This window comes from Mesocricetus auratus, unplaced genomic scaffold (assembly GCF_017639785.1).
Source record: "Mesocricetus auratus isolate SY011 unplaced genomic scaffold, BCM_Maur_2.0 Super-Scaffold_100015, whole genome shotgun sequence".
NCBI classification, from domain to species: domain Eukaryota; kingdom Metazoa; phylum Chordata; class Mammalia; order Rodentia; family Cricetidae; genus Mesocricetus; species Mesocricetus auratus.
This window is the reverse complement of record NW_024429198.1, coordinates 15,139,323-16,292,755: the sequence shown is the minus strand read 5'-3', so window position 1 is coordinate 16,292,755 and position 1,153,433 is coordinate 15,139,323. Positions and strand designations below refer to the sequence as shown.

General features: G+C 35.7%; 2 protein-coding genes across 4 annotated transcripts; one reads left to right on the top strand and one right to left on the bottom strand.

Moving 5' to 3' along the window:
* Positions 1–198,923: 198,923 nt before the first annotated feature.
* Positions 198,924–1,136,529, bottom strand: Cdh12 (cadherin 12). Of its 3 annotated transcripts, XM_040757653.1 has the most exons (15): positions 1,136,231–1,136,529; positions 1,099,071–1,099,178; positions 824,205–824,300; positions 582,277–582,422; positions 458,079–458,491; positions 371,142–371,436; positions 285,467–285,586; positions 275,235–275,402; positions 261,561–261,748; positions 243,450–243,703; positions 222,489–222,625; positions 215,539–215,660; positions 211,624–211,741; positions 209,176–209,427; positions 198,924–205,444 (listed from the first exon to the last, which is right to left on the bottom strand). In XM_040757653.1, the coding sequence occupies exons 5-15, from the start codon at positions 458,307–458,309 to the stop codon at positions 204,945–204,947; spliced, it is 2,385 nt and encodes a 794-aa protein (XP_040613587.1). In that variant the 5' UTR covers positions 458,310–458,491; positions 582,277–582,422; positions 824,205–824,300; positions 1,099,071–1,099,178; positions 1,136,231–1,136,529; the 3' UTR covers positions 198,924–204,944. The 3 variants fall into 3 exon arrangements, with proteins under 3 accessions (XP_040613587.1, XP_040613588.1, XP_040613589.1); XM_040757654.1 differs by lacking the exon at positions 1,099,071–1,099,178; XM_040757655.1 differs by lacking the exons at positions 458,079–458,491; positions 582,277–582,422; positions 824,205–824,300; positions 1,099,071–1,099,178; positions 1,136,231–1,136,529 and adding an exon at positions 387,265–387,415.
* On the top strand, positions 755,418–756,390 carry LOC121144273 (protein NYNRIN-like). Its single transcript, XM_040757656.1, has 2 exons — positions 755,418–755,830; positions 756,162–756,390. The coding sequence occupies exons 1-2, from the start codon at positions 755,435–755,437 to the stop codon at positions 756,345–756,347; spliced, it is 582 nt and encodes a 193-aa protein (XP_040613590.1). The 5' UTR covers positions 755,418–755,434; the 3' UTR covers positions 756,348–756,390.
* Positions 1,136,530–1,153,433: the final 16,904 nt, after the last annotated feature.

Here is a 1,153,433-nt window from a genome sequence, read left to right as displayed (position 1 = left end):
TGTTTGTTTTACCTGCCTGATTAATTGCATGTACCTTTTTTCTCCATAGCTTTGGGGACTGTCCTGGAACTCACTCTGGAGACCAGGCTGGCCTCGAACTCATGGAGATCTCCTTGCCTCTGCCTTGCGAGAACTGGAATTAAAGGCATGCGCCAGCAATGCCTGGCTGCATGTACCTTTTAAGTAAAGTTTTTTCCTTTGGTAAATTGAGAGCCTAGGAAATTAGGTAGGTCTTTGTTTATAATTTTCCAGATGTCAGACTCTAAACAACAACAGTCTCATTTCTTTTGGGAAGGATATCGACATCAATGTCAACAAAATTCTGAGATCAAGACAAAAGTAATTTTTACTAAAGTTCTTTTTTTTTTAATTTTATTTTCCAGTTTAAATTTAGATAAGAATCAAGGTTGCTTCACAAGTCAGTTCCAGGTCCCTCTCCCATTCCCTCCCTTCCTCCCGTGCCCTCCCCCCCCGTTATCCTCTCATTTCTCCAGGGAGGGTGAGGCCCTCCATGGGGGTGTCCATAGTGTGTCATTTCATATAGGGCAGGGCCTAGACCCTTTCCCAAGAGTTCTGGGTGAGAGTGCACCTCACATTGTTCTATTGGAGTGCAAAGTCCGTGTGTATACTTGGGATGGGTACTGATCTGCTGCCCAAGGCTCAATAGATTCCCTAGGCCTCTTCACTGACACCCAGATTCAGGGGGTCTTGATCAGTCCCATGCTGGCTTCCCAGCCTGGGATTCAAGAGTTAACCTTTGTCTGGTCAGCTGTTTCTGGGGGTTAAACCAGCCCAGTCTTAATCCCTTTGATCATCAGTCCTCCCTCTCTGTTACTGGCTTTCTTGAGTTCAGCTCAGTACTTAACCAAGGGAGTCTGCCTCTTCTTCGATCAGCCACTAAATAAAGTTTCTGTTTCCCAGACTCTCTGGCCATAGGATTGTAGGCTGGCACTCCCCAGATCTATGTCTAAAATCCATATATGAGAGAGTACATGCCATGTTTCTCTTTTTGTGACTGGGTTACCTCACTCAGGATGGTTTCTTCTAGTGTCATCCATTTGCCTGCGAATCTCATGATTCCATTATTTTTTTCTGCTGAATAGTACTCCATTGTGTAGATGTACCACATTTTCTCTATCCACTCTTCAGGTGAGGGACATCTAGGTTGCTTCCACGTTCTGGCAATTACAAATAAAGCTGCTATGAACATAGTGGAACAGACATCTTTGTTGTATGAATGGGCATCTTTTGGATATATGCCTAAGAGTGGAGTTGCTGGGTCTTGTGGTAGGTTTATTCCCATTTTTCTGAGGAATCTCCACACTGATTTCCAAAGTGGCTGAACCAGTTGGCACTCCCACCAGCAATGGAGGAGTGTCCCCCTTTCACCACATCCTCTCCAGCATAAATTGTCATTGGTGTTTTTGATTTTAGCCATTCTGACAGGGGTGAGATGGTATCTGAGAGTTGTTTTGATTTGCATTTCCCGGATGGCTAAGGATGTTGAGCACTTTCTCAAGTGCCTCTCAGCCATTTTAGACTCCTCTATTGAAAACTCTCTATTTAGTTCTGCAGCCCACTTTTTAATAGGGTCCTTTGGTGTTTTGGAGACTTGCTTCTTGAGTTCTTTGTAAATTTTGGAGATCAACCTCTGTCAGATGTGGGATTAGTGAATGTTTTTTCCCATTCTGTGGGCTGCCTTTTTGTCTTGCTGACTGTGTCCTTTGCCTTACAGAAGCTTCTCAGTTTCAGTAGGTCCCATTTATTAATTGTTGATCTCACTGTCTGTGCTACTGGTGTTATGTTCAGGAAGCTGTCTCCTGTACCAATTCGTTCAAGGGTACCACCCACTTTCTCTTCTAAGAGGTTCAGTGTGGCTGGATTTATGTTGAGGTCTTTGATCCATTTGGACTTAAGTTTTGTGCATGGCGATAGACATGGATCAATCTGCATTCTTCTACATGCCAGTCTCCAATTATGCCAGCACCATTTGTTGAAGATGCTTTCTTTATTCCATTGTATATTTTTAGCTTCTTTGTCAAAGATCAGATGTTCATACGTGTGTGGCTTAATACCCGGGTTTTCAATTCGATTCCATTGGTCTACCTGTCTATTTTTGTGCCAATACCAAGCTGTTTTCAGGACTATAGCTCTATAATAGAGCTTGAGGTCAGGGATGGTGATGCCTCCAGACGTTGCCTTGTTGAACAGGGTTGTTTTGGCTATCCTGGGTCTTTTGTTTTTCCATACAAAATTGATTATTGTTCTTTCAAGGTCTGTGAAGAACTGTGCTGGGATTTTAATGGGGATTGCATTGAATCTGTAGATTGCTTTTGGCAGGATTGCCATTTTTACTACATTGATCCTACCTATCCAAGAGCATGGGAGATCTTTCCATTTTCTGAGGGCTTCTTTAATTTCTTTCTTTAAAGATTCAAAGTTCTTACGATACAGGTCTTTCACTTGTTTGGTTAGCGTTACCCCAAGGTATTTTATGTTGTTTTAAAGATAAGGTTAAAGTGACAATAAGACAACCAGAGTGGCAATAATCATCAAAAGATATACAACATAGCAAGCATATTGGATTGCCTATGTCAGTGGTTCTCAACCTACGGGTCACAACCCTATGAAGGGTCAAAAGACCTTTTCATGTGGGTTGCTTAAGAACATTGGCAATATCAGATCTTTATATGATTCATAACTGTAGTAAAATTACAGTTATGGTGTAGCAACAAAACTTGGGTTCACCAGAACACAAGGAACTGTATTAAAGTGGCCCAGTGTTCGGGAAGCTGAGAAGCCCTCTTCTAGGTGAAATTTAATACCAGCACTGACTCACAGTATAGTAAGTTTTTAAATTACTCCTTTCCTAATATTTTCAATATTCATTGTTTTGATATTCACAACATGTACTATGGTTGCTTTTTAAAAAGATCTAATGTTAGTGTGTGTGTAATGCTCATATTCTAGTGACTATATACTATGACTTCAAGAAACAGTCACATATTAATAATAACGTGAGAGGTTAAACTTAAAATAGAGGCAATTTAGCATGGACATGTAAAATGAAGTGTCACAGTAAATTACAGGAATAACTTTCCACTTGACATTAATTATCAAGTTCTGTTTAAATGACTAGAATCAGTTTCACATATTTATTTGTGGCAACAGATTCCTTTGTAAAAGTGGATATTTTAATTAAGGAAACTAGACTGATGCCAAAGAAAGCTTTCATGAGTTACCAATCTTGGTGGCAAATCATCATTTGGTATTATGTATCAGAGGGAGCTTTGACTGAATGACACTCAATAGAATATTTTATTTATCACTCATGCAATTTTAAAGGTGCCCATCTGCACTAATCCATTAAATATGAAGTGATTTTAACCTATAGTAATTTACAAACAAACGAACATGCACACAGCATTCCCATCAAATGCTGATACTCTAATTGATTTAGATTGCCTTTCAATTGAATTTAGTAAATACATCTAATGTCTCACATATAATTTTTATATCCTAACCCTAAGTCTTATTTGAGATAACTACCCAAATATGTTGTTTGTTATTGTCATATTTTCCTGTCTTTATCAGCAAGCATTGGAATACATTTGTAACTAAGAAAGTCACTGAATGTTACCAATCACAGTACTTATGGATTGCAGAAACCACCTCTTAGTCAGTAATTAAGGAGAGGGTTTCAGGGTACATATATGGAGATTAAAGGATCATTGAGGTCTACCTTTGAGGCTTGTTACCAAATACGATTCTACAACCAATGGTGTATATATTAAATTCTTGCACGGTTATTAAAAGGTAGTCTGTGATCTGTAGGACCAGTGGTAAGTGATAACACGATATTTTCTTCTTTTGAAATGTGTCATCCCTTTCGCATTGCTTCTTCACATTCATTTAAAATAATTAATTTTTTACTTTTGATACTATAGAGTCAGCATTATTTTTGTATTCCTTTCCTCCTTCCAAATGTTTCATTTCCTCTCCTTGCTCTCTGTCAAAATTATGACCTTACTATTATTGTTTTTACATATTGCGTGTGTGAATGTTTTTTCTCATAAATACATATATATTACCTGCTCCATATCTTCATTGTTAATTTTATGTATGTTTTCAGGACTGACCATTCAATTCAGGATAACCAAACGATGATCTCAGCATTATTTATTTTCCTGTCATTCTTTCAGTGTGTTTTCCCCCACTCATATTAACATGACTATTGGTATCACTCTTGTTTTATATCCAAAACTTAAAAGATGATTGTGCTTTTGGCCACATGAAAACCAGGAACAAATAAGCTAAGTAGCACTCCCAATTTCCTGCCAGGAGGAAACTGTATGAAATATGCCTCCAGGAAATCAAACCACTCATGGCCATGATACTTGCCAAGGAGTATGGCTGACATACCCATTAAAATTCCATTGGAGAAAACTAATTTTCTTTTGTTCAGCAGATGTAATTACAGAAAGTTGTAATGTTCAGTGCAGATGCTGGGAATCAATCCCAGGTCCTCTGGAAGAGCATCAAGTGTTCTTAAGTGCTGAACAGTCTTTCTTAAGTTGATATAACCCTAACATGTTATACCTTACCCTACCACTATAATTTATGAAAGGTTGTCAATCATTTAAATGTTAAGTTTCCAGGCTTATGAAAAAAAGATACTGAAATATCAAACACTATATATTTAAAACTCTTATCAGAATTGTTTTTATTTTTTCTAAAAGACTCTTGTTATAAAAAAAGAAAAAGCCCTCCCATGCCATGAAAATATCAATCATATTCCTCATACATGTACACATTTATCACTATACAGCATTGCAAAATAGATGAAATTCTATTATGCATGTGTTTTCTGAATGTAAGATTTAAGAAAGATTCGCATTTTTGTTGATATATGGCAGTTTGTTCCAACCGCTGTACATATGTTAGGCATTCTGGGTCATATTTGAGAAGGTGAAGTTATCAAAGGAGTTCAAGATAATCTACAGAACAATAGCTCAAACTCCAGGAGCTATTTTTAGCACAACAAAATCGAGTGCAGTTGCAAGCACACTGCCGTACAATTTAATGGGGTTAGAATGGTTGTATCTATAAATCATTTTAAACTAACCAGTCTTAGCTTCACTTCAGGAAAATCTTTCTACTGAGAAGAAATTGGTAGAGACAATATGGAAAATAGAAATAGGATATTTCCAGTGAGGCAAAGAAGTGAAGAGGGCTAGCATTAATATTGTGATTTGCTGAGATGCAAAGCTATTGGGCATATTTGTTAGAGGCTTCATATTTGACCAGGTAAATGCAATATATATATATGTAGGAAATGTATAATTATAAAAGTCTTTATAAAAAATTGGACTATAATATAATCATAAAGCATATACTCATCAAAGAAAATACCTTGGATTCATCCTCAAAACTCCATAAAGACAAAAGACAGAAAGGTAACAGCTATAATATTTGTGGACTTGAGACAAAGTTGAAACATTAGAAATGAACAGAAACACGGAAACATAGTGTGCTAATTTAAGATAGACTGAATTTCTAGAAACAGAAAAGTCAGAGCATATGGTTGTTTTTTAATCAAACGTCATAAAAGAAAAAATATTATTTCATAAAGTATCCATATGTTCAAATGAAATTGAGTTGAAATAGACTCAATAAATCACAAATGAAATAAAATTTGCAAAATCTTATTGTAATTTATGTATAATAATAATTTTAAAAGTTACTTTAAAATTTTTACTGAAAAGCATTGAAATATTCATCTTTAATACTAAAACCAAGCAATATCCTACAGGAAAATGAGAAGATTTCTCAGCACTTTTATGCATTTATACACACCATGCACATTTTCACTGATGGAAGTTGTTTGAACTTAACTGTTCCCATTTTTCTATTAGTTAATTTACCTGTTTTTTGATTACCCACATACAATGTGGAATTTCATAGATTTGAAATATATAACTCACACTGTAGTGAAAATTTCAAGCTTGAGAGAAAATAAGAGATTAATATTTTCATTCATGAAACAAAGTCACTAAACAGGGCCTAATATTCCTAATTTGTGCAGTAAGTGACACACCTCTGTAAGAAGTGTGTATCTGTTCTAGAACACCTCAAAACCCTAAGAAAGAAGGAAGGAAGTAAACTTAGTGTGTCAAGTTCTAATCCAGAATTTACATCCTGTTATTTGTCCCTTTGATTGACATGTAGTGATAAAAAAACTGACACTTAGTGAAAGCCCCAAGTGTACATACTTGATTTAAAAAAAAGACATTATTATCCCATGATAGGAAACTGCAATAAAAATCTTTGTTACCTCCAATTGGTGCAGGTGAGGTTTGTGGCTAAGAGGGATGATCTTCCTCTTCCAGTGGGATTGGTGTATAAAATCAGATTTTTTAAAATTTAAATGAGAAAATAATAAAAATTTTGCTACATAAAAGTAGTACATAATAACTGTAAACATCTTTACATTCTAATGAATCCTAAATAGTCCCCCAAATATGATAAGTCTCAAAAAGAAAGTGAAAGTTCTCTAGAACCAAAACTGTCTAATACTGAAGAATGTGTGGATGGGGGTGATTGAGGTTAAAAAAAAAAAGTACTCATACATTGTTTATAAGAATTATTGTTGGGGTCGAGTCTACAGGGGCCGGGCTAGAGCGACATCATGGTATTCCCCTTACTAAAAAAAGTGTGTATTAGGAGGAGAGAGAGGAAAAAAAGAGGAAAGAAGGAAAAAAAAAGAATTAAAAAAAAAAGAAAAACAGAAGATGACCTTGATGGAAAAAAAATATTTAAAAAAAAAGATATACTGTGGAAGGGGGGAGAATCCCATAACTAACTGTGAGGAGGGACCTGCTTTGGGGAGTAGGGGAAGGCCCAGGGAGTGGGGCAGGGGCTACATATTCATTCCCTCTGGGGATTCGCCATGGACACATCTCAACTGTGCAAGCTGCTCCCTGTTTCCCCCGCTCCCCGTCACCCTCTTTGGGCCTGCTCAAGGGTAGGTGGGCACGGGTGGTAGGAGGGCTTTTTTTACCCAGGGCTCTGGAAGGACACCAAACTGTTCAGCTTGCCTCCTTCCCTCGTCTTCTCCTGCCTTTTGCAGTCCCTGCCTGCCTGCTCCTGTCCTACCAGGTCTAAGCCCACCCTCCCCTTCTTTCCTCCAGCTCCCTGCCCCTCCAGTTCGTCTGGTGATCTATTTTGTTTCCTTTTGTGTTTCTTTTTCTGTTTTGAGTGTCTTTCTTTGCAGGTTTCTGTAGCCGGAAGATCTCGCTCCCAGTGGCTCCAGTGTAAATTCCCCTTACCCCTGGGGAAATGCACTACTTTGTTTTGGGGTGTTTTTGTTTTTCAGGTGTTTTTGTTTTGTTTTATTTTTTAGTTTACCTTTTTTTTTCCCTTTTATTTGGAGGGAATGGGAGGAAGTGGGAACAGGGAGGTGGGAGGTGGATTTTGTTTATTTTTTTAACTCATTTCCAGGGGATGGGAATTTTTTTAAATAATGTGTCATGAATAAAGTTGTTTATGAAAAAAAAAGAATTATTGTTATAAACATGGATATATTGCAAACAGTGTTCTATAGCTCGGTGCAATTCCTACAAAAATAGTACTGGCCTTTTTCCAGAAAAAAAATAACAAATACTAGAATTTACTTTAAAGTATGAAGTTCTATATACACCCCAAGAAGTCCTACTAAAAAAGAATAATTCTGGAAGTACCATTACCAGATTTAAACTATGCTTCACACTAGAGTTAGAAAAGGAACATTGACTTGCCACAAAAGAGACATTTACATTAGCAGATGAGTAAATTATGAGTAATGGTATAAAGTCACAGTTACATATGCATGTCTCTTTACAAAGTACCTTTGTACTATATATATATATATATATATATATATATATATATATATATATATGTGATAAGATAGTTGTACTGGAAACCTGGATATTTATATGTAGGAAAGTGAAACTATAACTCTGTTTCTCATACTATGCAAAAAATCTATGAAATGACCTTCATGTTGTATATTAACTGAAAGTAAGAATTTGAAATACTATAAAATAATGGGTGTTTTAGTTTGAATTTTAATTGCTTATAGTTTCAGAGGTTCAAGTTTACTATCATCAATACAGAGAACATGGTGGCATTCAGGCAGATGAAGTGCTGGCTACATCTTGACCAGAAGACAGCGAGAAGTCTACTGAGACACTGGGTATTACCCTGAGCATAGGAAACTCAAATCCTGTCTACATCTTGCACACTTATTCCAACAAGGTTATATCCACTCCAACAAAGCCTCACTACCTATTAGTGCCATTCCCTATGAGATTATGGGGTCAATTATATTCAAACTACCAAAAAAGACATCAGAAACAACTTTCCCTTAGCTCAGGGTATAATACAACTTTCCCTTACCTCAGGGTATAATACAAGTTTTATACCACATTAAAACAATTTTCAGAATAAAGAGGTAGTCAATAGTATGCAAGAAAAAAAATGGTTCAACTCATGTTTCAGCCTTGCATTTTCTTTATGATGCATGTAATCTGTAAGCTAAATAAAATCTTACAAACTGAAGTTCTTTTTAGCTGTTAGGTTTTATCCCAGTAAACAGAAACAAATTAGGACACATAATTTTGCTGCATACCTACTGAGTATGTAGCCAAGAAAAATTTCAATAAATATAAAAGAATTCTATATGCCCATAATTTTATGGAAAATCTTTCATTATTCATGATAATATTTGGGTAATGGACATACCTTTTGCTATATTACTTAGTGGAGTACTAGTATACCATAAAAAGAATGAAATCTTATTAACAAAAAAATGGATGAAATTGTACTCAAAAATATTAACTGAAAAAATTCAAACACAGTTATGCAAATATGTGTTCACTTCTATGTGAAATCTAAAAACAATGAAAAGAGAGCAAGTAACATGATTACGGAAAATAACAGAGCTGAACCTAGGAGACATAGGAGGTTGGCAAGATGATAATTACAGAGCTGATGGATATTAGAAAAATATCATATATGTTCATAGTAAATATTTTGCAGTTCTTTATGTTTCAGTAAGTTATCAAAATGGGTAAGGAGAGATGTTATCAACCCAATTTCAAGGTCAAGTCATGGCTTGCTCACAGACTATGTCTATTTAATTTTAATCCATAATACATTGGCAATCTCTACTTTCAAGTGCCATGTTACTTTCTCTCTGCTATACTAGTCCAAATTTCACCACAACCAATCTTTTTCTTAGAATAGTGAAGAAAGATAGATTTTAAATTCCTCTAACTAAAAGTTTAAGCTGACATATAATTGTAAATGCTTCCAGCAAACAGAACCTGAGACAAAGATAAAGGACATGTATAATTCACCTAATAAAACTTAAATTTCATTTTCATTTCTTCACTTTGCCCATTCAATCTTCTGGAGAAAGGTATACAGTTCGGGTGTGTGTATAACCAGGATAGATTTGTCTTACTCCTGATGGTCACCCTGTGCCTAATAAATGTGCCCATATTTTGCCCCAGAGACAGTATTACATTTTCTGTCTTCCTAAGAAATGTGTCAAAACTAAAAATAGGTAAGTAAAATAAATGTGTCCACTTCCTCAGAAAAACATTCAAAATTTCTTGTAATATAGCATCCTTCAAAGCATCATGTCGGACAAGTACTGACTGGAGTTCCTGAAAATGTACAGAAGAATGACATCCTGAGACCCTGTAAACCCACTCTCTCCTGGAACATCTCTCCAATACGTTTTAGAGCCTCTGCCACATCTCTCCTTTGCATTTGCAGTGTCAGCGCTACTGTGGGGCCATTCCAGTAAGATCCTTCCTGCTATCTTCTCTCTGGTTATCCTCTCTGCATTATGTATAATAAATCCTATGCCAATATCACTGAAGAACTTGAAAGTGAAATGGAAAACTTTTTAGAAATATTATAAATGTCTAAATGTCACACTTTCTTTTCCCGTGGAGTTTACCATTCATATTTTTCTTCTTTGTAATTATGTTTAGTGCTCTTATTGAGTTTCCTCAATCATCCCTAATATGTTTTGATAAAACCTCTCATTATTTAATTGAAGAAAAAGTTTCAACTTGAGTACAATATCTTGTTTGCTTTTGTTGTTATTATTTTCAAAAGCATCTTTCAAAAGGAAAATTTAGTCTGAATTATGATTTGGAGAGAAATTTCTGAGAATATGTAATGTGGGGTTGTACACAAATGGGAAATTTTTCCCTTATTCACTTGATGTTGATGCAACTGCAAGAATTTTAACTGCATAACCCTTAAAGCTAATCATATTATGACATCCAATGCAATATGTCAAAATTACAATTCTTCACTTATTAGTAGCATGGTACCACAAGATCCAGCAATTTTACGCTTAGGCATATACCCAAAAGATGCAGATTCATACAATGAGGACAAATATGTTCGTAGCAGCATTATTTGTAATAGACAGAACCTGGAAGCAACCTACATGCCCCTCAACTGAAGAGTAGATAGAGAAAATGTGGTACATTTACACAATGGAGTACTACTCAGCGGAAAAAAAAATGGAAATCTGAAATTTGCAGTTAAATGGATGACACTAGAAGAAACCATCCTAAGTAAGGTAACCCATCACAAAAAAACAAAAACAGTATTACTCACTCATATATGGACTTTACACGTTAAACAGAGGAGTGCCACCCTACAATCCCACCACCAGAGAGTCTAGGATACAGGTAGGAACCTAAGAGAGATATGCATAGTACCCCAGACAAGGGCAACAGGACAGCATCTCCTGGGGGGAATCGGAGCATGGGGGGAGGTGAGAGGGAGCTGGGAGAGAAAGAGAGTTTGAAGAGGAGGAGAGAGAAGGACATTGGGGAGCAAGAAGTTTGAATAGGGGGAAGAATAGAGGAGAGCAGGGTGAGAGATACCACAATACAGGGAGCCACTATGAGTTTCATGAAAGATATGGCACTAGTAAGATTTCCAGAAATCTACAAGGATGATACCAACTGGCAACTAACCAAGAATGGACAGGCTACCTTAGATGCCCTTCCTCAATAATGTGACTGATGCCTACCTTATATGCCATCCCAGAGCCTCCATCCAGTGGCTGATGGAAACAGAAGCAGACATCTACAGCTAAACACTAAACTGAACTCCTGGTAACCAGTTGCAGAGAGGGAGGAATGATGAGCAAAGGGGGCAGACTATGGAGATTTCCCCATGAAGGGCCCCACTCTCCCTGGAAAGTGAAGTTGGGATTGGATGAGGAGTTGGGGAGATTGGGGGAGCAGGAGAGGAGGTGAGTGAGAGGGAGCTGGGATTGACATGTGAATCAAGCTTGTTTCTAATTTAAATAAAACAACTGGCAAAAAATACAACCATCTGTGATCCATTCACCATCCTTCCCAATAAAGATGTTGCAGGTGTTTAACCTCCATTTATTGTTTTCTTTCCTGTCTTCTCCAGCTGTTTCTAACAGGCTTTGGGTTGTTCTCATGTTTTCCTTTGCCTTTATTTCTTAATATGTTTAATATGAAACTCTCTTGACTATCAGACTGGACGTCTCATCACATACAAAGAGAGAACTTCAGGCAACTGTACTATCTTTTAAAGGAATGGCATTCAGATAAATATTTTAAAGGTTATTCTATAAAATGAAGTTTTTATCCATTAGATTTCTTTGGTTTAACAAAGTTTTTAATGTCACATTTGTATATTATAAATTTGTACTGTTCCTAAATAGGGACACAGTGTTTACCACAAACAGTGACTAGTGCTCATGAAAGCTGAATAAAACAGCTTTCAATTTATTTCTTCCACCATTTATGAGCAAAATAAATTAGGTGGAATTTCTGTCTTTATTACATACAAGATATAATGCAACAAAGAAAAACCAGCTGCTATCAATGATAATGTCAAAGGACATTTGGTTTTATTTTTATAATGGACTATCAGCTTCCTATTAAAAGTCAAAGCATGCACTTCAAAAGGTTAAATAGGAAAATATTTAATGAGAATTATTATAGCAGGCTAAATTTGAAATGCAGAATATGTGCAATAGAAAATTAATCTCTGGTCCATTTGAAATGTACTTTGAACATATTTTTCAGCCACTTTAATATCCAAAATTCTTATAACATGACAGTGTAAGACTTGTATGAAGCTACTTCATAAAATCATATAGCAAAGAATAATATAATGCAGTTTTATTCAGATATGCAAAATTAAAATGAAATAATAAAATGGTAGAGTACACAGGCCTACAAAATGGTAAATAACAAATTACAGTTTTAAGACATCAAAGTATGACTTATGATAAGGTCACCACCTTGTGAATTTGTGATAAATTGAAATTATGTTAATGATCTATTTACTTGGCTGCATACACTGATTATGCTAACTTTAGTCAGAGGGCACACACACTATCATATATTCTATTTGCTTCATCATTGTGTTCTAGGTGGGAGCGAAGGGTGCCGCTACAACCCATAATCATAAAGGTAAATATGAGGTACTGTTTCCAACATCAAAGCAACAGTAAATTGTGAAACATTCAAAGTTGAAAACTTGAAGTGGATTTCTATCAAAAGTATGTGACTTTTACAAGGATGTGATACTGTTCCATCTAAATTGTTCCATCAAACATTGGAAGGCACTTACATACCTGTAGGTAGGATGACATAAATATTTGTACTTATGCATCTTGTGGATGCAAGCATCAATTTAGAAGAGGAAGAATTTATTTTGATTTTCAGTTTGAAATGTCCATTTTGTCATGGTGTGGAGAACATTGCAACAGGATTAGAAGAGGGTTGAAGACATTATAGCCACTGTGTGGAAACAGAGAGTAAACAGGGAGTGGGGGGGGAGATAAAAAATCTTGAAGCCCATCTTCAGCGACTAAAACCAGGGATGTTTGACTTCCTATAGATACCTTTGAGTTTCACAGACAGAGGCACTTCCTAGAGACCAAATGTTCAAGCACTTTAGCTGTCAGGGGATATAATTTACATACTAAACCTCAAGTGAAATACAGGAAAGAATGATCAGACTGCAGATGAGTAGCAGGGATACACTAAAAGGAACTCAGAAATCGCCAATTGTCTCAACATGTTCTTTTCCACCCCTATAAAGTGGCTTAAAAGAGGTTTTTTAAAATTCTTTTTATAATTTCATTTTATTTTTTCCCTGTGTTTTTATGTCTTTACTTACAAGTGTTCATTGCAAAGAGTCATTTGTCTAGTTCAAAGCCTCTGGTTTCTATTACACTATCAATGTTAGGCTCTCATTGATTCCTCTTGTATATCATGTTTCCCTGCATCATGGAGCTTTGGGTCTGCAGGACTTGCACCTTTACATGCTCATGTAGTCCATAGATTGGGTAGATGTTGGGGTGGGCCAACTTATAACCCGATTCCGGGTCTGGTTATTTGCAGGACTGGTCAGCCCACTGGCTCTTCCTGGTACTCACCACCAGCATGAGCTCTCCAGCATTGCTGTGTATAGTTCACTCCTTGCAACAATGAGAAAAGGGCATGCCAGTTCTCCTGCTTCTGTCCTTCAGCATGGTCATGCCCACACAAAAACCATAAAGACCTGCTCTTCTGTGTTGCCCAGTTTAGGAGCAAGGTCCACTCTCCTGAGTTCTGCATCTGTTGAGGGGCAGGTTCAGCTCTCAGGCTCTTATGACCTCAGGGCCAGCTCTCCCTTGACAACAGGTAGTGGTAGGGTAAACAATATCTACCTGCCCTGTGCATACCACCATATGACAAATGAAGTATGGGACAGATCTCCTACTCTCACATTCTGGTTCATCCGTAGCCCTGACAATAGGGTCACCTCTATTGTACAGCTCAGGTGAGATTCAGGACCCAATTTCTTGAGTACTGCAGTACTGACCACAGTATTCAGTACTGACCAGCTCCTCCAGGCCTGTTTGCCTATGACTCCAGACAGGGTAAACTCTACTGTGCTACCCAAAGAGTTGTCCACCCCCTTTTCAACGTGCTGCTGGTGGTAAGGAGATGGGAGGCTCTCTTGTCTGAGTCAGGTGGCTAGAGGCAGGAGCAGCTGTCATGCTCTTATAACTTCAGGTCCATCTCTTCCATCCACATCAGAAATAGAAGTATAGAGGAGAGGGCATCTATTTCACACCAATTTCACAGCACAGCAGATCTGACCTTGTTGACTAGGGCCCAGATGAGCCTGTTACTAGAACATGAACATGAGAAAGGCCCTCACATTTGCCATAGGGTGACGTGGATGTGGGAGATATGTACACACACACACACACACACACACACACACACACACACACCATCTATGGCAGATAGCAAAATTTCTTGAGGTCTCCTTCCTTTCACCAGCTGCAGTACTCCCCTGCACCTCACCTGGGCATGTGCACAGTAGAGGTGGCCCTGGTGGTGTTGATGTAGGTGTGCAACCCCCTAAGGAGGTAAAAGCAGAAGATATGACCCTGATCTTGTTGATTACTGCATAGGGTATGTTAGCCTGGCTGCTGCTGGAGAACTCACCCTGGGCCTGAGAATGAGGAGATCTGGCTGGCAGATCAACTCAACAACCTGAACTAGGACTTCATGAGTTATTCAATCTTAACTTCTACCCATCTATGATCTGCTGGAGCACTTGAAGCGGCCATTCTACATACCCTAAGTGGCAGAATCTCAGTGACTCAGAACAACAACAAGATATCCAAGAGGTGTCTCAATGAAGGCCTAGCATCTATAGTGTAGCAGAAACCACAGCCCTCAAATTAGATCAGCAACTGATTGCAATGAACACCTGCAATCAAGATATATAGACTCACTGTATGACTCACTTCCATGATTAGATCTTTCTTCATTTTTTCTTTTCTTTTAAATTTGTTTTTTTATCTTGAAGGCAAGGTTGCAAGGGTAGAGTTCAGATGCAAAGGGATGGGGAGATGAGTAGGACCGAGATGGACGATGTGAAATCACAGCAAAGAATCAATAAAAAATTTAAGTTTTTAAAAAAGTAGACAGCTTTGTTTTTATTTCTTTACTAACAATATCACAAAATTGTGTTGTACAATTTCTAATGTTGATTAAAAGTTAACAAAACTAACACCAATAGGTTCTATATTTTATATGATGACTAGGAAGTCCATTTACTATATCAGCTGACATCTTTAGTATATCTTGTGTTAGAGCTTGTATTGTTCAGACTTGCAATATTAGTTATAAACAAATGCATTAGATATTATATATTTTAATGTACATCAAATAGCAGAAATGCATTACTATAAACATAATTACTTTAAAGCATTTGATAACATTGACTGGACTTGGGGGAAAATAACAGATATTCCTAATTGAGTAAGGTTGTGTGAAGACTTCCTTTGACATGTAAACATTATATTGAGATGTAAAAATATAAAGCAGAGACTCCCAAGGAAAGGTACAAGGAACAACTTTGAAGAAACAGTGTTAATAGTAGATATGTCCCTACCCTCTATCAATCCACATAAAAATCCACCTGTTTAAGCAAAGCAAAGAATATATCATTCAGTATACACAATACACTGTCTAACATGCTACTAAGAATTTTTCTGCATTCAATTATAAAATAACTGTCACATTTTCTTTAAAGGATTTTGTGATATGTGTCTTCTTACCTATGGACAATAGTTAACATACAATTTATGTTGTAACTCCTTTCAATGAGGTGTGTGTGTGTGTGTGTGTGTGTGTGTGTGTGTGTGTGTGTGTGTGTTGTAATCAGGGTCACTTAATTGTTTATTACTCTTTAACTCTTAAGCTTATATACATAATTTGAGAGGGAAATAATTCTTAGGAAAATAAACTCTATGAGCTTTGTCAAATGTATCATTTATTTCTTGACAAGTTTTTTAGTTTCTATTCTGTTGCTATGATGAAACATCATAACAAAGGCAGTTTATAAAGAAACTGTAGGGGTTTCCTATAGTATTAGGGGTTCAGTCAATGATCACCATGGAAAGATGCATGATGTTAGGCAATTTGGGCACGGAACTGGAGCAGTAACTTGGAGCTTACATCATAATTGCAAGACGGAGGCAGAAAAGGAGAAAGATCAAGCCTGGCATAGGCTTTTGAAATGTCACATATATTCCTAAGTACATACCACTTCCAGCAAGGCTCCACCTCCTAACCCTTCCTAACAGTTCACCAACTATGAAACATATCTTCAAATAAATGAGCTTATGGGTAGCATTTTCATTCAGACCACTTCATGAAAGATAAAAATAATTAAACAATGTAAGAGTCAAGTTACAGAGATAATAACTTCTACTTATTATGATAATACAGCAAAGTTATTTGAATGGACACGAATAAAAATTACTTGCTTCTAACAATCAACTTCCAAAGTGTTTACAAATAGAAAGCAGCTGGGAGTAACCACTATACTTCCTTATGTTCCGAGGCAACAGATAGTATAAAACCTCCTGTTAGGTTTATTTATACTTGATTCTGCAACAGAGAGATGATAATCCTGAAAATAATATATATAATTTAACTGGTAGGGGGACAGCATACTTAACAACTGGGAGAAAAACACCATCCATTTTCTTTTACTGAGTACTACTAGTACAAAAAAAAAGAACCTTAAGGACTCAGGCTGCATAAATAAAGTGTTCTTTGAGTAAAAAAAAATGGCAAAATGTTAATTTTTTATGCTTACTTGACTGTTCCATGGTGAAAAATGTATTAACTCTTTAAAACACTAAGAGAACATTTAATATATGAAGAACTTAATTTTATAGGATCCAGAAACCTGAAAAGCAAGTTACTCTGTGGGAGAATCTGGCTTATTAAGTTCAGTGATGCAGCACTCAATGGTATTGAATTTTAAATGAATTCATGAACTTAACAAATCATCCCAGACTTCAAGTGAAATATAATTTATGAAATATTTATTACCCATGATTATCATGTATTAAACATAGGATTTTTTTTAAAAAAAAGCTAAGCAAATGTTGTATTCCTGCTTGGATAAATACTGCAGAACTCAAGAAGTATTTAATACCTTTTGACATTAAGCAGACTTTATATTTCTAATGAACATCATCTCAAACTTTGATATCTAGCTCACCATTTTGTCATTTGGTGGGCTGTACACATCTCTAATCATTTTTTCATAATCTTTGCTTTGACTTCCAAATCAACTCATTCGTGCCTTCTCATGGAACTGGGTGTCTGCATAGCTAGGTCCTCTTCCCTTCTTGTCATTTTGACAAAAGGTAAATTACACTGTTGAGGAAGGTTTTCCGACACAAAATGCACCTGATATCACTGAAATCAGTATTAAATATATAGCTGCCTTTCATTGCACTAGCACAATTAAATGGATCATTCACAGTTTTAACTTCTGTCACTTCATTGTTGGAATCAGACATTGTGAATAGTTTCTTCTATTTTGGTTGTGTGTCAAAGAATGTCAAAATTTCTCAAAGGTCTAGGTTTTACCTTATCATCAACTTACAACCAGAAGGAATTTACCAAGCAATTCAAACTTCCTATTGAAACATTAATTGATTGATATGAAACTTGATAAGCTTTTATTATGTAGTATTCTGTAATAACATACTAAATGGAATACGCATGCTGGCTACTGCAAACCACATAGCAGGCATCTACATTTATTTCTCAAATAATGAAAGAAAATATGTTCAGGAAAGTATTTTTGCTTTCCAAAATATAATTACTAAAAATCTGATAAAATCTCTTAAAATTATTAACGTACCAATATTTTCTTAAATGGTACCAACTATTCTTAAGGAATGTATTGAACTCATTTTTTAGTTTGTCAATGACACTTATATCACAAAATTGCAATATAATTCACACATAATACTGTTATAATTTAGAAAGAATAATATTTTAATTTCTAAGTTGTCTTTTATAATGTACATTCCTAAAATGATAAATTAATATCTAATATACTCACATATTTTATTCAATAAGCATTTTAGGGTTTTGATTTTGTTTCAGGGATATGACAGCAAAAGAAAGATTCTTATAATACAGCTGTGATATAAAAGATTACATAGTACTACAAGCAAAATAATTCTGCATCTTCCACAGAATATACACAACACAAACATGCACAATTAAGAAATAGGAACTTTGAAAATGTATGGAGAAGTCTTTCTTGTTTGTTTTTAGTCAGTGGAAAAAGCAAAGGCGAAGATAACAGTGTGAGTAGGCAACCCCATGTTCAAGGACATGAAGAAATTGGTGTAGGCTGTCTGAGAAAATGAGATTTGGATGAGATGTGAATGGAGGTTAAAGTTCACGAGGCGTTGAGAAGGGCTTCATAAAGTCTTTTCTTTTTATTCTAAATAATAGTTGTAATACTTGAAGGACTTGTGTCAAGTTCACACTTTTAAAGAGTTAAGTTTCATAAACTTCAGCATTGAGGGGAAATATTTGATCCATTTGTCACTTTTGTCTCCAAACAAAGTGAAGATTATTAGCATTACTGATTCCACACCACATGGAAGCAGTGTTTTGCCACTGGTGAATCTACAATAGGCCACTTAGTAGACATTTAATAAGCCTGATTTTTACTGAATAAGTGGCAATCCATTTAGCAATTACAGTCAATGTAGTGAAATAATGAAGCCCTGGATGTTCTGTGAAGGTACAGCACATAATCTATGGATTAGGAACAGAGTGTGTGTGTGAAAATTGAGATGAATTATTCAGGAGCTTATGACACAGTATGGCTTTCACTCACCATAAATGAAAAAAAGGTACAGGAAGTACATTCAGGTAAATATGCAGCAATGAGATTTGGAAACATATCAGTTGAGACTTTCAACACATTTCCATACAGAAGTGTCTTCAGCTGTTATGCTGAAAATTCATTTTATAAATGTTAGCGATATATGTTATAGTTTTTACTAACTTTTTATACTGCATATTTTAACCAGCATTTCCCTAGTTAAGAACAATGGATTAGATGTCACAGAAAAGAGACTGAGATCCAGGAAGATTTTAATAAAAAGGAACCACTTGTTTAGTAATAACAACCCATTAAGTTCATCTGTTTAGCATACAAATGAAAGAACATGGATCAGCGTGATTACTAGAAACTGATTAGTTCTCTGTTTAGTGCTAATGCCACCCTGCTAGGTAGAGACTAACATCTGATACAAGCATCACTTCAAAAAATTCAAATTTTTATTAAATTATTTTCTTGAGTTCATACACAACATCATATTCTAATTTAATAGTCCATAACAATAAAGCTTATACCTAATAATAAAAAGCAAGGATAAATAAGCTCTAAGAAACTCATAAAAATAGAAATAAAATTCTAGCTATACTTTATTCATGTATTTTAATGGGAAATGTAACTTCTTTTTTTATATTTTATTTTCCAGTTTAAATTTACATAAGAAACAAGGTTGCTTCACAAGTCAGTTCCAGGTCCCTCTCCCATTCCCTCCCCTCTTCCCGTGCCCTCCCCCCAAACCCCCCCTGTTATCCCCTCATTCCCCCAGGGAGGGTGAGGCCCTCCATGGGGGTGTCCATAGTCTGTCATTTCATATAGGGCAGGGCCTAGACTCTTCCCCAAGAGTTCAGGGTGATAGTGCACCTCACACTGTTCTATGGGAGTCCAAAGTCTGTGTGTATATTTGGGGTGGGTACTGATCTGCTGCCCAAGGCTCAGTAAATTCCCTAGGCCTCCTCATTGACACCCAGATTCAGGGGGTCTTGATCACTCCCATGCTGGATTCCCAGGCTGATGCCTGGGATTCAAGAGTTAACCTTTGTCTGGTCAGCTGTTTCTGGGATTTAAACCAGCCCAGTCTTAATCCCTTTGATCATCAGTCCTCCCTCTCTGTTACTGGCTTTCTTGAGTTCAGCTCAGTACTTAACCAAGGGAGTCTGCCTCTTCTTCGATCAGCCACTAAATGAAGGTTCTGTTTCCCAGACTCTCTGGCCATAGGATTGTAGGCTGGCACTCCCCAGATCTATGTCTAAAATCCATATATGAGAGAGTACATGCCATGTTTCTCTTTTTGTGACTGGGTTACCTCACTCAGGATGGTTTCTTCTAGTGTCATCCATTTGCCTGCGAATCTCATGATTCCATTATTTTTTTCTGCTGAATAGTACTCCATTGTGTAGATGTACCACATTTTCTCTATCCACTCTTCGGGTGAGGGACATCTAGGTTGCTTCCAAGTTCTGGCTATTACAAATAAAGCTGCTATGAACATAGTGGAACAGACATCTTTGTTGTATGAATGGGCATCTTTTGGATATATGCCTAAGAGTGGAGTTGCTGGGTCTTGTGGTAGGTTTATTCCCATTTTTCTGAGGAATCTCCATACTGCTTTCCAAAGTGGCTGAACCAGTTGGCACTCCCACCAGCAATGGAGGAGTGTCCCCCTTCACCACATCCTCCCCAGCATAAATTGTCATTGGTGTTTTTGATTTTAGCCATTCTGACAGGAGTGAGATGGTATCTCAGAGTTGTTTTGATTTGCATTTCCCGGATGGCTAAGGATGTTGAGCACTTTCTCAAGTGCCTCTCAGCCATTTTAGACTCCTCTATTGAAAACTCTCTATTTAGTTCTGCAGCCCACTTTTTAATTGGGTCCTTTGGTGTTTTGGAGACTTGCTTCTTGAGTTCTTTGTAAATTTTGGAGATCAACCCTCTGTCAGATGTGGGATTAGTGAATATTTTTTCCCATTCTGTGGGCTGCCTTTTTGTCTTGCTGACTGTGTCCTTTGCCTTACAGAAGCTTCTCAGTTTCAGTAGGTCCCATTTATTAATTGTTGATCTCACTGTCTGTGCTACTGGTGTTATGTTCAGGAAGCTGTCTCCTGTACCAATTCGTTCAAGGGTACCACCCACTTTCTCTTCTAAGAGGTTCAGTGTGGCTGGATTTATGTTGAGGTCTTTGATCCATTTGGACTTAAGTTTTGTGCATGGCGATAAACATGGATCGATCCGCATTCTTCTACATGCCAGACTCCAATTATGCCAGCACCATTTGTTGAAGATGCTTTCTTTATTCCATTGTATATTTTTAGCCTCTTTGTCAAAGATCAGATGTTCGTACGTGTGTGGGTTAATACCCGGGTTTTCAATTCGATTCCATTGGTCTACCTGTCTATTTTTGTGCCAATACCAAGCTCTTTTCAGGACTATAGCTCTGTAATAGAGCTTGAGGTCAGGGATGGTGATGCCTCCGGACGTTGCCTTGTTGAATAGGGTTGTTTTGGCTATCCTGGGTCTTTTGTTTTTCCATACAAAATTGATTATTGTTCTTTCAAGGTCTGTGAAGAATTGTGCTGGGATTTTAATGGGGATTGCATTGAATCTGTAGATTGCTTTTGGCAGGTTTGCCATTTTTACTACATTGATCCTACCTGTCCAAGAGCATGGGAGATCTTTCCATTTTCTGAGGGCTTCTTTAATTTCTTTCTTTAAAGATTCAAAGTTCTTACGATACAGGTCTTTCACTTGTTTGGTTAGCGTTACCCCCAAGGTATTTTATGTTGTTTGTGGCAATTGTAAAGAGTGATGTTTCTCTGATTTCTCTTTCAGCCCTTTTATCATCTGTATATAGTAGGGCTACTGATTTTCTTGAGTTGATCTTGTAGCCTGCCACTTTGCTGAAGGTGTTAATCAGCTGTAAGAGTTCCCTGGTAGAGTTCTTTGGGTCATTGATGTAAACTATCATATCGTCTGCAAACAGTGAAAGTTTGACCTCTTCCTTCCCAATTTGTATCCCCTTGATCCCCCTTTGTTGTCGTATGGCAATAGCTAGAAATTCAAGTACCATGCTGAAAAGGTATTGAGAGAGTGGACAGCCTTGTTTTGTTCCTGATTTTAGAGGAATTGCGTTGAGTTTCTGTCCATTTAGTTTGATGTTGGCTGTTGGTTTACTGTATATAGCTTTTATTATGTTTAAGTATGTCCCTGTTATCCCAGCTCTCTCCAAGACCTTTATCATGAAGGGGTGTTGGATTTTGTCAAAGGCTTTTTCAGCATCTAGTGAGATGATCATGTGATTTTTGTTTTTCAGCTTGTTTATATGGTGGATTACGTTGATGGATTTTCGTATGTTGAACCATCCCTGCATCCCTGGGATGAAAACTACTTGATCGTGTTGAATGATTGTTTTGATGTGTTCTTGGATCCGATTTGCCAGTATTTTATTGAGTATTTTTGCATCAATGTTCATGAGGGATATTGGTCTGAAGTTCTCTTTCTTAGTTGTATCTTTGTGTGGCTTGGGGATCAAGGTTATTGAAGCCTCATAGAAAGAGTTTGGCAAAGACCCTTCTGCTTCTATTGTGTGGAACACTTTGAGAAGAATTGGTATAAGCTGTTCTTTGAATTTGTGGTAGAATTCTGCACTGAGGCCATCTGGACCTGGACTTTTTTTGGTTGGGAGACTTTTGATGACAGCTTCTATTTCCATAGGGGTTATAGGTCTATTTAAATTGCTTATCTGTTCTTGATTTAGTTTTGGCAAATGATAGCTGTCCAGGAAGTCATCCATTTCCTTTAAATTTTTGAATTTTGAGGAGTACAGGTTTTCAAAGTATGACCTAATGATTCTCTGGATTTCCTCAGAGTCTGTTGTTATGTCCTCCTTTTCATTTCTGATTTTGTTAATTTGCGTGTTCACTCTCGGCTGTTTGGTAAGTTTGAACAAAGGTTTGTCCATCTTGTTAATTTTCTCAAAGAACCAACTCTTCGTTGCATTGATTCTTTGTATTGTTTTCCTGGTTTCTACTTTATTGATTTCAGCCCTCAATTTGATTATTTCCTGGCGTCTACTCCTTCTGGGGAAGTTTGCTTCATTGTGTTCTAGAGCTTTCAGCTGTGATGTTAATTCTCTGGTATAACTCTTCTCCTGTTTCTTCATGTGAGCACTTAATGCTATGAACTTCCCCCGTAGCACTGCTTTCAAAGTGTCCCATACGTTTGGGTATGTTGTGTCTTCATTCTCATTGAATTTGAGGAAGTCTTTAATTTCTTTTTTTATTTCCTCTTTGACCCAGGGATGGTGCAGTTGAGCATTATTCAATTTCCATGAGTTTGTAGGTATTCTGCAATTTGTGTTGTTGTTGAATTCTAATTTTAAAGCATGGTGGTCTGATAAGATGCATGGAGTTATTCCAATTTTTTTGTAGCTTCTGAGGTTTGATATGTTGACAAGTATGTGGTCGATTTTTGAGAAGGTTCCATGTGGTGGTGAGAAGAAGGTATATTCTTTTTTATGTGGATGAAATGTTCTATAGATATCTGTTAATCCCAGTTGGGTCATTACTTCTATTAGACCCTTTGCTTCTTTGTTGAGTGTCTGTCTGGTATTCCTGTCTAGTGGTGAGAGTGGTGTGTTGAAATCTCCCACTATAACTGTGTGGGGCTTTAGATGAGATTTAAGTTCTAATAATGTTTCTTTAACGAATGTGGATGCCTTTGTATTTGGGGCATAGATGTTCAGGATGGACACTTCATCTTGGTGGGTTTCACCTGTGATGAGTATGTAATGACCTCCTTCATCTCTTTTGATTGATTTTATTTTAAAGTCTAGTTTGTTAGATATTAGGATTGCTACCCCTGCTTGTTTCTTGGGTCCATTTGATTGAAAATTTTTTTCCTAACCTTTAACTCTCAGGTAATGTCTGTCTTTGAGGGTGAGGTGTGTTTCTTGTATGCAGCAGAAGGAAGGGTTCTGTCTTCTAATCCATTCTGCTAGTCTGTGTCTTTCTATGGGTGAGTTAAGGCCATTAATATTGAGGGATATTAATGACCATTGATTGCTCATCCTTCTTCGATTTGTGATGGTTCTTGTTGGTGGAATTATGTGTGGAATTTCACCCCTTTGTTCTTTTGGCTGTTGGTAGAGAGGGATTCTCTAATGCTTATGTTTTTCTGGTTGTAGTTAGCTTCCTTGGGTTGGAGGTTTCCTTCCAAAATTTTCTGTAGGGCTGGGTTAGTGGACACATATAGCTTGAATCTAGTTTTGTCATGGAATATCTTGTTTTCTCCGTCTATAGTGATTGAGAGCTTTGCCGGGTATAGTAGTCTGGGCTGGCATCCATGGTCTTTTAGTGTAGGTAGAATATCTATCCAGGACCTTCTGGCTTTCAGAGTTTACATGGAGAAATCAGGTGTAATTCTGATAGGTCTGCCTTTATATGTTACTTGACCTTTTTCCTTAGCTGCTCTTAATATTCTTTCTTTATTCTGTATGTTTGGGGTCTTGATTATTATGTGGCGAGGGGATTTTTTTTGTGGTCCACTCTATTTGGTGTTCTGTAGGCTTCTTGTACCTTCATTGGCATGTCTTTCTTAAGGTTGGGAAAGTTTTCTTCTATGATTTTGTTGAATATGCCTTCTGCCCCTTTGAGGTGGATTTCTTCTCCTTCTTCTATACCTATTATTCTTAGGTTTGGTCTTTTCATGGTGTCCCATATTTCCTGGATGTTTTGTGTTAAGGATTTGTTGGATTTAAGGATTTCTTTGGTTGATAAATCCATTTCTCCTAGTGTATCTTCAACACTTGAGATTCTCTCTTCCATGTCTTCTATTCTGTTGGTAATGCTTGTATTGGTAGTGCCTGACTGTTTGTCCAGCTTTTCTATTTTCTGCCTTTCTTCAGATTGTGTTTTCTTTAATGTCTCTATTTCAGTTTTCAACCCTTGCAGTGTTTGCATTGCTTCTTGCAATTTTCTGTTTATCTTTTCGTCTGTGTGTTGCCTTTTATGAATTTTCTGGTTTGTTCTTTCTTCCATTTCTTGCATTTTTTGGTTTGCTTTTTGTTCCATTTCTTGCATTTTTTGCTTTGTTTCTTCTTCCATTTCCTGCCTTTTTTGATTTGTTTCTTCTTCCATTTTTTTTTCATTTTTTGCATTGTTTTTTCTACCATTTCTTGCATTTTTTGGTTTGTTTTTTCTTCCATTTCTTTGAGGGATTTTCCTATATCCTCTTTTAGGGCCTCTATCATTTTCATGAAAGTGCTTTTAAGGTCGTTCTCTTCTGCTTCATTCGCATTGGAATGTTGGGGTCTTGCTGGTGTGGAGTCTCTAGAATCTGGCAGTGTCATATTTGTTTTTCTGTTGCTGACTGTGTTTTTGTATTGTCTCTTTCCCATCTCTTCTTCTCGTGGGTGCAGAAAGAGCCCCTTACTGGTCTGGGGACCAGAGTTCCCTTTTGGTGGGTGCTAGCAAGTCCAATAATCTGGTGGTTCTTCTATTCCTTGTCCAAATGCTGGTCCTGTGGGTGGAGAAGAAGAACAGGATTCTGGGGTGCTTAGCCTCCTACCTGGTCCCCTGGACCCTATGCTGGGTCCTGTTGTACCTGATCCAGAACAGCTACTCCCCTGGACTCCCAACCTCCTGGTCTCGTTGGTGGGAGAGAAGATCTGGAGTCTGGGGTGCTTGGCTCCCACCGGGATTGGGAGCTCTGTGCAATTCCCAGGCAATCTGCAGGAACTGGAACACAGGCCGGGAAGCCGGCCTGTTTACCTGATGCTGCCGGAGGAACCCGGGAAATGTAACTTCTTGATACCAATCTGAGAGGTAGTCTAAAGGAATATTTTACTTAATTACAGAGATATGCATTTTATTTTCAAAAATATGTGGATATTTTTCTAAATCTATTTGGTATTATAATATTAATTTTAAATATTCTATGAACAAATTTAAACAAATTTTAAGGAAATATATTTTATATTGAATATAATATAAGCTAAAGTTTATAACAATTTGATATGGTATTTATATAAAAATATAATTTATTGCAACCATCATAAGGTCTTGTTAAGCAGACCATATATTTTGTTTTCAAATATATTTTTGAGAGATTTATCTAAATTTTTTGGTTTAAATTTCTTTTTGCTTTCCTTCACTTTCCTCTGATGCTTCTTAAGAAAATAATTCCTTCTCTGCATGGAGATGATATCTATATCTATATCTATATATATATATGAGTAAATTATTTTTATTTTTGCTTCACAGCTTGATATTTTTTCTTTTTTCTTTATTTTTATTTTTAAATTTAAATTTAAATTAGAAACAAGTTTGCTTCACATGTCAATTCCAGGTCCCTCTCTCTTTCCCTCACCTTCTCCCATGCTCTCCCACCAACCTCTCCAATATCCCCTCATTTCCCCAGGGAGGGTGAGGCCCTCCATGGGGTTGTCCATAGTCTGTTATTTCATCCAGGGCAGGGCCTAGACCCTACCCCAAGAGTCCAGGGTGAGAGTGCATCTCTCATTGTTGGATGGGTGCCCAAAGTCCTTTTGTATACCTGGGATAAATACTGATCTACTGCCCAAGGCTCAATAGATTACCTAGGCCTCCTCAATGACACCTACATTCAGGAGGTAGGCTGGGAAACAGAACTTTCATTCAATGGCTGATCGATGCAGAGGCAGACTTCCACAGCTAAACACTGAGCTGAACTCAAGGAATCCAGTGACAGAGAGAGAGGACCGATGAGAGATATCTTTAACACCAGCAGTTGGGAGAGAGAGATGGGAACAATTCTGAGAATTCAAGCCAGCCTAGTCTATAGAGTTCCAGGCTACCCAAACTACTCAGTGAGAATCCATCTCACAAAAATAGGAACAAAGCAAAACAACAAAAAGATAAAGCATTCCATTTTCATGATTTTTTTCAGTATTTTAGGGTAAGTAAAAACATTTCTTCCAAAATCACTTCACTTCTAATTTAGTGTTAATGTTAAATCACATAAGTAAAATAGACTGAAGACCTTCCTTGGAGTGTACTACACTGAATATTAGGATGTAAGTTACAATCATTAGATATTACCATACAATAAGACTATAGAATATATGAAAATGCAGTCTTTCTACATTTCATAAATATTTAGAGTATTTTCTATGTATTTCCTTCTCCACTCAGTACAAAAAGTAACAAAATAATGACAGAAACTCCTATACTTTAATGAATACATGTTCAAAGTATGCAGGCATCAAAGAGACAAAAATAAACTCTATTATACAGTATGACAGTAAAACACATCAATAAAAAGAGCACAGGAGAAAAGAGGAATCACCAAATTCTGACTGAAAATGGGGAAATATAAAGGTAAGTCTTCACAGACCAGGTATTACTTACAGAGATGGAATGTTATTGATTGGTTAATAGGCAACACAGCCACTGAGCGCTTACATTTTAGTGCAACCTGTGATCCTAAAGAAAAATGTGAAACCATTATCAGTAAGGACAGGACAGAATCAAGAAAGCAATTCATCAATTAAACTTTTTGTAGACTGGACATAGGCTTATCATAGGAGATCAGGGCCACTGACATCCTGACACAGAAGTCACAATGTAAAAGCTGCTGCTCTGACATTTTGAGGAGTTACTATGGTTTTCATTCTTTGTAGTTGATAAAATCACATCCAAACCATGCCTCCTCCATGTTGTCTTAGATCTCATTAAGCTGTTTGTTTCTCTTCTTGTCATTTAGTCAAAAAGGGCATTGTAAAGGCGGAAGAGTTTATCTTGGATCATGGTTTTGAAGGAACACAGCACATCATGGAAGGGAAGGCATGAATGTCAATCTTCTCAAAGACAAGTACTAGCTGGAGACAAGTACTCAAACACACAAGCATGCAGGTGATATTTCACCACAGAAGACTATGCTAACAGAAAAGGAAACACTGAATGACTTAACGAGGAAACTGTTACAAACATAATTCTTGAGTCTGGAGTCAGTGCATGATCAATTTGTGTCTGTATGCACTCAGATAGTAGGGCATGTGTCAATGATGTCTATTTAAGCTGGGTTAGGTTTAGAAAAAAGAGTAATTCCTTGACTCTGCATAGGCTTTTGTCATCTTTTTATATGGAGTAGTTGTTAGTGTCTTCACTCATCAATGCATGTGCTATGATATAGATAAATAGTTAGGGTACTTGTCTCTGATGGTAAAATTCCACAAACATGAAACCATCTCTTCTTTCCAAAAGTCACAAGCATTTTTTTGTAAGTCATAGAAACAAGCTCTTTGACCAGAGGAGTACATTATTATCATTTGTGTAGGTAAGTGGAATTTAAGCATGTGAAGAAAAAATTTCCAGGGAAGTGCAGTAGCTAAATTTACTCTAGATGGCAAATGCCTGCTGAAATTGTGTAAAATCACTATGGTTACTGGACAAGTACACTGGAGAAAACTGACGCTAACAAATACAATATACCCTGAGTTTTGTATATACAGCATCACTTGTATAGGCCAATTACCATTAGCATTCATGTAATTTATAGGTAGCAGGCCATAAGAAATTAAGTTAGAAAATATACTCATAGTTTATTATAGAAATGAATCAAATTGAAAAGCTTCAACACCATGTGTGATAGTTCCTAATGGCTATGTGCCACCCTAATGGTCTTGACTAGTGCTTTTTTGATATGTAAAAAGTGGTTCAGGAAGATGTTAAATTGAGAGAAATAAAATTCATGTACTTTAAAATTATTTAGCTCATAGTACTTACCCTTCCTATGTTCAACATGGCATTATTTATGAGAGACAAGTTACACAAAGAAATTATGCTTATATCAATAGATGACTGGATGAAGGAAACAGCATGATTTATTTACATATATGTATGGAAGAATAAATATCCACATATCAAGTGTGTATTATTATGTAGTCATATAGAATAATAAAACATATCATCTTCAGGAAAATGAACATAACTGAAGATCACTATGTTTAAACACAATGTTATATTCAAAAACAAGTCATATTCGAAGGACACATGCTGCCCAGTTTCTCATTTATGCAATCTATATTTTAAATAAGAGATATGATAGTCAGTTGTAGACCATTTTGGAAGAGCAGAGAGATCACAGAGTTGGTGATGAGAGAATAAGAGAAGGAAATGAGAGTTTTTAAAATTTATATTATATATGTTATATGGCAATGTCACAATGAAAACCATCATGTTGTATAATTAAAATTTACTAACAAATCAAACAAGAAGTACACTGAGAACTACAGCCACTTTAATTTTCCTCAAGAAGTTTTAATTGTTTGGTTTATAGATTACTGATTTCATATTTCATTGATGCTAGCTCAACAATGGCATAAACATTATTTCCTATAATTGAATTAGTTACAGACAAAACTTGATGAATACTCAATTTGTCCACTTAACTGGATTATGTATAAAGTTAAGGTTAGTTGTGTTTCAGAGTATTGTAAACAATAACAACACTGATTACATAGAAATGCTTCTAAGGAGACAATTTTAGTGACACATCAAAGATATAAATTAAGTCAATACCAACATCATAAAAGAAATCAGAAGAATGACCAGGACCAGGGCATCTGAACTGCTTTGGTAGCAGCTTGCAAGAACACATTAACAACCTTTTATACATTTAATTAGTGTCCTTAGTTACTGTCTCATTTATGCTTCCAGCTTTGCCCAGAGCTCATTTCAACACTTTTTACATCAATACTTTATAAGTGTCATGGAAATATTTGCAAAGAGAAACAAAAAAATTAGAAAGGCATTTTAAAGTTATCAAGTGTGAATAATGTCTTCCATACAAACAACTAATACCAAGATTGTTTTAAGAGCAAGCCTTAGTGTTGCTTGTGACACGAATGGTAGTTACCACAGCAGGTAGATTCCACCTAAAGCTTCTCTATAGCAGTGCTTGTATATTATTTGAAAATTTAGAAGCTACCTAACTAAAGCTTGGTGCTGAAAATAACAGGTTGGTATATTTTAAAAGATACTAAGTAGTGGTATTGTATTATAAATTGCCAGAAGGATTTGCTGATGGGAAGGCTAAAAACCCAAATAAGTTAAAAATATATGACTTAAATCCCAAATAAATACTGCCATGAGAGAAATCCAAATCAAAAGGCTCCACATCTTCAAGTGAGAGCTCAAGAGTCCAAAGGAAATCATGGTCTGCTAGTTCAACTGAACTACCCTTTAGGCAGAAATAATTTCAGTTTAGCATGTTCAGTTATGTTTTATTTAACTGCCTCTACTGGAGTTCTTTTGTTCAAGCATGCAGCACCTGAAGTCCTCAGCAGTGATAGCTCCTACTTTGCTGCCCCAGGAGTCACATGATGACATTGCTGACCACTTCCATATATTTCTGCTGGCTGTCATAAACATCTTACTTCAGTGAGGAAGGTAATTAGAAGGATATTGGTGCTAAGAGAAGTCTGAGGCTGTTCTGCTAAAGGATTTATGAATTAAATTTTCCTGCCATGTTGCAGTGAAGGTGACAGCTTCTCCATTTACAAGCATGTTTTTAATTTAGACACGATATGCATGGCCAGAAACAACAACATTCATTTCCTTTTACAAGCCTTATTACTCATAAATCATGGAAGCATCAGAGCTGTGTTAATTCCTAGGGGTAAATAGATAACAATGCCAGACAATGTTGTGTCTTTTACTGTGCACTCCCACATATGTACAGATAAAATAACATTATTTCTACTTTCAAAAGAAATTCAAAAGTAACACTGAAATATTCTCACAGAAGCATTGTAAGATGTCAGCAACTTATTTTAAAAACCATTAAAATTAATGTCTTAATTTATCAATGCCACATGACAAGACAGGCAAAGCAAGCATTATAAAATGTCAATGGTTGATGGGGGAAAGTCTTTCTGTGTATATGTTGTCTTATTGGTAGAAAAATAAAGCACTGTTTGCCAATAGGGATTGAAGATAGGTGGGACTACAAGTCTAGGAGGATTCTGGGAAATGTAGTCAGGGGTAGGGAGTCACCATATGATCCTGGGAGAATGGAGTGCAAGTCTGGCATTCTCTGTAAGATAAGACCTTATACAAATGTATATTAGAGTGATTATTGGTTAATAATTAAGTCAGAGCTAGCTATTAAGAAGCCATAGCAAACAGCCAACAGCCTCATAATTAATATAGTGTCCTGTGTGTTCATTTGAGACTGATGTGACTCTGGGACAAGGCTGGCAGGAAGAATGCACATCACATATAGCGCCCGACATTGGTTGCATGAATTTCTACATAGAATGACAAAAGCTTAAAAGGGATTTTAGAAACAGAAGAACACAGAGAAGCACAGCTTCTTGGTATCAGAATTTACTTAGGTGGGCTGTTTTATTAGAGACAAGCAAAGACTTGCATGGCCAGTGCTGGAGGTAAAACTTATGTCTGCCATTTTCAAAAGAAAACAGTTAAAATAGCCTTGGCTTTGATTTTAGCAATATTGTTTAGCAGAGAACAGACACTTTCCCAGGAAAACATAAAGACTTTCAGTAAATTCAGATTCAAATGAAGTAAAACCTGTAAAAGGTTTATAGTGTGCTAAAAAAAAAACACAAAATCCAACAGTCCTTCATGATAAAGGACTTGGAGAGATCAGGGATAACAGGAACATACCTAAACATAATAAAACCTACATACATCAAACCAACAGCCAACATCAAACTACATGGAGACAAATTCAGAGCAATTCCTCTAAAATTAGGAGCAAGACAAGGCTACCCACTCTCTCCATACCTCTTCAATATTTTACTTGATTTTCTATCCAGAACAATAAGAAAACAAAAGGAGATCAAGGGAATACAAATTGGAAAGGAAGAGAGAGGTCAAACTTTCACTATTTGCAGATGATGATATGATAGTTTACATAAGTGACTGGAAAAAGTCTACCTGGGAACTCCTACAGCTGATAAACACTTTCAGCAAAATGGCAGAATACAAGATCAGCTCAAGAAAATCAGTAGCCCTACTATATACAGACAATGAAAGGGTGTTGGGGAAGTCTTATGCCATTAAAGCACTGTCTGACCAATAGGGAATCTAGATGGGAGGGACTAGGAGTCCAGGAGAACTCTGGGAAAGAGAAACACAAGAGAGTCGAGATGTAACGCCATTTGGGGTAGGAAGCCCGGAAACCTCTCCGGTAAGAGACATACTTAGATTAACAATTATGGGGTAATTACTTGAAGCAGAGCTAGCCAGTAAGAAACAAGCAAGGCCAACAGCTTCATAATTAATATAGCGTCTTGTGTGTTATTTGGGGTCTACAAAGCGGCAGAGCCCAGGCAACTGGCGGGGATAAGCCGAAGCGGCTAGCAAAGAAAAAGCTTCTCGTAACAAAAGGGCTATTCAAGAAATCAGAGAAACATCACACTTTACAATTGCCACAAACAACATAAAATATCTTGAGGTAATGCTAACCAAACAAGTGAAAGACCTGTATCGCAAGAACTTTGAGACTTTAAAGAAAGAAACCAAAGAAGACACCAGAAAATGGAGAGATCTCCCATGCTCTCGGATAGGTAGGATCAACATAGTAAAAATGGCAATCTTGTCTAAAGAAATCTACAGATTCAATGCTATCCCCATTGAAATCCCAGCACAATTCTTCACAGACTTTGAAAGAACAGTTCTCAACTTTATATGGAAAAAAAAGAACTAGGATAGCCAAAACCACACTATCCAACAAGGCAACCTCTGGAGGCATCACCATCTCTGACTTCAAGCTCTATTATAAAGCTATACTCTTGATAACAACTTGGTATTGGCCCAAAAATACACAGGTAGACCAATGGGATTGAACAGAAAACCCTGATATTAACCCACACACGTATAAACACTTGGTTTTTGACAAAGAAGCTAAAATCATACAATGAAAACAAGAAAGCATTTTCAACAAATGGTGCTGGCATAACTGGATGCTGGCATGTAGAAGACTGCAGTTAGACTCATGTCTCTTGCCATGCACAAAACTTATGTCCAAATGGATTAAAGACCTCAACATGAATCCAGTCACATTGAACCTGTTAGAAGATAAAGTGGGAAGTACCCTTGAACAAATTGGTTCAGGAGACCTCTTACCAGTAGCACAGACACTGAGATCACCAATTAATAAATGGGACACATGGCAAATGACACAGCCACCAAGACAAATAGGCAGCCCACAGAATGGAAAAACATATTAATTAACCCCACATCTGACAGAGGGCTGATCTCCAAAATCTACAAAGAACTCAATAAACAAGTCTCCAAAGCACCTAGGTATCCAATTAAAAAGTGGGCTACAGAACTAAATAGAGAATTCTCAATAGAGGAGACTACAATGTCTGAAAGACACTTTAAAAAGTGCTCAACATCCCTAGCAACAATGAAAACTTGAAACCATCCTGAATGAGGTAACCCAGTCACAAAAATACAAACATGGTATGTCTTAACTTATATATGGATTTTAGACATGGATCAGAATAGTGCCAGTCTGCATTCCACTGACAGAGAATCTGGGAAATGGTAAAGAACCTAAGGGAGATATGCATGGTACCCCAGAGAAGAGGAATGAGGCAAGATCTCCTGAACAGATTGGGAACATGCCAGGAGGTGGTGGAGGGGAGTGGGAGCTGGGAAGAAGAGAGGGGGAGAAGCAGAGGAGAATGTAGGTCATGGGAAAACAGGAAGTTTGAATGTGGGTAGAATAGGGGGAGAACAGGATGAGAAATACCATAGTAGATGGAGTCATAGGTTTGAAGAGAGATCTGGCACCAGTGAGACCTCTAGTGATCTAAAAGGATGATACCAACTGGCAAGCTAAGGAATCGTGGAGAGATTACCTTAAATGCCCATTTCTGATAATGAACTTGACGTCTACCTTATATGCCATCCTTGAATTTTCCTCCAGTGACTGATGGAAGCAGAAGCAAACACCCACAGATAAACACTGAACTGAACCGGTGGAACACAGTGACAGAGAGAGATGAGAGATGAGCAAATTGGCAAAGAATGGGCTGGGAAACCAGCAGAGACAGCTGATCTGAACAGGGGAGAGCTCTTGGACCCCAGACTGACAGCTGGGAGGCCAGCATGGGACTGATCCAGACCCCCTGAGTGTAAGAGTCAGTGAGGAGGCCTGGGCAACCTATGGGGCTCAGAGAAGTAGATCAGTATTTATCTGTGGCATACAAATGGACTTCGTGTGTTCATAATGCAAAGAGGGATGCTCTCTCATCCTGGACTCTTAGGGGAGTGCCTGGGCCCTGCTGTGAGCGAAATGACAGACTCTGGATATCCCCAATGTGGAAGGAAGCAGGGATAGGGTGGGAGACTGGGGGGAATGGTGGGGGGTGCTGGAGGAGAGGAGGAAGAGGGAACTGGCATTGACATGTGAAGCAAGCTATTTAAAATTAAAGTAACAATAAAAAGACCTTGCCCACCTCCCATCCTTCTCCTTCTTTTTCACACTCTTTGTATCTTTCTTTGTCTCTCTGTCTCTGTCTCCCTTGCCCCTTCCCCTCCTCTCTCTCTCCCTCTCTCTCCACCCCTCCTTCCTCTCTCTTGCTGCTCCCATTCCTGTATGCCAGGCTTTCCCCATCCCCTATCCCCTTTGTTTGATCCTTTCTCTAATTGAAAAAGAAACACTCTGCTTGAACCCTGCTGCATGTTTTTTTCACTTGAGAGCTGTTTTTATTACATTATAGCAGGTTCTCCTCAAAGTTTAATGTCTTCACTATTCCTATGGTAATTAGCTAGGTATCCAGTATCAGGCACTTTTCATCAAATGAGCCTTATGTAAAATTAGAGAGCTGCTATTTACCACGTAGGTATATGTGCCACTATTGCATGCTTAGAGCTATTTATCCTGCCATGAAATCAAGAGTAGAATGCTGCACACTGGCTTCTGAAAGAGATGTTTAGATCAATGAAATCTCATATCCAGACACAATTTCAAATACATGGTTTTATAACTATAGCTGTTTCGTAAGAAGGATACCATGTGTCTATGAGAGTAACATCCTCTGCTGGGTCACAAGTAAACTTTTTGTCAGGGTCTTCTCTCTGTGATTTTTCTCATGTTTCTCTCCTAAATCTGTTGGTTTTACTAAGGCAGTCTCTGAACATGCCATATGTTCTTTCATTTCTATAGTTTAGACGAATTTTTCATGTTTGAAATTGTTGAGCTTGTATGAGACCTAATTTGTTATAAATAGAAATGCATTCTACCTCAAGTAGTGTTGTCTATGAACTTACTGTTGATAAGTCCTGCTTGAAATATTAAGGATTCAATTAATAGTTTTCTCTGAACAAGGCACTCACTGTACCACAGGCAGCAAATCTCTAGCCTCTCCTCTAGCCTATGAGCTATGACAAACATTTTAGCTACAGCCTATATGGCATCTCATCTGTCCAAACCATGCTTCTAACATCAAAATACCACCTTTCTTACAATCACACTAGTTTGCCTTCCTATACAGGGACATTTTATTATGGATAGGAATGTTTCAAAAGGTTGAGCAAAAGAATTAGAGATAAGTTATTTTTCCTTTTCTTCATAAGTGTTCACGAAATACAGTTTATGGCATCTGTAAATCATATTTAATTTCCATAACATAATATTATTCTTCATGTGAATGCATGTACTTATTTCTTACTCTGTGAACTAGACCTGTCCTCCCCAAGAAATTATTCACTTAAAAATTTTCTTCCTTCAGGTTGGCTTTGTGAACAACCCAGGTTACAACAAATCCTAATATGAGAGCAATCAAAGGAAGGAATTTAAAACTAAATGGATGGGATCTTATGAAAATGTTTCATGCTGGAATCATTATAGTGAGACTCTCTGCTTCTCTGTGTATTCCTTAACTTGAGAACTTCTTAAGGTTAATCTTTCCATTCAGACACATCAAATTGGTTTTCTTTAAGCCTCTATTTCCATTATATTCACTGAAAATATTGAGCTAGATCATATTGGGATCTGAGTAGTGATTTTGGTGAGCAGTATGTCTCTTTAATACATTCAAAGATGTACATTTAATAGTGAATGGACTTACTTTATATAAAGGTTTCTTGAAGCATTTAATAAAATATATTAAACTCAATATATTTCAATGCTTAATTGTGTCATTTTGGCACAAGTGGTATTACATTCATCTCATAGTTTTTTTTAATTCAGAAAGTCTTTCTACTATGAAAGAGTATATTCAAGCATTTTCTAACACAGAAAATTTGAGGCAATGTTTTCTTGATTGACAAGTCATGATCTTAAAAATAATATAAAACACTTAAAACAGACAGAAATTTGACTGCATAGAAATCTTTTTCCTTGTATCATGTATGTTCACTTTTCATTTAAAGTGAATATGAATCAGAAGACACTTTCAAATATTATCTTCTCTCAATTTTACACTTCTTTAATATGAACCATTTTTAGCTTAGCATGTTTATTGGAGCACATCAAGAATAATATATTATTTTTATGTACATGACAAACTAGGATAGAAAACCAATCATTTTGTAATTACAATTAAATTGATCTTAAAATATCTAATACTAATCACTTTTGTAGATAACAACACACCATTTAAAATGATGTCCATATACTAAATACTAATATGGGGCAAATGTTATTTTATATACATTGTCAGAAAACCCACATGGTACAATAAAATATGTGAAATTTATATTTGTTTTGTTTATTTTAATTTGTAGACTGTTTTCAGAAAATTATCTATTCCAGATGGAGCATTTCCAATCAGCTTCATAATATTTCATTATGAATATTTATTTGAATTTAAATACGAGTTTAAGTTTATTAATAATTCCTATTGCTATAAGTCAAACTCATTTTATCCAAATGACTGATGAAGACATAGCTTGTGTATTATCATAATATGAAATAATACTTTTATTTAGTATAGTTACTTTAATACTTGCAAATTTTATATTTGGTACTACATAGTTGCTCTCAATGATCAAGTAGGATCTTTAAAAGGAAGTATCCAGAAATCATAATTATAAATTTCCAATCCTCACATGTGTTTTTCTCACACCATATAACTCTGAAATACATACATATGATAAATGTACAATTAGTTGAACTCCCAAAATCCTATACTGTTTCTCTGTCGATCTAAAACTCTTGAAAATAACACTCTAGCCTGTTTACACACTTGCCAATCAATCTCTTAACCAGTTTTAATCTTTCAAAAACACTAATATAAAAATCATTGTAATAACACATAAATTTTGTGTGTATATATGTATGTGTGCGTTATGTATGTATATATTTTCTCATGTATTTCAGGTTGGCTTCAAAGTCTCCTTGTACCTACCTACAAATGCCTTTGAACTCATGATTCTCCTACATTCACCTCTTAGGCGTTAGGATTACACATGCGAACCACCATGTCCAACTCTTTTTACATTCATTATTGTAGTATGCTGTTACTAGTGTTTGATGCTTCTCTGTACCCTTAAGCAGGCTTATGCGACTGTATGTTCCTTCCTATTTCCAATCTGATAGGAAGTAATTCAAGATACATTCATTTAGCCCTTGATGAATCAGATGAGAGATTTTGTTCTTACACACAATCACGCTTCATTTTGCTCTACGCATACAATATTATATTTCTATACACTATTGCTTAAACTTCTATGAAAGCAGTTATTTTAAAATTTCAAATAACTTATTAAAAAATAAGGTATTAAAGATTTCACCATATGTGGATTTAATGTATACTAAATTAATGAATGCCCCAGATATTTAACAATGATAAAGAGCTTCTCAAAATTCTAAAAAAAACTTATCATAGAAAATCACAATAATTGGCATTTTAATTTACCGAATTGTCCCAAGGCTCCTCTATAAACTAACCAAGCAAGCATTTTATTCATAGTAATGCAGTCTAAACTCTAAATTTTGCAAGTTTGCATGTGTTTCTGCATGCATACTATTGTGTACATTTGACAATTTCTATGGAAAAATAAAAATTGATTCCTGCTATGTGTTTTCTTTATGTTCTATAATATTGCTCCATAAGTAATTGTTTGTGTTTGATTTACCTCAAAGTTTCCAAAGTCATCCTGTAAACATATCATAGTCTTCAATTCAAATAACTGGAGAATTACTTGATTTCTAAAACTATGTGGGATGCCAACCTTAATAGCTCCATCTTTGTAGGTTACTTAGCTCTACTAGTTGGAAAAATTTTTATGTTTTTTTTGCTAAGGGTTACATTTCTAAACATACTCCAGTGTGACTAATAAACTTAATTTCAAGACTTTTTATTCCTAAAATTTGGGTTGGTCCTTCTGCTTAAAATTTTAACAACTCACATTACACCTTGAAAGGTTCATGTTAAAAGAAAAATATCCAGAGGCCTTGGGTAATGTGACATGAGCATTACTTAGTATGATAGACTGCTTAAATTTTATTAAACTGATGTACTCATACTATCTCCAGGTTATATATTCTATTTCTATATTACATATTTAATTAGTAAACATAAATTTAATCTATTAATTAAAATATTCAATTTAATTAATAAGATTCACCATAACCATATTTTATAATAGTCTTTATAAGCTTTCTAATAATAGAATGTTTTAATTTTTTCACATTAACTAATACTTGCAAATTAATGTATGAAATTCAATATATGAAACTTCTAGATTGATAAATATGTGGTAATTATTACATAACAAGTAATTTTAACTAAATTGGTAGATGATAGACAGATACATGGTGGGTAGAAACAGAGAACAGACACAAGATGCAGAAATAAAAACAGATGATAGACAAACAGACACACCAACAGACAGACAGACTAGATACATAGATGCATGGATACATAGATAGATATTTGAATTAAATTGGTCATTTACATATTTCTATGCTTAATCCTAAACTGATGAGCTGTAACATAAGGATTTGGAAATGTGGACTTTTTAGAGTAGGTGTGACTTTGTTGGAATAGATGTGGCCTTGATGGAAGAGTTGTGGCACTGGGCACCACCAGGCCTATTGTATCTGTCTCTGTCTCTGTCTCTGTCTCTGTCTCTCTCTCTCTCTCTCTCTCTCTGCCAGCTATTTCATCAGCACCAATGTATCACCTTGCTCTTTACCAAGATGAAAACAGCCTGCTACCAAGCCCCCATTAGTGCTTCTTTGCTAAGTATTTCTTGGTCATAGGGCCTCTGCACAAAAATAGAAGAGAGACTAGCACAGAAGTTAGTACCAGGAACAGACATAATGCTGGGATGTTGGACTAGAAAAGTTGTGGAATCTTTAAATAAAGATTAATGGAGTATATTACTGAATGCGTGGATAATTAGTGTTGAAATGTGGGGTCATTTCAAGAGATTTAAGAGGAGAAGTTATTAGGGAGAAGCTTAGGAACCATACTTATGATATTGTGGCTCCTTTATACCTTTGTCCCATAAAATCTGCCTGAGACTAAATTGAAGAGTTGTTTTGAGATGCTAAAAGAACGCTAGTTAAAGGACATTCTCACCTGTTCTAAAGCATTACTGTGCTGGTGTCTGTACACTGGTTAGTTAATCATGTTTGACATTATTAAGACTTATTTATTGCTTGCATTCAAAAATTAAGTGTGACATAATGCAGTAGGATTGTGTGACAGGTTGATGATGTCTACACTTATGTGAAATGTGAATATGACCTTTGAAATGGATATTTCGAAGTCACCGGGTACATTATTAATCTGGACCACACCTTCTCATGACAGCCTGTATAAAGGGCATGAAAGATGAAAGTTTTTGATTTTTGCTTGCTTGACTCAGCTCTCAGTTCACTAGGTTTAGAAAGAGCCTACATCTTCAGAATTCTGACAGATACGAAAGAGCAGTTGAGACATCCAGCTTCATGTATGGAACAACAATTAGATTCTTTAGATGGTCCAATGAAATACAGCCATTGTAGGACATGCTGGATCATATTCTATAAGCCACACTAATATACATCTTTCTATGCATCTTTGTGTCTGTCTGACTATCTATCTATCTACCTATCTACCTACCTATCTAATTTTGGGTTATATCTGATATACATACACAGCAAATACTTATTATTTATCTGAAATTCAGACTTAAAAATCTTGGGTTTTATCTGCAAACTCAAAATTAAGAATATATTTTTAATTATTTTTGACTTTCAGAATGTTTTTTCTGTTCACAATTTAAAGTAAAGGATGTATCAATATATTACTTTTCTATGCATGTGTCTGTAACTTTTTATTTGTTTATTTGTTTACAAAATCAAATGTGAAGCACTAATTGAATTCCTCTCTTGACCAAAAATATAATAAAACGCACAGCCTGCTTTTAGAATGACATAATTTTCTGAAAATTTGTAGTAACTTATAAATGACAATGACATGAAGTTGGTATTATAATGGAAAAATGTGTCTCAGTAGCAAGGGTATGCTTCTCTTAAAAGCTAATATTCACAATGACAAAAGATGAATGAACTTTTTGTCAGGAAATATGGGATGATGAAAAATCGTCTAAATGTGCACATCAGCATGACAGTATCACAGAATAGAGAGTATGACTATACAAGAAGCATTAGGTTTGGCGAGACTGGAAAATTGAATGCTATGTGGAAACAATGACAAATGGGTCTGCAAGGTAAAGACATTCTGGACTTTGCAAAGACACCACAATTTCCACAGTTATTATAAAAGTAAGCAGTAAATAATGTGTGTATATTTCAAGAGACATAATTAGATGTGTATTTTGAGAAAAGGTGATTGAATATGTAGCTTAACCAGGGTCTCCAGTTACCTGATTCAATAAGGACAGGCAATTTTATTTTTCAGCTTCTTTTTTATGACCATTTTAAAAATAATTTTAATGAAAATACAGTGCAGGATCTTAGATGACACTATCAGCAAAAGTCTTACTTCACAAGCATGAAGACTTGACTGCAAATTCCTAGTAGCCAATTAAATAGATTAGACTAGTGGTCCATGTTGGTGATTCTATTGCTAAAGAACTGGAAATATGGAGACAGACTGAGTATTAGACTGTCATTCTATCATAATTGCTAAACTCCAGGAACTATGAGATACCCTTTGTCAAAATTTAATGTAGAAATCTCTTAAGGAAAACACTTGACATAAACGTTGATAATGCTCAAATGCTACATACACACACACACACACACACACACACACACACACACAGAGAGAGAGAGAGAGAGAGAGAGAGAGAGAGAGAGAGAGAGAGAGAGAGAGAGAATCTAACACACTCAAAATTACTACAAGAGGGAAGGTGAAAAGAGGCTTGGTAAACACCAAGGGTGTTTTTAAAAATCCATAGTAAAATGTATTTTATATATACTTTAAATAATATGTGTTGACATGTACTCTATCATATATGGATTTTAGACATAGATCTGGGGAGTGCCAGCCTACAATCCCATGGCCAAAGAGTCTAGGAAACAGAAACTTCATTCAGTGGCTGATGGAAGAATAGGCAGACTCCCACGGTTAAGTACTGAGCTGAACTCAAGAAAGCCAGTAACAGAGAGTGAGGACTGATGACCAAAGGAGTTAAGACTGGGCTGGTTTAACCCCAGAAACAGCTGACCAGACAAGGGTTAACTCTAGAATCCCAGGCTGATGCATGGGAATCCAACATGGGACTGATCAAGACCCCCTTAATGGAGGTGTCAGTGAGGAGGCCTAGGTAATCTATTGAGCCTTGGGCAGTAGATCAGTATTCATCCAAAGTATACACATGGACTTTGGACTCCCATCCAACAATGTGAGAGGGACACTCACCCTGAACTCTTGGGGGGAGGGTCTAGGCCCTGCCCTGGATGAAATGACAGTCTATGGACACCCCCATGGAGGGCCTCACCCTCCCTGGGGAAATGAGGGGATAGTGGAGGAGTTGGGGGGAGGGCACGGGAGGAGGGGAGGGAAAGGGAGAGGGGCCTGAAATGGACTTGTGAACCAACCATGTTTCTAATCTAAATTTAAACTTAAAAATAAAAAAATTAATAATAAAAAAGAAAAGAAAAATAAATAAATAATATGTGAAACATTTAGACATATATATTCCTGCATATAAACAATTTAAATGAAATTATAAAGTGTTGAAGTGATAATATTCCATCCAAGAGCTATAGACTATTTTTAAAAAATCAGATCTGGGTGTAGAAAGCTTCTTTTGAAATTGTTGATCATGAGATTCCATGTATACTCCAAAAACAAAATATGATAGCAACATTGTCCTTGGTTGTCTCCACACCTTTGAGATATGATCCTATAGTGAAAGACACCAAATACTTATGGTATCAGAAAAATCAAGCTGAAAGTAACTTAGATATGTCCTCATTGTATTCATAGTATTAGAGGTGTGATGGGGGAAGTCCTGTACATTTGTCAATAAAGTACTGTTGAGCCAATAGGAATCTAGATAGGTGGGACTAGAAGTCCAGGAGGATTCTGGGAAGGAGAAACACAGGAAGTCGACATGTAACTGCCATGGGGTAGGAAGCCCAGAACCATTCTCTGGTAAGAGAAATACTTAGATTAATAATTATGGTGGTAATTACTTAAGTCAGAGCTAGCCAGTAAGAAACAAGCAAGGCCAACAGCTTTATAATTAATACAGCGTCTTGTGTGTTATTTGGGGACTACAATGCAGCAGAGCCCAGGCGGCTGGCGGGGGATAAACCAAAGCAGCTAGCAAGGAAAAAGCTTCTTGTAACAGAGGTGCAACCCATGCTACCAAGAGGAGAAATCTGTAGTTCTTCCCAGTTGTAAACCCAGTGACCTTTAGCTATGACCAGACTTTTAAAATTGTCACAAAAGCTCAGTAGTTGCACTTATATATTAAAGGTAAACAACTACTTTATATTTTGCTATAATGCTAACTCAACAAAAGGGAATGTATGCCTATTACTATAAACCTAGGCAAATATTTGTGACTGAACAATTCATAAACCTGGGGAAACATACAACTGCTGCTTCTAAAACCAATATGAATTTTATATGTTTTATAAATAATTTTCCTTATACCCACACATCTTTTGTTTGTTTTTCGGCTCTCCTTAAACTCACTTTGTAGACCATGCTGTCCTCAAAATCACTTTGATTTGTCTGTCTCTGCCTCCCAAGTGCTGGAATTAAAGGTGTGTGTCACCAACGCCCGACTTACCCACACATCTTAAGTATAGCTATTCCCTCATTGAAGAAGCTTCTTTTGGCTAGTAAAATGGAGACAATTTCAGAGATCCACAACGGATTAAAATGAAGAGAATCAGTTATCCAGCCACAGCTGATACATCTGCAAAGCAACACAAGCACACAAGAAAAATTTTGGAAGATGGTATGCAAAGATTGCAAGAGGCAGAAGACCAAGGCCTCAGCTGTGAAATAATAGTTTATATGTGTGATGAGAAAGCTGAACCCATGGACTCTCGACAATAACAAAGACCTATTGTTTAGAAGATGACAAGACAATGGTTAACTATTTTTTAATGAGAATGTTTAGGGTGATATTAATTTATCTTTTACATAAAATTTAAATCTATTCCATAATGGCGTCTATTTGAAGAATTAAATTGTTAATCTTCATTCAAAGAAAGGAGATTTGTCAAGGGTAGTCAGTCTGGAAACTCCAAACTGATTTCCTGAGAGTGGAGGAAACAGTCTGCTGGCATTGCCATGTTGGATGGTGACATGCAAACACCAGGATCAGGAAAATTATAGTTCAGAGAAAACTGAAGTTCTCATTAGGTGGCACCACCATCTAATGTCTACACATCACACATTGATTTTCATCCCATTGCTGTATCCACATAGCAAAAAGCCATGCCATGCTCTGCAGTCATCTGTACAGGATGTTGTTCTACAGATGTGATGAGATCTATAGCTGTTTTTATAACAGATTTAGAACTTAGGTTTTTAAAATAATCACTGTAAAATAGAAAGTTATTCTTAGTGGTAGTGGTTATTCAAATATCATTTCCTTGTAAAACTTTCAAATTAGAAAAGAAAACTAAACAAGAGGTTTAAAGTAGGTAATATGAACTTTTTCAAGATAACTAAACGCAAAAAGTCTAATGAAAACTGACAAGTGTGATAGTTTGCTGTGTGTGTGTGTGTCCCCTAAATTATAGACAGAATTTAATGATATCTGAAGCTTCATGCTTTGCAGGGACTTTTAAAGTAAAAATAAGAGAGAAAAAGAAAGGAAAATATTCTTCTAATGTAGGGCAGTTCTATTTATTGGAACAAAGTACTATTTAAAACCAAATTTATGAAACTAATCTTATGCAAAATATCACTGACAAATAACTGCTCCAAGCTATAGAACCCATGATTTCATGCAATAATCAGGAAGATTAAAAACTTTTACTGTAAAATAAAATGAAGTGAAAGACTGTAGAAAGATAAAAGAGAGAGGAAAGGAGATGGATTTCAACATTTTTAAAAGGAATTCTACATAAAAACAAAAGGAATGTTAGTTTTGGTTTTGTATCTCTAATTATACATGTACTTGAATTTAGTTTACTGCCTTTACAAAAGGGACATGAGAGACTATTGAGTCCCTTGCACCATTCCAGATCACAAAAAGAAAAAATCCACCATTCATAGACTAAACACCAGACCATTGTCTTAAAAAATAGCAGCCATTTGGATTTTCCACACTATAAGTCTCAGAGAAGTATATTTCTTAAAAATGAATTTCCAAGCTTAATAATTAATAGTAAAAACTACCAAAGGTATTGTTAAAAAATAAATGTATGCTGGGTGTTGATGGTGCACGCCTTTAGTCCCAGCACTTGGGAGGCAGAGGCAGGAGGATCTCTGTGAATTCAAGGCTACCATGGTCTACACAGCCAGTTCCAGGAAGCCTCCAAAACAATGCAAAGAAACTTTTTCTCAAAAAAAACCCCACTAAATTGTAGTTGCAACTTAGAAATTACTTACAAGAGAAAACATGCAACCCAGATGAGTCAAGTAGTTTTTGCCACCGAACCAGAAGCAGAAAAGAGAGAGTGTGGCTTTGCCTGCACAGTCTTTTATAAGAACCTCTGTTCAACATCCTTAGCCATCTGGGAAATGCAAATCAAAACAACTCTGAGATACCATCTCACTCCTGTCAGAATGGCTAAAATCAAAAACACCAATGACAATTTATGCTGGAGAGGATGTGGTGAAAGGGGAACACTCCTCCACTGCTGGTGGGAGTGCCAACTTGTACAGCCACTTTGGAAATCAGTATGGAGATTCCTCAGAAAAATGGCAATAAACCTACCACAAGACCCAACAACTCCATATATAGGCATATATCTAAAAGATGCCCATTCATACAACAAGGATGTCGTTCCACTATGTACATAGCAACATTATTGGTAATAGTCAGAACTTGGAAGCAACATAGATACCCCTCAACTGAAGAGTGGATAGAGAAAATGTGGTATATTTACACAGTGGAGTACTATTCTGTGGGGACACCAGACCTTGAGCAGAGACCCACTTCCCCTTCTGCCTGGGAGTAGGCAGCTGTAAGACAATGTTTTACTAAAAACATGTTTACTAAAAACAATACAATGTCCGGGGCAATAAGTTTCTGGAAAAGGCCTGCCCACGGAAACCGCCCTGACCTCGACCTTGTCCAAAGACTAACCGCACCTTCAGACCCACCCACATCCACCTCTGGTGTCAGAGCAGAACCAGCCAGGGTAGAGGAGAGAGCAGAAGCTTTTGTGGAGGGAGCCTTTCTTAGGAAGTTTTCTTGAACCTTTTTGGGGTTCTTTATATCGTTGAACGAGTCTCTGTGTTGTCAATCCCCGACACCCTCTGAACGTTCTCGGACACAGGCTGTGCAGCAGACACGACACTATTCAGCAGGAAAAAAATAAAACAATGGAATCCTGAAATGTGCAGGCAAATGGATGGCAATAGAAGAAACCATCCTGAGTGAGGTAACCCAGTCACAAAAAGAAAAACATGGCACGTACTCTCTCATATATAGATTTTAGACATAGATCTGGCAAGTGCCAGCCTACAATCCCATGGTCGGAGAGTCTGGGAAACAGAACCTTCATTCAGTGGCTGATGGAAGCAGAGGCAGACTCCCACAGCTAAGCATTGAGCTGAACTCAAGAAATCCAGTGACATGTGGGGCAGTGGTGGTGTATGCCTTTAATTCCGGCAGGCGGATCTCTGTGAGTTCAAATCTGGGCTGGACCAATAGCCTCTAAAACAATACAGAGAAACCCTGTCTCGTAAAAACCAAAACAAAAAATAAAGAAAAGAAAAGAAAGCCAGTGACAGAGAGGAGGACTGATGACCAAAGGCATTAAGACTGGGCAGGTTTAACCCCCAGAAACAGCTGACCTGACAAGGGTTAGCTCTTGAATTCCAGGCTGATGCCTGGGAATCCAGCATGGGACTGATCAAGAACCCCTGAATCTGGGTGTCAGTGAAGAGGCCTAGGTAATCTACTGAGCCTTGGGTAGTAGATCAGTATTTATCCCCAGTATACAAATGGACTTTGGACTCCCATCCAACAATGAGAGATGCACTCTCACCCTGAAATCTTGGGGGAGGGTCTAGGCCCTGCCCTGGATGAAATGACAGACTATGGACACTCCCATGGAGGGCCTCACCCTCCGTGGGGAAATGAGGGGATATTGGATGGATTGCTGAGAGGGCATGGGAGGAGGGGAGAGAAATGGAGAGGGACCTGGAATTGACATGTGAAGCAACCTTCTTTCTAATTTAAATTTAAAAAAATATATATATATATATAAAACCTCTGTACATGCTTTTAGCCACGCCCAAAAGTGGGCGTAGTTAGCGGTACAGTGAACTCCCCTATCATTACTACATCTCTATACACCTCTAGTACGCTGCATGGCTAATGGCTGAGCCCTAAGTCTCCTCCTACACTAAGTGTATTCGATATATTTAATTAGATAGTTTCATTTGACAGGAAGAGGGAAAAATTTATACATATATACTTTAATCAGGTTTACTGTTAGGATACTATCTTAGCTAAGTTTATTGTGTCATTATTTACAATAGTCAAACACATAATCTGCATTAAATGACCAGAAAAGATTCACAGGTAAAGAAAAGTTGCCACGTGTGTTAAATATCAGTCATATAGATAGATATAGAGCTATATCATTTATAAGAAACAAAGAGGGAATGGGAGACCATCGTGTAAAGAGAAACCATGAATAAGTACCCAATTTCTGCGATATGTGAATCTAAAAAAGAAAACAACAACAATGAAAGCCAAATGTGACCATAAGGGACATGAAAGTGGGAAGCAGAAGGGTATGAGAATGGGAAAGTGTTAGTAGAGGGAGCAAGTAAAGCAAGAGTTGTTTACCCTGTTTACCTATGGAAAACTTCATAGAATTCCAAGTGTTAACATCTTAGAATTCATCTTGATATAGGAAAAAACGGTTGAAACCTTTAAGTATGCCCTGTAGGAGGTTCTAGATCGCTGGAGGCTTAAATTTAGTGTAGATAAAGATTTTTTTCCATGTCTTCTTGAGATAAAATTTGTCAGTGAGGAACATCCCACAATAATGTTTGGCTGCATGGTCATAGATTTTAAGTAGAGAGCAAGCAACAATGGTCTGGCATCACTAAAACTATTAACAAAATAAAGCTTTTATTTTCTTAAGTTTAATCTCATAATTGTGGTAGTATATGGTTTGTACAAACAAAGCGTGTCTGAAGATCAGAGATGAAGCAGCAGCAAGCCACTGCCACACCTTACCTTGCAAACATCCCAGCTTAATCTCAGGATCATGGGTTCTAGCCTAATGTAGGATGCCAATCTGTAATGTAAGTCCTAACAGGTCTTAAAAATAAAATCCTGGAGTCAGATATACAGATAAATGCTGAAAGATCAGATTGATGAAGGAACAAGCCACAGTCACACCTTACCTCACCAATTTACCAGTTAAAAAGAGATCAAGTTCCTGTTTCCTCCTGCCTATATTCTTTCCACCCAGCCATCTTACTTACTGCTTGTCTGTTAGCTAGTGTCAAGCTCCACCTTCTGACATTCAGACATGCTTTATTAGTTCAAACAAGGTATGAGGACACATATACTTGTTACACTCAAAGTAACTTACCTCATCCATTGAGCCAGTGACTCATATTTGAGTCCATGCTATGTGCTCATTCTGATCTGTACTTTATTTTGAATATACAAATCAGTATTCTTCAAAATGATTCTTGTAACTGATCATAACTGTGTGTTATTGAGTCACCCTTTAAATAAGACTTAAAATCTAAACATTTTTACACATTTTTTTCTTTTATTTGGACATATTCTCTCCATTATCTCTACTTTCCCCTCATTCCTGGTTTCTGTCTTAAACATAATTTTCAATCCAATCTTAGGACACTCAAATTTGAAGCCTTTCTTTCATATTTTGTATTTCATGTCTCCAGTTTCTCTTTAATTTACTCTTTTGTCAATTTGAAATTGAATATATTCCTTTGTGTTGTTTTTTTGCCACAACATGCATTATATTTTCTGTAGTTGGAATTTGAGTGACATGGTTAAAGGACTTTTATTTACTTGATTGATTGCTTGTATAAGAGGGTCTGACAGAGAGTCACTTGTTAATGAATATTTGATGTTGTTGCTAACTTTGTTATCAAGAAAATTAGTCATACAAAAGCATAAATTCAGGCACAGTAAAAAATAAATGTGCAAAATACACCTCCTTCTTTCTGGGAGGAAATGGTCTCTCATTAACTCACAGGTAAAACAATGATTGAAATATGAGGAAAATAGTAACAAAGGTAACTCAATTTAAAGATAAAAATATAGTAATTGTCTACCTATCCTAAATTCAAACTTCTAAGTGCGGCTTAGAAAGGAATATACAGGTCAAAGTTCATGGTGGACAAGAAATCTGGATTAGAAGGTCCTTCTCAACCTAAATGAAATAACCATGGTTTTCTGGATAGATTTCTCTAAACAACACAAGTCAGAGTCATTTCCAAAGAAGGAAAATAAACTGAGAAAATATTTTTTCCTCAGATTGACCTGTGTTGGAATTGTGTTGTTTAAGGACTGATGCAGCAGTGTCTAGCTCACTCTGGTAAGTGCCCTGCTTGGGCACATGGCCATAAGCTGGTTAGAAAAGCAGGCTGACCAAACAAGTAAGTAAAACATATTCTCCTCTTATTATCTTCATCATTAATTCCAACATAAGGAAAAACAGCAGCCGTTGTCCTAAACATTTGCGGAGATTCCCTATTTACTGGAGGAGCCCACCATTGGTCCCTGATTTTGTTAGTTTTGTTTCTGGCAAGGAAGTTGGAACATCAGTGGTGGCCAGAGGATGAACATCCATTTTACTGGACCTTCAATCAGATTGGAATCTTGAGGCATATTTATTTCTACAAAAGAAATTAATACCAAAAGAGATAGGGTACAGAAATATCCATCGGTTATTGATAGGACAAATCTGGAATACATCCTTGTTATGGGATGCCAATGACCTCCAGGAGACTAGTTTCATGAAACTCTTGCCTCAGGACTGTGACCAAATTTTTAGGCTTGTCATGCAGACACCATTGGTATGGGTGTGGCAGAAGGACCCGGCAATCCTGAGAAGCAAGGCTGTTTGTATGAGAACCGGGTTCCAAGGTCCTGGAGTGCCTCAAACTTCCTGTTGTCAGGAGGAGATGCCAGGAGAGCCTTCCTGGTCAGGGAACCAATGTTGTAATTTTAAAAAAATCAGCACAGGAAAGAAGGAGACAAGGTTCAAGCAGAGATGTTTTTCCTAAGGGAAAGGGATCATAAAATGGAGAAAGGGGAGAGGCGAGACTGGCCTTTAGAGACAGGAGCAGAAGGAAGGGGAGAAAGGAAACAGGGTGGGGGCGGAGAGGGAATAGGTGACAGAGCAGACCAGAGAGAGGGAGAGAAAGAAAGAGAGAGAGAGGATGGGAATTGGGCAGGGCCGGTTTAAAAGGGAACACAATGAATATGCACAGGTGGTGCTCTTAGTGGCTACAGCTGAGGGAGTAATCTTATCCTGTCAGAACCTCAAATACTGGCCAGTAAATATTTAGCCTGAATATTAACAATTACCCACTGTAAGTCCATGGATGAAACCACCATACAGTGTCCCGAATACAACTTTTCATAGAATTCCTACGCATTCTCTGCTTCTACATTTTCTCTAACGCCTCCTCTGTAGTGTTCTCTAAGCTTGGAGGAAGTGATACAGATGTTCAGTGAAGGCTTTAGGCTAAGAATTTGACAGTCACTGATTTTCGGGTTTTGACCAGTTATGAACCTTTTCAATAACCTGTGCCCACTAAAGCCAACACTGAGAGTTGCACTAATATATGGACATATGCATAAATATTTAGGATGAGTGAGATTGTTCAGTGGGTACACAATCTCTCAGCTACCCCCTGGGAACCTGAGTTCTAGCTCCAGGAGATACATTGTTGCAGGAGATCAGTAATTATTACAAGTTGCCCTGTAATAGTCAAGCTCACACCATGGCAAATACACATCTATGCACATATAAGTACAGATGCAAATAAATAAATATGTGAAACGAGAAAGCTTAAATATTTAGAACATAGTTTGACATCATTCTAAGACTTTAATCATCTCATAGCTGTTAATTTTAGAATAAACTTGAACAGATTTTTTAAAGTTTCTTTATTAGGGTTATTCTTGTTCAGTTAAGGCAATAAAAAGGGAGTATCCATCCAATTTCAACAACAGTGAAGGTTCATCCTGCTGGCAAGGCTACCTTCTCAGAAGCCTTAGATGGAAGCTAGTTTATTCAGTGCTTGCTATTTTCCCTTTGATGAGATTTGGACTTCACCAGATAATACTTGCAACTTTCCTGAAAGGGCATGTCATTTCTAGGTGATCTTTTATCTTGCTGTAACTCAGAAGTTGAAGACTGAAATTTTTGAAAGAATGTAACATAGCCTTCCCTGGTCATTATTTTCATACTTTACTATATAGATTTCTTTTCTTTTTCTTTGTATCCAAAATCAAGTTCACTGAAAAACAGCACATATTTCAGCTCTACTTTCCCCCCTGAGACTCATTTCTTGGTTTTCCTCTTAAAGTTCTGTCTTCTTTGGAGGTTTTTGTTTCAGTATTTCCTATGCTGATGTTTCCTATAGTTATTTTGGCTTATCCATTTCTCCATGCTACTAATTTTATAGCCATGAATTTCTAGGGTTTCCACATCACAGGTTGGTAGTCAGAACTGTACTGGAGTTGAAACTCTATCATTTACTACTTTGTGAGAAAAGTTGGGAACTACTCTTTATATATCATTCCAATATCATTTTAATCAGATAACTTAGTTTAATGCAGGAGATTTTATTGAAGTTTAAAGCAATAAATACATGAAAATAGGACTATGGTATAGCCAGGTAGGCAGGGCATATGATGTCTTGAGTTAATCTCTAGTATTGCATAAAACACACACACATAGTTCTCACGTGAAATCAAAGCATGAAATGTGGAAGTAAGGAGTGATGTGGGAAGTCCTGTGAATATGTCAATAAAGCACTGCTGGCCAATAGGAATCTAGATAGGTGTGACTAGGAGTCCAGGAGGACTCTGGGAAGGAGAAACACAGAGAGACGAGATGTAACACCATGAGGTAGGAAGCCCAGAACTATTCTCCGGTAAGAGAAATACTTAGATAAACAAGTATGGGGTAGTTACTTAAGTCAGAGCTAGCCAGTAAGAAACAAGCAAGGCCAACAGCTTCATAATTAATATAGCCTCTTGTGTGTTTATTTGGGACTGATGCGGCTCTAGAACCAGGCTGGTGGGAAGGCTTCTCTCACTGTCATCCTCATCTACAGAGATAATTTGAGGTTAAACCAGCTAAATGGGACCTTGTCACAAATGAAGAAAAATCTATAATTGAATGAATAAACATAGTAGCACAGCATGTCAACTAGGAATAAGGAATGATGACTGGAACAGGACACCACATTTTCTATCTTTTTCTACCTCAGTTTTAAATTTATTTTTGTTTTATTTTGCTTCATAAACTTATATGCTGACATTGCCTCCTCTTTAAATATCCTTAGTATGGGGCCTTCCCTCTCCCTCCATGGAGGCCCTAAGCAGGGCACTGAGCAACCCCATCCCACCCACCAAAACCCCAGAAACCATCCAGAATCTCATCTACTGCCATTAGAGCATTGACCCAGGCCCCACTGGGACAGAAGACCCAGAAACCTGGCAGCCTCCTATACCAAAAACTATCCATCACCACATCTGCCACCATTGGAGCCTTATCTCTACTCCCACCAGAAGAGGAAGAATGACACCTAAGTCACAGGCCCCACTTACACCAATTGGAGGAAGAGACCCCCTGAATCACAGGCCCCACCTGGACCCACTGAAGGAAGAGATAGGTAGGAGACAGCATAAAAGAAAATTGAACAACATGAAGAGTAATATGACACCACCAGAGACAAAGGGTTCTACACCAGCAAGATCTGAACAGCCTAATGCAGAAGAAATAGAAGAAAATGGCATTAAAAATAACTTTATGAAGATGATAGAGGCCCTTGAAGAGGAAATGAGAAACTCCCTTAAAGAAATAGAGGAAAATACAATAAAAATGGAAGAAGTAGAGGAAAAGACAAAATATCCTTAGATATAGGGTATTTTAATGAATCCTGCAGCTCCTGTATATTCAGATATTTATTTTGAACTATTTTTATTTGGTCTGACCAATAATTCCACTATATGGGGAATCAAACATTTGTATCGGATAAAAAGCAATATTCCAAAGTGTGCATTTTGAGATCATCTACTTTTTAGTACACCTTACAGGTAAATTCCCTTAGTGACAGTTAGATGATTACACATAATCAAAACATTGTGTAATGTTATTATATTCTCTCACCATTTAAAATAACTATTTTAGTCCAATAGCATATATTTACATGTTTTGATTTTAAAAACATGGATTTTAAAATACACAATGAAATAATACTGTAATATGGAAGGTATTTTAAGTACTCTTCATTTAAAATTTGTTATATACCTTGGAATATGAATTTTGTTTAATTTACTTATTTAAATAAACATATTTTGGGTATATTACATGTGCTAAATGGAAATTAAGATTATACATGCTTAGCAAATGTATTATTTGCAAAATAACAAAACTATTTTTCACAACTGGATTGGAGACTTGTAAATATCACTTTAAAATGTTTCATTATTAAATATTCTATTTAAAATGTTGTTCTTTATTTTCACCATGTCTTAATGCTCTAGCTAGAGCTTCAAGGATAATACTGAAAAGAAAAACACAAAATCATTTCTTGCTCCTGATTTTAATGGAAACACTGCTTTGTTGTTTGTTTGTTTTTTTAGTATTTCTTTTTCTTTCTTTCTCTGTCTTTTAGCATAATGGTGGCTGTAAGTTTGTAAAGTACAGTCTTCCTTACGTTGTGGACATATAGAAGACTGTAGGCAAGCTTGTAAGTCATTCTCTTAGTTAATATTTGAAAGAGTATAATCCAGTCTACAGTGAGTGGTGCCATCTCCATGTTGGTAGTCATAGGTTCTATGACAAAGCAGAGTGAACAAGGCAGAAGGAACAAACCAGCAAGCAGCCCTCCTCCAGGGATTGTGCATGAGCTCCTGCTTCCAGGTCCCTGTTTGAGTTCCTTTCCTGACTTCCTTTGACAATGATGATCATATTGGGGAAGCCTATGCCAACTACCCCCCCCACACACACATATGTTGCTTTGATAATATTTCATCACAGCAATAATAGCCCTGACTAAACAAATACATAGTGGGTGGAGGTGTCCTTCTGACCAAAGACAGTATCAGATTTCTCAAAGGTGGAGATGTAGGCAGTGCAATTGTAAGACATTGCATGTCTTCTGGGAACCAGACTCAGGTTTCCTGCAAAATATGTATTCTTTCCTTTCTGCTGTACTACAATTTCTTTGAATACTTGCTGATAGGATCCCAGTATGGGGAACAGTGCTTGAGTTTAATTATAATTATACAAATAATGAATGAGGATAAATGATCCTAAGGTCTAGAGGCACTCTCACCATTAAGATATCCAATATCATATCTGAAATTCATTTTCATTCATCTTATTAATTTATTAAAGAAGTTCAACCATAGTAGATATGATGTGGCTCCCTGAAATATATTGAGAGCTTGTTTTTGTAATTATTAGTTTGCCTTTCATGTAGACCCAAGAATAATATCTTCTATCAAAATTATATTAAATATCTTAACATACTATTTCAAAATAACTGGTAACTTACTGCTTAGGAATCTCTCTGATGTTTTAACTTAATCTCACCCAGATATTGTGTAACAAAATTGATAATCAAGCTCATAGCATCCCATGATTTCCCGCATATATACCTCCAGATATTACAGCAGCAATGAAGATCAGCTGTTTTAGCATAAGGATATTGGGCCAAATAAGTAAATCCCACCTTACATAATGATGTCATGCCGGATAATTTAAATAACCAGGTGGCCAGGAAAACATTAAATCAACCTGTTGTGCCTGAAAGGAAAAGCACAGCAAATAGTTCTTGGTTTCCAGCATTGTGACTCATAAGATCATACAAGCCAAATCAATGGCTGGATATCAATCAGGAGTAACTAAAATAATTTTTCAATGCAGAAAAGTGGTCAGCTACAGTTATCTTCTAATTGCTTTTTAAATCAATAAATAATTCTATTTGTATTCCACAAATTATTACAAGAATCAATCCAACTTTTGTACCAACCAAATTGAGATCATAATTAGGATAGCACTGACATTGGACATGATTTAGTACTTTGTCTTTTCATATTGAAGTTATACATGTCAATTATGATTTTATGTATGCAGTAAAAAGTCCTTCAAATAATTTTTTTACTTTTCTGTTCTGTGGGGAGTGGGCATCTGATAGTTGGGGATATAGTAGTCTAATTTTGTGTGTATGTTGTGAAAGCATAGTTTTACCTTTGTCTTAGGTTCCTGTCTATTATATCAAAATACAGAAAAGTGTGTTGTCAACATACTTCAAAAAATTTCAAAATTATGAACCCTTGATATCTGAAACTGCAAATCTTTGCCTCATGTCCTGACATTTAATGGGAATCTCTGGATTTCTAAAGATACAATTTGTTTAGGGTTAGGGAAACACTCTATTGGTATAAGATGTCATCAAAATATAACTTATTTCATTTAGAAAACCCAATTTCCCTTTTAATTCACTTTTCTTGGTAGTTAGAATTTAAACATATCCTTCAGGATTCCAATTTTGCCTCTATTTCTGTCTCTGTGTCTCTCTCTCACTCCCCCATTTGCGTGTGTCTTTTTTTCCCTCCTTTCCCCTAGATCCCTTCTCTCTCTCACTCAGTTTTTCTCTTGAATTGGCTGTTTGCTTTAACTAGGGTTTAGAAACTGCCAATGTGGTGAGTTCACGATCATTGTTCTTGGAAGCAGATGCATTGAAGATCTCTCACAACCTCTGTCTTCTGCATCTATAAAACTTAAAAATGTGTAGACATTCGTCTCCACTTGAGTAAAATATGTTGTAAATTCCTGACTAAATCCAAACTCATGTGCATTTTTATAACTTGCAGTCTTTTAATAACTTCCAAGACAGTTACAGAATTTTAACACAGTTACTGCAGGTGGATTTTAGAGAAAGACAAGTCATACTACTGATCATTTAGTTATGTTTATGTTTACAAATTGAGACAGCTCTTTCTGAATCATTATATTCTATTATTCAGCCTTAGTTTTGAAACATTTTCATGAATTATATTGCCATAGTGTAGCATCCACATTGAGGTCCTGGAGAACCCCCACTTCTGTCTTATCCAGTTGACTGGTTATACTTTATTAAATTATCAAATATGATATTATCATGTGACAAAAAGTAACTGGCAACTATTTTAACTGATATTTTGGATAGGATGATTGACAGGAATTGTTATAAGACTTGAAGTGTTTATTTAAGAATTTTAAATAATTTCCCCCTTAGACAAATGTTTCTGTCAAAATAGAGAATAATGAGTATCTGAGTCATGACAAAGCAGGCTCAATTGTTCCTGCCAACTCACGTCTGAGAATAGTCATAGCTAATCCTAACACAGTTTCTAAGCAACTTGTCTGATGGTTTTTCTCCCTAATAAACCAAAGCATTATAATAACTCATTGTTTTCAAGATGTTATGAAAAGTCTAGGGCTAACTTTGAAATTTGGTCATCTCACTTGGGACCTTTTAAATAACTCCATCCAACTGGAAGATTGTTTGTGAGTGATTTTTCATTTTTCAGTGTTTCTCCCCACATGGATTTTAATCATTAAATATTCTAGCTTCAATTTCATATTGCAAAGCGGCTGTGTTCTATACGATTCCATCTCACTGTTACGTTCTTTCTGTCAAAGCCAGACATATAATTTGGTTCAAATTCAAATTCAAGATGAATAATCTCATCTCTTATGTGAGAAACTTCATGTTAACTTTTCAGCAAAGGGAAAACAAGTTCGCAACCATGTTTTTAGATCAAATTGATAAATAATTATCATTTGTATTCAATAGTATTTTTAATTCTAGTTCTTAAATTCAATAGATCATGAGAGTACAGGATATCTTTAAGGACTCCATCAGGACAGCAAAATCAGAGAATAAAGAACACAGGGATACTTTGAGCTATACGTATATTTGTAGGCAGAATTTCAGTGTCCCAACAGACCCTCCAAAATAACTTCTCAGAGACTTATTATTAGTTATAAATGGTCAGCTGATAGCTCAGGCTTGTTAATAGCTTACTCTTACATTTTAAATTAATCCTTATTTCTTATCTGTACTATGCCATGTGGTGGTACCTTCTTTCAACATGGCATGTTCATCTTGCTTCTTTCTGTGTCTCTCATGCCTCCCAATATTCTGCTTTTCTTCATCCCAGCACTCTCTTTGCCCTGAAAATCCTGCCTAGCTATTGGTCAATCAGCTTTTTATTAACAAGGAGAGCAAGATATTTTCATGGTGTACAGAAGAGTTATTTCATAGCACATATTAGACAATGAGAAAACCACAGCTAACGGTAAGAGAAATAAGTACAAAGAAAACCAAATAGCCTTAGATTTGAATTAAGGTGTCATTGAAAAGACACTCCTCCCTATCCAAGATGTGCCACATGAGGATGGTTTCATAGAAAATAGTTCTATTTTTCATCTGACACATAAATTATGGATACCGATAGGATATAATTAAAACATACTTGCATTGTTCAAGCCACATTGAAATTTTTTCACAGTTAAAAAAGGAATATTAAAATTAGCAATGATGGTTATTTATTATTTGAATCAAGATATTAAAGATGTCATCTAGATGTGAATTTAAAAACTATATTACATTTAAAATTTACACATTTTCTTAAAGGTTGAAGATTTCAAAGGACTTTCATTGTGCTATATGAGGAAAATTATCAAAACTTTTCCTACTTTTCCTGGAAGAAAAAAATTACAATATAAACAATTACCCTAAGTCTACAACAGTGTTTAAAATTTATTTCTAAGTGAGTATTCTACAGAAGCTTATGACACATAACTTCCCAATTTAGATGAATTTTTCAAAGGATATTTAAATTATTGAAAACAACAGATTTAGCAAATATAACACATTTGTGAAATTTTTTGTGATATTTCATCAGTATATGGGTATATAACAAAACAGCTGTCACAAATAGAGCAAGTAACTATTTTCTTAATAGAAAATTGTAAGTTTTATGGGCTCAGATTATAGTTAACATTTAACATTTGTACTTCAATTTAGAAATCAGCACTGACATTAGTGCTTTTTATTTTTCTTAATGCACATTTCATGGGCTATTAGGAGAAATTATAGAACGTAATCACAGTTACACTAAAGACTTAGATGCTTAATAAAGTCAACTACCCTATAAGGAAAAGCTAAAAGTATTTCTTAGGCAATATTTGAAAAGTAATAACGTGAGTAACTGTCAAGATTTCGTATGGAATAAGACAAGTAGTAACATATGTTTATTATATTATGTAGATGATATAAATTTTAAAATATGATTCTTGAAAATAATGACATATGAAAAAAATTAAAATTGTTTAAAAGATTTTCACATAAAACATTTATATGTCCTTCCCCAATCTCCTCTGACATGTTCCCTTTGTATTCTCCTACCCCTTCCTCTCCTCTCCTCTCTATTCCTTTCCACCATCCCTGCTTCCCTTCCCTCCATGCTCACAATTTTCACAGGAGATCTTGTCTACTTCTCCTTCCCAGTAGATCCATCTCTGATGAATGGATGGGAGGTGAGGTGGGGGGAAGGAGCAGGAGCCTTTAGCATGAGGAGGGGAGGGAGTGGACACTGGGATTGATATGTAAAATGAGAAAAGACTGTTTTTAAAATAGAAAGATGAAGAAAATCACAAATTTACTTAAAATATTTATATGAGGATTCAGAAAATTCATTTTTACCGACATTTATTTAACTAAATAAAATTCAAATTCACCATAGATATCAAAATTAAAACATTTATGTATAATAGTTTAGCTGAATTAGACTGAAAGTCTCAGAGTCAACCTTTTTCATGTCTCTCTAGAAATACAATCTTAAGGGAATAGGTAGACTATAACAGGTGGATTATAACGAGTTGATCAGAAAAAAAGACTATGCTTAAAAACAAATACTCATGCAAACTAAGAATAAGTGTTGGGCAGTGAGGATCCAGGCTTCCTTGTTCAGTAGATTTGTAGTCCTTTCCTAAATGAAAGCATTGTCCAGAGCCATTTGAGAACCATAGGATGGAACTGGTGTTTAGACAGGAGAATGGAACTCTGAGGAGAATACAAAAGACACAAGGAAACACAGTGGGAATTGTGGGTTTTATTTGGCTTTGTCTCCTATAACACTTGCAGAAGATGCTCCCAAGTTAGTTCCCATAGCAATGGAAATTAGAACCTGCAATTTATCATTAAAAGAGTACAGGGTTCTAAGACAGAATGAGGGGACTGCCAGTTGTCACTAGGGAAACATCTATAAAACACCACGAGTTGTATTTTTTTTTTGCATCTGAAAACTTCTCACCCCACAGAATTGTACCAGTGCTGCACTCAGAGTGAAACAAGGTGGAAAACATCCCCTAGCTCTCAAATCCCTGAGCTGTATTCTCACAGTAAGGCTGTCACCGTGAAGATGGTAAGGAATGTTTATAGTGAGTCCCAGTACATAGGCACTTTGAGAATAAGTATGCACACTGTCGGTAATAAATAAAGACAGATTTGTGTGAGCATGAGTAATTGAACAATAAAGGAGGGAACTCCAAGACATGCTCAGCTCTGAAGCACGGGGGATGTGTCCAGAAAGAGTGAGTTGGGGCATTAATACTTGATCCTACTGGCTCCTAAGCTGATTTTAGCAGCATTGTTTAATAGATTGCTAAGGTTAGCTGAGTGAAAGACAATGGTATATGTATTTTTGTTTGTTTGTTATTGGTTATTTTCTTTTGGAGTACTATTCAAAGTCACAGGAGTCATGAAGGTGCTGCTACAAATTCGAAGGAATAATTTACACAGGAATTCCTATCCAAGAGGCTGAATCTCAAAGAAAATGAAAAGAGACAGGTAGAGAGCAACCTGAGCACTGGTATTCCCCATTCTTTGCTGACTGTTGGAGCCTAGGACCAATATCGTACTGCTCCAATGCCTTCCTCCTAATCATGGATTGCATTGCTAAATCTTGAGACAACATAAAACTTTCTGAATGTCTTCATTTCTCTTCCCATGAAAACTGCCTTAGCAAAAAATAAGAAAGGGTGTATTTGGGTCAGAGTTTATTATAAGGAATCGAAGGCAGCTGCTAGTCCCAGCCACAATCAAAACAGTGTGAAGTAAATGGAAAGATGCCCCCTATGTTCATTTGCTCTACAACTACACTGTGCAAACCCAAGTGGGAGAAGCTTCCTAACTGAATTGATATAATCTGGTCAGTTTTTCCCAGTCATGTACAGAAGCCAGCTTCAGCCAGAAAACCCACTGATACTCCCTTAGCTGATTACATCCAGTTGATAATTAGAAGTACCCATCATGCCTGGTAGTTTTGGCACATACCTTTAATCCCAACACTTGGGAGGAAGAAGCAGGCAGGTTTCCGTGTTTGAGGTCAGCCTGGTCTATAGAGTGAGTGTCAGAAGAGGCTCAAAAGCTATCCAGAGAAAACCTGTCTCAAAAAAACAAAAAAAAAAAAGTTCCCAGCATGCCTTCATTCTATACTTGTTTCTTGATAAGTATTTGGTCACAGTAAAAGGAAAATAACTAATATGATAACAAGTTACATAGGAAAGATAATACATGGTAGACATAGGAAAGATAATACATGGTAGTTATAGGTTTATGTTCATGGTAAACTTAAAAGAAAAACCTGAAAAACTCTATATAAATAAATACAAGAATAATATGGAACAAATGAAACAAAATAGCTTATCCCATAATATTTAGTGTCAAATATTAGGAAGAGGATGGTGCAGGATAAATCACTTCCACTCAGTCAAAAGAAGAACCAATCCACAATGTGTATAGAAAGAACACTTAGAAGATTCTATGATAAGAAGGAACAGCCAAGATGCATGAAGAAGGAAAATTCATTTTAGATACTCTTGGAACAGTAACTTCCCTTGGTCCGGAAGGCAGCACATATCACAAAACAGAATCTGAGGCAGTCTCTGTGTTGTTTGCCCAGTACTAATTCTTACAGACTTCAAAAAGAAACAAGATGAAAATATTCAAAATTATTTCATCACCTAAGGTCTAAAAGAGCTCTATGTGAAATTTCTCTTTTATAAACCAAAAATGGAAGTCGTATTTTAGTCAGTGAGCTAAATTGGTCTTTCTGACTCTTTATCTCACAATTTGCCAGTATAAAATCTCAAATAGACCATCTGTTTTGACACATTCCCTTTTCTAAGATGGAAAATACAACTGCTACATGAGAAGAGAAGAGAAAGAGAAAGTGCTGAACTCACAAGGGGGTCATTGGCTGGATTAGCTTCCTGCTGTGACAGTACATTAGCTATTGGGCAATGGTGTGGATTGCACAATACATGCAAGGGTTTAGGAAGACTTCTTATTTAAATAAATGAAGAAGATGAAGACAAGGAATTCTTATACAATGAGCACATAGAACAAAAAAATATTTAAAATAGCATTATTTAAATACATCTGTGAAATATTTTAGCCATATGTCTTTGAAGTTAGACATCATATTTTTGTTTTATCTCATTTTGACCTTCTACAATGATACAGTAACAAAATCTGTAATATTCCTTTTATTTCTGAGGTTTTTAGACTGTGGCTTCTTGACACTATGTGAAGCATTACTTTGTTAACGTTCCTTGGGGAGACATGGATAGTTAAATGAACCACCTCCTTATTCCTTGTAGAGACTCCAACCAAGACAACATCTCTCCAAACTGTTGATATTTCATTTAAACTAAATGAAATTTAAACTAAACTGAATGAATTAAAGTAAAGAGCATTTTGTGACATGTTGCACATATTTTTCCCCATGTTTGCTATGTGGCATCTCACTTATACCTTCATTATTTAAAGACAGCTAAATAATATCAAAAGTAAAAAATAAATTTGTTTGGGGACAAAGAGTTAAGTCTTAAAAATGAATTAATAAATTGGACTGGACAAAGTTTTATAAGCAATGTGACTATAAGTATATTTTACTTCACTTTGACATGGTAAAATGCTGTGTGAAAATATTACTCTAGCCAAAGAGGAAAAGGTGATTGATTTACCACTTCTACCTGCATTAAATCATGGTGGAAATTAGTCTCTATATATCCATGTGGTGGTGACCATGGAGTTGGTCTTATGAGTAAGAGGAAGCCCAGTTTCTAGGGAGATCATCATTAATGGAGACTGAATGGTGTCTAGGGCAGTGGGACCCTGTGGGGGTTACCCCAAGATATCTTCCAGTGAATGTAGATTGCTAAAATAAAAATGGATTGTGCAGACATATGGAAAAATAGCAAACTCTTCACAGTACTAATGTCCTATTATTTCTCATATGATTGCCAAAGAAACAAAGTTTGCCTAAACCACTTTACGTTCAAGATTTTGAACATGGAAATAAAAGTATGTTAATGCTAGAAAAACTTTGTTTTTAATTATATATAATGCATATAAATTCCACCCATGTTGCCATCTTTCAATTTTTTTCTGTTTCCCAGATTGTAGCTGAAGGAAATTATTCAGGTCCAAAGAAACATGATGCACAAACTTTAGTGAACATCCAGAGAAGTTGAAAGTAGGGAGCAGCTTCCCTGCTCAGTTTTGTTTTCTCCATTGCCTGAGTTTTTAGCATGATATGCCTGGTGGTACTTTTTCAATAACAATTATTAGGTTGTATATCAAAAGTCATGCAAGTATCCACGTATTATGGAGAGGGTGGCAATTTGATTTATAAACATAGTTTTTAACTAGAAAGAATCCATTTACTGCAGGACCAACCATATTGATTTAAATAAATATTCTGATTGCTGTTGGGTGACACTTTAGTCAGTGTGCTTTGCTGCTTTACAAGTAAACAAAGCAGTGGATGGTGACTCAATTTCTTCAGTTTCCACGTTTTGTTTTGCTTATATTTTAAACAGGCATATTATTGCCTAAGACCATGTTCCCCATTGTACCTCAACTATAGTATTTTAAAAGCTATCTTAAATATTTATTCCCAATCTCATTTATTTTCCATCTGAGCTGTTATATTTATAGTCAGGGATTGCTTTACATCTTCTAACAGAACTGCTTCTTATTGATTTGAATTCTCTCTCTCTCTCTCTCTCTCTCTCTCTCTCTCTCTCTCTCTTTCTTGAAACAAGTAACACCTGTCCAGTTCAGAGGGGTTGCCACCATTACAGTGAGGTGCACCTGAAAGAAATACATGCTCCCTTCTGTTCCCTCAATTTCTCTATCTAGTTTAAGGAGCAGAAAAATGAAAAATCTAGGTCATGTGTTAAGTTTTAAAAAAATATATCTGAAAGAATGTGACCAAGGTGATGGTAGAAAGAAAGTGCAGAGCAACACAAAACACGGCAAACTTAACATAGAAACCCAGGAAAACACTGGGATATACTTTTAGATGACATGACCTACTGTGTGGTCAAGAGTGTTCTCCAGGTACAAATGTGGACCTTGTGTGTGCCTGGGCCTCTAGAGACCGGAAGGGTCATTGGAACTGAAGATATGTCCTTCTCAAGATCAACAGCTGCTGAATCATCTCCCATTCCAAAACACTGCAATTAAAGTAAGATTCTCAAATATGCAACCTTTCTCACACCTCAATAACACAATAATATGCTATAGGAGGAATAATGATGTGATGGTCTTTGATGGTCTCCCCTGGAGGGTCTCACTGTCCCGGGGAGAGGGATGGAGCGAGGTTGGGGGGGGGGTTGGTGCGAAGCATGGGATGATGGGAGGTTGAGGGAATGGGGGGACGGATATGTAAATAAAAGTGTTTCTAAAAAAAAGCTGTGAAAGAAAGAAAAGACTAAACACTCCCTGCCAGCTGCTGCATGTCATGCTGATGGATATCTCAGTCTCCTTTGTTCCCTCTCTCAAAGCATGACAAGGGGCCTTGTTCCTGTACCACAGCAGGAAAACACAGAGTGCTTGCCATCCTGGCCAGCAACAAAACTGATGAGACCATTCTAAAAAGACTTCAATCCATTTTTTTTCCGGAGCAGGGCATGAAGATGTCCATGTATACCTGACCATGAACATTTAAATAGAATCATAGCTATTTAGCAACCTACACACAAAATGTGGAAGCTTGCCAGTTCATCCAGATGGTTAGGCTTTGCTAGGCCTTCAGAATTACTACAGCAAAACACAAGACAAACAAAAAACTTTATTTTGGCCTTTGGACAAAATAGATGGGAAAAAAATGAAAGAACCAAGTCAGGCAGGACTGGGCAGGTCAGGTGTTCATACTTGGTACAGAGTTTATACCAATATGATGGACATCCTCCACAGCCCGAAGAGGAAAAATTGCTAGATACTAGTCTACTGATAATGGGTATGTGGTTGAGTACAAACGTGAATTACATGTTGTATGGGGGAAGATTCACCTTCTCAGAATATTAAAATTCTACTTTTGAAGTAGTTTGGAAATATCCTCATTCTTAATGGGATTTTCAGTAAACCTTCAACATGAACATGCCGAGATTATTCTGAACATAAGGGACTGGAGAGATGGCTCAGAGGTGTTCTTCTTTGGAAAGAAGTCCCAGACAGTATTCCAGCCCCCCACCCCACACATACACATCTCCAGTTAATTTAGATATTAAATTGTAGTGCTTCAAAAAGTTATAAAATATAAATTAGCTATGCTTGAATTAATATTAGAGAAGAGGTACTACAACAACAAAAACATTTCAGAGCAGGGTCATCATACAGTTTGTGATATCTCATTAACTTATGAGGCTGTTTGTAACCAAAATTTTAGTTTTCTACCATGTATTTGAAATGTGTGAAATTTTCATATGCTGCACTTCAATAAAAGATGCTATTTTTTTACACTGAATATTTTCTTCAGTATTAGTATATGTAAGTAGTAGCATGGTTGTACCAGATGTACCAGTGTTCAACCCCCTAATTATATGAGACCTTTGTACAGTTCTGGATGTTGTGGTGAACCCCAACCATAAAATTATTTCATTACTACTTCATAACTGAAAACTTGCTACTATTCAATCTTAATGAAAACCATCATTCCCAAAGGCTTCGAAGCCCACAGGTTGAGAACAATTGATCTGAAACATCCTCCTTTCTCTTTCTTCCAAATGTTTTTCTTATGAGTTCCCTTTCTCTTTCTTCCAAATGCTTTTCTTATGAGTTCCTGAAGCAATAGGAAACATATTTAAAACACACAATAGAAAATGAATGACTAAGTAGGGAAGCACTCTCCTACTTTAGATTACTTTTTATCCTTGTTTGATTTGTGGAAATGCAGTTCTTGAAGGATCAGGAGGTTCACACACAGTAACCAACAGAGGAAACTTAAATCATAAAGAATCACAACAGAGTGAAAGACAAAAGCATGTGTAATCGAGGTACAAATCATGAGGTATCACCAAATACACTTTAGTATCAAATTAGATACAAAGTAAAGGCCTACATTAAATTTTACTTTCAGAATAAAAGGAATTTTTCCTGTTTGCAGTCATATCACAAGCTGGTATAATTATATTGGGAAACATTTGACACTTTCTATAAAATTTAAGCACAGTCATTTCTTTTGGGCAAATCATTTACTTTCTTGCTGCATATTCAGGACACATGTTAATAATAATGATATATATATTTGAGAACTTAGTCAAATTATTTCTGGTAGCCATTTTGTTGCAAGATGTACATAATTATGTAGATATGACATCAAATAATGAAAAATTCTTTCTCATAAGTATTTTAGATTAATAGTGAGCCCCTATTTTAATTCCCCAATCATGTCCCTCTGTTTTGCATCTGTCTGTGGATTATAGTCATCTGTTGTTATTATGTGTGTCTGATGTCTGTCTGTCTGTTGTATGGCCCTAATACAAAGGTTTCCTCCATATATATTTAACAGCAATGTGGAAAATGTTTTTTTCTATTTTTTATTTAAATTAGAAACAAGATTGCTTTACATGCCAATCCCAGTTCCCTCTCCCTCCACTCCTCCCCTGCTCCCCACTAACTCCCTATCCCATGTCCATTCTGCTCACCAGAGAGGGTGAAGCCTTCCATGGGGGATCTTCAAAGTCTGTCTTAGCCTTTGGAACAGGGCCTAGGCCTTCCCCCATGTGTCTAGGCTGAGAAAGTATCCCTCTATGTGGAATGGCTCCAAACTGAAACCCATGTTCAGGGGGTCTGGATCAGTCCTATGATGGTTTCCCAGCTATCAGTCTGGTTCCCATGAGATCCCTCTTACTCATATCAGCTGTTTCTGTGGGTTTCTCCAATCTGGTCTTGACCTCTTTGATCATGACTCCTCCCACTGTGCAACTGGATTCCAGGAATTCCAGTTTAGCTGTTGCTGCTCTGCTTCTGCTTCAGTCAGATACTGGATTAAGGTTCTAAAATAGCATATATGGTAGTCATCAATATCATTATCAGGAAAGAGAATTTAAGGTAGCCTCTCCACTATTGGTTAGATTATTAGTTGGTGTCATCCTTGTAGATCTCTGGACATTTCCCTCATTCCAGATTTATCTTTAAACCTATAATGCCTCCCCCTATTATGGTATCTTTTATCTTGCTCTCTCTATTTTCTTCCCCTGATGAAACCTTCCTGTTCCCTCAACATCAACATAAATGCACACACACACACACACACAAAGTCCACTTGTATGCCAGGGATAAGTAATGATCTACTACCCAGGGCCCCACTGAACCTCTTAGAAGAGAAAGGGTGAGTTAGCCTTGAAATAAATGTTATAGGAGACTACTTCCTGAACATAACACCAGTAGCACAGACACTAAGATCAACAATTAATTAATGGGACCTCCTGAAACTGAGAAGCTTCTGTAAGGCAAAGGACACAGGTAACAAGACAAAAAGGGAAAAGATATTCACCAAGCCCACATCTGACAGAGGAACAATTGCTAGATACTAGTCTACTCAAGAAGCAAGTCTCCAAAACACCAAAGGATGCAATTAAAATGTGGGCTACAGAACTATATAGAGAATTCTCAATAGAGGAGTCTGAAATGGCTGATAAACAATTACGAAAGTGCTCAACATCTCTAGCCATCAGGGAAATGCAAATCAAAACAACTTTGAGATACCATCTTACTACTGTCAGAATGGCTAAAATCAAAAACACAAATGACAATTTATGTTTGAGAGAGTGTGGAAAAAGGGGAACACTCCTCCACTGCTGGTGGAAGTACCAACTCATGAAGCCACATTGGAAATCAGTATGGAGATTCCTCAGGAAAATTGGAATCTGTCTACCACAAGATCCAACAATTCCACTCTTAGGCACATACCCAAAAGATTCACATTCACACAACAAGTGCATACATTGAACTATGTTCACACCAGGAATATTTGTAATAACCAGAAAATGTAAGCAACCTAGATGTCTCTCAACTGATGAAGGGATAGATAAATGTGATACATTTACACAGAGTATTACTCAGCAGAAAAAAAGGAATCTTGAGATTCACAGGCAAATAGATAGAACAAGAAGAAACCATGCTGAATGAGGTAGCCCAGTCATAAAAAGACAAACATGGCATGTACTCACTCATATATGGATTTTAGACATAGAGCAAAGGATTACCAGCCTAGAATCCATACCAACAGAGAAGCTAGGAAACAAGGAGGACAGTAGTAGAGAAATACATGGTCCCCTGGAGAAGGGGAAAGGGACAAGGTCTCCTGAGTCAATTGGAAAATATTTCATTTAATGTCTGTACGCTTATGTAGCATAGCTGGAAATGATACCTCCAATTTCTCTTCTAAATTCTCTGCTATACCTGACTACTACTTGCATCTAGTTTTATGCTTCCCATTTCTCATATTATCTCTCTTCTCTTTCTCTCCCTCATTACTTCCCCTTCTGTACCTTTCCTTTTCTTCTCCTCCTCTTTTTTTGTCTTTTTTAAATTTAAATTAGAAACAAGGTGGCTTCACATGTCAATCCCAGCTCCCTCTCCCTCTCCCTGTCTCTCCCCTCCTCCCATGCTCTCCCACCAAACTGCCACTCCCCCCTCTTCCATTCCCCAGTCCCTTTCCCAGGGAGAATGAGGCCCTCCACAGGGTATGTCCATAGTCTGCCATTTCATCAAGGGCAGGGCCTACTCCCTCCCCCTAGAGTCCAGTCTGAGAGAGCAACTCTCATTGTGGGGTGGGCACCCAAATTCCATTTTTATGCCAGGGATAAATACTGATCTACTACCCAAGGCCCCATAGATGGCCTAGGCCTTCTCACTGACACTAAAATTCGGGGGTCTAGATCAGTCCCATGCGGGATTCCTAACCATCAGTCTGGGGGTTCAAGAGCTTCCCCTTGTTCAAGTCAGCTGTTTCTGTGGGTTAAACAAGCCCAGTCTTGACCCCTATGCTCATTAGTCCTCCTCTGCTACTGGGTTCCTTGAGTTCAGCTTAGTGTTTAGCTGTGGGTGTCTGCCTCTGCTTCTGTTTACCATACTCTTTGGCAGTGGGATTATAGACTGGCACTCCCCTGACCCATATCTGAAATCCATATATAAATGAGTACATATCATGTTTTTCTTTTTGTGACTGGGTTACCTCACTCAGGATGGTTTCTTCTAGTACTGTCCATTTGCCTGCAAATTTCAAGATTCCATTGTTTTATTCCTCTGAATAGTACTCCATTGTGTATATGTATCACATTTTCTCTATCCACTCTTCAGTTGAGGGGCATCTAGGTTGCTTCCAGGTTTTGGCTATTTTAAATAAAGCTGCTACGAATATAGTGGAACAGACGTCCTTGTTGTATGAATATGCATCTTTGGGGTTCATGCCTAAGAGTAGAATTACTGGGTATTGTGGTAGGCTGATTCCCATTTTCCTGTTCTTCTCCTCTTTTTTAATACTCAGTGAATTTATTTAGTACTGCCTGTATATACATGAGTATATACACCAGGGCATCTATACTTGCTTGGGTCCACTTCCCTAAAGATATGCAACTCTAGTTTTCCGTAAGTATCAACTACTAGTAGTTCCTGAGTTATAGGTAGAACTTTTCTTTCATGCAGGGAATTTTAATTGTTGTTTTTCCTGGGAAAATCTTGAGCATGCAGTCCTAGCAGCTATGAGCTCTTTTTTTTTTTTTGCAACCATGTTGTTATTCTCAGCCAATATTATCTTACTAGAGACTTCCACGACTCTAAGTGTTTAAAAATAACTGCCAGCCTTTTCTGAGATTATCCTTGAACTTTTCATCAAAAGACATGGTATAAATGACTCTTTTAAAGCTGAGGAATAAACGTGGTCATTTTTTTCCCAGATTGCTCTCATATTTTGGGAGGTCTTATATATATATTATCAACATAGATGGTGTTGTGAGTCTAGCTGTGACCCCTGTGATCTACAATAATGACTGCCAGGGCAAAATATTACCTAATTATGTTCTAGTGATAGGGATGACAGGGGAGTGGTCAACAATTTTCTGATTGGTTTTACAGACATACTTCTTAAAAAGATCATCCACACTGGTATCATTAACGGAGCCAAAATCACCTAAATTGTTTTGTTTGTTATATGCCCCATGGAAGAGCCTCACACTTTCATTACATTCAATGGGCATAGTATTAAAGTGACTCCTAATACATTTCTCAACACTGATCAGAGAAGTTGCTTTTAAACAGTAGATGTGATTTAAAAGGAGATCAATCTACAGAAATACATTTCAAATGAATGAAAGCCTTTATGCTTTTAAACATCCACAAACAGTTGATGATTTAAATATATTTGAAGTGTGAACTATATTTTAATGATCTATGGTTAGCATATCTTACCTTAAGTCATTGTATAATGTTATATTTATCCCTAAGTGACATACCATTTTAATATTTGTAAAATGTATTTCTTTACATATACCACAAACGCTTCCTTCATGTTTTATATTTCAAAATAAAAAGTGATAGTAGAGTCTCAAATCACATTCCAATTGTCTTACATTTCCACCTTCAGGGTGTGTGTGTATGTGTGTGTGTGTGTGTGTGTGTGTGTGTGTGTGTGTGTGTGTGTTTATATATACAGAAGGAATTCATTCTTTGTGCAGGTACATAAGCACATATATACCTGTGTATGTAGTGGAACAGGACAGCCTAAGATGTACTTCTTTAAGTACCACACTTGTTTTTAAAGCAGGGTTTCCTACTGGTTTTGATCATACTTCATTGTTTGATTGATCAACAAGATTTAGAAATCCACCTGGCTATCTCCCCCAAGGAGAAATTACAAGGACCAGGAATGACATTTTATTTAATGTCAGTTTTGTGTATTGATCTAAGTCCTTCAGGTTTGCAGGTCGAGAATATTACTGACTGAAATATCTCAGCTCATTATTTGTTGTGTTTATAAACTAACTACAAGAATTGCTGATAAAAGTTCATTTTATCAATCCTCAGGGGTGTAAAGAGAAACCAAGTGATCACATTTAGAAGCCATTATACTACCCTATCACTATCCATTCCTATTCCCAGCTTGAAACTCAATCCAGTCATTGGAACATTAACAATAGGAAACACAAAATCTACTTTAAAAAGAAAAGTTTAACATGGATGAAACTGTATCAAGTAAAAAAGGAACAAGCAACAGAGGGAACAGAATAGGAATCTATGATGATGTCTTAATAAAGTAGCTAGTTCCCCAAGGAGCTGATCCTGCATCTCTTGATATCCAATAGTCAATTCATGTCGTGAGGGCTAGTTGCACAGCATTCTATAACATCACTAATATTCTATTATATATCATCTCTAAAGAGCAGCCACAGCTCAGTTTAGTAACAAAGTGTTCTACTTCCAAGATTTTGACTTGTGATTAACATAATTATCTATTTTGCTATAAGGAGAAGAGATTATATTGGATGGTTTTGTTTCCTGCAGCAAACTAATTTTCTACATGACTAGCAATGATGTAATGTTGCGAATTTAATAAGAGAAATTTTTTTCAAAATTAAACCTCAGACAGAATGCAGATTGTAATAATATGGCTGAGATGTGCAGAAATTATGTCACTTTAAAAGTAAAACTCTGAATCTCAGTGTGCTTTTGTGTGGAACTATGGAATAAAGAACACATGAGTATAACTGAGGAAAATTTACAAGTCTTCTGGAAATACATAATATTGAAACTGGCAGGATAGTATTCCCAGTTAATGTGTTCCCTAATTGAATATGCTACATTAATTTCATCTTTGAAATAAAGTATTTTATTGAGACAAAGAAACATGAAAAGTGAGTATGAAAATGATGGTTTGCTTAGCAAATAGAAAACATTAATATTAGACTTTGGAAAATGATCAAAGTTCCAAAGTGAATTTGAACAAAACTAAGTTATCAGGTATCTATGTAAAAGTAAACTGTCAGAAGTTACTGTTAGGATACTAAAATTGAGGTCATCTCCAGATTCTTTCATTGATAATGTACTTTTGAAGTTAGGTTTCATAATCAAGAATAGGGTGAGTGGGGTTTAGGAAATGGCTTGAAAATTGCCTAAACCGACTGGAGATAGAGGAGGACAACCTAAAGAAAGTGCTTAATAGTCTGTAAAAGGACATCGTCTATTTTTATGCGAATTAATACCCATAAGTTTTCATTAGTGAACATTTTTGTCTTTAAAATTAATTTTTTCTTATTCTCCTTTCAAAATTTTTACAGTAATCCCACACATATTTGTTAATTTATAGGTATGTATACAGTATATGCTAGGATATGCATATGAGGAAGAAAAAGAATTATTTTCTTTGTGAGGTAAAGTTAAGTCATATAAATATTACATACTTTAAGTCTATCCATTGTCTTACAAAATTTGTGATTTTAGCCTTCCTTAGACATGAATAATATTTCAATATAATATATATACGTATTTAAACACAAATATGTATCAGATTTACATTGGCAACTCATCTGTTGATGAACAATTCGGTTGAGTTTATTTCCTTGTAAAAATTAACACAGCAGAGACAAACAGGAATGCAAATATCTCTCAAGAAGGATGTACAGTTGTTTTAGTGTATGCCCAATAATGAAATCGCTGGGCTGCATGCTATTCCTATATTTATTTTTTTTGGAATTTCCGTATTCAATTTTATGTTGTCTTTATTCATTTCCACTCACAACAGAAGTTAATAAATCATCTTTCATTGCATCTTCTCAAACATTTACTGGTAAACCTTGAAGGTAGTCATTCTTACTTGGGTAAGGTTATATATCAAAACAGTTATTTTCTTTTGTATTTGTTTTTGCTTTCTTTCTTGATGCTTTTCATTTCCCCAAATTTTTTCTAATTGATCACTAAACTTCAATTCCTTCACACAATAATAATGTTTGAAGATTCAAATTTTATGCAATTTTATTTCCTTAGTGTAAGGAATTTGTAGAAACATATTCTAATGCACCCTCACAAAAACTGATACAATTTCTTAATGCAAACACTTCTGCAGTTCTAAAGATCTCAAATAATTTGATAATAACTGAAGGTTTTGGTTTTTGAAATATACTTATTTTACATGTTTTGTGATACTTATCTATTTATTGTTTTTGTTGGTTTTGATTTTGATAAGGTCTCAGGCTTCACAGACTATCCTTTAGCACTTTGTATCACTGAGATTGGCTTTGAGCTGCTGATCTTCTTGTCCCTACTTACTAAGTAAGAGGATTACAGGAATGTCCAAACACACAATTAACACATTCTTTGAAGTTTTGTTTCTAAGTACAACCTACAGTATGAATATTAGACTTTAATGCAATGCAGCTAAAGAATCAATAGTGCCAATACTGACCATTCTGAGTTCTGCTGACTCTTAATTCATGTTCTACTGTATATTCTTAAAATGTAAAGCAATGTACCATTTACACATAATGAAGTCATTTACCAAACTCCACAAAACACTCACTTATGTTTAATATAGTTCTGTTTACTATATTATAGCTTTTATGCTGTTAAACCATTGAAGCAATGACCAGGTGAAATAATTTGGTTTCTTTGTCCACTGAAAATTATTTTTCATTCAATCCATTTAATGTCTACTATAATATCTATCAATTGAATAATCAAAACAGTTCATTTATATTATTCTTACAGTAGAGGTCAGACCTGAAAAATATCATGAGAAAAAAGGGCATAGAAAAGTTACAGAAAAATAAGTATCATAGAGCATAAATCAGTAAGGTCCTGATGCTTTAAAGACTTTCCACTATCAGGTAAAGGTTGTTGGGGAAGTCCTGTGTATATGTCAATAAATTATTGCTGGCCAATAGGAATCTAGATAGGTGGGGCTAGGAGTCCAGGAGGATTCTGGGAAGGAGAAACAGGAGAGTCAACATGCAACGCCATGGGGGTAGGAAGCCTGGAACTATTCTCCAGTAAGAAACATACTTAGATTAACAATTATGGGGTAATTACTTAAGTCAGAGCTAGCTAGTAAGAAACAAGCAAGGCCAACAGCTTCATAATTAATACAGCGTCTTGTGTGTTTACTTGGGGACTACAAAGCGGCAGAGCCCAGGCAACTGGCGGGGGGATAAACCAAAGCGGCTAGCTAGGAAAAGCTGCCCCTTACAAAAGGTCATGTCAAAGAATGTTTGAATTATTATAATATATGGAAAACAAGAGAAATGAAATAATCTTTACAGATACTGATAATTGTCTCCTCTGTAGCTTATCCTATATATAGAAAAAATACCTAATAGGAATTTAGTAGCTATCAAGGGCAGAAGAAATAAAAGATACAGTTTTCAGTGTATCTGACTAGGGTGGCATCTGACCAAAGGAATAGATATGTGTCTCACTTCTAGTATCATTTCTGTTGCTATGATGAAAAACCTGGCCAAAAGCAACTTACGGAAGGGTTCATTTTAGTTATAATTCTGACTTACCATCATTATTGTTGAAGCCAAGTCAGGAAGTCAAGTAACTAGTCACATCATATTCACAGTCAAGAGCAGACACAAGTGAATGATCTATGCTGTCTACTTGTATCTTTATTTCACACTTATAAAGTGTGCTCTATGATTACTAACACCAGGTTCTACCACATGAAATGGCACCACCAAAACTGGACTGTGCCTTCCGATAGCAATTAAGAATCAGGAAAATCCTCCAAAGGCATGTTCATAGGCAAATTTGATCTAGAAAACTGTGCAAATGTAACTAATTTTCTAGGTAAGTGGAGGTTGTATCACCATGATAAGTTAAAAAATAAACAACTTCCCTGGATGAAATGACAGACAGAAATAAGGGGATAATAGGGGAGTTGGGGGGAGGATACAGGAGTAAGGGAGGGAAAGGGAGAGGGACCTGGAACTGACTTGCGAACCAACCATGTTTCTAATCTAAATTTAAACTTAAAAATAAAAAATTAATAATAATAAAAATAGAATACTTAGCCTGACTATACAAGAATTTTTACTCTGTTGCAGAAGAGTAACGCACCTCAAAAGAAAGAGCTAAGTCCAAAATCTAGGGAAATATATGTCTCATAGAATAAAGTCAAGGCATTATCTACTTGGGTTATTTGTCACTAAATATTTGATGCCCATTTGCAGCTTCCTGTTTTTTTTCCAGTTTCTTCTCCTTAGAAATTTTACGTCTGACTCTATTTTTTAATTTGACAAAAGAAACTTTAAGTCCTAAATTCCTACTTCTGTAATTAAAATTCTTTAGGATAGTAAGGCATCAGTAAAGACACAAGCACTAATTACTACCTGTCTCCATTGAAAGACCATCTGAGCCGAAAGAATTCAACTACCAAGTTATAAGGATTTTCACAGGTACCATTTTAATTAAAAAATTATTTTTCATTTTATATATGAACCCAAGTTCCCCATCTCCCCCCTTCTCCTGTGTCCCCCACATCTCCCATTCCCAAACCCATCCATTCCTCATAGGGAGTAAGGCCTTCCTTCTGGAGTCAACTAAGTCTGGCATACTAAGTTGAGGCAGGACCAAAGCCCTCCCCACTGAATCATGGCAGTAACTCATTCTGTACCTATAAAATGTTATGTTGACAACACACAAAGATATGACTAAAGATATCTAAGATATTTTGACAAAGTTAAAGCAAGTATGAAATAAAAATTACATATTTTTTATAAATCTATTTTCCCCTTGAAGGGAAAAACAACAACAACAACAACAAAAACATTTACTTCACATTAAAGGGATATAGGTCAGAATTCTCACTTGCAAAATTTGCATTTCTTTCTTCTTTGCGTGTTTGAAAAGAAAAGAAACTATTTCTTTAAATTTTCTTTAAAAATAAGATGCAACTTCAAATTCCATTTGCAAAACTTTTCACATTGCATATAAGTGATCAAGTAAGCAGAACTTATAAAATTAAATTTAATTGTCTGGAAATACATGAGATTTGAAATAGCAATTAAATGGACACTGAAATTACTCCTTAACACTACATTCTTTTAGGAACTTACGGAGTGAAATCCTTCTCATTAAGAGTAAATCTTCTGCAGCGTTAGTATTTAGTGATTAAAGTTTTAGATTACACTCCATGCTGTAGATGGGGCAATTTCAGTTCTGTGTATCCCTGACTGAGAACCCAATGAAGTTGGAAGAAATCTTCAGTTCTGAAAAGATTCTGGAAGACTGCTGTATTCTTCTGGAGTTAATGTCCTACAGCACTGTTTTCCTCATAATATTGAGACAGTGAAAATAAATCTGTACCCATTAAAAGTATCCCCCAGTGTTGTTCACTAATTCCTGAATTCTCAAGGTTTTGTAACCTACTTGAATGTCTGTCTAAAAGATATGTTTATTTTGGTTTGATTTTGTTTTGAGAGTGCAGTAGCCTAACCACCAGCCCAATGTTTTGGTGATTAAGATTGCTACCTACCCCTGACATGTTAAAAGAAGAAATAGCTAGCAGACACAATTCTAAAGAAGAAATTGATGGAAGACCTTGATGATTTTAAGACGCAAATTAGTAGCAGACATAACGTTGAAATTATTCAGTCCAAGGAAATTGTAACAAATATAGTAATTTCAGTTTTGTCACTTCACCAGAGCTAACAAATGAAATAAAATATCACAGCAAAAGAATAATGTGAAGGTTTGCAGAATAGAAAGCAGCTATTTGTTTTGGAAAAAGATGAAGGCAGAAATAATGGCACAGCAGATGTGGGATTTGTTTTGTTATCCTTCTCTTATCCTTTTTTTCAGTTGATAAAAGTCTTTGATAAAAGGAATATTCTTTTTTTGTATGTGATCAGATCATAAATATGTAGGCATACAATAAATCATTCAGTGGTTTGGTTTTGACCGAACTTTTCATTTTCCTGTTTTTGAGACAAGGGACATCAATTTTAATTAAATAAACCTTTACTCCTCCCTGAGTCAATATCAGATTCCTTCTTTTCCAAAAACCTCACACACAGAAGATTCTCATTCCACTTGAAGTGTTTACATGATTTATTTGGACCAAGGTTTTATCTCAGGATTAAATTATAGTTTAATTATTTTATGAATCTGAAAAGGTTCGTTAAGGCAAAGAAAACCATCAGTAAAAAATGGAAGCCAACAACATTTGAAAAGATCTTCAACAACCCTACATCTGACAGAGGTATGGTTTCCAAAATACATAAAGAACTCAAGAAAGTAGACATCAAAAAATCTAATTATCAATTTTTTAAAAGGGTACAGATTTAAACAGAGAATGAATGGCCCAGATTCACTTAGAGATTTTTCCATCACACTTAGCCACCATGGAAATGCAAACCAAAATGACTCTGAGAGTCCATCTCAAACCGGTCAGAATAACTAAGATCACAAACACAAGTGACAACTCATGCTGGAGAGGATAAGGAGCAAGGGGAATTCTCCTCCATTGCTGGTGGGAGTGCAAAGTTGTACAACTACTTTGGAAATCAAAGCAGTGGTTTCTCAGAAAAATTAGGAATTGTTCTACATTAAGAACCAGTTATATCACTCTTAGACATATCCCCAAAGGCTATTCAACCAAACCAAAAGGTCACTTGCTCAATTACCTTCATAGCAGCTTTTTAAAAAAAAATAATCCAAGTCTTGAAACAACCTAAATGTCTCCCAACTAAAGTATGGATAAAGAAAATCTGGTACATGTAAACAGATTATCAAAAACAGTAACATCAAGAAATTTGACTGCAAATATCTGGAATTAGAAAATTCATCCTAGTGAGGTAAGATAAACACAGCATGTACTCACTCATAAGTGGTTATTAGCTGTAAAGAATAACCATGCTACAATCCAGAATCAGAGAAGCTGGGTAAAATGGTGGTTTCAGGGAGAAGTTTGCTTAAATATCTCATGGATAGGGAAATAGAAGAAATTTCATGGGTGGACTGCATCAGGACCATGAAGGATCAGAAGGGGGAGGGAGGGGTGGAAGGGAGTAGTAATGAAAGGGATGATTAGAAATGGAGGGCACATTTCAGGGTCCTGCAGAAACCTGGTACAAGGGACACTCATAGGAATTTGCAAGGATGATCCCAAATAAGACTCCAAACAATAGGGGATACCTATTCTGTGCTACTCATCTTCTGTAACCACTCAAGACTTCTTGTGTTAGGACTGGGACACCAACCTGAACACATAAAATTAGACCTACAGTCTATCTTGCCTATCAGATGTGCTATAAGTGTTGTATAGAGGGGATGTGGCCGGAATGGACTTGCAAGATAAGAGGGAGGAAAAACTGTAGTAGAGATGTAAAATAAAAATTCATTTTAAAATTAAAAAGGAAAATGAAAAACACTGGGTTATCTACTATTTTGAAGCCCAACTCTGTCAAGAAGGAATTAAAAGTAATTTTAATGTTTATGAAATGATCTAAAATCTGCTGACTAATAAGGACCACAACACACAATGCAATTATTTAATTAATGTATATATAATATTATATACTTAAGCAACAGACTTGAATATTTAAATTTTATTTGCAAAGCTATAGCCTTACAGTCCCAGTACTCAATAGCTATGTATTGCACATAGTTACAATGATATAAAGCATTTCTTCAACTACAGAAATTTCATTTTAACCATGCTGTGCTTGTCAAATAAGGGAATAGGAGAGAAGGAAAGATAATATTTTCCCATCTAGGGAGACTCATGAACCAGCATTTTTTGCAGAGAATTAAAAACATTTTTCATTAGTAAAATATAAATTATAAGGTTATGAGTAGAAGGAAATGTAATTGGATTTTTAGCCAAAGGCAAGATTATGGCCTTTTATGTCAGTTTAAGTAACCTAGAATTTATACCCTAGGCCAGGGCATATTTCTGCAATAATGTTCCTGTGTGCAGAAATTCATGAGATATTAACAGTGCTGAACGAAAAAGAAAGTAAGAGAGAAAGAAAGATTTCACAAACAAAACAAAGAAGAGCAGTAATTTGCTTTCCATCTCAGGATTTTATTCACTGGAGTTAAAAAGAAGAAAACCACTTTTTTGGGGGGGGAAAAAGTCAATTGTATGAAGAGAGCTCAGTAATGTGGTTTTGTGAGACACTGGTAAGAACAATGCTAGATGAATGTAAAGAGACTCAACACAATTTAATATTGATTTTATTAATCTGTGGGAATTAACAAGTGGCAACATAATTTCTATAACAAGCAGAGTCTAGAAGAAACAAAGGGTGGAGTTCTAAAGAAACACTGAAAATACATTTCAAGAAAGTCTCATACATAAGGAAGCAACGTAAGTGCCCTTTGGGAACTAAGTCATAGCTCCCTTGCATTCTTAAAGACTAATACAATATAATGCCACAGTTTCACATAAAAAAGACAGGCAGTTATTTTATAGTAAACATCATCAGGCATACAAGTACTTCCAGGTAGAACTATATTATTGAACTGTGTCCTATAGCTCTTATTGTCTCTTAATCTTTCATAGATATGACAGATCATTACCTTTGTTGTCACATGGCTATTTCTCGTGACATTCCTGTGCATGCCAGCGAAGAGTGAGAGTATAGACCCACACCGTTTATGATTCCTTTTACTTTGTTTTTGTGTCAGCCAATAGTTGTAATTCCTTTCTTTTTTAGGTCAATTAGATAGTCTGGCATAATTTACAAGTTTCTGTTCTATCTCTCATTCCAAATTCAGGTTAGTCAGTTATGTAGAATAGATGATTTCCTCTTTGGCCATATCTCCATGTCAGGATCTTATTCCTTCTTACCTAGTTGTAAAGGTATTCAACAATTGCCTTATAATTCATTCCAAAAATGAAATAAATAAGCCATTCCAAATATGAAACCAGTAAGCCATTTTTTGTTTTCTATTCTCTCTAACAGGGGTGTTAAGTTTTTCTTTGGATATTAGAATAGTCAGTTTGTACTGACTTGTGTAACAAACTAAATATTAAATATTAAACCTGTTTCAATTCATCAGAGGATTTTCTTTATCATTATGTCATCTCAGATTATCAAACCTTCAAAATACCCAATTTGCCAGTATGCTGTGAACCTTTGGCACCAAAATTCTAGAAATAATTATGTAGTATCATTCTGTCTGATACTATAGCCCACAGATGTAATCAGGATCATAAAGTTTATTTCTTAAGATAATCCAATTGCAGACACTTATTTTGTCCCCCACGAACCAAATGATTATGCTTCATCAAGCTTGAATTTGTTTGCATGTCATTGTGGTTTACTCAGCTGGTAAATGTGATTCCTACACTAGTAATTATACACACAGTAGCAATTCCAATAGATATTAGACCACATGATATATTTATACCTATGAGCTACCTTTATATGTTGCTGGTATCTTGTCATATATTTTATTAATGAGGTTATAAATTTTCTGTTTTAAAGACAGTTTGCCAAATTTGAAATGCTTTGTTCCTTCTATTATCTGTGTGGCTTTTTTGGGCAGCAGTATATTATACATACGTGTTCTTATAATATCTGGATTTCTGCATGTTTATAAGGGAGAAAAAACTGGAGAAATGGTGCAAAAAATAAAGTAAAAAACAATGAAGACGTGAATGAATATCCCCAGAGATTACATAATGTATTTAAGGTGGTAACATATACTTGTAGGGAATGCAAAGGAGATGATTTATAGGGCTTACTGTCCATCAAATAATCCAAAATGGTGAGAGTTAGGTTAGGTTTGTTAACTGAACCTGTATCAGGGGAATAAAATGAAACATGTTAAAGAAAGGAAAGATTCCTTAAATTTTCCTCTGTCATTAACATATATGGACCTGGATATGTGGACCTGCAAACATCCCTATATAAAAACATTTACACACACATATAACAGACACAGTTGTAACCAATTTATAATGAATGAATGAATGAATCAATCAATCAATATCTCTCATCCCTAAATGATGCTTCTAATGCTAGGAGTTTAGTTGTTGGACAAGGAGTCCTATGTGAGCATTCAAACAATTGAATGTTCCGGAGAACATGATGGCAAGCCCCTACTGCTCTTATAAAACTCATTAGACACAGAGAATTTGAACTTATGCCTCCTTAGAACTTTCACCTCCATATGGAGTAGTTTTCATGGTACTAGATGGTACTCTTCATGCTACCAAAGGAGAAAGGTAAACACCAGACCAGCTAGAAAACCTTCAATTTACAATGGTGACCTCCCTGAAGATAAACCAGTGAGACAGTAGTATATAGTTTTTGGGAGAAAACAACCAAGTTCTAATTTTATGTAAGGCCTATTCCATGAAATGAAATCCAACAGTTTAGGTGACCATGTACCTAAGAATACATAGGCTGGGGAACTAGGGAAAAACCAAATAATAACATTCTGTTTAAGGGGAATAGCAATAAAATGACTTCTAGAAACAGCCTGCTATACTCATAGAGTCCCTTCTTTGCTCAACCACAATGAGAGAAGGTTCCTCCTGCCGTAGATGGGAACAAATACAGGCAATGTGCAGAAAGTTGTGAGATTGGAACACTCAGCTATAAATGTGGTATCTCCATCAAATCCTCATCCCTAGAGATCAGGAAACACTACAGAATGAGTATAGAGGACAGAGGAGATGGAGGAAAAGAAAGAAACAAGATCTTCTAAACACAGCAGAACCAACCCACCAACTTGTAGTAATATGCAAAAGAAAAGATGTTTTTCTCCAGGGGAGTCTCAGAGGGAAATAAACCACTCAAGGGTAAGTCCCAGGTCTAGAAGTAAATGGCCAATACAAAATGAATTCAAAGTCCACTTTGGAGGTCCTTTTTCACATTATGTTATGTCACAGCTTTTTTAAAACTTTTTACCTTACAAGTCCTTTGGGTATATATTGTTACTTCTGGTTTTGTGTATTTATGGACTCTGATGTGTACTTTATTCAGGTACTCTACAAAAGCAGCAAGTTCCTTCAGCTGCTGAGTTAGCTCTTCAGGGTTCCAAACTTATTTGAGCTTCCTCTATTCATGAACTATAATTTATTGCATACTCTACAAAGAACTGAATTTGGATAATGATGAAAAAATCATTAGTGTTCTGTAATAGATATCAAAATAAAATATGGTTAAGTACACATACAACAATAAACAACAAAGAATACAAACAAACAAAAACTCACATGAGAAAATATGTCGAATCATGATGCTTCATGGATCTTTCAAAGAGAAAAGAATATTTTTCAGAATTTTTGGGTTTCTAAACCCTAAGCCTTATAGCCATCAGTTTGGGATCATTGGGAAGTTTGATCTTGTTTGTTTCTCTGTGATTTGTTTTATTTTTTTTGCTTCAATTTATGAAGTCATTTGAAAAGTACAGGGATTCAGAGGGTAATCTGATGATATGGACCTGGTAAAGGGATGCGATTTTGTTATCATTATTGTAGATTATGAGAAAGGAATGGAATGAAAGAAAAAAAGGGAATTGTAGATGGGATTATTGCTTCATTCCATAATCAGGCAGACATAGTTTGAACAGGAAGTTCTTTTTGTTTTTTAAGATTTTATTTATTTATTATGTATACAGTATTCTGTCTGCATGTATGTCCACAGGCCAGAGGGCACCAGATCTCATTACAGACGGTTGTGAGCCACCATGTGGTTGCTGGGAATTGAACTCAGGACATCTGGAAGAGCAGTCAGTGCTCTTAACCTCTGAGCCATCTCTCAAGCCAACTTCAAAAGGAAATTCTTATTGAAAACAACTCATGACTTTCTTTCCCATCACAGTTCTGTTAGTCTGTGTACTTCTCAGAGAGGCTTGTGACTTGCTAACACTTAGACTAATATAATTACCAATTGTAAGAATCTTACTCTTTAGTACATCTGATACGTCAATACCAGTATAATTCTACTGAATCTCTCTTGGCAATCCACAAAGAGAGGTCAGTGAAACACTCTTGTATACACCAGGGAGTGAAATTAAAACTAAGAATATTGGATGCAAGACAAATGGGGAATGATTCAGAGTATTAGGAGAGACCATTGACTTGGGAACAAATTAGGCCAGAAATTTTTGCCCCTCATTCGTAAAATTTCATTATTAAAAATAGAACTACAAGATTGTTACTGTGCGACCTATTTTGAATAAGAGATTTCAAATAAAGTCTCCAATATACATTTAATACATTTACAAGAACAAGTTCTTTTTATTCAAGTTATAATATTGACATCATAATTTCATATACCCTTTCTAAATATTTCCAAACATCTGTAAATTATTTAATAATTTCCACAGGATTCATTTTAAAAGATTTAAAATATGTTTTTACTGCTCTAACATAAAAATAGGACTGTTAAAAATCTGTACAAGAAAAATGGGAGGAAATTGAGGTTTCACACAGTGTGTTTTGTTGTGCAATCTTCTCCTCAAGTTCTTCATGAATTAGAATTACTGGCTTTCAAGATTCAGGGATAGATCTATTATTTTAAACTTTAGCATAGGATGGTCTAATGTGCAAAACTTTTGCAGTAACAGCATAAATTCTTTGATAAGTGAAGATATAATGTTGACTTACCTGATATTATTCAAGGCATGACTCTTGTTAATATATATATTATTACATGTATATATTTATATACATGTAAACAATTCAAATTCAGTGACTGTCTCTGTAATAAGTAGAAAAGTAATAGGTTCTGATTTCATACCTTTCTCATTAAACAATACATAAAAGTTTTCCTGAAAAAGTCATTTCCTAGCTACATTATGTGTGTGTGTGTGTGTGTGTGTGTGTGTGTGTGTGTGTGTATGATTTTCTCTTTCACTGTTTCATGGAGAAAATAGATCTTCATATACTTTGATATTGGACAACTCACCAAATACCTGAGGCTTATTCAATTAGAAATATCTTTCTGGTGTTTTCTCTGTAGCAAACTTTGTGTACAGACTAATATTTCCTAATGTTCTTCCCTGCAAAACAAAAGCAATATTTTTATTAGTTTTAAAGTAACATTTGCAGAGAAAGCATTGTGTCTCTTTCTTCCCATCTATCTTTCAAGGAGATTGTTTCTGTTTTCAGTGTTTTGTTTTATGAGTTAGGTTAAATACAATGTCTAAATATTTCATTGCATTACTAGTGGAATAAGCACTAAAGATGCCCATGTACAGTGGCTTTCTATAGCACCCATTTCTCAACTCTTATAGCATTCTTACCATTGTTTTCTTTTAAACTTTCTTAGCATGCAACTAGCTGTATTAGTGCCATAGTACTAAATGTTTGAATGCTTTTCTACTTTGATTTATTTTATACTTTTGTAAATCATACAATATACATCCCTCAGAAATCTAACTCTTCATTCTCTATGCTGTGAACTGGCCCCCTACCAGCTGTCTACTCTTTATAAGCTATTTCATCAAATAGTATTCCAGAGTATGGACTTTTTGCATATCTCTGAACTTTCTTAATCTGCAACTAGCATAATTTTCCCTTAATAATTTTCTTATTCTTAAATTCAGTCCCTTCCAATAATTCTTGGTACAAATGCATCATTTCATTACATTTGCTAAACAATATTTAGAAATTAAGAAGTGTCACTGGCAGTGGAATAGATATTTATCCCTAATGCATGAATGGGCTTTTAAAGCCCATTCCCTATGTAGGGATACTCTTTCAGCCTAGATATGGGGAGGAAGACCTGGGTCCTGCCCCAAGTGATGTGACAAACTTTGATTATCTCCCTTGGCATCCCTCCCTCTGAGGACTGGATAGGGGGTAGATGGGGAGATACTGGTGGCAATGGGAGGTCTGGAGGGATTGGTATGTAAAATAAGATTGTTTGGAATTTAAATTTAAAAATTAATAATAAAAGAAGTAGATTACTAGAAGAGCAACCAGGCACATTCCTTACCCAATGAATTTATGCATCCCAAATGGAGATTTAACCCCCACACAGGAAAAATCATTGTGAAGACAGAGACTGTGTGGTCAGTGATTGTTTCCTAGTTTATTTGTCTCATTTTCATACCAATTTGCAAAGGATTCTCACAAGTTTTTTTCTGTAAAACTAGACCCACCACTTGAGACATCCCTGCAACTGTAATTTCTGAAAGTCATTAAATAATTTTCTTTATATAGATATAAATAGTAGTTGGTTCACAATAGTGTCATTGTTAACAATTTTATATCTTCAGGCAATACGAAGATAATGACTTGATGAAGTCATAAAGATTCTACAGGAAAGAAAACACACATGTGCGCACACATACACACACACACACAAACACACACACACACCCCTGTTGAGTCCACGGGATGAAGTACCTTTAATTACTTATTTCATTTTATATGAATATTGTAAATATGTAGTGTGTTTGTACAATTTCACTCCTCATTCTCTCCCTCTAATTTTGTCCATGACAACCCAAATCCATACCACATATATTGTACGTACAAGCATTTACAATACTAAATCTATTCAGTGCCAATAATATGTATGTAAAATGACAATTTGGGATTATATAACCTATCAGGTCTATTATCTGTTTTAAAAAAATCATCCTTCAAGTACTGTCTCCATGAACTTGACTAACACAACCACTCAAACACACTGAAATGATAAAAATATATCTGGTTTAGGGCAATTTTTCCCAGATGGTAAGAGATTTTTAGAAGTTTAAGAAATTGGTTTCAATGTGTAACTTGAGAAAAGATTTCAGCAACACTGGAACACGTATTATTTAAAATATTGAATGATGATAAAGAACTTGTTTTCATTTCAAAATCAAAACTGTCTTCATGGGAACAACAGATCATATATCAGTCAGAAACAAGAGGCATTAGTTGTTTTTCTCATGAGATACTCAAGTTCATATAATTGAAATATTGTCATATCAGAAAAATACAGTCAAATGTTATCTAGTTGCTAAGAAAACTTACAGGGAAATGAATGGAGCCAGAAACAAACATTCTGAGTGAGGTAACCCAGATCCAAAAGTACAAATATTGCATCTTCCATTTTATGTGTAGATGTTAGCTTTTTATTTTCCAATATGTGGACTTCAATATGAGTAGCCACAGAAGCAAATTGTCAACTACGTGAACATGAACAAGGAGGAGAATCTTCCAAATAAAGGGAAATAGAATATAGTGTCATAAAGAGACAAAATGGAAATTAGAATAGAAATATTAATTGGGAAGAGAGTTGGGATGGAACAGTAAAAGAACAAATATGAGGAGGGACAAATAATATTAAATGCCATTTGAAAAAAGTAGCAAAACTTACTATTGCAGAATCATCCTTAAATATGTATGAAAACAATTTAAATGTAGTTCATGTATAGTTGTGGACACTATGACATAACTAGACAACTTATATGACTAAGTAAAACTTTCAGTGCCTGTTAGGCAAAGAGACTCAAAGAACCCTTTGAACATTGCAGACTATTGACAAGGCTGCTGGTTACACTGGGACACCATTGCTGAAAACATAATACTTACACCATTGATAAAGGAGAAACTGACCTAGTGACCATTAGACTCTTCGTAGTGTCAGAAGTTACACTATATGCCACTGGAAACTAAAAATAATCATCATTACCAACCATGTACACATCAATGACCTAAAGCATCAACATGCTTGCCATCTATAATGGCTCTATAGTGGCACAAATACTAAACAAGTAACAAATCAAAATTTTGCTGGATTTAAGGCCCACATCATGAGACGGAACACACACCTGACACTCTTAATAAGCTCCAAAATCTGAGACCAGATAAGTCTGGATTTGGTATAAGCCTAATAATCTATTGGGAAAATACTATTACTCTGCTATCTGAACATAGAAATGAAATAAAATGTTGCTATATTTATAAATCAGTGCGTCTTTCAACCCTTAACTCAGAATCTTCTGCTCACGGTGGGTGGGAAACCACACAAAGATTCACATCTGGATGATGTCACCAAAAGGGAGAGCCTCTGAATCACTCAGTCCTAAAAGATATGTCTTTACAAACTGTACCCTCAAGGGTCAGAGACCTATGCAGAAGAAGCAAATTATTCCACGTGTCAGAGGTGGTGGATGACTCCAGTGAAAAAGGGTCTTAGAGACACAATAGAACTGCTAATACATATGAGCTCAGAGACTGTGACAGCATCCACAAGATTAAACCAGTACAGTCAGAAACTGAGGAGTAGTAATTGACACGCAGTCCAAATCCTAACCAAGAATCTACTTCCAACTGATGTCAGGAAAATGTAAAAATTGGTTTTGTCCAGTAGAGTGTAGAGTGTCTCTCTCTATGTGAGACAACATGTCCAGGAAGAGTTGGCCAAGCTATTTTTGTATGTAGTTTTTGTCTTATTGAATTTTTATTTGTTTGTTTTGATTTTTATTTTGGAGGATTCTGAATTTGAGAAAAAACATATCAATTTTGACAATGTGGTCAGGGAGATGTAGGAGGATTTTGAGGAGGGTGTAGAATATGGTAAAGATGTGTGGTATTATAAAAAAAACATTATAAATAAAAAAGAAAAATGTTAGCATTAATTTCAATCATACTATGCTTAATTATGAGCAAATTATGTACAACCTTTCTCCAAAACCTATGGGTGATTATTTCTAGGACCCCTGAAGATACCAAAAATCCATGGAAATTTTGTCCTTTATATGACATGTCTCAATCATTGCTCAATAAACCAGTATAGCATTTGTATATTCTAAAGCATTTCCAGATTACTTAAAATAACTAGCAAAATGTAAATGCTGACATTTTCAACATACTTCAGTGTATATAAGAAAACAAGGAAAGAAAATAAAGCATCTATACAATTTTAGTATAGGCACATCATTCCACCAAAAACTTCCAATCTGAAATTAAATGATTCATTGAAAGTTAAACTCAGGAATCAACTCTATAAAGAAATATATAGACATTTATACAGCTTAGTCATCCAATAAACATATATTTATGGATATATGTCTGCACAAATACCATATATACATTTATATACAATTTAAACATTGCCTGTTACTTTACTCTTCTGAGTGACATTTGCTATAAACCTTGTAAATACATATATTTATATAACCAGTAAGAAAAACTTAGTTAATATATGACCTTTCTTCCAGTTAAATAAAAATCCATAAGTTTAGGGAAAGCCATGACTGATTTATGCTTCTAATCTCCAATCCTCTGCTTTCATACTTTATTTATGGTCATGTGTGAAAATCCAAAACTATTATGTCCTCATAGAAATCTCATTAACTGGATCCTTCTCCCAACTCAGGCATTGAAGTACATTGACCTTAAAGTTTCTTCACTCTTTTGTGTCAAAGTTTTCAAATTTATTTCATGAGGTGACAAATGTTGCTATTATGACTACTTATGATTTGTTTGAATCTCTCATATAGAAAATGTTAATGATATTATTATTCTAAGTCGTTTAGCTAATTATGAGTTTTATTTTCAAGCCTCTGCTGTCTAACTTTCCTTGAAATAAAAAATTTCTTTCTGGTAATATTAAGTTATTTTTAATAAAGTGTTATTTTAGGAAATAAATTGCTCATCAAATATGTTGTACCTCATTTCCAGTTAATTCAATTTAAATATAAATAAAATATAGATGAACATATTTTTAAAGAAATTAGTACACATTAGAAATGTTAAATAAGGAATGGGATATAATATATTTTATACTTTACTATATGTTTCAAAGGTAAATAGAAAAATGTATTTGTTTGTGTATATATCACAGTCACAGAAGAAATAATTGATGTATTTTTTCTGAGCAAGATTTTAGTACACATATAATCTTGGTAGTTCACACACTATATTTGGCCATTGTAACCTCAACTAAATACCTTCACAATATAGTGCCATGTAAAGAAATTTTATTAGCTCTACTAAAAATCTCAAGAGAGACAAACATAATGTAAAGGTCTGGGAAGTGGTTCAAGCACTATAAACACATATTCCATGTTTTCCTTATAAAAACGGAAAAAATCTTAAACCAGATGACACAACAAATTACAGTTTCACATACAGCTTCAATATTGTATTGCCTTGGTAACATCTTCTCTATCTTTAATAATTTATTGTTATCAGAAATGATAACAGTATATAAGGAAAGTATATAGATGTAATGAGCATCTTGATTTATTATGAAATATATATTTGATGTTTCATTTTGTTAGGATACAGCTTGTTTATGACTATAGTTACCTTTCATGAAAACTATATTTATTGATACAGAGTAACTGAACTTTGGATCAAGTTGAAAATTTACCAATATTATAAGTACAAATAAAATCACTAACTTTTGGCATAATTTGAACTCCTAGATTTTCTAAATTTGCCTCTGCAAAAGCACTTCTCTATAGACCAACCAATGCTAGTGTTCAATGCATTATCTTTCTAGCAAATCCTCATTTTCCTAAAGCTCCTTCTTTTTATACACATATCCTGAAATATCCCAGACCAATTGGCATCAGACCTGTTTATCCAACATAATGCCAGTTTTCTAGAACTTGGTGCTTGTCTCCCATTCCCAAGTTAATGTGTAGTAACAAAGAAGACTTGAAGGGCCTTCTCAGAAAGATACATCACTAAGAATAAGGTCTCTGATAACATGCGTGCACTTAAGACTGAATCAACACAACAGCTATGAATTGCTATAGTAGGGTTTCTTTCTTGGAGTGTTGGCAAGACACATTAGGAGTTGGAGCTCTGAAGATTTTAAACCAAACTCCTTCTTTCTAATGTTCCATAATACTTTCTTATGTAGCAGACAAGAACAGTAGTCATATAACAGAGGGAACATAGGAAAAATTAGAACCATTTGAGAAAAAAGAAAGTGCAAGGAACAAATCTATAGAATATAACCTTACAGATAATTTACATTTTGTGAAGATTATCTTAGAGTTCTCAAGAAATGAGTAAGACACTGAGGTATGACTAGCTTCAAAAATGGGTTACTCGTGAAGACATGTTTTGAGACCTAAATTATCATGTACAAACCTTCAAAATAATCCTAAATACAGACATTAGAAAATCTACAGGTTCAAAAGGCACCAAAAGTTAGCGGTCTTATGTTAGAGATAGCTAAGCAGTTATGAACACATGTTTCATTTGTAAAGAGTAAGAGTTCGATTGTAAGCACCTATATTAAGAAACTGACAATCACAGGCACGTGTGTTTGGTGAATTTGAACTCCAACCGCAACTCCAGATCCACGAAATTGTTTTACTATCTCTGGCTTCCAGTGGACACTGAACTCAAGTGCATATATGTTACACACAGAGACGCACACACACACACACACACACACACACACAAATGAAAACAAAATGCATTTATTTTATTTTTAAAGGTCTCTGAAAATAATACTAAAGTAATGATGTAAAAATAGGGAAATTGTGTGGTTATGAAGAAAGACAGAGATGCCAGTCACTCAGACAATTGATTGAAGCCTTCACTATGAGATGAACAGAACAATTACAATGACCTTGCAAATTTTTTCCTTCCAAGCAAAAAAAATAAAAAAGTACATTTTTTTTTGTTTTTCAGGGAAAGCTATATTTACAGTTAAAGCAGATGTACAAATGACTTGTGTAACCCTAATGATCTTTTGCTTTACTTCATCTGATTATAATTGCAACCAAGACAAATCTAGACTCCATTAATGTGTCTCTTATCTAAAGAAAAAGGAAGGGGGAAAGGACATTTCTTAGCATCCTTTGACATATAAGCTGATAGCTACAAAAAATGTATATATGCATAATAGGACAACTTATTGTTCACTCTCCATTGAGCAGCCTGTTTTACTTTTCCTCACTCTGTTTTCGGGGCATATAAACCAACGTCAGTACATCTTGTTTCCTGATGAGCACCTTTCATTGTTGAAATTCTCATGTTAAAGCCTTTGTTAAAACAGTTTTAATAAAGTTTCTCAACTCTGCTCCCACTACAGCAGCTATCCTTGACATAACAGCTTCCTTGCAGAATCCTGAATTTGCCAGATTTGAAGTCATCAAAGTCTTGGGAAACATATTGGCCTGGTAAGGGTAGGAGTGCAGGGTGTGTTTCTATCTTCTCACTGCTGATATCTAGATCTTATCTTACATACTTGTCTCTTGACACTGGGTCATGGAGTTTAGGCATAATCTCCCTAACCTAGCCATACTCAGAATAATTATCCCAGGATTCACTCAAGGGGTGTTCATTAGATTACCCAATGAGAAGTCATCATCTTTGAAGAATGAAGAGGTGCTTAATATCCTTGGGAGTGAGAATACCTGACATAGCTTCTAAAATACATCCAAGGGAATTAATTTAGGAAAAAAGAAAACTATTGAATCAATCATTGTCAAACTGAGTATCATTGCTGACCACTAGACTTCTGAATTTTGGATGCTTAAACTTTTTACTTAATAGGTTTACTTATAATTCAAAGTTTACTTACATACTTTCTGTAAATAAAGAGTAAGGTGTACTCTTCTAAATTCTCTTTAAAACTTCAAGAAAACCAAATGGAGTTATTTGAGTGGGAAGCCATTGTATAATTATCCTGCTACTGATGCCTTAGTAGAACTTTGCAAACTTCTTCCTGCTGAGGACTTTTTTAAAAAATTACTTAATTACATTTCTGCTTATTTTTATCTTTTTTCAAATGTGATTATTTCTTCACCATGTACCAACCTAAAGATCATTGATAATTGACAACCTTAGCATAAAAATGAGTCATGTTATTCAATTTATACTAATGCATTAATTTATACCTTCATATCTATCACTGTATAAAAACCATATTAATCCACTCTGTTCAACTTCTCAATCACTGGCAATATAACATCATGCCCTATGATAGACAATCAAGCTGAAGATCTTTCAACAAAATAGCATTGTCTTTTATTAAAAAACAAAAACAAAACAAAAATAAAGACCATTGCATTATCAATGTGGTTTAGCAATAAGCAAAGGATAAAGAAACTCAGTTAAACAGATCAGAACTTTTCTGTGAATTAGGTTCGTTGAGAGTATGAGAACATTCCCATTCAAAATTGTGTAAGCATGTGTGTTATCATAACGTTTGGTCTTTCCATCTTTATTTAGCATACACATTCAACTTCCTCTCATAATTAGTATTAAATGTCCAATTTATAGCTAATAGATTCTTAAGTTCACTTTGAAAGTTTCTTCTCCCCTGTCTCTACATGATTTCTGGGTCATTCATTTTTCTTTCCTCCCAATAGAATTTCTCGCACAAAAGTTCCTGGATTGACAATGTTAGTGAGTTATGCTTCTATCTCTTTTTTTCTAAGAGTCTGAGAGTATTCAATTGTGATAAATCCATTTGCACCAAAAGAAAGACATTTGGACCTAATTAACTTCTGTTCATTAAAAATGACCTTGTTGCAGTGAAACGGGTTAGAAATAGCAATGAGGGAAGGGGTATTTTAGAAATTTCTCTGTCCTCTACTCATAATGACTCAGATAACATTAAATTTTGGTGGTGTGATTAGTATAATCATTTTTAATAATATGGTCTAGTTGTCCATTGATGCAAATGCTGTCTTTTCCCCAAGTGAGCATGGTGTAATGAGAACAGATACTTATGCTTCATGCTACTAATGTTCATGTACCCACTTCTGTCAAATATGTCCTAACAGGTTTACAGAAGCTACACATTTCCCGAAATATATCTTGATTATATTACATTAAATCATAACGCATTTGTATATGAAAGAGAACATTTGAAAATAGCATTCTTTTCCCATAGGACAAGTGCATAAGCCATGGTTTTAGCTTTACTTATTTTGTATCATACTCATATAAAGAAAAGCAAATTCATTAGGAATTGGTATAATTATTAAAAATATTTAATTCATCCACATTGGCCACTCTGCTTATTAACCAATTGTTTACAAGGATAATTAAATATTGGAAGTTCTCTTTTAATATTATCTGAGTTTTATTTTTCATAGTTTTTGGAAGACACTTTATTTGAAATAAATGTGATTTCTTACTTCACATTTGCAAACAATACTCTTCTTCATGATTTTATCCTCTTCTATGTTTTCACTTGATTTCCTCATCTTCTCTATCATATGTAAAATAAATATGAGAGAAATGCTTATGAATTATGTAAGCATTTTTGATATCAAATATTGGAATTAAAATCTGTTATGACTTAGAATAGAAAAACAGATCTTACCGTCCTTTAGAATGTCTAAAATATTATTTAGATGGGAAGCAATATTCATTAGAAACAGTATTTTGAATGCAGATTTTTATTCATTGAAGGGAATCTTTGTAAAACTTAAAATTGGAAACTGCCATTTGGTGCTTATGTGGGCTTTAATTTAACATTTACACTATTTTTTATGAAATAATAGTGATAAATGAAAGTTTTGTCCCATAACATTAAAATAGGTAGATTTGAAACAGGGTACTTTTAACAGATTGAGTACCTCATCGCGTAGCCAGTTTCTGGCCTTCAGTTTACACGTCTATAAATAAGTGGCAATATTTTCAAACCTGGCTAAATTTTCAAAGTGGTCTGAGATCTCTTAAAAACATCCCTGTCCAGTCCAATGAGGAGAATTTGTCTGGGATATTTCTGAAACAGCCATAACTTAAAGGTCACTGTGCAATTTGTTTGCAGCAACAACTAATGGAACTGATAGAATGATCACTAATATGTCCTATAGAACAATGAAACAATGAAATTTGAACAGATCATAAACCACATGTTTACTGATAGTAAGCCATAGGTTTAGAAAGTACAAAAATTAAAACATACCCTCCTGGAATACTGAAGTGTATGTGTCATGTGAAAAAGAGAATTCTCGTTCATTTCTTATGATTATTCACCACTGCTTGTGAACATCAGCATGTGTTTCTAGGAATAGATTCTCCCTGGTGCTTTTAATGACTGAAGCTTCCCACACTTGCCACTCATCAGAAACGCTTGCCCTGTGGGTTGCCATTGTAAAATTGGCTTGCTCATGAAAAGTCATAGGAACATAGGAATACAGTGCTCTGAGCACTGTGGAGCATAATCTTATGATTCCAATTACTCTTCAGTGCATAGACGACTAGGGAAAACAAAATTCATCTCTGGTTTTAATTCTCAAAGACATTTCTGTGCTGCAATACAAGAATGCAACTTAGAATTAATGAATAATTTTAAAGAACCTATAAAACTTTACCTCTAAGATACAGATTTTCATGGGCGGTGTCACATAATTTAATATGTGTTTAAAAGTTGTACAGTCTTCACATAAGTAAAACATATTCTTAACCTTATTTTAATCCCTTCCTGTTTTGGAGGTAAGATCATGTAGACTATCTTCTCTTAAGATTTTAAGTAAAGCCAGGCGTTGATGGCGCATGCCTTTAATCCCAGCCCTTGGGAGGCAGAGGAAGGCGGATCTTTGTAAATTTGAGGCCAGCTTGGTCTACAAGAGCTAGCTCCAAGACAACCTCCAAAGCCACAGAGAAACCCTGACTGGAAAAACAAACAAACAAACAAAAAAAGATTTAAAGTAAAAAGTTACTCATTCTAACTTAAAAGCTTTAAGCATTTCAGCATCATACTCATGGTGCAACAGGAAAATATATATTAAATGCATTTAGTATGTTTGCATATTTGCATTTAAATAACAGCTACTGTATATCAGGTATATATAATGTGTACTATAAAATGTGTGGCTATATGTAACTACATATAATTTTCCTTTTGAAGATGAGTGGAAGTAATATATTTATCTAATTTCCATGACTTTCCTTATTTACCACAATAAATTATGATTCATTATATTTATACAAAGGATTTACCAATTCTTTATTATTATGAACATGAAAAACCAAATAGTTTATGAATATTATTTTCCACTCACATTTATGCTTGTTAGCTCTGTATCTAGAAAGCTCACTCTATGACTCAAATTGGTGGACTGAGTTCAAATGTGCCCTCTCTGTGTTCATATTCTGGCCTTCTGACTACGTAAAACTTATTGTCTCATGATAATGATGTGAGACAGAATGGTTTTGCATTCTCCTCTTGAATGCAGCATATGGTGATAGTAACTTATGTCTTGATAAAGTTTAGATTATTATAAGGATACAAATTCTTTATTCTAATATCATTAGCTTATTTAGCATTAAACTACTTTCAAATAAACCATTAAATATTTATCATCTCTATATGTATAAATACATGTAAATATCCACCTATCTACCTGTCTATTTAGATTAGATTATACATTTGACCTTATGTGAAATACAAAATATTAATATGTAAAAATTTATAGAAAATTTACTTATCTTCTTTGATGATTGGTTCATTCTTCTAACCCCAGCACTGGGGAAACAGATGCAGGATGATGGAAATATTCAGCTAAATAGGGACTTTTAAGACCCTCAGTTAATCAAGAATAATAAAAATTATGTGCAAAAACCACAAAGCAGAAAGTTCTTCTTGTGTAATATGTATGTGGTACCCATGTCTTAGATATGAATTCTATGAAAATCTGAATTATCACGAAGTATCTCAAGTGGCAATGTGTACTATAATTCAAGTGGAATCTGGCAATCATTTTCTTAGAGTTCATGTTCCTGGAAGAAGCAAAAGCTTTGGCTCAGATTCAAGATTATTCCTAATTTACTGCCAAAATTTTCTCTGGAAAATCTCATCTGACCACTTAGTGCTAACAAATGAAGTAGGAATACAATAAAATTCAATATAAACCAGTCAAAGATAGACAGGTTACATACCTCATTTGTATAGTGAACTACAATTTGTTCATTTTATGTGTGTGTGTGTGTGTATTAGGAACTATGAATTTGCAACAGTAATACTTACATTCAACCACTGAACTACGAAGTAGATTTCTGGTTACCAGAAAAGCAGATGAGTTTCTGTTACCAGGGACCATCTCAAACTTCCCTCAAAGGTAAATATGAGGAAAGGGGACCTACTTCCTAGTCAATCTAAACAGCCTCTGTCAACTGAAAGACTCCATCCTGATGAAATAAAATTGTCATTTTATTCTTCTCTCTTTCCTCCCTCTGGAGATAGTCTTGGTAGATTGATTCCTTACAGACCTTTCTTTCCACCAAAGGAACAGTACAGATGGCTGGGTTCCAAGTCCTTGATTACACCAGGAAGTTCTGGACCTTTTCTTTCATACATGTAGTATTCTCCCTTTGTTTTTTACCAACACTCCTTTGCTGTGTGTTGAAAACATCGTCTTTTTTTGTTGTTGTTTTGTTTTGTTTTTTGCTGTTGTTGTTCAATCACCTTTATTAACCTACCAATGTTACCTTTGATAGATAATGTCTAGTCATCTTGTTACAGGGCTCTATTTTTAGTACTTCATGTTAATAGTAACTAGCCAAGTATGATGACTGAACCTTAGCCTAGCTTTTTTTTCTATTTTTTAAAATTTAAATTAGAAACAAGATTTTTTCAAATGTCCATCCACGACCCCTCCTCCTCCCCTCCTTCCTTGCCCTCCACTAACCCCCTATCCCATCTCATTTCTGCTCCTCAGGCAAGGTGAGGCCTTCCATAGGGGATTTTCAAAGTTTGTCATATCATTTGGAGCAGAGCCTAGGCCCTCCCCCAGGTGTCTAGGCGGAGACAGTATCCCTCTACATGCAATGAACTCCCAAAGTCCATTCTTATGCTGGGGATATATACTGATCCACTACCAGAGCCCCCATCGATTGCTCAGGCCTCCTAACTGACACCCACATTCATGGGTCTGGGTCAGTCCTATGCAGGTTTCCAAGCTATCAGTCTGGTTCCTATGAATTCCCTCTTGTTCATGTCAACTGTTTCTGTGGGTTTCTCCAGTCTGGTCTTGACCCCTTTGCTCATCACTCCTCCTACTCTGCAAAGGGATTCCAAGATTTCAGCTCAGTGTTTAGCTGTTGCTGCTCTGCTTCTGTTTCAACCAGCTACTGGATGAAGGTTCTAGGATGCCATATAAGGTAGTCATCAATATCATTATCAGGGAAGGGCATTTAAAGTAGCCATTCCACTATTGCTTAGATTGTTAGCTGGTGTCATTATTATGGATCTCTGGACATTTCCCTAGTGCCATATTTCCCTTTAAACCTATAATGTTTCCCTCTATTATGGTATCTTTTTTCTTGCTTTCCTCTATTCTTAACCAGACTCAATCTTCCTGCTCCCCCATGTCCTCCTCTCCCCTCCTCTTTGCTCCTCTTCTTCTCTTTTTTTTTCTCCTAACACTCTCTCCCCTCCCTCCATGCCTTCAGTTTGCTCAGGAGATCTTGTCCTTTCCCCCCTCACTGGGGGATTGGGTATGCCTCTCGTAGGGTCCTCCTTGTTTCCTAGCTTCTGTGAAAGTGTGAATTGTAAGATGGTAATCCTTTGCTAATTGTCTAATCACATATATGAGTGATTACATACCATGTATGTCTTTTTTTTTACTGGATTATCTCACTCAGGATTGTTTCTTCTAATTCCATCCATTTGAAGGCAAGATCTTTTACGTTTGCAAAAAACTTAATGATATAAATGCTCCAGTTATTGTAATTTCTTTCCTAACAAGTTTTTTTCTCTTTAATTTTTAGGGATTATAAATACTGTTTCGCAAAATGAGCTGTTACTAGGTTAACATGTCATGTGTCCTTTCTGGGCCTGAGATGAAACAGTTGTTTGATACAATAATTACAGCAGTCTTGTAGAGAGTTTCAGAGAGACTTCTTCCATTCAAGGAAATGGAATTTATGTGGCATTGGTGGAAAACAAAATATCAAAGATACTTAAAGCACAAGAGTTAATCCACTTGAACCTGTGAATCACCTGGTCAAAGAACAACACATGAAGAATGTTGCTTCATCTGAAAGCATCTTAAGAGATGGGGTGAGTAATTATGTCATTGAAGACATAATTACTTTTCCTTCCCCAAAATCATTTGCTCAGTCTCTCAGATTTTTATTTTATCTAGTATTCTGGTCCACAGTGTTTGTTGTGATGCTCTCCGCAGTACTTGCAGATGTGTGTCTGCCACTTAGCTGATGTGCCTGCCGCATTAATTTAAATGGCCTGGCTTTTTCTTTCCTTCATCTTCATCTCCTTCTTGTGAAATTCATACTTTGCCTGTCGTGGATTTTCTCTTTTAAAATGTAATAAAACTATCTTCAAGCTTCTGTTAACCCCAACGTTTCTAGTAGAAAGACCAGTGATCCAAATCATCTTGGTCAAATTAGTTGTGGAAGAAATTAATTAAGCAAACCTTTTCATTATTTTACACATGCTGTCTTCCTTTAAAGATGTGGTACAAGACATCAGTATTTAACATGGGGAAGATAAGGGCTTTCATAATTCAGAGGTTGAGGATTTAGCAGTCAAACAGGATTATAAAGCAAATATATAAGGTAGTCAGAATAAGATATTCATAACAAGAGGTGGTTATAATAACAAAAGTAGGATTAGAAGATTTTATAACAACTTTTAAAGCAGAGACATGATTGTCATTCTCTGAAACAGGCATTGCAAAACCATTTTCAGTTAAGGTTACACGTGGGACATGTTCACACAGGTTTAATAATAAATGGGAGTAAACATTGTTTGTCTTTATTATAAGATGGCATTCAAGCCTAAGATGAAGGCAGACTAGTTCATCACATCCTTCAGATTCTAAGAATCAGAAGCCTGAGAAAGAGTCCTAGCCTCCCTGGTGACATGGCTCCCCAGATGGCACTTTTCAAATTTTGGGATAATGCAATGATTATTGTGTGAGAAACTCCATGATTTATCTTCAGACAAATGGGTTTAATGACTGTGTGCCTGGTTCACTTGATGATCTCTTCTCGGCAGCATCTCCTTTGCTCCTTTGTTATTCATTTCTCATATATGCTTGTTTGATGTAGAGTTCCTAAAAATGCTTATACTTCTAGACTTACCTAATTCTGTACTTCCCTTCAGTTTTCTCCCCCTTTTCCTACCAGTTTCTTTCTTTCTTTTCTTTTTTTTTGTTTTTTTTTTTGTTTTTTGTTTTTGTTTTTCAAGACAGGTTTTCTCTGTATTGTTTTAGAGGCTGTCCTGGAACTCATTCTGTAGACCAGGCTAGCCTCGAACTCACAGAGATCTGCCTGCCTCTCCTTCCTGAGGGCTGGGATTAAAGGCGTGTGCCACCAACATCCAGCTTCCTACCAGTTTCTTAATTAGCTGAAGGGAATAGATTCAAAGGTTGGTACTTAGCCAATGAGGAACAGCTGAAGTCTCCTTGCATTAAGGAGAAAACACTGGGGCACTGTTAGACATAAATGTAGTTACCTATTTGAACGTGTCACATTTTATTTTTAGAAAAATTGGTGGATGATGCTGTGTAAACTATGAGTTTCTTTATGCAACACTAATAATATTCATTTCCCAAAATGTCACTGATGACCAGGATCACTATTTATTTGATCAGAGCTGTTTATCCATGCCTATCTCCTCTGTATATTTAAACCAAAACCCTAGGTCACTTTCCCTAATAGGAACTTTGGGTTATTATGCTCTTTATTTGTCCCTTAATGGCCAGTTCCTTCTCTCTGTTACCAAAGGTGGTTCAAAAAATATTCTCTAAGTATCTATTTAGTTTTGTATATGTAAAATAGGTCAGAAGTACTTAAATGCCATTTTACTACTATTTGTGTCTATACAGCAACATGTTGTAAATTTACAGAAAATGTCCACATGAATACATATGTGGAAACCATTGAGTGGTATTTCAAAGCCATGACCAAAAGGCTTCATGGACATTTTAGCAAATGGACATAAGACAAGCCAATGGATAAGTCCTGGAAGATGTCAGATGTCAAAAAAAAGGAAAACTTCAGTCAGTTTTGCTAACAAAGTTTACTCTGAAATTGTTTAGTTTTCAAATGTGTTCATCGTTAGCCAGACTTTAAAATATAAATCAAAGACAAACTGAAAAATGAAATAGCGAGGAAGTGAATACCTAAAGAAAAAGAAAAGGGATCTGAGCAAAGGTTTTGAAATATTTCAGAGACCAGAGCACAGTGATTTATATGCTCTTTTGCTTAGGGTGCCTTTTTTATCTCGAATTCCTTGTTCTCAACAAGAGCTGCTGAGAAAAGCAAGTGGGAGACAGTGTGAAAGGAGAGAGCAGAAACAATGTCCTTTCATACGTTCATACTTACTTTTTAAATCAGGAATCTCAGAAGAAAGAATAGATATGGAGACTTTTTATTTTAAAGAAGACTATCAGAAATATAATGGGATATTTCTGGTCTACAAGTTTTAAGTCAAACATTCTTAATGAGTGTTAATGCTTTGTATGAGAACACGCAATTGCAGCAAAATTATCTTGGCCATAGGTATTACTAGATAAGAGGAGAAAACTTGTTGGGTCAACAATCATCCTTAAATCTCTTCGCCTACCCTGGCACATATTTGTGTTACCCCTGCTAAAGTTTATACACATCAATTGGCCAATCAAATTATTAGGATGAACGAGACCTGGGATCATCTGTCTTCTGGAGAGATCATCCTTCTGGGATCCCAGATAGCAGGACGTTTATTCAAAGAGTGGGTCAGGTCCCGATCTCTGTGCCTTGTAGCCATAGAACTTACTATCATATAATTCATTTGGCTAAGGCGCCTCAGTGCTAGACAAGCCCAGGCTCCAGTTGTCATTCAAGGACCACAGAGAATCCCTCAGCTCAACTACAGTTGAGCCTACAGAAAAATTAGACAGTCAGTGACAGGTGAGACTAAGGGAATGCCAGCCAACCTAAGACAGGAGGTTCAGGCATCCTCGGTGATGTTTCCATTGATGGATAACATTGACATTAACATCCTTGTCACCTGAGACAGGTGCTAATATATATATATATAAAGAAAGGGGAGATGTTGGTCTCTGTGAGTCACTGGTCAGCCAACAAGTACATCCTGTTTTCCAGTCCAAGTGCGTCCTGTTTTCTAGTCCTGGTTTATTGCCCCAGCCTTGCCCCACTGACATCAAAATATAGTTATAAAAACAGGATACCTTCCACCTGGGGTTTTTCCACTGTGCTGTAAGTCTGTATATAAGACTGCTACCTCTCTCCAACAGAGAGAGACCTCTTAGCACTTGTAGTAAAGACACATGTATGCATTCTCTTGCAATTAAGGCACACACACACATTCTCTTAGCACAAACAACTGGACAGACCTCTTGTCTTTCATTTCCCAATACCTCGAATTTGCTCGTGGATTGGGAGCCACAAAAAAAATAATATTTAACGTTGAAAAACACAATGTAAAATATTCCAGAATAGGATTTATTTCTAAGATGTTTGACAGAATACACATTATTTGCTCTATGGCCAGCCCCATTACTTTCCCTAGCACATATATATATATGATATAAACCAAGACAGCCTCCTCAACCTGTTCTCAATAAACCATTTTTAAAGCAGAATAATAGTATAAAGGCCACATTAGTAATTAATAGAGATATTCAAATTCCACAAGTCTGTGTTTGGGGTTTCTGGAATGAGATTACTGTTTAAGCAGACAGTCAATGATTTACTCATCTGAACAACTTTCTCCAAGTATGGCCCAGTCTCTCCAGAGGACCATCATGTCTAAGCTTTAGTTACATCTTCTGAGATGGCTCTAAAAGCTAATATAAATTTGTAAAATTTCTTTCCAGGAACAAACTCCTCCTCTGTTACATCTTTTCCTCTCTCAGCATGATATTTCTGGGGGCATTTTTATTTATCTTGTGTCCATTGCTTCAAGACCAATAGTCTGATTGAGAGTTATAAGAATCTTTCTGTCTTCATTTCTCCCAGGTGAGTTACAGCTTTATATTTCCATGGTTGTGACAAAGAGATGTCCATATTTTTGGTTAAAACACAGGCTCATAAGATCATGGCATAGATTCCAATATGGTAGATAGAATACATCTGAGCTTAATCAAGGAAAATGGCCATGAAGAAATATAAACCTAAACACTAGCATTTATAAGAACCCCGTGAATTCAGAGAGCTGGTTGATTGTTTGTAGATAACTTCAGTTATCTTTTTCCTGTCTAACTAATGATCTGACAAAGTCAAAAGATACTAATACTCTTAAAGATTATCTTTTACTCTATGGATTTGAGGGAAATTTTTCTCTGCTTTTCTCTTTTCAATGGTCCATGACACTTCATCCATCATGATCCAGATCATACTGTATTTTGGGCTATGCCTGTTATTTTCCTTGAATAACTTAAATAAATATACTTACAACCACAGAGAAAAACCATTAAAGAAAAATACTTTATTTAGGAACAAAATAAAGGTATTGCAATTTGAGATATATGTTGGAAAACTCACAGACAAATCTAAGGAGTTAAGGCAAAGGGGAATTTTTTTCCAAAACTTAAATTCAGTCACAGAGTCTTGAACTATGGAAAAAACCCTTATTAACTTAAATGTCATTTGCCAGAAAGAATAAGTTCTGAATATCAATAAGATGTATACCTATGTTGGTTTGAAATGAAGATCATTGGTAAGAGAAGCTCATTACAGAATTTGCTCTTGTTCATTTGAGAGATGGGGTTGTATAAGAGATACATGTGGATTATCTGAAATACTGAGGGTCTGAAGAATTTCTTGTCAAAAGCTATGTAACAGGATACATACATCTAAAGTACAGCATGTAGGATATTCAGGAATCTCTTATGGTAATTTGTCTTGTAGACATGTTCAGTGAATGCTTCTGCTTCATGCCCCCCTGGTTATTTTTCATCAGAGTTTGATATAAATGGCTTTTGTGTTAATCATCTTTTAATTGTAGTAAAAGCCACCTAGTAAATCAGCTACAAGGAAGAGGAATGAGATTTGCCTCCATGCTTGTGAGGTTCCAGCTCAAGCTTGCATGTTTGTGCTGTTACTGGGCCTGTGATGAGAAGGAAGTGAATGAAAGACAGAAGCTGCTTGACTCATGATGATGGGAACTGCTGGAGACACAAGGTAAACAATCCAGGAACAAAGCATGTGTATTAAAGGAACACACTCAGTTACCTATCTTCTTAAATTAGCCTCACCTTCATTACCTAGTAGCTGAGAATATAACCATAGATTGAAGATTCCTAATAGTTTAACAGTATTTTAATGATTTCAGGTAATTTTAGACATTACAATGTAATTATGTAATTTCTCCTTCACTTTTCTCCCTCTTTTAAACTGCTGTTTCCTCTCTTCCAAACTCACAGCTTCCTTTTCACTAATTGTTGCCACAGGCATAGTTACTACCACCTGTTAGGGACCGCACACTCAAAACTCCTTATCTAATTAATAAGAACTCCACTTTGATATGGAATGCTTCATTTTTCTTCTCCATGAATATTGTCTCCAAAATTCTGTTTTAGAAGAACATAATATTATTTTCACTGAGATTTTAATTTTCCTCCTTTCTTTCATGTTATAAGGATTATTCTTTTAATATTCTTTTATTTATTATTTGGAGTTTGATCTCCAGAATTATGAAATAAAAGCATTATTTTTATTATTAAACTGTCTTTATATCCTACTGCACATAAAGTATTCTATAATTATCTAGTTTCTTTCAGATTACATATATGAAAACTATAGCTCAAATCTAGTAGACATTCAGATATGTATTTTGTGTGGAAGAAAATAATACACACATTGAAATAAACAAATGATTATTATTTGTCAGACAATAATCTAAGAACTCTTGCAAAGAAATAGACTTAGGTCCCCTGGTAATCCAAATACTATTGTTATTATCTCAATTGTTGTTGATATTATTATTAGTAGCAGTAGTGGCAGTTTATTTTACAACTGTGACATACAGGTTATGTGACTTATCTAAGACTGAAAAGCTAGGACTCTTAAGTGTTACAATTCTGAACATTCTTTCCTATGTTTTGTGACACACCATAGTGTTGTTGATTTGGAGGAACAGTTAATGCGAGGAATAAATACAAAGCACTCTGCAGGGAGTCCACCTCACAGAGGATGCTTGGCACATGCTTGGGCCTCTCTCTTGTAAGCTCAGATTTTTGTGACCGCAATATTATGCCACTTTGTGCTTTGTGACACACTATCTCTTTTGTAAATAAGCCAGAAATAAAAATGTTGTGCCAGAGGGATTGCACATTTCTACACAATGGATTCTATGATTTGTGTCACGAGAATAATCAGGAAAAGAATGTGGATTTGTATAAGCTAACAATTCCCTGAAGTTTATTTCTTTCCCTTGCCATATACAATTTTAGAGCTGCTGGACACTGAATATCATTTCACCAACATGTATTCATATATAATTTTAACTCTAAGTAGTAAAGAAAGCAAAAGAATGATTTGGCTAGAAAAACAATGTACATTCCAATTCTCTTCCCAGGTTTCTTTGCAGTGAGAGAAACCTCAGTGAAATTTGACACATATTTTCCTTCATCCTAATTGACCATTTAGTCTGGACGCTCTAGATTCAGTATGCCTGCATCACAGTTAGGTATGATGCTGTGGTTCACATCAGTCCAATTTGAACCCACCTTGCATGTTTAGTATTAAAACTGTACTTCAGTTACTACGTGCTGCTGAAGGTACTGTTTGACTAAAATGCTGACATTTGTAGCATGATCTCAAAAACTCTAGATTATTACCTGATTGTTCCAGGATATCAAACCATTTATAAACCAAGTGAAGAGAAATGACAACTTCAGTTTATGACAGCAGGAAGCAAAGAAGCTTTGTTCCTTGTGTTCTTTAAATGTGGAATAAGATAAAAGTTAAGTCATCCACGGAGATGGAATCAAAAACTGCTTAATTTTTCTGAAGTAGATTTTAAAAAGAACCATGATCGCTGATTTCCTTAATTTTTTTCTCTATCAAAAGCTATTAAAAACACCTTCCAGCTCCACACAAGCTAAAGGCTCCCCCTACTGCTGAAGTGTTGACAGGAAAAGCAAATCTATTTTCTTTGTTATTATATTTTATAATTTTTGAGATTATGCTATAATTACATAAGATTTCTCTTCTTTTCCTCCCTCTCTTCCTTTACATGCACCACCAACCTTGCTCTCTTTAAAATCCATGTCCTTTTTCTTTAATTACTGTTATGTATATGTGTATATACAGACACGTATATATTCCTAAATTCTTAAATGTAACCTGCTTAGTCTGTATGAAGAAGCCAGTGTGTATATTATCAGTGCTGACCATTTGGATTAACAATTCATGTGCTCATTCTTAGGGAAGACTATTTCTCCATCAATCTGCATTTTATTTGCATTTATTATTTTTATTTTATTTATTTATTCTTTGGTAGGATTGAGGCTTCTTGAGCTTTTCCCCATTCACAATAGGATGTCGATTGCTCAGACTATTTCAGCTAAGTTTAGGTACCCATGTTGTCAAGACTTCATGGGCATAGCTTCTCTGAGACAAGCCTGCCTCTATGCACAGAGACTGCTGAGTAAGAGATGCTTGACCCAGAAATACCAATGAGCAGGCTGAGCCAATAGGACTTTGGGAAGTGGTAGAAAGGCAGGCCTAACTTCCTTAATAAATGAGTCTGCAGCATGCTCTGCCACTCACTGACTCCCAGTGCCTCAGTCCCTGGTGCTGCATCTTCTCACTCCTCCTCCAAAGGATGTCTGAACAGGGTAACCTGCAACAAGAAGTAAGAGTATTATCTGGACTAACTGTATAAATACCAAAGTATAAACCAGACCATTATGCAGGTGGGGGGGGGTAGTGGTGGTGGTGAGGAGGAGCAATAGAAGAGAGAATAGTAGACTACGAGGAATCTGATAGGAGTAATTGGGAAATGTAGTCAGTGAGGGAGAAGAAAATATGTACACATGAAGGGACATGGGTAAAAAAGTAATAAGGATGTCTGACAATCCGTAAGGCATCAAACTGTTAACTATAACGTATCTATAACATAACTATCAGACATGTAATTCTGTGTATACATGTACATATAGTTCAAATAAAATCTTCCCATCTGGGTTGATGCTGTTCCACTAGAGAGTCAGACATTGTCTAAGAAATGTCTACACTACTAGATATCAAAAGACCCCTTGAAAGTTGTTGGTTGGGTTTTTTTTCAAGGGACTCCCAAAACATTGTGGCTGTTGCTGTGGTTCTCGGTTGCTCCCTAGAGTTTGAAGGTAAGTTCTTATTGCTAAAAGGATCATATCCTTCAGACACAGAACCAAGAGCATCCCATCTAGATCTACCCTTAAAGACTATTGCTTTAGGAATAGCTTGAATAGTACAAAAGCTACCAAAAGAGGGATGAAAGTAACAGTTCAACCTACCTATGACACCTATGAGCCATGACAATGATCCTCAGGGCACAATAACACTAAGAGTGCAATTGCAGCACACATACTTTGGTGTTAACTGAAAGTTCTTTATTTGGGCTTTCAAAATGTATTAACTCACTTCTATATCAATTCATTTGTCTCTGGTAGTAGATCAGTATTTATCCCTAGTCTATGAATGGACTTTTGCGGCCCATTCCACATAGAGGTATACTCTTTCAACTTAGACACACAGGGTAGGGCCTAGACCCTTCTCCAAATGATGTGAGAGCCTTTGAAGACTCAGGCATGGAAGGCCTCACTTTCCCTGGGGGCAGAAAGGGGATGGGATAAAAGGTTGGTGGGGGATAGGGGAGGAGGGGAGGGAGAGGAAACTGGGATTGACATGTAAAACAAGCTTGTAACTAATTTAAACAAAAATGTTTTTTAAAAAGGTAACCATTTCTCTATTATACGAGCTATAACAGAAAGGAAACTCAAATTTAAAATACAATGTCCATACAGGTAGATTTAGTGACATGACTGAAAGAATATTTGGTCTCTCAATTCACTTATGTTTATTCTTACTGTCAACATTTCATGATTCTGAAATTATCCCGAATTTTTAAAAATACTGTTCAAAAATAATTTATCGTTCTAATAAAAGCAAATTAATCTCTTTTGTGTTGTAGATTATTCCTTTATACTGTATGAAATTATGTCAGGTTTACTAGTTTAATAGAAAGCTAAATGGCAAAGACTTAGGTAGGATTCTGGGGGACAGAGACAACACTGGGAGTAAGAAGTCAGAGTCCTCAGCCTGTTACAGAAAGGGAGAAGACATGCAGAAGAAAAGGTAAAAGCTATAAGCAACACATAGACGAATGGAAAAGGGTTCATCTAAGTTATAGGGGATAGTTAAAAACAAGCCTAAGCTATAGGCTGAGCTTTCATAATTAATAAAAGTTTCTATGTCATTATCAGGAAGTTCACAGTCCCCCACAAAAAGTTTGACTATACTTCAATACTGAGAAATATAATGGCAACCCCCTTTTTTTTAATAAACTGCAGACTAAAATGAAAGTCTGCTCTGGATTTAATGAATGCAGTTAACACCGAAAAATGATATTTGATTTAAAACATGCAGATCAGGCGTTAGTCACCATGGGAGTTGGCGGCATTCTGTAACATGTTCTATTGAAAGATCTCCTGAGCAGTTTGCTAGCACAGGGTGGGGGAGGGGAAAGGGAGCCAGGAAAAGAGAGGGAGACAACAGGAAGGGAGATGATCACATGGGGGAGCAGGAAAATGGAGTTGGGGGAAGAAGAGAGGTGAGCAGGATGAGAGATACCATAATAGAGGGAGTCATTCTAGGCTTGAGGCAACACCTGGCACTAGTGAGAATTCCAGAGATGTACAAAAATGACACCAACTGGCAAACTAAGCAGTAGTGGAGAGATTACTTTAAATGCCCCTCCCTAATAATGATTTTGACCACTGTCTTACATACCATCTTAGAACCTCCATCCAGTGACAGAAGGAAGCAGAGGCAGACACCCACAGCTAAACACTGAACTGAACTCCTGGAACTCAGTGACAGAGAGGGAGGAGTGATGAGCAAGGGGGTCAAGCCTGGGCAGGTGAATATCAGAGAAACAGTTTACCTGAGCAAAGTGGAGATCTTGGACCCGAGACTGATGGCAGAGAGGCCAGCATGGGACTGATCCAGACCCCCTGAATGTGGGTGTCAGTGAGGAGACTCAGGCAATCTATGGGGATTTGGAGTAGTAGATCAGTATTTATCCCTGGCACACAAATGGACCCATCCCACAATGAGGGATGCTTTCTCAATCTGAACACTTTAGGTAGGGCCTGGGCCCTCCCAGGAACGAAATGACATTCCCCATGGAGGGTCTTACCCTCTTAGGGGAATGGAGTGGAGATTGGGTGGGGTGTTTGGTGGCCTGGGGGGAGGGAATGGACATGGAGGGGAGGGAGAGGGAGCTGAAACTGACATGGGAAGCAAGCTTGTTTCTAATTTAAATATATAATAAAAAAGTGTTTAAAAAAAGAAAGTGCTCAGAAATATTTGTGATACTGACAGTGGTTTTAAGATAGAAGGAAAATGAGACCTAAACTTTTAAGGAGAAAAGCAGGATAGGACTGAAGAAAAATCACACATCCATGCCTGAGCTACCATCTTGAAATAAAGAAGGCAACGTTTCTGCTGTCATTAGACTGGGATGCAAGATATATTATCTAATGGTTAAGAGACCATTCGTTGGCTCTACTCAAAGCTGTTTATCACAGCTGCTTAAAGATGTAGGCTTGTTCCAGGACAGCCTCCAAAGCCACAGAGAAACCCTGTCTCGAAAAACCAAAAAAAAAGATGTAGGCTTGAACATTTTCAACTTTGAGTAACTTGTTCATTTCAATTTCTGAATTCTCACTTCACTATCATTTTTAGAATATTTTGCGAGACCAGGGATGTCACTAAAGAATAAAATATTTTAGCTATATCATATATGATTTCAACAAGAAGGCCGTTTTGCATTGTTATATTATTTTCCCTCAGGATGACTTTGCTTCACATGTCTAGTTGTAGCTGGACTAAATAAATTGAGTCAATGAAATTATGAGCAACACAGGTAAAGTTCTGACTTGACCTTGGATGCAGACTCTAGCATCTTTTTCCTGAATATTTTTTTCTTAAGGAGAAGAAAATGCCCCATTAGTCAGAACTATGTACTTTAGAGTGACTACTCAAAATTATCCTTCAGGGAGAGTTTGACATTGAATGTAACTAGGACTGGTTCTGCAGTCTGTTATAAATATTAATCAGCTCACCACACTTTTGTAGTAAATTCAATCTTCAATGGAGGCACTCTTTAACACATAGTTTTCTATTAAGAGTCTCTACAAGAGAACAAATCACTCAGTTACACTGTTGGCAGTAAGGTTACTTTTAATTTTGTCTTGTACCATAAGATAATAGGTTCTTTTAAATAGGACAAATAGTGCAATTTTGTCTAGAACACAATAAATGCAAGCTAACGTATTTTAATTTGCAATGCCTGAGAAACACAACACACTTTGTTTCCTTTAGAATCTAATTCTATAGAAAGGTTTATTCAGCTGAATAAATGAAGTAATTGCTGTAAAATAAGAAACATCTTAGTTATATTTTACCCAAATACAATTATATTTAAAGGGTAACATTTTTCATTCTTTCAAAACATCTATATAGATACAAGACTCTATCAGTGGTTATTATATTAATAATTATAGTTATAAATATTGTAACAATATTAAACATACACATATAAAATGTTTGAAAATAAGGTGACTAATAAAATTTAAACTTTATTCTCAAAGTTCTACAAATACATGCTTTATACACCTGTGTGTCATGCACCTGTGTTCCATTATGTCTTTGCAGAGGTCAGAGAACAAGTGTGAGAAGTAGTTTCTCTCCCTTCACATGTAGGCCCAAGGCATGGCCCTCAGATTTTCAGGATTTGTGGTAGGAAGAGTCCTTTACCTGATAATCACATTACCACCCCATAATTATTTCTGGATTTTAAATGAGTCTGGACAGATTTGAGTTAATAAGATTTAACGAATTTGGTTAAGGTAGATGATACAACTTTTAGTTTTGGCAAACAAATATGACTTCAGCATGTACTTCCTAAACCTGATGAGACCAAGGTATCTACTCTAGAATAGATTATACAGTTACTTCTGTGTTTATAATGTGAGCCTTTCCATTAAAATTGATACTGTGCTAGAGTATTGATCTGGGAATCTTAGTATTCACGGTCTCAATGGTAATGAGATATTTTGACTTCTATTACATGCATAAGAAAATAGAATTTTATAGGACTAATTTGCCACGTTCACATAGATGACCTTCACTGTGCAAATAAGAGATTAAATAAAACAAGACAAAGTAAATTTCAGTGACATTTTATACAATATTTATGTAATATATATGTACATTCAGATAGATATGAATCTGAAATTGATTTACTTTCATAATATTGCAATGTCTTCAGCTTTGTTGAGCTTTATTTCTGCTGTTCAAATTCTTGAATTTAAAATGTAACACTTTGACACATTAATGCTAAACAAATCCTATGATTTGCCTTTATTTGGCCTATTGTCTTGATTATTATTTACCTGTTGTATCATTTAATTTTTATTTCGTAAAAAAATTACAAAATTTTATGGTTAAAACAAAATAAATTTATTATTTGATGTTTTTAAAGTAGAACTAATGGCACTAAAGTAAAGTTATTAGCTGAATGCATCATTTATTTTCTGTATCAATGAGACCAGTTAAGAAATATCAGATTGTATATGATGTAAATGTGAATTTGCTTAGTGAGGAGTACGCTGAATTAAATACTTAGTTTTAATTTTGCCATTAATTTAGTAAAGGCAGATCCGGGCATTGGTGGCGCAAGTCTTTAATCCCAGCACTCAGGAGGCAGAGGCAGGCAGATCTCTGTGAGTTCGAGGCCAGCATGGTCTACAGAGCAAGTTCCAGGACAACCTCTAAAACAATACAGAGAAACCCTGTTTCGAAAAAAAAATTAGTAAAGGCAGATAAATGACACATGTGATTTTAACGATAAACAGCCAGTTACCAACCATATAATTATGTAATGTTCAACAAAAAGTAAATGCCATGGTCTGCAATACGGGGTTTTAATAAAATGTATTTATTTTACAAAATAATTTTATTACAATTTTAGCTTTTTCATTGTTTTTTCATTTAACATATGCATATAATGTGATTGTTTCCTCTATTCTAGCTACTTCCATATCCCTTTGAATCGGTTAGAATGAAAAATATCCTTAAGAAGCTCAAGTATTTGAGCATCTGATTCCTGGTAGGTGTCATAGTTTGGGAAGCAATAGGATGTTGAAGATATGGTGTTCTGCTACAAGAAATATATCATTGGTGGGTAGCTTTTGATGCTTATAGCTTTCACTCACACCTAGGTTGCTCTCTGTTTCCTGTCTGTAGATGAGACATCATTTTGAAATTTCCTCTTCCTGTCACTGGCTGCCATGGATTCTTATGCCTCTGAAAATACAAACTGAAACAAGAGTTTTCCTGCATATGTTATTTTGGGTCATTGTATGTAGTATAGCTACAGATCAGTAATTACTACATACCAGTTCAACTACTACTTTCCCCCTTTCAATTGTATGCCTTTTATTTTAAGAATCAGAATCTTCTTAGTGCTGTCTGTATGATCATGGGTACTGGGTGATCCCCCAGTGTATTGGTAACTTATTAGGTCAAATCTGTTCAGAGAATGATAACCTCTCATCAGGGGCAAACTGCTGTTTATACCCAAATGGCCATCAATTGCTTATTTAGGAGTGAAACTTCATGAGACCCTTCACAACATCTCTGATGAGAGTTAAAGATAAGAAATCTTAAATCCATTAATAAACACTGGTAAGCATTAATGAAGGTGGCTTCTTGCATATAAATTTTCCTCAATTTCAACATCATTCGCAAGTGAAAATATAGAGGCTATCAAATACACAACACACTGTGTCATGTACCATGAAATATTGCTGAATCACAACCTAGAGAATGGAACACTAATTATCCCTACATTGGTGGAAATAAATAATGAAGAAGCACACTATCTAAAGACAGTAGACATCTTTAAAACATTAATGAATGTGGGAATTTGCAAACAGAACACTTCAATTTGGATGAACGAACTACTCTGAAATGTCAAGTCTTTTTTATCCACACATCAAATATATAGCTTTAGGAATTCTTTCCCCTGTTGATAGAGCAAACCAGGGTAGAACGCTTGAATTATTGATCAGATCACCATGAAGCAGTCATTTACAATAGGATCTACTACAGATGAACCACACCGCTGCAGCAGCAGAGGCCCACATCTCATCTTCAGTGCTATCAGAAGAGAATGCGCTTCAGAATCACACCATACTCACCTCAAAGATTTATGAGCTTCCACCCCAAATGCAGCATTGAATATCCAGTGTCACGGGAAGTGATTCAGACACCAAACATCATTTATTTGCACTGGCATTGGCATTGATCCACAGGTGAGTAATAGTTGCCCCTAAGGTTAAGACCCAATATGAAACACATATTTTTCAGTTTTAAAATGTGAACATTAGTCTAAACCTGGAAATCAAAAGGAATATTTGTTTAAATTAAAAATCATTTCAGCTCTTAAAAAAGAACAAGTATAAACAAATACAACTGGTAGCTGACAATCTTTGTGTAATTCCCCTACCCTCATGTTATCTAAAGTAATGTCCACTTTCCATTCAGGCTTTTAACACATTTTTTCTTCTGAAAAAATTTTTAAATTATTTTTTCTAATTTGCTTTTATTTCTTTGGTACAAATTAGCTAAGGAAAGGTGTCGAGTGTGGGTAAAAATTCTGTTATTAACCCTAGTAAAGAGTAAGTTTCATTTTTATATTGATAGATCATTATGCAAAACTAAACAGTAAGAGCGTTGTTTTTAAAAAGCCAGTAATAAATTAGCATTAACTGAATGCTATCTAAGATTAAAACAATTAGTGTCAATGTTCAGTTTGTCTTTGCTTCTCTTAATGACCTTTTAATACTAATTAAGAATTTAAAACTAATGCTAAGTAGAGAAAAGCTTTACAGTATTAGAAACATCTCATTTATTAACTGACACATATAAACAATATAATATACTAAAATAAATAAAAATTAATGTAACTAACTGTGCAATTATTAATTTAAAATGTACAATACAATTTAAAAAGTTGGCAATAGGAAAGATATCCATGGCTGTCAACACCTTCCAGATCACTTTTATTTTTACAAATTTTTTATATGAACGGCACATAGTAAACTAACAAAACATAAAATAAGGAGTGTGAATCTATAATTATATAGTATATTTTTAAAAGTACTTTTGTTGATAAGTAAAAATATCATTTTCTTAAGTCAAAGTAAGTTTCTAAGTGAAAAGTTTGGTTTGTAATATATGGTACCTATGCAAACATAAGTGCATATATAAATGTATTATCTGAGAAAATGATGATTTGTTTCTTTGAATTTTTTTGATGCAGTAACTTTATTGATGGAACTTGATAAAGCAGGGATCACTGAGAAATGCTTCTTTTTCTCCTTCTCCATCTCCTCCTCCTGCTCCTCCTCCTCTTTCTTCTTCATATCCAGAAAAGACACTTTGCAGATGAGACATTATCTGTACATTGGCAGCTGAGTTGAGGTGCAAGCTCTGACTTAAATTCCTCTTGCTGACTTCAGAGATGAAAATTCAAAGGCTCTTACTGCATAGAGTATATATTGCCAAGAGGATTCACTACTGTGTAAGTAATAGTCAAAATTATTGTCATAGTAGCCCGGGAGCTTGACAAAATGTCCAATAAGAGCAATGTTGTCAAAAGTGGGGAGATGGGCATCACTAATAAAGAATTGCAATAGGTGCCTCTGTCCATGGCACAGCTCCTAATTCTCAGGAGGTCCTATGATGTACACAATGTATATTCTTCATGTCAAAATATAGTGGGTATTTCCAAAAAGAAAGTCAGATTATGACTTTCCTATATTCTGTGTAAAGCCAGAGAAATGTTATGCAGCAAGCATATATTCACTTTTGGGGTGACTGCCCATGCCCTAGCCAAACAAGTAGATATGGACAAGGTATTTGGTAACCTAAAAGTTGTAAAAACATTTCTTTACCATATTCCCCTCCAAAATATTTGTTGTCTTCCAAATGAATATATTATAGATGGCATCAAGAGTCACTCACTTTTTCCAATTTATTACACATTATTTTTGCCAAGAGGTAAGATGTAGGTGGTTCAAGAGTCATGTCTGATTCCCTTAACTATGTTTGTCCATCCTTTTGTTTTGTTTTTGTGTTTGCTTATAATGTTTTGTTTTTTAGAGTTTGTCTATTTATTCGTGCCTGTCCTGGAGGTTGTTCTGTAAAACAGGCTGGCCTCAAACTCACAAAGATTCACGTTCCAAATTCTGGGACAGACGATGTGTTTGCACCAACACATCCATCATCTTACCCATCTTAAAAATGAGGTCATCATCAATAAAGATATGATAGTGATAATGCTTTGGTGGCAACACTTAGCTGAGCTGAGAGATTTCCATGTTTGTCAAAACAACCATGGAGTCTCGAGATACTCAGCACCAGGATCACTCCATCTGATGTGGGCAAGACCTATTGTGAAATTATAAAAAGACTTTGTAATGATGAAAGGCTTCCTGTACTGAAATTTTCTATGCCATTCAACTTGATATTCTCAATCGTACTTGAACGTATAGACCACAGGGTTGACATGAATAAAGAAGATGATGACGGAAACGGCATCTCCTTTTAGCCACTCTTGAAGTAGCCTGTCTTGGAATAAATCTAATGAAATAGGCAAAATAGTTGAGGAATAAAATTTTTATGAAACTTGAAGAAGCTGAACATGATAATAGAAGATGGAAAGAACTCCAACACATACAGATTGGTAGAAAATGGCCATGTTGCTGAAAGAAAGCTACAGAATTAAGGCACCTCTCATAAATTCAACAGAAGTCTTCACAAACAAAAGAAAATATTTGTAATAAGTTGGCATTTCATATGAAATGACAAAAGACTCAAGGTAGTTAAACCAATCTTCAGCATTAAAAATCTGTTGGAGATATCACAGTCCCAAATTTCAAGTTATACTACATAAATATATCACTAAAAACAAACAAACAAACAAAAGAACACTGAACTGACCTAAAAACAACACAATGATCAATGGAATAGAGTTGACTTACATATAAACCCTTACTCCTACAGTCACCTGATTTTTGGTAAAGATGCAAAAAGTACATATTGTTGAAAAGGTGGCATACTCAACAAATGGTTCTGGCCAAATAGGGTAACTCTGTGGAGAAGAATGTTGCTAAAAATTTATCTCTCAATCTGCACAAACCTCAAGTTTGAATGGATAAAGTTTCTTGAAATAATACCCCATATCTTGATTATGACAAAAACCAATGCAGGAAATATGCTAGAACTTCCTGGCATAGGAAAAGTATTTCTGAACAGGACTCTGACATTTCGTTTGACTTAAGCTTGTATGGGCTTACACATGCTGTTATAACCATTGTGAATTCATATGTACATCTATTCTGTTATAGCCAAAGGTCGTGCTTTCATTTTAGTTAACCACTTCCTCAACTGGGAGTCCTATAAAGTCTTTTAATCAAGAGTCTGTAGAAAAAGTTGGTGCTTTACCAGTAGTCTTGGTTAGTGTTATATAAACTTGGCACGTGCTAGAGTCATTTGGGTTGATGGATTATAAATAGTAATAAAAAAGACATCTGTAAAATAGGTCTTTGAGCAAGCCTGTGGGCCATTTCCCTGATTAATGGTTGATATTGGAGGATCTAACCCACTGTCAGTGGTTCCAACACTGAGCATGTGGCCCTGTGTTGTGTAACAATAGCAGACTGAACAAGTGATGGAAAAAAAATCCAGTGAACACTACCCTTCTATGGATTCTGCTTAGTTTCTGCCTTGATTTCTGCAATGACTTCACTCAGTGAAGCAATGTAGCCTCAGACTTTTAAGTTGAAATAAACTTTTCCCTCTCCAAGTTGCTCTTGGCTGTGGTGTTTGATCACAGAAACAGAAACTTAACTGAGACATCACACTAACCATCTAAAGCCATGCATTTTCTTTAAATAGCAATTTATGTTTTCAGTTATTACTACCTTTTCTGCCTGCAAGACATGCTGGGGCAATGGTATCTCAGAACTTGGAGGAGTGGCCAACCAATTACTGAACTAACTTGAGGACCACTCCACCAAGGAGGACCCAGGCTCACCATTGTGTAAATAACCGGGAAATGGAAGCAATATGACTAAGACCCAGGGTAGAACTAAACCGGACTGGCAAAAAGAAAGAAAGAAAGAAAGAAAGAAAGAAAGAAAGAAAGAAAGAAAGAAAGAAAGAAAGAAAGAAAGAAAGAAAGAAAGAAAGAAAGAAAGAAAGGAAAGAAAGAAAGAAAGAAAGAAGGAGAAGGCAGAAAAAAAGTCAATGAAATGATTCCTAGTCTAGTTGTCATCAGAGAGGCTCTTTGGGACAGCTGATGAGAGTAAATGTAGAGACCCACAAGACCCACAGCCAAACATTAGACAGAGCTCTGAAACCTCACGGATGAGGGCAAGTTAAGAAATTAAGAGCCAGAGGGGTTGAAGGCACCAGCAGAACATGACCTATAGAATCAACTATGCAGGGCTCATACTCCCAGAGACTGAACAGACAATCATGGAGCCTGCATGGCTCTTACTAGGTCCTCTGCAAGTATGTTTTGGTTGTTAACCTTGAATTTTTTGTGGAACTCCTAACAGTGGGAATGGGATTGACTCTGCCTCTTTTGCCTGCTTTTGGTTCCCCTGTCCTCCTACTGGGTTGTCTTGTTCAACCTTGATATGAGGGTTTATGCCTAGTCTTATTGCTTCTTGTTATGCTGTGTTCATTTAATAACCCTGGGAAGCCTGCGCTTTTCAGAAGATTAATGGAAGAGCAGTGCATCTTGAGGAGAAGGGAGGTAGGATGGGGTTAGGAGAAGTGGAGGAAGGAGAAACTTCGATCTGGATGTAATATATGAGAGAAGAATAAATAATAAATAAAAACACACTGGATAAATTAGCATGGGAAATCAAAAAATACTCATGGACTATTTACAAATATTCCTACTCTTTTCTTTTCTTTTCCCATTATGCATATTATGGCTAAATGCTATTGGATAGTTATCATGATTCATCTTCTGGAACCCTACATTGCAATTTAAGCATTCTTATTTTTGACATGTAAACAGATAAAACAGTAGGATACTCAAGAGTACTCTTCACACAATTCAAGTGCTTAAGGTTTCTCTAGGCACCTAAGTTGGATTCACTAAGAAATCAGAAGTGCAAATTACCATTACATTTTAATTCAATGGATCCATAGAAATTTGAGGAAGATTCTAGGCCATTTTGCCTCAGAGAAGCAGGAAGATTTAATGGCTAGAACTGGCTTAAAGCAGGTGCCGGAAACGCATCCCCTTTCCAGTGAGATGTAGCCACAAGTATCTATTTGAAGTGGACCTTTGACAGCAGACACACATTATTGTCATGTGAATACCTGATGAACTAATTGACCCAGTTAAGAAGACTTCCCATTTTCTAAAACCACTGTCTCCAATACACTATTCAACTTTCTCATCCATTTCTTGAGCACTTAAAGTTGCAGAGAAAACAATCCTAGAATCCCAGGTTTCCTGATTTATGTGTTGGGAATGAAGAGTTAAATGTGATTCAGACAGGAATGTACAGAAGGATAATTAGCAGGAAGTTTTGAATAAAAGCCTGGGGAGCATTTTATTTTCTCCAGTGTCTAAAATTAGAGAACCTGGTCATGAGGAGTGACTCTATAAGACTCTAGTTTCAGAAAGACCACATAACCAGTAATTAGCATATCACCATGCACAGGAGGAATTCTAAAATCAAGGTCATGATCTTTGCTGCGTGGTGTCAGTCTATCTGTGATTCACATTCTAAAAGCAGATCATTTAAAGCTCTATACGCCCAATGCATAATGTCAGGGTTACTGTAGATGACTGTAAGTTATTGAAAATACTTATTTTTTTCATAAAATTATACTGTACTCTATGCCCCGTGGGTGTGGAAGCATCCATTGGCTAGATTAGTTAATAATGGATACACTCTATTTCTCTCTGAAATAATATGGACAGAAAAATAAATATTGTTTGCGTTTAAAATTGATTACATTCACAACTTCAATTAGAGTTAGAAAACAAGTGCCTTAGCAAATAATAGATCCTGTGAAACTATAATAAACAAAAGTGTTTTCTCTAATTCTTTCAGCTTGTAAGTCTAAACTAAATAATATTGGTAATGAAAGGTGAGTAATAAAATGTATTTAACCAAATGTGGAAACTCAGGGAAGGCATATCAATGCAAAAATTAAGATTTATTTTAAATGCAGCAAAAGTTACCTAATTCTTACTAAAGTACACAATATATTATACCAGATAGAAGAAGTTACCTGCTTGCTATTATTTAAAAATTTTGACACATTAATTAAAATATTTACAAAGTTGTAACATACAGAAAAGTTAGCATGGAACTTGTCTTGTTAAATTTAGTGTTCTTAAGATTCAAAAGTCCAAAGAGTAAAATTTCATGTATGTAGTTAAACATGTATATATGTATCTATTTTCTATCTCTATCATCTATGTATCTACTGCTTATCTGTCTATTTCCACCATCTAGTTATTGGTTATCTATCCCAGTCAAAATCACATCCTCAGTAAGTTTACAAGTGAGGACATGAAGGTGAAGTTGAAATTAAAAAACTCTGATGTCTTATTGGAATTGTATAAATCTTAAGTACTCTTTATGCTGTACTGTTACATATTATTCTTGATTGATAATCAGAATATACTTACACTAAGATTCCATGATGGTCAACAATAAGTTTTATAATAGCCATTGAACATCAAATATAATTTATCTGATGAATTAATTATGCAAATATCCTACATGTGTGTAATTATTGTGGTGTTTTCATTTTTGCCAAAAAAGTCATAATACTTGAGTTAGTAACTTTGTATTAGGAGACAATAAAACTTGGTATAATGAGGCTAATAAATTAACAATCATTAACTAAAGACAAGTTAAAATTGATTCAATGAAAGCATTAGCTTTTGATCTAAACTTTGTGGGTCTTTTAGAATCTTATATTGATATCAATTAATTTGCTTTTAAAATATGGTTTTAAGATGGAGTATGGTTATTAAAACTCTCATACTATAGCCTGTACTCAAACTAAATCTAAAGGTAATTGAAATATATTTTAATCTAAATAACTCCCACACTGTTTTACAATATCATGTAAAAAAAGTAGCTGTCCAAGAGACTCTTAAAAACATTACAGGCTCTATCTATTAACTTTTGTTGTCACCTACAAGTGGTAGGAAAGTACCTTTCACTGACAGTATGTGCACAAGACATGGGCACAAAGTTTCCCCTTCCATGAGGACTAGATTTCATGGTACCAGAAGGTAACATGCAAGGATAGAAGAAACTACCAGCAGTTCTAGCCAGCAATGACACTTAACAATCACAAAATAGAGATAGATAGATAGATAGATAGATAGATAGATAGATAGATAGATGAATGGATAGAGATGAATAGCATACCATGATAAGCCTCAGGGTGCAAGAGTGGCACATATAAATTGATGATAACCATCATCTCTTGTTTTTTTTTCAATTTTTTAAATTTTAAATAGCTTGTTTTACATGTCAATCCCAGTTCCCTCTCCCTCCCCTCCTCCCGCACTCCCCTTTCCCCCCACCCTCCCACCCTATTGCCAAATCCTTCCACATAGGGGATATCAGAGTCTGTCATTTTACTCTGGGTAGGGTCCAGGCACTCCCCTAAGAGTCCAGGCTGAGAGAGCATCCCTCTTTGTGCTATAGGCACACGAAGACTGTTTGTATATCAGGGATAGACACTGATCCACAGCTCAGGGCCCCATAGGTTGCCCAGGCCTTCTCGCTGACACTCACATTTGGGGGGTCCAGATCAGTCCCATGCTGGCCTCCCCACTGTCAGTCTGGGATCCAAGAGCTCTCCCCGGTTCTGATCAGCTGTCTCTGCTGGTTTTGCCAGCCCATTCTTTGCCAATTTGCTCATCACTCCTCTCTCTCTGTCACTGGGTTCCTTGGGTTCAGTTCAGTGATTAATTGTGTGTTTGCCTTTGCTTCCATCAGTCACAGGATGAAGGCTCCCGGATGGTTATAGACATCAAGTTCATTATCAGGAATGGGCATTCGAGGTGGTCTCTCCACTATTGCTTAGCTTGCCAATTGGTGTTATCCCTTTAGATCACTTGAGGTCACTCTGGTGTCTGATCTGTCTTCTATCCTATGATTCCCTCTTCCCCCTATTCTACTCCCACCCCCTCAACTTCCTTTTCCCCCATGACCATTTCAGCCATTAAAGGCTAGGCTCACAACCAAAAATATCAGCTCTCGTTTTTAACTTAAGACCCACTCAACAAGAAGAAGACCATGGTCTTTAAAATCTACCAAAGTATCCAAGGCTAGAGAACTAATGAATCTTCTAGAAACTTCAAATGCCACTTTATCAAAACAGCATAACCCTTAAGAACATCCTCAATATTTATTCTCATCCCTGGTACAGATGTAGACCATTACAGACAATTAAAACCAGTCAAGATGCAGATCTGACTTATCTACAAAGCAACTCTTACATCTAAGGCTCAAGGATAATCATGGAAGAAAGGATGGAAAGATTGTAAGACCCAGAGGAACAAGGAGTTGAATATGAGATTGTATGTCCTGGGAATTTCAGAAACTACATATAAAAATTCTCTCATTCATATAAAAAACTACGGGTAACTAAGTAATGCTGAGATTGAGACAAATAATTTTTCCCAGGGAAAAGCAGTCCAATTGGTTATCCCATCCCAAATGGTCAGTTTTGAAAACACACATACATATGTAATAACATAAATACAAGTAATACGATATAGAATAAACAAATTGTACTTATGCATTTAGAATCACACACACAAACACCTACACACATGTACACATGCCATGCACACACACACACACATACACACACAGAAATTAAAACAATAATAAGCAAAGGTCCACTAATTTGAAAGTGGAGGCAGGGAGGAAAGAGAAGTGGGAAATCATGCAATAGTATTTATATCTCAAAATAATAAAGGAAAAAATACAAAAGGAAGTAGCATCAAATTAAGTGACTTACAGTCTCTGGCACTATCTGTGTGGGTTGCTCTTTTAATCCTTGTTACATATTGATCCCACTGAAGATTTCTATGCACATTCCCCATTTATCTCTGGAGCTCATGTCTATTCCTTTAAAATGTGAACTGGTAGATGACATCTTAGAACATTTGCACAATTGTGGATGCACCATTTCCATGCCTACCATGTATGGGGTTACCATTTCTTACCCAGTGAACTTAATTGTTCTATATAAAGATTGGACATCTGAGGAAGCAGGCTGTAGACCTGGACAGGCTTGAAATAAGGCCTCGAGTGTGTCTAAATCTCTTAAAGTTTGCTAGGATCATTGTATAAAAATGATGCCATCCATTCCCTCCTGCCCAGATCTGTTGCCAGCTAGACACTACATATAACTAAAGCTTAAGTAACCTCTAACTATCAAAACTTGATCCAGAATATCTTCAAATATAAAGAAAAGCAATTAGGTTTCAGAAATTAGTAAAAATTATGAAAGCTTTCTACATGTAGCTGATTTCGGGATATTCTTCCATAACTGTATGGAAGAAACTGAATTGTATAGCAAGTTCTCTTCAGTTAAATGGCAAACAATATTATAAGGCAAATAACATTATTGAATAGTACAATTGAGAAATACTTAAATAGCTCAATAGACTAAAGTAATTTCCCATTCAGCTCTGGTCCTTATAAATGCTTGTAGTTAGTTACAGCAAGCTTTAAATCTTTACATAAAGGAATTTTATAATAGTATATTTAGGTGACTTATAAAGCACTTTCTTCAAAAAATCTATTCTACAGCATATGACAGAAGTTCATCTAATGATCAAATAGTGCTCCTACACTTTATCAGTAGATGTGAAAATGCAATTTTCTTCTTACTGAGAGGCAAGAATGAAAACTTGAAGAAAATCAAAGCAAATCATATGATGATATAGGGCATATTACAACTAGAAGCTGTTGTTGTTTTTATGTAAAATAAGTATATCTCACTGTCTTGTTCCACAGACTTCATGTCCAACACATAGAATCTGGTGCTCCTTAAAGTGGAGTTAAAAGCCTTTTTGAGTAGACATGTTCCAAAGTGAAAACAACGTTTTTGCATTCACAATGGGTGATTTCTTGAACCAAAGAGACATATTTTTATTGATAATTTTAAAGTTCAACTTGAAGCATTTTTAATCTGCATTTCAGTCTTTCCCAAGAATCATAGTGCAAAATTACTAATGATTTCAAAACTAAAAGGCCAAGTTACTGTGTCCGTCAAGCACCTAACTATGTGACTTTCAAATGTCCATTTAAATTGTCTCCTCTGTAAAAGACCTTCTTCACTGTGTGTGTTAAAAAGATGAATGGAGGGCCTGGCGTTGGTGGCACATGCCTTTAATCCCAGCACTCCAGAGGCAGAGGCAGGTGGATCTCTGTGAGTTCAAGGTCAGCCTGGTCTACAGAGCAAGTTCCAGGACAGCCTCCAAAACAATACGGAAAAAGCCTGTCTCGAAAAACCAAAAAATAAAAAAGATGAATGGAGAAATAAATAAAAAAGAAGTGACAGAGAAAGAATCTTGTTATTTAATATATGTTGAGTTTAGGTGTTTGACATACTGCCATTACTCAGCAAATGATAACAAACATCAATGTCATTAATATTACACTTAGATTTTCTCCATCCCCCAAATATGTTTTCATTAAATGGGTATGGTTAGTATCCTTACCTTTTTAATTCTGGGACACTCCATCATTAATATTGGATACAAAACTAAACTTTTCTCCCTTTTTCTAAAATATGTGCCATATCATTTTAAAGATGATTTCTTTAAGCAGATTATGGTAATGTGAGTTTTATGTCAAATATCATGAGAAAAGATTCAAGTGATGGGGAAAGTCCTTCTGTGTATATGTTTCTCTTATTGGTTGATAAATAAAGCACTGTTGGCCAATAGGTAAGCTAAATATGGGGGATGAGGAATCGGAGAAATGTAGTCAATAGGAGAAAGTCACTGTGTGATCCTGGGAATAAATGATGCATGAGGCTGGAATCCTCCTCAGAAAGATAAGATTATATATATGTATGTATATATATATATATATATATATATATATTAGTAGTTATGGGTTAATTCTTAAGACAGAACTAGCCAATAAGAAGCCATGGATATTGTCCAACAGCATTGTAACTAATAAAGTCTATGTGTGTTATTTGGGGTTGATGCAGCTCTGGGATTAGGCTGGGAGGAAGAATGCTCATTACATTCAAGGATTTTCATATTTGTGAAAATTATGCCTTCTAAAATGCCCAAATTATTTGTATTTCCTTCATTTATTAAAGAGTTTGTATTTTCCAAAACAACGTATATAAATAGAAAAAATTTCCTTCTGTAATTTGAATAAAATCATAAATTTGATTTCCTATGTTGGATATTAGAACTTGAATTTTCTCATGCATAAATATGATGCATAAATATTGTATATTTGAATAGCTTAGTCATTGAACGATACAAACCACACTTCATTTGTCTCACTTACGCACATCACTGTTAAAAATATGTTTTTGCATTGCTTTCCTTTTTGATATCAACAATGCTAAACAAGAAGCAATGCTAAGGGGGCATTGTTTATTGTGGATCACAGTATCACTGTGTAGTCTATGGCAAGAAGTGTTTGGTGACATGTGTGATTCTCTTACCAGTTGGGGAAAAATCCAAAAGATAGTTACTCACAGATTGTGTCAGGATGTAGAGTAGTGGTCTGCTCTCTGTTGGCTTTCTTTCTTTGTAACATTTGTGTGTGTGTGTGTGTGCGTGTGTGTGTGTGCGTGTGTGTGTGTGTGTGTGTGTGTGTGTGTGTGTGTGTGTGTGTGTGTGGTGGACCTATGCTTATGTTATTGTACTGCACAGAATCAGGACAGGTATTCCTTCACCACTTCAAATTCCCAATAAAAGCCATCACAGACATTTCTAAAGGTATTCCATTCCTGGTAAAGTCAATGAAGATACACCCAGTCAAGGTCTTAATATTAAAAGACATAAAATTAGCCATCACAAGTTCCTTATTTGTCAACTTTATGAACATATTATTTTGAACCATGCCATTCTACCTATTACCCATAAGTTTCATGTCCTTCTCATAAAGCAAAATGTGGCAGTCCTTACAGAGTTTCCCAGTGTATCCATGCAGTCTCAGCATTCTTCAGTAGCCAAAGATATACTCTGGGATTCAAGTCAATCTGTTAAAAGAAAATGTGTTAATTTCATTACAGAGTGGCCAAAAAATAAATAATGCTGTTCTGTATTCATTAATATTATCAAGTTGACAACATCAGGAATCACATAGGAAACTAATTGCAAGTCTGTGACAGAACTTCTAAATTAGGCTGTGTGAGGTAGGACTGAGTGTACAGTGCTATTCCATAAGGCAGAGTAAAAGGAAAAGCAAGGTGAACATCCACCAGCGTTGATCTCTCTATTCTTCATGATTGTGGATCCAGGGTAACCAGCTGCATCACGGTCCTGCATCCATTACATTCCACCATGATTCACTTCATCTGCTAAATATCAGTCAAAAATATGCTATTCCTTGCTCAAATTACTTTAGACACAATGTCTAGTCATAGCAAACAAAAAAAACCACATCTGGAAATGGAGGACTGAGAAGGTAATAAACACAAATCTAACCAAAACAAAACTATAATCAGAAAAGAAAACACCAAGGGGTAATTTGACAAAGGAATGGGAATATAAATAATTCTTTAAAGAGTTAGGATGGCTATTATATTGAAAATAAACTTGAATGATGATGGTAAAGTTTTTGAGTATGGAAACAGGTAAACTAAAGAAAAAGATTGTGGATTAATCAGGATTAAGAGAGAAAAATATTGAATTGTTACTTTATTTATTGAGTGCTAAGCCAATGTACTCAATTTAATTACTGCCTCGTTTCTGTAACTAGGTCAATTGTGAGATATATGTCATATAATGAAGAAACTATTGAGTTTCCATCTTTAAATCTGTGAGCCTTTGACAGATGGGCCCTGTCCTGTATCTATTATGTCCTCAAGGCATCCTTCTTATTATTCCTTTCAAAGTATTTAGCTTATCTCAAAATAATCTAATATCTATTTAATGTGAATGTCTGTTTTGTCTGTTCACATGTCTGTACACAGCAGCATGAGTGCAGTTCTTGTGGAGACCAGAATAGGGCATTAGATGGCCTGAAGCTAGAGTTACAGATGACTGTGTGACACCATGTGGGTGTTGGAATCCAATGTAAGCCTGCTGAAAAGTGGTCAGTCCTTTTAACCAGAGAGCCATACCCCAACAAAGGAAGGCAATACACTTTTCTTGTCTCCAACTTCACTGGTGTATCTTTTCTGATCAAACATCAAGTTTTTTAAAAACCTGTCTGAACTCACAATTTTCACTGTAAACTTAGTGAAAAACATTCAGAAATACTCATGTCATAGCCTGGATGTTTTGTTTTTAGGTTGAAATTTCCTACACTTAATAAAATGATGTATCATAGCAATATTCAGCCATATAAAAAGATCAAGGGGGGAATCTCGCAGGTAGACAAAATATCTTTCACACAAGATGGATTCTTTTCTATCTGCATTCTATTCTATCTGCATCCTCATGGGGAGAGTCTATACAGTATATTTTTCTAAAAGTCCTTTGATCTTTCAAGTTCACATCAAAATCCCCCTAATCTCCTATACAATAGTCGCTAAGCATGTATCTCCAAATATTTCCAAACTCCTCTTCCATTTCAAAAGCTTGTGAAGCTAAGGGCCATCCAATTATGTCTGCAGCAAGTCTCTGCTTCTTGTGCACATTTCCTGTGTGAGCCAGCCTTCTGCCTCTGTGATTAAAACCAACCAAAGGAAAAGCAAAATAGCAAATATCTGTGAAATAAAGAGCTTAAAGAGGAAAATGATTCATTTTGGTTCATGGGATAACAGTCTGCAGTCAATGGTTGTTTGGCTCCATTGTTTGGGGACTTGATGCAAAGCAGAGACATCATGACAGAACAGAAGCTCTCAGAATGGAAATCTCCTTGCATGATCACCACATGATGGTAGAGAGAAAGAGAACTATAATCACCTGGAAAGTACACTTCTAGTACCTCTCCCTTCAAATACATTCTACCTCCTAATAGCCTAGTTATAATGTGGATTAATCAAAGGATGAATGAAGATAGCATCCTTAAGCATCAAACATCTCTCAACAGTATTACCAGCTGCAGGGATGGAAGGATTCATCGCTTGGGCTTAAGGTACAGTTCTGATTCAAGTAATGATATTAAAAGGAAATTGCTCCCATGCATCTTCATTCTCAATATTTTTGGACATTGTTTTTAAAGACAGTTATAACATTTCAAAATCATAAAGGTTTCACACTGTACACATGTTCTTTAATATGTGTTTTTGCACTATTTTTAAATAGAAATTTCAGAGAGTTAAGAATACATAAAGATGGTTATGATTAGTATACACCTAACAAATAGTTATATATTCTAAGAAATATGCACATATACAGTTGATAATAGTGACATCTATGTTGTATATATACCTATATTATTATAATTCTCCTTAAAAATTCTAAGAATTTGGCATCCCTCCTTGATTTACCACAATCTAATTAAGAGCAATATTAACTCTTTGAAGCGAGTAGGAAAAAATGAATAAAATCACTAACTTCACTTTTCATTTTTCTATTATTTTATACATATGTATTAACTTTAGTAGCTGATAAACTGCGAGTCAAGCCAGTTTGCTCCCACGAATTGAAAAGCTCAATGGGATGGTAATTCTAGGTTTACTTTTTAAGGAAGATCTTTACCAGTTACTATACATGTAGATAATGTCACATTTTTGCTATTTGTGGTAAGGTGGGGGTTACTATTTTTCTTCTTCATAACAGTTATTCTAACTGGGTAAATAGTGACTCAGGTTTTTATACAGCTAGTCCAAAATCACAATTTGTTTGTTCACTTTCTATTTCTGCTGCCTTAGTAATTATATATATAAAGTATATATATACTACTTAGGTAATAGGCTACTTTGCTGTGAGTACCCTTGAAATAAATGTCTCTATTATCTTTAACTTGCTCCTGTTGATGGTTATTGTTTATTTGTTTTCTCAGGGCTGCCTAACACAACTCAGTTCAGTTCAAATTACTTATGTAATGCAACCCAGAAAGTCATTGTTTATCTAGTTAACTGTCAACTGGATGAAACTTAATTTGTATTTCAGAAACTACAATCTGCAGATTTTGAGACTGACTTCTTTATTGGCATAGAATATTAATACTAAACATTGTTTGCAAGAGTTGCTTAGCTTTTGCTCTCTGCTCACATGATAATGAAAGCTAGTCAGATGTAATGGGTTATTGGTCCTTTCCTTACCTCTATTTACATATGCTTGATCATGTCCCTAGCAGAAGTGCAATTGTAGTACTTCAGATTTCAAAGAATATCAGCTCATTTCAAAGTCTTTTAAGGCAGTCTTCCTTACCAGATTTTCTTGTTAAGCATTTTCTTTAGCCTTTTATACTCTCCAATAACTATGTCCCTCTTTGAGTACTTCCAATTTAAATTTTTGCATGTGATTTTCCTTATAAATGTACTCAGAAAGAAATATATTCAATCCTGGAAAATTCACAACAATATATGGTAGAGATTCATTTTGCAAATGGAGCTGTGCAATCACCAGGCAGTCTAACAATGAGATTTCTTAGGGAAAGGGTGTTTCAATAAGCTTCAATTTTCTCCCTCTTTTTTAAAGCCTGCCCTGCTGTGGCTTACAGGCTATTGGAATTTGAGAACATTGTGGGTAGAAAGAGAAATAGAAATGCAGTAACTTAAAACATCCCCAAGTTGACTGTAGTTACTCTGATTCCTGCAATTTCCTTGAGTAAGGGCTCTCTGAATTGCTGAAGGCTTTGGCTAATGTCTGAACTTGAAAAATTCTTTGTGTGTGTGTGTGAGAGAGAGAGAGAGAGAGAGAGAGAGAGAGAGAGAGAGAGAGAGAGAGAGAGAAAGAGAGAGAGAAAGAGAGAGACAGAGACAGAGACAGAGACAGAGAGAATGGGGGAGACAGAGACACAGAGAGAAGATAGTTGCTATGCATATTCTTTTGCTGGTACATCATCTGTCTTAGATGTTCTTAAAATTTTGTTGGCTGGGAAGTTGATACTTCTGTTGCCCCTTGTGTGTTTAAGTACTGGTCTGAAGCTAACACCATTGGAGCTAATGACAACAACGTGTTTTCAGAATCTTTAAAGGATCTCTGTCTAGTCCCAAGATTAGTTCATGTATTCCATCACAAATTCACTTTCCTCTTTATCTCACAGTAGAGTGATCTCTTGCCTTCTTTTGCTCGGGTCTGAAAACTCTGTGGTTTGATCTTTTACCCTGGAATGCGACAGTTTTCTATAGAGTTGGACTGCCAGGCTACAGGAAAAAAATTTCACTGGATACCCATATTTTCAGAAATACTTGTTCTCATTTTGTAATATATCAGCTTTCTTTCAAAGTGATCACAATCAATTATCATTATGCCATTCTCCCTGGGCTTCATATCATCAATTGCCTTTCTCTTTAACCCCTTGTTCAACCACCTACATCAATCTCTGGCTATATGCCAATGTCCAATCTTTCAAGAAAATTTTGATCCAGATAATATAAAGCAGTGGCAAGGGCATAGATGTTCTTGCCCTTCCAAATCTGCAGTTCACCCCGTGATAAGGGATGCCTTGTGTATTGCTATATGACAGTGGTGCTTCTGTCATATAGCATATAGTTCAGTTGGGTGTGCATAAACTCTCTACAGACTAGACACATGAGTATACCCACCATTTCCTGTGTACAGGCTCCCCTTTTACATGTTCAAATGTATAGTGACTTATTTTATGATCATGAAATACAAAAACAAATTGTTAAGAGTTTAGCTCCTGGTTTATGCATGTTCAGCCTACATACTCAGTAATGTCTTCATAGACCACACAAGTTCACACTATGAAGGCTATGAAGCAGTAAAACAGGACTTCTGCTCTTTTCTTCATTTCCCTTCCCACATTTCATTCTACTGGTACCCAAATCCATGAATGGTGCTAACCACATGGAGGATGCAACTTTCCCCTCAGTTTACTCTCCTTAAAATCATCCTCAGATTTATACCCACAAGTAAGGCCCCAACATCTCTTAGGTGATCCTAAATCAAGTCAAGTTGATGATGATGGCTGATCATCAAGTCAAGAAAAATGTTAACCATTTTCATTTCATTTCCTGTTTTCTTCTTATGACCTGCTTAAAGATGATCGTATTGTGTAATGAGAAGTGGTATACTCTCTCTAAAGAAAGTCTGTTGCAAGAGAATTTGATGACAATCATTTCTATATTGCTCTGTCAACATTTTACTACCTCAATCTCAAATGTCACTTGTCTCTTGGCTGTCTGGTGTTCATTCTGTAACCTAAGAAAGCCACTAAAACCAGATGTTACTGATGCAGAAACATTGTAACCCAGAGCAATAGGTTTGGGTGTCAGTTAAGTCTACCCAGAGACAAACAAAAGCAAAATAAAATGTTAAAATCTGAAACATGAGATTGAATATTTGCTATCAATGTTTTATTTTTTAATTCACTTTAGGTATCTGTGTTATTTCTCGACAGTTTTTAGCTATAGACTAATTCCTTTGGAAAACTGTAACGACATCTAAATAGGGAACACTGTTCAAACAAAAACATTGATTAAACATACTTTTTTGACAATAAACAACTTACAGAAGCATAATTAATTTATTACAAACTTCAAGAGATTTTAAATTTACATGTGTACATATTTATGTTTTACATTTATGATTATATTTATAATGCTGGGGAAAGCAAAGTTCTCTTGTATGTTAAGTGAGTTAGCTTTCCCCATTAGCAATCCCTCTAACCCAGACTATACAGTTTGATGAATTTCCATATTTCTTTTGTTTTTTTTCATGGAGTGTTCTCATGTCTTTATTTCTTTTTTTAATTTATTTTTCAATTTAAATTTAGATAAGAAACAAGGTTGCTTCACAAGTCAGTTCCAGGTCCCTCTCCCTTTCCCTCCCCTCCACCTGTTCCCCCCCCAACCCCCCACCATTATCCCCTCATTTCCCCAGGGAGGGTAAGACCCTCCATGGGGGTGTCCATAGTCTGTCATTTCATATAGGGCAGAGCCTAGACCCTTCCCCAAAAGTTCAGGGTGAGAGTGCACCTCACATTGTTGTATGGGAGTCCAAAGTCTGTGTGTATACTCGGGATGGGTACTGATCTGCTGCCCAAGGCTCAATAGATTACCTAGGCCTCCTCACTGACACTCACATTCAGGGGGTCTTGATCAGTCCCATGCTGGATTCCCAGGCTAATGCCTGGGATTCAAGAGTTAACCTTTGTCAGGTCAGCTGTTTCTGGGGGTTAAACCAGCCCAGTCTTAATCCCTTTGGTAATCAGTCCTCCCTCTCTGTTACTGGCTTTCTTGAGTTCAGCTCAGTACTTAACCGAGAGAGTCTGCCTCTTCTTAGATCAGCCACTAAATGAAGTTTCTGTTTCCCAGACTTTCTGGCCATGGGATTGTAGGCTGGCCCTCCCCAGATCTATGTCTAAAATCCATATATAAGAGAGTACATGCCATGTTTCTCTTTTTGTGACTGGGTTACCTCACTCAGGATGGTTTCTTCTAGTGTCATCCATTTGCCTGCGAATCTCAGGATTCCATTGTTTTTTTTTCTGCTGAATAGTACTCCATTGTGTAAATGTACCACATTTTCTCTATCCACTCTTCAGCTGAGGGACATCTAGGTTGCTTGCAAGTTCTGGCTATTACAAATAATGCTGCTATGAACATAGTGGAACAGACATCTTTGTTGTATGAATGGGCATCTTTTGGATATATGCCTAAGAGTGGAGTTGCTGGGTCTTGTGGTAGGTTTATTCCCATTTTTCTGAGGAATCTCCATACTGATTTCCAAAGTGGCTGAACCAGTTGGCACTCCCACCAGCAATGGAGGAGTGTCCCCCCTTTCACCACATCCTTTCCAGCATAAATTGTTGGTGTTTTTGATTTTAGCCATTCTGACATGAGTGAGATGGTATCTCAGAGTTGTTTTGATTTGCATTTCATGGATGGCTAAGGATGTTGAGCACTTTCTCAAGTGCCTCTCAGCCATTTTAGACTCCTCTATTGAAAATTCTCTAGTTCTGCAGCCCACTTTTTAATTGGGTCCTTTGATGTTTTGGAGACTTGCTTCTTGAGTTCTTTGTAAATTTTGGAGATCAACCCTCTGTCAGATGTGGGATTAGTGAATATTTTTCCCATTCTGTGGGCTGCCTTTTTGTCTTGCTGACTGTGTCCTTTGCCTTACAGAAGCTTCCCAGTTTCAGGAGGTCCCATTTATTAATTGTTGATCTCACTGTCTGTGCTAGTGGTGTTATGTTCAGGAAGCTGACTCCTGTACCAATTGGTTCAAGGGTACCACCCACTTTCTCTTCTAAGAGGTTCAGTGTGGCTGGATTTATGTTGAGGTCTTTGATCCATTTGGACTTAAGTTTTGTGCATGGTGATAAACATGGATTGATCCGCATTCTTCTACATGCCAGCCTCCAGTTATGCCAGCACCATTTGTTGAAGATGCTTTCTTTATTCCATTGTATATTTTTAGCTTCTTTGTCAAAGATCAGATGTTCATACGTGTGTGGGTTAATATCCGGGTTTTCAATTTGATTCCATTGGTCTACCTGTCTATTTTTGTGCCAATACCAAGCTGTTTTCTGGACTATAGCTCTATAATGGAGCTTGAGGTCAGGGATGGTGATGCCTCCGGCATTGCCTTGTTGAACAGAGTTGTTTTGGCTATCCTGGGTCTTTTGTTTTTCCATACAAAATTGATTATTGTTCTTTCAAGGTTTGGGAAGAATTGTGCTGGGATTTTAATGAAGATTGCATTGAATCTGTAGATTGCTTTTGGCAGGACTGCCATTTTTACTACATTGATCCTACCTATCCAAGAGCATGTGAGGTCTTTCCATTTTCTGAGGGCTTCTTTAATTTTTTCTTTAAAGATTCAAAATTCTTACAATACAGGTCTTTCACTTGTTTGGTTAGCGTTACCCCAAGGTATTTTATGTTGTTTGTGGCAATTGTAAAGGGTGATGTTTCTCTGATTTCTTTTTCAGCCCTTGCATCATCTGTATATAGTAGGGCTACTGATTTTCTTGTGTTGATCTTGTAGCCTGCCACTTTGATGAAGGTGGTAATCAGCTGTAAGAGTTCCCTGGTAGAGTTTTCCATCACCACTACAACAATGATAAAGACAATAATGTGCAAATATCTGATGCAGTGATATTATTACACATATGTTTAATGGATTTTTCTAAGTAATCCTAAATTTTATAGCTATATTTATAAGTTTTGAGGTTCCAATTTTAAGTCATGCATTCCATTATATAGGAACACACATATGATAACATAATCATCTATAATTAAATTATATTGGTTCATATTTGCATTTCAAGACTACAATTAATTGCATATAGAAAAATGGTACTGTGTACATTGTAAAGATACGATTAAGAATGTCATATTTTATATTCATGGATTTCTTTATTAAAAAACTAGGATTAAGGGCTGGTCTTGTCACTCAGCAGAATTCATGGCATGGATTATCAAACCTAATATTAAAAATATATATTAAGCATCCATTACCTTAGATATTTGTATACTCTCCCTATATTTTTTTAAAATGTGCTTAATATTTTTAATGTTGTTATCTATATAAAAGAATTTTGTGATAGATGAAAAGTTAGTTTAACAAGACCTATCATCAAAGTGAAAGGAAAATTTATAAATAGAAAGGAGTCATTACAGAAAGAAAACAAGTAAGAATTTGTTGTTCTAGTTCCCTCTCCCTTGGCAAGCTGATTTGTAAAAAACTATCAAAAAGAGCAGTCTGGCCTCGAGCAAACGAACCCCACTTATAAGGGAAAGTAATTTTAGTTATTTATGACTTTCCAGAAAGACCTTCTGAATCCAATACTGTCTTGCTTATCTCTGGGCAATGATGTTTTTCTGTCTCCTGACATGCTCACCTTATTTAAGCCAGAATTGCTACATTTCCCTCTTTATGATTCCTCAGTGTACCTGTATTTGATTCCTTAGTCATTGGAGTGATAATTTTATGAATTAGCTAAGAATTTTCAAGCTTATTACATCAGAAATTGCTGTTGAAATTTGAAACTGAGAAAATCATCTTGGTGGATTTTCTTCCAAAAGGAGACAAGCTGATTTTGGCATCCAAATGTAAAATCTATAGACTTTCACAGGATACATTTCTATGTTAGTATTATCTTTGATCAATAATGTTTTTGTCTTTGTCCTACTTTTTCCTTTTCTTACTGTTCACATATATGCACAATTATCACAACCCCTACTGAGAATATTGATATGTAATCTATTTATGGTAAATGACAACTGTATTATTTTATCATTGTAATAGTCACTTATTATTTTTTCACCTTGTTGTTCACTATAAAGCACAGTAAGCCTTTCTGTAAGAATCTTGGTCTAATATATAAAATTTAGACCATGAGGCTTGATGAAATAAATATGCTGCCAATTTTAATTCCACTTTTAAATTTAAAAAGTTATGTCACTGAGGTAGACAATGATGGAAAATATGAAATAGGACATTATTCTTTTGAGGTTAAGCTGAAAATAATATATTCTCTTAGTAAAAATCTGAGAATTCCAGGTAGTGCTTAATGTTATCCACATGCTAGAACTCCATTTTAAGCAAAAGCGTCTATTAAAATTTCCCTAACTTACTTTGAAATTCTAATGGCAATGTGAATTCAAAATGTATCCCCAAAGCACACAATTTGCTTTGGAAAATGAGAAGAGCTTGCCAAAATGTTTTAAAGCCCTTTTCATGAATAAGTCAGGGCCACTTTTATTCAAGAGTAAAACTTTTTCTTCAGTGTCTTTTCATGACTATGTATTTTTTGCATGCTTCTGTTTTAGTGGTTTCTTTGTTTCTTCTGCCCAGTATACAAAACAATAACTAAGTAAATATGTGAAAACATCCTTTTGTTGGCACTTGTGATTTAGTGTTATCTTTTCAAGGTACAACTCTCACAGTGTTTTGTAGACTTCATTATGAATTCCACCTGGTTTTGTGTGTGTGTGTGTGTGTGTGTGTGTGTGTGTGTGTGTGTGTATTAAAAGGCAGAATTCAGACACATTATGGGATTTTTGTGTGACTCTATTTTTGTACCCATAAAATTAGCATTATTGGCTTCAACATAATGATCTGTGAATTTTAGTAATAGTATTAACAGTCTCCACTTTCATTTTAAGACACATACAGCTAATGGGGTCTGGTTTACTGATTTTATACAATTGGAAACTTGATCATTTCCTATCCTTGTAATATATGGTGTGATACTATCTCAAGATACTGGAAGGAACAGTGAATGGTACTTTTCAATGGCCATGCAGTCCAGAGAAAAACAGTGCTGTCCTGTAGCTTATTAAATTGTTAAATAGTTATATTTTCTCATTGCACATGTTCACTGGTTTTTACAATGGTATATTCAACACCTTATGGCTTTTGGGAGATGTTTTATAGATTCTTTGTAATTTGTTTATTATCTATTCTAAATGTTCTGAAGCTCTCTGATGAGTCCATGTGTTATCATAAAGGATGATCTGCCAAATCAACCACTCAAATAATCTCTCATCACACTTTATTAATTGTTCAAACAGAACATGAAAAAAGTCCAAAACGCAAAACATTGAAAACAACCTTACAAAATATCCTTTATTTTCCTTAATTGGAAGAGATTGCAATTTCATGTTGATAATAATTATAAACACACAAAATATTTTAATTTCCAAACTTCGTTTCCTAATAGTCTGTGATCATATCTATTTAGAAACTCATTCTCTGCATTAAACAATTCACATATCCTAGATTCATCTAATTACTATGTAATAGGTAGTACTCATATTTTTCCTATAGTCGATGTCATTCAAAATGCAGACTTGAGAATCTCAGTACCAGTGATTATATGAACAAAACAGTCACATCCCTAGGAATCAGGGCTATTTCAGAAGAGGAGCCAAAGGTCATACAAGCCAGATCAGATAGCTTTCTGTGAGACCATGTCCCCTAGCAATGTGAGGAACTACACCCATAAGTCTCACCAGCATGACTGCCCAAGCAGGAACTGAAATGTGATGACACCAGGGAACATGACAACAATCATGTGAAAAGTTCACAAAGCCTCCAGTCAACTAAAGAACACTAACAGTAGGAGAAATAGTGTTTCTCAGAGAAGAGCACAGTTGGTTTTCCAAAACTAAAAGATCATTCTTGGAAAAAATATATAAAAATAACATTACATAGCTTGTACACATTATATATATGTACTTATATACATATGTGAAGGATATAACAATGAAATAGATCATGAATTTCAAAGAGAGAAATAAGGCAGTATATGAAAGGGTTTGTTTGGAGAAAAAAAGGGGGAAATGTAAATATTTTATAATCTCCAAAGAAATATGCCAAGACTGCATTTATTTGTTTTTATTCTGCATTTCTGTATTGTTCTTCATTAAAAGGACTTAATCTACTAGATTATATTCAAAATATAATCACATTACATTTTCCAAAATTTGTTTTAGCATTTTTAAATATTGTTAAATAATTAGAGTATACTTCGTTCAATAATAGCAATGGGAGGAAAAGTCAAAATTTTCATGAGAATGAGATTTAAAATGAATCAGGGCTTCTAAAATAAACAGCAACTATAGAAAGGCATGCTTCTGTGGTTCTTAGGAATGACTGTGTCTTCAAGCTTATTTTACTTCTGGCATTTCAACTGGCATTTTTATGAACAAGGGTGATAGATTTCCTTGTCTTAAGTTGTAAATTTTCTATAACATTCAAATAAATCATCCCGATCATTGTGGAAATGTAAATAGAGAGGCATAAATACTGACTTTTAAATATTGACTTTAGATAATTTTCTTCAAGTTTGATACAAATGTTGCTTTATAAAGAAACAAATGCAAGTCCTAGTGCTCACTGCCATCCATAAAATTAAGCCTTAGTAATTTGGTGTTGTATGTACTGATTGCAAGTGACATTCAATTACCTGTTTTCTCAAGTAAAAGCTATTGAACAATAGCTCATAACCTTAGGAGTGATGTTCCTTTTTTTAAAGAACTGCTGCCACTTCTGACTCTCACTAATTACTTTTAAAAAGAGCATTTACATAGTCCAATAGGAAAAAAACAAAAAATCTAAACAATTTAGTAATTTGTGATTAAGTTATACTTTATAAGCTTAAAAATAAACCAAACTGCATTTTTATTTAAATGTATACTAAAATGTCTTGAAAATATTTGTGTTAGTAGTATCACATATACTACAGCGCATAGAGATCCTGGTGGCATATTATTTTGGATTTCTCATTTCACATTATTTCTTTACTTTGCCAAAGGGAAAAAATAAGAAATGAAAATATAAAACATTTTTTCAACAGCTTTTAAATAGGTCAAGCCGGGCGGTGGTGACGCACGCCTTTAATCCCAGCACTCGGGAGGCAGAGGCAGGCGGATCTCTGTGAGTTCGAAGCCAGGCTGGACCGATAGCCTCGAAAACAATACAGAGAAACCCAGTCTCATAAAAACCAAAAATAAAAAATAATAAATAGGTCAAAATCTTTCTATATTCACAAAAACATATTAAAAACTGAAACAGTTATTCACTACAGTACATATTCAATTAATGATTTACAAAAACATCTGGTTATTAAGTTATGCAGTGAATAAGTGTCATGAATATAGCGTTTCATATACATATTATAGAAATTAAACTATTCAAACCATATACAAACATTATATAAAATTATTTATGTACTATTTCATAGAGATAATAGTATTAACCACATACATTTTGCTTTTAATGTATACATGAGCTTCTATTACAAATAGTGTTCTATTAATACCAGTATGTATTCATTATTACATTGCTGTGTCAAAGCCAGGGCCTGTGGATGCTAGGCAAGGGCTCTACCACTGAGTCATATAAACTATGTATTTACCTTTACATTTATTTCCTCTCTCTTCCTTCTCCCTCCCCCACCTCTCTCTCTCAGTGGTTTTCCTCTCTCACTTTCTCTGGTTGTGTGTGACATCTGACTATGTATCTCAGGCAGCATTCAGCCTTCCAGGCATCCTTTCTCAGCCTACCCAATGCTATGAATTGGAATGTAGCCTTACTTTTGTCACATTGCAACACCCCTGTCCTAGAAGGTGTACATGCTGAAATCCTGATGAATTCCTTCTTCACTTTCCTTAATTGCTCAAGCAGTAACAAACTGAAATCCTAAAAGGGGAAGTGGAAATCCTCAGAATTGTATTGTTTCTTCCTCAGCCCTAGTCAATTAGTACTACAGTATCTTCTTTCTCTCTGCTTCCTCTTCTCTGTACTCCACCTTTGGCCAGTATATCATTCTGTTCACATTGAATCTTCAAATTTTTAGTGGCTCTTTTTCATTTCAGGACATTCTGCACCCTTCAAATCATCCTTTTCACTGTCTTTCATATCCAGAATATCCTTTGACCTCTGCATTCTAATGTTATCAAATAGTCACTGGTGACTTCCACAAACTATGTCAAATGGTCTCAATAGCTCCAACTTCTCCCTGATCAAAGTAAAGGGAATAGGATGAAAAGATAGCCAAAGTACATGTTAATACTTAGAAAGAATACAATAATATGTGGCTAACTAGCCAGCTAATTTTCTAGATTATGGCATTGCAAAATCTTTTTAAGAGGCCAAAATCATAATAGTTTTAAGTTTTTACAAATATTTAGTAGTTCACATTATTAACTGAAAATTGGAAAACATACTTTAGGCTATATAATATTTAATTACTAATCTAAACTCTCTATAGAGCTATATACACTTGTGACTTCTCCATGAATAATTTATAAAATAAGAGTAAAGTGTGATCAAGGAATAATTTAGAGGTAGATATGATTATACATTTCTGCCTTAAATTTTCATTATTTTGTGGAATTTGGGGGTTTTATCATCAAGTAAATAAAAAGAGCTATTTTGGGCTCTAGAAGCATTTCAAGTAGTAAATTACTGTGATTCTGAGAATGACTTAATCTGTATAATACAATATTGAGAACGTGTGACTCTTTTTTATTCAAATGTTGTGAGCTACAAAAAGAGTTATATAAATGTTTGTAATTATTTATAATAAACATTACTCTCAGCATGCAACCATTGTGCACAGTATACTGCTGTGATGGGGAAGAAAGGCAATAAGCTTTGCTTATATCCAACCAAGTGGGAGAGAAACTAGATTTTATTATACAAAATTGTATTAGTTTTCTATTGCTATGCAGCAAATTACCACGGATTTACAGGCATAAAAGTTTATTGACGTAGCATTTCACAGTATTCACAAGTCTGGGTGGGCAACAAGATATTTCTGATTAGGGACACAAAAACTAAGAGTTAGAAGGGGAAAATCTACATCCAAGTAAAGGCCAGTTAAAACCACATTCTTCTCTTGTAGGCTGACAACTCATGTCTCACTAAGGGCAGCCTCAGTGGTTCCTTGGATTGGGAATTTACAGAGGACATATGTTTCTCATGTAAGTGTCTTCTCCTCGAATAGAATTATATTAACCTATATTGAGCCTAGTCCGGTGAATCTTAATCCATGCATTCATATCGAAGGGGTGCTCATTTTCAAATGTTGCCTATCACTGACATTTAATATTTAAAAGGTGACTGAATACATATCTTAAAAATTTTAAAGAGAGACACTGGTCAACTCTCTAATTATCATTCCCTTTACTAATGGAGAAATTGAGGTTTATAGAATATTCTTTTCCCTCACTGAAGTGCACTTAGTAAAATTTGAGTTAATCCCAGATAAGGTTTTTCAAGTCAGATGCCATCACAAAACTTGAAGAAAAGCAACATTTGTGAAATTGACATATTAGGGAAGTTTTCATTGTCTTTGTAGATATTCTTTATGAAAATGACAAATTCTAAAATACATCTTTTTTCCTCACAGAAAAGTAAGAAACTGAAAACCTAAAGGACACGTGATGCTTGGGTCTTTCCATATTGTTCCCAGTACTGCAACCTGGTAGCTATTAGTAAAATGCTTAAGCCTCTTTTAACTCTGCCCCTATGTTTCTTAATCAAGGGTCTTCTCCATGGGTTTTATGTGACCCAGGAACAGTTTCAGGTTACTGTTTCCAGTATTATCAGATTCAAGTATTTGGTAAGTTTGGAAATATTGGAAAGATAAGGCTTTTAATGTGTATCCCTTCAAAACTTTTCTTAGGCAGATGCTGAGAAAGATATTGGAGTTGATTTTGAATGTATAATCTTTAAATTATTTTTCAGGTTTACTTTCATGTTCTTTGAAACAATTGCTGAATGACTTAGGCAAATATAAAGATCATTTGTAATTTATCACTATCACACATTCTTAGTGATTTTGATGGGCTTTCTAACACCCTCATAACCCTCTCTCATAGTTATGTGATTAGTTTCCTGAATATTACATCTGGCTACCACTACCATGCATGGAAATAGAGTATTGTAATATGTATTTCTAGACTATGTAAAGACTGAAATTCAAATTTTAAGTATTCTTTTATACCACCATAAATATATAAAACTTACAATCAAATAAATACAGGCTAGAGCTTTTTATACTGCTGATAATAAAGAAGAAGGGACATTAACAGAAAATAAAAGGGAAGAGCATGCCCTTTGATGAAACAGACATTTCACTATAATATATTGTGGCAAATGTTCTCATATTTGTGTTGAGTTTTTACAATACATCATGTCTATAATGAGTCCATCTATATGTATGTTAAATATGCATTTGATTATAATTTGGCTTTGGGTTAAATTATTTTAAGTAACTGGATATTAATGCATATACTTTTAATGAGAGTGTTTAATTTTGCTTGTTGTATAAATAATGGACCTTAGGTCTTATGTATTTTATTCATATTTCAATTTTAAATATTTTAAATTGATGAGGGTGTTATAACAAAAGTAACAAGTTTCCACAAAATATGGTATATGTATATATGCATATATATTATTCAAAATTTCATGAAGAAGAGAAAACTTTTAATATCTCCACAAAAAATTCAAATTAAGAAATCAGTTCCATATATCAACATGAAGGGTGAAATGATGCCCCTCTGCCAAAGATCCAGATGATTAAACTGTTTGAGATTTTTAGCAGTGTTTCATCCATATTCTTACAAGCATCAAGCATGGGTTCTCTGTTTCATAATCTGTGTGTGTGCTTTGTACAACAAATGTTCAGAAGTTTAAACACAGGATTTATGATACTGTGGTCAGAGGACAAGACCCCATTTGTTGGCAGTATGACAGAAAAGTTTATTAGATTTGTCTAGTCAATGTTCTGGTGGTTAAAATTCATTAACAAGTATAATGAGTAAGCAGAACATAATGTATCTAATTCTGTGTCCATTAGGAGCATAATCATAAAAATGATCATTAATTTAAAAAGGTAGAAGTGTCATGGGTTGCAAGGAACCTGGAATTATAAGTGTTAGAAGGAAATTTGGAGATCTTGTTTGCATCATTCAATTTTGCAATTTCCACTTCAGATTCTATTAGAAGTGTTGGATGGTTAATCTTTGTGTATTTGTTTAAAGTATCAGGAGGAAAAGAAAAGAAAAAAGGATGCATTTTACTAAGTAGTACTCCCTAAAAATCACATGTGAGAACTGAACGACATAACTAAGGTACCTAATGGAATGTGAATTCTCCTCTGAATTTGCAGTTAATTATTCACAAAAAATAGAAGCTCAATTACAAAGAAAAAAGAGCTATTGAGACATGACAATAACTCTAATATATATGCCCCTTCATTGACATTGAATTTATTAAAACTTAGATATAATAGTTATCTGAAAAGACATCAGCATATTTGTCACATGTAGTAACTTCACTAATATGTGAATTTAATTTGTTGTTTTTATTTAGGGCATTATATTTTTCATATTTAATATCTAACACTAACACTCTAAGAGAACTAAATTAGTTCCATTTCAACATTCATTGCTAACACAGTCAGATAAAATATTTGAAAAATTTCGACAAAGAAGGTAAAATTATACGATGGAAACAAGATAGCATCTTCAACAAATGGTGCTGTCATAACTGGATATTGGCATGTAGAAGACTGCAGATAAATCCATGTCTATCACCATGCACAAAACTTAAGTTTAAATGGATCAAACACCTCAACATAAATCCAACCACACTGAACCTGCTAGTAGAGAAGGTGGGAGGTACCCTTGAACGAATTGGTACAGGAGACAGCTTCCTGAACATAACACCAGTAGCAAACACAGTGAGATCAACAATTAATAAATGGGACCTCCTGAAACTGAGAAGCTTCTGTAAGGCAAAGGACACAGTCAGCAAGACAAAAAAGCACCCCACAGATTGAGAAAAGATAATCACTAATCCCACATCTGACAGAGGGCTGATCTCCTAAATTTACAAAGAACACAAGAAGCAAGTCTCCAAAACACCAAAGTGGGGTACAGAACTAAATAGAGAATTCTCAATAGAGGAGTCTAAAATGGCTGAGAGACACTTAAGAAAGTGCTCAACATCTTAGCCATTAGGGAAATGCAAATCAAAACAACTCTGAGATACCATGTTACTTCTGTCATGGCTAAAATCAAAAACACCAATGACAGTTTATACTGGAGAGGATGTGGAGAAAGGGAAACACTCATCCATTGCTGGTGAGAGTGCAAACTTGTACAGCCACTTTGGAAATCAGTATTGAGATTCCTCTGAAAAATGGGACTCATTCTTTGACCCAGCAATTCCACTGTTAGGCATACACCCAAAAGATGCCCATTCACACAACAAGGATATCTGTTCTACTATGTTCATAGCAGCATCATATGTAATAGCTAGATCCTAGAAGCAACCTAGATGCCCCACAACTAAAGAGTAGATAGAGACAATGTGGTACATTTACACAATGAAGTACTACTTAGCAGAAAAAAAACAATGGAATCTTAAAATTTGCAGGCAAATGGATGGCACTAGAAGAAACCATCCTGAGTGAGGTAACCCAGTGACAAAAAGACAAACATGGTATGTACTCACTCATATATGGATTTTAGACATGGATCAGGTAATTGTCAGCCTACAATCCCAGTGCCAGTGAGTCTGGGAAATAGGAAGGTTCGCAAGACAGATGATACCCCAGAGAAATGGAATGAGCCAAGATCTCCTGATCAGATTGGGAACATTGTGGGAGGAGAGAGGGAACTAGAAAAATGATAAGGGGATAAGAGGAGGGGAGAAGAAGGCATGGGGAAGCAGGAAGTTTGAGTCAAGGTAAGAATAGAGGAGAGCAGGATGAGAGATACCATAATAGATTGAGTCATTATAGGTTTGGGGAGAGAGCTGACACTAGTGAGATCTTCAGATATCTAAAAGGATAACACCAACTTGCAAACTAAGTGATAGGGGAGAGACTACATTAATAGCCCCTCCTTGATGATAAGGTTGATAACTAGCTTATATGCCATCCTAGAACGTTCACCCAATGACTGATGGAAGCAAAGATGTATACCCAAAGCTAAACAATGAACTGAACTCCTGGAACCCAGTGGCAGAGATGGAGGAGTGATGAGCACAGGGATCAAAACTATGCTGGTGAAACCCACAGAGAAAGCTGACCAGACAAGGGGGGGCTCTTGAACCCCAGATTGATGGCTGAGAGGCCAACAGGAGACTGATCCAGACTCCATGAATGTAGTGTCAGTGAGGAGGCCTCAGAAATCTCTGGGGCCTTGGATATTAGATCAATGTTTACCATAGCATGCGAATAAGTTTTGGAAGCCCATTCCACATAGAGGGTTGCTCTCTCAGCCTGGACACATGGGGAAGGGCCTAGGGCCTCTCCTGCATGAAATGAGAGACTCTAGATATCCCACCAAGGAGGGCCTCACCCTCCCTGGGGAATGATATGGGTATTGGGTGGGGGCCTGGAGGGGAGGTGGGGGAAATGACAAGGGAGGAGGCGTGGGTGAGGGAGCTGGGACTGACATGTGAAGCATGCATGTTTCTAATTTAAATAAAAACATGTTGAGGAAAATAAATCTAGATTCATGAAGAAATAGAATTAGTTATGTAATTGAAATCATACTTTAGGTCTTGTCAATATCTATCTGTTAGTAAAAGTTCAAAGACTATTTTTATTAATACTAATAGTATTGAGAAAAGATGTTATGGTAAATCAGCTTCCAAAATGGAAGTCCTAAAAAAAATTAAAAATACCAATTACTTTTTGAATGAAGTGGTTACTTCTCAGTAGTTCTTCTTCAAATTTGAAGTTATCTTCTTCAAATCAGGAAAGCTTGCATTCTTTGAGTTAAAGTTACCTCTTCAGTTTGCGTGCTCCAGAACTCCTAAGGCAGTCATCTTCAAAGCTGTTCCTATGTTTGGTGGTTGTGTGTACAGCATTTTATAGAGTCCATGTTCATTCATTTTACACGGACCTAAGGATGTTCTCTCTGCAATCACCAGGGCAAAAGCCTGAGGGTTTCTAATTTAAACCCTCTGAAAGGTACATTTCCATTTAACAAAATATCTAGTATTTGAATCTTAATTTGAAACCTATAATATTACAATCCCCCCAAAAGACAGAAATCACCAAATAAAAGAGATTTCAACACAAAGCTTGTACTTCTAACAGTATTATAAGCAAGAACACAATATATCCCTCAGTGAAACAACCATATTAACATGTGAATCATGATTTTTCTGAGAAACGTGTAAAATGATGTCTAATTTTGATAAATCTTTTATAGTAACCTCCTGTACCTCACCACGAATGTAAGAGTTTTCAATATGTTAAAACTACAGGCTCTGAACAAAAAGTTAAAAACTTACTATGAATGCTATTTATATATTTAAGTATATTAATATATATTGTTATAAATTTTAGGAAAACTATATTTTTTATCTTCAAATCTACTGAACTGAAAGCATGCTCACGTAATTAATTTTTTACCATTTCAAATTTAGTTCTTAAGAATATACATTTGAAATTTCCTAAAAAAATGAATTCCTTAAAGACAAAATAATTCCCGCAAATGACTTATGGCCAATAGATTTTAGGTGACTAATATTAAGACTTTAGTGGATCTAAGCAAATGAACACAAAAATCACCTCATATTTCTATATATAGTTAAATAAACAATAATTATAAAAACAACTGGATTATAGCAACAGTTTTAGTATCAAAGAGCTTTTCAACCATGGTGAACATAACAACACTTTTTCTTTTATTATATTTTTCTATAGATTTGGTTTATATCCTGAGGATCATTTCCCCTCCTCATACTTCCTGTTCCTATAACATCTCCCATCCTATCCCGTTACAAACCCTTTCTGGCTCTCCTTTGAAAACAAACAGGCTTCTAAGGAGTAATTATAAAATTAAATTAAATTATAAAACAAAGAAATTGGAATAGTTCAAAACTAACAAATAGAAAAAAAAGGAGCAAACAAAAATCTCAAGAATAATGTACAGACAGAGAAGTGTAGACAAGTTTAAGCAAATACAAATCCCATAAAAACATAAAACTAGAAGTTATAAATATACACAAAGAACTGTCATATATGCATATGAATTCTGTGATTTGACATCAAGAGACACAGGCACTATTGAGTATTGAATTCCTTTCTTCTTCCAGAAAACACAAAATTGAGGATGGCGCTTTTGCAGCAGAAGAGACCAGAGGAGCAGTAGTGGATTCAAAGGAGTCTTTGGATGACCCTGCAGCAATCTTAGGGGCTACACTTGCAGACAAAGCCACGGGCCTAATGGAAGTAAGGCTGAAAACAGGAGTGGACCCCAGCCCCCAAAGTGTCAAGGACAAGAAGATCAAGCCCTGGAGGAAACCAACCTCTTCTCCTTGCCTATTAAAGAATGCGAGATTATTGATCTTTTCCTGGGCGCATCCCTAAAGGATAAGATTTTAAAGGTCGTGCCAGTGCAGAAGCAGAATAGATCTAGCCAGAGGACAAGTTTCAAGACTTCATCACTATTGGGGATTACAAAGTCCATATTAGTCTCGTTGTTAGGTGCTCTAAGGAGTTAGCCACTTCCATTCCAGGCGTCATCATCTTACCCAAACTTTCCATCATTCCTGTGCTGAAAAGTTACTGTGGCAGCAAGACTGGCAAGCCCTACACAATTCCATTTGATATAATGGGTCACTGTGTCTTGAACTTACTGAGATCCATCTTCCTTTGTCTCCTGAGTCCTAGGATTAAAGGTGTGTGCCACCACTGCCCAGTTTCTATGGCTGTGGCTACCTTGGAGTTCTGATCTTCAGTGGCTTTATTAGATCATAAACTACATATCACAATTGCATGCTGGCGTGACTCATTACTGCATCTAGAGGCACTGGCATCCTCCCTGCTCCTCTGCCTCAGAATATGCTGTTGATAACAAGTATTGATGACTGCTACATATCAGCAACAGTTGGCACTGAGACCCAGGGAAATTTTGAAAAGACCACTTTTGATGGCATCTGTAAGACCTACAACTACTTGACCTGTATCCTCTGAAAAGATACTGTGTTCAGCAAGTCTTCTTCCTAGTAATTTACTGACCAACCTTAAAAACCCATAACAGAGTTTCCATTTAGAATACTCAGATATTCACAATAGGCATAATTTCATTCATGTGTTTTTATGTATTTTATATATTATTTTCATTTGTTTTAGGTGCAAAGTTTAGTTCAATACATATCATTAACCTTTTTTTCAGATTTTAATAGTTATCTTATTTTTTAATTTATAAGTCAATACAGTAATTTCATCTCCCCAACCATACTGAAATTCTCAAAAATTAAATATTAAGTTTTTCTTAAAACTTTCATTGGAAGTGACTCAAAGAGGATGTTCTGAGTTATAGCCAGGAGTATACTATTAGAGCGACTTCCAGAATGACAATACATCTAATAATAAGCTTATTGGAAGTCTACATCTACCATTATCACAATATATTATATAACTGATGAGGATAGAAACAAACCATGAGCTAATGCTTGATGGGAATAGAATTTGAAGCAAATTCAGCTACAAAAAAGAAATTTTCAGTACAATTCCAACGTATGTTCTTTTTAATTCCTTTTAGTTCAAGAATTAAATTCCAGAAAGTTATATTCCACACAGAAAATATGTTACTCCATTGATGGCATATTGTGCCATTTGTGATCTTGATCCACTTGTCATTCAAAAAGTCCAAAAATAAGAAACTATTCCATTAAAGCTGCAGGGACAGACTTTTAAAAGCCAATGATAGATGAGGTAAGATGTTATAAATTTGATATGCTTTGTTAAGATTTATATTTCACATTTGGTTTTGTAGACTCAGTGATACTAAACTGCTGATTGGGTTTAGTAAGCTACTTGCATCAGCTCTTGCAATTGTCCAATCATAGGAATACTATAATTTAAATGAAGATGTGATTTTTTTTCCCTTGTCTGAAACAAAAACTGTGATTATGATGTATTTGATAATATAAGTAAATATGATGTAGAGAAAACTCCAAATCTTCTCTATAGTGAATATGAAATAGCTAATGATTTTGATAAGTTGGCAGTTTGTTGTATTGTCATTTTTTATTATTTGTTAAATGCAGAATTATATAAGTTTGAAACACAGGGAAATAGATGGAAAATTATAAATTTTATTTGGCAATTGCAAAAGTTGCAAAAACTCTTTGTTAACAATTTATATAATCATCACTTTCAGTGTGAAACTAAAGATACATATTGAGAAAATTGCTCACTGGCCACATGTTGCTAACCATAGTCTAGTGAACCAAGTACTGTCATACACATGCTACACAAACAGACCCTTTTTTATTTATATATAGCACAAGAAATAACTGGAAGTCAGTATAAACTAGATCTCCAACGTCCAAAAAATTGCCAAGGGGTATAGTTTGAGTCAGATTTGCATCACTGATGAGGGACAGGAAGGGCAGTGCCATTTAGGTAAACCTTGTGTTATACATCCCACTGAATCCCACTGTTGAAACATAATTACATTACTAAGAAGAATATAACTATTGAGTGTGGATTTCCATAATGTTATCCAAGCACTAGAGCTTGAAAGAAGAAGATGAAAGTTCAAGGATAGTCTAGGTTACATAAGAAGTTCAAGACTAGACTGGGATATGAAGGGGAAATAGTCTCAAAAAATTTAGCATCAAAACAAAGCAAAATGATAATATTACATTTCTTATAAGAATACAAAACACATTTTAAACAAAATAATTATTGTTATAGTACTGTCAGGTATAAAAACCATTTATGTTTCTAAACATTACTAATTTAATAATAAGTACTTTTATCTATTTTGAGCTATTTTTAGCTATGTTGAAGCTTTACGGTCATATTCATTAATAATATTTATTTGTAATGCAATATTTTAAACTGAATTGTTTCTCACTTTTATAATGACTTGAAATATTATTTATATGCTGTGTAATTGCTGATGCAAACACGTACCTATTAAAGTAATAACTGCTTGGTTAGGGTTAGCAAAGACTGAGTTTTATGTAGCTGAGTTAATCTCTCTAACATAACCGATATCCAATAACTATTTGTTAGCATGATCTCTATGATTGGAAAAGTAATTTAATTCAATCCAAACATATATTTATTAATAATTATAGTGAGACCTTTAAAATCATAATACACAAATTAAATATCTTCTAAAAGTGTGCTCATAGTGAACATTGCAGATTTATTTGTAATTCTGTGATGATGTACTGGTTTTATGATTTACCTAAAGTATAAACATGAGTCAGCATAGTTTTTTTTTCCTCACTGATAGGAATGATAACCACAAACACCAATTAGGAAGCTACAGAAAAAATGAACAGTTACTAAGTCCAAAGGAGACAGATATCACTTCCTTATTTATCTTTGGAGCAAAAACATCCCCCTTTCAAGTTCCAAATTTTATGTACAGATGCAATATATTCCTGCCCATGACAATGAATTTGAGTTTCCAAAACTGAAGTTCCCATAAGAAATTATTTATTTAATTATCATATAAATGGTACTGCATAGAAAGCAACTACAGACACTTTAGGGTTGCATTGTGAGCACAATATCCAAGCTAATCTGCAAGTTAATTAGAAATAAATGATTTTAAGCTAATCAGTTATAAATAGAATATGATTTCCTCAGAGCCCAAAGACCCTTTTCTGACACAGTTCCTAGTCTTTGAAGTTTCACATTCCCTGTAAAAATGCAAAGCATCTCAAATACAAGTCAGAAAGTCTTCAAACAGTAGACAATGTTGTGCTACAATATTATGGGATTTTTCCTGGAGAATTTCCCCCACTAATAGCATTTCTTCATTGTCTATATTTCTTCACTTAGAGTGAAGATTCCATGAGTTTCATTGTTCCATGGTAGCATTTCGATTGGTGTTGTTTTCCTTGTCCAGGTCATCATTAGTCATTTTGATGACTTCATGAGCATAAGTTCTCTGACATTTCTAGAAGAGGAAAGCTTCCAACAAACTCTGTTCCTACCACATCTTATGCAATGATCTCTGATCTTTAGGTGCAAGATTTATTTTATAGATTAATCTTGTTCATTGAAAATTATATTCTATTTCATATGGCTATTATTTTATAGAATCCATTTCATTCATATTTTTGTTTAAATCACAACTCTAGGTTAGGCATACTTAGCTATTCAACACTTTATAAGTGGCTGAAGTGTTGCAAGGAACATAGACATTAATCTCAGTTTTACAGTGGTCCAATCTCCATAGGCACTTGCTGCTGGTGCTACAATAGACAGCATAGCTCTAACATTACAAGCTGCAAACATTACCTTGGAGTGCCACTTCATCTATATTCTGTGGCAGATGCTGTCAGTGCCCAGCCACATCCTTGCTATTACATGCTTCCTGTGTTCTCAAAATGAAATGTAAACAGACAAATGCTAGAAGTAAAAGGAAACTGAGACTGTGGGTAATAATTCTTAATGACAAAAGTGGGAGATAACTTAAGTCATTTTAACACTCTAGTGAGGAAAATCTGAGGTCAACACCAGACAGCTTTAAAGGTAAGCAAAGGTGTTGAACTCTAGTTGCTCACTGTGACAGTTCATTTTCTAAACAAGAATTATTCATGTTTTTCTTATTTGAATCAGTTCACCACCACTCTAAAATATCTCTGCAATCACTTATCAGTAAATTTCCTTAGTCTTTATCTTATTTATGGAGACTGCATAATCTTTTCCTCCTTTGAATATCTCCACATCCATAATCTTTCATTTGCTTCCCTAATCAATACGTAAGAGTGCAATATTTTTTTCACTATTGTATCCTCACATATGGGGCTACTGCCTGAAAACTAATATCAACTAGTAAATATTTTATTCATATTTGAATGAGTAAGGAAATAAATGCATGTATGATCAATAAAAAATAAGGCATGAAATCCCAGAAAACACAGTGGTGACTATCTATGTTCCAACTGCCTCTGGGCTGGTGGAAGTTCTGCCTTGTTCTTATGTTCATCTGTTAATTTCATTTTTAATCTCATATTGTGGTTTTGATGTGCATTTTCTTTTTCTTTTTTCATATTTACCCTCAAGGATCCATTCTCATATTTGCTTTGTTAGGCTGCAAATTCTACTTGGAAGTTTTCCTGTCAATGTTATTTTTTCCTAAAAGCTTCCCTCAATGAATAAACAGCATAATAGATTGTTGGATGCTGGGATCCCATACAGACCATGTATTTAATTCTATCACTTAGTATTCACTTGAATACTTTATTCAAGAAAAGTATATAATAAAAAAGAATAAGTACTTTACTTTGAAATTTCACCTTTAGGCAAACTAAAAGAATGCATGATCTTCTAACTATTATATTTTGAATATAAGTAAGTGCAAACAGGAAAAAGATAACACACTCTAAGTTGGTTTATATTTGAAGGTGAACTTGTAAAGAGATGATGCAATTACAAAAGGGATACACTGTGAAGTAGTCAAGCAATAGCACAGCCCATACCTAACAAAACTCGGTATAGGGTCCTGAAGATCGAAGAGTCAAACTTAGATGATCTGACCATGAGAGAGAAAGTACTGTACCTAAAGCATCATCTGCAAAAGCAAAGATGTGCATTAAAGCAACCTGATATTCTTGAGTTCCCCACATATAAAAGCAAGGGAATATAGTGCCTCTACATGTTTGGGTTTTTTCTGTTGTATTAACAGACAAATCAATCAAGAGTCAAAAAACATAGACATAGGTATATTAATTCTACAGAATAACATGCCATAATAATGGAAGAAAACAAGCTATGTTACAAAGGAAATAAATCAGAAAAAGAAAGGCATACGCCATTCCAGGCCCCAAACTCCTGCGATAGCAGTCAGGTGAGCTTGGGTCTCGGGGAGCGGGGGGAGGACACTTCCTATCCTCCGCCGGACACCCACCCGTCAAACTTCTGGGGCACTCCTGGCGTCCAGAAGACCCGCCCACACAGGAAAGACATTAGCCCTTCCAGGCCCCAAACTTCTGTGATCCCATCTTCAGACCCCAAACTCCAGCAATCTCAGCTTCAGCCCTTCCAGGCCCCAAACTCCTGTGACCCCATTTTCAGCTTAAGCTTCAGTTTCAGCATCCCCAACTTCAGCTTCAGGAAGGAAGGAGACCATGGAGACAGAAAGACCCCACCAGCACCCACTGGAAGAAGAGATTGGAAGAAGACAGAATAAGAGCTCACTCAGCAATCAAAAGACCAACATGACTCCAGCAGAATCTAGGGAACCAAAGCCAGCAAGACCTGAAAAGCACTACATAGATGAAGCAGAGGAGACAGACCTTAAAAATCATTTTATGAAGATGATAGAGACCCTCACAGAAGAAACAAGGAAATCCCTTAAAGAAATAGAAGAAAAAGACAAACAAAAAATCCATGAAATGGGGGAAAAATCAAGAAATAAACAAATCTCTCTAAGAATCTAAAGAGTACCAAGAAAAAACAACCAAACAAATGAAGGAAACAACTCAAACAGTTGAAGGATTGAAAGCTGAAATAGAAACAATAAAGAAAATACAAAATGAGGGGATGTTGAAAATGGAAAAGCTGGGTAAATGATCAGGAACTACAGATGCAAGTATGACCAATAGAATACACGAGATAGAAGAGAGAATCTCAGGTGTTGAAGACTCATTAGAGGATATACAGTCGTAAACCAAAGAAAATCTCAAAACCAACAAATCCCTAACACAAAATATCCAGGAAATATGGGACACCGTGAAGAAGCCAAACCTGAGAATAATAGGTATAGAAGAAGGCAAAGAAATACAGCTCAAAGGTACAGAAAACATATTCAACAAAATCATAGAAGAAAACTTCCCTAACATAAAGAAGGATATGAGCTGGGCGGTGGTGGCACACACCTTTAATCCCAGCACTTGGAAGGCAGAAACAGGCGGATCTCTGTGAGTTTGAGGTGGGCTGGACCAATAGCCTCCAAAACAATACAGAGAAACCCTGTCTTGTAAAAAATAAATAAATAAATGAATAAATAATAAATAAATAATGAAGCATATGCCTATGAAAATACAAAAATCTTACAGAACACCAAATAGGCTGGACCAGAAAAAGAAGTCACCTCGCCATATAATAATCAAAACATCAGACCTATGGAATAAAGAGAAAAAGGCAGACATATCAGAATTACAACTAACTTCTCAATGGAAACGATGAAAGCCAGAAGATCCTGGACAGATGTCCTGTAAACAGCAAGGGAACAAGTATGCCAGCCCAGACTACTATATCCAGCAAAGCTTTCAATTACCATAGATGGAGAAAACAAAATATTCCATGACAAAGCCAGATTTAAATAATACATATCCATGAATCCAGCTCTAAAGAAAGTGCTAGAAGGAAAACCTAGATCCAAGGAACATAAATACACTCACAAAGACACAGGCAATATATAATGTCACTGTACAAAACACCAAAAGAAAAAGGGAGTAGAAACTACACAAAATAACTTCACTACCAATAAATCAGGCACAAACAAGAATCATCAATCAATGGCCATAGATATCCCTCAATGTCAATGACCTCAACTTGCCTATAAAAAGACACAGACTAGCAGAATGGATACGAAGACAGAACCCATCCTTCTGCTGCATACTAGAAACACATCTCAACATCAAAGACAGACGGTATCTCAGAATAAAGGGAAGGGAAAAGATTTTCCAATTAAACGGACCCAAGAAACAAGCTGGTGTAGCAATTCTAATATCTAAAAAACTAGACCTCAAATTAAAATAAATCAAAAAAGGTGAAGACGGACATTTCATATTCATCAAAGGAAAAGTCCATCAAGATGAAGTCTCAATTTTAAACATCTATGCCCCAAATACAAAGGCACCTACATTTGTGAAAGAAACATTACTAAAGCTCAAATTGCACATAAATTCTCACACACTAATAGTAGGAGACTTCAACACTCTGCTCTTCCTGCTAGACAGAACCACCAGACAGAAACTTAACAAAGAAACAAAAGAAATAATAGAAGTTATGACACAACTGGATTTAATAGACATCTATAGAACATCCCACCCAAACACAAAGAGATATACCTTCTTCTCAGTACTACTACATGGAACCTTCTCTAAAATTGACCACATAATAGGAAACATAGCAAATCTCCACAGATACAAAAAAAATTTGAATAACACTCTGTATCTTATCAGACCACCATGCATTAAAATTAGAATTCAGCAATAACACAAATCACAGAAACCCTAGAAACTCATAGAAATTGAACAATGCACAATTGCACCATCCCCAGGTAAAGGAAGATATAACAAAACAAATTAAAGACTTCCTGGAATTCAATGAGAATGAAGACACAACATACGCAAACTTATGGGACACTATGAAAGCAGTGCTGAGAGGAAAGTTCATAGCACTAAGTGCCCACATGAAGAAACTGGAGAACAGTCATACTAGAGAATTAATAGCACAGCTGAATGTTCTAGAACAAAAAGAAGCAAACTCACCTAGGAGGAGCAGACACCAGGAAATAATCAAATTGATTGCTGAAATCAATCAAGTAGAAACCAGGAAAACATTGAGAAGAATCAATGAAACAAAGAGTTGGTTCTTTGAGAAAATCAACAAAATAGAAAAACCTCGGTCCAAACTAAACAAAAGACAGAGAAAGAGCATGCTAATTAACAAAATCAGAAATGAAAGAGGGGACATAACAACAGACTCTGAGGAAATCCAGAGAATCATCAGGGAGGGCATACTTTGAAAATCTGGACTCCATAAAATTTGAAATTTAAAGGAAATGGACAATTTCGTGGATAGATATCACTTGCCAAAACTAACTCAACAGCAGATGAACAGACCTATAACCCTTAATGAAATAGAAGCAGTTGTCAAAACTCTCGCTAGCAAAAAAGCCCAGGCATAGATGGCTTCAGTACAGAATTCCACCAGAAATTCAAACAAGAGCTAATTCCAATACTCCTCAAAGTATTCCACAAAATAGAAGCAGGAGGCTCACTGCCAAACTCTTTTTACGAGGCTACAATTACCTTGATATCAAGCCACACAAAGACACAACTAAGAAAGAGAACTATAGACCAATTTCCCTCATGAACATCGATGCAAAAATACTCAATAAAATACTCGCAAACCGGATTCAAGAACACATCAGAAAAATCATCCACCATGATCAAATAGGTCCCAGGAATGCAGGGATGGTTCAACATTAGAAAATCTATCAATGTAATCCACCATATAAACAAACTGCGAAAGAAAAACCACATGTTCATCTCACTAGATGCTGAAAAAGCCTTTGACAAAATTCAGCACCCCTTCATGATAAAGGTCCTAGAGAGGTCAGGGATAACAGAAACATACCTGAATATAATAAAAGCAATATACAGTAAACCAACAGCTAACATCAAACTAAATGGAGAGAAACTTAATGCAATTCCTCTGAAATCAGGAACAAGACAAGGCTATCCAATCTCTCCATAACTCTTCAATATTGTACTTGAAGTTCTAGCTACAGCAATAAGACAACAAAAGGAGATCAAGGGGACACAAATAGGAAAAAAAGAAGTCAAGCTTTCACTATTTGCAGATGATATGATAGTTTATATAAGTGACCCAAAAAACTCATCGAGGGAACTCCTAGAGCAGATAAACACCTTCAGCAAAGTGGCAGGATACAAGGTAAACTCAAAAAAAAATCAGTGGCCCTATTATATACAGATGATGAAGTGACTGAGAAAGAAATCAGAGAAACCTCACCATTTACAATAGCCATAAACAGCATCAAATATCTGGGGATAATGTTAACCAAGGAATTGAAAGACCTGTATATCAAGAACATTGAGTTTTTAATGAAAGAAATCAAAGAGGATACCAGAAAATGGAAAGATCTCCCATGCTCTTGGATTGGTAGGATCAACATAATAAAAATGGCAATCTTGCCAAAAGCAGTCTTCAGATTCAAAGCAATCCCTATCAAAATTCTGGCACAATTCTTCACAGACCTGGAAAGAACATTAATCAACTTTATATGGAAAAATAAAAGGCACAGGATTGCCAAAACAACCCTATATAATAAAGGAACTTCAGGAGGCATCACCATACCTGACTTCAAGCTCTACTATAAAGCTATTGTCCTGAAAACAGCTTGGTATTGGCACAAAAATAGGCAGGTAGACCAATGGAACAGAATTGAAAACCCTGATTTTAATCCACATACCTATGAACACTTGATTTTTGTCAAAGAAGCTAAAACTATACAATGGAAAAAAGAAACCATCTTCAACAAATTGTGCTGGCATAACTGACTACTGGTATGCAAAAGACTGCAGATGAATCCATGTTTATCGCCTTGCACAAAACTTAAGTCCAAATGGATCAAAGATCGCAACATAAATCCAGCCACACTGAAACTTTTAGAAGAGAAAGTGGGAGATACTCTTCAACGACTTGGTACAGGACCCCACTTCATGAACATAACACCAGTGGCACAGACACTGAGATTGACAATTAACAAATGGGACCTCATGAAACTAAAAAGCTTCTGTAAGGCAAAGGACACAATCAACAAGACAAAAAGGCAGTCCACAGACTGGGAAACGATATTCACTTGCCCCACATCTGACAGAAGGCTAATCTCCAAAATGTAAAAAGAACTCAAGAAGCAAGTCTCCAAAGCACCAAAGATCCAATTAAAATGTTGGTTACAGAACTAAACAGAGAATTCTCAATAGAGGAGGCTAAAATGGCCAAGAGACACTTAGGAAAGTGCTCAACATCCTTAGCCATCAGGGAAATGCAAATCAAAATAACTCTGAGATACCATCTTACTCTTGTCAGAATGGCTAAAATCAAAAACACCGAAGATAATTTATGCTGGAGAAGATGTGGAGAGAGGGGAACACTCCTCAACTGCTGGTGGGAGTGCCAACTCATACAGCCACTTTGGAAATCAGTATGGAGATTCCTCAGGAAAATGGGAATTAATCTACCACAAGACCCAGCATTCCACTCTTAGGCATATATCCAAAGGAGGCAAATTCATTCAACAAGGGCATCTGCTCCACTATGTTCATAGCAGCATTATTTGTATTAGCCAGAACCTGGAAGCAACCTAGATGCCCCTCAACTGAAGAGTGGATAGAGAAAATGTGGTACATTTACACAATGGAGTATTACTTAGCAGAAAAAATACAACGGAATCTTGAAATTCACAGGTAAATGGATAGCATTGGAAGAAAACATCCTGAGTCACAAAAAGACAAACATGGTATGTACTCACTCATATATGGATTTTAGACATCGATCAGGATAGTGCCAGTCTGCACTTCCAATGACAGAGAGTCTAGGAAACAGGAAAGAACCTAAAACATATTCATGGTACCTAAGAGAAGAGAAATGAGGCAAGATCCTCTGAACAGATGGAGAATACGGCAAGGGGTGGGGGGAGTGGGAGCTGGGAAATAGAGAGGGGGAGAAGAGGAAGAGAGAGTAGGTCATGGGGGAACAGGAAGTTTGAGTGGGTGGGGGTAGAATAGGGGGAAGAGGGAATCATAGGTTAGGAGATAGATGAGGCACCATTGTGACCTCTAGTGATCAAAAGGGATGACACCAATTGGCAAGCTAAGCAATAGTGGAAAGAACACCTTGAATGCCCATTCCTGATAATGAACTTGATGTCTATAACCATCCTGGCACCTTCATCCAAAGACTGATGGAAGCAGAGGCAAACATCCACAGTTAATCACTGAACTGAACCCAAGGAACCCAGCGACAAAGAGAGAGGAGCTATGAGCAAATTTGCAAAGAATGGGCTGGCAAAACCAGCAGAGACAGCTGATCTGAACAGGGGAGAGCTCTTGGACCCCAGAGTGACAGCTGGGAGGCCAGCATGGGACTGATACAGACCCCTTGAATGTGAGAGTCAGTGAGGAGGCCTGGGCAACCTATGGGGCCCTGAGCAGTGGATCAGTGTTTATCCCTCAAATACAAACAGACATCGTGTGTCCATAACACAAAGAGGGATGCTCTCACCCTGGACTCTTAGGGGCGTGCCTGGACCCTACCCTGAGTGAAATGACGGACTTTAGATATCCCCTATGTGGAAGGAATTGGCAATAGGATGGGAGGATGGGGGGTTGGGGGGTTGCAGGAGGAGGGGAGGGAGAGGGAACTGGGATTGACATGTAAAGCAAGCTATTTAAAATTAAAATAATAAAAAAAGAAAAAAGAAAAAGAGAAAGGCATACATACTCATCAACAGGTAAAACTGGTATGCACTGCTCCTTAAGGAGAAACGTTCTAAGCCCTTAATTTCCCAGCAGCTAGTAAATAAGTGTCATAAATATTTTGAAGATTATATAAACATCACAGAAATACTTCCTGTTTTTATTATGTCACATTTAAGATATTTCTGAGAAATTCTGAGAAGGATGACAAATAGCATGCTTGTAGTTTGAAAAAGATTCTCATTTGCACAATTTAAAAAGATTTGAAAACAAAACTGAATTGACAACTCAAGTAAAGCAACCAATTTAAATAGAATTTGTTCCAAGTTACAGGTAGATGAGAACAGGATATTCTGATGAGCTATCTCATAGTACATAGCACTTAAATATTTTATGGTGCCCATTAAAGTATGTAACAAATGGTTTAGAAGGTTTATCAAACCAATAAATATTTTCTATGGTATAAGTCTTTAAAATCATTTTGCAAATGCTCACATAGCTATAAACATCAAATTGTTGAAAATGTAATACTTACATTTTAGTGTTAAAAATACAATGACTTTGATTTTTAAAAAAAGCACACTGAAATCAATAATATTGTGTGACATTCTCATAGAGCTGTGAAGAAATATCTGTATATTCATGATAGGGAAATGATACGGAACAAGTGAAGCAAGCAATGATTATGGTTTTTACTTAGTCTGACTTCAGCAAAAAAAAAATTGATAGGCACTGCCATGTATTGCAGGAAAGATTATTCTCATGTTTTTTTTTTATTTTAATGGGAAGACATAAGAATGATCTGGCTATTAAGCCCTAAAATCTTGTTCCTCCAAAAATAAAATGAAATGCTATGATTCACTAGAATGCTTTTTGGTAATTATAGAAATGTCAGGGTGTAATAAAAACCAAATTGGTGTTCTTATTTGTTTAATTCACCAGACATAACATAATTCGCAAGGAAGTTTAAGACAGTTACAACATTTTGAAAGAGGGTTACACATTTGAATATCTCCACACAAAAGCATGTACAATAATGGAATCAAGACCAGGAAACAAAGAGTAAATATGTCAACAGCTCTGCAAGTGGGACAAACATGTCACACAACTTTCCTTCCTCTAACTAGAATATATTTTGATTATGATTTCCTCCCAGTGATTCCCCATCTCTGTCCCCATCTAGACATACCTTCTCCCCGTCTCTCATTGGAAAACAAACAGGCTACTAAGAGATAATATTAAAGAATAACATGATATAAATATATATATGTATATATTTTTACTAGAAAAATTAAAATTAAAAAAGTGAAAACTATAAAAGCCCTGACACACCATTTTGAGACAAGCATACTCTGAAAATACAGTTTATTTTCTGTTGCCCATCTATTGCTGGAAATAATGTCTACTGTTAAAAGAAGTTTATTTCTACAACAAGACTCCCTTAGGCAAAACTCAATTTTTATGTGAAAGTGATTATCAATTGACAATAGCCTCTGGGTTAAGTTGTAATTTAAGAAAAGCACTGAGCAAGAGAAAGACTTCATGTGACAGGGTCAAGGAGAGGTTTCTTTATGGGGGGGATGATAAAAAGAGAAAATGGAAGGGCAAATACTCACCTCCAGAGACAAGAATAGCAGGAGAGAGGAACGAGGGTGAGAGAGGGAGAGGGACAGCAAGCAAAGAACAGAGTGAGAGAGAGAAAGAGAAGGATGGGAGGTGGGCAGGGCCCTTTTAAAAGAGAACATAGTGAATATGCTCAGGTGGTGTTCTTATTGACTGCAGCTGAGGGTGTATCCTGTGAGAACACCAAGTACAGGTGAATACAGATAGCCGAAGACTAAGTTTCTTCCCTTTTTATTTATTATAAAAGGTGCTGAGTTAAAAAGGGAGTAGCAGGTGAGGCAGAACAAAGGATGCCATGTTATCAAGTCTACCTCCTGCTGACCTGGAGGGTATTGCTTATCTGTGGGGGATTTGTGACCTTGGAATGCTAGCCAAGTCCTGCAGTAGCTGGCTCTTTCAATTGACTGCCCAGGCTCTTCTGAATCATCAGGTGCCTGCTGGGCCAAGCCAAATGCCACTCTTGGTGGTTCCAAATCAACTCACTTGGGCTTAAAGCACCTGTTCCTTTCCCATCCCCAGAGCATCTTGTGAACATGTTTGGTAGCCTTGCCCCTCCAGATCTATGGGGAACAACTGATAGTCCCGCAACAATAGCTGATTAGGAATGGTCAGTGGGTCCCCAAAAAACATCGCAATGGGAACTAGCAGGTATAGACAATGAGTGTGATAGAGAAGAAAGACCCAAGAGGCTGAAATTTCTAGCAGCTCAGGAATCCAGAGAGGCTTAATTTCCATATAGGCATAGGCCACTCAGTGAGTTGCTACTCAAAGGGTGGGGGCCAAGGGCTCTGAGCCAGAGAGAAACACAGTTGCATCGTACCAGGACTTCAAGAAAAGCCAGAATGCAATTAAAATATTTTGCTGGTGACAAGAAGCCTCAAAATCCATGTGGATGGTCAGAAGTGGTAACCCCACCAGAGACCCTGTTGTTGGTATTGAAAGGAAGGCAAAGCTATAAGTGAAAAATAGCAGATTTGTTGCAGATGAAGAGATCAGATCTATTGTTGGTGAAGTAGTTGGGTAGGGTCCCAGCATGAAATGATTGCAGTGTAATGGGAAGTGGGGTTTTGGTAGGCTTATTCCACATGAGTGAGGGAGAACAAAATCCAATGGCTTCTATCAAGCAAGAAAGACAAAAGCCACCTCTGTGATTCAACAATCAAAGGACAGGGTCCTAAGGACCTGATGGTCTGAAAAATGAGACTGGCACAGGTTACCCAGTGGATTGTCATGCAAAGGGCAACATGATGGTGTAATCCTTCTGTATATGTTTATCTTATTGGTTGATGAATAAAACACTGTTGGCAAATAGGGCAGCAAGAGAGGTTGGACTAGGAGATGAGGAGGATTCTGGGAAATGTAGGCAGAGTCAGTCACCATGTAGGATGCTTGAGGAATAACAACATGCTGGACATTACCAGGTAAGCCAAAGCCTAAGCCTAGTGGCAATATATAAATTGATAGAAATGGGTTAACAATTAAGACAGAGCTAGCCAATAAGAAGTACAAGTCAATAGCCAACAGTATTATAATTAATATAAGTATTGTGTGTTTATTTGGGGGCTCAAAGACAGCTACAGAACCAGGCAGGAATTCCATAACAGTGGAGGCCAAGGACTCAAAGCCAGAGAGTGCCATGATTACATGATACCAGAACATAATAAAGCCAAAAGACAAGATACCTTGCTGGAGAGACAGTATGAGTTTCACTCACGGGAATAGCCTAAAGTGGGGAAAGTGGAGTGCCTCACTTTGGATGGAAGGACCCAGCAATCCAGAGACATGAGGCTGTTGTATATGAACTGGGTTCCAGGGTCCTGGTGTGACAAAACTGCCTGTGGGCAGGAGGAAAACCCAGGAGAGCCTTCCCTGCCAGAGAACCAAAGTTGTAATTTAAAAAGAGCGAAAAAAAGCCATGCAACAGGTTTCAAGCACAGGGTAATTTTATTAAGGAAAGGGATCATAAAAAGGGCAAAGGGAGGGAGGAGATCACCCTACAGGGTACAGAAGCACCAAGAGAGAGGAAAGAGGGGGAAAGATAGAAATAAAGAAGTATGGAAGGTGGGCAGGACCCATTCAAAATGGAACATAGTTGTTAGTATGTACAGGTGGTGCTCTTAGTGGTAGCAGCGAGGGAGTATTCTGTCAGAAAACCAAGGACAGGCCAGTATAGATACCTGAACACTAACATTAGGGATGAGGATATATGTCTACTTCTCTTCTTAAACTCTGGGACCCTGTCTGGTGTGACCAGTGCAGGACCTGTGCATATTGAATAAGGCTCTGTGAATTCATATGATCTTTGTTCATGTCGATTTAGTGGGCCACTTTTCTCATGACTTTCATTCTCTCTGACTTTTACACTCATCCTGACTTCTCTTCCTCAGGCTACCTGAGGCCTGAGGGAAGAAAATCGCAGGAAACACCTTATCTGTCCTTCCTATAGCAATCTTAGAAAAGAGTCATCGATTAATAATTTAAGAACTGTTTCATGTATCTGCAAACCAATTTCCACAACAAAGGTGACTGGTTCCATATTGTAACATGGTAATACTAATATTCCTTGCAAAATTATATGTATGCCTCTGCCTTCACAGAAGAGATATCACAAGCCCTTAATAGTACATTAGCCCATTTGGTTTAGCAAAACAAACACCATACATGGATAGGTTATACCATAGTTCTGAATCTGAAAAGACTCTTTTAAATTGTGTTCTTAATGCATCTAGATAAAAGGCTAGAGTCAGATACATAGGGAAATGCTGAGATATGAGAGAGAAAAGGAAGCCACAGCACGCCTTATCTCCTAAGCATCTCCACAGAGAAGAAAGCAATTTTCCTGTTTGTCCTTGTTTATATACTGTTACCACCCAGATACATCACTTCCTGTCTGTATGTACAAACCTCAAGACCTCTATGGTTAGGTAGGGGCAAGCTCCATTCTCTGACTCCCAGACAGGCTTAATTTGTGCAAGAAATAATCCACATGATCCCATTTTTGTCTAAAAAATAAGAAAAGTTGTAACCAATATGAGAAAAACTTTGTACAATAAGAAAACTAACTATATACAATAAGTACAATGTCTAGTCCATAAGCATATGACAAATTCCAAGAAAATACTCCAGCATCAATTCTTTCTTGATGAGCCCAAAGTCTTGTACCTAATTTACTTTCTTTTCTAATGTGCATACCAACTTATCTTTTAATGTCTTTTAAACCTATTACACTTAGTATATCTATAGTGAGTTTCTATAATGATTCTGGAAAATATCAAAAACTATAAATATACTATGTAGTCTTCAACTCCTTCAGAGAGACTAGAAGGAACTAATATTAACTGAGTAAACAGGAAGTAGGAGCAAACAACTTCCAAAAAATGTGAGAAATGACAGAAACAGCTGACTTCCTGGACAGTTACCCAAGATTGCTCTGCAATGTTGGGGAAATCTACCTTCAGCCAATAGGCCTACCACATCTGACAAACATTCTGTGAACCATGAAAACCTGAAGGACTGGACCACCTTGTCTTGGCAATGTTTGCAGTCACATTTTGGGGTCCTGTATGTCCAATTTGGACAGCAAACTGTCGGTAGTTGAGGCAAGGGCACTTTCTTGCCTAGTGGCTTACTCAAACTCCATATGGAGTTTCTTCGATGCCCATCATATTCTCTAACATAGATTAGTGCTGCCAGGAGAAGACATTATCATAACAAAAGAACCTATGTTATTAAAACATGTTAAATGCCATATTCTGGGAATCTCTGAAGTGTTTGAAGGTGACCTATCTTTCTCATATATCAGTTTGATGTTGAAAACATATTTAAAGTGACTATGAGTTCAATTGTTATAGTTGACTAATTACTAAATTACATTGTGTTTTGTAATTGATACTAACTTTTGTTGATGTAACAATAAATGGCACACTTGTTGAGGATATAGGTAACTGTTTGTTGTAGAAATTACTTACAAGAGAAAACAGGCAACCCATATGAGTCAAGTAGCTTTCCTGCCACCAAAGCAGAAGCTGAAAAGAGAGAGAGTGTAGCTCTACTGCAGTCTTTTATAAGAACCTCCATACATGCCTCTAGCCACACCCAAAAGTGGGCCTGGCTAGTGATATCGATCACCATCCTTTCATTACCACATCCATATGCACCTCTAGCATGGCACATGGCTAATGGTGGAGTCCTAAGTCTCCTCCTACAATTCCCCTTTTAGTCTAAAGAGGATATATAAACTTAAAACAAAACTAACTTGTGTCAATGAACAAAATGTCTCAAACATCTATCCCATCTAAACCTAAGCTTATCTGAAAGAAATACCCAAGTCTGAACACCTCCTTCGAATCCCAACTTTAAAATAATTGGAAACTAACACTAACAGCTATAAACTATCCTACAATATCAATAGTAGGGTGAGGGGGCATGGAATTCTCAAAACTACTTCCTGCTGAGATGGGATGATGACAATCTCATGGGGAACTGTGAGAAGAAAAATGTTAGTGTAATAAAATCCTAAGTAGATTTGACAGTCTCTGTTTGGCCGGAGATGCTTGATTGAAGTTCTTGACTAGAGTTCTCATGCTGATTGAAGCTCTTGTCTGAAGCTTTGGCCAGATTGTAAAAGGTGCACTATATCAGTTCCTTGGTCTAGAGATGTGTCATAGTTCCAAGCTGGTTTCAGGATAGTGCTTTTCAGTTGGAGCCGATGATATAGGGCGGTTCAGATGCACCAAGTCAAGTCAGGTGGAGTCGATGAAGTGGAGCCCCATTCTCTTTCCAAAGCAGTTGAAGATTGCTGACAGGAAATCCCTTGATCTCTGGAAAAATCAAACATTAATGTTAACAAAGAAATTTTTAACTTTTATATGTATGCATACTGGGAAAAGTGACAAAGGGAAGACGGTAAACATGAAGGAGATTAGACTTTTCAGAAAAAGAAATCCATAGATCATAGTCCCTAATTGTATTTACTTCGGTCTTATATCAATGGCTCTTTGATATAATACAGAAATTCTGAATTTTATTTAAGAGGTACGCTTGAATTTAGAGTAGGAGAGCCAACCCAGCTCCAAAGCCAGCTTCAGTTAAATGAAAGGGGACAAGAGCACATTGAGAAACAAAGAGAAATGGGTATTATAAAAAACAATATAGAGAGATTTAGACTTTGTTACGACACAGTGAGTTATTGTTTATCTGATAGTCCTCAGAGTAGCTATCCATTCTTCTTCAGATATCCATATGTCCAGTAATTTTTCATTGGGTTTTCCTGTGAAGACAAAAACAAAACACTTCTCTTTCTTTTTATGAGGTCACCTTATCCATGGTAGAATATGGCCTTGTAGATGAGCTGTCATCTTTCCTCCTCCTGAGGTGTCTTCTATTTGGATCGAATCTTGATTAATTTCGATGAAACCCAAAGTTTTCTTCTCCTGTGGAAACAAAGGCAAAAACCCTTCCCCAATGTAACACATGTCCTGGTTTATAGACTGTGGTCATAACACCCTTAAAATACACTTGTTGGTTCAATCAGAAAGTTCCTCTGTAGTCCAGTGTCTTTCTACACTCATTTGTCCTTTTTCATTAGCATTCAGAAAATTCAATGTTAGTAAAGCATTATATAAACTGTGTTTGGGTTTCTTTGTCTCCCCTGTGGAATTGTAAAGTATACCAGTTACATATTTTATATTATGATATTTGAAAAACTGTTCCAATTTACTGGAGACATATGCTGGAGCATTGTTAGTTTTTATTTGTGCAGGTATACCCATAACTGCCATCACCTCTAAGAGGTGTGTGATAACAGAATCAGCATTTTCAGAGCTGAGGGCAGTAGCCCATTGGAAGCCTGAAAACTTGTCTATGGTATAGTGTATGTACTTCAAACTGCCAAATTCCGGAAAGTGAAGAAAATCTGTCTGCCAAAGTGCATTCCTGTGGATATCTTTGGGATTACAACCTGCTGGTAATGGGGTTTGATTGTAGAATGAACAAGTGGAGCAATTTCATACTATTTCCTTGGCTTTTTGCCAGGTGATAGAAAAGTCTTCTTTAAACCTTTGTTGTTAACATGGTGTTTCGTATGAAATTCTGAAGTTTCCCACACACTTCCTATTAATAAACGATCAATCTCATCATTGCCTTGTGCCAGAGGACCTGGCAGACCCATATGGGATCTGATGTGTGTTTTATATATATAGAATGAGTCCTGTTTCTGATGGTTTCCTGTAATTGTAAAAACAATGAGGTTAATTCAGTGCCATCATGAACAAATTCTGCTACCTCAATGTCCAAGACAACTCTCTCTCTGCATACTGAGAATCTGTGACTATATTGAGAGGCTCTGTAAAGTCTTCAAGTACCATGAGAATGGCATACAGCTCTGCCATTTGTATAGAGTTGTAAGGACTTTTAACTACTTATATTACCTGATTTATACCCTGTCTTACCTGATTTGTTTATATTTGTGTAGAAGGTAAGTACTCGAGAAACAGGTGTTTGTCTCATGATACATGGAAGAATCGAAAGTGTTTTCTTTATGAATTTGATTCTCTCTGTTTTGGGATAGATGTTACTAATAGTTTCCAAAACGTTACTGCAAACTATTTGCCAGTACTCATTATCCATTCATAAGGAGGAAATTTCCTCATTAGTTAAAGGTACAATAAATTCTGATGGGTCTCTTCCAGTCAATTGATGAAGCCTTAGCTTACCTTTTAATATCAAATCCGAGATTTTTTCTATATATGTTTTCAGTTTCTTATTTTATTTATGTGGCAGAAATACCCATTATAGTATGATGTCATCCGTCTGCATCAAAATTCCTGAGTGGTATTTTCTAGATGGTAAAACAACCAGAATGCGGTCCAATTTTGGATATACATGGTCCACATGTGCTTCTAATATTTTCTTTTCTACCCATTCTAATTCTTTTTCAGCCTCAGATGATAGTGCCCGTGGGCTATTTAGGTCTTTGTCTCCTTTTAAAGCCATTTTCAGGTGTTTTAAATCATGACCTTCTATAGAGATAATTCTCTGTAACAATCTCTTCTGATCTGTACTTTCTGTGGTCTGATTTTTCCGTGAGTCTATTTTATAACTTAAATAATTAATACAATCTCTTCTTTGTATCTTCTCTGGGGCAATTTTCAATCCTCAGCAAGGCAAAGGTTACTTTACCACTTCAAACACCTTTTCCAAAGTAACTATATTTTAATCAGACAGTAATATGTCATCCATATAATGATATATTAACGATTGTGGAAATTGTTTACAAATTTTTTCCAGAGATTTATGCACAAAATAATGACACAAAGTTGGGCTATTTAACATTCCTTATTGCAAAACGTTCCACTGAAATCTCCGTACTGGTTGGAAATTATTATAGGTAGGTACAGTGAAGGCAAACTTTTCTCTGTTTTTTTCTTATAATGGTATTGTGAAGAAGCAATCTTTTAAATCTATAACTATAATTGGCCAATCCTTAGGTATTAGAGAAGGTAGTGGCATCCCCGGTTGTATAGAGCCCATAGGCTGAATTACCTTGTTGATGGCTCTAACATCAGTAACCATTCTCCATTTCCCAGAATTATTGATAGCAAAAACAGGTGAATCCCAAGCACTAGTTTATCCCTCAATATATCCAGCATCTAGCTGTTCCTGAACTAACTTCTCCAAAGCCTACAACTTCTCAGATGTCATAGGCCATTGACCTAGCATGACAGGTTCATCTGTTAGCCACTTTAACGGTAGAGCTTTTGGTTGCTCTGTATGTTTGGCACTAGCATCCTGTTTCTGTTCAGCCTGTAGGTTTGACATCTGTTTTCTGTAATGCCTTACAATATTCTTTCTACCACCAAGAGCTTGTCTATAATTCATAGCTGATACAGGAGGAATGTTAATCTGCATATTCCATATCTGTAATTGATCACAACCCCAGAGATTTATAGCAATATCCTCAACATACAGCTTTAACCTTCCTCTCTGTCCTTCTGGCCCAATAAATGAATCCATCTAGTGCTTTCTTTAACTTGAGATAGGGTTCCAATCCATAAGAATGGAAAGTTTACCTCTTTTAGAGGCCATCTCCAGGGCCAAGACTTCTGATTTATGATAGTGAAGTCAGCTCCAATGTCTAAAATGTTGTTAATCATGGTATCATTTACTTAAACTGGTAACTTGGGTCTATGATCTTGTATAGAAGTTTGCCAAAATATACATTTTGTATTTTCTCTGTAACTAATATATTATCCAGTGCTGTATAATTTATATTGGGCAGTGGATCTCCTAATTGTCCTTGGAGAGGCTGTCCTCCACTATTACAGGGAAAGACCTGACCACCTTGGATCCATTTCCTGGCTGTAAAGGTCTCTGTCTGTGGTTGACCAGTGTTTTCCTTTGCCATATCTCCTACAGAGACCAGAAGGCTGAGGCCTTCTTTTCGAAGCATTCCTATTAGAAGCATTCCTTCTAGGAATGCTTCATCTACAGTTCCTACTCAGATGTCCTATTCCACCACAGTTAAAGCACTTAGCTTCTTTATGTCTGTTGAAATTTTTGGAGATTGCCTTCCCTACGTAGGTCTCTATATCATCACAGGTAAGGCATTTGGCATCCTGGTGTCTCTTCAAACCTATAGAAATCGCTTCACCTACCCAAACTTCTGTATCTTGACTTTTATGTTAAAGGTTAGCTGTATATAGGACCCATTCCTCCAATGGCACTGCTCATACCTGCTTGCATTGTGGATTTGATTTCTCATATGCCAAAGATTCTATAAGGAGTCACCTAGATTCTGGATTTGTTCATTGTTCTTCTATTGCTCTGGAAAATCTTTTTAAAAATTCAGTGAACCTTTCCATTGTACCCTGTACTACTTTGGTATAGGGTTGCATTATCTCTCCTTTTTCACAAACTTTATCCAAAGCATTCAAAGCAGCTTACAGCATAAAGACAACATGTGTTCTCATATACAGCCTGAACCTGTGGGTCAGCATAAGAACTCTCCCCAAGAATCTTGTCTTAGGGCACTTCATATCCGTTCTTTAATCCCTGAATCTCTAGGGCTTTTGCCTCTTGCTACCCTAAAGCTCTCTGAGTACAGCTGAGGCCAAATGGCCCCAATCTCTAGTGGTTAGTCTATTAGCAGTGGCCTATGATGTCAGGAGCTCTCTGACAAGGGAGAATGAAGACCATACAAAACAATGGCCTCCTTGATTCCTTTTAGGTATTTCATCTGTATAGGTTCCCATTGATAAGCAATGAAACCATTTGGGTGTTTTTTGTTGCTGATGTTTTGGTTACAGATACTGGGAAGACCACAGGAGAGGGCATAACAAACTTAGGGAGGTCTTCCCGGCATCTGAGAGGTGTAGGGAAACCTCTGTCATGACCTGTTGCTTGTATGTCCTATTCTGAATTATCAGATTTGACATCTTCTGACACCTGCAATCTACTTATCATTGTTTCTCTGAGCTTTTGAAGTTCTTGGGTCAAATAATTTTCCAATGACATCATGGAGTCATTCTTTTTTTTTGCATTCATTATTTATACGTGTTTCCAAATATTTAATATTCTCATCCTTAGAAAGTATCTCAATAGAATGTAAACTGCCTTCCAGAAATAACGTTCTATCAGCTATTTTGTCATTGCTCTCAAACATGGAACAAATCTTTTCTGTTAGCATTTCAATCTTATGTTCTAGTCTTTGTAGTTTGCTAGTGAAATCATCAAACACAGAGCAGTTTTTTTGGTTAAAAGTTTCAATATTATGTTCCACATTTTCTATTCTGTCTGTTGAATCAATAGATATGGAACACATTTTTCCTGAAAGTAATTCAGTTTTATGTTCTGTCTCTGTAAATCTGTTCGTCAGATTTTCATTATCATTTTGAATTTCCTGAATATTTTTTACCAAACCTTCCTTACTATCCTTCAAGGAATTTTCCATTTTCTGAATTATTTGTTCTTGGATTTTATAACCATCCTGTGATGACCATATGGCCTGTATAAGTTCGTCATTGTTTTGCCCTATTCTCAAAACAATTCTTTAATAAAATTATATGGGTTATCAAACTGATAACCACTATTGTGGATAGAAAGTACCTTTCAGGTAGGTCCTCAACCCTTTCTAATATCTGATCCATACAAAAAAAACAAGAAAACTCTTAATGTCCTGCATTGTAATGTTAGTCACCATAAGTATAGAGCAGTTAAGCTTACTACTGGTGGATTTTCATTTAGGCTAAAGTCAGCAGGCCGCCAGTAAAGGAACACATGGCCTCAAGAGAAATCTTGGAAGACCATGTAACCTTACCAGCAGTTAGAAGGTGCTGGTTACCAGCTGTGAGCAGTGGTAGGGGCGGCAGGTTTCGTGTCTTGCAGAGAAAAGTGGTGGGGAACTTAGCAAAAGGAGAGTCCACATTGGCCTGGAGCCATCGGTGTTTGGGTCAAAGAGGAGCAGCAGCTCCCAGGGTGCCTGGATCCAGGTTACAAAATTCCTGACACCAAAATGTTGCTGTAACAATAAACAGCATACTTTTTGAGGATATAGGAAACTGTTTATTGTAGAAATTACTTACAAAAGAAAACAGGTAACCCAGATGAGTTAAGTAGCTTTCTTGCCACCAAATATGAAGCCAAAAAGAGAAAGAGTGCAGCTTTGCTACAGTCTTTTAAAAGAGCCTCCATACATGCCTCTAGCCTTGCCCAAAAGTGGGCCTGGCTAGTGACATAGTTCACCACCCTTTCATTGTCATATCCATATGCATCTCTATTTACACCCAAGGTGGGTATGGTTAGTGGCACGGTGAACCACCCTATCATTACCACATCCATATGTGCCTCTAGTGTGCCACATGGCTAATGGGGGATCCCTAACTCTCCTCTTACAAACTAGAAATCATGCACATGAAGGTAGACAAAAAAACTTTTCTTGAATTGGTTAGTACTCTATATCACAAATAATATCATAATTAAATTTATGAGATTAATAGCAATACTATAGTCTTAAATATTTGTTTTCCTTCCATTCCATATCAGTATCAGATGGCTCTTCTGCTGAGATGAGACAGAGATTATATATTTTACTTTAATGAGCATGCTTGGGTTAAGAGAAGGAGATAGTCATTTTTTCAAATCCAAAGTGAGCTTTAAATCTTTAATTTGACTGAGACTACAAAAAGACCAACTGTATTATAATTCTGTATGTAAATAAGAAACAAACATTTTGAATAATTATGAAATTTTACCCTGTTGTAAATGTTCTATACCAATAGGCCAATTTACTCTTTTTCTTCAATTTTTCTAGATGATTTGACCCTTTTCTCTAGATGTCTGATATGCCCAGTGGTCTCTGGATTACTTAGCTGGATACCTTTCATTTTCCAGGAAAAAAAAATAAAACCTTTCTACAACCCTAAATTTTGGAGAAGTTCTCCTTGGCAAATTATATCTGTTCAAATGAAAATCATTGGTTAGTATTATAGGTTAGTTTATATTAAACAACCATGCTGCTTGAAGAACTGTCATCTCTTCTAGTTCAGGGGTGTCTTGTTCAAAATGAATCTTTCTCAACTTTCATGGTATCCAGATTTTTTCTTCCCCTGTGGAAACAAAAGCAAAGCTTCTTCACCAACATATCACATGTTCTGGTTTCCAGTTGGAGATCAACTCATCTTTGAAATACAATGATTGATTTAATTCTGTATTTTTCTCTATTATTCAATGTCTCTCTGCAGCTGTTCTTTATTTCTAATTTGCATTCAGAAAATTCAAAGTTAATAAAGCATTATGCAATCTATTTTTGGGGTTCTTAGTTATCCCTTCCTGTTTATTAGGTGTATCCTTTAGAGCTCTATTTCATTTTTCTATAACTTCCTGTACTGTAAGATTATGTAATATGCTTGATATTATAATAAACAAAAAAACTTTCATTTTGTTAGAGACATATACTGGAACATTATCTGTTTTTATTTTTTCAGGCATATCCATGACAGCCATAACTTCTAGTAAATGTGTTATTACTAATCAGCCTTTTCTGAATTCAAAGTAGTTGCCCATTGAAAACCTGAATAGATGTCAATGGTGTGGTATGCATTTAATTTTCCTAATTCAACAAAATAGAACATATCCATCTGCCAGATTTTACTTCTTTGTGTACCCTTTGGGTTACTTCCTGCAGGTAGGTGAATTCAGTTATATAAAGAACAAGTAGGACATTTCCTTATAATTTCCTTGCCTTGTTGTCAAGTGATGGAAAAGTCTTTTTGCAAACCTTTGCTATTGACATGGTGTTTTTTAAAATGATTCCTTTAGCACATTTCCTATGAATAGTTGATTGATCTTATCATTACCGTGTGCTAGAAGGCCTGGCAGGCCCATATGGGATCCAATGTGTATTATATATATGGGATGATTTCTGTTCCTGATTTTGTTTTGTAACTGATTAAATAATAAAGTCGATTCCATATCATTTGGTATAAATATGGTTTCAGTATGTAAAACACCCCTTTCAGCATATTGTGAATCAGTAACTATGTTGAGAAATTCTTTATGATCCATTAACACCGTGAGAATAGCATATAATTCTGAATTTTGGACAGAATTATATGGACTTGGATCCACTTTACTTAAATTTTATGATGTGTATCCTACATTTCCTGATTTATTTGCATCAGTATAGAATGTAGGGACTCCAGTTATTAGTGTTTCCCTTACAGTGCGAGGAAGGATACAATTAGTCCTCTTCATAAGTTAAATTCTCTTGCTTTGGGGATAATTGTTGTTGACCTCTCCCCCAAAAATTACTACAAGCTCTTTGCCATAGTTCACTTTCTACCCATAGTCTTTCAAATTCATCCTTAGTAAAAGGTACTACAATTTTTGCTAAATCTATTCCTGCTAACTGACAAAGTCTCAATTTTCCTTTTAGGATCAACTCAGAGATCATTTCTACATATTTTTTTTTATTTCTTACTTTGTTTATATGGTAAAAAGAGGTAAAAAGATCCATTCTAAGATAGTATCTTCCCTCTGTATTAAAATTCCTGGAGGGAAATGCTTAGAAGGTAATATGACTAGAATGCACTTAAGCTTTGGATCTATACAATATACATGTGCCGTCTGTAATTTGCCTTCCACCAATGCTAATTCTTTCTTAGCTTCAGCTGTTAATTCCATGGGACTCATCTCCAGATAAGGTTTTTTTTTTTCAAATTAATCAGTTGATCAGGTTTTATCCCAATAATGTGCCATGGATGGGAAATGTCTCCTAGCAATTTCTGGAAGTCACTGAAAGTTTGCAACCAGTCTCTCCTAATTTACACTTTTGGGAGCCTAAATAATTAATAGAAGCTCCACTTTTTTTTCAGGAGCAATTTGTAATCCACAATATGGCAAATTTTTCTTTATTACTTCAGACATTCTTCTTAAATTATCTATAGTTGAATTACATAATGAAATGTCATCCATGTAATGGTAAATTATTAATTCCAATGGCTGCTGTACAAAATATTGGCACAGGGTAGGGCTATTTAACATTCCCTGTGGGAGAACCTTCTACTAATATTGTTAGCAAGTTGTGAATTATTGTAAGTAGGCACATTGAAGGCAAATTTTTCCCTAAATTTTCCTTTAAAGGTATAGTAAAGAAACAGCCTTTTAAGTAAATAACTATAATGGGCCAATCTTTAGGTAATAAAGAAGGCAATGACATTCCAGGCTGTAGAGAGCCAATTGGTTGAATTACTGTATTAATGGTTCTCAGGTTTGTAAGCTTTCTCCATTTTTCTGATTTCTTTTTAATAATAAATACAGGAAGATTCCAAGAGCTGGTAGATTCTTCAGTATGTCCAGCTTTTAACTGTTCCTGAACCAACTGATCTAGAGTCCCTAGCTTCTCTGAAGTCATAGGCAATTGCCCCACCCCAACAGGCTTCTCAGTTAACTCTTTTAAAGGTACGGCTTTTGGTCCCTCTATGAGTTCAACACTTATTTTATTCTGTTTTTGTACAGCCTGAATGGTCAGTGTCTGTTTTATATAGTGCTTTATAACACTTTTTCCATAAACTTGAGTTGGTGTATAGTTCATTTTTGATACTGGAGGAATGTTGATTTGGGTATTAAATTGCTGCAACAGATCATGATCACAAAGATTTACTGCAATGTTAGCCACATACAGCCTCAGCCTTTATCTTTGTCCTTCTGGCAGTATACATTCAATTCCTCTCATGATTTGCTCTACATGACATAGGGTTACAACCCTAGAAGTTGAACATCTACCTACTGAAGAGGCCTACTGGGATGCCAACATTCTGGGGTGATAATGGTGATATCCATGCCTGTGTCCAGTAATCCTTCGAGCATATTTATTTGTACTCTTAGTTTTTGTTGTTTGTTAAAATCTGCCAAAATACATGTTTTCTCTTTCTTTCTTGAATGAGTCTTTTTTGACTCATTCTCCAAAGCTATTCTGCCATCCAGACTAGTACCAGTTTGTACAATAGCCACTGGATGTCTTAACTGTTCTGCGGAGGATTGTCCTCCATAGTGACTGGGAATGACTGGACCAATTTTGACATCGAGGCCTTCGAGAGGTCCCCCAAGGAGTTTTTTTTGCTTATCTCTTGTCCAGCTACATTCATTGATCCAGTGTTGGCCTTTGCCACATCTTCTACATAGTCCAGAAGTTGGAGGTCTTCTGTTTGAATTATTCCCACAAGAAGCATGATTTCCAGGTATGCCTTGTCTACAATTTCTTCATGTGGCCTATTCTACCACAGTTAAAGCATTTTGGTATTTTGATGCCACCTCAGATGTTTGGAGATGGCTTCTCCTACCTAAGCCTCAGTGTTATAATCAAAAGACTCAATATTGGCAGTATGCAGGATACATTCATCCATTGGTGCTGATCTGATCTTTAAGGGCCCAAGCAACTTTTGGCACTCTGTATTAGCATTCTAAACAGTTAGAAATTCATTGAGCACTTGTCTGTCTTCTGGGTCTGCTTTTCCTATTTCTAGTCAGTCTTTGCAAAAAATTACTAAAAGTTTCCTTTGTGCCTTTTATAACCCTAATATATAACTCAACTCTTTTCCCTGGTTCTTGAATCTTCTCCCAAGCATTCAAGGCTGCTGTATGGCATAAGGACAAGATATGTTCACTGTATGTAACTTGTGAATTTCATTTACATAAGGACCCTCACCAAGAATTTGCTCTTGAGAAGCCTCATAACATTTAATTCTGCCTTGATGTTCTCCTCTCTCTAATATGACTTCCACTGCAGTTGTGGACACAGTTCTAGAATAGCTGAGATTAAGTGAAGCCAGTCATTTGGAGTTATTCTATTTCTTGAAGCTCATGACTTTATTTTCTGTCTCACATATGATGAATGAATGCATACCATAAGGAACTATAGTTTCCTTAAAATCTTTAAAATCTTTCATACATATGGGCTCTCATTTGCAATCTGTAAATCCTTCTGGGTGCTCATCATTTGCTGGCTATTAAATAATAGTAACAGGATATACCATAGCAGGTGATGATAATATGACCTCAGCTAAGTCATCTGACTTTGAAAGCTACAGGTGATGATAAATCTTTTTTATTTTCTTTCATTTTTACCTTTCTTCCTGATGTACCAATTTTAAGAAAGTTTTTCTATGACTTGTAGTATATTCACTATTGTTTCTTGGAGTGTTTGAACTTCCTGGATAGTAAAAACCTACAAGGAATTTATTAAATAAGTCAGTTTCTTTTTCTCATTATTTACATATGATTTAATATTTTCATCCTTAGAGATTATTTGAATGACATGCAGATTATCTTGCAAAACAATGTTCTATCTGCAAACTTATCAATGCTGTTAGACATGAAATGAATGTTTTCCATTAAGAGTTCATTATCGTGTTCCAATTTGTGAATTTTGTTCGTCACATTATGAATTTTAGTCTGTAAAGTCTGTATCCTTTCTGTAAGTTCCTTATTCTTAGCTCTATTATCAAGCCATTGCTTGAAGGATATGATATGAATTACCAAGCTAAGAGCACATATGGCTAAATGTTCCATGCATGTCACATACCTCTTTTAAAATTCCATCCGTAGTAGAAGCAAAAAGATTTTTAAATTTCTGGATGGTAATATTTTCCACAAGTGTTGTAGAAGAAGTTAACAACTTGTAAAACAAAATACTTTATTTACTTACTTAAATTGCAAAAAAAATCCAGTAATTTACCTCAAATTAAATCCTTGGAACATTGTCAGGTGTGGTAGGTGTACCACCAAAGTGAGTCCAAGGACACTTAAGCTCCTGTCTGACTTGTTCCAATGTTGTTCAACCTTTGAATACTAAGCAAAAACTCAAACAAACCAAACCTCCTAACAGATTTTTGTTAAAGAGAAAGGAAAAAAATTGTGCAACCTGTGTGCACTAATTGCAATCACTGATCAGGATGAAGAATGCAGAAATTCTGTGCTGATGGTGTTACGAAGGCAGGCATGTGGCAGGAGTATGGCAGGTAGAGGGCAGGCACATGGTGAGTGCATGGCTGTGAGTTGGATTGGATGTGCTGGTGCTGGGAAGTCTGAAGGTCTGGGAGTGTTTCCTTTTGTCTAAGTAAAAGCTGGGTGAAATCACCAAATTCAAAGAAAAATGTTTCACTGATTGTATAAACCCTGGTGCTGGATGGAGTCAGGGGTGGTTGGCTTGTCTGACGGTGCTCACAGCATGCAGCTGGAGGCTTTCTCAGGGCTGGACTGGGACGATGAGGTGTTTTGCCCTATCCTTCCTTTAATATTCTGGCCACAAGGGTGCCAGTATGTAAAAGGAGTCCTTAATTTATCTAGATAAGAAAAGGCCAGAGTCAGATACATAGAGCAATGTATGTTCCTTCATCCTTTCTTGCCAACTGCCTGGGTCCTGCCACTGTATCAAACCCCAAATAACCCACATGAAACTACATTAATTATAAAGCTGTTAACCATTTGTTGTGGTTTCTTAATGATTAGCTCTGACTTAATTAGTGACCCATAATTACTAATATATATTTTTAAAAGGTGTTATCTTACTGAGAATGCCAGACTTGTGCCCTCTTCTCCCGGGATCACATGGTGACTCCCTACCCTTAACTACATTTCCCAGAATCCTCCTTGACTCCTAGTCCTACCTATCTTGCTGCCCCATTGGCCAACAATGCTTCATTTATCAACCAGTCAGAGAAACATGTACATAGAAGGACTTCCCCCATCACTTAGAGTTCACAGAGAAGGAGCAAGCCCCAGCCCACCTTACCTCCTAAGCATCTCCACAGAGAAGTGGACAATTTCCTGTTTGTTCTTGCTTATATACTGTTATTTCCCAGCTATGTCACTTCCTGCCTGTCTGTACAGACCTCTAAACCTCTTTTGTTTTCTAGTGGAAAACTCCGTTCTCTGGCCCCCAGGCAGGCTTTATTTGTACATGAAAGATATCACCACAGGTTCTCTTCAAGATACTGACCAATCCCTATTTGGTGAGAACCCAGTTCATGGTATATAGAAAATACATTTTAGTTGTGGGCTCTCAGTAAAAGGCAAGAACTTTGTGCTATTCAAAATCTGATAGCAAAATTTATTGGATTTACATGTTTCAACTGCAAAGATGCTCTACTACCTAATACTCTCAGATGGGTGTCTAGGTTTCAATAGCAAACTTGACATAATCCATACATTTCTCAGCATTTTTTTTATAATACAGATTTCTTAAAATGAATGCTAGGTTGTGTTATTTACTTTTAAGTAAATTACTAGATTCCTATATTAAATATAAGACATCATTTTGTATCCCAGGCTGGACAGGAACTCAATATGCAGACCAGGTTGTCCTTATAGGTACTGAGATCTCCCTGCCTCTGTCTTGGGTACATACATTAAATGCATTTTCCACAATGCCTGTCAATATGTCACAATTTTAAAAGTACAACTAACAAAGTCTTTAAGAAAATATTGACTATGTAATTGACTTATGTATAGCTAGGTAAGAATGTAACAAAATTTGTTCATAATATGTTAGCCAAACACTAAAATGAAATACACATACTTGCACACACAGATACACAGACACAGACACACACACACAAACACACAAACACACACACACACACACACAGAGTCTGTTTTCTGGGTTGGGGTGTTGTCCTGAAGTGTGGTTGATATACCCAGTGTAGATCCAGTGACACACATTGGAGGAAATTGATTTTCTAACTGGTATTAACTGAAAATACCTTCTTGGTTAGAGGTGGAACTTTGTGTCTTCTATCTCTCTCGCTGCAAGGAGCGTTGAACCTGTGCAGGTATTGTGTGGGCTGTCACAGCTTCTGGGAGATCATATGTGTATCAGGTTTGTTGTTTCTAAAAGATGATGTTTCCTCCCAGTCATCCACCACCTCTGCCTTCTATCTGCTTTTCTGTAAAGACTTCTGAGTCCTGAAGGGAGGGTTTGATAATGATGCCCTATTTAGGGCTGAGGGAACAATAGAATCTTACACTTTGCACATTGTCCAATTGTGGATCTGTGTTTCCCATTTTGTTTTTGTTTCCCTATTCTTGTTGATGAGAGAGAAATTACATGAATTTGGGTAGGTGAGTAGAAAGGTAGGAAGATCTGTGAGAAATTGAGGGAATGAAAATTATATGATCAAAATAACAAGAATAGAATTAATTAAAAAAGGAAAAAATCCTCAGAATACCTATATTGGGAATTTCTTCAAAGGCTAACCCCTCCTTATTCAATTATAAACGACTTGTTCTACTGTTTCACTTTAACAACAGAAGAAATATGATAATATTAATTGAAATTTGAAAACAAGACATAATTTATGAAGCAAAGCCTTTGATTACTCTGGTTTTTCCTTAGTCTTAGCTTTAACGCTTCCATCATGCTTGTAATTACATTTTAAATGTGTTAAGAGAAGCTTTTTCTTTTGATAGGGGCCTTCTCGCCCGCCTGGTTCCAGATCCGCATCAGTCCCAAATAAACACACAGGAGGCTATATTAATTATGAAGCTGTTGGCCTTGCTTATTTCTAACTGGCTAGCTCTGACTTAAGTAGTTACCTCATAATTGTTAATCTAAGTATGTCTCTTACTGGAGAAGTTTCCGGGCTCCTACCCGGTGTTACATGTCGACTCTCCTGTGTTTCTCCTACCCAGAATCCTCCTGGATTCCTAGTCCCTCCTATCTAGGTTTTCTATTGGCCAGACAGTACTTTATTGACAAATGCACAGGCAAATAACAGGACTTCCCCAACATAAATGTCATGCTGTGTTTTCTTTAATCTTCATTTTCTGAGTCTCAGAAGATGAATTCTGTTACTGACATCAGTGTGGTAATATATACTCACATTGTCCACTGTTCCTTTGTTCCCACTTAATTTATCTGTAAAAACATTTAACTTCCCAAAGGGTGATCTATTCTATGTCAGTGTCAAACCCTTCCACCATAAACTTGCACTTTCATCCACAAATGTATGTGTCAGTCTTTAATTTCAATATTCATTGTCTTCAAAGTCCAATACTTTCATTCAGAGTAGAATTTGTTTGTCTGCTTGGTTGTTTAGAGAATTGGTCTCCTCATATATTCAGAAGACTCTGCTACTCATTATGGAAACCAGCTTGTCCTCAATTACATCTAAATTCTATCATCCAGCCTCTTGAATATACCATCTTTCAGTCCTGTAGTCTATCATACAACAGACAGAATACCTTTAATATTCACAGAGATATATCACATTTAAATATATAGTAAAACTTTTGTAGACAAAATCTTATAATGTATACTCATATTTAGAACCTTTTACTAGCAAAACTTGAAAAGAAAAAAGTGAACTTAAAGTAAATTTTTTCTATTGGTTTTTGAAAGAGGACAAATCATTTAACATGTTTACTAATTATTACACCTACAGGAAAGTCCTAAAAATTCAGCTTAAAAGTTTGAAATAAAAGTAAATTATTCATACTTTTAAATGAGTTAAATAATCTAGAAATAAGAAATTGAGTCTCATGTAGCTTTCTCCTCTTATCTCTGTGTCAGGATTTCTCTGTGGAGATCTGTGTAGAAAATATAAATCTCCATTGTTATCATTATTTGTTGGCCAAATTTAGTACCATAATAATAAATAATTGTTTAAAAATATTATCAATATTGCTCATTTTATTAATTATTTTAGTATTAGTCATCTCTTTTACCCAATCTGTGTGAGACTGAGATCTCATCAATTAGCCATGTTTCGATGACACATCATCACTGGACTGGGTACATGATCAGGAAGAATAGAGTCAAAGGCGAATTAATATGCAGAAAAACTCACAATTTCCTGAAAAATATACATGGATTCTTAGAGGAAACTAATGTATCAATTTTATATACTGGAGATTTTGTGACTAGAATAATATAAAAAAATAAATTCAACAGGGAAATGGGAACCAAATAAATGAAATTTATAGTGAATTATTTAAACCTCTGAATAATTTAAAACCTCACTGATACTCCTTAAAAACAGATTTATCCACTGAAGAAAGAGCTTCAAAATGTATATACGATGCTGGAGGAGAACGGAAAACAAACTAAATGAAGTTGGATGAAGCACCATCTCCAAAGGACCACATTTAATATGAGCAAGAATATCAAGGTGATAAGCGATAAGGAAAACTGGAGTGTATAACCGGTTTCTCAGACAAGAAATGACCAGGAGTGAAATGGTTTACACTACTTTTTTGAAATTTGGCCCGTAATTGCTTCAAAAGTTTAAAAGTTTGCACAGGATAAATGGAAGTGAACATAGTAGGTCATTTATAATAATGTTCATAGCAGTTTCTTAATAGCTGTTAGTGAAAATTGCTTAGATATTTGACAATGAAAGGTTCAATACCATTTTTGTATTTTCCATCATCGAAACATCCCTGCAAGTGTACAGAAACAACTGCCTGTGTGATTTCCCGTCTTTCCTCCTAACTGACTGTTTCCTTAGATATGACTCTTTTCATAGATAGCCCTGTAGGAAGGACACTCTCAGACTGTACTGCACTGAGGCTGTGATTTGGCACTGCGCTGCTTCCGCTGCAGGTCTCTTAACCCCTTGCCTGTTTTGTCCATGTAACTCATCGGAGGACGAGTTTATTTGGATTTGCTGATCCTGAAAACTATTTCATAATGGTTGGTGAAGCAGGGTGACAGGCAGTCACAGCAGAAAGCTGAGATAGCACACCTTGAGCCACAGGCATAATGCAGAAAGAAAACAAATTAGGCGTGGCGTAAAGCTATTGATTTTCAGTGCCTATTCCTGTTGATGCAAGCCCTCTAGACTGTCTCTGCATCTCAAAGGCTAGCTCATCCAATGCTATAAGCAGCAGAGTTAGGACCGGTTCTGGTTCTCCTGTTTTCACGCCATAGGGGTCTGCTGACAAACACAAGCACCAACAGTGACAGGCAAGTAAAGTCCCAGGGGTCACTCTCTTCAGTGCTTCATTGGGTTAGAGGCAGTGACAGCTGTCCCACCTTCAGCAGGCACTGAGGAGCAGGGTGTCATCACCCTCTAGCTCACACCACCAACCTCCATTAGTTAAGGAGTAGAGCCATATCTCTCTCGTGGACATATTCTTAGGACCAGTTTAGCCTTGCCCCTGTCAAAAGGGTTGGTTCCATTTTTGCTGTCCAAGGGAGGTTCAGAGAAGCTCTCCCTAGTGCTGCTGCTGGTGAGAAGTGACTGGGGAAGTTCTCCTGCCTGTTGTAGTTGGTGAAGCGTATCATTCCTTTGCCCACATTGCCAGTAATTTAAGCATTTATACTGGCCTGCATTTGGAGTACTTACAGTGTACTCCTTCAGCTGCAGCCACTAACAGCACCACCTGTACATAATCACTACGTACCGTTTCTTTTTTTGTTTTTTACGAGACAGGGTTTCTCTGTATTGTTTTGGAGGCTATCGGTCCAGCCCAACCTCGAACTCACAGAGATCCGCCTGCCTCTGCCTCCCGAGTGCTGGGATTACAGAGATCCGCCTGCCTCTGCCTCCCGAGTGCTGGGATTAAAGGCGTGCGCCACCACCGCCCGGCCACTACATACCCTTTCAAAGAAGCCTACCCACTTCACATCATCCTCTCTCTCTCTCTCTCTCTCTCTCTCTCTCTCTCTCTCTCTCTCTCTCTCTCTCTCTCTCTCTCTCTCTCTCTCTCTCTCTCTCTCTCTCTCTCTCTCTCTCTCTCTCCCTCCCTCTTCTTCTCTTCCTCTCTTCCTCCCTCCCTCCCTCTCTTTCTCTCTCTCTCTCCTTCTTTTCACCCTATATTTGCTCACCATAATAGAGACTGACTAACATGAGAAGACTTATTTTAGGATTTTTATTAAAATAAAATTAAGTGTGTCTCTTCTGTTATCCCTACATTCATTTATCATCTTATGGTCTTCTAAGTAATTTGAAAAGAAACACACGTTTTGTGCTATATCCTGCTGAAGCAGGCACAGAATGTCATAAAGTTTTGAGTAATAAAGTATACACAGGATGTATTTTTAGTAGACTCTAATTTGTCAACTAGCACCAGTACCCTTGGTAGTTAATTGCTGACAAATACCCCTCCTTTTATTTCAACATATATTACTCTTGTCACAGTATTAACTCTCTTCACTTACCTCATCTGAAAGAGTAACTAAACCAAATATGTATATATGTAGGCTATGTATTTTTTACAAATGAGTTAAGTTCTTAGCAGAGTTCAAAGTATTCTCACAGGCTTGGGAGTAGATAGCATGCCGTTGAAGGTGAAGAGACTTCCTGGGCATGAGATGAGAAACTCTCAGTGTCTGAGATAAATAGATCAGTGTGGTTGACTCAGATGATACATGGCTTCTGCAGGACCATGGAAGCCATAGAGGTGATTGCAGAGCAGGGTCCATATGCAAACACAGATGAAAGGAAAACACTATTCCAGTCGATTGTATCAGCAGTGGAGTTCAAAGGAGATGAAAGTCCTTTAGTGAATAAGGAATTATTAGTAACTCCCTGAGTTAATTTATTTTAGACACAGAGTGAGTGTTGCAATTGCAGTGTTAAGTTTTTCTCTTTATGGGGTCCAGGAGAGGATTTATTTACATTATGTATCTGGTATATTTAAGTTCTCAGGCACAGATTTCCTGATTTGATTTTAAAATACTTTGTTTTTAAATGATCCCAATGGAACCATTTTGGCAGAAATGGAGGTATTCTAATGTGATGCTTGTGTCTCTCAATTTGGTTCTTGGACTATTAAGAAAATATCTCTCCTCCTAAATTTGGGATACCCTAAAAAGTCTCATATTGTGGTGTTCCTCCTCAGTTCCACAGCTGCCTCAGAGCCCCCAAATAACACACAAGACACTACATTACTTATAAGCTGTTGACAAGTGACTAGTATTTCTTATAGGCTAACTCCATCTTAAGTATTAACCCGTAACTACTAATATATGTATTTCTACATGGTCTTATTTTACCAAGAATGCCAAACTCATGCATCCTCTCCTCCTAGTATCAAATGGCAACTTCTCTTTCTACAATTCCCAGAATCCTCCTTGTCTTCTAGTCCTGCCTACCTTGCTTCTCTATCCCCAACAGTGTTTTATTCATCAACCAATACATACAGAAGACTTCCCCCGTTATCTTCTCTTTTCTGTCTAAATAAAAAGAAAGATTTTAAATTTAACATTATATATATATCATATATATATATATATCAAAACAGTTTTAAGCAAGAATTATAATTACAATTTTAGCCTAATAACATTTAGACTAAAATTGAAAGAAAATATTTTATCTATCCTATCTTTGTGAGTCTAAAGTCTTATATGTAACTTATCTTTTATCATAACTAAGGAAAACTATAACTATGACTATCTGTCTTCAACTCCATCAAAGAAAATACTTTATCCACCTTTGTGAGTCTAAAGTCTTATATGTAACTTATCTTTTATCATAACTAAGCAAAACTATAACCATGACCATCTGTCTTCAACTCCATCAAAGACCACAGATGGGTAATATATAAACTCTAGAATTTACAGAGACAGCTCACTTCCTGGTCAGTCACACCAAGTTATTCTGTAATGTTCCATCTTTGGCCCATAGGCTATACTGTGTCTGGCAGCCTCCTCAGCAAAGCACAAAACTTTAAACTGTCTGCCTTTATTGGCTGTTTGTCAGTCACTTTTCTTCGTGTCCTGTAGGATGTCTGACAGACTCTTCCACGAAGCAGGTACCATATAGCAATGCCCATCTTGTTTCAGCAGTCACTTTCCTGTGGGTCCAGCATGTCCATTTTATACAGCATGAAATCAAACATTCCAGAAGAGCAGTTTTTTTTCTCAAATAGCTAGTCTTACCATATTGAAAGCAAACTCTATAAGGACTTTCTTCGATACCCATCTTCCCTTCTGGCACAGTTGGTGTTGCCAGGAGCAACACTGTCAAGAAAAATCCTAAATCATTTTAAATGCCGTATTCTGTAGGTCTTTGAAAGGTTTGACGAATTCTTATCCAACTGAATTTTATTTTTATATATCTAGAAAACCTAAGTAACCTAACTATAAGTTTTGACTATTTTAGGTAACTATCTATAATCTGTATTTAATTATACATTTTTAAATGAGGTGTACAAACACAATACCTAAACAAGAGGAGAAATAGACTCACACACACACACACACACACACACACACGTATATATGACAAAATTGACCTTAAATTTGCATCAATAAATGAAATCCATTCCAATACAAAGTATTCATTTCTACAGCATAATCTTACTTTTACCTTTAAAAAGAGATTGATTGTGATCATTAACTATTTATAACCAAACCCGTTTAAATGAAAACAAAAAATTGTAAGCAATATTTGGGAATTTGGGATAGAGAAAGAGAAGACTTGAATTTTGGTGTCCTTCAGAGAAATATTTTGTGTCTAGCAAGAAGCTACACATTATGACACCTTATCAGAACACCTTACAAAACAGAATGCAGCCAAGACCCAGACAGGTGTTAATAGACATCCCTCTTGTCTAATACACAAATGTTAGAACAATGATGATGCCCTTAGTTTTTGTGTCACTGCATCTCTTTCCTCCTCTTCCTAGTGTGTGGTCATCAACTTGACTAAATCTCTCTCTCACTTACCGTTAGTTTATTTGGCCTATTATAAATGAGTAGATGAATTTTACTTTATTACGGCCTTCAGTGATCTAGTCTGGACCATGGGTGTGATACTAGTAACACCTAATTGCTTTAATATTAGCATATAACCTTCTTAACTCTCAGTAGAAAGTTTGTCATCACTCTGCATTGTGACTCTTGCTGAATAGTGATTTTGCATGAACATGTAGTGCAAAGTGAACTGTACCACACTCAAAATGGAGGCAAATTCTGCTGGCAAAGTAGAGTCATCCACAGTGAGGAACACCCAAGACAACATAGTTCATTCTAGAGCAGCATAAATCCTGACATTGACATTTCTGAAAGTCTTTCATCCATCTTGGTTTCTGTCAAGTGGGGCAAGGCCCCCTGAGCTTTTCCTGACACCTTGTTATATATTATACTAAGCTATAGATGAGAATACAACAAAGGAACAAGACAAGTAAGTAAAACATTCAATTTAGGAAATGATAACTTTAAGTGAAAAACTAATTGTGAATGCATGCTATCTCTGCATTTCTACAGAGATGGTAATTATCACTGAATGTATCCCAGTACAATTACACCGTACTTGTTACTCATTAAATCTAAGCATGTGTTTTTTGTATCATGTTATAGTAGGAGAGATTCTTTAAAAAGTTGCAGCTTATAGCATTTTTAACATGTGAGTCATTGGCAGCATGACCTGCTCCCTGTATTTTAGCTCTGGTCACTTCTCAAGCAAATCACTGAAATCCAGTCACTAAATTCTATGTGCTAGAACGGTCTTGAATGCCTTAACTATAAAATCCTCGGTATTGGCGCCATCCCTCATGTTTTCTTAGAGAATCAACCTAAGCCTATTCATTAGGAGAATACAACCAAAAGAAGAAAAGGAATATAGACCTTCTGACATTCCAGCACTTTTCAAGCATTTTATTTATTGAACTTTCAGGCTTCTCAGTAAAACAAGATGCATGACATACCCATGTCGAGTGCAAGCTTCAAAAGCATGTCTATGGAAATATGCAGGTGATTATGTCATTGCAATAGTTACCTGCACTTCTAGTTTTAAATTATTTTGAGTGGTGTAATAAAAATAATTATATACTTACCATATCCAAGGAAAAATTCATTTCCAGAACTTATTTTCTTTCCATAAAAACACTTAAAATCATTGTGTCTGTAGCTACATACATACTTGAAATTTTATTACTTAATTTTAGCTAATCAGCAGACTCTACCAGCATTTTCAAAAGTCAAGATGTCACTTATTAAAAGAAAATGTTCATAGTAATAACAGAATCACTACAGAAGAGATTCTCAAGAAAGTTCTTGGACATGCAAGTAGGGAAAAGCTGGTAACTATGGATACACAATATATGAACATGGAATAGAATCAGGTTGCTATCTTTTAGGCTCTTCAAGTCCTTTCTATAAACATCGTTGAAAATATTTCTGTTTTGTGAATATTACCAATATCTATTACTTCTCCATTATCTTCCAACTTTTCACCTGTGATCTCATTATGAAGAAATTAGTTGAGCAGAATACTGTATTGTTTATTGATCTAACACTGCATCCTAGTTTCTTCAAAAATAATATGCTCACACGAGATTTCATGCACCATATTGTGAGAGGAAGGAGAGTAAAAAAAAAAAAACCTAGCTAGGAACTACAAAGCTAAAGGAATGGAAGGGGTGACACTCTGTGTTATGAAACTGTAATGTGGGTAAAGATAATAGTGCATAAAGCTTTCATAGTTATTAAAGACATGAGTTGTAAAGGGGTTTATTCCAATTAGGAAAAACTGTGAATTTCTTCATTACACTTCAATACCAGCATGATATTCTCATCACTGTTTCCTAAATTTGACGTGATAATTACACACATGTGAAATAACTCCTACGTATGTGTTATGGGATATCATTTTAAGTTGTGTTACACTTGTTATGCTGTGGAGCATTTGTTATATAATATAAAGCTGTGCTGCATTTGTTCATGCTGCTTTTGCTTAACTCTGTGAAGCTGTGAATCTTTGCCTGTCTAAAGTACCTGGTGGTCTAATAAAGAGCTAAAAGGCCAATAGTGAGGAAGGAGAAAGGATCGGCAGGACTGGCAGGCAGAGAATATAAACAGAAAGAGAAATCTAGGTGGAGGAAGCAAAGAAGGAACAAGGAGATGAGGAATCTAGGGGCCAGTCACCCAGGCACATAGTCAGTCTCAGAGAAAGAGTGAAAGTAAAATAAAAAGAAGTAAGGAAAGGAAAAGTCCAGAGGCAAAAAGTAGGCTGGTTATTTTAAGAAAAAACTGGCTAGTAACAAGCCAAGCTAGTGCAACGCATTTATAAGAAAGAATAAGACTCCATGTATGATTCATTTGGGAGCTGGGTGGCAGGACCCCAAAAACCTGAAATAATAAAAAGAGTAAAAAACCAACTACACATATATGTGACATTAAAGTATAAGTGTAATTTCTTACTTATTTCTCATTATATCAAGATGCAATTATGACCTTGTATTCAAAGGATTGATGTATTTTACATAATTAATGAAAGAAGCCATCAACCTTTAAAATATCCTATAATAAAATTTATTAAATGAAAGTAACTTCAAAGTATTTGTCAAAAGGGCATGTTCAGCCAGGCGGTGGTGGCGCACGCCTTTAATCCCAGCACTCGGGAGGCAGAGGCAGGCGGATCTCTGTGAGTTCAAGGCCGGGCTGGACTGATAGCCTCCAAAACAATACAGAGAAACCCTGTCTCGTAAAAACCAAAAAAAAAAAGGGCATGTTCGATTTTTTTTTTTTTTGGTTTTACGAGACAGGGTTTCTCTGTATTGCTGAAGGAGTATTTCTCTGTGGGAAAGTGCACCTAATGTCCATTTGTACACTAGGGATAAATACTCTTCTACTACCAGTGGCCCTATAGACTGCACAGGACTCCTAATTGACACCCACGTTCAGGGTGCCTGGTTCCATCCTATGTTGTTTCCCTAGATGTCAGTCTGGGGTCCATGATCTCCCCCTTATTCAGGTCAGCTGTTTCTGTGGGTTTCCCCTGCCTGGTCATGACTTGTTCAATTCTTAATCTTTATAGCTCTTGCTTTTATTCAACTACTATTAAAACAGCCAATTTGCTTCTCTGGAAAAAAATCACAAATAAATCTTTAATCAGATACTGCAGAAATTTTAGTTAACAATTATGATATCCAGTGTTTCATAAAGAAAGTTGATTCCTATATTTTGCTTTGTAGTTCAAGAATAAACAAATACATATTTATTATCTGTGTTGTATGTTGTGAGCTGTGTTTTGGGGCTTCAGTTGGAGCCATCTGAGACTCCTTGGTTCCATTCTTGAGCTGGGGAGTGTGGATGAGGGAAAGGCTAGTTAAAGGAGTTAAGAATCAGAGACACAGGATATCTGTCAGGAGGGCAGTTTCAGTCCATACCGAATGCCTTTACTTTATTCATACACCATCTTATGTATTCAGCAAAGAATGAGGAGAAAAGGCAGAAGGCGTCTATTATCATGTATAAGGGGCAAAGAGTCATTACTTCCCTTAATCCTTCAGGTAGTCCCATATACCAAGGGCCTTCAGAGTGACAGTAAACTTGCCTGGGCCCAAGTCTATTGTTATTTAGATAGGAGACATTCACCACCAAGGCCAGGACATCCTGCATGCCTTAAGCTAATATGATAAGGACAATAGCAGTGATATGAGCTCTGTGAACTCAAAACAAGACAGAATGGACTCTCATTTATGGGTCCAGGCAGTAGTAGGAATGTGTTATTACTTGTAAATGATATATTAATTTTTATATGCTTCATTTCACCTTGGATACAAAACCATAGAGAGTGTATGTTTTCCAAATGTAGTTTATAGAACAATAACAGAGGCACTAATCATATTTTTTAAAGTGTCTGAATATCAATGAATGCACTTAGAGGAATGCAAACAGATTACAGGTATAGTCAGAAACTGCATCAACATAACTTGATAATCTGAAAAACTATATATTAGTTTTTTTAAAAAACAGACATAACCAAAAATTGTATTAATTGCATTTCCTCTCTTAACCTTGGTTTACAATCATTGTACATTTAAAGCAGCATTTCAACTTTTAAAAAATTGTTTAAATACCTTCTCTAAGACCAGATGCAAAAGAAGAAGAATGGAGAAAATGACAAAAACCAGGGAGATATTTTAGTCACTTTATAAAATTGAATCCTGGTTTTCTGTGGAGGTGCAAAAGTAGAAGAGCTATGGTGCACAGATTGGAAATTAATCTAGTAGATAATTTTTAAACAACTTCTCTACAGAATGAAAAATGAAACAGACTAGAGATAAGTCAGAGATTATCTGCCTTAGGTGTGTCAAGAGGAGACAGAGAAATGTTCCAGAGAGAACTTAATCACAGAAGAAAATCCAACAAAGATTTGTGTCAGAGTTCTGAAAATTATTACCTTGGAGTCCTTGGGAACCAAAAATTATACCTCAGAGTGTCTCAGTTTTCAAGTCTGTAAGGAAAAAGTTTAATTCTGACAGCTAAGACACTGATGAAAATTCTTTGTTAACATTTTTCGCTCAACTTGGAGCACAATACACAATATGGGTTGCAATAAATAACAGGTTTGTTTATATGATGATTTTCTCTGAGAGTGAAATTCACTGGACAGCATAACCTACTTCAGACATTGGGTTTCTTTCAGACAAAACTGTGCAGATGTGCCAGCAGATGGGCTTCTCTGTCTTCATGCAGCAAACCTCTTTTAAAAGAATGCCTTTGGAGACTTTGTTGCAGGTATGCTTTACTGGTTTTACTTTTGCCCCAAGAAATATTGCTTAAGAATGATGTGATTAGAGCTATGTGATTTAATGAGATAGAGAACAGATATTTTGTTTTTATACTGAAATGGAAAACATTAATGTTTCAAGGTTTTAAATGAAATAATATGAGATATGAGCTCACATGACAACAAAATGCTGTTCCTAAATATTCATTAAGTTTTTCTCCCAGAAATAAAAATTATATGCTTATTCTCTCACTATTAAGTTATATGCTGACTTCTAGTATTTATTTGAACAATAAACCTTGCAATTGTTTCTTTGTGAAGTTTTCTTGCTAAACTTTATAAATTAATAATATTCCTTGGGTATTTGCAACATAAGAAAATGTCACACTGTCATGAGAACAAATATGTCTCCAGCATATTTGCATTCTGCACATGACTGACTCAAAACACATAACTGGACTTTCATCTTATGGTAATTATCGCAGCTGCCTTCTACTTCTTTGTCTGTTCTGGGACAATTTATAAGCTGAGTTTCCGGTGTATTACTGTCATGCTATTTTGTATGTGATCTTTTCAGTGTTTCAAGATACCTTTTCCATTTTTTTCTCTGAATTACTTTCTTAATTAGTAACATTTCAAGGTAGTATACTTTGTAATTTAATAAAATTATAAACTTTGCGGGGCACTGGTGGCACAAGCATTTAATACCAGCACTCGGGGGGCAGAGGCAGGCAGATCTCTGTGAGTTCAAGGCTAGCTTAGTCTACAGAGCGAGTTCCAGGACAGCCTCCAAAACAATACAGAGAAACCCTGTCTCGAAAAACCAAAAAAAAAACAAAACAAAACAAAAAATTTTAAATATTGTAAGGTTTTTTTTAAAGCTTATAAATGTAATATAATGTTTATAAAAGGGCTTATTCTGCTTTCCTTTACTGGTAGTTTAGTAACCTTAATTTACATCTTGAATTCTTAAGTATTTTTTATTAACATGTGTTTAAAGATACCCAAGTTTGATTGCATATGTTAACTGTTTTTTATAGATTATATAGAACCAAATTGCATTACTGAGTTTGAGAGATCCCAACTCAACATTTTTAGACCCCTAGTGACTAGCCCATCACAGAGTGACTTGCCCTTCTGCCATCTCCTGAGAAATTGGAGATCTCAAGATAAACCTAAAAGATAACCCTCCCTTATCCAGGAACTAGCTCACCACATTCCTGCTCAATGTTTAACTGTGCAATGCCTAAAGAATGCTTGCTTGAGATAACCTTCCTGTTAAGACATAAGCTATCATTTAACTTCCTCATCAGTTTTTCCCTTTTAAAAGCCCCCAACTGCAGCTACTCCTCTGCCCCTGCGAGGGTCATGAGCTCCGCCCCAGTGCACTGGTTCCCCGGAATAAACCTAGTGTGCTTGCAGTAAGAACGGTCTCTCTTGAATTATTGGGGCATCGGCTTATCCCAAGACTTCAGTGAGGGTCTCCCCAATCTGGGGGTCTTTCAAGTTCATTATTATTAAATGAAAAATTTAAAAGCAACAGATTTCAGAAGTTAGTTTATAAAACACTGAAAAACTAGGAACATGGTAATAAATACATCCGTATCAGTGTAGTTTACTTGACAGTGTCAGCCTTGGCAGGCTTATTGATACACTCATGTTTAAGCAGAATAGAACTACTTAGTTCTCCCACACATTCTCAATACACAAGGATTTCTGTTGTTGAATCTGAGACATATCAGGGAAAGGCAAACATAAACAGAGTGAATAAAAAATTTCTTGTGAGGCTAACTGGTCACAATTTTGGAAGCTTTCAGACTTTGAAATGTTTAAATATGTAAAACTAGATATTTTAAGAATAGAAGTCAAGCCAATGTGTAAAAATATTTTACCCTTCATGCACACTTCATGCTTTCTTTTACAAAATGTGTTTACTGTGTTTTTATTTTGACTTCAACCAACTGAATGATGTCATTTAGTTGTATAAAGTTTTCATATGTGGAAATAGTGGGAAGACATAGCTCATTTGGTAAATCACTAATATAAAACATGAAGGCAAGTACCCCATTATTGAATGTAGACATATGTGGCCACAGTGCCATGGGCTCATATTCCTAGCACTGGAGAGTTATAAATCGGAGAAAACCTGAAGCTGGTAGGTCTGTAAGTCTGGCCTGTTTGGTGAGAGTCAATGGAGACACTGTCTCAAGAGATATGATGGAAAATATTTGAGGAAGACTATCAGCATTGACCACTTGATTAAAGCATTGAACACACACACACACACACACACACACACACACACACACACACACAGACGGACAGAGAAAAAGACAGACTTAGAGACAGAGATAGAGATGGAGGCAGAGATAGAAACAGAAATAGAGAAAAAGAAACAAAGAAAAACAAAGAGACAGGTTGAATACATACATACATAGGAGAATTTTGTACTTTATACATTTTGAATTAAGATTTGGATTTTGGATTTTATACCTGCACACAGGCACACAGGAAGAGTTTATAGACAATGAGAGGTAAAAATATTGGTATAAATATAAAAAGTATTAACAATAATGAGAAAATCATATGGTGATTATTGATTTCTTTTCTTTTCTTTTTTTTTTTTTTTTTTTTTTTTTGAGACAGGGTTTCTCTGTATTGTTTTCGAGGCTGTCGGTCCAGCCCAGCCTTGAACTCACAGAGATCCGCCTGCCTCTGCCTCCCGAGTGCTGGGATTAAAGGTGTGCACCACCACCGCCCGGCTATGACTATTGATTTCTTATGAAGCTGATTTCACTACAGATTTCCATTAACAAAAATACACTTATCAAGTATGAGGGAAATATTAACTTATCAAAAACTTCATTTTATGTGTTAGTATGTGAGACCAAATAGAATAAAAAGGGCAAAAATGATTGTCTCCACTACTTGTGTACTTATTTTGGCTCCTTTTTCCTTGTAAGACTTAAACTAAAATATCCACACCTGACTGCTGTGTGATTTGTTTGTATTCTGACGAGTAAGGCTTGCCTAGAGATCTGAGGGTTGAGCTAGCCTCTGGTTAAACATAGAAGCTGGCCTGAGCCTCTGGTTAAACATAGAAGCTGGCCTGTCCTGGGTCATGCCTTTAATCCCATCACTTGGGAGACAGAGAGAGGAAGTAATAAAGTGGGATGGAGACAGGATCTTGGCCCTTTTGGTTGGAGGATCTGGAGAGGTAAAAGGTTTCTTGTAGCTGCTCCTTTTTTCTGTGATATTTCAAGTTATTACCCTGATATCTGACCCCGACTTTATATTGATAAGATTAATTAGATTCAAGCTTCACAGGACACACAGATACATACATATATATATATATACATATATATATATATATACGTAATTAAAGCTGTAATCAATAAGCTTTCCTTAATAAAAGTAACAGTCCCAGCTTTGGCACTGTATATATGGCAAAATATTAAATATTAACTAACATGCCATTATAAAATAATTTCCAGAATAAAAAAATGTAATACTAAACTATTTCTTTTTAAAATGTTATGTTCTAATATTTAACTAGTTTGGTTTATAATATAATTTAAGAAAAGGGTGCTTCAAACTGCTTTCCATATTCCTAACATTGTAGTTAAACTAGTGCCTGGATAAAGGAAAAAAATCAATACATAAATTACAAAAGAGGAAATGTCACCAGTTTAATATGAAAGTAATGTTGCCATAGAACTCAAACAGTCTACAGATTTCCTTTAAAACAGTAAGCAAACACAGTAACATTGCAAGATACAACATTTTAAATTAAAAATCTATTCTTTTCACACATATCAGTGTAACAATTTATGTGCATCAAATTAAAAATATTATTATTATATTATGAACAATATCCATACAAAGAATATTGTTAAATTATTTAAAAATGACTGTGAGATATTTGAGTTGTCTGCAGCTATGGGCTCAATGATTCAATAATGTTGAAATATTAATTTTCTTTTATGGGATTTATGAATCAAATGCAATTCAGATGAAAATGTAAGAAAATTGCTTTCTCAACATTATAAATTGTTTCCAACATTTCTTCATAAAACTTGTGCAACATTGAAGACCAAAGGCATAACCATAGAAATCAATGGACTTGAACAGAGTGGACAGAAAGAAGTCCAAGTGAATATAGCCAACTACTCCTCCAGTAAATTATTCAAGTGTAAATTGTAAATGATTTCTTAGTACAAAATGTTCTTCAGCTAGTGGATGGTAGGGTACATGACCCCAACCAAATACCACATACACATTCCTGATGAAAATTTAATGGAAAAACATCATAAGCAAAAAATTAAAATAAAAATTACAAAGCTATAGAGATGAATCAGTTATCAAGAACATTTAGTATTCATGTAGGGAATCTGAGTTTGGTTTCCAGCACCCACATAAGGTGGCTCACAAACACATGTACCTGTAACTACTGATGATCAGACACCATCTTCTGATGTCTACCCACATGGTGTGTTAGTGAACTTAAACACATGTAGACGAACACTTATAAAAATGAAAAAAAAATAGATGTTTAGAAGGCAAACTTACTAGCGACAGTTTAGGATGAGGGGATGTGGAGAAAGGGGAACGCTCCTCAGTGGCTGGTGGTAATGCAAACTTGTACAGTCACTTTGAATATGGCTGTTTCTCAGGGTAATGGGAATCAGTCTACCTCAAGATCCTGCAATTCCACTCTTAGACATATACCCAAATGATACACATTCATGCCAAAGAACATCGGTTCAACTATGTTCATAGCAGCATTATTTGAAATAGCCAGAGATAAACCTCACACAAAGAATGGATAAAGAAAATGTGATACATCTACCCAATGGAGTACTAGCCATCAGGGGAAAAAATGAAATCTTGAAAATCACAGGCAAATGGATGGATCTAGAAGAAACAATCCTGACTGAAGTAACCCAGACACAGAAATAAAAATATGGTATTTACTCTCTCATAGTGGATATTAGATATAGAGCAAAGGCAATCCAGCCTCCAACCCACAAACCCAGAGAAGCTAGGAAACAAGGAAGAACCTAAGATAGACATACATGAACTCACTGAATAAGGGGAAAGGGCAAGACCTCCTGCATATATTGGGAGCATGGTGGGAGGGAGATGGAGCAAGGAGAAAGAGGAGGGGAGAAGGGGATGGGGGGAGAGTATGAGGCATCAGGAAGGACGAAATGGGGGAAGAACAGAGAAGGGCAGCAAGGAAAGAGATACCTTAATAGACACAGCCATTATGGGCTTAAAGAGAATTGTGGTACTAGGAAAATCTCCAGATATCTACAAGATGATCCCAACTAAGAATCTAAGTAAAAATGGAGAGTCTGTCTTAGATGACCTTTCCCTATAATGAGATTGATGACTAACTTAAAAGCCACCACAGAGCCTTCTTCCAGTAGTTGACAGATGCAGAAGCAGAGATTGGCAGTTAAGCATGGAACAGAACTGGAATCCAATTGTAGAGGAAGGAGTGATGAAAAAAGGGTCAAGACCATGTTGGGGAAACCCACAGAAAGAGCTGATCTGAACAAGTGGGAGCTTATGAAACCCAGACTGACACCTGGGGAACCTGCCTATGATCAAACCAGGCATTCTGAATGTGGGTGTCACTTGGGAGACCTGGGCAGTCTATGGGACTTCTGGTAATGGAACCAGTATTTATCTTTAATGCACAGATGGCCTTTGGGAGCCCATTCTCTATAGAAGGATACTCTCGCAGCCTAGACACATGGGGGAAGGACAAATGATGTGATAAACTTTGTGGATCCCCCATTGGAGGCCTCACCCTCCCATTGGAATGGGCAGGGGATGGGATGGGGAATTTTTGAGGGGAGGGAAGGACAGGAGGGAGAGGGAACTGGAATTGGTATATAAAATAAGATTGTTTTAAATTAAATAAAAATTAATTAATAAAAGTAGGAAAACTTACTTATTGATAGTGGATTTGAAATCAGGGATCAGGAAGTATGGCAATGATATGATTAATATTTTGTTTTATTAAAATGAAAAGCATCTGCCTTGTTAAAGCTAGTTGTAGCAACTAAAAAAGCTTTAAACTGGTAAAAGTGTATTCAAAACAGGTATCAATTAAGGACTTTCTCTCAAAGATATAACACTTAAAATTAAGGAATCAACACAGAAAAACAAAATGTTTAAAACACATAGCCAGGAGAGATGAACAAATATCTCAAAAAAGCAAATATAAAAGTGGCAAGATATAGAATCATATGAAAATTTTCTGAGCATTATTTGTCATAAGAAATAAAAATTTCAGCATTAGCAATATACCATTCCTATGGGAGCAGCTCATATTAAAAGCAGGCTGGCAGGACAGCCTCCAAAACAATACAGAGAATCCCTGTCTCAAAAAAAACAAACAAACAAACAAAAAACAAACAAAAGCAGGCTGGCAATGTCAATACTGTTAAAAACTCAACAGTGGGAAAGTAAAACATTGCACATTTGCTCTTCAAAACATTTCAGCAGTGACTTCTTTGTGCTGTAAATGTCCTGTCACTGGACTTCTCAGTATTTGCCTTCATGATTTAAAAGCATGTTGACACAAAGACCTGTGTCATTTATGTGATACCTGTTTTATTACACATAATCAACAAAATCTTGAAGTGATCAAAACACCTTTAATTTGAGGGATAAACTATGGAAAATCCATACAATGAAATGCAATTCCATAAAACTGAATGTATTATCACACTGATGAAATCATGTGTGAGTCTGAAATTCATATTGCTCAGTGAAAGAGGCAGACTCTAAAGACTTCACACTCTATCATTCTGCTTTATGATTTCATAAAATAGAAAATATGAAGATAGTAAATAAATCCATGTTTTCCTGTCCAGGGAAGGTACTATAGTGTGTGAAAGTACAGGAGACTTTTTGAACAAGTAAAATTATATTGTTGGAAATGTACTTTTGGCTTAACAATACTATACATTTGTTGAGATTTCTTAAATCTTTCAACATGAACAGTTGCCTTATTACAAAGAAATTAAAATGCCCTGTAGAGTGCTTTGAATAAATAATGAAAAAAAATCTCGAAGTTAAAACAAATGGGTAAAATCACATCAGTAATATAGTTAGAGAAACTAGCTCTGCAATTGAATACAGTCTATGACTAAGGCAAAACCCTGGTATAATCATTTTGTATGAGACTATGGTTTAACAATTCCCAAAATATGTTTCCATATGCTGGAAATAAACAATAACCTAATTCGTAGAAGATGGTGGAAGCTAAGTTTCTAAGTTTCTTTGTGTTCTGTCATCAGAGAGGCACCAAAACACCCAAGCTGCAAGAAGAATGCTAATGTATTCATATAATATATTTGTTTCCAATAAGAATAAATACATGCTTTTGGGAAATGACAGAATACAAGCATTGCAGAAAAAAAGAGGTATGAGACCAGAGATTGCAGTAGCAGAGTACAAACCACAATTTTGAATACACTAAAAATCACACTTCTAAAGTTGTAATAAGGTTGTATGAAATTCTATTTAACTCAAAGAAATAGCTTTATAACTAAAGAAAACTTAGAGTCTGGAGAGGTGGCTCATTGGGCCAGGTACTTGCCTGGTCATATCCTTGTAATAACAGCACAGTGAAGATAGCGACAAACCAATTACTGGAGATCACTGTTATTATCCAGTATATGAGCATTGATGAACTCAGGTTAATTAATAGTCTTAAAACTTTTTGTTCAGCACAAGTTAGGAAGATACCAGGAAATGACCTATAGACTCTGTATTGGCACAAAGATGTACAGGAAAATGAACAGATATATGCACATATGCACACAAATACACACACAGCAAAACTGTGTGATAATTCAAATATATGAGATCATAACCACATAAATAAATAATCAAAAATATCAATGCAGAATAGATGCCACTCTTGTGGATAATTCAAATGCATATTGTAGATTATCTTCCCTTAAGATGAGAAAAATCACTCAGTATTTCATGTGTACCTACAGTACAGAAAGATTTTCTTTCAAACACTGAAACAAGTTTGGGGGAAATGTTTTACTTACAATGATGAATTTTTCAAAGTGCCTCAGGCAAAGGTCATGGTGACAAGTCATTTGGCTATGATATCTCTGATTTGATTCGGTGTGAATACCGCCTTATGTCTACTTTTCTCTCAAAAGCTGGTATTGTCAGGAAAATCATGAGAAAATATTCACACAAGCACAATGTGAAGTACAAGAAGCAAAGGGGCTAGTCTGTTACTACAAAACTATCAAGAATATAAACACTAAAGGACAGCGAAGTGATGATACCTTTGAAAAAGCTGAGAAAATCTGAGTGAGATGCATGTGTGTCTACTGTGGATGGGATCTTGGAAGAGTAAAAGTATATTTGATAAAAATGAGAATCAACATAATCACAAATTTTAGTTGATATATATTCTTGTTATGTTAATTCAGTCATTTTGAGAATGTGTCATGACATAATATGTGATTTGGGAGTTTGGGCTCTTCATATAGGCATTTTTGTATCATATTAGTAGATTTTAATTAATTATTTGAGGAATAGACAACATTGCAGTAAGGCATTGAGCAACCATACTCTAAATAATTATTTTGAGTTTCTTAGTGGAAGTATAAAGGCTTTACAGGGACTACTTGAAGAGGAAAGAATGAATGATGTGGGGATTGGGTGTGGGGCTGGAAGGGTGGGAGAGGAAGCTAGGACTGACATGTGAAACATTCATGTTTCTAATTTAAGTTAAAACATATATTGAGAAAAAAGAAAGGTTGCTGACAGAGAGGAGGAGGAGGAGACTGAAGAAAGAGAAATGAAAGGGAATAAATTGCAGGAAGGGAGAGAAGGGGGAAGGAAAAAAGGCAGTGAGGGGACAGGCAGAAGCAGATCAGAGCACAGATAAAAAGAGAAGTTTTAATTGTAGAAGATCAGAAAATCAAATGTAATAAATTTAATATCAAGAAATGCATCATATGTGGTTATATTCCCACATTTTCTTGTTGTGTAATTAGCTTACATAAATCAAATGTGCATATGAATTTAAGAATTAGCCATCAAAAAGTAGAATTTGCAAGTAAGTGGATGAAAAAAATGATTCTTTGTAAACTTTTCCAGCTCTGGAATACTACTATGATAAGTATTCAGTCACATGTGGATATTAGATTTTAAATAAATGGTAACCAAGCTACAGTTCCTACAACCACAGCGGTTAGCTACAGAGTAAAGAACCAAGGGGAGACAGATAGGTTCTCCAAGGAAGGTTAAAAGAATTGATAGTAATCTATTGGTGTGGGGGCTGGATTAGGGTGATAAAGTGAGGAGGGAATGAGGAGAAGCAGATGGAGGAGGGAATAAAATGAAAGACAGCTAACTTAGGCATCATCTGTGAGACAGTATTGAAACAATACAATAGAAGCTTCTTTAAGCATATACATATATGGAGGCCATCTAAATGGAATCCCCAAATGATGAGTGAGGTAGAGTCCCAAATGGTCATTTTTAGTCATCAAATGAAGCTTTTGTTACCAGAAATGGGTTGCAGTTAGTTGAGTTTGGCCCAAAGGGTCCCAGGGGATTCTCTAAAGAATGCAGTCTACTGAAAAGACTCTAGATGGCTCTCTGCAAACTGACTGGTACACCCCATTACTGAAGAGCACACCTGCACAGCTCATTGGACATGGAGTGTTCAACGTGGCTCCTCCATGGTGCCTTCATCTCTACATTCTAGTGTTTTAGTACAGTAATTTACTCTGCAGGCAACCAATAGAGAAACAACACGGACAGAAAACCTTTGATATACAATGTTGTTCTGCCTGCAAAATACGCTGGGATAATGGTAGCACAAAACTTGTGGGAGTAACCAACTAGTGTCTGATTTGATTTAAGGTCCAATACTACTTAGAAGACCACAAACAAGAGACTAGATAGGACAGAGACCTAGAAAACCAAATACTACTTTCTTAAATATGTAGTAATAAAATGACTTCTAATGACCTTCTTTCATCCTGATAGGTCAGTGCCTTGCCCATCAATCACCATAGAAGCTTCCTCCTGCATCAGATGGCAGCAAATATAGACACACAGCCATTATGCTGAGAGTGAGAGACCTCAGAACACTTAGTCCTACATATGAAGACTGCACAAAATCCCTTTCCTCAGGATTCAAGGACTCCAGGGGTAAAGGATACAGAAAGAGCATAAGAGCCAGAGGTTACAGAGGATAGTAAGAAAACAAGGCCCTCTAAATCTACATGATCAAGGCTCAAATGAACTCACAGAAGTAAGGCAACATGCACAGGACTTGCATAGGTCTGCACCAGATCCTCTGATTATATGCAACGACTTAGTGTTTTTATGGGATCCTTGAGTGGGCAAACTAGAGGGTCTCTGGTTCTTCCCCATCTTGGGCTCCTTTCCTTGTATTTGTTTGTCTCATCTAACTCTGACATATTAGTTTTTGTTTTATCTTATTTTATCTTGTTTTATTATTATCCATTAAAAGACTTTATTTTCTAATGACAGACTGAAGTGGAGTGAATTTTGATAGGATGGGACACAGGGAGGAACTGGGAGGAGAAAATGGATGGGAAACCTTTATCAGAATATATTATATGATAAAAATATTTTTAATTAAAATAGAAAAGAATTCTTCTCAAAAGCATTGATTAAGATGTGGAATTTATTACACTGGAGATTAGCAATTGCTGATAATAAAGAAATGAAAACATAATGACAACTGTGTTGTGGATGTGTAATGGTGGTATGTAGGTATAGACATCTGAGAAATGGGAAAAACTTCAGGTGAACCTGGAAGTGGAAGCAGAAGTTGGGAGATGAGAGGTGATCATGTGCAGAACTCTATATGCATTGCAGAAAGATGAAAGTAAGGATCACTGAGGTTTTTCCACTATGGAGTTACCAGTGAACTTCAAAAGAAGTGGACTTCAGTTTGTAAGGTAGTTGTAACTGAATGGGGTGGGAGTCTGCCGTGTGCACTACATAACTCTGCTAGAATCACAACTCTGCCACTTGCTAACTGTATCTTATTGTCTGTACTATCTAATATGACCAAGCTGCATTTACCCATGTACAAAACAGATCTAGCCTCATTCGTGTTATCAAGGAACTGTAACTAATTCACATTTAGAATAATTTGAGCATTGTATCACTCAATGATTAAAATAATCACTTTAATAAATTGAGGTAGCAGCCAATAAAGAATATTGTCTCAGATCATATTGGTAACAACATATTCAAGTTTTCAAACAATACTCATAATTTCTTTAGTGATCACCAATTAGGAAAAATACCAGGTAGGAAAATTGCTATGGAAATTGCACATTTAGGGAGGGTGAGGCCACTGATAATGCTGGACTTTGGGAGGTTGAAAACGAGAAATAAAAATAAGTGGAATAAGATTGTTTGCAAAGTTAAAGCCATTGTTATATTGTTGATACTGATGCTTAATGAGATGATTTGTGATATCATTTCTAATATACAAACTGTCAGTAATATGGAGATGCATCTTTTCAACTACTTATTCCTATAATATGTATTTCACACATTGAATATGTGCAAGATATCAACAAAAGAACTCATGGTGTATGGGGAATTTTCTTAATGAAGTTTAATGGTAAGCTGTAATATGACCCAGAACTACCAGTGTCCCATTGTTAATTACATTTGTAAGTAAAATATAATAAACACTAGCTTGAACATTGGAAGATAATCATGGGAAGAGTCCCAAAATGGATATTGAAATTATATAAATTCAAATCTTCATAATCAAAGGGTTTAAATACCTTATTTATTATTTGCTAATTTTTACTCAAGCTTCTTGGATTTTCTTTTATTATTTCTCAATTTTCATAAAACTATAAATGTGAATAAAGTTAAAAGTCTGGCTAAATTAAAAAAATCTTTGAATAAACTTTTCAATTAGATTGATTGTTGAAAAATCCGTATCACTAGAAATTGTGAGAAATCCAGTGAAGAAATTCAGAGGCATTTCACAAGACTAATTGGAAATATCAGCTAACATGCAGTCATTTTTATATGTATTATGCATACATAAATTAATAGGAAAAATTTGTTCAATGTAGTTGTTCATTACAGTGAATATAACAGCTAAATTTCTCAGAATATATTTTACAGATTTTGTTTATATTTTTGTGTCGCTCTACACTAAGAAAGATTACAAAAATTTAAATGATAATGGAAAAGGTTTTCATAAATCATTTTTTCATATTATTTTTATATTACACACACATGGATGTGTCTATATCAATGTTTTTATGTCTGTACTAAACCAGGTGTCACATAGTCCATGTAGCAGTCAGTATATGGGGTATATGAGTTGAAGGGTAATGATTCAACAATGGGATTATGTGTGGATCTCAATGAAGAATTTTTACATTGGCAAATCAGTGAAACCTCTGGTCCAAGGTGTAGCTTGTCAAATGACACTAAAATTTGTCAGAATCTATATACTTTAAGTAGGAAAAAATTGTAATGAGGAATGAGGGTGGAGTGAGTATGTCTAAAGGAGTGTCTACGACAATACAGTTTCCTTCCCTATACTATGACTTTGCATCCAACTCAGGGAGAAAAGTGAATATATAATTGTTATAGAGAGCTATAATTAAAATAATTACCATAAGAAACTCTGTAATTAAACAGAAAATCCCTGTGAATAAGGTGGTTACATCTAGAAGATATAAATGAGATCACAATCATGACCTAGGATGAAATATATAGTGGAAAGTCAAATTTAAAAGATAATGCAACTTACTACTAAACAAAGAATACACAAAAAAAGTATTAAAATTACAACTAAATAAAACTTAAGAATCCACCAGCATGAACAAAGGGAAATCTCACAGAATCACAGATTTCAAAGCTCCATACTGAAAGGGGAAGAAAGTATGCAGTCATGAGAATGACAGCAAATGCATAGAGACTTGTAATTTCTTATCACTAAGAGTAGGAAATCAAAGAGCATCCTCATACAAAATACTATGTCCTGTTTGATGATTGATGGATACAGGCATCCTTCTGTTTTACCTAGTGAGTTAATGGTAGAATATGATACAAAATACCCTTTCCAAATATACGTTAGTCATGTGTATATGTGTATATTAATTTACAAGCATCTCTGGGGGTGTGTGGCACATTTCAAACCCAGAAATGGGTATTGAATCCCCAGGTAAGGCAGTTAATGAAAGTCGTGTGCCACCCTGATTACGGTGCTAGGAATGGAACACAGGTTCTCCTGAAGAGCAGCAAGTTCTCTTAAAGTATAGCAATTTCTCCTTCCTCTAAACCACTTTTTAACATGATGATGAAAAAAAATGGTTCCAAATAAGTTTTGCATAGCCATCCCAGCTACCACCTTTTAGAGGATAAGGGGAAAAATTATTAAGCAAAGGATCTTATGTGAAAGAATTCTCTTTCATAATCCATCTTTTTGCTAGTAATATAATGCTAATTTAAACCACCCCTACTTTTAGAAATGTACTGAATCCACTAAAATACAATGTTTTCATATTTACATAAGCTTTGAAGTTATTATTATTGTTGTTGTTAACTTTTTATTGTTTGCTATGTCTCTGATTCTTAGGGTGGAATGCAGTGCTTGTGGAAATCGCAAGCATCATGGCATTGCATAACAAACTCAGATTTCCTAGTGGTACTGACATTTTTGCATAATTTTTAGGGAAAGAGAACATCCCTTCTTCAGTATCTGTGTTATCATCATGTTATAATGCTTTTGCTCTCTTCCTGTACATTCTTCTACATTTTGATTTCACAGAACAACTTCATATACCCATCAGGAATAACTGTGTGGTTCTCTGACGTGGAACTAGTGAGTTCTGATGAATGATCAATCAAATCTCTTCATGATTCAAATTATCTTTCTATGTATAATGACTTCAAGTATCCATGAGTCTTCAAATTATGTTAGTCTGTAGGTAAAGTATTTTCTATACTTCATACAATAATTACTGTAATTTAAGGATTAGAATTTTTCAGATTAATTTTTCATGACACTGAATATAGCAAATTAGTTTTACTAAAGATAATAAAACACTGGAGGCCAAGGAATTTGATCCATAGGACCTTTTGAGTCAAAGAATGAGTATGGTTCAAAGCACACAGATTGGTTTCTAGTACATCAACACTACTGTTTCACTTTTGTAAATTCATTGTACACTTCTTTGAATAGCATTAAGGGCAACACATAAGTTATATATATGTACATATGTAGATCCATAAGGAGAGTCATGCAAGCCAATAACAAAATTGTGTTTTTTATCACTAAAATCATTCATATAAATTTTAACACTTTTATATTGCTTAATGCATGAATGAAAACAACACCTATTTGCCTGAATAAAAAAGTATTTCAGGTATTGAAATATTAGGCTTAGTCCTTTCAATAGCCTAAAAGTTATTATAATCCCTCTAATTGTAAGCACCAAAAGATCTCTTTTCCACATCATATATTAATTTGATCATTACGTTTAAGCTTATTTTTATGTTATTATCATTGGTTATTGCAAATCAAATGCAGTTTAGAAATTAAATATTGTTAACAATCTTCAGATTGGGATTGGATGACCCCACATGCTGAAGTACCAACCCAAATTTTTTAGACTGTGTAGGATTTGGTAATAAGGCCTTTAATAAGGTAAACCAGGTAAAAAGAGGTCCTGTGGCTAGATGTTGTTCTGATAAGAATGTTGAGTTACAAAAAAAGAAACTGAAACAAGCTAAGAGATCAAACTACATTGGGAAGGGGAAAAAAGGGAAGATAAAAGAGGTCCTCTCAAAGACCAGGAGAATATGCCGAGGGGAAATCATCTGTCAGAGCTGAGGAAATCAACTCGCTGTTTACAGACACTTTGCAAGTAGTAGTTTGCTGTGTTCATCCTAGAAAACAAATGAAGCAATGTAGAAAATGACAAAGATATTTGGAGCTATATGTGTGATGAAAATTAAGAGCTAAACGCTGCATATTTTCATATCTTCTCAGTCATGTGATTGAAAACAATCTGTCTCTCAGATTTTCATGTCATCATGGGTACTGCTTAGCAACTTCATGAAAAGGCAGTTATATTTCCTGTGAAATTACTATATGAAACAACATTTGATAAGAATCAAGTCTTAATGGGATGTGGTCTTGCATATTAACCTTCTTCAAGAAGACAATCTCTACACATAGTGAAATAAGAAAAGTCATATTAGTTTTTTTTCCTTCTCTACTATGGTAATGTAAGACCTATAAAACAGTTGCTTTTCTTCATTGTAAAATACTGTAAATATTTGTTACATGAAAACTGGAACAATAGTAGAATGATATGCTGACTGATAAAAGCTAAATTCCATTCTAAAATGGATAAAAAGAGTCTAAAAACTATGGTAAATAGAGAAAAATGAACATTTCTCTATACCATAAAAATATGCATTTGAAAATAAGACTGAAATTAAATTGTTCATTCTTTAAATTTCCAAGATTCCATAGTGTGACATTTGATATTCATAGCCCCCAAATAATAATGAAATTCACAGATATTTTATAATAAAACTAGATTAACCATATCTTATTCATGGCTCTTTAAGTACCTTTAATTTTCCCTACATATATTGTAGGTAGAAGTTCTCAGTTGTTACAAATACATTGTTTAGAACAGGTGTTACACTATGTTCAGTTTGCATTTGTTGTACCGTGAATTTCTGAATAATGTATAACCCGTGTGAAATTGATTTGAGCCATGTTTACTAATGTAGTCATAAATTCTACCATTTCTCAGACATTTAAAAGTTCTATATGAAGAATTATAAAGAGTAATTTACATTAGGATTTTTTGTAGATAAGATAGTGAGGAGGTAACTCTGAGCCAATATTATAACTGAGTCGACAAAGTTAAATCCACATCACTTGAGCAAGTGATTCAGCTGCCTGGCATTGAAGTTTTGCTCCCTTTGGGATTTAGTCATTGGTTTTATTTTCTGAAGTCCCTGACTTACATTTGTTCAATACTACAGAATAAACGTTCATACTCGTTATAAATCACACTATTTGATATGTATTTTGTTTGAATCATTCATTGAAGTACCACTGACATAAATGCTAAGAGCCTGAATGTTGACTTTTTCTCATGTTTACATTAGGAGTATATTTTCCTTTCAGAACTTTCACTAGAAACACATCTGAATATTTATCTCTTCCTGAAAACTTAAATGATTTGTTGACTTTTTAAAACCAGTTTCCACAAAGCAGTGTAGAATTAAACAAACCAATGTTTATTTGAAGCTGGAATTTAAGCCCTGAGGCATCTCTTCATACAGAGGGATCCTTTTTATTTCCTGTATATAATTTTAGTTTTTGGAAAAGCTAACAGTTTAATTAACAACTTCTACATGAACTAATATTATGGTCTAAGCACTGCTCTTAGAATTCATGACGTACATATTTAATTTCATAATGTCTCATTTATTCCAGTTTCTGAAAGAATAGGAAAAACAAATTATTTTCAGTTTACAATTTACAAAAGAAAAATCTTTGCCTTCTAAAATGATGGAGTTTGGGAGCTATTCTTCTTTGTTCTTGAAAGGACTGAGAGTTGGCATGTCGCAATTGCTCCTTGATAGAGAGACACCATCAGCTTCTTTCCTCTTTATCTTGGAATCCTGCAAAGCCATCACAGCAGAGTGTTGTGTACACCACGTTAAACGATAAGAGTTTCAATAGGCACTTTAGTGGAATTAAGAAAAATCTCACACTCTTCCACTGTGATGCCACATAGCTATCTTCATTCTAGGTTGTCATGTCACTGAATTGCATTTAATATGCCTGAGCTCAGCTCAGTGTGTTCCTGAAATAACAAAACAAAACGAAGCAAGTACATATTATAGGATTTACTTTGAGTCAGCAGAGTAACCCAAAATGATAATATGATAAATAGAACAGATTGCTAGAAACTGGGTAATCAAAGGAAGCTTGTCCTGTCCTGTAAAATCTGGGAGCATGTGTGTGTTTGTGGTTTCTTTGTGTGTGTGTATGTGTGTGTGTGTGTGTGTGTGTGTGTGTGTGTGCGTGTATATTTGTGCATGTGTGTGTATGTATGTTTTATTTCTGATACTTTTGTTAAAATTTTCTTCACTAGATATGTATCAGCCTTTTCTTCTACCCTAGGTAACATTATCGGGATTGTGACTCTCTTCTTCTCCAAACATGTCTGCCAAGACTTTAAAGCGGGGCCCCCAGTCTGTGAGATAGTCATAGTCCTGGTCTGCCTCTGTGGTGAGAGAGTCTATGGAGCTGAGGGACTCTGCCACTGACCCATTTCCCTCATATGCATAAGTGGCCAAGGAATCATATGGTGGGGCAGCTGGATCCGCATCATTTTCCTGTAGCCTTTGGTGAATAAAATCCCTTATGTCTGTGTTGTCTTCCACGTGTGGTCTCTGACGAGGGAAACAGAGGGAATCTGGTTTTATATCCCTGCGAATTTTGTTCTCTTCAATCACTTTGGGATTTCTCAGAGCTCCAATGTCAAAAGCCTGGGTATCTTCTTCTCCACCTCCTTCATCATCATAATGGATGACATTGTCTCTGATGTCTTCCTTAGATGTCATCAAGGTGTCTTTCTTCCTCTGCCTTCTCAATGCTACATACAGTACAACTATAGCTAGAAGAAAGGAAAAAGAGTTAAAAGGAAGCCCCTATATCACTTCATCTGTCTGTAAATGCTGCAGTTATTCAAGAACAACTGCATTTCTTTAATAACTTCATAATATGCTCATATTTATAATACTATAACTGATAAGTTTATGCATATGCTTATGAATTTTCTAATGCCAACATCACATTGAAATGCTAAATATCAGGAAATCATAGTAAAACCATTAATACTAGCAAATATTTTTCTATCTGTATTTTAGTATCTTTGATTTCAAGAAAATATTATTACAATGAAAATGGTAAAAAGAAAAAGAAGTCCCTTCTAACTATATAGATACTTGAAAGAGTTGATACAAAAATACTTAGATATCAAAATATAACGGAGCATGTAAATGTCAGTCATAGGTAAATTGCCAACCACAATATTCTTAGTTAAAAATATGTGTTTCAGTACAATACTCAAAACTGATGATGGAATCAGTATGTAAGAAAGAGAGAGGAAGCTGGGCAGTGGTGGCATGCACCTTTAATCCCAGCACTCAGGAGGCAGAGGCAGAGGCAGGCAGATCTCTGTGAAATCGAGACCAGCCTAGTATACATGAGTTAGTCTCAGGACAGTCTCCAAAGCCACAGACAAAACCTGTCTCAAAAAACCAACAAAAAGAAAGAAAGAAAGAAAAAGGAAGAGAAAAAAAGAAATAGATGGGCTAGGAGAAAGACTGAAGGAAAAAGACGGAGGAAAGTGAAAGAAAACAACACAATACATGATGTAAACTAGTACCTCTTGTAGTTTCAATTCTAAGAACAGGGATGTTTAATAATATAGTAGACAAGATGTATGGTACTTGACTGACTTCTTAAAAAATTTTGATGTACCTTCTCACCTTATTATTTTATCATTTTATTTCTAGTGACTGAATTTTTACCATTAAGTTAATGGTGTTGATAATTTATTGTGGGAACACCAGACCTTGAGCAGAGACCCACTTCCCTTTCTGCCTGGGAGTAGGCAGCTGTAAGACAATGTTTACTAAAAACATGTTTACTAAAAAGGATACAATGCCCTGGGCAATAAGTTCCTGGAAAAGGCCTTCCCAGGGAAACTGCCCTGATCTCGACCTTGTCCAAAGACTAACCGCATCTTCAGACCCACCCACATCCACCTCTGGGGGCAGAGCAGAACCAGCCAGGGTAGAGGAGAGAGCAGAAGCTTCTCTGGTGGGAGCCTTTCTTAGGAAGTTTTCTTGATCCTTTTTGGGGCCTGCTTAAAGTTTTCTTTACATAATTGAACGAATCTCTGTGTTGTCAATCCCCGACACCCTCCGCACATTCTCGGACACAGGCCGAGAAGCAGACGTGACAATTTATAACATCAGTGGGCACAGATACACATGATGAAACAAATTTTCAGCTTTCAGGCACAATATCACATCCTTCCAAAATAGTAGCAATGGAATAAGGGCAACACATGCTTGGTTCTCCACAGAAGAGATTAAATGAGAGAGTAGAGAAACTTGAGGCGAGATCGTATATTTGCTCCCATTCCCTTCAAATTAAAATAGAATCTATTGGAAAGAAACATAAGCCTTAGATGTTGCTTCCATTAAAAAATCCAGGAATTATATTTACGACTATACCTTTTTTCCCTTGGCATATATGATATCCAATGTAATGTCACTGTTGCTGAGTGATATGCAGAAAACCTTAGTGAGTGTCCCTAAGTATCAAAAAGTTTCACCAATGCAAGGATAGAAAAACAGGCTTCATTTAGATAGTGTGGAAGGCTATCTACAAGAAGTACCAGCCCTACAGATTTCTATTGTTTATCCTAACTCCATGAAAAGATATGAAAATCGTGCACTAAATGTTATGTGGCTGGAGAGTCAAGAAATCGATCAATTTTAAAACAGAATCTGTTACAAGACAATAGATGCAAGTGATTATTTTTTTAATGAAAAAGAGGGTTATGTGGTTGGTATGTAAAATAAATAAAAATGATGGAGCAAAAGAAAAAAAATAGTACCTAGACTAGTAAAGTAAATTATGGTTATTCAGGAAGAATTGTGATGGGTAATTAGTGCCAATGTATGATGCTGGTGAGACAACAATTTGCTTGCATCCTTCAAAAGGGACACAGGAGCCAAAGGAGAATACCTAGAATATTTTTGAGCCTTGTTATAATGATAGACAAGTACTCTGAGATTCAATTAGCTACCTGATCATAAAAGATAATGGTTATATCTCAGTTGAATTCAAATACTAACTAAACATGAATAATTTCTCTGTGAGAATTTTATTTGAATATACAGTTTGAAGTTTGTAATGCCAGTAAAAACATATGCTAGGCAAACATCATGTATTATGAAGATATAAAGAATATTTTTTCATGTAACCAAGCTATTCACACAGAATTAATACTTATACTTTTCAAACTGGTCTAGAAGTCACTATGTCACCATAAGCATCGGACACAGGGAGTATTATATATAAAGTGTCACTTATTGCTTACTATTATTTCTGTTTTAGAAAAAAAGCTATTGTCCTTTTATTTTTTTAGACTGTTTTAAATGATGACTATGCTTGTTTAAGCTCAATGCTCAGGTTTGCATCTGTTTCTTTCGGTTTTAAAGAGTGACCACAAAACTAAACAATTTGTCTCAGTGAAGCTATCAGTAGATGGAAAATCTGAACAAAATTAAAGCCAGAGTGAAACCATTCCACTAGAGATATACTTATTCCCACATACTGTTACAAAATAGATGCTTTATTCTAACATTTTCAGGGTAGTGTTTCTGGACAAGTCAGTCAAATCTTCTTTGTTAGAGTAAGAAATTTTACAAGTTGTTTTGGGATGTGGAATGATTTGAAACAGTTGAAGATTTTTGGGGGTAGCAGTGCAAGCAGAATGTAAGCATATTTTGGATCACTTTGTCTTCTGCGTCTTCCCTAGCCTCTCTGTTTTCTTCATTTCTTTGGTGAGCTGAGGATTACAAGTATTATTCATCCGGGATATTTTAAAATGTATTATGATTAATCAATGACAATAGTTTGCAAAGTTAACTGAGAAATAGTTTTGTTTTTGATTATATAATCTAGCTTATTGAATGAGATTCATCGGAAGTACAATTTGTAGTAATTAAGGATTGTATTAGTAAAAATGGCATTTTATATAATTTTATTGTAAGTCTACTCAAAGTCCAAGATTATTGAGAATTATTAGCATGATTTTTATTTTTATTTTTTTGGTTTTACGAGACAGGGTTTCTCTGTATTGTTTTTGAGGCTGTCGGTCCAGCCTGGCCTCGAACTCACAGAGATCTGTCTGCCTCTGCCTCCCGAGTGCTGGGATTAAAGGCGTGTGCCACCACCGCCCAGCAGCATGATTTTTATTAATGACATATATGTTTAGATTTTTAAAAAATTTCAAACACTGTTTATGCACATGCATGTGACTTAATGAAACTGAGAAATCATTTTAAATCTCTAGTTATCACAGAGAATTTCATGGTAGATAAGGAGTCAAATTTTCAACATTAATATGCTTTGTGACTTATGTTATTATTGATGATGTTATATTGGAAATACCAAATAGAAAATGTATTTAATAAAAATATTTCAAATAACCAATGATTTTATAAATAGCTCAGTAAAGAATATTTTATAGACATTATATTTGAGGCAGGTTAGGATTGAGAGGGAGATAGAGATATAGAAAATATGGTGAATACGGAAACTAACCTAAGAGTATAACAATGCATAGTAGTATTGCAATTAAAGCTCCAGTGCTTAGTCCTACAGGTAGAAAAATTGCCTCCACATTGCAAGACAGGATGGTCCCATCAGAGTCACATCTACAAACTCGAATAGTCATTGTGTTCGTGCTGCTCTGGACAGGGTAACTGCTGTCTTCTATGACAACAGGAAGGAAATACAACTCTTGCTGCCTGCGGCTGTATCCATTTCTCCGGGTTTCAATTCCAGCTGTGTTGTCTGCAAAACATGACATTTGTGATAACATAGTTACTGTGAGTTTCACTTTAACTTTTAAATTCATATCTGCTAAACTGTAGGAAGCTCTTTTTGATCCAGTAAAATGCATCCTTATTTAAATTATTTATTAGAATGTTATGAAATCTGTCAAAATGTAAACAGATAGAATTAAAATAATCCTCTAAGAAAGGAGAAGCATTCATCTTGGTGGTGTGTGAATTAAATTTTCCATTGAAAAGAACAGTCTTATAGCAAGAATGATACACAAGAAGATGGGCTCTCTCAGGCTTTGTGTTTCTGATATCAAAATCTACTTGGGTGGTGGGAAACTTCTATGAATGTGTCATTCTAAATACAAAAGTCAAATGTTAATAAGCACAGTATGAATAATACCTTTTGAAACTATGTATTATAAGATTAGTATTTTTAAAAGTAATGGCCTCTATTGAGGTTTTCCCCCCAAAATTAGAGCTTGAAATGTGAGAAAATGGAGCATGTTAAAAATATCAAGATTTATTAAAAATCCTCAACATTATGAATTAAAGCTATTAATATTTTCTAGTAATTACAAATGTAAGTCATTGTATCTTTAACAAAATCAACAATTGTGATATTTTGCTTTTACTAATACAAAGAATATTATATTTAATTATATAAAATGAAATATATCCATTGACAAAACTATTGCAAATGCATTTTGTCTTATTTATAGACATTTCAGCAAACAATTTTATTCATTCTATATTTTCAATTGAAGCAATTCATTTTTTAAATATTATTTTTAATACAAATTTCATAATATACTTAGGAATCATATAAATAATTGGAAATGCATAGTACTTATAAAAATTCACTATGATAATTGTAAATAGGATTTACAACTTTTACTTAGCCAGATTCTCTATATTATTGCCATGTGGTATAACTTCAAGTGAAAAGCTTGTGTTCTATGACCACAGTTTGCTTGGTAAGTTTTATTTATTATCATTTCGTAGACAAAATTTTATGATACATAAATATCAAGATAACATCACCATTAATAATGTTGACAAATAGATTAAGCGTAGGACAAATATTTGAGCTGATGATAGTTCTAGAATAATGAAGACTGACTAAAGCACCATTGAGTTTTCAAAATTCAATGACTGACTCAATGAGGTTAAATCAAGCAAATAACCTAAGTCGTATATCACAAGTTGACTGACAGTCATTAGAAAAAAGGAATTAGAAAACCTAGAGCTCTTTCTTTGGAAGGATGCAATAACTTCATATTTTAGACTCAATTTATATGAAAAAACATTTTGTTTTTAACTTATTATTGACAGATAACCGAGTATGCAATTTTTATAGTTGTTTGCATTATGAGAAAGAAAAAGTACATGAAATACTACTTTGATCCTTAATATTATGCTCTGATCACACTTTAGGAAGGCTAGACTGGACTTGACACTAGATAAGGTGTAACACGTCATCTGTATTTGGATCTTACCAGCTTTTAGAATAATATAATTAACAGCCTCACCATGAAAGCAGGAGTGTCCATAATCTAACCTAACATACCTTTCTGTGATGGCCGTAATATTATCAGACATAGTAATACTAGACATAGAAGTGTTGACAGCAGACTACAAGTGTGGAAGATATGTTTTCAAAAGTTGTAGGTAAAATTATCTTAACAAAAGATCTGAGGCATTGTATTAAAGGTTTTGCATTTGATATCAATACTGATGTTCTGAATTTTATATTACATTAGGATAATTTACTCAGTTGTGCCCCCCGGGGAATAATGCAGTGTGAATAAAATCCTGCTCATTCTAATTGAACTGCTTGATTCACAACCCCTCTGAACTGCTTGTTGCTCAAATAAAAGAAATGAATATAGAATTCATTTTCATGTGTAAGAAATGTGCATGCCATTATGCTGTTTTATTCAAAATAAGGAATCAGTTTCCCAGAAAGAAAGTTTTATTTGCTTAAATTATTAAAGGCCCAACTCTTTTTATAATGAATGTTAGCTGTATTATCTGATAATAAATGTAGGGTAATTAATTTGTTACTAGTTGAAAAGTTTGTATTTCTTCTATGTAGATTTCTATGCTTTGAAAGTGCTTTGAGGAAAATCCATTGAATCCTCCCTCCCCATGTGTGCTTTGAGAAAACTACACAAGTGGTATATCTATAAGTGGTTATACTTACTTCTGAAGTCATGAACTGTGAAATTTGGTTTGATGGCAGCCTCTGGTGATAATCTAAAGGAGAATTGCTGCCCAGCAGGTGAAAGATCGCGGTCTGCAGCACTTACTACCTGAATTATCTGAAACAAAGTTGAGATTAAACTTGAAGTCAGTCATCAGTTTCAAGGGAACTCTACACAACAGACTAATAACTTTACTTAATAAAGAATGCAAATAGAGAGACATGGCACTTTTTTAATCTATATCAGTGGCCCAATTGCTTTCATGTCCCTTTTGTTAACAATTCTCTAAGAATTTGCAGGTAATAATGGCAGCTACAATCAGAGGACACAGGCTAATTCTAAATCAATATCTGTGTAACCCAAAAGCAAGCCAGCATTGAAAATTGTTCATAACAAACAAACAAAAAGATTAGAAGGGACTTGTTTGCATGTTAAAATAAATAACACACATGCCTTTTAGACTAAATATGAAATCCTACTAGAAAAAAGACATCTTATTATCTAAGTGTCCTTGAAAGAGCAAAATTGAAGATCAAGTATATTGTGAGAGTAGATTTATTAAAAATCTAAAATGATGAGACAGATAAAACAATACGTTCCTGCTTGTGTTGCTATGCTACCTCTAGCCCCCCATTCCTTAGGATTAAGCAACATGTATTTCTATGTTACTCGGACAAGGAAACATTCACCTCTCTGTTTCAAAAGTGTCTCCCATGTTTCTTCCACAAATTGTATATCATTGCTAAAATGTGCATACTTCAGCATTGTGCCCTTAAATTTTAAACTAAAAGTAACTTTGGTTTATACTGTAAACATTAGAAGGAATATCAAATAGGATATCTAAAAGCTCTCTATCACAGAAAATATTAGGAAATATGGTCGAGAAAGCAAGGAATGTGGAAAATACCCAAGTATATGAATTCAATAATTTTCTATAGTTAGAGCATGGCTGTTGCACATAAGACCCTCGTCTTCGAGTGTAATCTACATATAAGAAGACTTTTAGTTTGTGATTTATTTACAATTGCCTCTTATGATTCTGGAGTATAATCCAGTCTCATGCTTGGGATCTATCTTACTACATAGATATAGATACATGCTGTAAACTGCAAGAACACACAGTAATTATATAGCCATCATTTCAGGAAGTGAACCACCAGAGCAAGGACTCTGCATGGAGGAATCTAAACCAATATGTAGTTGTATTTGATGTTAGAGTCTTGTGAATAAAAGTGGCAGTTTCTTGATGTAGAGCTTTCTAGTAGATTATTCCTTTCTGTAACAAACTTGGGATTTACTTGCTGCAGTTCAGCGCTATGTGATCCTTCATTGGGCACGACTTCTCCCATGCATTTGGAGTTTACTGATTACACCTCTTAGCTCTATGATGAAACCTGTTCTCCATTACCAGGTCTTAGTTTCTTGGTTACATCCCTTAGATATATGTGAATCCTGTTTCCCACTGTCTGGTCCTTGTTCCCCTCTCCATTGTAATGGCAGAGATCTGCTCCTGCAATTATCTTTCTTGTCAGGCATTTGGTCAGTGTTTTGGGCCCAGGCAAAATCATCCCTTGTAATACATTCCCTTATATCCAAGGGCAAATAATTACTACCATGTACAAATATTTTGTTTCATAGTTGCCCAGATTGATAGAAAAAATAAGCATACCCTGGTTTTTATCTCACTGGCAAATAGATAAGTGATATGATATATATATATATATATATATATATGATATATATATGATAGATAGATAGATAGTAGAAAGGAAGAACGAAAGGCAGGAAGGAAGGAAGGAAGCAATAAAGAGAAAGAAAGAAAGAAAGAAAAAGAAAGAAAGAAAGAGAGAGAGAGAAAGAGAGAAAGAAAGAAAGGTAGACAGACAGACTAGTATTGCAGGGGTGGTAAGTATCAATGTTTGTGGCATGAAAAAATAAAGTAATTTCTTTAGTAAGAATCCAGTCCCTTTTCTCAATATAAGTTCTTATCACTGAATACATTAATTTGTTTCATAAAATTATTATCAGCTGCCTTTCTATAACCTAACACTTAGAAGCACTAGCTCATGGAAAACAACAGTTTAGTTAATTTCACCATATCAGATGTAATGGTTATTCTTAGTTGTCAATTTACTACATATGAAATTAACTAAAACCCAAGTGACAAGATACAACTGTGAGGGCTTCTTCTTGACTGAATTATTTGAGATGGGAAATTCCACCCTAAATCTACATCTTTTGAGAAGGGAAGAACAACCTCAAATTTGAACCACACTTTCTGCTGTAAGCAAATATAACATATAGAAGAATAAAATACTCCATCTTTGCCTGCTTGGTTTTGATCTCACTGGCACGGTCATTCATTCACTGGCATTAGAACCTATTTTCTTAAGATTCCTATATCAACAGAAGACTATCTGAGACACCCATCTTGTGGACTAAACAACTAATGTATTCTTGAACTTTCCATTGGTAGACAGCCATTTTTGGACTATTTTGACCACAGCCTGTAAGCCATTCCATTAAACCCCATACCCATACATATATTCATTCAATACTGCTTATTATGTTCCTCTAGAGAACCCTGAAAATATGAAATTTACTCTGTTGAGACAGAGCAATGTCCTCACATCATACTGCTTTACCCTTAAAGTTTCTGTATTTATATAACAATAAATATATCATATAAGAACACATATATTTATGCATATCATATGACTTCATAATATACAACTATATGTATGTTAAATTTTGTAGTATGTTTTGTTTCAAATTAATACTAAGTAGCATCATTTAAATCAAGCCTATTTAAGATCTATGGACATAGTTTACTTGCTGTGTGAGTAATACTATAGAGGCAAAAGGAAGACCATCAGAATCACGAGGATATTCTCAGCCACATAATAAGTTCAAAGCCATCTGTGTATATATGAAATCCTGATGTATTTTTTTCTTTCATATACACTCAAGTGGGGGAGATACTTCCCTAAAATACTTTGATATAGGATTCAATCGTGTATATATATATATAACTCCAACTCTCTCATTTGTATCTCCCTTTCACATTGATAAATGATAGAAAAAGATTCATGGTAGATACTGATATTTAGATATGTAGATAATTAGATACAGAGACATAAATACACACATGCATATATTTCTACTTATTAGACAGTGATAGAGGATAGATAAACTATCCTTATGTATACTTCTTAGAAAAGGGACATAATGGATGGGTCCATGTTCATAAAGTGGCCCAAACTCACATATTCTGAACTCTCAAAGGAGACTTCAGAATCATTTCTTTTTTTAAGAATTTCTTAGTAGGAAACAAAAGATATTTGTTAAAATGGAGTCTCTGGGCACATAAGCTGATTCTTCCCTATTTTTCCCCACATACAAAGAAAGGAAGTTGAGATCTAATAAATGTTATATTTCCCAAAGTTCAAATTTTTATTTTAAATATATTCACATTAAATTTAATAGAGAAAAATTCCAAAAGGCAGTAATTTAAAGAATTGCAAGATTTTTGACTATTTGAATTTTCATTAACTATAAAATAACCTTAATGTAGTAAAACATTTGAAAACTAAACCCAACCTAATCTACAGAATTTTAGTCTATCTTCTAATGTTTCACATAACCAAAATGACATTATTCATTAACTAAATTGTACTTCACCATTTCAGACTCCGAAGAAAGCAGTAGATTATCTTAGAGCTACTGCAAATTGAGCCTACTCTGCTACTCTGGTATTACCCTCACATGTATCCATCTACCATTAATTCATATGAGCCTAGCACCATGTATATTTCATTTTACAAAGATATCTGATGCAGGAAAATCTTAAAATTTAAAGTATAAACATACAGCAAACCATTATACACACTTCATTAACAATATTGGCAACATACCTGTCCTGGTTTGGCATTTTCACATACGGCTGTCTCATATGGCACAGATATTTCTGGAGGAAATTCATTGACATCGAGGACATTAATCAGTATGTTGATTTTGCTGGTTAATAATGGGTTACCTGTTGAAAACATAAAAAATATAATATCACTAAATATGAATATTGCTTCTCTGAAAGCCAGATTTGCTCTCTATTGTGTTTCACAAAAAATGGGAAATGATCTTCTATTATAGGAAATTATAAGTTATCAGCTGCAAAAATCCCAAGGAAGAATAAGAGAGAAATTTATGGAAACTGTTCGACCAGGAGGAAGATACATTATCAAGTAGGAGTAACTATGTGCTGATGTGTTATCAAAAGTAAGGGGTATTTCTCCTACATTGATTTTACTATCTTTGCAAGGTTAGTTCATTGATATTACTTTATCCAATACTGATATTTATTCTATCAAACACAATATGGTTCTCTTTGTGTCACTCATATAGTCAGAAATTTTAGTATATGAAATATTCATTATATACTAATAAATATCTCAAATTCATCTTTGCTAACAAAAAGTTAGGGGTATAGATTTAAGTAAATTGGGAACAAGGAGTGGGTTTTGGAAGGTCCGAAGTTATCCATTTTTTGGAACTAAGAATAAGTAAATTTTTGAAAAAGTTTAATTTATTCCTTCATGACCACAACAATATCTTTGGAGAAAGGAGCCACTGCCTTATGTGAATTGCAAATTTTTCCCCAGCAATGTTCTTATTATTTAGCTTGCTATCATTGTTTGAGAAGAAGACTGGAAATGATATTAAATTTGCAAACACAATGCACAATATATATTTAAAGCTACTTCAGGAAATGTTGCCTTTCATTATTTTACAGCCTTAAATTTTGGTGGTCTTATCCAGAATACAGAGCTAAAAGAATTAATAGCTACATACAAATACAGATTAACAGAACCCCAGAAAGAGGTTCAACTCACTATATTTTCTCTAATAATTTTTTTAACAAAATGAATCTTCTGCATCAGGAAGAGTATTAATACTTATGTATAACCTTTTAAAAAATGCAACAAAGTCTTAGCTATTGATTGATTCTAATTAATCTAAACATCTTTCTGTCAAAATTCAATACAGCATAAGTTAAAACTTGCTATGCAGAATTTAATGATATTTTAACGGATTAATGTATAAGTGAAATCTATAATCACACAAATAGCAGAAAATGAAGTTAACAAGTGTATTCCATTTTATAGGTTGTGCTTAGGGTATACATTGATAATATTGGAGAATGATTCAGAAATGTATTACATAATGTAATATTTATCAAAGTGCATTACTTGTTTGAAAAGACAGTTGAATTTTGACAACCAATTTAATCCTTAGATCCCATTACTGAATTTAGATCCTTCATAAAAAACAGATTTTATTAATAGTTTCTCATTCATAGAATTATTACATAAATGTAATGGTATTCTACAAATGTTTAATAAACTTATAAGATGAAGTATTCATCCTATGGATATCTCTAAGTTGTATAAATGAGATAGAGGTGCAACATTACCCCTGACTTCCATAGAAGGCCAAATAAAAATTAAAATGTGCACTGCATAGAATTCAGTAATGCATTATCAGCTCCTCCAGAGGGCCCGAATTAGTTTTCCAGCACCCACATGGAAGTTCTCAATTGTGATTCCATTTTGAGTGAATGAACCCATTTTCTGAGCTCCTCTCACACCAGGCATACAGATACTGCACAAATATGCATACAGCCCACGTACACAAGTGCAGAAAAAGTAGTGTACTATCTGGCAGGTGTGTAAAAGTTTCTTTGGAATTTGTAAAAATAAATAAATATATAAGTAAATAAGTGAAAGAATTTTGCTGTACAAAAAATATTGATATATATTGGGGTATCAATAATACTATGTATATGTATATAAAAAGTGAAAAGTAAACCACTAATATAGTGCTAAGAATGAGAAAATGGAAGAGAAATCAGAGTGTTTATTGGTAGATAAATAAAGAAACCATTTTGATAATATTAACATTATCAAAAATAACAAAAATAAAGATGAATGTATGTGGAGGAAATTCAGAGATGAAAATACAGCCTAGGAATTCATCATGGCATAAACCTCAATACACAGCTCAACCCTCTCCATTAATGAACCTTTCCCCATCAGCCTGTCTCCACTGATGGACTTCATCCCCTGCACCACTTCTCTCCAATATCCCTACCTGCCGGTGGAATTCTCCATTATTTTCACAGGTTTATGAGATCATTATTTTCAGCACATGTGAGTGACTTTATACAACAAGGATCATAGCTGCTAAGAGTTTTGACAATATTAAAGATAAGTCATGTACAATCAGAAGCTATAATAATGACTTGCTGCAAATTAGTAATGGGTGTTTTGAGAACTTGGTTATTTTCTGCCTACCCTCAATTATTTATATTCTATTTTCACTTTTATTGCTGTGATAAGATATCACAAAATTAACATATGTGGACCAAAAAAAACATATAAGCTGTTCTACTTTGTTTTTAGGTGCTGTGATAAACATCATGATTTTCAACAACTTGAAGGAGAAAAGGGATTGTTGTTAGCTGTCCTGGTAGCAGTCTGTCATTGAGGAAAGTCAGAGTGAGAACCTGGAAGGATAGCAGAGATCATGGAAACATGATTCGTACTGGTTTACTCAGCTTCCTTCATTACATAACCCAGAATCAACTGCCAAGGGATGATACTGTCAGCAGTGGGCTATGTCCTTCTACATCAATGAACAAATAACACACATGCCTTCAGGCCAACGTCATCTTGGTAATTACACAACTGTGTTTTCCTGTTACAAGGTAATTCTAGATTTTGCAATGTTGACAGCAAAAACTAGCCAGCATAAAGTCTTTCATCAAATTTATATTACTGGGCTTTAAACGCTTCAAATGATTATTTTCTTAATCATTTGAATTTATTTTTTTAAAAACAGGAATTGTTTTAATTATTTTACCTGAAAATAAAAATAAAATTGTATTTATTATTAGAATATCAGATAATGATTAAATATTTGTAAATATTAGCAATGTCAAATATATTATAAATGTCAAGTATATCTACAATATTCAACTTCTTAAATTAGTTTTTGGAGTTTTGTATGATGTTTTCTGGTCATATTTCCCATTTCTACAATTTCTTCCAGACAACTAAAATATTCAAAATTCTACCTTTTAAAAATATTAAGTCTATTTTCATTCACTATGTGCATAATGATTTCTCATTAAACCATAAGGAGTACCCACTAATTTCTCTTTCATATTTTGTGAGTTGTCTCTATGTATCTCACTAAGGACAAAAGCAGAAATATTTAAGAAATAATAAAAGAATTATAATGGAAACTTAAATTGATTAAAATTGAAAATGAGCAAATAAGACAGTTCATTTGGTATTCTGTTTTCTTGACATGTATAGGAAAACTGGGCATGCAATAAACTCATAGAAAACAGCAATAGATCCTAGACATTGGGTGACATTTATGAGTATAAAGAGTTTGACATGCATACTGCTCAAACAGTGCTCTTGAAATTACCTAGTAGATGACATGCACTTATAGAAAGATCCCTAGTCATATTTCTCTCTACTATAGTATCTTATATCTTTGTTTAGCTTATATGTTAGCATTTCTAACAAGATGATTAAGATTTATTTTTAAATTAACCTTCTCTCCAACACAATAAGAGTGATGAATTAAATATACTGAGTACTAGAGAAATGAATAACCATTCATACATTCCTTATATTTGTAAAAAAATTATGGTACATTACCAAATAGCATATCTAAGACAGAAATGGTGAGTTGTCACATTCAATATGCCTCAAGTTCAAAAATACATCCTTTAATATCTATTTACACTATAATTTGAAATATTCATACTTGGTAAAGTGTAATATATCATGGACAACAATGATGTTTAAGTGTAGTAATTGGTGACCAGAATTTCATACCTAACTGAAATGTTCATTCTATAAACATGAACAGAATTAGGACTATATATGAAATCACAGCATAATAATATCTTCATGGAAAAATGCTTCCTGTTTAGCCCTTAGGAAAATTTTGTATTGCCAAAATGTATGTATAAATCCAAAACAATTTTTGTGTGAAAAGTTTATCATGAAATTTCAAGGGAAAAAGAAAGCCAGATAGTAATTAAGAAAAACTAAGTTTGGAATGAATGCTGTATGTGGAAATTGATGGAGTAATTTGATTAATTTACAATTTTCTTATACCTTGACATTATTCTATTCTTTTCGTAAGTACATAAAAATTTAAAATAAAATATGAAGTAGTACAACATAAATTTTGATTTCTTCATAATTTTGTAGTATAAAGTAGTGAAAGTGAAACGATACTGAATTGGAGATTATTCTGGTGTTAAAGATTATTAATTCCGTAGACATGGGTGTATATTAACTTATCAAAAGTAAATGAATTAGTAGGACAACATAAAATATTTGTAGAATAGTAAAAATTTTAGCTATTAATCATTAGGTCAAAATCTTAGGCTTGCAGGTAAAAATGTCACAATAAAGAGCATTTCATGAGGCATTTTTATGATAGTTTACTTGTCAGGCAGTGAATCGACTCCATCCTTTGGACAATAGTGGTGACTCTGACAGGATTTGAGAACTAGACTCACTGACAAAATCCAGAGTGGCTTCTCCATGCTGTAGTGGTTTGATCAGGAAAGTTACCTAAGCAGTTGTTTTTGAGGACAGAATATGCTCTGTGTCATTCTCAGCTCAGACTTTATCCTTTTGCTTTGATTTGTATTGTCGCTAACTACTCAGAGCTTTTGTTAGTCAGTATTGAATTCACAACAAAGTTCTCAGGACATTAACAGAATATAACCAGATTCTTTGCCAGCATATCTCATGAATATACACTAGCCTACTTTCTTAAATAGTCTTTGTTCCACTCTGAAGTCTCGTGACCTGAGTCTCTAATATCAGTGCTTCTTCTTCATTTGTCCTCAAATCCCGCCATATTTGTCCATTAAGCTCAGCATTAAAGCCTTTTACCCTCAATTTAAACTCTTCATCATTCTTCATGCAAACATGGCCCAAAGACCTAAGAACCACATGTTCAGGTTTACAGCGCATTTGGTTCCACTTCCAGATGTCAATTTTTTGTGTTTGTTACTGTTGTACATCCTTGATAAATACCCTCACAAAAGCAACTTTAGGAAAGAAGGGATTGTTCTGGCTCACAATTCAAGACTATATACTATCATGGAATAGAAGTCATGGCAGTAGCAGCTTCAGGAAGCTGCTAACATTGTATCAACAGTCAGGAATATGAGATTAAAAGCATGTCCATGCCAGGCAGATTTTTTTCCTTTTAATATAGCATTCAAGTTCATGAGATGATGCTGCTACATTGATAGTGGATCTTCCAAAATCAACAAACTAGATAATTTAGATAACCAACCACAGACTCAGATATTCCAAAAAAATCAACATGATTTACATAACCCTCTATAGGCATGACTTGACATTTACTTCTTAGGTAGTAATAGACTCTATTAAATTGGAAATAAATATTAAAAATCACAATTTGCAATAAAGAATTAGAGAACACTCAAAATAAGGTTGGCCAGTGTATAATGGTGATCTGCAGAATCCATTTGATTTGACAGTTCATTTTCCTAAGAAATTGTTCAAGGCAAAAAAAATTAGAACTAGGGAAGAAATAATATAGTGGAATCCTTTTTTTTTTGCAAAAATAAGGACTTGAATTTGATCATAAGAAAACAAATACTAAGAAGAGTGTTGCTAGCTCACATGTTTGGGGCTTGATGTTTAGCTAACCTAAGCTAATTAGTATGCCAGAACTTCTCAGGATAGCTTATGTTAAACAGCCACAAGGATATCTCCCAAGGTGTGACATCTAAGACAGACCTCTGACGTCCTGAAACATTTGGACACATGAAAACCTATTCTTCCATACACATAAACATGCACACACTCCCGCATCTGTGCTAACACATTTCAAATAACATAAACACAACTTTTTCTTAGTTAAACCCACTGAGTTGAAACTGAGAAAAAGCCCTGAACAGAATAAATGTTTGTAGCTCTTTTTTAATTTGAAATGTGAAATTAATATCTAATGCGTAATAAATTTCTGCCGGGTACTCAAAGTAGTATAAGGAAAAAAAAAAAGAAATTCCAAAGGGAATTCTCAAAACTCTCAAAAGACCATAGCAAAGGAAGGAGACCAGGTGTTTTTCAGAAATATACTCATGCCAATAGCTAAATAATAAATACTCTCACTTTGCTTTTGAGATAGATTTGTAACATCTTTGAGTACCACTTTCAGTCTAAGTCTAGAAAATTCCTTTCTGTGCCAGAAGAAGGCATAAAGAAACTCAAACCATTTATACATTCTGAGCAATATACTCAAAAATTCCACTTAAATTTTAATATCATCCACATTCTTCTCAATATATGTCCTCATGAAGTAGGGTGGGAAGACAAATGGACATTTTTAATGCTTTCCACACAATTCAGAAAATTCTATAATTAGTGATTTCATATGCTTGTTTTTCTTCTTTCCTAACTTATATAACTCTGAATAATATAGATACAAGGACTATCTGTGTAAGAGTGGTTGACACTTCTGCAAATTCTAGAAAATCTTTCCTAGAAAAGAGTGAGATAACACAATGAAAATCACTTCTAGGCATTCATGCAATCTTGCAAACAGGGCTCTCTGGCAGCTGTCATAATTTCTCTGGACTTATGCTATGAGGAATAGGAACAGGTTTCTGAGTTTCCCTCAGGAGACTACTCAGCTGTCAGTCCTCAAGTAAAAAACACCACAGTAGGGACTCATTTAAGAGTGTTAAATCCACAGAATTGCAGTATAACATTGATTCTGCCCATGCCATACTTACTAACTTTACTTGCAATTATAGAGAAATTATACTGTGCAGTGCTCTCTCTGTCTAGTAATTCATTCGTGGCGATGGTTCCTTCAGTTCCATCTATTGTAAAGTAGCTGTCTCCATCACTCTTCCAATCTATGAAGTACCTGTATGTGAACAGAGGAGATGCAAATGTGCAATGATTACACATGAATCATAATGGCAGTTAAGCTAACTTGACACAGTTCCATATTTTTTGCCCTGTAGCTATTACCCACCTTGCAATAAAGAAGAGTGTAAATGACAGATTCTTTATTGTAAAGTCAGTATCCTCAAGGGGAAACTGGAAATAATGAAAGATTTAGGACTCTTGCTGTTCATATCATTTTAGGGTCTTGACACTTTGAAAGCTCAGCAGAGACTAAAATCCTAAAGCTGGCCATGGTTCTCCTTAACCTGCTGAATATTAAAACTCTGTCAGGTAGTAAAAGAACTCCTCAATGATATCAGTGGGAAGGGTGAGGGATGGAGAGAGATGTCTAAAAACTACTAAAACTTTAGGCAGAATATACACTGTCTTTGTATTTTCTTGAGAGGGGGGAAAGATAACAGTACAGGAATCAAACAAAGATAAACTGAAATTTCGGGATTCAACAAAATTGTTTCCTGTTAGCTAGTCATGTCTATGTAACTTTTAAATTTTCTAATATCCTTGGTCATACAATAGCTAGAAGAAAAATCCAAAAATATGAATAATAAAACAAAAATTAAATCTTCTTAAATATTCAGACACTGAGATACATGTGGAATGACACAGATTTTTTTGTCACAATATCCAAATAGTATTTTTTACAGTGTTGTGTTAAGATCCAAGAGCCTTGAGCATGTTGTAAAACATCTCTGGCACTGAGCTACACAAGCAAACCAGGGATTTTAAAAGGGTAAAAGCTAACACTGTTTCCATGACTTATTTCCATTAACTTATTTATCTCCATAATTGTCCACATTGAACGTTATTATTCCCTCTATACAGCATATGAGGAAACCAAGGCTCACAATATAAAAAGAATGCCTGGTTTTATGGACCAGTTTATCAGTATTTGTCACATAACCATCACTATTTTGTACTTACAACTTGAAATGGAATATTTTATTGGAAAGATACTGTGATAATAAAGAGGCAAAATATGACATATAGTTCCCAAGTCTTTTATACCCTATGAGCCCCATAGAAGTTGTTAAAAATAGTGGTCAACACAAATGATATTTTGCACTTGACCCACTGAACATTTCCATGACCACAAACGAGTAATTATTTTAATCATGAAAATCTGGTGAAGAGTATGTGCACCTATATATCAGATTATTAATATGAGAAGTTGTATATGAAAATCCCATGATTCCTCTCATTGCCATGAGAGATCAAATCCAGTTTGCCTTTGCAAATGAGATGCTAAGGTTAACATGTCAATATCATTTAGTAACCGATCTTATAATAAGAAGTTTTTACTATTGTTGCAAGGCATGAGACCTGATGTTAATCTGTTTTTTTTATGTCTTAGCTACTGATCTGTGATTTAGGAAAGTAGAGAACTCTCATAACTTCAATGTAACAGCTTTTTCTTTAGGAAAACATCCCTCAAATACAAAAGCAGTTATGGTGCTTTTAAAAGTTAAGGAGTATTTTTTACTTTGCCTATTGCAAGCCCTTTTATAAACAGGACAATGTTTTATACAATATTCTTTTTCATGCACCTCTATTCAACCAAACATATGTCTAACTCCAAAAGAAAATTGCAGCCTGTTATGCTTACTAGCTAATATTTTATGACGCACCATTGATGCGAACTGTGTTCAATGCCCAGTTGACAATTATCTACTCACACTAAACACCATGCTAGAGGTAACTGTGTAAACTGAAATACAATGCTCACCCATGATGATGTGGAGAGACAATTATCTATAGATGATCTCGCCACCTGATAGATGCTCAGAAAAGGCCTTGCAATAGTGCCAAGGAAAAATACCTTGTGTGAAATCTAATGCTTGAAGTAGAAAATCTCCCTGCACCTGATGATTGGAAGGCACTAGAAAGCTGTAGAGAAATGGTCCAGGCAAAGACTAGCAATCACAGACAAGAGAGAAAGAACCTATTTCAGGAAGCTGCATTAGCAGAAACCCCAGGAAAGAGCTATAGGAAAGTCAGTCTGTTAGCTATTGTCAAAGAAAGAAGAGAGTGGTACATTACATAAAGCGACTTAGTTCCTGGATATTTTGCATAGCATAATAAGGAGTTGAGTCTGTATGTGACAAGTGGCTCTTTGTTAAGGGGATTAAGCATCTATTGCTTTGAAAGGCACTTGTCAGAACATTCAAACAAGACAACAAAGTTAGGTAAGCATTTTTTTTTCCTTCAAGATTCTTTCAAATGACAGAGTATCTTGGACAGCAAGACTGAATTTGATTCAAGGAGTTTTAGGAGTGGTTAACATTAAGAAGGGGAATGCAGCCCAAAGGAGAGAAAATGTAAGCACTAACTAATCAGGATTTGATAAAGATACAGAAAGTGAAAGAGATTTGCTATACTGAGTGGACAGGGGAAAGGAATCAAGAATTAAGTCTGTATTCATGCATTTCTCAGGTAAACAGAACAAAGGCTTTGTGGGAACAACAGACCTTGGCCTTGGCCAGAGGCCCACTTCCCCACCAGCCTGGGAGCAGGCAGCTGTGAGACAATGTTTACTGAAAACTATCCAGTGTACTAAGAAATGTTAACCGGAGCTATAAGTTCCCGATAAATGCTCGCTCACTGAAACACCCTGACTTTGATCTTTCCAATGTCTAGCCCCCTCTTCCTGCCCCCTGCTGCTGCTGCCAACTCAGATGTCAGGGACATATAACCACCAGCCAGGAGGAGAAAAAGTGTGTGTGGCAGAAGCTGTTCTGGAGGGAAACGTTTCTTGGGAAGTTCTCTTGAGCCTTCTTGGGGAGCATAAAGTTTTCTTTACCCAACCCACTGGTTTCGGGGTTATCAACCCCGACACCCTCGCTACATTCTCGGATACATGCTGCTCAGCGGGCACGGCAAGGCTTGTGTTCTATAGGAGCATAAGATTAAAAAGAGTTTGTCTAGGAAATGATTAATACCAGGAATAATTTTTCAGTTCCTTCAATCATTTTCATACTGTGCCAAATATGAACTTTATTATCCTACACTTACTCTTCCAGATTCCTTAGCAAATACAAACCATTCATATAATATCTTAAGCAGTTTTGTCTTTTGAGTGAGATGTTGTCCAAAATCTTGGATATTTGAATATTTGGTCTCCGATTGGTAGAGTTGTTTGGGTTTGTTCAGAAGATGTGGTCTTCACTGAGTAAGTGTGTCACTCTGGTTGAACTTTTGGGTTTCAAAAGCCACATGTCATTCCATGTTCTATCTCTGCTGCTTGCCTGTGGATTGAAGGTGTGAACTCTCAGCTCTGTGCTCTAGACAACACACCTGCCTAGTGTCTCAATTCCCCACAACGATGGTGATGGTTTCTTCTTATACATCAGGAATATTAAACTCAAGTACACCTTTTGGTCTGTAAGTGACATTACCCATGCTCTTTTATTGCAACCATGGAAAAGTAACCAATACTAATATTTCAAACTGTTCTAAACAGAATAGTTTAAAGAAATTTTTATTAATATTTAGATTTTGAAAAACTGATGTCATAAGCTTCATTATCAGGAAATTTCAATTAAGTGATATAGAATTGTGACAGTATGGAAGAATAAAGCGATGCTTTATCTGGAGAGTATAAAAGAGACTGTATCATTTACTATGTTTAAAAATTATTATTATTAACTGCATAGTTCCTGTTATATATTAATCAATCTCCAATATGGTATACAAGGACCAATATATTATTTTGTTCTCAAAATATTTTCAAAATTATAATACAGTTGCACATATATTACAATAAATGTTACATTTCCCATGTTATCATTTTCATATTTCCTTCACAGCTAAAATATATGTATGCATATTGATATTTGAAAGATACATTTGACAATATTTTACAGAAACCATGCCTTTTAAGCACAAAATACTCAATATGCTGCTCCAAAAACAATGTGTTTGCTCCAATTATAGTGGACAAGTTCATGTCTATACAGAAATGTGTGTGTGTGTGTGTGTGTGTGTGTGTGTGTGTGTGTGTGTACAAAACTTGGATACTGTTTTTCCATAGGAGCTGTCCAAATTTTTTGTCTGTCTCATTGACCAAAAATTTGTTAAATAGTGTCTGGGCAGTGAGTAACAGGGGAACACCTGCTTTATTATCCATTGCCTGGGATAATAATCACTTGCCACAAGACCAGGGGTTTTATTTTCTAGTTAGCCTGAATTACTGAGATTATTGTAAAAGTATCCGTGATTGCAAGTGAAACATGTTATTGAAGAACCTGTCTCTGATGATTTTCTTTTCTTTTCTTGTCTTGTATTTTCTATGTTCCTCTTCTAATGTTTTTGTTTGCATTGAACATTTTCCAATGTTATATGAATTTCTTTAATATGATTTTCATTTTTTAATCTGAGTTATCTTTTAATATATATTCTAAATTTTACCATGTGCATTCACCTGGTTTGAATTCATACTAATTTAGGTCCAATAAATATAAAATTTTGCTGTTATTCAGCTATGCATTATGGCATAGTTCACATATATTTTTATATTTTTATGCATCCCATAAGTAGAGGTAAGATTTATTGTAATCATTTGGTCTTATAATTTATGTCTATTAAAGTTGAGGACAGCATTTAGGGACCAACTATTGAATTGTCTGTTCCTATGGATTATTATACACAGGGTGTCTATTCTTAGCCACTGTCCTATACAGGGGCTAGAGTTGCTTTTTGTCTTCCTATTTGCTCTCATGAGTCAAAAAATGATACCATGGACTTGAAGAGGCAGTTGGGGAGGAATACTACACACAGGAGGGAATGGATGAGGAAAGAAACTACAGATATTTTTGTTCCAAAGAATAGGGATTTAGCTTCTGCTTTTTGTGCTAGGATGCTATAATAAAAATGTTGCTATTATAATCTCCCCTCTGTGGTATTATGAACCTGTCTGTGATTGCTGCATGAAGAAAAGTCATGTGTCCTCAAATGTACCTTTCTGTGATAGACTTGTGTGCCACACTAGATGGTAGTTATCAATGAGTGGAATGGGGGTATAGATCTGAGGTCTAACCCCATAATCTGTTAGTAGCCTAAAAGATTTTTAAAAGCAACACAGTAATCCTAAGGGTGCAGTGATGGAACCTGCACTTTGGCAGCAACCACCAGTTCTCCAATTGAACTTAACTGCTGCACAACAAGAAGGAAATCATACCTGGGGCTGAAAACTTAACAACTAGAGAGGGCTAGTAAAGTTGTTAGTTTTGTGTGAGTGCATTCTAACACCACTATACTAAGACATCACAACAACTAACTATACTCTAAATTTTGTATCCACAGGTAAGTATAGGCCTCATCCCACATCAAGGATACTTATCTTTGCAACAGACAAAGACCATTCCAGAAAGCTAGAAACAATCGACATATAGAATTGTGCACAGGCCCAGGCACAACAGATATATCCACAAATCAGTTCCGATACTTAGGGATCAGGGAATATTGTGGAAGAAGTGACAGAAAGCTCAAAAGATCCAGACAGAAAGGGAGTTTGCTGTGATACTGTCAGACGTTACACCTATAAAGTCTCACCTCCATGACTTCGTAAGCATGAGCTCAACAAAGAAAGCAACAGCAGATATATCAAAGCAGGTGAGGGGAAATTCAGGAGTCCTAAATCTTACATAAATAACAATAGGCACCTGAGGAGTACTCAGAGTGGAAGAAGTACTTTTCCACAAGGAAGAGCAGCATATCAATTGTTTACTCAAAACCAACTATTCATAAACTGGCAACCAAATATAAGTAACTGTATATATTAAGCAGTTTGTGTTTAGGAATATATATGTATATACATACACCCATCCATGTTGCAACAATTCATGGAAAGCAGCCATGAATTTCAAAGTGAGCAGGAAAGGGGCATGTGATCTTTGGAGGGAGGAAATTGAAGTGAGACATGATGTAGTATATTGACCCAGTCCCCCTGAATGTGGGTGTCACTAAGGAGGCCTAAGTAATCTATGGGGCCTTGGGTAGTATTTATACCTGTCGTACAGATAAACTTTGAGTGTCCATGTCACAATATGGGAGGCTCTTTCAGCCGGGACTCTTGAGGGAGGGCCTAGGCCCTTCCCTGGATGAAATGACAGTTACTGGAGATCCACCATATAGTGTCTCACCCTCCTCGAGGATCCCAGTGGAGATTGGTTGGGACACAGGGGGACCTGGTGGGGAGGATGGAGTAGGAGGGGAGGGAAAGGGAGCTGGGATTGACATGTGAAACAAGATTGTTTCTAACCTAAATAAAAATAATAATAATAAACACTAAAAAATAAAATAAAAAGGTATCAAAAATTTTTTAATTGCTTTTCTGAAATAAGCAGCACTTTCTATCTTGTATGCTCTCAGGACATTTTCCCGAAACAGTAAACAAATGCTTATTAGTAAAAATTGGAAAATAAGATTGTTCTTAATTTAAATAAGTATTAATTTAAAAAAGAAAGATAAAAACATTATTATAATTTGTGCTTGTATATCCTGAATAGTTGCCTATAATTTCAGTTTTGCCAGGTATTAAATTATATCTCTATCATTCTTTTTAATACTACTTATCCCAGGTGTTTTGTATGTTTTCTGATTTAATAATTTTCTATTATTCTTCAAAACTTTTATTTATTTCTTTACAAATCTTTGTAATGTGCCAATCTTTCTTTTATGTCAATAGTATTCTGATACGTAGATATTGGCTAATGTATTGTAGTTTACATTTCTCTGTGCATGTGATGTCTTCGGTTCTACTGACAACTCCTTTTTTACTTTAACACAGAAGGTAGTTTCACTTATTTTGAGTAGCCAAGCTCGTTTTTGTACAAAACAGCTAGTACTTAAATACTGTAATAAATTCAATGCACAGATACTGTTCATCTTGTCTGTGTGATAGATTCATGTTTCCAGTTTAGGCCCGCATATTTAGAAATCTAAAATTATCATGTTAGAGGTTGGGAGTTGGTTAGATTTGTTCAGTGCATCACACGCTTGAGTATCTGAGTTTCATCTATAAAATTAATGCAAAGATATGAACATGGAGGGTGTGCTTGTAATTCTAACAGTGACAAGCAGGGATGTGAAGACAGGTGGATTGCTGGAGCCCCTTGGTTAGCTAATGAGCCTACATTGAAAGATTTCAAATTCATGCCATTTTAATTCTGGAGCATGATATAAGTGTTATTCATTTGCAGTTATGTACTGTGGCTACCAATTCTGTATATATTTAAAGTGTTGTTAGATTTACAATAGGTAGGTTGCTTTTTGACTTTCATATACATGTGCACACATGTATTTCTGGAATTCCACACACCTGTGCACATACACAACAATGCACGTGTGCACACACATGAAAACGCATATGTGTCTTATTAGGGCCATCACGTTCTTCTGATTTACTGACAACTTTTTCAATTTAAATAGAAAAACAGTTTTAGTCCTCCATAAATCTTGAGTCACCTAATTATTTATGAAATTGATCATTTTGTTTATCAGTGCTTTCAGAGAAGATCCCATAATGATGATCAAATAAAAATTTTCCTTGATTCAGTGAATAAGCTTCCATATAAGACACAATTAATAATAATTCTATTTGTGTATGAGAAAATAATTAAAAATTAAAGAGTTTACATGATAGCTCTATAAAGTAATTCGTTATTCTGGGAATTTCCCAAGGTAGAATAACACTTTTTAGAGTGCAATAAGCCCTATACTCAATCCACACACAAAATGTAGAAATAAAATTAAATTGCATAATTATTGTTCTCTAATTTTTCTTAGGTATAGGTATAAATACATTAAGCAGAATAAAATATATACCCATGCTAGTACACAAACTTTATCTCTTAGTTTAGTGTAACAATCACATGTAGTGTGGTAAAATTTTGTTTTCAAAGAAATATAGCACAAAGGAAATTAATTTTATTCACTTCTGGTATAATAATTATAGTATTATTCCTTCCAATACCTGTTTTTCTTGTCTCCTATGCAATGTAGAAAACATCTATAGCTTTAACTGAGTTTGAAATGCAATACAAGATGTTATAAAAATGAAATCAGATAAATAATTTGCTTAAGTATAGAATTATTATGATTCTTATATGCAGATGTACTTTCTACTTCTTGCATCTTTCCTTTATATATATCATAATCTTTATAAATTGACTTATTAGTATTTATATCATGTGTTGATCTATGATAAAATAATTATCTCCATTTCACAAATGTATGCTTAATTTGGGCTTTAAGCTGTGGAAAACATCAATATGCATTTTAAAGAAGCAGGAGGACAAATGTCCCTCAGGAAACTTCGAAATTTTAAACTTAGTGAATAAACTATGAGCACAAAGACCCAGGCTCTCTTAAACACAGTGCATGTTTGCCTCTTCCCTGTTCAGTGCATCTCAGCTTTCATGTGTGTTTCTTGGTGAGATTTGACACTTCTTTCTCTGGGTATCTGGGAATCATGATTACTATACGCTGTAATATGCCTAATCTTGAATTTTTCTCAGCTCAGCAACCTCCGAATTCTCCCACGGATGATCAAGTTAAAAACTGAAATCTTACTCCCAGGTTCTAGCTTTTATGTAACTCACTGAAGTGTCTGCCTTAAAAAAGTATCAGTGTTCGACAATATCATTTTTTTTTACTATAAGAAACAAATATCTGCAGAGTATTGACAGGGAAAAACCCTGTAATAACATGATATTTGAAGAAGTACATACTTCAATAGTATTGATGCTATTTTCAGGGGCTAAAACTTACAGAGTCAACCCTTACCTGTCTTATTTTGGATGCTACATTCTAACTTCAGTCTAAAGGATCACCTCCCTAAAGCTTATCATTCATGTGAAGTTCCTGAATGTTTTGTTTATGCCTAATTGTCTCCTCATGTCATTACACTCTGCTCTTTTAGGTTCAGATTTCTGGATATTTGTTAGTCAAACTTAAATATTCCTGTGCCATGATAGTCCATGGAACTTTCTGATTTCACATAAAAAGCATCTATTGCTTTTCTTACAAAATCCTAGTGCTCATTCAATTCATCTGAATTGTTTTTAAGTAATTGAGGTTAACATGGTTTCCATTAGGGATACATAAAACAGTATGTCTTCTTTAGTTGAAACATGCAGGAAATTTCTTTTCCATGGGGAGCATTCATCAGTGAGAATACTGTCCTTTATATTTTAAAATCACAAATTGTAACATTTACAGTATTTGATTGTTTTTATTAATAATATCCACATCATGGGTGTAGTGTGGCAATTCATGATATTCATCAGTTAATGTTTAACAAATTTGAAATGAACACTGAAGATCGCTTCAACAGAATACTGCACTGAAATCAAACAAATGTCCTTTGGAATAGATCACTGCTGATTTTACTTACTTCCAAGCCATGGCCTTATATTCTGATGAAATGATGCCATTTTATATCAATCTGTTCATATATATTGAAGACTGTAAAATATCCAAAGCTTAACTGAAATAAAGCTTAATCATTATTTATTCTCGATCCCTCTCTTTTCTCATCTAAATAAGTTTGTATTATTGCTATGGAATTTTTGTACTAATTAGTAAATTTACAGACTTAAAATTGCCCACAAGTTTCTAACTCCATGATTGTAATAGAAGCACTTTCATGACGAATTTATTACTTTGGCTTTCTACTGATAACTAATTATTATAATACTCTGCAATATCACAAATGAACTATTATATTGTCCCTAAATATTCTATTTTTTCTTATGATTGCAATAAGCACAACATAGAAGATAATTAAGGACCATATGAGGAGTAGTGAGAGATAGTTAGAGCAAAGGCCTCACATTTAACAGGTGGATTAATCACTGTATTTTCACTATGAGAACGTCATTGAGAAGTGGTGCTATATAGGTTATCAGAACAAGGTCACTGAAAGCATACGTTAGGGGTTGGGCTATTTCTTGCTCTGGCTCCTTCCTATTTGCTCTTTCTCTGCATCCTATACAAAGAGAGGTGAAGATACCCTTCCATGTTATAATTCTTCAGCAAAATCCATTCCAAGTTCACAAAGGCAAATAATCATTGACTTCCCCTTCTGAAACTATGAGGCAGTATAACTGCAGAAACCCTAGAGTTATTCCTGTTTGGTTATTTGGTCACAGCAATAAACAACTATTATAACATTAATATTATACATTTAAAGTAACCAATATCACAATTGCATTTAAAGATTTTTAAACTGTTTTACACATGCACAGATATAATTTCAAATAATCTTGGGAATAAGACCTTTGTACAAAAACAATTTAATAATTATACAGTGAAGGGAAAGAGCTGTTAAACATGTATTTCCTTGGAGCTTCAAGGTAGGGTTAATAGATGAATGATGTGGACTAAAATGACCTAGGATAGCTTTTATCTGGTGGTGGGAATGGGTTGACATGAGTCATAGCAGGATAACCTCAAAAGTAAATCATTTAGACACTGAATCCACCAATAGGATAAAATGAAATAATTTGAAAATGGAAAGTTTGACCACCAAAATTCATCAAAATATATAGGTTTCCATTATGATGTCATTGAATCTTCTTATAAGAAATTAACTTACCTTACTGTTTTAAGAAATTAAAAGCCATATTTAAAAATCAGAACATATGTTTTGATTTTTATTCCAACTTGACAAATGGTATTATTTTCAATGATATTTGACATTTTTCAGATTTAGTTAGGTTTCTGCCAGGGTTAGATCATGTAAATTTGTTTAAAGAATTTAAATAATTCATGCACTAGACTCCAACGATACCATATTTTAAAACATTGCCATCGTAAAATTGTATTTTCTCTATTGATACAATAGTAATTTATTTAGCAAATTGCTGAACATTATGAGTTTAACACAGAAACATAAAGCAACTAAAATTTCAGATAAGTACTCTGGGGTTGTTTGAATAAGAATATTCTCTATAGATCCAAGGCTTTTGAATATTATGTAACCAGTGGTGACACTGGTGGTGAGTTTTAGGGGGTCTGGCCTTGATGGAGATGTTATGTCACTGGAGATAAGTTTTGCCTGCATCTGGCCTCATTCCATTTCTAAGTTGCTCTCTTCCTAAATCATGTTTACTCTGGAGGATGTGAGACTTCAACTTTCTTCTCCTGCCATGTATTCCTACCAGGATGGCACCCTTATCTCTCTGAAACCATAAGCAAAAATAAACACTTCTCTTTCCATAAGTTGATATTAATCATGGTGTTTTATCACAGCAACAGAAAAGTAATAATGTATACTGCAAATAAATTTAAGTAGCAGATGAATCATGGGTGTTACCTAGGAACCTAGAAATTTTTGTTCAAAAATATTCCTATCTTTAAATTAAGGTCAGGTGGATATTCAAGAAAATCTGAAAATTTTGTTTCATTGTAACCAATACAAATTAGAAATTATGAAGTCATTTTATGGTGATTGTCAGTAATCACCAATATAATTAAATTCTTAGTCATGTAATTTGTGTAATGCCTACTCTAGGATGCATATTTGTGTTCAGACCCAAATTGTTGCATGTCTAGAACATCACCTGCCAACACTATCAGCAACCTGGAGGCTGCCTCCGTCACACACTCTGTATGCAGGCCTAAACAGGGAATGCACAAGATGCTGGCACACCCACAGAAACTCACACTCCAGGCTAAGCTGTGATAGCACAGTTTACCCACCATTCAAAGTAGGTCCAGCTAATTTGCTCTGTTTACATAAGTCATTCCTTTATCACTGAATTGGAATCACCCCAGTTCCTCCAATTTACAATCAACACTGAGTATCCGAAAATCAATCAACCACCCAGCTCTTCTTATCAGATCTGAAATTACTCACACTTGACCAGCAATAAAATAGAGAAAACCTGCACTCAAGCAGGCAGTCTAGAATCTCATATAAATTACGTGAATGTTTTTATATTTGGGGGTTTTATGCTACATATTCGTAGCAAAATTTCTTCTGGTTAATCCTCATTTTCTTAGACATTTATTTTTTTTAGTAAAGGAATCTCTCTGTTATTTAGCATCAATAAACAGAGATAATAGAAACTAAATTCGATTAGCACATTTGCAAGTAGATTTCATGCAAAAACCAACTCAGAACAATAATTCTCTCGTGGGTCTTAAACACTAAGAATAGCATAGCAGCGACAAGTCAAGCAGAGCAAACTACCCCAGAGATTAGCACATTCAGCTACTGCTGCAGTTTCTATATTACAAGTTGTCTTAATGGCTTACTTTTCCTTGAGTGCCTTTGAGGTCCTTCATCCTAAACTCTACCTTCCTTTTCCTTCCATGACCACCAATTATCCACATTACCTCTCTTTTACCTTTAACGGTTTAATGTCTGTGAGTTTATTTCCTGCACACTTTTAAATGATCTAGGAATACTTACTGTGTGTTTTAGAGGATTCAGTTTAAGCTATTGTAAAGTGGAAGTGGTTAGCTTTATGTATAATTAATGAAATAATCCAGGAATAATAGTTTCTGTCATAGAAACCAATATAGATTTTTCTCAGTGTAAGCATTAAAAATTCATCCTTACAGAGTCCACTTTTCTGGATTACAGTCTATGAAGTTTTTCATATACTATACTTTACTATTAGAACTGAGAAAATATCTTTTGCCAGTTGCATTAAAACACTAATGATTTAAGTAGATATTAGAAAGAAAATGGACATAAGACAAATAAAATCCTATTAAGATGACATGGTGTATTTTTGAGCACAATATATGTATCTCTTTCCAACAGTATTTATAATGTAAAATTTAATGTGATATATATGCATATATATATATATATCTTAGATCTATCAAAATATCCATGAGACCTCACCAATACCCAAAGGACTACAGGCAACTGAGAAATGCTGAAAACAAGAGAATTAGTCTTCTCTAGGGCTGAGCACACCACATAAACTAGTTATTCACTGCCAAATGATCAGCCCCGAAAACATACATATGAATAACATTATATGAATTCAGTATTTGTATTCATGTATCTAGAAATATATATATATATGTATATGCACATACATATATCCATGTAAAAAGAATTACTGCAGAAAGAGGCAGTGAATTTGAAAGAGAGCAAAAAGGAGTTTATGGGAGGGTTTGGAATTAGGAGAAGTATGGTAATTATATTGTAATCTCAAACATAAATAAAAATTTAAATGTATAAGAGAGCTAGGCATGGTGGTGGGTGCCTTTAATTCTAGCAGCAGCACAAGAGGGGCAGAGGCAGGAGGATCTCTGTGAGTTCAGCGCCAGCCTAATCTGCAAGATAATTTTCAGGACATCAAATACTGTGTGAAAAGAGCTCTTTGAAAGAAAGTAAGAAAGGAAACATATACGTGATTTTATACACTCTACCCATGTAAGTTACAATTGTGGTTTTCCTGGGAGCAATTACTAAGCTAATTATTAGTGATAAACTTAATTGTTTACATAAATTCAAGAATTGCAATATTATAGTCTTGATAGTTTTTTACTTTGTAAAATAATCATAGCTGGAGGGAGGACTCAGTGGTTAAGTGCATTTGTTGCTTTTCTAGAGAACTCTGGGTTAGTTCTTAACAGCTAAGTGGTAGCTCAAAATCACTCATAACTTCAGATCTGAATGAATCTTCTTCTCGGGCCTTTACAAGTGGCAGTCATACACATGATGAACATACATGCAGGAAAAAACACTTAAAGACTTTAAGTAATATGTAAGTCTAAAGTATAAAACAAAACAAACTAGTTACTCTACTAGTTAGGTGAAATTATTAACAAAAATCATGACATTCATTTAATCAAGTCTCTTGATTCCTATGAAGTGTTAGGTTATATATGAGATGTGTGAATTCCATCAGAAGTAATGTGTAGACACAACTCCTCCTGTGGAGCTCATATACTAATAGTAAAAACAACACATTAAGTCATGTGCACAGTTTGTAGAAGGTGAAACAATATAATTAAAATACTCTATAACAGCTCCTCCAGTTTTTAAGTTTCATGAAAATATGTCATCAGCATGTGAAAAACTATGACTAATTTCCAATATTTGTTTTTCCTCATTGAATAACTCAAATATATATATATACATATATATATATATATATATATATATATATAGCAACTTTAGGGAGATGTTTGGTAAACCAGGTCTCTTCTGATGTAAAATTCTGTTGTTTGTTTGCTGTGCTTAGATTTCTACACTTTGCTAAAATGTGTAGTTTATTATATATGGCAGTAATTATTACTTGATATACTTTTCCTATGTCTATGTAACTAACGAAATATCTTTTTCTAGGAACTTCAGAAAAACAAAGTGAACCATCAAAAATATATATCTGAGGTGGGAAACTGAACCAGTTTATACTTTGAGTTTAAAATTGTTCTCTCAAGACCTATATACTAACCGCTTACTTGCTAGCTCATGGGATAGTGAAAGATGAATGTATCATAAACATTAAAGATTCATCATAGGAGTTATCCACTTGTGAATTCATAGATGGATAGAGTATTAGGAATTAGGGAAGGGCTGCAGAAGATGGATCACGGGTGCCTGACTTTGATTTGTATGCCTTTTTCACAGCCCCTTTCTGGCTCTTTTTCTGAATCACAGATGCCATGGGAGCAGCAGCTCTGCCTCAATAGAGGAGCTTCATCTTAAGTTGCCAAAGCAATAAAACCTGTGGGATCCCACAAGTTACTTAGTTTCCATCAGGAGTCTATTCTTACTCATAAGACAATAAGTTCAAACTGGCTTGTTTCAGTCTCCTTGAGAGCCCTGAGAAAGTTCTGATCAATTCCATGGGAAATAGCACATTACTAACTTTAATGTCAGCAGAAACACACATTGTGATATATGTTGTTTGTACAAATAAAGCCTGTCTGAGGGTCAGAGAAGGAGCAAGCTGCAGCCACATAGTACCTCCTTAACATATCAACAGACCAGAGTCTGAGTACCTGCTTCTCCCTGTTCATATTCTGTTTCTGCCCAGCCATCTCACTCAGTTCCTGTCTGTCTGCACAGAACTCCAGACCTCTATGTTTAGCTATATATGACAACATCTTGCTTGTACAAATGAAGACTATCTGAGGGTCAGAGAATGGAGCTTGCCACTGCCACACCTTACCTCCTTAGTGTCTCAGCAGACAAGAGAGTGCCTTCCTGTTTCTACCTACTTGTATCCTGTTTTTGCCCAGCCATTTCACTTCCTATCCATCTGTACAGACCTCTAGATCTGTATGGTTAACTAGTGGCAAGCCCCATTCTCTGACTCTCAGAAAGGATTTATTTGTACAAGCAAGACATCACCACAGCACATAGAGTTAGGGAATGAAGCTGTTTGTTGCTAGCAGAAATCACATAGATATTGAGCCTGGCTGATCCTCCATTCAAGGACAGTGCTGGAGCTACTATGCTGCTTGTTATTCTGCTTTGCCTCTAGACTGTATATAAGTAGGTTCTAAACGCAGGGGGTCCAGTGTACTGAAAGACATGAATTGGTCAGTCTTTCAGAATCTACCCTGTGTTTCTGTCTCTGTTTCATCTGTTTGCTGATGGGAGATGTCATTCTTTAAATATGTCTCTTATTGGTTGGTGAATGAAACACAGTTGGCCAATAGGGAAGCAAGATACGTGAGACTAGGATTCAAGGAGAATTCTGGGAAATATAGTCAAGAGTGGACAGTTACCATGTGATCCAGGGAGGAGAGAATACAAATATGGCATTCTTGATAAGATAAGATCTTATAAAAATATATAATTAATATAGTGTCTTGTGTGTTATTTGGTGGCTAAAGCGGCGACAGGATCCAGGCAGATGCCACAACAGTTTGTCTTTTCTCAGTCCCAGCATCCTATTTCAGATACCCTAGTAGACTCATTAGAGCAGGATCCAGCAAACATGGAAGCAACTAATCAAGCCCTCTAAACCTGATCTGAAAATTCCTTTTCTCCCTGAAATTGTTATGTTTTAGTACTTAGTCATGACAATGAAATATTAGTAGTACAACACACCAAAAGACAAAGGCTAGACAATTGAAGGTAGGAAGAAATGGTGATGAAGAGGAGAGTAAGGGTCATCTGTGTTTTGTATCCTGAACATTAATCCAAAGTGAAACTTTCTATGAAGCTAGATGAGATCTTGATAAAGAGATTCCATTTAGGGTTATAGAGCTAACAAGTAATGATGATGACAAGCAGTGATGATAATGATGTTGGTAAAGCTTATAATAATACTCAAATGAAAATAAGCACAGTCCTGAATTATTACCAAATGCTTCAAAAAGACAGGAAAATAAAACTCATAAAGAGAAAATTGCTCAACAAGAAATTACTTTCCATTTTACACTTCTAAGAAGATTTTTTCACTATTATTAATAAATAAGCAAGCATATTTTTACATCAAAAACATGACTCAGGGCCTATGTTTTATCAACAGACATGATTTAATATTCTTGTTTACCCCAAGGAAATGCAGCTAAGTTTTCATGTCATTCAAGAATAAGTCTTTTGACAACTCCTCACAGGGATCAATTAGCTCCATCTGTGTCTGTTGTTTTGGGAAAGAAAGCACTTCTCATGAGAAGTAAAGCTGAGGATACCACTTTAGTTAACTTACAGTAGGGAGGTCAGATGGTAGCATCTGTGCCAAAACCTAAATAAACAGGGGGATTTTACTAAAATATGGCTTTCTTGATTGTTATAAATGTTTAACATGTCTGCAATAACCTGTTTTAGAATATTACTTTAACTAGGCAAAGATGCTGAGGAATATTACTTTAACTATGTAAATCTGTGTTACATTTGTTTATGCTGTATTTGTTTAATTGTGCAAAGGTGTTGTTTCACTTTGCCTGGCTAAGGCACCTGACTGGTTTGATGAAAAGCAAAACAGTCAATAGCTAAGCAGAGAGGCATAGTTGTAGTTGGTAGACAGAAGGAATAAATAGAAGAAGAGAAGAAAGGAGAGAATGAGGGAGAAAGAGAGGAACATGCCCAGGCCAGAAGCCAGGCAGTTACTAGCCAGGCAGCCACAGAAGAAAACAGGGAAGTAAGACATACAGAATGAAATAAAATTAAAAGGCCCCAAAGCAAAATTTAGATAAAGAGAAATATGATTAATTCAAGTTAGAAGAGCTTGCAAGAAATAAGTTTTAAGGTAAGGTCCAGCATTCAAAACTAGTAAGAAGTCCCCATTCATGATTTGGGAGCTGGTTGTAATCCCAAAAGAAGCCTATTAAAATATCCATCCATGTTCTACAAAAATTAACACAAATCTCTTCATCAGATGTTTCCCACTGCCAGTAATTAAGCAAGCTTCAGCAACATGACTGACAAAGGACAGAATACCAATATATAACAGTCTTGTGAACCTCTCACAAATTGCCATATGTCTTTGCATAGTTTTTAAAGGTTTTGTAATAATAAAATTGTAAATATAGCTTGTTTTCAATGGAGTACCTGGAGAGCATTTTCACTGAAATATAGAGTACCCAGTTTCTCTCTTCTTACTTACTTACTTACTGTTTCTCTCTTCTTACACGAGTGAGATGTAATTCTTTGGAGTTCCCATTTACACTGTGTGAAGATGTCTCCCTGTGATTGGTTTAATAAATACCTAAATAGTCAATAGTTAGGCAGGATGAGGTTAAGTGGGAATTCTCTGGACAAAGAGGTCTCAGTGAAGAAGAAAGGCAGAGAAGCCCACCAGATGCAGGATATATAGAAAATAAATAAAACCCAGGTGCCACCTGGCAGCATCTAGATTAATATAAATGGGTTACTTAAAGTATTAAGAGCTAAGTGGAAACAATCCTAAGCTAAGGCTGAGCTTTCATAATTAATAGTAATCTCTGAGTCATGATTGGGGCTGGTGGCCGAAAAAAAGCCTGCCACAGGATGTGAAGAGGGAAGGATTATGATTGATTGGGTGTAACATTTCAAAATTCATATCCCTATGTGCTGGAGAGATGGCTCAGCTCATAAGTGTGCTAGCTTCATAGCAAGAGAACCTGAGCTGAGATCCCATCATCCATTTGGAAAAAATAAACAAAGGGCAAAACTAAAACAACAGTAAAAAATGAAAACAGTTATGGCAATGCATATCCACATCCCTAGCTCTGTACAAGGTGGAGATATTATGATCTCTCAGACATGCTGCCACAGAGTATATCCAAGGCCATAGAGAAATTTCATCTCACAAAACAAGGCAGACAGTAATTGTGAGATTTCAGGGCATCTTTCTCTTGACTCTGCATGTTCACATACAATTATCCATACACACATAGATGTGCATGCATGTGTACTCACACACACACATACACACATACACACACACACTTCACATCTCTAGGGAAAGAGGGCTAGCCCAAGAAACACACCCTGAGCAGAGCCAAAGAAACACACTTTGGCCCTGCAACCAGAACTAAAGAAATGCACCCTGACCCCAAAATCAGTGCCAATGAAACACACTTTGTTCCTGGAATCAGAGCAAGTAAAAGAAATACATCCTGTCTCTAAAACTAGAGCCAAAAGGCTAAATAGGACCAGTGAAAGAAACACACTTTGACTCTAAAACCAGAGCCAAATCTGACCCTAACCCTGTGCAGAAAACTAGTCAATCCCTGAGCAAGAGATTAAAAACTGACCAATCCCCACCCTGGAAGCCCTATATAATACTGTGTCTGTTTAGCTTGTGGCTCTTTGTGCTACCCAGCTGTCCTCTGCCACTCTGGCAGAGGGCAGCCACTCTCCTGGATTCTTCCCTCTCAATAAACCCCTTTGGCCAGCTTTGGGTGAAGATCTTTTGTGGCAGAACAGAGGCAACACTGGCTAAAGCAGAGCGGGCAGGGCTGTAACACTTCTGCTTGGGAAACCTTCCCTTGGCAGAGCAGGGTTGTTACACTCTGCTCTCCATTCTCCCTGGAGCGGAGCTGAACTATAGCATCTTCACCAGGGAAACCTTCTCCTGCCTGAGCAAAACTGTTACTCTGAGCAGACATCCCCAACTAGAAGACTCTCCTGCTGGGTAGGGCTGTAAGTTGCTATGCTTCTTACTGCAGCCTTTGGTAGTCATTGGCTCCCGAGCTCCAGGATACCTTTCTATCTGAGATGTGTAACATTTAGTATTCTGTGACTCCCAAGTGCCAGAATACCTGTCCCATCCGGTCCATCGAAATTCCTACAATATGTATACACACACACCTTTATATATCAAAATACTGAATTGAATATTAAGCTACGTAGTTAAGAGATGAAGTTTTGGGGGAAGAAGTAATGAATCTGGGTGGCATCTTTAAGTTAGAGATTACTATCCTTCTTTAACATTTGAATATTTAATGCATGTATGTGCATTCTCATACTCATTTTTGTTTACCTTGTATGTACAGCATCTGAGGATGCCACAGAAGGTATTGGACTTCCTGGAAATAGAACTACAAGTTGCTGTGAGCCCCCAGTTTGGGAACAGAACACAGGTACTGTGGAAGAGAAGCATCTGTTCTAAACTGCTGAGTCATTTCTCCAGCCTGCTAATTGATGTTTTTAAAGGGCCTTGGTGAAGCTGCTCCTTACTCTGTTCTACGAATAAAAGATCATCTGGCAGAGGAAGATGGGGACATAACCAAGATGCCACATCTGCCATCACTTTGCTTGTGGAATTGAAATTTTCCTGACTGTGGCATGGACTTGTTTCTTGCTCCAAATGTTATAGGGCTCTGTCACAGAAAACTGAAATGGTAGGAATGCAAACCCGTACTAAGTGACAGATTCTTTTGTAACAAATCCCTAACTGAAAGATGGCCAGGGTCTGAAGGAGTTTTTAATTTCTGTAATATGTAGACATTTAGAGTGATTCTGAGAAGTGGTCAGATGGAAGAGAAATATTGGTTAACTTTAGAAAAAGATTGTATCTTTGTTAAGATTAGCCAGTGACCTTGAATACTGTCTTGGTAGAACACAATTGATAAAACCAATCTAATGACATATTAGAGATAAACAAGAAACAAATTATTGAAGAGACCATGAATATGAAGAAGACGAGGTAACAGTACATGGGAGAGTTGTAAGGACAAAGAGAAAGGACAAATGTTACTAACATATATTTTCAACAAAATAGTCCAGAAATAATAATTTCTGCTAGAGAAAAGCTTTAAAATACTATTCCATGGGTGACATTAAGAAAGGGAGAAAATTAGGAAGGGAGGAAGGGGCAGACAGACACATTACTTGACATCTTAGCAGTTCCAATTCATATGGCCAACCTTATTTACCTTCTCACTCACCACATATCCATTCCAAATAAACATCACCCAAACTCTTAAATGATTCTATTTCCAACCCAAGAGTCCCACATCCAATGTCCCCTAAAAAGGTTGTTGATCCAGATTACAACTTTAACAATGGAATATTTGTGTCACCTTCCCTAAGTGAGTCATGTCGTGGAAATCACCCTTTACTAATCTTGTGAATAATTTGAAGTTGTTTTGCTCTGTCACTTTTATAAATGAAAACAAAAGTGATTGATTAGATTGAGTAATATGTCCAGCATTACACCACTGTAATTCATATTGTAAGGACTTGTGATGTTTGTTTATGCTAAATTTCTATGGCAATACCTCCACCATTACACTCATAAGAATTCATTAAGGTTGTGGCATATGATATACTACTCGGTGGCACATTCAATAATTGAGTTTGCTTTCTCCTCCTGTTGACTTGGTTAAGTTTTGTTTGTTGAATACACATTAAAAATTGGTATTCTTACCTGACAGCACTACTGCCCACATCTAGGTCTTGGGCTGTGACAGCCCCGATGATGGTCCCCACAGGAGTGTCTTCATAAACCTCCATGGTGTAAAGCGGCTTGCTGAATACTGGGGGCTCATCCACATCCAGCACGCTGATTTTGACTGTAGCAGTGTCTTTGAAGGGGCCAGCAGAGTGAAATCGGTGGTCGAGGTGGAGGTTGGAGGCCTCTACTTTGAAGGTATATGCCTTCTTTGTTTCAAAATCCAAAGGCTGTGATAAGAACAAAATGAGGAATTGCATTTATATACATCTGGGCAGAACTGGTGAATATTGTTCCTAGCAATCTGCAAGCTGCTGCTCCCAAATAATAACACATTTCATCCTCTCTTATTGATAAACACGGGACAAAAGAAGCACAAGGTAAATATTTAAGAACATTAAATATCACCAGCACCTGGAAGTAGCCTATAGTGTTAATTATCTAAATACATATAATTGACAGAGTCTGTACTTGCACATCAAGGTAGACAGGACAACTCATGTTTCTCCTAAGCGTTGTGCAAATAGTAAGAGAAATGCTATTATCCAATACTGACATCTACTGGACACAAGTAAAGATTGGAAAAATAGAGGAGAGGAACAAGGAAATTGGATTGCCTTATCATGTAGATTCCAAGTGCATATAAAAGGTCTGGTATTTGCTTTTCTTATTTTTCAACTGGTACAATTTTCTGTAAAAAGTCTTGAATGTGCAGGTATTTTATTAGCAAGAAACTATGAAAATTTAAAGTAAATACCATGGTAACTAAAGTTGTATATTGTATATTAAATCAGTGTATGCTGTACTTCATTGTCAGAACACATCACGAAGAGCTATGACTTCGAACATTGTTAAATTATGACACTGAATATGACAAAGGAAGTAGGTTGTGCATATGCAGATGCTCCGTTTAGATTGTTCTCAATTCCATATATCAGTTCTTTCATCTCCAAATCTCTATAAACACTGAAGTCTAGGATCACCCTCTCACAGGACACTTTTCTAGATAAGTGGCTGGGGACATGGAATCTCATTATGTGACTTAGACTGGCCCTGAACTGATAATCCTTCTGCCTCAGCTTCCCTACTGCTGTGATGACATGTAGGATTTATCGCACTCATCTTCATGTGTGAAGCTGCTTTTTTGCGCCAGGCTTGTGACACACAGTAACCATCCGAGAGCTTGGAAGCCTAAAGCTACATGATCTACTGTTCAAAAGCAGTACCAGCTGCACAGTATAGTCCAGGCAAGATAAAGAGGCAATATTGCCCTGGAAAAAGTGACAAATATTACCCATGTTGAAGAAAAAGGAAACTGCTACAATTATGAGACTGTTTATCTTGGAAAAATTAGCACAAGACAAGGTAGATACAATTTAAGTTCTTCATAATACAATTATAATTTATAGATAAGAAGTTTCACAACTTCCTTATTATAGGGTGCGTAGCTAGTGGTATATTATGTTGCGTTGCTTTCAACATATTCTAGAATAAAACCATATTATATATTTAATATATTATAAGAAGTAACACATTCCTCAGCATGTGGCATTAAAGAGGTCGGGAAAGAGAATTATATATACAATGGAACCGAGTACATGTGAATTTAAACTAAAGTATTAGTTTTTATAAACACTCAAAATTCTGTACATATTAAGCAATATAATGTTGATGATAACAGGCACTAATATCTATGTCACAAACACTGGTTTTTATTAACCTAGTTTTTTGTTTTTGCAGAAAGCAATCTGCATCTCCATAACTCGTGCTTGCTTCATCATTGCTTTCGGATTCAACTGTTGTCTTAGGATGCAGACAAGAGTACCACACCCTCCTCATTTTTTCTACCTTCTTTCTCCTACAAATTGAAATGTTTTAATATTTGTACAATCACGTAAACTTCTTCCAGATAAGCCTTCATTTATTTTTATCTGAGTACACATTGAACCTATCTGAAAGAACTTGACTCCCTACTGCTATGCCAATTTCAAGGCAAAGAGAGGAGAGTGGACTTCTAAATTCCTTTCCCTTTTCTGATACTCATTACTTTAGAATACAAGAATAGTCTATTCCTTTTCAGAACTCCTACCCTAACACAGCAGGCAATACTTCAGTGGTCAAGGTTGAGAGAGAGGGTGGGGAGAGAAAGAGAGAGAATAGATGATAGACAGATAGATGATGATAGATAGATAGATAGATAGATAGATAGATAGATAGATAGATAGAAAACAACCTGCTTATACCTATAGATTTGCTTTGCCACTGAATACCTACATCTTGCAGTGATCAGAGCTCTGGAGAGAAAAACTTGAAGAGAAACACCACAGTAACACCCTAACCAGAGTTCATCCTTCATGGCCCTGGCCCTTAAGCAACCTCTCTTTACGAAAAGCTACATTTCAACTCACTCATATATGGATTTTAGACATGGATCAGGATAGTGCCAGTCTGCACTTCCACTGATAGAGAGTCTGGGAAACAGGAAAGAACCTAAAAGATATGCATATATACACAGTACCCAAGAGAAGAGGATTGGACAAGATCCTCTGAATAGATGGGGAACACGGTGAGGGGTGGGAGGAGTGGGAGCTGGGAAAAAGAGAGGGGGAGAAGAGGAAGAGAGAGTAGGTCTTGGGGGAACAGGAAGTTGGGTGGGTGGGGGTAGAATAGGGGGAAGAGGGAATCATAGGTTAGAAGACAGATCAGGCACCAGAGTGACCTTGAGTGATCTAAAGTGATAACACCAATTGGCAAGCTAAGCAATAGTGGAGAGACCACCTCGAATGCCCATTCCTGATAATGAACTTGATGTCTATAACCATCTGGGAGCCTTCATCCAGTGATTAATGGAAGCAGAAGCAAACACACAATTAAGCACTGAACTAAGCCCAAGGAACCCAGTGACAGAGAGAGGGGAGTGATGAGCAAATTGGCAAAGAATGGGCTGGCAAAACTAGCAGAGACAGCTGATCTGAACAGGGGAGAGCTCTTGGACCCCAGACCGACAGTGGGGAGGCCAGCATGGGACTGATCTGGCCCCCCCAAATGTGAGTGTCAGCGAGAAGGCCTGGGCAACCTATGGGGCCCTGAGCTGTGGATCAGTGTCTATCCCTGGTATACAAACCGTCATTGTGCGCCCATAGCACAAAGAGGGATGCTCTCTCAGCCTGGACTCTTAGGGGAGTGCCTGGACCTTACCCAGAGTGAAATGACAGACTCTAGATATCCCCTATGTGGAAGGAATTGGCAATAGGGTGGGAGGCTGGGGGGGGAGAGAGTGCGGGAGGAGGGGAGGGAGAGGGAACTGGGATTGACATGTAAAACAAGCTTTTTAAAATTAAAATAAAAAATGATAAAAGAAAAAAAAGCTACATTTCAGTAAGAACAGAGAGAATCAGCAGTTGCCCTTTTCTTGCATTTAGCCTCTTATGCTTCTTACCTCCATCTTAATTTGAGGGAAATGAACTTGATTTTCTATTGATAACAACAGAGTAATGGAGATTTGTTTAGACTTAGAAAATGAACTATATGTGATGAATATTTTTGAAGTTGAGTGGACTTAATTCTTGCACGATAAATACAAAATAAATACAAAACCTTCCAACACTACTCACACTGCATTTGATCTTAAGAATGTTTCTAGAAGGCTAAGGAAATTATGGTGAAAACAGATTTTGAATGAGGACATCCCTCCTCCTTGGCTAGAAATAAATCACTTAGAGACAGATTTTTTGAGGTGTGGGAAATCACATCGTAGGAAGCTGTGCATTAAGAGATCACAATCTTAGTGTAATGAAATATTGTTGATGGAGATTCTTGTTCCGCCTGGTCCTGTAAACTTTCAGTTCCAAATAAACACTCTGATGCTTATATTAACTATAAACTGTTTGGCCAGTGGCTCAGGCTTCTCATTGGTTAGCTGTGTCTTAATTGTTAACTTATTTCTATTAATCTAAGTATTTCCATGTGGTCTTATCTTACCGGAAATATCTGGACCTGTTACTCCTTCAGTGGCTACATGATGTCTGTCTGGTGGCTACTCTATGCTTCCTCTCCCCAGAATTCTTATGTCTGATAGCCCCACCCATAGTTCCTCTCTTGCTTCTGGAAAATCAGTGATTTATTCATCAACCAATAAGAGATAAATATATAGAGAAGAACATCCCCATCAGAATATCTATGTTTAATGTCTTCCTAAATGAAAAAGAAGAATTAAGCTGGGTGGTGGTGGCACATGCCTTAATCACAGCACTCAGGAGCCAGAGGCAAGTGAATTTGCAACTTGGGGGCCAGCCTGGTCCACAGCCAGGGCAACAGATAGAAACTGTAAATAGATAGATAGATAGATAGATAGATAGATAGATAGATAGATAGATAGATAGATAAAGAATTAGTTGAGCTATATTGTTATGCTGAATTTCTCTGTCTACATTCTTGTTATTCCAAATCTAAGGAGAGTATTATGTGCAGATATTTTTTCTCACTTCAGTGAATGTAAACATTATGTCAGGTGTATTATCAAGAAGTAAAATATTTCAAAAATAATAATTCTATTAATTGTTTGAAAATTTTATACCTAGATCCAAATCTATTTCAATCTTATTTACACTGCTTATCCTGTCTTGATTTGAGCCCATGATCCTCCAATAAAGCCTCCCTTTTTCATGAAAAAAAATTATTAACATGTTCAGGTGAGCCACTCCCATGGGGTTTCCAGAGTTCCTGTTTCTACATAGTGTTATGTAAAAATTGATGGATTTCATTACTGACTTTTTGGTGAATTTGAAAATCAATATCTCCAACAAACAGAATACAAAGCTTCCTCCACTAAGTAATTATTGTCATCATCATCATCATCATCATCATCATCAACATTATTATTACTTTGTCTCCAAGGACCCCCAACATTTGTGTGAATTTAATAGCATATCAACCAACAAGGTATTGAGCTTTAAAGAAAAACAAACTATACAAATATAAATAAGGTCCTTAATCATTTGACATATGATTGAAAATATGCTCTAATTAGGTGAGGTTTTCAAAGAAAGCAAAGATGATAGCATCTTGTAAGAAGTTACTTATGAAGACACGGGGATTTATATATACCACTGACAAAGGTATAGAAATCAACTATGATTACAGACAAAAGCTGACTCCACAATAAATCTCAACAAGTAAACCACAGACAAATAAATTCTGGTAACTTAGTAAGCATGGCATAAATGCTTATCATAATTCTGATTGAGTGGTACTGAATAAGGGACACAATCACACATATTCTGAACAGCAAAAACTGGTGTTTTCCCATCCTGACATCCTTTTTCCTCTTTCATCAGATTTTATGATGAGCATGCATCATTTTCATCAACACAATAAAGCAATCACTCTCACTAAAATACCCCCTGTTTTAAAATGATTCTGCTTTGCAGAGTCAAACAAGCCTCTACAGTCGTTAGAGTGGCCCAAATTTCAAGCAACACGCGAAAGGTGTCATTATCTGAAATGTAACAGATCATTTGTGGACAAAGTGTTGGAAACAGATTTATAACAGTCTAAGGAAGAACAGAAAGACACCAGAAACATAATTTTGTAGAGTAAGCTTACTACTCTGCCTGGACAATAAAGATAAGGCTTTCAGAAAGAGGTTGGTTTTTAAAAGAATCACAGTTCCAAAGACTTAGTTTCATGATTAGTAATCTCACATTTTGTCTGGAAAGAGGAGTAAGAGACTGTGCATATTACCTAATCAGTGGGGAAGGATGCAAACTAGTGTTTCAATAAAATATGATCAACCACTTGACAAAACAAAGATGTCACTGTATCAGGTGAGAATGACCCTGTAAGGAAAAAATAGACTCAAACTTGGACATTTGAATTATAATTCCTCCTTTTAACAAACTTTACAGGTATTTCAGCATAATATACATGCACATATGTACAACAAAAGATTTCAGAAACAATATACATACATATAGGCACGTATGTACAATAAAAACAAAAATTTCAGGCAAAATATTTTCTAAATACTATAAGTAGTTTAAGAGATACAAATTCCATGCAACTTTTCCCAAAAATCTTAAATCAAAACTACTCATTAGATATTCATTCTTTTTTCTATGAAAACATTTTACTAGTTTCCACATTTATTAAAATACTGCCACATAATGACAATTATAACAAATTAACTTAAATTAAAAGGCACTATTTCAAATACTGCAACTAAGTAATTTAATAATATTAAAATACATGCAGTAGTGGACACAATGCAAAACCCGTCAAACACAGACTTGTGAGAGCCTCCAGTATTTCAGTGAACAGATTTCAGTGAAAATTTCCCTAAAAAATCACAAAGGATTTAATCAAATACTGTGTATTTTGAGTAAACATATATGTATCATTTATATATATTATAAATCATTCCCTCACAGACCTTCCACACATAATAGAACATCTATGCCTTTTAAACTTATGATTTACTGCAAGCTGCATGTCTGAAAGGCAGCTTTCATATTTGAACCACATTTTCCATTTAGGTAGTCAACTTCACTTTTTAATCTTTACCAAATATTGCTAACATTTTGTTCCTGCAATTAAAAATAAAAATCAGTACACTGAAACTGGAAACACTAAACATAAAGTACTCCTTAAACCAATGGAAATGTAAAAACTTCTATGTACTTCAGGGACTAATTTTTTGTTTATGGAGAAAAACTACAAATGTGGTGAAAAAAAAAGGCAATGAAGGCTATGCAGCCTTCTCTGCACCACACTGGGGTTGAATGCCTTAAAAGACTCACATAGGATGCTCAGATGGAGCATCACACACTTACTTTTGAAGTAAAGGTTAGAAAAGAAAAATAAGTGTGAAGTCTGGGAGAAAAGCCAATGCAAAGGTAGAAATGAGGAACAAAGCAGGCTTAGCTGAAACAGAGGCTGGATAGTGGATTTCTAACTCTGACTCAGAAGAAACAATGGGCAAGGTTAATGTTTTTCTGGCAAAGGAAGGTCAAGGGTATTAATGGCAGCCTAAGAGATTTTCTAGATTCATAGTTTATGTAGTGTGAAAGAGAAAATATGGGTAGGATTATTTATTTTGTTTGTGTTTACAACTGTATTGCACGTGCAGCTTCATAGATGCGTATATATCTGTGTGAAGATGCATATGCATGTATTTATACATGAATATGAAGGACAGAAGTTCATGACAGATATTTTCCTTTATTTTTTGAGGCAGGTTCTATCCCTAAAACTGGAACTCACCAATGTAACTAGATTTTACCGGTCATTGAACACAAGGGATCATCCTGTAACCATCTCCTTAACCTTAACATTATAGTCTCCTTTTCAAGCCATATATGGATATGAACTGAGGTCCTCGTGCTCAAGTGAAACACCATTTATGTAATTGTCATAAAGTCATATCCCCAACTCCAAACATAAAAAGCTCTATAGAGAGAAGACATGGAATTTATCTTTTGAATTTTGAATCAAAACTGAATTTTAAAAAAGTCTGAGAGAACACATCTGTCTACTTTAAGTGTTTCATGTTTTTGGATAATTCAGTTAAATATGTCTAGGAGTCTAGAAAATTGAATTAAGGCATACACATATATACACAGACAGACCCCACCACACACACACATGGAATGTGCTTTGCCTATATACATGGCTGATTGCCACATGCATACTGTGCTTGTGGAGGCTACAGTTGTGCTTTGGATCTCCTGGTATTGAAGTTATTGACAGTTGTGAATCTCCATGTGGGCACTGAGTCCTTCAGAGGAGCCCACAGCAATCTTAACCACATACCCATCCACCTCATGCCAATTAAGGTGTTTCTTTAAAGTAAAATAAATTACTTTAAAAATAAAGACACAAAGAATATGGACAACTGTTTCTTTAAAATTATACATACAAGAGTAGATTCAAACAAACAAACAAACAAAAAAGTTATTAGAGAAATGGCAGATGTATACACTTATTTTGTCATAGTTCTGAGTTTTTCCCCAAGTCGACCACATGGTGGTACTATAGTACCAACCTACGTGACATGGAATCTAAGTCTTCAATATTGCTAAATAGAAGATGAATTTGGAGTTACAGATTAATGAGCAAATAGATAATAAAAAGGACCCCAAAAAACCTATTAACACCTGCCTATTGTTCCTATAAACAGCAAGTCATAAATTTGATCTCCTTTATTGGAAATCATTCTGCTTTGCATTTCATGCCTTCTATATTTTATATAATAATTTCAATAAAATAATCAGCCAGTTTACATAAGATTTTTTCTATTTTGTAGAGCCACTTGTTTTATACTAATGAATATTTTTTAATTATCCACTTAACAAATGCTTGCTTGTCTGTAGAAGCTATTTTCTTGAAATAGCACAGAATTATTGATGAAATTATATATGATATTAAAACAGACTTTTTGTACTCTAAATGCTCAATCTACTATTATAATGACAAACATGAGAAAATCACCAAAGTATTTCCATGAATAAATTTGTAGTTTCTGTCTTGAAAAGATTTAGCACAGTTAAGTTTCTATTTGTATTGATATTAAATAAATACACACCTTATTTTCATATATTTATTAGTAATGTGTAAAATTTAATTCATGAAGCTTTAAACTATCATCTGTTTTATTGTATATGTAGTGCATCTCTCAATTTTTACACAAGACTTAGTTCTTATGACATTTTTATTCTTGTTTTGTTATCATTCCTATTGCTTTATTCCTCAACAATATATGAGAGAGTTTTTGTATTTTATTTTCAGTTCACCACAATATGAGATGAGGCGAGTCAGTGTCCTTATTTTGTTTTACTTTTTATCAATATCTTGTGCCTTGGAGAGATTTGTAAAGTTTCATGATGTTACTCTGAATTTAAAGTGACAGAAAAATGACATTCTATCTGAGGCCTCATAAAATAAATCGAAGTTGAGTTTAAAAATAAAATAAATAAAAATGCCTGTCTTCATTCTCCTCAGCTCATATAAACCTGAAAATCATATTCATCTACTTACATCCCTGCTCCTGGGAGGAGAAGAAGGAAATGGAAGTAGTAAACAGGAAATAGGGTAAGATAGAAAATAAAGGAATAATGAAAATAAGATTAAATGCGGGAGTAGTTAAAAAAAAGAAAGTAAGTGTAAAAATTACGGAGCCTCATGATTTATTTCTTAATTGCATCTTAAAATCTTTCAGTCTGAATTTGAAGTAGTTCTTTTAAAAGCACTACATATTAATTTCTCACTAGAGTTCTGACCGTCTAAATGGATTTAGTGTATGTAAACTGTGACTCTTCTATGAATTTCACTTTTCACTGAAACTCTTACATTGGGTTTCCATGCTGAGATTGCAAAGGGGACACATTCTATCCACTTTTAGGATTTAATGTAACCTGAAGTCTGTATAGACTTTTTTTCTCAATATTTTCATTCTCCCACTCTAATAATGAATTCAAAGTTGCCTCCTATTAACATATTGATTAAATGTTTGAAAATTCTAAAGACTTCATTTGCCCAAAGAGATAGTATCTTCAAAGAATGGATGGTTTTGTTGTTGTTGAGTTATTAATTGTTTGTTTGTTTCTGGTTTTTTATTTAAACAACTAAGTAATACTCCATTGTAAAAGTATCACATTTTCTTTATCTATACTTTGGTTGAAAGACAATGAATAAAAAAGGCAAGACATAATGAAATCTGCAGGCAAATGGATGGAACTATTTAAAAAAATTATACTGACTGAGGTAACCCAGACCCAGAAAGACAAACATAATTATATACACTTAGAAGTAGATATTAGCCATTAAGTAAAGAATAATTATGCTACAATTCACATTCCCAGAAGGCTAAGTAAGAAGAAGGTCTCTAGGGGAAACACATGGATGTGCCTTGGAAGGGGTTGTAGAATTGAATTTGTGGGTGTACTGGGAGTGAGGGTAGGGATAGGGAGAAGAGGGAATCAGCAGAGCCATCAGAGAGGTGGAGGGAGAATACTAAAAGACATGACTGGTGATAGGGTGGGGGCAATTATGGGACAATCTGAAAACCTAGTACAATGGAATTCCCTGGAATTAACAAGGGTGTCCTTATCAAAGACTCCTAGTAATGACAGATATGGAGCCTTAAAAGGCCATCTCTATAATGAAGCAAGGCTTCCAGTGGTGGAACTGGGATATCAGCCTAACAGCAAAATGTTTAACCTACAATTTGTTCTGCCCACAAGATGGAGCCAACCCATGACTGGTCCAGCTTGAGACCCATGCCACACAGGGTGGGTGAGCCCACTCCTCCTGACACTCCCTGGAGAGCCAGGAACCAGAGACAGGAGAGCCCAGAGACCCATGATACAACCAAACAATACTGGCAAAACAAAAAACAAAAAAAATAAAAATAAAAACAAGAGAAAAGACAGGAAGAAAGAAAGAAAAAAGGAAGGAAGAAAAGAAAGGAAGGAAGAAAGGAAGGAAGGAAGGAAGAAAGGAAGGAGAAAAGTCAATGAAAAATTTCCTAATAGTATTCAGCAATACTCAGACCATAGACTAGCCTAATCTATCAGAGAGGCTTCTTCCAACAACTAAACTAATGGGGACAGATGCAAAGACCCACAGCAAAACATTTGGTGTTGCTCAGGGAACCCCACTGAAATGGGGAGGAAGGATTGTAAATTCAGAAGGGTTGAGGATACCACAAGAACACAACCCACAGAAACAACTAAGCAAGGCTAACAGGAACTCACAGAGACTGAGGCAACAATCAGGGAATCTGTGTGGGTTTGACCTATGTCCTCTGCATACATCATGGTTGTGTAGCTTGGTGTTCTTGAGGAACTCCTAACAGAGGGAATGGAGCCTATCTTTGACTCTTTTGCCTGCTGCTGGGACCCTTTTCTCCCGGGTTGACTCATCAATCTTTAATATGAGAAGATATGCTTAGTCTTAATAAAACCTGCTACGCCGTGCTTGGTTGATATTCCTTGGAGTATTGCCATATTCTGTAGAGAAATTAAGGAGCAGTGGATCTGGGGGAGAAAGGAGGAAACATGATGAGGGAAGGGACTGGGATGAGAGGAGAGAGGGTAAAACATGATCAGAATGTAATATATGAGGGAAGAATAAATAAATAAATTAACTAATAAAAAAATAAAATGTTGTCCCTACAGCCAAGAGATTTATATTAGAATCCCCCTTTACCTTTGATCATGGGTAAGTTTCTTAACATTAAAACAAACAAAAAAGGGCCGGGCAGTGGTGGCACACGCCTTTAATCCCAGCACTCAGGAGGCAGAGGCAGGAGGGTCTCTGTGAGTTCGAGGCTGGGCTGGACTGACAGCCTCCAAAACATTACAAAGAAACCATGTCTCATAAAACCAACCAAACTAACAAACAAACTAACAAAAAAGAATGAATGTTGATAAAGTTATCTTTGAAATTTTCATGTTTCCCCCTGTATATTTTTATTATTAACTTTTTTTTTGGTTTTACGAGACAGGGTTTCTCTGTATTGTTTTGGTTCATTATTATCTTTTTAAGAACCCATAGCAACAGTTTTAATTAAGAAATGTATCTATGAGTGTGCATAATTGGAAATCTATTCCCACACATTGCAACTTAATCAATGACAGATGATATATAATTTTAAGCTTTCTTGCAAAGTCTGTTTCACTTTTTAATTTTAGGTGAATCTTCATATTTACTCAAATATTTGATATATTTACCAGATAATCTGAGTACCTTTAAAGTGTCCTTTTATGGCTAAAATCAAAACCACCGAAGACAATTTATGCTGGAGAGGATGTGGAGAGAGGGGAACACTCCTCCACTGCTGGTGGGAGTGCCAACTCGTACAGTCACTTTGGAAAGCAGTATGGAGATTCCTCAGGAAAATGGGAATCAATCTACTGCAAGACCCAGCAATTCCACTCTTAGGCATATATCCAAAGGAGGCAAATTTATACAACAAGGGCATCTGCTTCACTATGTTCATAGCAGCATTATTTGTAATAGCCAGAACCTGGAAGCAACCTAGATGCCCCACAACTGAACAGTGGATAGAGAAAATGTGGTACATTAACACAATGGAGTATTACTCAGCAGAAAAAAAACAATGGAATCTTGAAATTCTCAGGTAAATGGATAGCACTGGAAGAAACCATCCTGAGTGAGGTAAACCAGTCACAAAAAGACAAACATGGTATGTACTCACTCATATATGGATTTTAGACATGGATCAGAAGAGTGCCAGTCTGCACTTCCAATGACAGAGAGTCTGGGAAAGAGGAAAGAACATAAAAGATATGGATGGTACCCAAGAGAAGAGAAATGAGGCAAGATCCTCTGAACAAACGGGGAACACTGTGAGGGGAGGGGGGGAGCTGGGAAATAGAGAGGGGGAGAAGAGGAAGAGAGAGTAGGTCATGGGGGAACAGGAAGGTTGACTGAGGGGGGTAGGATAGGGGGAAGAGGGAATCATAGGTTAGAAGACAGATCAGGCACCATTGTGACCTCTAGTTGTCTAAAGGGATGACTGACACCAATTGGCAAGCTAAGCAATAGTGTAGAGACCATTCCGAATGCCAACTCCTGATAATAAACTTGATGTCTATAACTATCCTGGAGCCTTCATCCAGTGACTGATGGAAGCACAGGCAAACACCCACAGTTAAACACTGAACTGAACCCAAGGAACCCAGCGACAGAGAGAGAGGAACAATGAGCAAATTGGCAAAGAATGGGCTGGCAAAAACATCAGAGGCAGCTGATCCAAACAGGGGAGAGCTCTTGGACCCCAGACCGACAGCTGGGAGGCTAGCATGGGACTGATCCAGACCCCCTGAATGTGAGAGTAAGTGAGGAGGCCTGGGCAACCTATGGGGTCCTGAGCAGTGGATCAGTGTTTTTCCCTGACATACAAACAGACATCGTGTTTCCATAACACAAAGAGTGATGCTCTCTCAGCCTGGACTCTTAAGGGAGTGACTGGACCCTACCCTGAGTGCAATGACAGACTCTAGATATCCCCTATGTGGAAGGAATTGACTATAGGGTGGGAGGGTGAGTGAGGAGGGGAGAGAGAGGGAACTGGGATTGACATGTAAAACAAGCTATTTAAAATTAAAATAATAAAAAAGAAAACAAAAATAAAATAAAATATAAGATCATCTTCAGTTCTCACTCTAATGCCTGTGAGTGTCCTATTCCAACTACAAAACAGCTCTGTGAATTATGTCTGTGATATCTTCACTAGAGTATTTCTATAATTTCTGCTCACTCACAATTATCATCAAAGCAACCCGAGTGTCTGAGCTCTGGACCTATGGCAGCAATTTAGTCTAAACTCACAGTAGCCCATCCATCATGACCAAATTCAGAGTATTACCCTGTGTGTGGCTTTCATCCTCCTCTTGGGTCTTATCTCCTCCCAGCATCCTGTCCCCAGTGTCCTGAGGCTACTCTCTCTTGGTCTTTGCCAGTATTTTAAATCCTCCGGGATTTTTGGAGAGATTACTGCTCAGGTTTTCTTTAATACACATTATCCAGGTAACACAGTGTTAATATTGCTTCCTTTAGTTGGAAGTATTTCTTGACCAATTCTATGAAACACTCTGCTTTGTACATTCTTATTGACACTTTACAGCAATGTATGCCCTTCCATCTTTTATCATTATCAAGTCTCCCCCTTTCCCCAAACTATCAGAGGCTGTTTTAGTACAAAGAATATATCTATCAGCTTGATCTTCCAAGTCAATGATTCAGTACCTACTCCACAAATGTCTACTGAATTATATAGTAAAGTTTATTGCAAGGAATTGGCTTTTTAGATAATGATTTTACTACCAACACAATGAATAACATTCGATTACGGAAAAAAGATGGAAGTAGGTAGCATATGGTCCTAAAAATAGTAATGAAATGACGCCTAGAAATACTGTGCTATACCGAATGACAAGTATCTCAGAGCTGCAGCCATCATCAGAGATTCCTTTTCCTGAAGTAGCTAGGATCTAATGCAGGGACCCACAACCAGTCAATGTACAGAAAGTGAGAGATCTTGCAATGCATGGTTCTAAACAGGAGGTATTCATCAAATCTCTCTGGTCAGGGCTTAAGGAACTATGTGGAATGGGGTGGGCGATACCAAGGAAATTGTGTCTTCCAGAGAGATGAGGACTGACACACACGTGACCTCACAGGGATTGTGACAGGAAGCACATGTTCTGCTCAGGTCCAAACCAGACAGGGTCCCACTTCTGAGACGGGGAAATTATATGTTGTACCCATTCCAAGTAACATTCTTGCAAAGTAAAATTAGTTTCTCCAATGGAGCATCACTAGATATACAAACCACACTTGCAGGCTCCTTGGCCAGCAGTTGTTGGCCAACAGAAAATGATTTCAATAGTATTTTTATCTCAATAGTATTTTATTTTTGAAGTTCTTTTGACTCATATTCCTTTGTGTGTGCATATTTTTAAACCTTCCCTACTATTTATCTTGTATTATATAGTACATATATGTATGTATTTGTGTTTTTTATGAATTCATGTGTGTTTTGGAGGTGGCATATATTCTTCGGTGAGTGGGATGGTTGATGTTTCTGTGTGTGTGGAGTATTTTTCTCTCTCTGGGTGTGTTGAGTGTTTCTGTATGTGTACACACATACTCATGAGTGTGTATGTTTTCTGTGTGCTATTCCTTTCTTGCTCTTTCCTTTTCTTTGTATCCATTAGTTTGTTCATTTTGTTATTGCTTTTTGTTTGTCTTTTATATTTGCCTATCTGTTTCTTATGAAAGAAAGAAACAAAGAAAGAAAGGAAGGAAGGAAGGAAGAAAGAAAGAAAGAAAGAAAGAAAGAAAGAAAGAAAGAAAGAAAGAAAGGAAGGAAGAAAATGTGGAGTTGGAAGTGTGGTGAGGTTAGGAGAATCTGGGAGAACATGGAGGGAAAGTAATGATCAGAATATATTGAGTGCAAATAATTTTCAATAAAAATTTTATAAAATTCCAACAACTCTTTCGTACAAGCTATTATAAAATAAAAATAGGACACTTCTAACTTCTAACTTATAGCAAAGAATTAATATCATATTTCAAGATGAAAGATATGGGTGATAGTAAAGAATAATCATTCCTTAGTGAAATAAAAATCTGAAAATGAAAATAGCAAACCTTCGGGCTAAATGTCCACCAAATGGAGCTTATAATGTAATTTGCTAGGCTTTAAAACTTAGGCAGTACCATCCCTCCACTCTTACACCTGAAGCGTACACGACTCTGTCTCAATCATAAGCTTGTTCAGCTCCATATCTACAGCTCCTCTTGGCGGATCATCTGCATCCTGGCATCTCATATTGTGCTGCTTCCATCAGATTTAACCTTCACAGCCACATTCAATGGCTTCTTAGGGCTTTCACTGGTTAGTTTTATGTCAGCTTGACAAAAGTTATTTATCTGAAGCAAGCAAGTCCTAATTAAGACAAATGCTTCCATAATATGCAGTTGTAGTCCATTTTCTTAATTAGTGACTGATAGGGAAGAGCCCAGCCCATTGTGAGTGGTGTGGTCCTTCAACTGGTGGTCCTAGGTTCTATCAGAAAGCAGACTGGACAAGCCAAGATGAATAAGCCAGTTAGCTGCACCTATCCATGACCTCTGTATCAGCTACTGCCAATTTGGTTTCCTGTCCTGATTTTCTTCAATGATGAACAGTGATATGGAAATATAATCCAATCTATTTCTTCCCCAGCTTGTTTTTGGTCATGGTGTTTCATCACCATTACAGAAACCCAAAGATAATGCTTTACTCTGGTGACTCAAACTTGGCCAGAGAGTGCCTAGCCTCATTTGATCTCCCAATAAACCCCTTTGTCTTAGTTAGGATTTTCATTGCTGTGAAGAGACAACATGACCACAGAAATTCTTATAAAGGGAACATTTAATTGGGATGACTCACTTACAGTTTCAGAGTTTTAGGTCATTATTGTCATGATGGTGAGCATGGAGGCTTAATGGCATACATGGTGTTGGAGCTGAGAGTGCTGCATCTTGTAGGCATTAGGAATTCAACTGAGACACTGGGTGGTAAGCTGAACATAGGAAACCTCAAAGCCTGTCCCCATATTGACACACTTGCTCTAACAAAGCCATATCTCACAGTGCTACTCCCTATGAGATTATGGTTCCCAATTACTTTAATACCCCCACACCTTTTAAACTTGTTTGTTTGCCTTGTAAACAAGTACCTTGTGGATTGTGTTTTCAAGTTTTCTTGGCAGATGTAGCTCATACTCATTAGTCTGCAGGTTCTTTAGCATTCAGGTACTGACCCAAAGCAATCACATTACTTTTCTCTTTAATGTTACTAATATCTCTAACCACAAATTGGCTTCACTCCACTTCCCCAAACTTTAAACTTGCTCAAAATTCTTTCCACCATCAAACACATAAGTCCTTTGTCTTTTCATTCATGTTCATTTAAATTTTTCTACTAAGGAAGAATGAAACAAGATTTCTAGTCAAAATATCACACACATCACCCATTGTTCAAATCCAGAGACAGTTCATTTTCCTCACTGAAACATCATAAGCCATGTTTAACTGCCTACATTTCTCTTAGCATTCGTCTCTTTCAAGATTTGATGAAAAGAGCAATTTTAAATCTCTTTATTGCATTCAATGACTTTTTCTATCCCAAATATCTAAATATTTCAACAATCTTCCTATTACACAATTGTTTAATTGTTCTCTATATTTATTTCTATATCTTTTAGCTCATTATATCAATAATCCTACTTCTCCATAACAGTTTCTTTCATACTTATTCTTCCATAACTTAGTTATTTTTCCACAGGTTTCATGGTTGAGATAAAAATGACCTGACCAAAACAAAACTTAATAGAGAAGGACTTTTCTTGACCCACTACTCCAAGTTATGTCTATTTTTGGAAGGAAATCAAGAGAGCATACGTATGAAGCTATTGGTCACAAAATATTCACAGTCAAGAGCAGAAAGTGATTAATTAATAACACACATATATATTAGTCTCAAGCAGCTTTCTATAAAGTTATACAATCTAAAATCTGCTGCATAGGGAATAGCATTGTCCATATTTAGTCAGTTTTCCCATATCAATTAGCACAATAAAAATCCACTATATATAACATCAGAGAATTAAGCTAAACTAGAGAACCCCTCATTGAGAAAGCCTTCCCACATGATTCTTCTTGTGTCAAGTTGATAAAATTAAGCATCACACTGCCTCACCACTATTTGTGCTACGTATTCTGTTGTTTGCCATCTCTGTTATGCATTCTGTCTCTCCCTTCTGCCCCTCTGTAGTTCCCCACTGCTTTCTTTCTCCACTCCTGTTCTCTTTCTTACAAACATCTTCCTTTTTTACATTACTGTGTATAGATTCTCTCACCACTTTCTTATTACTTCCACCAAATCTTGTCTTTATTCAGATTCTTAGGACATGGGCAGTTTGAAGGCAAATTCCTGATCAAAATATCACATAAATAACCCCTTGTCCACTGCCAGACACAATTCATTTTCACCAGTGAAGCCCCATAAGCCAAATTTTAACTATTCATGCTTATCTCAACAGTCTTGTTCTTCAAGAAGACTAGAACAGCATGTTAAACTATGCCTACAGTATTCAATAGCTTTTCTATTCATAATCTCACCCACTCAAGCTGGTATTCTTTTAAAAATGACACCAACTTTTATGCATAATATGAATTGCATACATGTTTTTTTCTGAGTAGTTACAATTTGATTATTTCAACTATGTAAGTATAAACAATTTTCTCTGCACCTCATTCAACATTTAATCTTAATATCATGAAGAAATTTAAATTTTGCCAAATTTAAATTTGTCACTTGGCCAAACTAAGCGGTCTTAATATTAAATGGAAGACATATACCTGTAAACCTAGAAATACATTGTGGGAGCTTATATTTCATAAGTAAAGTAATTCTAGTTGAAGAAAAAAATAGCTATCATTTTTTGTGCTTTTCTTTTTATATAGTTTGTCAACAATCCAAAATGTTATATATATATATATATATATATGTACCTTTTTCAATTTGATGATTCCTTCTTGTGTATCCTCATCTGTGACAATGTCAAACAAATTTCCCCCATCTCCAGGAACAATGTTGTATTCAATTTCTGCATTTTTTCCAAAATCAGGATCTACTGCTCTTATTCTTCCGATTGCTGAGCCAATAGGAGAAGACTCTGGGACTTTCAGGTGGAAGATGCCTAATAAGAGACACATAATTTGCAAAAGCAGAGGAATCAGTAAAGTGTATAATCAGAGTTACCTGTTTGAAGGTATAGATATAAACAGTAAATTGAACTGAGAACTTTGTAATACAAAGGCAAAGACAATTTATTGATAGCTTAAAGACTATGATTATATGTAGCTGATTCACTACTTATTTCAAAAGTTTCGGCTGTAGAGTTTTAACTGAGCACTATGAGTAATGGAGCATGATAAATCACAATTACATTGAGAAAATATTCATATACCAATTACATCTAAGTGGATTAAATATTAAATATGATCTTAAAAGTTGTAATCAATATCAATTAAGAGTAATCAATACCAGTAAAATAATGTAGAATGTAAAACATTGAGAAATACTAAACACTACATAGATTAGTGGAAAACTTATTAAAATATCTGTATTTAGTTAGTGGTTTTAGGTTATCTTTGAATGAATAATAAAGTCAATAAATATAAGTCAAGCAAAAATGTTCTGTAATGATTTATATACAGTCCCCACATTCTAATTCATGGTGAAATTAAATTTGAATAGCATAGTATGATTTCAATATATTTTAATATGTATTAACTTGGCACCCTAGAAAACATTTTAGTATTTTATATATTAGCTAAATAAAGATATAAATTTGACAGTCCAATTACTTTTTGTATGAAAAAATGAAAAATTAAAAATGGAAATTTCTACCACCAGGTGGAGCACATATATTACTGAGAAACTGATATTGAGTCAGAAGATACTGTAAGACCTACAATATATTGTAAGACTCTGAAAAATAGTAGTATAAATGTAAATTTTGTCAAATTAAACAGTCTGGATATTCAAATAAAAGTATGCCACTAGCACAGCATAGCACTTATTTTACTAACATTCTTTGTCTTACCTCAAAACCCATATTAGTCTATGTTCTTTTGTCACAGTAAGGAAAGGATAAGAATGGAAGGGGGGAAAAAAGAAAACCCACAAAAATCAAAGTCTCCATTTTGTTACTGACATTTCAATTTTAAGTTTCATTAGTGGGCTTTGAACAACTCTTTTCTATGAATGAAACTGTCATTTTTCTGGATTTTTAGTTGCATCAGTTAATATTAATCTGGGAAGGTAATCAGCATTTTTCTTGTGTGATGACATTTAGTAAATCATATATTAGGGAATATAAATGAACATTGTGAAACTTCAGTTAAATTCTTTTTTAACTCCTTCTTATGTGTGAAAGTCTACAAGTTTTCTGAGTTTCACAACTTGGTAATTTTCTCAGTGAAATCGTCTGCCCTCGGCTTTTAAAAATATATGTGTATTTGTGTGTATTTCTATAATAGAATATATATTTGACTTCAAATGATTAAACAGCTACCTACTGTAAAACACATCTCCATGTCATACACTTTTATTTATTACTTCTAAAATTGAACAAGCTTAGAGGAGTGTTTGAAATTAAGGTAAGTAGGAAAAAAAACAAAGCAAATGAATAAGCAAGCAAACAAACAAACAAAAAAAAGGCACTTGACAGATGGCAATGTTTTTCATTGTGTCCCTTAAAGATAAGGTAAATGCAGATCTTGAATTCAAGCAGATTTTTGTAGGAGTAAATGTGTAACAGAGAGTTATTCAGCTTTAGTCACCCGCTTTCTTAATGAAAATGAGGGTATGACCACCACTAGGTATGGATAAGGAAAAGGGTTTGTTGTAGGTAGGAAGGAAAGAACAACTGGAGACATCTGGAAGAGTACAGACTGAACTAGGCCATGAGAGGAAAGGTTTAAGGAGTAGGGGAGAGGGTGAGAAAGGAAGTGAGAGATAGGTCGGCAGGGCTATCTGGAAATGAGACATGGACCTAGGGTGCATAGTCAAAACGGTTGAGTGTATGTAGGATCAGAAACTGGGGTAAAAGAAGGAAGGTCCATTCTCTGGGCTGGAGTAGTTTAGAGTAGGGGGCAGGAGCTTGGAGGAGCCAACAGTACTAAGGAAATCTGGCAAGAGTTTGCTTTAATATGTTGAATACTCACCTAGGTTAGTCATTTATTATTGCCTTTAGACCCCATGGGGAAAATTCTTTCTTTTGTTTGTTCATTCGTTCTTTCTTCCTTCCTTCCTCCCTTTCTTTCATTCTCTACCTTCCTTCCTTCCTTTCTTTAACATTTTATTGATTCTTTGTGGATCCCACTTAAGTTTTGCCCCATGACTTCCATGTTCTTCCCTTACAACTCCATCCCAAACAAAGCAAGATTTAAAAATAAAATAATAAAAAATTCTTTATTAATTCTTACCACACACTGAAGTTTTAATGAGGAGATATTGACAAGTACAAATGAATTCAAAATTTCATTAATATGGCAAGAAGTTACGAATCACTAAGTCTCACTTAATAAACTCATAGACAAAACACAAAGCAAAGTGTACAACACAGATGTTTTCCTTTTCCTCTTCTCACGCTTTAATATCAAATAGAAACTCTAGTAGCAGTATTTATATTGTGTGCTGGTCTGAGTAATTATAATTGACATGAAGAATCTGAAGATACACCAAGTTCCTTAGTGATGGATGAGTAGATGTACTGCAATCACATGGCACATCAGTGGTATTGGGAATGGTCTTAAGGATTTCTTGAGAATACAAAGGAATAGAGGTCTGTGCTGAAGAGCCCACTATAAATCCTCCTCTGTTCAAACATAGAAAATTTATACCTAAATGTACCAAGGAAATGGCTGACAGTCAATCTGTGGGCAACAGGGAGCAATAGATTTCATTGGAGACATTGAGTAACACTGAGAGTACAGTGGTTGGGGGCATCTGATGGAAGGCAGAGCAATGTTAGAGGAGACTTTGAAAATATGTGTCTATAATACAAAGGCCATGGAATATTTCTGCTTATACTTTCCCATTCAATCATGGAGAATAACTTCAAATTATACATTACGTTCATAGTATGCCTTTTGATTTGAAAAGTTAAAGTCAAATTTTTAAAGGAACTATTAAGAGAAATAACAAAGTCTGAAGTCATCTGTAGGGGATTATAGTTAGTGAAGTTGAATTGTCAGAATTGAGACTTCCCAGTGTGTGTTTGTGTGAGGGCATTTTAAATTCTGAAAAGTAATCTAAAGGTCATCAGGGAACTCAGACTATGGATGAAATGGCCTCCTTTACAAGGCAATGTGCTGATATATGAATTTCCTCTTTATAGAAGACCATTTTATGAGGCCAATAACAGTAAATGTGAAGACAGCTATTCTTTGTAGCACTTTATCAATATAAGCTATGTTGTGAGAGCAGTTCTTTTTGGAGATTGTCAACACTGGTATGACCAAACTTCAATTATTACCGAGTGGCACTGGAAAACTTGTGATGAAGAGGAATAGTCTCAATCTTCACCAGTGATTGACTTGATATTCTGCCCTCAGTAGGCACACTTCAGAATTAAGATATAACCAAAGGAAAACTGTGGTTCATGAATTCCATATTCCTGCACTAAGCTTTCAGTGCCCATAAAATACAAAAGCATAGGATAGTGTTTACTGACCTTTGCATTTCAGGCATTCATTTTTATGCAATAGGAGACATCTGTTCTCATTAAGACAAGCACATTGCAAAAAATATTTCATGTTGTGATAAAGTCTACTGAACCTAGGGGAAGTCAGTGAAACTGCACACTTGTCATGTCACATTCTTTAGGTTTCCTCCATTTATTTCCAATGACTTGGCATTTTATCATTGCTAGAATCTCAACAGCAGTAAAGCTAAGGTCATACAGATTAATTTAAAACTCTGCAGTAACACACAACTGTGACAAAGCTAAATCAACATGACATAGAGTGAAATTACATTGCCATCATTTCTAGTCACTTCATTTTGATGCATATGAAGCATCTGAATGATGCTCCCTGTACAACAGAGATTAAGAAAAGAAATCAGGGACAAGGGATCGTTCTCCAAGTCAGTTAAATATATACTCACACGTTTATGATATAAACATATTGTGCCTAACAAAATCACCGTTTCCTGAGAAACGGAGAAAATTGTATGCAGGAGATTATGTGGAATTTCAGTGATCGATTCTGCAATTTCTTACAGACAATGCTCTCTGTTATTTCCACTGCAATAAACATAACTGCTAGCTATAGGTTAATTCATATTCTTTTAGTGACTATGCCATCTGAAAAATTATAGTTTGATTATATTTGTATTATTACAACTTATTCTTCAGGGAGAGGGAAGGAGAGAAGTCAGAATCTATTGCCACCCTAAAACAAATCTCTGAAATATATTTTCTTTCATTATTCAATATTTTCTTCTGAAAAATTAGCAAGTATAAATGAAAAAAACATATATACATATATATTTGTTTTTTTCTTTTATACTTGCATACTTAACAAAATTATAATATTATACATTGCACAAATATTTGATTTATAAAAAGTGTAATGAGGAACTACACAGATGTCTTATAAAATACCATAATAATATTTGGCAAAATGAGAAAAAAATTGAATAATTCCTTACATATTCATTAGAAACACAGTTTGTTTGTTTAAAAATAGGAATTCAAATTTGAACCGTATTTAGAAGTTAGTCTTGCCTGTACCCAGAAGTTTGAAACAAGCAAGGACAATATAAATCACAACCAATGCTAAGAGGGAGAATTATGTGTCTGGGACCAAGGAAAGTGTTTCACTACAACAGAAAAGGCTTTGTCTTCAGTCCCCAGCAACATAAAAATAACTAAATTGAAGAAAAGAATAAAATAAAATTAAATGAAGGATTAGAACACTGGCAATACTGGAAGGCTTAAAATAATTCATTTCAGCCTGATAAGAATATAATTTTGAGTAATCAAAAACATAGTAAAAATTACACTTTAGAATGAAATTTAGAAAATACTTATGTAATACACGTGATTAAGTGATTGAATATAGAAATTGTGCCAGTGATAATCCTCCATTGTCTTTTTAATAACTAACTATCTAGCCATCTTTATGCAAAAACGACTGACTACCAGCTATAGGAAACCACCCATGGGGATTTAAGAAACTATAGGAAGAGTTATGGAAAAGTTAGTTTCTAATTAACATACCACCAAATGTAGCATACTTTTGGAGAATTATCAGATTTCTTTATTGCTACACTGATGACATTTATGACCTGGAAAGATACATAATTAAGCTGTCTCGTTCCATGGTGCTAAAGTGACACAATGCTCTAAGGAAACTGGAAAATTCAGTTCAATGTTTATGATATGTAGCCTAAATACAGGAGCTGAGTCCTTGTGGCATTGTACCTGTTTGATCAGCTAGTGGGACACCTTCCAGAATAAACCAGATGCCAAGTTGATAAGTACATAATTTCCTGCCTCACTGTTTTGGTTGTCAGACCCTGTCAACCCTGATATCAGAGGGCATCTCCATATATGAAATTCTCCATGGCCCTCTTCATATTCTTTTGATTCCCACAAAAAGACAGGGCTTATCATTTCAATATCATAGTATCCACTAACTTCCATGTTTCACCATGCTCATTTGTTAAGGTAATTGGGCCAAAGCCAACCACAGTTAATGATGACTTTACAGAGAGAAAGAAGTGGTTGACAGAGCAAAATAAGAGAAGTAGCTTGATTTCACATATGCTATCATCGTTAACTTTTAATTGCACCACCAATATTGCTTGAAAAGTGTGCAGATTTGCAAGGATAACCAATTGTCATTTATCTATGACTTCTATTTCAAATTTTGCCTTATTAATTTTAGTCCTCCATGATATGGTGAGTTTGAATGGAGTTCAAAGGGAAACACATAACACCGTGCTATCAGCTTCCCAACCATTCAAATGTTATCATATCAGTGATGCTAATATATCATAAGACACATAGTGAGTCACAACTTTCCTTAGAGTCCTACCACTCCTTTCAGATTTTCTCAGGTATTCTATGCTTTGTTTTACCTTGGATGTACTCAATGCTGTCATAAAATATAATCTATAACACAACTGACAATATTTTAAATGTAAGCATCTCTAATACCCAGTTAACTTTTATTAATTATGAATATCCTTTACACATTATTAATTAGTACACCAACTGTATTAAAATTAAAACCACTCCTCCCCATCTGCAAGCCAACTAGGCCCAGCAGCAGGTGGGAAATTAAACGGGGGAAAATTGGCAATCTTTTCTCTGTTAAGCTCTTTGGTATCAAATTTTGCCTGGCGTATTTCCACACACTCATATGGGACAGAAAAGCCACAAGATTGATTGTACAGCTTTGATTCTCTGCTGCCCATTGTTCCTACTGGCATGGATGATTCCCAACAGAGTCTCTTCCCACTGCCCTCGACACAGTAGCATCGCCTCTGTGCTGATGGTACACTGCCCTCAGCATCCAGATCCCTCAGTGGTCCACTCACATCCAGGTCTCATTTCAAGAAGATTTCTCTGGCAGATCTTAACATGACTCTGGCTTTATTTCCCTTCTGCAAACACAATCTGACTTACCTGTTGTCATGTAATTAGTTTTCCTAATAAAGTGCATTCCTTCTCCTCTCTTTCCTTTCCCAGGACATTTTAACTTTCCTAAGCATAAGGCAGACCTTGTTACATGAAACCCCCAATCATTGTGTAGAACAAAAAGTGCATATTATCATTATCTCAGGGCACGCACAAGGCACTACTCACCAAACCTAGTGAGGGAAAGGCAATTTTCTACTTCTTTTTATGAGATGACAATGATGGTACACTCTCTCCAAAGAATTTCTCTGGGCAAATTTTTCCCTTCATCCTTCACTGTATAAAATGATGTTATAATAAGCATAAAATATGAGGCTTTGACTGATGCCTCAAAGTTTTTCTTAAAAATTGGTATTCTTATTATAGTTTTTGAAATTTCATCTAGTCATGAAGTTTTCATATAATACTAATACTGCCATTGAATTATCTATTTTCATTTGTCATTATATATTTATAGGGGATGATGGCAACACAGAAATAAGTAAAAAAAATTCAGTCTAATTTTTCTGTGTGTGCTCTTAATCAGCATGATTCATACAACTAAACCATAAACTATTTGTCAGTCATAACCAAGAATATTTGATTCTGTTTAGACTCTCATCTTTACTCTACTCCCTTACTTTTTAATGTTCTTCCTCAAAGTTTTTGATACTCTGGGTCTATCCTACATGTGTCTTCTGAGATTTATATTTAAAAGCATTATGTTTTAAAATATTTTCCCTGAAAAAAAATCACACAGTATGTTGGCCTAGACACACTGTGACTTAGCTCTGAAACACTCTACAGCCTCCATCCTACATAATTCCTCTCCTGGTAGCTGATTATTTCAGTGAGTATTGCTAATAGTATTTCAATTGAAATCCCTGTAGTTCTTCCTCCAGAGAAAAATCATCCCTTAAAATTACTAAATTCAATCTACTACTTGTGAGAGAGTATCTTAGACATCACTATTAACGATTAAGCAATTCCTGCTTTTTGTCTGTGTTATTGATGAGGTCTTGATTTTGCTTATTATTCTCCTCTTCTTTGGGGAACACATCTTTGTCATTCACCACTCACACCACTGAAAATATAGGATGGGTCATTCCTGTGCACTCCTAGGTAAATAATTTATTTTTATTTTACCCCAGAGATAACTTGGAAGGAAATGTGTGAAAGACTTTAGACAAATTGTATGTGTCAACATGAAGGAAAGAAGATAACTTTTAAAATACTGACTACTGTTGAGGTAGATTATCTTCTTGTAGCAATCAATCATGTAGTCCTTTCCATTTTCAGTGGGATTTTCCTAAGATTTTCATTGTAGTTAATTTTATCCTTACATTAGAACTAGGAGATTGACACTACTATAATGATTTACTGTTGTTCAGGTCCTAGTGAATGTTTAACAACTATATCGGAGGAGGCAAAGGCAGTAGATCTAGGCAATAATTTTAACTGTAAATCCATTTATGTTGTGAAAATATTCCAACCACAGCTTTCTGAAAGCTCAGTCTGTGATGAATTTGAACATAGATTTAAGAGAGGTGCACAATTGACTTTGATAATTGGGTTGAGACAACTACCAGTCTATAAAATAGGAAATCGGGTTCTATGACCGGAAGGAAGGAATCAGTGAAGTGGCATGTTTTTTAACCTACTACAGGATTCTGCAAACACTCTAGCCATGTCATGTAATCCCACTCCCTGCTAATCAGTCAAACACTGGACAGATGAATAAACACTCAACAAACCCAAATGACTCAAAATCCTCCATTTTAGCACCACTGCACTATGCAAATTCCAATGTAAATGTTTTGATAAGTTCCTTATTTGGAGACTCATTTTAAATCTTGAACACACAGTTCAAATAAACTATCCACCACAAAGCATTAGAAAACCTGAGGTGATTCTAGAAGGAAATAGGGCTCTAACTGTAAATTGATTCCATTTCCTTCAAGCAAGAAAATAACAAAATTGGTTGTTATTTTTTCATTCTCATTCTTTGTTCTTCTTACATATATTCCAGCATTACAAATACCCAACATTGTATTTTATGCTACATTTATGGTAATTAAAATAATCATTTAATTCTTATCTATATGATCACAGAAAATTAATCTGCCTACAACACATTTTGACATTGGAAATGTCAAACAAACTATTTCCAAAGATCTGTGGAACATAGACCACTTAGCATTTAATGATTGCTGACATGTTTCTGATTCTACAAATTATGTATATTTAATATATATAATTTATAGATGTTATTCCTGTTATAGATACTAAACATGATGGAGACTTTGGCAAGAGCTCAGAGCATCTCAAACACATCAATAACTTTCCATTGTTCATCAATTATACAGAATACATTTAATATTCCCCTAAAGTCTCCATTAAATATGTAAACATTTCGATTATTTGTTTTATCTATGTAATCTCTGTCACAGCTAATAAAGTAGGGCAGGTTGGCAATTCTCAGAAATATATAACAATACTATAGCAAGCATATGTTAAAATAACTGTAGTTTTCTTATGAATTATTAATAAATTGAAACCTTAATTAAATCACCTGATAAGAAATGAAAGAACTACAAATTTTGTTGGGAATACTATTTTTTGAAAGATGCAGTCTCTCATAATTTTCCTTTTCTATGACATTATGGGGATAAACAGAAAAACATTTGAAAATTTAGCTATATCTGCCCAAAGCATATTTTATTTACTTTTTACCACAAACTACTGAATAACAACTATTTACTGAATTGCAAATGTTAATGTTCACTTCTAATTTTCTTCTCCCTGACTGTATTTTTTTACAAACAGTCCCTAAATTTTCCTAGTTTTTTAAGTACATGTATTAAATTGCTTTCTTCTTTAATTCATATAATAGAGACTAGCCCCACCTTTAATTTGGTGATTAGAGATATTTTTAGATCTTTTCTTGTTCAATCTTTGCAATGTAAGGTTGCTCATAATTCTGTATAGGCAATTGTTTGTATATTACCTCATGTTTTTAGCTGGCCTCACAATTTGAGTGCATGTTTGTTCCTTACTAAGTATTAGAAAAGCTATCAATAAATGATACTGATGTTTTCATTTCACAATTTACAAAGCTGTGCCCCATGTGCTGGTAGGTGCCATTGTACATTTATATCATTATCATATTTCTATCATTGCTTTTATTGCAATTTGCATGATTTTTCTATTAATTTCCCAAATTATCCTCATCATACAACAATTGCATGAAAGAACAGATTAAAAATTTCATTCCCTTTATATTGTTCAAAACAGAAATCACATGTTTTGTTCATTTTAGCTAAATGAAACTCATAATCAAGATTCCTTGTCTGATTTTTTGTTTTGTCAATTATAGAGCACAATTCATTATTGCATTTTAATCTATAGTAAGCAAATACCAGTATGAGAGCTTTGTGGGATTAAAGATTGACACTATTATCACAGAATTATACATTGAAATTTAAGGTGTTTATATTTATTAGCTTTGTAATCACTTCACAATTCTTCATTATTCTCTGGAAAAATATAATTAATTTTTTCTGTGCCTTAGACCTCATTTACAGTTTGTATGTGTTGCTTAGAAATTCTTCTTAGACTCTGTTATATCTTGAAAATTTGATATTTTCAACATCTCTTGTTCAACTCTTTTCTAAAGCATTGCATTAGTAGAAAAATATTATTTTCTTACTATAATAATTTCTTAAATAGTTTTCTTGTAACATACACTTTGGACCCAAATATCCCAGTGTCCTTTACTTTGCAATTAGCATTTCTTTCATAGTGTATTTGCTTATATGAATCAGAAGTTTCACAGGGACCCTATAACATTGTATTCTGCTTCAAAATATATCATATCATACAAGTCATTTTTCTAATACATTGATGTGCCCAACTTCCTTTGAAATCAGACATATAGATACATAAATGTACATCACTATTTCAGTATTGAAGAATTCTATAAATATTTTTCTGTACCCATATGCTCAATTATAGAAAAAGCTGGCCCTTAAATATGATATACATAGCATGTATTGAAAATATTAATAATATTCTTCCTTGTTCTTGGAATATACTCTCTTCTTAAATTCTTTAACTTCCTCTGTGACATGCTAGAGAATTTCCCCTCAAATGCTCATTCTACACAAATATTTTCCAGATTGTACCATTGATATGTACTTACTATTTCTTACTTGTAAAAATGATGAATTCAAGAACTGTCTTATTTTAGAATTAAATTTTACATTATAGAAGCTTGTACTTTTTTGCTATTGTGTATTTTTGTATGTTTGAGAAGTGTGGTGATAGATATTTTAATTCCTATCTCTTCAGCATCAACCAACATGGCAGTATGTGTATATGCTTATATAAATAATTGCATAAGCAAAAATAAACATGTACACACATATACATACATATATACATACATATTATACTATGGGGACTGAAATCAATATGTTTAAGTGAAACTTTTAAAATAATAACAATCAGAACATATCATATTTTCTCTGAATATATTAAAACGTATCGTAACATCCAGTTCTCTTTTGTTACAAGTTTTTTCTCCTATGTTACTGAATAGTAACATACTTTGTTTTTTTATCCATTCAAATTTCCTAATATCTTAATTTGAATTTAAAGACCTCACTATTTCATATATACATAAAATTTAAAAAATGATCGTCTAGAAGTTGATGAAACATAATGATTGTAAGAAATTTGAGAAAGTACTGAAGATGGGGAAAATAGGAATGTTTCATGTTTTAGTTGGTCATGTGTGTAACTTGGAAGATTAAGAAATAATAACCATGAGTTTTAAATTTTTCTGGGCTGCAGACTAAATGTTTTTCTCAGAAAACACTGAACAAACAAGACTCACATGATTTAAAGTATATCTAATGCCTCATATATGAATTAAGAATGACAAAATTCCAAGACAATCAAACTGTTTCTCTGATTTTAAATTAAAATAATATATACTTAAGCTATTTGGTTTTATTTCATAATATACAATTTTGATTATCTAATCATTGTATTTTATATTAAGGCAATGGAAATCATTATACTTTTGAAGCTTATTGATGGATGGAATCCCCATGTAGTTATCTCTGGTTTTAGGTGATATATATAATATAACTGTTATTGGGAATACTTTTGTAAAGAAAGCACATTGACTTTCTGTAACACCAAGGAGAGTATTTTATCATATATTAGCTGTATTTCTGAGTCAGCATTGCTACTTTTTTCTTGGATATGCCATGTTAGTAATTTTTACCTAAAACAGTTTTAAAAACTGAATTGTTCAAGCTACTAAAGCTTGCCACATGCAAGAATAGAGGGGACAAAAGAAAGGAGAAAATAAGAAATGAAGAAAAGGAGAGAGAAAGAAGAAGGAAGGAAGGAACAAAGGAGTGAAAAGAAGGAAACAAGGATAATTAACAGCGTGCATTGATGGAAAAATACTAGAAAAATGGCTATAAAGTAGAAAACCAAAGGCATTATATGTTTCTCTTTTAATTTTGTGTTCCTTGTAGTAACAGATTAATGTGAAAAACATTCCATATTATAAATCATGACTTTATGACTTTAATGAATTATTTAATTTAACAAATTTGAGTCACAGAAATTGCACACTATTCTCATAGTTAGCATGGCATTTTCAAATATGTACATGTAATGGATGGCTAAATAGACCTAATTAACATGAATTAAAGTGTGATTGTTTCTAATTGCCTTTCATAATATTTGACTATTAGACTTTTATGTATCATGAATTGAAAGCTCTACAGAAAGAAAATGTACTCTGTGTTTTAAAAGAAGTTGAAACAATGCTGTAAAATTCAGAAAAATAAAACATCTAAATGAAGAAATAGTGCCAATAGCACATTTTCTTAAGTAAACACACAAAAAATCACACTTGAATAAGAGGAAAAATATCCTCCTTTTCAGTTCATTCCAAACTGATCAGACAAGTACTTCCAAAATGATTAAATCCTGCTTGCTCTAAAACCATGCATGGAACCATCCAACCTTAGTATTCTATTTCTGTGGAACAGAGAAATAATCCATGAAAATACATCAGAAAATGAAAAAGTACCAACTGGTGTTAAATGTAACACTCAAAAGAAAACTAGATGAAGCCTGAGTGAGAAGCATATTTTTTCTAAGGGAAACAGTTATAGAGAAGAAATAGGTGAGAATCATTCCAGTATTCCAGAAAGTAAAGCAATTTTCACCTATTGTAAATCTACAATGAAATTAATATCAGAGTTCAAGTGATGTTCATAGCAGCATTGTCACAAATACTAAATATCTAAAAAATGTTCAACAAATGTACTTGCTAAAGTAAATAATAAAATCCATATATGACAATTAAATATTATAAAAATGTGTTAGCATACATTAGGTTATTTATATCTCATCTTAATTTTTATGCTTTTCAATTAATTTTTAGTTAACAAACAATCAAGGCAGTACACTAATAAGTTGTTAAATGCAACGTTAGTTCATTGTAATAGTATAAGTATGATTAAACAATTAAAGGCTCTTTAATATTTGTTGTGCTACATTTTGATAGTGTTTTAACAAGTAATGTTTGCTTGGAGTCAGAAGTTGAAGCTATCCACTAACTGACCGAAATGTGATTTTTTTAAGTTTATAATAACCTGCTTTATGAAGATCAATAGTATTTGGAGATGTTTTTACTTGTTGCAGGCATTAATTAATACATGACATGGGGTATTTTATTATTTTATTTTATTTTGTGCTATTATCCTTTTGAAGCCTGCATTGTTTTCTAATGAAAGACAGAAAGAGTGGAACCCATTGGGACAAGAGATGGGGAGGAACTGGGCAGAATAGAGGGAGGGGAAACCATAATCATGATATATCATGAGAGAGAAAGATATGCCATGGTAAGTAATTTTCTTCAGAAACATTTGCGAATATGCTTAACACATAGCTGACATACTTTTGGGGAATCGAGGTGGATTGTCATTGACGTCAGTGAGGGTGATATTGACAATTGTTGTTCCAGCTAGGCCACCGAGTTGTCCTCCCATGTCCTTTGCTTGAATGAGGACCTGGTACTGCTCTTTGACTTCTCTGTCCATGTTTGGCAATGCTGTTCTAATAACACCTTTGGGAGAAGTGATAACAGAGAATCAATATCACAGGCAGAACTCTTCTCCTGCTCCAATTAGACTGAAACAGAAGAAACAGAAGACAGTAGTTATGCCTAGATTTATTAGCAATGAAATATTAAATAAAATCTCATATCAAAAATTAAAATAAACTGACTACCCTAAAGTTGGAATGTGATATTTTTTAGATTTTCACAGCCACATCTTAAAAATGTAGCTATGAGTAATACAAGAAAATTACAGTGTACCTCATAATCAAGGTCATCTCTCCCCAAGTAAATTGTTTGACCTAATTTATGTATTCAAGTCTATGATGAAATGAAGAAATTGTTAAAAATTTAGACTAATTTATAGGCATGGAATAATTTTGGTAAATAAAGTGAGTTGAATGTATAATTCCAAATACTATTATAATCTCCATTTTTAATATCTACAATAATAATCTACTTAATTTAAATATACAGAAAATATGTCACTTACATGATATGCCTTTTTTTTCCTTTCAAGACTTTCCCCCACTATTTTAACTGAAGATTTTCACCGCTCCCACTCCCTTAGCTGTCATCCGATATTAATTCATGGGGTCTTTGAGACTCCTTCCATCAAGGTAACCCACTGTCCAAGATAATATCTTATGCTTAAAATTCATCCAGTATGTGACTGAATAAATGAATGACTGGGTGAATGAATTTATCTTACAGTTTTGAATCTTATATCACATATACATATTTACATATGACCATTATTTCTCTTCTTGTATCCAGGTTGAGGTACTACTTTATATTTCTATTTATTCATGGTAAAAAAAGTAAGACTTTTCAGAATCATTTGGAAGATGAATTATAAATTTTATACCAATTCCAATAGCTAGTCAAGAGTTGTAACAGGTAGAGATTGGAGAACCTTTACTTTAAGCACACATGACTTTGATGATGGTACAGCATATCTTAAATAAAAAAACATGAATGAATAATAAAATGTCAGCCATCAATATAGTATATAGCTTTCAAATCAGTATGCCAGCATATATCTTATATCTGTACTTGCTACCACCTACTTACCCATTGCTGTATTTTTGCTAATGCATATTGAACTGCAATCTGATATTTCGTCTGGCACTTGGGAGGAAATAGTTACAGAAAAGCCATCCATCATTTTGGGTCCTAATGCTTTATTCATGAATTGGTACTGACACCATTTTGATCCAATCTGTTTTCTCTTTAGCATGTGCTTTTGATGCTTTATTTTCCATGTGTCTAAAACTAAGACTTTCAAGCTCTACATTTCAATGTTGTTGTCTTACATGCCTTACACTATGTGGCAACTATATGATGGACAATGTTCACATTTTCTAGATAAACCCTTGGTTTTGCTATTTGCTGTCTCATTGTATTATTTGCCATGTATGATTTTACTCAGTTCTCTAAATAAACAGTCTTTAAGTTTCAATGTATGGATAGTTCTTACTCTGTATCATTTATATCCCTACCTTATTCATCTCCCAGTATGAAAACTTTACACAGCAGAAAGAAAAGAAAAGGAATGGGAAAAAGAGAAGGGGCTGGGACATGGGGATGAGGAGAAAGAAAGGAAACAAAAGAGAAAAAGAGTATTATTTCTGGCCTTACTTGTTCCATGACTTACTTCCTTCTATTAATAAAGCTATATTTTGGGTTCATTATAGACAAAAGTATTTATGATGTCTACTTTCTTGTTAATCTATTTAACAGAAGTTTTCAGTTATTGGTTATAGCCACAATTATATTGTATATTATAAATAAATACTTGTAAAAATAATGATTAGTTACTATGCAGGTGCCTCGGGGGAATAGTGCTTTCATTCCACTTGTTGCAGGATTGGGCTCCCAGGTATTTACAGAATTGTTACAGGAATGGGCTCCCAGATATTTACAGACTTGCTGGGTGAGTTTGATAGACCACTTGTAAACCTATATATACCAAGAACACAGAGCTTCTTAATCAGTGAACATTTTGTTCATTTTAGAGACACTATCTCCATACATAATTCGGAGAAGAATAGAGAATTCATACCATGTGTACCTCTGGGTTCCACGTGCACACACACAAACACATGTGGTTTTATCACACAAAATTTTAGCATACACAGTTGCTAAACTAATAACAGTAATTAAATTTAGCATAGATCATTTATTTTATTTTCTGTATAGCACATTCAAACATGTCAAACTCAAATTGTGATGAAACAGTCACTTATAATTTTATTAAATATTTATTGCTTTAGGGAGAATGTGTGTAACACAGCATGTGTGGAAACGTCAGAGGATAACCTGCAGGAACCTTTTCTGGTCCTCTCCTTCTACCTTGTGCATTCCAGAGATACCATGATACAATTCAGGTTCTTAGGGTAGGCCTAACAGCAAGCACCCTTAGCTACTAAGGCCATCTTGCTAGCATTTTCCCATTTAGTTTACAAGGAATAACTATATTCTCCTATGTCTATGTATGAATGAATGAAAGCAAGACTAAATTTTTTTCTTCCTATGACTCAGTTTAGTCATTGGTAGCCTTTTTTCTCACTTAGAAAGAAGCAATTCTTTTTTTTCTCCGTAACAGCTCTACCACTTCCCGGATACATGTACACCTCACACGGAAATGTTTGTTTTTCTTTAATTTATTTTACACACATATATGTATATGTGAAAACATGTGTATATGCACGCATGTGTATGAAAGACACAGCTTGTGTGTGGAAGTCAGAGGACAGCATTTGGGGTTAGTTCTCTACTTCCACGCTTCGTTCTTTAGGAATTGAACTCTAACATGACAGCAAAGGTCCATAATTGCTGACCTCTCTCTCTCTCTCTCACTCAACATTTTCCTTTCAAGACCAAGCACTCCATGACCATTCTGCTGATGTTTGTGTCTTCTCATTTGTTGCAGGATTCAGATGGGTGTCCCTTGGGGGTGGGCGAAAGTAAACATGATACCAATGACACGGGCATTTTGAACGAGATGAAACAACAAGCTGAGTTTAATTCTAGGAAGAGGTAAACCTTGTATATCCCTCAAGCCTGTCCCAGGGGAAGAGATCCACTGAACTGGTATCTACTGAGATGATGTGGTCACTGTCCATAGGTCCAAGTCATCTCTCATCAGACTTGGCTACCATTGTCAAGGCCCTCTGTCAGATCCAGGCTGGCTGTCAGGAAATGTCTAGTATGCATCATCTTACTATTAGCCTAGGCCCGCTGCCAAGAGATACCTACTGCAAATGCTCTAGGCAACTGTCAGGCCCATTGAGGCTTAGTCAGCTGACACTCAATCCGTTCACAAGTTATCAGTTTATTCAGAGTATGTGTTTGCATGCATTGGTGTGTATATTCCTTTGTGTAGTAGTGTACATAAACATCAGTTTGTGTGTATGAGGTGGGTGTCTTTCCCAGGAGTTAATTCTTCAAATTCTTTGAGACATGTCTTCTCCCCAGGACCTATAGACTTCTGACATCTCAGAAACCCCAAGGAGCTGCCATCAAGCTTTTGTATTACAAGCATGCACCACTGTACTTGGAATTTTATGTATGGTTGAGATATCGAACTCAGGTCCTTAGGCTTGAGCAGAGAACTTCTTGAATGTCCCCCTCCCCAGGCCCTGCATACGATGATTTCTAGATCTGTAACCTTTTTGAACTCTTGAGTTCTTTTGGAATCTGAAGTTGGAGAATTGTAGCGAATAATATACTGTTTTGTATGCGTGATCATGTAATATAACTGCAAATGTTGAAAAACAGAGAACACAGTATGTGGCTTTCTCTTAATGGTTGGGTATTTTCCTTGACATACATTTTGCTTACTAATAGACATTTAGTTCCATTGATTTCACAATCAAAAATGTCTTAATGTTTCATATTAATTCATTTCATTCATATAGACATATATATATGTATGTATATAAGAATGACTACTTATATAGGTTAAAATTTAATTTTGTCATTAAAGGAAGAAATTACTGTTTACCTTACCAGTATTAACTGACATATCTGAGTTCTGTAGGATTGTATTTTGAACTTACAGCAAGACAATATTCAAGTCATAAAGCATCATTAGGACTCATATAATATTTAAAGCATTGCCTTAATACATAAGATGTGGCCTTTGGTGAAAATTTAGTGTGGGACCTTAAAGGAATTATTATATCTTATGCCTGAAAGCTGCCTTATAAATATCAATGTTTATATTCAAAGACAAATGCTACTTTCATCCCTAAGAAACTCTTCTTTTATGTTGTTTGAAAAAACCTTTTTGTTTTTCTTCATTATTTTATTATTCACATTCCAATCCCAGTTTAAAGCTGGAGAATCAGGGTTCCTTAATATTGTGATATCAAGTAATACTTGAGTGCTTATCTATAAACAAAACAACTACATGATGCCTGAAGTTCAGTCCATACCATAGAGGACAGACACAAAAGACTTTATTCAGAAGATCAGAAAAAATGCTTGAAATGCTATTTCCAGGCTATGACACAGTTTTTGCAATCTGAGATTCCCAGTAAATGATGTTGCCAACATGGGGCCTACACAGCCTTGCTTGGCTGAACTCTTGACTACTAGAAGGTGTTTGGGGAACATTGTCTTCAGTTTTTTGCTTCTATAGAGTTCACTATGCTACAGTAGATTATTTAAAAACCATGGCTACAGAGATGCCTCTGACTGACTGACTGACTGACTAACTGACTGACTAACTAAATCACAAAAGAAAATGAACATGCTTGCAGCAAAAGACGTGAATGGAAGAAGGAAGGTTGACTGGATGGGAGGGAGACAACAGAGGGTATAGTGTGAAAGCAATCATTGCTCATTTTTTACATGCACAAAATTGTCAAAATCATATTTAATAAAGGTACTAAAAAGAATAGAGATGAGTTATTGTATGGTGGTAACTTTCATTTTTGACACAGGCTTAAGGCTTTCACTACTAAATGTACAGGGATACATTCAAGTTTAAGTTTCTTGAGAATTTCTCACTAACTGGGCAATATTTATTGGAATTCTCCATATGACTTCTGAGGCAGTCAGGATTGCATAGTTTAAAGTATAAACAGTAGAAAAAGAGGAAACCAACTAGATCTTACAGTCACAAACTTACTAGATAGTATCATTTGAATACATCAGCAGAAGAAAAACATTATAAGGGACACAGTTTTAAAATATTTGACCAAAGAGTTCTGGAGACTCTTGGTAGCAGTGATTATGGAATTACGTAAAGACTTTTAATACTGATAAATTGCACATGACATGGTTAAAATGTAAATTTTATATTTTTACCATGATGAAAAGGAAGATTTTATATTAAATAAATGGTGTTGAAACAAAATGCCATAAGTCTTTTTCAAGTGGCAAGTGTTTCACTTGAGAAAAATAAATCATCACATGGTACACAATGAATCAATCTAGAGTTGTCTAAACAGGTTAGTTGTGCACAAAACATTAAATATATTAAAGAGTTTTACAGAAATGTAAAGACTAAAGAGTCAATTATTCATAATAATATTTATTTTTCCTGAGTTGAAGATTGCTGTCATGGTTATGGAGACATGGCATCTTGATTTCATGTAGTAGATTAAATGTAATATTATTGTGTATTTTTCTAGTCTTTTGTTTTTCTTTTCATACTTTGAAATGATACATGCATAGTGGCTTGGTTTATCTAATGGGGGATGCCCTTCTGTATGCTGTTAATATATGTTTCTCTTATTGGTTAATAAATAAATCACTGATTGGTCAATAGCTAGGCAGGAAATATAGGCAGGGCTACCATACAGGGGGAATTCTGGGGAGCAGACACAGAGAGAGAGCTACTGGGGACACCCCATGTAGTTACTGGGACAGTCTCTCTGATAAGCCAAGACCATATGGAAGTACTTAAATTAATAGAAATGGGTTAGAAATTAAGAGAGTGCTAGTCAGTAAGAAGCCTCAGTCATTGGACACACAGTTTAACATTAATATAAGCCTCTATGTATTTATTTGTAACTGAATGTCTGTGGGATCTGGCATAACAGAAATTCTTCATCATTAACTGTCATCTTGACAATTGAGAATCACTTCAGAAGAGATTCTAGTTCAGGAATTAGATCCATTAGACTGGTGTATGGACATGCCTATGATACTTTGCCTTGAATACTAACTGACCCAGATTACTATGGGTAGCTCCATCCCATAAGGCATGCCTGGAAATTTTTAAATGCAAAGACAGCTATCAGAGCATCAGTGGAAAGAAAGGAAACAAGGATATAAGACTTTGTTCTATCTTTGAGAATGTGAATGTGATACTTTAAGGGCCTGTCTTGGCTTAATCATAGTAATGAAGTGTAATCTGGAAATGTAAAACAAATAAATCCTCTTAAGTTGGTTCTGGTCAAGGTATTTTTTCATGGAAGCAGATATTAAACTAAAACAAGTTGTAAATGTAAGATCTTACTGTCCCATAAACATAAAATTAGATACAATTGCATGATATTTTAAAAATTCACCTACATTTTTACTTCAAAATACCACTAAGGAGTAATTTAAGGAAAAGGAATGAATATATATAATCAGAGTAAATCACTTCTTGGTGAAAGCAAATAAGTTGGAAATGAGAGAACTTTCATGAGAACTATAGTTTTTGTTGGCTTATTTCACAGGCTGTCTTGTTTTACCATAATGTATATTTATCTTTTTTTTTAAGTTTGCTCTAATCCACTGTGAATGTAGAGTTAGGGATGCATATCAAACAGCAATATCAATGCTGAAATCATTTGCATATTCCCATTTCAACTGCATAAATAGCGAGTATATTTATCTTTTTCTAAATGTTTAACACCAAAGTTTTATGGTGCTCCTCCGTTAATAATTATTTTAAATGGTCTCTACACTCAAATGATAAAATTTTAGATAATAATAGTTTTTATGTATTTTATTTAATAACAGCAAACTGAATCATAAAATGAAATGACATAGCTGGAGCAAATGGAGACTATTTCTGAGAAATTACAGTTATCCTTGATTTTTGATTTTCTCTTATCTACCACAAGGTGATAAATTTGACAAAAAGTCTTCTTAATGGTTTTTGTGCATGAAGAACTAGTTTTCATTCTATTAATGAAGTACCTCATCACCCACTCTTTTCCTGTCTAGTGGTCTGTGGCATTGTTACAGCAAGACTCCTGTCTCCACTGAAAATCAATGGTACTGAAATCTATTATGTAGCTGATGCCAGAAGAGACTCACCTTTACCTTGAAAGAACGAGCTTCATTTGAAATTCGGAGTACAAGATTACACAACCACAAAACACATACATTTTCAACTACAAAATAATACTTTTCATATACACTAGAATTTATCTTCCATTCATATTAACCATATAAAGTAGAGGTTTCAGATTTCACTTACATAATTTTATGTGAGGTTTTATTTTGGAGAGACACATTTTGGATTATTTAATGTGCTAAAATTAATATTCTTCTATATGTTTCCATCAGATATTGTTTTTATCTGTCTCACCTGCAATGATTCTTTCATTACTAAGATGTCAGTCTTTCTGGAAACTAATTCTGAGTTTGTCAAAATCACCCTCTCTGTAGAATTCATCACCACAATTCTGAGTCTGTGGACTTCCTTACTCCAACAACCATTACCCACACCACGTTTGCTTTCTGCTTGTCTTTGTGTCTCTGCAGTGTGTTCTTTAGGGAATAAAAGAAGTTAAACAACAGGTAGCACTAGTGTTTTCATTTATGGTCACGTTTTCATTAAGGTAAAGTTGAAAGAGTTCTATAAATCTATAAGAAGATATAGCACATAGGGATTCCATGAGAAGACAGGTAAGCTTCACAAAAGTTTGCCTCATTGTCAAGTTGTGTATCATTTCTCTTGTATTTCTGAGAAACTTGTGAACTTTATGTTCACAAAAGCACTACCTGAATCACTTTCCTTTCCAAATTTTTGTTTGCATATATGTGTGATTTTTCCCTTAAATTTCAGCAAGCTTCTTAAAACAATATTCCTGTTTATCTTTTTCCACTTTCCCTCATAGTTCTTGAATAAATAATTTGGAAACACTATTTCTGCAACACACAATCATTTAAATATTCAGCATTCTGGCTTTTAATTTCCATCACTCTGTCTAACATCTTCATCTCATACATCCTTCTTGAAACATTTCTTAAAGAACACTAGTGAGAAGACTTACAGTCAAGCTTATTGTTAAGTCTGACAACATTAGTTTAATCCCTGAGCACTATATTTCAGAAAAAGAAAACCAACTTATTCCAACAAATTTTTCACGATTTCCACACATACAATGTGATATGTGCGCGCACACACACACACACACACACACACACACACACACACACACACACGGAACACCAAAGGAAATATCCTATCATAAAATATCTTTATAAAAATGTATTCTTTGAGAATTACAAATATTTGGAGTTATCAAAGCAAATTATATGTGTGTATGAAATTCTCAAAGCAAATAATATAATAGGTTTACTTAAATATATAAATTTAAAGTTTTAATTTGAGAGCCAGGCATTGGTGGTGCATGCACTTAATACCAGCATTTGGGAGGCAGATGCAAGTGGATCTCTGTGAGTTTGAGGCTAGCCTGGTCTACAGAGGGAGTTCCAGGACGACCTCCAAAGCAATACAATGTAATCCTGCGTCGAAACGCCCCCACCAAATTTCAATTAGAACAAGGATGGTATCAATGGGTGTGCCAAAGTGCATGGAAAAGACCTCGAGGACTTTTATATTTAGAGTTGAGGAATGGTAGGAGAATGGCGGTTTTACCCAGGGAAGAGAACACTTATGTACGGGATGTCCAATACCAAATGATCAGCATGACAACATTCATACAAGTAACACTATATGGACTGTATTGATTATGTTTAGAAATACCTATGCATTTACATATTTTCATATGCATACAATGGTACGTGGGAAGATCTGAAGGGAGAAAAAGTGAAAGGAGGTGCATTTTAAGTATATTATAATCTCAAAAATGAAGAACACTGGATATTTATTTGAATGTATTCTTTCTAGCATATTGAGAATTTCTACATTATATTCAGATAGCATGTTTACTTTGAAATCTACTTTAACTTGCAGCTAATGATTTATTTATTAAGTGCCATTCTGATGTTTCTCTTTAACTGGGACATGTGATGTGTTTTGTTCACTGGTCAGAGTGACTGTATCTTTAATGAAAGGCAGAATTTCATACCAGATTGTCTCAATGGGGAACTGCATCTCATTAAAATAATACCAAAACCTGGAGCTTCAACTCAATTGTGAATGCTGACTTACTAAATATTGGCCCTGGGACTGATCTCTCTCACCTCAAAATGAAAAAAAAAAAGAGAGAGAACATGGATGAATAAAGGAAGGAAACATGGAGTTGGTCATGTGTATACACAGAAGCCCTTATAATTCTACTTACATTATAGCTAGTTTTGAAATCTGAAATTCATTTATGTACTTGTTAAAAACAAACACATCAAACAAAAAGAAAACTTAAAAAATAGTTTCTGCCTATGAAGAGCAATTCTAAAAGAGCGAATGATCTTAGTACATCAAGTTCCCAAGTGCTTAACTTCCCTCACTGCACTATTTCTCAAAACCAACCCTATATAATACTTATGCAGATAACAATAGAAATTACAGTTATGGCTAAACAACAAGATTGAAAATTTAACACAACTTAGAAATCTGACATTAAACAATAAATGGAAATTTGCTTCTAGACTGATGAGCAAAAAAGATAAGGGAATTCTGGATAATAAGGTTGGACCTCTTAAATAGAGGTGCAAACATTTGTATTGACACAAAGCTCAGTAAAATTTATGTATTTACTCAGTAAGATAAAACATGTCTCCAACAATAAAACAAGATGGTATCTTTTTTTTAACGTGATGGTTCACTGATTCTTTACTGCTATAATGGAATAGGCAATATTTGATTCCAAAATTTAATTAAGTTGAATTATGTGAGTGAGTGGTGATAATGCTTTGTCAAATTAAAAATTTACCTGTCTTGGGATCAATAGAGAAATAAGGTTGACCCTGAAGAATGCTGTAAACGACTCTGGCGCTGTTCCCATAGGTGGGGTCATCTGCATCTGTGGCCTTGACCTGGAGCACATAGGCACCTGCAAAATACCAGAGTGTCATTTTTCTTCACAGAGATAGAAGTTATATTTGACTGTTTTATGAATGCTTTGTGTGTATTTTGACCCCAAAATTTATTTAAGTAGCACTTTCAAAACACAGGGCAGTTTCATGTCAAGGAGACAGTGGTCATCCCTCCTCCCATCAAGAATGTATTACCAATAACACTGAAGAAAGGAGACAAAGGGTCAGAGAAGCCTTGCAAGACACTGGAAAAAATGTTAACATTGTTTCACGATAACAATACAAGATTTATTTTTTAGTGTAAACCTAAAGAAGCACTGTGATCCAGTAAGTTTACTGTGAGTGGATACACACGCAAAATAAAAGAAAATGTTGAAGAGACATCCACACTATGGAGGTAAGAAAGCCCTACTACGATGAGCCAAGAATTGGAAAGAAGCTAAGTAACCAATAACTAGTGAACATAAAAAATAATATAGTACATAAACACAGTGTGATACTGAAAATCGGTGTAAAACACTGGTATCCTTGTGTTTGAAGGACCACAAAGTATCAGAGTTCATTGTGTTAAGTAAAATAAGCCATCAGAAAAGAGAAAACTACCAAATGATCTCGCATTCATTTGGTGATTTAAACTAATGGACCTCACAGAAGCTGATATTTAAGAATGTTTGCAAGAGGTGTGGTTGATATAGTGAGAGAGGGCAAAGTTTGACCAATGCATACTGAGTTTCAGTGCACAGGGACAAGAAGTTCTAGTACACTCCTGCAGAGCAAGACACCACAATAAAATAATGTGCCTCAGTTTTCAAAAGGCTAGAAGAAAAGTTTATTAATTTTTAATATATATAGAAATGACAAACATTTGAGATGAACAAAATAATTATATTTTACTTGATTTTATGATTGCATGGAATATATATAAGAACTCCCTGTGAAACCCACTAATATTTGCAACTTTATGTATGAAATTACATTTTATGCTTCATAAATGTATATATATAAAATATAAAATGAGAATGAACTTTAAAATGTAGGCAATAACAGAGTTGTGATTGTTATTGATGCATATATCAATACATGTTAAAAGCTATGTTTGTTTCCAGTACATAGATCATTGAACGGAAACATCACAATATATTTATCGATTTACATAACAAAGAAGACACTGGGTACCATTTACATGAGCTCATCTGCTCCTTGTGGGAGCTTGATTTTCATGATTAAAATATCAATAGTGAAACTAAAAGGTTTAGAGGATGCTTAGTCATACATAATTTCAATTTTCAAATCAACAATGGCCTTTTACCATTAGGAAGCCTTTAATTATAATAAAATATTAAAGAAACCAAGAAAGCAAAAATGATTGCAAATACAGTTGGATTGTCCAGTAGCAGGAGAGGATCCCTGGATTCAGTCCTAATTAAGTGAAAGTTCTAGGGCACAGGAAATCATTGTAGCCAAATCTCACCATTTGCACCTTTTCTTGGTTTTTGAGAATGTGTATGATTTCAGTAGTAAGAAACACAGGAGAATTTTTACTGTTGTTATTCATAAGTATATATAAATTAGTTTATAAGCATTTTAAAACTGTTTCTTCCAAATGCTATGCTTGATACTACTATTCTTAATTTAGAATAAAAAGAATAAACAAGGATTCACAAATGATAAGAAAAGGGTGAGTCATGGTATGACCTGTAATAATTTCTAATGATGTATAAAATTACATATGTAATACAAATAAACATGCATACACACATATTCATATAGAGAAATACATATGTAACTAAATATTTCATCTGAATAGTTAATACCATAAACATTCAAACTGTTATAATGAACGAGTCACTTTAACTAACTGGGAATGCAAGGCAAATCCCAGAGAGGGTAAAGAAACTAACCATAGTTTCATCATAGTTTTGTACAGTCAGACTGTACAAAATATTTTTTCAAATTTTTCAGATATAAATAAATCCTTTTTAATTACATACTATATTTTGGGGGTACTATCCTGTTACTGCCTTGTCAGATTACCATCTGTATTTTTTCAATCAGCAAGGCTAAAACTCATCTTACCTGCTATTCCCTCCAGCTTCTTTAACACAGATACATGGTCTCTCACTCACTAATAATGCCATTTTTTAATTAAAAATAAGCTACAGCTAAAAATAAGACAAAACTAAACAGTCCTTCAGTATTTGAATACCTAGTAAATAATATCTCAATTCAGTTATCTCTGTTATGACTTTGGAGTAGATTCCCCCACGTTCCTTTTATTAATGTCTTTTTTAAAATTTCACTTTACATTCCCACCAAAGTTCTTGCTGCCACCTTAATTCCCACCCCTTCTCGCCTCGCCCACAGTCCACTGCCATCCACTATAATTATAATTATTATTACTTACAACTCTACTGCAGAATGCCCTACCTGCTCTTCTCCAAGTCCCTGCCCCCCCTACATCCCCTCTGACCTTCCATCCTTCCATCCACTCCTACTTCATTTCTTTTCTGAAATGAGTAGGAGTCCCATGAATATCCACAAAACGTAGCATATCAATATGCAGTATGGTTAGGTACTTTCTCTCCTACTAAAGCTGGACAAGGTGGCCAAGTATAAAAAGTAGGATCCCAAAAGCTAGCAAAAGTGAGACAGCCCCTGCTCCTACTGTTAACAGCCCCACAAGATGACCAAGCTACACAAGTATAACACACATTCAGAGGGTCTAGGTCAGTTCCATGAAGGATCTCTGGTGGTCAATTCAGTCTCTGTGAACCCCATATGTGAGTTTTGTCCTGGTGTCCTTGACCCAGACTGGCTCCTATAATCCTTCCTCTCCCTCTTCCACAGCATTGTCTGAACTCTGCCTAATGTTTGGATGTGGGTCTCTGCATTTGTTCCCTTCAGAAAACACTTTCTTAATAATACTACAGAGTTTGTACATTAAGTCCTTTGGAAATAACCGGAACTGTAAGATAGACTAGAAAAGACATGTGCTGTTACATTCCCTCAGAGTGTTAGGTAAATCTCTTGGACTACACTTCGAGGGTCAGAGCTGTCAGTTTTTCTTTTCTTTGCCATTCACCCTGACAAAGCTCTTCCTGGCTCCCAAGTAATCCCAGTAACATTAGTGGTGTGACATTGACTCATAATTCTTTATTAGGTTCAAGGACGTAGAAGCACTTTGAGGTTATAAAATCTCTTGCTACATATGAACTAAACATTCTAGACTATACATATTTACACATCTTGATCAAATGTTACACTGATGGACAAGTGAATCTGTTTTTATGAGCACTTCATCTCATATCTGTATGCCAAGAATTCTATTCCATGAATACCAATGCAAATGGAAATGCTGCCTGCAAGAGCACACTGAACTCCAATTTATGGTTATGGCACAATGCTGCCTCTTTTATACTTAATAGCACTTGGAAATATTTTCACAGATACAGTTAAGAAATTCAACAGAAATTATGATAAAATGTGTGAGACTGACATCCATTTACTTAGTGGCTTTTGGAATCCAATTTTTGCATTTATTTCCAGTATGGCATCAATTTCTTAACAGAATGTTGCAATTACTTTTAATTCAAACACATTTAGAGAAATTGCTATGGACTACACAATATGACAATTTAGAACTCATTTAATAACTACAAACAAATGTAACATGGTTGTTTATAGTTAATTAGGTTTCTTAGTTGTGACAAGTGTTAGACTGTGTATCCATCTACCAGTCATCTATCCATCACCGTGTTCAGCTATCTGTATCTAAATTATTATATTTAATATTTATAATAAATAGTTTATATATATATGTGTGTGTGTAAACCAGAAGTAAAAAATTCTCAATCCTGAAATCTATTAATTAAATAAATTTATCATCTTTCAAATACTACTAAAATAATAATGACATTTTCATGGACATATTTAAGTCCCCATACATTGCTAAAATAATAATGTAATTTTCACAGATAAATTTATATCCCCAAAGTGAAACTTACCTAGTATTATAAACTGCTAATATATGAGTTCATATGTAACTATCTATACTACCGTTCTCCAAATTGAATCCGGCAAGTTCAATAACTCAAGTATTAACATCCACAATTCCTCCCCTTCTTTATCTGGCTAACACTGATTGTTTAGTGTGGTGTGTGTATCACATGTCAGGTTGGTCAAACACGGAGTGGCTTGCAGGGACCTGTTGCAAAGGTTTCTTTGCTCTGAACACTGGTGTGCAAATGACTGAAGTGCATAGAGTTCCTGAACAAATCTCGGTCTCCAGATCATGTGATGATCTGAAACACAAACCCTGTGTTGTGTACTATTTTGAACTCTAAGTTAGAATGAGGACTCCTGTTTCTCACAATTGACAAAATTTTGGTAAGTTATCAAAACATTACCCTTGGTCACAACAGTTCTGTGATGGAGGTATAAAGAAAGACATCCAAGAAATCATTTGTGGAGTAATTAATATGTAACATCACTGAGCAAAATAATTGATACAAAGTAAAATTTCATACGAATTAAAATTTCTTAAGCTTTAAAGTGAAAGTGCAAAGTCACCAGTATATACTAAATAGAATGAGAACTCAGTTTTTCACATTAATTTCAATGTTACTGAAACAGATGTCTTCGACATGGGGTTCTTCACATATTCACTCTCAACCCAAGTTTGCATGAACAGTCATTTACAGTGTGTGCAGCAGGCTAGTTTATAGCCTGACATCCTTGTTTTTCTATTTAAAATACATCCAATTTCTACAAACATTTTCTAGGAAATCTTTTTTCCTCTACAAAGCTTTGCTACTTAGTTTAAGGGAGAGAATTGTCTGAATGCCTGAATACCTCACTGGATAATAAACAAGTGAGTTTTTAAAAGGATTATAAAAACAATAAAAGGAATTCTGCATGATTATGCATCTGCTTCTTGTGGGTTGCTTCTTGGGTTAAGTCTGAACTCCAATTCTCCTTTCACTCTCTACACCACCCCTGGAAGTATTGGATTTTCACTACACTCTGCTGTATTTTCACAAAGTGACTCTATCAGAGCTGCCTTAATTGGAATATTAGTCTTCTTTGAGCCCAGAATTACCTTTGGACAATTTTAAGTCTACACACATCTTCTTCTAGTTTCCTCAGTACTGATTCTGCCAAACTGAACTCTTCTCCCAAGAAAGAATGGTGTTCCTTATAATTTCCTGTTTGTTTGATAGTATTTAATTTCATGATACAAATCTCTTTCTTTATGTTCTCTTCTTTAATGACTTTCTCAACATCATTTACTCTTGGCTCCCTTTTGTTTCTCTGATAATCAGTCACTCTTCCTTAGAGGTTTCTTTTCTCCTTCCTGCATTAAAATGTTCATGTGTGCCAGAAATAAAGAGGTTAAGTAACAAGGAGGGCATGGAGGGGTTATATCTCCCTAGGAAGAGGATACAGGTTTCTCAAGAATAAAGGATCTCATAATAGTTAATATAGCAAATATTGACTATTTAAAGCTTTTCATTATTAATCTGTAAACCTCAATTCATTTGTCTTTTATTTTATTTTTGAGAATTTATTTAAAATCTTTCCTCACTATTCTCTTTGTGGTAGTTACAAAGTAATTGGGCCCCATATACTTATAAGGAATGCATATTTATGATGTGTGGCCCTTTTTTCTGTTTGTTTTTCATATTCCGACTTGTTTGTTTTTGCTTTATAATATATTATCTTATTTTAATACTATTCCTCAGATGTTTATTTTCTAAGGAAACACAGACGAGTGGACACCCAAATAAAAGGGAATGGAAAGGAAGTGGGAAGAGTAATCATAACATCATCATAACATATTGTATGGAAAAATAAGTCTATTTTCAGTAAAGAAAAATGAAGTCATGCATGGCTGGTAGCTCTTTATTTACCAGTGGTGCCTTGTGAATTTTTCCCCATCCATAATTGGATGCCAACCGGTACTGCCATTATTTATATCAATCTATTTTAAACAAATGGCCAGTACACCAATTAGAACAAAATATGTCTAATTAAATATTTATGACAAAATGTAATATAGCCTATATGTTATTATTATTGGTGTAATTCGGAAAATAGGAGGTAAGTATGTCTTATTATCCATAACCATTTCATGTTGTATTAGTTAGTAAGACTTCAATACAGGAAAAGGGAAAATTGCCCCACCTAGTGTTTTCCAGCAAATAACATTAGGTCATAAAAAGTGTTTTTTGTTTCTATTTCTGAAGTGAAACCTGCTTTAGAGCTTTAGCTTTTCTTTAAAATGTAAGTATTTAGAAGAACTTGAAAAGAAGAGACATGTGGTTCCTAGCTCACTGCAGAGTGCATTAAATTTCAGATCACGAGGTCTTGGGTCTCTCTGAAAACATTTCCTGACAGGTCACTACTGGTTATAGCAGAACTGTAGCTGGAGAGAAGCCAGTATTGCCTTTGAGGAACTTAGGCTTATAAAAATATCACATATCAAATGCTATGAGGCTAAACTCTGTTAGGTGTTTGGAAAAAATATTTTATTGAAAGAAGCCTTTTATTCCAGCATACATATTCAGGAAGAAACCTTCCCTTGTCATCAATATATTTACTGCTTTACAAACCCAGAATGATATATCCTCCTGATATTTTGAATTCCAGCTACCTTAAAATTTAATTTAGCTTTCCTCATTTTATCTTCTCCTTCTGACTGCTAGTGGAGTATCCACTTTTATAAAAGCTATAGCCTTCCTATTGTTTTCCGATAAAAATAATGGGTAATGGCTTCCTTTACTAAGCACATTTTGTGTTAGCATCACCAACCAAAGCTGTTTATTCTTGGCATGTAAGTTACCCCACCCTGACAATGTCTGACATTTATTGCCTACAGAAATAAGTAACACATCAACTGTAGTCTAGGACACTTCCTCTTAGTACTATATTTGACTAACAGAAGATAAATGCAAACATCCTTTCTGTTACACAGGAAATGTTGGAAGCAAATTTAGAAGACTGATACTTAAATGCATCAGGTTCCCCAGAGTATCCTACTATGATGCAGGACTTTCTCTTTACAAAACACACTTCTAGAAGTGCATGTGTGAAGGTTACATGTATTTATTTTCTTTCTTAAAATCTCTCTCTCTATTGTATTTTCTTTCTTTCTCTCTGTGTGAGTAGGTGTACATGCTGAATATATGGGTGCCTTAGATGCTACAAAGTACAGAATCCTGCAAGCTGAGGTTACAACTGCAAAAAGTGGTTGTTGGGAACCCAAATGGAGGTTCCATTGTGAGAGCAGGATGTGTTAGTTACCTCTCTGCCTCCCCGCAAAAGTATTTCCTTTTCAGTGCTTACAGGTTTGCTGTCCTTTAGTGGTTAAGATCTCTTTCATACACAACCATGTATCCTAACCTCCCACATTTCATTAACACAGTGTCTATCAGTACTTTATTGTTTGAATTTTCAATGACTATTTTAAACTAAACTCTATATTTTCTTTGATGTTATGAATGTGGAAAGTCAATTATTTGATATTGGTGTAACACTTAAGTAGAAATGAAGAATAAGGCGTGAAGTTTTACCATCAGGTATTGTAGTTGAGAAATAATTTTACTGGTATTTTTATCATGTGTCTTACTATTATAATTTCTACTGAGTTATAGTCCCAATGGACAAGAATAGGATGATTACCTTTTTCATATTTTGTCATATTTGCATAATTTGGAGATGTCTTACATTCATTAAGACATATTTTTAGAAGTAGAGCAGCTAGGTATATACTCTCTGGAGCAATAGTGTGTGTAAAATACTAAATGACACTTTTCATGTATTTGTACATAAGAAAGCAATGAAAAGACAATTTATTAAACTATACTAATATGCAAAAGGATAGATGAGAAAGGACATGCACTGGTTGTTGCCTTTTGTGGCTTGTGTTATCTCATTCAATATTATATTTTCTAGATAGATCCATTAATCAGTAAATATCATTTTTCTTTACAGCTGATAGTATTCTATTATGTAGAAATACTACATTTTCTCCAAACATTCATTTGTTGATTGGCACTTAGATTGTTTCTATTTCCTGGGTATTGAAATAGGCAGAAATAACCATTGCTGACCAAGAATCTGGGGGAAGGATGCCAAGATCTGTGGGCATATGCTAAGGTGTGGCATTGCTGAATAAAGTTACTAGGTTACTTTTTGTTTTTTACGTATTCTGTATACTAATTTTCAGAGTGGCTGCACCAAAGGTTAATTCTACAAACAGGGAGTAAGGTTCCCCTATTTTTTCAGTAGTTGTTGTCAGTTGTATTTTTCATATTAGTCATTTTTGCTGGAGCTAGATGAAATCTCCAAGTTGTTAAATGTAAAATACCCTAATTTTTAAAGATGATGAACACTGTATTAGGTGTTTCATAGTCATATTTATTTCTTTATAGTGAGAACACTCTGTTTAGATCCTTAGCAATTTTTCAAACCCTCAGATGTAAGTATAAAACATGGAGTAACCACAGAAAACAGGAAAATATAGAGACTATATGGGAAACTTTTGGGAAGGGAATATCTGAATAATTGGAGAGGGCTCGAAGTAGTCTATACAGAAGAACAAGGAGGTATGTGGGACAGATAAAATGACTAGCTGGTAAAGCTTCAAAGGTTTATATTATTTAATATTTACCTATATTTGTAAATAATACAAATATGTACATAAGGAACAGGCATCACACACATACATACACACACACACACTCACACACACACACACGCACACACATACAAACATATACTAAAGGAAGTTAAGACATTTCCGTTGACCATGCTTCCTATAAGGATTGTGCACTAACAAAAACCCAAGCACCAGCCACGGAAAACCTTCTTTGGATGGTTGGTAAAGAAAATTCAATATAGAATGTAGACGTAGAATTTTGTTGCCTCTCAGAGATTGAGGATCCATATTAATAACATCACACACGTAGGACACAGGATCAAATGCTTTGAGCTGGATCTAATCAGAAGTCACTTTCCTATAGACTAATTCTCATGGTTCCAGAAAATACTAAGCAAATTGCCAAGGGAGGAAAACAATTAAACTCTCATACTCAGTTGAAACACCAATGAGACATGAAAATTAACACCAGGGTAATATAAGCAAAAAGACGAGCCAGTGACACTCACAAGTCAGTGACCACCAACACCTGTTTAGAGGTACTTAAGGCCATTCAACAGAAGCAAAATTATGCTTGGAACTAGAAATCTAGCCATATTTCCAGGCTAGTGAGGTCATGGACATTAGCATAGAATTTATTACCATTGCTTTGTTAGGCCAGCATAATTAATTTCTATATTCTAAAACTTATTCTTACATTCACAAATAAGTATAACTACCCTACATCATTAAGGAAGCCTCTCTTTACATTAAAAGTTAATCATCACAGAAAACTACAGTGGGATACAATGCAGAGAACATTGTTGAGAGCCTATCACTAACAAATAACATCCACATCCTAGCTGCAACTTCTATGGTTCAGAGCATTGTAAAGGAGGGTTTGAATGTTTCCAAGAGCCAGAATACCAAGAAATTAACTGTGAAACAGTTTCTCATAGAAATGGCTACATGAGCAAAAATCTGATCCATGTCAATGTCAGCAGACATGTTCATGTGGGAGGATAATATTTTCATAGAGTCCCCACTCCTAGATAAAGAGCTACAGGCAGCTAATGACTGTTTCAAGGAGATGGTCTCTCAATTCCAGTTTCCTTATTGGTTGCTAGACAGAGTGGTCAACCCTGAAACCATGAGCAGACAAGCAACATAAGTAGATTTAGCAGGTTGTGTGTGTATGTGCCTGCACACATTAAAGGAATACTAAATGAAGTTAAGTCACTTTGGTTGGCAATACTCCACAGAAGGACTATGAACTAACAATATGTCCAGTACCCCGTGTGTGAAAAAAACTCCTTCTGAATGGTTGTTCAAGATATTATAAGTGATTCTTGAAAGCATAAACATATACATTACTAATGCAGCATTTAGATGACCCTCAGAGTTTGACAGTGGTCCCTGTTTACAAAGAGATTACATAATTAGGACACGTGTGTGTGTGTGTGTGTGTGTGTGTGTGTGTGTGTGTGTGTGTGTACTACAAGAATAACCAAAGGAAAAAAAGAGGCTTTTAAAGTTGAAGGGCCATACAAGGATATTGAAGGAAGGATGCTAATAGAGGCTTAAGGAAAGAAAATGAGTAGAGACAGTGATGTAATACTATTGCAGTTAAAATATATTTTAAAAGTAAAGCAACCTAATATAGGCCCTGGCAGAAGATGCAACTAGCACTTCTCAGAAAATAATGAAGATGAAAGTTTTATGAAATTTAGAAATAATCAAACAAGTTTACAATACTATTTCTTTTTATAGTTGGCATATCTGTTGTCATTGTCATTATTATAAAACAAAACAAACACCATGATGGATTGATAGAATATTTGCTATGTCATCATTATTATGATAGATGATGAGGAAGTTCAAATATTATAATATGCCAATTTACATCTTCTTAAAGAAACGTCTACATATCCTAAACAGAGTCGAATTTGCACACATTATAATTATAGTTCATACTTCTTCATGAAATATATGATCTGATTGTTTTTAAGATTATTACAACAATTGAGATAAAGTAGAATTAGGAAATTTGACAACATACTATTGCCCATTGTCCATCTCTAAGTTAACTTACAAGTACTGAAATTTTAGAAGTCACATATTTTGAGAAAACTTCACAAAGAAATATTAACATCCCACATTTGATAGTCTCATAACTGTTGAGTTAGTGGACACTTAAGGGTACAATTTCTTTTTAAGCTTTATTTTATGTATCAATGGAAGGTATTAAATGAACTATATCACTCCATCTGTATTGTTAATGAGAAAAAATGGAATTTCTGCATTGAAAACTAGAGGTCATTCCTCTCTCCCTCCTAAAACAAAGACCCTCCTCCATCCTTAAACAAAGCTCTCTCCACCAATACTGATACAATGAGAAGCAATGCTGCAGTTCTTTAGTGTGGCAAATGAAGTTAACACAATTAAAATTGATACAATTTATCTCCTTTTCAATTGTTTCTTATCACAATAAATACTTTTAAATGCTTGTCAGCAAACTAAACACCAAAGGTCAATATTTTGATAAAGTCATCAAATGTGGCTAAGTTCAAAGTAGCTGAATTACTCTCAAAGGGAAACAACAAAAGCTTTCTCTTAGCAAATCAATACTCCATGGTTAAAGTTTCTATTTTTACTTAACCTTCCCTGCCAACTTCATCTTATTAATTATTTGGGAACAAAGGTCCTGGTATATAACTGGATTAAATACAAACTTTAAGAAGGAGACAGAAAAGGGAGAATGTAAAACAAGGAAAAATGGTGAAAAAAATAGTAGTCACATCCAGTTTTAACTTCTGGGTACAAGTCTGAATTTTGTTGGAAATGTCCCAATTCTCCTAAGAAAGCTATGTTTGGCTGATGTATTATAGTCTGTTTGCAGTTCAGTATAGATAGAATCTTGGTGTTCACATAGAAATCATCTTGAAATTCTTACTATTTGTAATAGATGCTAAGGGCAATGGCACAACCAGATTCTTTCTTATCTTTGTGGAATGAAAATTACAAAAGTGTTCAAATAGTGTCAATGACTATGCTTCAGCTAATTCAATCATCGAAAATCATTGATTGACACACAGCTTCTGGGTTGAAAACAGATGCATTTATGAGCTGAGTGATATGCTTGTTCACTGTGGCAATCAACTGTCTGACTGGTTTATATTGTTTTTCCTGGAATGCAACATCTCCCTTTAGTGTCTGAAGTTTAGAGAACTGTATAGCCCTGGTGGTATGGATGGTGACTATGATGTGTCAGTGAGAAAAGAAAATTCAATTTTGACATTTTACTCATTTCTCAATACATGAAGTTTTTTTAATGTGGACAAGTGACTAATAGGATTATAAAGTTAATAAGCTTGCCCTAGCAGTCCAAATTTCTCCCCTCTGGTTTTAAACCGTACCTACTCTAAATATCTAAATATGACAGTGGCTTATAAAATGTAGCAACATGTTTAATTTCGCACGGACATATGGCATTTATGCTCTTGAGACATTTGTGTCAGTATGAATCTGCATACACTTAAAACCCTTTTGGAATCTAAAGGGAAGAGTTGGCAGAAATTAGAGCTACCTATATTCTGATCCTTAAAGTCCAGGACACTGACTTGGACTGAGAAAAATACAAGTTTATTATCCGATTTTGTTTTCTTGCCACAAAACTTACTTGACCAAGAAGTGCATACTTACTGACTATGCATATCCTCAGAAACCAAAACAATATTTATGTTCCAAGAGTTAATACCTAAACCATACACCACCATTACAACTACACAAAGTACAAGTCCTCACTCTAGATAAAAAGATCATGCAAACAGCGATTCATCCTCTGCTGCTGTTCCATCCATGTGTTACCTAAGGTAACATTCCCTGCAGTCTTTTCCAATCTTCATCTTTTGAACACCAAAAGATGTTTGTGTTCATCTCATTCTCACTGCATTCTAAATGACTTACAAAGATTTTCATCATTGTATTTTGAATGAATTGTAATATTCCAATCACTGAAGTGGTTTTATGAAGGTTGCATTCAGTAATTATTAAATCTAGGCAGTGAAGGAAGCAAAAAGTAAGATCAGGGTACTTTTCTAACAGAAGTAGTACAAAAATTGGTCAGCAACTGTACCCATAGAAGCCACTGAACTTCCATTATAATATCATAAACTAGGAATTTCGGAGATACTTCAGTTCTCAAAGTTAATCGTTTTACTATTATAATTCGGGAGATACACACCTCTAGAGTCACTCTGCTAATGCAACTGTTTTCCGTGGTATGCTATGCAGTAATATCCACTAATGCGAATACGAATACACAACTATGACCTTAAGAATTCATTGTGTCACCGTTCTCACTACTGCTTCTTGAAGCCCACTAAAGTTTAAAGTACTGGTTCTCAATCAGTGGGTCACTATCCCTTTGGGGGTCAAATGACCCTTTCTCAGGGGTTACATTTCAGATACCCAACATATAATGTATTTACATTATGACTCATAACAGTAGCAAAATTATAGTTATGATGTAACAATGAAAATAGTTTTATGCTTGGGGATCACCACAACATGAAAACTGTATTAGAAAGCTTGAGAACCACTGGTGGACACCTGACTTCCTCCGGCAAATCAAGGAAGGATATTTTTTGTTTTTGTTAACTATAATCATGGAATAAAAGTGCATGCAGGCATGTGCATGAGTGGTGTTCTTGAGTGTGCACATGTGTGTGGTATGCATGAGCTATCTGATGCATAAATCTGGATAACCAGAGTTCAACTTTAGGTATTTTCCTCTATTGCTCTGTAGCTTGTATTTTCAGACTGGCACTTTTAATGGTCATGGAATGCATCATTTCCACTTGCCTGGCTAATTAGAGAACCCTTGGAACCCTTCTGTCTCCATCCCTATAGTGACACACATCAGACAACACACCCAGCCATTTTTGTGAGTGCTCAGAAATTGACTCTGGTCCTCATGCACACATAGCAAATACTGAGTGATCTTGCTATCGTTCATCAAGGAATAAAAAATATTATAACATAGAAGAATAAATCAAAGTTGTTTTTATTTTGTTTTTATTATTATTATTATCAGCTTAATAAACTATTGAATGCTTGTGGTGAAAGCTTTGTTTTATGGCAGTGAATGGAGACTATTGGGAGAAGTATGTCTTGAACTATTTATGATTTATGTGCAACTGTTTCTTAATCAGTATGAAATATATCTCAACCCATATTGCACACATGCATACAATAAAACCAAGACACCATGAAACAAAGAAAGAGGGAGAAAGCTACTTTTATATTGATGAACTTGTTTACAAAATTGTGCTCACAGAGTTAGACAATTGTACTTGTCTGGATCTGATTGTTACCTCCAACAACAAGGGAGTTAATTCTGTTTTCATTTATTTCCTTTTGCTTTTTAGATTTCATTTTAGCAACTGCATGTGCCATTTTTAAATTTATAAATATATATCTGAATTTATTGTGAATGTTCTTTACTTCCCTAGTATCCTGAAGGAAGTCAATAAATTTAAATAAATTTGCTTGGTATTTCCTGTTCCCAAAGATGTTCTGAGAGAGACAGAAAGTGCCCTCCCATTTGCTGTCTCCACAAGAACCCCACAATAGCACTCATATGTGACCACACCCATGTTTTCATGTGAGATCTGGGAATTTGAAGTTTGGTTCTCTTGCTCATTCAACAATTGCTCTTACACATTAAGCAATCTCCCTAGGCCTTTTTTGATGTTCTACGCAAAACACATTTCTAAAGGTAGGCCACCCTCTCCATACATTGGACATTCACAAAACAGCTGAAATGATTTTCATCTTTGATTCTGGTAGCTCAGTCTTTATAATATATGTTCTTCATATTAGCAACTCTTTCTTCTTCCTGCGAAATTTTAGTTGTCTTAACAACTTTTAATGACACGGCTTGTTACAGATTCTACAAAGCCCAATCATCAGTTCAAGACAAATTGCTATACAATTTGTATATGAACGAATAATGTTCTGTTGACACAGTTATTTGTTAATTTTACAGATGTAATGTAACTTAGAACTTTCTGTATAGAAAATATGTGTTTTAATACCTCCATATACATTAGGGAGTCAAATTACAAAATGTGTCTGTGTGTGTGTGTGTGTGTGTGTGTGTGTGTGTGCACATCTGTATGTGGTATTTAAGAATATCAAATACCTGAAAATGTCTGAAGGAAAATTAACTCTAATCTTGATAAAGAGTTACATTACTTACATTGTTTAACTTTCAGTACTATAAAAACTGATGCCACCTATGCATCACGTGTTAAACCTATATCCTTTAATATAATTAGCCTAAAGTTCTATTGCAAAATTTACATTTTATGCTGCTAGAGGAAACTCAGAAAGCAAAAATTTAGAATTCTTAATTCGTTTTCTTCTCACTAGATTTGGAAAATACAAGACCAGCACAAAAAAACAATACCTGCCTATGATTAAATATGAAAAAACTTTGTATAAATAAATCAGTGTGTAAGTTGGATATTGTAGTACAACATGACAAAAACATATTCAAGTAAAATATGCAATAAGGGAATTAAAAATATGAGGAAAATTATTATTTTTATTTTAAGTGATTGTACTCACAGGGTCTTTTCTTCCAAATATGTTATGAGAAATCTTCATAAATATTTATCATAAATTCAGGAATTCTAAATTATAGAGGCACATTCTACACTACATGTGACTACACAAAATCTAAATATTTGTCATGATGTTATCTTAACTTATGGTGTTATCATTATGTTTTCTTTTAAAACAGTTTTCAAATGATAATTTGCTAACACAAGATGATACTGAGTACAATGTAACTCAGGGAAGATTGCTAGATAGAAAGAAAGTTTAAGAGCAACATGATAACATGATATGTAGATTTGAGTGAGAGCATAATTATCCTGTCTCTAATGCTGGAATATTTTTCAATTAACCTAAGATAATGCTGGCAGATAAAATATAAAATTAGATGACTGTAAATCTCTGAATAGAAACTCTACACGAATGATCTTGCTGTCCATTCATAGTATGAATATGTAGTTTCAGTAGGATATTTTTCCTTTCATGGTTAGAATTAACATGTAACCCAAGGTCTTGCCCCCATCTTGGTGAGACCTAATGCTAATGGCTATTCCTGATTCTTTTCACTTCTTGTTTTGAGACAGGTTGTTATTATATATGTTTACCTTAAACTTACTCTGAGTCAAACAAATGTATTCCCTTTTTATTATTGAAATTATAGCATAATATAACTATGATTCTCCTGTTCCCTCTCCTCCAAATCCTTGATCACCCTCATCTTTCTTCTCATCCAAATTCACACACATTCTTGCTCTCACTCATTGCAAAATTAACAGGCCAAATCTCCATAAGTTGGAGAAGAGATCAGGCACTAGTGAGATCTTTAAATAATGACACCAACTGGCATTAAGGCTACTAAATGCCCTCCCATGATAATGAGAATGATGAATACCTTATATGCCATCCTAGAACTCTCATCCAGTGGCTGATGTAGTCAGAGGCAGACACCACAGCTGTGAACCAAATTGAACCCATGGAACCCAGTTGCAAAGAGGAGTGATGACCAAAGGAATCAAGATCAGGCTGGTAAAACCCTCAGAGGCAGCTGAACTAAACAAGGGGGAACACATGGACCCCAGACTGATGACTGAGGGGCAGCATGGCACTGATCCAGACATCCCTCCCACCAATCCTGGGTGACAGAGCGGATGCCTTGGAAATCTGTGAGAATTTGGAGAATAGAGATTCATTCCTAGCATACATATGAACTCTGGGAATCCATACCACATGGAGGGATGCTCTCTCAGCCTGGACACCTGGGGAAGAACCTAGGCCCTTCCTGGGATGATTTGACAGACTCTGAAAATCCCTCATGGAAGCCCATGCAGCTCACCATTGCAGACATTTGGGGTGAATTTGTTTTTATGTGTCTTATTTGGTAACATGCAAAGTCCCTTCAAGTACCACAAATACTAGTCAGTAAGAAAGAAGGCTTTACCTAGGTACTAGCTCAATTTGTCAATGTTATATGAGTTATATTTGTGTTATCTTCAACAATAGGGTCTTACTATGAGTTTGTTGAGAGCAACCAATTGCTTTGGCAATAGCCTAGATTGGTTGGATTATTCCACATAACCCCTTCAGCCAATAAGCTGATTAGGTGCAATCCAACACCAGAACAAGGAACTTCATTTTGTGACAAGAATGTCTATTTAGTTTTCCACCATCCTACTTAATTTGTGATTTCATTGTGATCACCTTAAAATATGACTGTATTATAGGAAAATTCTAAGATATGAATTTTCCACGCATGCCTCAATCTTTTGTTCTGCTGCATCTCCCTCTTAAGAATCTGAGAATTTAGGCCAACATATGCAGCTTGTACATTAATACTTCTAATGTTACAATTTTAAGTATGAATTGTTCAATGCATTAGATAAAAATAAAGGTTGCTGTAGTAGTATCTTGCTTTGCTAGTGAACTTGTGATGGTGGTCACACACTTTTGGCATGGTTTCATGTTCAGATGTGACCCCTTATAAGATAGAGGATGATCTGTGATGGTGGTTCAGCACTTAGAGCAAATATGACTACTTCAGAGGACTGGAGTTCAGTTTCCATAAGGCAGCTCAGAACTGCTTGCAGCTCCTGCTTCATCGAATCTGGCAAAGCAAGATGCCACTAAAGATTACAAAATATTTCACAATGCCATTTAAAATGCAGATAAAAGGGGAAAATGCATGATACCCATCTTTCTTCTTCACCAGTGCTTTTCAAGTCTTCGTAATGACTTAGGACACAAATCAAGAATTCTGGCATGACTGAAATTGTTAATGGCATTAGACCAGGATTACATGAGAGAAAAAATCATTTAACAGATAAAGAACTGAGCACCTATCATGCTATTTAATATTATAATAGTTGTGGGTTTTTTTATTAAAGTCATCATAAAATTGACATGTTCCTTATTAATGACAGACATGACCTTATGTAGTAAAAGTTCTGTTTTGAATATTCAACAACTACTTAAGTCATCAGAATAAATCAAAAGGTTGACTTTGCTCATGAATAAATTATAGAAGGAATTCATGCTATTAAATGTCACTTAAGAAATTTAGAGAAAAAATTGAAGTGAGATAGCTTGATTTTTACTTTATGCTATTTTATGTTTTTAAAAAATAGCAGAATTACAAGCTTTGTATGGAAAGGAATTGAAAAAAAGTTGGGAAAGTGGTGGCTTGAATTTGTTTGTGGGGACTCAGTCAGACAGAAATGAATAGATATGAGAAGTAAGGGAGCATTCATCATGGACATGACAGATGCCCCCTATGGATAAAATTTTCTTTGCAGTTTATTCATCAGAATTTGCCAGGTAATTCAGGAAATCCCAGCTTACATTTCCCAGTAGAGTTGTTAAATATCCATAATTCGTCTGGTTGTCTTCCTCCCATCTTGAGACACTTCAGTCTCCTTTTCATAATGGCTCTACATCTACCAGTGCTTGAAATCTAAATTTAGCTATTATTACCACTATTAACTGATTTGTCATTTTTCTTACTAGAATTCTTTTTCTCTCCTCCACTTCCACAATCCTGTCTACTTCCTTGAGAATAAACATTCATTGCTTGCTCACTCAGATTATACAACCTCTTGACACTGCAACCTCATTGTTTTAGACTCTGATTTACCTTACAGTCCTTTTAATCATCAGATGGTGCAACAAAGGGTAGCAGGCAGAAGATAATTGAAAAAACACTGCTAACACATAAAAAATGAGAAAAATCAATTTCATGATTCTAGAGCTTGCATTAGCTAGGTTAATGTTAAACATTTTCAAGTTTATTCTGGTTTAGAAATACAGAGAATTTTTAAGAGAGACAGAAGAAGCACATATTTAAAATTCAATAGTCTTAAAATCCTAGAACTTACTAAAAATCATTAGGACTTTCCAGAGGTATTTGAGACATGGTATTCTGAGAGTTAACAAACCAAAAACCAAAACCACAACAAAACAAAACAGCTTTGCAAATAGTATACTCAGGATTGATAATACCAAATGAGAAAGTTACATGAAAATCTATTTTAAAACATTTCTCTTAACTATGATTAACACTGATATTAATAACATTTTAAAGTTTATTAATAAATATTGAAAATCACATTGTCTTAGCCACTGTTCTACTACTGTGAAGAGACACCATGACCAAGGCAACTATTATTAGAGAAAGCATTTACTTGAGAGCTTTGTTGAAGTTTCAGAAGTTTGGTTCACAGTCATCATGACAGAAAACATGATGGCATGCAAGCAGACAATGGAACAGTAGCTGAGAACTACATCTTGATTCATTGGCAGAGAGAAAAACTGTGGGCTTGGCTTCAGCTTTTGAAACCCCAAAGCCAACTTGCTAGTGACACACTTCTTCCAGGAAGGCCAAACCTCAAAATCATACCAATCCTTTCAAAAAGTTCTACTCCCTGTTGATATACACAATCAAATATATGTCTCTGGGAACACCTTATTCAAACCTCTACACTTATTAAATGTTATTCACTTATCATATAATTCAATACTTTCTAGGCCATCCATCACTACCTCTTCAGAACTAGTGAAGAGTGTGCTAAGTAGCCTATAGTTAATTCAGTGACAAAAATCCATTTTGACACTGAGCACTTAGTTTACTGAACAACAGGGTTTTTAGCATTTTGACAGTGACCACTGAGTTCAGAGAACAATAGGGCTGTTGCACAATGCCAAAGTGTTTCACCTTTATGCCTGAATTAAGGTGAGAAATTTCAGGGACGATGAAGGAGCATCTCAGCCCATACAACACATTGCACATTGCAAATAAAAGGTTTTACACAAGCTTCCTCAACATTGTTTGTTGTAATGTAATAGAAATTATTTTTTTTTGTAAAATCACATAAAGGATTTGTCATATTTTTGAAGGATATCTCCAAATATTACTTAAATTTCACATGGAAATGCATGCTGTATACTTTCATTACAAAATATGAGTTGTGACATTTTCATTAAAAAGTTTTGAATTTGTCCATATTTAAGACACAGATTCTAAACAATATGTAAGATGCCTTGTATTTAGAAAACATACCAATTTGTAGAATTAATAATCACTTATAACATTGGAGAAGAGAGGGTATGGTACAATTTTTTCCAAAATTGTGATAGGTTACTTATTGCTAGAGACACATGTTACTAAATACAAATCTCAATCTTCAAAAGTATAATGGTATATAAATTGTTTCAAGTCATTACTTTCAAATATTCATTTCTTTTATCCAAATCTTTTTTTCTTTCTTCTCTTTCTTTCTCCCTTTCCTACAATTCACTAAATTACTAAAAAGACTTCACAGGCCCCTGGATCAGAAGGTTCAATAGTAGGAAACCCAGTCTTTCTACCAAAAGGAATATGCAGATTCAGCACAGTCTCATTGAGATCCCAGGAAAAAATATCTTGAAATATATATTGACACACAAAAGACCTAGGATAGTCATCAAAAATAATACTAAGAGATAAATCATCGTGTCTGATCCCATGCTATATTACAGAGCCTGCTAAGAAATACAGAATGGAATTTTTATAAAACAGAGGCATATTTTACTGAAATAGACTTGAATTCCCAGATGCAAGGTAACACAGATACAACCACTTGATTTTGAGAAAAGAAACAAAAACTATACACTAGAATAAATATATCTCCAACAAGGGATCCAAGGAAACCTAGAAACCAACATGTAGAAAAGTAAAACTAGGGCAGGGGCCAAAGGTAACTGAAGACTGAGGTGTAGCCAGACTTAGGGTGGTCCTTTCTGGTGGGGCAGGTCCACGCTAGTCACGGAGCATGCCCAGGGAGACAGAAGCAGAGGTATGTCGGGAGTTGGGGCCCAGAGCAGAGCTCCCACTTAACTCAGGCACACAGCAGGGTTCAGAGGGGGCTGAAGACTGAGGTGTGGCCAGACTTAGGGTGGTCTTTAGAAAATTGTCAATAGAGGAGTCTGAAATGGCTGAGAGACACTTGAGAAAATGCTCAAAATCCTTAGCCATCAGGGAAATGCAAATAAAAACAACTCTGAGATACCATCTCACTCCTGTCAGAATGGCTACAATCAGCAACACTAATAATAGTTTATGCTGGAGAGGATATAGAGAAAGGGAAACATTCCTACATAGCTGGTGGGAAAGCCAACTTTCAAAGCCACTTTGGAGATTGGTATGGAGATTCCTCAGGAAAATGGAAATCAGTCTACCACAAGATCCAGCAATTCCACTCTTAGGTGTATACCCAAAAGATGTATATTCATACAATAAGGACATCTGCTCAACTACGTTCATAGCAGCATTATTTATAATAACCAGAACCTGGTATCAACCTAGATGCCCCTCAACTGAAGAGTGGATAGAGAAAATGTTGTACTTCTACACAATGAAGTACTACTCAGCAGAAAAAAACTGGAATTTTGAAATGTGCAGGCAAATGGATGGCACTAGAAGAAACCATGCTGAGTGAGATAACCCAGTCACAAAAAGACAAACATGGTATGTACTCACTCAGATATGGATTTTAGACATGGAGCAGGGGATTGCCAAGCTACAATCCCATGGCCAAAGAGTCTGGAAAGTAGGGAGGGCCCTAAGAGAGATATGCATGGTAACCCTGAGACAGGGAATGGGAGGAGATCTCCTAATTGGATTCAGGAGAGTATACAGGAGGAGCAGGAAGGGGGAATGGGAGGGAAGAGGAAGATGGGAGAAAGAAGAGGAGAAGAGGAGGGGAAAGGAGGACCTGGCTGCTGAAACGCACAGAGGCAGCAGAACTAAACAAGGGGAAACACATGGAATCCAGACTGATGACTGAGAAACCAGCATGGGACTGATTCATACCACCCCCCCAAAACTAGGTGTCAGAGAGGAGGTTTCTGCAATCATTGGGACCTTGAAGAGTAGATCAGTATTTATTCCTGGCATACAAATGGGCTCTGGGAGCCCATTCCACAGGGACAGATGCTCTCTCAGCCTGGACACATGAGGGAGGACCTAGGCCCTGCCTGCGATGATAAGACAGACTCCAAAAATCCCTTAGAGAAGGCCTTCCCTCCACCTGGGAAGCAGAAGGGGGATGAAGTGGGGTTGGGGCTGCAGGGATTGGGGGACAGTGGTAGGAGGGGAGGGAGAGGAAACTGGGAGAAACATGTGTAAAAAGCTAAAAAATAAAATAAAATAGTCTCAACTTGTACAAAACTTAACTCCAAATGAATCAAGGACCTCAACAAAATACCTGCTAAAGGCAAAACTAAGGAGTAAACTTTGACATGTAAGCATAGGTGAAGGATTTTCTGAATAGGACTACAGTAGTAAAGGAAACATGGCCTGCTGAACAAAACATACCCATTGGTGCAATAGTGACAGAACTGGTATGGGGCATCTAAACCTCATTGAACCTGATAATGTTTTCCAAGAAGAAAACCATGTTTGGTACTATAAAGCCTGGAAAATACCCATGACTGGGGAGATAATAGAAGTAAAGGAATTCATACTATTGATTGTTAGCTCAATTGACATATTTATAAAACCTCTTTCTAGCACCTATGTTCATGCTCATAGAAAAAAGGACACACACAGTCTCAATCATGAGAGCTTATTTAAACATTAGAGAGATGTGAATGTAGCAAGTCATCCCGTAGATTCAGAAATGCTGAGAATGAAGGACAGTCAAAGGACCAGTCCTAAACAACGCATTCATAACATTCTTTTGAAGCTTAGGAATCATTGCTAATAGGTGTAGACAGAAGCCTTCTCCTTGCTAGCCTCTTTGGTTTATCACCCGCCAGTTGCCTGGGCTCTGCCGCGTTATAGTCCCCAAATAACACACAAGACGCTGTATTAATTATGAAGCTGTTGGCCTTGCTTGTTTCTTACTGGCTAGCTCTGACTTAAGTAATTACCCCATAATTGTTAATCTAAAAGTATTTCTTTTACAGGAGAATAGTTCCGGGCTTCCTACCCCATGGCGTTACATCTTGACTCTCTGTGTTTCTCCTTCCAAGAGTCCTCCTGGACTGCTAGTCCCACCCATCTAGATTCCTATTGGCCCAACAGTGCTTTATTAACATAATCACAGGACTTCCTACATCATCTCCTCTTTTCTGTCTAAACAAAAAGAAAGGCCTTAACTTTAACATAGTCAAATTATATATAAAAGAACAGTTATCAAGTAAGAACAGAGTTACAATATTTTGTCTATCAACATTTAGCAAGATTTAAAGAAAAATATCATCTATCTTATTCTTGTGAGTCCAAAGTCCTATATGTAGCTTATCTTTTATCATAACTAAGGAAAACTATAATTATAACTATCTGTCTTCAACTCCATCAAAGACCACAGAAGGATAATATATAAACACTAGGATTGACAGAGACATCTAGCTACCTGGACAGTCACCCAAATTTCCTCTGTAACGTTGGGGCATCCATCTTCAGCCCATAGGCCACAATGTATCCAGAAGATTACTCAGCAAAGCAGGAAATTTCAAACTGTCCATCTGCCTTGGTAGTCTGTCAGCCATTTTTGTTTATCCTGCAGAAAGTCTCGTAGACTCTTCCACGAAGCAGGAACCCTGTAAGACTGAGTTCAGCAGTCACTTTCCTGTGGGTCCTGCATGTCCAGTTTATACAGCACCAGTCAAGCAGTACAGGCAAGAGCAGTTTCTTGCCCAAATGGCTAATCTTGCCATGTTGAAAGCAAACTCCATAACGAGTTTCTTCGATGCCCATCTTCCTCTCAGACATAATTGGTGCTGCCAGGAGCAGACATTTCTCATTGTCAAGAAAAACCCTAAACCATTTTAAATGCCATTTTCTGAAGGTCTTTGAGAGGTTTGAAGACTGTCTATCTATCTGTCTCAAATACATCTCTATTCTATCTATCTGTCTCAAATACATCTCTATCTATCTAGAAAACCTAACTTACCTAACTATAAATTCTATTATAAGTATCTATCTATAGTCTACAATTAATTATGTATTACGTTTTACAAGATCAGTATAAGCACAATACTTAATCAAGAGGAGAAATATACACATCACAAAATTGACCTTGAATTTGTATCAATAAATGAAAGACAATACCCATACCATAATTCCCCTTTTTACCATTAAAAAGAGATTGGTTGTGATCATTACCCAATTATCAACAATCCCATTTAAATGAAAACAAAGATTTATAAACAAGATGGGAATTAGGACGTCGCTCATTCCAAACTGCTTCATGCTGGAAGGGGGCGCTGTTCATACCATGAGGATCATGACAAAACTCGGAAACCTGTATAAGTCCTTATTTTCAGGGTCTGTGAAGCTCCATCATCTTAGCTGTCTCAATTGTTGGAACACCTGGACTACTGCTTCCGGGGGTCTTGGTTCATCAAACCACAGAAGCCTGGAAGTAATCATCAGCTTTTAATTTTCTGTAGAAACATAAACAAAATCTTCCCCAAGTAACATATCCTTATACTTAAATTTTGAAGTCAAGGCATTTTCAGAAGACAGAAGTTGAATTAATCCAGCAGCATTTATAATCAAGTGTACTTTAGGAGTTGTTCCTTCCTTAGCAATGAAAAAACTGAAAAACACAATAGCGTACAGTATCCAGACTCTATGTGTATTTTTCATCTTTACGTGGCTTATTTATTTATCTATTATTACTCTATTTTTTTTACTTTTATTTATTTTTCTTTGAGACAGGGTTTGTCTTTGGAAATCCACCGGCTCTGCCTCTGTAGCAAATCCTAACGGCGTGTGCCACCACAGCCGAGCCATTTCTTTTTCTCTCAATCTTATGTATATTTTTAAACACACTGTAAACCTTTAGAGGTTTTTCTTCATCCAAGTCTCTACTGTAAATCTTTATGTTTTTCTGGCCACGTGTCTTATCTGTAAAACCGCGGCTGTTTTTTTCCAAGATGGCGGGCGTAAGTGTGACTCCAGCTGCCGGCTTGAAGATATGATCACTGCCACTTCTAGCTGTAATTACAACTTTTAAATCATTAGCAAAGCCTCTTAAAATAATCTTGTTGGGTTTGGGATTTTTTGTTGTTGTTGTTGTTTTCGAAACAGGGTTTCTCTGTGGCTTTGGAGGCTGTCCTGGAATTCGCTTGGTAGTCCAGGCTTGTCTCAAACTCACAGAGATCCGCCTGCCTCTGCCTCCTGAGTGCATGGATTAAAGGTGTGGGCCACCAACGCCCGGCAGGAGTTTTTTTTATGCTGAGTCAGGAAGCCTAACTTAAGCCAGCCGCGAGTCTCTGCTTGCCGCTAAGAAAACAGAGCCCAACTGAGAAAACACTGCTACCATAAATCTGTGCTTCTCTCTGTTCTTCTGTTTCTAAAATTCCTTTAAAGATTTTGTCATTCTACATGGAAATTCATCATCCCACTCCTGACACCATTTTGTAAAGGGAAGCCTTTTCCTTGAGAGAAGCCTTCCTGCCAGCCTGGTTCTAGTGCTGCATCAGTCCCAAATAAACACACAGGAGGCTATATTAATTATGAAGCTGTCTTACTGGCTAGCTCTGACTTAAGTAATTACCCCATAATTGTCAATCTAAGTATTTCTCTTACCGGAGAATAGTTCCAAGCTTCCTAACCCATGGCGTTACATCTTGACTCTCTGTGTTTCTCCTTTCCAGAGTACTCCTGGACACCTAGTCCCACCTATCTAGATTCCTATTGGCCCAACAGTGTTTTATTGACATAATCACAGGACTTCCCACATCAAATAGGGGCCTGAAATAATGTAATATCCAGAAGTTATGGAGAAAGGATATTAAATGCCAACCAGTAAGTACAGCATAGCTATGAGAATCTTGAACTCACAGTTGCTGTATATACCTTCACAGAGCCTATATAAGTTGATCTTGCTGAATTGTTGTTTATAGACTAGGAAAGGACTTATGAAGTCCTAATAGGAATCAACTATTTACATATAGCCCTTTCTAGGATAGGGAGTATAGTGTCCAGTGATGTCATCACTGGTGAGTCTACCAGGATCTAATGGATTAGTTACAACCCTTGATAACACAGAAGGCCTTAACTAAACACTGGGATACAGCACAAGACCAAAAGCATGATTATGGGAAAGGTATTTATTTTTAGTGAGCAGTTGGTAGCCAATAGTGAGAGAGCCCATCAGGAGACACAAGAAGAACCCAAATACATTATAAACATTTAAGGAATGATTGAAGAACAGCATTTATTAATAAAAATATTTTCAAGTGGATATACAGAATCTAGAATACTACTTCAATATATTCAGAACTCAAGAAGCCTGTGGAATAAGAAAACAAAAGACCAAGATATTAACTGATGAATCTAGTGAAGTTTTATTTATCTCCATGGTTATCTACCATAAGATCTCTCATACATATCTGCCTTCTCTTGGACACTTGGCAATAGTACTAAAGCAAGTTGAGGACCTCAGTGCTTTGCTAATCTGCCTATGGCTCCAAAACATGCAAAGAAAATAACATGTAGGAGAAAAATTGTAAATTTTTGAAAATTCTCTAGTTCTGCTCCAAAATGATTAAGAGAGAATGTCTGTTTTCCTGAGATATCCAAATGATTCTCATTTACATTTTAATATGGGAAATTATTTTTTATTTTATTATCTTAATTTCAAATAGCTTGCTTCACATGTCAATCCCCGTTCCCTCTCCCTCCCCTCCTCCCGCACTCCCCACCATCCCCACATCCTCCCAACCGATTGCCACTTCCTTCCACATAGGGGATATCTAGAGTCTGTCATTTCACTCAGGGCAGGGTCCAGGCACTCCGCTAAGAGTCTAGCCTGAGAGAGCATCCTTCTTTGTTTTATGGACACATGGAGTCTGTTTGTATGCCAGGGATAAACACTGATCCACTGCCCAGGGTCCCATAGGTTGCCCAGGCCTCATCACTGACTCTCAAACTCAGGGGATCTGGATCTGTCCCATGCGGGCCTCCCAGCTGTTGGTCTCTGGCCCAAGAGTTATCCCCTGTTCAGATCAGCTGTCTCTGCTGGTTTTGCCAGCCCATTCTTTGCCAATTTGCTCATCACTCCTCTCTCTCTGTCACTGGGTTCCATGGGTTCAGTTCAGTGTTTAACTGTGTGTGTTTTCCTCTGCCTCCATCAGTCACTGGATGAAGGCTCCAGGATGGATACACACATCAAGTTCATTATCAGGAATGGGCATTAGAGGTGGTTTCTCCACTATTGCTTAGCTTGCCAATTGGTGTCATCCCTTTAGATCACTAGAGGTCACAATGGTGCCTGATCTGTCTTCTAACCAATGATTTCCTCTTCCCCCTATTCTACCCCCCCACTCAACCTTCCTGTTCCCCCATGACCTACTCTCTCTGCCTCTTCTCCCCATCTCTTCTTCCCAGCTCCCACTCCCCCTCACCCCTCGCCGTGTTCCCAATCTGTTCAGAAGATCTTGCCTCATTCCTCTTCTCTGGGGGATTCTGTTCTGGAAACATCCAGATCATTTTGCAAAACTGAAAATGCACATGTAGGTATAGTAAAGCACAATGAAGACCCTTATTGTGTACAATTAATATATGAAAATACAAGTATCAGAATACATTACTAAGTTAAAGAGAAATTGAAAGGGGGGATGTATATGTATATGACATACATATTTATGCATATATACGTGTCTCACAATGTGACTCAGTGAAACACGGTTCCCAATCAGTGCTGAGTGTCTTATTTTTTCTGTTGCTGTGACAACATACAGAGACAAAAACATTTAAAGACAGAAAAGTGTTCCTTTTAGTGTACAGTTTGAGATCATAGTCCATCATGTCAAGAAGTTACAGGTAATTTCATATTAACAGGGAAGAGAGTTGGTGTTTGGTAACATTGCTTTGTTTAGGATAGTGCCCAACAATAGTAGATACTCAACTCTTGTGGCTGGAAAAAAGGAAACAGAGAGGAAGACTACATGGAGAAAGAAAATCTTATGATAAATCTATATTCTTTCCATATACATGTAATATTAATTATATTTTAGAGTTTAACCACAAAATAACTTGTAAATTCAATTACAAACTAATCAAAAAGACTGACATTTCAGAGAGAGATAAGATGATTATTTATAATTAATTTTTGCTTTCAATATTTTCCATATATAGTTAATAAGAAAACTTCGAAATTCTTCTTTCCACATTACTCTGTAGGGGGAAACGGTTGCAAGGAGGTGCTGAATAATAATCCCAGATGAGTCATTTTCTGACACTGCTTTTTCACATGATTTATGGAATATAACCTTTAACACAGTCATTATTATTTTTCTCTTCCAGTCCCCCTCCCCCAAGGATAACTTTTACTTTGGGCTGCACTTTCAATATAAGAATCTGGCCAACTTGATATGAGTTTATGGATTGCCAGATAGATGAGTCTGCAAGCCAATTATGCACTGCCCTTCCTTATTCAGTACAGCATGTTGGGATATAACTTGATTCCTCTCAGGCCCCGCTTTATTCCACTGCCCCCACTTCTAATTCCTAAATATGAAGAAAGAGTTCACATTTGATAAATCCAAGCTCCTGTGGGTATCAGCAGTGGGTTTGATGAACCAGTCATTATGAAAGACAGTCTTTCTCTTTACATAAATACAATCCTCATCTAGATAGACTGCTATTTCCTGGGCTGGATGATCACAGAAATCCAGAAAATTCTAGCAAACAGTAGGAGGCTTGGCTGTAGTTTTGCTGCTAGTTAAAAGGTGCTAAGAGGAATGAAGGGTTATAAAAAAGGAACAAATATGGATGAATTAACTTTAAAACCTTCTGGCAACTTTCTCTTACGTGTGTTTGAGTAGAGCATGGCAGTACACAGTCAGTGACCCAGATAGCAAAGGAAAGAGAACAAGGGAATGATTTTCTCACTAATCTTAAAAGCACTGGGTGGGATTTAAGTGGTAACTACCTGTGAAACTGCAAAGCAAGCATTTAAAACATAACTTTCTTCTATGCTGGCAAAGGGAGGAAACTGCAGGTGGGTATACTGTGAAAATCTGTATCATGCACTGTAAGCATGATTGAAATTGGTTCAGTAAAGCATATGATTGCTGCAGCAGCTTCATGTTGAAAGTGAAATGTGATTTCTCATGTATCCCTTAGTTCCAGCCACAGGACTATCCCACGTGACAATCAAAGAAAATTCATTTGTTTGTTTCCTTCCCAAAACTCTAGAGCCATGCAATACTACTGGAGCAAGATGTTGGTAGAAATAGTTATTATATGATGACACATTATTAGTTGTTGCTTGGGATCTAATTTTCAAGTTTCAATAGTGTATTGCACAGTATGTCTGCTCTAGAAAATGAATGTTATTTGCCTACTATGTTTACCCCCAAAGCTCTGAAGGCCCAGAACTATCATCTCCTATGCACTCACCATATTTTGGTCTCACTGTTTAAATATAGGTTTGTTTTCCTTCTGAAGCAAAAGTTGGTGATGCATGCATGTGTTTCAGAACATACAATTTCACAATAACAACCAGAAGAGAGTAAGCAGGGAAGATCAAAAGTGCATTACACCTTTCAAACCTTTGTATGTTTCTCGTCTCTGAATGCCCCATTGGCCAACAAGCCACAGTACCAAACATTTTATAACAGAACAAAGATATACTTGGGTTGTAATACTGAAAGTGCTTTATAACAAAAGTTATGAATGGAAAACTATATTAATATAGTTTTGCCATGTCTTCCTATTCTAACCCCAAAACATTGTCAGAAAAAAAGGTTATTACTGTTTTTCAATGCACTAGGAATACATTTTGATGCTGGATGATTATTGATTTCTTTAATGTAACTGTCTCAAACATGTTTCTCAAGCTAGCAGTGGAGTGATATGAATATGACAATGGTATTTTATGTTTTTTGTTTTCAGGGTTTCTCTGACTTAATAGCATTCTCAAACTTAACATTTAACATTTCTTCCCTTGATAACGTGTGCTACCTTTCTGTTCTCTTCTTACAACAAGTTGAATAAGGTGATAAAGAAAATTCTTCTGACTAATCCTGTGTGAACAGAAAGTCTAAAGATTTCTCACACCATCAAATGAATAAAGTTAACCCTGACTTCAAAGCATACAATCAAGAAATTATTATTTCCTTATATTTTTGCATTTTTCTAATTAGAAATACAATGACTCATAGTTTCTTATCATCTTTAGTGGCTAATATCATTCCCGTATATGACAATATTTATAACTACCTATGAGATAATCTTCTAGGCACACTTGTGAGGGATTCTGTAGATTATATTAACTTCTGAGAATATCAATGAAGAATTCTATGTATTAGACAAACTGAAACCAGAAAAAGTCACCCTAAATTGCATAGTATGAGACCCATAAAAACAAGGGAAAACTGTCATTTATTGCCTACTTGCCTTCATCTCTGGTTGATGGGTTCATATAGTTGGTTGCTGCTACTGCCACAGGAACTATTACTGACACTGCTGTTTTTCTCATCCTTCATTTATGTCAGAATCAAGACTCTTTATCCTTCCATCGTGAACTGAAGAGTAGGACTCTTCATTCATCTAAGCCTTCTCTGCCAGCCTGTGGCTGCAGAAGCATCCAAATACCTGGGCTGAAGATTTACCTCCATTATGGATTCATAATGGATTTCCTCTCCATTATGAAAACACTCATTATTACACTACGCAAACTGCATTCGAAGCCCAAGTAATAAACTTTCTTTTATTATTTATTCATTCTATTTGTTCAGTTCCTCTGGAAAACCCTGACTCACAACCCATCAGAACCAGGTAGATGATATTTAAGGTCAATTGCATATTTCTATAACTCCTGATATTGACCCAAAATGTATTTCATAACTGTCATAACAACGACAAAGATCCAATATATGGGTAGGCCCAATAGCATTGTGATACCCATATTATTTTCAATTATACAGAGATTTAACTGGGCCAAACAAATTGGTGAGTTTGTTTTACTCTGAGATTTCACTACAGCACCAACACTGATATAAAGGTCATGAAAAAGAGAATTAATATGTGGAGGAGGTAATGTGAAAATTGTGGGTCAGATCACTGATGCTTAGGAATATATTTAACAATGAAAAAACAAACAAAAACAAAACAACAAAAAGATATCATACATTTGTCTCCTTAGAGAAACATATGAGAGTCCCCCCAACTTGTTTTATAAAAAGGAGTTTTTAGAACAAATGACATTTAACTTTAAAATTAAATAACATGCCTGTTTCCTGCCATTATCTTAGTTTTCTACTCACACATGTTAGTGACATCATACAGCAGACTCTAAATAACTAGGAATGGCATCTTAACCATCTCCATACTTAATTTATCAGTATGTAATTTCAAATACTCTGGGGACCAGATGGGAATTTCTTTTCGTCACAGAGAAAATAACTGTAATTTGACACAGAGACAGATTGTTCCAGTTAAAAAAAATCTTTTCCCTAGCTATTTTACTGTCTGCAAGAGAGTGATCAACAGTTGTTTCACATTTAATGCCCAGTCAGCCACATATCTAAAGAAGTTACCACCTGAAAAATGTGTATGTATTTGGATTGGAGCATTGTAGATGCAGTATTGAGCAATTTCCCAGTTCACAATGGCTATAAAAGCAGCCTACATTGTCCTAATAGAGAAACATCCCTTGAGAATCACACTGTAGCAAGGCCGGAATGGTGCTGTCAACCACTTTGGTTCTAGAGTTCATACTTTAGTTATTCACCTGCTTTTATCCCAGGAGTACCTTTTTATTCCCAAGCCTCTTGATTGAGACAATAAAAACACATTTTCTTTCAGCTTAGGGTTTGCATGTTTTCTTTCATTCAAATTACAAGATAAAGAAATAAAGTCTTCATATGATAGAACTACAATGTAAGCTCTAGAGTTGGAACTGGTTGGGTAGGATCAATTTGGTATGGGCTACATGCTGCATCTGAACTACAGTGTAGAAAAAGTTCTCTTTATCAAGGAGGCTGATGCTGTTGTGACTCTCAGCAAACAAACAAACAAAGAAGTGGGCAGATAAAGTGAAGAAGCAGTTTTTCACAAGTGTGCAAGTTTAAAAAGAAATAAACTCCCACAGACTCATGAGTTTGAGTATTTGGCCCACTTACTTGCACAATTAGGAAGTAGAGCATTGTTGGACTAGATTTTGGAGGGAATGTGTCACTGCGGAGGCCTTCTTTGAGGTCTTCCATATACTGAAGCCCAATCAGCACACAATTTTTCCTGCTGCTGCCTGCAGATCAAGATGCAGGACTCTCCGCTCCTCCTCCAGTACCACGTCTGCCTGCACACCAACATGCTCCACCATGATGACAGTGGATGAAATTTCCCAAATTGTAAGTCAGCCCCACCTAAATGTTTTCCTGTATAAGAGTTACCGTGTCCACAAACTAGAAACCCTAACTAAGACAGAAGTTAGTACCAACCTGTGGTATTGCTGTGGCTGAACATAATATTGATGTGACCATGATTTTGTTTGGAGGAATGTGGACTTTGAGAGTTTGGATTAGAAAAGCAGTTTAATGGGAGACAGTGGTGCTGAGAGTGATTTCAAGAGGATTCAGAAAAGAATTGTTATGTTTCCTAGAGATTCTTCTCGTGATGTGTTGTTGATGAATAAGACTGCTTTTTGCCCTTGTCAAAAGAGTCTGCCTGAGGATAAAGGGAACAGTTTAATATTAATTTCATTGGCTAACTATATATGTAAAGACTTTGTGTCGTGGTTGCTAGTGTTAACTCTAATGAAGATTTATAATGAAAAGATGGAAAATTATTTAAGAAACATGCAAAATGTACAAATTGAAGAAATGGGAACAAGCTTCTGTAAGGCAAAAGATACAGATAACAAGACAAAACAGCAGCCCACAGAATGACAAAAGATATTCACCAACCCCACATCTGACAGAGGGCTGATCTCCAAAATTTGCAAAGAATTAAAGAAGCTAGTCACCAAAACACCAAATAATCCAATTAAATAATGGGGTACAGAACTAATTAGAGAATTCTCAATAGAGCAATCTAAAATGGCTGAAAGACACTTAAAAAAGTGTTCAACATCTTTAGTCATCAAGGAAATGCAAATCAAAACAACTCTGAGATACCATCTTGTTTCTGTCAGAACTCTTTTCCTACCAAAGACTTCAGTAATTTTGGTCACAAAGATCAGAGTGCTGGAGACCCTGCCATGTTTAGTTAGCAACTATCATTTTAGGAGGCAGACTACTGTTTATGGAAATTAATGGAGTTTTTTATCCATTCTCTATCAGAGTGCTGGTAATAATCATTGTATTGTTTGAAAGGAATTAGTAGGTTTTCAAAACAATTTACAATATATAAATTTAGAGTGCTTTATTCTTTCCAAAAACAGAATTTGTTTCTGAAGCAAAGAGTGATAATAATTTTTGTTCTTTTCACTGATGACTATGGAAATTTTTTTCTCTTAGCTTAACTAGTTATTAGAGAAATCCTAAGTTTCATCAAAATTAGAGCTTAAATTATATTATACAGAAGAACTATGAAGTTCCCATATAACCAATGAAAATAAGTCCATTCCAGGACTAGAAAAACTGGAAAATATTAATATTTTAAATTTATTCACCAGAACTATCATCATCACTGGTAGTTAGTTTTGGGTAAAGATTAGCTTGGTTTTTTAAAGGAGAGTCAAGTTACATGAAATGATCCTATGATATTCATAAAACCTATTTTAGTTTTTTATTTTGAAGGATCTGTAATTTTCCAAACCTATGATAGAAAACATAGATTAAGGTTGAAGTCACTCAGATCTCACTGAGAGGTTATTTATAAAAATTAATGAAATATTGCTATAAAATATCAACTAGGGATGTAACAAGTTCTCACTTTGACAGCTTATTATGGTTATGCTCAAAATTATCAGTTGCTCTCACTTGTATTTTTTGAAGAGAAATGTGTTTGGTCATCTGAGCAAAATCCCTTATTAGAAGAAAAAATATTAAAATCTATATAAATCATCAAATGTTAATCTTAATGCATACTATGTTTGTGACTCACTGTGAAATTAATTCAGGCCTCAAATAATTTTTGTTTGTTTTTGTTAACAGTGACAGCCGTGTTTTTTCTCTGGAGTATGATGGTTATGTTGTGGGACAGAAAACAATTTAAATATTTGAATCAAAATTCTTGAAAGCTATTGCCTAAGGCTTGAGGCTTATAAAGACAAACAATTTTAGGAATGTTTTATACAGTTCTAAATCATAAAGTAGGAAAAAATAAAGGAGAAAGATATTTTATGTTTGTATATTTCAAGCATAATTGAGAACTGCACTGGGTGATTTTGACATATGCTTTTCTGACACACTTTTCATTCCAATAAATAGTAGGTAGGATGAATATGATACAGAACCCAAGGACAGATTATATGATTTTTTTGAGTGAAAGCAAAATGAGGCAGAGAAAGGAAATGGAGTAGAAAACCAATAAGCTACCTTCATTTTTTTCTCCCAAAGGGTTTACGTAACTCTTAAATGCTAACCATTAGCTCCATGTTCAACCAGGTCACTTCGATATACCTTATACAACAGAATTTAAATGAAACTCATGCTTTCCTGGTGTTTCAACTAAGGTGCCAAAGCAGAGAACAAAGTTACTTTTTCACCACATTTATAGAGTAGTCTTGTCTAGATGCTTCTAAAACCCAAGTGCTATATGTAGACTATTAACAGCTACCCTTGTACCTTAAGATAAAGCATTGTAGGCAATTTCATGTAAAGGACATCTTTAACAAACCAGTTGTCAGTTTTAACTTTATCAACAAATCGTAGAAGATGTCCATCCCATGACTGAAACACAATAGCACACTCTGTAGTCAGTGAGGAGGTAGATACAGGTAGACTTAAGGCTTCCAGGAAATTTTGGAATGTGATCAGCTAAGACAGGTCATGGGTGTTGTGTTTCAGGATTTTCAAGACAAATAAAGGCAAGAAAGGTTTGGGAAGGGTGATCGATATGTTGGTGAGCTCCAGTTTTATAGGGGTTATGCTTGAATTACAGCTGAAAGTCATAAATATGGAAAGGACAGAGAATTGAGTTCAAGAACAAACATACTGGGAAGTAGGACTACTCTAACTGAAGACTATACTGTGTTCTGAAGGCTAGGTATACATTTCTTCTCTAAAAAAATGTTTATTCAACAAAAAGTTGACTCAGGTATGGAACCCAAAAAATGCATGCTAAAGAAGTGATGTGTTGTATGGGAGAGGAAGCTGTACCATTATTTAAAGTGAGGTACCAGGAGCCCACAATATTCCCAAAGTAGAAGGTAATGCAAGGTTACAGATAACTCAACACATTAACTATCAAAAGAATAAACAACCAAAGCTGGGATCAGCAGTTCCTTGCCATCAAATCCTCCACAGCATTTGTTTCTATTTGATTTTTTATTATTGTCATATCAACAATGGTTAATCACATCTTAGAATAGTTTTCACTTACATTAATTTGATAATAAATGGAGTTGAATAATTTCTTACATGTGTATTAGCTGTTTGCTTTTCTGCTTTGGAAAATTCTCTGTTCAAATCAACAGAGCTATTCAAAAACAAAACAACAAACAGACAATAAATTTAAGATAAAAATCATAAAAAGTGTTCAACATCTTTAACCCTTAGGAAAATTCAAATAAAGACTATATTGAGAATGTTCATGCTGCATATACATGCAAACAAACAGGCAAACATTCATGTAATACAAAATTACAGTTTGGATTTTCATCTCATTCTGTCAGATTAGTTTTGAGAACAGAGAGCAAAGAGACTATTCTGTACAGCTGCCATGAATACAGACTAGTATAGCCAGCACAGAGGGCAAGAGAAAGGTCCTTCTAAACACTAAATATCAAACTATCAGTTTCTATAGCTGTGCCATTCTGGACTATGTAACCAAGGTACTTGATCATTGTCATACAATAAACACCTTTATATCCATGTATGTTTCTCTAGTCACATGTGACAAAATACAGAAATATATATGTATATTGGAGTATTACATCATAAAGATGAATAAATGTTTTATATCTGGAGACTATATCTAAAATATAATATAATTCAGAAAGGGAAGTCTTTTTTTCTCATATGTGGAATCTATTTTAATCTAAAACAAGATAAGTAGAAGAATTTATTATATATGAGATTCAAGGGAATTCTGTTACACTGGCATGGTGTGGGCTCAGGAGATTATGGTATAACTACTTTGTAAAACAAAGGGCCCAAAGGCAAGTCGGGCGGTGGTGGCGCAAGCCTTTAATCCCAGCACTCAGGAGGCAGAGGCCGGTGGATCCCTGTGAGTTCGAGGCTGGGCTGGACCGATAGCCTCGAAAACAATACAGAGAAACCCTGTCTCGTACAAAACCTAAAAATCCTAAAAAAAGCAAAAACAAAAACAAAACAAAAAACAACAACAACAACAACAACAACAACAAAAACAAAGTGCCCAAAGGCAGAGGATTACTTTGGAATTTGTGGTTGTTACATATAGGAAATATCAAGAAATCACAACAAGCTCCATTTTTGAAGAACCAGAAAGAGCTTCCGGTCAGTAGGTATGGAAAAAAGATCTTGAGGTGGGTTCAGAAAACAGAGATAATAATTATTTTCCTTCCAATTCCAACAAAGTGGCTTCAAGTTAGGATTGATGACTATATTAAAACATTTTTAAAAAATTTAATATAAAGAGTCCTGGAGGGTCACAAATTGGTTTTACATGGTCTGTTGTGACATTATTAATTTCAGAAGAGCCTTTCTGGGAATACACTGCAAATGTGGGGGGGAAAAGTAAAACTATTATGATACAGGAGGGTATTTCAATTTTCTTGTATCAGTTGAGACAAGTTTGTGACCAAGTATGTGGTCAATTTTGAATAAAGATCTGTGAGGTGCTTTAGAAAAGGGTGTATTTTTTTGTGTTGGAGAGTCAAATGTTCTACAGATACCTGTGAGGTCCCTTTGAATCATAATGTCTGCTAGTTTCTTTATTTCTCCATTTAGTTTCTGTTTGGACGATCTGTCCATTAGTGAAAGTCGAGTATTGAAGTCTCCAGGTATTAATCAATAGCCTTTATCATGTAATTTGAATTTTAATAATTTTTTACAAGTGGGGGTGTCCTTGCATTTGGGGAATATATGTTCAGAATTGAAACATCATCTTGGTGGATTTTTCCTTTGGTGAGTAGGAAATGTCCTTCCCATCTCTTTTAACTAATTTTGGTTTGAAGTCTGTTTTTTTAGCTATTAGAATGACTACACTAGCTTTATTCTTGGGTCTATTTGATTGGAAAATCTTTTTCCAACACTTTATTCTGAGTTAGTGTTTGTTTTTGATGTTGAGGTGTGACTCTTTTTTATCTTTTTATTTAATTTTTTTCATCTTACATAACAAACCCAGTTCCTCCTCATCCCCTCCTCCTATCACCCCATCCACTCCTCTGAGGGGATAAGGCCAAATTTTATTATGAAATAGAACATATGCTTTTAAACTTCAATTTATATAAATTTGTTGTTTACATTAATCAAAGCTCATTTTCTAGATCTTCAACCTGGTTCCTTTATGGTTATGTTTTTCCAGTAAATTTTGTTTGTGGTGACATCTTATTTATGATTTATTAAATCTTGACTGAGGCTTCAGAAAGGAAAGACAGTCTCAAGCTATATAGATCAGGCAGTGGAAATACACAAATTAAATCCCAGGACTCAAGATTCAGAGGTAGATGGATCTTTGTTAGCTCAAGTACACAATGAACTACATGAAATTGAGCCAGTCTAAAAGAGAAACAGCTTACACAAATATGGTCTCAGTACTTGGGAACATGGGACTCATGCATGAGAGGTATTGAAGACAGGAACATGTTCTCAGAGAAGCATTCATTCTCCAGTCACATTGAGGATAGGAAAACATGCAGTGTTTAGCCACGCTGAGGAGACCATAGTAATCTGAGTGACTCTGAGGAGCAGTGAAATCATGAGCCGAATGAGGATTGCCTCTTTGGTCTGAGCAAAGTTAGAGGTAAGAGCTAGTGACCAGTAGTCTTGCTTTATTGATCTTGTTCTTAAAGCCTGAACCCCAAAATCAGTCTCTGGGTCTTTTATTTATCATGTTACATTTGTTCACTTTACTTAATGTATAAATAGAGCTGGCATGTGTACACACACTTGAATGCATGCATATCACTGGTAAAAAAATCTGAATAAAATTGATAGGGAAAATCTTTTATATACATCACAAAATAATGATAATGAAAATTCATGAGTCATTGTTCCTTTTGATTTTTTTCGAAAGTTTGGTTTCTTCTAAAATTCTTAGTTTTTAATCATTGTCCCCTCCTACAAAAAGAAGTATTAGTTTCTTTTTCCTTTATAGCTAGACTTCAAAGGTTAGAGAAGACAGCTAACAGAAACGGATCATGTTGCTCTTTTATTGTTAATAGATACCTGCAATTGTGTAACTCCACAAATTGAAAACTTTCTATAATTGCATGAACTTTCCAGTACTCTTTAAATCTCAGGCAATGTGGAACAGTTGGTATTACTGTTAATCCTATGTCTGCCCTTTGGTACCCTGAGGAGCCTGTTTTTAGTCAAGTACTAATCACTGTGTTACTGTGAAGCTATTTGGTAGATATGATTAAAATCTACAAAAAACTTGGCTTTACATAAACATTAGCAGATGATTTTTAGTGAGCCTTACTCATTCATTTCCTGTAAAGAAGAGAGGAAGCCTAGAGAAAAAGATCCAGCTAGAACTTTGAGAGCTATCTGATGCCTGGTTTTTAAGTCTTCAACTAATGCACATTTCAGCTTTCTCTGTTATTATGAGACCAATGCATTAACACAGCATTTCTTCCCTGTGTATAGCTCTCCTATTTTCTCTCCATCTTTCTTTAGCCATGCACATGTATACATGCACTTATTTATTAACATTGGATATGACATTTCCATCAACAACACAACATGTACCACAATCTCGTCAGCTTTGAGAGTATGTGTGGCAAAAGACCGAATGTCTTGTGACATGATAGCTATCTTTTTATGAGCTAACCATTTCACAGGGCATTTCTCTAGACAAACATTAATTATTAAGTCAAACAACTTTATGTTTATATGTATAATAAATAGTCCTTATCTCCAAATATAATTAAGCCCCATAAATTAAACCACCTATTATGAATGGCTATTTCCACTTTTAAGTCATGATCTCTTTATTCTAAAATAATCTTCAATAATTATACTTCAACCCAAAGTATACAAAGTCATAGGTATATTTTCCTATTTAATCACATATTTTCTTTCTTTCTATGAAAAGTGTGAGCATTAAATTAACTTAGAGATATAAATTCAGAACTCATAAAAGTTAAGTAAAACTACTTCAAATGCTGTTACAATATCAGTGTCCAAATTTATACCTAATATTAATGAAACAATTATTAAGTCTTTGTAAAAATTATTATCTATTATTTAAAAGTATAATTTTTGAAATAACTTAGGCATGCAAAACTAATTGATTACCCTCCCTAACTTGTCTAAAATTAAAAATCTAAATATTTATATTTTATCACATAGTAACTCAGGAAAATCTATGTTTAATAGTTACTTTTTTGTGAGCAGATATTTAAGAGTCTCAAAATATTTTTGCAAACTTTGAGATTTTATTGTAATCTGAAGGTGGTTGACAATGAAGGAAATTTGGAACATATTCTGCATGTGCCAGATAATCAGATTTCAGGATTCCCTAATCATTAGCAGCCAAAAATGTCTGATTTAGGGTAAACAAAACCTAAAGGATACTTAATGTAGGAAAAGGGAAATGAATGAAAGCTTTTAACCACTTTACTTTCAGTTTTGTTGTTTTTATTGGTTCTTTAGAGAATTATGTGCAGTATATTTTGACTATATTCACCCTCCCACATGTCCTAGATCCACCCACCTAACTTCATGTCCTCTTTTGTTTTATTTTTATTTTTTAAACCCCATCATGTATAGTTTTTAAAAAAAAAACAGGGTTTCCCTGTGTAGTTTTGGGACCGGTCCTGGGCTTGCTTTATAGGCCAGTCTGTCCTAAAACTCACCAGAGATCACATGCCTCTGCCTTCAAAGTGCTGGGATTAAAGGCATCTGCCACCACAACCCAGACCATTTATTTTTAGGTGTGGTCTTCTATTTAGTGTATTTGACCTGTCATGGACCACTCCATTAAAAAATACACCTGAAACATGTTTTTCTTTTTTTGCTAAATACAAATAATCTATGGAGATTCTTCCAGTGCTGCCAGATTATCCTCATGGAGTTTTTGACTTAGGAACAGAGAAATTTTAGTACCAGGAGAAAAGTAGTATTTTGAGAGGAACGGACTATGGCTTTCTAAGATGCAATAGTATATTTTGGGCAAGGCTTTTCTAATCTTGTCCCAAGTTGGTAAATACAAGCAAACAAGCCATTAGTAATCCATGGTTTGTGGTCATTTTGCATTTAATAATACATTATTTACTACAGCTATTGATATGGTTATAATAATTGAGATGTTTTAACTGAAAAAAATATAATAGAATATCATAAGCAAACCCTTACCACACTAATAGGATTTTAAACCACTTTTTTTAGCTGCAGCAAAAAATAAAATAAAATAGAGTGTATTTATGTACTGCACTGTTTGTGCACAGAGATTGCTTTTTGAAAGAAAAAGACCAATCATATTTCAAATTTGGGTATTCAATGAGAAAGAGATAGCTTGGACAAATATTACCATATAATTTTTAATTTTATTATTCATTCTGCTGCAGACAGTCATGGATCATGCACAGCATTTTCATTATCGTTATTCAATGCAATGATCTTCACATTAGGAAAGGAGAAGAGTAGTCTTCATTTTAGTATGAAAGAAGGGAAATAAACAATGAATCATAAAAATGGTTTGGTCAAAATTTTATGTGCGAGCTACTGCAGCTTGAAGTCATTATGCAAAAATGACTACTTAACATTAATTAATCTTTCTTAGATTTTTTTCTTGAGATGGTTTTTGCTATAGTCTCAGATATTCAGGAAATTCTCATTCATGGCTCCATTCATAACTTTGAATTAAAATTGCTTTGAGTAAAATAAAAATGAGAAAGCTCCATTGTCTACATTTTATATCTTCATATGATATAAAATTAATAATAGTATCTTATGAAGAAAAAAAAACAGACTTCTGAATAGGAAGTATATGTGACTAGATGTACTTTCAGTGATGTTGGGGCTATAAAGGATTCTCTGATATCATAGCGTGTGAGATTGTTGTTATCTGAACAAGTATGTACTTTGACAAAGAATCAATAGATATAGAAATATTTATCATCCTATGACATTTAAATTGACTACGACTTGTTGAATGCAGTTAGTTAATTTTCAGAATTACCATATTTTCAGAATCATTTTCTGTTTAAAGATTTTTTTGATGGTGTGTGTGTATTTGTGAGTGGTTATGTGCACATGAGTGCAGGTGTCCATGGAGGCCAGGAGTATCCCATCAGTCTGGATGTGGAGAGGCAGTTGAACACTGTACAACATGCCTGTTGTGGGCCGAATTTCTGTCCTCTCAAAGGACAGAATGTCATCTTCACCCTCGAGCCACAGATCCGTCCCTGTGATTGTACATTGAAATAATTATTGTTTGGGTAGTAAATTAATGGTCCTTTGATTTCTCCAATATACCTGTTATAACACCTTAATAACCCACTCCTTTAGTAAATGAGTAGAATTTTGGACACATGTCCACTTTATCTCTGTAAAGATGGTTTAAGTAACTGAATTCAGTAGATGACAACTTGCTACATGCTCTGTAGGATCTGTGTTTCTACCCAACATAGAGTGAAATGAATCAAAAATTGGATGACTTTTCTCTTTCAGTCTATATAAGCAGTCTACAACGGATCTACATTTCTCACTTAATTTACCTCCTTATTGAAATAAGTCCTTTCCTATTCATGTCACTTTATCTAACAATTGTGACAATAAATGTCACTAACAAGCTTCCCAGGGTTTTAGACATTGCTGCTTCTGGCCACTAGATGTCATTACAATCCTAACAAGAACAAGTAGTCAAATGGCTCACTGGAAAACAGAGTAATAAACACATAATTTATTAATTCAAAAGTCAACATTATCTGTGAGGAATCATTTAGAGACATTAAAATCTAATTAATATAGTATTTGCTGCGTAAAGTTGATTATGCATGTGACATATGAAAATCGAGCCAAAATAAACATCCTTATTGTTGAAGTTTGCTTCTAAATTACTTTCCTTCAAATGGCCAAGAAAATAAACATTTCTATATCTCCTTTAGTGGTGATACTTCCAATAATAATGTCAGAATACATATCCTCATACTAAGATTAATAAATATATACAAACATAATTCTTATGACAGTTTATTTTACTTATTTTCTTACTACCTTTCCAGTACTATCCTGACACAATGTTGAATAGCACACTGAGCTTAGACACAAAATAACCAACAAAAATTAATTTGATCAAGCACCAATTTTCTTCTTCACTGTAAACATCTGTTTTGACAATAATGTCTCAGCATTGTCTCTGCTCTTGAGGAAGCACCAATGTATGAGCAGAACTAGACAAGTGTTGCCCATGAGTGGAATATCATGTATGGTGTAAATCTGTCATTCATTACAATACAGAAGAAATACTAGGAAGAGTGACCGGTCTAAAATAGCATATTTTATCTTTTTTTTTTCAGAGTACTTCAGTTTTCTTTTTTCTTTTTTAAATTTTTTTCCTTTCATTTTAAAACCACCTTAATTTACACACCAATCCCAGTTACCTCTTCCTCACATCCTCCCACTCTCCCCATCTCCATCCACTCCTCAGAGAGAGTGAAACTTCCCTTGGGGAATCAACATTGTCTGTTAAATCACTTGAGGCAGGACCAAGGCCCTTTGCAACCATATGTAGACTAAGCAAGGTATCTCTTCATAGGGAATAGGCTCCCAAAAGCGATGAACTTATGATAAATACTGTTTCCCCTACTAGTAGCCCCACATACTAACCAAGTCACAGTTTTCGTTTACAAAATCAGTAATTCCTGAATCTAAATGACATGTTTTTGTGATGAGGCTGGAGAATCATTTTTAGAGAAATCAGGTGCCTTAATGTGCTGCTATTGTCACAGTTTATGGATTGTGTATTGCTATCCCTTTGCTCCTGACATCTTATCTGAATTTGAGCTTCCAACAACCCAAAAATATCTAAAATGTGATGGGGTAAAAACAGACATAGTAGTGACGCAAAGAAAGAATCAGAGCTGTTTTGATAGTCAAATTTACTTCCGTAAAAGAAAACCGCCTCTGCAGCAGATCCTTGCAAGTTACTGATTCTTCCCCATTCTGCATCTGCTGCTCACATGTTGGAAAGCTGTTCTGCACAGAAGAGCCCTTTCCTCTATAGCAGTAGAATGTTAGTGTCTTTCCTGTGTCTGACCTTGAAAAACACAAAGTTAATCAGTGTTGACTGAGAAAGTCGGTAATTGTAAAATGCAAGGTAGAAAGAAAATGACCTTTTCAAAGGCACTGGAAGATACTTTACAGTTTGAGAGAAGAGAAACCTATGGAATCTAGCAGCACTCTTTACAATTGTTTAATACAGTTATAAAGAGATGAAAACACACACACAGACACACAAAAACACAAACACACATACACACAGTATTGGACACATACCTGTTAAAGTGTTATATTAAAATAGTTCACACACATACACACACACACACACAGACATGCATACAAACCCACAGACACAGACACACACAGCATTATACACACACCTATTAGAGTGTTATGTTAAAATAGTTTAGGCAGGATAGCAATGGTCCTGAAGATTATGTGTTAATGTGTCTCTACAGGAAAATGAGCTTTCTCACGTTCTTAAACTTAATATTCCCTTAAATCAATTTTCTTGTCTGTGTTCCTTTACTTTGGACTGACTGACTCAATTGTTTCTGATTAAACTGTGTATAGCCAGAATCCAGTGCTAGTGACCATTACCATCCCACCCATGAAGTCCCACTCTGAGTTAGCTCAAGCAGCCTCAGTGGGAGGCAATCAAGTTGAGGGTGTCACTGCAATCACCAGATGGGAACAAGTCAGCCCTTTCTGTTTCCCCATGGCTCTGTGATGCTGGCTCAGTTTTCTCTTTTACACATGATGGGGGAAATCTGCCAGTATGGATTTTCCTATGCTTGTTATGAACCAAAACTCTCACTGCACTTTCTGCTGCCTTAAAAATAAGCAACTTTGACCCCAGAAGACCCGGAGAAAGAAAAGAGAAGCATGAATGCCACTACAAACACTTGCCCTTGTAAAATGACTGGGTTTTTGTCTCTATTGACAGGTACTAATTTTAACACCACGTATCTCACCCAGACTCAGTTTATCAGTCTGGTGCCAAGTTTAACATTTTACATAAAGGGAACAGGACACGTCTTCCAGGTAATGTGTAGCTTTTCTAATTATTTTAATAACTTCTTAAAACAAAGGATGCTCAGTGATGGCCTTGATCAAATACTAAATAAAAGTCTTTAGAGTTTCAGTTCTGTGAGTAATCACTGATTTGTTACAATTAGGATTTATTCCCAGAGTCCTGGAATGTGTAATGGAAGTTCCCAGTCAAACATTGACAAACTAGTAACTCTTCAAAAGTGTTTGTGTCTACATTTTATCCCTAATTACATGAAACTATTCAGAGAAGATTAACAAAGTATTTTAGACCACAGGCTTTTACAAAGACATAAAAGTAAGAATAAATGAATTTCTGCAAATGATTACTCTCAGGAAAGGTTAAAGTCTTCTTTTGTATATCTTCATGTGAATCCTGCTCTTCAATGTCAAAAGTTACTTCTCTTACAGAAATGTTGAATGATGGGTAACCAGGTTACATGTTTTTCCCAAAAGTTTATTAAGCATGCAGATGAATAGGCTCATCTCTACACATTATTACATTAATAGTTCTTAATAAAACATTAAGACAATTCATGTGTGCATGTGTGTGAGAAAGAGAAAGAGTTTATCTATGTGTTTGTAATTTCCTATGTGAGTGTTTGTGACTATATGCTCACTAGTAGAGGCAGAGGAGGATTTCTGATTTGCCATTCTGCATTATCACTCTCTTCCTTCTTGCTTATATCTTTGAAAGTCTCCTAGCAAATTTGGGGCTAATCTGAGAGACATGTACCTTCAGTGATCCTCTTCTCCTCCTGTCTTTGCTCCCACAAACAGCATCAGTGTCGAAGGCATACATGACAGTGTTGAGTTTTTTTATGTGGGTGTTTGAACCTTGACTCTTGTACTTATGTTTTCAATGGGGGGAAGAGAGAGAGAGAGAGAGAGAGAGACAGAGAGAGGAGAGAGACAGAGACAGAGAGAGAGAGAGAGAGAGAGAGAGAGAGGAGGGGAGGAAGAGAAGGAGGAGGAGTAGGAGGAGGAGGAGGAGGAGGAGGAGGAGGAGAAGGAGAAGGAGAAGAAGAAGAAGAAGAAGAAGAAGAAGAAGAAGAAGAAGAAGAAGAAGAAGAAGAAGAAGAAGAAGAAGAAGAAGAAGAAGAAGAAGAAGAAGAAGAAGAAGATACAACTATTATGTAGTAATACCTGTCCTAGAGAGAAGCTTATCTCTTCAGGGCTCTGGAAATGCTAAAGGAAGTTCATTTATCTTGAGGAAGTAAAAACTGAACTAAAAAACTCCCCAATACATACCAGAACATCAAAGGCCCTCCATTTACTGGGTTATATACAGTAAAGAATCCTCCCTGGAATCCTGTCACACAATAACTACTAAAAGGTCAATGCAAACGCATATTTATATAAAAATCTTGTAAACTCAGCTGTGACAATTTAAAGAATTATTATTACTGTTATTTTAAAATTTGGGTAGGGTCTGTAGGGATGGTTAAGAGCATTTATTATTCTTGCACAGGGCATGGGTTCGGTTCTCAGATCTCACATGGTTGCTTATAAACTTCTATCACTCCAATTTTAAGAGCACCTTCATATGGACTCCTCCAGCAACAGACATGCATACAATTTACTTGCCTGTGTGTAGACAAAACAGTCACAGAAATAAAATGAAATACATAAATCATTAAAATTTTGGATTACGGCCAGGCATTGCTGACACACACCTTTAATCTTAGCAATTGGGAGGTAGAGGCAGGCAGACCGCTGTGAGTTTGAGGCCAGCCTGGTCTACAGAGTGACAGCCTCCAAAGCTACAGAGAAACCCTGTCTCAAACATAAAATAAAAAAGTTTGGATTACATTATAAATAGGATATGTATACTCATGTTTAATATAGCAACGACATTTTAATTTCTGATCCCTAACACATACGTAATAAATTTCAAGAAATTTGTTTAAAACATCTACTAATTCTAATTACACTGAAATTCAAAAGTATTTCCAAAAATAATCAAAAGCACACTAGATTTTGATTGATGCATGAAGGAATTTTGAGGCTGAGAAGGACAACCCAAGATATCTCATTCAAACTCGTTCTTGCTGCAAAACCCTCTAATGTTTTTGAGAACTATGTTTTAGCACTTGAATCAACATGAAAACTAGTTACATTTCTTTGTCTTATATTCATATAAAATCAAAATTCAAACTTTTTCCTTGTTATGAATGAATCAAAAACTTCACCAACATTTAACCCCTTCCCATCCATCTGGGCAAACAGTTTCTTCTAAGGAATTCTGGCAGACACTGTGCCGTTTTCCAATACAACATTTTTTAGCTTAGTATTCCCTATTTTTCAAACACTTTGGCCAGATAATTGTAGTTCAATTTATTTCAGTGTTCTACAGAATACATCTGGGTTGATTCTGGTTTCTTTATTGTTTCTACATAGAGAATAGCTCACAACTCTTTGGTTGTTAACCCTTGATGTTTTGGACATCATTGTTTTTCATGAATGTGTTGTAGTTCTTGAAGAGAACATGCAAGTCACAGAGATGTTGATATGAATTACAAAATGAAAATCCATTTTCTCTGGGTGCATGTGTTACAGTCATGGGTAATATATGGATATTTCTTTGTGTTTTTGTTCTTTTTAGTATCAGAACAAGAAAGAATGAGTCATTTATTTTTAGCAAAATAAAGAAAAATGGAAGTAATTATTGGCAACTGTAGGCATAAATCATCCAATGAATGTATGCTGGTGTCTTTGGGCAGGAAGGTGAGTGTTGTGGACTGTCAGGAAAGATGTGTGTGCTGCCTCTCTCTTCTCCGTACAGCTTGCTATTTCGATGTAAGACAACCAGTGTTCAAACTATAATAACTCCACTCATGCTGCTGACTCTAACTTTGAAAGTTATTATTACAGTCATTGTGTTTGTGCCTTCCATGAACTCTGGAAGACACTTTGACAGTTAGCATGAACAAGGGTGAATATGATATGTTCAACTGCTAATGGTTTATTTGTTCTCTTCAAGCCTGTCTGAACTCTAGTAAGTCTCAACAATTTAATAAGCAAATGGCTTGTTCATCAAACCCAATACACAGTGTTTCATCTGAAGCACACACAAAGACAAGAGTAACAAACAAAACCTAGTAAGAAAAATTTTGTTTGGTTTGACCTCTGAATGTGATTCTACACTATTTTGTACCATTATTTTAGAAAAGAAGATGTATACAAGCATTTCACCATTGGATATGATGAGGTTTTATAAATTTCTCTTAAGTGGCTTGTAGTTGATAAGTTAAAGTTTTACTTCAAATACTTTCTAAACAATAATTCCTATGCCTCCTCTTTATATTTGGACCTTACAAAGGACATATATCCTCAGGATTTTCCATTGATACCAGAAATAACTATGTTATGTATAGATTCACATTTTAGCACAACCTCTTATACTTTGATTGTGATAGTCTATAAGATCAATAATAGAACATACAACAATGTATTTGTTCCGTCAGAGCATGATACAATTCGTTCAGGAATTTATGTATCTTCTACTCTATATGACAAAGATGAAACAAATCAAACATTTAGGGAAAAACTCAAAATAACAAGAAAATCAGGACAAATGTAGTTTTCCACATTCCTAGACAGCACAGATTTCGGTGTCAAATTTTACATATCCTTATTGTTATCTCCACAATATTTAATCTATGTGGAGAATTCCTCATGAGCACAATCCGTTCTACAACTTTTTCCCTCTTGAAAAAGACGCAGCTTACAAATCCCAAATAAAATCAAAATTGCCTCTAAAAAAGTTATTCTTCAAGTATTCCAAAAATTGTTTCAGAGATATTTAACTATATAGAACCTTAATTATTAAAAAACTAATAAGTTTTATAAGCTTCTGACTATAGTTCATAACAATACACTGGTATGCTATAACAGGAATCTATTTTGATGCTATGGGTTTTTTTTGCTATTAAAACCTAAAATATTTTTCTATAACAGAGAATAACATATGTGGTAAAGATAAACACATTACATATGAGTATAAACAGCAGCCATCCAATAAACAAACAAAATGAATTGTGATAAATATTTCTGCATATGATTTCATTACAACTAAGTTGGTTGTTTTAAATGTACCATTTTCTGTATTTTCATATTACCTAAAATATATGAAGAGGAATTGTAACATTATTCAATCACTAGACATTATTTCTTATATTAAAATAATAACTGTGAGCATTTACTCACACACGGCAGCCCCTATTCAGGCAAAGCTAGTCCAAGACATGGCCTCAAGAAACTTGAAAGCACACTTGTTTATACCCTACTGACTTTTTATTTCATTTTCTTGGAAGTGAATTATGACTCCAATAATATTATTTTGGTTAAAAAGTAGAAGAAATGATTTCTGGCATCTTGAGGGGGAAGATCTGAAGAGGTTTTAAATTATATTTTGTCATGAAAATACACATCTTGTCATCTTTCTTTAGATGTTAGAATCTTTCATCTCCCTTGAAAGTTCAGATTGATCTGTAACCTTTTTTTGAAAAAAATGTGTGTCAGACACTTTGATGTGTTGTGCATATTTTTGCTCAGAAAGCTACACTGATGCTTTCAGACTATAGCTGAGATGCAGTTGAGTTTTATGTACTATTCTATGACATTGAAGTGGTGTTGGCTTGCCCTGGGAATCAGGGTGTCCTACTTTCAGCTTTGTGAGCAATTCATCAGCCTATTTTTGACTCAAATAACTATAAAATTTAAATTCTATGGATGAGGTTTACATGAATATAATTATCTATTAGACATTGATGAAAGTTCTGGAATAATTTTCATTTATCGATGACAACCAGTGAGTACCTTTATAGAGTTTCAAATATTTTCTTTTCTTATTCTTCCCTCTCCTAGTACCCAAAACTCATACTCTTACTACCACCCTCCTTATCATTGTGAATTCCTTGCTTTCTTTAAGTCTCCTGTCTTTGTACATTCTCTCTCTCACCTCCTTAAAAATAAAAGTTCCTCAGGAATTTCAATTCCAACAAATAATATTGGCAATTAAAAATGTAGAAATCTTATAGTCTGAATAAACTTTTGAGGAATGTTAATTATACAAATCAAGTGGGCTTTAATGCCTCATTTCAGGATCAGATATCCTGTTTCTGTAGATTAAGGCCTGAATACAAGCCTTAAACACTGAGAACAAATGTCTTAGTAAAGGGAATGACCATCACCTATTCCAGCAAATGTGAGATACAGTTCATTGTCCAGAAGTAGTTAAAATAAATCAATGGTGTGGGAATTTTTTTCAGTCTGTTACCATTTTCTGTATGGAAATATAATTAGACAACAGCTAAAGGTATGGAGAAGAAGCTGGCGATTGAGGGAACCATTTTAAGAAAATTTTCTAGGCCAGTAGCTGATTAATGGACCATGTTAATTTGATGAGAAATCTCACCAGCTGATGAGACCCCTTGCAGAATATTTAACAGATACATTCCACCCCTGCCACCCATTCCTTTATGCTATTATAGTAGAATTGTGGAATGGGCAAAGACTTGAGTGTAGAATCAATTGATTTATTCTGAAATGATTATATTTTGAAAATTAAAAGGCATTCTGTGAAATAATAATGATTACATATAGAATCTAAAGATACTTGAAAATGAGAGACAGTGTTGGGTAGGGAGAACATGAGGAAATGGGATGGTTGACGCAGGGATAAGCCATATGTGAAAAATAAGGAAACACAAAACACTTCAACTCATTATGACATGCTATCTGGATATGGACTCCTGCACAAATGTGATTAATAAGACTGCCCTTATTTATTTTAATATCCAATGGACTAAATGTCTTATTAAATTCTACCATTCATTTATTGTGAATACCAAATGTTTCTTAAGGACAAAACTGAAACCACTGTCAGCAAGTGACAAGACAAATGTATGTGCTTGTAATTTGTCTACTTAGCGCTTGTTTCCTGAACAAGAATAGTGAACTTAAAGGACTGATTAGCAAGTGTCAGAAAAAAGTGATCACTTGATATCTGCATGACTTGTTAGCTTTCCTGAAGAATATTATATTTGTTAACTCCAAGTTAACATGTGAAATGTATGCATCTGAAAGCCATTCTACCAAATGTACCTTCTTGCTTGCAAGGAAAAACAATCTCAGTTTATTATGCTTTCACACTATCTCTTTGTGTTAACAGTCATTCTACACACAAGGACTACATTAAAACTGTCCTTGATGAGAAGACTGACTCAAGGGAGGGACAAAGTGGGAGGGCCATGGAAAAGCTATCTTGATTGAGGGAGCCATTATGGGATTGGCGAAAACCTGGTGCTAGAGAAATTCTCAGGAATCCACAAGGATAACCTCAGTTAAGACTCCTATCAATATTGGTGAGAATGCCTTAACTGGCTTTCCCCTTCAATCAGATTAGAGACTACTATAATTGTCATCATAGAACATACATCAAGTAACTGATAGGAACAGATGCAGGGACCCACAACGAGGTACTTGATTGAGCTTCTGGAATTCAGTGGAAGAGAGAAAGGAGGGAACATATGAACAAGGGGGGTCAAGAACATGATGGGGAAAACCACAGAGATGGCTGACCCAATCTAGTGGGAGTTCATGTACTATGGACTAACAGCTGAGGAACCTGAATTGAATGGAACTAGACCTTCTGAATGTGGGTGATAGTTATTGGCTTGATCTATTGGTGGGGGTAAGGGGCTGGCAGTGGCACCAGGATTTATTCCAGGCGCATGAACTTTTTTTTTTTTTGGAGCCCATTCCCTATGGTTGGATACCTTGATACAGTGGAATGGGTTCTCACCTGCTTCAACTTGGTATGCCAGACTTTGTTGATTCCCCGAGGAAACCTTTACATCCTCTGAGGAGTGGATGGGGGATGGGAAGGGAGGGAGGCCTTGGGAGACAGGAGAAGTAGAAGGTTGGGGAACTGGGGCTGGTATGTAAAATGAAAAATAAAATTTTAAATTAAAAAACTGTCCTTGTTGGAACATGTTTATTATGAATTTTGCACTCTGATATTGTGCCAATATTTCATAAATATTGGTCATTTTATGAAGATTGTATCATTCAAGCTATCTTACTTCCTTTTATTCTTGCATGAATATCTTTTGACATCTCCTTAGGCTTGTGTTCTTTGCCGTGATCAGAATATGGCACAGCTCTACAAATATCATAATGAGGGAATGTCCCTTGACAATTATAATTTTAATGGTAATAAAAACTTTACTTCTATTATTATTATTATTATGTCATTTAGTTTAAACTATATATATACATATAAATAAATTAAATATATATGGGATACACCAAATTAATTAATTCTTATACCCTACCCCATACTTTTGAGATCTAAAATATGTTTTGAGAGCGTGTAAAGATTATGAAAGGCACAGGAAAATGGTATTGATGCATATAGGTAAATGTCAACCTGACAAAATCTCTACTACCTTGGAAATGGGCATTTTTAAGGGAAAGCTTTGGATTTTGTTAATTGAGGAGAGAAGAATGGCCCAATCAATCTGATTGGCATGCTGGGTTGTACAAATGGAGAAAGGGAACTGAGCAGCTTTCTGTATTCACTGTTGTTTGTTTCTGACTGTATATAGCTCACCTGCTTCAAGATCATACTGCATGGACCTGCCTTACTTGATGGACTGGAACTTGAAGCATGAGATAAAACAATCCCTCTCTTCCTTAAATAGCTTTTGTGAGAATATTTTATTGCAGTAACAGGAAAAGAAACCAAGACAATAGGAGTCCATGGCATGATCTAAATCTTTACGTGAGGAAATGTCCCTTGGGTTAATTATAATACTCCTGAAAATTTGTGCAAGCAAAAACTGCTGGCTGGGACTTCTACTAGTCCTGATGGTCTCAGAGCCTCCATCTTTAGAGCTATAACAGAATATCTTATTAGTATTCTAGGGCATCTGATGCAACGATTTACAGTATTCAAAAGCCTGTGAAATTGTGAGAATATTAAAAGATGTGTGAGATAGAAAAAAACAGCAGCTAAGGAAAAAAAAAGGATCATTTCCTTCACACTTGTTCCCAGCTGGGATTCCAGCTGTTGATTCATACCATCTGGGGGTACCTAATTAGAAACTACCTAGAATAGTCTTTTAAAGAAGTAATTTGAGAACAAACTTAACATCAGCTGCAGTTCATCTCTCATAGGGTAGGAGTTAAGGTTGCAGGAACTAATGGATCAATGAACAAAAGAAATATTCACTAGTTGCAGTGTTTGAAGCAAAATGCCACTTGTTTCGACAAAACCTAATAAACTGGCTGGTGAATGATGAACCTTTAGAGCAATAAATAGTGAAAAAAAGACTTGCGTCTTAGACCCATGCACAAGCTAATTACCTCCCAGTGTTTTAAGTGGCTTTCCAACTTCAAATCTAATTTTCAAAATACAATAATGCATCAATTGTGAAACACACTGCACATTGTCTATCAAACAATTTGATTAATTGTGATTAGATTTTTCTTCTTAAGGTGTTACTTAGTACCTTAGGGACAGACCTAAGAAGATACATATAATTATTTTCTGTTTAACCTAATTATTAAATAATTCATTAACTGGTCAGGTTGATATACACTAGAAAGTGTTTTGTATTTACTTGAAAAGCAGGGTCATGCCTCTGATAAACAAATGATTATCAAGTAAAATATGAAGCTTGAATTTTGTAATTGAAGAAAAATAGTCTATAACCTTGAAATTTATACACCTTTCATTTCAAGTAACTTCATTCTTGTTCATTATCTGTAACCATCTTTAAGTTTTATAAAATAATATTAGTGTATTGTAGGAAAATGAAAGAAAAGTATTTTGATTGCAATCATAATGGTGGTGTTTTTATCTAAAGTGTAAGTTGAATAAGGAGAACTACATCGCAAATAGGAATTCATGCAGAGGCAAACTGTAATGTAGGAGAGAAGCCTGAAAACTGCATGGTTAGTATTCATTTATTTCTCTCCTAATCTGACAATTCAGCTACAAACTGTGAGATTTAGTTGTCATTATTTCCATACTGAAAATGAAATAAAATTGTTCTCTCACATGGAAGGCATTCTTTTCTATTCTGGCAGTTACATTTGCATGAAATTATTAAAAGGAATGTAAACTGAAAATTTGGTGAGGTATAATAATTTATAATAATTTACTTATTATATGCTAATATGCAGTTCTCTTTGTAAGGCTAAGCCTAGCAATGTGATTTCCCATTGCCTTTTCTACTATCATAATACAATTAATTGCTTTTTAAAAAATACTGAAGTCTTAAAATTTTAGAAAGCTAGATAAATTATGCAGAAATTTAACCTTAGTTTCTGCCATTATCAGTTCTTTGTTTTACATCATTGCATGCTACAGAGTAGCTCTATCATTGAAAATGATCCATCAGACAAAATTTTAATTTGTTATGATTGTAGCTAGTATCTGATGAATTTCTGGACATTTTCAGCTTCAGCATAAGTAGAAAACAGTGAATATCAATCATTAGTAAATTATCATCCATTGTCATCAACTCATTCTATTCTAATTAGCAGAGAATTCCCTATTGATACACCTGAGAGTTTAATATTTAGTTGTTAATAACTAAGCCTATTTACCAATAAGATACATGCAGCACCGTATTTTTTCTCACCTTGTAACTGATGTTATTGTTTATTTAATATAACTTATTTTGCTAATTAAATACTCATTTTCTCTATGTAAACACCAAAGTCAACTATGCAGGTAATGTTCAGCGGACCTAGTGTGATTTGCAATCAAGAAAATGATCACCCAACTGATTCTCAAAGACGCCGTTGGAACAAGGAGCAAGACAGAGTTAGTGACATCTTTCTACATCCAAAGTGTGCATCAGGATGTCAAACTTGTCACACTTTCAAATAATTAATGACAGCTATGTATGTGTATTAGAAATATAAAAAGACCACATTTATAGTAACATGTCATGGAAAATGTACCATATGTTCCACAATATATAATGCTCTCATGAGTGCAGAATCTTTTTTGACTCAAGATTTGTATTTGTAAACACAGGTGGGAAGGAAGAATTTGTCAACAGACAAGTTCCTCTAGATATATTAGCTGAATGGTTTAAAACTGCGGCATATGAGTAGGAGATAGTTACAGATCAGTGAACAGATATTTAGAATGTAGTTTACATAGGCCCAGCATTGAAAAGAGGAGGTGATGAGGCAGCAAGGCAGAGAGAATTCATTCCCCATTCTTTCACTGAACTCATACATGGTAGTGTGCAGCGACGTGAAACTTTTGTAATCAGACAGAAGATAAAACTCACAGAAAGCATGAAGAAGTCACTAAATCTTTTTACTGCCTATGGATTCTAGGTACAGCCATAAGATTTATCTGATAAAGAAGGATTGCTTGAAAACAGCAAGTTTTATCATTGGTTGTTTTTCTTCAGAAAATATTATATCTCTCTTCAAGTTTTCTCTTCAACTTTCTTAAGCTCAAATTTATCACTACATAATGCCGTGACACACAGTACTGAGCATTATATTCATTTTAATTCGTGAATTCCATAATTTTCAAATTATTCTGCGTCTCCTATTTCTCTGTCTTACATCAGTTTTCGTCTTCCCAGCCAAGTGCTCTTTTGCTGGACCAGATCGATAAGGTTGTTGAGAAATATTTTATTGGTAAAGTAATGCATCTGCATGATGAGGTAGTTCACTTACTCAGAATAACAACGATTATAAATAACATAGTCCCCAGAATTTCACATTGATGACAGAGGGAAAGAAGTGTTTGCCAACATATAACAAAACTTACATAATTTCCAACTATGCCAAATAGAAATATATACTATTACCATAACACAAATATCTAACAAAATAAAAACCTCTCGATTGACAGTCAGAGCACAGATTGTGTCTTAAAGGCAAACAACTTAGTTGTTTCATGCAATGATATTTATGGTTATGATGTATATTTGAGGTACAATTAATGCACCTATGTGATTCACAAAAAAATGTTTTTCATATCATCTGTGCTAGATTGTTTACCAGTATATATCTTACTTTCATAGTGATATAGATTTCTGTTAAAAATAAGATCAACAGATAATTCAAACACAAGATCTATCTCTACAACTCAACATCATCTTGAACATGAAGGGATTCTTAGTAATTTTCAATTCTCAAATAAAGTGAGAGTAATAATCTCTTTACTTGTACATGCTCAGTCATCCATTAATTTGATTGACCATCCTTTCTGTGATGGCATATGAATGTCCTGGTTATAACAAACTGATGGGAAGTTAAAGAAAATTATTCATAAGACGAGTGTTCTAGTGGATATAGTCTCAGGATTTCACTTTTTCATTTAAAAAAATAATTTCCCATTATCAATTTTTACACATAAGGACATAAGTCCATCACCAGAGGCTTTCAATTATATTATGGTACAGCCTCACAAACTGTTTGTATTTGTAATGACAAATAATGTGGTACTGTGTAGATATAATATAAATACAGAAAAAAATGTTGAAAATTAAACTTCCTTCAAATAGCAAAAATACATGCATTCACAACCTTACACTCACATGAGACAGAAAATGAGAGCACATTTATGCATCTGTACCAGAGGACCTGTGTCTAGAGTTACTATAAAAAGTGTACGATGTTCTTTTCTTCTCAATTTCTTCCTCTCTCTCCTGTGCATTCTTTTCCTCTTTACTGTTTCCTCTTTATATACCTGTCTCCTTTCTTTCCTTCTAACCCACCATGTTTGCATGGCTTACTACATAGCACAGCAAGTTTGTAAAGTACAGTGTTCTCTCAGGCATGAGATGCAATCTAATTTGTGAAGTTTTATTCTATGCAAATTTCTATGAAAATCTAATTTGAGTTATTAAAAATTCCTATTTAGTTTACTCCTGGCTTATGCAGACACTGCCAAATTTCACAGCAAAATGTTTTAGAATCTTGATAAGATGTAGCAGTGAAGATGGATGAATGGTTAAATTAATGAATTTCTGCCAAATTAGAATGTAACAATTCTTTCCTGGACTCCCCTCATATTCCTAATCAACTGATTCTTATTTAATATATGCCTATTCAGTATATAGCTTGTATTAGTCATTTGATATGTAGTAGAGGTGCATATGTAGATACCCCAAAATAAGAGCTGATAAAAACTAAACATCTTAATCACAGAGATAATAATATCTACAGATTGTATAAAATACCACCAGATGCATTTCACAGGAGAACAAGTGGGAGGGAAAAATAAAACTTGCCCTGCATTACTGTCAGGGAAATCTCAGTAAAGAGTATATACTTCAGTAGATATTTAAGTGGAGATAATCACTTAAGCCAAAGAAATTTAAAGCCTAGGCAAGTGCATTAGACTGCCCTGGGATTTCTGCAATGGGAGGAATGGTGTGAGGATACAACAGAGGAAACTGACAGAATAATTGATCTCCTGAGGATCAGCACTTAAAGTCACATATGATGTGAAGGGAGGATTGTACTCTCACAAAGGGGAAGTGCTTTGTGCAGAAAAGTATTTTATTTGTTTGTCAGAAAGCAAAAAAATGCCTTGCCAACCTGTACACCTATCTCCAAAATGCTACTGTTACAATGGTCTGTGGATGATAATTTGAATCCGGAACTATGGTGGGAACTGTGGAATCAGGAACAAATAACAATTATAGCTTGATTATATGGACTTTCCAGGTAAAAGAGGAATGAGTAAAGGTCCAAACCTTATCTCAAATATTTTCTGAATTGTTTGCTACCAGTTGCCACAACAGAGAATTCAGGAAGGGAGACCAACTGTACCCCAAATCATCTGTCTTGGGCTGTTGTGATGGGATTCATGGTGGGAAACTGTCCTCCAAACCATGATGTATATGATTGGAATAAGCCCCTGACTAGACCAATGGTGATGCCTACACAATTAGGGGTCCTCAAATTTAGAGACCTCTTTATTGGGAGCCATTGACACACTTCTCTAGGCACTTTTGCTGTTTATAGGGAGAGGTGCATTACATTTCAATATTTGTACTTTGTCTGCTTCAAGGACTCTTTGCCCTCGTTAAAGGTGCAGGGGCCGTTAGTGAGAAAAATTTGCCATTGTGTTGGTCTATTCAAGAAAAGTTCGTATTTCTCAAAATTTGACTTTTATTTTTCTGAACTAGAACTCAGTAAATGTCTGCTCATGCTTCTTATTCTTTTTGAGAAGAATGTCTCTTTATTAACTGTTTCATGTATTACTTCTGCTTCAGTTTTTCTCTCCATCAGTCAAGAAAGGATAATCTCTTGTCCGATGTTGAACATATTTCCTAAGGCATTTAATGGATATTATCAATGTTGTAATTAATTTTCAAAAACTAGAACACAGAGTGAAATTGTGTGTGTGTGTGTGTGTGTGTGTGTGTGTTGTGATGTGCCTCAGCACAAGGACATGTATGGAGCATGCAAAATGTTTTATCTGCAACCTCCATCATAGAAACAAACAAATGAAAAAAACCCTGCAACCATCTGTTCACCAAAAATATAAATAATTCATCTATTAGGGACTAGAAAAAGTGGTGTTCTGTTACTAAAATTGGTGGGAAATATTGAATAATCAATAGCATGCATATATTATTCTTAAAATTTGGCAAGCAAATAAATAAAATGGAAGGAGGCCATTCGTAGACCATGGTGCATGTATGTGAACTGAGTGAAAGACACTCTCAGTCTTATTATATGTGAGAGAAACAAAAGTTAATGCTGGAGTACAGCATGCATTTTGACTCTGTGTCCCCTATCTTAGTTAGGATTTCCATTACTGTGAAGAGATAGCAAGACCATGGCAACTATTATAAAGGAAAAAATTTAATTAGGTAGCTCACAGTTCAGAAGTTCAGTTCATTATCATCCAACAAGGCCTCACCTAATAGCACTACTCCTTTTGGTGGCCCGTTTCTTTCAAACCACGACACCCTCTTGTATACAAAGACTCCAGTAGACTTCTGTGTTCTAGCAGAGTCCATGGGAACCATTGTGATTCCTGAGAAAAATATTAACTTCATACATTTCATTCAGATTCTTCATCTCAATACATTTTATGGGGCATCCATAATCTTAGTGTACTACTGGACACTGATTTCATTTCAACTTTTAGTTGACTAGGGACATTGACAAAGATAGACAATAATTACTCTGGTTGATTAAAATCCTTCTGGCTTACCAGTGAACAGAATAATGACAAGTCCAGCAAGATCTAGTGAGAATCACTTTACACAGATTTTGAGCATAGAACCCAGAGGTGACCCAGATATGCACCATCATTCCTCTCACATATAAAGACTATAATAGGAGAAAAATTCATCCTTTAAAATCTACTATTAGAGAAATGCTTCAAAAACTGCTTGGTGTTAAAATTACAGATTGAGATTATTTCTGTGTTTAAATATGTTGACTCATACTTAGACAGCTGTTGATTTAGACTGATTTAGCATTTTTAGCACCCTGGAGTATCTGACTGATGTGAGCAACTTTATCTTTTTATAAATACCTAACAACACACTCATTTAGTACATGAGAAATTTGCTATAACTGTAATTTTTTTTAGAGCATGACACTTTCCTTAGCACCCTTTTCACCATGTCTTATGATTCTTCTCAAAATTTCTGTGGGCTGAACACAGAGAACAGGACTCCACATTTCACTATGTTCTCTACTTTTTAAATTCCCTTATAACAGGTTTGAAGGGATTAGTTCACAGATATGGAATTATTTGCAAATTGCTATTGGGATTTTCTGCCCCAACTGAAAATATAGAAATACTCTTCTATAACCCCAGATGCATTTAGGAATAATTTTATTCTCAAACAAGCACAAACAATCTGTGAAATGTTCACATAGAAACACTGTTTATATAATGAAAACAAGAAGTGGCATTTCTTAAAAGAGACATGACAAAATGAAAGTTTAGTAAGTTAGGTTATAGGAGAATAAGTTACATATGCACTGACAGAAGAAAATTGCACCTGTGGTATATAGAAAAATATTTGAAAGTATAGTATACAAGGAATCAGAAAAAGTAATTGCATTTTAAGTTTATATGTTTTGAACATTTAAATCTTCTCAAATATTTACAATGTCAAAATTTTGGTGTTAAAATATTTTTAACATAGTTATTACAGGAAACGTTTTAATTTTGTATACATGATAAACAAATATTGGTGAAGGGCATGTAATTCATTGAAAGCAATTCTGAGATTAGAAAACAGGCAAAACTTTCCTTGGACATTGACAGCCATCTCAGGAGAAGGAAAGCATGCTTCTGTTCACAACACTGTTAAAGACAAGGCTCACTTGTTATCAAAAATAAGATCACTGCAATTTGTATTCATTTGCTGCAAAAGCAAAAAGATGCCCAAATTGTTTCCCAACACAAGAACATTGTGAAGTTATTCCAATCTCATTTAAATATTTAAAACTATTTTAAGACAATATTATTACAATTACCAACTGAGATGGGCAGATATACTTGCTTCAAATCCTGATGACCTAAGTGCTACACTTGGGACACATATGATGGAGAGAAAGAATCAATTCCTGTAGATTGTTTTGTGGTGTCTGTGCATGAGTTGACCTCCACCACTGCCCACATACAATGAGTGGTTGCATGAATACATAAAGAAAGAAAATATTATTTTCTACGTGTCTCTATAAAACAAAGAATCATCTGTAAAAGCAAACACATTTCCTTGAGATTAAAAAAAAAACAATTTAAGGCTCGAGTTGTATTCAATGAATTCCAAATTACTCCCAACAGTGAGCTATGTAAACTATATAAAAATCACCTTTTTAAAAAATATAAAGTTAAACATTTTGATAGGTAATCCAAAATGAAGTATAATGGATGTTTTCATAAGTGTGCCCTGCATTTGGATAGTTTCTCTCTCCTCATTCTTATCACCTCCTTCTCTCGCTCCCAGTTTTATCCTTAATTAACATGCATTTTGCAAAAAAGGAATAGCTGAAAGTTTAACTGTGAATTATTTGAAACATATGTTGTGCTTGAGACTTATCCTACCCATAAGATAGCCAAAAGCTCCTCAAATTCGGCAGGTCCCCTTCACTTCAAAAAGCACTGAATCTCTGAAATGAACTTTAGTATACCTATTTTAATATTCACTGCTGCCTCCAAGGTAGCTCCAGGTTATTCCAGGGAGTGGAAGCAGCACCGATTTTCAAAATCTTTCGAAGACTATTCATAGGTAAAATTTTGCAGACAGCAGACTCCAGCCAAAGGCAAGTTTTAAAATGGCAAAAAAAGTCTTTGTGAGCAAAATACACTATCAAGGCATCAAATGGAAATGCACCTTGTTTAACAACTTTTACAGCTAGGTAATGGTTTATACAACTGTTCAACTTATGTGAAAAGAGAAAGATGAAAATAATGAGTCTTTTAAATGGCATGCAGACTCAAGTCCATAGAACCACATATAATTCTATGGGAAATTCATCTTTAAATTATATTTTAAGTCCAGATGTTTCAAATTATGATTATTTTGTAAAGTTGTTTTTTAAAACCAAACTTGGAAAATGTAACTGGTCATCCCCATTAAGAAATGCCATCCCAATCTGTTTGAAATCTCTATCAACCTTCAATCAGCAGTTGGGTAGTTAGATGTCACTGTAATCTAAGAAGTTCATGAAGTAATTTGTTTCAGAACTGACTATATATTTAGCTGGCTGACTGATGTTCTTCGATTTAACAGTAAGAGATAAATACCAAGTTACAAGTCAAATAGGGGTAGAAGAAAGAAATTATCATCAGCTGGAATGCAGATCCGCATTTTTTATGCATTCTTAGATTTTCACAGACAAATCTGTTCTAGGATTATTTTTCTAATGTAGATTTTTTGGGTAAGTATCTCATTGTCAGGAATGAAAAGTAATAAATGTGTTATTAATGTTCAGGTGTCTGTACTGGTCTGTCCTTGGGGCTCTGACAGGATACACCCTCAGCAGCAGCCACTAAGAGCACCACCATCACTATGATCCCCTTTAAAAGGGTCCTGGCTACCTTCCATCCTGTTCTCTTTCTCTCCCTCTTTGTCCCTCTCTCTGCCTCTCTCTCTCTCTCTCTCTCTCTCTCTCTCTCTCTCTCTCTCTCTCTCTCTCTCTCTCTCTCTCTCTCTCTCTCTCCCTCTGTCTCTGTCTCTCTCCTTTCTTCTGCTGCTCCTGTTCCTGCAGGCCAGTCTACCCCCTCCCTTGTTTACCCCCTCCCTTTCCCCTTTTTATGATCCTTTCCCAAAAATAAACAAAAAATATCCTCCACTTAAATCTGCCTGATGACATCTTTGTTGTTGTTGCTGCTGTTACATGTGTACTAATTGTCAATGCAGTACAAACAGGACCGCAAACTTCACACCCTAATCAGTTATACTTGTGAATGTGTTAGCTAGCATGGTAGAAGGGATGTTGTTAATGCAGAGGTATGCTGTTTACTAGCTTGATCCACATAGCTTGCTTAGATTACTGCTTTATACCTTGCAGGACAAGCACACAAGCATTGGTGAATTTGGCCTCTCTCACTCCACCAATTATCAGTCAAGAAAATCCTATACAGGAATCCCACAGGTATGTATTCAATTGAGGTTCCTCTTAAAATATGTTCCTTTGCTTGAGTCAAGTTCACATTAGAATAACTAGGAGAAAAAATGGTTTATCCCGATCCAGGATCTTGTCCATTTTTTAGGCATGTGCAATGATAGGTGCTCAATGCATCAAGTACATTATATCCACAGGCAAGAGTAAAGGGAAACATGTACAACCCCAGCTAGATATTTCATCTATTATATTGATGGAATATCCACCTATGGCATGTGTTGCTATGTCTTCCTACATCAATTAATTTGGGGAAAAATAACTCTGCAAATATGTCCAAAGGCTGACCTAATGTAGACATTCCATTATTGAAAATCTCTTCCCAGATCATTCTAGGGTAGATTATGTTGGCAATTAAAGATATCATGGTTAGATTCAAATTAAGTTAAAGTTCTCTTTAAATGGAAAGCAACCAATTAATAACAAGATTTTAAAGCCAAAGTTAACTTTATTTTTCAAGGTAATACAATTTTGTCATAATTCTCGTCAATATAGTTGTAGAAGGAAACTATATGATCTTAAAAGTATAACAGACTAAAGGTTTGAATTTTATCAAAATCTTTATGACAGCTATTACACATGTAATCACCTGGGATGCCACCATTTGCTTGATGTTGTGACCTAGCAGTAAACTTCACCTGGCACAGTTTGCTCTTCCACTGAACTATATAGCACTCAAAGGACAGTTGTTTCCCATATCTAAGAGTCTCTTTATGCAGTACTGGCTTACTTTAACTATATGGATCACATTAATGAATGTAAAATAGAGTATAGAACTAAAAAATAAATAGTTTGAAGGCTAATGTCTTAAACCAATTTTGAGGGAGACATAACCTAAAATTTCCACAAACAGAGGATATCCTTAAGGAAAGCCATCCTGATATATGCCAAAGCAATGCAATAATAATTAAAAATTGTGAGCAATAACAGTCATGAAAACACATAAATTTAAATAACATACTTCTTATAGAAAACAGTAATGTATATTACAGCAGATTTTCTCTCTGAAACTGGGAATACAGGGCACTAGAGAGATGGCTCATCAGTTACAGTCCTCACTCACAGAAAACTGAGTTTGTGTCTCAGAACCAAATTTTTATGGCTCAAGAACCACCTATAACTCCAGGTTCTGGGGACTCAAGACCCTTTTCTGTCCTAGAAAGCAACTGCAATTACATGCACATAAACATAGCAGCACACAGACATGCATGCACATAATTGACAATAAGATAAATCTTAAGAAATAGGTAATACCTTTAAAGTGTCAAAATAAAATATCTATTAACTATGTCACTATAATTATATTAAGTGTCTTCATTATTGATGAAGCCCCTAAGCAGACAGGGTACTAATTTTCACTTCTACTGTTACAAACACATTAATAAACTCAAAATAATTATAGCTTGCCTAGACTTTTCTTTTAACCAATTTAGATTGATTTCTTTTAATTCTGTCACATTTTCTCTGGTTAGAAGACTTTGATTTGTATCTCTTAGAAACTGGTTTGTGGGTGACATGCTGTTTTCCTCCCTTTGAAAATATTTTGTATCTCTTTAACTATTGAAAGATATTGTTACTAAATGTGCAATTCAGAATTCAGACAGTTTGTTAAGGACTTCAAACACACTCTATTGTCTAGTTTTTTCTTTTGTACAGTAAAATATGTTGTCCTTTATGTGACAGGGTTTATAATGATGACAATGTTCATAAAACAAGAATTCTAATGAGAAACACATAGAAATATGCTTTCTGAACTGTCACAGGAATTTTCCAAAATAGTTATGATGCAACACCAAGGCGCGGGCATATGCACGCGCATGCACGCGCATGCACACGCACACACACACACACACACATGTATGTAGATAGATAGATATACAAAGTGAGAAAATGATATATAATATAATATATAGCTGTTTAATAAAATAAACCAACCTAATTATGTAGGTAGGTAAATAGGTTAAAAAGAAAATATATTACATATTATCTCTAATATTCAAAATACAAATGATGTCAAAATGGAAATGAGACGATAAAATGTACAAGAAAGACATGTTCAGGTGAGGGATGTGGTAATGTCTCGGCATACACAGTTGCTTACACATAAAGACATGAGCAATCTTTAAATGCAGTGCTGTGGGGATCAATGACTGGAGGATCCATAGCATTTAATGATTGCTAGCCTAGTTACACCTAAGTGAGAAACCTAATATCAAAGGCATAATTTGGAGAGAGAGAGAGCAGGACACTCAGTGTCTTTTGCCTTCTATCTGAAGCACCCTCAAACGTGCATGTGGACCATATACACATACACTATACAAATTCAAATGTGTTTGTACACACACAAGGAAAAATGAGTTTGTAAAGTTCATTTGAGCCTATAGTTACATTGGCATCAAAAAATTAAAAAGTAAAATATTCCAGGAATAGCATCCTGAAGAAATTCCTATTGGTTTAAGAGTTAAGATATCGATTAGTCTCAGTATTACGACTGTTGTTCTCCATACATGTACAATCAATATACCATCCTTCATTCTTATTGTCTCAGTCTACGACATTGAATTCCCCATTGCATACATTTATTTATATTTTGCATAATACTTGAGCAGAGAAAATATACTCAGAGCACATGTTATTCTAGAAAGCAAAGCAGGTTAATAACTTCATAATGCTTTGTCAAATATGGCTGGAGTTAACATTGGGAACAAGTAGAAAGAAATGGAAAAGAAATGCACTTCTATTTACAGTTTTACTTGATGTCAATGAGTAAAGATTGTTGTTGGTTGAATATGAAATATACACCATGGGCTAATGTGCTTCAATATATGTTTCCCAGCTGATGTTACTATTTGGAACGATTACCTTGCTGGGGAAATTGTTCACTGAAGATTGACCTTGAGACATTGAAACCCAGCTCAGCTTTTTATTCATTCTCTACTTCTGATTGCTGGTGCTTTGTGACTGGTCATCCTATTGCTCCAGCTACCAAATCTTCTCCACTATGATTGATTGTACCTTCCTGGTATTGTAAGTACAAATAAACCCTTGTTTTTCCAATTTCTCTTTGCTATGTAGCTGGCTACACCAATAAGCACCATAAATATACAAAATGTGGTATTACAAATGAGATTATTACTGTAACAAACCTGAGCACATGGAGAACTCAGTGTGTTGGAGATGCCAGAACAATAATAGAAGGATGGTTGCAAGAATAGAGAGGGGTCAGCTTTGGGAGAAGCTGCACTGAATGGCAGGGATACCTAAATTATTTAGATCTAAAATGAGTCCTTCCAGAGAACCCAGACACCAGACATGGAGTTTAGATTTTATATGTGCCCTGTTGGCTTTTTCTCTGCTTCAGTGTGCTTTTCCTAAATTACTATGATTGCCCAGTTCTCCATTTTGAAATAGGAATAATTTCTTTGTTTGTTGTTTGTTTGATGTTGTGGTTGAGTTTTTGTTTGTTTGGTTTTGATTTGTATTCTTCTCAATAAATGATTGCTTTGGATCTCAGAAGACAGTCTGGATTTTTAAGTAGTACTGACATTAGATATGTGAGGGATTTTCAGAGTTAAAATTATTATATTTTATATCATGAAATGACCAGGAGTTAATAGAGTCTACAAGTAGAACTCTATGATTTTTATGTGAGATACCTCCCTTAGGCACTTGTGTTTACGTATTTGATGCCTAGATGGTGGCACTGTTTGAGAAGGTTATGGAACCCTTAGAAGGTGGAGGCTTCTAGAAGGAAGCTGTTCATTGAGGGAATGACTTAAATTTTTATAGTCCATCCTTCCATCCTGTATAGTCTCTACTTCCTGACCACATATATAATGATAACTCTAGCTCACCTTACTGCCACAATGGCAGACCCACTATGGTAGACTGTAAGCCAAAGTAAACCCTGATTTTTAAAATTATTTCTTGCCCAGTATTTTGTCAATATGATGAACAAAGTACTGAATACAAAGATTGCACTAAGAAGCTATTATTATTATTATTATTATTATTATTATTATTATTATTATATAGCTAGTAGTTGAGCAGAGGAAAAAGTGCTCAACTCATTGCTATTATTCTATACTATAGCAGGACTTTTTAAGTTTACAGTGCTTTGAAGTTAGTTAGTAAGTTAGACAAATGCTCTGCCACCCTCAATAACACTGTTAAAACACATTTAAACTTCGGATGGCTTTGACTTTTCTATCGATTCTTTTATCAATGCCATTCTACAGATCAAGTATCTAGAAGATAAACAGAGAAATATTTGTAGACAGACAGATATACAGACAGACAAGGACAAATTATATATATATATATATATATATATAATGTGTGCACACATACATGCATTCATGCATACACATATACATTTATACCATACATATTGTGAAATTTTGTTTTCAATTGCCAATTTGCTGGATTTTGATTTATCATGGATATACAACTCTGGGTGTAATGTGGAGGATATTCCTAGAGACTGAGGAGGAAAGAATTACTCCACGTGGGAAGCTCCATACCTGGGAGTGAGATCCAGGAATAAACAGAAAAGAGAAAATAAGCAAAACACCAACATCGTGTCTTCCTGACTTTAGCCACAATGCTGAGCACACCTGAAGGCATGCATTCCCTCTTGTAATGCAATATACTTTCTAACTGTAAGGCAAAACCTTCTTGTCTTAATTACTTTAGTTACATCCTTTGTAACATCAATGAGAGTTATACATAATACAGACTTTATATATGTTAAATTTATGAATAAGCTTAGTCATTATAGACATTACAGACTTAGCACTCAGCATGCAATAGCATATTGTTAAGATTTTATGCAAAAACCTAAGCAAAATTATAAATATGCTCATTTTTTATTTCTTATTCTTCCTTTAATAGGTATATATTATGTCACTCAAAATACATATAAACATAGGGACATGGAAAGCGGCAATGTACCTCTCTCTATCTCAGAGCAATTAGAAAATATGTAGTAGTCTGCATGTTGAGCAGAATTATTGAACATGATGCAAATTTACAAGTACTTGGTTTTCCAGCATCATTGGGAATGCATCAATATTCTTGTACTGCATAAGAGTCATATGTGTACAAGCAATGTGTAAATATTTCCAATTGACTTGCATCATTTTATAAATGTAGTTTGAGTCACAGTAGAGAAAAAATAATCAATGCAAAAAGTAGGATAAATGTATGGATTCTTTCAGTTCTCTTCAATTATCAAAAAAATCTCACAGAGAAAAAGATGCCATAATTGTAAATCAGGTAATAAAGTTTTTTAGCATGAGAGTCATCTTTAAATATGGAAAACAATCCTTAATAAAGGGGAACACAATGAATGTATACAAATTGAAATAAGTTTAATATCTGATTATTTTTAATTAGACAAATTTTTAAAATTAATTCATAGTAACAACTATTCAAGTTTTTAAAAATTTGTTAATCTTGAGTTCACTTTACATTCCAACCCCAGTTCTCTCTCCCACCCCTCCTCTTGGCCCCTTGCATTCTCCCACCCCTCTCTCCACCTATACATCCCCAGTCCATTCCTCATCAGTGTTTATGAATGTAGTAAAGGTTTTACATGTGTCAATTATCCTTGCAGCCATGAAAGAAGTTCACAGGGAGAGAAAACTTCCTCATATATTCAATGTCAAAAATTCTCTGTATATGACAATCAAAATATGCTCATTTTAAAGTCATAAATAGCAGAAAATTTTATAAGATATAAACTAAATTTTACTTCTATACTGTTTCAGCACCAGGTCATTTCATCATCCTATTTTACAAATTGCTGTTTCCTAGCTTAGAGATAGATTTTGCAACTACTTTCATCATGTTGTTTTCCATTCTGGCCGGCCAATTGACTTTAAGATAATTATGTAGCTACACAGTCTAGTTAATAAAAGATCTTTTGGATTTTTCTTTAGAATATTAATAAACAACATTTATTTATTTTGCATTGAAACATTTGTTTCTCATTATATTGCATTGATGTGCTATTGGTGTGTATGAGCTCCTTATATATCTGTTTTAGTGTTGAGCACTTATTAAAATATAAAAGCACTTTTCAATTGACCAAGAAAAATACAAACTCAATGGCATCATTGGAAGTATCTTATCTTATAACTACCAATACTTTGCATATTTGCATATATAATGACTTCCTGTTTAGTGTTTTTATGAAAACACAAAGTCAGGTACATGGGAGGGCTTACAGAGAAGAAAGGAAAATGTGAAATTCTTTAATTGCATGATAATCAAAAAACAGTACCATTTAAGTAGGAAAACAAAATTCAATAATCCCTAACCCATCCTGCATCCCATATTGGAGAAAAAGATATTTAATTCCTAAGGTATCAAGTTGTACAGCTTTATACGTAAAGTAAAAGATTGCTTTTAAAAATGCCAAGTTGCCAAGTTAATATCCAGAAGTGAAACTTCCTTTTTAAATTCTTCAGGTAGCTTTTAACTACCAGAGCATCTGTTTACTCTTTTATTTTATAAAGCAAGAGGGATTTCACAATTGGAGGAACAACTGATGTATGTCTGGAAGAGGGATAGATTAGTTAATTGAATTGGGGGTTGTATTGTCTCAGTAGCTTTCATCTCTGGGTACTATTTGATTATTTTGTGAGCAAAAAGATTATCCACCATTAAGTGTAAATCAACAGGAGAATATCAGGATTTTAAGAAAGACAGGAAAATTGTATGAGTGACATGTTTTGATTTGTTTGGGAAAAGAACTTGTCCCAGATGATGCAGAATGCAATTCACATTGTTGAGTAATATTTATATAATATTTTCCTTGTGAAACTCATATCAGAGAATTTGTCAGTGGATAAGAAGACAGAGAGCCAAATATAGACATTATATTATTTTCAGCAGTGAGGTATGTGTACGCATGTTGTATGTGTATACAAATGGGTGAACTGTGTGAAATAGAAACCAGAACCTCCCATATAGTTAGCAAGGAAACAGGATAATATTGACCAAATCATCAGTCCTTTCCAATTTTTACTCACGAGTTTTTTATCCATATGGTACTTATGCATCCATTTTAAAGTGGCAAAATAGATAATCCAAATAATAAACTACATGGCTAAATAATTTAAGTGTTAAGACTATGTCACAAAAGTTATCTTGTTCAAACACTAGGCGTTTTATAAAATAAAGACCACAATCATCTTAGAATAAGATTACCAAAATTTATTCTACTTCATGAGTGATTTCATCCACATATAAAAGTATTTAACCACATTTTCAACAAATATTAGAGTCATTTCCCCACATGAAAGAAAATATTCTATCTTTGAAAGTTCAAGAGTGACTTCATGCTGTGGAATATGTAATTCTTTATAAGTATCCTATGTTAATACAATTAGAACGGTATTATGATTATTTATATTTTATACTTAAAATTGTAAGGTAGTAATTTAGGTGTAAAAATATTCAACACTTTTATTAAATGTATTATTATCAGTTCCATTAGAATTCATATTTTGTGACAATTTTATTATTTTAATTTATTTTCATTTCAGCACTCTAAGTTTTAGGAATTTGAGTATTATAATTAATTAACAATGTTAAATGACTATTTTTCAGTTGTGAAATGTGTTTTGCCTCATGTAATTCACCATATTTTAAGTGGAATTTGGTATAATATTAGATAGAATACCTATCTTATATGTCTGGTATTTATTTTCTTTAAGTCTTTTAATTCATTTTTAGAAGGAAAGTTAGAAAGGAAAGAAAGAAAGAAAGAAAGGAAGGAAGGAAGGAAGGAAGAAAGAAAGAAAGAAAGAAAGAAAGAAAGAAAGAAAGAAAGAAAGAGGAAGGAAGGAAGGAAGACTCCCTTTGCAATCAGTATCTGGGATTCTTCTTCTGCTGCCCCAAGTCCCAACATTCTCCAGAATTCTCTTTGTTCTGTGTATGCAACGACTGCTCTACTAGCTCAGCTTTCCAACTCAACAACAGAAGCTTCATCCCATGCCCAGGCCAGGTTCCCTTAGTTTTTATTCATTAATTTTTGCTGTTTTTCTTCATTAATGACAAGTTTGAACCCTGTCTCATGGTGTCTTTCCTTTATGCACTGGTTTTCTTAAGTTACAACAGCAGGGGCACAGTTTTTCTTATCCCTTGATGACTCCTACAGTTGTTTTTCATGTTCGAATTCATTCATTCATTTTTCTTTATTTGTTTTTAATTTGTTATTCATTTAGGGATGAAAACTAAGAACCTGTACCGCTGTATAAGTGTTTGACATGTAAGAGAGCCAGGACAAACTACAGAACTTCACAGAGAAATCTTGTCTCAGAAAAACAAGAAATCACATTAAAATGTTGAGCTAACAAGTTTTAAAAAGAAAAAGAAAGGCTACAGAAAGGATAACTCTGGTAGAGATTTTAAAATGCTGTTTGGCCGGGCAGTGGTGGCACATGCCTTTAATCCCAGTACTTGGGAGGCAGAGGCAGGGATCTCTGTGAGTTCAAGACCAAGCCTGGTCTACCGAGCAAGTTCCAGGATAGGCTCCAAAACAATACAGAGAAACCTGTCTCGAAAAAATCCAAAAAAAAAATGCTGTTTGACAGGGGGGTTACAGCAAGCACCTTTAATCCCCAGCACTGAGGAGTCAGGCAGAGCTCCGTGATTTTGAGAGCAGCCTGCACTACAGAGTAAGTTCCAGAACACAGAGAAATCTTCTCTCTCTCAGAAACAATAACAAAAAAAGCAAAAAAATCAGTTTTGAGCAGGGAGTTTTCACACACACACACACACACATACACACACACACACACCAATTTACCCAAAAAAATTCCAGTGCACCACTGTCTAATTTGGAGGAACAATGCAATTTTCTTTGGTGTTATTAACAGTTGTTAACAAGGAGAAAATGACTGTGGCTAAGCAGCAAGAATGTCTTTCTTTCACCATTCATTCTCTCTTTCCCCACCACGATAATCCCCATACTGCATGTTTGGGTAAGTGCAAATTGCTGTACTACATTCAGGCCACCGACCACCCCTCCTGTTGGCTAAGAGTTTTTCACCTGACAGACAGACTGGGACAAAATGTCATCAGAGTTGTGTGGTGTCCCCTCCCCCAACTCACCTCAGTTTGCTTCTTTTATCATTTTTTAAAATTTTAAATAGCTTGTTTTACATGTCAATCCCAGTTTCCTCTCCCTCCCCTACTCCTGCACTCCCCTTCCCCCCCACCCTCCCACCCTATTGCCAAATCCTTCCACATAGGGGATATCAGAGTCTGCCATTTTACTCTGGGTAGGGTCCAGGCACTTCCCTAAGAGTCCAGGCTGAGAGAGCATCCCTCTTTGTGCTATAGGCACACGATAACTGTTTGTATATCAGGGATAGACACTGATCCACAGCTCAGGGCCCCATAGGTTGCCCAGGCCTTCTCGCTGACACTCACATTTGGGGGGTCCAGATCAGTCCCATGCTGGCCTCCCCACTGTCAGTCTGGGGTCCAAGAGCTCTCCCCTGTTCAGATCAGCTGTCTCTGCTGGTTTTGCCAGTTCATTCTATGCCAATTTGCTCATCACTCCTCTCTCTCTGTCACTGGGTTCCTTGGGTTCAGTTCAATGATTAATTGTGTGTTTGCCTCTGCTTCCATCAGTCACAGGATGAAGGCTCCCGGATGGTTATAGACATCAAGTTCATTATCAGGAATGGGCATTCGAGGTGGTCTCTCCACTATTGCTTAGCTTGCCAATTGGTGTTATCCCTTTAGATCACTAGAGGTCGCTCTGGTGCCTGATCTGTATTCGATCCTATGATTCCCTCTTCCCCCTATTCTACCCTCACTCCCTCAACTTCCTGTTCCCCCATGACCAACTCTCTTCCTCTTTACTCCCTCTCTTCTTCCTAGGTCCCACTACCCCCCACCCCTCGCCGTGTTCCCCATCCATTCAGGGGATCTTGTCTCCATCCTCTTCTCTTGGGTACTATGCATATATGCATATCTTTTAGGTTATTTCCTGTTTCCCAGACTCTCTATCAGTGGAAGTGCAAACTGGCAGTTTGCTTCTTGAATCAATTAGACACCCCTCCTCCACTCCCTGTGTGCTTAAGAAGAAAGCCTCAGCCAGGCAAATACTAACAATAAAAAATGAAATATAAAAAAAATCGCCTGGTCCACAAGGTGAGCTCCAGGCCAGGACAGCTAGGCAGGATTTTTTTACACAGAGAAAAACATGGAAAAACTATATTACTTAAAGGAATTCATAGGAAATAGGCTGTTTTTATCAAATTTTTAAATGTTTATTTATTAAATTTAAGTCTGTTACATTAAAATACATTTTATGAAAAGTCAGGTTATCAGTTTGCCACAGTATTTAATGGTGTAGCTTTAAATGGAGATAGAGTATTTATAGACTTAACCAAGTTAAGTTGAGGTCATTAGCCTCCATTCCTTCCAGATGATCAGTATTCTAAGGAGAATGATTCAACATAGACATGCAGGTGGAAAGATCACCATGGGAAAATAGTAAACAAGGATATTATGTTTACCTTTATTTATTGTATTATATGAATATAGTAAACAAGGAATGGAGCCTAAAGGTTTTATTCACAACTACTAGGAATAAACAATACCTTTAATATCCTGAGTGGTGAGATAATACAGCCACACAATTTTCAGTGTATTGCTATGCCATCAAGGTGATATAATTATTCAGAACTTGTACTGAGTGTTATTGATGCCCTGTGGTGAAATCCACTTTTATACCTTTTGTCTAAATTTCGCTTTTGTGTGTGTTTGCTTTGGGAGGAGTTGTCTTATATTTTTAATATATTTTAAGTCTTGCAAAATATTACATGGATAAGACATCTTAATTACTGTGTTTAACACTGTAATGAAAGTGTTGCTGTTTGAATTTCTTAGATTTTTACATTGAATGTTTTATCAAAATTTGAAACTTTGGTAATTAATTCCTAAATATGCTTATCTCATTTTGTATCCAAAAATTTTATTTGTACAAATATTTTGATGGTTCATTTCTAGATTGATACTATTATAATACCTTCTATTATTTACTTCTTGAGTTTGTTGCTAGATAATTTCATACTATGATTGATTTTCTCCCTGATACCTGAAATCTGATACAATCCTTGACAACTTGTTTTCTTAGTCTTTCTTGCTCTTACCATATTGAGAATACATGTTATTGATAATTTCTGTATCATATATGGATGACAATATCCTTTATCCTGAAATTTATTTCTAGTAGTATCTACTGAGACACATATATTAATATGCAGCTAATTATTGAGTGGTTTTCTCCTTGTGCTTTGATAAGATATTTTATTTTTTATCATTGATAATAATTATTGCTCAGAATATTACTTGTGTCTTTTAAAAACTTGCTAAAATATCAAATGATAGATTTCAGAAAATCTGAATATTGTCTTCTCACAAAAAGCTCTTAAGATATTCCTTTAGAAGTTAGATTGACCCCTCTGACCTATCATGTCCATTTTCATTATTTTCTATGTAAGATCTTAAATCTTTAATCTTTACACATTGTAGTATTTTTACTATGGGTATTAGCCCTTATTTTTTATGCCTGTTATCTCATTGGAACCTCTCTCTTCTGTGGCTAGTTAACACCATTCCCCTCTACTGCTTTAATGCTGAATTTGTATTCTTCAAGTCTACAGGGTTGGAAAGAAGGGGGACCTTGTTGAAAATCCATGCTGTAATCTCATTCAGACCTTTAGAGGTATCCCCATGTGACTGCTTTCCTACACAAATTCTATTCTAATTAGTAGCTATAAGATTTCATCCTGGCCTTTTCATACTTCCTTTGTCAAAGCTACCTCTTATGGTAAAAGTCCTTATGGTGATCTACCTCATGAGGCTTATCTCAGTTCATTTATTACTCAAGAATAAACAAGTTGTGCTGTTTATTCAGTAGTATTTTTGGTGGAGTCATGGAAGGAAGAAGTGAAGTGATGGAAATATAATACTCATATATGAACAGAGACATATTATACCCAGAATTCATTTTGAATTACACTCAATATTCTGACTTTAAAACAGCAAACTTCCAGCAGGGTCTGGGGAGTAGCTCACCAAGTTCCACCCCTGGGTGAGAAGCTCTTGTCAGTTGAGTGTTAATAGGGAGAGAGTAGTCAAAGTTTTTTTCAGGAATGTTGTCAGGGTAGGTTGCCCTTGCTCCAGAAGTTGGCCTCACACCCATGTGCCTACTAGTAGCACTAAGTTTATTTAGTGGGCTAAAACTAAGAGTACATGAATCTGATAGGTTGTGTGGGGATTATTTGAGAGCAATAGAAGTTCAGCATTGATTTAAAAAACTCATTGCATATCCTTTCAAACAATAAAAAGAAATATCATTAAATTAATTTGGCATGCATGTTATTTCTGTGCTCTGAGAATTCATTTATCATAATTCTTCTCCAGACCTACTCTCCTTTGCAAATCATTTTCATGGGAGATATATGTATAGATATAGAACTAAATTTCATATGTACCTGATTGACCACTTAGAAAGTATTGATCTTACTTTAGGATGAGGATTGAAAATATTTCATTCTAATAATTCCTCCTTTGAACTTAACCTTCTTTTGTTGTGTTAGATTAACACATGCAGTGTTCTTTATAATACAGCATGGGACATAGTTAGCATTGGTGATGCATACAAATAGTTTTCAAAAACATAAAAGAGAATTTGTAATGATTATATTGAAGTAATCATTTTTATAAGACTTAAAACTAACAGATAATGAAATGCCACATTCATTATAAAGAATTAAATGTCTGCATTTTTAATCTTCACTATCATTTACTGGCTTTGGTATTTTCTGGGCTTTCCTTTATAAACAGGTGGGAATCAGAGATGAGAGAGAAAAACATGTTAAACTTTACCAAGTTGCTGGTATTGACAAACACAATGAGAATCACATTCCTTATTTAAACACTAGGTGAATGCATTTAATAACAAATACAAGTACATCAGGTTCAGCATGATGGTGTGTGCCTATGATCCCAGCTCTAGTGACCTGAGGGAGGAAGATTTGAGCTACAGAACCTGACTCTGAAACAACCAACTAAACAAGCTGTGAGGAAAGTGTTCCAGTTTGGGCATGTTCCTTAATATGCAATACTGTCCTACAAAATATTTATTACATAGAAAATACAGGTTAAGATACATTAATTACATCTACAATTTCAAGCACAATAGAAACTGGTAGCAATGTTTTCAGCATGAATCATTTTATTTTCTAATTTTATGGAAAGGAACAGAAGAATAATACTATGTATAATAAGCCTCCTAAAAATGCTTCTTTATTTTGCTTACATTCTATAGACACTAATCATATTTTGGCACCTTAAACTACTAAAGCATTTAATGACATTATGCTATGACACTGTTTTTCTTAGATGTGATACTAACATAGCTTACAGTTTAATTGGCATGTTTCTTTTTCTTTTCAATCCTTTTTTTGTCAAATATACAGTGCTACAGATTTCTTAATTAATTATAAAATTGCAACCTGCGATTGCTTTCAAACCTCTACTTGTCTGAAATGCAAAAAGCACAACCTTTGAGTACTACGGCCTAATCTTATATTTTGAAAACATTTTCTGTGACACAAAGTAGAAAATATTAGCATTTTCAAGATATTATTTTAATTTTTGCATTATCTTCAACTTGTCCACATATCAACGAGGAACCTAACTTGTGATTACCAATAAAGGACATAGAGGAAATAAAAGCAAGACAATCTTAAAATTGTGCATTTTAACCTTAATAATACAAATGGTTCAGTTTGTGTCTAAAAGTTAAAGCTATATGGCTGGTGAGATATCTAAATTAGGGAAGTGCCCACATGTACAGCATGGAAATGAGAGTTTCATTTTGAGAGCCCACATAAAAATGTCCTCCTACATAGTACAGCATGTAATCTCAGTTCTGAGTGAGTCAAGAGAGGCAGAGAGATTTCTGGGGCTCAGTGACCACACAGATTTGCCTACATGGTGGGCCACAGGTTCAAAAGAGATACTGGTGTAAAGCAAAACTAATCAAAAGCTGAGAAACTACACTATGGTTGTCATCTGGCTTCCACATGCAAAATGCATGCACCCTCCACCATGCGCACATGTGCTCTCTCTCTCTCTCTCTCTCTCTCTCTCTCTCTCTCTCACACACACACACACACACTCACAATATTGTGTACACTCCTACATAAATTTACATGCGTCAGAGGAATTACTTTTTGCCAGACAGTAAGAAATAAAATGAACATAAAAAGATGTAATACAGGTAATGATTGATTTGTTTTTTAAAAAATTAACTCAGTCAACACTTCCATTAAGGACTAAATGGCAATGTTTACTTTCCTACTTTGAATTAATATAATATCTGCTTTAAATTTTTATTTTACTTCCTATCATTTCTACTCCTTTTCCTCTTTCTTCCTCTTCTCTTAATCTTCTTCATCTTTGATTTTCTTTAGAAATATTTTTATAGAATAAGACAAAATGGTGGTGTCATATCTTAAGTTCTCTGATGTTCAGTAAGTCACATAATGGGTTAAGTAATTTATAGGGCTCAATAATAAGTATTTTAGTCTCTAGTGTTGATTCTGCTGGTATAGAGTGAACACAGTCATTGATAATGAAAAACTTATTCCAGTGAAATTTGGTGAAAAGTAATATGCAACTACTGGTCTGATGAGCAGAATGACACTTTGTAGTAATTTATTTTATTATGTGTTGGTGCCTAGACTCCACAGAGTCTCTGAGTTGTTTGCCAGCTGATAGCCACAGGTGCATCCTGTTTTCTAGTCCTGGCTTACTGCCCCCACATTGCCCCACTGACATCAACATCTAGCAGGAGGAAAACATGCTCTTTTCCACCTGGGGTTTTTCTACTGCGTTCTAAGACTATATATAAGACTGCTCCCTCCTACAAGAGAGAGACCTCTTAGCACTTACAAAATAAAGACACACACACACACACACACACACACACACACACACACACACACTTTCTCCTGACAATAAAGACACTTTTAGTACAAACAGCTGGAAATCTGGTCTTTCTTTGCCTGATACCTCGGAGTTGCTTGTAGTGTGGGCACCGCATTTATGGTTTTTCTACCTTGGTATTCAAACACTGATACTATGTCTATTAGAGTTTTAATATGAATCTGTGGTGTGAACGTATTGTTTGGAAAATAATTAGATCTTATAAAATCAATGCCCAACAGTTGGGGAGACTGTATGGGTCCAAACTGGGTCCTCTGCATATAGGTGACAGTTTTGTAAACTGGTCTGATTGTGGGACCTCTGGCAGTGGGACCAGGACCTATCCCTAGCATCTGGGCAGGCTTTTCCAAGCCCATTCTATATGGTGAGGTGCCTTGCTCAGCCTTGATGCATAGGATTTGTGGCTTGGTCATGCCTCAACTGAATGTGCCAGGCTTTGTTGACTAACTATGGGAGTCCTTCCCTTTGCTGAAGACTGGATGGTTGAGGGTTTGGGGGGAGGTGGGGAAGTGAGAGGAGGTGAGGTAAGGGAAACTGTGTTTGTCATGTAAAGTGCAATATATGTTATAATGTATATTTTATAATATATTGCAATGGCCTTAAGTGATTACTGAATTGTATTAAGTTCCAATGATCTATGTGACAAACTGGTTGTTTCTGAAATGATCTAATATCACATGCTAATTTTGTGAGAATTATTTGAAATGAGGAAATTCCCAATATTAACGGGAGTAAGTCTTTATAAGGTGACATAATCTTCAATGTCTTAAATTACATAGCTTTATACCAGATAATTTCCAGAAAAGGATTTCAAGTACTTGCCATATTTGGGTTAATGATCTCATTCAGTTAATAGCTTGCCATCTTGCTGTTTGCTCCATGGGATGTTTTCCTCTTGATTGATTCAAGTAATTTGTTAGTTTCAGTTCACTTGAGAATATTGTGTTTAACATTAATGTTAGTGCATGATTGTCATGACTTTTAGACACATTTTACAGTGAAAAACAAACAAAAATGACTTTAGAAAGTAGAACTGACTTCTATGTGGACTATCTATTCAAAGCACTTGAGTCTCAGTCATCCTTTCTGGCCATCACTGCTTTATGTAGGTGCAACTGCTCTTCCATGAACGCTTACATACCATAAGCAATAGACAATTGGGCCTAGGTACCCTCTCCTGTCTTCTTTTGTATACAAAATATAAATAGAATATAGCAAATAAGAGAAAACAGCCCCACAGCTGGAAGGCAACTTTAAAGAAAAATGATGTTCATAGCATCCTGCCAGTAGCTGGCAAAGCACTTTTTATAAAACATATTTAATGTTTACAACCACTCTGAGGCCGGGGAAAGAGCAATACTTTGAAAATACGTTTAATGCTTGTACCTCTCTGTGGCCAAGAAACTCCTGCTAAAATATATTTAATGCTTAGAGTCATTTGGCAGTTTAGGAAAAAAGAAACTTCTTGTTAATTTTTAACATTTATTGCTGCTCAGTGACTGTGAGTATGACTATCACTATGGCATGCTTTATGTTTAGGGACACATTGTGCTGCTACTAAAACAATCTGAACATTTCTCTCAAGGCCACACAAAAACTGTCAATAGCATTGCCTTTGCAATTGCACCACTAATAAAAATGCAGAAATCAAACACAGGAATAAAATGTTCCTTTAACACACAGTCATAACATCCTATGGCCCAGGAAATAGTCTTGCCAGGCAGTATACTGAGGACACTTCACAGCTGACACAGAAGGGACCATCAGGCTCAGCTCAATTTCATCAAATGTGTTAAGGCCACTCGACAGATTGTGAAGCGTAAGTGTAATCTGATAATTGGTGTTTCTTACAAATCAACAGCTTGTCTCCACACATTAAGGTAAAGGAGTTCTCTATGCCAAAGGAAATGGAAATTACAGTAAAAGGTCTATTTTGTTTTTAAATAAAATTGGCTTAATTTATAGAAAAGGTATAGGAAAATATTGTTGGGGGGATGGCTGTCTGAGAAAAGGAAAATGATAAAAAGCCTAGACCTCTGTAATCAACCCTGCCTCCATACATCTCCAGAGAGTGAGCAACAAAACATTAATAGGACCCTTCTTCACTTAAAGTACATTATACAAGAATAATCTATGTTTATATATATGTATATATATATTTCTCTTGCCTATTTCTAATAATCTTCAGAATAAAGTGTTATTATTCCCCTTTTTCAAGTGGGAGAAATAGAACATAACTAAGCTGAATGATCTCTATACATACACAGCTCTGAAGAATGTTAGATGGTAAGGAGGAAGAGTACCAAACTATCAACAATTAAAATAGTGCATGCCACTATAACAGGTTATGCTATAGAAAAGGAAGTACAAGGCAAACAGAGGAAGCAAAGGGCTAAAATTTGGATCAAGCAATTCTGTTTATTTCTTAACTGTTAAGCATAATCAACTCTCTTGAGTGGTTGAGTTGTAATGACACAGTCTCCTATGTTACAGTGTAACCCTCTTCTATAGCAGATACATCAACAAAAGTTATTTCCTCTCTTTCTCACCATTTTATCTCGGATGTATCTGGGTTAAGAAAGTGGACTTATTAGTGTCATAGAATTCAGTTTCCTGATATAGAACTCATGCTTTACAAGGATAGAAATGCGAATGTCTTAGAATGTCTTAGAAGAGCCTAAATATGTACTGCATGGCAGAGTGAGAGGCAGGGACAGAGGGTAGAACACAGTGAGTAGACTGCCTGTGGATATTCAATGGTCACGGCTTCATTGTGTTTCTGGAGTAACCAGTTTCCTGAATGAAGGCTGGCAGATTCCAATAATTAGAGTTGTGCACAAATGATGGGAAATTTCAGATTGATTCAGCAGAAACAGGGCTGGCAGTTATTGTAAGTACATTATCACCACATAAAGCTTTAGATCATAACACATCCTCAGCCATTACCTTGGCTACCTACTGAAATGTCATAAATAAGAAAGATATTTATATCTATGTGGGTTAATGAATATCTCTTGTATATGATTAGAGACTTTGGAGAGCTATTACACAATACTCGATGACTATTGCCCAACTGTATCCAAGTACCAAAACAACTTCATATGTAGAGATACAGATCAAATCATACTACACTTGATAGGATAACAATGTGAAGGTGGCAATAACTGCTTCTCTTTAGGAAGAGAGATGGCTCAAGAAAGACATAGAAATATTTGCCACACAAGCACAATTATCGGAGTACAAATTACAGAACCTCTGTGAAACCAAGCACTATAACATTCCTGTAATCCTAGTGTTTTGTATAAAGAAGTGGGAAGCAGAGACAGACAAACTTCTGAAAGCTGATGGATAAGATAGCCTACTCTACATAGAAGGAAAACAAGAATAGGTTCAAACTCAAACAAGATAGAAGGGAATAACTGACACCTGAGGATTCCCTCTGACTCCAGGTGAATTTTGTTGTATGCTTGGAATACCACTAACACATGAAAACACACACACACACACACACACATACAAGTACACACACACACACTCAGACATACACATGCCCATATACACATGAGAGAACTTAACAAAACAAGAATATGTGTTTCTTATATATTTCTGACAATATAAACCCCCATAGTTCATGCTTGTTGAAGCCACATAAATCCGAAATATTCTAAAATATACATAAGACAAAATTTTAACAAATTTTAGTATAATGGGACTCAGAAAATAATTTCTTATTTGAAATAAAGTAGTAAGACATAAATATATTTAAATATGCATTTAAAATCTTATACACAATGTGTTATTTAAAACAATAATGTAAAATTTTATTGTAACTCCTAAATCAGTCGTAGAAACCCATCAAGCTATCTAATATAATTTAACTGAGGGAAAGGAATAAGATACATATTTAAAATTGAAGTCCATAAGAAAGTAACTGAAACTGCGTGGTCCCCAGATACATAATCATCCGATATTAAGGAGGGCACATTATTGTAATTCACTGTGCTGCTCATGGTCTTAAAGAATTATGAAGACATTCATAAAGTCCAAATTTGCCTCCAAGGACCTGGGGACTTTCTGGATCAAGTGGCAATTTCCTTAGGTCAAAGTAGTAGCAATTTGTCTTTCAGTGTGTTTCCCGGGGAAGATGGGATGTAACAAAAGGTATTATCACAAGCCTTATTCTCAAACTATTCATAGAATCACCACGATAATTTTAGTTTTGGAGTGTTAAATTCATTGTATTATGGCTAATATATGAATTTCCTTGAAGTCTTTACTTACCTTCCTACCATTTTCTTCATACTTACATACTTACAGTCTTTGTAATATTCCCTTTGTATAATTTTCATTCTACATTTATTTGATCATTCTTTCCTCTCTATAATCCAGCATGATTAAAATCACATTTACATAATAAACTTTTTCAATACTAAAATATTTATTCATCTCATGTTTATATTAAAAATACATTAACTCCTTATGTATTTGTGATCTTTTCTAAATAAGTTTATATTATTAATGTAATATATAATATATTGGCTTTCCTTTAATACATACACACACATATATATGTATATATCATATAATTTAATATTGATAGTATTTATATTTCTGTAGAGTGAGTTTTCCTTGTTATTTTTTTATGTTCACAGTCATTGGTTAAAAATGCTATGCATTTAGAATATCTAAATATCTGCATCTATATGATGTGTTACAGAAATAGCTATATTGTCAGTTGAGTATGAAATGTGTCATTGGGCCTTGGCCAAAAAGATTTAACATTACAATAAATAAAATAAAATGAATTATATAGCAAAAGAAAATAAGTGAGAAATTCTGCTCTTAGGTTATGAAAACTATGAGCTTTTCCCAACTGGTGATATGGATCTTAGAGCTGAGTTGAAGCAGACAAGGAAAACCTCAGAGTTCCTGATTAACTGTATGTTTGCTGTGAATAACATGGATAGCAGTTGCCACAAATCCCATTGTCCTACAGTAATCTCTATGATATTTGTAAGATTTTGAATATCCCCATGTGCAATTCACTGTACATACATTAACATTTAATTTGTAATGTGTTCGATGCCTCTTTCCATTAATTAAAAAGTTGAAAATTATGCTTGTGTCTTCAAAGAATATATACCAACACAGAAGGTCAGATGCTTTAAGTTTCAATAAACACTCCTCTGCTATATCTCTGTTCTCTAGTTATCTATAATTTTATGATAAATTATTGATAGTAGGCAGATAGATAATACAGATAGGTAGATGATTAAATATATGATAGATAGATGATAGATACATAGATATAGATAGATGAAAGAACAATACATGAATACATACATTAACAGATGATAAACAGACAGACTGACAGATAGATAGGAATAGTGGAGATGTAAAACAACACAAATTTCAGTGATGATACCTAAAGATTTAATTTGAAGAATTTATTCTCATATAGATTACTATATTATATCATAATATAATAAATCGTGATACCTCAATCCTTCAAAAGCCAGAATCTCTTTATTTCTCACTTTCTTTCATTTCTCCTGATTTTTCAGACTAATTTTTTTTGCTAGCTGAATTTATTTACAGGCTTTATTTGCAAGGACCTATTATTTATCCTAGTAAGCATGATGAAAGCCTTAATTGTTTATCTTATGAGTCAAAATTCTTCTAACAGTGTAGTGTGTGTGTGTGTGTGTGTGTGTGTGTGTGTGTGTGTATCCTATGTACATTGTTTTGGTTTAAAAATAGAGTCAGTGATTTTTCTAAATTCGTGCTGATATTTTAAATTTACACAAATTCTGCTAAACCGCATTGCCACTTAAAAACACTTTGTCATGTAGTACATTGTACTATTATTATTTCTCGCCCTAGAATATCAAATTGTGTTTTCTGTAATTACTTTCTAATAAGACATGTTTCTTTCTGATTGTTCTAGATATGTTGCAATCATAACACCTCATTTGAAAGGCATCTTTGTATTAGAAAATACCTGAGACATGCAGGTACTTCCCTGTGCACAGTAAAACTAGAAACTTACGTGAATAATCTTCAGCTGGTTTCTCAAGTGACTGAGAGACTGTGTTCTAGAATGCATGACAGGTTGCATCCATGGTGTAACACTCTTATAGTAAATCCATGTGACACTTCCTTAACTACTGAGGTGACTCTACCCTTCGTTAGTGAGTACAATCTTCATTGTATAGTTAGGACATGGTAGGAAAAGCCAAGATCCTTTAAGATATTTGAGACATAGGGAACACAACCTTGTCTTGCACTTATGGTTCATGTTTTAGTCTGTTTGAGAACATCGAGTATTCCTGCAAAACATGAAGAGTTCCTTTGAACTATAACTCCGGCTTGACTGCAGTGATGCAAAATTCAAGACATAATTTGAAATTGCATTCACGGGACTGATGGGGTGTATCAATTAATAAAGACACTGAATTCAGATCCCCTGAACCCACATAAGAAATCAAATGTGGCAGTATATTCCCATAATCCAAGTACTTTGCAGAGACAGTGGGAAGACTGACAGGAAGGCTGCTAATCTACATGTTTAGAGATACCGTGACTCAAAAATATGGTAGAATGATGAAAGAATTTACTCCATGTTTACCTCCATCCTCCACATGCACAAACATGCATGTACATACACACACACATATATATATAAATATTTATATACACACTAAATAAACTTTCATTAAAAGTAAAATATTTTACTTACCAAATCTTATTGCATGCAAAATAGGTGTTTGCAAATTTAAGACGATAGTAAAATGTTACAGCTAATTTAAGTTTCCCATTTTTTATCATTTTTTATTTTAATTTTAAATAGCTTGTTTTACATGTCAATCCCAGTTCCCTCTCCCTCCCCTCCTCCCGCACTCCCCCCCTCCCACCCTATTGCCAAATCCTTCCACATAGGGGATATCTAGAGTCTGTCATTTCACTCTGGGTAGGGTCCAGGCACTTCCCTAAGAGTCCAGGCTGAGAGCATCCATCTTTGTGCTATAGGCACACGATGACTGTTTGTATTCCAGGGATAGACACTGATCCACAGCTCAGGGCCCCATAGGTTGCCCAGGCCTTCTTGCTGACACTCACATTTGGAGGGTCCAGATCAGTCCCATGCTGGTCTCCCCACTGTCGCTCTGGGGTCCAAGAGCTCTCCCCTGTTCAGATCAGCTGTCTCTGCTGGTTTTGCCAGCCCAGTTTTTGCCAATTTGCTCATCACTCCTCTCTCTCTGTCACTGGGTTCCTTAGGTTCAGTTCAGTGATTAATTGTGTGTTTGCTTCTGCTTCCATCAGTCACAGGATGAAGGTTCCCGGATGGTTATAGATATCAAGTTCATTATCAGGAATGGGCATTCGAGGTGGTCTCTCCACTATTGCTTAGCTTGCCAATTGGTGTTATCCCTTTAGATCACTCGAGGTCACTCTGGTGCCTGATCTGTCTTCTATCCTATGATTCCCTCTTCCCCCTATTCTACCAGCACCCACTCAACTTCCTGTTCCCCCGTGACCAACTCTCTTCCTCTTCACCCCCTCTCTTCTTCCCAGCTCCCACTCCCCCCCACCCCTTGCCGTGTTCCCCATCCATTCAGAGGATCTTGTCTCAATCCTCTTCTCTTGGGTAATATGCATATATGCATATCTTTTAGGTTCTTTCCTGTTTCCCAGACTCTCTATCAGTGGAAGTGCAGACTAGCACTATCCTGATCCATGTCTAACATCCATATATGAGTGAGTACATACCATGTTTGTCTTTTTGCGACTGGGTTACCTCACTCAGGATGGTTTCTTCCAGTGCTATCCATTTACCTGGGAATTTCAAGATTCCATTGTTTTTTTTCTGCGGAGTAATACTCCATTGTGTAAATGTACCACATTTTAAGGGGGATAGACTTGAACTAAAATTTATTCAATGCTGTCCCTGAATTTAGAATCTCCTGGCCTCCATGCCCAACTGCTGGTATTAAAGATATGCATTGGTCATACCTAGCTCAAATTTAAGTACTCGATAATTATGAGGTCCCTGTACTTCAATAATTAATTTTCTAACAATTGCTTTATGCTGGTAGATTTAAGATTCAAAAGCACAGGAAACATGTTTAAACAAGAAGTGTTTCTTTTTTAATTTAATTTAATTTAATTCTAGGAAATACACACAAATGAAAACACTCCCTTTTTGGTTATTTCCTGATTCTGATGCAAGGCATATCTTGATAATTTACAGTGAGCTAAGAATTATTATAAGTTTTTCAGGGATATGCATTAGTTGTCTCCATCAATGAATTCTGTCAGTGGCAATCATATTCATGTCTGAATGGATGCTACATTTAAGTATAAATAGATATTATGAGTTCAAGTAAATAAATTAATTAGGAAATAGTTAAGAATGTTACATATTCTATTCTTCAGCATTCAAAGAGTTGAGGGAATAATGAAATTTCCTGTACCAAATTAAATTTGTATATGTGAACATGATTTCCTATAAATTGGATGTCTACATCAGCATGCAGAAAAAAATACTGAAGAGTAATTATAGCATCTGATAGAAATTGTATTTGCCTACTCACCCACAGGAGACATTTCTGGAACACTAGCGACATAAGGTCCATCCAAAAACTTGGGCTCATTATCATTGATATCCTGAACTTTAATGATGAACTCGGATTCAGGCTCCAAGGGCTTTCTGGTTTCTATGTCCACTGCCTGAGCACGAAGTGTGTAGAAAGGTTTTTCTTCTCTGTCCAGACTTCTTATTGCATGAATGTCGCCTGTGGTTTCATCAATTGTAAAAACAGTGCCAGCACCATCTCCAGAGAGCGTGTATTTAACAGTGCCCTCTCCTTTGTCCAAGTCAGAATGCAGCTGAGAAAGAACACAGAGACACAGAGACGTTTACATGCAGTCCAATTTATTTAATCTGATAAGTTAAATTACTACTTTATAGACCTTTATGTTATTGCTACAGCTTCTGGATTGCAGAAACTTAAAATGTGAGATGGTAAGATGATTCAGAATGTTGAGAGCTTGTTATAAAATGAGAGGGCCCTAGTTCAACCTCTAGAACCCATGTAATGGCAGATCTAGTAGACAGCACTGTCTGTAATCTTAGCTTTGGTATGGCAAGTTGGGAGGAATAAACAGGAGACTCGCTAAATGTGTAGAGGTAAACTGTATGTGTAGAAGACACAAATGAGATGGAAGGTGCACATGAACAATCAAAGATCAAAGTTGTCCTCTGACCTCCACACAAGCCACAACATTCACGTGCTATACATATGCACACATACAAGAAATGATTTTAAAAGAATGATAGAAATTTCAAATGCACAAAAGTTTTTCTAATGCACTAGCTACATGTGAACCTATATTTATTGGTAGTCTATCATTTGGATTTCTGTATATGTATTGCAATAACCATCTAATTTATTGATACATTATCAACATTAGAAATTTAACAATTCCTGGTACACCCACAGGCATGGAACAATTTATTTTGACAGTTTTCATTAGTTATAAAACATCTTTTCAAGAATAACATTTAAAAAGTGAAATGAGACACTTCTTAAATTTAGGGATTATTTCATATTTTTTATTTTTGGTTTTTCGAGACAGGGTTTCTCTGTGGCTTTGGAGGCTGTCCTGGAACTCGCTTGGTAGTCCAGGCTGGTGTCAAACTCACAGAGATCCACCTGCCTCTGCCTCGGGATTATTTCATTTTAAATGATCATTGTTAAAAAATTAATTCAGAAATAACAAAATACAAGCTCCAAGACAGGAAGATAGAATCCAAGGACTGAATTTTGTATGATATAAGACATAAGGAAATTATGGAAACGTGCCCTAAAGGAAAGGGTTAATCCTTTCAGAAAGGTGAAGAACAGTTTCTAGTTTTCAGGTTCCAAACCATTGTCCAAGGTTAGGTGGTTGGTTGGGAAGAATCAGGGACTATTCTGTCAGCATAACAATTGATTTTCTTCTTTCTGGTTTTGTGTAAGAAATATCCATGATTCATTATCTAGAAATATTGTAATTCAATTGCTTTATTTTGATATTCAACATATGTTCATGTTAGTATATCATGGAATTCATTACACAGTAAGGCCAAGCAAGTAGAAATTCAAGCAAAAATATATTTGTCAATATGATATGGTGAGTCACTCTTATTCAAAGTGCAAATCAAGAATAATTGGAAGATTAACAAAGCTTTGGAAATATATAAGCCATCTCAGAACAAATGCCTATATTAAATATGGTATACATGAAATATATTACATATGAGTTGTCAATCAAACTATGCATATAAATCAAATGTACTGAAAAATTTTATCATATTTGTATTATTTTTATTTCAATTCTTATTAATATGTCTGCACGTGTCTATGAACATTTGAGTGCATTACACGCAGAGGCCAGAAGAGGGTTTGGTCCCAGGAAGCTTGATTCATGGGTGGTTGTGAGCTTCCTGTTGTGGGTGAGTCCTCAGCAACAACAGCAAGAACTCAACTCTGATCGTATTGTCAGCTCCCAAAATATGTGTTCTTATAAATTATGTTACTCTCATTCGTACATTACTAAAAATATTGTAAACAGCTCACTTGAGATGAGATATTTGGTTTAATTTGTTTACAATTAAGAGTCTATTTTAATCAGCATATTATATAAAGGAAGCATGCTATACTTTGATAGTGACTGTAATCATTCTAGTCCCTGACCTTAATATCTATATACATTCATTGTTCTAGTAGAAAATGTTTTGTTTTGATGACTTTTGGCTTTATTAATGTTTCAACATGAAAGAGTTTTGAAATTATTTTAAGTTATAAACTCATTCTTTTATATACAGATTTCTGTGAATTGTCATTAAACTTTATCACTGAAAAATGCAATTAAAATTGTAATCTCTTGTTATACCTTCAAATGTCAAATTAAACATTTCCATTTAGTGTCAGTATATTAACATCATTAAAATGTTACTAAGATGAATTCATGATGTTATTAATTTGTATATTTGGTATAGAATATAATCATATGAATTTTATGGATGATTGAGGGAAATATTTAATGAAATAAGAAAATGCCAGACTCTATGATTTGGATTATCCTTTAAAAGTTTTTATGCGTTTTATTTCAGCATAAGGGAAATTGCTGAGATTGATGGGATGACGGGTTTTTTTTCCATCCTACCTTTTAAAACTGCTGTAAAGCATGGGGAATTTGAAGCGTAAAATCAAGCTGTAGAAAAATGTTCTTTGAACTTATGAATTTCAAATCACAATTGTCAACCACACTATTAAAGATATTCAATGCAGTGGGTATTACTTTCACTTTCAAATTTATGTTAAGGTATAAGACAGGCAAAGTCTCAATGCAGTAGGGATGGTTTTATGAGCAGTAACATTCTGCTATGGCTTAAAGGATACCTGCAGATATTTTGGGAACTAAGTGAAATTCTTACTTGGGTTTTCCCAGTGTGATTCAAGCAAACTTAACAAAGAAAATCCCTATCATTTTATTAAAGTCAAAACTGTTTTCTTTCAAACTGACTTAAGAATATAAAAGCGGATGTGCTGTCAGTCTTATCAAAAAACTGAAATTAAATCCAATTGCTCCTATTTCCTCCTCGAACTTCAACCATTAACCTTCTAACGTCAAAATCTAGTCTTACAGAGATCGAACAATCAGAAGCAATACATTAAAAATGCTAAAAGTGTTAGCTAAAATAAATTGATAAATGCATAACTCATTTTAGTGGTGAATCCCACGAGAGCGTCTTTTAAAAGATTTTTATTTTAGGTATATAAGTGCTTTGTCTGTATATATGTGTGTTCCCCACACCTGCTCCCGGTTTCCAGGGAGGTCAGAAGAGGACACCAATCTGTTGGAATTGGAGACTTGTGAATTATTAGGTGGGTTCTTGAGACGGAAGCCTGGTTCTATGCAAGAACACTAAGTGATGTGAAACACTGAGCTACCCAGCCTCTGCAGGCCAAAATGTAGGAAGAAATCACCTGCATTCCCAGGCTGCTTAGGCAAAAGTTACCAATACTGATTCACTGTGATTGAATGAGTCATGCCAGTAACCAGAACCTGAGATAGGGATTTAACCAGCATCAAATTACCTAGTATCTAACTAAGCTATATATGAATTAATGGTAATTAACTTGTTATTGGATATTGTAAAAGCTCACTTAGTGAAAATTTGACACAGTTTTAATATGAAATTGTAGAACGTAAGATAAATCCTGTCTTTTTACGTGATGGCCTCTTTTTTTAAACATAGCTTTTCCTTTTTAAAGACAGAGTCCTGCTGTGTTGTTCTGGTTGACCTAAAACCCTCCATGTAGGCCAGGCCAGACTCTAAGTCACAAAGACCCATCTACGCCCATCTCCCAAGGGCTGAGATTAAAGAAGTCTATCACTATGTCAGTCTAACTCTTCATATTTTGATTACATATGTATGTAATCATAGAAAACAAAAATGGTAAAACTATTATATATTGCTACACAAATACAATCATTTCTCAGTGTACCTATATTTGATTAAAAATCAGTAGCCTTTTTCCAATTATTAAACCCATAATCTTTTTTTCCTATATTTTGTGGTTTTTAAAATTGTGCTTTTGGATTCTGCATTATATTCATGTATTGAAATAAACTTAGTCAAAAGACAGTGCCAATTTTCTCATAAATGGCAAGTTGAATATGTATATGAGGGAGTATTCACTTGTGTGTTTTCTTCTGTTTATTTCCTTAAAATAAAATGTAACTGTGAGAATGGAAAATGTGGCATTTCTTTGAGTCTTAGGAAATGTTGAGACTTAAGTGGTCCCAGCAACTGATCTCAAAAGATAAACGTGATTTCTCCAGTTTTCTAGTGATGGAGTTTAGGCTCAGTTTATGCCATGTAACCAATTTTAACCCTCATTTGCATAAGAACTGAGAATGTCATTCCTCCCTGTTGGATGGTGTTAATTGTTAAAAATATAATGCTACATCATTTGATGTAGTTGTCTAAAGCTTCACACAAAATATTAATTATCTAAAAATAACTGCTATATCTGTATCTTATCCCAAGTACTAAAAATAAGTTTTTCTGAGGCAGTGTTACAACATTTGCTGACTGAAGCCACTAACTCTAATAAGATCATCTTTTAGTATTGACACTTAAAATAAAATACCCCCAGAATGATTCCCACAAACGATGAATGTAGAAATAGGCACTGTCCAGATAGTTTTGCTCTTTTTTTTTGTAAGCGGTGTTATTTTCTGATGTATTCCAAGTCATCTCAGATGGTGCGTGAAAATGAGATGCCAAGAGAGGCTTAAAAAAGATGCTGAGGCCTGGCTTCAGCATGGAAACAAATCTTGAATTTCAGTGCTTAAAAGTTTGAGAAAGCTAATCTAAAGTTAAATGTTTACTAGCTGCTCTCCGAATGTGGTTTGGAACTGCCGCATTAAAAGGCTGTTTGTTCATGTTTTCTGTGAGTTGAAAAGTGCACATCAACTGGAAAAAGCGTGTGAATAAATATGCCCAGCACTGATTTTTATTTTCATTTGCCATTTGCCAAGGCATATTTAATGAGCATACAGAGAACATGAGAGAAAATGTGTACCATTATTGTGTCAACTATAAACATTTTGATTTATACATGAATACAGCAGATACACATGTACACTCCAGGTGATGGGATATTCCATGTTTTCCTTTAGTTTTATTTACCACTGATGGGAGTGTGACTCTGTGTCATGTGTGTGAGACACAGAGTGTGTTTGAATATATAGGACAACATTCCGTGGTTGGTTCTTTACTTGCATTTTTGACTGGGTTCTTGTGATTGACCTCAGTCATCAGGCTTGTGCAGCAAGTGTCATTATCAGCTGAGTCTTTTCATAAGCCCAAGGCAGGAAACACTGATCTTTGCTGCAGTGACTTCTTACTGAGGCTGAGCATTGGGAATAAATAGTTACTTGCTGTAAATCACCTCCTCTAACTTTTAAATGGTAGGGTGAAGCTTGCCTGCCTGACTACCTACTTAGCTACCTAACTTCCTCCCTCCCTTCATTTCTCCCTCCTCCCTCCCTCCCTCCTTCTACTCTTCTTTCCTTCTCTTTACCCTTCTCCCATTTCTCTTTGTTTTGCTAGACTACAGACTGAAATCAGTGTTTCATGTATGAGGAACAAATAGTCAAGGAACTTAGTTTTATCCCAAATTCTTTTATGGGGTAATATAATTAATTAAATGACTTTTTTCCTTAAGTTTCCTGTGAAGTAAAATATATTCAGAAAGTGTGTACACCACAGAGAACAGCATGTGCAGTTCTGTGACCTATGTGTAACCAGGAGCAGTGTTTTCAGATTGTTCTTCCCAGAGGACTACCAAACCTTTAGAGTTCACTGTAATCACCACTTCCTGAGTTGACACACTAATTAACAAGAGGTTAAAATGATTGCATGCACAAAACTCTTTGCAACAAACAGTATAAATGATATTTGAATGAAGGTATATGTAAGTGTACTGTACTGAAGACCAGATCCAAAATTGGTTTGCACCACAATTGCTGTTTGTTTTTGGAGAAGCAAATCAAATGTGATGAACATTTGTGTCCAAGAAAGAGTAAGACTCCCTCCCCATTTCCGTACATCTACAGAACAGGTTATTTGGTTATAAGAATATGTTCATACTTTTGCAATACTAGATATCCCAGGGGTAGATCTGGAATTATCAAACATCCTCGTCTCCCCTCCTCTTCTTCCCTCCCACCATGCTCCCAATCTTCTCAGGAGATCTTGGCTCAATCCCCTAGTTGGGGAAGAATAGAGGAAAGCAGGATGAGAGATCCCACAATAGGGAATCATTATAGGTTTGAGAAGAAATCTGGCACTAGTGAGATTTCCAGAATGACACCAACTGGCAAACTAAGTAATAGTGGAGTGACTACCTTCAATGTCCCTACCTGATAATGAGTTTGACGACTACCTTATATGCCATCCTAGAATCTTCATCCAGTGACTGATGGAAGCAGAGGCAGACACCTAGAGTAAAACACAGAACTGAACTCCTGGAAACCAGTGACAGAAAGGGAGGACTGATGAGCAAAGGGTTCAAGACCAGCCTAGTGAAACCCACACAGACAGTTGAACTAAAAAAGTGGGAGCTCTTGGAGCCCTGCCTGATGGCTGAGCGGCCAGCATGGAACTGATCCAGACACCCTGAACATGGGTGTCAGTGAAGAGGCCTGGACAATCTATGGTTCCTTGGGCAGTAGATCAGTATTTATCCCTGGCATACAAATGGACTTTGGGTGCCCCTCCCACAATGAGGGGTTCTCTCTCAGCCTGGACACTAGGGTAAGGGCCTAGGCCCTGCCCTGAAAGAAATGACAGACTCTGGAGGGCTAGTAGGAGGGTGGGGAAGGAGTCGTTGGAGAGGTAGCTAAGATTGACATGTGAAGCAAGCTTGCTGCTAACTTAAATAAATAAATAAATAAATAAATAAATAAATAAATAGAACAATGGTTGGGCCAGGCAACGGTGGTGCACACCTATAATCCCCATCACTCCGGAGGCAGATGCAGGGGGAATCTATGTGAGCTTGAGACTAGCATGTTCTACAAAGCTACAGAGAAACCCTGTCTCAAAAAAATAAAAATAAAAAAGAACAATGGTTGGATATTACCATCATTTCAAAAGCTCTAAGATATCTGAAGAAGAAAAGTAATGACTTAGAGAAAAGAGAAAGATGCTTAAAAGTTGTTGAGAGAAATAAAATAGCATCAGTAAGCAGATAAAAGGAACAGGGAAGGAGAATATGGAAAGGATGGAGGAAGGGGTGGGAAAGAAGAGGAGGCAAGGAAGGACAGGAGAGAGAAAAAGGCCACAAAGACTTACAAATTTAATTAAGGACACATGATGCTCTAGACAGGAAAATAAATAGCACATACATTACACTCAATTAAAATCTCAAAAACAAATAAATAGGTTCCTTCCTTATAATAAATGTTGGAAAACCCTGGCTTTAAAGCAGTTTTATGGTTATTGTGAAAGTTACATGGTTCTGTATTATCAGTAGATTTTCCTTGTTTGAACTAAATTGAGATGTTCTTATTTTATATTTATGAAAGATTTGTCTATATATAATTATGTGTGCCATGTCCTTATGTAATGCTTTCAGGGCAAGAAAAGAATCTTTGATCCACTAGAGCAGGATTTTTTAATATTTGTGAGTTACCATGTGAGTCCTCGAAGTTTTTACTTTGGTCTCCTATAAGAGCAGCTTATGCTCTTAGCAGCAGAGCCATCTACCCAGCTCCGGTTTGCCCCATTCCACCCCTCCCCACCCCCACACGCACATTTTTTTTGAGACAGGGTTTCTCTGTATTGCTTTGGAGCCTCCTGGAACTCACTCTGTAGACCAGGCTGGCCTCTAACTCATAGAGATCTGCTTGCTCTGTTTCTGGAGTTCCTGTGCCACCAACGTCCGGCAACTTTACCCATTTTTATTTCCACATTTCTCAGTGCTTTCAGGTGTATTCCTTGATCACTAGGGAGGACGTTTACCAGCTTGCTGAAGGTATGTATTCTCTTTGCTGGGATCAAGGTCTTAGACTGGAAAAGACACCATCTTTTTCTACCATTTTCTTCATTCATTCATTGCATGTCCCTGAGTTTACATTTGTGTGCCTTGTCACCATGATGATATGACATGACTTTAAGGAGAGGAGGTTAACACAACAAGGTTCATTTTATTTACTGATATCATACAATATATATATATATAGTATTCCTGATATTTTACACCCTATAATGTTGTTTCTACATGTTAGGACTACAAGAATACCAAACAGCAAAGGGTCGTACCCCTCCACTATTCTATTGTTTGGAAAATAGAGGGAAGAGGATCAAGAGTTGAAGACTACTCATTTTTAGAAGATGTGTGTGAAGCCAGGGTGTGCTCCCAAGACCCTGGCTTATAAAACAACCAAACAAAACCATTTTAAACATTTCAGTGGAAATGAGGTTAGCCAAAAGATGTATTCAGTTCATAATACTTTATATTTGAAAACTTCTGTATGACTGCCAAGTTCCCTTTTAAAATCTTATTCTCACTATTGCTAATATACCCTTCATCCATGTTACTTTTTAAAGATTTATTTTATTTGCATCTCTGTGTGCCTGAGTGTACAAACACAAACACACACACACACACACACACACACACACACACACACACACTGACCATGTGAATGTCTGGCAGCTGAAGAGGTCAGACACAAGAAAGAATTTTGTTCCCTGAACCCTGCTAAGAACAAAATGCCTGGAGCCTTCAAAACCATTTTTACCATTGAGCCATCTCTCCAGTACAGGTTCTTCCTATTTAATACATTTTTTCGGTTATTTGTTTCATATTTTCATGTTTCTGTTAAGATTTGAGGTTGGGATGTTGTTTGCAATTGCAACAGAGATTAAACAGAATTAGACCACACCTAACAACTTCTGTTTTAAACTGATTAAGTGTTGAAGATATTAAGTAATGTGCTTAGTAATTTTTAAGACCTTTATTAATTCTAAAAATACTTTTAAAATGTGTTTATTAGTTAGCAAATCTAAATGTGCTTTATTTCTTTGCTTTAGTGTGTAGTGAAGACAAAACATTAAATGATCTAAAATCCATGGTCATGCACAGTAAATATTTGGAGATTAAAATTCTAAATCTCCCATTTACTTGGTGTTACTTGAAATTAATAATTTTTGTTGATTTTAATATTTATACTGTCATTAATTTGCCTCGTGATTTTTTTTATTATTTTGACCACTAAATATGCCAAATTTGACAGTATTTCTAGCAGTGTTTGCTAATTTATATTAATGATTAGAATTTTAATTGGGTGCAAAGTTATTACAGAAATCCCTGCCAATCTCTTACTTTAGCATGATAATTAAGTGTTGGCTTTATATATTTTAAAGCACTTTGATACTCACAGTAATCCTATTAGTGCCACTCTGCCATTCTCATCCTTGTTGGGTAGACATGAGAACTGGGGTCTGGCACTGTGGACTTCTCTCAGAACACATAAGCAGTAGGAAGCAGAACAAGAACTCAAATCGTAAGATCTAATCATCTGGGTCTCTGATGGACATTGAAGTCAAATGAACTCATATTTAACTAAGTGGCATAATGCTTTGTGGTTCTTCAGCATTTTTATGTTGTTAGGTTTGAGGTGGAAAAATAACTTAAAAAGAAAGAAAAACAAAAACTTCAACAGGGTAGCATCTTTTGTCAGAAAATTGGTAACAGACAAATTACCCATGATTCTGATTTGTATGTTTGACATCCGTTTATTTACACAGTTAGAATTGTATCACTGTGAATGAACAGTATAAATAGTTTCATTCAAAACCACTTTGGGCTGTCTATTGTAATTGTGCTATTAAACGCAGACTAGAGAATATGAAGTACTTGTTTACAAGGAGACAGGGTTCCTGCTGGTGAAATATGAGAATATTTTTAGCACAAAAGCCATTCATTCAAAGCACTATCTTTAAAAAAGAAAACACCAACAAAACACACTAAAATTTAAGGAAAGATATGCTTCATAATTAAAAGTAGGCCCTATAAATATTCTATTTAGAATACAATGTGACAGTATGCTCTAAGGTAGAAACTTTCTGTACATAGTAATGTATCATGGGTCTTGACTGTGTGTTAGGAAAAGTTAATAAACACCTAGGAAAAGGTGTGTTATGTTTACATTCATTAGACTATAATTGTATTATCAATAACAATCTTTCAAGTAAAGGGATTTTTCCTATGTTATAGTATTACTTAAAATTCTGTTCTGAAAGATAAATGCCACTTAAACACAAGTAAGTCAACTAGAAATATGCTGATAAATATATCTGCTTCCTCACAATTAACTCAATTACACAAGGACACACACACACACACACGTTTCTATATGTGGAGACTTTTGTTGGTGTTAGCATACATGCTATAGGTGAGAGAAATAAAATATGAAAGAAAATATTTATGTTTTATGCTAGCATAAGCACAACAAATAAAAGAATAAATAGAGATACATCCTACAAAATAATGTTCTAAAGAACAAACTGTAAAATAGCTTTTGCTCACTTACAAGAGTGGTATGAAGGTGACCCATTTTCCTGTACTGTGGGGATTGCTTTCATGTGGGGTATTGCTTTTGTGTGTTAAAGCAGAATTCACTTTGCTGGTATCTTATATTTCCTTCTGCATTCAAGAGTAACTACTTAAAACTGAATTTGAAAATATAATGTCAATGCAGACAAGTAAATAAGTAGTTTGTGCTCATGTTTGGAATAGAAGCTTTCTGAAAAAAATAGTTCTTATTAATTCATTGCTCTCATGATTGCTTCCTGTAATGGAATCATAAATATTATTTAATTTGCATGATAATTTGTATATTATACATTCATTTTTGTTCAAAATCAGAAATCTCTAGTGAGCAGTACTTCTAGCTACTACTGTGCATGAGAATTGTAGTAAGTTGAGTATTGTCTCTAAACACAGGTTAGCTGAAGGGCTTTTCTAACACTTTCATTATAAACATATTAAAGAAGGTATCATTCTTACTGTTTCCTTATTTCCCACTAGGCTTAATAAGATTCCCCAGAAACCTTCAAAAGCTCATAGTTCTACTTTTACTTTACTGTGGAGAAAAAAAGAGAGAAACAATCCAATAATAAATCTTCTGATACTGCAGTTTGACATCAGTTTATTTACACAGTATAATATGGGTTACCTGAATGTATACTATGGGTTACCTGAATGCAAGAATTTATTTCAAGCTATTTTTTCAGTGATATTGGATGATTATTAACTTTGAAAACAAGGTTATGAAAAGAGTTGCTTAACTTGTCATTGTATGAGCAGGGCATTGGTGGCACACACCTTTAATCCCAACATTCAAGAGGCAGAGACTGGTGGATCTCTGTGAGTTCGAGGCCAACCTAGTACAGAATGAGTTCTAGAACAGGCTCCAAAATTACACAGAGAAACCCTGTCTCAAAAAAAAAACAACAAAAAATTGTCATTGTCTAAGTTCCAGAACAGTTGATGCATCTCTTCTTTTTGGTTTTACGAGACAGGGTTTCTCTGTATTGTTTTGGAGGCTGTCGGTCCAGCCTGGCCTCGAACTCACAGAGATCTGCCTACCTCTGCCTCCCGAGTGCTGGGACTAAAGGCTTGCGCCACCACCGCCCGGCTTGATGCATCTCTTAACATTTTATTGCATTTGAAAAATAATTTCTCTGGTGTTAGTGTTATTCAATAAGTTCAGAGAATCCAAGGACTGTATTTATATGTATCTGAGGCATATGCTTCTAAAATTGGCCCTTGCTACTATTAAATGCACAGATATACGATTTCTAATACTTTAAAAATGTTTATCTCCCATTGCTCTTCCATGACTGTTTTTAATTCTATCAGCAATGATTAAAAGTAAGTTAATCACAAAATTTTTGAGACTTACTAAGGACTTATCTTGATTCACTCTACAATTTTAGGTTGTAAAGCTGAATCTTTCTAATTACAGAAATAAATCCAAATCTAGTCTTTGTTTTTGGGTAGGAGTAGAACTCCAACATATATGGAGGTAGGAACAATTCTAAAATATTCCCCAAGATCTCAGCCTAATTGCTAATATATAATTCATTATCCTTCAATGTGATATTTAATTTTAAGATAACAATGATTATTGTGTGGACTTCAAATAAGCTTGTGAAATTGTTTGCTGCCAGATACAAAATAAGGAATTTAGATGAACATATTGCAGATAGAAAAAAGAACAGTTGAGTTGTAAGTTGAGGATGCAGAGTTATGGGGACTTCTAGGAATTGAAGACAGATCTCAATTCACCACTGGCAGTTAGAGAGACTGCCATTTAAAATTATCAAAAAAATGAATTCCCAAATGTACTTGGAAATGGTTTGTTAATTTTTTTTCCTGTACCCTCAAGATATTCAGCTGGTGGGATGTTTATTTGGAATAATAGTACTCATAAAGCCAGGCATGCCTACCTAGACTGATGGGTGTTTCTTAAGCTATTGAATTGGGGCTGGAGAAATATCTCAGCAGTTGAGAACACTGACTTTTCCTTTAAGGGACCAAGGTTTAATTTCCAGCCCCACTTGACAGGGCACAGTTGTCTTTAATTTTAGTTTCAAGGGATCTTGTGCAACAGGCATGCATGTGGTCTAGATACATATGCTTGCAGGCAAAATACCAATTCACATAAAATAAATGAATTGTCAAAATGTGTTAGAATTTATAAGTTAGTAATAACCATTATCCATCTATTAGTATTTACATACATCTTATTCAATATTACAGAATACTAAAAATTATTCTTGTGTTTAGATTAATGGGACAATTTCTAATTTTTGCTCATGAACAGAGTTTTTCAATTTATTAAAAAATTAACTTTCTGTCTTTGTTAGGATTTCTATAGCTGTGAAGAGACACCATTGCCATGGCAACTCCTATAAAATGAAACATTTAAATTAGCTGGCAATTACAGTTTCAGATATTTAGTCCATTATCATCATGGCGCAGAGCATGGTGGAGTACAAGCAGATATAGTGCTGCAGACAGGGTTGCTACATGCTGATATGCAGCCAAAAGGAAGTAGACTAAGTGTCATTACTGAAGGAAGCTTGAGCAAGAGACCACAAAGTCTTCTCCACACTAACAGAGTTCCTCCAATAAGACCATACCTACTTAAATAAGGCCCAAACTCTTAAGAATGCCACATCCTTTGGGGGCCATTTTCTTTGAAACTACCACACTTTGTAAATTTTCCAGTCTTTATTCTTTGTCTATTGTTTCTAGGTAAACAATCTATAAAATCTTTGAAAATACTGATTTTGGTAACTATTACATTTTGAGCCTTTGGCTGCAATATGAGACTCAGCCTCACAAGGGGAAGTTTCAAACTTCCTACTTAAAGAAGTATTGCATTACTACTGATATGACCCTTGCCTCACGTTCCATGTTTGACAGTTTTGGACTGGACATGGGCTCCATTGTGTTTGAGACACAAGGGAGAAGGTGGCAAGATTAACAATGAGAGGAGAAATCTCAGACTACACTGTCCTTCTAGGACACAAGCTTTACTCCTTCAAATGTAACACAAACAGCTTCTAAAAACAAACAAAATGAAATGTAACCTAGCAAAGTTACCAAAGCCATAAGTGTTCAATTTTCCCCATATATTAGAGTTTATTGAATATTGCTTGTTTTTAGGTTCAGAATTTTAGGGGACAAAATCATCTATAAGTTTCTAAATATCAACATGTGTGGATCAACTTGTTTTACACTGAAGTAAGTACAATGGTGCATTTTAAACAAAAACAACTATTTCTTGCATTAGGTCAACTGGAAGTGCATTATATCATAACATTTAAAGGAAGGACGTCAAAGATATTGATCGAGTATTCAAAGAGCTCCATATTGAGAGCAACACTTCCCTTTATAAATTGTCTTCCAAAACCAAAGAACATTGGTATCTCATTCTGATCGGATGCACTGTGGCAGCTGAGTCTGCCTCTGCCTTTCACGTGATTACTGTTAAACTTTAATCAAATGCATAGATCCATTAACTTTATTATGTTGCTTAAAAATAGTCTGAAAGTAAGTCATTCTATCTATAAACTAAATAGTATTTCTAAAACTTAAAGTTTAGTAGCCTCTTCATTATATTGAATTTAGCTTAACATAGTCGAGTTGGGGTGGATGTCATTCTGGTTTTTTTTCCACATGTTTTTCCTTCCCCGCTCAAATCTATAAACTATGCAATGAACAATTTTAAATCCTCTTATTATAGCACTGTTTAGCTGTGGTCCAAGCTAATTGTTCCCCATTCTTTGTTAAAGAAAGCATTTCTCACTGAACTTCATTTTTCTGGATAATAAGTTTTTATGTGGTTCTTATAAAAAACACAAATAATGATGTGCTTCTTCACTTTAAGACACGCTCTGTTTATTGCCTTATAATACAGTGAGTAATTTTTCTTCAATGACCTGTCTATGCACGTGAGTGCAGCAAATGCGGTGCACATTTTATTTTATTTTCCAGGGGAATGCCTGAATGGTGGCATATTCTAGCTTAGCTCTGTGTATATCCCAGCTCCTAATGAAGCTTGAAATTCATTGACCTATGCACAAGCAGACATTATCGTTTTTAGAAAAGGTATTTGAGAAGTCAGCTCAGACATCTATCATTTCTCATACTAAATTGACTTAAATACATCTAACTGTTTGACGCGTCAACTATCGTTATTATAATTAAATTATTCTTTCCATGGCTGTAAAACTGACCTGTCCAAATTACTGTTTAACGTCCCAAATATCTGAATAGCCTCATCACTCTACCTCAAATGTGGTGACTAGAGACTGATTTTATATGATTGTTAACCAGTTACGAGTTGTTGCAAATCATCAGCAAGTGTAATTTGAGTTGGTAAAAAGAAAATTCAGCAGATGGCTGAAGACATGGATGAGCAGTTACAGGAAGTGACTGCTTTCTCACAACACCTGAATCTGTTTCCTAGTACTCACATCTTACAACAAAATATAACTCCACTTCCTGGGAATCCAGTACCCTCTCTCACCTCTAGGGTCTAGAGCATATTCTGCATGTGATTCATGTATGCACATTAAAATACCAAAAATAATAAATAAACATGTTTAAAAGAAATGAGAAATAAATTATAAAGGTAAAGAATGACCTCACATATCTTGTCTAATGTGACATAAAATCAGGTCATTAAAACCGTATTGTACCTCAGAGAGCATTGTTTCAATTACTTGATTTCTCAAATGAGGAAATTAAGAATCAGAAGCACTAAGTGATTTTCCCAATATCATACCTCTATTTAATTACAGAAGCCAGAATAGAAACTGGGTTATACAAGCCTCTATCCACAGTTGCTTCCAGTACTCTTAAGTGAAATTAACTTATGATTTGCAGTACTTTCCTCAGAAAATTACCTTTACTGTACTGGTTAAATCAAAGTATTGTGTCACCATAAAAGGTAAAATAGAGTAAAATATAAACGAGCTTACAAGTCTAATAGGGTCAGTTAGAATATATTTTATTAGAGGCATTTCAAAATAGTTTAATCTATAAATCCATTATAACATTTATATGAAAATTGTCAATATAAGGAAAATGCTTCAAAGATTTTGAACAGATCAATGCTTAGATTAAAAGTGTGCCACATACATTTTAATCTCATTAACAATACAAAAAGTAGAACACTTGAAAAAATTATTAGATGAAAGCTATACTAACCAACATTTCTTTGCATGGAAACAAAAATATAAGTCAAATGAGATATGTTTTGTTTAGTGACAATTACACTAATTTTTTGAAGACTTCATGAAAATAATGCACTTTAGTAATATTATCTCTTCTGAATCTTTAAAAAGCATTTACTCCTTAACAACAATAGATATTTCAATATTTGTAAAATATACTACACATACCGGTTGATAACCTGAGAAAACAAAACCCAGAGGTGATAGATAAGGCTATATAATTCATGTCTTTATTCATTAATTTTAATCTTATGAAAGTCCATTTGTATGTTTTGAAACAACAAATTTAAACTTTCTCTCTAGCATTTTCCCTCCCAAAAATGCCCAAAGCTTACCATGATGAGCAGGCAGTAAATGGTGAGCATTCTCCACACTTCGCATTTTTTATCACATGTTATATATTGTGGGGAATAAAATTTTATGAAATTATAGTTACAGACTTGAAATGGATTTTAAATCTCTTCATTTTGTATGTCACAAGTGAGAGCTGTAAACCTGAAAAATTAAAGCTGGAGTGTAATTTATCTTACCGATAAATAGTCTGCTATACATTATACACTTTTGAAGTAAACACTAATAGACAAGACTTAAAAATGATATTTCTCCACGGGAAATCATGTGATAGATAGTGAGCAGTGCCATGAACATAGCTACAATTGTGTCACTTGGATATAGAGATAGGACTCTCCTCTTTGCTCTTATATTCAGTTTGATATATTCTACAAGAAAACATCAAATTATCTCTATCTTTTAATACTTGTTTCTGCTTATACAACAAATACTCAAGCCAAATTGATCTGCAAATTCCCCTGATAACATATAAGCCATGTACCTGTTTATCAGGAGTTACTTAAAAATCTAAAGTAAGGATATACTTCACAGCATTTTTTTCAAATGTGTAGCAGAAGATTTAGGAGTTCTTGTAACAAGTGATTTGTTGGATGTGGATGGATATTTTGATGAGGGCTGAAACTTCCTACAAAGAAGAAAAATTTCAAAAAGAATACGCATTTTGTTTGTTTGGATTTTCGGTAAGGGGTATAACCCAGGCTGCCCTGGAACGGGCCCTTTAGACCAGGCTTGCCTTAATCTCACCGAGACCTGCTTTGACACTGCCTCTTGAGCGCTGGGATGGAAAGAGTGTGCTATCACCTAACCCCATATTGATGTCTGTGGCTCGTGCTGTAGCCAGCAACCATGTGAAAGTCCATGACCCATGATCCCACTGACTATAAAGGGCAAGAGAGTCTCTTTTGTAGGGCTGTAGATGACTGCAAACGCACAGTTGAGCATCGGAGACATAGAGGACATCGGTTACAACCCCCCCTAAAATAAAAAGTAAATAAATAAAAACAAACAGTATAGGCAGGATGCCATTGAGAACTCTTAAAAACTATGAGAGGGATGCTTAAGATTAGCTCTTCACAGTTGATAACTTCTGGCAAAGACTGGGGAGGGGAAGGGCTAAGTTTTCTTTTTTTTGTAAAAATTAAAGTATGTATTTATTATATTAGGTTCATTTTATGAATAATTTCCAGAAACTAATTAATTTATTTTGTTTGTTTGCTCATTTGTTTGCCTTGGAATGTTTTTTATATCATTTTTTATTTTAATTTTGAATAGCTTGTTTTACATGCCAATCCCAGTTCCCTCTCCCTCCCCTCCTCCCGCACTCCCCTTCCCCCCAGCCTCCCACCCTATTGCCAATTCCTTCCACATAGGGGATATCTAGAGTCTGTCATTTCACTCCGGGTAGGGTCTAGGCATTCCCCTAAGAGTCCAGTCTGTGAGAGCATCCCTCTTTGTGCTATGGGCACACAATGACTGTTTGTATTCCAGGGATAGACACTGATCCACTGCTCAAGGCCCCATAGGTTGCCCAGGCCTTCTCACTGACACTCACATTTGGGGGGGTCCAGATCAGTCCCATGTTAGCCTCCCCGCTGTCAGTCTGGGGTCCAAGAGCTCTCCCCTGTTCAGATCAGCTGTCTCTGCTGGTTTTGCCAGCCCATTCTTTGCCAATTTGCTCATCATTCCTCTCTCTCTGCCACTGGGTTCCTTGGGTTCAGTTCAGTGTTTAACTGTGTGTTTGCCTCTGCTTCCATCAGGGCTAAGTTTTCTTTAAGGGACTGGCCATTGAGAATTTGACCATGCTCCACTGAATATACAGCAACACAAATTGGACTTGTTGCTTTCTTTTTCTTTTGTCTTATTCTTTTTTTTGTTTGGGGTGAGGATACTCAGGTAGGTGTTGGATCTGGGAGGACAGGGAAGTGAATGTGTTTGGGGTCACTATGTGATATTTACAAATCATCAATAAAAATATTATGCTACAAATACAACTCATAGCTCGGGGAGGCCTGTAGAAGAGGGGAAAGAACGATATATTGTTAAAGTAGGAAGGGAAGGAGAAAATGACCACTGAATTAACTAAGCAGGGCTCACAGTGACTCAGTGAAACGAGAGCAGCAAGCATGGGACCTGCTTGTAACCGCACCAGGTTCTCTGCATGTATGTTATGGCTGTTGGCTTGTTTTTGTTGTTGTTGTTGTTGTTGTTGTTGCACTCCTAACTGTGGGAGATGGAGTGTCTCTGGCTCTTTTGCCTCATCTTTTTTCCTCCTAGCTTGCCTTGTCCACCTTCAGTACTCATCTTATTGTAACTTGTTTTGTTGTGTTTGGTTGTCCTCTATTGGAGGCCTACTCCGTTTTGAAGAAGAAGTAGAGAGAGTAGATCTGGGAGAGTGGGCAAGTGGGAGGAGTGGGAGGAGTGGCTTGAGGAAAACGTGGTTGAGATTGTTATGTGAGAGAAGAACCTCTTTTAAAATATAAAAAAGGATTAGTCATGCTGTACACACCCAATCTTGCATGTGGAAGTTGTAATGTAAAGAAACAGACTAAAATACCAGTTTGGGGGGCATATACTGCCTTTCTTGTTTTTCCTAATTTAGAAAATAATTTCTAGTAATTGTACTATTCTATGAAAATTAATTTTCCCTTCCATAAAGCCACATATTTAATTATAATGAGGATTTCACACAGGCACATGACACAGCAACAAACACATAAATAAACACAAGCATTACCAAGTGCATTTAGCTATGCAGCATAAAGAACAGCACAGGCTTTGACACACATATTGTTAAGTGTCTATGAATTTGCATCTATGTGTAACTTAGGCATGAATTTCCTTCCACCCCCTAATGACACTGCACTCCTGTCTCTCATAAATCATACCAGGAATTCTCTCACCCTGATGTCCATTTTCTTTTCTCATATACCAAACTGATTTGATATAGTCCAAGTCATGTAAATAATTTCATTCTTGAAGTATAACCAGTCATTTTTGTTCTATTCATAACTATATCATCAAGTTATCCATTAAAATTTAAAAGACAGTTGCCTCTCTGAAAATTATAGTAGGTTAACCTACTTTCTTATACTTGTCTGTTAAAGTTTTATTGATGTTTGTTATTAGTGAGATATACAAAGCAGTTCATTGGGGCAATCTTTTCTTTAATGTGACTTGACTGAGAAATCCACACTTTGTTTCAGAAGCTATTTACCTTCTATTATGTCAGCACTCCTCACCTGCATTCTTCTCCTTGACCTTTCCTGTCAGGATAAAGTTAGTTTTTCTTATAGCACAATTTAGGCATTGATGAGGAAATGAGAATTGTTCATTCCCTGCACTTCTTTCATGTATAATTATGGGAAAAGCATCAAAAGTCTTATAATAAATGTCTGTATTTATAAGAAAGTGTATTTACCCTATTCCCATTATGTATTTATAGGACTGCAGCCATTAGATGTCTTTCTTAATGCATGTAATGGATCTGATTATTAGTGAAGGGCAGCATTTTAAGATATCAACTCATCCCATCCCTCTTCTGCTCCATGGAAAGGGTGATGTTTTCCATGGGCATGGGATGGGAGTTGGTGGGTGCATGGGAGAAAAGGAGGGAGAGGGAACTGTGATTGATATATAAAATATGATTGTTTCTAATTTAAATAAAAAGATATCACCTCAATAATACCTGTCAAGTTCATAGGAGCTACCCTGTTATGGGACTTTCCAGGCAATATTGTGCACATGTCAAGTCATCAAAATTCCCTTAATTAATTAATCATAGTAGCTTTGAAATTAATAAAAATGTTGTTACTATGCACTTAGAATGTAATGTACTATGTACATAACCAGACTTTGGAACAAAACAACTTGTATTGGGCTATGTGCTATGTGACTTTATAGAAAATATCTATACATATCTATCTATATCTACCTATCTATATCTGTATATATATATATATATATATATATATATAGAGAGAGAGAGAGAGAGAGAGAGAGAGAGAGAGAGAGAGGGGAGAGAGAGAGAATGCATGTAAACCAAGATGGACTGAGTTTTGAGAGTCTCCAACCACAGACTATATAGACTAAGGTTATAAGCAAGCATCTCCATACCCTGTTATAGCACACTCATTCAGTATAACATAAGAGTGACTGTGGCAGCATTGAAGCTCACAGAAAATGAACATTGTGAATCCTGTATATAAGGAAACTGAGGAAGCTATATGACTGTCAGTCACTTGTAACCTCTTTCTTTTTTCTCAATGCCCCGAGAGCAATTACTTCTATCACTGAAGACCAGCCATATTTAAATGCCTGCTGTCTTCCTTTTCTTATGCTTTATGTTCGTTCTTTCCTCTCATTCTTATACTTCACGGCCTTGCTCAACATCTGTGTCCAGTATATAAATGTCTTGTGGAAATCAGAAACGGGTCAGATCTACCAAGGAGAAAAGGATATCTTAAGATAGAATAATGAAACGAATGGACAAGTATAAATCCCAGAGGAGACAAGCAAGCCCAACCTCTCTCTGTGTAACAAATCTGCTTATGCTGGATACAGAAGCAAGGAGCTTGGTAAACCTTTTCATGTGTGCTAAAGCATCACAGGAAAAATCTGTTCATGAGACACTTTTCCAAATGGTATAAAATAAGATCATTTCCACTGATTCCTCTTGATGTAGGAATTATTGCATGGGAATTTACTGCAAGAAAACAGTAAACAGTTTAGCAATTAGTAGGAGCCTCACATTGTTCCTTGAAGAAACAAGGACTGTTATAGCCAGGCCATAAGTGAAAATTATAAAAATAAACAAATATTTTTACCTAGCAGACACATAAACACAATGTTGTAAGATTCAATTACACTATTTACCTGCTATGAAAGTTTGTCTCTACTCAATTGAATATCTACCCACTTCCAAACAGAGCTTATCATGGGTTCTAAAATGAAAAGAATATTTTTACTAGGAGTTCTTTCTTTACTTGCAGTATCAAAATAAAAGAAACAAAGAGTATTTTCTTCACAATTAAACTTGTTTTACTTAATCTTATACTTATCAATTAAAATTATTTTTTGATTAGCTGCTGGGCGTGGCTCATGCCATTAATCTCAGTACTCAAGAGGCAGAGGCAGAGGCAGACAGATCTCTGTGAGTTTGATGCCAGACTGGTCTACAAAGCTATACAGAGACACATTGTCTCGAAAAATCAAAAAATTTATTTTTGATTAAGCAAATTTTGGAAATGGTCATGGATCTGATAATTTGTATAACTGCTGTGTAAAGAAATAGTTATTCTAAAATTGCTTATATTTTACAATTTGGAATTAGGGCCACAGAAGTTAAATCAATTTCCCCACACTTTAGCTCTTTACAGTTGATGGATTCTGGCAAGTAGGTGAGGGGGAAAACTGGTTATCTTTAGGGGGTTGGCCACTGGAAGTCTGAACACACTCCAATAAGTATATAGGCAAACCAAATCGCAAACTTCAGGTTACTGATATGTTTGAGTCCCTGTACTAGATTCCTTCAATGGTAGACTACGAACTGAAAGCATAAATCTAATCAACCTTTTCCTCCCCAGCTTGCCTTTAGTCATGGTTTTATATCACAGGGATAAATACCCATACTAGGCCAGGGTCCTTGTACCAGATAGGAACAGGCAGAAGAACCAAGGCAGATCTTTTCTTATGTCTCATGAAATATTAATGATAAACCTGTAATAGAGGAAGGTGAGTATCCAGGCCAGTTTGCATTGCTGAAAGGGAAAAGAGCTAAGGTGTAATTAGAGTCTCCTTTTTTAATTGAAGAGCCTAATGTAAGATGTGAAATTCTAAAGGTGTTAGTGGAAAAATTCAGAGAATTTCAAAAATTGGTGACTTTCTGAAAATATTCCAATGAAGAAGGAAACAAAATAAGAACCATTAGACGGTATTACTTGAAATGATAAAACTTCTGCATAGAAAAGGACATATTTAATATAGTGAAGGTACAGCCTAAATTAAGAATGATATTTCCACTAGTTATACATGTGCTACAAAATTAAGATACAGAACAGATAAAGAACTAAAAATGTTAAGCACCTAAATTCCAAAGAAGCCAATCATGAAATTGCATAATAAAATCAATAGACAGTAAACAATAAATTAGATACAACTCAAAATGTCATAAACAGCATCTATCACACTTAGTAAACTTAACTAGATATCAAACCAATGGTTAATCTAGACCCTAACAGCTTCAATCAGTGAGAGACTAAGCTTTTGCACAAAACCAGGCACAAGTGAGAAAGTTTATAGATATCACTCAATTTCTCAAAAAAGATACAATTAATGTAATATAGACTAAGCAGATTATGTTTATTCATTAAGGAATATACATGTATATAACTTTATGTGTGAATTTGAAAACAATTAATATAAAAAAGAGGCCATGAATTTGAAAGAGAGTATGTAGGAGTGTTTGAGAGTGCTGAGAAGGAGGAAAGAGAAGGGGGAAATATATATTTATATTATAATCTCAGAAAATAAGAGAAATATTTTAAAGGTTATTTTTCTAAGATGTATCTAAATGCTTAGTTGCCTATCAATAGTATTTATTTTATTTTACTAATCAAAGAGTGAATGAATATTCAGTTTACCAAAGAATATTTAATCTAAGGTTCAATAATTGAACCTTTTTTGAAATTCAAATTGCCATGCCATGTAAAAAGCTTTATGCTTACAATTACATTTTTTGTCTCTTCTCTATGTCTTAACCTATCACAGTGGTGATTTAGTTTCACAAATGGGAAGGATTTGTATAAGAAGATAGTGCAAAGATGGCAGAGACTTGAAGTCTAACCCAAATTCAGTGGAACCGTCTTCTTATCCATGAATGAGACACTCAAATATCTTTATTGCATTCCTGGTTTATCTTATTCCCTTTCTGATACAGGCAACCTATTCTTTTCCTCCCTTTGCTCATTTTCATTTTGAAAACATATGGTTGTGCATTTTTATAAGACACTTGTCAAAAGACAATTCTTTCATCGTGCTGTCTTTTTGTAGTAACTGTCAAAACTTGTCAGGAAGCCAGGTCTCAGAGCTGATAACCACAAAATGAACACTGCTTGGCACATTTGAGAATTAGTGCTCATTGATAGTGACAAGAATGGTTCCAAGGTAACTTAATGAAAGTGAAATTCTTGCAGTGGCCTTTATGTTTCTTTATTTCATAGACTCTAAAACACTCTGACCCCATTGTTTCTTAAGCCTCATTTCCTCTTACATGACCTCTCTCATTCACTGTATCCATCATGTCCTGCCAGCTCAGGGAATATGAATTAGCCAATTTATTCCTTTCTCTGCTCCCCAGAGATCAATATGGCTAACAGCCTCACCAGTAGTCTGTATCTTTGTAACCATGATTTATTTTATTGTTAAATAATACTAGGAGCTTCTCACAAGCTGTCTTGCATAATTTTCCTGATATTTATAACATATATTGTATTGTAAGTTGAATAAAAATTTCTATAACAGCAGGAGATATATTCTGTTTTTTATCCTGCGTGTATTTCAGCTATACAGAAAATGCCTTGTCTGCTAAAATTATTCAATAGATAATTTAGAGCTAATGTGTAATGTTGCCAACATTCCTTGAAAGGCATTTTCCTTTTATGTAAGTTACCAGAACTTTTTCAGTGTGTAGAAGTTTCAGTGCCAACACTAGGTCACAGATAGTGGTGGAATTGGTGTCTTTCCTACACAATCCCTGTATTCCATCCACAGTGCTACATAAATAAGGAGATATCCTAGTCGTCGTTTTATGAGCCCACCCACATGCTCAACTTAATTTAGTCCACTGGGAAGATTTCCAGTTCTCTCGTGAATCTTTGGTTGTACACACCAAAATCGAAGGGAACTACCTTTCAATGGATTCTGTGACAATTCATGACTAGCTTAATTGAAAGCCTTTCTGTTTCTTTTGAAGTAACATACTTGCTTCCACACACACACACACACTCCATATCTGTCTGTACTTCATTTGTATCACATTCAGGTTATTTCATTCACTTTCATAATTCCAATCCTCATTCATTCAGAAAATGTCCTTCTTAACCAGTCTCTATCTCTTCTGTTACAGAAGATGTCTGAAAACCCATAAATATTTTGTCTGTTAATTCTCTGTCTTCAGATATGTACAAAAAGAATGCTCTACCCATTCAGTAATGCCATGAATTATCACTGTAGATAAGTAAACGACAACACATGAGCAGGAATGTATGCTAGCTTATTTAGGAATTTCATTTTATACATGCACCCTTAAAAATCAAATTGTTCATCAGAATTGCACACAACTTTTATGTCAATTAAAAATTAACTTGAGTACTTCCCCCAAATCTGTTACAAGATAATACTTAATGGCTCCAATAAGTGTATGTTGAAAAATGAAGGCATTGTGAGACCTGTGAAAACTCTGTTTGAACTCTCTGACTTTACTTATTTTCCCTACTATTGTTAGACTGAGAATCACTCAAGAATGATTCTGGAGGTTGGCTACGATTTTTTTCTTTTTTTACTTTTTTATTTTAATTTAAATTAGAAACAAGTTTACTTCACATGTCAAACTCAGCCCCCTCTTGCTCCCCTCCTCTCCCACCTCCTTTCAACCCTCCCACATCCCCTCCTCCAATCCCCACTCCACTCTTCAAGGAGAATGAGGCCCTTCATGGGGGATCTTGAAAGTCTGTCATATGATCTGGGGCAGGGCCTAGGACCTCCTCCATGTGTCCAGGCAGAGACCGCATCCCTCCATGTGAAATGACAGGTAGGTACTTATAATAAATTAATTCCTTTTTCCCAAGGGTAATTCTTATAAGAATTGGCATATTTCCACTGGAGGAAGATACAAGACAAGGTTGCCTCCTGTGTTTTATTTTATTTTCATGGAATTAATTGTTTGTTAGCTCTTCTGGCTGAGAAAAATTAAGGTTTGGCTAGAATCTGGCAAAAGCCATTGGAGAAAACACTTCTTTATAAATCATTAAATCTCACATGCTGTCTTACAACAACAAGAAACATGCTTAGGCACTTATGTTCAATTGCAAGGATACATTTATGTATATATGCTTACATATAGTTAACTCACATATTTATGTTTTATGTGCATATGAGGGAAGAGTTTAAAAGACAAAGAAAAATGTGGCAAAAGACAGAATCAAAGATAAAACAAAAACTAATAAAGATTTTGTGTTCACTACCAAGCAAACACTTAGAGGGTAAGAGATTTTTCGGTTTCTTCACAACTATTCTTCTAATACTTTTATTGTCCCAAATTTTGCTGAGTCTATTTGTATCCCCAGGAATTTATTTAGCATGGAGTGAAATGCCAGTACCCACTTTCAGAACTACTGAGAGGATGTGGATAATGAGCTCTTACAAAAATTCCTAAAATTGGATCATATGCATTGAGATCTTTGAATTGAATTTATATTATTAAACTTCTCACATTTCACAAGCATTGGATCAATTTGCCTGTGGCCACTTGCTCATTCATATGCCTTATGATCTTATTGCTGCAATTGTATTTCCTTGAGAGTTGACAGAGGTACTTGAAACTTGGGCTTAAGGAGTTTTTCTGAGTAGGTTGTTTGAGATTGTACCACTCCGGAATCTAGAGTTTGACCTGAACACAGATAATCTGAAAATTGTGTTTTAGGACTGAATATTTTTATTAGTCAATATACAAAGTGAAGAGAATGCTATGAATGTTAGTTCCCTGTGGTGCCCTCTTCTCTTTCTCTACACACAGTACATTCTTAAGCAACCATGTCTACATCATGTCTTCATTTATAGAGTAGAATGAGTGTCATATTTATCATGTCTTGGCCTCAGCTAGAGGCTCAGATCTGAGTACTGAGGTAACCACAGGGATTCCCTATTGGTTTTCTACTCTATATTTACATAAAGGTCTATGAAGTCTCCAGACTCTGGGACAAATGTAGATGAAAATAACCTTTAAATCAGCCATTAAGTTCTCACTCAAAAGACACCATTGCTAGGTTTTGAGCTGATTGTCAGATCCTGGTTATTGACTGCTTAATGTACCATTATGAACACTGGGTTCTTCTTGGCTACCCAAGTAAAGGGTAAGCAGAAGAGAACAAATAAAACTAAATAAATATGGAGTTAATTTGTTTTCCAATATTGAAAAAAATTTGACAAATGTTAAATACAGCTTTATTATATTGTTTGATATTGTCAGTTCAGGTTACTAGTTCCAGAATTATGATGATATTAAATGGGCTCAGTCTTAAAGCAATGGGATTTACTGGTTTGTAACATTTTCTCTTCCTTTCACATTTTTTCCATGTCACTTTCTGTATGAATATAAATCTCTTTTCTTTTTTTTCTTTGACCATGAGAAGGCTAGGGTAGATATTCATAGCCATTAACCTCCCATCCATTTAACAAACTATACTACATGTTTCTCACATTTAACCAGGGTTGACTTAGCAAGGTTTTTATTCTGGGTGAGTAGCCAGCTTCACCCGAATCACAAATGCTCTTTGCTTCACAGAACTCCATTGCTTTTGCTTCCCAAACCAATTATACCTTAGATAAACTCTTGCCCCTTTAATTTTCTTTCATGGTTTTCTAAGGAAAATGTACAAACCTCTAAGGCATTATTACTCTCAATTTCTAGTTTCCCACTCTTTAGTAAGAATATAGATGCCTTGTTCTGCCTTATAATGAATTAATTATTTTCAATTCTGACCAATAAGATTTCCCCTGTTCTAACACAGTGCTATTTATAGTCATATTAAATATTTAATTCTTAGCATTTCATGTCTTACAAAATCACATGAATATTGTCATATATGCTAAATTTACATGTCCCCCTCCACCCATCTATATACAGTTGTTCATCTATCAATAGGATTTCTTTTATTCTACTTTAGAATGTTGGGACAAGCCTTTAAGGGAATGTCTGCCCTGTAAAACTCCTTGAAGACCCCTCTGTAAAGAGGTATAATGTCATTTTTTCAGGCATATTCCCTGAAGAGGGAATATTAGTGTTTATTTAAGCTTAAGGTGTACCATTAACATGCAGTTTAGACTCACCAAAGCCTAGTCAACTTTCAAGGAAATAACCAAAGTTGTATTGGTGATTGGAACTGCGGGGAAGTTAATGATGGCAAGCAGCATTTTGAGGGATTCCTAGAAGAACAATGGGACACAAATTTTCTTTGTATCCTGGATATTCTACACAAGATTAAGCCAGACCAGGCATGAAATACTAGTCTTCAACCAAATAAGCTAACTTAATCAAAGAGTGAATGAATATTCAGTTAACCAAAGAATATTTAATCTAAGGTTCAATAATTTTGAAGATTTAAAATGTAATATAGTTGTTTCTATTGTATGATCTATTAGTCTTTGTAAAGCACAACTGGACATATTTAATTATTTAAAGAGAGCAATTTTGTTTTTGACTAAGTGAAATAACTGCACTTTTGTTGTTTAACATTTTGAAAACTTAAATCCTGCAACCCTATGCTCTGTTTGTAGATGGATATAAAACTTTGAGCAATATATGGGCAGCAGGCTGCTAGACACATGTATTTCTTGTCCAGGGCCTTACACACTTAAATCATTCCTTATTCAATTGACTATTTTTGGTTTTGTTTCCTTCAATTCTATTGTGATTATTTAACTATTTCAATGTTTCATTATGTTGAATTATAATGCAAGAAAAATACTTCCCAAACAGGGCTTGAAATAACATACAAATAAAAAATTTAATGCCCAGATTTTCCACTTGTTTTTAATAATTAAAATAAACTTACACTTACAATTTACAAAAAAGAATAATAATCTCTTAATAATCAATTTTAGAGTTTCAAGTGTCATTTCATGTGGAGTAGTTCATACCTGATCTATACTGAACAAATGTGTTTGCCAAGTGAAGAAAGGTAAGGTTTGAAAAGCATAAGCTATTTCTTCAATCATTTTTATTTATTTAAAGTATTGCTAGAATCTTTAACCTACTCTGGATTTTTCTTTATCAGTCAACACTCCTAACCTAAAATGTAGAATAATGTTTTTAATTATTAATTACATCAATACCAAAATATATTTCCCGAATTAAAATGCACATTTTTTATATTAAAGTCAATTATTGAAATTAATTGAAAACATCTGTTAATACTGGAGAATGTCTGCCACTGGGACTTCTGGTTATTCAAGAAATGACTCACCAAATCCTTAATGAACTACACATGAAAGTGTTTCTCTTTTTTTTGTTGTTGTTGTTTTGTTTTTTTGTTTTTTTGTTTTCCAAGACAGGGTTTCTCTGTATTGTTTTGGAGGCTGTCGGTCCAACCTGGCCTCGAACTCACAGAGATCCGCCTGCCTCTGCCTCCCGAGGGCTGGGATTAAAGGCGTGTGCCACCACCACCCGGCTGAAAGTGTTTCTCTTTTTCAATTGTGACTTTAAGGCTATTTTTATTTATGTTCATATTTATTTCAAAGCATATCCATTTTATCGGTGATTGGCCTCAATTATGTCTGTGTAGCACTTGCATGCCTTGTGCTCCCTGGCCCTAGACTGGAGTATTTGATTGCAACAAACTGAAGTTGCTGAGAGTTTTCAGCTGCCATGGGCTTATTGGTAATGGAACCCAAGTCCGCTACAAGATCAGAGGCTATTTCTTCTTAACAAGCAAACTGTCTCTGCAGCTCCCTGTATTGTGTTTTTAGTATGTTTATGGGTGAATTTTTCCTGTGTGTGGATATGTGCATGTGAATTCAGAGGCCCTTTAAGACCAGAAGCATGGAGCTCATGGAGGTGAATTTACAGATTGTTCTGAACCTCCTAGGCTATTTACTAGGATTTGACTCAGGTCGTCTGGAAGAGAATTATATGTTCATAATCAATGTGACATTTCTTCATCTCTTCAGGTCCACTTTTAAAGTTTTTATTTGTTTGTTCCTTTGTTTTTATTATTATTACAGAGAGGGAGAGATGACACAGTAGTTAGAATTAAGTCTTTTTTCACAGAGGAGCTGGGTAAGATCCCAGTATCCACATGGATCACAAGAATATATAAATTCCAGGGCATATGACACAATTTCTGACCTTCATTGGGCACCAGGAATGCATGTTGTAAGCTTACATACATGTATGGAAAACACTCAAACATATAAACATTCATAAATAAATGTAAAATAAATGAATAAATTCATATGTTTTATTTCTTTATTGTGTGCTTGCGTGTGTGTGCACAATATACTTTTGGTGTGTATGTGTGTGTGCATGTGTGTGTGTGAGAGAGAGAGAGAGAGACAGAGACAGAGACAGAGACAGAGACAGAGTGTACACATCATGGATTACACAGTGAGATGCAAGGAAAAATTGCTGCTATCTGTTCTCTCCTACAATAGAGACTGAACTCAGGTAGAAAGGCTAAATTGCAAGTGTCTTTACCATCTGAGCCATCTCTCTATGTGGCTCTGTGTTATGCTTTCTTTTCAAAAACAGTTAAGTGCTTAAAAAAAGTTGGTAGAATTTTCCAGTGAATGTATTCTAATGTAGAGGAGAATACTGAATTTGTAGACCTTTAATTTGGTTCAATGCCTTCAAATGAAAATTGCATCATTATCTTTTAAATGGACCTGGTATATTTCTTCTATTTTTGAGAGGCTTATTATTTGTACTTCAGTGGGTAGCAAGTTATGGGTAAAACACTTTCTACATGCAGATTTACACAACTGCCAAAATGACTATGCTTGATTCCGTAATAAAATGTGAACATAGAAGGATACATGCTACAAAAGATATTTTTCTTTTCACTTAAAGAAATAAGAAACTTGTTTATATACATTCATAAACAGTAGTTGTAATAAACAATAACAAGAAACATTTCATTTCAGTTTAGCCTCTCCTACAAGCTGTATATGTGACAGAGATGACAGACAGCGTAAAGAATGTAAAGAATGGTAGAAAATTTTACTAACTATACTTTAGACATTGGCCTACTACACAGAATTTGCAAATGTTTACGGAAATTAAGTGCCAAGGAACTAAAGCTGCCAATCAACAAATAGGCAAATAATCAAAATAGACATTTTGCAAAAAAAAAACAAACAAAAATGAGCATGAAGGTCAAATAAAGTATCAGTAATGCTAGACATAAGGGAGAGAAAATTAAAACAATTTGAGATGCTACCTTACCACAGATGGAATGGATGTCTTCAACAAATCTAAAAACAAATGCCAGAAAGGATGTGGACAAAAAGGAACCTTTACTCTGTAGGTATGGATAAAAATGAATATAGCCATTATTGAAATCAGTTTGGAGACTTAAATGAATGCAAATAAAATTATCATGTAATACAGCAACTTCACTCTTGACTTTAAGCCTAGAGAACTCCATATCATATAATAAAAGTATTTATTTTCACTCTCTTGTTTATTTTTGCTGTATTTACTATGGCAAAGAATTAGAATGAACCTTGTTGCTCATCAACAGACAAATAGAGAAAAATTTATATATTTATAAATATATATATATCAGATGGTATGAATATATATGACATATATAATAGAAATCAGCTCTAAATACAGATGAAATTAATGTTATGCAGGAAAATGGAAGGATTTAGAATGTATATTATTAAGAGAGGTCAAACAATTTCAGAAAGAAAGAAATTCATGTTTTCCCTTATATTGGAACCTAGACATTAATATATTTTTATATATAAACAAATATGAACATAGGTATAGTACAATGTGTAGAAAAGAAAATAAGGAAAAGTGAAGAGTGGAGATAAGTAAGGATTAAATGCAGATAACAGGCACAGGTTATAAAAGAGAATACAAAGGTAATTATGTCATTTTGGTGGGTGTATCCGTGTCTAAAAATATACTTCATAAAGACAGTGTAAAATCCACAGTAAAGAACAATGGTTTCAGACTCACTATGTAAACTATATAAAAGGTTGTGAGATTTATAGTCTTTGGTTCTGATGAATTTCAGTGTTTCTATTTTTAATTTGCAATTTTGTTTATAATGTTTATAAACTTAAAATATATGTTATATTCATGCATAATAGCTCAATTTCTACTTTATATACAAAAAGATGAGTTGATGTAGTTGATATGTAAGTGCTGTAACTGTAAGTTCATTCAGTAATACTATGAAACCTGGATGTGAATCCTAGTAAAGCAAATAATAGAACATTTCCCAATGACTTAAAATGGGAGATAAAACTAGAGAAGTGTTCAATCAACCATAACTGAGATTAGATCTTGTTTAATTTTCCCAGAGTTGATTCTGTTTAATTAGGAGTTGACATTATCTAGCATCACATTTGTACATCACTGTACAAGAAGAAAAGTAAAACTCTGATATGCTATGTTCTTTCTACTAAAGAAATGCTTAGTGAATGGAAATTTTGTATTGATATCTGTTTTGTATGTCTTTTGAGATTAATTCTTTCACGTATCAATATATAATAAATTATTACTACATGGAAATTTCCATACTATATCAATCCCTGTTTGAGTTACTAATAATTTCAGAAAATAATGCAGTTCAAAATAATCAATGGAATGTTTATCTGTAACTCTGAAAACTGCTTCTCCAAAAATCATTTACATTAATAAAACTGTCAAAATGGGTTGAAATATGCAGAATTCCCACAAATGATACTCTTAAGTGATGGGGGAAGTCCTTCTGTGTATATGTTTGATTTGGTATAAGTAAAGCACTGTTGGCCAATAGGACAGCAAGATATGTTGGTCTGGCAGTCTAGGAGGATTCTGGGAAATGTAGTGAAGAGAGTCAACATGATGTGATCCATGGAGAGAGAATGCAAGTCAGACAATCTCAGAAAGATAGGTCCTTATAAAAATATGTATATATATATAATTACTACAGTGTCCTGCGTGTTTTTTGGGGGCTGAAGCGTCAACAGAACCCAGGTGGGAATCCAGCAACAAATGGCGCCCAGACTTGGGGAATGAACTTAAGAATCTACCAAAAATTTAAAAAGGGATTTTAGAAACAGAGAACAGAGACAAGCATAGCTTCTTGATAGCAGCATTTTCTGGAATGGGCTCTGTTTTGCTAAAGACCAGGAGAGACTTGTGTGGTAAAGTTATGCCTGCTGTCTTGGAACAGCTGTCAGCTACAGCTATTAACAGATAAAAGAAACATGGCCAGCAAAACAAAGATTTACAGTAAAGTCAGGTTAAGATGAAGAAAAACCTCTAAAAGGTTTACAGTGTGTTTAAAAATATATGTAGACTTAGTAGAGAAAAAGCAACAGGATAGACAAAACAAAACAAAAAACCATATACGAAGAGAGTAGCTGGGTGTGGAGGCACACACCTTTAATCCCAGCACTCCAGAGGCAGAGACAGGTAGGTGGATTTCCACAGAGAAACCCTGACTCAGAGAAAAAATAAATCAAAGTAAAATAAATAGAATAATACAAAAAGCCACATAAAGATGGAAAATACGCAGAGATTCTGGATACTGTATGGTTTTGTGTTGTCTTTGAATTGTTTAATTGCTGTGGAAGGAGCAACGATTACTAAAACATATTTGTTTATCAATGCTGCTGAATTAATCCAACTTATATATTTTAAAAATGCTTTGATTTCTAAATACAAGGACAGGTTACTTGGGAAAAAAGAATCCATTCGTGTTTCCACAGAAAATGAAAAGCCATGGATTCCTTCCAGATTTATATGGTTTGATGAAGCAAGATTCCCGAAAACACTGTCCCATGCGATGCAGCCTTGCATACTATAAAAATATGGACTTGGCCAGGAGTCTGTGTTTTGTCATGATACCCATGGTATGGACAGCACCCCCATCCAGCAGAAAGCCATTTGGAATGAACAACGCCCAAATTCCCAATTATTGTTTAAATGTTTGTTTTCATTTATACAGGGTTGCTTATAAATGGTAATGATCACAGTCAATCTCTTTCTAAAGGGAAAAAAGAAATATGGTATAGCAATGAATACTTGTATTGGAATGGATTTTCATCTATTGATACAAATTTAAGGTCAGTTTTGTGATATGTATATTTCTCCTTTTGTTTAAGCATTGTGTTTATACTGATATTTAAAAATATAATGTATAATTAAGTACAGATTACAGATACTTATCTATAATAGTGAAAACTTTTAATTAGGTTAATTAGTTTTTCTATATGGAGATATATTTGAGATAGATAGATAGTCTTCAAACCTTTCAAAGACCTTCAGAAAATTGCATTTAAAATGGTTTAGGGTTTCTCTTGACAATGAATAATGTCTGCTCCTGGCACAATAATTATATCTGAAAGGAAGATGGGCATTGAGGAAACTCTCTATGGAGTTTGCTTTCAACATTGGAAGGTTAGCCATCTGGGCAAGAAACTGCTCTTGCCTGGACTGCTTGACTGTTGCGGTACAAACTGGACAAGCAGGACCCACAGGAAAGTAACTGCTTAACTTGGAAAGTTTTACAGGCTTCTTGCTTCATGGAAGAGTCTGCCAGACATTCTGCTGGACACAGAAAATGATTGACAAACTGCCAATGCAGGTGGACAGTTTAAAATTTCTTGCTCTGCCAGACACTGTGGCCTATGGGCTGAAGATGGATGTCCCAACGTTACAGAGGAACTTCAGATGACTGTCCAGGTAGAGAGATGTCTCTGTCAGTTCTGATGTTTATATATTATCCTTCTGTGGTCTTTGATGGAGTTGAAGGCAGATAGTTATAATTATAGTTTTTCTTAATTATGATAAAAGATAAGCTACATATAAGATTTTAGACTCACAAAGATAGGATAGATGATATTTTTTAAATCTTGCTAAATGTTAATGGACTACATGTTTACATTTACAGTTCATGCTTAATAAATGCCTTGTTATATATTCTACTATGTTAAAGTTAAAATTTTTCTTTTTATTTAGACAGAGAAGAGGAGATGATAGGTAGGACTAGGAGGATTCCGGAAAATGTAGTGAAGATAGTTGTTGCAATGTGATCCCCAGAAGAGAGAATGCAAGTCTGGTGTTCTCAGAAAGATACGTCCTTATAAAAATATATATTAATGATTATGGGTTAATGATTAAGTCAGAGCTGATTAGGAACCATAGCAAATGGCCAACAACTTTATAATTGGTATAGGGTCCTGTGTGTTAATTGGGGCATAAAGCAGCAATGGGATGCCAGCAACACTTATCCTTCAACATACATGGTTGGAGGTCACATCAACATGTCCTTTGTTATATTGTCCATGCTTATTAAAACCACAAATAACATTCAGCTATTTAACAATACAGTCATGATATCATACCCAAGGCTTTCTAATCTCAGCACCATTTTGACTGTTCTTTTAATTTTTTTGTTCTTCTACAGGGGTTAATTTGGTGTATTATAATATCATAGAATTCTGAAGCAAATAACTGACTTACATCCTAATACTGAATGATCATATTTGATAACATTACAAAAAGAAAACTAGCAAATCTATTTGAAAAGACATTATATTCCATCATAAAACTTTGTGTTTATAATTCGCATTTTTAACGGTATAAATTATTTTTATTTCTCTAGTTAGTAGAATCCTCTTATTTGTCATTGTGTAGTGATGGGGGAATTTATTTTGTGTATATGTCTCTCTTATTGGTTAATTAATAAAACACTGTTGGTCACTAGGAGAGAAGGAGAATTCTGGGAAATGTGGTCAAAAGTGGAGAGTCACCAAGGGATCCCGGGAGAAGAGAATGCAAGTCTGGCATTCTCTGTAAGATATGGCCCTATACAAATATATATTAGTAATTATGGGTTAATAATTAAGTCAGAGCCAGCCATTAAGAAACCATAGCAAATGGCCAACAGCTTCTTAATTAATACAGTGTCTTGAGTGCAATTTGGGGGCTAAATGGGTGACCCAGGCAGGATTCCACAACATGTAGTACAGTTTCTTAGTAACATATAATCTCCCTTTCTTTAAATCATATTTTTCTCTCATACCTTATATCCCAAGCTGAGTATTCCTTCCCTCCACCACTTCTCAGTCCCTCCCCAACCCTACTTCTCCTCTGCTTCATATCCAGTCCTCCTCAGTTTCATTTCAGAAAAGAACAAGGTTAGCAACCCTCTTATCAAAATTGAATGAGGCAACCCAATAGGAGGAAATGGGACCAAGAGCTGGCAGTAGTGTCAGACAATATAACTAAAAAACAATCCAATATGCATAATAATTAGACTGGATTAAAGTTATTATTATGTGCAATTTAGCAAAAGACAGAAAAGAGATTAAGTAAATTAATTATGAGTGTTATGCTGAAATTTCAGCTCATTGGTACTAGATTATGTTTGGAGAAATAGAGACATGTTACTTCAGTCAGATTATTATATATTACCTTTCTAGATGATCAGTTTAGCAGATGATATAAATTAATTATAAGTTTCACAAAATTATACTATTTCTATAACACTGACAAATCTAAGTCAGAGTGCTCAGGTACATGTTAGCTTGCAAAGACCAAAGATAAAGATATTTGCTATTTACTTTTCTCCTGTTCATTAGAGAATCATTTGTTAAAATCTTTTTGAAGACTCAGGCATGGGATTGCAGAATACTGAAGCAGGATATTATGGAGCTCAGGTTCATAGGCCAGCAACAACAAATCACTGGTCAAAGAAACAAACCAACAAGCAAACATCACACAGTATAGTCATAACTTGCACACCAACATTGACTTTCTCAAATCATATCTTAATCCTTTTTGCTCTCTTGGGCAGTAAAAATCTTCATCTACCTTAGACTAATTATTGACATGACATTATTACATTATCTCAGCTAAAGGAGAAAGCCATTTCATTTCAGAACTAAAATTACAGTGAAACATTACTATTATTTTTATACTGTTTGTGATCGATTCCTCTGGTACCAATCTATACCTATTTGTACTAATGGAAAAAAATAAAAGAAATAAAAAAAATTCAACATCTTCCTCTGACTCTTGTTCAAAAAGTACTTTAGTCTTTCTGTCCCACTGTAAAACTCACCATTACAAACATAATCTGACATGAACAAGAGTGGCCTGAGTCAGTTTTGGTCACACTGCTCACTAAACCAAAAATCCCTTCCTTTAACTGTTGACTCCTATACAGTTCACTGTCCTATGTTCTCTGGGCTGTTTTGATTTTCACCTCCTTTTACTCTGAATCCTTGAGTTTAAGATCACACTGAGTTGGCTAAAAACATAAAGCTCTGAAATACTCAGAGGTTCCAATAAATTATAGTGTTCTGACTGCATGTTTGCCTGCACCCCAGAAGAGGACACCAAATCTCATTATAGATGGTTGTGAGTCACCATGTGGTTGCTGGGAATTGAACTCAGGAACTCTGGAAAAGCAGCCAATGATCTTAAACTCTGAGTAAACTCTCCATTCCTATCATTCTTTTTTCTGTCTCTCTGTCTATGTATATCATGTATCTATCTACATAAGTAACAATAAAATAATAATAATAATAATACATCAATTTGAATAGGAGTGAGGTGGAACATAGTAGTTGGTATAGGGAGAAAGGAAATGGGTTCAAGTCACATAATACTACTTAAATTAAAATATATTTAAATTTAAGACTTAGTATCAGTCAACTGATGTAGCTCTGCAGATGAGTGAGTGAAGTGGTGAGTGAAAGGATGTTTGACTTGGACAAGGTCATACCACCTGTTGCTCCTGTAATCTCACATAGGAAAAGCACAGTCTAACTTTTGAAAATGGAAGCTGGCCAAGGGTATTCTGTTGTGTTTCTTCAGTAGGTTTAAATCTCATCTGTGTAATAAATTTTTATTCTCAGAATTATTCACTGTCTTGTGTATTGTGTCTAAAGATAATAAATGAAAGAATTTCATGAATTTCTCTTCTATCAAACAGATAAGTCATGAATATGACTGAATGATGTGATCTAAGCTGGTTTAAATTTTCCTGTCAAGTTCTTGGTTTACTTTTAATTCTACTGGATCTAGTCAGGCTATCCAATTTCATAGATAATAATAAGCAGTAGTATCATTGTTATCAATAAATTTGATTTCCTTGATTAAGCTAACATGACTTCATTCAAGTTATACAACAGAAAATACCTCAACATAAAAAGACTTCAAATATAATTTTCTTACTCTCCCTTTATTCTCTAAATGTATGAATATTTTCTTGGGTAAAGATTTATAGGTGCTTAGTATACAGAATACCACATACATGTCATTAAAATTCAGTATGAATAAATTTTAGCTAAATTTGTAAGAAGGTCTGGTGTTTTGCATTTGTATGGTTAACAAGTAGAAATAAAAGGAAAATGTGAACTCAATATTGGCAATGACCTTCCTCATTTTGTACACAGTATATTTCAAACATATAGATAGTCTAGCTATGTGTTGAATGAGTATACTAGAAATGCACAAATATTCTGGGGTCAAGGAACTAGACCTATATAGTGAGTCCAAGCTTCTGAGTAGAACTTGAATAAAGGATGCAATGGACTTTTTCATGATTATTTTACTAAGACCAGTGAAATCTTTAAAATAAAAACAGATCTTTCATAAAAATAGTACTTCTTAGTATCTTAATATTGGTGAATCACTGACAACAGTTGACAATATATTATATATTGAAGACAAGTATTCTTGGTATTCAACCAATGTTATACATAAAAAGGTATCCATGTTTCTTTTCTAAATCACCAGGATTGTCTGTCAATGTGCCTACTTACATATGTAAATATGTATGTATCTCATCTATCTAGCTTTCTATCTACCTACATATTGATCTATATAATCTATCATCAATCTCCCTAATCTAATATATCAACTATCCCTCTACCCATCACCTACTTTTTTCTATCATACACTTACCATGTATAATCAATCTTTAAACTTAAACTTCTGTCACTTTTCTATTAGTTTCCCTGTCACGATTTATTTTGTAACTTGGAAAGACTTTCACACAAGACGACAGTTTTTTCATGTAAGCGTTGAAAGATATATATATATATATATATATATATGTGTGTGTGTGTATATATATATATATATATATATATATAGGCAGTACAGAGCATATTGTCAGTCACAGTTTTGAATACAAAGCTGTAACGAACCTCTTTTCCAAAAGTTGATGTAAGTCTGTCCTATGCAGGTAGACTTTCATATTTTACTCCTTGTATTGTGTTTGGATGCTGATGAGCCCATATAAAAGGAAAAATATTAAAGCTTTAATATATATTTTACAGACTAGTGATTTACCTCCATGTTAGAACATTTGTGTTCTGTGTCCAAGGCTTCAATTCAATTCCAATATCACCAAAATTGTAGAAAATGAGAGAAATAGAAACTCAGAGGGTAAAGGAAGGGAGGGAAGGAGAAACACAAGGTGGAAATGAAAATAAAAAAACCTCATTGATTCCTATAGAATATGAACAACATACCCTAACGTCACAGCACACTATTGTGCACGGGCTATTTTCTGTCTTGATTTGAAGACTGGTGCCACCATGGCACTGTGCAGACTCCCTGTAGAGCACCCATGGCTTGCCCAAACAAAATGGAGAATTCAAAATTTGAGGAGTTTTTTTCTATTGAATGCTTTCTGCCCTTACACCATTGTAAAGTTAAGTAACAATGTGTCAAACACCTGAAATTGGAGGCTTTGGGCTCAGAGGAAATGAAAGGAAATGGAAACATTTTACCTAAGAACAGTCATTTTTAAAATAACCTTCTCAGAATTGCTGACATTGAGGACAGAACTAGTCTGCATCAGAGGCCATAGTGTAATGTTTCTGAGCTAATGGTTCGGAGAGCTGTGACCAAGGTCTCCTTAGGGATTCTTCCCAAGATCAAATTTTATCAAGTGAAGAAGTCTTACTATGCCAGCCAATGGAAAAAATGAAAGTAAAAATAGCAGCACACTAGAGAATAAAAAAAATTAAGCTGCCCTCAAATTCAATAGTGTGAGCAAATGGTCTTGTGTGAGTGATAACTTGTACAGAATATACTGGGTTGGTTAATCTTAAGTGATGATAGGATTATTTACCATTGTCATTAAAGTAGGATTTTTAGGAATGGGCATGTGACTCTTCCCTATAATATACCTTCCTTGGAAGATATAAGGCATCTTTGGGTTTTTTATAATCTTAAATGACCTTTACAACTTTAAGATACTTATATTTTATAAACATCGTGACTATTTTATGTTACTTTGACTTAATCTACAAAACCCTACAAGTAACTTTTTGTACTTCTCTTCTTACATCACAAGTAAATCCAGTTTCTATTACATGTAAATACATAGAATCTATTTATCACCAGCTGCACTTCATCCCTAGAGAAAGAATCCAGTGTCTTTGTATCCATCCTAACCAATCTTCCAATAATTACAATTACAGGATATCTGTAAAGGTAATGAAATTATGCTATCTCCACATTCTTTCTGCAGTAAATTCCTACCTTTAGAATAATATAGAAGAGTTTCAGTCTTCAAACTGGAGCTGTAATGACTCTCTCATGCTTACTAATCTTCTGGGTCATCTTACTTATGCCCCATTCTAATTCAGCTACTTCTTGTTCAGAGACATTTTCTAACAATTCCATTCTTTGTGTGGTTATGATTGTCTATTACTACTGGACTTTCAAAATGATGCCACTGACTATGTTTATTCCAGTAGTCTGTAGTTTTCTGTTCTCATGGCAAAGATCACCATTTGTCTTATGACTGGTAAATAGCATTTTATGTTGAATAAATAGTAAACATATTGTTAAATTTGGCAATCATTCAAATGATTGAGACATAGCTTATGATTGCATTTTTCTCACTCTATATAAATAAGTATAATGTACAGTGAACTAAAAGAGACAGGATACCAATCAACCCTGAGCAAAAAAAATACTTCTAGAGACATATTTATACAGATTTTGGTAATCTTGGCTGAAAAATCAAGTATGAAATTTTTGACACACTAAATGCTTAGGTCATATGGGGTTAGTCATGTAATTTGGGTTTTAGGTGAAAAGAGTTTAGCATACTATATTAAGACAAGAGCCTGAATTGCTTGAAATCCTGCAATGTATAAGTTTGAGGTCACTTACTCAGGATAGAAAAAAATATAATAGATGAAGTGTTCATCCTTTTGTCCTCTTTTTTTATTTAAATTAGAAACAAGTTTGTTTTACATGGCAATCCCAGTTCGCTCTCCCTCCCACTTCTCCCCTGCCTCCCACTGACCTCCTATCCCATCCCATTTCTGCTCTCCTGGGAGGGTGAGACCTTACATGAGGGAATCTTCAAAGTCTGTCATATCATTTGAAGCAGGGTCTAGGCCCTCCCCCATGTGTCTAGGCTGAGAGAGTATTCCTCTATGTGGAATGGGTTCCCAAAGTCCATTTGTATACTAGGAATAAATACTGATTCACTGCCAGAGATCCCATAGATTGCCCAGGTCTCCTGACAACCATGTTCAGGGGTCAGGATCAGTCCTATGCTGTTTTTCGTGCAATCAGTCTGGGGTTCATGAGCTCCCTATTTTATTTTTAAATTTAAATTTAAATTACAAACAAGGTTGCTTCAAATGTCAATTCCAGGTCCCTCTCCCTTTCCCTCCCTTCCTCCCACATCCTCCCTCCAGCCCCCCCATACATCCCCATTTCCCCAGGGAGGGTGAGGCCCTCCATGGGGGTGTCCATAATCTGTCATTTCATCCAGGGCAGCACCTAGACCCTCCCCCAAGAGTCCAGGGTGAGAATGCATCTCTAATTGTGGGATGGGCACCCAAAATCCATTTGTATGCCAGGAATAAATACTGATCTACTACCCAATGCTCCATAGATTGCCTAGGCCTCCTCACTGACAACCACATTCAAGAACAACATATAGCCAAGTAGTATGAAACTGTGTATAAGAAATCCAAATTCATTAACACCTTAGTTCTGTATTACTTCATGGTTTCTATTAGTTTTAGGTATTTAAATTCCTGCATAAGTGTGTTTTGTCTGCATGTACATCAGTGCCCTATAGGTACATCATACTTAAAGGTAGAAGAAGATGATGGTTTCTCTGAGACTGGAGGTTTTGAGCTACTGTATGGATGTCGTGAATCAAATCTGAATCCTGTGGAAAAGAAGTTAATGCTCATCACCACTAAGCCATCTTTCTAGCCTCTGCAGTGTTTTATTTTTCACTGTCAATAATAATCAATCATCGTCTTTTCAATTCCAATAACCATGTGAAAACATTAGGGAATGTATGTATGCTTGAGTTGAAATATACCAACAAATGAGTGATTATATTAATTGATTAATTTAAAATGAAAAGATACATTGGTTGGCTAAGAATGTAAAATGTATAACAATAATAACAAAAAACATAAGCAAAACCATTCTCTAAACCCAAAATCTGAATGCTAGCATTTATGACAGAGAAATGAATCATTTCAATTAAAATTGTGTTCACTTACATAAAATTAAAATTCAAAAAATTGATGAGTCTTGTACCCTTGTATAACAGAGATTGTAAACTTTTATAATTTATTTTCTTTATTGTACTCGTGAATGAATAAAATAGATACACACAAACATTAAATAGTGAAAATATGGGTATTATTCTTTCTTGGGCATGAGTCCTAAAGAATTGTCAGCATTGAAACCATAGGGAGAATAATGGAATTAGTAGGTTGTATTTATGTACTTGTGCACACAGGTACAAACATGCATGAAAAAGACACTGTAATTGTGAAAATTGGAGGGGTAGAGCATGGTTTCAATTTGTGCATGTTGGGAAGGCTGGAGGAGAAAAAAGAAGGGGTAAGCAATGCAATTCTTCTCAGTAATTTAGAGCACCTAAGTAAATTTAAAAGGAAATGTACATTTAAAGTAGGAAATTATTAGCTTCTATTTAAAAAAGAAAATAAAAGCACATAAGGGCGAGCCAAGCTTCAGGTGAGATTGGGTCTCCAACGAGGACACTCCCCATCCCCTGCCCAACACCCATCCCCTAGTTCATCCTGGCCGCTCCTGGTATCCAGAAGACCCACCCACACAGGAAAGACATCAGCCCTTCGAGGCCCCAAACTCCACCAACCCCAGCTTCAGCTTAAGCTTCAGTGTCAGCATCCCCAGCCTCACCTTCAGGAAGGAAGGAGACCAGAGGAGACAGAAAGACCCCGTCAGCACTCACTGGAAGAAGATATGGGAAGAAGACAGAATAAGAGCTCACTCAGCAATAGAAAGACCAACATGACTCTACCAGAATCTAGGGAACCAACAACAGCAAGACCTGAAAAGCACTACATAGATGAAGCAGAGAAGACTGACCTTAAAAATTATTTTATGAAGATGATAGAGACCCTCAAAGAAGAAACGAAGAAATCCCTTAAAGAGATAAAAGAAAACACAAACAAAAAATCCATGAAATGGGAGAAAAATTTAAGAAATAAACAAATCTCTCACAGAATCTAAAGAGCACCAAGAAAAAACACCCAAACAAATGAAGGAAACAAGTCAATCAGTTGAAAGATTGAAAGCTAAAATAGAAACGATAAAGAAAACACAGAATGAGGGGATGCTGGAAATAGAAAAGCTGGGTAAATGATCAGGAAATACAGATGGAAGTATCACCAATAGAATACAAGAGACAGAAGAGAGAATCTCAGGTGTTGAAGACTCATTAGAGGATATAGAGTCATCAATCAAAGAAAATCTCAAAACCAACAAATCACTAACACAGAACATCCAGGAAATATGGGACACCATGAAAAAGCCAAACCTGAGAATAATAGGTATAGAAGAAGACAAAGAAATACAACTCAAAGGTACAGAAAACATATTCAACAAAATCATAGAAGAAAACTTACCTAACCTAAAGAAGGATATGCCTATGAAAATACAAGAATCTTACAGAACACCAAATAGGCTGGACCAGAAAAAGAAGTCACCACGCCATATAATAATCAAAGCATCAAACCTACAGAATAAAGAGCAGCTAAAGAAAAAGGCCACGTAACATATAAAGGCAGACCTATCCAAATAACATCTGACTTTTCAATGGAAACGATGAAAGCCAGAAGATCCTGGATAGATATCCTACAAACACTAAGGGAACAAGAATGCCAGTCCAGACTACTATATTCAGCAAAACTTTCAATTACCATAGATGGAGAAAATAAAATATTCCATGACAAAGCCAGATGTAAACAATATGTATCCATGAATCCAGCTCTACAGAAAGTGCTAGAAGGAAAATCTAGATCCAAGGAAGATAACTACACTCATAAAGACACGGGCAATATATAATGCAGCTTTACAAAACACCAAAAGAAAAAGGGAGGAGAAACTACACAAAATAAGTTCACTAACAATAAATCAAGCACAAACAAGAATCATCAATCAATGGTCATTAATATGTCTCAATGTCAATGGCCTCAACTTGCCTATATAAAGACACAGACTAGCAGAATGGATAGAAAGATAGAACCCTTCCTTCTGCTGCATAAAAGAAACACATCTCAACATCAAAGACAGATGTTATCTCAGAGTAAAGGGTTGGGAAAAGGTCTTCCAATCAAACGGTCCCAAGAAACAAGTGGGTGTAGCAATCCTAATATCTAACAAACTAGACTTCAAATTAAAATCAATCAAAAGAGATGAAGAAGGACACTTCATATTCATCAAAGGAAAGTCAATCAAAATGAAGTCTCAATTTTAAACATCTATGCCCCAAATACAAAGGCACTTACATTCGTGAAAGAAGCATTACTAAAGCTCAAACTGCACTTAAAATCTCACACACTAATAGTAGGAGAATTCAACACTCTGCTCTCACAGCTAGACACGACCTCCAGACAGAAACTTAACAAAGAAACAAAAGAACTAATAGAAGTTATGACCCAACTGGGTTTAACAAACATCTATAGGACATTCCACCCAAACACAAAGGTATATACCTTGTTCTCGGGACCACATGGAACCTTCTCTAAAAAAGACCACATAATAGGAAACATAGCAAATCTCCACAGATACAGAAAAATTGGAATAACCTCCTGTATCTTATCAGACCACTATGCATTAAGATTAGAATTCAACAATAACACAAATCGCAGAAACCCTACAAACTCATGGAAATTGGACAATGCACAATTGCACCATCCCTGGGTAAAGGAAGAAATAAAAAAAGAAATTAAAACTTCCTGGAATTCAATGAGAATGAAGACACAACATACACAAACTTATGGGACACTTTGAAAGCAGTGCTGAGAGGAAAGTTCATAGCACTAAGTGCCCACATGAAGAAACTGGAGAACAGTCATACCAGAGAATTAATAATAGCACAGCTGAATGTTCTAGAACAAAAAGAAGCAAACTCACCCAGGAGGAGCAGACACCAGGAAATAATCAAATTGAGGGCTGAAACCAATCAAGTAGAAACCAGGAAAACATTAAGAAGAATCAGTGAAACAAAGAGTTGGTTCTTTGAGAAAATCAAAAAAATAGACAAACCTCTGTCCAAACTAACCAAAAGACAGAGAGAGAGCATGCTAATTAACAAAATCAGAAATGAAAAAGGGGACATAACAACGGACTCTGAGGAAATCCTGAGAATCATCAGGGCATACTTTGAAAATCTGTAATCCACAAAATTCAAAAATTTAAAGGAAATGGACAATTTCCTGGATAGATATCACTTGCCAAAACTAAATCAAGAGCAGATAAACAATCTAAACAGACCTATAACCCCTAATGAAATAGAAGCAGTCATCGAAAGAATCCCAAACAAAAAAAGCCCAGGCCCAGATGGCTTCAGTGCAGAATTCTACCAGAAATTCAAAGAAGAGCTAATTCCAATACTCCTCAAAGTATTCCACACAATAGAAGCAGGAGGCTCACTGCCAAACTCTTTTTAAGGGGCTACAATTACCTTGATATCCAAGCCACACAAAGACACAACTAAGAAAGAGAACTATAGACCAATTTCCCTCATGAACATCGATGCAAAAATACTCAATAAAATACTCGCAAACCAGATTCAAGAACACACCAGAAAAATCATCCACCATGATCAAATAGGTCCCAGGAATGCAGGGATGGTTCAACATTAGAAAATCTATCAATGTAATCTGCCATATAAACAAACTGCGAAAGAAAAACCACATGATCATCTCACTAGATGCTGCAAAAGCTTTTGACAAAATCCAGCACCCCTTCACGATAAAGGCTTTAGAGCGATCAGGGATAACAGGAACATACCTGAATATAGCATAAGCAATATACAGTAAACCAACAGCTAACATCAAACAAAATGGAGAGAAACTCAAAGCAATTCCCCTAAAATCAGGAACAAGACAAGGCTGTCCACTCTCTCCATATCTCTTAAATATTGTACTTGAAGTTCTACCTTCAGCAATAAGACAATAAAAGGGAATACAAATAGGAAAGGAAGAAGTCAAACTTGCACTATTTGCAGATGATATGATAGTTTACATAAGTGACCCTAAAAACTCCGCAAGGGAACTCCTAGAGCTGATAAACACCTTCAGCAATGTGGCAGGATACAAGGTAAACTCAAAAAAGTCAGTGGCCCTATTATATACAGAAGATGAAGTGACTTAGAAAGAAATCAGAGAAACATCACCCTTTACAATAGCCATAAACAGCATCAAATATCTGGGGATAATGTTAACCAAGGAAGTGAAAGGCCTGTATATCAAGAACTTTGAGTCTTTAAAGAAAGAAATCAAAGAGGATACCAGAAAATGGAAAGATCTCCCATGCTCTTGGATTGGTAGGATCAACATTAAAAAATATGGCAATCTTGCCAAAAGCAGTCTACAGATTCAATGCAATCCCTATCAAAATTCCATCACAATTCTTCAAGGACCTGGAAAGAACAATAATCAACATTATATGTAAAAACAAAAGGCCCAGGATAGCCAGAACAACCCTATACAATAAAGGAACTTCAGGAGGCATCACCATACCTGACTTCAAGCTCTATTATAGAGCTATAGTCCTGAAAACAGCTTGGTATTGGCACAAAAATAGGCAGGTAGACCAATGGAACAGAATTGAAAACCCTGATTTTAACCCACACACCTATGAACACTTGATTTTTGACAAAGAAGCTAAAACTATACAATGGAAAAAAGAAAGCATCTTCAACAAATGGTGCTGGCATAACTGGAGTACTGGTATGCAGAAGACTGCAGATAGATCCATGTTTATCGCCTTGTACAAAACTTAAGTCCAAATTGATCAAAGATCTCAACATAAATCCAGCCACACTGAAACTTTTAGAAGAGAAAGTGGGAGATACTCTTCAACGAGTTGGTACAGGAGACCACTTCCTGAAAATAACACCAGTGGCACAAACACTGAGATTAACAATTAACAAATGACCTCCTGAAAATAAAAAGCTTTTGTAAGGCAAAGGACACAGTTAACAAGACAAAAAGGCAGTCCACAGAATGGGAAAAGATATTCACTAACCCCATATCTGACAGAGGGCTAATCTCCAAAATTGACAAAGAACTCAAGAAGCAAGTCTCCAAAACACCAAAAGATCCAATTAAAAGGTGGGGTACAGAACTAAATAGAGAATTCTCAATAGTGGAGTCTAAAATGGCTGAGAGACACTTAAGAAAGTGCTCAACATCCTTAGCCATCAGGGAAATGCAAATCAAAACAACTCTGAGATATCATCTTACTCCTGTCAGAATGGCTAAAATCAGAAACACCAAAGACAATTTATGCTGGAGAGGATGTGGAGAGAGGGGAACACTCTTCCACTGCTGGTGGGAGTGCCAACTCGTACAGCCACATTGGAAAGCAGTATGGAGATTCCTCAGGAAAATGGGAATCAATCTACCACAAGAACCAGCAATTCCACTCTTAGACATATATCCAAATGAGGCAAATTCATACAACACGGGCATCTGCTCCACTATGTTCATAGCAGCATTATTTGTAATAGCCAGAACCTGGAAGCAAACTAGATGCCCCTCAACTGAAGAGTGGATAGAGAAAATGTGGTACATTTACACAATGGAGTATTACTCAGCAAAAAAAAAAAATGTAATCTTGAAATTCCCAGGTAAATGGATAGCACTGGAAGAAACCATGCTGAGTGAGGTAACCCAGTCGCAAAAAGACAAACATGGTATGTACTCACTCATATATGGATTTTAGACATGGATCAATGTGGAGAGCTGCAACGTGCTGCACATTAAAGATGGTGGGGGCTGTCGCCTACCATCTGATGGTGAGAGCTCTCGGAGCAAACAACTCCTTATTTGGTCAAGGCTGGGGTCCATGGCTTGCTTCCGTGTATGTGGACCTATCTGCTGTCGCCAAATGGCGTGCTGGGGTTGGCTATGCCAGGCCATATAAGCTGTGGGCTGGCTTTCCCCGGAAAGAAGAAGACTGTTTCAAGGTTCCTGAATGAACTGCTTGGAGAAGAGTTCCTGAGTCGCGTCTTCCTTGCTGGTTGAGGCGGTCGGTCGCAACAACTGGTGGATTGTACAGGGAACATCTGAGGACTCAGAACTTCTTGCAGTCAGGGCAGTGCACTGGTAAGTCCCCAGGGAAGAGGGGATCCGAGTCAAGATCGGGTAAAAGGCCCAGAACAAAAGTGGGGTAAAAGGACCTCGACAAAAGTGGGGTAAATGGACTATGACAAAAGTGGGGTAAAAGGACCGCAACAAAAGTGGGGTAAAAAAGGTATGGTGACAAGAGCGGTTGGTTTCCTTTTCTCTGTAGGTAAAGAGAGAGCTGGACAAAGCTGCCACTAATCAGGCTGCAGGAAATCAACATTGGGATAGGAATATGCTACTTGAACAAGGTAGATTTGCAAACATGCAAACAGGATATCCAGTACAGGTGTTTGAACAAGTAAATCGGATAGCCATTAAGGCTTAAAAATCATTGCCAAATAAAGGAGAAGTGAGGGGCAATCTTACCAAGATCTTGCAAGGCTGGATTCACACACAGCAGGATAATCTTATAATCATAGGAAGGAAGGACGGACAGACAGACAAACAGACAGACAGACACCTTCTCTTCCTTAAGAGGAAAGTCTAAAGTCCTTAACTAGGACTACAACACAGCACTTCTACTGCTTTCTGTACTGTTCCGGGGGTTGGTTACCATTTAATAAAAATCCACTCTGTCCTAATGGGGACTGAAGGACTACAAACACACTCTTAAGACCAACACAACAGTGAACACACTAGCTGCTCCATAGTCATTCCACTGCTTTGAAATCTTGGAACCATGGGTGTCGATCGATACCCACAGAAAAGGTGGGACCTCACTGTGGATGTCCCAAAAGAAGCCACTGCTCTCCTAGGTGTTCCTTGAGTGGAAGCCTGGCTCATGGGTCCTCTAAAGTCACGGCAGGAAGAAATTTGCTAGGTAGCTACGTGGGCAGGAGAAGAAATAGAAACAAATTCCCGGAGGATGTTTTTGGCCATTTCAATGTTGCTGTGGGCAATGACCAAATGTCCTGGTAGGAGTAGCCCTGACTCATGAGATGCTCAATCTCACTCGAGAGCTGTGGTGAGGGGGCCGTGGAAGCAGGGTTAGCAGTGGCACCTCCACCTTGCTAACAGCTACTTGCTTTTCGTTCAGAGTTGATTCTCCGAGGGAATGGTTTAGGGGGCTGCTCAGGAACTTGGAAACTCTCATTGAAGTTTGTTGTAGGATCACCATCCAGAGATAACCAGCCAAAGGAGGAGCTAACATTAGAGATGTCGGACAGAGTCCGGTGAGCCAGTACAGCCGGCACAGGTGGCTTAGGCACATCGTAGCCATCATCCTCATTTTCTGATTCCTTAGGGCCAGTGCTGGTGTGGGCTGTAGCCAAATTCCCTTCCCCTAAGGTACTGTTTTCCGTTACACATAGTGCTGGAAACTGAACTCAAGTCTTCTGTAAAAAAACATTAATTACTCTTAACCACCGAGACATCCCTCATGCCCCTTTTAGGGGATTTCAAAACTACCCACTGTCCTTACAAATTAGTGTTGCTGATGCCCCTCTGAGTCTACGTGTGTGCTACTCTTTTGTGTGTGCTGATATCTCTTTTTTGGGACTCCAAAAAGCTATTCAGTTCTTTCTTCTGTTGGGCCTAAATGTGTTGCTGGAATTTTTTCTCCTCATTGGCCATTACTTTAGCCTCTTTTTCCATAACAGCTTGGTGTTTCTTGATAAGTTTCTCCATTACTACAACAAAATTGTTACACTGAGTTTTAAGATCTTTGTCTAATCTGAGACGGTGTTCATCCATCTCTAACTTTAGTTTATTTTCTAGAGTCATCAGCTGCTTTTGACCAACATCTGTTCTCTAAGTTCAAAATCCTGCTCGTGCTCTTACATCTGTCTTGTAACCATGATGCTGTTCGTATAGTTGCAAAGTGTTCTCTATTGTGTTACATCGGTGCAATATCAAAATTTCACTCACATGGCGAACCTGTCTAAAAGATTATCTCAGTTTCTATTACAGAATTGGACATCTGAGTTTGAAGATACCATGAGGGAACTCCGGATGGCTATTGGGCATGTAAACTCCACTCGAGTAGACCTGTCCCTTACTAGTGGCCTGACTTCCTGGTTAAATTCCGCCATGGACCATCTAAAGGAATGGGCGGGCTTGGGGGCGCTTACAGGCCTTTTGGTACTGGTCTCCCTGGTTTGCCTATGGTGTATTTACAAGATTAGAGTCACACAAAAGCGTAATACAACCATGATCACCAAAGCCTATACGGCCATAGAGGCAGAACAATCCTCCCAGGCCTGGTTGGCCGTTATTAAGAATTAAAGTTTCTCTCCGACTGGGGTACAAGGCTAAGCACTACACGAGGGTTTGCTTGTAAACAGTTAAACTACCCTCGAAAGACAAGCTCAATTACATAAAGGTTGTACCCGAGATCCTTCCCCTGGGAAAATAGGTACGGGATGGGTCTGGGTCACCACAGGCATAGAGTATGTGGGTGTCACCAACACATTATCCCAGGTCTACAGACCAGGGATCAGGCCTCTATCTTCACCCATTCTGTCTTTAATTAAAGGGGGAACTGTGGAGAGCTGCAACATGCTGCACATTAAAGATGGTGTGGGCTTTCACCTACCACCCTCCTGATGGTGAGTGCTCTCGGAGTAAACAACTCCTTATTTGGTCAAGGCTCAGGACCATGGCTTGCTTCCATGTATGTGGACCTATCTGCTGTTGCCAAATGGCGTGCTGGGGTTGGCTATGCCTAGGCCATATAAGCTGTGGGCTGGCTTTCCCCGGGGAGAAGAAAACTGTTTCAAGGTTCCTAAATAAACTACTTGGAGAAGAGTTCCCAAGTCACGTCTTCCTTACTGGTTGAGGCGGTCGCAACAGATCAGGATAGTGCCAGTCGGCGTTTCCACTGATAGAGAGTCTGGGAAACAGGAAAGGACCTAAAAGATATGCATGGTACCCAAGAGAAGATGAATGAGGCAAGATCCTCTGAACAGATTGGGAAGAAGGTGAGGGGTGGAGGGGAGTGGGAGCTGGGAAGAAGAGAGGGGGAGAAGAGAAAGAGAGAGTAGGTCATGGGGGAACAGGAAGGTTGAGTGGGGGGGGGAGAATAGGGGGAAGAGGGAATCATAGGTTAGAAGACAGATCAGGCACCAATGTGACCTCTAGTGATCTAAAGGGATGACACCAATTGGCAAGCTAAGCAATAGTGGAGAGACCACCTCGAATGCCCATTCCTGATAATGAACTTGATGTCTATAACCAGCCGGTAGCCTTCATCCAGTGACTGATAGAATCAGAGGCAAACACCCACAGTTAAACACTGAACTGAACCCAAGGAACCCAGTGACAGAGAGAGAGGAGCGATGAGCAAATTGGCAAAGAATGGGCTGGCAAAACCAGCAGAGACAGCTGCTCCGAACAACGGGAGCTCTTGGACCCCAGACCGACTGAGGGGGGGTCAGCTTGGGACTGATCCGGACCCCCAGAATGTGAGTGTCAGTGAGGAGGCCTGGGAAATCTTTGGGGCCCTGAGCAATGGATCAGTGTTTATCCCTGGAATACTAACAGACATCATGTGTCTATAGCACAAAGAAGGATACTCTCTCAGCCTGGACTCTTAGGGGGGTGCCTGGACCCTACCCTGAGTGAAATGACAGACTCTAGATATCCCCTATGTGAAAGGAATTGGCAATAGGGTGGGAGTCTGGGGGAGGAATGGGGAGTGCAGGAGGAGGGGAGGGAGATGGAACTTGGATTGACATGTAAAACAAGCAATTTAAAATGTAAATAAAGCACATAAATTATAATATTGATATAATGCGTCCATGCATTATATGTATACATATATGTATATGTGTGTGTATGTGGAGATAGGTATATTTGCATGTATTATGTTCATATTTAAAATAAAGTTATTGTAGAACTTATTAATGAGAATCTGAGAAGTAATCTGTCTAGACGAAAAAAAAGATGAAACAGGAATACAACCAGAGCAAGTATCTCTCGACTTTTCAATCTCTATTAGCTGCCACAGATTCAATTTTGAGCAATTCCAGCTTCTTCATTATCAGTACTTTGTATCAGTATAGACAACAATAAGCAGAGAGAAAGTACTGTCAGCGAGGGGCGTAGAGCAGAAGGACTGTCTTTTATGGTCAGAGGGAGTGGCGTGTGAGTCTGGAATGCAGTTATGCTTTTCCCTCCTGTCTTCCAACAATCTTATCACAACCACAAAACTATATTAATAATCTCTAGCTCCAGTTTGTTCAATTTTGCTGATAATTATTTTTACATTTTAAAAATGACAGTGGTCTATAATTTTAAATAAGTATACATGCAGAATGTGTTGAAATGTGTTTACTGCCAAACACACCAGTTAAATGTAGCCATAATGATAGACTTGAGAAATTGTCCACATTATATGCTCTCAGCATTTCCAGACAAATGAAACAAGGCTGAAAATCAGAAGCATTGTCCAAGATTCACTTTCCTCACAATTATTTAGACACATGTTTAAATTCTTTTGCAGCAATTACCTAACCCAGGGTTTTGTGTTATCTCAATTTGCCAGGAGTGAAAAAACACAATCTTTAGTTATCATGTTGCAGAACAGAGTTATTTATTCAGAGGAAAACATAGATGTTTCAAAAGACACAATTATGTGAGATTTGGTATCCATGTGTTAGTTTTAGAAGAGAGAGCTTTATTATGAATACTAGTTTAAATTTTTCCCAAAGGGATACAGTTAATATGACCATGATAACTATTCTATAAAGCAAAATAAAATAAATAGGATGTCTTAGTTCATAAATATGCTAATGGTAATTTTGATGATCTATAGGCACAAGTAACAAGCAAAGATGGACATTAAATCCTGAGAAAGAAGAATGAAGGGAAATTGTTAGGAGATAACTAGATACAAGTAGCATGGTCCTTAAATGCCATTACTAGAGGAAAAAAAAAACAGCCAGTGCAAATTTTACTCTCTTCATCTGATACCCGGATTACTTTTCATTTTATTTTGGAGACTTTGTCTTATTATTCATTACAAACACTATGTTCTAATGAACTTACAACAAATTATGTATTGCATAATATTTGAATCAAGCTAAACACTGTTATTATCTCTTTTACAGTGTCAGAGTCAAAACACTATTCTCTGTTGTTTTAAAGCGTATAGCTCCTTGCTTTTATCTGTAGTTACCCACTGCAGTCCGGAAAGCCAGAGTATGTTGCTCCTCTATATGTGTCATTTTTCCATTGATCAATCTTTTCCCCATTCATCTACAGCCTAATTTCTCTAGCTACTAAAAGATATAATGGAGAAAATGTAATTTGTAATTTTTCAAACAATACAGGAAACTGTTTTATGAAAAATAAAAGACAAATTGTTGAAATTAACCACAAGTCTATATCTTATCTATAGATAGGAAACTAGTATAAACACAATATTCTAGTGCTAAGAATAGGTAAAGAATGACCACACAGTTGGAATAAATATTTCCTGTTGCATTATATATATATTACAGTTATTCCAGAGAATCCATAGAATCAAAATACTCAGATTCCATTCTCTGACAGTTATTTCTATATATTCAAACACTGAGATGACTTAAAGTACAGTGGCTTCCCTATGAAAATGAGATAGAATGCCTGTGTTATAGACATCAAGAGGCAAAGAGTGAATTTTCAGTTTATATAAGGAATAGATGCATTGAACCTGTTTATATAAATTTTTCTGGTATTGTTAAATACATAAACTTACCATAATCTGTGGTACAAATATTTAGCTTTCTATAGGTCAGTAAGGAAAGTTAAGTATGCAAATATGATGTGTATATTTCATCCTATATGTTTTGAATATATATAAAACATAAATTATGTGTTACTGTTTTATATATGATAATTAAATATAAAATATCAAAATACACCTAAAATGATCAACAACAAAATACCAGAAAATTAATCATCATGTATGCTAAAATTAACCTCATTTTGTGATTGAATTTTAATGAGAAGTATGTTTTAGTTTGTGAACATGTTAATTTGTTGTGCATTATGCATACATACCTCTTGCCATACATACTGGGACAAAGCCTGGGCATAGATTTTCAGAACCTGACTATGATTTAATATTGTGAAAACCTTTAAAACCTCTAAATGTTAATTTGGCCACTTTTTCAAATCCAAATTCTATTTTTGTCAGCCTTTAAACTACACAAATGTCAGCTGCCAGAATTCATTAGCGTTACATGAGCATTCCCTTCTGAATCTACAGAAGCATATTGATTGATTTTGAGTATCTACAAGTCCTATTGATTAAGGTTAAGATGGACACAACTAGTGACTCTTGGGTACATGCACCTGGCATTGACATATAAAGAGCATTATCTGTCTCCTACTTCCTACTTGTGGAAAAAGAAAACACAAAATCAGTATCTTAGAGGGTCTGATCAGTGACCTACTCTATAAAGGAAATGAAATTTTCTGTGACTCACAACTTATCAACTTATTCATATTTATTGAGAAGGAATATAAATAAATCATACAACATATTAGAAAAATACCTCGATACACAGCTTGAACATCAGTTTGTAGGAAGCTAAGTAGAACAATGCCCCCTCAGGAAAGTCCCTAAAATGCCCATGCCTGAATCTTTTTCAAATTTTCGAATATTATTTTACTTAACATGCTAAAGGTCATTTTGCAGATATAATGGCAATAGGTTATGTGTATGTGTCAATAATGACTAAAGAAGTAACAATTAGAGAGAGTGAGTGAGAGGCAACAGATGAGGAATTGTAGGAGAGGAGACTAGGTAGAGATGATATAAATATAGTACTACTCATGTATGCAATACTCAAATTACTGAATCTTACTTTGTAGGTGTTTGTTGTCTCTTGAAAGCCTTGTCTTTTCAGGAAGGAAATGGAGGGGGAATGTATCTGGGAACAAGAGGGAACTAGGAAGAGTAGAGTGGGGGGAAACTGCTTGAATATATTGCATGAGAAAATAATCTGTTTTCAATTTTAACAAAGAAATAAACACACTAAAAATAAAATAGAAGAAATTTGGAGCTAGTATTATCCTAGGTTATCAAAGTATGCCCAGTAAAATTACGTTTCCTGAAAAATTAAAGAAGGGCTGGAGCAGTGGTTAATTTATTTCATCTTCCTGAGCACTGTCATGTGTGGTGTCCTGTACCCAGGTGTCTGGCAAACAACACCCTGAAACTCTGACTCTAGGGGCCACCGGCCATCTTCTTTCCCTGCCCTACACATCTCTCTCCCTTCCTCTCTCTCTTTGTGTCTCTTATACACACACACACACACACACACACACACACACACATATACAAACACACACACACATATACAAACGAGAAAGAACATAAATAAAATATTAACACATTGGATGAAACTATTGAACTCCCGAGGCAAGACTAGAGTGATAGGTCCTAGAAACTCTGACCATTAATGAAAAAATTTAACTGATTGCAGCTCTAAGACAAGTCACAAAAGCACTAGCAGAAAGCTGTAAATGCAGGAAACCAGTTTCTTCCTGTCTATTCCAATTCCACTGTACCATGTTTAGTCTATTTGGACTCATACCAGACTTCTGACGATAACTCTTAGATATTAAGGTCACAATTCGCTCAATCAGTCATAGGAAACCGATACTACAGTCTACATATGGGCCCTCAGAAGTAGCCTTTCCAGTGTAAACATCAAAAGTGGGCAAATCATGTACAGATTGTGAACAATCTTCAGGAAAAAATGTCCAAATCACTTGTTCAAGTGTTATTACTGATTTTGTAATCAAATCTACAAAAGAAATGTTATTTGTTACTTTTATTAAACTGAAAATTTATTCTTCTTCATACAATATTTCCCAACCAGCTTCTCTTCCCTCCGTTCCTCCTAGACCTCCACTCTCCCCCAGATTGTCATTCCTCCTCAATTTTCTTTTCAGGAAAGAGGAGGCCTCAGAGAAATCACACTCAAACAGGACTAAGCAAGATACCATAAACAAGGCAAAAGCCCTCATATCGAGGCAGGACAAGGCAACCAAGTTTTTTGTCCCTTTGTTTACTCATTTGGTTTTGAGACAGGATTTCTATGTTTAGCCTTGACTATTCTGGAACTGGCTGTGGAGATCAAGGTAGTCTCCAACTCAGAGATCCACCTGCCCTTCTTTGTCTTCTGAGTCTGGGATATATTTAAGTGTCATGCTCCACTATCACTTGGCACAACCACATCACATTTAAAAAATGAAATGAACATTGGAATTACTTCACAAGGTTTAATGATAAATACGTATTTAATTAAAATGTTTGCTTTACAGCCTCACAGCAAAGTGGTGCTTGTTAATTACTCCTATGTAGTGGAGCAGATCCACTGCAGTGAAGAGAACCGAACCTCCAGATGAAAACTCATATCCACTCTCAATCATCATGTTGACTGACACTCATCAGCCCTGTGCCTTGGGAAACACATGGAAAATGAATCTCTCTCTCTTCTGTGTTTTCACGGCTTGTTTTATTAATTGTATGTGAGTTCCCTTCAGACATTAAAATCTATCATGTGTAATAAATAAGCATGATAGACTGATGCTTAAGTATATAGACACAATGTCAACTAACCACCACAGCAGGAGATATTACTCCCTTAAAACTCTGATCCAGCTTCTGTCTTTTTACATTTCTGTTTTCAAAGACAGTTCCCCCTCATGAATCAGCCTCATTTATGCTAAATCTATTTTATGGAGGTAGAAAGAGGTTTTCTTTTTTGGATTACGTTCTTGAAAGCATCTCATCACATGTCTAATGTTTGTTCAGGAAGCCACTGTGATGGGTGTGGTCAGATTTTGAGAAGCACCTGCTCAGGTGATGAAGGAAGGTAGCACATGCTTGACGATCTCTTCAGGAATAGCTGTTTGTTGCTGACTTTTATGAGTTCACTGGCATCTCACATTTAAAGCTAAATCATGAAAATATATGTTCCTCAGGGCCACTACCAGTTACCGGTTACTTCTGCATAATGGACTCCAATATGTAAGAAGCGTTAGTCTCCTGACTTTTGGAATCTATGCTCTACTTAATGAACTTATCTCACACCCTGAGAAAGTACTCTCCAGCTCTTATCCTTTCATATTTCCTCAATATTTGTCTTGTTGATCTCCATTTATGTCAAAAGGTTTTAAATTGCAAGTAGCTGAATCTATTATTTTAAATTTATAACTATAATTATCCATTATAAGCACATAGCACATATTTTTACTTCACTTTGCTATGGATTACCATTGTTGCTATCATACCATTGTTTAAGATTGACCAAATTTTATCTCATCATCTCAATTTATTCTTTATTAATTTCAAATTTTATCCATATATTAAATACTCTTATATATCCATATCAAATGAAAATGTTTTCTTCACTTCCTCACATACTGTTTTAACTATTAATCCATCACTTGATAAGTAAATTCCTTGCCCAAACAGTAAAGCTAATTTTAAAACCACTCCTTTCCCTCATGGACTTGCTTTATCTTCAGGTTTTAACTCCCCCCTATGAGATATTCACGACCAAATCTCTAACTCCAAATCTAACCACTACTCCAAACTTGTGTTAATTATTGGTGATTTTAAAATTGAACATATCTAAAACTCTCATCATTTTAGTTTTCAACAATAAATACTATTGTCCTGTTACTGTCTTTTATAATTAAATCTTCTGAGTGTTCATCATGAAGGGGGAAGAATCGAAACCAATGGCTGATGATTTGATCTATGATTAGACAACAATCTAAAGCCTGACCAATAGAAATATAGTTCATATGTCATTCTAGAAGAGTTCTTAAATTGAAATTCTGTCACAAGAACTATACTTGTATTAAATTCAGTTACCAACTTCTCACAAGGGAATTATTCTGAATTACTTTCTACTACTGGGATTAACACCATGACCAAATGCAACTTGGTGAGTTCCAGGTTCATTTCATTTTGCAGTACCAGGGAATAGACCATCTCTGAGAGAAGTCAGAGCAGAATCTCAAGGTACTAAACTAGAGGAAGGAACTGCAGCAGAGGCTTTAGAGGAACACTGCTTATTAGCTTGTTCTCATGCCTTGCTAATCTTGCTTTCTTATAACATACAGGAATAACTTCCCAGGAGTGGGACCGATACCAGTAAACTGCCCCATCCCAAATAATTCCAGAATCAAGAAAATGCCTCAATGGGCTTACCTATAAGACAAGTGTTTCACAGCTGAAGTTCTCTCAACTCAGTTGACCTTAAATTGTGTCAAATTAAAGCAAATACACAAAGATACATGTAACCATAAGAGAAACTGAAACTTTTGTGTTTCAGACTTAAAAAAAATCAAAACTCAATGAGAGAGACAAAAAAACAAAACGTAAATTTGTGTGGGTAAGAAAGTGTGGAGGATATGATAGAAAGTGAGAGAAAGGGAAGGTATGCCACAATATATTGGATAAAAGAATTTTAAATAAAGAAAGAAAAAACACTAAGTGCTTAAAAGTTTATAATTCTTCATAGGATTGCAGTCCTAGCTATCCAGGTAGGAGTCATTAGTTTATGTCCCACAGCATTAAGTGAAATAAACAATGTACAGATAAGTGATGAGAAACAGTTTTCCCATTGTTCTCATCTATAAAAATCATCTTCTTAGTATTTATTTCTTCTTTTCAATATTATACTTATATGTTTACTTTTTTTGAAATTCAATTCTTCTCTAGCAATGCATCCTGAATGCAGTTTCCCCTCCCTCTGATCCTTCCAGCTTCCTTCCCCATTTTCAAGTAAAATATTTAATTGTTTTTTGATCATCATACTCAATTCTACTGAGCACATATTAGTCATACAATACCCACAGGAATCCTGTACATGGATGAGAAAGAGTCTCTAGTCTTCATAAGACTGTTTAGATAGAAGTCAACAAATCAAATGTGGATATGGCTTTAGGTTTGTGGAAATAAGCAATCTAGTATTATACACATGGATATATACTTTAAAAAACTATAAATGGAAATATAGGTGAAGTCTTGAATCATTCTTATTGCTGGGTGTTGAACCTAGTACCTCCAATATCTTGGCATTATTTCTGTCACTGAACTACAGTTTCAGCCAAATATAAAGACTCCAAAGTAAAGTATTCTTGATGCTTGGAATACATTATTACAACTTTAAGTGGGCCAACAGCATTCTTAGTGGATTCTTGGTTGGGAAGCAGTTATTCCTTCCAATGCTCTTTTTTATTAAACTTGCATGGACTTTTAATGCTAATAGTAACTAACACTTTCTAATATTAAAATAACACTAAACAATAGGGAATTTGAAATCTGCCGGTAATATATTTTTTAAAGAAATGAGCTATTTATGACACAACCATTGGGACATATATTGATCTCAAACATGTAATTCATCAGCAAATGGAGAGATGGAGGAGGGGAGAGAGAGAGTAAGAAAGGACAGAATGATAGAAGTAGAGAAAAGAGACACAATAGAAACACAAGGACAAACAGGATGAGCAAGTTTCTTTCATTCCAGTCAATTTAAATTTACATAAACTTTTAGAAAGATTTCAAGTACAAAACACTATAATATAGATTGTTCATAAAACATATCAGTGACAGTTATAGAGATACCTAGAAGATATAATATTTTTGAAATAATCATAGGGATCATAAAAAATTAATGGTACACCAATGAAGAACTGAATGCCACTATTAGTGTATGTAGCAATAGCAATAAACATCTGTATTACATGGAGAAAGACAGTTCTGTTAATATTCCAAACAGAATCTATTGTATTTTCATTATTCATAAGCTGTACATTATAAAGTATACATTTTATAGTTTGTTGCATATAATTATGCTTCAATAACCTCCAAATTAATTTGCATATAATTATCATTATAAAAATGGATTCAATTATGGTCAACAAATTTTTAGTTTGCCTCATTAGAGACATGAATTATAGATCCCTGACTTGTATTAATGCACACAGATTCTGGCTTTGCTATCTCCACACTGATAGGGGCCCATATCTATTACTAATTCCATTTTAGTTACTAGAATTCAACACCTCTTATAAAATAACATGCAGCCGGCCGTTGGTGGCACACGCCTTTAATCCCAGAACTCAGGAGGCAGAGGCAGGCAGATCTCTGTGAACTCTACAGAGTCAGTTCCAGGACAGCCTTCAAAACAATACAGAGAACCCTGTCTCGAAAAATCAAAATAAAATAAAATAACATGCAAAAGTTATATCTATTGCCTAAACACTTTACTAGTCTTACTTTGCAACAAATTCTTTAAGAAAACTTTGTAAGTTCTCTCCCTTCTTCCTTCTACAGATTTAATTATAAAGCATGCTAAGTTTGACTTATATCTCCATTGGATAATCTTCGAAGTTCTAATGACCCTGCCAACATCTTAATAGATTTCCTTTCATAAATTCAAGGGTTCTAACCTAGTTTGATTTTGATTACTGAGATAAATAGGATGGCCAAAGCAATTTTGCAGTCAAGGGTTTATTTCATCTTAAAGTTTACAGATTATCATAAGGTAGTTTAGAAATGAGTTTTGGCTAGGTGTCAGATCAGGAAGCCAAGGCAGAATCCTAGAGACAGTAACTATACCAGAGCCATGGAAGAACACTGATTATTTGCTTGGTCTCCATGGCTTGCTCAGATTACTTTTGTTTTTTAATATATACAATGGTGTTCCAAGTGCCTAGGGGTGGCAAAATTCCATATTGCTTTGGGAAATCCCTTATCAATCATCAATCAGGAACCTGCCCTCACATATGTGTGTACATGGCAATCTTATGGAGGCATTTTCTCAATACAAGTTCACTCTTCCCATCATATAATTTCCTTTCTTGTTTGTCCTTCAAGGATTTGTGTGATTATCACAATATGATTCATAGAATAATTTTAAAAGTCACAGTGTCGTTAAAATTTTTAACACTATAAAATTCAGTATCTTTAAAGTAGCCAACATCTGTTTAAAAACTTATTCTCTTGATTATAGGCTCCCATATAGTTTAAAAACAATACAAAACCAACCAAATAAACAAAAACTTAATCACTTCTTCTAAGAGGGAAGAGCTAGGACAGATACAACCAAATCAAAGCAAAACAAGCTCCAACAGTAAGAACTGTTCAGTGTTTACATTCTAAGATTCTCTCTCATTCATAATACTGGGTTGCAAAGGAAGTTAACAATTACATTTCTCTGGCTCTGCCCATACAGCTCGATTCCTTTTCTTTTATTATTTAAATTTTTTATGCACTAATCCCAATTCCTCCTCTCTCCACTCCTCCCCCTCTCTCCACTTTTCCCACACCTCATCCCACCCCTCTTTTGTTTCTTAGCAAGGGTAAGGCCTCCTATGAAGAGTCAACAAAGTCTGTCCCCTCACCTCCCAGCAGCTGCAGGAGGATCAAGTCTGTCCATACTGTGTCTAGGCTTGAGCAATGTATCTCTCCATAGGAAATGAGTTCTGAAAAGCCAGTTTATGCACTTGGGATAGATCCTGGTCCTAATTCTACTGGCCACACAAACTGCCCAAGCCACCAACTGTCACCTGCATTCATGGTGCCTAATTCTGTCCTATGCAGGGTCCCTAAATGTCAATTCAGATAAGTGGGTTCCCACTAGTTCAGGTCAGCTGTTAATGTGGGATTCCCCATCCTGGTCTTGACCAGTTTGCTCCTATTATCACTCTTCCTTCTCTTTGGACTCTATCATAGGTCCTGATTCTTAGACTTAGACTAAATTCATGTTACACCTGAGACTGTTCTTGGTGGTATCCATGGTCCTGACACCACCAATACACTTGTGTCTTCACCTTACCTTAGACTGCACTTTAAACAGTGGTCTCTCCTGGCCTTTCATGGTACCAAACATCAGTAAGACTATCTTCCACAAAGGCAACTGTCTCCACATTACCTTTCAACATTCCACAGAAGAGTTTTATAAACTCTGAGCATTGAAGGATTGTTTCAGCCTAAAATTTCAAATAGTTCTGCAATAATACCAAAATAAACATGATCAAGTATGCTACAGCAGTAGCCCATACTCTGATACCAGTTTCTGTCCTGGTTTGCTGTCTGTTGCTTTGGCAAACATCATAACCATGAGTAATTCAGGGAGTCAAGGCTTTATTTCCTCTAACAGCTCTAATGTCAGTATGAAAGAAGCTAAGAACTGAAGGTAGGAACCTTGAGGCAAGAATTGAAGCAGTGGCCTTGAAGGAACATTACTTAATGGCTTGTTCTCCAAGCCTTAGAGGGCTTGCTGTTTTACCACCAAGTAAATCTGGTGTGGTACCACCATTCACTGTGGGCTGGGTCATTGTACATCAATCATTAATCAAGAAACCTGCACCCTGACACACACACACACACACACCCAAGGTTTTCTACATCTACCAGGTTCCGTCTAGCCAGATGACTTGAGTATGTCAAGTCGACAATAAAGTAACCAGCATAATTATCTAACATTTTAGAGTCACCAGTGGCTATGCTAAAATCTTCATGACCTAAGTGCTTATACAGTGCATTGTCATGTTCATTTCAGAGAAGTCTATCAATGTGCAAATGTGATTTTTGCCTTCTTAAGTGGTGGTGTGGGTCTTACCTCTCCCCACTTTACTCATGTTAGTGTGTCTGAGGCAGCCCCTGAGAATCTGACAGTTCCGTGTTGATGCCTAATTGCTGTATGTATATATATTTCCCAAAATATTCCCCAAAATTTCAAACCAGATCTTTGGGGTGGCAGTTTCGACATGCTTCCACATACTTTCTCTGTCTTGCCTAATCTTTTCAGGTATTTCTTCACATTTTCTCAAGTTCTTACCATTTTGTCATGGATTTATATTGACTGCTCAACTGTTAGATAAAAATCAGCATCCATTGTAGTAGTATAGACACATGCACATATTGATTTAATGGTGAGTAACCTTTCTTCAAAGTCAAAACCACTATTGCCTACCTTGGGCTCATCCAAAATCTCTTTCCCAAGTTACTTTTATAAATATTCAGACCCTGAGAGTTTATGAGTCCTTTTAATTAAGCAAAAGCTGTAAAATTCATTTCCTAACCTAGTTTTGTGACAATTTTCTAGTAAGACATAGTTAAACTTGTTATACAACTCCTCAACTAAGCATTTCTAAACAATGCACAGAATGTTCTGCTCACTGTATCAGTCAGCCTGTGTCAATTACCACTCTGCTAAGCTCACACACCTGGAATTAATTTAGTCATACACTTGTTTGACAACTTCAGACTCTTTCATGTGGCATATTCCAAGCAACTGAGAAAACTGTACTCTGTTCCCCATACTTGCTAGTCCATAGAGCGTGTCTGAAAAGATGGGAAACTTGGAAGGTGAAAGTCCATCATACAAATTCAGCTATGAAATCAATAGTTACCATGAGATACTGCCCCACATCCTCTAGTCTTAAATGTAACATGAATAACACAGTTTTGTAAGTTGGTCATCCTGTTGAGGTATAAGGTCATGTTGCTCAGGGTGTTAAGAATTTTATCCATAAGAAATTGGTGACACAAATGTGGATTCCCATATTCTAATTCCTACTCCCATTATGTGTAAACTTTTGCTGTTTTTTTTTCCTCATGCCCTGCCCTGTTTTTACTCTTAAGAAAACAAATATTCTGAGCAATTGTGGTAAATACTTATATTTCCTTTAAAGGTAGAACTATACTAAAGATACTGAGTTGCTTTATAACAAAGTTGCTGTTACTGGGATAGTTTTCTTCAGAGTTTCCTATAGACAACTTCCTATTAGTTAATTCTGTGAGGCCATTCATGGAAAGCCCTTTGCTATGGACAGACAAAGCACATACTAAAAGCAGCAATTCTATACATTATTTTATTCTTTCCTTGAATTTATCCCTTTTGTTTTCTTATGTAATACACAGATGTGTTAGTTTCTTTACATGTTTTCACAATAAAGAAATAGGAATTATTCTGCTGCTCTTTTGTTCCCTCCTTCACTCCTTTCTGTCTTTACTTAGTCCTTATTCCCCTCCCCCTTCTCTTTCCCTGTCTGTTTCTTTTCTAGCAACTGATTCCTTTTCTTCCCTCCCCCCAGGGATTACTACCAACATTATAAAGCCCTCTTCCCTTACCATTTTCACAAGGTGTTAGCCAGTGCTTCCTTAGAAATGCTCACCAGTGACAGCCCCAACCTGTCTTCTTCTGATCCTTCTTCTATTACAAAATGCTGCTTAACTAATTATGTGGTGTCACATACCGAAAACTTAACTTTGACAATTTTGTATACATAATCTGAGGCATTGTCTATGATTATCTGTTTTGTGAATCTTTTCAGTGAAGAAAGAAAATAACACATCTTACTCTTATTCTTTCCACTTGCAAGGTATTTTCTTTGGTTTTTTTAGATAGCGATTCTCTGTGCCTTTGGAAGTTGTCCTGGAACTGGTTCTGTAGATAATCCTGGCCTTGAACTTACATAGATCTGCCTGTCTTTGTCTCCCAAGTGCTGGGATTAAAGTCATGTGCCACCACTGCCAGGTACAGGGTATTTTTTCCATTAATTATCTTAGCAAATGATATATGCATATTTATTGGTTTCTCTATAATTTTATTTTCAAGGATATGGAATTTTCAGGTAAATAAGAAAGGATTAACTTTGTCTCAAAGTTTGTAATAATAAGAGAATTATTTTTTTAAAATTCATCAAGAAAATAAGGAAAAAACAATATTAGACCCAAAGAGGTTTCTCAAGAGGTCAGACTTTTCAGAAATAAATTACTGTATATTTTGTCCTGTATTATGTTACAACAGGACTGATACTAAATTATGGAAATTTTAAAAGCAATTTGAAGGGAGACTTCTCATTACAATGCATGTGTTAGTTTATTAAATTCTATTTGTTCTATTTTAGGAAATTGAGAATATATTATTATATAATTGTCATTCCAGATGACTGAAAAAATGGCTTTGTCTAAAGTCCCAGTCTGCAATTCTGTTTTAGCTAGAAATATTTGGAGTGTTATGTCATAAGTCTTCCTGTTTAAAACTATACATTGACAGTGAACTAGAAACTCCATCAGTTCTTCTTTATCTAATAATTGAATAATTGTGATCTTGGTCTTCATGGACTCAGTTAACGTATATCTTAAGATAAATCCATTTAATATTCTATTTTATAGCTCCTTGAAACATCATGAAGATGAATAATGTATGTGTTGCTACATGCCAGCCCAGAACTTTTACCAACTGCCCTGTCAGTTGGGATCTTGCTACACTTTTTGGTAAAGCACTTGATATGTCAGAAAGCATATTAAGTACTGTCAGATAACTGTCTGGCTGTGCAGGTACATCTCTGTTTTAGGGTACTTGTTATCCTACCTGTGTAACCGGAGGGACATAATCTCGGGCCTCAATGTTCTGATCTCATGAGTTACTTGTGGCAAATTAAAGAAATTCCATATTTTTCCACAGTCTTATCCTTATCATAAAGTAACAATGACAATACTTTTCAAAGTAATTGAGGGATTAACAGAATTGTGTCTTAATACTCCTCACACAGACATGACAGAGCATCAATAATTGATGTGATGATTATATTAAACTCAGAGTTTATCTCTTGTTTCTTCTGTCTTGCTGTCCCTTATTCATATATGTATGCTATTCTGATCACTTCTAAGTTTTTATGTTTCTACCAAAGCAGATTTCTTGGTTAACATATTTATGTATTTAACACCAAAGTCATTATTTCTTAGTCAACCAGAGTTAGCTCCTACTGTCGTTGGACGTCACACTTTGTCATTTCTTAATAATCAAGGTAGATTTTGAGGGTGTTGGGAAAATAAGATTTATGTAGAATTTGAATACTCTATTAAAGTCATCTCCTTTACTTGGCTTGTGTTTAATTCTTACTATTTAATATTTTGGTTAATTTTTGAGGTTATTATATAAATAAGTCATTTCTCCTCATATCCCCCTGCAGACCATCCCATGTAGAACAGGGAATTTGCAGTGAATCCATGTCTCCTAGAAATGTAAAGCAATACCCAAGTATCATCAGCAATACTGCTTAACAGTACCTGAACATGGATGACACTAACAGACATGCTAATTCAGGTGAGAAGGCTAAAGATCTCAAATCCAGGAAAAGAACTAATGTTGAGAAAAGAGGACTGGAGAGAAGGCTCAACCATTAAAAACTAGGCTCACAACCTAAAATATAAGAGAGAAGGAAAACTATCCTCCTCTATTGGAGAATATGCTTATTGGTTGCCTCTTATTTTAATCTTACTTTTCTTTTATATCCCAAAGAAAGCTTTTGATTTGTTGGCTTATATTCTTCCTTAAACTATAATGTAGATGACCTGGTAAATATAGTGGATAATATTAATTGAAGTTTATGTTCTAGAGTTTAGCATGTAGTTCAATGACAGACCAGTTTCCCCTATCTCCTCTCTTCCCAGTCCCTCCCCCACAACACCCCTCTGTCCCCATCTACATCCCACAGCTCCTTCACTCCTGTTTAGCAAAATGCAGGTCTCCCATGAGTATCAACATGTACCTCAACAGAGGAATGGATAAAGAAAGTGAGGATTATTACTCAGTTGTGAAAAACAAGAAGACCAGCAAAGTTGGGACAAATGGACGGTACTAGAAAAAAATCATCCTGAGTGAGGTATCCCAGACTGAGAAAGACAAACATGGTATGTACTCACTCATAAGTGCCTATTAGCTGTAAAATAAAGAACAGCCACTCTACAATCCCCAACCAGAGATATAGGTAACAAGGAGGTTCATAGGAGGATACAGTGCTCTCCTGGAGAAGGGTAAATATAAGAAATTTTGTGAGTAGACCAAGGGAAGGTGGGGATGAGAACATAAGCAATCAGGTTGGGGTTGGGGACCTGAGGGGGAGAGTACCAAAAGAGACTCCTGGAAAGGAGGAACATTTTGGTGTTAAAAAAAAAACCTTGTACAAGGGAATCTCCCAGCTATGACTCCTAGCAATATCAGATGTGTAGCCTGAACTGGGTACTTCCTGGGACCAGATTGGGACCTAGTACAATTATCATCAGAGAGGCTTAATCCATCAACTGATGGAAAAAGATGCAAACCATCGGGCAAATATTAGGTGGAGTTTGGGGAATCATGAGGAAGATGGGGAGAAAGGATTGTAGGAGCCAGAGAGGTCGAGTACACCACAAGAAAACACAACAGAGTCAACTAACCTGGGCTTATAGGGACATATAGATAACAAACAACCTAGGAGCCTGCATGGCACTCTAACCTTGGCACTCTGAATATATTTTACAATTGTTTAGCTTGGGGCTGTTTTGGAACTCCTAACATTGGGAGCAGGAGCTGTCTCCTACTCCTTTATTGGCTTTTGTGATTACACTCCTCATACTGGGCCACCTTGCCCAACATGAGGAAGTGATTGGTCTTACTGCAACTTGTTAAACCACTTTCTTAGCATGTGGTATGCCTTATATTGGAACCCCCAAAGTGACATAAAGAAAGGAAAGAGAGAAGAGAAAAACACTATTTATATTTCATAGCTATTTTTTCACATTCTTCAAATCTTTAGCCTATTATAATGTTATGAATATGGAAAACAAGTCTGGTAACAACAGAAACAATGAGTAAACCACAGAAAGTTTAAGATGTTAGATTGCCTTACATTTGAAGCTAACAACCTTTGAACTGGAAACCTAAGAGATGTAAGTGTATCTTAGGAACAGACTTTCTCTAATTTCTGGAAATGCCTAATAGAACAACCTCATTAATTACGCTAAGGTGTCTTTCTAATGATGGAAAAATTTCTAATCATGGTATTTTGTCAAGATCTGCATGAGTTTAGTTCATATTGGCAAAATTAAATTGCTTTTAGTCTGTTGTCATTTCTTGAGAAAACAAACAAATGAAAACAATAATTTTCTGGCAGGTGTATAAAAGCTATTACCAAGATAAAATACACAAAAACTCTGTTATATAACTGCTTGGCGCAAATGATAGGGGATAACAGAGATAGAACACCTAAGAGACAGCCACGTTTATATTCAGGAAAAGCTGGTGCCAAAACCAATACTATGGAAAGAGAAAAGCAGTGGTATTTCATGATGAATGTGTACTAAGTGGCATAGGCTGGCACTGGGTATAACAATTGCTATTATTTGTATAAGTTTATGGAATTATAATATTAGGGACTTAATTCTTTTGTTCCAGGCAGATTTCTCATTGATGTACACATTACTTGGTCGCATGAACCACCATCTGACCCGAGTTATTTGAAAGTAAACAAAATTCAGCAATTAAATTAATTCTTACCTCATAGATAACCCCATTGCCAAATGAACCATTATTGATAAAAATGTCCACCTTTGCTAACAACTCCAGCCTTATAGAAGCAGCAAAGACCTAATTTCCAACACCACGCAAACCTTGGTTGCAAAGTCAGCTGAAATCAGTATCTCACACCCTGCAGAGTCAACTGTTGAGAATACTTTTTCATGACAGGTACAATACACCTGGGATAAGACCACACATTCGGCTCAGTTGGCACATGGAGCTAATTTTCTAACAATCTCAGTATAGCAACCAAGAGTGACCTGCTTTAGTAGATCTCTACCATTCATTGAAGGCTAAAACTGAATAAGAGCCTCCGGGAAACTCTGATTTCAGTATTGAGAATATGAGAGTATACCTCTTTTTGTAAGTTTATATTTCACTCTTACCCTAAATTTTTCACAGCTTCCACCCTTTTTCATTATCTAAATCTTATTTGTTCTTCCAATGTTCCCTCAGGAAGATGAATGTATTAAGAGTGTACATAATTATGAATATAAGTAATTATCTTCCCTAATTAAAGTGGATTATTTCTCTACTCAATTAACTAATTATTAACTTCATAACAGCTCTTAATCATTTGATCACAAAGATTTTACTTATTCACTAATAAAATTCATTAACAATGAAGAGGGACTCTGAATTATGACTATAATTATATTTCAAAACTAAAATAATTATAAAGTATATAGACCTTAAAATAATCACTGTCCCAGATGACAACATGTTGGTATTTTGGCAAATAGTGTTTATTGGATGATATGTTATTATATATATATATATGCATATATATAGAGAGAGCAGAGACAGAGATAGTTATAGATATAGCTATAGTATTGCAAGACTCAATTTTACATATCTATAACATGTATATAAGTTAAGCAAATACCATAAAGCAAAATATTTAAACCAACCAAGGAATAACAAATTCTTTCTAATAGGCTAGAATTTTTTTCTTCGTTAGGAATATTAATAGTTCTATGTTACTCTTCCACAGTTTTCTATAGTTGGCATGTGCAATATGAACAAAAGTAACATAAGTATATATTGATAAAACTGTATTTAGAGAAATGTATAGCAGGAAAAACAACATTCTAAGCTCTACTCTAACTTTGTATTTCATTAACTCTTGTCAGTGTCTAAATTTATTTGTTGTTCAAAAGATTTACCTATGAATTTCTGACCTGGACAGCAAGGTAGCATGAGCAGGGAGGTTTTTATTTGTTTATTTTTTGGTTCCATTTTTAATTTTTTTCCTTTTATAGACCATCCCCAGTTTCCCATTTGTCCCCTTCTCCTTCCCCCCATCTCCCCTCATCCCACCCCCCATTCACTCCTCAGTGGGGCTAAATCCTCCATTGGGGAGAAAACAAAGTGTGATATATCAAGCTGAGGCAGAAACAAGCCACTTTTCCTTGTTTCAAGACTGAGCAAGGTATCCCACCATAGGGAATGGGTTCCACAAGGAAAGTTCATGTACCACGTATAAGTTCTGGTCTCACTGGCAACCCCCCTCAACAGATGAAGATACATAACTGTCACCCACATTCAGAGGGCCTAGTTTGGTCTCTTGCATTTTCTTCAGCTCCCAGTCCAGAGTCTGTGAGGTCAATTATCTTTGTGATTTTCCCAGTCATGATCTGCTCATAAAATTCCTCCTCAGAGCAATGATTTTTAAACCAAGAAGTATTTTCAAGTATACACAGATACTTTGAATTTCTTATAAAGTAATAGGTAATTTCAATGAACAAACTTGGGAGCAAAGAACATTTCAACTGTATAAGAAAATAAAGAGACAGAATTAGGAAATGAAATAAATTCTGAGGACTGTACCTACTCAGACACAGACTAGACATAAGTATTTCTTTAACAAGGGTGGACACTGAAAATGATTAACTCCTATCCACACCCAAGTCATGGAGATAAGAAGCTTGCTACTTCATAATCCACATAATGCACAGTCACTTAATGGAATGGAAACACAAATTTTTACATAAGAATCTATGGGGTACTGATGAAGTTCTATCTTTTTAAAAGCAATGGAATGTCCATACATGAAAACAAGCAGTAGTTCTGTTTGTTGGTAACCAGAGTTCAGGAAGTGATCCATGGCAAATTATTTCCTCCCATGTAGAAGTTTTACGGTTCTTTACAATATTTTAGAAGCTTTTAGAAGTCTTTAATAACAATCTCTAACAGCAGCAGATTGTTATTTATTAAAATATTTAATTTTATTTTATCTGGTTGTTCACAGTTGCCTTCCCTTTCCAGAAACATTGTTGTATTCTTTATGCTAGGATGCTTCCAATTCATTGTGTTTTGGGCTTTTTTAAAGTATTTATATTAGATTAGATTTTCACCTACTTTTGATATTATAAGAATGTTTTTATTACAGAGGGAGAGAGAAAAAACAAAGGAAAGAATGAGAAAATCTTTATCTTTTTCTGTTTATTTTTTGATGTGTTTAAAAACAAATTTTAATGCACCAAAAAAGAGTTGTTGCTTAATAAACAAATGCCTTTACAATTATTCAACTCATTTTAAATAATATTACTTCCTGTATGCTGCTTCTGATGCAATAAAATACTGTAGATACAGACATCTGCAAAAGCATTAGCCAGTATTGCCTTCATTAGTAGAGAGTTGTGAAGTCAATGGGAGCTTTTGAGAAACTGTGTGATAATCATCACAGAGAAGATATGAATCATACATTTTGAGTATACAGTGTGGTATATTTAATAACTTCTGTTTCCTGAATTGATTCTTAAGGTGTAAGGTATATATTTTCCATATGTGTGTATGTGTATATAATTAAAAACTAAGACACCAGTTTTTCAAGCATGACCTTAAAGGTATTGGAATTACAAGTAGGTAGCACAGTCAGTTAATGTTCTTCTTTTTAGTGCTATACATTCATGGTCAGTATGATAGGCACTATGTTCATAATGTTATATATCATTGTACTCTTCATATTTTCATCACTTGGGTGCCATGCAGTAATCTTAGTACATAGTAAATATGAATTACTCTCATTGGTTAATAAAGAACTGACTGGCCCAGCTAGGCAGAAAGAGATTGGGTGGAGAGATCCAGACTAGAAAGATGTTGAGAAGAAGGGCAGAATCTTGGGCATGGAAAGCAGAGAGGAAGCAGCATGGGGAGTACAGAATAAGGGAAACTGAGATACATAAATGAATGTAGATTAAAAGATATTGTTTAATTCAATTTGTATGAAATAGTTAGAAATAAGCCTAAGCTATTAACTGGGCATTTATAAATAATATTAAGTCTCTGTGTGGTTATTTGGGAGCAAGCAGGCAGTACTGATGAAAAACTCCACCTATGCTTGGAAAATAATGTGTTGACTTACAAACTTGAATTCTTTGTTTTTTTTGTTGTTTTGTTTGTTTTTGTTGTTGTTGTTTTGTTTTTTCGAGACAGGGTTTCTCTGTGGCTTTGGAGGCTGTCTTGGAACTTGCTTGGTAGTCCAGGCTGGTCTCGAACTCACAGAGATCCGCCTGCCTCTGCCTCCCGAGTGCTGGGATTAAAGGTGTGCGCCACCAACACCCGGCAGAATTCTTTGTAATCAGTGACTAAAACTATCATTAAATTCCAGAAACATTTCCAAACTGCTCATGTTTTAAAAATTCAGTAACTCTAAACAATTAAAAAATTAAGTTCCACATAAACTAACCTCTAAATTACAGTTTATGGTAAGAAAAAATGTAACTCTTAATTTTAATCAAAAAATGAAACTATTAACATAATTATCGCAAGGCTACATGCCGAATAGATATTAAAACCCAATAGGTGAAATATAAGTTAATGACTTCTAATAAGTTCGATGTATACACTGGGGATGCTATATTTATTTAAAAGTTTGTATTTTTATTTATTTCATTTTCATTTTTTTCATTAATTGAAGTCTAAGTTTCACAATGGGGATATGAGTACTGGTTGTAAATAATGTTTTGTTTCTTTGAAAAATAATGGAAAAATAAAGAAAAGAGATTGTCAATTCACAATTTACTAAACAATTAACTTTGTGACAGAAGTTATTTAAACTGCTTTTAGTGTTATGTAGATAAATCAACATATATTATGAAGTTGGAAGTAATTCTTCATAGGTCTCCCATATTCATGCAAGTCTTATATAGAAATACAATCTTGAAAAATTAGATACTCCTTTATCCAAAAAAAGATAATTCATGCCAGCGTCCCAGTAAATTACATAGAGTTTCTCCATCTAAATCTCATGGAAGAATTATTAAAGATTTTGTGTAATGACACTCTGGGCATGCACTGAACCATGTTGGTTGAGCTCTTTGCTCCTTTATCCTTTAGGGCAGTTTAAACTGACCTCAATGTACTGTTATCTTGTAAATGATGACTCATACTCAGGCATCTTATGTCTTCTCCCAACATCCATAAAGCAGTGAGTGATGAAGTTACTGATAGAGTATGTATACAAAGCTATATATACAAAGCAATGTGAAAAGGTAAGCACCCTCTTTAATAAGCATATGTGTAGCAAGCCTACACTGTTGTATTATATATAGGCAAATGCATTAGTCAATTTATATAAATAATGAAAATTTTATGTTTTATCAATAGTGTCATAGATTCATTGAGTAATTATTGTGGTTAATTACAGGGAGCTTTAATAGCCTCATAGCTCACGAGCAAAGAAGCATATATAAACAACTTCTAGGCACCTCCAACATTTTTTCTCCAACTTCAGAATCATGTTAAGGTGTAGCAATCTTTCTTATATATCTTTACCTGGATTAAGTTTTACCAAAATAATTCTTATATGTTTCAGTTTCAGGTTTGGTGATGTAATTATGACATATCTTTATAAGTCCATTATTTTGATAATAATTATTAACCCCAGTAAAATGCTTCTTATTTCTCTGTATGATCTTTTCATGCTAGTTGACTTTCCTTGGATTTCCCCAAATCCTTTGACTTGTTTCTCACTACTTGGCATAATAAAATCATTGCTGAGTTTCAAAATTACAAATGTTCAGATAGCAGGTTTTTTAGTCAAATAATACTTTAAAGAAATGTTTTCAGAATCATGCAGTAATATCCCCACAGATATACTATTCACACAAATAGATCTTCTGTACTTTTTGATTGGTATCAAATTTACTTATCATATCTCTGCTACCAAAAACAATACATGATTTTGATGCCACATTATCTTACTATTGGTGTAGCCAATTAGTATATGACCTTTCAATAGAAACAATGTGCATTCTGCATTTTAAATAACTGCTGCCACAAATTTTATGCCACAAAAAAGTAAAATGGTGATATAAAGAGAAAGGGAAAATATGGAAATATATTTTCTTTTATCCTGTCTGTTGTTGGGAGTGATCATTGTTATTTAAAACCTCTTGTAAATATTGTCAGTCTTTCTTAAGAGTAGTCTGTCCCCTCCTGTGCTTCCCTATAAATAGAACCTGGGCTCAAAGGAATCACTGATAGCAATCTACAGTTAGGTTACTCAGCCCTCATAGAGAGTATGTGACTCTGGACCACCCAGCTACCTGCCAAATTCCAGAAACAGATCTGTGGCTTATCTAGGGCATAGGCTTAAACAATACAAGGTCGAATGTGAAAGATAAAGTTAGACTCTGCAGTTAGGTTACCAGAGGACACAGGACGACCTACCCGTCCCACTGCCCTTGCTCTTCCAGGCTCACTGCAGCTGCAGCACACTCCCATTCCTTCCCCTCCTCCCTTCCCCTATATAAATCCCTTTGGGGTGAAATAAAGTTGTCGCGTTGATCAGAATCCTGTCTTGGCATCCATTCTTCTAACCCCCGACCCCTAGACCCCCATCTTTCTCCTAGGTGTCTACCAAGCCCATGTCGAGTGTCCTGTTGGTCAGGACAGTCTCTGAAATGGGAAGAAATTGAACGAGAGACAAAATATATAATTATCAAGATTATTGTTTTTCATGCAATTGTGAAGTGCTTGATTTAGTAACTAGTATTGATTTAAGAACAGAATTATATTCATGGTCTTGAGATGGTAATTAAAATAGATAATACACTAAAGTTTTGTTATATACCTATCATGAAATGGTTATCTTGCTAGTAGCAAAACATAAATCATAAAAGAGATGACTTAGCATACATACTTGAATGGAAATTTAACATACTGTTATTATATTGTTTAAGCTTCAAGAAATTTTCTGCTTAAATTCATTGCTTTCCAATCATATGCTTATAAAAAAGTTAACCTAAACCTAAGATAGATTATAAAGTTTAAACGAAGAGTGATGCTTACTCAAATATCAGGCTTACCTAGAGAGACTGAACAATACCAGGCAAAATGATTCTTTCTGAGATTTTGTTGTAGAAATAGCAGATAGCTAAAGATATTGTGAAGAACATCAGAATAAATGTTTTTGGCGCCAGCAAAATGGAATGATTTTTGTAGTAATAGTAGTTGTTGTTGTTAGAACACTCTAGTAGATTACAAAGTTCTTTATATGTTGGTGAGGTAGGGCTCAAGTGGAAACCTGAGCTTTGAAATGATCAAGCAATGTCTACATTTCCTTTCTGTGCATTTTAAGTGAGATGTGAGTTTTCTATTTCTATAGAATGCCTGTGGTATAGCACTCTAGACAGAGCTTGAGACACACTTCTGTGAAGATTGAGTTGGCATCATAAACCTTGAATCTTTGATGAACAGGAACCATTCTCGTAGTAAGATGTCACTCATTAGGAGTCAAGTGAACAGTATAAGCCACATTGTTGTCCCCCTCAAAAACTACACCATGGAAAGAATGAAAAAGAAAGAAGGAAATTAAACAATAATGAGGTCTGAAAATTTGATTGTATATATGTGAAGAAAGTTTGTGACTTAATTTTCATTGCTTTTGAGCTCCAATTTGGGTTATTAGGTAGGCTAAAAAGGCAGTCTGTTATTAACTATTCACTTAAAGAAAATTCCAAAGGGAGAAATTATTTTTTTCAGTGAAGTAATTTGTAATATAATGAGCAAATATTCTTCTGTTTTCATTTGTAACTAATAATGAATCCAAGTTAAACAAGTATAATAATTCTAATGAGCTTCTTTCACTGATGTCTTGATTTTGTACATTTGTATTTCTTTCTGTGTGTTTTATTTACCAGTATTTATTAAAAGCAACCACAATCTACACATTGATTTAAAAATCAAGATAATTATCCAGGCATGAAGAGACAAATTTATAATCCCAACTCTTCGGTGATTACTGAGTATACATTTATTGGTATAGTTTTCATCTGAATTGTTTTATCCAAGCTTATGCTTTTAAAGGTTATTCACCAATCTGTGTTGTTATTTTGTGGCTTTTGAAAACTTAAGGATATGACACATGGTTGGCAGAAGTAGGTCACTGTTAAAAGGCCTTTAAATGTTTTGATTCCCATCTTCACCACACTCCTGAGGATGCCCATTGCAGCCTGCCGTCAATGTGCTCTGCTTAGCCCGGATGGGAATAGATTCAGCCATACACTCAAGCTGATTTAACTGCTGCCATAGCATATATTGTTCACATGTTGATAGACTTTGTCCTTCTGAAAATATGAGCCCCCCCAATAAAACCTCTTTTTCTCTTAATTTCTTTCTGTCATCAAGATGAATACTGAGCAATACAGCAGCTCATGGGAACATTTGTGTCCCTTGTTCCAGTATGTTTACTGATGGGCTGCTCCATGTTGGTGCCCTTCTTCTTTTCACCACACTATTCTTAACAATGCAGAGAGAGACAAAAAAACCATCCTCCGTTGCTTCCTGTTCTCCTTTGGTTTTAACAAAAAAGAAAGACACATTGAAGCCAATTTTCCAAATTAAAATCTTTGAAATGGTTAACTTTGTCACAGTTGCAGTAATGACTGAAGGAGGTAAAACTATTTCTTTTGTTCAAGTTCTTTTTGTTCAATACTGTAAATTTCCAGCCTGGGTTGAAACCTAAAATCCTTTTGGACTGGTCAATGACCCAGCCAAGGAATGACCTGTAAAAGGCATGATTTTAGTGATCTATTATTTATGATTTATTAAAACTCGCCGAGGATTCAGAAAATAAAGTTATACATAGAAGCCTGGCACACATCTTTATTTCCAGCAACCAGAAGCTAGGAGGTGGTGGCACATACCTTTAATCCTAGGACTCAGTATTAAGAGGTAGATGGATCTCGTGAGTCCAAGGACACAGAGATCTACACAAGATTGTTTCATTCCTATAGAGAAACAAGCTCATGCAAAGATGATCTCAGCACATGCCTCTAATCACAGCTTTAGGAAGGACTCAGTATCCAGCATTCATTTTCCACTCACATTGAGAACAGGAATGATCCAGCCATGTTAGAGGTAAGAGCTCTCTGGTAGCTTAGCTGCATTGTTTCACTGATCTTCAGGTTGAACCCATTATAAGTTATGAGTTCTTTTATTTTTCCTGTTGCACATGATGGCCCTTCAGGAAGAATCTTTTTTTTCCTTTTTTATTTAACTTTTTAAACATGTTACTCTCATTTCCCTCTCCCTCTCCTCCTCCCCTGGGATCCAAATCCTCCCAACCTCCCACCGGACTCCATTTCCCCTCTGCTCCCCAGGGAAGGTAAGGGCTTCCATGAGGGATTTTCAGAGTTTATCATATCATGCCTGGCAGGGCCTAGGTCCTCCCCCATGTGTCCAGGCTGGAAGAGCATCCCTCCATGAGGAATGGGCTCCCAGAGTCTATTTGTATGCCAGGAATAAATACTGCTCTACTCTCCAAGGTTCCACAGATTGCCAAGGTCGGTGGGGGGGCATGTCTGGATTAGTCCCATGCTGGCCTCTCAGTCATCAGTCTGGGGTCCATGGATTCTTCCTTGTTTAGCTCAGCTGCCTCTGAATCTTAAGGCTCATCCTTATCCAAATTAAAGAGACAGGAGGACTGATCAACCCTTCAATGAATAATATACTTTTCCTTCATGGAGTTCTTATTCTCTAATTCAATAGCTTACAAGGCTCATATTTTGTGACTATATAAGCCTTTCCACTCACCTTAATCATCTACTCAGAAAAGTAGAAAGTTTCCAGTTAGTATTTCTATTCCTCTCTAAGTCAAGATTTTAATACTTCTCCATTACCCACCGTGTGGCAGCTTGTCCACTCTTTGGCACATGCCCAGGATGATTTAGCTCTAAGGGAATTAATATCTTTCTCTGCTGCTTTTTCCTCTTCCAGGCAGCTGCTGAGTTACATGGCCTGTTTAGCGTGGGTGGGGGGCTCTCCTTTTTGTTTATTTGTTCTTTTTGTTTAGATATTTTCAATTGCTATTCTTTGTTTTTTATGTGTTTTGAGATGTTCTTACTACATTGCTGAAGCTAACTATGTAGACCTCAAAGGAATCAAACCCACAGAGATTTCCCTTTTATTTGTCATTTCATATGATGTATCATTCTTTTGATATTTGTGTCAAATTAGATTGTTGAGAATGCCTTTGTGTATTCTGATGCTATTTTACATGCTTTGGTGACATGTGCTTTAATGACACTAAGACTTAAATGTATGTACTTTCAGTGAGTCAAATTATCACTCTTGGCCAAGTCATATCTAATATGTGGAATTCAAAAAAAAACAAGCTGATTGTTCCCAAATAAGTACAAGTAAGAGTAGAAATTACCAGAAGCCTAAATATTTCAATGTTTTATCTGGAATTCTGTCTTATGCATTTTGTTTTTCTCCCCCCCCCTCACACACACACACACACACACACACACATACATTTTTTTTATTGTCGTAGTGTGAAGTACCCTGACTTTTCAGCTGTTGTTATCAATAAGGGTATAGAGAAAAAGAATTGAGGATATGATTATTACTTGTGTCTTAATTTATGGGAGTAGTTTTCTGTTATTGTTATATTAAACCGTCTGTTTTGTCTAAGTCATATTGTAGCTATGACCCAGAGTTGGTAGAAACTGTGTGGTGACAGTATCATCAGTAAACTCCTAATATGTTTTACAACGCAAGGATCTACAGAGTCATTTACATGATAACTCCAATACCATTTCTCAGACTAACAATTGTGGTAAAACTGGTTGCTTCAAATGTCAGAAAAAGAAAGTATGCCTGAAGTAAATCATTTTCCAGCTCAAGAATTATCTGTGAACTGGAAATTTTTTTCTTCTGAAAAAAAGGGTACCCATTATCCCTTGTATATACAGAACTAAGATTGCTTAAAAAATAATAAGAGGAAACATACCACATGTCTACTGCCATCATTAGTGACTAAACAAAATTCAAATTGAGTTTGCAGCACGGCAGTATCGTCCTATAAAGTATAGTTATGCCCATGAGGAGTAGAATCTGGAGTGTTGGCTTGAAGATGAGTGGAGAGGCCCAGGGAAGCTAGGAACATTGAGTTCCTGAAGTCTGATGAGGCTTCTTTCAATGGAGAAGGACCCTCAGTGCTGCACATGAGGAAATTAACCTGCATTGCCTGAAGAAATCCTAATGGCCTCCCCTGAAGCAGTTTATTTGCAGGACTGCTGAGTTTCCACCTCACTGCTTCTATTTCTATTAGTAGAGATAAGACCCAGTGGGTCCCTAAAGCTGAAGAGCTATATGCTGTTCATGAGAAGGTACACTACACAACACAAGAACCATTTTACTCTCTTCTAATTTATATAAATAAGAATCTGTAGATACATGTCAGAACATTATGATACTGTAAGTGTAGAATAATGATAAAATTAACACAATATTGATGGAAATGAATCTACTAACACTGGGACACTACACCTTGATTCTATTTTTAATGCTGTAGCTTGGAAAGATAGAATTCTAGCCTTTTGTTTCTTTGATGGAATTAAACATGGAATAAAATGTCACTAAATTAAAATGAAGGCAAAAGGCAGAGCTGCTTTGGTATATTGCAGAGAGGGTATTCAAAGTTTTACAGAAAATACAATTTCAGGAAAGTTCCTATAATTCCATTTCACTCAGTTATGGAGGGCCAGAGGAAACACTTTTCACATTTATTGTGGAAAAAAGATTTGGAAAAGGAAATCCACACCCAAGTGATTACTTTACTGTAAACTATAAGTTTAAATGGACATTTGATTAGAAAACTTGAATGTGGCATATTCAAGTTTTCAATATTCAAGTATTCAATCTTTGAATGACATAGCAAAAGATAAATATTTTTGAGATCAAAAGAAAGTTTGCATTGTCTCCAGAAAGGTTGTTAATGAAAAAACAATGGTATATCATGGCCTTCAGAAATTAGTAATTGTCAAGGATATCATCCTCCTCTTAAGAGCAAGATAGAAGAAATGAAAATGTACCAATGCCAAATAAAATAGAATGCCATTGATTTATTATTTGACTGGCATAGCCAATAAAGTTGTATGTGAAGTGAAGAAAGCACTTAAAAATGGAGAGCCAGCAACCTCATTTAATTTCTGCACTTTGTGCCCCTTTAGTCTCAAAGCCTCTTGAATGACATGACAGCTGGGACCATTTGAGAAAGGAGTTTTATATATATATTAATGTTTACACTATTAAACTTTCCCAAAGCTCTGCATAGTGATCTGTAGTCTTTTACCAGTCTGAGTGTATACCAGACAAAATAATAATCAGAAATTTTTATAACAGACCCTGCTGTGAAGGACACCAATTATAAAATAGCCAAATTGCTGCTTTGTTCTCTAAAGAACAAAGAATTTATATAGCTTAAGTGATAAATGGAGTTTAACTCAAGTGTGTTCAATGGCTGTGTCCAGTTTTTCCACCCCTTCCTATTCCATTTCTCTAGTCCCAGAATTTATAATTGAAACAGATAGGCTCAGTGGCTGGTAGAATCTCCAAATGGCATCCCTCATCCATAGAGTAAATGCTAATAAGGTGAGAAAGGTCAAATACAAATCATCAGTATTGCTTCTCACCAGAAAACACTAAACCAAAAATAACACTGAATTCCTATAGGGAATACAATGATTAATGCTATCTACAACAATTCAAAAGACATAGGCCTAGAGATTTTTAGATTCCCTTTCAAATTTCCTGTTTGGCCTGTGGAGAAGACAGATGGATTTTGGATAATGACAATGGATTATCATAAACTTAACCAGGTGGTGACTACAATTGTAGCAACTGTACCAGATGTGATTTCATTGCTAGGATAATTAGCCTATCTCTTGGTACCTGGCATAAGCTATTTATATAGAAAATGATTTTTTTAATACTGTGGGAAAATAAATAAGTTAGCAGTTTGCCTCTTGTTTGCAAGACCAAAAGAATAAGCCTACTATCTTCTCTTAGAAGTGTTTAAATCCCGTTCTTTTTAATAATAAGTTAACAAGAATTCTGATCATGTTCATTCATTAGACACCATAGTAGCTCATTACATAGATAATGTTTTGCTGATTGTATATAGAGAATAAAATAGAAAATCCAGACATCCTTTCCACAGAACCTGGGTGTCAGAGAGGAGGCTTTGGCAGTCTTTGGGACCTTGGAGAGTAGAGCAGTATCTATTCCTAGCATACAGATGGACTCTGGGAACCCATACCATGTGGAGGGATGCTCTCTCAGCCTGGACACATGGGGAAGAACCTAGGCCCTTCCTGGGATGATGTGACAGACTGAAATTCCCTCATTGAAGCCCTTGCCCTCCCTGGAGAGCAGAGTGGGGAATGGAGTGGGGGTGAGAGGTTGGGAGGATTGGGGGTTGGGAGCGGAGGGGAGGGAGAGGGAACTGAGAGTGTAAAAAGTTAAATAAAAAATATGAAAAAAAGAAAATTATAGTGAGTCATAACACAAAAAAGATAGGATGTATTCTAGACTTTAACTAATTATCTGTGAATAGGATTCAAAATAGATCTGGCAGGAAGTCAAAAGTTTTATTCTTCATCAAAATCTCTATTCATCAGTGCTTTGCAGTATGATGAGACATATCTGCTACAATGATACTTATGTGATCTTGTCTGACCAAAATAGTGGCATGGAATTGACTATACTTTTGTGAATGTTAGAGGAACATATTTCTCTTTAGGCTGTTATTTTCCGCACTTACTAAGAAAACAAACAAGTTCTTTTTTGAAATAAAAATAATGAAACATTTTAATAAACATAATTTGTAAATATATATATATATTACTGATGTTTTGCAAGGAGTTATTAAATATTATTTTAGAAACGTATAATATATTCATATTATACTTAAACAGAATTTAGCCTCATTTCTCAATATATAGTTGTTTTCTTTTTAAAATATATTTTTATTATATTGCAATTATGTCACTTTTCTCCATTTTTTGACATTCTATCCCATCCCAAGTATTCCCCCTTCAATCGAGCCAATAATCCCTCTCCAAGTTGATAGTCTCTTTTTTATTATTATTGTTACACACATATACACCCAAACATGTGTGTGTATGTGTGTGCATGTATGCTTTTGTGTAAAATATTTTTGTTGCTGTTGTCTGTGTGTATCTGGTTTCACAGATGATTGTTTTGCATTGGACAATTTATAAGAGGGTTCATTCTGGAGAGAGACCAATTCTGCTTTTCCCAGCAGTCAGTTGACTGTAGTTCTTTGTCTAGAAGTAAGAGTAGGTGAAAAATTTCCCCCTTCCACAGTAGCTAGTCTATCAATATTGTCATCATTTCAGTCCTGTTTATGTAGCCATTCCTAGGAAAGACTGTGCCACAACAGATTTCTAGATCTTCAGCTCATACATTATTTCAACTCCCTCTTTTGTGAAGTTGCCTAACCATAGGTTCAAGAGCTGTTATGGGATTGTATCTGTTGGGTCTGAGCACTGGACCATCTGTTGAATCATTTCCATTGTGGTTTTCTGTGATTGGGATCCATCACTGTAAAGAGGAATAAGCTACATTTATCCAGGCAAGGTAGCTGTGCATTAAGTGTGTTTCTGGGCTGTGAATTGGGTTTATATCTTTATACCCATAGTTTAGTTCATCTCCCATTATTATAGAAGCTTTTTTTTCAGTAGGTGGAAATTTACATAGGGGTCCAGGACTGGTCAACTATAGAAATTTGCTACTTTATCATTTAGTGTTATTCATATGTCTTTTTTAAGACTGATAGTCTGGGATTGGATAATTTATGGGTGATTAATCTCTGCTGAAGTCTGATTCTAGATTTCTCAGTAGCAAATGAGTTTCTTAGCTCTTCATTTATGGAAGGGACACGGTGGAATTTCTCCTATCCATATTTCCATGCCTATTGGTGTTGCTGTTTTATGGATTTTCTTCAGACAATATTGTTGATAAATTTCCTATACAAAGCCTTCATGTTTTGTGTAAAAGATGTTATCTCAAAGCAAGTTTCCTGAATCTCTGACTCTTATCATCATTCTATCTTTAGCTTTTTTTGCTTCCAGAGCCTTGGGTATAATAACTGCATTGTACATGGATCCATTGTGGATGGGCAAAATGCAGTCAGTTATTAGTTTTCATCAGCAATAAATTTCTGTAATAGTATCCACCTGATGCAAAAAGAAACTTCTTAAAAGGAAGTGAAAGCAGCATTTATCTTTAGATATAAGGACACAGGATTAGAAAGTGGATAATAAAATTCATTTAAAAATTATGCTGGTTTTTAAAGAGGGAAGTAGTTGGTTATTCTTTAAAGTTCATGACATTTCCAGCTACAAGTCGTTACTTGGCTACATTTAAAGCACTGGCCATGAATTCCTTTCTATTGAAAGACCAAAAAAAAAAAAAAACAGATGATGGTTATATGCAAATTAAATATTTCCGGATTGTCCCACTGGAGATGCTTTGTAGTCATTGTTGTAGCCCACAGATATTATATCTTGGAAGAACTATTGAATGTTTTCTTCCCTTAGGAACTTGCATAGCATCTTCTGATACTATGGAAATGTGCATATATATATATATTTTTAAATAGAATTCTGAAGCATGGTTCTTAGAAACAGCACTAGGCTCCATGTTACAGAATTCTTTTAAAATATATTTATATGTATATATACATATAATTATAAATGAAGCATAATTATTTTAATAAACATGAGAGATTAAACTCTTGATTTTACAAAATCTGTAATTTATCTCTCCCTTTTCCTTTGTGTTTTCCTTTCTCTATTTTTAATGTCCTAGTTCCTGTTTTCTTTGCCATTTCCTCATTTATAGCACATATGACCTACAAGTCCTCCTCTCTAGAGATGCTTCTGTGTCCACCCCCACTTCACATACTCCTTGTTTTACTTACCCATGTTCTATGATTCCTCCAGGTTATATACACTTCTATATAAAGAATTAAACTCATGAAGGACACCTAAGAACAAACATGTTCTCCTTGTAATCCTGTCTGCGTTAACTTACTCTGTATAATATTTTTAGCTCTATCTATATAAAAATTACATTTTCATTACATCTGAATACAATTCCTTTGTGAATACATACCACATTTTCGTTATCTATTCATCAATTGAAGGTGGTTTTCATTTCATAGCCATCATGAATAAAGTCACAAACAACATGGGTGACAAGTGTCTCTATAGTAGGGTCTTTGGGGAATACGCTAAGGAGTTTTATAGCTAGGTAACAAGGTAGTTCTACTTTTAGCTTTTGATAAAGGCTCACTGATATTCACATTGGTTTCACCCATTTGCAATCTCCCCAACAGTGATGAAGAATTCACTTTTCTATACATCCTCACCAGCATTTATTGCCAGTTATTGGAAAATGTCCAATATACCCAAGTATTTTACACAGTCTCCTGGGGAAAAGGTTAATGTTTCTGTTCGTGTTGTGGTACACCTATGACTTTGTTAAGTCTTCAGTTTATATGAAATTCTATCCGTGCTAATATTCTAAGCATGATTCTTATGAGAACAATACTGCTTGCCTGTGCATCAAAATTGAACCTTTTCTATATTTCTGTAATTCCATACTTTTAAAACTTGGTTCACATTTCTGAAAGCTCTAAACTATGGCTCTCTAGGATCAAAATTGTCTTTGAAAACTCAAGGTTTACACGTACTCATTGTATTTTATATTTACTGGGAAAAAATCATCTTACAAGACTTATCTCAGGTTCTTTCACATCTATGAATACTTTCTTGAATTCCTCAATGTTCTGCTTATAATCACATCCTTTCCTATATCAATATGATCACTAAGAATATATCTTTTGTACTACTTATAGAAATTACTAAAATTTTGCACTTGAGAAAAATTTGTAGTACAATGGAACAGATTATTTGAATTAAAACATAAGCTTTCAAATATTCTGTCCATTCACAAATTTACATTATTTTTATCTTCTTGGTTTTCAAAATACAGATACTAATAAAATCCTTCATAATTCCATTTTGAAGGTTATACAAGTTTATCTAAAGCAATTAAAATGGTGCCCAAAGGAAGCATTTAATAAATTTTACCTATTATAATTGCAACCTGGGCACCTTCATATTTCCATTTAACCCACATGACTTAATACTGTGTCAAGTTATAATGCATTCTGTATTAAAAATATGTCAGAAAAAAGTGATGCATTTGAAAGCAGTCTACACAAGATTGAATTTTCTATATTTCATTTGGAAAATACAAATTGAAGAAATACTGTCAGCTGCAGTCCATCTCAATTATAAAAATTACAAGTCAATAATTTCTGTGAGATTAAATGTGCAGTGTTTTTTGGAGCATACACCAAGGCTATTTCAAAACAGATTTATAGGAATGCAGTTACTAATACTTATGCAAACCCAAGTAATTATGTGCTAATGTGTATATTTCAAAGGTTTTGTTCTTATTGTTTTCCTTTCATTTTGTTTATACTGTAAATGATATAGTCTTAAAATGTATTTTGCTAATAAAACTGATATCTATATTATATCATAGAAAGTAATCTTATATTTCACCTGGATATTTTATTAAATTAAAGCTATTTTGAGGGAAGGACTGCCATTATCATTGGTTATCCCTCTGTCTTATTGGAAAAGAAATAAACTAATATTCATTATAATCAATACCATAATATGATTTCCCTTGAATAGGTGCCAACCACAGTATCTTCTAACATTGGCATGTAAAACAAGCTATCTAAAATTAAAATAAAAAATTAGTAAAAAAGTAAAGTTGTGGGGGTTTGAGGAGGCAGAGGAGAAGGGGAGGGAGAGGGAGCTGGGCTTGACATGTGAAGTAAGTTGTTTCTCATTTGAATTTTAAAAAAGGAAAAAAAGTAAAGTTGTCCATACCAATGTTTATGGCATATAAACTATGCCAGTTTCTCAACTGACTAAATTATGAGAGACCATTTTGGAGTAAAGGTATGTTAAACTCAATATTTCACCAAAAAAAGCAGTTTCCAATTGAAGAAATCTGATAATTATGTTTTCTTTTTTATGTTCTTTCTAAAAAGAAACAATCCCAAATTTGAGGCTTGTTGACAGCAGTCAGTGGGCCACTCTCCATTGTATTTTTCAGCTTTACATTTTTTCCTTACTCCTGAATCCTGTATTGCCTGAACTAATTAACCTTTCTAAAAGCAGTCTCAATGCTTTTTCTAGAAAGAGAAGGTATGTAATATATTTATGTCTCTTTAAACATATGGATACAATGTCCTGAATTAATCTTTGTGCTGTCATAATTCTATTCCCAACTCCAGAATCATCAGCATAGAGTTAATTAAACTTTATTTTGTTTTATTGTGGAAAGGAAATATTGGCGACTGATGATTCATTATATTAGAAATGCATCCAGTATGAGAACCATGCATTCTTAGCACCTATCACAATGTAAAGTCACATACCTATAGACAATGGTTATATTTAGATGCAATAGATTAGATATTAGACATACTCCTTTTAAATCCAATTTACATGTGGTTTATTCTTCAGTCAATCAGATGAATTCCATACTGCCATTACAATTCCAAAGATGAAATTCTAAAATCTCAAGCAATAGTTTTCAAAATCAAAACCCTAGATCTATATCATTTGCATATTCTGGGAGGGGAAATTCTACTTGAACAAGGAAAATGCAAAAAAAAAAAGCAATCTTCACAATTTTTTAGTGTTTTTGTTTTATTACCTGCAGGTTGGATAACTAAATTCTATGTATCTGTGTCAAAAACTAAGAATATGATGCTCTATTGAATCCTTTGATATGAAATTTCAGGTGATGTCAGAAGGCATAAGCAGAGCTAAAATAATTGTCTGTGGAACAGAGTTTGAAGGACATACTCTTCTTATATTACCCCAAATTTCTAATTCTATTAAATAAATAAATAAGAGTGGCATGAAATAATCATAACCTAAACTATTTATGTTAACTGTTAGACTTATATGATAAGATTGAGGGATTGTATAACATCAGCATTGTGCTCTACACTCAGAAATTTCTGTATTCTAGAGTTACATCCTCAAAGGTGTCTGAGAGTTCCCTTGAGGCTAGTGCACTAGTGTAAGCACTAAGAGTAACCTGTTCTTCGGGCTTCAATGTCTTTCTGGCCATTCTTTCATGTTCTAATTTGTTGATAGGTTTTCAAATCTGAAATTAAACATTGATCAAATTTCACTATTTCTATACTTAGTAAAAATTATTTTATTGCTATTCTTTCAAATTTTGTTTATAGTTTTCTTTAAACTAAGCTCATGGCTTTCTATCAGCAGGATCTATTTACAATGTGGAAACTAGAAAATAGAAGCAAAGAGGGGGGGAAGGGATATTGCAAGGCTTACCAGGCTAGAGCCAGGAAGAGAAACCAAGCCTTATGGATTTCAATTACAGTGATCTAGTCATTGTTAACTCCTGTGCAAGACATCCATGCACAATACACAGTTCCCCATTCCTATCAAATGTTGTCAAAAGAAACACAGCGTTACCTTTCCCACATATTGAGGTTCGGAGCCCATGTATTCTTCCAGCACAAAGAACTGATTCCATACCCAGCCACGTTTAACCCGTTGGAAATGGGATCGTCTCCCTGGAAGGTGGATAACATTTTCTTTTGGTTCTGCAGCTAAAGTCTGTTGTGGCTGTGGCTGAAGTGGGGTTAGGAGACCTCCATCAAACAGGATCCACAGAAATAGGCATAAAGAGTTCCTTGTAAGCATTGGCAAAAACTTTCTCCCACAGTAGAGTAATAAATACTCCAATGCTTAATGTAGAGTCGTGGAATCCAGGGTTGAGGTGTCTATGGCTGTGACCACTGAGCTTGCCGTTTTACTGGATCGACTGTAATTCACACATTGATGCTCTGGAGGCCTCTGCTCTATTACATTCCATCTAAAGAGACCTACAAAAGAGATTAACAAACATACATGAAGTTTATGAAACTTTCCTAGAATCTATCATTACATCTACTATTGTTTTAAAAATTATTAATTTATGAAAGGTACATTTTCTTCAAACTGTTAGTTTTGATTAATTATATTAATTTTTATGCATACTTAGAAATTATCAGTGACAGCAAAGCAAATAGTATAGTATAAACAAGGATAACACATTTTTATTTAATGATCACCCTAATGAGAAAATAAATTAATATTATAAGAGCAAATTACTGAGTTAGAGTAGCATTTTAGTTCATCCTGCTTGGGTATCAGTTTTTCTATACAGTTATCCTGGGCATTTCAAGCATCTAAACTCTTCATTATAGCATTCAACAGACAATGGCATGTCCTCTCCCATCCCAGGTAATGCTAACAAAAGGGAACTTCAACTGTTCACAAAGATGTTCTGGTCAGAGCTAAATACACAAGGTTATGAACAAATACTTTGGATAAGAAAAAGAAAAGAAATTATTTTAATAATCCTTCTGAGGTTAGAAAGTTGAAAGGATCATAATATTGAGCTTGAGAATGGTCAAGTAAAAAAAGATATCATACAATAGAAATGACTAAGAGAAGGTAACATGTTACAAGATCTCTACATTTTATGTTTAAAAAGAAGATAGATTTCTCTATACTTTGTACATCAAAAACACTGAATGCGTGGGAAATTATTTTATATATGCTGTACATCTCGCAGGAAAAAGAAATGGCATTGTGTTGAATAAAAAGTCTACTAGGCATTTAAGTGAAAGGAGCTTGTAACATTTTCTCATTATAAGCATTTTAGGTGATAGGAAATGTTCAGTAAGTAAAATGTCCACTGCTCAAGAGTGAGGACCTGTGGCTATATCACTAAAACCCTCAGAAAAGTTATTGTGGCATTCTGTCCTGTCACCTCAGAGGAAAGTTGGCAGGCAGGCACATTCCAGGGGCTCTCTTAACAGAAAATGTAAACAAAATTGGAAGTCCTCGCCTTTGTGTATGTGCATACATACAAAACACACACACACACACACACACACACACACACAAACCCACATATACACTGCATCAAAAATAAAAAGAAATACAATGTGAATTTTAATATAATCATCTCTGCCTAGCAATAATGTATAAGCATTGGTATTAAGGAACACACAATCTTTGCCTTGGATTTAGAAATAGGAGGCAAATTAACAAAATATCAAATAAAAATACCAAAGTATATCAACGTGTAAATAGATATGGCTCATTCTGATGATAAGAGGTAAATGTATAGCAGCAGGCCTGCATTGTGAAAACTAAGTATTGGCTTAGCCAGGGTAATTTTATGTTATATTCTATATAACATAATATATATATATATAATATTGTGCAATGTGTGTATGTGTCTGTGTGTGAATACAGAAAGGCAATTTATCAGTCACGAAACTATAATTCAGCCCCCAAATTACTCAATTACAGATAATTAAGATATCACAGTATTTTAAGTACTATTCAGAAACATTCTAATTTAAACATTTGATGTGGGAACACATTACCATGAGTGGGATAAGACATGAGGTGGGCCGAGTACAAGACATCTCCTCTGGGTGTGCCCTATATGTGCACTCATGTAAGCAGAAATTGAAGCAGGATGTGATATTGTATGTAGTTTCTTTCAGATTTTGACCATTTCATCTGACAAATTAAAAATTATTAGTATCTTATCACCTCTTTCAATTCTGAACAGGATAATGCTTATACAGCACTAATTTATACTTTCATCATCCAATCCAACATGGCAGCCATCGGCAATAATTAGGATGTTTGTTTCAAATTTCCGAAGTAGTTATCAAAATGTGAACCCCTTTTAGCTTATATTTTTTTATTACTTCATACCAAAGATATCTACATATCTATGTTTATTACATGTTGACATGTGACCCTTATTTAAATAAATTGGTACATACATATGCATATATTTTTTGTTTACTTTTGCAGTTTGTTAATCTGAATACTAGAAAATTAAAATTAGGTACACAGCTCATATTTGTAGCTTATGTTATTTTCTGCTGCTGGATGGTCTACTTTAAATTAGCTTATTCAGAAACTATGATTCTACATAGTGACTATATTCTTAGCATCTAAAGTGAAATATATAGCAGGAATTACATCATATATATGATAATATTCATTAGAAGCTCAGAGAATATTGACTTCTAGTTTTTATTTGCTTGCAAAGCCTAAAAGGCATATTTCTCTTGCACATTTTCAAGTTTCATTTACTAAGGTAGGAAGTATTTCATAAGCCAACATGTTTGCAATTTTTGCCCTTTAAAGCAGAAAAAGAATGCTAAATATTGTCATAAGATTGAACTGAACTAGAGTCAAACAAAAGACCAGACTGTAGCACAGTGTTGTTCAACTCAGGCTCAACTGTCACTTGTTTTTTTAAGCCTTTACTAGATACATGTGTCGTCGTAATTTGCTCTTTTTTTCCAAACTTTTTTTGCAGTTGCCTCTTTCTCTTTCCCTCAATATGATTATCCCTACTTGTAGCCATCAGATTATCTTGTCTTTTCATCTTAAAGTAGAATGCTATAAAAATCTCACCCATAATTGACGGAATTCTAACTATTGGTGGTGGCTTTGTGAGAAGTGTCCTTTTGACTAGAATATTAACAAGCCTATTTTTCAAGGTCTTTGGGAAGATAAGGAAATGTAGGTGGTGAGACTGCAGATCTAAGTGTTCAGACACAAAATTACTGGTCCACTAATTTTGAATAAATTACTTCTTGAGAGATTATTGCAGTCTTTGAAAAACAGACTGGGTTCTATACAGTTCTTATTCTATTATCTCTAACAAGTTTTTACGTGGCGGTAGTCACCCATTTCATGGAAAAATGATGTAATCAAAAGTTAAAACTGTGTCCAGCATCAAAGAGTTAGACAACCATAAGCAGGATTTATTCAGGCAGGGGAACATTAGCATTCATACCCTTAAATATTATACAATATTGCTCAATTGTTAATTATTGAGAAAGCTGTTTTAAAAAGGAAAAGGTTAAACTCCTAGAAAAACAGAGAGTATTTCCTTAAAAGCATAATCAAATTATTTCCACAGAACTGAACATGCATTTCAGTATTGTACAACTTAAGTTTTCATGGTCGCTCTTTGCTCTCCTATGAAACACAGACATTCCAACCCCTGGCAGGTTAATATATACACTTTGAAGGAAAGAGATCTTGTATTCCCACCTTTCACCCTTGGGATGTGAGGAACATGCTTAATTCAAGGAAGTAGCAGAAAAATAATCACTATTTGACAGTAGTGTTGCATTCCCATGATTGGAAAACGGCTGCCAATTCTCAAATGTCTCCTAACAGCTCAGCTAATCAGCTCAGCAAGGTGTCAGAGGAGTGCTAAGTCCAGGAGTAAGTGTGGCACTGAGAAGGTAAGGTCATTTCCAGCTGTGCCTGGCTTCTTTGTAGCTAACCTGAAATGTGAAAGCAGTTCTGAGGTCAGAGATGTAAGCTCAGACCCTGCATGATCTCGCTAACAGCCGAAGCACTCAAGGATAACCTCTAGACTCAGAACCATTAAAAAATAAATAAATAGGTTAATTAAATAATTAGCTGGAAGATATGATTTGAAGGAAGACCCATTTGTGTTATGTCTTAAAAGAAGTTGTACCACAGTTTTGTGCTATGTAACTGTCAAACAGTTTGCACTGTAGAAATAATAGTACAACGTTTCTTCTATTTAGCCATTAACGTGTATGTATATGCAGTTGTTTTAAACTACCTTCCCTTAGAAAAAGTACATTCTGGGCTAATTTCATTGTTTTATCATTGTAATCTCCATCTGAAGTCTAAGTTTGCACAATTTCAAGAAGAAGGTGAACCTATGTTTTCAGTGTATGATGACACTTCCAGCAGCTTCTAGTCTTTGGTCACACACATGTCAAACATGGGTCTTTTAAAATAGATCACAGCAAAGAATTCAAGGAGAAGGTGGGAGTCTTTGTGTGTGTGTGTGTGTGTGTGTGTGTGTGTGTGTGTGTGTGTTTTTTGTGGAAGTTGCTTGCTTTTTTGTTTTGACTTTAGAAGACTTACAAACAACCTATGGTTGTATAAAACATAGCCTAATATAAGAACAAGCTATCAAGCAATTAACATGAGCATACTTGCCCCATGACCAAAGGAATTGTGATAAAAGTAATAGTCAGGTCTATTCTGTGCTGTCAAGTATTTTATGGAACCTTAAAGGAGACATAATTTTTATAAAAGGCATTGACACTAGTGTGTTTTATCTCATGTGCCATATGTCACATAAACTGTTTAAAGATGTATGTTCGTCCATTATTCTTAATCTTGTGTAGAGCCAGAGTGGCTTTAAGACTTTTGTGGCCTAGTATGAGTCGGGGGAGGCAAACATCACTTTTAGCAGAAGCAAGAATTGAAAAGCAGACATCACATGTCAGAAGAGTGGAGGCAGTGTATGAAAAATACACTGACAAAAGCACTTTCTCTGACTGTGTCTCCAGATCCCAGAGAGACACCAGCACTTATTTCCTGGATAAAGGAATGTCTTCCGACAAATTACATTGGAGAATGCTTCTCCCCAAGGTAGAATTTGTTAAAATCAGTTTGAAAAAATATTGTAGATTATTTGTAGCACTTCAATACTGCCCATCACTGGATGATTATTCAATGATGTATAATACAAATATTAATAGCTTGTAGTTTATGTTAACTAAGTAGTCTGTGGAGTTATCTCTGAGGAACTTAAAATGACATATAAGGAATAAAAGGTTTTAACTCTTCTTGTGGTAAATGTCTTTTTAATTTATAATAGTAGCTGGAAGTAAATGTTACTAAAAATAACAGAAAAATTGAGCTATAACTTCCCCTTTGTCAAAATCTGGCAAGAAAACTGTTACAATCCTGAAATTATTAAGATGCCAACTATATAATCAGTTTATTTCATGATATTTTTGTCTTAAAATATAATATAAAAATGTGATTTAATTTTGTAATTTATATCATTTGGATCTTCTTTTATTCAGGTTTAAATATAAACAATAACTTTTAAGGATCTAGGAAGATCCTATAATTCAGACGTGTAACAAATAGAAAATACTGTTTGAAGACTTTATTGTATATTTATAGAAAGTTTTCTATACATTCCAACATTAATTTTGCACTTGGGTTAAGTTAAAAAAGACACAGTACTCTATAGGGCTTGAGTCAATCCATATTAGAAGGAAATTCTGTGAGATCCATGTGATAGCAAAACCCTACATCTTGTGTTTTAAGAACAGAAGTGGATACAGGGTATAGCTAATTTTTATTTTAATTTGCTAGGACTAATTTGTCTAGAAGAGTAGTAAAGCATGCCTGTTTGAGTTTCCGGTCCTCTACCCAGAAAACATTTTTATAGACTAGAATAAAATATGATGCAAGGAAGAAGCTTGCTTGAGCAGACAGCCATCACTCTATAGCATGAGCTGTATAAAGAGAACTTCTCTGCTTCCCAATGTCATATGGGACTGGAACATTTAAAACTGTGAGTTAATTATAGTTCCTTTATCTGGAATTATATTATTATATTCAATAACTTAAACATGTCCACTCTGCTTGTTCACTTTTCTAGGACACAAACACCATCTTTATTTGATTTTATTCTCTCTTTCTTCTTTCTTTCTTTCTTTCATTCATTCATTCATTCATTCTATCTCATCTATCATCTATCATCTATCATCTATTGGTTTTTTGACACAGGGTGTCTCTGTATAGCCTTGGCTTACTGGAAATTATTCAGTCCAACTTTATTCTGGAAGGACATTTTTATTCCTCGCAGAAAACCAGAAGTGTTGCTTAATAAATCATGCTGTAGATAAAAGCCAGAGTTAGACTTAAATTACTTAGAATGTCAGAGTCATGATTTGTGTCAGACTGGGTAGCTAGAACTTACAATAAGTGATACCAGACTCAAGATGCCCACAGCTTTCTCTGTTGAAGGGAAGCTAAGAGAGAGGGAGATCTTTTGAATGTGTAGGTGAATATTTCTTAGTCTGTGTTTGAGTGATGTCATTCTGTGTGTTGGTATGCAGAGATATACCTTGGGCTCCATCTACATTCAAGGCAGACCTTATAGTAGACTTGCTTGTGTTGTGTATTGATAATAAAAATTTGCTGTTTCACTTCCCTGATAAAATCAAACTTGTCACCTTTGGAAGCACACAAATCTGCTACTCAGAGAAACAATCACTGGGACCAGTGGGGTTAGGGTGTGGAGGAGATGAGGTGTGTATAAAATATACAGGAAATTGGTGTGTGCTTGTTACTTGATCCAGGACTTGATGTTTCTTTCAGGAAGTTCCATGTTCAGAAAAGTCCAGCCACTATCAGGTGGCTACACATCTGAAAAATATCCTCATCTGAATTAGCTTTCAAAAGTCACTAGAAGTGAAACACAGGTTCTAGTACAAGTTACGTTTATCGGTAATTCATTCCTATGTGAGAGCTAAAAATTCCTTCCAACACTATTCTATGAAAAAGGTGTCACATTACCTGTTTTTCCCCCTAGAGGAATGAATTACTCTGCATTTTGGCCTCCAAAGGGTGCATCTAGACAACAATATAGAGAAATTTAACTCTGCTTAAAATAAATAAATAAATAAATAAATAAATAAATAAGGAACAAAACCTGAGTCAAAGTGAATCTTCCCTCTCATGTTATTTTATTATCTGTCACATCAGTGGACAGACAATAACTGACGCAGACAGTAAGTCAACATCTGTTGCCTCTTTTAAATAAAACTAAGGTATTTGTATGCACTGATGACTTTCATGACGACAATTCATGAAGTCTACTGTTTCTAATTTTATTCCACATTTGTTCAGGAAGCAAAACAATGCCAAATGCCTGAGATTTTACTGAAATGAAAATGAGTGCTGTTGGTTTTTCTTAGAAGCAAGTAAGAAAACATATGAAGAAAATATGAAGTCTAACATGGGCACATTACCAATTCTAAGGAACAACAAGATAAATAAATTTTAAGCATAAAATTGAGCCATATCACCATTGTATTATTTGATCATGTTTAATACTAATATAACATCAAAAGTCATCCCCTGTAAGATTAATGGAAAACTAATGCTAGTACTAAAATATATTTTAAACAAACTTCATTTAGCAAATAATTCCTTAAATGTTGAAACATTTTCTTGAGTGTGACTTGACAGATGACATTTAAGAAACATTTTAAGCTGGGCCGTGGTGGCGCACACCTTTAATCCCAGCACTCAGGAGGCAGAGGCAGGCGGATCTCTGTGAGTTCGAGGCCAGGCTGGACCGACAGCCTCCAAAACAATACAGAGAAACCCTGTGTCATAAAACCAAAAAAAAAAAAAAAAAAAGAAGAAGAAGAAGCATTTTAAGAATTTGCTGAGAAATAGGTGACAGTTTTTCATCTATGTCAACCAACCAACCCAGAAAAATAAAGAAACAATCTATATTTTAAACAGGAAATAAGGAATTAAAGTCAAAGTAGACATGTTTTATAATGCAACTTTAGTATAGGGAATTAGTGATGAATTCACTATCTCAAAGGCACGGAATCTACATATGGAAGCTTGCATGGATGAGGCAATACCTGTCTAAAAGAGAAGACTTCATGCTACCTGGGAAGTGGATGGGGGGTTACAATGGAGGGTCAGTGGAGGACATGGGAGGTTGGGAGGGAGACAGAACTGGAATTGGTATGTAAAACAAGATTGTTTTAAATTTAAATAAAAATTTATTTTATCACAGAGTTTAGGATTTTAAATTGGACTCCAATTTTTCATCTGGAAAATAAGGAACAATGTTCCAGCAGAAAAATCTGACACATTCTAATAAGAAGCCAGATAGTAGGCAGTGAGAGAGCTGGTAGGAACCATAGGAATGTAAGCTTAGACCTAAGTACAGTTATAACAGCATGACCAAGACTGTGAGAGAGGTCTACACATAATATGGGACTCTTCAGCAATTACTGATTTAAGTTTTTAAGGGCCATAGGTAGCTCTCATAGGGCTACAAGCTTACCTTAATAAATGACGTAAAATTTTCTACTATTAGACTGAGATACAAAACTATTTTTGGAATTTTATAAAATAAGAAATTTGTCTTCTTAAATTGTATATTTCTTAATCTTTTCTTGAAAGAAATCACCTGAATATCAAACCCTAAGTGCAGAGTAGTCTTTTGTGTGATTTATTGGTAAGATGCTGAGAGATACATTCAGGACTAGATGTAGACATCAGTGATGATTTGTGACTATTAGACAGTGGCAGAAAAGGAAGAAAAGTTTCTAAGGAGAAATCCCTGAATAATCACTAAATATTCACTCTTTAATAATCCCAGACAGTTGGGAAATCAAACAAGACTCACAACACACTTTTTCTTGCAAATTGAAGTTTCTTTAGGGTAGACCCTTCATGTGTCAACTTCAACTTCACATGTAATTTCCCGAAGTGATTATACTATCCTCTCCAAAGTGTTAACTGTATCTATCTTGTCACTGACTTCTCTGTGGCTCTCTATTGAGATATATTACAGTTTAATGCATAATATCCATATTCAAATAATAAGTTTCTATTATACAGTATTGATTTCAACATATCTGTATGGTATTGCCTTTGTTTTTCATATTCTATAGGGGAAGGAGAAATTATAAATGCTTCCTTATGTTGTGAAATACTTATAAATTCTTCCCTGATTAATAGATGAATGTTGTTACTGTTAATGGGGGTTCATTAGAAGAGAAGTTTGACATATTCTCTCTGTCTCTTCTCCCTCCCTCCCTACACACACACACACACATACACACACACACACACACACACACACACACACACACTCGTTTTAACTTTCTACTATGGAAACAAGTTCCTTAGGATATGACGCATAATGTCCCTTGTTCATGCCCTTTGGTTCACAGCAGGAAAAAATGTAGTCAGTCACATTTCTGAGTGAAGAATAGATACAAAGAGGCACCTACATCATCAAGGATGCTGAGAAAATGATCCCATTGTGACTTTCACAGGATCTTTGCTCTCTTGGCAAATGAATATAGATGCTTGCTCCTTCTTCCATACAAAATGACAGCAAGTGGGTGACAATGTAAAGAAAACAAAAAGCCATACATCTATGATAGCATCTATGATCAGAACTTGAGGTGTCCTGCCTCCTGGAAGTAGATCTAACAATCATTCTTATTTATTCATTTATTTATTTGTTATTGTTTTTTCTTCTTGCTTCCTCTTTCTCTCTCCCTAAGGAGTTGTGATATTGTGTAAGCAGGTGAAATATGTGTTGTTTTTGAATGATGCTCATAGCTTTCATTCTTAGAGTGAAAAGACCAAAACAAAGAGGAGAGAAATGAATTTCACACCTGTGCAGCTGCTCCTCAATCAGCTTTACTCGGATGATACATAAACCACCCTCTCTTTTCTGCTGTGAGAAGTAAATGAATATTGACTTGGACAGATGCTAAGCCTCTCTTTAGTTTCATAAATTGCATTGTATTCCCTCTCTTTTGCCAGGAGGATCTTTACCAATTCTTATGCAATTAATCATTTATTGCTTTACTAAACAGCTAATAAAATCCAAGTGCAAGACTCCTTTCCAGATTAATATGTCTTCTCATGAAATCCACATAATTCCATGCCTTCAAAAATTGTTCTTTATTGAAGATTTTATTTTTTAAAGACAAAAGGCTTTGCACAGTGTATCTACTTCTCAACAATATGCGGAAAATTGTATTTCCTCTTTAGCTCTTAAGAGTGACCCTATAGTGAATGCTTTTTAATGTAACATCAATGACATAGAAGTATATGAATTAATGATACTGCATAATTAAAGAAAGGATGTAGGGCACATCCAAGTTTCAATTCAGATTTTTGACAAAAGACATAAATTTGTCAAGTATTACACTTTGCATCTGGATGTTTTAGAAGTAAATTCAATAGTGCATTTGGACCAGTAACCCTCATTGATGTTAAACCTACTGAGAGGCAGTCCCTAACGAGGCTGCATTTTTGTTGAATTTATAATGGGAAGCTAGAAGAAAATTTAATAGCAAATGTAATGCATTAAATATTGAGTAGTGAATCAATCAACTATAAATCTTCTCAAGCAAACAGATTTCACACCTATACTGTGCTGTGTATGGCACGAGATGTACATTTATCTTTTATACTTACATAAAAAGTATTAAAGCAATGAGTTTCAATGTAAGCATTGCTTGGGTACCTTTTGTGTGTTTGGTTTTTTTTTATCATTTTTTATTTTAATTTTAAATAGCTTGTTTTACATGTCAATCCCAGTTCCCTCTCCCTCCCCTCTTCCCGCACTCCCCTTCCCCCCCTCCCTCCCACCCTATTGCCAAATCCTTCCACATAGGGGATATCTAGAGTCTGTCATTTTACTCTTGGTAGGGTCAAGGCACTCCCCTAAGAGTCCAGGCTGAGAGAGCATCTCTCTTTGTGCTATAGGCACATGAAGACAGTTTGTATACCAGGGATAGACACTGATCCACAGCTCAGGGCCCCATAGGTTGCCCAGGCCTTCTCACTGACACTGACATTTGGGGGGTCGAGATCAGTCCCATGCTGGCCTCCCCACTGTCGGTCTGGGGTCCAAGAGCTCTCCCCCTGTTCAGATCAGCTGTCTCTGCTGGTTTGGCCAGCCCATTCTTTGCCAATTTGCTCATCACTCCTCTCTCTGTCACTGGGTTCCTTGGGTTCAGTTCAGTGATTAGTTGTGTGTTTGCCTCTGCTTCCATCAGTCACAGGATGAAGGCTCCCGGATGGTTATAGACATCAAGTTCATTATAAGGAATGGGCATTCAAGGTGGTCCCTCCACTATTGCTTAGCTTGCCAATTGATGTTATACCTTTAGATCACTCGAGGTCACTCTGGTGCCTGATCTGTCTTCGATCCTATGATTCCCTCTTCCCCCTATTCTACCCCCACCCCCTCAACTTCCTGTTCCCCCATGACCAACTCCCTTCCTCTTTACCAGCTCTATTCTTCCCAGGTCCCACTCCCCCCCACCCTTTGCCGTGTTCCCCATCCATTCAGAGGATCTTGTCTCCATCCTCTTCTCTTGGGTACTATGCATATATGCATATCTTTTAGGTTCTTTCCTGTTTCCCAGACTCTCTATCTGTGGAAGTGCAGACTGGCATTATCCTGATCCATATCTAAAATCCATATATGAGTGAGTACATACCATGTTTGTCTTTTGAAAAAGAATCTTGCCTGTAATTCTACACCTAGATCAGGCATGCCTTGAGGACATAGAAATTACCCTGCTTCTTCACAGCAAGGGCTGGCATCACAGTCTTGTGCACACAATCCCACAGAAGGAATTTAATTTTTATGTAATTGAATGTTACTGTAATTTGCAATTACCTGTGGGGTATATACTAATTTGTTAGCACTTCCACAAGAAAGGTTGAGAAACTCGTTATTTAAAACAATGTAAATATATTGTTTCATATGCCTGGTGACTAGACTCTGAAATTATAATGTTGCCAGTGTTAATTTCTTCTGTAAGCTGTTACAAAGGGTCACTTCCATGGCTTTCTCCAGCTTCTCAAAGCCTCAGGCATTCCATAGTTCCAAATGTCTCTAAGAAACAGCAATAGATCCTGCTGAATCTGATTTATTCTGACTTATATAAAAAAAAACATACCCACATTAGTTGGAATAGAACCAATTTCAATATTACATTTCATTTTGTCTACATCTATGAATATCTTATGGCCAGAGAATGTCATATACAAGAGAAATAGGTGATATCAATATGTTGTGGTAAGCAGATAAGTTACTTAATCAACCCTTCAGTTTGTGAGTGTCTATCTATCTATCTTTTACCTATCATCTATTTCACTCTCATTCATCATATCTTTACCTATATATCATCTACATATTTATCATCTATATCTATCATCTATCTGCACACTAACCCACATATATAAATATGCATATACATACATACCTTTTATACATACACACATATATGCATATACTTAAATATATCCATATCTATATACACATACACACATTTTCTTCCTAATGCTATAGCACCTTAAGATAATATACTGCTGGTAGGCTATATTGTGAATGGTTTACCCAAGTTGTTATATGTATATATATTATGAATACTATTTCCAGGTTGCTATACATGTATATATAATAGTTGTAATATGACATCAGGGAACTATTTTTAACAGTAAATTTATTATTGTTTTCTTAAAGATTCCATGTCTCACACCTGTTTGCTATTTCTACCCTCTGTTAAGGTCATTTACATTTGGAATGTATTTGTCTTCAAAGAGTGAAGTACAGTTTTGGCTTTATTTCTTAAGCAGACAGGACATATTTCCATCTCCATTTCCACAATCAGTATATGTAATGATCTCAAATAGTATGAGGACATGTGTGCCAGTCTTCTCTGATTTATAAAATACATGCTTTCTCTCATGTTGTTAGTTATTCGCTGGGGAAAATTAAAGCTATTGGGCACAGTTATTTATAAACCAAATCTACTGAACTGAATGAATGCAAGCATGATGCTGTCTTCACGATCCCTAAAATTCCATGCCTCCACTGCTTCTAGCTTACAAAATAAAAACAAAACAAAGAAAAAACAAAGCAAAACAATAAAAATGGTCAAGATCTCATAATGGTCTCCAAAAATAAAAATAAAAATTCGTTTGAGAATTTATAGGAATTAATTTGTCCAACGGGTAATTAATTACATTTTATTGTGCTCACATATCTCTTTCTTATCTCATCCAGGTATTTCACCGTGGGTCCCAGTCTGCTAGTAAAGAAAGGAATCCTGTACACTTAATAAAAGAAATACAAAGCGGAAGTTAGTGTAGCGTATTATAAATATAGCAGGCAATAAGACACAAGATAAAATTAAGGAGGCTTTTGTTGCTTGGTCATTTTTAATCTGCCTTCTCTTTCTTCTGAACATCTATATTGGTTTAGTGTCTCAGAAGAACTCATTTTCTTAAGCTTCCAGTTTTATACAAGTAAAATCTAAGTGCTAAGATGGCAAATTCATGGTACAAAAGCTGTAGCACTAAGATTCTACATACTAAAATATTTTTTCATTTTAGAGGTTCATGAATTCCTGCAAATTGCCATGCATTTGTCCATTTTCAATATAAAATACCTCCACCATGTGAAACAATGAAGTAAACATCTGGTTACCTTTGTAAACATTGTAAAATACACTTAAATTTTAATTTTAAAATATTAATGAGTGTGTTTGTGTAACACTGTGGCATGTGTGTTTGTGGCTCATGTATATGTGTGTGCACATTTGTGGCACAGTGTTTGTGTGTGTGACACAGTGTATTGTGGTACATGTGTATGTGCATGTGTGTGTGTGGCATTGTGTGTGGTGTGCGTATGACACTGTGTTTGTGTATGTGTGTGTGTCACTGTGTGTGTGTGAGTGGCATAGTCTGCGTTCGTGTATGTTTGTGTGACATAGTTGTATGTGGGGGCACAATGTGTGTGTGTATGTGTGTGTGTGTGTATGCGTGCGCGCACGTGTGTGTGTGTGAAGTCAGAAGACAATTATGTGTACTCAGTTCTCTTTCCATCCTTTCATAGGCTTCAGGATTGAACCTAGTTCTTCAAACTTTGCTCAAGAGGGTTAACCTGTTGAGCCATGCCTTAGGCCAAAAAGTGTATAAAAGTCTTGATACATGACAAATAATATGCTTATTTATAAAAACAAGAAAGGAAAGAAGAGAATAAAGGAATAAACAAAAGCATCAAATGTGCCAGATTTCATTTAAAACACTTCTGCACTGAAGCTTGTTCTGAATCCTTGGGAGAAACAGATGCAGATTCTTGGCATAGTAATGGCATGTAGCAAAGGCAAAGGGGATATAGGTGTGCATGTTTAAAGCTTTGTAATCTATCCAATAATGGATTAGATTTCCACATAGCAACAAGAATAGACCTTAAAAATGTAAATTTTGGAAACATAAAAATCATGGCACAAGTGAAATCTTGAACAGGATTGTTTCAACAATTTAAGAATAATGTCTTATCCCTACCAGATTTTACAACCATCATCAAAGGGAAGGATATAGAGAATGGATTTTATGAACACATACATTTGAATGACTGTTTGTAGTTTTGTAGATACATGGAAAGAAACAAGGAGGAATTAACTTTAAAGTACTAACTGATAAGAACTGTGGTTTTGCAGTGATGTTCTTGGCAATGACGTGAGTTACAATATCCATTCATGTTTGTACTGCTGGTATCTAACAGAGGCAAGCACTAAGTAGTACAGTAATCATGAAAATGTATCCTATAGTCTAACAACTGCAATCACAGTGATTTGATTGTTATGGAAATGGAATCTTGAGATTGCATAAAATAAGAAATCATAGCCAGGCATTGGCGGCACACACAATCTCTGTGATTTTGATGCCATCTTGGTCTAAAATCCTAGTCTAATACAGCCAGAGATACACAAAGAACCCCTGTTTTGAAAACAAAAGAATAAGAGAGAGAGACAGAGACAGAGAGAGGGAGAGAGGAGAGGAGAGGAGAGGGGACGGGAATGGAGGGGAGGGGAGGAGAGGAGAGGAAAGGAGAGGAGGATGGGCTATAGAAGATTTGTATGTAATAATATGTCCAGGTCCCATTATGGCTTGTAATGAATTTTGATGGGATTGAGATCACACATCATTATCTTTTGAACAGCTGTGAAATAAAAATAAATGTTTATTATAGTTGTAAGTCACTAAATTTAGTTTAAATTGATTACCTATTGTACAATAATTTTTTATTTGAAAATATAAAGTTACAATGAAATCTATAAATTTTACCAATAATTAATGAAATATATATTGAGGTAAGCCTATAAACTAAAAAAATAATTCTTATTGTATTTGGCAGAGAAACAGCCCATTTGATAGCATTAATTCACATTATCGTCTATGATGTTAGAAATTGAGGGTAGGCAACTTTCCTTACATCTCCTGTGTGGCTTCTTGTCTTCCCACAAACAAGACGCCAAATATGTTTTGGCTCTGTGATTATAGAAGACAAAAGAATGTTATATCACAAAAAAATGAAGTGAGTATCTTTCAGTTCTGAGAAACAATGATAGAACCTCCTTCCACAGCAAAGGCCAAGCAGACTTAGGACTTGTCAAAGTGATTCAGATTTTCTAAGCTCACAGGTCCCCTCCTGTGAGGTAACTCATCCCAAGTGTGGATGCCACTTCATCATTTTCACATCATCTGTGGCATTTAAAGCTCAAAGAACAAGCACAAGAAAATGCTGATACTTGGCTTCCTGCTGTCACTCTGAAAAATGCAGTGTGTTCGAGTTGACCTGTGAATCTCAGGCTTTTTCTTCCAGCACATAAACTAGCAGACTTATTTGTGAGTCTACAAGAAGGTTAAAACCTTACTCATCTCGTAGTTCTTCACATTAATCAAGTAGAAACAGATATGTTCTCAACTCCTGTCTATTTTTAATCATGTGAAACCATACCAAGATAACTATATTTTATTTATGGAAGACATAAAAGATGTTACACACATTGTATAAAATATACAGGTTACAAAACTTCATTCTGTGATGACATCAGCTTGTCAAGAAAGTTAAATTGGTGTAAGCTAATCAGGAGGAAAACATAACAATGCATTTCATGCCGTTTCTTTGTTGCACAAGGCACTGAAGAAGGGAATGAACACTCAAGTAACAAATGAGAGTTACCTGCTTATGTAAAAGATTAGAGAAAGAGAAGTGAATTGTAAAAATGTACAGGAAAAACTGTACACTAAAAAGGCAAATGAGATATGGAGCACACTTGTAGGAAGATGATGTAGTTTAATAAATACAATTGGCTAGAATAGACCTCACTCATCATCAAATCCAGATCCTTTATGATCTGAGGCAAAAAGGAAATTATCTATATGCGAACATTATCTTCTTCTTATGTAAATAAGATGACAACATATGAACTTGTGTCTGTTCATTTTATTCATGAATTTTAACTAGTTCTTGGAGAGTTTCATACAATGAGTTTTGATCATATACACCCTCTTCTCAGATCCACCCCTTATTTCCAACATATTCAACTCAGTTCCTCTTCTTTTTATCACATTGTGTCCAATTTGTGTTGCCCTTATATGCCCTTGTAGGAATGACCTTCTACAGCAAAATGTTCACAAGGCCTCATCCTTAAAGAAAACAAACCCCTTCTCTGTCACCACCAGCATCTATCAATTGCTGTGAGTCCTTAGATTCAGGTGGGACTTCATACCTACCTCTCCTCTACATACTGAGATTTCTTTTTTGTATTTATGTCCTCATTGTTCTTCTTCTTCTTTCTTATTTTTCTTATTTGATATGGTTAATATGTCAGATCAGAATATGTGGTTGGTAAAATTATTAAACACCTCATTTAAGCAGCAATTCATTCTACATCAATAATGAAATCATTAATCTATATAATTAAGCAATTTGAGACTCTTTTCAAAATTCAAAATGGCTTAGTTGAGATCCTTACATTCCTTTTAAAGATGACTGTAGGGAGAGATCTACATTCATTTGGGTGTGGTCACAGGTATGTAGAATGTATGGGGAATAAAAGCGCTAGGGGGAGGAGACACTTTCTCTTTGGTTTCCAGTTGCAGCTGGAGAACTTTCTGCAGACCTTTGGTTCTAGGCTTTCTTGGCCTCTCAGGTAAGTCATTTCTCCCTCAATAAAATATGATAGGACATCCCTATTTTTTGTAGGTTAATATTTCTGCATTAGAGGACCCTCAAGGTAACAAAAGGATCACTGCATATCAAGGAATGGCTGTGTGTGTGTATGTGTGTATGTGTGTGTGTGTGTGTTTGTGCACGCGTGCGCGTGTGTAATTTAGGTATCAGTAACTGTGGCCTCATAAAAAGAATTTAGCAATGTTCCTTCTTTTTTTATTTTGTGGAATAATTTGAGGAGTACTGGCATTAATTCTTCTTTGAAAGTCTGGTAGAAGAATTCTGTACAGAAACCACATGGACTTAATTACCTATCTCCTGTTATCAGATTGTTGACTACTCCAGTTGTCATCAGAAAGCCTTCATCATTAGTAACTCATGGAAACAGATACAGAGACTCATAGCCAAACATTAGGCTGAGCTCAGGGAATCCTGATGAACTGAAGGAGGAAGGATTGTGGAAGACAAATGGGTAAAGGACATGACCACAAAACAAATACGGGGGGGAGGGGCAGTGGTGGTACACGCCTTTAATCCCAGGACTCTTGAGGCAAATCTGTGCATTCCAGACCAGCCTGGTCTAACAGATTTAGTTCCAGGACAGCCACAAAAGTCACAGAGAAACCCTGTCTACTCCAGAGAAACAAGTAACCTGACTCATAGAGTCTGAACAAACAACAGCCAGTGAGACTGAATGGGGCTAACTTTGGCCCTCTATGTATATATGACTATTGTCGAGCTTGGTCTACTTGTCAGACTCCTAACAATGGGAACAGAGGATGTTGTTAATGCTTTGGCTGGTTCTTGGAAATCTATTCCTCATAATGTTTTGCCTTGCCCTGCTTTAAAAAAGCAGAGTTGCTTAGTCTTACAGCAACTTGACATGCCATGCTTTGTTGATACCCATGGGAGACCTGCCCCTTTCTGAACAACAACAACAAAAGAGTAGGAGTGGATTGAGGAGGAGAACAGAGAAGGGAGCTTGAGCAAAGGAGTGAGGGGAGAAGAGGGAAGGATAACAGTGATTGGGTTATAAAGTGATGAAATAAAACAAAAAGGAAGCAAATGATACACAAATTAAAGCGAGGTACACAAAGAATCAGAAAGGAAAGACCTAGACTTGCTTAATAAACAGAATGACATTGACACATTGACTGAAGTAATCCCATCAAAGAGAAACACAGGATCTGTGTATAGCTAATGTCTATCAAGTAGCTAAGAAAACGCTAACTTCTATTATCTTCAATAATTCTAAAAAGAAAGTACATGAAGAAACTTTGTGAATTATTTTTACTGAAGTATCCATATCCTACTGAATGCAAAGACAAAATGAAAGCAGTGAGATACTAGTATCCCTAATGAAAATAGTTTTTAAAAACTAATAAACTAAATATTAAGTAGAACATAATATTTCCCACAATTCATAGTGGTCCCTGCCTTGCCAAAATTCCACAGCACTTCCAACTTTAGGTGCCTTGAATGCCAAGCCTTCAAATACAGAAGACTGTTGGGAAACACATTAGTTATTTTATGTCACCAAATAACTGGCTAATACAACTTAAATGAGGATGGGTGGTTTCATCCAAGCAAGTAAGCATGAGGTGGTTGGCCACACTCCTTCCCCATGAAGCAGAGCAAGATGAATTATCATGCTCCAATCATTTTCTCATTTGTATGCAGTCTAGACCCAGAGCCTATGTAATATTACCCCGCACATTCTGGCAAGTCTTCTCACCTTATCTAAAAACTTTTGTGAAGCACATTCATAGACATACTCAGAAGGTCATTTACTAAGTTATTTAAAAGTTAGCAAACAAGATTAACCAAAATATGTCAGACACCTCAGAAAATCTTCCATTAGCATTATCATGAATGGAGAAGAGAAAAAACTCTCCTGGGTATTGAAACATGGCAAGGAGACCCCTATTATATTCATCTTATGCATAACGCTGGAATCCCATAGAAGAACAGACACACAAGTCACTATGATTCAAAAACTTTCAAACTAGAAAGGGCAAAGTTTATTTGGAGAATCATACTCTGTGATGTATAAGCTGGAACATATCATGATAAATGAAATAATCTAGATGCAGTAAGACAGATGCTGCAGGTTTTCACCCATCTTCAGAACATTAAATAGTTGATTTCACACAGAGTGAGTAGACTGATGTTCACATGACAGGGCAGAGAAGGAAGCTAAGTACATAAAAAGCTCTGTGATGATTGTCTCACATATACAGGCACATAGGGAGATGTAAATCCACTGGTCTATGTCTACTTTGATATATATGTCTTAATGATTAGGAAAGCAAGGCCCTAGAAATTAGAAATGGTTGATGTGTGAACATGGATATGTTTATTACAATTAACCAACAATGACACATCTAATGCCTGGATTATGTGTTCATATGGGACCTGTAAATATATGCAAATAATGAGAGAAAAAATACACTAAAAATAGTTGAGCACAAACTTGTTTCAGTTTTTTGAGTGTTCCTCTGTGTTATAATCAAAAGTCCTCACATAAAATTTGTTTTAAAAGTTGTTGGAATTATTGAAACAGCTACTCTATAATATCTAACATGCAGAAAAAGTGAACACCAGTGTTGATGTGTATGGGATACATTTGGGTAAGGAATATTCAGCAGCAAAAACAATGTAGATGTTTTTCCCAACAGAAGAAAATTTAAAATCAGCTTTTATTGTTTCTGTAATTTCACTAAACCTTTCAAATCTTTGGGATCTCACATGGGATCCATTGTTCTCATGTTAATTTGTTATTTACACATCTAGTACACACTGAAATCCATTGGAAATTACAATGTTGTTTTAAATATCACAATAAAATTAAGTGCCTCATTGTTAATATTTTATTAGTAACATTGAAATCATATTTTAATTCATCAAATTAAATGAAGTATTTTTCTTTATACTTTGTTATTATTATTAAGGTATGTACACACATGTATGATGCATGTGTAGAGATTAGAGGATGTTTTGTAGTCACTTCTCTTTCCACTTTATCATAGGTTCTCGTGATTTAACTCAACTCACTAGGGTTGATTAACAAATGCCATTTCCCACTAAATCATCTTACTAAAACATATTTATTTTTTAACTTTATATTTCCTGGGATTCAGGAAATGGTTCAGGAAAAGAGGATACAAATGATCTTATTGAGGAAAAACATTTGGTCCTCAGCACTGTCAAAGAACAATTTTCTCCAACTCCAGCTGCATGGGATCTCACACCTCGGACAACAGCAGACATCTAAACTCACGTATAGTTTCATTCACACACATGCATTATTACATTGACATTCACACACATACACATTCATACATATATTCACACACATAAACACTGAAACATATATTCACATACACATTCACACACATATACACTCTAACGTATACATTCACATACATATACACTATAACATCATAGACATTTACATACTATATATATATTACATAGACATTCACACACATATACACTACATAATACACATTCACATATACATTCAAACACATACATTATTACGTATATATTCATAAAAACATTCACTCATATATACATTTTTACAGACATTCACACACATATATATTATTACATAGACATTCATATAGATTTTCACACATATACATTATTACATAGATATTTGAAAGACATTCACACACATATACATTATTAAAAATAAAGTTAATATTCCCTAAGCAATCATAGTTATTTTACTGTCTTGAATAAAGGGATAGCACTAATTATTCTTTCTACTTTTCCCATGACTACCTTGTAACGTCTGTCTGGAAGCAATATCAATGTCATTTACTTAGTGTACACTCATTTATGGAATTAAATCATGATTATTGTAGCTATAGGACAAAATCTGATCAGTAATATGCACATATAAATTTACACTATACATATATATTTATGAATGCATATGTGTGGATATATGTGTCTGTATACCATCCTTTATTCTAGACTAAATAAAATATAAAATGCTTAGGCAGGACATGTATATACTACATCAGCTGATCCTACATCTTTCTTTGGATGAACCTTTAGGCACTGATGATAAATGTATGAACATCCTCAACACCTTATTGAATAATTCAAGATAAATTTCTGATGTAGTTGGCACTCTTGGTTACAAGTGAAATCTTCATTTACATAATCACATTCTGCCCACTTGAATATTCTCTGCACAGTTTGCACTTTTCTATAATGTGCTTGTTCACCATCTGTCCTTGATTTTGGTCAAGAGTTGCTTCATATTTTCCAACACTTTGCATAATAATTGTACTCAGCCAAAAGTCATTTCTGCTAATACATATCTTGCTGATGCACTGTAGATAACACATGCTGGGCATTTGCTGGCTGAAAGATGGACTTTCCTTGGAAGCATTGCTTCTACAAATGAAACTCATAATCTACAGATATCAATTATACTTGTGAATCTAACCCGCTCACACATCCTCCATTTATCAGGGAGGGACGGCTCACAAATGGCCGTTCATATGCATGCATACGCTGAAGTGTTATGAGTTATTTGTATTTCTATTTTGAAATTAACCTTAAAAAATAAAATTAAATATGAAAGTACTTTGTCTCATTGTACTTCAAATATTTTTCTTTACATAAATACCTTTAAGATTATCTAATAAAATATTATATTGAGAGGTTAAACTTCAGTTAATGTGACAAAGTACACACAAGTGACAAACAACTTAAAGTTGAAAAGAGTGTTATTGTTTCAGGGTACTGGGAGCTTCGATATATATTAAGCCAGCTCCACTGCTTTGGGCCTAAGGCATTGTAGAAATTTTGGTACCAGATGCATGTGGCAGGGGGTGGGGGAAGGCAGGGAGGGAGGGAGAGGGAGATGGACAGGGAAACGGTGTGATAAAGTAGATCTGGAGAGCAGGTCTAGCAAAGGTCTACTGCCATCAATAAAACTATGGCTTCAAGTTTCCATTATCTCCCAATATCCCAAGTTATGAACACATCCTTGTAGGAAGCCATTGATAAAGCCACATCCCTCATGGACCAATCGATTTGCATCCAACCCTAACTCCTCTGAGAAGGGCTGCAAAGCCTCTGAACAAAGGCTACAAAGTTTAAAAAAGACTCAGGAAACATTTCAGATTCAGGCTAACAAAGCCATTCAAAGGTGACAGGAAGGCTTTTCTCTTTGGTATTCTGAAAAGAAAAGTAAGTCAAAATCTCTTTTATTAGAAAACGGCCGGGCATTGGTGGCACACGCCTTTAATCCCAGCACTCAGGAGGCAGAGGCAGGCGGATCTCTGTGAGTTCGAGGCCAGCCTGATCTACAGAACGAGTTCCAGGACAGCCTCCAAAACAATACAGAGAAACTCTGTCTCGAAAAATCAAAAAAAAAAAAATAGAAAACAAAACAAAAAAAATTATGTTGTATTTTGACTGGATTTCCCTAAAGACATTAGAATTTCAATAAACATGGTAGGATTATTTCCTTAGGATAAGGGTCTAGTTATATAAATTATATATATTTAAATCTACCTATATATATTTTAAGATTTATTTATTATGTACACAGTGTTCTATCTGTATGCATCCCTGCAGGTCAAAAGAGGGCACCAGATCTCCTTATGGATGATTGTGAGTCACCATATGGTTGCTGGGAATTGAACTCAGGACATCTGGAAGAGCAGCCAGTGCTCTCAACCTCTGAGTCATCTCTCCAGCTCCCTACCTATATACATTAACTAGTACTATTTTATTACAAATGAATAAAATGAAAACATTTTGGTTTGTTCTTTCTAATGCAATAATGTATGTGTATGCAAACACTTTATTATGCTCCTAACTACAATACTAAGTCAATTCTTGCTGTTGCATTATCAGGTGAGTTGCCAAGTATAATATTGAGCAACTTGAGCTTCAGAGGTCAAGAGGTATATTTAAGCTTCCACTTAACATAGTAAGTGAGTAAGATACAGTGATTGTACAGTTGTTGCTAGCCCTTCTTGATAAATCCTTAAGTATGTTGATTATTTTTATTTTTGCATGCTGATGTGGAGCTCCAACCTCAGCAGCATCTAACCAGAGTGCTTATCAAAACAATCCAGACTTTCTGGCTATAGTCAATGAAGCATAACAATTTATAGGTCAACGAAAAAGTACACAGTGAAAACCTGGTTTGACTACCTACACTGTAACTTCCGCACTGCATGCAAATCCAGTACTATTTTATATTGCTAAATCTGCCTAAGACTTTATTTCTATTAATTGAGAAACTCAATTAAAATGTTCTCCCTCCTACTGCTATAAGAATGTATATTCAAGAAGATTAGCTTAGGCCATGGTAGAATGAGCTGTCAGTAAAGCAGAGAAGTGGTTATTTTAATATAAGATTAAATTATGATCAAAGCAGCAGTTATTCAAATAGATACCAAAATAGAAGAATTTGTCATTCTTTCTGATTTTAATGTTTAATTTATTATAATTTCCTGGAATCTCATAGGGATTATTCTTATTTTAATAATCTTTTATAGTTGTGTTTCTCCATGGGCTTTTAATCAGAAGGAAGAAGATCCAGATGAAAAAGAACAAATATTAGTTAACGTGCTGCATTGCTGTTCTGTTTGCAGGATTAGCTTTCAGCCATCTCTTCCTATTTAATATTTATTATAGGCAATGTTACATATTGCCTTTCAGGAATGCTTCACTAAAACTGAGAGTATGTAAACAGATATGTGAGTCCCAAATGATAATATATTTAGCCATCATGTTTTCTGTGTTCTGTCTATTAACTCATACATGTTTCTGTACAATGTAAAATGATATAATAATAGTAATATAGACATATGAAACCCATATTTATAATATCATTATCCAGAGTACACCAATGCAAACTTTTGATGTCATGTGCTATGTTTAGAATATTTCATATTGTAAAAATATTAAATAAAATTTTCTATTTAACTTAGCCATAAGTTGGGCTTTACCTTTCCAAGAGATATTGCTTTCCAGCAAGATACAATTTGCTGAAAACACACAAGCAAAGGCTGCTATGGCATAAATAAAGATCCAGTTTACTTTCTGTGTTGCTGTCTTCTAATGAGACAAATGAGTTTCAAATAGAAACTGTCATTGAACACATAAAAAAAGATCGTTGTCAAGTCTAGAATCTCTGAGTCCTGTAAAATTTGTGTACATGTACATATATATCATACACACACATATATACACATACATAAAGTAGGTACTTCTACTGACAAGAAAAGAACAAATGTTCCCACACATGACAGTTAGACACTAGACCAGCCTGAGCCTTGTGTAGTTATTTCTCTTGATATTACTATTTAGTTGCATGAAAGTATTACAGTTTTCATCTGAATTATGAACCAGTCCTCACCTATGGTCTTATGTTGAGGTCTTTATCATCAATGAAATATTATTCTTTGTCTAATAACATTAATCAGAACATTTTTATTGTGCACTTTCTTTGAATATATATTATGATTACAATTTGTGGTTTCTATGGAATTCCTGTGTGCCAGCACATGTATGTTTTTGTGTATATGTGTTTCTTTTTCTTTTCCTTTGACTGCTTCTCTTTTTTGTCCTAGTCTGAATACTTTATTTCTATTTATCTTAATGTATTTTATTGCTATTCTTCATATGTCTATCTATTTCCATCAAGAGTCTTCATTGGGGGTGGGGCCAGGTAGACTGGGAGAAGTGGGGAGAGGGCAACCATAATTAGAACATATTGTATAAAAAATATCTGTTTTCAATAAAATAAAAAATGAGACAAAGCTTCTGAGCAATCAGTGGGTTATGAAAACCGCAGAATCATCAGTGGATTGTTGCATTATTGATCCACAATGAGATGATTTACTTCATTGGCAGAAGCTGTAGGAAGAGGAGTTCCATTGGGATAACTAGGTCATAAACAAAATGTAATATAAGGGTGAGTCTTTCCTCTCTCTCATATTGACAAAACCTAAACATGTCTTCTAGTAAGTTGATACTTTCAGACATTTCTTTCATATAATTGGAATGGTAACTAACACATTACACAGGAATAAATGTGTTTGTGGGGCTATTGATACAAGAATAAAGATATTTTGTTATTGTAATCTCAACCTGTCAGAGTGTTTCAAGTTGTGTTAGCTGTGATCAGTAGATCCTCAGTCCCCTTGTCTTCAGTCTCAGCTGCATCCTTTAGTTTTCTTTGTAAGGTTTGGCATGGAGATACTGTCAACAGAGTTGTAGTCCTTATAAGCATGACTCTCTCTGTGGTGGCTACTGTTATAATTGTGAATTTGATAAAAATGTAAGGTCCTGAGAACAATCTCAACTAGTAAATCATTGCCAGGATCAGGTGGGCCTGTGGGCACTTCTGTGGGCATGAGTGTTGAATGTTTTTCTTGTTTATGTTAATTAATGTGGAAAGAGCCAGTTTACTGTGGCAGTACTATTCATTGGGTTTAATTGTTAGATTGTGTAAAATGAAGAAAATAAGTGAAGTAACAAGGATGCCTACATTCATCTGTCCCTGCTTTTGGCCGTAAATATTATTTTCTATCTGGTTTAAGTCCCTACTGTCTTGACTCCTTGCTATAATGGATTGTATTTTTGGATTGTGAGCTAAAATGAACTTTTTCTCTCCTTAGATGCTGCTTTCTAGTGGGGGATGCTATCATAGCAACAGAAAGGAAACTGAAACCACTTCCCTGGTCTTTCCCATCAGAAACAATGAAAGTCTCTTGAGAGCAGAACTGGAAACATCTGTGTTTTCCTTCTCCTTCAGTGCTATAACAGAACATTTCTAGTAGCTGGCTATGGATTCAATAGAAGATGACTGATTTTTGCCAGTTATTAATGTTAAATAACTTGCGTGGTCTGAACTTTGGAAATGGCACAAACATTTCCTCCATGGGCAAGAGCAGCATTCACGTTTTTTTTTAAAGTACCCAGTTGGCATTTCAACCTTTATACTTCCTGTGTTACCCATTCCAATTACCTATATTGAATTCTTTGTTTTGGGATACTGTTGTGATTGTATCAGCAAAGTCGTCTCTGCATGCAGCTTCTACATAGGCACACTTTTTGATAATGCGACACCAATGCTAAAATCTTGAATCAAGCTGTATGCTCTCTTGACTCTTATTATGCCTTCAATACTCCAGTAATTGCTCAAATTTGTAAAATGCTTCTAACTAAACAAAATAGTCTAAAGGGCTTAGAGTCTAAAGAAAAGACTATGAATGTGATCTTTTAAACTGTTAAGGAATTTGCTTGTACAATGAGAAGAAATAGCATCACAGAAGAGCTGTCATCTTGAAAGTTGTTCTATGTGTCACATAGTAGGATGAAGATGATTTTCTTTTTAAGCTGTTACTCTACTTGGTGCGAATGGTTGTACTGCCATTTTTAAGCGACTAAGCTTCTATGTAAACATTCTTTTTGGAAGCATCATATACTAAATAGTCTCTTCCTTTGTGCAGATACATCGAAGGAAACCTTACGATGTGATAAATTGCATACCACGTCTCTCTGCAAAGGATAAATCAGTGAAAAGTGTGAAAATGGCTTTTTACTTGAAAACAAGAAATGAAATGGTTTTCTGACAACACAGCACTGTGGATTTGAAAACAGAGGTGAAGCTTTTGAAACATTATTTATTTGCTGCAGCAACTGCAAATCTCAAGAGAACAATCTTGAGGCTAACAATCCAGGAACAAAGAGGTTTAAAGTTTACATCTTGGTTTCAGTCAGTAAATCCCAGGGTAATCTACATTGTCTTTTAACCATTCAGAAAAGCACTCTTTTATTTACATAGATGCTATTTGATAGTATTCAAACACTTCAAATCTTAATGCCCTTGATAATATTGACAACATAATTTTCAGCTATCTCCCAGGACTACCTTTTATTACAGACATTGGAGTGCTCTGCATTTTAACCACAAGATTGCATTGTCTTCTTCTATAATGGTTATATTTACACACACAGCAGTATTACTTTCATAGCTTAATTTCCTTTCAAAATTTACAATTATTTTTAATGTCTTTAGAATATTCACATACTTACAAGTCCATATATTTCTACTTACTACAAAATGGATATGACATTAAAATCAGAAGCTGAAGTATAAGATTAGTAATGAGGAAGACATTATAATACATTGTGATTAACTGCTTCATTGCATCATTTATTACTGGCTATGTTAGTTTATATGGAATCCTCAAAAGAAGTTCAGTTTATATACATTAGTTATAGTATAACTAAATTGCTTTCCTTTTTTTCTTCTTTTTTATTTTAATTTTAAATAGCTTGTTTTACATGTCAATCCCAGTTCCCTCTCCTGCCCCTCCTCCCACATGCCCCCACCATGCCCCCATCTTCCCACCCTATTGCCAATTCCTTCCACATAGGGGATATCTAGAGTCTGTCATTTCACTCAGGGTAGGGTCCAGGCATTCCCCTAAGAGTCCAGGCTGAGAGAGCATTCCCTCTTTGTGTTATGGACACAAGATGTCTGTTAGTATTCGAGGGATAAACACTGATCCACTGCTCAGGACCCCATAGGTTGCCCAGGCCTCCTCACTGACTCTCACATTCAGGGGGTCTGGATCAGTCCCATGCTGGCCTCCCAGCTGTTGGTCTTGGGTCCAAGAGCTCTCCCCTGTTCAGATCAGCTGTCTCTGCTGTTTTTGCCAGCCCTTTCTTTGCCAATTTGCTCATCGCTGCTCTCTCTCAGTCGCTGGGTTCCTTGGGTTCAGTTCAGTATTTAACTGTGGGTGTTTGCCTCTGCTTCCATCAGTCCCTGGATGAAGGCTCCAGGATGGTTATAGACATCAAGTTCATTATCAGGAATGGGCATTCGGGGTGGTCTCTACACTATTGCTTAGCTTTTATTGACGATTTGAAAATACAATGTAAATAATGTCAGAATTGGACCTATGTATTTTCATAAATGTGACTTTGTGTTCTGATTAGGGTACAAAGAATTTCATACTTCATGCATGCTACCCCAGTAATGTATCCACAATTTGTATATTATTAAAGAATAAATAATTTTACTATTATAAAATATTATCAATTAATCATAAAGCAGGAATATACCTTTGGTTTGTTTTGTGAGATAAATAATAATACATCAGACCTCAAGAACAGATTTTCTTTTTAAAAAAGATTTACTTATCTTTAATGGAATAAGATAGCAGTATTTGATGGAAAGATTCAAGATGTCAAATTAGCCCACTGTTTTGTAGTCCTTCATTCAGTGGTGCTGCTGTCTCTGCACCATTCTCATTTTATCTATTTGTTTTTAAATAATGAGTGTTTCTCTCATTACTGTTCTCATGGAATTGTGATTACACTGATTCCTTTCTTGTCTAATCCTTTCTTGTCAATCAAGAAATGATGACTGAAACATTATGCTATGATAAAATAAAAAGTAAAAAAATCAAAAGCCCTGATTATAGGGCTACTGACAACCTTGCTTCAATTTGCAAGTTCACTCAAGCCATGTAGCCTTTTTTCCCCACTCTTTGATCTTAGTAAGTAAAGTTTATCCTAATTTCCATACCAGTGTTAAGTGCCACAATAATGTAATCTATTTACTGACTCTCTAATATGTACTAAATTATTGTCACATAGCTATGAAAATAGAGAAAAGACTTGGGAAATAACTACATGTCTAAATTTGAAATAACTTAGGAAATGCATTAGATGGTCAGTGAATAATAGGAAAGCATAAAAGTAAATCTGGGATATGAACCACAATGTAAGAACTATCTTCGCTAAAATCTAATATTATTGGACCTTGATTTAAGAATCAGAGCAGTAAAATTCCACTATTATTCATTTTAAACAAGTACATATAGTGGTTAAGTGATTGGCAACAAATGAATAATGAATATGAGGGAGGTGAGACCTTTAGGTTGAAGTGATTCCAGTACAGATGCTGCTGTATATGTACACTATTCACTGCATCTATGTGAGCAAGGTGGTATAGGTGTCACAGTGCAAATATAGACATCAGAAGACAAGTTCTTTCAGTCTCTCTTTCAACTTGTTCTTAGACTCTGATACTAGAACTAACATCACCAGACTTGCAGAGCAACTGCCTTTACACACGGAGTCCACATTTACTGTGTGTATTTAAAGCAATTAAATGTAAAAACCACTGCAATGCTTCAGTAATATGTGTTCTGTTATATTCCAGGCCAGTGTTACAAGTCATGTGCTGTACTTGTATGTACTAAGAGAATGGTCATAGAAAACAAGATAATATGTGAATTTAAGGTTTGGAAGAAGATGAAATAATACAGTGGGTGATTGACTGGACCTTAATTTTGTGAGAGAAAAGGTAGAAAAAATGATTTCCTTGAGATTTTTCACCAATCTACTACTAAAGAGGATGTTGGTTATGGAAGAAACTCCATAGGGAGTTCACTTTCTTTGTGGCAAGAGCTAGCCATTAGTGCAATAAACTGCCCTTTTTCTCTACTGATGACAGTATGCTGTTAAAACTGCTCAATCAGGATTCGAAGAAACAATAATGGTAAACTTTGCAAGACAGGGTAGGACAGTCCTTCAAAATTTCCTGCTTCTGAAAATGGTCTGTCTGCTATTACAGGCCTGAAGGCCAAAGATAGATGCCTCAACATTACACAGAATCCTTCGGTGACTATTCAGAGAGCCAGCTGTTTCTGTTATTTCTCACATTTTTTGGAAGTCTCTTGCTTTTACTTCCTGCTTACTCTGGTAATAATATTTCCTTGTCAGGTCTTTGATGGGGTTGAAGACTAGAAAGTTATAGTTCTCTCAATTCTTATCGAAAGGCACATGAGGCACAAAACTTTGGACTCTCCAGGAAATGACACCAAATGGAGTAGTCTCTATGCATTTGAGAATGTATTTCTTGTTTGATAATTGTTCATGTTGTATGCTGTTTAATTTTTGTTAAGGTTATTACCTTTCCATTCTTTTTGGGTAATATTCGATAATAATTCTTACTATACATAGTCTTACCATGTTAGAGTTAGGATATTTCCTTCTTAGACAAAAAGAGGGAAATGTTATGGAATTCTGTCACTGGTCTACTACTTAACTGAGAGGAACATTTTGGTCCAAGATGTGGGGATTTCATTGGGAGTAGATGTAACTGAAGAAGAGGTGGCCCTTTCAAGTAGATTGAGACTTGGTTCAGTTTCTCCATTTGTCCTTTGATATTTGCACATGGATTTTGCTTGATAGTAATCAATGAAGAAATTATTTTCATACCACAAATGTGGACAGAGAAACACAAAACCCCACACACATTATAAATTCATATAAAATTAAAGCCATAAATGAATGATTGTTTCAATGCAAGCCCCAAGTTATTGATTTTCTCTCTCATTGTTTGTTGATCTCTAATGTAAGTTTAATGATTGGGGAAGCAATTAAGTCCAAAGCTCTCCACCTGTCTGAATGGGCTCATTGTGCAATAGGAACCAGTGGTGTGGGGATCATGCTTTTTTTTTAAACTAATTTGACTCCTGTATCTTCTCTTTCTTCACATCCCTGTGGTTTTTCTTTGCAGTATATGATGCTCATTTCTACATATGTGATTGACTTTCTGATGCTATCAACAATGAGGACCTTTCCAGATCATGAGTATGTTGATTCCATATTCAGGATCCTCCAAAATTGTGAGCTAAATAAACTTCTTTTCCACATACTTACCAGGATCAAGCAGTTTGGCATAAACACACACACACACACACACACACACACACACACACACACACACCTACACACACTACATTCCCTTATTAATATTTCTTGCAAAAATGAATGATCAAACTAATTACTTTAATACAATACCAATGGACTTTTACCTCCTACTCACCTCAAATGTCAGACATACCCTTATACTTCACAATTGCATTCTCCCAGATTTTCTAATTCATAAGCTTTCACCTATATTTTTTAGTCTATTAGATATATGAAAATATCTTATTCTGATTTAAAATATAGAAAATATCTTATTCTATAATTGTATTAACTATGTTATCTAGTCATACATAATTATAACACATAGTAAAACAATAAACATAAAAAGAGAAAGGATATATTTTGGATCACAGGTATGGAGACTCTGACTCATGACTAATTTGCTTCACTGTTTTGCTCTTATGAAGAGGGAGTACATTACAACAGAGATGTGAGACAGATTAAATCCTCTTGGCTGAGATGTTACTAGTAGTTTTAAAAACACCAGAGAGAAGCAACTTGGGGTGAAGGATTTGTCTGGCTTCAGGCTTTAAGTCGATCTCAATCCAACACAAGAGACAATTCATGCCAGCTGGAATGGCTTGGGTCTGTAGATAGTTTGGGGGCAGTAGCTTGTCACTTAAATGTGGCCAGACAGAACTCAGAGGCCAGAACCATCTCTAAAGTTAGGTACATTCTTCAATGGCTTATTTCTCATTACCCAAATACGTCCACTAGACCTTACTGAGCAAACACCATTAAATTAAAAGAGTAGGTGTTTAACACATCAACTTAAAGAATCATCTCACAGTCAGTGTCTAACAGATAGGGAATACATAAGAAAGAAGAGGGGGTAGAGATCCACTTTCTGTTCATAGGCCATTTGTTCATGACTTGTAAACCTCTTACCAACTTACTTGTTGGTGACATGACCTAACAAAATGCCCACAGTGAGACATGAGGTTTTAATACATGAACCATTGAGGGACATTCAGGATTCATGTTTTGATAGACACTGATTGCTCAATCACCGGAGCTGGACAAAGTAAGTTGAATTTGGGTGATAAAAAGTTGAAATAATATTTTAGCTATGCTGAGGTAAATGTTTATGCTCAGCTGCTAAGATGACAGAAAAAAATAATCAAAGAAAAGAATAATTGTGAACGAGAAGACAATAAAAATTTCACCTTGAGGAATCATCCCTCAACTGCCAATGAAGACCATGATCAGTGATAAAATAATGGGTATATAAATTAGATGCAAATTTAGGGTCATAAGGAAAGCAAACACTAATTCCTGCTCCATTCAAATTTCTTTTGTTTTCAGTATAAAGTTGTGAGTACTGAAATACTTTTTGGATTTAGTGTGCCCAATACATCTGAAGAACACTACAAACAAAACCAGGCACTGCTACATCTCCTATTTCTTCAGATACATTGAAAGGAAAGAGCTGACATTTCAATATATAAATTAGAATTTCTTGTCAAAGTACTTTATGTCTTTACAGACAAATACACTAGCAATCACCATGAGGTATCTATGACTTGATTATCTTTTTTATTCACTCACACAAGCTAAAGTCATTATGCATGGGAAAAATGAAATTGTGATGTGTATCTAAATTTAACATGACTGTATCTCCAAATCTATATCAGTGTTCCCAGGTTGCTTGGAGATTACAGATCTTCATTGTTTAGCATTGGTATTATTCTCAAAATAAAAGGAAGCTAATCAAAATTCCATGAAAGAGGAGACAATTTGCATCAGAACTAGGAAACTCCATTCCACAAGGATAAAGGTTGCTGTTTTGAGAGCAAAGCAAGTATAACAAACTTGCCTTGCTGCTTTTTATTGATTGTGTTTATACTCCTAGGAAATCAAGGGGGAAACTTCAGATACTTTATTTCTTCTTCTTTGAGCACACTGAATCATCATTTCTGTTTGTGGTAGTGTTGAGTCCCAAGGCTACTATTTCTTTTGGATCCAAATTCTCAGAGGTTAAATGTCTTTTTATTTAGAGGTATCTTATCAGTGTTGGAGATGGTATCAACACAAAGTCAATTTCTGCCTTGACAGAAGAATTGAGAATGCAAAGGAATACCATGATGTGGTGAAAAAATATACATATACATATTCAGTAGAATTTAAATTAACTTTCAGTAGAGAGTCACATGTAAAAACACAAGATTAAAAAGCAAAGCTACATAACAGGGATAGGATTAGTTTGCACAGGAATAAAATTAGATATCAAATTATGAATGTCATGATAGTGTTGGACATTCAAATTCACAGGCAAAAACTAGGAAAAATAAAGTGGTATGTTGGTGTATTCTTATGAAAAATTTATTTATATGGAATTTGCATATTTTAACATGAACATATCTCCCATGTATTATATATATAAACATATTATACATATAATTTTTATGATTAGTTTAGTAAATATTGCAACATTGTTTAGTGTTTATAAAGGTAGTATAATAATCAGGTATAAACTTGTAAACTTTGAATAACAGTTAATAAAGTAATCTGGTGATTTTTAACATGATTTTATTCTCTGAGAAATTTGTACAATGAATTTCTAAAATAGCCACCTTCCAGTTTTCTACCTTCCAAATCCACCCACACCTCAACACTCTCCCCACTTAATCTTCTTTTTCTATCCCCTTAAAATAACTCCTGAAAGTTATTTCTGACTGGCTTACACTAGAGCATAAATGAGCTATCAAGAAACATATCTTGAAAGAATACTGAGTCTTCTTTCTGTGGTAACCTTCAGCTTTCTATGGCTCCTCAGTAATGGGTGCGAGCTCAGGAACGACCTTCTCACTCCATGTTAGAAGGCTGGCAGACTTGATCTTACACAGGTCATATAAAAGCACAGCAGTCTGGTCAAGTCCCTAAACAGTTTCTCTCTTCTCCTCATTGAACTCTAGCTATTACAATCTTCCACCCTCTTCTGCAGTGCAGGAGGTGATACTGAGTAGCGGTGGGCCCATAAGCCGTAAATGAAATATCTGATGGAATTTTATATATGATTTTTTTCCTTTTGATTTTTTCCTTTATTGGATCCTAATAACACCAATAAATGATGTGAAATACAGATTACAGATAAGAGTCATTATACTCTTTGACTCTAATGTCAGGTTGTGTTTCATTTGTTTGTTTTTTTTTCAAAACATAATACTACATTTTATGTCAAAATATTGTCTGTATTTTCAAAATTATATTTTTAAAATATGTGCATTTTCACTCTCACCCTGGACTCTTGGGGGAGGGTCTAGGCCCTGCCATGGATAAAATGACAGACTTTGTTACCCCATGGAGGGCCTCACCCTCCCTGGGGATGAGGGGATATTGGGGACTTTGGTGGGAGGGTATGGGAGTAGAGGAGGGAAAGGGAGAGGGACCTGGGATTGGCATGTGAAGCAACCTTGTTTCTAATTTAAATTTAAATTTTTAAAAAAAATATTTTTGGTTGTGAGCCTAGCCTTTAACGGCTGAGATATTCTTCAACGAGTTGGTACAGGAGACTACTTCCTAAACATAACACCAGTGGCACAAACACTGAGATCAACAATTAACAAATGGGACCTCCTGAAACTAAAAAGCTTCTATAAGGCAAAGGACACAGTCAACAAGACAAAAAGGCAGTCCACAGAATGGGAAAAGATATTGACTAATCCCACATCTACAGAGGGCTAATCTCCAAAATTACGAAGAACTCAAGAAACAAGTCTCCAAAACACCAAAGGATCCAATTAAAAGGTGGGGTACAGAGCTAAATAGAGAATTCTCAATAGAGGAGGCTATAATGGCCAAGAGACACTTAAGAAAGTGCTCAACATCCTTAGCCATTAGGGAAATGCAAATCAAAACAACTTTGAGACACCATCTTTCTCCTGTCAGAATGGCTAAAATCAAAACACCTAAGGCAATTTATGCTGGAGAGGATGTGGAGAGAGGGGGAACACTCCTCCACTGCTGGTGGGAGTGCCGACTCGTACAGCCTCTTTGGAAAGCAGTATGGAGATTCCTCAGGAAAATGGGAATCAATCTACCACAAGACCCAGCAATTCCACTCTTAGGCATATATTCAAAGGAGGCAAATTCATACAACAAGGGCATCTGCTCCACTATGTTCATAGCAGCATTATTTGTAATAGCCAGAACCTGGAAGCAACCTAGATGCCCCTCAACTGAAGAGTGAATAGAGAAAATGTGGTACATTTACACAATGGAGTATTACTCAGCAGAAAAAAACAATGGAATCTTGAAATTCGCAGGTAAATGGATGGCACTGGAAGAAACCATCCTGAGTGAGGTAACCCAGTCACAAAAAGACAAACATGGTATGTACTCACTCATATATGGATTTTAGACATGGATCAGTATACTGCCAGTCTGCACTTCCACTGTTAGAGAGTCTGGGAAACAGGAAAGAACCTAAAAGATATGCATAGTACCCAAGAGAAGAGGATTGAGACTAGATCCTCTGAATGGATGGGGAACACTGCAAAGGGTGCGGGGCGGGGGAGTGGGAGCTGGAAAGAAGAGAGGAGGAGAAGAGGAAGAGAGAGTAGGTCATGGGGGAACAGGAGTGGGGAGGGTAGAATAGGAGGAAGAGGGAATCATAGGTTAGAAGACAGATCAGGCACCAGAGTGACCTCTAGTGATCTAAAGGAATGACACCAATTGGCACGCTAAGCTATAGTGTAGAGATCATCTCGAATGTCCATTCCTGATAATGAACTTGATGTCTATAACCATCCTGGAGCCTTCATCCAGTGACTGATGGAAGCAGAGGCAAACACCCACAATAAGCACTGAACTGAACCCAAGGAACCCAGTGACAGAGAGATAGGAGTGATGAGCAAATTGGCAAACAATGGGCTGGCAAAACCAGCAGAGACAGCTGATCTGAACAGGGGAGAGCTCTTGGACCCCAGACCGACAGCGGGGAGGCCAGTATGGGACTGATCTGGACCCCCCCCCCCCCCGTATGTGAGTGTCAGTGAGAAAGCCTGGGCAACCTATGGGGCCTTGAGCAGTGGATCAGTGTCCATCCCTGGAATACAAACAGTCATCGTGTGCCCTTAGCACAAAGATTGATGCTCTCAGCCTGGACTCTTAGGGGAGTGCCTGGACCCTACCCTAAGTGAAATGACAGACTCTAGATATCCCCTATGTGGAAGGAATTGGCAATAGGGTGGGAGGCTGGGGGGGTGGGGTGGGGGAGTGTGGGAGGAGGGGAGGGAGAGGGAACTGATATTGACATGTATGGCAAGCTATTTAAAATTTAAAAAAATTAAAAAATAAATAAATAAAAATAAAAAAATATACATTTCACATGTTGACTTTTTTGAAAATTCCAGTAGCAATTTACGAGGAAATATATTTAGTGAGGAATAGTAGTTTCAAATTCTTTTAGTTAAATAAATATTTGCCTAAATTGGCACATTACACCTTACATTTTGAAGTATGGTTTAATCACAAAGTTATGCGCTTTTAATGGTAAACTATTTGTCAATACCTCATTAAATTCCAGACTTTATGAATATATAACTGAGTATGAATTATTTTTCTATTCCTGCATGCCGATATAAAACTCTCAATGGGCCTTTTCTATTTCTCCAGGTATTAAGAAAAGGCATTAATGATTTTTAAGAATCTTATTACAAAGATGTTTGTATAGAAAATATCCTTAAAGGTTTAAATAAGATAGATGCTCATTTAAAGCATATTTGGGTAGCAACTACTTCATAAGATACATGTTTTTGTCCTGACTTCCATTTCTCTGGCAGCACAGAAAACCACCAAGAGCATAGCATCTATGCTGGCTACTTTGTGTCACCTATTTGGTTAATGGTGATTCATGAAACTTAATTTTGACCAGGGAGTCCATACTGACTGTTTAAGAAATGAACACTTCTACATGTGATTCAGGATTCTACTTTTTCTCACATGTCTCCAATATTATGGGAGTCCATAAATTCTGCTTTCCAATTTCAAAGTAAAGACAACTTGTTTTGTTTGCTGTTGGTGGAGACAGGATCTCATGTGCCTTGGGTAAGCCTAAACTCACAATGTCACTAATGCTGATGAGAACTCCTGATGCTCTAATCATCATATCCAAGTGTTAGGATTACCTCTGCTTCCTTGCTTGTTGATAACATTTCATCACCTAGAGAACTATTTCAGGCACTTACTACAGGGAGCCTAGTATTTTGTTTCTTCTTTTTTTTTTCCTCAGATTTGATTACAAACTAAAAATTACAGAAATAACTTTCTGTGTGTGATTTCAAGGCTGAGAGATATCAAATCCTTCAGCTTGTGTCAGCAAACTGGAGACCCCCAAAGTAGGTGACAAAAGTGTAATCTGAGCTGACAGTCTTGGAAGTTACAGAGTGGGAAGAGGGCCAGTATGAGACATGGAATCTCAGAACCTTAGAATCTATTGTTCAGTTGATATCTGAAAATGTGAAAGTGATGCTAACTTTAACAATGAGGTGGGAAGCATTGTCTCTCTGACATGGGTGGACCAAATTTTATATTCTCTTCCCAGATTTTCAATTAATTGGCACCAACAATGTAATTTAGACACAAGACACAATATTAGAGACACTATTGATATAACAGCAAATTTTATACAAATACATCAACACAGAAATATACAGAATGCTATTTCAACACATATTTAGTAGTCCATGGTCACTACATCAATCACAATCCTGCCATCTTTCTCCGCATTATTTTTCTCTGTTAATCAAAGTCATCCTGAAAGTGGAAGAGCCCATTTGATATCCTATCCAGGAAAACTATTATAATTAGAATTAGGATTAGGGTTAAGGTTAGGCTTAGGGTGAGTCTGACCTCCCAGGGTAATTCTTAAATGATGTCTTTGAGTTATTCTGGTTCCTTATTTTATTTTTAATGTCTTTTCTATCATTTGTAAATGTTTACTTAAGCCTACTCCCTCGTCCATGTTCTAACCCAGGTGTCAACAAATTTTCCCCATTAATAAATATTTCAATGTTTCTATTCCTCCATTACTGTCAGTCTTAAGATGTATCCCAGTGTCTTTTGACCATACTGTCTAGAATGCCATGGCATTTAAAGAATTTGATTTATGCGAATTGGTAGACTAAGAATCAGTAGGCTGAGCCGGGCGTTGGTGGTGCACGCCTTTAATCCCAGCACTCGGGAGGCAGACGCAGGCAGATCTCTGTGAGTTCGAGGCCAGCCTGGTCTACAGAGTGAGTTCCAGGACAGCCTCCAAACCCACAGAGAAACCTTGTCTCGAAAAACCAAAAAAAAAAAAAGAAGAATCAGTAGACTGTAACAAGACATTCTTATTCTATATAATTATTTAAGAAATTACCTGTATGAGATTTATATTCTCATCATAACTTGGTTAATGGAGGTTGTTCTCCCTAAGGTGACTGTACTTCAGTCAGATGAAGGGTTACATAGAACATAAAAGCTAAGACATTTTTTTTTATCTCTCCTGCCTTGAATTGGGATTTTGACTTGTTCTCACTTTCAGACACTACCTGAAAGATTGACTTTTCACAATGTCTTACTTTTCTTCTTGCTGTAAGACAATATTTGACAAGAACATTTTAAGTGAGGAAGAGTTATTTCTGATGACCAAGAGGATAGAGTGTATCACAGCTGGGATGCCATGGTGGCAGGAGATTATGGCATCTGGAACCATTTCATTCACCCTCAGGAAGCCGAATGTGTTGATTGCTAGTGACTACTCCTTTTTATCCAGACCAGAACACCAGCTAACCCAACAGTGCTACTCACAGAGTGGTTCTTCTCACCTAGATGAATGCAATCTAGATCATCTTTCAAACCATCTTAATCCAAATGACATCTCATAGGTGTGGCTCTTATCTGATTCTAGATTGTGTCAAGGTGAAAATTAATGTTAAATGTCATAGTAAGGCTGTGTTGTTGTCTTTTGAGTAGGAAAATTTCATGTACTCTCCCAGACCTTTGATCCTTGATTCCAGACAGACTCTTTTACTTCTGTAGTTTTCCCTGAATTTATTGTAAGTTCTCTTCTTTTAAAACATGTCAAGTAGTGTATTTTATTAAACACACAACACACAGACACACACATACACACACAGGCACACAATTTGTGCCTCCCCTCCAAAAGTCATCATATTGGAATCTTAACCCTTTTCCAATAAGATGGTGTTCAGAGGTGAAACTTTCTGTTGGTGTCTTTATTAGGTTTCTATTACTTCACTGAAATACCATGGCCAAAGATCAAGCTGGTAAAGAAAGGGTTTATTTGGCTTACACTTACATATTGCTGTTCATGACCAAAGGAAGTCAGGACAGGAACTTAAATAGGGAAGGAATCTGGGCACAGAGGTCATGGAGGTCTGCTGCTTACTGACTTGCTTCACATGACTGCTCAGCTTGCTTTCTTAAAGAACACAGGATTACCAGCCCACAATGGATTGGGCCCTCCCCCATTTTTCACTAATTTCAAAAATGGTTTACAGCTAGATCTCATGGAGGCATTGTGGTGATATATTGTTTACTATCTAATAAAGACACTGAGGAACAAAACGCAAAGCCAAACACACTAGTTAGCTATAGAATCTGGGTAGTGGTGGCACACACTTTTAATTCCGATTGCCGAAGATAATCACAGGTGGATATCTGTGAGTTCAAGGCCACCCACGTCTATATTAGAGTGAAACAGACTAAAAGAGAATTAGAGTTCACACCTTTAATCCCAGTCTTATAGGGATAGGTATATAAAAGACAGAAATCCAGTGTCTCAGGGTGCATTTTGAGATTTAGTCTCCAGCCACGTTGAGGAGAGGTAGAAGTCTGAGGCTTGCTTGCTGGAGAGTTCCTGGAAACAAAATCAACCCTTATATCCTGAAGTAGAGGTAAGAGCTAGTGACTGACTGTTTTGCTTTTCTGATCTTCAGCTTGTTGCTTGAACCTCAATATCAGACTCTGAGTTTTTATTTTTTGTTTTATAGGCATTTCCTAATCTGAGACTCATTCTCCTTTGTGACTCTAGTATGTGTGAATTTGATAAACAAAACCAGCCAGTTCAGTAAGTAGGTAATCATATCCTAGAAGGCAAGTTATTCTGAATAGTTACCTCATAAAACACAGTATTGTCCAATTTGTGATTATACTGTGCAAAGATACTTATCTAAGTACAAAGACATAAGACATTGCTAGACACTAAATACACCATTGCCTTGGCCTGGACTTTGCTTGTGACCGTGAAAAACAGTTTTCTATTATTACATAATCAACCTGTCTATGATAATTTACTATATAGTAGCCAAAGAGACTAAGATAATGGCAGTATATATTACATGTCTAAATGGTTCACACTGTATAGAGAAACTCAACCATTAAGGAATAAGAGGTGGAAGACTTAAGGTATGTGTTTACAATGACTTGAGCAAGCTTATGTTTTTAAGTCCTTAAAAGGCACACAAGCTGGGCATTGGTGGCACACACCTTTAATCCCAGCACTAGGGAGGCAGAGGCAGGCGGATCTATGTGAGTTCGAGGCCAGCCTAGTCTACACAGAGAATTCCAGGATAGCCTCCAAAACAATACAGAGAAACCCTGTCTCAAAAACCAAAAAAAAAAAGAAAGAAAGAAAAAAAAGGCACACAAATATTTAAAAGAGCTGTGCTACTGTAAGTAGTTCAGGAATAAGTTCATTAGAAATTAACCTAACTTACTTAAATTAAGACTTCGAATGGGAAATCAAATGTGGTTTTGTTTCCTTTTTTCTTCTTTTTTCAATATAAATTGATTTCCAATTCTCAATTTCTTTCCAGTTTTATGATATTTATGTGATAAATAACAGCAAGAAACTTATGGAAAATATAGAAATGAATGCCAGAAAAATAATATACTCCATTCCCCCAAAACTCCAGGCTGCTCCTTGTTACTAAGTGAATTACTTAAGGAAATGTATCCAGTCATCTGGGTCACAAGTACACTAGATTATAATATATTCAACTTTATCCATCAACTGTTTAAAAGACACTCCTTGAGAGACTAATGTGTCTGCTACATACCCCACTTTCAGTTCTCAGGTATTATGAGAAAATGAGTAAAATCTACTAGCTGTAGCATATTTCCTTTAGGTTGAAATGAATAGAAAGTGCAGAAATTTCTGGTATGTTTTTGTTTTATTTCCAAAATGCATCCCATTGTCAAAATAGGCTGATGTTCTTTCAGTTCGCATTAGTGCATATACTCTCATTTCTTCAGCCTCATCATAGCAAGCTGCAGAAAGGATAGCAGCAATAAAGGATGGTTATAGTGCATCTGAAACCCTCAAGTCAAATTATCAGGATAATAAGATTTGTCTGTATTTTTGCCAGTGACCTGTAAAAAGACTGTTAGGTAATCATCCTAATATTTTTTCCTCATTTATTCATGTAGAGTTGAAAATGTCCTTTAGGATAAAGAAGGTGCATCAAGCCAAAGAGAGAAAGGGGAGAGATGGAGAGGGGAGAGGTATATCTCCATGGAATTACCTTCCTGTAACCTGATGTTCTAATTTCCTATCAGTAGCTGTGATGAAATATCCTGACCAAAAATAAAACACAATGGAGAAAAGTGAGGGGGTGTTATTTACTTTAAAAATCCCAGATAGAAACAAGATCAGGTTCAAGCAACTAGTCAAATAATTTTAAATCAAGAGCAGGAAGAAATTAAAAACCATGCTCTCTGATCACATGATACTCCACATAGTTTTCTCCTATCTTGTATTGCTCAAGATACCTTGTGTAAGGAATGTTGCTTTTCAAAATGGACAGGTTTTCCCTCATTTAATTATCAATAGAAAACCAAATGGGCAGGTCTAGAGGTCAACCTGATCAAGAACTTTATACAAGCAAGGATCTTCCCCCAGATGACTGTAGATTGTAGTAAACTGACTAATAAATGCTAACCATCATACTCAGTATTATACATTTAAAAAAACAGTCTTTTCTAAATAAAAAAGTCTCAAATTATGATAAAGGGGAAACATAAGTCTTACAAAATACTATAAAATTCAATTATATTTTTCCTAAAAGCAGCTATACTATGATATTTCAAGCAGGCCTATTCTTGGAGGCACTATAAGAAGAAAAAAATATGTTAAAATAAAAGATAAGAGTATATGAAAAGAAATAAATAAATGAAAAAATAAATACAAGGAGAAAATAGTCTTAATCTAAGAACTCAAAACATGATTTAATGTCTTTTGAACTGTATAACATTAAACCAAATCTTAGTTTTTCCTCTGTATCTTGAAGTTTTATACACACACAGACACACACACATGATACTTTGAAATTTCAATTTTTTCTTGTGGTTCCAAAACATATAATCAGGTAAAAGAAGCTCAGAACTGGCAAAAGGAAGTCTGATGTCTCAACTGCATTTTTTAGGGTATATCATAATTTTTTGAATGGTAACACTTTGTATTATTGTATGCCCTGGGAATAGCATTGAAAAAGATCTTATTGATGCAATGCCATTGTATACTTAAGCATTTGTTTATTCGTAGAGATAAATATGCAATACTACTCTCTTATGTGAAAGATGTCTAATTTAATGACCTAACAATACCAGTTTGGAGGCTTAATGTGCTACTCTAAGTGAGACATTTTAACAAAGGTATAGGCTGTGACCTAATGCTCATTACATTTAGTTTCTGAAGTGCCAGAAATTGATGTGGGAGCCAAAGTGAATTATTCTTCTTCATGGGACCTTTGCATTTATTAACCATGTGTTTGATGCAAATAGGATTCATTCTTTTGTTAGATTGATGTTCAAGATTAGATGGGAAGATGAGCTCCTGATCTGGACCAGGTATTATTTGCCCACTGTCAATTAGAAGAGGAAAAGGGCAAGGTGGAGGTTGATTATGGAATTAATAGGAATAATAGTTACTGAGGACGCATAATGAAACTCAATATGATAATGTCATAACGTCTTACATTAACAAAGTAACATAGTCACAGAACTTTTATCACTGTCATTTCATCAACATGTATTATAAAGAGAATTGTTCAACTTTATTCTTAAATTTATTCATAAGGGCTAATGAAATATTTGTTTGATATATGTATTATTTTGTGTACTTAAGACAAACCTATTTTACATGAAACAGAAATTTAAAAATCACAAATTATTTAAAACATTATCTTTTGTATATATGCCCTCATGTATATGTATTTATATACATTTATAATATAAATGAATATAAACATATCTAATTACACAGAGAGTATAATATGAATTCAACCTTATGGAAAAATGATAAAAAAATAGATCAAAGGTTTTGGGTTTTTTGGTTGCTCAGAGGTTTTGCTTTCAAAGTATCCTTTTGAGCTATACTTTACTATTCAAGATATGTCATCTTGAATAATATTCCCCATTTATTCTTTCTCAATGACACAGTCCTCACAATTGCATGAAATTATTAGCATTTCATATTGGGAAATACATCAAAACCAAGGAGTTTAATGGCATTATTTACCTCTCCCCCTAAGGTAACATTTCTATATTGGGTTATAGCAAGATAGGCATTTATAATTCTGCTCATGTGTAATAATCTGATTACTGTAACTTTAACAGATTTTTGAAGTTAAGTAATTTAAAGTAAAGAGGCTTGTTTGGGATTATGTTTCCCAAACTCACAAGCCTACATCTGGTGATAACCTTCTTGCTGGCAGAGTCCCAAGACTCCATAAGAAACCAAATGATAAGAAACACCTTGAGTGCTCAATTCCCTTTATCTTTCTATAAAGCCACCAGTATTCAAGAATTGGGAACCTAACTGGGAGACCTTTTCCATGTTCTAACCTACCTTCAAAGGCCACACTTATCAGTAGAGTCAGATTGTTCATACTTTTAGATGTTCAACACGAGGATTAAATTTTGACAGGAATCTTGAAGAGGATAAACCATATTTAGAACTATAAAATATTTTTACTAAAAATATTTGCTGAATGAATGTTTTGTATGGAGAACACAGAGTCATAATAATTTGTATACAAATGATGTCACCAAGTAATCTTATAAAGGCAGAAACAGGGTGTATGAGAAATGGCTCAGTAGCAAAGAGGATTTGAATTAAGTAGAAGGCTGGAGTTTGCTTCCCAGCACCCACCTTTAGAAAAACCACATCTTATTCAAGTTCCATGGCAAACTATGCCATCTTCTTGTCATCTAGGGACCAGATACACATGTGTTGCACATACATGTATGTAGGCAAAATACTAAAACAAACATAATACAAATAAACATATGTTTTATGAAAGTAATGTCTAGGGGCTAGAGAGATGGGTCAGAGGTTAAGAGCACTGACTGCTCTTCCAAAGTCCTGAGTTCAATTCCCAGCAAGCACATGCTGGCTCACAACCATCTATAATGAGACCTGGTGCCCTCTTCGGGCCTGCAGATATACATGCAGGCAGAATACTGTATGTTAAATAAATAAATAAATCTTTAAAAAAAAAAGAGAAAGTAATGTCTATATAAATGACTAGAGTGAAACTTTCTGAGTGATAAGAAATTGAATTTAAAATGAACCATGTTGCTAACCAGACATAACAAATCATCATGAACAAAATTGTATTCAGGATGAATGAGATGAGTGTATAACGAAAATGACAAACAAGATGCAAGTGAGTAAAAACAGGTAATCCCTTCTTACATGAAAGAAAGGACACAGTATTGTTACTGTGTGATCTTATGTTATGTAACAATTTTCTATTCTCATGCCTTCATTGGTAAAATGATATCAGCATTATCAGCATGTATCACTTTACAATATCATCAATAAAGTTAAACAAAATGTCACTTTAACTTTCAGGTGACTACACAAGTACAGCTTTTAGTTTTAATGCTTATGACTAAAATTATTACCATTCTAGGAAATGAGTAAAATCAGAGCAGATGTAGAAGTTTGAGCAAGCTCTGGGCAAAATTAGCTCAGTGATTTTATTTCAAAGACTATTTGAAAATGAACCGTAGGATATAGAATTGACTAAAGCACTGGGAGAAATGAAAGTGGAGAGCTTTGAGTGTTAACACAAGACACCTGGCACACCTTTAATCTTTCCTCAATGCTAGCATGATGGCTAGTTTCGGTGGTTCTCACAAAACAATAGCATCATTGTTTTTGTTCAGTTAGATTTCTATATTCGATAATTGAAATTGTCAAAAGATAAAATAAGACATTTGTTTTAATTTATGATAATTGCAAATTGTTGATAGAACAGTTACAGAGATATGGAACAACACTGGCCATGAGAAGTACATCAAAGGAAAACCTAAACTGTATGTATGTTCCCAAAATATCTTGAGAGGTAGTATTGAAAAATACTTTAAAGACTCAAAGTGTAATGTGCTGAAATTATGGAAATCAAGATACTCTATTTTACCAATTGAACTAGAATCCAAGAAAAGAATTTCAAAAAGACTTTGTGGTCAAATAAATAAATTGTACATAAGGAGTTTGATATTAAATCGTTGATAGAATTCTGGATATAATGTTGAGCTAATGGAGCCAACTAAAATGGTCCTAGAAAAGTAACAGGAGAGAAGGAGAAATGCAGAGCTGCTAATCAAGAGTGGAGAAATCACTGTAGAACAACAACAACAATACACACACACACACACTCACACACACACACACACACACACCAGAAAACATTGAGCAATTAGTGACATTTTCTTTAATCATAAGGAGTTTTATAGATTGCTGTTAGAATGTATGACATGAATGAGCTATAGAAACAGAAGCAACGAATTACAGCTTGTATATCAAGTAATTTTCAGACTTAGAGTTGGAGCTGAAAATCAAGATTATATTTATTTATTTTATATTTGGGTTCATGAATAGTAATGAAGAAGTCACATGAATTTGCAAATTTTAAGTTATTATATTTAGTTTGTGATTGTGGATTTCAATAGTTTACTAAAATATATATAATTTCTTTTCATTGAGACAGTTTTTTTACATGTAGCCCAAGCTAGGATTACAATTCTGAGGTACAATATCAACACTATACATATGTATGTATGTATGTATGCATATACATATATATGTCATTTATATGGGATTATCCTTATTTAAAAAATAATTCTTTGTTTTGTCTCACAATTTTGGAGGGGCTATCCCAGATATGCACATTGTCCTTGTCCTTCAGTTATAAGAATGACCATGAAAATTGTTCCAGTAGCATGTGGCAGGGAACATATCATAATCAGGGAGGGAAAAAGAGGTGAGGAAGAAACTGGGATCCTATTATCCAATTCAAGGCTGCAGCCACTGTTCAGTGGACTTCCCATAGGCCCAATGCTTAAACACTGTGACATTTTCTTAACTGTTCCATGCCGGGGACAAAGCCACCAAACAGGTACCTTAGAGGCCATAAATTACAGTAGAGACTAAAGAGGAATTGTGGATAAATGACTCCATTCTTACTATTCTATTGCTCCTCGTTTCTTTGTGAAGTAGGAAGAGTAAGCCAGCATGGGTCTTTTTCTGCCTTTGCACTCTGTCGGTAGGAAAATCTCAAGTTCAAGGAATTCTTTACACACAGAATGTGGAAAAATATTTTCAATATAACATGTGAATGAGAGGGCCATCTTCAGACTTTCCACACCTTAGTACAAATACATGTATCTCTTGTTTTTTTTCTTTTCCTCACTTAGATGTCCTCCATAAGAACTTAATTTGGTTCAGTATGAGAAAGCCAAACTCAATCCTTTGGTAGTTCTATAACAACTAGAGAGAGCAAGGGTTGTTAAGAAGGCTTGTTTTGTCACCTATTCTTAATCCATAGTGGATGTAATGGTTAATATTGCTTATCAACTAAGAAGATCTAGGCTCACCCTGACACAAGTCTTGGGAATGTGTCCAAAGAACGATTATTTAGATAAAATTAGCCTCCCAGAACACATGACAGGTGTTTATTAGTTTGCTTTTGTTGTTGTGATAAAACACTAACTAAAACTACCGTGAGAAGGGAGATTTTTATTTACACCATTGTGGAGGGGGGTAGTTGTGGTAAGAACAGGTGCTCCAGGCAGAACCATGGAGATAGGAACTGAAGCACAGGTCATAGAAGAATGCTTCTTACTGTACAATGTCTAAACCAGAGTAGTTAATAGAATTGCATGATTCTAGAGAGAGAAGATAAAATATCTTGAAATGGAAGAAATAGAAAGAAAAGACTAGAGAATGGACACCAATCACAAAAGCATCCCACAAAATTAGGATATAAGGGTGATTAAATTTCATTTTGTGTTTTTGAGATTTTCCTTTTGCATTGGACATTTGAAACACTTTTATTAGATACCCATCATTTTAGGTCACTGGTTTATTAATTACACATTCAGCACTGTGGCCTTTGGTAAATTGGGGAAGAAAGATATTTACCTATTAATAACAAGAAGCAAGTAACTGAGTAGATGTTTATATGTGCTAGTAGTTGTGCTAGTTATATTTCTGGCTATTATCAGGTCAAGAAAGGAAGATGACATTAACACTTGTGTTCAGACACACATAAAATGGAGAAGAAGCAACTTTGGATATTTTATTTTATCAAATGTTAAACTGAAGATCATGAAGGACAGAGAAAGTGACAGAAGTTTTTAATGTACTAAGTTTTCATCCAAAATGGCTTTCCATTTGAGGTCATGATTCCTTAAAACTCCCATTTGAGTCAGGCTCAGAAGAAGTTCTGCTTGTATCACTATGTTCTACATTTTAGCTCAGAGTTTGGTATTCATTGATCACCTTTAATTTTTTTGCCATTCTTTTTCTCATCATAAAGCCCATTTTGTCACTTGTAAACTGATATAATCTAACATGAATATATTATTTTGAGAACACCAATGATCACCTTAGCACATGAAAGTGGAATTATCAGTTTGACAACAGATGATAAAAGTAATTTTTGCAGAATCGCCTCTAATTTTATCTGCATGAGAAATTAATTGAAGAATTTTGTTATTTATTTCTTCCAGAAATTGTTTATTTTGACTAGTATCCTGTCAGTAGAATGTGTAATTTTTAGTAGAATGTCATTGGTTACATTTGGCCATTTATATTGAAAAGTTTGTCTTTGAGAATGTTTCAGTCAGATAATTCACAGTTAACATTACTGAAATCTCACACTGACTTCAACTTGAAGCTCAAGTTCTATCCAAATTCAAGTTCAGAAATCTGTAGGAAAATAACACTTCTGACACTTTAGAAACTAACTAAAATAACTGAAGTGCAAAAGGCATTGGAAATCAAAATTTGCTTGATTTGTATTTTTATCCAAATATGGTCTTGATGACATTATTAAAGACATTAAGTATTTATTGACTACTCTTCTTGACTTCATAATTAGGTGAATCATGTGAATGCTTCTTTTTAGGACAATGTCAGTTCCTACATAAATGATTGACTTATTTGTCATACAACATCAGGAAAAAGAAATGTTCTCAGATTAAATAAGTTCCTTAACATTCTTTCATCATCTAAGTTCAGTCATAAGCTCATACACAATATATCCCTATATGTATATCCTATTTAATAACGAGGGAATTGAGAAAAGGGACTTAATTACTATCTTATTGACATGGTATTGTATCTTGGCAAAAGCAAATTCAGAGAGAAATAGAACAGTTCATTTTGGAGTAAGTTTCAAGTGTACAGAGTTCACCATGTGTAGAAGGGCATGGAAGGTGAAGAAGGCATGTTAGAAGTTTTAGAGAGCTGGTTGTTCAAATTGCATGCAATCTACAGATTTTCACATGCAAGTGAGATGGTACACCTTTTGAAAACAAAAAAAGTCTTATATTTTAACAATTCTGTAATTAACAAAGGAAATACAAGAAATAATAAATGAAAATATTGGGGAATTATAATATAGCTAATCTCAAGTTCTGCACTTCAGGAATATTTTATATAAGTGTTCATTTACATCCTGCTACGTCATCTACCTGGTATGACCATCTTGAACTTATATAGACAAGCGATTCCACAATTATAAAGAATAAAGTTTTAGTTCACAACTCCAACCAGACAGAAAAAGAGAACTGTTGATATGCAATGCCTTAGAAGAAAACAAAAACAGTGGAACATAGTGGGAATTTCACTTGGCCTGGGTCCTGTTGACTTTTTTGCAAACATTACTGATAGTGAATGATAACTTCACCGGGCAGAGCCAAAGGCAGAGCCCTGAACAAAAGCATCCCATGGTACTTCCTTTCAGTAATAAAGTATTTCTAGATTAAAGGTAAGAAGTTATGGGGATTTTTTATTATTAGCAAGAGAAGGTGATAGGAAAATTCATGACAGTTGCGAAGTGAATGCACTGTGACAGTGACTGAAATGGATTAAATCTGGAGGGAAAGTCAGATACATCTTTGATCTTTTAATAAGCAACTGGATAGAAGAAATTAAGCAGCAGGAAGGGAAGTGCTTGCTTCTTTTAGTCTTCTGCAGCTTCAGCCTGGTGCTTTAAATATTCTGGTAACTATCTTCTTGTAAGTCTGTCATCTTACAGTAATTTCAAATGTAGTGAGTTCCTAAAGCTATGGATGCTTTACAGAGCTACAATGTAAATTTATTTCTCTCCATAATCCTTGCCACTTTCCCTGTCTCTGCATAAAACGCGGGAGATGTAACAATTCATTATTAATTACAGCTACCGGGAGCTGGCTGTCAGACTGCAACCTGAAGTGCTGCCTCCACCAGGTTGCTGAGCATTAAGCCATTTGCTCATTAGGCTCAGGGTGATGGTGAAGTTTTTAGAACCAGCTGTTTGTAACGGGCAGTAGAGCCTAAAAATAAGGCATGAATTGCTCAGTTGAGGAAACTGAACGGCACAGAAAGCGAACCAGAGTAAGAGAAAAGTAATTGTTCCATGAAAAGAAGTCCTGTCTTTGAATGTGGGTGCTATTTTTAAAGAGGGTGTGAGAGTAACTCTCAGACAGTATGGATATACTGTGAGTTTGATAACACAGAGCAGTCACATTAAAGGATCAGAACATGAAAAAGAAACAAAGCTAACAAAAGTAAAATCAGGCTGCAATGATATTTTACTTGGGTTTTAAGTAATAACGTACAGATGCGTAGCCATTTTTAAGTGCATTTTCAGTAACATTTGAAAACGAACTTTTAAGATGATGCACTTTTCTAAGTGAATACAAGTAAATTTTACAAACTTTGCACAGGCATGAAATTTTCTGTTCCATATATGAGATTTTATAAAATGGTGAGTTGGGGTCTAGTGGGAGGGTTCAATGGTCAAAAGTACTTACTGCCGAACATGAAGCTATGACCTCCATTCACATTCCTATTATGAGAACTCATAGTAGGAGGAGAAACTAACTCCTGAAAAATGTAGTCTGACCTCTAAACACATGAGACGGCACACACACACACACACACACACACACACACACACACACACACACTAAATGCATTAATATGAAACACTCTCTGTATTTGTTTTCGCTTATTAAACACAATAACATCATGAGTGCACAGAATGCCCCAGTTTTTTTAGTATCTAAATATATGAATGATCTGAACAGAACAAAAAGAGAAAAACCTCTGCTGAATAAGGAAACAATAAACCAAGATATGAATAATGCATGAGTTCTGCTATCTAGACATAGACAACAAGTTGTGGTGAAAAGGAAATGTAGATCAGGTGAAGTTATGTGCAAACTACACATCCGGAGTGGAAGGTGAGCATGCACCCTCATGTAGAATGCAAGGTGTATGAGAATACTCTTGGGAATGAAGCTGGCACCCTGGGAAGAATGGCGAACTGCCCACGTGGAGAGAGATGCCCTATGTAGTCACAGCTGTTAGTAAAGCACTGTTCCCAGGTGTGTCCTGAAGCCTGTGTCAATGTAGATTGGAGGAGTCCAGTTGATATTGTTGCATCCTTAAAGAAAATAGCTCATTATATGATGGCTCAGGGTAGATCATTGGGACAGCATGCTTTTCTATGGAGATCATACTTACTAAAAGACTATAAAGGCTATATTTGAGACTGAAAATATAAATAGTAGGAAGTTGTGTGGATATTTCTTCTAATTCTTCAGTCTCAATTCTATGTATATTACAATCTACAATGTACTCGATGAAAATATGGCAGCTGAAAATGCTACATTCTTTTATTTCATACTAGAAGGAAAACATTCTACCAGTATGTTATTACTTTGGGATTCTAGGAATCTTCCTTTGGCTAGATGGCTCAGAGGGCAAAGACATCTATCACCAAGTCTGATTGCCCAAGTTTGATTCTGTGATCCCAAGTGACAGAGGTATGAACTAATCACCACAAGTTTTCTTCTGACCTCCACATTTCTGTCATAGAATGTATGCATACAAAATGCATAAACAGAGTCACAAATAATAAATAAATGAGATAAAATGTTTTTAAAAATATTGTTGAATCTAGTATACCTAAATAATACAAATATGAAGTTAATGAGAAAAATTATTCCTGATAACATAATTGGAAATCTATATTTTAAAGTAAAAGCATATCCAACATTGAAACTTAGACAGGGGTGGGATGGAAGGTTGGTGGGGGGCATAGGAGGATGAGATGGAGAGGGAACAGAGATTGGTATGTAAAATAAGATTGTTTTTAATTTAAATAAAAAAGAAAGAAACAGAATATGTTATTTATGGCCTGAAATCATATCCACCAGGGGAAAATCCATAATTCTAGAATTGAATACAAGAATAGAAAATAGTAATCAATAGATAAACCTTCTAAGATATGCTAATACTTTAAACATAATTAAGAAGCAAATGTAATATTTTAAAATAAAAGCATTAATTGGACTTTGTTGGGAAAGCCATTTTATGGAGCTCATTTTCAGCCACATGACATGATCAGAAAGCAGATTTTTCCACATTTCAGAACCTTTAACAATTCACAGAAGTAGTACTTACCTGGGAAACAGAAATACTGTCCATTTGAAGTTTAGAATTCTCATGTAATATGGTAAATATCATTCATTTCATAATACTAAATTCTACATAGTCCCAAGTCTGTGAATGCAAGCAAATTATACGGGGACAAACTTTCCCAGGGCTTTAGCCTACTTGTGATATGTCACATATTGGAATAAACCTGAATCATTGTGTAAGTTCTTTGAGTCTCTTGGGACTGTCATTCTCTTTCTGGATGATGCTTTAGGACATTTACTAAATATATCACTGTGTACTTCTCAGTGATTAGTGGTGACTAGATTCAGTAACTGTTCACCTTTATTATAAGTTCCCATTTAATGTTTCTGATTATAATTGTAGAAAATAACTCTGTGCATTCATGGATGTGTGCTTCTCTCAATCCAGCCCATCAATTTTCCAGGAGCAATTGGTGTAATTTAAACCTCCACCTAACTCTTCCTCTTCAATTGTAATTGGAGGCACTTATTTTTAAAGTAGTCTATTCTTGGGCCATTATGTTATCTGAGTAATTTATTGAGATCCCATTGCCCCAAACAGGTATATGGGTGCTATAAATAAGTCAGTCTGGTCGTGGCTTAAAATTGGAACCTGTGGACTCACAGTGAGTTCCCAGTAAAGTGATGTTGGAGAAGTGTCTCTGATTGTTCTGGGCAAGCCCCTCCTCTTTCTGATTAATACGCTGTACACACTATAAAGTGATAATTTTGAGGTATCATTACTTTTAGTCAAAATTTTACATACATAGCAACATAGGTATAATTTTATCAACGTGCATTTAATTTGTAAGATGTATAAACATGATCATTTTAATCATTAAAATTATTAGCAATATTGAAACGGAAGCCTTGAAATTTAATGGATCCAGAGAGATTTCAGTTTACACAACTGCTTTTCAAGTTCTCCTTTTGATGGCTTTCATTTGCTGTTAAAATTCAGTATAATGTTCTCTGTTTTCTAAAGCTAAAAATGGACTCATGGTCTTGTATTGCTTTTACGCACAACTGAAACATAATTTAGTCCTCTAGTTTGTCTCAGATACAGTAAAGATTTGAGGTACAATGCTGTAAATTTATAAAAGTCCCTGTGATATATCTGAAAGGTGAAAATTTTAAAAGTATTTTAAAAATATTTATGAAATCTTACGTCTTTTTAATAGCATAAGATAGATGGAGATTACAAATAGTACTCCGAGACTATTCTGAAAAATGGATATATTTAAATGATTCCTTTTATTTTTATTTAATTTTTTTCATTTGACATACCAATCCCAGTTCTCCCTCTCTCCATTTCTCCTGCCCACTTTACCCCCTACCTATCTCCCATCCACTCCTCAGAGGAGGTAAGGCCTCCCTTAGTAGTCAACAAAGTCTGGCAGAACAAGTTCAGGCTAGGAACCCCTCCCCAGTGTATCAAGGCTGAACAATGTATCCCACCATTGGGAATGGGTTTCAAAAAAAACCAAATCATGCATCCAGGGTAAGTCCTGGTTTCACTGCGAGCCCTCCCCCAATAGATCAAATAACAAAACTGTCACCCACATAAATGATGCTTTTAAAGTTATTGAAAACTATAGAGGTATATTTTTATTCAAAATTGCTCATAAAGTGACTGAATATAGTTTTCAATGGTAGAAAATGAACCTTTTATTGTGTGGTCTGTAATATGCTTGTGTTTGAATTGAATTTTTTAACTAAAGTTAAAATTTAACATGATAAATATGTTTATTTTATTTTTGTTCATGTTCATGTGTGAATATGTCTAGGTGAGTGTATGTGTATGCAGATGCCCTTGGAGGCCACAAGAAGGTGTTAGATCATCTGGAGCTATGGGACACTCTTTTCAACTGCTTTGCATCAACATAAGTGTGGTAGGTAGTTACAGGGTAATTAAAGACTGACTCAAACTGGGCACGGTGGCACACACCTGTAATCCCAAAAGTTTAGGCTGGAGGAAATTGGTGAGTTAGAGACCAACCTGGGCTATGTAGTGAAAGAAAAAGAAAGAAAGAAGAGATGGGGGAGGGAGGGAGATGAAATGAGGAGAAAGGAGAAGGGGAATAATAGATAAAAACATTCTCTTCTAAAAATGGCAAATTTAGAATGGTTTAAATCCCATCTGGGAAAAGCCTGGAACATCCTTTGTGGTTTTTAATCCAGGTCCTCCAGAATGGAATGTCACTCTGACCCTCTTTCTCTTCCATGTGGCTGAGTGGTTCTGGTGGCCCTGACTTCCTGCTCATGTCTATGCCATTTTATAAAAGCTCAGTCCCTTTCAGGCACAGGTGGATGATTTCTGGGGAATAACAAGTTCTCAAGTGCTTAGTGGGCTTCCTGCGGATGTCCACAGGTTTACTCAGTGAGACACAAAGCTGTGCCCACCGCTAAATAGGTTTTAATATCTTGGCAGTAAATATGTCATATAAGTTTTAATATAAAAGTTTACCAACCAAATATTTCCTGGTTTCATAATACATTCCTTCATTACCTATATTTGATGCTATAAGTCTTACACAGTGTCAAATTTTCATGATATTTTATCACAATATCCAATATATAGCACAATTCCAAAGGCATGGGTATATTGGGTTTGAATGGAAGGAAGGCCTTGCAAATAAGGAAAAATTACTGGGCTTTACTATAAATTATAAACTGAAGTTTTATAGACAAAACACCGAGGTAGTAATTAGCATCCTTCAAAATTTTTGGAAAATTTGTAAAAGTAAGCTTAATTGAAAATTTACATACATTTCCCAATTTTAAGAGATAATAATGAAATGTGGGGAAAGGTTAAGGATTGTTAATTTAATCAGTGTTATTCAATATACTTACCAAAAGAATAATTTTCCTGAAATAAATATTAAAAAATTAAAACCCTCTACATGCTACTTAAACTGTTACTTTGTATGTGAGATTTCAAAGCAGAGAGCTCCTGCTCCATTGGTCACCTCAGCATCCTCCGCTGAGAGAAATGACAGTGTAAGTGGTAGGGGTTCAGAGAAGCATGTATGCTGGCAGCATCGTCTATCAAAGCATCTGTCGTGACTGTCTGCATTATGTTGCCATTTAGCTGGTGTCATCACAGTGTCACTTGCATTCATTCCCAAATTTGCATGAAATGAAAGCATACCACAGCAATCCTGCAAATTCTGGAAATGTATGGTAAACTGTCAGACTCCCTTGTGTAATTTGTTTATCATGAGATTTTTATTTGGCATACAATTTCTCAATAGATGCAGCCCTTCAGAAATGCAGAAGAAATCGATGCAGATTTCAAAGCTTATAGACATAAATGGAGACAGCTTATGTTCTCATATTAGTTCTTGGCTCAAATCAGCAGAGGTTTCCTGTGAACGTACTGTTGATACAATTAGAAGGGTCCAGCTTTTCTTTCTTCTGCCTGTCATTTCAGAGTATAAGCAAGTGCCGTGTGGCTGCATCTTAATCACGTGCAAGCTGGAGGGCCATCCGTTGAAAGCCTGTCTCAGTTCATAGACATGAGAGATTGTAATATTTTAACATTTCCTGCTGCCAAGTTGCTAAGCAATAAAACTATCTTGGCACTCTGCTGCCAGTTCATCATGAAGAACTACTTCAGTTTTGCCTCATCTCTTGATGAAACAAATGGAAGGCAGCTACATCAGAAGGCCCTTAAGAAACGTGTTGCCAAACAAATCTCTGAAACTTTCACCCCTTCACATAGCGAACAGAGATGGCCAGACACAGAGAAATCCTGTGTATGCACCAGCATAGAAATCAAGTCTTAAATAATACTGATAAAATTACACAAATATTAGCTCATTATAATTCTAGCCTCATGCTACCTTTCCATACTCCCATCCCCAAGGCATACATAAATGTGGCAGTTTCTAAACTAAAGACATCTTTCATTTCAATGTCAAGCTAAAGTCAGACATACTCACAGAACCTTGGGCTAAATTAAATAACATTTGTAGTTGCTTTCTACACATCTTTAAAATTTTTATTTCTAGTGTAACATCAGGGGTATGCCTGCTTGGCAATTCCAACAAAAATTATAAATAAAACAATGTAGAAATATGTACCAGATTGCTTTGAGATATATGCAATTGTATAAAATAATTTATATTTTTCAGAACTTCCTCAGAAACAAAAAAAATTAGAATCTAGAGTCTACAACTTTTCACATTTCATTATCATCATCACCATCATTTTAATATGAACTGAGTCAGATCTTGAGTATATTTAGCTAAATTCTTCCCATGCCAGAGATTAAGATGCCACCCTCCCAATGTCTTAATTAAAGAATCCTGGTTTGGAAGAGCCTTTCAGAGGTTAAGACACATGAGCTTTAAGGAAAAAATCCTATGTACAATGTCACACTGTTCTGCAGATTATCTGCTTGAAATCTATTTATAATCAAAATACACCATTCTTCCCTCAGAGATGTCATGCTGCACTGCTTTCCCAGATTCTTCTCAGCTACCTGTAACTCACCTTTAAGCTTTGCCTGGATGAAGCTAGGTAAAACTAGTATATATGACACAAGAACAAATGAAGACAAGTTATGAATTTTCTTTGTAGCTCACCTCTTCCTTATTTTACAAAAATCTTGATTCCTTACTAACACATAATCTATACAAGGGCTGAGTTCCATGTTGTACAATTAGCCCATAGCTAGACAAATTCTCAGGGACTGTCTATCCTCTGTGGACAATCAGTGTGCCAAAGTGATATGTTCAGATGTCATGGTCTTTCTGTTACTGCCCTTGCCTTTGAGAAATGTGAACAAAGAGATACAAACAGATCAATTACAGTAGTTGTAAAATCCATGCAGGGTCAGTGGAGTATTCAAATAAGCAAATAGAATGTTTCAGTCTGGTGAGAGAGGCAGGCTGGTCCTGAAAATGGAGATGCTGAGGAAGGAGATACATTTGATACTTAAGTTAAACATGACTTCAGCAATAAGAGAAACCCACCTAGCTGTTATGTGCACAGAGCAAAAATACACTGAACTTAGAAACTTAGAAACCTACTCTTGGAGGAAAGATAGCCTCAGTCAAAGATCATCAGTTAGGGTTACATGCTAAAGCAGGGGTTGGGATTCCCTTTGAGTACTGTGAAGGAATTAGGCTATACTAGGTAGAGAAATATATATAGAGATATAGAAAATCGCTAAGATAGTATTAATGAAATAATAGATATTGAACTGGCCAGAAGTTTCATGATATAATAGAGAATAGACCACAAATATTTAGGGTTTTCAACTACTGCCATGTAGAAAGTTTTGTTTTGTTCATTTGTTTGTTTTTCTTTTTTAATCTTCTGTTTTAGCTACAAATAGTATCACTTAAACATTACTCATAGGCTCCCACAATGATAAATTAAGTGGGTGGTGGGACCATAAGTTGAAACAAAGAACACTGGAGAATGAGAATCTGTTCTTAATTATTAGATTTGAATGTAGAGACCTTGGACATAAATTCTTTCTAAGACATGTTAGTAGAAATGATAAGACCATTTTTTTTCTCACAATATATTTTGATCACATACTTCCCTCCTCCAATTCCTCCCAGATACTACTAAAGTTCCGATCTAATTACTAGATGCTGTTTTTCTCTGGGTGTTTCAAAAACAAATATCAACCAACAACCACAAAAAAAATCCAATGAGGCAAAATTGCCAAAACAGAACAATGAGTACACAAAGTAACACAGAGTCCATTTTGTGATGCCATACTACTCCTGGATATGGGGCTACATCTGGAACATTAATAACATACCCAGTGAACACTCGTTCACTGGTGAACACTCATTTTCCCTTTCCCAGTAGGTATCAAATGCAAACAACTTCTTGGTTAGTGGTGGGACTTTGTGTTCAATTTCATTTCTCAGAGCTAGGATTTTGTCTTGTTTGAGTTTGTGCAGGTCTTGTGCATGTTGGCATAGGCCCTTTGAGCTCCTTTGTGGGTCACTCCTGTTTATCTGGAATACACTCCTCCCTAGGACTCCTCTGTCACCTGTGTGTCTAAGGAGATCATTCTAGCTCCCTTGCAATGAGGGGTTTGATAAAGACATCCTATTTAGTGCAGAGTGATCCAAAATGACTAGTTTCTTAAAGCCAATTTCCAGCTGAAAAATTAATTTTGGGATTTATCAATATATAAAGGAATATTAGTTAAGTTTACTATTGTTATGATGAAAAAATGACTAAAAGATAACTAAAAAAGAAAGCTTTTATTTGGCTCACATAACCTGAAGAACTCATCACTAATGGATGAAGGTACAGATGTAATTATATCACTATACCCAAGATATATGATAGATGGGTATTTATTGGAAAAATACAAAGAACCGCTGGAGCGTTTCCCTACTCTCCCTACTGGATCCGCTGACTCGCCAGAAAGAGCATGCAAAGGAAAGCCAGCCAAACCTCAAGCTCCTCTCTTTCCACTTCCTTCTGCCTGAAGTCACAACCAAAGGGGTGTAGCCACGATACAGGTCCACAAATCATTCTTCTACACAAAGAAGCCAAGGCATGAACACTTGTGAACAGAAACCTGGAAAGAGTTGATGCTGAGGCTACGGAGAAATAATGTTGACTGGCCTACTGATGGCTTCTTCAGCCTTCTTTCACATAGAACCCAAGACCACCAGCCTGTTGGTGTCAGGAGGCTGAGCCCTCCTCGATTAGTCAGTAACTCAGAAAATACACTACAGAATTGCCTACCTGGAGCCCGAACTTATTTAGTCATTTCCTCAGTTAAGATTCTGTCCTCTACATCTGCTTCCATCTGCTTTTGGAAGAGGTTCTAACTTCTCTGGGGTTGTGGATTGTAGGCTGGATATCTTTCACTTTATGTCTTGTATTCACTTATGACTGAGTACATACTATATTTGTCTTTCGGGTTTTTGGCTACCTCACTCAGGATGTTTTTTAACTAATGATAGGAAAATATATGAGGCCACTCGCAGTGGTTCCAAGATCTAACACTAATGCAGAAGCTGACTTAATGGAGCCCATTCTATATGGAAAGATACCTTGATCAGCCTAGACACAGGGGTGTGGTGTTTGCAGAGGTCACTTGTTCCTGCCTCAATGAGATGATGGGACAGACTTAGGAGACTTCCTACACAGGAGCTCATACCCTTTCTGAGGAGGAGATGGAAGGTGGGAGGGGGGAAGTTGTGGGGAGCAGAAGGAGAAAAAGGAGGGAGAACTTGAATTGGAATGTAAAATGTAAATGAATTTAAAAAAACAAAACATACCTCCTCTTTGAGGACTTCAGGTTGTTGCAAGCTGACAAATTTCTATCCAACACAAAAGCTCACTAATATCTGAGAAACAGTTAGAAGGTCACCAAATATTGCACAGAATACGAGTAAAATGCCCATGTGACACAGAAGGTGCCTGTGATAGGAATTCTCTAAGAAGACATGCCAAAGCATAAGACAAAAAACAATTACATTGTATAATTCCACAACTGAATCAGTTACAGGAGGCAAAGGAAGACTTCCCTGAGACTGACCTACCGAGTATTCCTCAAGCTTTACTCTGACATCTGAACATGCTGACTAGAATTATCCATGAATAAGTGTGATGGTGAACTTCTACTACTCTACTAAGTGTGAACTACAGAAAAAAATAGATTATTTCCCCCAGAGACATAATATGCTCTTTTTAAAGTCATCTTCCAAGTACTTAAGAAGCATAATTAATTTCTATGATCTAAATCTAGTGAATCTTAAAAATAATAGCCATTGGATCAAATCCAATATACTTCCAGGAAAAAAGTAAATTGAATTTCTGTCTTACCCTGCTAATGGTAGGAAAGATATAATTAATTCATACTACTGTTGACTTAAATTATTTGGGTTCATCTACTTTTAATTATAACAGCATTAGCTATAGTTTTATATGTGTATAAAATAAAGAAAAATATAAATGCTGATTACTTTTAGCATCATGATCAATGACTTAACATTTGACAATAACTAAGATTTTGCAATAAAGGTAAAAGAGAAAATTTTGATGGAAATGTGCTATTTCTGCCATTTGCTATGGAAAAGTATCTTTCCCAGATTCAAATTTAAATAGAAGGTTTGTCTTCCTAGTAACAATTATGTAAAGTTTTTTTCAATTTTCACAATTAATGATAAAGAGTGATAATTTGTAAACTTCCACTTCCTTCTGATGATAATGTGACAAGAACTATTTCTGTTGAAGTCAGAGATATCTTTTAGCCCAGACTCAAAGACAATAGTTATATAATTGCCATTGTAAACGTAGATATTCATTTTTAAAACTATTATGTTTAATTATAATTATGTGAAGCCATGAACACAAATTTGCCATATGATAGAGAAGATGATATTATAAACTTGTGCCTACATTGTATCCTTTACTTTCTTTACATCTGCATCTTTTCTAGTGCTCACATAGTGTAAAGGTGAATCTTCACTGTCAACTCAACAGAATTTAGAATCACCATAGGTACATTTTCTGGACATGCTTAGGCAGGTCATTCAGGGAATATGTACCTGAGGGGAGAAGACCCTCACATGACACCATAACTGAATGCAAAGGAAAAAGTGAACTTCTCACTCCTCACTGGATGTGAGACCCACAGGCCTGTCTACGTCACCTTCCAGCTAGGCCAGCTAGAGATGCTCCCCTTATAGTCTCTGCCGTAAATGCTGACCTTTCTACAAACAAGATAAACCCCTCCTTCCATATTTACTCTGTACACAGAGTAACACACATGGTATTCTTTGATACAATTTACTGAACTTGAGTTTGTATGAATCAATAATGACTAACTTTTGGTAAAAGATAATTATTTAAGAGCTTTCTCCGCAATGTACTTTAATTAAGTAACAATATTTAATGTAACATTCTACCTAGATCAATGGTTCACAACCAGTGCATCACAACCCATTTGGGGTTTGAACAACCCTTACACAAGCAGGGCATATCAGATATCCTGCATATAACACACTTACATTACAACTCATAACAATAGAAAAATTACAGTTATAAAGTCACAACAAAAATAACTTTATGGTTAGGTGTTGCTATAACATAAGAGACTGTAGTAAAGGAATACAGCATTAGGAAGAAGGAGAACACTTAGCTAGATTCTTAGGGAAAATAGCTACAAACTTCAATGTGAAAAATAAATATCTTAATAATTTTCACAATCTATTTTCCCATAATGTTCGCTGGTTTTTAAAATGTAAAGGACATGGAGCTTTATTATTTATCCCTCAATTATGCACCTTTTCCTGATTTATCATTTTATCTTTTTCTTTTGACTTGTTCTTAAAAGCTTTGGATAATTCAGCAATTTCTTTCAATTGTCCTTAAAACTTATTGATTTTTTACCCCATTATTGTCTGTGAAATAATGACTCCATCAGCTGAATCTATTGACTTCATTCAGAAGATCATGCATCTACCCATCTGATTGCTCATTCGGAAACCAGGGCAAATCACTATTCTCTCACCTGAATTACTACATTAATAGAATTTATTTCTATATGGTCTTCTGCTATAGTTCCCTGTAATTATTCATTATTTCTGTGATGTCTTTTAAAATTATGAATCAGATTTCGTGTCTTCTTCTGCCTTGCACCTTCTGTTTCTTTTGCTTCATATATTTAATATAATCTGTTCCTCTGTGTTACTGATTGAAATATATAATCCAACGCATGTCTAGATATGTAAATGTGTTCTCTCTGTCTAGATTCTGCCTTCAGCTTTCCTAAATCTCTGCCTTGACATTAACTGTCCAGCTCAATCCTCTCTACAGCTCCCAAATGTATTATCTTCTAACAAAACAAATATATTAACAACAAAATACTTCCCCTTTTAATGTTCAATACTCAATTCAATGAAACTCTCTCATGTTTCTCTTATTTTTCACTATTTTTCTCAGTATTTCTATAACATTCTTCCATTACCCATTTCCTTCTTTTCTCTACCCAGTCCTTTTTTCAACGTTTAATAATGTAAAATATAAAAATTGACCACTATTTCTATTTAGTAACCTAAAAATCATTCAACCAATCATTTTGTATGCCCATTATAATTAGGTTTTATTGTGTGATTGAGGTTCAAGGACATACAGGTGTCATATAAATTCAATAGTTAATAACTTATTATACAACACATGCATGTGCACACACACACACAAACACAATCAGACTGTAGTATTCTACAGAATTTACCTGCAATTCTAGGTATGGACAGCTTTGTTTAAATTTAACAAAGCTTTGTTAAACATAAAGAAACAATATATTTATGTCTATCTTAGGGTATTCCATATTTCCTAGCTTCTCTGGCAGTGTGAATTGTAGGCTGGTAATCCTTTGCTCTATGTCCACAATCCATATATGAGTGAGCACATATCATGCTTGTCTTTCTGTGACTAGGTTAACTCACTCAGGATGGTTTCTTCCAGTTCCATCCACTTGCCTATGAATTTAAATATTTCATTGTTTTCTTTTTTCACTGAGTAATACTCCATTGTTGAAATGTACCCCATTTTCTCCATCCGCTTTCTTCAGTTGAGGGGCATCTGGGTTGTTTCCCGTTTCTGGCTATTACAAATAATGTTGCTATGAACACAGTGGAACATATGTCCTTGTTGTATAAATATGCATCTGTTGGGCATATGCCCAACAGTGGAATTTCTGGATCATGAGATAGACTGATTCCCATTTTCCTGAGAAACTGACTTACTGATTTCCAAAGTGGCTGAAAGAGTATTTGCTCCCACCAGCAGAGGAGGAATTTTCCCTATTCTTCATATCCTCTCAATAATAAACTGTCATTGATGTTTGTGATTTTTGACAGGAGCAAGATCGTATTTCAGTGTTGTTTTGAGTTGCATTTCCCTGATGCTAAACACTTTCTTATGTGCCTTTCAGCCATTTTAGATTCCTGTACTGGGAATTCTCTATTTAGTTCTGTACCTCAAATTTTAAGTGGATTATTTGGTGTTTTTTGTGACTAGCTTCTTGGATTCTTTTTATATTTTGGAAATCAGCCCTCTGTCAGAAGTGGGGTTGGTGAATATAATTTTCCATTTTGTGGGCTGCTTTTTTGTCTTATTGACTATGTCCTTTGCCTTACAGAAGGTTTTCAGTTTCAGGAGGGCCCATTTATTAATTGTCAATCTCAGTGTCTGTGCTACTGGTGTTATACTCAGGAAGCAGTCTCCTGCACCAATTAGTTTGAGGGTACCATCTAACTTACTCTTCTAAGAGATTCAATGTGACTGGATTTATGTTGATGTCTTTTATCAACTTGGACTTATGTTTAGCATATGGTGATAGATATGGATCTATCTGCAGTCTTCTGCACACCAGCATTCAGTTCTGCTATCACTATTTGTTATAGATACTTTCTTTTTTCCATTGTATAATTTTAGCTTCTTTGTAAAACATTAGGTGTTCATAGGTCTGTGGGTTCATATCAGGGTTTTTAATTTGATTCCATTGGTCTACCTGCCTTTTTTGTGACAATACCAACCTGTTTTCATGACTATAATTCTATAGTAGAGATTGAAGTCAGGGATGGTGATACCTCCAGAAGTTCTTTTATTGTATAGGGTTGTTTTTCTTATTCTGGGTGTTTTATTTTTCTGTATAAAGATGAGAATTATTCTTTCAAGGTCTGTGAAGAATTGTGGTGGGATTCTGATAGGGATTGCATTGAATCTGTAGATTGTTTTTTGTCAAGGTTGCCATTTTTAGTATGATAATGTGATCAATCCAGAAGCATGGGAGACCCTAAGATCTCCTTAACTAATTTTGGAGCATGCAAGGAGGGGAGAGGGAATTATGAGAAAGAGAAGGGGAGAAGAGGAAGGGAGAGGAGGACATGAGGCAGAAGGAAGGTTTAGTCACAGGAAGAATAGAGAAGAACAATAAAAAGAGATAGCATAATAGAGAGAGTCATTACAGGTTTAAAGAGAATTCTGGCAGTAGGAAAATGTACAGAGATCTACAAGGATGACTCTAAGTAACAATCTTAGCAATAGTTGAGTGGCTACCTTAAGTGCCTTTCTCCAATTATGAGATTAATGACTACCTTATATGCCATTCTAGAGCCTTCATCCACTAGCTGAAGGAAGCAGATGCAGACACCTATAGCTAAGCACTGGACTGAACTCCCTGAATCCAGTTGCAGAGAGGGAGGAGTGATGAGCAAATGAGTCAATATCAGGCTGGTAAGTCCCACAGAAACAGCTGAAACCCAGACTGTTGCTGGGAAACCAACATAGGACTGTTCCAAACTCCCTGAAAATGGATCGATGTCAATTTGGAGGTCTGGTTAATCTATGGGGCCTCTGTTAGTGGATCATTATTTATCCCTAGTACACGAATGGACTTTGGGAGCCCATTCCACATAAAGAGATACTTTCTCTGCCTAGACACATGGGGCAGGGTTTAGGCCTTGCTTCAAATGATAATACCAACTTTGAAGATCACCCATATTAGGCCTCACCCTCCCAGGGAAGCAGAAAGGGCATGGGTTATGGGGTCGGTGGGGAGCAGGACGATAATGGGAGGAAGAGGGAACTGGGATTGCCATGTATGTAGGGAGAGCCCTAGGTACCTGTGCTGCTAACAACGCCAATTTTGGGTGTGACTACAGTTGAGTATGAACATGAAGAATAACGGGCTTTTCAGAAAGACTCTCTCTCTCTTTGTGGTTCCAGTAAGGTCTTGAAAAGCTTCTGAGAGTACCCTGGGTTGTTGTTTCTCATATAAGTACCTTCCCACAATAATTAGTCACCTATATCCTTATCAAGTGTATGATTTATATTTCCTTAACAGCTGGTGTCAGGTGCTTGTGGAAGGAGCACCCCAAAAGGCAACTCTGCTACTGTTAGCTTGGCACATCCTGCCACCACAAATCTATGCCTCCCACTGCTGCCACCACTAACTTGGTTAATAAAACTCAAAGACTTAAATTTCAGATTAGACAACTTATAGAAAAATATGTGTTAAATATGTGAGGAGAATGACTATCAAATAGAACACTGCTTCTAGAAGGCAATTTATAGGCCATTCAGATAATGTCTAAGGATTAGAATATTAAATGCTTTGAATCACGTATAATGATGAATCTAAAAAATGAACCCATTTTATTAAGTCTTAGAAATTTATTTGACCCAAAAGTTCAAACACTCAGAGAAACAGTGGTAAATAGATTTTAGGCCTTACAAGACCTCCAATCTGATACATCAGAATCAGAGATACAAGCAACAGGTCATGAACGAGGCCTACCTATTCATCTCAGATGCTGGGAAGACCTTCCTAAGGTTGTTATTCCTTCTCAGATGATTTTTCTCAGTATCTATGACTGAAAAACCAGCAACAAAGAAACACCCAAATGGCTTTGTTGCTTATCAGTGGGAACCAATACAGATAAAATATTTTAAGGTAATCAAGGAGGCTATTTTTTCTTATGGTATAGAGTTGCCCTATGTGAGGGAGTTGCTGAACTCATGGTCAAGTTGAATAGGGTGACCCCTAATGATGGGAGTCAATTAACACCAGTGGTACTCAAAAATTTGTCTCAAATACAATGGAGGACTCTATTGATGGAAGAGGCAAAAGCCATCAAGCTATAAGGCTTAAAAAAGTTTATGAAGCTCCCCAAGATAAAATTCTCAGGTTCAAGCTGCATATGATGAACACATCTTGTCTTTATGCCTTGAATGCTTTGCATAAGGTTCATGAACCAGGAGAGAAAATAGGACCCTATACCAAAGTGGTACAGAGACCAAGAGAATGGTTCACTAGATTCTTACAAAGATTATCCAGAGCAGTAGAATTATAGGTAATTGAATCAGATTCTATGTGAATACTTATAGAATCTCTAGCTTAGGAGAATGCAAATCCACAATGTAAATAGGTAACTCTGGCCATTAATGATCAGATCAACCACACTGGAAGAATGGGTTCTGTATATAGCTAACCTTGACTATAAAGATAATGACACAGAAGCTTGGGTAGGAGAAGCAATCTCAAAAGGTTTGAAGAGGCACCAAGATGCGGTGAAATAAAAGCTTTGATAAAAAGTTTTAAAAGACATTGAAATCCTAGATGTTTTAACTGTGGTAGAATAGGACATCTGAAAAAAATTGTATAAAAAGCATTCCTAGAAATAATGTCCCTCTTAGGGATGTCTGAAACACAAGGCCTCAGTCTTCTGGATTATGTTGGAGATGAGGCAAAGGCTGACACTGGACCAATGAATGTAGGTCAACCACAGACAGACAAGGTAACCCTTTATAATTGGGAATCTCCTCGGGGGAACTCTTGAAGGCCCCCATGTCAAAAGTGCTCTGGTCATTACCAGTCACTGTGGAGGGAAGTCTTTCCCATGATGATTAGAAGAACCACTGCCTATTGTAAAGAATAATACCCCTCTGGATGATAGATTAGCTAATAAGAATGAATCAAACGTAACTGGAGGAAACATAAAACGTATATTTTGGAAAACTTCTATACAGGATCAGAGACCTAAACTAGAAGGTAGGATAAATAACAAGGTAATTGTTAGCCTTTTGGACAGTGGAACTGATTTAACCATCCTAACTCAAAATCTTGGCTTCCAAGATAGCCCCTACAAGAGATAAATGTTCACTTCTTTGGGATTAAAACCCTATCATAAGCAAAACAAAGAATGAGATGGTTTGAGTGTATAGGTCTAGAAGGACAAAGAGGAAGGCTGAGGTCATATGTCACAGACATCTCAATAAATCTAGGGGTCATGATCTATTGCAACAATGATATATCCAGATTAACATTCCTCCAATACCACATATGAATCATAAACAAGTTCTTAGTAGTAGAACAAATATTGTAAGATACTACAAAAAACAGATGCCAAACATAGAGGCTATACAGACACAAAATATGAGCGCCATACTTACAGAAGAACCAAGACTCCTACCCTTAAAATGTAGCTAGTCCCCTTGAGACTTTCACTAATCTAAAATTTTCTTCCTACAGGATCTCACGATATTATCCTTGTCCCATTTCAGGAGGAAGTGATTCTGAGACTATTATACCCCCTTTCCCTACTGTTGATATTAAAGAATAATTTATATCTGTTTAGATTTAGTTTCCAATTGTTTAGGGTTGGTGTTAGAAGGATGCATTCAGACTTGGAGATCTGTTTCAGATAAGTTTAGGGTTTAGATGGGATAGATATGCTTAGGATGGGATATAGGTTGATCATGATATCTCCTGGTGATTTATAAAAATTTGACACACAGTGTAAAGCCTTCTTTGTATTTATGATGTTTGATCCTTTATTATCCTTTTCATCTTCTATGTATATATGCTTTATATGTGTTTGAAACATTTTGTATATTGACACAATTTAGTTTTGTTTCTACTCTAAATCTTTTCTTTAGACTAAAAGGGGAATTGTAGGGAGAGACCTAGGCACCTGTGCCACTGACTATGTCCTTTTTAGGTGTGGCTACAGGTGTGTTCAGATGAAGGGAATAAAAGGATGTGCTCTCTTTTTGGGGTTCCGGTTGTGTCTCAGAAAGCTACTAAGTGTAACCTCGGTTGCCGTTTTCTCTTGTAAGTATCTTCCACAATAAATGGTCACCTATATCTTCATCAAGTGTATGATTTATATTTCCTTAACACATGTAAAATAAGCCTGTTTCTAATTTAAATAAAAAAGGAAAAAAGAAACAATTCGTTCATGAAAGGATGAATTAATATTCTAAAGGATGAGTAGATTGGAGAGAGAAGTTATAAGATGTACAGATTTCTGAATCACAACACAGCCTAGAAATTGGATTCAAGTACATTCTAATTGAATGGAGTGTAAAAGAAACATAGTGACTGCTTGACTGCTTCCACTGAACAAACCAGTTAATACCTTTTAAATAGTTTCTAATATGACAATGTGCCTGAGTTTTATAGTATGAACATTGCTCAAATATGAGTTTAGTAGTTGCAAACAGTTATAATATCTTGTAAAACAAGCAATATTATAACAATAAAATTCTAACCAATGCTTTAATGATGTGGGACCTGTATACCCGTTGAATGCTTTGCAATGACTCATGATGCATTCTCTATGTCTATCCCAATTTAAGAATTAAAAGTGGCAAAAATATAAAGGAAATACATACGAACATGTTAAATTCAATGCTTCAGGCAAAGTTTCAATAATGTGGCTTTAAAGATTTTTTGTCTGCTGAAGGAGCCATTAAAATATACATTACATAAAACTTTTTGTACTATTTTTATTTCAATCATGGTGATAGTTTCCAATTTACATAAAGTTTACTAACAGGTTGTATAAAACTCTTAAAGTCCAATAACAAATAATTGTTTAAATATTATATATACATTTTAAAGTAGAAGGCATAGAAATTATTTATTAAAATGTCTTTATAATTATAGCATGATCCACATTTAATTATGCTTATTATTTTCTCATTATATCAGACTTCTGGCTACAAAATGGAGGATATGTATTGTATATTCATATTTAGTGAAAAATCATTAAGGATATTTTTGTTCATTTTCCAGAGGAAATACTTCTTATTAAAAAATAATGGGAGAAATGTACCTCAAATTGATGATTATTTCTAATGTTGCATAAAATAAGGTCACAAGATATTGTAAATTGACATAAAGAACACAAGTGGCTTTCTTTTAAAACAAGTTTTGATGTGTCGTTTTTATCTTCAGTGATTTTGTCAACTTGCCTTTGTATCAAATGAAAGTAATCGTCTCCTAGGAAGCTGTGAATTGTCTATTTTCAAATTTTTATGAAATATGGCAGCTTAGCTATAACCTTCAGAAAGTTCCAGGAGAGTGTCTCATTGCAAACTGGGTGTTAGAGATGAATAAAATTGCTTATTGGGGTTTTTAATTCAATCTATTCTCATGTAAACTTATAATTGTATACTTAAGCTTATCTGACATTTACCCATTTCAATAGTAAGTAAAATTCTAAACCCTTATTGCTTGCTATTTTCATTCTCTCTCTTATTTTGCTTCTAAAAATGATATCACTTGCTCAATTTTCAGCACCATTTTATTAGTGAATTATGTTCACTGGATGAAAAATTTGTATATTTTTTTTTCATTGGGGTTTAGACAAGAATCTGATTTCTTTCACTGTTTATAACAAAAAATCTCATTTCCTTTAGGTTATTTTTGTAATGTTTTTACCCTGACCTGATCCCCAACCTTAAATTACAAGTATATACTCAATCAGGTGTATTTGGCAGATGCCATATTTATGTTGCCAAGAAAGTGTGTTGATATCTCAATCAGTGCATTAATCATTGTTCTTTGAAAGAGTTGAAGACTAAGTATACATATATGATAAAGGGTGATGTTTTGAAAGATTTAAGTAATACAAACCAAGTTATCCAACATGGGCTGATTCAGTAAAGACCAAGAATATTGTAGTTTGTCAGTCCAATAAGATGGATGTCCCAATAGCCAAATTTGGCATTGAAGCCATGGAAAATCACTAGTCTTCAATCTACATTGGAAGATGGAAGAAGTTGATTTGAATATCAGTGAAGCTAATTTGGAAGTAATATAATACAATGGTGAACATGCCATCAAGGGTGAAGGCTGGCAGACAAGAGGCAAAGTTTTATTCTTCAATGCTCTTGCATTTGGACTGTTACTAGAAGGTGACACCCATATTTAGAATGGATCCTATTTTTATATTCTGATTTAGAGAATTTCATTATGGCAATGGCCTTTGATTCAGATTGTGATTTAGTTAAAACCACAACTAGCCAAAACAAGATTAGTAAATACAATAATAGAGACATGCACAAAACTCATGTAATAAAGACAAACACAAACAACAACTAAGAGAAAAGAAGGACGGGGAGGTAGTTAATTGTTGTAGCTTGGTGGACTAGGAAGTATAAGACTCAAAGAACTTGCTGGCAATTCAACCTTACTCTAATTGGTGACACTCAGGTCAATAAAAAAGCCTGTACCAAAGAATATGGATGGCATTACTTAGGGTAACATCCAAGGTTATCCTTTGGCACCTACATGAGCTCACAGAACACAGACACTCATCAACATACATGAAAATACAAATATGCAAGTGTTCTCAGTATGTGTACACATACTCATACACTCACTCACTCACTCACACACACACACACACACACACACACATACATGATAAAACAAAGTACTGAATAGTAATCACCCTGATTTGCTCTGGTATTATAAAAAAGTGACATTTTTTAAAAATACCATAAATGGTGCCCAGCAGACAATCATCAGACTACCCATGATACCTTTCCAGGAAGTCTGTTATCTGTTCTTTTTTCTTTTCTAACTTTGATTTCTTCAAGTACACAAATGATGCTATGTCTCTGCTTTTGATTTTCCTAATAGTGTGCCAATTTCCCCAGGAATCTGTTCCTATGTGCTACCACTTACATATACAGGACCCACTTAATTCCTGGATTTCTACCTGGCAGCCTCTTTTTGGTTTTGGACTTCTCTATGTGAGCTGTCTATACCTTTGAGGTTCATCTGCCTGTCATTTCAGCCATCTGCAGTTAAGAGCCTACTTTTCAAATCATCTCCTGAGTTTAGGCATCAATTTTAGTGATTTACTTATTTTTTTCCTCCCTTAAACCTTATTGTCCAGAGTCTCAGATATTGTGTGATGACTGACCCCATTCTGTCATTGATATTACCATAGATTTTACTTTATTGTTTTTCTGCTAAATGTCAGCAATTACTTGGAAGGGTAGTTGATCAGTGATACACAGCAGAGGTGGGGATGCGTTAGAGAGTGACTTCATTTTCAGAGTTACTATGGCAAATCATCTCAGACTTGGCACCTTAAAGTATCAGAAATTTATTTTCTCAGTGTGTAGAAGTCAAAAGCCTATAATCAAGATGTCTCAGATTTCTTTTTTCTCTATGCTGGAGGGAAATCTATTCCAATTGCCTGAATGTCTTAGAGGATTCTGGCTAAGAACATCACTCTATCCTCCTATTTAGTCATCATATGGTCATCACGTATTATCTTTCTGGGCCTCTATATGCTATTTCAGTTCCTTTCTTCTTTAAATTCAATAATTATTGCACAGAGCATTCACATTTTCTAAGAGTATATCAACCATCTTAGGACAAAATGTTCACATGTCTCCTTGGAAAATACAATTCATCATATTAAAATGCCTCACTTTCCAATTGCTTGCTAAGTCACCAATATGTCATATGGCAAAGTTTTGCTTAGGGATTCCATTTCCAAGACTGACTCTGCATTCACAACTTGGTTTCACTGCATTTATTTCACAAACAAAACTCTATGTGTCCATAGACTTGATTTCAAACAATGCTCAGCAAGAATTTGTAGAAAAAATATAATGTTACAAAAGCATTCTGTCAAAACAAAATAAGTCATGGGGCCTTCTGTTTATACATGTTTTTCTCCTCCCTCATAGACCTCTAGAATGCCGTGCTTTCAGATTCATAATGGTAACTAACTATAGACTCACACGTGATGTATAACTAATAGAATTCACTAATTAAGCAGAAAACTCTCAGTATATATTGAACAAATCTAATATACAAGATGATTTGTTCAATAAATGTTCCATTCAAATATGTACAAACATATTGCACTATAGAATCTGGTAATAACTTTACACACATTTGTCTACTCTGGTATGAAACTTTTATGTATAATTTTTGTTTATCTTCTATCACTTTGTGAGGAACCTGATCTTATCAACTACCACTCTTCAATTAAATGCCTGCCATCATTAAATAAAAGGATGTTACTATTCATTACATATTTAGTACCAATTTTTCTATTGGTATTTTGTGTGTATTGGTCTTTTCTACTGAGACAAATTCAAGCCCTTTTATGTACAATGCATAATAGCATCATTAGAGAGGTTCAACCAATAGATTTTGCACTCAGGAGTTAATAGCTACAATATGTAGCAAATATATATATATATATATATATATATATATAGCACAAAGTAGAAAGTTCTTTATCATAAGAGAAAAATGTCTTATACTAATTGAGAAATGAATGAACTTCTTCCTAGATCTATAGTGACAAAGCACGGTATCAGCATTCAGATTTTATTTTTTACTCCAGTTTTTATAAGGGATAACAGTAAAGCATACAGAGTTGAACCTACATAATTTAATATGATATATTTTTATTTCTGTCCTTTGGTTACATAAAAGCAATATACTACTCTCCCTATGTGGACAAAGCAGGAATGAGACTTCTTATGAATATTTTCAGTCCTAAAAACATATGTAGATTTATAGCAGCAGATGGAATTTTACTAGCTGTTAGTGTTCAATACAAGGCAGTTTTTGTGCAATACATAGAAGTCCTTGCCGTTCCTCAATCTTTTGTTGACTTTCTTTTAGTAAGAAAATTAGATTAAATATCTTATACACAACCTTAATGTGTAATGGTAGCTTATAATTTGTAACTTCTTTATAGGTATTAATCTATTTCATATTTATGTCTGCCTGTGAATATATACACATATTCATTTTGTCACATGAAAATTCACTCATGGAAAAGAAAATAACTTATTTGTAGTCACTTCAATAGTGGGTACAAGGGTCAAATATATGAACTTGATAGCCAATCTGTAATCAATGATGACTTTTTGCTTCTGTAATATTTGTAAAATGTTAAAGAATATTAAAGCAAAACCAAAGGGAAACCCTAGAACTTACATACAAAAAATTTGATAAGCAGAAAAATTAGAAGGGAATGAGCAATGCTTTAGCAAAATGAAAGCTAAGAACACGGGAATTGCAAAGTGCATGATAGGGTATGATTTTAAAACACCAAGTACTCTTCAAATTTGACAAACAATTCCATGAAGGGTAGATGAAGTTCTTCATCTTTTTTTTTATTTTGGTTTTACAAGACAGGGTTTCTCTGTATTGTTTTGGAGGCTGTCGGTCCAGCCCGGTCTCGAACTCACAGAGATCCACCTGCCTCTGCCTCCTGAGTGAGCGCTGGGATTAAAGGCATGCGCCACCACCGCCAGGCAGTTCTTCATCTTTTAAATGACATCACAAATCCTTTCTAGGTATTTGGGTTCACATGAATATTTTTCACTGTCATTACTTTGGCCTCTAAGTAGCAAAATCAGTACTTCCCAAATTAAGAGAATTCTAGGCATTAGGTCTTCATTTAACTAATTGCAGAGAAAATTATATTAAAACAATTTTCCCACAACCAGGAAGCCACTGCCATAAAGGAAACTATGCAGTAAGCAAAAGTGTGGCTCAGGAATGTATGTGGGGAAATGAAAAATAGCTTCTTAAACAAGTGGAACTGGAAGCCATCAGCATCAGCATATTTTACAACTAAAATTTATTCTTTTATTCTTGTAAAAAGATTGGAAAAATAGGATATTGTGATGCAAACATGACCTGATTTCCAAGAGTCATGAACCAAGAAGATCTGGAGAGAGAAGTTACAGAATATTTTGTTTCAATATCTAAATTATGTCAGTTACAGAATGTCTCATTTTTGATGCACATTGTCACAGAAGGCAGGCTTTGCTTTTGCAGACTGATTGATAGCTCACTGACTATTTGTACTATATTTTTTATCTAGCTACTGACAAATAATTCAGTTGTTTCCATGACTAACATATAACAGGTATTCTTGATTTAAACATAGAGAAGTAAATATATTTGACTAGGAACTCAATGCGTTTAGTGCCTAGTACAATAAGTGCTATATATGTATGTATGTATATATATATATTAATAGATGATTTAGTTTAGATTATTCATTGTAATGAGTTGATAGAGGAAAAATATGTTCAAAATATATTGTCCAAATTTTTCAATATTAAAAATGAATGAAATATTCTTTGCAGCCTTAAGAGTAGTCAAGATAGGATATCAACCCATGGTTCCATCAATGAATAGGTGAATGAACTATTTATAGTTCATATTAAGTGAGATATAATTTAAACTTTGATCTAAAGGGGATCATTTTATTTATGACAACATAGGAAGTATATGTACTAAATTGTCCAAAGTAGAAAGATAAAAATTTAAAAATAGCTATCTTTTAGATAGGGAATCTACAGACTAATTCTTACAGGGAAAACCTCATAAAAATAGGGGTTGACAGAGAGAATGGGGAGACATTCGTCCACGTGATTGGCATTTATTTTGTGAAGAAGGATTTTGTACAGAGTGAATAATCTCTTATATCTAAAGTAGAATAAGATCACTGTAATGTACTATATATTTAGACTTTGCTTGCCGATCATTTAACTTTTTGTAACACAGAAATGACTATGTAAGGTAAGTAAAATAACTTGATCATCGTGATTATTTCTCGATGCCAATGAGTAGCAAGACATGTTATAGTACATCAATATATAGGGCTTTATTAAGTTATACCTGATTATTAAGAAGTAAATAAAATTATAACAATAATAATAACAATAATAATAATGTAAAAGGTTTATATAAATACTAACAGGGCCCTCCACTGAACTCTCATAATTCATACAGTACTGTCCTTTTTGCTCAGCTTTTTGCAATGGATTGTTATACCACAAATTCAGCTTCTAAATATAAACTTAGTATTGTACCATTTCATTTGGACAAAGAGCTTTGATATGAACAATTAACCAAGTGCATATTGATCAGGGGACTGATCATGGAAATCAGTGCCTACAATCCTTCTTCTGTTTGTATTTGTAGCCATCAGTGGCTGCCTTCAGGTTACACCACATGGTTGCTGTCTGACAGGATTGAAGAACCTTCTATGAAAGCTAGTATGTAAGTAGTTGGGAGAATGGATGTCATGCATTTTCCTCAGCTGGAATATTTGAGATGAAAGATCAACTCTAAGTCTGGATCATTTGAGGTCAGAAGACCTCTTTTAAATTTGGTGCACACCTTCTGGTTGTAGCACACTTAAAAGGACCTGAAAGGAAGAAGCTTGTGCTTTTTGCCTGTTTGCCTTTGCTCTTGCTGGAAAGTTTATTGATGCTGTTCCAAACCGATTATTTTCCTGGGGTTTAAATCTGCTTCTTCTGGGTTCCAATATATATCAAAAATTGGTAACTCCGAAGTATTTGCCTGGGACTCATTATCTTAATAGTTCCTTCTATCAGTTTTTTTTCTTTAAAGCACCCTACTAACACAGCACATTTAATGCCATCATGGGCAATCTACAAGGGCACCATCTCAAAATTTAAAATGATCTTTGCATGTATTGAATTACCATAATACTCTATATCTCTCCTGTAGAGCTTTTGCTTTTAGCAGTTTCATATGACAAAATTATGATCATTTTTTAATTTCTTAAAGATTTTATTGAATTTATATTTATGTATAAAAATGCTCTGCATGTATACCTGCAGGTCAGAAGCAGACATCAGATCCTATTATAGGTGGTTGTGTGTCACCTTGTGGCTGCTGGGAATTGAACTCAGGACCTCTGGAATAGCTCTTAACATCTGATCCATCTCTCCAGCTTAGTCAAGAACAGTTTTATTCAACTAAACCTGCAATGTCACATATTGCCAAGTAAAATGTATTTTGTCGTCACAAACTCAGTATTGTGAATGGTGTTGATAATCAGCAGAATGAAATACTAAAGGACTAACTTACACTATAAACATGTGTAGAGTTTCAGTCTGTAACTAAAAATTCTCAAGAGCTTAAGTGAAACAATGAAGTAAAAATATTGGGAAATTGTAGCTAAAATTCAATGCCACATTTCTAACTGAGCTTATTTTATGTCCTAATTTCATTATAAATACCTAAATAAGGATATCTGTCACACCCTCTCATCAAAGAAATTTCTTTTGAAGCAGAAAGACATCAATCATTACAAAAATCAACAAGTGATCAAAATGAAGGAACAGCTACAAGATGCCCAAACCCAACTGATGCCTCTATAACACAAGTCTACATCAAAAGGCTCAGGGAACATTACAGTATGAAATCACAATGCTATATTTGTCTCTACAAGAGCTGCACAATAATTTTACCTGTTGGCATCCTAGTATGTATCAGGTAAAAGAGTGAAATTTAAAAAGCCTCATACTTGTATGAGTAGTTAACATATTTAATGGCTGCCAGGAGAGGGCAATTAGTGTTCTTCAGGGATAAAATTCCTGAAAGGTTATCCAGTTCCAAGTGCTGAATCCCAAACATGTACAAATACTAAATGGAGTCAAGAGGTGATGTTCACACATACTTGTCAATATAGATGTTTTTGACATATATGCCAGTCAATTCATGTAATAAATTGTCAAAAGTAATCTAAACCTGCCTAAAAACTGATGTATGTCCAATTATTTGAGGAAAATTTACTTCAGGGATGGTTAGCACTGATTAATAAAAGTTTTGAAAGAAAAAAATGACATAATATCATTTGATTATGTTATCGTCAAACCATGGTCTAAAATGAAGCAGCACAATATGTCATTATAGAGAAATGCCCAAATTTCCTTGTAATGCTACGTTCTCTTGGGTGCCACATTATGGGACAGAACAAGGCAATATAATGTTCTGATGACTTTCAAAATCTCTTAAAAGAAAAGTTAATATTTTACAGAAGGAAAGAAGCTGGTACAGAATGGGAAACAGCATTCACATCCTTAACAATATGCAGAAGCAAAGTCAACATGGATTATAAAATGATTTAAAGACATGTTCCCTTGAGTCTATTTTATGAACTGAATGATGCTGTTCCTTTCCAAACAGAGACTATACAACAACTCATTCTGCCATATGGGCATTCCAGAGCTTTTAATAAAATAAGCCTACATTCCCAGCAGGAATGCAGCCAGTCTCCATTTCTCCACTTCCTCAGTGCTTGATTTGGATGGTTAAGTCATTGTACAAATGTACTCCTAGGGGTTCCCTCTGGGTAATCCGTGCAAGTATACATCTTTATTTACTGACAAAATACAAAAAGAGAGATGACACTGTGCATTGTATTTCTACTTTCACACATATATTTGCTAAATTTATAGAAGTAGCAACTTTCAGTCCTGACCTAAAAAATTGTGTGTGACCACACTCATTGCCCTACCCCACTCCAAAGCATTCATTTTGTAATCAATTTCAGTAGAACAACTAATTACCTCCTTGTCATAATACCTCCAGAGCTTCTTTGGAGATGACAGGGATAGTAGAACAGTGCAAACAGCACTCTAATGAAAAGGGCATCAAGTAGAAGGAAACTGTTTGGAGAAAAATTTTTTTCAAGGACAAGTCAACATCATTGTCACTCTACAACACACTGTGCCTATGCAGTTCTACTCATATTCTAAAGAAAAAGAAAAAACATCCATAGAAATGGTAGAGACATTGTCTACATTTCATTTTGTGAGTACATACCTCTGTATGCTTAAGGAACCACAAAGAACACAGAGTTTTTGCTGTTTTTGATCATTGGGAAACCACTTTAAATCATGTGGTTTAGCTGAACAGTGACAATGACTTTAAAGTACATCATTTTATGTATGTTACTGAATATCTTGCTGGGGTTTGCTCATATTTTAAGATCTGAAATCAGTAACAGAAATATACAATGCACATGGGAGAACAGAAAATGTTAAAGTAAAATCATAATAACTACATGGTCATCTTAACCTTTTGGCACTAATTGTGGAACCATTTTTCACTGAGATGGCACACATTTTTTCTTATGCATAATGCAGTCTATGTTAATGTGTATTGATTAGAGAGTAATGGCATGCCAGAGTCTTGGAATTTTACCATAGTGACAGTAGAACACCTCAGCTTTCTTTCACTCATTGTTTATAAATGGGAAAAAAGATATGTTTTGACAACATGTCTTTAGAGCATATGAACTCTAGAATTAACAGGTTAAAGAGACATGGTTTAACAGTGGAAAATCTAGGAAGCAGCTACATTAACTGACTTACAAGTCTTTCACCTTTGCATTGGAGATGCTGCAAGGAAATCAATACTTCCTTTGAGTGGAATGATCTAGCTGCGTATGAGAAATTTACATCTCCCTGACAGGCACTTTGTAAGGTCTGGTTCACCTGGGTCACAAGAGTCCAGATAATTTGCATCTTGAGCAATTTCTCTCTGTCCTTTGCCTGTTACAACAGAAAGAAGATTGAACCTGGCCATAAAGGGGAACTCATTATGTCTCAGCTGAAAAGAGTAATTTCATAGGTGTTATGACAGAGCAAGAGTATCACATGGTGATGATATTTTCTCAGCGCTACTCAGACTTATGTGTACTCAAAGAAATGGAAAGAACATACACAGGGGCACTCTTAAAAGTGTTGAGCTGTCATTCACCAAAAATAAATGGTGTGTTCCTTCAAGGTCACTGAGTAATGAATTCAGATGGATATATAGATCACTTGCCAACAAATATAAATATTTAGGTCACCTCTCAAAAAAGCAGACTCTTCTGTATTTTTGTCTGACCTTTAAAATTTACAAGATATGAATACAAAATAAAATTTATATTATGATGTTCTTCTAATGTACTTCTTTATTTATAAACTAAGAATGAGCAGGAATATATAAAAAGTGAGAAGGCAAGTCTGAAACATTGGTAATTGAAACTAATATTTGATAGCATTAGTCACAGATAACATATTAGTGTATCTATTTGAATTGGGCATGTTGTTGTTTGGTCATATTTCCAAACATCCATTGGGAAAAAGTTTAAAAACACTTCAGTACAATGTTTTCACTTTGACTTAAAAATGTAATTGAATCCATAGTTCCACTGTGAAATTAATATTCTAGTATTTAAGAAAACTATTGTCTGTGTAAATGACATACATTATCATTTTACTATGTCAATATTTGAAACCTAATTTATAAAGAAATTAAAGGTATAATTTTTAAATGGATGATTGCATACCTATTCCTATTGCTTATATTATCCTAAATGGGAATGAGTATTTTAGAAAATTATTACATTCATTAGTATTTGAGTCAAAGATAGATAATAATTCTAAGAGTTAGTTGAGGACCAAGTGAGTTTTCTCATCAACACTTTCAAGAGCAATCTAGAATAGTACATAATTTACTTAACTCTGGGTTGGAGGTGTGATAAACACAATAAAAATTAAAAAACAAAAAAAGAATAGTACATAATTTATAAAAAGAAAATACCTCTTTTACATGCAGTTTTCAATCATAAGCTTGGCTCTTAATACAATTGATAATATTTTTGAAGCATTTATTATAGATAACCTGTCTTATTTACTACTGAGTAAGTATTTTCTATAATTAGCATTTGTTGAATGAACACACTTTGAGGTTTCTAAAGCTAAAATCATTGCTTACTTATGAAAAACTTAGGAAGCAACACAGATATAGTAAAAAGAGCAGAAGTGTGTGTGTGTGTGCATGTGTGTGTGTTAGATTACCTAAGATAATATTATAGTCAACAAACATTTATAACATTTGTACAAGAGCAATGAAAATTAGAAAATAATTTATTCATGTTATTTTGTTCTTTTACTGTATATATTTATCAATACAAAATATAAAGTTTTTTGTAAGCATTCAAAGGACCCTGCCTTTGAATAAATGTCCATCATTTGATAAATATAGGTTAGAGAAAAAAACAAGATGAAACTTATAGTCAATTTTCCACAAAATAATGTTTATTATAATGAGGCAAACCAAAAAAAATATATTATTGGTAATCTTTGTTGCCTGTGTCTCCCAAGGGACCATCTCTCCTTTGCTGGGTGTTTTCACAAACTGTCAATTTATCTGTTTATTTACCAGCAGTAGTCCTGCTCATCTTTTTAGCATGGAGAGAGGAATGCTATTTTTAAGTAAAGTCACCTTTTAGATGAGGAAGTAACATGGGAATTCACATGAGTTAACAGAAATAAGCCTGGAGGGCAAAATCTTTTGTCCCCATCCAATAAAGTTGCTATCACAACTTCAGATATTCAGATAGCTGTGTCAGGAGGTTGCGTCAGCCAAACTTAATGGTAGTAGACTGTTTCTGAATAGGTACGTTTCTCTCAGAAGAATTTTGCTTTTTGTTTGTATGTGTGTTTTAAGTTTGTCCAGATGTGATAAGGACACATTTTCATTTCATCCCTTAATCATGAGTCTTTCATTCACTTCTCTGTTTTCTTCCCAGAATATTCTCATAATAACTGACCAGAGCAGTGGTACATTCATGTCATTTTTCCATTCATCACTTTGCAAGAAAACAACATTTCCCTTTAAGATGTGAACGAGTTAACCAGGCAATGACGTCTAAGGATGCAATGTATAAATCCCTAAATGTATTCTTGTAGCCACTCCTGTTACTTCATATAACCCATTCTGCAGGTGAATGTCCATTGTTCTCATAGATGCACACACGAACAATGCATCCATGTCCTATGTCTCTACACTGATTTTCATTTCCTTCATGGATGAGTACATCATCATTATATTGTACAATGCTAAACAGTCACTCCTCATTCCTCTCAGACATCCCAAATATTTGTGGTCTCTGTGATTATTGAGCCGTATTTACTTTTCCTTACTAATTACCTCTTTCTTCATATCTAACAGAAACTTGCTATCTTACTCTCACAGAATACAAGTTTGTAGGAACAGAGTCATTATCTTTTTAGTTCTCAGGGGAAAAAGTCTTAAATGGATGCTAGTATAGAGCAATGATGCTTATATTTAAAATTTCATAGTAAAGACCTAAGATTCCTGCCTCCCTGAGGCTAGAATATCTATTGGAGTTATGATGAGGAACAAGTGTGCTGTAAATTTTCTTCCATGTGCCGCACACATGCCTCCTGTGTTACTGCCATCTCAACATCACAACATGCTCTGTAGACTACAAATACTTTCTCCATCCTCATAGGAGAACAAGCAGGAGAGGTAGGAGCAAACTCCTCAAAAACATTAGTAGATCAGAGTGAAAAAAATCTGAATTCACTTTACTGTTTGATGAATTCAGATGTGGGAGGCTAGGGTGGTTTCCTGATGACCCACATTGAAACTGTGAAACAGTTTGTATGTTCTGGAGGAGGGCAGCATGGCCCACCCGCACTTCTGTGGATGGAACAGTGAAATGAAGGGGAACTACAATGGTGAATTTTAGAAGCAATCTATGTTAGATATTTCTTGGCAGGGGCAAATAAATCTATTTTTTTATTTAAAAAGACGCTGTTAACCAATATTTTAAATATTTTGATATATTAATTCAAAACTTAGAATAAATTTTAATTGATCATGTTTATCTTGATACATTATAGTGCAAGACTTTATATGGTATAATTTTGATTACAAGGTTTTGTTTATGTGTTAGTTCATATGTACTATTTTTTCATATAGTACAATATGACCATAAGAATTTAAAGCATTGTGATCAATAATATATATATAGCAAAATGCTAACTTACAATAATTATAGAGAACTTGTTTAATTAAAATAATTGTGCCCTATTGTACTTTATTTAGCATCAATTGTGAAAAAATTAGTCTTGAAACATATCTTTTAGAAATATTTGTTCTATGACAGAGTATATATACTAGCAAGTAGGATTGATTGGAAAAATCATTTTTAATGATATCTAAGTATTATTTTCAGGAGCAAACCTACACAAATATCCACTTTTCCAGTTTCAGAAAAAATTTAACTTGTCATAATTCACTTCTTATGTTCCAATATGAAAAGATGTTAGTAAGAATGTAACTTTATACTCAAATATAACAAATGAGTCTTAACTGTAATTATTCACCCTTTCTACTCATATATTATTTTTTGTTTTCTATTGTTTTGTTTTGACATAAGATGTTTCTATGTAGCACAGGCTGACCCTGTACTCAGCGCCATTATGTCACTGTTACTTGATGGTAGTATTCAAGGCTGACACTACATCCATTTCCCATATGTACTATTCACATATGGTACGCCTGTTTCATATGAAAAAACAGCTATTTCAAATAGTTTATGCTAACCAGAGTTCGATTGGAAGGAGGAAGTTCGAATAGGAAACTATGCATTTTAGACACAAGGTCTGAGAATTCTGCTGTTTGTATTCTGAGGTTCCCTGGTCATGTGAATGATTCTAAGCAGCAGAATATATAAACGCCAATCAAGTAAATCACTCACACAAGGACAATGACTTGCTGAATGAAAGATACTCCTGGGAATTAGAGTGACCTTACACTGCCAAACCAAAGCAGATTGAAAAGTTTAATGCTATGGACAGGTTTTGACAGTGGCAATGTTGCTGGCGTCCTTGGCTTGTTACTCCTCTGGGGAGTTATATCTTTAAAAGCTTTGATTCTTGTTTATCATGACAAGTTCTTCAAATATATAGCTCTTTGGACCCAGTGACTCTGGCATGCCCCATTTCTCTTCTCTAGACCTGGAATAAACCATAGAGAAATCATGGGCATTTTTCTTCAGAAGAACATAACTCAAAACTGTAATTTTACCTTAGTAAATAAAGACTATATATGTGACTGGAAATTGATAATATTGTTATGAATATTACATACAATTTTATACTTTCACATTAATAATTGTTATGTCAATATAAATTAATGATGTAATTCACATGTGGGGAAAAGATACAGATTTTGTTCACAATGCAGATGTTCCAGTCTAAGATGAGTTGTTTCATAAATCTGGACCCCATGGGATGTATCAACGACAATGAAATGGTGTATGCTATTCTATTAGACAGGAAGCAGAATAGAACAATGAGCAGGTCCTCTCAAGAGCATATGATTTGTCTCTAAGAATCTTCCACCTCCAAAGTTTCTATCACATCCCAAAAGATAACGTAAATCAAAATTTGGGCATCATTCAAGATAGAAACTAGAACAATAATCTTCACTGTTTTCAACTATGAAATGTACAAATGAGTCTTCTGTATCTTTTGTTCTTAATTAAATTAAAGATCAAAAGTACATGTTTCACTATAATAGTTTGCTGCTGACATATGAATATGCCTAGTACAAAGAATGACAATGATTTCTTTCACAAATACCTTGATTTTTATTTTCACCTATTTCCCCAGCATTAGAATGAATTCACTTCTCAGTGTGTCTGTAGGGTCACCATTTTTCTCCTTAGACATGTATTTTCTCACATGTAAATGAATACATCATGTAATCTCCTCTTCTATTTCTCTGTATCTTTCAAGTTATTGTGGAATATATGCCAACATCATATTTGGTCTATCTAGAATGTTTTGTAAAATATGGAGTGTATGTTTGCGTATATAGAGATTGCTCATGTAGCTGCTATTAGAAACATTTTACCGAGTTTTATGTGTTAAGTTACCAAAAAAGGGACACTTATTTTTAAAATAATATTTAGTATGCATTAGATTCTAACAAAAGAAGTGAATTACACATTTATGAAATATTAACATATATCTCTATTTAGTTTATTTCACTTTATACTAAAATTAAGGACTGATAATCCAAGCTTGCCATTTGTTTGTCTAGCTTTCACTCTTCTGTTTCTTTCCATCCTGTCTGTCCTTGCAGATTTCACATGTGAACACATATTTGTGTTAGGCATTATTCAAGTAATGATTTGAGCTTTGTACTGCACTCTCTGATACATTTTGTATATAAAAATAAAGACTCAAATACATTCCTTCAAAGAGCAACCAGGATAAGTATTGATACACATGGGCCTTACAATACACAGATAGACAGCAAAGACACAGGACCCCTTGCCTTGAGACACACATCTTCTTTGTTGACTTCCCCGTGACAATTGAACTTCACTACAGAAGAGGATGCTTTCCTCTGTGTCAGACTAGAATGTAGTGATACTCCTCAGGATGCCTTTATCTTCTCTGCTTCTGTGTTTCCAGTCTTGTTCTATCCTTCTCTGTCTCTCTGTCTCTCTTTTTCTCTCTGCCTGCCTGTCTGTCTGTCTGTCTTTCTGTCTGTCTGTCTCTCTCTCAGTCTTGCTCATTTGCTTGCTCTCTGGGTGTGTGACTCTTTTCCTTTCCTCCTAAGTTTACTTTCTATGATTTTAAATGTGTATATACATATTTGTATATATGTATATATGTAGTTTACAAATATATCTCTTTTCACTTCACCTGTCTTTTTACTTTACATTCTTTCACGTGTGCCCACATGAGTGCACACACACACACACAGACACACACTGCATAATTTACACTTCACAGTCTGAACACATTCTTGTTCTGCTCTCTTAAATAGTAAAGAATCAATCATGCTAACCCACTTACAGAGCCAAAGTTCTTTCTTATACTCTGAAAACCTCCTAAGAGTCTAAAAATGAACAATCTTATTCATAATGATGACAGCATGCATTTGATTTGCATAGAACCTTTTCAGTCAAACTATTAAGTGGCCCAGTTAGACCTCTGACTGCAGAAAAGCATACAGCATTGTTTAATTCTATGACCTTGAAAAGCTTTACAGTCAGCTCATTAAAAAAAAGCACAGGTGAAAGAAAAAATAACTAATATCTACATTACAAATCTGATTATACCCACCATAGACATTACTTGTCAAGGCTGAATCTGTGGTATGAGGGAAGATAATTAAAAAAATAATTATCTTGGAATTCACTGCATTTCTTTATAAATAAGATAGCATTTTATTTTATCTCATTTCTTACCCTGCTGAGTTATGTTTGTTTTAAGGGATTGAAATTGAAAGGAAATAAATTTACTTACTCAATATCACATATTTAACAAGTAGTTGTATTTTAGACTCAGGACCAACAATAGCAAAAGTAGATATTATTTTTTCAACCATCTAAAAACATCTTTTTGTCAGAAAACCACTCATTCTTACACTCTGGCAGCCTTCTGTTTTTTTGGTCCTATTCTGATAGGTTAGTTTAGTATTATTATATTTTACTTCATAATTTTCCTTAGAAACCTGTTTGTTTGTAGTCTAACAAGAGAGAGAAAGGTAGTGAATCTGCATGGAAGGGGAGAGGTGCAACAGAAAAGACTAGAGGGAAGAGAAACCATTATCGCGATATGTTATATGACAAATGTTTTCAATAAATTAAAACAAATATCCATAAGACTAGAAAACAAAACAAAACATCTTTTCTATTAACCTATTTTACTGCTTCCAAATCTCTATGAGAATTCCATTTGTTTTTGAAATAATTCTACCACTTATAAAGTGTAAGTAATTAGGATAACCCACTAAGTTTATTTGAACATTACTGTCTTTGGTTTTTTTAATTTTTTATTCTTTTTTCCTTTTTTATTCAAATTAGAAAAAAATCTTGTTTTACATATCAACCCCAGTTACCTCTCCCTCCTGTTCTTCCATACCCCCTACCAACTCCCATCCCATCCATCTGCTGCATATAGAAAGTCTGTCACATCAATTGGGGCAGGTCCTAGGACCTCCACCATTTGTTTAATCTGATAGAGTATCCTTCTATGGGGAATGGGCTCTCAATGTCCATTCGTACAGTAGGTATAATTGCTGTTCCCTTACAAGGGGTCCTGTAGACTGCCCAGGCCTCCTAACTGACATCCACATGCAGGGAGCCTGGTTCAGTCCTATGCTGGTTTTCAAGCTGTCACTCTGGGGTCAATGAGTTCCCCGTTGTTCAGGTCAGCTGTTTCTGTGGGTTTCCCTGGCATGATCTTGACTCCTTTGTTCATCACTCCTCCCTCTCTACAACTGGATTCTAGGAATTTGGCTTAGTGATTAGCTTAAATCACCCACTGGATAAAGGCTCTAGGATGGCAAATGTGGTAGCCATAAATCTCATTACAGGGGAAGAATATTTAAGATAGTCTCTTCTGTTTTGCTTAGATTATTAGTTGGGGTCACCCTAGTATATATCTGGACATTTCCCTAGTGCAATATTTCTCTTTAAACTATAATGGCTCCCTCTGTCTTTGTTTATTGTTATTTTTCCAAACCTTATACTTAAGCAAACTCTAAAAGTGAGAAATTTGCTGAAGATATAAAGAATTTAAAAAATAAAAAATATCTCTGGGGAAGGGCTCAGTATAGCCATGCCTGTTTTTCCTCAAAATACTTCATTGAGGTCATTGGTATTCAGAATAAAAGTATCACAATATCATTCAGTTGTTCTGACTTTTCTCAGATTATAAATTTTTAGTCATTGGAGATTAATAATGTAATCGATTCTTTTGTAGATGCTGTTTGCCACAGTTAAGGATCTGTTTAAATGGGAACTGGGGGTGGGCAAGTGTTCTTAAGTTTCAAATGTGCAAAGGTTGTTACTAAGATGGTAAGTCAACTCATAAGTTTACTTGTCTTCCAATTCCATCCATTTCCCTGCTCAATTTTACACTGTGCATCTTCTAGTAACAGGACCACAGAGTTTCAGAGTCTGATAATGGCCAGTGTGTTCTCTGTGATTATCATGATGGTGATAGTAAAATTATTTTTTCTGACTTTCCTTTGGATTCAAATGTAATATTCATATTTTTCTTGCTTTACTGATTATTTAGCATCTGTTGTCAACTAAAATTTTAATTATGCACATGAGTTAGCAGTTTATTGAGGTTTTGGAATGTATAATTATCTAATCTAAAATTGTACAAGGTATATGCTTGAAAATAGGTGTTGTGTGATGTGCATAAACCTTTGTTCTTTATAGTTTTTGTAGTTCAATTTAGACATGCTTCCTTGTTATTTGGAAAGAAACAATTTAAGTACATTTAGTTCAAGGACTAGCATGGTCAATTTAACCACACATCTTGACAGGGTGTCAAGTTGCTGCTTCTATTCCTGGCTTCATGATTTAAAAGGCATTGGTACTTAGAAAGCAGCTCGCTGGTTTGTATATTGGTATCATTATCACTTACACTGATCTAATAATTCTGGCCTACCGCTCAGGGATCTATAATGATTAATTGGGTAATGTCCATTAAGTGCCTCTGGCTACTTAGAATAAATGTACTATGTAGCTATTAAGCATTGATATTAAAAGATATTGCTGTGAAGTTGTATCTGACTGACTGCTCTATGATTGTGAGGAAAATTACTTCATGTGATAATGTGAGTGAATACATATTGACTTAAAAATATATCCTTTGGAATATGTTTAGAATTGTGAATGAGACAAACAAAGGGCAATAATCAATGAAATTCAGTTTTATGTTTAATGATGTGCACTTGCTGCCAATTTTACGTGTGTTTCACTTTCATAATAATCTATGTAGATATTATTTTTCACTCTTTATGATTTTATAAAACAGCCCAATATAGAGAAACCTCAGAGGTTCCCCCAAACCTACAGGGAGAGAAAATTTTTGAACCAAGACACATTGATGTCAAAAAATTCATGGTAGTCACTCTTTGGTATTGACTACTCCTGTATTTACATTTCAATTCTATTTATTGCTTCAAACAAGAAAGTATACACTATTCATGACATATCACCATATTTATCTACTTGAAGACAAACACTGAGAGGTTAGTTCAAGAAAATTGTCCATGAAAATAACTTCAAGGTGGATTGAGATACAAAGACAAGCAGTCTAAGAATGTTTAGTTCAAACAAAGGCAGTGTCCCTTTGAATAACCAGACTTCCCTCTCAAACTAGTCCTTGATGGTAATATTTTCAGCTGTACTTAGATGTCTCATTTTTTAAATAAACAAACAAAATAAGGACATACTGGATGAGTTTTTAGTATGTTCAAATGAAATAGACACATGCCAAGTGATACAGGTTGGTCTTGGAAAACCTCATCATAGTGATTTAAATAATAAAATAAATAATGCCTCTCAAATCAAAAGGTCAAAAGACCATGATATTTCATCTCTTAATTATATTTTAGTTGCTAAGTGCATATGTATGAAGGAGTATGCACACCATGGAATATATTTGGAAGACAGATAACAGTATGGAGGAGTCAGTTCTTTTATACCATGCCATTTTGGGGGACTTAATTCAGCTCATTGGTACTGGCAAGGGAAGTTTCACCAGATAAGCCATCTCACAGTGTGGTAACTTATTTTTTATTTATTCATGTTTAGTATAGTCAATTCCATGTAAACGTGTTTGCACATATGGGAGTATGTGTTAGTGACTGCACATTCATAAAGAGGCCAGAGGTTCTGTTGGGTCCTTGAAGTAAGAGTTCCAGGTGGTTGTGAGCTATACAACATAGATTCTGGGAACTTGACTTTGATCCTCTCAAAGATTAAATATTATCTCCCCAGGTCTTCAGTAATTTAATTCCTCCTGCATATAAACTCTTTCCATCATTGCCTATTGACTCCTCAGTATGATGTCTTTGCCTTCATTCTTCATTTGACAGTGACTGAAGAAGCTGCATCCATCTTTTTTATCTGTTGTCTTATTTTAAAAACGATAATTTCTCATTTTATATTGCAATTATCCCTGATGGGGAATTCCTTCTGTAAATATATTTCACTTATTAATTAATTGATGAATAAAACACTGTTTGCCCAATAGATGCAGGAAGATAGGCAGGACTAGGATATGAGGAGAATTCTGGGAAAGATAGGCAGAGAGAGATCGCAAAGAGATGCCATGTAGCTGGGAAAGTAGTAAAAGGTCTGGACCATTCTCTGGAAAGATAAGGCCACGTAGAAATACTTATTATTGGAAATGGGTTAATAATTAAGACAGAGCAAGCCAATAAGAAGCCCTAGCCATTAGCTAAGAGTTTAATAATTGATACAGCATCTCTATGTGTTCATTTGGGGATGAAGTGGCAGGACATGGCAGGACAAGAAAACTGTACCCCTCTTTTCATAGCTGTTATTGTCTACAAGTCAAGGGAACCCTCATCTTCCCTTGGTTCCCATTAAAACCTCTCCTTAAATTCTTTCTATTTCTCAAGGATAAAACCTAACTTCGTGGACAAACCTAAAACTGGTAGTAAGGGAAATAAAATTTCGACAGGTAGCTAAACTAAACTAGAACCATTCCCTTCATCATGGATTAAGCCTGCATCTGATGCTTCACAATTCAATGTAATTTCCTGAACACGAATAGCAAGCTCTGGACTAGAAATAAGAACAGTGTTTACTAAGAGACAATTGTGTAGACTTTGCTATTATCCCTATGTTTTATTGAGTATATTTTAGTTCTCTCTTTCAAGTCTTGGTATCTCTAAAGTAAAATCATATATATACATACATACATACACACACATATATATATATATATATTTCCATTGCTAAATTAAGGGAATTTTGTTTAGACCAGTGGATTCAATGGCACTTCTAAACCATATTTTCTACCTTGTTCTATAATTCTGAAGGTAACCCACAGTTAATTTCCAAATGTTAATACAGATGTCAATATGCTATCACACTCAATAATATTCATGTGGAAGTACATGACATTTTAGAAATTGTATAGGAAACATATCCACAGTTCAAAACCCCTCTTACTTACATGGCCAATTAAAGATTCTATATCAGTTTCAAATTTATATCTGTGTAATCTTTTGTATGGAGTGCATGTACGCACTCATACATTACAAATATACATGTGTCCAACTGGGATTGGACTAGGAACTTCTTTGACTAACCTCCCTCTGTATGAGTTGTAGCAAACCTTTTTGAAGTATCCTCCTTTCTATTTTACAGCACTGGTAAATATTTTCCTTCTAGGAGATGGTAGGATGTAATTTGAATTGTTTTTATTACAGTGTTAAGTCTATTATGTATTCTAGTTATTTGTGTAATCATATTATTCCTTCAACTTTACTAAGATAATAAATATATAGCTAACACTAACATAATGCATATTTTTCTAGTATTATTCATGGTCCAATAATTTCTTTCAGTACAATATATATTACATAGAAAGTATTTCAGTCAAAAATATGGATATGTTTCTATTAGGATCCTCTGTGTTTTCTGGCTTCTCTGGTGGTGTGAATTGTAGGCTGGTAATCCTTTGCTCTATGTCTAAAATCCATATATGAGTAACACATTTTGTGACACATGGGGGTGGGTCTAGGCCCTATTCCAAATGATATGACAGTATTTGAAGCTCTTCCGTGGAAGATCTCACATTGCCTGGGGAGCAGAAAGGGGATGAGATATGGTGGGGCCACGGGAGGAGGGAAGGTGGAGGGAACTGGATTGACATGTAAAACAAGGTTGTTTCTAATTTAAATTAAAAAAAGAAAAAAAACACAATAAAAAGGTTTAGGTAACTATCAACTAAACAAAAATGTTGAGCATATAAAAGTTAAAATGTACCATGAAACTCAATATGGAATGGATAGTATATTCTACAGTACCTGTAAACATTTGAAGTATCAGTATGCACTGATTTATTAGCATGACTGGTGTTTGCAGACATATATTAAAATCTAACTAGCATTATGAGTGATAAATCATAAAATAACTTCAAAATAAATAACTTCACATAATACTGAGTATAGGTAGTTTGAGAATTGATATCAATCACATTCTTTAGACAAGGGCAATGTTAAAATATAGCACGTAACTTTCTCTGCAAATTTAAATAAAATAAAATTGCAACTGTCTTGTTCTGCTCTTATTACAGCATTCTAAAGAAATGCTTCTGTGTTTACATTTGTAATTTCCTTTAACATTTGGGAAATTGTGCTGTCTTGTAAATAATTTAAATTGTTTAGTTTGATGTCCATATAGTTTACTAATAAATAGCAAGTAAAAAGCAAGAAAAATGAAAGCAAGATGCATAACACTGTTATGCTCTACGTTATAGACATGAAAAATTATTTTTACTTTATTAGTTGAATATATTATGACTGGCACATTTGATAACTTGTACAGAATGCAGATAATTGTATCCCATTTTCTATCAAAATTATGAGTCTAGAATTTAGTGAGAGATCAGGTATAAGTCATGACTTGAGAAATTGTTTCTGACAGAACTCTAGGTAAGAAATGGAATGACTGATCCCAACCATAATGAATATAAATGGAAGACACCTGACTTATTAAGTGAACCACAGGAATTAGTCAATACCATTTGTCTTGAGGACAAGTAGAGATTGAACCAATGTACATGAGAAAAGGCTTTGGTGATGCAGATGTACAATAGGCAAATGTCCTACACAAAGCTGGTCATGAATGATTCAAAGTACAAAAATTACGTTAGATGGACATATATAACCACAAGTGTACATTTGGTAGTAATGCCCTTGTAAGGATGCAGGCTTTGATCTCTTAATTTATTCCTGAATTTTGACTTATTTTATATTAAGAATATGAGACACTGAGTGAGTATTCAATCAGAGATTTTAAGACTTCATTGAGATACTTTTTTAGTACCCTCCACCCACCATAAACAGTGATTTTAAAATGTAATGCATATGTTTACCCAGGGATACGTTGGAAGTTGGAAAAAATATTTAAAAGCAAGCAGGAGCTCACTGATTCTAGACTGACAGCTGGGAAACATGCATAAGACCAAACTAGACCCTCTGAATGGGGGAGTCACTTGGGGGACTTACTTAGGCAGTCTATGAGGCCTCCAGTAGTGGAACCAGTATTTATCCGTCATGCAGAATCGGATTTGGGAGAGCATTCCTTATGGAGGGATACTCTCTCAGTTCATATTCACAGAGAAGGGCCTAGGTCCTGCCCTAAATGACTTGACAGACTTTGATTATTATCCATAGGAGTCCTCACCCTCTCTGAGGAGTGGATAGGGAATGGGATGAGGAGATGATGGGGGGAGTGGGAAGATGAGAGAGAGAGGGAACTATGTAAAATAAGGTGGTTTTTAAATTAAAATTAAATCTATATTAAGTTCACAGTAACTTTGATCCTCCAAAAATATTTATTTCTTAGTCACTAAGACATTTTAACTAATGAGGGAAAATACAAACTTTCATGAAATTTCTATGTAACACATCTTGATTTTATTTATAATTTTATGCCAAATAAACTCTCTGATCATTCTAGTTTAAAAAAACGTTTTAATATGTGTTACTCTCCCATGTGACAGCACAAATTTAGTCCATGTAACTTATAGACAAATGTCGACACTCAAATTCATATTAAAAGGTAAATTAGTGTAAAACCATTTGGAAAAACAAAGACTTTGTTCACACATGTAAAAATAAATGATAGTGAACACTAAGGACATGTAGTTTATTTAGAATTATCCTTAACACAGGATTTTAGAAGTACCATAAATGAAGTTAGTTACTAAAAAGTAAAAATGCAAATGACAGGCTGCACTTTAGGTTTGCTATTTTAGTGTATCTAAAATTTGCTTTTAAAAAAATTAAAGGTAGCTTTGATTTCATCATTTAGCAATTAGTATTAAAGAGCTGGATCTCAGACTCTAGGGTGCAATCAGAGTCAATTAGTCTGAAAGACTAACACAAAAGTAAAGAGAGGTCCACCCACCAAACACCACATACTCTATACTCATAACATGTGTATATTAGGAGGATGATTCTTCTTCTCTTCTCTCTCAAATCCTTATTTAGTTTTTTTCTACCTTTCCCAACATCCAATGTGTGCTTATATATGGCAAATATATAGTTGATTTTATGTTAGCTTAAACAGCTCTACATAGTTTTTACTATAATAATAAAATAAGCCTGAGAATGTAGCTTATTAGTAGAACATTTGCTCACCATATATCATATAAATCCTTGAATTTGATCTCTGTTACCTAGGAATAGGATAATGGGCACAGGAGTGCAGATTAAGATAGTAAATGCCACCACCAGGGCTGAAAATGAGGGTTTTGGGCCACTATTGTCATGGCTGCGAATAAAATGTGGCTGACTTGAAGGACTATGGATTTACTTTAGCTTGTGGTTTCAGCTTAATAGAATGGCAGGATGGCGTGTCTATTCTGTGACAGCAAAAGTTTGAGGTTTAACTTTTCCACTTAAGGCGAGCAAGCCTATGAACCTTAGGTACCTAACCCCAATGGTCTAAGCCCTCCCTTTTATTTCAATGGTTTTATAAATTATAGAAACCGTGATGCTAACTGGGACCATGTGTCAAAACAGACGAGCATTGAGTGGACATTTCACATTCAGACCAAGTGAAGTGATGTAACTCCAGAATACTTTCCATCAGTGATAGTCTGCACTCCCATGCTTTCAATGGATTCCCCAGAGAAACAAGAATGCTTTCCCTATTCTGAACAGCAAGGGATCCTTTCATTCTTGCAACATGAATTGATCATAGTTTTATGCACACAGAATGATAATCTCTTAAGTTTCCTTGTTTTTATTATTGGTTATATTTCAGCTTAGACGTGAACCATAAGTCAGGAAAGCTCTTACAGATGGCACACTATTCAGTGTGGCCCGAGATGAAATGCTGAGGGTATCCTGGGAATCTCCAATTTAATTACTGACATGTTCACTAAAGCTTTTCTTTGTTTATTATGAATAATGTATTATAAGCAATGTGACTACATTCTTCCTACAAAGGTTAATAATTACCCTCAAGTGATAAATACTTGTGGGAAGGATGCTAATAATTTTCAGGAAATTGTTTTTCATTGTCTACATATTTTTAAACTTAAAGATATTTATCTGTTATAAAAATTAATATCTCTATACATTAGATGTCCTATTTTGCTAGCATTGTGTGTCTTCATAGTAACTAGATGTTGAAATGACTGGATAAACAATAAAATAATAAATGTGCATTACCCACTTGTCATCATGAAAGTTAGCAGCAACTAAAATAGTCCACAGTAGTAGTAACACACACACACACACACACACACACACACACACACACAGAGGCACATAGCACACAGCACACATACATGCACACTCACACACACACAACAAAATCTAGGTATTTTCCATCACTTTAACTTGAAAACATGAGTGAGGGACTCTTGATAAACATCATATTTGGATTCAATTATACCAAATACAGTAAATATTATTACAAATTTGAGAATAGTCAGTCGTTTCAATTTTAATGCATAAATCGCAGTTTTAAATTTCTATTTGTGTGTACGTTATATTTTAATAATTAAAGAGTATATTAAAATTGTGGCATTTGTTGGTAACACTAACAGTCTCACTAGCAAAAATCAGTCTTTGACAGGGCTTACGTAGCTAGAAGTTCAAGTGAAGCAAAGTTCAAATTATGACACATAAAGTTGGACCTCAGGGTTTGATTAAAGTTACTTTTCTGGGTTAAAATAGATGTTTTAATTGTTTAGAACTTATATTGGCTAACCATAGACAGTAAGTAAATGAACACAAGCAATAGAAATCCCTAAAGAAGTAGCATCTCACATTCATGCATTTAGTTTTAAAATCAGTAATATTAACCTTTATATGCATATCTATTGCTGGTTTTACATCACTAAATTATATGGAAAAACAATTTTATTGTAATTATATGTTTTGTTCTCAAATAGAGGTTAATAATGTAATATAGAAAACTTTTGTGAAGGCAGCTAAATTGACTTTAAAAAGTGTTTTTTTTACAGATTTATTCTATAAATAGAACACACCAAAAAACATTTTTTTAGATTTTTGACTTAATCATAATTGAAACTGAATATAAACTATGATACATTTCTCATCATCTTAATGTTACAAGTTAATTCAATGTTGTGTAAGTTAATTATTACAATGTAAATGTTAATTCAAATTGTTACTTACCTAAAATATCATGTATAAACTCTTAAAGACTGTTGTTAGTTAAAAGTTTAATTAAACCCCAAAATGATGGCTTCTGTGATCTAGATATTTTCTAAAAGTTTAATTTTATTACTTTTAGTATTCCCACTAGATAAAACTATAGAGTAGTACACAATTGGATAAGGGCATTAGAAATAAACAAAATTCAAACTTATAGGACAATATAACTTGAGCCTTCTATTGCTATAGCATAAAAATTCCTACCCTAATTCATATTAGGGAGATATTCAGTGTTAATTTTGTGAACCCTATCTTCTAAAATTAGAAGCATTATATCACTAAGCAAATACACTGAGCAGTTATAACTACACATAAGAAAAAAATATGTCAAGGAAAAATAAGTGGCAAGCTCATCTTATATGGATGATCACAGGCTGGGGTGTAGCAAGTTCAATCTGACAAATGAGTGCAATTCAGACATAGTAAAGCATTGAATACACACTTCATTTACTAGCCAGCTTGGAAATTCTTTCTAATTTGACTTCTGAATACTTTTTTCTATACATAAATAACACCATAGATGAAACAGGTTAAAAAAAACAGCCCAGTTACCTGAATGTCTAACCTTCAATTTTCGTCTTCCTAAGTCACAAATGGTGGCTCTCTGTTCTCAATATTTGGACATAAAATAGAGATTCAATGACTACATTTTCTACTCATAAAACTGAATTGATACATGGAGAAATACCTCACCAAACTTCCTAAAACGCAAAAAAAAACTCACCTTAAATGGCATGCATTTTGTGCATGGGTGGGGGTTCAGGAGTGGGTGTGCTTTTTGTGGCTGATAAATTCTTTTTCTTAAGTAAGATAATCTCTTTACCAAAGTTCTCTGTACTATTGAAAATGTTACAAATTTTGAATTATATTCTCTTTAAGATGTAAACTAGTGTCACCAAATTTGAAACCATTCTCTGTTTGGTGGCTGACTGTCTTGTCTATGCAGCGCCATATTTGCAACTTAAAAAGATAAAACAGTTATGAAATCAGGTCTATACTCTATATCCCCAAATAAAGAAGCTGAGAACTATGGAGGACATAATCTTTGTGATAGAGTTGAGAGAAGCATAAGAAATTATTGACTTGTTTTTACATACTGACTTTGTATCAGAAACTTTGGCTAGTCTGCAAAGTAACTAGAGAGCATATTAGTAGACAAATAAAAAAAAATCAGACTTAAAAAGCCACATACTTGTACCTGGCCTTCCAACTAGCAAGGTAGTGAGGTTAGCTGATGAATGCAGTGTCTCAATTCATTTTTCTTTACTCAACAGGCAGCCATGACAAATCTTAAGATTGCATGGAAGGAAAAATAATGTATTTAAGTCACTCATGCATCATGTTTGATTAGAAGATAATAAAATACCTTTTGTTGTTAATGGATTCATAAATGAGAAGGAAATAGTGAAATGTATTCAAGAAGTTGGCCCTGTTATAAAATCTAAAACCAGTTTTTCCCTGCCAAATGCATGCCACTTGACTATCACTAATAACATTTACAAAAACATATTTCAGCTGAGCTGACTTCCAAGGCTATGTGACTTCAACAGAGCACACATGCCTTGCCTAGGGCTCCTTCTTCATCTCCTCATCAATAACTCCTGCAAGACCTTTTCCTTAGGTATGAAATTACAATCTTAGGAGGTGGCTCAACTTGTTTCCAAAAACAAACAGAGTGACTGCTTTTGTTCTATGAATTTGCACAATAATGAACAGAGATCTGAAACAAAGACAGAAAGCATGGAACAGAAAAGCAGAAAATATACTACTTATGACTGTGAATTTCCGTCTAGTTTGGGTCTGTGGTAATGTCACTATCGTAAGAAGAACAAGAATGAAGTCAAGGTGACCCATGAAGTTATAAGATGGATAAGGATAAGGAAGCGAAAGACTTTCATGCCATCACACACACTGCAGACTACAAATTTGCCACTTTCCTATCTACTGAATGTGTGACTACCTTGAGGTTTTTCTTAAAATGGGTTTAATAGCAAAAGGCCTACTAGGTAATTGGTATTAAAATTTCTTGCTGGGGGGTCTCTTGGGGCATGGGAGGATTTCGAGGGAGGAGGAACTGGAATTGATATGTAAAATAAGATTGTTTCTATTTTAAATAAAAATTTACATAAAAATTGTGTTATAAATTCTTGAGATATTTGCATGGATATTTTCCCTTAATTCCTACTCTTTTCACATAAGACACAATATTTGCTTATCTTTTAAAAAAATTCCAAGTGTTTTTTTAATTACATTAATTTTAAATAGCTTGCTTCACATGTCAATTCCAGTTCCATCTCCCTCCCCTCCTCCCACACCCTTCCCACCATACCCCCCCCCAGCCTCCCACCTTATCCCTACTTCCTTCCACTTAGGGGATATCCAGAGTCTCTCATTATCCTCAGGACAGGGTCCAGGCACTCCCCTAAGAATCCAGGCTGAGAGAGCATCACTCTTTGTGTTATGGACACACAAAGTCCTTTCATATGCCAGGGATAAACACTGATCTACTACCCAGGGCCCCATAGGTTGCCCAGGCCTCCTCACTTACTCTCACATTCAGGGGGTCTGGATCAGTCCCCTGCTGGCCTCCCAGCTGTTGGTCTGGGATTCAAGAGCTCCCCCTTGTTCAGATCAGGGTCTTTGCTGGTTTCACCAGCCCATTCTTTACCAATTTGCTCATTGCTCCTCTCTCTCTCTGTCACTGGGTTCCATAGGTTCAGATCAGTGTTTAACTGTGGGTGTTTGCCTCAGCTTCCATCAGTCGCTGGATGAAGGTTCTAGGTTGGCATATAAGGTAGAAGTCAAGTTCATTATCATGAATGGGCATTTAAGGTGGTCTCTCCACTATTGCTTAGCTAGCCAGTTGGTGTCATCCCTTTAGATCAATAGAGGTCTCACTGGTGCAAGATCTCTCTTCTAACCCATGACTCCCTCTACTATGGTATTTCTCATCCTGTTCTTCCTCTATTCTAACCTCCACTCAACCTTCCTCTTCCCCTATGACCTACTTTCTCTTCCTATTCCCCCCCTCTTCTTCCCAGCTCCCACTCCCCTCCCCACCTCTCACTGTTTCCCCAATCTTTTCAGGAGATCTTGTCTCTTATCTCTTCTTTGGGGTACCATGCATATCTCTCTTAGGTCCTTTCCTGTTTCCCAGACTCTCTGTCAGAGGAAGTGCAGACAGGCAATGTCCTGATCCATGTCTAAAATCCATATGTGAGTGAGTACATACCATGTTTGTCTTTTTGTGAATGGATTACCTCACTCAGGATGGTTTCTTGTAGTGCCATCCATTTACCTGCAAATTTCAAGATTCCATTGTTTTTTCTGCTGAGTAGTAAACCATTGTGTAAATGTACCACATTTTCTCTATTCACTCTTCAGTTGAGGGGCATCTAGATAGCTTCCAGGTACTGGCTATTACAAATAATGCAGCTATGAACATGCTGGAACAGGTGTCCTTGTTGTATGAATTTGCATTCTTGGATATATGCCTAACAGTGGAATTGCTGTTTGGTTCCCATTTTCCTGAGGAGTCTCTATACTGATTACCAAAGTGGCTGTACGAGTTGGCACTCCCACCAGCAGTGGAGGAGTGTTCCCCACTCTTCAAATCCACCCCAGCATAAATTGTCTTCGGTGTTTTTGATTTTAGCCATTCTGACAGGAGTAAGATGGTATCTCAGAGTTGTTTTGATTTTCATTTCCCTGATGGCTAAGGATGTTGAGCACTTTCTTAAGTGTCTCTCAGCCATTTGAGACTCCCCTATTGAGATTTCTCTATTTCTGTACCCTACTTTTTAATTAGATCCTTTGGTGTTATGGAGACTTGCTTCTTGAGTTCTTTGTAAATTTTGGAGATCAGCCCTCTCTCAGAGGTGGGGTTAGTGAATATCTCTTCCCATTCTGTGGACTGCCTTTTTGTCTTCTTCACTGTGTCCTTTGTCTTTCAGAAGCTTCTTAGTTTCAGGAGGTCCCATTCATTAATTGTTGTTCTCAATGTCTGTGCTACTGGTCTTATGTTCAGGAAGCAGTCTCCTGTACCAATTTGTTGAAGAGTATCTCCCAATTTCTCTTCCAAGAGTTTCATTGTGGTTAGGTTTATGTTGAGGTTTGATCCATTTGGTCTTAAGTTTTGTGCAAGGCAATAGACATGGATCTATCTGCAGTCTTCTGCATGCTAATATCTAATTATGCCAGCACCAGTTTTTGAAGATGCTTTCTTTTTCCATTGTATAATTTTAGCATCTTTGTCAAAAATCAAGTGTTCATACGTGTGTGGGTTAAAATCAGGGTTTTCAATTTGGTTACATTGGTCTACCTGTTTATTTTTGTGCCAATACCAAGCTGTTTTTAGGACTATAGCACTATAATAGAGCTTGAAGTCAGGTGTGGTGATGCCTCCTAAAGTTCCTTTATTGTATAGGGTTGTTTTGGCTATCCTGGGTCTTTTGTTTTTCAATATGAAGTTGATTATTATTCTTTCAAGGTCTGTGAAGAATTGTGTCCATATTTTGATGGGGATTGCATTGAATCTGTAGATTGCCATTTTTACTATGTTGATCCTACCCATCCAAGAGTATGGGAGATCTTTCCATTTTCTGGTATCTTTTTTAATTTCTTTCTTTAAAGACTCAAATTTCTTATGATACAGGTCTTTCACTTCTTTTGTTAACAGTATCCCCAGATATTTTATGTTGTTTATGGTATTGTAAAAGGTGATGTTTCTCTGATTTCTTTCTCAGCCACTTTATCATCTGTATATAATAGGGCCACTGATTTTTTGAGTTAACCTTGTATCCTGTCACTTTGCTGAAGGTGTTTATCAGCTCTAGGCATTCCCTTGAAGAGTTTTTGGGTCACTTATGTAAACTATCATACCATCTGCAAATAGTGAAAGCTTGACTTCTTCTTTTCCTATTTGTATCCCTGGATCTCCTTTTGTTGTCTTATTGCTCCAGCAAGAACTTCAATTACAATATTGAAGAGATTTGGAGAGAGTGGACAGCCTTGTCTTGTTCCTGATTATAGAGGAATTGAATTGAGTTTCTCTCCATTTAGTTTGATTTTAGCTGTTGGTTTACTGTATATTGCTTTTATTATGTTCAGGTATGTTCCTGTTATCCCTTATCTCTCTAGGACCTTTATCATGAAGGGGTGCTGGATTTGCTCCATGTGTTTTTAAATTGCATATTTACTGTATTTGCAATATTTCCCCTCCTTCCTCCAACTGTTTCCATGTAATAATGCCCTTTCCTCAGTACACACAGAATTCACGGTCTCCTTTTGTTGTTGTTGCTGTTATTATTATTATTATTATTATTATTATATAGAGGTAACATGTAGTAGTATTTTTCTACCCATATTGATCTGCTTGTAAATTTTATTACTTTCTTTTTTTACACAAAACACTAAACCTAAGGGTAAATGTGCTCTACCACTCGCCAGCACTTATTAACTGTTATTTGTATATTCAAATATCAATAATGGAAAAGAATGCTGCTTGTTCTACAGTGAAGTTGAAGGGCTTTATAGCAAATACAAAATCATAGTCAAAATTGACTCGTATATCCCCAGAACAAATTGTTGAGATCCTTTAGTCTTTTCTTTGATTCTAATTACATGATAAGAATTCATTGGAGCTCCCCCAGGGAATATCCTCTTCTTAAATATCTTTGAGAAGTATGTTTATGGCCATGTACTTTTCATTGTTATATATTCTAATTTTATACCAACATCTAGTAACCCAAAAATCTAAAATCATAAAATCTAAAAATGCAAACTTCTATTTTAAAGTGTTTACCATGTACAGATGTGTATATATTTAAAAGTCAATATTATTGTCATTTAATAAACTCATCAAATGAAATTTAATATTGATATCTTTTGACTTAATTCTTGGTATTTGATGTTATGGAAGAATTCTAAAATTTGTATCAAAGTGTTCATTTAAACTTTGTTGTTTGTAAATAAAATTTTGAAAACTTACAAAATGCACATTTTATGGGAAAGAAAGGACAAAATTTCTTCAGATGTGATTCATAGCATGTTCTATATACCCATAGAAGATATTTTGATATTCCAAATAAATTTTTAATCATGGAGATGATGGAAATTTGACTCTTCATAATTGCAATTTGGTAAAAGATAGGTATGAAACTGTGGTTTGAAAGGTATTTAATAATTCAAGAATTGTTAATGAACAATATCTGAGTAAATTTGGTGAAGGAAATGATATTAATTCTAATTTTAGAGAATAACCCTAATTTCCCAGAGTATTTCAATGTAATTAAAATATAAACCCATTAAATAAAATAGAGTTTCTATTTAGGAATACTATAATAACAGAGGGGAAATGCATACATATCTTAATCCTTAGAGCATACTGTCAGTCACAGTAATTATGTCTTTTACCTGCTGATTGATTAAGTAGTTCATCTTTTTTGCATTTCTGTTCTTACCAGTGGTGTCACTAGTCACTAATTAGTATTACTTACTCACTACTAATTTCTCATAGGCAAACATTCCCACAGACACATGTACCATTCTCTAGTAGCAGAAGATCAGTGCCCAGCAACTTGGCCAATGGTTCTCGGGCTGCTGGCAAGTGCTGGAACTGGTAAAGACTCTTGTCTTCTCAAATCCTTGAGACCAACACTGATCTGAGACGTGGAAATGTCTGCTTTACACCACAGAAGTGGAAAGAACCTCAATAAAAAAATCACCACAGAAAGCTGGGGAGATAGATGTCTAGGGATAAATATTTGCCTAGCAAGCCTGAGGGCTTGAGTTCAGATCATTCAGAACCAATGTAAACTGTGACATAGTAGCACTCATCTGTAATGCTAGAACTTCCTTTTAAAATTTTTTAATTTAAATTAGAAACAAGGTTGCTTCACATGTCAATCCCAGCTCCTTCTCTAGTCCTCCTCCTCCCCTGCCTCTCTACCAGCCTCTCTAGCCCCCAACCCAAACCACACTCAATCCCCAGGGAGGGTGAGGCCCTCCATGGGGGATCTCCTGAGTCTGTAATTTTGTTTAGGGCAGGGCCTAGGACCTCCCCCAGGAGTCCAGGCTGAAAAGGCATCCCTCATTATGGGATGGACACACAATGTCCATTTGTATGCCAGGGATAAATAATGATCTACTACCCAAGGCCCCATATATTGGTTAGGCTTCCACACTGACAACCACATTCAGGGTGTCTGGATCTGTTCCATGCTGGCCTCTCAGCTATCAATCTGGGATCCAAAAGCTCCCCCTTGTTCAGGTCAGCTCTTTCTGTGGGTTTCACCAGCCTAGTCTTGATCCCTTTGCTCATCAGTCCTTCCTCTCTGTCACTGGGTTTCAAGAGTTCAGTTCAGTAATTAGATGTGGGGGTCTGCCTCTCAGTCATTGGATAAAGGTTCTAGGATAGTATACAAAGAAGTGACCAAACTCATTATCAGGGAGGGACATTTAAGGTAGCTTCTCCACTATTGCTTCAATTGCCAGTTGATGTCATCCTTGTAGATCTCTGGAAAACTCATTAGTGCCAGATTTCTCCTCAAACCTGTAATGACTCCCTCTGTTACGGTATCTCTCATCCTGCTCTCCTCTGTTCTTCCCCTGAATCAATATTCCTGCTCCCTCATGTCTTCTTCTCCCTTCTCTTCTCACCTTCCTTTTCCCCAGCTCCTTTTTCCTTCCTCCCCATGCACCCCATCTGCTCAGGAGATCTGACTGCATTCCCCTTCTCTGGTTTACCAAGCATATCTCTCTTAGGGTACTTCCTATTTCTCAGACTCTCTGACAATGAGACTTTAGGCTGGCACGCCCCTGATCCATGTCATCCAATTGATGTATGGGTGAGTACATACCATGTTTGTCTTTTTGTGCCTGGGTTACCTCACTCAGGATGGTTTCTTCTAATGGTATCCATTTGCCTACAAATTTGAAGATTCTTTTGTTTTGTTTTTTTCTGCTGAGTGGTACTCTATTGTGAAAATGTATCACATTGTCTCTATCCATTCTTCAGTTGAGGGGCATCTAGGTTGCTTCCAGGTTCTGGCTATTACAAATAATACTGCTATGAACATAGTGAAACAGAAGTCCTTGTTGTATGAATGTGCATCTTTTGGATATATGCCTAGGGTGGAATTACTGGGTCTTGTGGTAGACTGATTTACATTTTCCTGATGAATGTCCATATTGACTTCCAATGTGGCTGTACCAGGATGTACCACCAGCAATGGATGAGTGTTCTACTTTGTCCACATCCTTTTTTTTTTTTTTTTTTGGTTTTTCAAGACAGGGTTTCTTGTAGCTTTGGAGGCTGTCCTGGAACTCACTTTGTAGACCAGGCTGGCCTCGAACTCACAGAGATCTGCCCGCCTCTGCCTCCCGAGTGCTGGGATTAAAGGCATGCATCACCAATGCCCGGCTGTCCACATCCTTTCTAACATAAACTGTCATTCATATTTTTGGTTTTAGCCATTCTGAAAGGAATGAAATGGTATCTCAGAGTTGTTTTGATTTTCATTCCCTGATGGTTAAGAATGTTGAGCACTTTCTTAAGTGTTTCTCAGTAATTTTAGACTCCTCTGTTGAGAAATCTCTATTTAGTTTTGTACTCCACTTCTTAATTGGATTATTTGGTGTTTTGGAGACATGCCTCTTGAGTTCTTTGTAAATTTTGGAGATCAGCCCTCTGTTAGATGAAGTTAGTGAATATTTTTTCTCATTCTGTGGGTTGCCTTATTGTCTTGTTGATTGTATCCTTTGCCTTTCAGAAGCTCCTCAATTTCAGAAGGTTCCATTTATTAATTGTCGTTTTCAGTGTCTGTGCTATGGAATTATGTTCAGGAATCGGTTTCCTGTACCAATTCTTTCAAAGGTACCTCTCACTGTTTCTTCTTAATTCATTTTCTTCTTTTTCTGATCAGGGTGTTCACATCTGTTCCATTGGTCTACCTGTGTATTTTGTGCCAATACCAAGCTGTTTTCAGGACTATAGCTCCATAATTGAGCTAGAAGTCAGGAATAGTGATGCCTCCAGATATTTCTTTTTTGAACAGGTTTTTTTTTTGACTATCCTGGGTCTTTTGTTTTTTCTATATAAATTTGAGAATTGTTCTTTCAAGATCTGTGAAGAATTGTGCTGGGATTTTAATGGGGATTGCATTGAATCTGTAGATTGCTTTTGGCAGGATTGCCATTTTTACTACGTTGATACTACCTAACCAAGAACATGTCAGATCTTTCCATTTTCTGATATATTCTTTAATTTCTTTCTTTTAAGACACAAAGTTCTTATGATGACAGGTCTTTTACTTGTTTGATTAGTGTTACCCTGTAAAGAGAAACCTTTTCCTTGAGAGAAGCCTTCCCGCCAGCCTGGTTCCAGAGCCACATCGATCCCAAATAAACACACAGGAGGCTATATTAATTATGAAGCTGTTGGCCTTGCTTGTTTCTTACTGGCTAGCTCTGACTTAAGTATTTATCCCATAATTCCTAATCTAAGTATTTCTCTTACTGGAGAGTGTTCCGGGCTTCCTACTCCATGGCGTTACATCTTGACTCTCTGTGTTTCTCCTTCCCAGAGTCCTCCTGGACTCCTAATCTCACCTATCTTGGTTCCCTATTGGCCAACAGTCCTTTATTGACAAATACACAGGACTTCCCCCATCAGTACCCCAAGGTATTTTATGCTGTTTGTGCCAATTGTAAAGGGTGATGTTTCTCTAATTTCTTTCTCTGCCCTTTTATTGTCTATATATAGTAGGGTTACTGATTTGCTTGAGTTGATCTTGTATCCTGCCACTCTGCTAAAGATATTTGTCACTTGTAGGAGTTCCCTGGTAGAGTTTTTTGGATCACTTATGTAAACTATCATATCATTTGTAAATAGTGAAAGTTTAACCTCTTCATTTATACTTTGTGTCCACTTGATCTCCTTTGGTTGTCTTATTGCTCAAGCTGAAACTTCAAGTACTAAATTGAAGAGGTATGGAGAGAGTGGACAGCCTTCTCTTGTTCCTGATGTTAGATGAATTAAGTTGAGTTTCTCTCCATTCACTTTGATGTTTGCTGTTTTTTTTCTGTATATAGCTTTTATTATGTTTAAATGTGTTCCTATATCCCAGATCTCTCTAAGACTTTAATCATGAAGGGGTGTTGGATTTTGTCAAAGGCTTTTTCAGCATCTAGTGAGATGATCATGTGATTTTTGTTTCTCAGTTTGTTTATATGGTGAATTACACTGATGGATCTTCACATGTTGAACCGACCATCCCTGCATCTTTGGGATGAAACCTCCTTGATTATGTTGGATGATTTTTCTGATGTGTACTTGGATCGGATTTGCCAGTATTTTTTTATATATATTTTTATTTTTAAAATTAAATTTAAATTAGAAAGGTTGTTTCACATGTCAATTCCAGGTTGCTCTCCATTTCCCTCTCCTCTTGCCGTGCCCGACCACTAACCCCACCAATATCACCTCATTTCTTCAGGGAGAGTGAGGCCCTCCATGGGGGTGTCCATAATCTGTCATTTCATCCAGGGCAGGGCCTAGACCCTGCTGCAAGAGTTCAGGGTGAGAGTGCATCTCTCATTATTGGATGGGAGTCCAAATTTTGTTGAGTATTTTTGTGTCAGTGTTCATGAGGAATATTGGTCTGAAATTCTCTTTCTTAGTTGTGTCTTTGTATGGCTTGGGTATCAAATTTATAGAGGTCTTGTAAAGTGAATGTAGTGGGGATTGGGTGATAGGCTAGGATGGCTGGTGGGGAGAGTGGGCATGGATAGGAGAGAGAGGGAGCTGAGACTTACATGAGAAGCAACATTGTTTCTAATTTAAGTATATAATAAAATTGTTTAAAAAAGAATTTGGCAAAGACTAATCTGCTTCTATTATGTGGAACTTTGAGGAGGATTGGTATAAGCTGTTCTTTGAATTTCTGGTAGAATTCTGCACTTAGGCCATCTGCACCTGGGCTCTTTTTGGTTGAGATACTTTTGATGACTGCTTCTATTTCCTTAGGGGTTATAGATCTATGTAAATTGCTTATCTATTCTTGATTTAATTTTGGCAAGTGATATCTATTAAAAAATTTGTCCTTCCTTTAAAATTTCAAATTTTGTGGAGTAAAGGTCTTTGAAGTATAACCTGATGTTTCTCTGGATTTCCTCAGTGTCTGTTGTTAAGTCCCCTTTTCATTTCTGATTTTGTTAATTAGCATATTCACACTCTGCCTTTTGTTAAGTTTGGATAAAGATTTGTCTATCTTGTTGATTTTTTCAAGTCTTTTTTACATTGATTCTTTGTATTGTGTTCCTTCCTAACCAATGTAAAGTGTGAAGTAGTAGCACTCATTTGTATTGCTAAAGCTTCTAAGTGGAGATGGGAGACAAAACAAGAGAATCCCTTAGTGGTTCTGGTCAGTTATTTTTGTGAATGCAATATTGAACATCAAGAGTCTCTGTTCCAAGACTGAAAACAAAATCCAACTCCCACCTACCTTTGTTTTCTTATCTTAAAATGCTGGATATGGCACAAACACACATGATCAGACAAACACACATGATGACACTCATATGATTTCTGTCTCTGTCTCTGTCTCTGTCTCTCTGTCTCTCTCTCTCTCTCTCTCTCTCTCTCACACACACACACACACACACACACACACACACACACACACACACACACACACACACCTTCAAAAAATAATTCCAAGCTACATTTTTATGTCATAAACTCTTCAAAAGAAAATAGAGAATTTCTCTTTGTTTAACGGGAAACTGAACGGTGTCCTTCTTGCCTCTCATATCACTTGATATTAAACGTAACTTTGGCCATTAAATCAACATTCCTTTTAAACTTGGGAATTTTCACTGAATATCTCAAGAGGGCTGATTCCTTCACTTTCAAGTCCATTATGACCCCAGATGCATTAACCTGCACTGTCCACATTTCTTCCTCTACTGTCACATAAGATATATGCCACATAAAATAAAGATCATTGACCTTGAATTCGGTGGATGAGAAAAAAGTACATTTAGTAACTCAGACTTGATCTAAGCCCTGTCAATATGATTTCTTACTACACTTTGCTAAAGTAGTGCCGTGCGTTATCACATCTAGGCTCATGTCTCACAGATGAGGCAGCCCTCTAGAATGGGTAGGATGGTTAGTCACATTTTATATGTGCTATTTGTGTTGTCACTACTATTTAAAATAAGAGGATTGTGCAGGGAAAATACAACTGAAATGAAAAGTGGAAACAAGACAAGAAATGTGTAATTAACACTTCTAATTCTAATTGCTGTTCCTTGGCAACTCTTAGGGGTGGTTTGTAGATAGCCTATGCTGTACTTCATTCAACACAGTGTTGGAAATGAAATTGGGAAAACATGTCTGATCATCACAGCTGTATCTGACAAATTGTCATCTACTTCCACCATTATTATGATGTATAATCTCACAAAACTTTCATGCATGCATCCTGCCTATTAGCATTTTAAAGGGATTTGTGGCTATCATATTCTCATTTCGGGGCTAGGGATGTTTCATTATCCTCAATTAAAACTCCCTCAGAAGGAAGATTGGCAAGCTTTCATTTATATATTTTCCTTACAGGCAACAAGGGAGGCATGAGTATTGTGAAGTAGGCAGGGTGCTGTTCTGTGCTGCTTTGGGAAGCAATGCTGATTTGGAATAACCCACTTTATGTGCAGTTAACTCCATTAAACATAGACCGTAATTGTGAAATGCAGTTTGCTCAGTAGCAGAGAACTGACGTGGTTTCTTATTGTGATTTGACTGCAAGAGAGAACCATGGTGCAATGTTAGAAAAGTTCCTGAAATTCTTTTAATTTTGTGAAAATGTGATCACCTCCCAAACCAATGTGACAACTTTAAATCACTCTATTACACTCAGATATAAGGTATATTCACATTTCCTGAATAATGACATTTCCATCTTCAATAACTTTAAGCACTTCTACTTGAACATTAAAAATGCGAAGTAATTAAAAAATCTTGAGTATATGACACTGCGTATAACTGAGAGGGAAGCTAATCTAAATCTATAACAAAAGTTTGTATTATTACAATACTATTCAGACTGGTTAGTTCCTACCATTGTTTCCTCTCACTAATAGTTAAGTTACTCAGCAAAGTATATGCATATATATTATTAATAACTATTAATAAAAATACTTTAAACGTCAATAACATTATTAATTGAATCCATCCTACATATTAAAGATAACAATCAATAATAGAATATAAACATCAAATGCTGAGATAATATATTTTATATACAACAATGGTCAAAAGCAATGGTAATAGCCAATAGATTTATCATTTGATTTCTCATAAAATGTAGAGGATCTAACTGTTAACTTATATTTATTATGTTTGGCACAACATAGGTCAAGTAAATGTTAGTAGTCTTATGTGAACTGAAGCAATTTATATAAGCTTGTAGTTTTTTTTAAATTTGTAGCCAGTTTGCTTCTTTGGGTAGCAGTATTAACTTGCAAATGATAAGGAATGGGAGTATATTGTTCTTGTTTTCCTTTTCAAGTTTAAGTAGTATTACACACAGTGGCTTGTGTTCTTTTCAGACTGCCAGGGAAGCATGTCTCTAGAGCAAGCCAACATTCTCCTATCACCTATCGGGTTGGCCTTGTGTGATTCTCTGGGGCCAATTGCTTATAGCTGATCAGTAGGCTCTACCATTCCTGTCCTTCTTGGCTGGAGATGCCTCTCACTTAGGCACAGCTGCTGAGTACCCACCCATCCCTAACATTAGCCTTGTGTTCTGGGATAATTGGGCCAGGAGAGTAACAATTAAGATCTGAATCATTAGGTAACCAACATGATTACTTTTGTAATTAATTCTCATATTGAGACATCCTCATCTGTCCCAGGGTGATGACCGTTGATCCAAACTGAATTCCAACATACCAGTTCATGAGGTTGAAAATAAAAGCTTTCTCACTGTTCCTCAGAACAACAGCAGATTTCATCACGTGGAGCTAAGTAAGATCAGCTTCCAAGTAGACTTGCAGGGCTATGACTTAGGTGATGTGAAGTCATTTCAAGTCAGTTAGTGTCACTGCATTTGGATGCTGTAGTTTAGAATATGAGACCTACATCTCAAAGGAACATACTTTCTCCTCTCAGGCAAAGTTTATGTTATGGTAAAAATAGATACATAAAATCAGCTTCAAAGGGAACACCCTTCTTTGTCCTTCTAAGAGCCACAATGTTAACACTGCACATGACATGCTTACACATTTCACCCTTTTGTCTGTTCTTCACGTCTTCCCTATCCCTACATCCAAAAATGTCACCTAGAGTAATTCTGGTATGGAGGGACACGTATAACTCAAGAGTCCAGTGTGGAAATGTGAGAGATGAATTTTCTGCCCATTTCTTGAAGGAACTGGATCGAAACCATTTTGATTAATCACTTTTTCCATGCAAGGATCCAGTATTTCCTTGAACTATTTTTCAGAATTGATAGAGGGATTAAAGAAAAAGCATGAAATAAAAAGTACCAGGGAGAAAGGTACTGGTAGTATAAGAAGACAACCTTTAAACACACATGCTGGAGAGAGTTTTAAATCTAACAAGTATGCACTCCTTCTTCTAATAAAACTATGTCCTACACATGCCTATTGTCTATTTTGGAGAAATTAATAGTTCTAGCCACCTATATTAATGTAAATACCAATGTCTACAAAATTACTGTAACTTCACATATTCTGGCCTAATGTTCCTTAGGGAGTAACACATCATAATTTAACAACAGTAACTATCAAGTTGTTATGATGGCTTAGGCCTTGCAGTCACCTGCTGCTGAGCCTGACAGTCTGAAGCTGATTTCTGGGATCCACACAGTTGAAGGAGAGAACCAATTCCTTCAAGATTTTCCTCTGACTTTCACATACGTGTTGTGGAACTTGTGTCAGGACTCATGAGAATGCACACAGATGCATACACACAAAAAGAAAATTAAAGTTTAAACAGGACATTTAAGGGTGTAACTAGATTTCAACAAAGTTGTCCCTGAAGTTGTAAAAATTATGTTAGATAATGGGAAATTTTTTTCTTTTCTTTTTTTTTCTGACAACTTTCCTTATCTTTGTGGATTGCGAAGTCTACATTTGTAGAAGTTTTGTAATTTTCCCTGAATACCAGCTGGTTTCTTGAATGTTTGCATTGTCTTTTCATGGTGTTTCAATGTTTTTAGGAACATAAGTGAGGGGATTTGTAGAACTAACCAAATCTTCCTGGCACATACTTATATAATGAAAATCTATGGGGCTGGAGATATGGTTCAATGGTTAAGATCACTAGCTGCTTTTCTAGAGGACCTAGATTTGGTTCCTGGTATGCAGGTGGTGATTCACAATCACTTATAACTCTACTCCCAGATGATTTGATGCACTTTTCTAGCCTAAATCTACAGCAGAAACACATGTGGTGCATATGAGTCTATGAAGGCAAATCACTCAAGCAATTAAATAAATACTTTTTAAAAATCTGCATTTGTACAAATTACACTTCTGAATGGACCAGGAACCATTACTGAATACAAGACAGTAAAAATGTAGTTCTAATAAGAGAAGTTTAATGAACTCATGATAGCATATATAAATGTCATTAAGGATAACTGTGGTGATATATTGTTTATAATCTAATAAGGTTTGACTAAAGATCAGAATGCAAAAGTAGCCAGTCATACAGGCCAGGCAGTAGTGGCTACACCATTAATCTCAACACTCAGGAAACAGAGACAAATGGAGCTCTGTGAGTTCAAGGCCACCATGAGCTACATTAGAGTGAATCAGTCTAAAAGTAAAAGCTCTTTATCCTAGAACTTGGGATGACGTGCCATTGATCCCAGATCTAGAGAGGAATATAAGGTGGGATGAGGCAGATGATCAGTCTGAGGATTTATGGAGACAGGATTACCCATTTCTGTCTGAGGTAGAGGAAAGAGCTAGTAACTGGCTGCATTGCTTTTCTGATCTTCAGGCAAACTTTATTAGATCATAAACAATATATCCCCATAGATAATTGATACAAACTAAATGTATTAGTTTTTCTATCAGTAGAACTTTAGAGAATAGAAGAAAGGAAGGAAACTTTCAGGTCTATTGTAGGTATTTTCACAGCTGTTGCTTATAGGAGTTAAGGAATAGAAGTGAAGGTGCCATGGTGAATGCATAAAGTAGAGTCTAGGTTTTTCTTTGACAGCATGATAGCCATTCTGCTATCTATGATGTAGGACCTTATTTAATGAAATCTTGTTGACAAAATCAAACTGAACCCATGCCTGATGTAAATGGAAAATTTATAAAACATTGGGATACCTCACCTATGATCTTAAGAGGTGATGTGTTGCCAGATCTTGGTTATGTTTTCTGCATCCCATTACTTTTCATTCTTTATGGATTTTATAAAAAAATCAAGCAAACAGTCCTGCTCCACATTCTGCATGTTCTTGGTAGCCTAAAATGGAAGGCTGGGTTCAAGCTCTTTGTAAAATCTGACAAGAAAGGAAGGGCAAAGAGCAGTTTGCTCAAAGGAATTGTGATTTCTCAAGAGTTTTCTCAGGAGGAGTCTTACCTTGCAGATGATAAGAGTTCAGAGAAGGAAAACAAGAATATTCTTTCCAAAATAAACAAAGAGCACCTGGGGAGTCTTCATCCATAGCCAGGGGACACATTGACTGCTTGAGGTATAACAATCTAGCCAAAGGTCTTCTGTCATCATAAAAGTATCATTTGATGGAGATAGAATGCAATTTTATTATCCTAGTAGTAGGCATTTGAGGGACCAAGGGTCTCCAATAAAAGTTGCTTCTATCTTTCTGGTAAACAGAGGTTTTTCTTAGCTTGAAATTATTAGAAACCCTTGGAGACAAGGTTGAGACTGGGGTCAGGGACAAAAACAAAAATGACTGTAATGGAGAGATGTTGAAAGATTACAAAAAGAAGGCCAGGGAAATATGAGAACTTGTGTCATGCAGTTCATGTAATAAAGATAAAGTCCACAGCCATTTTATGACTTCTATAAATCTGATATTGTGCTAAGCATATTTATTGGGCACAGTCATCATACAACATTCTAAAAGGTGGAAAGTATTATCTGCGAGATGCAAAAGGAAAGAGGAGAGGACATTCAAAATGGAAGGAAAACAGCTAGAGAAAGAAGAGTCATGTATACTGGAGCCAAACTGAAATTTCAGGCTGTTAAAATAAAAGAAAAACATAGTTTTCAGCCACTGACTGAGCCATTAGCCCTTGAAGATTTTGTTCATAGCTCTGGATATTCAACCACATGAAAAACAATTATTTTTCTTAGAGAAACTGTTTTTTAGTAGAAACTATATCTATGTCTTTCATAGTTTCTTTCATTTGATTATTTTAAAAACTTGAGAGCACAGTAATATGCTTTATGTATTAAAAATGCACACAACCAAGAAATCCTGTAACTTTAGTTTAATTACCACAAAAAGTTATTCACAGAAAGATTTATATTTTTTTCATAGTCTTGTGAAAAATGCAGAACATGTTTTACTTTCTCTTTCCCTTCTTCCCAGACATAGGTGATGATGAGGGAACAAAAACCAAAAGATGAAGTGCTCAGTTTTTTGTCTCACAATATGGCATTTGCGCACACATGTGCATGTGCGCGCACACACACACACACATACACATACACATACACACACACAAGTATGCACACACATTCCTGTACAGATAAGCCAGCATTATATAATTAGTAATGATAGCACGAGTCTGTAAGCATCTTAAACACAAAGTCTAAAACCAGAAGTCCAGTGATGTAAAAAAAAATTAACAAACAAAAATACAAGGCACCACATGGCCTATTATAAATAACTGGAACCTTAGTGGAAGCCATGTCTATGCACACATGTGGATACATGTGTTTTTTGTGTGTGGCATGTCTCTGTGTGCATTTCTGTGTTTGTATATGTTAATGTGTGTGAATGTGGTATGTGTTATGCGTGTGGATGTAGGTATGCATGTAGTGTATGTGTGTGGATTTATATTCTTTTATGTCTGAGAGAAAAATGAAGTTTTTTCTACTTGTACCTAGCATAATATATTCCCAGTGGCATTGGTTATAATGGGCACATACTGCCAACATGAATACATGTTAGTTCTTTGAATTAAAAAATCTCCTAGCTGCAGAGGCAATTGAGAAATGTATCCAAACATGCAACGTGGGATTAAAGCAACTCCTGAAGCATCCCCAGTTTCACTGCAGTTCCCCATCCCCCTCTCTAGTGCTGCTTCTGGTCTCTCTGCTCCAAGGTATGTTACCCTGAGTTTAGCAAGCTTATGTAGCCCTGGAAGAATTCCTTACTCCCTTTAAATATTTCATGTGATGAACATTGCTTTTTTTTCTCAATTAATTTCAATGCAGTTCCAACTTCTCAACATCTAGACAACCCTGTAAACATGGACCAAGGTCAGATATTCATAGGAAACTCCTCAATCTTTTATGCTCCAGTCTTCTATATTCATAGTTCAGATGAAGGATGATGGAGAATAGGAGATCTGCAAGAAGACACTTGTTGTGAAGGCTTTTCTATAGCGTTATTTCTGTCCCTTTTCTGCTTCATCTTATCTTGGAGTTTATTGATTTTATGAAGGTCATGTATTGGAAAAAGGATGTTATGCTATTTTGTTATCTAGAACTATATTTTTATCATCTGTTTCCTAAAATACTACTGAGCTGTAAAAAGTTTGGGTCAGTAATTTAACTCCTGTCTCCACTTTTCCAAAGGTGATCTAGTCACTCTTCGCAAAAACAAACAAACAAACAAAAACCAAAACAACAACAACAAAAACACTTTTAAAATTTACAAAGTCTCTCAACAAGTATGGATTCTTTCTGGTTTACAATTTGAATGCAATTTCCTAAAATTCTTAGGTGCTTCATCATTTAGTTTCCTATAGATCTGTTTCCAGTCAGCTTGAAAACTAAGAAAGATTTCTTGTGGGCCTCTTGAAAATTGGTGGGAAAAATTCATTTACCAAAAAAATGCATAAAGTGAATATCATCTCTCTCACAGTAAAATCAATCTCAATCTTCAGCTTTAATATCATGATAACTTACCTCTAATTACAACAAAGTTCCCAGGGATACATTAAATTACCTATAATTCCTGTATTTAATGTGTCCATACACAGACACACACATTCACATACATTGTGACATAAAGGTACAGAGGAGCACATCATGTCACACACACACACCAAACACACTCATACACGAATCACATCACTACCATCATTAAGGCTCACTAAAAATCTTCCTTCTATAACTCTTTCTCTACCCACAAAGTTAACATTCATAAGGTTACGACTTAAGAAAGTTTTATAAGCCAGGCAGTGGTGGCGCACGCCTTTAAACCCAGCACTCCGGAGGCAGAGGCATGTTCTCTTTGCAACCTCAGGACTCTGGGAGGTTGATGATAGAACAGGTATTGACCTCCCTTACTGGGGCATCTAGAAATGAAAAGTCTAAAATCTCAAGCCCAAATAAACTTCTTTTCACTGTGAATTGTGGCATTTGCACTAGGAAGTAAACTAATGCATACGTCAGTGTCTAATGACTTTAAAGCAGAAGAAGTAAAGAGGCACTACTTTCCAAATTCCACTGAAATCAAGTGGAGTGAAGAGTCTCTCAATACGTTCAGAAGGCACTGTGTTACAGTGAGTGACACTGTGTTACAGTGAGTGATAGAGCACTATGTGATGTTAATCCAGAATCTATTTGTCTGGAATGGATTAGAGCATTGCAGTGTAGTGAAATGTTATATGCCTGAAATTCCTGATGGTGGGTAACAGAGCAAATTTTCATGGGAGGATCACTAGAGAGAGAGAGGAGACGGGGGGGGAGGAAGGAAGGGAGAGAGAAGGAAATGGAGAAAGATCAAATTATTGAGAACATAGAGTATATGGAGGCTGTATATAATTTTCTGGGTAAGTACATTCATATGAAAGAAACAGTGCATCTTATTTACTGCTCTGCTAAGTATCATAGAATTCCATTCTTCATACCCATCAGAAGATACTTAATAACTAATATTAAACTTTATGTGATCTTAAGAAGTCCAGTAACCAGACTCCAGGTTCCTGAAAATTACAGGAATCTTCCCAAGGCATACCCAGCCAAAAATGGAATGAATCAATTCAGTAAGCAAAACATTTCAATCCTTCTGCATCTCTCACCTCAAATCATCACATTCCCTGAATAAAGTATCACTACAAAAACAGTGAAAGTCAAAGGCAAGAGTCACTGAGTCACAAATGTTAGGACACAGGAGCCGTCATAGAAATTATAGTGAGATAGACACAGAAGGCAGTGGTCATGGCTTCTATCTTTAAACTGTTCAAGACATGGATAACATAAACTATCAGCTTGACACACATTGTGCTACTTAATGGAATCAGTGTGATATTTTTATCTCTACATACAAAAGCACTTTGTGATTAAATTTGGACAGGGCACCCCATTTCTGTCCCTTAACTCACAGTATAGTTTTCACAGTTTTCTTCTCTGAAATATTTTTAAAAAACAAAATGTCTCACCATCCAGGAAGGAAAAATATTCCTGATGTCAAATGATACTTCTTACCATAAACAACAACAACAACAAAAAAACGAGATACCCAACTAGTGTGATTTTTTTCCATAATAAACTATTACCCTGCTATGTTTATAGTTTGTTCCTCCTTAGACAGTAGTCACAATATTTATCTTTGCATTATGTTCCTCCCTGCTTTTCAGATGTTTGCCTTTAGGGGCACTGATAAAACACACACACATACACAAAGCCATTATATTTTGTGGGCCTGCATTAAAAATCACATCTCTTCCTGACAAGCTATTTAAAATGTCATTTGTGCCTTGTGAAGGCTTTAGAAAAATCCAGAGACCTAGACCCAGGTGACCCAAACTATGTTTCTGCAAGGATTGCAATTTCCTTTTGAGGATTAAGGTTATAGGGAAGATTGCTTCTAAATATCTGTGAGAGAAATTCGTTCCAGAATTAATGCTGTTGTTTGCTATATATTGATTTTTGGAGTATTTCACCTAAGGCTATGTAAAAGACAACAAATAAAATGAACTTTAATTATGGCAATATTAAATGTAACTGTGTCATCATTTCCTAAGCATGGAAGGTAAACATGCATCCATTAAAGTTGTGCTGTTAGTTACTAATTCCCAAGTAAGCCACTTTCTATTTTTTCTTCCAACAATTATATTTTCCTAAGGATCATAAATGCTAATAATTAGAAAAATGTAATTCTATGATAATAAATATTGCCAAGGTATGAAATTAGAAACCACAAAATGGAATTTTGAAGATAGTGGGCTTGTGACTTAAAATATTCATGTTCATTGATTACAAATGGACAAGAACTGCTATTCTGTTATTGCACAGATAGGAACTAATTGTAATAAGTAACCTTTACTCAATGCGTGTGAAGAATTTCTACTGCTTGCTTAACGACATATCTATACAGTCTTTAAGATAGATATGATGTTTTACATTTAACAAACCGGATTTAGTGGTTATGAAAGTAGGGAAAGTTTTGAATTAGTCTATTTATTACCACCTTCTAATTTTTATGACATTGTATAGAGATGACATAGGGGCTTAACATTTTTCTTTTACATAGCAGTGATTAAATTGTCAAAATAATAAAAACAGATGTTGTCTTATGAAAAAATGACTTCATTATTGAGAATAAACTTAGATTATATTTTCACCTAGTATTGTCTCTATATGTCCCTGGGAGCATAGTTTCAGCAAGCAATTTACAGCATCTTCATCGAAACACCCAGCTCTTAGTATTACTGAACAGTACAATGGTTTCTGTGACTCGTATAGAAATAGAATAACATCTACTATGAAAACTTACAAGATGATCATTCCAATCATATCTGATCATTAAGGGTCTTACAAAGTAAAAAGTCAAAGTAATATGACAGGTAAAGTTTTAAAGTAAAAAAGAAAGATGCCGCCCATGCCTGGGTCAACGTTCGATGAAGATTAGGCAAGAGTGGAGGGAACAGTCATCAGACCTGCACCCAGAGGATTTCAAACAGATGTTTGTTGCCTACTAAAGGAGAGGGCAAGCCACACAGGAAGCCTCAAGATAAGGATAAATTTTACATATTTACATTTGTGTTTATAGAAATCAATTTCCAGCAATCTTGGGCTTTCTTTTATGGGGGACAGAAATGTAGTAAAGTGATCATATAGGGAGTTATAAGTGTATGGTGACAGGAGATATGGAGAGGTGAGGATACAAATCTGTGATTACTAGATGCATAGGTATGAGCAGAGCTAATGGAAAATATGCTGGCTGGGTTTATAACTTGACACACCAGGTAGAGTAAATTCTGTGTTGGTTACTCCAAGTTAAAAAGAAAGAGAAGAAAGGAAGAAAGATTAGGAAGTGAAACAGAAAGACATGTTGACCCTGCCAGTTCTTGCCCTACCTCATTCCTGCATTTGACAGTCCTCATTCCTTCCTTTACAAGAGTTTTTAATAGACAATAGACTCTGTTCTGGGCTTTGGCTTTGTATCAGTTGGCCAGAGTATATTGTGTTCTTCTCAGAGCTCATGGTCACATGGGAGAAACCATCAATAGCTAGTGTTTAGTAAAAGTGAGATTAAACTGTAGGACAGTGTCAGATTTTAGATGAAATGATAAACACCTTGGTGAAGAAGTAAGCTGACATATACATTTTCAGTGAAAATCAACAATGACATTAAGAGCTACATAGAAGCCTTAAGACACTTTTCCAGTTACTCTTTGTTCACTTTCTTACTACCACTCAGAGATGAGAACAAACACCTGTCAAACCTAATAAACCTGTGGCCTAGGAAAACCAGACAAATCATATGACAATCGCTAGACTGCACCTTATTATTTTACTTGTGCTTTGGACTCCCACCAACAATGGAGGAGTGAGGGTTCCCCTTTCTCCACATCCTCTCCAGCACAGACTGTCATTGGTGTTTTTTATTTTAGTCATTCTGCCTGTTGCAAGATTGTATCTCCGAGTTGTTTTGATTTGTATTTCCCTAATAGCTAAGGATATTGAGCACTCTTATATGTCTCTCAGAAACTTTAGATTCCTCTTTTAAGAATTCAAACTGATGGCTGACAGGCCAGGAGTGAACTGATCCAGACTCCCTGAATGTTGTCGATCTCAGTGTCTGTGCTCGTGGAATTATGTTCATGAAGTGATCTCCTGTACCAGTTTGTTCAAGGGTAACTCCCACTTTCTCTTATAAAAGGTTCAGTGTGGCTGGATTTATGTTGAGGTCTTTAATCCATTTGGGATTAAGTTTGTGCATGGTGATAGATACAGATCTATCTTCAATCTTCTACGTGTCTGCATCCAGTTATGCCAGCACCATTTGTTAAGGATGCTTTCTTTTTTCCATTGGATACTTTTAGCTTTTCTGTCAAAATCACATGTTCATAGATGTGTGGGTTAATAGCCGGGTCTTCGGTTCCATTCCATTGGTCTACCTGTCTATTTTTGTGTCAATACCAAATGATTTTCATTACTATAGCTCTATCATAGAGCTTGAAGTCAGGGATGGTAATGCCAGCAGAATTCCTTTATTGTACAGGATTGTTTTTGCTATCCTGAGTTTTTTTGTTTTTCCATATAAATTTGAGTATTGTTCTTTCAAGGCCTTTGAAGAATCATGCTGGTATTTTGATGGAGATTGCATTGAATTTGTAGATTACTTTTGTCAAGATTGCCATCATCACCTCTTTAACTACCGTGGGGTAGTGAATCAAGACTGAAAATGTTAGAGCCATGTACCTCCTCTCCCAGAAGTCCTACCTTTCCTGAAGAGGATGTTAAAAGTCTAAGATCTTGAACAGGAAGATGAGTTAGTTTATAAAGGTTCTTGTAGTAAAGCTTAAAAACCCAAGACTTGAGTTGGGTCTGTGTCTATATGGTAGAAGGAGAGAATGACTTTATTCCTGTTTCCTTCTAACCAGGAAAACTACCCTGATACATGTGAATACTCACACAGACATATGTAAACACATGTGCACACACACACAGACACAAGCACACAAATATATTAGTGTAAAGAAACTTAAAACAAAGAAATGCATTATCTGAAGCCATGACACCGAAATCCTAAAAAGAAACCTCAGAGAAATTCCATGCCCCCTTGTGTTTTATATTTGCTTGTTGACAGAAACACAGCTTTACATTTCTGTATAGGCATCACCTGGGAATAACAAAAATCCCAGACACTCGGCCACATTTATATGCAAACTGACTTTATCATGTCTTTAAACTTGCTTCATCAATTTTTCCTCCATCTACTAAATTAGGAAAAGGGGGAAAAAACCCAAGAATCTGCTGCTACAATTCACTATAATTTTCCACATAGAGAATCCTAAGAATATGTGGCTTGGAATATGGAAAACAATATATTTCATTGATGAAAATGGATTTCTAGGACTGAGTATGTTTCTTGTAGATAGCTAAGTAGATAGAACCCAACAAAGAATATCTTGGTCAGAATTATTATTAGAATATTTAAACCCTATATAAAAACTGTACTTCGAGGCAGTAGATTCTACTTGAAATGAAGGGCTTTCCCCCCAGAATCATCAAACTATACTCTATATGCAGATAACCAGAAAACTCAGCCAATGTAAATACTTCACATGTGAACAAGGACTCAATGTTATAGGCTCCTGAGTATGATCTGCGCTCATGTTATACCATACAGAAAATAGTACCTATACATGCATTTTGATATAACACTAGTTTGACTGTTGAAGCTTTTCCTATGCTGTAATCTGGTCAGTGGTAGAATAAAAACAGTCAAAAAGGAACTCTAGGTTTTAAAGATTTCAATTCTTTCAGTGTTCTTCAGAAAGAATCAAAATAAAGGATTCAATTGCTACTTTAGTCCACTGTCCAAAGGAGGAAGTTTTCTCTAAATAGACTCCTAGATTACATTTCTTTATGGCACATTCAATCACCAGCAGAAATCCAATGAAAGACATTGTATTTTCATGAGATGCAAAGGTTCTGCTCTGAGTACAATGTGAAGAACCAGATCCTGGAGAGTATGTCCATGGTGTTTATTACTGCCAGAAAGACAAAGCAATAATCTCTCCTAGATCACTCAAGTAAAGGATGAACACCAATGTTCACATTGTCATCATTTTCAGAATACCTGACAGATTATGAGTGAGGTAGATTAGTTATCTCCTTTATGTGTCACATCAGATCTACAGGAGAAATAATATAATTATATCCATTTGGAAGAACAGAAAAACAAAGCTGAGCTACCTTATCTGATTTGTTTGAGGTTACAGAGCAAATGCAGGTTTTGTTCAAGGTGACCTGTGGAACATACACCTGAGATGTACCCTACCTACTGGTTAGAAGGATGATAGTTATGTACGTTGCTAAGTAAATTATAATATTTTAACTTGTAAAGCAAAAATGTTTTCCCAATTTGAATTGGGGGACTTAATTTGCACCAATAATGAATAAAAAAGGAGAAAGTTGGTAAATGTCTCAGTATTTTATGGCATATATATTATGATGAAAAGAATACCAGAGCCTTGCTGCTACTCCTCAGGGGAGCACTCTTATTCCTGTGTGAGCCTTTATAGTTAATGAAAAATTCAATCCTTTTGTTGGTGGTGATGGTAGTGGTTAAAGGTGACTTTTTTCTTTCTTAACTATATTAAATATGCAGCTTATATATGATATTTCCAGACTGCCATCTTTGTAACTCTCAAGTTTACCTCAGGTCACTCAAATCAAAACAATCACAAAGCAATTTTTCAATTTTTATTTAACACAAACAGTTCAGATACCCAGTATCTCCCCTGAGAATATCTTTTATCTAATGGTTTTCATGTAAGGCCAACGTGATAAGTAGCCATTTTTGCAATGACTGAGAAACTGGGAAACTGGTCACATGTATTTCTGATCTAAAATATCAAGGCCAACTAGTCTTGGTCTAAGTAACTGTATACTGTCACCTGCTTTTCCTGTAATACTAGTCTTTACTTGCCATACTCATACTTTAGAAATAAATTAATAGATTTATTTACTAGTTTTCTCTCAGGTTTCAAAATTTAGGATGGAACAAAAAATTACCAATCAATAAAGCAAATATAATTAAAATTCTGCTTACAGATATAGATTACCTGTGTGTGTATGTGTGCATGTGTGTGTTTGTAATATGTATACACATTCTTGATTGTCTATCTAACGTTGTTGGACCTTGTTTTACAATATCTAGTTTACAATCTGTTTCAAGAGATTATTTTTAAGTTATTCTGTTTTAGTTATTGCCTAAGTATATGTATGCATGTATGTATGTATACCATATTCATATAGGTGCTAAAGGTGGGAAATGAATCCACTGAAACTTGAATTACAGAAATATGTGAGCCATTTGTCATTGATGTAGGGAAACAAATCTGCTTTCCTTTCAAGAGGAGTAAATTCTCTTATCTGTTAATCCATTTTTTCTATGCTCTAAAATCTAGTTTTTAGTTTTTAACAGATAACTGTAACAAAAGATATTAATACACATCATAGTTGTGAATATAACTTACACGTGCAATTTCAGGACAACCTTGGATTTGGCAGTGAATTACATTAAGTTTTCCAGCTTAATATTATTTTTTTGGTATCTCTCCATTTTTTTCAAATAATATTGCATTTATTTTTGTATAGAAAACACGGGTATTGCTAAAATATATACATATGAGAATATTTACACAAGTTAATTAACAGCAAATAAACTTTGCTAAATTAAAATATATTAATTGCTATCATTCTTATTTGAATTCACATCTCACATTCATTTCCAAATAGTAATTTTTCTATAATGCCTAATATTGTACTTGTCTTTGGTGTGAACGTGAATACCCTTAGCTTTTTTTAATCTCAGTTTGCTAAAAGTGACTTTGGATTTGAATCATTATGCATGTTTATGTGTTTGTGTGTATGTGAGGGTGTGATATTAAGGACTCACGCATATTAGGCAAATGTTCTACCAGTGAGCTTTAGTTCAAGTCTAAATTTCATGAAGTTTTAACAGTTCTTTACATTTAAGACTGCTTTATTCTATGTAAATGTGGCCCATAAAATATCTTCTGATGTTGCAGAAGAATAAATTATAATCAAGTGGATCTAAATTGAGAATATATGTTGTTCTTAGGTGTATAGTGACATGTGGCAACAATATACTAAGTTAGAGAAAAGTAAAACCTACATTCTACATAAAATAAATAGCTAAATTTCCTTTAAATATTTTACATTCATTTTGTGTGTGTGTGTGCACATGCACGCATATCCACACATCAATGTGTGTGCTACAGAGCACATGTGGAGCTGAGAAGATAATTTGCAAGAATATTTTCTCTCATTATACCATTTGGGCCATTTTAATTACACTTACATTCCTAGTCTTGGTGGCATATACTTTTTTTCATGCATAGTCATCTAGAAGATGTGAACTACTCATTTCCAATTGCTCACAAGACTTTCTCCATTCCCTCATATTAAGAAAATATCAAGATCCATAGTAGAAGCCTTTCGTTTTTATGTTTACATAAATACAATAGAACACGAAATAGTTATTCTTTGATGGTCATATACTTCATTGGTCATAATCCGTAAAAGTTCATTGGGTCTGAGCTTACCATCAGCTTGAACTTGGTACATGGGATAGTCTATAATGCAGAACTGATACTAGCAATAAGAAAATGATGTAATATCAAACTTAGTTTGCTTATTTACCTCTTTATCTAGTTTCCTTAACAGAGCAGAGAAGAATAAGGCTAGCCTGGGTAATGACTACAGTGAACACAATTTTTCACAGTTATCTTTAAATCTTGGAGAAGTAGATATCTCAGTTCAATAGAAATAGAAAATTATGTTCAGGTATTGGCTGAAAACACAGACAACTAGCAAAAACACAAGCCTATAATCCTTCTGCAAACATTTTATTCCTGTGTAGGAAGCAATAGCCACAGCACTGGCTTGAACAGCTCCCATGGGAATTACAGAAGGATAGAGAATTAATAGTGTTCTTACATCTTTGTAAGACTTCCTATCCCAAGACACCTATGGAGAGAAAGTTGAGTCAACATTTGGGAAATATGACTATTCACTTTAATAACACATTTGGGATACTAATGCAAATATATTCACAATGCATTTACATATTTTGTTTGCAGTTTAGTATTCATATTAGGTACTGAAATTTAGTTCAAAAAGTATTGCAACAGCATACAACTGTATTTTAAGTAGTGTATTTAATTACGTAAAAAACTGATTTTATAGTAATTGACCCACACAATTACAAGTACACAGTCACTATTCTCCTGTGATAGGAGAAATAATCAATAGATCCTCTGTAAATTTAATAAACAGATACTTTATCTTGATTACACTGACCATAGCACAGTAATGATACTTCAGGTTATATTTACATGTGCAAACAAAAGAGGAAGGTGAAAAGTTTACATAATTCAAGTTAACATTGCAAAAAGTTTTACCATGATCAGTCTAGGTACCTTTGAAAAATTGGTAAGAGGAGGAGGTACAGAAGAAATAAAATGAACTGTTTTACTGAACTGAAAGTAGGTAGATAATTGCCCTAAACTATATGTGACCTGTTAACCTAACCTCAATTCACTATAGGTGGATTACAAAAATAACCTCAGAAATAACATACTTAAGAGTTGAGATTTCAACATATAACCTTAAATTACCTTCCTTAAAATAAACATTTCAGATAGCATTATTTGGTTTTCAAAACTCACCTAATAAGAGAATTCCATCTATCTTCTATAAGGACTATACATTATACAAATAGAATATTCTTTCGCTTAATATCTCTGAAAAGTTTATCAGACACGGTTAACATTTAAATTTCAATTCCTAAATGCACACTTTTAAACTCTCAGAAATTCAGTCCTGCATCATTACACCTAACGTAAGTACGGGGACTTTGTTGAAGTAGAGACTTACACAGAATCTCACAAATTATTTGCCCCAAGAAAATTTCAGAGTAAAATTTTACCTCTGACATGAAGGAACAAAGTCAAGCAAAATCAAGCTACCTTGGCACCCTGCAGGTCTCTAAACAGATTACTAAGGAAGCAAGAGAAGAAGTCATCCCCCTTTTCACATAACCTTTCATTTTCTTTTGATGAAAAGCAGAGCTATCAGATTTGATAAGAATATCTCCGGGGGAACCTGGGGTGGGGGGGGGGGAAGAATACCTCCGAAATGTCATCATCCCCAAATACAGCCTGGTATCCAGGACACTTGCTTGTGAAACTGAGCCTTGCCCTGCCATAGACAGCCACTTACTGCAGTGCAGAATGTCAGCGCAGACAGTAAGAACTTTCCGTGCAGAGGATTCCGTGAGATGCAGCCAGTCAGGCGCAGCAGCACTTACCTTAATTGAAATACTCTCAGTGATCAAGTGAGAAATCCGTCAGATCAACCGTGAAACGGTAGTGAGATCGAAGTTTTCAATCAACACCCACAGAGTGGCAGCGTGCTGTGCTCCTTTGCCTCTGTTTATGCCAAAATCCTCGCTGTCTGAAGGGAGAAAAAGATCAGCTGAAATCCTTAGAGATTCCCAGTGAGTAAATGAGGACGGAGCGGTGTTTTCTAGCGGGAGTTTCTCTATGAGCCTGCACTGTTTGCAGGCTCCCTAACTGCCGTGATGGACGCCTGTCAGGTCCCTGGAGCCGGGCAGTATTCATTGACCTGATTAGCAAGCAATGCTCCCTGCGTGCAGGCAAAGCATGCCATGCGGAGTGGTTGTGGGTCTCCTGGGAATCAGAAAAGGAACCGAGGCCACTTGGGAAACAGGTCTTTTCCAGCCTGATGGATAAACTACAACTATGACTATAATTTATAGGGTGATTAGCCACAGTGTTAGCCATTGCAGGACTTCAGAAGATCAGCTTTCTCCAGCCGATTTTGTAAGATGCATTCGTTTTGGATATAAGGCGCAGAGAGACAATTACTAGACTGATCGGGCTGATTTGTAAGCCAAGCCTAAAGCTGAAACATGTTTAAAGCAATGTGATAAAAGAGATAGCTGGATTTGCCTTTGCCCCTAGCCTGCTACATATATCAACCTTTGTCTAACTAAAATGACTTTAAAGGTTTATTACAGCCCTCCAGAGGGCAACTCTCTGACTTGTAGAAAGGCAGTATTAATGCTAAATAAGCATATCTGGTAGTTTTGTACAGACACCAGCATACAAACCAAAGCATGCAAATCAGAGCAATGCTCCTGTACTTTTTCAAATAGTATTTTTATATTAACATCACATTTACAAAAGAAAGGTTTATGTTGTTACCCAGAGTAACAACAGAAGTCTATTAGACACCTAACAGAGACATTGTTTCTATCACCTGTAAATGCTGAATGAAATAAACAGCAACAATGGTATTTGTACCCAAGGGAATAAATACCAAGGACTGTTTAAGTGTAGTGAAGTACATTTACCTACCTGCTGTTCCTCATCCATCATCCACCCTTTCACCCACTTTCTCAGTAGGTATCCTCCACTGTCTCCCATCCAAAGTTACTTGGTCTCTGGAAATACCTAATGCTGTGGAAAAGGTCACAGAACTGAATGTTGAAGCCCCAAATGGTTAATTTTTGACAGCTCTCACTTTTGCATGGAGAAAATTATGCAAATAACATAAAAAGAACAGATGAAAAAAGTCATTTGCATGTCTTGAGGGTGAGAAAATTCTCTTGCCAGAGAGGAAACTGACGACTGTCCTCTCACAGCAATACTGTGTGACATATACAGCATGTCGTCTCCATGTAGGTCTCAACTGGGACATATGGTGTCCCCTTGGTATGTAGGGTATGCGTGTGACCCAGAGAGATGGGGGAGGGGGCTTCTTGCTTTGTAGTACTCACGTGTGTTTGAGAAGACTCCCAAGTCCAAATAACAAAATGTCCAAAACACACAGTAATTGTTTTGTTTGCCTTGTACACAGCAAATAAATTTTGTTTTGATTTGTCTCATTTAAAGGTCTAACTCGGTGGTGAAACTTCTTGGTCACTAGAAAACCCAAGGATGGAACTGAATTGATGTGCATGGGGCTGTGCTCTCCCTGGGAGAAGGCACAGTTTCCTAGGGAGAGGTCGCAGAGCAAGGGGCTGCTCCTACCTCCCATGAAGAGGTCTGGTGCTCCCTCAACTGGTGGAGGGTGAGAGCTGAAAGTGAAACAACTTGATCGATTCAAGTCAGGATGAGGAAGCAAGTTTTGCCACTCTGAAGCAGGAAGCACATTATCCAATTATAGACAGGCAGTGGAGGGCTCCAGCAGAAACCAGGCTCCTTAAATCGAAATTAATGCACCCAGCTCATAAATAGCAAACAGGAACTACACCTGCTAATTTCTTCACAGAGCATTCCAGCTAGGTTGTCCAGGGCACTTACAAGTGACACTTGGTTATGTTTCGTGTCTCTGATGTGTAGGCGGTGTTCATGCAATTAGAGCACTCTGCATGTATTATTGATCAGAGTCTGGCATAGAGCACCTTTGCTTAAATAGTAGCCTCTTTTTAAAAGTTTTTAAAGCCTTAACACTGTACTTGTTTTCCTGAAAACCGTCCCCCAGCAATTACCTTTAAAAAGGAAGGTAGGTGTATCAGAAACTAGCTTCTTGCTGGAGATGTGTCACAGAAGAAAATAACACTGCTGGTCCTTCCACATTCTAAGACTTTTCATTCCCCACCCAGTAAGACCTTTTACTAACCCATTTCTGCAGACAGTGTATCTTCAGTATATATTAATCTATGCCAGACTCTAAATGCGTTTATGTGACAAAGAGAGCAAGCAGAATTTTGTAAGAAGTATATGAAGAGTTAAGTGAAGCGACAGTACCAGGCGTCTTAACTAGGGTTTCTATTGCTGTGGTCAAACACCGTGGCCAAAAAGCAAGTTGGGAAGAAAGGGTTTATTGATGTTCATATTGAATAAAGTCAGGCTAAGAAGTCAAGCAGGGCTGGACCCTGGAGGTAGGAGCTGATACAGACGCCGTGGAGGGGAGCTGCTGGCTTGCTCAGTCTGCTTTCTTATAGAATCCAGGACCATCAGCCCAGGGATGGCACTACCCACCATGGGCTGGTCCTCCCCCATTTACCACTAATTGAGAAAACGTCTTAAAGCTGGTTCTCAAGGAGGCATTTCCTCTACTGTGTCTCCTTCCTTTCTGATGGCTCTAGCTTGTGTCAATTTAATACACAAAACTGCCAGGACGCTCAGTACAGCACATTAAATGCTTGCTTTATCCCATGTGTTCTCAATGAACTTCAGCTGTGGCTCTCATGTTTGACATATTGAGCTTTAACCTGTTAGCCACACTTCACCATCTTTTCGATATTTTTACCCAAATTATGTATGTATTGTGTGTTTTCAGGGTCACAGGACATCTTTCAGAAGTCAGTTACCTCATTGAACCATGTGGGTTCTGGGGATCTAACTTAAGCAGCTATACTTGATCTCACAGACCTTTACCAACAAGCTATCTTGTAGGCTCTCTTTCCAGTATTTTGTTAATTAAAACTTAGTAAACACAAATAAATTAATCAATGCTAAATAGAAAATAATAGAATTAAAACAGTTAACTGTAACTATAAAACTCCAGTGACTATAAAATTTCCAGTTCAGAAAACAAAAGTAAATCTTCAGCAGTGCTTGAGAGAGTGGCCGCTGTGCTACACGTGGGCAACAGAGTAGAGCTGGCCCTGAAGGTGTAGATGTCAGAGAGCTGACCCTGAAGTCATGAAAGCCAGAGACTGGTCCCTGTCCTTGCTCATAGCTACTAAATGTGAACTCGCTAAGGCTATGTAGGAGAGCTTACCCTGGTGGGGAGGACGGTGGAGATCTGGTGGGCTGACCAACTCTGCAACATACCAGGCCCAGAAACATGGGTCTGTGTTTGCCCACCCCAATATCCACCCCATCTGTGAACTGCTGGAGCAAGTGAAGGGAGCTGTCCTACAGACCCAAAGCATAGGATCTCCACAACACAGGGCAAGAGCAGGATAACCCAGAGGCAGTCCATTGAGGGCCAGCATTGATAGTGTAGCAAAAACTAGAGGCCTAGAATCAGACCAATGACTGTTTACAAAGAACATTTACAAGTAAAGATAATATGGACAAAAGTTTCCTGCGTGACTCACTATGTCATTCTACAACTTCCATTGTTTCCCACTTTAATTTTATCTGGTGGGTGTGGGGAAGCTGCAAGAGCATAGATCAGATACACAGGGACAGGAAATGAAAGGAATCTATATGCATGATGTGAAAGATACACAGAATAAGCAAAAATAATTTAAAAAAAGAAAACGAAAGTAAGTATACACTTCCAATGGGAAAGGAAAATTACATTGACATTGTTACATATGTTACTAAATAAACATTCCGTTGCAATACTTTTCTTTTTGTTGATATTGGTGGGTTTTTTGTTAGTTAGTTAGTTTTGTTTTGTTTTGTTTTCAGACAGGAGACAGGGTTTCTCTCTATAACATCCCTAGCTGTCCTGGAACTTGCTTTGTAGACCAGGATGTCCTCCAACTGATTGAGATCTTCCAACCTCTGCTTCCCAAATCCTGGGAATAAAGGTGTGCGCTGCCACCCCCTGCTAGTTTTGGTTTTAATATATTATGATATGTCAGGATATATCTCATTAGAAAAAAATTCAAAAATAAATGAGACTAAAAATAAACTACATCTAGAAAGCTCTAATGTTTTATGTAGCATGCAGTTCATCTTAAACAAAATGCACCTAATGTTCAGATGAAATCTTAGACAAGAGCACAGAAAGATGATAAAGAGCCAGAGAAACAGGGAGTCTGCTTTGAAACAGTGTCTTCAAGTTATGAAGGGAAGCCACATCTACCAAGTTATCAAGAGTATGACTGCTTAAACAAGACTGGAGCAAATGACAACACCAATAGTTGTACCCATATAGATGGGTTGGGGAGGGGTTTCAGAGGGCACCACTTCTAGATGAAGAGCTTCAGACAACTAAGCACTGCTGAGAGAGAGAGAGAGAGAGAGAGAGAGAGAGAGAGAGAGAGAGAGAAAGAAAGAGAGACAGAGACAGAGAGAGAGAGAAAGAGAGAGAAAGAGACAGACAGAGACAGAGAGAGACAGAGACAGAGACAGAGAGAAAAAGAGAGAGAGAGACAGAGAGACAGAGAGACAGAGAGAGAGAGAAAGAGAGAAAAAGAGACAGACAGAGACAGACAGAGAGAGAGACAGAGACAGAGAGAGGGAGAGAGAGAGACAGAGACACACACACACAGAGAGAGAGAGAGAGAGAGAGAGAGAGAGAGAGAGAGAGAATTCTCTAGGGTAAACCTCCTAATTGGTTAATTGGTTGTCCAGTACCAAGTGGTCAGACCTAAACACAAATCTTAACTGTAATACAAAATGGCTTCAGCAGGCTATGTATGTGTCTGTGTATGTGTTCAACTTTATATGTAAGAATAAAAATTAAATATTAAAGGGCCACGATTTGAGGAGTAGGACAGACACAGAAAAGGGGAAATGAAGTAACTGTAATAAATAAAAACAGTTAAAATTAAAAGCAAAATCATTTAGTTAGCTCATTAACATTGTCAAATATAGTGCTTGGGTTTAATAGAAAACTGGATGTTTCAAAAATGTTTGAAAGTATGTATTAACTAGACCAAATTTAGTATGATTTTTACTATCCAAGTTTTATCTAGAAGTCCCAAAACCACAATCGAATACAACCATCTCATCTTTCTTTGAAATTACCAGACATATTCATAAGATTTAAGAGAAATGTTGTGACCACAGTTTTAAAATATGTCTGATAAAAAAATTCTGTCTATAAACAAATGATGATCACTCAAATTAATTCAGTCTTTAAACTTTGCCAGTAAGTTTCTTACCTATTATCACATTTTATTCTTACAGGAATCTTAGAAGTAGGTTACCGTAAGTATTTTTATCATATTTCCATGACAAGAAAATGAGAAATAGGAAGGGTAAGTACTTGTCCTTTGGACTGTGCTATTTGGTGAGAAACCAATGGTCTCTTATCTCAGGGTTTCTACTGCTGAGACCAAACACAATGATCAAAAAGCATAAGTATTAGACTTATACTTCAAGACTACTGTTCAGCACAGAAGGAAGTCAGGACATGAACTCAAACAGGGCAGGAACCTGAAGGCAGGAGCTGATTGATGCAGAGGCCATGGAAGGAAGCTGCTTACTAGCTTGCTCCACATGATTTACTCAGTCTAATTTCTCATAGAACCCAGCAGCACCAGTCCATGGATGGCAATACCCACTATTGGCTGGGCCCTCCTCCAGTGATCACTAATTGAGAAAGTGCCTTATACCTACATTCCATGGAGGCATTTCCTCAACTGAAGCTTCTTCCTTTCTGATGAGTACAACTTGTGTCAAGTTGACACACAAAACTAGCTGATAAAACACACTTTCAGGAAAGTGTTATTCCTGCTGTCTAGTAAATACAATCATCTGCAACAAAATAGACCCCAAATGGGAATACACATTCAAATCTTCATTTGAAATATTAAAAAACATTACTACAAAGTACCAACTTATTTAGGTTTGTACCAGATAATATAAACAAGGACGGTCATTCAATGAAAGGAAAAATATCCTGGCCCAATAGGTGAGATGCACTTGATATGTCCTGGGATTTTTGCTTAGAATGATCACATACTTTGCCAGATACTGGGTATTTTTACTTACATTTGAAATATGCTAATATAATTTTCTGAAGGTGTGCTTAAAATTCATGTCTTAATTTTTAGTTTCCACATGACTTTATATTCAAAAAGTTGTTTCATTTTTATTTTTAAAAGGATTTACTTATTTATTATGCATACAACATTCTACTGGCATATGTGCCGACACAACAGAAGAGGGCACCACATCTTGTTATAGACGGTTGTGAGCCACCATGTGGTTGCTGGGAATTGAACTCAGGACCTCTGGAAGACCAGACAATGTTCTTAACCTCTGAGACATCTTTCCAGACCACACTGTAATTTTCTATGTGGATTTAATAATCACAAGGAAATACATTCCATAGCATTGGTGTTGTTTTAAGTGTAAAAACTAGACAAATACTGTAGTAGCTGATCATGCAGCATCAACAACAATCTAATACTATCACATAAATAGATTCTGATTACTGATTGGATTCTCAGAAGTTATTGCAATTTCTGCTCCAGTCTAATCCACGGAGGCTATGTTGCTGTACTTATAAACATTTAAGGGATATTTTTCACATTATTGAGTCTAGCTTCTCCTATGTACACTCAAGAAATCGAGAAATGATAACATTTTAGCTGGGGAACAAAAATTGAACATGCTATCTGAAGTTTTAGACTATAGTCAGAATTCTTTCACTAACTGGCTTTATAACCTTCAGACATTTAAAAAGCATAGTTAATAATTTCACTGAGAAATATGAGCAAATTAAAGTATATTAATGTTAAGATTTCAGCCAGTTCTAAAATGCATTATCCAACTAATAATTTGTGATATCCTTTCTATCTCCTGCAGATATAATCAGGCAGTGAAGAACAAAAGGTTATATGCAAACACACATTTTCTCTCATCTCTCACCTCTCAGTGCCCCTCACAATTTAATTGTTTCATTCTATAAATAACATTATAACAAGAATATTTTGATTTCGTAGTTCAAAGTAATTTATGAAACAGTCACGAGTTGCTGATTTCATGTTGCACATAGAGTAAGTGAAAAAATTCAAGGTTATGAGTGTTCTTTGACAACTTTTAAATAATTATAACATTTTTCTTCTAAAGGATTTAGTTGATTTTGTCTGCCTAAATCAATGGTTAATTGTGTTTTTACCACATTTGTTGCCATGGTCAAAGAAACTGAAGTCATTTTGATTAAAGTTATTAAGAATTAACTTAAAAGTGAACACAAGAATAAAGAATAATATGACTGTATTCAAACCATCTTTTTTACATTCACACAAAAATAATTAACAGGTACTGAATTGTTAAAGGAAAGGGAATTTCAGTGGGTATTTTACTTGGCAGTTTAAATCTTTCTTGGTAACTTAGAAATATTATATTTTGTATTTTTATATAGATTCTTAGCTCTAAAATAAAATACTTGAATATGAATAATTGGATAATAATATATAATTTAGATTCATTCTGATCTAGTGAAAGTATGATGACCAAAACATTACTATAAAATACAGTCCACATATATTTTATTCTAGTTATGAAAATAAAATATTTACTAAACAGATGCACATTTAAAAATATGCATGTATAGAAGCAACTATTGAAACAGGTTATCCTTTTTTGTTAAGACATAATGACTCTTTTTGCATGATGTAAAAGCACAAATAGTAGACTTAGATATGGAAAGATGTAGATGTACATATGTGTTAAGCAATACCAGAAGAATCTGTTGCTGAGTTTGCATTCCTACAGTTGCAATCCATTTTCATTTAGATAGTGTGGTTCCTCAGAAAAATCAACTTTATATTATTATTTTTAAAAGTCACTCTATAATCCTATGTCTATCAGATTCATTAATCACAATGAATAGAAAACAACAGACATAATCAAGTGCTGGCAAAGATGTGAAACATCTAGTGTCTCATACTGTTGATGATAATGAAACTGAACAATTAAGTTGAAACTATTATTGGTAATTTCTTAAGTAATTAAAAATATGCCTATAGTATTTACCCCTCTCCTGAAATCATCATCCCAAATAAGAGAACGCATGTCTCTACACATAATTTTACATGTCAGTGTTTGAGTATTCGTAATAGTCCCTAAACTGACGATTGTCCTCATATCCATCAAGAGAGGAAGAGATGAGCTCTAAATTGTTCCTGGATTGGAATACTGCTGAATAGAGAGCCTAGGAAGAAGCTGGTCATCCTCTTGAAAACTGCGTTGTAATCTGATTAAGCTGGTGAGGAAAAACCAGAAATAAACATAACTTGAATATCATGTATTTATACAAGTTTTAAAATCATATAATTTAATCCACAATGTAGACAGTTGGTAAATGATTGACAGGATGGTCATTAGGATAGAATGGCAAATGGGAAAGATATGTAGAAACTTTTCTGGATGATATAAATGGTCGATATTTAGCTCATGGAGATGGCTTCAAAAATTCATTCAAGACGTGTAACTTATGACAAATATATACACATTATTTGTGTATGTTACCTGCAAATAAATAAGGAAGACTGATATTTATTCCTATTTTACCATTATCAAACTATCACAGTAATTAAAATATTAATATTCTATCATGTCCATAATAATCTAAAATTGACATGTCTTTACACAATTTTCTTTTTCTGATTTTATTTGGCATTACAGTGTGTGTGTGTGTGTGTGTGTGTACATTTGTATTTGTATGCAAGGGCAGTTCCCTAAGGAGGCATGAAGAGAGTGTCAGACCCCTGAAGCTGTAGTTACAGGCTTTTTTGAGCTGTCTGGTATACTCTGGTCCTAAGGAAAAAAACTAGCAAGTTTTATTCTAACCAGTGACCCACTGCTCAAGCCCTAACAACCACCAATCTTGTAAAGAAACCCTATGGAATAGGGAATAAGATCACCTGCTTAGCATTTCTAATGGTTTCTCAAATTGTACAGATCATTCTCTGTTCAATCACAGTTTAAGACAACTTTAAAGTTAATGTCCTAGTACCTATCCAGATAATAGTTCTATAAAATTTTATATGGAGGAATAAATGCTATCACTGCTCAAATTATAAGGATTGTGAAATGCTTAATTATTGCTTGATGTATATCTATACTTGTCCATTTGTTCCCAGCTTCTCTATATGGAGTACTGAAATACAATTCTAGCATATGCTCAGCATCTAGTGTACAGCCAGTAATATTGTATTATAGAAAAACAATTGTGCTTCCTAGGCCTCTAACTGAGTTTGACAGGCTGTAAGATGAAAAACTCTTATGTAGCATCATAAACTTGAGCTATTTACAGAGTGGCTATCAAAAGATCTGTCTTAATCTTATTTACTTGATTATAAAATAGAAAGCTTTACTGAGACCTTTTGATGACTCTATTAACCTCTCCATGCCATGTTTCATCCTCCATTCATTTGCACTGATTGTAATGCCCAGTTCTTTCTTCTGCCAACTTGCTCTTTCTCACTCTCCACCAAAGTCAATAATTTGCTGCCACATCATAGGGAATAGATGTATTCTATCTGCTCTATTGGCTCTGTTCTCCCTATTACAATAATTTAACTCTCCACAAATATAAAGGTTGAGCATATCCTGGGATGTTGGTAGCAAGCCTGAAATAACACTTTCCTTCTAGTGAATAAACAAATATGCAGAGCAGAAGACACACGGACTTTTATAGTTTATTCCTAACCCTACATAACCACAGCAGAACAACACCCAGAAATCCTGTATCTTTACTCCAGTTTTAAAACCAGCCTTGCCTCAGTTCCTTCAGATAAAAATGTCTGATAATATATGAGGTGCTTAGATAATTCTTGAGGAGTAACAATTCTAAATGGCTTAAGAGTTTCAAAGCCCTTAAAAGGGAGTGACTAAACCATAAGGACTTACTAGATACTGGCTATATAATTAACAGAAAAATCATACTAGTAAGATATTTCAGTCCATAAAAGTGCTTGCTGCAAAAGCCCGATGATCTGAATTTGATCCCTAGCTTCCAGGATGTAAGAAACAAACTAACTGACTATAGTTGTCCCCTGACCTCTGCGTACTCACCATGACAAATGCATGCCTATGTTCACATTTATCATATGTGAGCATGTGCAGCACACACACACACACACACACACTAAGTAAATATAAATAAATAACATATACTGCATGCACTATGTAAAAAAACTAAATTTGAGTAGTAAAGATTATGTATTATTTGGATATAATAACAAGTAATGTTGAATATTGCTTATAAAACCAGAGAAAACTCTCAGATTTAGGTGTAATTAATATAGTAAAATGTAAACAGTATATTATCCAATTTGGCTAAGACTCATAAAAATATTACAACCAAAAGCTGAGACTGGTAGTCTACACATTAATCCCAGAACTAGGAAATCAGAGAGAAGCAGATCTCTGTGAGTTGAAGGATAGTCTGGTCTACGTACGTAGCAAGTTCCAGGCTAGCTAAGCTTACATAATGAAAATCTGCTTCAAAAGAAAATTGGTTATCATAATTTTAACAAAAGGATATGTAAAGTAATGTGAGTACATTTGTCTGTGTGGAGGAATGTAGATTTATGATACAGATATTATGAGAAAATTCCATGCATTTAACTATTTTTTAAAATTGTGGGAAATTAAAACTGCTAATATTCATTTAGTATTATTAGGTATTAATAAATGAATTAATATATTAACATACTTCTCAAGATATTGTCACATGGAAAAATTTATTGCTATACTTGTATAAAAAGTTGATTATATTATATATATATGATATATATACAAATAAACATAGACATACATTGATATGGATATTTTTTAAGAAACACGAACTTCATAGAAACTTTGTTTTGGACTTTGGGGAAATTTTCTTGTGCCTTGTACATAAATATTTGTTAAAGAAAATGAATAAAAGGATAATTTATAATGTGTCCCTTTGTATCTGCACATATACAGCAAGAAAGAGGAAGTCTGAAGTCAGAATGCTGCATGAAATCAGAGTGGAATTTTTAAAATAAGGAGTGCCTGCTTTGTGTTTGTGTGTGTGTGTGTGTGTGTGTGTGTGTGTGTGTGTGTGTGTGTGTTTGAGTAGATACTGGTCTTCTCACTGACATGTTTAAGTGTATTTGCAAGTTGTGTCAGCTCTTATTACTTGTGTCTACACATGGTGATGTCTATTTATTGTGTACACTTCATTTCTTCCACCAATAATGGAAAAATGGAGCAGAAATAGACAAAAAGGAACATTTGTTACTTATTAAACCTTTTTAATCCCAGACTTATTGGATAATAAATGACACACATAATTTTGTTATTCATAAATGCTCATTTACTCCATAGCTAAAACTGTAAGTGAGCATTCCCTTCCTGAAACTACTACACTTAAAACTGTATATAATTCCTGAAAGTTGATGTTTGATCAAATATTTATATATAATTTTAAGTTACTGAAGTGAAAATATTATTATATCATTTTCCTTCTTAAAGTGCTTCCCATGTACATTCTTGTTCTTCCACAAATTCATGACCTTTTCAATTAAATTGTTGATATATACACTAACTATAAAAATACAACCAGCTTAATCAATATGTTACTTGCATGTGTAAGTTTTCAAAGTTGACCATTTGGTATTGGACATCTGATTGACATTTCACATGTTCTTCACTGGGGAAGAAAAATCTCAAATCTCTTTCTTTGCAGCATTTTTCAGTTTCCTTTTTTTGTTGTTGTTGTTTGTTTTTTCATTTTATTTTATTTTTTGCCTAAAGTTGGAGATCCATGTGATTTCCCCCTCTCGGTAGAATGCCAATCAGTGCTGGACCTGTTCCTGTCTTATTTAGACAGCCATTATGTTGACACTTATTGTGTAGAACCCTGACATTTCAAGAATACAACTCTGTTACTGTTCCTCTGACTCTTACAATCTTTCCTCTTCAGCCTGTGTCAGAAGTGCAGGAGTTACATTTTAGATGTATCAGTTGGCACTGGGCACTATACAATCACTTGTTCTCTACATTCTGAGCAGATATGATTTCTTATAATGGTCTCTACCTACCTCAAAGTGAAGTTTCTCTCATGAGGGGTGAGAGCCATGCTTATCAGTGCCTCAGCCCCTGCCAGCTCCCAAGCAATCCCCATTCTGTTTTCCAGGGAGGGTGAGGCCCTTCATGGGGGATCTCCAGAGTCTGTCAATTCCTTCAGGGCAGGGCCAAGGGCCTCCCCCAAGAGTTCAGGCTAAGAGAGTATCCCTCATTGTGGGATGGGCACCCAAAGTCCATTTGTATGCCAGGGTTAAATACTGATCTACTACCCAAGGCCCCATAGATTGCTTAGGTCTCCAAACTGACAGCCACATTCAGGGGGTCTGGATCAGTCACATGCTGGCCTCTCAGCCATCAATCCGAGGTCCAAGAGCTCTCCCTTGTTCAGGTCAGCTGTTACTGTGGGTTTCACCAGTCCAGTCTTTACGGCTTTGTTCATCACACCTCACTCTCTGTCTGGGAAACAGAAAGAACCCTAAGAGAGATATCCATGGTATCCCAGAGAAGGGGAATTAGGCAAGATCTCCTGAGCAGATTGGGAGCATGGGGGAGAGGAGAGAGGGATCCCGGGGGAAAAAGAGAGGGGGAGAAGAAGAGGGGAGAGGAGGACATGGGGGAGCAGGAAGGTTGAGCCGGGAGACGACTAGAAGAGAGCAGGATGAGAAATACCATAATAGACAGAGTCATTACAGGTTTGAGGAGAGATCGGGCACTAGTGAGATTTCCTAAGACCTACAAGGATGACACCGACTGGCAAACTAAGCAATAGTGGAGAGGTTACCTTTAATGACCCTCCCTGATAATGAGTTTGACAACTACCCTATATGACATCCTAGAAACTTCATCTAGTGACTGATGGAAGCAAAGGCAAACACCCACAGCTAAACACTGAACTGAACACCTGGAAAAGTTTCACATCTCTTGGAGTAACTTTTGTCATGCATATTTTCTTACTTATCCTCTCATCTTTTGTGAGAGCAAAGATGGTCCATTTCACTGTTAAACTTGTAATGATTTTTCCTTTCTTTGCTTCCCTTTCTCTCAGCCTCATTCTTTGCCCCACTTTTCTTTCCTTGCTCACTCTTTTCTCCTTTCCTCTTCCTTTCCTTCATTGTCACTCACTCCCTCACTTCTGTACTCATTCTTGTTAGCTTCTTGTCTTCCTCTTTTCCTCCCATTCAATACCTGAAAAATTACTATCATAGTTATTTGTTTTGCTCAGGTGACTAATGCCTTTGGATGGACTTTAGAAGTTACTTTAGTAGAACCTACTAGATTTATACACTTAAGCTATTTTCAAACTTCAACAGTTAAGATGTAGTGTCAATACCATCTTATTGGCTTCTGAAGAAGTTAGCTACACAGGAATATTCCATCACTCATATTTCCCAAGATTTCCTACTGAGAGTGGTCAAGAAATATTGAAGAGTTGCTGTTCTTTTAAAGATTTATAATTGACATGTTACTCATTTGATCAAAAACTTCAATCACATATAGTTGCTTCCTTTAGAAAAATGTAATATTCTTTTTGCATAATTGAAAATTATTGTTGGAATGCCTATAATAATATTTTCTATAATTTTAAACAATGAAAGCAGATTAATACTTATCCCAATATAATTTTTCAAGTCTCTCAGATTTTAAGCCCTGGGGATTACCAGGCACATTTTCTTGTGTTTAGAATATCCTATAAAATTTTGAAAATTCTGAATGTTAAATCTAAGCACTGACTCAAAATAAAATGTAAATATTTCCTGAGAAAATGGCACTGTGGCTGTTGAAAAAAGCACTGGCTTCATATAAACGACAGTCCTTTTTCCTTATTGATAATTTTGCCATTCTATTTAAGAGCAACACATAAATACGATGGAGAATGCTGTTTCTTCTTCACCATCATCATCATCATCTTCATCTTCCTCTTCTTCTTCTTCTTCTTCTTCTTCTTCTTCTTCTTCTTCTTCTTCTTCTTCTTCTTCTTCTTCTTCTTCTTCTTCTCCTTCTTCTTCTTCTTCTTCCTCTTCTTCATCGTCGTCATCGTCGTCGTCTTGTCTTCATCTTCTTCTCCTCTGCTTGGAAGTATGAAAGACTTCACAGCTCATCACATCAGAGCAACTTTCACTTAGGACAGTTCTCTCAAAGAGTTACAAAAGATGGGTCATTTATCTTTGTTATATAATTTTTATTTTTAATTTTGTAGACCAAGAATTACATTCATTATTTGAAATGGAGAAAACACTAGCTATTTAGATATACCCATGAGCCTTTTAATGTGTGTTCTATTTTATAATGGCAAGTCAACTTTCCACTTTGATTGATCTCTTTCTGTTCTTGGCTTATATTTGTTCACTTTAAAGTGGATTATTTTCATCTTGTAAAATTGTGATTCTAAGTTTTAGAATGCATTTTAAACTCAGTGCTATATCTATGAAAATATACAAATCATACATTATTAATAAGCATTTCCTGTGAAAATAATTCACAATTTATATCTTCATTTATAATTAAAGAATACAATTTATTACCTTAATGACACAGAGTAAAAACAATTTGAGTGTGTTGCAAGATGTTTGATTCCAATGCTGTTAACTTTCTGTTCTCTGCTATTAATAGATTTAATTAAAACAAAATCCAAATAATTATGAAACCCATTCCAAAGCATGATTTAACAACAATTTAAAAATAAAATATTTTCAAGACAATGTTTTAAGTAGCTGTTACTATCATTTTTCATCTTTATAATTTCTCTCAACAGTTAAATTTGTTAGAAAGATAACTTTACCCTTTTGGGGAACTTTGATCAATTTTATTTTAGCCAGAGGAGAAGAATTCAGGCTTTTCTGGATTGACACGTGACTTCTCTTTATACAGAAACCTTTGTTTATGATCCATAGGGAGACTATGCTCAAGGTCATCAATGCCTTGGTATCTATGTAGACAGATAGGGAACTAGACTGAAAGACTCATTAATGGAAGAAATTGTGTTAATATTCAGTTGTTTCAGGGTTAAAGCCTTAAATTTCAGTAAGTCTACTGTGTGGTAGGAATTGTAGGTAATAGAAAGAAACACAAATCAGCCCCAGGGTGGAAGAGTTTAGGGGTAGCCCACTCACAAGGTGAGGCAGGAGCATGATCACCAAATGTTATAGACATTGATTTCTTAACTATTTTATTCTTATCACCCTTCCTGCACTTGAAAGTTTATAGGGACCTGGATAGAAAAGCAAGTAAATAGGTGAACATATTCAATATCTACTAATAACAAATCATAAGACATACATTTTTAAAAGTTCATTTGACATATATCTATATACACAATTTCAGTATTTCTTAAGAAGAAATATTTTCAAATTAATGAGAATTATGTGCTTACTTATTTTATCTGGATAATCAACACTGAATATTTTGTACTTAAGGAGTTAGCATATCTTCAGTGTTTTCAACATGAATTTATAGTTTTATTTTATCAGTGCTTCTAAAGCTAGTATTCATGACAACATTACAAAATAGCAGCAGGTTTGGGTATGTTGTGTCTTCAGAGAAACATGGCATGTACTCTCTCATATATGGATTATAGACATAGATCATCTGGGGAGTGCCAGCCTACAATCCCATGGCCAGAGAGTCTGGGAAACAGAATCTTCATTCAGTGGCTGATGGAAGCAGAGGCAGACTCCCATGGCTAAGTGAGCTGAACTCAAGAAATCCAGTGAAAGAGAGGGAGGACTGATGACCAAAGGCATTAAGACTGGGCTGGTTTAGCCTCCAGTAACAGCTGAACTGACAAGGGTTAGCTCTTGAATCCCAGACTGATGCCTGGGAATCCAGTATGGGACTGATCAAGACCCCCTGAATGTGGGTGCCAGTAGGAGGCCTAGGTAATCTATTGAGCCTTGGTTAGTAGATTAGTATTTATCTCAGGCATACAAATGGACTTTGGACTCCCATCCAACTCTCACCCTAAACTCTTGGGGGAAGGTCTAGGCCCTGCCTTGGATGAAATGACAGACTATGGACACCCCATGGAGGGGAAATGAGGGGATATTGGGGGATTGGTGGGAGGGCACAAAAGGAGGGGAGGGAAAGGAAGAGGCACCTGAAATTGACACGTGAATTAACCTTGTTTCTAATTTAAATTTAAATTTAAATTTAAAAATTATATATATATAAAGAAAATCAATACAAAAAGAAAAAAAACAAAATTACAGAAGGATATTTGTTTATTTTTGATAATTCTGTCCTAACTCAATACTAAACTGAGTTCTTTACTTATGACACTTTCCTTTTATTTATAAATATAGATTTATAAAATTAAAGGACAAAACTGCTGAATGATCAGATGTGTTGAACCTTATATTTTTGTGTTTGAATCAAAGAGTTTTAACCAGATAGTTCCATCTCAGATTTAAAAACTTGTAAAAGAAACCCAAACTCACTCTTGAGTTATAGAGATAATTAAAAGCTATTGCCCTGCAATTACTTTTGTCGAATTTGGTGAGGTAATATTCTGAATATAGTTCTTCAGTCCATGTAAAGCCGTTCCCTGTGTTTTTACCTCTTAATCGTTTCCTTCTACAGGCAGAAGACAAGTAAGGTCAGTGGCCTCTCTGCTGACTTGTGACATTCACGGGAAATAGGCTTAAGGGAATGTGACCTGACAAGGGTGGATTACTTTTATAATTACCTTTTTATGAACATCTTCCCCTTCCATCTCTCAGTTAGTAACATAACTTTAGGAGAAAACTAGACATTTCAGAAACTTGGCTTCAAGTATTTTAACAACATTAACAAAATCAAGCTTTACATGGAGGATTGTGACATGGTAATATCAGAAGAACCTGTGATTTAAGTGTTCCTTCATACTTTCTGGAAAATTCCAGCATAAAGATGAGGGCATATACATATGGTAAAATGCTAATCAACGTCTGATTGTCAGATGCATCCCATTCCTATCAATCATTTCTCTCCCCAGTAGGAGGAAAAATATCAGCACAGCCTGGCAAAACAGTCAAAGAAAGACCCTACTCCCACTGTTTGGAATTCCACGAGAATGCCAATCTGCTCAGACATAACATATAGGCATTGTTCGTAGGTCAGACAGGTATAAGGTCCCTATCTAAGTGAATGCCCATGAGTCCCTGTAAGTGGATTCCCTGGCCATGTTCTTGTATCCCTGACTCCTCTGGTTTCTCTGATCCTTTTTCCCCTTCCCCAGCAGGTGTCTCCCAGCTCTGCTTAAAGTTTGGCTAGAGGACTTTACTCCCATTACTCACTTAATGAAGTCTCTGGGGTCCTGTTGATGCCAATTCAGCTAGGCTCTGGTCCCACAGTGCAGGACAAACTGTATGTCAAAGATTTTGTGGTTGGTGTTCCAATCCCTCCACTTGAGGCCTTGCATAGGGTTAGAAGATGGCTTGTTTGGGCTCTGTATCCCCTATTTCTAGGATTTCTTGCTAGAGTTATTCTTGTGGACCCCATGGAGTTTCCATTACACTAGGTTTGATCTCGCTGAAAAATGCCCCCAAATTTCAGTCATTTCTTCCAGTATTTTCTCCCTCGCCCACCTGATCCCTCCTGTTCCCAATCCCACGCAACCCCGAGCTAGTGCCTCACTCTCCCTGGGAACTGGATGGGGGTTGGAAAGTGGGTCAATGTAGGGCATGGGGATATGGGAGGGAGAGGGAATTGGTATTGTTATGTAAAATAAGATTGTTTCTAATGTAAACAAAAATTTACAAAAAGAATGACAGACATACAGACAGACAGACAGAAAACTGAGCCAGGTGTTTGAGGCACATGCCTTTAATACCAGCACACAGGAAGCAGAGGCAGCGGATATCTGTGAGTTTGAGGTCAGACTTGTCTATAGATGAGCTCCAGAACAGGCCTCAAAACTACAGAGAACCCCTGTTTAGAAAAACAAAACAACAAAAAGAAAACAACAGGCTGAGCAAACCATGAGGAGCAATCCATTAAACAGCACCTCAATCCCATACACATTTCATCAGCTCTTGCCTCCAGGTTCCTATCCTGCTTGAGTTCTTACCTTGACTTCCTTCAATGATAAACAGTGATATGGAACTGTAAGCCAGATAACCCAGACCTCCCCAATTTGCTTTTTGCAATGATGTATAGCACAGAAATAGAAACCTTACTGAGATACCCCCCAAATGAAGAAAACGCATAAAATAACTCCACCAAAACAAAATAAAACAGAATCCAAAAACTTCAATCACACAATAAACCTGTACGTGTTAGTTAACTAACTTGTGAACATGAGACCTGACTTAGAGTGGTTGACAAGATATTCAGTATCACTCCTCACCACCACCTTTTTTTTTTAAATAACACTCATCAGACATTCAAACAGCAGTTCCAACAATGTGATGTTATACTAATTTTATACTTATATGTGTAGAAATGACAATAGAAACATCAAAATTTTGTGTTTTGTGAACTTAAGTCATTGTTTCTATAACACTAAACACCTTGTGTGTACAGTAAAAATGCTGCACATCATCACATATGGTAGTAACCATTCTGAGAGGAGGTTGTGGCAGGCAACACTCTTTGCTGTTGTATGGAATTGCAGCCCTATTAGCAAGGTTTTCTAGCAGAACATCATTAAATATCAGGCAGAGGACAAGGGAGGTGGGATTCAAAGAAAGAAGCATAGAGACAGGAACCTTGAAAACAAGACCTTGTTTGAAGGGTCTTGGACTTTGCACAACATCATGGAAAATCATCCAGAAGATCAGGTAGTGAGCAAATCAAACCATTATGCTAAACCTTTCTTCTTTAAGGATAAACTCCATAAATACCTGTATCCCCTAGACCTTCTTTTTATAGTACTATTTTTGACAAATATATTTTATATGCATTGTTCTTTTGAATATGATAAAATGTCTTATGAGCAAAATCATATTATAATGTCCATTACAAAAATGAAGATATTGAGACAAAAATAAGGATATGACATGAGATAACCTCACTTCAATGTATCTTAAGTGAGGTTACTTGGATAATAGCATCCACAATGGTCCTATGTTCATCAGACATATAGATTGGTGATATTTCTCTTTCCCTTGGGACTAGGCATATTTTTGAAATACAGGAAAAGATAGAGTTCAGAATGCTGTTCACATGTTTATATAATCACTTAAATCTCAACCATTTAAAATGTAGCACCCTTTTTGGTGAGTCATACAAAAATAGGCAGAATGTCATGAGCTAGTTTGTCAACCCAGGTCTGTGCCAGTCACGATGTACACGATGTACATTTCTATCCTCAGATAAGTTGTGGTAATTTGGAGGGGGGAAATTTTAACAAGTCTTGATGTATAATTATACATTATAGAATGACATAATTCATTAAAAATTTGAAATAAGATTTCTGTATTCTTTATGCAAAAACACATTAATTTGTTTAAAAGATGTTAAGTGCAAACTCAGCAAAAGAATTACTTTCAATACATCATTGTATAATTAAAATTTTTTTTCCATTTGGTAAACTCTTAGATGTGCTTGTGTGTGTGTGTGTGTGTGTGTGTGTGTGTGTGTGTGTGTGTGTGTTTTCTTGTGTGATCAAGATTTTCTGGGCATGCATGCATGAGTATGTGCAGGTTAGAGGAGTATGCTGGGCATCATCTTCTTTTATACACAGTCTCTAATTGGCCAAGAGCTCACCAATTAGTCTATACTGACTGGCCAGCATGCCCTTGGGATCTTTATGTTTCTGTCGCCATTACTATGGTTACAAACTTTTGACCTCATGCCCAACACTTTTATATAGCTTTGGGATATTAATCTGTCTCAGTTCCTTGTGATTTCCAGGTAGGTGCTTTATATACTGAGCTATCTCCTTCTCCCTAGTATTTTGTTGCTGCTGTTGTTAACTAGAAGAATGGTAGTAAATTAGTTACAGAATTTCCAGAATACACCTAGGATATTCAGTATGTGCTATTTCATTCTTAACGATGCAATTGCTTGCCCTGCCTCAGGGGTTTCTATAGAATGATTAGTTTAATCATGAATATTTTCTTAAAAGGCTGGTTATAGAAATAAATGAAAAATCATCTGCTAACAAAAACAAACCACCTCAACATTATTATATTTATTTCAGAAGGGAAACTTCTGATGTATTTCCACAGAAAGTGAATGGGGGACTGGTCATTTCATGTTCCCAGTTCCAGGTCTGTGTCTCTATTAAAATGATTGATTTAAGAAAATCATAAAAATTATTTAATAAAATTTCTATGGCATTAAGAATCACAGAAAGTGATTATAGCAATGTCACAAGCTGTATAATACGTTTCTGTTTAGTTTCAAGACATTATAATTCTCTTTTTTAAGGGAAAAGTTTATAGATTGAAGTTTTTCATAGACAAATGGATAACCTTTCCTTTTTCCTCTTATTTGTACTCTTAAGAATTACCTAGGGGGAAAAATAGTGTCAATTTGTCAAGTTATAGAAGGATGTATGAACTGCAGTAACAAGCAAATCCTTCAAAGAGTCTATATAGAAAACAAAGAAAGAAAGAAAAAATCACATAGAGAGAATCAGGTAAGTCACAGGAAGAATAGAAATTAATATTTACTTTGTTTCATATCATATTACATTAAAATAATTTAGAATATTAGCATGCACACTTTTTAATTAAAGGAATATGCTTCATGTGACACCATGTACTTTCTTGATCTGTTGTTCCAAATATAATCTGAATTTATATAGTGTTAAATGGTAGTTTCAAAGTATGTGCAAATAATGTTACTTGCCCAATTATTTCTAACTATAGTCCTCATCAAGTTAAAGTGTGTAATTGAATAATTATTCCTAAAATCCATGATGCTTGAATGAATGCCAAGGAGTATTTTTTACATCTTTTAATGACATTTGAATCTGCTTAACTACTTGAGGAAGACTGTGAACAAACTAAAAACCCATATGTGTTTGATAGACAATGGCATACTGAAGTTTCCTAAATAAGGAACTATTCTTGTTGCTTGTTTTTATGTAATAAAAGCTAGGCATAATGTGGCTCATAAATGAACTTGGCTCAGATGTAGTCTCCAGCAAGGTAATCAAACATTAATTTCGATGTTGCTGTGAAAGTATTTTGTGGATGAGATTAAAGCCTGTAATTAGTAGTCGTTAAGTAGATTATCCCAGATAATTTGAGTGGGATTGAGTGACTCAGATGCACGTAGTTAAGAGCTTCACTGAAGCTTTCCCTAAGGATAAGGAAATCCTGTCTGAAAAGTAGCTTGATCAGACCTGCTGTTTGCCTGCCTTTACTGGAGGCCTCCCCTACAAATGCTAGTCTGTCCAAGACATCCATGATATTTCCATAAATAAGTTGACTATGAGCCTCAATATAAATATGACTACAATGTGAGTATACATGCTGTGTGTGTGTGTGTGTGTGTGTGTACATAGTACATTTTTTCCTGAGATAGATCCATCACTTTATTAAAGATTTAAACATTCTCTGTAAAATACCCAAAAGAAAGGGAATCATTCATCATAGTAACATCAAATACACAATGGATGGTCAACAATTATAGTAGAAGCAAAAATTAAATACCTAGAGATCAGAGTAACACATGAAACAGACTATGCAATGAAAATATTGGGCCTTGAATACTTATTAGCTATAATCTGGAAAGAGGAAACATAATTTCCCTTCAAACTCTTGACCACAGTATCCCTTGTCTTGCTTCCTAGTTTTCTCTCACACTCTGTGTCCTGCATGGGTTAAAGTTTATCATGAGAAATGGTACTTTCCTGGTAAGATTAATCTAATTAAATGAGTTATTATAAAAGACAACAGGCCGGGCGGTGGTGGCGCACGCCTTTAATCCCAGCACTCGGGAGGCAGAGGCAGGCGGATGTCTGTGAGTTCGAGGCTGGGCTGGACCGATAGCCTCTGAAACAACACAGAGAAACCCTGTCTCGTAAAAACCAAAAAAAAAAAAAAAAAAAAAAAAGACAACAGATGTTTCCAAACTAAGGACTGAAGAAATAAAACGTCGAAGACAAAAGGAGTCTGCAGCTCTCTTACTAGCTCAGTGGGCACTGATTACAAAGGACCCTAATAATCTTTGGAATCTGATAGGAAGCAGACAATCATGGTCACATTTCTGTAGAGCCTCCAAGTAAAAAGACTGACTGCAAGTTGGAGTTTATCCTTGAAATGCATAAAAAATGATGCCAGAGTCAAGCTTGCCTAGCAGTTTCTATTTTAATAATGAGTTAGTATATTGGAATACATATGTAGTAATTTGTGACACAGCATATACTATATTCACTGTAAGGCATACAGCACTCTCCAGTACAGAGGGCACATATTTCGTTTTTATTACCAATTCTAGGAAAATACACATTAAATAAATGCATGCTATTATAAGAATGAATACAATAAAAGAAAGAAACATGGTCCCTGATCTTTACTGCTTTACAATGTACTCAGCCATTCTTTTATGCACATTGTCTCAACATAACCCATATTGAACACAAGTAAGTCTAAATACCTCCAGATTTTAACATAATATTTGTAGACAGTGTTTAGACAATGCCATGCATATAATCACTTAATTTTAGTTTTTAGTGTGCCAAATTATACTGTTTAATATATCTAGGCACACTGCTTAGCTTTAAACTTCAACTTGACACAACACAGCATTAACTTCTAAGAGAGTTTCCATTGAGAAATTATCTAGACCTGGGCTGTTATCCTATTTTTGGAGTTTTCCCTTAATTGATTTGATATAGAAAGACCCAGGCCATTGTGCAAGGCACAGTTTGAAGGGCTAGACTTTTAACTGCATAAATGTTGAAAGGTTTCTACACAGAAGCAGCAAGTGAGAATATGCTTATGCTCTCTTTTTTCTTCAATGTCAGTGTACTATGACTAGCAGCTTGAGTTCCTCCTGCCTTGGTTTCCCTGAAAATGAAAAACTGTAACTTGGAATTGCAAGCCAATTAAATCATTTCCTCTAGGTTGATCTTGATGAGTATGTGTAAAGAGAAGCCTTTTTCTTGAGAGAATCCTTCCCGCCAGCCTGGTTCTAGAGCCGCATCAGTCCCAAATAAGCACACAGGAGGCTATATTAATTATGAAGCTGTTGGCCTTGCTTGTTTCTTACTGGCTAGCTATGACTTCAGTAATGATTACCCCATAATTGTTAAACTAAGTATTTCTCTTACCGGAGAATAGTTCTGGGCTTCCTACCACATGGCGTTACATCTTGACTCTCTTGTGTTTCTGCTTCCCAGAGTCCACCTGGACTCCTAGTCCCACCTATCTAGATTCCTATTGGCCCAACAGTGCTTTATTGACATAAGACTTCCCCAACAAGTATGTTTTAAAACCAACAAGAGAAATAAAACATATATACCACTTTCATCCAAATCAAGGAAATTAGGCCAATAAGGAAATGACAGCCAATTGTTTTATTCGCAATTAATGAGTGAAGAGAAATAGTGTTTTAGAGAAACCTGGACCTACTTTGATTTGCACTCAGCTCTATCTAAGTATAAAATTGTACTGTAATAGTAGAAGCAAAGTACATGTGGACAGGGGTGTGGGAGGAGAGTCTTCTGAACATAAGTGATCCACAATTAAAAAATTAGAATGAGTATTTCAGAGAGTGAACATGCACCTACCCAACAAATAGTATTTTGAATTATAAAATGCCAACAGTAATTGAAATTTTTGCAATTGAACAACCATTTGCAAAGGAACTTTTTTGTTTGGCTTTGAGGGCCAACTTTGGTGATTTTAATTTGCCATCTTCACGGTAACTTTAGAGAGCTGCTATATTGGAACCTTCAGCCTCTATAATTTAGACCCTTTGAGAACATTTTCTGAGTGGTAAAATGGGGCATCTCAGGGCAATATGTCTTTTATAGGATTATATGCAATACTTTCTATTTAATGTGTTGAAAACACTGGGAAACTTCAAAGATACAGAAACAAAACCTGTGGGGAAGGTTGAATACCTAGCCATCTAGTTGTCTGTTTCTTTCATGTCCAGCCTTAATGCTGAAGTAGCTATAATGGTTCCATTAAGCAACATATGGCATGAAGACTCTCTTGCCCTTTGACAATAGATTAATGTGTTTCTAGCAACATGCTGTTCATTTAAATTTTTCATAAGTAAAATAATTCTCCCTGTATTTATTACATAAGCATGTAATACAAGATCATTACAATTCCAAATTTTCATTCTTTGCAAGAAGTGTACGCTTACATGTTGCTGGAATACTTTCAGTATTAGCTTCCTTACTTAAAAACTGGAAACTTTGGGTGAATGGGCTTAAGTTTCAGATACCAATTTGTTATATTGGGACAGAATTGTATCAGTATTTATGAGATATATAAAGATGTAATAAAATAATACTAACACTGTTGAATTTGTATAAATTTGTCTATGTCTTCTTCTGCATTTTCAGAGTTAGTTGGCTACACATTTTTAAATTAAAAATGTATTTAAAAATATAGTATTCTGTCATTTGCTAATTTCTTCTATTTTAGCATTGTAAGCAACAGTTTTGTTGATAGTACTTGTTACTTTCTACAATAATTAATGCAGTTTTAATAAATAGTAGTATTCATAAAATAGATACAGGTATAGTGATAACAAAGAGCATTGACCACGAAAAACTGAATGATGTGTCAAAATTTCCTCACTCAACTTTGTAGCAGGAAAAGAGAGTAACATATTTAAATTTATTGAAGGAGAGAATATGCACATTTCAAGAATTTAGCAATTAAAAATGGGTAAGAAACTCGTCTTATATGGACATTTTACTTTTAGATTCAAAACACATGAATGAATGAATCAATTTATTATTATAAATAAAACTATGAATCATTTACTGACTTCTGATCCTCGTTATGTGTATTTTTGTCAAGAGTTTGAGAAATTTTATTCTGCACTCATTAATGAAAACATAGGCATGATTCTAATTAGCCAACATGTGCCCTAGAAATGCACAAATCCTTTATTAGATATGAGAGATGAATTCTGGTCACCACCTCTAAATGTCAAATTTATTATATTCTTGAGGAAAAAAATTCTTTCTTCTAATTAAGACTATGTGCTCCATAATGAACAAGACATAATTAAAGATAAAATAACTAAAGAAATACTTTGCTTCAATATTAGAATTTATATTAATAGAATTAACTTTGCAAATGGAAGTTTTGTTTTTAATTTGACTGTTTCTACAGGGGCATTAACACCTACATTGAGTAGATTTTTTAAGTTTATCCCCCAAAATTTGAAAATTAAATCCCTGGTATTTTGAAAACATTCACAATCCTGACATCTGTCCATTTCTACAAAATCTCCTCAGGGCTTTTTATTTTCTTTTAATGTATTCTGGACATATATAACATTGTCCTCTTCATGCTAGTTGCCCACTATTCTCCTAATCAGTTTATGGTGGCACCCTCTCCTCTCATTCCCCTCAGTGGAGATGAATATTTCGGCCCATTCTTTTTACTAACACTGCTGTATTCCCAAAGGGATAATATATATATTCAAATGACTCATGTTTTAGTTTCTATGCATTAGGTAACCCACAAACGAAGAAACTGGGAGATGATCTTGAATTGAAACCATAGAATATATGAACATCTCAGAACTAAGGTTCATTATTTGGAGAAGTAACAGGCTTTGTGTATTCTGATGCACACAATCATATGTGCTTGTGTAACCTAGTATACACACACACCTCTTAATAATTTGAGGTTCTTATCTAAAACTAACCATATGTTTTACAGATATATTTTGTATAATAAAATTTTAGATAATTCATTTCTGGTAGCTTAAAATTTTACATTTCAACTCATCTCTCTTTTTTTACATCCAATTAAAAGTTTATTAAACTTATTTTTAATTTTACTGCTTAGTTTGATAGTTTGTAGTAAATTTTATTTTATTTTATTTTTTTAATTTTATTTTCCAGTTTAAATTTAGATAAGAATCAAGGTTGCTTCACAAGTCAGTTCCAGGTCCCTCTCCCATTCCCTCCCTTCCTCCCGTGCCCTCCCCCCCCCGTTATCCCCTCATTTCTCCAGGGAGGGTGAGGCCCTCCATGGGGGTGTGCATAGACTGTCATTTCATATAGGGCAGGGCCTAGACCCTTCCCCAAGTGTTCAGGGTGAGAGTGCACCTCACATTGTTCTATTGGAGTCCAAAGTCTGTGTGTATACTTGGGATGGGTACTGATCTGCTGCCCAAGGCTCAATAGATTCCCTAGGCCTCTTTACTGACACCCAGATTCAGGGGGTCTTGATCAGTCCCATGCTGGCTTCCCAGGCTAATGCCTGGGATTCAAGAGTTAACCTTTGTCTGGTCAGCTGTTTCTGGGGGTTAAACCAGCCCAGTCTTAATCCCTTTGATCATCAGTCCTCCCTCTCTGTTACTGGCTTTCTTGAGTTCTCAACTCATCTCTTAACTGAGTGCTACTCAAGTCCTAATAGTTCAAGAACTTGCAGAAGGAATTGAGTTAGGAATTTAAGACAAAATATGTATTTTTGGAAGCAATATGGGTATTTTTAGATAAGAAACTCATTTTGCTATTAAATACATACCATACTGATAATCCTAAACTTCCTACACACACACACACACACACACACACACACACACACACACACACACACAGATAGAGAGAGATTTATTATTGATTATTTGTAAAACTCTTGTCCATTACAAATACAAAAACAAATCAATGAGAACCTAGTAAAGGAAGCTTCTTTCTCTCAGCATTCTTGCTGTCACGCAGTGTTTGAAGTGTTAGCTTTATATTGTTTTAGTACCTTAAATATTGTAGAACTTGGTCACAAAAATAGTTTCATAGCAAGCAAATTTTGTTTAGCTTCCAAACACCCATGACATAAAACACAACATAATGGGCTAAGAAAAGGGTGATTCCTTGGGGGGGGGGATTCTGCACAAAGGGATTGCACATTCCCTTTTCTATCTCCCCTCTCACTGCTATAAACAAGTAGACAAACTACTTACCTAGTATCTTTGTTTAGATTTCTAAAATATGGAGACAGGAAAGCAACCGGTATAAAAATTACTTTAAATGACGAAGTATGGTGGTGTTTTGTCACTTCAAATATCATCACATTAGTATAATGGCAAGGTAGACAGACTATGAAATATGTGATTATACTTTAGTGGAGCTGTTGATAAATTTCTAAGTTATTTATTGTTGTCCCACCCACATCATCACATTTATAAAATTTAATTGTTGTTCTCTCTTCAGCTTTTATTTAATGTATACTATTTAATATGAAAATTCAATATCTGAGAATAAACAATATGGTTAAAAATGAACATTTTGCATTAGTGATTATAAGTAGTATATTACACTAAATATCTGGTATAGAACACCATTTATTAGGTCAAATTGGTTCCAGCCTCTACTGGTGAGATACTTTAAGCAAATATTATATGAATTATAGCCATGATTTCCTTAATTATGGTAACGATTATTTATTTTTAATTTAACGAGTGTTCACCAAACTGCTCCATAGTAGATTTTATATTTAATATTACTTATGAGATTAAGTGAAAAAGATATATAGCATAATTAAGATAGAATGTAAGGAAAATACCATGACTAAAATAACTATTTAGTTGGTACCAAAAAATGCATATGAAATTTAATTTCATGAGGTTAACTCTTCTGTTGGAAAGTATTAATCAGAAACAAATAGTCATCCATTTATAAAATCAGAAAATGCACTGTGTGACATCAGCATCTTAATAAAATATAGAAAATTCCAAAACATTAAATCATAAGAAGGACCAAAATAAAATTTGCTTCAGCTACTGTAAATAAAATGGTTATGTCAACAATCACAAGTGAATTATATACCTAGATAGTCATTCAGTTCTTCTAAAGAGGATGAAATAAGGGATATAATTCAAAATCATATGAAAAAATACATGTTGCTTCAAGAAAGGAGCACATACAACCAAATGTAAGTACTGCAGAAATATTTTTGTCATATGTAAGTTACTGATGATGATACTTAGATTATAACACAAACATTTGAATACATATATAATATGTAAGATTTAAACAGCTATGTCTTTAATGGTTACTGCACAAAGACTACACACACTACTACAAAGTATGAAGTAGTTCCTGCACATTTTTAGAAACAACTACTGTATTAAACATTACATGAATCTAGAATGTTTCATTTCAGCATGTGATACTATGAAATAATATAGAAACATTTATTTTCAATCTACAATTATAATCATTAGTCAATGCATATTAATAGTTTTCATGTTTTAAAAAATCTTTTTTATGAAATTCATTTTGTTCTAATGGGTATATATACAGATATTTTTAAATGTTTTGAAATACTTTTACAACCTCTGAAATATAATTTTGAGTAAGTGAATCATAACAATTTAGTGTGTTGATAACTAAAACTACTTTTTAATAAACAGTAATATTAAGAATTGTTCAGGGACAGTTGATCTGAACAGGGGAGAGCTCTTGGACCCCAGACCGACAGCTGGGAGGCCAGCATGGGACTGATCCAGACCCCCTGAATGTGAGTGTCAGTGAGAAGGCCTGGGCAACCTATGGGGCCTTGAGCAGTGGATCAGTGTCTATCCTGGAATACAAACAGTCATTGTGTGCCCATAGCACAAAGAGGGATGCTCTCTCAGCCTGGACTCTTAGGGGAGTGCCTGGACCCTGCCCTGAGTGAAATGACGGACTCTAGATATCCCCTATGTGGAAGGAATTGGCAATAGGGTGGGAGGATGGGGGGGATTGTGGGGGGATGCGGGAGGAGAGGAGGGAGAGGGAACAGGGATTGACATGTAAAACAAGCTATTTAAAATTAAAATAATAAAAAAAATTTAAAAAGGAAAAAGTTGTGATGAAGGCATCTTTTTAGTCACTTGTTCCTCTAGTAATAACATTATAACATTAAGTGTTCTATAGTGAATACACAAGCAGTTCTGTGTGTGTTTGTGTGGTAAGAGATTTGGGAACAAAAGGCTAAAAGGAAACGTTACTCATGTACAATTCCCTGAGTGTTTCGAGCAAATCCTTGCTTCCTAGCTTGTTCCTATATCCAGTAAACTAGTAGCATCATCCCACGCTGGCAGTTTACTAATAAAACTGTCATCTGTAAGTCAGTGTTACTGCTTTTTTACTGTTTGACATAAAAATAAAACAATATTAATGTGAGTGATCAAACACCAAATGCCATTTCTTCAGAGTCAGAATAGTATTTTATAGAGAGTTTCCTAAGGTACAGTATTTTTTGAACAAGAGAAACAGCAACATTTTATCAGTGTCAGGGCTATATTTTTGATAGTGAATGATATAAGGTTGGACAAGGGAAACAAGATAAGGCCTATAAATTCCAAGACAGAACAGAAACGTGACTTGTACTTGATCAAAGTTTAGGGTGGACTCAATTGCTTGATACTCATCTGTACCCCAATCACAGTGAAACAAATCTGATATATTCACAAAGGCATTGTACCTAAAATATCACTTGTTATTATTGATGACATGTGAAAAATCTGAAGTAGTTTAATAAAAGGGAAGTACTTACATGAACACTTATTAATACACATCAATTATTCATAACAATTAAATTATGGTACTGCATATTAGTTACTGTGTTCATACTGCCTTCTACTACCATATTTCCTCTTCTTACATGTAAAAGTTTAATATGAAGATGGAAAATTAATGATGAAGGAAACAGAAGTTAGCAATTTCAACTTTGTTTTTAAAAGAAAATATCTTACAGACTTTCAAACTTATTTGTCTTTTAAGTGTTAACTTTCAGAATACTTAATTACCTTAACGGGTGACTATCACATAATCAAGACAGAAATGAGAAAAAAATTACTTAAAAGGAAAGTCTATGTAATGTGCCTTGTTTAGGATCTATGTATTTATCATCAGCTATGTGTGCACCTCATAACCTATCATCTGTCATGGTTACCGTTCTCTATTAAGGACACGAAAATATCATGAAGCAAATTGATAGATGTGGAAATATAAAATAAAAAGGTTTAAATGGCATTAAAATAACTCTGAATGCAATAAGTTTATATCATTTAAAAGTCATGAAGTTAATTTGTTTTTACTATACACGTTTGCAAACTATGTCCTATAATCCAGCAAAATGACTTGTAAAAGTGTTGAACAATTGTAAACTCAGTATTGAGCAAAAAATATATAAATTGGTTTAGAAAGATACAAAATAATATTCAATCCACATAGAAAATTATATTTAATAGTTTTTAAATATGTGATTTACAGAGCCTGTTAGAAGTAACAGGATTTTATTTAATCAGCATCTTGTATCTTAAAACTCACTTAAAATCATGGTGAGACAGCCCCAAAGAGGCTAGCTAACAAAGAGGGCCCAAAGAGGAATGAATGGATTTCTCTGGGAAGGGAAAAATAGAAGAGATCTGTTGGGTAAACTGGGGGGTAAGGGTAGGGGGAATGAGTAACAGGAAATTGAGTGAGTGGATTGGATAGACTTGGAGCAAGACTGAGGCAGAGAGTAAGGAAAGAGACTTCTTGATAGGGGGCATTTTTTGGTAAGGCAGAAAACAGGTATCAGAGAAAATTGCAGGAATCCACAAGGGGACCCCAGCTAACACTCATAGCAAAAGTGGAGAGGGTGTTTGACCTGGTCATCTATTGTAGTCAGATTGGTGACTATCCTGTCATCAGAGAACATTTACCCAGTAACTAATTAAAGCAGATGCAGAGATTCACAGTCAAGCACTGGGCTGAGCACCAGGAGTCCTCCTAAAGAAAGGGAGGGGTATATATATATAAGCCATAGTGAGTCAAGGTTATAATGGGGCAACACACAGTAACTGCTGACCTGAGTTCCTGGGAGCTCACAGACTCTGGACTTAAAGAGCTTGCGTGGAACCAATATAGGCACCCTACATACGTGAGACAGTTGTGTAGCTTGGCCTGTTAGGGGCTTCCTAGCAGTGGTATCAGGACCCCTCCGGGGAGCTGAGCTGGCTTTTGGGAACCTGTTCACCATGCTGTGTTGCCTTGTTCAGTCTTTATCCTGTCTCAGCTTGGTGTGCCATTCTTTGTTCAAGCCCATGGGAGATCTGCTAATTTGTGAATGGAGACAGAGGATGAGTGGATGGGGGGAGAGAATGGGAGAAGAGGAGGGAGGGAAAATTGTGGTCAGCATATAAAATAAATGAAAAATTAATTAATAAAAATACATTAAAGTCATAGTGTGAAAATGAATATAGCCATATGTATATATGTATGAATATGTATCAGTATAGTAAAGCATTCCATGTGATAATTCATATAGGGAATAAGAAAATATTTACACCTTTATTTAGATCATATTTTATGGACCTGGTCCTGAACTTGGGTAAATCCTGTTGGTGTTTGTCTAACTGCGCACTGTGACACCACAGTGGTGGCCAGGTTTGACTCTAAGTTAGTTATGCAAGTGCTAGAGAAGTTGCCATCTCTTGTCCTGTCCAAGTGATGTCTGAGAAAGTAGGGTGAACGGACCTGACTGCAGGTAAGGCCAAAGAGTATGTGGAGAGCTTGACAAATCACAGATAAAGCTCTGCAAGCTAGAGGAGAGGCCTTAGCTGTCTTAGCATGCATGGTACCAGATCTGTATGTGGAAGATTCTGAATACAACCAAATGTAAGTGTGAATATCACAGGGGAAAAGGATATCTCAACCTTACTAAGATTTAGTTTTGCACTGAAGACTATATATGCCACCTATTAAGAAAAATGAAACCACAATTTTAAAACTAATATAATTAAAGACAGAAAAAGTCAATCAATGAACTAACTCCTAATGTGCAAACCCGATCTCAGAATCAGAAACAACATGAAAAGCAAGATCAGATTTCTTGTCTAAACACTCATCACATAATAATGACATCTAGTGAAGATATTTTGAAAGCTTCCAGACAAAAATTGAAAAGAATTATTTAAAGTATGCTCTCACAATTCAAAGAAGACGTTAATATACACCAAAAGAACAAAAAACAAAGAGATGAGTACAGTAAGAAGAAGTCAATCTAATATATGAAGAAAGCTAAAATTGCTAAAGAAAACTTAAACTGAAATGATATTGGAAACTCTCAGTGAAAACTCTCATCTATAGATTAGATACTGTAAGAAACAGAGTATGTAGGAATAAAGACAATATAAAGTCTGGATTACTCACTGAAGGTCAATGACACATTTTAAAGATAAGTAAGAACACATTGTGGAAGGGCTCAGAGACATCATGAAAGCAAGTAACTTTTGAGTTCTAGAGATAGGAACACAGGAGTAAAGGCATACAGAATAAAACCTCCCTGATGTAGAGAAAAAAGATGACCATCTAGGTACAAGAGGCCTACAGAATTCCAAATAGAAAAGACGTGAAAAGCAAAACTGACATGTTACATTCAAAACTTTAAAACCACAGGTATATAGAAAGAGTACTAAAGGCTTCAAGTTACAAAAATCAAGTCACTTATAAAATCTGACCCATCAGAATAACATCAAATTATTCAACAGACTTTTTATGGCCAGAAGGTCTTTGAAAGGCACACTCCAAATTCTGAAAGACACCAAGTTGCAAAACATAGTATTATATCACGGAAAGCTAGCAAGTAAATTTTTATAATAAATAAAACCTCAGCAGGATAAAAACATATGAAAGGAATCTGTGACTGCTAACTCAACCCTGTATCAGATATTTAAAAGGACTATTTTGGTCTGAAGATAAATATAACCAATAGGTCATAGTGATTAAACAATTCCAGAATATTTGATCGAAAGAAATCAAAGAAAATAAACAGCATTTAATATACATTGTTTTACAATAATCCTGGAAAAATAGTATGTATACCAATGGATGCAGTAAAGACATGAATATTATGGTACAACCAAATGCTTCCTCATTGATTTAAAGCCCACTCAACATGAGGAAAAGATTCCTGATACTGTAAATCTTGCCAAGAACCCATTGATCAGGAGTTCACAGATTCCAAAGGTTAATCTACTACTTTGATTTTGTTAAATAGGTATAGCATCAAACTACCAACTAAACTTTAATTCTCTTACTCATCAATTAATCCAGCTCTAGACCCTCTCAGATAAGTTCCTCTGTACAGTGAACAGTCATTAAAGCAGAAACTCCGGCTGGTCAAAGGGCAGCTCAGACACAAAGGGGACATCTATATCATAGTTCCAATCTCTGGGAAAATAATGAAAGAAGGGGTAGGAAGCTGTAATAGCCAGTGTTTGACATGAAACAGAATGGAGTTATATCCTCTGGGTATTACAGAACTTCTGAAATCATTAACTCACAGCAACTGTGGTTATCTGAATGAGACCCACACAAGATCAAGTTAGTCAGCCTTAGAGTATGGAGTAAAAATGTTCAGGGGTCACCACATTTGCAGAAGAGCTATGGGCAGTTGATGGCTTCATGGGGAAGAACAGTCCATTTTCTTTAAAAGTATGGCTCCCAGGAGATCAGTCATGCCCCGTGGGTGACTGCATATACAAGAGTATATGGATAGCACAAATTAGAATTTAGAGGATGTGTAAGTAAGATCAAAAGAGAGGACATTAAGTAGGGTGAGTATAGGGAAGTGGGTTGATCAGGGGGGATGAGGGATGCTAGTGACCAAAATACATCATACAAAATTCTCAAAGAATTATTAAGGATATTTTCAGCAAACATGTAGATGTGGGGTTAACTCCTTATTATGGAGAAAATACTCTAGAAACCAGGAAAACTCTGGATACAGGACTTAATATTTTGAAATTACATATAGATACCTTAACAGATTTAGAGTTTGAGTATAGGGATACAAATATTCATCAGGAATATAGTAACTTGTAAGTGAGAAAAAGTTGATCCTATGAAATTTTAAAGGAAAAATGAGGGGATATATATATGTTTGTGTGCGTGTGTGTGTGCGTGTGTGTGTGAGTGTGTGTTAGCTAAATCTTTCTTTGAACTAATATATAATAAACAATAGTGTATATCTTCAGCACATCCAAATCTCTGGTTTTGACCACCTGGCACTGTACAAACTAGAAATTTTATTTGATTCTTCATTCCTTTAATCCCAGCACTCTGTGTGTAGATGCATAAGGAAAATAAATATAGTGCCACCATTAGATATAGTTCAAGGTCATTATGAGCTTCATGAAACACCATCTCATAAAGCACATGTAAATAATACATTAAGTAATAAATAATATTTTACTAATATTAAAGACAGAAAATATATATATAGGTCTGCATATTATATCTACTATTTTCATTGGAATCTAGTAACATCTCCTAGATTTGTTAGAAAATGGACTACTTTAAGGTTTGTGTTACCTTATATACATAGACAAGGTATAGCAAAAAGTGTCAGTAAACTATGGCTAATGTAATTTCCAAATGAATGACCTCTTTTTCACCTGTGTTTTTTGTAGACTTGTATCTAATTTCAGGCATTGAGACTGCATCCTTTTTTGGTTGACTCAGTTTTAACATTAAATACTGAAGAGTAGAGCAAATCTCCAGGTACTGTTTGAAGTACATCTGCGTCTAAGCATTACAAGAAAGAAACACATTTCAACTGAGAAGGGATTCTCCTAGAGTCCACAAGAGTTTGCAAGTGGATCTGAGATGAAGAAAGGAAGAGTCTCAAGGAGATGAGGGGAGAAGCAAGATGAGTATACTGTGCTGAAGAGTGATATCAACCCACATGGTAGAATGGAAATACAAAATATAGGTGGTGTAAACCTTTAATCCAAGTGCCTGGGAGGCATAAGCAGGTGAATTTCAATATGATTGAGGTCAGTCTGGTCTACAAAGTGAGTTTCAGTGGAGCCACGACTATTATACAGAGAAACCATGTTTTGAAAAACCAAAACCAAAAAAAGTGTTAATTTAAGTTACAAACCTAGTTATTAATAAGCCCAAGCTACATACTGGTCATTTATAGTGAACAATAAGTCTCTGTGTGGTTATTTGGGAGCTGGCTTTTGGGACAGAAAATTCTGCCTACAGATGACCCATTGTTACCTATGTAGCTCCTGGGATAGTTTACAAAATATACCAAGCATTTCTGGTAAAAGTAACAATAATTTTATTGAAACAGTCCACCTCTTTTCAAAGCATGATAATTATAAGAATTCTCCGGGATAAAGCAGAAGCTTAGACACTCTATAAACTATTTTAACACTCCTCAAAGTGAATATAAGTTCTAAGAGCAAACTGTAGAGAACCGTACTACAAATGTAGCTCAGTAAAAGCATAAAGAAGAGGACAGATGATTGAGACGCATGTCCATATTTGGTGCATGGTTAACTCTAATTTTGCTAAAAAATGTATAGACACACTTCTGCACATTCAAAAAAATCAAAATTACCTTAAAGTCCTCCATTTGCCTGGAGGGGTGCTTACATTTTACACTCACTTCTCTAACATTGACAAATTACAACAATAAGAAATTTACTATATTGCATATTCATCTATTCACATAGAAATGGCCATCTTGTTCATTTGAGACAGAAGAGGCCTTTTGAATAATCCAAATCCTTAGTAGCCTTAGGTATCAATTAATATTGAGTGTTGTAGGCATAGAAGAAGATACTGAGAACATTTTTTCTCAAAATGACTACATCTTAATTTCAAATAGCAAGGAGGAAAAACATTTTTTCTAATTAGCTGTTTTATAAGTAATATTATTTGGGAAATTTTTAAATGTCATCTAAGAATGTATAGTAATAAATATGGTAGATTAATAGCATAGTCTTCTCAAAGAGAGATGTCCATTAATTTTAAAATGATAAATTTTTAATTCTTCATTTGACCAATGACTATTTAGAGGTGCATCTACACCAAATAAAGAAGTTACAGCTTAAACTTACTTGGAAATATTGATACTCCCCACTCCCCACGCCCCCAGGAAAAGACTGTAACATTGCAAGCTCAGACTTGTATAAAATGATTTAAATTCATTTTGATCAGAGAGTAGAATTATAATTAAACAAATTATTATGAGATATTTTAGTAAGTAACACTGAGGTTCAGGGCCAACTGGGGAAAGAATAACAATGAAATCCACTGACATGAAAAAAGCGCTCTGAGCATCACCTCACAGATCTGCTCCGGGAGAACCACATTGAAATCCAAATCATGATTGCATTGCTGACAGCTTCTTTGAGAAAATAAATGCATCATCATGAATGAGATGCTACAGGCTAGGTGTTCTAGCCCTCATGTCTGAAGTGTCTGCAACTTAGCAATGTTGATGAAAATTTAACAGTGAAGGAAACATAACAGCTTAGGTAGCAGTACTCAATTGCCAGCATGGTTATCATTCTAGAGAAAACTTAGCATGCTGCATTAGGAAATGAAGAAATCAATGTGAGACAGTGATGAGCTAGTATATAGCCAACAGTAAGAGGACAGAATGACAATTTTTCTTCCTCGATTTTGAAGTCTTATTTTGAACAAATGTTTAGTGTAAACTCTTCAGGAGAGAGGCTAAGTAACAATACTTGTATGCAGGAAAGAGGACTTCAGTTCTGATTCACTTAACCATGTAAGAGCTGACCATGTTCTCGTATACTGTAACCCCAGCATTTGGGGATGGTGATGGTTGGCTTTTAAGAGTATGCTAAAATGACAACCTTCAAGGTCAGTGAGAAACCTAGCAGTAGAGGAAGATACCCTTTGTCCTCTTCTGGTTTCTATATATATGTGTATAGCATATGTGTACACACATTTGCACACATACAAACACAAATATACTCAGAGAAAACCAAATAAATAAAGGTATAAATGTAAAACAATAAAATTTAGATAGTAAAACACATTGTTACAGAAATGAGATATAGTAAACCTGCTTTCTTCTATATAAACAATTTGGAATTTAACTCTTTACATCAGTGTTTTTGTAAAATGTGAAAAAGGGAAACATTAAAACCCCAAAATTATTTTAATGTTATTTTATATTAAGATATTACTAAAGTATGCAAATGATAAATCAAATAGCACCAAGCCTATGGTAAAGGAGACAATACTAACATTGAGAAAGGAAAATAAGCAAACAAGCACTCAGAATTCTTTCTAGAGTTAACTGGGTAATTTAAGTCATGGTTAAATGATCATGGTCAAGGATATTGACTAGAAACATCAGGATTTTTTTTACTATTCCAGAGGATACTTTTTTATTATATTTAATAATCACAAAAAGAAATCACTTAAATATCCTGTTTATGCTGAGACAATATATTTTGTACCCCACTTTTATGACACAAATTTTCTTTTTCTTTTTTTAACTGTAGTCTGAGAAAGTTAATGCATCAATCTTAAGAAATCAGGCTAACTGATAGCTGAGTACTATACTCTAATTGCAATGTTTCCTAGTTTCTCTCCAAAGCTTAGGTAACATCATGGCATATTGGCATGGAAAAATCTCAATAGTCATGAGATTGAAGATAGATGGTGAAACAAGGTCTTCTAGTCATTACATGGCACTTGCACTGAAAAATATCCTGAAGCTATGGTTATCTGCATAATACATGCAGATGACTGGTCCTTCCACATTTTACCATGGCTGACCAGGGAACCAGGAGCCCTACCACTCTGAAGAAATTTGCAGTTAAGTTTTTTCAAGAAGGGGTAATACTTTCTTCAGTGCTTGAGACTTTGACATGTTTCCCAAGTTTTAATAAATAACTTCTCATCTACATACCATGAAGGTAATCTAGTTCAACTTAGTGTATGATACACGAAGAGAAAACATGAAAGGTATAAGGCGACTTGGTGAAAACAAGATTTCATCAGCAGAGCAGAGGAAGAGGGTAGAAGAAATGGATGGGGGAAGTGAAAACTACTCAATTCATTATGTATTTTTATGAAACTCGCATAAAAATATATGTACATAAACACACATTGTATATATATTTACACGTGTGTGTGTGTGTGTTTGTGTGTGTGAAATGATACTAGATATAGTCTTACGCTGAGGAAAGTTCAATGGTGCAAACCTAAATACACATGTGGATTGTTAAGCAGTGACACTCTTTACCCCTACAACTGTGAAGCTGGCATGCTTTTCCACATTTCTGTTAAATAATGTAGTCCATTTGTATTTGAATTAGAACACATAGAAGATGTAGAACTGGATATTAATGATATAAGTTCAGCTCTGAGGTTGGGAGTGATGACCACAGGTAAAAAGATAGTAACAAAAGCCACACACAGTAGTGACTAGCCATTTGAATATAAGGGTTAATCTTGAGATTTATTTTTATATCAGAATATGCAAGACTCAATTTGATTATTAAGTATCAATTTTGCCAAAATTATATTATGAATGTTTATACTTTAAATAAGAATCTCATTTTTTAGATTTGCTTTTTCTAAATGTGTTAAGTAATATGAATAGAAATGACTGTTAATGACCTGTCCTAGATCAGACAATGGAGAAATTGCATTTCTCACTGAGACATAATACCATCCTTAGTCTCCTAGTCTAATTTTTTGTATTTAATATTCTGTGTAGCCAAAACTATGATTACAGCTCACCTGAAAATATTAATTGCAAAAATTTATAATAAATTAAAATATAAGCAAATAATGATAATAAAAGTCTTACAGTTTCATCTCTAAATGCATAGCCCATATTTGGTGAAGTGGTAGACTTTTGAAAATACAGGATGATTTCTGAATCCAAAATTATTTTAAAATTTAAATGGTTATATCACTTTTGATAAATCATTGAAAAGAAATGAGAAAACCTCAGTTCTTTCTTTACTTTTACCAAATCCAATTCCTGTGTTTTCGCTAAATGGGATCTGAAGTCTAATGTAATTCAGTCCCTCATAGTGTTTAGAATTTCCTAACACTGCCCATGAGCACACAGTGAAAACATAGTCTTCATGCACCTGAAGTAAAACATTTGCCAACTTTGAAATATGACCTTTCTCCACATTCAAATTATGTTGACAAACTTTTCTATAAAATTTTAGAACACTGTATATTAATTTATTATAGAACATTATTATGGAGAAATTATTGAGGCAAACCTAACAAGTTCTGAACCACATATACAATTATCAGACATACACTCAAAACTTAAATGATGAAATTTTTCATGGAGCCATTATCTTTATATGAAATCCACATGATTAACCTTATCAATCTACTTTTGTATGTCAGGTCATTTTAATATCAAAATACATCATTTTCCCATATTGTATTAATCTGACTATTAATATTCTAGAACATAAATACCAACTGCTTCTCAGGAATATTTTCATGATTACTGAATAATTTCAGGGGTATTTCAAGTAAGTGACAAAGCAAACTGCGTGGCATATTAGGAGGCTTCTGTTACCTTACAAGAAGGGTATTTATAAATGCATACATTTGTGCTAAAAGGTTCATTTATCCTGGAGTGATTGTATGTGATCATTATGCATACCACAATTTAGGTTAATCTTAATGAATGACAGATAAAATAAAAAGAAACCAGGAAACATCAAGATACAGATTTATAGTGGTTACTTTTACAAACATATGTTTGCTTTATTTATTAAAGAAACAAAGTATCTAATAGCATTTTCAACCTTATTTATTGTCTCTAACTTTGGGTCTGCACATTAACATGCTGCATATTTTATAAAAGATTTTATTTCCTTTTATACCAGAAAAAGAATTTTTTATAAATTACTATATTTTCTTCAATATTTTTACTTCAATTAGGCTTATAATATTTCAAGAAACCTGCCATACCATACAGAAATATGCTATCATGTTTTACACAAGTTTACTTAATGGTTAACGCTCATTTGTACACTTTGCCAATTTACATATTTGAAATTTATATGTGTAAGGGCATACCTAAAATGTCTTTCCACATGTCTATGGACACTCAGAGAAAATAGCAAGGTATAATACTAGTGTGACTGCACAATCAATGTGTTCTTGTGCTGGGAAAACATGACAAAATTATCAGTGACTAGAATGCCAATTAATTTCAAATATATAGAACAGCTCTGAACATCAGAGACAAAGGGTTTAAATGAGACCACTGTGTATTATCTGTCATGGCTATAGGAAACATAAGAATCTGTCACAAATGAACTTGAAGTGTATAAACTAAGAGGCAAGAGGGAAAGCGTGAGTGGAAAGGCCTTCAGAATGTTTGATTGGAGGTACCTGAATGGGAAGAGGTGCTAAGACAGGAGAGAAGTTGAGTTGAGAGGTGTGGTAATGAATGAACCATCTGAAAAGATGAGCCACATGGAGATTAGGTTTATGAAGCCAGATGTGTATCTTTCCTCACATTTTTGAGAATAGCGTTTCTACACATCAAAGAGCCTTAAGGAAATGGTTCTTTTTAGTACCATATGACAGCAGCAAGAAAATGGTGCTGTGGTTACACTTAGGTATATGATAAAATATAATTTTAGCCTGAATGGAATTACCCAGCAATAGTTCCCCAAAGGATGAGAAGTACCAATGTAGAACAAAGAATGCTTTATTTGTTAATGACATCTCACTTAATACTTTGGGAAATTGATAGGAACTATGACAACTGGATTTTGTTTCCTTAAAAAAATAACGTTTTATCAATGTCTCTTTATGATTGTATTGTGATACTTCTGTGTGTTAATTTCAACCTATAACAATCATCTATTTTCTGTGTAATACAGTTTGAACTGCATTTAATTATAGGTAATAGAAGAATGAGTGGAATTTTCAGAATTTTTATCAATATAAACCAAATGACTTTGTGTAAATTTTGACAATTTAATGTTATTTAGATAATTATATACTGTGTCCTTAGAGATTATGCAAAATATAAAAAGTTAAAATTATTTTATGTGTATATAAAAATACCACTGGCTTAAAATGTAAGAAATTTAACTTATCAGATATTTGAGATTTTATCAGGCCTTGAGAGGAACAGTGCATGTCTCTCTGCTTAGCACTGGTCATCACCTGAATTATAAGATGCTCACATAGTGGGCAGTTGATGCTTCCTGTACCAGAAAGCTCAGCTGAGGCTATAAAGCAAAATCCTCATAGCTGGGCCCTACTCTCCAATTGTAGCTATATATTTTCATAACTCAGTCTTAGAAGTCATGCAGTGTTAATTTTAATGCATGCTATTTATTAGAATTGAGTCACAAAATCCAATTTTTAGTCTTAAAAGAGAAATTAGTGTTAACAAAATTGTTAACAAAATTTTGTAAGAAGACCTTGTAGTAAAGCTAGTTCTACAAAAAAATCACATGTTTTAAAAACATAGTCTCATGGAATTATTAAGTTGTAAACTAGTAGTGGTAAAATGAATCCGGAGGGTTATCGACAAGCAGATGGCATTGTCAGAGTGATGGTGTACCAAGCTCTGGAGGCTTTGAGAAAAATGGTAGGCCTGGATTTGAATTTAGTGATATAGGAACCAATTCAAAAAGCCCCCTGAGAAAGCAGTAATGGTATTTGGGATTGCAGTAGAGGATGTCCAGAGAAAGGTGGGTTGACAATGATTTTCAAGGAAAGAAAGGGTGATTTCAGTAAATACTAGAAAGAGTCAGGGAAAAACAGAGAGAAACTCATTCATGGAATTTAGAAGCAAGCAAAGCCTGAGTGTTAGGGATTAAAGAAGAAATTCAGATTGAAATATGTTCTAAGGCTAATGGAACATCAGAAATTCAAGAATGAAAATAAAACATTGAATCAAGGCATGGGTAAGACTTAGTAACTGAAGGGAACAAATGAAATCCAATATATTGTAACTGCTGCTTTTGTTGTTTCTGTTTTGTTTGTTTATTGATGACATGAGTACCTTACTTTTCAACTTCACATGATGTTTCTTTATCAATAATTACCTAAAATGTTCACGGTGGCATCTATTTGCTTAAGACTTACATTACACTGGATATTTTAATTATTCAAGGTCTGTTTAAAGATCTTTGCATGCTGCATGACACACAGTATTCGCCAAGTACTAACTAATGGGACTGAGCAACAGTCCTTGTTTTGGGAACTGCTTAGTAAAAAAATATTAAAGGATTACTTGTTTAATAAACTAAAAATGATGACCAGTACGTTCACTTTCGAAAGAGCATTATTTAGTTCTTGCTTATAAATGCAAGCAATTAAAAGTATACATTATGCATTTCTTTAGGATGGTTAGACATTTTCAACAATTACATAAAAAGTAATTGAGTTAACATTGCAGCACATGTACCAACTTAATTAAAATGATTTAAGCTTCTGTGCAAATGTCCTTTTCTCTGTATCTAACAATCCTTTCCTTCTCTTTTTCAATGCTTCTTGAGCCTTAATTTCAAGAGATATTTTGTACATGTTTCTTTGGTACCTGGCTTCCAACAATAGACATTTTAAAGTGAATGGGAAAGCCCAGGATGCCTCCACCTACACAAAGAACTAAGAGCAACTAAGGAATTCTTATAGTGGAAAACAAACTGCTCTATTGACACACTCTGCCACTGAGCAACATTGCTGTCTTTGTATTTACATTCTAATTTGTGAGTGGTTCTCTATAAGTAGGGCCAGGAATCTATGATCCTCCACTTCAGGTACCCAAAAACTCTCAACTTGTGGGGCATGTCCTTGCAGATCCCAACAGTATATGTGACATTAATTCCCAAATAAGTGACTTTAACATCTTTTCTTTCCCAATGCTTCCTTTCAATCAAGAGCAAAAATCTCGGAGGTTCACTGTGTGACCTGTCCTCTTCATTCTGAACCCATCTTTCTCATAATTTTTTCTCTTTGAATCCTCTTCTAATTACTCTTGCTAAGTCTTCCCTTGCTACTCCTACCCTGTTTGCTTAGATTTTCTTTATCCACCCTGTCCTCCATCATCCCTTCTCCTACAACCCTTTCACCAATATTCTTCCTCCCCTGAATTAATACCCCAACCAACTTTCATTTCACAAGCATTTTATTACTGTAGTGTGTGTGTGTGTGTGTGTGTGTGTGTGTGTATGAGGCTTTACATATCTATGCCTGTGCATGCGTGTGGACATAAACCAAAGGCTTTTGTTTTGTAACTCAGTCACTCATAATGTTATATTTTGAGGAAGTATCTCTCATTTGAACGCAGGCATAATTGTCTCAGCAAGTCTAACTAGCCATCTTAATTCAGGATTCCTTTTCTCTGTTTCCCACACTGTGGGATTCCAGGTAATCCACCATAGCTACCTAATATCTGCGTGAGTGTGAGGAATCTGAACTCTGTCCATATACTTTCTTGTTAAGTGCTTTACCAGCTGAGCCACCCCCTCTGTCCCTCTTCGTCCTTTTTAAAATACCTTTTGTCTTTACCTCACACATGTTGTCCCCTTTCTTTACACATGTGTGCACACAGACACACACACACACACACACACACACGTACATTTAGCTTTATTTATAATTCTATTCTCAGGAATTCTTTATGCTAAATGCTTCTTGAAGGACATCTCATTCACTGCATGGGCCTAGAGAAAGCACATGATGTTTTGCCATGTCAGCTGCAAAGACAAGCACTCAGTTCTCTGTCTTCTATATGAATTTCAGATTGTAAAGGAATTTCTATTTTTTATCAGGAAAAACATTAGAATTAATTTCTCTTCATAAATAGCATTATTTATCAGATATAACTATCTGTACATATTATAGACTTTAGTGTTTGACTTCTATTGTTATTTTTTAATTATATATTTAAATAGAAACAAGCTAGCTTCCCATGTCAGTTCCAGCTCCCTCTCCTTCCCTTCCACACCTGCTCCCCCCACAAGCCCCACCAATTCTCCCAGGCACCCACCCAACTCCCACTCCATTCCCTAGGGAGGGTAAGGCCATCCAGGGGGATCTCTAGAGTCTGTCATTTTGTTCCAGGGAGGGCCAAGGCCCTCCCCCAAGTGGATTGAGAGAGCATCCCTCATTGTGGAATGGGAGCCAGAAGTCCATTTGTGTACCAGGGATAAATACTGATCTACTACCCAAAGCCCCATAGATTACCTAGGTCTCTTCAGTGACATCCACATTCCAGGGGTCTGGATCAGTCCCATGCGGGCCTCTCAGCCATCAGTCTGGATTCCAAGATCTCTCCCTTGTTCAGGTCACCTGTTTCTGTGGGTTTCACCAACCCAGTCTTGACCCCTTTGGTCATCACACCTCATTTCTGTCACTGGATTCAAGGAGTTCAGTTCAGTGTTTAGCTGTGGGTGTCTGCCTCTGCTTCTGTTTGTCACTAGATGGAGGTTCTAGGATGGCATATAAGATAGTCACCAAAATCATAATCAGGAAGTGGCATTTAAGGTAGTCTCTTCGCTAGTGGTTGGTGTCATTGTTGTAGATCTCTGGGCATCTCACTAGTGCCAGATCTATCCTCAAACCTAGACTGACTCCCTCTATTATGGTGTCTCTCATCCTGCTCACCTCTATTCTTCCCCCAACTCAACCTTCCTGCTCTCCCATGTGCTTCTCTCCCCTCCTCTTTGCCCCCTCTCTTTTTCCTGGCTCCCTCTCTCCTCCTCCTCATGCTCCCAATCTGCTCAGGAGATCTTGCCTAATTCCACTTTCTCTGGGGTGCCATGCACGTGTCTCTTAGGGTACTTCCTGTTTCCCAGACTCTCTGGCAGTGCGATTGTAGGCTGGCACTCCCCTAATCCATGTCTAAATTCCATATATGAGTGAGTGCACACCATGTTTGTCTTTTGGTGACTGGGTTACCTCACTCAGAATGGTGTCTTCTAATGCCATCCATTTGCCTGAAAAAAAGGCAGCCCAGAGAATGGGCAAAGATTTTTATTAACCCCACATCTGACAGAAGAATGATCTCCAAAATCTACAAAGAACTGAAGAAGCAAGTCTTCAAAGCACCAAAGGATCCAATTAAAAAGTGATGTACAAAATTAAATGGAGAATTCTCAATAGAGGAGTCTAAAATGGCTGAGAGACACTTAAAGAAGTGCTCAACATCCCTAGCAATCAGGGAAATGCAAATCAAAACAAATATGTGATATCATCTCACTCCTGTCAGAATAGATAAAATAAAAAAATATATGCTGGAGAAGATGTGGAAAAAGGGGAACACTCCTCCACTGCTGGTGGGAGTGCCAAATTATACAGCCACTATGGAAATCAGTATGGATATTCCTCAGGTAAATGAGAATCAAACTACCACAAGACCCAGCAATTCCACTCTTAGGCATACATCTAAAAGATGCACATTCATACAACAAGGACGTCTGTTCTACTATGTTTGTAGCACCATTATTTGTAATAGCCAGAACCTAGAAGCAACACAGATGGTATCTGACTTTTAACAACTTTTATCCTTAAAACACTTGTGTCTCAGTATGCCATGGATTGCTTATTTCCCCACAGCTACTCTTCCAATTGTGCTACTGAAAGCAAATTATTTTTTTGGAATTGTCATGATTTTAATGCCATTCATTAGACATCATTGCTTGCATTTAAGTTGGGTCTACTTCCTTAACATAATCTCTATAAAATAAAATTAGTCTATGAAATTATTTTGTTAATGATTTATCATTTTGGAAGCAAATATTATGTATGATTATAATACTTTTCAATGTAAAATTAACATTAAACTGAATCTTCTTACCAGAAAATATTTTTGTATTTCAAGTGGCCTTATATCTTTTGTTATCTGTTTTATTAAAAAGCAATTATTAGCACTTCATATGTGTTCATTACCTAGAATTTATACAATTATATAGTATATATGTAAAGTGTAATTAGTGCAAAGTATAACTAACACACTTTGTAATGTGTAATTAGTACAAAGAAAATTGATTAATCAGTAACAGATACATTAGGAATATTATAATTATTTTTTACTTTTAAGATGGGATCGTGAAAGTTACATGCTAGATCTCGAAATAATTGGATGTCAAAAATTTAATTAATTTTATGAAAAATGAAATAATGGACTACTGGTTTGTTTTGGCATGTGATACAAAAGAATGAATTTAACTTTAATACATGCCAAATATTGTGTATGGAGCCTAAATAGGTTTAGTCATTCATTCTCCAATCTTACTTATTCCTAATTGCATCAATATATATAATAAGACCCTGAAACATATGTTTACTAACTTACCAATATTTGACCACAGCCAAAAAATAATTGAAATAATACAAGTTTATTTCCATTCAACATTTTTTTCTAGGAGTCCAGTTACCTTATACAGCACAAAATATAAGCTGTTATTGTGGTATTGCCATTATTTTTGTTATTATGCATGACACACACCATCATCAGGACAATGTAATTAACTCATTCAACTTAAGTGTATACTTCTACCTACAAATGTACTGAATTGGGCATAATGGTGTATTTTGTATAAACACTCTTAATTACAATGACACATTCTTTTGTCTCGTTTAGTGGTATACAGCTTTAATATCAACCCAAATTAAATTGGAATTTAAAACAGAAACAAGTCATTCATGATGGTACTCACTTGTGAGCTCAAAATTCGTGACCCTGATGAAATACAATTTCAAGGCTGAGCCCAGACTTGGCTATAGAGTGAATACCTGATAATTCTTGACTGCATGATCATATATTGTTTGAAAAACCCAAAGTCAAATAAAAATAAAAAGAGAAAATATTCTATAAATAGAAATTCTTAGAATATAGTAGTCTAACTTTGGTTCTAAAATTTTATAATATTTTACATTAAATATATGCAAAGGTTTCATATCTAACATGTTTTCTTTATTATAAACTGTAGCAGTAGGGACATTTATCATAATCAGACTATGTTTAATTTAAGAAAATCAGCTTGCAAGAGAAAAATGCTGTTCAACTGGTTTCAAGCAGAGAATTTTTTTAAATTAGGGACAGGGATCATAAAAAAGTGAGGGGGGAGACTGGACTCCAGGAAGGGCAGAGAGAGAGAGAGAAAGAGAGCGAGAGAGAGAGGAAGAGAGAGACAGAGAGAGAGACAGAGAGAGACAGAGAGAAGAATGGAAGGTAGACAGGGCCTTTTAAAAGGGAGTATATGGATACACACAGGTGGTGCTCTTAGCGGAAGCAGCTGAGGGTATATCCTGTCAGAAACCCACAGGCAGCCCAGTACAGATGCCTAAATACTAACAGACTACATTATGAAAAAAAAATCTATTTCCAATTAGGAAATAATTGTTACTTATTCTGCTGGCTACTATTTCATATGATATTGTATTTGGTATTAATTTTGATTCATTTTTCTCAATAGAGAATTCTTTAAGTTGAAGAAAAATAAATTTAAACTGTGACAGCTAGACTTCCTGCTGAAATAATTTTCTGCTACTTAGGAGTGGCTATATTGATTCTAGGGTTGGTGCTCCATTTAGTTAGCTTTCAGTGTCACCTCTAAACTTATTAAAAAGGGAAGAAGAACCAATCACATGAACATTTTCAACTCAGAATGGACTTCAAATGAGACTATTGTAGACAAGTGAGCCATGGTATCATTGTGTAGGGTATTTACACAAAGTCTTGGTGTTTATAGATGGGTAAGCTATAGTATCATTTTTTCCTACCCTACTGTAGTGGGTCTTTGTCTATCTCACTGAAGGGCTGAGACCTTCACCCAACACCCTGCCTTGGCAGCCATGATAGGTACAGAAAAGACTCAGAAAGATGTAGGCTTCTAACTCAGCAGAATGTGATGAGACCCCCATTACTGACCTGGCTCAACCTTCTACTAATTATAGGGAAGACATTACCAGATACCCTCCATGTGATAAAGAACCAATCAGAAGTTAGCTGGTGGGCTTTGGATTTGCTTTACTGATAATAGTGGAAAGCAGTAGGTAGCAATTGTCCTTGGATGGCCTCCAGATGTAGCAACCTTTCTGTAGCTACAGCTGACTAATCAGCTCAGGATGGGTTTCCCCATCCTGTAGTTGCCAATCCTCTGACTGTTACTATGCAACTAGCAGATCTCCAGACGCCCCCTCCTAGTTCTACCCCCAATATATGACCTGCCCCACTGCTGCTTCGGTCCCTACAACTCCACCAGCTGTGTCAGATGACCCTAGTTAACTCATAGTTTAAAAAGACTCTTTTCTTCGGCATTAGATCTGGTCTCTTGGTGGTTTGGGGGTCAATACTTTGGGCACAACACCACCAGCCAACACCCGAATAATGACATGGAAACTTATTATTAATTATTAAAGTTAGGCCTTAGCTTAGGCTTGTCCACTTAACTCTTAGAACTTAAATTAAACCATTTATATTATCTATGTTTTGCCTTTGTGGCTTAAAATATTCTTTCATTCTGCATGTCTGACTCCCACCATGTCTCCTTGGCATTGCCACTTCACCTCAATCAACTCCTCCTCTTCTGATCTGTCCCCAGAAATCCCACCTATACCTCTTGCCTAGCTACTGGCCTTTTAGCATTCTCTTATGCAATCACAGCAATACATTTTCATGCTGTGTATAAATATCCTACAACACCAGCCACTCTAAAGCCTCAGAAGGCAGTTGTGTGACATATTTTATATTTTCACAATCTTCAGATTCTTTCCCAGGCTGAGTCCTTCTGCATGGTATTGCACACAACAACAACTGCTTTGCTCCACAACTGTTCACACCCACGTAGCTTTGTATCTCATTTTTAAAAAAAATTTAATTGCTTTGTAGTCAAATGATCTGAGTAAGCCATATCATAAGCAAAACCGGCTCACCCAAATCTAAGCTAACTTTAGAACTTGACTTTGATGAGACTTTATTAATTATAATTACAGTTGTGATTTTCAATGTTAAAAATAAAATGAAACATGCTGAAAAGGAAAAATAAAAAAGTGAATTGTATATCTTCCAATTCTCTTACCCCATACCACAGTATTTCTAGACCCCATTTCTTCAGTTTTGTTGCTAAGAATGAAAGAATTTGGGTCGAAAACACCCAGTTCTGCTGCATTGGCCATTAAAAAAAAAGGTAGTGAGAATGGTATTGGTTAACATTCTAGTGATGCACAAATTAAAACAACATACCTGTATTTCTTTTTTATTTCAGCAGCATTGTTTAATTTAAATGAGAAACAAGCTTGCTTCACATGTCAATCCAAGGTCCCACTCCCACCCCCCTTCAAACCCTCACCCATTTGCCAGACCACTCTGCAAGGAGGGTGAGACCCTTCATGTGGAATCTTGTCATCCAGATGGACTTTGGGAGCCCATTCCAAGTGGAAGGATGCTGTCTCTGCCTGGACACATGAGGGAAGGGCCTCCTGCCCCAGATGATATGACATACCTGTATTTCTTATGTTTCTTTAGGACACAAACCCAATGAAACTATCTATTTCTTAAGTCAGAAGTGTTAATATCGGAAATATCATGACTATTTCATAAATATACAAATGCTGTATTCTTATGCTTTTACATAATATGCCTTGATGTTCAAGAAATTTAAGATATTCAAAGGATTTTTCTCTTTTTTGCCCTCATTGCATTCATATAATTTTAAAGATAGTTGCCTTTGATAACAAACTTCAATTTTAATTAATTCATGCTGCACTGAGATAAACTTTGAAGTTGACCAAATTGAGGACTTTCAGTCCAAAATTCTGGAAAATTAATAATAAAAAAACACACAGAGATAGGTAATAAAATACCTTACAGGCAAACAGCACTGCTCTTCAAAATATAGAAAAAGGGTAAGTGATTTCATTAAAAATACGGAGTTAGAAACATGTCTTGCAAAAGTTAGCATTCGTGTCCATTTAAGTCCAAAACTGATTCATCCAATCACCAACTATGCTATTGTGAAGAAAAAGGAAATAGATCGTACTCTATGATTTTTTCTGGCAGCTTTTTTCCTATTTCATAGAATACAATAACTTTTAATTCTATGGTGATTTTTTTATTCATTTGAAATTGACAGTTTTTGAGAGATGACATCTATTGCTGGCTAAATTCTAGAATATGTGTATCATCTTTACTACAAAGCAGAATGCTAGAAAAATTAGATACACTTTTATTTGTTTGCAACTGACAATTTTGTGTATTATAGCTCTGTATCTACTTTATTACAACTTTAATTAATGGGTTAATGTGAGTTGAACAAGCTCAAACCTACTCAGGATTGCATGGGTTTGCTAAGACATATTTATTTTCCTTAGATTCTAAATCACATATTTATTCTGAGAAGAAATATAGAAATATATATCCTGGCTCTTTATTACCTGCTTTGTTCTTTTTAGAAGTGTTTGTAGAGCAAAATAAAATTGAAATTATTAAGTGTATAGAAGGATTTAAAAAATTGAAGTTTAAATTGAAATAAAGCAAAAGCTACTTATCTACGTTATCTATACTTAATCATCATAGAATATACAAAATTCATTAATTATATAGATTCAGCTGATCTCATCAATGATCTCTATCCCTGTGATCCAAATATGAATTAATTATGGAAAGTAGTATTAAGTGCAGCCAAATATTATGTATTTGAATCCATACTAAAAACATGGTTATTTCATGTAAATGCGTTCAGTCTTTAAAAAAAATGAAGGCTAAATACTTTAAGCTACTATTACGCTTTTTCTTAAAATAGTTGACAAATCTACTTGTGGAATTTTAGGAAAGTAAGAGGATAAGTATTAATAATTAATCGACACCAACTAAAATCTAAACAATGAGAACTTACAAGGTTAGTTTTAGGTTTATTTTGAGTTTTTCTGGGCTCAGATTTATCATTTGTTAAAAAGTGGTTTTGCTAAAATTTAAATAAAGCTTGAACGAGTGCCTGGTAAAAACCGGCTCTGATAATGTTTCAATGCTCTCCTTCCTGACAAGAAGTATTATGGAAAGTAGATTTAAGCATGAATTGTCCCCTGAAGACTGAAGTATATATTTAGCTAGCATTTAAGCATACCTACATACTCACAGACCAATAGCAGTTTATGTAGAATGCAACTAAAATGAATACAAGGATAATATTTATTGATTAAAGAATTGAATATTCAAATGTCACTTTTGTCAGAAATGGTCAGGTACTGGGAAAAAAGAACAAGAAAAAATTAAAACAATGAATTCCACTTGCTAGAAAATTACATTGGAAGAAAATCTGTTAAATGGAAAATGCTGAATTATGCTTAAAGTTTGTGCATATCCCATATAATTTGCTGCTAACAAGAAAAACTTTTTAATGAAGGAGTAACTTCTAAGGAGACTGTAGCTATGGCCATAGAAATAATTCTGAAGTAGTTAACTAGCTCACTCCTTCCCTGGAAAAAGCAGTAGCAAAGATCCCAGTTGTATTATGTGAGATTTTTAAAAAATATTTTATTTACTTATCATGTATACTATCTTCTGCCTGCAGAACAGCAGAGGGTACCAGATCTCATTCAAGATGGTTGTGAACCACCGGGTGGTTGCTAGGAATTGAACTCAGGACCTCTGGAAGAATAGTCAGTGCTCTTAACTGCTGAGCCATCTCTCAAGCCACAAAGTCATTGAACTCAAATTCTAGGAAAGCCTTAGAACTTCAATACAACTTTCATGTATTACATGTACTACATGTTACAAAACTTAACTATAAACATCTTTTAAAAACTTGCTTAGAAATTTTAAACATTACTCTTTTCAAAGGTTGAGAATATAATTCGTTGGTCACTCCTACGTTCTAGTTTCTTTGTTGAAAGAAGGTTGTCAGCAGGCTGCAGGAAGAGAAACATGGAGACCAACCCACCCACAAACCTCTCAATTTATAAACTGTAGTGCCTGAAAGATTAGCTGGGTAATGTTAACACAGAACTCGTCGGAGTGGTCAACCAAAATTATTTAACTAGAGACTCATGCCACACTGCCTAGATATTCAGAAAGCTGAGACTTTATAACCCAGAGGCCTAGGGTAGAACCAAACATGAAATGGTTCCTAATGATTTTCTGATACATGCTCTTAGATTGGTGCTTTGCCCGGTTGTCACTAGAGAGACTTCCCCAGAAGCAGATGGGGAGTGGGTACAGAGGCCAACAACCAGACATTATGCAGAGAGAGATTGAACTGGATGTCTCTACCTGGTCCATACCCTCAGAGAAGAGGAGGCACCGAGGAAGAGCTGGGAGAAAGATTGTAGAAATCACATGGAATGGAGGAGATCAGAAGAATTAAGCAGGCTTACATGGGCTCCCAGGCACTGAAGTTGCAAGGTCGTGATAGGCGTGGATTCACATTAGGTCATCAGCACATATGTTTTGACTGTTAGCTGGGTGGCTTTGTAAGACTCCTAACAGTGGGAACAGGTGTGTTTGTTTTGTCTGCTCTTGGGACACTGTTTGTCCTATTGTGTTGCTTTGTTAGCCCTCAATATGAGGGCTTTTGTTTCAGCTTATTGTGTCTTCTTTGACTACCATATCTAGGAGGACTGTTCTCTGAAGCAAAAATAGAAGAGTTGCAGTGGACCACGGGGAGAAATGGGGATCACAAAAAGGAGAGGGGAGGAGAGGAGGGATATAATCAATGCTAAATGGATTCTGAGTTGTAGTTAAATATTTGTATAATTATATATGTTTATGTGAGTATTATTGTACAAAACAATAATAATTAAAGTTTAAGAGAGCATGAATTTGAGAAGGATTTGGAGGACCAAGAAGAGTTTGTGGAGAAAGAAGATTAAATAGGGGAATCATATATGAAATTTAAAAATTAGTATTTTAAACTTATTTGCATATTGGTTTATTTTAATATTCAGTTGTTTGTTTTCTGTTATCCTTTCTTTCTTTCACATTTGACAGTCTTTTTGGTCCCTACTTACTCTTGTTAAATGTAACCTTGCTTATCTGTGTCTATTCATTGTCATAATTATAGCCATTTCAGACAAACACAACAGAACTTATTCCCTTATTTTCCTAATTGTTGTAATTTTAAAAATTGGTGTTCAAAAGAAAGATGCCATGTGACAAAGTTCAAGTGGAGAGGATTTTATTAGACGAAAGGATCCTAAAAAGGAGAAAGGGGAACTGGGAGACTGGCTTCCAGAGACAGGAACCACAGGAGAGAGGAAAGAAATGGAGGAGAGAGGGAGGAAGGAAAATGGAGGGAGGGAGAGGGAAGGAAGAGAGTGAGAGAGAGCGAGAGAGAGCGAGAGAGAGAGAGAGAGAGAGAGAGAGAGAGAGAGAGAGAGAGAGAGAGAGAGAGAGAGAGACAGAGAGAGAAGAAAAACAACAGAGGACAGAGAAAAAGAAAGAGAAAGAGAGAGGATAGCAAGTGGGCAGGGCCCTTTTAAAAGGAACATATTGAATAAGCACAGGTGGTGCATTTAGTGAATATCCTGTCAGAACTCCAAATGCAGGCCAGTGAAACAGCCTGAATACTAACAATAACAAATACTGCTCTTTTGAGTTTTATAAATCAACAGTAAAAGCTAAAACTGGTCTTATCCTGGGATATAAGGTCAAAGACCAAAGCAAATTTGTGCTCACAAGGTTTCAAACATATTATTGTAGTCATTATTCGAAGATACAGGAATAAAATTCAAACAATGGAGACATATATCACCTCCAAAAACTTAACAACTATTTGGCTGGCACTTATTTTTAAGTTTCTTGGTTATTGTTAAATTTCCAAATTCAACACAGGTGGATAATTCCAGAAGAGAAAAAAAAGTATGACTTTGCTCCTAGCTATGAAGGCCATATGCAATCATAAAATAAATAGCCTGCATGGCAGGTGGCTTACCCTCAAAATTCAAACCCAATATTCCAGAAATTTAATAGACAACAATGTGAATATGTGAAGGCTCTATTTAGAAAAGTAAACTGTCATAACTGTACATTTTAAAAACGATTTTAAATGCTATTAAAATGTCAGAAGTGTACTTTTAATTTTACTTATTTTTAAATTTTTTGACAGCATCATATATAAGCAGTGCATCTATTTCGCTATCACCTCTTATTCCTTAATTTCAATGTGCTCAACATCCCTCACAAATTAATGCTTTCTTATCCCATTGCTATTATGGCATGTATATGCATATATGTGCACATGTGTATACAACCTATTGAGTCAATCAAGAATGGGCTATAAGTACCAGCATATAGGGCTGAACACATGGGAATGGACAATCTATGCTCATGCTTGTCACTAGAAGATACAAAATCAACTGCAGTAATGGCATCAGAATTGCCATTCTGCTTCTTCAAGTATCCTCTGAACATACACAAGATCAACTAGAAGTGAATTTGTACCAAGATTGCAAAAATCAATTTGAAATTTGCAAAGATAAGTTATGTGAACATAACTTCTAAAGAGACTTTTTGGTTCACAGAGGCTGTAGGGACCTGTTTCAGATGCTTTCCTCAATGTTTATGCTGAAATCAAAGGGAAAAATAATTGCATATAAAATAAATGGAGAAATAAAAAGTGAAAGAAAACCAAAAATCCAATAAACTCAATGAGAGTTAACAATTACACAGTATTTCATATGTAATATATCTAAAGAAGCCCACCATCCTAATAGTGCCTTTGTTTGGGGTTAATTGCAAATCCATATGAGGAGGATGTTGATCCATATATTATCAGAGCCATACTGGCATTGCTTTTATTTGATCTTATTATGTTCTTGTTTTAAAATGTCAGTGTTCATATATCTGTAATAATGATATAGAGAATAATCAAAATGATATCTAAAACTTATAGAGTACCTCCCTCTTAAAGTGTCTTTATTTAATCTCTATAACTACTTTCAAAATCAGTTATAATCACTGGATTCTCTTTCTGTATAAGAGGAAATGCAGAGTTTTCAGGATTATTAACTTTAAATGTAAGTAACTAGTATTCTGCTGTGTGATAATGACTTTCTAAACCTAGGTTAACAACTCTCACAGGAAGTTTATACTGTGCTCTTCCCTCACAGAACATGAATCCAGTTATTGAAAGATTTCATTTTCCTTTTCAGGAATCTTGCTTCTCAACTATTACAAATAATGGTAGTTTCCTGGCATTCATTTTAGGAAACTATGCTTCTTTGAACCTCATCACATACAAATTCATTAACTTTTTATGCTTTTTTCTTGGAGTTGAAGATGTAAATGGTCATGATGAATCAAGAATACATGAACTTATTTAATATATTTAGGTTCAAAATCCCAAATGTAACTATTAATCTATGTCACCATCAACACACTTGGCATGTTTGCATAAATAAATAATATACACATGCATGGATTTCTAGAAAAATATTATAGAATTTGATGTCATTAATATTTTACCATTTGTAAAATAAAAAATAAAATATTAAAATAATCTGTTGCCTCATTTTGTTTTATGAATTCTCTCCCTTGATAGTTTAATTGTCATTTCTCGCAAGATATTTGCATGGATAAAGAAATAATCCTATATATAGTGAAAGCAACACTTGGTCTTGAATAGAGTAATGCAGATGTTGACGCATGTACAAGTAAAAGAAGAAGCTCAGTTTGACTTAGCTCTCATGAAATAAAAAGTGGGACTACTTGTCAGAGGCCATCTTAAATGATAAAGTTCAGAATGACCATGGCAGTTGCATTTTGAACATTCTTAGCATGGGCCAGCAGTTTTGAACCTATTAACAGCCTGATAATAGATCCCATTTTATCAACTTAATTAAAGCCATAGTCAAAGATTCCATTCTTTATGATTCTGTCTGCACAAGAAAAACATCTGGGTCTCCATAAAGACAAAAATGGGACAAAATGAGTTCTTTTTTCAGGTTCATGATCACTTTTGAAGGCTTGAAAACTTCAGTGGAAACCACCTATGTCTTTGTCTTTAAAATGTACAGTAGAAAATTGCTGTTCATTTCCATCACACAGTCGTACCAAGGTGTTAGCTTCAATGCCTGTGACTCACATACTACGTATGTGACTATATTATTTAATGATATTATATATAACATGTATATGCTTATGCATGTGCTTCAAAAATGGTTTCTTTGAATGCTTTCTTTAACTGGATGAATTGCAAAATATTTTCTGAGTGGATGTCACTGTCACTAAAATATGAAACACACCAAATATAAAGAGGGATAGCTGTAAATTTGAGATGCAGATATAAGAGTGAAAAGAATGTCCCACAAAACTCAGAGAGCAGGAATGTCAACTATTTATTTTTTCTATATTCAGTATTTTCACTGGTGTCAGAGCAGGTATGTCTGTATCCTATTTGTTGCTAAAAGGCCAGATCTGGTGTTGCTTTTTGTCCAACTTCCAGAGTCCTGGACTGTGATATCCATTACTGTTATGTAAACAAAATAGTATGAATCTGACAAGCAATAGAAAGAAAAAAATCAGAAAATAGTAAATTATACTATGAGAAATTCCACTGACTGCCTATTTAAATATATATTGGAGGATTTTTATTTAAATTTCCTAGTAATATGTTGATAAGTTCAAGTTTGGTGCTGTTTCAATATCAGGAAGAATTTTCTTTTCCTAACTGTTACTTTTGTGGTATTGCTTATGTGAGCAAGATGTGTGCCAATGCAACCTCGCTGGGAATCCAATCTGTGTGTGCAATGTGTTATAGGCCTGTCACCCCAAATCGTTTATGGCAAGACATTCTTTGACTTATAGACATTTGTCAAGGTCATGCTGCCGTAAATGACCCTCAGTCTGCAAGCTGAGAATAGTCATTCCACAATAACTCTTCTCAGAATAAGAACTGTGAGGGTGAAGCTGTCTTAGCTACCCAAGAAAATCATCACCAAGCCTCAAGGATAACAAATTAAATCAGATATGAGTTCATGCCAGAAAATGGCAGTGGTGTGGGAATTGGTCACTGACAAAATGCTATGTATGCAATATAAGTGGACATCCACTGTGAATAGCATCAATCAGCAGAATTCTTAAAAGAAATATTTGAGAGAGAAGAAATTAGAAACAAAAGAAGTTGAGGTTACTTTTAAGCAGACATTCTGAAATGTTATATGCAAGCATTTTCATGACAATTGGGAAAAAAGAAAATCAGAATAATGGAACCAAGATCACTTGAGAAATCTTGCTACAATTTAACAACCTAGTTAGACTGTCTTAATTAATGAACACTCAACAATTAAACTATTATGAACCAGGTTCTTTTGAAAACCAAGTTTTGTCTACTGTTTTAGCTGTTCACATGGAAACAATGCTCTTGGCAAGATATTTACCATCCTTTTTCATGTCGGATGAATTCTTTTGGCAATTCTTTTCATTGAAAATGTCATTTGTCTTAGATAAGAAGATGCACATAATCTTTCCCAGAAACAAAATATGTATTTTACCATACTAATTGGGGGAAAATAAGAGTAGGAACTAAACTGGAGTATCACTTTATTTTGGGTAATAACCTCCACAGAAAAATCATATTTTCTGTCTTCAAGGAATTCTAAGACAGAAAATTAAATTTTAACTATCAATAATTTAACAAAACACATGTAAAATGATATAAACCTGTTGAAAGAAAAAAGAAGTACTTCTAAACAGACGCATTTGGATATAATTAAGATCTGAGAGGCCTAAAAACAAGGGCATTCAATAGTACTGTCAATGGTGATTGACTTCAATTTAGAGGCATATCAATGAACTATCAAATGTTAATATATTACGGCATCTCATATTATATTTACTGAGTGACACCTAGAAGTCATAATGTTATGCTTTGTTGACTTTTAATTAAGCATTAATCTCAAAATGGCAGTTTCATTTCATCTTGCCTTCAACGTGTAAATATTCCATTTCACCTTGCAAGGCTGACAAGCCCTTTGCAGTAATTGCTGGATATTCACCCTGCTAATAACAAGGAAGGAGACCATGGTCAGACAGAGTCATTGCCACAATGCACTGTGACTGTTGAGATACCGTGCAATTGCTAACAAGAGCAAAGATACTCCAGGATAGGGAACTTACAAAGCTATAGCTAACTTGATTACATATTATGTTTCATGGAAGTTACATACATTGTTAAGATCAAAGATTTCTCAAACTATATAATCTGTAAACATTTGGGATATTCCTGAAAACTCAAACAAGAGAACTGATAATACAAAAATTGAGTTAGCAGTTTTCAAATTCATTGTGAGGCACAATATTGCTCATGTCACATCATTATGCAATTATCGGAATAGCTACTTAGCCAGGAAAATTCTTGATGGTTAAGCGTGAGTCACATGGGTAAAAAATTAATATCTGCCATGTTGTCCAAACTTTTTCGCTCTAAAATATAATTCATTTTAGTTTTTAAAATCACTGAAGAAGAAAATCACATTGTTCCTATATTTTTTAATCTTATGATATTATTAGCTATGAAACCCAAAGAATCACTGCTTATGAAGTCAGCTTTTTCCTTCTTGTTTCTTACTTTCTGGTATCACAATATCTGTGCCAGGGGGACAAAGATGAATATAAGTTGTTCACTGTCTAGCATATTCTCTAAGAACAGAGAAAGAGACATGCAGAAGTCACAAAAATTATATAATGTTTGTGATTATGTGATAATTGTAGTAATTTCTACGGGGTTGTTGCTAAGAAAGATCTATTCTGAAAATATTTCATGAACTCAACTAAGAACAGGAATGATGATGACCTTAATGGTGCCAAATACTTTACTACACAACTCAATTCGCTTCCTGATAATTTTAATCTATGTTGGTATTACAAACACCATTTTCTTTTAGGTATAGAACAGGCAAATGTACTGGTGACTTACATTCTCTTTGAGATCTAAGGTATATTTTGGTATTCCTTTAGAAATTAATGGATATTTGGGTTAGGGAACAGCTTAACATGTACATCAGAGAGTATTTTATATATTCTTTTGGATGAATAGGTATCCTAAGGGATACAGAAAAGCACTTTGATACATCTTAGATAAAAGTAAAGCTTATTTTACAAAATGAATAGTTTATCTCAATATTTTTTCCTCAGCCTACAGTAAAGGATTTTATTATCTGAAAGAGGCTGAACTTTTTCTTTTGTTAGGTGCAATTTGGATTTCTGAGAATCATCTCATGGATTGCTTCTGATGTATACTCCCCATTTGTGATACATTTTTCTCCAAGCTGCATAATTAACAAACCTTCACTAATTATGTGCTTCTCTGCAACTTCTCAGGGCAGAAGACATTCGGAGCCACAGATTTTGGTCAATTTAACTCTATTCTTATATCTTTCCCATAGTACCTATAACCTCCTTTGTTTTATACTACTTATGCAGAATTAGTGTTTATGCATTGTTAAAGACTGAATACATTGGAAAAGCTGAAAAGCGAAACTCTATTACTCTTGTAGAAATAACTTGAATAATTTCATTGTTTTGATCTATTTATTATAATTTTCAATTCCTCTGTAACTCTTGCTCTATACTGAATGATGTTCAGTTAGCCGTAGTCTTCTGAAATGCAACATGATCAGCTGAAAATTGAGAAGAAAAAGTGCATTGGTTATTTGACCTGCTAGACTATGGCACTGAACTACTTTTAGACTAGTATTGACTGCCTTAAATGACATCTTATTATAGATGCTTTAAGCTGACTACCCACAGAGAAACCTTAGCTACACTGAAAAACATGAACTCGTGAACATTCAGTAAACTGACTCAGAGTAAATGTATTTGTGTTGCGCTGAAGAGGAAAAATTCTTATTGGTCCTGACAATGAATGGTTGTCAGCTGTCACTGGTTATAGCTCTAGCCAGTGAATTTGACAAATAAATGGCAGGGATAGTTTTGTGTATGTTTCTTTTCTCTTGTTCTCTAGAAGGAGGCAGAAAAAAATAAGGTTTGTCTCTAGTCTGAGAGCTAGCATGTTTCCCATGTATGAACACATGGAGGGTTTTCAGAGCAAAGAAATTCAGAAGATGTAACTGGAGTACAGAAGCAGGTTTACTTGCAGCATTTCACATGTGAACAGATAAAACTGGTGAGTTATTTTTGTTTGTTTTTTGTGGGTTGAAGCTTCCTAATTATTTTATATAAACCCATATTTGTATGAATCCAGTTGCATATGTTATATGATTATCTGTGGAAGTAAAATAAACCTCATTTATTGTTGCATGTTATCAAATCTACACAGTGGGAAAAGGAATAAAAGCAAGGAATAGCTGAGGGACAGGCAGGATGGACCAGAAAAATCACATTACCTCATCTCTACTAAAGTCTTGCCATAATAAACTATTTACTGTGAATAAACATTTCAAGGAAGGGCAGAGAGAAGACACAACACGTAAAGTAGTTGCAGTGCAAGCATGAATATTGAGTTAGATCCCATTTAGCCAAGTAAAATTTGGGCACAGAAGTGTTCATTTGTAAATTTGGGAAAAGAAGCCATGTTGGATGAGGGTCTTGTCCCTAGAGCTTGTTGGTGATCAATCTAAGCTACACTATAAGATCCATATTCACTGACAGATCCTGTATCAAAAATAAGTAAAAGGTTAAAAAATGGTGCAAAGTGTTATGTGATGAAGCTGAAGGAAATAACAATGATCTCTGGGTGTCCTATGAAACTGCAAAAGCGTGAGTGCCCCTACATAGAAAGACATATTTTGTGTGCACATGGGTACATACAAACAAAGACATTTTAGAGCAAAAATCTTTCTTAATTCTATATGTCACTCTATTTCACACACACATACACTTATACACATACACTTGAGACTTGTATATATGTGCATATATGTTACATGTATATAAACACAGTATACATTTATACATCTGTCCTTGTGGGTAGCTATAATTATTAATTTATATTTCATATCAGTCTTGTCCTATTAGTCTTCTTGTAGCAATTGATGTCTTCTTCAGCTTATGTAATTCTGAGATTGTCATGGGTTGCAGTAGCTGAAGGCTTGGACTTGGGAGCAAAGCATCCAGTTACCTCCTGTGACAAAAACTCCCTACCCTGCACATGAAATGACATTCTGCCTACAGAATATTATGAAGACAATTATACTTCTCTCTGCGATATGAATAATTTATAGTTTTGTGTTAAGTCAAAAGTTAAAAGACACCGAAATATTCCATGGAAATAGTTTAAAAACACAGAAGTTTCTTCCACATAAATTTCTCACAAATTTGGTGATTTGCTTTTCAAGGGAAAATTCAACATGATCCCATCACCACGACAACACAGAGTTTTCAGGAAGGATATTTCAAGTTATAAAATTTTGATTGGTTCTACTTATCTTTGTGTAATTACATACATATTCATCTATTTTAAAGGATGTTCTTTATTCTGTATCTAAGATGTAATTTTTAAAAGGGTGTTTTCTAAATTAAAGCCATCTGTGAAAATATCTGGATTCTGAAATTTGATATATTAGATAAATGTCTTCACCTCATTTTTCTCCATATGCCTCTTTCTACAAGCTTGATATTATTTAGACAGAATCCATTCCCTAAATATTTTCATTTAATCTGATACACTGCTTTCCAGTCTGGCTACTAAAAATGAGAAGACCTTTATAAATAGTATTCAAATTTTTATTCGAACCACAAAACATTCAAAATATATTATTAAAATTGCCTTTTTTCTCCTTGCTATATATGACCACTGTTTATTTTAGGGAAAATTTATTTCTTTATATTCTCATTTATAAAGTGATATTTACCTTGAGAATCAAGACCAGGTTTACAATGTGGAAAACAATTCATGATATTTGTACTTCAAGAATTTTGGCATGTGGTACCTTGAGGAGTTTCTGTATCATAAGCACCATGTAGGTTGAATGACCTGTGAAATGTAACAGGAATAATACAGAGAACTAATTGTGGTACCAAAATAGCCAGCTTTCTGAAGAACTTTCACATTGATCATGATGTATAAACAAGATTAAGCAATAAAGGAAACAGAGAAAGACAGACAAAGCTGGCATAGAGTAAGACGATATACGAAGTGCGCCTATTCATTTTCATCCATAACCACGTAGAACACACAATACAAAATGTAACATACAATTTAGTTGCTATATGACATTTCAAAAGGTATTAAGAAGCCCCAGGAGTATAAAATACATATGAACATTGGATGAAGCCCATGACTCTAGACACTACAAGTTCATCCTTAACAGTCATTTGGCTAGAAATTTATCTTCTCACTTGTCCAAATCTGTTAACATCATTATGCATATATATTTCCATGTTTACCAGAATTTAAGAAAAGTAACAATGGTATTTAGTGTGGAAATCTCATTTGAATTATCTCCTTTTTTGTTATAAATCATTTTGTGTTACCACATTCAGAAGAATTGTGTACATGCCTTTCTCTTCCAAATAAAATTTTGTATTTGAATATAATGCCTTTAAAATTATTTTAATGCTTACATATGCTGTAACATACTTGTATTCAAGGAGGATCAGGAATAAGATCCAAAAATGGGTCTACATTGTAGAACAGGTGTCAATATATCATACACACACACACACACACACACACACACACACTTGCTCTTTCTCTCTCTCTCTCATCAGAAGTATTGTCAAAGCCAACAGCCATTTATGTGCATGGATAAACCATGACTAAATGACATGGAGGTGTGCTTATGATTTATTCTTGCTGTTTGAATTCATAGATCTAATGTTTCTCTGTTTTTTATTTTGTTAAGTCTATATGTAATTTATATCCTTGTAGGAGTTTATGTTTAGATGTTTTAAGAATAAGAATTCTTCTAGAATCCAAATTTATTCACAGAGGAAAGTTAAATCTGACTGAATTATGAATTTCTGGAAGTGAGAAAATTATGCTAATTGAAATTCTTTCATCGACAACTTGAAACACACCCTTTGATTGGTATATATCAGTCACTTTGATCTTAAAATAGTGTGTCAGTGCATACGTGTGTGAACACCTGTGCATGCTTGTGAACCATACTGTGCATGTGGAGGGTCACAGTCTGGCTTGTGAATGTCAGTTCTCTCCTTCTCCCGAGTGAGTTCTGAATAATGAACTAAGTTCCCCAGATTCTCTTTCTTTTATTGAAAATAGTTTTTGTTTCATACAATGTATTCTTATTATGATTTCTGCTCTCCCTACTCTTCCTAGTTCATCCCCGCCTCCCCTCACATTAGGTTCTACCCCCTTTATATCCCTAGGAAGGCAAAAGCAATGGACATTTAGGGAATAATAATAATAGTATAACATGAGATAAATCAAAGCTACCAAATGCCAATTTGATAAAACAACCAAAAACAAAAAGCACAAAAATATTATAGACACAAAGACACATGTGTTTGTACACACAAGAATCTATATCCAAAAGATGCACATTCATACAACAAGGATGTCTGTTCCAATATGTTCATAGCAGCATTATTTGTAATAGCCAGAACTTGGAAGCAACCTAGATACCCCTCAACCAAAGAGTGGATAGAGAAAATGTGGTACGTTTACACAATGGAGTACTATTCAGCAGAAAAAAATGGAAGCCTGAGATTTGCAGGCAAATGGATGACACTAGAAGAAACCATCCTGAGCGAGGTAACCCAGTCACAAAAAGAGAAACATGTCATGTATTCTCTCATACATGGATTTTAGTCATAGATATGGGGAGTGCCAGCCTACAGTCCCATGGCCAGAGAGTCTGGGAAACAGAACCTTCATTCAGTGGCTAATGGAAAAAGAGGCAGACTCACACGGATAAGCACTGAGCTGAACTCAAGAAATCCAGTGACAGAGAGGGAGGACTGATGACCAAAGGGATTAAGACTGGGCTGGTTTAACCCCCAGAAACAGCTGACCTGACAAGGGTTAGCCCTTGAATCCCAGACTGATGCCTGGGGAATCCAGCATGGGTCTGATCAAAAACCCCTGAATGTGGGTGTCAGTGAGGAGGTCTAGGGAATCTATTGAGCCTTGGGCAGTAGATCAGTATTTATCCGGGGTATACAAATGGACTTTGGACTCCCATCCAACAATGTGAGATGCATTCTCACCCTGAACTCTTGAGGGAGGGTCTAGGCCCTGCCCTTGATGAAATGACAGACTATGGACACCCCCATGGAGGGCCTCACCCTTCCTGGGGAAATGAGAGGATATTGGTGGGGGTTGGTAGGAGGGCACGGGAGGAGGGGGAGGGAAACGGAGAAGGAACTGGAATTGACATGTGAAGCAACTTTGTTTCTAATTTAAATGTAAATTTAAAAATAAATAATAAAAAAGAAGTTTAAATAAAAAACTAAAAGTTTAAAAACATGGTTTCTCTGAAAAAATAAATGAATCACATAATCCCCTCAGAACCCCAAACTGGAATCCAATATTTACAAAGGGCCTTTAGGGTATTATTATTATAGTTAATAATAATAATAAGTGAATTTAAAACACTGACATGAAATTTTGAGACAGGGAACCTCAAAACATGCTTTTGAGTCATTTTCTGTTGGGTATATTCTGGTGAGCATGGGGCCTACATAGCTGTGTTTTCCTCATGAGAATCCCATGGAGACAACTAAAGTTTCATTTGAAAATGACTATCAGTTGGAGACCAATTTTTTTCTCATTATGTAGACAGTATCCTTTGCCATGTAGAAGTTTCCAGGTTTCATGAGATTCCAGTTATTAATTGTTGACTTTAGTACCTGTGCTAATGGTTTTCTCTTCAGAAAGTATTTTCCTGTGCCAATGAGTTCAAAGATATTCCCCTATTCTCTTCTATCAGGTCCAGGGTATTTAGACATTTGTTTAGGTTTTTGAGGTTTTTGGACTTGAGTTTTGTTTAGGGTAATAAGTATGAATCTAATTACCTGCGTTCTCCTACATGCAGACATCTAACAACTTCAGAATATTTGTTGATGATGCTGTCTTCTTCCAGTATGTATTTCTTGCTTCTTTTTCAAAAATCAGATGGGTATAGATGTGTGGACTTATTTCTGTGTCTTCAATTCTACTAAATTGATCAATGTTTCTGTGTGACAGGAGCATATTGTTTTTTTATTGTAGCCCTGTAATAATACAATTTGTGATCAGTGATAGGTATGCTTCCAACTGTTTCTTTTTCAATCAGGATTTTTATAGCTATCCTATTTTTTCTGTTTCCATATGCAGCTTAAATTTGTTCATTAGAGTTCTTTAGACAATTGTACTGGAATTTTGTTGGGGATTCTATTGAATCTTTGGATTACTTTTGTTCAGATGGTAATTTTAATAATCATACTGATCCTTGAGCATGGGAGATTATTCCATTTTATTATATCTTCTTCAATTTCTTTCTTTGTTGTCTTAATTTTTATTATACAAATATTTCACTTGCCTGCTGGGCGTTAGTGGCACATTCCTTTAATCCCAACACTCAGGAGGCAGAGGCAGGCCAATCTCTATGAGTTCAAGGTCAGCCTGCTCTACAGAGCGAGTTCCAGGACAGTCTCCAAAACAATACAGAGAAACCTTGTCTCGGAAAAAAATTCACTTGCTTGGTTACAAATATAATCTTTTAGGCTTGTGAAAAGTGCTGTTTTCTCTGTTCATGAGACATTTGTATATAAGTTGGCTACTGGATTTTGCATGTAATTTTGTATCCTATTCTGTTGCTGAAAGTGTTTATCAATGTAGTTTCTTTGTGGATTTGTAGGATGTCACATTTATATTATCATATCATCTGCAAATACAGGTATATTGACTCCTTCCCTTCCTATTTGTAGCCCTTTGATATCCTTCAGTGGTCATATTGCTCTAACTAGTGTTTCAAATATTATATTCAATAGATAAAGAGAGTGGAAAACCTTGTTTTATTCCTGATTTTAATGGAAATTCTTTGATATTCTCTCCATTTAAGTTGGTGGTGGCTATGGGTTTGTTGTGCTTTGCCTGTATTATTTTGAAATCTGTTCCTTATATCCATACTTTCCCCAGAATTAAAGGTGTGTTGGATTTTGCCAAAGCCCTACATCTAACTTGGTATACATCTAATGAGATGGTCATGTGGCTTTTATCTTTCAGTTTCTTTAAATGGTAGATTATATTTATTGATTTTCCGACATTGAAGCATCCCTGTATCTCTGTGATAAAGCCTGCTTGAACATGGTGTATAATTTTATTGATGTGTGCTTGGATTCTGTTTGCAAGTATTTTTTCACAACTTCTGTGTGTGGCAATATCCCTGAATATGCCTGATTGTCAGGTTTTCAGTTCCCCAAAATTGTCTTCCTTTACTTAACCACCTTCTTATCCTGAATCATTTCTTTTTGAGTTGAATGGTTCTAGTTCATAATAAGTGGAAATTTGTATATTGCAAATACTTTCACAGTACTCATACCATACGACCACATCCTGTCATAAAGTATAATGATAGTAGGCTAACACTTTGTATAGACTAGAAAAGTAACAATATTCTTTTGTGATTATGGTATGTTTATGAATGCTATTTCAATTCATTTCTATTATAACAATAAAACATGAATTATTTCTGTTTGATTGTAATGCTATTTTATTTGGCACATTTTTACATTTTACATTTATATAATGTATTGTAATTACTCTCTCCTCAAGCCACAGCAGCCTGAACTATGGATGGAATCATCCTTGTGGAAGGAACTTGGCACTTTATCCCAACCATTACTGACCAAATAAGGCAAAGTACAATGTTACATTTAGTCTTTCCTTTGTGGGTTATGGTGGTGGCATCAGCAATGTGTGCTGCTTTGCCTCATTTTAATGAGTCTGATGGTGAGACTGCTAAGGTTTTATCCATACATCTTCCTTCTACTTGAAATCAGTGTCTACAAGAAGAAATAGAGATATGCTGAGTCATAGACACTTTCCTCACTTAACTTGGCTATAGAACTAAAGTGGCAGAATATAGTCCTAAATCTTCTTCAAAAAGAGTTACTCCAGGGGCTTTGAAAGAAAATGTGAACTCTTGAATTTAAAGGAGATTCTGTGAATATTTAGAACTCCAAAGGGGAAAATAAAATAGTTTGCATTTTCTAAGACTATGTAAACCCAGAGACTGTTTTATGTATACTCATTACATTGTTTGAATCCTTTGTGTTCTTTTCACATGGTACTCCATTACATAAAAATATTTTTGTACAAATGTGTATTGTACTGTCAACATATGTGAGCTAACACTAGTTGTAGTAGCAGTTAAGCAATGATAAATTGTGATTATTTAGGTACTACAATGTTCAAAGCATGCACAGATAATGTTATATTGTTTTTATAAACAATTTGGAAAATGCACATAATGCTCATGTAAATTTTCCATAAGAGCAGCAAAGGCAAATCTGCTTGAAAATGTGTAGAATATCTTAAATAGTTCAAATTATGAAAAATCAATTTTATAACTTATTTATTATCATTTGTTTAATCAAACTCAGTATTTATTTACTTAGTTTTCTACTATTTACAATAATTCCTACAATTAATTTGTAGAATTTATTGAACAGAAATTCCTGTCTTAAATCCTGCCTTGGTTTTATTTTAGACATTAAATTTGTGATATTCAACTTAATACAGATATACTGAAGCTAAACAATTGTATAAAACAAAATTATAAGCTTATGCTTGCTATTTTTAGAAATTCATGTAGTAAAAGATTATTATTATTTGCTGAATTTATGTTCAGCAAATAGCAATCTGAATCTAATGCCCAAAGTCTATATCTGTTTAGAAAATTCCATGGAATGCACTATGAAGATAATTCTTAGTTTATGAGGAAGACAGAAGCAACCACTCACAGTGGAACCTTCCTTAATGAAAATCTTCATTTGTGTAGAATTAAACCTGAGAATCCACTGAAAATTAATATTTCCATTTGAGAATGACTGGACAAAAAATTAGGTTTTATCACAGCATTTTAAATGTAATGTGTTCATTGCCAGTAATTTCCATCCCTCTTGGACTGTTTTCTTACCATTCTTTATATTCTGCCACTGCACCAGCCAATTTCTTAAGAAAAATTCATAACATCAATAGAAGAGGATTTAGATTCTGGTTTTTATTCAACCATTAGAAGAAACACATTTACAGTTTTCTTTAACTATGATAGCTAAATGAAGGTTTCTGTCTTAGAAGTTAATATCCAAGGTAAACATTTTAATATTCAGCTCTGAAAATTATTTGTAGTATAAGCTGCTTAAGTTTCTTACTTTTATCCCTTCATTTGATGTGCCTCAGCTTGATATGCCATGCTTTGTTTATTCCTGTGCAAGGTCCTAACCCATCTAAATAGAGGAGGTGGAGTGGGTAGGTGTGGATAGGGAAAAAGTGGGGGAAGGAAGCAGGAGAGGAGGAAGGAGATATAGTTGGTATCTACATAAATTTAAAAAAGGCTGAAAAGGAAATGAAAGAACTCCCAACACATATTTTAAATCTTATTATAAGTACAAGTTAATATGTGTTGAGAAATAGGTTTAACTAGAAGGTTTTGGAGTGGAACATCCAAAGAGATTTGCTTCTCTTCACTGAAAATGTCCAAGAGCAGGAGGAATATACTTTTTACATGAAAAAGAATTTCAACCAATATAACAAACACTAATAGAGAAGATTGTATTTTATATCCATCATATCCATTATTATTAGATATGGAAAAATGGTTTTCCTATAAAAGTACCTTGATTTAGGAGTTGGTAGAATAATCTATATCTTTATATCTAAAGCATGAACTAGATAGATTTGCTCATTACTTCTAGGCTCAAACTCAATTTTTTATTTATATGAGTATATACATCATAGGAAGTCTAGGCATATATTTTCTAATTTACCTAACAGCACACTACTTCATAAACAATTGGATTTATTAATCACAACTTTTAAAGAATTATGCTGAGCTACATGCTGAGCGCAAAAATCAGTAATTATTTCATTGCAGTACTGAACTAAATGAAATATTATATCATTTTGGTGAAAGCTTCAGCAATGTCAATTGTATGAGTTTCGACTATGTGGATTATATAAGCTGCATCACATTGAATTTGGTAACAATATTGTTTAAATGTACAGTGTCTTGTTAAAATGTTGAGTAGACCCTAGTTATTTACACACTTGCATGGGACCACTTGGCTATTCAATTTTCACTAACTATATTGGTCTACACAACTATCCTTTTTTCTTTTGTGGGAAAAATATTCAAAATATCCTCTCTTGGGTCTTATAAGTTTTGAGTACCTTATAGCTATCCATAGTCACTCTGTTCTCTAGAAACATGTCAGAAATATCTCGCTCCTATGTAACTTCATCTTGAGTCCATTGAATAATACATTTTCCCTGCACATCATCTTCAACTCCTAGTAACTCTTGTTCTACTCCTGAATTCTGTGGTGATGCTATGTTTTAATACTTTTCAGTCATAATTTATAAAACAACATTGAGAGTATTAAAATTGCCCTTTTAATATATTTTTCATTACATAAGTCCATGTTCAGAGGGAGTAATAGAGACTATCAGGTCCATCATTTATTCATCCACTGCTTTGTGGAGTAGGAACCTCAGTTTTTAGCTCTGGTTTTAATCAGAAATGGGAAACGTATTTGAGAAGGAAGTCTTCAAACTTGTAAGACAACATACATAGTCAATAAACACTATACATGGAAATACATGTTTTCCATTTGGAATTATTCATAGAAATTTACCTTTGAAAGTACAATTGTCCTTTTTGAGTATCTAATATAATTAATTCATAAGCAGGCTTATACCACAGAGAAGATACAATGTATTCATAGTTACTTACTTCTTGCTGCTCTAGAAACTTCTTACTGTATTTTATCACATACAATACGTGCTACCTTCTATAAAATCAAGTCATCTTATTGTACTAATTTGGGCAAAACAAATACTTTTCTGAAATGAAACAAAAATGTAATTCTCACAAAGGCAAGTAGTGCAAAATGAGAGAATAAATGGCATACTAGCCATTTTAAAAATATTTTTCTACTCTTCAATTAATCAGACACTCAATTGGCTTGAAAAAGTATATATCATCTTAGACAAGGAATCCATCTTCACTGTCACCAGACATAGATGAGACATACTTTACCTTAGAATACTTCAACTGTATAAAACCGAAAGCACAAAATGAAATTCTAGCACACAAGGTTAGAGAACAGCAGAGTCAGGTTTCATTTTCTGCAATAATGTTAAGTGGTCAAGGTGAGAAACAAAAGCAATGTCCATGTTTTGTGAAATATAAGGCAAATATGAACCAGAATGTCAGGAATGATGAATATCAGAGAAATCTTCCAAGGCAGAGCAGAACCTCTCTCTCTCTCTCTCTCTCTCTCTCTCTCTCTCTCTCTCTCTCTCTCTCTCTCTCTCTCTCTCTCTCTCTAATTTCCCCTCAAATAAGTCTAACTCTAATATTTTATTAATTGTAACTTGCATAAATATTTGACAATAAGACATTTTTTGCTACCACTTCTAATAAAAATACAGTTTGTGGGTATTTGATTTGAATTGTGACAGAGACATTATTGAAATAAAACACTTTGTACATGAGGATGTTTTTATCTTGTGTTTAAAAATCCTTTGTGATTCATTGAACATAAAAGAATAGACATCTTTCAACATGTTTTAATTTTTACAGTACCCTCAAGGATCACACTAATGACCAATACATTTTATAATAAAATGCCTATACCTTGGACCCCATATTACCCTTTCAACCTATCACATAGACTGAGACAAAAAAAATCAAGTACCCGATTCGTTGTCAGAGTGTTAATCTATAAATAAAGTGACACTACAGCTTCTCAAGTCTGAAACCAATGACAAAGGCAATATAACTAAGGATTTGCTTTGTTTCAAAGGGAAGAGTCCAGTCTATAGTGGATAAGAAGTACATGCAGCAGGAGCTTGAGGAAGCTGGTCACATTGCACCTTCAGACAGGAAGTAGAGGGACATGAGTGCTGTCACTCATTTCCTTTTTACTCAGTCCACAACTCCAGTTCATGCAATGATGCAGCCCACATTCAGGGTAGGTATTGCCATGGCAATTAACCTCACCTAGTTACTCCTTCATAGGCATACAGACAAAGAGATCATGTTCATGGCCGTCTTAAATTCTATCTACTAGACAACCCAGATTAGCCATCATAGGAAGTGGAGAATCTGAGGAGTAATTTAAGATTAAAATTTAAGGTAGAAAGATGTTTTTATTTTGTAAAGTGTATCAAATTTTGCAATGTATAATCACATTCTGGTTAAGATTAAGTTCAGAGTTTTCAATATTACTTATTACTGAAGCCAAATATACATATATATTTGTAATAAATGTACTCTGGAGTTCAAAATAGGTGAGAAATATGAAATGATAGACACTCAGGAAAAAATTAGGACCGAGTTTAAAATGGTGTAATTTCCAAACAAGTGAAGACTGAAGGGCGAGATTTAATGAAGTAAATTATTATCCAAAAATCACACAGTAAACTTTTACTGCAATGAGAAAAACTTAAATATCTCATAATGATAATTTTAGTCACCACTATTAAATACAATTCTGTTATATATGACACTAAAATTAGCTGTTATACTTTATCTTTTATATTTAATATTAAAACCAAAATGAAAGGGTGCGTAAATCAAAAACATAGTGGACAGGAAATGATAGTATACATAACTGACCCCAAAAATTCTACAGGGAACTCCTACAGCTGATAAACACCTTCAGTAATGAGCCAGGTACAAGATTAACTCAAAAAATCAGTAGTTTTCCTATATTCATATGATAAATGGACTAAGAAAGAAATCAGAGAAACATCACCCTTCACAATAGCCACAAACAACATAAAATACCTTGGAGTAACTGTTAGTATTTAGGTACCTGTACTGGCCATCCTTGGAGTTCTGACAGGACATGCCCTCAGCTACAGCCACTAAGAGCACCACCTGTGTATTCATTATGTTCCCTTTTAAAAGGGCCCTGCCTACCTCCCATCCTTCTCTCTCTCTTTCACTCCCTCTCTCTGTCTCTCTCCTCCTTCCCTCTCTCTCCCCCTCTTTCCTCCTTCTCCTCTCTTTCCTTTCTCCTCTCTCCTGCTGCTCCTGTCTGTGGAGGCCAGTCTCCTTCCCTTTCATCTTTTTATGATCCCTTCCCATAATAAAAAAATACCCTCTGCTTGAATCCTGTCACATGGCATCTTTCTCTAGAACAATGATTTTCTTAAATTACAAAATTGGTTCCATGACAGGGAAGGCTCTTTTGGAGTCTCCTCCTGCCCACAGCCAGTTTGAGGCAAGTCAGGACCCTGGAACCTAGTTCTCATACAGCAGCCTTACTTTCCTGAATCTTTGGATCCTTCCATACAAAATCATCATGATTGATGAACCCCCCCCTTTTTCCACTTTAGGCTATTTCGTTTTCTTAGCTTTTGGCCTCTTTAAGTCCTGGTATCAGGCAACCATAGCTCTTTTGACTTGAAGCCCTTGGCCCCCACAATTTGGGTGGCCTGTGCCTGTCTTGAAATGGACCCTCTCTGAATTCCTGTGATGCCAGAAATTGCAGACCCTTGGGTCTTACTTTTCTCTCTCATTCATGAAAGCTGTGCCATCATCTATAGCTCCTAGCTCCCATTGAGATACTTTTTGGAGACCAATTGACCTTTCCTCATCAGCTATTGTTTCAGTACTACCAGCTATTGCCATAGAGCTGGAGCAGCAAAGCTACAAAGCATGTCCAGGTGATGCTGTGGTTATGGGGCAAGATCAAGTTCCTTAAACCCTACCGAGTCAATTTGGATCCAATGCCACCTAAGAAAAATCAAAGCCAGACAAGGGCTTTTGAATTTTTTTACAAGGATTTTTCAAGAGAATCTGAAAGCATACAGCCTGTTGCTGACTCCAAAAATTGGAAGGTGGATCCTATTGCTGAAGATACCACGCACTTCAGAAATAGGACCTAGAGACTCCTGAGATGGAATGGACCTGAATGCCTCCTCTTTGAGGATTAACTTTGAAAAGAGGGAAGAAAGCAACAGTTCTACACAGTCATGACACCTATGAATCACATCAATGATTACCATGGCACCATAACCCTAAAATTGCAGTTCTGGCATGAATTGGCAGTGATCAAGAGCTCTCTAATTAGGTTGAAGAAGCACCTAATAAGAGAGACTAAATGTCTGATACTGGAAACCTAGCTAGAATGCTAGTGAAGTTATGGTTACTGGAGGAAAATCGACAACTTCTAATTTATTAAACTAGCTTAACCCACAACAATCTATAAACTTTTGTTCATATAAGCACAGATAAGTCTAGTTCTTCACCACTCTCCAAGGAAACTTGTCTTTGGCAAAAATGCCAAACAACCAAAATGCAGAGTTGTGGACCTCAGTCCTAATCCAAAACACTCTCCTCTAACCTCAGGAATCAGATAGATTGTAAGGGCTGGAGTATTAGGGAGCTTGTTATGGATTGTGTCTCCTAGAAATTTCAGATTTTATCCACATAAGGTCTTCCTACCATGACTGTACATACTTGAGCTGAATGAGGATGATGCAAATGGGCATGATAATGTGGACTGTGTAAAGCTCACAACCTCAATCTTAGAAAGATACTGAGGAAAGCTTGAAGTGAGAAAGGTCTTCCCCAGGAAAAAAGAGAAACTTCCAATTGGTTGTCCAGTGCCAAATGGTAGCCCTGAAAACATATATACAGATGACAATATACCAACTGAGTACACACACACACACACACACACACACACACACGAAATACACATACAGACACACACAAACAAGCATGCATACATACATCAAATATGAACTATTTCTAACCAAATGATCGGATGGACATTTTTTACAATTAACATGATTGCTACATTTCAAACACACAGAAATTTTATTATGCAATATAGTTTTTATTAATATGGGAAATTAAACAGATAATATTCTCAAATAGTAAATTTCACCCAAGTTTATAAAAGATTCCAGTAATACTTTCTAAGCAATAATGTTCAGTTGCTTTGTTCAATAGATAATTAAATATTTAAGACAATAAAGTGCAGTTTTATTCTTATGATGAGCACCACAAGCCAAAACCACAAAGTGGCAAGGGGCTGTATGAAATCACAGACTAGAAGCATTATTTTAAATAAAATCTGTTATCATATGATGATATGTCTATTCAGAGTGACACCTGAGTAGTTTCTAAATCAGCCTTAAAGTTGTGCAATATTTTCAGAAGATGACATATATCAATGATGCCATTTTACTTTAGTAAAATTTTATAACATAATTATTGGAAAGACTTTTGTATAATTTTTTCATTGGTTTATGATTTGGGAATTAGTTTTCTTTTTATTGCTATTTATCTCTTAAGTCAATGAACACTTTTCACAAATTAACAGTTATTCCTTCCATGTTCCCTGTTAATATATGTTTTTATATAATTAAAGATTCATCAGGATTCACTGAAGAATTCACCAAAAAACAATTTGATGTTATGTTGGGATTTGTAAATTATAGATGTTGAGAAAAAGGATAAAACACAAGAAATGTGAAACAAAATGTTCAAGAAATACCTTATGTAGGTGAAATTTGAAAAAATAAATAAAACCCTATGGACAATGAGGAACTGAAAACTATGTGTATATGTTTGAGGTGTTTTGTAAGTACTGATACTTAACATTTTTATCAACTTGAATAATTCACAAACCATTTTAACCTTAGCATTTTCCTGGCAAGAATAGAATTTCATGTAAAATTTTCAATGCTTCTTTTTTGTTTAAATTTTCATAGCATGTTTTATGAGTCAACTAAAAACACTTGATCGAGAGAGCCTTCCCTCCTGGTAGGAGCCATGCACCCCAGATTCCTGGTCTTCTCTTTCACCAATGGGACCAGGGACCAGGACCAGTGCCTGTAGACTGCCAATGGAAGCTTATGCACCCACACTCCAGATTCCTGGTCTTCTTCTCCACCCACTGGACCAGGACTAGTACCAGGAAGAGGAGAACTACCAGAGTATGGGACTTGCTTGTACCCACCAAAAGGGAACTTTTGTCACCTAACCACCAAACAAGTAAGGGGCTCTTTCTGCACCCACTAAAAGAAGGGATGGGAAAGAGACAATACAAAAACACACTCAGCAACAGAAAAACAAATATGACACTGCCAGATTTGAGAGACTCCACACCAGCAAGACTCCAACATTAGAATGCAAATGAAGCAGAAGAGAATGACCTTAAAAACAACTTCATGTGAGGCAAGGAGGATAGCCACTACACTATGGAAGCTAGCCTACAATCCCATGTCCAGATAGTCTGGGAAACAGAACCTTCATTCAGTGGCTGATGGAAGAAGAGACAGACTCCCAAGGCTAAGCCCTGAGCTAAACTTAAGAAATCCAGTGACAGCGAGGAAGGACTGGTGACCAAAGGCATTAAGACTGGGCTGGTTTAACCCCCAGAAACAGCTGACCTGACAAGGGGTAGCTCTTGAATCCCAGACTGATGCCTGGGAATCCAGCATGGGACTCATCAAGACCCCCTGAATGTGGGTGTCAGTGAGGAGGCCTAGGGAATCTATTGAGCCTTGGGCAGTAGATCAGTATTTATCCCAGGTATACAAATGGACTTTGGACTCCGATCCAACAATGAGAGTTTCACTGTCACCCTGAAATCTTGAGGGAGGTTCTAGGCCCTGCCCTTGATGAAATGACAGACTATGGACACCCCCATGGAGGGCCTCACCCTTCCTGGGGAAATGAGAGGATATTGGGGGGTTGGTGGGAGGGCACGGGAGGAGGAGGAGGGGAAGGGAGAGGGACCTGGAATTGACTTGTAAAGCAACCTTGTTTCTAATTTAAATTTAAATTTAAAAATAAAAAGTATCTTAAAAAATTTCATGAAAATGATAGAGGGCCTAAAAGAGAACATAGGAAAATCCCTGAAAGAAATGGAAAAAAACTGCAAGAAATGGAGAAAAATGAAAACCAAACAATGCAAGAAATGGAAGAAAAAACAAACCAAAAAATTCAAAAAATGCAACAGACAAAAAGACAAAGCAAAAATTGCAAGACACAATTCAAACAGTGCAAGAGTTGAAAACTGAAATAGAGACAATAAAAGAAAAACACAGTCTGAAGGAAGGCAGGAAATAGAAAAGCTGGGCAAATGGCCCAGTTCTACAGATGCAAGCATAACCAGCAGAATACAAGATATGGAGTACAGAATCTCAGGTGTTGAAGATACACTAGAAGAAATTGATTCATCGACCAAAGAAAATCTTAAGTCCAACAAATCCTTAACACAAAATATCCAGGAAATATTGGACACCATGAAAAGACCAAACCAAAGAAATGATAGGTAAAGAAGAAGGTGAAGAAAACCACCTCAAAGGGGCAGAAAATATATTCAACAAAATCATAGAGGAAAACTTTCCCAACCTAAAGAAAGACTGGCCAATGAATGTACAAGAAGCTTACAGAACACCAAATAGATATGACCACAAAAAATCACCTTGCCATATAATAATCAAGACCCAAAATATACAGAATAAAGAAAGAATATTAAGAGCAGCTAAGGTAAAAGGGCAAGTAACATATAAAGGTAAACCTATCAGAATTACACCTGACTTCTCCATGGAAACTCTGAAAGCCAGAAATTCCTGCATAGATATTCTACCAACACTAAGAGACCATGGATGCCAGTCAAGACTACTATACCCAGAAAAGCTTTCAATCAGTACACATGGAGAAAACAAGATATTCCATGACAAAACTAGATTCAAGCAATACATATCCATTAATCCAGCCCTACAGAAATTTCTGGAAGTAAAACTCCAACCCAAGGAAGTTAACTACAACCAGAAAAATATAGACACCTTACCAACAGCCAAAAGAAAAAGGGAATGGAATTCCACACGTAATTCCACCACCACCAACTATTCCAAATCAAAGAAGAATGAGCAATCATTGGTCATTAATATCCCTCAATATTAATGGTCTTAGCTTATCCACAAAAAGACACAGTCTAACAAAATGTATTCGAAGACAGAACCCATCCTTCTGCTGCATACAAGAAACACACCTTACCCTCAATGACAGACATTACCTCAGAGTTAAAATTTGGGAAAAGATTTTCCAATCAAATGGACCCAAGAAACAAGCAGGGGTAGCAATCCGATTATCTAACAATTTAGACTTAAATAAAATCAATCAAAAGAGAAGAATGAGGTCATAACATACTCATCACAGAAGAAATCCACCAAGTTGAAGTTTCAATTCTGAACTTCTATGACCCAATTACAAAGGCATCCACGTTCATAAAAGAAACATTACTAAAATTCAAATCACATATAAAGCCCCACACACTTATATTGGGAGACTTCAGCACAGCACTCTCACCACTAGACAGGAAGATCAGAAGGAAAATCAGCAAAGAAACAAAGGGCTAATAGAGTTTATGACCCAATTGGGATTAACAGACACCTATAGAACATTCCACCCAAATGAAAAAGAATATAGCTTTTTTTCTACACCACATGGAACCTTCTCAAAATAGGCATACTTGGCAACATATCAAACCTCAACAGGTACAAAATAATTGTAATATCTCCATGCATCTTACCACTATGCATTAAAATTAGAATTCAACAACAAAACAAATTACAGAAAACTTACAAACTCATGAACATTGAATAATACAAACTTACACCATTTCAGGGTAAATAAGAAATAAAAAAGAAATTAAAGACTTCCTAAAGTTTAATGAGAATGAAGACACAACATACCCAAACTTATGGGACACTTTGAAAGCTACGAGGGAAGTTCTTAGCACTAAGAGCCCACATGAAGAAACTGGAGAATATTTACACTAGAGAATTAACAGCACACCTGAAAGCTCTATAACACAAAGAGCAAAATCACCCAGGAGGAGTAGATACCCGGAAATAATCAAACTGATCGCTGAAATCAATAAAGTAGAAACTAGGAAAACAATACAAAGAATCAATGCAACGAAGAGCTGGTTCTTTGAGAAAATCAACAAGATATAAAACTTACCAAATGGCAGAGTGTGAACATGCAAATTAACAAAATCAGAAATAAAAAAGGGGGGGCTGGAGAGATGGCTCAGCCGTTAAAGGCTAAGCTCACAACCAAAAATATAAGAAATAAAAAAGGGGGACATAACAAAGGAATCTGAGGAAATACAGAGAATCATCAGGTCCTATTTTGAAATCCTACACTCCATAAAATCGAAATTTAAAGGAAATTGACAATTTTATGTATAGCTATCACTTGGCAAAATTAAGTCAAGAACAGATACGCAATTTAAATAGACCTATAACCCCTATGAATATAGAAGCAGTCATCAAAAGTTTCCCAACCAAAAAAAGTCCAGGTCCAGATGGCCTCAGTGTAGAATTCTACCAGAAATTCAAATTATTCCACGCAATGGAAGCAGAAGGGTTTTTTTCCAAACTCTTTCTACGAGCCTTCAATAACATTGATACCCAAGCCACACAAAGACACAACTAAGAAAGAGAACTTCAGACCAATATCTCTTATGAACATTGATGCAAAACCTCAATAAAATACTGGCAAATCGGATCCAAGAACACATTAAAGCAACCATTCACCAGGATCAATTAGGTTTCATCCCAGGGATGCAGGGATGGTTCAACATATGAAAATCCATCAAGGTAATCCAACATATACAAGCTTAGAAACAAAAATCACATTATCATCTCACTAGATGCAGAAAAAGCCTTTGACAAAATCTAAGACCCCTTCATGATATAGGTCTCGGAGATATCTGGGCTAACAGGAGCATACATAAACATCATAAAAGCTATATAGAGCAAACCAATAGCCAATATCAAACTAAATTGACAGAAAGTCGACGCAATTCTGTTAAAATCAGGAACAAGTAAAGGCTGTCCACTATCTCCATACTTTTTAAACATTGTACTTGAAGTTCTAGCTAGAGGAATACAACAACAAAAGGATATCAATGAGATATAAATTGGAAAGGAAGAAATCAAGCTTTCACTATTTGCAGATGATAGTTTTTTTAAGTGATCCAAAAGCTCTACCAGCTGATATACACTTTCAACAAAGTGGCAGGATACAAGATCAACTCAAGAAAATCAGTAGTCCTACTATATACAGACAATAAAAGTGCTGATGAAGAAATCAGAGAAACATCACCCTTTACAATTGCCATAAACAACATAAAATACCTTGGAGTAATGCTAAACAAACATGGGAAAGACCTGTATCACAAGAACTTTGAGTCTTTCAAGAAAGAAATAAAAAAAGACATCAGGAAATAGAAAGGTCTCCCATGCTCTTGGATAAGTAGGATCAATGTAGTAAAAATAGCAATCCTGCCAAAAGCAATCTACAGATTCAATGCAATCCCCTTTAAAATACCAGAACAATTCTTCACAGACCTTGAAAGAACAATAATCAATTTTGTATGGAAAATCAAAAGATCCAGGATAGCCAAAACAACCTTATTCAACAAGGCAAATTCTGGAGGCATCACCATCCCTGATTTCAAGCTCTATTATAGAGCTGTAGTCCTGAAAACAGCTTGGTGTTGGCACAAAAATAGACAGGTAGACCAATAGAATCTAATTGAAACCCTGATATTAACCCATACATGTATAAACATCTGATCTTCAACAAATAAGCAAAAAATATACAATGGAACAAAAAAAGCATCTTCAACAAATGGTGCCGGCATAACTGGATGCTGGAATATAGAAGAATTGGATAGATCCATGTCTATCGCCATGGACAAAACTTAAGTCCAAATGGATCAAAGACCTCAGCATAAATCCAGCCACACTGAAACACTTAGAAGAGAAAGTGGGTGGCATGCTTGAACGAATTGGTACTGAAGACTGCTTCCTGAACATAACACCATTAACACAGATAGTGAGGTCAACAATTAATGCATGGGACCTCCTGAAACTGAGAAGCTTCTGTAAGGCAAAGGGCACAGTCAACAAGACAAAAAGGCAGCCCGCAGAGTGGGAAAAGATATTCACTAACCCTACATCTGACAGAGGGCTGATCCCCAAAATTTACAAAGAATTGAAGAAGTAAGTCTCCAAAACACTAAAGGATCCAATTAAAAAGTGGGCTACAGAACTAGAGAATTCTTAATAGAATAGTCTAAAATGGCTGAGAGCCACTTGAGAAAGAGCTAAACATCCCTAGCCATTTGGGAAATGCAAACAAAACAACTTTGAGATATCATCATACTCCTGTCAGAATGGCTAAAATAAAAAACACCAACAAAAGTTTATGCTGGAGAGGTTGTGGAGAAAGGGGAACACTCCTCCACTGCTGGTGGGAGTGCCAACTCATACAGCTTTTTATAAATCAGTATGGATATTCCTTAGGAAAATGGGAATCAGTCTACCACAAAACCCATCAATTCCACTCTTAGGCATATATCCAAAAGATGCATATCCACCAACTGTGTGCTTTGTGCCAAAGAAGAGGGTGTCTGAACCTCTGGAATAGGGGTTTCAGATCATTGTGAACTGCTATGTGGATACTGGTAACTGTGTCTTGGATCTTTAAGTCAACAAGTGCGATTAACCACACAGCTGTCTCTTTATTGCTATAAGCGAAATTTTTTTCTTTCATAACTTTTCTCTTATACATTACAACACAACCGCCAATTTCCCCTTCGTCCTCTCAATTCTGCCTCCCTCCCTCAGACCCACTTCTTTTCTCTACACAAAAGTACAGACCTCCCAGAGATATCAACCAAACACGACATATAATGTTGCAGAAAGACTAGGCACATCTCTTCATATTATGGCTGAATAGGCAACTCAGTAGAAGGAAAAGAGTTCCAAAAAGAGACAAAAGAGTCAGAGACAGTCTCTGCACACACTGTTAGTAGTTTAGAAGAACATCAAGCTACACAACCATAACATACATGTAGAGGACCTAGCTCAGACCAATGTCAGAGAAACAGAATTCTTCTTATGGTGTCCTTGACCCTAAATACTTGGCTATTAAGTGATGTGAGAGACAACTAGAATTGTGGAGGGGAACATTTCCAGGGCTAGGCAGAAACCTAGTGCAATGGAAACTCCCAGTAATCTTTGAGGGTGACCTTAAGGAAAATTCCTAGTAATAGGGCATATGAAGCCTGAAGCAGAAAACTTCTATAACCAGGCAACACTTCCTGTGAAGAGATTTGGACACCAACTCTGGCAAAAAAGAAAAGTCTTTAAAAGGCGACTGGTCCTGCTTGAAAAATGTGGTGGCATAGAATTTATCGGAGCAGCCAATCAATGACTGGTAAAATTTCAGACACTGGCCATGAGAAGACTACATCTAACCATATCTGGAAGGCCAGGTACACACACTTTTATGTTGTTTGGGATTTTTTTTCTCCTCCATTCTTACTTTCATTAACACTAAACAAAACATGCTTGGTAAAATGGTTAAAAATGCGAATATTCCAGATACTCACTTCATTGCTTTCCTCCACACTTCTGCAGAGTTGCACATTTTCCAGAGATTAAACCCCAAGAAAATTGACTATCACTTATGCTAGAGTTTTACTGGAGTGTGAACTACTAAGCATGGTAATGGATTCAGAAGTTAATACCACATTTTAAGCTGTGTGTATTTATTTATTTAAACTCGGGTACATGGGATTCAGTTTTCCTTAAGTTATAACTCCAGTAAGAATGAATATGAATTAAGGAAATGGCATTTTGATGAAAATGAAGTTACTCTATACTCAAGCATCATTATCTGACAAGCACATCTATTTGCATTAAAGATGTGGGGAGCCAGAAACCACAAAGTAAGTGTATGGGTGCCACTGGGTCTGCGGTCTATACTTTGGCTATGTAAAGCTTCAGCTATGACAACAACATTTATTAGGAACCCACACTATATATGCACTGCTTACTCCTCACTATGCAAAAATTGCAACTGTTTCTTTTTGACTTTGAAAATGACCATTTAATATTACCCAAGGAAAATGGATAGTGTTCTGAATTTGATTCCAAATTATATTTCCCATTAAATATGCATATTCCAAAGGTCAAAATCATAATACTATGGGCATCCCTGACCTTATTTTCACTTGCAAATCGCTGATATCCAGGTCTAACTAATTCCTGTGTTTGATTGAAAAGCTTGAATGACAGTTTTCAAATTATTAAATTTTAGCATTCTGTGATAATGATCAAACATCAAGACAGAATATTTTACCCTAGAGTTTCAGTGCTATGAATGATTTCAGAGCACAACCTGGGGGAACAGGACTTTTGTTTACTTTGTCTGATGGTTCCCAATAAAATATGTAATTTTCACATACAAAGCTCTTCATCTTTTCCGTAAGTGTAGTGTTGCTTTGATGTGATTAATGACCACATAGCCACCTCATTGACTTTATCTATTTACCTTAAAGCTAAAATAATCTTTATATCTTATAAAATTAAGGCTTGAAATATTTATTAATATTTTATGAGTCGCATAATACAAATTAATATTTTACATGTAAATCATATTTCTTTTCCTTGTTACAATGTGTCCTAAAAGAGAAAAAAAATCACATACAAATTGATTTAATATAATTAAAACTGAATTTTGATCTATCATTCCATGTCAGAGACTAAGATTAGTGACACATATTTATTGGAACAGATTTTCATTAGCAAATATTTAAATTTTATCTTGATTTATTTACAAATATTTGGTAGACACTAAATTGTTTTTATGGATATATGTAATATACTGACCTTGTCTGAAAAAGCTTTCCCAGCAAGATAAAATCATTATGTAGCTATTTATTAACAAAAATTCAGGGGCACACTATGTACCATGGATTGTTAATAATGTCATGCCCATGAATGATGTCACTCTCAGAGTGACAAGGATAAGAGAAAACATTTATCTCTATGAATGCAAGAACCAAAATATAAAATGCACTGTGTGAAGTTACTTTGTGACTTTCCATGGGGAGATGTTTACAAATTTCCATTAATGCCAGCATCAAAAACAAAAAAAAAAAACACCACACATTTTTTGTTTGTTTGATTTTGTTTTTTTTCAAGACAGCTTCCTTTGTGTAGCTTTGTGTTCTGTCCTGGCATGCACGCTGTAGACCAGGCTAGCCTCTAACACACAGAGAGTCACCTGCCTTTGCCCCCTGAGTGCTGAGATTAAAGGCCTGCACCACCTCCACCTGGCTAACCATGTATTTTAACATAAGCCCAGTTTACTGAAAAACTGAGTTATTGATGTACGAATTATGGGCAAGGAATTATTTATAAGAGTATGGGTGACTCAAAGGCATCTGCACCACCAAAAAGAAGATGATGGTGTTATGTGGTTTAATTGCTTTAAAAAGGCATATTCCTGGAGTTCTCAGTGGTATTTGTAGGTGGAGTGTTTCCTTATAAAATCCAATTGTTACATTTTCTTTAACCAGAGGAAAGCTATTTGTGAATCTTGTAAGTTTCAGGAATGTCCTGAGACTTGTGGCGATTATTTTCTGAACCTTGTTTGTTTTCTGAGTTATAACAGTCCTCTCTCAGAGATATAATGGTTTAATTGGAAAGAATAAGTAAACAAGAGGAACCTTTAAAAGTTAGAGTCCAATAGGAGATGTTCATGTTGCTCACAGAGCTGCTTTTGGGAGGTTGAAGAAATTTTCTGAGTTGCTAGAGTGAATCATTCTAAGACTAACTGCTCCCCTTTGAATCCGTGCATATTTGCAGGTTTTGTGATAAGATCTATCCTTCCAAATATACCATACTAATTCCATTGCCATCCACCACAAAATTTTCACTAGGGTCTAAGTGAAGACAACACAGTGGCATTGAATCTCTGAAACTATGAGCTAAAATTTGAAAGGAGTGTGTATTGGGGCCAGGGTTTGATGAGAGGGCACAGGATGAGAGGAGTGAAAGGGAGAGGAACCTGGGATTGACATGAGAAGCAACCTTGTTTCTAATTTAAATTTAAAAATAAAAATTATATATTCCTTTCTGAGATTCATTTTTTTGTATTAGGGGTGTTTTGTGTATTAAAATGTAAACATTACTGCCAGAGACTGTGGATGCCAGAAGTATCATTTTCTTGGGGCACTACAGTAATGGGTGGTGTTGAGCTTCCCAAACCAAAACCAGGCCTACTACAAGAAGAGCAAGCACTATTAACCATTGCCTACCTTTTTAGACCCTAAACCAAATTTTTCCACAAAACTGGCTTACCTTAAATATATTTTTTCTATAACCACATAATATTGACTAAAATTAGTAGGTTTTGTCTATAGAATATCAAACTGATAATTATTTTAGTGTAAAAATTCTATTTGATGAAAATAGGTCATATTTATTTACTGAGATGCCTATGACTATCTGGACTATATTGAAGTCATAAAACACAGTTACAGAATATTTAAGAGCCCCAGTAATTTCAACAGGATGATTCCTAAGGCATCTTGATGATCAGAATGTATAACCAAAATAGAACCACAGCATATTTCTAACTGTGAATACAGGACAATGGAAGTGAAGGACAATGGAATTGAAGGAATGATGGTACAATGTTGCTAAGTACAATTACTAAACACTTAATTTCAACGTTATTAAGTCAAACATAATGAAAAAGGCTAGTATTAGCAAAAGCAATGAAATATCTTCTTCACCAACATTCTCATTATGCAAATAGTCCTAGAATCATGGTCATTTTGAAGAGGTTCCTGCCAAAGAAATCAGTTACTGTCTAGTTATCTTATGGGTCTATAATATTTGAGGTCTGGTAATAACCTCATGGCCATTATTACCTCAGTCACCTCTGCCACATTAAGAACTCCTTGTCAGAGTACACTGTCATCTCCCAAATCTCATAGTTAGCTATGGATATTTCTGAGTCTCCTGAATCATAGATGAGGGAGCATGATCTTTCACCATGTAGACGTCATAGTTCTTGGGAACCAATATTTCCAAATTTGGTGCTATTTTGACTAAAATTAATTCCAAAATGAATCTCTATAGCATTCCAAAGGTATTCCAATAACTAAATCGCCTTGTTAGCAGCAACTTGATTTATGGAGGAATAAACAGTTAGTAAAAGGCTTATTTCAAATAGCATGTTACTTAGAACAGCTAGGTGATTGTTAAATAATTTAGAAGTACTCCAAATAAAATGGCTCTTTGATTTAATGAACAAAGCAGCAAGGTCCCAGGAATTTAAGGGGTTCTTTGAATCATTATCAGGTGGGAATATGCAAGAAACAGGATAAATTTGGACACATCAGGGCACACATTTCTCTGCCTTCAGGTTATAGACATTTAAGTATTTGGGGCAGTTTCATGAGATACAGCATAAAATTTGTTAAGGTAGTTCTTCCCTTCCAATGAAACAATTCTTCGTTTCAAAGAATGCTCTCTCATCTATGAGGCATGAGACTCAACAATGTCCATAGATAATTATGAGATTTGGAACATTACTGTGTGACATGAAATGGAGTTTTTAATGTGACAAAAGTAAATTTGGTAATGCTTATTCAGGTGTTATCAAACAGGATAGATCCATAAGATAACCAATTTCAGATCCTTAATACTTAGAAACAACTTCCAGAGGCTTATTTTGAGGAGATGTGAATGTCTCTCTCTCTCTCTCTCTCTCTCTCTCTCTCTCTCTCTCTCTCTCTCTCTCTCTCTCTCTCCCTCCCTCCCTCCTCTCTCTCTCTCTCTCTCTCTCTCTCTCTCTCTCTCTCTCTCTCTCTCTCTCTCTGTGTGTGTGTGTGTGTATCAATATTTCATTTGGTTATCGTGAAAATAGGTCTCTGTTATGACCTCTAAAGTTCAATTTCAATGTCATGTGTGTATATATTATTTACTTGGAATATATTCAGTACTCTTAACTAATAAAATATGAAATAAAAATGGCATAACAGGACGATATTGGAAGCAGAAAAATCAGTTAATGACATTTGACATTCAAGCACACACATCAGAGATATGAAAGTGAAGAAACTAAATTTCCTTGTGTCTTTTCCAGTGTTTTTAAAGGATAGACTGTGAATAATTGCCAACTATTTTTATGTGAATATACAAGTTACCCTTGGGCATCAATTATAACTTAAGTGAGGATATAAGTAACAGCTATGTCTGAGAAATGTGTGTGTAGAAAGTGTCTTAAAACATAATCACTCTCCCTTCAAGGAGAATGGATATCATAAACAGATACATGGGACACTTTGTCAGTTATGCTTGGATCAGGCAGTAAAGAAAGTAAGTTGATGTAAGGGAAGCTGCCTCTTAAAGAGCTACTAAGGGAATGAGATCTTGACTTTAATATGGAATGCCTCTTTTGTATTGTCAAAAACACAAGAAGACTCTAAGCACACCAGCATTTTCTTTTAAGTATTAAAGAGTCAAGGAGTAGAATGCAAAGATCTTGTTTCTGCAGTGAAATTCTCCCTGGCTTTGCTCCTTTAATTGGAATCTGGGTGCTTGTCATTAAAGTATATCAACAGCATAGGAAGACTTAATGATGGTTCAATTTCTTATTTTAAAAGATTCTGTTACAAATTGCCTACCTCTGCTTTATTCCTCAGTCTTTGTAGATGTTAGCACTTTCCTCTGGAAATCTCTGTCCACAGTGTTAAGCGTATCTTCAGATATAGCATTTAAAATTGTCTTTACAGTTTCCAGTTGTTTTCCCCTATACGACTTCCTGTTTTGAAAAGGAGGCCCCAGTTAAGGTTCTCTGGCCACAGGATTCCTCTGAAACTCTCTTTAAGCATTTGAGTGTTTGTGAGTGTGTGTGTGTGTACCCGAGTACGTTTGTTTATGTACAATCCTTGCCAATTGTCATTCTAAGGAACTTTTGTGCTGTGATTAAATTACACAGGCTTGTCCCCATGCTCTTACATAAAGCCCTACACTAACTATCTACTAACCATTTTGAATGCCAACTCATTTGCCCTGTGATTACTTGAACTGAAGCTGTTCTCTCTGTATGCAGACTCTTTGATGTGTTTTTACTTTTGTTCTGGTGCTGTCTTCTATCACAAGTGCTTCTGTTTGTTGCCATCATGCCAGCCTACTAAATATTCACTCCTGGGTCAGACTACTTTTGGCAACAAAACACAGTTGCTAATTTCCTTTGAACCAGTCCCACAGGAAGAAAAGGCCTCTGTCCAGGAATTGTATCTTTCATCATCTTATTGTGATCAGTGGAAGGCACAAATCCTAGTGAAATGCTTTTGCCCATTTGAACCTATGATGGGGTTGTTAAACCCTTTTGTTCAAAGGAGAAGAATATGGGAGAGGAAGGCAAGGGAGGGGAGAGGTGGAGAAGAGGGGAAATGTGGGTACTCTCACAGCTCACATCAGACATTATTGAAATTTTAACCTTTAAACCTCTGTAGAAGGATTATAACCCTATGTTCTCTGACCATTAAAAACAAAAAGGAAGTACCATGGTTCCTCTGAACAGTTTGTTCATTTCTATAGCATGGCTTAAAAAATACCCTATATTACATTGACTGTTAAGATCTTAGCTTGAGCCTCTACTGTGATCCTAGGAAGTAAGTGTTAAAAGTTATATTATGAGAGTAAAATGGATTTATCTGAAGTTTTACAGAATTATTTAATTTCCACAAAGCCTTGATATTTCCACCAGAAATCTTTCTTCATCACATATCCTAACCTATACTGTTGTCCCAACCAAAGGGGGTGTGATATGCCCTGATCAGCCATGAGTAGGATATTGTGGTCTATAATGTGGTCAACTAGTCAGCAGCAGTCATGACGTTTTCCCATGGGAAGATAAAATCAAGTTTTATTTTGTAAAACAAAACTTTAAGCTCTATACTTAGATTAAAAGTTTATATATTAGGTTTCAAACTCCTTTTCTGATTTCATAGTCAAAGCCTATTCTAAAGCCATTTGAAAGATGAGTCCAAGTCATTCTAAAACAATGTGTGCCTCTGTATGTGTTTGTATGTCTGTCTGTCTGTATGTATGTGTGTGTCTGTGAATGTGTATCTGTGTCTGTGTGTGACTGTGTCTGTGTCTGTATCTCTGTGTGTGTATGTGAATGTGTATGTGTGTTGGTGTGTGTATTTGTCTCTGTGTGTGAATGTGTGTGTGTGTGTGTGTGTGTGTGTGTGGTAGTCTCCTAGTCACTGTCATATTGCTGTGAACAAGGCACTTTATAAAAGCAGCAGAAAGGTAGACATGGCATAGTTCCACCTTGCATTTGATCCATGAACAGGAGGCAGAGAGAGAGAGAGAGAGAGAGAGAGAGAGAGAGAGAGAGAGAGAGAGAGAGAGAGAGAGAGACTGACTGGACCTGACTTTACTTTTGAAACCTCAAAGGTCAACCTCATTGACATGCCTCTTCCCAAAAGACCAAACTACCTACTTTTCCCCAAAACAGGTCCATGTAACTAGGGACCTCACATTAAATATGTCTATTAGGGCAATTCTCACTCAAACCACCACAGGTAACATTCACAAGTTTCATAAGTTAGGATGTGGACATCTTTAGTAGGCCATTATTTACTTTAAAGCAATGTCTTTCATGCAAACATTTGAACATGTGAAAGCCAATTCTCTTAAGTGAGAGACTGATAAATCTAGAGAAAATAGCCTGTTACACAATATGATAGAAATATCTCGATAATAGGATTAATGCAACTAGCATAAGAAACAAAATATTAACTGATATACCAGAATTCACCTGCAAATACAATGTCAACAAAGTTAATACACCAACGCTGGCATAAAAATCAAACAAAAAATATTTTAGCAACTAAGGGAATGTTCAGTTAACATCCTGTGTCTCTAAAGTTGTTCAAGGCTTTAAGATTAGAGCAGGTCATTGGGGAATTTTCCCACCCATTGAATACCTTGATAAATAGTTCCTGCCAGTCAACATTTTCCAATAATAAACCTCCTTATTGAGCAGTTTTCATTTAAGGAGGGAAGTAAATGAAAATTATCTCAAAGTCTCTGTGTCCCAAGTCTTCCCATTTGTACAAAACAAACAAGCACAAAGATTAAAGACAAAATAGGACAAAGCTATCAAAAAGACTAAATATAATTAATCATGAAACAGGGGCTTCAATCTTTTGCCTCTGATTTAATAACACTCCAGTTTGACATTTTTTCCTCATTACATTTTGAAATTTTCTCATATTTCAAGTAAATCTCTCCCATAGCATCTTTACAACAGAGGAAGAAAAAAATGATCTTGTTATCCATATGGCCACCTTGAGGGCACAGTGCAGCTTGCAGAGCACATGGTGTCAATAACAATATCTAAATAACACCAGTTCTAATCACAGTCATGTTTCATCATTTTGGATGCTCCCTGGGCTCTTTATAATTCAATCATTCTGCAATGCTCTGTCCTGATTTTCATGAATTAGGACAAAGTCACCCCCACTCACCATCTGAAAACTCAGATGTTCCTTCCCATCCAGCAATGAAAATAAAAAATTATTTTCCTTGGCAACTGAGGCAATTTTCCAGTTAATTATGTAGATACAATTATTTGATGATTTGCATATTTTATAACTAGAAAATACTCTGTTGCATATTAATTTATGTTTTCCTTATACACATACTTCCTCATATTATCATAACTCACTAAATTAATTAAAAAGTATTCAAGTAGGCTAGGCTCTACATAGTTTGAAAGACCACATGCCTATTTTTTTAAATTTAATTTCACAAGATCTAGATTTGGTATTTACGTATCCATAGATGATTTGTCTTTCAAAACTCACTGCAGACAATAATATATAAGGGAATCGGCAAAGAAAGTTCTATAGAAATACCACATTTTCTAAGTTAATGTTTCCAGGCATGCCTAAAATATGTGTAGGCAAGACTTCAAAAAGACTTATATAGTAATAGATATTGGCAAAATGGTATTTTTTATTTGGTTTTTTGAGACAGGGTTTCTCTGTATTGCTTGGAGTCCGTCCTGAAACACACTCTGTAGCCCAGGCTCGTCTCAGACTCACAGAAATCCACCTGCCTCTGTATGCCAAGTGCTGGAATTAAAGGCAGGTGCCACCAAAGCCTGGCCAAAATGATACTATTAATAACAAAAGTGAATTATTTGGTGATATATGATGAGCAAAGTAGAGCCTGTTAAGGAGGCATATTATTAATCTGAATGGATTCTACATTTCAGCATTTGTGGGGAGGAAATCTCCTGAGCAAAACATATGACTGATTTCTAAGTTTTGACATGGTGGCCTTTGACTGGCCGGCTGCATTGCTCTTCAGTAGCATGTGGGGTTAGATTTGTGTTATGTCAAACAGTGTCTTTTTCCTACCATTTTGATACATTTTTACTAAAACAACAAGGTTGAAAGATTTTTTTCAGAATTGTTTCACATTAATTATCCCTTGTAATTGATGAATCTGGAACTGAATTATTGTCATTCCTTAAAAACTAGCAAACACATCATACTCACTGTTCAAAAACATTATAAATATTCTGAGATAAAGATGAAGCTAATGACACTATGCATTTCCTCTGTTTCTCAAATTATGAAAATGCTGAAATGATTGTAATTTGTTCTACCTGCTACATATTGAACATATGGCTCCCAAACACTCATAATTTCACTGGATAAAGATTGTTTGATACCTTTTAGAGAAGAGATACTCATATTCTGAATAATCCTAAGTAAAAGACAGAGACTGAGGCTGGACTCCAGCTCCAAAGTTTTCTCCATGGAGGCTTCCAAAATCATGACAAGCACAATGAGTCTCAGTTTCCCAACAAAAACATTGACATCTCTGTCTCCTCTTTTATATTAAAGAACAGTAGAGGTAATTTCATCACATCTAATGCCAACACCCAGGATTGTCAGGCTAACAGCATTCTTAAAGGTAAAAACCCATTTGGGGGTCGTTTTATAAAGATTGGCTAGAAAGACATGAGGTTCAGGTAACAATATATCTTAATCTGCCAATAATGACCAACTTCAGTGGTGTCCAGTCACTTTTATTTACATATATCATAATTTGAAGAATGACAATCTTAAGATAAATTTTGATTGCTTTCCATTTTTATATTCTCCCTTACTCTTTTTTGTTGCCAGCAAGAGTTTCTCAGAGAGAAGAGATAACTATCTTCCGATGTTTTGCTTTGGGTTGTACACAATGATTGACACTTTTGTAGAATTGATCTCTGTTGTGTGTCACTATTTCTATAGAGACAATAGAATGTTTCTACTCAATCCATATAGGGAACCAATGACAGACTAAAGAAAGGATAAAACAGTGTGTTTTATTTGTTATTTAAAGGAATATGTGTAAGGAGTTACCTATAGGAACAAAACTGAAAGTACAGTTATGATACCAAAAGACTATGCTAACATGTGTGACAGTGTTGAATGCTGAAAACCTAGAAAGCCCTTCACAACTTGTAGAAAACTCTGAGACTTTTCAAATATCTTTTCTGGTCTGAACCCTTATTTAGACAGCTTAGTATATCTGAGACTGTCAACAGCCCTTACAATGTATTTATTGTATGAAGGGAGAAGGCAGTACTTGAATCTGATAAGGCTCAGGGACACCTTGAAGTATTTCAATTGCTTATTTTTGGTGTTCACAAGCTTCCCCTGGGGGTGGGATATCTCACTCCTCTTTAGAATATCCCATTGTTTCATCTCTCTTTTAACATCCTATATTCAAATACCCTATTATGATCTCTCCCTTTAACATGCAGTGTTCCTTCTTTCAGCCACAGTGGAAGGCTTTGTTCCAAAGAAAATATTACAAAACAAACTTTTAAAGTTCTATAAAGCTTCACCAAAACAGAAAGGTGAAACAAAAACCTAGGCATAGTATATAAAATAAATTTTATATACTGTAATGATGGAGGGGAAATGCAAATTTTCAGGACTTCAGAGTACAAATAGAGCAACAACAATACCTACTCTGGGTATATTGTGTAACATATTGTAGACATAATGTTGAGGAAGCCAGCTTCTTGACACTGTCAGTGGATATAGAAAATTTGTATCCCATAACAGTTTGTATTCTTTATGCAAAGGCTGCAGAAATGTTCCAAGAAAAAGGCTATAGGCAGAATATGTAGCACTTGGGCAAAACATTCACAAACACAATCAAAATAAATCAAGACCATGACTATTCACACCAATGCTCAGGATGGTTGAATGGAACCCTAGACTTCAGTAAGTGTCAAAATACAGCATGTTAGCTCTTTAGCCTGCCCAACTTGGGACAGAGGATAAGGGAAGACCAGTCCATTGAATTCACTTTGCCAGAGGAGACTGATTATGGAGAGATCTTCTGCCCCACTGACACTCTGCCTTTGTTGAATGATGACAATGGAGTCATGTTAGAAAGGAAGGATTCTTTTTCTTGCCTAGAGTTAAAACCAACAAAGGTAGAATAACTAGAGGTCTAGAGGCAAAGAGGAGCTCTTACCCTTATCTTGAAATAATACAGATGCCACCTACTTCACCCTATCAATGAGGTCAACCTTCTGCATTGTACTATTAAATAGTTGAGGAAAATCAGATAAAGTTATACATAACTCTCAAGACTGGAACAATTTCCTCTTGAATGAAAAAGAAAACAAAATCAATAGGTCTCAAATAATGGAGAAAAGTTGGCAGAATTATCAGAAAAATAGTGTTTTAAAGAAGTCATTATATAATGCTTCAGGAAGTAATTATGAATATCCTTGAAACACATGAAAAAATATTGAACAAAGCTACAGATCGTTGTAAAGAAATATAGGGTATAAAATAAGCCATCAAGAGAATAAACCATCAGAATAAAGTCACCGAGCTGCCACTCAGAATAGCAATTATTCAGAAAGCAAAGAGGAAATAGATTGAAAAATAATAAAGCCATGATGTCCTTTGGGACTTTAGTTAAAGGTCTAAAATTCACATGATCAGTCTCAGAAATAAAGGATAAAGCACTGAGAAAAGAAAAAGCTAAAAACAGCTTTATAAGATGACAAAGAAAGAAAACCTATTGAGTCACAAGCTGGGTGAACTCCAAATAGGATAAACACAAATAAATTCACATGAAAATAAATCATAGTCAATCTTGACAAAAGTCTAAAGAAAAATAAAAACTATCTCAATAGGAGCAAGAGAGAAAACATATCCCATGTAAGTGAGGAATCCAACACTGATGACAGTGGACCTCATCTGAAACCATGTAAGCCAAAAATTTGCTGCAGTAATTTTTCAGGTGCTGACAAAAATGCTAAATACAATCTCCATGAATTATGGAAATACCAACTTATGTTTAAGAGAGTCAAATTACATAGCTATAGAAATATTAAAATAAAGTTTTCTTAAAAAATGATAGGACTACCGAATTGAAAACACTGATTTTAACCCACACACCTATGAGCACTTGATTTTTGACAAAGAAGTTAAAACTATACAATGGAAAAAAGAAAGCATCTTCAACAAATGATGCTGTCATAACTGGGTATTGGTATGCAGCAGACTGTGGATAGATCCATGTTTATCGCCTTGTATAAAACTTAAGTCCAAATAGATCAAAGATCTCAGCATAAATCCAACCACACTGAAACTCTTAGAAGAGGAAGTGGGAGATACTCTTCAACAACTTGGTACAGGAGACAACTTCCTGGCACAGACACTGAGATCGACAATTAACAAATGGGACTGCCTGAAACTAAAAAGCTTCTGGAAGGCAAAGGACACAGTCAAAAGGACAAGAAGGCAGTCCAAAGAATGGGAAAAGATATTCCCTAGCCCCACATCTGACAGAGGAATAATCCAAAATTTACAAAAAACCCTCAAGAAGCAAGTCTCTAGAACACCAAAGGATCCAATCAAAAGGTGGGGTACAGAACTAAATAGAAAATTCTCAATAGAGGAGGCTAAAATGGCCAAGAGACACTTAAGAAAGTGAACAACATCCTTAGCCATCACGGAAATGCAAATCAAAACAACTTCGAGATACCATTTTACTCCTGTCAGAATGGCTAAAATCAAAAACACTGAAGACAATATATGCTGGAGAGGATGTGGAGAGAACGGGACACACCTCCACTGCTGGTGGGAGTGCCAACTCATACAGCCACTTTGGAAATCAGTATGGAGATTCCTCAGGAAAATGGGAATCAATCTACTACAAGATCCAGCAATTCCACTCTTAGGCATATATCCAAAAGACACAAATTCATACAACAAGGGCATCTGCTCCACTAAGTTCATGGCAGCATTATTTGTAATATCCAGAACTGGGAAGAAACCTAGATTCCCCTCAACTAAAGAGTGGATAGAGAAAATATGGTACATTTACACAATGTAGTATTACTCAGCAGAAAAAAAAGAATGTAATCATGAAATACGCAGGTAAATGGATGGCACTAGAAGAAATCATCCTGAGTGAGGTAACCCAGTCACAAAAAGACAAACATGGTATGTACTCACTCATATATGGATTTTAGACATGGGTCAGTATAGTGCCAGTCTGTACTTCCACTGACAGAGAGTCTGGGAAACAGGAAAGAACCTAAGAGATATGCATGGTACCCCAGAGAGGAGGAATAAGGCAAGATCCTCTGAACAGATGGGGAACACAGCAAAGGGTGGGAAATAGTGGGAGCTGGGAAGAAGAGAGGTGGAGAAGATGAAGAGAGAGTAGGTCATGGGCAAACAGGAAGGTTGAGTGGGGAGAAGAATAAGAAGAAGAGGAAATCATAGGTTAGAAGACAGATTAGGCAGCAGTGTGACCTCTAGTGATCTAAAGGGATGACACCAATTGGCAAGCTAAGAAATAGTGGAGAGATCACCTCGAATGCCCATTCCTGACAATGAACTTGATGTCCATAACCATCGTGGAGCCTTCATCCAGTGACTGATGGAAGCAGAGGCAAACACCACAGTTAAACACTGAATTAAACCCATGGAACCCAGTGACAGAGAGAGGAGTGATCAGCAAATTGCCAAAGAATGGGCTGGCAAAACCAGCAGAGACAGCTGATCTGAACAGGGGAGAGCTCTTGGACCCCTGACTGACAGCTGGGAGGCCAGCATGGGACTGATCCATACCCCCTGAATGTGAGAGTCAGTGAGGAGGCCTGGACAACCTATGGGGCCCTGCGCAGTGGATCAGTGTTTATCCCTGGTATACAAACAGACATCGTGTGTCCATAACACACAGAGGGATGCTCTCTCAGCCTGGACTCTTAGGGGATTGCCTGGACCCTGCCCTGAGTGAAATGACAGACTCTAGATATCCCCTATATAGAAGGAAATGGTGATAGGGTGGGAGGCTGGGGGGGGATGGTGGGGGGTGCAGGAGGAGGGAAAGGAGAGGTAACTGGGATTGACATGTAAAACAAGCTATTTAAAATTAAAATAATAAAAAATAAAAATCAAAAGGATATGATAAGACTAATATCTAATCATTATGGCAAAACAAAGAAGACCCATATTTAACATAAATATAATACCTGACATTCTGGCTAATATTCAAAGCATTGTGGAGAGTCAAAGTAAAAATAACAATAGTGACTCATGAATCTTTAAACATATAAAGGGAAATAGATTAAGAAGCTAATCAATGTAGGAATTTAAATGGTACAATGAAGTTAAGATTTTTGCATTAAACTTGAAGATGTAAAGGATCATAGTATAGTAAGTCAGTATTTTAAATATCCAGTCTGAGAAAAAGTTCTATGAACTTTCCAGTTCAGACATTATGAATATATTGAAGTGGACTTACCAGACATGATAGTTATCTATCATAAGAAAATAAAAAGAAATCAAAGGAACTAAACAAAAATTACAAAGAAAAGGAGTAAAAAAATTGGACATCCTAACATATGAATAACATTGTTACTTATACTAACAAAAGAACTGATAAAATGGGATTTAAACATGACCGCATTACATATGGTTGTAGAGAAATAATTTTGCGTATGAACATACAAGAGATAGATACTCAGGTAATCTTGAACTTGAAGTTCTAGCTAGAGCAATAAGACAACAAACAGAGATCAATATGATACAAAATAGAAAGGAAGAAGCCAAATTTTCACTATTTGAAGATGATATGATAGTTTAAATAATGACCAGAAAAGCTCTACCAGGGAATGTCTACAGCTAATAAACACATTCAACAAAGTGGCAAGATACAAGATTAACTCAAAAACTCAGTAGGTCTACTACATATATATATATATATATATATATATATATATATATATATATATATAGGCTGAGAATGAAATCAGAGAAATATCATCCTTTAAAACAGACACAAACTACATAAAATATCTTTATGTGAAATACCTGCATAGCAAAAAGTTTTAGTCTTTAAAAAAAGAAATTAAAGAAGATACCAGGGAATAGAAAGATCTCCCATGCTCTTGGTTAGGTAGGATCAACATAGTAAAAATGGCAATCTTGCAATCTACAGATTCAATGCAATCCCCATCAAAATATTGTCACAAATCTTCACAGACTTTGAAAGAACAATAATCAGCTTTATATGGAAAATCAGAACACCCAGGATAGCCAAAACAACCCTGTATAATAAAGGAACTTCTGGAGGTGTCACCATCCCTGATTTCAATCTATATTATAGAGTTGTGGTCCTGAAAACAGCTTGGTATTGTCACAATAATAGCCAGGTAGACAGATAGAATCAAATTGAAACACGGATATTACCCCACACACCTAGGGACACATTATTTTGACAAAGAAACTAAAGTTATTCAACGGAAAAGAGAAAGCGTCTTTAACAAATGGTGCTGGCATAACTGGATGGTGACATGTAGAAGACTGCAGATAGATCAATATCTATCGCCATGCACAAAACTTAAGTCCAAATGGATCAAACACCTCAACATAAAACCAGCCACACTGAACCTCTTAAAAGAGAAAGTGAGAGGCACCCTTTAATAGGAGACTGCCTCTTGAATCTAACACAGGAAGCACAGATACTGAGATCGACCATTAATTAATGGGACCTCCTGAAACTGAGAAGCTTCTGTAAGGCAAAGGACAGGGTCAACAAGACATAACGACACCCTACAGAATGGGAAGACCTTCACCAACCCCAAATCTGACAGAGGGCTGATTTCCAAAATACACAATGAACTCAAGAAGCTAGGCACCAAAACATGAAGCAATCCAATTAAAAAGTGGGTACAGACCTAAATAATTATCATTAGAGGAATCTAAAATGGCTGAAAGACACTTAAGAATGTGTTCAACAGCCGGGCAGTGGTGGCACATGCCTTTAGTCCCAGCACTCGGGAGGCAGAGGCAGGCGGATCTCTGTGAGTTCGAGGCCAGGCTGGACCAACAGCCTCCAAAACAATACAGAGAAACCCTGTCTCATAAAAACCAAAAACAAAAAACAGAATGTGTTCAACATATTTAACCATCAGGAAAATGCAACTCAAAACAACTCTGAGATACCATCTTACATGTCCCAAATTGGCGAAAATCAAAAACCTCAATAACAGTCTTTACTGTAGAGGATGTGGAAAAAGCTGAAAACTCCTGCATTGCTGGTGGGAGTGCAAACTTGTACTACTACTTTGGAAATCTGCATGGCAGTTTCTCAGGAAAATGGGAATCCATCTTCCTCAAGATCCAGTAATTCCACTGTTGGCCATATGCCCAAAGAATGCACATTCATACAACAAGGACATATGTTCAACTATGTTTATAGCATTGGTGTTTGTAATAGCCCGAAGCTGGAAGCAACCTCGATGCCCTACAACTGAAGAATAGGTGGAGAAAGTGTGATACATTTACACAATGAAGTATTACTCAGCAGAAAAGTAAAAAATGAAATCTTGAAATCTGTAGGTAAATGGATGGAAATGTAAGAAGGTACCCTGAGTGAGGTAACCTAATCACAAAAAGACAAGTAGGTTATGTACTCATTTATATATGGATATTAGACATAGAACAAAGGGCTAACAGCCTACAATCCACACCACCAGAGAAACTAGGAAACAAGGAGGACCCCAAGAGAAGAACACATGGTTCCCCTGAAGAAGGAGGGGGTCAAGAACCACTGAGCAAACTGGGAGCATGGGAAGGGGAGAGAGGTAGAATTAGAGGGGGTATTAGAACAGGGGGATCAGAAGGACTGAGACAGGGGAGGAATATAGGAGAGCAAGAAAGGAGATACCTTGAGAGAGGGAATTAGTATACTTTTGGAGAGAAGTCTGGCACTCTAGTTATGTTCCGGGATCCACAGGGATGACCCCAATTAAGAATCTGCGCAAAAGTGGAGAGGCTGCCATTGATGTCCTTCCTATATGATGAGATTGGTGGCTATCTTATATGCCATCCTAGAGCCTTCATCTAGTAGCTGATTGAAGCAGAAGCAGGTACCCATGTCACACCTGTCGCTCGGCCTGTGTCTGAGAACGTGCGGAGGGTGTCGGGGATTGACAACACAGAGACTTGTTCAACGATGTAAAGAAAACTTTAAACAGGCTCCAAAAAGGTTCAAGAAAACCTCCTAAGAAAAGCTCCCACCAGAGAAGCTTCTGCTCTCTCCTCTCCCCTGGCTGGTTCTGCTCTGACACCAGAGGTGGATGTGTGTGGGTCTGAAGGTGCGGTTAGTCTTTGGACAAGGTCGAAGTCAGGGCGGTTTCCGTGGGAAGGCCTTTTCCAGGAACTTATTGCCCCGGGCATTGTATCGTTTTTAGTAAACATGTTTTTACTAAACATTGCCTTACAGCTGCCTACTCCCAGGCAGAAGGGGAAGTGGGTCTCTGCTCAAGGTCTGGTGTTCCCACATACCCACAGGGAGAGGGAGAAGGGATCAGCAAAGGAACCAAGAATGTGCTGGAGAAACCCGCAGAAACAGTTAACTTTACCTAATAAAGCAAAGAGACCTTAGTCATGAAGCTGGGAAACCAGCATTGGACTGAACCATGCTCTCTGAATGTGGGTGCCAGCTACGTGTCCTGGGAAGTCTATGGGTTATCTAATAGTGGAGCCAGTGTTTATTCCTAGTGCCCAAACGGACTTTGGGAGCCCATTCCCTATGGAAGGATGCTATTGCAGCTCAGATACAGAAGGAGAGCCTGGGCCCTCCCACAAATGATGTGAAGGACTTTGATGGTTCCCCATGGAGGGCCTCACTATCCTTGGGGAGGGGGTATGGGGTGTGTTGGGGGGTCTTTGGGGAGCATGGGGCATGGGAGGATGGGAGGGTTATATGTAAATGGGGGATTGATATGTAAAATAAGATTGTTTTTAGAATAAAATAAATAAAAATGAACGATATAATTAGAGAAGAATCTTGTAGGGGGAAGGAAATAAAGTTGGAAGGGAGAAGACAAAAGATAAGTGATAGCCAAATTCAATATTTACTTTCATAAGCATGTCAAAGAACATTTATAATCTTTACTAAAATGGTTAGTCTACTTAGGAAAGTGACTAGAGTCTACATATCCATCTTTTTAAATGGATTTGTTCTTTGCACAAATTACTGAAACATAACACATTCATGCATGCAAACATGTTTGTCATATGACTATTCTATTTGCAAAACAATGTCAAAGCACTGTTAAATCAACATTCAAATAAAGCCCATTAAAGTTTGATAGTTCTAGGAATTAAGAGTTAAACTGTTTAGCATTCATATCCTTGCTGTCCTTTTCAATTTCCTACTGATACACTACTATATTCACTAATTCTTAGTGCTGTACATTGTTTACCTGTTTCCTCTCTACTTTTAGATACATATATTTTAACAGGCATGTCATGACATTATGTATGGGGATTTTTCATTCACAGAGTTCCATTCTTGCGAGTACTGCAAATTCTAAAAGGACTTCTTTTGCACTTTTGACAAGTTAGTGGGAAGTAGGAAATGATATTTGACTGTTTTAACACACTTTGGAGCAGGCTTCATGCCCAAGAATATCTTGGCCACACAATGTGCACTCCATATTTGTCTTTTGTGTGTGTTAGAGGGGTCTGAGGGAAAGCATTTTTATTTTGTCTTATTAAAATTTTGTGTTTGAGTTTAGGGAGAAAGACATTGTGAGAGGTCATAGACTAGGTAGGAAGGGGGAGAGAATCTGAGAGGAGTTGTGGAAAGGAACAATATGATAAAGGTACATTGTACAAAAAAGTTTACATAAAAAATTACTTTTCACTCCTCTTATCTTTTCCGTGTTGTTCCAACATTCGACAAAAACTTATAAACCAGGTTTTCTATAGAACTTATGCTCCAAGAACAGAAAATTCTTTTGAACAGGCACTCTCTCCACCTTGTAGTCCAGTGTATGTTGATAAGGGTGCAGAGATCAGCATGGAAGCAGAATACTACTTCAGATGCTTAAGGGGTACTCTCTCCTTTCTTGTTCTTCATCCTCAACTTGTTCCTTTTTCATCTGTCACCCTTAAGATAATGATATATGCACTGATATATGCACTATTTTGCAGTCTGAATGACTTGTGTCACAAATGGTTTTCATATTCTAGGCATCCTCACATTGCCTACCATAACTGTCTGCCTTCCACTTTAACAAACTTTTCCAAGACTCATCAACTCTTCTATGGGATGGGGGTGAGCAGTTTCCATGATGTAGAGTTTTTGGGGTTTTTTGTTTGTTTGTTTTCTTTTCGAAATGAAAACTTTGAGACCTCTAGATATGCTTGTCCTGGATAGTACAAGGTGTCTTTTTAAATGTTTTAAATTTTTAAACAAAGATTAAATACTTTAAGGTGATATGTCACAGATAAAGAAAGTATGTTAAATCAATTTCTTATAGCCAAGTGATGAGGGAAACAGAAAATTAAACTAGACATGATATATGAAATCATACAAAAAGTATATGCTTCAAAACACAGTAATCTCTGTAAGGTTTTTGAATGGAAGATTTTATCATACCTCTACTCCAAATTTTCTGTGAAAACTCATATTTGCACAAATCAGGGTTATTGTTCACATTATATAAATTTATTTTAAGATGATCACTATGATTGCTTTAGCATCAAAGGTAAAATTGCAATATATATATATATATGTGTATATATATATTTATACCTAGACTTAAGGGATAAGCAGGTAAATTTGGGAGCAATCAGCAATTGAAATACCACTCTGTATATGCTCTGAGTGATATCTTCCTTAAATTGATGAGTTCAAATGCCAAACCCAGGGTCATAAAATATAAATGTGTTTGCAGATAAGACTCCAAAGGGGAATGAAAGTTTTAATGAGGACTTTAGGATGGTTGTTCATAAGACAAAAGGAAGAAACATCAAGAAGATAGCCACACAAAGAAACCTACAAAGAAAACAAGGAAAAAACAAAGTGGTCACCTACCAGCCAAATGAGAATATCAGTGAAGAAAAGAAATAGTCATTTTAAAGTAAAAGATTCCAAGCTTTGTAAATGGGAATATTTGTGGCTAAAACAGCTGAACTGAGCTGTTGGGAGCTTATGAACTCAGAACAACAGTTAGGAAGCCTCCATGGGACCCCGGGCCCTCTGCCTATGTGTGACTGTTGAGTAGCTTGCTGTCTTCTTAAGGCTCCTAACAGTGAGATCAGGACCTCTTTCTAGTGCTTAACAGGCTTATGGGAAACTGTTTCCAATGCTGGATTATTTTACCCAGACTTGACACAAATGGAGGAGCCTTATCCTGCCTCAACTTGATGTGCTATGCTTTGTTGAAACCCATGGGAGGCCTTCCCTTTTCTGAAGGGAAATGGAGAAGGAGTGGAAGGGGCGTGGATGGGAAGCAGGGTTGGGGTAAGAGGGGAGACAACCAGAGGTAGAGGTGGCAGGAGAAACTGCAGTTGATATGTAGAATAAATGAAAAAATGTTATTTTTAGTAAATTAAAAAAGGAAAATATTTGAGGCTGTTTTTAATGAAAAATAGAGGAGGGCTTTTATAATTTACAAACAGGAGAGAGATTCACCCCTCTGACAGAGCTTAAGCAGAGAGAATTATTGGGGGAGGGGAATGGGAATGACAGGGAGAGAGAGAGAGAGAGAGAGAGAGAGAGAGAGAGAGAGAGAGAGAGAGAGAGAGAGAGAGAAGCCTCTGAAGACAGTGAGTGGCAGAAGAAAAGAATAAGAATACAGGCAGGAGGTGGACAGGGTACATTTTATGAGGGCACATAGAACATGTGAAGACCCTAAGCAGGCCAGAGTACTGGCAAGGGTATGCGTGCAGGGATAATGCATCCTGCCAGGTCCTCAAGAGGCAGGCTAGCATAATGTGTAGATGCTAACAGGAGCACCTATTCCTTTATCACACCGAAAGCAAGCAAACAAACAAAAGAAAAAGAATGCAGATACCTTAGTAGATATTATCTTCTGATAACAGTTGTTTATATAGAACTGTCTTGTAATTTGCATAAACAGTTAAAGATAATGAGAGGCAAATGGAACTCATAGACATTAGAAGTGTGGAAACATGGTATTTTCATGAGTTTCACAAAATGAATTTATCCAGAAATTGTAGCCCAATTTAAAATTCCATTGCATTCTGAGTATCTTAGTCATAAAGTTAAGGTGGGACTACTTAAGAAGATTCAAGCTTAGAAAAGTCATGGTTATATGTGAAAAGATAGAGCCTGGGGCTGTGGCTTCCCCTTCTGATAAAGTAAGTAACTTAAAGATGCTATTTTGTGCTGATGCATACTGCTATGATGTAGGCCATGCAAAACTACTTGAAAAAGTTTTAGAGAACAGGGTTACTCAGAGAACTCTATTAAATAATAATCTACAAATATTATATTTCAAATACTATTTGGTCCTCATAATTTCAGAATATATAGATATATACTAATTTATGCACATTTTATCAGTATATACACTCTTTTAAAAATTAGTATGATGATGAATAATAATAAAGCCCATGTGATATAATACCGTACAACTGTATTTTGTGGAATTTATCATGATCCCAATATATATTTCCTATCATTTCAATTACTGAATATTTTTTCATGATAACACAAGAAACAACTCAGAAGACCCATGTGGCCAAATTATATATTCATGCCATTAAGGATCCTAATATGAGACCTTATGATAAGTCTCTGTTGTGATCATTTGTTCAGTGAAAAGTATCATCTCCTCATTTTTGGGGTATCTACAAAGTGGGAGGTGACTTGAATCTTTGGGAAGTTAACACTGTTATGTGGATACACAGCAAACTCACTTTTCTTCAAGTGTATTTGACCCAGAACTTCATTGGTGGAATAATAAATCCCATAATCATGCAGGCAACAAAGGCAAAGGTTGCAATTTACAAAACTGCTCTTGCAAGTTCTTCTGTATTCCATCTTAATTTGTAATGTCCAGGCCACTTAATAGGAAGAATCGTTTCAGTTGTTTTGAGGAAATTAAAGAACTGAAGAAGCCTTCATTGTGAAAACAATCAGTAGAGAAACTTGTTTGTGCCAACTGGAGTGTCAAATCGAATCACCTCAGAAAGCAGTCCTTATGTGTTTCCTTTCATTAACCAGTGGGAGCAAGGGACTTTTTGTAAATACCTACAGCTTTCTAGTTGGTATCTGGAAATCTATAGAGACATCACACAGCACTTAGATAATTTACCTTTACAAAGTTGCTTCTGACATCATTATCTGACTGTTTTTGTGCTACTGGGGAAGATTACCACACTATCTGTGCTGACATATCATTCAGGACTATATGGGCACTGTTTCTAGCATACTGTCAACTAGGGGTAAACCACTGGTTATGGTTACCACTATAATTCTCTCAATATTATGATTTGGAGGCTAATATGCCTAATTGAAGCAAAATTTTGGATCACAATCTGGGTTTCTAGTCCTGACCTAACAGTTGTTGACTTTTACACAAGAAGCAAATTCGATAAGCATTTTATAACTAGCAAAGACATGGATGACCTCAGAATATTGTCTTCATGAGTTGATTCTCCTGGCTGTAACCACACACTTGACATTCTCTGAAGCTTCCTATGTAGCATAAGCATCAGTCAGAATCAAGGAACACTTAAAAGATGTAATGGAAAGCAAAAAATAAAAGCACCATTCAGGTTTGCCAAAACAAAATTACACAGGATTGCCTTCAAGTAAATCTCAATAGGCACAAGCTGCCCCTAGTAGAGGGAAAGGCAGCCAAAGTCAAACACCTACAAAAAACAAAACAAAACAAAAAACAAAAAAAAAGAAACGACAACAACAACAAAACTTTAGGCAGATATTGAGACTTATAGTGTTTAGCTGTTTTATATTAACATAGTAATTTGATTTGCTTTAATGTTATTTCTGAGTTCAGGAAAAATATTCTTATATTAGAAACTCAGAAATATTTTTCTTTGTATACTTTTCTCAATCAGCTTTCAGGTCAAACCTTCAGTGAAACCCAATAAATATAAATTAATGAGAAAACTATGACTTCGCTGATGTATTCTATGAAATCAGTTATTAATTCTACATGCATCTTAACTTTGAATTTGTCTTTCTAAACAATTTAAAAGAAGGTTGACTTAAATTTGTCTCTGCTTATTTTAATGGGAGATGAGGAATCTGCAGAGGTGTGTGTTTCACTCTGTCTATGCAGGATTTATTATGCTTATTCATAGGACAGGCTTGGGAGGTATTTGTTTGGATGTCACCCACTGCATTCTGGGAGCAATGATCTCTTGTAAATCTACAAACTCAATTATATTCAGAATTAATATTTTATCCATTCAATTTTATAAGTTACACTTGGTTGAACAGAGTAACTGAATTAAAATATGATTTATAATTAAATCCTTATCAATCACTCTAAGAGAGCCAACGATCTGTATGTTTGGTGCTAGGTTTTCATTTAAAATTGTTCAGTGTCCTGTCAGGTAATAAGACTAATCAGTTTCAGGCAATAGACAATGGATTTTTGCAGTACAGTCACATTTGTAATTGACCAGCAATGGCATGATGATTTATCATTCCCGAGATGTGTACTACATCAGAAAGCTTAACCCTCACAGGGGAGAAGCCAGCCAAAATCAGAGAAATTTCCAAATGCAATAATGAGTAGTAGTAAGAGTGAGTCACACATTTCACCTGTTTAAAAATATGAAATGAAAGTAAATTGACTTCATTTTATCATATAATTCAGAATCATATAATTCAAATGTATGATTCTTATGAAAAATAATTTAAAGCACTGGTTTGGTGAAAATGGTGAGCATAGACTGTAATGTGAAAGTTTCCTCATTGTTGCTGATTTTTCAGTTAACAAACTGCTAAAGCACTTTTTAATATATGTAGTTAACCTGTTATAAATAGCACATATAGATCATGTCACAATTCATGAGACTTAGTGTAGTCATGTTTGTCTTTGAAGTATTTTTATTATTTTTTAAGGAAAAGAATAAGGGGGATCATGTGTTATTACAGTGTCTACAATCATAAGAATGTCCAACCTTTTTAAGTTGTGACCTGATGTTGTGATATGTAAATGTGTTAGGCCTCTGTCAGAGTTTTAGTTTTTTTTTTTTGAATGTGTGAGAACCGGCTTACCATGCCCATTAGAATAAACACACCTTTGCTTAAGTATGGCTGATTTTCTTGTTATTTTAGGGTTTGATCTTTAAATTGGGTAGTAGCTTCTTACTTCAAGAAGTCATGAAGAATATAAAAATAACAAATGTGATTAAAATTCAATAGAATTTAAATTGAGTTGTACTGTAATTTTTGTCAGTGGTGTAAGTATTTCATCCACAGTGATTTGCAGATGATATAACTGAGGACTACGATAACAATAATAATATTATAATAAGACCCATGTAAGAATTAATGATCTAAAGCTTAGCTCAAAATTATTCAAAAACAGAATGTTTTGAATGAATTCATGTAGTTTCATTAATTTGTTTAACATTATATTAATAACAATTTCTATCTTAAACTGATGTCGTGCTTTTACATAAGTTATGACCAACTTCCACACATTAGAAACAAGTAGCATTTCTTTTTATGGTTCATATTGTGAAATTTATAGGGTAAGACGATAGTCACCACAATGTTGCTTTTTACATAAAATTAAAAATCAATTACTGAAACATTGCCAAGCCATCAAATCAATAGCTTATCTTTATTGATTTTTATCTCTACCAACAATCTAAATAAGTTCTCAAAATACTTTGCAGCTTAGGCAGAAATAAACTGAACAATTCATTTATGTAAGTGTTATGTCAGGCCACTTAACCCTGAAAAGCAAGAAATATATTGGTATCTATTTCTGTTTTCAATTTAATGCAGCTTAAAAGTTAAATGAAAGAATTAACACAAAATCACAGACAATGTAATGCCCCTATAACTGTCTGGCATTTGCTTTACTAAAGCAACTCTGCAAGTTTGTCTTTAAATCTGAAAGTAAGGTTTCCAGCGTTCTAAATTGTAATTGAATGTAATCATTTACAGGAAAATTGGAGGCCAGCTTGCTTTAAACAGCATAAAACCATACTGGCTAACCCAATAAAGCACTGGTAAAAACTATTATCTAAGTTGGAGGCTGACCACATATACCTTGTTCCTATAAAATGCCATTCATGTAAAATTGACTCAAGATTTATAGTTTTTGTTAATAATTCAATGCCAGTGAAAGCAGGTCATGTGTCTCAGCCCCAAAGTCTAACAAATGTGATTGGGTGGTAAATTATTCCATATCCAGAATCTAAAATTGCATAGCAATTGACAAATGTGGTACGTGTTCTTTTATATTTTAAAATATAAACTATAGTAAACTGAGCTTCATTTGACTGTATTGGAACATGAATTTATTTTATTATGCAGTAAGGAAAATAATAATTTAAATTGAAACAGCAAAAATCTTACATACTATTGAATTTTTTTTATCTTGGGGACATATCTAATCTGACATACTATGCAATATAAATAATGAGTCAGTGCGTCAAACTCACCTAGTAGATTTGAAAAACATATATGAAGTATCCTTAAATTGCTCAAAATTTGTATTTCTATGATAAGTTGTATTTCAGTGTAATTCATGAAATGAACTAGTTAGAGGACACTAAAGATATAAATTTACAGTATTGTTGGTCTGCATTTTGGAATATGAGACTTTATTTTCCAGTTCACTTGCATAAATAAACCAACAAACAAGGTAATCACAAGCTGCAGGGCTCATCACAATAAATGTGTTGGATAAACAAGTTGGAAGTGCATCCTGGCTAGGATGTTAAGGGGATTGGGGGCTTGTGGGTGGATGTAACTAATTGCAGGGGTTAATCATTGTGAAATACCCTATTATTCCACACTTCAAAGCAGTTAAGTTCATTTTACTTTAACTATCCAGTCTAAAGTTAGCATTTAGAAACAAAGCAAAAATAAATTCTTGCTCTTAATCCAGAATTTCTCTGTTTCTGTAGGTTTCTAATTTCCCAGCTGGTTTTCTGTCTTGTGAAACTGCAAAGCATCGTTATGTTAACATTCCAGGCATCTAACAACACGCCACATCAAATGAATGCTCAAAGTGTCCTGGATAAACAGGATTATACAAAAAGAAATAGAAATAAGGTTCAGGTTTGAAAAAAAATGAATGTTTAAAACCCTGTCAAATGTAATACCTATATTTGACAGAAAATACACTGTGTACAAGTCATTTCCTTCCAGTTCCACTGATGACAATCATGATGTGAAAATGACAAGGTTTAAAACTTCAGAGGGTTCAGAGACAATGTGATATGTTTTGTATGTCACTTATTCTTGTTAAGTACACCTTGTCTGGAAGTCTGCTCATGAAAATAATTTCTGTGGATGCAAATCAGCCAAAGACTTCAAGCAAGTCCTCATGCCTGAGAAAACACACAATCCTTCTCTAATTACCAAAGCTAAAAGTCATAAAGTGGTTATTTCCTTTCACCGTGCTCATTTCTCATTTTTTAGAAAAGCTATCATTTTTAAAGGGCATAAAAGAACAGAGAAAATACATTTTCCAGTTGACACGAGACATAATAAAAGAGAAATGTCTAATTGGTGTCATGCAAGATCAGGTGGCTTTGTCCCACATTCAGGGGACTCATAGGAAATGAAAGGTCAACATACTATGTCTTCAAACCTACTAAGAAAAATTGTGTTTTCCAAAAACACAAAGAAATACCAATTGCTTATTATAAAAATATAAGCAAAACAAACGGAGTCATTCATTAAAATTGTCATCTTCTGAACCATCAATAGTTTATTATTTTGCAGTAAAATGTCAGTTTACTCAGTGGGCTGCTGACTAGGAAATAAAATGTGGGCCTGTATAAATATATATGACTGTGCCTAAGGTCAAATTGTTTTTACTACTTAAAAAATTGCAATTCTTTTTAAAATAAACTCCAGAAAAAATAAACTGTTTCCTGTATAATCTCAAGTATCACCCATATAAAACAAATTACACTGTGTAAGGACATGAGAAGTCTAGTTGAGGCAAGAATACAAAAATAAACTTTATTCAATTTTTGTTTACTCTAATTAGTCCACCATTTGTGAAGTTCACAAGCCTATCAACTTATTTGTTCCACTCTTCGGAACAGATTCTTGTTAAAGAAGTCTCCATGGCATCTAACTCTCCTGGGGGTGTGACAAACTCTGGGCAATTAGTAGAAGATTTCTCTACTTAAAAGGACATGGATATCTTACAATCCATGTTTCACAGCTCTTACTAGCCATTTCAATTAAATCAAATACACAAATATGTTTATGTCATATATAGAGTATAGTGATGCCATGCCAGTGGTCTGCAAAATCAGATGACAGGAGGATAAAAATTTTGGGGCCAATTTGATCTATATAGCATGAGCTTGAAATACATACACATACTTACTTCTGATAAATGTTTAAAAAGTGTATATCAATGAGTTGATCTTAAGTAATTTAATTTCTTGATGTATATTCACTGAATTTATCTCATGTACACATAGTTCTAAATGGTCATATAGGCATATTAATACTTAATGAAACAAGTCTGTATACATGGACTAAAAACAAAATTGAGCAATTGCACATGAAAAAATTCTAACATATTAAACTATTGTTTTAATGTAGTATTTGAAGTGGCAATATGACATGGGAGCTAACTGGAGAGCTGTTTGTGTCATCAAATAATTAGCTTTTGTGAAATACTTGTTTAGTGAGTTGTTCAAGGAATTCATACATGTGAATCATCCAAGGAAATAAGGCTTAAAGCCATGATATCTTGAACAAAACATCCCTAGCTCAGTCTTCAAAAGATGTACTGGGCATTATAAAACAAACAAACAAAAAACCCAAACTGAGGACAAATTTATAAAGACAAATAATGCAGGAGCATAGTGGAGATGATAATAAAAGGCCAGAGTTTGGTTTTTAAAAACAATACTTTATATATCTGAGTTTCAATAAACATAAAATTTAGAAAGGCATTAAACTGACCTTGTTAAAGAAATGCTAACATGTGGAAAAATACTATCAGAAGTAATAACACTAGAAAGCTCTTAAACAGAAAACATGTTTTGAGCAAAGAAAAATGAAACCAAACCTATTCCATGTAAGCAGAGGTCAGCCTGAATATAGAAAGCAAGAAAGCTCAAGTCTGCACATACAGCCATTATTCAAAATGCTCAATTGAGAAGAATACTAGCAAGAACACAGTTTCAGAAGGCTAGAGAAGTCTGTGTGGTAGCAAGTCCTAGGAGGCCATGTCCTGCAGTCAACCTTTCTTACATTCCCCTTTTGCCCCGAGTTCCTGTGCTTGATTCTAGTCAATAAAACATGACAAAGATGAATGGATTTCATAAGCCTCCAGACTCAGCTGACAAGGGAAAAGAATTCTCTCACTGGCTTTGAAGAAGTAAATATTTTTTTCTGTAACACAGTCTGAGTACTCCCATGTGGAGGGGAATGAACAGGGCATTGAAAGCTGAAGGTAAACTCAGTTAACACCAAGAAAAAGCAGTGGCCACAATTCTACAATCTTAAGAGAGTAAAGTTTGCCACCAACCTTGTAGCTTAGAAGAGGATAGATTTCTAAGGGGATCAAGGCACAGAGACACTTTCAGGCCTACTGAGTGATTCTGAAAAAGAGTGTGCATTCAAACTATGTCCATACTTGCTCATGGAAACTTGGAAATAAATGACTTGTATCTCACCAGAAAAATTTCTGTCTGGTGAGTTATCTTTCCTACACTTTAATCTCACAGATAATTGGACAAAGTGAGTATACTTGGACATTTACCCAAGAGAATCTAAATGTTAGCCCTGATGTTGCTGTGAAAAACATGTAAATTCTCTCGCTCAGTGACCTTATTAGTCACAACAGGTATGGCTACATTTATCTCTTTATGAGGCTGGAAGGTTCTGAAATCAAAAGTCTAAAATGGAGAGATCACTCATATAAGTGTTATTTTGCTTAAAAATATATTTGGCATTTAGTTGTGCTTTAAAGGAATATAGTTGAGCTAATTTTTCCAAAAAGAGGCTGAAGAGCTGATGACACTAATGACTGTGAAGAAAGATATTGCAAGACAGTATGATCCTAAAAGAGAAGTGCACAACAAAGAGATTGAATGGGCATGTGAATCTACTTAGGCACACCAGTCTGACTGTAGTTCATCTTGGCGTTTTAAAATTAAATTTATCAGATCATGATGATAGTCATTCGCAAACTTACCCAGTCATAGAAGAAAACAAAGGTCAATATAGCAGTCTTCTTAAGAATTCATTTTAAATTTTTTCTTGTTGTAAGGTTTTCTTCTTTCTTGTGTGTATATGTGTGTTTTGGTGAGATTGTTGGATGCTCTGCAATTGAAGTTACTGGTGGTTGTGAGTCATCTTGCGGGGACTGGGCACTGAATACCAATCATATGCAAGACCAGCTATGCTTATAACCACTGCGTCATCTTTCCAACACCTCTATTTTTTAAATATTTTTATTTAAAATTTTAGTGTAAATATCTTGAAAATAAAGAAAATATCATCATAATTCAAAATTTACCAATTTTGTTATGGAAATTCATACTTGTTTTGAGTAAATCTGCAACCTATACTCCTCTACCACCTCCATCCCTCCATCATCTTTTCCTGTAAATTTCATGTGCTCTTTTTTAAAACTCACTCGATCTACTTAGAGCTGTTGAGTGTACATAGGTATAGGGCAACTATTGCTGCTACACTAAGAAATTGACTCTCACTTCACCATTTATCAATTACCAGTGATGCTTCAGTTAGGGGGAGAACTTTTGAGCACTCCATTCATGCTGTGATTTGGGTTAGCTTGTTCTTTTGAAAGTCTTGTGCCTACATTCAAGATTACTGTGAGTTCATGGGTACAGGTGCCCTATCATGTCCAGAAATCGGTGCTTCACAGGAAAATCTAAGGAAAAAGATTATCATTTATGTGCAAGAGGCATACAGAATACCAAATAATCATGACCAGAAGAAGAAATCTCCCATTTATATTATATTACACAATATCTAAGAAATATATACATGTATTTCTTAAATTCTTAAGAATTTAAACTTATGCCTTAAGTAGGGATGATTTAAACTCTTCTTCCTGTGTTTGTACATGTACATGTATTCGATTATGCATGCTCATCTCTATGTCCATAGCTTACTTTTATTTATTTTTTTCCTTTTTTATTTAAATTAGAAACAACTTGCTTGATATGGCAATCCCAGCTCTCTCTCCCTCCCCTCCTCCCCATGCCCATCAATAACCCCCCCCAACTCCCCCCACCCTATCCAACCTCCTCTCCCCAAGGAGGGTGAGTCCCTCCATGGGGGATCTCCAAAGTCTGTCATATAATCCAGGGCAGGACCTAGGACCTCCCTCATGTGTGCAAGCTGAGAGAGCATCTCTCCATGAAGAATGACTTTGCAAAGTCCATTCATATGCCTTGGATAAATACTAACCAACTACCCGAGGACCCATAGATTGCTAAGGACTCCTCACTGACACCCATATTCAAGAGGTCTGGATCAGTTCCATGCTGGACTCTCAGCTATCAGTCTGAGATCCATGTGCTCCCCCCTTGTTCAGGTCAGCTGTCTCTGTGGGTTGATCATCACTCCTCCCTTTGTTCAACTAGGTTCCAGTAGTTCAGTTCAGTATTTAGCTATGAGTGTCTGCCTCTGCTTCCTTCAGCCCCTGGATGAAGGTTCTAGGATGGAATATAAGGTGATATTCAATCTCATTATCAAGGATAGGCATTTAAGGTAGCCTCACCACTATTTCTTAGATTGCCAGTTGGTGTCATCCTTGTAGATCTCTGGAAATCTCCCGAGTTCCAGATCTCTCCTCAAATCAATAATGGCTCCCACTATTATGTCATCTCTTATCCTGCTCTCCTGTATTCTTCCCCCAACTCAAACTTCCTCCTCCCCAATGTCCTCCTCTCCTTTCTTCTTCTCTTCCTCTGCTTCTCCCTACTTACTCTCCCCTCCCTTCATGCTCCTAGTCAGCTCAGGAGATCCTGTCCAATTCCCCTTCCCCAGGGTACCATGGATACTTCACTGAGGGTCCTCCCTGATTCCCAGACTCTCTGGCGGTGGGACTGTAGGGTGGCAATCCCCTGCTCCATGTATAAAATCAATATATGAGTGAGTACATACCATGTTTGTCTTTTTGTGACTGGGTTACCTCACTCAGGGGGGTTTCCTCTAGTCATTTGACTGTAAATGTCAAGATTCTATAGATTTTTTTTCCTATGAGTACTACTCCATTGTGCAAATGTTCTACAATTTCTCTATCTACTCTTTAGTTGAGAGGCATCTAGGTTGCTTTCAGGTTCTGACTATTACAAACAATGCTGTTGTGAACATAATTGAACAGATGTCCTTATTGTATGAATGTGCATCTTTTGGGTATATGATTAAGTGTGGAATCGCTGGATCTTGTGATAGACTGATTCCCATTTTCCTTAGGAACCTACATACTGATTTCCAGAGTGGCTGTACAAGTTGGCACTCCCACCAGCAGTGGAGGAGTGTTCCCTTTTCTCCACATCCTCTCCAGCATAAACTCTCATTGGTGTTTTGATTTTAGCCATTCTGACAGGAGTAAGATGATATCTCAAAGTTGTTTGATTTGCATTTCCAGGATGACTAAGGATGTTGAGCCCTTTTTTAAGTGTCTATCAGCCATTCTAGACTCCTCTATTAAGAATTCTCTATTAAGTGATTGTAGGGAGTGATTTATGTACCAGTAGTACTGACCATATACTTTGGGTGTGGTCACAGGTATGTAGAACATTTCGAGGATAAAAGAGCCAGCTTGGAGGAGACTCTTTCTTTGAATTCCATTTATAGCCAGGAGAGTGACATGCAGACTTTTGGTTCTTAGCTTTCTTGTCTTCTCATGTAAGTGATTTCTCCCTCAATAAAGTATCATAGGACATCCCTATTTTGTGTAGCTTAATATTTCTGCATTATCTGGTGTCAGGATAGGCTGCTTACCCACCCTATCTGTCCCCAGCCTCCTTCCCTAGCCAGGTGCCAGTCACTACCCAAAATGCATGGCCTATTGCCCTGCACATCTTGGCTTCCTGGAGGCTGTCCTAAGTCACAAGGATTTCCCAACTCAGTCCCATTTTCCTACCCAACATGGTTTTCTTCTACCAAACAGAGTTTCATCTCCTTTGTTCTCCAGCCACTCCGAAATCCAGTCCCACATGCCCCAGTGTCACTGAGTTCAGCTCCCACTGTTGCCGCCATGGAACCGCTCAAGCCCACCCCGGATTTCTCTATCAGCAGTGTTCTCTCTTAGTGGCGGTCTGTGGAACTTGGCCCTTAACACCCTGCAGGTTCTGACAGTCTGCACACAGCTCTTTTTCATTCCTTGTAACAAAATCCTGCTGGCTACATTTCTGTATATCTACTTAGGATTTTTCACATTCCTCTGGGAAAATACAGAGTACCTGTGGCAGAGCTATGTTTGGTGGTACACTCTGCCACCTGTTGGTCCATCGTAGTTATTGCAGGTAAAAATCCTTTTCTCAAACCGAGGTCATTGGAGGTAAGTTTTTCATTCATGTAGATTAAGTTGGTGATAAGATTAACTTCTCTGTATCATGGCAGATAATCTTTCGATGCCAAATATTAGGTATCTCATTGTTTATTACATGAATGACATCCTGAGAGAGGGTTATAACATGCCCCAAACATATTTATGTCTAATGCTAATGATTAGCTTCATAACCCATACAATATCTTGGAAGAGAGGCCTTGATAATAGGGCTGAAATCAGGGAAATTGTGCAAATTATTGAGATATTAGAGACGAAAATCTTAAGGTCAATGGGTAATGTCTAACAAAGTAGATAACTTTGAGCTTAAATCTACTGCCCTCATGACCAAAATAGAATCCACTAGAAGGACATTATCAAGCTGGCAGAAGCAAATCATTCATGTCTGATAACTGGATTACTGGATTAATAGAACTCAAGGACCGAAACATCAGATTGGTGAACTTTCTGAAATGGTTCATTCCATGTTTGAGGATAAAGGCTAGCTATCAGATAGAACACTATTCTTAGAAGGCAACTTACATGCCATTCAAATAGTATGTAAGGATTAGATTATTATAATCCAAGAAACAGGCAGACTCCATGAATTCCTTAGAAAAATTTTCGATGCAGGAAATTCAATCACTCAGAGAAATGATGCTCAATAGGCTTCAGGTCTTAGACAACTTACAATCTGGTACATCAGATTTAGAAGTACTAGCAACAGGTTATGATATAGGTATACCTACACCTCTCAGACTCCAGCAATATCTTCCTATGGTTGTTATGCCATCTCTTATGGTCTTCAAAGTATCTATGACTGAATAAACAGCAACTAAGAAGCATTCAAACATTTTCATTGCTTACCAATGTGTATCAATATAGATGATGGACCCAAAGGAAATCAAACAAGCCTTTGTTTTCTATGGTATTCACTCTCCTTATGTCAGGGTGGCCTCAAAGGATTGAAATCAATTGATCTCAGCAGTGCTAGAAAATTCATCTTAAATGCAATGGAAAGCTTTATGGAGGGAAGAAGCTAAGGGCCTGAAGCTTCAGGCCTAAAGAAAGGTTATGAAGCTCCCCAAGATAAAATTATTTCTGAGGGTGCTAATGCTGACCCAAAAGTTCAGGAATAATGTGATGAACACATCTTGTCATTATGCTATACAGCAGCTCTGAATGCTCTGGATGAGGTTCATTAACCAGGAGAGAAAATAGAAGCTTATACCAAGGTGGTACAGAGTCCAAGAGAAAAGTTCACTGAATTTTTAGAAAGATTATCTAGAGCATTAGAATTACAGGTAACTGACTCACATTCTAGGAGAACACTTATAGAATCTTTAGTTTATGAGAATGCAAATGTATAATACAAACATATACTTTGACCATTAATAATCAGGCCAGCACCATTGAAAAAATGGTTCTTGTATACAGCTAATATTGTGTATAAAGTTCAAGATACAGAAACTTGGGTAGGGAAGGAAATTTCTAAATGTTTGAAGAGGCATGAAGATGCCAAATGCCTTAACCCTGAGGATATAGACAATTGGGTAGGAGAAGCAATCTCCAGAGGTTTAAAAAGACATCAAAACACCAGATGTTTAAACAGTGGTACAATAGGACATATAAGTAGGAATTGTAGGGCAAAGCATTTCAGGAAATAATGCTTTTCCTAGTAACGATTAAAACAGAAAACCTCAGCCTTCTGGATTATGTAGGAGATAACGCAAAATCTGACACTGGAGCAATGAATGTAGGTAGACCACAGACAAACAAAGTGACCCTATACGATCGGGAAACCCATCAAGGGGCCACTAGAAAGCCCCCATGTTAAAAGTGGTCCGGTCATTCCTCATCTCTGTGGAGGACAATCTCTCTGAGGACAATTAGATGATCCACTACCTATTGTAAAGAATAATAGCATGCTGGATGATATAATAGCTACTGAGGATAAACCAATCCTAACTAGCAGAAACAAAAAATGTATATTTTGGCAAACTTCTATACAGGATGACAGACCCAAATTACCAGTTAAAGTGAATAATAAGGTGTTTATCAGAATTGTATACACTGGACCAGATGTCACCATCATATCTCAAAATTCTTGTCCTTCCAGATGGCCCCTACAACAAGTAAATGTTCAATTCTTAGGGCTTGGAACCAGATCTCAAGTAAAACAAAGAAGGTGATGGTTTGACTGTATAGGACTAGAAGGAAAAATAGGAAGACTGAGGCCATATGTAACAGACATCACTATAAATCTCCAGGGTCATGATCTATTGAAACAATGGAATACCCAGATTAACATTCCTTCTATATCAGATCATAAACAAGCTGTTAGTGGTCAAAAAATTTTGTGAGACACTGCAAAAAACAATTGCCAAATGTACAGTCTGTACAGAAACAGGATGCTAGCGCCAAACCTACAGAGGAACCAAAAGCACTACCCTTAAAATGGCTAACAGACGAACCTGTCTGGATAGGGCAATGGCCTATGACCTCTGAGATGCTAGATGCTTCAGAAATGCTAGTTCCGGAACAGCTAAATGCTGGACATATTGAAGAATTGACCAGTTCATGGAATTCTCCCATATTTGTTATCACAAAGAAGTCTGGTGAATGGAGAATGCTTACTGATCTGAGAGCCATCAATAAAGTAATTCAACTTATGGACTCTTTACACCCTGAGATGCCTTTACCTTCTCTGATACCTAAAGGATAGTAAATTATAGTAATTGATCTGAAAGATTGCTTCTTCACTATAATTTTCCAAGAAAAATATAGGGAAAAATTTACCTTTACAGTGCCTACCTATAACTATTATCAACCAGCTAGAAGATTTCAATGGAAGATTTTCCCACAGGAAATGTTCAATAACCCAACTTTATGCCAGTATTTTGTTCAAAACCTTTTGGAAATAATTCACAATCAATTTCAGCAATCTACAATTTATCATTATATGGGTGGCATATTGTTGGATGATTCAAAAGAAGTAACGTTGGAAGAAATGTTTGAGTAAGTAAAGGAATTTTATCTCACTGGGGATTACAGATTGCCCCTGAAAAAATACAAAGAAATGATTCTACTAACTATTTAGGTTATAAAATAGATTTACAGAAAATTAGACCATAAAAAACACAGAGCAGGAGAGATAATTACCAGACTCATAATTATCTTGACAATCTACTAGGAGACATTTCTCAACTACAGACAATTATTGGAGTAGAAGGGCATGATTTAAAGTACCTAAAATGGTCCTAAAAGGAGATGACGACTGAAATTGTCCATGAATATTATCAGGTGATACTAAAAATAATTAGAGTGGGTAGAAAAGAGAATACGAGAAGCAAATGTAGATCATGTGAATCCAAAACTAGACTGTATTCTGGTTATTTTACCATCTAGAGAATACCCCTCATGGATTTTAATGCAGAGGGAAGATATCATATTAGAATGTTTATTTCTGCCACATAAACAGAATAAAAATGAAGGCATATATAGAAAAGTTCTCTGATTTGATTATAAAAGGAAAGGTAAGGCTTTGTCAACTAACTGGAAGGGACCCAACAGAAATTATTGTATCCTTCATTAATGAAATATTATCTTCCTTATGGAAGGATAATGAATATAGGGAAAAGCCTTGCAATAACTGTTTGGGAATGATTAGTAACAATTATCCCAAAACAGAGAGAATCAAATTCATACATTCTACACTGATGCAAACAAGTCAGGAAAGGTAGGTTATAAATCAGGAACTGTAAGCAAAGTAGTTCCAAGCCCTAACAACTCTGTACAAAAGGCAGAGTTGTATGCCATTCTCATGGTACTTCTGGATTTTACAGATTTTTACTCTCTCTCCAACCTTTTGCAGTTGGTTACACTAAACATGGTCATGGGACCATCTACTGGGTCATGAGAAGGCTCACATTGATGACACACTTAGAAACAAAACAATTAAAGAAAAAAATGAACTCTCCTTCCCTCAGCAGACACTGATGCCAATAGCTGCATAACTAGACGGAGAATATTCCCCCCGCTCCAACCCATGTTGTGATGTTTGGGTGGTTTGCTTTTATCTATGTGTTATACATACAGTCATAGCCATGGTGACTTTATTTGTGCAACAGCATAGTCATATCAGGAAAACTGTTTTGCCTAAGATGTTAGCTGCCTCAGACTCCTACAATCTTTCCAACTCCTTTCCTGGGAAGGTCCCTGTTCCTAGCATGGGGCAGGGGCATGATACAGATTTCCTATTTAGGGCTAAGTATTACAAAGTCTCTTTTCTGCACATGGACTGGGTGTGGGTGTCTGCAGTAATTGGAAACTAATGCAACAACAACAACCAAAGAAACTACTCCTCTAAAGACAATTAAGTTATACACTAATCTGTGTGTATAATCATAGAAAGCTAGAGAGCACTTTATTACTCTATTCATTTACCATAGGATGTACTAGCCTACAGAGTAGGACTTAATTTTAATAAAAAAGTGTTTGGTTACTTCCATGGTATTCATGCCACCGTTGTACTTGTCAGCTCCTGCTATCAGCCAATCTGTTACTATAGCTTACAGATTTTATAGGTGGGTAAGACTCTTAATTACTTTTCTTCCTGAGTACTGTGCACTGAATGAAAGCTAGCCACCTTGGATAAAGTTTTATGGTTGGTACCAGATATATGTAACTATATACTAGGAATCAACTATGTAGTGTCTTCAGTAATTAGGGTCTTAATAAAAAGTTCTGAAGGGTAACCAAATCAATAACAGTATCTTACAAAAATTTTGGTGGTATATGAGATCCTGCTGACAATCTGTATGAAAACAAGAAGCTCATGTCTGGTGTTCTGTGTTTGTTTTCTGTTTTTTTTAATAGGTTATGGTATCTGGGAGATTCTCTCTCTCTTTCCATTGCAGTGTAACTCGTTTAAACTAGTATATGTATACACAACCATTTTAAAAGGATTCTACAATGATTTTAAGTATTCCAATAAAGATACAGTAATAAAACCAGCATGGTACTGACCTGAAAACAGGCAGAGAACCCATATATAAGTCCACACTCTTATAGCTACCTAATTTTTTGATAAAGATGCTAAAAAGTAACATTTTAGATTCACTTATATCTTGGCACAGATAAGATCCTGAACACTAAATAGTAAATGCATTAGGAACTTTTTAACAAATGGGATCTCATGAAACAAAACTATGCCCATCAGAAGACACTATCATTTCAGTGAGGGAACAGCCTATGGAAAGAAAAAGGCCTTACCATATTTACATCTGACAGAATGTTAGTGCCTAAAATATACAAAAAATAAAAAAAATACTAACCATCAAGAAAAGAAAAAAAATTAAAAATGAGGACATGAAATTGGACAGAAAGATGCCAAAAGAAGAAATATATTGACTGATACAATTTGTAAGATATTTAGCATCCTTAGTCATCAGATAGTGGAAAATTAAAACTACTTTGAGATTTTTATCTATATAAGTCAGAATGGTTAATAATTTTTTAAATGATGACAAGTCCTTGCATGCATATGAGGGAAGGGAACACTTACTCACTCTTGGTGGGTGTGCAAAATGGTACAGTAATTATGGAAATCAGTGTGGAGGTTACTGAAACAGCATGAAATTTATCTACCATATGATCCAGATATACTATTCTTGGCAATATTCTCAAAGGAAGAATTACCTAAATTGAGCAGCTAAGCACAATCAAGTATCTACAGGACAGCTTCTTAATACATTCACAGGTAAATAGCTTCACCTTTTTACCAGTTAAGTCTACAGTAAACCAAACACATTTTCCAAGGCGATACTGACCCTGGAGTAGAGCATAATATTAATGTAATTATTTATAGATACTACTAAAGACAATCAACTCAGTATAAAGTGAGTTACATGCTCCCACCTAAAGCAAAGAAAGTGTATGTATTTGTGTCTGTGTGTATGGACCATATAATTTCAACATTCTTTTTATAAGTTATTCTGAATCACATAGATAAGTGATCAAGTGATTCAACTATAATCTTTCTTCAACAGAGCTATTGTTTGAATTGGCATACATATCAAAACTCCCAGTGAATTAAGCTTTATTTTAAAATTGGTAAATTTTAAATAAAAAATGATATCTTGAACTTTCTGGAGTGATTAAGCTTTGATATATTGAGGCAGGGGTAAAAAGCACACGACTTTCTAATTCTAACTATTACTCTTTAATTACTGCAGCAACAATCACTTTAGATCCTTTCCTTCATTTGGCATCCCTGTCATGCTGATGGCTCAAGCTGAGTTTGCACTCAATTACAGCCTGGTATCTTTAGAACATTTCAAAGGAAACACTGTTAAGCTAGTTCTTTCCCTGTCCTGCAGTTATCTAGTTAATCTTTTAGAAATTCAATGTGGAAAGTACTCTTTCTTTTGAAATATATGCCTTGTTAAGTTTTATACATTATTCTAATCTGGAGAAATTTTTTGTATCACAGTTTTTAAAACTAAGCTGCCAGATTTGTTTTACTTGCCATTTCCATAATTGCATTTTTGTATTAATGTAAGTTACTAATGTGTTGAATGCATTATTTAACGTTAATAAATTCAAATATATTAAATATGTTTTATTTATCAACCTTAGAGTGATACTGCCCATTTAAATGCCTGAATTTTGGAGGTATGATGCCTGTTAAAATGAATAAAGTTACCTGGTACCTTAGCACAGATGCACATTTCTGTGGGTTTATTTTTTTTAATGAATGTTAAATATAACTATGTCAAAGGTTTTTTGACTGCAGACATATTACATTTAACTATAGCAATTTCAAGGTTGATCAGACTAGTAATTATTTCAACAAGTGACTGTCACTAGCCATGATATGTTCCTGAAATTGACTGCCTTGAATGATCAATGAATTTTGTTTGAAAGAGCTACACATTAAAAACATAGCATCCTAAAATTATTTCTTGATTCAGCTTCATAAAAACTATTCTGATGGTTCTTAGTTCACAGATTCTTAACATTATGCTGTTTATAATTTTCTTATTTACCATTTTTAGCTAGTCATTTGATATAAACTTTTAGTTATCTATTATGATTAATATTTTCCTGTGATTTCTGTTCATTCTCCTTCTTTAATTGTTCCACTAATTACACCAAATTGGTTATGCTCTAAGTGCATCACATGACAGAGGGACATGAAACGTTGTCTTTGCTACCTGAGTCCTTAATAAGAGACTTGTTTGGAGTGTGCTTATCCTCTATGAGCTTTTAGAAAAGACTTTAATCCATAGTGTAACCAGCTGCTAAAGGTTAGGGAAAGAGTAAAAATCTGTAAAGCCGGAGGGTTTTCTGTCTTAACTATTATTTGAAATGTTACTCACTACAGAGATGTATAATTCACATCATCCATAGATAACTAGGAAGGAATCAAGAGATACCCTAGTTTGAATAAAACAGATACGAGGTTCAGAGGGAATTAATTTATCTTCAAAATGGGCTTAAAAATTCCCTTAGATTCTTTTTAAATCGAAGGATTGGAGCTATAAAATTTTACACACTCCATGCTCTCTTATTTATTCACACCCCACAGCTTATTTAAGGAACATAATGATAATTAGCACAATTGTTTGCACCACCAATATAATTCAGATTGCTACACTATTTATTGTTTACTAGCATTAAATTATTGAATCATTAAACTTTGAATCATTCAATACAGTGAAGTCTGTAAAGGAATCAAAATTCATCTACACCATGTGGATTTCAATAATTTTGTCAGTTTTCCTGAGTTTGAGAGTATAGACTTGGCCTCTGCTATCAACATATCTCATAAGAGGCTAAAGGGTTAAGTATTGTGTTTGTGGGCCCTCATGACTCTCCCTTATGAGGTTTCCTCTTCCAGCAAGAATTAAAGCTCCTACCCTGAGAAGCTCACTATATAAGGCATTATGGAAAAGGTCAGCTATGAAGGGAGGTCTAATCTAGCAGCAAGATTATAGGCAGAAGAACTCCCAAAGCCAAGACATAACAAAGATCAGAGAAGTATCTTTGGGCTGTGCTGGCACAAATGCCACACCTTTGGCTAAGTAACTCTATTGCTTCTTTGAAGCATCAATGATAGTGAGGCAAAATGGTACGTATCATCGTTTAGTGCCTGCATGGAGGTACTCTCAATTTCCTAAAACTGAGTATTCTAAGCTTCCTTTTATCCTGGTGTGGAAGTCATCTTATTTGTTGAATATAGGCAGTGAAACACTAAGTTAATTTATTCAAACCACTTTATTTCCCAGTTGAATTTTATATATTGTTTAAAACTTCAATTCAATGATGTATTTTTTAGACAAGTAAAATATGTTATGGATGTCACAGAAAAATATTGTTCATGACACACACCTCTCTACCCAACTTAGCATGACTGTCCTACCCAAGGATATTTGGCCAGGCTCTGACCTCTGATTTACTATTTTTCTTTCTCCAAATACAAGCTTATACAATATACAGATGGTCTTCTCTATTGCAGTATACCCCTACAAATTAGCCAAAATGACACCTCTGCTCTTCCAAATTTCTTGTCCAGCAGGCCTATAGAGTCTCTCCATCTAAGATTCAACTGTTTACCCCTCAGGCCATCTACTTGGCACAACCCATTACACCAACTCACAAAGACATTACCTTGGCTAGAAAACTACTAATCTAGTTCCTCTCAGTCCCTTCTACAAAAGAGGAGATTTTTATCTTTCCTAGCTCCTTACTCTCTTGGATCCCTCATTTTTTCTGCCCTCTAAATAAGGCATTCCTCTGTCTCTTATGAACCTTTACTCACACCAATTACCACACCTATTCTGAAACTCCAACAGGTACTCTTTCTGGCCCTAGCTCTAAGGCCCCTCCCAGCCCTAAACTGTTCCTTCTACTTCAAGGTAACAGGAAAAGAGGGCTATGTCTACAAGGTCTTAGGCTACCAAAAGGAAACTTCCTTTGAACTTATGACATACCTGTCAAAGAAATTAGACCTTTCCACCCACAGGGTGGTACCCTGCATTCGTGCTTTAGTGGATGCTGAACTTCTGATTCAGGAATCTGATAAAATAACTATGGGGTCACCTGCCAGTACCTTCTCTCACATTCTCTCCCACCTCTTAACATATAAAGGCTTACAAGCTCTACATCTATCCTGGATCCTCTTTTTCTAGGATTTACTAGGAGAAGGTGCCACACTTATTTTCCCATCATGCCCATCCCTTAATATCTCAAATCTTCCTCCCCTACCAAATACAGACCACTCCCCATCTCATTCTTGCTTTGAAACCACAGAGGAAATATTGCCCACGCCTCACACATACGGAGAGCACATTACCCCAGTCCAATCTATTCCTGGCCCACAGACAACATGCCCTTTTTATATGAGGGGGCCTGAAAAGGGGCTATACCATAATGTCATACTAAGGTGCTTGAGGCACAGGTCTTGCCCACACCACTAATCAACAACAGGCTGAACAAATACGTCTCATCCGGACATTTCCGTTAGCACAGGACAATATATATACCTTCCACATCCTTCTGTTCCATTCTGCCATCTGGTAAGAGAGCAGGGCCTACTTTCAACAAAAGGAGGATCAATGAGCAACTCAGATCAAATCACATGCATGTTAAAGCCTCCCATCTCCCATGGCTATATGTCCTGACAGTGGGGATCAGCAGTGACCCAAAATGTGGGAGCAGCCAGGCAATAGAAATCAATCCAAAGGACACAGTGCCCTACCCCTTCCCATTTCCTCACATTTTATAATTAATAAGAGGGAAGAATGTTGGTAGAACAAGAACCACCCACATTCCTGAAACAGGTACATGCTCCCCCATTCTCAGGCTTCCTTCAGTGACTCGGCACCAGGAACCTCATTATTACCAGCTACTATGAATCACAGAATTACACAGTGAGAGTTCTGCTGACAAAATCACAGAGCTAACCCCACTGGGATCACACATCCTGAAGTAGGAGTCCCAAACACAGGGCTGTGGGAGTATTTGCTTTTTGAATAGTCACTGTCCTTACTGTAAATTCCCTGTGAAGCCATAGCACTGATTTTCCATGGTGGGACTCATCCCCAAAACTCCAGCAGTGTATTAATCAATACTGGGAACAATTTCCTTTATGCATTGGTATATTGGATGACTCCCCCAGCGATTTGTGATCTGGCGAGAAAGTAACCACAACTACTACATGATGGGGGAAGTCTTTCTGTGGATATGTTGTCCTATTGGTTGCTAAATAAAGCACTGTTGGTCAACAGGGAAGCAAGACAGATGGGACGAGGAGTCGAGGAGGATTCTGGGAATTGTATTCAAGAGTAGAGTCGCCATGTGATCTCGGTAGGAGAGGACACATCAGAATGGCATCCTCGGAAAGATAAGTCCTTATGAAAACACATATTACTAATTACAGGTTAATAAATTAAGTAAGAGCTAGCCACTAAGAAAACATAGCAAACAGCCAACAGCTTCATAATTAATATAAAGTTCTATGTGTTCATTTGGTACTGACATGGCTCCAGGACCAGACTGGCAGAAAGAATGCACATTAAAATACCTTTACTCTGTCAATCAAGTCCTTGTATAAACCTAGAAGTCTGCAACCCTGCAGTTAACTTCCTTGATAGACAGGTGATCAGTGTTAGTGTCCAGACAAAAGGACCCCAATTGAGACCTCTACAGATGGCCAAGGAAAAGAATTAAGGCACGTCCAAAGTTGTTGAGCCATAGCTCTCAGAGAGATTGAGAACAAGAGTGTCCTGTATTCTCTCACATATAGAAAAGAGATGCCCTATCCCATTAACCTTAAAGCATGCCTGTTCTTCACTTGCCAGTCTACTAAAAATGGATCTGTGTCTTAAAGTTGCCATTGGGTATTGTGCCCTCCCAATATTGCTTAGGTCCTTATACTAAGCTTTGTCTCTAAATCAATAAAACCCATTCTTATGAAAGAGGTCACACATACTTTGCATTCCTAGTTAATATAACCCATCCTTATGCTCCTCACAAATCCTGCCTCCCTAAGCCCTTGTCTTGAACTCTTTCCTTTATCAAAGAATACCAATTCTAATGTTACACAGGTATTTCACTGAAAAGATGTACTTTGCAAGGGAGATTCAGTGTAACAATATCTAAAGATTTCTTCTGATAATTGTCACTTGTGAAATCTTTTCAAATTTTATTATATTTTTAAGTGCAATAAAATTTAAGACACTTGTTCATACTCCAGAAGGTTCTGGCCCATCATGGGCTAAAGTCTTGTTGACCTGAGTTCCATTTTTAGCTCACTGGAGGAAACTTCCCCTTCTTGCCATAATGGTCACAATCAGAACCAGCACAATCTGAAGTTATATATTTTCCCAAGATGGTTTTGGTGATAATGTATGGGTGAAAAAGAGTGTAACATGCTTAGCATTTATGAGGAGAAAGTTTTGGTTACTTTTAAATAACAGATAATAGAAGAAAAAAAGGAATAAGGGATCTGGGCTAAGTCAAGTTTTGAACATGACACATAAGGACAAATGAATATAACATAATGCCGTTGTCAAGCTGTCCCCTCAAGGACATTGACTTGAACCTACTTTTTCATGAGGTTACACAATAAAATAAAATAAAATTGATATTCTCCAGTGTTGCCTCAGGCTTATTGATTATTACATGAGCATACGGTGAGTTGGATCAATAACTCCAGTGTTTCAAAATTGTTATTTTCCATTTTGAAATAAACTAATGATTATTTAAGATGATATCATAATTTCTAAAATGCAGTTCTTCAGGGATTTATCTATATTAATTTTCACTCAGAAAAAAATCTAATTGAAGCATCCACTATGAAAGTTTAGAGTTTTGGAATTTTTATGCTTCCTTTGTTTTATTTTACATTTGATGCTGTATATTTTTTGTGGGGCTTTGAATATATAGTTTTTCACATGCAGGCTTCGTCTTATAAAACTACAGCAATTAACTTTAAGACATTAACATCATATGTTCATTTTAGTATTTTTACATACAAATGTAATTTCATTATGGTAATTTAATAATGACACTGCTCTCATAACAGCAAGATTATTTCATTGTCTAATTATTTAATGCTTGTAAGTCTATGTTATTGTTTATTTTAATTTGGGATTGAACCAGGGTCTTATCTAGTCTCTATATTATTTTAAGGCATACTCCCTATTTAGAGATTTCTAAGTAATAGGTTATCAGAGTATAATGAACAGTTTTTACAAATAGTTTATCTCTCTACTATTACCTTCCCTCCATTGGTTCTAACTCAAAGCAAAATAGCTCACAGAACTTTCACTTTGGAAGTAAAGCAGAAAACTCTCCTAAAGAACCTCTACATGCCATTGCCATAATATATTCAATTTCAGATGTTACACATTCTTGACTTAACAGCCAATAAGGTATTTTTCAAATTGCAAATTCATGAAACTCTTGATATATAAATATCAGATTGGATATGGGAAAATAATTACAAGATATTTTTAATTAGGAATCCAGTAGAGATTTTCTCCCCAAATTTATTATATAGCTCTCCCTTTATGTTTTCAGAAACCTCAATTATTTTTTTCCTGCTATATGTGCACAATAAAATTGAATCTATTCCTGTGTTTTAACCTTTGTTTCTCAGAAGGTTCTTTTAAGTAATTTTTCCTCTGGCCCCTTCATGTTACTAAACTCTGTTTTCTTTTTGTTTGCTGTCTAGTGTTGAGAGACATAGTAATGATATAAGTTGCAAAATATAATAACATGTCAAGAGTGAAAAAGTAATGAAAAGCACTCCTATAGTACAGAAGTTGGTTTCTGGAAGTAGAGTAACTAGGGAAAGAAAAGCCTGAAACTGACAGGATTAGCTTGCTGTCCTGCTGAGTTTATGAGTACTGTAAAGAATACTGATGACATTACAAAAAGAAAAGGTAATAGAAAACAATATTATAAACTTTAACCACAGATTTCTTTACAGAGAGTTGGACATAAAATCCAATTCCCATTATTGGTAGCAAGTCAAAAATGTAAACTGGTTTACCATTGGCTTCTCTGCTCATGGCTGATAGGGAAATGGAGGTGGAGATCTGTGAAGAAGCTAAGAGATATGCAGCAGTGTCACCGTCTCTGACCTGCGGAACTTACACTGAACACAACTAGGCCTGGGATAGACACCTGCTTCTGTACCATAACTGACTGAGCTTTTGAGTCAAATGATAGAACTTGGGTCAACTACGTTATAATTACTGTAGAGAAACGCACAGCTCAGGATCTTCTGCAAATCACAGAAATCATTTAATCAGAAGCCATGACAAACATGAAACTAAGCAGAGCCTCACTCAGGCTTGATCTTAAAATACTGTAGCAAATGGAAAGAAAATAATTTCATTTTATTGTAAAGGAAAGTTAACTTCCTAGTGCTAGCAAAGAAAGTATCTATAACCACTAATTTATTAAACCAGCAGTTTCTGTAGTGACAATCTGTATCCATTTGTCTCCAGTTGCCAAGAAAAGTGTAGTGTTCTCCGATCCCAAGAAATCTCTTCTTTGTAACAGAGAACACTGCAGAAAACCACAACCAATTAAATTGGAAGAGAGGGGGAGAAGAGGAAGAGAGAGTAGGTCATGGGGGACCAGGAAGGTTGAGTGGGGGGTAGAATAGGGGGAAGAGGGAATCATTGGTTAGAAGACAGATCTGGCACCAGTGAGACCTCTAGTGATATAAAGGGATGACACCAACTGGCATGCTAAGCAATAGTGGAGACACCACCTTGAATGCCCATTCCTGATAATGAACTTGATGTCTATAACCATCCTGGAGCCTTCATCCAGTGACTGATGGAAGCAAGGGCAAACACCCACAGTTAAAGACTGAACTGAACCCATGGAACCCAGTGACAGAGAGAGAGGAGCAATGAGCAAATTGGCATAGAATGGGCTGGCAAAACCAGCAGAGACAGCTGATCTGAACAGGGGAGAGCTCTTGGACCCCAGACTGACAGCTGGGAGGCCAGCATGGGACTGATCCAGACCCCCTGAATGTGAGAGTCAGTGAGGAGGCCTGGGCAACCTATGGGGCCCTGGGCAGTGGATCAGTGTTTATCCCTGGCACACAAACAGACTTTGTGTGTTCATAACACAAAGAGGGATGCTCTCTCAGCCTGGACTCTTAGGGGATTGCCTGGCCCCTGCCCTGAGTGAAATGGCAGACTCTTGATATACCCTATGTGGAAGGAAGTGGCTATAGGGTGGGAGGGTAGGGGGACTTTAGAGGGGTTGTGGGAGGAGGGGAGGGAGAGGGAACTGAGATTGACATGTGAAGCAAGCTATTTAAAATTAAAATAAAAAAATTTAAAAAACAAAACTTCAAAATAAAAAAAAACAAAATGGTGGAACTCAGTCCTAGAGGATATATGCACAAAGCACTCCTAAAACTAAGACTCAAGGAAAATTGCCAAAAAGGGGGACAGAATGATTGTAAAGTCAGAGGAGCACGAGTTCACAGTGAGATTTTCTTCTATTAAGTGTCTTAAGCTAGACCCATAAAGCAACATGTAAAACTGGATGGAGAAGTAACCATAGGGTCCTAACCTTACATAAAGAACTATCAGCAACTAGTGTGAGAGATAGTCTTCACCAGGATAGAGCATAATGGACTGTCTAATGCAAAATAATAAGTGAGGAAAACATACATGCAGATAATATTTTATGTACTGAGCAGTTTATACCAAGGAATATTTATGTGTATACACACATATTAAACTGTACACACACACACACACACACACACATTCATACACTCACACATGTGCTGGCATGTACTTCTAGTTAAAAAAAAAGAGGTCATGATTTAAAAGAGACTGGGAAAGAACTTTTATTAGTGGCTTGGAGGGAGGGGAAGAAAGGGAGAAATATTGTAATTAAATCTTAGGGAGGAGTGACAAACAAAAGGATCAAGACCATGCTGGGAAAACACAAAGAAACAGCTGGCCTGAGCAAGTTGGAACTCATGGACCCCAGACTGACAGCTAGGGAACCAACATAGGACCAAACTTGGCCCCCTGAAACTTGGTGTCAGCTAGGAGCACTGGACAGTCTATGGGACCTCTGGCAGTGGAGCCAGGATATATCTCTAGTGCATGAATGGACTTCAGGAGCCCACTTCCCATGTATCTCTCAGTCTAGATACACATGGTAGGGCCTAGGCCCTGCCCCAAATGACTTACAGATTTTGATAATCCCTCATGGAAGGTCTCACCCTCCCTGGGGAGTGGATGCCTGATGGGATGTAGGTTGGTGGGGGGCATGGGAGAATGGAAGGGAGAGGGAACTGGGATTGATATGTAAAATAAGATTGTTTCTAAAAAATAATAGTTATACCTTTGTATTCTCCTAGGTAGTTATTATGTGTTCTGTTTATCACATTAAATTGCAATCCAGAAAGTAAAGCAACACAATTTATTTTAAATTTGAAATCTGAATGAATATTATAAATAGGAATGAATTATTATGATTACTGAAATCAACATTACAAATATTACATGGAAATAATGAACTCAATAAAATTTGTTCAAGGATATCAGTTTTTTATCTTAAAGGTATTCAGTCTGTTGCAGTAGATATAGATGCTTGACTGGTCTTTTTCTAATATCATGGTCTTAAATTTGCCTATTTTTCAAAACTACCTATATTGTTGACATTTTGCTACATTTAGCAATTCCTACTATAGGAAAAAATTCAAGTTTTTATCTGTGCAAAATGACAGAAATTGACACCTTGAAGTAGCTCCGATGGTCTGAGGCATGAATAAAGCAATTAAAAGATAAAAGTCTTTGGCCTGGTTACTGATATTTGTAATAGAAAAATTAGCTACATTTATTTCTGCAGAATCAGTGGTATTTTAACAAATGCATTTTCATTCTGACATGTTTCAAAATATTTAGTGGTGAAAATTTTGCAGTATCTTATTAGATTGATACTTAATTAGATTGTCTACAGATTATACTATGGTATTTTTATATGTGTAAAAGGTATAAAAATCAAATTGAGGTAACTTAAATATTAATTAAAGTAAATGATCTAATTTGAGCTGAGTTGGAAAATTTGAAATCCTTGTTTTTAGTATTTCAAAATATACCACAACTGTTAAACTTAATCACCGAGGATACTGTGCAAATTTAAATAAAGAATAATAAATTCAACAGAAAAAAAACAATGGAATCCTGAAATTTGCAGGCAAAAGGAATTGCACTATAAGAAACCATGCTGAGTGAGGTAATCCAGTCACAAAAAGACAAACATGGTATGCACTCTCTTATATATGGATTTTAGACATAGATCTGGGGAGTGCCAGCCTACAATCCCATGGCCAGAGAGTCTGGGAAACAGAATCTTCATTCAATGGCTGATGGAAGCAGAGGCAGACACCCACAGCTAAACACTGAGCTGAACTCAGGGAACACAGTGACAGAGAGGGAGGATGAGCAAAGGGGTTAAGATTGGGCTGGTTTAACCCCTAGAAACAGCTGACCTGACAAGGGGTAGCTCTTGAATTCCAGACTGATTGCTGGAAATACAGCATGGGACTGATCAAGACCCCCTGAATGCGGGTGTCAGTGAGGAGGCCTAGGCAATCTATGGGGCCTTGGGTAGTAGATCAGAATTTATCCCAGGCATACAAATGGACTTTGGGTGACCATCCCACAATGGGAGATGCACTCTCATCCTAGGCTCTTGGAGGAGGTTCTAGGCCCTGCCCTAGGGCAGACTATGGACACCCACATGGATGACCTCACCCTCCCTTGAAAGGAGGGGTTATTGAGGGGTTTGGTGGGAGGACATGGGCAGAGGGGAGGGAAAGGAAGAGGGACCTGGGATTGACATGTGAAACAACCTTGTTTTTAATTTAAATTTAAATTTAAAAATAAAATTGAAAACATACAAACAAAAAAAGAAAACACCCGATCTACATAATTTAAATTGGAAAACAAAAGTATCTGCAGTTTTTTGCATTGTTCAATTTTGCCATTTTTATTGGACTTCATCGTTTATACACTTTATTTTTGAGATTGTAACATAATTTAATTGCATTTCCCCTTTCTCTGATGAAGACTGTGCAAGGCACTGGTCTATGAGTATAGCAGAATGTTGTTAGGAATCAATTAGAAATCATTTTATTGTTACATTTTTGTTGTCCTTGTTTGTGTATTCGTTTATTTTAAAATATTAGTATTTGGTTTCACCTGAAGTCTGTGAGCTATCTAGACTTAGCTGTAACATTGATATTAAAATGAATTCAGGAAAGTGAAAAGTAGGACTGCTCACACATGTTATCACATGGGAAAATAACATAAATGCAGATCACCATCTAATTCCTACACTTTCACAAATTTCAGAGTTTACTGAGGTCCTTAAAGCAACCAATGTAGGATTAAATGTCAACCAAACAGCATACTCATTTTCTTTTTTTTTTTTTTTTTGGTTTTTTTGGTTTTTTGGTTTCTCTGTATTGTTTTGGAGGCTGTTGGTCCAGCCTGGCCTCGAACTCACAGAGATCTGCCTGCCTCTGCCTCCGGAGTGCTGGGATTAAAGGCGTGTGCCACCACCGCCCGGCTCAGCATACTCATTTTCATGTCAACACATGAACATTGAAAAAAAAAGCATATAATTTGTACTTCAAAAGGGGTCATATTTCTCTATTATTTAATAATTCATGTAGTTAATTGTACTTATGTACATAATTGTGCTTACATGTCATGAAAATCGAACAGTAATAATTAATAACTATGTTTTTGTTCATTTTAAAAATATTAAGTTAATCAAATATGAATAAATATATAAAATATATAATATAAAAATAAATTTATTTTAATTAGCATGGTCATTGGTTTTCACATGGTTCCATGTGAACATCTATAAAAATTCTAATAAATTGCCCTTTTGAATTATATTCCTTCAAAGTTTAGTAAATGAATTTGATCTACATATGATGTCTATGTAAATTATGGGAGATAGTTATATTGCTTAAAAGTGAAGGCCCCTAATATAATTTCAAAATAAGGTTCTTTCATACTTAAGATTTGTTTTGATGCTGTCACCATGAATTTAAATCTAATGAACTTGTCATTTTACATATGTTACCATTTCTTTAGAATGAGTAGATAGTGTGACTAAAAATCAAATTCAGACAGTCGTTAGTGTATAGGTGGGAATTTATTGAGCTTCCTATTCCATGTTCTGCAATAGTTCAGGGACACTTGACTCTTTATTAAGTAGTTTTTACAAAGATTGATTTTGATCTTCACTCACATGTCTTAGTTGTGGCTTATAATATGCATACCTATAGCTAATGTCTATTTTTTAATTTTATATATTTTTATTATTACTATATTCATTTTAAATAGCTTGTTTTACATGAAATCCCAGTTCCCTCTCCCTCCCCTCCTCCCGCAACACCAACCATCCCCCCCAGCCTCCAACCCTATTGCCACTTCCAGTTGTCGGTCTGGGTCCAAGAGCTCTCCCTTGTTCAGATCAGCTGTCTCTGCTGGTTTTGCCAGCCCATTCTTTGCCAATTTGCTCACCGTTCCTCTCTCTCTGTCACTGGGTTCCTTGGGTTTAGTTCAGTGTTTAACTGTGGGTGTTTGCCTCTGCTTCCATCAGTCACTGGATGAAGGCTCCATGATGGATATCGACATCAAGTTCATTATCAGGAATGGGCACTCGAGGTGGTCTCTCCACTATTGCTTAGCTTGCCAATTGGTGTTATCCCTTTAGATCACTAGAGGTCACTCTGGAGCCAGATCTGTCTTCTAACCTATGATTCCCTCTGCCCCCCACTCAACCTTTCTGGTCTCCCATGACCTACTCTCTCTTCCTGTTTTCCCCTTCTCTTCTTCCCATCTCCAACTCCCCCCCAAACCCTCGCCGTGTTCCCCATCTGTTCAGAGGATCTTGCCTCATTCCTATTCTCTGGGGTACCATGCATATCTCTTAGGTTCTTTCCTGTTTCCCAGACTCCCTATCAGTGGAATTGTAGACTCGCACTGTCCTGACCATGTCTAAAATTCATATATGAGTGAGTGCATACCATGTCTGTTTTTTTGTGACTGGCTTACCTCACTCAGGATGGTTTCTTCCAGTGCCATACATTCACCCACGAATTTCCAGATTCCATTGTTTTTTTTTCTGCTTCGTAATACTTCATTGTGTAAATGAACCACATTTTCTCTATCCACTCTTCAGTTGAGGGGCATCTAGGGTGCTTCCAGGTTTTGGCTATTACAAATAATGCTGCTATGAACATAGTGGAGCAGATGTCCTTGTTGTAGGAATTTACCTCTTTTGGATATATGCCTAAGAGTGGAATTGCTGGGTCTTGTGGTAGATTGATTCCCATTTTCCTGAGGAATCTCCATACTGATTTCTTATGTGGGTGTACGAGTTGGCACTCCCACCAGCAGTGGAGGGGTGTTTCCCTCTCTCCACATCCTCTCCAGTGTAAATTGTCTTCAGTGTTTTTGATTTTAGCCATTCTGACAGGAGTAAGAGAGTATCTCAAAGTTGTTTTGATTTGCATTTCCGTGATGCCTAAGGATGTTGTTCACTTTCTTAAGTGTATCTTGGCCATTGTAGCCTCCTCTATTGAGAATTCTCTATTTAGTTCTGCAACCCACCTTTTAATTAGATCCTTTGGTGTTTTAGAGACTTGCTTCTTGAGTTCTTTGTGAAGTTTGGAGATTAGCCATCTGTCAGATGTGGGGTTAGTGAATATCTTTTTCAATTCTGTGGATTGCCGTTTTGTCTTTTTGACTGTGTCCTTTGCCTTACAGAAGTTTTGTAGTTTCAGGAGGTCCCATTTGTTAATTGTCGATCTCAGTGCCTGTGCCACTGGTTTTATGTTCAGAAAGTGGTCTCCTGTATCAAGTCATTGAAGAGTATCTCCAACTTTCTCTTCTAAGAGTTTCAGTGTGGTTGGATTTATGTTAAGTTCTTTGATCCATTTAGACTTAAGTTTTGTACAAGGCTATAAACATGGTTCTATGTGCATTCTTCTGCATACCAATACCCAGTTATGCCAGCACCATTTGTTGAAGATGCTTTCTTTTTTCTATTGTATAGTTTTAGCTTCTTTTTCAAAAATCAAGTGTTCATAGGTGTGTGGGTTAATATCAGGGTTTTCAATTCAGTTCCATTGGTCTACCTGCCTATTTTTGTGCCAATACCAAGATGTTTTCACGACCATAGCTCTATAATAGAGCTTGAAGTCAGGTATAGTGATGCCTCCTGAAGTTCCTTTATTGTATAGGGTTGTTTTGGCTATCCTGGGCCTTTTGTTTTTCCATATAAAGTTAATTATTGTTCTTTCAAGGTCTGTGAAGAATTGTGCTGGAATTTTGATAGGGATTGCATTGAATCTGTAGACTGCTTTTGGAAAGACTGCCAGTTTTATTATGTTGATTCTACCAATCCAAGAGCATGGGAGATCTTTCCATTTTCTGGTATCCTCTTTGGTTTCTTTCTTTAAAGACTCAAAGTTCTTGATATGCAGGTCTTTCACTTCCTTGGTTAACATTATCCCCAGATATTTGATGCTGTTTATGGCTATTGTAAAGGGTGAGGTTTCTCTGGTTTCTTTCTCAGCCACTTCATCATCTGTATATAATAGGGCCACTGACTTTTTTGAGTTAAATTTGTATCCTGCCACTTTGCTGAAGGTGTTTATCAGCTTTAGGAGTTCCCTTGCAGAGTTTTTTGGGTCACTTATGTAAATTATCATATCATTTGCAAATAGTGAAAGTTTGAGTTCTTCTTTTCCTATTAGTATCCCCTTGATCTCCTTTAGTTTTCTTATTGCTGTGGCTGGAACTTTTAGTACAATATTGAAGACATATGGAGAGAGTGGAAGCCTCGTCGTGTTCCTGATTTTAGAGGAATTACATTGAGTTTCTCTCCATTTAGTTAGCTGTTGGTTTACTGTATATTGCTTTTTGTATGTTCATGTATGTTCCTGTTATCTCTGATCTCTCTAGGACCTTTGTCATGAAGGGGTGCTGGATTTTGTCAAAGGCTTTTTCAGTATCTATTGAGATAATCATGTGGTTTTTTTCTTCCACATGAAAAATCTTTCCTAGATTTTTTTGTCTGGAATTATTGGAGTATCTAATTTATAATAATAGAAGAATAAGAAAATCTTGGTTTAATGTGCATTTTAAAATGGAAAAATCAGGGGACAGTCAGTAAAATTCTGATTGCTATAGTGCAATAATGCTAATGAAGTAACAACTGGATCTATAAAATAGCAACGAAATATCTTTAAACTTTCTACACATATTAGAATGCAAAGCAAATAGAGAAACTTAAGTCAATTGTATGCATATGGTCTTACTTGTGTACCCATATTTTCAATCAGTTTTTGTTTTAATTAAAAGTTAGGAATTAAGGCAAGGTAAACCTATATTCCAGCTAGTCTGCCACTAAAGAAGACAAAGATGGACATATGCTTATAGGATGACAGTTAAAAAGCTGGCGGGAGACATTTCTCCTTCTCAAAACAAACTTCTTCACAATTTCTGTTGATTGAAACTGGCTTCACATATGAAAGCACAGACTTAACAAACTCTCTCTGCCATTTCCTCTTACCAAGCACTGTGGAACCCTGAGGGAGATGGCCACAGGAAGCTTTGTTTACCTCACCATACCAAAGTACCTATTAACTGCTTGATTAATTTGTCAGTGAAATAAAATGTGACTAATTTTATTACAGGAAAAATGCCTACATATTTTGGAACCAAAGGCACTATATTGTTACACAAAAGGTGTTGAGTAGAAATGTAGGTCTCACCATCACCATCCTTGAGTAAATCATTAAAACTGGATAAGGAGAACATATGTATTTTGAAGAAAACATTTTTGGATGCTACCAAAGAAAGTAAAAGACATATTTTTGGTTTGATTTATGACATTTGTATTTGGAGGTTCTTCTTCATACCACAGATGTGACTGAGATTAATACAATAAAGGAGGAAATATTATTGCTCATGTCCAGCATGGGAATTATAATGATCAAGACTGATGTGATTAATGAAATGTGAATATTCAAGAAAATTTTATGTGGTAAATCCTATAGTATACAAAGAAATCTGACTGTATTCTAGTGGTGGTTATCACCTTAGTAGCAATGAAGCTCTTGAAAGGTTTGTGATGAGCCTTCAAGCAGTTAGGTTCCATATGAGAATTCTTATACATAACCACTTACAGTATCAACAGAGAGGATGAGAAATGGATGAAGAAAAAGGTAGAAATTGTAAGGGTCCATAATAAGACAGCCAAGGTGCAATAAACCGTGACTCAAACTCATTGAAACTTGTGACATTTCAGGCTCCAAAAGTTCACTCCCTTAAGTAAATAATGGGTTATTTCAGAGTTCTTTTAATACAAAGAGTATTACATTAATGTTGCCTTAGCCACATTTCACATGAAAATAAATAATTGTATAACTTTGGTATGGGAGCAGATATACTGAGGTGTGTCAATATGTTTTACTGAATTAAAGCAATGTTGAAGTGTGAAGAAAATAAATAACAGCTTTCAAGAATTAAAAAAAAATCATCAATCACATCATCAAAATACTCATCAAATAAAGGAAACAATAGCAATACTATTACTCCCTTTAGTTACAGCAATTATACTACAATACAGTTTATTCCCTTTATTCACAAAAACAGCATTTAAAACTAGAGTACAGAATAATTGTGGAACAAATGATATGTTCTCACAGACTTCCCTGAACTGGATGTTAAAATTTTCTTTTCAGAACAAAGAGACCAAGAATACTATTTTGTATTAACATATCGAATTTTCTTACTTTGATAATAGATATGACCAAATTAACTTAGAAGAATAGTAATTTTCTAAACAATACACACATTATTTAGGATTTGTATTTTAATTTTTAGTAATGGTGGAGAAGTTGGGAAAGGATCTAAAGTGCTTGTTAAATACTCTCTTCTATTAGTACAGTAAATCCTCCTGGCTTGACAAAATCATCTTGCCTCAAGGTTACATGGTACATTAAGATTGTGATGCTTGGAAAACAACTTTGACAGTGAGATATTTAGTCAATGATATTATTAAGTAACATCTTGATGTTCAGCTTATTACTTATGCAAGATAACTCAAACACTGTGTCATTTTTCAAAGAGCGTATAGTCCTTTAGGAGATAAACTACACACATTAATAAGCAGATGATAAATTGATACATATAATTGTCACAACATGAACAAAATTGAGTGAAGTTCTATGGATAAAGTAGAAATGTTGACTTCCAGATTAATTAAATCTCTACAGAGTAAAGTCTTATCCTCAAGTAAATGCAACATAAGTTTAATTTCAAATTAATTGTTGTACAAAAACCCAATAGATTCCTAGTAGTTAAAATTTTAAATCAGTTTTCTTATAGGAGAGGAAGCTTTATCTTGCTGGGACTGAATTAATACACTCTATAAAATTTTCAAGTTTTATTTATTTTCCTATTTTTCATAGTTCCATGAATTCATCTTAGTTTATTTTACTGATATTTTTATGGCTGAATAGAATTCCACACTTTTTGAGCAAACAGGATGGCTAATGACTGAAAATGGTAACTTGAAGGAAAGGATGTCATTTTCTCTAATTGTGTACTTACCTCGTACTACATGGTAAGAAGAAGGGGTTTATAGCCAAAGCTAAGAGGGAAACATAAGGATAATTGGAGAAGAGTTAATATAATCAATAATACACTGAATGAATGCATGAAAAAGTCAAAAAAGGAATAAAATGTTTATAATAATATCTTTTCAATTATCTTCTTTTAGTTAAGTGGCAGGCATAAAATAAACACAATATTACTATAAATGACTTCACAGAATAATTGTTGTGGAATATTACCTTAACTGTGTATTATTTGTTACATTTGCTTATTCTTTAAGTAAATATGTATTGCTGTTGCACCTTGTCTGCCTACGGCACCTGATTGGTCTAATAAAAAGCTGAATGTCCAATAGCTAGCCAGGAGAAAGGATAGGTGGAGCTATCAGCAAAGAGAATAAATAGGAGGAGAAATCTAGGGTAGAGAAGAGAGAGAACAGGGGATAAAGAGAGGGAGACAACCAGGGCCAGACAGCCAGACAGCCACCAGCTAGAACAGATACAAAATAGGACATGCAGAATAAAAGAAATGTAAAAAGCCCTGAAGAAAAATATAGATGAAGAAACAAAGGCTAATTTACGTTATAAGAGCTAGTGGGACAAGCGAAAATTAACTCTGAGTATTCATATCTACTAATCAATGTATGGTTCATGATTTGGGAGCTGGCTGAAAGACCAAAGGAAAGTCTGTTACATGGGGTACTGTGCTTATGCAACTCATTTAAAATGTAATGTATAATTAAGAAATGCAGAGTAGTAGTTTGTCATCAATAATAATCAAATTGTAGTCAAATAAGGTATAGTTTTAAAGTTGAACAGATATTTTAGATAGATGATCTTTAAACACTTCAGAGACTTACAGAATAATGCATTTAAGATATTTAATATGCTGAGGCTTTCCATGACAGTTTGACACATCTGCTCCTGGCAGCACCAATCTACTTCATAAAAGGATTGCAGGTATTGAAGAACCACCATATGGAGTTTGCTTCCATTCATTTGGATTTTATTTTTTTATTTCAAGCTTGCTTCATATGTCAATCCCAGCTCCCTCTCCCTCCCCTTCTCCCATGCAACCCCCACCAGCAATCCCAAGCAGCCATCCCATTCCTATTCTATTCCCCAGGGAGGGTAATATAATGAGTTTGATGACTTCCTTATATGCCATCTTACAACCTTCATTCAGTGATTGATGGAAGCAGAGGCAGACACCCACAGCTAAACATTGAACTGAACTTGTGGAACCCAGTGAGTGACAGAGAGGGAGGAATGACAAGCAAAGGGGTCAAGACTGGACTGGTGAAACCCACAGAAACTGCTGACCTGAACAAGGGGGATCTCTTGGATCCCTGTCTGATGGCTGGGAGACTAACATGGGACTGATCTAGACTCCCTGAATGAGGGTGTCAACGAGGAGGCCTAGACAATCTATGGGGCCTTGGGCGGTAGATTGTTGTTTGTCCCAGGAATACAGACAGACTTTGGGTTTCCCTCCCGCAGTGATGAATGCTCTCTCAGCCTGATCTCTTATAGAAGGACCTGGTCCCTGAACTAGACAAAATGGCAGACTCTGGGAATCCCCCACAGATGGTATCTTTGGATTTTTAATGGAAAAATGTTTCATAGAAATAGAAAGGCAATCTTAGGTGAAAAAATAAAATGTCATTATCTTATTGTGATAAATAATTAAAAAAATTTTAATTGTTTTGATAATTTCTTGCATGTGTGTGTGTCATTATTGTATGCTTCCTACCTTCCCTACTCCATCATCCAACTGCTCCTATCTCAGATTCAAAAAGTTTTCTTCTACAAATATAAATTTTATATATAAATGAAATTTACTGAATACATTTACTGCTGATCCAATAAAGAGATATTTAGGGTTCACAACTTGGATTGAATAAAACCTATAAGGTGACTCATTGCTTGAGAAAATCCTGCAAGAACTCATTCATATCTGATACTGTAATATTAAACAGCTACTCAAGTCTGAAGTTACAGACTCTAGAGGAGAGAATACTACTACTACTAAAATGCTACTACCACCATTTTCCTAAATCAACAAAAGCTGTAATTATATTCTGAATGATTATCCTCATATCTGAGAGAAGAATAGTTTTCTTATCAAAGTTCCTCAAGGAGGTGTATTTTTGAAGCAATCTGACATTGTTACAGAGATCCACAAATGGTCAATATGGAGAATAAGTGACCTTGGGTTAACTGTCACCATTTTTTTCAGCAGCACAATTTGCAGCCCTCATGCTCAGGAAGTTCCACGGAAGAGGTTACTGGGGTGGGAGTTGCAGTGGGGGTGAAGACTAGAAGGGCTATGTACATGGAGTTAAAGCCAGAGGGATAGGATGCCTACATCAATGTGTAAATTTTGAAAAGTAGTTTATAGATAACCCTACAGTCCTAGAAGAAAACACTTGTTCTGTTATTGAAAAGTGTGTCTAACTAAATGGTATATTTTACTTTTATGTAATCACTATGCAAAAAATGTGTAGGTCTGCAAAATTAGTTTTGAATATTTTTTCAACTTTAGATTTTAAGAACTCACTGTTAACTTTGCACAAAGAAGATATGTGACTAAGCAATGACTAAAGAGTGGACAAATAATGGAGATTCCACATTAATAAATTTGTAAATGACTATGCATGAGAAGCATTCTTTCAGTCCAATTATAATTTTCATGATATAAAGAAATTTTAATAGTTTATAGAATTCTGAGTCATATTCAATGAATTCATTGAATAAGTATTTGAGTATTATAAATAATAATATTCAACATTAATATTTTTACCATTTTAAATCTTTTTTCTTCATCTTGAATGTTGGAAACTGAACCCATTGTCTGGTAAATACACAGAAAGTGTTCTACCATGGAACTGTATCTCCACATTTGATATTTAAGAATTAAAAATTCAAATATTTGATAGTATGTGTCTAGAATCTTGTAGTCAACAATACAGACATAATTTGGGCCTACATGAAACAAGAAACTTTGCAATTTTTGAGAAAACTAGCAAAAAATATACTATAATCAAAAACTGAGAAACCATTTATACAAGTTGAGGAGGAGCTAAATTTTTCCTTTTGTGTTGTCAAGAGTAAGGAAATTATCTTAAAAAACTACAGCTAGGAAAGCTTGGGAAGTAGATAGAACTAAGTAGCACACTTGGGGATACACATGGGTGATCCTTATTATAAATAAATAAGGAAGAAGATGTCTAAGAAAGTTGTAGTTCTGTATGGATGATATAGTAATGATCTACAGGTAAGGCACATACAAATAACAGCAAAAAGTAATGTCTTATGTGATGATTAAATTCATGGAGAGAAATTACTGGAGCTTAGAACATATTGAGAAAAATGTTGAAGTCTTTGTAGGCTAACTATTTCTCTATAAAGAATTCTTTCACTTACTGAAGAATTTAAAAATTACACATTTTTGGCAACCTACACTCTGAATTGAAATATTTATGACTTTTTTTCTCAGAAATGTCTTGGAATCAGTTCTGATTTCAAGTAGAAACATGTCCCACAATATTAACACATATTATTATTTATATAAGTATGAATATAAAATGTAAACCATCCTAAATTATAGCAATATATATCATGATTCTATAAATAACATAATGGAAATAATACATTCTTTGCAGAGCTGAAAGAACTTACTTCGTATTAATAGATTAATATAATTTATGATGTTTTCAAATAGGAAAATTAGCTTGGTTCTGAGTTTCCTTATCAAATTATGTCTTTCTTATATATTTTTCTTGATTTTAAAATAATTATTTTTACATATAATTTGGTTAACCAATGCTTTGACCAGGGTTTTGCTCAATATTTTAGTAAATCAATATGGATACTATTTTAATGGGAAATCTGTTCTATGCATTATTGCATTAACTGGCTTTAGAAACAAGTCTAATAAGAAGATATATACAATAATATGCAATAAGCACCTAGCACAAGAGAAGTAAAACTCTAGGACACAGAAGGTTATTTTCCAGAGCAAAGAAAAAATGAGAAAAATTGGGTATGTGACAGGAAACCATTCTTTAAACTATAGTTCAGGAATGTATAAGTATTTTATATTATTCTTTACATATTTGGAAAACATTTGGAGCTTAAGAAATTGAGTATACTATTCATATTTTTGTATAACATGTTGGATTATTTTTAAGGTAGAATAAAAAAATTAGCATTATCTAAAATATAAAGTTAAATAACTCGCTTGATCCAGAGGCAACGATAGCAGATTGCAGCAAGGTGGCTAGCATGTTAACAAATGAATAGTGCATTAGAAAAGATGGTTTAGTAATCATGGAAGCAGAAACTTAAATTTAGTTTGGCTAAATTAGTAAATACCTTGTCTTAACAACAGAGATGTTCTAGAAGCTTCTAAAGGAAACAAGCAAGTATTAAAGAAGACCTCCCCATGTTTTCTTACAATTAGCTTAAAAGGTAGGTGTTCAGTGTGTCTGCAAAGACAACGTGCAGTTTTCTGTTTTTGTCATATAGTAATTAAATTCAATATTAATGAGGACATAGAATCATTTTTCCCTCTTGCCATTCTCACTTACAACTTTTTTTTTATTTTCCAGTTTAAATTTAGATAAGAAACAAGGTTGCTTCACAAGTCAGTTCCAGGTCCCTCTCCCTTTCCCTCCCCTCCTCCCGTGCCCTCCCCCCACCCCACCCCCGTTATCCCCCTCATTCCCCCAGGGAGGGTAAGGCCCTCCATGGGGGTGTCCATAGTCTGTTATTTCATATAGGGCAGGGCCTAGACCCTTCCCCAAGAGTTCAGGGTGAGAGTGCACCTCACATTGTTCTATGGGAGTCCAAAGTCCGTGTGTATACTTGGGATGGGTACTGATCTGCTGCCCAAGGCTCAATAGATTACCTAGGCCTCCCCACTGACACCCAGATTCAGGGGGTCTTGATCAGTCCCATGCTGGATTCCCAGGTTGATGCCTGGAATTCAAGAGTTAACCTTTGTCTGGTCAGCTGTTTCTGGGGGTTAAACCAGCCCAGTCTTAATCCCTTTGATCACCAGTCCTCCCTCTCTGTTACTGGCTTTCTTGAGTTCAGCTCAGTACTTAACCAAGGGAGTCTGCCTCTTCTTTGATCAGCCGCTAAATGAAGTTTCTGTTTCCCAGATTCTCTGGCCATAGGATTGTAGGCTGGCACTCCCCGGATCTATGTCTAAAATCCATATATGAGAGACTACATGCCATGTTTCTCTTTTTGTGACTGGGTTACTTCACTCAGGATGGTTTCTTCTAGTGTCATCCATTTGCCTGCGAATCTCATGATTCCATTGTTTTTTTCCGCTGAATAGTACTCCATTGTGTAAATGTAACACATATTCTCTATCCACTCTTTGGTTGAGGGACATCTAGGTTGCTTCCAAGTTCTGGATATTACAAATAAAGCTGCTATGAACATAGTGGAACAGACATCTTTGTTGTATGAATGGGCATCTTTTGGATATATGCCTAAGATCTCACTTACAATTTTACAGTAAGTGGATTTCCCTTTTCTAGAAAATCTTACGTATTAAATTGTTTTTATTGGTTCAAAAAAGAGAATGTCTTTGAATAAGAACAGAGTTTGTAAGAAGTTTGCTGATTCATTAGCTTAACAAGGTCACATCAACAGAGTTTATCTCACACACTGTCATGGAAAGTGCCAGCTTCATTCTATAATGAGCTTTCCTGGTGGAATAGGATGGCTTCTAGCACAGTAAGGGTCCAGTGCCTCTTCATTTGCATGTGCCTGATAGAGAACTAGGACAGTGTAGACAATTTGTTATGAGCTCTACTCTCACTGAACTAGTTGAAGTAAATATCACACTATGCATAGCTAAGACTCCTCACTCCCCATTTTCCTTCCCTAGCACATACATTACAATATTCTATTCCATCAAACTCCCACTTTCAATCAATTCTCCAGTATGGTGTCTTTCCTTTTGAGTAATTTTTAATAGGAAAGTATTTACTTTCTCAGTTGTTAAAACACAATCGTGTTGTATTTCTCCAGCATATATTAAAACAATCATCCTAAACCCTAACTGTAAAAGCTCATTAAAACTACATTTGAATTAGTGTGTCTTGGAGTACGGAAGGTGACTTGGAGCACCAGAAATCCATACCATATCCCATGAATGCCCCACTAAAATTTTCTGGAGACCTTGTAAAGACTAAATAACAGCGCAATAATATTTCACTTATTAGTAAAGAAAAATGCAAGACTGTGATAGTTCTTGTGGCAAATGATGCTTGCTTCATGACAGATAGTAAAACCTTCTTCATTCTGATATTTTATTAACCTTAAGTCTTGGTAGTAAACATAATTCCAAACAGCAGCTATTGCAACATATGCAAGCAAATGTACTGTGTGAATACAGAGTCAGTTATTTCAGCGCCATTGAAATGGAAGAAAAATGTGTTAATGTATTGTAAGGGAATAAGCTGAAGGATTTTTGCATCATTCTTAAAATTCATAGGTTTCCTGATAAATATAAATCTTTTATATTGCTATGGCTTGACCAAAAACTATTTCCTTGCAGATATTTATGTAGTGTTTTTTGGTTTGGTTAATGATAAATAGTTTGGAATGCTACCATTAACAGAAGAGGCACTGTCATAATTCAACCACAGCAGACATATATGTGAATGAAAAGTAGCTTTGATAAGTAAAATCATAAAATGAATAAAGCTGGAAGAAATATAAACTTTTGTTTCAGGAAGACAATAATTATGAGTGAAACTGAAGTTACCTAAAATGATCACGGATAAAATATCTAAAGATAAGACCATTTATAAATACATTATAATAATATGTGGGTTGATTTTACATTAATGACACTGAACTGCATGTTTTCATACAGAATCTTTTCTAAACTTACAGATAAATTTTGCTATAAATACCTTGACATTATCATCACACTTTCAAAAAATAGATATCAGTTGTTCCCAAAAAAGCAAATAGGAGTCTTCCTCAAGATAAAGAACTTTGGTTACGTTTTTTCTAAATTCCAAAATATATGGATTCACATATGTATATAAATTAGTTGAGTAAATTTCTTGAAGTTTGAAGTATCTTATAAAATCAGTAAAAATATGACTACTGATTTCTTTTTCACCCAATAAATTCATATACTATTTTATAGCAATGATTTTTGGTATGTAGATTAAATGAAAACTAGATAGGTATTAAGAGTTTAATTTCAATAGAAAGTCAGATAAATATTGTAGAGTTAGAAAACTGCAGGAATAAAATCAATGTAGTGATATGGAAAGGAAAACCCATCATGATGCAGCAAAGTACAGCCTAACAAGATGAGGTTAATTTATCAGGTTATAAGAAAAAATTGTTCCACATCATCTGTAGATGAAGCAGATACTGAGTTGCTGTGTGTAATGAAATGGAGGAGAAAGAATGTACTGCCAGAAGTTAGAGAATGAACACAGTTCTTTATGGGCAGACAAAGTATCTTAAATTTCATGTCTCACATGTGGAGGCTATCACTGTGGTACTGATGAAAAGAGATAATGCTACTATTTCCTAAGAACTCTTAGCAGCACTATAAACACTCAATGCCTTCCCTTTCTTTAGTAGCAAGTCTCAAAGGTGTTTCAATTGCATTACTGGTGATATCACAGATCAGAGCTGTGGTATCCTGACTCATACTCCATGTTTGAATCATGTGTTGTTCAAGACACAGGTCTCTGACATGTGTAACTTCTTATTAACATGTCAGAAAACATTATTTTTGCAGATACTCAGTTCCTAAGATGGTTGTTTCATGTTGTAGGCATTATCTTCTGGTTCTATTCTGTGTCTTTAGTTGTGAAAAGTAGGAATCACGGCTTTCAAAGGGCTATTTGATGATTTAGTGATAAAATGGGTTTAATATTTGGAAAAATTCTGAAGTCCACTTATGTTTTATAAATATATATTTTAACTGTGATATTTGCAGTGATACAATATTGGAAAATAGTATAGGCTTATAGCTAGAGAAGGTGAAGAAATTGGAAAACACATAGAGCCTGCCAAGGAGTAGATCTTTGAGTTCCTAGGAAATGGTAATGTTAACACGTCTTAGTCAACACCAAAATAATCAATTAACAGCACCAAACAAAAACACTCATGGTAGATGTTTAAGTATATATCACACTCCTTCTGTCTAAACCATTTTTAATTATTTATACTCAAATACTATTTTCTTATTTATCTATAGAGTAAATAGCTAAAAAGGGGGGAGAAAACACCATTTCTTTTCTTCTAGTGCCCACATATTAAACATAATTTCATTTAAAATAGTAATTTTCATATTTTTGACCTTGTAGTTTGAACAAATTTTATAATAATAATAATAATGACAGAATATAAGTGAGACAAAATAAATATTAATGTGTATTTTCACAGAGAAACCATTACTTTCAAATGTCATCTATATTTAGAAATATTTGCACTCTTAAGATCTATTTATTGTAAGTCTAATAATTTTTGTGATACATGAACAATGATATATTTGCATCACATTATATTAAATTAGTCATCTCATGCTGTTTTAGCAATCCATGTAATTTCAGGGTAATTTTTAGAATGTGAGTGGTAAGAATGCACAATGATATCTCATTTTATATAAACAGAATAATTAATACAGAAATCTCAAAAGCTATCAACCGTCAAAATGGATATTCTTATAACTTAGAAAAATCTGGTTTGCTGACTTGAACAATTTAGAAAACTTTAGATAATTGGCTTTAAGCAAACTAAGTATATTCATAGGCATTCAAATGAGAATCAAGAAGGTATTGCATAAGAAATATGAGGGAATATGCTCCGGGATTGCTTCTTTCCTCTGAGGTAATAAAGAAGACACATTATGACAATATCCATCAACAAAAAATAAGCAACAGATCTCGATACAAGGAAGTAAAAAGATACATTTGATAACAATACAAATGATTCTGCTTTTCTTGAGGGACAGTGTCATTCTGAAATATGTTCATCAGTCAGTAAGTGGTATAAAGGTATTCCACTTGCCTATTGCCCTTTAGAGCTTTTGAAGATATTATGACTATATTTAAATACTGACCTGAAGTCAATGAAAAATCACGATACTAAAGTCCAAAAATTCAAAATTAGAAAGGGCCACTGAGAAAGACTATCTCACAAACATCTAATATAAAAATCGTACTATCATTTTACTTTCATTATCTTAAATATGTCAATAAATTATATAAATCCAAAAAATAGGATATAATGAAAACTGAAAAAGGTATTCTTAATTCTATTCTGTTTCAAGCCTTTCAGTTTGCCACTAAGTGACCTCTCTCAATATTAAATTTTATATTATGCTGCATAATTCAGTTTGTTTTCTTCCAGTGTATTATATTTATAGTGTATGTGGTAGGATCTGTTATTATTTAGGCAATAATGATGTAGTCAATTGTTCATTGTGTTACTCTAGGTAAAGAGTGTTCCAAATATCAATTGATAAAGATTGTTTATCAAAATTATTAGGTTCTTTATTATTTTTTGGAGACATGAATTTTGGTAGATTTAATTCATAGTGTAAGACTTTACTTTTTTCAAACATTTTTCATTTTGGACACCTGTGATCAAATATACTTCATTCTTCCTAATTCAAAATTACCATCAACATTAGTTACAATAATAAACTTTAAAGGGCCCATGTACGGTGGTGCACATTTTAATCTCAGACACAGTTGACAGAGAGAGGCAGGGGGAAATATCTGAAGACAGAGAAAAGCCTGGTCTGTGTAGTGAGATCCACACCATCCATGATTACATAATGATACACACTTAAAGAAAAATGAAGCTTCCATTTTCAATATAACTTGAAATGGCTCACAGAAAATATTTTAAGGCAAGAAAAGAAAGGTTTAATAAAACATATACAATGAACAATACGATAACACAGATAATGTATAATTTCATCAAATTATCTTGAAATCACATTGTCACTTTCCAACTGAAGCATCCCTGAACACTTAGAAATTCTTTTAACTCTTAGGGATGCATCATGATGGATATCTCATGATTTTTGGGTTTCTTTTTTAATTCCTAGATGCAGGTTTCTCACACTTATTAGAAATTTTGACCATCTGCTTTACATCTTCATAATTTTACTGAAGATATTGGTTTATAACATTAAAACATTAACAGCTTATTTATTTTTAACTATATGCATACCTCATCATATTTCTCTACAAATCTGCCTTTATTCATTAAAAAATAAATTAAAATTCACTAATAATGAACTTATAATGAGGGTACGTTTCCATCACTTTCTGTGGGTAAGACTCTTGTGATCATGGATGAATTCAGTATTCAAATTTGGTAAATGATAAGAATAATTTTTACGTATAAAGGAATACAAGAACAAGAAAATTCCTGTCATAAATATTCCAGAATTGAAATTAAGGTCACTCAACAACCACTAATATACAATTGAGGTTCAGAAAAAAATATAATCATTTAGATATATAATTTACAAATAAGGTATTAATAATTTAGTATAATTATAAACTAGACTTCCTTCTTGGTTTATATACTGATGGCTAGAGAAATATTCAAATAGAATTCTGCATTAAATGTAAATTTGCAAAGTGAAGTATTCCAGCAATGCACCATCAAGTAATAAGTAGGAGGGGAAACCAAGCCATTTCATTCTGGAGGCTGGGAGAATATGGATACCTAACATCTATTAGCACCAATTAGGAATTAAAGATGCCTTAACCAAACTAACCACCTCCACTTATGCATTCTAGTCTGATTCTTCTTTTTGTTTTTTTTGTTGTTGTTGTTGTTGTTTTTCTCTTTTACGAGACAGGGTTTCTCTGTATTGTTTTGGAGGCTGTCGGTCCAGCCCAGCCTCGAACTCACAGAGATCTGCCTGCCTCTGCCTCCTGAGTGCTGGGACTAAAGGCATGCGCCACCACCGCCTGGCTCTAGTCTGATTCTTCTAAATACCCTTGGTGATTAAACTTGTTCTCTACTCTGTTTTAGTGTAGCTGGCTGTGTTGCCAGGTAGGCTAACAGGCACAGAATTTTGGAGCTCTTGTATAATTATACCGGTAAGCATTTGATCATATAAAATACAAACTAGTCTACCTATAAAATACGAAAACACTGGCTCCAACTCTTAGATTCTACAGAAGATGACTTGAGGATATTGAGCAATTTTATTTCCTGTGCTTTTATTTTTATAAATTCTCTAGTTTTGTTCATCATAGAGCAATTCCAAAGTAATTAATCCACTGCTAAGACAGATAGTATATCTGAAGCATTGTTTCTGCAAAAGTAGGTTTAAAAGACTATATGTCCAACTTTAAATGTCTTCTGATGATAAGTTTTATAGTTTCCCTGACTTAGGAGAGCCAGCAATTAATCATCAAGAATGGAAAACAGAATAGAAAAATGGCACAGGAATTAGAGCTATGTTTGGAAAAATCACTGAACTTGCACTAGGAACACTAATCAGTAGTAAAAGTGATTACTGACTGCAGTGCATGGTGACAAAGCTGTATCTTCAAGCTTAGACAAAATAATGAGAAGACAGAGAACAAACGGCTGATTTCTGTGTAAAAATTCACCCCTTGCTAAACAATGCTGAAATTACTTAAAAAGAATCCTTTGATGTCCTCCCCCTATAATAAGATTGATGACTACCTTAATTGGAATCCTAGAGCCTTCATTCAGTGGCTAATGGAAGCAGAAGCAGACACCCACAGTTAAGACATTTGCCATACTCCTGGAATCCAGTTATAAGAGGGAGGGGGGAATGAGCTAAACAGTTGAGACCATGCTGGAGAAACCTACAGAAACACCTGACCTGACCTAGTGAGAGCACAGAGACCCTAGTTGTAAAGCTGGGGAACCAGTCTTGGATGGTACCAAGCCGTCTGAATGTGTAAGGTAGAAGGCCTGGGAAGTCTATGGGACCTCTAGCAGTGAAACCAGTATTTATCCCTAGTACACAAATGGAATTTAGGAGCCCATTCCCTATTGAGGAATACTGTCTCAGCCCAGAAACATGGAGGAGGGCCTAGGCCCTTTGCCAAATGATGTGATAGACTTTGATGATCACCCAAGGAAGGCCTAACTATCCTTGGGGAGTGGGTAGGGGGTGGGTTGGGAGTCCGGTGTAGAACATGGGAAGACGAGCAGGAGACAGAATGGGGGGACTGATATATAAAATAAGATTTTTTTCTTAAAAAAGGATCCTAGATCCTGCTACCAAGAACAACAGAGAAAAGTGAAGGTTGTTTAAGCCTTAGAAAGTGAGTTCAAGCCTCAGAATCTACGGAGAAGGAATGAAAGAAGTCCCAGAATATGTCCTCTATTTATGTCATGGATATGCTTGTGCTCACACGTATTTTATCCAAATAATAATAATAATAATAATAATAATAATAATAATAATAATCGAGAAAATAATAAATTAATAGCAATTGTGTTTGTACATCATTTAGTATTAATAGCAGTTATTATCCTAACTGGTTTCCTTGAAGAAATACTAATCCATAGCATGAAGCGATGGAATTGCTGGACTACCACTTACAACACAACACACATCTAAAACTAACCTGAGGATTCTTCCATGAATCCAAAGATATTTTCTGATAAATTTCCCTTCCCTTCATATCTATTAATTTCCAGTCTTGCAATATATTTCCACAAATGGTATAGCCTAAATCAAATCTTACAATACATGAAAACTTTAGTCTCTTTCTCTCATTATCCAAATTTAGAAATATCAATGGTTGATGTATTTTTCTTACAAGAATATTTAAATAAATGCTAATCAGTGAATCTAACTTCTTTCTTTCATATCCAGCAGACATCCTACTTTCCCAATACTATTTATTGAATAGGCTGTCTTTTCTCTACTGTGTATATTTTGGTAACTTTGTCAAAGGCTAGATGACTGTAGTTATGTATACCAATTCTTGGGTCTTTGATTTTTTTCCACATTCTTCATGTCAATTTTTGGTCCAGTGCCGTATTTGTGTTACAATAGCTGTATAATGTAGCTTAGTATCTGGTAAGATAATCCATCCAATATTATTTCTTTTGTGCTATATTGCTTTGACTAAACTGGGTCTATTTTGGTTTAAAAACATTTTACTAATTTTTATTTTATTTGAAGAATGTTATGGGGCTTTTGATTGAGGTTGCATTGAATATGTGAATTCATTTTGGCAAGAGGATTATTAAGGGTCCTTCAATACTGATTAAGGAGAGTTGAATGTATTTCCACCTTCTGATCTCCCCTGTCTCAAGTTCATAATAGTTGCAATTTTATCTTGGGAATACACAGCGACCATCGAATTGAACTAAATACATGCTCAGTAGAATGGAATTAATGACTGATAATGTAAATATAGACAAAAAACTTATGGTGATGAGGACATGGATCTTAGAGGACAACCTACTATTGTCATTTTGCCTAAACTAATACAGTTTCATAGCTTCAAACTGCATTGTAAATACTTATTTTTATACCCAAATATAAGTGTAGCCCTTGCACCTCATTAAGAAATTTATTTCAAAGCATACACACACACACACACACACACACACACACACACACACACACACACACCATTACAGGAATCTTCAAACTACAAACAACAGCCAAGTGACTACGGTGTGTTCAAACAAAATTATATACCTACAAGAAAAGCCCTACACCTAATTGAAGAGGGGGATGAAGGCTGTAAAATCTGGATGATCATGACATTTGCTAAGATGTAGTATTTTCTATATATTATGGGGAAGATGTACCAAAGAAATATCAACAATAAGGTTGCTTAAACAATATCTGTCCATTCAGTTGATATGCCAGTGTACATGGAGTAAATCTTTCAAGGCTTCATTACTGGATGACAACTTACAGATAATTAATGGATGCTGGAAGATGGAAAATTATTTTCCCTCCATGGATGAGCCACCATATCAGTGTGTAGAGCTAATATAAATTAAGGGGCAAAATATTAAGCTGTATGAATTTATAATAAGTTGTCTTCAAAATAGAAAAAAGTTATCTTAAGACAGATGAAATTGTTGCAGTTGACATGTAATTTCGCTTGAAAATAAAACCAGTGCATCCACAAAATTACATTACACCAGAAAGATTAATAAAAATATTCTCATTGTATCTTGATAAGACTGTGTATGTAGTTCATTAATTCCAAGAAAGGAGGTATAGTTTTAATATCAAGATTTATTGCTGTGGGATACTTTAAATACTGATTTGATTTTATCTCAGCTTCATAGAACCTAAGATTAATTCTATAAAACAGCTAGTTTATAACATATAGTTAATGTTTATCAGTTGTATAATAAAAATGACATTAATTTCAGGAATGCTATCACCACTCAATATTAAACACATTTACTTCTATATGTTAAGTTAAATGTCTTCAATATAACTCTTCTAGTAACTCTTAAATATTACTTGATGATTATTTGAAATTGTGGAAGGGATATCCATCATTCTGAAAACCTATTTCTGAAACTTTACTCCTTATTTTTTAGTGCTTCCAAGAGAACAAAATAATACAAGAAGTGTACCACCAGTGGAGCTTAAAGAAATGACCATTCATTAGTTTTTCAAAACCTTTAAACATACTTTCTTATGGTTCTTGACAGCTGAGGGCAAAGAAGGTTCTTTTTCAATTTATGGCTGAGCCAATACCTGTAAAGATCCTCTGAGATTACTGTGAGCTTCAGCTAATGTCCATTGCCTTTATGCTACATCTGGGCATTGAAGACTGACGGCTTCCTGGTTACCTATCTGTTTCCTATACTCATCTACCTGAAGCATAAAATGAAGAGTGATGAGCTTTTGTGGTGAAATTAATATTTAGCACATTAAAAACTAATTTATTATAGATTAACGTGACCTTAACAATACCAGGCTTTCCTCCTTTTATTTTACTTTTGGAGTAAGAGAAAAAAATTCTAATGGGAAAAGCCCATTAGATTTTGATAGGTTATATGTTCGAAAGTTTCATATGTACATATATTACACATACCCTACTGTAATGCTTTGAAATCTTTGCATGATAGAGACTATATTTAAGTTGAGTGAGTAGTCTTATACTCTATTAACATAAAAGAACAAATAATATTACATATTAAATATATATTCAATATATAAAATTCAAACATAAGAATACAAATGTCATATTAAATAATACTAAGTGGGTTTGTAGATTTATTCCATTCATGGAAAGAAATTTAATTTTTCATGAAATAATGGTTTACAAATTAGATAAGTAACATAGTCAAAATTCATACGGATATACATATTTATACTAATATATGTTTTAGTGTGAATTCACAAATATTCTAGCATCCTTTGTATTAGAAACTATCTAAGCACTTGCTGAATATTCCTTGATTCATATTTGAGTTTACCCCACAACAAGTGCACAGGATAATCTTTTCTGAAAGGAAACTGGTACAATGGTACAAGACTCATGATTAATTTCACACAACTTTAAATCTTTAGTATTTTTGAGTCACATTAACAAAGGTGTAGTTTACTATGTGAAAGTCTACTTCTTAATACTTATATTTAAATAAAAATTAACTACAAAAGAAGTCTCATGATGTAATATAATTGGGTTCAAATGCTTGGAAAACAAATCTTGAGTCTTCTTTTGTAGACACTGTAAAACAGGCAAAATTTATATCTATATAGAGTAATGAATACATTCTTTAAAAGACTATACTTTAAAGCCGGGCGTTGGTGGCGCACGCCTTTAATCCAAGCACTCGGGAGGCAGAGGCAGGCGGATCTCTGTGAGTTCGAGGCCAGCCTGGTCTATAGAGTGAGTTCCAGGACAGCCTCCAAAACAATACAGAGAAACCCTGTCTTGAAAAACCAAAAAAAAAAAAAAAGACTATACTTTAAAAGATAGTCCCTATTTCTATGTTCTTTCAATTCCTATGTTATTCTTTTTCTTTTAATGACCTCACTTAGGTTTAGGATGGCAGTTCTTTTGGAAGTTGTGAGTTTAACAAGGGGAAGACAGAGCTGCGCTACTAAGAACACACAAATAAAGCCAAAACTTATTTACAGGGAAAACATCATATGATCAGAATTTATAAAATTCTGTAACCATGCCCACATCCCTAATGGACATAAAATTAGCAGCATTAACACCTTTATTTTAATGGTGTTACTCAAATGTTAAACAGTGAAAATACCATCTGTTGGCTGGGAAGTTTGACTTGTCAACAAAGTACCAGCTGTATAAGCTTGAGAAACTATGTTCAAGTCCTCAGAACGTCATATAAAAGCTAAATTTTTACAGCAACAGATTTCTGTAAACTTAATTCTATGCAGATGGACCAGTGAAATTGGAGCTCACAGGCCAAGTAGCCTAGCTAAATATATATGGTCTAGACTGAAATACTCTGTCTCAAAAAGTAAGGTAGAGAGTAATTGAGTAAGACACACAGCTGGACCTCTGGCTCCTCACATATGAATGTGAGCAGTCACATGCAAATATGTACTAATCCACGTGAAATAATATATGCACCACACAAAAAGAAAAGAAGCTTTTTTAAATTGATGACTTAGTGTAGTATTAGCCATTGTTTGTTTGGAGTGATTCCTAATTTCTGGATATTGTTAAATATGGAGGGTAATATTTCTATAAGAGAGCTGGAAATAAAGAATGATTCTCAGTATTACTACTGAACAGTGTACGTTTCTCTGTGACAAGCACTATATGCAAAATGTCATTCTGGGAAGATCCCTCAAATAAATTAGCATTAATGATATAGCTAGAAAGAATAAACAGTAAGAGCATTGCAAACAGAGTTAGAAGTGATTATCTCAAACACAAAGACAAGGCTTTGGGAAAATAAAGCTAATAGGAATTCCTAATATAATTATCATTAATTAGTTAAATATCGATGGAGTAGCAGTTGAGTTAACATATGTACTGTTAAAATATGGAGACTGGAGAGACAACTATGAGGTTAAGAGCTACTGGTGCTTTTAAAGAGGATCCAAGTGTATATAGTGTGAGTCCCCGTATAGCAGAACAAAAGCAGTTGTAACTCCTGTTCCAAGGAAAATATATCCACTTCTGACTTCTGTAGCCATCGTGCACACATAAGGTACACATATATATCCAGACAAAATGCTCACATACATAATATAAAAACAATAAAAATTCATCAAAATGTACATTCCTCAGTTCTGTCTAGATTGTAATGGAGCAGTAAGAATCAAATCATTGCACTTCTTTTAAACTCACTTGAATAATACAAGAAAATCTCTGCATTATTATTTTCATAGAATACTTTGGCAATATGATTTTATGAAAATACATCTTACATTCTGAGAGACTTGGACTTTACTTGATATCAGAAGCAATGAAAGCAATACAACTTAAGGTCACTTAGACATAACCTACTGTGTACTTAGTTTCTTTATCCTTGTTTTAGGATTAAAACATAACATCCAACTTCTTTTGCCTTGGAGTTCCTCTATAATCAACTTTAACAACCTAAGCCAGTGCAAAGCTATAATCTTAAATTGCATATCTCTTTCCATAATCTGACCAGTGAATAATGCATGTGCACCTGTATGTTCTAGTAATATATGCTGAAATAAGAAAATAGGGTGAAAGCAATTTTATAAAAATTAATAGCTATTGTAAATGTTGGGACCAGCATATGTATATGGCTTAATAGCTTTTTTGTGTATATTATCTGGTTCAATTTGAGTCAGTGACTTAAATTTTATAAATGCATTTGAACATTTCTAAAATATTCCCTCATTTCTTCCTCCTCAAGGTGCTTTATATGATGTTCAATAAAAGAGAGCGCAAACACGTTTGTTTTGGTCACACACAGAAAAACAGAAGGACAGAAAATACAGTCGATATCAGGTAGGCACCAGCTCAGAGTCATATGACAGATGGAATACAGGCCTAATGACACAACACAAAGATAGAGTTGTAGGGAAGTCAAACTTGGCTTGATCCTACTTCAAGGGAAAGAACTTTATTTTTCCTCTTTCCTATGAATTATTGCTAGATCTCGACTTTAACGTTGTTGCATTCAAACTAACAAATTAAGATAGTTAATTAATACATACTTATTCCATGAATATGATTCATAAAACACCCTCTGAAATACTTAGTGATATACATAAATGTAAATATATTTTTATAATAAACTCATTTTTAAGACACTGTCCTTCCTTCTTCCTCTTTCTATATAGAGTTTCTATATAGGGTTTCTTCTAAACATGTCTCCAACAGACTTGGGAATAAGCACAGGCAGTTTCCTCAGTGCTCTCTATTAGCCAGGCTGTGTCTGTACTGTTGCAAAGTTAAAGGTTGAAATAGTTAATACTAGTCTAATGTGAGCGTTAGGCAGCCACATATTGTTCTCATAGTCAATCTCCAAACTTCTGTCAGTAATTAGTATATGTTAACATCTGCCTCAATCTCCTTGATCTCTGTAATTGTCTGTTAGGCAGCTTTGTAAGATTATTGATTTTGCAAGCTTGGGTAAGACAAATAACCTTAGCCTCTCTCAATGACTTATATGAAGAAAACCATTTCGTAGGGTTAAGATAACATTACTGATATTAGAAACATTCACAGTTTATTTTGGCACCTAGAAAATGACACTTGTATGCTGTTAAATAAATAAACTTTGTTTATTAACTTGAAATCACCAGTGTTGAAGGTAGAATGCTACGCATAATCATTCCTTTAATAACTTTGTTGAATAAAGGTATCTGGAATTTGTTCAGAACACAACTGAGAATGCAATAAGCTGCCTGTAATCTAGGGAGCTGGTCGAGAGTAAGAAAATAGCTGCGACTGGAGTCTGGATAAGCTATAGTGATGAACTGAGCTGTAGAGCAATTGTACCAACACCGCCTGAGTGGGGTAGAGCAAAATTTGAGAAAAATATTTATTATCTCATAATTGTTTCACAAAGACCTTTAAAACACTCCCTGATAACAAAATTCTCAGAGTGTCCATATTGTTTCAGTCACTGTCACCCAAACAGCTCTTCCATATTTCATCATACAGATATTTTGTTATGTGGTGAAAATTATGAAGGCCATGAATATTGGATATCCACATCCTTATGCTAGAACCTAAGCAGGCTTCACTCTCAAGAATCATTAGCAGAATTCCACAGTGCTAATTCTCTTTAGATGAAGAAATGATCAAAGACTAGTTAATTTAGTCCAATTCCAGGCATGTCCTTTGAGAAATAGAAAACTTTAAAGAAAAAAAAAGAAAAACCAAGCAGACATGAATTGGAAGAAATAATGTTACCAAAAAAAAGCAGAGGTTTAAGGGATGCCATATAAACCAATCAGCCAAGGATGTCAGTGGCCTAAAAATTATAAGAAACCTTTTCAAGATTTTTATAGAGGGACTGTGGACTTGATAAATCTTTTATCTTTATTTAATGTACAAATTTTCATGCTTGACTTGTTTTAGGAAACCGATTAATGTGACAATTTATAGCAGTTACTGGAAAAGAATATTTTGTTCCTATGAAAATTGATGACTCCTATAATAGAAATGCATGACCATATGTCTATGGCTTTGGAATTGGGTGAGAGCTAATGGTAAGAAAGTTTTGAAGAACTGTGATAAAACAGTTTATAGATTGTTTCAAAGAGACTTAGTTCATTAAAAAATACTATAACAGTTTAAATACTTTTGAAAATATGAATATTAATTAGATTAGGAGGTTAAGGAGGAAATAAGAAGCATGCAATTTCAAACTGGAGGGAAGATAACCTTGTTTAACCAACAGATCCCAGTAATTTCACAGTGTCTTGTTGTAACAAACTTTAACTGAGGATATCTTCAGCACAGTACTAAAAGACAACCTGACTAATTATCCCATTTGTGCTTCTCAAAATAGATTTCATATAAAGAAATAAATTGAAGGAGTAACTGTAAACGAGGAGACAGAGAAGATGCAAAGTCGCCATTATACTCAAATGAGTACAATGTCACAAGCCAAGAAATGTTAAGGTCCACCTGAAGCTCAGAGATAATGGAGAAGTCTATGTCATCCATGAATGGATATTTCATAATTGCAGATTAAAATGCTTTTTGTTTTAAATTACCTTGATTGTGTGAGTTTGTCATGACAGCCACAGGAGCTAACAAATCCCAATAAAATCCTTTCTCGCTTAATCCTTTCTCACTTAATTCATTTCTCTGAAGGGACAGGTGAAATTAAAAACATATTTTTATTTGGGGATATGGATCAACTATTTTTCCTACAGATATATTATTTTGGCTGTGCTTCATAGGCAGTTTGTGAATCCAAATGTCATTTGAAATACCAAATCTATAAAAATTAGTCAAGGAAGCATTAGAAATCAGAAGAAATTTTAAGATACTGTGATAGGAACCTGTGGTGTCATAATTACACATTATAAATTAGGAAATGGTGGATAAACTGTGAATGTGACAAAGAATTATGATGGACACTGAGGGTTTTCATTTTGTTTCAGTCTAGTCATCCTCAGCTAACTCCATTCCTAGCTATAGCTTCATGCATCATTTCCTTTCTCATATTTTTCTCATCTACTACTTTTGGATTAATATCACAGAGGTTGGAATCAATGATGACACATTCCTTCTTTTGATCATGGTTTGTTTGTACATTTTATGAATTTGTTATGCTGGATTTTTATTGTATTTTTTAATCTTTCTAAATATATTTGAATCAAAAACATCTATAACACAACCAAGAGAATTATAACTGCATGATCAAAATTTTCCATTTGGTTATTGTTATTTTAGGATTTCTGTTGCCTAGATGGAAAAGGGGGCATAAGAGATACTGTGAGAGAAAAAATTCTTTGTAGGGTATTTAAGATATAGGAAATCTGATTGTGTCAAATTCTTCTAGCCACCATAATTTCAATACATCACATGTCCATAGTGGTTTTTGACATTTTGTTTGTTTTTTATTTTGTTTTGTTTGCATGTTTTTTTTGAAATCCTGCTTCTTTGTTCTCAGCCTTTTATTTACTCTAGATCAATGTTACATTAAAACATTCATGTTTTCTTCTGATCTTTTAGGGCTATAAATTTTTGTATGTCATAGAATGATATGTAGATCCACTACTCAATAGTCTCTCTTTTCTTCCTCAGCTGGACATTTGGGACTGACAGAGGATGGGATGTCCTCCTTCTCCCCTATGGTTATGTTAGAATCAAATTGTGATGTATGATTAATTAAATGAAAGCAAAATTTTGTGGTGGAATTTCTAGGCATTCTATGACAAAAAAATGACAGCAAAGCCCTTCATCTTTTCCCAATGCCTGGGGATTGGATACAAGGTCAACCTTAGAAATTGAGACTTTAGTAGTGAAATAAAAAATTAAATTATCCAAGTCCATAGGACTAATAGAGTCATGCCAATCCTTATTGCTTAGTCCCATGCTTACCAAACTTTAAGTGAGAATTGCTAGGCTATTTATCTGAATGTCTTTGTTGTTTATATTGAAACCTAATCTTAATTGATGCAGATTTTATCTTAAGTTTAACTCTCTTGATACAAGTTTAATAATAAATGCCTTTGGCTTAATGGATGTTGTCCAACAACAGATGGCAAGGACTCACATGGCAGACCTGATAATTTGACCCTGTAACATTGTAGCAAAGCATAGTAAAAATTTTATCTGTATTCCCTAATAGAGCATATCCTGTGCTGTTGAAGCTGAAAATTATGTTATGATATTATTATAAGTTAAATTTTGTTTTGTCCTACTTTATTTTATTACAAAATATAAGAACATTCTCTTGGTTATAGAATGGTAGATATTTCAGATCCTGTGTGAGCTTCAAATTCCAACATTTTAGAGTTCTATCAGGCTGAGGGTAAGTTTGTATATGTAAGGTGTCTTTCTGTCTCATGACACTGGCTTTCTATCATTGGGGAAGAAGAAAATAGCAGTAGGACTACAGCATCTGTTATGGAATTTAAATGTACTTTAAATCAGTTAATTATTAATAACTGTTTTATCTGGCATAACTGTGTACCTGTGAATATTTGTGTACATCTACTTACTTATTATGCCCATGAACATAATTTTGTTTAGTGATTTCTATTATCTTTTTATCTGTCTGTCTATCATCTAGCCAGGGAGCTAGTTAGTTACTTACCTACCAATCTATATACCTATATTTCATCATCTTAAAATGTAGGAGAATATCACAAATTCTTTACAATTTCACAGGTAATAGGTATGCATGCCCTCTAAAAATTAATACAAAAATCATGTATATGGGAAATATCTTAATGTTTGCTTGTGTTTTTCCCTTGTTAGGTCATATGTAAAAAATACTTAATGCTTAGCCTGCAAGTGCTCGATACAATAAGCCTCCATCCATTAAAGTATCATTTTAATGCTTCCAGTCCCAGAAAAGGACATCTGTTTCATTGCCAAGCTCACATGTGAACAAAGCACATAATGGAGCAAAACAAACCTTCCAGAAAGAAGGATCCAAAGGCCATAGAGGACAATGAAAAATATAATTCCTGCCAGAGAGCAAATCCAACCACAAACAGATGGTCTAACAGGAATTAACTACACTGCCAGTGAAAAGGAGCCCTCAATTCCTTCCTGTACTAATGCCTGCCTTGTATTTCCCATTCTTGCTTTTTTGAATGCATGTTTTCAATGTGTTACTCATTGCCTAAATACAATTGTGTTCCAAGTGTATTAGGAAAGCATAAACTGAATTTTAACTTGAAGAAATAAAATTAATTTCTACATTGAGGAGATTTTACATAAGAGTTATTTTAAAATGTGGTGTTGTACAAGAAAAGCCACAACTCATATAATTTTTTAATAAGCCTATTATACCAGAAGTTATTTTGATTGCTAAGTAGTTGAAGTTACTCATGTACAAATAACTAAATTTACTCTTTCTTGACCAGAGAGCAACTTTCTCATCATCAGCAACTTCGAATGTTTTCTACAGACCCTGTCTAGCAATCAGAAACCTCTGACGTCACTCTGAAATATTGCACACAGTGATATTTCTGCAGGCCCACACTTGCAATCCTTACATTTGGATGGCTGAGGCAAGAGAATTTGCATGAGTTCCACTGGAGCCTAAGATACAATATTAAAAGCTGTCTACTCCCCACCAAATATGCATGTTTAAAACTTGTAAAAAGGAACCAGTGTTAGATCACATAGAATCTTCTAACACAATTAAGAGTAAAATTGATTAAATACATTAAATATTGTAAGCACTCACTCTAAGAGGATTTAAGGTGTGGAAACTGAGTCTATTGTTGAATAGTTTAGGTATGTGATCTGCAATTCCAGGTCACCCTCTAGGATGACAGTAGTAGAGAAAAAAAACAGTCTTAAATTGAACATCAATTTCTATTCCTAATCATGATGACAATCTTGTGAAAGGGAAACCTTCAACATTTCCTAGGAAACATCAGGAGAAACACTGTCATCTTGAACAGACAAGAAAGCAAAATGATGGAAGAAAGATCCACAAGACTAGGAGAGACATAAGCTTACCAATAAGGGAGAAAAAGAGTACAAAGGAGCTGAACTGCAGAAAGAGGTAGTGAATGTATTTCCTATGGATCCTAAAGAAAGAGGCAAATCAGAAGCATTTGTGTTTCAAATAACGGACTAGAAAATGACTCCCTTCATTTGTAGGTTACACAGTCATGGAATGTTGTTAGGAAACTACAGAAAACTTACCTATGAGATATCCACTTAACTGCATTCAACCAGCATTTGAAAATATTAAATAATGTCTTTGTCATGGTTGTTTTTTTCTGAAAACAAAATTTTAAGTATATTATATTCTGACTATTGTTTTTGCTCCCGCAGATTCTCCCAGATCCTCTGCACCTTCCGTGCAATACTCATATCTGCATTCTTCCTTTCTCATTAGAACACAGAGACATCTTAAAAATTGAAATAACATAAAATATAAAGAACAAGCTGGAACAGGGCAGAGCAAACAAAAGCCAGAAAGAAGCCCTACTTACAAAGAAAAAAGTAATTGTTTCCAATGGCCTTAATTGTATGTTAATTTATAATGTTAAGTATAATGCAGTAAGATACAGTATTTGACTATTTTATATTATGTGGGAATGTGAAGTCCTTTTAGCAGACTATTTTATGATTGAATATTTTAAATGTGATATAAATTTGATGGTTCCCCCAAACACAAATTGCAAAATCAATTTCTGAGATCTATTTATGTAATATCCAATAGCAAACATTTGAAAACACTCGTGTGTGTGTGTGTGTCTGAGCATATATGAATGTTTCTGTCTGTGTGAGTATGTATGTGTGAGTGCCTGGGTGTAAGCATATTCATTTGTGTCTATGTCTCTTTATGTATGTATATAAATTCTTATTTTTAAGTTTGAGATTTGAAAATTTAAATGCCTCTTTATGAGTAGAGGAAACGCAGATCATCTGTGCCTACAAACAGATCTCTGCTTGCAGAGATTATAGATTGCATTAGAATTCTTAACTATAAAATCCCTGATTTTAATTTATATTACTTTTTGATATAACACAAAACCTGTTCAATTTTACATGTTACAAATCCCAGTGTTCATTTTAGTAATAACAGAAACCACCTAATGGCCTTATAATTTTTGACATAATTTATCTTCACCAGAACCATTCTGTGTTTTTATTTATTTTTAGTTTGTAAGGTAGAATACAGAGGAACTTCATCAAAGGAGAAATTACTGCACAGGTAACAGTCTTTCAGATTTGTTTAATTTAGACTTTTGAGTGAAACTTTCCAACCAGTAAAATGAACCTCATGCATCAAAGCAATGACTGACCTTTAACGTGACATACTGTAAGACATAATACTTGTAGGAATTAATGAATGAATAGGGAACACTTAGGAAGGAAGTGCATGATTAAGAAAACACCATCACATGGACCCCAGACTGATGACTGAGGGGCCAGCATGGGCCTGACCCAGACACCTTCCCACTGAACCTGGATGACAGAGAGGAGGCCTTGGCAATCTGTGGGACCTGGGAGAGTGGAGCAATATTTATTCCTGGCATACAGAAGGACACTGGAAACCCATTCCACGTGGAGGGATGCTCTCTCAACCTGGACACATGAGCAAGAACCTGGGCCCTTTCCAGGATGATGTGACAGACCCTGAAAATCCCAATGGAGGCCCTTGCCCTCCCTTGGGAACGGAGGTGGGGTGGAGTGGGGGTGATAGGTTGGAAGGATTTGGGAGTGGTGGAGGAACTGAAAGTGACATGCGTAAAAAGTTAAATAAAAAATATATGGGGAATAAAGAAAACATCATTTTTAATTAGATACAAACACCCAAGAATGCTTGTGGTTCTATGTGTGTCCTATGTCCTATTAGCAGCCAGTAGGGGTGTTATAAAATATTTAATGCGAATGTAAAAATTAACCAATAGAGACACTTCAATGTTAATCCTATTCAAATACATTATACTCTGTCAAAAATCACATGAGCATGTGCGCAAAAGTTAATGACTTTCTGAGTCTAGCCTATGACCTAACTAACTCTTACTTCCTTAGTAACTGGAGACTATTACACTGAAGAAATATGTTAACTATTCTTACAAAATGCTTACGACTCTTTATAATCAGTACATAAATTAATCCTTCCCAATATGATTAGTTGATATGTCATTATGATTTCTTGAAGTCTCGCATAAGATGTAGGGATGTATTGCAACATATATCATCATCTCTCTGAAATACATGGAGAACAGTTATGACAGGCTAAGTAGGTTTATACTATAAAGTTTTCAGTTTTAGTTCATTTTTAATAACAACTAACAACTATAAGTCATCCTTAATTATCGCAATTCATCAGTAAGGTGGATCATAATCTCATTTATAAATGACAAACTGAGTTTCATCGAAAGCACTCTCAATCAATTCATAAGATTAGTATATAAGGCAGGCTTCATACCATGCTGTAGCCAGCATTTAAAGAGTTCAGCACATCTTGGTAAATTTCATCATGTTTAACAATAAATAACCTTCACAAATCGTTGTAAGTCAGCACAGTGTATTATGGAAAGATTATTCTATGCCATTACATTTCAACATTATTTTCCCACTGAGGGTAATTTTAAAAAATACATAAGCTGTTAGTGTTCAAAGTCATATAATTTATTGACTCATATTATTGATGGGAGTGCTTGCTTTTTAACTTCTATACCTTCGCATAACATTTTTGTTGCTATATTTTCAAAATCCAGACAAGTCAACTTCAACCGATGCTATAGTTTATATAATAATAGCCCTTCTTTCTATGTCAGCTGCATCAAAAATGTTAGAAGATGTGGTGGTGAAAGCTTTAACAACTCCAGGGATCACACTCCTCATCACTACCTTATCTACTTGAGTGAAGACAGAGTTTTGAGTTATTAGTGAAAAAATAAATCAATGCTTCATTTAAAACAATCAATTTATGCAATAGACAAGAAGAAACAGTTTCATGTGTAAATATTTTATGGATTAAAACAACAATCATATCATTTAATTTAATTATTAAATTCATTTTACGTAATTGACAAAATACAGAATTTATAAGCTCTATAGAATGTTTCAATATATGTGTTTTGTGGCATAGTATTTCCAATCAGGTCACACATATTCCCTCTCTCAAACATTGGCTATTTTTTGTGTCAAAAGATTTTAAGATTCTTCCTTCAATCTATTTGAAATGTACAGTACATTGTTGTTGCTGACTATAAAGTCACAGTGGGGGAGTATATTTTTGTCTAATTTTTTTGCTATCATTTTCCCATGCTATACTCCCAGCTAAAAAACACAATTATTTTTAATTCAAATACCTTTCTTCAGGCTCAAGAGGAGAAAGACTTCACCACTGTGCAGTTTCCATCACCTCCTAAGAAAATATCAGTGCTCCCTAGTCCTTTCCTTCAAATCTTTATCATACATGAGAATCAGCTCATTTCCTCATTTTAATTCCAATGAGGATTGAAGACAAGTTGCTGTGTTTTAAATAAATATTGATCACGGGCTTGTGTATTACTGTCATGAAAACATGTCCAGACCTCACACTGGGTTGCCTTACCCTGCCTTAGTATGAGGGAGGAGGTTAGTCCTACCTGGATTTGGTATGCCATGCTTTGTTGACACCACAGGAGTAACGCTCCTTTCTTAAGAGAAACAGAGTACTGAATTGTGGCTGGGGAGGATGCAGAGGATAGGTGGAAGAGGGAATGGGAGGAGAGTAGGGAGGGAAAACGTGAACATGATGCAAAATAAACAAATATATCAAATGAATAGAAAAATTAATATAAAAAAGAAACAATGAAAGTATTTGTGCAGTCATCAGAAAAAAAAGAGAAAGAAAACAGGCCTAGAAAAGAGTTTGGATCTACATAATACCAACTAATTCAGTAATAATTGGTTTTGGTGAAAAAAATTTAATTCAATCCCAAAGTGAGTTCTTTTCACCACTTTTTAAAACATCTTTAAAGAACAAAATGTATTTAATACCTAGAAATCAATAAATACAATACTGAATCATTACAGCAATTTATAATCGTTTATCCTTGAATCTAGGTTAGTATTTGACATCAGAGAAAGACAAATTGTCTGGACTACAGGAAGCTAAGAATGAATTTACAGTGTCTCTAAATGTTCTAGTTGCTTCAAGTGAAGTAAACTATGATTACTAATTTTGTGGGTAAACACCAGACCTTATTGTAGTTAGTGTATGCACATAGATGGTAGTAGGAATGAACTAAACTTCAACTGTAGGGCATCATTTGTGCTTGGGAATGACCCTCATCATGTTGCAGTTAGAAATATAGCCACTCACCTCTTCCAATAAACTAATGTCAAAAAACATAGGAAATAGAATATTCAGGTAAAGTCACCAGAGTCAACATATATGATTTGCTTTGATATTTTTGTGCCCAGATTCTGAACCCCAAAATCAGCAAGAGACTCATTCTGATGCAAAAGCAGAATCTTTTGTTGTTGTCAAATGAGCTAACTGCATTAACTCTCAAATCCTTCATTTATTCAGCACTGCTGATGGTAGGAAAAGGACCCAGAGAAACCGCAAGGTAGGGAACTTTTTTGGGCAGCCTAAGGAAGGGTGTCTAGGGGTTTGTGACAGTTTCAGGATTAGTGCACTTCTGGGCTTGGACGACCAAACCTGTGTTGATTGGTCACTGGTTGTTATGGCCTAACGGCCCTCCCAGGGTGATTGTTATGCTCTACAATTCACTGTTGTTCCACTTATGCCCTAATGTATGCAGAGAGCCATAAAGCACATCCATAGTCCTGCCAGCTAACTTCTAACTGGTTCCTTGCCACCAGGAAGGTACCTGATCTCCTAGTGATTAGGCCAGGTCCAGCAAGGTCAGACATGTGCTGAGTCAGAGGACTACAAGTGTTTTCTGCAGCCTGTCATGGCTACTAAAGCAGGGGTCTGGTCACTTCAAAATGTGCTAACTCAATAATATCATAGTCATATTTCATAACAGAAGAATTATTTCCTCCTCCTGCATCTGGATCCTCATGGACTGTCTTGCCTTCTCCAACATTTTATTCCTACTTCATCCTGTCTCTCAACTGTTTCCTCCTTTGCTTACTTTGTCCTCCCTGTCATCTTTATATAGCTTTCACAATCCCCATGTCATTAGTCATTTTCTTTGTAGTCATTCCTATTTGATTAAAATATGTTTGAGCCTAGTCATAATGACTTAAAATTAACAGTTTCAAAAATAATTCATTTTTTACCAACCTAATATATGAAGAAGATATCATTATATATATGAGAGTTATGTCAAATTCAATATGTCATATCAAGATTGTTTATAGAAAACCTATCTGATAAAAGTAAATCTAGTATTGTGGAGAGAGAAAGAGATAGAGACAGATAGGCTGGGCAAAGACTAGTTTTAAAATATACTTTAAAGAGAATGACTGACTCTTGTATTCTGGTACTGGCTAAAAACATTAAAAAATAAAGTTATAGGTGAGGAGAAATGTGCCCACATTGCAATTATAGCAAGCAGGAAACTAGCTGAATTGTTAGTTGGTCTTTAGTTTGAGGAAGTCCATTTTTTCTTCTAGCATCTGTACATAACAGTCTAATGCCATTATTTATTTAGTTGAGAGAATAGCTTCCTTTATGAACATGTGGATATAGATAATTACTTCAAATCAATATCATGCATATCAAGATTACAATTTATACTAAACCAATTTTATACCATTTTCTTTCATATAACTCAAGAGCCAAACAAATTCTCTCCAATCCTCATGTAAAACATCTTTATTATAATTTCTAAAGCTACTGATTTATTTCTAAGAACCGTAACATCAATCAATACTAAACCTTCTTCTTGAAAACCTGCTAAAATTCTCTTTTGAAAGAGTTTTATCTAATATTAATTTTATTCATCTTTCTATGATGCCAGTTTTCTTACCATTTCTATATCCATCTCTCCTAACAACATCATTCTCTCACATCCATTGCAGCATATCCCTACTTGATATTGTTTTCTGTCTCCATGGATTTTTCATAGATTCAACATGAGTTTAGTGGACCAATGTAATGAGGCATTATCTAAAAATTGTGAGGATTCAGGCATTATGCTGGTCTGCCCATGTCACCTGACAGAATGCACTCAGACAGGACCCTGCTTAGCACACAGGGGCAAAGGACCCCTTTAAAAGAAAGACCCAAAGCATGGGACTGATCCAGACCCCCTGAGTGTGAGAATCAGCAAGGAGGCCTGGGCAACCTATGCAACCCTGGGCAGTAGATCATTATTTATCCCTGGCATACAAATGGACTTCGTGTGTCTATTGAAAGACCCTGACCCAGTTTAAACAGGCAGCTGAGGCTCATGGAAAATTCCGTTCCCCCACAGCTGCATAGTCATTGCCTATCAGAAGGGAGCTCAGCCCAAGGACACAGGCTGCCGGGTGTCTGCGGGCGGCCGGATGGCCAGCTCAGCAAGGTTAAACAAACACAGAGATATCTGCGGGTGACCAGACGGCCAGCTCAGCAGGATTGAGCAAACACAGAGACTAATTGTTCCTCAGATAGGGCCAAGGCCAAGACTTGAGTTCCAAGAAAAACCTCAATTGCCCGCGCTCTGAGCCCTAGCCTCATTTAAATTGCCCAATCAGGGTCCTGTTACTAGGCTTCTCGCTTCTGTACCGTGCTTTTTGCTATAAAAGAACCCCTGAGTCCTCAGCTCGGGGCGCTCAGTTCCCCAAGACTGAGACGCCCGGGTACCCGTGTGTTATCAATAAAGCCTCTTGCTGTTGCATCCAAGCTCGTGGTCTTGCTGTTCCTTGGGTTCGGGTCTCCCTTCCGTGAAAGTATCCCTTTTGGGGTCTTTCATTTGGTGCATTGGCCGGGAACTTTGACTTTGAGACCCCCGCCCAGGGACCACCGACCCACTTCTGGGAGGTAAGAATTGTCCGGACTCAATTTCTGTTGTCTGCTGTCTGTCTTTGCCTGTTAATTTCTCGCGCCTGCGTCTGTAGTATACAGCTGTATGCATCTGTATCTGGCGGCACCGAGGAGGAACTGACGAGTTCGTACTCCCGACCGCAGCTCCAGGAGACGTCCTGGTAGCGTCTGGAGTCCTTAAGGACTCATCTGGGTTAGGGGTAGATGTCTAGGAATCTGCCCCGTCTGTTTGGGGAAGTCCCGCTGACTGAGGGATTTTCCATCGTTGTAGGGGACGAGGACGGGAGCACGAGGCGCCCGTCCCCGAGCCCATCTGAATTTTTGCTTTTGACTTTACGTCAAAGCCGCGCAGCGAAAATCTGTTTGTTTTTATTTCTTATCTGTTCGTCCGTCTTAGTGTCGTTAGTCATCGCTTTTGAGGAAATGGGCCAGACAGTTACCACTCCGCTCATTCTGACCCTTTCACATTGGCAACAGGTTCAGGAGTACGCTCATAACCAGTCTGTCGATGTGCACAAGAAGCAATGGATCACCTTTTGCTCTTCTGAATGGCCAACTTTTAATGTTGGCTGGCCACGAGACGGCACCTTTAACCCTCAAATTATCTTCCAGGTGAAAGAGAAAGTCATGGATCCTGGGCCCCACGGCCATCCGGACCAAGTACCCTACATAGTCACCTGGGAAGCGTTAGTTTATAACCCTCCTACCTGGGTGCGCCCCTTTGTGCACCCAGGAGGTCCCTCCTCCTCCTCTTCCCTAACCCCCGCCAATTCCAACCCATCCGCGCCCCCCCCTTCTGCCCCCTTTGACCCCCTCCCCGCATCCTCAGTCCTCCCATTCTGGCCTTTACCCCACCGTTACTAAGCAGAAAGAGAAAAGAGGAGACCCCAAGGTCCTCCCCCCGAAAGACGGTCTCCTGTTGGATCTTCTGACGGAGGAACCCCCACCGTACCAGGCTCCTCCGGCAGGTCAACCGGCAGCGGCAGCAGCCGAGGCCCAACCTTTGCCTCCTACCGACCCGGAGCCCTCACCTATGGCCTCTAGACTGCGAGGCCGCAGGGAGCAGCCGGCTCCGGATTCCACCGCCCTGCCCCTCCGGACGGGCCACAATGGCCAATTACAATACTGGCCGTTTTCTGCCTCTGATCTTTATAACTGGAAAAATAATAACCCCTCCTTTTCAGCAGACCCCATGAGACTGACTGATCTATTAGAGTCGGTTCTCACTACCCATCAGCCCACCTGGGACGATTGCCAACAGCTTTTGCAGGTCCTCCTAACTTCGGAGGAAAAACAGCGGGTCCTTCTTGAAGCCCGGAAGAATGTTCCTGTGGCAAATGGACAACCTATGCAGCTTCCAAATGAAATTGATGCTGCTTTCCCCCCTTGACCGCCTAGACTGGGACTTCACCACTGAGGCAGGTAGGACCCATCTACGTCTTTATCGCCAGTTGCTTGTAGCGGGTCTCCAAGGGGCGGGTAGGCGCCCTACAAATTTGGCCCAGGTAAGACAGATAGTTCAGAAGGCAGAGGAATCGCCAGCTGCATTTTTAGAAAGACTTAAGGAAGCTTACAGAATGTATACCCCATATGACCCTGAGGACCCCGGGCAAGCTACCGGCCTGACCATGTCCTTCATCTGGCAGTCGGCCGCCGACATCAGAAACAAATTACAGCGGCTAGAAAATTTACAGGGTTGTACTCTACCAGATGTATTAAGAGAGGCGGAGCGCATCTTTAACAAGAGAGAAACCCAGGAAGAGAGGGAAGAGAGATGGAGAAAAGAGGATCAAGAAAGGGTACAACGTCAGAGACAGGAAACTGAAGAGAGGGAAGAGAGATGGAGAAAAGAGGATCGAGAAAGGGCAGAATGTCAGAGACAGGAAACTGAAGAGAGGGAGATAGCGAGGGACAAGAAGCATAATAGAGAAATGACTAAACTGTTGGCCACAGTAGTCGCAGAGCAGAGACAGGATAGGCAGAGAGAGGGACAAAGGGGGCCTCGCCTAGAAAGAGACCAATGTGCATACTGCAAGGAGAAAGGACATTGGGCGAGGGAGTGCCCCAAGAAACAAAGAAGGACATTTCAAAGACCCAAACCCCGTTCTCAGACCTCCGACCTCCTGAGCCTCAAAGATTAGGGAGGTCAGGGCCAGGAGCCCCCCCCAGCCCCGGATAACCATACCAGTAGGGGGGCGTCCGGTCACCTTCCTGGTCGACACGGGGGCCCAACACTCTGTTCTAAATCGGTCACCCGGCCCCCTGAGCTGCCGAACTGCCTGGGTACAAGGGGCTACCGGCGGGAAACAATATCGATGGACCACGGACCGCCAGCTCCACCTAGCGACCAGTAAGGTGATGCACTCCTTTTTACATGTTCCTGACTGTCCATACCCCCTCCTGGGTCGAGACCTCCTAACGAAGTTAAAGGCTCAAGTACATTTCGAGAAAGCCAACATAAGAGTCACGGGGCCGAAAGGGGCCCCACTCACGGTGCTGACCATAGCCTTAGAGGAAGAATATAGAATACATGAGCCCAAGGATGACTCTTTTAAGGTCAAAGACCGCTGGCTGACCGACTTTCCCCAGTCCTGGGCAGAGACTGGAGGAATGGGACTAGCCCTCCAACAGGCTCCCATCTTAGTCCATTTAAAGGCATCTGCTCTCCCGGCCTCAATTAAGCAATATCCCATGTCCCGGGAGGCCCGCGATGGGATCAAACCTCACATTAGGAGGCTACTGGAGCAGGGCATTCTAGCCCCCTGCCGGTCCCCCTGGAACACTCCCCTGTTGCCAGTCAAGAAGCCCGGAACCAGTGACTATAGGCCTGTCCAGGACCTCCGGAAAGTCAATAAGCAGGTTGAGGACATACACCCCACGGTCCCCAATCCCTATAACCTCCTGAGTGGACTGCCACCTGACTATGTTTGGTACTCAGTCCTGGATTTAAAGGATGCCTTCTTCTGCCTACGATTACACAAAGACAGTCAGCCACTGTTTGCCTTTGAATGGCAGGATGCAGACCTGGGAATCTCGGGACAACTTACATGGACTAGGTTGCTCCAAGGGTTCAAAAATAGCCCCACCCTCTTTGATGAGGCCTTACATCAGGACTTGGCCGGATTTAGAGTCCACCACCCTGAGGTCATCCTCTTACAATATGTGGATGACATCCTGATAGCCACCAAAACAGAGGAGGAATGCCTTAGGGGGACTGAAGCTCTCTTAAAGACTTTAGGAGACTTGGGGTATAGGGCCTCTGCCAAGAAGGCCCAAATCTGCCGGACCCAGGTCACCTACTTGGGGTACAGAATCCAGGATGGAAAATGTTGGCTAACAGAAGCCCGCAAACAGGCCATCCTTGACATCCCTCCTCCCAAGACCCCCCGAAAACTGCGGGAATTCTTGGGAACAGCAGGGTTCACGGAAATGGCAGCACCCCTATACCCCCTCACCAAGATGGGGGCTGCCTTTGACTGGGGGGAGAGCCAGGAGAAAGCCTTCATGGACATCAAAAAGGCTCTGCTCAGCTCCCCAGCTCTGGGGTTACCTGATCTGACTAAACCCTTTGACCTATTCGTGGCTGAGCAAGAGGGTTATGAGAAAGGGGTCCTAACCCAAAAACTTGGACCCTGGAGACGACCGGTCGCCTACCTATCTAAGAAATTAGACCCCGTAGCGTCAGGATGGCCCCCATGTCTCCGCATGATCGCCGCCACCACAGTTCTCATAAAGGATTGTCACAAATTGACTTTGGGGCAGCCTTTGACTATCTATGTCCCCCATGCTATGGAGGCGGTCATCAGGCAGCCACCGGGCCGCTGGCTCACCAATGCCAGGATGACCCATTACCAGACTCTGTTGCTGGACAAGGACGGAATTCACTTCGGGGCTCCGGTGACCCTAAACCCCGCCTCGCTACTTCCCCTTCCTGGGGAAGCAGAGACTCATGACCTCACGGATCAACCCCTTCAACCCCGACCATGTCTGGTTCACGGACGGAAGCAGCTTTGTACATCAAGGGGAGCAGAAAGCCGGCGCTGCGGTGACGACTGAGTCGGAAATAATTTGGGCCGAGGCCCTTACGCCGGGAACATCGGCCCAACGAGCAGAGCTGATTGCCTTAACACAGGCCCTGAGACTGGCAGAAGGTAAGAAACTCACTGTCTACACAGACAGCCGCTACGCCTTCGCCACAGCTCACATCCATGGTGAAATTTATAGGCGAAGGGGGCTATTGACCTCAGAGGGCAGAGACATTAAAAACAAAAAGGAAATCCTGGCCCTCTTGGGAGCTCTGCACCTGCCAACCGCCCTCAGTATCATACATTGCCCAGGGCACCAGAAAGGCGACAGCCCAGTCGCCCGGGGAAATCGGAGGGCAGACCTGGCCGCCCGGGAGGCTGCCCTGGCCATGGAAAACAGCAGTCACCTCCTTCAGGCAGCTGTAGTCCCTGTAACAAATGAGGCTTCCGAGAAGACCTCTCCGTCATGGGACTATGAGATAGGAGACATCAAGGCCATGAAAAGACTGGGGGTGACCCGAGTACATGATGGTCTCTGGACCTATCAAGGAAAAACTGTCCTTCCCCGCCTAATGACTAGATATCTGATTAACAGCCTACACAAACTCACTCATTTGAGCTCCAGGAAAATGCGAGAACTATTAGCCCGGGAAGAAAATACCCGCCACCTGTTGGGAATGGAAGAATTACTAAAACAAGTAACTGAGCGATGTGATGCCTGCGCCCGCGTAAATGCGACCAGGCTAAAGCTACCCATGGGGACTCGAGCTCGGGGGCACTGGCCTGGGGTGCATTGGGAAATAGATTTCACAGAAATCAAACCAGGAAAATATGGATACAAGTACCTCCTGGTTTTTGTTGACACCTTTTTGGGATGGACTGAAGCTTACCCTACTAAGCATGAGACGGCAAAGGTGGTCACCAAGAAACTTCTTGAAGAAATCTTCCCCCGTTACGGAATGCCACAGGTATTGGGGACAGACAACGGGCCTACCTTAAGTCAGTCTGTGGCCACCTTGTTGGGGATTGATTGGAAATTACATTGTGCTTACCGACCCCAAAGCTCAGGACAGGTAGAGCGAATGAATAGAACCATTAAGGAGACTCTAACTAAATTATCGCTTGCAGCTGGCACTAAAGACTGGGTCCTCTTGCTCCCCCTTGCCCTCTATCGTGCCCGGAATACACCGGGCCCCCATGGCCTCACCCCTTTTGAAATTTTATATGGAACCACCATTCCCTTTGTTCAGTTCTTTGACCAAGATATTTCTGACCATGCCAATTCCCCCTCTCTTCAAGCTCACCTGCAGGCACTCCAGCTGGTCCAGCAGGAAGTCTGGAAGCCCCTGGCCCAAGCCTACCGAGACCAGAGGAGACACCCTATCGTCCCCCACTCCTATCACGTGGGAGACAGTGTTTGGGTCCGACGCCACCAGGCTAAGAACCTTGAACCCCGCTGGAAGAGACCATACACGGTCCTGTTGACCACCCCTACTGCTCTCAAGGTGGACGGGATTGCTGCTTGGATACACGCCTCGCATGTAAAAGCTGCCTCCCCTGAGGATCCGGACCCAGGATGGAAGGCTCAGCACACTCAAAATCCTCTAAAGATAAGACTTACCCGTTCCTCTCCCTCCTGCTAATAGCCCTCCTCATAAAATCAAACACTGGTTTGGCCTCCAATCCCCATACCGTTTATAAATTAACCTGGGAGGTTCTCTCCCAAACGGGGGAGGTCATTTATGCACTTGGGACATGGTGGCCCACTCTGTGGCCTGAATTTTGTGATTTAGTAGCAGGATTGGACACTTGGGACATTCCCCATTGCCACCCGAAGGCATGCGCCAGTGGTTCCCACTTTTACAGACGTCGACGTGCACTCATGGACTCCAGAGAAACCACCCCCGGGTGTGTTGATCAACGAGCCAGAGAGCAGCTAAGTTCAAAGGACTTCTATGTCTGCCCCCGAGATGGGCGTGCCTGGCAACAGGCCCAGAAATGTGGGGGATACGACTACTTTTTCTGTGCATCTTGGGGGTGCGAGACCACAGGGGATGCATATTGGAGGCCATCCTCATCCTGGGATAAAATACAAGTATGCAGAGGCTGGGACAAAGAAAAATCTGGAATGATAGGTATGCCCCTTGCCATCTCCTTCACTGTGCAGGGGAAGCAAGCCTCGGACTGGCAGACTGGGAATACCTGGGGTTTGCGCTGGTATCTAGACGGGCCAGACAGGGGAGTAATCTTCAAAATCAGATGTAAAGTGGCTCCTGTCAATTCACAGGCCATAGGCCCTAACCAGGTCCATGCTGATCAAAAGCGGCCTAGCCTACTCATACCCATGGCTGATACCTGGCCCATGACCCTGCCTAGAACCACAGCCGCTCTCGTGCACAACTTCTCCCCAGGAAGCACTCCCAAACCTTCCTCAGTTCCCCCTATCGGGATGGTTCCCCCTCCTAAAGGCACGGGAAATAGAATATTAGCCCTGATCCAAGGGACATATGCCACTCTGAATTTAACTCGCCCAGATAAGACTAAGGAATGCTGGCTTTGTCTGACTCCACAACCTCCCTATTGTGAAGGCTTAGCGGTTGTGGGCAAATATATAAATCAGGCCACAGCCGAGGCTCTTTGTGGGACAGCCATGCAACATAAATTGACCATCTCAGAAGTGTCCGGAAAGGGGCTATGTATAGGTAAGGTCCCTGCCACGCATCAAGGACTATGCAATACTACTGAGCCTTTGCCCCAAAGTAGCCGCTACTTGATAGCCCCCAATGGGACATATTGGGCATGCAGCACTGGATTGACCCCTTGTGTCTCCACCACGGTACTTAATACCACCGTTGACTATTGTGTTCTGATCGAATTATGGCCTAAGGTAATTTACCACCCCTCTGACTATGACTTAATAAGAACTGGCCGCAGTAAGAGGGAACCTATCTCCATCACTACTGCCATCCTACTAGGTGGATTAATCATGGGAGGCCTAGCGGCAGGAATAGGAACCGGTACTGTCGCACTGCAGGAAACTAGACAGTTCCAACTCCTACAACAAGTAATGCATGCAGATATTCGGTCTTTAGAAGAATCTGTCGCTGCCCTGGAGAAGTCCCTGTCCTCCCTGGCAGAAGTAGCCCTCCAAAATAGAAGGGGACTAGACCTCTTATTTTTGCAGCAGGGGGGAATTTGTGCGGCCCTTAAAGAAGAATGCTGCTTTTATGCAGACCATACAGGAGTGGTAAGAGACAACCTGGCCAAGATAAAAGAAAGACGCCAAAAGTACCAACAACTAATTGAGTCCCAACAGGGATGGTTTCAGAACTGGTATAACAGGTCCCCTTGGTATTCGACCCTCATATCCACCATTATGGGACCCCTGATCATTATACTTTTGGTTCTGATGTTTGGGCCATGCATCTTAAACAGACTGACCCTGTTCATAAAAGAAAGGTTATTGGTTGTACAATCCCTGGTCTTAACCCAACAGTACCAGCAGCTAAAACAGAGGGATCTCGAGATGGTAGAAACTCCTGAATGAAAGATTCCATTCAGTTACAAGAGCAATGGGGGAATGAAAGACCCTGGCCCAGTTTAAACAGGCAGCTGAGGCTCATGGAAAATTCCGTTCCCCCACAGCTGCATAGTCATTGCCTATCAGAAGGGAGCTCAGCCCAAGGACACAGGCTGCCGGGTGTCTGCGGGCGGCCGGATGGCCAGCTCAGCAAGGTTAAACAAACACAGAGATATCTGCGGGTGACCAGACGGCCAGCTCAGCAGGATTGAGCAAACACAGAGACTAATTGTTCCTCAGATAGGGCCAAGGCCAAGACTTGAGTTCCAAGAAAAACCTCAATTGCCCGCGCTCTGAGCCCTAGCCTCATTTAAATTGCCCAATCAGGGTCCTGTTACTAGGCTTCTCGCTTCTGTACCGCGCTTTTTGCTATAAAAGAACCCCTGAGTCCTCAGCTCGGGGCGCTCAGTTCCCCAAGACTGAGACGCCCGGGTACCCGTGTGTTATCAATAAAGCCTCTTGCTGTTGCATCCAAGCTCGTGGTCTCGCTGTTCCTTGGGTTTGGGTCTCCCTTCCGTGAAAGTATCCCTTTTGGGGTCTTTCACTATAACACAAAGAGGAATGTTCTCTATGCCTGGACTCTTGTGGGAGGGCCTGGACCCTGCCCTGAGCTAAATGACAGACTCTGGATATTCCCTATGTGGAAGGAAATAGAGATAGGGTGGGAGACTGGGGAGGATGGTGGGGGAGTGTGGGAGCTGGGATTGACATGTGAAGAAAGCTCTTTTCTAAAAAAAATGTAATAAAAAATAATGAAAAGGAAAATATGAATTAATAAAAAAAAGAAAGACCCTTCCCACTTACATTCTCTTTCTGCTCTCTCCTGATATCTTTCCCCTCAGTTGCCCTGGGGCAGACAGGACTTTTCCTGTCTCCCTCTTCTCTTCTGTCCTCTCTCTATCTTTGTGTCTACCTTTTTTCCCTTTCTTTCCCCCTCCCTCCCCTTTCTAATTAAGCTTCTTACTTAAGCTCTGTCTACCTGGCATGTTTGTCCCTCTGACTAAGTTAACCTAGCCACCCATGAAATTCACCAAGGTTTCTCATGCTATATCATTAACAGAAATTATGTATTATTTTAAGTACAAAACTTATTTTTAATACTCCACATCTGATGCCATTTCACTTTAGTGATCATGTAAGTTCAAAACATGGAAAAAACATGGCATACCTGAAAAGTATCAGGTTTTAAAAGTCTTTGCCATTGAAAGTAGTTGATTGGTTCTCTATAACAAATCAGCTAGTTCAAAATTGAAGCATCATTACACAAGAAATGACATGAAAGTAATTAATGTTTTAGTGAGAATAGATGAAATCTCATGTAGAAATAATGCTGTGAAGCAGACTGGTTACAAAGTTTGCCGATTTGGGGCAAGACTAGTTTTCCATTTCCTTTGTTAAGTATTTTCAAGGTTATTTACAACTTGAGGAAATACCTTGAATACTTGTAATTGTAGTGAGGGGGTGTTTTTTTTCTAAATTTGTTTGTTGAAGGTAATCACCCACTGGAGTATGGTGAACGCTTTTCATGCTCTAGAAACTGAGCTATTTGAAGTACTTAAATTAGTAATGCCTTCCAGAAATGATGAGGACGACCCAAACCCCATCGGATCCCTTGAACCACAAAATACATGCAAAAGATTACAAGAAAAAAGGTTAATGATCAGAGATACATCTCTTTTGTAAAGTGAAATGGAAAAATGCTATTTTGCTCAAATATAATAGAGTAAATAAAGAATTTCCAGCATCAGAATTTAGGAAATCTCACTTGAAAACTTTGTAGAATTAAGATGCAAAAGGTACAATTGTTTTAAATATCCACTCTTTTGATTCTGCCATTTTAGAGTTTCTTTCTTAATTCTTTTCTTCTCCTTGATTGTTGAAAATCAGTGACCAATCTATATCTACCTCTTATTTTTCCTGCAATATGCTGCTCTCAGTGGGTATACTGTAACAAACTGTTACCTAGTAATTGGATATTTTATCTGGAACGAATGCCTATTATACAAGATTGAACGTTCACTAATGTGCATTGTGGACTGTGCAGTGCTATACAACGTAATGGCCACTAATGATTTCGGCTTGTTCTTCTTTGCCAAGATTCTAAAATTAGAAATAATGCTCTCATTATGGTTGGAAAGAAACTCCTGTCAAAGCTTCTGCAGGTTCAATATTCCTCAGAGCTTCCTTCATATTGCATTGTTGGTGTTATTTCACATAAAAGAGAATAAAATTTAAACATTCAACAGTCAGTTTGGCATATGCCCTATTTATGTTAACAAATAAAAACATTTTAAATTGAAATAGGCTTCTATGTTTACAACATTCTTGAGAAGACTGTAACTATGGAACATTTCTCATATATAGTATACTTTATAACAATATCTCAACTGAGTTGTGTTAGCACAGGTCTTTAATTCTAGCACCTGGGAGGTAGAGGAAGGTAAATCCCTGTGAGTTTGAGGCCAGCCTGGTCTCTTCCAGGATAGCCAGTGCTATACAGAGAAACCCTTTCTTGAAAAATAAATCTCAGTTACTTTTACTTCTGTAAACTATTAATGTAATTATACATATATCTTTATAGTTTTTAGTTAAGACAATACACTGACTAGTAATATAGTATCAAAAGTACTAAATAAGTCAAATAAGGTATATGTATAAAAGTAGGCAGTCATGTAGGCAGTCATTATTTGCCAACAACACATATAAGAATACTAACAATTGTTAATATACATATGTATAAACACATTTTTCTTTTTTTTTTACAGATAGCTTTTTATATAGTTCAGGTGTGGATTTGACTCACTAGAGCTTTGTATTTAGTTGAGGGTAGGTTTGACTAACTAGAGTTTTGTATTTATTTGAGGATAGATTTGACTTACTATATAGCTAACTATGACCCAGAACTGATCCTCCTGCCTCTGTCTCATTGTTGCTGAGATTATATGTATGTGCCATCATGCTTAAAGTAACAAAATAAGAACCAATAAACCATGATGACTACAGCCCTTTTTAGTTGAACTTAAGGAATCCATGATCTATGAACAATATAAGAAACATATGGGGAACAAACTTACGATAATTTTTTGGAAAGAGATTCTATGTTTTCCATGAATGACTATGTGTTAAGAACATTGAGATGTGGCAAAGCCTCACCTGTACAAGTAAAACAGGCAATTCTTTGTGGAACTGCAGAACTCTTTCAATTAAATACAATGTTCTTGGGCAACTCCTCCCATAGCACATGGAGTGATGTGTACCCAGCGACACTTCACTGAAGAAAAATGAATTTGGTTTGCCAGCACATATTCATGGCAAAATCTTCTTGGCTAGGAGTGGGACTTTGTGTCCATTTCTTCTTCTCTTTGTGGGATTTTGTTTGGGGGCAGTCTGTAAAAAAGACACCCTTTAGGACTGAGTGATGAAGAGACTGTCTATCTGAACCTTGTCTATTTGTAATAATTTGTGTTATTGAACATCTAAGTGCAAAAAGTAGCCTAAACAGCCTACCTATTTCCTATAGGATCTTTAAAAAAATTTTGTCTTAGTAGTTTTTTTGTTTTGATTTTCATTACTTTTTTTATTTTGACAGTGAGAGAGAAATGTGATGCTTGACTGATAGGTTCTGCAAATAATTGGAGAGGATAAAAGCATGCTCAAAAACTTTTGTATGAAAAAAATAAGTAAATGAAGATGTAAGACACTTGTATTACATATTTTCTTCTCATACACCCCTCTAGTCTTTCCTGTGTTCAAGAATGTTTCTTTCTCTTTGAGAACATTAATGCTCACTGATGTTGCTGTAATATTTTCACTGAAGAATAAAATATTTTAGGAATGAAAGAATAATTTTCTAACAGTATAAAGTAACATTTTCAAAACCATAAATCATTTCCTTGTTTTAAAAGCAACTAATAAAATAATCAATGTAATATTCATTTATTGTGGTATACAATCCCATGAGATTATCTGTCTTTCATTTTTCAAATTTTATTAAAGATAATTGAAGGTAAATATAACATTTTAAAATTGTCATTTACTTTCTGTTAAGAATTTTTTAAATTAGAAATACTGATCATTTTAAAATAATTGTAATTTACGAAATTCATAATGTAATGCAGTCAACAGCATATAAAATATAATTAAATATATTTTAATATAAGCCAGGTATATTCAAACTATAAAAGAACACAGATAATAAGTAGAATTAGAAGTAAACATTCTATCGCCACAAAGTTATCAAACAATCATATCTTCATTTTTATTTTGCATACATAAGAGAAATAAAATAATTTTCCAAAGAAAGCCAGTATTCAGATATTGGATTGGAAAAGAGATGAACAGTGAGAAAATTCAGTGACAATATGAAAAATAAACATTTAAGGTAATATAAAAGCAGATGAAAGGAACCTCATATAAAACTCTTGTTTTAGATTTAAGCCTTGGAAGTCATTGCTAGTTCCAAATTGGGTGTAACACAAATAAAAATTAGTCTTAGCAGTTTTAAGTTATGTTATAAAAGTTTCACACACACACACACACATTTTATACACACACACTTATACACAACTTTATATCGTTATATTAATGTTGTATAGATTGGACAGCTGCTTGATCTTTTCTTTAGATTTGTAGTGAGAGCATCAGCAATGAATTGGTCTATGTTTCTGATGTACACTCATGCAAAACTAGTCAGATTTATGATTTCTTAGCCTTGCTTAAGCTCTAAATTACATTTAGTCAATGGTCCTAGATTTTATAATGCATAGCTACAAATGTGGCCTTCTCATTTATTGTGCTATGTCACCTACTCTTAGTCTTACTGTTCAAACCAGTGACAGTGGCACTAAAATGTCACAGTCCACATCACCTGGAAACTTCTTCTAAAAGTTCAGAACTGCCTTTACAATTAATACCTTGTATCTTAACTCCAAAACATAGATGTCATACACAAAATGAGCCCAAGGTGATTTGTTAAATCTTAAACCTCTCAAGAAATTGAAAAGTAGCAGACCAATTAAATTCAAGTTAATAGTTAAGGACTCTCAGCTAACAACTGTCAATTATGTGGCAATTTGTCAATGTCAGGACTTTAAGTCATCTTGAGAACTTCTTTCATCCCTTCACTTTCCATTCAGAGACTTTAATTCCACTGTTTGATTTGATTTAAAATATATCCAGAAGTTGTCAGTCTATTTTCAAATACTTTGAAATAAGACATCTGCAGTTTTCCTATTTAAGTTTTTTGTATCTATGCATGAATATATATATGCTGCAACCTGAGAAAAATGAGTTCAGTAGACATTGCTCATAAGTAGAGGTGATTTATAACTGCATATATACATATGAAAGTATAGGCATTTGCAAATTATAGATGTGTGTGAACATATAAATATAACTAACTTTAGATGTGTACAAATTTAAATGCACATGGAAAATGAATTGCTTAAATTATTCTGAAAAAACAATATAGAAGATCATGATTTATTAGTTGTCAAACAATTAGCAGTCATATAAACACCCCCAAAAAGAATAATAGTAGGATTTTGAACTAAAATGTCCAGTAAAATCACACATCAAAGAGAAAATGTAAAATAAATCTCTGAAATCATAAGTTCAACCCCCAGTACATTCCCTTTTCCATTCATTCCATTACAAACATTATACATTTTCTAAGAAACTATTTCTGTGAATATGTATGCACATGTTCCCACACAGGTATGCACACTTAGAATTTCACAGCAACATAATTTTTCTATTTGACGATATCTATGGAGTAAGGGAAACTAATTCTCATTGGGAAAAGTGTCAGGGACAATATTTTGTTGTTGTATCTAAAAGTAGAACTTAGCAAATGTTATTCAGGATATTAATTTTTACCTCCATAAAAACTTTGCTCTTCATAATGGTTAAAATTTTATTAAAAGAGACTGCCTGGAAATCTACCTTTTTCCTACAAATAATGCAATAATCAAAGTTACTGAGGCATATTTCTGTGGGTTTGAGTTGAGACACACATGATTTTACAGGGAGTGCTTCATCCATGAGTCATCTTTTTAGCACTCTCCCCTAATAACATTTCTGAAATTTGACGCACCTTATGAGATTCAAATGTCTCATACCACCTCCAGAAATGGATGAAAACTGAGAGAGAGAAAGAGAGTTAAGGATAGGAAAGGGTCTCTTTAGTTTGTGCTTTTCTGGTCACAGCAGATTAACCTGCTGACTTGGCTATCAACTAAAGCTAGCTCTTTCTTCCTGTTTTGAGCATATTCACTGTATCAATTCTTCATAACATTTTCTCTCAATCTGCTGTTCTCTGAATGTTTTATGTACTTTTCCTTAAATAATGGCAACAGAGTCTTTCAACAGAGAAGTATACTGCTTACAGTCTCTCTTTTTTTTTGCCTCATATCACTGCATAAGTCTAATTGTTTTTACGATTTCTTGTATCTTTGCTGAAATAATATAGACTGTGCCTTTTTAAAAGATCCTTCAAAAACAGTCACCAACCAATTGTTGGGAGAAATCCTGGACAAATGTTCAGATACCACTCAAGTAACCTCTGTCTATTCTGATCATGAAATGGCTATCATTTCTAACTCTTAAACCTTGTATTACTTCAGTCTAAAAACAACATCTTCACTGCATTCTCCAAGTTAGGAGACACACATTTATTTCTGGTTATAAAGAGATTTTCCTTTATATCTGATGATCCATAATGAATTAAGTTAACTGTCTACTATGAATAGAACTAATGTACTAAATACTCATATTTTGGGTAAGAAGTATACTTCAATAACAGATACTTTCCGGGGAACAGCCTGACACATCACTAATGTCATTTCAGGAAAGAAAAATCAAATATATCCAATCAGTAGGGATAATGTAAAGAACAGAGTTGAATTTCATGAAAAATTCAAGAAGAGGGTTCATTGAATGGTATCGGCCATGGTCATCATTCAAGTCATGGTTATTTCTAAATAGAAAGAATAATAAATAAAAATGTTTAAAATTATATTGTGTATGTCATACTATATCTTTGCGTATAAAAACAGCACTAAATACATACAAATTTTACAAGTACAGTTAAGCCTAACTAAGAAGATTTCCTTAAAAGGAATTCAACACAGATAAGTTAAATGGAAGCACAGAAAAAAATGCCATTATATAATAGATTATGTAATTTAAATAATGCACAGATATTTCAAGGTCTTTAATTATCAGTTTGCCTAAATTCCCTGAATGACAAAATAATTTTATCTCTCATTTTGATTCAATGGCTTGAGATATGATTGAATAAAACAACCCTAAGGAAATTTACAAAAATACATTACAAAGTAGTATTTTAGTTATTTTATTAAAATAAAAATGATATTCCTGGATGTCAATAACTTATAATTCATTCAGATCTGAAGCTATTTCTCTTAGTATCAGCAAGCATAATGTGAGGATTTTGTTTGTACTGAACACTAGAAAAAATTTCAATACAGGTAAATGTTTTATCATATTCTTGATGAGGCACAAATTAAAATATGTCAATTATTTTAGCACACAAAAGTAATCCTTGGGTACTATGCATATGTGCATATCTTTTAGGTTCTTTCCTGTTTCCCAGACTCTCTATCAGTAGAAGTGCAAGGCACTATCCTGATCCATGTCTAAAATCCATATATTAGTGAGTACATACCATGTTTGTCTTTTTGCGACTGGGTTACCTCACTCAGGATGGTTTCTTCCAGTGCTATCCATTTACCTGCGAATTTCAAGATTCCATTGTTTTTTTCTGCCTAGTAATACTCCATTGTGTAAATGTACCACATTTTCTCTATCTACTCTTCAGTTGTGGGGCATCTAGGTTGCTTCCAGGTTCTGGCTGTTACAAATAATGCTGCTATGAATATAGTGGAGCAGATGTCTTTGTTGTATGAATTTGCCTCATTTGGATATATGCCTAAGAATGGAATTGCTGGGTCTAGTGGTAGATTGATTCCCATTTTCCTGAGGAATCTCCATACTGATTTCCAAAGAGGCTGTATGAGTCGGCAATCCCACCAGCAGTGGAGGAGTGTTCCCTTCTCTCCACATCCTCTCCAGCATAAATTGTCTTTGGTGTTTTTGATTTTAGCCATTCTGACAGGAGTATGATGGTATCTCAGAGTTGTTTTGATTTGCATTTCCCTGATGGCTAAGGATGTTGAGCATTTTTTTAAGTGTCTCTTGGCCATTTTAGCCTCCTCTATTGAGAATTCTCTATTTAGTTCTGTACCCCACCTTTTAATTGGATCCTTTGGTGTTTTGGAGACTTGTTTCATGAGTTCTTTGTAAATTTTGGAGATTAGCCCTCTGTCAGATGTAGGGTTAGTGAATATCTTTTCCCATTCTGTGGCCTGCCTTTTTGTCTTTTTGACTGTGTCCTTTGCCTTACAGAAGCTTTTTAGTTTCAAAAGGTCCCATTTGTTAATTGTCATTCTCAGTGCCTGTGCCACTGGTGTTATGTTTAGGAAGTGGTCTCCTGTACCAACTCGTTGAAGAGTATCTCCCACTTTCTTTTCTAAAAGTTTCAGTGTGGCTGGATTTATGTTGAGATCTTTGATCCATTTGGACTTAAGTTTTGTACAAGGCAATAAACATGGATCTATCTGCAGTCTTCTGCATACCAGTACCCAGTTATGCCAGCACCATTTGTTGAAGATGCTTTCTTTTCTCCATTGTACAGTTTTAGCTTCTTTGTCAAAAATCAAGTGTTCATAGGTGTGTGGGTTAAAATTAGGGCTTTCAATTCGGTTCCATTGGTCTACCTGCCTATGTTTGTGCCAATACCAAGCTGTTTTCAGGACTATAGCTCTATAATAGAGCTTGAAGCCAGTTATGGTGATGCCTATGTATAGTACCCAAGAGAAGAGGATTGAGACAAGATCCTCTGAATGGATGGGGAACACGGCGAGGGATGGGGGAGAGTGGGAGCTGGGAAGGAGAGAGGGGGTGAAGAGGAAGAGAGTTGGTCATGGGGGAACAGGAAGTTGAATGGGTGGGGGTAGAATAGGGGGAAGAGGAAATCATAGAATCGAAGACAGATCAGGCACCAGAGTGACCTCGAGTGATCTAAAGGGTTAACACCAATTGGCAAGCTAAGCAATAGTGGAGGGAGCACCTCAAATGCCCATTCCTGATAATGAATTTGATGTCTATAACCATCCAGGAGCCTTCATCCTGTGACTGATGGAAGCAGAGGCAAACACACAATTATCACTGAACTGAACCCAAGGAACCCAGTGACAGAGAGAGAGGAGTGATGTGCAAATTGGCAAAGATTGGGCTGGCAAAACCAGCAGAGACAGCTGATCTGAACAGGGGAGAGCTCTTGGACCCCAGACCGACAGTGGGGAGGCCAGCATGGGAATGATCTGGACCCCCCAAATGTGAGTGTCAGTGAGAATTACTGGGCAACCTATGGGGCGCTGAGCTGTGGATCAGTGTCTATCCCTGGAATACAAACAGTCATTGTGTGCCTATAGCACAAAGAGGGATGCTCTCTCAGCCTGGACTCTTAGGGGAGTGCCTGGACCCTACCCAGAGTGAAATGACAGACTCTAGATATCCCTTATATGGAAGGATTTGGCAATAGGGTGGGAGGGGGGGGGAAGGGGAGTGTGGGAGGAGGGGAGGGAGAGGGAACTGGGATTGACATGTAAAACAAGCTATTTAAAATTAAAATAAAAAATGATAAAATAAAAAAAGAAAGAGAAAAAAGTAATCCTTATTCTCATGTCTTCATGCATTAAAAATAAGACATAAAATTAAAATGCAATATTTAGAAAAGAAAAAGTTGTGAGAGAGAGATCAAAGAATTCCAATCAAATACATATATACGTCAAAAGCATTGTTAGATTGTGTTTAGAGACACAATAAAACTGATTTACCTCTTCTTGCAGGGTTTTTCTTTAAAACAATTTTTGTTAAGAAATCAGTGTTACTATCACAATGAAAATCTTCCTGCAATATTCTAAAGTAAAATGTGATATTTCAATAAAAATGTCAATGGAATCTTTTGGAGGAATTGCTTATTTAATGGGAAATATTTTTCTCCAAACAATACATAGTGATCATTGTTTCCCCTGCCTCATATCCTCCCAGATCTGCTCCACTTAACCACCCACCCAACTTCACTCCTTCTGTCTTCTTTGTCTTCACTTTCTCAAAAAAAGTTATGTAAAAAAGCAAATGAAACTGAAGACATAGGACAAAAAAAGAACAAGAGAAACACATACACCTTAGACAGACACATATTTGCACACACACACACAAACAGCACACGTGCACACAAGACCCATAAAAACTCAAAAGCAGAAACCATAATACATATGCAAAAGACTAGTAATATAAAACATGTACACACATACACACACACACAAGCACATATATATATATATATATATATTGCTTTGCTTGTACATGTTTTAATTGACAATATACATCTTTACCTAAAAAGAATTTTCTTTAGATGTCCACAGGTTCTTATCTTAAAATTATAGATTATATATTCTCAAATGTACTTTCTACTTTGAGATAAAGTATGTATCAGAAGAACAACATTGACAATCCAATGATATTTTCAAGCTCAAATGAGACCCCCCAAGAACCTGGATGTGATTAGTGCAGAATGCCACACTGTTAATCACATCAGTTAAGAATACGTTAGAATGGCAAAGCATCAAGAATGCATCTTTACATGCATTTTATGGAGTATTTCTTTTAATGTTCAGGAGGAAAAATGTTGCATCAAGAAGTGAAATAATGACAATGCCGCAATAGACAAGAGAGAGCAGCAAATCTCCATTAAAGGCACTCCACCTAAACATCTTTTCAATCAGTGATGCGAAAATTTTCACAATTTTATTTTATTGCCATTTCCTTGTTTATAATTTATCTTAGTTATATCTCATGTGTTTTAATATATTTGTAAATCTGTTATATTATAAAGCAATAAAATTATAAATTTTTGCTGGGCAATAATGAGACATGCCTTTAATCCCAGAACTCAGAAGGCAGAGGCAAGTGGATCTCTATGAGTTTGAGACCAGTCTGTTCTACAAGAGCTAGTTCCAGGGCAGCCTTCTAAGCGAAGAGAAACCTACCTCGAAAAAAACAAAAGAAAATTATAAGCTTTCCTGAAAATAGAATACACTAAGAATTCTTGATAACTATCTCTATAGCTGCAGAAGGTATTTGAAAATCATTTCTGTATATCCTTGTCTATCTTCTTTCAAAATTTTAAGATCTTTTCATGATGTATTGAAATCAGTCAATAGTAACTTTAAAAACACATGCTGTATCATCATCATCATCATCATCATTACTACTACTACTACTACTACTACTATTTTAGTTCTACCTAGCAAAGTGACCTTCGAAGTTGGTATCTTTATAATATGAACCCACCTTCATTGTAATGTCTGTTAAAATTATTTATCCATCTTGACAAAGGAATTGCACATAAAGATGTTAATCAGGACAAAATCATAGATTGTATATGCTACTGTTGTTAAATCTTGCATTGATTTATTTAATACATTTTACATCTACATATTAAAATCATTGTATCTATTGTCTTCTTTCCTTGACTACATTAAACATAACCTTGATTCCAGGTCTGAGCTTAAACGCTAAACTTCTCTTCTTGCCTATGTCTTTGTGTTGTATTTCTTAGTAGGCCAAATCTCTTTGTATACATCTCTTTTGTCTTTTTATAAATCTTTAATAAATTAATTGCTTGATGTATTTTTCTGCATTAAATTCACTATTCACGGGATTTACAGTGAATTTCAAACACAATTCGGTTTTCTTCTACTTAAAAATGTCTGAATTCTTCATCTTCACATCTGAAAACATGTTTAGCCTTTGGGAATTTCCCAAATTATCTTCTACTCAGTTTATTAGTGCTATACATAACAAGGTATGGCCTCCATCAGAACTCATGAACCATTCTTTTAAAACTGTATTGCTGACTACATAAATTAACATACTGGACTCCTTTTATATTTAGCATCATAATACCAATCTTATTTTCAAAAATTCATTGCTCATTCCCTACTTCAGTTACCAATCAGTTATTCTTTATTATGTTTTACTGTTTTTATTTTATGTGTTCTTTTATTACAGTTTATGTTTATGATACATATTAGTTTGTGCTTCATAAACATGAATATTGATTACCATACCCACTGTACCATTATCAATATGTAAAGTAGTCATTAAAAGATGGCATTGGGAGGACAGAAGGAAGAGTGACCTGGGACTGATATGTAATATAATATTGTTTTCAATTTAAATAAAAATTAATTTTATAAAAGATGGTAGATATGCAATAAATGCAAGGCAAACCATTTAGTAAGTGAACAGATCATTTTTAAGATTTAAAAATTATGTCCTCCAAGGAAAATAAGCACATTAAATTTAAAGTTCATTAATGTTTGCCTAGTTATTTAAAATAAATCAATTAAATTTTATACTATAGGAACAACAAATTAGATAGAGCTGTAATGAGGAATAAATCAAAGCTCCTATAGAAGAACATTCTAAAACAGGTGCAACATTTGAGATTTCGCATAAACTCATTTATTGTCACACAGCAAATATTTTTGGACAAAAAGCTGGTAATAGTAACATATCATAGGACTAAAAACAAGTTTTTTATCTGTAAAGATCAAAGAGCATTTATTCTCCTGAAATAATTCACCCTCTGTTGTTTTTCTTATTAATCTCATGATTTTATCATGGGATGCACCTTTGGTTGTTCTAACATCAGTTACGATAGCCTGGGTCCTGCTGTGATAACAATGCTATCAAAGACTTAGAGGCTTATCAATGTAAAGCCTTATCTTTCCCTTGTTTCCATAACATACCAAACAGGGGCTGCACTTAATATTCTTTGCAATTTGGTCCCAATATTGGAAGACTATAATTTCTGCCTTTTTCTTTTTCTGATAGAAGAAGACAAAGTTCCAGCAGTGAATCTCTTATGGAAAAAATGTTCTGGCCCAGAAATGACACATCTTGTACTCTTTGACTGGACGTAAACACACAGGATCTCAAAATCAAGATTTATGAGGTAAATATCAATATGTACCTGAGAGAACAATTCCAGTTACTTACTGAAAAACCATAAATACTGGTATAGCAGAGTTCTGGATGTATTTATGTCAATGTGTATATTTTTTTGTCTGTCTTTACCATTAAAGGCTTAACCTTTGTTAGTTTACATAAGTAGGTATGTTGTGCCAAAGTTGCAAAATCACCAGAGACCACTAGGAAGACAGACTCACTAAACTGCAAAAGCAAGGTTTAAAGATTGTTCATCCACCCATGACAGGGACCGCGTCTGGCTAGCTGTCCCAGAAGCCTCGAGTGGGAATGAAGTTCCCTGTCTACTGCTATGTTTTATACACAAAAGTTACAGGATTACATAAGTAGGTACTAGTTGGTTTCTGATTGATTGACTTTTGGCAACAATCAAGAGAATTTCTCAAAGTCACATTTTGGCATGAAATACCTGTGTATCAATTTTTTTCATTGGTCAGTGCTGAGAGGGAACATTCTGTGGTTTCCATGGCATTGTCTTGTTACTTGAAGGTGGCCTGTTGCATGTAGATACCACTAGTTTTCAGAACTATATTCTGGAGATAGGTTTTGGTCCCCCTGGAGTTTCTTTTGTGGCCAAACAGTTAACAGGAACCAAGCATCTAGAAGGCTAGAGGGAGTGTCTGGAATTTCTTTGTGTTCAGTTTTGGCCCTAGACTCTGGGAGGCCAGAGGATCTCGGGTTTCCTTGTGTCAGAGGCCTACATGTCTTTTCTGTAGCTTGTCATGGCTACTAAAGCAGGGGACTGAGTGAGGGTCTGTTTCCTTTATTTCTAAATTATTAAAAGTAAAGACCTTGAGTTTAGTTTACCCCTTTCAGGTACTCTGAAATTTACACTCATGTGTATAATACAACCTGTCTAGAAAATTTTTGGTTTTTTTTGTCCATATTGTTTCTGTAATAACCCTTCTGCATTAGACAACTAATGAGGGAGCACGTCCCTGATAGGGGTTAAATACTAACCAACAGCTGTCTGTTACATTTTAGGTGGAACATTAAAATAAGTGACCTATTCATGTCACTGCTTTATAAATCTGATTTTCATGTCACGTTTTTTATTTCCTGTATAAACCTGTACAGAAAGTGTTTGATTGTAGCTTTTCTCTCATGCCCACATAGTCCAGCCAGTCTTGTCTCTCTCACTCGCTCTCCAAACTCTGTCTAATCACAGAGTCTCCACAGGAAGGAAAAGCACGCAAAATCCCAGCCTCTCATTTTTGGTGGCTAGTGCAGCTTCCTCTCCTGCAGTGGCCCGCTACCCCCAAGGGTCTGCCTAAGCACCCCTCTTTTGACCATATTTGGGCAAAAACCAAGCTATGCCAGACAGTTCTTCACCCTTTGTGTACAATCTCTAAAACTTTCCTGTCCTGACTGAGGCACATGTCTTCTCTGGCCTCATTCTCTGAGACCACTGAACCTACCCAAGAATTTCTTTGCTCAGTAAACCTGTTGCCATACTTTTTCCATTGGGTTTGATCTAGCTCACTGCGTTGTTGATAAGCTAGGACAGGAAAACCTATTATAAATGACCTGTCTATTGGAGAGAATTCAGCATTGAAACCATCCACACTCACTTTGTTAGCATTGATCATTGTTCTGGCTCATGCTATGTGCTTTATTGAAGCTTTTTTTCTAAACAGTTATATTGGTGAACTGCCGTCTAAATAATTATATCTTCAAGGAAGCCCTTACCCATGAAGGAATGGTCTGGCAGTGGGCTGTGGGAAGGTTGGAGGGCTGGGAGGGAGAACTGTAGTTTGAATATAAAATAAAATTAAAACAATTATATTTACGTCCATATATTTGTGCTTTCTTCAACTTTGTTCAGAGAACCATCTTTCTATAGTGGGTGATGTGAATGCAAAGACTTAGAAGTGTTGAATATGATAAAAACAAGTGATCATATAGTTCACCTTTAGATGGAATATCTATTACAGCTCTCCAACACAGGATCGGGAAATACCACAGCAGCACTAGAAGGAACATATGAGGTAGAAGATGAAGAGGTTCCTGTGAAATGCATAACTCTAGGCACCACTCTTACACAATTGAACTCACAGTATTAATTACCTTCTCAGAATATGTACATCAAGCCAAGGAAATATTAGCACATGAAGTGAGGAAGGTCTCCAGTTGAGCAACACCTATGATTCAGGAAATACTGGCTGCTAATGGCAGTAATTCTTCCTCCCACAGATAAGTTATTGTTAGTAGATGCTGATGCCCCAGGGTATGACTGTACACCCTTGTGAATATATGAAGCAAGAATTTGATTCAGTCATCTATGGGACTTTGGGTAGTGGATATGATACGTTGTATACACCATGGATATTCAGATAATAATAAAATATTTTATTATATACTGACTACATACTTTAAGTTATTGCTAAGATGCTTTTAAATCAATGGATTATTTGTAGTTACAATGTAAGCAAAATATATTTTGATATGAATATGTAAGGAACATGTAGAACACATTTTAAATATATAGTACTAATACTTTCATTTAATAATATTTGCATTGACTATTTGGGAATTTCACATCACGAACCCAGAGCACACTCACTTCCCAGTCCTCCCAGGTCCTCTCCACCTGACATTCTCCCTCAAAAAAAGAAGAAAACACAAATCCGAAATTATGTTACCCATCTACTCACTGAAGCATGATCACACTTCTGGTATCCAGACCTTAACACAAACTGAGTCCTTATCCTCCCCACATCCCACCAGTAGCCGTCAAGTTTGGAGAGCTGAACCTCTGCATTCTTACCACAATTTCTAAGAATTGGTTCTCATTGTTTCTTTCTAGGTTCTGGGGTGGGACAGGGGCAGGGTAGGAGTTGTCACAGAAGCCTTCTATGACCATCTTTTCTCATCTGTGAGTCCACAGCCATCAACACCTTGCCAAAAGCAGTACCCTTGCCCCTTAGTCATCAGGACCAGAGATAATGGAGTTGCAAATGGTTTCTGAAGACACCATGGACCACAAACACATGGTCTCCAGGGTCAGCACCTTCGAGTGGTCTCCAGTGGCAGTAGAAACCTCTGCTACTACACAGGCCATAGGTACCATTCTACCCCTCAGGGAGGTATGAACCACATCCACATTGCCTCAGGAGAAAGAACACACTAGGCTCATGAGAATGGTCTTTCTTAGTAATATGGGCATCAGCACATTCTCTGGCTGCAGTAGGACAATGGATCCAGACATAGTTTTAGAAAGGTTAAATAAATATTCAGTGTAAGTAAATGTGCTTTAATGGCAATTTATTTCCTAAATTCTGCTATTCACTCACTGAAACTCATAATCCATGAAGCAAAAGAAAAGAGATTTGGATTTTCTTTTATTTTTGGTATTAGAAATCAATCATTTTAATTAGCTTTCTAGTTCAATTTTCACTCAAGAAATGATTTCTATACTAAAGAGACAGTATTTCATGAATCTTAATAAAACAGCACTCCAGCTCTTTTGTTGTACAAATATGTTCCTTTTAAAGTTGTCCTTCACAGTTAATCAATACCAGAGATTTCTACAAAAGAGAGAAGAAATACTTCATTGTGCCATAGGCGCTTATAACCAAATTCTATAACAGGGTGACAACATCTCTCAAGTTCTGGATGCTGTAATTTCAATACCAATTAGCCAACAGACTTTGTAGCCATTGTAGGCAGTCTATATTATCTAATGTCTATGTTAGATAATATATGCCAGTCCTTGATGTTCTAGTTGGTGAAATCAGAGTGAGAGTGTTCTCATTTTCTATTCTAAATCAAATAACCTCACACATGCTCATCTTCCTCTGATAACATCACACCTGGATTTAGGGTATTACGAGGTAAATTTCGTCTTACAGAAATCTTCATACCCTAGTACTTAGGAATACTAGTATTCAATGAGTGAGCATATTCAGAACTTTGAAGATTAGAAATGAAATAGGAGAGAGCTTTAGTAACTAGGATTTATAAAAATACAATTCTAATCTATAGAATTACAGCAAAAAGGCATATCAACATAATCAAAATCAGGTCATAAGCATTATTGCCTGGGAAATTTTGAGCAAAGCAAGAGCACAGAATAAGAATTCTAAGGTTCAAGGACCATAATTTGATGCTAAGCAGTATGAAAGCAAAGAACTATGTGTTAACCATAAAATATTGTCAATTACTTAAAATTATATGATTACATTATGAATTTGAAATCAAATATTTGGAAATAAAAAGCTGGAAATCAGTAACTTTACATAAAACATTTATGTATGGGTAAATTACAATCCAAGGAACTGAATTCAACTTTTCACAGTTTTGGCAATCTATAGACCATATTTTTAAAAATAACATCTGCAAGCAAAGAAAAATTAAGAATATAAAGCATATGAGAGCCATGTGAATATCAACTAAAAAGGGATAAATGATAAATCGCCTTCAAAGAAGTTAAGAAATTTGGAATAGCACAGTTTTGTACCTACTGGTCAGTGAATAATAGTTGACTGTGTGAGGAAACAAATAACTGCTTAGTATTGATTTTAAATCACTATTCTATAAACACATAGATCACAGAGGCTTCTAAACTATCAACCTGATTTATTTGAATCATGTACAGATATTTGCTTGGGATTTACTGGATCAGTCTGCTAAAAAATAATTCATCCAAAGAAATACAATAACCAATATATAACTAGAAAACCTGGAGAATAAAACATTCCATACAATAATGCAAACAAATAGATTATGGGTATTCATTTTCAATGACCTTATATAACATTTATAATCATATAATCAAATGATTATGTTTAACAATCCAGGTTTACAAATCTCCTGAAAATTAAATAGTTTCTATGAGGGAACTTGGATAAGCTCTTTCACATAGCAATGAACAAAATTTATATTGGGATTTTCCTAGGTCTTATGAGCCTCTTCTGTTGTTGCTTCTACATTTACTCACTAGATTTTCCTACATTCTACCATAGCTAAGACATAGAATTATACTGTATTTGGGAATTTAGATCTGAAACAGCACAGGCTATAATGACTTCCAATATAATGAAATATGCAAGTATATGTGTGAGTTACTTCTCTGAGAATTTAAAAAAAATTGAATGTGGTTTCTGTAGATTTTGAAAATTTCAAAAGGCAAGTCACGTGAATGAAATTCATAGCATGAAATGATTAGATCATGCAAGATTCAAATCTGATGTCTTTCTTTTAGCTACAAATCTGTAGATGCAAGGACTCTGAGTGGCTAACATATGCTTGGCCTTGAGTAGACAAACAACTTTTGCTTATGGCAATTTAGATGGAGAGGATAGCATCAGCTACTAGGAATATTAATATAATTCAGAAGAATTTAAGGGGACACACTCCCTGATTATCGCAGCAGAAATGAAGTGTGTGCTTCCTCTTTTAAAAGTAGGTGTTATGGTAGGATACAAAGTCTAATCTATCTCCTAAAGTTACAGCAGCTGTCATCAGATAGAGCAATCAGAAAGCACAGGAACAGATATGTTTTTCTGAAATATTGAGCTGCAGTATAATTCAAATTGACTTACCTCATTTTTATTTCACAAGGCACCACAGATAGCCCATAACTAGTTCAGTTATGTCCATATGACAAAGAACCTCAAATTGGGTGACTCACGGTAAAGTAATGTATTTTCACATCATTTGGAATATTATTAGTCGAAAATCTTTTTGTAACAGGGCTATATCCCTTTTATAACCTAGAAGAGAGTAACTCTTTTGAATTCCTCTCCAATTCCAGTAGATTTTTGGAAATTATAGTTCCTTCATTTTCAGATGTCTTAAGTCCATTATCTGTATTTTGGTCACATAAGCACTTTGTTTCCTCGTGTCTATATTTTCTCTTCAACAATATCATTTCCATTAGACAATTATGCTCCCTAATTATTCAATCTTAAGGTGTTTCTGTCTCCAAAGAGAGATTTTTAAAGTCTACCTTCATATCTATAAGTAGTTGGGATTTCAACATAGATTTGGGAGGAATGCAGTAATCAGTTACCTAAAGCCCTACTTAGAATAAAACAGTATTTTTGTAGAGCTTGTAAATTTTGGCTAATAAGTCAACTATTGGAATTTTGATTTTTGTAATTGCTGGTATATAGTGAATAAATATGTACGTTAGGGGAATTAAGATAACAAATTTGATGGCAGATTTGAACTAGATTGATATGGTTGTTTGAATTAGTCAACATAAGCACATATGAAGTGACACTACTAGGAGGTGTGACATTTTTGTTAAATATATGATCTTATTTGAGGAAGTGTGTCACTGTGGAAGTGGGCATTGAGTATTACTAAGCTGAAGATACAGTTCAGTGTCACACATCATTTCCTGTTGTCTGCATATCAAGATGTAGCTACCACCATGTGTGACTATATGCTGCTATTCTTCCAGTCATGATGATTAATGGACTGAACCTCTGAACTGAAAGCACATCACAACAATTAAATGCTTTCCTTTGTAAGAGTTGCTGTGGTCATCATGTCTCTCCACATCAATAAACACCCTAACTAAGACAATGGATCACTAGAAGGTGGATGGTTAGTTTCTCTTCACAGCATAGGAACAAAATAAGATGCAATCAATAATTACCTAGAGACATTGAAACACTGCAGCAAATAAGTGGTTCAGAAAATTTTATAAAGAAGAGAATACAGCACTACATTTCTGTGAGACAGAACTAGACTTGATTCAAGAGGAAAGTGATTGGTGGGGAAAGCAAGTGGGTAGTTAGCCTCTACACCTGTCTGGAAAACCTGAAGTATGTGGTGCCAGGGAAAGCTGCATTTCTCAAATGATGTGGGCCCATTCTGAAGTTGCATTGGCCCAGTGCTGCATTACCAGAGAAAAAAAGACTAGCCTACACTTCTTGACCAATCTCCTGTTTTAGAATGTTAACTTGACATCCTGTCTACTTTCTTTTATGAAGTAGGTAGGAAGTTACTTTGCAGATCTCAGTCAAATTACTGATATTATCCAGGCATGACTAATGCCCAAATGTCTTATGGTTCCAGGAAATACTTAGTAAGCCTACTGTAAGTAGACTGGCCAGCAAAGACACTCAAGAAGAGATGACCAATCAACCATTTTGATATGCTGAAAACAAATACCTGCCTACACACCCACAACATACAGGCAGCTGAATCACCCAAACTAAATTGATCAGATTGCTGTATCTGTATTCTAAATATTTGTTCATAAAACCGACAAGTTACTGTAGCTCACATTGGTTATGGAAGACACTTATTTTTTGTTGCAGATGTAGACAATCATAGAAATCCACAACTGGTTGAAAGGCAAAGAAAAACTAGCTGTGGCATACTCAACTCTACGTGGGACCTGTGTAAGACAAACACTACATATGAGGCTCAGGGAACATGGTAGGAGAGGGAATAGAAAGACGGAAAGAGCTCAAGGATCTGAATAAATGTTTTGTGATGAATGCTACTTGGTAGGACAGATACTTAGCTCTTGTGAACTCTCAGCAACAAGGTAGCATGCATAAGTCCTGTAGATTTGACTTACTCAGTCAACCTAACATCACGGATATGATAAATTTTTCAAGGCTGCATCACAGATGTAGAGATGTAGATTGTCAATGACAGTTGATGGAAGATGAGCCAGTTTTTTATTTCAGGGATGTTTGGGTGTTTTTTGGGGCTATTGGTCTCTTGCTTGCATACCTTGCATTCTTTCTCTGTGTATGTATGTGTGTTTCTTGGGTTTTTTTCAGTTTATTTTGTTTGTATGTGTGTATGTGTGTGTTTTAAGACAGAGAAAAGGGAAATGGAGTTGAGGTGTTGGGGAATTGAGGAGGAGAAGTAGTGGGAGGGTGGAAAAGTGATCAGAATATCTTGTATGAAAACATTTTTAATTAAAAATAAACAGTTGATAACAGGTTACTTTGTAGTGCCCAGCCATAAATGATGTCTACAGCAAGATTTCCTGTGCTTAAGGCTCAGGGATGATTTCTAAAGAGGGGCAGAAAGAGTGTAAGAGCCAGAGGAAATGAGAATTTGTAGTGAGATTTTTGTTTCCCATAAATGTCAGGGAAGAGATGTAATACCACCAATGAAGTTCCATTAGTATGGCAGTAAAAACAGGTCCTGAACCAGGAAAACAGGGGAAACATGGTGGACCAATCCTAGATAAGTAATACCGGTTACAAGCAATTATAACAATGGTAGGAATATTCTTCCCCAAGGAAGAGCTCCGAAATTAATTTTCTAATACTAAGTGGTCAGCTTAAAGTCATATATACACCAGTAGAATTATACATTATAGAAACTGAATAAATTATATGTATATATGTAAGAATTTGTATGTGTGTACGTACATAAACACACATATTAATATACTTAGGAATATACACATATATGTATAAATATATATATACATTACTAAGTAATGTATAATATAATGTATACATGAGTATGTATATAAACAATTAAAGAAATAGAAACCACTATCTTGAGAGACTTTAAGAAGTGTGTATGGGAAGTGTTGTAATTTTACAAAGCAGCACATGAAAGAAGTCATGCAGCTGAGCTTGGGTGGAAGGGTTTTTCCTGGGAGGGACTTAATGAGAAAAGAGGGGAGGGGAGAGGGGAGACATGACATGCCTCTGGGGACAGTAGTGACAGAAAAGAAGAGAAAGGCACAGAGAGAGAGAGAGAGAGAGAGAGAGAGAGAGAGAGAGAGAGAGAGAGAGAGAGAGAGTGATTGACAGAGACCCACAGAGAGACAGAGACAGAGGAGCAGAGAGATAGGAAGTGGGCAAGGCTCCTTTAAAAGGGAACATAGTGAATATACACAGGTGGTGTTCTTAGTGGCTGCAGCTGAGGGCTTATTCTGTCAGAACTCAAAAGCCAGGCAAGTACAGATGCCTAAATACTAGCAGGAAGGGTTACAGTGAATAAAGGAAAGAGGTAAATGACAGACTTATATTTTAATAGCAAATATTTTTAAAAATAAAATAGCATACATACCACTTAAATTTTTTTGAGTTTGGTTAACTCAGGGATCATGCGGGCTCACAGACACCAGGTTGTCTGCGTTGATGTCTTCGCTATTAGCTTGCAGACTCCAAACCATGAGAGAGACAGTGAGTGTGTGTGTGTTTGTGTGTGTGTGTGTGTGTGTGTGTGTGTGTGTGTGTGTGTGTGTGTGCTTGTCTGCTTTTGGGAATATTTTCTCATATTGGATTGCCTTGTATAGCATAGGCAAGAGGGCTTTTTCCTTTCCTTATTCTGCTTTGTTTTGTCATTTTTATTTTTTTGTCTCTTGGAGATCTGCTAGTTTCTGAAGGGAAATGGAGGGAACAGTGGATCTGGGGGAGAAGGAGCTAGGGAAAAGTGAGATGGTGGAGGGAATAGAAACTATGTTTGGAGTATATTGTATTAGAGAAGAATCTATTTTCCATTAAAAAAGTGAAATAACGATATTGCTGAAGGTTCAAGCAAGGATATGTGTTTCAGTTGTGAGAATTCTTCATGGTAGAAAGCAATACAGAAATTCTTCAAAAAATAGAAATGAAACTGTCATATCAGACTGTTTACTGTTCTATATGTGCTAAGAAAAATATTAAAACCTTTTATGCTGGTAAGTCATAGATGGTCAAATTTTTATGCCATCAGTTGCTCCTAAGTAGCAACCTGAATTTGATTCAAGGACTAATCTGGTAGCAGGAGAGAATGGATTTCCTTTAGTTTCATTCATCTGTTTACACAGACATGTAGACACATATAAAACAAATCAATGTTACAATCAATAAGTAAACAAAATCAATATTAAAAATGAGTAAGAATGCTTTTTTGAAATGAATGCTTTTGACACATGTATTATCTTTTTTTAAAAAAGCTTGATATTTGTATTATTTACAAATATATTTCAGTAATATATTACATGCTAAATTAAAATTATTCTATTGAATGCAAATTTCAAAAGGACTTTCATTTTCATTTCTTGACATTTATTTCCATTATAACAAATCATGCTTCCTGCTAATTTTGATTTAAAATACTTGTAAATGAAAAAAGTCTCCACTATTTATTCCTACCTATTAAAATCCACTGCCTTCCATGGACCTTGAATAAGCATACCCAGTTAACAGCCCTATAAATATGTTGGTGTGTTTTTAATGAGATCATTAACTTTATTGCCATAGTCATTGTCTGAGGTTAAACTGTACTTTCAGCAATACAATTAGTTTCCAAGTGTCTCTAAGAGTTTTCTCAGTACAATGTGTGCTCTTTGTAAGTGAGGGAATAATTGCCTATAATCCATGTAAATTTCTTCTCTTCAAATACACAGTATCAGATCAAAGCACCAAATACATATTCTGACTTTTTCAACTTTTAATTGTTTGCTCTGTGAAATTATGATTTTCCATTGTGTCTTAATTATCATTTGCCAAAAATGTTTTTCTTTTAAATGCCAGAATAAGATTCCAGTTCCTAAAATCTTACCTATTAAACATTTGAAACTAACTTAAATTTCAACTTGCCTGATAATACTTCTTTGTTCATATAAATAAAAGTGATTAACTTATGTAAGTTAATATATTTATTTACTTAATGTAATAATATAAAAATAAAAGACAATCTCAGAGAAGAGTGTATTTATCAATAAATGAATGAATGAGTGAATAATAGAGAGGCATCTGACTTTGACAATAGTAGAAGCAGGAAATGGTTATCAGATTCAATATATGGAGTAACAAACCATGTTCTTGTAATGAATACTAGCAAATAAAGAGACATATAATCTTATTTTCCTATTAAAATGAGTTAAATAAATAACTTTTAACTAACAGGTATGTTTATAAACAAATATAGAAACAGAGCAAAACAGGCAACAGAAGAAAGTAAAATTTAAGAACAAATAAAAATGTTAATTTAAACTATCAAAACCCTAGACATAGCATTGGGCACGTAAATTTCCAAACCTGTTATATTTTTAATGGTAGCCTACTTTTTTGGTTGTGAGCCTAGCTTTTAATGACTGAGACATCTCTCCAGCCTGGTAGCCTATTCCTTTTGATTCAGCTAAATAGTACAATGTTATTGACTCTGTTTTTTATAGTCATCCATTAAATCCTGAGAACCTATTGCTTCATAGATGACATTCATTCCTTGCTCAAACATGCCCCTATTGCTCCAGATCCTCAGGTTTTCCCTGCCTTCCATGGACTCCATCAGTGATTAATTACAGAAGAAAAGTAAGAGAAAGACAGTTTTCGTTTCCTTGAGAAGCCAAAGATTTAACAACAACAAAAATGTATGACATAGTAATGCTTTGAATCTCACAAGTCCAAATGTGGACCAAAATAAAATTATTAATTTTATGTTTGTTTTTCAGTACAGGATCTCACTATGTACCTCTCATTGTCCTGTAATTTTCTATGTGGGTTAGGGAAGACAAGAACTCAGAGTTTTACCTGCCTCTACCTCTGAAAATTTTCAATTAATAGCTTGTGAAACCATGCCAGGGTAAAATTACTGATTTTTATTTAAAAATATTAAAATAGTATTTAGGAATTAATACTTACAGGTGAGATGTCTAAGAAATCACATGATATTTAGTGACTTTTTTGGTTACTAAAAAAAGAATTCACAGGATGCCTTGGTTATGGCTATATCAAAGATGTACCTTTTCTAAGCAAGTGATAATATCCAAAATATTTTATGAGGATTTCATTTTGATGTAGTGACACAAGCTGCATAGGTAGGACAATCATTTCACAAACAGAATGTATATACAGAAGACATTAATCAATTAAATATACTTGGAGTCTACCATATGTTCCAAATCAAAATGCATGCAAAGATATAATTAAAAAAACTCTAAGACTAAAAAAATATAAAAAATATCCTAGGAAATATTGGTGGAGATACTAAGTGATGGAATGACGTGACCAGTATGATTGCTTTCATGTAAACATATTTTATATCAGTGATATGTATGAACTATTTAGAAAAGTATGTATAGACAGTAAAGGGGAAGTGTCATGTTGTACATTTACCTTTCTTCAATATTTTTTGTTTTATTTCATTTATTTACTTAAGAATTCGTCTGAAAAATAATTTTAATGCTCTTTTATTTTTACTTATTGTATTTTATATTAGTCAGTATACGGACATATAAGCAGGACAGTAAATTGTAAGGAATAGGTGCCAAGTAAATATTTTGAATTTTTATACCTTTCTATCCCTGTTGGCATATCATTATATCATCTAAGATTCACAATATAGACTTGCTTTTTGTTCAAACTCTCAACCTTGTCTCAATCTCCTGTGACACTGTGTTTAGACTAAATTTTTTAAGAAGCATGAAATTTTTTAGAAAGGACATGCTTGTAAAATTTGTCTCATGGGCCTTGCAAGCAGACTCAGGGATGGAGCCATGCAGAACACGGGAGCAGTATGAGAAATCCTTGTCAGCTCCTAGACGTACCGGCTCCAATCTGTGCAGAAGCAGCAAGGAAAAGAGAGTTTCATGAACTGGGTTGTTCTGTGGACAACCTGGGACTGGGCACTGGGGGTGTAGGAGGCCATTGGTTAGGAAAGCACGTGGACACCTGGCCATCCCTGTGTCTTTCAACCAGATGGTGTCAGCAGTAGGTTAAGGATGGTGGGGAGCCTGGCACGGGCTCTGAACTGTGCAAGGGGAAGTGCTTTGAAACAGGAGCTCAAGAAATGGGGGGACCCTTGGAAACTGAGGTTCCCACCTCTCTGTACCGCAAGGAAGGAGGCTGCCTTATGGGCTTCCCCCTACTCTGAAGACTCACAGTATATTGTCACTGGCACTGTAAGAGAGAAACCTCAGTGGGCCTGGACAAGTTTCCTGGAGTGTCTCAGATTTTAGCACTGCCCAGCATGGTTGCTACAAAAGAGGATACAGGCTGGGTCACATGATCAACCTTTGTTACAAAGGAATCTGGGAAAATTTGAGCACTGTTTGTTGAAATTGTAAAGAAGCCACTTAGCAGAAATTGAGATTCCTCGGAGGCTGGGGTGGTGTGCACTTACAGAATGCAAAACATGTGCTCAAATTTCATGTCTCCATGCATACTTCACAGCTCTGTGTTAACCTATCCGGTCAGAATGTGAGACCGATTCTGACCCCTCGGAGGGAGACACAGTAAAACTTTGTTTTATGTCAGGTAGCTGGGTCCAGGCCTTTAATGCCAGCCTTCAGAGGCAGAAGCAAGCAGATCTCTGAGAGTTCGAGGGCAGTCTGATGGCCTACATACCAGCCATGATTATAGTGAGACCCTTAAAAAAATCATCACGGCCTCTCTGGACATATTTGCTTGTTCAGTATGTTGAGGAAAGCTACTTCTGCCGAAGGAAACAAATTTTCATTGTAAAAATGCTTTGGATTGTGTGGAAGATCTTGAATTTCCAGACCAATTTCCTATGAAATGTGGCCCCATTCACTCTTTTTAAAATGACTACTCTAGCCTAATAATGGTGGTGGTGATGGTGGTACAGGTCTTTACTTGGGAGGCAGGGGCAGGTGGATCTCTGTAAGTTTGAGGCTAGCCTGGTCTAAAGATGGAGCTCCAGGACAGCGAGGGTTTTCAGGTTTCCTATACGCAGGATACCATCCAGTGTATCAGTTGATTTCCTGTTGCCTACAAGATGTAGCACTCTCAGCTCCAGCACCACCTCTGCCTGCACGCTGCCGCCATGCTCCCTGCCGTGACCATAAGTGACTGAACTCTAAAACTGTAAGTGAACCGCCTCCATTAAATGTTCTCTTTATAAGCATTAAAACGTATAGTCTCATGTCGCATATTGATAGATTCTTCACAGAACAATCTGCCAATTACAGTAAGTTGAGATGTATTGTAAGGTATATTGTTCACATATTAAAATGATAGTCATTCTTGAATCTTGCAATACAATCAGGGATCTAAGAAATATATATATGTATATATATTATACATATGGAGATCTCTCACCAGACATTTTCACAAAAATATATGAAAAACAGTAAAGATTATTTGTGTGTGTGTGCACAAAGGGAGAAGATTTTCTTGCTTGTACATATACAATATACACACACACACATACATACATACACACACAGACACACACACACACAAACATTGTTCTTTTTGTTCTTGTTCTTGTCTCATTACTGTTATTGTGTCTGTTCTCAACCTTGTTCTTGATGTTTGATGATCTTGTTCTTAACTCTCTGCCTGGCCCCATCCTCTCTATGAGACTTGATTATTTAGCAGAAGATGAGGATAGCATTGAACTTATGAAAGTGCTACATACTTATCTGAAGGTATGGAATTTCAGACATGTCTCTCTTTGGTTTTAGTTGGTTCTGTATATAATGTAGACAGGGATTTTTCTCAGTTTCACTATATCTCCAACCAAGGCCTATGTTTTTATACAACAATAATATTGATTTATTTTTATTTTATGCCTATGAATCATTTAACTTATTGTATATCTGTGTACCATATGGAGGCTTGGCATCCATTGAAGCCAGATGATGGCATTTAGTCCCCTTGGACTGGAGTTACAGAAGTTTGTTAACCTCCACGTGGGTGCTGGCAATCTAACATGGATCCTCCGGTAGATCAGCTAGTTCTTGTAATGACTGAGTCATGTCTTCCCAAGCTGGTCAGTGTTTCCTTATTTATATTCACAAATAAGATGTAGATAAAATTCTGTCCTGTTGCCACAGCCCCAGAACATGTCTGTTTTAATTGACTGACAAATTTTTCATATTATATTCTCTGACAACCAGCTCCTCTAATGCATTTAATTTCACTTTGCCTGGAGTTAAAAAACAGTAAGTAAATGTTTCTCAATGAGAAATGCATTGATTTGCTAAGGGTTTCATAAGAAACTACTGCACACCTGTCAACTGAACAAATAAATGTCTGTCTTGGAAAGCAGGAAGCCTGGAGTCCATAATCAAGACAGGAAAGCTTGATTCCTTTTGAAGGATTTGAATGAAGACCTTGCTTCAGTCCCATTCTTACATAAATTAAAGCTGTAACTTCCTTCTGGATTTTTAAATTTAAATTTCCCAAATGCCTACCTATGTACAAACATCCTCCTTGTACAAACATGTAGTTATATTGAATCAGGGCTCTTTCCCGATGACCATTAAACTTGATAACTTCACTATTGAAGAAGTTCCTTCTATATTATATTCTGTTATCCAAATATCAAACGGCTTGCCCTAAAAACATATACATGCAAGTTTCATTATACAGAGCGAGCAGTTTTATTGATATATTTAGGAATAAACACACATGCACTCATGACTTGGGATGTCCTTCTGAATACTGTGAATGTGTTGTTTTTATTGGCTGATGAATAAAGCTGTTTTGACCAATGATCAGGCAGAACTTAGCTAGGCATCTTGGCCAGAAATCCAAACAGAGTAACTGAGAGAAAGAAGGAAGAGTCAGGGAGACACTATGTAGCTACCAGAGAAGCAAGATGTGAGATAACAAGCCACAGGTCTCATGGTAAAATATAGAATATTGAAATGGGTTAATTTAAAGGTAGAGATATCCAGGAAGAAGCCTGAGTCATTGGTTAAACAATAACAATTTAATATTCACCTCTGAGTGCTTATTTCCTTAGCAGCTGTGGGGGCCCGGTGCATGGGAGAGAAATGGGTGCAGTGGGGCCAGACAAGACAGCAAAACTTGCAACTATACACACATATATATACATATCATCAATTAAAGAAAAATAGGCTGAGAATTTCATGAGAACAAGGGTGTGTACAAGGATCAGTTGGAGGCAGGAGGGAGGAAGAAAAGATGTAATTATAGTAATCTCAAAAACATTTTTAAAATATCATATTCTGAGACAGTGGGGGACTTAGAACCTAAACATACAAAAATGTAGAAATTAAGCTTTCTTTAGCACATAAGATGTTTAGTGGGGAATGCTAATTCCTGGTATTTTCAATACCTAAACATACAAAAATGTAGAAATTAAGCTTTCTTTAGCACATAAGATGTTTAGTGGGGAATGCTAATTCCTGGTATTTTCAATCTATCATTAATTATTAATAACTATGTATTCACTGTCCATTGTTTCTAAAATATCTCCTCTCTACAGTTATTAGAAAATCACATTGCAAAATTGATTCTGCAGCGGAGGTCAATGTGCAGAACTGTTTTCATTGACAGGAAGCCCAAAAATCATTACTGTTCAATTTCACAGAGAGATCACACTTTATATCTGCCCAAATTTCAGAGTTAGGATAATTTCTCAGAATTCTCCAGCTTCCCCATTCACAGTCTGATAGACAAGTGTTGGTCTGTGCCTTCACCCTCCATTCATCTTTTGAGAAAAAATAAAAATAAAACAAGAGAATGAAAACTGCTGGGTTAACTCTGCCAGAGGTGAAAAAAATCAAAGGGAAGGTAATGTCTTGTGGTGTAGAATCTTTTGTCGTGATGAATAATGAATGAGCATGGAGAACATAGCCTTCAAAGCCTCTAGCACTGACAAAGTATGGTGTGTGAATCTAAAATTGCACTTGGTTTCATACTTTATAACTGCCTTACAGATCTGAGTGTTGAATGCAAGCCTGCTTTAAATGTAATTGGCTCACGAAGAGAATGTATTGTTAATGGAAGTCATTGTCCTCTAAATTATATTGTTCTTTTCCCCCAGATACTTCACATCTTTCCTTATTTCCTTCTATTACAACAATTGTTCTTTTCCAGTTATCTTAAATAATATTTTTATTAATTGGCAATTTCCTAAACGAATAGAGTATATGTTGTTCCTAACAACCCACACCCTTCAATTTTACTTCTATTAGGAATCTACCCGTTAATGTGTCTCTCTCCAAACTCTGTGTTCCCTTTTTAAATTATTTTTAAGATAAACAATAGTGATTACTTTTTTCTCAATATATTAGAACTATCCTGAATGAAAATTCCGGAAAAGAACAAAATATTCCACTGAACCTTACTTGAGGTAGATTAAACAATTAGAATTCCAATGACATGGTGAGGCTGGGAAGTTGCCAGTTCAGAGCTAAATTTTTCAGTCCTAGGTCAAAGCCAACCAAAGAGCTAAGAGATGCTTCAAGATCGTCTGATCATTGTGCTGTTTTCCCTGATTTTCTAGAATTCCCTTTGCTGATCTTTCTAATAGTGCATTTGAAAACTGGCATGATTTATGGTATTCTCTGTTTTGTTCATACAAAATCTTCACAAAACCTTTACCACATTGAAACATGGAATTCAGGGGAATCTAAACACTTATTTGTAAGCCATGGTTGGTCACTCATAATAGTTGTGTTTCACATTTACACTATTATGTGTGGAATATTTCTGAGACTTCTGACTTCTTTCCCATTCTGAATCAAACACTCCCAGAGCATCCTAAATTCTGATTTATGCAGAATAAGGCCACTTCACATCTTTATCTATAATAATATATTTAGAGTACAGTATACTTATAATATATAAGCATGTCTCTGAAGTGAGTCCATTATGGTGCGTGGAATTCAACTAAATTTCTTCAGACTTTGCTTTCCTCCATCCCAAAGTTGGAAAGTTCTCAGCTGGTTGAAGGAGTGGTTGTAATGATTTCATTAGACCAAAGTAAATTATAAATGGTAGTATTAGGTATACTTACACAGATAATAACAAAGAATTAAGGGAACGTTTCTGTGTCCCTCTGATCGAATCTGCTGACCCAAGAGAAAAAGAGCCTGCAAGAGAGACCACATCTGACCCTTCATCTGCCTGAAGCCATGCCCAATGGGGTGTGACCACCATTATAGGTCCCAGGGAAGACCCTGCTACCGCTGGTTCTCACCGAAGGGAAATTAGTAACCAAACACTGTAGTAGAGCATTTAGGGACTTCATCAAATACCAGGTAGACTCTTGCTATATATTGATTCAAAAATAAGTTTGGTAAAACTGAATTGGGCAAAATAAATTTTTATTCAGAATAAATTTCAAGGCAAATAAACAACAGGATGACGTAGATCCCAAGTAAGTATTCATCTTCTCAAATATCTCAGATCTCAGTTTCTAATGTTCTCATTTGCCTACAAGTGAGTAAGTGAATCATGAACCTTCTAGCAATGTTAAGTCCAAGCGCTCACCTGGGATGGCTTCTATGCAATCCTCTGTCTAGCTTGCAATTCAAGATGTTTCACATTTTTTATAATGATGCCACCTATATTCTAATAAAATCTTTAAAATGGATTATGGAACAAATACTTACCAGGTGTAGAACTCTGCATATTATAATTAATTGAATTTTATTTATGGTCATCTTCCTCTATTCAACTCACACTTAACTCACTTGGTAGTCTAAATTTGGGCTTTGGCAATCAATGCAACTTATGTTATCCTAATGCCATTTTATATATTATAAAGTGAATATTCTATTACTAATTTCACTTGTAAATATAGAGTTATCTATGGAAATTTAAAAAATGTAAAAATTTACATGTAAATGATTCTAATAATATATTCTTGGATTTCTCCCCAAATAAGCATCTTTGTCTTATAAACATATTTGTCATAATAAATATCCTCATATAACAAAAATAGCATATTTTATAGTTCATTTTAATTTGTCTCATTGTGTATTTCCCAGTGATTTCTACCAATACCCTACCACTTTCTCTTCATGAGAGCAAATTCAGATCTTGGATAAAAACTTGCATAAATGTCATTATTTAACTTGATCTAGATACATAATAAAGTCCTGTCTGGGTTACTATGTTAACTATCTGCATCTCATATATGTGCAGTTTTGTTTATACAATGTGTTCTTCCTTAATTACCAGAAAAATACATTTTATCACAAATCACTTAGCATTGGTTGTTGGCTTAATGATCTCTAAAGACTTTTATTTTATGAAGACTTATGAAATAATCATGTGATATCATGACCTCTTAGGCCTAAGCTTAGTTGTGCTTGCTTTTAGCATTACCTTATTCAAGTTTGTGTTATTGGTCTTATCCCTCTAGCAACTAAGGTATAAGAATAAAACCTTTATTGTTTTCATAACTCTGGAAGCTCATGACCAAAATCACATACTCTGGCTTTTAGTGATCTTTGTTGGCATGCCTCATGCTGAGAGTAGTACATGTATACAGGAAAGCTGCTGTCATCATAACAATGACATAAGAAACTCTAAATACATTTGATTTCAGAATGTACCATTATCTCTCAACAGTACCATTGTAAAATTCAAGAATGTAATAGCAATGAACCCTTAGAAAACACTCTAATTCATACCTAACTAAGAAATTGAAAAACTCCTTAATTTTCTCTCCCATCTTTACTGTGCTCGAGCTACAATTACCCAGTGAGCAATGGGTATCACATAGTGGTAGTCATATCTGTGCCTTTGAAAGGATATTCCCTGTACAAAATATTGCTACTCTGTTTTTGATGTCTTAGTCTCTCACTGAAGTCATATTTAAGCCAAATTTGAATCCTTCTTCAAATCCCTTGTATAAGACATCTATACCCTATTCAGTATTGTGCATAGGAAATGATGGTGACACATTCTTCACAACATTTACAACCTACTAATATATATATATATATATATATATATTGCATGTATTAAATACTATCTAGGTAATGGACTACAAATTAAAATATGAGAGGAAAATTATCTTAAAATTACATATCAACACCTTGAATTTTTCATGATGAGTATTGGTATTTTAGTGACAAAAGTATATAAATGATTCATTTTAATTTGAAATTTCCATTGTATAGAAAGTATTTATGTGACACAGAGACAATGGAATACTAAATATACTGGGACATGTCAAGCATTACAATGTATTGCCAGTGCTGTTTATTGACCTCCCTACTTGACATTAAGGGATTATTGCTGAAGATAATACATACTCAAAGAGTTTGAAGAACAAGGATAAATATAGTTGGCACTTCATTAGAAATATCATTCCTACTTATTGGCTTTCACTGCTGGAAGGTGATATCTACACTACTGAAGGGGATGACTGGTTTGACAAGATATAATTGCTGGTGCAATACTGTTCACTCTTCGACAAGATCCAAGGCCAAATCTATGAGACAGAAGTGTTACCAAAAGCCAAGGTAATATATATATATATATATATGTATATATACATATATATATATGTCACAAATACTACAGGAAGCTTTATACTATCATTAAGTCAAATAGATATAGTAGTAAATGGAATTCTTCATGAATTATTTCTAAATCCATAGAACAATATATCTTTAAAGCCTCACCAGATAAGCTTCATTTTTTAAAGAGATGATAATTATCACAGAGATATTCAGTTGTCCATCATGCAGGGAGTAATGGACCATGGAGTGTGTGCTCCATCCTAAATGGTGCATGTATATCACATCCCTCCTCACCCAGCATCATGAAATTTTTGGAATAGGGCAGGGGAATGTGGTAAGACCAGTAGTGAAGGATAACTTTAAGAAAAATGGTGTTTTCTGGACAGAACAGGGGCAGCTATCCATAAAAGCTTACAGCAATTGTGACCACATTCAAAAGACTTGTATTTCAGGTTGGAGCCAGAAGGGGTTCATCAAATACCAATGGTACATGAGCAGGCAATGCATTTGATACTTGGGAGATGGAGAGTTAGTTCTCTTTAATGATGTGACTTCTAAAATGTTGATCACATAATAGGGCTGGCCACAGTCTCAAAAGGAGTTGAGTAACACAAACTGAACATATTTAAGGATTTAAAAAGGTAACCAACATTTGAGATCATAGGGAGTTTAGGGTAAGTAAGGTACATATTGATATATTGCTGGATTCATGGGTTGAGTATAAACAAAAAATGGTATAAAATTGAGTCAAGGAAAGAATAGAGGAGAGCAGGATGAGAGATACCATAATAGATTGAGTCATTATAGGCTTGAGGAGATTGCTAAAACTAGTGAGATGTCCAGAGATCTACAAGTATAACACCAACTGGCAAACTAAGCAATAGTGAAAAGACTACATTAAATGCCCCTCCTTGTTGGTAAGGTTGAGGACTACCTTATATGTCATCCTAGAAACTTCATCCAGTGACTGCTGGAAGCAAAGACAGATACACACAGCTAAACACTGAACTGAACTCCTGGAACCTAGTGACAGAGATGGAGAAGTGATGAGCAAAGGGGTCAAAACCATGATGGTGAAACTCACAAAGACAGTTGACCGGATATGGGGGAGCTCTTGAATCCCAGACTGATGGCTGAGAGGCCAACAGGGGACTGATCCAGACTCCATGAATGTAGTCTCAGTGAGTAAGCCACAAAAATCACTGGGGTCTTGGGTAGTAAATCATTGTTTTTCATGGTTTTTGAATGATCTTTGGGAGCCCATTCCAAATAGAGGGATGCTATCTCAGCCTGGACATATGGGGAAGGACCCAGGTCCTGCCCTGGATGTAATGACAGACTTTAGAGATCCCCCCAAGGAGGGCCTCACCCTGCCTGGCAAATGATGTGGGGATTAGGTAGGGGGCTGGGGGCCTGGTGGAGGGACAAAACAGGAGAGGTGGGAGAGGGAGCTGGGATTGACACGTGAAGCATTCATGTTTCTAATTTAAATAAAAACATTACAAAAATTGCAAGCAATTAAAAAAGATATTATTTTTTAAATTATAGTATAGAACTTTTTTGAAAGAAGATAAGATATAAATCATTTTATTTTTTACCACCTACTAAAGAAAAAAATCTACTAATCAGAAAAAATTTAATCATTTTTTGTTGTGCTATACACTCTTTTAATTTAAACGTATAAAATAGTGGCATTAAAATAAATTTACCTGCATTACAAAAGGGGCATGATGACTAACAGCAGAAACAGAGTTTGTATTTTATAACACACTGCTAAGATAGATACTAATATTCAGATGAGATAAACACATTTTATGAAATAAAATAAACCATAAGTATACCACACCATGTCAAAAGAATTTACCCTTTTACAGTTTTTCATTAAATTTTCATAAAATAATTTATTCTAAAATTGAGAAATTACATTTCAATTTTAAATACTTGTAATATAGGTTTAAAAACCTATCTGGACTGTAATATTAACCAAGAAACAAGATATTCTAAATGTAAATTTCTAGTCACTCTTATTTACTTTTATTTTCAAGTCACCTTTAAATACTAGGTGTTGTATTAGCAGTGATGCAGCAGTCTTAGAAAATATCCAGTATCTTAATCACTCATAAAAGTTCTGAGGGAGTATTTTTCCTCTGAAAAACTGATACATTAATAAAAGTAGTAATGAATAAAACTGGATTCAATCTAAATGTTAAATACTTACTCAGTGCACTTTGTAGGAAAAAAATTAAGTTTTTCCATCCATAATAGCTTTCTCAGTTAAACCTCTATTCGTGTAACTGTTCTACATGTCAAGCCTAATAGAATTTGACAGCACATATTTGACAGTATGACTACCAGCTATCTATTTAACTTGCTCAGAAATCTTCATTTCATTTACTCATAAGTATTTGAATTTCTCTCTTATATTGTGTTTATATAAATGATTTGGAAATTTTATGTATATAATAGTTTAAACTATAATTTTCTTGTATTAGTGAATATATTTAAATACATTTAAGATTAAGCCTAAATAAGATGAGTTAATCCTTATTAAAAAACTCATGTCAAATGCACTAATTGTGTCATCTGTCTTAAAAAATAAAGATACAGGTAACATTGTAAAAGAACTTATAGGCTAATAATTTAACAAACTGATAAAGGAAAATTCTTTTGTCTTTCATCTAAATCTGTAACAGTGGACAATTCACTATTAAAGCAAAATTTCCTCCAATCATGCCACCTTCTATACTCCTGCTGTGAAAGGCAGTTAATATTGCGAATGTAAATGTAATCAACACTTTTAATTGTGCAAAATGCTATCCAAAGTGTGTAACACCATTGCTGAATTGACATGTATCTTCTAAATTTGTAGACAATATTTATTTAGTGTTCTCAAAGAAACATGAGTTGCACTAGATATTGAGAACTTTAGAAGTATTATATTATTTATAATCTCTGATCTCAAGAGAATTTATGAATGCAATACTGATCAAATACTTATTTGCCTAGTTTTAAAACTTTGTAAGTTGTTACATGCCTGATGAAAGAGGTATCACACTGAGGTAAAGGAAGGTACTCCAGCAAAATTGTTATCAAGAGTTATAATGAAGTCATTATGTTTGCACATGAAGAGGCAATGGTTTTATCTTCATATCTTACTTATTTTATACCATATGCACAACACTCTTCCCCTATCTTTCTTAAGAAACTCTACAGAGACAGGGAACTCTCACTGATTACAAGGCAAGTCTGCTATGCAGAGAGAGTTTCATGAGACAGTCACAACTACACGAAGAAACCCTGTCTTGGAAAAATAAATAACTTAAAATAGGGGCTGGTTAGAAAGCTCAGAGATAAGAATACTGACTCTACTTCCAGAGTATCCTACTCAAATCAACAGCACATTCATGGAACCTAAAAACTATAACTGTAGCTCCTGGGAACAAAATGGCTACTTTTGTCCTCTTTATGAGATGCACATAGATGGTTCACAAACATAGTAATAAGTAAAACACCCATACACAAGAAATAAAAAATATTTTTAATAATTTATCTATTTATTTTTTGCTAGTTGATTTTAGTTCTACCTTAAGTCTCTGGGACATCTGTCTCCTGGTTCCTGGTGTCCAGGTAGTATCAGTCATGGCCTGCCTCTCATGGCGTGGTTTCCAAGTTAAGCTATTTATTAATTCATAACTCCCACAATCTTTGAGCATATGTTCCATAAAAGACAGATTGTAGGCTAAAGTTGTGATGACTAGGTTGTTTTTCCAGACCTACCACTGGAAACCTTGCCTGGTTACAGAAGATGGCCATCCTAATGATATTCTGCTATACTCACAGATCAGTACCTAGATCAATCCTTACAAAAAAGATGTCATCCAGCAGTTGATGGGAGCAGATGAAAGGATACTCATGCAGTTAGGAGAGCAGAGCTCTGAGAACCCTGTGGAAAACTTGGAAGAAGGATTATAGGAAAGAAAGGTATCTTCTTTAATTTCTTCCTTTAAGACTCAAAGTTCTTGTAATACAAGTATTTCACTTGTTTGGTTGATGTCATCCCAAGATATTTTATATTGTTTTTGACTATTGTATAGGGTGATGTTTCTCTGATTTCTTTCTCAGCTTATTTATCATCTGTATATAGTAGGGTTAATGATTTTTTCAGTTTATCTTATAATCTGCCTCTTTGTTGAAGGTGTTTATCAGCTGTAGGAGTTCCCTGGTAGAGTTTTTTGGGGTCACTTATGTAAACTATCATCTGTGAATACTGAAAGTTTGACTTCTTCTTTTCTAATTTGTATTCCCTTAATGTCCTTTTCTTGTCTTATTGCTCTAGATAGAACTTAAAGTACAATGTTGAAGCGATACGGAGAGAGTGAGCAACTCTTTTTCCTGATTTTAGGAAATTAGATGGAGTTTCTGTCCACCTACTTTGATGTTGGCTGTTGGTTTACTGTATATTGCTTTTATTATGTTCAGGTATGTTCCTGTAACCAATCCATGATCTATCCAAGACCATTATCGTGAAGGGGTGTTGAATTTTGTCAAAGGATTTTTAATCCAGTGAGATAATCATATGATTTTTCTTTTGCAGTTTGTTGATATGGTGGATTAAATTGATAGGTTTTCATATGTTGGGCCATACCTGATTCCCTGTGATGAAGTCTACTTGATCATGGTGGATGATTTTTCTGATGGGTTCTTGGACTCGAATTGCCAGTATTTTATTGGGTATCTTTGCATCAATGCTCATGAGGGATATTAGTCTGTATTTCTCTTTCTTGTGTCTTTTTATAGCTCGGGTACCAAAGTAATTATAGTCTTATAAAAAGAATTGGGCAATAACCCTTATGCTTCTATTGTGTGGAACAGTTTGAGGAGTACAGGTATTATCTATTCTTTGAATTTCAGGTAGAATTCTGCACTGAAACCATCTGGTCCTAGGCTTTTTTATGGGGGGGAATACTTTTGATGGCTTCTTTATTTCAATAGAGGTTAGAGGTCTATTTAAATTATCATGTGCTCTTAATTTAATTTTGGTAAATGATATCTACCCAGGATATTATCCATTTCATTTAAATTTTTGAAATTTTTGAGACGGGGTTTCCTTGTGGCCTTGAGGCTGTCCTGGAACTAGCTCTTGTAGACCAGACTATTCTCGAACTCACAGAGATCCATCTGCCTCTGCCTCCCGAGTGCTGGGATTAAAGATGTGTACCACCAACACCCAGCTAATTGAATTTTATGGGGTACAGGTTTTCAAAGTATGCCCTGATGTTTCTGTGGATTTCCTTTGTGTCCATTGTTATGTCCCCCTTTTCATTTCTGATTTTGTTAATTAGCATGCTCTCTCTGCCTTTTGGTTAGTTTGGATAAAGGTTTATCTATCTTATTAATTTTCTCAAAGGACCAATTCTTCTTTACATCGATTCTTTGTATTGTTTTATTTGTTTCTACTTTATTGATTTCAATATTATATTTGATTATTTCCTGCCATCTACTCCTCCGGGGTGAGTTTTCTTCTTTTTCTTCTATAGCTTTCAATTGTGCTGTTAATTCTCTAGTGTGACAATTATCCAGTCTCCTCACGTGGGCACTTAGTACTGTGAAATTTCCACTTAGCAATGCTTTCAAAGTGTCCCATGCTCTTGGATAGGAAGGATCAACATAGTAAAAATGGCAATTTTGCCAAAAATAATCTACAGATTCAATGCAATCCCCAACAAAATACTCACACACTTCTTCACAGAACTTGAAAGAACAATAATCAACTTCATAGGGAAAAACAAAAGACCCAGGATAGCTAAAACAGTCCTGTACAATAAAGGAATTTCAGGAGGCATCACCATCCCTGACAACAAGTTTTATTATAGAGCTATGCTCCTGAAAACAGCTTGGTATTAGAACAAAATTGACAGATAATCACATGGAATGGAATTGAAAACACTGATATTAACACACAGACCTATGACCACCTGATTTTTGACAAAGAAGCTAAAATTATACAATGGTAAAAAGAAAGCATCTTCAACAAATGGTGCTGGCATAACTGGGTCCCGTCATGGAGAAGATTGCAGATAAATCCATATTTCTTGCCATGAACAAAACTTAAATCCAAGTGGATCAAAGACCTCAACATAAATCCATCCCTACTGAACCTCTTAGAAGAGAAAGTGGGAGGTACCCTTGAACAAATTGGTACAGGAGGCTACTTCCTGAACATAACAACAGTAGCACAGACACTGAGATCGACAATTAATAAATGGGACCTCCTGAAACTGAGAAGCTTCTCTAAGGCAAAGGATACAGCAAAAAAGACAACAAAGTAGCCCACAGAATGGGAAAAGATATTCAACAATCCCACATCTGACAGAGGGCTGATCTCCAAGAACTCAAGAAGCTAATCTCCAAAACACCAACAGATCCAATTAAAAAATGGGCTATAGAAATAGAGAATTCTCTTAGAGGAGTCTAAAAGGTTGACAGACACTTAAGAAAGTGAAAAACATCCTTAGCCATTACAGAAATGCAAATCAAAACAACTCTGAATTACCATCTTACTCCTGCTAGACTGGCTAAAATCAAAAAACCAAAGACAGTATATTCTGGAGAGGATGTGGATAAAGTGGTACACTTCTCCACTGCTGGGGGGGAGTGCCAACTTGTGCAGCTACTTTGGAAATCTTTATGGCGTATCCTCAGGAAAAGGGGAGTCAGTCTACCACAAGATCAAAAAAATTAAGCCCTTAGACATATATACAAACGATGCACATTCATACAACAAGGATATTTGTTCAAATATGTTCATAGCAGCATTACTTTTAATAGTCAGAACCTGGAAGCCATCTACATGACTTTCAACTGAAGAATGGACTGAAAAACTTTGATATATTTACACAATGGAGTACTACTCAATGGGAGCATGAGGGAGGGGAGAGGGTGCTGGAGAAAGAGAAGGGGAGAAGAGGAGAGATAAGGAGGACATGAGGGAGCAGTAAGGTTGAGTCCATGAAGAATAGAGGAGAGCAAAATAAGAGAAACCATAATATAGCAAGCCATTATAGGTTTAAAGAGAAATCTGGCACCAGGTTAATTTCCAACATCTACAAGGATGATACCAACTAACAATCTAAGCTATAGTGAAAAGGCTACTTTAAAGGCACTTCCCAGATAAGGAGATTGATGACTACCTTATATGCCATCCTAGAGCCTTCATCCAGTAGCAGATGGAAGCAGAAGCAATCATCCACAGCTAAACAGTGAACTGAACTTCTGGAATCCAATTTCAGAGAGGAAGGAGTAATGAGCAAAGAGGTGCAGACCAGGCTGGTGAAACCCACAGAAACAGCTGACCTGAAAATAGGGGAGCTCATGGACCCCAGACTGATAGATGGGAAACTAGCATAGGACTGATCCAGATCCCCTCATCTTGGGTATTATTGAGGAGGCCTCCGCAATCTATGGGGCCTCTGGTAGTAGATAAGTATTTATCCCTAGCAAAATGATGGGCTTTGAGAGCCCATTTCACATAGAGGGATACTCTCTCAGCAGAGACATGAGGGAGAGGGCCTAGGCATATGATAATACAGACTTTGAGGTTCCTCCGTGGAAGACCTCACCCTCCCTGGAGAGCAGAAAGGGAATGGGATAGGAGGTTAGTGGGGGCAGGGGAGGAGGAGAGGGAGAGGGAACTGGGATTGACATGTAAAACAAGCTTATTTCTAAATTAAATTTTAAAAAAAGAAATAGAGGAATTGAAGTTTCCAGAAGAACAGCGCCCACAGAATCAACTATGCAGAGCTCATAAGGACTCACTGAGGCTAAAGAAGCAACCACGGAGCTGTATGAATCTGTTTAACTTTGTTTAAGGGGAACTCATAACAGGAGAAATTGTGGTATCTCTGACCCTCTTGCCTGCTTATGGTACCATTTTTCCTCCTATTGGGTTATGTCATTCAGCCTTAATATGAGTGAGGATTTTTGCCTAGTCTTACTGCATCCCATTTTGCCATGTTCGGTTGATACCCATGGAATACTGGTCTTTTTAAAGCAAAAATGGTGAAGCAGGGTATCTAGGGGAGAGGGAAGTTAGGGAGAAACTGGGAGGAATGAAGGGAGGGGAGGCTGTGGTTGGGATGCATCTCATTATATCAGTGAAAAGTAGACAAAACAATAAAATAAAATAAAAGAGAAATTTTATACTGTTGGTCCATTCACAAGTTTAAAACCAAAACTCTATTGCAACACAACAAATTAAAGAAGGAAAAAAACGCATAAGTGAGAAGGAATCATGTTTTCCAGTCTCATCTCTACTGAGCACAATGAATTTGGATGAAAGCATGTGTCAAATTTTTTTGTAAACATTATTTTTTAGTATTTTTAGAAACACTCTTATTACATATCCATCCCCCATTCTCTCACACTCCCATCCCCCCAAGCTTCCCACCGACCCCCCAAGCCACCCACCACTCACTCCCCAGGAAGAGTGAGACTCTCCACGGTGATTATCAAAGTCTATCACATCACTTGGGGGTGGGCGCAGGCCCTCCTTTCCATATCTGGGCTGTAATAGTATCCCAAATGGCTAAAAGACACTTAAGAAAGTGCTCAGCATCATTAGCCATTAGGGAAATGCAACTCAAAATAACTCTGAAATATCATTTTACACATGCCAGAATGGCTAAAATCAAAAACACCAATGACTGTCTGTGCTGGAGAGGATGTGGAGAAAGAGGATCACTCCTCCATTGCTGGTGGGAGTGCAAACTTGTACAGCCACTCTGGAAATCACAGGAAAATGGGATTGATTCTACCTCAAGATCCAGCCATTACTCCCCTGGGCATATACCCAAAGAATGCACATTCATAAAACAAGGACATATGTTCAACTATGTTCATAGCAGTATTGTTTATAATAGCCATAATCTGGAAGCAACATAGATGCTCTTCAACCGAAGAATGGAGAGAGAAAATGTGGTACATTTACACAATGGAATACTACTCAGCAGAAAAAAATGAAATCTTGTGTCAAAATTTTATGTCCTACTTCCAAAATTTTTCTGGTGTAAGAACACTTTGCTCTTTGAGAAAAGAAAATATAATTAGCCTTCTCCCTAGCAGATATGTAAGTAGCCATTTTTAAATAAAATACATTATTCAAAATTTAAAAAGCACTTTTAATGCACACATGAGAATTTATGTGTATTGTATTTCATGAGAGATTCTCTGCTCCTTTACAGTGTACCTAACAAAAGGCCGATTCAATCCAATGGCATTTTGTTTTTACTTTTTGCCAATCCTTAAGTAAAATAAAATTTTCATTGGTGTTTATACTTTAAGTGCTCAGTTTGGAAAATAATTCCCAATCACTTGGTATTTAAGAGGAAGTGATCTGAAAGAATCAATAAACAATTAGTAGGTGCTGAATACATTAGGTATAAGTGAAATAGAGTGCTTATTCAAATAGATAAGTGCATCGTCAGCTGCTTCTGTCAATGTGTTCAAATAAATAACACTAAAAGCAGACTTGTTGTGATATTAATGACTTTTGCCCTCAGGGGTCTTCCAGAAGAAGTTCCACTCCAAGTGTCTACTAACTAGACAGATAGCACTGGGGAGGGAAAGAAAACTCCATCTGCTACCAACTATAGGTTTAACCCTCTAAATATGTTAGAGAGCAACAGACAAAGACACACTACATTGTTTTGTGTCCATACTTACAAATACACACACACACACACTCAAACCCACAAACACACATTCACTCACACAGAGACTCTAAATTATTCACATATACCTAAAAAGATAATGAAATGATGGCTGTCAGGAGCAGATAAAAGGAAACAATGACCTATTTTCAATGAGCCAAACATGTGACCTACTAAAATTGTAAAGACATTTGTCAAAATATGGTGCCTCAAATGATCCAAGAGACATGAGAAAGCTGAGAGATTGAACCAATTGTTCTTCATCAGGTGGTAGATACTAAAAATGCATGGGTTTTAGCATAATAATATACCAATAAAATGACAAGAATATAAAGAGGTATGAATGTGTCTCAGAAACAGCAATTATCTCCTGTTGCCTGTGGAGACAATAAACTGTGAAAACTGTGGTAAGAGAACAAAAATTGAGAACAGATCCCATAGATGGCATCAAAATGCTCGCCTTTCAGAGGATTTAGATGAGCAAATCAGTTCAGTGATAACCAGAATCAGTGATTCAGTCACCACAGATCTCATTCATGTATTCTGTTACTAGCGTCCTTTTCATCCCAGAGGCAAACTTGTCTCATCTTTCACAGCACACTCATCTCCAAAGATGCTCACTTAATTGTACCCTGCCTACAGCTATCATAGAAACTATGAACTTTCAACCCAAATAACACACCCTTAGCACATTTTAAAATGGGATGCATCTAGCTAGAATAGAAGGCAAACATTTAGGAAAGCAGACTAAATATCTTCCCTTATAAGAACAAGATAACTCGGTTTTTATCGAGACACTCCAGTACATTTCCTTGAACATTCCTTATGTTCTTTGCTTCCTGTCATACACTCAGCTTTTATGTAATCATTAAATTTCTGCCAGGTAATAGATGTGTCAGGGATTTTCCTCAACAATCCCTTTCACCTTGTAAGATGATGAGTTGATATATGTCTATCATAAAATGTCCAAGTTAATGCAGTTAATTCACCCACATGGACAGCATGTTATCACAGTGATAGACACCCTTTGACAACTTACTGCTTCATTTGTTTAGAAGGTGCTTCACTAAACTTTCAGTCAAAGTTACACAGTGACTTCTAGAAAGTACATGTGAAAGCCCATATAACCAAATAGTACTCTTTCTATTTGCTTTGCTTTAATTATGAGATGGATTAAAGATGTTTAAATAATTAGTATAGTTAAAAAAAGCAATATAAACTTAGTAAAGAAAATGCATGAAAAAGTATACATTTGATTGACACTATCCTTGCTCCAAAGTTGTGCCATGTGGAATCATTATTATTTTAAATTTGGAAGAAGATGAAAATATATTTATAATTATGATTGCCTCAGCATTTGAAATCTAGTTATATAAGCAATGTTTAGCTGGCCATGGGAACTGGGAACTAAATATATACAAAAGTACGTTCTTATCCTCTCAGTAATAATTATCGAGCATCTAATCACCACAAAGAACTGTTCTAAGATTTAGCAAACAATTGACACGCTATCCTTTATTTTCAGTTGTAATAAAGGGAACACAGTAAGGTTTTGTCCATGCCCATGGATCTGAAGCATTTGTCCTTATCAGTGACACACATCTAACAACTCCATGCACTCATGGATTCTGCTCCTCTCAGGATGTGGTATCAACTCACTATTGCTTCCACACTACTCTCCATGACTTCATTCTCCAGAACTTTGTCAAACAATTGTTCCAACCATGTTCCCTTTCTTTTCTCATCAGTCTTTGTGTCTAGGGTTACTGTCTCTTCTAAAACATATTTCTACTTCTACTTCCTGGAACTCTATGGGATATTTTCTTACTCCAGCCTTTTAGGATATATGGCCTTGAAAACTCACACAGTTTTAAAAAATTCTTGTCACAATATAAGATGATAAAACAAAAATAAAAGAGATTATATATTGTAGATATAGGTGAAACAAGAATGAGAATTGATGATTAAAAATAGTTTTGACTGGCAAGTATATGGTGCCAACTTGATAGGTATTACTTAAGATATAGGCACTATGGGTAATCATAATAACACAGTCATGATTCATAGACAAGGTGATTATTAGATGTAACTTCCACACATATGCCCTGAAAGTCAAAGAGATCAAAGGTTACAAAGACTCTTCTTCGGGAGTTTTATGTCTGTAGAAAATAGACAAAATGGTTCTGGCTAAGATTAACATCATATTGACTAAACTGCATAAATACTTCACTGCTAGGTGTGCAACCTGTAGTCTTGCATTTAATGAGTGTACCCTCTACCACTGAACTATATCTGCAGCCCAAAATCATACACTCACACACATATCAAACAGTAAGAACACTGATTATTAGTGTATGATAATGATTGTGGTAGTTTTAATGAGAGTGGACTAATATCCTTATATATTTTAATTTCTTGTCCCTAGCAGATAGAGCTGTTTGATGAGGAATAGTAAGGGTGGCCTTCTTAGAGAAAGTGTATCAATGGAGGTAGACTCTGAGGTTTCAAAAGCTGACACCAGGTTCAGCATCTCTGTCTGTTACTATGGACCAGGATTTAAAACTCTCAACTAATGCTGCCACACCTGCCTACATGCTCCTGTGATCTTCCCAATGATAATAATGGACTAAAGCCCTGAAAGTATAAGAAGACACTCAATTAAATGCTTTTCTTTTTTTCTTTAAAAACTTTTAATTGATTTCTAGTAGACTTTACAGTATGCATCCGGATCCCATTCATCTTCCTGATGAATGGGATTCATCACGCTCTGCTTTTACAAACTTCCCCTAAAACAAAATTAAAAAGTTAAAAGTACAATCCAAAACCAAACACACAAACAAATAATCAATCAAACAAACAAACAAAAAATCCAAACACACACAAAAATAAAAAAACATATAACAAATCAGTTAAAAAATATCCTTGGTGTAGAAGCTGTAGAGTGGATCCCTGAGTCATAGAGTGCACTTATTTGTAAGTGTTCATTGCAATGAGTCATCAGTCTGGTTGGAGATGTCTACCTTCAAGTGCACTATCAATACTATAACTGACCCTCATTGGGACTCATCTAGGATATCCTGGTTTTGTCTTGTGCTGTAGAGATCCTGCAGTTTTGGATTTGTATGTCCAGTCCCTTCTCATGCTCCTGAGGTTCATAGGTGAGATTCATACTGGCTATATTAATTCATAGCCCTGGTTCTGGACATGGAGAATCGCTGGATTGGTCAGCCTAACAGCTTTCCCTCCTCCTTACCTAAGAGAGCTCTCCAGTGCTGTCTTAGCTACTTCACTTATTGCAGTATGCAGCACGGAGAGGAGCCAGTTTTCATGCTCTCATGCCCCGTGTCCTACTCACTGTCACTTACCCAAGCAGGGCCAGCTTCACCAAGACAATGGACAGGGCCTGCTCTCACTATTGATGGAGGGAACATATTGATGGGATAAATCTCTCACATTCAGGGTAGCCCCAACTACACCACTACCAACAGGATCAGTTTTACAGCGCTGCCCAGGTGAGGTGCTGGGTCTGTTCCCCTTCATGCTGCAGCTGGTGAGGGAATGCCAGCTTTATCACACACATGACCTCAGGGCCTGATCTCCCTGGTCAGGAGAGCCTAGGAGAGGGATCATCTCTCCCTCATCATTCTACCACATGGCAGATGAGGGTTGGGGTCAGATATCCCAAACATGTCCTCAGGGAAGATCACCCTCATTGACAAGGTCATTTCTAATGTGCAGCCAGGGCGAGGTACAGAGTCCACTTTCTCAAGTGCTGCAGCTGGTGAGGGGCACTTTCTTTATAAGAGATAACTTTGACACAGTGTCTCTGCACAGCGATAGAACAATAATTAAGACAAAGGTAGACAAAAAATTGAGGAAAATATCATTCTTATTTATGTACCAGATTAAAAAAATAGAAATGATTCAGAATTGATGTTATTAGAATTGTCATTCAATATATATAATTTTAAAACTTTAAAGCAAGTGAAACATGATGACTTTGAACTGGAAATTCAGGCTCAATGATGTATATAAGAAACAAAAATAGTGTTTTAAGGAATGTTAACTCTTAATTAAGGAGTTCCAGTACAGGAACAGCATTGAAGCAAACAAGCCAAGCTTTCTTTGGTGTTAGAATACCTAAACACACGCAGTAAGGTGGGTGCCAAAATCCAGGGGGAACAGCGCACATTGCATTAGATTGAAAACACCTAATAGTCATACTATTGTGAAGGTTTGACCAGTAGCTTACAAATGTGTATAAATAAAAAGAGAAGACCCACTCTACATATGGCTGGTACCATCCTGAAATAAGATGTGTCATGAGCATACATAAGAAGAAAACTTCTTATCAGCAAATAGTCCTGATTATTTGTGTTAACAGCACAAGTGTTGTGGTGGCTTGAAAAAAAATGGCCCCAGAGGGAGTGGCACAATTAGGAGGTGTGTCCTTGTGGGAGGAAGTGTGTCACTGTGGGGATGGGCTTTGAGGCCTCTTTTCCTAAGCTTCCCTCAGTGTGACAGTTAGATAACTTCTGGTTGCCTTCAAGATGTAGCACTCTCAGATCCAGTACCACTTCTGCCTTAGTTAGGGTTCACTACTGTTGTGAAGAGACACCGTGATCATGGCAACTCTTATAAAGAAAATGCTTAGTTGACGGTTACTGGCTTACAGTTTCAGAGGATCAGTCCATTATGATCATGAAGTGGAGCAGGGTAGTGTGAAGCCAGATGTGGTGCTAGAGCTGAGAGTGCTATATTTTTCAGGCAATAGGAAGTCCTCTGACTATCATACTGAGTGAAGCATGAACAAAGAGACCTCAAAGCTTGCCCCCTCAGTGACACACTAGCTCCAACAAGGCCAGAACTCCTTATTATATTTGTACCACTATCATTGGAGACCATTTTGTTTCAACCCATTATTTGTGTTAAAATTTAAAATTTGAGACAGTTGTATGTTTGACTATTTCTATTTCTTTCAAATGAGACATGTCTTTATTATAAATGTCATTTAATGTCAATAACTTATTTTGATGTGACATCCATCACAGCAACGTATTAAGAGCAAAAGCAAATCTATGTAACATATTCTGGAATTGAGAATGGTATAACTTAGAGGAAAGTACTTTGTAAAACATAAATGTATAATTGTAGTGTTCTCATTGAACTTGATTTGACATATCTGATATAAAAAACTATTGAGACTGACAGCAAAGTAAGTCTTCAACTAAAACCTGACAATATTCTTTGTCTGCTTCTCCATTTATTTTACATTATTCCTCAAAATGACTTAACAATTTAAATCGAAATAGCCTTTTATGGAAAACATAGTGTATGCTTTTAATTCCCTTGGAGGTTAATTTAACATAACATTATCTAAGTGTAATGTTTCATATATGCAATAATCATATAAATATTTAAATTACGATGCCAGTTAATTCAAACTAATGCAGTCATATTAGCTATGGCTTTTATTTTCTATATTTTGACACATTTATATCATGATAATCTGATTACCATGGAGGATTCTCTTTCACATATCTTGCTAGTTACTGAGTATTGTAAAGGATTCACCTTTCCTAAATAAACTAGCCATTCCATTAACTGTTTTCCTTATTGGCTATCAGGTTCTGGGTGATTCTTCATCTGTTTTAAAGACCCAGAGGCTAGTTATCAGGCAATGGAGGACCCAGAACTGCTAAAATGGTCTGGAACCAGCCTATTCTAAACACATGTATCTTATCTTGTCTTCCTGATGAGACCACAAGTACACATTCTCAAGAACAGTTATTTGATTTGATTACATTCCTTCTTGTTCCCATTGCTGTGGGTTCAAACACCACATTTTCTCCCTTCAGCCCTTTTCTATTTGACAAACTTTCTGTCTCTAGGGAACTGTGAATGCATGTCTTCTATTGTGAAAATATTGTGTCCTCACATCTACTTTTGCCAACTGATATTTTTAAATCACACATACTCACAAGATACTCATATATGTCAAGTCATACCTCAGGTTATTCTTCAATATTTTTGAGTTTGTTTTGGAAATTTTAAGGCAGTATTTTAAGTTTATATTTTCACTTAATCTGATAAATAAGCTCCTAATGGCTGGAATAATAAACATATTATGTGTAATTATAGTCTTAAATTTATATGGAAACATTTAAAATCACAGAATAGTCATGTTTTCACAGTGTGCTATTTTATGATCATTACTCACTGAAAAAATACACTAGTAATTAAGAGTAGAAACTGCCTCTAATGAAGAGAAATTCTACAGTTTGTTTTCATTCTCTTGCATTGTCCTATAATGCATCCTAGTGATACAAATTACTGTGCCCTATTAAAAATATGTTCTTTGGTCTAGAGTGCAAAAATACAGTGTTTCCTTATGTCAGAAGTTATTGCGATTAAGACACAATAAAATTCTGTGAAAAGGGAATTCATATACTAAGATACAAGTGAAAACAGAACAAAGAAAAAAACTACTGATGAATAAGAATAAGAAAAAATTCCAATATAAGAAAAATCTATTAATTTTGTGATTTCTCTAAAGAGTGATCACTAAAATTTACAGATGAGCATAATTTAAATGTTTCTCTTTCTTCAAAATAAAAACATGTTATTTGAACCTCATACAACCACCAGATTCTATTCCCATTATTCTTTATCCAGCTGTTTAATATATTCTAATGTAGGTAAGATGTAATAAGAGAACCTAGGACTGTTATTAAATGCAGTGATGTTCAATTGTACATGGATTAATCTTGTTTTCTTCCTCTTGTAAAATCCTGGATTCTATTTAAATATGGAAATGATTGCTTGTTTTTACAAAAGGTTATGGGGGCAATGCATTAACTTTCTATGTATGGGGACAACGAAGTTCTGTGGTGAGGCAGATGACACATAAAAGTTTGCTTAATGGTTTTAAAGGCTAGAAATCTAAGAAAGACATTGCTAGTGTAGAATTCTTCTGAAATTTATGAGTCACTTGTCTGTCCTGGACCTTTCTGCTCTGCTTGCAGGTGACTGCTTTCTTTCACGGTTAGCACTGTATCATTCCTTTGTGTCTACATCAGTTTTTCCCTTCCTATTCAACATGGGTCACAAAGTATTGGATTTGGGTTCAACCATAAATACCTCAATTTATTTTATTATTTTTGTGAATGCCTTGGTGCTAGTCACATTCTGTGATAATTGGATTTAACATGTTAGCTAATTTATTATTTAAATTTAGAAATATGGAAGCAGGACACAGATGGCTGACTAGTGACATCTTTATTACAGGAATCATGACAAAGACTGCCAGAAGCAAAGACAGCAGTGCCATGTGGAATGCTTTGCTCTCCAGAAGTCAGGTGATGAGGCAAGCAAAACAAGTATCAGGATCAGTGTCCTGGACATCTAATTTCCCTTGCCAGACATTTTTGTTGACCTAAATCACACAGCGTCTGCATTTATTCATACCAAATGATTTTCCATTTGCTAACAACATATTCATTTATCTATCCCCTGTCATCTATCATATAGTTGTGTCTTAACTTTGTCAAAATATTTTTCTCTAAGATGAGTTTTAATGATTAGTTCTTACTAGATATCATCCATATATCTTCATTATATACAGAAACATTTCTTCCATTTCCACAAAAAATCAAGAGTTGCTTTATTTGCTTCAAAATCATGCTATTTACTGGCTCAATATGGTCTTAAAGAATCATTGATGACATATACAATTGAGACTCCTTATCATGGGTGGAATGCAGTCCTGCATTCATATCAATCAGAGGAAGCTGATCTTCTCATACACTCTTGTCTTTCAAGAGCTCCAGAAATTGTGACATCCTGTCTTTTTCTTTAAGTTTACCAAGTGTCATGCTGCTAGGCCTCATCTATTAGTTCTTATTCATTGTTGTCAATTCTTCAAGCATTGATCTCATCCAATGACCTGATGATTATTCATCATATTTTAAAAGACTATACTTCAGGGACATTTTTCTGTCCATTAATCTAACATCCCAACTCTTTAGTTGTTTTATTTTCCCTTATAAGAATTTCTTATAAGGTTTATTTATTGATTGGTGTGTCTATGTGGGTATGTGTGACACTCACCTAATTTGTAAGCTCTGGAGGAGCATTATTCATTTGCATATTGAGTTGTATAATTTTTATCCCAAAGTTTCTGATTCAGTACAAATGGCATACTAGGTAAACCTTTAAATGAGCAAATATATTTGGGTAATAGTGATTATAGTAATTTGTGTTTTGTATGAATATATACTAAGCACTGTGATTGTGACTGAGAATAGGTATAAAGCATAAAGGAAACACTTTATAGACACATCATTGTAGATAGAGAATTGGCTCACTATTTAAGTGCATGTACTAAATCTTTAGAGGAGATGAGTTTGCTTCCCAGAACCCATGCCTAGTGGTTCATAATAACTTGTAAAGTCTAGCTCCAATGAATCCAATGCTTTACCTGGAGTATATAGGCACCTGTGCTCATGTGTACATATGCCTCCCCAAACATACATACCATACATACATACATACATACATACATACACACACACACACACACACACACACACACACATATATATATATATATTAAATACCATTAAAATAAAGTTATTTACCACAATACAAACCTGGTATGCAAGTTAGCTTGTTGTAGCCCACTCCCCATGTTGGGTTACTGTAGGAGGAAAACAATGCTGCCATTAACCATGTGACTTACTAGAGGCGCATACAGATGAGGTAATAAAAGAGCTATTTACCACACCGCTAACCACACCCACTTTAGGCATGATTAAGACATACGGATGGACGTAAAGACTTATATGGACATAGGCGGTGAACTACGTCACTAGCCAGGCCCACTTTTGGGCATGTCTAGGGGCATTACAGGGAAGGCATAAAAGACTGAACAAAGGAAGTCTTGCTCTCTTATTCCGGCTTTTGGCTTCCAGTTCGGTGGCAGAAAACTACTCAGCTCATCTGTGTTACTTGTTTGGTATCTTGTGAGTAATTTCTACAATAAATACTTAGTTTTACTTTCAGTAAGTGTGCTGTTTATCATTACAGCATCAGGATACCATGTTCAGACTTAATGCATGGGAGAGGATTAATGTGACAGACTATGTCGACTCCTCATGGGAGATCTTACCTGTCGTGGATGGGCTGGCGGAGGCTAATGGAGGTGATAGGAGATAGGAGGCATGGGGTAGGGGGGCAAGAAGAAGGATGGGAAGGAGAACTGTTGTTGGAATGTAAAATGAAATTAAGAAAATAAAAATAATTATTTAAAAGCTTTATTATGAAAACTAGAATTAAAATCTGAATTAGAGAAGATTTGAGAGAATGACTTGAAAATTCATTCATTATTTTATCTATAATTTTGATGAACTATATCTGAATGTTTTATCTAATTCACAAGAATATTTTCTTGTGAATGGGTACCTGTTTATACTTCTTTACCTAATCCAGCCTAGAATTCAAATGAAGAGATATACATATATAATAATTACAATAAGGTATGACATTGTTGGAGAAAGTCTGTCACTGGAAATAGGCATTGAGGTGTCAAAAGCCTATGATATGCTCATATTCTCTCTCTCTCTCTCTCTCTCTCTCTCTCTCTCTCTGTCTGTCTGTCTCTCTCTCTCTCTCTCTCTCTCTCTCTCTCTCTCTCTCTCTCTCTCTCCCCCAATGGATCAGGATGTATCTCTTTCAGAGACTGTTCCAGTGCTTGCCTACAACCTATCATGCTCCCCACAATGATAGTATTGAACTAAATCTTTTAAACTATAAGCAAGCCCCCAATCTAAATGTTTCCTGTTATAAGAGTTACCTTGATCATGGTGTCTCTGTACAGTAATAGAACACTAACTGAGACAGCAAGTTACTGATGATCACACGCATAATCCTGTATTTATGTAATGAAACTATGTATTTAATGTAACAATTCTTTGGATTATAAGTAGTCTACCTTACTCAACAGGAAAAATACTATACCTTGATTTTGAACACTAACCTGTTCCTGAAGAAATGCACAATGTGATGAACAGAACATTTAGAAGCCTCTGAAGTTTACAGGTTCATACATAGCACTAGATAAAGTCAATCTATTGAAAGTAGGAAATGTAAGGATATCCTGAGGTTTCTGAGTAGAAGAGGACTCAAAGAAAAGCAGGACAGTTCAAAGAATTGCATTGGGCTTGTAATGAACCCCTTAGCACAGTAAGCCTAAGTTTGAGATACAGCTAATCATCCTGGAAATAAACTCATAATTTAAAAACAAAAAGTAAGCAAGAAATAAATATACATGAAATACACAAAATAAAAATAAATAAGATGGGTTAGGTAACTGGAAAAGGACATGGATATGAAACATGTATAGAGGACAGAAAACTGTGTACATGGCAGCAATGGATGCTGCAGGATGAGGGGAAGCAATGTGATACTGTAGTTAGGTAGATCTGAGATGAGTGAGCTCCTGAAATCCCCACAGCTTGGGAAAGTGGTACCTGCAAAAATTTTGTTGGATATAAGGTTTTGCATTTCCTCAATAATGATGGGAGTGCTTTGAAATAACGATAATAAAACAAGCAAGCAAACAAAAGGATCAGTAATATCCTTATAAGATATGTAAGCTAAGGTTAAATCTGTCACTAAAATTTACTGATGGATTTCAATAAACACAAAAACTTTCTGTGATAAGACTGAAAACTTAGTGTCAAGATTCAACACTCATTTTCTTTAAGACTACCTTTATCACTTTGAAAAAAATAAGGTGAGAATCCAAGTGTCAAAAGCTCACAGTGTAGACCCTTGCATGCTAAATGAATAGCATTACAATAATTAAGTTCTTTTGCACAGCTGAAGAAGCAGTTCTCTTCTATTTTTGCTGCTACTGACAGACCCAAGCCTTGCATAGGACATATGCTTTCTATCTAGTTTCAAATTGTGCTTAGAAGGCAGTCATCCCTTGAGGCAAGAGAATAGATTTCTAAGAACATGAAAAGAAACAGAATGAATACCATGCTTAAGGAATAAATTTAACCATCTGCCTCTCTTCAATACAGCAAAAAAAACTTTAAAAGAGAATGCCACTCTTCACAGAAATATCCTTTAAAAGTTCTGAACATCAGTTGTCTTATTTATCTGTGCAGGTGTGGAACACTAGGAGTTAAAAGTGAGAAAATGATAATGTTTTCAAAAATATCAATTTAATTACGAGGATAGATAGCTAAATGCATTTGGGGTACTGAGTTATTTTATCCAAGATTCTTATATCTTCCCAGTTTAAATAGCATCGTCTATAAAGGAGTGTTGATTTAGTGAAATATGAATGTGAAAAATGACAACTTTTGTTTTATGCATATGAATCATAAAACATAGGGGCATGAAATGTCAAAAAATTTATCATTTCAGACATTTCATTGACAGAATGATGAAGCTACAAAGAAGACACAAACTTAGGTCCTGTTTAAAGTCTAAGGGAACCTATGAAAATAGCTGAAATCAAAATATGAAACTCCTAAATGTCACCAATTACACTCAGCTGATTTGAAGTGCCTGGAGATGTACAGATTATTAGGACTGGGAAAGCAGAAGAGGAAATTATTTCATTTCTTCTAAATCCTAGAGCAAACAATCTATACTTCATTAAAAAGTATGTGAACTGGTTCATCAAAGGCCAAATGTGCTACTACATATTTAAAAATTGGAAATACAGGGGATGAAGAGATTGCTACATGGTTCAGACCATGTATGACTCTTGGTGAGAATATTTGTTTTCCAGAACCACAATGAACAACTCAAATCTATCTATCCCTTTTGTTCCCGGAGATCCAACACACTCTTCTGACCTCTATATGGATTGTATAAACATGCACAAACACAAACAGACATACATATAAGGCCTAATATAGAAAATTCTATCTCACTAATAGTAAATTAGTAGTTTAGTAACAGTAAATTACAGATTTATTTCTTTTTTAAATTAAAAATAGGTTCCTGTCATACAATACATCCTGACACTGTTTCCCCTCCCTCAGCTACTCCCACATGCTCCGCATCTTCCTTCTTACCCAGATCCATCACACCAGTATCCACTCCAGAAAAGATCAGGCTTCCAAGAGGTGACATTCAAACAGGACAAAACAAGATTAAATAAGACAGGTTAAAAGCCCTCTGATTGAGGCCAGACACAGCAACCCAGAAGGAAAAGAGTCGCACCAGCAGGCAGAAGTCACAGGTACACCCACTGCCACTTTTAGGAGTACTACAAAAAACATCAAGCTAACAGCCAAAACATATACATAGAGGATCTGTTGCAGATCCATGAATGTACCATGATTGTGTCTTCAGTCCCAGTGATCCCACATGAAGCTTTATTGAATGATTCAATGTGCCATGTTTTTTCTCCTGGTTCAGATTTCTTTCTAATTTTAGAGTTTAAAAATTTGTAATCCCCCCAAACTCAATGGTTGTTCACTTACAGAAAAAGAGGAAAGACTGCAAGTGAGTTTTCAAGTGAGTATCAAGTAATCTCTCCTTGGTCACTGAAATGTGTGTTAAAATTTGGAGATGGGTGGATAAATTTTGACCTATGAATAGTTATGTCATTATTTAGTTTAAAATGTTGCACAAGAACCAAATACATCTTTCCAGAAGATCATTATATGCTTATGACTTGATGTTAGATAAACCTACCCACAGCTTTCTCTTCAAACTGTTTCTCACTATTTTATCATCACTGCTCATGTGAATATAAACAACCAAGTCCACACGGACTCTTTTCCTGACCTGGTCTCCTATCCTCAGCAGCACTTGAACCAGCTGGAACAATCTTTGTTGAACTTCATTTTGCCATTCAGACACCTTTTCCTTTACTGATAACTCTCTTTTATCTATTTCCTTCTTCCTACTCTTACTGACCTTTCCAGAAGGTTGCCCCAGAGCCTTGTCTGCTAAGTTTCATTTGTAACAAAATCACATAACAAGCTACTCAAACCATAGCACTGTTGCTAGGTCCATTCTGACACTTCCCAGGTGTGTGATCTTAGAGACCATGTTCCTGTATCCTCTTAGGTTCATGTGCAGATGAATACAATGTTAACAATTCCTATAGCACAGCAGGTTTAGAAGGATTTGTATAACAAATTAATATCTGTGAAAAGCTGAGGATAATATGTGACAGATATAGAATATTGCTTGCTAAATAAATGAATTAAGGCCAATTAAATAGAAAGTATATACTAGAAAGAATTCACCCATGATTTGTATATGACTATGATACAATGCCTAGTTAACATTTGTCCTTATATTTTCAAAGGCAGATTTCACACCCTCATCCTGTAACACAACCATGCTTCCACTTGTCAGACTATCTTCACAGCTCATCTTATTGTTGTCATCCAATTCATTAGATTTCTAGTTTCTAGCTAGTTTCATATCTTACCTACCAGGTCAGGAATCCTTTAAGGAGATTCAAATCTACCTGTTTCCCTACTCCATAATTAACAGGAGTCAATTGGTTCCTGATTAGTGAACTTTTAATAATTTCCATAATTAGTAAAAAAAAAAAAACACCTGTACTCCTCTGAAAAATACCACTGTTCATGAGATCACATCACCTAAAAACCCTCCTCTACTCTCTCTTAACCTCACCAATTTCATCTGCTTACTGGCCTCTGTGTATAACAAAAGTGTCATATGATGATGGGCCCAAATTCTTTTTCCTTTTGTGATTGGGGAAATCATTCTATGTATATGTTTGTCTGATTGGTTAATAAATAAAACACTGTTGGCTAATAGAGAAGCAAGATAAGGGGGACTAGGAATCAAGGAGGATTCTCGGTAATGTGGTCAATAGTGGAGAGTCCCCATGTGATTTCGGGAAGCGAGAATGCATGAGACTGCATCCTCAGTACGATAAGACTTTATACAGCTACATATTAGTAATTATGAGTTAATAATTATGACAGAGGTACCCATTAAGAAACCATAGCAAACGGCCAAAAGCTTCAAAATTAATATAGTGTCTCATATGTTATTTAGGGGCTGAGACAGTGGCAGGATCCAGGCAGCTGGAAGGAAAGAATCGTGCTGCATTTTTGGAATTTGTACTCTGATAGTCTTACCTTCCTGATTTTTCTGTTTGTATTGAGTAAACGCCACCACCAGGCCACCCTGTTGGCAAGCTTGTGAGGCAGTTTTTTGATTGATGGTTGATTTGGGATGACCCAGACAACTATGGAAAGCACCATCACTTTTATTCGTATGCATAATAATGCAAATAGATCAAAGTAATAAACAGGGCTCCTTCATGATCTCTGCTTCAGTTCCAACTTCCAGATCTTGCCCTATCTGGTATGTAAACAAAACAAAACCTTCCTTTTTCAAATTGCTTCTGTTCATGGTGTTTTATCATAGCAAACCAAGATGCTTTTAAAAATATTTTCAAGCTTACTTTATAGGGAAATTATCATCAAACTGTAATTTCATAGTCTGGGAACTACCATACAATTCCTCTTTCCTTCTGCAGTTACAAACTCTCCTGGCACTACAGACACATATTTCTGTATTATTTTCAATATTCGTTAATCCATAAATATTTTATGTTCAAACCTGTGATTTTTATTAATTTTCTTGTTCATTTTTGTGATGTATTTTACAGTGTTTATCTCTACCATTTCCGCTCTCCAAGCCCTTTCATATATTCCTTTCCACTCTTCCTTAAGTTGGCTTCTTTTCTCATCAATTGTTATTACATGCACAATTCTGTTTTTAGATACATACGTATTTCTGACTGTAATATGTTAAGTCTATATACTATAAGTGCATGCAATGGAATGGTTAATAGTCATTAGTATTTACCCATAACACAGAATATAATCTATGTCACAGCTAATATAAATTAATCTATTTGTTTGAAATTAACTGTATATTTTTGTGAGTGTGGATGTTTTCTCTGCAACAGAAGAAATTATGAAGAAATTATGAAGAAGAGGTTTTTAATTGTTGGTATGTCACTAACTTCATGAAGGCATTTAAATTACAAAGGAACTTTTAAAAATGACAGCATTACAGAACTTCCTGGGGGAGTTGGTGAGGAAAATTTAAGTGTTCCTGGCATCAAGACACATTGTATATTTTTGTGACATTTTAAAAATAAAAGAAATAATACCAATATAGTTGATATTATGATAAATGTATTTAAATAAAGATTATCTCTGCTGTACTTTCATTGTTTATCTGTTAATTTAACTTAATTTTATGGATGATATTGATGAGGTAAAAGTTATATTTTAATATATGTATTCATTATAAGATGGTTAAATTATATCAATTTTGCCCTGTAATAAGTATTTAAATGTCATGGAGATAAGTGCTTTCTCCTTTTTAGTGGCAGTCTATTATTTACAAGGCAATTCTAGGGCCCCATATTTAGAGTTAAATGACAGATACAACTAAGAAGTCAAGTCATTTTCTCTATTCTTAGTCCAAATATAAACCATAAATTTACTTATTTATACCTTAATATTCAACCTTGTTTTATTCTGTACCTTACTTTTCTAGAAGTAAATAAATACATTCTTGTTAGAAAACAAATAGATACAAATATGTACAAGGCCAGCAACATAAAAGTTTGGGCTTTTATCAACCTAAGAATGCTTAATTGTCTTCCCAAAGAAAGGAAGAGCAACAGCAAAATTGTACAAAGAACAAAAATTTGAACTTCTTCCTTCAAAATGGATTGTTATTTGGGTCACACATGGGTACTTTAATAGTTGAATACCTTATACAGAATATGGGTGTCATTCAAATGAATATATCTGATATTTTATCCATTTTGTTATCAAAAAAGGCTGTATAACTTTCTCAAAGCAAGAATAAGCCATCTTATATTATAAACATCAAATAAATCAAATCAAATATATATACAAAAATACCTGCCAATCCTGATCATTTACCTCTCATTAAAATGGGTAAATATTGGCATAAGGAGTCATGGCCAAGAAACATTTTGTGTTAAGCTAGGGAGTCTGATACAAAATTTCCTCATATACTGCCATATAGTTTCAAAATTCTCATTCCTGGCCTATCATTGTATTTTTATATAGCTAGGAAACTCCATTTTATCATGAATTTGATTTAAAAAAACAACAGGAAGTTTAACAAATGATTATTTTTCAAAACCTTTCAAATTTGATTAAGGTTTTTACCCTTCAAACAAAATGAAGCTTCCCTACTGTGTAGGATTTACTCATTTGCATCCAAAGACATTTGATTAGAATAATTTTTCAAATATAAACAATTAGTAACAGATCATTTATTTACTAAATGTTATAGGAGAGAATCAGCCGCCTGAATCCCATCCCTGGCATACTCTCAAGTTAAAATTTCCTCATGAAATTTCACTACTTAAGGATATTCTGTTGTCTAAACATAAAGCTCTATGAGGATTAGGTGACTTTAAGGTATTTTTTACATAATGTCCTGAAAAAAAGGTATTCAATCTAACAAATTATTAACATTATTCTATGGCTTAGGTAGGTTTATTATTGCCCAGAAATGTACTCCGTTGCTTATTAATTTAATTTAGTATTGAGGAGGTCTCTTTTTAAGCAACTTTATAATCATGTTCTCCTGACTTGAAAATCAGGAGGTCAATGTTAATTGAGAGAAATCTTAACAACTTTGACACCTTATCTAATCGCCCAAAGAGTGTTGAGCTGTGTGTTGTGATTCTTGGCTTTTCCATATTGCATCACAGGGTTAAGAAGATGAATGATCATTGCTTTTAATCCTCACCGTGATTTATGAGCCTCTTGATATCCTTTCCCTAGAGCAGCTACAACTGTGCGGTTGTTCTGCCTGCTGCTTAAATTACACAGACATCTGCAAAGTAAATTATGGATTGTTGTTCCATAGACCATAACTGAGCATTATCTTCATCTTGCTTGCAGTATTTTTTTATTAGAACAAAGAATCTCCGTACTTACTGCTTATGTATTGAGGGAATGCTACTTAACTCTAGTCATAGAACTGTGTCCTATACTGTGACTTGACATATAATATTAGCGATGGATAACATATTACCAGGACAATTTTAAAGATATAACAAAAGCAAAAGCTGCATGTTTATTCTTGTGTCTTTTATGTTTATTGAAAGCATGGTGTCTTAAGGCTTACATAGGGAAGTGGCATTTAAAAGCAATTGAAATAAGTTTCATGGAATAAAATCCATGAAAATGATCCCTTGGTCTGTCAGTGTTGAATATTTAATACCACACTGTGTCCTATGACATTTAAAAAATAAAAATTGGACAAATAAATGAAGACAATTTTTATAAAATGGGAAGATCCTTGTAGATTTTTTTCCCTGCTGATATTTCTAATAATGAACTTGATTTACCAGTCCTGGAAATTTGTAGTCATGAGAAAGAATTGGCGCATCTTTCTTTTGAATAAAAATATGATAGAGGTCAGGCTGAAATAATCAATTGACTCTGCAATTGCTTGTCTTTTCTGTGCTTGTTAACCTATGTGGATGATGAATCATAACTCCCAATGACAATTGCATTGTGAAATCCTAATAGGTATGCCCAAAGTTATTAACCTTTGACAATCCCCAAATTAGAAATTTCTCTCCATTTATTTTCCTTAGATCTGGTAATTACAAAGCAAAGAAAATCCTGACTGTAAAAATAGTACTAACAATTTACAAGTGGATCCCTACTTGTTTCTTAGAAAGCACATTTAAAAATTGAAGTTCTGTGAATCATTTTTGGAGCTCCAGTCATCGGGCAGATGGGTTCTGAAAACAGGAATGTCCTCCCCACTCCAGCTGAGCAGCCCTGCTGCTTATTCTTCCTCCATCACCATGCCTGTTTCACCTCATCATCAGCCCGGAGCTGGTTCCTTGAGGGTCAGAACCTGCCATTCAAACGAATACTCTGAAGACTTAATTTTTTTCACTGTCTCTAAAGATAGTTCCCATATCTGTTTATGTCTCTTTCTGTCAAGAGCTCATGTTGAAAACATTACTTTCTCCTCAAGTTTGTATCATCGCTAGAATGAAAATAAAAGTATAAGCCTCAATCCTGAATAATTATGTTGGGTTAAAGTGTCATACAATATAAATATGCCCCCAGAAAAATTAAGATCTTAGATATCACACAAGTACAAGTGGATTTCTTTAAAACATGTGAAGTATGCTCACAAACTAAATTAAAACTGGCCTTCCAAAATGCCAGACGCATATATACAATAACTATACTGTCAAATGATTACCTTTGTAACCAGTTCCTCCACTGTCCCATATAAACAACCCTGTCCAGTTGTTTCTTTCTACATTCAAAATAGAAAGAGCAACAAGAAAACATTGTCATCTGGATGATAGAATGCCAAAGCCTAATTTTTTAACTTCTCTCCATAATCTACTCTTCCAGATTTATCTGCCATTTTTCTCATACTTAATATTGACTTAATTCGATAAAAATATAAATGTTTTAATGTTTACCAGACAAAATACTATATTTTTATTTTTGCTATGATCTATAATAAATATTATTACCTATGACTCTCAAATCCAGTTAGTTTTATAACATGTTAGATAACTTAACATTTCTCCTGTTGTTCAATAATAATTATAAGAAATTATTAAATTTAAATGGACCACAGAGCTGTCTGCATTTGAAATTAAACTCATAAAATGCAACATACTTATTCAAAAGGACTATTTTATATACCTATAGCTTCATTATTTTTATATATTATTTCATCATTGAATCCTAATTAGGTTACTTGCAGTTCTACTTCCATAGGTGAATTTTATGACAATATTAAGAAGAAAACAAAGCCAAAAAATTCTCTTTAACTATAATAAGCAGTGTGAAATGCAGTCTCATTAGGGAGGATTGAACATCGTGATATCTTTATGTTTCTTTTTTATGAAGTTGAGATCTATAAATTATTTTTGACAAAAGAATTACCCACTTCTTTAGTCTTTGTTGGAACACAGAATTAAACAGAGGACCCTTGAGAAGACTGAATTTCTCTTCTTTAATTTGGGAGAAAAAGACATTCATTTTTTAAAATTGAGTCTATGCACAATGCTCAATTATAAAACACTTGCCTATATCTGCGAGGCCTTAGGAGTGATCTTCATCACTAACAATAAATATTAATAATTACTTTAGAAGGTTTTGTATTAACACATTCATTTTACATCATATAAAAATACCTAGATTGACCATATAAACAAGTTGAGAAACAAAAATCACATGATCATCTCACTAGACACTGAAAAAGCCTTCAACAAAATCTAACACTTCTTCATAATAAAGGTCTTGGAGAGATTAGGAATAATAGGAAGAGACCTAAACACAATAAAAGCAATATACAGCAAACCAAAGTCAACATCAAAATCAATGGAGAGAAATTCAATGTGATTCCTCTAAAATCAGGAACAAGAAAAGGCTGTCCTCTCTCTCCATACCTCTTCAATATTGTATTTGAAGTTCTAGCTAGAGCAATAAGAAAACAAAAGGAGATCAAGGGGATACAAATTGGAAAAGAAGAAGAAACACTTTCACTATTTGAAGATGATATGATAAGTGACCCAAAAAACAATACCAGGGAATTTCTACAGCTGAAAAACACCTTCAGCAAAGTGGCAGGATACAAGATCAACTCAAAAAATCAGTAGTCCTACTATATACAGACAATAAAGGGGCTGAGAAAGAAATCAGTCAAACATTACCCTTTACAATTTACAACAACATAAAATACTTTGGGGTAATGCCAACCAAAAAAGTGAAAAACTTGTATAGTAAGAACTTTGAGTTTTTAAAGAAAGAAATTAAAGAAGATACCAGAAAATGGAAAAATCTCCCATGCTCTTCGATAGGTAGAAATCCCTGATTTTAAGCTCTATTACAGAGCTATAGTCCTGAAAACATATTGGTATTGGCACAAAAATAGGTAGACTAATGGAATCTAATTGAACACCCCAATGTTAAACCACACATCTACAAACACCTGATCTTTGACAAAGAAGGTAAAACTATATAATGGAAAAAAGAAAGTATCTTCAACAATTGTTGCTGGCATTACTGGGTGACCCTCAGTGAAAGAGTGGATAGAGAAAATGTGGTACATTTACACAGTGGGAAAAAAAACCAATTGATTCTTGAAATACGCAGGCAAATGGATGGTAATAGAAAAACCATCCTGAGCCAGATAACCGAGTCACAAAAAGACAAAAAATGGTATGTACTCTCTCATATATGGGTTTTAGACATAGAGCTAATGAGTAACATCCTATTAATCCACATTGCCAGAAAAGCTAGGAAGCAAGGCGGACTGTAAGAGAGACAGACATAAGGTCAGCCAGAGAAGGAGAAAGGGACAGGATCTGCTGAGCAAATTTGGAGCATGAGGGTATCAGGGAGAGGGAGTTAGAATAAAGTTAAGGGGATAAGAGGAGGGAAGAGGAGGACAGGAGAGAGCAGGAAGATTGAGTCAGGGGAAGAATACAGGAGAGCAAGAAAAGAGATATCATAATAAAGTGAGCCATTATAGGTTTAAAGAGAAATCTGGCACTAAGGAAGCATCCAGAGATCTACAAAGTTGACCCAAACTAATAATCTAAGCAATAGTCAAGAGGCTACCTTAAATGCCCTTCTATGATAATGAGATTGATGACTACCTTATATGCCAACCTAGAGCCTTCTTCCAGTAGCTGATGGAAGCAGAAGCAGACGCCCACAGCTAAACACTGAGCTAACCTCTGGAATCCAGTTGTAGAGAGTGAGGTGTGATTACCAAAGGGGACAAGACTAGGCTGGAGATACCCACAGGAACAGCTGACCTGAACAAGGGGTTGCTGATGGACCCCAGACTGATAGCTGGAAAACCAGGATAGGACTGTCCCAGACCCCCTGAATGAGGATAGGGAGTGGTTAGGGGGTAAGGCAGGAGGGGAGGGAGAACAAACTGGGATTGATATGTAAGGAATTGTGATTCTAATATTATTAAAAAATGGAAAAAATATTTAGGTTGGAGATACAAGGTTTTTCTTTTGATTTTTTAAATTTTAATTTCATATTCCAACTACAGTTCTCCCTTCCACATCTCTTTCTGCCCATCCTTGCTTCCTTCCATTCTCACTTGCTTCATCCCAGCCCACCCCTGGTCTACTCCTCCTCACAGATAAAGGCTCCTATGAGGAGTCAACATAATCTGGCACAATGGGTTGAGGCAGGGCCAGGCCCGTCTCCCATGCATTAAGGCTGATCATGACATCCCATCACAGGGACTTGGTTCCAACTAGCTACCTCATGTACCAGTTTTGTATTGTGGTCCTACTGCCAGGGGTCCCTGTGATAGTGCAAGCTTTACAACTGTCTCCCACATACACAGGGCCTAGTTTGGTTCCCTGGAGTCTTCCACAGGCTTAGGGAGAAACCCAATGCTAGGGTAACTCCCAAGTATCTGCAAGGAGGACCTTAAATAAGACTCCTAGAAATCATGAGATTTAAGAGGGCAATTACCCAATGACAGATATTAACAGGTATATTCATTCATATAATATGTATATTACATAATGAAAATATTATTCCAAAATTAATCATGATCAAAGCTTTAAGAATAAATATACCTTTTCAAGAAGTCAGATTTTCAATGTCAAAATAAGCTACTTCCCAAATAAAAAATTAAATATTGATGACAATTATTATTAGAAAACAAATGACCAAACGGGACAGAGATCCACTCTGAAACATAAAACAGTTGATTTCAGTTCACATTTTATTTTATTTGGAAATTTTATCAGGATGTTGTCCAATGTTTACTCAAGCTGACAGTCAAATTTACTTGATAATATTATAGAACTAGATTGAAGTCCACAATGCTTTGACTAAGTTAACATTACAAAAGACACACTAAAGTCTTCAGTTTTATACCTATTAAATAGAATCAAGCATGGGGAATTGTTACAAAACCACAGCAAAATCCACAAAGGCATATGAGTTTAATGACTTGCTTGCCTTACCCCTCTAACATTTTCTTTATTGGTTTCTACAGTAACAGTTAATCTTAATTGATCACTGGTCAGGAGCAACAAATACCAGGGCTGTTTTCACTATATCCTCAGAATAGATTCTACTATTACCAGATGGGAAGTGTCACAAAAGCAGTTTAATTGCTGTGTCCATGAAGGTTAACTAAGTGTTTAAATATCAGGGTGCAGATCTCTGCCATCCACAAGGAAATGGAGCTTGGAGTTTCCAACAATATAAGCAACTGAACCTGGCTGAGCCAGAATAAAAGGAATAAAGAATAGAAGTGTGTTACTTTCTGTGTTCTCATTTAAAAGCTCCTTCTGGTATTTGCCATCATAATGAGACACATGTGACTGTGCTCAAATACTGGCACCAATTATGAGATGATAGAAAAGGTATCATAAAACAGATGGTAGAAAAAGGACATCACTGCTTTTAAGAGAAAAAAAAACACCAGCTTTTCTCATATCTATATGTTAATTTAAATGGTCTGAGGAAAACCAAATAAAGAGATAAAACTGATAAAAGAGGAAAAGAAAAAAAATCATACCAGCTTCATGATGTTATAATCCAGAATAACCTTCTATAAAAACATAAAAACTTTAAGATTCCAGTTTAAGGATGCAATAAATATGTTAAAGTTTTATATGGAATTTTTTCTTGAAGTATTTACATTGAGCTTAAAGGCACATATCTTTGATAAGACATGCCACCTACCTTTACAAAGGTTAACATCCTCTCGGTACTCCAGACTTCTATTAAGTTCCAACTTGATTACAATCCCCACAACAATGGACTAGTCACGTAACTGATCTAGAAGAGAAACACACACAAAATGTGAATGTCCACTGTTGTTAAACACATATGTACTTGTAGATTCCATTTAATTAAAGCTTGTCAAGACAAGATGGGAAGTTCATAGGAATCCACCTGAAAATTTACTATCTCATTAACATCAGAATTTAGTTTTATTAACATCTTCTGAAGGTACAGTTGTCACAGCTTCTGACTGATTGCAACAAATACAAGTTAGGTAACAAGCATTGATTCACTGTTTCACGCTTCTCTTAAGTCACAGTTTCTCATACCTGGGTACCACACTGTTTTTAGTAATTGAGTGTCCTCACCTTTATAGTTTTAGTTTTGTTTGCTTGTGTTTATACTTTCTTTGCTTTTGATGATCATGAGAATTTTGAAAAGTAATGATCATGTGCATATAGTAGAGAATTTGGGTTTCACCTTAAATTTATCTTTTTTCACATTTCTCATGATTAGACTGAGCATATGGATTGAAGGAGCAAGGCCTAGAAGTTTAGACTCCTTATCCTTCGTTCACAACAAGGGAGCTTGTCAACTTAACATGTTGGTGATATTTATTGTTAATTGTGATTTATTATACAGTTCTTTGGAGCTGGAAAGATCATACAGCCCTTAACAGGCTATGCTCACAATGAAAGCAATACACATCTCTTTTCTGTGAAATTGCTTAGGTTCTCCCTTTGTATTATACACTGTTTTAAGTTGAAACTTGGGAGAGGTTACATTCTGTGTAATTGAGGGAAAAATACTGTGCTAAAAGTTTAAAAATTTTATGAGAAATTGTTCTCTGTTTGTGACCTCTCATACATTGTTTGACCATTCTTAAATTCATATGCTTATTCAGTGACTTATGTGCATTGGTGGGAACTCAGTTATCTATCTAGAATTCTGTGTTATAGTCTAATACTGCATTGGTTTGTTTGTAGCTCAAGTAATTTCATCTTTGGCCATTGAAAACTCCTTCGTTTACATATCAGTTTGTAATACCATACTTCCTTGTTCATTGAGCATTTATCTACTAGTATGATAAAATATCCCACATTAATCTCACAGTAATATTAATATTAAATCACAGTATTTTTGTCTCATCTGTAAACAGGGTCACTTCTCAAAGCATCCTTGGTTGCTTCAAATGAAGGATTTATTTTAAGGTTTCTTCAGCAATACATGCAATTTTAGAGTGAGGTTGGCATATAAGAAAGCTGCTTATTGTAATAGTGATTTATCATTGATAGGAATAGACCTTTATGATGATCTATAATTAAAGGAAGTGTGTCAAAAATCATCTTATCTGAAACACACGATGTGTATATTTTTACTTGTATGTCTAGAAAATTTGTGCAGCTGAGACCAAAGAAAGGAGTTTGGCATAGTGAGATTTTCCTAGATTATCTTGGAAAGTCCCAAATCACACATATACTTAAAAATGAGATGTAGATGGCTATCTGATATAAAGGAGAGGTCAGTGACTAATAACAAGAGAGAAATTAAGATGTTGACTTTCAACTCAAAACAACTCTGAGATACAATCTTATACTAGTCAGAATGGCTAAAATCAAAAACACCTATGACAGTCTATGCTGGAGAGGACATGGAGAAAGAGGAACACTCCCCCACTGCTGGTGGGAGTGCAAACTTGTACAACTACTTTGGAAATCAGTATGGCTGTTTCTCAGGAAAATGGGAATCAGTCTACCCCAAGATCCAGCAATTCTTCTCTTGGGTTTATACCCAAAGAATGCAATTCATACAACAAGAACATATGTTCCATATGTTTGTATTAGTCAGAACCTGAAAGCTACCTAGAAGCCCCTCAACAAAAAAATGGATACAGAAAATGTGGTTTATTTACAAAATGGAGTATTACTCAGCAGAAAACAAAAACAAAAAAACAATGAAATCTTAAAATTCACAGGCAAATGGATGGAACTGGAATGAAACATCCTGAGTGGGGTAACACATTGACAGAAAGATGTGCATGGTATGTACTTACTCATATATGTAAAGGACTACCAGCCTACAGTCCACGCCACCAGAGAAACTAGGAAACACAGGACATCCCAAGAGAAGAACACATGATCCACTGAAGTAGAGGGGGGGACAAGAACTCCTGAGCAAATAGGGAATACAGAGGTGGGGGAGAAGAGGGAGATGGGAAGGGAAGAGGGAGAGAAGGGGAAGAACAGGAGAACTAAGATAGGGGAAGAATAGAGGAGGGCTAGAAAAGAGGTGCCTTGATAGAGGGAGACAGTACAGGTTTAGAGAGGGGTCTGGCACAGGGGAAATGTTAGGGGATCCACAGGGATGATCCCAACTAAGAATCTAGGCAGTGGTGGAGAGTCTACCTTTGATGCCCTTCCTCTAAAATGAGATTGATGACTACCTTGTTTGCCATTCCTAGAGCCTTCATCCAGTACCTGAACGATGCGGAAACAGGCACCCACAGCTAAACCCTGAGCCATACTCCTGGAAGTAAGTTGCAGAGTGGGAAGTTGGATGAGCATAGGAGCCAAGAATGTACTGAAGAAACCCTAAGAAACAGTTGACCTGACCTAGTGAGAGCACAGAGACCCTAGTAGTAAAGCTGGGGAACCAGCATTGGACAGAACTAAGTCTTCTGAATATGGGTGCCAGTTAGGAGGCCAGGGCAGCCTATGGGACCTCTAACAGTGGAGCCAGTGTTTATCCCTAAAGCACAAATGGACTTTGGGAGCCCATTCCCTATGGAGGGATAACATTGCAGCCCAGATACAAGAAATAGGGCCTAGGTCCTCCCACAAATGATATGATGGGATTTTGATGGTCTCCTGTTGAGGGCCTCATATCCTTGGGGAGTAGGTGAGAGGTGGTTTGGGGGTCGGTGGGGAGCATGGGAGAATGGGAGGGCAAGGGAATGGGAGTATTGATATGTAAATAAGAGTGCTTCTAAAATTAAAAAAAAGAATGCTGGCTTTAGTTATTTGGTCACCAATAATACAAGTGGCAGTTCTAGAAGAACCAAGGAATGTGTTCTTCCCTAGTTCTTCTTCTGAAGCGACTGCAGTTTAATAATGAAAGTCATAATTTCTGCTTAGTGATAATGATTTTAGATTTCTAAAAGACTGTGAAATTCTTAATTGGAGAGTTTCTCAAGGTGTAGCAAGTGCAGACTGGTGTTCTCAAACCTAGTTCACTTCGTCCTGATCTTATAGACATGAGCCACAAAACTCTATTGTCTGGCTATTGGAAGCACTATTATTTGTTTTCTTGTGAGTGTGTCTTTTGTTTTGCTGGAGCAGAGCATCTAAATGAAGTTCTGGAGCATGCAAGAAAACACTATAACACGGATTTGCATCCCCAGGCTTATATTCCAGACTTCTTACTTAAAAAACTGTGACCTCATTTCTAAAAAAGTCATTTGCACTAATCATTACACCACTCTCTCTGAGCCTTGGGGTATATTGTCAAACAGTGAGCAGGAAGTATGCAAGAGCCATAAGACAAAGTGAAGGTCTGTGAAATTCCATTCCCTGGTAGTCATACAACTGCTGCAGACTTTAATTCACACCAGCACCACAGATGATCAGTCTGTTCAATAACGACTGAAGAGTTTGGGTACCACAGGACCCTCTTTTAGAATTGACTTTCAGTTTCTGATAGATTCTAGGATAGGGGGATTAATTGCATTTAATTGTGTGCCTACCACAGGCTCCAATGAGTAGCTCCAAACCCATAGTTACAGAGTTGGCCATGATCAAACTCAATAGATCATAAAAGAAAAACAATGACACCAAAATGAAAAGAATATTTTTAGAGAGAAGGCTGAATGGACAGGGTCATAGGAAGTTGGGGGAAGGTGGAGAGTAAGATCATCAGTGTGCATTGCAACCACGTGTAAAACATTCTAAGAAAATCTCATTTTTAAAAAGTAAATATTGTATTACCTGGAAAAATCCCTCAATAATGCAGAGACAATACCACATTTTTAAATTTTCTTAAGCAGAGTAAGAAATATGAATTATGGGGAAGAAAGAAACTGTGCAGTGGTATTCAGTGGTATTCAGGTACTCAACACTTTGTAATTCAGTTTAAAATGACAAGTAAATACAAACCACAATTTCTCAGTAGTCATTGTATTATGAATTCTGAAATAAATTAATGTTTTGGAAAGTCTATGTAGTTATAATATATACATATGCAAATGATATATATATATAGTTTAATGGCAAACGGAGACAATTAGATTAAAATCATAGATTGTTTTATTGCAGGTATAAAGAGATATATATTACTTGGTTTGAATTATTTATTACATTGTATTTACTTAGTCATTGTACACTTTTAATGTCTACTTCTTAGGTGCCTTCAGCTGCATCGAATTCTTCAGGGGACAAGCAGTCAGTCTTATGTTTTTTTCTTCTTCCTTTATTTTTTTTCCAGAGAAAACTGTTTGTAAATTATAGCGTTTTATCTTGGCAGGAGGTGGGTTAGAGAAATGGGATGAAGTCTTTCATTCCTTATATGAGGGAATGTTATATTAGCACCCCTGATATGCTTGATATAATTTATGCTTGATAGGAAGAAAACTTCATATGGAGTAATTTTTGTATCTATTCTCAATTTGAATTTTCAACTTTAGGTGCGTTTGATACCTAATGGTCTATTAAATGAGGAAAAATATTCATTATAAAGATTAATATTTTATCACATTGTTATTGAATGCTATTCATCTTAGTTATATATTAGTTGCATTTTTACATACATGCATTTAATTTCTTCTTACCTTTTGGTTAAGATCAAGTATAAATATGTCTATTTAGTATTAGAAATAGTTCTAATGTTCAGGATATGATGGTTACCATTTAATATGAATGTAATGGCTAAAAATGAATAAGAGAAACATCTTTTTGAGGCTACAGTTTTTGCAAGGACTTAAGCAAAATCTGTAGACATAATATTTACCCTCAATCAATCACCAGACAAATTAAGGTCAATTTATGAAATACACAATAGTAAACAGATAGAAATTTTCATGAATATATTCAAATGTTACCTATTATATTAACAATCTCTGAAACATAAGTTCCATTCCAATAACAGTATTGATTATCTAAATCTACTTAAAACACTCATATACTAAGACTCTTAAAGTATGTGAAGAATATAGTCTATCATAATGACTCCACTATCATTACAGGGTGAAAGAGATTTTATTTGCTAATACTTTAATGATTAGTTGGGGCTATAGTTCAATGAAACTTTATCTGTAAAAAGAAATGCAATTAGGTCATGGGATATATGTAAATTAGTTAAATGCTTGCCTAGCAAGCATGAAATTCTGGTTCAATCCCCAATATCAGGTGAACTTGTGTATAATCTTAGCATCCAGGAGGCAGAAACAAAAGGAGATATAAATGAAGTAGAAGAATAAATATGTTATTTCTGGCCTGATTTGGAGAGTTCATAGACTGCTGAATCTTAAGCAAGAGAAAGTTTGTCACAACCACAGTGTGCTTCTTTTCCAGGATTCAAGTCATTTCTATGATGCCTAATCATAACACTGAACTATAAATATGAACAAGAAGTTATTGAGGCATTAACATTTGTATGCCAATGTTATCTATTACTTACGAGGAACACTTATACTGACACTTATTTAAATGCATCATTGTCCTATTACCATTAAATATCCGTTGGACATATCCTAGAGTCACCATAGGCACTCTACATATATGAGACAGTTGTGTAGCTTGCTTAGTTCTTTTGAGGGAATCTTAATAGTGAGAGAAGGGGCTGCCTCTGTTCTGTTACCTGCTATTGGGATCATAATACTCCTATTGAGTTGCCATGCCCAGCCTTAAAAAATAGGGAGATGTTTAGTATTATTGCAACTTGATATGCCATGCTTTGGTAATATCCATGGGAGACCTGCCCTTTCCTGACTGGATTGAAGGGAGAAAGAGGGGCTTAAATGATATGTTTGTGAATAAAATTGACAAGAAGTAGATTGTCCTTAATTGCCATCTTGACAGCCTAAAATGACCCAATAAGGCAGTTTATATTGTGGTAGTGACCACATTAGATTGGGTGGTGGGTAGGCCTGGAGCTGTCTTGATGGATGCAAGAAGTGCTCAGTTCACTGTGTGAAGCACTATCCCCATGGCAGATGGTCCTGGGCAGTAGGAGAACGGTGGGTAAACAGGAAACTGTGAGAGAGCAAGAAGCAAATCCCCACAGCTTATACTGCAAGACTCTACTTGAGTTCCTGCTCTTTTTTTCCTCCATAGCAATGTAAGTCAAGTAAATTCTTTCTTACTCCAAACTGCTTCTAATTACTTTGTGCTGCAGCTACAAAAAAGGAAATTTAAAAAATGATGAGTTTAAGAGCTCTAAAATTATCCATGTTATCAATTGTCTTCCACACAAAAATTGAACAGTGAATTTTCTGGGACAAGGATCTCATGAAAGTTGTTGAGTTACAGATGTCTGCCACTTGTTTTTTCATGTCCAAACCCTGACCCAGATATGACCCTCTGACCAAGGAAAACTGCAGGCACATGGTAAAGCTTAGTGGGAATGTCCTTCAGGATAATATAGGGTGCCAATGCCAGAAAGTGACAGAAGAAGAACTCAGGATTGTGCTAAAATATACTGTTTGTTCAAGTTCTGCTCACAATTCTACCTCTAGGAGCTAGATAACCAATACATGAACAGCAGTGGAAAAACAAAATTATTCATTTCCAAAAAGGAATCCAGTCTCGTGTCTTTGTCTGCCACTACCCTCTTTCCAAGACCCTGTGATGTCCTCAGCTGATAGGCCAAGACAAAAAAAAACTTTGCCATTATGTGAAACAATATTACATAAGTATTATATATACATAGTATTAATTGTTATTATAGGTATAAATTCTTTAGCCCATTATCTGAACAGCAGTGAGACTTAGCTTATATATTAATAACCTGAAGTTGAGCCTGAATACGCACAGTGACCATCTTCTCACTCACGGTGAATTAATTCAGGTCATCAATTATTCATGTAAAATTGAATTGTTTTTCTTTTCAATATAACTCAGCTGTGTACACTTTCTGCTATTAGTATTCATGCTTATCTTGGAGAATTATTTATTTCTTCAGACACTGTAATTTCTATTGGGACACATCATATGTCAAATTTTTCCACATTCCATCTACATTATTTCCAAAACTCAGATTTTTCTCTGTGCCTTTGATAGAAGTTCTGGATCTGAAGCTATCCTCAATGAACCGTGCAAGCACATCTTATACAGACTATTATAATTTCACTAGTTCTTATTCCCGTGTCACTTTGAGTTGCTTAATTTCTCGTATTGTTGTGCTATGTTTACACATATTATGCCCTCAACTTCAACTACCGCAACACAGACAACATTCTGTGTTCAGTCTTTGACACTTTGCAGTAGCTAGATAAGCAAGGCCAATGAGGATGGTTCTCTCCTTACGCTTTGGACCATACTTAATATTTCCATGGTAACAAGAATTTGAAGGGCAATATTACAGTTATCTGAAAAGAAGATAGGTAGAAGTACCATGACTTTGTTGATACCTGCTAATGGAAAACTACTTTTTCTTGGCAAAAAATATTAAATAAGAGTTCTCACTTAAGTCCTGATTAGAAACCTTTAATTCTAAATTGCTCAAGATTTCATAAGATATTGTATCATATCTTAAGAATCACTCTGTCTTTGTCAAATTCTTTGCCATGGCATCAGTTCTAAGGATAGCTGAAAGGCTTAGAGCCAGTTTAAAATGGTGGAAGTAATAATTTTTATTATCTTTTTTATTTATTTTTCAGTTTAAATTTAGATAAGAAACAAGGTTGCTTCACAAGTCAGTTCCAGGTCCCTCTCCCTTTCCCTCCCTCCTCCCGTGCCCTCCCCCCGACCCCCCCCCATTATCCCCTCATTTCCCCAGGGAGGGTGAGGCCCTCCATGGGGGTGTCCATAGTCTGTCATTTCATATAGGGCAGGGCCTAGACCCTTCCCCAAGAGTTCAGGGTGAGAGTGCACCTCACATTGTTGGATAGGAGTCCAAAGTCCGTGTGTATACTTGGGATAGGTACTGATCTGCTGCCCAAGGCTCAATAGATTCCCTAGGCCTCCTCACTGACACTCACCAGGGGGTCTTGATCAGTCTCATGCTGGATTCCCAGGCTGATGCCTGGGATTCAAGAGTTAACCTTTGTCAGGTCAGCTGTTTCTGGGGGTTAAACCAGCCCAGTCTTGATCCCTTTGGTCATCAGTCCTCCCTCTCTGCTACTGGCTTTCTTGAGTTCAGCTCAGTACTTAACCAAGGGAGTCTGCCTCTTCTTTGATCAGCCACTAAATGAAGTTTCTGTTTCCCAGACTCTCTGGCCATGGGATTGTAGGCTGGCACTCCCCAGATCTATGTCTAAAATCCATATATGAGAGAGTACATGCCATGTTTCTCTTTTTGTGACTGGGTTACCTCACTCAGGATGGTTTCTTCTAGTGCCATCCAGATGTTGCCTTACTCATTTGTCTCTTAGGCTCTTACTCTTTATGGGACCTGCCACCCAGATCCCAAATAAATCACATGGAGGTTCTTACTTGTAAATGCCTGGGCTTAGCTTGGCTTAATTCTAGCAAGCTTGTATTAAGTTATCCCATCTACATTTTGATTCTGAACTTTTAAAATCTCTATTTCTGTATATCTTTTCTTTCCTTCTTATTCTATGCGTGGCTGGGTGGCTGGCCCCTGCTTTTCTCTGTCCTTGATCCTCCCTCAAGATTTCTTCTCCTATTTATTCTATCTGCTGGCCAGCCTTGTGTATTCTCTCTTCTGCTTTGATAGAATTTCATTAGACCAAATAGGTATTTCAGACAAAGTAACACAGCTTCACAGTTAAACAAATCAACATAAAAGTACACAGTATATCTTTACATCATTAAACAAATACTCTGCAGCAAAAAAAACATAACACATCTTTTACTAGTATTCTAAAACAAAGTAGAGCATTGTATTTCATTATTAAGTAGTGTTCACACTACTTCAATTACCTAATCTATCCTACAATTTATATATATATATATATATATATTCTTTAGGACTCATCTCAATTGCTAATTCCTTTATTACTAATTTTTTTTCACCATTGAAACATTGCTGTGTGAATCTTCTCTATCAATGATATATCTCATTTCTAACATCCTCTATTAAATTTTAAATTATGAAGGACAAACACATCTGATGCCTTTCTTTAACTCCAGAGGGGTGTGGGGGTGGGGGAGGAGACAATTGGATGTATCTGTATAATTAAGTGAATGCACCACACAAACATACACACACACACACACACACACAGAGAGAGAGAGAGAGAGAGAGAGAGAGAGAGAGATTATAACTTTTATGTTTCTTTCCCTCCTTTCTCTTCTTGTCTATTTTCCTCTCATTTGTCATCCCCATTCTATGACATTAATTTAACCTTTTACAAAGAAATATGCTTTGGTTGTACTTGAGTATTCTTGATAGAAACAATTGATTGCATGCCAAGTTTTTTTAAGAATAGCTGCCTTGGCTCTAGTATTGAAGGCATTGTTCAGGAGGAAGAAGCATGAATGCCTTAATTTAAAAATAAAATTTCTCCTTTCTATTAATTTCAAAATACGGTGAAAATAACATAATTAATGCCTGATTAGAACCCAGAAAACAAACAATTTGACATTATACACAAGCTAAAAGGGACACATGGGCCTGGAAAGTCTACCAGTGATACTTTACATTAGAAGATTTAGTTCAGGTGTTATCTGGAAATTATGCCCATTTTCCTGGTAGTAGCTCACATATGTGATCTTTCTGAGCAAAGGGGTTAAGACCATGCTGGAGAAACTCACAGAAACAGCCAACAGAAAGCACATGGTCCCTAGCCATAAAGCTGGGGAACCATCATTGGACCAAACCACATTCTCTGAATGTGGGTGCCAGTTAGGATGCCTGGGCAGTATGTGGATCCTTTAACAGTGGAACCAGTATTTGTCCCTACAACATTCTCCATGGAGGGAGGGATACTCTCTCAGCCCAGATACATGGAGGAGGGCCTAAAGACTTCCACAAATGATGTGACAGACATTGATGATGCCCCATAGAAGGCCTCAACCTGGGTGGGTAATGGATAGGGGGTGGGATGTAGCATTCAGTAGGGGCCATGGGAGAATGGGAGGGAGAGGTAACTGGGATTGATATATAAAATAAGATTGTTTCTAAATTAAATAAATAAAATTTTTAAAAAGAGTGGTTCATTTGGAGATGGTTTCTGGTACACATCCTTGTAGACTCTCTACATTCTCTGTGAGTTCATACATGATAGGGCAAGCTGTGTTGTGTTCATAAGGACCTGTTTACTTGGCATCTTCCATCCTCTTTGGCTATTATTCTCTTCAGTCTTCTTTCTCAGGATTCTCTGATCCCCAAGGGGAGGGATTTGACAGACACATCCAATTTAACTTGATGTTCCAAGGTCATTCATGCTCTCCCCTTGTCTGAGCATTTGTGTCTGATCTGACATTATGCCTATTCTGTGAGATGGATCCCATACCTGACAACACTTGAATGGCCAAGGACCTGAGACTAGGAGTCATTTTGCTGCTGGAACAGTAGTATTTCATTTTACCCTAACTCCTTGGGCTATCTAGTCTCAGGTTCTTGGCCACTCTTGCTATATTCACAGATCAGTGCCTTGCTTAGTCATCATTAGAGAAGCTTGCTGGTGCCATATGAGGGAAGTTTCCTTCCTAATGCTGTTGCACGCTTGTAGAGATGTCTAAACTCCAAATTATCAGATACTCTGCATACTTTATTACTACGGGCCTCTCTATGTCTTCCCATCTGCTCCTGAAGGAAACTACTCTGATGATGGCTGAGTAATGCAATGAACTATGAGTATAGCAGAATATTGATAGTAGTCATTTTATTGTTACATTATATTAGAAGTAAGGTCTCTATTATAGATTCAGGAAATTGTTATTTTTTGGTGTTTGCTTATGTCTTTTGGTAGTTTGCAAAGTATCTCCCAATATCATGAACATTAGTCGATAGGGGTGAAGGCTCTATGTCCGTACTGGTTCAACTTCCCTATGTTCAATTACATGTGCAGGTATTGTCAACATAAGCAGTGCCTTAAGATTAGTTTGTTGAGAGCTACAAGTAGTTTTCGCTATAGCTGCAGTTGCTTGGGTGATCTCATGGGGCTCATTCGGTTAACAACTTATTCATATCTAACTCATTCACAGTACTGGGGTCAACAGAACTGTTAAAGTATATCAGGGATCACCCCACAAATTGATTTCATAGTAACAAACCTGCACTCTGAAGACTCTATGTGTAGGTAACTATTAATTCAATGGCAAATGTGAAATCTAGACTTTGAAGAAAGACATGGAAGTTAAAAAGAAGCAATTTGGGAAGAAAAAAGGTATCAGAATGTATAATAGACAAGGACACAATAGGGATTTGTGTGGTACTTTATATGATGAACATCCATTATGTGCAATTATAAAAATATCACAGCATGCACAGTTATAAATCTGATATGTGCTATTTAAAGAAAAATTCATAAATGCATTGCCACTGTGCAATCTTCCTAAACCATTTACTAGTCTTCTTTTAGTATAAAACACAATACCTTAGTCATCTGTAATTTGCTCACTACTGATAATTTTTGGTTCATGTTTCAACAAACCAAATAACCTGCTAAACCTCTTAAACTGTCTGAGTTGAAACAGTAAAGGCAAATTCATTAATGTGTGTGGTCCTTCTAGTCCCCAACTGAATTTCAAGAATTCTCTTAATGTGGTAGTCACAGTCTGAATGTCAGTAAGCTCAACAGTAAGAAAGACTGCATGACTGCATGAATTACTTTCTATCCACAGATAGGAAAAGAAAAGCAATGCCGCTGTTCAAGGCTGTCATTTCAGAAGAATTCTGTCTTTTGTGAGCATGCACTTACAGTTCTTTTCAAGATTACTGAAGACATGAAGGGACAGACTCACAGTAGAAGGAACATATCTCCTTTTCATCCCACTAATTCAAATATTAATCTTATTTAGCCACATCATCAAAACAGACAGTGAAAATAATGCTTCTTTGGATTTTTAGACATCCACTGGCCCCTTGAAGTTAGCAAATGATATTAACTATCACTGTCCCCTGAAATATAGGAAAGATATTAGTGACATTGGGCATCTTTATCTCAGTACCACCTTATTAACAGTAAGAAGAGAAATATGGTCTCTATTGCAAAAACCATCGTTATTCTCCAGAATATAAAAGCAACAAGGGGTCAGCTTGAAAGGGCCCTTTGCAGACTTGGAGTCTGTTAACTGTCAAATCTGTCACCTGAGGGAAGTACTAGCAAGTGCGCACCAGGATAACTCAAAGAGAAAAAAGGAACAGGAACACAAACAGAATGAAATGAAGCCTTTAGACTCTGAGTTCTCCATCCATTGCAATAACTGACAATTTTTGCTACAGAATTTTGTCATTTCTATTTCAAAGTGCTCAAAATTATTAAGTTGAAGATGGAATTTACAACAGTTTCAGGTAAAGCTCATGCAATGGAACAATGCATCCCTTTTGAAGGACGGGGCTCAGAAGAATGAGATCATTAGATAGGTACCAGTTTAAATATAATTTATTTCTATTCTAGGAAGTGGAATTGAAATAAGAGGGAACATTCAGAACATAATTATATGCGTTTATTTTCTTTCATTTTGCCTCAATTTTCCTTTTTCATATTTCAAACATATTATTCAATTTAAACTAATTTTGCATGAACTCATTTGGAAGGAATAGATAGGAAATTGTCTTAAAGTTGATTAAATATATTGGCTTCTGATGATTTGGAAGGGCAAAGCTTAAAGATGTCTAATATTTTATCTGAAAGAAGTATTTACTGAGGGAATTTTGTTCACTGAAAATATCGTGAGTTTAGATGTTAAAGTAAAATTTAAATTAAATGGAATGATAATAGGCAAACTTATTTTGAACTGAATTTTTCCATAAATTGATTTCTTAAACCATCTTAAAACTTAACATCCATGATGAGAATGGAAACATACTTTCATAGAAAATTCACAGTTTAATAAAACTTCAAAGTTTTATAAATAGGACAAAGTAGAAATTGGGGTTCTCTATAATTTCATAACTAAAACTGTGCAGATATACATTATTAATTCCATTATAACATTAAATTTTCTATATTATGCTATATATGGTACTGCAGTCTGCTGTCCTAATACCTGAGAGGTCAAGGCAGAACTCTCAGGAACTCAAGGTCTTCTCAGCACTATAGTGAGCTTGAGGGTAATCTGTGCTACATAAGATCCCATGTTATATAATGAAGGAAGGCTGGCTGATGGCATGCACCCATCCTTGGTTCCTGTTAACGTGGAATGACCTGCGATGTCTTTGGTCTGTGCCACTGACTGAAGCCATGTTCATGTCCATTTATCAGGTTGCCTCCAGGGGGCATGTTGATGTCAATGGCCTGTACTCCATCCAGAGACCGTGCTGAGGTCCTTGGCATGTGCTGTTGCCAGATACCGTGTGGAAGTCCATGACCTCTACATATGATGAGTGTAAAGAAGAAGGATGCTTTTTCTGCAGTGGGTTTGATGACTGAAGAATCACAGTTTAGAGAGACATAGAAGGTTTCTGTGACATCCCTCCTTCACCCCCAAGAAAAAAAAGTAATCTATACATAAAGCCATCAAAGGAAACTCGTAAAAATTATGATAAAGAGGATGAAATGTAGGGTTGCACAACTGATGGCTACTGTCAGGGGTGCATTTGGGGAAGGCCTCAATTTGGAGAAGTCAGATTTTTTAACAGATGTAGTCAATGAGAGATATTCTAGATTCTCTAATCCTGTTTAGTTTTTATCTTAAATTTTATTCAGTTTTATCCATCTCACTTTTTTATAATCTGTAAATGCATTAGTAAGAGCCTATGACCTATAAAAATAGAGGACAACCCAGCAATGAGGCTACTTTTACATCTCTTTGATCTAAATGTCCATTATAGCTACCACATTCATAAACATAATTATTGTGTACTCATAATGGAATCCATATAACATGTATCTGTAAAACAGAGTTCCTATGAGAAGGAGGTATAAATATCAGCTGAAAATTAATTAATGTATATATGCAAATTGGTACTGTAGTATAAGTAAAGCTATGTATTATGTTTTAGTTATAATGACATATTATTAAAATAGACAAATATATCCTGAATCTCTAATATTCACACAAACGTTCAAGATATAAACACCATGGCACAAAGAAATGAGTGGAGCATACTGAAGTCAACACCTAGTACTTTTTTCTATTTTTTAAATTTAAATTAGAACCAAGCTTGGTTTACCTGTTAATCTCAGTTCACTCTCCCTCCTCTCCTCCCCTGCCTCCATTAATCCTCTATCCCACCCCCTTTCTGCTCCCCAGGGAGGATGAGGCCTTCCATGAGGGATCTTCAAAGTCTGTAACATCATTTTGAGCAGGGCCTAGGCCCTCCCCCATGTTTCTAGACTGAGAGAGTATCCCTCTGTGTGGAATGGGTTCCCAAAGTCCATTTGTATGCTAAGGATAAATACTGATCTACTAACTGACACCTGCATTCAGGGGATCTGGATCAGTCCTATACTGGCTTCCCAGATATCAGTCTGGGGTTTATGAGCTCCCCCTTGTTCATGTCAGCTGTTTCTGTAATGCCTAGTATTTTAAATGGCAACATTCTTAAACATTTATGTGTGTGTGTGTGTTTGTGTGTGTGAATTTCTATAAATTGATTAGTAGTTTATGGACAGGTAAGCGTAAACTTCTACCAATGCTGAAAAATCAAGAGATGTATTAATGGTCTTTGAAATTTTTTCACTTTTGATAGCCTCAGATATTTCCTGGTAAACATATTGCTGCGTATGTGTGTGTATCTGTACTTTCCTTTGCAAAACCCAACAAGATGATCATGAAAAAAACCAAACCAGATATTTATAATTCACCAAGTAAGGAAAACAATTTTTGGCCATTACAGGGGAGTGCTCTTGGACCCCAGACCGACAGTGGGGAGGCCAGAATGGGACTGATCTGGTCCCCCAAATGTGAGTGTCAGTGAGAAGGCCTGGGCAACCTATGGGGCTCTGAGCTGTGGATCAGTGTCTATCCCTGGTATACAATCTGTCTTCATGTGCCTATGGCACAAAGAGAGATGCTCTCTCAGCCTGGACTCTTAGGGGAGTGCCTTGACCCTACCAAGAGTGAAATGATAGACTCTAGACATCCCCTATGTGGAGGGATTTGGCAATAGGGTGGGAGGGAGGGTGGAAGGGGAGTGCGGGAGGAGGGGAGGGAGAGGGAACTGGGATTGACATGCGAAACAAGCTATTTAAAATTAAAATAAAAAATGATTAAAAAAAAAAAAAAAAAAAAAAAAAAAAAAAAGAAACCATACAGAGCAATCGAAAGAATGAACATGATTCCTCTAGAATACTTCTTAAGGTTGCAGATACATGTGTTAAAATCAAATAGAAGCCCAATTCATGCCACAGAATCCAGAAGGCAAGCAAAAGGGGAGGTAGATGTAAGGGATCATATAGATGCCCAAACACAAGAGATTAACTGAACCATGGCTGGAAAACAAATAGACTCCCTCCCTCTAATCCCCTGAACAGTTCTTCCTATCACTGAAGTCTCAAGGCTATACTTAGAACTGCTGCAAAGGAGAGTCAGTGCACCAGTGAACTCTACAAACTATGAAATTGCCCAAAGACTATGTTCACAAGGCCATCTCTCAGTTAACATAGATAGAGGTCAGAGTCTTATGGCATTTGATGGACAAGATACATCAAGTTGCACTAGTAATAGAAATGGTAAAATTCAGAAGAAATAAGGAAGAAACATTATTATATACTCAAGCACACTCCTAATGACTTGTATCTCAATTCTTATAGAATCATGTTTCCCTTATACCTTTCTTCTCCCCCATGTCTGCGACAGACTGACTCTCTCTCTCTCTCTCTCTCTGTGTGTGTGTGTGTATGTGTGTGTGTGTATGTGTGCTTGTGTGTGCATGCACACATGTTGCATATGTCCTTTAGACTATCTCTCCATGTTCATATATTAAGAATGTGTTATTTATAAAACCTAATCTGCAGGCAGTATTGGAACAACAATCTACTTTATTTTCATAGATAGCTGTGATGGATAGATGAAAGATATTAATGTGTTATCAGTATACAGTAGTTCCAAATAAGAGAACTCAGCAATATTAGAGATCAGTGTTTAAAGAGAGGCATTTCTTGGACATCCTGATACATTTCCAAGCTTGCTTTATGAAGACCCAAAGTACTTATTTGAACTCTAATCTTGCAATTCTGCAAAATTTCTGCTGTATTAATGGCTGGTTTAATTTCACCATTGGGGGGCATATACATAAATATCCATCTAACTCCATAAGTTAGATCAATAGCATGCTGACTTCTCCTGACACTTACTTTGTTTTTTTGGGGTTTTTTTGTGTTTGATGACTTCTAGTTTACAAAGTCTCTGGTGTGAATCAGTGTTCACATGACAAAGTCAAAACCCAGAACCAATAATCTCTAAATAGAATAAAGTTATCAAGCTCACAAGTTTCTGTACTGTATGAATACTTACTGTGATTTGAATAAGTGAGGAACAAACACTCTTAAACATTGGAAAATATGCATATATTATGCATTGTATAAGCCTATTACTTCCCTTGGTAATGTAAACTCAAAGGGCAAAGCAAATATTAAATAAGACTATCACTAACATTTTTGTTAGTCCAGAAAAATAAAGATTTCATTATGCTGTTTAAAGTCTAAGCAACTGCTCCATACCCCATACAATCCATTGCGGCCTGTATCTGCTTCATATACTATAGTGCCCCTAAAGTTCCTCAAATTTAGAAAAAACAGTTCTTTAAGTCCTTACCTTTTACCAGTCATCTTCTGTCATTTATTCCTCTTGATACATATGCAAATCACCATTCATAACCATGGAAGCATAATAGTTCCAAAGAAAACTTGACATATCAACAGAACTCAGCATATTTACTAAAGGCCTGATACTTGATTTCAATAAATTATTGAATTCATCAAGAATTCTGTTTCTCCAAGTTAAAACTATGTTTTTACCCATGGTTTTTCAGAAAGTAAATAATTCATTAAAGAAACTTACTATTGACAACTCAATAAATAACATAGATCAAAGCACATCACTATGCCCAGGTTGAAGTAAATATTTGGTGAAGAATTCAAAACAGCATCGTCTGATATTTTAAAGGTAACAGCAAAGTTTAAGACTTTTGGGAAATAATGATAATCAAGGAACTTAGGAAAGGATAAGAATTAATAAGACATTCAGACTCAAATTTAGAAGAGCTATCAGGTGATTTCTCATTTAGATTAATATAATGTCATGGATCATATGATGGCATTTCAGTGATGAAGAATAGAAACAAAGATTTTCCCCAAAGATTCGTGTAGAAATTTGCATTAACACATGACTTAAGAAGGGTCTAGATAAAAAGAGACTATATAGGAAGATACAAATAGCATGTAAAGTCTTTGATGTGGAACAGAAAATTTGCATCTATTAACAAATTTACTAAAAAGCTTCTCTCAACGGGATATCAATATGTCCTTTTCCAAGGCTCTAAGAATATCTTGAAAAATTGAAAGAATGCAAAATCTGTAGATGAGGAGGGCTAGGAAACACTTTCTTGTATTTATTTCATGGCTCCTGCACTCATGGCTAAAGGAATCTATGTTTACCTGGACAGGGTCTGATTAGACTGTGATTGTTTATATTCAGTCATAGAAAACTTTTATTAGATTTTAGTCAAAGAGCAAATTACAGTTCATATTAGCAATAGAATATGCAAGCTGCATGTGCTTAAGCACACTCTGAGATATGTGAAAAGTGAAACAATCATCTTAGAAAGCATTTGTACTAGTACATGCCCATCATTTAGTGATTCATGGATTTATCTATCTATCTAATCTGTATATCTATCATCTATTGATGACCTATCATCTGTTTTTGTCTGCTATCTATTAATATATGTATATATATACTTGTATGTATGAATAAAATATTATATTCAGATATTTTCCTTTTATTTTTATTTAAATTCGAAACAATCTTATTTTACATAACAATCCCAGTTCCCTCTCCTTCCCATCCTCCCAATGCCTCACATAGAACCCCATCGAACACCCATTCACTCTCCATGGAGAGTGAGACCTCCAAAGGGAGATCATCAAATTCTGTCACATCGTTTGGGTCAGGGCCTAGGTTCTGTTTCATGTATCAATTTTAATGATTTTAATTTAAGTAAACTTACTCTTTGCTTTTTCAAATTTTATTAGAGATAAATATTAACACATCAAATCTTTGGGGGAATAAAACATGTTTTGTGCTTCTCTTTATGCTTTAGATATGTTCAAATAATCAAGATGTATGGAATCCAAAATTATTTCATGCAACATTAAGTAGACTGATACTTCTGTTCTTTCATAATAGAGAATCTAGCTCTTCACACTCTCCTGGACCCACAAACTACAGTAAAAAAATTTAAGGGAGACTGAGAACAGTCATCCACTTCCATCCAGACATGTGTCATCCTGTGAGAACATCTAGGCTAGCCTAATTGAATGAACAAAATATGTGCCACACATTTTCAGAGAAATAAAAGGAGACAAGAGAAATGATAAAGAAAAAGGGTGTAGGCAATACAAACAGATAAACAGAAAATAAAACAAAGTAACCAATAGAAGATTCCAGGACACCATGGAAGTATAAAGACATCCAGTTAATTCCTGCCCATTGAAAAATGATAAATCTTTCCTATCTTTCACAGTCAACTTGAGACTGCAAGAAAGCCTTAGATAATAAAAATATGGTAATTAGCAGTAACGTGATCATAAAATATTAAAGAATTTTGCTGAAAATTTATTATTATGTAATATATTCCTTAATTTCTTTCAGAGCACTGGTTTTATGAGTCTATAAACTGGGACACCTCAGTGCTTCATCTACATTACTGTGCTTTTCCTCATCAAGCCACTTTCTAGTCCAACCACATTAGCTAAGAAGAACAGGTATGAAGTTGTTTTCTAAGCAGCAGGGTTTTTTTTCAGTTCACTTTACATTTACCTCTTTATGACCTATATACTCACCATGGGTGAGAGAGCTCAGCCTTCTGTGATGTATTCTCCCTAATTATTGAAACAACAACAATAGCAACCAAAAACCCTATAATGTTATTAACACCTCCAATACATCAGTGATGATACTATACGAGCATGTGAATATGGTAAATATAAAGGTAAAAATAGAGAATCAAAAACACAACATGAGGGCCATAAATGCCAGCAGTTACTATGTGTTGCGGTTGGTATTCTTTGTAATATCAGCACTGCCTCCTTGAGCTCTTTCCAGGAGCCAAACATTAGAAATCCAGTGTCTATTAGTTATTGAATACAATCATTAACCTAAATTAATAATTATAAATAATAGTGATCGTCCAGCCTAAATGCATCAATGCTCTTTAAGGTATTGTGTAGTATGTACACATGTCAGATTTGGAAATAATTTCTCTTTTATATTTTGAGATTATAATTTTAAGATTTCCCCTTATCTTTCTTCCCTTCTTTCAGCTATGCCTTCTAGATTTCTAGATCTCTTTCAAATCCATGCCCATTTTCATTAATTGTAACATGCCTCTGTATGTGTGTGTGCATATCCCTAAATATTAAATTCCAATCCAGAGTAGTGGGAGCTAAGTGTGTTAGAAGTGTGCTGTGTGTGCAGGTGTTCATATGTGTACCTACACAAAGGGTAGAGGAATAGATCAACTTTCTTGTTCTCTCAGTCTCCCTTTTATTCCTTTTAGACAGGTGTTGTGGAATATTATTTTACCTAAGCCAAGATTGCTGCATTTGCTTTTCCTTTGGACAATTACTTAAACTATGTAAGGGTGTGTTACTTTTATTTATTCAGAATTTGATTAATTAAATAAAGATATGTTGCATTTGTTTTACTTGCCTGCCTAAGGTAGGAAAAGGATATGTAGGGCTGTAAGATAGAATAAATATGAGGAGAAATCTAGGCTTGGGAGGAAAAGGAAGAATGAGAGAAGGAAAAGAGAAGGGGAACACACCTGGGGCAAGAAGCCTGGCAGATGCCTGACACCAGCTGACGAGGGACTCACTACAATGGAGAAACTAGTACATTTATTAAACGGATAAAACTTACACACAAGCTGGGAAGATGAAAAGCATGGCAGGCTTCCAAGAGAGAGAGAGAGTTTTACTTTCTCCTTTCCTTTTATATCTTTTTTTTTTTTTTTTTTTTGGTTTTACGAGACAGGGTTTCTCTGTATTGTTTTTGAGGCTGTCGGTCCAGCCCGGCCTCAAACTCACAGAGATCCGCCTGCCTCTGCCTCCTGAGTGCTGAGATTAAAGGCGTGCGCCACCACTGCCCGGTTACTTTTATATCTTTACCTGTCCTGTACTCCTGTCCACGCCCCATTGGGGTGGACATATTGTGGGCTCACCCCTACAGATGCCAGCCAGCCAGATGTAGAGAAGCAGTGATAGGAAGATATATAAAGTAAAGAAATAAGTAAGTCCCAGGGAAAATGTAAATAAAGAGAAACAGGTTAATGGGTGTAAGGTAGGCTGAGCATTCTAAACTAATGATAAATCTCTGCGTCATGATTTGGGAGATGGTTGGTGACACAAAAGAAAAATCCTGGTGCAGATTGTGTATTTCACTGAACACACAGCTGTGTTATCAGCCAGGAAAACTCAGAGATCCTCACATCTTCTCGCTGATCCAACTCCACAAGTGCATTGGTTGCAGGTTCGCGTGTATACACAGCTAATTTATGAGTGGTTTTTGAGTTCTGCCTTAAGTTTTTTATACTTGAAGACCACATCAACTTATTCACCATTGTATTCATATATCAAAATTACAGCTTATACATTGTAATTATATATACATGAATATATAGTTAACAATGAAGAGGAAATACCTATACAGTAGTGGTCTAAACTATAATTTGTTTGGGTACTTTGGACCCTTTTTCGTTTATTTATATTACAGGTTAATTGTGTGAACTTTAAGCTACATACTCTATGCTTAGCTCAGCTCGAAATCCATTTGACTGCACAAAGACCTCATCTTAGCTTTCTTTTATGGTTTTCCTGATGTAAACGGCCTCTTGCATGACCTGAAGAAATAACACTGCATTATAAAAGGAATATTCAAAATTCATTAGGAAGATTTAAGACTTGACTCTTGGGTTTTGACCCCATCAGAACTGACACACTAAGGAGTTTTCCTTCTAAGGCCTGAAGACCAAATAAGCACCTTTAATTATGACCTTGAAACACAGACAATTTCTTCCTGTGCTGTTAATAGGCAATGGGCATTAGAACAGTTCAAACGTTCAGTATATGCACATCAAACATCACTTTAATAGTAATAGGATTGGTAAAAAAATAGGTAAATTTTTAACTTAAATTGCCTGTTGAAAGATGTTTCCACAAGTAAAAAACAAAGCAAATAAACCCTTATTTATATCCAGTCTTATTCTTTTATATATATACATATGTATATATAAAATGTGTAATTGTTATATATAATTTATATGTTAATTATGAATAGAAAGATTGTTTGTAAAATCTGGATAGGACATAATAGGATATTAACACTTTTTCAGTCTTTGGGCAAAGACTGAAGTAACCCCTGTAGTTTGGAGTTTGCAGAAGTTTGTATCAAGGTCTCCAGTAAGGGCACCACTGATATAGAGAGCTGGATATGTTTCCTTGCGCTGACCTTGACCTAGTACATGTGTGATAGCTTGCAATCATACAACAATAGATGCCACATGGCCCTCCTTGATTCACTGTCTTAAGGCTCTGTCTGTCATATTCTCCAGACAACTACAGAAACTTGCATGCTGGGAGAATAAATCCAAACTTTTATCCTTATCTCAGTGCAATGTATTCCTGTTTTTCTCTCTGTCCTTCATTTTAGACCATCACTGCTTTAGCCTAAAACTTTTATTTCTTTCCATTAAATTAGTGTGACACTCTTTGTGACCTTTCTGCTGTTACTTCATACTAATTCTTATTGATTGCCTTAAAATTTTGCCTCTAATTCTTCAGAATGTGTTAAAAAATGACAGGGTACTCTTTCTCTCAAACCCAAAAGCTCTTGAATGTTTGTAAGGCAGAATTGCCACCATACCCTCTACTAGAATTATAGGATGATTGTGTGTGTGTTCATGAATATATTATGATATATCATTATTAATAGTATTTTGGACAACTGCTGCATGCTTTCTAAGATGTCTTGTAGTGTCTCAGACTTCTACATAATATGTACTGCTAGCACCAACTAATCTAGTGTTAAAAGAAATTGTCTCCCATTCAAGTACTAACCATGCCTGACCGTACTTGGCTTCATAGATCAGACGAGATTGGGCTCATTTAGGGTGGTATGACCATAGAGAAAAGGATTCCCAGTCTACAATCCATACCTCCAGAGAAGCTAGGAAACAAGAAGGACTGTAAAAGAAAATACATGGTACCTCAGTGAAGCAGACAGGAACAAGAGCCCCTGAACAAATTTGGGACATGAGAAGATTGGGGAGGGAAGGATGGAAAAGAAAAGGGGAGAAGAGGAGGGGAGAGAGGACATGAGGAATCAGGAAACCTGAGTAGTGGGAAGAATAGAGGAGAGCAAGAAAAGAGATACTTTAATAGATGGAGCCACTATAGGTTTAAAGAGATATCTGGCACTAGGAATTTTTACAGAGATCCACAAGGATGACTCAAACTTGGTACCTAAGCAATAATGGAGAGGCTATATTAAATGCCCTTTCTCTATAATGAGAATTATGACAATCTTAAATACCATTGTGGAGCATTCCATCTAGTAGTTGATGGAAACAAAACAAAGATCCACAGCTTAGCATTGAGCCAAACTATTGGAATCCAGTTTCAAAGATGGAGGAATGATGAACAAAGGGGGTCAAGACCACACTCCTAATAAACTGGGCCTTTCCCTGAGTTTATAGAAGCAGTAAACAATTGGTAGGAAAGGGCTAAGACTATTCTTGGAGCTTTCTTCAAGTTGGGCAAGGAAAATAATTGATTCAGCCTTTATGAGTAGTAGGTATGATACTATGTGTTTTGGGGGATTTGCATATTTGCTTTTTTGGGGGGGTTTATTAGTTCAGTAGCTTGAGTTATACTTTTGTAGTAATCCCTTTCCCATACTCTGATCAACACCATAAGAACTCATTGTTTGACGAAATAAGACTTTTGTAGAACCATATCTTTAGTCTGTCCTTGGAGCTCTGCCAGGGGTGAGTAGGTATTTGTTAATATCTTCCTGGAAAAACCCATGGAACACAGGCGCTTGAGAATCATTGGTAAAGTTTTCAACCTCTCAAAATATCTTGGATAAAAGTTTTTTTTGAAATTTATTTGACTTTGATGTTTCTTTTGTATTTTTCCTAGTTATACTTTAGCAAGACCACATACACAATGCTGACACTTGGTATATATATATATTTCCTTTCAGACACTAAATGGTTAAGGAGTGGCCTTGAAATATGTGCCATTTGAAAACAGTATAGAATAGTTGTAACCAACTATTGAATAATATATTACATTAAAGATGTGCAATTAGTTTAGTATTATAATAGTACAACACATGGAGAATACAGACATAAGTCGAATCTGTGCTCCTTAAGTGTCATGGATATCTTCAGAAGAGTATTTAGGCAAACATGTTTAAATTCTGTGTAAATAGAAGGCATAAATACCATCCAAGAGTATGCTTTTGAGAGACTTGGATATTTGGATAACTCTTTTGAATGTTCATAAATCAATGTATAAAGAGAACAACACTTCCCTAACCACAGGTTCACTGGATCAGCAGTGTTGTCTATATATCGCCAAGAAGACAAGTGCATAGTAATTGTTTCATAATTATTTTGAACTGTGCTCATTGATAAGTTGTTAATTTGTTTGGATTTTTATCATTTTTTATTTTAATTTTAAATAGATTGTTTTACATGTCAATCCCAGTTCCCTCTACCTCCCCTCTTCCCACACTCCCCTTCCCCCCCTCCCTCCCACCCTATTGCCAAATCCTTCCACATAGGGGATATCTAGAGTCTGTCATTTTACTCTTGGTAGGGTCAAGGCACTCCCCTAAGAGTCCAGGCTGAGAGAGCATCTCTCTTTGATAAGTTGTTAATTTTTTTTAAACATATTGAGAGTTACAAGATCCATGAGTGAGTGAAAAAAAAAGGATTGATGGAAAGGGTTTTCCTGCAGAGTGTGAAGAAGGATCTGCTTGTGAACACAGCAAGCTGACTCTTCTGCTTGTCCACAGGCATCACACTAGCAGAGTGATGTATGAAAACATGTGTCAAACCGTGCCGTAATTATGTGTGTTTATAAACCAAGACACAGATAAGTGGCCAAATAAATGATGTGTTGCAGAAATTCAATTCCAGAGAAAGGTTGTTCATTTGTCCTTGAGCTGAATATAAAATCACATGGGAACAAAGAGGTGACAAGTACGTATGTACTCTGTATATAAAGTTGTACCCTTTCATCAAAGTAGCAAGGTTATAAACAGGAATCTCTGAAAGAGATCTCAATCTTGCTTTCAAATGATTTTATGATGTCAACTAAACAACTTGATCAATTTTAAGACAGCTATCAGACTGTTTTTAATTTACTCTCTTGGCCTACATCCACTTTTTACTTGTTACATTCTGTTAGCACTATTTCCCTATTGAATGTCAATGAGACATTCTACAGTGATTTCTTATTTTCAAGTCAATATTCCAAATGAGCTACCAAATATGAGGTGATGGACATAGAAAAAGATTTTCTCATATAAGAAGATACAAATTTATTTTATTTTAAATTATATAAATACTATACATTAACCCCAGAGGATGAGTATACACACACACACATATATTTACAGAATCAAATAATTTTACAGATATATGAAGAGTTGATACTGTATCATTTTGCTAACTAAATATACTGTAGAAGAAAATACATAAAATCACATAAATTACTAAGAAGTTTTATATGTTTTCTCCCATTTATGGAAGGTAGATTTATTTTTTTAATTTAAAAAATATTTTTCATTTTGCATAATAACCCCTCCCTACCCTTCTCTCACCCTCCCTACCTTCCCCATTTTCTAAATGCTCCATCCACTCTTCAGAGAGTTTAAGGCCTTTGGGAGTCAATAAAGTTTGCCACACCAAGTTGGGGTGAGACCAAGACCCTTCCCCCTATATCATGGCTGAGCAAGTTATTCCTCCATAGGGAATGAGCTGCAAAAATTTTAAATATGATGATATTCTGTGTATAGTACTTTGCTTTATCTTTCTTTTATATCCTTAATATTGCGGTTAGATGGTATGTGTGTGTGTGTGTGTGTGTGTGTGTGTGTGTGTATGTGTACACCCATGTAAGTGCATGTGAATGGTCTATGTAAATATCAAGTGCTTTCCTCTGTCACTATCCACATAATCTCTTGGGACACAAGCCTCCCATCTGCACCCATCCCCTGCTTTTTAAATGGATGATGAGGATATTAACAGAGTTGCAAATACTTGCACATGACAATTTTTATACACTGATCCACTTTGTCAGTCCCAAGAAGCAGTTTGACTATCTGAACACATTTTTAACTTTTTTAAAGTAGAGGATAGGAAAAAGGAAGGAAGCAACTACTACATTTTGAATGTGGCTGTCTTTACGTTGGGTAGTACTGTACTGTAATGAATTTTTAGGAAGATATTTTAATACACATATCAATATCTTAAAGAAATGAATCCATTCATAATACCACAAGTCTGAAGTACTTTGGAAAAAATTGTACTCATTAAAACCAAGTGACAAATGAAAGATTATTTTTTGGTACTCTGTTACTCTGGTGAAATTTAAATACAATTACACCCAAACTCAACTTTAAATAACTTGGTCACTATGCAAACCATAATCATGTGTCATCTGGCAGGGGTCAGCAAGGCAAGAAGAATCTTTTTTATACAGAAAAATCCCAAAGTGAAAAATATACATACTGATCTTGCTAAGCAATGTTTCATAAGACTTACTAAATATCAATGGGAATAAGGCATATGCATATTCATATACACAGCAATCATGATCAGAGCAAGAGCTACCACATTTTGCACACTACATACTTCAACATTTCCTAGTCCACATATGAAATAGGGCCTTACTATTCTTAGAATGACCAACTAGAAAATGGAAATACCCTGTCTGTTCTTTCTCTAAGGGAAGCCATTTGTTCTCTGATGTTTAGGTTTGTATTTTTAGAAGTGACTAATGAATTCTATGGAAGAGCCATTTCTGCCCAGCACATTAATTGCAGCTATCATGCCCACTGAGCCATCAATGATCCCACCTCCGGCTGGGAGAAGACAATGGTGTCAGGCACTTGAGTGACATTTCCACTGTTTAAGCCCCATAAAATCCCACCTGGACAGGCAGCTGCTGCAGGGCTTTGGCAGTTTGCCAGAACCTCTTCATTTCATGCTTTTGCCTTTTTAACTTGAACATGAATTGGGAGATGATGTGCTCAATGTTGAGGGAAATGATGCGAAGATCTCAAATATAAAGCAGACAGGACTTCAAAATTTCCAACTCCTACGGCATGAGAAACTGGTGTCTGAAATGCCAATATTCCAAATGTGCTCATAGTGAAACATTTCAGTCAAATTTGGTGCAAAGTGCCTTTGCGAAAAGATCCGATCACATTTACTCAGACTTAGTAGCTTTGTCTCTTTGGTGAGGGAATTCATGGTCTCCTTGTAGTACCCAAATGATGTCATCATATGCCAATATTGTGGTGTGTTGGGTTATCATTTTAAATGTTAAAAAATGCAAGGTTGAGATATATTCACTTCCAATATCTCAGAAGAATCCAGCATCTGTAATTCAGAGGTGTGATTCAAGCAGCCTCTATAAAAGAGAAAGAGCTAAGACCCTGACTTTCTGCTTTATCACAAGTCAACCTGTCAAATTTAACAGTTCTAAAATGTTTCTGACATTTTTGATTAGGTCTTGAACCCCAAGTTAGCACCCTATGACTAACTGATATTTGAACTGAACATAACAAAGTATCGATTTTTTTTTGCTTTGCTCAGGCTTCAAATTCACTTATACATGAATCTTATTGGCAGTAAGGTAGAGAATGGGGAGATAGGCATCAAGTCTAAGGTAGAATAAAATAGACCGAGGAAGGTGTGAGGTGTGTGTAAGCCCTGCAGGCAGAGTATATTTAACAGAACCCGTACAACAAATCAGGAAATTTCCCAATGTGGGATATAGTTGAAGCTGTAAAAGTGAACTTATGAATGGTCATGAGATTCTGGGATTCTTGTTCATTAGACCCTTTCAATTCTCTTGTCCACTTCTATTCTCAGCAGTGTCTTTCCCTCTCATAACCAACTGTAGACTGCTCTGGCAGCCCATGTGTCTATTAATGAGGGATACTAAACCTTCTGTGCATCTGATTGACTGACTACTGCTTCAATGATGATAAAGATGTTTGAATGCACAGATCAAAAGCCTAATGGAAATTAATTAGGAGGTATGTTTAGCCCATCCTATTAGCCATTTTTCCCTTCTCCGTGACTGACCTAACAGTCTCATAACTAACAGGTGAAAACATTAGAAAATATAGTAACTTAAAAGTCACTCATGAACTCCCACCAACCAAAAGACTAGACAGTATCTGGGGACTATTGTTGCAATTAAAAACAAACAAACAAACAAACAAAACAGAAGAACAAGTGGTGCTAGAGAAAAAGATGCCATGTGACATGAATTTTTTTTTGTTAGGGGAAAGGGAATGGGAAAGTGGGAAGGGATGGAGGGAAGTAGCCCTCGGGAGACAGGAGCAGTAGAAGAGAAGAGAAGAGATCCAGAGAGGAGGAAAAACAGAGAGGCAAAAAGAGAAGCAGGGAAAGGGGTTAAGGGAGGGAGGGAGGGAGGGAGGGAGGGAGATGGAGAATGAGGGAGAGAGATCTAAAGAGAGGAACAGACAGAGGAAGAGAGAGAGAGAGAGAAAGGTGGAAAGTGGACAGGGCCCATAGTGAATGTGAAATGGAGGTCTTCTTAGTGGCTGCATATCGGGTCAGAACCCCAAGTGCAGACCAATACAGATGCCTGAATACTAACGAACACCTATAACATCACTTTCCCTACTCAGCTGTAACCTGCCTCTCTGACATCTCAACCAATGTATTGGAAATGTCTTGAGATTACTTTTTTACTCTGTTGCTTTAAAAAAATTTTCCAGAATGTTACCACACAGGAATGTGGGATTTGTGGTGACCTAAATCTGAGCCACTTATACTAGGCTCCAGCATGAACCCTCTTAAATGCTTTGAGATGGAGAAATTGTATCTAGCACTGACAGATTTTAGTTCAATACTTTGATCCTGTAGAAAAGAATGTGGGAGTTCAAAGGGTACTCTCCTATAACATAGTAACTTTACAGTTTTTGAAAGCATTGTATGCATTAGAAAACTGAATATGATGACTTTGGCTTTTTTTCACTTATTAGCTAATCACTAAGTAAAGCAATATATAAAGGATAGAAATAACAGCTACATGAGGAATTATATAAGCCAAACTGTGTATAGAATGGACAGCATTATCTTTGGCCATGGCCATGCCACAATCTCCATCTCAGTACTTCTGCTTGCTCACTAACATGGTAAATATGAAAACATGCAAATATAAATACTACCAACCTCTCAGACAAACTGATGGCATGGTACTCTCCAAACTGATTATCTACGTGCAAGATGTACACTGTTCTAGATTTCCAGCTTTTGTGAGCTATTACACATGCCCAAGTGAGATTCAGTGATGCAGATCTCTTTGAGATAGTTCTGCTCCTATGTGAAACCCATAACCCATATTCTCATGGGTAATGCAAATAAAACTCTTTGCAGAAGTTCACAAAATTGGACTTTAGGTGAACCCTTACTTTGGTTTGTTGGTAGTTCCCTACCTGTGGTGATAGATATTTGTTCATGTCACCATGAACCTGTCACAAAAACAGCCAACCCTTCACTCATAAGCTCTGTAATTTTATATTACATAATCCCACTTACTTTTATAAACAAATTGTTTTTAATAGCAGTAATTATATATTCTGATATTGAAATTCAGCACACAGCTTCCAGTACAGTAATCAATAGAAAATAAGTATGTTAAGAAAACGACTCATTTTGCTGATCAGCTGTTCAGCTACACTTTCTAAGTAACTTTAAAGAATATAAGTGCAGCTGTAAACCAATTTTAGTGATTTATAATAACTAGGAGAGTTCCCAGAAGTGGCCCTAAAATTAATGATCATCTTGTAGTTACCTTCAGTAATGGCTGTCTCTAAGTGGAACTTCCTTAAGAGGCATACTCTGACTTAATTATACTGACAGCCCATGTTTATCACCCCCTGAGCTGTGGTGAGTAATCTTAAAATAAATTAACATAAGTGTGGCTCTTTTTTTACACGAGGGAGAAAAGCAATGAAGCAATGCAACACATGAAGGAAATTTCTAAAAATAGTAGCATTTGTCACCCGAAACCAGGGCATCTTACTTAACTGCTTTAGTTAATGATGCCTGTGATGCAACTGCAGCTCTCCTTGCATGAGTATGTAGAATTCTCAAGTACATACTAGCCTGGTTAGTTTTATGTCAACTCAATACAAGCTAGAGTCATTTGGAAGAAGAAGTCTCAATTTAGGAAATGCCTCCTTAAGATATGCCTTGTACAATACTATGCTGCGTTTTCTTGATGGATGGCTGATGTTGGTGGATTCAGCTCAGTGGTGGAACATGCTTCCAGAGCACCAATGATCCAGAGTACTATTAGAAAGCAGGCTCAGCAAGCCATGAGAAACAAGCCAAAGAGAATAATTCCTTAAATACACTACAAATCAATAAGAGGATTGAAATATTATTCATCAAAGGCGATACATAAATAAGCAGCAAATTCATGAAAATGAGCTCAGAGCCATTAAACAAAGCAAAAATATTCAGTAAAATTATACCACTCCAGGTCTGCACTTTAATTGGAAGGTAAAGTGAGAAAAAGCTATCACATATTGGTGATCACATAGAGCCCCTGACTGAAAAGACTGATAAGAATCCCAGTTAATACAACCACTTCATAAGAAATCATTAGGCCATAGTATTAAAATAGAGAGCATATAGAATACTTTCTCTTCACAATCATCTGTGTTTTACATGTTTTCCAGTTACGATCCAAACCATCATTTTATGGGCTTCAGTCTTAACCTGTAGTAAGGTTTGAATAATTTGAACTGTGTGTAATTTTTCTGAAAGACTAGCCCGTCTACCCCATCTGAATCTTTTTCTTCTCCCAAAGTGTGATTTCTGGGGGAAGATCTGCATTTATCTTGGGTCCAGTGTATCCCTAACTATCTATAGTTCCCTGACCATTCATAAAGAGAGCACTTCTCTTGAACAAGTCCAAGTATATACTGCCATTACTCTCATGGGTTTCCAGAAAAATTAAGTAAAACATGCTATCAATAGCACACCAGTTACACACTAGTTGATCTGATAAACAGTTTCAGAATGATTATGGGGCAGCTGTAAATGAAGTGTGAAAATGCTAACTTTAGGAGCAATTCGCCGGGCAGTGGTGGCGCACGCCTTTAATCCCAGCACTCAGGAGGCAGAGGCAGGCAGATCTCTGTGAGTATGAGGTCGGGCTGGACTGATAGCCTCCAAAACAATACAGAGAAACCCTGTCTCATAAAAAAAAAAAAACTTTAGGAGCAATTCATTTTTGGGTGGTATGCTTCAGGACAGTCTGAGAATTCATCCTAGAAAAAATGTAAAGTTAAAGGCTGATGAATAATTAACTTGATATTTTCTAGTAAATAATTTCAGTTGGAGATCTTCATTTCTTTCTTGTCAAATTAATATAAGAAAGAAAGACAATTAGGGATCTCTTCCCATATCTATTGAAAATTGTCTACATCATGCTAAACAAGTTTAGTCGTCTTGTTCTCTGTTTTGTCATATGCAAAACAGAAAAAAACAATTTTGTAAAATTAGCTAAAATTCTATTATAGTAAGTATTTGATCCTAAAACAGTTTTCAGGTAGCAGCTGTCATGCTATAAACATGTTTCCGCCTAGATATTCAATGTGCAAGGAAATATAAAAGCATCCAATACACCTAAATTATCTTTTGTTGTTGTTCTAGTCTGTATATTTCTCCTCCTGTCTGATCTGTTATATTCTGTTTTGTTTTTCAAGAAGCTTATTGGATCCTCAGGAGATATTAGTATCCAAGAACAAGTACCCGTTTCCACTTCTCTCTCATTTCTTACAGGTCTTGTATCTTATATGTAATACACATTTTTCTAAATACAGATTTGTGCATTTATGTTTATGCTAACAAATATTTCATTGTATATATAGCATATTAAATATACAATACACACAGCAAATCAGATATTGCATACATTAAAAATAACATATAATTTATTACATTATATATCATGTTATATTACACTGTATGTTATACTTACATATATGCCTTTGTGTGGGTGTGTGTACATTCTTCTCTTTCCCCCAAATCCTTCAATGTTCTCCCATCACTCCCTGGCAAATATGTTATCATATATTAGATATATATATGCATATATACACACACATATGAACATGTGCATATATATGCCTAAATACTACCTACAGAGCTCATTTATTTATGCTTTTATGGCTGATCACTTGGACCTGGTAACTAATTCTAGGACTCACACCTGTAAATGACTACTTCTTACCCTCTCAGCCTTCCTTAGCTACCTGTAGCTCTTTTTCTACAAGTGAGGTTCCAAGAGAATTGTACTACCCTGCATCTTTTGACTTGCACTGACAACTGCCTTACAATGATGCTTAGCAGTGCAGAATTTGATGATTCATGTAAACAATGATGACAAAAAGATAAAAGGAAATACACAAGGATAATTAGGTGAATATGTATGTTTACTTTGCAACAGCTTACTCCGAATTGCACTCTTTAGCTCTCTGGTCATAACACGTACATTAAGTTGTTTTCCTACTAGTTCCAGAACTGCTCCATGAGTATAAAGATTAATATAGTGTGCATCGTAATATGGTTTCTGAATATCTTAGTGTGAGAAATGCATATAAGTATCATGCATTGTATCATAAAATAGCCCTCTTCTCTCCTTTGTCGTGAAGACATATGTCCTGTGAGCAGAATGATTCCAGGAGACCACAATTTATAAGTATAAATTTACTAAGTATAAACTATATTCTGGCAATGTGTTGTTTAAAGAATATCAGTCTATACTTACACAACTGCATAAAATACACTAGTGTCACACATGTGACCGTTTAATACATGATTTAGTATCGGGTTTCTGTATACCATCTACCTCAGCTTTGTTTGAGGTGGATGGTATACAGATAGGGAGGACAGATTCCTAACCCTGAATTTATTAGGTCATTATGCTGAGACACTTACAGCAATGTAGTTCAAAGAACTTAAAGAAGCTATCTCCGGTGCTGGCTCAATACCCATCAATACTGGGGAACAATTTACCTGTAAAGGATGCATTTGAGCTGCCCTTAAAATGTGTAGAAGAAGCCACTACAGCAACAGCATTTAAATCAGCTAGAACTATCTTTAGATTCAACAACAGCAGGTCATTCTTGTGCCACTGTGAGGCATGAAATTGTTTAAAATTGTGTGACAAGAATTAATATATCAGCAGACATGGAGGGCAAAGTAGACAAATAAAACAGCTATCCTTAGTTGATTCAGGATACACTTGAGATTACTGAGGTCACAGCAAATTTTTCACATGGTCTTACATATGGGTAGGAGAATATTTTAATGGTACAATCATAGTATAACAATTCTCAACTTGTTCATTTAAAGTGATGTAAAAATGATATACTAAATATATTTCTTTCATGTTTGTCATTTTCCTGGCACATGTGAACCTTCATGTAACTGCTAAATTAACAGCTGAAATTATCTAAGAGAAATAATTATTACTGAACATTTTAAAATTATTAGTCTCCACATGCATTTTGAGTCAAATCAGTATGTCGTTGAAATACTGTCTAGATATTCATGCCAGAAAACAAGAATTTACTACGTTGCCTTCTGTAGTTTTGTTAATTTTTCCACAACAAATGAAATAAAGATAGACATAATTACTATTAATATAAGATCAATAACTACTTAAACATATTCTTCTGAAAACTATGACATGCTCAAAGCAGTTCACTGCAAAAATTGTTGATTTAACAAAAATATCATGAAGTTCCTATATAAACAGTAAATTTTATTTAGAAAATTGTGAGAAGTGCCTTGCCAGTTAATGTGAGATATTAATTAGATAGGTGGAAATAAACACTGTTCCGTAGTTTAGGTAGCTTTGAACTAAACACCACAATAAAATATCAGGAATACCAATTTTATACACTTTTGTTTAGATATTTATATATAATTTGTAAAGATTTATTTTTATTTTAGGTGTATGATTGTTTGCCTGCATATATGTGTATGAAACATGAGCATGACTGGTGCCAATGGCAGTGAGACAAATGTGTCAGATGAGTTGGAACTGAAGTGGAAGATCGTTATGGGCTAACACATGGGTGCTGGGAACTGAAAGTACATCTTTTAGAAGAGCAACAATTGCTCTTCAGCAGAAATCCTTCTATCCAACTCCAGAGACCAATGTATTATTTCAGTAAACTTTGTGATTTTTACATAGGCAACAAGATAGAAAATGCAGTTCTTCATCTTAGACAGACACTCTCCATATACATATAGTAAGTGATACATTTGAAAAGTTGCTGATTTCATGGTATGTGAACTACAATTATTTCTAAGGATCTATTTATAATCCTAATGTTCATATAGTTCACATGATAGCATTATGTAATTTTATTTAAGCAAAAGCAAAATAAATAATCTTCCACATTTTATCTATAATGTATATACAAGATAAATTTGGGATCCCTTTTCAAATTTGTAAAGTCAAATGACTTGTCTGTCAGCACACTGAAAAATAAATTGAGTATTCAAAACCAGATATAGTCATTTTTGTGGTGTATGTCCACATGGGAGTGCTGGGAAGAGTTTTTTTAGAGAACAGAATATAATTAAATTTCATCTAAGAATAGATGATATGTAAAGAAAGTTAAAGAAATAAAGAAATGCTACCAAATAGAAAACTCTGTTACCATGATAATTATTTTTAAAAGTGATCTTGTGAATACTTAGCTCATTGTACATTGTATACTGAGCATTTTTGGTATGCAGTTGTGTAGAAGTCTCATTGTGGAAACTCTGGCAGATATGAGCATACTATTGTTAGAAAAGAGGAAAGCAGATCTTAATGACTGGTAGATGGTTGGCATAATGAGTGTATGAAGTCATTTGTTATTTGTCATTTATGAAAAATACTCAATAAAACACTAGTAAATTGAATACAAGAACACATCATAAAAATCATCCACTATGATCAAGTAGGTTTAATCCCAAGGATGCAGGGATGGTTCAACATATGAAAATCTATCAATGTAATTCACCATATAAACAAACTGCAAAGGAAAAACCACATGATCATCTCACTAAATGCTGAAAAGTCTTTGAAAAATTCAACACTCCTTCATGATAAAGGCCCTGGAGAGATCAGGGATAACAGGAACATACCTGAACATGCAGAGTAAACAAGCAGCTACCATCAAACTAAATGGAGAAAAGCTCAATGCAACTCCTCTAAAATCAGGAGCAAGACAAGGCTGTCCACTCTCTCCATATCTCTTCAATATTGTACTTGAAGTTCTAGCTAGAGTAATAAGACAACAAAAGGGGATCAAGGGGATAGAAATTGGAAAGAAAGAAGTGAAACTTTCAATATTGGCAGATGATGTGATAGTCTACATGGGTACTCCTACAGTTGATAAACATCTTCAGCAAAGTGGCAGGATATAATATTAAATTTAAAAATCAGTACCACTATTTTATATAAATGATCAATGGGCTGAGAAAGAAATCAGAGAAACATCACCCTTTACAATAGTCCCAAACAACATTAATTATCAGGGCATAATGGTAACTAAACAAGTGAAAGACCTGTATAGCAAGGACTTTGAGTTTTTAAAGAAAAAAATTAAAGAAGATACCAGAAAATGGAAAGATCTCCCATGCTCATGGATAGATAAGATCAACATAGTAGAAATGGCAATGTTGTCAACAGCAATCTACAGATTCAAAATATGGACACAATTCTTCACAGACCTTGAAAGAACAATATTCAAATTCATATGGAAAAGCAAAAGACCCAGGAAGCCAAATCAACCCTGTAAAATAAAGGAACTTCTAGAGGCATCACCAACCCTGACTTCAAGCTCTATTATAGAGCTATAGTTCTGAAAACAGCTTTTTGGTATTGGCACAAAGAAGACAGGTAGACCAATGGAATCAAATTGAACACCCTGATATTAACCCATACATGAATGAAATTATACACTACAAAAAAAGAATGCATCTTCAATAAATGATTCTGGTAGACCTGGATACTGGCATGTAGAAGAATGCAGATATATCCACATCTATCATCATGCACAGAATTTAAGTCAAAATTGATCAAATCCTCAACATAAATACAGCCTCACTGAAACTATTAGAAGAGAAAGTGCAAGATACCCTTGAACTAAATGGTACAGGAGTCAGCTTCCTGAACATAACACCAGTAGCACAGACACTGAGATCAATAATTAATACATGGGACCTCCTGAAACTGAGAAGCTTCTGTAAGTCAAAGGACATAGTAAATAAGATAAAAAGACAGCCCACAGAATGGGAAAAGACATTCAATAACCCCATATCTGACAGAAGGCTGATCCCCAAAATTTACAAAGAACTCAAGAAGAAAGTCTCCAAAACACCAAAAGATCCAATTATTAAGTGGGGTACAGAACTAAAAAGAGAATTCTCAATAGAGGAATCTAAAATGGCTGAGAGACACTTGAGAAAGTGCTCAACATCCTTAGCCATTAGGGAAATACAAATCCAAACAACTCTGAGATGCCATCTTATTCCTGTCAGGATTTCTAAAATCAAAAACACTAATGCCAATTCATGCTAGAGAGGATGTGGAGAGAGGGAAACACTCCTCCTCTGCTGGTGGGAGTGCCAACTCATTCACCCACTTTGGAAATCAGTATGGAGTTTCCTCAGGAAAATGGGAATCAGTCCATCAAAAGACCCAGCAATTCCACTCTTACACATATTCCCAAAAGATGCACATTCCTACAACAAGGATGTCTGTTCCACTATGTTCATAGCAGCATTATTTGTAATAGCCAGAAACTTGAAGCAACCTAGATGCTCTTCAACTAAAGAGTGGATAGAGAAAATGTAGTACATTTACACAATGAAGTATTATTTAGCAGAAATAATAATGGAATCTTGAATTTTGCCTGCAAATGGACGGACCTAGAAGAAACCATCCTTAGTGAGATAACCAAGTCACAAAATGACCAATATGGTATGTACTCACTCATATATGGAGTTTATACATTTATCAGGGGAATGCCTGCCTACCATCCCACTGTCAGAGAGTCTGGGAATCAGGAAGGACCCTATGACAGATATGCATGTTATCCCAGAGAAGGAGAATGAGCCAAGATCTCCTGAGCAGTTTCCAGCATGGGGGGAAGGAGAGAGGGAGCCAGTAAAAAGAGAGGGGAGAAGAATAGGGGAGAGGATGACATGGGGGAGGAGGAAGTTTAAGTTGGGGAAGAATAGAGGAGAGCAGGTAGAGAGATACCATATTATTGGGAGAGATCTGGCACTAGTGAGATGTCCAGAGATCTACAAGGATGACACCACCTGGCAAACTAAGCAATAGTGGAGAGACTGCCTTAAATGCACATCCCTGATAATGAGTTTTACTACTACCTTATATGTCATCCTAGAACCTTCATCCAGTGACTGTTGGTAGTAGAAGTAGACGGCCACAGCTAAACATTGAACTGAACTCCTGGAACCCAGTGACAGAGAGGGAGGAATGATGATCAAACTGGTCAAGACCTTGCTGGTGAAACCTACAGAAACTGCTCACCTGAACAATGGGGAGCTCTTGGACACTGATGGCTAGGAGGCCAGCATGGGACTGACCCATACCCCTTGAATGTGGATATTCTATTCAGTCTTGGGCAGTAGATCAGTATTTATCCCTGGCATACTAATGGACTTTGGGTGCCCATTCCAAATGAGAGATGTTCTCTCAGCCTGAACTCTTCGAGAAGGGCCTACTCCCTGTCCTGAATGAAATGACAGTCTCTGGATATCCCCCATGGAGTGCATCCTCCTCCCAGGGGAATGAAATAGGGTTTGCGTGGGGGCCTAGGGGTGCTGGTATAGGGGGCAGGGAAGAGAGGAGGGAGAAGGAGCTAGTATTGACATGTGCAGTAAGCTTGTTGCTAATTTAAATTTAAAAGTAGCAAAGCGAAACAAAACAAAAAAATTGAACTCCTTTTGATATAATTTCATGACTATCACATTATGTTTGTTAACTATAGCTTATCAAAATAATCTCAATGGGGCTATTTACAAGGTTTTTTTTTAATCTTGTATGATCATCACTTTAATTGCTTCTAGTATTTACAAAATATTGTGGTCAATGCAGGATTTTCAGACATGCTGTTTGGCTAACACAAAGAACACAGCTTATTTGTACTTGTCTGCTGTCACTTTGTTCATATCATGAGGAAAGCAGTAACTGCATGCAGGTCATACAAAAATAGTGGATTTCACATAGGTCCTCTGTTGTTGGAGATTCTCTTTCCTGCCAGGTCCCAACACGTAACTCCCAAAGAAACACACAGAGATTCTATATTAATTATTAAACTGTTGGATAATTGCTAAGGCTTCTTATTGGCTAGCTCTGTCTTAATTACTTATCCATTTCAATTAATCTATATATTGCGGTTTACCCATAATATGGCATGTTACTACTTGGGTAGCAAGGCATCTCTTCACGGTCTCTTTCTGCCTACCTTTCCCAGAATTCTCCTAGTCTGCTAGCCCTGCCTATCTTCTTGTCTCTACTGCCTATTGGCCAAAAAGTGTTTTAGTCATAAACCAGTAAGAGAAACATATATACAGAAGAACATCTCCACCATCTCCTCTTTTCTGTCTAAATAAAAAGAAAGGTTTTAACTTTAACATAGTAAAATTATATATAACAAAACAGCTATCAATCAAGAACTACAGCTAACAATATTTAATCTATTAATATTTGGCAAAATATTTACAAAATACTATCATCTGTCCTATCTTTTTGAGTCTAAAGTTTTATATATAACTTATCTTTTATTGTAAATAAGGAAAACTACAACTATAACTACCTGTTTTTTATATCGCAACTATCTGTTTCCTCTCCAGTTTGTATAATCTAAATATCCATCATATTTTTTATGCTTGTAAATACACTAAATGGTATAAGCCCTATAATATTTAAGTTAGACCATTGGGAAATTAGAGAAAAAATGACTTAGTTTCCTTCATAGGCCAAAGAAAGTAGTAAGACTGCAAGCAGCTGTCTGTATATCATTTTAGCACTCAAAATATTGTGCTTTTTATGTGTATTACAACTGATTATGCCTTATGCACAGCTCATATAATCAGATTTCTTTTGAGAATCCCAAATACCGTCACCAATAATTAGTTCTTAGTTAGATAATATGGAAGTTTGAATCTAATTGGCCACATAAGGTTGTAGGGACAGCAATATTAGGAAGTTGGCTTTATTGGAGTTGGTGTGGCTTTGATGGTGGAAGTTCGTCACTATGGAGGCAGGTTTTCAAGTTTTATATATTCAAGCCAGGTCCAGTGTCTCAGTTCACTTCCTTTTGTCTGCATATCAAAGTATAAAACTATCAGCTACTTCTCTAGCACCTTGAATGCCTGCATACTGCAATGTCCCACTACGATCATCATCAACTGAAAACATGAACTGTAAACCACCCAATTAAATGTTTCCTTTGTAAGAGTTGCCATAGTCATGATATTTCTTCAACAGTAGGAGCTCTAACTCAGATACATGATGAAAATATTTTTACGTACTTCTTAAATAAATAAATAAAATATTTGCCTCCTTTTCACTGAACCTTCCAATATTGCTGTTTATAGTTTCTCAGATCTTAACTTGTCACACCATTGCCTATTTAAAACATGATTTAATGATGGTTTCTGTGAGATTCTTCAGCTTCCTTTGAGGTTGATGATATATAGATAGAGAGGAAGACCTGTGGTTAGCTGTGTCTTCCACTTATTTTGTATTGTTTCATGAGACAACTTTGTTAATATCTTACACTACAACTTATAAATTTTAAACAGTAACTGATTTAAATAGTAACTGTGAAAGATAAATTTAGATATATAAATTTAGATATATAAATTTGGATTTTTCAATACATGAAATGAATCCTTAGTATCTTGAGACCCTTGCTACACATACAAATATTTAATAACACTAAAAAACCTAACCTACTGACCTAGATAGTTACATGTAGGAAATCATCAACATGCCAAGTAAAAAGAAAAAAAACTCATGACCAAACAGAAAGATACATAGATATTTAAAGCTTACTATTCCTAGTTTCCAAATTATGTAAAAGGCCCATACGTCCTTCAATGGGGGAAAAGGAAGTAGAGTGTGGTATATTTGGAAAAAAGAACATTGCTCAGATATAAAGCAGAAATGAATTATGAAGCATTGAAAGGCATGAAGCAAACTTTAATGCACATTGAAAGGAGAAAGAAGCCAAGTTTAAGAGACTATGCAATCTGGTTCTATCTATGAAATATCATGAGATTGGAAAAATTGTTCAGGCATTCTAAAGGTCAGTGGCATATATAAAATTTAGAAGATGCAGTGAAAGACTATGAATAATCCTGTAATGCTGGATTCCTGTTACTCAGGTTTCCATAACCATAGAATTTATAGTGCTTTCACTGAACCCTAGTATAACCAATGAGCTTCAATAGAGGCTGTATCAGCAATGGTGCATGGAGTGTTACGAGTATTCTACTTGATGTAGAGACATCAGTGAGTTGCAGAGGCCCTCATTGGCACGAATTGACCCTATATTTAAGCCACAGTAACAAACACACACACACACACACACACACACACACACACACACACAATTCTCTCCCAAAATCCACCCCCCAAATAAACAAAGAACAAGAAAATCATACCACTTCAGTAAGAAATACTGATAATGAATGATATCACAATATGGATGAATAGTCAGAATCTATTTTGTATTAACAAAAATGTGACAAATTTCTGCAACAGCTGTTCATAGTTTTTATAAAGTTAAAAGCATTCCAACAGGAAAACTTATCTCTGTAATGACAATATATCAATATTCATTGAAGTACTGAATGAACTGATAGTTTACATAAAAATGTGAACTGAATGAAGGTTGCTTCAATTCCCAAAGCTATTAGGCCCTAGTTATATTAATAAATACATCACACCATAACCATGCACATCTTTATGTAAGAAAACATTGCTTACTACTGTGGTATATTTAACTGTGTAATGATGTTGGTTAGCTTAGAGTGAGCACACTCAGTTTAATTGATGTACATATTACCTTGTTTATTTTATGTGCCATTGCTGTGACACGAACCATATACCGTTGCAAAGAAATTAAAGCAAATCAAACAAGAGCCCTTAAAATGTATTTATATAGACTTAACTATTGTGATATAGTACTTACTCCTTAAGTACACTTAATTATCCAATTAAGAACTATTATTTAATAAAAGCAAAAATGTTTTTTCTCAGCCTAGGATATATTTTTTCGTATTTATCTTAAAAGTTTCTCATATTGCCAGGTGGTGGTGGTTCAATCCTCTAATCCCAGCAGTTGGGAGGCAGAGTGAGGTGTATCTCTGTGAGTTCAGGGTCAGCCTGGTCAACAAAGATACACAGAGAAAAGCTGTTTCAACAACTGCCTCCCTCCAAAAAAACCAGTATCTTATAGTGGTAATGTGTTACATAATCTACCACAGAGTCTCATTCTTCACCACTGAAATCTATGTTATTTGATTTAATCTTAAATTTATCTTGTTTTCTTTTTCTTGTAGAAGAAAGACAGAGAAATAAAGGAATTTGGAGATTCTCTAAAATATATTAGAAGCTCTTATGGTGAGTAGTAGGGCAAACTAATTTATCATTAGTAATTGCATAAAGTAACTATTCTCATTTTTTAAAGAAAGTACATTGATAATTTTTAGACATATAACTAAATTATTCACTTTGAAAAACTATTCATTTTGCTAAATCAATTTTGTTCTAAAAAATATCTGAACCTAAAGTTAACAATGTTATTGTGTGTTTAATTCTTATTAGTAAATCCTGATATGAAGTACCATGAAGGATAAATATAGATACTAACTTACAATCATGAGGATGATAGAGAGGAGGAGCCACAATAGACAGAGAGAAACTGATCTGCATGTTAGAGAAAGCAAAACCTAGAGCCTGCTTAGAGATCAACATAAGGGAGTAACAGAATCAAAATTGGAAAGTCTGAAGGGTAGTTAAGTTAAAGAGACAGCTGTTAATAATAAGGAGAGGCATGTGTGGTGTTTTAATAACAATGATCTTCATAGTCTCAAATGTCTGACTACTTAGTCCCAAGTTCACTGTTTGGTGAAGGATTAAGAGGTAAAGTTCTGTTTGAGAAAGTGTGTCATTAGGGTTGGGCTTTCAGGTTTCAAAAGCCTAAGGCAGTCCCAGTGTCTATCTTTGCTTGCTGTCTCTGTATCAGAATTTAAAACTCACAGCTATTGCTCTAGCAACATGCATGACTGCTTGCTGCCATGATGATTCTGGTCAAGCCCCGAGTCAAATGTTTTCTTTTATAAGAGTTGCCTTGGCCATGATGTCTCTTAACAATAAAGAACAGTAACTAAGACAGCAGTTGGTACTGAGGATTGGAGTATTGCTGTGGCTGGTCTGACCATGTTGTTTGCTAGAAAATATGGAAGTCTTAAAATTTGAACTATAAAGTGGTTGACCACTTCAAGTGATGCTTAATGGACCATTCTCTTTGGAACATGGAAGTCAGTGGTTATTAGTGCAATTTTGAACTATAGAAGCATAACAGTAGCAAGCAAGTAAGTGATGATCATGGCTATATCATTCAAAAAGTAAAAGTTTAAATGGCACAGGAAGCAACACTCATAAAGGAGAAGCATTGCTGATACTTGCTTCTTCTAATTTCCTTTAAATTCTTTATAATAGACAAAAAGATAAATTTTGAGGTTTGGCTTCTCAGCATTTACGCAAATGTTAACATTATAACAGTTAAGACAGCTGTGCCAGCAGCCACAGAAAAGCATTTCAACAAAGAACAAGAGAACCTTTGTCACCAGTATTTTATTTTATGTTTCTGTTAAGTGTTTCTCATTAAGCATAAAGGACTTAAATTGCACAACAACTCCAGGTTGGAAGCAAAGCAGTTTGCATAGTTTTGAATATGGCATCACACTTGATGCAGTTCTCAAATTTCTTTTAAGTTTTGATGGAAAAATATCTTATTTTGGTTTCTCCATTTTCTTCTTTAGGCTTTTTTTTGATGGCATTTTTCATATTAGAAACAAGTTCATTTTACATGTCAATCCCAGTTCCCTCTGCCTCCTCTCCACCCCTGCCCCCACCATTGACCCCCTAACCCATCCCATTTCTGCTCCCTGAGGATGGTCAGGCCTTCCATGGAGGACCTTCAAAATCTGTCATATAATTTGGAGCAGTGTATAGACCCTACCCTGTGTGTCTAGGCTGACAGTATCCCTATATGTGGAGTGGGCTCTCAAAGTCCATTTTTTAAAAAGATTTATTTATAATGAAGAAAACATCCTGTTTCCATGTATGTTTGCACGCCAGAAGAGGGCACCAGATTTCCTTAGAGATGGTTGTGAGCCACCACGTGGTTGCTAGGAACCTCTGGAAGAGCTATCAGTGCTCTTAACCTCTGAGCCTTCTCTCCAGGCCCTCAAAGTCCATTCTTGTACAAGGGATAAATACTGATCCTATACTAGAGGCCCCATAGATTAACCAGACCTCCACACTGACATCCACATTCAGGGAGTGTGGGACAGTTCTATGCTTGTTTCCAAGCTTTCAATCTGGGGTCCATGAACTCCCCCCTGTTCAGGTCAGCTGTTTCTGTGGGTTTCTCAAGCTTGGTCTTGACCCCTTTGCTCATCACTTCTCCTTCTCTGCAACTGGATTCCAGAGTTCAACTCAGTGTTTACCTTTGGGTGTCTGGTTCTTTTTCCATCAGCTACTGGATGAAGGCTCTAGGATGGCATATAAGGTAGCCATCAATCTCATTATCGGAGAAAGGCATTTAAGGTAGCTTTAAAAAGCACCATGTGAGGAACTGCACAGAGCTCCCAATCCCGGCAGGAGCATCAGGTAAACAGGCCAGCTTCCCGGCCTGTGTTCCAGAGCCTGCAGATCACCTGGGAACTGCACAGAGCTCCCAATCCCGGCAGGAGCCAAGCACCCCAGACTCCAGATCTTCTCTCCCACCAACGAGTCCAGGAAACTAGAGAAGGCTGGGAGCACAGGGAAGTAGCTGTCCCTCTGGCATCATCAGGTAAACAGGTCAGCTTCCCGGCCTGTGTTCCAGAGCCTGCAGATCGCCTGGGAACTGCACAGAGCTCCCAATCCCGGCGGGAGCATCAGGTAAACAGGCCAGCTTCCCGGCCTGTGTTCCAGAGCCAGCAGATCGCCTGGGAACTGCACAGAGCTCCCAATCCCGGCGGGAGCCAAGCACCCCAGACTCCAGATCTTCTCTCCCACCAAAGAGACCAGGAAACTACAGGAGCCAGGGAGACCAGGGGAGTAGCAGTTCCAGATCAGGTACAACAGGACCCAGCATAGGGTCCAGGGGACCAGGTAGGAGGCTAAGCGCCCCAGATTCCTGTTCTTCTTCTCTATCCACGGACCAGCATTTGGACAATGCATAGAAGAACCACCAGATTACTGGACTTACTAGCACCCACCAAAAGGGAACTCTGGTCCCCAGACCAGGAAGGGGCTCTTTCTGCACCCACTAGAAGAAGAGATGGGAAAGAGACAATACAAAAACACAGTCAGCAACAGAAAAACAAATATGACACCGCCAGATTCTAGAGACTCCACACCAGCAAGACCCCAATATTCCAACATGAAGGAAGCAGAAGAGAACGACCTTAAAAGCACTTTCATGAAAATGATAGAGGCCCTAAAAGAGGATATTGGAAAATCCCTCAAAGAAATGGAAGAAAAAACAAACCAAAAAATGCAAGAAATGGAAGAAAAAACAAACAAAAAATGCAAGAAATGGAAGAAAAAACAAACCAAAAAAGGCACGAAATGGAAGAAGAAATGAAGCAAAAAATGCAAGAAATGGAAGAAAAAGCAAAGCAAAAAATTCAAGAATTAGAAGAAGAAACATACCAAATAAGGCAGGAAATGGAAGAAGAAACAAAGCAAAAAATGCAAGAAATGGTAGAAAAAACAAAGCAAAAAATGAAAAAAAATGGAGGAAGAAACAAACCAAAAAAGGCAGGAAATGGAAGAAGAAACAAAGCACAAAATCCAAGAAATGGAACAAAAAGCAAACCAAAAAATGCAAGAAATGGAAGAAAGAACAAACCAAAAAATTCATAAAAGGCAACAAACGGACGAACAGATAAACAGAAAATTGCAAGAAGCAATGCAAACGCTGCAAGGGTTGAAAACTGAAATAGAGACACTAAAAAAAACACAATCTGTAGAAAGGCAGAAAATAGAAAAGCTGGACAAAAGTCAGGCACTACCAATACAAGCATTACCAACAGAATAGAAGAGATGGAAGAGAGAATCTCAAGTGTTGAAGATACATTAGGAGAAATGGATTTATCAACCAAAGAAAACCTTAAATCCAACAAATCCTTAACACAAAACATCCAGGAATTATGGGACACCATGAAAAGACCAAACCTAAGAATAATAGGTATAGAAGAAGGAGAAGAAATCCACCTCAAAGGGGCAGAAGACATATTCAACAAAATCATAGAAGAAAACTTTCCCAACCTTAAGAAAGACATGCCAATGAAGGTACAAGAAGCCTACAGAACACCAAATAGAGTGGACCACACAAAAAAACCCCTCGCCACATAATAATCAAGACCCCAAACATACAGAATAAAGAAAGAATATTAAGAGCAGCTAAGGAAAAAGGTCAAGTAACATATAAAGGCAGACCTATCAGAATTACACCTGATTTCTCCATGGAAACTCTGAAAGCCAGAAGGTCCTGGATAGATATTCTACCTACACTAAGAGACCATGGATGCCAGCCCAGACTACTATACCCGGCAAAGCTCTCAATCACTATAGACGGAGAAAACAAGATATTCCATGACAAAACTAGATTCAACCAATATGTGTCCACTAACCCAGCCCTACAGAAAATTTTGGAAGGAAAACTCCAACCCAAGGAAGCTAACTACAACCAGAAAAACATAAGCATTAGAGAATCCCTCTCTACCAACAGCCAAAAGAACAAAGGGGTGAAATTCCACACATAATTCCACCAACAGCAACCATCGCAAATCGAAGAAGGATGAGCAATCAATGGTCATTAATATCCCTCAATATTAACGGCCTTAACTCACCCATAAAAAGACACAGACTAGCAGAATGGATTCGAAGACAGAACCCTTCCTTCTGCTGCATACAAGAAACACACCTCACCCTCAAAGACAGACATTACCTGAGAGTTAAAGGTTGGGAAAAATTTTTTCAATCAAATGGACCCAAGAAACAAGCAGGGGTAGCAATCCTAATATCTAACAAACTAGACTTTAAAATAAAATCAATCAAAAGAGATGAAGGAGGTCATTACATACTCATCACAGGTGAAACCCACCAAGATGAAGTGTCTATCCTGAACATCTATGCCCCCAATACAAAGGCATCCACATTCGTTAAAGAAACATTATTAGAACTTAAATCTCATCTAAAGCCCCACACAGTTATAGTGGGAGATTTCAACACACCACTCTCACCACTAGACAAGAATACCAGACAGAAACTCAACAAAGAAGCAAAGGGTCTAATAGAAGTAATGACCCAACTGGGATTAACAGATATCTATAGAACATTTCATCCACATAAAAAAGAATATACCTTCTTCTCACCACCACATGGAACCTTCTCAAAAATCGACCACATACTTGGCAACATATCAAACCTCAGCAGCTACAAAAAAATTGGAATAACTCCATGCATCTTATCAGACCACCATGCCTTAAAATTAGAATTCAACAACAACACAAATTGCAGAAAACCTACAAACTCATGGAAATTGAATAATGCTCAACTGCACCATCCCTGGGTCAAAGAGGAAATAAAAAAATAAATTAAAGACTTCCTCGAATTCAATGAGAATGAAGACATAACATACCCAAACCTATGGGACACTTTGAAAGCAGTGCTACGGGGGAAGTTCATAGCGCTAAATGCTCACATGAAGAAACAGGAGAACAGTTATACCAGAGAATTAACATCACAGCTGAAAGCTCTAGAACACAAAGAAGCACACTCCCCCAGGAGGAGTAGACGCCAGGAAATAATCAAATTGAGGGCTGAAATCAACAAAGTAGAAACCAGGAAAACAATACAAAGAATCAATGCAACGAAGAGTTGGTTCTTTGAGAAAATCAACAAGATAGACAAACCTTTGTCCAAACTTACCAAACAGCAGAGAGTGAACACGCAAATTAACAAAATCAGAAATGAAAAGGGGGACATAACAACAGACTCTGAGGAAATCCAGAGAATCATTAGGTCATACTTTGAAAACCTGTACTCCACAAAATTCGAAAATTTAAAGGAAATGGATGACTTCCTGGACAGCTATCATTTGCCAAAACTAAATCAAGAACAGATAAGCAATTTAAATAGACCTATAACCCCTATGGAAATAGAAGCTGTCATCAAAAGTCTCCCAACCAAAAAAAGTCCAGGTCCAGATGGCCTCAGTGCAGAATTCTACCAGAAATTCAAAGAACAGCTTATACCAATTCTTCTCAAAGTGTTCCACACAATAGAAGCAGAAGGGTCTTTGCCAAACTCTTTCTATGAGGCTTCAATAACCTTGATCCCCAAGCCACACAAAGATACAACCAAGAAAGAGAACTTCAGACCAATATCCCTCATGAACATTGATGCAAAAATACTCAATAAAATACTGGCAAATCGGATCCAAGAACACATCAAAACAATCATTCACCACGATCAAGTAGGTTTCATCCCAGGGATGCAGGGATGGTTCAACATACGAAAACCCATCAACGTAATCCACCATATAAACAAGCTGAAAAACAAAAATCACATGATCATCTCACTAGATGCTGAAAAAGCCTTTGACAAAATCCAACTCCCCTTCATGATAAAGGTCTTGGAGAGATCTGGGATAACAGGGACATACTTAAACATAATAAAAGCCATATACAGTAAACCAACAGCCAACATCAAACTAAATGGACAGAAACTCAACGCAATTCCTCTAAAATCAGGAACAAAACAAGGCTGTCCACTCTCTCCATACCTTTTCAACATGGTACTTGAAGTTCTAGCTATAGCCATACGACAACAAAGGGGGATCAAGGGGATACAAATTGGGAAGGAAGAAGTCAAACTTTCACTGTTTGCAGACGATATGATAGTTTACATCAATGACCCAAAGAACTCTACCAGGGAACTCTTACAGCTGATTAACACCTTCAGCAAAGTGGCAGGTTACAAGATCAACTCAAGAAAGTCAGTAGCCCTACAATATACAGATGATAAAAGGGCTGAAAGAGAAATCAGAGAAATATCACCCTTTACAATTGCCACAAACAACATAAAATACCTTGGGGTAACGCTAACCAAACAAGTGAAAGACCTGTATCGTAAGAACTTTGAATCTTTAAAGAGAGAAATTAAAGAAGCCCTCAGAAAATGGAAAGATCTCCCATGCTCTTGGATAGGTAGGATCAGTGTAGTAAAAATGGCAATCCTGCCAAAAGCAATCTACAGATTCAATGCTATCCCCATTAAAATCCCAGCACAATTCTTCACAGACCTTGAAAGAACAATAATCAATTTTGTATGGAAAAACAAAAGACCCAGGATAGCAAAAACAACCCTGTTCAACAAGGCAACGTCCGGAGGCATCACTATCCCTGACCTCAAGCTCTATTATAGAGCTATAGTCCTGAAAACAGCTTGGTATTGGCACAAAAATAGACAGGCAGACCAATGGAATCGAATTGAAAATCCGGGTATTAACCCACACACGTACAAACATCTGATCTTTGACAAAGAAGCTAAAAATATACAATGGAATAAAGAAAGCATCTTCAACAAATGGTGCTGGCATAATTGGAGACTGGCATGTAGAAAAATGCGGATCGATCCATGTTTATCGCCATGCACAAAACTTAAGTCCAAATGGATCAAAGACCTCAACATAAATCCAGCCACACTGAACCTCTTAGAAGAGAAAGTGGGTGGTACCCTTGAACGAATTGGTACAGGAGACAGCTTCCTGAACATAACACCAGTAGCACAGACAGTGAGATCAACAATTAATAAATGGGACCTACTGAAACTGAGAAGCTTCTGTAAGGCAAAGGACACAGTCAGCAAGACAAAAAGGCAGCCCACAGAATGGGAAAAAATATTCACTAATCCCACATCTGACAGAGGGTTGATCTCCAAAATTTACAAAGAACTCAAGAAGCAAGTCTCCAAAACAGCAAAGGACCCAATTAAGAAGTGGGCTGCAGAACTAAATAGAGAGTTTTCAATAGAGGAGCCTAAAATGGCTGAGAGGCACTTGAGAAAGTGCTCAACATCCTTAGCCATCCGGGAAATGCAAATCAAAGCAACTCTGAGATACCATCTCACTCCTGTCAGAATGGCTAAAATCAAAAACACCAATGACAATTTATGCTGGAGAGGATGTGGTGAAAGGGGGACACTCCTCCATTGCTGGTGGAAGTGCCAACTGGTTCAGCCACTTTGGAAAGCAGTATGAAGATTCCTCAGAAAAATGGGAATAAACCTACCACAAGACCCAGCAACTGCACTCTTAGGCATATATCCAAAAGATGCCCATTCATATAACAAAGATGTCTGTTCCACTATGTTCATAGCAGCTTTATTTGTAATAGCCAGAACTTGGAAGCAACCTAGATGTCCCTCACCCGAAGAATGGATAGAGAAAATGTGGTACATCTACACAATGGAGTACTATTCAGCAGAAAAAAATAATGGAATCATGAGATTCGCAGGCAAATGGATGACACTAGAAGAAACCATCCTGAGTGAGGTAACCCAGTCACAAAAAGAGAAACATGGCATGTACTCTCTCATATATGGATTTTAGACATAGATCTGGGGAGTGCCAGCCTACAATCCTATTGCCAGAGAGTCTGGGAAACAGAAACTTCATTTACTGGCTGGTTAAGTACTGAGCTGAACTCAAGAAAGCCAGTATCAGAGAGGGAGGACTGATGATCAAAGGGATTAAGACTGGGCTGGTTGAACCCCCAGAAACAGCTGACCAGACAAAGGTTAACTCTTGAATCCCAGGCTGATGCCTGGGAATCCAGCATGGGACTGATCAAGACCCCCTGAATCTGGGTGTCAGTGAGGAGGCCTAGGTAATCTATTGAGCCTTGGACAGCAGATCAGTACCCATCCCAAGTATACACACGGTCTCTGGACTCCCATAGAACAATGTGAGGTGCACTCTCACCCTGAACTCTTGGGGAAGGGTCTAGGCCCTGCCCTATATGAAATGACAGACTATGGACACCCCATGGAGGGCCTCACCCTCCCTGGGGGAATGAGGGGATAACGGGGGGATGGGGGGAGGGCACGGGAGGAGGGGAGGGAAAGGGAGAGAGACCTCGTACTGACTTGTGAAGCAACCTTGTTTCTTATCTAAATTTAAAATGGAAAATAAAAAAAATATTAATAAAAAAAAGCACCATGTGAGATTTGACTCAGAGAGTCGCTCTTCTGAAAATAGGTATTTCTTGATCTTCATAGCCAATACCTTTAAAGATCTCCATATATTATTATTATTATTTAAGTAGAAAATATATGTTTATACTAATAAGATGTCAGCAAAAGTTATTGAGATTGTCTCATATTAATGAACTGTTTATCAAATCATTCTCGCAACTTGTTATAAGATTAACAAAAACTTTAAAAACAAAAATCTCATCGGAAATCACATGGCAAATTTAAAATTTTCTGAGTGCTTCATTATACTGAGAAAACCCACAAAATGTGGGTGTCAGTTAGAACAACTGGGTAGTCTATGGGACCTCTGTCAGTGGATCAAGATGTATCCCAGGTGCACGAATGGACTTTGGGAGCCCATTACCGATGGAGGGATACTCTGACACCCTAGATACACAAGGGAGGGTCTAGGCCCTGCCCCAAATGACTTGACAGATTTTAATGATCTCCCTTGGAAGAACTCACCATCCCTTGAAAGTGGAGGGGGTTGGGATGGGGGTGTCATTGAGGGATATGGGAGGATGAGAGGGAGAGGGAACTGGGATTGATATGTAAAACAAGATTGTTTATGATTTAAATAAAATGTATTCATAAAAAAACATCCATTCCACCAAGAACCCTGTAGAAATAATGACAATGTCAAAGAATGAGATGAGTGGCAAAGATGATCTGAGGATACTTACTTTATATAAGTGTCTTTCTTGTGAAACCTTTGATTGGAACATCTTATATAAATTCCTGGAACTGCTAAGAGTCAGAAAATTACTTTCTTTAGTCTTATGCCAGCAAGGTGAATAGCATGCTTGCCAGAGCAGAATGTTATTTTGTGCATAACTAATGGTTTTCAACAAGGTGCACAGAAGGTGAGGCTACTTGATATTCTGCTGCTGCAGAAACCTGAAAGAGGCTAACACTATGTTTTGTCCTCTAATGCATCTCTAGGCATGCTTCTTTTGCAGTTAACAATAAAGATAACACCACACTGATATTTTTGAACTTTGATTCCTATGTAGTTTTGCTTGAAAAATAAATCATTTTCCAATACTTTGTATATCACTTCAGAGTTTCAGTGTGACTTCAATAAATACTCACATTTTTATAAGTGAGTCATGTTGTATCACAAGAAACAGCCAAGAAAACAATCTTTGATTGTCCATAAATAGGTAAACAACATTTCTGTTATTTCAATATTTAATTTTCCCTTCAGTTATAAAATAATGTTATTTCTAATATCATAAATAATATTATTTACCTTACACAAGTATATGTATACATATATATACACATATATGTATATATGCATATATGTTTATATTTAAATATGCAAACATATATTCAAATATTTCTGATTTAAAATGCTAGATATCTAAAAACTAATGACAATGAAATGAAACATGAGATTTTTTTCCCACCTCAGAGACTTGTAACTATTTATTTTATATTTTTGGCTAGATAAGAATTTCCTAATTGAAAAGTGGTTTCCAGAATTCAAATCTATCAAATATAGTCAATCAAAACTTTACCTTCAACTTTTAGCTAAGTAAGTCATAGAGGAAGACAAGGGTAAAGAGTTTTGCAAAATGAAACTGAAATCCACAGGAACGTAATACAATCTGGAAGTCTAGATATCTAAATTGTAGAGAATACACAATTTCAAGTCAGCTGTGTTTCAAATATTTCCTAAGGACTGCATCTTGATGATACCTTTGTTGTGATAAATAATGTCCCTCCATTCAGATAAATTTCTGGAAATCTCAAATAATATGTATCTCATAAAATCAATTTTAATATAACAAGATAATATGTACCCTTGTCTCTAAAAATAACCAGCAAAATATATAAATATTTTCAATGAAAGAGAAAAAATTACTGCAATGGACCTAGTTTTTTCTAACATTCCAGAAATTGGAAAATTGACTTTTTAAGTAAAAAAACAGGTGAAAAGAATTCGTAGAATATAGAAATCAAACAATAAAGTATTTCTACTTTCTCAGGTCAGGGGAGATGAGTGATTTCTGAGTGCCTGGACCCTGCCCTCAGTGAATGACGGACTCTAGATATCACCTATGTGGAAAGAAGTGGGGATAGGGTGGGAGGCTGGGGGGGGGCATGGTGGGGATGTGCAGGAGGAAGGGAGGGAGAGGGAATGGGGATGGACATGTGAACCAAGCTATTTAAAACTAAAGTAATTAAAAAAAATATGAGTCGACATTCAAGTAACTAGATGAACCCACAATAAATAAACAAGAGATTGGTTTCAGAAAAAAAGAAAGGGGATGCAAGAAAATACGGTGCACACCTTTCCAAGGCATGCACTCTGTGAACATTTCCTTCACCTGGACATCAGTGCCTAGTGTCTACCATCTTCAAGTCAAGCCATGGTGTGGTTAACACATGAGATAATAAACCCATTGAGTGAACCACGGCTACCAGGAACTACTCACTGCCCCAGAGCCTACCAGCTTTCATCTGAGATTTTAGCAAATAAAACTTTGGAGGAAACTTCATTCAAAACATTCTATTCTAATATCCCAAACTGAAAAGTATATGTGTGAACTGAAATATGAATAAAAATACCATAACCTTGGTAAGGAGTGTCCAAGATAGAATTACTGATTAAAACTATTAAAATTGTAGAGAACTGGAATATTGCAGGACCCTACCCAGATCCCAGATGTTTTTAATTTTTCTTAATCAATGCCTATTCATTGTCCCTATCTGCATTTGAGCTACTAATCTTTGGCAATAAGATAAAATCTAATTTGAAGCAGATATGTAACACGCTACCCCTTTGTCCCATTCATACATTTTCAAAACATATTAAAATATGATTCTTCTGATTTGCAACTATTAATTCTAATGACACCGCTACCAAGCTTCAACGTGGTAATTCATTCACCCTAAATCAAGCATTGGTCATTCATATTTGGCTCCAGAATAAATGATCTCTTCTTCCCTTTGAAAGGAGAGAGATGCATTTTTATGTTGACACATTATCATAGTAATACAATAAGTAGAATGGTTTGTGTTGCCTGTACCTCCTGGGGTCTTAGCTTCAATAAGTGATTAAAGTTGCTGCAGTGACTATACTGGATAGCAATATTATAATAATTAAATTACAATTTATAGGAAAAATAAAATTAAAAACATTGTAATGATTTTGTTATTAAACACTTTGATGATGAAAAGTGAGCCTTTCAAAATCATTCCTAGTTTCTGCTAACAACAAATATATTCACATGAATGTTTTAATATTGCATAGATATCAAATAGAATATTAAATCTGATATTAAACTTAGGAGGTATAGAATAGAAAAAGACCTTAGCAGAAGAAATAGCATACATATTAATCTTTTTCATATACAAAATTTGATGCTCCTGGATGTTTATACAGAGGCATAGCTATGCCATTTCTTTGCAAATATCTGGAAAGCTCTAGATAAGAAACAACAGAAGAGCATAGATATTCATGGATATTTTGGGATGGATGGATCAAAGCATTATATTATGTCTATTTTCTCTTGGCATAACTTGGGCATACTGCACTCATCCTGCAAACATCTTCATGTAGAAATCACCTTCCAGAAATGTGAAATTATCTCATTAACACAGATGATGTAAACAGATGAATGAAGATGATATGATATAGACATTAAATGAGAGTTTTATTTAGACTTCTAAATGAACAAAAATATGACATTTGTATGCAAAATATTTTGTATATAAAACATGGGATGAATGTATCCCAATGTTAAGCAAAATAAGGTAGACATATAAGTACATAAGTGTAATTCCAGTTCTTGAAAACTTGAGGCAGAAAAATTAGTTCAAGAGCATCCTTTACTACATATTATAGTTTTAAGGCCAGCCTGATTAAATAAAAACAAAACAGACAAAACTCTATCATGATTGCCCCAGTATATTGAATCAAAAATTTAAAATATATTGATATACCAATATGATATATAAAATATAAATCCTATATGTAGCATATGTATGAAATCATAGAAGTAGTAAGACTATTTGAATCGAAGCAAAGAACAAAAACAGATGATACAACATAGTATGATAAAAGAAGTTTAAATATAAGGGGTATGGGAACCAAATTGAAAACCCTGATTTTTAACCCACACACCTATGAACACTTGATTTTTGACAAAGAAGCTAAAACTATACAATGGAAAAAAGAAGGCATCTTCAACAAATGGTGCTGGCATAACTGGGTATTGGCATGCAGAAGACTACAGATAGATCCATGTCTATCGCCTAGCACAAAACTTACATCCAAATGGATCAAAGACCTCAACATAAATCCAACCACACTGAAACTCTTAGAAGAGAAAGTGGGAGATAACTCTTCAATGAGTTGGTACAGGAGACAGCTACCTAAACATAACACCAGTAGCACAGAAACTGAGATCGGCAATTGACAAATGGGACCTCCTGATACTAAGAAGTTTCTGTAAGGCAAAGGACACAGTCAACAAAGACAAAAAGGCAGTCCACAGAATGGGAAAAGATATTCATTAACTCCATATTTGACAGAGAGATGATCTCCAAAATTTACAAAGAACTCAAGAAGCAAGTCTCCAAAACACCGAAGGATCCAATTAAAAGGTGGAGTACAGAACTAAATAGAGAATTCTCAATAGAGGAGGCTAAAATGGCCAAGAGACACTTAAGAAAGTGCTCAACATCCTTACCCATTAGGGAAATGCAAATCAAAAATACTTTCAGATATCATCTTACTCCTGTCAGAATGGATAAAATCAAAAACAACAAAGATAATTTATGTGGAAAGAGGGGAACACTCCTCCACTACTGGTGGGAGTGCCAACTTGTACACCCACTTCGGAAATCAGTATGGAGATTCCTCAGGAAAATGGGAATCAATCTACCACAAGACTCAGCAATTCCACTCTTAGGCATATATCCAACAGAGGCAAATTCATACAAGGACATCTGCTCCACTATGTTCATAGCTGCATTATTTGTAATAGCCAGAATCTGGAAGCAACCTAGATCCTCAACTGAAGAGTGGATAGAGAAAATGTGGTACATTTACACAATGGAGTATTACTCAGCAGAAAAAACAATGGAATCTTGAAATTCACAGGTAAATGGATGGAACTATAAGAAACCATCCTGAGTGAGGTAATCCAGTCACAAAAAGACCAACATGGTATGTGCTCACTAATAAATGGATTTTAGACATGGATCAGGATAGTGCCAGTCTGTACTTCCACTGACAGAAAATCTGGGAAACAGGAAAGAACCTAAGAGACATTTGCATTGTACCCCAGAGAGGAGGAATGAGGCAAGATCTTCTGGACAGATTGGGAACAAGGCAAGGGGTGGGGGAGTGTTGGGGATTGCTATGAACCTTGAACAAAATGGAGTCTCTCAGCCATTTCTTGGCCTTCTGTCTATGTGACTGCCGCACACATGCCCTTGGGACAAAGGAAAAAGCTAACCACAAAAGTTAAATTTACACAGGGCAGTCCACCCGCCTAGCCAGGGGGAAGTAACCCTTATAGAACAATTGCCTTTTTTGGCAAAGGGTTAGTGTGTTCCTTTGAATGCTTTTACCATAATGATAGGTGGAAGTAACACTTACAGAACAATTGCCTTTGTTGGCAAAGGGTTAATGAGTTCCATTGGATGCTTTGTGGAAGTAACCAGAGCAATTGTCTTTGTTAACAAAAGGTTAATGTGTTCCTTTGAATACTTTTTACCCCTCCCTAATTCCTGCACCTGGCTTATGCTGACAAGCATTTGTGGAATGCAACTGATGGAAAATTTCAGCTTCATCTTTACCTTATTTGATGTATATTTGAGTTGAGACTTGATTGGCATGCTTGTACCGCCCCCTGAGATTTTCTTCCTATAAAAACTATCTCACCCCAATAATAAACGCTCTTGATCAGCAAAAGTTGTCTCGGGCCTGTTTCGTTTAACCTCTTGAAGTTTGCTTTTTAAGATCAGATCTGTTCTTGAAGAGCCACCAAATTGGTAGAGACCCTCATCACCTCATCCCTGCAGGTCGGGGATCCCTTCCAGGGGTCGCAGGGGAGGGAGTGGGAGCTGGGAAGAAGAGAGGAGGAGAAGAGTAAGAGAGAGTAGGTCATGGGTGAACAGGAAGGCTGAGTAGGGGGTAGAATAAGGGGAAGAGAGACTCATAGGTTAGAAGACAGATCTGGCACTAGTGAGACCTTTAGTGATCTAAAGGGATGACAACAACTGGCAAGCTAAGCAATAGTGGAGAGACGACCTCGAATGCCCATTCCTGATAATGAACTTGATGTCTATAATCATCCTAGAACCTTCATCCAGTGACTGATGGAAGCAGAGGCAAACACCCACAGTTAAACACTGAACTGAACCAATGGAACCCAGTGACAGAAAGAGAGGTGCAATAAGCAATTTGACAAAGAATGGGCTGGCAAAATCAGCAGAGACAGCTGATCTGAACAAGGGAGAGCTCTTAGACACCAGACCGACAGCTGGGAGGCCAGCATGGGACTGATCCAGAACCCCTGAGTGTGAGAGTCAGTGAGGAGACCTGGGCAACCTATGGGGCCCTGGGAAGTAGATTCATGTTTATTCCTGGCGTACAAATAGACTTTGTGTGTCCATAACACAAAGAGGGATGCTCTCTCAGCCTGGACTCTTAGGGGAGTGCCTGGACCCTGCCCTGAGTGAAATGACAGACTCTAGATATCCCCTATGTGGAAGGAAGTGGCAATATGGTGGGAGGCTGGGGGGCTGATAGGGGTTTGCAGGAGGAGGGGAGGGAGAGGGATTGGCATGTGAAGCATGTGAAGCAAGCTATTTAAAATTAAAATAATAAAATAAAAAATATAAAGTGTCTGAAAATATTGTATTCTCATTATTTTCTACAATTAACCTATGCTAAATAATATTAGAATTTTCCAAATTTAGGAATCAATTTACAGAAGGCTTTTAAATAAAATATAAAATTATTTCTGGTATTGATCTACTTGTACATTTATGTTATATTTTTTAACTAATTTCATAATGCTGAATTGTGTCTTACTACAATACTAAAAGAAAAAGAAAAGCAATACTACAGGAATTACTTTCAAAATCAAGCAATTGTTGCATATATAATTTTCCTTATCTTTGTAAAAGAAAGGGAAAATGAGTTATAGAGCATTCTTGCTGAGCTCTGAGACCTAATGCAAGTCTTTGTACTTTCTGACACACAAATGCACATCACTTCAGAAAGTCAAAAATCAAAAACAGAGACATCAAGAAAGATCATGGAACCAAGCTGTGGACTTTACAGTGTTTGCGGATCCATAGACTCCTAAATTCTTACAAGTTTTATTGTGACAACATGGCGTCTGCCACTACTAAAATATCTCTGGTGATACCAAAACCAGCTATTTTATATGAATTATAACTCTCTGTTTTCAACATGAAACACACAGGAAAGAGAAAAAATTGTGTAATAATAACAAAGATCTATACTTTATAATGGTCAGACTATTCAAGGAAATACTGTGATCATGGACTGGGGATATTATGATAACTCTTTTTAGATTTCTGCCATTTTATCTTCACTAACTATATACTTTCCAGTTTATAACTTGGGTGTATTTGTCTAATATCTGCAGAAGGTTCCAAAATTCATGAAAAAGATGTTGACTTCTTCATGGAGTTTCAGGGGAACAGCAATAAATATACATATTGACAGAATTACTTAGTATTTATTTTATTGTGTGGATTTTATTCAATTGTTTTGTTGCAAAATATTGACTGTGGTTTATGAACAAATACTGAGTAGCTTTAGTTTTTTCCTTAATCTTATTGATTTTTAGTTGGCATTGGTCTTTTCGCAGGTACCCATTAAGGTCAGAATGCCTAGTATCCTTTGGAGTTGGAGTTAATACAGCTGTGAGCTTTCTTCCTGATGTAAGTCCATGAATCTTGCAGAAAACTAAACCTAGAACCACTGAGCTTTTCCTACAGCTCCTGTGTCTTGTGTTTCAGTCACAGGACTGATAGGTAACATTAACCACACCATGTTGAGCCATACTATCTGTCATATTGGACTGTTTTTCAAGTTTAGCTAAACTTTCTGTAACATGCTTATTCTACCTACATTGGTTTTGAGACAATAAAAAATTAATAAACAAGCAAACAATGTCTAAGAAAAAGAGAAATAACTAAGGGTCTACAGCTGCTTCAGAGAGGTAAGAAAGGTGAAGGAGGACTAATCAGCAAAGGAGTCAAGACTGGGCTTGTTTACCCACAGAAACAGCTGACCTGAACAAGGGGGAGCTCTTGGACCCCAGACTGATGACTGGGAATTCAGCATGGGACTGATGCAGACCCCATGAATGCATGTGTCAGTGAGGAGGCCTAGGCTATCTATGGGGCCCTGGGTAGTAGATCAGTATTTATTCAAATCAGTATTTATACAAATGGACTTTGGGTGCCCATCCCACAATAAGGGATTCTCACTCAGCCTGGACTCTTGTGGGAGGGCCTAGGTCTTACCTTGAATGAAATGACAGACTCTGGATACCCCCCCATGGAGGGACTCACTCTCTCTGGTTAATGGAGTAGGGATTGGGTGGGGGGTTGGGTGATTGATGGGGGAGTGTGGGAGGAGGAGAGGGAGCTAGGATTGATATGTGAAACAAATTTGTTTCTAATTTAAATTAAAAAAGAATGGTCTCTAATAATTTTATACTTTAGCATCATTTTTCTAATGTCTTTTTAAAAAATATTTAAATACACATATATTCAAGATAAGTGTTATAACGTGTCAAGCTAACTTCTCAAAAGTGATGTGCCACAGTTTTATTTGGCCATACCATCATAGATCCATTTGCAAACAAAAAGGTTTCTAAAAGTTCACCTACCAATGAAAGTGCATATGGAATCTAGGAATACCAGTTGGAAATCTAAATGCTGGCAATACTACCTCAGAAGATCTTGAAATCAATGATGCTTCACAGAAATCTGCCTGGTACTGGCATCTGTCCCTGGTCAGGCCTCACTTCCCAATATAAGTGTGTAGACAACATAATTCATTCATCAATGCTCTCTCTCTTTCTTGTAAATTTACATGAAATACTTTAGGGTGAATCTTCTGCAGTTTATCTTTCATTAATTTTTTTAATTCAGTGTTCAAATTCAAATGAAGGCCTGGGCATCTTCTAAGAAACTATTCTACCTCTGATCTAGGACAGATTTTTTTTGTTTGTTTTATGAGACAGCGTTTCTCTGTATTTTTTGGAGTCTGTCGGTCCAGCCCGGTCTCGAACTCACAGAGATCCGCCTGCCTCTGCCTCCCAAGTTCTGGGATTAAAGGTGTGTGCCACCACCGCGTGACAAGAGCAGATTTTTAAAGTCTACACATTTAGTTTAAATCCAAAATAATTTATCAATTTATGCTTCATAGGGCAAAATATTTTATTCTGCCAGACTTTAATGTTCTTATTAATCATTATCATAATAATAATGGAGTAAAAGTATTTTCTTTCCTGTATTATAAAAGATGGCTAAATGCATTAAGTTTGATTTGGCAGATGTTGAACAAATTCATTCTATTTGTCTGCATTTTGTCTGGCTACGGCAAGATGATTGCTGATTGGCAAATGAATTTGATTTACAAATTTATGTAAAAGTAGGGTCAATATCCATGAAGTAAGCATTCACACTGAAGTCCTTACATGAATTGTTTATTCCTAGGTCAGACCCACAATTTCCTGTGTCAACGTAAATTGTTTAAAATTTCATCATGCCTCAATGGACACTATCATTTTAAAATTTCTGTGGAGTTACAACACATGTCCTAATCAAGAGACCTTTATGTATTTAGTTTTACTTATACTTATAAATGGATTTTGGTGGAGAAATATTTGACTTATTGCTAAGGCACTGAAGAAAATAATAAATGAATTTTTCTCCAGACTATAATAATCCTGGGTACTATATATACATACCCCAATATTTGCAGTAATGAGAATTTAATGCCTGAGCATCAGCATAAAGTTAAATCACCATACACTCATGTTGCAGGATAGTTGATCACACCTACCTAAGGCATCTTCAGATTAACATAATAAAGAGCTGAGTTGTCAACAGGTAGGCAGGAGAGAATAGGTGACACTTACAGGCAGAGATGAGAATTGGAAGAAACTGATGCTGGGGATTCCCAGTGAGAAACAAAGGAAGTGGGACACATGTTACTGAGAACATGTATCAATCCACATGGAAGAACATGCACATCTATTAATATAAATGGGTTAAGTTTTAAGAGCTATTTGGGGGACAAGCCCAAGCTAAAGCCAAGCTTTCAAATTTAGGGAGAAGTCTCTCTATCATTATTTGTGAACTGGCAGTTAGTCCAAAGAAAGAACTACTACACACCCATAAAAGTAATACTTTGCTTGTTGATTTTTTCCTTTCATGCACTGCTTGTTTTCTTAGAGGACTTACAGAATTTTAGAGATTCCAACTATTTTTTACAAATCCTTGGACAAATATAACATAAACATATAAAAATCTACGTATGTAGTTTGTATCTGTGAATGTTACACACAACTCCTTCAAATATTGGTAGTGGGTGATGACTGTCCATCCCTACACTGACATGATATCTAAATTGATGTTTTTGTTACTGTTTCTGTATACAGATTTATCAGTGTAAGTAATGTAAGGTGACAAAATGTGCTGAAACAGACAAAATACACACGTTGCAAGAGGAATATTGAATGACAAGTTAACACTGGATCTCATTAAATCATAACTAGACAATGCACAAAAGAAGATGTGTAATCACTAAGTGTAACTTAATTGTATATGAAAATAGCTAAAGGAAGAATCATAACAAATCTGACCATACTGAAAGTATAAACCAAGTGAACAAGTTCAGATTTCTGAGTAGCATTTGTGTGTATGGAGAAATAATGTTGCTTTGATTTCTTTTCTAAGTATTTGATACTCAGTGATGACTAGTAAGTTAATATTTTTCTTCTTTAAAAGTTCACTCTTCACAAAGATGCCAAGGTAAATGGTCTCTCCTTATTACTTAAGTACAATATAAACTAACATCATTACATTTTCCCTATAGTATTTGATACAACATATTTTTTACATGTACAGCTTTTATTTTCAATTTTAAATCATTTCCCCTGAGGTTTAAATTTTCTTTCAGTTGATAACAAGGATGTCAAATATTTACAGCAAGCTCATTTAAAACTGTGTTAAAAGGAATGCTTAGTATATTAGATTTTAGAATGCTTCGGTTAACATAAAGTCTCTTCATATATTAATAGAAACAGAAAAAATCTCCTCAGCTAAATATTGTTATGGTTAAAATTCATAGTGTTCATCTCTCCCCATTTCTTAACAAGCATTTTACCTTTCTTTTGTGGAGGAGCAGAAGTTAGACAATTAATATCTTCATTATTTGGACTGTGAGGGGATTTCTAGACAAAGTCAGAAACAGTTGTCAATGCTGCTAGCATTTGTCTCAGTAGCCTAGCGTATGGAGCATATGACTTATAGCCAGAGATTCAGCAGCACCTACCACTCTGTCTCACGCCACCCTCAAGTAATCGCTTAGAGAGTTGAGAAAAAGAAAGTTTTCTATTTCAAAATGGATAAAGGAATATATAGCTCAACATATGATATTAATTTGAGCTTGATATAAAATATCCCTTTCCAAGACTGATTAACAATCCTGTTTTTCTGATATTTATAATTCTCTAAATTTGTACCAATCACTTTGAATGCATACTGAAATGTAGGTTGATACCTCAAGTGTCTTTAGTCACTTTTATGCCTCAAGAAGATGTGTCATATTTCCTGGGAGGATATAGGGTAAATCTTGACTGCTGAGTCCAGTTCTTGACATAACAGAAAATTGAAAATCATAACCAAATTAATTTAAATGTTGATGGAACAATATCTATGTACAAATCATTGATTAAATATCTTCCTCATATTCCTCCCCTTAGATCTCAGATTTGGGGTTATATAAGTGGTGATGTTTGGAAGATCTGAAAAGAGATGGGAGAGAATAAGCCATAATCAAAATATATTTATTTTTAATAAAAATTTCTTAAAAATAAACTTGGTCATTTTTTCCACATTGGAAAATGAAAACTGGCTAACCTAAGTCAGTGTTTCCAGATAGATTAACCCTTAATAGACTCTAGAATAAACACCCTTTCATTACATTGGAGGTGAGACCTGTGTTTTCAATATCATATTGAAAAAATAGAAAGTCAGAAAGTTCAAGAGAGAAAGAGTTGATAATGACATAAGAGTATACTTCATCTGTATTTAGGTACACTATAATTAAGCCAATTTTGTTATTTAAGTAAAAGTAAGAAGCCTGAGGGGGGAAGGTTTGGGAGAGAGAGAGAGAGAGAGAGAGAGAGAGAGAGAGAGAGAGAGAGAGAGAGAGAGAGGGAGGGAGGGAGAGAGAGAGAGTTAAAGCAAGGAATGAGTATCTGATTGTCCCTTTACACTTAATATAACATATAAAGGACCATATATCACAGCAACTGGGGACAATGACATTGGGTGCAGGCAACCCTGGGAGCTCCATGCCATTGTAAATGCTCCTTGCAGTCTCAGCCCTGTCATACATAATGTGCATATGCCCATGTGACCAAGAACAAAGCTTCTGTGCATGTTAGATTTCTCCAGGTATTTTTGAGTTCTGAAGCTTATACAGTGAACATGGACAAAGTTATGAACAATCCCCCCTCCAAAAAACACCCTACAAAATATATTTAAATTTTTTTCTGAATAACTATTTGATTACACAATGATATCTTATTCCAGGTATTGTAGTGCTGTGGACAGCCTACAAGGCAGAAAGTATACGGTCTTTATTTAAAGTCATTGCAGCCAAGCAAATTAACATATTTTAATAACTTCCTACATCATCATAACAAGCCTGAGGCAGTTCCAGAATGTGTAGGCTGAAGTGAGGAGACAGTACTGAAGGAAAGTAGATAAAGTGTAAACAAATTCAAAGACCATGATAGTTAATAGAATGAGTGGAATGCGATTATGCCTCCAAATGCAAGTGCAAGCTGTGACATAATTTAGGATAATTGGATGGTTAACAACTGCATTCTAGTAATACTGAAGTTCAGATACTATTCCATGTTTTTTCTACCTTTAGGAATAAGCCATACAACTCATTAAAGAATGCTCCTATCTTCATAACATTATGGGAGAAAAATCTAACATTGTATTTCCACTGTAAGAAAACTCAATTACCTAAAACCTGACAGCAATCTCTATCTAAAAACAACCAGAAACCAAGTCTCAACTAGAAAACTCCTTCAGTAATGTAGTGACTTAACACCTTCAAACACTGCAGTATATTCACATAATCCATGGATAGGAATCTCAGCATCTTAGGAAGGCTGGCATTTAGGGGCATCCAGTTTAAACACGAAGGCTTAATAATTTATTTGAGATCATATTTTGCATCATAAAATTTCCTGCTATATGGAGTCTATATGGAAATTGCATCTTCTGAGTTTACATTACCCAACTTAAGAAAACAATGCCATGAGCTACTCGTGTTTTTCCTTAATGAAACTAAAGTGAGGGCTTGCTCTTAGCATGTTTGAACAAGTTAGTAATTGTCAGTATCATGCTTTACGTTGTAGCAATTTAATTCCTGTGTAATTGCAATACAATGAGTATCATCCTATTATACAATATGGCTTCAGATTATAAACATGCTCTTAGCTTCTACAAGGTACTTGAACATAAGTTTGGAGGAAATAACAAACAAGCTTTTATTGTTTTGCTAGAAACTGGAATCTCAATTTGCAGATTTCATAGTTTTGGACAATCAGAAGCAGGCCAGAGCACATCAGACATTTCTTGTTTTCTTCCCTCTTCTCTCTTTTCATTGTTAATTTATTTTTTGACTGAAAATATTTCTGAGGACACATTTCCTCAGAAGAAAAATTAAACTCCCATTGAATTTGACTTACTCTTTCCTGACTTATAAATGTTTAGGTTCAGAGTTCAATTAGTGAAATTATAGTGTTGATTCCCTGTGGTGTCTGCCTTTTAAATAAAACAATTTAACCAAGAAACAGTGTTGTGAGTGATTATATTTATCTCAGCATGCATTCTGCTTCTCTGTGGTTTAGATAATGTGAGATGTAACAAAGAACCAGGCTTCTATAAATTCTACACACTGTACTGCTTAACATCAGTATCCAAGCCTGACCTTAATGATTTGATAGTATGTAAATTATAACCAACTCAAAGCAAACAACTTGGAGACATTCATGTAGGATATTGTTTCATATTGATAGGCAAGTGTGACACTGCTTCTAGGTTAAGAGTAAAAGAAAACAGCAGATAAATAAACATTTATGCAAAGGTAGAAGACACAAGCTAAAAGTATTTTTATTACTTATATTTGAATTTCTCAAAACTGGTTCACTAACGTTCAATGCTATTATCCCTATATATTCTGAAGGCACTTTTAATAATATCCATTGTTATTATTCCTATAAAACCTGAAATGTTGCTTCTTTCATTGTGTAAAATGACACTAGTAAGTAAAGCTGGTTCCTCAGTATTATCCATAGTCTTGTTAAATGATTATATTAATTTTCATTAGTCCCATCCAACAATGTGAGATGAACTCTCACCCTGAACTCTTGTGGGGAGGGTCTAGTCCCTGCCCTGGATGAAATGGCAGACTATGGACACCCCCATGGATGGCCTCACCCTCCCTGGGGAAATGAGGGGATAATGGGGGAGTTGGGAGGAGGGCACGGGAGGAGGGGAGGGAAAGGGAGAGGGACCTGGAACTGACTTGTGAGCCAACCATGTTTCTAATCTAAATTTAAACATAAAAATAAAAAAATTCATTAATTACATGTTTATTACTAATAATGTATATTGTTATTTTGCTACCTCCAAAACAACTTAAGGCCAGGGCATGTGACAAGACTATTGGACTTTCTGCCTTTTTTCCTTGTTAAATGTGAGTGAAATGTCAGTGTTCCCTGACACTTTGCTTTTGCACAAAATCGAGAGCAGGAGTTTCCATGATATGTTTCTGCAGTATCTGACCTCTGAAAATATCCCTCTAGCTATCATTGGAATGCATAACACACATCAAGGAATAGAGTGGCTGGTGTATGCCATGAAATAACTAAAAATGGGAAATGAGAGAATAGCAATGATCTTGTACATCAACCAAACCAGAGTTTTATACTACATAAGTGATATGATTAATTAAAAGAAATTACGAAGTATAACATGAATAAAGTAGTGCTAGCTACAGTAAAAGCTAAATTGTCTTTCCTGTGAAAAGTTGTGATTGAAAGTTTTGCACACATTTTCACAGGTCTTCTTTCTAATTTCCTGTTTTCCATTATTAAAATGCACCTATTCATTTCTAGAACAGGAATAAATCCATTATGAATGTGCCTAAAGTTACTCATTTCCATGGTCCATATAAGCTCTCCTAGTATAACAGATTAAAAATGTTTGCCATCATGTTCATTCCTTGGACTGAAATTCTGAGAACTGGAATTCTTCACACTGTGGAGGCTATATCTTCAATTTTATGAGAAAACTGGAGTTGTTCCGACAAGAACATGTGTTGAATGAGATGGGTAATGGGAACACTGGTTAGAGGAGAAGGTAATATGAGGAGAAATAACTAACAACTAATCCAAATGGTATTGACCTGGAAACTTCATTTCCTGTTATGGAGCTGTCAGAGTGCTGGAAGGAACTATGCTACTGGATGAGAAATGTGGTTCAACAGTTCACAGATCCTGCGGGAGAGCCCACTTATTTTATTTTATCAAATTGACATGCTACCAAAATTGTTCCTAATGAAGTAATATTAAGTGGAATCTATATAACACCATTTTTCCCAAAGACACAGGGATCATTGTGGAAGAAGTAACAGAAGTTGCAAGAGCCAGATGTGATGAAGAAGGAAAGAATGATTTCAACATACAATAGGGAAGATGCACACAAACTCAAAGTAGAATTCACAACACCTGTACAACCTCAGGTCAGCAAAAGCCCAGCATCACGGAAGCAGTTAGACCTGAAATCTCATAACTACAAAAGTAATACTGGTAATTGCTAGCCTCTCAGAGGAGAATCGGTTTTCTTTTTTCCTCTTCCTTCCTTCCTTCCTTCCTTCCTTCCTTCCTTCCTTCCTTCCTTCCTTCCTTCCTTCCTTCCTTTCTTCCCTCCTTCCTTCCTTTTTGCTGTTTTTTTTTTAAAGATAGAGTTTCTCTATGTAGTTTGGTAGATCAGGCAGACTGTCCTCAAACTCACAAGAATCCACCTGTCTCTGCCTCCCTCATACTAGGATTAAAGTTATATGCCACCACTACCCAACTGAGAATCAATTTTCTTAAGGATGTTTTCCTTGGTAAGTTGACCATTCTCAGAGAAGATGCGCTGACAATGACCAGTTCATGTGCAAGTCAAATTGGACTAAATAGGCTTTTTTGAAAATGACATCACAAAGACTTACATAGCAAAGCAGAAAAGATCGGGAAGTTTCACAAAGTTGGTATGATCATAATTATTGTATGAAATTCTCAGAGATCTAATTTTAGAAGGAAGCCATGGAAGCGACCATTGTCCCTTCTTCAGTAACATTTCCTATAATCAGACTTTTAAAATTCATCTATTAATAGCAAGTGGCATTGCTATACTACACTCAGGCTTTCATTTTCATTTACTTAATTGTAAATATTACATTATTAGAAATTTTGCTATGAATAACCAGTTACTCAAAGAAAGTATTGAGCATGCCTGAGTATTTTGATTTCACAAAAGCTTCTATAATTTTATCATGATGCATCATCAAAGTCAGAATAAAGGAAGTATCATTTGAACTTGTCACATTAGAGAACAGGAACCTGGTATGCACTTTTTAATTTAGTTGTTTATTATGGTCCTTCTAATTAGGTGATTATGGAAACCTCTACCTGTTACTGACTCTCAGCTCAGGCTGGGCAGGTCCTTGTGTTGGGGATTCATCTTCCATAGAAGAGTAAAGACTGGTTCCACAAAATGAAACACACACAGTGACACAAATAGATGAACAGTACATGAAATTCCAAGCCTCAGGAGCAGAGCAACAACAATAAGCTCCACAGGGAGCTGGCAAGAGTTCAATGAGCTGAGGTGAGATTCTAAACAGTTTTCTATTTAGACATCGTCTCTAGCATTCTTCTAAACAGTGGCCTTTATTTGATTGTGAGCAATATGTTAACCAATCTCATCAGGGAACAGAGACTTTCTACCCAATACTAAACTGGAAGATGACTTCAGACAGGAAAAAAAGAGCCAGGAAAAGTATTTAAATTGAGGTATAAGTGTCTCTCATTACGTACTACACAGGAAACAAGATGCGAAATTTAAAACCAATTATTGATATTTTAAAATCCACTAATATAAATACAGAGAGGACAACTGACTTAAGAAAGATCGATAGGTTTTAATTGACCACATGCCTAGGTAAGTCACACCATGGAGCATTCGCTAAAATAAGATAATGAAATAAAGGAATCTTTTAGTGGAAGGAAACTGTCTTAATCAATTAAGTTCCATTGTTGTTTGTAACATACTTAGTGTTTATTTATCTTAGGGTGTCATGGCTTCTTGCAGGATAATCTAAATTAGACCTAACCTACTGCATTGTGGTTCTAAAGGGGTAGGAAGTGAGAATATGAATAAAAAGCCATAGAGGCTATAGATATTTATGTTAAAAATGAAATGATTATGAAAGACTATATACTAGCACTTTCCAAAGTGTTTGCTTCACTTTTTTGTAAAATATGAAGTAAATATAAGTGTCTATTAATCATGCTAATTATGAAGTATGATAAATCAAGTATCATTCATGCACAAGGTTCTGTTTATAAAACAGACTGCACTCATCTCACATGGTGACATGATATGCTCCTTGTGGCAATGAGTACTACTCTCCTAAAATGAAACATGTGGTCATGTCCTTCTTTGCTCTGACCCAGCACTCGTGTATATATTTAGAATGGTATCTAGTTATATTTCCTTTTGACTTTTATAGAAATGGGGCCACATTATGGAAGAAGATTTGTCTTATTGCATTATTGTTTTAAATATTTTAAATTTTTAGTCAACATTTACTTCATCTGTGAGGCTATACTGTGTTTGTATGCATGTATGTATGAAAATATGTACTTCTGTATAAGTTGCTATTTTAAAAATATATAATATGTGAAAGCACAGATAATAAAGACTGTTGAATAACCAGTCATAAATGGAGTATCCATAGTATCCATTCTACTGGAAACATAGCATTGCAGGAAATGGATGCAGAGGAAGAAGAAAAGTACTGAAAGAATGGGGTTGTATGAGATGCCAACTTTGAGCTTGTCCTGGCTGCTGTGCTTGAGATCATATCAGCTCTGATTATTGACTCAAGAACTCTACAACATGGGCTGTATGTGTCCTATGCCAGAAAGAAGGGAGGACTAACGAGTTTCCCTATGAATCTGGATATACATGCTGATAAAGGCTTCTGATAGAGAAGGAATACATTTTCTACTGTAGTGTTAACATTGCTAGTGTGAAAATAATTCTGGAAAGAAATGCTTTCTTGAGATCTTGCAGCTCCAGGTCCTACAAACAAACAACTAGATGGAAACTCATTGGAGGAAAAGTAAAACTGGAAGGGGGTTAAGTGGAAATGGGATGGTACTAATAAGAGTGAAGAGCAGAACAATGGGGCAGCTAGGGTGCAGTGGGAGTGAATACACCTAAAATATATTTTTCACAGGTGATACTGAAATGCACTGTCCTAGATAACTAACACATGCCAACAAAATGTCAGAATGAAAAATTTACAAAAATAAAAAATACATTTAGAGAATGAAAACTGTTATGTAATAGATAAAATACAATAATAAACTATGTGTATAGACCTCAGCATTTAATGATTACTTTATTTAATTGGGGTAAACTAGAAAGATTCTTCATTTGGTCAAAGCTATGGATTGGCGTTTAGAACCAGAGTAGAAAACAAAGTAAACTTTGGAACCAGGGAGATAGCTCAGTTGTTGAAGTGCTTGCCCACAAGCATTAGGAACTGAATTCAGTGCCTAGCTATGACATAATGAAGCTGGACATATATATGATTATAATATTGAACTTGGAACTCAGAGATAGGCAGAGACCCGAGTCTTGTCATGAGAAAGGTCTAAATTTAATTAGTGCATAGCTATTGAGAACCCAGATTGAAAAATCTCTGTGGGCATCTCCTGAGGAAGAAGGACACCCATGATTTTTCTCTGACCTCCACAGGCCCAAGCATCTACAAAGAGACATGTAATCCCCACACATATGAATTCACAAACACAGGATGTCATGCACACACACACAAACAACACTGTGCTCAAAAATCACTAAATCTGAATCACACATTAAATATTCTGTTCAGAAGTAGGGTAGAAATTTAACCTCAGATTTCAGGCCATGTACAGTAGAAGGTTATAAACCATATTTTGAGAGGAAAAAAGAAGAAAGCAGATAATAAAAGTCTTTCATTAATCTCAGCACTTGGGAGGCAGAAGCAGGTAGATTTCTGTGAGTTTAAGGCCAGCCTGGTCTACAGAGAGAGTTCCAGGACAACTTCCAAAGCAATACGAAGAAACCCTGACTCAGAAAAACAAAAGCAAGAACAAAAAATATTTTTTATTTTACATACCAATCCCAGTTTTCTTCACCTGTGCCCCTGCCTCCCACCTTCCCACCCCTCATCTAATCCTCATAGGGGATAATGCCTTTCTTGGGTGTCAACAAAGTCTGGCATACTAGGTTGAAGCAGGACCTAGCCCTTCCCCCTGAATCAAGTCTGGACAAGATATCCTATCATAATAGCTTTTTTTTTTGAGAGGTTGGTGAAATGTGGCACCAAAGACAGATGTGATGTGTGAGGGTTAAGGACAAATTATGCAAATCAACACTGTAAGCAGGGAGAAATAGAGCCAGGCAATCACATATCTACATAGGACTATTGGAAACTCAGTTGTAAGTCAATTATTATATCAGCTCATGAGTCAATACCGACCACCTGTACTTTACTTTCCTCTTCTACAACAGTGAATTAGATGCCTCTGTCTTCAAGAAAGCTTGGTTCTTTCACTTTTCTGTTAGTGTCTTCTTCACGGTCCTCATCTAGCTTTGCCTTTGCAAACCACCCTTCATATTTTTACATTACACCCCTTGATCTCTTTCCATGAAAACACTCCGATTACATTGTAAACATTTCAATATAGCATCATTAATGAAATGTTTCCTTAGACTTCAGCAGTTTTGTTTTATTTTATGAATCTTAGGCAACTACCTGCCTCTCGTTCGGTCATGCTCCCAGCATTTGTTTATTTTACTGTTTTGCCTAGTGGAACACCAATAGTTATAGTTTATACAACTTAGTTAATTTTATTTTGTAGTTTATGGGATTTTTTGAGTTCCTTATCTTAATATGATATTTTGTCTTTGAATCTCTCTTTCGTGATATTCTGTATCTACATTTTTCCATTGAACTACTCATGCTGATGCAATAACAAACTTTTAGAATAACTCATAGTAGAAAAATGGAATGGACTGGTCCCTTTTGAATCACAGCAGAGATATTTTCCCCCTTTGTAGGATACTTTATCAACTGAGTTCTAGGACATTTAACAATTGCTAATATCTTCTTGAGTTAGTGTAATGATTTATACTCTCCATATTCTGAATCCTGACATCCTAGTAGTTGAGCATGTTAAGATTTACATCTCAGTCAGTTTTACTTCCTATATCTATTCACATTTGACTTCTTTGTATAAATCACCCTGATTTTATTTCATATCTTGATATTATCTATCGCCTATTGTAATGACTTCTAAAATCACCTAACAAATTTAATACTCTATTGTAGGTTCTAACTCATGAGAAAATTCACTTCAGAGTCTTTGGCAACTCAAATTTGCCAAGTCATTCATCAAGACAAATAACGAATAGCAATAAAAGACATTAGTCCATGAGAAAATAAACTCACATAATAGAAATTCTATTCAGTATGTTGGTGTTCCCTTGACAATTAAGAATGTATTCTATATATTGTTCCTATGAGTATATGCACATGTGTTTGCAGGTGCATATTAAGGCCAGCAGTTGATTTAAGGTGTCTTCTATAGTGCCTGTCCACCTTAATTTTGTGACATCTTTCACTGAACCTGGAGTAAATAGGTTCAGCTAGTCTGACTGGCCAGTGCAACCCCAAGATTCATTTTTCTGTATACCCAACACTGGAGTTGCAAATACATAAAATATGCCATACTTTTAGATGGATGCCAAAGACCTGAGTTTAGACATCCATGCTTACATAGTAGGCACTTTGAAGACTAGGTATCTCTCCAATTTTTTCATAACAATTTAGACTATTTCATGCATTAAATAAGGTATGTGACATTTTTGGGAAAAATGAGAACTCTCTTCATTTTTTAAAGCAGCTACACAGTAGTTTGGGGTTGGAAAAATATGCAGGAACATTTGTTTTCATGTAGCACAATAGGAAATTTCAATATACAGGTTTTCTTTTTCTTCTTTTAAAGTTATTTTGAAAATTATAAGCCTTCAAAGAGAAGAAAAAGCACATAAATCATCACACATCAATTATTTTGAATTCAGCACTTATTATACAATAGTGTTTGAAATTATAGGTTTATATATCCTCTGATTAAACACCCAAATTCTGAATATTTTAAGGATTATAATTTTCTAACACAAAATATGCAAATACTTAATATAAAACTGATTACAGACCCAATTTGCAAAATACTGCTTTCTGGAGATATTTTATCACAGAAAACATTCATTAGTGATTTTTTTTATCAAATCCTCTGTGAAAAGATAAATCCTTACAATTTTCCCCTATTTTTAACCTCTTGAATGTGTTGCACATAGTAAAAAATGTATAATAAAATATTATGACATGATTGCTTATCTAGCAAGTATGCTTGTGAAATTACAGTGATTTTATTCTAGAGACGACATCTACAGACAGTGATGGTGCTTACCTGCTATCGTAATTTTAGAAGGGAATCTGTGTGTTTTCAGAGTTTAGTCCCCTGAGGTCCTTCATGGAGGTCTGCTCATTTGCAGTCTGTGCTTCCCCCTTTCCACCCTTGAACCGCTCTCTTCTCTCCTCTGCATTTCCATTACACCTCCCTCTTGTCTCAGACATTTTCCTTGACGATAAAGCTATGTGTTTTATTCTATTGGCGGCTTGTCCTGGGGATAATTGTAAAATCTGTCTTTTTCCAATTATGAGAGGTGTTCTATAAATTCTTTGTGGTATACTCGTTTTGAGCAGAGTGCCATAATTCTTATTAATGTTACCCATTTGAATGTGATCTATTGCTCTCCCTTTTAAGTGACCCCAGCCTTTCTCTAATGCAGATTTCTTTTGTATTCTTTTCATTCTCCCTTACCTATGTGCAGTCTCTCACAAATGTTTCGCATGTAGGCCATTTATGAAATTATAAACTAAACTAATAAAAGACAAACCACTTCTGTTAAAAGGAGGAATATTATTTTTCATAAATGCTGTAGGGATGGATGTTACATAAAAAAAATACCAAAACATAGTCATCTGAGAAGAAGTTAATGTAGATTGAAATAAGCCTAATTTAGAAACAACTTGCATTGAATACTCAATGGAATAGCAACTTTCATGTATTTCTGAATCAAGTTATATATGCCCTAGTCATTGTTTTCTTGATATGGATAGATACCATATTCAAGGGAACTCATAGCACAAAGCTTACAACGGGACGCTGGACTACAATTTCAGAGACTTAGTCCATTACCATCATGCCAGGAACATAGTGGCAGGAATGGTAGCATGGTGCTAGAGAAGTAGCTAAATGCTACATCTTGATTAGTAGGTAGAGAGAAATTGTGTCTGGCATAGGCTTTTGAAATTTCAAAGACTCCCAAAGTAATAGCATTCTTCTACAATGGACATACATTCTAACCCTTCTAATCCTTCCACATAACCTCAATATCAGGTGTTAAATCTTTGAAATATATGAGCCTATTGCCATTACTACTCAAATATTTAACAATGAATGTAATATATGCGGAAGCTCATACAGCCATCAAAATGTATATAACTAAGGAAAATGGAAAAAGTATTCTTCAGCATACAGATTCTAGTTAAATAGATTTTACAAGAACAGACAGAATTTGAACAAAGGGATGTTTTTCCTTGTTTGTTTCTGGAAATTAATAAATGACTTTGAAACTCAAAGAATCATTTACAGAACAGCAGTCATTTCAAAGAGGTTAACTGTAAACAGAAAAAAACCCACAGGGAATAGATAACCCAAGAGAAGCAAGGCAAAAAATGTGAAACACACACACACACACACACACACACACACACACAAAACACACATCCAACAACAACAACAAAATAGCATGATTAAGCAAACACTAAGACTATATCACATAACATTCAAGGTCTATAATAGGAGGCTTCAGTACACCATTCTCCCCAGTAGACAGGCCATCAATACAAAACTAAACAGAAATGCAGGATCTAACTGACATTATAAATTAAATGGGCCTAAACGATATTTACTGAACATTTCATCCCCCCAAAAAAAGAATTTGCCTTCTTCTCAGCAGCTCTGGAAAATTCCCCAGAACTGACAACATAATCTCACAAAGGAAGTCTCTACAGATAAAGACATTGAAATAATTCTCTACATTCTCTAAGACATCTGTGCATTAAAATGGGATGTCAACAACAACAGAAACAACAGCCTGGTATTGTCACAAAAGAGACTCATTGATCAATGTAAAATAGCTGAAGACCCAGATTTAAAACCACACACATATGTACACCTGATTTTTGATAAAAATATCTGTTCTGTGACTATACAATTAAAATATTTAAACTCATGTCTTCCTGAGGTTAGCCAACATGACAAGTTAATGTTTTTAATTTAATATCATTGTACTAGACTTATGTTTTCCAATTTCTCATATTGCACACAGTATGCTACTTGCAAATTCTGTTCATAACTGGATCTATAACAGTGTCTCTCCATACTTCCCTGCAGATTAAAGGATTTCAGCTTCATTCCCCTTGATTCGAGTTAATTGAGAATCCTTGTGTAGATATTAACTTAGAATTCAATTTCTATGAATTGACACGAAGTTGACTCATATCAGGTAAAGCATTTAACTGAGGACTTGCTTACAAATTCCAAATAATCTACTATTATCATGGCAAGGAACATGGTGGCATGCTGGCAGGCACTAACATGCAGACAGGCAGTGGATTAGTAGCTGAGAGAGTTACATACTGATTTATAAGGGGAGAGAGAAAGAGGGGGGAGGGAGAGAGACTGAGAGAGAGAGAGTGACAAAGAGAGAGAGACAGAGAGAGACAGAGACAGAGACAGAGACAGAGACAGAGAGAGAGAGAGAGAGAGAGAGAGAAGTGTTGGCATTGGCTTTTGAAACCTCATCCAAAAAGAGCATACCTCCTTCAACAAGGCACACCTCACTTCCTAATCCTTCTAATCATTTCCAATAGTTCCACTCTCTGAAATATATGAGTGATGAGTGTATGGGGGCCATTGTTGTTCAAACCACCAGAGATCTTGTGCAGTATTTTCTATGTATAAGTGCATTATCACCCAGGTAAATGACTTAGAAATGAATAGACAATGGATTTTTCAGGTGCTGCATCATGTGACAATGCTTCTTGCTCTGTCTTTTAGCTCATCTGTTCTCGTTGTAGTGTCTTATGTGGATTTCATTTTGCATGCTGCACAGCGCATCATGATATTCAATGCACATTTCTTTTATTGTCCTTTTTTTCTTTGTTTACTACCCAAATTTTTCCCATAAGCATGCACTAATGGAATTTAAATTATTAGGTAAATTAGGGTGTTTTGCTTAAACTTTTTGAAACCAGACTCTGGGAATAAGGAGAATGTCAACTATGACCCAACTTGCTTAAGGTAAGAGTCCTCTACCCCCCTCATCCTGGGTCAAGGTGACCTCCTGACTCTATTACAGATAGAGATAGAAGTAGCAAGCAGCTACAGATAGTCATGATTCCAACAGAGGTTAAAATTGTTTACTTCGTGGAATAAAACTCAGTGTTTATACTGAGAACTGGAATCTGAAAGTTCATCCTTGGAGAGAAAGCCAATGGACAATTACACCGGACAGTCAACTTCCAAAGTTTATTTACTGTTTCTCATCTTGCCTTAAATTCTTGCTTGCATTTACAGTAATAGCTTTCCTTCTCTAAGTTGCACATTACACCATCAAGTTCCAAGAAACAGAAAATTTGATATACCTCAAAGTATTGCGTCACAACAGTGTGAGCACATACAAATTTGAATATTTGTCTCCTCTTTTTTTGAGTTCAAAGTTTGTATTTCTAATAATTGCAGATATCTATAGTAACTAGAAATAGGTACTCATAACTCAAAGGCCCCAAAACTAAAGCATTCTGCATTTTATTTTCTACTTGAATGCTTTTCAATTGCAAAGAATGATTTCATCCTTTGCTTTTCAAATGTAACTATAAGGATCACATTTTATATCCAAACATTCTGCTTTTTAAAAAAAATAGTCTCCCAGTTCAGGGCATCATAATGCATAATCTTATTCTTTTTCTTTAATTTTAATCTTTTTATGACATTTTTCTAGTTAATTAAAGTCAGTTGTGTAAGTAAACATGGGAAAATTTTCACAACAATCTTTTTTAAAAGAGGATAGGACTATCTGGATTATGTTGCTGAAAATTAGAAGAGAATTCATCTTTGTATAAAACTGAATCCAATTATACACTCTAGTATTTCCATCTTTGTAATCATATATTTATATTATCTTGCACTTTGTAGAGAAAAATGATGCATTCACTATATTTTAGATATTTGAAAATAATTTTAGGAACACATTGCTTAGGATAAAAACAAGGAGTGAATGTTCTCTATTCTCCAAATGTTCAGAAATTTAGTGCAAAATGTCCTAAGCGTTCCTTAAATTAATGACTTGTCCTTACCTTGGATTTAGTTTGGGTAATAATTTGGCCCAGCATTCAAATATTCAGAGCACAGTAAATTTTCAAACACTGAATTATTATTTCAGTATTTTTCCTAATTACCTTTGTCCTCAAAAGTGAATTATGACATACATTTTCTATAGTTAACTCACAATATTCCCTTCTTATTATGGTCCATTATTTATAACATATTACTATAGCATACCAGGTATTGGTGGTGCACGCCTTTAATTCCAGCACTCGGGAGGCAGAGGCAGGTGGATCTGTGAGTTCAAGGACAGTCTGGTCTACAGTTCCAGGAAACCTCAAAAGAATTACAGAGAAACCCTGTCTTGAAAAACCAAAAAATACAAAATGAAATTTAATTAAATTAAGCTTTACAAAATGTGCTCTCTAAGCACAAGTAATTTTTCTAATTCTAGTCAAGAACTATACATTATAGAGGTGAGAAGCTCATACCCAAATTGCTTACTGTTTCTGCTAGAGAAGTAAGGGCATGTATGCTTATAGGGATAACTAAATGATGTCTTGAATTGATCTAGAGTTGCTACAAAACTAGTTGCTATAGAACTATAGAACTATAAATAAGTAGAAAATTCATGATGGGGAAGTCATAGACCTAACTATAGGACTTATTAATAAAGTTTTTCTCATAGCATTCTGTCAAATTGTATTCCTAAATTTTATTTGAGTGCATTTACATTGCCTTCAGTCTTGATCACGGAGTGTCTTTTTGCAAATGGCAGTGCTTAATACAGAGACTAGTGCTGCTCAATATGCTGAGAATAAACAATTGTGACTGTGCAGCCATTGAAAGTCCCTACTTCACTCTTGTCCTATACCAAGGCTCAGGAACATCATGGAAGAAGAGGAATAAAGAAGGTAGGAGCCTAAATGTATGGACAAGAGGTATGAAATATCCTCTGGAAATGATGTGGCTGTTGAACCTATGAACTCACAGGAACTGTGTTTGTCTGCACAAGATCTATACAAATTCAAAGCAATTTAAATGTCCAACTAAAAAGAAAAAGTCCAGCATGGGACACAAAGGGAATCCTGACACCACACCCTTCATGAAGCAGCCATAAACAGTTAGTAGGTGTTGTGGGAAGAAGAGTTATTTTTATTCTGGGGCTGTCTACTGGTAGGCAGTCACTCCCCTGTAGGTATCCATACACCATTGTGACTATGGGCCACACTATACTCAATGGCATATTTAAAAAAAAGACTAGCTTAGGAGAAATGTATGATGGGAGTACTCTAGAGAAGCAGAAGGGGTGAACTGATTGTTTTCAAGATACATTGTACACAAGTGTAAAATTTCAAAGAATTATGATCAAATGAATGAATAATGTACTAGAGACTTCTTAGGCCTTTACTCCCACATAGATAGGTATGTCCACAGGTGGTTTATTAGCTTGCTTCTGCCCATCTAGGTCATTCCTTAGGTCAATCCTTATTTTGATGACTTTTCTCAACAGATGTCATTCTTAAAATTTGTTAATACTTAAATTTAAAACTAGGTTTTAAATTAAAATTTGCAGGATCATGTTCCTAGAATGTTTGTTTGTAGCTTGTGGAATAGTGCCTTTGTAGAGTAGGTAGAAGGTGATACATATTTGTTAAATCAATTAGGAAATAAAATAATTGTATGATTCATTTGTTAAAATTTTGTAGTGAATATTTCAACATATATTGTTCAAATATTTTAAATGTATAGACTTTTGAATACTGTGATGGTTTCCTCAAAAGGATAGGAAATTGCTTATCTTTTCCAAGTAATAGCTTCACAGAGTATAATTATTTAATGAAGCATCAGAGAGTCATAAATTATTTGATGAGCTAATTGCATTGATTACTCAGGAGTGGAGAAAGTTCTGATGAGCTAACTTTACTCCTAACTATATAGATCATTTCACACTGAAAATTTTACTATAAAATATGATGTTATTTTATTTGTAGAAGAAAATTAAGATTCATAATTCTTCACAAGTTTTGGGCAATTTCTCAATTACCTAGATGAGCTTTACACAGAGTTTGATACACTTAAAAATATGAAAATACTGTAATGAATCAAAATACATAAAACTAGTGCCCTATTTTGCTCTTTCAAACATCATTGATTTACACTTATTTATTCATTTTACATGCATGTGAATTGAAGAGAGTGCATGCCACAGAAGGTATGTAGAGGTCCCAGAAAACATGATGGATTTTGTTGTTTCCTTCCACCTTGCAAGATTTCAGGATCAAACTTAGATCACCCAACTTTGTTATACATACCTTTACCTCCTGAGCCATCCCAGTTAACTTCAGTATATCCTTTTAGTAATGTGTGGCTCATGATTTATGCGTTCCCTCAGTGGACCAGCAGAAAAGGGGTGTATTTGATTAGATTTTTATTTGTCTTTGAGTTATATTCATTGAATATGTAGCTTGGTTTCATTAAGAAAAAAATCTTCTAAGGTTATCATGTATTTTTACAAACATATTGACTTCCTCACGTTGTCCCATATAATTATCTCAATATCTCTGTCTCCTGTGAGTCCTCTTCTTCACCCAAGTTTCCCTTTTCATGAAAGTTTTACACATACACACAAACACACACACACATGCATGCACGCACATGTGTGCACACACACACGTTGTTTCATAAATGAAAACAAACATTTAAATGTCTGTCTTCCTCAGCCTGGCTGATTGCACCTAATATGATTCTTCAAGCTGCATCTATCTTCCATGAAATGACATAATTTCATTCCTTATGCCAGAATAAAACCCCATTATGGATTTATGCCACATCTTCTTTACTTATTGTACATTTGACAGATTCCTAGGCTGATTTCATAATATAGGACTGAGAATAGTGCTGCATTGCATATGGATGTGTGAGGATATCTCTTATGTGTTGACTTCAGTTGTTTAGACACACTCTCAGCAGTAGTAGAGCTGGGTTATATAACAGGTAATTTTTAAAGTTGCAAGGCATCTGTAGTCTATATTCTATAGTGTCTGTATTAGTTTTATCCCTATCAGTGGTCTTGGGTTCTTACCACCCATGTATTTAATGACATTTTTTGTTGCCTTCATTATATTTTCTCTGACACAGGTGATATAGAATATCAGTATATTATTTTCTTTCTAATATATTATATGCTGATTACAGGTCCTCTTTCTCTACTCCTCCTAGTCCCTCTCTCCTACCTCCATTCTCCCTGAGATCCACGCATCCTCAGTTTACCTTCAGAAAATATTTGCTCTTCCAGGGATATCATTAGAATATGGCATTACACAATACAGTAAGATAGGCATATGCTCTTAATATCAAGGCTGGATGAGGCAAACCAAGAGGGGTAAAGGGTCCCAAAGGCAGGCAAAAGAGTTAAAGTAAACTCCCACTCTATTATCAGGAGTATCACAAAAATACCATACACAGCCATAACATAGACATATAAGTCCTTACTCAGACTCAGCCTCCATGATTGCTACTTCTGTTCCTGTGAGCTTGTCCTCCTGGTGTCGGGGACCCCTCTTGTTCCTAGGAACCTTTCACTCTCTCTTCTGCAGGGTTCCGGTAGGGAGTGATTTTATGTATCCTTAAGCGCTGACCACTCTCGTGTGGTGTGGGTGTGTTCATGGGTACATAGAAGGTATGGTGGTAAATAGAGCTAGAGGGAGGAGACTATTTCTCTTTGGTTTCTGTTTCGAACCTGGAGAGCAGTGTATGAACCAGCTTTCTTGGCTTTTCACATAAGTTATTTCTCCTTCATTGAATATCATAGGACTTCCCTAAATTTGTGTAGTTTATTTCTGCTTTAGTTCCCTGTGATCAGCATAATGTTTGGCTGTGGGTTTGCATTTATCTTATGACTAAAAGAATTGAACTTTTTAAAAGTTTATTACCCATTTTCCCTTCATGTTTTGAGCAGTGTCTGTTTTCACCGTATGGATGTTTTTGAGTCTTGTATATATTTATGATGACTTATACATATCTACTAATTGATATGTTTTTATCCTGTCTATGTTTTTTCAGTTTTTAATCTATTCTTATTGTTTTAGATTTAACTGCAAAGACTATATTCAATTAATGTGGAAAGAATAGTCACTATTGTCTCGTTCCTGGTTTCATACAGGGGAATGCATTGAATTATTTTTCAGTTCTTGAAATGATGAATGTAGTCTTTTCAAATGTAAGTTTTATTATGTTTATGTATGCTCCATCTATTCCAAATTCTTTCAGAAAACTGATTTCAAATTATTCAGAGACATTGTGACAATAGCAGCATTATATTGAACCCAAAATATACCTGAAGATCAGTAGTCTATAATATTGGATCTAGAACAAAACCCACACAGCAACATCTACTAAATTTTGAGAAAATATTTTCAAAAAGTATCTTCCTATGCACAATAAAAAGTAATATTACCTCCATTTCCCCCTTTTTTATACTTAAAAAGAGCATATTCACCCAAGACTTACTTACTTCTACACATCTAATATTCTAACTGGTAATATCAGTGTTATTTCCTTTTTTGCACAACATTCACATGTACTCTAATTAAATTTACTGGTGCTCATACCCACATTTGCAAATTGTATGTCAAACATCTGTGTTCTCATTTCGAATGTTTCTCACATAGTGTAGAAATATGTCCTGAAATTCATGGACACTGACAATTGGATGTCCTGAAGACATACTGCTCAGATTCTTAGAATTTGTTACCACTTAACCAAACCTTCACACACATCCTCTGACCAAAAGTAAATTGTTCCTTTTCATGACCTGAAACACACAATTAAAGGTCATGTAAGATTTTAGCATCAAAACATTGTAGAATAAAGAAAAATATTTCAAGGCTTGTAAATTTAGTGGTAAAGGAAAAATTTAATAAAATCTATTAAAAATTATTACATGAATAGAGGAAAAAGAAAGTAAGGACAACTTTCCATTTTTGGAGTACCCATGATGAGTGACTTTCCATTAAGTGCATTTAAATATGAGTCCAAAATGATTCTCTTTGGCCACTTCTCAAACATGGTTTCCTTTGGTAAATTACAGAATATACATATATATATATATATATATATGATATTATTTAAACTTTGGACACAATACTTATGTTTAGGAATCACAAATTTATTCACAGAAACAATTTAATTTCTATTTGCATAAAAATAAAACTATTTCTATAAGTAAATATCTGGGAATATATCAACATATAATCAAATTACAATGAAATAATAGAAATACTTGAATTAATTACTTAAGAAGAAATTTTAGTTTGGTCCAAGTGAAGAACTAGTAAATACACTTATTTGTAGGTCACACTTAAGTATATCATCATTTTATCAACTATTCCTCAAGATTTCATCACATGCACATTTGACAATTGATAGATGTGATATTGATAGATGATATCTTCCACTAACACATTAAGTTATTTATTATGACTTCCACTTATCAGTGTTAAAATATCTTAACAGTTTGTTTTAATTGTGATAATACACTCATGGCCTAGAAACCTAGAGTTTAAACTAGGCCCTCGGACAGCCAATGTTTAATATTGACAATATGAAGTACTAGGGTTTTGGTGATATCTTATAGGAACCTGATGAATAACATACTTGTGATTTTTATGTAAAATACTATATGTGAAATACATGGAACAATGGAGGCCATATACAACATCAGAGTATTGATTTTGCCTAGCATTTATGCATCTCAAATTATTCTTCCCCCACCTTACCACAGTGAATAAACTCTGTTTCCAGTTTTATATTCACCTAATATTCTTTTATTTTTTAATTTTAAAATAAAAACAATGTTATTTTATTATATATCAATTCCATTTCCCTCCCCGTCACATTCTCACATGCACCCCACCAACCCCAATTCCATCCCTCTTCTGCTCCACACAAACGGAAATTACTTCTATTGGAGATCATCAAATTCTGTCACATCATTTTGGGGCAGGGTATAGGCCCTCCCCCGTGTGTCCTGGCTGAAAGAGTATCCCTCTATGGAGTATGGGCTCCCAATGTCCATTCGTACAATAGGGGTAAATGCTGTTCCATTACCAGGGGCCCCATAAACTGCCCAGGCTTTCTAATTGAAACCCACGTACAGGGGACTTGGTTTTGTTCTATGCTGGTTTCCAAGCTGTGAGTCTGGGGTCCATGCTCACCTTGTTCAGGTCAGTTGTTCTGTGGGTTTCCCAAGCATGGTCTTGACCCCTTTGCTATCTCCACTTTGAGTACTTATGCATACATTTATACTTTGATCTCTTTTAATGTCAGTTATCATGGTATAAACGGTATACTAAAACTTTATTTTAAAAATGTGTGTACTCTTTTTTTGTGTGTGTTCCATTCTGTAATTCTAATGTTACCTGAAATGTTGTAAATATTTATAGTTGCTTGGGTTTTAGGTTCATATAACTCCACATACCAATTTAACAAAGATATTTTTTCCATTTTTCACTGAACATGTATTCATTACTATTGCTTTTAAAGTGTTAGAATACTCAGCTTTTTCTTGGTAATTCCTATCATCATCTGTATTATACATATATATTTCAAATATCATGTTTTCATTTGAATAAATTTATAGTTGGGTGGAATAAGTTATACTTTCTGGAAAACAAAATTATAATGTGAAAGAAGATAATTGGAAACATTACCCTAAAAAAGCAATCTAACTTGTATATAGCACTACTTTTCTCAGGAGAACACATACATATTTACATGATAATTGTAGGTCAATTGGAAAATCATTATTATAACATCTATGTTTTATTTCAAGAAAAGTGAGTAAATATGCATATCAGTCATTAAACAACAACTGTAGTACTTACATTTCTTTAATATTAGCAATGGGACCATATAAGACAGTTCATCTAAAACAACTTTGATTATTTCCAATTATTAAAGAATTCATAGTTCACTGATGTATTTCAAAATAATTAGCTGTCGGGAAGACGTAAAGTTTATATAATTTTATGAAAGGCTAGGAGTTCTTCCTTTGATTATGTTGACTCAGTATGCAACAGCCAGCTGCATTCAACCAAGAATTTATGTATCTTATTCCAATCAAGATGACAGGTTCTGTGTGAAGCTAAATTTATATCTCATTGAGGTTAGACACCTTAAAATAAGTCTAGCATGTTAGAGTCTTTCAGCAATTATGGAAAGTATCACTAACTTAAAAAATGACTAAAACTGTACCAAATAATATTGGGGAGAAAAAAGGGCTCAAGCCTGAGCTGATTTAACCCACAGAAACAGCTGATCTGAACAATGGGGAGTTCTTGGACCCAAGACTGATGCCTGGGTGGCAAGCATGTAACTGATCCAGATCCCCTGAGTGTGGGTGTCAGTAAGGAGGCCTAGACAATCTATTGGGCTTTGGGTAGTAGACCAGTATTTATCCCTGGCATAAAAAATGACTTTCGGTGCACTTGCCACAATGATGGATGCTCTGTCAGCCTGGACTCTTGGGCCTAGGCCCTGAATGAAATGACAGACTCTGGAGATCCCTCATGGAAGGGCTCACCCTTCCTGGGGAACAGAGTGAGGATTAGGTGGGAATTGGGGGACCTGTTGGGGGCAAGGTAGGAGGGGAGTAAGAGGGAGCTGGGATTGACATATGAAGGAAACTTTTTTCTAATTTAAATTAAAAATTTATTATAAACAAAAAAATGGGGAAATGTTAAATTAGTATCACCTCTTATTTCTGACTTGCTCCCGAGTCAAGGTAACATGTTATCTTTTCACTCTTTTACTAATGCAATAACCTAAGCATGCATAGAACAAACAAACAAACAAGCAAAAATCAAGCATAAAATTGAAAAAAAGAATGAGTTTGGAAAATACCGTGAATCAAAAGATCAAATGAGAATCAACTAGGATATTATACTTTCCCTCAAAATACATTGTTCCTTAAGAGATGACAGGTAGCACATTCTTGTTTCAATAACTATGCATTGCAGTTACTGCTAGCTAAAGGCATCTGTCATCTGTAACACACCAAATGCATTACATATGCTATTTTCATGAAGCTTGTACCTTTGGGATTACAAAAAAAACACCTCATTAGCAGAGTGATGAGTGTTTGAATGCTGTGCCAACATTTAACTCATGTCTACCAATCGAAAAGGCAAAATGTTCTTTATTGACTGGAGAAAGGATCCCGTTTGAAGATAATTGACTCTGTGACTTTCATTGCTATACTACCACCGCCGGAAGAAACATATGCTCAACTAAGAAAACAAAGGCTGTCTGTAATGGGCTGATCACTTTCTCCTCACTCATGCACAGATTCTACTAAGCTGGGTGAAAATTCTGACTATCCATGAATCAAAGGATCATAGACCATCCTTTCTATTTAAGAAGGTGAAAAAAATCTCTTCAAATAAGAGGCTTATGCAGAAACATCACATAAGTAGATTGAATCAGAGTGGAAAGAAATTGAAATATAAGACATTTCAAAAAATGTAACATTTATGCCATACTCAGGTTAGTTTTTGTAGAATAACCAAGATGCTGGGTACTTTAAAAACTAACACATTCTTAATTGCAATAGTAAGTTTTCATTCTAATAGGATAGTCAAATAAAATATCAATTGGAAGTTCTTTAAACTCATCTATACTCAAATTTATATAGCAGTGTCAAAATATGCAGGCATATATACATCATAGATACATTCCTGAATGTGTAAACATATAAAAGGCTAGAAAAGATGCCCAATGATGGAGTTCCAGGACATTACAAAAGTGAACACCAGAGATATATGAGATAATATGTAATGGATGAAAATGGGGAATCCACAGAAATTGGGGCAAAACACAGAAGTAATAAAACCAAATGTTCTAATTGAGGAAAATCTTCAGTTTCAACTATTGCAGGGAACCAAATAGTGAGAACTTACAATAGCCTTTGTTATTTCCTGCCTTGACATGAATGAAAACAGGCATGCTACTTCAGAGGTGAAAGTCTGCTTTCTCTATAGTTCAAAGGGAAGCAGTATAAGAGCAATTCCTGATTTAAGATGTAGACAACAATTTTAAGATGTTTTTCTATAAAATGGATCAAGCTGCATTGGTAGGACAAAATGGAAGTAGCTTCATAAGAGAGATTTTATTCTAATAGTGGTGATCCTATCCCATCATCAGAGAGGTGAGTATTTTGAAACAGGAGAGAACAGGATGAAAATAAACAAGAGATAGTGTACTAGAGTATATGAGATATGAATTAGGCTCACAAAGGAGATTGTGATGATGTAATGAAGTAAAGAATCACAGTGATGAGGTAATAAAAAAGGAATTTACTGGGTATTTCCTGAAGTATACAAGACACAGAGGATATGGAATAAACACAAAGGAGTATCTAGTGAAATTATTAGTAAGCACCACGGCAGGTAATTAGTATGAAGTTCCTGATCAGAATTAAGCTTTATCAGATGCTAAATATCAGGCATTTTTTAATTTGTGTTTCCTGTGATTGGTCCACCTCCTTCAAGCTGTGAGTCTGAAATACAATCCCTTGACCTCCCAGAACTGGAATTTAAAGCAGCTGGCCTGAGCAATTCAAGCAATAATAGATAATCCCAACCTTACCCCATTACCCTACAAAGAGGCTATTCTTTTCAATTGCAAATACAGCAAACAGCATACTTTAAATTAGGCATCACAAAAATATTCTTAAGATAAAATCAACATCAATAAAAACAAAGTCTTAAGATAAAATCAATGTCAATAGAAACAAAGTTGTTTAGTGTACTTATAGCAAAGTGTTAGTGTAATATATTCCATTGGAAAATAGAGGATAAAAATATTATGGTGCTCTCTAAAATGAAGTCCCTCAGTTTGATTTGTAGTTTCTCTGTGGCCTGAATTGAAAAGGGATGGGAGCACACATTAAATAACTATTTACTCTCAAGTACTCAGAACATTGCTTGTTTCTTGACTACAAAAAGTGACACTTGCTTGAAGGTCACCACTACATCCAACATGTCCACTGATTCAAGAAACCATACCTTTATCATCAGCTGTAGATAGTTAAAGCTTTGGGAGAAGATGGAATTATATACTCTTCCTTCTTCTGGCTTACTGGTTATCCACGTGACTCTTAAGTTTGTGTTTCCTTGGAAATTATGATGGAGAACATCATTAGAATAGATTTTAGATGAATTCTCTCTCAGTGTACAGAATGCATTCAATAATGAAGCGTGGAAAGCATACAATAAGTTCAAAATGTGAATAGTAGAAAATTCTGTTTCCCAAGCAAGAAGTTAACTACTTGTCACACTGTGTTTAGACATCATCTTCACTGTGAGTTGTTCTGAGCATGGGTCTGGGCCACCTACACTGAAAATATGGAATTTCAGAGTCATAATTATGAGCCAATGATTGAAAATAAATATTTATTTGTCTCTGTGTATGCACATTGGTTATCTTTTTCTCTTGCACAATGCCTGACATTCCTTGCAAAAAGTTACAGAGCCTTTTGTAGATTCACCCAAGCATGGTAGAAAAGAGAAAGGCCTGGAGTTATTATCAAAGAGAAACACAAGGATAATGCATGTGATTAGTCCTGTGCACACACAGCTGAAGAATACCATAATAACTGAGTCATTGTCCTTGTTCCTGCTGCCCTTCAAAGGTCATCTGATCCCATGATTGAGGATTATATTGTGTCAAGAATGAAGTACTGACTTAGAGTCTGCCTATAGCCTATATATGTATTACACTTTCAGCTGGCACTGAGATTTTGTCTTGCTCATTAATTGTTATTCTACTAGGAATTGTGTGAATAGGGGAAAAGAAGGCTTTTCATTGCAACTAGCTGTTGGTGTACTTTATGCATTTAAGAACACAAAAGTGGCCTGCTTTAGGAGTTTTCTAAAAGGATATTTTGCTTGGAAATGTCATAAAGATATATCAATACCTTCTATGTTAATTTTGAAAATTAAGTAAAATAGCATGCATATAAAATAAATACCGTGCAATTCTAGGTGTACCTTGGTATGTTATCCATCTCATCTAAGAAATAATGCTTGAGGTCTCTCTACATTTGCTTGCACCAAAATTAGTTTGTCAGGCAACATGGTTCTTGTGCTGCAGCAGACTTTAAAAGGAGGAGTGATGAGCAAAGGGATCAAGACTGGGCTAGTGAAACCCACAGAAACAGCTGTCCTGAACATGGGGAGCTCTTGGACCCCAGATTGAGGGATAAGTGCCCAGCATGGAACTGATCCAGACACCCTGAATATGGGTGTCAGTGAGGAGGCCAAGGCAATCTAGGGGCCTTAGGTAGTAGATCCGTATTTATCCCTGGCATACAAATGAACTTTGGGTGCCCATCCCACAATGAGGGATGCTCTCTCAGCCTGGAATCTTGGGGGAGGGGCAAGGCCCTGCCCTGAACAAAATGACAGACTCTGGAGATGCACCATGGAGGGCCTTATTCTCTCTGGATAATGGGGTGGTGATTGGTTGGGGGATGGGGGGACTGGTGGGGAGGTGGAGGAGGAGGGGAAGAGGAGGGAGCTGGGATTGACATGTGAAGCAAGCTTGTTTCTAATTTAAATAAAAATATTAAAAATATAAACAGATTCTCACAAAAAAATAAATTTGATATAAAATTTATAAAAATAAGGAGCTCAGAATTTAAGGCATAAGCAAAGACAAATGAGTGTGTGTATACCACAGATGTTGAATGCAATTATGTAATTACCCTGACTCAACATGAAAGAAAAGAGCAATAAAGATCAAGATTATTTTCAGATAGATACTTGAAATGAGGTCCATCATTTATCAACAAAACAATTTACATTGCAAATACAATGGAATTAGCAAGTATACTCAGTCAATATATTGGTTATTATGCAACCCTCTCCCCCAACATCCTCTTGAAGAAATCCTGAATACAATTGGAAGAAGGAAGGCAGCAGAGTATAATACACTGCTTACCCATCTAAGGTTAAAAACAAATCAAAACAAAAAGTTAAGGACACAGAATGGCAAGAAGGAAAAATGGTGGGACAAAATGAAGATGGGTTTCTTTTTATTTGCATATTGACTGCTTTCACTTATCACTTTAATTCCACACTTGTCTACCTTAAAACCTCCTCAAAATCATTTATCCTTGTCAGTTCTATTCATTTTGATTTGCCACCCACGAAGATTAGCCACAGACACCTGTGTGACCTAGGGTTTAGAACTACCCACTGAAAGTTGGTAAACTCACAAAAATGTGTCTAACTAAGGACTAATCTGTCTCATAGTTGAAATTTTTTGTTTATTTTTCTGAATGTATTGCTAATACTGCTCCTAGTTAATCATTCCCATCCAAGTTCCCCTAATTACTCACCTACCCCTCAGTCAGAATTTTTCTTAACACAGTATTTTCCATCACATTTTTGCTATGTGATGTTATTTACCTATTCTTTGATTCTTTATTTAATATCTTAGCTATTCTTTCTACAAATGTTCTACTTTATAGTTTGGTAATCTAAGATATGTTTTAATTCCTTAAAACTAGAACATACTGTCTTTAACCATAGTATTTGATTCTGAGTTGAATTTAGACAGTTTCAGTGACAGCTGCAGGTAATGAACATCTCCTTTGTCTAATAATGAAGCTAAAATGTTCATGCCTCGGGCTAATTTTTCCATCTGGAATATAACTTCCTACAAATAGGAGACAGAAAGGAAAAGCCTAAAACATTTACTGCTCTTGATTCTGAGAGACAGAATGGGAAAGTCTCCCAGTAGATATGTCTGGTTAAGTTCCAAATGTCACCATCAGAAAAAGCAATTTAAATAACAATTTTCAATGTTTTATATGCAAATATTAATATTGACTGCTTCCTTGTCAAATCTAATGACCATGAATGTATATAAGCTTTATTTTTGTTTCATTCTAACACCATGCAACCAAAGGGTAAAGCTCAGGCCCCTGACAGGTGTTGTTTCCAAGACACCTTTCATCAAGCATCGAATAAATAAACTGTGCTTCAGTTTATATATATTTGAGCATGTTAGTATGAATTTGCAATTTCAAAAATATCCTTATGTGTTTCTTTCAAAGTGTTCTTCATGTATTTATGCATATCTTCAGTTGTTCCAGGAGGGAATAAAAGTGACCAAAATACATGCATGACAAAATAAAAATAAGTTGGCAAAGATTAGTAGGATCACAAAGGTGAGTGATATGGAAAGATGATGTTTCTACTAACATTTAGGAATATTTTCAATAGAAATCTTCTCTTACATGTTGGGTGTCACTGATACATAGAAGTGTTTTCAGAAAACTATAGGGGATAGATAAGAAACTTTGATTTGCTGTCAGGTTTATTATACATTGCAATTATAAAACAAATACATTTGTGTATAGAAAACAATATGACTATAGAAGACATATAAGATAGTTTGGCTTCTCTCTTGCTTTGTTTCTACATATAATGCTGAATAGAAAGACCTCATTTTTGAAAGAATAAAATGTACTTGTCTATACAATAATTTATATTTTAGAAAGTAATATGGAAAATATATGGAAAAGTTGGCCGGGCTGTGGTGGCGCACATCTTTAATCCCAGCACTAGGGAGGCAGAGGCAGGCAGATCTCTGTGATTTCGAGGCCAGGCTGGACCGATTGTCTCCAAAAACAATACAGAGAAACTCTGTCTTGTAAAAACAAAAAAAAAATTGATATGGGAAAGTGGGTGTAGATGCTTCTGCTAGAGATAGGAATTCATTTTTGCTAATGAAATAAAAAACATTTATTAAATGCCTATGATACACCAGGCCCTATTTTGAGCTTGTTATAAGGATGGAGAGAATAACATACTCTGCATCCAAGAGCAGATCCCTTAGAAGGAAATGCAGGGACACCTGATTAAAATGTTAAAACAGCTAAGAAATTGCACTTCTGGGCAAAGGTCACACAGGTAGAGGGAGGCACTAATAAGCTGAGGAGAGTGAACTACAGCAGGATCAGAACAGTGCTCACTAAGTAGGACTAGTTTAACTTTTATCATTAACTGATCTACTACGTAAAGAGGACAGTTGGAAATATATTGTTTTCTATTTTTATACTCCAGATTTAGGGTTCCAAACAGATTAAATTTGAAAAGAAATAAGTGAATTTGTGGGCCCAATAGCATGCTTCCTTTTTATAAGCGTTACCATGATCATACCAAGAAAGTCACTTACTCAAAGAGAATGTGTTGGAGTAGTACAAATGAACTGTTGAGAGAGAAGAGGTGAAGCGAACACCACGGGGGTGGAGAGATCACACATCTAGAGGAAACATTCTATTGTTCTCTTTTTAAATTGTTGTTGTCTTTTACACCATGGCTGCCTGAATCAGCAACTGCAACTTAACAGTGATCAGCAGTAGTTAGACCAGAAGAGCCACAGACTGAGGGCACCCACTCTTTCACAGCTGTGAAGGGAATTTTTCTAAATCTAAGTCCCTCTAAAGAACTCAAGATTCAAACGGTGAGGTGGAATTCTTCTCCTTAACTCTGACTTGTATTTTCTCCAGAAGCCATTGGGCTTCTCCTCATCCTCCATATAAAGCCTTTACCACCTCGCTCCTCCCTACAACTTCCTGTCAGCTAGATGCTGACAGCCTACTGACTGCTAAACTTTAATTTATTTAATCACACACATCTTTGCATCATTAAACAAATTCTCCAAAGCAAAAGCAAAAGTGACACACCTTAAAGTAATATTCTACAACCACTATTACGTTGCTGCATAATACATAAACTTATCTATGATGTGTTCATTTATAATTATTAAAACATTGACAAGTTAAATGTAGCAGTTATGACATTTTTGCTTAATGCCTGAGTAAACTCATCTCTTAATTCTGATATGTGTCCTTAGCTGAAGATTTTCTTTTTTTTTTAATTTGTTACTTATTGACAGATAGAATCTCCATGATACCTGATATTTAATTATTGTATTATTTTCTTTCGCCTCATAATAGAAACTGAATTATTTGTACAAGTAAAGCAACTGTTTTTTCTTATTCCATCCAACATATAGTATAGAGTGAAAACTTATTTCTTACTCATAATCATATAATGCTTAATGAGTATATACCAGGCAGGCTGTGATTTTGTAATCACTTGAATTCTAAAATTCCCCATAAATTTCCAAAGACAGAATGTAAGGATGAAAATAATGAATGATATCCATAATCAATTAACATAACCAGGGCTAGGTGTAGATAAATTATGTCCATTTTATGGATGCAGGAGCTAAGGAATTACAAGTATCCAGAATTTCAAGATCAATTCTCTAAGAAGTACATAATGTGGTTTTTATATCAGCCCCTTCTGCCCCTGAAAATACCCACAGTGTAATTATCAGTTCTATTTTTATTATGACCATATTTTCATCTACTAACCAAATTTCATAGTTTTGGACTAGAATTATGATTGCAATTTGATTTCCAGATGAGATTATTCCACTATTACATATAGCATTTTTCCTTTTCTCTGTAGCTTGTTCCCCTTTTGAAATGTTATATCTTCAGGACATTGTGGATATTTGTCAGCACCAAGATAGGTCTCCCCTCAGAACACCATTGCAAGAACCCATTCAGCATTAGTGACATTGCTCAACACTGGATCCCAGCGCAGATGTGGTCCTGTACTCATCCTCTGAGTTCTAGAAAGCTAACATGTCTGTCTAGGGCATCCTTCAGAAAGTTCTGCACTGACCCTGACTGGCAGGACAGTTTGACAATAAGCTTGTTGCTGTCTAATCAGCACCACACTTAGGGAGGAATGTTCAAAATCTGTAATCTCCTGGTCAGAGGTTAGTCACTGAGGGTCAGGGCTTGCTTTACTGGATTGTACAAAACTACACTGTAAGAACTTTTTAACTTAAGACCTGTGCCATGAGAAAGACCTGTTGCCCTACACAGCTTGGATGACTAAGAACTGGAGACTGGATTGCCCCAGAAGCCTAGGGTAGAAATCAACATGGCAGGTAAAGCAAATAAAATATTGAAGTGATTTCTGAAGGTATTCAGCTACATTCACAGATCATTGATTTTTCCAATTGTCATCAGACAAGCTCCCTTCAGTAGCAGATGGGAGCAGGTGCAGAGACCCAGTCAGATATATATATATATATATATATATATATATATAGAGAGAGAGAGAGAGAGAGAGAGAGAGAGAGAGAGAGAGTTTCAGAGGAATCACAGCACTGTGGGTACTTATCTGACCAAACTGAAAATTCCACACAACAAAATGTGCGTTTTTGGTTAAACAGATTTAGGTCCCTGCTGTTTTATATTAAACAGCAGTTCATACTTCATGGTGAGCTATAATGCAGACTTCATGGGTACCTGGCTTTTCTGTTAAAGCTCTGGGATATTGTCTCTGAATCCCAACTGCAGATTTCTGGATAACTGTTTTGGAAGTTGTACATGCAGATACCTTTAGAATTTCAGAATTTTATAATTTAAATCTTTTTGATATTTGATATAATGAAGACAAAATATGCATTATTGGTCTAACAATAAAAATAAAACCTCATACTTTGCTCTCTAGCTCAAAATATGCAGGCTTCAAATTTATCAATCATAAAGTTTCCCTAGATACACCTACTGTATTCCAATTTAGTTGCATAATTTTTTAGACTAAATATTCTACAGAGCTTGCTACCTTTCGGCTTCTTGATAACAGAACACAAGCTTAACTTATCAACAGTGGCATGTTCCAAGAAAAACAAAGTGCATTCTTACTTCTGGCAAAATCAGAATGTTATAATGATTTTGGTTTAATTTAGTTTATGCATTCAAGATGTATGGAAGTTTTAAATTGATTAGACTATAGTATTATGCAATATACATAGAAGTAAGAGAATTGTGTGGGCAAAGGGCAACAATGACAAAGGCTACTACTTTTCAATTTCAAATTTACAGTTTAACATTCAGTGAAATAAGTAAAACAATAAGACATAGACATAACCAAAGACACATAAGACAAAGAAGAACACATATTGACAAATAGGACAGGGAATGTATTCATGATTACCTGATCTCTTAACCCTGAATTATTATTTTGTGAGCATGTATGGTGTATGTGTGTTTATTCAAGTGTCACAGCATATATGCGGAGCTTAGAGGTCAGTGTTACGGAGTTTCTTGTTTCCTTCAACTTTATATGCTTCTTATTTGAAACTCAAGTTTCCTAACTTCCATGGAAAGTGTCTTAAATTCACAGAGTGACCTCAGCAGCCAGTTAATTCAGTTTGAATCAAATGTTCAATTTAATGGGAATAGAATATTTTTCAATGGATTATAGTGGGACAACTATATATACTCATAGAAAATGATGAAGCATTAATTCACCTTTAATCTATGTTTAAATATGGGCTATGCATGGTGGTCCACACATATACTCATAAAACTTACAAGTGTGAGACAGGAATACTGGGGACATTATTTTACCTAGGCTATATACTAAGACAAAGTTCCAAAAAACAAAAACAAAAAACAAACCAACATACAAAAACAACTTCATGGACACAAGAGAGGAGCTAAATCTGTAAACTGAAAAAGGAAAGTGCAGGAGTGCTTTTTCTAAGTGGAATTTGGCAATAATTTTCCTAGAAAAACACAAGTGGGGAACAACAATAGAATTCATAAAATGTATTTTACAAATATCAAAATGTATATACTTTAAGGGCACCATTAAAAACCAAATAGCAATCCCCTAGCAAAGAAAATATTTATATAATATATATATATAATAAATAATTTAGATGTATACAATGTATATGTAATTTTATTTATAACAAATATAAATGAATTTCTATTTCATAATACAAAAATAATAACTGAATTAAGAAACTATAAAAGAATGATTTTAGTAAAATATACATAGTGTCAATAAGCATATAATATATGCTCAGCACAATCTCATTATAGAAATCCAAATATGCAATGAGATAATACTTGGGCCACATCAAAAGTGGCACAAAACATAGGTAGTAATAATGTTGCTAAGAACATAAAACAAAGTAATACACTTGAAAAACAATGTGGGAGTCCCTCAAATATTTAACACACATGAACCATATATTTGAGCAAGGGCAAGGGCATCTTTAAAAAATGAGGCTATTTTTAAACAAAAGTTGAATGTCAGTCTCTTCTATCCAATATTTAGTGATCAGTTCCAAATTTATATACACTTGAGCAACACTATATAGACTCAGTAAGAGTCATTTATATTTACATACAATAGGTTTGTGTATATACGTATGTGGTTGTGTATGCCTGTCTGTATGCTTAACACAATAATAACTGCAGAAAAATATTGTGTGAAATATTTTTAAGTCCTTTACTCTTCTGGCTTTTTTTGAGACAACCACAATTCAGATCTCAAATGAATCACACACAGAGGCTTATTCTTAGTTATGAGTTCCCAGCATTAGCTTGACTTGCTTCTAGAGGGCTTTTCTTAAGGTTAATTATCCTGTCTATCTTTTGTCTCTGGGCTTTTCCTGTACTCTTACTTCTGTAAATTTTTCACCAAGGACTGGTGTGTAACTTGATAGCTGGGTGGCTGGTTCCTGAAGACCTCCTCTACTTGTCCAGTTGCTCTCTTCCCTTTGTTTCTCCTTCTATTTATCCTCTCTGCCTGCCTGTCCCACCTATTCTAGATCCTGCCTCATTATGTCATTGAGCCCTTAATTAGGACAACTAGCTGTTTTAGACAAGCAAAGAAGCATAGCTTCATAGGTTTAAACAAAGGCAGAATAAGCACAAGTCACACACCTGAAAATAATATTGTATCACAGAACAAGAGGTAAATTCAGAGGGAATATGTGGAACACAGAAGAGTTGGAGGAGAGAGAAAGAGGGATTAAAATATTGAAGACTGCATAGATATGAAATGAATAAACAAACAAAAATCCAACAAAAAACACAACCGAAATCTTCAAGAGTGTTTAAATTGATAAACATGGCATTGTGTGAACAAATGATAAAATATTGTTATGTAATAAGTATTAAACATTGATATACACCATGAATTAGATATACCACATATGCTAAGTGTGGAAAACCACTCATCAAGTCCAAATGATCTTCTATAGAGACATTTTTCTACATAATGTGTAGATGACACATCTATGTCAATTTAAGTGATAACTGTATCAAATTCTAGATTGTGGATGAATGTGGGGAGAAAAGTATTTGGGAATATGTTTAATTCTTGAATTAAGAAGATATTTGTAACTTTAAATTCTGTTTAACTTAAGGTCTTTTAAAATGAACAAATACTTTCTATCTCTATCAGCTACCTGTGCTTTATGAAGCATTATGAGATCTAACAGTACCCAGGGAAAATTTTGGTGGGCAATTCAGTAATCTGATAGCAATTTTGTGTAGTATGGTAATGTTAAGAAATAATTACCTGTCAAAGCTACAGACTTGATTAATTAACTATAGGGAATACATAACTAAGGTAATCCCTAGTGACATTGATTTTATACTATAAAAACAGGCAACAATTATATTTATGAATAAACACATTAGGAAACTCATTAATGTATAATAGTTATGCCCAGTTTCCCTTATAAGAACAAAAGAGTGAATTCAGAAGATCAGAAATTCGTTATTCAAGATGTCATATTTCATTTTTGCTTGTAAAAGTTGATACTAACGTTACACTCATCATTGGGTACAAGATTTAAATATGGAATCTAATAAGCAATTATACTTGCTTAGAAAATAGTGTTAATAGACAGTTTTCTAAGGACAATGATAGTATTAGCCCCAAGAATTTGACTAGGGCTCTGCTACTAGCCATGGCTTTCCTCATGTTGCATGGATCTTAATTCCAATTAGATATTGTTACTGACATGTCAGTGCCACTTACTGCTCCTTTACAGACAGACATCTTGCTATGTTGATCATTGTTAATTGCTTCCCTCCTTTGGCAGCTGGATTATTACTTTTAGCACCATAGAAGGAAGTACACAGAAATAGAGCTTTTAGCTGAGATTCAGCTCAAATGATCAAAGTTCCGTTTGTGTTGTCTCCAACAATAGGGGCTTAGTGTCAGATTCTGAGACTTAACTGAGGGCTATATCAATAATATACATTGTTTTGGAAGTGACCTTGTCAGGTATTCAAATAGGAGTGCCTCTTGCTTGGTACAATGGGAGTTTTTTATCAGTGGTTTTCATAAGGAGCTTTGGCATACCTTCCTCTGAGGTAGATAGATAGATAGATAGATAGATAGATAGATAGATAGATAGATAGATAGACAGACAATCAGGCAGATATAAAATAGACAATAGATATAGAAATAATGAAAGACAGACAAATAGACAGATGTAGGTATACATATATACATATATATGTTTTATATAATTTTGGTAAATGTGAAATAATATTCCTTGAAGCTTTTATAAACAATGTTGCTGTTATTTATCCCTTGTTTCTCATTCTGCATTGATCACCAATCATGAGAGAAACTTTTCTAAAGCAAATTGAGTCCAAAACAGAAAACACAACTGAACACAATACAGAGTTCAGTGAATTGTGGGAACCCTGTCCCCAATTGATACATCCACATCAGTGTCTCAAGTAATATTGTAGAGGAAGGCTATGAATGAATGTAAGAGCCAGAAAATTAAGGCGTCTACTGTGAAACAGTGTCTTATAGAAATGAATACCTAAATAATATTGAAACAAAGAAAGCATCAATGGACACAGTAATGTGAAAGGACACAATTCCCTGAAGTTCCAGTCTGAGACAAAGAACCTCAGGCTACTAATAAATTCTGGAAATAGGAAAAGTGATCTCTCTCAAGTTTGTTGAGCTTATTAATTATAATATAAAGTAGTGATCCCTGAAACCTTATCAGCAAAAAAGAGGGACTTAGCAGGTCATATTTAAATATTTGTTCATACATGTACATATATTTACATGTGTATGTAACAATAACAATCCATTTGGGAGTAGAGGGAATAGGCATACTTAAAGGGGGATACTGGCTTGGGTCTAGAAAGAAGAAATTGAAGGGAAAAAGTGATGTAATTCTATTTCAATTTTTAAAAGTTATTAAAATAGTGCTGATATAGAAAGAATCTCCTGTTGCATTGTTTTGTTTGGTTTTACTTTTATTTTGGTAGTTTTTGAAACAGAGTTTCACCACGTAGTCAAGCCGGCCTTGACCTCAATGTACTACTGAATTCATCGTCTAAGTTTTGCCACTTCATCCAGTTAAGTCTCAAAAATATTTCTAATATAAAATAGGAGATACTCACATGTATATATCCATTATTTATAGAAAAATATGAGGCTGAAACTGTTCAAAAGAGTACTTACAGAAGCTTCTCATGTGGTATCAGAGCTGAGTCAGCTTTTCTACTAAGTGACATTCATTATAAAATTATCAGAAAACTACAAGTTGTCACCTTCAGCTTTGTGATCCCTCAGCTTCCATCTGATAACCTATACATGAACATTTAAAAATCCTTCATCACACTGGTGATGAATCACTTTAAAGAGAGGAAAAGAAGGAGCAGAAACTAACTCATCAATGATGACAAGCACCAGATGCTACAGAGTGCTGTCTCAGCACTGGGCAGAAGTATTCATGTTCACAACCAGGGAATAAGTGAGCAAATTGCCTGGTCAGAACATCAAAATGATGCAGATTATGCTTCCTCTCCTTGTGTTTTCAGTGACTAAGGAGCATAAGCTCATCAATGCCTCTTGCAAGGAATCAACACACTGTTATTTTATCTTTCTCTTCAGTTCATATAAAAGTTGTATATTACCCTAATTGAAAGGGGTTTGCTGTCTAAATCATCAAAGCACATTGAGCATATCAAAGAAAATATATCTATTCCACTCTGGTCAGTTATTATCATGTTCAGAAATCAAACAAAAGGAGTTAGCAATGTTCACTTTAGTGACAACTTGAGCGAGAATCTGTTAGTGATGCTTCTTCAACTTCAACTTTATTGTTATCATTTCTGCCATTGATTGCCCTTCTTCCACTGAAAATGACTCTGGTAGAAAATTTTATATTTTAAAAATGAAGCCAAGAAGGAATGAAGGATAAAAATCAGATTGATTCAAGCATGATAGCAAAATAATAACAATATCAATGAAAAAAATCATTGGTTAGCTTCTATGCAACAATGGAGACTAGTGAGAGAGCTCTCATAAAGAAAAAGTATCTTTTTGCTAAAACTCTGTTACAGAATTTTTTCAAGGTCATATTCTAATATTTTCTGCCATCAATATGTGGGGGTAGAGAAGGAGAAGACTGGGTATTAGATATAATGCAGTAAGGAATCAGGTCTCAGGTAGTAAAGAGAGTTAAGTCCACAGTGGAGAGAAAATGTGTATATTCATAAAGTAGAACTTCTGAGTGACCCACAGACAAACAATGAAAAGAAAAGAGGGAAGGCAGTTCTAGCTAGGCTTATTCATGAGTTGGGGCTGTGAGCTGCTAAGCAACTCAGGTATAAAGATGAACAGTTAATAATTACCGATTTGGTACCATACATTATTAATGAATTTCTGATTTAATATTAAGTTTTCTTTTCTAGAACCATCTTGCAGATTGACCTGTAAACAATTACACACAGCACCAATCCATACTCTCATTTCTGAACAAGTTTCCTGCATCTGCTGTTTTATACGATTTGGAAATAATATATCTAATTCCTAGTTTCTAAGGAACCAAGTCCTTGTATAATCATTTCCTTTTTCCTTGTTAAACCAAGTTTTCTGATGTTATCCTCAATGGCCAATGTAATTCTACATATAGCTCTGTTACTAGAGTGACTTGTCTAAGTAGTATATCCTGAAATATATGAAATCTTACCTTTCATGGCACAGAAAATTCAGAAAATTGTGGATAAACCTAAAAGTATAGAGAGATTTAGATTTCATGGGTTATAAAAATGGTCTCATTAAATGCTCTTGTAAAAAGTCACAACACTGATATGTGAAAGGGGAGACTACACAATCCACTCTTTAATACAGAGGACTTAATGGAAGTATTTAGTCAATTTTTGTAATCGTGACCTTAATTTCTGATTCATTACTCATTCTTATCAAAAGAAATTAATTTTTAATAATAGATATAATTCACACACAGCTGTATTTCAGTGACTAGGAAATATTACAATTGAAAAAGAAAATGTACCAGTCCCAAATTCTAACAGAAAGAGTTAAAGAACAAAGAAGAAACCATGATGGACATAAGGGATGTTGATAGCATACCAAGCCCAAGGGGAACCAATATTACAACTACAGAAAATCCAATGGTGATTTTTGTGTCATTTATTGCTTTACTTGATAAATTATTCTCTGTGTTTACATTTCTCAAAAGATATTTTCAAATTTTAAATAATAGTTCCTAACTGCATAAACAAATTGATTACAAGTATATTGTCTAGGTATTTTCCTGCATTATTTGTTCAATATTCTTGGAGTAACTAGAATCATCAGATTTTATAAACTATTTGCTTGGCTTGGTTCTATACCTAAAATCTATCTTCATTTATTAATTTTCTTATTTTGTTGATTGATTTTTATCACTGAAATTTAAGTGTTTCAGTTGTCACACATCACTAAAGAGTTTGCTTTCATTCACAAAGTATCTGTGGCTAATGTTATAGTGTATAAGTTACATTTAAAATATAAATGATAGTTCTTTATTTATTTTGGAAATCAGCCCTCTGTCAGATTTGGAGTTGGTGAATATCTTTTCCCATTCTGTGGGCTTCTGTTTTGTCTTGTTAACTGTGTTCTTTGCCTTTCAGAAGGTCCTATTTATTAATTGTAGATCTCAGTGTCTGTGCTACTGGTATTATGTTCAGGAATCAGTCACCTGTAGCAAATTCTTAAAGACTACCTCCCACTTTCTCTTCTAAGAGGTTCAGTGTGGATAGACTTATGTTGATTTCTTTGATCCATTTGGACTTATATTTTGTGCCTAGTGATAGATATGAATCTATCTGCAGCCTTCTATATGCCAGCATTCTGTTATGCCAACACGATTCATTGAAGATGCTTTCTGTTTTCCATTGTATAGTTTTGGCTTCTTTATCAAAAATCAAGGGTACTCACAGGTGTGTGGCTTAGTATCAGGGTTTCAATTTGATTTCATTCGTTTACCTGTCTAATTTTGTGCCAATACCAAACTGTTTTCAGGAAGATGGCTCCATAATGTGAACCCGGTCAACAACACACCAGATAATCCAATTAAACAGTGGGGGACAGAACTAAAAAGAGAAGTCTGAATAGAGGAATCTAAAATGGCTGAGAGACACTTAAGAAAGTGCTCAACATCCTTAGCCATTAGGGAAATACAAATTGAAACAACTCAGATATACCATCTTACTCATGTTAGAATGGCTAAAATCAAAAACACAATGACAGTTTCTGCTAGAGAGGATGTGGAGAAAGGGGAACACTCCTCCACAGCTGATGGGAGTGCAAACTCACACAGTCACTTTGAAAATCAGTATGGTGGTTCCTAAGGAAAATAGGAATCAGTTTACCATAAGATCCAGCAATTCCACTCTTAGGCATATACCCAAAAGATGCACATTCATAAACAAGGACATCTGTTCAACTATGTTTACAACAGCATTATAGTAACAGCTAGAACATGGGAGCATTCTAGATGGCCCTCAACTGAAACACGGATACAATAAATGTGGTAAATTTACACAATGGACTACTAGTCAGCAGAAAAAAAAAAACAGAGGAATCTTGAAATTCTCAGGCAAATGCATAGAATTAGAAGAAACCATCCTGAGTGAGGTAATCCAGTCACAAAAAGACAAACATGGTACGTACTCATTTATATGTGGATTTTAGACATAAAGCAAAGGATTACTGGCCTACAATCCACACCCCCAGAGAAGCTGGGAAACAAGGAGGACCCTAAAAGAGACATACATTGTGTCACAGAGAAGGGGAAAGGGACAAAATCTCCTGAGCTAATTTGGGAGCATGGAGGGATGGGAGAAGGTGTTCAAAGTAAGAGAAGGGAGAAGAGGAGGGAAGAGGAGGACATGAGGGAGCAGGAAGATTTAGTTAGGAGAAGAATAAAAGAGAGCAAGAAAAGAGATACCATAAAAGAGGAAGCCATTATAGGTTTAAAGAAAATCTGCAACTAGGGAAATGTCCAGAGATCCACAAGGATGACCCCAGGCTACCTTAAATGCCTTTCTCTTATAATGAGATTGATGACTACATTATATGCCATCCTAGAGACTTCCTCCAGTAGCTGATAGAAGCAGAAGCAAGCACCCAGAGCTAAACACTGAGGTGAACTCTGGAATCCAGTTTGAGAAAAGGAGGCATGATGAGCAAGGGATTCAATACCAGGCTGGAGAAACCAACAGAAACAGCTGATCTGAACAAGGGGAACCTGATGTACCCAAGACTGATAGCTGGGAAACCACCATAGGACTGATCAAGACCCTCTAAATGTGGGTGTCAGTTAGGAGGCTGGAAATTCTATGGAGCTTCTGGTAGTGGAAGAGTACTTATCCCTAGTATAAGAATGAAATTTGGGAGCACGTTCTACATAGAGGAATACTTACTCTTTCAGCTTAGACACACTGGGGAGGGCCTATGCCCTGCTCCAAATGATGTGACAGACTTTGAAGATCCCCATGTAGAGCCTCAACCTCCCCAGAGATCAGAAAGGTGATGGGATGGGGGCCATGGGGAGGAGGGAAGGAGGGGAGGAAGGGAGGAGGGGAGGGAGATGGAATTGCAATGACATGTGAAACAAGCTTGATTCTAATTTAAATAAAAACTACATATAAATGTTATCCACATGTGTTTAATCCAAGCACTTAGGAGGTAGAGGCAGGTGGTTCTCTATGAATGTGAGGCCATCCTGTTCTACAGAGCCAGTTCCAGGACAGTCAGGGTTACACTGAGTAACCATATCTTGAAAAAACAAAATAAATAAATAAGTAAATAAATAAATAAATGATTAAATAAATAAATAAAGTCAAATCCTTTTGTTTGAATTAAGAAACACCTTGGAGAGTAAGAAAGTTCACCTCTTCTAGCTATTGTAAGAGCTTCCTTTAATGTAGGTGGCAGGATACAATATGAAAGAGACTTGGATATAATAAGAAAGAAAATAGTAAAACTAAATGGGACTGATATTCTGTCTCTATCTTCTTAGCACCCTTTCAGCCAGCCCCACCCCCTCAGATCTCTATGTATTTTCTAAGATGAGTAGCTCTACCACATGCTATTGCCACCATGATATCTACTGTTTAAGTGGCCCAGAAATTACAAAGTTGATGACTGTTAACTTTTGAAACCATGCCCTAAAATAATTTTTCCCTCCCTTAAATTTTAATGACATATATTTCTTTTCACTGTAGCACAAAGTAAACTACAATAATCCTTTATTTCCCTTTAGCTTCCCTCTGACTCTCCCTATCCAGGTTTTCACAAAGAGCAAAATACATAAAAGTCATGTACTGCCAACATTCAATCTAAACACACCTTTGCCTTTCCTGAACAGCTATCATGATTCTCAATTTCTCATCATTATTCACATGTCCTCTGTCAGCCACTGTAATCAATCATCCACAAAATACTAGGTAGTTATCTTGCTGTCTGCTTTACATTCTTTATGAGGCCTCGTTCACATTTGGGTAAAAATCTTTTCATCTTTCTCTTGTCTACTGCCAACCTCCCTCAGTTAACTTCATCCTTCCCTCACCAGTACAAACCTCACATAGCCCTTTCTTGTATCACTGGGTCAACTCTTACTGCAGTTGTCTGTACTTAGGCTCTGTCAATATGGTATTTCCAATAATAATTTCATGGTTGGGTCTTTCCTGCCTCTGAGACATCCCCTCCACTTCCATTTTCTGTCTGTTTTCTCACATTAACTGGTGAATCTAGAAAAGAGTGGCTTTTTCTACAAGTTCCTGGTTATATTTCCAGCCCATTTACTAACATTTGATAGTGGAGGAACTCAAGGGGAATTTCCTTAAAAGGGAGACATGATTCTCTATTCACATATTAACCCTACTTGTTGGACAAAGATGAAACCTTATCTCTACTTTTGTTGTTTGAATTCACTGAAAAGGACATTCTATGATGATGATCTAAGATCTCCAGTGTATTTCAGATAAGTACCCAAACAAATGTATTACTTAGAAAAATAAAAGACAGTTTACCTGTCTGTCAGCATTACAGATAGTAATGACACTAATTTCAGAAATTTTCCACAAAAATGATCATTTGTAGTTTAGACATCCCCACTGCATTTTAAATACTACATGAAAGTCAATACTGCAATATCTACTTTTGTGTAAAGTTAAAAGTCTGCAAACATTTAATCTTGTTGTCATTGGAATAAAGCATCTGGATAGTTTGTTTCAGAATTTATAAATACGTATTTTTGGTCTTCTTTGTTATTCATAAATATTCTCCTTTTTCTGACTTGGAGATAACATTTCTTTGCAGAACATTACACGGAATAAGAGTGTAGTCCATGAAAGCTTCATTAAAATATTATAGCCAGTTCACAGTATGATAAATTTTGTAACTTATATACCTTGCAAAGTTATATGTAGGCATGATGATTGAGAAGAAAATGCCAGAAATGTAAGTTGCAACATAAAAAATGTCTGAATATCGTTTAAAGACTGACTATTGGTGCCGACGGATTTGGCTAAGTGGATAAAATGAAACTGTACAAGCCTGATGACTGGAGAACAAATTCTGAAAACACAGGTAAAAGCCAGGCAGGTAATGTGACTCCTGTAATCCTAGCACTTGAAAAGCTAAGACATGGTATTCCCAGGCCAAAAGAGCTATGTAACCTAGTCAAACAGTGAGCTCTAAGTTCAGTAAGGAATATCATTCAATTAGAAGAAGAGATGGTAAATTACTAAGAACAACATCTGCCATCACTCTGCACATGCATGCACACAGGCATCCACATATGTGTGCATAATTTCATCAACATATGCAAATATACATATTTATATACAAAACTCATGCATCCTTGTAAAAATGCCCGCATTCTTCTATGTCTCAAAAAATGATTATTCTGAATATAGTTTGCTAAGATTTACAGTGTGAAAATGTGATTTTTGAGGGTCCTAAGGAAACACCATTTACTAAATTCTCCAAATTTAAACGCTGAAACAATTTTTGAACATGAATAGTGATATAATTCTACATTGAAAATAATAATTTAATTACTACATGCAATAAAATTTCATCCTTATTTTCCTATTCTAGTTTTCTCTCCTGTTAACTTCTCTTTTCCTTGCTATGCAGATGAATGGCATCTCATTGGAACTGGTATCCAATAATTCTCAGAGGTAATCATGAAAAAATAAATCACCTCAATGCATAATGTGTCTATGAAATTTTACTATTGATGGTTAAATCAAATTAAAGTCAAGAGAGATACCTGACTCATTAAGCTTGAAAAAAGGGGGACAAGGTAAGAGACTGAAAATATCTACAATATTAAGGCTTCATGAAATTTATCTAGCTTTTAATGGCACACCTCAATCATTTTCTCAGTCCTAAGTCTCTATTGCAATAATTTTGATTGTTCACACTAGGAAGTCAGATGGTTTCATATTAATGCCTACTTACTGAGGTGATTTATATTGTACAGTTTCAAATTGAGCCCTAGAAATCTGTGTGATCTAACTATCTTTGATTTAAAATATTTCCTTTCATTGAAAGCATTATCTTTCAATGAATTAGTAAAATGGCTCATACAAACAAAAAAGAGAAATATATTAAATCAGTCTGGGCTTTCCCATAAGATCTTATTGAGCACTAATATCCATTTTCAAGAACTCTGGGCTTTGTTCAAAACAATAATGTTTGCAATATTATGTTTACAACTTACTAGCCACATACTCAATGGTGTTGTAAACAAACACATTAATGCTGCTTTCTTGCCAGAAGTAATTAATGATCAAAAATTAATATTTTCAAGATTCAAAGATCTTCCCTAAAGCTGTAAAATGAGACAGGTCAATTAAAACAACCCTCTTCCTCCCAACACAAAGCTGTGACTTTCAAACAAAGAAAAAATATTCAATTTCCTAGAACTAAATTAACAAAAATACATGCTTGTTCCTTCTCACAGAGCAGATAATACACAGAAACAAGACTGATTGAAGTAAATCAGTCCTGACATTTTTTCTTGTAAGTACCCTGAGAGCTAAGTGGTGAGTTACCATTTGGACATGGGTTGGGTAAATGTGGAGTGAAGAAATTTCAGAGTCATAACCATGTCCTGAAAATGAGCAATAATGAAACTGAGTGACCCCAATCCTACTTCATCCTTACTTTGTTGTGTCTGAGAAAAGAGGATTTTTTTATGTTAAAAGGTGTCTTGTCTAACAGAATACCAAGAGAAAGGGTAGTTGCTCTTTAAACTACAATATACTTGAAAGAATCAAATACATATCGCTACAGATAGAAAAGCAAATACAACAAAAGAAAAAGCAGGGAGACACAGGCATGGGGCTTAGATCACCAAACTAATGAAATAATGCAGGATAATTCCAAGTGTTCTTATTTCTACTTAGATGACTTTATGTGACAATAAAATTAAGAAATAGAATTTTCTTCTCACTTGTTTTCAGAATACTCAGGCAATTACCAAAACATTCTGGCCTGGGATTGTTTATATTTCTCTTCATAGGAATGAAGAATTAACTTTAAAAGCTATTCACACATTTCCCTTACTATAGCAAATAGCTGGGCATCCTAAAGAAATAATGGACATTATTTAATTATGTGGCCCATAAACCACTCTGAATACTTTCTCATTTTAATTAAGCTAAGCAACAGCTTCAAAGTTTATTAAATAAACAAAATATCACTAGGAGAGAGCTTCCTATCACAAAAATATACAACTTTCATTTATTTAAATATAGAGATAATATGAACATATATTTCTGGGCCAAATTACTGATTTGTCACAGACTTTAGGAATGTGACTTATTTTGTCTTCATCTCTGGTTTCTTGGCTATTAATTATACAGAAAAATGATGTTATCTATTTCCAGTTCATGTGGATAAATTTGAATAATGTTAATATTACTAATTTATATTTATGCATATTTAATGCTGGCAAAACTTTCCAATATGAAACTATGACAATTAAAGTCTGTAAGAAAGATTTGGAAATGTCATTGGATTGCTTAAATTCATTTTCCATGGTATTGAAAGGAATGGTGAAAGTCTAAGGCAACACCTGTTATGTCTGTCTCTGAAGAAAGCAATCTTCCTAACACATATTTATCAATCTTCATCCTTTGTATTGATGTGCTTGTGTGTGTCTGTGTGAGTGAGTGTGTGTCTGTGTGAATATGTGAGTGAGTGAGTAAATGTATGTTTTTGTGTGTAGCGTTGCCTGAGGGCAGACAGAGATGGAGATTGTCTACTCTCCCTATACAGATATAAATTCTGTAGAATTTTTTTAACTTCACTTGACTTAATTACTTGTACAAGGCCTGTTAGTAAAATTACTGTAGTTGGAACTATATACGACTACCAACTATGTTACTGTGGATATTATTTTCTATTTTATTACTTATTTTCACTGTCTGAAATAATTGTCCATTAAATTATATTATTGTAAAATATGTCTATTCATAATTCTTTAGTAATATAATATTATATATAATAGTATATATATGGTAATATACATTCACATGTACCTTTGTTTCTGAATTGGATGTAGACATATATACATATATGTATATATATATATAATACATTCAGATTCCTTTAAGTGGATTTTTATTTAATATATCTTGGTTAAATACATTATAATATCTGGTGGATAGAAACATATATATATATAATTTGTAAATATAATATTCTGTATCTTCTTAAGTAGATTCATATTTTGAATTGACTTTGGTTTAATACACAACAGCATCTGATTATCAACATTTTTTCAAGGTTTCTCGTTTGTTCTGAATATTCTGTTGTTTTTGAATTTTTAATAATTAACTCCAGTATGATTTTGAATTCTTTAAGCTTCTCATTTTACCTATCTTTAATGTAAAGTGGAATATATTTTGAGAAATGCTGACATATGCTGTTTTCCCCTTCTCACCAAAGCACCTGCTCTCTGAGTGCCCTTGTCCATTGAGAAATAACACTGACATCAATATTTATCTCATATGCATTACTCACTCAGTCTTCAGGCTCATTGAGGCTGAAATCTGACACTTTACCCTTTCTTTTTTCTTTAGAAAGACCCCTCCAGACTGCTGAACCATGAATACCACACCATCAAATTAAGTATTTTCTTCTGCCATTTTCTGATAACTGATTGGTCTGGAAAATTCAGAGATCTGACTTCCAACAGAAACCCACAACTAGTCAAACTGTTAGCAGAGTGCTCAGGCACAAATGGGATATCTGTATCTCACGTGCTGCAGAAAAGGTTCGGGGACAAAGATGAGACAGCAATTTTTGAATTAGGAGATGGAAAACAGGACATGACTGGGAGTCTTTAATAATGATCTCACAACAGCTGTGTTCATATGCAGAAGACCTACATATGACCAAGCTTCTCAATTTTCCATCTTAGAGAGGGAGGGGTTAAAGAGCCCCTACCGATAAATGAGGTATTATTGGATATTTATGTTTTCCTGGGTGAGAATATCAATTTTCCTAGAGTCTACCATGCTCCAGTGGATAGTCCCACACCCTTGAGTATAGGAAGTACAAACTGTAATATAATAAAAGAATAAAATTATTATAGGTAAAATTATTATCCAAGGAGATAACTACATTTAACTTGATGTAAATATCACACAATGTATGTGTGTATCAAAATATCACACTGAATCTCATGAGTATGCATAATCTTTGATTTTATGTATTAATTAAATAAATTAAATTTTAAATTAAAAAATTAAAATGAGGTGACTGCATGAGTGTGTAGATGATTGAGGATGATTTAATGAGGAAGAAGTGGGTGGAAATATCATCAAAATACTATGTGTGGATTAAGAAATTCTAAAAAAAACCTTCATATTTAAATAAAACATCCTTACAGTAAAAAATTATCAAAGTTAAAGAAGGATTAATAACATCTGTAAAGAGGAAGAAAACATGTGTTTATCAAAAGTTGTATGAGGCCAGGTGTGGTAACACAATGTCATTGTTCCCAGCACACAGAAGACTAAGAATTGAGGGTCATGCCCATGAAATTAGGTTGCCTTAAGTCTGCCTCAGAAATCAATACATGCATGCATTACACATATGCATGGGTTATTTGTGGTGCTTGTATATGTGTGTGTATAAAATGACAACTAAGTTCGTAGATATGAAGTTCTCATAGTTTAAAACAACGACAACTAGCTTTTACTCTTTTCTTGAAATATACTAGGTGCTTTGGCAGGCTTACGATCATGTCACCTCATATTCAGTATAAACATTATTATTAATAGGTGCTGTTCCTTTGTACCTTTCTCTTTCTTTTTCTCTCCTGAGCTGGTTGAGTTAATGAAAGTTTGGATGACTTGCCTAAGGCTATCAAAACTTTGATACAGATGTATATACTCTTTATCCAGTTTCTATTTTGTTCCCATGCATTATGTTACCACACTTGTGAGAATGAGAGAGCCATACGATTCATATTTCTTTACATAATAGCATTAGATTAACAGAATTGAAGAACTGAAGAGAAATGATATGAAATGTACAGCTGAAGACTTTGTTTCTAAAGTGTTTATCAATTTAACAATACGCACATTAACATATTCAAAAATAACTTACATCCTAAAACATTTATCTTAGCAACTGACTTCATGATGTTATAACTGCTTTCTGAAACAAGTAAAATATATAATGCTACTTGAACGTAATATGATAGTGCTAGTGTATACAAAGTACCATGTCTCTCATGAAATGTTTAGGCTACAGATTAGCTAAATTTGCTTTGTATAGCACTGTTTTACAATGACCTTGTTAAGTCAAATAAGATCCATACAGGAACATTTAGACATTTTCTCTTAGGTAATCAAAATATGCAGCACAAATATGTCTAAGAAAATGAGGTAGCAATATTATTTTTCATAATTTCTCACATAGTTTTGCAAAACACAGTTATCTGTATTCATTTAGGTTATGCTAAATTATACATTTGAGGACAAATGTTCAGTAATCTAACTGAAAATGTCAAGTTTCTGTGTATGCTTAAATCATAAAATACAATTTACCTTATAAAGGAAAAATATCAAAGCAGCAATACACTTATTAGTGCTGTGTCTACATTAAAACTATAAATTAAGGACAGATATAGTTAATCCAACAATCATATTTGGTGGCTACAAGAAAATGATGAGGTAGAAAATTATTTATGAAGATATATACAAGGACTGGACCCTCTAAGTATTGATTGTCTCACTTTTCAAGATATAAATATATAAAAATCTGTTCTTTCAAACCTACCTACCTAGATATATTTGTTGTTTGAAGGAATAGTTCTTGATATCATGGAATCAGTTAACAAAGTACTATTTAGAAATATGTGAAAAACTATATGCTATGATTTACCACACATATAGGCTATTTTTTAGGGGTGAGTGCTTATCTGTTTTATTCTCTTGGTCACATAAATTTATTCCCAAGTAAATAATTAGAACGAGAATCTAATTGCTGTAGGCATTCAGGAGTTAGAAGAAGAGTCATACAGCTCAGTATGCACTGTGTTTTCTTATCAGGGGAGTGTCAGAGTGCTAAACCCTTCCATCATGTGCACCCTAGCAACAAAATGTTCTGAGGTAATGAGCCATCACTCCTTATGCTACTTGTCATAAAGACACATGTACAACATCAATGTCAGAAGTTACTAAAAAAGAACATGGCAGGTAACTATCCATCACTGCACATAAGTTTATAAGTAGAACTAGCATAAGAACACAAGTCAGAGTAAATGGAAATACTTATACTTGTATTGAAGATCAGAAAGGCAAAGCAGCCAGTCACTAGCTCTTAGATCTACCCCAGACAAAATTGGGTTATCATTTCTCCATGAATCCTCAGAAATATGAGGGAAATGGTTAAAGCATTTCTCAAAAACAATGGGTGTTTATATGGAATAAGCTGTTGTAAGTAAGAAATGACCGTAAAAGAGAGTCAGAAAACAATCTAACCAGAAATAAATCCAAATAAATCTGGAACGCTGACACTAAATATCATTAATATTATTATAAGAGACAATGAGAAGGATCCAAGTAGCTATGCATTCAAACAGAACAGGAGGAGAAAAAAAATCTACAAGATTTTATAAAGAAATGCAAACATGATAACATTGTTGCTTCCTACAAATACATACACACATTCAGCAAATGGGTCTTCATCAAACACAGTGACATTGGTCATACTGGCAAAACATCATTTGTGTTATTTATAGAGGTAGTCATAATTGCAGGGTGTCTCTTCTGTCTTGCATACATACCACTTTGTCATAATGATCATCTCTCATTTCTTAGAGTCCATCCCAACTATTCTCATCACTACACACAAGTATTCTGGGTCACCTTGATCAAAACCATGGATTGAACTAATTGTAAATCTAGTTCTTAATTAGTATCTGCAGCCTTGAGCTCTTCATTATTTTAGTCAACTATCCTTTCAACATTTCACTTAGATGAAAAACAAGAATTTCAAAATGAACTTTTTTATCCCCTTCCAAACACCTTTACTTTTCTGGAGGCTCAGAGTTCAACTGTCATTTATGCTGTAGTTCAGATCAAAGAAGATAAAAGCTTAGAGTTCAGTGTTGATTTATGTTTTTCTCACATTCTGTAACATTTCTCTCAGCAAGCCCAGTTAGCTCTCTTTTAAGCTGCTTTGAAATTCACATCATGGACAACACTGACTCCTTTGCATCCATTGTCCTTCTTTATCTGAGTCAAAGCAATACTTTCTTTATATACATGTTCACCCATAGAGCAACGCATTACTTTCAACCTCCACTATGCAACCTGAGTCAGAATAATTATTTAAAATGCAAATTAGATCTTATATTGTGGGGACACCAGACCTTGAGCAGAAACCCACTTCCCCTTCGGCCTGGGAGCAGGCATCTATGTAATGTTTACTGAAAACAATTCAGTGCTTTAAAGCTTGATAGGGCTCAGATAAGGGCTGGCTCACTGAAATACCATGCCTTCCACACCTCCTATGGCTAGATGCCTCTTCCTGCCCCCTGTGGTGTCTCCCCGATTCTGGGGCCGGAGATTAAACCACCAGCCAGGAGGGTGAGAAGTGGAAAGAATGGTATGTAAATGGATGGCAAAAGTCCTTAAAAAGGGAAGCCCTTTTTCTTGGGGAGACTTCTCCTGAGATTTCGCCTGAGAGCTCCCCTAAGCGGACTGGGGTCTCCTCCTAAGCTGACTTGGGAAATATAAAGTTTTCTTAAAGCAACCGACCGGTCTCTGTGTCATCTATCCCGACCACCTCGCTACATTCTTGGATGCAGGCCGCACAGCAGGTGCGACATTATATAAAGTATTCTGCCTCTATTCCTTTGTTAGATTCATGCAGTAACACTTTGATAAAGTCTCTGCCAGGCTCAATGTGTAGCTACAGCTTACAGAGAAATCTAACCTTGTGAAGCATTTGTCTAACTTTATATTGTATGTCATCCAGGCTTAGTTTTGATTTCAACCATCTTTCTTTCCCATACTTCATTATTATGTACTAAACATATAAATACACCCATAAGTTCAGCCTGGATACCAATATCTATTCGCATGTCTTGAAATGTCATCATTCTAATATGTCTAAACACTTATTTTTCTCTGATGCTTCTCAAGCCCATAATTACAATATTCAACTTTCTAGTGAGAAACTCTTGTTGAATATTATATTTTTAACTCATTCTCTCTTACTTTCCTTTTTTCAAATATTCTTTTATGTTTACCAGTATACCTTAATTGAACTATTTCTGTCACTTTGATTTATCTCGAGTCAGTCTTTAATATTTGTGAATTTTAACCTAGAAAAACATCTCAAATCTTTTTAGTCTTCATGCTCTGACCAGTTACATGACTAATTCAATATAAACTGTTACATAGATGGTAGGGACAGCTTTCACCTCACCTTGTGATAGTGTGTAATCTAAACTATTCAACTAATATTACTCTATGATCTATTACCTTCATTGGCAGGTCCTTACAAAATACTAAGGTGCATACTGCATAGAGAAGAATTACATATTTAATATGGTCATTTTATTTGCAATCTCTTCACTGTATTCCACTGCTTTGCCATCTTCCTTAACTACCCAGATTTTCAAGAAAATACATCTGTTTTGCCTCTGTATATATTATAACTTTCAAAGAGTATTCTGTCTTAAAATGTTTTTCATCCTTAAATATATTAGGTTGAAGATCCGTTGCTAGTATTTCCTTTATTTGTGTCATCTTTTTTCTAACTATCTTTTCTTTCTCCCTAGACAACTAAGATCCTTGAAAATAGTCTTGTGCATATTGGAAAAAGAATCCTAACTAGTTCTGAACATGGACACATACCTTTCATGTGTTTTATAGAGGACATGGGTGTGGTGAAAACCCAACCACAGCAATAGGGACTGCTGCTAAGGTGAAAGAACTTTCAATCAAATACAGTTTGGGGAAAGTTTACTCAAAATTAACCAAAGTAAGTCATTTTACTGTCATATTTTTTAATTTTATAAGGAAATTTTTTCTGATATAATTATGTGTGTATGCTATGTCTCCCCTTCACAGGCCTTAGTCCTTCTATATTTATACATTTTTTTATTGAGGTAGCCATGTTTCAAGTGTTTCCTGCTGTTATAAATAAATAAAATTTTACTATCTCATAACCATGTTTTTCAAGATTTTGAAATATAACAGTGGATGCTTCAGTAACAAAGACAGACTAGAGGGACTAACTTATACCTGAATACTGGGCACAATGAACATTAAATATATATAAAAACATACATAGAAATTTATGGTAATGATAACTATATTCTCTTGAAGTATATATTATAGTTACAACTTTTGCTAAATTTCCTGCAAATAAAAAGATGACATGGCCAACCTCATCCCTAAATTGCAGCTATTGAATCCAGTTATTCAATCTCAATGAGATCCAGTCTCACAAGCATCAAGGCTTCCTTCAGCAAATAGACAAGGAATGCAATGGCAAGTGGGACCTCCAATATGCAAAGACTGGCCATCTTAAACATTCAAGAAGCTTTGTGAGAATCCTGAAAGGCTGTTGTCCACTATCCTGAATCATAAAGAAAAGCCCTCAAACTTAGCTGTTGAAAACAGTTTGTACCATATTTTTATATAATAAACCTGGATGAATCATTTATATCTTGTCCAGAAAGATGCTATTTTTCACTGACAGTGAAGCTTCTGTAATGGGGTGATAATTGTTTGGTCTGTGATTGATGCATACAAATGGCTGTGATTGATCAAAATAGTTCCTCTTTGATTATATAATCAAACTGACAAGATTGGCTCTATGAGTTGGATTAGTAGGAATTTCTTGTGCTACCTCTATTCCAATGTTGTGAAATCAGACTATAACTGCTTCTCTGGAAGGTCTATTCTCACTTTTTTTTATTATAGGATGGATTATAGATGAGAAGAAAAAATGTAGCAGAGAATGTGGTTGCAAAGAACAGTAATAGTCCTGGCATTATAGCTAAATAACGATTCAGCAGCTAGCCCACTACATAAACACAATATCCTGGCTTCAGTAAATCTGATACAACCTAGCAGAGCACATGAAACAGCTATGCCCTAACTTGTGAATCCTGAGGCTGAGCTCCCAAATATCCAAACTTTATCCTAGTACCCTACCATCTCTATTTCTGAGAATAAAATTTAGGCTACTTGTAGTCAGACCTATCTTTGGGCTGACAGTTCACAAATAATAACATGAAGACATCTGAGTAATTATAAAAGCTCAACCTATAGCCTAGACTTTTTCCCAAATAAGACTTATAACTTAAATTAACCCATTTATATTAATCTATGTCCTTTCAAGTGTTGTTACCTCTCTAAAACCTGACACCTCCTGCTTCTTCTCAGTTTCTTCAAGTATGTCAAGACCTGGTCTTCCTTGCTCTCCCCAAAACTCTGGCCTGTGACTTATGCCTAGCTATTGACCATTCAGCATTTTATTACCACATAACAGAAATACACCTTCACACAGTGTGACATGGACCACCCATCTGGTAAGGAACCAACTCAGTCACCAGGAGCATTTGGGATCAAATGGTTACTCCAAATCTTGCTGCCTGTGCCCTCAACAGTTGTAGAGCATTCTCTGACCTCTTACTACTCATACTGAAAACGATGACCAAGTTATGAAAGGGTTCAGTTATCTATTTGTTGAAGCACCTGACATAAAGGAGAACCCATGGGCCCTAGTCACCAGAAGTGTTATGAAAATTATCAAGTTGTTTCATATTCTAGGCTGAGAGCCTTAGCACTGACTCATGCCAGTGTCAAGACATTCCAATACTCAAGGTGTCCTCAAGAACTCTAAGTAGATGGTGTCAGGCTCTGCTGTACCCACCAGTGTTTTCTGATGATCAGGAATGGAAAACACTGATATATGAGAAAAAGACAGAAGAGTAACATTTAAAGAGATTCTGGTCTACTCCTGGTTTCCATCAAGGTAGAGGAAGAAAACAGTCAGCTGACTAGTGGCTTAAATTCTTGCTAATTTGAAGCAAGAAAGGTAATGTTAGCATGGGCATCATGAAAGTAGTGTAAAACACAGGCCCCACAGATAAAAATGTGTATAAAATGCACAAAAGAAAAGTGTAAATTTCAGTAAGTATTTAAATATATAGTCACCAGGGATTCATCTAAAAAATAACAATGATATCACTGTAGGGCTATAAAGATTTTATAAATGACTAAATATCAAGCTGTGGAAAGTATATTAATAAAATGAAATTGTTAGCATAGTTCTTGGTATTTCAAAGTGGCAAAAGTGATTTCTGTAAAACCATTCCATAGCATCTCCCAAAACTAAACATAGATTAATCTGTCATCACTGTGTATACAGCAATACAACATCTGAGATAAACCTTTGAGAAGTTATTGCATCTGGGGGTGGAGTATGTATCTACATAAGTATCCAGTATATGTTTCACTTAGGATTTATTTACTTTATTATTTATCATATATAAGTGGAATCTCAAATGTATTGTACAAAAAAAAAAGAAAAAATAATCAGTTTCCTCAAAGCACAGAACTCATTGGTTCCTCTGGTAACACACATTTTCCCATTGCAACTGAAGCCTTCTGAGTGTTCCAGTTAATTACCTCAGGTACATGAATTTTTATTGCTCCATTATTCACAGTATTATGATTTAGCTAGTCCACATTTTTAAACTAATTTGATAGGGAAATATTTTTATAGTGACATTTATTGCTAACAAATGAATTATAATTCTAAATTTATTCCTAATATGCTTAATCAGAATTTTACAATGTATAAACTCAAATTCATTTGAAATAAACTTTTGAAACAGGAAAGAAAGGAAAGAATTATATGAGCATGGAGAGGAATAATAACTTGTAAAATAAAGTAAAAGACCTTATGTCCTAACTGTTTCATCAATTACATGAAATTTTCTATTAAAATTGAAAAGGAGAATACATACTCACTTAAAGTATAGGGGACTGTGCTGCTTATGAAAAAAGTTAGCTGTGAAAGCTTATGTTACATGAATTAGTATTTGAAATCATATTTAGCCTCTTTAACTAAATTTGAATCTTCTAGTCTAAAAAATGTACAACAAAAATCACTATTTGAGCATAGTGTCAGATTTCTTAAATGTGTATATCATTTGATTTGCTCCTGAATCAAGCAGAAAGTTGGGAAAAATATTTTGTTTTGCATTACACTAATTCTTTATACCCATATAAGAAGAAACACAAACCCCACAAATTACCCAAACAATATTTACTATATTGAAGGTCTTAAAGGGACAGTCTCCTGCTAAGATTCTGGCATACATGTATTTCTTCTTAGAAATTCTTGAGGAGTCACTCCATGCCCAACTTCTAAAACCAGGCTTCATCTTTTGACTTGTTGGCTCAAGCTCCCAACTAGGAGAGGAAGAGAGTATTAAGGATCTTTGGGCAAATAAAACATGCTTGAGTGATTTCAGGTGGAGGATCCACATATACTGGTACATTGATAGCTGCTGGAAGTCACCTAGATACACCAGGACTATATGCAAGCTCATATACACTTATGCAGACAGGAATATACACTGCTCAGATGTAAGCATACAGTACTGCATAGAGACACAAAGAGTTAGAAAGAGATGGAGATGTTTGCCTAGACCCCAAAGATTATTTTTAGATAGACTCACAAAAAGTGACATTCTGCAAAAATATTTATATAATATTAAATACCTCACAGATTGCTTTCGGGTTTCCTAGATATTAGGTATCAGCCATTTTGTGAAGACTCATTGTTTCCTCCACAACCTTTGCCCATGCTTATAACCACATGTTGTCTAAAGTGTGACCTATTGCCCTCAGTGTTTCATTCTTCTGTTTCTCCGACCTCAAACCCAATGATAACATGTCTTTCTGGCCATTTTTTTTATTTTATTTTCCAGTTTAAATTTAGATAAGAAACTAGGTAGCTTCACAAGTGAGTTCCAGGTCCCTCTCCCATTCCCTCACTTCCTCCCATGCCCTCCCCCAACCACCCCCCCGTTATCCCCTCATTCCCCCAGGGAGGGTGAGGCCCTCCATGGGGGTGTCCATAGTGTGTCATTTCATATAGGGCAGGGCCTAGACCCTTTCCCAAGAGTTCAGGGTAAGAGTGCACCTCACATTGTTCTATTGGAGTCCAAAGTCTGTGTGTATACTTGGGATGGGTACTGATCTGCTGCCCAAGGCTCAATAGATTCCCTAGGCCTCTTCACTGACACCCAGATTCATGGGGTCTTGATCAGTCTTTCTGGCCATTTTTTAAGTAGGAACACAAATGTATTCTATTGAATGATTCTCCACTTTTAGGGAGGACTACACCTAACTGGATTAAATAACAGTAATCACCATATGAATTTTTAAGTCACATATGTAAATAATTTCTCTTATTCTTGTGAACCAAGCATTTGGGAGATGAGGGAAAAGTGCCAAAAGTTCAAGTTCATCCTCAGCTGCATAGATAGTTCAAGGACAATGTTTGATTCATGAAACAATGTACCATCTGGAATAGCAGAAAAATCTACTTTACAATAAATATCCATCTTTTTTTCCCTTCATATAAGAATGAAACTATACACAGTGGCAGTTTTATACTGAATTTATAATTCTAATTACTCAACTTACTTTACTTGACTTTAATTAAAGGGACTAAAATGCCAATTAAAAAATACAGAGACTGCCTTATATGCCATCCTAGAACTCTCATACAGTGGCTGATTGAGACAGAGGCAGACACCCACAGCTCTGAACCGAATTGAACTCCTGGAACCCACTTGCAAAGAGGAGTGATGACCAAGGGAATAGGGATCGGGCTGCCAAGGCCCACAGGGACATCTGACCTAAACAAGGGGCATCAAATGGATCCCAGACTGATATGTGGGGGTCCAGCATGGGACTGATCCAGACATCCTCCCACCGAAACTGGGTGACAGAGAGGAGGCCTTGGCAATCTGTGGGATCTTAGAGAGTGGAGCACTACTTATTATGGCATAGAGAGGGACTCTGGGAGCCCATGCCACATGGAGGGATGCTCTCTCAGCCTGGACACTTGAGGAAGAACTGGGCCAGTCCCAGGATGATGTGAAGGACTCTGGAAATCCCTCATGGAGGACCTTGCCCTCCCTGAGGAGTGGTGGAGCAGGAATGGAGTGGGGATGAGGGATTGGGAGGATTGCGAGTTGGGGGAGGAGGGGAGGGAGAGGGACATGAACATGACAAGCATAAAAAGTTAAATAAAAATTATGGAAAAAATACAAAGACATATAAACAATCTGGAGACAGCATCACAGTACTTCAGTAAAATAGATACCTCAACCTGAAAGAAGGGTCCTTATTTCCTGATCCTCTATCTAGGTTCTGTACAGAGTAAGGGGGACACAAGTAAACGTTCAGCTTTATGTGCACTGCCCAGATGTTTATGTCCCAGAATCATAGTTCAGAGCACTGAAACACAACAAAGTACTCTTTTCTATGTACTTGTTATGGAGTCATAATTTAGCCTGGTGTTTTAATGTAAAGATATCTTTTTCCTGGAGTGTGTACACAGAATGGTGACATATTCTACCTGTATATTTAAATTCAATGGGATTTGCAAGGATGAGTAAGAGGAAACATGATAAGAAACACCTGAAGTAAAACAAGGGTCTTACTCTGGATAAAATAAAGCTATGCTCATCAACATTTCACTGTACTTTATGCTCTTCTTGGAGGGAATGCAAAGCTGTGAACAGCATTGTCCCAGCTGGTCCCCATCTCTGAGAAAGAAGACATCCTTCCATACAGGGAAAAAAATCATTGTGTCTCAAGAGTTCTATTGAATCTTTATTGCCCAGACCCTTAATAAAACTCCTTGCCTGCTCTGTCAAGATCTGCTGAGTGAATCAGTGTCAGAGATAAGCAAACAGACAAAACAATCTTGCAATGTAGCAAAAGTGAGAACTGCATTCCTCATAAATTACGTACTTGCACTGGAATAAATTGCCTTTCATCATACTACAATTTCCTCCTAAGAAAAGCCTTGTGCAAGGGAAGCATCTTATATCATCATACAGAGTTCAACAGTTCAAATTTGCCTTGATGCATGAAATCATCACTTGGGCCAGGGTGTCAATGTATTTAACTGTTTTAGTACTCAATAGGGTCTTTCCCTGGAAAAACCCAGTAATCTAAAGTATCTTTAAAGATTCATGAAATGCGGAATTTGCTTAATATTATTAATATCTCTTACAATAAAGCATATTTTACCTTTTTGGTAAATTTAACCACTCAGTAGCACCATAGTTGTGCTGATTAAAGTATATTGAATATATTGTGGGGACACCAGACCTTGTTCAGAAACCCACCCCTCCATCAGCCTGGGAGCAGGCAGCTGCAAGACAATGTTTACTGAAAACATGTTTACTGAAAACAATTCAGTGTCATAAGCTCCTGATAAGGGCTCCGATAAGGGCTCTCACTGAAATACCATGACTTTGATCTTCCCAATGTGATGGCTAGCTACTCCCTGCTGTTCCAGATTCTGGGGCCAGAGATTTAACCACCAGCCAGGAGGAGTGAGAGGTCTGTGAGAGGTGTGTGAGAGGGCTTTTGGAGATTTGTACCTGTATGGATGGCAGAAGCTTTTGCTGAAGGGAAGCATTTTTCTTGGGAAGTTCTCCTAAGCCGATTTGGGGAGCATAAAGTTTTCTTAACACAACCAACTGGTCTCTGTGTCATCTATCCCGACAACCTAGCCACATTCTCAGATACAGGCTGCACAGGAGGCGTGGCAAATATATGTTCAACATTCTCAAATAAGTAAAATGTCATATATAATGCAAACAATATATATATAAATTAATATTACAAATAATTTCAAACGGAGTTGGATAGTTTTTACACATGGGACAAAAGGATAAATGATATAGGCTGTGGTGGTGCATGCCTTTAATCCCAGCACTCGGGAAGCAGAGGCAGGCAGATCTCTGTGAGTTCGAGGCTGGGCTGGACTGACAGCCTCCAAAACAATACAGGGAAACCCTGTCTTGTAAAAAAAAAAAAAAAAAAAAAAAGGAAAGAAAATTTGTGTTAACAAAACAAAAATTATAGTCAAAATATATTGTGCATTATTTCAAGGTTATTGAGAGTGCAAAGCTTTGCATACACACAGCTCATCATTGTTGTGTACTGAGGTCCAAAACAGAGTAGGCTATAAAATCAGGCAAGAATTCACAGTCATCACTATATTAGAATATCAACCCAGTTTCCTTCTTTTTAAAAGATACATTTTTATTGATAATTTTCTCTATGTATGTAGTATGTGTGATGTGTATGTAGTGTGTGGTATGTGTGGTATGTGGTGTGTGTGTGTGTGTGTGTGTGTGTGTTTAAAAGCATATCATTTGTACTCAGGGCTTGAAGGAGAGAGAATCGTGGCATCTCTTAAAGCTGTAGTTATAGGCACTTCTGCACCACAGGATTGTACATCATTCCCCAAATATAGTTTACATGTTTATTAACATGTTTCTATGTATACTAGCAAAAATATTAAAAAGAAAATATTTAATAACAATTACTAAAAACACTAATAAATAATTGAATATATTATACTATAAAATTTTGTTGTTTTATACAAGAATTTCTTTAGTTTGATCCCAAATATTAATTGTAAATAAAACTGAAAAATTCTATGGAATCAGAGCATGTAACCTAATGCTAGAAACAGAGGTAGAGTATTCCAAGGAAAGTATGGTCCTTTTTGTGTCAATCAACCTAGGAATTGTTTATTCAATTCCTAATCTTTACAGAATCAGGAGCCATAACATAGATATCTAAATGTGTGTGACATAAACCAAAATCTACACTTGAAGGAGAACTGAATGTAATAGTCAGAAGTTGGGAACTGGAAGAACAGGAACAAAGAAGTTTAATGTCTGTGAAAGAAGAAGTATAGAAAGAAAGACAACCAAACTCTATGAATGAAAAAAACTACAATTTTTTTCAATTGACCCTTCACATAACTATCTGTGATTTCAAATTTTGATACAGTAAAAAAATATCTAGCATTAGTACAAAGTTCTTGGAATGTAAAATGAATTTTGACATGGAAATGCTTAACAGTGTGCTTTGATTATCACCCACTATAATATTACCATAACATGCCCCATAAATTTGTACAAATATTGTCTTAGTATTTTATAATAGGATTTCTTATAAATGTGCAAAATCATATGCATGAATATGTGAACATATATGCAATGAAAACAGAGGGCAGACTATTAAAAGAGTGTTGTGGAATATTCCTATAAACTGTGTACAGATATGTCACTGTGATTGGTTTATTAGAAAGCTAACTGGCCATTAGATAGGCAAGAATTTGGGGGCAAAGAGAATGCTCTAAAGAAGAAGGCAGAGTTGCAAACCAGACACAGAGGAAGCATAACATGTAGGAAACAAGGTTCATCAGGTCATGAACCATGTGGCAGCACAAAAATTAATAAAAAAAAACAGGTCAATTTAAGTTTTATGAGCTTGTTAGAAACAAGCATAAGTATCAGCCAAGCTTTCATAAGCAATAAGAAATCTCAGTGATTTTTATTTGGGACGTGTCTGGTGGGACAAAGAAAGACTCACTATGTAGAGGGCTGAATGTCTGGGCATGTACTTCTACCTAAGAATTGAGAAAGGTATAAAAAGTTCTAAACACAAAACAATGGAGCCAAATTTTGCTTTCTAGTCCTGCAGTCTATCATGCATCCCAGGACCACTGCCTGCAGACAGCACACCATGAGCTAAACTGCACAGTGGTTTAAGATTTTGCTTATACAGATAGAAAAGTTTACAGACATACAGTAAAACATGGTCATATTGAAAAAAGAAAAAACCCTCTAAACAGATTACATTGTGTTTAAAATTGTGTCTGGGCTTATGGAAGCAAAGAAAATTGGTGTAGATAGTCATGGGAAAAGGAACTTGTTCATATAAAAAGAGAATAAGCCATAGAAAGATGGGAGCTACAGGGAGTCTGGCCCTGTATGGCATTATTCTGAGTTTAAAATTGGATTGTTGATGAGCAAACAATAGATGCTAAGAGACATTGAATAACAATCTACTAACTTCACTGAAACTAGATATTTTAAAAATGGCTTAACTCCAAAACCTAAGCCAAAAATATGTTACATTCAGACAGAGGTTCTGCTTTTGTTTACCTAAAAGGAAAGGTTGTGGATTCATTCAAGTTTGATAGAGATAAAATTTGATCAGGGGCACCCCCCTGAAAATTATGGCTACAGACATAAAGAAATAAACCTAGAAAAACTACAGCACAAGTGATGTATTTTTTTATTTGTTCAAACATGAAAAAAAATCAGTTTTGGTTCACTTATGTACAACACACAGTTCATACTTGTGTTAACAAAGATAAGAATGTTACCTTTGAAAGTTTATGTGTTTTCTGAGCACTAAATGTGCAAATGAAGAAACTGGAGAATAGTCTGAAAGGTTCTGGCATTACGCTGGCCTGCCCTGTTACCTGGCAGGATGTGCTCAGGCAACTGTCTGGCCAGCCCAGAGTTCCCTGAGAACCAGGCAGGTGCAAAGGACCCCTTTAAAGGACTGACCCCTGCCCGTTTATGCTCTCTTCCTCTCTTCCTCTCTTGCTCTCTTGCTCTTGCTCTTACTGTGTCTCTCTCTCTTATCTCTCTCTCTCTGCTCTGCTCTGCATGGGTTGGTTACCTCTCACCCCCCTTTTCCTTCCCCATCCACCAATAAACTCCACGTGGGATCGTTGAGTTGCAGTCTGTGTCTCCTTACTAGATAAACCTAAACATTTGAACAACATTGGTTCCCTGACCTGGACAGGCTCTCCCTGCGGCTCTGCTGCCTGCCGACCTGGCAGGTGACCATGCAGGTAATCTGTAAAATCGGACCAACCGCCCACTTTCCATCGACCGGAACGCTACATTTTACATGCAACACCAGCTATGATTTGGTAAGGACCCCCTTTAACTCGGCGAAACCTTTCCCTAAACCCTAAGGGCTGACCACCAAGCGTCTGCCACCCTTATGGTGTTTTTGGAAACGTGGGGAATTCATCCAGCCACGATCTTCAAGATCACAGTTGGCCCCCATCGTCTGACAATCATTCTTGGTTTGTTTTCCATGGGCACGGCCTATTGGTAATTTTTCGGCCCCTTTATGAAGCCTACGGTGGCTTCTTCGCCTTTGGGACATTCCTTTCCGAGGCTATGGTGGCTTCACATTTAGGACGTTCCTTTAGAAGCCTATGGTGGCTTCTTCGCTTTTGGGATGCTGGTTCCTTTTCGGGTGGTCTTTTCCGCCCTCTCTTGACTCTCGGGCTGATGAGTTCTGAAGAGTTTTTTTTCAGTTCCTTTCTGAGCCTACGGTGGCTCTTCACCTCTAGGACGCTGGTTCCTTTTTGGCTGGTCTTTTCTGCCCTAACTAGACTCTCGGGTTGACGAGCTCTGAAGAGTTGATCTGGCCATTTTATTTTCCTTTAGACCGGACTCATAAATAACAAACCTACAAAGTAAATATGATCTTTCTAACCACTGCCAGTGATCTGGTCGATGGAAGGAGTTGTCCTATGTTCAAGCTTTTCTCTACCTCTCTCCTAAACATTCTCGTCAACATTCTTTCTTCCTCTAAATCTCATTCTTCTAGCTTTAAAAACTCCCGCCAGTCACAGAGGCTTCCCGCCACATCCCATCGTGGCTAAACCTGCCTCAGGGCGGGAACCACCTTCCACCTGGGAGTGTTCTGTTTTGCCTCTCTCCTGTTGATCCCAGTTTAGCATCTGCTCAGGACATTCTGAGAGTTTTTTCATTTTTTTCTCCACAAATGAGGCTTGAGTTTTGGGTTTTTTTACTGCTTGTACCCACGAGGGGTCTTTTGGGTTTTATACCATGGCACGGGCCATTCATTCATTTCTTAGACCTATGGTGGTCACACATCTTTCTGCCTCACTTGTGGAGAAAAAAGGTCACTTCTGCTGACAGACAGAAATGTACCTATAGAGGCCGCCATCTTGGCGATCTAAACCATGAGGCCTACCATGCGGCCTAGCTTAGAAACATGTTTGAGTCCGCCATGTTTACCACGTGAGCTAGCTGTAGACACGCCCACTCAGACCAGCCAGCTTCTGCCAGCAAAGCCTGCCGACAGATACAATTCATTTACTTTTTTGTCTCTTTTGAGCTTTTACTTTTGTCTCTAATTTCATCTGTCACTGGTCCTGTTGCGCATGTTTATGGAATACTGTGCTTTTCCAGGGTCCCCTGTTTTTACTTTTGTCTCTAATTTCATTTTTCACTGGCCCTGTTGTGCATGGCTTGTTTATGGAATACTGTGCCTTTCCAGGGTTCCCTGTTCTATCTACAATAAATCTTCCTTCTCATCACTGTCTCTTTAAATCTATCTGTTTACTACAAGTTTGGGTCAACACTTTTACCCAATCCTGTTTAATGTATCTATATGTATTTGTAAAAAAAAATTAGGTAACTTTAATTCAACTATACTAAATATCAAGTATTTCTAAATTGTTTTATCTTTTAAATGATGATAAACATTTAAAGTTATAAGGGTCTATTTCAGATTAAGAAAATATAACACCCAGTCCTTCCTATAAGCTGGTTACAAAGGTAAAGCTTCTATTACTTCTATTCTCTAGCCATCTCTGCGCTTAAGGCAAGTCACTAAAGATAAATTTTGTCTACTAAGATATACTAAACAGACAAACAGTCCTCAAAATGCTCAGAGATCTAGAGAACATGACAATTAAATGTTTTATTTAAAAGCTTTTTATAACAGAGACAGGCCAGCTGCTGGCACCACCCCATTTCCTCTAAGAAAACTGGTGGACACTGAAGAAACTCTGCCCACAAAAGTGGCATTGCTGGCCACTGAGCAACCCTGCCCTTCACCTTAACTGCTTCAAAGGATTCTTCAGGCCGTGAACAAGAGGACACTGGAATTGACTTTCTCCATGTTGCTCGGGTCAACGGTAGGAAAGTCTTCCTAAAAAGTCCCAATCCACAGGTCTCACTATCAGCAAAAGGCAGGTGTTCTTGGAGCTTCTGATTTCAACAACTGTGGAGGCCCTTGGGGGTGGCTGTCCATTCAGTCAGCTACTAAGTCTCTCATTCTTCAATCTCAGGTAAAATCTTATCCTTCTCAAGAACTCTGATGCTTTTGACGGCTGGTAGCTTTGCCAACTTAAAGTAGCAGGCAAGGCAAAGCTCTGTCATAAAACAGGTTTCAGGAACAGGTATTCTAAGGTTTATCTATATAAGACTATTAAGTTGAGACATTAAAAAAATATGTTCCAGTTTTCTCTCTTTCATTATACTACTTTTCATAGTCTTAACATTAATCAATAAAGTTCTGATAAGCTACTAATCTAACTCTGACAGTGCTAAACAACTATACCACTATATGATCATAACTATAAGCTCAAAATTAAGGTGCTTTTCATTGTGCTAAAATATCTGTCAGTTTTTAAATGTTAATGCTTTCAGCCAAGTCTTTTCTAATAAAAATATGCTGCTGATATGTCTAATACTTATGTTTTCACAAACTCAAAGGATTCTTGTCAGTTCCAGAAAGCCAAATTGAACCCATCCAAACAGGTCAGATTCACTCCAAATATTATTCAACCTCTCCCTGGTCCTGGAACTCCCTTCCCTCATCTTGGGACCCCTCAGGAACCCCCTCCCTCATCTTACAATCTTCCCCTCAAATACCAGGACCTAAGAAAGAAAATATTAAACCTAACTTTGTTCTCTACTCTGCTAACATCTTGCCAGATCTACAGAGGCGCCAGACAGTCCCTTACAGCCTGGACTACAGAGAGTCCCATATGCCCTGGATTACAATAGAACAACCAGTGTGGCAACACCCCAACTTTCTTAGGTTCCCCCAAAGATGATCGACGCCCCAAGGTCAGCAGGAAGCAGTCTTAAGAACTCAACGTCCTTGATCCCGAACCTGCCACGTCTAACACCCCATCTCTTTTTAATCATAAATAAAGGTGGGAATGAAAGGTTCAGGCATTATGCTGGCCTGCCCTGTTACCTGGCAGGATGTGCTCAGGCAACAGTCTGGCCAGCCCAGAGTTCCCTGAGAACCAGGCAGGTGCAAAGGACCCCTTTAAAGGCCTGACCCCTGCCCGTTTATGCTCTCTTCCTCTCTCTTCCTCTCTTCCTCTCTTGCTCTTGCTCTTACTCTGTCTCTCTCTCTTATCTCTCTCTCTCTCTCTCTCTCTCTCTCTCTCTCTCTCTCTGCTCTGCATGGGTTGGTTACCTCTCACCCCCTTTTCCCTCCCCATCCACCAATAAACTCCACGTGGCATTGTTGAGTCGCGGTCTGTGTCTCCTTACTGGATAAACCTAAACATTTTAACAACATAGTCACATTACAGAATTAACAGCACACATGAAGGCCCTCGATTTTTTAATTCAAATTAGAAATAATCTTATTTTACATATCAATTCCAGTTCCCTCTCCCTACCATCCTCCCATGCACCCCACCAATTGCCCATCCCATCCCCTTACTGCTTCCCAGGGAGGGTGATCAAAGAATGTCCCATCATTTGGGGCAGGGCCTAGATCCTCCCTAGTGTATCTATGCTGAGAGAGTAATAGATTCCCAAAGTCCATTTGTACAAAAGGATTAAATACTGTTTCACTACCAGAGGCCCCATAGACTGCCCAGGCCTCTTAACTGACACCCATGTTCAGAGGGCCTGGTTCAGTCCTGTGCTGGTTTCCCAATAGTCAGTCTGGGGACCATGAGCTCCCTCTTCTTCAGGTCAGCTGATTCTATGGGTTGTACTCGTCCAGTCTTGACCCCTTTGCTTATCACTCCTCTCTCTCTACAACTGTATTCCAAGAGTTTGTCATGGCAAAGTTTGATAGTCACTTCCTTTTGTGTCCTGCTTGTTCATTTTGAACAGCACACTTTATGCAGTTAATGCAAGGGAAAAATAAGAGGAGTCTAGTGAGAGGAGAGGAAGAAGGAGATTGGTCTGTAGTACTCTTTCTTAGTTACGTCTTGTGTGGTTTGGGTACCAAGGTAATTGTAGCCTCATAAAAAGAGTTTGGCAATGACTCTTCTGCTTTTATTGTGTAGAACACTTGGAGGAATACTGGTATTAGATCTTCTCTGAGTTTCTCGTAGAATTCTGCACTGAAGTCATCAGGCCCTTGGCTTTTTTAGGTTAGGAGACTTTTTATGTCTGCTTCTATTTCATTAGGGTTATAGGTATATTTAAATTGCTTGTCTGTTCTTGATTTAATTTTGGTAAATGATGTCTATCCAGAAATTTGTCCATTTCCTTTAAATTTTCGAATTTTGTAGAGTATAGGTTTTCAAAGTATGACCTGATGATTCTATGAATTTACCCAGTGTCCATTGTTATATCTGCCTTTTCATTTCTGATTTTCTTGTTTGTATGTTCTCTCTCTGCCTTTTGGTTAATTTGGTAGAGGTTTGTCTATCTTTGTGATTTTCTCAAAGAATCAGCTCTTTGTTTTACTGATTCTTTGTATTGCTTTCTTTGTTTCTACTTTATTGATTTCAGCCCTCAACTTGATTATATCCTGATGTCTACTCCTTGGGGTGAGTTTGCTTTTTTTTGTTCTAGAGCAAACTCCTCCTTCTCTAGGAGGAGAAGACGAGGAGGAAGTCTAAAGGGGTGGACTGCGAGGGAGGAACATAATCAGAATGCAAGATGTATTTCAAGTAAAAGAATATTTGTGAACCCAAACAGTACATACAATGTGTATAATGTAATACACACACACACACACACACACACACACAAAGGCACACTGTAACAACATTTAAAGGAAAACAGGCCAGAATTAAAATAAGAGCAAGCAGGGGTACACAGGAGTAGTTGGAGGGAGGAAATAGAAGTGTTGAAATTATGTAATTGTAATGTAATATCAATAAGTCCCTCTATGGGGAACTCTAGAGTCTGTCATTTCATTCCGGGGAGGGCACAGTCCTTCCCCAAAGTGTCCAGATTGAGTGAGCATCCCTCAATATGGGATGGGCACCCAAAGTCCATTTGTATGCCAGGGATAAATACTGATCGACTACCCAAAGCCCCATAGATTGCCTAAGTCCCCTCACTGACACCCACATTCAGGGGGTCTGGATCATTCCCATGCTGGCCTCTCAGTCATCAGTCTGGGGTTCAAGATCCCCCCCCCTTGTTCAGGTTAGCTCTTTCTCTGGGTTTCACCCCTTTGCTCATTACTCATCCCTTTCTGTCATTGGGTTCTAGGAGTTCAGTTCAGTGTTTGTCTGTGGGTGTCTTGGATAGGTAGGATCAACATAGTAAAAATGGCAATCTTGCCAAAAAGCAATCTATAGATTCAATGCAATCCCCATTGAAATCCCAGCACAATTATTCACAGACCTTGAAAGAATAATTCTCAACTTTACATGGAAAGATAAAAGGCCCAGGATAGTCAAAACAACCCTGTTCAACAAGGCAACGTCCAGAGGTATCTCCATCCCTGACTTCAAGTCTCTCCCTGGAGAGACTATTTTAAATGACCCCTCCCTGATAATGATTTTGAGGACTATCTTATATACCATCCTAGAACCTCTATGCAGAGGCAGACATCAATAATGTTGTTTTAAAGTACTGAAAAAAGTTTTCCTCACTGTGCAGACTCTCATTATATGATCAATGATATCCAGTGCTTTACAGAAACATTTTCGTTTGATGAAGTCACCTTTTCTGAATTTTTGGTTTTAGTGCCAGTACTACCAGAGTCATGTTCAGAAAGCCCTTTTCCCCCTTTTCCACTCTGTATATTGAAATGTATTCTATATATTCTCCCCTAAAAGAGTCAAGATACTAGGTTTTATATTGAGATCCTTGAACTCACAGCATCTGCCAGTGCATGTAGAAGACCAACCACAGAAGTCCCTGTCTGGACACCTTAGTGGTCCCATCTTAGCTGGCTATTCATGCCTGCTTTGGGAGGAGTAGGTTTTCTTCTTGGATTTAGTTTGTGAAACACAATAGATCTGGTTATATTTGGACACAAATATACAGTGTAAACAGGGATCGGTGGATTTTCAAAAAGAAAAAGAAAAGCTAACACATGGGACCAAGAGACAAAACTGGTACAAGAGATAGGAAAGAAATTGCAAGAGGGGCATGGGCAAATGGATTGGATAAATTACTCACAGGCATTTATGAAATTCTCAGCACTAAAAATTAGTGAAAAAAGAGAAAGACTATTCAAGTTTTGTCATAATGCCTCATAGAGAAATGGGTATTTCTGAGCAGTGAAACCATAGCACTAGGAGCATGTGGATTAAAATGCCAAGAATATCTGAATGATTGATAGATCCTACTAGAAACTTCGTCGGAAAGAAAAATGCAAATAAATATAACTGGAGAAAGCATTTCTATAACAATAAGAATGTAACTAAGGAGACACATAATAAAAGGGAAGGCAGCAATCAACACCTTAACAGTGAGTTCTGTCTGAAAAGCAGTGAGCTGTGTTGACCAACTGTCCTACCCCATTAAAGTACAAAATCTTCCAGGGTGGGGACTTGTAAATGAAATCACTTGATCTACACGATATTTCATTTGTATGACAATGACACAAAGCCAGAATATAAATAGAGTGTCTGAATGCTGCCAATTAGTAGTAAGACTTAAAATAAGTTTTGATGAAATTTCTTGTCAGCTGTTCCATTCCCCGAAGATGAGATTCTGGCAGAGGCTTCCAGATCTTTTCACAGGGAAGTGTTTGCTAATATATTGCAAGTGGCTTGCTGGGCAGAGACTGAAAAACAAGCTAGACTGCTGCCAATGTTTATATATTTATAACTACATTCTCTTTCTTCACCAACAGTGAGAATATGCACACTCTGAAACTCTTTGCAAGGTCAGGGAAAACAACCCTCATGAAAAGTTGTTCTAAGTTTTCAATTAGTAACCACGGCATGACTTTATTGTTATATCAACAATCCTAGATACACTTATACCTTAGGCTCATGATTTTTTTCCATAAATATAGCCAAAAAGATTCTGAACATAGTAAAAACTGCTGGGCTGTTAAGATAACACGGCACGTACAGGCACTTGCTGCCAAGTTGGACATGGAAGGGGAGTATGACTCTTGGAAGCTGTCCTCCCTGACCTCCATGTGTTACGTGCATGTGTGATTTCCATGCATGCCTGCACACTAAAGTAAACAAACAGGTGTAAACTTAAGATGAAAATGAAAATATGCATATGTGTTTATTCACCATTACAGCAATAGAAAGCTTCAGGTGTCAAACACCAAACCTCAGTAATTCTCTAAACAGTGATCCGAATATGCCTTTCCATTTAAAAGCTGATGCAATGAATTCTCACAGCAGGTGATGAAAGGCTTGCAGCCAATGTTGAAAAGGAACCACTTATGTCCTGAAATCCCATACATTATTATCCCATCCAGTTCCTCTAGAATGCTAGATACAGTTTATTACCATTTGAACATCCTTATTATGGCATATGCCATTATGAAGACTAGTAAATGAGCCACTTTTATCAAAACAGGTTACTCTTCTTGAATGAAAGTACTGAAAATGTGAAAGAAATTCAGAAGGGACCATGTTAATGTCTTGTTTCATTTTAATAACCACATGTGACTTAACCAAACTGGAAAAAAAATGATGATTCATTGCAGTAAAATCTGAAATAATGCAAGAAATGTTCAAACGTTTTCTTATGACCATAGTGTAGGGTTCTGCTGAAGAGTAAGCTTTGAACAGAAGACCTTTAGATAGTGTAGAAGAGGCTGTGCTACGATTTGAGAGATGAAAATTATCTCTGCATTAATTTGGTTAAAAAATGTATATTGTTAAAATGTCAGCATAGTACTGAGTTGAATTTGCTCAAATGTTTTCTATGAAAAGATGAAGTTTTGAGCCAGGAATTAGTGGCCCACACCTTTAATTCTAGCACTCTGGAGGCAAAGGCAGGCAGATCTCTGTGAGTTCGAAGCCAGTCTGGTCTACAGAGTGAGCTCTAGGACAGGCTTCAAAGCAATACAGAGAAACCCTGTCTCAAAAACAAAACAAAAGGACAAAGTTTTGAATAAAGAAACAAAGAGAAGGGTGTGAGAAGGGCGTTAAGATATTAGAAACAAAAGAAGTAAATCATACACTATATACTTCCTTTGCTAAGTAGTCTTAGTTATTTTTGATACAAGCTTTTGAATTTTAAGAAATATGTTTCGTAGCTAGATCTGGCGACACAATTTTAATCCCAGCACTAGGGATACAGATGTAGGTGCAGGCAGAGTTCTGAGTCCAGGGCCAACCTTATATGTCGAGAAAGTTCTAGTACAGTGACACCTACACCTGCCTCAAAAAATAAATCAAATAAACAAAAGAAAAATATAATTTCTTTTTTTTCTTTTTTTCTTTAGGTTAGAAGTAATCTTGTTTCACATGTCAATCCCAGATCCCTCTCCCTCCCCTCCTCCCCTGTCCTCCCTAACAGGTTCCCCAGTTCCTCACCCAGTCTCCAATCAGATCAAGGTGAGGCCTTCCGTGGTGGATCTCCAGTAACTGTCATTTCATCCAGGGCAGGACCTAGGCCCTCTCCCAAGTGTCCTGGCTGAGAGATCCTCCCATATTTGCATATGCACTCAAAGTCTATTTTTATGCCAGGGGTAAACACTACCCAAGGCCCCATAGATTACCTAGGCTTCCTCACTGACACCCACATTCAGGGGGTCTGGGTCAGTCCCATGCTTTCCACACAGCCATCAATCTGGGGTCCAAGAGCTCCCCCTTGTTCAGGTCAACTGTTTCTGTGGGTTAAACCAGCCCAGTATTATCTCCTTTGCCCATCTTTTCTCTCTTTCTGACACTGGATTCTAGTTCAGTTCAGAGTTTGAATGTGGGTATCTGCCTCTGCTTTCATCAGTTGCTGGGTGAAAGTTCTGTTTAATCTTAGTTCTTTTTTATTGAAACTTTTGAATTTTACGATAGCTAGATGTGGTGACACAATTTTAATCCCATCACTAGGGATACAGACGTAGGTGCAGGCAGAGCTCTGAGTCTAGGGCCAACCTTTTATGTAGAAAAAGTTCCAGTACAGTGAAGCCTACATCTGTCTCGAAAAATAAATCAAATAAACAAAAGAAAAATATAATTTCTTAATGCCTGGTTTGGTGGTTTTGACTTTGGGGTGACTAGAGGAGGAAGATAGCCATGAGTTCCATTCCACCCTGACCTATAAAATAAAACACAGTATCAAAAACCATAAAGAGAAAATTTCACATTTAATAAATTTTTAATAAATTTATTAAATTAAATTTTGTAGAAATGTTTCATTATTTAGCATTTATAAACATCATTATTGTGGTTAAAATTGAATTTTTTGACAAGTAAATAATTTGGTCAAATATCAATATATTTTACTGATTAATTTTGCGTTACATAGCTTTCGTATAGCTATATAAGGTTTTAAAAGTTAGACGATTATCCTAGCATTGCATATCTTCATATTTGAAATGGAGTGGTATATTCAAGCCCAAGGCGCTTTACTAGGCTCTTCAGTGTGTACTAGCATACTTTTCAGTTTTAGCATACTTTTTCAGTTGTAGTAGTTTTCATTTTCAAACTTAGAGTACAACTGTTGACTTTGAGTTTATTTAATTACTTGGAATTCACAGATTCATAACTGATGATTGTGCTGAGGTAGTATTATGCTAAATAAATGCAAGATCAAGGATTGACTGGGCTGTGCTTATAGTTTGGGTCCTGCATAGAACCCAGGAAAGTTCAATCTGAATTTATGCTCAATTTGATTTAACATGAAAGAATATCACTTGATATTCATGTCCTCTTAAAAAATATATGTAGACTGAATAATTCAGTGGTGGTCAACAATTTTGTGTGGCGTGAACACTAAGTTGTTGGCTGGGAATATGGCTCAGTGAAGAAAGTATTTTCAGGCAAGTGTGAGGACTCAGTTTCAGAGCAAGCTAGACAAGATAAACTAAGTAAGCATTTTGTCTCATTGTACAAGAGGAGAATTAGGGAAGAAGACATTGTGAAGACATTAATTCAGCACGTGCCAGCATATACATGTGCCTATGTAAATGCAGACACTCATAATGACATGCACATTGTAGCATATTGTTTCCATCAATTTTAAATGTTTTCTGTGTAATAACTCATAATTCTAACTTTTAAAAACACACTTTAGCCATTCAGCTTTCTGTACCTTCTAATATATGCCATTTTTTTCTCTTATTTATTTATTTATTTATTTATTTTTCAGTTTAAATTTAGATTAGAAATAAGGTTGCTTCACAAGTCAGTTCCAGGTCCCTCTCCCTTTCCCTCCCCTCCTCCTGTGCCCTCCCCCCTAGCCCCCCATTATCTCCTCATTTCCCCAGGGAGGGTGAGGCCCTCCATAGGGGTGTTCATAGTCTATCATTTCATCCAGGGCAGGTCCTAGACCCTCCCCCAAGAGTTCAGGGTGAGAGTGCATCTCACATTGTTGGATGGGAGTCCAAAGTCCGTGTGTATACTCGGGATGAGTACTGATCTGCTGCCCAAGGCTCAATAGATTACCTAGGCCTCCTCACTGACACCCACATTCAGGGGGTTTTGATCAGTCCCATGCTGGATTCCCAGGCTGATGCCTGGGATTCAAGAGTTAACCTTTGTCAGGTCAGCTGTTTCTGGGGGTTAAATCAGCCCAGTCTTAATCCCTTTGGTCATCAGTCCTCGCCATTTTTAATAGGTCTTATTTTAAAACCTTCTTATATCTGACCCCGATCTTCTGTTTTTCCATAAACACCATTTTCTCCCTTCACTCCTTTATTTGTTTCTTGATTTTTAGTTTATCCTGGATTTACCTTTGAGCTCTTGTTCTTTTACTATATGGTGATGTCAGGAATGATTGAATTATGAATCTATAGTCATAGATCTTCTGACACATGTGTCTACTTCCAGATCCACAGGTCCTAAATAAATGTCATAAGCTCATAAAAGACAACATTCCAAAAATCAAACATATGTCAAAAATAATTTTTAATTTTTTTCTATTCTGGCAATGGTATGAACTTTCAGGAGTATATAAATTCACAAATTATTTTCATTATCAACACTCAATTTTAATATTCCTCTATATGCTTGTATAGCTGCTTGCTCTGCAAATCATGCCATCTTTGTGGGAAAGGAAAAGTTCCCCAAACTCGTAATAAAGTAAAATGAATACAAAGGAAGGGATTCTGGGATATCCCATGGAAGGGGAAATAGAAAATATGTCATGATTAGACTGGGGCATGTAGATCTAATAACATGGATTGGGATGAGGCATGGATGGTAGGGGATAACATGGAATAACATAACTAAAAGTGGGGGCATTTTGGGATCAATAGAAAGCAGGTTCAAGGGAATCTCACAGGAATCTACATAGATGATCCCAGCTAGGAATCTTAGCAATTGTAGATGCAAAGCCTGAAAAGGTCATCTCCTGTGACCAGGCTGGTTTTCCAGTGAAGGGATTGGAATGCTGACCCAGTCACACAACCTTTAGGCCTATAGTCTTCCCTGCCTAATGTAAGTGCAAGGGGATAAGCTTAGCATACAGATTGTAGTCGTGCCCAACCAATGACTAGTCCTGCTTCAGATACATCCCATGAGAATGAGCCCATTCCTGACACTGCCTGGAATCCCATGACCCAGAGGATGGATGTTCCAGAGACATAGGAAATAACCAAACATGATTGGGAAAACGAAAATGACAAAAATGTCAATGTAATGATGCCTAGAAATATTCTGGTGGCTACCTCAGTTGTCATCAGAGAAGCTGCATCTAGTAACTGACAGAAACAGATGCAGAGACCCATAGCTTCGTATTAGGCTCAGCTCAGGGAATCCTGCTGAAGAGAGGGAGAAAGGATTGTTGGACCTAGGAGTTCAAGAGCATCACAAGGGAACTCACAGAAACAACCAATATGTGGTCATAGAAGCTCACACAGTCTGGAAGACAGCCAGGGAGTCTATATGGGACCCGTCTAGATCATCTACATATAAGTATCAGTTTTGCAGCTTGGTCTACTTGTGGAATTCCTAGCAGAGGGAGCAGAGGCTGTTCCTCATGCTTTGCCTGGCTCTTAGGAAACTGTTACTCAAACTGGGTTGCCTTGTACAAGGGCAGTAGCTTACTCTTAACTCAACTTGATGTGACATGCTTTGTTGATACCCATGGGAGGCCTGCTCTTTTCTGAACAGAAATGGATGGGGTTGATGGCCGAAGGAAGTAGAGCGAGTACTTTGAAGGGGAAAAGGAAAGAGAAACTGTGGTCAAATATAAATCTCACAGAGACTTAAGGAACAAGCACAGGGTTTCCCATAGGCCTACAGTAGGTTCTTCACAAACATTCCATAGCTTTCATCTTAGCATTTTTATAGGACTCCTGAGTATGAGAATTAGTGGGTCTCTGATTCTTGTGCCTGCATTTGGAGCTCTTTGCCTTCTGTTGGGTTGCCTTATCCAAAACTGATATGATGTTTTTTATCTTAGTTTATCATATTTCATTTTGTCATGTTTGGTTGTTATTTCCTAGTGGTCTGTTATTTTCCAGGGAGATGAAAAAAAAAAGGAGTGACCCTGAATGGGATTGAAGGTAGAGATCAACTGGGAGGAGATAAGGAAAATATAATCAGGATATGCTGTGTTAGAAAATAATCTGTTTTCAATCAAACGAAAAGCAAAGAAATGACATGTTAAAATATATGACCTCACTCTCCAGGCTTCTATAAGCAGGAGACATTTCTGAGAGAAATAATCCTCTCTCACAATGTAGCAGGTTGAACATTATTTAGGAAACTCTACTGTTGCCATTGTTATGAGTAATTACTGAAAGTGGAGTGGGCTATTTGTTTATGACAGTTATTTGTGTCAACCATGTTCCTGTAAGTAACTGTTTACTCATGTTGTTCTATACACCCTCCTATAATTCATTGATTTTCCAAGCTGTAATTTTAATTCAAATGAAATAGAATATAAACACAAATACAAACTAGAAAGGAGAGGGGGAGAGATGTGAGGTACAGATGCAGGTAAACATATACAGAAAAGATCACAGAAAAGCAAAGGAATAGAGAGAGTTTTGATATAGCAAATGTTGACACAGAGATAGAAAATTCAACTAAGGCAATAACATGCAAGTAAAATAAATTAAGGGGAAGACACGGCTCATGGTTATTGGTACGGTTTTAAATGTACACCTAAAGTTATAAGAACTCAATGCAAAAATTATTTTAAATAATCAAATTTATAACTTATGAGTAAGATAGATTGCCGAAAGGCAATATTTAGATTAGAAACAAAGAATGAAAAGATCAGTTTATATTATAAAAAGAAGAAAGTAGTATTTTCATGTTAGCTTAAGCATTGTGGAGTTTATAAAATCATGAATGAATCAATGCTATATTACAATATGATACAAATGTTCTCTTTCTTTTTATAATACACAAATTAGAAAAACTCAGTTCAATAGTATGTGTGTTTGCGTGTGTGTTCAAATTTCTAGTTACAACTTGAAGGTAAATTGTAATTGCAAAAAGAAGCAAAGTCAATGAACTAAACGAATGGTAATGATTATTATAAGTACATGTATCTGACATAAGATACATTTTCCTTAGGAGAGGTTTCAAATCTTAAGGCAAATTAATGTGTGGTTTCTGAAAGTTCCTTGATATTTTAATTCTTCCATTGGAAGGCATGATAAAAATTGGATGCTTATGAACACATTAGTTGGCATACCATTCATCTAAGAAGGTAACTAGCTACAGGCCATTTTCCTAAATATACTTCACTAGTATTCAGAATCTACAGTAATATAAGTCACAATTGTAAACTTATTTAGCCTCAGGTAAAGAGGAAATACATCTACCAACTGGTAAAACAAGGTCTGACTCTGAGCTGTTTGTTCTTACTGACAGGGCATGCTTTATTACCAAAGAGTATTATCCACATAGCCTAAACTCACTGACTTTGTTCAGAATATACTTTCAATGTATTTTCATTTCAGAAGGTACTCCCACAAATTTTCTTCTTACACAGAAATGCTAAAATGCAGAAATGAAAAAAGATAAGAAGTTGGCATATGACATTCAGACCTCACAGAAACAGCTAACTCAGAAAGTTCATGTTATTATTTCCTAAGAATTTATTAATCCATCTTTGTTGATGGAAGGAAGCATACAATATCTTGATATGATATGGGAGTAGTGTACATAAACATAAAATTGGCTGTATTACGAATTGAGGGACGAAAATAGAGCTTTATAGAATTAGAGATAAGATCTAATATGCAAGATCTGCATTACATTAAGTACTTAGTTGTCTCTCTTAAAATAGTTGGAAGATTAAACTGCATTTTCTCAAAACTTTAATTAATAATTTACTTATTTTTCAGATCTTCACTATGATAATAGCATAATTTAATTTTTTCACTGTACGGGATTTGGTAGAGCACTTGACTTGAAACGTTCATTGAAAATACCTTCTTTGGAGATGTATGCCAAACAAGTTGAAAGGGATTTGGAATCAGTTCATCAAGGACAACTGGGAGACTCCAATAGCAACCTGGATATGCGGTGATTGTAGTGATTATATTCTATGGTATTTTCATATTTTTCCGTACTTTCACTAGTGAGTTTTCATCTGAAGTCTTGAGATTCATGGTTGACCCGTGTCTCCACGTGGATTATCATATACTTGTACTTTTCCTCTGGATGATGAAACTTACATTTTCCCTTTAGGCATTTTCATCAAGAATCCATTCACAAACACAGTATAGGAATATATTCCTTTTCTGATACAGAATAGATTGATTCAGTGGCTTAAAAATGATTAATTTTGTACCCTATAAGATGAAGATTTAACATTCAAATGGTGACAACTGCTTGTGTCCGACTGCTTTCAAATTCAAAAGCAATGGAAATCTTACTAACTTCTAATCATTAAATAACAATTCAAGTTGAAATGCTGAGTCTACATTTAGGCTTAGTAAAGACAGGGAAGTAAGTAATGAAAGAGACAAGGAATGAGAATTTGAATTGTCCATCCAAAGTATGTTTTCCCCTTTCTTCCTTCCTAAGGACTACCAGGGGTAAATTGCATGCAAACTAACCTCAGATCTTCCCACCATGAATGCAGTTGAAGGTGGCCAGGTGATTCATTACTGACAAAATAAATATAAGCAGAAATCATTGGAAATTTTTTCTCCAAAATAATTTCATGAATAATAATCCTCTGTCATTGTGAACATTTGTCTCTTGTCCTCTACACATCACCTCCTGATTGACACAAAGAAAGTGATTACAATATAAAATCAACCACAAGGTGAGAGGCATGATGAATGCTCTCTGCATAGTGTACTCCAGGGATAAAGGATCTGTGCTATGAGAAGGTGAATTTAGAGTAATAATTTTGCAGCAAGAAAGAAGTTAATTGCCCGGTGGAGAGGACTGTGAAAAATGTATGTGCCCATGCGATTCCACTTCTCTTCCATACATTGATTTTTAATATTTACTTAAAGATTTTTGTAATCTTTAGTATGTAGACTAGCTGCAATACACATGGAGTTAAAGAAAAGATAAAAACTCAGAAGTTCAAAGAGAAGCAAAGTTCAAAGGGAAGTAAGGGTCCAACTTGAGCAGGGTATAGAACTGGCACATTGGTGAAAGCCTACTCATCTACAATAGGAATTTATCAATACAAAATTAATTATTAAATCAACAAAATACAGAGATAAGAACAAATGAGAATGCTATTCTCTCCACTTGGAAATAACCTTTGTTCTGAGAATATCAATATCAGTAAGTTTTAACATACTAGTATTTCTACGGAAAGTGTAGACGCCATGATAACTAAAAATGATTAATAATTCACTGTGTTGACATGTAGAATGGGGAGTTATTAAACTTGTGTATATATATGCAAATATGCATATATTATATATATATAATGACCATTGTAAAGAAGGAATGCTTCATAAGCTGTTGTTACTATTAATGTTAATAAGATGTGGGGGTCCATTTTTTCCTTCTCAGCATGTTGAATACCAGTCTTCAAGGGCAAAGGGGCATAAGCAGCAACAGAAAGCTTTTTATGCAGCCTGTTAGCTCGAGCAGAGACAGACCTCTGGGAGATGGTTTTTGGTAAAACATCTCAATTTTATTCTATAATATAAGGAATATATAGGCTCAAGGAGCCTAGGGACAAACTTCAATTTGCATTAAGTGGTAGGCTGATATCAAAGACTTTGCATGTGGTAATAGGGTCCTATAGCAGAGCTTCTAGCACAAGGCTTCTAGCAGAAATTTGTGTCAGGTTTCCAGTTAAAGATAATCAAGCATCTGGGTTAGATATAGCTTTAGATATGGTCCATCCTCCAGACTCAAGGGCATTCTCCAGATAACAGCAGGTAGAAGTAGGAAGATTTGCTGGAGAGGGAGGGAATTTCCATGTTGTTGCCATGCCATGAGAATTCAGCCTTGACCAGTCAGCACAGCCTTCCAACAGTAAGATACAACTTGAAAGTATTTCCTAGATATAAATTCCATGTGGTTTTTGATCTTTTTAAGGTTTGATGCATTTCTAATTTTTTTCTAAAATTTCTATCTGTGCATTCTTTAAAAATGCAGGTGCTTATTTCTTATCAGTTCTCAATCCAATACTCAAATTGTCTTTAGAATAGCTTTATTACAATATAGTGAAATGTTTATTCACATGATTTAAATTTTTCTCTTCTAAATTTCTTACTTTTGCCATCTTTCACTAAAGGAATTAGAGTATGCATATGAATAGAAATAAATTAAACTATTTTTATCTGTACTTTATTTAGGGTTTTTCCTGTATTGCATATAGAATGGCAACTTGAAATTGATGTTCCTTTTGTCAGTTTTTTTTAAATTTGCAGGTTTATTGATACATAGTTTATATATGAATATATATTTGAATGACCTGTATGCAGGCTTAAGCATTTGAGTTTGTGCATCTCACAGTGAAGCTATTCACATGAAATTATGAAGACATACAACTGTCAGCTTTACTTGAGCCTGTGAAGATGGATTTTCTGTTTTGCTTTTGAATCTATAAGTTTGTCTCTCTGAGAGGTATGTGTGTGTGTTTGTGTGTTTGTATGTATGTGTGTTATTAAGAATATTGATGTTTAAGTATACAGTAGGCTATTCTACATGCTATTTGATAAACCTTTTGGATTACTTTATTTCAAAAGTTAAATAAGCATATGAGATCAGGAAATGAAGAGTAGACATTTTCTGCCAAAACTAGTAGAACATTGGGTTGTTGTATTTCGTATAGGCTACATAGCAATAATTATTTCTACCAACTAAACATTAAGCAACATATCGCCAGCATAAAAAAATCACAATGGTTATTGCATAGCATTCACTATCAAAAAAAGAGTTCTTCACATACAATCAGTAAAATAAGAGTCCAGACTGAGCCTGGTCATCCACCTGATCATTCTGTTATGGTGATGGGCAGAAACTCACTAAAAAGGAAGTTTAGACAATGATAATTGTGAGTAGAATAACCAGAGTGAATCTCTTTGGTCAGTAACAAGATGCCTCTATAGCTACCCCAAAGCGCTCTATTTTTACCAAGTGGATTTTTGTGTTTGGCATATATGTTGGCGTTTCCATGGGCACAATATACTCTGGGCTGTATTTTCCTTTTGCTGCACAGTGGATTATGTCCCTTCAAAGTAGTGGTGTGTTTTCTGATATTTCAGCTTCACTGATCATGTTTGTTCAGTTTAGTTGCATCTGTCTATGCAATTTAGTTTCTAAGATTATTATTATTATCATCATTATTATTGTATTATTAACATTGAGAGAGGTTCCCACACAATAAATCAGGCAAGTATAGAACTCACTATAACCCCAGCCTGATACTGCATTCTTCTTGACTCAGATTTGGAAGTGCTAAGATCACAAGCACAATCACATTGCTTATTTGAACACATGTGTTTATGCTTATCATAAACACATGTAGATATATAGCTGTCTGTAATAACAATTTAAAATAACTAAGTGATCACTGTTTCTGTTAGTTTATGGTATCAAAAGGGGGCTCTTTCTGTGAGGATTACCAAGGAAAATCCTTGGCTAAAAATGGCAAATAAACCCCATTGATCAGATATTTAAGGTCAGTCATTTTAGACTGGTAATAACTCAATCAACCTCCAGCATAAATGGCCGTAAGTTATTAATTTTGCCATGTTGTCCCCAACTAAGGCAACATTTTACCATATGTGAATTGTATCAAGTATTAATAGATTCCCCTAACTATTGATATCGCTCTAATAATGTTAATGTCACTACCACACTGCAGTGAAAAAATATCTGATTGAATCGATTAAAAAGGAAGAAAGATGCATTATTGGCCACAATTTTGGAGTTTTTCCTCCATAGCTTTATAAGCCTATGTATGAAAATCATAAATTTTACTCATATATATACATATATATGCAATATGATTGATTATGACTACGGGAAAGTCTGTCTGTTGCCTCCTTTGCATCCTGATAGCTGTAATTATGTCCTCCCCATGGGCATTGGTTTTCCCCTCTTGAATGTTCTACATTCAATCTACTTCCTGTACCAGAAGCCAATTATCAATACTCAGTTGTTGTGTTATCTTTAGTCATTCTGAAATCATAAGTGTAGAGAGAGTGCATATCACAAACACAATTTAATTTAGACTGTCAGCTGGAGGATTGATTGAAAAAAGATTCACACAGCCTACACAAAAACTAAATTGATTATTTTTTAAACAAACAAATTATGTTGTTCCCAAATGCCTATTATAATTTTAAGTGGAGAAACAACTTTTGGCAAAAAACAAAATTCTTTCTAGAACACTCAAGAATGTAAATTTTCTATACCCTCTTCTGTTCTTTTTGATTTATGAATGGATGTGGTCTTCCAAACCTGCCCATGGGGATATATGACCTCTACTATTGCTTAGTAGTTTAATATTAATTTTGTCCCTTTTAATCTTTTCACTGTACACTGATGAGTTATGCAAGTAAAAGCATTTTAATACAGATTTCATACTAATATATTTTGATAAAATTGGCTTTATTGTAAAGAATAGGCTTGACAGTCATTGCTTAATTCTCACTAATGAGAAATTTTCCTAAGTTCAGAATATCTCCAAAATTATAAACAACATTGAAATACAAGAAAATTAAATTTGCTAAGTTTTCACAGAGAACTGTATGCATTTTCCTGTATTTATGTTCTAGTTTCTATTTCTTTATGTTCAGGAGCATTGAGAATAAATTATTTACTTTCAACTTTACATTTTATAACTTCATGATTAAAATAGACTCTTCAAATTCATCAGACACAACATAAATTATCATACATGGCAATAAAATATTAAAAATTCAAACTGTATAGATACAATGGCACTTATTCCCCCAGAAATCACATAATCTAAAATGGGCCATTCATTAATATGTGATGGTCGCATTATTATTGTAACCTCAGGTACATAATTATTATAATGTCAAATACTCAAAGCAGTATGAAAACACTGTTAAGTATTCTCAAGGGCAAACACAGCAGAGGATTAAATGGCTGTCAACAATTCATTTCGACTGTCAGAGAATCATTACAAACATCCTGTCTTGAGGCTAGAGACATCACTCAGTGGGTAAGAACATTTTCTCCCCTTGCAGATTACCCAGGCTCTGTTTACAGCATTGATAAGGCAGTTCACAGCCTTCTGTAAAGTCTAGTTTCAGGAGTTCTGGAATCCACAGGCACTGTATGGATGTAAGCAAAACACTAAAATGCACAGTCTGTAAATAAATAAACCTTAAAGAAAGATCTAGCCTTTAAACCCACTGGAAGTTTGCAACTTTTTCAAGAATTTAAAATAACTCTGACCCGAAAAACTCCGCAAGGGAACTACTAGAGCTGATAAACACCTTCAGCATAGTGCCAGGATACAAGGTTAATGCAAAATAAATCAGTGGCACTATTATATACAGATGATAAAGTGACTGAAAAAGAAATCAGAGAAACATCACCCTTTACAATAGCCATAAGCAACATCAAATATATGGGTATAATGTTAATCAAAGAAGTAAAAGACCTGTATATCAAGAACTTTGAGTCTTTAAAGAAAGAAATCAAAGAGGATACCAGAAAATCGAAAGATCTCCCATGCTCTTGGATTGGTAGGATCAACATATTAAAAATGGCAATCTTGCCAAAAGCAGTCTACAGATTCAATGCAATCCATATCAAAATTACAGCACAATTCTTCACAGATCTTGAAACAACAATAATCAACTTTATATGGAATAACAAAATACCCAGGATAGACAAAATAATCCTATACAATAAAGAAACTTCAGGAGGCATCACCATACCTTACTTCAAGCTCTATTTTAGAGCTATAGTCCTGAAAACAGCTTGGTATTGGCACAAACATAGACAGGTAGACCAATGGAACCAAATATAAAATCCTGATTTCAACCCACACATTTATGAACACTTGATTTTTGACCAAGAAGCTAAAATTATACAATGGAAAAAAGAAAACATCTTCAACAAATGGTGATGGCATAACTGGGTGTTGGCATGCAGACGACTACAGATAGATCCCTGTCTATCGCCTTGCACAAAACTTAAGTCCAAATGGATCAAAGACCTCAACATAAATCCAATAACACTGAAACTCTTAGAAGAGAAATGGGAGATACTCTTCAATGAGTTGGTACAGGAGACCGCTTCCTGAACATAACACCAGTAAAACAGACACTGAGATCAACAATTAACAAACGGGACCTCCTGAAACTAAGAAGCTTCTGTAAGGCAAAGGACACAGTCAACAAGACAAAAACGCAGTCCCCAGAATGGGAAAAGATATTCACTAACCCTACATCTTATAGAGGGCTGATCTGCAAACTTTACAAAGAACTCAAAAAGCAAGTCTCCAAAATACCAAAGGATTCAATTAAAAAGTGGGGTACAGAACTAAATAGAGAATTCTCAATAGGGGAGTCTAAAATGGCTGATAAACACTTGAGAAAGTGCTCAACATCCTTAGCCATGAGGAAAATGCAAATCCATATAACTATGAGATACCATCTTACTCCTATCAGAATGGCTAAAATCAAAAACACCAAAGACAATTTATGCTGGAGAGAATGTGGAGAGAGGGGAACACTCTTCTACTGCTGGTGGGAGTGCCAACTCTTACACCCACTTTGGAAATCAGTATGGAGATTCCTCAGGAAAATGGGAATCAACCTACCACAAGACCCAGCAATTACACTCTTAGGCATATATCCAAAAGAAGCAAATTCATACAACAAGGACATCAACTCCAGTATGTTCATAGCAGCATTATTTGTAATAGCCCGATCCTGGAAGCAACCTAGATTCCCCTCAACTGGAGAGTGGATAGAAAAAATGTGGTACACAATGGAGTACTACTCAGCAGAAAACAATGGAATCTTGCAATTTGCAGGTAAATGGATGGCACTAGAAGAAACTGTCCTGAGTGAGGTAACCCAGTCTCAAAAAGACAAACATGGTATGTACCCACTCATATATGGATTTTAGACATGGATAAGGATAGTGCCAGTCTGCACTTCCACTGACAGAGAGTCTGGGAAACAGGAAAGAACCTAAAAGATATGCATGGTACCCAAGAGAAGAGGAATGAGGCAAGATCTGCTGAACAGATTGAGAACATGTCTGTGGGGTGGAGTGGGAGTTGGGAAGAAGAGAGGGGATGAAGAGGAAGAGAGTGTAGGTCATGAGGGAACAGGAAGGTTGAGTGGGGGGTAGAATAGGGGGAGAACAGGATGAGAAATACCATAAAAGTTGGAGTCATAGTTTAGAAGACACATCTGCCACCAGTGAGACCTCAAGTGATCTAAAGGGATGACACCAGCTGGCAAGCTAAGCAATAGTGGAGAGACCACCTTAAATGCCCATTCCTGATAATGAACTTGATGTCTATCCTATATGCCATCCTAGAACTTTCATCCAGTGACTGATGGAAGCAGAGGCAAACACCCACGGCTGATATGAACAAGGGGGAGCTCTTGGTCCCCAGACTGATAGCTGGGAGGCCAGCATGGGACTAATCCAGACCCCCTGAGTGTCTGAGTCAGTGAGGAGGCCTGGGCAACCTATGGGGCCCTGGGCAGTGGATCAGTGTTTATCCCTGGCATACAAGCGGATTTCATATGTCCATAGCACAAAGTTGGTTGCTCTCTCAGCCTGGATCTTGCCCTGAGTGAAATTACAGACTATGGATATCCCGTATGTGGAAGGAATTGAGGATAGCTTGAGAGGCTGGGGAGGATAGTGGCCGGGAGGTTTGCAGGAGGTGGGGATGGAGAGGGAACTTGGATTGACATGTGAAGCAAGCTATTTAAAATTAAAGTAATAAAATAGCTAAAAAAATAAAATGTCAGTACCATGAAAAAATAAAATAAACAATGTTTCCTTTCTTATTTGATGTGTATGTTGATTAACTATGAGCCTCCCTAGATTTGGAGAAATATCTCTTCTGCCTTGTCTAATGTTATACACGATGTTACCATCCTTTCAAATAGTCTGCCATATTACTTTATAAAGGATATATTGCTATGTGATGATAATGGCAAAGGGTAGGCCTTTGTGAATGGAAAACCTCTAGGGAGCATAAGATTCTACTTCATTAATGACAACTCTTCCATGAAATTAAAACAGGAAGAAGGAAATACAGAGTGTCTTCAAACTGGTGCCTCTTCCACAAGTTAGATCACAAAGAAGCCAAATGAATTACCACCTTGTGTGTGAATGCTTTGAATTATTTATGGAATAATATTTGTCTTTAGAGAAAAATGGAAAATAAATTTGCATGATTTCTTTCAGGGATAAGCAACTAAAGCTTAACACTTGTCAGGAACAATTTAACTATACATAATAATTCTATTCTCATTGAAAGATTACTTTAAACTGTAGCAATTGTATGAATAGCTAGATAGTTTCTCTCCTATATGATACAGATTAGACAATCAAAACACTTTACTTTCTCAAAATACTAACAAAAAAAGCAAACAAAAAGACAAAGAAACAGCTGAGTTGAGAGATGATGCCTACACAAAACACAGATCAGAAAGAGTGCCAAATGATGACGTGTACAGGGTTTATACAGATGTCAATGAGTTGATCTCCCAAATACCTATTGCTTTCCTACTTAAGGCAGTTCCTCAGGTGGTAGTTGTAGCTCTCCCTTCATTATCCCAAACTGCCTATGTTTCATTTTCTGTCATCTGGGGCAATTGTACCTGAATTCTATCTATATACAGAGCACCCCATTCAACATAAGTTCTTCAAATTTCTGTAAAGTGTAAGGGCAGGATACAAGTTGAGAGACATTGGAGCCAGCTCCCCCATTCTGTTTAATAATTTAAATTGTATTACATAAATATTGAGTGAGAGTTCTTTCTTCTCTGAATAAGAACACTGGTTCTTTTTGGAGTTCCTGCACTCATGACTGCATCTAAAGCCAAATAATTCTGAAAGGCGTTAACTGCTAATATCACAGTATGAGGGCTTGTGTTTCATCAAAGATTGTGGTGAGTGGGTATGTTGAAAACAAATAAGTAGCAAAAAATGAACTTTATTTGACTCATTACTACTTAAATACCCCTGATACATGATTATATGTATAACTTGTTTAGAAATGATTTGTCCAAACCTCTAATGATCATACAATGCCTTTTGTCTTAGATGCTTAATCTTTAATGTCCTGATAAGGAAAACATATGAATATAAATTTTCTTCAGAAAGTTTGACCTATCACAGTGTTATAGTATTGCTTATTGTCTTAGTGAGGGTTTCTATTGCTGCAATGAAACTATCAAATTGCTGAGGAAAGGATTTATTTTGCTTATGCTTTGCTTGTCACCAAAGGAGGTCATGGCAGGACCTCAAACAGGCAGGAACCTGGAAGCAGGAACTGATACAGAGGCCATATGAGGATGCTGCTACATGGCTTACTTTCTATGAATTGCTCACTCTGATTTCTCACAGAACCCAGGACCAACAGCCCAGGGGTGGCACCACCCACATTTGGCTGGGGCCTCTTACATCAATCATTAATTAACAAAATGCCTTACAGTCAGATAATGCAGAGTCATTTTCTCTTTTCATATTACTCACAGGCTATTGTGAAGTCTGTGGCTTCCTCTCTACAAACTGATGCTAAGGCCCTACTGATGAAGACAACACCTACACAGGTCACTCGACAGAGAGAGGTTTTATCCCTGTGGACTAATGTATATTGTACTAGAAGGTAGTCTGCATGCTACCAGAGGAGAAAGGTAAACACCAAGCAAGGTATACACCATTTAATCTACAATGATGAACTATCTACATGATATACTACTGCAATAATGGAAAAACCTTGTGAGAGTAACAGAAAATATCAGAATAGGTTTAAGACCCAATCCATGAAAAGGAACCCATCCTGAACATTGCTCAGGTTGCCAAAAACTCTGAGACTAGAATACTACTGTTCTCCCAAAAGAACAAGGGGCACATCATAAGTCCTAATAACATTATGCTATACTCGTAAATACATTCCTCTTCCAGCTATCATCAGGAAAACTTCCTGCAGTATGTGGGAACAGAGACTAACAGACAGACACCGTAACAGAGAGAGCAAAAGTTGGAACACTCACCAGATGTGGTCAACATGCTCAGAAGAGAAATGGGTACATGCCTACATCAATAACAGAGAAATTATCTGAAATTTATGACCACCTAAATGAAAAAGTAGTTTTCTCTAACAGAGTCGCACTAGGGAAAAGCCCCCTCTTACGGAAAGTAAAAGGGCCAGAAAGTGGCCAGCAAAAAACAAATTCAACAGAAAGTTTGGAGGTTGCTTGTCTCATAATATTTACTCAGAAAAGTTATTTATTCATTATTTAAACTCACTTAGAAATACATATTTTGAATGAATAAGGAAATTACCACAAAAAATTTCAGAAGTAGAATAATGCACTCTAATTTCAGTATATAAGAAATTAAGTTACAGAATTAATTTTTTAGTATTTTCCCTACTTATCATAGGAAAAACTTCTTTCTTTACTTATCTGATTTTTAATCACGGTAAGCACATGTAGTTTGTGAATTTAGAATTCCATTTTTCTAAGTATATTAAATGAATGTGTGATGTGGGAAGTCCTGTGATTATGTCAATAAAGCACTGCTGGCCTATAGGGAACCAAGATAGGTGGGACTAGGTGTCCAGGAAGACTCTGGGAAAGAGAAACACAGAGAGTTGAGATGTAATGCCATGGAGTAGGAAGCCCGGAACTATTCTCCGGTAAGAGAAATACTTAAATTAACAATTAGGAGGTAATTACTTAAATCAGAGCTAGCCAGTAAGAAACAAGCAAGGCCAACAGCTTCATAATTAATACAGCATCTTGTGTGTTGTTTGGGGACTACAATGCAGCAGAGCCCAGGCGACTGGCGGCTGATAAACCAAAGCGGCTAGCAAAGAAAAGGCTTCCCTTTAAATAATGGTGATCAGGAGTGGGATGATGAATTTCCATGTAGAACGACAAAAGATTTAAAGGAATTTTTGAAACAGAAGAACGAGAGCCGGGCCGTGGTGGCACACGCCTTTAATCCCAGCACTTGGGAGGCAGAGGCAGGTGGATCTCTGTGAGTTCTAGGCTGAGCTGGACCGACAGCCTCCAAAACAATAGAGAGAAACCCTGTCTCGTAAACACCAAAAAAAAATACAATAAAAAAAACAATAAAAAAAACAGAAGAATGGAGAGAAGCACAGATTTTTGGTAGCAGCATTTTCTCAGGTGGGCTCTGTTTTGCTAGCGACAAGCAGAGACTCATGCTATTCACTTAAGGCAGTCTTCCTGACTCACCATAAGCAAGCAAAAAAAAAAAGCAATATTCTTTTAAGAGACTCTGCTAACAATTGAAAGGTGTGTAAGCACAGCTGGAAGTGGCAGTGACTGCATCTCCAAGCTGGCAGCTGGAATCATGCTTACGCCCACCATCTTAGAAAAACTGCAGTTTAAACAGCCATGGTTTTAACAGATAAAACACGTGGCCAGAAAAACATAAAGATTTACAGTAAAGTCAGACTTGGATAAAGAAAAACCCCTAAAGGTTTACAGTGTGTTTAAAAATATATGTAAGATTGAGAGAGAAAAACAAAAGACATAGTGGTAAATACAGAAGCTGGCTGTGGTGGTACATGCTGATAGGATTTGCTACAGAGGAAGAAGCAGGCAGGTTTCCAAAGAGAAACCCTGTCTCAGCGAAAAATAAATAAAAGTAAAAGAAATAAAGTAATAATAGATAAATAAATAAGCCACATAAAGATGGAAAATACACAGAAAGTCTGGATAGTGTATGCTATTATGTTTTTCAGTTTTTTGATTGCAAAGGAAGGAACAACTGCTTAAGTACACTTGATTATAAATGCTGCTGAATTAATTCAACTTCTATCTTTTGAAAATGCCTTGACTTCAAAATTTAAGTATAAGGCTATGTTACTTGGGAAAGGAGATTTTGTTTATGTTTCTACAGAAAATGAAAAGCTGAGGATTCCTTCCAGGCTTCTGTGGTTTGACGAACCAAGACCCTCAGAAGCAGTGGACCAGATGTTCCAACAACTGAAACAGCTAAGATGATGGAGCTTTACAGACCATGAAAATAAGGACTTACACAGGTTTCTGAGTTTTGTCATGATCCCCATGCTATAAACAGCGCCCCCTTCCAGCATGAAGCAGTTTGGAATGCCCGACGTCCTAATTCCCATCTTGTTTATAAACCTTTGTTTTCATTTAAATGGGATTGTTTATAATTGGTTAATGATCACAACCAATCTTTTTTTAATGGTAAAAAGGGGAAGTATGGTATAGGTATGGTTTTTCATTTATTGATACAAATTCAAGGTCAATTTTGTGATGCATATATTTCTCCTCTTGATTAAGTATTGTGCTTATACTGTTCTTTTAAAACATAATGCATAATTGAATACAGACTATAGATATTTACTTATAATAGTCAGAATTTAGTTAGGTAAGTTAGGTTTTCTAGATATATAAAGATGTATTTGAGACAGATAGATAGTCTTCAAACCTTTCAAAGACCTTCAGAAAATGGCATTTAAAATGGTTTAGGGTTTTTCTTGACAATGAGAAATGTAAGTTCCTGGCAGCACCAGTTACGTCTGAGAGGAAGATGGGCATCGAAGAAACTTTTTATGGAGTTTGCTTTCAACATGGCAAGATTAGCCATTTGGGCAAGAAACTGCTCTTGCCTAGACTGATTGACTGTTGCTGTATAAACTGGACATGCAGGACCCACAGGAAAGTGAATGCTGAACTCAGTCTTACAGGTTTCCTGCTTCATGGAAGAGTCTAAGAGACGTTCTGCAGGACAAAGAAAAATGATTGACAGACTGACAATGCAGATGGACAGTTTGAAATTTCCTGCTTTGCTGAGAAATGTTCTGGACACATTGTGGCCTATGTTCTGAAGATGGATGCCCCAACGTTACAGAGGAACTTCAGGTGACTGTCCAGGCAGTAAGATATCTCTGTCAATCCTAGTGTTTATATATTATCCTTCTGTGGTCTTTGATGGAGTTGAAGACAGATAGTTATAGTTTTCTTTAGTTATGATAAAAGATATGCTACATATAGAACTTTAGACTCATCAGGATGGGATAGATGATATTTTCTTTAAATCTTGCTAAATGTTGATAGACAAAATGTTATAACTATGTTCTTACTTGATAACTGTTCTTTTATATATAATTTCACTATGCTAAAGTTAAGACCTTTCTTTTTGTTTAGACAGAAAAGAGGAGATGATGTGGGAAGTCCTGTGATTATGTCAATAAAGCATTGCTGGCCTATAGGGAACCAAGATAGGTGGGACTAGGAGTCCAGGAGGACTCTGGGAAGGAGAAACACAGAGACTCGAGATGCAACGCCATGAGGTAGGAAGCCCGGAACTATTCTCCGGTAAGAGAAATACTTAGATTAACAATTATAGGGTAATTACTTAAGTCAGAGCTAGCCAGTAAGAAACAAGCAAGGCCAACAGCTTCATAATTAATATAGCCTCCTGTGTGTTTATTTTGGACTGATATGGCTCTAGAACCGGGCTGGCAGGAAGGCTTCTCAGACAAGGAAAAAGCTTCCCTTTACAAATGTGTTATTTTATATTACATTCATTTTGTACTAAAATAAAAGAAAACAATATATCATTGGGAAACTTCCAAGTTTATAGACTGCATTTGAGGTTATCCATAGAGCAGACAGACAGAGAAAATCCGCCTTAATCACCAGCTATGTGTTGCAGTTAAAGCCCATAACTGTAATGGTTTAAAACACATTTCTGTGGTGGGTAAAACTGATGATAATAAGGTAATAATTCATTTAATAAATGAACATAGTGATGTCACCATTTTTATTTTCACTAAATCTCATGTATGATGTTAGAAAATTGGGAGAAAATGAGACTATAGATGAAAAATAGGTATTGGTAAATGAGCTAATTATGCATTCCCTGTGATGATAACATCTTCCACAGAAAAATGCTTCAGGAATTTGACATACAACCAAGAAATTATCTTTCCATTCTTCCTTCCAAAGAACATTTTTGAAAGAAACTTAAGTTTGTTTCATCTTGGATTTAACTTTTCTGCGAGTTTTCAAATAACAAAGAAAAGTAGACAGAAGCATAGTTTGTTATTGTGTTTCTAGGTTATCTGTCATACTAAATGTCTATTAGTATATTAATTAACATTAATTACAGTGATCATGTTCTTTGTACATTTGGTAGCCCTCCTAGGCATGCTAGCTGAATAGTGAAATTATCAAATATCTTAGTTGAATTTTAGTTAAATTGACAAACTCTTGAACAAAGAAGACTTTGTATAATCTTTCCTCCTATATCCCTTCACTATTTAATAGAAAAAGATATCATCTATAAATTACTTCTGGGAAATACTAGTAAAAATAATTGCATATTTCAAATTGTGAAGAAAGACCTGTTCATCTAACATATAAAAATTTAAGTAAATAGTGTTTCTGCTAGTGAAATTATCTTCTTATGCATATAAACTATAATGAAACAACTATGTTACAAATATGAAGGTTTGTATATATTTCTATTTGTATGTGAGAGATGCACAGAGATGGAAAAAAGATAGAGACTGTATGGAGGTAGAATGTGCTTGAGTGTGTGTTATGTTGGAACATGTGGGGCTCAGAGGACAAGTTACTCTGCCAATGCATGCCTTTGGCCTTGCTGTGCATGGTTTTTCATGTTTCTGCTGCCATGCATAGTGAGACTCTCTTTGTATCCTCCTCCTATCTCTTCCTAGGTATCCTAGGGTTGCATATAATATACCACCACAACATCCATCTTTTTTTCCTCAATATGTTTTTATTTAAATTAGAAATGTGCATGCTTCACATGTCAATCCCAGCTCCCTCTCCCACCCCTCCCCCTTTGTCCCTCCACCAGCCCCGCCTAGACCCCCACCCAATCCCTACATCACTCCCCAGGGAGGGCGAGTCCCTCCTTGGGGTGATCTCCAGAGTCTGTCATTTCATCCAGGGTAGGACCTTGGCCCTTGCCCATGTGTCCAAGCTGAGAGAGAATCCCTCCATGTGGAATGGACTTTCAAAGTTCATTCATACACCATGGTAAACACTGATCTACTACCCAAGGCCCCAGAGATTTCTGAGGCCTCCTCACTGACACTACATTCATGGAGTCTGGATCATTCCCCTGTTGGCCTCTCAGCTATCAGTCTGGAATTCAAGAGCTCCCGCTTATCTGGTCAGCTGTCTTTGTGAGTTTCACCATAATGGTATTGACCCCTTTGCTCATCACTCCTCCATCTCTGTCACTGCATTACAGAATTTCAGTTCAGTGTTTAACTGTGGGTATCTGTCTCTGCTTGCATCAGTCACTGGATCAAGGTTCTAAGATGGCATATAAGCTAGTCATCAACCTTATCATCAAGGAGGGACTATTAATGTAGTCTCTCCCCTATTGCTTTGTTTGCCAGTTTGTGTTATCCTTGGAGATCTCTGGAAATCTGACTAGTGTCAGCTCTCTCCTCAAACCTACAATGACTCCATCTATTATGGTATCTCTCATCCTGCTCTCCTCTATTCTTACCTGACTCATAACATCCATCTTTTTAAATGTATTCTAAGAATCACAATCAAGTCATCAGTCTTGCACCACAAACCCTTTAACCCACTAAGCCATCTTGCCTATACAACAAAAATTCTGAAAAATAAGATCTGCAATAAAAAACATATGAAAATACCAGGGCATTCATAAAACAGAGGGGTTGTGGCTGAACTATTGATTTAGAATCAGATTACACAGACCTGATGATGTGCCTGACTCATTCTCACACTGTATGACTTAGAAACATAACTTAGTCATTCTCAACTCTCTTTAGTCTAAAGCAAATCTATGATAATAAATATTTTATGTAGTTGTTGTGCAAAGTCCTGTGTGAAATGTAAAAACATCGCAAAGACTTCTGAGTGTTAAAGCACCCTTGCTGTTTTGTTATTGTTACTGTTGTAATTATTGATGAGCGTATCACGTATACTCTATTATTATTGTTCACTGTTATTATTACTACAGTTTGTCTTCTTTTTCATAAAAGCAAACCGCATCAGCGAGGAGAAGCATTATTCAATATAAGAAGATAAGAAATGAACTGTGGGCAATTGGAAACATCATTTGATGACTCAAGTTGAAAAACAACAGGATCTACCATGGAATTCAGCTATTCAGTTTTCATTGGCCATCAGTGTACAATTAGCAAAATCTCTTGAAAATAAGATTTTGTAGATGTGGATTACCATGTTAGCTACTTCAGCAATTCCTACAAAACCCAATTTGGCACCACCTGGAGCCCTCTGGAGTGGCATAGCACATATTATTCACTCCTCTTCGACATTTTTATGCACAATCTCTCTCCTTTTCATTGATTTATGGGAATGGCTGGTCACTGATCAGCTTCTGATTTCCTGAAAACTTTCAACTCAGATCACATCATTATTTTTTAGCTAGTATACAGCAATCGCAGCTCCTCCTATCTACAGGTTTTATATCATCCTGATGCTTATAAAGCAGGTCTACTTTATATTACTGAGAACTTAAAAGTATATTATAAAATTCTGACATTAATAGTTTTGAAACAATGCAAACACAAACTTATAGGCTATAAAAGGATTTGCAAAACTACTAACTTTAATTTATTCTCTTACTGTTACATGCCCTGAATTATTTATAAATATAAAAATCTTTAGTTATAATTTAAAAGGAAAGGTGTATTGCAATAAACATTTTATACTTCTCTTGATTATATTATCAATAACTAAGCAAAATGAGTATGTGCTTTTGTGCCTACTAATGCAACATATGAAGACATATATGTGTATATATACGCATGTTTTTATAAAAATTAAATTGATATTTCAATCTTGGCATGAAGATGTGAAGGTCATTTTTGAATTATGTTTCCTCTCATCCAGCCAAAGGAAAAAAATTTAACTATGTTGTATCTCTAGCTAATATTGTCTTTGGTAACTAATGAAAATCCTGATGCTTCATTCTAGAAGTAGTATGGGTAAAAGATCATGATGTGTCATGCTGCTTTGGTTGTAGTGAATTTATGCAATCATTTTTTTCTGGGACAGTGCTTATTCTGCTTTAAAATATACGTTTTAGGGTTTTTAAGTCAAAGGCAGATTTCAATACTTGGTCTCATACAATGATTAAATTAAATTTAAAAAGCCCTATAAATATATATCCCCAAACTGTATTAGAAATTGCAAGCTTTGAAATATTCTCATTATTATATAGCTTGGGAAATAAGAAATAGATTCTCATGTATCCTTAACTCCCAAACCTGCTGTGCAGTTAAGGATTTCCTTCATATGCTGATCTTCATAATGGTATTATACCCAGAGCCAGGTTCATACTAGGCATGTGTTCTATCAAATGAGCTGTACCTCTACCCTGTACACCCCATAATTTATATACTATCTTTGAAATTTTATTGGTTAGAATTATGAAGATTAAAAATAAACACATACTCAATTGTAGTTCATGTTTCAAGATAGATTGGTGAAACACTTAAGAGATACTAGTTTCCTTTTGCTTGCTGTATCTAATGACAAGATACCCCATCATTTAAACAGTCAAGCACAAGAAATACAATCTCTAAGCATATACATTCATGGACACATAAATAGAACTACAAACCCTGCAATGTTATGAAATCCAGACCCAGCTATAAAATCACTTGAGTTCCTTAAATTAATATTTTTTTGAAGCTGACATACCATTTTTGAGTGCAGGCACAACCATAATTGTTTATGCAGTGGAATAGGACTTGTTCAAATAAGATTGGATTCAGCTATTAAGATAAAATTTATCATTCCAGTGTTGACTGCTAATCATAAAGAAACTTCAGATATCAAAGTTTCAGAATATCCTCAGTAACAGATGACCTTGATACTTGCTAATTTAGAAAGAACTTATAAATTTAGTAAAACTGTTAACAAGCTGACCAAACTATTACTTTTAAATTTTAAGTTAATGCTACTTACGTAGATGTGCTTGATTTCCACATCTCACGTGAAGACAGAACACACTGTAAATCCACCCAGGATGAACCCTGGACACAATGAAGAATTTATTCTGAATTTTGAGGAGTAATTTTCAGTCTTCCTAGACTTGTACTATCCAAACCTGCCAGGTATCAATTATCTTTCTAAGCCATTTACAGGCTTAACTTCACAGAAATATTTGCTTGTCTCGCTAAAGTATTTTCAGTAAGAAGAAACAACCTTGTGTGAAGTTCCTTTTTATAGTACTTTAAGATTTTGCTGGAATATTAATTCAGCTTTCAGAGGTTCTTTTACACAGAGTAATCAGAAGAATAAAGTTCTTCATAGATGCCCCACAATCATCATCCCTCTACACTCCAAGGAAGAAAACACTAGAACCAAATTGCCAAACTAGATATCAACTGGTAATTTATGAGTAAGTATTGCAACTGACTAAAGTAGAGTCAACTTTCCCTATCCAACCAAAGACTTTCCACAGTGATATCAATAAACATGAAGTTTCCTTATACACACACCACTGAACAACGAAAAACTGCTTCTTCTCTTTTTTTCCTACCATTTCCAAACTGTAATGAATTTTTTATTATCTCTCATTTAATTCCATGTAGGTTTATTCTTGCTGATAACATGATCTATTGTTCTCTGAACCATGGCGAGATTGCCATTTCTTAAACCGAGAGCACTTATTGGAAATTAAACTTCTACTAATGTATTATAATTATTACTTGAGGGTAATTTGCTGCTCCAGCAGGGAGCCACAGCCAATGTGATGGCAACATTTCTACCAGGGAGCTGTTAATATTTCTTCTACACTCAAATCCCACATAATGGATCTTGCCTAAGGCTGATTAATGATTTCAGAGCCGGAACAGTGATTTGTAGCTAAATCAGTCCTCACTGGAGGAGATTCAGGGTTATTTCAGTCAATATTGTTAAATAAGTCTAAACGGTAACTCCAGTTAACACACATGTAATCTAGTAGGTAAAAAAGAACAGTAATAAAAGCAAGTAAATAGTGATAATCCCCCTGTCCTCACATTTCATTTACACTTACAGCAGATACAAGGAAGAAACATACTGCAGTGTCATCAGACCCACAGAATTGCTTCAGCGCAACACATTTTTTGCCAGCGTTGAAAAAGCAATTTCCTAAACAAGTACAAAGAAATTGAGTTAAGTGCCTGAAATAAATCAGCATTTCTCTCCTTTCTTCACTATATATCACCTTCCTAGCTAAGGATCAAATTGGATGAATAACGTGTAATGCAACTTATGGAGGTCAGATCTTTAGAGAAAAGGGATTCATTTAGGACCACATCCTCTCAGAATACAGAGACACCCAACCTAGCACAGCTGTTCTAATGCCCAGAGATTGTCTTCCCAAATTCACAAGAAGCAGGGATGTTACAAGTAGTAACCTTGAATTTCCTTTGCCTTGAAATCTACATGAGGAATGCATAAAATCATGGCCCTACCATCACTTAACTCAATCCTTTGTTAATGTGAAGTCGATATCAATAAAAATTCAGCAGCAAAACTGTGGTTAAGAATGAACCTAGTGCCTTCATGTGCATCTTTCAACACACATTTCACTTATTGCCTTGTCTTCTATTGTTCCATTGATTTCAAGCATTCGGATAGGCATTCCGGGAGAAATTCCAACTTCTGACTAGAAAATTTAATTAATAAGCAGAATCCAAATAACAGTGTGAAGCAAAGCAAGAAACACCTTGGATAAAATCGGAGGGGCAAATCATACGGCATATGAGCAATACCATTAGAATAATTTGTGTAGTGTGAATAAGAACTGTTGATGCTTTCATGAGCTCACATAACTTTCCGCAAAACATAAAAGATAGGAGCATTATATTTTTTGTTCTCAAGCACCCAGAATAATCTGTACAAAAAGACTCATTGTAAAGGAGACACTGAAGAAATTTCAATGGATTATCTTGTATTCAAAAGAGGTAGCAATCCAGTGTTGGGTTCTTATAAACTATATCCACTTTTTATTTTTGAGACTTAATGACCTACAGAGTACTCTCCCTCACAAAGACACATGTTGCCAGTCAATAGGTTTTATTCCTCAATCAGCACCTATATTCAAGAACATCTTAACCTTCAGTTGAATCAATACCAACTTTTTTAAACTGACAATATGTGATCTTACTTCAATAGTATAGACTTTAAAAGTAAAGTGCAAAGGGAAATTTTTCTTCAAAATTCTCTAAACATATTTTCTTACTGTGACTAATATAAAGTCATACCTAGATTTCTACCAGGTTTGAGTTCCTGCCTCCACTTTTGTCAATAGAGTGTAAGTCATGATAGGTTAAACAAAGAAACCCTTTCCTTCCCAAGTTGACTTTGGTCACATTGTTTAATCAGTAAACCTAACTAAAGCCACACATATAATTACTCATTTTTAACATACTTAAATTTATGAAACTACTTCCCCAATGGAATTTTAAAACATCATGTGACTCCTACTCACACCCATACTTCCAAGCAACAAAATAGACTTTGCTTGTGTCTAGACAATCATTACTCTACTTTTCTTTGTTTTGACAACTTTAAGTATGTTGAACATTTAGGAAACTCAGAATCAGAAAAGACAAAGTCCTTGTCTTTTCCTTTATTTTATATTCCTTTAAGAGATATTGGTGTTGACACACACATTAATGGTTCATTCATTTTTATTGGTAAATAATATTTCCTTTGCTTGGATATAGCGTACTATGTTTAGTCATTCATCACTTGGAGGACAATGAATGTTGTTACCAATTTTTCCCTACATGAATAATGTTCTTATTCAGCATTTATATTCTGTTTTTCTGTGATCATATGTTTTCATCCCTCTTGTGTATATGCCTAGAGGTAGAATTGCTGGACCATAGAATAACTAATGTTTAACATTTTGAAGAATAACCACACTTTTTTCCAAAGTACCATGGCTATTTTTCATTGCCTGAAGCAAGATATGATGTTTCCACTCTTTTTACATCCTTGCTAACATTTGTTATTCCCTTACATTCTTATTTTAGTAATTTAGGTGTATGTGAAATAATGTTATATTTTTGGTTTGAGTTTTCTTACTGACTGAAGATAGAAAATACTTCAGATGTGTGTTGGAAATAATCTTAAAAGAAGACATATTTATGCTATTAACAATTCAGGTTTTTAGATCTTCATACAATTTAATTGCATAAATGCTCTACAATATCCCCATTACGTATTTCATTTCAACATATATTGTCTAATTCTATGTTTTTTTATTGTTTGCTTATTATACCAATGGTATCTTCTCTTAAACAAATACTGTTGGTTTTTATAAGGGACATTTTACCTAAATTTTCTTTTAAAGTTTTAAAAAATGTATTATTGTTTCCCAAGTATGTTTGAATGGTAAATATCATCATCATTTAAAATTAAGTTTTATTTTTAGAATTATTATAGTTTTTGTTCTAAATTAGTCAATGTTCTATTTTTACTTATCCCTTTATTGATTAATTGGGACAGAACCCAGATTTATGTTATACATATAGAGATCCTGTTTTCTTAATATCACATCATAAAGATTCCAGATATTTTGTTTCCAAGAATAATGTCTTTGCCTTTTTCAAAGCTTATGCTTTATCATTGGTTTTAGGTGCATAAATGATAAGTTCTTTACTGAAATGTTTACTGCATTGAATTCATCAGTACATAATGAAACTCTAAGATCATGCATAACACATGCTACCTAAAGTTAACTAAACTGTTTTGTTTTATGCATTGTTTCTCCATGAAATCTTATATCTCAGAAATTATTTACTTTATTAAGTCCTTCTTCCAACCCCATCTAGAAAAGGTTGATGAATGTGACTTTGTCACTAGCTACCAGTGATATAAAAAATGTACTAATATTAGAATAAATAACAATATATTATTTTAATGATGTAATTGCATCTTTATATATTGAACTCTGTAGCATTTTCAAAGATACATTTTTACATATGTGTGTGTGTGTGTGTGTGTGTGTGTGTGTGTGTCCATGTACATGTACATGCCTACAAAAGCATGAGGTGTCAGTTCCTTACACAGCTGGAACTACAATTGTGAGTTGTCTGACATGGCTGGTGGAAACTGAACTCGTTTCTTTTTAAGAGAAGTGCTTGTTCTTATAGGTTGAGCCATCTGTCCAACTCCAAGATATAACATAACATTGTCATCCCATAATAAGTTTATATAATTATATTTTACAAATATACATATTTATTTTTCTATTAATGGCTCAAAGTGATTTTTTCTTCAATATATGTTTTTATTTAAATTAGAAGCATGAATGCTTCACATATCAATCCCAGCTCCCTCTTTCACCCCTCCTCCCTTGTCCCTCCACCAGCCCACCCAACCCCTCACCCAATCCCCACATCATTCCACAGAGAGGGTGAAGCCCTCCTTGTGGGGATCTCCAAAGTCTGTCATTTCATCCAGGGAAGGACCTAGGCCATTTCCCATGTGTCCAGGCTGAGAGAGCATCCCTCTATTCGGAATGGGCTCCCAAAGATCATTCATACACCATGGGAAACACTGATCTACTACACAGGGCCCCAGTGATTGTGGCCTCCTCACTGACACTACATTAATGGAGTCTGGATCAGTTCCCTGCTGGCCTCTCAGGCATCAGTCTGGGATACAAGAGCTCCCACTTATCCAGTCAGCTGTCTTTGTGGATTTCACCATCATGGTCTTGACCCCTTTGCCCCTCACTCCTCCATCTCTGTCCCTGGGTTCCAAGATTTTTTATTAAAATTAACTATTGGGGGTTGCAGAAGCAGCTCAGTGGTCAAGAGTTCTGACTAGTGTTTTAGTGAAATCTGGCCTAATAGCAAGCACTCAAACGATATCTCACAATCATCTGTCACTACAGTTACAAGGGGTCCAACTGCTTCTTCCTGGCATCTGCTCTTCCTGAGTGAGTTTGCTTATTATTGGTCTAGAGCCTTAAGTTGTAATGTTAATTCTCTAGTATGGCTATTCTCCAGTTTCTTCATGTGGGTACTTAGTGCTATGAACTTCTCTCTTAGCACTGGTTTCAGGGTGTCCCACAGGTTTGGGTACGTTGGGTCTTCATTTTCATTGAATTCTAGAAAGTCTTTGATTGCTTTCTTTATTTCTTCCTTTACCCAGAAATGATGCAATTGAGCATTGTTCAATTTTCATGAGTTTTTGTAGTTTCTGCAATTTGTGTTGTTGTTGAATTTTAATTTTAAGCCATGGTGATCATATAAGATACAGGGGGTTATTCCAGTTTTTTGTATCTGTTGAGGTTTGCTTTATTGCCAAGTATGTGATCGATTTTTGAGAAGGTTCCATGTGGCACTGAGAAGAAGGTATATTCTTTTGTGTTTGGATGGAATGTTCTATAGATGTCTGTTAAAACCAATTGGCTCATAACTTCTGTTTTTTCCTTTGTTTCTTTGTTAATTTCCTGTCTGGTGGTCCTGTCCAGTGTTGAGAGTGGGGTGTTGAAGTCTCCCCCTATAACTGTGTGAAGTCTTATGAGTGATTTGAGTTTTATTAATTTTTTTATGAATGTTTGTACCTTTGTATTTGGGGTATAGATGTTCAGCATCGAGACTACATCCTGATGGATATTTTTCTTGGGATGAATATGAAATGTCGTTCTTCATTTCTTTTGATTACATTCAATTTGAAGTCTAATATGTTAGTTATTAGGATAGCTGTACTTGCTTGCTTCTTAGGTCCATTTGATTGGAAAATCTTTCTCCAACCCTTAACTCTGAGGTACAGTCTGTCTTGGAAGTTGAGGTGTGTTCTGACAGCCTCACACTTTAGACCCTTTATATTTGGGAAATATGCCTTAAATTTGAAGTTTTTCAACCTCGAAGAGTTCATGAAAATGGAATATAAGGGAGAATTATAATTAAGGTTTGTGTTCTGCTTTTGCAAACTATCAGCTATGAGACCTTAAGTTGACTGTTTTCTAATGGGCAAAGTCCTTCTGTGTATATGTAGACCTCTTGGTTGGTAAATAAAGCACTGTTGGCCAATAGGAAAGCAAGATAGGTGGGACTAGGATATGAGGAGGATTCTGGGAAAAGTATTCAAGAGTAGAGAGTCTGGCATTCTCAGTAAGATAAGAACTTATAAAAATATGTATTATGAATCATGGGTTAATAATTAAGTCAGATCTAGCCATTAAGAAACCATAACAAATGACCAACAGCTTCATAATTAATATAGTATCTCATGTGTTATTTGGGGGCTGAGACAGCAGCGGGACCCAGGCAGCTGGCCAGAAAGAGTGCATGTTAAATTTCTCTTCTCCTCTTGTCTAGCTGACTAGATGAGAATAATGAGTTTCAAGAAGATCTGTGGGAAGCCGGGCGTTGGTGGCGCACGCCTTTAATCCCAGCACTCGGGAGGCAGAGGCAGGTGGATCTCTGTGAGTTCGACACCAGCCTGGACTACCAAGCAAGTTCCAGGACAGCCTCCAAAGCCACAGAGAAACCCTGTCTCGAAAAACCAAATAAAAAAAAAAAAAAGAAGATCCGTGAGATGATATGAGTGGAAATGTTTTTGTAATGTATAGCACTGGATAGCAATGTAGCAAGTAGAAACTCATTGCAATTTAAGAGGAAATCTGGGATGTTTTAGAAATAAAAAGTTGTTTAGAGGATGGGGAGAAAGTTCAGTCAGTAAAACCTGCCCTACACTCATGAGGACCAGTGGCTGATCCACAGAGTTCATTCAAAAGTGTGGTTGAATTTGCAACTCAGCAAGAGGCAGGGAACTCTCTGAGCTCACTGGTCATAAAGACTAAAATATTCATGTAAGTCACAGCAACCCTGTCTCATAAAGAAAGATGTGCGGCACCTGTGGAATGACCTTGATGTTATTCACAGACTTTATAGGTACATGCACATAGGTGAGTATGTACACACACACACACACACACTCACACACACTCAAAAATATACACTCACACATACTCAAATACTCACTCTCACACTCATGCACTATCACCGAAACCAATACACTCACACATACACTCTCACACTCACACTTATACACCATACATATGCACATACCCATACACGCACAGATATTTACCCAAAAATACCAAGAATATAAAAAGAATTGTTCTCTTAATATAATGAAAATGTCCTAATGAAGTGTGCCAATATAACAGTAAAGTAAAAAATATAGAATTTTATGTGCATTCTATTATTCCTTCCACTTTCAAATAGCATAATAGCAAATGATTTTAGGCAGAATGCCCTTCTGCCACATGAGTCCATGCAGTACAGATTTTTTAGAACATTGATCGATAGATAGTGGATCCTGCAGTGAAAGAACATTTATTTTATCCTCCAGCCTGAACCACCAATACCATCTGGCAGCACAAGAGTGTTTTTCTCATCCTTTCAAGTCAGAGGAGAGTGTTAATTGTCTCACTGTTCCCTAGAACAGCAAACATAAGAGACAGTTTCTTCTTTCCCCGGATGAAAAAGAGAGTATCATAATTGATGAACTGCCAAATAACTATATAAATCTCAAAACTAAGAGGAAACTTTAACATCAGAGGGATAAGACATTAGGTTACTATTAGAATCTCCTATTTTTAAAGGTTTTTCACTTGGGTTAGAAAGGGGGGAGTACTGAGAATCACACTCTTGAATTAATTAAAGGGAGGGTGTTTGGATAACAGCAGAACTGTCAATTAATGTTTATTTACTTTTGAACAGGTGTTAAATGATTGATTTCAAAGTGGGATAATACAGACTGTGTGTAATTATTGCTATGAGAATTATTCATTGCCTTAACTAAAAAGAGACGTGCTAAGAAAGAGAGTGGTGGGCTTAAAATTAGTTGTTAAAAATCTGGGAATGCATTAACACCATAGATACTATATAACATTTTAGACAATGTCAGTGGTACATAGCACCCTCCATAATATTTGTCAGTACCTTAGATAACTTGCTAAACAATTTTCTGGCTTGAGACTTTTCTGTTCACAGAGATCCTGGGTACTATCCAGTAAAATGGAGAAACTGTATTTGGAGCAGTGTGGCTGAATGCCCTGGATTTAGTTTTCAGCTAACGGTAGAAATGTGTATGTGTAGAAATAATGGGAAGAAAATGTTCTTAGATCCCTTAAGAAAAAGACATATAATCCCACTACTCTGGAGAAAGAGACAAGAAGATCCAAGTCAGCCTGATCTACAAAGTGAGTTCCAGAACTGTCAGGGACACACAGAAAAACACTGTCTCTCTCACACACACACAAAAGAGTAATAATTTTTTTAAAGAATACATGTGCTCTATGCATTGGATACTAAGCTCTATCTTTGTAGCATTTGCCAATATCGCAATGGAATTGTGTCACCAAAATCAAATTGATTAAAAGAAGTATAGATTTCCCTATATGAAGTTTAAATAGAGTCTCAAAACTTATCTCTAGCTAATTATTCATTCTTATAGCAATTTTTGTTTGTATAAATTATAAGAACATTTTAATGAAAAAAGCTTGAAGTAACTGGAATAATAAAAACAAAGTAAACATGTTTCAATCAATAATCCCAGTTTATCCCCAAATATTTAGTTTAATTCAAATGTACACATACAGATACACACAGACACACACCACACACACACAAACACACACTTCCTAGGTAAGGAGCTAAATTATAATTATAAAAATGGAAGCCTTACAATGTTGGAACATGACAATTGAGACTACTTCAATCTGTGTTTGTGAAACATGGTCACTCACACTTAGTTCGAGAAAACACTTAGTTCGAGAAAACACTAGATTGTATCCTGATTGGATTGAGGTGAAAGATGTAACTTTTGGATAACCATTCAAGCATGTGAGTGGGAAACTTGGCAGAAATCTGAAAGCTACAGATGAACTGATGTGTACAGTAGGTTCCTCTTTCTTGAGTTGAAGAGTATACATTGTGAAGGCTTCTTTCCATTGTCATGATATTTTATTGATTTTTCCTCAGAGAAATTTTTTATGACCAACTTGTTGGTAACTCAACAATGTTATGAAATACTTTTAAATTGTCACATGTGTAGGAGGGCATGGAACATTTCAATGGAAGTACAAACCAATTTATGGATTTCACAATGGTTTAAAGAAAAGTCAGTGTCTCAAACTGTCAATCAGGTTTATTACTTGTCAACCCCATTCCTGTAGCTAGCTGTCCAACAAGCTATAGTGGAAAGTTTCCTTTCAAATTTTCCAGGAAGGCTTTCCTAGCAGTGGTGATTTCATATGATGCAAACTATTAGAACACATAACTGAAAGATTTATTTTGTTTAAAAAAACACATTTTACATTTCTCTTGTAATAATTTGCTTGAAATGCAACACAAAAGAGGGTCAAAACTCCTTGCTTAAAGAAACTATGCCATGCCCTTCAGGCCTCAGCCTGTTAGTAAACAGCCTCAGCTGTCTTTAGAATGCCCAAAGCAGAAGTCATTTGCAAATCTTTTGTGATTCATTTTTTTCCTTAAAGGCATATTTCTGCCTGGGCCTTAAGGGCCCCAGGCATTGTTTGACTCTCATCCTTTGTTCTTGAGAGGGCACAATTCCAGACTCATTAGAAATTTTTACTAAGTGATAACTGTTACTGCAAGTGGAGTGCTGGTGAGAGACTTGGGAAGACTTGAGTCAGGAAGAGGCGCCCTGTTCTTGCTTCACAGTCTCACACACAGTTGTTGAGCATCCATTTAATCCTCTCTCAGCTAATTGCTTCCACAGCTTTCTCACTCTGGAGATCCAAAGTGCCTGGAATTTGAGTGAGTCTTTGACTTCATGATGATCACTCCAGGATTGCCAGCGTGAAAGGACTTGCTAGGTATTTAATATTATATTTTGTGGAGTGGAAAGGGATGGAGCAATACCGATTAAAGACCACAAATAATGTTATTTTATATAAAATTATACACAAAATGATGAAAAAGGTGCGGTAATTGCCTAGCTGTCTAAGGGCTCCTTGTGATCTTCCATGGCCTCTGAATGAGCTCTCTACTATCTAATAATTTTATGAAGCATATGGGCATATGGTTGCTATATTTACAACACAATTTTTGGGCAACAACTCTGGAAATCACTGTTGTTTTCATTTCAGTTTATAACATAATCATAAAATTTATTACTATAGTGATTAAATTTGTCAGTTTTCTAGAAAATTTACTGTGCTTTGTTCTTTATAATTTATGACACTTATCAGGTACCTCTTTTATTCTCATGACTGATAATATATTCAACAACAGGATTTTAGTTAAAGTTAAGTGCCTTTCCCCGATAACGAGATTGATGACTATCTTATGTGCTACCCTAGAGCTTTCATCCAATAGCTAATGGAAGCAGAAGCAGACACCCACACTGAACTGAACTGGAATCCAGTTGCAGGGAAGGCAGGAGTGATGAGCAGGGAGTCAAGACCAGGCTGGAGAAACCCACAGAAACAACTGACCTGAATGAGGGGGAGCTCAAGGACCCCAGACTGATAGCTGATAAACCAGGGTCACTCCCAAGGGACAGTGATCATTCATTTAAATAAAGAAAAAGTAAAAATGGAAATTTAAGTTCATGCTTTAACTAAAAAAATCATTAAGTTTTCTGAATATTTCCTTTAGAAATGAAGACTTCCTGAAAACACTTTGAAAAAATAAATGGAAGGAATAAGGCAAATATTGTTCATAAATGATCCATCTATAAATCTAATATTTACTTCATACAGTTATTTAAACAGCATATCTAAATAATCCATATGCCCATATAATTTGTTGCAGGATTTTTTTCAGAAAAACATCCTTATTTATTTATAAAATGCCATATACACAAAGTCCGTGAATCTTACTGAAAATTGAAATTATTTCATTGATTAACATAAATTAGTAAAGCGATTCTTTTTCATTCATGGCTAGCTGACTAGATTTGTGTTGATGTCAAGCACAGAAATTTAATAGATATAATTTTTATAAAGTATGTTTAAAGTATGCTTTTACAGGCATCAAAGGTCCTACATGGGGTTACTAGAAGTGATTTTGTGTGTACACCATGTATGTATGTATGTGTATGTGTGTCTTTGTGTGTGTGTGTGTGTGTATGTGTGAGAGAGAGAGAGAGAGAGGGAGAGAGGAAGGGAGGGGGAGGGAGGGAGTGAGGGGGAGAAAAGATAGAAAATAAGGTTAAAGGAAGGGAGAAAGCTGGAAGTAAAACTCATACACTATTGCAGTGGAGAATCAAGAAGTTTCATCCAGTTATAATCAATCTAGCTTCTCCATATCTGAGCAAATCAAAGCATGGGGGAAAAAAAAGGACAAGAGAAAAAAAAAAAAGGCACATGAGGCCAACATGTCCCAGGTGCCTTGAGTCATGATCTATGTTGTACCTCCTGTTTGATAACCACTTTTTGGAAGAGTTAGAAAGCAAGCTGTGTGTTATGTGACTAGAATGCATGAAAGAACTGATGGGAAATTCTTTGTTTAATTGTCTCTAAAGCTGTGATGCGTTGAAGAGGGTAGTAATAGCTATTAGCACTTAGACACTTCTCATGTGCATACAAACCTAAAAGCAACAAGAAAAAGACAAGTGCTGACATCGTGCACTTTAACTTTTTGCTAGATCTAATCACAAAACTAGATGTTTAATAGTTGACTATTTATCTTTTAAAGTTGTGACTACAATGAAAAATATATAGTCATGTAAGTTATAATATAGAAATATACAGTATTGCCGGGTGGTGATGGTGAATGCCTTTAATCCCAGCACTCAGGAGGCAGAGGCAGGCGGATCTCTGTGAGTTTGGGGACAGCCTGGTCTACAAAGCTACACAGAGAAACCCTGTCTCAAAAAAAAAAAAAGAAAGAAAGAAAAGAAAAGAAATACTGAACCCAAGGAACCGAGTGACAGAGAGAAAGGAGCAGTGAGCAAATTGGCAAAGAATGGGCTGGCGAAATCAGCAGAGACAGCTGATCTGAACAGGGGAGAGCTCTTGGACCCCAGACCAACAGTTGGGAGCCAGCATGGGACTGATCCAGACCCCCAAATGTGAGAGTTAGTGAGGAGACCTGGGCAACCTATGGGGCCCTGAGCAGTGGATCAGTGTTTATCCCTGGAATACAAACAGACATCGTGTGTCCATAACACAAAGAGGGATGCTCTCTCAGCCTGGATTCTTAGGGGAGTGCCTGGACCCTGCCCTGAGTGAAATGAGAGACTCTAGATATCCCCTATGTGGAAGGAAATGGCGATGTGGTGGGAGGCTGGGGGGGATGGTGAGGGGGGGTGCGGGAGAAGGGGAGGGAGAGGGAACTGGGATTGACATGTAAAACAAGCTATTTAAAATTAAAATAATAATAATTAAAAAAAGAAAATAAATATCAGTATTGATGTCAACTACATGTTTGTAGACTTCTCTACCATGGGACTTTCTTGTGATAGAAATTTCCATGGGTCCTATCTCTTTTTTTATTGGCTGATCAGATTGCTTGCCACATAGACTCTCCCTTTCAGGTTTCTTCAATTAGAGAAAGAAAAATAATAGTATCATATGAGCACCTTCAGAAAATGAGGTGTAGGCCCTCGTGAAGTCAATCCATGCTTCAGATATTTTCCAGCCTTCGTCACTAGATAAGTGGCATATGTGTTTGCTAAGATGAACAAACATGATCATTTAAATAGAATTCAATATAGGACAGTAAAAGCCACAGGTTGAGATATAAATGTAAGGCAGAAGTCATTGTGAAAGAAAGACAGTTTCAATTTGCTCAGAACTGTCTCAAATTAAATAAATAAATAAACAAACAAACTAAGGGTTTATTTAATGAGGTCAAAGAAGGGAGAGATGCATGACTCATATTTCACCAATCCCATAGATCCATATTAACTAGAAGATAATACTTGCTATTGAACTATTTTTCTTTCCATGAGTGTGTTAATGATAAATTAATTTACTAGGATTTTTGAAAGGTACCCTTTAGATGATACTCCAATGAGCACGTTTACTTTTCCATTCTACTTCAAATCTTCAGAGGACAATAATGAATGTTGGATACAGAAGATAACCCACACTGAGTTTCTGTTTTATCATATTTATTTCCTGATAGAACTCTGACTCTTATGAATTCTTAGCTATACTGCAAAGTAGGCATCTGTGGTGACTGGCTGCAGCATAGCCTAGGCAGACCTGGCATTGTGGATACTTTAGTATTTCTCTAGTTACATATCAATTCAAATATGGTTATGATATTAACTTGCCACTATGAAATGCTTATTACAATATTGTTGACAGGCTGTTTATGTATTTTTGTAATGTTTTTATTTAAATTAGAAACATGAATGCTTCACATGTCAATCCCTGGTCCCTCTCCCACCCCTCTTCCCTTATCCCTCCACCAGTCCCACAGACCCCCACCTAATCCCCACATTATTCCCCAGCGAGGGCGAGGCCCTCTTTGGAGGGATCTCCAGAGTCTGTAATTTCATACATGGCAGGACCTAGGTCCTTCCCCATGTGTCCAGGCTGAGAGAACATTCCTCTATTTGGAATGGGCTCCCAAAGATTTACCATTCATAAACCATGGTAAACACTGATCTACTACCCAAGGCCCCAGTGATTTCTGTGGCCTCCTCACTGGCACTACATTCGTGGAGGCTGTATCAGTCCCCTGTTGGTGTCTCAGGCACCAGTCTGGGATTCAAGAGCTTCCCCTTATCCAGTCAACTGTCTTTGTGGGTTTCACCATCATGGTCTTGACCCCTTTGCTCATCACTCCTCCATCTCTGTCACTAGGTTCCAGGAGTTCTGTTTATTTTCTAAGTGGAAGTCACCAGAGAAAGATTTACCCTTTCAGTGATATTGTTAAAATTGACTATCATTGGCAAACTACAATAGCTATTGTATTAATTATAGAATATGTATGTAAAGTCCCTGTTGTGTGTGTGTGTGTGTGTGTGTGTGTGTGTGTGTGTGTGTGCTTGGTATGCATGCAGAGGACAGAAGGTCGGCCTCAGGTATTACTCATTGTATTCCATTCCATATTATTTGAAGAAGATCTAAGTGTTTCTCACCACTGTTTATTGAAAGGCATGCCAACTGACCAACAGCTTTCAGGGCTTCTCCTGTCTTGTCTTCCTATCTCTCCATAAGAGCACTGGGATCACAGATGGGCACTACTGTGTCTAGATTTAATTGAGTTTTGGGAATTTTGATTCTTGTTTTAATGCTTGTGCAGCAAGCATTTTAACTACTCAGTCATGCCCCAAACCCATAAATAATGTTTTCATAAATGAGACAGAGTAAATATGCTGGATTAATTGTAATAAAACTCAGTTACAAAAATCTGTTGTTTCTTATTCTTTTCTTTTTAGCCTTCAAATATGAAAGATATCTATGTCTTATGTCACCCCCAAATATGGAAGCATTGATATATGAACTACTTTCACATACTTTTCAATAAAATTGGTATTGTACATCTTACTTTTAAAATGATTATTACTTATTCAGCTATTTAGTGTTGTGAGGGAGCATGGAATCACATTAAGAATGAACTTGCAGGGCTGTGGTGGCACACGCCTTTAATCCCAGCACTCGGGAGGCAGAGGCAGGTGGATCTCTGTGAGTTAGAGGCCGGGCTGGACTGATAGCCTCCGAAACAATACAGAGAAACCCTGTCTCGTAAAAACCAAAAAAAAAAAAAAAAGAATGAACTTAGATTTGATGACTATTGGGGCCTAGCCCCCACAGGTTCTCTGAGTTGTTTGTCAGCTGATAGCCACAGGTGCATCCTGTTTTCTAGTCATGGCTTACTGCCCCCACATTGCCCCACTGACATCTACATCTAGCACGATGAAAACATGCTCTCTTCCACCTGGGGTTTTTCTACTGTGCTGTAAGTCTGTATATATAAGACTGCTCCCTCCTACAAGAGAGAGACCTCTTAGCACTTGAAATAAAGACACACACACTCTCTCTCATGGCAATAAAGGCAGCACATGCATTCTCTTAGTGCAAACACCTGGATGTCTTGTCTTTCTTTTCCTGATATCTTGGACTTGCTTGTGGTGTGGGCACCGCAGATGACAACTTGCAGGAGTTGTTTTTCTATTTCTACCATGCAGGTTCGGGATATCTAACTTAGGCCACCTGGTGTGGCACCTAGCTCCTTTATGTGCTGAGCTCTCACTTTGCCTTGCAAAGATTAAGATATAATGACTTTTCAATGTCCTAAAATAAAATTTTCATTTTATTTTATTGAACATCTTGATGAAATTATCCAACACTACATTCAAATTCCCTTGGATGAGGAAGAATAAGTCACAATGGCTTTCTCCAGATGTCTACTATGTGTCATACCCTGTAACTGGCCTTTTCTTTCTTTTCTGATATAGCCTGGAAAGAACAGCGTACTTCCAGTTTTAGCTCCAGGGTTCTTCATGTCCTTCCACGCACAGCCTGTAAATTGCCCTTAAAGAATTTTTCCTTACCTACCATCTCCCTTACATTTTAGCATCTTTCATAGCACTCTGTGATAGCCTACATAAAACTAAGATGAATGTTGTAAATGTTACAGGTTGATAGGTTAATGGTACACTTTTGTTAGGGCATGGTAGGGCAATTCTTTGTTCACATATTTCCTAAAATATCTTCTTTATTACTCTTTATTTCATTACTGACATTTGGTGGAACAGGTATTCACTACATTTTCACTGTAGACCTTCTAATAAAAGATCTAAGCAGAGAGCTTTACTTTACCATTATGTTGTTCATTGTTGACTTATCATTGTCCAGGGGATATCTATAACAGGGATTAATGCTCATAATAGCAGCTATTGTAGATGGTTGTAAGGATCAAGGGAATTATTATTAAACCAGTGCTTCATGTACACTGAATACTATTCACTAGTCATGGTGTACCAGTGTCTGATGAGTCTTAGGTCCTTCAGCAACCAGGAAGAAGCTTAGACTTAATTGAAAGAACATTTAGTGAGGAGCCCCATTCCTCCCTTGTCACATATATTTTTCTTTTGGAATTCATGAAAAGTATTTCTAAGTCTCTATGAATAACAAACATGAAGGTATTCAAGCCCCACACATAAAATGTTTAGCCTTTGTGTCCAAGCAACTCACAATTTACTCTATACACTGAATTATCTTTAAGTCCCTGATAGTATCATAAATCATCTGTGCAAGAGAAAATCAGGGTCCTTTTTGAGATTCTAACTAATAAAATAATTTAATAATGGATGCACACTGTAAGGTTTTAGCAGAAGAACTTCAATGTCCAGCAAATCTGTACACCTCAGAGGCAGCATGTAGGAGAATGAATGAGACAAGGAAACAAGTCATTTTGTTGAAGATGGCATGGAGGACAGACTCATAGCTGAGTAGTAGACAGAGATGAGAACTTTAGGAAAAGAACAGAAGTCCAGCACGTTTGGGAAAGCAAATGCCAAGGAAAGCATACTTAGGGAAGAGCTAAAATGAAGACATGAATTTACACTGCTCTGTAAAAGTTATGAAATGAGGCCAACTCACTAAGCTGTTTGGCTGCAACTCCATAAGCTACTATGTTCTATGTGGACATTATGTCAAGGAATGGTAATGACATTTAGTTATTCCTCCTTCATCTTTCTGATGGCTTACTGTGGACCCACCTTCACAGGGGTACTCCTTTAGCCAATGGGATTCTTGTCTCTTGATAAAAGAGTTTGCTTATAACCATAATGTCAACTGATTCAGAAGATTCATGGAAGATTCTAACCATCCTACTTTATTTGAATCTTTGATTTTGCCAAAGATGAGATTTTTTCTTTTATTGCTCAGCCACTTTTTAATGCAATATCTTCAGATATTTAATGTATCAGTGAGTAGTACAGAAGTTCAAGGAATATCTCTCTCTCTTGACCTCCATCTTGTCTCCTATAAGGATTACTATAGCTGGTAAGAATGTAATATTCTCCCATATTTCAAAATAGATTAAACAGATACATAAAATTTGTTTTACCTATATCCTGGCCATGACTTCAAAACCACCTATTCATATTTATATTATTAAAAGTTAATAGCTCCAATGAGCAAACTCAGAATTCTTCAGTGATTTTTATCAGTCTATGTGTATAAAACCAAACAAAATGAAGCAAAACACCATTAGATCAGTTGGGCATTATTTGCTCTATACCCTTGGTCTTGGAAACAATGGCATCTTCTCCCTAAAAGTTCACCACTTACTTACTGCTCTAATACCAATTCATGAAATTAACATCATGTATCCATATATATCCATATATATGTATATATATATGTGTGTGTATGTATACACACATATATATCAATTAATTAGAAATTGCAGAAGTATCAATATGAATTCACTGTGTATCTCTATGTCTCTTTGGTATCTTTCATCTCTCTGTTCACAGATGTTCACTGACTCTGTTACTCACAGGGTGATCTCTAACATTCCCACAGATGGTATTTTAAATTATTTTTTCTAGTTGCCCCCTAGTCATACTAAGAAATCTAACTTTGCTTCCTTCATTTGTATAAAATCACCTCTGTCATAGTTGAATGCATCCTTCTACAAACTGATAGACTTTAGTATGTTTTTTTCTTTGTTTCTAAAAATGTTTTTTCTCGAGATATATACCATGTTCTCCTTATCTGTCTGAAGTCCCTGCTGAAATGTCATCTCTCCTTTGCTAAGCAATATAGTATTGCAGGATTTTTTCTTTCGCTGGATCTCATTTGTACTAACATCCTATGCCCTCTGCATTGTATTTTATTTGTATAATTCTCATCTGGAGTTTGTTTTCTTGACTGCTCGTTAGGATAAACTGCTTCAAAACAATATTTTAAAAAATTCAGTACATTTTCCTTATAAAAGAGTATCTACCAAAATTAATAATGAAAAAGTTAACATAAAATTTTCCATCAGTTTTCAGTAATGATGAAAATATTTGCAAAGTAATTTGTTCAAAGAAATATATAGAGGCAACTTTAAATAATTCAAGCTTTATTTTTAACTTATCTCCCCAGTGCGGCTATCTTACTATTGTTGAAGTATATCAAGGTGTCAAGACTGAAGAAAAAAATCAAACTGACATTTATGTAAGATGCAGTTGTAATTGGCCATGCAGAAATGCAGAATTACCTGTGTCTCTCAATTTGATTATGTGATTATTGAAGCAATGGAAAACAAAGAGATATATATTTAATCTCACGAATCGTATGCCGAAAGAAAGAAAAGTACCCAGTGTGAGTGGGGAGTTAAGTAAAAGAAAGAGATTTTATAGTTCTAATAAACTCTCAGACTGTCTTAAAAGAATAGAAAATGCCAGGAGTTGGTAGTACACACCTTTAATCCCAGCACTCGGGAGGCAGAGGCAGGCAGATCTCTGTGAGTTCAAGACCAGCCTGGTCTACAGAATGACTACCAGGACAGCCTCCAAAACAATACAGAGAAACCCTGTCTTGAATCCCCCCCCAAAAAAAGAACAGACTGGAGCCCAGACATTGGTGGGTCAAGGTTAGATAGTACCACAATTCATCAGAGCTTTTCAGATATGCATATCCATGGTCCCTTATTTAAACTTCAATTTGAGGACTTAAGGATGGGTTTGAAGGGGTTCACTGGACCTCTTTTACCTTGTTCTGAAATGTGCTCACACTGGTTAAATATCCTTTTCCTGATTTCCACTATTATTGGCCTTTTTTCTGTTTTAAATTTATTTTTATTATTTTTTTAAAACAATCTTATTTTACATACCAATTTCGGTTCCCCTTCTCTCCCTTTCTCCTATCCCCCCTACTCTCCCCAACTTCCCATCCTCACCTCAGAGACGGTGAGGCCTCCCATGGTAAATTATCAAAGTCTGTCACAATATTTGGAGCCAGACTAAGATCATCCTCCTGCATCCTGGCTAAGCAATGTATCTCTCCATAGGGTGTGGGCATCAAATGTCAGTTCATGCACTAGGGATAAATACTGGTCCCACTGTCAGTGGCCCCATAAATTGATCTAGCCCCCAAATGCCATCCATAATCAGGTGATACAGTTCAGTGCCATGTAGGTTTGCTAGCTGTCAGCCCAGAGACAGTGAGCTTCCAGTTGCTGTGGGTCTCCCAAACATGGCCCTGATTCTTTCTCATATTATCACTCCAAGTTCTCTACAACAGCATGGCTTCCAGGAGCTCACCGTAGTGCTTTGCTGTGAATCTCCACACCAGCTTTAGTGGATGAATGCTCTATCCTGGTTATTTTTGGCCCTTTTAAGTGACTTATAGAGAAAAGGTTCCCCAACCTGGTCTGGGACAAATGAAACCTAAGACAACACAATGAAACCTTAAATATAGCATTTCAATAAGAAACATTGGAGGTTTATTATTATTTTTATTAATCTCCCAAATAAGCGTCCTGTGTTTGTTCACCATGAAAAGAAAGGTAACATATGATGCTAATGCATCCAATCACCATCAAAATTATAGGAAACAGCACTCTGGGCAAGGATGAAGTTAGGCTGACTGCAGAATTTCACCTCTCCCTCCTCTCTTCCAAATCTAATCCCCCAATCCAGTCCCTAGCCCTAGCTCTGAGCACACCACCTGCTGTACCTTCCATTCTCCACCTCTCTCCCATGCCCAGTACATCACACAAATATTTCCTACAGCAAAGGCACAGAATTATTTTCAACAAAACTTGCAGAAGGAAATTTCCCTAACCTAAAGAAGGAGAGGTCTATCAGAGTGCAGAAGCACCCCATAACCTGAACCAGAAGAAAAATCCCCTTAGCACTTAATCAGGAAAGGACTAAATATACAGAACAACTGAACAATGTTCAAAGCTGCAAAGAAAAAGACCAAGGAACTTATAGAAAGGCATACCTATCAGAGTAACACCTAGTTTCTCAGTAGAGATTCTAAAAGCCGGATGATCTATAAACTCTAAGAGAACACAGATGCTGGTACAGACTACTATACCCCACAAAATTTTCTTTCACAATTGATGGATAAAATAAGACATTTCATGGTAAAAACAAATTTGAGCAATATCTACTTATAAACTCAGCCTTATAGAAGTGTTAGAAGGAAAACTTAACCTAAAGAGGTTGACAGCATTTAAGAAAACACAAGATATAACTACTCCCTGTCCAGCTAATCAAAAGAAGGGAAATACACACACACACACACACACACACACACACACACACACACACAGGGGGGGAGAAAGAGAGAGGGAGAGGGGACAGAGAGATACCACCATCATAACAACAAAAAATGATAAGAATAGTAAAAATACCGTTCATAAATATACCTTTTCTTTTTTTTTTTTTTGGTTTTATGAGACAGGGTTTCTCTGTATTGTTTTGGAGGCTGTCGGTCTAACCTGGCCTCGAACTCACAGAGATCCACCTGCCTCTGCCTCCCGAGTGCTGGGATTAAAGGCGTGCACCACCACTGCCCGGCTCATTAATATGTCCCAATGTCAACAGTCCCAATCACCTCAATGAAAAGATGCAGACTAAATCATAAAACAGAATAAACACTTTGGCTGCATCCAGGAAATATATGTCAGCATCCAGGATAGACATCACCTCACAGGGTAAAAAGACAGAAAAAGATGTTCCAAGGAAATGAACCTAAAAGGCAAGCTGGTATCACCATTTTAATACCTAAAAAATTGGCTTAAAACTTATCAGGATAGGCAAGGATACCACATATTCATCAAAGAAAAAAAATCCACCAAGATGATAATTTTATCTTTAACATCAATGCACCAAACAGCAGGCTACCCAAGTTCATAAAAGAAAAACTGCTACTGCTTGTGTCATACATTGACCCTCTCACCCCTATAAGATTTCAATACAGCATTTCTTCTAATATACAAGTCATCTAGACAAAACCACAACAGAGAAATGCTAGAACTAACTGATATTAGATTCCAAATTGACCTAATAGATGTTTGTTGAACATTTCACACCTTCTACTCAGGACATTTTGGAACTTGCTACAAAACTGACCACATACTATGACACAAAGCAATTCCTAACAGATACCAGAAAACTGAAATAATACCCTGCATTCTAAGTCTTGTGTTAGGCTGATACCCATTTTTCCTGAGGAATCTCCATAGAACTCCACTCTTAGGCACATACCCAAAAGATGCATATTCATACAACAAGGGTATCTGTTCCACTGTATTCATACCAGCATTATTTGTAATAGCCAGAACCTGGAAGCAACCTAGATGCCCCTCAACTAAAGAGTGGAAAAAGAAAATGTGGTACATTTACAAAATGGAGCACTATTCCGCAGGAAAAATAGCAATGGAATCCTGAAATCTGAAGGCAAATAGATGTCACTGGAAGAAACCATCTTGAGTGAGGCAACCCAGTCTCAAAAAGAAAAACATGGTATGGATTTTTATAAATGGATCAGTGGAGTGCCAGTCTACAATCTTACTGCCATAGAATCTGGGCAAGAGAACCTTCAATCAATGACTGATAAAAGCAGAGACAGACAACTACAGCTAAACACTGAGCTGAACTCAAGGAACCCAGTGACAGAGAGGGAGGACTGATGAGCACAGGGGTCAAGACTGGACTTGTTTAACCAACAGAAACAGCTGACCTGAGCAAGGGGGAGCTCATGAACCCCAGACTCATGGCTGGGAGTCCAGCATGGGACTGAACCATACCCCCTGAATGTGGGTGTCAGTGAGGAGGCCTATGGGGCTTTGGGTAGTAGATCAGCATTTATTCCTGGCATACAAATGGACTTTGGGTGCCCATCCTATAATTTGAGATACTCTCTCATCCTAGACTCTTGGGGGAGGGTCTAGGCCCTGCCCTGGATGAAACAACAGACTCTGGACACCCTCATGGAGGGCCTCAGCCTCCCTGGGGTACTGAGTGGGGATTGTGGCAGGGGAACTGGGGGTTTGGTGGGAGGGCATGGCAGGAGGGGAGGGAGAGGGAGCTGAAATGACATGTGAAGCAAACTTGTTTCTAATTTAATTTAATAAATAAATAGAAAATTAGAAAAAATACCCTGCATTCTGTATCACTACTACGGATTAAAACTGGATATCAACAATAGAAACAACTGAAGGCATACAAAGTCATGAAGATTGAACATCTAACAACTGAATGAAAAATGGATCTTTCTCTAGTTAAATGAAAGTGAATCTGCTGTATACCTAAACTTATGAACACAAGGCAGTTCTCAGAGATCAATTCATAGCACTAAGTACCTACATTAAAAAGAGAGAGAGATTTCATACTACTGCGATACCAATACACATGAAAACTCTAGAATAAAAAAAGAACTTACTCTCAAAAGTTTGAAACTTGGGCCAGTGATCAATAAAGCAGAAACACCAGGGGAACAAACTAAATACAAAGAAACAGAGTTGGTTCCTTTAGAAAATCAGTAAGATTAACAAACATATGATGGGGAATGTTCTTTTGTATATGTTTATTTTATTGTTTAATGAAAAAAACACTGATTGGTTGATTGAACAGACAGGAAGTGACTTAGCTAGGCAGAATCAGGATAACGAACGTATAAACAAATTAACTACAAGGCAGAGAGGTAAGTGTTTATCTCACCAGTGAGAATAAGAACACAATCACAAATTTTAACCAAGCTTGATTTTTATTGCAGTGCACCTAAGAGCTGTCAAGCAACTGCCTCCTAAGTCTGGTTAAAGCAAGTAGTCCTAAATCCATTTCTGGAATCCATTTTACGGAGTCAAATTGTGAATAGTTTGAAAGAAAAGAGACAATTGGGCAATAAAAAATACAAAAATAATATTTAAATAAAATCATGTTGTCTCCAATCATGTGATTAAGGAGTGGACAGCTAGGGTCAGAAAGTGTAAGGATATTCTCAAAAACAAATCAAGTTCTTGGGTTGGGAAAGGCTGTGTTCCAAGAAAAAGAGAGAAACTCCAGGAAATAGAAATTTATTTTGTAAAATATAGCATAATGGCTTTTGCCTTCAGAATGGAGCAAGGCAGTTTCCTCAGTAAGAAAATGTAATATATATAAATTATATATATATATATATAAATTAGAAACAATCTTATCTTACATATTAATCCCAGTTCCCTCTCCCTCCCATCCTCCCATACCGTCAACAGCCCACACATCCCACCCCCCATCCACTTCCCACAGAGGGTGAGACCTTATATGAAGGATCTTTAAAACCTGCCAAGTCATTTGGGGCAGGGTCTAGGCCCTCCCTTGTGTATCTAGGTTAAGACAGTATCCCTTCCTGGGAAATGGGCTGTCGATGTCGTTCATGCACTTAGTTTACATCCTGGTTCCACTGTCAGAGGCTCCAAAGTCTGTCCATTGTTCCTAACTAACACCCACGTTCAGGGAGCCTGATTTGGTCCTTTCTTGGTTCTCCAGCTGTCATACTATGGTCTCTGAGCTCCCACTTGCTCAGGTCAGGTGTTTCTGTGGGTTTTCTCATGTTGGCTTTGACCCATTTTTTTCATCACTCCTCCCTCTCTGAAACTGGATTCCAGGAGTTTGGCTCAGTGTTTGGCTGTGGATGTCTGCTTCTGCTTCTGTCAGCTACTGGATGAAGGCTCTAGAATGGCATATAAGGTAGTCATCAATCTCATTATAGGGGAAGGACATTTAAGGTAGCCTCTTCACTATTGATTAGGTTCCTAGTTGGGGTCATCTTTCTGGATCTCTGTACAGTTTCTTAGTACAAGATTTCTCTTTAAACCCATAGTGGCTCCCTCTATTGATGTGTCTCTTTTCTTGCTCTCCTCTATTCCTCTCCCCACTCAATCTTCCTGATCCCTGATGTTCTCCTCCCCCACTCCTCTTCTCCCATCCTTCTTCTCCTACTACTCTCCCTCTTCTCCCTACAATCCCCAATTGTTCAGGGAGCTCTTATCCCTTTGGCTTCACTGGGGGACTGTATATGTCTCTCTTAAGGTCTTGCTTGTTTCCTAGCTTCTCTGTTGGTGTGGATTGTAGGCTGGTAATCTCTTTCACTATGCCTATAATTATATATGAGTGTGCACATACCATGCTTGTCTTTCTGTGACTGAGTTACTTCCCTTAGGATTGTTTCTTCAAGTTCCATCCATTTGTCTGTGAATTTCAAGATTCCATTGTTTTTTTCTGCTGAGTAGTACTACATTGTGTAAATGTACAACATTTTCTGTATCCATTCTTCAGTTGAGGGGTATCTAGGTTGTTTCCAGGTACTTGTTTTTTTTTACAAATAATGCTGCTATGGACATAGTTGAACAGATGTCCTTGTTGTATGAATGTGCATCCTTTGGGTATATGCCTAAAAGTGGAACTTCTGGATCTTTTTTTATATATTTTATTTTTAAATTTAAATTTAAATTAGAAACAAGGTTGCTTCACATGTCAATTCCAGGTCCCTCTCCTTTTCCCTTCCCTCCTCCCACACCCTCCCACCAACCCCCCAATATCCCCTCATTTCCCCAGGGAGGGTGAGGCCCTCCATGGGGGTGTCCATAGTCTGTCATTTCATCCAGGGCAGGGCCTAGACACTCCCCCAAGGGTCCAGGGTGAGAGTACATCTCTCATTGTTGGATGGGAGTCCAAAGTCCATTCGTATACCTGGGATAAATACTAATCCACTACACAAGGCTCAATAGATTACCTATGCCTCCTCTCCGGCACCCACATTCAGGGGGGTCTTGATCAGTCTCATTCTGGATTTACAGCCATCAGTCTGGGATTCAAGAACTAAGCCTTGTCAGGTCAGCTGTTTCTGGGGGTTAAACCAGCCCAGTCTTTACCACTTTGGTCATCAGTCCTCCCTCTCTGTCACTGGATTTCTTGAGTTCAGCTCAGTGCTTAGCCGTGTGAGTCTGCCTCTGCATCCATGCTGGATCTTGAGGTAGATTTGTTCCCATTTTCTGGAGAAACTGCCATACTGATTTCCAAAGTGACTGTACAAGGTTGCACTCTCATCAGAAATGGAGAAGCCTTCTCCTTTCTCCACATCCACTCCAGCACAAACTGTCATTGGTGTTTTTGATTTTGCATTTCCCTAATGGATAAGGAATTTGAGCACTCTGTTAACTGTCTTTCAGCCATTTTAGATTACTCTATTGAGAATTCTATGTTTAGTTCTGTACCCCACTTTTTACTTGATTATTTGGTGTTTTGGTGACTAACTTTTGAGTTCTTTGTATATTTTGGAAATCCAGCCGTCTATCAGAAAATGCCAATTTGATGGAAGCAATCTCATGTGGTCCTACCACAGACAAAGAATTATAAGAAATTAAGAAATGTTGAGAACTGAATAAATAGGTTTCCAGAGGGAATACTTTATACATTATGACCCATCAAACCCTTTTAACAGATTCAGAGGCTAGTAATTTGTATGTTTAGGATAATAAATTTGAAAGACATCAATACGAGTAGTAAGGAAAGGGTAAGAGAAAACAATGTAACTATATTTTTCCAAAAATTATCAATATAATCAATAAAAAGAAAATGATACACAACTAAAACTTTCATATACATGTAACAGATGATATATATTGCTTAAAATTGAAATTAACATAAAATATTTTTTAAGATTACAGTGGTTTGTGTAGAAAAACAAAAAGCATTTCTCTAATTCAATAAATGTTTCAACTGAAAAAAATATAATACTATGTGTGCCACCAAGGGAGAAGATAATTACTTTTTTGCCTTTTATTATGCACAATGGCATAAAGAACTACAATAAAACAGAAAAACCCATATTACCACATTGTTTGCTGCTTAATCATCACTTTTATGTGTTTGTTAATAAGACTAAAATTGATAGCAATTTCTTCAGGATTTTCCCCCTATTATAATGGTATAGTTAATCAAAGTGCTATAATAAGGTGAAATGGAAAAGCCTTTACTACACTAGTCTCATTTCCATTTTCCTTGAATAATTGTGGCAAAATATCAGATGGTATATAGTATTTATATCATTTAATTTGGGAGGTTTCAGATAACTCTTAAATATACTTTACAGAGTAAAAATTTCAGAATATTAAGTGAGCTTGGTTCATAGACACCATTTCTGGAAAAATGCAGATAGTATGACAAGTTCATTCTCAAAGCATATACTGACTCAGCAGGGCCTCAATGCTAGGAATAGATCCATCTAAAAATGTCTATATATTTATAGCTATCTGAATAGTTAAATATAGTCATAAATGCTATTCGTGCCATTTCAACTTATTACATTGATCATCAATACAATAAAATTTAGTCTTTTGTAAACTATATGTCAATAACTGAGATTTCAACAAGCAAGGTATAACTTAGATTTAAAATTACAAATGTAATAGGATAAATTTGAAAAAAAATTTTCAGAATTATAAAATAATCTATAACCAAGGGACTATTGTTTGTTAAACAATGTAAATGTTTTGTAATGTTTCAGTTATGATTCATAATATATATAATTTTCTGCCTACATTAAAATGTCTGTGAGGTACTTAATTTTTTCTTTAAATAGTTGCTTGCATTAGCATAATGATGTTTATAGTTATTATTTTAATGTATTTATGTTTTTCATCAATAAATACATCAGTTAAGTATGTTTCTAATATAAATATTAATAAATTCATCATATGGGAAAATTGTTTCACATTTCCCAAAATTGTCATATGTACATGGCTGAGTCAAGAGCTTTCAGTATTTCAAATGCTGCGCAACATTCTCCCAAAGCAGAAAAAAAGGAAATTTGTTTATAACACTTGGTCTCAGACTCTCCATTCTATCCTACCACTATTCTGCAAAGGGAGGAGAATTCATTTTCAGTCTTGCATTGTATGGTAATGAGAAAGCAAACACAGACAATAAGATAACAGGGTTAGATTCACAATTGTCTCTCAGATCCAGGTATCTAAGCCTTGGTTTTTCCAGTGCTACAATTTTCTTCAGTGGGAACAATACAACTTATCCTACATCTGTACATTCATTGTAGTTGCTCTACAGAGAATTGGCTTTGTTTTAACCTAATTGTAGCACTCTGCCCAAATTACTTACAGGAGTGATTCAAGAAGACACTATAAGCCTACTAAATATGCATAAATCCCTTCAATGAAAATGCTGCAGGATTGTTTTTCATGTTAAACATACAGTCTAATTGCTAGTGTCCCTTAACTATACTGATGACCGTATTTGTGAAAATTAAATTCCTCTGTGAAACCTCTTTGAAAATTCTGCTATCTGATAATTAACAACATTAAAAAAGAACCTGTTAACTTTTAATTGTGGCTTTTCCCTTATTTCAGTGTTTCCTGGGCTGTTTGTCATTTTTTTCATAGTATCAACTATGCAGAAAACATTAAGGTCATTCAAGAAAGTAGCAATGCACTAAAAGGGTTGATTGCCATCAGTGCAACTCATAATTAAAGAATCAAGCAACATCAACAACAAAACCATCACCTTAACAAAGCCTTCACAAATTTATTAATTTGGTAGAAAAAATCAGTATTTTTGGCTTTTTCTGCAATTTATATTGATTTCTCTCATCAAAACACACACTGGGTATTTTTTATAATCTAAGATGCAATATTGAATGAATACATCTTCTAAAATTTCAAATATTTTTTTAGATTTAAAAATCTAGGTTGCTGTGTGTTTAATAATAGAACATAGTATCTTCAAATTTGAAATTAGCAGGTAAGTTATTTTTGGAGTAACTTTTCATTTTCTCAAGATGGTGGATTTGAATAACATGCTATTTCTCCTACAAGCATATAACTCATGAAGTATTTTATTACCTTTGCATTTGTCACTATGCCATACATTGAATATGTAAAGCTTTTGTAGCTCACTAAACACCAACAGGCATATGGAAACACATATTCTCCTGGATACATATAAGTCTAAAATAGCATCTCTGTTCATCATTAATGAAATTCTAGTAAGAATTTTATAAGGCACTACATGAAGTTGTCTTAAAATATTGAGTATTTATACATAATGAGGATGAGCAAGAGGAAAATCAAAGGATGCAGTGAAATGTTGGGGAATATTATTTTCGGATGTGTGATTTTGCTTATGCTTCATTTGTTTAACTCTGTGAAGCTGTCCTACTGTGCCTGTCTAAAACTCCTTATGGTCCTAATAAAGAGCTGAGCGGCCAATACCAAGGAAGGAGCAAGGATAGGCAAGGCTGGCAGGCAGAAAGGATAAAGAGAATGAGAAATGTGGATGAGGAGAGCAGCAAGAGAAAAAGGAGAGAAGGACACTAGGTGCTAGCCTCCCAACCAACCAGTCCCCCAGCCATCCAGCCACCCAGGCACCCAGCTAACCACAGAGTAAGAAGGAAAATAAGGTATGCTCAAGAAAGATAAAGCCCAGAGAGAAAAGTTAGATGGGTGAATTTAAGTTAAGAAAAGCTAGCTAGAAAAAAGCAAGCTAAGGTCAGGCATTCATAGCTAAGAATAAACCTCCTCCATGTGTTATTTATTTGGGAGCTGAACATAGGTAGAACAACAGACAGTAAAATTATAGTAGGAATCTAAGCCACCCTTTGTCTTACAAGAATATTTAACTTATCTCTCATGAATTTTGCAGTTAATCTTTTGCTCGCATAACTGTATACCCTATACACTTGATCTAATATATATTTTTGTGCCCCAAATTTAGGAAATATATATTCTATTGTACATATACATCATGTATTTATAAAATTATTCTTAAATAATGGTATAAACCTGATTAAAGTAGAGAATTAACACATAGACCAGTCACTAAGTACTTAAAATTTAAGGTAAAAAAGACTAGCCCATCAAATAACAGAAACTCAAGCCACAGTGATAGATTGCTGTTGTAGTAAAATACTTATGAGGTTCAAAGTAAAAATTTCTTTGAACAAAACTGAGTGTTTGGATCATTGAGTTTATGGCCGAGACAGAGAGAGCTGCTCCTGCAGTTTGGAGTTTTTCTCCTTTACTTGGCACTGATTATTTTTCTTCTCTTTGCTGAGTAGCTACACAAAGTATACTCCATATTGCTCAGTTCTGTTGTCCTCGGGTGAAATTATACAGGACATTTCTAAACATTTATATGATAATTGCCTTGGACCATCAGTTCATAGTGAAGACAATAAACAAAATACAGTAGTCTAGTTTCCTGGTGATTCTGAAACATAATACTAGCTTTCATAGATCACCTAAGCCTAGACTGCTACATGTAGAAGAAATAAACTTCCATGATTACTATTTGTTTTATTTTATTGCTTTATGCTTCAGATAACTTTACTTTTTAATAATTAGAGAATTCAAACCCACTGTAAAAATTTCTGTGTGACTAATAGTGATATTTCGTAGTCTTGACAAATGAGAGGACTTATTATTATCTATGATTTATATTTGATTTGTTTTTCTTCTAAATCTAATCTAGATTGAATAAAAATGAAGTATATTAACGTTTGTTGAAAAATAAGTGTTGTATTTCAAAATATTTTTTCATTCACCAAACTTTGATAATACCCTTGCAGAGGAGTAAGGTAAAGAAAACACTCTCATACAAAGTATTTATGGCAAAAATGTGTGCTGACTGCTAGGTGTTGCATAGCAGTTTCATTTCAGGTTAAAATATTTTGGTAGGGAGCCCATTTAAACACAGGGCAATAAAGGGGATGTGAATAAAACAGGCAATTTTAAGGTAGGGTATTAATGGGGGAGGGTTAAAAAACAGGATGTTCTAACGGGAGTTCAAAATTTTCATGATGCAATGGATTTGCAACCCCAAGAAGAAAACACCTCAAAATAGCTTTAGAAAGTCCCTGATACAGACTGACTTCAGTGGGTCCCTCTCTCTCTAAATATATATAAATAATGATGATAATGTTGAGAGTCATTCTTCAATAAGATGAGTTCTCAGGCACAATCTCAGACTAGCTAAGCAACCTGGAAGAAACAGAAATGTTCTGAGCATCCTAGAAGAAACAAAGTCTGGCAAAAGCTCAAGAGTCTCAGAACAACGGAAACCTCCGGAAAGGGCACACTCTCACATTAACATGCTTAGCTCCCTGCAGGTTTTGTTGGGCACTGTGCTCCATGTTTCCAGTTTGTTTGAACTATCAACAGTCATGGTGTGGGTTTTGATGACATATGACTTGAGTCTTTTTTTCTCCTCTAAGTCACCCCACCCAACAAAATTCATCCACACACCATGTTGGATATGGGTGGTATCAATACTTCCTTATGCTCCCAGGTGAGTGTGCATCTTTTCCTTTCTCCCAGTGAATAGTTTCATAACCTTCTAAGTGATGTAGCAATTTTAAGTATAATGTTGCTATTGAAGTTTTTGGAAGGAATAAAAACATACTTTATAATGTAGCGTATCTCAGATTTGTTGGTTGGGACAAACATTTTTTTCACTCTATATAATATTTATAACAGCATGCTGTAGTTTTCAAGGCCATTGAGTGCAGGAACTTCAAATAGGAATGCTCAGACTAAATGAAGCTGGCAGCGTCGTCTATCATTACAAAGGGGAATAAGAACTTTTAAAATTTGATGTCTCATATAATTGGCCATTTGTGTCTTTATAATCATCCTTAATAGAATTTGGTATTTATGGGAAGACACCTGTACCTATCTAGATACTGCCACTTAAAATGTGTTATCTATGACTTCATACAGTAGAGATTTGTGATAACTTTAGAGCATTGGTGTGTTAAGCATGCATTTTAAAGCTATTGATGTAACAATAGGAAATATGTGATTAAAATGTTTAAGTTACTGAAGCAGTCATTCCCTCATGACAGAGCACAAGCAGCTTTGATGAAAGAACCAGCCTCAGTTCAGTTTCCTGGACTGAGTGGTCCCTCCTAGGGATAAGCAGAGCCTAGGACCAGCGGATCAAAAGCTGCCAACAGCTCATGGAGACTAAAGATCTCCCCTGCAACTGAAAAGTCTCAGCCTCCCAACCAATTCCTTGCTGATTTTTGCTGATAGATTCGAACCCATCAGTGAGCCCATAGGTCCAGTCCCCACAACCCTGGAATTCCCCTAGCTGTGCTTAAAAGGAGATTGCATGCTCTGCTCATAGTCATTGCAATTTTACCTGAATGACTGACCTCTGCATGTATGTGGGAATTTTGCCTCGGGAAATAAATGTCATTGCCAGTTGTACATACGAATCTTTGTGGCGTGATCTGCAGACCCTAAAAGTTAGTTTATGTCCTACATAAAAGTGTTGTTTCAAAGAGATTGTTAATGATAAAAGGGTTTCATCACACTACTTACTGTATTTAAGGGAATAGTAAAAATGTGTTTGTTCTTATTATGTATGCAAAAATCCTTTTGTAATATGGAGATAAAATAATTAATTCCATAAGAAAAATGATAATAAAAAGATGTCCCAGAATCATAAGGAACACAGAGGTCAGATTGAAGTAATAGAACATAATGAAGACTTCTGTCTTTAAATTATTTTGTAATGAATTACAGATATCTCTGATAGGTACATGAATAAATTGTCAAGCAGAAACAGTAAGAAATTAATATTATGTTACAGGGATGTAGATAGCCCATGTATTTTTCCATAAAGCATTACATAGTCTCACAATATTTTAGAAGACTGCTACACTACAAAACAGAAAATGACCTTAACAAAGGAAATTATTCTTCACAAAACAATATTCATTCTTAGAATAATTAGTAATAAAGGGAATAGCTACACTCAGTCATGCATTTAAGTTTCCTACAGGATCACTAACAAGTAAGTCTTACTATCATGAAAATAATAGGGCATCAGCTTGGAACCAAGGGATGTATAATTATATATCAAATGCACTGTGCATATTCATGAGGAAATTTCTGATGGGTTTTCTTCAATGAGATGTCAGTTTACGAAATACTTTAGAGGAAAATATTTTGGAAATTGCAAAGGAGACATTAGAGTTGATTGATTGAATCTTGAAAATACCTTCAAATGAACGCTTAAAGGAGGAAAAGTAATAACTGAAATCTGCAAAGGAAACTTGAGGGAACTCATCACAAAATGAAATCCATGATCTATACATAGCTTAAGCTGGACATTTTTGGACAGAAAAACCATTATTTAAGGATTCCAATACTCACCTTACTAGTATGGGTTAAATGCTTTCAGTAAATTATATGTCTATCTCAGCAAATTATGTCTACTGCAACAGAAATGTCTGTACCAACATCTCTTAAAACAGTGTCAAATACAGACAAAAGGTCACAAGGTCAAGCCAAACAGTTTCATCATCAAATGGAAAGGGATATTCCTGTTTGCTCTTCACTGAGAATAAAGACTAAATAGAAAATTGAAAATAACAACCCTTCCAAAAAACTTAAAAAAGAGCTTCTCAGTACTGAGTTTTGTTTATGTTGTTGTTGCGTGAATGTCCATACTCTTATAAAGAACACTGTTAGTCCAGATAGAAAAATTTCATTTTATATGTGTGTGTATATATATAATATATACGTATATATATATATATATTATATATATTAAAGGTATTTTAGGTATATATTTAGTAGTATAAATCTTTATAACTTTTCCAAAAATACTTAGTGATATTTTACCCTCTTCATTCATTCCCTTCTATCTCCCCCACTACATAATTAAAGCCAACTTATCCCGTTTCCTATTTTAAAACTCTTTTTTTAAGACAATTTTTTTATTTTTATGAGACAGGGTTTCTCTGTATTGTTTTTGAGGCTGTAGGTCCAGCCCAGCCTTGAACTCACAGAGATCCGCCTGCCTCTGCCTCCCAAGTGCTGGGATTAAAGGCGTGTGCCACCAGTTTTTGATCTTATATATACACAAGTGCTCTACCAGCATGTATATCTTTAAGTCAGAAGAGGGTATCAGATCCAACTATAGATGGTTGTAAGCCACCATGTGCTTGCTAAGAATTGAATTCAGGACCTGTGGAAGACCAGCCAGGGTTCTTAACCTCTGAGCCATTCTCCAGCACCCAATTTTAGAACTCGGATACCATGCTACTCCCATCTATACTGTTCTCTCTCCTAAATCATACCATTTCTACTTTCTAATTTCTTCAGTTGCTTCAGGATATATCCTAATATCTGCATACCTAAGCATTATAGGCTATTACTATTGTCCTTGTATGTCTCCCAGAAGTGGAAGGTTAGTTTCCTACTGCTGAAGATACCAGGTGCTTCAGACATAGGTAATAGATGTCTCCCGATGTGATCTGACCTGAGAGCCCATTGCCTGAGAAAGAGCTTTCATAAGGTACTTTGCAGTCTCCCAAAGGACTTAAGCTACCAAGAGTCTACCCACCTACCATGCTTCACGTGAACCACTACATTGATCAGCATAGTATGATAATCCAAGGGTATAGTAGTGGCACTCATACCTTGACAGTTGCCAAAAAAAAATCTCTAGTTGGATTTAAGGCCTTCTTAAGAGGAAGAATACCATGTCTGGTACTGAGAACCTAGTATAGAAGCAATATAATACCTAAATATTTTCTAAATATGTGTCCTTAAAAATTTCTACTAGACTCATGTAGATAATTTATAATATACTTTGAGATGTACTCTATGATAATGATGAGACACCTCCACCTGAAAATAGCCACTGTTGGCACACATTGCAGAACTGAAAGTTCAAGGACAGCCTGGGCTATGAAAGAAGTTAAATTGTAGCAAACAGAAAACAATTGTAAAACTCGGGGAACAGAAGGGACTTACCTTGATCTATGGTGTATATGTGCTAGATGATCTTAAAGACTAGATCAGTTTCCATTTTGAGAATATGGACATTGACATAGATAGCATGTGTTCCTCAAAGGGTTGTGGCAAGCTTTAAGTAAGTTGTGCCTGGAATATCTAACACATAAAATATAATCCGAATTTTGAAATCATTTTCCTGTAACATAAATGATGGTGCCATGAATGGGATATGTAAACATATATAAATATATACATATATACATATGTACATATAGGTGAGAGTGTGTGATAAATATGCTATTTTATTATGTTGCATTTGCATATCCTCCTTTCATTAGTGATCTAAATCATAATCCCCCCTAGATTTTCTATCCTTTAAAACTTTCATTGTACTCATCACAAGAGTTTTGATAATTCCAATGTTATTACCAATGTCTCTTTAGTCTACAATATCCTAGCTTCCAAACAGGGCTGTATTTCAGTACCTCTATGCTCCAATTTAGTGTGGATACCAACTTATGTTGTTTCTGGACTAATTCACTTACTTACTCGAGTGACAATACACATTCTTCTTAATTGCAGCCCTCTAGTTAAATTACTAACAACTTACAATTTTGTTCTTTGATTGCTAAATTTGTTTTCAAATTTCAATATTTCACATTTCAAAATTTCACATTTCAAAATTTCACATTTCCATATTAAAAATTAGTGCTCCAGTGTGCCTCAGAGCTGAGGTTGACTGGAAGACGATTTAGCATTTTCTAATATGTTTGTCTGTTTCTAACATGGCATGAACTATTCTGTCAACTACATGCCTGTCCGTGACAACATTCAGTTTTCTTCTCTATAACCTTACTGTCCCCAGTGTCTTTTCTTTTTTCAGTACAAACCCATTAGGACATCTCACTCTATCTAGTTTATCAGTGGTTCCAGATCAAGCTCTCTTATTTTTTTCAGAGATTTGTTAAGGTATCTTAAGCATTTTAATTTGCATATGATGCTAGACTTTCTCATTAGCTGCCAGCGTAGACAGTGTGGTATGAATAAGCTATTGGGTCCACCGGCAAAGCACCCTTTGATCTTTGTACCTCCCAATTAATACTGGCCCGTAATTTTGACAAAACATATTTTAAAATCAGATACTTACATAAACATACTCTTATCCAATGAGACCAGTTTCAAGAAAGTTATATTTATGTTTGTACATGAAAATATGTTAGAATAAACATAGAAAAGGGTTAATTACAACTTAAAACAGGGCAATTAATAAGCATTTAAGTACTGACCTCAGTCAAGAACTCATTACCACTCAGAGACATTTAACAGTCAATTTATCCCAAAGGTCCACCTAATTAAGCAGGCTGATTTTCAGCACTCACAGTAAAGTCCTTTTATCACAGAAAACCCCTCCCAATGAAGAAAGACATGGGCCAAATACTATTTTTTATTCTGTTTGGAATGAAATTTAGGAGTGTAACTGGATTTTGTCTTCAGTATATAAAGAAACTGAACACATGTGTTTGTTTAAAAGGTATACTAGCCGTGGCTAGTACATAGGCTAGAATATGCCATTCTTAAAGAACCTGTTTCAGTACAAGGTAAGTTAAGGTTTCAAACTTCTAGCTAACATTACGTTGATCTTACCATTTCACACTAGCTTACTTTGAAACCCTGAGCTCCTGTTTTCAGTACAGACACTTTACACCTGTCAAAGTTAAATCTTAACCTCACAGTATCACTTGGCACACCTCATTTTCAGCAGTAAGTCAAATATTCCGTGAAGGGAAGATTTATGTTTATTATCTATTTAATTTCTCTGGAGGATTGAGTTTGACAACAGTGACTCATCTGCCCTAGCAATATTTTAATGAATTATTTGTTGATATGATTTGTTTTATTCATTGAAGAGCAATATATCAATTCTACCTGAAGCTATATCTTCACTGTGGATAAAAATCTATTTGAGAATATTAATTATTTGACTCATTGATTCCTCAGTCACTTCTTGTGTTACTAAACTGTATTATGCACTATGAAAGATGATGGAGCAGGTACCAAGGAAAAGAGCAACCAAGGAAAAGAGAAAACAGAAGTGAATTCATTGAACTTTGTATCACTGAGGAGATACACAATGATAACGATGACTTCATTTAAAAAACAAAGCAGTGTTTCAATCAGAGAAAATAGAGGGACTGAGATTTCACTAAGAGAAGAGGGAAGGGAAGAATGCAACAGCGGGTAACTGGATTCTTCATGAAAAAGAGAGGATTAGTAAATGTGACCCCAAATATCAGACAATGTAGGCAGATATATAAAAAGGAGACACATTTTCAAGAATGCACTCACTGATGACTTGCAGTTTATGTTTACAGTAATTACTTAATTGCTTTGTGTGTGTGTGTATGTGTGTGTATATGTGTGTGTGTGTGTGTGTGTGTGTGTGTGTGATAAACAAAGGCACACTCATGATGGTTGTAAAATTACCTGTTCCCTAAAGTGCTATATTCCATTCTCTGCAATTTTCAGAGAGGAGAGTATCCTTGCCCAATCCCATCAAGTGGGCACACACTTTCAGATCTTTAGATATTTTATTCTCCACAGAAGTAAATGATCTTTGTGATTATGTCTAAAAAAATGCCTACATATGTGAAACAAAATGAGTATATCCCAAAGGTATTCATTAGTTTCAATTCAGTGTTTCCAATGTAGTTTTGATTTTTTTCATAAAGAGTGTTTTATATTTATAAGCAGAGCTTTAGATTCAGCTATTTCACATTTGGATCTACCTGTATTGAAAATGCTGCTTTTGTTCATCTAATGTATGTTTACACATATAGTGTGAAAATTACTTAAATTCCTCTGTTTCTATTTTCTAAAATGAGTGGATTAAGTAGTTAGCAAATATACAGTTATGTCATTTATATTATAGAATGCTACACTGCATGCCCCAGTTGCGGAAAAAAAGACATAATGAATAGACTTCAAAACCATGCCTTTGTTTTATTAACCCTGACATCATACATAAAATACAGAACAGAAATATTTCACTTATAGCAAACACTTTACACAAGTATCTTGATATGTTGTTCTGCTTTATACAATGGGAATGAAATAGAAATAATTTTTGTTTTGTTTAGTTTGTTTGTTTTGTTACGATTTTTGAGACGGTTTCTCTGTGTTCCCTGGATGTCCTGAAATTTTCCCTGTAGACCAGACTGGTCTCAAGCTCAGAGATCTGCCTACCTCTGCTTCCTCAGTGCTGAGAATAAATGTGTATGCTACCACTGCTAGACTGAGAAATCTAGACTAGGATTGTCCTTAACAAAAAAGAAGTTAGTGAAAATCCACTATGGATAGGTGTGAAAAATACTACCTCATTCTTGACTTAAATTTGTGCAATGTTGTTTAGTGGGGTCTGAACTTTCCCTTTGTGACAGGAAGGTCATGTCTTCATTTAAAGGTGTTTCTGCTCTTAGCACTGTCATTGTAAAAGAACTTGTGAATATATTTGGCAGAATATTTGAGAATATGCCCTGATATAAGTTCCAAATTCCAGGAGAATGGAGAAGAGAGACAATGTTAGGGTCTTCTTGAATTTTCATTAGGGGTGAGAATGCTAAGTTTGATAAGCATGAGGTACAAAAGCTACAGTAGCATTCTAGACACTAAACATCAGATGAGATTTTAAGTTAAGCGAAATTGCAAGAAAACCAAGTAGTTATGACCTTCTGCCTTTTGCCTTACCTAACTCTAATTTGTGCCTTTTCACTAAAATTAAAATGTGACACTTTAAAATTTTTATATTTCATAAGAATGTTTTATTTATATTTTATAATTGTTTATAATATAAATATTTTTCTGAGTGTCAATCAATGTTCTAGCCAATTATACAACATGAGACTGAGATCTCACATTTATGGCCATATTGTCTGAAAAGCAAGTGTCCAACCAGGCATTGGAGGCACATGCCTTAATCCCAGGACTTGGAAGGCAGAAGCAGGCAAATCTCTGTGAGTTTGAAGTCAGCCTGGTCTACAGAATGAGTTCCAGTACAGGCTCCAAAGAAATAAAGAGAAACCCTGTCTTGAAAAACCAAAAAGGAAAAAAAAATTGTTCCAGGATGAATCAGATTGGGCTTACTTCTGAAGTCAATGGCTACTTTAACTGATAGTATCTCCAAGGTGAACAGTCATTTGAATTATTAATTTACATGCTCTAGACATTCTACTATGCTGAGGAAGTTGGCAGACATTCACATTCTTAAGTGTGGTGGTCAGTGAGAAGGCCTGGGCAACCTATGGGGCCTTGAGCAGTGGATCAGTGTCTATCCCTGGAATACAGTCATCGTGTGCCCATAGCACAAAGAGGGATGCTCTCTCAGCCTGGACTCTTAGGGGAATGCCTGGACCCTACCCGGAGTGAAATGACAGAGTCTAGATATCCCCTATGTGGAAGGAATTGGCAATAGGGTGGGAGGCTGGGGGGGAAGGGGAGTGCGGGAGGAGGGAGGGAGAGGGAACTGGGATTGACAAGTAAAACAAGCTATTTAAAATTAAAATAAAAAATGATAATAAAAAATTAAAAAAAAGATTGTGAACCTTTGCATAACATTTAAATCATAGCATTCAGAGATGAAAACAGAAGCAGATGATATGGCAAGGGCCAGGGTCAGAGGGTTCAGATGATTGTGTAAAACTCTACTAAAGGAAACATCGAAGGCACAGGACAGCATTTCTTTTATCTCACTTTGGGCTAGTGAAGCAACCACACTGTTAGTGCAGACCTTGTGTGTGAATGTTCATCAGTGGCATTTCCTGCCATGAGAAGAATTCAGAAAACAGTAAAGCACCTTCAAAACAGGAGTTGGGTAGATATTCCTTCCTGGGTGACATAATTGCTCACACACATTGAAAATGAAGGTGTTTTAAACAAGTAAGCATTGTATATTTATACTGCTGTTTGACAGTGCAGTGCCTGTCATATGCCTCCTGTGATAGCAATGGCCCCATTCCTGTGCTTTTCTAAGCATTCTGGGAAGATGTTCCACGTTGCCATTTTGCTCTTCCTTTCAATAACCTGTTTGCATGAGGGCTTCCTGTAATACTCAAGGGGCTCCTGGGGTGCCAAGCCCAGTCTTTGAGGCATTAATTTGATGCCATTTTTCTCAGTGGCTACATGTATAGACTGAAGCCAGTCAGTCACTAAGCGCCCTGATGTACTCCTTCACAATATCAAGTCCTTTCTGACTACACATGGATTCCACACTAGGCAGAAGAAGAAGGAGAAGGAGAAGGAGGAGGAGGAGGAGGAGGAGGAGGAGGAGGAGGAGGAGGAGGAGGAGGAGGAAATATGAAACAACTATGATACCTTTAGTATGGGCTTTCTGTCTTTTCTGTCACCTTTGTCCTTTAGCTACATCCTGTATGTCTTCTTTACCTTTTGTGATATTGTTGTGACATTTAGAATAAATCAATCTCATTGAGTGGTACTTACTTATGTGATTAATCTCTACTACACTATGGTACACAACCTTGCATCTCTAGCAACACCTCTAGTGCCTGTATGTGGTCAGCATATTCCTGTAATATACATAGCCTGAGAAACAAAATTAGAGTTTGTGATAAAATTTTTCTCATGTTAGTTTCAACACAATCTCTGGAAGAGTTATATAACAAAGCAATGGTTCTCTTTATTTTAAAGACACTTTTTGCTGATGGACTTTAATAATACATAAGATATTTTCCTTAAAATATGCAGTTACAATTCACAATGGCTATTCTTTATACTTCCAATTATGGCATGATAAATAGTATAGAATGCTATAAATCCAATGTCAGGGAAGAATCAAAAACCTATGACTGGTATGAATACAAGTCCAAGCAAAATACAAGGTATTTTTTAAAAGTTAAGTGAGGTTTAAAAAAATCCATCCAGATGTCTTGCCAGATAAGAGTATACATAGATACAGTCTTCAGCTACTTTGTGTGTATGCTCCTGCAAAGCAGATGCATATCAATATTCACACAGGAAGCTGTGTATTCTTGCATATTAAGTATGACACAAAAATGAGGGTGCTGATGAAAATAGCTGCTAGCAATGGGAAAACTCTAACTATGATGCTAAATTTGTTTTTCTTCCCATATGTGTTTATGTACCTTGAGTTGTATATGAGCAAAGCATGAAACTGTAGTGCTTCTATTCCTGTAGCATTGCTTCCACACAGAATTTTTATAACATATCACTGTAAATGAAGCCTTTCTTCACTGGGGGCCATCCCTCTATATATACCTGGTAAACCCTGACAAGTGCTTTGCAATTGAGGGACACTATAACTAAAAATGTATCTATAGTAAGTCAGAGGCACTCTGAAAATATAGTACTGCAGTAAAGAACATAATTGTTAATTCTTTGCTCCAAAAAGGATTATTACATTTCCAACTTACATAGTCTTCCTCTTAAAAGTACAAGACATGATAACTATAGACAAGTTTAAATTTTACAAAGGTAAAAGGAGAATGCAATGAAAAAAAACAGTAAAAATTTTGGGGGTTAGAGAGATGGTTCAGCAGTTCACAGAACTTGTTATTTTAGCAGAGAACCAAGGTTTGATTCTGGACACATATATGCCGGCTCATAAGCATTTTTAACGCCAGTTCCAAGAAAACTAATGCATGCCCTTTTGTGACGTAAAGCACCTAACAGGAATGTGCATGGGACACATACGTTCATACAGGCAAAACACTCAGCACATAAAATAAAATAAACATACAACAAAATTATAAGCCAGTTTCTCCTCATATTCCATCAAAAATACCAATTTTACACAGAAAGCTTATAACATAAGTGAGTGAGCAATGTATGAAGTAGGTTGTTTTACATCCACTTACAACCTGATATGGAAGCAGAAGGAGAGGACTAGTGAAATAGTTAACACAGATAAGGGCACAAAAGCTACTATGTTTATGTATAAAGATGTCATAACAGTGACCAGAGGTATGCCATAGGAGTAAAGCACATCCCACACAAGCACAAGCCTGATGTACTGCATTTGTTTTTCACAACCAATGTAAATGTGGAAGAAGAAACCCAAGTCCACAAAGGCATCCTTTGACGTCAACACACAGAAATGTCAACCATGAGCTGCTATATACATATCCTACTGACAAATACAGACACACAGAATTTACAACTCAATTAAAAATTTCATAATAAAATATAATCTAATTTTCAATTAACACACTAATAAAATAAAATATAAATAATAAGGAAATTAAATGGTTCTAGTTTATTTTACCTTTTGTTAACCTAAGTCTGTGGCATAGGTGTGGTAAAACATTAAATAGAGTATTAAAACCAAATCATGAACAAGATACAATATTTTGCTCTGGAATAAGGATTTGATGAAATACCTATATAGTTGTGATAGCCTTAAATGATACTTTGATAAGAGGTTTGGCAGCAGACAATAGAAAATGAAAAAGAAAATTTTCTTAAGCGTCCTGCTATATGTATAGTGGTTACAATTATAGCTTTTGCCTCTAACCTTGTTGAACATCTTTGAACAAGTTCAAGAATAATGTTTCAGTATGTTCATTTCACTTTCAAGGAAAAACAGTGTCATATATAATTATAGATGAACTCTGAGAAAGGCACAAAAGGCCATCTGTGAGACTAGAACAGATGTCGCTGTTCAAAATATTATGTTCATTTCCAAGTAGGGGACTCTGAAGTTTAAGTAGATAATATTCAGCTATGGGAAAACTAGAGAATACAGCTAAATATAGAATGGATTATCTGTATAGTTACTGTCATTTAAATGTTCCTCCTAGAGACTGGAAGCATTGCTTAGTAGTTACCAGCTCTTGTTGCTCATCTAGACAACATGAGTTTAGTAGCCATGTGGAAGCCTGCAACAGTCTATAACTATAGTTTCAGGTAATTTTATACTTCTGGTTTCTGTGGGTACCTGTACTCATATGAACATAGCCTTACGCACATGCACACATGTACACAAAATTAAAATTGAAATGAAATCTTTAAAATAAAAGTTCTTTGTTTATTTATAAAATTGATCCCCTATAAGAAAGGATATAATAAGGGGCTGGAAAATGCATCCATGTTGAAGAGCACTTGCTACTCTTGCAGAGGACAAAATTGCCATTCCTGTTCCTTCCTAAATTCAGCCACAGAAAATTGTCTATAACTTGAGCTTCAAGGGATCTAATGCTTTATTTTTGGACTCCATGGGAGCCCGTATACATATTGATGTACAATCATGCAGGTAAGCATATAAAAATATATCAACTGATAAAAGACAATGAAAATATGGTATGTACACAGTGATATTCTATCAACTCTAAGAAAAAGGAAAACATGAAATATGCAGTTTAATGAAACACTGGAAAACATTATATTGAGTAGATAACTCAGACCAAGAAAGACAAATGTCACATGCTCTCTCTTATTTATAGAGCTTAGCTCTATATCTTTAAATGTGAGCATATAATGTGAATTAACTTAAGAAGCCAGGAAAGGAGAAAGGAACCATATTAAGGGATAAAAGGATATTGGAAAGGAACTGTAAGGGGTGGATAGTATAACACGGGTGTTGAAGAAAGTACACTGTTCTCACTGAGACCCAGAGTTCAGTTGCCAGGACTCATGCCAGGCAGCTGCAGAGAGTCAGCCGCCCTTCTGGACTGTTAGGACACATACACTCATGTGCACCCACACTCTCTATCACTGTCAATATACAGATACATAATTTAATACATGAAATTGAGTTTTTTAAAATATGTGGTATGAAAATTTTATATCCATAATGAAGATTATGAATATTTGGAGGTCTAGTATATTCCAGAAAACATCATAAAGTTATACATCTTTGCATAGTGTATGAGCAAATTAACCTCTTTTCTCTTGACAGAACTCCTATTGCATATTTGGTAATATAGGAGCATGTTATGATAAGTTAAATATTTTTAAATAGTCCTTTCCCTCCATGTCCATTTACATGTTGTAGATGGATGTAGAATGACATATTTTAGACTTTATACATACATCTTCTTAAATACATAGTCACATCCTGGTCAGTCCATATAACGTTACTACTATTCACACGTTTTTCAAGACTGACTGTTTGGTATTAGAAAAATGAATGGTATAGGAGAAACTGTGGTCAGCCTACTCAAGCTGCAGTAGCCCTGCCCTTGTGCCCAGGTCAATCTGGATGAGGATGCCTATGGCAGGCACTTCTTCCCTGAGCCAAACCCCCAAGCCTGTCTCTATGCCCAGAGATACCAATGAGGAAAGGACAATGTGTCAGAGTCAGCAGCCTGAGCCAATAGGATCTTGGGAGTGTGTATAAAAGCAGGCCTAACTTCCTTAATATACGAGTCTGTAGCACATTCTGGTACTCACAGACTCCCAGTCCCTGAATTGGTGCTGCAACTTCTCACCTCTTCCCTCAAGTGGTGTCCTAGTAGGGTAAACCCAACGCAATGGTTTCATCTCTACTTGATGAAATACTGACATTACTACAAAAGGATTTGGAAGAAGGAATCACCTTCATTACCTATTATAATCACCATTTCCTCTAACCTGTTCAAAACAGTTAAAATTAGCACATGGAAGACAAACTGGGTCAAGTAGTGTCAGAAAACACTCACTGAATGTGAGTTGATTTCTAAACAGCCCATATTTTAGGTTTAGAGGGACCTGTGTTACTGTGTGTGTGTGTGTGTGTGTATGTGTGTGTGTGTTTAATAAAATAAATAAAAAGAGGACATAAATTTTAAAGTGAACGAGGACAGGCATTTGGGAGTCTTTTTGATGGAGGAAAGGGAAGGGGAAAATGATGCAATTACAATGTAATAACAATAAAAATTTTTAAAGAAATTATGTCACTACAAGATAAACAGTAGTAGAATAAAAGAAAATTAAATAGAGATTATCTATATAGAGATGTTTGTATTCTATGCTATAATTCTATGATACAATATTGGCAAGGTGGTTTAAGTAGTATTTGTGTGAGGATGATTACTCATTGGTGGTGACTGTTGATTATTCAAACTCTACAGAAAACTTCTAATCCTCCTGACTCTGATTGTGGTCTCTTGGAGGCCAGCTCTTCTCTGAGGAGGAAATGGAGTCTGAAGTGGATCTGGAAGAGAGGAGGAAATGTAGATCTGGACCTAACAGGAATAGAGGGTGGGGAAACTAAGGTTGGTGCATGCTGTTTGAGAGAAGAGTGTACTTTCAATGAAACTATGAGGGGAAACAAGAGAATTTGGTCTTCACTTTATTATTTGTCATTGAATCCATGTCAGTGTTGTGTATATGCAGAAGAAGAAGGGAGGAAAGTTAACAATTTTGAAGACAGTTCTTCAGCACTTATAATACAGGTCATATGTTCATGTTTTTAAAAATCTTCATAGTTTATGGTAATACACTAGAAAAAATCTCACTTTTCCCTGTTTATTAAACTAAGGGGATAGGAGGACATGGGAGAGGAGAGATCTGGCACTAGTGAGATCTTCACAGATCTACAAGAATGACACCAACTGCAATTAAGGCTATCTTAAATGCCCTCCCTCCCATGGTAATGAGAATGATGTCTACCTTATATGCCATCCTAGAACTCTCATCTAGGCTGATGGAGGCAGAGACAGACACCCACAGCTGTGAACCGAAGTGAACTTCTGGAACACAGTTGCAAAGAAGAGTGATGACCAAAGGAATCAAGATCAGGCTGGAAAAACCCACAGAAGCAGGGGAACAAGAGGGAACACTTGGCCCCCAGACTGATAACTGAGGGGCTTACATGGCACTTATCCACACATCCCTCCCACCGAACCTGGGTTACAGAGAGGAGGCCTTGACAATCTGTAGGACCTTGGAGAGTAGAGCAGTATTTTTTCCTGGCATACAGATGGACTCTGGGAACCCATACCACGTAGAGGGATGCTCTCTCAGCCTGGACACAGGGGGAAGAACCTAGGCTCTGCCTGGGATGATGTGACAGACTCTGAAAATCCCTCATGGAACCCCTTGCCCTCCCTGGGGAGTAGAGGGGCACTGGAGTAGGGGTGAGGAGTTGGGAGGACTGGGGAATGGGGGAAGAGGGGAAGGAGAGGGAGCTGAGAGTGACCTGTGTAAAAAGTTAAATAAAAAATACATTATAAAACCTAAAATTAATACTGACCACATGGAAAGAATTTAGAAAATTCCCATTGGTTTGTACTTCTAAAGGAAAAGGTTATTATTTGAGACTGATATTGAATATTACTTAAACATTCTGTAGTATATTAAAAGACTGCAAAGTGGATTCATTTTAAATGTTAAAATGACACATGCTTACTTTTATTAATTCATTGAAGGTTATTGCTCATGCCTATTTTTTACTGTGCAAGTGTGACAAACTTTTCTCTTCAAATAGTTGGATGACACATAGAAATCCTTAACTTTGTGACCATTCATTTTCATTGCATTGTCTCTACACTTTAAGGTTTTTGGTATAATATTGCTGTAGATATATTGCTAATGATGCTCCTTTCTCTCTTGTTCCTGTAACTTTTTCATATCCATAGCCGGTTTTTATCAATTGTTTATAAAATTAAAACTATAAAATATTTATTAGTAACAGTTGTAAAAGATGGTTTCTTTTAAGTCATACTGATAAATATATTGATTTTTGGATAATTTAATTATCTCTCTCAACTGCACTATTTTTATTAAAATAAATGCCCCACAAACCACACATACACACAGAGAGAAACACAGAAAATCATAGATACAAAAGACAGAGATTGTGACAGAAACACAGTAGCTAATATCCTCAGATCATACAGAGAATTTGGAATTGCTGAATACTCCAGTTTCTAAAATAAGCTGAATTAAATATCAACATTTTTTAAGCATTCAGTACTGAAAATATTAATCACTCTTCTAAAAAGCAGATATGGAAAATATAACTGAACATTGAATGGCATGTCAATATTCCTTTTTTTAACACCTTTTTTTTCCTTTTATTGAAAATAGATATATTACCCCACAGAATATATCCTAATCATAGCTTCCCTTTCTTTTACTCCTGCCAGCTACTCTCTTCACTCTTTGTATCTAGATCCAACCCCTTTATATCTCTAGGAATCAAAAAGGAATGTACGGGTTAATAATAACATAAGGTAAAACAAATCAAAATAGGATAAAACAAACAAATAGAAAAGATGAGCCTAGGAAAATATATAAGAAACATATAGATGGAGAGATATCCTCTGTTACATACTCAGTAATTACAAGAAAATACAAACAGGGAATCATACTATATATTCAAAAACTTGTATGGTAAATGCAAAATAATAAGAAACAAAAAATGAAAAGAATAAAAAGAAAAATAATTACAGCATTATGAGATCTGGAACCTCCAAAGATGATGTTGACATTGTTTTCTGTTGGCCACCTGTGGCTGGGCATGCTGATTACCATAAGAGTATTTTTCCCCAGTAAAGCTGTTAGAGGAAAGTAAATCTTCATTTGGAAGTAGTATTCAACTAGAGATACTTTCTGAGTTAGAAATTGATGCATGTGACCTTTTCTCCTTTAATCTCTAGTGTAGAAGTGTTGTGGAATATCAATTTCAGATGTTGTACATTCATTTATATTTTGGAAAATTTGCTTAATGATGCAAAGATGTGTTGCATTTTTCATGTTGTACTTTTTAAGTTGTAAAGCTATGATAGTCTGCTTGCATAAAACACTTGATTGTTCTAATAAAGAAGAAATGGTCAACACCTTGGCAGGTAAAGGGACTAAATAGGAGAAATTTAGACTTGAAAAAAGAGCAGACGAGGACTTCGGAAAGAAGATGGAGAGGAGGATATCGGGGCCCTGACACACAGCCACGGAGTAAGATGAAATAAACATAGAATAAAGAAAGATAAGAAGACCAGAAGCATACCATAATTAAAGAGAAATTGTATAATTTAAGTTACAGAAGCTTGATAGAAACAAGCCAAGTTAAGTTCAGGCATCCATAACTAAGAATAAGTCTCCATGTGTCTACTTGGCATCTGCGTGGCAGATTCCCCAAAGAGGAAAAAATTAAATAAAATAAACATGCACAGATCCATGCAGGCCCTTTCTTTGCTGACTCAGTCTCTGTAAGTTTATATGTGTGTTTGTCCTGTTATGTTTAGAAGGCCTTGTGTCCTTGTTGTATGCCTTCCCTCTGACTCTCACGTTCTTTCGTTCTTTCGGCCTCCCCTTTCTTGGAGTTCCCTGAGCCCTGAGGTGAGGGATTTGATGGATACATCTCATTTAGAGCTGATTGTTTCAAAGTCTATCATTCACTTCATAATGTCTAACTGTCTTTTTCTGATTTGACTTAAGGCCCATTCCATGAGATGGAACCCTTACCAGAGGCTGCTTGTGTGACCACGAATCTGACACTCGGTATTCCATGGGTGTAGAGTAAACATAAATACTACTGTTCAACTAAGACATTTGCTATACTCATATACCAACACCTTTCTCAGCCGTTGTCACAAAAACTTCCTTCTGCAGTACATGGGGAGTTTACTTCTGATTGTACATCTGAACAAATGTCTAAACCAAAATACATCAGGAACTTAAAAAATGAATACTGGAAGAGCTATACCATGATCTACAAACAAGTTCAAGCCCTGATATTACATTGGATAGTTAACAATAAAGGTCATATGATTCTTATTTGAATTTTCAATTATTGCAACTATTTTAATATGTCACCAACTTTTAATCTTGAAAAATTATTTCTAAAAGCTAGTGTGAGTCAGGAAATCCAGGCTAGACTTACAGAGATATTTAATACTTTTATAAAAGATTAGAACAATGGAGAGAGGTGGCATATCAGATAATACCCCTGCCCTACAACCTTGAAAAACAAGAGTTTGATTCTTGAATTCACAGTGGAAGGAGATATCTGACATCTGACTCCAAAATTTATACTGTGACCTCTGCATATTTACTGTGGCACACATACACCATCACACAATAATATGTTTAAAAAACCATTTTCTCCTGATTATAATCACATATACATATTTTGAACTGTTCAATAGTTTGCTTTGAAATAAAAAAATTATATATATACATTCATTAAAAATAGCTTATAATATCAGCAGTATTTGTTTTGTTATATCTGGGTGCTTTGAGTCAACAGAGGATTTAATAAAATTTGCAAAGTATTGGTTCAGGAGAGATTATTTTATTTAAGTATGCAGATGTTTCCTTTTTAAAGAATAAAATTCATACCAAACATGAATAGGATCTTAATAATATTCCTTATATGCACACAGAAAGTTTTATATTATTAGAAACAAAGTGTATATGTTGGAGTCAGCATTTTTTACATTACAGTTTGTTTTTATTGAGAGGTAATACTTCAGAACTGCTGTGAGTACTTTCCTTATTTTACATTCATCAGCATTTTTACATGTGTATCAGACAGATTGTGGGGGAAAGACAGTAGAACCTAGGAGGCTGAAAGTTTAATAGCAAGAACACTTAGAAATAGAAAAAAACATAGTTGTCATAGCAACATAATCCAGCCATATTTGTGTTATTCTTTTCCTCACTAGAAGTATTTTCAAAGCTTCACAAAACTGTTTCCACTCATATGGGAGTGTAGTCTGTGTGCTTTTAATATAAAATCTTAAGGTATAGTTTATATTCACCGGAAGAAACAAGATATTGGAAATGGAATTCAGAGACTTCATCACTTAGGACGATTTTTACTAAAATAATCTCTTTGGAATAACATACAATTTAGCCTAAAATTTTGATTTAATTCTAGGAGATTTAAAGACAAAAGCATACCACAGTAATGTTGTGAAATCCTCTGAAGGTTTTAGTAAATCTTTTTGCTTTTATTTCCCAGTAGTTTTAACTGATTTTTATAATAAAAGGGAAGGTATTATGTGTCTTCTTAAGACAGAGAATATTACAGATTGCTTGCATGTGTATTTCTGAATGCAGTCATAACTTTTCTAATCTTGTCCTGTCATTGTATCTTCTACATGATAGATGAAAAACTGATAAAATCTTGTAAAAGTAATCTCTTTGTTGATCTGTAAAAATATCAATAAAAAAGAAAAATGTTTACAGGACTGTGTTAATTGTGAATTCTGTTTATAATTTCAGAAATACTGTAGTTTCTTTACCTGTATACTAAATAGCTTACAAAATTACTACATATTAAACCTTGAAACCTGCATGTGGCTTTGCAGCATGCAGTTCACTAATGAGCAGCATTACAACACTAAAATGCAAAATCAAAACAAGATTTACAAAGAAAATGCAGAAACAGCAAGACAAATGAGTAAATTACAAAGAACTATACTGCCACTCTGAACTGTTGGAACAAGTCCAGAATACAAATCTAGATCATGTATGATATGGAAACTCTAAGCATTTAAGGAATGTAGAGCCATCAGCGGATTTTACAAAAGGACACACATATTTGGGAAGGGGAAATAGAGTATACGCATGTGTGCAATTCATAAATATTCAATGCATAAAATATTCAATTTATGAATGTAGCTCTTTCTGGAGGCTTTGGCATGATTCGGACATATTTATACATATATTCTAAGTAAGACTTAATAACAAAATAATTTTATAAACATCGATTCATTTATTATTGAGAATTATACAAATAACAAGCAACATGGTAATATATCTTACCATTTTTATTAGGGTTTTTCTGATATTAAGCTTAAAGGCATGATAAATTATTCCAGTCACTTCTCATCTGGGACATTTTTGAGAATGGTTTAAGTGGCCTGAGCTGTGATCAGTGGAAAAGTAGCTAATTCCTTGAGAGTATGAAAAAATATGCAACAAAGATATAAACAATTAAAAAGGCCAGGCAACAGTTTAGTTAGAGGCAAGGAAGGGAAACCTTGAGTAGCTGGGAACATCAGAGTGAGAGAGGACAGCACAAGCATCATTCCAGGACCCAATGTAGATGTGGTAACAAAACACCTACCTGATACTGTATTGTGGAAGACCTCTAATTGGCAAATTTTATCTATTTGATGCATTTCACTAGTTTTGGCATACTTTTCATTATTTGATTTAGAGGTGTCTCTCATAGGAAATTTCAAGAAAAATATATCTTTCTTAAGGTGTACTATTGGCTAAAGTCACAGATCAGTGCTTAAGAGAACCATTTGGTCTTCTAGGGAACTGGGTTTGGGTCTCAAGACCCAAGTTTAACAGATCACACCCACTTAAAAATCAATTTCTGTGAGTTCTGAGACCCATATTCTGGTCTCTGCAGGCACTCACACACATATGCACATACACTCATACAGACTTACATTTACACACACAGAAGGAAAAATAATAGTTTATGTGGGAGCAAATAGTTATTCTTTACATACAAGAAGTTTCTTTGCCATTATTTAATCCATATTATTAACCTGGTAATAACAAAGATCAACATACGTAACTGATATTAGAATAAATTTAAGTTCATGGAAGATGCTAGGCTGGATACTATGGATTGTAGAAATGTTGGACAATCATAATCACCCAAATAATAAACAGTATTTAAAAGTACTCATTAAGGGAGTGATATTTTAAAACTTTCATCAAGTAATATTAAACAACATATTTGTTTTACCATAAATGTCACAACATATTAAAACATTTAATGTTGAATGGAATAGACAATGAAATCTCTCATATTAACCTATCAGTGTATTCTATTTCAGGAACATTATTCTTATACATTAAGAATTTAAAATAAAATCTGGAAAGATTTATTAAAGCCAAAGATGTAAGCTCTGGCAACAGACTATTATTTTTAGTTAATTAATTACTTCTATTTTAAAGAATATGTAAAAATTTTAAGATTATAATTTTATTACATTTCTCTCATCCTTTTCTTACCTGCAAACTTTCTCATTTATCTCTCCCCACTATCCTGCAAATTCATGCCCCCTTTATTTACCACTAGTTTTTGTTAGATGTTTATATTATTATATTAATATTAATATACAGAGAAATTACTAATTTGTACACATATGCTGAGTTATAGCATTATCCTCATTAGCTGCAAATATTTTTACAAGTAAAGTGAAAAATAGTTAAAGATGAATAAAAGTAATTATCAAGGAATTGTAACAAGAATTTACAAGATGTAAACTGTGACCTTCTCCCTCTCTTCCCTGACCTCTAAAGAAGTAGTAGAAGAAGGCTACGGTGGGCCTTTCTTTTAAATTATCTTTCATTTAAATTAAAAACAATCTTATTTTACATCCAAATCTAGGGAACTTTAGAGGCCCAAGAATATAGCACTGTTCTCCCTTTGCTGGCCAAAGTTACAGAGTCTTTCCAGGAGCAACACAATGTCTTTGTCTCCCAAAAGAAAGATTTGTGTTAAGAAAAACTAAGAATATGTGGTATATTCCATCACTATGACCCAGCATACACAGTGGAAGCCATAACCCTTATTTTCCAAAAGTAGGGGTGCCTGAGACCTTGGCTGACTATAGGTCTGTCTACTATGCAGTATGCAGAGACGACCAGTCTTTCCCCTCAATAGCTTCTTCCTCATGAGGTTGTGTTGCAATGGCTTGCTCCACTCATCACTCCCATCTCTGTGACAGAGGCTTTCTAATGTAAAGAAATATTATTCATCTGTATTGTTTCTTTGGTTTTTATCCATTAAAAATGCAGGTTGCAGTGATGGCAGAGTTGATAGGAGAACTTTCTCTTTTCACAGAAAAGAGGGATTCATTCTCAGCATCTACATTGTGCCCTTAATTGTCCTTAGCTACAGTTTGAGGTGAACGGAGACCTCTTCTGATTCTCATGGGCACCAGGCACACATGTAGTGCACAGACATTCAGGAAAGCAAACCACTCCTACACCCAAAATAAAACAAATAATCTAAAAGTATATAATGAAATGAAATACAGCTCAATTATAGAAGATAGTATTGAATGTGTAAAAATAACATAAATATGTCATCACACAGTCAATTGAAACATAGTATTTAAGTTATAAATGGGACATGAGTACTCACATCAGAGAAAATATAACTATAAAGAGTATTATAAACTAAATATGCCAGCTAAATTAATAACTTTAAATGATTTCTAGATTTGGTGAATTTAAACCTTATACATCAGAACATCTTACATAAGTGCAGTGCTATCATATCCTTTCCTTTTTTTAACACTGAGTCCCTGAGTGGGGACCAAACCACCATTGTATTGTCTTTTTTAGACATATGCAACAACATAATTAATAAGAACTAGAAAAGTACCTTTGCATACACTGGAATTCCACATCCAATATTAGCACAAATGTTCTGTGGACCCAGATGAGGTCCTCCAACCTTAAACAATCAAATACCCAACTGAGAAACATCAAATTATTCAGCCTTGCAGGATATAGCTAATGCAAAACTTATGTCCAGGAAATTATATTCCTTTTTCAAGGTCTAATTCAAACATAGTCTGTGATTTATTATCCAGAAGAGTAAATCACTTGCTTTGGGGTAGACAAGAGTAGGATTAGCATATGATATAATTGAATTTAATAGCCTTTCTCATTTCAGTTATGAATCAGAATTACATTATTTGTATTAGGAATTCTTTCAGAAGTATCACATTGCCTACCTGTAATGCAAACAATTACACATAGACAAATGATGTCCTATACCCTTATTCCTACACTGTTGACTCTGTGAGACATGATTTTCATTCAGTAATCCATGTGGTTCATGCATGTGTGGATGAGACTTTAACTGAGGACCTTATGCATAATAGATTAATGCTCTCCCACTGAGTGATATCATCAGCTTTTAATACATTGTTTAAAAAATTAAAAATTCATGTGTATGTGTTTTAGAGATGAGTCAATTTATATCTGCCATACACATGCAGGTATCTGGACATCAGAAAAAACACCAGATCCTCTGGAACTTGAGTTTCATGCAGTTGTGATTTGCCAAGAGGGTAATTACAACTAAAGGAAGTCTTTTGCAAGAACAAAAATTAGTCTTTACCTCTCAGTGGTCCCTGAAGTCTTTCACTTCTTTAGTCCTGTCTTAGATTGAATTACTTTATTTTGTTCAACATTAATTTTTTAACTGTCTAAATGATGTTATCTTTATTATCCTTTATTTTATTTTTATTATTTAGAACAACTTTTAAATTTAATTGTAGTTTCCCTCCACTGAATCCTTCCAGAAACTCTTGCCTTTCCTATGCATTTAACTTTAAGCCATTTTTAAAATACAAACAGAAACTCAATAAAACTACTCACTACACAAACCAAGAAACAAAATAAACCACATCCAAAAAGAAAAAAAAAAGACAAACAACAAGCAAACAAGCAAACCCAAATAAAAGCATACACAAAAAATGTGAAGTCTATTATATGTTGATCAACTACTCCTGGTGAGGTCTGTCCTTGAGTGTTACATATACTCAGTGTTACATATACCCAGTGTCACTTGTTTGTAGAAAACTGATTTTCTCTCTCATAGAAGGTATAAATGACAGTTCCATTGCTTACCTTTACCCTAGTTGTTACATTTTCATTCATTCATTACTTTCTTTAAAAATCACAAAATAAAACATAAGATAAAACAAAACCTATCACATCAAAGTTGGACAAGATAAACCTAAAAAAAGGGAAAAGATCCCAAGAGAAGGCATAAGAACTATAGACCTGACCTACTAATTTGGACACTCACGAACCCCATAAAAGCACTAATTAATGCAGGGGACCATATGCAAACCAGTGCAGGAACTGTGAATGTTGCTTCAGTCTCTGGGAATTCATGGCAGCATTGCGCATTTGATTTAGAGGGTCTTTGTTGGTGTCCTCTACTCCCTCTGACTTTTACACTATTTCAAAATTACTCTTTTATAGACAGATGCTCATGTGGTCATGCTGAACATTATCACTTATCCTCAGATATCCAATATTAGAAGACAAAGTGAAATCAAGTTATGTGGGGGTGTTTTAAGGCTAATGTTCCAGGTCCTTTACATTTGTAAAACTGTTGTGAAATATTTATGCGAGGTCTGCAATGCATGATTCAACAATATTTATCACATTGTATTTTGTCAAAATCAAGTAAGTATTGATCACGTTTTAGAACTGAAATTTATGGCATATTCCATATGTGGCTATAATAATTCAGACAGATTTGTGTATATTCTGGAATCCGTTATTGATTCTTTCTTTAGACGCTGTCATACATAGTCATCCTGTGTCTAGGGTGAGGATGGTACAACTGAATATTTCTTTGATTTAAAGGCTTATGTGACATTTTCAAAAGGGCTAATATTCTAAGAAACATTCTGTCTTTAAAAATAATGCATTATGGAGCTGCAAGTTGGCTTAGTCAGTAAAGGAACTGTGGTAATCATAATACAATCTAAAGTATCTATAGAGATTAAAAGTAGATAACACACGCCACACTTAGTTCTATGAATTCTGCATTCATATCAGCATGGACACTGCATAAATGCATTATGTACACATAACACCATCCAAATCGTAATAAATCCAAAATAATTTAAATTAAAATTGCAGTTACTTTTGCTATAATAGTAGCCATCTATTAAATATGAAAATTTAACTAAGTTATACTGTATAAATCATAAATATTTACCAGTGACTCTAATGTCAATATTCCATGATACAATATTTTAATTATGGAGAAGACACTTTAGAAAATATTTGAAACTAATTCTCTAGTAAACTAAGAGATATTTAAGTTGAAAAAATTTAGGGAGATAGTATTTTAGGTTAGAGGCACCCAAAATTTGATTAATTGGCTGCACTGTACTATGTAATGATGAATCTACTTGAAGGAAAAATTTTTTTGATATTCAGTAAAAAGAAGAGTTTTCATCCAAAGTGTCAGCATATTTGGTTCACAGATTTTCTTACAGGGATGGTTTGGAAACTTATAGTAGCCATTGTAGTTTAACTTCTTGTACTTTTATTATTTTGACATGAAGATATTTAGGGTAAATTTAATGGCAGGGGACATATTATTTCCATAATTTCTGTTACTCCTTTATCTTTCTATCTTTTAAGAAAAGTTGGTTTAGCCAGGCTTGGCACAAGACTTTAACCCCAGCATTTGGGAGGTCTCCAAATTCCAGGCTAACCTGCCCTAAGAGAGATTTCAAGGGCAGTGAGACCTGTACAGAGAAATGCTGTCTTGAAAAAAAAGAAGAACAAGAACAAAAAGAAGAACAAGAACAAAAAGAACAAGAAGAAAAAGAAAAAGAAGAAGAAGTACAAGAAGGAGAACAAGAAGAAGAACAAGAGCAACAAGAAGAAGAAGAGGAGAAGGAGAAGCAGGAGCAGAAGGAGGGGGAAGGGGAGAGGGAGGGGAGCGGAGAGGGGGATGGGAAGGAGAAAGAGAAGAGCAAGAACAAGGAGGAAGAAAGGTTAGTTAGCAAATATCAGGATATATCAATTCAAACTGGTTTAAACAATAATTTTTTAAACCAGAGTACTATATATGGAGGGTGAAGAAAACAGGAGCTTGAGATGCAGTAGTTAATATCTTCTGGCTCCAGTGAATGTAAGAGAAATTTTTACATAGGGAAAATTTCTAAGAGCCAGACTTACGTGCTCCAACCACGTCTTAAAGGCTCCTTATAAACTCTCTTCTTTCCGTGTGACATAGTCCTCTTTTCTTCAGATAGTCAATGGCCCTCAGATATCAGGTCTGTATATAAGTTTTCTCATGGCTTAATATAGAATAAATACAGGTAAATTGACTCTGAAGAACTCTATGCAGGGATTAATTTACTATGAGGAAAATCCTTTAAAACTGCTTTTTTTATTTTAAAATCTAAATTTAAATTAGAAACAAAGTTGCTTCACATGTCAATTCCAGATCCCTCTCTCTTTCCCTACCTTCCTCCCATGCCCTCCCACCAATAAAACTGCTTTTAAAACAACAATATGTAACAGCACTGGGGTTAAAGCTTCAGAGAAAGAAAGGTCTTAAGAACCTGGAGAGTCCTGTATCTTGAAAAACAAGGAAATGATGTTAAAAACATGATAAGGAAGTAAAGAAAAGATTCCAATCAGACTGTTGAAGAGTGGAAACAGGTGAACACCAGGCAACACCCAATTTTTAGGAAAACTTTAAAAAATGACTTCCTGACCTTATAGGTGAGAAGAGGTTTACTATACCTTTCATAGAATAGCTGAACTCTAAAATTTTAATGATCGCCTGTTCCCTATCATAACCAACAAATGAACATAGTGGCTCCTCATGTAATTTATAATCACTATATCTATCTTGGATTCACTGTTGAGTTGCAAAAAAGACATTCTGTGAACATTTAGTAATCCATACTTAAAGGCTCTGAGACAAACACCTGTAAATCAACAGACTGAGTAAGGCAATTATCATTCCTAAGAAATGTGCATTTCACTGAACCAGGAAGACTAGACCACAACAAAAAGATCAACACCCTGATAGAAGCAAGAGAAATATCCTACAACCTGATGGCTTCAACATTGTTATATCAGCTTTTACTGGGTCTTGAGATTGTATCACTTCACAACATCACTATCTTCATTAACTTTCAGTTGCTATTCATAAAAACTGGGGCTAGAACTGTATCAGCCAGCTGTTCCTGTGATTCCTAATTCAGTCTTTGGTATATGTGATTCCAAACTACCATAATAATTTGAGTCTGTCACCTCACCCCTGTAAATGCACACACACACACACACACACACACACACACACACACACACTGCATATATACAGTTATTCCTGGTATTATTTCCTAAGAGAACACTTACAAACATGTAGTAATAACACTTATGAGATAAATTCTGAGATAGGGGAAAACAGTATGAGCATGATAAATTGAGCATAACTGGTGACAAGAAAGTGATCATAGATATTGTCTCCCACAAGTATAAAAGAAAAAAGCTGTGATTTTCAGTAAGGAGACATTTCAAATTTTTATTCCCATTTGTAAGACTATTTGCCAAGTAATCTTTTTAGTAATAAATATTCTTCAAGTATATTTCCTTACCTTATTCATACTTCATAGTAATTACACACCTTACAATATTACTCTATCATAGCTTATATATTAAAAATGTATTAAGTTATAAAAGAGAGTGAGGTGTTTTCAAAAGACTTTATCTGCCTTAGTGATTTTTATCTCTTCTTCATGAAAAAATTGTATAAAACTATACTTAAAGAGTCAAAATCTTTAGTGCCCAATGATATTTCATACTAGCTATAACTCTATGAATTGTTTAATAGTTCTTGATGCAGTTATGTATTTTTTAATGTGGTATACTATATCCAAATACTTTATGAAGTCATGTTTCCACCATTTGAAACTATTTTGGAAATGTGTTTGTAATCATTCCTTAGGAGCAGATTTGTGGTTCAAAAAATATATTCAACTTTTAATATTTTGGACATAAAACCACTAATTGCCTTCAAGAATTTATGGACACCTACTGTTAAAGTCACTAGTATAGAAAAGGAACTGTGTCCTTAAACACTGACCACGATTCTTATTATTATTGTAAAAATTTCCTTATCATTAGTATTTATCCCTAGTATACAAATGGACTTTGGGAGCCCATTCTCGCAGGCTAAAGACATGGGTGAGGTCCTAGGCCCTGCTACAAATGATATAAAATACTTTGAAGATGCCCCATGAAAGGTGTCATTCTCCCTGGGGAGCAGAAAGGGATGAGAAGGGGGGTCAATAGGGGGCAGGGGAGAAGAGGAGGGAGAGGGAACTGGGATTGACATATAAAACAAGCTTGATTTTAACTTAAATAAAAAATAAAAATATTGATTAACTTGACTATTGATAATTATTTCTCACTAGTGACTGCAACAAAATGCAACATCATGACATAACTTTTAGCTTGTTTTACTGAGAAAATTCTCCTTGTTTACAAGTATTGGTTAAGGGAGAGGGATAAATCAATCAAGTGTCACCACAAACAGCATGGATGTCTATAAACTTTCCACTAGGCCAACTATACATTTATTGTGTTGTACTCAAATCCTGAAATAAGCAACCTTCCTTCTGTAATCAACCTCTTTATCTTTGTTTTTCTTACAAATTCACAGCCAATAAAATTAGGTAATAATACTGTCATGTTTTATGCCATGTGATTGCACTGTCCCTGTTGTCCTAAGAGAATACTGCCAAACTTGCCACCCACTTGATTCAGGAGGAAAACTATTTTCACTCTCTATATACATGCATAGACATGTGAAAAATAATCCACACCTGATAGGATGGGTGTTAGAATAAGTTAATCTATACATGTATTAAATTTGATAATTTCATGGTGCTTATTTATCATTGAATAATTGAATATTAGCAAGAAAAATATATCTATGTTATTGAAAGTTTTAAATTATTAACTTTTCATTAAGCTGTCTATATCTAAGCTTTAGTTTTGCTTTGTGATATGTTCAGTAATTCAATAGGCTGGGGTCTTTATTCCATTTGCATTCAAATATGTACTTATTGTTCTTGAATACATGAATATGAGTGTCAGTATACCAAGTTCTCAGTTGAAAAGTGAAGCAAAGAAACTCATAAATAAGCATCGCAGTGGGACTTTAAAAAATGGGAACAGGTGTTAAGTACCAATTTGTGAATATCTGACATGCTTTTAAATTTAAATCTCTCACCTAGAAACATCAGTTAAATTTAAAATGCAGTGTTTAAATTGTGATTCTAGCAATTAAACGATGTTTTCATAATGGCTCAGCCATTTAAAAGGTCAAAAATATTTACACTCTGTGAAATTTAGTAATTGGGCTATGTGTGAAATATAATAATTGGTTCATCTGTCAGTTAAATACCTCGGCATTCAGCAATTAATTTCGCCAAAGCACCACTACCGTGTGTGTAGAGTAACACAATCTGTATCTATGCAGCTAATTCCTTTTTTGAGTGCCACCTGAAGAAGACATTTAACTGATACCCAGGCCAGCATGCTACATAAATTCCTCTGACTAATTGGTCTTTGGAGACGGGTGGTGTCTCATGTACACTAGCCCAAATTCAACAATATTAACAACAATTTAAAAAGGTCATATCCTTGCATTTTGAGGAATAGCATTAAAAAGAAGTAGGAGAAAGATCACTGATCAGTATTTTATGTTATATAAAACTAACAAATATCAGTAAAAATGCTGTGAATATACATATAAGGTTTATTTCATAAAAGTAAAGTTATTGTGATTTTGTGTATTTGATAAACTAAACAAAACAGAACCAAAGAGAGACATACATGGACTACCAGAGAAGGGGAAAGGCACAGAGAACATCAACAAATTGGGAACATGGGTGGAGAGGAAGTATGGTATGAGAAAAAGGATAGGAGAAGAGGAGGGGGGAAAAGGGCATGAGGAATCAGAAAGAATGAGTTGAGAAACAAAAGAGGAGAGCAAGAAGAAAGATGCCTTAATAGAGGGAATAATTATAGGTTTAAAGAGAAATCTGGCACTAGGGAATTGTCCAGAGATCCACAAGGATGACCCCAACTAAGAATCTAAGCAATAGTGGAGAGGATACCTTAAATATCTTTCTCCAATAATGAGATTGATGACTACCTTACATGTCATCCTAGAGCCTTCATCCAGTAGCTGATGAAAGCAGTAGCAGACATCCACAGAAAAGGAATACGCTGAACTCCTGGAATCTAATTGAAGAAGGAGGAGTGATGAGTAAAGGGATCAAGAAGATGCAAGGGAAACCCATAGAAACAGCTGATATGAGCAAGTTGGTGTTCACAGACCCCAGTAACACAGCAATAGAACCAGCATAGGACTGAACCAGGCCTCCTGAACAAGGGTGTTGGTTGGGGATCCTGGGCAATCAATGGGGCCTCTGGCAGTGGAGCCAGTATTTATCCCTAGTGTACTAATGGACTTAGGGAGTATGGAGAGATACACTGTCAGTCTTAGATACACTGAGGGGGGATAGGCCCTGCCCCAAATGATGTGAACAACTTTCATGATCCTCCATGCAAGTCCTCATCCTCCATTGGGAGGGGAATTGGGCTAAGATGGGGTGAAGGATGATGGGATGGGGAGAGAATGGGGATTTTTATATAATATTGTTTCCTGCTCCCCCATGTTCTCCTCTTTACTCTTATTCTCGGTCTCTCTTTCTCCCTGCACCCTGTCCCCTCCCCCCCATGCACCCAATCTGCTCAGGATATCTTGTCCCATTCCCCTTCTCCAGGATACCATGCATTTTTTTCTTAGGGTCCTCCCTGTTTCCCAGACTCTCTGATAATGGGATTGTAGGTTGGCAATCCCCTGATCCATTTCTAAAATCAATATATGAGTGAGTACATATCATGTTTGTCTTTTTTGTGACTGGTTTACCTCACTCAGGATGGTTTCTTATAGTGTCATCCATTTGCTGGCAAATTTCAAGATTCCATTTTTTTTTCTGAAGAGTAATACTCCACTGTATGAATGAACCACATTTTCTCTATCCAGTCTTCAACCGAGGGGCATCTAGGTTGCTTCCAGGTTCTGTCTATTACAAATAATGCTGCTATGAACATAGTGGAACAGATGTTCTTGTTGTATGTCTGTACATCTTTTGGGTATGCCTAACAGTGTAATTTCTGAATCTTGAAGTAGACTGGTTCCCATTTTCTGGAGAAACCACCATGCTGATTTCCAAAGTGATTGTATGAGTTGGCACTCCTGCCAGCAGTGGAGGAGTGTTCCCCTTTCTCCACATCCTTCCTAGCATAAACTGTCATTGGTGTATTTGATTTTCCATTATGACAGGAATAAGATGGTATCTCAGAGTTGTTTTGATTTGAATTTTTCTGATGGCTAAGATATTAATTGTCTATCAGCTATTTTAGATAACTCTATTGAGCATTCTCTATTTAGCTCTGTACCCCAAGTTTTTATTGGATCCTTTGGTGTTTTCGAGACTTGCTTCTTGAGTTCTTTGTAAATTTTGGAGATCAGCCCTCTGTAAGATGTGGGGTTAGTGAATATCTTTTCCCATTCTGTTGGCTGCCTTTTTGTTTTGTTGACTGTGCCCTTTGCCTTACAGAAGCTTCTTAGTTTCAGCTGAATCCATTTATTAATTGTTAATCTCAGTGTCTGTGCTACTGGTGTTATGTTCAGGAAGGATTCTTCTGCACCAATTCGTTTAAGGGTACTTCCCACTTTCTCTTCTAAGACATTTCATTCTCTAGGTTTATGTTGAGGTCTTTGATCCATTTGGACTTAAGTTTTGTGCATGGTGATCAGGGAAAGAATAGATAGCAGGATGAGGGATACCATAATAGAGGGAGTCATTATTGGTTTGAAAGAGATCTGAAACTAGCCTTCATCCAGTGACTGATGGAAGCAGAGGCAAACAACCACAGTTAAATACTGAACAGAACCCAAGGAACCCAGCAACAGAGAGAGAGGAGCGAAGAGCAAATTGGCAACGAATGGGCTGGCAAAACGAGCAGAAAGAGCTGCTCTGAACAGGGGAGATCTCTTGGACCCCAGACCGACAGCTGGGAGGCCAGCAAGGGACTGATCTGGACCCCCTGAATGTGAGAGTCAGTGAGGAGGCCTAGGCTACCTACGGGGTCCTGAGCAGTGTATCAGTGTTTATCCCTGACATACAAACAGACATCGTGTTTCCATAACACAAAGAGGGTTGCTCTCTCTGACTGGACTCTTAGGGAAGTGCCTGGACCCTACCCTGAGTGAAATGATAGACTCTAGATATCCCCTATGTGGAAGGAATTGGCAATAGGGTGGGAGGATGGGGGTGAGGGTGGAGGCGAGGGAGAGGGAACTGGGATTGACATGTAAAACAAGCTATTTAAAATTAAAATAAAAAATGACAAAAAGAATTACCTTCCAGAAAGGCTTTCTGTTTGAGTTGGATCTTGTAAAGAAAGCTATCTCCATGTTACCTTTTAAGTTCTAAATAAAAATATTTTTCCACAAAAAAGTAAGTACTATTGATATGCCTTTGTTTTATTTGGACATTTTATCAAAGAATTATGTTTGAAATCATTAAAAATGAATTTAAAATTTAATAAACATGAGAAACATGTGTTTCTACCAATCATTATTCAATGTATAGAGTACACTGTACACAAGCACAGCAATGAACTAAATTATTTTCTTTGTTAATACTCTCACTGATTTTTTTATATTGCATTTTACATTCCAACCACAGCTCTCTCCCTCTTTTTGACTAGATTCCCAGAGCTAGGTCCGGTTCTTGGCTGTGGATCTCTGAGTCCAGTTCCATCAATTGCAGGATGAGGACTCTATGATGATAGTTGGGGTATTCATTGATCTGATTACAGGGAAAAGCCAGTTTGGGCACCTTCTTCACTGTTGCTAGGAGTCTTAGCTGGGGCTATTCTTTTTTTGTTTGTTTGTCTTAGTCATTTCTTTTTTTTTTATTACTATTTTAATTTTAAATAGCTTGTTTTACATGTCAATCCCAGTTCCCTCTCCCTGGCCTCCACCCACACCCCTGCATACCCCCCAGCCTCCCACCCTATTGCCAAATCCTTCCACATAGGGGATATCTAGAGTCTGTCATTTTACTCTGGGTAGGGTCCAGGCACTCCCCTAAGAGTCCAGGCTGAGAGAGCATCCCTCTTTGTGCTATGGACACACGATATCTGTTTGTATTCCAGGGTTAAACACTGATCCACTGCTCAGGGCCCCATAGGTTGCCCAGGCCTCCTCAATGACACTCACATTCGGGGTCCGGATTAGTCCCATGCTGGTCTTCCAACTGTCGGTCTGGGGTCCAAGAGCTCTCCCCTGTTCAGAGCAGCTATCTCTGCTGGTTTTGCCAGCCCATTCTTTGCCAATTTGCTCATCGCTCCTCCCTCTCTGTCACTGGGTTCCTTGGGTGTTTAACTGTGGGTGTTTGCCTCTGCTTCCATCAGTCACTGGATGAAGGCTCCCGGATGGTTATAGACATCAAGTTCATTATCAGGAATGGGCATTCCAGGTGGTCTCTCCACTATTTCTTAGCTTGCCAATTGGTGTCTTCCCTTTAGATCACTAGAGGTCACACTGGTGCCTGATCTGTCTTCTAACCTATGATTCCCTCTTCCCCCTATTCTACCCCCCACACTCAACCTTCCTGTTCCCCCATGACCTACTCTCTCTTCCTCTTCTCCCCCTCTCTTCTTCCCAGCTCCCACTTCCACCCCACCCCTTGCCGTGTTCCCCATCTGTTCAGAGGATCTTGCCTCATTCCTCTTCTCTTGGGTACTATGTATATCTTTTAGGTTCTTTCCTGTTTCCCAGACTCTCTGTCAGTGGAAGTGCAGACTGGCACTCTCCTTATCCATGTCTAAAATCCATATATGAGTGAGTACACACCATGTTTGTGTTTTTGTGACTGGGTTACCTCACTGAGGATGGTTTCTTCCCATGCTATCCATTTACCTGTGAATTTCAAGATTCCATTGGTTTTTTTTTCTGCTGAGTAATACTCCATTGTGTAAATGTACCACATTTTCTCTATCCACTCTTCAGTTGAGGGGCATCTAGGTTGCTTCCAGGTTCTGGCTATTACAAATAATGCTGCTATGACCATAGTGGAGCAGTTGCCCTTGTTGTATGAATTTGCCTCATTTGGATATATGCCTAAGAGTGGAATTGCTGGTCTTATGGTATATTGATTCCCATTTTCCTGAGGAATCTCCATACTGCTTTCCAAAGTGACTGTACAAGTTGGCACTCCCACCAGCAGTGGAGTAGTGTTCCCGTCTCTCCACATCCTCTCCAGCATAAATTGTCTTTGGTGTTTTTTATTTTAGCCATTCTGACAGGAGTAAGATGGTATCTCAGAGTTGTTTTGATTTGCATTTCCCTGATGGCTAAGGATGTTGAGCACTTTCTTAAGTGTCTCTTGGCCATTTTTGTCTCTTCTATTGAGAATTCTCTATTTAGTTCTGTACCCCACCTTTTAATTGGATCCTTTGGTGTTTTGCAGACTTGCTTCTTGAGTTCTTTGTAAATTTTGGAGATTAGGCCTCTGTCAGATGTGTGGTTAGTGAATATCTTTTCCCATTCTGTGGACTGCCTTTTTGTCTTGTTGACTGTGTCCTTTGCCTTACAGAAGCTTTTTAGTTTCAAGAGGTCCCCTTTGTTAATTGTCAATCTCAGTGTCTGTTTTACTGGTGTTATGTTCAGGAAGTGGTTTCCTGTACCAACTCATTGAAGAGTATCTCCCACTTTCTCTTCTAAAAGTTTCAATGTGGCTAGATTTATGTTGGGATATTTGATCCTTTTGGACTTAAGTTTTGTACAAGGCAATAAACATGGATCTATCTGCAGTCTTCTGCATACCAGTACCCAGTTATGCCAGCACCATTTGTTGAAGATGCTTTCTTTTTCCATTGTATAGTTTTACCTACTTTGTCAAAAATCAAGCATTCAAAGGTGTGTGGGTTAAAATCAGGGTTTTCAATTCGGTTCCATTGGTCTACCTGCCTATTTTTGTGCCAATACCAAGCTGTTTTCAGGACTATAGCACTATAATAGAGCTTGAAGTCAGATATGGTGATGCCTCCTGAAGTTCCTTAATTGTATAGGGTTGTTTTGGCCTGAGTCTTTTGTTTTTCCATACAAAGTTGGGGTTATTCTTATGGATCATGGGAATCACCCTAACACAAGTTTCTTCCTAACCCATAATGGCTCTCTCTATTAAGATATCTCTTTCATTGCTCTTCCACTGCATCCCTCCCTACCTCAACCATCCTGTTACCTTTGTTCTCATCTCTCCACCACTCTCTATCACCACCTCCCCTTACTCAATTTACCTAGTATATCTCATCTATGTTCCCTTCTCAGGGTGATTCATGCATGCCTCTTAGGGTCCTTCTTGTAACTTAGCTTCTCTATAGTTATGGATTATAGTCTAGTTATCGTTCCTTTACATCTAATATCTACTTATAAGTGAATACATATTATATTTGTCTTTCTGAGTCTGGATTACCTGACTAAGGATGTAACATCTATATGCATTCAAATTTCATGAGGTTATAATATTTTTGTTGTTATGTTTTTTTTCAGCTGAATAGTATTGCATTCTGTAAATGCACAATACAGTCAATTCACTGGTTGAGAGGCATCTAGGCTGTTTTCAGGTTCTGGCTATTATGACTAATGAAGCTATTAACATTGTAGAGCAAGTGTCCCTGTGGTATGATTCGTCCTTTGTGTATATGCCTAATACTGGCATCACTGCGTCTTTAGGTAGACTGTTTCCCAACTTTCCTAGAAACCACCATATTGATTTTTGAAATAACTGTACAAGTTTACACTCCGAAGAGCAGTGGAGCAGTTGACCTAAATTCTAAACACTTATGCTTGTAGTAGCCTTGCTCTCTAACATATCAGATTAACATTGTGCCAAGACTCAAAGTCTTCAGTGATGGAAATTGTGGCATATAAAGGAAGATGATAGGCTCCTCAAGACATAAACGGGGAGTATTTATGCAGCAAAGTGTACCCCAAATACAGATAACACCGTTAGGAATGGAAATAAGACCCACATAAAGAAGCAAAACATCTAAGAGACCTGAGGGTATGTAAAGAAAGAAAATAAACCAAAAAAAAAAAGCCAAATGTAAGAGAAGTCAGAAACCCTTGACATGCTCAGTACAGGATATAGTGTGAGCAAGAATCAGGCTGGTCAGAGAAGGGTTATGCCACATTGTTCAAAGGGAGATAGGTATATTGCTAAGACCTAAATCTACTCTTGTCTGTAGAATGCAGCAAAGAATCAATGTCAAGTATAATATCCTCATGAATGAAGTCTCAGTAAACATTAGAAGACTATCAGTAAGCTGATGGGATATGGTAAAATCTCAGCAGGAAATATTGTGCAAATGACTCTTGCTAACACTGTTCTTTAAAAGTGCTCCCCAGTAAACAATGAATGAGGAGGAAACACACAAAAATAAAATAACAATGTTCCTGAAGGCTCCTGTAAGATAAGGGTATTTGACCTCAGTTTATTTGTTAATGACTCCTTATAGTATAGCCTTTTCACACTTGAACCAACATCCCTCTTTGAGAGTGAGTAGTTAGAGGAACACACATGAAGAGATAGTTTGGAAACAAAGCTGATTTGGAAAAGCAGGACATCATGTTAGTTTATGTTCCAGAAACAGTACATTTATAAAAGGTCAAAGTGTAGATAACTGACTAGTTTTAGGTTTTGATAAATTAAATCAGAGCAGATATCTGGTGCACTGCCAGGTGAGTTTTAATTTACCTTCACAAAATGAAAATTTGCTCAGAAGCAACAGGGTCTAAAAAGCACAAACACTCTACAGCACTTTAAGGGAACAAGATTCATATCTAAAGATCAGGCAGAAAATGAATCCAAAAAGGCATGTAGAGCCCAATGTTAGAAAATGTCCTAGTGTCATGATTATGGAATGCTTTACCAGTGATGGGAAGCATGTTTTATTTCCATTAAGTATAAAATCACACAATTGAAACATTAAGTGTTTCTCAAACTGCTCTTTGCTTTTTACAAAAATATGAGTTTTGTAGATCTTTAGTCTTAATTTGTGAAAATCAGGACTAGAATATAAATGGGATATTTTAATTCTATTTTACTGAGATAAGTTAATTTAAGCCGAATTCAATTGTAATTACTGCATAGACAAAATAAGTATCTTAGAAAATCTGATTAGTGTCAGGTGGGTCTTTAAATATCTACTATGAATAACATGAACTCTATTTCCCCCCCACCAAGCATTCATGAATTTAAGGAAAAGTAGAAAGTCTGCCATGTTTAGTCTTCTCTACCTTATCATTCAGGTGGAATACCCAAGCTGAAGACTAGCCTCAGCTGCATTTCTGTCCTCTGGTCCAGTCTGATGTGACTTCTGAAACTAAGCCCTCCTACAGCACCCTAAACCCCACGGTCCACGTGCTTCACACTTCCCTGTCTGGTGAGCCTCATTTGTGGTATTCTGAAGCTTCATACTTTTCTGTGGTCACACATCCTGTGTGCCAGACCAGCATGCTGAATCTTTAGGACGCTAGAACAAATGTATAATATTCAACCAAATTCATGCAACAATCCTGTGCTCCAGGGAGCCTAAAGAGCTTACTTAACTCTAGTTAGCTCCACCTTCCGCAAACCCCAGGCCTTTCATTGGCCACACATCCAGTGCCCAGTCCCAGTCTGCTGATACTGCCTGTCCTTACAAACCTTCATGCTTGGGCTGTTTCACTTATTTGTTCCCAGTTGTTAGAAATGTTTTGAAAGGATTGGGAAATATAGCATTGTTAGGGAAGGTATATGCAAGAATAATCAATTCCTCAGTCTTTTAAGTTCACTAGACCCTAGCCTATCCCCACACTCTCAAATCTCCTCCCTTAGCCTGGTTCACACACTCTGCAAGCCAACTTAGTCTATGATCTCTGTTGCATTATTCCAAATTTCTGGCTTAGCTCCTGTGGCATACATTGAGTTCATACCAGAGAAAATTAATAAATTATAAACTAGTACTTTAAAAATTATAGGCCATATATCTGCAATACATCTCTTACACTTAAGGGTAAGGGTAAATCTTATACGGGGAGCGCCAAGAAAAAGACTGAGATATATGCTGTGAGATAGTGCTTTCTATGGATAACAGGGGAACAACAACAATAAATTCTCAACAATATGACTGTTTGAACAACTCCAACTCAATGACAGGAGCAGTTGATATGCCAAAGTGGAAGGGGAAATGCCACAGTGTTCTCTCCCTAGATGGGCACTGACACAGGAGGTTTTTATACACTGAGAGTGAGAATCAATATCTTACTTAACATAGATGAGTTCCTAAATAGGCTGCCCAATACCAAGTGTTCATCTTTGGATATATGTATATAAATATGTGTACAGCTAATTAGACTCCCTACACATATATGCAAGAATAATTAAAAGAAGCCATGAATGTAGAAGAGGGATACTTAAGGAATTGGAAGGGGAGATAGAGGAGTGGGACTGAGGTATATGAAGTGTTCACACATGAAGTTCTCAATAAAAACAATTAAACTAAACTTTAAGAAGAAAGAAAACGCAGTAATAATTTCAGTTCATATATAACCACTGGGTCCTGAGAATTACCCCTTTTCACCTTATTTGTGCTCAAAAATACATAATTTTACCCTAGAATGTTCATATAGTCTTCTGTGAATAAATAATTCTTTATCATTTTGATGAAAGAAATCAAGTCTTCTTTAGCCTAGACCAGCCTCATAATCTTTGTATAGTAGAATATGATCTTGACCTTTTGATGCCTTCTTTATACCTCCCAGGTGTCAGAAAATGTAAGAGTCTTGACTCATTTTTGTCCTAGGACTATTTAGGGAGATGACTACAGAGGAATTTTATTTAATCTGGACATGAAAATAGAGAGCCTCAGGTGATGACCCTTCTAGGAAAACAAGACTACAATGACAGAGGGCTGGCTATCCTATTAATATAACTGGACTTTATATTAAGGAAATGTAAAAGTGTGCAGTACTTAACCTGCAAGTGTATCTTGATCTGTTTTCTTTGTCATGAGAGTAATTAGAATGAATAGAGGAAAACATAGGGCAGAAGATCCAATTAGAAAGTTCTGGCCTTGACCCAGGAAGAAGAAATGACAATTAACTTAATCAGAAGTTAACTCTCTATGAGATATATGTCCAGAATTTAGAGATTATATGAGTCAGTACAGTAAAGTGGTAGTGACCAAACCTCTGTCCAGGACTATGGCCCTGGGAGGTAGAGTAAGAGACAATTGAATAGAGTGTATATTTGAGGTTACTAATGATGCAGTTAACTTGTGAAATTAGCATTGAATGTTAATTAGGAAATAAAAGGAGAGATGAGCTAGTATTTCAACAAAATGATAAAATAAATTGAAATAAAACAATTGGGCATCTTGGACAGTGGATCTTTACGGCAGAAGTAAGTCTTCAACTAAATCAATAGCTCCCAGGCAGCTAACATTTAGTTGGGGTGCTTGACATTTTAATACTAGGTGTATCTGAACTTAAAGAAAAATAAGAAAATAAATAAGAAGAAAAGGGAATAATTAATTAGGATTTGAGGAACTTTACAAAAAGTTATTGGAAAGGGAAAAAAGTAAAAGAAATAAACTTAATGGTTAAGTTGACAGGATAGAGAAAACTTGGGTCACAGCTGAAAGAAATAGCAAGATTATGAAACAGTAACTTTTAAGACAGGTTTTACATAATAAATTCTAATGGTTACCTCTTGAGAATGTTGGAGTGATACAACAAATAACAAACTTATTGTTTGATGGCTAAGATGTAATCCCTAAATTTGGTAATTGTGTCTTCTTTTAAAATTAAATTCTTAGTAAAACATGTTATGTTGTTCATTACAACAGACTGCTAAGAGTAGTTTATAGATGCAAATATTTTAATTTATATTAGTTCTCTAGAAGTTATTTGAAATTTGAATGATAATTTAGATATTGTTTTTAGTCTTGAGTTGGTACTTTACTCTGAAAATGAACCATCAATATTTTATTGAACATTGTTTCTTGTATATATTTGACGTTTCAGAGTTTTGATCATTCAAATACATCTGATTTTAGAACAGTGTTTTGTATTTATTATACATCTGAGGTAATTTCAATATAATGCCAGTTAGCAAATCTCATTCAATATTTTCATGATATTTTGAAATAGCAGCTTATAAATAGAAATACTAAAGTTCCATTAGTTAAGAATATGATTTGTGGATGAATAAGATATATATATATATATATATATACATATATATGTCATATTTTGAACAGTTGAAATTAGATGCCACATTTCATTTAATCTTTTTAGAGGTGCAACATATTACAAGGAAAAACAAAGGAAGCCCACAGTGGTTAGTTTAAGGTAATTACTATCACTTAAGTGTAGAGATATTCTGTAAAAGGTTACTGACTGTGTAGCAGATATTAAAAATTACAAGTATTATATTACTATAACAGCTGCTATTTATTTTGGTTTTGCTTCACAGCGGGTACAATCAATATTGTTGCAGGCATAGATTTATAAAAATTTCTCCATGGGTAGTCCCATTACAGAGAATGTTTGCATTGAAATACACAGTTTCTTTTAATATTCATTAATATGGGAAATTACGAGAAAAAGAAAACTCTTAATGTACCATGTACTATATTAATTAAAAGTAGAATGACTCCGATAATTAAATGTTCAAAGAAACCAGAAAGTGTGAAATCTATGTAAACAGTGACTTTCATGAATTATGAGGCCAATTCCTTCTGCTTTTTGTTCTTGAATTTGCTAGTTCTCTCTATGAGACTAACTCATACTTATTTATAAGATTTCCTGTCCCATTGTTTTAGGTTCTGTTAGTGCAGTGATGAGGAAAGCAGGCAAGATATATTGGTCTTGAAGCTCATAAACATTTGTAGAAGACATAGAAGGAAATCAACAAGCAGAATACTGGAATCAATGTGGATTCTATGGACTATTGGCAGAGGGAAGACATGGGAGGATGTTGTGGGATATTTTCATCACACTGTGACACTCCAGATTGTCAATAAAGATGAACTTGAACCAGCAGGTGGAGTCAGTAGTAACTGGCTGACCAGAATTAGCCATAGAGAAAACAGTAACTTGAATAGAGAAGTTTCACAGAAAGGAAAGGGTGAGGACTGGAGTATGGACTTTCTTTTGATTCTGGACAGAGGCAGAGATGCTCTCTTTCAGTCCCTCTGTCTAAAACAGCAACACCATCTAGTTGCTACTCAACCACCATGAGCAATCAGGTGTTCACCCAGAATTTGACTCCTGAGTTTTATTGATAATTAGAATGATAGAGACTTAAATTAAACCTACATATTGCTTTGGAAGAACTGTAAGCCCACCAGGCAAAAGCCTGAGTGGCTGAGATAGAAATGAGTGTGGGCATAAGGTGCCAGATGATAATTAAAATATCAGTAGATTTATGTGCAACTGCAAAGCTGACAAAAAAACACCAAGAGTAGAAAAGTGGTAACATTGTGTACAAGGTCACTTTGATTGGCAAAAATTTTGTCTTGAGTTCAGATAGAAAAAAAATAAAGACATATAAACTTACAGCTGCGTGTCACCTCAGCCACAACAAAGATGAATTAAAACATTATATGGTATAACAAACTTGACAAAATCAATAAACAAGGAGACATAAAAAGGGAGAAGTATTTTCAGAACCTAAGAGCACAAAAACAGGCAGATCATAGGGCCTTGAAGACCTTGGAAAGAAATCTGAGTTACATTTATTTACCAAATAAATGATTTGGTAGAGTTTCTTACAAGGAACTGATCACATGTTTGATTTAAAAGTAAATATATTTTGGTTTGTGGTTTACGAAGCTTAATTTCTTAAATTAATTCTCTTTTTATCATCTGCATTTAAATATTGGGCGAAAGTACTACTTATTTATAACTCTTCCACAACAATTTTGCCATTGTTTACAAAATTGAATTGAAGAGTTCATAGAGTTCCTATCAACTCACTTGAGTCTCTTGTATTGAAATTATTATACTTTTTTCTTCATTTTTTCATTCTTGTAGAAGAGAGTAACAGCTGTTCAACATTTTACATGATTTTATAAACTTGAAATCTATTAATACACATTCCTTACATTCATACTGCTTGCATTACATCATCCAGATTGACTATTTGAAGTCAAAAGCATTGCAAACAACTTAGTCATCTCTATGACCAAAATAACCTGTCAATTATCCATCATCAAACCAAAGAAAAAACGACCAAATTATGAAGGCAATTAACTCAGTCAAAATATACCAGCAAACAATTAGAATGTTTTAGAAAATTGGACAAATACAGTCATTACTTTGTGTACCAGCTCATAAAAATGGGTGAAACCATGAGTGCCAAAAAATAAATTTATTTTAGTCTGTTCTAAAAATTGAGGTAAAGGCTATCAAGGGTGCTTCACTTGATAGCTACTGAAAGCTTGAGGGAAACTATAAAAGAGAATGGTCAGAGATGGACCAGGATGATATTATAGAGCATGAAAAGTATCCTGAGAATATTATTTGGAAAATAGAAATGTCCAGATGACAAATAAAATTATCAAGGAAAAGAGAAAACAAAGATTGTTATAGCAGAGCTGAAAGCATACAGAAAAACAAGAGGTTCCAAAACCTAATGTTAGATTCAGAGACTTAGAAAAATTGAGAGTAATAGACACAGTGATTTGGAGTGACAAACACACACACACAAACACACACACACACACTTACTCACTCACAAGCACACACACATGCACACATACATGCATCAATATCCTGGTCATAAATTAGTTTGTTATTAATAAGACTGCACAATCTCCCATTTATGCTTTCTATGAACTTATAAGGTAATTCTGCTGATAGGCTAAATCATGGTATAAAGGGATAAGTCTGATCAATTAAATGGGTTAGGAGTTTATAGTAATTAAGTTATATACTTATGTTCATGTTTAATTTCATAGACTTCTTAGGATCAGCTATTACATGGTGAGTGAACTGAAACCAGGGGATATACATCTGAAGTACATAATTTTGACATTACATATGTATCTTAGTCTCTAACCCTTAATCACTTAGTCACATTCAATATAGATATTTACCGCACTCCTATACTTTCTAATTTAATTACACAATCACATGTTTATTAGATTACATTCAGGGCTTTTGCATCTTTATAGTGATTCTAAGTTACAAATCACAAAGAATTTGTCAAGTGGAAACAAATCAAATTCATGATTATGATACTTGAAGACTGTTGCTTCTTAAGCTAATTTATGTTCTAGTTAAATTTTATAACAGGACAATGTGTTCCAATAGTTTAACAATTTAAACAAACTAGATATTAGAAATTGTGGTTAAGGCAAAAATGAAAATTATTAAGGGCAAACAATGTATGAACAAAAATGAAAGCTGTCTACACTAATTCAAGTATAAAATTACTTTTGTTTGAAACTGACTGAAAAATCTTTTTAAAATATATTCAAATAATTAATTATAGATTTTAATATAAAAATTATTTTTCATTTTACATACCAACCCTAGTTCTCCCTCCCTCCCCTTATCCCATCTCCCCACCTTCTCCCGCCCCACCATTCCATCCAGTTCTTAGAGTGAGTAATGCCCTCCTTGGATACTCAACGAAGTCTAGCATACAAAATTGAGGCAGAACCAAGCCCCTTCCCTCTGAATCTCAGCTGAGCAAGGTATCCCCATGGGCAATGGGCTCCAAGAAGCCAGTTCATGCACCTGGGATAAGTCCTGGTGCCACTTTCAGGGGCACTCCTAACAGATCAAGCCACATAACTGTCACACACATTGTGAGGGCCTGGTTCACATTTACAAAATGGAGTATTACTTGGCGGTACAAAACAATGACATCTTGCAATTTGCAACAAATTGATAGAACTAGAAAGGACACTCACTTATAAGTTGATAATGGAAGTAATGCAAAGCATTACCAACCAACAGTCCACAAACCCATACAAGTTAGGTAATCAGGGGTAGTTTGCCTAAGTGTATCTTGGTTGCTATTTGCTATTTACTGATGAAAGAAAACCTTATCAGTGACTACAACAATGAAGAAAATTGAACACTGAATTTATTTTTTGGACATGCTTGGCATATTTTTACTTCCATGTGAGTTACAACAACATGATAAGCTTCGTTCACCAAAGTATACAAGTAGCAAATCTTTTAAAACTATATTTTTAAAAATACAAGTATACATGTAAAGTATAAATAAGACATTTTAGTTTACTTTTATTTATATTTCTTATATAATATACAAGTAATTTTTTTACTTTTTCTATCATGTACATTTTTAATTTCATATATATATACTACATTCACTTTATTATCCATTCAATCTTCCATTAGCTCTATTTATTTCTAAATTATTGCAGATACTTGAAAAATAATTAAAAATAGAACAAAAACACAACGACATCACATAAGGAATTTTCGTGGGTCTTTTATTTTTATCATTTATTTTCTTAACCCAACAAAATTCTCTTTGAAAATAAATTTTTATGTAAGTTAAAATACAATTTTATTTTACATACCAATTCCAGTTCTCTCTCCCACCATCCCTTCCTTTCTCCCATTAGCCCCCCATCTACTCCCCAGGGAATCTGTCACATTATTTGGGGAAGGACCTACTTGTACCCACCCCCTCATGTTTCTAGGCTAAGAGAGTATCCCTCCATAGGGAATGGGCTCCCAAAGCCCATTCGTGCACTAGGGATAAATACTAGTTCCATTGCCAGAGCCAGGCTCTTAAAACCATTTCACACATAAAATAAAAAAGGAAGTTTTATCTTTATGATTAAATTTCTAGCTCATAAACTGATTATTAACTATGAAAAAGTTATAGAACTATAAAATAATCTTGGATTATTTATATCTTTGAACGTGGTGGTTTGAACTGTCGCTTTGGATTTTTTAAGCCTCATTGGCATTCACAGCTCTATATGGTTCATCACCTATTTTGTCTATATAAGGAATCGATGGTCAGTTAAGATGACACTAAAGCTGGAAACATGAGCATGAAGTACTTTTGTAATTTTAGGCTACTGCAATATCAAGAATCATGGGTTCTCATTCCTTGGGGTTGGTTTTCACACTTGTTACTTTTATCAGAAGTTTCAGATAAAAATAAATCATTGTAAAAAGTGGCACAATGCTTGAATAGCTCCGAACAGTATCCTTATTCTTTTACCAAATGTAATATTTTGACACAAAAATGTTTAACTCTTTTCACTGTGTCCATGAAATAGAATCTTTACCTTATTCAAATGTGTATTGTTTTTTGTTACAAAATGTTAGAATGGACTGTAACTAATATATTCCCATAGTAAAATGAGCATAGCAATGTCCAAATGCTTACTGTGTTCATTAAACCTAATCGTGTCATCGTATAATATTTGCTTAGTAAGCAAAAGGTTCATGGCTGCATGAACTGATTGGCAAAATAAACAAATAAGAATCAACACAATAGAAGTTTACTTTTTATAGAATTTTTAATGAATAATCACATGGAGAACAAGAAGTATAAAATTATCAATTTCTAGCTATGTATCTTATTCAAAATTTTCATTAAAGTTAAAATTAGATCATTAATATAGAAACACACTGAGACTTCTGTTATCTTTATTGATAATGCTTATACACTTTGAAAATCTTACATGTTGAACAATTAACTATTAAATTATATAATTCTTTTACAAGGTTTCTGATAATCCTTAGTAACCTTGATTCAATAGCTTTGTCTTCCTCTGAATAAAAACTTATGAAGTTGAAATAAAGAATCAGTCTCTTATGAAATCCTTAAATGAAATGACTCTAAAATCCTTTCATGCATTACACTGCCAGTCACTGTGCACAGTCTCATTCAAGTTTGTGATTAGTATTCTAAGGAATTGGTTCCCACCTGTGTCTTGTAGTACAGCATCATGAAGTGGAGAGGGATACAGAAAATTAAGCTCCCTGAAGACCTTTACAAGACACAATGTGTGAATCAATTTTAATTAATTCTGCCACTCAAAGTCTGTCTGCTGTTTAGGAAACATTACTATCTGTCTCTGACATTAAAGCAAGATGGCAAACAGGACAAGTACTAGAGACTGATAGCAGCGGCAACTGATACCTTGGCAGGAGTTCCAAGTCATCTATGTATACAAGAAATGTGAGCATGCAGAACTTTGAAATAATAATTGGATAAAATCAATTCATCTTTCATGCACACACATAAGAGTTGCATTTCTTCATTAAAGTTGAGGAAGTTGTCTGTTTCAAAATGGAACCAATGTGAGGCCATCAACCTTTGACTAGACAGATGCTAAAGAACAGAAGATTCTCACACTCACATGTACCTTTATAAGAATTACTACAAAGATGCTCCAAAGGGGTCTCCACACATAAGGTTGGACTAAAACTTTTGTCAAGGACTGTATATATTAGTGCATGCAATGCTAGTTACAAGAACATCCAGTGAAATAAACTAATCTTCCCAGGAACAGTCTCTACTCATGAATTGACAGCTATTTCCTGTAAGAATCTCTTGAAATTTTTGACGAATTCTTTCCCTTTCCCTTTGTAATGTTTTTATGTATTCTTCGAGAATATTTAAACATGTATATAATTAATTGAATTTTGCTGTCATTATGCTACCCATAGTTCTCTGTGATAAGTTTACTCTGGTTGTAGTGCTTTGTTTAGCTGATTAAACAGTCATTGGAGAATCTCAATCTTTTTATGAAGTGCATTATTTATAAACCTTGTAGCTCTGACTAGCCTGGTACTCTTTTCTCATTTCTGATTTGCTGGGAACTTGAGAGAGCATGTTTAGTTTGCCACCTACTTTATTCCTTATTGTCAACATTTCTCCATCTTCATGTGGTTCTGTGTTTAATGAATTTTTCCTAGAATCTGTTTCTGTTTCTAATTACTACTGGGGAGTATGCTAAATAAAGGATTTCATGCAAATATGTGTTGGTGACTCCATGTGTGTATTGGGATTCCTAATATCCACACTATGAGAGGTTATTTGCTAAAATATAGACAAGTCGTAAATGTACTGTGAAAGGAAAGTCCATCACTACACAAAACTGCTAGGTACTTACTGCTTCTATATCCTCAGGAGATATGCCCTTGGGGGCCATATGAACTGTTCCAGAGATCAGTGGGCGACAGAATAGGAGATGCAGTCTCATGGGGGTCTAAATATAGATGTTTTGTTGTACAAATGTAAATAATTATTCGTGTTCAAGGGCATAGTTCCACAGCACCTGTCTGCAGATTAGGTGTTTTTGCAACTCTTTAAGTAACTAACATAAGCAATTACTGAAGTCACCCCTGAGCAGGTGGTCACATGAAAAACAAGAAAAGTCAGACTCAAAGAAGACAAATGACTTGTAGATTCAAAATGTGATGGAATCATAACTGGGAAATAGAACTCAGACTTTCAATCCATTATATGCTCTACTAACTGGAATACTTTGTGGTGTTTGAAAAACAAAACAAAGCAAAAAATGTACTTACAATGATTTCAAAGGTTCAACAACATCTAAAAAGAAAAGAAACGGAAGAAGCAAAAAGGAATGAAGAACGAAAAGTTCTCCTAAGGCTTTTTTAAAACCTTTCCTATACTTTTCTTCATTGTCTTATATAGGCACATAAAATTTCCTTGTTTCTACTCTCAATATTTCTAGGGAAATGTTTATCTTTTTTCAATTTTAGGCACTAAGGAACACTAGGATTAGGTCAAAACACTTGTTTTATGAATTCTTTTTTAAATGTAGGGGAAAATTCTTGAAGATATGGAACCAATAAAGGCAGCTAATTTGTCATGATCAAATGGAGATTTATTAGCCCTTGCCTAAGTAGAATTTTCCTCTAGTTATCCATCTAAGACTAACATGTCATAAATTCTATATAATTCACAGGTGAACTCTCTAAGATCATTTATAATTTCCATACATGCTTTAACTTTTCTATACCTGTTTAGGCTTCTTGAATTAACATTTTCCTTTGTTTCAGTCAGGCTTTTCTGAGAAACAGAAACACTTGGATCCTGGTGTGTTGTTCTGTGCTCTGAATGCCATGTCAGGGAATTAATTGACTCAATTTTGTGGGCTGGTGAACTCCAGCTCTGGACAGTGAGCTGTAAAACTGGAAATTCACAGAAATGTTAGTGTTATAACTCAAATCAAATAGTTGTGTGATTCCACAGAATGAAGTCAAACTCCTTTCTTATTCATCAAATTAGGTGAGCCCTCTATTCAGATAATTGTTATAAATGTAAGGTTTACCTACAAGGTACTCTTAAAGTAAGTTCCAGACAGTTTTCACAGAAATATTTGGCTGTTATAACCCAAACACCATAACCTACCACGTGGATCAGTAAATAATAAAACATTCATAGCATTTATAGTATCTTAGCCTTTCTAGAAGCAAACAGCTAGAACAACAGTTTTCCAACACCAATCACATTTGTAAATGCCAAGAACAACCCTTTTTAAATTAATAATAGGCTCTAAATAGGTAAAGGTCATGATTCCAAGAACTTAATCTGTGTGTTAATCATGGCATCCTATGTGCTTAGATATTGTCTAAACAAAGCAGTTCCTCAATAGATATTTGAAAACTGAATGAATGAAATGGTAACAAATCAGGTATTGTGGTACATTCTTTTCAGGGGGGAACTACTTCACTAAACACATGAACTTTGCATATACTGGTGTTTTAATAACTGACAGTATATATTTACAATGTTTAAAACAATATTTAAAAATGTTATAGTAATATGCGTTTGCAAAATCTATTTGTTATCTTTTAATGGTGATTTCGTCTCCTAGAATGATAAAAATTAAAACCTGTATTACTCGTACAAATATCAGTAGTTTTGATAGCATTCCTTATATCTTTCTATGTTTTCACAAGTAGAACTCATTACATTGGGTCACTCCTTGGAGATAATTGTGTTTATTGTATTCATTGATATTTATTTTCACTTCATAATGAGTGATACTCTGTAGGTACCTGACCTGTCATTTATTTTCACATGTCTCTAACTCGAATGACTGCAGATGTTACAATCCTGAGAAGTCAATTGACATTCAGCTTTGCATGAAGACTGAAGAAGTCCCCTGTTCCCTGATTTGTGAGAGGGGCATTTCACTCAAACTATTTCATATTTAAAATATTTTCACATGTTTCACTTTCTCTAAATCTTCATAAAAGCTGTTGAAAGCAAATCCTTTTTATCTTAGAAAAAAAAAAAACAAAAGTTCCCAGTGATACAATAGTTCTACCAATTTGTGAAGGATATGTTTTCCAAAGCTACCTTGTGCTTAATGTGTTTTAATTATATTTAAGTTCTTTATCTGGAATATTAAATGTTAAGTTAATGTTTATTAAGCTGGATTAAAACTGTCTCCATAATGGCCTCCTTTGAAGCCCTTTCCCTGTAATGAGATGGATGACTAACTTTATTGCCATCCTAGAGTCTTCATCCAGTAGCTGATGGAAACAGAAGCAGGCACCCATAGCTAACCACTGAGTCACACTCCTGTAATCCAGTTGTAGAGAGGGGAGGAGGGATGAGCAAAGGAGCCAAGACTGTGCTGCAGAAACCTACAGAACCAACTGACCTGACCTAGTGAGAGCACAAGTAGCCCAGACATAAAGCTAGAGAACCAGCATTGGACTGAACCAAATCATCTGAATGTGAGTGGCAGTTAGGGGGCCTGGCCAGTCTATGGGACCTCCAACAGTGGACTGGTATTTATCCCTAGTGCACAAATGGACTTCAGGAGCCCATTCCCTATAGAGAGATACTATTTTGGCCCAGATACACAGAAGAGGGCCTAAGCCCTCCCCCAAATGATCTGATAGATTTTTATTATCGCCCATGAAAGGTCTCACCATCCTAGGGAGCAAGTAGGAGTGGGTTGGGGAGACTGTAGGGGGTATGAGAGTATGGAAGGGAGAGGGAATGGGGGAATTGATATGTAAAATGATTGTTTCTAAGTAAAAAAGAAAAAGAAAAAAAGTTGCTCCAGAATGTTTTCAAAAAGTCACTAGTATATTTTTCTAGGAGTTTCTCTATATTGCTCCCTAAGCAGAGGAACTATACTAGACACATATGATTTAAATGAACCACATCTCTGATGTTGATTCTGCTATGAAGTTAACATACAGAAGAGACTTTGTTATTTATACCTGATACTGGAGATATAAATTGATATATGTTAAACGGTCTAGTTGAATTCTTTGTTAATTTGTTAATAACAGATATAATTGCTCTGAGAAAGCAAATATTCTATCAGGTCAATTGATAACTTAAAAAGTGTCTCAAATACCTCAAAGCTGTTTCTGTTCTCAATCTTATAGTTAATGACAAATACAGTGCATAAAAGTGATGAAAATAAAAAGATTTTATTCATAAAATTATTAAAATGCAGACACTTGTGCCCATCACAACATGTATTTCTATAAATATTAATGATTATACAGTATTTCAACTGATTATACAGAATTTCAAATTTCTTTGAATGCACATGCATATTTTAATAGATTTGCTACAGTGTGAGCTTACATTTTGAAATTGATAAAATTCAAGTCCATTATTATTCTTAAGAAAATATGTGAATGGCCCACCTGCTTGGTGGAATACTATTGGCCCTTAACTCCTCACGTCACCTTACCCTATCCTAAGATTCCCATCCCTACCTCAGTCCTATATAAGTTCTTGTGTGTTGGAACAAATCGAGATCCTGCTTCGACAGAAAAAAAAACAAGAAAATATGTGAATGGCTTAAAAAATCCTGATAAATATTATGGACTCTAACATTCTAATTGAGAGGTAAAAGGTTACACTCAGAGAAACACAATGTTCTACCTCAAACAGATAAGTAATCAATGTAAATCAGGTTTTCTCCACGCCAGCTTACACTCTACAGAATAACTTACAATGCATGTGTGTGCGTGTGTGTGTGTGTGTAAGTGTGCACATGCATACACATATGTGTGACTGCTTCTAATGTTGTTTTTATATTATAAAAATATCTGTCTTATATAATATGTTATAATGTATTATGTGTTAAAAATGATGCTGATGGATGATTCATTTTATGATAATTGTTTATACTTTAACATAGCTTACCAGTGGAGCTAAGAGTTATGTCAATCCTTTTTGCAGAGAAAGGCCACCTTATTTTAATCCACACAGCCCTATGATCAGGACTGACAACTAAAATCACTTGAATTAAAATAATTGATTTTCTCCACAGATCTCCTTCTAAGAAGATAAGAAGGCCAAATAGTCACTGAATGTTTGCTTCAGAAAATCTCTGTAAATAAATAAGTCTTGATAAAATGTTCATTCATAAGAGCAAACAGTCTTTTTATTTAGGTCCTAGTTATCTATGAAAGCAAATTGCTGTCTAGATCACAGGTTATCTCTAATGACCTCCTTCAAAATCCGTCCAAATTTTGTTTTCTACATACAAATCTTAATAAATTTATGAGCTAAAGATTTTCCAACATATGAACATGTTTAAAAATTCTTGGGTCTGGATTCATGAAAACTAAAAGCACAAAATACTAAATGTATCCATACTTATATTTATAACCTAATGAAAATATTCCATTTTGATATTCTATCTCATTGGTAAAGGTCTAATAAATTTGTGTTCACATATTGTGAGTTGTCACCTATTGATGTTTTCATGTTGTGAAATTATGAAAAATCCTATAATCTAAGGATCTATAAAACAAGACAATATTCAGTATTATCATTCTTGGGGTCCTTTCATTTTATGCCATCACTCAGGTGGTAGAGGCATACAGATTTCTTATTTCTTTGTAGCCAACCTGGTCTACATAATGAGTGCTAGCCCTGCCATAGCTGTACAATTAGATACTGTCTGAAAAATTTCAATAGTTGACAATAATTATCTATGCATGATTCAAAGAAAAAAGTTAAAACTTGAAAATCATGTTTGTAGATTTTTCAACCTGTTTATCTACATACGTATGACATCTTGTACCTCATTTACATAATAATGTAGGAAAGAATATAATAATGTAACATATCCTTGTTTGCTTGAACTAACCCAATTGTTCAGAAGCAATTGCTACCTGCATCTATTAGCCCACATTATTGTGGTAATTTACATTAAATATTCATATATAAAATATATTAAAATAGTTCATTGCTACGTCACGCTTGACCTATAAGTGTGATTATGATTATCTAATTAATAAAGCAATGACAAACTCTGCATAGAGGGCTCAACGTGAAATCCTGAAAGCACAGAAATGGACCAATCACCTTTGCAAACACATTTTCTAATTGTTCTACTAAAATTCATCAAATTGGTTTCTGTCGGGTTATTTCCAATTTTTTCGTGGTAACTCATTTAATCTTTTAGTTTCAGACTCTAAAAAGGAATGAAAAGAAGAGGATTAAAAGAGAGGTTCTGGCCTGGTGGTGGTGGCACACGCCTTTAATCCCAGCACTCGGGAGGCAGAGGCAGGCGGATCTCTGTGAGTCCGAGGCCGGGCTGGACCGATAGCCTCCAAAACAATACAGAGAAAACCTGTCTCATAAAAACCAAAAAAAAAAAAAGAGGGGTTCATGTGTTTTTGCCCCCAAGGGCAAATAAGAAAGTAAGGTAGGAATGAGCTGGAACAGCCAATAAGCAGCTTTTGTGTTTTTTGTTGTTGTTGTTTTTTTTTTGTGTGTGTGTGTGTGTGTGTTTGTTTCAAGTTCCTACTTTAGTTTCTTCCCTGACTTACCTTATTGATGGACTACAATTTCTGACCAGAAATAAATAAATAGAACAAAATGGTAAATAGATTGACCAATAAACTCCTGTGAGATGTAAATTTCACTATGAATGGAAGAATTTAAAGAGAAAATAGTAACAGAGTATATTTCAACATCATTCATTCTGACAAAGAATATGGTTTCCAAGTCTGTGAGAAAGTAGCAAATGGAGATGTCAGGATAATTTGGCTGACCCAGTATAAGAATGTTTGTAAAAAATATTCGTTTAACCATGTTGAGTAGCTACACCCAAAATTCTATTCTATACTATCTAAAACTGTTTATTGATGTACACAAAGGTATGCACACTCAACTCAGGGCATTTCTCACCTGAGCTTTGGTAATGGGCTACATCCATGTTTCCATTCATAGGCAAAACCACCCTCAGCCTCAGCTCTGACCTACAGATATGCCTGAAATATTTGCCTCTTCCCTGGCCTATTGTACAGCTCCCACTGCTCTGAGAGGCCTGCCATCACTGCTTCTTCTCCCCTCTTCTCTGGAAGGCTGTTCTGCTTTCTGACTGTCTGCATTCAGGTGGAATAGGCCAAGATGTAGAGGAGCATACAGAGGGAAAGCTACCAGTAACACAGTAGGTATAAAGTTGGATGTTCTTTTTTTCAATCAGATAGGATGAAGAAATATAGGAGAAATAGCAACAAAAAGCACTAGGGACAAGAGAGGAACCACTGGATGAAAAAGAAAGGAGGTAAGTGGGAGTGAAGGAAATACCTATTTTTCTTTTAATTTTGTGGCCCAGGTCATAAAGAATGAGTTGGACAAGGAAAGGTTTAGGAAGGAGTCTACTGGCAGGTTCAGGAAGTTATATAAGCAGGGTGACTAAATGGCATTGGACATCAACACACTAAGTTTCAGGTTAATGTCATACAGAAAATAATTAAGAAAAGCCTGTGGCCCAGTGGTATTCCCCTAGTCATCAGTACCATGGATAGCCTCAAGGATGTTTTTCTTTTGTGTTCCCTCCTCTGCCTCAGAGAAGCAGTCTTCTTATCTGTGTATTAGACAGCAACAAATCATTTACCAGGCACAACTAGACATAATTTTTTTTGCATGGCTAGTGCTGGAGAATGAAAAAAGAAATAAATCTTTGCCTGCAATTTATTACTGAGTCAAAAGTGATGGTACACACTTGCAATTTCATCATGTAGGAGGCTGAGGCAAGAGTATAAGGAGTTCAAGACCATCCTTGACTACATTATAAGGGAAAAAAGAGGAGTTGGTAGAAACAAAAGCTGACTATTTATTTAAACAGAAACTTAATAACAGCTCATATTTATTGATTGATTACTGTGTACAAAGTATATGTCTAACAGTGGTACATAAATTATTTTATTTCTTCACCATTATTAACTTACACTATCTTGCTCTCTTTCTGCCTCTTGCTTTCTTTCTGCTCTTTCTGACTCTTCTCTCTGCTCTCTTTTTCTGCTCCTGTCTCCCTCTTCTCTTGTCTTCTCCCTCTGTGTCTCTTTACCTCTTTTCACTTTTCTACTCCTCCCTCCCCTTTCTAATAAAACTTCTCACTCAAAAAAAAAGATATGCATTAACTTGTTCCTATTACAGTTAGAAAAGATAAATCAAGCGATAATGCAACAGAGGAAGAATAGCTATCTACATCTATGCAAAGGATCTGTCCAGCAATGAAACTGTGAGAAAATGACCTACATTTATAAGTATGGATGCATGATAAATTGAGTATAGTGAATGGCAAAGTCAGATTATGGGAACATAGACACAGTATGAGACCAATTTTTAGAACATAATTGCAGTGTTGAAACTGCACTTTTGAAGCTTCACTTTTGAAACATACTCTGGTACTGGAATCCCACCTGGGTCCCATCAATGTCTCAGCCCTGAATAACACGCAGATACTCTATTAGAGTCAATGCTGCTGGCCAATTTCTAGGGCTTCTTACTGAATAGCTCTGTCTTAAGTTTTACAGAAAACACCAGACTCATGTGTCCTCTCCTCCTGGGATCACATGGCGACCTCCTGCTACATATCCCATAATCCTCCCTATCTCCTTGTCGCACCTATCTTGCTTCCCTATTGGACAACAGTGTTTTATTCATCAAGCAATAATAGAAACAATACTCTCATGGAGTGAGCAATAAAGAAAATACTTAGGAGACTTCAACTTAATATGTATTGTTGCATACCTTTACTACAGTAGATATCAATTGCGCATTAAATTTGTTAATATCATACTAACATATCAACATACATACCATTATATAAAATTTTCATATTGTGCTTGTAAGCATTTATAATAATAGAGCATTTATTTATGAGTGGAATATTGGCAAAATCAATTATATCTAATCTAATATCATTGGATTAAAGTAATCTACTTAGGATGGAAGTTGTCTTTTCTGTTTGACATTATTTATACAAAATAATTGGCTCATTGAGAACAAAAACATTTCTTATTAAAAACTAGACTGAATTCCCAGTTTTTTAAAAGTCCATGATTTTTGGATAGTTCTAAAGTTTCCTAGATTTTGAGTGCCATTTGTATTTGATTGTTGGTATTGGAATAGCCATCAGTGGTTATTGAGGTTTGACTTCTAGACATTGGAATTTCAACAACACAAAATATTAAAGTTACAGCTGATAATAATTACTGTTCTCTTTGAATTTTCAATTAAACTTAAGAAAATAAATTAAAGCATGATTTAAATGTATCCAGTAAAAATGGTCATTGAGTAATGAAACAGGTTAAGCCAATCCCAAGTAGAGTAGTTTAAGTGCTGATTTATGTTCTTGCAGGAGGAACATTTTACAAAATAATAATCGCCTGAATAAATGAGGCCAACAGTCACTGTGCAATGTTATATATAGATTTTCAATGTGCCTCTGCTCTTTATTGCAAAGAACTATGAGCTTAAATTAATAACCCTAATTATACACTGCCACCTGTAATAATAGAGCCAGTTGTTGCTTCTTCTCACCATAGGAAATTATCTCTAAAAGAGAGTTCATACATTAGGTATAGATCCTGTCTCACTGTCAGGGGCCACCTGAACAGGTCAAGTTACAAAACTGTAACCCATAATCAGAGGGTCTAGTTCAGTCCCAGGCATGTTCCCATCTGTCAGTCCATAGTCTATGAGTTCACAGTAGCTCAGGTCAGTTGTCTCTGGTTTTCCCCATCATGGTCTCAACTCCTTCCCTTGTTCATATGATTCTTCTTCCTTCTCCCACTGAAGTCCAGGAGCTCATCCCAGTGCTAGACTGTGGATCATTTCATCTGTTTCTGTCAGTTAGTAGATGTAGGTTCTATGATGACAATGAGTGTAGTCACAAATCTGATTAAAGAGGAAGGCCTGTTCTGGGCACTCTCTCCACTACATCTAAGAGTCTAAACCGGGGTCATCCTGTAGTTTCCTGTGAGTATCTCTAGCACCTTGTTTCTCCATAACTCCATCATGACTCCATCTATCAAGATAATCTCTTTAATTGCTCTCCCTTTCTGTCCCTTCCACAACTTGGGCTTCTCAGTCCCTCATGTTCATAACCTCCATCCTCCACCCCCTCCCACCTCCCATTTTGACCAGGAGGTCTTTAGTTTTTTTTTCTTTTTGGAATTTCAAGACAGGGTTTCTCTGTATAACTAGCTCTGTAGACCAATCTAGCCTCTAACCCTCAGACTCTCGAAGTCACAGAGATCCCGCCTGCCTCTGCCTCCCAAGTGCTGGGATTAAAGGTGTGCATCACCAACACCCAGCTGCCCAGGAGATCTTAATTATTTCCCTATCCTGGGGCTCTCCATGTATGTCCTTCTTAGGGTTCTGTGTTTTTTGGTTTTGGTTTTTTGAGAAAGGTTTTCCTGTGGCTTTGGAGCCTACACTGGAACTAGCTTTTGTAGACCTAGTTTGTCTCAAACTCACAGAGATCTGCCTGCCTCTGCCTCCCCAGGGCTGGATTAAAGATGTGCACCACCATTGACCAGTTGACTACCATACATCTTTAAAGCAAGGTTCACTGTTAGATGATTGTCATGACTCTCAGAAAAGACTTTGGACTTCTGAGCTATAAGATTGGGGGGGGTGTTGAATTTGACCTGAATTCATTATTGCAGTGTGTAATAGTCATATGTTTATTGGGGTAAGAACAAAGCAATATAGTTCAATGTGCTAATGTATTTGAATATTCAATCCCTAGCTGGTAGCACTGATCTGAAGGTCGTGAACTTTGTTAGAAGTGAGACTTGGCTATGGAAATAGGTCTCTCTTGTCTAGGTTTCAGGGTTAAGGCTAGTTCCCTTTCTAGTTTTTCTTTCTCCCCTTTCCAGCTTTTGTCACTACATGACCAAACTATAAGGTCTAGCAAGTCCTAACTACAATATTTTTCCTACTATTAAATAGCTAACTAAAATACATCTTCCCTCCCTTGAATGGCCTCTCATAAGAAATTGGTTGGAAATTACTGTAAATTAATTAAGTTAGTCAAAGTCCAAATAAATTGAAAAAAAGAATGTAATATCTGCTCCAGTCTTATGTCTTTTAAAGAAAAACCTGCACATATTTTCCCAATAATGTGAACCTAATTTATACAAAATAAAAGGTCATGAGAACAAAATTCAATGTATAGTGACACAAATGATTACTGACTGATACATAGCTTGCATAGACAATATATTTGTGCGAAATTTATTTGCCAAGATATATTGCACAGATCAACCTCAAAACACTTCAGATAATTCTAAGAGATATGTGAGATAGAAATGTGAAATAACCAGTATCAAGTATTTTCAAACATGTTAGTAAATCAAAGAAAATGTATTGGCAAAATTTGTAGGTAAAAAAATTAAGTGGTAGATATTAAACATGTATATAATGTATATAAACACAATGTAAATATTCATTGAATGTATATAGAAAAGGAAATATACACATTTTAGTAAATTGAACTGGAAAGAGTGTGTTTGGTTTCTCATGTAAGAAAACACTAGGTTTTGCTTGGATGGATCAGTCTTGACAGCATGAAGTACACTATAACCTTAAAATTTGTCATTGTTACATAGAAGTTATAGGTTAAAGGAGGTCATAATCATATTAGACTTGTGTCATTCCTGAAATCAATATATCACTGACACAAATTCACTGCTGTAACATTACCTTAGGAACATGATGCTTCACAATGGAATACTTGAACATTTTGTTTTAGAAATTTAATTTAGGAAAATATTCAATCCACTGAATAGAATTAAATTTTTTTCTCTAACTTCTCTGAGAGACACATTTATCTTGATTTAATTTTGAGATTTAGAATATTTAAATAACTCACATGGATATTCTAAAGTAAAAACCAATATAGTCTTGCAAGAGCAAACAATAAGCATTGGAGTGTTGACATAAATATAATCCTTTTTCTCTTTGATGATATTAAAATACTATTTAAGAAACCATGTGCCTGGTGGTGATGGTGCCCATCTTTAGTCCAAGCATCCAGGAGGCAGAGGCAGGTGGATTTCTGTAAGTTCAAGTCCAGTCTGATTTACCAAGCTACACAGAGAAACCCTGTCTCAAAAACTAAAAAAAGAAACCATAATTAGGTATACATTGAAGCTCTACAAAGGATCACAATTTGAACTTAGATAAACAGAATAATTTTTAGCTGCAAACATATATGTAAATACTTTATTATATTGTACAGATATTTTTAATTGTTTTGAGAATTTATTTCCTTTGGAAAGGGTGAATGTATTAATGGACATTCAGGAAATACAGAAAGAAAATAGGCTCTTTACAAGCATCTTTGAACAATCAAAGTAAATGACCAGGAAACTCATAGCCATTACCAAAATAAGGACACTAACACCAAAAAACATGGTCTGGGTAATCTTTTGCTTTATATTATTACATTTGGATACTTTAAATAATTTAACAATTAATTTGACAAATCACTGTTAGCACCTACTTCATTCATATTTATTAATGATATGACAGTAGATAAATGTTCCCTATCCATCTCCAAAGGAAGTTTCAGTCTTCCTAAATGTGAGAATTGAATGTGTGTGTGTGTGTGTGTGTGTGTGTGTGTGTGTATGAACAAAGAACATAGTCATACAAGAACATATCACTCCTTATGCTAACAGTGTGAGCAAAACTCTGGAACAGAAGGGAATCTTCCCACGACACTCTGGTAGAAATGGAGTCCAAAGGAGCAATTTATTCCACATGAGTTTCTTTTTTTTCTGGGTAATATGAAAAGCATGTCTTACTAAGTTATGATATAATGAAGGAATTTTAGAGAGTACATTCTAAATTTAAATGTAGGAATAGGACGTTTCTAGGAATTTGAGAACAAATTATATAGGTGTTGTTAGAAATCTCTGAGACATGAGAAAGAGAATCATGTTTAAATTAACTAAAAGGGTGTGATCAAAACTTAAAATTTGCTGAGCTTATAAACTTACCTAATAAACCAAAGTAATTTTTTACAAAAGGATGGTGATTTTTCTTATTACTAATAGTTTTAAACAAAGTCACACACTAAATTATCAAGTCAATAAAATCAAAATGTAGGATGAATATGAACTCTAGCACAAATAGGCAAAACCCAGAGACAGATATTGGGGTTCAAGGTGAAGATCAGAGAAGCAAACCAGCCATCCAGTAGTTCTTATCACTACCAAGACTAAAAGGAGTTCTTCCCTTCCCTGTGACGGGAAACTGAATCTCACTTGGGACCCTTTGCTTCTTCCTTATATGAGTCTCTAGCGCTGGGATTAAAAGGTGTGAGCTCTGTTACATTTTTAGACTGATTCACTCCCATGTAGCTCAGGGTGGTCTTAGTCTCACAGAGATCCATATGCCTCTGACTCCTGCGTCCTTGGATCAAAGGTGTGTACCACCGCTGCTTGGTGTCTATGGCTAGATTCCAGTTTTGATCCACAGGCATTCAATAAATGATATATTGCCATAATGAATCTTGCATAACCTTATTAAATGATTCTAAACATTTGATGGAGTATGTGTTGACTGCATAAACATGGAGAACTATTAACAACCTTTTAACATACCTTAGTCAATAGTATATAGGTGAGATTCTAAGTTTCTATGTATTTCAATGTTTAGTCTTTGCGCTAAATGTGTTCAAAATGTCAACTTCATGTTTATGGGAAGTAAAAGTACTACATAGTCATGGTCTCTAATCTACCCATGAAGAAGGAAAGTGAGAACTATACAGAAATGTGTAAGAAAAGGACAACTTTTCAAGTAATGATGTCCTCCACACATATTGACTTCAAGTAATATGTGTCAGGCCTTTTCTTTGACTTTGGTAAATGATATAAAACTTCAATGTCTTCCATGCTGTTTATAATATTTTTAATTGAAAAGTTCTTTTGCAATAAACACTTTTTCACTGAAGGCCATATATTCATTTTTGACGAGAACAGAAATTTTATTTCACCCAAATAATATTTTTATTTTTTAGAAATTATACAGATTTAATTATCAATTTATGCTTATTAGGAGTTAGAAAAATTAACAATTGATAATCATTTGAGTGATTTTCATCTTTCTAATAAATTTATTTTGTGATTTTTGTTTTTGTTTTTTGCGGTAGGTTTTCTCTGGGTAGCTAGCGCTGCTTGTCCTGGAACTTGCTCTATGCATCAATATGGCTTCAGACTCAGAAATCTGTCTGCCTCTACCTCACAAGTGTTGGGATGAAAGTCATGCATCGCCACATTGTCTATGACATTTTAGTGGCTAGGTATGGGTATGGATGTGAGGGTTGTGGGTAGAAGGTGTGCTGTGATGTCATCTCGTGCTTTTGTCATTTAAATATTTAAAGTTAAATAAAGACAATTTTAAATTTGCTTTTGTTGAAGTAGTTTTTAAATATAAAGCAAGCAATGTTTCTATATGAGTTTTATATGTAGTCTCACAACTTGTTATTTGCCCATTAGATGTCTTTATATTAAGTTATATATGGGGCTATTAGATCATTCACTTATTAGCTCATTACATGTGTAGGCAAAAATTACAGCTCTAAAATGCAAAAATATTCCATACATGCATGTCTCCATTCATAACGCTCTTGTTCTATGTGTTCTGGATGATGATTAGTGTAGTTTAGGTCTTGCAGCCTTGTGGGTTTATTACTGTCTCAACAATATCATTAATCAAAACAGAGTAAAAGTCCCTGCCAGAGTTCACAGAATGGGGGTCTATTCCATGGGAAATGAGCCTTGTAGCAGGCAAGAAAGAAATCTTGCTTTTCAAACAAACAAGTTCACCATGAAAGCAAGTGCAGAAAAAGCTGCTATAGTCACTGAGAATAATTCCCCCTCCTATATCCTTCTGCCCCAACTTGAATTGCTCCAATTATTATATCAATTCATCAAATTAACTGCTAAAGACTATATATGCTTGCAAAAACTATCAATGCAAAAAAAGGTCATGAAATGAAAGAGAACAAAGAGGGGTATATGGGAGGATTTTGAGTGAGGGAAATATGATGTAATTGTTTTATAATCTGAAAACTACCAAATTAAGTAAAATAAGAAGTATTATATAACTTAGTATTTGGCATCAAAGAAAGGATATATGCTAGTCTATGTTTGCCACCTTTGTGTTTTCTATGGAGACAGGTTATTATAATAAATTTTACGTATCAATCTTTACTCTTAAGTCAATATCACATATTATAGGTGGAATGATTGTTGGAAATAGAGGGGTTGGTGGACACTAAAGTAACAAGACCTTCTAAATTATAATAGGACAAATATGCATATGAATTTGTGAAGAGTGTGACAGCATGTACTGGTCCTGCAAAGGTCTGGACCTGATGGGGATTAAGCATGTAGAGTGAAAGTAGACACAAGTTCATGCTCTTAACACACAAGTTATTTACAATTGATAACCACTGCCAAATAAAAAATTAGTTTGCCTCAATGTAGTCTCACTTGGTATACAAATCACTCTTAAGGTCCAGCAGTGGATGGTTAACAGAAAACAAACTCAATGGTGTTTTTAGAGATTTTTTTCTTCATCTTATAATGCTTTATGTGAGCAATTTTTCTATTCTTTTTCATTTTTTCCTTGTTGAACGTGTGTTTTGATTATATATAATGGTTTCTGATTTTGTGGTTTTAGGGATCTTTTATATGTCCTATTGTGTGTGTCCCTGCATATGTATGTATTTCTTGTACATTTTTATGGCCTTTTATTATCCTCTCTATTTTGTATTTTAAGGGTTTTTTTCTAATTTATAGCATTTTTTCTTTACTATTGCTACTTTTAGGTGCCTGTTTGTTTTCTAATGAGAGTGATCAAGAAAGAATGTGAATTTGTATGGACAGGGAGGTGGTAAAGCCCTGGGAAGAGTTGAGGACAGGGTAACCATAACTAGAATATATGGTATAAAAAATCTATTTTCAAAAAAATAAGCCTTACTAGAAAAAACGATATTTTGAGATATTATGCTGAACTGTTCTAATTTGATTACAATTTCCTCACAAAGGAGATGGAATTGCAAAATGAAACTCATTAATAATAAAACTTCATTGTGTATTCTTTAATTTCTATGCTTTAGAGTTAACATATATTTCAATTGTCTACAGTGCTCACTAAATCACTATTTTCTTTTAAGAAAGACAAAACAAAAACAATCTTAAAAAGACAATTTACAACATGATATAAAAAGATAGTCCACAATACTCTGTTAAAATGACAGAAACAACTTAGGCTTTGATGATTTAAAAAAACCCTTTATGCAATACTGATGCTTGCTACTTGGCTTCAGATTTCCAGTGATTTATATTTATCCCAATTTTAAAGGAAGCTTATACTACTTAGTTACTGTCTACCTCGAGATCTAATGCACTGCTATTTTGAGGTCACGCTTTGATGTGTATCAAAGCATTCTGTAAGAAACACTGATAAAAATTCCAGACATGGTTGTCTCTAGACTGTTCATAATGAAGTAAATTTCATATTTATGATAAAAATATTTCCCTATAAACAAACAAATGTCACAGGAGAGTTTCTTATGTTTAAAAATGACTAAGCTGGAGATTGGTTTCACATGTATGTCATTTCAACTCAATTATATTCAATTTTAATTAAATAGAATCAAACAACTCAATTAAAATATTTTAGAAAATTGTCATTTCAGCAAAGTGGTACACCCTGAAAATCCAACACTCAGGAGGTGCAGTAAGGAGATTCTGTGTTAGAGACAAGCTGAACCAAAGCAGTGAGGAACTGTTTCATAGGCAAATAGCCATTATCAAAGTTTAAACCACAAATTAACCATGTCATTGATCACAACTTCATTGCTTGACATTCATTCTGTTTCTTGTTACATAATACAGCTAATATCTGCAAGATGATTTATTATATTTATACAATCTAAGTCTATTTTGTCTATAACAAAGCAAAAATAAATAACTCAAAGAAAATTGTGATTTTTCGCTTTTAGGGATCTAAATAACTGAGCTGCTTATTGCTAACACCGACATTTGAGCTTTAAGATATGTGATCTATGGGCAAACATGTACACATAATTTTCATAAAAGTCATTTTAGTATACTTTTTTTAGAAATACTTTCTTCCATACCTTATAAATCACAATTTTTACAATAATGGGAACACTTCACTTTCCTCTTAAACATAATTGCAACTTATACAATATGATTTCGGGTATCAGTGGCAGTCCAGAACCTATTTTGTTCTTTTAAATCCTCTCTCATCAGTTTAAATTTGACACAGTGACAAAAATAATGAATATTTGGATGACTGTTCATGATTCTAGCAAGTCCACTGATTCTGATGCATGAGTGGTTATATTTGGATATATCACTGAAATGGATGGTAAATATAAAATATGTGCCCTGATATTGTATGCTATGCAATACACTGCACACACAGATGCAGGAATGAGGCAAAACAAATGTTGATTTCATTTGCAAATTCATACTAGAACCCAAAGCTGGGGAAAGAGGCTTATCCATACCTAGTTTTATTAATCACAACAAAGATTACTTTTGCATATCTCAGACTCTATATAAATGCTTGTATTCATCAACAGAATTGAAACTTTGAAGTCCTTTGTATACAGTGGAAGTATAGCTTATGCACCACACCATCTACTTCTTTTTGTTCTATTTCTTTCCCCTGGCTCTTAGCTACTAAACTGATGGTCCCAAAATGTTCTCCCAGTGCTAAAATCTTCATTTCTTATTTCTTCCCTTGTTCTGACCTATTTTCTTCCATTTTTAGCTCCAGCCCAGAAGTGAAAAAAATCTTTGTTAGCTGTTATTCTCAGCAGCAATGGGCAGGATTTCTTTGGAAATAAGTGACTGAAATCACCTCTGATAGACCGTGCTCTCTGTAGTACGCAGTAATTGGACCTACTAATTTCTCAGGCTTCTTAGTCCAAGAGGCACCTCCACATAAAGAATGGTAAGGTGACAGGGCTAAGTTTCTAGAAAGTCTTCAGTAGATGACAAGGACTTGGACAAAATGATGAAGATATATTTGGAGATGTTATATTGTTAAAAATAGAGTTTTTGGCCTTGATATCCTTATTTATCTATGAGCATATATATTCTGTGAGAGTTTACATGCTCAAAGCTATTTTACAATATCCTTGCTTAAATGAGAGGAGCCATCTGCTTCTCCATTATACACTATTAATTACAACATTAATATGGAAATTATTACTAAGATTTGATGGTATGCTACATATCTGTCAAAGGCCCCTGAACACATTTTAAATCTTTACAATGGACAGGCCAATTATAGAGTGTTTACAATACAAACTGAGTAGCAGCTGCCAGATTCTCTTACATAGCTACTACCAACACTAACCAATATTGTAAAAGCATTATGTCATAGATCTTCTAATTTGTTGAGGATGAAGTCAAATCAAATTGCTATAGCACTAAATAGAAATTTTCAATGTCATAGAGATATATAATTAAAAGTTACCACAGTTGTAATATAGTGTAAACGTCAATATTTAGTATTGTAATGCCATGGGAAAATGACTAGCATTATATTTTGCTATCATGATCAGACTCACAGTTTAGATATTTGTCACATATTCACATGTTAGCCATTATATCAGAAGAAATGTTCTTAAAATGTCAGATAAAAGTTCTCTTCTGTTTATAAATACAAGAGACACAATCCCAGGGAAATTGCGTTGATGTTTAGCCACTGCTGTGAGTAACCAGAGGTTAATAGGCACTGAGCTGAGCTCAGTGCCCTCAGGTCTGTGCTGACTTCCATGACTCACTCCAGCTTTATTAACCCAAGGGGAAAATTGGCTCAGGGGAAGCTTTGTTAAACTCAGATGACTCACAGGAAATGGGTTTGCTCAGGTGGAATTAAAAAAGCATCGTAATAAAAGGTTTCTATATTTAAAGAGCTATCAATGTATGACACTAGGGAGTACAGGCATATGATATCCATTTCAAAATTGTAAAGTGTCATACATAACATATGTTAGTGTTGATATTAATATCATCATAATACTAGAAGTGTGTTTATGTAAGCCTACTTTGCTGAAAGAACAAATGGAAGAGAAAGATGTATCTAAGGTAACTATTGATTTCTCATATTTAAAGCATTTTTAATCAATACAGTAATGAATGTGAGTCAAATGATTTCTCTTAAATCACAATTTGACAGTGATATGTGTCTTAAAGCTCCATCTTAATAAATAAGGTATATGCAACAGAAGATTGAGTCAGGCGAAGAATAGAGGAGAGCAAGGAAAAAGATACCCTATTAATGGGAGCCCTTATAGGTTTAAAGAGAAATCTGGCACTAGGGAAATGTCCCGAGATCTACAAGGATGACCCCAATTAGTAATCTGAGCAATACTGGAGAGGATACTCTCTCAGCCTAGACACTAGGGGGCAGGCAGAGGCCCTGTTCCAAATGATAAGACAGACTTTGAAAATCCCCTATGGAGGGCCTTACCCTCCCTGGGAAGCAGAATGGTGATGGGATAGGGGGTTGGTGTTGGGGCACAGGGGAGAAGGGAAGGAGAGGGAACTGTGATTGACATGTAAAACAATATTGCTTCTAATTTAAATAAAAAAGGAAAAACTGAAAATAAAGGTATAAATGAGCTCTATTTTACAGCCGCACTCGCCATCACTTCTGTGCTGTCAAGTAAGTTGGCAGTCCAATTTTTTAACTATGAATATTCATTTTTCACTAATTAGAATGATTTCTTCTATTTCATTCATGCAGGGCAATAATTCTAATCATTTCCCTCAGTATATTTACATCAATAATTTAATTTCTTATCTTCTAAATTATTTTTATCAATCTGAAGATATTTTGCATTAGATGTTTTTACATGAACTTATATCAATTGACATGTAATAACTATATATCTTGACATGCACTTCAATATTTGATATGTACACAGGATATAATTATCAAAATAAAATAGTAATTTATTTTCAAAACCTTCTGTAGTTATTAGGTAATAAAATTTACTTTTACATAATCATTTTATATGTTATACATAAATTTATTTTTTTATTTCACTGTATTTTTATAATTTATCAATAATTTTCTTCTTTGACAATTTCCCTCTTCCTATTTCTAGTCTTTGGTAATTGGGCTAAGCACAATGGTGGAAATGGGACACCAACCCTGCCAAAATCCTTTGACCTCCAATTTGTTATGCTTGTAATATGTACATGAGAAACGGTTATGCAGATCTTTTAAGAGTTGCCCACCAATGATTGGTCTAACTTGAGGCTCAAGCCATGAGAGGGAGCCCATGCCCAATACTGCCAGGATGGCCATCAACTGTAAGTGGGAAGTTGCATGGGCCAGAGACATAGCATAGAACCAAGCATATCTGTCTGAAAAAAGTCAGTGACATGATTTCCAGTGATATTCTGCTGTACTCATGACAGTGTTAAGAGGTAATGGACACTGTAAGAGCAGGAATCTTGATAGAGAACTGTGTTGAGGGACCAGACATAGACAACCATAGGTTATCTTTGATTCACATTAAATATTTCCCTTGGATATCTGCTTGGGCATTGATATAATAGCAGTCTTATGCTCCTGTTATCACAAAGACAATACTATCATGATTTCCTACTTTAAAAGTGTGACCCATAATAAAACTTTTCAATAAAACAATTCTTCCTGGTATCTGGGTCACAGGAATAACAGCAACAAGAGTAAAACAGCAAAGTAACTGTTTCTCTCTCTCTGTCTCTCTGTCTCTCTGTCTCTCTGTCTCTCTGTCTCTCTGTCTCTCTGCAGGCCCTTTGTCTATGGGACTGTTGATAGAATCTTTAGTTGTCCGTGTCTTAGACATTCAGATAAACCAGGAGTACACAAATCTCTTTGACTTACTGATACCACCCTTCCTGGATATAAAGAAGAGCTACTGCAGTTGCTGTGAAAAAATGGATAGTTACATGCAGAGGAACAACTGTATCTACCTCATCTGTCATCAGAATAAAATGGACTTGAAATGGATCAACTATTAAGAAATGAGACAGGAGCCAGTGAAAATATGAAAATAAAACACTGGGTCAATACTTAAGTTTTTAAATATCAAAAAAATTCTCTCTTTTTATTAGATAAGATTCCAAATAAAAAGGAATCAAAAGCAAAAATAAGGAATGTGTTATATTAATGATAAAATCCCCTACATAGTGAAATAACAGAATTAAGACATTCTAGAATAGTAGAAATCATTTGTATGATATGCATTGAAAAATAGACTAACAATAATTAATAAAACATGCATATAATTCAGAAACAAATAATAATAGCAACTCTATTTTGAAATGAACAACAGATATTAATAGATATTCCTCAGAAGAATATACTGTTAATGTAAAATCCTGATCAATATCAATATCACAGATCACTAGGGAAATCAAAACCATAGCTAAGTATTATCTTTTCTATTAAAATAAGACATACAATATTTTTAAAATCCTACAAGTTCTGATATACTTTTTGTCATTTATTTACAAATTATATCATAAAGCTATTGGATTTTACAGCTATAATTTAATTTTAACTTTCATGTTTTTCTTATATTTAAGGATTATTTTTATTTTTGGTTGAAGGGGAAATACAAGGTATTATTATAAACTATATTTCCACCTTCTTGAATTATTATGTTGCTGTCGTATTTACTTTCCTCCTTCTCTTTTATTTTTGTATACTGCCCTTTTTTCCACTTATGACAATGTTTCCTTTATTCAACTGTCACTCCGATTGCCATGTTACACTGACTGAATTGACCATCAATAATTCTTATTCATTCTTCCAAAGTATTCATCAAAGTCTAACTAAAATTAATTTAAAAAGACTCAAAAATTTCTATCTTTAAAATTTAATCATTCACATACCACTCATCCTTCTTTATGCCATATTGTTTCTTATGAAGAAATAAAATATTCCAGTTCCTAATAATTGAAATTATTGCATATATCTTCTATACCAAAGAAGGCATGAAGAAGCCAACAAAATAAATAAGTTCCCCATTGAATATGCAGCAGGGGAAGCAATTATGATACCTTGTCCTACTATTATACCATATGTAAACACTGAACTGTCTAAGCCTGTTCTCAAACTATTTGATTAGTGGGTCAAGTAAAAATTAATCAGACTTGTTAGGGCACCAAAACTGACAAAACAATTTGAAAATAGAAAATAGGGTAATTAAAATTGGGAAGAAGTTTCAGAGAAGCATTAGAAGTGAGTGAAGAGCATAAAGGGGAATAAATATGATCAAAAGACTTCAAGTACCTGAGTGAAATATCATACTCAAAAAGAATTATCTCTAATTAATACAGGTTAATTAAAAGTAAGTTAACTAAAACAACATGGAATCAACACTCAATATTGACAGAGCTGTACAGACCTACATTTCCTATTGACAAATAGGCTTTATTGAAACTTTCAGTCTTCATCTGAAGAAAAAATGTGCCTTCTTTTAAAATAAATGTTATGAAATTGAATAAACTTTGGAGGAAAAAGTTAACACTGGGTGCCTGGACACATCAGAAGAAATTAGTGTGAAGTTGACATCTGGCTGGCATTGTACTACCAAGGGGCCCTTAAAAAAGTCTACTTTTCTGGGCCTGGAGAGATGGCTCAGAGGTTAAGAGCACTGACTGCTATCCCAGAGGTCCTGAGTTCAATTCCCAGCAACCACATGGTGGCTCAGAACCATCTACAATTCAATCTGGTGCCCTCTTCTGGCAGAACACCTGATGTTTCAAGCAGGTTTCCCTGGTAAAGTCAAGGTACATATGTTACTAATTGTACAGATAAAGAAAGGGGTGCATTCCAGATCCTATAAACACCCACTCTGTATGCCTGTAGTGACGAATGTTTGACGTTTATGCCTAGGCATCTCTAATCTCAGAATAAGGTTTTTAATTGCACTTGTAAGTTACAGCTATGACCTTTATTTTCATAGAGCGATGAGCATATCACCCAAAATCTACATGTTGTGACAAACACGGACACAGACACACACACACACACACACACACACACACACACACACACACACTTTCAATAATTCCAAGAACAATTAGATATTCTATATCCTATCCTCTCTTATTGTATGGTCTTCCACTGCATTGCATTGTGTTATAAAATATTGTATCCTAATTAATTCAATTAAATTCACTCCACTTCAATACACTTCAATTAAAATACATTTGTATCCAACTATGAAATTATATGATCTCACCAATGTGACACAGTTCCTGGTTGAATACTGAGTTATCATGTTAACCACTTGATTGTGCTTGGCTTGGTATCACCAGCATTGAAATAGTATTCTGTACTGTCAGTGGAATATTATTTGTCTTAGTTTGGGTTTTTATTACTGAGAAGAGACATTATGACCATGGAAACATTTATAAAGAAAACATTTAATTGAGGGTGCTCAGAGGTTCATTCAGTCCATTACCATTATGATGGGGAGCAAGGTGGCATGCAGGCAAATGTGGTGCTGGAGAAACAGCTGACAGTTCTACATCCTGCAAGCAATAGGAATTTCACTGATTGCCACACTGAGGAAAGCTTGAGCAATATAAACAAGAAAGCCCACTCCATCAGTGACACACTTCCTCCAACAAGGGCACACTTCCTAATAGTGTAACTCTCATTTTGTTTCAAACAACTACTTTCTACTCCCTAGTACTCAAAGGCTTATACCCAAATCATAATCCAAAAAAATTGCATTCAGTCCAACTTCAAAAGTCTCCATAGTCTCTAACCATCTCAAACTTGTTCCAAAGTTCAAAGTATCTTGAGAAACTAATTCCATGTAAAAAAGTAAAATAAAAAACCGTATAACATAAGTACCATGTATAGTGGCACAGGATATACATTACAATTCTAAAACACAGGGAATGGAGTATAGCAAGGAAGTACTGGACAAAAGCAGAACCAAAACCAGCAGGGCAAATTCCAAACTCTATCTCCAGACCTGATGTTATAGCACTCTTTTCAGATCCCCAATTCTTTCAACTTCGTTTACTGCATTGCACTTCTTTTTCTTCAGCTGGCTCGACTCCTTATCTGTGCTCTTCAGCATGTATCCCGCAACTCAAGCATCTCCACCATTGTTAGTTCTCCAAGGCAATCCAGGTTTCAACTTCATAGCTTCTGTGATGGCCTCTCTACTAGGCATCCAATCAGGGAAACACCTGACATATGCATGGTCTAAGTTTTTTGTAGGTATGGAGGCAAATTCCATAACCTACTTCATCTATCTTTAACTCTAAAGTGAGACCCACATGACCAAAGTTGCCAAGTTCTATTGCTTACTGGAGATGGAACATGGTTTCCTTACTCAATTATATCTTCACCGTTTTCTTTCCTTCAAAGCCTAAGTTTAGCTGTCCTGAAATTTCCTGTGTAGACCTGGATGGCCTCAGAGTCAGAGATCTGTCAGCTTCTGCCTTCCCAATGTTGGGATCAAATGTGTGCCACAACCATACCTGACTCTAAGCTTTCCTTTAGTTTCTTGCTATAGCTGCTTACTTCCATCAGCATATACCAAGATACAAAGACATAGCCAATATTATTTTTGTAATTTAAAATATTTGAATAATATATTGATACCTTTGCTATATTGTATCCATTAGATATGAATGAGATCCTTCTTTGTTAATTGAGGGCATAAGCAAAAGCAAGCACAGGTTGTTGGGATTCAACTTAGAAGCTTACATAATGGGGGTGAATTAAAACCACCAAAAGTTAATGAAATGTTTCAAAGATATATGATCAGTTATTGGAGTATCCTAATTTTCTATAATTTTCCATTTTCTCAGGAGATTATTTGAATGATCATCTGAGTTCACTAATATTATCATCATCAACTTTTTATCAACATCAGAGGTTATTGCCAGCATTTTTATTAACATCAGAGGTTATTGCCTCATTCTAATGTATTCTTCCCTCATATATTACATCCTGACTACAGTTTCCCATCCCTCCACTCCTCCTAATCTCTTTCTCCCTATCTCTCCTCTCCTCCAGATCTACTGCTCCTCAATTTCCCTTCAGAAAAGGGCATGCCTCTCAGGAATATTAGCCAATTATGATATATCAAGATGCAATACTACTAGGCAAATTCCCTCATATTAAGGCTAGATGAGGCAATTCAATAAGGGGAAAAGTTTACCAAAAGTAGACAAACAAGTCAGAGATAACCCCACCCACACTGTTAGGAGACAGTCCTCCAAGAAGACCCAGCCTCACAACCACAACCTATATGCAGAGTATCTAAATCAGAACCATACAGACTCCCTAACTGTTGGTTTAGTCTCTGTAAGACCCTGTGAGCCTTGGATAGTTAATTCTGTGGGATTTCATGTGCTATCCTTGACCCATCGGCTCTTACAATTATTAGTAGTCTCAAGTTGACCACATACTCACATTTCAGTTTGATGATAACCTTGAATGCTTGAACATTATCTGTTTACATTAGATATACAATTCATTAAATTAAGATTCATGCAAATTTAAAATATAATTCAAGAAATTTAGACTATGGCTGTAATTGATATAGATAATGTTTATAAGTGGGATACATTATCTGATAAATCAATGACTGCTTATTGGTCATAAGTCAAACCGTATTTCAACATTTTAGACTCTAAGATTTTCCATACAAGGCAGGCAGGATACAATTAAAACATTACATAATAAAACCTCTAATGGAAAAAGTGAGGAAGAAATGAAAGAAAGGGAAAATTGTCTAATGTTACAGAATTTTAGATTTTATTTGCTATTACAAGAGACAGGACAGAGTTTTATTCTCATGGAATAACACAAATACACAGAGCAACATGTTATAACATTTATTTAAAGTCATAATAAAGAATAAAACCTTTCAAATATATTGTATGTTGTATTTGAACATATTTCAGAAACACACAATATGCTAACACAAGTTAATCACATCTATGGCTTTAAAATGTGGGAGCTATATGTAATAAAACTCATTATCAGAATACAAATGCTAATACAAATTTTCTTTTTAGTTAAAAGAGACAAATTTACAGCTATTTCACTAAGCTCCACAGGGTTCTGGAACAAAAGAACTTATTGAATTTAATATATTTCTCATAAAAGTGTCTCAGAAGTATTCGTTTCATGCTTGACACAACTATTCATGGGCATTGTGATTTTATAACTCTGATTTACAATAGGCTAGTTTTGTTGGATGATAAACTCTCAAATTGCAGAGATTTTAATATTGAACGATTTCAGGATTTAAATATAGCAAACATTTCCTGCTTCAACATTAAAAAAAAAGTACCCTGGAGTGAGTTCATTTTGCCAGTAACAATGTAGCTACAATAGTTCTATACTTTTTTTATAGACGCAAAGATAAACTCATATTTTTCTCTTTTGGGGGGCATGGTTTTCCCTTATGAGAAATTAAACACCACAGACAATAAAAATAATAAACAATTGAGGTAATTACACTTGCTTATTAAGTTGAAAAGGAAAAAATAAAATAAACGTTGGTTTGGAAAACAGCTGTTCCTAAATTTAATATGCACACTATACACAGACAATAGCATTTTAAAGTCAGATGTCATTGTACAAAAATGTATACATTTTCAAAATGTGACCAATGATGAAGAAATTGTTATGCAACCATTAATCATTTCCATGAAGAGAATAAATACAACATGGTTTTGGGGAGGTGACATTTAAACAATGTTAGATTTTTAATGAAAGGAGCAAATACATTAACATCATTAAAATCTACTCATGGAGACTGGGTGGTGCTTGTTAACGAAGGTAATAGTCAGTACTGAACTAAATATTAATTACATGTTCTTAATATCTGAAAACAAAGCTGATACCTACCAAGAACTCAGATAATTATCCTCAGGCACTGTATTTGCCAACCTATAATTGAGTATAAAGTCTTCTACTTATAAAACTGAAGTCCTTACAGTTAGCAATGATAATCAACATGAACAAAGTGACTTCCATCCTACCCAGATGTCTTCAATTATATAACCTCTGTTTCTTAGTCCTGAGTAAACTTCTATGGATAATAAATGCATCACTGGGAATTTAGACTCATAAATGCCCTAAGATAAAAGCTTTTATTGGCCTTAAGAAAATCCACAGTGTTGTTTTATACTAGAGATACTAGTGATAACATTGTATTTGTCTTGTGTTTGACAAAATATCAAATATTTGAACAAATATTGAAGACGTGCTTATTCATACACTTTGACTATGACTTTTTTCACCCCACAACCATGTCTTATGATATTAGATAGATTTTGATAGTAGGAAATTTGTGAAAGACAAAGAAATTCATCTAAATACATATTTTTTATAGTTTAGGATAAATTAATTGGTTGTGTTAGCAATTCAGGGATTATACTCCCCTGTCAGGAGTCAAGGACTAGAGTTCCTAAATGTTGTGGAAAATGTGAAAAACACATCATTCTAGATAATAATAATAATAATACATTTCTAACAACTGTGATGACAATAAATCTAAAGGAATTCCTGGGTTCCATCGTACACTTATGGAGTAAAGAGACATTGTCATAGCAATATATAGTTTTAATATTGTGATGGTGTCTATATGTCGAAATGGCTCAAAGAACAGAAAGAGTAGTAAATTCCCTAGTTGTAAGTTAATCATGTGTCTCTGTCAGTGTCCTTAAATCTTACTTTTTATAAATAACAATCCATCTGACTCTTCCTCATCTTGTAGTGTTACAAACAGAACTTGGATCATATGAAAATGGATTGTAAGCTTATCCTTGATGAATAGATTTTTCACTCTGGTTTTGGTTTTAAAAACGTGAAACAGTTTAATCATAACACGTGCTGTTTGGAATGTAAACACTAGATGTGGACTGCCAGAGAGTTGAAAAATTAACAACAGTGTTGTCTGAATAATCAGCCAGGATCAAGTGCTTTGAAACACAGAAGGACTTTGTGGAATGTATTTCACCAGTAATTGGTCTTGCTATTTCATTCACATGAAAAATCATTCATGATCAATCCTAGGTTCCTACTTAATTGTCTTTCAGATAATTGAGGAATTTCTTTATTTTCAAATATAAACTATGCTGTTTTCATATAAACAGTTCTCTAAAAATAAATATGAACTAGAGATTTGTTTGTTTTAAATTCTTTAAAAATTCACACATGATTGAAATATATATGGATCAAATCCACCCCTCACTAATTTCCTCAGTTTTCTTGTACACATTCTGACCTACCCCCCCAAATACTTCATCTCCAAATTTCATGTCCTCTGCCCTGTCCTAAGTCCACTTAATTAATCTGACATGCATCTGACTTTTGGGGATGAGAAACCATTCTTAGCAAGGATAAAACTTCCTCAGCAAAAATCAGCTCTCTAGTTCCTTGACTAGGAGTGGGGAAATGTTCACAGCTGAAAATTTTAATAGACTTGCTTTTGTGCAGGTCTTTTGTGGTTAACAACATTGCTGTTACATATAACAACCGTATTATATGTAGAGCTCAGCATTTCAGATCATTTATCTGTCAAACCAAAGGTAGTCTACTAGGTCAAAGATACATTGGACCATTTTCTGATTAAAATCTAGATTGCTATGTACTATGTTCACTTGGGAAACGTAGGATTAATTAGGAAGCAAAAGTGCTGCTACTATTATAATACTTTGTTTATTGTCCATCATAGGCATAATTAATTGCTAACTTTTAAACAACTGCTACGGTGAAGTTGTTTGCATTTCACGAGAAGTGAACTTATTTTTTGATATCCAAATATAGTTTCTGATGTGCCATGTCTGTAATCGGGAACTAGACAATGGATAATAGACATAATTTTGCCAGAGAAGTCTCTTGGGTGACACTCAGAAGATTACTAATATCATCCATGGATTTACCATTATCATAATCCAAACTTTATTCTGTTTTTAGATACTAAAGTTTCTTTTGTAAACCTGTTGTGAAGTGCCAGGTACTTTGATGGTCGGTTTGCAAACTTCATGTACATAGACTCACCTAGAGAAAACACACTGGGATTGTCTGTGAAAGTGTCTTAGTAGACATCTCCTGTCAATGGATAGCTTGGCTATAAAGATACCAAGGGGAAAAATAAGCATTCATGCACCTGCTTGCTTTCTGAGCAAGTATGTTTATTTCTGCCTGTGTTACCGATTCCAGCTTCTTTAGCCTGCAATCCCAGACTAAATACCAGCAATGCTGCCAGGGTCTTTCCTAATTCCAGAACCCTATTATGAGAACTGAGCCATTCAGACTTGTGGATTGAACAGCTTCCTGGTTTGCTGTTTTTCCAAGGTAGATCATTATTGAAAAATGTAGCCTGTATTACACAAGCAAATCTAACAAACTCATTTTATTATATTACACAATTGATTTTCCTTGATCTATGCCAAGCAAACTTTCACTCTTTTCCACACATGCTTTCTAAAGAGTCACTACCCTTTGTATGTTTGATGACAAGACCGTGCATCTCTCACTACAGGCTTCTGCTGCTGTGGCTTCCTCTTCTTTTACTTTTCCATTATAGAGTACCCTTTTCTTCTTTCTTTTATTGAAAATGAACGCTTTCATGCAATATATTACTAAAATGGTTCCTTTCATGCAACTCCACTGAGATTGTTCCCACCTTTTCTTCATCAGAATTCTACTCTTTCTGCTTCTCTTCAGAAAAATAGACCTCTATAAAAATAATAAGAAAACAAACAGACCAAAAATAAACAAAGAAACAAACAGAACAAGAAAACTAGCCAATGAAGAAGCATGAGATACACACATAGACACAGAGAAACAGGTTTATAAGCACAGGAATTGAGTAAAAGCATAAAACTGGAAGCTTTAACACACATATGCAAAGTACATATAAGTGGAAAAGGCACTGTAATAACTTTTGTCTCTTATTAGTTGTGTTCCTTGACTCTTTGTTATTCAAATATTTCAACAGCTTTTTTTTTCTGCTACTTACCTAGAACTGGTAGTTCTCAGTATTTGGGTACTATATGCTGATAACAAATACAGTTTTCAAGTTATAAGTTAAACTGAAAACACTAAAGAATTAAATTGATTATAATGATTTTACATCTGAGGAGATTCTGTAGAACCTGGGTAGAGGAGACGGACAATACTGTATGTTGACCCCTGTCTCATTATGACTATGCCATTGGGATATTATGAAAAATGGTTTGATCTAAAACAGTCTTCCTTATTTCTTTGACCTACTTATTTAATCTTGCTTTAAAACATGGTAATGGATTGCCGCAAACTCTTAAAATATCTTCTCTGAAGTTTGAAAACCATCTCAAATCATGTGTCCAAGCCTTGTCACTATTTTCCTTTATACTTCTAGACTGCATTTAGACAATCACTGAAGAGAACTGAAAAGAGGACAGTAAATTCCTTTCTTTTAACAGACAATATATTCAGGTACTGTCTTGTTGATAATCTATGACACAGTAAGAGTTTTTCATTATCATGAAGGTATTTATTTTAATCATTACATTGTATAGTTATTAACATATTTATTAAGTCAGTATTTATGCTTCTTATATTGTACCATTGAAAGACAAACCACAAAGTGTAACTGAAAGGAATTTATTCATGCACCCAGTATTTCTATTTCATGGGGGACAGACATCACAATCTTTGCCTTGTTATAGTCCTCTATAGTGTTAAGTAGGGCAATGCTACAGAGCAATTGACATCTCCCAGGGTTCATCACACAATACTTGACCCCTATACTTTTTCCCCATTACATTCCTGTCTGGAAGCCTTTTCTCTACCTAAACAATTTCATTTATTCAGTAATTGTTCAAATATACAAAGATGTGAATGGCTATGTTATTTTCTTACTCATATAATAGCCCTATAGGTACATTTAAATAAGAGATTTATTTTGTTTTATGGTTTGGTACAGGGAACAAAGTTCATGTCTTGTAATTGCTTCATTCCTGGCTGAGTCTAGAGGCAATACATGGCAAGACTCATGGGAGTAGCTGTGACAAATCTGTCAACCTTGGTTTTCCTCTCAACATCTAACAAATATTAAATTTCACATGAGTTCATAGATTACAAGCCATATTTAAATCACTGTATTCAGGCTTTCTTTTTATGCTAAACAATGAAGATGTATTGGGGACATTGAAAACAACCCACTAAACTCTGTCATTTAAATCCATGAAACCAAAAATAATAAACAGATTTCACTTTAAAGGCATGGATGTTTTTTATGACTCATCACTGTAATATCCTTTAATGAAAAGAGGTCATATGATGCAGAGACAAGAGAGGAACTATTTTAAGAGTAGCAGAATTTGGACCGATATTCTTTGAGAATGAAAGAAGTATCCTCCATTCTGTTTCTCCATCTGACTTCATATGCTTTCCAAGGAAGTCAAGGAATACAGATAGTCCCTAGAAACTTGCAAAAACAAGGAAACTAATTCATTTTTCAAACTTCTAGAATAAATGAGTACCATTTTTTGAATTATGACCTTTATTACTTCAATAATTTTTTCTTTGTGGCCAATTTCTTTCAAAGATAATGGAAATGATTATGTTTCCAATACTGTCAATCCACAAAACCATATTTATTTACAACCCCAAAATAATACTGACTTCAAAGTCCGTAGAAAACAACAACAGCAAACCAACTAACAGAACAATTAAACAAACAAACACTCTGTATCAGGAACACACTCCTCAACAAGCAGCCTTGCACTGAAGACACCATTGCCAGGGATGGTGAAGGAGTTAAAGAGAAAAGGAGTCAGATCACAGACTGAAGGATTAAGTAACATGACTATCATATGATTTATATGCAACTTATGTGTTCTCAATCTACCTGAACTTTAAGTTAAATTCATAGAAAATATCTTTTTTGACATCTAATAGCAAACTCATTTTATAGATTATATGTACATAAGTATATGTATGTTTAAACAATACCTCACATCCTTATATAAATATTTATTTCTAATGCACATGTGTGGGTATTTCACCTGCAAGTTTATCTGTGCAGCACATGAATAAGTGCATCCATTGGCCATGGAGACCACAGAGAGCAACAGATCCTCTGGAACTGGAGTTACCTATATTTGTAAACTGCCCTGTAGTTTTCTGGGAATGGAATTTCTGGAATAATAACAAATGCAATTAGTTATTATGTCATCACTCCACTATATATATTTGAAGCTCATTATTCTACCTTGTACTCATAGTTTTTTTTCATGTGTTAATCACCTTGTTCTTGCTCAAGCCTTAACTTCATACAGTACACGCAATATGTGTCAACTAGTAGATATGCTTTAGAAAACTATTTTAGACTGTGATCCTATAAATCTCATATTACAAGGAGAAATAGAAGGTCAAACAAAGAAAACACATATAGTCAGATGGAGGAACAGTAGATTATTTGATGAAAACCCTCACAAATTCAGATGCTAAAGTTCTCTTTGCTCATAATGATGGGGTAGTAGGAAGCAGAAGCTTTGAAAAGGGGAAAGGTCTATCAGAGTGGACCATGTGAGTGCCAGCAATGACATATGAATCAGCTTCAGTGACCCCCTGTGCCTGCCTGCTGTATGAAGATCCTCCAGGACAAACAGCTACAAACAAATGAGCAAGTTTCATCAGATAAGGAATCTAGGTGTTCTTTGTTTGGAGAAGTGAATTCCAGAGCTATGAGAAATAAATTCCTTCTTTCATTATTCATTAAGTTTATGTTCCTATTGTAGCTTGCCAAACCAATTTAATCTCATTACACAAATGATGTATAAGAGGAAATGTGTTTCTGCTTGGACAGAACTTGTGGTTTATTATTATAATAACACAGTTTATATTTCCACCAGAAAAGTTATAAATTTGTATACCTTAATTGAAATATATTTGTAGAAGCAGAACCAGGAACCAGAGTGAGAAAAATATATTTCTGAATGTCACCACAGATTTTGAAAAATTATGAGCAAGTAATTAATATTTTAAGATAACTTGTAATATTGTAAAGTTAATCTGTATTAGATATAAAATGGATTCTAGTATCTTTATTTCACCTAAATTTCAACATTAATGTTATTTTGGAAAAATGTTTAAATTATGATTAGAAACTGTAAACACACACACATACAGAGAAGAGATGAGAGAGAGACAGATAGAGAGAGCAGGGATAGGGAAAGAAGGGGGCTGTAGAGAAACAGGGACAGGGAGACAGAGAGAGAGAGAGAGAGAGAGAGAGAGAGAGAGAGAGAGAGAGAGAGAGAGAGAGAGAGAGAGAGAGAGATTTTCCCACACACTGCCTAGCTGGGATGTAATAATTTAGTGACTGAATACTTGCTACATACTTTCAAGGCTCCTGACTGAATTTCTAGACCTAGCAAAAGTTAATATTTCTAATTACTTAATATTTTGATTTTTTTAAAAATTGTTTGTGTGTGTTTCTTATTTTATGCCTAAATGGGAATTACAAAAGAACTGACTCAAATTGTTGCTTTTGAGGTTGAACAAAAAAAATTTAATTTCTGCTATGTACATTGTTGCTTCCTGTTGAACAGTGAACTTTTTCTCAACAGTTTTGTTATAGACAGGAAGCCTTAGGCAAATCTATGACAAAAGAAAATCCTTTCTTTCAGCCACCTACTCTTCACCTATTCTTGTTATAACTTAACACATGTGTTATTCTTATTCTCTTCCTCAAAATACTGCAAAGGTGAACCTCAAGTTCTATATTATGGTTCATCCAGTCCTGTCTTCTTGAAATAAATCCTCTATATTCAAACTTCTCACACTTCAAGTTTGATCCCAATCTGGCTACCCCAACTTCGCATTTCCTCTACAACATCTGATCTGCAAACCAATTAGATAAAAATACCTCTGGTAACATGTGCCTTGCACATTAACAACACTACAATAATTTAAATACATGAATTCATTGAGTTCTATTTATAATTCACACATATGTATACACATTTTATATACATGTTCGCTCCTTGAATTTTATTTATATCTTGAAACAAGATTCTTCACCATAACAGGAACATACAGTTTGATTGAAGTCCCAAACTCATAAAAGAACCTCAAAAGCACAAATGGTATAGTTCCATGCAAAATGCATTTAAAAGTAAATTATACATCATTTAACAGTCTGATGGTTTCACTTAATTTATGCAAAAATGCTACTAAAATAAAAATTAATATTAAATGATAACATAACATTGTATTTTTGACATTTTAGCAAGTAGTTTGTTAATATAAATAAAGTGAATTACATATGTTGAGTTTGTTGAGATAGTAATTTGAATGACATCTTTCTCTTCCCAGAATGAATGTTGAGCGAAAATAGTGATCAGCTGCTGATGAAATTCTCATGAAAGCATATATATTACAGGAATAATAATAATAAAAAACTACTACACAACCTGTTGCCTTTTTCTAAAATGGAAAGGCTATCTCAGAGGTGACAAATGAAAATGTTGCCTAAATAATTTGTAATTTCTGACTTCATAATACATAATATTGTCAATGACTTGTTAAAATGTACATATGCATTTATATTAACTTGTTAGGGTTAATGGGTTGGAAAATAATACAATAAAATTGTCAGAGAGGAATGGCTGTTGTATTTTTATTTGTAATTGGATGATGAGATATTACTGCAAGAAAATTTATACATGAAATTCTTGTTAAAAATACCATTCATGTTTAACTGACTTATTGCAAACCCAAATTGCTGTCTTATTCTAATCTCCAGCAGATAATTGCATCCGTCTATTATAAGGTACTCCTGGTATCTCCTTAATGAATATGTTTTAAACAAGTTTAGCATTTATATTGTACTGGAATAAATATGCACACATGCACATATTCAAGCATATATGCACACATAACATTCACATGTATATACTCACAACTCATGCGCATAGACACATTGACAAAAACAGAAATACACACAGGAATATCCACATACACACAAATATATAAACCAGTTTTTGAAATACTCAATTCTGTAGCCATTTTTGTAAAAATTAAAGCAACACTTGAACTAATCAAAAATATAATTTCTGTTTTACTGTGCTTTCCATGGGTGTGGCAAATACATGATCACTTCAAAGTATGGCTGCTGGACCTCACAGAGTGTTTGTTTTTGTTTGTTTGTTTGTTTTTTCCATTCAAGTTATTTTTTATTTTAGAAGCACTCTTTTTTTTTATCATTTTTATTTTAATTTTAAATAGCTTGTTTTACATGGCAATCCCAGTTCCCTCTCCCTCCCCTCCTCCCGCACTCCCCTTCCCCCCCCCCCCCAGCCTCCCACCCTATTGCCAATTCCTTCCACATAGGGGATATCTAGAGTCTGTCATTTCACTCCGGGTAGGGTCTAGGCATTCCCCTAAGAGTCCAGGCTGAGAGAGCATCCCTCTTTGTGCTATGGGCACACAATGACTGTTTGTATTCCAGGGATAGACACTGATCCACTGCTCAAGGCCCCTTAGGTTGCCCGGGCCTTCTCACTGACTCTTACTTGCATAGCAATCCCCCCATTCCCTCGTCCTCCCTTCCTCCCATGCTCCCCACTGATCCCACTACCCACCCTGCACCCACTCCCCAGGGACAGTGAATCCTTTTACAGGGGACCATCAAATTTCTTCACATCATTTTGGGGGATGGCCTTGGCCCTCCTTCCCCTATCTGGGCAGCAAAATATCCCTCCATAGAGTATGCGCTCCCAAAGTCCATTTGTCCTCAAGGGACAGGTTCCATAGACTATGTTGGCCTTTTAGTAGGCACACACATTCATAGGACTTGGTTAGGTCCAATGCTGGTTCCCCAGCTTTACCACTAGGGTCTCCATCTTCTCACTAGCTCAGGCCAACTGTTTCTGCGGGTTTCTCCAGCACAATCTTGGCTCCTTTGTTCATCCCTCCTCCCTTTCTACAGCTAGATTCTAGGAGTATGGCTCAGTGCTTATCATCCTTAGCCATAAGGGAAATGCAACTCAGAACAACTCTGAGATACCATCTTATACTGGCCAGAATGGCTAAAATCAAAAACACCAATGACAGTCTATGCTGGAGAAGCTGTGGAGAAAGAGGAACACTCCTCCACTGCTGGTGGGAGTGCAAACTTATATGACCACTTTGGAAATCAGTGTGGTGCTTTCTCAGGAAGATGGAAACCAGTCTACAGCAAGATCCAGTGTAGGAGAGAGCTCACTTCAAGTATGTGAGCTCTCCCCTACAATACAGCAGTTCCTCTCTTGGGTATATACCCAAAGAATTCACATTCATACAAGGACATATGTTCAACTATGTTCATAGCAGTGTTGTTTGTAATATTCAGAACTTGGAAGCAACCTAAATGCCCTTCAACTGAAGAATGGATGGAGAAAATGTGGTACATTTACATAATGGAGTACTTTTGTTTTAAACCTGTTACTCTTCATCCATGTTTTGCCTCAAGGCTTTCCCCTTTCATTCTGTGTGTCCTGCTTTTCCTGTTTTTTCCATGTCTGGCTGTCTGGCAGCTGCTTGGTTGCCTGGCCCTGGGAGTCTTCCTCTTTTTCTCCTTTTTCTCTCTCTGTTCTCTCTTCTCTCTCTCTCTCTTGAGCATAGATTCCTCCTTCTATTTATTCTCTCTGCCTGCCAGCCCCAGTAGTACTATTCAGCAGGAAAATAAAACAATAAAATTTTGAAATTTGCAGGCAAATGGATGGTACTGGAAGAAAACACCTTGAGTGAGGCAACCCAATAATAGAAAGACAAACAGGGTATGTAATCACTCATATATGGATATTAGATATAGAGCAAAGGACTACCAGCCTACAATCCTTACCACCAGAGAAACTAGGAAAGAAGGAGGATGCCAAGAGTAAAACTCATGATCTCCTGAAGAAGTGGAGCAGAACAAGAACCCCTGAGCAAATCAGGAGCACAGGGGAGAGGAGAGTGAGGTTGGTAGGGGAAGGGGGAGAAGATGAAGAGAGAAGAGAACCGGAGGACTGAGAAAGGGGAGGAATAGGGGAGGGCAAGAAAAGAGATGCCTTGATAGAGGAAGCCTGAATAGGTTTGGAGAGAGGTCTGGCACAGGGGAAATGTTAAGGGATCCACAGGGATGACCCCAACTAAGAATCTAGTCAGTGTGGAGAGGCTGCCTTTGATGCTCTTCCCCTATAATGAGATTGTTGACTACCACGGTTGCCACTCTTAGAGGCTTCATCCAGTAGCTGATCAACGTAGAAACAGGCACCCTCACAAAGTGTTTGTATTACTCTGATGTTTCTTTTTTCTCCTCTGTTTATTCCCGTCACTATACCTCTTACCAGATACACAGTCATGCCTCTCAGAAGATCATATAATCGAAGTAGCAAAATTATGTATCTTTTATAGTTTGGATTTCTTTATTAAAAATGTTCTTTTAATAGCCAAACTTTTATTTCACTAAATTGGGAGCTCATTGGCTTTATTTTATTACATAGGTAAGAGTAGTTTGACCTGTGTTTACTTATATGCATTGTATGTGTGTCTTATCTCTGTACAAGTGAGAATAGGGTTTAGGGTCCCTGTAACTGGGATTATGAATGCTTTTGTGCCACCATATGTTGTCTAGAATATGAATCTGGGTCTTATGCAAAAGCAGGGAGTACTCATGTTTCCAGGACCAATTCATGTAATTTAAGCACTGAGAAATATTGCATTGTCTGAAAGTACCGTGTTTTATTTACCCACTCACCAATCAATATTCTTGTTTCCTTGTTTTGCCAATTGTCTACAATGGCAATATCAATAATTATGCGCCCCCTTTTAAAGCAAAAGTTTTAGCTGCTTTGGGTAACATCAAGATGCTTGACGATATGTCAAAAATGTGTTTTGTTTTCCTCTACATATTCCAACACAGCTTAAAACACACTTCATTACTTTTGCTGTGTATCCCAGTCAGTATTCAATTGTCAGTTTTCTAAATCATATTCATTCAATTAGTTGCATATTTGGTGCAAATATTTCAATATCAGAGGATGAGTCTTACAGGCAGTATTTTCAGTCAAGGATGTTTGTTCATTGGCAATTCAATATTTCTTCAACTGAGCCTTGTTAGTTTAGAGAAGACTTTTCAAAGCCATTTTGCGTGAGACATTTAGACCATCAGCTTTCAAAAATAGACTTCAAAAAAAGTCAGTCATAGTTTATTCTCACCTTCGACTGTTTTGCTAGTCTATGATATTATTCCCTGCTCATTTTGTGGGATTTTCAAACACTGAATTATTGTAGCTATCTCACATCTATGTTTAATATTAAAAGTAATATCTTACTTTCTGTAGTATTAAGGTTATATGGAAGATTTCCTGTCTTATGCTTATTAGCTCTTGCTTAGATTTATTAACACCATCTTATATGTGGCTTTTGTTTAGTAGGAATACCTGTAATTTCAAATATGTGTTTCCCTGATGCTGTTATAAAGAAGACCAGATTGTGCAATAGAAATGTGATGAAACCTATAACATTGCCTTTTTTTTTTAACAATCAGGTATCAAATCACCAAGAACACACACAATTTAGGCAACTGCTTTTCCACTGAGCAACATTTTAGCCAGATGTTGTGAAAAATTTTTAACTATGTAAAAATATTTTTCATTTATGTTGTAGAATATTTCTTGACCTCTGTAAATATGAGTTACATTTGTATAAGTATGTCAAGATGTAATGCTCTTTTACCTTGACTTCCTAAGGCACCCGTATGTTCTAATAAAACGCTGAATGATCAATAGTAAGGGAGGAACTATAGGTGGCACTTCTGGGCAAGGAGAATGGGTAGGAAGGAGGAATACAGATTCCCAAGAAGAAAGAAAAAGAAATGACAGAGAGAGACCATGGACCGTGCATAGGAAAAAGGAAAGAAGGTCATACAGAATGAAAGAAAGGTAAATATTGTATATGAATAGAAACAAATTAAATTTAGTTAAGATATAGTGGAACAAGCCTAAGCTAAAGCTGAGCCTACATAATAATAAGTAGTCTCTGTGTTTTTATGTGGGAGCTGGCTGGTGGCACAAAGAAAATTCCAACTATACAACACTGAATTTAAATTTGTTTCTTTGAAGCACTCATCCCTTATTCATACAGGTAGTACATTTACTGACTTCTCTCCAAAGTATTTTAAGTTCTTCCTCTTCAATCAGCTTTGGGTTGGGCAATTCTGCAATATTTTCTTTGAATATATACATATATATGTATGGAGAGAGAGAGAGAGAGAGAGAGAGAGAGAGAGAGAGAGAGAGAGAGAGAGAGAGAGAGAGAGAGAGCGAGAGCAATGAGGGCCATTTCAATATCTCACAGAGTTGCCTTTAAAACATTTTGTTTTGTTATCTTACATATGTTTATCATTTTATATTTGAGTAACATGGATTCATTTTACATATTAATAGTTTATGCTATTCCAACACACACATAGATTGTATATCCAAATACAATTTCAATGATTTTTATGCTAAAAACAAAAATTTTGTGTTTCTGACTGACTTTGAAGATACTGCATTTTGACCATAAGAATTTGATATTTGGGGGCTGAGAATATACAGCTATATTTGCCATTTTAGAAGTAGTTGCAAGAAGATATGTTTAAGGTTAGCCTGTGCGATATAGTGAGACTGTTCCAAAAACAAAAGCAAACTAAATAACAAAAATAATAACAATAAAAAGATGTTGAACTGAATACATATGAGAAATGACAACTTCAAAAACAAAGTATTTATTTTCTACTATTATTTTTCTATGTTTAATTGATTGAATTTTGAGTATGTGATTGATAAGTTTTGTATTATTAAATTTTGTCATAGTTGATATGTTTCCCAATAAATCATAAAATGGAGGTATAGCTCAGTGGTAGAGCATTTGACTGCAATAAATCATAAAATTTTAACAATGTTTTTTGTTAATATATTTTTCTTGGTATATGAAACACTGAAATATATTTAAAGCTTAAGATTATATAGTATATATATATTACATAGTATACTTTATTATATAGAGTATATATTATAAAGCAGTGTAATTTCAATTCTTACACATCCACATACAAGATTCTTGTATGTACAGTGAAATAATGTAAAGTTATAACATTAGAGTGATACTTTGGAGACATAATTGTGAGTTAAATTTAATCCAGCTTTCTTCTAATTGGTTTTACGTATTAATGTTTATGTATTTTTATACTGCACATCATTTCCAGTAAATCTCAATGTAAGTAACAGAAATGAAGTTGCTTCTCTTGAATTACCTATTCAACATGTATGTATGATAAAACTGCCTGAGGCTGGGTAGTTACATTTCTAGTGTGGCTTCAAGAGAAATGAACGTATAACCTTCCTCCTACCTAATCACAGAAAGTATTTGAATATTGTTAGAACTACTCACATTCATCCTATATGAATCACATATTATGTCATTCTATAATAAGCATTTTAATAACACAATGAAGTCATCTAAAACACAGGTGGATAATACTTCAGACACCAAACTATCCCTTTACAAACTGCCTACATATCATAGATTAGAATTATGCTTGAGGAATAAGGATGATGAAAAATATCACTGAAGTCCTTTGCTGAAGTCCATTGTAAAGATGGTTTACAATGCTGAACATTGTAAAAGAGTCAAATTATATTTTTGTGTACTTTAAAATTAAGAGGCATGTTTTAGCATAGCCTTTCTCATTACACTTCACAGAATTAGAAGCAAGAGAACATGTTCATTTAGCTGTTTTGCTACACATATCACAAACTCATTAAGATATACACACAGACAAAATAATTCAAGGTCATGACATATATGCAGCCATTACTTTTTACTAATTCTGGTCTGGAAAATTGTTGTACTGATAATTTGAATACTAGAAGTACCTAAAGATTAATGTAAGATGAATTATTCAGAGCCACGTGCAAGCAGAGAAACAATGTAATAAAAGAAGATCTGAAGCTCTTCAGTTCTTCAGGTACAGCATTTGATTTTTGAGGCTGACATTTCTTGCAGTTGTAGCAGTTTTTTTTTTAAATATACTTAGGGAATTTTACGTACGCATTATGAGTTAAAGTACTTAAGTTGGCAGTTGTTTTAATGTTGACACAAGTGTATGTTCTAACTAATATAAGGGATGTGGTATCAGGAAAAGTTAGCTTTTGATTTTGAATACAGAATTATTCTATTCCTTATATTTCACTGAATCCAGCAACATAATTCAATGCAAACATGTAAAGTGGGTGGATAAATCTGTTTCTAGATGGATATATAGCCAACATATTCTTTTGATAAAATGCTTTCAAATATATGTCTATAAGAATTTTAAAATATATGCAATATATTTCAGAACATTAAAACCAGTCTATACAGATGTTTAAATATAAAATACCTGGTATAAAAAATAAACTTAGGAGTTTGATCTATTTAACAGATTAACATTTTGTAGCTGTTTCTAATTTACTCAAAAGAGAAAATCAGTAGGCAGGACATACTTGAAAACCACAGAACATAGACATTTTTTAAAATGAATTCAGGTTAACACTTATTAAAACAAGGCCAGTTCATTTTCAAGAAAAACACTGCCAAAATATATTTGTATTTTTATATAAGAAAGTTCAAGAAGATGTCTACATAAAAGTATTAATATCTCTTACTGAAATTGTTTATAATATAATCAGACCATATTTCCACCTAACTATAGTAATTTAAGGTTGTATTCTAGGTGTTTTCATCATCCTAATTACTTTTGCACAGAACTCAGATTTGCTCTTTATACTTAGTACCATTAAAAGGATAACCTATTATAAATTTCTTTTAAAAACATTTAGCAAAGTTTTAATAAATTAGTTATTTTGAAGATTTTGAATCACTGGCTGCTATAACATTTTGCCTTCAGTTAACATAACTAGAAAAAGACAAATGATGTTTGTATTTCCAGATTCATTAATTGATATTTGTTCAAAGACTGAAGTAGACAAAGAAGATGCTGAAGCCCATTGGGCAATTATTACCTTTGAGACAAGCTCCAGATTTTAGTGATAATAAATCCCTAACAATCTTTTAATAACTTTTATTTGACAAGGATTTATTGTCCAAGCATGAGATGCACACACTGCACTAGTTCTTAAGCATTCAAAAGAGAATAAAGCAGCCCTAAACTTCACTTTGTACAAAGGCTAATGTTGATGATAAAATCCAAAAACTGTCAAGGTTGCAAAGCCAATTATTAACTATTATTCAATGCATATTTCTCTCACCTATTTTTCAACCCCTTTGTTCAAAGGCATAGTTTATTTTCTCAGTGGGCACTAACATGAATCCATGGAAAAGAAACCCGCAAAACACTATTTAACCTAGTAAAGACATGAGTATTTTTCACAATGAGGCCTAAAGAATAAGGAATACATAAGCAATTAAGAGAAAAGTGATATGTTTATTAGGAGACCCAAAAAGGTACCCCAGGTTAGGAAACTATAAAGGTTTCTGTGACTGTACAAAGTCCTAGTGGCTGGCTACAGGATTTCTCAGGGTTAAGTGACTGTATTCACTTGTCAGAACCCTAACAGAAGGCACACTTCATGACTATCAGGACAGAAAACAGACACCTTAAATTCTGGCAGAAAGGTCATATTCTCTCACTAACTGAAAATAAGAGTACATAAAACATACACACTAACGCAATTCCGTGTCATGACTGAGTATGATATGTCAACAATCTGGTCACAGCTAATTACAGTACATTTATAACTCTTTTTTGATACTTTCATCTATTCTTTAACTATTCATTCATTAATACAATATATCTTGACCATTTGTAATACTTTCATCTATTCTTCTAATATTTCATTCATTAATACAATGTATCTTGACTATTTCCATCACTGATCCCCTTCTTCAATTCCCCCAGTTACTTATTCTAGTATGTTTTTTCCATCTTCATGTCCTCTTTTTAAAAGTTTTACTTTTTAAACCACTGAGTCTAGTTAATAACCCTTATATCCAGTTGATTATAAGATGATACAGTGGAACAGAGACAACTTACCAGTGGGGACTCTACCATCAAAGAAAAGTGACTCTCCTCTCATCACTCATTGATCTTCAATGATTCCTCAGGCAGGAGTGGGGAATGTTGTCTATTCCTCCATGTATGCTATAAATTTTAAGTGTTAAATGTGAGCCCATTCAATGTCTTTTCTTCTAGATTTTTGAAATATATATATATATATATATATATATACACAAACTTGATTGTCCTGTAGCTTATTATAACTTCCTAGTATTGACAATTATATAACTGACTATTTTATCCACCTCTCAAGTCCTAAGACATAATGAACTAATACAAAGACTATGGCAGGGATATAGGAACATATATGGGATATGAAAGGCAGAAGTAACTCTTCATCACTGATCCAACCCCTCCTTTGTGCCCATTACCACTATTAGCATATATTGTTGAAATGTGTATAAACTCATAAACCATCAATCAGATGTCCATCAAGACTCAATACAATACCAAAGGCAATTAAAGTAAGTGACTAAAGACTTTGGAGGGTGGGGGCTGTGCAAGCACAGAGCCTCACACTCTTAACCTGCCATTCTACAATTTAATTGTAACTGGAAATAGCAGGAAATGTTAGAGCGTCCAGAGATTAGGGTCTGTCATCTAAATGCATCATTGTGCTTGCAAATGGGGTATAGACAGTTCATGAAAGAGGATGTGAACAACAAGAGGTCTCAGTGAGCATTTTTGAATCATTTAAGGAGAAAATATCATTACAAATTATTATCAAATGATATGATTTACATGACCATTTTTTACATGACTCCCCAGAGGATGATGTTTGTAGATTTAGCTGAATTAAGTAGAGCAAAAGTTTCACTGAGGAGATTAAAAGATTATGAATATGTAGTAGAGAGATGATTGGTACCATCAAGGTGAAGTGTATCAAAATCACTTGACCTTGTCTGGTTGAAAACTGGATTATAGAGAAGACAACTGATTTAGGATCCAAATTACTTCATGAATTCAGAGGTGTATTCACGCAGAATACTTATATTGAGAAGAAAAAGCTTTCATACTCTACTAAAAAAGATGTATATAGGATTTTAAATGGCTTTCAACTCAGATTTGACTAAAGCTCTTGATTCTTAAATATTTAGAACACATATTAACCTATATTTCAAAGTACAGTGACAGTAGCATTGTCACAACAGATTCAAAGCAGATTTAATTGTTTAATGAGAAATGCAGTATAATTGCTATAAAATTTTATAATGCTAATGAATAGTTATAAAAATGCTTTGCTTAAAGCCATTCTATTTTTAAATTTCTGAATATTTTATATGTGAGTAGTATATTTCTATACTTACTATACTTCCATATCCCCCTGTCGATTAGCCATTTGCTTTCAAATTAATAACCTCTATTTCTTTTTTACTGTTGCATAAATTATGTATATGCACACATAAAAATGTTGCTAATATTTGTGTGATTTGTGTTTGATTACTTGGGACAAGATAACGTACCAGGGCACTTGCCCTTGGAGAAAACTGATTTTCCTTCTCTCAGAAGAAATTGATGATTTGTCAATCATTTTCTCATGATGGGGCCTTGAGAATTTCTGTCATTGACATTGGCATATCAATTGGTGATGTTTTTAGGCAGGGCTTGTTTAGGTAACCATTCTGTTGAGACATCTTGGGTGCAGCTTTCTTGCCACATATAGAAGACATCTAACAGTTGTCATAGTTGGCTCTTTTAATATTTCTAAGTTTCCTTATGGGATATTTTTGTCTGCTTTAGGTCTAGAGGTTGTATAATAGGGCATCAGTTGCGTCTGCAGGCCCAATTTTCATCAGCCATTAATGCTTTTTTATATTTATAATTGCATTTTCAAAATACAACAATTGATTGAACTTAGATTTTTTTCACTTGATGTAATTATAGAGATGGAATGTATTTGATATGTGTAATTTTGTAGCATAATTTTGCCTCCTTCAGTTAGAAGAAACCGGGCTGGAGAGATGGCTCAGCCATTAAAGGCTAGGCTCACAACCAAAAATATAACAGTTAGAAGAAACCTATTGGTCCAGTGAGGGAGGCCTTCAGTATATGCTATGAAAGAAGTCCCTCAACATACTCCAAATTTGAAACCAGGTACAATTTAATAATTATCATATGTCCCTTGTTTATTTTACTGCACATTTCTTTTCTGTGTTTCTCATCAAATGGCTTCATTTGTTTCACACTTTGTAGGGTGGACATATAACAACTTAACACACTTCTTTGAGACCAGTGTAACTAGCACTAATTCACTGCCATTGACTACATGTTTTCTCATTTCTAAGAGTTTCATTATTGAAACAGCATGACTAATTGTCTGATTTTGTTCATATGATGTAGTTTATGTGTCTATGTGGGGCATGTATGTGTGTGTGTATGTGTGTATTGGAAGGAAAAGGATGCCAGAGTTAGAAGACAATGACTGTTTCAGATGCTGCTTACTCCTCAGTGTGTTGGTATGATGAACAAGCAGTAACAAAATATGTACTTTAAAATTAGAATAGAGGAAATAACTATTAATTCAATGTTATATCTCAAATTAAAATTTTAATTTCACTTATTATAATGCTTGGGAAAATGCCAGTTAAATTTGGCCAGTAAGACACTCATACCTGCTTCCACAAGAAATTATAAAACAGGCAATATAACCTTGATATTGCTTGTTTTATTACTTTAGTCAGAGACATAATCCCTTGGTTACTACAAAGAGCTAACACATTGTTAATAATTTCTTTTCAGTAGACAAATATGTACTTTGTCACGTAAAGAGAAAGCATATGTACACAGGGAGCAAAGAGATTGGACCCAGTGTAATCATTCAGTCATCTTTTTCTAGCTTTATGGAACTCTAAGAACCCTAATTGGGACACTTAATGAAAAACCTTAATGTTTTATTAAATGTTCTAAAATATATCCATGAAGTTAAAAAAGTTATGAGGTCTGAGTAAAAGCAAGGACTGAAGCAAGACATTGATAATCAGTTCTCTGAAGGTGAACTGGCAGCTGTCATTGCAGGGTCACATAGCAAAAGGAACAAGTGCAAAAAGGTGACATTTCCTAAGAGAATGCATTAGGGGAAAACATGGATTATATTTAGAGAAAACGTGTATAAAATGGTGATGTTAATGAAGTCTAGAATAAACAATCTCTTCTAAATACCAACTAGCACTGACCATTTACAACATCCAAAGATGTTATATCATAGGAGATTGGGTGAATCAAGATAGGTTCCATGAAACAACTGGGAAAGAGGAAAGGCAGAGATCGTTAAACAGGGAATAGGTAAAGGGGTAACAGGGAGGAATAAACAGCAAAGAAAAATAAGTAACAAAAGATGCTAGGAAGAGACATGAGAAACATTATATTATGATTACTTAAAAATTACTAGGTATGTGTATCTACAAAGTTTAATTACAGTTATGACCCACTACTAGTGTGATAATGCTTTCATTCAATAGTCATAGACTATCTAACAGAAATTTCAATGCAAAACAAGGAAACTTTTCTTTAAATTTCTGGTCAAGCGTTCCAAATATCTCTAATAAAATACATAGGTATAGTCATTACCCCTGATTGCTATCCAGAACTTTATGTTGTGACCAATTGTTAAGCTATCACATACTTTAGGCACAAGAATTGAAGAAAACAGGCTGAAAGTAAACTGGATTCCTTCTTCTTGATGAATAGTCATCAATGCTTTGGGAGGTAGTAGACACAAGAAGCCAGGAGAAAGATGTAATCATAGTCCTATTTAACCATGACCTATAAACCACAAAAATGACAAGACTGGTTCAAGTGGTGCTTTTATCTTTGGTCCTGAGGGTGATGAACAACTGTCTAATTGGATTTCATGTCATGTCAATAAGAACTAATCCATGTATGTCATATATATTTAGGAACTACCAATGACTGGAGAGGTCATTGTCCCTAGAGGAGAATATACTATTGCAATATTTAAGCCAAGGCAATTTCTAACTGTTCTAAAAATGTGTTCTCATTTCAATGGCTAGGTATAGGCTCACCCCTATCAGAGAAATGTCTTTTTGCCATAGATGGAGATCATAGCAGAGGACCACAACTAGTCAAAATGCAGAGAACAAATGACTGCTGTGTCTATAACTCCAATTGGTCCATTTATAATTAAACTCATACATATAAGGTTCAAGGAACACCTCAGAGAGGGAGAGAATGATTTTAATGACTCCAGATATGAAATAGTTGTACTGATGAAATCTTAAATATGTGGTTGCCTAAACAAGACCTGTGTAATGACATCATCAGTCCACATGCCAATGTATATGGGACAATTGCCACAAGGCTCCAACCCTAGGTAAAGAACTCCAGAGAATTAGTGACAATGGAGAGAGGCAACATCATTTTCTTCTGAAATTATTTTTCTGATAAGTTAATGAATCCCAAGTACCAGCCCTAAATGTATGTGCATAATTTATGTACATAGGGAAAGCACTAAATAATTCTGTGGTATGTATTTTATACATGAACATATATATACACTTTATGTATGAGAGTGTATTTACACATATGTATATATATAATTATTATGATAGAATATGTCTTAAATTTAAATAGTATAGCAGCCAGAAAATAAGTGGAAGAGAGGTTTCAAAAATGGTATAATTACAGCACTCATGTATTTAATTCTTAGAAAAAAGCACATTTAGATTCCTGTTTTGGCCCTCCACTTTCCAGTAGAGAGGTGAGTTCCAGGGCGTCTTCTAGCCCACCTTCCCCTCTTCATGCAAGTCCTCTGACCCAAAGCCACCAGACCCATACTGCTATTGAAACCCACAGAGAGACCTGGAGACAGAACAAAGTAGCCAGCTTCATAAGCCACAATTCCGGTCTTACCCCTCCACCCTCCAGTTGAAAGGTAAGTCCCAGGGCCTCTTCTACCCCACCATGCCCCCCTTTGAGTCTCCTGACCTGTGACCAATAGACCCCTTCTGCCAGCGAATTGTGTAGAGACCTGGAGGGAGAACAAAGCAGCCAGCAACATTGGTTACCATAGAAAGAGAGAGAGAGAGAGAGAGAGAGAGGAGACGAGAGGATAGAGCCTTGAATTCATGCCTACCAGGAAAGGGACAGAACCCACCTATACCACTGGAAGAAGTGATGGGAAAACAACTTTATAAAAACATATTCAACAAAAGAAAGAATTATATGACACCACCAGAGTCTAGGGTTATTATAATAGCAAGACCTGAATATCCCAATTCAGATGAAAAGAGAAGAGATTGACCTTAAAAACTACCTCATGAAAATGATAGGGACCATCAAAGAGAATATGAGAAAATCCCTTAAATAAATGGAAGAAAAAACAAACCAAAAAATGCAAGAAATCAACAAATCTCTTAACTAAAGCAAGGAAAGCCAAGAAAAATAATCAAACAGATGAAGGAAAAAATTCAAACAGTTCAAAACCTGAAAATTGAAATAGAGACAATAAAGAAAATACAAAGTGAGGGAATTCTGGAAATAGAAAAGCTGAGTAAACAATCAGGAACTACAGATGCAAGCATAACCAACCGAATACAAGGGATGGTATATAGAATCTCAGGTGCTGAAGATATACTAAAGAAAATAGTTTCATTGACAAAAGAAAGTCTTATACCCAAGAAATACTTAACAAAAAATATCTAGGAAATATGGAACACCATAAAAAGATGACACCTAAGAATAATAGCTATAGAAGAAGGCAAAGAATCCCAGATCAATGGTGCAGAAAACATATTAAACAAGATTATAGAAGAAAACTTTTCCAACCTGGAGAAGGACATGCCTATGAAAGTACAGGAAGCTTACCAAGCACCAAATAAACTGGACCAAAAAAAATGATCCCTCGCCACATAATAATAAAATACCAAACATACAGCATACAGAAAGAATAATAACAGCACCAAAGGAAAAAGGCCAAGTAAAATATAAAGGCAGACATATCATAATTACACATGACTTCTCCATGGAAACTCTGAAAGTTAGAAGGTCCTGGATAGATGTTCTACAAACATTAATAGACCACAGATTCCATTCCAGACTACTATAACCAGCAAAACTCTCGATCACTATAGATGGAGAAAACAAGATATTCCACGACAAAACCAGAATTACACAATACATATCCACAAATCCAGCCCTACAGAAAGTTTTGAAGGAAAACTCCAACCCAAGGTATTTAATGACACTCACAAATAACATAGACAACATATGATCTCAGTTTACCAAAAGCAAAAATAGGGGAAAACACACACAATACCACCACCAAAAATGAATCGGAAACAAATAAGACTCAACAATCAATGGTGGTTAATATCCCTCAATATCAACGATGTTAACTCACCTTTAAAAAGACACAGGGTAACACAACGAACATGAAGACAGAATCCATTCTTCTGCTGCATTCAAGAAATATACCTCAACTTCAAGAACAAGCGTTACCTCAGAGTTAAGGATTGGGAAAATATTTTCCAATTAAATGAACATAAGAAGTAAGCAAGTTGAGCTATCCTAATATCTAACAAATTAGACTTCAAACTAAAATTAATCAAAAGACATACAGAAGGACATTTCATATGCATCACATGAAAAATCTATCTGGATGAAGTCTCAATTCTGAACATATATGCACCAAATACAAAGGCACCCACATTTGTAAAATAAACATTATTAAAACTCAAATCACACATTATACCCCACAAACTTATAGTGGGAGACTACACAACCCAAATCTCACCACTGGAATTGACCACCATACAGAAACTCAACAAAGAAACAAAGAAGCTAACAGAAGTTATGACCCAATTGGTTTTAACAGACATCTATAGAACATTCCATCCAAAAAGAAAAGAATATACCTTCTTCTCATCACCACATGGAACCTTCTCTAAAATCTACCACATACTTGGCAATAAAGCAAGCCACATGGCTTAAAATCAGAGTTTAACAACAACACAAATTGCAGGAACCCCACAAACTATGGAAATTGAACAATGCTCAACTACATCACTCCTGGGTAAAGAAGAAATAAAGAAAGCAATGAAAGACTTCCTATAAGTCAATGAAAATGAAGTCATAACATACCCAAACCTATTGGACACTCTGAAAGAAGTTCTAAAAGGAATGTTCATAGCACTAAGTGTCCACATGAATAAACTGGAGAATAGTCACACTAGAGAATTAACAAAAAACTGAAATCTCTAGAACAAAAAGAAGTAAAATCACCTAGGAGGAGTAGACATGAGGAAATAATAAAATTGAGAGCTGAAATCAACAATGTAGAAACAATACAAAGAATCAATGAAAAAAGACTTGGTTCTTTTAGAAAATCAACAAGATAGACAAACCTTTATCCAACCTAACCAAAGGCAGATAAGAGAGAACATGCAAACTAACAAAATCAGAAATGAAATGCAATCCCTATCAAAATCCTAGCAAAATTCTTCACAGACCTTGAAAGGACAAGTCTCAACAAAACAGCATTATTCATAATAGCCAGAACATGGAAACAACCTAGATGTCACTCAACAGAAATGTAGAGAAAATGTGGTACATTTACACAATGGAATACTACTACTCAGCTAAAAAACAAAACAAACAAACAAACAAAAACCAGTGTAATCTTGAAATTCACAGGCAAATGGATGGCATTAGAAGAAACCATCCTGAATGAGGTAAGTCAGTTACAAAAAGACAAACATGATATGTACACACTCATATATGGATTTTAAGCCTGGAGCTGGAATTACCAGTATACAATCCCACCACCAGAGAGTCTGGGAAACAGGGAGAATTCTAAGAGAGATATGCATGATACCCTGGAATAAGGGAATGGGACAAGATCTCCTGAGCATATTGGAAGCTTGGGGGAAGGGGAGAGAGCTGCATGAAAGAGAGGGGGAGAAGAGGAGGGGAGAGGAGTACATGCTGTGGCAGAAAGGGTGATTCGAGGAAGAATAGAGAGCAGAATGAGAGACACCATAATAGAGGGAGTCATTATAATTTGAGGAGAAATCTGGCACTAGTGAGATTTTCAGAAATCTACAAGGATGACACCAACTGGCAATCTAGCAATAATGGGTAGACTACCTTAGATTCTCTTGTCCAATAATGAGATTGATGACTACTTTGTATGCCATACTAGAGACTTCATCCAGTGACTAATAGAGGCAGACACTCACAGCTTTACAATGAACTGAACTTCTGGTACCCAGTTGCAGAGAGGGAGGAGTAATGAGCAAAGGGGTCAAGATCGGGCTGGTTAAAACCACAGAGACAGATGACCTGAACAAAGGGGAGCTCATGGACCCCAGACTGATGACTGAGAGGCGAGCCATGGGACTGATCCAGACCCCCTGAATAGGTTTCAGTGAGGATGCTTTGACAATCTATGGGGACCAGTTTTTGTCCCTGGCAAAGGAATAGACTTTGGGAGCCCATTCCACCTGGAGGAATTCTCTCTCAACATGGACACATGGGAGAAGGCCTTGGCCCTGCTAGGCCTGATATGACATTTTTAGAGATTCTCCATGGAGGACCTCACCCTCCCTGGTGAGGAGAAGGGGGATGGGTAAGGGTTGGGGAGTTGGAAGTGGTGGGAGAGGAGGGGAAAGAGAGGGAGCTAGGCTTGACATGTAAAGCAAGCTTGTTTCTAATTTAAATTTAAAAAGAAATAAAAAAGCACATTTAAATTAAAATAACAGGGAATCACAGTGAGGACTGGTAAGGGACTTTGGATGGTAAAAGTGATTGCCAGAGAAGTCTGCCTATCTGAGTTCAATCCTTAATCTTATATGTATAACCCCACTTGCAGCCTAAAAACACCTCTGGAAAATTGGGAAGTAGAAACAGGCGAATCTCCTATCAGTTTGTAGATGAATGAGGCTGAAATATGTGGTAGAAAACAAAAGAAGAGACCATACCTCAGAAAGTTGGAAGACAAAATTGACTCCCAAAAGTTTTCTATTGAAATCACAAGCACATGGTTACTGCCCACATTTTCACATACACAAATATTATACACATAAGCATAGACATAAGCACACCACACACCAAAGAATATAATATAGTTAAAGGATAGTGCAATTTGTATTTTATAAGGAACTAATAACACATGTAAATGAATATTAATATCATAAACAATTAAATAAACATACCTTATATTTGTCAGCCTAAGGCTATATAATGAAACTTTCATTATTGAAAACCTAGCTATGTATAATAAGTATTTAATATTTATTAAACAGGCAAAAATTTTAAAAATTAAATCCCAGTAGCATTAGTTATTTCTTCTCATTCTCTTTTCTCTCTTACTGAAAATAGTTTTTGTTCCATATAATATATTCTAATTATATTTTCCCTTTACTCTATTCTTCTCAGTTCTACTTTACCTCTTCTTTGATGCAGATTCATATGATTTCTGTCTCTCATTAGAAAAGTAATAAGTTGTAGTAAGATAAAACAAATAAAATAAAACAGAAACAGAAGTTATCGTGAAGCAACCTTGTTTCTTATCTAAATTTAAACTGGAAAATAAAATTAAAAAAAAAAGAAAAAATAACAGGAGGAAAAGAACCTAAAAGAAGGCAAAGAATCATAAACCCACCATTTCACACATTCATGAATCTCATAAAAATACTAAACTGGAAGGTATAGTATGTACACAGAGGACCTGGTACAGACTATTATATATCCTTTGCTTACTGCCTCAGTCTCTTGTGAGTTCATGCGAGCCTTTTATTTTTACTATATTTTAAAGTCTTTTTTATTAATTTATATTTTACATTACAGTTCCCCTTCTCTCCTCTCCTGATCCTCCCACTTTTCTCCCTATCTGCTCTGGGGACAGGATAAGGCCTCACCTAGGAAGTCTACTATGTCTGTTTCATCATCTCATTGGGGCAGCACCAAGGCACCTCCCCACACATCAAACCCCTGTGTCTAGGCTGAGCAAGGTATCCCTCCATATAGAATGGGCTCCACTAAGTCAGTTTGTGCATTAGACTTAGATCTTGAACCTGCTGACAGTAGCCTCATATATTGCCCTTGCTGCACCATTGTCATCCCTATTAGGGAGTATTGTTCTGTCTGATGCAGGTTCCTCATTTGTCACATCTAAATCAGTGGTCTCTCACTAACTGATGTAAGTTGATTCTGTGGGTTTCCCCATCATGGTCTTGACTGCTTTGTTCATATTTTTGCTCCTACCTCACTTCAATTGTACTCCAGGAGCTAGGCCCAATGGTCAGTTGTAGATTTTTATGTCTGTTGCCATACAGAATAGAGTTCTAGCTTCTCTGGAATTGTGAACTGTAGGCTGGGTATGTTTTGCTTTATGTCTTGTATCTACTTATAAGTGACTACATACTTGTCTTTCTGGGTCTAGGTTACCTCACTCGGGATGTTTTTTTCTCTAGGTCTGTCCATATACCTGCTTACTGACATCATAAGAAGGGTAATTGCTAGCCTTAAGAACTGAAAAGCTAACCTGAATGACTAAGCCTAGCAACTGCTGATGGAAAAAAAAACAAGGTTATAAATTCTGTAATGAGTAAACTGAATGAACAAATATTTACAGTTGTCAATCAAACTAAATTGACTGGGAACAAATACTTGCATTATAGTATCTTAGGTGTATGGAAATCCCTGCTTCTAAGGTATTGTGTAAGCAAAAATCACAGATTAAAGTAGACACAGTGGAAGTTATTTCCTTTAATTAGAATAACGTGAATCAAGAGTCATGGAAGAACATTCTATGTAAATTGTTGGTGATGAATTTAGTAATAAAGTATGTGTGTGTCAATTATGAATTTACCCATTTTGAACAGTGCATTGATATATTGATGAGGAATGATGTTTTTACATATTGTCCCAAAAACACTAGAATTGATAATGTGCAAGCAAAATGGTTAAAAAAATCAGCAAGTTTAGAATACAGTCTCATGAAGCACTACAGTCTTATCTTTTGATAATCAAAGGGAATTTGATTTTGCTGAAAATGCAATTCTAATAATAGATAAGGCATTAGGAAAAAAGAAATCATAGTATCATGAGGAAAAGTACTGGAGAGAGTACACTACAGAAGTTAGTAAGCAGCATGTAATATAATTGCTATATTTTAAGATCAAGTGTTCTCTAAACTGCATGACGTATCATTGATAATATATAATTCACACGGTTACCTGTGTTTACATAGGCAATACATGGGACTGTGTATTGCATGGATTATAAGTTGCCTAAATGAGATACTGAACTCTTTAGATAGACCTGAAAATAGGTCTCATCTACTTATTTACTCACAGGAAAATATATTCAGCCTTGTCTGTGTATACCAGTAGAAAATCTGTTTCCTCTCCCTTTTACTTGGGTTTTAACATGTTTTTCTTGGTCTATGGGGGTGTGACAAATATAAACAGAAAAGTAACAAGAGCTAAAATTTCCTGTATCCTTATTGGCTTTCACTTGTTTCCTTTTCATTTCTTTCCTTACAAATGTAAGATTCTTCTAAAGTTTTTTTTTATTATTTATGGGTCTCCAGAATCAACAAACTTAATCATACCCTTATACCAGCTGAATAAATCTTTGAATGGACTATTTAAACAATGGCGGCCTCCATCAACTAAACCAGTCACTTGCTATACACAAATATGAGATAAAGTAGAATAAGTAATTATTGTAGACCCACTATTATATAGCAACTTTTTGACAGAAGAACCTAAAAACTTAAAGTGTCATGATCTTTGTTTGCTTTATATCTATAGTAGCTATAACACATATCAATATCAGGATATGTGATCAGGACATTATCTTATGTTTCAATACTTAAGCTTAAATATTATCAAAAATTGTAACTGTATTAGTTTAATTAATCTCTTCTGGATTCAGCTTAATTAAGTCTTATTTAATGTATGTTGCAGCATGTAGAAGGCATGATTAATTTCACTTATGTGAAACACAAAACACATTTCTGTCTTGTAAGGATTTTATTATTCAGCATTTAATAAAAACTTTTTATTAATCAGTATTTAATATATTTCCTGGGGCATATACCAAATATCATAATTTATAACTATATATATATTCTGGAACCACTGTTTCTGCCTCTCTCTCTCAGTCTCTCTCTCTCTCTGTCTCTGTGTGTGTGTGTGTGAGTGTGTGTGTGTGTGTGTGTGTGCGTGTGTGTACTGCTTAGCTTTGATGCAGTCTAGCACACAGATATGTTGAGATAGGAATGAAACCTAATGAAAATTTGGACTCGAGTTAGCTACTCAAGACATATGAGAGTTTTTTTCCACACTTCATTATTGTAAGTGGAAATAATGTTCATTTAAAAAGATTTAATGAGGCAATTTCTGGTTTTGAAGTTCTAATTCATTTATAAGCCCTGTATTTAACTTTATTCCCATTCATATAGCTCTTTGTTTATTAACATGTAAATATTAAGTTTGCTTTTAAAATAATTTTATTTTATAGAAATTATTTTTTCAAATAATATAGTCTGATCATGGTTTCACCTCTCCAACTCCTTCAAGTTCCTACTCATCTCCTCTCTCATTCAGTTACACACCCTTTCTGTCCCTTACTTAAAAACAACAGGCAGCTAATGAATAATAATAAAATAAAGTACAATGATCCAATTGATATCCATCTGCAAATGAAAAATTATTTTTCTCTAAGGGTTTCTCATTTGTAAAAGAAAAGGATAGCCAAAACAACCCTGTTCAACAAGGCAACGTCCGGAGGCATCACCATCCCTGACCTCAAGCTCTATTATAGAGCTATAGTCCTGAAAACAGCTTGGTATTGGCACAAAAATAGACAGGTAGACCAATGGAATCGAATTGAAAACCCGTGTATTAACCCACACACGTACGAACATCTGATCTTTGACAAAGAAACTAAAAATATACAATGGAATAAAGAAAGCACCTTCAACAAATGGTGCTGGCATAATTGGAGACTGGCATGTAGAAGAATGCAGATCGATCCATGTCTATCGCCATGCACAAAACTTAAGTCCAAATGGATCAAAGACCTCAACATAAATCCAGCCACACTGAACCTCTTAGAAGAGAAAGTGGGTGGTACCCTTGAACGAATTGGTACAGGAGACAGCTTCCTGAACATAACACCAGTAGCACAGGCAGTAAGATCAACAATTAATAAATGGGACCTACTGAAACTGAGAAGCTTCTGTAAGGCAAAGGACACAGCCAGCAAGACAAAAAGGCAGCCCACAGAATGGGAAAAAATATTCACTAATCCCACATCTGACAGAGGGTTGATCTCCAAAATTTACAAAGAACTCAAGAAGCAAGTCTCCAAAACACCAAAGGACCCTATTAAAAAGTGGGCTGCAGAACTAAATAGAGAGTTTTCAATAGAGGAGTCTAAAATGGCTGAGAGGCACTTGAGAAAGTGCTCAACATCCTTAGCCATCCGGGAAATGCAAATCAAAACAACTCTCAGATACCATCTCACCCCTGTCAGAATGGCTAAAATCAAAAACACCAATGACAATTTATGCTGGAGAGGATGTGGTGAAAGGGGGACACTCCTCCATTGCTGGTGGGAGTGCCAACTGGTTCAGCCACTTTGGAAATCAGTGTGGAGATTCCTCAGAAAAATGGGAATAAACCTACCACAAGACCCAGCAACTCCACTCTTAGGCATATATCCAAAAGATGCCCATTCATACAACAAAGATGTCTGTTCCACTATGTTCATAGCAGCTTTATTTGTAATTGCCAGAACGTGGAAGCAACCTAGATGTCCCTCACCTGAAGAGTGGATAGAGAAAATGTGGTACATCTACACAATGGAGTACTATTCAGCAGAAAAAATAATGGAATCATGAGATTCGCAGGCAAATGGATGACACTAGAAGAAACCATCCTGAGTGAGGTAACCCAGTCACAAAAAGAGAAACATGGCATGTACTCTCTCATATATGGATTTTAGACATAGATCTGGGGAGTGCCAGCCTACAATCCTATGGCCAGAGAGTCTGGGAAACAGAAACTTTATTTAGTGGCTGATTGAAGAAGAAGCAGACTCCCTTGGTTAAGTACTGAGCTGAACTCAAGAAAGCCAGTAACAGAGAGGGAGGACTGATGATCAAAGGGATTAAGACTGGGCTGGTTTAACCCCCAGAAACAGCTGACCAGACAAAGGTTAACTCTTGAATCCCAGGCATTAGCCTGGGAAGCCAGCATGGGACTGATCAAGACCCCTGAATCTGGGTGTCAGTGAAGAGGCCTAGGAATCTATTGAGCCTTGGGCAGCAGATCAGTACCCATCCCAAGTATACACACGGACTTTGGACTCCAATAGAACAATGTGAGGTGCACTCTCACCCTGAACTCTTGGGAAAGGGTCTAGGCCCTGCCCTATATGAAATGACACACTATGGACATCCCCATGGAGGGCCTCACCCTCCCTGGAGAAATGAGGGGATAAGGGGGGGGGAGGGCACGGGAGGAAGGGAGGGAATGGGAGAGGGACCTGGAACTGACTTGTGAAGCAACCTTGATTCTTATCTAAATTTAAACTGGAAAATAAAATTAAAAAAAAAAAAAGAAAATGCTCTTATGTGGAAGCCTGGTGCCCCCACAGTCCATGCCCAAAATTAAGTCATTTTTGATTTCTAGGAAGTCGGGGTCAAATGATTCATCAAATGGTTATTAGAATTGTTTATTTTGAACATAGTTCAATTTGATTTTAAAATATGAGGCTAATAATTGTATTTGATGTTCTCATAGAAATAGTGGATGATACGAAGAGAGAGTGAAGAAAGGAGAGTATTGTAATTTAAGAAAAGTAGTGTGTGTGAAAATGATACCATGAGACTGGGTTCAAACAGATGCTTTTCTTAACTAGCGAAAGGGATCATAAAATGGGGAAAGGCAAGGAAGGAGACTGACCTCTGGAGACAGGAGCAGCAGGACAGAGGAGAGAGGAAAGAGTGGAGAGAGGGAGACAGGGGATCATACAGAGAGAGGGAAAGAAAGAAACAGAGCGAAAGAGGAGGTAGGCAGTGCCATTTTAAAAGGGAACAGAGTGAATATGCACAGGTGGTGCTCTTAGTGGCTGCAGCTTAGGATGTATCCTATCAGAACCCCAAGGACAGAGCAGTAGAGATGCCTGAATATTAACAGACAGAGAAATACTGAGACTGTTTTGGAAACTAATAATTATAAAAGGCTATATTAAATTTGTGTGAGTTCTACTTTACTGAATCGCTGTTAGGTTTCATTCTGAGATGACGCTTGTCTTAGTGCTTTCTAAAAAAGCAGAACTGATAGAATGAATGTATAATAAATGGAGATGTATTAGACTTTCTCACTGGACATGATCTGAGTAGTTGAACAATTCCTGTCTCACAATTGAAAGGTCAAGAACCCCTCTGTTGTTCATTCTATAGCACTCTTATCTGAGCAGTGCAAACCAGGCTCTAGAGACCTGGAGATCTGATAGGAAGGTTGTGGTTTTCAGTCTATGTCGGAATTCCAATGAAACTGAATTTGATACCAGTCACAGCAACAAGATAGACAAGCTTGTGAGAATGACAGCAGGCAGGTCAAAGAGTAACGTTACCTCTTTCATGTCCTTTTTGAAATCCTGCAACCAGTGGTGTAACCCGGAATAAAAGACAGCTTGTCCAGCTTCAAATAACCTGATTAAGAATGTCCTTCACACCTCACAGGTAAGATTAGAAATGGATTTTAATCCACTCTGGGTGTAGCTAATTTGACATTCAAAATTAGCCACCACAAACCTCAGTATTTCATGTACAGGATCAACTGGCCTACAATTGGTGGCACTACATTGTGATATTGTGAATCCTATGGGAAACAGTTTCTAGCTAGGAGAAATGTCACTGGTAGCAGAACTTTGAAGGTACACTTGCATCTTTCTTGGCCAGACGCCATGAGTAGAGCTCTCAGATATGTTCCTGCCTTCCCTTGAGTTGTTTTGCCTCCTTATCCTCCAGCATGGACTGGAATATCTCAACAGAGTGAGCCAAAATAACCCTTTTTCTCTTTATCCTAGTCCCACTGTCATAGAAGCAAGGAACAGAAATGTAACTAGCACAAACACTGTGGGAAAATGTATAGATTAACATTACAAATAGGCAACCCAAATTGTAAACTGTATCTGCCTTCCTTTAATAATTATGCATATCAACATATCAACATCATTTTTAGTCATTTTTATGAAGTTTACTGTTGTTATGGAGTTTATATGTACTGTTTATATGCAGTACTAAAACGGAAAGGACTTAATGTTTTAGTTGATTATTAATGATTTGCAAAGTTAAAACTGATGCAGTAGACTTAGAGATAATCGTACTTTTAAATAAAGAGCTATTTGTCATTCATAGGTTAAGTTTTATTTTATGTATATGAGTGTAACTACATGTGTAACTGTGCTGCCTGCTTGCATGGTGTCTGTGGAGGCCAGAAATGGGGTCATTTTACCTAAACTTGGAGACAAAGATGGTTCTATGGTGACTTGTGGATGCTGGATACAGAACATGGGTCCTCTGTAAGAGCATCAACTTCTCCTAACCACTGAGCCAACTCAGTGGATTGGGGTTTTGTTGTTTTTCTTTTTAAAAAATATTTTTAATTGAAATAGATTTACACTTCCTTATCTCCCTCTCTCCCCTCCATCCCCACATAGCTACTTGAATTTTAAGCTAAAAAATAGTATTTAAAATTCTGTTTATGGATATTTTCTTCAATTATTTAACATTATTAATTATTTTACAAGGTTGTCAATAATTATAATGTTTGTGATGTTCTAATGATAATGTTATTAAATCAAGACCCTTTATGTAGTAATACTCTATCTTCCCTCCTCCCTTTCATTGATAAAATACACGAGGTCATTTTTTTAAGCAAAGTGAAGCACCAAAAACTTCCTTCAGTCATAGTTTCTCATTATGCGGGATGTGCAGCTACCCTCATTAGCTTGTTTTGAATTGAAGGACACGATCTTCCATTAACTCTATACTCCCTATTTTCCCATGAGGATGCTGGATCGCATGTCTATAAGGTGTTTTAGTTAATAATCCTTGACTTTCAGCTGCTGAACACAAAATAATCTTGTTGAACTATTACATTATCTAATGGCAAAATTCTTCACTAATTAATTGCATTTCTTTTCTGTTTAGATAGAGCGAGAAATCGGTATTGATAATGTTTCAATAGGGAAACTGAGGGGAGATAGGAACTGACTTCAAGAACTTTTGTTTGAAATCCAGGGCTCTAAACATCAGAGTCCACAATGTGATAACAAGCAAAATTTACTAAGTAAAATTATAACCAATAAGAATGATGGGATACTTTTAAAAATGAAATTCAATTTTAATTCATTTGACCTAAACACCAACAAAAATATTTCCAAGATATGAGCTAATTAGGTACACTTTTTAATAAACTCATTTATCATAAAAATAATATGCTGTTTCACTATAATTTTTAAACAAGTGTATCTTAAAATATCCCTTTTAGTTTCCAAATTATTTTAATAGCATATAAGGAAAATATTCAACATGACTTTGAATAAATCAGATTCAACTTATTTGGTGGAAATTATGCAAACATGTGATCAAGTATTTTAGAATCTAACTAATCTATTACTGGTATTAAAAGCACACTGATAAAGAATTTTTCAAGTATGTGTAATAACAGACTTCTCTAGCAGCTATGTACACTTCTGATGATAACAGTTTGCACTTTAACTTTAAAATGAGGCATCAGAAAGGAAAGCAAATAACAGAGAAGGGAAGGGAATAGAAGGAAGAGGAAAGTAGAGAGGATGGAGGGATGAATCAAGGATATAAAAGAGAAGGGAGGGAAGTAGGAAAATTAAGAGGATGTGGGAGGGATGGAAAGAGATTGGGTGTGGGGCGGTGTAGAAGCCAGAATGCACAAAGAAGAAGGTGAAGAGGAAAGAAGGTGTTTGAAGAGAAGTATAAGTTTAAATGGCATGTTAGTGGGAAAAAGTTAAAGAATATTTCTGAAAAATGAAAATGCATGTAGGATATCATAAAATAAAGTTTCATATGATCTTTAATAGATTCATGTTTCTATTTTCCAATATGTGATATTGAGAAGAGGCCATGGAGATTTCTCTTGGCTGATTTATTAGCCTTGAATTAAAATGTAAACTTTCAGACTGCTTTATGTGAATTTTACTATGTCAGTACCATTATTTCTCTGAATGGTTTTTGCACACAGTATATAGAGATTTGGCTTCTTTGGGTACAAAACGCTCAAGGTTCTATATCTTTTTGATTTGGCAAACAGTCACAATAACTGAAAAACAATCCAAGGAATAACAGTCTTTATGCTATTAGAAAATTTATTGTTCTTCATAAAGATATTACAGATGAAAAAGTGTTATAAACCACTATATATTCTTTTGTAGCTAGTCATCTATTTCATCATGTTAGCATAAAAACAAACACATGCATATTGTTTGAATGAGGTTAGATAAGAGGAATACTTATGTTATCAAGGAGATGAGATAGTCCCCTATTCTTCTTTGTCTTTATTATCTCTCTGGGAACTGAATGGATTTCCATGGCATTATTTTTTTTCTGCCAAGCCAGAGTTCAGAGTATTTTGGTTCAGTACCAGAACTTCTACTAACAAATCATTAACCTAATATCTCTATGCACTAATTATATTCTACTCTCTGTCACATTTCTATTGCTACAATAGAACACTATGAAAGTCAGGGAGGAAAGGGTTTCTTCATATTATACTTTCACATTACATTAAATCTTTGAAAAAAAATAACAGGGTAGGAACTCAAATGGAGCTTGAACCCAGAGGAAGGAGCTGATTCAGATGTTATGGAGGGCTCCTGCTCACTATCTTGTTCCCCTGGCTTTCTCAGCCTGCTGTCTTATATAGCACAAGACCACTAGTCCAGTAATAGCACTGCTCACAATGGTTCAGACCCTCCTTCATTGATCACTAATTAAGAAAATACATTATAACTGGATCTTATGAAGTCATTTTCTCAATTGAGGCTCGTGCTCTATGTTAAGTTGACATATAACTAGCCAGTATAGTCCCTTACACAAAATCAACTGTGAATCATGGTAAACCTTCAGAAACTTGCTCTTAATGACATTGCTACTACTACTTCTACCTTTGCTAATCCATGTGACCTTTGAAAGGAAAACTCATGGCTGGAGGCCAGAAATGAACTCTCATTACATGGAAATTATTGTGTTAATCAAATTTTATGTGAAATACTGAACCTCAGGCTGTGGTAGTTTCAGTGAGAATGGCTTTCATAGACTAATATATTTGAATACTTAGCCCCTAGTTGGCTGAACTGTTTTGGGAGAATTAGGAATCATGCCTTGCTGGAGGTGGTGTGTCACTGGGAGAAAGCATTGAGGTTTCAATCCCCAAGCCATGCCCAGCCAGCTCTCCCGAAATTCGTTATTATGATTTTCATTGTATTTTTGGATCAGGTATAAGTTGTCAGGTACTACTCCAACAGTATGTATACATGTCTGCCTGCCTCCTTCATGGTATTCCCTGCCATGTTGATTATGAACTCTAACCCTCCTTATTTAAAGGCTTTCTTTTGAGAGTTGCCTTTTCATGGAGTTTTGACACAGCAACATGACAAATATCAACTATCTGAAAGATTACCCATAGTTGTATTTTCTTTTGTCCCAAGAAAGAGTGACTGGTCTAGTGTTCAGCACCACCAGTGCATGTATAAGAGACACATGGCATGGCTTTCCTTTTTTTTTTTTTTTGAGTCAGGGTTTCTCTGTAGCTTTGGAGGCTGTCTTGGAACTCACTTTGTAGACCAGGCTGGCCTCGAACTCACAGAGATCCGCCTGCCTCTGCCTCCCGAGTGCTGGGATTAAAGGCATGCGCCACCAATGCCCGGCTTATGGCTTTCCTTTTTAAGATGGATATAAAACAACTGAGTTATAAATAGATACCTAATATAAAAAGAGAAGATAAAGTGGCACAGAGAAACTTGGCAAAGCTTCTTTATAACCTCTGATTCACTTATATAAAGGGAACAGATTTGAGTTAAATGGGAATTCTACTTGGATATACAAATACACTCAATAAAATTCTGAGTTTAGGAAGTTGTTCAAAGAAATGGTAAACAAATAGTTTTCTCTCATATGAAACTGCTACCATACTATTTTAGAAAGTTCTAAAAAATTACACTAAGCATGTTACTACTAAGGTTACTAATAAGTTAACCAATAAGGCTGCCTCACTTCAAAAAGTGTGTAACTGTCTAATAAGCCAATGAGTATCGGAAAAATAGACTAATCCAGAATTATTGCCAATATGTTCTCTTAAAATTATTACTTGAATTTGTTAGCTACAGTAGAGTTGTACTTTAATTTGATATAAGATTTAATGATAAAAATTGATTATAATAAAAATTCTGTACAGACACATTTTTGGATCTTTCCACAATTACATGTATATTGCATAAAACAGTGTTTTCTGTATGTTAAGCCACTAATAACACTTTGCAAAAAGAAGGACTAAAGGCAAAATATAACCAAAGGCCCTCAAATATAATATACAATGAATACTATTACATAATAAAACTCAAATTAAAAGCATAATTCTTATTCAGACTTTTGTAGTATACCAGATAAATACATCTGTACTATTCATATATATATATATATATATATATATACATATATATATATGTTTTGTGTGTGTGTGTCATATTTACAAAGTGTTAGATATTTAAATAAAAACTATGCTACTAAGATAGAATTGAAAAAATACACCACCCTTTTCAATAAGATAGTCTGCTATTTTATTAGAGATGAATTTTTATTATTGTTGGGGGACACTATACTACATGACAAAACAAGATTCAATGTAAAGTATTAGATTTTAAAAACTCTGAGGTGCTTGTGAAGCAACCTTGATTCTTATCTAAATTTAAACTGGAAAATAAAATTAAAAAAAAACCCAAAGTAAGATACAGGGGCAAAGGATGAAAGATCAGAGAGACAAAGGAGCAAGCTACAACTACACTTTACCTCACCAACTTTCCAGCTGAAAAGCGAGAGAGAGAGCTCCTGTCCCCTCCTGCCTTATATTCCTCTCTCCATCCAGCCACAACACTTCCTGTCTGTTTGTGCAGACCTTCAGACCTCTATGGTTAACTAGTGGCTAGCTCTGCCCTCTGATCTTTAGGCAAGCTTTATTTGTTAGAGTGCAAACAAAATATCACCACAGCTCATAGTTCCATATAATAAATAGGTCATCATTAAAAAAAAAGCTCTGAGGTGCATGTTGAAAGTGCATGTTTGTGGAATCATAGAAATATCAATGTTGGTGTAAGCTCAATATTACTGTTTCTTATATGTAAAAGTTAAGCAGATCGAAGACATGTGTTTGTGTGCTACTATAAGAAACAATCCTTTCAGCTGAATTTATCAGTATTATCAAGTTTTTAGTTTGCTTGTCTGTTTTCAAATTAACGCTCATGAGAAGTGGTCACAGTGTTTGTGTGAGTGTGAGTGTGTGAGTGTGTGTGTGTGTGTGTGATCCAGAAATGAAAGAGCATCAATTCTTTTCAAAGATCATTGCCAACTCATGTTTTATGTTTGAAAATAGAAGTGGAGAGATAGACACAGTTCATCCTTATACTCCATGAATACTGTCTGGTCCATTTTATTTTCTGATGATAGTTATACCCCTAGACAGGGACTGCTACTGAATAGAGGAATAGCTTCTTGGAAAATTCAGCATGAGCAGCTGGCCATGCTCCTACAAAGACTGTACATGCTTGGATTGCTTGAAAGCTTTGTCATCTTTGTTCCTTGTCACTGGACCTTAAGACAGCAAATGAACAGCTAGTTCTGTTCACTCCTCTGTCTTCAGCTTCTACCCTCTCACTTGCCAAGCTCCACCTCAATGCTCACCTCAGTTGCAGGTACCATTGTAAAGTTAAAACCCTTGTACTCATATAATAAAAGTGAAATCTTATGTTATGACTGAAGCTACATTAAAATAGTGATTCACTGCTTAATTAATTAACAATGAAAAGTAATAGCAAAATGTTTTGACAAAGCCACAAATGTAGCATTTACAGAAGATGCAATACATAATTCTTTTCAATGTATACTTTGCATTTTTAAAAAATTACAATTTAAAGTAATATTCTTCATTTGGTATTTTTTTCAATGAATGACTTTTGATATTTATGCATGTGTGTTTGTGGTGTGGATATCAAAGTATATACAAACATGTGTTCACGTGTGAAAACTAGCAAACATTTGGTATTGCAGTTCAGGAGGAAGTCATCTTTTTCTTGTTGTTTTTTGTGTTTTGTCTTTTTTAAAGTAGAGAGTATATTAATTGTACTGTTTTGTTTCCAGTATGATTGCATAAATAAATGGAGAAGTAACTTACAACTCAAACTGTAATTACTCCAGTTACTCCAGTGTAAATGAAGCCACAGCATACTATACTCTGGCTAGATATTTAGTGGTATCGTTGTTTCATTTCTAAGTTCTAAAATTCTACTAAAGCTTCTAAACAAGTATTGTATTATTTATTTATGTATATGTGGGTAGTATCTCTGTGTGTGTGTGTGTGTGTGTACATGCACATTAGAGAATGAACACATATTCATAGTTATCCCTGGAGTCTATAAGACAGCTTAAATCTCATAGAGCAGGAATTATACTCATGGAAGCCACCAGAGATAGGTGCCAGAACTGATTTACAGAATCTGAAAGAGAAGCAAGCACACTTAATTACCAATTAATTTCCCAGGCCATATTTTTATTAATATGATCAAATAAATATAAGGTGTTAGCTTTTTTATTGTAAAATAATCTTATTTTACATACCAATCCCAGTTCCCTTTCTGCCTGTTCTCCCATTCCCCCTACCATTTCTCCATCGCACTCCTATCCACTCCTCAGAGAAAATGAAGCCTTTCCTGGGGGATCATCAAAGTCTGTCACATCATTTGAGGCAGGACCAAAGCATCCCTACCTGTATCTAGGATGAACAAGCTATCTCCCCATAGGGAAGGGGCTCCAAAAAGCCCTTAATGAACTAGAAATAAATACTGACTCCACTGTCAGTGGTCCTGTAGATTGCCCATGACCACCAACTGACACCCATGTTCAGGGGGCCTAGTTCAGTCTTGTTTCTGTGGGTTTCCCATCGTGATCTTGACTCCTTTGCTAATCCCTCCTCCCTATCTACAACTGGACTCCAAGAATTAGACTCAGTGCTCAGCAGTGAATTTATGCTTCTGTTTCCATTAGCTATTGGGTAAGGCCTCTATGATGGCATTTATGGTAGTCATTAATCTTATTATTATAGGGGAAGGGAATTTAAGGTACCTTTTTCACTATTCCTTAGATTTTTAGTAGCAGGCATCCTTGTAGATTCTTGGAAGTTTCCCTAGTATGAGGTATCACACTAACCCCATAATGGCTCCTTTTATCTAACAAGGTATCTCCCTCCTTCCTCTCCTTCTCTGTCTTCCTCCAAGTTGACCTACCTGATCCCTCATGCTCTCCTCCCCCATTAACTTTTCTCAAATTCAATCTCCTACTTCCTTCCCCTTCTGCCAGTGCTCCCAATTTACTCAGGAGGTCTTGTCCATTTCCCCTATTCGAGGTGGCGGGTGTATATTTATGTCTTTCTGAAGGTTGTCCTTGTTTCCTAGCTTCTCTAGGGTTGTGGAATGTAGGATGTTTATCCTTTTCTCTAATATTCATTTATGATTGAATACATACCGTGTTTGTCTTCCTCTGTCTGGACTCAGGTTGATGCTTTTTAAGCAAACATAAAATAAACCTGTCAAGGAAATTCTACTGATAATGTCTTAACTTAAAATATGACTGAAGTATTTTTTGTTTTGTTTTGTTTTCTTTTGATTTGTTTTATAAAGACTTGAAATGTATTGTCATCAATAGATGTGGTACTAGAGAAGGAGAAAAACCAAACTGGAGATCAAGAACCACATTCAACTATGGAATGAAGAGAGTGAAAGAAATAGGTTTCCTTGGGATAAATCCCACAATTTTTATCCAGATCCATATGTTCAGTCCTGCAGTCAAATTCATACAAGTATATGATGTAAACTCTTTTTTTTTGGTTTTTCAAGACAGGGTTTTTCTGTGGCTTTGGAGGCTGTCCTGGAAATAGCTCTTGTAGACCAGGCTGGCCTCGAACTCACAGAGATCCACCTGCCTCTGCCTCCCGAGTGCTGGGATTAAAGGCGTGCGCCACCACCGCCCGGCATGATGTAAACTCTTATACCTGTATAAGATATAAGTTTCCAAGAAATTCTTTTATCCCTGTGTCTAAAGGATGTTTGTAAATACATACCTATGCATATACACACATATACAATTCTTGAACAGCAAATAAATAGAGAACATGAATTTGAGAAAGCAGTGTTTCATGGGAAAGGTTGGAAGGGTGAAAGGCAAGAGGGAAAGTGATATTATAAATTTCAGAACATAAAAGTATAACAGAGATACAATGAAGAATTGGATACCCTTGAGAGTGTTTACTAACTGCTGGACAGATGGGCAATCTTCATTGTTCTCAAATGACAACACAAAAATGACCCAAGGAAATTTAATCTCTTGACATCACCAGATAGTGACCCTATATCATTGAGTATGCTAGGCAGGTATTTTACTACTGACCTACAGCTCCATCACCTATTGAGGCATATTTTAAGTGAATCAAGTTGCTCTTGAAGTAATAGAGGTAAATATCCCTAATTCATGGAGACAAGAGAGGAACTACTAAGCATTGGAGGGAATCCACATCCTTTAGACACAGGGATAAAAGGATTTCTTGGTAAATTGACATGCAATGTGAAAGCAGAGAAGGAGGTACAGAATTTTATTGCAGACATTTCAGCTGTATTAGCTACATGGAAGGATGAACCTGTTAAATAGGTAAATCTGAGCATAGAAGCTATTTGAATGAAGTCTATTAATTCATTTTGGACATGAGAATTTGAGATGTTTATCAGAAACCTGACTTCTGTCAAGAAAAGTACATGAGTAAAGATTAAATTTGAGTAATCTGAGTTTGAGTATATATATACATATATATATATGAAATTTTGGCATATGGTGTCTAAAATTATGTACTTGGGTGAGATCACTATGGGTGTGGGAGTAGACAGAGGAAAACAGGATCTGCTCCAATAATGTGAGAAGAATATAGAAAAGAATATATGGTGATTCAGTTTTGAAGTGCTGGAAACAGTTGTCCCTTGGAGTGAGGGGGCAGATGAATATGACCAGAGATGAACATTTTGACACATTCATGTGTAACTAACTTTTATTTTTTTCTTATAAAGTTACATTAAATATATAATAAAATCTGAAAGTATACTAAAAATAATAGTAATTGCATAGCCAATCAAAATACATCAGATGACAGCAGCTGAAAAGTCTAAACAGGTTATATTTGGGAAAAATTCTAAAAATATCATCTAAGTAACTGCAACTGTATGGAAGCCTAAATCCAGCTCTTATTAGTCATTTCTTGGATTAGACTTCACCTCCAGATGGCTTCTCTTAAAATGTAAACATGTGACTTGAAGTGGATAATGTTAAATAAGTATTCTCAAAAGTATTTTAAAATACAGATGGCTAAAATTATCACAGATGCTCCTGTATTTTCTACGGGATTCACTCTTGAAAAACCATTCATAGTCACTAATACTATAAGTCAAAATGGATTTGATACACCTAGTGCATTGAACATATCATATAACACTGTACAGTACAGTTGTATGTTAAATGAGACTCTGAGAGTTTTTAGTTAATCACCAAAAAAAATTAACTGCCTTTTCTCCTGCTAAACTCATAGTACAATTTTCTAAATAGACTTTGAATAACAAGCACAAATACACTGGTACAGCTATCATTCAATTTTGAATCCTTCTGCTTAGTTCTTATCAGGGGAAAGCAGGTGTATTTTTGAAGAAGTTTCCATTTTTAAGGTAATTTTAGATCTATGACTTTGCCCTAAAATTATCTTCCCATGTTTATAAAGTTTGAAAGTTTTCTTGGCATGAAACATTGGAAGACCATTTCCATTTAAGAAATTGGTTAAGTAACCACTAATGAAAATATCTTGGCTCTTGGGTAGAGTTATTAATCATAGCTCTGTGACTTGAAAGCAAAATGCAATAATTTTTCATTGTGGTTTTCTGTGAATCCAAAATATTGGGATGATTTCCTCCAATTCAAATTTATACAAATACTCATAACTTACCAGTTTTCTGTGATGACATGAAGTAATGGACCATCTTTAAATTAATTCACTAACAGAACCAGAATACAGCACAGTACTCTTCCCCTATACTACTCTGAAGCTGGCATCAAGCATACATGAACTCACTATTCTTTACCTCCCCCATGGCTGTCATCTCTGTTGTAAATCATGATGGAAGAATAAATGCTGTTGTTTTCCGACTGTCATTCATATTTCATAGCTTTCTGTGTAGTGTGAAAGTATTTCATTTTTAGGAAAGATTAATGCCAAACGTGTTTATTCCCTTCAATGAGAAACTCTTAGCTAGATTTAGAGATTGCAGCAAAGAAGACTTTCTTCTTCTGTGTACTTCTGTGCCTATTTTTATGTGTGCATGGGTATGGTCTAGTGGTGATGATGTTGAAAAGTGAGGACAGTATAATATGCTTTGAAAATCATGCAAAGTGTATTTTCCAGTGTATGCCCCTCAATTTTCAAGACTCTTAAGACTGAGGTATGCCTCTGGGTTGATTGTACAGAATTAAGGAGAAATTAGAGATGTAAAATAATCAATTGTCATGTTGGCAATACAGATAATTTGCCTGCTTGCTGATATATTTATGAGCAATTTAACATTATAACACCTCATGGGTAGACTTCTGTCATGAAGATGTGCTTCTATGGGAGTCTATGTATATTTATGTTTAAGTATACATACATAAGAAATAAGTAGCAACATATTTGTATGAATTCAATTTCTTTTAGGGTTTATAGTCATGAAAAAAGCACTCAGGTTTTCCCTGTCCTTTATTATTAAAAGCAAGGAAAACCAATGCTAGCTTAAAAGGCAAAAAAAAGAACAGTTATGAAGGAAAAGAGATAATGTCCATGTTTCTGAGAGAGATGAATCAGTAATGAAATTTGAATGAACAGTTGTGTTCTCACAAGAAAATACACTTAGTTGAGTTACCTACTGTGGGCAAATTTAGTCATTCATCTGCAGTGATTGTGCATAAAGCCCCAAGAACTCCCACAGTAAGGTGTCCTATAGTAACTTGCAAATATAGAGAACACAGAAGGAAGCTCAACATTATCTGGATGTGGTGACACGACCTACATGCATGTTAGGGATAATGGGCAACGTAGCTCACTGCAAATCAAACAGCTCCATGATTTGTCATTAACCTAAGTGAGCTTGTGCTCCACTGAAGCGGCCCTCTAAATGAATAGGTCAGTGTCTGTTTAAAAGCTCAGAGATTTGCTAATGGTCCAAGGACTTAAGAATCTATTAAAGCAGACTGCCTGAGCATGTACAAAATTGAAGGCAGCTTTAGATAGCCAGCATGCGTTGATTCGCTGAATAATGCTCCTTGGAAGCAGTTGTGAACCAGGAAGACTAGTTGCTCCAGTATCCTTCATAAATGGGTAGAAGTGTCAATTTGAAAAGAAGAGAAAGGACTGTGTCAAGAGATACTCCACAAGAGGAATTAAGTTTCCACTCAAAGCTGACTTTCATAATGCAATTAATGCCATTAGAGAGAATGGAGTTCTGAACACTGCTCAAATTAAGGCAGTGCAGTTTGAAGCAGCAGTAATTGAGGAAGAATTAGCAATTCCCTCTAAGGAGAGCTACTGAATTAAACTTTGGGAGAACTTAGGGTTAAACCTTTTAATAGCTTCTTCAGGTACTCTGGACGAGACATAGACTCAAGGCCATGTGTGAATGCAGATTCTCTTCTGTACGATTCAGATAACAAGATGGAACTTTGCAGCCAAACAGGCAAACCTTTTCCAACCCCCTTCTACCGTTTTAGTGTTTCCAGGTGATTCTCTTTTAATTGTAGAAAACAATGGTGCATTAGATAGTAAAATAGTATTAGATTTTGAGTTTTACATTTTCGAATTTTCTAATGCTCTTATATCTAGCATTCAAATTGCATCATCTTCGGTTCAATAATTAAGAGGAGGACATAGCGTCTGTAGTAAATAAAAACATACACATGGTAATTATGAATGCATTTGTTATATTCATATAAGCATCTTAACCAAAATTTTCACACCTCACTCTTCTTTGCATGCTATCTAAATTGTTCAAAAAGTTTATATGTTTAGGTAAATTTATGTGCTTATATTGATTCCTTCCATATTCATTTACCACATTTATTGAGGGCCTTTGGGTACCAGACACAATTGTCATGAACTCCTCTTATAGAGCTTCCTTTTTAGTTCACAACAAATTAGAAAAGCTTTCTAGTATATAGTGGTGCTGCTTTAGGAAACCTATCATAAGCTGATTTTTTAAATTTATCTATAGTATGCCTAACTTACTAGTCAGCATACCTTAGCTACACACTACTCTGCAGAGTATTGGTCACTTACTCTTATGATGGCATAGAGGAATAGAAGTTGTGAATTCCTGTTCAACTCTAGAATTACAGGTATGTGACATTGCATATGCTTAGCATTAGAAAATCTCGAGATTTATTAAAATTATTAATGCAATGCATCTTAAATTATGGATAATTTATAATGCAATGGCATAATGCAATGAAATAATTAATATTCTTCTGTCCCAATTAAGAAAAATTGAAGATGGAAAAATGTCATGGTTCTCATTGGAAATAAAATATAATTTATAGGCAATAGCTAATGATATCACTCAGAAATCATGACAAGCCAATTTTCCTTGAAAAAAAGTGTTAGCTCAACGAGAATGAGGGCTTTTTAGAAAGAAAGGCTTGACTAATACATAAAAAGTGGAAGTAATTAATTCTCAACTGAAGGTAGTTCTTTTATGATAATATAGGTGGTTTTACCCTTGGACACTCTGCTACAAGTTATGTTAGAAGGAGGATAAAAAGCAGAAGTTTTATCTGAAAACAATGTGGTTGTAATTGTACAATCTAGATCTGAAAGGAGAGTGACTAAGATAAAGGCGACTGTCAATACGGGACATGAGATGTATTTGGCTTGAAAGTTTACCTATTCCAAACTTGGATATGATGAAGTCATCAAAAGAAACATATATTTGAACAATCAGGAGACAGAAAAGTCTCAGAAGTTATCATAACGTTCTAACCTCTTCAGACTAGCTCTGGCTCTGCATTATGTTTGAGTTATAAACATTTCTCAAAGGATATGTATCAAAGGCTTAGTTTCCATCTTGTAAACATTATTGGGAAAGGGTAAAGCCTTTAGCTTGTAGAGTCATTAGAGGAATGTGAAGTCACTGGGAACATGTACTTGAAGGCATTTCAAAGTACCCTCTTCCTCTCTGCTTCTTTGACGTTGCAGAGTACTATGTCTGCTCGGCAATTTATTGCATGTCATGATGTATCACCTGAACAGGAACCCAAAATTACCAGAAGCAAGTGACCACAAACTGCAATAACAAAGCCATGAGCCAACATAACCTCCCTAAAGTTGTTCATTTCAATTATTTTGTCAGAGCTATGGAAAGCTGATGAATACATTGTGTTATTCACCAAGATGAACATGATTACATAAAAAGAGTAGTCTAATTAGACTATGGCAAGGACAAAATAGAAATCAGGAATTTAGTTTTGAACAAATTGTGCTTAAAACGACTATTAAATATTCAAGTGGAACTGTGAATTACACATCATATGATGGCAGTCTTACATGCAATAAAAGAATTGGAAATGAAGACAATTTTGAAAACTGACAGATAGTATTAAAACCAATGTTACTGAGAAGGCTTACATATCTATTGATATATAGATGGCCTATAACGTTCTATAACTTGGTTCCAGGATACCCAAGAAAATACTAGCTTGAAGTCTAAAGTAAAAGACACTTGAATAGAGGAAAAATACAAAATTGTAACAAAATCAAAAGCATGTGAAAGTGTTTTCGTTTAAAAGTTATTCAAGTGTCAGATTTGTGTGGTTTTTCTTTCTCATGCTTCATAATCTAATTTCCAATAACTTAGCACTAAAATCCACTTGCTTAGGCCAGTGTCTCTGAGGTTTAATCCTATGTTTGGAGGTATCATGTCTTAGTATTTGCTTTCAGAAAGTTACCCTTGTCTTCCAACAATGTTCCTGCTTGTAAGTGGCAAACCTGTAGGATGAAGCAGGCCACATACATAAATGATCCTCACTCTTATTTTATTCAGTGTTCTTACTACACAAAGTAGGAATACAAAGTTCTTGTTAAATAACAGTATACAATATTGAATGTATTAGAGAAGAAATAGCCCATTCATGCCCATTAACATTTCACACTATCAGTTTCAGCATTCCAAGTATGCATACTAGAACACATGATGCTACAATACAGGAAATAATTCTATTAGCATCTGTCTAATTCTGAAGGTCCAATCCTTCTCATGGACAGGTTAGCGCTTATGCTCGAATCTGATCGTGCAAACTAAAATTTATCCATGAGAAGCTATTGCTGATTTCAAAAAATTTATCCAAGCCTTTCCCTATTTGTTTAACTAACATATAACTTAGAGCCTGCCAAAAGCTTATGCTTCACTCTCTACTTCATATCCTTTTGCCGGTAATTAAGGAAGAGAGGAATCTGAGTTAAATCTTACTTTAAAATCTGCCAGCAATCACATCCCTTGCAGGAATGGCAACCCTTCATGGAAATATTGATTCACAAAGTCCCAGAAGAATGTTTCATTGTAGATATGTTTAAGGACAGAGATGCATTCTGAGAAATGAACCTTTAGGGAATGTTACCACTGTACAAGCACGGTTAAGTATATTTACAGAAAACTAGATAGCATGTGTCAAGTAAATATCAGACTGATTCTTCTGATGAAATAAAGAGACACAAGAACCATAAATTACAGGAGGTTGCCACCAGGATACTGCAACGCAGCCTTCAAAGAAAACACTTCTAAAGTAAAACAACTATGCTATAAAATAGCAATTAATTGTATAATCCAGTAACAAATATTTATCATTATCAAACATTACACAGAAAATATTTATTTTTATATGTACTAGAAAAACAATAGCATTTTTACATCGGCAATACCGCAAACAGTACAAACCTATTACAGTAACAAGGCTATGATAACTATCTCTCTAGGCACCAGTAAATTTTGAGCTCCATTACAATCTACTGGACCATCAATGCATGAAAGATCTCTGACTGACTATAATGCCATTAGCAGTGCCTGTGACTACATTTTTATTGTTACTTATATCATTCTTATAAGTCTTCTCAGAAGTAATTACAACTTACAACTAAATAAATTTTTTTCAGTTTTACATAAATGGCACTTTCCATTTTTCGACACTTGCTAATTTTATGTACTTTTTAAAACACATGTGTTGTGTGCAAAACTGAGATAACAGAATATTTTACTTCCATGATGAAAGTAGATATTATTAAGTAAATTCTGTAATATCAGATAAAATTCTGCCTTTAATTTAAATACTATAGTCTTGCCTACATTTTATTTGATATCTATGTATTGTTTCTTTGATTCACTTTTATTTAAACTAAAAGAATCTTTTTTTACATACCAATTCCAGTTCCCTCTCCATCTGTCCTCCCACTACCACTACCAGCCCCCAACTTACCCCCCCATTCACTCCTCAGAAGGTGAGGCCTCCTATGGGGATCATCAAAGTAGGTCACATCATTTGGGCAGGATGTAGGCCATGCCTGGTGTATCTAGGCTGAGTGAGTATCCCTCAACAGTGCATGGGCTCCCACTGGTTCCACTGCTAGTGTTCCCATAGACTTCTCAAGCCCCGTAACTGACAGCCACTTTCAGGGGGCCTGGCTCTAACTTTTAACCTTCCTTCTCAGATATTTCTTAGATTATTTATTTCAGCTCTTCATTTGTCCAAATAACCATTAATCAAATAACATCACAATCATTTTTGACTCTATCTACATTCTCTGATTCTTTTTGTAGAATTTATTTTATTTCCTTTCACATTGTGTGTGTATATGAGTCTGTGTGTGTGTGTCTGTGTGAGTGTGTCAAGGTAGGTTTGTGCTTGAGTAAAATGTCCATAAATGCTAAAAGAGTTTCGTTGAACTGCTGGAGCTGGTGTTGGCAGGGATTTGTGAGTTTCTCAGTGTAGATGCAGGGACCTGAACTTCAACCCTCTGCAAGAGCAGTAAGCAATGTTAATTGTTAGCAATCTCAGTAGTCTGACTCTGTATTAGTAGTTTCCCTTTTTTATATTTTTATTCATTTTACATACCAAACACAGCTCCCCTTCTGTCCCCTTCTTTCTTTCCTCCTTCCATCCCGTAAGCCCACCCCCAGCCACGACTCAGACAGTTTAAGGCCTCCCATGGGAAGTCAACAAAGCCTGGTACATTCAGATGAGGCTAGACCAAGTTCCCAGCCCCATGGAGGCTGAGCAGCATAAGTAGTTTCCCTTTTTAAAACCTAAGTCTTCTTTACAATTATTGGTTTTTCCTTCATGCCATTGACCATATGCGTGTATTAACTGAGTTCTTACTAAAATGAATTCAATTATTTTGCATTTATTTAGTGTGTAAGGTATGTGTGTGCGTTTGTGTGTGTGTGTGCATATGTGTGTGTGTGTGTATAGGAATTTTGTGCATAAGAGAACCTCTTTTTTTTTTTTTTTGGTTTCACGAGACAGGGTTTTTCTGTATTGTTTTGGAGGCTGTTAGTCCAGCCCAGCCTCGAATTCACAGAGATCCGCCTGCCTCTGCCTCCCAAGTGCTGGGATTAAAGGCATGCGCCACTACCGCCCAGGTGAGAACCACTTTCAAGAGTTGGTTTTTTTCTTCCATGATGTTGGCCCTGATGATTGAATTCAGGACACTAGATTTAATGGCAGATGTCGTTAGGCACCAACCCATCTCAATGGCATATGTAAGTAGCCTAAGGGCAGTGTCATCTCCATTGTGATAACTATATCCAGTTACTAATAAACCCTGACAAACACATTTTATCATCTACTGTGGTGGGTCTTATAGTTAGTTGCAGCCTAGGCTTCTGCAGTTGAATTTTAAAAAAGGACATGCAAATTAATGAGAATTATCAGTGGAATAATAACACACCCTGTTGACTAGTACAAGAAACCCATACTCAAGAAGAAAAAGATTTTGCTCCCAGATGCCTAGAGACTAATACTTTGGATTCTGTTTCAAGTCTTAGCTCAATCTCCAGTATGTTATCAGTCAGTAAATAAGTCAGGATTTTATCTCTATGCATAGGAAACAATTTTGTATATTATAATGTTTCCAAAAAAAAGAAAACAGAGCTAATAGACCCATTAATTATATCAAACATTGAAGGTGTTATCAGGCATAACCAAAACTAACCTCTCCTCTAACACTGGCTACTTAGATGGAAATGAAAAAAATACCATGCATCTTTTAGCCACTTGAGTACATCCATTATACCTTGATGTGTAAGCCCTCTCTTTTCCTAATAAGTGTCTGTGCACAGCCTTAAGCCTCACCTCTCATTACAACTTGAACACATACGTGCAAGAAAAGTATATGTTTTAAGAATGATTTTGCAGTGTATATTAATTCATCCTGTTATCATAGGTAATGAGAACTCATTTATAAATCAGACAGATATTTACAGAACAAAGGTTGCAAATGAAATTCAATAGCAAAGAAAATAATTGATAGAAAATAACGATTTAATTCAACCCTCAGATTGTAAACACTATGTGTTAGTCCTGTGTACAAACCTGGATAAAACTAAATGTGTAGCCTAATGTGCACGTGCTCTGGTTTTGATATGTTAGGGTGCAATTATTAAATGTCATGATAAGATGTAATGAATGGATAATCGAGTTCTTAGAACATGTTCCAAGGATATGACAAAAGAGAATCCTGCCGGGCGTTGGTGGCACATGCCTTTAATCCCAGCACTCGGGAGGCAGATCTCTGTGAGTTCGAGGCTGGGCTGGACTGACAGCCTCCAAAACAATACAGAGAAACCCTGTCTCGTAAAACCAAAAAAAAAAAAAAAAAAAGAAAAGAAAAAAAAGGAGAATCATATCAAGTACACCTTATTTTTTTACTTAATTTTTCATTAAGTACAGTTTTCACTAAGTATAATAAAATTTTATTTATTCCATATTACTATCTTATTCCTTATTATCATGTACTACTTTAACCCTGAGGAATCACTATGACGCTCAACACAAACTGCATTGCACATATTCTCACACATTTCTCCTGAACAGTGTGCTTATGATATATCAGCCCTTCTGCCTAGCAATTTAGGAAAAATGCATTTGACTGAACACCAAAATGCAAAAGTGTTTTTAACAGTTATCACCCTATAAAATGTTGATTATCACCTATCAGTAAATAAATGAAAGTGCCAGGTAAAATCGATCAAATTTCTACCCTTGCATAATGGAATAATTTATTTTTTAATGTTAATTGCATTTATTCAGAAAAGTCAATATTCTAAAGCAGGATGGATGAACTATTTCTACTTAGGTTTTACTATAAAAAGGTTATCACTGGTATTATATTATCAACTAAATGCTGTCCATTAATCTTGTACTGATAATATGTGCTACAATCACATTTTAAAGGCAATGATTTATTCAAAGATAGACCCCATACTGTCTTACCTTACATGAGACCTATGTAGTCACATTTTCCTTTGGAAATATGTAGATATTTGTATCAAGAAGTAATAATAGGTCATTATATTACCCAAGGTTTTAGAACTAGCATTTTTTTCAAGAAAATATGATCCACTTGTAAAAAGAAATATCACCCTGAAACTCACAGACATATCCTTAGATTTAATAAATTGATATCTATATGGCACGGATATTGAAAGAAAGTGACACTTCAAATTACACCTAAATGCAGTTAAACAAAATACCTGCCAATTTAATTCATTAGCTATTAGTCTAGCAAACCTGAAGCCATAGTTGATTGTTCTCAACCTATATCACTAACTGTTCTAAGAAATACAACCTGCCACAATTCCAAATATCAAAAATCTCAATATAAGTAGATAAGCATAGTGTCCTAGAATTCAGAAGTAAGTCTGTCAAATGAAGCATTAGTCTGAATTTTTTTTTTTTGCTTTCCGATAAGCTAAGTACCATTTTTGGTACAATAAGAACTTAACACACGTGTAACAAATGGCAATCATCCCTTCTAACTGAGCTCTTCAGTTGTGTGGATGTTGTCTGAAATGATCACATCACTAAACAGATCAGTGGAAGGAAACACTTGACTTAACACTCCTCTGACTGTGTGGAAAGAGCACACTGCAGTAGAAGTTAAGGATACAGCAACCAGGGTTAGAGAACCACAGCAGAGACAGTAAAATTGCTCCCTTTTCTCTTAGTAAGAAGTTCAGTTGCAGGTTCATGGTTGAAGTTGATTTTGAAGGAAGTCTTGTTAATAAATAAAAATATATTCTTTAATGGGAATTCAAGTTAATTATGAATCTTTTTACTCCCAGTGTTTCCTCAGCAGGTGGAGAAAACCCTTGTCTTGTTGCTGAGTAAGCAGCTTGTGCCAGTTAGTTAAATGGAAGCTTCGACTTTAAGTATGGGTCTGCACTGGAGCCCTCCAAAACAATGTGTCAATCAATTGCCTAAGGCTAGGAGAGAATGCTTCCAATTCTGGAGGCATGTTATGTGAGAATGAAAGGAGATATTTAAGCATTTAACCATTCCTTTCCCCCAACAACACTATCAGAAAGTTAAAATATTTTAAATTGCATAGCCTAATGTAGCAATAAATCGTGCTACTGTCATGTAATGAGGTTCAGTGCTCATGGATGGCTTGTGTCTAAATAATACTTTATAAATTTCACATCAGATCAACTATGTTGTAAAGATCAATGAACACATACTTCTTTAGATTTTCCACCGTTATGTCATCTCTAGAGTAATTTAAACTGTGCACACGTATTCTGAATATACTTCATTTAAATCTCCCAAAGTATGTAAAGTGATTTTTCCAGCTGAGATGTTCGTGAATGAGCTTCAAAATACTTGATCAGAAACAGGAAATCATGGAATGGTTACAGAATCTTCCAAAAGTATGTCAGTTGCCTCACTGCCAGAGAGTACAAAGAAATGTATCTGTTAAGAGGTATCTTAAAACCCCAAGTACCGAGGTTCTGAAGTCACCATGATCTCAATATAAGAAGAGGAAATGAACCGATGGTGCTAAAATAATATTTATAAAAATGCCAACGATAGCCTTGAAAGACTCGTTCGCTTCTATGCTCTCTAACTCATATACATCTTGTGACGTTTTAGTAATATCAAATAATGCCTTTGAAAAAAATTTTCCAGATCATAACATAGAACCCTTAGCTGTTGTAGTAATTGCCCCAAGTGAGTTTTATGTTTGGAAAATCAGGTGCCTATACACTGAGAGATCCACTCAGAAATATTAAATCGTTTCACTCATGTAATTTAAATGACAATGTTTCCAAATTCCTGTCAATGAAACAGTGAAGGGAATTGGAGTTTATAAATGAAAGCAATATTTTTGCTTAAAGCCATACTCAGAGCATTTACAAAATAACCAGTTGAACACCCATAGCTTACCCACTTACTTTCATTTGAAAATTAAGCCAAGCTGAGATGCAGCGGTGGTGAACGCGTCCCTCTCTCCCTTCCCTCTCTAACACAGCTTCTGGCTGTGCTGAAGACTACAGACTTGTTTAGAACTTGCAGAAGTTTCATAAAGCAAAACCACTCTCAAGCTTCTGATTCGGATGCCAGGTTGGTGAATAGCAGTTTCTAGCTTCGACTAGCCCAGCATCACTTTATTAATCATGCACGCGTCTCTGTGTGTGTTCCCTGAAGCGATCACGCACAGGAAATCCAATCTCAGTTAGAAAAGGAGCCTTACCTGATGGCTGAGAGCAGATGCAGCTGCAGGAACAGCCACTGGAAGGGCAGCAGCGGGATGCAACAACGCAGCCTTGCTCCAAGGTGCGACTTCTCCCTCTGCCTCTATCTCTCTTCCCTTTTGTAAATCACTGTAGCAAGCCACGAACGCGCATTTTGTCCCCTTTAATTCGCAGAAGGTTCCCAGGCCAGGCAGCCAGCAGACACCACTTTGTTCCTGGAAGAGGCAGCTTCTCTTCTCAGAAACACTTGGACCCTCTCTGTGGCTCCCTCCACATTTACCCTTCAGATCAATAATGCTCGCCGGTCTGGGGGGGTGGTGGTGAGGAGACTCAGCTGCAGTGGCTAGCCACAAGCCAATGGGGGCTCAGAATTCCTTCCCTGTCATTTCCCCGCCCTCAAAACAAAGCCCAGCGTGTACATTTCTGAGTTGTGAAAAGTAATTGAATCCTACATTTGAAATGCATCTTGTTTGTTCTTTTCCCACTAGCTTTCATTGTAGAATCCTTGCAATAAGTGAAAGGCGGCTGAACCTCCCTCCCAAGGAGCTGGGCAGAGTGGGACAGTTAGCCGAAAACAAAGTGGATAAGCACCTGGCTTAGACTTGTCACTGAGCTTTGAAAAGGTTTCCTTTTGTGGCAGATCAGAGACGAAATGTTTATGCTCCTGTCCTCACTCTCCCAGGGAGTTTGACTCTATTTTGAGGAACAAACAAAAAACTCCATACACTCCGGAGTTGTCTCATTCCTTACACGTTAAACGACCATCAGGCAATTGCTGTTAATCCTTAGTAGTTAGGGAATTTCTTACCATCCAGACACCTGTTTCTATACTGCTTTACCACTACCCATATAGTATGAGGAAGTAGAAACTGTTCCAATTGCATTATGTGTTCCTTAATTGTTCTTGTGTTTGAAATTTGCATTATTTTTTCTAATAAAATTTATGTTATGCTGAAAATACATAGTACATCTTAATAACAAGGTGTAACTAGAAAAGCTAATGTTGAATATAAGCCTAAGACCTTTGAAATCATCTAAATTACAATGTAGAGCTAATTCATGACTCTGATTTTCACTATTAAATGCACAATTGCATATCTTAAAACAAAAAACAGAAAAAATGTTTAATCAATTGAGTTCTACAATAATTGGTATTTTCAGTCATTTAAATATCACTGATTCATTAATTTTGAGATAATTTAATAAAAGTCAGTGAGAATGTCAAATACACAGTTTGTGTGCCGTGAAAAAACAAGAATAAGAAGCACAAACAACTGCTCAAATTGTAATGTCTCATCAATGTCAGCGTTGAATATGAATAAAATTAATGTGTCTTTCTGACATCTTTTGTTCCACTGAAGTAATAAAAATAAGTTGATGCATTTGGTGTAGCCAAGCTTTGTACATTGTGACAAGTTAAAAGAGCTTGGGGAGGCATTACAAACAAAACAATTTCACTACCTGTCCATCATGTGAAGGAGGCATGAAGAAATGTAATATTTATAGCTCTATTGAGTCTGTCTCTATAAAAAAGTTAATCCTGATGTTATTGTAACTCATACATTTAACTAGAATAATTTTATGCATGACAGTGTCTTGCTAAATGAGTGTGTAGAAACCTCCTCTCCAATTTTGGTATCCCAATTGCTTTGGATTTGGATTGCGAAGGACCATCTTCATTTCCTCGAAGAATATTGGACAGCAATTTTATTCAAATCTATGAATGCTGCTTCAGCCTGGGGTGTAGACTGGAGGACACCGGAGTCCTATCTGACGGAAGATTGGATGCCTCATGAAAGGTGAAACCTACAGATTTTATAACATAGAAACTGGAGGATTATTTGTTACTGCCCAAGGAGCTGTTCTCTACTGACCAAAAAATACATATTACATAAAATAAATGTAATAACTGTAAAAAATGTACTATAATAGAGGAGTTAAATAATCTAAAAGTGTTTATGGCAGAAATGATCATATATATGTCATAAATACACACATATATGACAGACAAACAAAAGTCAATAGAGATTAATTCCTTCACAACACAAAGTTCCTGAAGGCTACTTAGTAAATAAATATCACTTTCAATATCATGTTAAATATAAAGAATATTGTTTTCCCAAGGGTGAGATAAAATAATCTTAAACAAGGAAAATTCATGACAGGACTGTGATGAATAATGGACAGGCTATAATACCTTTCACATATATGTGGGTTTTTGAGATCCAAACTCAGGGCCTCCAGCTTGAGCCGTAAGTACATTACCTGATGGACTATTTACCCAACTCTATTTTGGTGATTCTTCATTGTCAACATTAAATGGTTTTTTAATTACCTAGGATACAAACTTTGAAAGTTTATAAGTATTCTAAGAAAAGTTTGTCAGAGTAGAGAAAGCCTGCTGTATCCATTACTTTTCTATTGCTGTGCTAAAACACCATGGCCCAGGAAACTTATGGAAGAATGTATTTGGAATTATTGTTCTAGAGGATTAGAGTCCATTATGATGGAGAAGCATGACAGCAAGTAAAAATCATGCATTCAATGTTCTTTGGGCTTTTCAGTCATACACATGAAACTGAAAATGACAAATCAAAATGGAAGAATTCAATGGCTTTTACAGCTGTATATGTAAGAGCAAATGCTGAAAAAGAGGTGAGATTTTCAACCCATGTTTTTACCCAACCCTGAAATATTCCGCACCCTATTCCAGTAGTCTCTTTCTATATACTCCATCACAGTTCCCACATCCCCAACTTAATCTTCTATGTTCTTATCCCTACATGCCTGACCCACTAACCAAGTATTTCCATTTCCCCTCCCAAAGAGATCCAGCATTCCCCCTTGATACATGCTTGTTACCTAATCTCTCTTGGTCTGTGGATCGTAGTATAGTGATTCTTTATTTTACAGCTAATATCCGCTTATGAGTGAGTACATACCATGTTTGTTTTTCTGAGTCTGGGTTATCTCATTCAGGATGACTTTTTTCTGGTTCTATCCATTTGCCTTCAATTTCTATGATGTCACTTTTTTTAACTAATTAATAGCCACATTGTGTAAACACAGCACATTTTCTTTATCCATTCCTTGGCTGACGAACACTTAGTTTGTATCTGGGTTCTGGCTATTACAAATATAGCTGCTGTGAACATAGTTGAAAAAGTGTCCTTGAGGAATGATTGAGCATCCTTTGTGTATATGTCTGAGAGTGGTATAGCTGGATCTTGTGGTACATTCATTCCCCATATTCATTTTTTTATTTCTATTTTATTATTTTAATTTTAAATAACTTGAATCACATGTCAATCCCATTACCCTTACCCTTCCCTCTTCCTGCCACCCCAACTATTGCCTCCCCAGCCTCCCATCCTATCACCACTTCCTTCCACATAGGGGGATATCTAGAGTCTGTCCTTTTACTCACAGCAGGGTTCAGGGACTCCCCTAAGAGTCCAGGCTGAGAGAGCATTCCCTCTTTGTTCTATGGACACACGAAGTCCATTTGTATGCCAGGCCCCATAGTTTGCCCAAGCCTGCTCACTAACTCTCACATTCAGGGGGTCTGGATCAGTCCAAGAGCTGTCCCGTGTTCAGATCAGCTGTCTCTGCTGGTTTTGCCAGTCCATTCTTTGCCAATTTGCTCATCGCTCCTCTCCATTTGTCACCGGGTTTCATGGGTTAAGTTCAGTGTTTAACTGTGGGTGTTTGCCTCTGCTTCCATCAGTCACTGGATGAAGGCTTCATGATGGTTATGGACATCAAGTTCATTATCAGGAATGGGCATTCAAGGTGGTCTCTCCACTATTGCTTAGCTTGCCAATTGGTGTCTTCCCTTTAGATCACTAGAGGTCACACTGGTGCCTGAACTGTCTTCTAACTTATGATTTCCTCTTTCCCCCTATTCTTCCCCCCACTCAACCTTCCTTTTCCCCCATGGCCTACTCTCTCTTCCTCTTCTCTTCCTCTCTTCTTCCCAGCTCCCACTCCCCCCACCCCTTACCATGTTCCCAATCTGTTCAGAAGATCTTGCCTCATTCCTCTTCTCTGGAGTACCATGCATATCTCTCTTAGGTTCTTTCCTGTTTCCCAGACTCTCTGTCAGTGGAAGTGCAGACTGGCACTATCCTAATCCATGCCTAAAATCCATATATGAGTGAGTAAATACCATGTTTGTCTTTTTGGGACTGGTTTACCTCCCTCAGGATGGTTTCTTCTAGTGCCATCCATTTACCTGTGAATTTCAAGATTCCATTTTTTTTTCTGCTGAGTATTACTCCATTGGGTAAATGTACCACATTTTCTCTACCCACTGTTCAGTTGAGGGGTGTCTAGTTTGCTTCCAGGTTCTGGCTATTACAAGTAATGCTATTATGAACATAGTGGAGCAGATGTCCTTGTTTTATAAATTTGCATCTTTTGGATATATGCCTAAGAATGGAATTGCTGGGTCTTGTGGTAGATTGATTCCCATTGTTCTGAGGAATCTCCATACTGATTTCCAAAGTGAATGTACAAGTTAGCACTCCCACCAGCAGTGGAGGAGTGTTCCCCTCTTTCCACATATTTTTTATCTTAATCATTCTGACAGGAGTAAGATGGTATCTCAAAGTTGTTTTGATTTGCATCCATGATGGTTAAGGATGTTGAGCACTTTCTTAAGTGTCTCTCATCCATTTTAGTCTCCTCTATTGAGAATCCTCTATTTAATTCTCTACCCCACCTTTTAATTGGGTCCTTTGGTGTTTTGGAGACTTGCTTCTTGAGTTCTTTGTAAAATTTGGAGATTAGCCCTCTGTCAGATGTGGGGATAGTGAATATCTTTTCCCATTCTGTGGGCTGCCTTTTTGTCTTGTTGACTGTGTCCTTTGCCTTACAGAAGCTTCTTAGTTTCAGGAGGTCCCATTTGATAATTGTCGATTTCAGGTCTGTTTTACTGGTGTTATGTTCAGGAAGCTGTCTCCTGTACCAACTCTTTGAAAAGTATCTCCCAATTTCTCTTCTAAGAGTTTCAGTGTTGTATAGGGAGCCTTCCCGCAAGTCTGGTTCCAGAGCTGCATAAGTCCCAAATAAAAACACAGGAGGCTATATTAATTATGAAGCTGTTGGCCTTGCTTGTTTCTTACTGGCTAGCTCTGACTTAAGCATTTATCCCATAATTGCTAATCTAAGTATTTCTCTTACCGAAGAGCTTCCCGGCCTTCCTACCCCATGGCATTACATCTTGACTTCCAGTGTTTCTCCTTCCCAGAATCCTCCTGGACTCCTAGACCCACCTATCTTGGTTGCCTATTGGCCAACAGTGCTTTATTGACATATACACAGGACTTCCGCATCATCTCCTATTTTCTGTCTAAACAAAAAGAAAGGTCTTAATTTAACATAGTCAAATTATATATAACAGAATAGTTATCAAATAAGAACACAGTTACAATATTTCGTCTATCCACATTCAGCAAGATTTAAAGAAAATATCATCCATCCCATCCTTGTGAGTCCAAAGTTCTATATGTAGCTTATCTTTTATCATAACTAAGGAAAACTATAATTATAAGTATCTGCCTTCAACTCTATCAAAGACCACAGAAGGAAAATACATTAACACTATGATTGACAGAGAAATCTTACTGCCTGGACAGTCACCCAAAGTTCCTCTGTAACGTTGGGGCATCCAACTTCAGCCCATAGGCCACAATGTGTCTGGAAGTCTTCTCAGCAAAGCAGAAAATTTCAAACTGTCCATCTGCATTGGCAGTCAGTCATTTTACTGTGTCCTGCAGAAAGTCTTGTAGACTCTTCCATGAAGCAGTAACTCTGGAGGACTGTTTGAGTTCAGCAGTCACTTTCCTGTTGGTCCTGCATATCCAGTTTATACAGCAAGAGTCAAGCAGTTTAGGCAAGAGCAGTTTCTTGCCCAAATGGCTAATCTTGCCGTGTTGAAAGCAAATTCCATAACGAGTTCCTTTGATGCCCATCTTCCTCTCAGATGTAATTGGTGCTGCCAGGAGCAGACATTTCTCATTGTCAAGAAAAACCCTAAACCATTTTAAATGCCATTTTGTGAAGGTCTTTGAAAGGGTTGAAGACTGTCTATCTCAAATATATCTCTGTATATCTAGAAAACCTAAGTAACCTAACTATAAGTTATGACTATTATAAGTAACTATCTATGGTCTATATTTAATTATGCATTATGTTTTAAAAGAACAGTATGAGCACAATACTTAATCAAGAGGAGAAATACACGCATCACAAAATTGACCTTGAATTTATATCAATAAAGGAAAAACCATACCCATACCATAATAATCCTTTTTACCATTAAAAAGAGATTGGTTGTGATCATTAACCAATTATAAACAACCCCATTTAAATGAAAACAAAGATTTATAAACAAGATGGTAATTAGGACGTTGCTCATTCCAAACTGCTTCGTGCTGGAAGGGGGCGCTGTTTATACCATGGGCATCATGACAAAACTCAGAAACCTGTACAAGTCCTTAGTTTCAGGGTCTGTAAGACTGCATCATCAGGCGGGCATTGGTGGTGCATGCCTTTAATCCCAGCACTCAGGAAGCAGAGGCAGGCAGATATCTGTGAGTTTGAGGCCAGCCTGGTCTACAGAGTGAGTTCTAGGACAGCCTCCAAAACAATACAGAGAAACCCTGTCTCGAAAAACTTAAAAAAAAAAGACTGCATCATCTTAGCTGTTTCAATTGTTGGAACACCTGGTCCACTGCTTGGGGTCTTGGTTCATCAAACCACAGAAGCCTGGAAGGAATCCTCAGCTTTTCATTTTCTGTAGAAACATAAACAATAACTCCTTTCCAAAGTAACATATCCTTATACTTAAATTTTGAAGTCAAAGGATTTTCAAAATATATAAGTTGAATTAATTCAGCAGCATTTAAAATCAAGTGTACGTTAGCAGTTGTTCCTTCCTGAGCAATCAAAAAACTGAAAAACACAATAGCATACAGTATTCATACTTTCTGTGTATTTTCCATCTTTATGTGGCTTATTTATTTATTTATTACTACTCTATTTCTTTTATTTGTATTCATTTTTCTCTGAGACAGGGTTTCTCTTTGGAAATCTGCCTGCTTCTGCCTCTGGAGCAATTCCTACCAGCCTGTGCCACCACAGCTGGCTTCTCTATTTACCAGTGTATGCCGTTTCTTTTTCTCTCTCAATCCTACTTATATTTTTAAACACACTGTAAACCTTTAGAGGTTTTTCTTCATCCAAGTCTAACTTTACTGTAAATCTTTATGTATTTCTGGCCACGTGTCTTATCTGTTAAAACCATGGCTATTTTAAACTGCAGTTTTTCCAAGATGGCAGGCATAAGCGTGATTCCAGCTCAACATCACAGTCTATGCTGACATCCAGCAAAAGCTGCTGGCTTTGAGATGTGGTCACTGCCACTTCCAGCTGTATGTACACACCTTTGAATCGTTAGCAGAGCCTCTTAAAAGAACCTTGCTGTTTGTTGTTGTTGTTTTTGCTTTTTATGCCGAGTCAGGAAGCCTCACTTAAGCCAGCTGCGTGAATCTCTGCTTGTCGCTAGCAAAACAGAGCCCATCCGAGAAAAATGCTGCTACCAAAAACCCATGCTTTTCTCCGTTCTTTTGTTTTTAAAATTTCTTTAAAGCTTTTGTCATTCTGCGTGAAATTTCATGACCCCACTTCTGATCAATATTATGTAAAGGGAAGCCTTCCCGCCAGCCTGGTTCTAGAGCCGCATTAGTCCCAAATAAACACACAGGAAGCTATATTAATTATGAAGCTGTTGGCCTTGCTTGTTTCTTACTGTCTAACTCTGATTTAAGTATATATCCTATAATTGCTAATCTAGGTATTTCTCTTACTGGAGAGGTTTCCGGGCTTCCTACCCTATGGTGTTACATCTTGACTTCCTGTGTTTCTTCTTCCCAGAGTCCTCCTGGACTACTAGACTCACCTATCTTGGTTCCCTATTGGCCAACAGTGCTTTATTGACATATACACAGGACTTCTGCATCACAGTGTGATTGGATTTATGTTGATGTCTTGATCCATTTTGACTTAAGTTTTGTGCAAGGCAATAGACATGGATCTATCTGTAGTCTTCTGCATGCCAATACCCAGTTATGCCAAAACCATTTGTTGAAGATGCTTTCTTTTTCCATTGTATAGTTTTAACTTCTTTGATCCTAGGTTTGTGGGTTAAAATCAGGGTTTTCAATTTGGTTCCATTGATTTACCTGTCTATTTTTGTGCCAATGCCAAGCTATTTTCAGGACTATAGCTCTATAATAGAGCTTGAAGTCAGGTAAGGTGATGCCTCCTGAAATTCCTTTATTGTATAAGGTTGTTTTGGCTATCCTGAGCCTTTTTTGTTTTTCCATATAAAGTTAATTATTGTTCTTTCAAGGTCTGTGAAGAATTGTGCTGGAATTTTGATAGGGATTGCATCGAATCTGTAGACTGCTTTTGGCAAGATTGCCATTTTTATAATGTTGATCCTACCAATCCAAGAGCATGGGAGACCTTTCCATTTTCTGGTATCCTCTTTGATTTCTTTCTTTAAAGACTCAAAGCATTTGATATACAGGTTTTTCACTTCCTTGTTTAACATTATCCCCAGATATTTGATGCTGTTTCTGGCTATTGGAAAGGGCGATGTTTCTCTGCTTTCTTTCTCAGCAACTTCATTATCTGTATATAATAGGGCCACTGATTTTTCTGAGATAACCTTGTATCCTGCCACTTTGCTGAAGGTGTTTATCAACTCTAATAGGTCCCTTGAGGAATTTTTCGGGTCACTTAGATAAATTATCATATAATCTCGAGGTCCTGTCTAGTGGTGTGAGCAGAGTGTTGAAGTCTCCTACTATTAGTGTGTGAGATTTTATGTGTGATTTGAGCTTTAGTAATGTTTCTTTCACGAATGTGGGTGCCTTTGTATTTGTGGTATAGATGTTCAAAATTGAGACTTCATCTTGATGGACTTTTCCTTTGACGAATATGAAATGTCCTTCTTCATCTCTTTTGATTGATTTTAATTTGAAGTTTAGTTTGTTAGATATTAGGATTGCTACACTGACTTGTTTCTTGGGTCCGTTTGATTGAAAAATCATTTTCCAACCCTTTACTCTGAGGTAATGTCTGTCTTTGACGTTGAGATGTGTTTCTTGTATGCAGCAGAAAAACGGGTTCTGTCTTTGTATCCATTCTGCTAGTCTGTGTCTTTTTATAGGTAAGTTGAGACCGTTGACATTGAGGGATATTAATGACCATTGATTGATAATTCTTTTTTGTTTGTTTTTTACGAGACAGGGTTTCTCTGTATTGTTTTGGAGGCTATCGGTCCAGCCCAGCCTCAAACTCACAGAGACCCGCCTGCCTCTGCCTTCCGAGTGCTGGGATTAAAAGCATGTGCCACCACTGCCCAGCTTGACTGATGATTCTTGTGTGTGCTTGACATATTGGTAGTGGAGTTATGTATGTAGGTTCTCTTCCCTTTTTCTTTTGGTGTTTGGTAAAGTGGGAATATCTATTGTCTGTGTCTTTGTAAGTGTAGTTATCTTCCTTGGGTCTAGGTTTTCCTTCCAGCACTTTCTGTAGAGCTGGATTCATGGATACACATTGTTTAAATCTGGCTTTGTCATGGAATATTTTGATTTTTCCATCTATGGTAATTGAAAACTTTGCTGGATATAATAATTTGGGCTAGCATCCTTGTTCCCTTAGCATGTGTAAGACATCTGTCGAGAATCTTCTGGCTTTCATACTTTCCATTGAAAAGTCAGGTGTAATTCAGATAGGTCTGCCTTTATATATTAATTGGCCTTTTTCTTTAGCTGCTCTTAATATTTTCTCTTTTTTCTGTAGGTTCGATATTTTGATTATTATATGGCAAGGTGACTTCTTTTTCTGGTCCAGCCTATTTGGTGTACTGGAAGATTATTGTATTTTCATAGGCATATCCTTCTTTAGGTTAGGGAAGTTTTCTTCTATAATTTTGTTGAATATGTTTTCTGTACCTTTGAGCTGTATTTCTTTTCCTTCTTCTATACCTATTATTCTCAGGTTTGGCTTCTTCATGGTGTCCCATATTTCCTGGATATTTTGTGTTAGGGATTTGTTGGTTTTGAGATTTTCTTTGGTTTATGATTGTATATCCTCTAATGAGTCTTCAACACCTGAGATTCTCTCTTCTGTCTCTTGAATTCTATTGGTGATACTTGCATCTGTAGTTCCTGATCATTTACCCAGCTTTTCTATTTCCAGCATCCCCTCGTTAGGTGTTTTCTTTATTGTCTCTATTTCAGCTTTCCATCCTTCAACTGTTTGAGTTGTTTCCTTCATTTGTTTGGTTGTTTCCTCTTGGTACTCTTTAGATTCTTTGAGAGATTTGTTTATTTCTTGAATTTTCCCCCCATTTCATGGATTTTTTGTTTGTTTTTTTCTTCTATTTCTTTAAGGGATTTCATCTTTTTCTCTTTGAGGGTCTCTATCATCTTCATAAAATAATTTTTAAGGTCTGTCCTCTCTGCTTCATCTATGTAGTGCTTTTCAGGTCTAGCTGGCATTGGTTCTCTAGATTCTTGTGGAGTCATGTTTGTCTTTCTATTGCTGAGTGAGCTCTTGTCCTGTCTTTTTTCCTTCTGTTCTTCCAGTGGGTGCAGCTGTGGTCTTTCCATTTCCACTGGTCTCCTTCTTTCCTGAATCTGATGCTGGGGTCACTGACACTGAAACTGGGTCACAGGAGGTTGGGACCTGGAAGGGCTGATGCCTTTCCTGTGTGGGCAGGTCTTCTGGATGACAGGAGTGGGACCCCAGAAGATTGAGGAGATGGGAGTTGGGCAGGAAATATGGAGTGGCCCCCCACAGACCCAGGTTCACTTGAAGCTGGGGTAGCTGGAGGTTGGGGCCTGGAAGGGCTGATGCCTTTCCTGTGTGGGTGGGTCTTCTGGATAACTGGAGTGGTCCCCAAGAAGATTCCATTCCCCATATTCTAAGAAACTGTCACATTTATTGTCAAAGTGGCTGTACATGTTTCCATGTCCAGCTTTATAATGGAGAAGTGTTCTCCTTTATCTCCACCTTGTGTTTTTTATCTTATCTATTTTGACAGGTATAAAAAGCAATCTCTCAGTCATTTGGGTTTGCACTTCCCTAATAATCAAGAATATTGAACATTTCTTTATGTGTTTCTTGGGCATTTGAGAGCCAAAGGGGTCAAGGACACCATAAGTAAACCTACAGAATGATCTAACCTGGGATCATGGGAGCTCTCAGAAACTAAACTGACCACCTGGGAACCTGGATAGGACTGACAATGGCTCTTTGCATATGTTAGAGTTGTGTAGATTTTACTCTTGTAGGACACCTAACAGTGGGAGCAGGGACTGTCTGTGACTCTTTTTCTTCCTTTTTGGACCCTATTCCTCATACTTGTGTGGACTAAATACATGGAAGGTGCTTAGCCTTATGGCAACTTGATATGCAATGTTGTGTTGATATCCAAGGGAGTTGTACTTTCCTGTTCAGAAACCGAGGAGCAGTGGTTTGGGGGATGGGAACAGAGACGTGGGGGCAGGGGAAGGACTGAAATGAGAAGAGGAAAGGGAAAGTGCAGCAATGATATTAAATTAGTTAATAAATAAATAGATTTTCAAACCATATTTTGCTCATTTTTTGTTTACTCCCCGAGAGTTGGTGTAAGATTGGAGTGTTTCCTATAGAGGCAAAGGCCTGAGAAAAATGCAAAATTTTTGGTTTTAACCATGTATGTCATTCCTGAACTTTTCAATTAAACACATCTACAAAGGGAAAATTTAAACAACTCTAAAACTCTAAAATGGCTTTAGTCTCAAAGGCACCCACACAGCTAACCTGGCGGGGATATATATATGCTCAGTGGGCAGGTAGGTAAAGGTCAACTCCATTTTTAGAGATTACTATGCAGTCAGCATTATGTCAGAAGTTCTAAGCTAAACTCCCAAGGCTACATCTGAAAATAATCAAATTTTGAAATAAGAAGAAGTGGGTAAGTGTTCCTTCACATACAATAGCTCAAAATAAAGATATAAAGGAGTGAAACAATGAAGTTCAAGGAAATCTGTTGTAGCACTTCCCATTCAATTTTACAGTTAACACACTTGACTTTTATTTCAACAAAGCATTATACAGAATCACTTTTTTTTGAAATATCTGAAGGCTGTAGATGATAAATAGCCCATTCAAGTCAGCATACTTATTAAGGACATGGAAAGATAGGTGTAGTTTCTGATAAGTGGCCAAAAAAGTCTCATTCCATTTTCAATAAATAAAAAAGATAATTATAGAAAACTCTTAAGGCATACTGGAAGTCACTACAAAACACAATGAAAACTTTCAGATTGCCAAATTTCTCACTGTTGCTTAACTGAAATCAACAGATAAAGTGATAAAGAGAAACATAATTGGATTAATCATGAAGATAATCAAGAGTGTTTGACTTCAGTATAAACTGCATATAATTAAAGAAATATATGATTGCCAAAAATGTGAAAAACTAAGTGGAAGAAAATTTGGTACATGTACAAAAAGACAAAAAGAAAGAGAATCACAGAAATATCCATTATAATGGAAAAATCAATAAAAGAATATTTAGTTATTATAACAAAGATCAATACTTAATAAGTTATTCAGCAATGACTTTTTAATATCCATTTTAACCTTATCTTCAAAATGGTAAGAAAATGTTGCATGGTGATACATGTCAGTAATCCCAGTAGATAAAATATGGAGGCAATGAAGATTAAGGGTATATTATCTGAGATATATGGAGGGTAAAGTGATGACACTGAGGTAAAATGTGATCAAAATATATTCTATTTTCAAAATCTTAACAAAAATAGTAATTTGAAATCATCTTACTCATTTTAATTACTGTTTGAAATAACAGAAAAATCTATGTTTGTATTAATATCTCACTAAATATTATATTATCATTTTCAACTCTCTTTTTATTAACAATAGATTTTTTCTCCTACAATATATTTTTATTACAGTTTCCTCTTGTTCTACTCCTTCCAGTTTCTTCAATCCTTCCCTAGTCCATGCAGATCCACTGCTTTTCTTTCTTTAATAGAAAATAACAGACTACTACATGATAACATCCAAACACGACAAAATAATATATATTAAAAAGAAGCCAAAAATATCATACTGAAGTTAATCCTGGCAACTGAACAAAAGGAAAAGTCCAAAGAGCTTGTTGAGATCTCACCTAAATATATGCTCTGTAACAAATAAACAAAAGACCCAGAGACTGATGTTGGGGTTCAGAAAATCAAAGCAGCCAACTACTAGCTCTTACCTCTAAAAGGGCTGGGGTGTTTCCATTCTCAGTGTGGGTGCAGAATGAATCCCTGCTATCCTCAATGTGGTTGGAGAATGAAAGCTTGATACTGATTTTGCTCCTGTCTTATATGTCTCCCTGATGCTGGGAAAATCTTTGTGTGAGCTGTTTCTCTTAAGGACTGGATCCACCTTGTGTAGATGTGGGTGCTGTTGTACTCACAGAAATCCATCTGCATATTTTTTTTGGTTTTTCGAGACAGGGTTTCTCTGTAGCTTTGGAGGCTGTCCTGTAACTCACTTTGTAGACCAGGCTGGCCTCGAACTCACAGAGATCCACCTGCCTCTGCCTCCCGAGTGCTGGGATTAAAGGCGTGCGCCACCACCGGAGTTCTAGGACTAAATGTGTGTAGTACCACCTCCTGGCTTCTGCCTGCTGGTATTAAAGATGTGTGCCTAGCTTCTATCACTTTGTGGCTGACTTTGTTTTCTGGATCCTCAGGCAAGTTTTAATAAATCATAAATAATATATCATCACAATGCTCCATTCCTGAGGCAAGATGGTGGCATATACTAGGGTAAGTTCCTAAAGTAAGCTTAGTTCCTGACAAGGATGCAGATTATTTACTTAAACATGTAATACGTAAGTCATTTGTAATTACGGTAGATATATCCTGAAATCTTCATACTTAAAATCATGTAAACTAAACCCAGTGTCTTGACGGTTAGGGATAACCTTAATTAGAGTTGAAGGTTGATAGACATTACATGTTTAGATCATTGTACAAGGTCTGTATGAGTCTCTATTTCCCATGATGATATTTATGGATCTCCAGTGTTCTTTAATTGTCTGTCCAAAACACTTTGTGAAAATAACAGATTGTTGCTGAGACAAGTTACACTTACCAGCTTAAAAAAAGAAGGGATTATATTGTCTAAAAGCTGAAAGTTATAGTCAAGAATCATAAAGAAGCCATGAAGTAGTCTGAGACATTCAAGAAGTAGAGAGATGAATATTGATACCCAGTTGACTTTCTATTTTTTGTAGCCAAATATTATACCTATGCTCATATTCAGGGTGAGAGCTCTTGCCTCAGTGAAATTGACAAATTTCCTCACAGTCACACCCAGAGCTTTGTCTCTGTTGCATTTAGATCCTGTCAATGTGACAACTGATAATCAATATTACCCATCACACATGCACACTTTCATATTTCTGAATAAATTGAAATATCAATAATGTTGTTGTTGTTTACATTTAGTATGTCTTTTAGTTTTTACATTTGGAACTTTAGCTAACAGTTTTTACCTAGCCTGACATAACACAAGAAATAAAAGACCCAGAGACAGATATTGGGGTTCATGTTTCAAGCCAGTGACCAGAGAAGCAAAACAACCAAGTAAATAGATTTTACCTCTACCCAGTAGAAAGGGCAATCCTATCTCCACAAATCCTTGGATAAAAAGGCTCTCAGATCCTGTCTCCTACTCCTTATATTCCTTTCTCCCCCCAGCTATATGACTCCTGTCACCACCTCCCTAGTTCTGAGAGTAAAGGCATGTGATCCCAAGTGCTGAGATCAACTTTATGTGAGCAGATTCTTTTAGGAGTGGATCAATTTTATATAGTCAGTGTGAACTTGAAGTAACAGATATCTGTCTCTTAGTCCTGAATCCTGGGAATAAAGGTGTGTACCACCACCTCCTAGCTCTATGGCTGCTGGGATTAAAGTTATGTGCCTAGTTTCTATGGCTAACTAGTATGGATGTTTTGCTATTTTGATTTCCAGTGGCTTTAATACATCATAAACAATATATCCCCACAGTCTGAAATCACAAAGATTTTTCTATCATTTTCATTAGAAAATTTTATTGTTTTACTTTTTAGATTTGAATAGTGCTAGTTTAATCTTTTTGCATATGATATAAAATTTCATAAACATAAATTCTTGGAGAAAATAGGAAAGACAAAGCTCTCTCTTCCCCAATGAAGTGTTGTAACTCCTCAGTGGAAAATCAATTGAAGTAGAAAATGACAAATTCCACACACTATGAATATCTTGGCATCATCTGTTTCCTGTAAATACTCCATATCTTTGAGGGAACAAATGAAGAAAGTTAATGAGGCAGCACTGTTTTTTCCTTTCTTGTGCACAGCTCTAACAACACTGGAGACTAAGCTTTGTGTAAAAGTCTGCCTACTCAAAATTTACTTTTTAGATTACTTTTTAGATATTTGGAATGAACAGTTTGAAAATTAGAATATATATTATTTTAATTATGCCTCAGTATTACCTTTAGAAATAAATCCAGTTAGGAACTTCTATTTTTATTATTTGCTTATTCCATATTTTAAGGTTTATGAAATACATTGTACCTCTATTTTAAGATTTCAGTTATTTCTGCAACTTACTGAAGTTCCTAGTGTTAGTCATATATTGACACAGGTTTGAATTAGACCTGTGGTCTATAAGCTAACAAGTAGAAAGGCTACATTGCAGAATGTTTTTTATATTATTTTTGATAAGAGCTTCTGCTTAGGGTGCCATGTGAGACACGGTACCCAACTAGAAGTATTCCTTGGGGAATGGAAGGTGATCTTTAATATTACAGGCAAGAAAGCTGACTCTGAACTACTGTTATAGGAACTTAATGGTTCCCAGTGGGAGATAGTTAGAGAATTTATTTCTTGCATGCTGATTGAGGAAAAGCCATGCTTGCACTAATGTCATATATAGAAATTTTCTTCAGAATAAGCCTTTCACTGATACAGAGAGTAATTGAGTGCTATACATAAAATAGACTAAAGAGAGAAGAAGCAATAGGTTTTTCTGACTGAAATCCTAGTATTTGAAAAACAGCAGACATAAAAATTTATGTGGGAAATGAAATAAAGAATAGAAGTCAGTAAAATGATGAATGACACTATGGAAAAACATAGTGAAGTCACAGATTTAGTAATTTGGAGATTTCAAAAACCATCCCTGTTTTGTAACCATCCTCTGTTAGTCACTTTTAGTGGTGTTCACTTTCTTTGAATGTTTAAAACATTTAATCCAATGAACAGAATAACATATAAGAGTAACTCCTTGAGCACTTACAGACTCTATATATTCTTGGGTCCACGGTAAATGTCTTGATGTTAATGTCCATAAGAATATAGAGATAACATAGTTATGAGGATGTATAAATAGAGAGACTGTGAGATAGGTATATAGATAGATAATGGAAAGATGACAGGCAGGTAGATAATAGATGAGTAATAAGCATTTAGAGAGATATAAAGAGATGTAGATATATAAATGATATAGACAGATAGAGGAATATATATATGTAGATGGATAGGAAGATAGATTATAAATACATAGATTTTTGGATAAATAAAGGTCTCAAGATAAAAATTGTTGAACTTCATGTGGAGACACTTTAGGACTATAATCTATTGAAAACCCACCAGAGGATAACAGAACTTGACTGACCTTGACTAATACATTTGAACTTGAATAAAGAAATTTTGAACTACTTCAATTGCTCCAGAACAGATTCTGACCGATACAAATTTGAAGCATAAAGGTTTTCATAAGAAAACTGATTTTCTTACAGATGATGCAGAGTCTGTTTCCAGAACCCATATCAGGTGGCTTACAATCACCTGCATCTCCAATCTAGGTGATTTGACTTCCTCTTCTTACCTCCTGGGACACACACACACACACACACACACACACAGAGAGAGAGAGAGAGAGAGAGAGAGAGAGAGAGAGAGAGAGAGAGAGAGAGATGGAGAGAGAGATAGAAAGAACAAAATTAACAGCCAGCATCAAACTAAATGGGGAGAAACTGAAGGCAATTCCTCTAAAATCAGGAACA

Bases quoted from the DNA above. Each gene is read 5' to 3' on its own strand.
- LOC121144273 (XM_040757656.1), top strand. From the start codon at position 755,435: ATGACTAGATATCTGATTAACAGCCTACACAAACTCACTCATTTGAGC. The intron at 755,831-756,161 runs GTATTGGGGACA...CCTCTCTTCAAG, and splicing joins CCCGTTACGGAATGCCACAG to CTCACCTGCAGGCACTCCAG.
- Cdh12 (XM_040757653.1), bottom strand. From the start codon at position 458,309: ATGCTTACAAGGAACTCTTTATGCCTATTTCTGTGGATCCTGTTTGAT. The intron at 371,437-458,078 runs GTAACGCTGTGT...GTTCTTTCTCAG, and splicing joins AACCTCAATATGTGGGAAAG to CTGCATTCTGACTTGGACAA. The intron at 205,445-209,175 runs GTTAGTTTCCGT...CCTTTCTTCTAG, and splicing joins ATGCATTGTTATACTCTTAG to CTATAGTTGTACTGTATGTA.